This window comes from Nyctibius grandis, chromosome 30 (assembly GCF_013368605.1).
Source record: "Nyctibius grandis isolate bNycGra1 chromosome 30, bNycGra1.pri, whole genome shotgun sequence".
Lineage (NCBI taxonomy): Eukaryota > Metazoa > Chordata > Aves > Nyctibiiformes > Nyctibiidae > Nyctibius > Nyctibius grandis.
This window is the reverse complement of record NC_090687.1, coordinates 2,801,332-3,944,607: the sequence shown is the minus strand read 5'-3', so window position 1 is coordinate 3,944,607 and position 1,143,276 is coordinate 2,801,332. Positions and strand designations below refer to the sequence as shown.

At 45.7% G+C, this 1,143,276-nt stretch overlaps 36 protein-coding genes across 98 annotated transcripts in view; 18 read left to right on the top strand and 18 right to left on the bottom strand.

Annotated features, from left to right (window-relative positions):
* The window catches only part of RBFOX1 (RNA binding fox-1 homolog 1), an 853,949-nt gene extending 846,331 nt beyond the window's left edge, over positions 1 to 7,618 (bottom strand). For all 15 annotated transcript variants that reach the window (XM_068420323.1, XM_068420322.1, XM_068420328.1 and 12 more), the window contains exon 1: positions 7,493 to 7,618. In XM_068420323.1, the coding sequence (XP_068276424.1) occupies positions 7,493 to 7,495 (3 nt within the window). In that variant the 5' untranslated portion in view covers positions 7,496 to 7,618. The remainder of the gene's footprint in view (positions 1 to 7,492) is intronic.
* Positions 7,619 to 404,818: 397,200 nt separating this feature from the next.
* IL20RB (interleukin 20 receptor subunit beta) lies at positions 404,819 to 419,767 on the top strand. Its single transcript, XM_068420050.1, is given in 9 exon segments — positions 404,819 to 404,870; positions 408,756 to 408,778; positions 408,781 to 408,850; positions 411,151 to 411,277; positions 412,001 to 412,191; positions 415,036 to 415,160; positions 418,416 to 418,566; positions 418,889 to 419,031; positions 419,642 to 419,767. Coding segments are annotated over 9 exon segments (1,008 nt in total).
* A 12,705-nt stretch (positions 419,768 to 432,472) lies between these two features.
* GSG1L (GSG1 like) lies at positions 432,473 to 486,723 on the top strand. Its single transcript, XM_068420049.1, has 8 exons — positions 432,473 to 432,773; positions 448,596 to 448,643; positions 462,842 to 462,994; positions 467,135 to 467,246; positions 471,942 to 472,109; positions 478,597 to 478,664; positions 485,606 to 485,783; positions 486,297 to 486,723. Exons 1-8 carry the CDS (start codon positions 432,473 to 432,475, stop codon positions 486,721 to 486,723), a joined length of 1,455 nt encoding a protein of 484 aa, XP_068276150.1.
* An 8,962-nt stretch (positions 486,724 to 495,685) lies between these two features.
* Positions 495,686 to 555,949, bottom strand: KATNIP (katanin interacting protein). Of its 4 annotated transcripts, none has more exons than XM_068420127.1 (26): positions 555,869 to 555,949; positions 555,176 to 555,252; positions 552,540 to 552,709; positions 547,597 to 547,676; positions 544,206 to 544,340; positions 541,969 to 542,230; positions 540,396 to 540,545; positions 538,439 to 538,602; positions 536,234 to 536,346; positions 535,656 to 535,770; positions 535,027 to 535,233; positions 532,188 to 532,328; positions 527,246 to 528,134; positions 522,141 to 522,875; positions 521,363 to 521,571; positions 517,319 to 517,382; positions 513,627 to 513,804; positions 511,006 to 511,171; positions 507,392 to 507,549; positions 507,008 to 507,072; positions 505,961 to 506,071; positions 504,411 to 504,550; positions 501,721 to 501,822; positions 500,908 to 501,068; positions 498,682 to 498,770; positions 495,686 to 497,335 (listed from the first exon to the last, which is right to left on the bottom strand). In XM_068420127.1, the coding sequence occupies exons 2-26, from the start codon at positions 555,235 to 555,237 to the stop codon at positions 497,280 to 497,282; spliced, it is 4,722 nt and encodes a 1,573-aa protein (XP_068276228.1). In that variant the 5' UTR covers positions 555,238 to 555,252; positions 555,869 to 555,949; the 3' UTR covers positions 495,686 to 497,279. The 4 variants fall into 4 exon arrangements, with proteins under 4 accessions (XP_068276228.1, XP_068276227.1, XP_068276229.1 ...); XM_068420126.1 differs by lacking the exon at positions 555,869 to 555,949 and adding an exon at positions 555,694 to 555,798; XM_068420128.1 differs by lacking the exon at positions 555,869 to 555,949 and adding an exon at positions 555,694 to 555,798 and having other exon boundaries at positions 541,972 to 542,230.
* Positions 555,950 to 556,184: 235 nt separating this feature from the next.
* GTF3C1 (general transcription factor IIIC subunit 1) lies at positions 556,185 to 598,293 on the top strand. 3 transcript variants are annotated; one of them, XM_068420289.1, is made up of 37 exons: positions 556,185 to 556,405; positions 557,046 to 557,255; positions 557,428 to 557,604; positions 558,715 to 558,858; positions 559,901 to 559,997; positions 560,466 to 560,589; positions 564,522 to 564,680; positions 565,310 to 565,425; positions 566,990 to 567,311; positions 569,083 to 569,294; positions 570,034 to 570,170; positions 570,526 to 570,679; positions 571,661 to 571,764; positions 571,994 to 572,175; positions 572,551 to 572,826; positions 573,073 to 573,218; positions 573,613 to 573,710; positions 575,268 to 575,364; positions 576,118 to 576,295; positions 577,672 to 577,807; positions 579,661 to 579,796; positions 581,515 to 581,596; positions 582,282 to 582,467; positions 583,035 to 583,192; positions 583,334 to 583,476; positions 583,675 to 583,756; positions 584,926 to 585,038; positions 585,989 to 586,051; positions 586,588 to 586,681; positions 587,507 to 587,679; positions 588,303 to 588,587; positions 590,628 to 590,881; positions 592,328 to 592,614; positions 593,131 to 593,794; positions 595,361 to 595,400; positions 596,175 to 596,367; positions 597,911 to 598,293. In XM_068420289.1, exons 1-37 carry the CDS (start codon positions 556,185 to 556,187, stop codon positions 598,130 to 598,132), a joined length of 6,465 nt encoding a protein of 2,154 aa, XP_068276390.1. In that variant the 3' UTR covers positions 598,133 to 598,293. The 3 variants fall into 3 exon arrangements, with proteins under 3 accessions (XP_068276390.1, XP_068276389.1, XP_068276391.1); XM_068420288.1 differs by having other exon boundaries at positions 570,031 to 570,170; XM_068420290.1 differs by lacking the exon at positions 556,185 to 556,405 and adding an exon at positions 556,618 to 556,698 and having other exon boundaries at positions 570,031 to 570,170.
* Positions 598,294 to 598,768: 475 nt separating this feature from the next.
* On the bottom strand, positions 598,769 to 599,488 carry POLR3K (RNA polymerase III subunit K). The gene is made up of 3 exons (XM_068420316.1): positions 599,268 to 599,488; positions 599,107 to 599,194; positions 598,769 to 599,024 (listed from the first exon to the last, which is right to left on the bottom strand). Exons 1-3 carry the CDS (start codon positions 599,376 to 599,378, stop codon positions 598,897 to 598,899), a joined length of 327 nt encoding a protein of 108 aa, XP_068276417.1. The 5' UTR covers positions 599,379 to 599,488; the 3' UTR covers positions 598,769 to 598,896.
* On the top strand, positions 599,319 to 689,201 carry SNRNP25 (small nuclear ribonucleoprotein U11/U12 subunit 25). 3 transcript variants are annotated; one of them, XM_068420315.1, is made up of 6 exons: positions 599,319 to 599,529; positions 599,622 to 599,712; positions 599,818 to 599,923; positions 600,029 to 600,103; positions 601,366 to 601,428; positions 689,192 to 689,201. In XM_068420315.1, exons 1-5 carry the CDS (start codon positions 599,422 to 599,424, stop codon positions 601,418 to 601,420), a joined length of 435 nt encoding a protein of 144 aa, XP_068276416.1. In that variant the 5' UTR covers positions 599,319 to 599,421; the 3' UTR covers positions 601,421 to 601,428; positions 689,192 to 689,201. The 3 variants fall into 3 exon arrangements, with proteins under 3 accessions (XP_068276416.1, XP_068276415.1, XP_068276414.1); XM_068420314.1 differs by lacking the exon at positions 689,192 to 689,201 and adding an exon at positions 602,275 to 602,477 and having other exon boundaries at positions 599,320 to 599,529; XM_068420313.1 differs by lacking the exon at positions 689,192 to 689,201 and adding an exon at positions 602,272 to 602,477 and having other exon boundaries at positions 599,322 to 599,529.
* On the bottom strand, positions 602,621 to 639,742 carry RHBDF1 (rhomboid 5 homolog 1). 7 transcript variants are annotated; one of them, XM_068420291.1, is made up of 19 exons: positions 639,659 to 639,742; positions 623,296 to 623,437; positions 621,424 to 621,554; positions 618,524 to 618,628; positions 615,463 to 615,676; positions 613,500 to 613,706; positions 612,682 to 612,804; positions 612,359 to 612,519; positions 609,846 to 610,097; positions 609,116 to 609,227; positions 608,129 to 608,203; positions 607,716 to 607,877; positions 607,508 to 607,608; positions 606,713 to 606,776; positions 606,170 to 606,264; positions 605,219 to 605,294; positions 604,619 to 604,719; positions 604,194 to 604,347; positions 602,857 to 603,362 (listed from the first exon to the last, which is right to left on the bottom strand). In XM_068420291.1, the coding sequence occupies exons 2-19, from the start codon at positions 623,413 to 623,415 to the stop codon at positions 602,943 to 602,945; spliced, it is 2,673 nt and encodes an 890-aa protein (XP_068276392.1). In that variant the 5' UTR covers positions 623,416 to 623,437; positions 639,659 to 639,742; the 3' UTR covers positions 602,857 to 602,942. The 7 variants fall into 7 exon arrangements, with proteins under 7 accessions (XP_068276398.1, XP_068276392.1, XP_068276395.1 ...); XM_068420294.1 differs by having other exon boundaries at positions 607,716 to 607,874; XM_068420293.1 differs by having other exon boundaries at positions 618,524 to 618,625.
* Positions 663,644 to 681,739, top strand: MPG (N-methylpurine DNA glycosylase). 4 transcript variants are annotated; one of them, XM_068420311.1, is made up of 7 exons: positions 663,644 to 663,741; positions 665,407 to 665,570; positions 666,385 to 666,493; positions 670,152 to 670,292; positions 670,913 to 671,138; positions 674,557 to 674,761; positions 681,214 to 681,739. In XM_068420311.1, the coding sequence occupies exons 5-7, from the start codon at positions 670,917 to 670,919 to the stop codon at positions 681,606 to 681,608; spliced, it is 822 nt and encodes a 273-aa protein (XP_068276412.1). In that variant the 5' UTR covers positions 663,644 to 663,741; positions 665,407 to 665,570; positions 666,385 to 666,493; positions 670,152 to 670,292; positions 670,913 to 670,916; the 3' UTR covers positions 681,609 to 681,739. The 4 variants fall into 4 exon arrangements, with proteins under 4 accessions (XP_068276412.1, XP_068276411.1, XP_068276410.1 ...); XM_068420310.1 differs by having other exon boundaries at positions 666,385 to 666,498; XM_068420309.1 differs by having other exon boundaries at positions 666,385 to 666,533.
* Positions 683,667 to 725,650, bottom strand: NPRL3 (NPR3 like, GATOR1 complex subunit). 11 transcript variants are annotated; one of them, XM_068420299.1, is made up of 16 exons: positions 725,472 to 725,650; positions 723,637 to 723,706; positions 721,755 to 721,797; positions 721,614 to 721,669; positions 719,908 to 719,946; positions 716,156 to 716,285; positions 712,697 to 712,771; positions 709,654 to 709,807; positions 708,749 to 708,830; positions 701,470 to 701,607; positions 700,556 to 700,712; positions 698,588 to 698,694; positions 697,171 to 697,300; positions 691,561 to 691,750; positions 690,206 to 690,398; positions 683,667 to 684,437 (listed from the first exon to the last, which is right to left on the bottom strand). In XM_068420299.1, the coding sequence occupies exons 1-16, from the start codon at positions 725,587 to 725,589 to the stop codon at positions 684,272 to 684,274; spliced, it is 1,848 nt and encodes a 615-aa protein (XP_068276400.1). In that variant the 5' UTR covers positions 725,590 to 725,650; the 3' UTR covers positions 683,667 to 684,271. The 11 variants fall into 11 exon arrangements, with proteins under 11 accessions (XP_068276400.1, XP_068276407.1, XP_068276408.1 ...); XM_068420306.1 differs by having other exon boundaries at positions 725,554 to 725,630; XM_068420307.1 differs by lacking the exon at positions 725,472 to 725,650 and adding an exon at positions 724,667 to 724,692.
* On the top strand, positions 724,768 to 731,444 carry LOC137674711 (hemoglobin subunit pi). Its single transcript, XM_068420317.1, has 5 exons — positions 724,768 to 724,779; positions 729,036 to 729,168; positions 729,282 to 729,459; positions 730,541 to 730,745; positions 731,316 to 731,444. Exons 3-5 carry the CDS (start codon positions 729,365 to 729,367, stop codon positions 731,442 to 731,444), a joined length of 429 nt encoding a protein of 142 aa, XP_068276418.1. The 5' UTR covers positions 724,768 to 724,779; positions 729,036 to 729,168; positions 729,282 to 729,364.
* Positions 731,445 to 733,936: 2,492 nt separating this feature from the next.
* Positions 733,937 to 734,675, top strand: LOC137674716 (hemoglobin subunit alpha-D-like). The gene is made up of 3 exons (XM_068420320.1): positions 733,937 to 734,080; positions 734,185 to 734,389; positions 734,493 to 734,675. The coding sequence occupies exons 1-3, from the start codon at positions 733,989 to 733,991 to the stop codon at positions 734,619 to 734,621; spliced, it is 426 nt and encodes a 141-aa protein (XP_068276421.1). The 5' UTR covers positions 733,937 to 733,988; the 3' UTR covers positions 734,622 to 734,675.
* A 2,517-nt stretch (positions 734,676 to 737,192) lies between these two features.
* Positions 737,193 to 737,997, top strand: LOC137674697 (hemoglobin subunit alpha-A-like). The gene is made up of 3 exons (XM_068420282.1): positions 737,193 to 737,332; positions 737,464 to 737,668; positions 737,771 to 737,997. The coding sequence occupies exons 1-3, from the start codon at positions 737,238 to 737,240 to the stop codon at positions 737,897 to 737,899; spliced, it is 429 nt and encodes a 142-aa protein (XP_068276383.1). The 5' UTR covers positions 737,193 to 737,237; the 3' UTR covers positions 737,900 to 737,997.
* Positions 737,998 to 744,002: 6,005 nt separating this feature from the next.
* PGAP6 (post-GPI attachment to proteins 6) lies at positions 744,003 to 761,272 on the top strand. Its single transcript, XM_068420164.1, has 13 exons — positions 744,003 to 744,099; positions 748,326 to 748,503; positions 750,066 to 750,273; positions 750,360 to 750,493; positions 751,144 to 751,409; positions 752,636 to 752,964; positions 753,461 to 753,554; positions 754,119 to 754,242; positions 754,937 to 755,073; positions 757,141 to 757,319; positions 757,818 to 757,964; positions 758,357 to 758,473; positions 758,958 to 761,272. Exons 1-13 carry the CDS (start codon positions 744,003 to 744,005, stop codon positions 759,252 to 759,254), a joined length of 2,307 nt encoding a protein of 768 aa, XP_068276265.1. The 3' UTR covers positions 759,255 to 761,272.
* A 231-nt stretch (positions 761,273 to 761,503) lies between these two features.
* On the top strand, positions 761,504 to 764,800 carry MRPL28 (mitochondrial ribosomal protein L28). Its single transcript, XM_068420214.1, has 5 exons — positions 761,504 to 761,824; positions 762,044 to 762,196; positions 762,536 to 762,670; positions 763,332 to 763,418; positions 764,406 to 764,800. Exons 1-5 carry the CDS (start codon positions 761,537 to 761,539, stop codon positions 764,481 to 764,483), a joined length of 741 nt encoding a protein of 246 aa, XP_068276315.1. The 5' UTR covers positions 761,504 to 761,536; the 3' UTR covers positions 764,484 to 764,800.
* A 21,246-nt stretch (positions 764,801 to 786,046) lies between these two features.
* AXIN1 (axin 1) lies at positions 786,047 to 858,943 on the top strand. The gene is made up of 10 exons (XM_068420098.1): positions 786,047 to 786,137; positions 788,258 to 789,229; positions 827,632 to 827,772; positions 834,599 to 834,695; positions 842,174 to 842,311; positions 847,688 to 848,241; positions 850,566 to 850,742; positions 851,933 to 852,178; positions 857,098 to 857,265; positions 858,073 to 858,943. The coding sequence occupies exons 2-10, from the start codon at positions 788,352 to 788,354 to the stop codon at positions 858,197 to 858,199; spliced, it is 2,526 nt and encodes an 841-aa protein (XP_068276199.1). The 5' UTR covers positions 786,047 to 786,137; positions 788,258 to 788,351; the 3' UTR covers positions 858,200 to 858,943.
* A 1,810-nt stretch (positions 858,944 to 860,753) lies between these two features.
* On the bottom strand, positions 860,754 to 864,149 carry PDIA2 (protein disulfide isomerase family A member 2). The gene is made up of 11 exons (XM_068420261.1): positions 863,912 to 864,149; positions 863,263 to 863,469; positions 862,863 to 862,996; positions 862,632 to 862,769; positions 862,441 to 862,557; positions 862,236 to 862,361; positions 861,962 to 862,156; positions 861,493 to 861,613; positions 861,162 to 861,343; positions 860,984 to 861,070; positions 860,754 to 860,834 (listed from the first exon to the last, which is right to left on the bottom strand). The coding sequence occupies exons 1-11, from the start codon at positions 864,147 to 864,149 to the stop codon at positions 860,754 to 860,756; spliced, it is 1,626 nt and encodes a 541-aa protein (XP_068276362.1).
* Positions 864,150 to 864,352: 203 nt separating this feature from the next.
* On the bottom strand, positions 864,353 to 867,762 carry ARHGDIG (Rho GDP dissociation inhibitor gamma). The gene is made up of 6 exons (XM_068420198.1): positions 867,651 to 867,762; positions 866,360 to 866,542; positions 865,722 to 865,805; positions 865,569 to 865,645; positions 864,940 to 865,003; positions 864,353 to 864,858 (listed from the first exon to the last, which is right to left on the bottom strand). The coding sequence occupies exons 1-6, from the start codon at positions 867,721 to 867,723 to the stop codon at positions 864,659 to 864,661; spliced, it is 681 nt and encodes a 226-aa protein (XP_068276299.1). The 5' UTR covers positions 867,724 to 867,762; the 3' UTR covers positions 864,353 to 864,658.
* Positions 867,763 to 868,832: 1,070 nt separating this feature from the next.
* Positions 868,833 to 873,876, top strand: RGS11 (regulator of G protein signaling 11). Of its 2 annotated transcripts, none has more exons than XM_068420205.1 (17): positions 868,833 to 868,895; positions 869,605 to 869,701; positions 870,036 to 870,086; positions 870,173 to 870,279; positions 870,365 to 870,416; positions 870,500 to 870,558; positions 870,740 to 870,816; positions 870,912 to 870,993; positions 871,144 to 871,212; positions 871,847 to 871,876; positions 871,958 to 872,019; positions 872,265 to 872,378; positions 872,508 to 872,623; positions 872,950 to 873,037; positions 873,152 to 873,290; positions 873,355 to 873,437; positions 873,509 to 873,876. In XM_068420205.1, the coding sequence occupies exons 1-17, from the start codon at positions 868,878 to 868,880 to the stop codon at positions 873,633 to 873,635; spliced, it is 1,371 nt and encodes a 456-aa protein (XP_068276306.1). In that variant the 5' UTR covers positions 868,833 to 868,877; the 3' UTR covers positions 873,636 to 873,876. The 2 variants fall into 2 exon arrangements, with proteins under 2 accessions (XP_068276306.1, XP_068276307.1); XM_068420206.1 differs by lacking the exon at positions 868,833 to 868,895 and adding an exon at positions 868,955 to 869,012.
* A 1,227-nt stretch (positions 873,877 to 875,103) lies between these two features.
* On the bottom strand, positions 875,104 to 895,640 carry FAM234A (family with sequence similarity 234 member A). 2 transcript variants are annotated; one of them, XM_068420187.1, is made up of 12 exons: positions 895,613 to 895,640; positions 889,264 to 889,572; positions 888,069 to 888,185; positions 887,688 to 887,876; positions 883,633 to 883,763; positions 881,149 to 881,278; positions 880,567 to 880,705; positions 880,148 to 880,288; positions 879,680 to 879,758; positions 879,107 to 879,259; positions 878,133 to 878,235; positions 875,104 to 877,984 (listed from the first exon to the last, which is right to left on the bottom strand). In XM_068420187.1, exons 2-12 carry the CDS (start codon positions 889,526 to 889,528, stop codon positions 877,773 to 877,775), a joined length of 1,659 nt encoding a protein of 552 aa, XP_068276288.1. In that variant the 5' UTR covers positions 889,529 to 889,572; positions 895,613 to 895,640; the 3' UTR covers positions 875,104 to 877,772. The 2 variants fall into 2 exon arrangements, with proteins under 2 accessions (XP_068276288.1, XP_068276287.1); XM_068420186.1 differs by lacking the exon at positions 895,613 to 895,640 and adding an exon at positions 889,648 to 891,251.
* A 1,461-nt stretch (positions 895,641 to 897,101) lies between these two features.
* LUC7L (LUC7 like) lies at positions 897,102 to 915,437 on the bottom strand. Of its 7 annotated transcripts, none has more exons than XM_068420124.1 (11): positions 915,330 to 915,437; positions 914,494 to 914,564; positions 913,302 to 913,396; positions 908,284 to 908,382; positions 907,472 to 907,582; positions 906,641 to 906,784; positions 906,043 to 906,219; positions 905,111 to 905,199; positions 901,042 to 901,071; positions 899,946 to 900,110; positions 897,102 to 897,469 (listed from the first exon to the last, which is right to left on the bottom strand). In XM_068420124.1, exons 4-11 carry the CDS (start codon positions 908,377 to 908,379, stop codon positions 897,328 to 897,330), a joined length of 954 nt encoding a protein of 317 aa, XP_068276225.1. In that variant the 5' UTR covers positions 908,380 to 908,382; positions 913,302 to 913,396; positions 914,494 to 914,564; positions 915,330 to 915,437; the 3' UTR covers positions 897,102 to 897,327. The 7 variants fall into 7 exon arrangements, with proteins under 7 accessions (XP_068276225.1, XP_068276222.1, XP_068276219.1 ...); XM_068420121.1 differs by lacking the exon at positions 914,494 to 914,564 and adding an exon at positions 914,128 to 914,211 and having other exon boundaries at positions 915,330 to 915,345; XM_068420118.1 differs by lacking the exon at positions 915,330 to 915,437 and adding an exon at positions 914,128 to 914,211 and having other exon boundaries at positions 914,494 to 914,565.
* A 2,006-nt stretch (positions 915,438 to 917,443) lies between these two features.
* PERCC1 (proline and glutamate rich with coiled coil 1) lies at positions 917,444 to 919,410 on the top strand. The gene is made up of 2 exons (XM_068420381.1): positions 917,444 to 917,479; positions 918,696 to 919,410. Exons 1-2 carry the CDS (start codon positions 917,454 to 917,456, stop codon positions 919,408 to 919,410), a joined length of 741 nt encoding a protein of 246 aa, XP_068276482.1. The 5' UTR covers positions 917,444 to 917,453.
* An 821-nt stretch (positions 919,411 to 920,231) lies between these two features.
* On the bottom strand, positions 920,232 to 941,518 carry CLCN7 (chloride voltage-gated channel 7). Its single transcript, XM_068420096.1, has 25 exons — positions 941,295 to 941,518; positions 933,673 to 933,744; positions 932,389 to 932,460; positions 932,083 to 932,148; positions 931,339 to 931,471; positions 930,908 to 931,017; positions 930,061 to 930,141; positions 929,606 to 929,668; positions 928,960 to 929,043; positions 928,716 to 928,809; positions 928,216 to 928,280; positions 927,654 to 927,770; positions 927,253 to 927,307; positions 926,670 to 926,730; positions 925,738 to 925,876; positions 925,360 to 925,453; positions 923,835 to 924,004; positions 923,443 to 923,494; positions 923,029 to 923,156; positions 922,763 to 922,848; positions 922,379 to 922,511; positions 922,192 to 922,251; positions 921,681 to 921,857; positions 921,491 to 921,571; positions 920,232 to 921,370 (listed from the first exon to the last, which is right to left on the bottom strand). The coding sequence occupies exons 1-25, from the start codon at positions 941,424 to 941,426 to the stop codon at positions 921,284 to 921,286; spliced, it is 2,412 nt and encodes an 803-aa protein (XP_068276197.1). The 5' UTR covers positions 941,427 to 941,518; the 3' UTR covers positions 920,232 to 921,283.
* A 762-nt stretch (positions 941,519 to 942,280) lies between these two features.
* Positions 942,281 to 943,986, bottom strand: PTX4 (pentraxin 4). The gene is made up of 2 exons (XM_068420318.1): positions 943,843 to 943,986; positions 942,281 to 943,707 (listed from the first exon to the last, which is right to left on the bottom strand). Exons 1-2 carry the CDS (start codon positions 943,969 to 943,971, stop codon positions 942,469 to 942,471), a joined length of 1,368 nt encoding a protein of 455 aa, XP_068276419.1. The 5' UTR covers positions 943,972 to 943,986; the 3' UTR covers positions 942,281 to 942,468.
* A 1,185-nt stretch (positions 943,987 to 945,171) lies between these two features.
* Positions 945,172 to 951,914, top strand: ECI1 (enoyl-CoA delta isomerase 1). The gene is made up of 7 exons (XM_068420204.1): positions 945,172 to 945,250; positions 945,951 to 946,079; positions 946,821 to 946,948; positions 947,586 to 947,732; positions 948,504 to 948,625; positions 949,652 to 949,830; positions 951,398 to 951,914. The coding sequence occupies exons 1-7, from the start codon at positions 945,208 to 945,210 to the stop codon at positions 951,562 to 951,564; spliced, it is 915 nt and encodes a 304-aa protein (XP_068276305.1). The 5' UTR covers positions 945,172 to 945,207; the 3' UTR covers positions 951,565 to 951,914.
* A 251-nt stretch (positions 951,915 to 952,165) lies between these two features.
* LOC137674611 (deoxyribonuclease-1-like 2) lies at positions 952,166 to 955,390 on the bottom strand. Its single transcript, XM_068420093.1, has 8 exons — positions 955,244 to 955,390; positions 954,815 to 954,903; positions 953,731 to 953,814; positions 953,513 to 953,613; positions 953,326 to 953,438; positions 952,922 to 953,076; positions 952,722 to 952,818; positions 952,166 to 952,216 (listed from the first exon to the last, which is right to left on the bottom strand). The coding sequence occupies exons 1-8, from the start codon at positions 955,388 to 955,390 to the stop codon at positions 952,166 to 952,168; spliced, it is 837 nt and encodes a 278-aa protein (XP_068276194.1).
* A 1,694-nt stretch (positions 955,391 to 957,084) lies between these two features.
* LOC137674610 (deoxyribonuclease-1-like) lies at positions 957,085 to 960,334 on the bottom strand. The gene is made up of 8 exons (XM_068420092.1): positions 960,188 to 960,334; positions 959,434 to 959,522; positions 959,180 to 959,263; positions 958,926 to 959,041; positions 958,040 to 958,152; positions 957,585 to 957,742; positions 957,409 to 957,505; positions 957,085 to 957,138 (listed from the first exon to the last, which is right to left on the bottom strand). Exons 1-8 carry the CDS (start codon positions 960,332 to 960,334, stop codon positions 957,085 to 957,087), a joined length of 858 nt encoding a protein of 285 aa, XP_068276193.1.
* A 2,583-nt stretch (positions 960,335 to 962,917) lies between these two features.
* On the top strand, positions 962,918 to 970,283 carry INTS15 (integrator complex subunit 15). Its single transcript, XM_068420227.1, has 6 exons — positions 962,918 to 963,147; positions 964,134 to 964,355; positions 965,112 to 965,277; positions 967,042 to 967,569; positions 968,829 to 968,868; positions 969,505 to 970,283. Exons 1-6 carry the CDS (start codon positions 962,956 to 962,958, stop codon positions 969,710 to 969,712), a joined length of 1,356 nt encoding a protein of 451 aa, XP_068276328.1. The 5' UTR covers positions 962,918 to 962,955; the 3' UTR covers positions 969,713 to 970,283.
* Positions 970,284 to 971,388: 1,105 nt separating this feature from the next.
* NAA60 (N-alpha-acetyltransferase 60, NatF catalytic subunit) lies at positions 971,389 to 990,919 on the top strand. Its single transcript, XM_068420114.1, has 7 exons — positions 971,389 to 971,475; positions 982,887 to 983,002; positions 984,478 to 984,607; positions 985,948 to 986,044; positions 988,309 to 988,543; positions 989,382 to 989,567; positions 990,038 to 990,919. Exons 2-6 carry the CDS (start codon positions 982,893 to 982,895, stop codon positions 989,536 to 989,538), a joined length of 729 nt encoding a protein of 242 aa, XP_068276215.1. The 5' UTR covers positions 971,389 to 971,475; positions 982,887 to 982,892; the 3' UTR covers positions 989,539 to 989,567; positions 990,038 to 990,919.
* A 2,917-nt stretch (positions 990,920 to 993,836) lies between these two features.
* Positions 993,837 to 996,851, bottom strand: NUDT16L1 (nudix hydrolase 16 like 1). 2 transcript variants are annotated; one of them, XM_068420169.1, is made up of 3 exons: positions 996,588 to 996,851; positions 995,816 to 996,076; positions 993,837 to 994,859 (listed from the first exon to the last, which is right to left on the bottom strand). In XM_068420169.1, exons 1-3 carry the CDS (start codon positions 996,813 to 996,815, stop codon positions 994,395 to 994,397), a joined length of 954 nt encoding a protein of 317 aa, XP_068276270.1. In that variant the 5' UTR covers positions 996,816 to 996,851; the 3' UTR covers positions 993,837 to 994,394. The 2 variants fall into 2 exon arrangements, with proteins under 2 accessions (XP_068276270.1, XP_068276271.1); XM_068420170.1 differs by lacking the exon at positions 995,816 to 996,076.
* Positions 996,852 to 997,619: 768 nt separating this feature from the next.
* MGRN1 (mahogunin ring finger 1) lies at positions 997,620 to 1,052,216 on the bottom strand. 4 transcript variants are annotated; one of them, XM_068420088.1, is made up of 17 exons: positions 1,052,057 to 1,052,216; positions 1,044,014 to 1,044,132; positions 1,040,915 to 1,041,003; positions 1,034,707 to 1,034,853; positions 1,022,982 to 1,023,099; positions 1,018,966 to 1,019,032; positions 1,015,916 to 1,015,968; positions 1,013,372 to 1,013,419; positions 1,009,099 to 1,009,167; positions 1,006,550 to 1,006,709; positions 1,004,665 to 1,004,774; positions 1,003,701 to 1,003,766; positions 1,001,319 to 1,001,542; positions 1,000,258 to 1,000,381; positions 999,778 to 999,823; positions 999,046 to 999,153; positions 997,620 to 997,872 (listed from the first exon to the last, which is right to left on the bottom strand). In XM_068420088.1, exons 1-17 carry the CDS (start codon positions 1,052,142 to 1,052,144, stop codon positions 997,760 to 997,762), a joined length of 1,749 nt encoding a protein of 582 aa, XP_068276189.1. In that variant the 5' UTR covers positions 1,052,145 to 1,052,216; the 3' UTR covers positions 997,620 to 997,759. The 4 variants fall into 4 exon arrangements, with proteins under 4 accessions (XP_068276189.1, XP_068276186.1, XP_068276187.1 ...); XM_068420086.1 differs by lacking the exon at positions 1,003,701 to 1,003,766 and adding an exon at positions 998,437 to 998,481 and having other exon boundaries at positions 997,783 to 997,872; XM_068420085.1 differs by lacking the exon at positions 1,003,701 to 1,003,766.
* Positions 1,052,217 to 1,057,536: 5,320 nt separating this feature from the next.
* On the top strand, positions 1,057,537 to 1,065,511 carry UBALD1 (UBA like domain containing 1). Its single transcript, XM_068420135.1, has 3 exons — positions 1,057,537 to 1,057,769; positions 1,063,437 to 1,063,496; positions 1,064,392 to 1,065,511. The coding sequence occupies exons 1-3, from the start codon at positions 1,057,662 to 1,057,664 to the stop codon at positions 1,064,710 to 1,064,712; spliced, it is 489 nt and encodes a 162-aa protein (XP_068276236.1). The 5' UTR covers positions 1,057,537 to 1,057,661; the 3' UTR covers positions 1,064,713 to 1,065,511.
* A 3,183-nt stretch (positions 1,065,512 to 1,068,694) lies between these two features.
* On the top strand, positions 1,068,695 to 1,089,511 carry CDIP1 (cell death inducing p53 target 1). Of its 4 annotated transcripts, XM_068420202.1 has the most exons (7): positions 1,068,800 to 1,069,108; positions 1,080,524 to 1,080,582; positions 1,085,645 to 1,085,746; positions 1,086,262 to 1,086,360; positions 1,086,780 to 1,086,938; positions 1,087,223 to 1,087,487; positions 1,088,164 to 1,089,511. In XM_068420202.1, the coding sequence occupies exons 4-7, from the start codon at positions 1,086,276 to 1,086,278 to the stop codon at positions 1,088,273 to 1,088,275; spliced, it is 621 nt and encodes a 206-aa protein (XP_068276303.1). In that variant the 5' UTR covers positions 1,068,800 to 1,069,108; positions 1,080,524 to 1,080,582; positions 1,085,645 to 1,085,746; positions 1,086,262 to 1,086,275; the 3' UTR covers positions 1,088,276 to 1,089,511. The 4 variants fall into 4 exon arrangements, with proteins under 4 accessions (XP_068276302.1, XP_068276304.1, XP_068276303.1 ...); XM_068420201.1 differs by lacking the exons at positions 1,068,800 to 1,069,108; positions 1,080,524 to 1,080,582 and adding an exon at positions 1,068,695 to 1,068,760; XM_068420203.1 differs by lacking the exon at positions 1,080,524 to 1,080,582 and having other exon boundaries at positions 1,068,797 to 1,069,108; positions 1,087,226 to 1,087,487.
* Positions 1,089,512 to 1,090,294: 783 nt separating this feature from the next.
* HMOX2 (heme oxygenase 2) lies at positions 1,090,295 to 1,099,846 on the bottom strand. 6 transcript variants are annotated; one of them, XM_068420389.1, is made up of 7 exons: positions 1,099,820 to 1,099,843; positions 1,098,711 to 1,098,872; positions 1,095,076 to 1,095,186; positions 1,093,607 to 1,093,724; positions 1,091,823 to 1,092,314; positions 1,090,703 to 1,090,823; positions 1,090,295 to 1,090,622 (listed from the first exon to the last, which is right to left on the bottom strand). In XM_068420389.1, exons 3-7 carry the CDS (start codon positions 1,095,156 to 1,095,158, stop codon positions 1,090,495 to 1,090,497), a joined length of 942 nt encoding a protein of 313 aa, XP_068276490.1. In that variant the 5' UTR covers positions 1,095,159 to 1,095,186; positions 1,098,711 to 1,098,872; positions 1,099,820 to 1,099,843; the 3' UTR covers positions 1,090,295 to 1,090,494. The 6 variants fall into 6 exon arrangements, with proteins under 6 accessions (XP_068276490.1, XP_068276487.1, XP_068276493.1 ...); XM_068420386.1 differs by lacking the exon at positions 1,098,711 to 1,098,872 and having other exon boundaries at positions 1,099,820 to 1,099,846; XM_068420392.1 differs by lacking the exons at positions 1,098,711 to 1,098,872; positions 1,099,820 to 1,099,843 and adding an exon at positions 1,099,398 to 1,099,419.
* Positions 1,099,847 to 1,100,155: 309 nt separating this feature from the next.
* LOC137674727 (zinc finger protein 436-like) lies at positions 1,100,156 to 1,103,649 on the bottom strand. Its single transcript, XM_068420385.1, has 2 exons — positions 1,103,176 to 1,103,649; positions 1,100,156 to 1,102,121 (listed from the first exon to the last, which is right to left on the bottom strand). The coding sequence occupies exons 1-2, from the start codon at positions 1,103,264 to 1,103,266 to the stop codon at positions 1,100,935 to 1,100,937; spliced, it is 1,278 nt and encodes a 425-aa protein (XP_068276486.1). The 5' UTR covers positions 1,103,267 to 1,103,649; the 3' UTR covers positions 1,100,156 to 1,100,934.
* A 3,126-nt stretch (positions 1,103,650 to 1,106,775) lies between these two features.
* SLX4 (SLX4 structure-specific endonuclease subunit) lies at positions 1,106,776 to 1,139,574 on the bottom strand. Of its 3 annotated transcripts, none has more exons than XM_068420382.1 (16): positions 1,139,480 to 1,139,574; positions 1,138,594 to 1,138,697; positions 1,129,691 to 1,130,447; positions 1,128,229 to 1,128,492; positions 1,127,222 to 1,127,396; positions 1,125,263 to 1,125,478; positions 1,124,062 to 1,124,276; positions 1,122,671 to 1,122,984; positions 1,120,878 to 1,121,157; positions 1,119,389 to 1,119,477; positions 1,116,099 to 1,116,245; positions 1,114,203 to 1,114,372; positions 1,110,938 to 1,113,396; positions 1,109,609 to 1,109,711; positions 1,108,891 to 1,109,370; positions 1,106,776 to 1,108,252 (listed from the first exon to the last, which is right to left on the bottom strand). In XM_068420382.1, exons 3-16 carry the CDS (start codon positions 1,130,058 to 1,130,060, stop codon positions 1,107,916 to 1,107,918), a joined length of 5,619 nt encoding a protein of 1,872 aa, XP_068276483.1. In that variant the 5' UTR covers positions 1,130,061 to 1,130,447; positions 1,138,594 to 1,138,697; positions 1,139,480 to 1,139,574; the 3' UTR covers positions 1,106,776 to 1,107,915. The 3 variants fall into 3 exon arrangements, with proteins under 3 accessions (XP_068276483.1, XP_068276485.1, XP_068276484.1); XM_068420384.1 differs by having other exon boundaries at positions 1,119,389 to 1,119,471; XM_068420383.1 differs by lacking the exon at positions 1,139,480 to 1,139,574 and adding an exon at positions 1,139,113 to 1,139,184.
* Positions 1,139,575 to 1,143,276: the final 3,702 nt, after the last annotated feature.

Sequence of the window (1,143,276 nt, the reverse complement as noted above, 5' to 3'; positions counted from 1 at the left end):
TGGATATGACAGTTCCCAGAGTGAGGATGAAAGATATCAGTACCAAAACCGATCTATTTGAAGGCACTGTACAGTGGGAGGAGTAAAAGATGACTTCAGTATCAAAGAACATATAATTTTAAAATAAGGCTTGTACAAGGCAAAAGGAACTATTTGTATATTGTACCTCCAAGTGCTCTGTGCATTAGGCTACTAGATAAGCCCCTAATGCCCCATCTGACAACTGGGCTTTATCATTGAGCTTTCCCGCAGTGGCATAAGATCCTTAATCATCAGTTACAGCCAGAGATTCAGTATGAATCAAAATGAAAGCAACATTGTAAAATAGAAACAACAAAAAAAAAATGCAAATCAAAACCTCAGGGGTAGGTATCAGGGATGGGAAAACAATCATAATGAAACACTGTTTTTAAGTTGAGGATGTTCACAATGAAGCAAGTGTGCAAAACATGCAATATGGACAATTTTGGTATGTGGCAAAAGTTCAACACTTGTCATGACCAGGAGAAACCCAATCCGTCTCCCGCAGAGGCAGCTGCAGAGTAGCACATTATCACAATGGCAGCAGAGAAGAGGTCATCCTGAAGTGAAGGAGCCATTCGGAGAGTGTCCTAAATTAAGGAGTGGGAAAAGGGGGTCTAATACCACGGAAAGATCAGGAGGATATCTAGATCCATCAATCTTCCTGCTGGGTCACTCTGTGTGGCTCAATTCGAACTGCACTCTGGGACTTCCTTAGCATTTATATTGTTGCAGATTTCAAATGGGTATCACCATGTGGTAGATGACATTTTAGGTAGCTCGTCTCAGTGTTGGAGGAAAGGACATTTAATAACTACTCACATACACAGTGGACTGTCTGTAGTGGAGTGAGATGATTTTTTTTTATTAAATCCCAGAGCTTCACTGTAGAGTTTCATCATGACAGAAGGTAATATTTCATCAAATTACTTCCTGTGACACTGATCAAAGACAACCACCCAGTAGCATGACTTGAAAATGATGCTTCAATCTCTTTTCCCACCAAAGAAGCAAGACTGTAAGCTCTGTGGTCAAGGAACGCATAGACTATGCTGCCTCCCAAGCCACAGTGTTACAGCATTACATAAATGTGAAGATGGAAGATTATTCTGAAAGCAGTGTTTAATACTATATTCTGTGCTTTCATACAGGGACTGTTTACAGGATCTTCATTTCCTATCAAACTCATTTGCTCAACAAAATATCTGCATAATATTGCGTAATCCTTAATTTAGGAAAAATTGCTAAGAGTTTTACATTAAGTATTTATTTCAATACCTACAGTGATTATTATGCCATATTTTTAATTAGATGCTAATAAAGAAATCTGCATGTCTGGACCACTAGTATATGGAAAACCAATCCCTGTGAGATAAGTGGATCCTTTTGCCAGGCAAAGATCTCAATATTGGCTCTGACAGAGACTAGGAAGCCTTTTTCCTGGATCAGTACCATTCAACATTGTCTGGTTCTCTCTCCGCAAACTATAAAATGTCAATCCTCTACAACATACAGTGAAAAAAAAAAATCAGATATCTAAGACCTATTTAACAAAACAACAATTTAAAAGATAAAAGCAGAAACTCATGAGCTCGCTATCCAGAGGAAGAGCAAAGCCTTTTCATCAGCCAAACTACTCTTGTGAAAGACAACTGTCTTTATACAGTGGACAGACATATAAAAGATACAATTTTTGCAAGATAAGACAATTACACATTTTATTTTGAAAGCCAGGTCTCTGGATCTGTTTGAGGTTCTCAAAGGCTCACTGTGCTTTTGTAAGGCAATAGTGTTACATCTGTAACTTTTTTCCACGTGTTTTCTCGTATGTAAGCTACAGATATTTGAAAGATACAAAAGCCACAAAACACCCAAAAGACAGACTGTGGAGCAACCCAGGTTCACAGACACCAACTGCAACTGCACTGGGCTTTGCCCCAGGGCAGTACACATAAACTTACTACTGCTTTATCTCATGTGATTATGGTGTTGATTTCAACACAGCAAAACTTTTGTCCTCTTATTTTTAACTCAAATACAACTGTCCAATACGACTGGATCTTCTTCCACCTGTGTACAGGTGTTCTTCCATCTTCTCTATGATTGCTTTAACTATTACAATACTTTGATCTGAAATAGTAGCACTTCCTCATTTAAACCTTCTCCTAAATTACCTACCCACATTTTCACATACTCACACCTTCAAACCAGTATGCATTCAGAGCTGAAATTTTATAGATGAAGCTTGCATTTCTTGAATTTCTCAGGAAAAAAAATTGTATTGTCAGGCTGGCTTCTTATTGTTCTGATCATACAGTATTTGCTCACATCTAATACAGAGCCTGAATTCAGAGACAATAAAATCCCTAGAAAACCTTTGGAACCAGTAATCAGTCAAGCAAGATCCTATGAGTGTCCTCACCAAGAAAAATAAGTCAGCATGTATTCATACTTTATTAGATTCTAAAAAATCCAACGGAAAAGTGATTAATAAATGCCCAAAAGTAACGGAAAAGTTTGAATCACAACTAGCACCGTGACAGTCTTAAGATGAGCGAACTACAAAACATATCAGAAAGCTGAGATTCACTAAGTCAAGCTCTCGCTACCATTTGTTTAACGATGAGAAGCTTAAAGACTGTTTCCTTGTAATTCCTTTTTTTTGGAATCATAATCTCTTCTTTTTGTACCCTGAACTTTGTTGGTCAGGGGTTGTGCACTGGAGGGGTGAAACCAAGTGTGTTGCAAACTGAGAAAAATCTATATTTTTACAGTGTTTGTAACGCTGGTCACAAACAGCTGCCCCTGGCCCTACAGCCGTCGTCATGCCATTTGTCTTAAAAGTGATTTAGTTTTGCATGTTTGCCCTTTAACACAATCCAAGACTTTCAGCTCAGCCTGCTGTAACAATATTCCCTCACGCCTTTCCATCTGAAGCAGCGAGGCAATTATTTTAATGAGTATGAGTTCGCTCGGTGATTTTTACAAAATCTCCCTGCCTGCCTGCAGCCAGTCTCCTGCCGACAGACATTCCCAGTTTGTGGCACAGTGTTTCCCACTCCAGGCAGTTATCTTAACTTCAGCGCACTGAATTGCACAGGTAGGCACTAAGGCGTCTGTCAATCCAAAATTGTATATTTACCTTGTTCCTTTCAGGCTATTAGCTACAGTAACATCTTGCTGTTTGGAAACACCGGATTTTAGAACTGCATCCAAAGTTGCAAAACGTTCTGGGTTTTTTAACTGGCTTTGAGAAAACTCTTCACAGTGCTTTAGATTCGTGTACCTGTCTTACGTTACAAACACTTCAAACAACTTTTAAATTTCTGAAAGATACACACTTGAAAAATACCTAACAGTTTCTTTCTGCTTGAAAAGAGCCAAATAGTTAATACCTCATAATACACCTTAGAAACTATCTTGAATTTCTGAATATTCATTAAAAATTCCACTTATAAATACTCTCACTTTTGGACAGGTTCTCTGCAACGTACAAAATCTGGAGCAGAATAACAGAAACACTAAAGTACACCCACTTGGCAAAAATTAGTATTTCAAAGTATGACAAGCATTTTTTTTGGCATTTAATGTTGCTCAATACCTAATTGTAATCCATGCTGTGAATCACACACGACCGCTTCTTTGCTCTCTTCAGAATGTTACACGTGCTTCAGGACTGCTGTTATACAACACTGTAAATCCCAGCGTCCCAAAAGTGTTTTCCCATGTCAGGTAAGATTTCCTTTCAGTTTACATTCATTTTTCAGGGCATTAACTTAAAGGGCACAGATAAAATTATCTTATTTGCAGTTAGTTGTAATTTTTGGCATATTAGATTTTAGCAAAATAATACAGTTATTAATGGAAAGTGTAATAAATACTGATAGAGAACTTCAAAAATAGTTTCCTGTTTAATCATAAAAGCATAGATTCAGAAAAAGTGATAAAAAACAGTATCTACTAATGATATATTCAAGAATATACAACGTAAAGTTTCAGAGATGGCATTATACTTTTAAGAAGGGGGATTTGCACTGCAAAATAATTATGGGCACTGAAGAATTCAATTATTTAATTAAAAGAATTAAACTACTCATTAAAAGGTGCAACTAAGCAAAGAATTAAAAACAAAGAGCAACAATAGAAAACAAAGACTTCTCACTAATGACTTGGGAAAAGGTCCTCCCAGGTAGGAGCTTTCTGCTCTCAAGAAATATTACAGCTCGAATTCTGCACAATGAAGTCAACAGAAGTTCTGCCGCAGATTTAAATGATTTCACAATCAAGACCATAAGCAGTCAGGCCACCTAATATTCTATTTGCTACTGGTTTAAGCCCTGTCCGTTCACTTGTTTCCTAACTCTTCAGTTTTATTCACACGCTACTTTTACGAAGGTGCATGAGACAACTGCATCCCCAGTCTCCCACATGAAAGGGGATGGAGTCAAGACCCAAGAAATCAGTAGAGTGAGTTCTGACAGATACAGAAAATAAACACAGTTAAAAGGAAAACATTCTTCAGCTGCTCTGTTTCTCTCAAGCTGAAGTATTATATATCAACCTTAATTTTGGAAGATTCATCTTTTTCAGACCAATACACCTTTCACACAACTGTATGCTTAACAGAGCCATGCCTTTCACAACTGTAAATAATATTTCTTCTTGTGGCTAGCCCAAGAATTCTATCTTTACAGTATATAACACTTCTGATTAGATTTAAGAATCAGATAATGCCATTTCAAAGCTCCAGCATGATAAATTAGTGATGGTGAATCATTTAACTCAGCCATTGGCCTCTTCTGTCCTGTATTTCCAACTAGCTCAACTTCTCCCAGCGCAAGTGAATACTGAACAGCTCTTTTGGTCTTAAACAAAGCTTACCTGTCTGCGCAAAGTGAGACCAAGGATACTATTTCCATTAAATCCCTCTTAAAAACTAGGCAAAAACCTGGAAAAGCCAACATAGATATAGGGCTGGCAGAGAAGCAGCAGGTACCCCAGAAAGCAATAAAAAATACTGGAAGAGAGACTGACTGGGCATACCAGAGGGAGAGGCAGTTTGGAGGGAATGAGACAAGATTCTCTAGAAAATAATTAAGTAAGAGCATATACTACGAGGAAAAAAAAATGAGTTTAAGGAAAAAATAGTGAAAGCAGGAAGAAAAGAGAAGAAGGGGAATAGAAAAAGCACACAAACGAATATCCATCAGAGATGACACAGGTACGAGCTGATCCTGCCCTGGGCAGAAAGACTGACTACACGAGTGGCTCAGTCCCCTTTGGCCTTGCTATTCCACGTTTAACTTCAAAGGGCCTTGCGTAGGACTGCAGCTTGGGAAGTAAGGAGAGACTTCAAAACCCACCAGCACTGGCAGCCATGGCCTAAGGACATAACATTCTCCCTCCTTTGCAGCAAGTCAGCAGCGCATGTCAGTCTGGGATTACATATGCCTGGAGTACGCAGGCATCACTACAATAATTCACAATGCTGGGAACTGGACCTTGCAATCTACATGTGTACTCATATTCTATACTGGAAATGTATCACATCATGCATCCAAGAATTAACAATCCTGCCCTCTTCCTTGACACTTGACTCCTGACAGTATTTCTGTCATTTAAGGATACCCTTTCATGAAAGCCAGAAAAGCATCCTCATCACGGCAAGGACACCAAGTACTTCAATTACAAGAACCATAAAAATCATCAACATACTGTGAATTTTATTCATTAGGTTTGTCAGCTATGTTACTGACACTCAGTTAAGTACTAATAAAAGAAAGAAATACAGTCTTGACGCTGTAAAACACAGACTTCATTTAAGGAAATGCCAAGTCCTTTGTCTAATGTATTTACCAGAAGAATAAATTGTAAATGAAACTTGGGTAGCCAAGCCTTTAAAGCCTACAAAAGATAGACAGCAGATCTGGACTATAATCAGAAAAGCTACATAAAAATAGTTTCCCAAAAACTCAGTAACTCAAAATCATTCCAGTAAAAGAAAATAAATTTAAAATAACCTAGTTTGACCTATTCTAAATTGCTACTGTATTCCTGATAACTGGAGCATGTGATACCAAATACTTTCCTAAAAACTAAATGATCTATTAAGATACACATTGAAAATTCACACACACCCCCCCCCCCCCACTCCTCCCAATATATATTTCGTCAAGCAGCTGTAACTATTTGGTCTCTAAAATCATTTGATTATAAGGACTAACTTCATTTTAGATTGTAATGCATCCACGATCATCAATCCCTCTCTACCACAGAGTGACAAAACCCTGCTTCTACTTTTACAGCCCATACATACAGTTGTTTTCATGCTTCGAAACAACAAACAAAACATACAATATCTTTCCTCTCTTAAGTATCATCAAGTCCAGAGTGAGAAGTGAGCAAGGGACTTGACATTCCTGGGACACCATCTCCAGTGTCTGTTGTATTTTATGATCCAATTCACCTTCAATAAGCTGAATTTTATTTAAAGTGAAAAAACAGTCATCACTAAACTACTTAAGATCTAACATGCTATGCCACATTTGCAATTCAGAGAGCAGATAAACAAAAGCTGCTGATTTGGACAAGATCTTTCACACTTCGCTCATGTGAATCACTCCAGAGTCAAACTTCAGACCACATTCGCTTCACCATCTGCGTGAACCACGTTAAGTTGGCAGCACAATCTCCAACAGCCACATTACAAATTTTGGAAACGTAGACCGCGTGCCACTGTCCCACTGCAAAACCATCCACCTGCTGAAGAGCGGCAGTTCTTCAATGTATAGGCACCTGGAGCCTCCTATACATTTGAAATGTATATAGTGTTGCTTCACCTGTGCTGAACACATACATAGGCAAGACTGATACTCTTTTTTCCTGACAGAAAGTATAGGAGAAAATGGGATGATGAATCGCCTACAAAATAAGTAAATATTGATGACTTACAGGCAAGTAGTCTCACAGCAGCTAAATACCTGCACTCTTTTAATCTGTAACTCATCTGAAACCCGACTGGCCATTTTTCTTGTTCTTCCTTATTTTTTGTGAGCCACCTCCCGCGCCAGCCTTTGCCCTGTGGCACCTTCCACGACGTTTAACAGGAGGAACCTAAGCCGGTGCGGTGCCGCTCGGCTCCCCGCGGTGCGCGCTTGGGGCACCGCCGCACGCAGACGGGCTCCGGCCCCTTCACCGGCGCCGCGCCTCCTCACCCCGGCTCTCACCGCAGCCCCTGGTCCCCGAGAGCCCCCCCACCCGCGGACGCTCCGCGGACGCGCAACCCTCCGCCCAGGCCGCCCCGGAAACTTTCGGGCCGTGGCGACCGGTGACAGGGGCAGCGCCTCCTTGGCGGGGGGAGGCCGGGCAGGGCAGAGCGGGGCCGGCCGCGGCCCCCGCTACCGCGCACCTGCCGGGATGCCCCGCGCCGAGCGGCCCCGCTGCGCCCCAACACCCCCCGGCCGAAACTCACCATAAAGAGCCGAGCGGGGGCGAAGGGTCGCGGCGCTTCTCCCGTCCGGAGCGAGCAGCCCCGCCAGGCGAGCGGCAGCGGGACGCGGCTCCCCGCCGCCGCAGCCCCTTCCCCGCGGGCAGCGCCGCCGCCCTCACCGCCGCATGCCGCGCCCCCGCCGCCGCCCGGCTCCCCCCGGGCTCGCCGCGAACCGGCAGCGGGGTGCCCGGCCCGCCCGCGACCTCCGCGGGCAGCGGCGAGAGCCCGGGGGCCGTCCCCGCCGCGGCGGAGCGGGGGTGGAGGGGGCGAGCGGGCGGCTTCCCGCTCCGCACCGGCCGGACAGGGACCTTCCCGGGGCGGAGGCGCTGCCGCTCTCCAGCCGGCGCGGAAAGTGGCTCCGGCGCGGGCGGGCGGGCGGAGGTGACCTTCAAGCCCGGCGGGGCGGGCTGGGCTGGGGGGGAGAGCGGCGGGGGGCCGTTGCGCCGAGGGAGGCGGCGGCAGCACCCAGCCCGCCGGGAGCGGCGGCGGAGGCGGGCGGCGAAATGCAGCGGGGCGGCGGCGGCGCGGAGCCCCCGCTGGCGGCGGGCGGGGGCGCGGGTCCCCCCGGCGGGCGGGAAGCACGCGCACGCCCGGGATTGGCGGCCGCGCGGCGGCGCCCGGCCACCCCGCGGGCCCCCCCCCCGCCGCCGCGCACCGAGGGCGCCCGGGGGGCGGCGGGGGGGCCCGCGGTCGGGCGCTCCGCCGGGGCGGAACCGCCCCGATTCAGCGGCCGCGCGGTCACAACTTTTTGTCCTCGGCGGAGCGGTGCCCCCGGGGGCTGTCCCGAGAGCCGCGCGCTGCCCCGGCAGGACGGGGCCGGGGCTGTCCCTGGGGGGGCGGGAGGCACGCGAACACACGCACACAAAGCGGCACCTGGGAAACTGCTGATTAAAACGATGCCCTTGGCGATGCTCTGACATCTCTGCCTGCTTCCTCCCCTTCCTCCTGCCCAAAGGAAACCAACTCTTACAAGAATTCTAATGCTCAGCTAATGAGGAGCCATCGCAGCATCCCTACACGCATGAATTACTGTTAAATCAGGCTGACAGCAGCTCTTCACGAGAAAGTTTGGAAGAAAAAAAAATAAACATCAAGACCTGTCAGAACACTGCCTTGTCCTTTTCAATACATTAGGTATTAATTCTGTAATGATCAAACATTTTTGCGCTGCTCAACCTTCAGTTACAATAAATTAATGCCACTGAGATTTAATTCAACGTGTAAGCTTATATCAATCACTTGTGGGTAGTCTGAGGATAAGATAGATGCGCTACCCCCTATGGTTTAGGAGCAGGGAGTTGTTTTAAGTGTACAGAGAGAAAACGAAACCCAGTAACAATACGTGCCATAAGAAGGAAGCAAGCTTTAAATCATAAGTGTATGATTCCTTAAAAAAATTTTACATGAATAAATTTTCATCTGTGCAGAAAATAAATATAACCACAATATTCTTAAGTTCAACTGTAGATCGCACATATATCAGGTAGGGAAGCATCTCAAAAGCCCATATCTATATGCCCCAATGCCTCTACTGACAGCTTTGGGGCATGGCCTATTTCTTTTGCTGTTTCAAGGCCCAGGGGGTGATCCTGAATCCCCTAAACACAGAACTCGGTGGAGCTGCTCCTGGATGTGCCTTTACCAAATCACATCAGTTTATGGAGCTGGGTTGTTTCAAACAGTAAGTTCAGAAACTGTTATTCCTCATCAAACATGAAGCAGTGCTAAACTAATGGCTGGAAACCTTTCGCTCCAGCGTGTTTATGTCAGATCACTGAGATGTATAAAGTTAGTCACACATTCATTTTCAGAATCGAAATTTAAATTATTGAGTTATTACAACAGATTCTCTCAAAATGCGTGTCCTGCTCTGCGACCCTGGTAGGCCGATCCCAATTAGTTTCATTTAAAGACCCCCGGGATGGATCTGTAAGTCCACCCCGTGGGTTTCCTGTATTTGTTATTTCAGCCTTCCAATCCTAACATCAAAACAAAAAAAGGGTATGGGAGGCTTATGTGCCCAACAAATGTAAAATGGAGGTCAAAATATTATGCTGAAGTTCTTTAAAGTACTACAAAATTTTTTTACAGTGGGTAACTTTGGTTATTCTTTGCAGTATCTAAACCCCTATTTACTAATTTGTCTATGAGAAAGTGATACCAGCAGAAGTTTAGTGAGTATAAATTAAACACAGTGCTGGCAAAATTTCTTCAGCTCTTTCTTAATTTGTGTATTTATAAGAAAAGAATTTTCAACATTCTGATTAAATATTACTGACTACTTTGATAGGATTGTCATTTGGCCAAACACCTCCTACTTCGTCAGCACTGTCATTAACACTGAACTGATAAAAATCCTGCAAGACAAACTTCCATGTAAAAAAATTCTACCCTTGGATGATACATGCTCATGCAGTATGAGCTGAGCTTTCTTCCTGGAGAAATTTTGGAATTTTTGCTATTAAGTTCTTCAGGGTAAATCCCAGCTCATGTGGAGCTTACCATTGATTGAGTCGGAGTAATACTGGAGTCTGTTGCCCATACGCTCAAAGACCCTTGCACAGGGCCCCGCAGCCCCAGGTTTATGAAACAGAGTAAGAAAGAAAGGGCCATCTAGTGCCTTCCCAGACAAAGCAGCCTGTAATTCCTTTCTCTTCTCCACAGATGTGATTTTCAGGGGGGCACCAAGGATCAGACTTGCAAAGACTTTTAGGTATCTCAGTTTCTTTCAAAATGTGACCTGTAGTCTTTCAATATGCACTCACCTACCTGCGATAGATCACTGGAAATATTCCTCTAACTAGCCAGCAGCATTAGGAATGAAGAATTTTAAAATATTTTAAGGTGCTAAAATAATACACAGGTGAAGCTCACACAAATAAGTGAGCTACACTGAAATCCTTCATTAAAGACCAGAGAAATCTCACAGATTGCAATTAACAAAAAGTTACCTTTAAGCATTTGAGCATTCCTGTTGAGAAATGACTACTCACTGCAGTATTAAGGACTACTCACAGGATTACAGCTAAATCAGGTCCAGGTGTTCATTAGTTGCACCTGCCCTTGATTACAGAAACAGGTGTCTATTAAATGACTAGATCAAGCTTCTCTCCTGGAGTCTCAACACCTCCATATTCTCCTTTTATATAAATACTGTCAAAACGTTTCTCTTGGGTTATTTTTCATACCTGTTCTCCCTTTGTTCCGTTCACATGAAAGAACTTTGAACTGCAAGTCCTATCTTTCTTAAAAGAACTCCATACTCAGAAGTCTGTCATCGTTATTATATACAGGCTCCCAGCTGAGGTTAAAGTTTTGGTTTGGTAGATGGCTGTAGGAAGAAATAATTGTTGATTAGAAGATAGGACAGATAAATTAAGGGCAGAGAAATAGAAGCCAACAGAGACAGCATCCTATTCTTACATGGGTCAGTGGCAGAGCAGGGAACAGCACCCAAATATTCTGTTTTCTGTTCCAGAGCTCCACGCATTAAAATATTTTCTTTCCTAAACATGATATATCCAAAGGTACCTGCCTGTATATCTCTTAGACAGTAACTGCCTTCAGAGAGGTACCTCACTATTTATTGTCTTAGTAATATACAGTACATTTAAAGCATTTGATGAAAAATAATGTTGGCCATTCTACCCTAAAGTCATAATTGCATGAAGCCACAATTCACAGTAATTTCTGTAGGAAATGTTTACAAAGAAAATACACAAAAGTAAATATTATTGTCTACTCACACATTTAAAAAAGTTAGCTTTGGAAGGAGACATTTTCCAATTTAAAGAAAATTATCAATAACACAAGAACAAAATAAATGTTAGGTAGTGAAAGGCTCGGTTGAAATACGATGTTTTGAACAAATTCCCAGTCAGGGATTAATTCTTAAAAATCTTTTAACAAACTTATTTTCTGAATAAAAGCCTATTTCAGGTTTTCTTAAAATTTGAAACATTTTTCCAAGTAAAATGTTTTCGGTGTTTATTTCCAAATTCTTTTTTTTTTCCCCAGATAGTATTGGAAATAAAACTGGTGTGCAATTATTCTAATCAAGAGGCACCTAGTTTCTTATGAAAAACAACAGGTTTTGCACTTTTTGCAAGAAAACAGCTGGTCAGCAAAAGAAAACCTGTTCTTGTTTTCTTGGTTGCTGAATTCTGGAATAGATGGAATGTCTTGGAGAAGACGACTCAGGCTGCAAAACTCAGAGCTTGTGGAGTAGATACAGCCTGAAGATCAAAAGGAGCTGGCAGTAAGGAACACAGCACAAAGGCAAGCCTCAGTGTGGCTGAGTAAAACTTACTGAACCTAATAAACTACTTAAAGTTGCTGGACTAAAAAACGATACTTGAAGAAGGGGTTACTTAACAAAATTACTCAATGAGCAGAAGTTCCCCCAGCTTTACTGAAATATTTTTATCTTCCTGCCTCTTCTTTCATTTATGAAGATCATGTCTTGATCTTCGGAGGCTGCAGTGATGAAGGTTCCCCCAACCTCCATCTAGGCCATCTGTTTTGTCTGCTGTCAGCCTGCTTAGGGCTTCAAACTCATTGTAGACATGCACTCAAAACATTTATTGGCCCTTCTCCCACACGTTTTTGCAAAACAGACCATTAGCATCCTTACTTTCAACTACCCAGACTATATAGCCTTCTCCTTATGAACCCTCTTCAATGGTATCTGGGCCAATGAAGTAACGGCAAACGCTGCAGGACTCAATTCTGTACCTAGGAATATTTGGGAGGAGCACTGGCAGCAGAAAGTCTGTGACTTGCTTCTGATCATCTAATCAGCACCAGGAGGCAAGAAGATAAGTCTTTTCTCTGTATAACTTTTGAAACAGGGTTAAGCAGCTTAGAGCAGACTGCCTGCTGGCTCAGGGAAGTGCTGCTCACAACGGAGCTCGGGTTAACAATTGCCCGACACCACCTAAACCGTATTTCAGACTGAGAACATCAACCCATGTGTAACAGACGAAACCAAGCGGGCAGGTATGTCCAATGAAACATCGTTAGGTTCAGTGCCTGGTGTCTTGTCTTTAGAGCTAATTTGTTGTTCAATACTGCAATTATATAAGGTAAATAGATGTGTGATTACTGCAGTAGAAGAAAAAGAAGGTTTCATTGCTTCTAAAACAAAAAAAAAAGATAATAAAGAAAATAGATCTATGAAAAAGAGAAAATAAATCTAAAGAAAACGGATCTATGGTATGTGGGAGATGAACTGGAGGTAAAAGTTGATGATTTCTTGGACAAAATAATTGTTCCAAACAGCAGACTAAGTAAATGCTGCAGATGCTGTAACAGAAGAAAAAAAATCAATAGAAAAGTGGTAAAAAATTTATTTGAAGTCTTCAAAACATAAAGATTCCATGTATTTGTAAGAATGATATAAATAGTACATCCATATTTAATGCTTTAAAAATTCATAATGTATTTGCAGCAAAGAACTTCTATAACACATCCACAACCACTGCAAATGTATTCCCTCATTTTAAGGGCTGTTCATTTCATTACCAATGGTAAGGGAACACAGAAGCCATTTGCAGTGAAATATGTGAGCTTAAAGTAAAGTAAATCCATTTGTGGTGGTTTACAAGTTTCAGTGCCATAAACACTTCATGAATCATCTTCAAAATAATTATGCATTGGCACACACTTTGGTAACAGTCCATTGATAGTTAACCCTTCAGATATCATCAGGGAGTGTAGCCTTGAATGATTTGGAGAAAGATAGTATCTTGAGTCTTGAAATCCATGACAAAACAGAAATCCTGCCACAGGACCCAACCTTAAGGAAATGGACAAATCAACCTTCACACACAAGACATGAAAAAAACATGTACCTGTACTGTGTTGGTTTTTTTTACAGTTTAACCTCAGATTTCTTAAGTGCTTTTTAATTCTTGACAATTTATAGTGTCTTGAGCACTTCTTGTTTTTCTGGATGATGTGTTGAAGGGAGTTGAATAAGGACAATGATGATAGCTTTGTAGAGAAAGGATTATTTGCTGTGTATCAAACACTGGAGTCTGAATAGTTTAATCACAGAATCACAGAATGTTCGGGATTGGAAGGGACCTCGAAAGATCATCTAGTCCAATCCCCCTGCCGGAGCAGGATTACCTAGACCATATCACACAGGAACGCGTCCAGGCGGGTTTTGAATGTCTCCAGAGAAGGAGACTCCACAACCTCTCTGGGCAGCCTGTTCCAGTGTTTGGTCACCCTCACCGTAAAGAAGTTTTTCCTCATATTTATGTGGAACCTCCTGTGTTCCAGCTTGCACCCATTGTCCCTTGTTCTGTCAAGGGATGTCACTGAGAAGAGCCTGGCTCCATCCTCTTGACACTTGCCCTTTACATATTTATAAACATTAATGAGGTCACCCCTCAGTCTCCTCCAAGCTAAAGAGACCCAGCTCCCTCAGCCTCTCCTCATAAGGGAGATGTTCCACTCCCTTAATCATCTTTGTGGCTCTGCGCTGGACTCTTGCTTCTGACTTGATGTCAGAAGACAGCGTTAAGCTAGTGTTGCTCCATTACTGTTGTTACCTTTTTGTTCATATAGTTCTACTTCGAAAAATAATTCTGGGATATTTGTCTCACACTTTTAAGTCACTTGCATTTAGGTTTCAGATTTCAGTCCCAAAGAATAAAATTAACTATTGTCACATAGATTTACCATCTACTTAATTAGAAATTTGTAGTTATTTTAGTAGAATCTTTAAGTAGACAGATAATACTTCTATTTTTAATGCCCTCATACCAGTATCTTCATGTGCTTATATCTAAATATCTATAAATTAGAGAGTCTCCAACTTACTTGTCTCTGACAAAATGTTAATCTGTTTTATTTCTCCAGGGAGCTGTTATTCTGAAATACCATTTTTCTCTTCCCTGACTTTGACTTATAGCATATGTAAAATTTCTCTTGAAGAAACTTCTCGAAGAAACAACTGCATGCCCAGCTCATCAGCATCTCCTGATTTTTATCTCTGTGCTTTATCTCGAAGTTATTTGGAGAGCGCTTTGAGATTGAAGACTGTTCAGATAGGGCTGATAGCTTATTGCTTTATATGTGGAAAAAAGGTCAAGCTGGTTTAACTGACCTTTCTTGTAGGAAAATCACCGGTTTGCATGTTGTCTTTTTGTTATCCTGTGTGGATGGATTGGTTCACAGATTAAACATTATCAGGTTCTGCGCTTCCCTTTCCATTTTCATTTCCATTTATATTCAGGTAGGGCCATGGAAGTGTTGGAAAGAATTGTTAAAAGCAACGATGTAAGCATTTTTTTTTCAAGTCTGGGGCATTTGCAAGGGAGGAGGCACGCCCTGCTACCTAAAGAACCAGAGCAGGACTCCGGGAAATTTTAATCTCATTCCATCTCTACCTGACTCCTGAGGAAGCTACTTGCACAAACCACAAGCCACTTCCCCTTTCTCTGCAGCTCTCAAACGGCTTTATCCGCTGTAAAATGAGAACAAAGATCCTGACTTTCTTTGTAAAAGAGCTACTAGACTATTTAGCTGTAAACACACAGCCAGGCTACCGAGGAATTCCGTGCTGGCCCGTATGGACCATGCTGTTACTGATCCAAGGAGTACGCTCTTCCTTCTTAAGCAAAGTAAATACTGCAGATGCTACAGAAAGGCTGTGTGGTTCTTGTCGTAAATGTGGGTACCTTGACAGACCAGAGGGCACACTCATCTTCTCAGTACTTCGGTAATAATTCATGGGGAAAGTATCTGAACTGGAGAGTCTAGTTAAGCAATTTTAGAAGATACTCGGGGTATATTCAGTGCTGTAATATGTTGTCTTTAATTCTAGCATTGCCATAGCAGGATTCAGAGCGATTGAAGGACTGACAGTTTTTATGGTTTCTTCAAGTGTAACTTCTTTTGATTATGCCACAATTAATAAACTTTTTAATACAGAATCATTTGTACATGTTTGGAAGTACTTTTTCTACACTTGCAGATTGTGCAGTTTACCCTTTCTAGAGCTGTCTAAACAAATTGGCACCTTCAGAACGTGCTAACGCTTCCATCACAACATCTACCTGTTCACCCTACATTTGGGGAGCTAATTGATACCTGCATTTACATATATGCAAAACTTAAAATTCTTATTTGAAGTATTGATTGAAATACTCATGCTCGAAGACAGAATTTGAAAAAAATCTTTCATAAAAGCTACTTGATTCTCAATGCTCTAAAACATGAGTTTCTAGCTAGCCTTTGTAGTTCATTAATTTTAAAATTATCACCTGCCCCTCAGCCTAACAGTTTTGGCATTACTCCAGAACTGAAGATAGCAAATCCTGGAGCGTGGGCGAATGTCATTGACAACCACTTGCCTAACATCACACTTGATTCTATGTTTGACAGCACAGAATGGATTTAAAAGAGTTTTATTGACAACAAATACGAAGAAGCTATTGTTTAGCCAAGAGAAAGAAATTCCCTGGGAATAATGAAATATTTTCCAAAACATTTAGGGGTGGATCCATATTGCTTTAGATAGAGAATCAAGCTGAAAAGTAGCCCATTATAAACACGAAATAACAGAGGAAAAAACCTGCAGAGGTATATTCACTCACTTTAAAGCGTAGAGAGTCCCAGAAAATCAAGAGCTGCATAAGTCAGATCTGCCCCAATCTCTGACTACACGTCTTTGGGAATTAAACTACAGTTATAGAAATAGGTAATTTCTTTCTAGTATTTTTATCGCTAATGTATTCACATCTCTGCTCTCATATGCGGAATATATATTAGATTCATAAAAAGGAATTGAAATTTACTGTTTCCTGGATTATCTTATTCCAGTTAAATCCTTGATTCATAAGGCAATCGCTGAAGATAAATAGAAGTTCATGAATTGTTCATAAACTGCAAAAATTCAGAAGTTAGAGACGAAAAATGTAAGAGAGACAACCTTTCATCCGTAGGCCACAAATTCAAGTCCAGGGTTGAGATCAGCAGCGACCAAGATCCATTTTCATCTTATCACCTGAAGGCTTTCTGGTAGCATTTGTGAATTCAGTTTGTACCCTCAGTTCCATCTTTATAGGATAAGTGGCCACATAAATAATTCACTGGAACTCTGGAACTTGTCAGAAACGAGAAGTTGTGAAATGTAAAGTCTCCTTCATCCATCCAACTGTATAAACCGCACATATGAGCTAATTTTCTAACCTTTCACTAAGCTTTATGTGAAACTAGACACGTAGGAGTTCTTGCACATTTTTAATAAAATAAAGCTCCTCAAATATCAATTCTTTCTAATAATATACTCTTCTGGAAATACCACCTCTGAGGTCTTTCTGTTTTTTATTGCAAAATGATTAGGAAAACCTTCTCACCAGGGACCTTTGGCTACGCAACTGTTAAAAAAAAAAAAAAAAAAAAGCTTCTCCTTAACTGAATGATTTCTACCTTCTGTGGTGAGATGGGAGTTCTTCAGAGTCAGACTTACTTGAAAGAAAGCATAGAGGAGGGCAGGGGGACATACCACTATTTATTTTAGGTTTTTTGTTTTTCTTGTATTATGGGTTAGATTAATGGGATTTTTAATGGAACGTGATAATGTGTGGAACCTTAAACATTTTTTAATATGCATGAGAGAGAAGACAGTGACTGATCCCCACCTTTCTCCTGGCAGACAGTGAACAGCACTCTCTCAGTGATTTCTAGTGTAACAGTTGAGCCACTTGATCTGCAGCGTTTCGGCTCTAATGACTTTTAGCCTCTGATGTTGCGAAGGACACCTCCCCTCCAGCTTGTTTGAGATGAAGAGATGCTAAAGGCCACTAATGCTCAGATAGAGTCTGTAGTAAAAATTAAGAGTACATGGATATCCACTGTTTATTTCTATAACTACATCTATGGAACTAAGTTTTTAAAAAATCAGATTTTTATAAGATTTTATGCAAATTTAAATACTTTGCCCATGCTTAATCTGTCAGAATAATTTTCCTGAGAAAGTGATTGAAAGTAGGCATTTATTTTTTGCTTACAAGGTTGATTATATCATCACCTTGAGACCTTAATCAAAATAGATGCAGGATTCATACAGTATCTGTGCAGTTTGCACCTGCACAGAACACCACTGGATAACTGTGTCCAGTGCCCTCCATTTATCACCACTCACTCACTACATACATATTTTTAGAAATTAAAAATTACAACTGACTTACTCTTCTACTGCTCTTTTTAGAGCAAGTGAAAATTTAGCCTCCAGGTAGGCTACTGTAGCCTACAGGCTGTCCAGACGCAGACAAGTCAGGAAGTAATCTGAGCACTGTCCCTGTACCAAATGTTTTAATTAAAAAAAAAACCAAAAAAAACCAAAAAAACCCAAACAACCAACCAACCAGCACTCCTTAAGACTCTTTTGCTTACAAAAAACAGGCAACACAGAAACATACAATATCAGGCAATATTATATAGCTATGGCTATTCCAGCTATACCTGTCTTAATAAAGACAGTACTTTTTTGGTAAGAGTTGTGTTGAAATAACCAGCTAGAAGCGATGATATAGTCATACTGCAGCAACATCATGCACTTCAGTTCTTTAATACATGCCGAAGATTTTCTAACATGTATTTACAGCCAGCCAATGAATATAGAAAATATGACGTCAATACACAGATAAAAACGATGCTTAATATGGTTTTACAAATCACCTTTGCAAATTGCCTTTATGCAAATAAAAGCTACACGTTAATTGCAGAACTGCTTCAAGTATTGTAAGAGATTAAGCAATTATGGTTTTTATACAATAGAATCAATAAAAAAATAATAATCACTCTTCCAGTCTACTACATAAACTTAATTATGAGTTAAACTATTAATGAGCCTATAGTAATTTTACACAGAGAACAAGACAGATTATAATAGGCTAACCAGGACTCTGCATAACATTCATTTCAGTGAGAGTTCAACAAGGCACCTACTACTCCAGAAAACCCCTTTAGGTCACAATTTATCCCTTGAGGAAACAAGTTTTTAAAATCTGACATGGCAGTAAGAGGCTTCCAAGGGGTTTGATCCTTTTCAGAATGAGAGTTAGGACCCTAAACCACTTGAAATTCTACAGATTTTATAGAAAAAGTTTCTTGATTAATCTTTAGCAGACTCTGTAAGGTTTCTGACTAAGTGTGGGGGGCCACTGCTAATTTTTGTTATTAACCTTACTTGACAGAAAGATAATTTGCTTCTCCATTAACATTAATCCCTTTCTAGTGGTTAAGAACAATTAATCCATGACCTTTATTTGATTGCAGGGAGACTAACTGCAGAGTAAGACAATGCTTTTTATAAGTATGTGTGCAAAAACATAAAATGAACCTATCTTTAAAAAGAAAGCTTTCTTGAAACAGAAGCATTTCACAACTTCCATGTATTCCAGGCCTGAAAAGGGGTGGACTAAGATCCATATGTAAGGACTCCTAGGTAAAAGACTGCAGAAGCATATAAAACCAGCATTTATATTGCATTCTTACACCAAACACAGTTAAAAACTTTCAACACAATTAAAATAAAAAAAAAAACACGCAAACTTGATGGGTAGATATTTTCCTTGTAACTAGTAAGAAATAGGTATCTGTAACACGATTTCTCTTTCCTTTGTACAATACTGGGCTTGTGTTTCAGTAATGGGAAACCTCCATTTGGTGGGATTTAGTAAATATGGGAACATGATGGTGTAAACATTTAGTTCTGTTAATAAAACAGATGTAACACATCTGACCTGTGTGGCAACAAAAACAAAGACCTTTTGCAAGGTGCATTGGTTTCTGCAGCATTTAGGGAGTTTGTGTCAGCTTCATTTTAAGCTCAGCAACAGAACCATCGATTTAATTAGGTAGGAAACAATGAAAAAGGCACGGAAATTGATTTGGGAGGTAGAAAGCACACATTTTTGGTGAGATTTTTTCCCCTGAATTGCTCATTACCAGATCAGTTAATACTGCCATGTAAGTAGCTATGTTAAAATTCCCCTGTTAACACACAGAAAAACTGGAAGACTTCTTATATCTATGAACTGTTCTTACTGCTTCCTGCACATGCAGGAAATCAAGATCAGAAAATTTCATGGGCGTATTCTCAAGCCTCTTGTCACCGCTGGGACGACTGGTAGTGCCAGGCCTGATCTCTCATTGCTCTACGCCTTACGCAGTTATTTCCCTGTGCCCCAAAGTGGTTGCATAAAGCATAGGAAATCCAAGGCAGCATATCCATGTTTTATATAAGCTTTTTTTAAACCTTACATTGGCATAAATGGTTAAGTAAAGTGAAAGGGAAAGAGCAAATCAGACCCCAAAAGCTTTTCTAATGACCTCTCCTCACAGATGCCACCCCTGCAGCCCCTCAGCTACCAGAACCTTGCCAGGTAAACCCAACACAGCAGTGAAGCCTGTTAGGAAACGTTTTGTGGACTGATCACATGGGGATCGTTTTTGACGTAAATTGTGCACAGCAGCAAAACTGAAGACGGCAAAGTCACTCTTTATAGACAATTACAGCACTGTGTGCAGCACCCATCGTGTTTTTCGCCCACAGCTGAACTTTTGCTGTCACTCACTATGGATTAACAATACACCCTCGCACTTATCTGCCGTGTATCTCTGTCCCACAAGTATAACTGACACAAAACCACGGCATACAGTCCCTTTTTCACCTTTCCAGAGCTGACTAGAACCATGCACAGCCAAACCAACCACGGCTCACTCTGTAAAGCTAGCCGTGTTTTGAAGAATATTCTGTGCTGATTCTGTACTCAGTCAGGATACTAAATGTGGTTCAAAGATACGTTTGACTGCATACCAACAAAGCAAAATTAATTTCATCAGTCAGGATACTAAATGTGTTTGAAAGACACATCTGACTGCATCCCAACAAAGTAAAATGAATTTCATAACAATTAGCCTTTATCTGTTAGAATTAAAAATCTATGCAAATTCTTGAGTGAGACGTAATTCTTCCACAACACTGACAAAGTCACTCCCCCTTACCCTTTTCTTGACTTTTCATCTTTTAGTGCCTTAAATATAAAATTCTAGCACTCATTCTCCATTTCTTCCTGCTGTCTTTTATCTACATGTTTCCTCATCGCTCTGCTCCATAATACTAGCTTTGTTTCCTTGTATTCTTCTCTACATCTTCCTTTTCACTGGACAACCTCTTATGAATTAAGTGCCAAGAGTGAAAGCTCCACCATTTTAGCACTCCTGAGCAGCAGCACAGGGGACAGGAAGTTTTGAAGAGGTCTCATGATTTATGTATTTTCATTGAGCATTCTTCTCCTTCTGTAAAGTGTCAGAAAATAATGAGGTGATGAAAAATTTGTGAAACGCGATGCGAAAGGGCATGTGTCAAGACATCGTACTCTAGTAATCCACTCACAAATCCCCTTTGTATTCCATTTTCGAGCAAAGTATTCCAAGCTTTTTAACAAAAAGATCACAGTAGTAGAAGACTGGACTTTACTACAGTAAATAACTGAGAAACTTTGATGCGAATAACATGTTAACATATTTTTTGTTATCTTTTGTAGATATTGTTCATTTCTACAGTGTAAAATTATTTAAACCTCATGAACCTCACGATTACCATTACTACAAGGAGAGTTTTGTTTTCATAAACTTCTCCAAACAAGGCTCAGAAGTGCCATAAAACCATCTAAAGTGGGTGTGTAAGCCTATGTAACAGTCCTGGAGCTGAAGGAGCACACAATCTGCCTTACAAACCTTTGAGGCAGAAGATTCATTCAAGGAACACATGCAATTTGTTCTCTAATGGCTACCAGAGGACTCCACCAAGATAAGCTCGGTTCTTTCCAAGGCACCACCAGCTTGGCCAACAGGCTCGGCTCTGTCCTGTGGTGGGGCCCTTGGAGCAGACTGGAACCCATTTGCGTTTTTTTCTTAGCCTTTCTATAGCAGTAGCTTGAAAACCACCTTCAATGTGTCAAATTAACAAATAATAAAACCCCCTCAAAGAATTAGACAGTAATGCAAAAGAGGAATTTGCTGTTCTTAATCAGAAGTGCAATTATGTGTAAAACTGAATTTGTGTATTTATTTTTTTGAAAGCTTTTATTTAGAAAGCAATGGAACTCATTCGGAAACTGGTAACACTACAAACTTACGACAAGTATTAAAAACTACTACTAAACACTTTCAAATTTTGTTCTTGATCTAAAAATCAGACGAAAAATGCCCAATTATAACAGAATTGTTCATTCCTAAGGTATTGTTATTCACCACCTTTTTTGTTTCATGAAATTTTCCTCCACTCAGAGAAGATTCTGCATATTGTACCTACTTGCTTACAGCCATGGCTGTGCCCTCATAGCCAGTTTATATAACTTCATCATACTGTCACAGAATTCCTATCTTATTTATACAGCTGTAGAAGAATCAAGCCCGAAGAGTTCTGAAAACCCATCCAACTGTAAACCATTCCAAAATAATAAAAAAATCACATTATCACATTATAAAAATGCATATACATATGCCTGATCGTTAATAGTTTACAACTCCAGTAAGGTTTGCATTCATGAGATGCAACGAACAAAACCACTATAAATTTTAAAGGAATTTAAAATTATTTTACTACAGCGTGTTAATAATAGAAAGACTATTCTGTGAAAGTAATAGAGCAGAAAAATAAGGCTAGATCTTGTCTCAGGTCATATAAACCATCATTTAAAGACTATCAGCGTGTTTTGGTTGTTAGAGGCAGTGACACAAAACTAATTTATGGTGACCAGGCAGAAGGCATCCAGCTGGAGAAAACCTCCCCAATCATCAATGACAAAAGAGTCACCTCAGATGGGTTTTCACTGCAAACTAAGACAGCTCAGTACACACTCCTTACCCACTCACCCCTCTCTGCCAAAAAGAGAAAGGTTTGGAAAACTAGGTTTGGAATATTTGCCTATGATGCGAGTGCTTCTGATCCAAAGGTAGGCTCATAATTTACCCAGTGACTACGGGCATATACATTTTTTAGTGTTCTGGGTGAGAATATCACACATACATGTAACTGCTGTATTTTTATTTAAGGCAAAAATTATTTGAAGCTGTAGTAAGTGTTTGGAGAAAAATTAACCATGACAATGAGTAGTGTTTTACAGTTACAAGTCTGATAAGGCAAGATTCTGCATTATATGCAATTCCAGGGGATTCACTAGAATGTCTTCTGTCTTATGGCAGAGTAACATACGATTCTGAAGAAGCTACAGGAATAAATAGAGACTACTGCTTCCATCTAGAGCTCTGTGCTGCTTTTGATAATCAGTCAGGTGAGAATCATGTAAAGTAGATAAAACAACAATTGCTTCCAATTTTGAAATCACTAGCTACAGAAATACAACTGTTCCTTTTTATGACATTCTATAAGCCTTTTACACAAAACACTCAAAGTGGTGCATGCAGGCCCAGCAGACTGTAGAGACTGGGTACAGTCTACATTTAAATTTAGAATTATCTTCTCTTTTTGAGAGAAGAAAAAATATAACAATGCTTAAAACTATAGTTTCCCATTTATTGCATTCTCAGTTAGGTAATATTTACAATAAAACCAAAGCACCTGCACACTTTTAATAGCATACTATCCAAAAAATGTTTCATACAGAGAAGGATGAAGACATTGTGATCACACCCTATTTTGACGACACTACAGTAACTTTACCATTAGTAATAAAACAAAAAAAAATAGCATGCTCAAATTGGGAAAACTTAATGTACTTTATGGATCCAGCTCATAGTATAGTTGTACTGAAAGAAGGCAAGCAGGTCTTGTTTCATTAGTATTTGCTTTAAAAAGCAACTTACTGTGAATGTCAGCAGAAAATATAATGAAAGAGAATATACTTGTAGCTAGTGCCTTCTACGTTATGCTGAAATAACACAAAAATATCTTTTTGTTTCAGGTAACATCTGTCTTATTAGATAATTCCAGAGGTTTCAAAAATGAATATATCCAGTAAGTTTCTTATGACACAGAGAAATTGTATCACTCTATTCCTCCTCTAATAGTTCCATGGTAGTTTAGCTACACATCTTTATGTTTGTAGTACATGTGATATGGCACACTCTCAACATCAGTAAATAACACTTTCAGATTTCCTTAGGAAGAAAAATCTTCAGTAACATCTTCAAGTTATTTCATCATTTAAAATATGGTATGTGTCACAAATAGGTCTTGCTGTAGAAAAAAATAAGTATCATAGATTATAACATTTAGTCTAGAATGAAAATCAAATAATTAACGTAGTGGAATTCCGTGAGAAAATTCTGAACCACTATTTATATCATTAGTTGTCTGAAGTGATTATGAAGTAATCATTTTAGTACCTACACTTAGTTCTTCAATTGGAAGACAGTGTCTTTTATTTTATCATCGAAAAAATTACATGAAATCAGTACCGAAGGAGAACGTGCCATTATAAGCCACACAGAATTACCTGTTTTCTCACCTTTAACATTTTCCAACAAGGAGGTAATGCCTTTGATAGCCTCTGAAATTTGTAATTTTCATTCAACCTTTCAAATTAAGCTAGTTCATACTACTATAATGTACCCCTCAAAACAAAACAAAAATCAATTTTAAGAAGTTTCAGACAACCTATTAACTTTGAATATAAGCAAAACTAACCACAATTCTAAGATTTCCGAATAGTAAAGACAGTGATTTTTCTAGCGTACAGTAGAGATAGCAAGCATGATTAAACAGAATTATTCAGAGCAGATTTTTAAGTAATGAATACATTTGAGGAAAACAGAAGTTGTTCATCAAAAATGAAAGAAGAGCCATACTGGCAAATATCCTTCTGGTACTCAGTTCTCATTATCTTCTGCTGCGGCTTAGCTCAGTACAATGAGGCTTGCACCACTTACAATAACACTTGTCTTGCAAGACTGACACAGAAATTTTGCCATCTATTTCAGTGAATCACGACAGATTGTGTTACATGGAAAGAATCTTTACAACGTTGAAGCTATTCTTCTTGGCTTCCACTTTCATGCCATAATCCCACAATGATGTTTCTACTGTGGGAAAGTGTAACTGAAATGAACAACAGAATAGGACAACTCACAGGAAAATGAGGAGCAGAGGGATATCCTCGCTCATCTCGGGAGCATGGAGAAAGCCCAGTCGTTAAGGCCACGTAGATTCCACTTCTGTAAAGAAAACTGCACTTTGCTACATATGGAAAAGTTCTCGAAGGGGTGGGAAGCCTCTAGGGTAGGAGAAACGTAAAATTCTGTTTTCTCCAAGAGCCTGCACCCTCTTTGACAGTTCCAAGAAGTGACAGATAACAAAATTCATGTTACCTATAGATGCTTTGGTTTGTCTAGGTAGCCAACCCAGGCAAAGCAAGTGTCGGAGAGCAAGAGTCTGATTCTGAGAGAGCAGGTGAGAGAAGCAGCCATCTGCTTGAGCTGATGCTCAGAAATGGAACTTCTCAAAGGACGACTTGCTGCTTTTTTAAGAAACAATTTCTGAGTATTATCTAGTGGTTTCTATATATAGGGATTAAAGTAGAGTGAAGCCAGGGCACAACCATATCTAAATAACAACATATAATCGTAGTAGTACCCAAGTAGTTTTATCAGTAACAGGCCACACCTCGAATTATACCACACAGATCACAGCATTGCTTTCTCTAATACTTGCCCCTTAAACTTTCAACACTGACTTATGAGTCATACATTATAAGCTTGCCACTAATTCTCGGTTAATATGGAAACAGTAACAAGTTTTGGTTGGCATCATTCCATAAATGAATTATATATTTTCACTGGGGGGGGAATTTAAAAAAAGCCTGCAGTGAAGTGTGAGGAAGTCACCCCTACAGTAATCCTGTGGCTTCTGTCCCGTTTCCACTCATAAAATTCTGACAAATGTATAGGCAAGAAGTGCAGCAGAAAATTTCATGCTTATATTGATGAGATTAATGGACTATTATCTCATTTCCAAGATGACTTAGAATTGCTTTTATGGCCCTTTTCCTCTGATGGGTTTCAAGTTCTGATTAAAGAAAGGCCTTGGCTATAAAACCTTTACCTGAACTTTGCCAAATTTGGGCTGTGCTTTCATACAGGCTTTTTGTGGGAATCATAGTCACATTTTAAGAAAATATTTGCAAGAGCAAGCAAATATTTATAAATATCAGTAAGATTTTATCCTAAAGCTGGGAAGATAACTGATAACATAATCCTTTCATCATAATCATATGACTTTTCTGACAATATATTGGCACTATACAGAGGAGAGACTGAGGACCTGAGTCCCCAGCAAAGGTACCACAACATATTCAGCATGTTAACGTTTCAAAGTTAACACCACCTTTTTGCAGTACTTTTCCTTTTTATTTTTCTTTTCCAATATTATGCTCTGAGGAATGTAGCAGCAAGGAGCCTTGTGCTGATGATGTCTCACAGTAGTATATCATCAGAAATGTTGCTTTAACAGTATGTTTTAAGGATAAGGTACTTTAATGATACATTCCTCAAAGTCAGCACCAGCACAAATTCCATGAAAGACAACAGTAAATAGACTGCATGTTCTGTACTGACTTGCTAGTAACACTCCTGTATGGCAGTAGTAAAGCAGAGAACATAGTCTTAGAATCTTTAGATATAATTATACTATATAATAAATAAATAGAAAAAGATAGCATCTCTGTTACTCTAATTTACCTTCACAGAAATGAACTACTGAACATTCTCATTGCATATACACAATTTTAGTATTATTACTGGTTTTGGAAGATTACTTCCTCTTTGTATCTAGTTTTAAAATTATATATGACTTTACTGATTAAAACTGGAATAAATGTTTCGCTGACTATTTTAATCTAGAAATTGTATATCATTGCTAGCTAACAGAGAAGAAGAGTGACGTAAATATATCAGTAGAACTACATTCCCACTTCGATGCTAAAGAAAATCACTATAATATCCATCCGCTCCCATCAGATATTTGGTCATGGCCATTTTCATAGTACTAAACTATTTATTTTCTGTTACCAAAGCATACTATAAATGCTTGTGAACAGCTGATTATTCTAGTTTTCAGCATACAATCACAACTGATTTTCAAAGTAATACTGGAAAGAAGCCTAAAACAGTTAGAATCCTCTCTCATAATTATACACACTCAAGAGGATGTACCAAACAACCCTATATGCAGAAATCAAGTTTTTACAACTAGTTTGAAGGAAGCTGCTTCTAGACAAATACTAAAATTTAGGAAGAAAACTTGAAACAGAAATATGTGGCAAACATTTTGCGTTTTATGGTTGAGTTTTGTGCAGGGAATTTCACACTTTATCACACTAGTTTCAAATACAAGTTACACCTCAGGGTTCTGAACCCAGATCTAGTCTGTTAGATAAACAGGGCTGTTTAGATATTACTCCGTAGACTCAGCTGATATTAACACCCACACGCTACCCAACTATGCTGCGTGCTGTAATTAAATACCTAAGGTGAAACTTGCTTTGCCTCTACAAAGGAAGATATATTTGATGACTCGGGATGTTCCAGCACCTGAAGCTTGCAAGCTACAAATTCCCCAGTCATCTCACACCTTCAGCTGAGTTGCAGGCTGGAAGGTAAGTCCTTTTATAAACACCTCTAATCAGATTCTGTTCAATATGCCTGGCAAATTGAAGGTAGACAAGTATATTCAGGACAGGCATTTGAAATGAATTTCACATATGAAATCAATCTAACAACCAAAAAAATAATGCATTTGGTGACTCATCTGAATGTCAGAACATCAAGACCCGAGGAAGGGAGAGAGACTAGAATAACTAAGTCCCAAGAAGTGCGTGACACGTGAGTACAAACAGCTAAAGAAACGTTCCCATCCCTCTGCTCAGAGGACCAGTAGGAAGGAACAAACAAACAGAATAAAGCCTCAAGAGTGCAGAAGGATGCCTGGGAAGGGGGAAGAAATAAAAACAGCATATCAAAGTCTTTGGGGAAAAGTTTAAAATATTCCATCATCTCCTGTGCTTTCCCCAATCAAAGATAAAAAGATGACTTACAGCCAAATGAAAGCAAAAATACACAAGCAAAGTCTTCACTGTATTTCTAAGATAGCTATTCATTGAAATGTTCTATCATATCCTGATATTAAATAACATTATGGTTTAGATTCTCCTCCGAGGACTGTTCCTTGCTCTAACACACTTGCCGTCTGTTCCATATAGTGGTCACGTGTACTGTCCTGTCATTAAATGGCAAAAATTAACGTCAAAATCAAGCCTTCTAGAAAAAAAACCCTTTACATTGGCCAGACTAATCTGGTAACTGGAAAAAACGCCTCCTTCATAAATGCAGTAAGATAGACAAGATCTAGCCTTGCTCTAATTCCAGGGATGTCAAACAGTCCTTAGGGTTGAAAAATACAGTACCCTTGCTGAATTTTGAACATTCAGCCCTGAATTCTCCTCCTGTACTTAGAAAAGCTATGTCCTTTAAAAAGGTGAATACTAAATCACACGTCACTTTTTCAGCCTTTGTTTTGACAGAATTATGAGCCCATTAATGACAAAGAAAATAACTGAAGATAAAAAAGCCTGCAAACTTTTAGCTGAAAATTGTTCTGCTAACAAAGCTGAGCTCTGACTGTACCTTAAGATTACATTTTTACTTCTGATTTAAAAGAAGCAAAACTAAAATTTAGATAGCAAAGTCAGGAGCGAAAGAATAATGAAAACACACATAGACATGTATCCATGTAGTAGCACAAGAGGAAGACATCTTCAGTTCCTAGATGTGATGGCTTTACCTTGTCTGGCTCCCTGATGCCCACCCAGCTCTCTCCTCCCCCTCCTCGACAGCACACAGAGAGAAAATAAGATGGAAAAGCTCATGGGTCAAGATTAAGACAAAGAGATTGTTTACCAATTACTTTCATGGGCAAAACATACTTGACTTGGGGAAAATTAATTTAATTTATTGCCAATTAAAAACAGATTTGGATGGTGGAAAACAAAGGTAAAAGCTAAAACACCTACCCACCACCCCACCCTTTTTTTTTTTTTCCCCCAGCTCAACTTCAGTCCTTCATTCCTGACTCTGCTTCTTCCTCTTCCCCAGAGCAGCGCAGAGGGATGGGCAATGGTCAGCCCGTAACAGCTCCTCTCTGCTGCTCATTTTTAATCACACTCTTCCCCTGCTCCGCCATGGTCTCCCCAGGGGCTGCTGGGGGATCTCTGTCCCAGAGCCTGCAGCACCTCCTGCCCCTCCTCCTGCTCTCACCTGGGGGCTCCCAGGGCTGGTTCTCATACTGGTTTCCTCGCTCCTCACAGCTGGGCAGGGTTTTGGCCTTTCCCAGAGGCCCCCCCAGCCTGGCTGAGGGCTCAGCTGTGTCCTGCCATTTGTCCATAGCAGCCCCTGTGGTGCTGGGGTTTGGGTCTGTGACCAAAACAGAGCTGATAACAGAGGACGTGTTCGCTGTTGCTGGGCAGTGCTTACCCAGCCTCAAGGCCTCTTCTGTTTCTCAGGTGCCCCACCAGCGAGGGGGCTGGGGCTCCCAACAAGAAGCTGGGAGGCGACACAGCCAGGACAGCTGGCCCTGACTGACCAAAGGGATATTCCACACCATTTGATGTCATGCTCAGCAATAAAAGCTGGGGGAAAGAGAGAAGAAGGGGGGACATTCAGAGTTACAGTGTTTGCCGTCCCAGGTAAGCTTTATGAGTGGTGAAGCCCTGCTTTTCTGGAAATGGTGAACCACCTGCCTGCCGATGGGAGCAGTGAATGAATTCCTTATTTTGCTTTGCTTGCGTGTGCCACTTTAATACTAAACTGTCTTTATCTCAAGTCATGAGTTTTTCTCACTTTTGCCCTTCCAGTTCTCTCCCCCATCCCACTGGGAGCGGCCAGGAGGGCTTTAGCTGCCAGCTGGGGTCAAATCACCACACCATGTTTCTTAAGACCTCTTAAGAGAGAGACACCTAAGATTTTCTTCCCCAGTACCCTGATATCTCATCTTCTTCCATCTATAACATTTTTTTTTAATTCACAAACTTCCAAAAGCTAGGAAAGTCACCACTATTAGCTCAAATACAGGCTAACTTGCACACACCTGACCTTCAATTCACTCAATTTTGTGACCGCAGACTCTCTGTGAAAGCATTTATTCTGGCCATTCTTTCCCCCAGCACGCCCTGGCACAGAGCCAATATACTTCCCTCTATCTTTAGCCACCATGGAGCGCAGCTTTCTTACATGAAGGGACTCTTAGGTGGGCCTGGCAGAATTCGAGCATTGCCTGACCCTGTGCAATAACAGTATTCTCCAGAGGTCCTTACATTTACTTTATTTGTCCTTTGTACTTACTCAAGCAAACACAAAGGAACCACGGGGCAATGGTGAATTAGGACCTAAATTTTAATTCTTGTTCTAGATTCTTGATTGGTTTTATTCCACTAGAGGCAAGCTCTCAAGACATAAACAGAATTAAAAATGCATGGATTGAACTTAAAATGTAATATAATAAATGAAATGTGATACTCTTACTTAATAGCTTTAGCTATTAACAGTTCAAAGGCATACTGTATTTCAATTATAAAATGAAACATAATTTTGTTCAAAAGAAAAATATCTGCTGAAATGCAAAATCCCTTTTGGAGATTTTCTTTTACTATTTCACTATTTTTAACCCAAAACTCCAGGGGAGGTACTATCAAATATCAAATCAATTTGGTTCACCAAACCAGGTTATTAAGATGACCTAATTTAATCTCTAGCTGATGAGGATATTTCCTTGAAAGACTATACAGTCTCCAATGGTTTAGCTTGGTTTAGTCTATTAAGTAAAGAAAATTAGTAGAGCATATTTCTTTATATTTCTAAAATATCTTAATTAAAAATACTTTAAGAAAGCCTCTTTGAAACTGGTACAACTTAAATGATTTGCTACAGGATGGTTTGATCCAAGACTACTACACACAGTGAAAAAAAAACCCAAAACACTTAACACCCTGCTTATAGGTGCCTAAATAAGTAAAATAACAGCAGAATATAACAGAATTCCTTAGAAATGCTGTCCTCAGCAACAAAGTATTGTAACTCGTGGTAATCAATGATGGCCGAAACCACCAAGGTCAGTTTTTATAGACAAATGACCTTTCTTACTGTCAGGTTATTCTCTAAATATTTGAATTAGCTTATGATGCCTTCACCGTGTCTTTTTTGAAACATGTATTTTTTTTAAAATAGCAAACATGCTGTAATATAAGCAAATTACACCTCTATACATTATAGCTGACCAGCCTGAAAAAATACACCAAAGCAAACAATAGTTTTACAAAGGTAATCTGTTTTTCTGTGCTTTTAAGTAAAATAATTTAAACTGGATGAACACAGTACAAAGCAGGTAATGCTTCAGTATTTTTTTTGCTCCAAATGTGGTGATCCTTTGATAAGAGTGATTGATTGTGTCTGGGTAAGTTTCTTAATATTTGCTGTGGACACTGTCTTGACTGAGGCTCAATCAATCACTTTGAACAGGAAATCAGGGCTAATGCACTAAAACAATATCTGTTATGCACTCAGTTAATCCATCACAATTCTCTTGTGCAGTGTCGGGGAGTAGTTTCGTGACTGGATGCTGACTTAAAATGGATCTTTGAGCTGGTTTTTATTTAAAAAAAGATTTCTTGTTCAACTGTTTATAAAATTTTAAACGTACAGGAACTGCATTCTCCACCCCAAGTTGAGCTATGTTAGGAAGTTTAAATAAATCCAATGCAGGGTACCTTTTAAAGATTTTCACGTAAAAACATATATTAAAGTCTATGAAGTTGCCAAATTTAACAGCAAAACTCCAATGGAGTTCAAACCTTACCTTAGGTAGACTTTAATTCCCATCATTCACCTTAATATTTTTTCTAACCTTCCTAAACCCTATTCTTTGTTGTTGTTAAAAGTGACTGTTAAACTTTAGTATATTTTACATGTGAAGTAGTCCCATTTGTTTTAGTTCCTCATAGGTCACAGGTAAGCTCATATGTACAGGGAAGTACATAATGTTCCAAACAAGTAGAAATGCAAAGAGGATTTGGACATTCAGATTTAAGGTGCCTGCTCCCATACCCGACTCAGAAGAACAAAACATTTGTTTACTGGAAATTAAGCCTTAGAAAAGAAAAAATATGAAATTTCTCCATATGAAAGACAGGAAACATACCCAAAGCAGATTCTTTTACTAAATTTATCATTTCATTCCTCATATATGAGCATTTAAACTTAAAAAAAAAAAACAGCAGAAACTTTAAACCCTGAGGAAGAGCATTCACTGCAGGCAGGAAGCTACAGGAAAATCACCTGAATGACAGATATGCTTCTGTAAAGTTCCTCTGAGCAGCTTTTAGTTAACTAGCATAGTATTTTATCATCTAGTTTTGGGCAGAAAAAAATCAAATGGCTAGAATTAAAGATCTGGTTGTTTCTTTGTTACTAAGTATCTGTCTTTTAAATTAAAATTTTAATGTATAATAACATTAGTTCCTCTTCCTCCTCTACTGCAGAATTCCTGTTATAAAAAGGGAGCGCTTGAAAATTTGTACTAACTTTCAAATCACAGGTATATACCTCAGAATCCCTTCGGTAGTGGGTGATGAAGTAACACTAGCCTATATCGAAGCAGAACACAACTTCATGTTCTAGGAAAGGCAGAGTTACCTGCTCCTTTGACATTGCAAGCAACCTGGCTGGCTCAACAGAATTTATTTCTCAAGGACAAGTTGAGGCCTCAGTGAGCTCAGCTATTTAAAGGCTGGGGTTGTCTTGACTAACTCAAAATCACAACAATCATGCAGAATCATGAAGAAAACATACACCTGTTACTTCCACAAATAGTCTGATTGCATATTGATATGCTACTTATTGACATAATAACTTATGTTGTGTATTTAGAACTGAATATTTGGAACAGATTAATCAATATATAAAGTAGAAGCTTAGATCTGCCAGTTGGAATAATCCCCAGAGGAAAAGGCAAACCCAGTAGAAATCACTAGATTTTGTCACACAGAAAAGTTGAGCCCAATGACTTAATCTTCCCCTTCTCCAAGTCTTTAGAATTCCTTGTACATATTCTACTTCTTTTGAGACTCTGGGATGTGTATGATCATTAAAGACTTATCTGTCCATACTATTGTCTACTTTTAAATCACATGCCCCTTAATCATGACCATAATGTAATTAATATCTGTAGTTCTCATTCACTCGTATACATTCCCCTAAGAATACCTGTAGCTAGTCATCAGTGGGAAACTCATTATTTCCTTATTCTTTCATTAGATTTCTCTTTGAAGGACAAGATCTTGCAGAGTTCTCACACCTAATTTTCTTCAGTCACCCTAAAGTATATCTCAAAACACTGTCCAGCCAAAGTTAAGCCTGAGCATTATTGTGTGCTCTAGTGACAGCAGATGTCTAACAATTATTTTTATTTTGGTTTTCTGTTGTCTTCTGGATAACATTTTGCCAATAGCCTATCGACCTCAGGAAGCCAGACTTTCCAGGAAACAATTTGCCGTTGTGAATGGGTTTGTGTATTTTTGGGCATAAGCTGATTGGCTGAAGGATATCAATGCACTTTGGAGCTCATGAACAGTGACAGACCTGGAGAAGACAACTCTAACGGAGAGTTCAGAAATCTTAAGTATCTTGAGTTAATAGCCACGGTGTCAAAATGGAAACTATTTTTGGTTATGTACAAAATATTTTAAAATTTGATTACTGAACATTGATTGTATAGGGAATTTAGATTTTGTATTAGTCCACTGAACAGGCACACGATGAGGATTAGAAATTAAATTTTTCCCTTACTGCATCACTGATATTGTCTATTTTTTACCATTGCTCTGTTATTCAAACTTGAGGTGCCATAGGCTATGCCTTCAATCTTGTTTTAGAGGAGATTTCTTTATGCCAGTAATTGAATGGTAGCCTTTATGTCAGCTTACTCGTTTGTCGACACCGAGCACTGTCACTAGCTGTGCCTATAACAATGATTTCTTTTGTGACACGTACGTCACTCTCTCCTCCAGGAATTTGTCCAAGGCCAACAATTCACTTCAAATAGTTATTCTGAAAACCATCAGAATGAAAGTACTTTGAAATATTATTACCGTAGGACAAAAATGATGTACTGATTTATCTATGTGCAATTTCTTCCCTATCCTTGGTCTCTTGACACATGAACAGAATTTCGCCAATGTCATGGATTTAGAGCTATAGCCAAGAGAAAACTCAAAGGATGGCAATGGGAAAAGGAGCTTTCCATTCTGTGACATAATTAGCATCATTATTAGTATTTAATGTTATTGTATTTAGATTTGTTTCTTTTTTATTCTATAACTGATATCAATACAGTGCTACCTGGGTCTTCCTGAATGGTGAAATGAAGGCACCAAAAGTATATTTACTCCATGTCCTTCATCTTTCATCATAGCGTTGGTCAGGACATTAGGGCTAAGAGCTCTAATGTTGAAAAGGACCATTGGTTAATAAATCCCATTTTCACCTCTGACCTAAGTAAAAAACTGCCTCAGGTTGTCTGCTTTTGTTTTTAGCTTAATAGCTGGTCAGTGTTTTTCCCTATTACACATAATGTGGGCAGACAGGCAGCTTCAGAGCAAACTCATTCAAGATGGTGATGTAGTCTGAGGCATACAGATAGCTGGGGTTTTACATCTTATGCTCAAAAAACATTTACTGTCTTTCTGTCCTGTGTATTTAAAATAAATTATTGCAAAGCAGTTTTAAACATGTATATTTGCATTATACAAAATAATTATCTTATGTATAATAGCGCATATATAGCTGTTAGATTTTAACTACAGCATTGTAAGAATTACAAGTTAAAAGATTACTGCTCATGGAATGTCAAGCTAAGAATATCACATACCATTGAAATACTAGTGCTCCCATAATCAAGACAAATGTAATTCAAACAAAAGCTACAGGTTTTGTAGAGTGTTGTTGAGTGAAATATGAAATTCATATTGTCAGTAAAGATTCTCGAAAGAAGTTATTTTTGCCACTTGAAACAAAGGATGCAAGAGCTTTTTTACTTGTAACACCTACCTTGTCATACATGCGTGTAAAATGCATGGCTTTACTCATACCAGTGTAACAGTTCCTTTGAGCCCCTCTCCCCACTCCCACATAGACATACATTATTCAGCATGTTAGAGACCATCTGGAACTTGCTCCTGAAATAGCCCAGGACTTGATGACCTTCCAGATATGCTGCAAAAACCATTTGTTTGACAAGGGTTTGGGGGAAGGTTGGGGGTGTGTTGTTTCTGAAAGGATTAAGTAGGCTATTTTACAGTTTTGATTAATGCTTTATTTAATTTACTATTTGTACGTAACTGTTTCTGATACCGAGAGGTCAGCCACTTTTACTGTTAAGCTTAATTAATGCTTCCGGTGTTTACTGCTTAAATATATATATGCACATAAACAATCACTGGCACCAGGCTTGATTAATGCCCATTAAAGTCAATGAGAAGACTCTCATTGCTGCGATGGCAGGCTTTTTGTAATACAGTAATCATAAACATAGTTGCATATAAGTAATGATAGAAAACTCCAAAACGTTCATTCTACTCTTGCTTCCCTTTTCCTTACAACCCTCCATGTTTTAAAGGAGAGAATTTAGAAACTGTGTGTATCCCTCACAGCAAGGACAAAGTTTTTAATATGGTATGAAAGATGATGAATGATCAATGGTGTGATTAAAAGAGCAGTGTGTGGAGAAGAGGGTATGGTCACAGTACCGCAATGAGGTTAATGATCTTGCTTCGGTTATTCATACGAAATAAATAATTTCAGCATCACGTAGTTTTCATCTACTTTCTGAAAGGGTAATAGTCTGGTCCCTCATGTAGCCATAAACAAGGTCAATGGACATGCTACCCGAGGAAATACTGCTATAAGCAAGTATGGTTCAAAGCAACAAATACAGTTTTATATGCAAGTATGGTAGAAATTTAGAAAGATATCACATAACTGACTCCAGGAGATCTATCTATGCAAGCCTGTAAAACAACTACCTGTTTCTTTGGATTAAAAGTTAAGTATTTGCATTTAAAGGCACAGAAAAATGTCCTGCACATCACCGCTTGCATCAAAAAATTTCTGTAGAGTAAGGGGAAAGAAAAAGAATCTATGTGGAACTGGAATGATGGAACGCACTAAAAAATGAATTAATAATAAAGATTCTGTATTTGATAATGCACCTTAGAAAGAGCTGATTTTTACTGCATTTCTGCAGAGGACTTACCTTCTCAGCACACTGCAGGTGTTCCTTTCCACTTCCCGAGCTACATTTGTAATGAATTACTGTGTATATATTTAGAAGTCAAAGACACCTTATTCCTTCACTACCGTATTTGTCCTCAATCACACTATTTTTTTAAATTTTTATGTCTACTGGAAGCTTTTATGACATATTTCTAAAATATACTCATTTGCTAAAAGGAATGAGTAGACTGAGTGACTGTACATGTGTGAATATCATGGTGAAACCCAACTCGCCGTGTCCTCTTTCAGCCTTGTCATGAATAATCCCATGAAGTTTTCAATATTTGGAACACGAATCCTCCCCATACCAGTCACTACTAACGTAGCTGGTTTTGATTCTGAGTTTCCAGTTTAAGTCTCTCAATGTTTTAATTTCAAGAATTATTTTTATCTCGAGAGCTGTATCGCCATGCAATACCTTGGAACAGTATACATTTCCAGCTGTTTAAGTTGCTTATTTTCCCAAAAGGTCACTTATAAAGTGCAGGTCATGGGGATTAAGTCATGTAGCTTGTGAAGTACAGCAGGAATTTCATAGTCGAATCCCTACAAATTCTTCTGGGAAATGTATTAATTTCTAATGAGTCACTAATCACTTTGCTGACTTCACATGTACTGAAGTAGCCTCTAACATCAATAGTTAAGTACAGTATTTGTGATTTCTTAGGCAGAACTAGAAATCACCTTATTTACTTGATTGAAAGGGAGATGAACTGGTAGACTCCAAGATCTTGAAAACTGGCTAGTCCTACACATGCTTTGCTGTTTGCATTCAAACAACTGGCAGGATACTTAAAATATTGCGGTGCATCCACTGAAAAAAATCAAACTAAAATGTGTCAAGTCAAGCATTAAAAACGTCTAGCATCTTCAGTCACTACTTAATCTGGAAAACAACATCCACATGATTTGTCCATACAATTAATTCCAAAAATTTCTGTGGCTGGTAAAATGCATTTTAAACTGAACAATGCAACTCATGAACCATTTCTGAGCCATATCCTTTCAAACTGCGGTTGTATTTAGGAGAAGTATTTTGGGGTTCAGCTTCACAAAATACTTATCTAAACTCTATGGCTATTAGTTAGAACTAATGATGCATACTACAGTAGTTTTCCGTCTTTAGTTGAAGAGCAAAGTAGCAAGCACAAGTCATTTAGATATATTTATATGGGCAAGGTTGCTGCTTTTAAAAGACAGGTCACTGGTGAGAGTATTAACAACCGCATCATGTGAGTCCTGAGAGAAGAAATAGACAATTTGTAAATTGTTCAAGTTGTGCAGTTTCTTAATTCAAACTATTGCTATTATTATGGCAGGGTTTGGGGATTTTTTTAGAGTTAAGGACACTTATCTGAGAACAGGTAGTTATGCTTACACATATGAAAAAGCATACAGAGAGGGAAGGTGAAGGGAATAGAAGACAGAAGTACTACAATAATGTATTGATTAGTAAAATGTTGGGTTTTTTTTTTTTAGCAAGACTATTCTTTCGAACAGAAATACATTATTTCTACATCAGCCCAGGTTCACAGCATGTATTGAGAAATATATTAATATTAGTCCAGGTATTCTCATTTATAAAATGAGTAGTGAAAAACACATCATAAATATTCTACAGTTTGTGGAAAGTTCTTTGGGATCCAGTGAAAGCTGCTACACTGTTTTTAGCTTGGATGGAGTCAGTTTTCCTCAGAGCACCCATGTGGTGCTGTGTTTTGGATCTGTGACCAAAATAGCGTTGAAAACACAGGGATGTGTTCGCTATTGCTGGGCAGTGCTTACCCAGCCTCAAGACCTTTTCTGTTTCTCAGGTGCCCCACCAGCGAGGGGGCTGGGGGTGCGAAATAAGTTGGGAGAGGGCACAGCAGGGACAGCTGGCCCCGACTGACCAGGGGATATTGCAGACCCTTGGATGTCGTGCTCAGCAACAAAGCTGGGGGAAAGAGAGAGGAAGGGGGGATGATCAGAGTGGCTGCGTTTGCCTTCCCAGGTAAGCTTTATGCATGATGAAGCCCTGCTTTCCTGGAAATGGCAAAATATCTGCCTGCTGATGGGAAGCAGTGAATTCATTCCTTATTTCTCAGTGCTTGCATGTGCAGCTTTGCTTTATCTATTAAACCGTCTTTATCTCAAGCCACTGGGTGCAGTCAGCAAGGGGCTGGTGGAGGCTTAGCTGCCTACCAGGGTTAACACCCAACGACATTGCAGGCTGTGAATTTTACATATACCCATATATAAACACAAACTTCGTGGGTTCAAAATTTATGTTTTCTGAAGAACTGGTTTTGTTTCCTGCTTCCTAAGAGAAAATGGCCTAGATTTTAACAGTTACTAACATAGCAAATTCCAACACTTCCAAATTTTGTTGCAAGACACACATTTCAAATACCTTGTACATTTATATATTCTTTTTTGAAACCAGTTCAACTCATCGTACATTAAAAAGCTAAAATATTTCTATAGAGCTATCACAGTGATTCAAAACAACTTGAATAACCCAAAGGAAAGAGGTATTTCTTAAACATTTAAGTAAATATTAAAATAAAATTTTTATTATATTCAGCCTCTTATTCATATGAATTATATTTTATATAAAGCAATAATGTTTAATGACACTAGCAGCATTTTGTGCCTCTCTACCAGTTTCTTCTTGAAAATGAAGAATTGGTCAAGATTATCAACGAGTTATCAAACATAGGGGAAAATAACAACCAAGAAACCCCTCTAAATGTATTTTCAGTTTCATCAAGAAAAGGCAAGGTGTTTTTACATGCAGCAGGTTGTCTACTCTATTCTTCATGGTTTTGGATCAGCTGAAGAAAAATCATTTTATAGCACTTGCTACGTTTCAAAATGGCAAGCAAAACATAGTACATTTCCCAAAACTTTATCTGAGTCAAAAAACATTCCCTACACAGTTTGTTGCACTGAACTCTGACCAAAGAGTCAGTACAATTTAGAATGCTATCAACTTAGCAACAAAATAATGAGATTTTTTTTTTTCTTTTAGAGCTCAGTATGAAACCATAAAAGGGCAGAATCTGAGGGTAACGGTGACTTCAGGCATCCCTGGCAGGAGGCAGCTAGAGAGGTTGCTACGTTACCCGGCCTGGTGTGAAGCTGGAAGCAGTTCTTTGTTGGAATCCTTGGGGCTAAGAGATGATAAGAGGCTCCATAGTCCCGTGGAGTTAAAGCAGCTTGACGAGGTGAGCCAGGAGCAAGAAGGGAGCTGTTAAAATCCTCAAATTGATTCTCTGGAAATATGGGAAACAGCTCTACATGAGCTACACCAAGCTACACCTTTTTGCTGTAAGAAGCAAGTCCCAGCATATAGCGAGACTATGAGAAGGCAGCTTTCTTTCTAAAACAAGGGTTTCTAAAGTATTTGACATTATTACTGCCTCTCTGTGAGAAGCCCAACTATGCAAGGGTATTAAAATAATTGGGGAGGGAGTGAATATAGGCACAAGTGAGAGATCCTGAATTCACTATGAACAAGAAGATGCTCCATCCAAATTAGTTTATAGAAGTTGGATAATCTTCTAATGCTGTGGATGCAATGATGAATTTAGTGTATTATTATAGAAAAGGCAAAAAGCAGAAGTATACCAAGAATTTGAGTACAACCAACATTTGTGAAAAGGGGTTTGGCGGCATTTGTTTCAACATGTCAAAGCAATTCCTGGTATGTGGGAAAAGATGCAAAAATATAAAGGATTTACTGGCACATCACGTTGACGGCACTGACTTTGACAGATGCCATTCCTTCGACAGCAGAGGGGGGTTGGGTGTAAATAGAATTCTAAATACCAAGTGAGGAATTTTGAGAAGACAAGGGGATTTGAGCTCTTAATTTTGTTTTACACTTTGTCTTTTTAAGTCCTTCATATACTCAACTTTCTGAAGTTCTCCAGGATGAAATATTTGGAGTTTATTCCAGCCTACAGAAGATACCTAATTTGGCTTCTAATCAGGCAGGTGTAGATTTAACTCCAAAGAAGCAGGAAAGTTCTGTTCTGCTTGAGCTAGTATCCTGATTACAAAGAGTCCATAAATGCAAAGACAACCAGAGTGAGATTTTTGTAGCCTCCCCTTAAAAATTGCTTACTGCTGTTTAGTAGAAATAGATGTAGGCTATACCATCTTATTTTTCATGAGTGGTAGCAGGGTAGAGACTGTCAATTGGTTTATTTTCTAGTGAAGGTGTTTTTAATGATGAACGAGCAAGAGTATTCAAGTGAGCAGCAGCTTCATGTGAAGAATATATTTTACAGGAATTCAAATGTTTAAAAAGCAAAATATTGCAGCTGATTAACTTGACGCTATTCTTGTTACCATCCAGTTTTCTTTCATCTTATTCTTTACTGAGAGTTATACAAGTAGACAGCATCATCTCATGACACCAGACTCCATAACATAACTGCTTTCATGTACTATAAAAATACAAGAAAGCTCAAAACTACAGAGCAGAATTGGAGCAAGAAGCAAGCCAGTAGGACAGCTGAATTGAAATAATAATAATAAAGACTAAAATTTTGAGATTTCCTTTTTCTCTTAGAAAAAGAGGAAAAATTCTATTTTCCAACTCACTTTCCACGTGAGACTTTGCAATTTCCCAATCAACATTACCATAGAAATTTTCAGTCAAAGACTGAATGAGCTTCTTGAAAAGACTATTAACTGCAGCTATTCTGGAGCTACGGCTTGAGAATTAAGGGTCATGACAGTTATGAATGAGGTTATGGGCTTTTTTACACTACTACTTAGACTCATGTCTTCAACAGAAGTGGAAATTTAAACCAGAAATAGGATTGCAACATGACAAATGAATGAAACTCTAAACTACAGAAAGCAAGGCTAAGAGGAGGTCATTCGTAAGGCAGTGCAATGAATTTGTGATGTTGATGTTTTGACAAGGGAATAGATCATTTAAGTCCAACGCCTGGTGCTGGCAATGTGGTACTTTTTGCAATGGTTTATCTTAAGAAAACAACAAACTTTCCTTCAGAATTTAGTTAGATTGGCTGACTGAACAAGAATTTTAAACCAGTATTATAGACCTTGTTTTCCCCCACAAGTTAAATTCTCCTATCAATTTTCTGATCTTTCTTGATTCTTCCCTTTCTACCCCTACAAACTGGACACGTTTGTCTCTCTCTCTACCCTTCAGTGTTTATGTAGAAAGCTTGGCTATCTGCATTATTGTTTCAAAGTAATGCAGAATTAAGTAGGACTTTGTCGTCATATCAAGAAATCAATGATACACTGAAGCACTTTTTAATTAGACCACTGTGGTCCTGAACTAACCCTGAGTGACAAAGATTAAATAATTGCTTATGGCATTCTTAATGTGTGGTTCACCATAGTGAAAAGAAGATTATTGACTCAACTGCTACGTTATGAGAACTGATGAAGTCTTGCTGAGTGCAGAAATTCTTTTTAGCACAAAAAAAAATGCAGTTATATGACCCAACTCCTTTGAGCTATTGTAATTAAGGACTACTATGATAAGACAGAAGTTGAAAAGCTATTTAGTAGGAAGACAGGCTCCCATTTAAATGTTGACTTTTATGAAGTCAGCATTTTCAAGGATGTTACTGTACTTTGGTCTTTTACTTTCAAAGCCATTAACTTCTCCCAGCACATTTCTATCTACAGATCTAGGAGCAAAACTGTCATAACTCTTCACGACTTAGGAACCTGTGAAAGTCAATATCACTTAGACATCTGTTCTACTTGAGTAACTTTTTGATTTTTTTTCCTTCTCTGCCTAAATTTAGACATAAAAATTTTAATAAACAATGTCTTAAGCTTTACATTCAGATTTTCTGTAGGTGTAATCTGGTACAAATCCCCTGATCTCAGTGAAGCCACCTTGCCATACCACTTGAAAATCTGGCCTTAAGGGCTCATTATATTTTAAAGTGTAACTAATTTAACTAGACATTCTTTCAAAAAGGTCACGGTTACATTCATTTTAGTAATAAAAATGTATGGGGAACATGCTAAGGGAACATAGCATGTTTAAATGATAGTAGAGCAAGAACGGTAATAATATTCTTGAAACACTATAGAATTATGTAGCATGGGCATCAAAGTATATGCAGATGTAGGAATAATGAATGTTTTTGAACAAAGTATATTCGTGGTTTCTCATATTATTTCTTAACATTTAAAACAAAAAAGTATGTGAACTTGTATTTGATAATGCTGAAGTTCATCTGCCAAAATTACGCCATCTGTGCAAAACAAAAGGGAATATTTGTCCCTCAAAGCATTCCATGACAGAAAATCAACAGAGCACTCTGGGCTTGCTGTTTTAAAAAGGTATTCAGAGTACATAGTAGGAGTTTCAAAATCCCACTTGGTTTCTCACTAGATTCATACGTATCTAAATTCCTGCACAGAATAACACTTCTGCCAGTCCCTTGAGGGAAGCCCTTGCAAAAGCTGAGGTTGTCAGGACACATAAACTGTTCCATTGTTATTCTTGCTCTATCAATCATTTTCAGTTAAGAAAAGGGTGAGCTGCAGCATTGAGATACAGGCCATTCATCAAGGTTAGGGGAAAAACAGAAAAATAAAAACTTAGTTCTTATGAGCAAATGTACGGGAAGCAGCAGCTGAAATAGAGATGAAAAAGTGCAAGGAAGCGTACGGCTGAATGCTGGACAGGGGGCAAGCCGCAGCAACGAGCACAAGAGGTACACATACATACAGAGAGTCATGCTGTGCATATGCTTCGGTTTGAAAGTTTAAATTGTATGTGAGGCACAAGCTGGAGGGCATCTACACAGACACTGAGAAGAAACATGACATAAATCCAACCTCAGACTTGAAACCTCTGAAACAGTAGGTCGTTAACTGCAATGCAGTGCTGCTGGAGCTCATATATCATTTGGCATCTGACAATCTGCAGGCACTCACCAAGTTCTCCAAATTATAAACAAAAGATGTACAAACTTGTCCTGCTGCAAATAGCATCTTCGTATTTTCTCACAGTATGATTTCATTCCGTGGCATTACAGTATTGCTAACAGATACACACAGTTAGTGGATGATGTTAACAGGTTACTTGCTGCTCTGAGATGCTAGAAGTGTATAGATAAAGGGTATTTTGTTCCTGAATTAAGATTAATGAACTGAATTCACACACCGCTGTAAGGAAACTACCTCCAATGGTACCAGATTCAACAGTGGCCTTCTATAAGGATTAAGTTTATTTTCTGTGTATCAAGGGCAGCGGACCAGTGAGTTTCTCAGCAATAAGGACACTCTGTTTTCTGAGAGACATTAAAGACATATCTCCACCGAGACTTGGCTCATTCATGGTCTACTTGAGAGACAGACAGAAAACAGGACTTGATAAGAGCTAAGTATTCAAGACCTCTAAAACTAAATGTACAATTCTGCTTTAATTTTCTTTACTGAAGGAATATTAACTTGCCTGTATTAATTTTTATTTTAGAAGTTGCTATGAGCTCATTTTTATATCAAAGACTCCTTCAGCTACTTTCTATACTTCAGCTCTTATTTTAGGTTAACTTAAAATCTTTTTGAGATTTTCTTCATGAGACATATTCAGCCTTTCAATAACAGAATACAGATAACTACATCACTCCTTTCTATAACATTTGGAGATGGACTAAACAAAGTAACGTTGTCCAAATTATTGCGTTAAAATAGTGTCTGCCTTATTATTTTATACATGGGACAGGCTTGGTGCCACTAGATAAGATCCTGGTGATACTTTAGGCCTCGCTTCAGAATAATACTTACTCTCACGGAAGCGAATGTATCAGGACAGCAGGACTGTGACCATTCATAGGAGAAGCACCTCTGCAGGCCTTGGACACAAATGACATCCCCCCATGCTTTTACAGAAAAAGAACAATACAATATCAGCCGTAATGAGCTCACCTAGAGGCCACAGCTAGGTAGAAAGTTGATCCACACCTCTTTAAACCATACCTGTTGAATCACTTCCTAGCACCCTGTCCATACAGTTTGCTTTTAAACTCTGTAAGGTGACTTCTAAATTTGACATAAAGATAATTATTTTTCTGAAATAAAGAATTAATAATAAAAAATTGTATATATGCACAACTAGATACTTTTATTAACAGTGTGCACATAAAAAGGCATAGAAATATAACTTGCAGTTGTACTTTGTAAGGCAATATTTTATACATATATTATTTTATTAAAGAACCTCAAATCTAAACTACTTTATTGTGTGACTGAACATAGATTTTAGAACTTAAAATATATCACACTGGACTGACAGCAACTTTGCACGTATAAGTACTAGCATATATTCAGGAGTCTAGATTGGGAAAATTCTGTTGCATACAAATAACCTGAAACATTAAAATGCATGCTCCATCCTCAGTGATCCAAAGGGAATCAGATCGAAGATCTGACTATGTGTTTTCTAAATTAAAAATTCAAATCAGAACATGTAAAGTAGTTTAAAATAATAATTACATGAATTCCAATTAAGTATTACACAGTAATTACAAGGAGTGCTATTAGCAAATTCAAAATACAATTTCAGTTAAAGCTACTATCGTGAAACACAGCAACAGACAGGTGCACCCAAACCTCAACAAGTGGAAGAGAAATTACAGGTGCTTGTATATTAGGGAAAAGTGCAATTAACTCACTTCTCTGGGGTTTATGCTATCTCAGTCAACTAGAGTGTCGCTGTTTATACACTTTTGCGGTTTTTATAGGCTAAAGTGTCCTTAAAGGATGACCACAGTGCAGGACTGAGGAAACAATTTACAACACAAAAACAATTTGGAACCAGAGAGGTCTGTATGCACCCAACAGAAACAGAAAATTAGAGTTGCTGCTCTGTAAAGTTGAGTTTCTGTCTTCTAGTGTCTGCACCAGGTGCCTCATAGAACAACACAAACGATGTCCTGATTTTAATATATGAAATGTGGTTTAAGAACTGAAGTTTTACCTTAAAAAAAAAGCAAAAGAAATAGAGCACACTTTAGGCTCAGCTAGCTGTGCTTGAAAACTTAGCAGACTGCAGCCAAAAAGCATGATCATGTCAAGAGAACTGTCTTTGAAAAATTTAGCATCACTGGAAATATTTACCTTGAAATAGCTGCAATTTTGGGGGGGCTATCATTTTCTTTGTTCTGTACCACATGCTAAAAGCACAATATGTAAAACTGAAATACACAGGAATACATATATTCCATGCACGCTGTCCATTTTTATGCAGCCTTTAGGAGCACCTGTGCAACCCAGACTGTACAAGTTTCCAACTGTATTGTGAATAAAGGATTACACATCATATATCTGCCAGTAAATCCAGTTAAACCTCTGGCTCAATCCTCCTCCCCAGTATTTTTCCCCCAAACTTTTACACTGATGTACCCAAATTCTGCTTTCTGAAGCTTTACTATTTGACATTTCCTCTTCCCCTAAAGCATTCCACTGAAGTCATCTGAAACTTCCTTTAATTTTGGTCTGGATAGACTTACTCTACCCCTACACAGCAGATTTCATCCAGTGTCTCAAAATACATTGTCCTTACAAATTCAGTGGAAACCACATGGTCCTCATGATGTAAACACAAGTACTGTATCCTTTCTACAGAATAAAATAGGTAAGTTGAGGTTTCCTTGAAAGATTTCCCATCTGGTGACACTTCATTTTCTACAGGAAACATTCTATTCCATATTCTAAAGCTATATTCATAATGAACCTTTTCAATCCTAATATTTTTCAGAGGTCTGATTCCAAAGCGTTCTTTCACTAAGGGCCTTAGACTGCTCCAGTGCTACAAATGTGGGGTCCAAATGACAAATCTGCTGGGAGAACTAGAGCCAAATTCAAATATGAACAAAGCCTTGGAAGAAACTTTGTACATGTGATGGTATGTACATCCATTCAGCTTCGCATGTGTGCTCTCTATTTTAGAGAGCCAGAAAAATTCTTGTAACAATTTTTCCTTTCTTTTTCCTTCCAAATTGCAATGATTTTTCCCCTTAAAAATCTGGTGGGAACTTACCAATTTCTAAGTTTCAAAGGCTGTCTAATAAGAATAACAATAGAAGAGAAAAAAGTGAAAATTTTAGCCCCAACTTCTTAGAGGTTTGGCTTACAAATCTTTACTTCGTCTTCCGCCATTCTTCAGGCACATATCCAAAGAAACGAGTAAGCAGTTCCAGAATGATATTAGGATGTGCTGAACATTCAATTCCTATGCTAGTTAGCAGGACACATAGTCATTACGTGCTTTGAAAATCAGGCCACAATCATTGAAAGCCAGAGTTCGGACAGCTTGGAGGAATGGAGGTTCCAAACATGGCGTGACTGGCTTTGGGGATGTTTCAACTGAAAGATATTTTTCTGAACACCAGTTCTCCTAATGTTTCCTTCTTGCACACCCCTGTGAGAAAATCTCTTCGGTGGGTGAGAGTAAACCAAAGGCCTGCCCATATCTTACCACTTTCTGTCGGGATGGAATAGAAATACGGTACACAGTTATTGCACAAGGCACGGGTCAAAGAAGGCAAGTAGTCATCAGAAGTATGTAACAGAATTCCTTGACTACATGGTCCAAATCACTAACTATCAACATTAGGGTAATACCTTCACAGATTTGCTATAAAAGGTCAAAGCATACTGCGGAAAAATGTTTCAACAGGGGAAAAAAAAAAAGCCAAACGTACCTGCTTTCCATTTCAACAATTAACATCCCTTTTAAAAGTCAGAGCCTCCATGCCAATGCAGCCCTGAAAAGCTCAAGGACCCGTGGTTCAACTGAGTCATCTGATTTCAAAGGAGAGGACATCTATTTTAGTTCATCAGACTTTCTAAAATTAACCAAGGTTCACAGCTTTGTAAAAAATACGTACTAAAAAAGTGAATTTCTACACCCTTAACAGAAGCCCTCTAAATCTGGATTACATACTGATAATTAAAGTTCCATATTCTGAAGCCTTTTCTCGGGCTGTCTGCCTCTTTCCAGTAAAACAGAAAACTTGAACATTAAGAACAAGTTGAAAGGAACAAGCTGACTTCCACAGTCCTCAGACATACTAAAGAACTGAATAAAACAGACAGTGTCAGTCAGAAAAGATGCAGCAGTGTCTATTTTTGTCTTAACCTTAGCTGTATCCAAAGGAAAAGAAAAATAAGCGCTCTGTTAATGACAGATACGCATTTAGCCTTACAAAACAAGCACCATTTTACGCATGTCTATTATTCACAGAGAGCAGGGAGGGCTATCAAGAGATTGTTTTTATATTAAAGACTCCTCATGACTCCACACAAGACTTCGTGGTCTGGAGCCAGAGCTGGCTTCCTTTCTCTGTCCTTTCCAGTACGATATAGAATCCCCCTGCTTGCATCTAACGGGTGACTCACAAGGACTGATGGCTTTTTTATTTTTTTCTTTCTTTCTTCTTCCTTCTTTCCGGTGTGTGCATGTATGTGTGTGCGCGCATGTATGTGTGTGTATGTATGTGTGTGTATCTATATATGTGTGTGTATCTCTTAAGACTTCATAATTACGTTATAATGAAAACTGATTCCTCTTGATAACAGAGTCTCAGTCATCCTTAAACTCTTTAAATTGCTTATACCTTGCTACTTGTCCCTAAGGTATGCGTAATATTAGAGGCTCAACCAGGGCACAATTTCACCTCATTTTTCTTGCACTGCAGACTAAGGACAGAAGTTCAAGCACCCTCGATGCTGCGTCCTGTTGTGACTGAGACTAAGCAGTAGTGATTGTGGAAATGTACCACGTACCTGTTAACACTTCTTCCCCAGAGTCCTAACCTGAGCCAGACCTAGGCACCTAGCACAAAACAGTAAGTCTATAGAGGCTTTCTTTTTCTTTCCATCATAATCACAGACATAGCAATTCTTTTAATAGAAGAGAGCATCAGAGAGATTGTATCAGTGGTAGCTTACTTCCTCTTACCTAACATTTACTACTAAAGAAATCCTTCGTCCCTCGTCGTGATCGAACCGAAGATAGCTCACGTACTTTCAAGCACTTACAAGCCTGGTTCAGGTTGCTCAGCAGAACAGTGCTGCCAGGCTGGTGACTCGGGCTCAGTTTCACCGTTACAGTGCCCAGGAATTCCAGTTATTTGCACGATTCATGTCTAACTACTCTGGCATCTCATTTATCAGCCATCCAACATATCCGATGTCTTACTATTCAATGTAAGTCACAAATTTGTTTTCATCAAGATACATCACCATTTTCCACATATGGAAAAGGTTACTGTCCTACAGAGGAATAGCCTCAGCTGACTTATTTTAACTTTATCACTAAGTTATCTATTTTCACTACCCTCTTTAATTTTTCAGTGCAGTCATAAACAGCATAAATTTCAAAGATTTTCCCACAATAAACCACTGCAGCTAAATTCTATTTCTTGTCTCTAATTTCCTGAGGGTTAAGCTGGGCTATTACTTTTTCCACATTTTCAGTTCATTACACCAATGTGTTTTAAGATGGTCCAGTCAAGGTGTTTTTCACTTATTTCAAAATTATGATTACTAGAGGATCTGTTTGGATTTTACACTAAAGCCCTTTACAGGGGCATATAAACTTTATAATTATAGCTAATAAAGGTGAACAAATATGAAGTTATGTGAGCCTGGTGAACGGAAAAGGAGAATGCTAAAACAGGCAGAGAGAGGACAGAAAAACACCAATGAAAGTATTACTTTCCAAATTTCAAGAAGTTCACAAATTCATTCATTTGCTATGTGGTCTGTGAATGACCTGACCATTCTCTTGCAATTGCAAATTAGAAAAATACTGGCTCAAGAACCTTAGGTTACAGATTCTTATCAATGAAATCAATCCCATATATCTTTTATAGCTTCCTGAAAAATCCTGAAGTATTTACTTATGTTGAGGTCTAATTCGTTTTGGTCTTTGGTTTTATGTTGTATGGCATATTGTAACACAATAAAATTTATGGATTTTATCTATACAATTTATGTACATTGGGATAAGAAAAACAAATGTACATAATTCACGAATTTATTCAGTTAGGAGATTCAAAAACAAAGATGCAAACACACTAAAATATTTCTGCCAGTCTACGCTATTTAAAGTAATTTAAAAGTTTCTATGAGAAATAATTTTCATGGGGTGAGTGGAAGTAGCATTTACCTGCAATATTATAAACCACAGTCACTTTAAATGCTGTATTTCCACACTTATTAAACCACTGCTAAGAGGAGTCCTGCTGCTAAAATATTATGTGGTTCTTTTAGAGTAATATCATTACTTAACGATTTTGAAAGAACCTTCTGTTTCAAAGTGAGAGGGGAAAAAGAGATGTGTTGCCTTGACTTGCATAAGGTGGCTCAGAGAAGTCAGGCCCAACTTGTCCGTGCACACGAAGTGTGGGAAAGGGGAATGAACACACTCAGATGAAATCATTGATTATGACTGAAATACTAAATTACGCAGTTGCAATCCTGATGTGGAGTTTTCACGTGCTTACTGAAAAAACTGGAAACATTAACTTTTGAGCCCTATTTCAAGAGGTATTTATGTCTTAACAGTCTACAGAAACTGCAGCCATTCAGAAGCACAGACACCAACACCCATGATGGTCAGTCACAGGGAGTCGTCATGACACTCTTGACTCTAACCATTCTGGCCTGTTTGAAAAATAAGCAATTTAATTTCATTTTCCAATATTTTTCCAAATGTGACGAGAGTTCTGCTTTTCCTACTGCCATTAACTTCATTAGAGCTAGCTGATAATAGCTCGATGGCTACTATACCATTCCTGAAATGCATGTAAGGATAATCCCCAGAGCTGTTTCAGTTCAGTCAGCAGTTACGCTAAATCAAAAACATCAGAGAAAAATAATATTTCCTACCTTTGTGCAGAAGAAACTGTTGCTGCTGTAACTTCTATTTATACTACTTTATCACATAGTGCTGACAGTGTTGCGATAGCACAACACAGTACTGGTCTTGTATTTCATTTTAGAAAAATGATTCTGAGAGATTTGGTGCCTTATTATAGCTTCATTAGAGAGGAACAAAAAGACACATATAACTGTCTAAAACCCTAAGGGGCTTTCACAGCATGGAGATTTTGCTGCAACATAGAAATGCTTGAAAGAACTCCTAAAATGGCCATATGCAACTCCAAATTCCCTTTATGGAGAATAAACTCAAGATACTCTTTTCATTATTTCCATCTGATAGGAATAATGCAAACCAGGTGAAACAGAAACAGGAGTTTGGACTCTGCTCAATAAAGGCATAAATCAAAGTTTAAACTAAATACCAATTTTTATCTAACACTGTTAAATTCCAGTGCTTGTTGCAGTGCAGTTATCCTAACTGGCTTTTGTTGTTTGCGTGGAACCTCCATTTTACAACCAGAGTGCATGGAAATGTAGGATGATATACGTGCAGTTTCACCTACCTGACTTAAGTAGGGTAAGATGGGATTGTCTCTGTGGGTAGGTGCACGTGTACGTCTTTTCCTAGAGTGCTGGATGAATGCAGAGTTAGTACTCAGAATGGTGTGCACATTTATGGTATGATTTCCATACATATTGAAAGATGTTGGGCATTGCAAAATGTCTACCCTTACACAAGATAAGAATTATGTCTCTACAGCTATCATCCTACTAAACTACTGACTAGGCTAATAAACTACATACTATTCATAAATTATGTTTTAGGTATCAAAACGTGATCTGCAAAGGACATAACAATGAGATGCTTGTGCTTCTTACCAATCCATGTCCTACTTCTTCCCCACCACGCTGTCCCAACCAGGCTGTTTGTGGGACTAAACTTTCTCTCTCACTGTATCCTTTTTAGATGTAACTCCTTACATTCCTCCAGCGTACGGTTATTCTTTAGATGACAAATTGCATGATGAGATCAGCAATGTAGCTGCTTGAGCAGCAGCCTTTGTGAAGGCTATACAGCTGTGCGGTAATTTGGCTGGTCTCTCACGAATCTAGTTATGAATTCCACAGCCTATTTTTCCCCCAAAACTGATGAACCTCTTGTCTTTTTAGGCTCCAGAAAGTAGCACATGGCAGCTGAGTCAAACATGCTGAATTGCTGGAAACTTCCAATCCTTCTAAGTCATTCTTGCACGAAAAGTGTTAAACACGTACCCTTCCAAAGCATGTTAAATCACATAACCCAGTACATAAGTAGGAACAAAAGCAGATAGCTCAAATGTCCTAGTTACCTGCAACATCAGTACAGGAAGATCAAAAACATGAAATGTCAATTTTTAAAATATATCAAAGGAAGCTGGGCCATAACAGTCTAGAAAAGAAGTTCATTACATTTACATGTGTATTTACAATGTTTATGAGTTTCTAAGCCTGAATAAATAAGCCAACACTAAATAAAAGGAAGCAGTCAGAAAGCTGTCTTTATGACCTACTACAAACTTCAGCTTCCATAATGGAATAAATCAACATGCAGCATTGTACTGACAGAAAAAAAAAAGACGACTGAACGTGATATAAGCGTAAGAAAGGAATGATACAGACAAGGTCTGTTTCTGCTTACGCTTTTGTATGTACAGCCACCAAAGTAGTAACGATCATTGTGCAATAAGAAACAGAAAACTACTATTAACTCCAGCAACATCTAATAGAGGGTTAGGCACAATAGTGTTTGGACATAGCTGGGAGGGCTTAATTGTATCCAAGATTTAAGTCCTGATTCCTCATGTTTATATGAAAGATTTTCTACTGCTGGCTCTTTAAGTTAAACTATCAACCTTCTCTTTAATGAATATCTAGAGAATGTCCTTTTACTGAAAGTTTTGACTTCCCTTTTTTTCCATAGGTATTTTAAAGTATTATTGTTTAAGTTGCACATTAAATTGATCTACTGCTATTGTAGAAAGGGCATCTCTATGTAATTGCATCCAATTGGCTCATGACACATTTATTGATAAGACGGATGTAGATAATGTTTGTACGTTCGATAATCTTCTTTGGCTATTATTGCATCCATAGCATGGAATCCTGGTTAGAAGAACAACAGAGTCCTTGATTGTGGATGAAAACGACATGGAGAGGATGAAACAATGAAGAAATAATTTTACACTTCTGTATTGAACAGAAAATGTTTTAGTTGTAAATAGTACCCTGACATTTCTTAGTCCTCTTGAATTTTAATAATGTAATATAAGAATATTAATAATAATTATTACTTTATTATTATTATTATACATCCTTGCTTAGAATTTGCAAAGTAAGTGTCCTTACTTTAGCAGATTATCTTGAAAGTCATGGCTAGGTGAACTTTTTCATTGTTATTATTAGAAGGCAAACAGTTTGGGGGGGTTTATGTATTTTCTAAAAATTAAAAACTGTTTCAGTCTATTTCACAAGTATGATACAATTTGGCAAATATTTGCTTGTCAATCAAAATTTTTATTTAAGAAACAATCAAAAAACAGCAAGAGGGATGAGGCAGTAGTGCCAAGTGTACTGCATGGAGCACTGAAGAACTGGGAAAGCAGAATTAAAATCCCTCTGCTACATAAAGGCAAAGCATCTCCTATCCCAACCTTTGTCCAAAGCATTAGTCTGTGGAATTAAATGTCCCCTACTTCCTCCCTAGACCAATAATTATTTCATTAGAAAGCAATTGGCGCAAAGATCAAAAGAACAAAAGACCACAGTGATTCTAGAGTATCCTGTATTCTCACGGGGAAGATGCTCCAATTCGTGCCCTGTTTTGTACAAAATGGACCACCTTCCACACTGGACTCTGCTTTCTGGGCAGCACAGGACACTGCTTCCTACAATAACCTATGACTTAATTTTAGCCCGCTCTACTTTGATGTAGTATCCTGAAAATTGTAAAGAAAAGATATAGCTGTCACATGGCTCAGTGTTAGCTGGCCCACACGCTTTGCTTGAAAGCCCATCTGGCTTCTCCTCAGCTTTGAGGGCAGTGAACCTGCTTTGCAGTTGCAAGCCTTTAGGTGGAGCAGGAGCCTTCCTCTTGGTGCCAGAAGGCATCAGCTTCCATTCTTCACAGTCCCCAGAGGCTGGGCTTACTCTTCTACTAGGGACGGACTCTGTGTGTCCACGTTGGTTCCAGTTCTGAGGGCTCAGGGTCTATGTCTCCCCTCTCTCCTAGTCTCAGTTTTACTAACGGGGTTATGTAGACCCCAGTGTTAATCAGAGACTACACATAAGCCAAAGGACAGCTGTGTAAATAAGCCAGGGCAAGAGAAAGCATTTCTGCTTGCCCTGTCCAAGAATAAATTGCAAGTACATAGGTATATACTACTATGGATCAAACACAGTAACCTACTGGAAACCCAGTCATCAAGATAAACTATTACAGGAAAAAAAAATCCTCAGCTGAAGGCAAAAATCACACAGCAGACATGACAAAACAAGATGCCCTTCTTAATATGCATTTAAAAAATTGAGTTTCTGAAAGAGTACATTGTCAGCAGCCATTTACTTTATCTGTACATTTGGGAGCACACTGAGAAGCAGCTTTTCAATCTGAAGGATCAGATCTGACACAATTCATCAGACAATAACAGTGAAATCAAAAAGACAGTAACTGGAAAATGTAATCCTCCCCTGAAATTTTCTTCAGCTCACCATCTGCTTCCATTCTATTACATCCCACTGGGGACTCACTGCCTTGCAACATCTCCTCTGGGTAGAATTGCACAGATGTACCAGGCAGGACTGATAGCTTCGCTGCATGACTCAAGCAGCAGGCTTTGGGTGACACAAACCTTAGCCTGCACGTTACCCCCGACAAAGGAGAAAACCAAACCACGCATAAACCAGGTAACGACAGGCACTGAACCAAACGCCAATGCACTGCACCAGTGCAAAGCAGGTGCTTACAGAAACCAGACAGATCTTTCCTTAACTGAAAACAGCAGGATTGAGCCACCACAACGGAAAATTTACAAGCATTTAACTGCCGAGGTTATTTCCCCAGAATACCCTCAAACACAAGCATTCCCTCCAGTTATCGGAACTGTTTTGCTGACACAAAAATGCACTGTTGGTGCATGAGACTTGCATATAACTACTTTGACATGAATTTCTTTCTTCGAAGGAAGGCACTCTGAGCCATCTGGGAGGAATAACAGCCAAGCCTAGTGAAATGCTATGTTCTGTCTTCCACAACTTGAGTAAACTACAGTGGTGGAAAGTCTATTTTAAAAGACAGACAAACCCTACAGCACAGAGGGAATAAAGGGATTGCGAGGCGTTACCACCACTGAGAGTTTAGAACATTTCTACTAATTAAAATGCATTACCAAGGGTTATTCTTTATAGATTAACTTTTACCTCTTACCTATAGTTAAACTTGTGCAATGTATACTATATACCTCACAGATGTGATAGCTTAGAAAAAAAAGAATCTGTGTTTTTCTATTAATTTGTTCTTGATTCTCTAAAATTCAAAGTGCATGTTCTTCAAACGGTACGTGTAAGTGAACATTTCTGCTTCCAAAGAGAGTCTTTTCAGCAATAAAGGAGCAAGGGAGGAGCTGTTTAACTTATTCTTCTGAGTTTCAACTATGGCTGAGTTCAGTGTGCCAGAAACATGAATCCTAAATGCCTCACCCATTCACTTGAAATGCTTTAAGCTATGAACAGATAATCTGAGTCATGCCCAGGTGAAGAACAGCAGATTTTTATTAAAAAAAACTTATTATTTACTGTATTCAACATTTATTCAAATAACTATCAGATAAGGTGTTCTACCTAAAAACCACAGAAGTGTGTCGGTCCAGTGTAGGTGAATTCCTTTGCTCTAAAATACCCGTCTGCTAGACCTCATTCCTCTCTCAAACTCCAGTCCAGCAACGCATACAAGTATGTCCTTACCTTTACTCAGCTAAGCAGCTACATTGATGCCAAATGGTCAAGTCACACTGCTAAAGTCAAATTTGTGCATAACGCTTTCTCCTATTAAGCCATAATCCTTCGGGAATCAACAATTCCTGCCACTGTTGTGCTAATGTTTACTGGAGATTTATACAATAAGAGCAGTCTGCAATGGTTCTGCCATGCTTCATGTTTACTGTTAGCAACATCCATCAAGCAGTATCTATAATGACCCTGCCCATCGCATCAGCTCCAAATCCTAAAATTTTTTTAGTCAATGACATACTTTAGATTCTATTAGGAGAAACATTTCTTCATAGCTTACAAAGATCAAATAAAATCTAAATTTATTGACAGCAATCATTATACATTATATACTGCTGAGGCGTGTTCAAGGAATTAAGAAAAAGGAACTTACCTAAAATATCCCATTTTTTTCCTGGTCAAGTTTTCTTATTATTACTTAGGTCAACTCTTATGATCATGTCAAAATACATTAATAAATTTCAAGACCAGTAAGGGAAAGCATTTCATGTGACTATTCTGATTTTAAGATATATTATGTGTAAAAATTCATTTGGTCTTCTATTAAAATGCCAGAACATCCAAATGCTGAAATGCTTGCACATGATTTTTGTAAAAGGTCATGTTGATTTTTCATGATGAAAAGTTCATACCTTCCTACTTCGCAAAAATGGGAAATATTCAAAATGAAAACAAAGTATGCCTAACGAGTAACTTTTGATTTACTGAATTATTGCTGTCTCAGACTGGGTAAATGAAATCAGAAAACAAATAGTTCTTTACAACAGCTGGCAAGGGTCGTAATATGTAAGAACAACAGGAAACTCCTGAAATCTTTACAAATCCTTTTGAAAACCCCTTCATCAGATTCATTTCAGTTTCTTGAAGTCTGGAAGCCTCTGGGGACTTCTGACCCATTAAAAGCCTGTGACAATACATCAGTTTAGACAGATATGGAATTAATACAGATTCTTTTTTTATTATTATTTTATCTACTCTAAGGTCTGTCTTTAATTTCTTACTAAGTGATTAACATAGATCTATTGAGCCTTTCAATTTCTGATATGGTATTAACTTACATTGTGACACAAACTTTAAAACAATAGGAAAAAAAACACCCAGACTGTTCTAAACACAAGAATGTTTGTTTTTCCTGTTATTTTTCTGACCAAATTATTAATCTGCTTGTGTGATGCAAAGCATAATTATATTCAATTAATTGGAAAATTATGTTTCTCATTTTGCACATTTTCAGTATGTACTTTATTTTCTTCAAAAATTCTTGCAAACTGAGATGCTTTGCCATTTAAAAATTAGAATGCCTCATGAAAAACAGCTTTTCTCATCCACATTCAGAAGCATTTCTTTTAGGAAGACCTTTACCAGGATGACTTGTTTTGGTGTCAGAACGTCCATTTTAACCCAAGAACAAACTCATTACTTGGAATTTTAAAATATCTTGGCACGGCGTTATCTTTCGCCTTTCAGAATCCACTGTGCTGTGTTTTTTCCCCCATCTTTCCACTGTTGCTGTGCTGTAAATCAATAGGGCATTTGGCTCACAGCACCACTCGTTCAGGTAGGTTTCATAAAGACAATGGCTGAATTAAGCATTGTGCTTGCTGTTATTTTCAAGGGTTACCACACACACTATCCTTAAGATGTGTGCTGACTCCAGGGGCAGGAATGGGGAAACATCTGGAATGTGGAATATCTAGAACGCAAGTTATGCCGTGGCACAAGAAGTCAAATTTTAGGGTCAGTGGAAGCTAACCCTAAAAGGAATGCAGGTCTGCAGCAGTAGAGACCACACGACTCCTTGTAACCTATGCATAGAATCATAAAATCATGGAATCATTAGGTTGGAAAAGACCTTTAAGATCATCGAGTCCAACCGTAAACCTAACACTGCCAAGTCCACCACTAAACCATGTCCCTAAGTGCCACATCAACACGTGATGAACCTGCCTTTGAAAATCCACCACCTGAGGCCAGAAAGATTACTGGATCTACCATGGCAATGCATGCTTTTGGGGGCTTGAAATTTAATCATTTATAACATTACTTTGTAATCATTTTAGTAGCAGTTTTTGGGACCTCATCATCAGCTTATGTAAATTTCTATTTTAATGAGCCCTACCTTTCCTGAGAAGGACTTCTAGGTCCTTCTGACAGTAACTGACAGCTACTACACATTTTTATTTTTTAAGGAACTTGTATATTCCATGTTACATTAAAGTTTACAAGACTACTGAAGATATTAGATAGTTACTAAATACGATAGTATTCTCCAGTATTATTTTTCAGATGTATTACCAGACATCCCCTGCTACGGTTGCCGATAACTAGCTTTTAATTAGCTGCTTATGCAGGTCACCAGAAAGGTTGCTGTAGATCTCAGCGCTCAAGAATCCTTATCATGATCAGAAAATGGCAGGTGACCTACTCCAGATCAGTGCATGTATCAATATCCACAGTCCCAGTACTTGACTGTACAAGAGACCCTTTTACAACTTCTTTCACGCTTGCAATAATAAAAGATAAAGCCCCTCATCCTCACTCCTTTTTTTCCCTTACAATTCATCTTTGTTGCAATGCCCTCCCCAGTTAATAAAACCTAGATCACGGGTGTGTTATGACTACAGCCACATCTTATTGTCATCTCTTATCTTATATTTAGATCAGAAGCTGTACGAGGCAAAGTCTGTGTTTTTGGACTGATTTTCTACAGCGGCTAGCGCACAGGCTTAATTCAAAACTGTGGCTCCCAGGAATTGTCACTAATGATAAAGGTAACAGTATTAATGAGTATGCATTATCAATAATATCATTATTGTTATTCTCTGATAATTTTCATAGTTTCAAAATCAATGTCCAGCAATTATTTTAAAATATACAGTGGATGCATTATTTTCTAATATCCCTACAAATGTGTGTCTTGGTTAAACAAAGAGACAAATTCAGCTCCAACTAAGCATGAAATATTCTGTAATGTTTTCATTATGAGGTTACATACTGAGGTTGTTCATTAGATAAGACTAAATAAGTAGATAATAAATAAAAACAGAGAGAGAAATGTTCAGGGCATCAGTGTAAGCTCAGCAGAGCTTCCAGTTTTCCTTTTATAATCGCTCTTTGCAACCCTTCTGGATTCTCGCACACCAGCAGACCGCTGCTTCCCTTTGTCAGCAGTGCCACGACTGTGATGGGTCAGGAGAGACAGCTTCAGCTGTGCAAAGCAGTCCCCCAGTTAGCCATGAGACTACCGGCCTTTTCACCTCCCTGGGCTGTGCGAGCATCACGGGCTTCACTGCCAAGCCCAGCTTTGGTTTGTGGTTTTAGTTAAAACCACTTCATGTACTATAGAGTAAAATCTTATTGTTCTCTCTTTGATTATTGGTTTAAGTACAATTAATTGGAGACTAAAGATGGGGAAGCTAGTATAAAATACATTTTCTCCTTTACCATGTTTGCACTCTCCCCCATGTAAGCAAGCTAGGCTTGCCACCTATTTCTTACAGTTAAGTAATGATCATTACAAATAAGAATTAACAGTATTTCTAGGATATATAGAGAGATACATATGTAGCTGTAACATTAGGCAGCATCAGTATGCTTATTGGTTTTGCTATGAAAGAAAAACGTGAGGATAATATCGAGAGAGCATTTAAGAGTATGTGTTTCCTCTGAATGCACTCATTTTGATGATATTCATCATCATTAACCACACGACTTGCTTCCATTTCTTTTTATTTTAGTGAAGAAAGCTTTCTCACCAGCAGTATTTGCACTTCTACAGATTTTGATCCTCCCACTGGTGGAAGCTGTATGTACTAGCTGGATTCAATGAGTGAATTTAAATTACAGAAATATGTACATAAATATTCATTTCCTTAGCCTGTTTTCACCTCCTCCCCCCTCCAAAAAAGAGTAAGTACTATAGTCAGTGGATTAAGGCACAGTCAGAGCAAGAAGGATGGAAAGAAATCAGATATCAACTTCTCATTCACTAAGCCAGTGCAGTGACCTTGTGACTTTTCATGAAAAGGACTCAAGACGTGTTAACGCTTCAATCAGCTGCTTTGTAACATCCCGGGAACATCACGTCTAGTTGTATAAATGATGTGTAGCCTATGCACTGCTCTGGTGCTGATGGCGTTTTGCTTTCTCTGCTTTTATAAGAATTAAGAGCATAGAGAAGCATCCCTGTTAGAAATTCAGGTATCTAACAACTTGGCTTTCCGTGTGTTTTTGTTTGTTTGTTTTTTTTAATGTCAAATAAGTGAAACCAAATATCCCTTTTGTCTTAACTAACAGCTATTATTTCTAAATCTTTGCAAATATGAAAGATTACAGAGATTGGTCTCTCATTGCTCTACCAGAAATATGTGTCTGCAGACTAGTTAAAACAAGTAGGATATAAAATTATCTTTATGTTTCTGCATATAAAGAATTTGGCATTAAAGTTACATTTATCATCCATTGTGCAACATTGCACATGATAGTATCCCTGGGGGTCATTCTTACTAGCTACTGACAGCGCTCTGAATTTATAAGTTATTAGTCTAAGAATATGACAATTTTTACACAGTTCTTTAGTGAGTAACTATATAAAGTGAGCAGAGGAAGATAAAGTAGAAATGTAGGGCAGCACTAAGCATCACATTTCAGAAAGGACATACTCGCTGTCCTGGTTTTGCAGGAAGAGTGATAAGCTGCTCTTGCCCTTTCTTTGCAGCATTAAATTCATTTGTTACAACCACAGATTGTCCTTTCGGATATACACCTGCACCTATAAATTAAACCTCACTTCATGAAATACCCACTTCCATGAGAGAAGTCAGCAGTAATTTTTTTGATTGATGGATTGATTTAATGGACACTGAATGAAAGTATAGTGACTACTACAGTATTCTTGGGTGGAACTCTCAAAATTTCTTTTTGTTGCCATAAACTGTATCCACAACCTCAGGAAATCTCCTGAATGTTCACTTGAAAATGAAAATTCCCACTTAAAGAAAAAAAAAAGTCAGCTAGTTATTCTAGAAGTAACTGATGCACAGTGAAGTTAAATGACGTCACCAAGGAGAGACAACAGTTAGTTCCCTTTAGACCCTTAACATTACATGCAAGATACACATTGCATTTAATGTCATCAACTGCAACGGTTCACAAGGACATGTGACAAGATAACTTGAAGAATGTGTGGAAAAATTTCATGGAGTAAGAAACCTCAACATGATTTTACAATGAATAGGAGTTGGGTGCTTAACACATGCCTTGGTTTATATTTCCCCTATAAGCAGTTGAACAATTAGAGGACATGAAAATAATATTAATAGCCGTTCACTGGCAATGTAGGCTAGAAATCAAAATGCTTTTGAAAATAAAGACAGCTCAGGTAAGCTCTTTGTACTGTTCCTCTGCATTTTTGACAGGATACCTATTATTATCCAGCAACGTTGGAAAAGGCTTTTTTCCCGCTGGCTGTATCAGATTACACTTCTCTATCACTTTCTCTCTTCACCCCACTTAGTGATGACTGGTTTTTGGCAAACATCTGCAATAAAACAGCTTCTCTTTTACGAAGCAAAATAAACACCACATGGTGGATTTAATACAACCAATCATCTCCCTCTTCAAAAGACTTTCATTGCATTTTCTTCTGATGGTAAGCAGCAGCTGTGCTTAATGAGCTGGAAGAACGGGTCAATAAAAAAATACATATATGCATGTTGCTTAAGTATCTATTACATATATGTAGACATTAAGGCAGCTCATGGTGTTTACCCTACTGCAAGATCTTATCGTAAAGACAAACCACCGCAGGTTCCATCAAACAAGATTAGAGATTATTTCCTCACACAGTACTGCTATTAATTCCTGAGTATTTTAAACTTATTTTTCAAAACTGTAGTTTGTTCCAGTACACATGATCAGAGACCGTTCCAAGGACCTGTTTGCCGGGCTGTGTAGAGTTAATTCTTGAAATACATGCCCATTGTCTGTTCTGATACTGTCTTTCTGCCAGTACACAGGGGAGAGTTATCTCTCTGAATCAGCTGCTGGTGTACTCTGTACGTTTTACTAATGCAAATAAATGTTATGAAATTACAAAACAAGAGGAGGGAGAAGCTGCTACAATCAAATATTTTTTGAGAGTTATTCCTAGGGAATACTATAGAATTTGCCTACTGAAGTAAACCCAAGCATTTCTACATAGTAACTGTTGGTACTAGAACCCACCTCCAAAGATTTGTCTGACACTATCCAGCACTTCCAAAACAATGACATTTTTAATTGTATATTTATTCTCAGGCCTTTTCTTAGCCCCAGAAATTTTTTTAAACCAGTGTACTGAAAAAAAGTGCAAGAAAGGCACAAGGTTACTGTCTTTCTGTTTAAAGGGCATTTGAACATCATTAGCCCAGCCAAGGAGAGTCTCAAAATTGATAGAGAAAATGTGAAATGCTCTCAACCAAGAATACAGAAGCAGAGCACAGCTTAGACTAACAGCCCAGAGTTACTAATTGCACTCTTAGAATGCAGCCTGGCAATAAGGTGCTTAAATTACTACAGCAGGATAATGATCATCAAACTGGTTGGAGGCATCTGGGATTGTGACTTGAAAGAATCAAGCATCTTGGCTCTATTCTTTCATGTTCTTGTACACGTCTGAAAAAGCTGAGTCGATCCTTTCAAAAGTGAAGTTAATGAATAAAAGTATAACAGCCAAGAATTTATTAAACATTAAGACAAGGATCAGAGCAAATGATCCAAATGCTTTCTCTGTAAAAGGAATGTCTAATTAGCTGTTGCTTTGCACTGTAACACAGAATCAACCAGCACACCTTTGGATTGGCTTTCAGATAAAAAGTATTCCTGAAATGTTCATAAGAAAATAAAACTTGTCCAATGCTGAATCAAATCACTGAGTCCTCAAAGCCTGGAGGTCTGCTACCTAACAAAGACCACCATCTGAGATTTCAGAGTAAGAGAAGAGTCTTTGCGCTACATTAAGTAAAGCGTAATGCCCCAGGTGAAAAAGGTGCATTTTTTGAATCACTGTACAGGATAAGTATTAACAAAAGGGCTCAGAAGGTGCAGGCAACAAGTATATTAGCAGTCACCTACTCCATTTCCCAATACTATTACAGAAATTAAAATAACGGTAGTGATCTCATTATACATGGAGTCAATCCTACCAGAATTGAGGGGTCCACCTACAGTTCAGATACTGGGCAGCAAGAGGAAAAGATGGGCAAATGGCCTCCCCTACATGTTCCAGAGACCACAGTGGGCTGGAGAGGCATACTGCATTGAGTTACACACGACAAAGAGCAATTTTCTTCTCTTAGCTTCCAGCTCTGTCTAAGACTTGCAATAAGAAATTGAAAATTCTTATTAACTCATTTCTGGAAGACAGCAAAATCTCTCAGAGATGGTTTTAAATTTAATTGTTTGTGAAGAACATCAGGACCCAAACACAGCAGTTTAGAGGGAAGCGAACAGCTTTCAATTTACCTTGCAGTCTATTATGATCCCAGGCTGCTGATGCAGAAACTTCGGTACTCTAGCACCTACATGGAATCACTGTGGCAAGATATAGTCGTGCTTATTTATGCAGCACATTCATAGCTACCAGCAGGAGAGCAGAGGGGGGGCAGGCAAGAGGGTAAAGTCACCCCTGCCACCCCTGAACAGAACAGCTCATGAGCACTGAGCTTGTATCTCCAAACCTCCAAAGGTTCTTTTTACACCCTTAGTATTGATTAAGCATGGGATATTAAGAAGGTGGCAAACTTAGCCCAAAGAGCAAAAATATTTTAGTTTAATTCAACTTCTACTCCACAAACTACTAACCAGATTAAAGAAAACCCAAACAACCCCTCTTCAATACTTAACAGCTTCCACGAGGCTTCAACAGAAAGAGGGCAGATTTCCAGCTCTCTCAGAGAAATAGTAGGACCTGAGCAATTTGAGAAGCCAGTTTCTTACCTAGAAAGATGCTCCTTGCATTCTCTTAGGCAGACTACAGACAATTCTATTCACTAAGTATTTTCTTTTTTGTATGTATAACTTGAGTCTTGGACAACATACGGTTCAGAATTGCTTTGAAGCTGTCATTATAAAAACTCTTTAATCTTGTTTTAAGGGGTTTTCTTTTTTTAAATTCCAAGTCCCAGTGAAAGTCAGTTAGATCTGGGTTTCTACAGACAAAGGAAGTTTTCAGACTTTACTGTTTGTCCTTATAATGAGTCTAATAAGTTAGTCACACATTGGTGGCATTTTCTGCATTGTTTTACTTGCCCCAGCTGTAACAATTGCATGTCTCTCTTTCAATTTGATTATATAGTACTTGGGAAAGCTTAATGCTGAATAGCTATGATTTCAACTTATATCTCAGCAAACGTTAGACCAGTGCCTCTCTATTTTGTATACCATTTAGTATCCACGCAGAAATTTCAAGTGGATTTTGAGCCGCTTCTTCAGCAGTAATGAAATTTGGTCACATTTATGACTGTGGTTTCTGGTTTTAGCTCTGACCAAGGCACTTTCATGGTGTGTAAAGTTCTTCTACCAAGTAACTGAACTCTCTGCGGAGCCAGGGTGTCCTTCTTGTCGTTCTTCACCAGATATTTCATCAGTATAAACTCTATTCTATTTAAGACTCCATTGCAGAGTTTAGTGCGCCCTGTCGTACCAGCATAGTGTACAATATTGTCCAATATTGGGAAGATGACAGAACTGCCAGGCAATACATAATTTTAATTATCTCAATTAATACTTTTTGCCTATCAGTCAGTAATTCTTGGTAAATTGGAAAACTGAGATTTATCACGTTAAAGGACTGAAATGAATGTATTTTATACAGAATTTAAACTACCAAAATAAAGATAAACTAGTTTTCATTAAATAGTGGGGAGGATTATGATGCGAAAGAGCAGCTAGAGTCCTGTTCATGCCTTATTAAGGTAAGGAATTTTCTCAATAACTTTCTGAATTGCAAGCTTAAGCACTTACAGCTCAGTCAATATTCTTAACCTGAATTTCTTCCTCATTCACAAAGCTTTGAAAATCAAAGATGTGCTAAAAGCAACAGTTTTTCAGTAGATATAGAAATATAAATCTGTGGTTTCTATCTTATGCAGCCAGGTAATGTTTCCTGCTTCAGCCTCACGTCCAATATGGAAGAGAAGACAAAAGAATACAGCCCATTGTTGTGAAAGGAATGATGAAGTATGCTTTGTCCTTACATTTTAAAACAGGAAGAAGTGAGCACCATATTTTATCAGTAAACAGTTAAAAGTTAAAATCTCATTTATTGCAGTATCCTAGAAAAGATTTAAGGTAATCTACATAACAACAAAATGCTATCAAATCAAAGTACAATTTCCTAATGTATTCAGTTAATTTAATGACAGCATTGTTACTTTCTTAACAATATCATGTTGTAGACCCAATTTACCGATGCACTTCAGTTCTGCACATGTGTACTGTCAATGCTACCCAGCCAGAGCCGTATACTTAAACAGGTATTTAACTACTTTACTCAGTGAGTCTCAATGCACAGCTACCACAGGCAGAATAAAATGTGCCTGATTAAGAAAACTCTGGAGAGAATCACAAAATTAGTCTCTTAATGACTCTTATAATTTTAAAAATGAGATTAAAAAGTTAAAGAAATTATAAAAAATGAACCACCTTACAATGTGTGCTTTTATTGGGTCTTTGATTAAATGAAATCTGAGAAGAGATGACCCATGAATAATTGTCAGTTCATTTCAAAACTTCCACTCTTTCAATCTTGCTATTCAGTCTCACTGAACTTTTAATGTGCTTCATTAAAAAAATGATTGGACCAAATCTTCAAAATCACTCTGAATGCTGAAATAGAGCAAGTTATCAGGCACCTTATTCCACTATCAAAAGAGTAGAAAAAAAAACTCAAAAATTTTTTTTAAGCAAGGATTCTTCTCTATTGGGAATCAGCACTCCTGTGTATAAAGACCCCCAGCCATGGCTCTAAGCATTTTCATTGTGATATACCTGAAACACACAGGTGTATGGGAACATGTACACATCCACATTTATTTTCCTACTGTTTTCTTTCATCTTCCCTCAGGTATTCTTGGAGTGTCTGATCTCCTCCCATAGCGAATGTTTTGTCCCTGTCTGTGCTCTCAGTAACCAAGGAGGAATCCCAGGACAATTCTTGTCATTTTCCCATCACAACCCTGTTTCCCTACCAGACTCTGCCCAATTTCAACCAAAAACTTATGAATTCCTTCAGTGCCTTTCAGGACATATTTTTGTCTCCAGAAATTATCCTTATACTGTAATGTATATTACAATCTACGTTTTATGAGATGAGATTGAAGCATCACTTTGACATGACTTGATATAAACTACCAAAAAAGAGAATCTCCTGATTAATATGAAGACTTGTTCTATTTTCTGTTTAAAGGTTCTTCGACTAATGTTAATAAATTGCTAGAGCTGACTGAATAATTTGCAATTAATAACTTCTCTGATGAAGTTAGCCGCATTTCATACTTCTGATTTTTCAGTGAGCAAATTCTGATTTCCATGAATGCATTTGTAACATAAAAACATTTGATGATTTAGTTTTACACATTTCTCTACTCTGATGGAGTGAACAAAAACAGTTTCATTACTGCTGAGTATTTGAATGCTGTCACCTGTAGCTGTGATTAGTGAGAAACTCTCTCAGGCTACACTTAGTGTCCACCGACACCAAGAAAAATGTTTTCCTACATTAAGCTGCCATCAGATCAATCCAGGAGGGCACAGCTATAGTTACTGCTTTCCTTGCTCAGTGTCAGTTACCAGGCTTGAGACTTAAAAGTTCATTTCTCGTTAACGTTTCTCCATGAGAAGGTTCTGTTGCCAGGTCAACTCTGACAATCTGATGCCAACTCCCCTACCTCTATATATTTCCTGATAGTAATTTTTTAAACAAAAAAGATAAAACCAATCATAACACCTTTTTGTATGTCACCAGAAAAAAACATATTTAAATTACTGCTCTGACTTTAAAGTCCAAGCAAATAGAAAGTGATTATGCTCTTCTATTTTCAGATTTTGATATCCTGGCAGGCACACTCCGACACTGTAAACATACCCTGCTCTGTAATGACACCTTTAGTGATGAAATTTAAGGAAATTTTAAAACTACTTATATAAGAAGATTCATTGACAAGAAACTCAAAAACTTGTCTTTGTAGACTTTATTTCATCACTAAGTTTAATTAATGTTTCCTTCAACCTTGATCTAGATAATTCTGTCCCTTGGGAGAAGGATGACGGGAAATCATTCAGCAGGAAAAAGAAAACTCTACAGCTCTGAAAAATAAACTTTTAATTAAGGCCAAGAAAACCCAACCAATCTCAAAATCTAAACTCAAGACAGAGATAAAATGGAGTCATTTTCTAGTATAACTGCAAACTATCTACAATCAATGCACGTGTTGTCTGAATGTTAAAATTCTGCAAACTATGCAAAACGTGTTTGGCACTAAGCCTAACAGTGAATTTCAGCTAACACTTTAGCCACTTTAAACTTCTATTCTTGTGAGAACTGAAGTCCAAAACCTAAGCCAATCCACACACACATGAAAATTCTTGAAGATCTAGATGATCAGGGAGCTTTCAATTAGAACTACAGCAGGCTCAGAGAAATTTAAGACAAAGGCCAGATCAGGCCACACTACATGTCCACATAGCTCCATATCACACAGTAGCAGAAGATGCCACGGGAAGGGTGCAAGACCAGGGCTAACATTTACTCATAACTCCTTGTTATTTGTAGACTGAGGGCTTCCTCACATTTCAGTGTCTTGACAGATTTCTCTTGCATAAATTTGTCCAGTCTCATTTTGAACCTAATGTAAACTATCAACCATAAAATCTGACAGTAAGAAATTCCATGGCTTAATTATAGGTTCTGTTAACAACCAGCTCCTTTTGTTTTGAATCTGCTGCGTGCTAGTTTCATTTGGTGTGCCCTAATTCTTACAGTGGAAGAGACAATGAATTATCATTTCCTATTAATCCTCTCAATTTCACTCAGGTTTTATAGATCTTTGCCATAAGTTCCCTCAGTCACCATTTTTCCTAGGCTGGAGAGTCTTTTTTCTTTTTTTGTTGTTCCTCATGTAGAAGCTTGCTGATAACATTGCTCCACCCATGCCTAATCTTCATGTAACCTCCACATATATGTCCTAAGTTTAACTAAAGTCAATTGAAGGAGAAAAATAAAGCATGAGGTTGAAGAGCACTTGAGAGAACACAGCATGATTAAGAGTAGCCAGCACAGATTTAGGCAGGGGAGGTTATGCTGAACTAATCTCCTAGAGTTCTTTGAAGATATTACTGCTGTGACAGATAAGAGAAATACTGTGGTTGTAGTGCATTTAGTTTTTCAAAAGCATTTGAAAAAAAATCCACATCAGAGATTAATGGCTAGGAGTCACCGACTAGAAGGTAAAAATAGGGCACTGGATACAGAACTAGTAGCAGAGGAGGAGAAAGACGGTAGTGATACCACCTTATGTTTATACAGCACCTTTGCCGTTGAAGATAGCCCACGTCCCTCTCCAGACACATTACTGTAACCATCACTGAAATGCAGCCAGTTGTGGAACACAACACAACAGACATTACACACTTGCAGAATCAGCATATAATAGTTTTTTACAGGAAACTGCTGATTAATTTTATCTGATTGAAATTAGAGGAAGCACTATGGCAAGGTAAGCAAACTGTAATTACTCTGGCAAAGCAAGCAAAATGTGCTTACCTGAATGGAACTTAACAATACATTTCTACCTCTTATGTAAATCACCACATATGTGTCAAAAACACATTTCGAGTAAATAACCCATCCATTACCAGTACCCAGGCCTGTGAGTTCAGGCCGTGGCACTACTTTAGACACTGATCTGATAAACATTTCCCCCCAAGAACCTCAAAGCAGCCAGCAAAAATACTAAGAAATACACCAGCCTTTTGTATTTCTCACACATTCTAGCATCCTGATATGAAACTACCAAGGCAACATCACTTTTTCCTCCTTTTTTGCACAAATGAGGAAAATCTAGCAGTATGACTTAGTTTATGTAGCAGTTAGAGATTTTTTTTTTTTATGGCAAGACTGTGTCACATTACACAAATATATGGGTATTTAATGTACCATCCTCAAACCACTTGGATACGGACATGCAGCAATAGAGGGATAATTATGACTTATAAGAGAAGGAACAAAGAAATATTCCCCCTATTGAGCAATATAAATTCAACACTAATAAGTAGTGATTAGTATCAAACAAGTAGAGCTGTGTAAATTATGCAGGAAAAAGTATTTAAAGATCCATTTGAGTTTCCAAATGAATTACTTTCAGCCATGTTATACTCTGCTGGATGCTCACTTTCATAAAAAATTAAAGCTGTTGTGTTTTACTACAGTAACATAGTTCATGAAGAGGAAGTTTTTAAGTTTCATTAGACAGAGATTTTATTGAAAGCAAGTTTTAAATCTATGCCAAATATATTCACGTAGGTGCTTGTGTACCCAACTAATTAAGGTCTGGGAAGTCCGTACAGTCCTCTAAATCAATCATTGCAAGAATCAAGCTCAAATTTCCAATGTTTACAATAAATTTTAAGAAAAACATTTCTCAGAAACATCTGAATAATTAATACACAGTTGAGGGAATATCAAGTCATTGTGCAAGCTGAAAAAAATTATTTTCCGTGAATTATTCATGTAGCTCTGCATACAACTCTTCTCCTTAACCCAAGAGGATTTACTCTTTTTAGGTGATTATCTTTTACTGTGGCTCTGCTACACTGTAACTTTAGTGATACTATGCTTACAACTCTACATTGGCTTCCAGGAGTAGCTGTACTACAGCCATTAAGCACTTAAAAACACACACACAAAAAAAAAAAAACAAACCCAAAACCAAACCACCACCAGAGCAAAGAAGGGCAGATGTTTGGACTATTCTATTCCACCACAATCAAGCTGACTGCCATTAGCTGAGATCGGAAGATGAATTGCACCCTACATCCTCTTACTGAAAAGGTATTTTGACTGAGGGACTGTCTCCAAGGCATTCAAGATACAGCATGAGTTCATCTTGTAAGTATAGAAAGGACCTTGTTATCTTGCCTTTCAGAGCACTTCTGTATATGGATGAAATACATACTGCAAACCTGCTAGGAAGCTTAAATTCCTTCTTTTTTTTTTCTTTTTTGTTTTTTTTAACCTGCTGGGCAGCACAGAAAACTTACACTGCAATACTGGTTGCTTATTATTAAGACAGATTAGCATTCTCTGTTTTTAAAACAAAAATCAGATACATGATAAAATTTGTTTACTGATGCAGCAGTAACCAGTTACTGCACAGGAATATCAAGACTGAAAAGCAACAACTTGTGAATATTGCTCTGGCTTTTTTCTTACCATAACAACTGAAATGTATTGTTATGTTTTAATTGTGTCTCTCTTTTTCCACAGCACACCCTTCCCCCCTTCCCTTCTCTTGAAAAGAACTGCTGCTTTATCATCGAATGGAGATGCAACTCTTCTCCAGAAATCTACGTAACAAAGCAATACTGGAATTTGTGCTGAATGCGGAGAAATAACACAACAATGTTATAAAAGTATCCGTGAAGTGCATACATCAAAGTCAAAAGAAATCTTTGTATTCTGCTGGTAATGCTTACAAGGTAAAGTGGCATGCAGATTTCTTATTTAATAAATTCCCACAGAAAATTAGTTTTTCACAGTGGGAAGAATTTCAAGGCTTGCTGCGATGAACAGGCAGGATCTAATCACTGTTCAGGCTTTGTAGATACACCAGGGCTTGCAGATATTTGAATGATCCAATTATTCTGTGGAGGCACAATCACCTTACCTGCATACTAATCAAGTAATATGCCAACATGAAACAACTCTGGCTTTTCTGGAAACTCTAGACATATACAGCTCCCTGGTTGACCTTCTGCCAATTACATTCATTTCAATTCTATTAGCTCATCTTTTGCCCAAAGGTGACACATGCACAAATCTATAGGGAAATTGCCTAAAACAACTTTGCACTACATGTGATGCAGAATAGTAGCTCAGCGATGTGAATACAAGGCATTAATTCTAAAGCTGGATGCAATTGTACGCTAAATAGGAACGAATTTTTCAGACGAGAAATTGCTTCAGAAAATGCAGTGTTACTTTCCATAAAAATGAGAGGATTCTGTTTATCAGAGGAAACAAAATCAATTACTCTGGTTTATACCTTGTGAATGACAACAAAAACAAGGATGAACAGAGCCTAGACCATTTCTGCTGTATCAGTATTTAGAGTGAATACTGACTGTTGGGTTTCCTTGTTGATGGCCGAGTTTCGGGGGATTCCTTCACACATGGCAGCTTTATGATGTTCTATTCTGATACTTTGTCACTGTAGACTGAGACATTGGTAAACTTATAGAATATGCTACTGGCAGAATTTTGGATCATAGCCAGCAGAAATCTTTTTAGCATTAAATTTTCCAGCTATGTTTCATTACAAAAATGCTTATTGTCTCGATTTTGTAGTAACAGCTTTGTCCTCAAAATAACAAGTAATGGAAACCTTTTAAATATTTATCAGTATCTATTCCACATAGCCATCTCAATTTCTAAAAGTCACCAACATTTTGTCAAAGCATTTCTGACGCTCATAAACCTAGCAAATTCAGCAAAAGCTACAGCATTTTTCAGGCCTAACTAGCAGTAACACTACCTGCTTTTTATTTCTAGCTTAGAGATATACCATTCGATTACACTTTTTTGTTCCAGCTGTAATGGTATTTACATCAAGTGCCTGCTCTTTCAGGAAATATATCACCTTATGCAATGCTGCACATAAACAGTGAAAGGAGAATAACAGAGGACTTCAAGAGGATCAAAAGGCATCACCGTGTCAAGCCGTTAACCTTGGAGCTCATCATTAACCAAAGTGACAGTATTAGTACCTTGAGATGATGTGCTACAAACACCTAACCAAGGAACAGCCATAAGTATGAAATATTACTTGTGATTAACAGGACTTCTTATCAAGCGTTTGTGCCTTTACAGAAAACTCTGGTTTCTCTTTAGTATCTCTTTTAAATTGTCATTACTATTTTAACCTCTCCCAAAAGGCAAGGGCAGCTAGACAGGCCAGCAACACTGCTTGTAACTAAGTACGTGCGCAGCGTCACTATTGACTCTCAAACGCCTGCACCAGGAACTGACCTCGTGCCTCTACAATTCCTCACTTCTGGCAACATGAAGTTGGGGAACTTCATCTTTACTACTCCTGCAAAGCTTCACCCTGAGCACCAGACAAGGCAGTGACATTTTCTTGAGTCTCTAATTACTGTATCACTAGTCGTTTTAAATACTCCAAGGCACTCTTCAGGAGAATTTTGCTTCGTTAAATGAGAGAGCTAAAAGGCAGACCGTTTTATGTTTTCCTTCTATTCCATTTTTCATACAAGGAGCTTGTTCAAGGTAGTCAGGGAAAATAGCTCCTCAAGAACAATATTGAGGTGAATTTCAATTGCTTTTTGTCCTGTAAGCTTCTTACAAGGAAAAAAAAATATCAAATAGATTCTCTGGAAGAATTGACTTTGTAGAATAATAACATAGAAGGGACACAGGAGGAGGACAGATGGATAAGATGCACATACTCTCTTAACAACAAAAGGATATATTGTTTATTTATTTTTCAAGGCCACTTCTAATATGTGATTGTCCCCCTGATGAAGGGGGGAGAATGGAAAATGCTCACAATTGGGAAAAAAATGCTCAAGTACTGCATTTTTCACAAATGTTTCTTTTCTTGAAAGAAAAAAAGTCTGAAAAAAATCTATACAATTGTTTCTGCAGCTGCAGACTACCATTTAAATAAACAAACAAACAAAATCAGGTATAATTCTGCCACCTCCTTACATATTACATATGTAATACTTATTACAGCAGACAAGAAAATCCATTCATTACAGAACTCAATTTTATAACCGTTACTATGAAAGACAAAATGTGTTTGTCTCCTGTATAGGATTCACTGATTAATTCCAACAATTCTAGCTGTCATGGCAGTTGAACTAAAGACTAGCTGAACAAGTTATATTCTAGAAGTATCATCCCTGTGTCAGAATCATCTACGCAAATCTAGATGTCAAGTGACTAAAAAGAGGCCAGTCAATTTTATGCATTTTGTCAGTTTGTCTGAATAACCTCTTCTTTAAAATATCTACTTAACCCTACATCCTGTTATTGTGCAGAATAGATCTTTTTATTGAGGAAGAAAAACTATTCACTTGCTGCAGCCAAAAATATATTATTATGAACACTTACCCTTTGTTAAGTCTCTATTTCAAATTTCGAAGTAGAATAGAGAGAAAGTAATTTCCAGGTGATCTTGAAACAATTAAAAATTATGTGAATTTCCTAAAGATATTTCATTACTTTTAAAAGAGGATAATTCATGTATTTTCAGAGCGGACTCGTCCTTTGCTATGTAAAGGAATTCAAAACAATATACTTCTGCACAGATTCCTGACTGAACTGAGCAACTGAGATGAGGCACAGAGGAATGACCTTGTGTGAGCATCTGACAGAATCTGCACATCAAAGACAGCTCTGAGATTAGGTACGACTAGAACAAGTTATCCCATACATTCTTTCTGATGTGATGCTTTCTATAAAATAACTTGCAGAATAATTAAGCAATCAGAAGTTGAAAAAGTAGGTCTGTATAGCTCAAAGAGTTTATAGGTTAGATTTGGGAGATACGAACAATCCTACAACAGAACTGAACACAGCATGGCCCAGAGATCAGGGCTGTGTTCTCATAAGGATCACAGATTTGTGGATGCTTTGGAGAGTTGAATTAGTGCAATGAATTCAGAAGCAAAGAATTTTGTGAGGGAGAACAAGTATATAATTCATTGCTCTATAAGCAATGCGATAGAACACACTTCCCAATAGAAAGCAATGTCACCTGGCCATCTTCTCTATGTAGAGTGGCAATGGAAGTGGAGTCCGTAGCCTTGACATCGTTACTGAGTGTAGTGATGATGCACAGAGTTACATGGGCAGCACCCTCCTGCTCACAGGATGCTTCCCTGTTGGTTCTAGGTTTAGAAAAAAGAGAAGCTTTGAGGCAGTCTTTACACTAAAACAAAGGGGCACTCACATGTGAATACTCAGTAAACAGTAATATCAGTCTTGCCCACAGGACAGAAAAGAAAGAGAATGTTTCAAAGCATCAGTCAATGACCCTGCACCAAATGAATCCCGAATCAGGAAGATCTGTCTGCTTGCTAGTTCTCAGGTCGCTCAGAAAGCAGGCGGGGAAGAACCACTGCTGGGGTTCTGGTCCTAGGCAATATGCAGAGCAGAAGGTGGAATCTGAATTAGTCCTGTTTACTCATATTGTCTCGATCAAATTGTTTAGGTCAAATACAGTCAGGGACATTTATTGTATAAGAGCACTTTCCTATCCAGGGGCTGTAATCATCACTAAAGGACACCAGTTCACGTATACAGAAAAATACAATTGTCAGTCGTATTCTAGAACACAAACTAAATACAAATGGAAGTTAGATTTATCCTTCTTTATTAATTACTATTAAAATAATTGTTTTGCACAGCTAACCCGGTCTGTTTCTTTTGATGAGCAAAATATCTAACCTCTGAAATTTCCAGCCAAATTTTACAGTTTTTAGTAGTGAAGCTGGTTTAAAAAAATCAGGCTATTAGTCTACCACGTGCTGATAACATGACTTCTAACAATTTTTCTATTAAAAAATAATTTAAAAGACATGTTAAATAATTCACAACACAAACATGTGCCACACAAAATGGTATTGAGCACAACTGAAACCAGAGTCCCATTGCTTACGTCACCTAACCAAAACCAACTACAACTGGAGCTCATGCTCAACAACAGAGCAAGACCGTTCAGGAATTCAATTCCTGGCTAAAATAAATGCTCTGCAAAGACCTCTTTACTGTACAGGGAGCAGAGGCTCGCAGATAAAGCAGCTACCTTTGGTGTGGTGGGGCTGGACACTGGGGTGTGCAAAATCATAGTGATACTCCAAGTTTTAAAATAATTTGATTTATGCAACAGTTGTTCTTGTGTTACATTCAGTGATTGTGAAGCCAGGATTGCCTACTAAATGTATTCTGTGTATTGTATCACACAAGTTCGGCTTTCCTTTCTTATCAAATGCCCTGACTTCCCTCAAACTCCATTTACATTAGACCAAAAATAAGCCTGGCTTGGGAGTTTCAACACTATTACCCATGCAAGATGCTTGGTGGCAGTTCTTCGTTGTTTCTCTGCTGGCTTTACTCTGCCGTTTTTCAGCTTTGCCCATCCAATTAGGCATCATCACAGAGGAAAGAGAAAGCTGTTTGTTTCCATGACAGTAGCAGGACAATTAGCTGTTCTATGTTAAAATAGCATTTCTAATATTTCTATAGCAACAGAAGTCAATCAATGGTATGACTTAAAATAATATGCAGGCAAAACACAAGAACCTGCGTTTTAGATACTCTGGATGAATCCTGAGCTCTAAACCTATAGTTCAGAACTGACATTATATTCCTTTGCCTGTGACTTGTTAAACTAAAGTAACACCACTTCCTACGTACTATTCCAAAATTTTCCGGCAAGTATTAAGTATTCAAGAGTGATTTAAGTGACATTTTAAAAACTATTTTCAATAGTTATCTCTATCTATACATTAAACAGAAGCATGACAGAAGGAGAGCAGGGAAAAGGAAAGTGTGCATAGACAGATCTATGTAGCCAAAGTAGCAAGCAAATATTATTTCTACCTCACACAAGACAATGGAAATGTTCCTAAAAAGAACCCTGTTGTTATCAGAAGTATAACAGAGAATCAACTATGAATACAGCTTTGTGAAGTAAGTAAATTGTTGATGCAATACCTTGAAGTATCCATCAGGCTCCATTTTAATTATTCACAAAAGGTTTCACTGGATATTTCATATTAGTTAAAAATAACTTTAAAATTGACAACACTGAAGCAAAAATTCTGTTGTGAATGTTAAATTTAATTCAAAGTAGCTATAGATTGTTGAAACATTTACTGAATAAAACACTGATCCTTGAATATGTACAATTTAATTGTTGTTCACCTAACTTGTTCTATAGTAACAGACAATACGATTGGAAGAAAAATAAAATACTTGATTTGCACACATATTAGTCTCTTCCTTCCATGATTGCCAGCTTGGTGCTGGACAATTTCTTGCCATGTCATTGCTAGATTTATCAACATGTAGGACAAAACATATCAAACACAAATGTCTATGTACTGTCTGTTATCAGACTGAGTTCAGTGACACAGGGGAAAGAGACAACCAGTTCCTTCTCCATATAACGTTACAAAGCAGAAAAATGCTAATCAGTGATTTTCTACCAGGTTGTATTTACACAACAGATGTACTTCCTAATATCCAGATTAGCCTAGTTAACTTGTCTCTGATTTAGAAGAGTTTCTGAAGGAAGGGACAGAGTTTGGGGTTTTGTTTTGGTTTGGTTTTTATTTTTAAGAAGGGCTGTACAGGAGGTTACAGCCTCCAGAACAGAAATCGTTTTGTGGTCTGAGTACAGCAAATATGTCATCGTTTAACATAATCATAGAGATTCTTTTGGTTTTAAAGTCCCTGATAAGTACTTTAGTTCCACCGAACAAAGCACACACGACCCCTGTGGATATGTCCGTAACACCCTAGATCTTACAGAAGGTTAGCTGCCCAGGCTGGCTGGGGCATCAGACACTGGCGAATGCGGCCAGCTGAACACGGGCTATAATTGTATCTCCTCTGGTCCTGAACTGTTTCCACTGGGAAAGCAATTGCATTAACTGGTAACTTGTTCTGTCTGTAGAGTCTTTTCGCTTTCTATAAGCGATTTATAGACGCAGTCACTGCACAGTAACATGAATACCCATAATGAAAACACTGCTCCTTTCAAGGCTTGAACAAACACTTAGTGGCTTAAGTATCAAGGTCTGACGTACCTACACTCTGCAGCCCTAAACCTCAGCAGGGTGAATTTATTTAACTACCCTCCCCAACCCCCAGAAAGAGTTACACTATAAATACCATGCAGAAAAGCATGCTAGGTTCTTCAGTTTGGACCTGTTATGCTGGTATACTGTATGGTACCCATATTGTATGCAGTATAATTTAATTCTAGAACTTTCACGAAGACTGCAAATATTATTTTATCATCTGTTTGCTGAAAGAAACATTGGGGGTAATATTTTGTTCATTTCTTCATATAAGTCTACCCCCTCAGTCGCCCAGAAATTTTATTACCTGGTGAACGAAATACATATTAAGAAAAAAAAAAAACTTGCTTAGCTTTAATTTTGATTTTTTTGGTGAATGCAATAGCAATTGCTTTTTTTCCCAATAGCTGCCTGATGCCAACACTTGCAGTCTATACATGGTCTGAATACTGGCATTCATTTTACAGGCTGTCACCCATTCCACCAGGCACTGTTTTAGTGCCCTGATATGGTGACTAACACTTTAAAACCTGGAGAAAAACAGATAAGAAATGAGCAGCACAGTCCTAGCAGGGATTCTCAAGTGAACATTTCTTGATGAAAAGAAAGACAATAACTTTACAAATGTTTTCATAATAATAATCCAAATCCTTATGAGTCACAGTAGAGGAAACTTGCCACAGATTCCTATGAAATATTTACAACTCTTATCACTTTTCAACCAAATAAATGGAACCATGTTCTGAATCACCGACTCGCCCAACTGTTACCAGGGAAATTTGCAAAGATGGGAAAAAAACAACTGACAACTGTTTGGCTTATTTAACTTCTCAGAGCTATGATTCTCTCCCAACATTATTCATGCAGCCTTTCCACTAGAAGGTTGGATGATTTCTACTCTCTTTTCCAATCTTTTACAAGCTGCTTCCTTAGTCTAATTAAAGCAGAGAACCAAGCTGTCTTCCCCTCTACTTCAGAGAACTAAGGGAAGGACTCCAGGAAATTCATTCTTCAGGCACTCCACAGGGATACCAGGATCTAAGATTTGGGAATTTAATTCTCAAGCTCTAGATTTCTCAGAGTTAAAAAAAAGTAGCTAGTTTTGCAAGTTATGTTAGAGCCTGGTCCAAGTCCTGCATTTTGGGCTGATGAGCCTAATGGCACACTGATATATTCACAGCCAGATAAGGGTGTCATTTTAAAGGAGAGCAATTAACAACACTGCATTCCCCACCTGAGACCAGAGCCTGGCTGGACTTCACTCTCGGCCAAGGCAGACTGACAGATCAGCTGGGGAACAACAGCACAGTCTGAGACAGCAGCAGGCACCTGCCTGTTGGGAACAGGTGGAATAGGAGGAGTTCTTTTACACTTTCTTGGAAAGAGAAAGGAGACAGTTACAAACCCATTCACTGCTTAGAGACTACACCTGCCACCATCAATAACTCATGTTTGCCTGCTCTTACCTTACAACATGTAGCATGAGGAACATGAACACGATCATCAGTTTTTGCAGAACCAACCAAAAAGCGTTTCAAAATTTCTTTGCAATATAAACAAATACTATTTTACAGCTTTGGCACACTGACTTCATCAAACATTTTTTTTCCCAGGAAAGTTAGAATAAGTTGTCTCTGGAAAATACTACAGTCCTGTTGCCTGTATCTTTCTCCATAATTACCCATGTGAAATGCACACATCTGCACAACTGACATTATAAAAGACAAGCAATAAGGGAAGTGTGGACTGTTACGAGCACCTGCCAGCAACCCTGCATCACATCAATAAGGATGTATTATCTCCGCTACCTCTTGCCCTCTAAAGAAGGACAGAGCTCAAGAAAGGCAGAAAATAGGGCTGAATATGCAATGACCCATCGCAGTGCTCCAAGCGTCTCAGGCTGGGGTTGTAGAGCTGCTTTGCCATCACGGCAGGATGAGGGAAATTGAGGCAGGGAGTCCCAGCTGCTGCTGGGAGATGCAGTGAAGTTCTGTCTTGTCTAAAACTGGGATTTTGTTGCCCTTTGCAACTACCTGCTTTACTTGTACATAAAGCTGGCCCTTGTGAGAAGTTTCCCCAAGGGTGTTGTAGCTCATTAAAAAAATGCAATAAACAGTAGGCTGTAGATCTAGGAGAGGTGGCCTTACTGCATAACTAAAAAAAAAAAAAAGTGCAGTGAACTACTGGAAACTGCACATTCACTAATGAATCTCCTCCTGAAAGTCATAGGTTAAATACAATTATGGATGTACCAAGGCTTAAAGAATAGATGTTTAGTGCTTATATTGTCATATACAGGAACTGGGTCATTCTCAGATATGATCATGTCAGCTGATCCGTTCCTCACAAAATATTCTTTTAAATACATTTGGTGCAAAATAGACCAAAATTAATTTCATTGTTTCAATTTTGTCTGGAAATTAGCTAGCCTAGATAGTTAACCGCTTAAAAGCCGATTGTGTCCCATGTGAAGGGAGGATGCTGACAAGCTAGGTAGTAGCTTGGGATGATGTGACATATGCAAGGGAAAGTCTCTCCTCCTTTCCTTTAGAAGTTCCATTAAATGAGGAATCATAAATAGATGCTGCTTTTAACCATGTGCATAGCACAATATGTTTCCTAGTGTAGAAGAATTATCCCCCATTGTACCTCTCAGTTCCTAAAACTTGCAGAGTTGGAATATTTCAGAGAAAGCTGAACATCTGCCCTCAACACATTAGTTATCGACACCCCACTGCCTAGTCTGGATCAACAGGATCTGGATTAAAAGTCATTCCCTAATCCTTCTCTTTGACATGGAAATATCCATGCATTTAAAACACCACCTGCTTCATTCCTTCACTCATCAGAAAAGCTTACCTGCAGTCCTAGACAAGTGATAACAAAGTTATGTGTGAAAAGCAAATTGGGAAAAGAGGGATAAATTTGACAGTGGTCAATATATTCAAAAATTTTAACCAAAATCTGAATGGTGTAAAGATAAAACACATCCTAATAACACAGTAAGCCAAAACAGTTTTCACATTGCTTTGATCTGTTTACACTTTCACATTCGTAACTAAAAAGTGCCTAGTAATGTATTTACCTGAGAAGAGTTATGATCACCCAGGAAATAAGGCTGTTTATTCTGATTTATAAATTTGAAACAACTTGCTTTACTTTTTTTAAGGCAGAATATATATTTTACAATATTTTTATGAAAAATTATCATTTGATCAAGAAAACAAAACAGACCTCAAATAAAATGTACAATTAAAAGTCTCCCTCTGCCATGCATTTACAGAGTAGACTTCAAGTCACTGAACTGAAAACCCAAACTAATTTTGCCCATAGATACAAAGTTTCTAAAGACTAAATGAAAAAGAGGAAATCGATAGAACAGATTATTTCATTGTGGTCAGTTTCTGTTATGTCTTTGAAAGGCCTCAGCTTCAAGGTCTGCTTAGCTAAATATACATATAATTTTGAATCGTTAAACGTGGTTTTTCTTTTCACAAACTTACTCTTATCTGCCCATCTTAAGGGGAAAAAAAAAGAAGTAACCACTAAAAAAAGCCTTGTTTCTGTCTTTGATTGCTTCATTCAGAGTTTTTTCATTTTCTGTGAGAACTAAGTCAAGCATTGAGCTTGGGTATGAGAGGGTAGTGCAATTCCTTCCCATTGCCAGCTCGAGGAAATGTCTTTCAGAGTCATGGACCAGCTACTAAAAATACTGTATCCTTATTTACTGCGTCTAGAAAGTACACTAAAAAGAGCACACAGAAAGTCACAGTTAGTCGAGAGATCATCTTTTCCTTCGACAGCGTGAGTAAATCCCACAGTCAACTAGAAAAGCCTTACACTTGTGATTCAGCAACGGAGCTGAAGTAGGAGAGGATCGCTGGCATACCATGCTGGTACGTGGGCTCCACCACGGATAACCAGAGCTTTCTTCACTTCTAGTATAGAAAAAAAAATCGGGTAACCTACTAACACAGCCTGAAAAGCTGCCACAGGGATTTGTTTTACTATCCCTCCACTGGCAAAAAAAAACAATCTTGATTTTCTGACTACTTGAGGAGCTTTTCCAAGACAAAAGGCTTTTTTGCTTTTATCCCACTGTTCCTACTAGGTGCCTAGGAGATCATAAACAAGTCTAATAACGAGAGGGGAAATAACATCAATGAGAAGTGGCATTCTACAGTAAAAGGACTTCTGGAGTTCTTATTTCTTCCCCCAGCTACCATCTCATTCTTATTTGGGCCATGATCTCCAGGGAAAACTACGATTGCAGCAATGATTAATCATCAGGAAGAAGTCATTAAAACACCTATTTTTATTCTCCAAATGAAGTGCGAAATGTTAAAGGAATACCACAAACGAGAATAAGCAGACTAATTTTTAAAGTGATTATTTCCATATCATTCATTTAAAGTGCCATCATTAACCTGAGCATGTTGGCATTTGCTTTTGTGAACTGCATGACTTTTAACCTGACAGCATCTTTGTCCACATGCTGCTAAAACCTCTCTGCCTTCAGAAATGACAACCGAAGTGCCACTTAATTCCAGGCACTCTGACCAGGTACTTAACTATGTCCTACAGTATGCTAGCTGACAACTGTACAAGCAAAGGAATATTTTTTTCCCATGAAGAAAAACAACACCAAATTGAATTACTGTGCTAACATAAGCAAATAAAATTTATTTAGAAAAAGAACACTTAGTGGGACTATCTAATTAAAATTATCCAGACTTGCTTTGCAATATAAATATTTTTGAAGGAGGACACCAGGTAGTAGAGTATCTAGTCCATGCGAATTTATTAGCTTTGAGCTTTAACCCTACAAGTGTCAGCTCTGATTGGAAAAATTATGTTCAAGGTTTTGTAGCAAGAAGTGATTAAGTGCATTTACAAAGTGAGGACATCAGTTCCCAAGCTACCTAACATCAATTAAAGGAGGCCAAATTAAATCGATGTTCTAATTCCACAAAATTAATGGTAACTTTTTTTTTAATAGATGTAACAACATTTCCCCGAGGTCCTGTAATAAATTCTTATCACAGCAACTCATGTAGAAAGTAAATGGTTACCTATCCATGAAAATCCAATGTTTAAAATCAGTTCTGGGAATGACGACAAGGTTCCTAGTGGCATCTGTGTTCTTCTTCTGGGCATTTTAAATTTGATTTATTGTTTCAGAGTTCTTTACTTTTAAACACTAGGAAAACATGAAGGAAAAAAAGATTCTTGTTTATTATGGAAATATTCAGGAAATATTATTTTTTCGTATTAGTTCATTTTAAATAGAGCATTCATCTGTACCCATGGGATCAGGAGCTAATTAAGGTTACTTGTAATTACTTTTAATCAAAATGCAATCATATGTCTTCACTTTACATTTTATAAAACGAAAAAGGGATTTTTTTATTATTTTTAATTTTTAGAGAGTTTGGTGACATCAACCATTTTGGTGACATAAACTGCAATTTTCCACATCACCACTCCTGCTCAAGAGCATGCGACTGCAATGCAACTCTGACATGTGCATGTCAGTTAGGAGGGGGGAATTAGAACATTAAGCACACACAGCTGAAATACTGTTATTCAAATTTTGCCATTAACTGGATGTGGACACTTATATAGCTGAATTTGGGGTCTTCATGAAAAAAAGAAAACACAACGTAAAAAAAATAAAACAAAACAAAACCAAACCAAAACACAGACTGTGCTCTGCAGAAACAGAAACTCATCTGAAGACTCCCTGCTCAAGAAAATGAAAACAGAAAATCCAGGGAGTAAAATTCAGCTGACTGTTCAAAAGCCTTGTTTCTGTAGTTGGGGCCACAGAGTGGTTGATTAATAGCTTAAAATATTTTGTAATATTACAGTTTTCTAGTGTTATCTATGGCATGGCAACTTCCACCTTGAGAAACCTTCAAAAAAGTTCAAATACAGGTCTACATGAGAACAACCGCACCTACTCTGAAACTGAATCCACCCCTTAATCCAAATTACTACTCTATAAGTCTTATTTTTAAAAAAATCATAACTGTTAGAACTGGAAAAAATACAAAGTGATCATTTGCAAATACAAAAGGAAAATTGGACCATCTTATCCAGAAGCAAAAAAAGTCTGAGTGCCCTCTGATAACATACTTGATGGCATTTCAGTACCAGCGTAACAGGTATGAAGCCACTGACCACATGTTCTCTACTATTAAGACTGGGATACTGCTTTGTAACTTTTGCAACAAAACATCTTCCATTTTTCAGCCCCCAATCAAACAAAAACAAAAAAATAGAAAGTATCCCAGAACTAAAGAGAATTTTAGACTGGGTCACAGTATTCTTTTTCTGACAATTCTACAACTTTTTTTTTCTTTAATGGAAAATATACCAACATTTTACCAGTCTTCTCCACAAACAATTTTTGTTTTGACAGCTTAGTGTTTTCTAGTGAAGGATTATACGGTCAGAAAAAAAAAACACAAAACCACACAGAAAATTGCCAGTCTCTAGAAGGACAGTATAGAGACTAAGAGATCAGAGAGATTTTAGATGCAGTTTTGTAATCTAGAGGCCAATGTGAAGCCACCTACTATTTATAGCAGAGTATCTCAGTGAGACTAGTTACGGGTGAGAAGGAATTAAGTGCCAAATCACCTGTGGAAGAAGCAGCTCAATTAGTGGCTCATATGGTTGCTAAACTTTCACATTCTCTCTACCATAATGCACTCACAAGCATTAGAAGAGACACATTTGACTGCTCTATGTGACTCCTTTACTTTGGTATTTAAATTATTCAGTAAAGAGCCATAAACATAACTTTCTGCCAATTACAGCCACATTCAAAAATACTTGTTACTGCCGTTCTAACTCTTCTTGAGTTTTCTGTAACATCTCTCCTAAAATACTGTACTGAGCAGTAGAGAATCGTAATTGAATAAATCATCCATATAACAATTAATAAAGTATTTATTAAAAGTTTAATATTAGAGAAAGGATCAAATTAGTTTGCCTGTTTGGTTTGGGTTTCTGTTGATATTAGTCTAGGCCTTAATCTCCTACTGTGATTCTCTTCTGAAAAGCAGGCTTCAAAACTAACTTACAAACAGCATTAAGTTGGCTTCTTGGGTTAAGTCAATGCAAGACAAACTAAACTAATGAATATAATACAGTTCTCAGAACACTGACTTTATAAATTAAGTACATTCTTGGTGTTGATTTGGAAAGCTGTTTTGTAAGGCAGTTTTTGTAGTGATGTATCATAATTCATTAAACATCACAGGTATTTCCTCCCAGAACATTCTTCTGGTCTCTTGACAATCGGTGGCTTTACCACCATGTAATCATCTATGTTTATCTGCAGACGCCCTTCCGTTATTTGTCAGAATAAATCATCTAGAGCTCAAATACTACACTGTTTTCAATTTCATTTTTTCAAAAATCATGCTGTATGTGAAGAGCTGCTCAGCTGGGAGCTACTTTACCTCCCCAGAGAAGTTACAGCATAAACATTCAATGAATCCAGAGCAGGAAAGAAATTCTCTTGTTATGTTTGAAGTCTAAGAATGTAAAGTCTGCAGAAAAAAGTAGTTGAGTTTAAAAGATTGAACTCACTGAGCTTCTCTAGATGATTTGGATCTATTCTGAATTTCTTCAAATCCTATACACTACAACATTCACCGTGTCCTTTAGGGATAAAGGGCACTGAGGAAGAAGATAATGAGATACAGCGAGGAAGAGTAATTTCCAAACCAACTGCTGTGAGTTAGTCTGTTCTGTTATGGAAACCCTGTAAAGATGATTCTGAAGACTCTACCCTAGTCTCATAAACTCCCAATCGAACAGACAGCATCCTTTGGTTAGGCAAACACTTTGGTCATTCTGCAAACAATTCGTCACATGCGAATAATTCATCATAATGTGAATAAACCACTTTCAGACTACAGGTAATCGGAAACTCTTTATCAGACCAGAAATCAGACTCCTGTTTCAATGGCAAAGAAATGTGGAACCACTCGGAAAAAAATGTGCCACAACTGCTGGGCTGCCCTCTGTCACTTGCCCTTTTGTAAGGTGAAAGATGCAGATCTGTACCCCAAGGCACACAGTTGCTTCATCCACAAAAGAAGTATTTTAATTATGCCATCTGAGAAAACTCAAGATTGAAGGGGTAGAAGAGGAAATTTTTTGGCTATGCCTTGTTGACCCTTCTTCAAAGTTGTCATTACTGAGGAGAGAGGGGTATATTTCACCCATTATTTGCTCAGCTTCCCCGCTTCCCTCCACGATATGACAGTCTCTCTCCCAAGTCTATTCATGTATTTTCCTCACATTTGTAAGACTGGGCAGGAGCTTCTCTCTGCCATTCTCCCTGAAGCAGATACACCGCAGGGACCTGCACCACAGGTACACCAACACAGGTGCTACTGTTCATCTTCCCAGCATCTTACCTTATGAAAAGCAGGAGCCAGAGAACAACACTTTGTTTTTTCTTGTCTCTATTATAGCAATATAAGCATTTCTCCAGACAGCCACTCCAGTTCTAAATCGCTTCAAGCCCTATGTTTTCACAGGAGGATAGGAAACATGGGTAGTGGCTAGTCAACCATGAATGGGAAAGCAAACAATTGTAATACTTCAGTCAAAAGAAAAAAGAATAACCAAACACACACTTCCCCCAAACAGTAAGTCATAAGTCTGGCTCTTCACCTTTGCAGCAAGTACTGCTAGTAAGTAACGCTTTTTGTTTAAGATATATAATGTGAATGGTCAGCAGCACCTTCCCAAAGCCTCCTAGTGAAGAAAATAAGTTCCAAAACAAAATGCTGTTTGGCTCATAATTGTTTTACTTGTGAATTAACTTATGTAAAACCTATTTTTTTACAAACCGATTATTTCCCTAAACATAAAAACATAATACTTTATAACTTCTGCAATCAATGTTTTTGTACTGATGGAAAACTACATTACTTTGCATTTTAGTGGGGTTTTTTATTTGTTTTCTCCAAACCACTTGCATTTCATTCACAAACTTTTGTCAGAATATCTGTTTTGCCCATTTCGTGTGCAATGTTAAGTAGCAGTACAAGGCTTAGTAAGAAATACAGTCTTTTTTTGCATTTTTCCATAATACAGTGTTTAATAATGTCTTATGCAGTCACTTTAGTGCTACTAGTTAGTGCCTTTGTAAAATATGTCTTACTCCTCCACTGATGAGACTGGCTTATTTCTTTGCATATCACCAAGCACTGCCTTACTTCAAATATTAGTAGACCTGCATCTTTTACCCACACAAAGAAAAAGAATATACTGATAATATTTCTGTTTGCATATGTGCATGCAACTAGAAGGCATCACTATTTAGTTAACCTCAGCTCACAGACAGTAAATGAGAAAACTGTTCACATTTAATACTTTAACAGGTGTCAGCCCAAGTTAACCACTATACATTGATAGGTGCTTAGCTATGCTTCAAACTGAAAGCTCTTTCTTGGCACTTTTAAGGCAGAAAACTAGCTGACTGAGGAAAAGACCAAAACCAGAGAGGGCTACATTGCAGTGATTCATTCTATTACATTAATTAAAGCATTAATTTGTACTAAACTGCTGAAAAAATATCTTTTTTGACCAGACATTGCAGTCCTCAAGCCAATGGGACTTCTTCCTGTTTAACAGTGAGGTGTGGGGACTGATAATTAACAATTTAGACTCCCTATATTCCGAAGCTTCTGCCCCCTTCCACCTAAATTAAAATCACATTCACTGCTCTTAAAAACTGGCACAGCTCCATTAAGGCACAGCTCCATTAAAGTTTATGAAACTCTGCCAATTTACACAGCAGAGAACTTGGCCTGTGGTTTGTTTAAAGGTTATAAGCTTTGCCTGCAAAGATTACAATTCCATGTGGAATTCAGCTAGTCTTTAATTTATACAGCTGTCCATGCCAGCCAAAAGGTCTTTACTTTAGACTATCAATGAAATAGAACAATGAAATTTTTAACCTCATTTCTATATTCTTCCAGGTACCTAGGAAAGCAATTTTTTTATCACATTATTTTACATTGTACCTATGAAATTCCATCTTTTTCCCCTGCTGTTATGAATGATTTTTGTTCAATATCAAGAGAAAACTTTTTTTCCCAGTTATAGAAAAAAAAAAGAAAAAAACCTTAATATTCACTATACTTTCCAGTAACAGAATTTCCAGTGCAGGTTTTCAGTGTATAAACTGAGTAACCAACTGTTCCCTTGATAATCTGATTTAGAATAATTAGGCAAAGAAAGAGAACAGTCCCCAACCAAATTTCATTAGGTCTGAGGATGGAAAAAAACCTTTATAAGCATCAGAAAAAAAACTTATTTTTAAATAGGTGGCTTCTTATTTTAAATAACCAATGGTGAATACTAATGTATTTTCAACTAAAATGTCCTTTTGAGGTTTTTCTGTGATTACACCTTCTTTGTTAACTATGTGCTTCATAAACATGACAATTGTTGCCAATGATTTTTCACAGCATACAGCCAAGAGATGCATACAATTTTAATGCAAAGAGCATGCAAAAGCCTTCTTAATGTTAATCCTTGCAGAAGGAAGAGGTTTATCTTCAAACAAAGATCTACTTAAAGATGTTTGTGACAGCTGAGGAATTTATCTCCAATTCTTTTTGCCTGTGGTGTGCTGCATCGCTATTTTTCCCACAGCAACATGCAAGAAGCAAACTAAGATGTCATATACATAATACAGAGATAAAAAATGACCCTATTTCCATGTCCCTGTGATAAATGGAATGAAAGTTCAGTGAACACATATTTGCACATTAATTGAACTGCATGATTCTGTCCTGTTCAATCAAGTCACTACTGTATGTACCACAGGAAATTTTTCCCCAAGAATCATTAAACCAACTTTATCGCTCAAACACATACACATTTTCACCTATTTATCTTCCTGCCTTGCCAAGATAGAAAAAAAGTTACCTTTGCGTATTCACATGATTGAAAACACATACACATGAATTTATATATTACTACTTCACATTAATATGATGAGGATCTGAACTAAGTGTCACCATTCACTGTAATAATCAGAGAACAAAGGTGCTTGATCAACTTTTGCAGCCTATAAATATTTAGTAGACATTCAGGCTTTGAGAATATTAAGTTTTCCCTTAGAAATCAAGTTTTCTTTGGCTGATTTAATCAAGATCAATATGGCACACCTACAGTTCTGACAGTATGATACTTTTGAAATTCACAACAAAAGGACTGAGAAAAGTGTGATTAATACAGCATCTTTAAAATCTCCAACAAAACATGTTAAGATTCTCACATAGGCAGTGAAATCTTAAAACATTTAGCAAGAAGACATAGAAGTAAACTAAGAAACGGGAAAAATAAACAAGGTGCACTTTCAGGTCAATACTAACCCTTTAGTGAGACTTGCTTATATTCATATTTCTGTTGCCATCAAATTACTGATGCACATTGCTGAAATATAATCTGGAGCCACATATTCATAAAAATGTTTGTGTGTGTGTATATATATATCCACACATACACGCACAGAAAAGGCATACATGATTCACAGTTGTGATTATTTTATTAAATCTTATTATCTTCAGAAGCCTCTGTAGAAGTCCTGTCCAAAGAGATTGTGGGGGTTTTTTTTGGGGTGGGAGGGGGCATTGGGAAGGGGGGTGGTGCAATTTCTAGATCCTTGGAGGAAAATTTCAATTTCAGACTTACTGGGCTATATTAATCTAATGAGCCTTGTCAGAAGTTGTGCAGGTCTGGATAAGAGCACTTCCCCTTTAACAGCACACTTTTCAACGTACAACGAAATCCCAGTCCGAACAAAAAGTCAGACTCATGTCACACTATGTTCCATAAGCAGCTTTAGAGTCCTGACCAAAGGGAGAGAGCAGCACTCAAGTGGCAAAAGTACAAAAGAGATGCCCAGGAAAACTTAAAGCAAACCTCAAAGGATAGAGGCTCTAAAAAAAAAAAAAAAAAATTACATCTAAATAAATAATTAAAAGACTGTTTCCAGAAATCGAGACTTTATTAGAGAAGACTGCACATCTTTAAATGAAGCAATTTTAGGCAGCGGACTTTGGCCATGGACCATTTTTCATACAAAGATTGAAAAAAAATCCTAGTCTGAAACCTGTGTAGGCTATAGAGTCTCGGCTATCAGAGCCGCACATAAGAATCTGCATGGTACAGTAATGGTAAAGATTTTAGTCCATAAATATTATGATCTTGTTTTGCAATCACTCTCCTAGAAGCACCATGAAGCACTCAGGTACATCCTCAGACTGTACTGGGACAGCTGAAAAAAAAGTTCATTTTTAAGAGCTTACAAGACCCAAGCTTTTGTCACTGGAACTGAGTAAAGACAATTTATGTGACCAAGTCTTTGCCAAACTGGATGACAGCTAATGCCTAGTACTTATTTAAAGAAATACAAAACAAAGGCTGAAGTTCCAATTATATCTTTTATAAATGCACTTTTTAATAATACATAATCACTAAATTAGTCAACTGGTTACGTCTAAACTGAGGTATTGCATGATTCAATATATTTGGGTTTTTTATGAGTTTGTCATTTCCATTCATTATCTTTTGTTGAACTATTTGCTTTTCAATGGTAGCAGCTTCTGCTTCTATGAGTAAAGTAGTCCCCAAACCACAAATTATATCCTGCAGTTCTGACATCATTTATTTTCATAGCATTATACATGCCAACCTTTTGACTACTCAAGATCAAAAGAGTTGCTCTCCAGGCTCATATTTCACTATAGCTCTCATATTTTATGCAGCAAATTAGGCTTTACAGTAGCAGCTACAGCAAGACTGTCTCTCACACTGCACAGCTTAAAATCACTGTAGAGGATTTCATATTGAAGGAGCATGATCCCATAAATTCATACTCAAGTAAAAAATGGATGAAAACTGTCTATAATTCCTTCCCATCCATTTTGTAGAGTTTTTATGCATATATACGTAACTAATGTGGTTAAACCTTGAAACTATAAAAGGCAGTCAGGATTCTGCCTTTGGTAATAGAAGTTGGAGGGGAATCTAGCAAATACTAATGAAGGCAGGTATTTTAAGTGTTCGGGGGGGGATGCACTCCAATCACGTTCAAAGGTCACCTACCAGGCATGCACTGCTATGAATTTCTTTTCTGCCACATTTGGAATGTCCATATTAACTTGTCAAGATAATTGCTACAGCTGGGAGTTCCTGTCACTGACAATCAAGGCTTTATTCGGTATCTGAAGACACAGGTAGGTGCTCAGCAGGATTTATGTGTGACACTGAATTAACCGTAGACACCTTTCAGTGGGAGTTCAGACCTTTACTCAGCTTATATGCCTGTAAAATACTTTTCAGTGGAAATCACTTATGGGTAAACATCAAAATAACAACTTCTGCACAGTTCTAACTGTTCAGTTCTAAAAACTTGACAAGTAAAAATTACTTTAACACATAATTCCTGAATTTACACTTAAAACTATGAATATTCTTAGCAGTAATATAGTAATGAATTATCAACTGATTGCAATAATCTTTTTTTAAACTAGTGATAGGAATTTATATGCTGTTTCTGACAGCTTACGACGCAGTCAAATTTGAAGGGTTTTCAACCTATCAAGCAAAAAGGACCATCTAGCTGTAATAATTATCCTCTTGATAAATTCTGAAGCCCTGCTACAAACTACAGAGATGGTAAAACCCCTAAAATAATCATCATTCTGACTACATTGAAAGCATTAGGCTATGCTTGTATTTGCATAGCAAACGCAGTAATTGCTACTGCTCTTTAAAATGCAAATTTTTTTTGCTCTAAATACATTAAAGATATGAACATTTTAAAAATACTAATAGCAAATTCTTTATCAGTCATCATAATTCATCATGCAATGCCTCATTCCTCTTTTATGAAAGAGGGAATATAGAGCTGGATAGGATTAACAATGCACAGGTTCAATTAAATGCTTTGGCTGATGCAAAGTATTGACACATCAGAAAAGGCAGAGGCTATAATCCATTCATTCATTCTGAAAAAACAATCTGAAAACACAAATGGAAATGTCTTCTGTCCTGAGCACGTACTTACTCTGGAGTGATGGCAGACCAGGTCCTTGCACGTTAAGCATGCTTTGGAGAATAAAGCAGGACTCAGAGGCTAGGAAGACTGATTGACATGTTTTTATCTACCATGGATTTTTAACACAACACCTGCGATTTATCCTAAGAGCATTTAACCAAGGATTCTTGTTTCCCCAAATAAAGTTTCCGTTGATATCATAGCTTTCCCATAGAAATAAATCAGCGAACAGGATTTTAAAATTACTTATATACTAGCAAAAAGAATTATGTCTACTAGGAACAGAGCGCACTGCAAATTATCAAAACAATAATAGTAGAACAGTATTGGTAGATGCACATTTTCTTAGAAAGTTCTGCTATCTGTTTACACATACTCTTCTACTGACTCCTTTTCAAAAATGAATTAGTTCCCTTTGGCATTAAAACTAGGAAAAACAGATAGCATGGTCCTGTTGGCAATGAAACCCCACAGTTCTGCTACTGACCTGCTACGTGACTTTCTTCCTTTCGCTCTAGCCACTTTACGTATTATCTACATAACTGTGTAAGACCTTTGAAATACTGCCTGCGTAACACATGCCTGTACACAACCTGAAAGACTTAGGATTCCAGCTGGGGCCTCTAGGCACTAGTGTAATGCAAACAGACAATAATATCAGCAAGCACAAATGCTCTGAACGGCTTTCAGTCCATATCTGCTTAAGACACCTTGCGTATGCATCTCGCATCATTCACGCAAACATATTTCCACAGCACCACAAGCATACATGATTTTTCACAAACATTTTATGAACAAAAAATAAATGAAAAGTTGTCCGTCTGTCAGAGGGTTTTTCTCCACTCTCCACCCCACACACAGAGCAGCAAAAGGGCAACTGAAGTGTAATACATTTATTGGCCTTTTCAGAAACATGCTACTCGCCAGGCCTGACCTATTCCTTCAACGTAAGGAAAGTGGGGGACTTAAAAATGACATTTCCTGATAATCAGGGACCTTATGGATTGCAGTATAAATCAGCCACAGTTTTGTTATTGTTAAAGCCATATTCTGCTTACTACTCTGAGGTTTTTCTTAAACTCTGATTTAATAACCTCCCTGGCTTTGAGTTGATTTTGATATCCAGTTTTATTGAGACATATTGGCAGCCTTTCCTTTGTGAGAATAAAAAAAGGCTGCCTTGACATCACTCACATAAAAGCAGGCAGAGAGCTTACACACGGTTATACTAAACCTGTATTTCAATCAGGCATGACCTCTAACTTCTCACAACAAGGAGGCCTTGAACTTCACTGTATCATTTATTCAAATGTTGGGAAAGAAAACAGGAATGGTAAGCAGCCTTCTGTTCTCTATTTTGGTAACAAATATTGTTTCAGAAAGAGGAAAAGAAACTATGCTTTCCCCAACATAAACGTTAGTTATACTAACCACTAATTGGAAAGAGGGGCACTCTGGAAAAATCACATAGTTTACTGAATGAGCTATCTTTTGAAGGTGTGCTGCTTTTGGCTGGGATAGAGCTAATTTTCTTCATAGTAGCTGGTGAAGGGCTTTGCGCTTTGGATTTGTGCTGGCAATAGTGTTGACAGCACAGGGAGGATTTCATTATTGCTGAGCAGTGCTTACACAGAGCCACGGCCTTTGCTGCCTCTCACACCACCCCACCAGTGAGCAGGCTGGGGGTGCACAACAAGCTGGGAGGGGACACAGCTGGGACAGCTGAGTCCAACTGACCAAAAGGATATCCCACACCATACCATGTCATGCTCGGCATATAAAGCTGGGGGAAGAAGAAGAATGGGAGGGGACATTTGGAGTGATGGCGTTTTGTCTCCTCAAGTAACTGTCATGCATGATGGAGCCCTGCTTTCCTGGAGATGGCTGAACACCTGCCTGCCAATGGGAGGTGGTGAATGAATTCCTTGGTTTGCTTTGCTTGCGTGTGTGGCTTTTCTTTTACCTATTAAACTGTCTTTATCTCAACCCACAAGTTTTCTCACTTTTACTCTTCTCATTCCCTCCCCCATCCCACCAGGGGGAGTGAGCAAGGGGCTCTGTGGGGCTTAGCTGCCACCTGGGGTTAAACCACAACAGAAGGGGATAAATGTATATTCAAAAAAGCAGTAAAAGGACTAACTAATCCAGGTGTATAACAGTCTAACGTTAGCAGTCCTGAAAAAAGTCATTCCTCAGACTGTGTTGTTCCAGAGAATTACGTGAAAATGTTACTGTAAAATGTTGTGTATGCTATGGCAATTTACACAGTATACAGCTGTATTTGAGACTGTTCTGAGGCCCGTTCTGTAATGACATTAACACGATCCATTATGTGTTTTATTATGCAAGAGATCAGAGTCATTTGTGATAAAAATCTGACTACAACTGCACAAGTTATTCTTTTTTAAGATGCTTCTAACTTGCATATTTACAAGACTATGACACTAAAAGACACGGTGTAAGCAGATTTGGCAATTATTCATGGAAGGCTTTGCTGCCTACAGCTTTGACTCTGTCACTATTTGTTGCCCCTTTGTGTTAAAAGATGGAAGAAAGGTCTTTGGATGACTTGACAGCTTCCTCTAGATGTACTTGTTTCTCTACAGTGCATTTGTGGCAAGCAGCATTTGGAAAGAAGAACAAACTTGTTTGTATCTTCCTAAAACATTCAATAGCAATGCGAACATGCTAAGTTTTCATTCATATTTCAAGCAAAATTCAGTAAGGGAATACAGCTATGTCAACTAAGAAGAAAAAGAGGACTGATCAAATTTCAGGACTTCTTGGATCAACAGTTCAAGGACAACCAAATAGCAGTTCTAATACAAGATTTTAAAAAGCAAATATACATACTTTTTTTTTCAAAATCAGACTAGACATCTTGTGACGCAAACACTATACAATAGCGAAGAACTGAGGAGCTCAAATGAGTTAAGACCTGATGGAAAGGTAAGCCAGAACAAGGCTATTTTGGCTTGTACCTTTCTCAGAACTGTTCAGTAAGACCTGAGAGTAAAAAAAAAAAAAAAAATTAGAATTGGGCAAAACATGAGGCCACTATTCTCAAAACAGAGGAAGTGTCTTGAATGTCATCCACGCAAACAGCTATTTAAGGTGTGTTAACCTCAAAATACAACAAAACTGTACCATGTCATGCCTAATACACAGTGCACTATGTAGGTTCCAGGAAGAAATCTTGGGAAGTTTGCCATTATGTCAAAGGGGCCTTTTCCCTCAAGCTGAAAACTGTCTCTATTTAAAAAACTCAGCAACCAGTTCTGCATGCTGCTTATTTTTTTTAGTTATTATTCTTGTGAGTTATTCCACTGAATTCAGTACAACTATTTACAAACAACACTACTGCCCTGATCCAGGAAAACAATTATCCTTTACCTTCAATTAGGATTTTCCCTGTATTGGGGATCTTTGGTATTTCTTCTGAGTACTTTCACGAATGGGAGAAACAGCATCTAATGATAACCTCTTACACACAGACTTGTGCCTACTAAGTCAGCTGGTCCATGGGCTGATGCACAAAGGCCAGTTGATAAGCTTTTTTAAACACCAACCAAATGTGTTAACTCTCTCAAGGTTTTCAAATGGTGAAGGTACTAACAAACAAAGCAACACAACTGATCAACTCAGAAACTTGTAATATTTCTAGAATTTTACACACACAAAGGAAAAAAGTATATGGGAACATTTTACAAATAAATGAGAAAACAGACTTTATAAGGGAACAAAATTGAAAGTAGTAGTAGCTGTACAGTGACAAATCTAATGCCAAAAAAGTCCCATTACAAAACAAGAAACTGAAAGTGACTATTTATTAGTGGACTCTATTGATGTAAGAGCAACAGGCATTTAAAAGAGTGCAACAGTGAAAAATCAGGTACAAAGCCTACTCCAAAAACTCTCCGAGACAAGCCAAGTATGCAATTGAATCAGACCAGCAAAATTGAACACTAATATTACAGTCATAATCTAAATAAAAATGAATTATGTCAGTCTTTTACAGTATGCATGTGAACTTGTGTCCTTGTTCTTTAAAGTAACTACCACAGTTTATCTCTTTAATAATGCAATTTAATTTACCAAAGGTTCCCATTAAAAATTTATCTGACTACAGCAGTTAGAGTCACCTAGACATTTTGTCATAGTTAAACATTAGCTTTGGAGTCCATCACAAATTCCCTACTGTGAGTCCGAGACTTGTTTCATATAGAAACACTCTGAGCTTCCAACTGACATTACATTTAAATGAGTCAGTAACTGTGCACTGAATAACAACATCTGTCAGTTATTAAAAGTGCAGTGACTTATTCAACAGCAGTGCTCAAATGAGACAAATGCAGTATAACACACATTAGTGGTCACAAAGGACTGACATTTTTGCTTTAGCAATCACTTATTCAAAATACACCCCAATAATCATAGTATTTTCACCTCTAAGAATACTGTTAGACCCGTTAAGACCATGCACAAGTCCTCACAGATGAATAGAAAAGCTGACAAAATAAATGCAAATCCAAAATGATCAAACTGAACTATAGCAATGTCAAGCACCCAATGTAGGCACCACACAACGCAATTAATGCCATTCCAGAATTTAACAAGAATTCAGCTAGTCTCTCTCGTGTCCCAGTATGTTCAAACAGCTCATATCATATGGTACCAGATAAGTGAGGTAAGCTAGATGGGGACTTGGAAGGAATGCATGCCAATCACCAGAACCGGCTTTGGAGCAGATACAATACCTTCTTTGCTGTGAAGCAAAGTAGAAAAATTGAAGGGCATAGGGAAAAGGTCAGATAGCCACCTTCTGCTGATGGGAAGTTATAACACATGCTTAGCAAAGCTCTGAACTACGTGGTTTCAATGCCCTGGGATCTTCGGAAAGACCTACATAACGATAAAACTTTCCTAGGAGGACTTTATCAGCTTAAACATTGTTATAACAAGACAAGAATTCCAAAGATTGGCTCATTAAACACTGGAAGCAGCACAAGTGTCACAGTGGTCTCTTAAATTTTCACTCTAAAATTGTAAGAAAGCTAACCCCACTATCAAAACTGCAGACAGCTATTTAACATTCCACCAGTATAAGACAGCGTTTCCTACCTCAGCTTTGCCAGCAGTCAGCGTTGTCAAAACCTGAAAATTACAGGAAAAATTCATTAGTATTGATTCAACAAAACAGGAGTGGGATTAATCTGCTTTTGAGGTAACTGACATCAATCGGTTGTTACGGCTTGAGGGCACGGAACTGAAGAGAACTCTTTCACACTGTGAGAAGACTATTCACCTCTCATGCACATCAGAAGGCAAAAATAGGTGTAAATTAAGAGTACAGTAATATTGGGTAAAAATTCCAGAAACATACCAAAACAGAACTGGATTTTTTTTTTAATTATTATTTAATTTGTTTGTGAACACAAACGAAGAGTAATGCAACCACAAGCTATTCTAACACATCAAGGCAATTACCAGAACATGCTCTGAAAACAAGCCAGCTTAGTTTTATGGTGCTAGAAGCAACAGGGAGTTTGAAGAACACATTCCATGTCAAGTGTGACAAAGAAGGAATCACCAGCTGCTTCTCCCTAGTGACACACTGTACCGGGTGCAGATGTCCAGGCTGGGCAGCAAGGGAGCTGCATGGGCCCCTGTTCCAGCTCTGACTGACAGCAACCAAGGCTGCGCTTAGCTCAAATGTACTTGTCTCCTGAACAGACATGGAACTGCAGCAACTACTTCTCTCTGCCAATCAAGGAATTACATTGAACTTTGTATCTCTCTAGCTTTAGACACCAAACAGTAACTACCTCAACTACTGTCACAAACTTGCACAAAATTCAGTTCAGGTGATAGATATAATTGTCATTTATATTAAAGTAATTTTAACACAAACATTTTAGACGCAGATATACTTTAATATTATAGGTCAAATAACACACATGAAGCTAATAAGCTGTTATTAGACTGTGAAGGCTGTTGAACAGTGTTTGTAAAACAAAAATCTTTGTTAGAACTTTATGTCACAATATTGTCACAACTTCACTAGGCTGAAAAACCCTTAATAATCTCCTCACAAATTTAAGACTGCCACCTAGCTATAATTCTGTCTGCATGAGAACAGATCTTTCTTTATATTGGTATTAATAATCATTTCTAAAGGATACCACCAATTCTCCCCAGCTTTTAGGAGTAGGAGAGGGAGTAACCAACCATGACTCAGTTCGAGGGGAGGGGAAGGAGAGCACAGAGTTTATTGAATGGGGCTCAGCCTGTACAGCAAAAAAGACTATTTGTGTGCAGAGCTGCTGTTCAATGGAAGACAGCTATGGACTCATCAAAAAATGATTTCAAATGAATTTAGGAATGGAAATGAACTCCTGTCACATCACAACGAGGTACCTGCAATCACAAACAGTTATTTAATTTAACCTGATTCAAAAACAGATTCAGCTCCATTTGAAGTGTCTCTCTTTTGTCACTAATAGGATTTTTGAAGGCTGTTCAAGAATTTCTCTCTCACAAGCAGAACACACCTTATTTAGATTCCATTTATTTACAACCAACCTATCACCTTTTTTTGTTATTCCTCTTCATCAAGATTTTTTTAGCGTTAGCAATTATTTTTCCTTCCATAACGAACCTTATGTAAAGTCATCACATCCATTCTCTGCTATCATTCCATTAGGCTTAACGTGCCGCTCTTAGTGTCCCCTCACAGGAAGGTCTCTCTACTTACAGACTCAGTAGAGATACTCTCTACTTACTACAATTTAATTACATCTTTCTTGGAGGCAAAAGACTAAAAACACATATTGTAGAGGACATATCCAAAACCCAGCTTAACTTAAAACATCAGAACTTGGAGTGGAGTTTCCTGAAGCTCTCATAAATCCTGCTCTAAACCACCTTTCAGAGGTGCCTCTCTCTCTCTATCAACTATGTAAGTAATGTGAATATAACTGAACAATGTCACTACTCCAACCAAGGACTCACTAATGCCTTATAGTATCATTAAATACTCTTCTATTTTAATAATTCACCTTATATATCTAATGTATTTCTTTTTTATACAGCTGTATCTTCCTGTTGCTTTATAACCAATCAGTGGTCAACTGGACCGCTGGACATACTATGCCCATATCTTTCTTCTCAAAGTTATTGTCAGATAAATCCCTGCTCAGCAGTTGAATTCCAGTTAGTTCCTAAAAGCATGACCTTTTACTTGGTATTACTAACATGAATTTATTTCTTTTATTCCAGTCTGCTAGACCATCTATCTCTTCCTGGATAACTTACCAGGCTCATCTGTATCAGCAATTCCTCCCAGCTTTACATTTTTATCAAATTTCATTAGCACATTCTTATGCCAACCATACTAATGCAGAATTATCAAACGAAATGACAACTCAATGCAGTGACACTGCTAAGAAAAGCATTATTTTGAGCAAACACCTGTACAGCAGGGCAGGTTACCAGGCAGTCATACCAGAGCTGTGCTGGTGAAACACTCAGCCAGCCGCAGCTATACAGCTGAGGAAACTGTGGTGTATCCAGGCTGGACACAAGGTTATAAACATATCCTGAGATATTTCTGAAAGCTCTGTAAAGCCATCCTCATACCAGAGGGACAATGGTCTTTAACAGTATACTCATCACTATATAAATGGAGACAGAGATGGAGCGTTTCTATTTAAAATAATGACATTCCTCAAGCTAATGTTTAATTAATAAACAGTAAAACACATTAATTTAATATTATAGGTCAAAGAACACTCATGAAATTAATGAGCTGACTGTTGTTAGCCTGTGAAGACCTGACAATTATCTAATCTAAAAGTTTTAACAGATATCTTTTATTTACGTATCTTAATGCAGTGAATTACCACGCTATCTGTATGACAGAACTCTTACTTCCTCTCACCCCTACCCCCCTCCCCCAGTTCCTGAAACTTAGGATTTCCAGACCAGCAGCTGTATCTTCTCTCATGTTTGAGAAGTCAGTGAATGAAGACGCAAGAGCAGTATAAAGCGTATGACAAAGAATGGCAGTCTGGAAGTCGTTCTTTGCTGCAGGCTTTTGCAAAAAATGTCTGCATGTCACAGTGTGATTGCTCAATTAAATCCTCTGGGAAGGTATTGCCAGGTACACTAAGCAGAGCACCCACTGAGATCTGTAGCCAAGTCACCCAAAACACAAAACCAATTTATTCAGCCCCATCCAGGACAATCCTGGGTAAGGAATTACCTATAATTATGTCTTGACAATAAGCTAATTGTTACAGAACGGGGCGGGGGGGGAGTGGGGACAAGCCAAGGGGAGGAGTAGAGAGCGAGAACTGGAGTGTAGACAACGTGCCTGTTACAACTAGTTCATCTTGCTTTATAAGGCTGGTGGCCGCCTTTGCAGATCATCCTACCTACAATAACCTACTGTTCTTACCGATGATTTCTATGAAGTATGCCAGGTTTTTTACATTCTCTTGCTGTCCCCCTGACATGTTATGCACTCATTAAAGAATGCAGCGATTTCAAGAGAAATCACAGCTTGGGTGAGGGATTCCTTTCTTTCTCACAATAATCCCTCTGTGACATCAAAAAACCATGGGTTTATGTCACTTTCTCAGGGAAGCTACAATTTATTTTTCTTGTGCTAGAAGCTATACATGACTGACAGAAAACATCCTTAACAATGGCTTTTTTGCTAACCTGTTAAAGTTGCACTCAATTCAGAACTTCCCATTCTACATAAGGAATCCCAAGAATACTGACAAAAATGTAGATATGGTGGTAACACTGCAAATACAGTAAACAGTCTTTTAAACTATGTTTACTGGTTTTAGCATTTAGAAAGGTCTTATCTTTACATGCATATATAGTTCTTACTCTCCAGAATTAATTAAAAGGATAGTACTTGCCATTCTAAAACAGTATCCAAATAATTGCTATTTGTTATGTATCTCAAGCCAGCACCTTACCACAAAGAAATAAAGGAAAGCTTCTCGAATGAAGAAAGCCCCTGAAACATGAAACTGGAAAGCTCATTTAATGTAATTTTTGTATTAAATATATATGAAATTCCCTGTTTAAAAGTTCAAAGATAAAAAAGCAGGAAAAAATTGAAAGGGACACATTATGAGCTAGGATACTGATGTATCACTTGCTTGAAAATCAGTAACCATTTCACCGAAGAGACTGCCTCATCTCATCAACATGTGAAGCCCTTTTCTGTGTTACTCACCTTTCAAGAGATGAGATTTTCTTCTTAATTTTTGCAGCTTTTCACATCAACCTGAATCTCATACATTTTAAAAACCACAGTTTTCACCTTTAATATCATTCCACCTTCCTAGGTTCCCATGGAATGAGAGAAAGGTTATTTCAGTCCTAGTCCAGGAAAGAAAATGCACGAAGTCCTTACACTGCTCAGGCTTAGCTCATCCTGCTTCAAACTCACATAAGGCATGTGTATGTGCTATGTCACAAGAACACTCATTGAAAGAGCTGCAACCAAAGGACTTTCAGTTCAGTGAGCATCTTTTCTGCTAAACTGTGAACATCTTCAGCTATTTCCAAAGCAGGACTTAAAAAAAAAAAAAACCAAACCAAAATGCTGCAAATAAACATTTACAACAAGCTTAAGAAAACTATGTCCTGTACTTCGGGGTTTAGAAATTCTTTTGGAAATTAGGCAAAGAGGATTTTGAGAATGAAGAAAATATATAAACCTAGAAGAAAAAAGTTAACAAGAGTGGAATTGTCAATGACAAGAGAGAATTGGTTTTGTTTCTTTTTCTTCCACTGCTGATGTTAGTAAAGTGACCTAAGAGCCGTTTCCTTTCACAGACAGATATTCTAGAAAGTAATTTTATTAGAATACAGCTTTTGATGTATGTAAGCCACCTCTCATGTTGTTGCAGGGCTATTAGACGACAGTTGACCTCTCACCCGGGCAACCAGTGACAGAACTCAAGGGAATGGCAGGAAGATATGCCAGGGGAGATATAGGGTGGATATTAGGAAAAGGTTCCTCACCCAGAGGGTGGTGGAGCACTGGAACAGGCTCCCCAGGGGAGCTGTCATGGCACCAAGCCTGACAGCATTCAAGAAGCATTTGGACAATGCCCTCAGACACATGGTGTGAATTCTGGGGTTGTCCTAGCCTGGGACAGGAGTTGGACTCGATGATCCTTGTGGGTCCCTTCCAACTCAGGACATTCTATGATTCTATGATCATTCATGTCATACAGTACGACAGAACTTCTGTGTAGCAATGAGTGGAACATATGGCTGAATGTGCAGGTCATGTTTCATTCAAACTGTCGTGAGAGTTAGGAAAGTAAGAGACAGTGAGTCACGTTACATTTCTTTTCAGAGACACAGTTTCATCTCTTAGACATAAAATACCTGACTAACAAACAATTCTGGAAAAGACTGGCACTCTTTCTCACTGCTAACCAGTACCTCCACTGCTCAAGTAATCCTGAAACTACCGCAGTAAATACACCTACAAGATAACTAATTAATATTTGACAAGGAGATCAAGGGCAGAAATTTGACAAGGTTTGGTGAATGGCTTGGTATGTCTCTAAACAAATGTGAAATACTGCTTTTAAAGGTTTGCCTCACTGAGCTTAGGCAGTTTTAAAAATTACAATTTGATAATCACTGTGCTGCAACCTCTTATTAATTTGTGAATTCTCCTGTGGGTTGGGACAGATGTAAGATTGATTGCCCATTGGTTTCTCTCCTTTTTCATTTGCCTGGAGCAGTCCCCAGTCTGGCTCCTCAGGATTCAGAACATATTTCTGATTGGATTCACAGGCCAGGCCAGGCCACTGAACAGAATTTGAGCTGTTGGAGCTATTTTATAACAGGTGTGCGAAGAAACCAGCTTTACCCTGAGCATTCTTCACTACCTCTGCACTCCATTACGTGAACAATTACCTACAATATCACTGCTTCACTGTGATAAACAACAACAGTGGAACAGGAAAAAAAAAAGAAAACAAACCAACCAACAAGCCTACCCCTTTAGTAATATGGCAATGTAATGTCTGACACTTTTAGGGTTGACAAAATTTTAAAAAAATAAGCAAAACCATACTGTAATACTTTACTTCCTAAAGCACTATACCTATGAAACATGAAATTCTAATGTATCTAGCCAAATTTAGTGAAGTAATCATGATAAATAAAGCTATAAATCTAAACTGTTCTTTTAACACATTTAAATATTTCCATTATAAGCACACAAAAATATGCATGCTAGAGATATCACCTTCTTGCTAAGTCAGTTATGATTCATTAGTTTTCATCCACCTCCTTCTTGTTTTCTAAAAGCAGTGCTGGAAAGCAAAGCAAAATTCACTTTTACATCCATGTTCCTTAGACTACTAAGAAACCCTGCACCTCCAGTCATAAATCTAATCCTTAACAGTCCCAAAAGTGGAAAGTCACCAGGAAGGTGGATCTTGATCCAAAAGTGTTAACTCACAGAGGTTGTTTTTCATTTGTGTTCTTAGTACAGTACTGATTAATATTCAGACAAAGCTCTAAACTAGAATATTAATTTTTTAAATTTAAGTCTTGGATTTTTTTTTTTAACTGACTGTGAAGGCTTTAAGGGGTCTATTAGTAGCAACTCCTCCTTCACAATAGTAAGCAAGCTGGCCAAATTGAGACTCTCTAGAAAAGGGAAATTTTGGTGTAGTCTCAGATGGGCTATCGCCTGGGCAATGAAAATAAACAACTATATTTTTAAAAGCTGAAGTCTGATTTTTAAAGCCATCTGTAGATTAAGCCAGCTAATGAAATATATGTGCACAGACACATACACAGACAGAAGCACATAAACCTCGTAAACTCAACTGGGGCTGATGGGCCATGGGCAAGTGAGGCTGCTCACAGCAATTAAGACTCATTAATGCCCTCAGGTTTTGCCGCTGAAGGGAACTGCTCAGCACTGAAGCCAGCCAATTCATGGCTGTGTTGTCTTTCAGGCCACACTCCCACAGACTTTTTATGCCATTGCAAAGCAGCTCTCCTGCGGCAAGTAGCCATCCCATTCTCCTCCTGCTCTTGGCCATTTTTCCTATGACTCCATGCTCTCTCCTTATCACCAAATAATTATTCTGCTTGAATAAGCAGTTGTGTAGGTGTACACCAACCTTGGCAGGGAACTAATATGACTTAAAACTAGCAAAGTCATGGGTAAAATGCTCTTCAACACTTGCTCCTGAAAGCACATTTGAGAAGTTACTTGAATACAGTGCAGGGCCAGCTCTCTGGGTCTTCCAAAATGCTAAACATAATATTCTATCTATAGCTGTCACACACGACTGCCCATTAAAAAAATCCAATATATTAAAGACATACATGGGTGGAATATGCTGAATAGCAAACAGGTGGAATCAAGACTCATATTTCATAGATATGTATCTTTAATTAAATTTTGCTCAGTTTACTTGCTGTATGGATAACAGCATTAGATTACTCCAAATTTATGGAAACTCAGTAAGTATACAGGCAATGACTTTAGTAGATTGTGAAAAATATATCTGCCCTTAACTACTTCATAATAGTACTTGTGACGCTCAGTTGATACTGGCTGTTTAAGATCTTTCAACTAAATTTACTATATAAATCAGTATGCAAAATGTGGAGAAGTAATAATGGACAATTCACGTCATGTATGAAGCCTTTTTCAGGCACAACGTCTTTTTTTTTTTTTCTTTAATTTCTATAGAGTAATCTGAGTAAACTCTGCCAAATAAGTAAATAAATGTAAAACAAGCCCCCAAACATTTGTTCTAACTAATATATACAATGTTCTTCATGAAATATGCTGTATGTTTGCGTGTCTGTTACAAAGCTGTTTGAAAGTGACATGGGTTTCTGTTTGAAATATCAACTCACTTTTACAAAGAAACCTGCACTGGACAGAATATGCCAAATGGCTCCTCTTTAACACTGGGAATAAATCCCATTACTCTTATAATAAGAGAAAATGTCAGTGCATAATAAAGTGACCATAAAAAATACAAAGTTTCTGTTAGCAGTAAAAATGTATGGACTTTGTTAGCTGTCCTTTTAAAAGTAAACCTAAGCCTACTTTATCCATACCTTTAACAAAATATCCACACATACAGCTGCATTATAACCTACAATAATCTTTCCAATTTCCATAAGTTAACCAAAACTAGGACTTCATACTTCTTAGTAGAAGTTTTTGAAAAATCCAGAGCACAACAGCAATAAACTACATCTGAAATTCAAGGTAAACAAAGCATTTTCAAGTGAACTGTTGAGCCACTACAGCTTCTCCATGGATTCTGGTAGGAACATTAACACTCCCTGCTTACTTTCTTAACTTAGCAAGAAGGAAATTAACTAGAATATAAACACAAAGATGTCTGGTGATTTCTTTTCATATGTCAATACTTTTGTAAGGCTGTAGAGTGCTGAGGTAAGAGGACAGCAGGAAAAGCCAGCCATGAAACAACTCCCTTACCATTCCTGCCTCACAACAGCCCAGCAGCACTATAAGCACTATTCATTTCACCCGGGAGCAATAAACTCAAACTTTTTGGAATGTCCACATTATGCCAGAATAATATAAAAATAGATGATGAAGCAAAAAAAAGGACATAAATTTAGCTCCAGTGTCCTGCAGTACCTGCCATAATTGCACAGCTAGCTCATTATAGAAAGCCAGTCCCTCGAGCCTACCACGTCCCGGTTAAGCGACAGTAATAGAAAGCAGCTGTATGAGGACATTAGGTCAGCAGACTCATTAGCCCCTAAAATTGCATCACCATCACTCCTCCTTGGCAGCGAGGCTTTCACACATCAGCAGGCTCCTAAACAGGAGGTCAAACATTATGATGAACTTAACCCAGTACCTCCGTTAACAACAAACTGTGGCTCAGAGCTCCAAAGAAGTCCACGTCTCTGGAAACTTTCAGGAGTTTAATGAATTTCAGTCATGTCCCTGTGCCCTCACCTCCTCTGCCCCTGGGGCTGCTCTCGAATGAGGTAAAGCTGACTAGAAAATCGCCCGTGCTCAAGGGGACGCCCCGTTACCTTTTGTTTCCTCGAGGTGTGTCAGGTAACAAAGAAGAATCCCCTGCTGGGAAGGCCAAGCTGTGCAGAGACGCCGCAGCGGGGCAAACCCCGCAGGCCACCAGCCCGCACGGCGGGAACGCGGCGGCACAGGCAGCGCCGCCGGGAGCAGCGCGAGGCGCCTCAGAGGCTTCGCGCCCGCGCCCCCCCGCGCCGTGTGTGAGGGAGCGGCCGGCAGGCGGCAGCTCTCGCGAGAGCTGGGGAGGGGGGAGGAGAGCGGGCGGCGCCGCGGGCCGTTCAGCGCGCGCTGTGCCCCCCGCGGCCCCACCCGTGGGGGAGCCTGGTCTGGGTGGGAGTCAGCCCCGGAGGCCTCCTGCGAAGGGAATTGTTTTATGGGTACAACACCCTCACCGCCGCATCCCCGCGAGTTAGCAGTTCTAAGCGAATTGTTTGGAAGATGATTGTCAGGAGGGACAGTAACAGGAGGCAGCACGAAGCACTCGGGTCAGGCCCTCACCTCACAGAAATCACGGCTGCAGCCAGCTCAGCTGTGCTGATCTCCACTGGTTGAAGAACTGGTCCCACACGTACATAAATGCCCATATTCCAGGGAGATGTGTTGCCTCCTGCATAATTTATCCAATTGTGCTTCGAGGCTGTGAGGCACAGCAATGAAGACAAAGTTCTTTGTCAATGCTCACATGTATTCTCATTTAAAAGGAAGCCTGTGAAGTTAGCCAAGGTTGTCTGAAGTCTGGACGCTCATTTCCACCTTTTACAGGGGTGAGTCAAAGCATCCCCAGCGTGCCGAACATTTCTGCAGCACTGAGGCAAAGCAAGGGCCCTGCCTTTGTGGTCGTGATGAGTTTCAATCAGAAAAGCAACAACCCTTCTATCAATGTCAAAGACTAAATAAGTTTGACTATATGCTGATGTTCTTCAAATTGTTTCTACTAGCAATAGTTCTGGATGGTTTGTTTTAGGGAAATTAATGATGATACACCAAGGTCGTTGTACTTCTGCTGTAGTGAACAGATGTTAACATATTAGTGCCACCTTCCCGTGCTGCACAAAGCTAGAGCTACTCCTGGTTGTCATTGTATGAGGTGAGGCAAAACCAGCCAAACAAAAAAGCCCAGTCTAATAAATTCAGTCTAAAATGCAAACATTTAAAGAAAAGAGCTACTGCACTTTCAAAAGTCATTACTCTGTATCACCCTCATCAAAACACGCCACTCTGTTTTAAACCAACCCAAAGCTAGCGGAACAACAAGAAGCCAAATCTTTTTCTCCTCTCAGCAGTATAGACCATTTACAATGCCATTTGTAAGCTGCTTATTTATTCCTGACATTCACAGCTACAGTGTATCTCCAGTTCACATTGCTCTGTTACACCAAGGTAGAAATAATCAAGCATTTTTCCATGTTTTTGCTGGGAGGATTCAGACCTGCTTGCGGTTATCCATAGCTCTGTTAAAGTGGTATGAGATTGTTGTAATAAACCCTGCGTAGGAGTAAGACATAAATACTTCCACAGACTACAGTTAGTAGAGAAGGCAGTAGCTTGCCGGGAGGGAGGAGAACTGGTGTAGGTTGATTACAAAGGTAAAATATAAGACATTTTGACCCATAAATCCCTGTTGTTCGGGTCTTCCTTAAACCTAATTTCTTTCCTTCTCTCTACACCTCACATCATACTACGGCAGTCCCAGATTGTTGAGGTCCTTGATCCAAGCTTCCCATTTTTGTTTAAAAAGTGAGATGTTGTCAGTATATTCTTAGCAAGGCAACATTTCCTATCTCATCCACTGAAGCCTGGTCTTGGCGATCTTTGCGATACACTACAAAAGAAGACTTCTCTCCTCAAGCTGTTCTGGGGAAGAGGACAGGGGCTCATTTATGTAGAGAACATCTCACCTAGCATGCCTGATTCTGGCTCTCTCTAGAGGTCAACTGAATTTTACAACTGACATTATGGACTTCTGTGATAAAAATGCGCGCAGCCTAAAGCAAAGACACGAATGTTAAACTGAAATAAACACTTTCTTTTTAATAATCTTGTAACAACAACATGTTCAACAGTGCATTAAAAAAAGGGCTGGGGATAGATCAGTATGATGAAAGCACTGAGGTACTTCACCAGGATAAAGCAACACACAGGCCCTTTACTTCACAGGGAAGTTTAAGATTTGTCAGTTTAAATTTAAGTCAGTATTGGTTAACTACTTAAAGTACTTTCTTTCAACTAATTTTATTATATTTGAAGGATATTACTAGAAAATGAATTACGTAAAAGGCCTCAGTGCCCTAAGAGTTAGCTACAGAGAAGATAAGTGCCATGTACCAGAGAATTCAGAATATTTTTAAATATCTAACTTCTGACAGAAAGATAGTCACTGCAGCTGGGAAATGGATAGCAATTCTTCCATCATTCTGGCCCCAAACAGGGGGCTTAACACCAGCACAGCTTGAAAGTCCATTTAAACTGTGACAGGGCTGTAAAAAGCTCTTAGCATAAGCATTTCCTAAGAGAAATTCTCATCTCTTCTAAGCTCCAGCTGTTGTTTCAATACTGATAGGCACACAAAATAAAAAAGAGCTGTATCACTCAATGTCTCAAACCTATATGTAAAGCTATTTAAAATCCTTTACTCTTGATTTCTCGTCATTAGTAGGTTTATACCTGTCTCTTGGCTGTATGTTTTTCACTGGCAAGCTTTCTTTTCTGTGAACTGTGGCAGTCAACAGATTTGACATTTCACCCATAGACGCTCCCTCAGCGCGTTTATGGTATATGAACTAACTTCGCAGACTCCTGTCACTTCTGACCAGTAACCAGAGCTCACCGACACAAGAGAGTTATTAGAATTCTTAAAATTTATGAATATTAAAAGCCTTAATCCCTGGAGTGAAAGATCACAGCAAGAGATGCTTATAATTTCCTAGGGCAGTAAGAAAATAGTGCAATGAATTATGTAAAATACTTTAAATATGGTCACTACTGAAAGCGTTCATTAAGAAGCAGAAACTGTCAATAAGCAACACCTATTCTTCTCTTCATGAGATGATCCTCTGACTTTAAAGATATGGTTAAAAAGCAGGATATATAATATCCTGTACATTTCAGAATTTAAATCTAAACAATGTAATAAAATTCAGTAACAAGTGGTGTCCCTCCAGGGTCCTCCAGAAATGGCTTTGTCTTTTGGAATCTTCCCTGCATACAAAAAAAAAAATAAAAAAACAAATCAGCTTTTCTTTAAGCTTTCTACTCCAGGATTTATGTACACTGAATGATTAAAAAAATTTAAGAAGTCCACATGGAAGCTTTTCAATTACAATGTACCTCTTAAAGACCCTTGACCAGAACCTCCAATACTTTACAGTGGCTCTAATACTAAAGACATCTTTGTTGAAAAGCCCTTGCAGACTGGAAAAGCAGTGTTCAACTGCCTCCAGTTGTTTTATCCAGAGGAAACCAAGGATCACAGACTAGTGTCTTCTAATAACAATTTTTTCATTTTGGCAAAAGAAAAAAAAAAGGTGAGGATTCTGAAGGAGTACCAGTACCAAAGGTGACCTCCTTGCATCTCAGCTTCCATTTCTGTTTTTCACAAAGTACTTCTATTACCGTATAAACAAGATTCTAGCAGACAAATGAAGACTCTTCGCTTACTTAAGCCAACTCTGCTTGACCTGTACACTGCTCTCAATCCAGGTATGACTCTTTCAAAGCAGATGAAAGCTCTTCTGCCTGTGAACCTTGAATCAGGTCCTTACATCTGCTTAGACAAAAGGAACATTACAGGGCTTCATCAGTTCAAGATGATAACCCAGGAAAAAAGTAGAGAGAGGTCACATCAATATAAAACAAATGTAAATTCAGTTTCACTTAGAAGAGATTTTAGTGGTAAGTTACCATTTTAAAATAAAAAGAAAACAAAAGCATTGCTGAAGCGACAAAGAATGCACCAAACTACAGCCAAACTGGATCCAGGACCATGCAGGAGTCCACAAGTGAGCCCTGATGTGGAAAGCATGGTGTGCTTTGGCCCTTGGAAAGCTATGCTGTATGTAACTCATGTGTATACATACTGTTGGATCATTTTTTTCCTCTGATATTTATTTAATGATAAGGGAGGTTTAAACAATGGCCAAGTTATCAGGTGATGTTTCAGGAGGAAACAAAAAATTAAAACAAAACCTGTATCCAAGCAAGCAAGGCTGAGGTCACCAGACTAAAGGAAATAGTTTATAAAATGGTGGTAAGGTTTAGTACAAGTCTTGGCATCACAGGCAATTTTATTTTAGCTGTTACTAAGAAACAAACTATACCAGAGTTCTGTTTTTCACTTTTGTTCTTCTGAATAATCATCATCATTATTCCACAGTCTCATAAAATGAGGCTGTCACCTGTGATTTGATGTCACTGATTCTAGGCTGTCTGTTATCCCTACAGTGCTGTGGATGCCCGTTTCTGCTGATTTACTCAGGCACCCCTATAGCCCCCAAAGCCGGGCACAGGTAAACGGACCCCTCACTAAAAGGGTGGGGAACAGCAGCTGCTAGGGCTGCCTGGCTGGTCTTTCTCTACAAGGCAAACTGACATTACCTGGTAGAGGTAAATTATAGCTCAAATATTAATCTGGACCTCCTTTTCCATGGCTGAGAGAAGTTCAGACAACCTAGCAAATCTAGAAACCCAAGAAAATGGTAAGCCACTCTCAAGCCTTAGTTCTGTGGGTAGGTGTGAAGGGCAGGGGGTTGCATGGAATTAGTCCTCTGTGGAAATCCTACAGCATTAAATGTTACTCTGAGATTTTTGTGTGCGTGTATTTGTGTTACTGACAGCCTTCTTACACTGTGATTGTTTTAAAATTACTTGTCTCTATATACCAGTGTTCCCATCAGTCCATATTGTTAATTTTTTATTTCTCTATCAAGAATTCATGGAGGTTAGTGTGACATTGCTGCAAATATCCTCACAGCCTAGCAATGTAAATAATGGATACGACTCCCGAAATACCAACCAGCCTCTTATTGTTCTGGGCAACTTAAATCATGGCTGCCTGAACTCCCCTACTACTAGTAAACAAATGGGCTTCTCTCTGCACTGCAGTAAATCCCTCATCTTTCAAGAAAATTAAATATGTCATTGAAATGACTGTAGTTTTAGTAAGTGCACGCAGATATTTAACTGTGACAAAGCTTGCAAAGATGCACTGAATGCAACATTTTTTTTCTCTTTAAAAAGCAAATTTAAAAATGCTAACAGATTTTCAGAAGCTCTAGTGAATTTTAACACACGGTTAATGCATTTCATTTCACCTCTCAGTAAACTACATATCCTTCTTTTACATTTCTCTTAATTCCTGTCATTTATTTAAAAATCCTATAATGAACAGCTATTATTGAGGACCTATATTTGGTCCTCCCATTTTCCATTTAACCTCAATGATTCTAGCTTCTCTCATTTCCTTCGGTGCTGAAAAGTATTTTTAACAGTATTACCAACACAACATATTTGCTAGATTTCCACTAATTAATTTTCTATGAATCTTTCAGCATGAAAAAAGAACACATTTCTGCATGAAAAATGAATTATATTTTCTCCATTTCCTTAGAAATTTACATTCTGAGCTCATCTGTGCCACATACTCTTTATGGGTAATGAGCAAGGCATCTTCACTTAGCTGTCACTGCAGAAGTGAAATGTTTACAGTGTGCGCTTTGGAGATTCTGGCAGCTTAGATTCTAAGAATACTTTCTTATTCATGACAATAAGCATTGCCCTAAATTTCTCTTACACATGAACAGAAAAAAGTGGTTTGAAAAATCCTTGAACTTTGTCTACCCTTAGTAATGCCATTTTAAGAAATGTTAGTTTGGATACATCATGTTGATGATATGTTTCATGAGATGTGACAAAGACTGTTAACCACCTTAATGCCTTGCAGGATTTCTTGGGAAGCTGCAGATCTCTCTTAATTAATGGAGAGAGAAATGCCTTCATTATGAAGCTTATAAACAAAATACCCATCATATAACTTCTAAATGTATTCTTCCACCATATTTGTTCTGCAACATTTTGGGGATGCACTATTGACAGAAAAAAGAAACCTCAGGCATGAGTCTCCTGCGAGTTTTGAGCAGGAGACTTCACTAATTCATGAAAAATACTTCTCTTTAATTACGTCTCTGAAGTCATTCTTTAGCAAAGTACATAAGAATATACCTGTTGTAAAGATTATTTTAAGATTTCACTTATGTGCACATATCCAGTCACAGATTAACAATGACTTGCTTAAGCCTGCAGGCTTTATTGAACCAGGTCCTGAGAAAAAAAAAAAATCTTTTATCCTTCGTTCTTAGAAAAATCTCATCTAGTTTGAATAAATCTTTGAAATGTCACCAAAAGAATCTCACACAAGATCACCTTTCGTTGAAGTCATAACGTATGATTCATGTAGATAGAGTTCGAAGGTTATTGCTGTCAAGTTTTGAACTTGTGCTATAAAAGACAAAGTGACAGATTCTTCTCACCAGAAAGGAGAAAAGTGCCTGCATAAAGCTTCTGCAAATCTTCCCTTTGTAAGCTTAGCTCTTCAATTAACCTGAGCATACTCAAACCTACGGGGATTGTTTTCTGTAATCAATCAACTTTCCAAGTGTAATTATTAACATAGTCTTTAATTAAATGGATTAGATCATCTGGACACATTCTCAAGAGAAGTCAGTTATTGAATGTTGACAATTCAAATATTTCCAATGCCTTTTTGAGTTCTGATTTAGAAAAATCTGGATTGATTCTCAAAGGTCTTTGGATTCATAGCAATATCATTGTGCAAACATATCAGTCAGAACTCTTGTTTTCCTATCAACAAAAATTTGCAGATGTAGACATTCCTGTCTAAAATTCGTCAGAAATTTTCTTCCCTATGGTTACTATTTCTAAATGAATTTTTAGAATATATTTAAAACTACATTTTCACTATATTATTACTCTGAAATGACCATTGGGAGTAATTGCATTTTGTAGAATGCAGCGACTTTTGCCATTGTAGATATGCCTGTAGAGTGACTTCTTTAAAATTTCAACAGTTTCATTGCTTATATTATTTCCCCTAGAAACTATATCAGGAAAGATATTTTTGTTGCATAAAATGCTGGTACAGTGGGTGGAATAGCAAACCTGAGCCTTCTCAGATGTATATCAGAAACCCAATTGAAAGCAGATTTGTTATCAGGCAAGTAACAATATCAGTTAACCTGTGATTCATCTCTAGTATTTTCTCCACCTTAATAGTAAATGAAATAATTTAAACCTGTTCCTTGCCAATGATATAGCCCCACAGCCTTTTTAAATTTTCATATTAACTTCTTGTCGTAACTGAATCTCGCCTGTCTGAACTGGTAATTCTGCATACACAAACTCTGAACTCCAGTATTCTCTCCAATATCACTGGTTTTGTTCTTTGACACATTGCATAGTGAGTGGAAAAGTACTTTCAGAATACCACCGTCGGAGGGCCAGAGAAAGAAGAAAAAGTTCTCCATTCTGTAGCAACTTCTAAACTTCTGAAGGTTAAATACAATGCAACTAATCAGCAGCAAAGGAAAAAAAAGCAAGGTTTTTGTGTGAGCAATAGAAAATGGTACAAAGAATTTCTTTTTGTAAACCTAATGTCCCTCTGCCTGTTGTGGAACACAATTTAGAGTAATTATAGCAACAGTCAGAAGACAAATTATTATAATAGATTCTCATACAATAGTGTTAGATCTTCAAAGAACTGTTAACGACCCTGTCAGATACAACAAAAAGAAAGCAAGCAAGCAACTAGCAGGAGATCCAGTAAAGCCAAAAAGGTTATATAAGGCAATTAATTATTATCTTTAGCCTTAGTTTTTGAGGTCTGTCTTCACTATTTGCAAATATAGAGATGCAAATATCTTGAATCAAATGCGAAGAAACCAAGTAGTCCATTTTTTCCACTCAAGTCCAAAATCAAAAGAAAATAGTGTATGTCCCAGTTCTAAGTTCAATTTGGAGTGCCTGATTCAGTCTCAAACCTATGCAGCCGTTAGTAGCCTTCTGCATTGTGTTTTAATTAAGATCCATATATTTTACTCCTGAAATTTAGCTTCTCTCCTCTGAGTGCCTGAAACTCCAGGCCTTTCATACCGCCATACAGGAAAACTCAGTGCTGCTGATGTGCAAGAGATCACCATAATGAGTCACAAATAAGAGAGGTCCAACAGGACACCCAAGAGAAATTTAAACGAAAAATTGGGCTTTAATTTACATGAAAAACATGAGAAAAAAAGTAATGACCACCCCCACAACCCCAGCAACTTACTGTACAAGAAGTGAGGCATTCTCTGCTTTCTGGTGACAGAATTTTCCATGGAAAAATGTGAGATAAATAACTTCTACAAGAAATTGATTCATTTCTGAATTCTGTTTGCATTTAGAGCATGATACAAATTCCACCTTTTTATTTTTAAAAAAGTGACACCCCACCCTACCTGGGAGAAGATTTGAAAGACATTTCCTAGAAAGCGTTACACAATTAGATTATTTTTTTACTGCTGTGTATGCTACAGAAAACCTATTGTCAGAGAAACACTTCACATTTTTCTCCATAGTTCTTTCTCTGTGCAAAGAGAATTCAAAATAATTAAAACATTTTCCGTGATTTCCCCACTGTAAAGGATACTAGGACAGTCTGACTGGCAGAAAACATGTATTATTGATTTTTCTGGTATTCTTACTTGTGAAGAGGCATATTCAATGTCTTCTTTCAAGGAGGGGAGCATTGATAGCTGTTATCATGTTGTCAGAAAGGGAGGTAAGTTGTGTCTTCTCTGTATTATTCCCCAGTATTCACATTTAACATGTTACTTGCTGTTGTGGAAACCCTATCAGAAGGCTCATAATACAGGAATGAGAAAGCCCGAAAACTGTAATCATTACCAAAATAATGATGTCTATACAAATGATGCTAACAGACATAATTCCAAATGCTCATGGAAGTGAAGACATTAATTTGGAAGAATGAGGTGGCATAAAAAGAAACTATCTTGAGGCTGATTATCAGAAAACTTCCTTATTGTAATTGTGACTTAACTATTGTAGACATAGGCTTTGATTACCTGAACAAACCCATCAATTACATATCAATGTCTTAAAAAAACCTGCTTAAATCCAACCCCTAACTTTTTCAACATCATCTTAACCAAAACTATAGAATGTTCCAAGTCCCACCTTGCCTCACCCCCAAAAGGACTCAACTGTCTCCACTATATGTGGGTTATTTCTTTTCCCCTCTTAAATGCAACTTATTTCACATAACTAGTTTAGAGAATAATCATGTAGAAGATCATCCCAGTGTAACTGAAAAGCAAGCTGTTGGGTGAGCAGGAGGCAGAGATTCTTTAAACAACACGTGCCACCATTAGAATCAGTCCTGAAACCACAGTCACCCCATAGCATCATTACGTAATTCTTTACTGGATAACTATGCTTATATGATGAGGGAAATCAGCTACAGCAATTCAGCAAAGTATCTAAACTACGAAGTAAAGTTACACACTTCTTTGAATAACTTTGAGAACTGAAGAATTAAAGTGCTTTTTTCTGCCATCAGCCTTGTATTAGCTTTCCTCTTAATGCTGTCAAATTATCATCTTTTTGTCTGTGGAGTTTACACCTTTTTCAACAGTTGCACTTACATATCAATGAGTTGTCACACAGCTATTATAATTACTTTGCAGAGGTTGTTGTGCTATCTCCTACATGCTTTCCTGATCTCCTACATCTCTCCCAGCTTTGCAAGGAGAGGCTGCCCGGAACTCAATTTGAAAGTGCAAGTACATCAGCAGAAAACCTGAAAACAGAAAGAGGGGTTATACAAACCCGTTTCACACTGGTCTTTAAAAAAAAACAGAATCTATCCATTTGCCCCCCTTGTGTATTCTACAGTTTACTACTGTAGACATGTCCTCTGAAGCATGTCTGCAGCCCTTTGCTCTGGTCTCCTGGCAGACAGTCTCCTGGCCTTGTACTTTCCAGAGTATTTAAGTTAACCGGTGCATGGAGTCTGAAAACTGTAGTTCAGCAATGCCTTTTTCTTAAGTGGTAGTAGTATCTATTGGTCAGACAGACAGCTGAAGTCAGTAACAGCTTCAGCAGTCCAATTTCAGACTTCCATGCTTGTCAGAGATGTAATTTGGGAAATTCATTTCTTTTCATGCATTTGCTTTCCACAAACTGGCTAGAAAATAAGGAAATTATATGTTTTAAGAGTTGCTGGTGGCCTGTCACTTACGTTGTTCTGGTCAGAGTTGCCTTTGTTAGTATTGTTCTGATTTTTCAATTAGCTACCTATAACTTTGTAGTGACCCCAGAAAGAAATTTTGGGGCATCAATATGGAAAATGAGCTCCATCATCCTCATCACACAATCTGTGTCAGTCTTTACGAGTAATGGCAAACAGCACTCAGTATAGGACACGCGGATTCATAATTCAAGAAGAATAAGAAATAGTATAGCATCAAAATACATATGTTTGCAACAACTCCGTTATCTGAAACAGCTGAATACAAAGGTCGCTTCCAACTCGAAGTAAATACCATTCAGTTTTGGGGAATCACTGTAGGTGAAGGGGAAATAAATGAACTACTTGATTTTGGGGGAAATTGGTTAGACAGAAGGTGTTTCAAACCATAATCAAAAGTGAATTAGAAAAACAAACAAGCCAAAGGACAAACATCTGTGATAGGAGGATGTGAAGAGATAAGCAAATCCTATGTATGACAGTTAATTTCAGTTAAGACCAGAATCCTGCTGGGCTGCATTTGGAGTAGTCTGTAAACACCTGGGTTAAAAAGAAAACTTATATTGATTTCAGTGCGAATGGTGGCAGCATCAACAACTAAAAGACTGGAAAACCAAACCAAAGACACTGGAAAATACCAAATTTCAACAAAACCACACAAACTGGGGATAACAAATAATGATAAAGGGAAACTACAGTGATGAACACACCAAGAGTTGTTCAGCAGTCACAAGGCAAGACAACAGCGAAGCAAATACACACTAGTCCTGCACTTTGGTTTCAAAAGTACCTCAGACGAGGGAGCGAAAAACCCAGCTGACATACCTCTAGCAAGACAAATTACTCTTGTGAGCCAGATGCCACTGAGGTCTACACAGTTTTCTCACTTGCTAATTGAGAAGGATGGCAGTTTGTTAGCATTGCGATAACACTACATAGAGCTAAAAAAGGAACTGCAGTAATAGCTAAAGAGGAGTGACGTTAATTCCGCTCCCTTGCTGGGGGTTACGTGCTGATGTTCTACCCCATGGGATGTTCCCGTAGCTTCCCAGTGCCCAAAGGGAACACGTCTACCATACCTAAAGAGACTGCAGCATGAAATCCCCTCAACAGGCCAGAAAGTGCAGAGAAGCGAGATGGGGGCCTTCAAAGGACTGCAGCTGTGCACAGCACAAAGCACTCAAACCTAGGAAATTCTTCTTGTGACTTCCATTTCCTTTCTCTCCCATTCATGAGTGAAGTCTAGTAGAGCAGTTGGTAAATATAAAATGCTCTGTGGAGAAAAAGAGCAAGAAGGATTCATACAGTCCGAATTCTCCTAATATGCTTATCACCCTGTTTTGTTTACATTTTGCTTAGCCACAAGACAAGATGCTCACCTATATGGACTACAGCCTACGGATACACTGTGTGCAAATACACTATTGCAAATAGTAATCAAGGCAAAACAGTGTAATTTCAGCTGTTGCGTTAACGTGTTTAAGTTACGTCACGAAGGGGATTAAATAATTCTTAATGCATATTTTGTTCAATGGACATTGCAGAGAAAAGCAGCAGCAAGATGTAGGGCAACACTTCAATCTTCCTAATTGAGTTAGTTACTGAAACAAATCTCTCGACATGTTTTGTGATTAATTCTTCAGCTGAGTTGAAGTTTGCTTGCGAGCAGTCTCAGTTAAATGTACATATCAATTATATGACTCTGCCTCACCATAAAATAAGTGTTATCACTAGTCCTATATAGAGAACCAAAGCTAAAATTCTCTTTCTGCAAATATCCTGAAGTACTTGTTGAAAACTTGCTGCCAGTATGCTCACCAAGTACCAGTAAACTCATCTGCTGGAGTATTTGTGGAAAGCAAATGCAAAGCAGGTGCAAATGAGCCCTGATCAAATTTCTTCAAAACTTCCAGCAAATACAAAATGTTAGAAGATGGAGAGAAACATATTTTCTGCATCTGGCTAACTCTGATTGCAATTTCTCTCCAAACCAGGAGAATTAAGCAAAAGACAAAAAAAAATCTGGCAGCAGCCTGTACCAAAGTAACTATTGCTAAAGAAAGAACAAGACTCTAATGGTAATGTAAACGGAGTTAATAATATATGTTACTACGACACCAAAACTCCAAATAAAGAAATCTAGAGCAAGTTATTATGATAAAACCTTAGTAAGCACAACTAATTAGTTACTAACAAAATTATGTTAATAATAGGATTCAACCATAATTTAAGTACTAAACTTAGTAATTGAACACCAGCTCTCAGAACATTAATTTGTTCGAGCAGAAACAAAATGGGATTCTGGGTAAAGTAGATAATATTGCAGTCTGGATTTTCAGCACCGTGCAGCAGCTGATAGCAGTTAATCTGCTATAATCTGTTCCAAAATTTTCTAGGGGTTTCATAGTATGTGTAAAAATATACATAGCTTTGGGTTAAAGTTCGCTGTCATTTCAATTGCATTCCCGTTTGACAAATATGTGGTTATTTGCTAACATCATCCCTAAACCTAAAATGAATTAGGTTAAACGTAAAGGAATAAAAAACAGAGACTACAGCTGATCAAGAACGCTTGGTTCGGAGCTAGCAGAGAGAACATGAGGAGGAAAAGCCACTGTGTATTTAATAAAGTGGCTGCTTTACCTTGGAACACTTCCAGAATGATAAGCAACCCTATTTAAGGAACACAGCTCCTGATTGCCAGCTTATGCAAATGACAAAAGAAGCAGATGAATTAAGGGTAGAAGAGTGAAAATTATTTCCAGAAGAGACTTTACTAAGAATAAAACACTTTTCTCCATGAACTAAGTACCAGTATCTTCCTTATGGATCCTACGTATTTGATTTTATTTTATCAATAAATTATTTGACTTAAACTTTATAAAGGTTGTTTAAATATCCTCCAGTACTAAGATATCTATTACTGACCTGGGACCTGGTCTTTGACTGTCATATTTGACATGTTTCGACCAGACTTTCAGCTAGATTCTTAACAATCCAAGGAGCTCACAGATGTACAGAGAGGAACTGACTTGTCAGAGGCAACAGCATCGTCATTGCGTTCTCTGAACAGGTCGAGTCTTTGAGGGACACTGGTTAACCCGGGCACACTACCCCCACGTAACAGGCGCGATAGGCGCTTGGACAGAAAGTTGCCCGATAGACTGGACAAAAAAATTGCTAGGTAGTTAAAATCAGTGAAAAGCCTTCACAGTGAGTTAAGAGAATTAGTAGTGTCTTCACAGGGTTTTGTGATGGGCATTACAAGAGCTCCCAGTCAAGTTGGTATACAGCACTTTTTGTTACAGAACACATCACTATTTTTGGGGGGAAAGGAAGAGGCGGGGGGGGTCCTTGCTGAACATAGTGAATATCTTCTGTAGTAAATGTATACTGCTATCAGCTTAATAGGCTGAAAAAATATGGAAAAAAACTGATGGTGCTGCCAAATTTTCAGATTAAATAATTCTTTCTTTAGTAAATTGGTGGATTTTACTCAATGGTGACTTTCAGAAAACATCTACTGAACTTTTGCAATCCATTTTACTTTTCTTTTAGCCAGTAGTTAAAGCTTAAGGGATTTTGAAAGCAGAGTACTAAAATTTAGCTAGACCTTCCTTATTAAAAGAAGGAAAATCTCCAATAATTAGCTCTTTCCCTAAATGCTTTTTGGCTCTCATTACAAACAAAGCACTATGCTAATATACCGTGTGTTGCAAATGTCTCACAATCCCTACTAATCGAATTAAACTCAATTCTCAGCAAATAAACCCTCAATGCAGTTAATGGAAAACAAGGAACAGCACTGCTTTGTCTGAGAATGGGTCATTACCACAAGTTCCTAATTACAAGTACCTTAATGCATAATGTAAAGCACAGTCTTATATAGGCTCTTAAGAATTAAAGCTGTATCAAGATCAAAGACTTGATGTGCCCTTGAATTTTTTATATGTACATTTAAATACGTATAAAGAAAAGCAACAAAGAGAAACAGAGCAAACCTGCAAAATACAAAGATTTATTCACTTACACACCCTTTGAAATGTATAATAATAATTAATGCAGTTTATGAAACTGCAGAGAAAGACCGATTTTGACTCAGGACACATTCTGAAACCAATTTTAATTTGCCTCCTCCTCTGCCCTCTTGATAGAGCATGTTTCACACCCACCAGTTAATGAAGGATCATTACTTTCCTCTAGAGCAAGTTGCAAATGTGACCAAGGTTAAAGCAAAGGACAATAATTCTGAATTAGTTTATATGATGTCATCAAACATGAACACAGGTGATTGATGACATATTGCTATTACTGCATCAAGCATTTATCAATACTACACTCTGAATTATTTTCTGTATCAATTCTCTTATTGTCATGTGATGGCATATTTTATCGAATATACTTAACTGAAAAAATGCATAGAGGAAAGCACTGGAAACATCAGAAGACATAATAAATCACAGTAACCAAATTACAAAACACAGGCTTTGGCATTACTTGCCAGTCAGAGTTCTGCTGTTCTGAATGACTTCATAACAGCTGCATTTTTTTCTCCGAGATTTCAATCTGCAAGGATGGGTATTGCAGTTCATGCAGCCCCTGCTGCAGGGTTCCTCTGCAAGCCAAAGTACTGGACTACACCTTAACCAAGTCCTACAGCGCTGATTAGTTAAAATGCTATTATGGCTAAAAAAGACTGTTTCACAAAAATCAAAAATTTTTCATTTTTTCCGAAAATATTTTGCATATATTTATTTTCCAGGAGAATTATTACCCCAAACTTTGAACCTTTCAGCAAGATGATTATTTTATGCTCCGGCTAACTCTGGATATAAAGAACTTATATTATGTTATATCTGGTGCAATTGTAAAGCTTTACGATGTTACATTTGCAAAGCTGCTGAATGTTGTTGTTAGATTCATACCATCTCTTCTCATTCTCATTATTATTAATACAACATGTGTCTGCCTTCCCCTATCCCCCTGACACCACAGATTCTGTAAAACCTAAGGTCTTATTTCTCTAGCTTTGTAGTTGTCCTCTCCCTGAAGGGCATGCAAGCACAGAGTGGGAATTAAAGCCATTTGAAAGAAAATGAGTTTCTATTTGGATGTGTATGGCCTTGTGGAGAAGGCAGGCTCTGGAGAATCCCATCTCTCACACTGATCTTTTCCCGGGCCTCATGAAACAACAATTATTATTGTGAATTTACAAACAGCAGTCAATAAACAGCAGCTCCTTCTCCACCTGCCCCCCACACACACACACTTTTGCTCACCTTTACAACAAAAAGGTAGAAATAAACATTATAACTAGCAATGGAAGGGGTTTCTACTAGGGAGTAGTACATACAAATATTTAAAACTCAGTCAGGTTGAGAAGTATTTACCTGAAGTTACTGCACAAAGAAAACAGGTATTGACATGGACATCCCATCCTCTTACAATAAGGAGTAGAATGCTTTTCATTTGCACTGGCCATTTCTCTGTAGACAGCACTCACTGTTTCTCATTCCTCAATGCTGTTTTATTCATAACAAAAATACTAAGCACCTTATCTCACCAAACTGCATTTCAAAATATTATGCAAATAGTTTGCAGACTACTTGTAAAATGCCCTCAATCCATCATCAAAACAGGTATAACTTTCACCTTCTTTACTTACTTAAAGCTCTTTTGTGAATGTTTTTGGTAAAAGAGACTGAACTGAAATTCCAACTTGCAGATAAATAAAGACCATGTTTTTTTCTGAATCACCTTCAAAATCAAATACAAACCTTAATAGGCAAGTCAAGGCAATTCACATGATCAAAAACTTTCCAGAAAGCTTGTTTGCAATTGCTTCAGTAGCAACTGCAAATGTTTTTAGTTCTAGTTTTAAACAAGTGTGTGTTAGATACGTATGATCTGCTAGCTGTGTTTTAGATAAGTGGAAAACCATCCAAAGAAAGGGAATCAAAAACTTTTAAACAGGTTCTTAATATTAAATATCATTCAGATCCTGCAAATAAATACCAAAATCCTCCCTTCCTTTTCTCAACCTCCACCAGAACTTACAAAATAGGAAGTTACATGGGTAATAGTTGCATTTGTACCCAATTAATATTAGACTCAGGTTGGTAGCTAGTTTTCAAAAACATATTATAAAACTAACTGAAAAGCATTTCACAGGGAAACATTACAAAATCATGTTCTTTCTAGAGCAGGAACAATGACTTTTCATGCCTAAACCTTGTACTCTCAGTGAAAAAAAAAGACTACAGAAAAAATATAATGATTTACCACATCCCTCTAGGAGAATCGTTGTCATTACAAATATCCTCTTCTTTCTTCATGCGTTTTAATCTAGGACTCACAGGAATTAATTTTTTTTAAAAAAAAGCATCAAAGTATACAATGAAACCACTTCCTAATCATATAATTTATAAACCACTGCCATTTGCTGATTTATTAGTACTGATTGGTTTTGTTCACCCAAATCTTAATTTTAAAAGTTGAAGTACTTCATATTTCAGTCTCAAAGTATTTATTTTCTGTTCCTGCAAGTTACAACAAACTGAAACTCAAAGAGCGAACTGTCCACTGCTCCCACCTACCTCTGGCTTGTTGTACTTCTTTATCACGGGAAGATAAAGGGCAACTTTTCTACCAAGATTACACTGACTACAGTGCTTACTGTTCTGCTTAATCCCATATTTCTGCTTTCCAAATAATACAACCTTCTGTGCTACTTCCCATCAGAAATGCCAGAGTATTACAAAAAGCTGTTTTCCTGAAAAATTTTAGGTTCAGCTTTACAGCTTTGTTGGGTACTGGATATATCCACCTCCTAGAAGGGGAACCAAGAAATTAGACACAATAAGAACTTGACTGCAAATGTTTATTTGTGTTTCCTCCAACTACTGGGTAACAAAAGTTTACAGTAGATCAGCAGAACTGTAACATTAAATTATCATCTGCCTTTACAGGGAAGTAGATGTATATAATCACCGAGGCCTTTAGATCCCTTCAAAAACATATTTGTTTTCAGTTTACCTGCTGTCAGTCCATAGCCCTAATTTTCTTTTGGGTAACTTCAAATTGTTCCAGCTGCAATATTTCGTATTCCCACTAGCATTAATAAATAAGATCCGTATAATTTTAATTACTTCCCTTGAAACACACTGAAATCACTGTAAGAAAGATAATTTCAATGAATTAATTATATGCAAACAAAAAGGATTTCAACACATCACCTTTCCCTCTTTCCAGACTTCTGTATGAATGACTCCCCAACTGCTGCAGCACATTCATTCCTCAGGAGAGAATACCTGGCCTACAAATTGATTGACTTAAATACTGTAGTATTACCTGAAGACCGAGTGATTTCCATAAATGGCCCTGAACTCTGCAGTTCATTCCCAAACATGACATAATTGAGCTCAGACTTTGAACCCACAGGAGAAAGCTCATCTCAGACATCTGAGAAAGAAGTGAAGTGAGAATTACAGGTTGATTTCTGTAAGTTACTTCAGAGCGAGCACCAGCCAGTACTGGAATGCAGTTTGATTGCAATTCATTTTCTAACACAAATAGTGATATAATTCCCAGACACACATTATTAAGTCATTGCTAATTACATACAATCAATCAGTGATACAGTCTTACTAATATATTAATAGAAGGAGACACGTTGCAAATACTGGGCTGATGTGCAACTGACAGTGTGAAGGAGACATATTAATTTTGTGTGTACCGTATAATAACACAAGCTTGATTTTCAAAGTCACTCTTGTTTTTAATGACAATAGACAATTATAAACAGTAAAGTTTCCTTGCAGGTAATTCCGAAACAAAAAGGGGTCGAATTATTAAACTAACAGTAGCAACTGCAAATGGTGTTTTCAGAGAAGTAGCAGAAACATGCACACACAAAGGCCATATTTGTAGAAATTATCAGAAAATATTTTCCTCTTTTAATCTCATCAGTGTCACTATTCTCCATCACTATTTCTAAAATATGAAGGCACTTTAAATAAATAATCGCTAGATCTGTAAACTCATCAAAGAAAACCTCAGAAGAAAATAATCTCCCTTTTTCATATCTTAACACCTTAAACAAACCTTGAGTTGTCTGCTAGGAAATTCCATGTGGACTTTCATCTTTATTGTCACTGTTTTACCATTAAAGTGTCTTCTTGTAAAGCACTGGAGACTTCAGAGACTTAAGCCAATATAAAACTCTCTGCAGTATGAAGTAATTTTATGTCACTACTCTGGTTATTTCAGAATTGGCTGCAAATAAGAGCCTGAGGATGATTTAATGTGTCCTCAACCCATCACGGCCGTGGTTAAACAAAGTAAACACATCAGTCTTTAGCAGTTATTTATAACTGGAGGAAAAGCAGAAAACAGCCATGATAAACACAGGGCTGGAAAATACTCTGAAGGGAAACAACTAAAAGTATCTGAAAATGCCTTTCTTCACGTATTGCTGTATTCCATTTCTCAGTAAAATAAAATCCCAATGACCAACCACAGCAGGATTTATTAGAACTAAAATCACCGCTTCCAAAGAAGATCCCAAGATAGCACAGCTGAAGTGGAAATTTAGGAATCCACTTCTGATTACACACCAGCAACTGGTACTTCTGCTGCATTTTTTAAATCAAATAACCAGCCTTCAGAGCTCACAGAAAAGACTCAGTATTTTAAGATGGAAAAACACAAATACTGGTAACTCCTTTGTGATAATTTGTCCCCTGCAGTAGTAACTGTATCATAGACCCAAGCCCTACAGCACTGATGCCATTCTCTTTTAAATCTCTCAGAGATTATATTTACCTTGCTGTCTAAACCCAATTCCTTCAGCAGACACTGGTTCTTGACCTCTGTACTGCAGACTTTCTCTAGAGTCTAGACTGAGGACTTGCTGTCAATGAGATGTGTAACCCCGGGACACAGATATTCAAGAAGGTCGCCTTCTGTCTTGCATCAATCAGCTGTTTGTTTACAGTGAAGCCAAACTAAAAGACCTGTTTACATAACTGTAAGGAGAAATTGATTCAGGAGAAGCCATCTTTACACAGGACTGGGTGGCAGTTTGATAAACTGGATTGATGTCAAGGTCTTTCATATGCTTTTCACTGCTCTGTGTTTGCAGCGAGAGGAGGAAAAGACTGGGATAAATGAAAATGGTGTATGCATGCCTTCATCCACCACGCTAGGAACTGCTTGAAAAATGATATAATCTCACATCAAAGGACTGTGAGATGCCACTATAACCTACAGGACACAACTCCAATTAAGTTGTCTTGTTAGAATACAGAACTGGACATCTCTTGTGGTTGCTATACAGCATTGCAGTGGCCCTTACAGACTTCTGTAGAAGGCAAACGCAGTTTCTTGGTAAGGTAGCTTCCCTGGGGCCACAGCAGAAAGTGATCTTCTGAGGAAGAATCACCTTTTCATGAATTCTTAGTCTCAGGATTTGTTTAAGAAAGAGACTAGTGGTGGGCCCACATTTGGCCAAACTGACAACTTACGTTCTCACCTACTAGGTATTCATATAAGTGAAAAATGTACCCAGATAGTCATGCATCATAATGCCTGTCATCTAGTTAACCTAAAAAACCCCCACAAACCCAAACCAAAAACAACAACAAAACCCAAAAAAACTGATTAAAAAAATCCTTTATGGATTTCTTTTCTTTTGGGAAGTTTTTTGTGGGTTTTTTTGCCTTTTTACCATGAATCTCTATTGAGCTGGAAAGAGACAATTTGGTTCCATTTTTCTCTTGAATGGCACTGTTACCTTTAGTTTAGAGATCAGGACAACTTTATGATTACTCATGTCGTCCTTGCATACTAAGCTTTATTACTGGCTACAGTGGGAATTCTGGAAGCACTCTTCTTTGCAGAAGCAGTAGACAGAGTTGTCTTCTGAGTGGTACTACTGCCTGCTTAGAATTGCCAAGTCTTAAGACAAAAAAGTCATGATGAGCTGATTATTCCCAGGCATGAAAAATAAGCTACTGGAAACAATTTTCCTAAATTCTATCTGTAGTTCTGTTGTAATTTTCTGCCTGTGAGGGATGTTTGGAAACCAGTACTGCTTCTCCTGTGTTAGCTTTAGGATTGCTGTACTCAACCTGAGGACAGGAGGTCTTATTCTAGTATTAATAAAGCAGATTGTAATATTGGAAATCACGCCTATGACAGCACAACATATATTTAAAGTTTAACTTACATCTCTTTTGTTACCTGCACTGGGCAGCCTCAAATCATAAATATAAACTTTAACAATTTTCCACAATAAGTATGTTCCTTCCATGTTGCTAGCTTTGCCGTTTCCTCTCTGGTCCCCTTGCATAACTGTGTAATGCTTTTTGGGGCAGAAGTTGTCTGTTATTTTCATTAGTGAGACACAGAGATGTCAGCATAGAATTGAGCTTTTTCTATACTTAATCACAATCCCTCTATCACTTAAAAAAGCAACTGGAGATTTTTCCAACAAAGCTATCGACTGGGATTCAAACATAAACACTGGGTTTAGGCACATAAGCTTAATTGACTTTCATAAAGAGATGAGCATCTGTTCCATTTAGGCTCTTCTAATAGCACCACCTTTAAAAGCTCAGGTTTATGTAAACAATGTTTAACTTTGTAGGGGAGGAGCTAAAACTAGGAATATATAAAATCGCTACCTTATTCTGTCCTTTATAGGAAAGTTTAAAAAAAAAAAAAAAAGAGTTAACACATTCTTCCTGTAAAATTATTTTAAATTCAATAATTCTCATAAGAATTCTATATACTGTTATCTTTGTATTGATTTTCTGCAGTATCACATTGAACTGCAAAGGAGACTTGTGATCTAATTGCCTTTACATTTCACATGAACTTCTAACATGAGTTACGTACCAACCTTTATAAGTTTTTCTCTCCCTTTTTTTAGCTTATATTTTTATTTGATCTTTCTTCTCATAGCCCCATTTTATCTGTCCTCCCTTTCTCACAGTCCAAGGCTTACACGGTCATGACAGTGACTCCCATATTGACTGAGACGCTGAAAGCAGGTAACACGCAGTGCAATTGATCCCCGAGGAGCAGGGGGATATTTCCATCTAAATGAGCAGACTGAGCTTTGTGGTCCCCATTAAGGTTAATGGAGGTTATACAGCTCAGTCCTGGCGTATCAGAACAAATGCTTGCCCCCCTAAGCTAATCCATTCCCATCTTTTAGTTTTGATAGAGGAAAAAATATTTTCAGAGGAAAAAAAAAAAAGGATCGCAATTTACAAGCAAAATTCAGAGCTCTTCCGTGTTTCTTCGCTAACTTCCAAAAGTGTTAAAGCAGCACATTTCACCACTTTCCACTTCACCTGCAAAAGTGTTCAAGTTAGTGAGAGTTCTATGAGAGCCATTAAAAATCTGTCAGAGAAGTGCTGGTCATGGCAAAAACATTTTTCAGAAGCTGTCAATTCCCCCAAATATCCATCAGTGCTACCAGGCACAACAAGGGATTCCTCATTTAGAACGTGTCAATTCTTATTATTAATGTCATGATGAAAACACCAGCTAAGTGTGTGTGTCTGGCAAAGCGAGGCTCAGGCACAGAAATGAGAGGGTGAATGCCACTCAGATTAGTGAGCAAAGAAGAGCTGGAGACTTTTTTTTTAATGTTTGCCTAAAGAGAAACACCCTGTCTTTATCCTAAGCTGCGGCTTGTGAAGGTGGGTTACAGAGAATGCAGTAAGGTGTAACTGATGAAAGACAATGCGAATCTAACGGATTAGATTAACTGCTTGTAAAACTACGCGTTCGGAGAGATTCGGCTCTTGGTCACTTATTTTGTTTGCGAGCTCCAGGTATAATGTGTATGAGAAGTACTATACAGTTCATGTTATGCTACAGATGTCGGCTGTCAAAAGTGCGACTGCAGCTCTTAAGGACATACCAAACGAGTTTGTTTTGCTACTGCTAGCAGCAGCACAACACCGATGTGGAGTTCAGGTCAGCCAAGCTGCCAACACAATCCTCACAGGCACACACAAGTGTCTAGAAATGTCTTTCAACCTGTATGAACCTCAGGGTGTAACGCCTTGGCTGCTACTGCCAGACACAGCAATGCAAGCTGTGCTCTGCTTTTAATAGCATGTAGAGAACAAATTTGTCCCATGCCTCACTGCACTGTATATTCTTGTATATATAGATAAAATAACAAAATTAAAATGGCAGCTGCTGTCATTCTTTAAAAAAAAAAAATATATATATATAAACATTATACCCATGGCATTATGTGAGCTACCAAGATGATACCGTTTGTGAAAGGTCTCGCTGCATTTCAAAGGCAAGGTATGGCAGAGAATTTCAGACTTCTGTTTTGGATTAAGACAAATCATATTCCGTAAGAAAGGCTACCATTAAGGAAACTGTTCAATGGCTTCTCTCCTTATTCCTACATCCATACCACAAGTTAAGAAATATTTTGAGGCAGAAGAAAATACTGCAAACAACAGTTAACCCAGCTGGCCATATGCTGACCAACAGGAAAGTTGCTCACTACAAATCAAGATTCCTTTCAAAGCAATTGATATAACAACATCTCAGCTGGCACCAGGCAGCTCTGCGTTCTGATGCTGATACCACAAGGCACTTAAATACCTGCTTAACTTTAAGCCCATGGCTTTAAGCACATGGCATTAACTGAAATGAGTGTTCTTGTACTTTTAATCACATACTTGGATTCATTGCTAGAGTGCAGGCATGAAGAAATAATGGGCCACGTCTTCCATTTGTGTAAATTGGTGTGACTTAATTGAAATGAATAGAGTTGTGTCAATTTATACCAGCTGCTACCAGATCCCAGCGGTTCAAAATCCCACAAAGTGTAAGTCAGCCTCCTGTGCGGCCGTTACTGCAGAGCTGTTGCTCTCAAGCTATCAGACTCCTCTCTGCCTTTCCACTAAGCAGGAGTTAACGATCATATATCTCTTTTTTGAGACACTGAGCAGGATAACCCCAGTGTCTTAGCCAACACACTTGTCCTCTCAGTAAAAGATTCTATTATCAAGGCCGTGTGTGAGTTATTACCGAGAGCACTTTGGCTGTCATATTTCACTGCAGAGCCACTGCAGAGCTTGTAAAGCATAACTTACTGTTTTGCTGGGTGCCTTATAAGCTTTTGCACGTGACATTTCAAATAGAAAACAGCTTAATTTGCTTTTAAATAGACCTTATTTAGATTATTTAAATCTCATGTATCTTTCTTTCTTTCTTGTTGGCTAATTCAACAGTCTCTCCAATTGATCAATGTCTTCTTTTTGTTAGCCAGTGCAGAAGACAGTTTGGCACATATGACTCCTGTCCATCCTGCTTACCCACGGACCTGTATTTCTGGAAGAAAGTAGGATTTTAAAGTTTTACACTTAGATGTTACAAATACTCTTTTGCAAACATCCTCATGGGGTGAATAAAGAAAGCAAACTATGTTTTTTGGACCATGCCATAGGACAAAAGTTTACAAAAATGCCTACAAGGAACAAGAATGATTATATCTAACCAAAATCTTATTAAAGAAGGGCAGTTTTTAAATATTCTATTCTTTCTGTGCTTTTTCAGGCACCCACTCAAAGATTCAAAACATTGTTTCCCCCACGAAGAATTTCACAATTAAAAAGGTTTCTGTTCAGCAAGTAACCAAACGCTATGCCTAAATCCATCTCATACCAACACTACACGTCAACAGAAAACCACGGTACTTTGGTAAGATTTCATTTCATAACTAGAGGCACTGGGATGCATCACTGCATTTTGGCCATAGAGGTGGGATGCCCCCAGAGATGGGGCATCTCCTATCAAGGCTATGTTACTCATTCTGGAGTTCTACCTTGTATTTGTTCTTGATGGAAAAATTAGATCTGACCTTTATCAAATGTTGTAATTAAAATAACCATGCTCTGAAATATGCACAACTAAATGTTAAAGTAAATTTAAAAAAATTAATTACGAACCACGCAAACTTTATCCATAATTCATTGCTAGATCATTTCTACCAAATAATCGCATCTGACAGCAGTCTGGAGTATGTTTAATAGATTTTCCTTTTTTTTTCAGAGAAAAGCTTTCACATATCAATTGTACAACAATATGTATTTTTTATGGGAATATCCACATTCCCAAAGGTTTTGGTTTTTAGCTGTAATAAGTGTCACTACATAAACATTTTGCTAAATACAGATATTTGGTTTTGGGAGAGGAAAAGGCTTAAAGCAAAACATTTCAAATATTTCAGGTCCTTTCACACAATCCTAAACATTGAGCAAGAATTTGCAAAAACCTCCAGCAATCCTGCTTACATATATAATCCTGTGCCAAAAGGACGCCAACATGCTGTTCCTTTCTAAAGTTTCAAACAGAAAAGTGGGACCAGTTAATATTTTTGTAGGTAATAACTAGATTTATGATGCCTACAGGAACCATGGGGATGGCTTGCAAATTGTTTCTTCTGACTGTGGCGCGATACTGTTAATTAAGAACGTAATGCTGCTGAGAGGGATGACTGTTTCCAAGTTTTTAAGCTGTGAGAGGTACTTCCAGCCTAAATGTTCATCTGAACTAAGTAGGATTTGGGACCTGCTGGCACTTCCTTTCAAGAGAGTCCTTGCTGTTGTACATAGCAACATTTTCTTACTGCTGGTGAGTGGCTACTCACAGAAACCAAAGCAAGGATCTTCTGTTAAGGTCGAGCAGTGGCCATGCTCCAGAATAGGACCTGCTGCTTTCCCAAAAATAACATCCTCTAAGAGAGGCAATCCTGTGCTCCAATTCCCACGTGACCATTACCCTCAAGTGTAACTGGACACGTATTTCCTTTTAGAGGGTAATTTAAAGTTAGGTGCATTCCTTCCTCCCCGGACCAGTGCAGAGAACCTAGATTTATAACACGGGCACCAAGTAAAGGTCTAAAGTTAAATAGTGCAACTCTCCCATCGTAAGCTATTTACTTGACTTCAAAATAGCTATTAGTGAGTTAATGAGCTACATACATTGCTATATCAAGGAGAGAAGCTCAGAGTTTTAGTGACCCAAATTCCTCTTGGAAATCATCCATAGTCCTCTCATGGAAACAGAGAAGATGGCACTCTGCTACAAGGTAAATATTAGAATAACTGATCACTGGTTTATGTAGCACAGTGCTTGCTGCTTCCAGATGACAGTGACAAAACTTTCCGTGTGTTCAGCAATAAAATGTTCGGGGTGGGGGGGGATTCTTACAATTTCAAATTTTATAAACAAGTTAGTTCACATGCCTTCCTATTCCTTTAAATTCTCAGTCTCTTGCAGATCTAACAGATAATCTCTAAGAAAGCACCATTACAGTGCTTCCTGTAGTACCACCTTTTAGATGTTTAAAAAAATCACCACCAATAACGAGCAAAGCATTATTGTCACTTTTCTACTTTCTTGTCAGGTCTGTCAGACCCAAACTCAATGAACACACACACAAAAAGATAGCAGAAAAATAGTATGGTCTTAATGCAAGATACTTGGCATGAAATGAACACTGAATTTGTTCATTTACTCTAATTATTTGTATTTCAGTTTTTCTTCCTCTCCACTGCTTTTTCACATTACTTCTTGAGGGAAGGGATAGAATAGGACAAAAACCTGAGGCACTTTTCTTCCTATTTTTAGTGAAAAACTGGAGAATTTTCATTAAAACACATATGGATTATAATTTAGTCCTTTATTATGGAAAGGGTTTAAGGATAAACAGCATGAACTAAAATACCTGAGTAGCTCCACAAAGTTTCCTCCTTTAAGATTGGTTCTGTCTATGTTCAGCACTTAGTGTTACCCTCTATTTCTGCAGACCATGAAAATTAGGTCATAAGCTCTTCAGGACAGGATTGTGTTACATTCTCTGCACGGTGCCTACCGTCATGTTTAGGTGCTTGACAAAAATAATAATGAAATGTTGTTATTTTTCTACTTTCATGTCTAAAACTCTCAAATATTACGAAAGTATTACCAAAATGACATAGATGGCAGAGCTAACAGTCAGCCTGTTTTAATGACTGAACACACCAGATGTTTTCCCTGCATTATTCACACACTGCTTTTGCTGTTTCTTTATTGTTTACAAATCTGTGTGTTTTGACCAGTAAATCAGTATTTCTTTCCTAGTTAGCCTCTGAACCCAATTCCCATAAGAAAAAATTGAGAAGTACACACCCAGTATACCAGCCACCGCTGCAACCAATGCACATATGGGTTCTATTGTGTGAGTCACTACCCTAATGATAACTAAGCGTATTACTGCCTTGAAAATTAACTCACACACTGTGAATAATCACAGAAAAGGAATTTGTTTTGCTACAAGGTTGTTTTCCAGCTGTTTTAATGCAGACAATTTTTTCCTGAAACACAAATTGGAAAAACAAAAAAAAAAAAAAGGAAAGAAATAAAGAAAAAGACTTTGAAAATCTGCATAATTTGAAAGTGCTTAATGTAAATTAGATACATCAGCCTAATTTTACTTCAGTACTTTTTAATTGCATTTATAATTAGTAAAATACATTAATGTGCTACACAGAAGGTCAGGAGTTCTGGTGAAAGAATCTAATTAAAATGCTCTGCTGCATTTATGTCACACATGTGCTTAGTAACCTTGAGGCCTTCCTGCAGCAGCAAAGGAGATTTCTGTATTTCTGTTATTCATAACTTTTGTCTTCAACAGAAAAGGCATGACTGTACGAGCAGCACATGTAATGTAAGTATTCTAATCTCTCACCCTATCTGCACAACATGCTAATTATGATGGTTTAGTCCATTTCACGTTGTACTTTTTCATGACAGACTAATGCATAAAAACAGGTAGGTTCCCTTCATAATGAGGACTCTTAGATGCCCACCTGCTGCCCAGTCTTGCCCTCTTAGCAGCCCTGAATCAAATTGTGCAACACATAATTGACAGACAGAGAAAGATCTGAAGTTGGTGCCAGCCAGAAATTTGAGTACTTGTGGTTTCAGGTATTTATCCTGACACCTGAATACACTAGCAGTGTGTATTTAAAAAAAAAATTTTTTTGGAAGAAAAGCTTACAGCAATAATCAGCAAGCAATAATTAGTGATGCTAATTTTTCTACTTAGAAGTCATATTGTGATTTTATTACATTTAAATTATACATGCTCAGGTGTTCAAATGCTCTCCTTTCATCACCATCTTAGGTGGTAAAACATCATTAACATCCTTCTAGCACCAGACTGATTGCTCAGTAAGATCAGAGATCTCTGCCTCACCGAGTTGTACACGTACTGCTGCGATAGGCCTGAGCAAAGCCTGAGGGAAACCAAAAGGGAGGGCACACTTTAGTACTCTACATACACTGTTATCCCAGCTTTTGTCTCTTTATTAGTAACACAACTTTCAAGTTTTGGAATAATCACTGGAATTATAAATTCCTGAGATGTCAGCTCTGTCTGCAACAGAAGAAAAGTTACCTCAGCCTTCAATAGGAAGGAAAAACATGAGAAGAATGATTGCTCCTCCTCAGGATGAAACACTGAAGCTTTCAAAGATTTGTTGCTTCGTACCAGCCATAAAGGTTGGTCAGTGTCTGTGATCACTGTTTATCGGCCTGAACATCAGAGGAAAGAAAACAGTCTATGAGGTATACAGTGTAAGCAGGCTAAAACTTACATAAAAACAAGCAACATTCATTCCCTTCTTTTATAACCTCCCCCACCAGTTGTAAAGCAGCTATCAGCTCCCATGGAAGTTTTGAAGTTCTAATAGTTTTGAAGCAGAACAAAAATTATTTAGTTCGCTCACTATCTGCTTTTACCTACTGGGACTGAAGGGATTGAAGCCTTTTCTGAAATAAAAAGATGGCAAAAACCAGCAGGGCTGCAGGCTTGCTGAGCCCGATGGGACTGCACTGTTAGAAAAGCTGCCTGCCTATGGGACAGAGTTGGCTCAGATGACCAGCTAGTTGGGACACAAACGTTTAAGAACTGGCAGCCATGAATGCAGAACATGTGAACTGTCAACAGAGTGTGAAAAGGATATACTATAAGAGCTGTGTTTGCAGAGCAGCAAGAGAAGAAGATAAGAAACCTTGAAAGCTGTGGACCAGGGAGAGAAGTGACATTCACTCACCTAAGTTTTGCTTTGCCACTCTAACTCTAAATATTGTATTAGAGCTGGCAGATAAACACTGGCTTGCTTTGAAATGCCTGTCCTGAATCGCTGGCAGTACTGTCAACCGTATCGCTTCCTCTTGGCGTGCAGCATCTACCAGGGGACCAAACTCATTTGGATTCCACAAAGAAATGAAGGGATATTGAAGCCAGATGGCCCAAACCCAAAATAGTTCAGCTTCATGGCTTACACTTTCAGAGACATCGAGAGCTCAGCAGCAGTGCAGAGGAGGGAACATTCCCAGGAAATCCACAGGAAGGCTGGGAGCAAAGCCTGCTACTCCAAACCATGAAAGCCATCCACTCCATTAACTTCACCCCAGGACCAGTCTTCCCTTCCCATGAGAACCATGGCAGGAGTTACATACAGTTGCTACCATCACCGCATGATGCATGAAGAATCTCAGATCCATGCACCTTAATGAAATTCTCACCTAATCCTAATTCACCAGAGAACCAGACACCTACTGAAAACAACCAGCAGCACGAAGGACCCATGGCTAGTAGGCAGCAGAATGTTGGTGCTCAAAGTAACGGCTCATCTTCCCTAAACCAAATATTTTTGGTTGCTGCCTGCATCACAGGATAGTTAATATACGAATGGGGTTGAAGCTGGTGCCAATGACCAATATACTAATGTGCTGGAAATTAAACGTATTTAGACAATAGGAACAGAAAACTTCTCAGTGCTGTACAACTTATTTGTAATTAGTTAGATCATCTAAAACGGCAGAGGAATTTTTTTTTAAATGCATGTTCATTCGGCCATGCGTAACAAAGCACAGACTGTACTAAGAACACTATTAATCCTTATTCTTGTCCTTAGAGCACAGAACAACAAATCATCAATGCCATTCCTAAAATTGTTTATAAAGCACAGTACATAAATTCAGCGTTGCACACATTTATGAACAACACAAATGATCGGGTTTTCAAATACAGGTCATCTTGTTTTCCAGTATTCAGAATTATTGTATCTTGCAAGACAGTCCTATACAGAATTCACTGTTGATCATGCTTGCAATTCCAGGACAGAAAAAAGAGTTTAAAAATAATTGAACCTCAATTATATAATCCTCCTCAAAGTGCTGAACAGTACTCTTGGGTGAACTAATCCCAACTGTACACATTCATTCCTAGTACAGATTGCGAAGGTAGCTTCTCTGGAAGTGAAAACCTCAAGGCAGTATCATATCTAGCCATAAGCTCTATGCAGGTTTTAAAAAGTCACATAATTAAAAAGGGGGGGGTAATTTTCATTAGATTTAAAAATGTCATCATAAGGCGGACGCAGATTATCATGAAGCCTTAATTGTGCTAAAACCCGTGAACAATGTGCTGAAATTTTGCAAGGATCTGTTTTCATGGTAATCTAACTCAGAAAGACTGATACATTGAGGGAAAAATACAATTAATTTCTCAACGCTCACCAAGCTAATTGCATTCCGAAAATGCTATATAAATAAATGAATAAATAAAATTCACTCTCATAGCAAGAGCATATAGAGATTTACAGAACAGAGAATGAAGTAAAAATCCTGAATTAGGCAAACATAACCCTCCAGACCTTGACTTGCAGTCCAGAATATACACAGAGGGATTAATATGAAAAATAAAATCTGACACATGTATAATATTAGTCCTTTTTTCCTAATGATTCAAACTCATATTATTAGCACTATTGTCTCCGTTCAAATCTAGATGTCAATTTCTCATTACACACGCAGGCACCAGGTCAATGTAACAGCTAATGAATATCTGCTGGTGCAAACGCTTATTGTATCTTAGCCTAATTCTAGTAAAATTTAAATGGTCTATTAATTTTCTTAATAAATTTAGATATGGCTCCCGACTGCAATCTGTCTTTGATTAGCTAACAAAAGTGTATGAAGATCTTGCCAAGCTGATGGTTCAGAATATTTCAAGCAAATCATCATCTACATTTTTTTTTTCTAATCTATTCATTTCTCTTTAGTACAGGCTTTAAAAATGGGACAGATCCTCATGTCTGGTCTGCCCAGGCCTTCTCAGTCCTGCTTCACGTGGACTTGCTAAAAATAAATAATTTTACCACTGTTGGAAAGTCTCAAATGTGCATGTACTTTCTGGACTAGGACTACAGTTCATCAGTTCATTTCAGCATATGAATAACTTTAAAGATTTTTTTCATCTTTAGACCCAAAAAGGCTTAACCATTTGCTCAAAAAAAATGTGTTCCACAGGCGAGCTGACTGGCCTGTAGGTACCGTACCGTATGGAGCACAGAGTGGGGGTCACTCACAGCGAGGAGATTCACTTCTGCTGACTTAAGACTTCCCCAGCATTTAGCATCCCTCCGTACTCAAAAAAGAACAGGGACATTTAAAGAACAACTCACCTGACTTGTTTTAGACATGTACCTCAAGGAAAATTATATTTATGAAAAAGCTGCGTCTGAACTGACTACAGAAAAAGGCAGTCCCATCAGCTGTAGATGTATACAAGAGAAGTTATCCACACAGGTGAATTTTTCTGAAGATTTATATAGCATAAGACTGAAGTAACAACTGTGTCCATGTAAAAGGAATCAAATATACATTATTATTCATAGGTTTGTGCTATTTCTAAATGGCAGTACAGAAAAAAAAGGGAAATAATAATAATAATATCACCATTGTTTGGAATCATGAGGGGAAGGAGGTCTTCCTTGTGAGATCATGATGAATTTAGCTTGTTCAGCAAACAAAACCACAGGGAGACTAGGTCTACTGAGAAGATATACCTGAAAAATACCCAAGAAAAGTACAGGCCAGAGAAGGGGAAAAGCTACTTGAGCTAAATAACATTGTGTAAAAACAGATACACAGTCCAAGAATAAGTTCAGGATTCCTAATAAACAGTTTCTAACCACCGAATGAGCCAGCCTCTGACACAGCCTTCCAAAAGCAGCAAGTGATGGAGTTTTGTAAGTTTGTATATGACCTTCACCTGAGACTACAGGGCAAGACCCACCTTAAGTCTATCTTTTAATTTCCGATCAGTTTCTAAAGATGATAAAACAGAAATCCAAGGGAAGAGAAGCCAGGGAGGTAAATCTACCAGTTGTACAAGACAGTGGTGTTATCTTTGCTGCTCCCAAATGTGCACTTAGTGGGACAAAAGTCCAGTGGTACCTGTAAAGAGGCCACTGCAAAATTTTTATCTTCGCTTGCAAAGCACCTAGGTTCCTTTAAACATGACCAGAATTGGAGTAAAGCATCTGTGTGTTCTACTGCAACACCGAAAAAAATCCCAGAAGTATTAATACAAATGATTCAAATGTTATCTGTATTATTCATTGAGAAAAATCTGTACTAAGATGGAAATGATGATCTAACCCCAGATCCAAATAACTCAGGGAAGTAGATGTTTGAAGACAGATAATATTCAGCTTTCCCCAGCCTAGTAGTACAAAAGTTCACAGTAAAATAAATGTTTCTCAGCCTTAATTATCTCTGAACTCTTTTTTTGTTTCTTGTTTGGGTTTTTTTTTTTGTACGTTTTAATTATAGTTGGCAACTCTGAGTCTCCTGCTGGTAGCTGTAATCAAAACTGAAAACTGATTAAATGATGCAATCTATGCCACTGGACAGCATTACTAGATCCCAGTTCAAAAGACAATAAACCAACTCAATAGTTTAATATACAAAAAATATTGCAGCTCTCTTTACTGTAAATAGTTCAGAACATACAAACCAGGTCTCGCTACCTTCCCAATCATGTGTGAATAAAGCACCATGCCACATGTCAGTCATCTCTGGTATCAACCAGTTGTTCCCATTACATATGAACATCTCTATCCATTAGGAGTCATGAAAGCACTGGTGCGTGGTACGAGCTGCACACAGCGCTGCAAAGCATTAAGCTGCGTTGGTCATAGAAAGCCCCATATGTAACAACATTATAGATTCCTGAGTGCCATCTACTGGCACTTTAACTGTTAAATAAACCTCACAGAAAAGTTTAAGTTCCCTGTCGAAATTTCTGATACGTGGATATTCATTTTCATTCCACTTCATCCCATATGAAGTTCAGACAAATTTTAACGTACGTTTTTTTTTTTTTCCATTTTGGTGTATTCACTGGAAAAGGAATGTTATGACATTATCTATTCAGACATACATCTCAGTGTCAAAATCAACCGAAACATTTTACTTAGTCTTGGTTCAAGATTGAAATGTGTCTGGCTGAACTGGTTTGGTGCTGTATGGAGAGTGAATCCTATGCCCATTCTCTTACACAAACAACTGTTCTCCACTGGGCCTATGTACATCATGATGTGTCACGACATTTTCAGGGGACAGTTTGATCGTTTTGGAAAGCATAGTCCAGATAAGGAGCCTGGGGAGCCAAATGGAGATAGGAATAGTAGAAATTACAAGCCATGTGGACAAATATTTAGGCCAATAACATTTGCCTTGTTCAGGGAATCGGTAGAGTGGATCTCAGGCATTTCTGAAGGGCAAAGGAGCTCAAAGCAGCTGGCAGGTCTTTCAGGACAAACCCCTCCAAGCACAACAGTCCATCCTGGTATTCAGGAAAAGGAATAGATGTAGCAGGACACTGACTTGGCTAAGCAGCAAGTAATGACTGATCTCCAACAAAATAGGATGTACGCTGGAGCTGCAAGCAAAGACAGGCTACAAGGGAGGAAGATAGATGAGCTCATTGCTCAGGCACGCAGGGAGGGTGGCAGGAAAGCCAAAACCAGGAACAGTTGTCATGGATTTACAAAGATAAATCATACCTGACCATACTGACTGCCTTCTAAGCTGAAATGACTAGGAAGTTGAACTGGGAACTTCCCACAGTTCCTTCCAACCTGAAAAATTCTATGCTACTATGACATTCATAGGTAAAAAATATGACATTGAGGGTAAAAAAAAAAAACAACAGAAACAAAACAACCCAAAAAAACCCCAACCAACCCCCCAAAAAACCAAACAACCCACAAATATCTCCACTGTGGAAAAAAGGGATTTTTCAAAGCCCACAAAAAAGGACAAATCTGAATAATTATCTGACTAGCGATAACTGGAGAACACAAAGGAGAATCTCCTGCCAAGCATTTTTCAGGATTATGCCAAGTTATTATTCAGCCCACCAGGAGGATGAAAATGTCGTCTTTGGTGAAAGTCTTTCTTGTGGAAGCTGACCGAAGATCAGCAGTCTTTTCCACAATTTCTTCTATCAAAATGGCATATTAGCAGATGGATTAGGGAAAAAAAAGCAAAACCCTTCAAGAGAGAAATCAGTTGACTTAAAAGTTATTCAGTGGTTCCTTCTCCATTCGAGCATTCAACTGACCGGGCGCCTTTCTCAATAACACTGTATTTGTTACAAATAGAATTTAATAGATTTGTTGATCACTCCAAAGACTTCTTAATCATGAGAAATGTTTGGCATCTTTCTCCCCTCTTGTTCCATACAGAGTACATCTATTAACTAGGTAAAAAGCATCTGACACTTGAATTTCAGGAACTGTACTTTCACTCAAGCTTCTTGATTGCCAACAGTAATCAGGTGCTAGTTCATGAACAATGTTAGTTAACAACTGTGGCAAATAAATAGTCATTTCAGTGGATTGAAACAAAGCAACTTCAAAAGACAGACTATACTTCCTAAGAAGTGTTCTTGACTCAGGAATATGTGAATTCTCAGGAATTTTAGGCCAAGTTTGTCAGAAATTAATCATCTCCCCAGTCTCAGTCATGATACTAACATCTCACCATCTGCTGAGCAAAACGAGAAAAAACCCGCACGATAAAGAATTCACTCTACGCGGATTGTGAGGGCATCCAAAACACCAAGAACACACAAGCTTTCAATGTAATTGCATGGCCTCCTAATAATCAATAAAATCAAAGAATCAACAGACAGAAAGATAAATTGTAAAGAAAAGAAACATTTGGAAACCCAAGAAACATGTTGGAAACCAGAAAAGCCACAAAAGACATCTGCTGAACTGCTTGTGAGACCTGTCATACAAGTCTGATTTTGTTCAAAATATATGGGAATAGAAATCTAATGACACATGCTTCATATTTTGTAAGATACATTTTAATTAGAAGACTTAACGTTAGAAAGCCTCGGGAAAAAAAACACTTCAGTCTTGACAGGAAAAAAAAATAAAAAAAAAACAAACCCAAAAGACTATCAAACTGAGAACAAGATGAATACAAACCACTAGGGCTGCTGAAGAGTTTTTCCTTCGAAATACCTTTCTCAGATCTGGATTACTGATGGAGCAAACATTTTTAAAGGAAGTATTCAGTGAAACATTTAGTCTTTGGTTATTGATGTTCAAAACTGAAATGCTCCAAACCTGGAATATTTCAGTGTAACAATATTCTAAATCCCCTGAACTCCGCAACATGAAAATTCCTACTTTGATTCTGTTCCTTTTCCTCTAAAGTAACACAAGCAACCAAAACCTCTTCATCAGCAAATCTAAACAAACTTACATCACTGCACAAATTTGTCTCTAAATTTCCATTTCTTGAAGACCACAGAGACTATTTCGAAACTATGATTTTTATTTTTTTAATCGTATTTATCTTTGCAAGGCTGAGGATTATGGCATTGTATTGCGATAGCTGTTAGGAATTGATAGTAACACATAGCTTTTAAAAATGCTTTTTTAACACATTATTTTAAAAACAAGCAGTTTCTTTAACCAAATAGTCTTATAATAGAAGCATATTCTATATCAAAGCATCTCCAAAATAAAGTCTAGTAATCTGGAAATAATTTGGTCCCAGTTACTCATTACTAGCAGTACTGCCTACTTTCTCAGAGACCTTTTAGGGTTGCTTTTGATTATTTTTTCCCCTTTAGCTGGGTATCAGGATACTTATAAGCATAATTAATTCATACTTTGGACTCTCAGGATTATGAAGTATTACAGGATGGCAGCGCTAAGACAAAATGCTCTAATTCACCAGCTGTCATGTATTTAATTAGAGATCTTGATGAATCTTTTCTACTTAGATGAGCCTTCATACTTGGTGTTCTATTAAAAAAAAAAAAAGACAGAAAGAAAGAAAGAAAAAAAAAGGCTTATTTTGCACAAGGACTCTAGGACTCTCATAAACTTTTGTTAGCATGGCAGACTTGTCTGTCACATTAATGTTAGACCTGAACTCGAACAACTTGTCAGCTGCCAACACTGACATTTTCAGAGAAGCAGAAGTGAGGGTGCAGGCTCAAAAAATGAGGCTTCTCTTATGCAGAGAGACAGAAAGAGTACGAACAGGGTTTCAAAAAGCAGGCAAACTTCATGCATTTCCACCCTGCGTTTTGTGTCACACAGATGTTCACAAATGTTAAACCAAGAAACTTCTTTCCCCCAAAAAATCTAAACTGACTTTCCTTTAAGATCTCAAGATTATTTTATATTTTGTATATTCTATATGAAGAATATACAGCAAGACTTAAAGCTAGAAATGCATTTAAATGGATCCGAGAGCCACAGGCAATCTGTGTCCATCATACTAGCTGCAGCATATAGAACAAAAAGTGTAAAAGATGAGCTATAAAACTGATTCTTATTTATGCTATGGTGAGACATGCTTTAAATATTTTTGCATGAAAATTTCTCTTCTTATCATGGTAGTGTATAATGCATGGCTACTTTGTAGTATTTTCAATATCACTGTCTATGTTAATAAAGTACTTCTCTGATATTGGAATGCAGTTAGCATTGCATAAATATTTTAATTTTTAGATTTTTTAAACAGGTTATATAGTATCTAAAGCATATAATAAATAGTTGCAGTAGAAAAAATATCCTGCTATAATTTAATCTTTAATCTTCTTTCTCTCAGCATGTATATTAACAGACTGATTCAATGATTTGCCTTTCTAAAAATCTTCCATTTTAGTTATGTTTGGCAAGCCTGACTCCCTTACAAAAATATAAGCAAAGTTCTTGATATCCATTCCGTTAGGTGTGGATAGCCATTCCGTTAGGTGTGGATAGCCATTCAGTTCGGTGTGGATAGCCATTCCGTTAGGTGTGGATAGCCATTCCGTTAGGTGTGGATAGCCATTCAGTTAGGTGTGGATAGCCATTCCGTTAGGTGTGGATAGCCATTCAGTTAGGTGGCCTAATGACAAATCAGAAACACTGATGGAAGGAAAATCGTTAGAAAGGGCAGAAAGAAGAGAAACTTAAATATTGTGCTCATTTTAGTTTTCCTCTATTAAATAGCCCTACCAACGTAAGGTGGTTCTTGATGTACTGCATATTTTTATCTTAGGTTAGGCTAGAAATTATTTAGTATTAATTATTAATTATTAATTAATTGGCATTATCCATCTCTGCTCCCATTAAAGTCAATGTATGATTCAATATTTAAAAGGAGAAAAAAATTCAAACCTGGAGTATTTCCTTGTTAAGGGACTGTGAGGGAAAAACCAAACAACAAAAGGGTATAAGAATTGTTCTTTAGTGTGTCCCTCTGCAGTAAAAGTATAACGATTGTGGAGCTCCAAGTGCAAATAGGTACTATTTTTCTGGTTGCTGCCTAAAATAAGATGTCTTATAGGGGTGGTGTAGAAGGAGCTTAAAGGAGATCTTAAGTTTACAATCATTATAAAGCAAACTCCCTGGAAAAATTACTCACCCAATTACCAAGGCTTTATAAATAAGACTGGCAGCACACTGCACTCTGTGTAGGAATTAGATTTCTAGTTCCGCGAACAATTTGAGGTTTTAATTTGGGGCATTCTGTCACCCCAGACTGGAACACCATCCTAACTCCCCTCTCTTCCTCTTGCTCTCCCCTCTCACCATAGGGCTCAGTGGCATAGAAAGGCTTGAATACTCAGTTTGCAGAAGAACTGAAGGTAGCAGCCTTGCAGTTATATAGGTAACAGTCATGTGGACAAACCACCGGACTTGTCAGCACCTCGGTGCCCTAGGCTGCTTGTCATACAGGCATTGGGCCACTACCAGTCCCTAGACCCAGCCAATGAGGAATCCCACAAAGTATAAATGTTACAAGGCTGTGGCTCACCGAGATCTCCAAACTCACCAGCTATGGAGGAGAATAGGTGTTTGGCTTGGGAGACAGGCAGCCTGGAGCCGTTCATGTGGGATGCAGGGTTAGAAGACCTCAAGGATCCTAAAAATCATCTTTATTTCAACTGGCTAATGCAGGAGGGGGTGGAACTGGACAGAGCAAGGAAGACGATAAAGCAGCAAACTATTTGCCTGTCTGGTTTCTCTCAAATATTTTAGTGGAAACACCTTCTCAGCTCTTGTATCAAATAAATAGCACTACTAATCATCATTGTATCTTCTGGTTGATGGCCTCTAAGACAGAGCAGAACTCAGAGTGATATTAAAAACCAACACTTCCCTGTAAGCCACTCGAGGCTGTTCCGCCCAACAGCTGACTGTACAATAACGCACGTGCTGCAGCCGAAGCTGCTGCCTACCACACCCCGCAGCGTGAAAGGGCACTGTCCCTAAAACAGCAGCTCTCACAGACAAGGACTTGCTGCAGCAGCACCCTCAGCAAGGGGAGGCAAGTGGTTGGAATTAGTTTATTACACACTCAAGCAATTGCTGGAACAAGAATTTGGTTGGGGCCAAACTGCTTTGACACCAGGGACAGAGGTGATGGTCAAGGAGAGCAGTTGAGCCTTTGGCATAGAAGAGAGGTTAGGCTCTACTGAAGAAAAAGTCTTACCATTATTGTTGACTGCTGAGAAAGAAATATCTTTACTGGGCTTTAATTCAGGAAAACAACTTTACCAAGGCTAGATTCTAGTTGCACACAATGACTTAGAATCATTTATTGTATTTAGGTAAATGCGGAAGGATTTTCAAATCTGCTTTTGTTTTACAAATGAAAAGGTTTTCAGGTATCTGTTGGGACAGTATGATCATGGCAAACCCTTGTATACTGCATTTTGAATAATGCAACAAGTCTATTAATTAACTAGTACAATACTTATCTTTTTGTCACTGAAAGACTAATCCATGGGCCACATGGTCTATGCCCCACTCATGCCCCAAATACTTGTAGTAATGAAGAAATTATGCTTTCACTAAGGACAAGAGTTTATTTTTCTTATTGGGTTATTTTTTTTTATTTTCTGTATATTATATGGAGTCTCCAAAGCATGAAAGCTGTCTAAAATTAAGAACCATGTAACTTGCAGATAACTTATTAGGCCATCTCCTAGAATCCGTATGATTTAGTGCTTCAGTTTATGGCACCATGGCATCACTGGGCTTTCACTGTCGTGTATCAGAAAAAAAACTTTTTACCACAAACTTAGCATCCATTCTTGTTATTCAGGAGAACTCTCTTTTTCAACAACTTTTGACTTGTGTTTCCAATTCTGTTTGTTATGTTCTAGAATTAATATGGAAATCTAAAATACAACAGGATTATTTTCTGGCATGGGACCTCCTCAGAAAGCTGTATCCTCCTGTTCCAGAAAAACTTTCCATTTCTTAATCTATTCTTACTGTATCTGAAAATGTGATTTCTAAAGAAAAAGCGGATTTGTTCTGCCTATTGAATAAGCACAGATTTTCGCATCAGGCTCAAAACAATGAAACGGCTGGAAGCTGAAAATGGTTCTTCAACCCATGATAAATATCTATAAAGGAATGCTTACCCAGTGCGTAAGACATTTTCACTTGCAATTCAAAATGTTTTCTGCCAACCAAAAATAACAAAGAATTATATATACATATAAAGATATGTCCAGATTTTAGCTGAGAGACACAGAAAAATATAACTATGTCACTGAATATTACAAGTATTAACACATGAATTCATCTGCTTTATGAAAACTTAAGTTACCCTCTGTTCCCATGGATCCAACAGATGACTCAATCCATGGCAAAGTGTAGCCCAACTATCCCCAGGTCCTGAATTCCCAGTTCCAGTGAGAGAACCAACTGCAGGATTAGGCTTCAGAAAGATTTACTACAGACAGAAAAATGTTACCAAACAATACTCCGCAGAGTTTCCAAGACACATTGTTGTACCATTTAATAGTCATTATTACTGGTACAGTTTTTCCTGCAGTAATACCACATGCAATGTTCTTTCACAGATCACTGTATCACATCATATATTTAAATACTGTCCTAAAATACTTATTCTCAAAAAATTGTTCACTTCCATTTCTCTTCATCACCTGCCCCTTTCCCCGTCCATGGTAGGCAAGCCAGCAGTGCTGGAACAGGATAGTTTATTATACTTTAAAATTAAAAAAAGTGTAATTTGTTTCCATGATGCAGTTGGTAATTTGAATCACAAAAGTAGTACATTTCTCAAAAATTATTCTATAAATCTGATGTTAGAAATGCTCTTTGTCAGTGTATTTGAAGACTAATCTCAATGATAACCCCTTCAAAGGAAATTGTGGCCTCCTGTTAGTTCTCACACAGTAGACAGTGCTATCAGAAACTATGAATAAATGATTGTCTTTAATTTTAGTGACCCCTTCCATGGGATATTTGAAATGTATTTTGACAGATTTATGCCTATGAAAAATAGTATAACATTTTGCAATTTTATCATTGTTTATGTGAGCTGCAGGCAACTCTCAAAATACAGAAGTTCTGCAGTAGAGCTTACAGTATCTCCACAGGACAAACGAAACACAGTTAAGCATTTCCTCGAATTGAAGTCATGACCCTGTAAGAAGCTGAGGGACAGAACTGCTGCTGAAGTCTTTTGCTGATGGTACATTACAGCAAAAAGGACCTTACATGCTTGAATGTATCCCTTATTTCTTGATAAATAGATATGCAAAAAGATTTGAGAATAAGACATGATCCTTACTAAAGCTAGAAAGTTCATATTATATTTTTTTTTTTGTAAAGGGAATATATTCTACAACATAGCTGTGCTTGAACCAGGATGCTACTGGGGAATACCGCAGTTTGCTTGGAAGACATATGCTCTGCTGTTCTGGTGAATAAACATAGGCAAAAATTGCCTTTTATAATTCTTTCAGATTTTATTGAAGAACACTTTTGATTGATTAACATTTTTCTCTGAAGTGTAATAAACAAACCCTTATGGAGGAAAACTTTTTGCTTTGCTATCCCCAAAATAATAATATTCCATGAGAATGCTCATCTGCCTGTTGATGTGTTTATAAGACAACAGATAATCAGAGGCTTCAGGAAAAAAAAAAAGGAATATTTCTTTGAAGAAATAGATGAGAGGGGCTATATGTATGATCACAAAAAGATTTTTAAAATGCACATAATGAATTTTGCAGTTTGTAAAATCCTGACTGTGAATAATAATCAGTTTATGTATAAATCATATTCAGAAATATTTATGATGAAACTTCCATTCAAAATAAAACAGACAAATGTCTTTAACCTAATGAAATTGCACAGTAAATTATTTCCAAGAACATTCCAATGTCAAGGTAACTCACTTAATTATCCATTATCATAGAAATGTAGGCATAATGTTAATTAAAATGAAGGGGCAAAACCATTTCCATTTTTTATTAAGATCCATTGGCCTCCTGAACAGCTATTAGCTTTGCTGTCAGGGTTAGGTGGAGGACAAAATGTGCCCTGGTAGGTAGATCATTGCAAGCTGATTTCAACAGCTTAGGAGCTGCATGTCGTAATGAGAGGCAACTAACTGGAAACCTGTCTGCAAGGCGTTGTATTGACAGCACACGGGAAGCTTTTGTGCGCCGACCATTACTGCTGCCGCGCACTTTGCAGCTGCAATGCACAGTCACCTCAAACAATGAAAAGAATGACCCGTGCTTGCAGCCGAGAATACAAATATACCTGCACATTGTCAGCAATTCTAAGTGACATTCTGCAAACAAACTCTTCCAGCTATATACTTGTCTTAGTTAGAACTCGGTCAGATTAATTATACCACTTGCACACACGGATATTTATTTTAGAATGGATTATCATACGCTGTAGGAAATTTTACCTTCAGGGCTGAACAGTGTAGATGAAGCAGAGCGAAAGTCCTGTGGTATATTAGAATGCGCGTTATGTACAGTTCTGGTTAAAGTCAACCACTTGCACTAAAGTAGCTGTAGAAATAAAATGGCAATTTTGGCAAAGTTTTGTATTACCTTGTGTCTCTACATTCAATTACAGTTCTAGAGAAGATGTTTTCTACGCTTGTCTAATAGTGCTATTATAAATCAGCAACCATCTATTACAAATCAGGTGCAGACTCCCAGAACATGCAATGCTGCTCTCCTCACGATAACAGCCCTACACCAATGTCACAAGCACCAGCTAAAGCAACAAAACGACGCTACTACTTTGACTGTGCTGGAGTTTATTTTTCAAAATATATTTTTATCTAAACAAGTTGGTGAAATTATTTCACAAAACATGTGTGTTTGGGACACAAAAGCCTGTATGATTCTGTTTTACATTCCCTTCCTTTTTTTGTGCCAAAGACTTCTATAAAGCTGCAAATAACACGACTTATTTTTTTTTACAGTGAATCATTTGCTTAAGTGGTTTGAATGGCTGGGGGAACAGCACTCAGTCTTCTGCAGAACTGATGCATTGCAAAGAATGAAATTCAGTAATTTTTTTGTTCCACGTTTAGTTCCATACCATTTTATCTCCGAATCACCTTTATTAGTCCAGAATCAAATTCAGATTGCTATTGTTATTTTTCTGATTTCTGGTCTTTAAGGTATACGTTGTCTAGCGAAATAAAAGGAAACAGTGACACGGTTAACAGGGTCTAGTCTTGGTGAACCTCTTGTCAATGCGCACCCTTGTACACTGAAGTAGCTTATTGTAATTAAAAAGTCCTAAGGTATATAGGTTTCATTTTGATTTTTACTGTAACAATTAATATTTGAAATATGTCAATGAATACCATGCGTAAGTGCTATATACCGTATTATTTTACGGTAAATTCTATATTATATCTAAAATTGTTTAGAGATATACAGATTTAAAATTATGTTCATAAAGCCCCCTTCCACATTTTCACTTTATCACAATATTTTATTATCAGACTAGCTAAAAACCTGCTCACTCTATGCACATTAATACCACTCAACATCACTGGGGATTTTCATGAGTAAAGTGTTTCATGAAATTTAAAACATATATTACTTCCTTCAGTCCTTTGAATGGTGAATTATAATTGCTTTAATAATTCAGAATGACATAAAAATGAATCTAAGGTAATAACCGGCCTGCATATTACCTACCACATATTGCACTTTAAAAGTAATCAGGGACAGACTAATTAACCAAATCTTTTTTTCTGACAAAAAAGGCACAGTCACTGACAACAGAAAGTTTCACTGAAGTGTACTAATGTTTCCAAATTTTCTGAATAATCCTTTTCCATGCCCCTAATAAACCTGAGACATTCCAAGAAATTCAGTGTATGATTGTAATTTTTTAAGTGCCTAAACCTCTTAATTTTTAATTCAGAATTTCTCTTCACTATTATCTTACAAAAGGTTGTTGGGTTTTTTTTTAAATCAAGACAATTAGCTTTCCGCTTACCCCAGAATAAGCTTATGTTTGGTTTGGTTTGGTTAGGTCCCCCCTCCAGTTTTGTAGTTAACAAATCGCTTGGATTTAATTTAGCATTCTGCTAAAATAAGGGGGAGGATGCGGATAATTTTGTAGCACAGCACTAACCACAGTGTTTAAAAAAAAAAAAAACCTGCACATGAAATAAGAGTCTTCTAGGGATTTGGATGCCACTATGCTGCTAAATATAATTTTGGAATGGACAGCAATTACAGAAACATAGATAGTGCTAAAAAATTTCAAAATTTTAATATGGAAGCGCACACACACAGTTTTAGCTCATGAACCACCTTGGAAAGTGCAAGAAAACATATCAATGAACCTGGACAACTGAGCTAGAGTAACAAAAAAGGAGTTAATGCTAAGTAGATTCTTCTCAACTCTCCTCATACCTGTTCAGGACCCTCTTTAAGCTAACAACATGACTGGCTTTTGTAGGAAGGAGATGTCCTGACCCCTCTTCTTTCCAACAATCCCATGAGGCCTGAGGAGGTAAAGTAACAGTTATCCTCCTGAGCACTAGCAGTTGCTTTCCAACAGCACCTCAAGGACTTCCTCACCAGCCCCCCCACAGTCTAACTACACTTTGCATCGAGGTAGCTGCAAGGGAGCCTCTCTACGTGCATTCAGAAAACTCTGGGGTTTGGGAGTCATGGTGAAACAGTCATTTTCCCCTGCCCTGTATGAGATTTGTGCAGCATTTTATCTCTAATAATCAAGTTAATCACATCTGAAGGATTCTTACATTCCTGTTTCAGTCCCTAATTCGTAGCATTTCTGTTGCCATGGTTACCCACGCAGTCCACATTTCAAAACTGCCACAGTAAAACAATGATAAAAATGAGCCAACTTAGCGTAACACAACTCACTGCACATCTAACAATCTTTCCTCTCCCCTGCCCAGCCTACACTTTCTAAAGCTCTCAAATTTCTTGCTATACGCAGCTTCTCAAGGAAAGCAAACACCTCTTTTATTGAAAATCCCCAATTATTGGACAAATTTCTTGTCTCCCCTCCAAGTAACTTTACAACTCTTGTATACATCAAACAATAAGGTGCAACGGTTACTATAGCAACATTATTCTAGGCATAAATAACACAATATTGCTTCAGACTCCTTTCAACAAATAAAACAAAAAAAAATGAGCACACTCTGGATTAATGGCATTATTTATTTAGAAGCCTTCATAGATTGTTATTTATATTCAAAACCACTAGCTAGTTTTGGTGCAGCATTCTGTCTTCTCCGAATAATCAGAGCTACATCGAATAAACAAGATACTCGCACTAGTGCTATGATCTCATTTGCCAGAAGGACATGACTGACAGTGCTAAATTGATGGAAAAACACTATACATTCCTTGAGGGCATCAACAGGCTTTAGCAGCTCTGAGCAACCCCATGTGGGACTAACACCCAGAGGCCAAGAGTTCCCATTAAGCTCAGGCCCTTGCCTCTCCCTCTTGCCTCAGCTGGCTTGCAGATAGGTTGACAAGAAGTTGCCAAATGCCTTGTTACACTTCTGGTTTCAACAAAAATGATTCTTAGCTGGGACTGAACATGCTGAGGTGAAGCTCTGCTTTAAACTCAATTGCAGAATTTTGTTTCTGTTGCACAGACAATCATGGACTGTGTAAAACCAAACTAAAATAACAAATAACCTGGTTGTTGGGAGCTCTGCATAAGGCAATGACTACCTGGGGAAGCAAACCTTTTGAACAAGGTCACCAGTGTCTGTCCACATCATGAAAGGAGTCTCCACTGCAAACATGCTGCAATTGCATCTCCACGTGGACCAGGCAAGACCCCACAAAGCATTGTTCTGCTGAACATGCTGCTGCCTCCATGGTCCTACATGACCACTCCAGTAAACGCACGACACATTTCTGATCTTAGACTACTTACAAAACTTCCAGCTATCCTAATTATGTACAAAAGACTGTCCTACGTCACCATTCCTGCATCTACAGGATCTGTTTCTATTGACTGTTCAATGAGGATCTTACGTACGTACACTTTGGTCACTTCTGCAGCAGAAAGTGCCAAGGAGAGCCTCTGGGACTGCCAGCTCCTCCCCACGGGGAGTTAATCAACCCACTGAAGCACTGACTTGGTGCATGCTCTGCAGGAGCTGCCTGGGGGAGTCTGAGACCATCCGAAATTACCACCAGGAGAGGCCCCAGAGCAGTTAGTCATTTGCTTTACTGGGAAGGCCCCGAGGTGTTCAGTCAATCAGGCCAGTCAACCTCTCAAACCATTCCACGTTCTCGCCCACTGATGACTAAGCTGGGGAGCTCCCAGACCCCACAAGGAACTGAGGACTAAAGAGCACTGAGTGCGTGCACAGGCACAGCCCTGATCCCCAGCCACATCATGACTGTCACTATAGGACCAGCTTGGATTCTGCCTTTGTATTTGACTCGGTCAGTGTAAATGCCATGGCTCTTGCCACACTTCCTGCACTAATAAAGTAAAATTTAAATAGAACTGGCAGGCTGGAAAAAAATATACCATTACCGTAGTGTTTAGCTGAAATTTAGTTTAGATGAATGTTTACTGAAGAAGGGTCTCAAAGTAATAGAAACTGGAGGTTGTATCAGAAATCATGGTAAACTGTGGTAAGGAATTCACCATAGAAGAATCATCAGTTATTACACAACCAAAATTATTCTCAGCATACTGATGGCACAAACAGTACAAGATGGCCACTATTACAGTAATTCTGACTGTTACATATTGTTGCATTTTATCTGCATTTGTCTCTCCAGTTTTCATCATTCTTAATCCTGTGCAAAGAGGGGAGTTTCACCCTAAGGCAAACTCAAGACTCATGAAGAAAACATTACTGGTTTTCCACATGAGTAAGTACATTGACAGACAGACATCAGCTTTACTGCGGTCAAAGAGCTACTGCACTTTCCAAATATAATATTTCTCACACAAATATGCAACACGCCATTAGGCAGTTTCATACACACTTTCAGCAGACCAGGTAACTGTTGAAAGATCTGTTTGCATAGCTTTCTGCAACAAATCCCCCCTGCCCATATGTACAAGCAAGAGAGTGAAAAATCACATTAAGACAATGAATAAACGTTGCAGACAGCCACGTTAAAACCACTGTGGATTTTGCACTGAGTATCTTGTGATCACAGATTGAATGTGATCATTAGCTGAATGTGATCACAGACTGAATGTGACCCATTGGACTCAAATGTCCAGCACCAGATAGGAATGCAGGAGTGGCAGAGTCCTCTTGATTACTGAATCAAGTCTCCTGGTCTAATAAGCAATGCAAAGGACACCAAAACAGTTCAGGAAGGCCTACAAAACACTTTTTCAACATATTTGTGCTTAACTTTGGCCAAAATTTCTTCCCTGAAAGCCTACAACCCACTGCAAGGTGGCCAGCAAAATGGAAGTCACAATTGCAAGATGCTACAGGAAGAAAGCAAGTTGCAAACTTGAACAAGGGACAAAGTTAAAACTGAAACTGATGGGAAAACAGCTCACCCTGAAACACATCAAATCAGGTCACTGTGAAACTTCAAAATATTTTCTTTTGGGAAAAAAAAGTTATGTCAAAATTTTAGATTTTTAATATTATTCCAATTTCGAATGAAAACTGATCAAAACATTTGATGTTCCCTCAGATTTTCTGACGAGCTGCTAAACATAAGTTCAGTATATGCAGAAGATAGCTCTTGAAGGGATGATATATTGGTTGGTTTGAAATAAGAGTCTGACCAAAGGCACCACAAAGAAAAACACCAATTAATTTCAGTGTGCTGCACAGTTTCAGTCCTTTTTAATATCTCTGAAGTCTGGAATTTTGGGTTAATGTTCTTTTACAAGAGCAAAAATGCTGAGTTTTGGGGCACCGCAGCAACTCTACTCTTCTTTTTTAATCACAAAACCACTAATACCAGTGTCTTTGCCAGCCTTTACACTCTCAGTCGGGAACTAGATAAAGGTATGTCCTAATACTGAGAGGAACAAAAGTAGCCAATGAAAAAAAACAAGCTACAAAAAAACAGCATATGTGAATTGTTAAGCAAATTAAATTATCACATTAGCTTCCATATCCAATTCCAAAAGTCCTTGTATGCCTGCTCGCAAAGAAGGTATTATTTTCAGCATATTTTTTTTCACTTACAGTTACAGAAACTTCCACAAACTGTTGAGCCTAAATAATTTTTGCAGTTCAAAATTTTCCATTAATTGTGTGTTAAATGTACAGCAAAGCATAAAATCTCTATGCTATTTAATTGGGATGTTCTTCAAAGGCACATAGAGTTTTCCTCTAGACTACAAATAGTAGAAATCTTCTATTTATCAGGCAAAAATGTAATTCCTAGTGCAACTGCTGACAGCAATCATGTTTTGTTCATTATGTAGAATAGCTAAAAAAAATTATGATTTATTTCTTATTAGCTGTGGTAACAGACAGTTTGGTATTAATGAAATGTGAAAACAGAAATGTGTAATTGCAATTAGTATGTAGAAAGCAATTTCCATTTGTTTATATAAACATGATTCCCAGCTCTCCTTTTCAGCTAATCCTTAAATCCAACCTTAAATGATTTTTTTTTTAAGTTTTTCTAAACTCCTATGAGTGTGTGCTGTAAGAATCTTCATTTGAATTCTAGCTAAGCTCCAATAACTGCTCCCAAAACACCAGTGTGTTTTCCACGAAGACCTCTTCAGTTAAAACAATCCCACTGAGATGCAGCATTATGCTTCTAGAAGCCTTCAGTCAGCAGAAAGAACAGCAACCTACTTAAGTCTCTACCCAGCAGAAAGCAACCTTGGCAAACCCAATCCTGGCCATCTCTGGAGACTCATTTCATTGACAGCTGCGGGTTTTTTTTCCTTTCCCGAAGAGACACCCATCCCACAATACCCAGTAGCCATGGCAGGGCACTGCTCCAAGGACACTGGGAACTGCTGACCAATTAATCATATGGAAAGGTCATTGCAAAGGACAAGAACTGAGTGACCCCCAGCTCTGTGGGAAAGATGGAGGCAGAGAAAAGAGGACTGAGGGAAGGGAGGAAATAATCCACTGCTAGAATGACAGGCTGCTTATTGCAAAGGAACAGCAGAGGAGCCATCTCCCCATGACACCTCTCACTAACACATCGGGAAAGGGAATTTTTGTTTGATTAGATTTGCCATGTCTGTTCCTGCCAGAGACAAAGAAGGGTTTGTTCCCAGTTTGTGTAATATGTTCCTCTAAAAGGGAGAGACTGGATCTGGTAGAAACTGAAGGAGAGCGAATGCTGTGAATGGTCCTTCCTTCAGGAAACAATCAGACAATCAGGTCGCAGGATGATGTACAAAAAAGAAACCAAAAAACCTAATCCTGTGAGCCAAGAGACACTGCAGTTTGCTGATACCAAGTTAGCTTTGACTAGAGACAAGGAGAGCGTACCTACAGTAATTACTTCCTATTTCAGTTCTGCTTTACCTACTCTCTTGGATTCTTTGCTGTTTAAAAACTTGACTCTTCTAGCGTAACTTGGCTTTTCTGAGTTGGAAAGCCTTTTGCTCTTTAATTAGCTCACTAGAAGAAACAGATGTAAATAGATCTGTTTTAGTATTTCAGTGGGGGTTCCCATCTCAGTGTCTGATGCTGAACTCCAGCTGTAGGAATAACGCTCAAAAGCACCAGGGATCGTTATAGGCGATGCTTATTACAAGCGGAGTTACAGTTAAGGCAAATCAAATGCAACCCAAACCACACATTTCAAACAACTCTTGCTTCTCTCCCTTTCATTAAAGCCTAAGCTACAGTTTCTCCAACTTTGAAGTGTTTCCAAAGCCTTTTAAACCCGAAAGCATCAGGCTATTTTCTGCCAAATCAGCCTCATTTTCACAGAAATGGTCAAAGTCTTCATGCAATAATAATCGCTGAAAAATACCTTTGTGGTTCAAACTTTTCCCATTAAGAAGAGTAATAAATTGACAAATAAGAGGCATGATGAACATTCCTGAGACATGGATTTTTCTGTCATGAATGAAGTGAACAGTTTATAACTCAGGCAAGGTGATGGCACTAATAAATTATAAAGGCCTCTCCTCATGACTGGGATTAATCTTACATATCATAAATACTGATTAGATATTCTATATGCAATATGGAAATAAAATGATAGGTTTAGTCATTCTAAGGTTGTGAATTATGTTCAAACTGATTTAAAGTCACGTGATTTTTTAAAATCAATAGGCCATGATGAGAAAGCATTTCTAAACAAGACACATCACGGTTACAGAAGAAAGCAAGAGAGGCCATTGACAAATCTACAGTATCCCTCATCTAGCGCCAATGAAAAATTGATCACTTCATTCACCACTTGCATGCACACAGTCTGAGTTGAAAAGGACACGTCCATTGGCCCAACAACACATCAGGAGTTAAGATGCAAGAGCCAGGGAAATGCTATCATTAATATAAAAGAAGGTAATCAAAATACTGTTGTACAAGCTTTATCTTCTGTATAACAAATGCTGCCAGAAAACAATTAGAATTATCCTTTAAAAAGTGTCCAAATTTGGCTTTAAAAGATATCCAAATCTGATTTTAACATTCCTACCAATAAAGAATTTTCCATAAGCTTTCTCAGAAGGTTCTCCCAAATGACTAATTACATTTACAACTAGAAATTTTACACCTTTTTTTCCCTAAAATGAATTCCTCCTGTTTCAACTTCCTGTCAGCAGCTTTTGTGAAACTTTTTTCTGGCAGACTGGCAAACCTCCATTAGCAAAGTTTTGTTCCTGATGTAGTTACTTATCACCTGTGATCCTATAACCTCCTCCTGGTTAACCTCGTCAGATTTTTCTCCCAGAATCTCTCGTTACAATTGAAACTGAAGGGTAATTTAAGTTGGCTGAAAGCAATTACATGAGTTAGTCAGAACCATAGTGCTAACAAGCCACTTTGTACAGAAAGTCCTGTGGCCTCATTAATGACCACAAGCCCCCTAGGTCTCTTAATTTTGACTCTAAAGAGAGCTTTGAGTCGAGCAGCACCTCTGTGAACTATGCTGGGACACAGGTATATTACTCACTGATTTTGTGACAAAAAAAAAAAATCCTCTTTCCTGAAATCCAGCTTTACTTTTGACACTGCCAGGAGCACTTGACTGATCTTCCTTGCTCTTTAACTCATGAAGCTTCCTGGTGTGTAGCTGGGTGCACGTTAAAAGAACCCGACAGTCAAACTATATGATGACAAATACAATACCAGATTCCTGACACTGAAATATTAAAGTAGTTTATAGTACATTAGTCATTTTGTAGTACGCTTTATGACCGCACTGCGATCTCTCTTTTCAGAACAGCTCATCTCCTAAACTACTGTATGAAATAGAGATGATAAAATCTGCTTATGACTGTACTAGTGAATATTTTACTTTTTCAATCTTTCTTTTTCCTTCACTTTTGCGACTCTCTCACCTTCCCCTCATTACCTACCAAATTTGTCCACAGCTATATAGAAGTTCTAATAACAGACACATTGGCTAAAAAACTTTTGTGCACTGATAACAGAGTTATTTTGGTGCTACACTCCGAGAGCTTTCCTGGGTAAGGACTGCAAGGCAGGCTCTATTTTATAAAGCACTTACATAAGACAAAGTCCATCCCATAGGTGAAAGCTGCCATTTACAAATAACTAGCAACTCCATTTCAATCAACATGGAAAAAAATAAAGACTAAATGATCTTTAAATAATCTTAAACATTCAGGATTCAGAACTGTCATTTTTTTAACTTTTCTAGTTAAGTCTTATACTCCCGCCCTATGAAGTGTAACATTAAGACACTTGCCAACACATAAACCAAAAATCATCCGCTGTACCCATCTGCTGTAAGCGTCCTCCCGCCACAGGCAGTTTGGCAGACGGTGTATCGTGAATGCACAGCCCAGCTCTGACCCTGCGCAGCTGCCTGAACTTCACTGAGACTGCTGAGAAAGAGCTGTAAGAAAGTAGAGAGGTAAGGAAGGTAAAAATTAGAGAGAGATGGAACTGTTGAGATGGAATCAAGGATTCACAAGGGAAAATACCAACACAGAAAAGTGTAAGATCCCAATGAGGGAGAGGGAAAAAAAAAAAAAAAAAAGAAACAAAATAATGAAGGCCAGTCAGTCCAGTTCGGATTGTCAGGTTGAACTGTCAGTGCCATCAGCTTCGACTGACCTTGTGGAAGAGAGCAGCTTGGCAGCACTGACTGACTGTCCCAGAGAGCGGTGGAGAGCAACCTCTCCTCTCCTGACTGATGCCTGTTGGGACAGCAAAGATCCCTCAGGTGCCTTGGGAAGAATCAGGATATCAATTCTTACTCTAATAGCTCATTATATACAGTCTATATTTTGTGTGTTAGCCAGTAAATAATTGCTTTATAATTTTGTTTCTTATATTGTGCTTTACTTTGACCTTGTTTGAAGTGGCCTGAGCAAATGAAACCCAAAAGTGGGGTTTCAGTTTGTCTCACCCAAGTTATTGAATTTATCGAAAGCAGATAAAAGACGTTTATTTCCTTGCCTACATCTTAAATTTAACAAAAGTTTCTACTCCAAGGTTCACTTTCAGTATAAAATATGTCCTTGTGGAAGCTGTTACAAATGTCAACACTTTAAGGAGCATGAATTTATGGTGGCATTGAATTTTAATGGCACTATAAATGTCTATAGTAATGGTGATATATCTATTGCAATAAATTGCTATGGAGAAATATAAAAATAAATGTAAGATAAAAGATTGTGTATAAAATATGTTTTTACATACTCTTTAATGATTAAAAATCATAGAAACTAGAGGTTATAAATCACTGAAAACTGCTGTTATATTTTACATGCTGTTTTGCTCATACAACGTACAGATATGATTCCTTGGTCAGAAATTGCATGAACTTTAATAAGGACAATGCAGATGATTTTTTTGTTGACTTGAAAAAAAAAAACTAATTGACATTAAAGATCATGGAAATACTGATATTCATGACCCTCGTTACTGAAGCCATGCCTGCTATGAAAGGGAAATTTATGGATTCTAGCATCCATAGCTACATTACTGCTGTTGGTAATGCTTCCTGCCCACTCCCTTCCTTCACACAGCTCCCCATTATTCACCACAGCTCATCTCATTTTGGTTGAGAAGAACTCTTCATAGGACAAAGGTATTTTCACACTGTGGTGAAAGGAAAACTTAAAAACAAGGAATTCATAAACATGCAGAAGAACAGACAGCATTTTCTCTGCGTAGGTCAAAAGCAGCGTTTGATATAATGAATGACCAGTGTACACTTCCATTAATTCACTCTCAAAAACCTTTATGTCCTTATGTTCTTAAAATGGGGGCAGCTAGAAATTATGAGATTGTTCCTTGACAGTCACTGAAGATGACATCAATAAAATCTACCCGTCCAGAAATATCAACAGGGGGCGGGGGTGGGGGTTGGATATTAAAAAAAACCCAAATAAATGGAGCTTGGACAGGAATGAATACTGGTCAGGAATCCCAGTAGACACTCTAGTCTGGGGCAGCAGGGTGGGTAGTGGGAAGCCACTAAGGGGTTTTTGTTTGGTTTTATATATATTACAGTCTCTTTAAATGCAAGAATCAGGTTTTCTCTATCCTGCAGTAGTAACATATCCTAAGAATTCATTGAAGCCCCTGAGATGTGAAAGCTGACCTGGAAGATTGAGCAATGTTGCTATGAATGGAGATTTGTGATGACTGTAGGAGTCTGAGCCCATGTATTACATTTATTTTGCACTAGGAGATCTGAGCTACAGATATCAGAGTATCAGAATACTTCCAGCAGGACAAACTGTAAACCTGATCCCTGCCTTTCCCTTCATTATGTTTAAGACAAAATCAAGGACTAATGAGGTTAAACCGTCCATGACACGATTATCAGTGACACTTCTGTTCAACATGCATAACCAAGACCTAAGTGCATAATGAATGGAAGTAGTTTAGATGTTGCCAGCTAAATAAATAGCTGCAAATGAAAACTCTAGTTTCCAACATGGCACTGTTGGCTGTTGCCAGGTGAAGGGTTTAAAAGATCTTGTTAAAGAGTGTTCCTGCACTGCAGAAATCACAGCCAGGTGGTTGAAGTGGTAGGAGTTTTGGAGTTGGGACTGTGCTTACCTCAGTGCCATAAAAGCACCTTCTGTGCACGTGCATTCTGTAGATACCTATGGATGTGGATGGAGAAATAGTTGCCAGAAAACAGCACTGGGAAAGTATGTGTGAAAGTCTCCCATGAGAAGATAAGCTCTGGAGACCAGTAATCCTGTTGAATCTGCAAGAGCTGATAGATTGTCTGCCAAAGCTGCCCAAGGCCACCAGCACACACTAGCATCAACAAAGAGGTTGTACAACTTGGACCATGTCCAAGAGGACAGTAGCTGCTATATGCCCACACAGACTACAAGATTATACATACATCTGATGGAAGAAAAGAAACTCTGAGGGACTTTCTGAACATCTACTTGCAAGCCATTGGTGTGGCATCAGTACTGGGTGCCCATTGTTAAAAAAGCCTTCCACGTGATGGAGGTTATTTGAAAAATTTCTAAGCCTGAAGCATCATTTTTGTCCTCCAAGATGTTTCTTACAGGAATTACGCAGATAATTTTGAAGGATCCCTGGAACTGAATGGATGATAGTATCTTAACATCAGAGATCCTTAGGATGAGATATTCAGGACTGATTTAACTTTACTCTTAAGAAAATTAGGAAAGCAAAATTTAAGCAATGCAAAGTGCTTTTTAAAATTCTGTTTTGGTTGTTTCTACCCCTAAAAACAGTAATCATTGAGACACAGAGACTTGCAATCAACCTATCACAGGGACAGTCTCACAAAATGAAGGTCATTCCTGACCTAAGATAGGTAAGGTACCAGTTACAAATGCATGAAGATAATAAAACAGAGGTTCAAAGAAAAAGTGTAGGAAGGAATAAGCTTAAACTTTCTAATAAATAGTCTCTAGTAAAAGCAAGTTGTGGACTTACTGAAAAAAGCCTGCAGATATTGAGTTCAAATTACTGTTATTTACACTGTATATGCTTGATTCTCATATTGGCATCTGGTACCACATGCTTTCTGCAATCTGATTGCAACAGAAAGAGTACAGTACATGTAAAACACTACATACACATTTTCCACATCAATCATAATCTGTTTGGCTCTTACGCCTCTTCTTATTTCTTTTCCATCCCTTGCAGGAAAAGGAAGGCAATCATATCACTTCTTCAAGACTCTTATGCAACTGAGAAAGGTCTATTTGGTAATTTTTTTTCCTTGTCTTGCACATTATAATTGATACTCAGGGCATACTACAAATATTAACATTTCACACTTTCTCTGCGGAAATGGCTACGTGGAAAACCTGAAGAAAAGATCCACCATTTGTCTGGTTCTTTGCTTTGTGCTGCTCATCTCTCAGCAGTCTCCTGCGGCCTCCCTGCTTCCATCAGACACCTCTGAACTCAGCATGGGATCTATTCATTACATCAGAATGCAGTTTACAGAGTCATTCATTTGTAATATGGTGCAAAACACCTGGCCACCTTAGTTTTGTTGTGCTTTGTGGGGTGGTTTGGTTTGGTTCTTGTTTGTTTGTGTTTTGTTGGTTTTTTTTTTTTTTAATTTGGTTTGGGGTTTTTTTTGTTTTTTTTTCTTCTTCTTACTTAATTAAATTCTTATCTTTGGCTGTTATTTAAAATTTTATTTGGTTTCCACTGCTTGGGGCCTTTCGTCTTTTAAAAATGCTGACTTGGAATGGCAAACATTTTCCTGACACAGACCAAAGGTTTAATTGGTATACACCTATAAGAAGCAATTTTAACTTTTTGTTACATTTTAAAACCAAACATTTCCCTCCATTCTGCTTTTTAGTGTAATTAATTTTTACAGAAAAAGGACACAAGTTATTAATAACTTAAATTTCATTTTATCAGTATTAGATACAGACATATTCTTATTACAGGTAAAGAGAAACAGATATCTGGGCACAAGAAATGTTTTATTAACACACCACAGATAGCACATATCAACTTTCACTGCTAAAAAGGCATCAGTTCCATGCCGAGAGATGGACTTCTCTCAGGAAGTTATCACACACATATTTCAAACACAGTAGCTTCTCCTTAAAGCAGATTCTTCCTTCGTAAATTCCAAACCAAGACTACAAGGTCTTTGGAAAACCTCTCCCTGTGCCTGAAGAAAGCTCATGCACGTATAAAACGGTATCACACCACAGTCGTGCCCTTGCTATTCCTTCTACAAGATGTAGACAAAACAGGGGACAAAGTGATAATATGGGATTATTTTCTTATTTCACTAACCTAATTCAGTTCATTCTGTTCACGCTTTCACTGGATTTTGTTTCCTTGGACATACTAATATTCCCAGACACATGCACTTTACATAAAAGACAAGAAAGGTCTAATCAAGCAAGGTGAAACAGAGCCAGGGAGGGAGATGGAGATGGTCTTTGTCAGAGAAATGGATGAGGTACAAACCACTACCCTTAAATGCACAAAGCTATTTTAATACAACATGAGAACTAAATTTTTTTTTAAATGCATGCTATCAAGAAAACTTTCTACCAGGTACAGCCATAAGATCTTTCATTCCATGACAGTAGGAAAAAAAAGCCCACAAAAAAGAAGCCACAAAAATAGAGAAGTGAAAAAGAAAATCTATTCAACCTACTGTTAAGCTTTGCCATAAATAACACCAGATGGGAACCGTAGCTTTACCCACAGTAAATGAGATCACAGACAACAGAATATCAGTACCACTGTCAAATGAGTAAAGAGGGAATTTTTCCTGCAATTCTAAGCCAATATATTGCTGCCATCTATGTTTATGTGTGGCACAAAGAAGCAGTCAGTTTAGATAGGACAGTCATTACAGTGATATATTTGAACCACCTGCAGTCACGAACCAAGCTGATGCACCTTATCTTGATGTAAAGCAATGTGCTAAAGTTTCTGGCAGAGCTTTTAAATAAGCTGGTGTTGGAGGTCACCCCCAGCAGGCAGCTGAGCACCACCCAGCTTGTTCCCACGTTATGAATACATGATAAAGTGATAATCAAAGAATTTTTAAGTAGAAGATCATTATTTTTGCCTTCCCTGTGCAACAGTAAAGGATTTAAAAAAATAAAAATTCGTCTCTAGGATGTTACAAATAAGAGTTGCTACAATACTCTTGTAGTTGCTGCAACGAAGTGCTCACCAGCAGAATTACTATAAGGTCTAAATAAGGGACTGGTCACTTATTTGCATGAAGAGAAGACCAGAAATTGGCTTTGTGTCAGAGCCTTTACCAGATTCCCAGTTTCTCTCTTAGTTTGGAAAGAAGTATTCTGCACATGCCTGCATCTGGCACGTTTTACTTCCCCTGCCACACTGCCCTGTGCTTCCCAAAGGGAAAGAGTCAAGTCATCATGCTGCCATTTCCTTTAAAAAACGAACCTAGTAGATTTGCAAAAGCAATTCTTCTGTGCTGTTAATCATATTAAAATCTTGGCATGGGGAACCTGGGGAACAAAGAATTTTGTTCTATATGAATAGGCAGATGTCAATTTAGGTAGACCAATTTCTTGAAACAACTGCTTGTACAAACTAAGGAAAGGACATTAATAGAGCATTAAACTTAAAAGGAAAACTATCCACAGTTTTCAGCATTTCTTTTGTCAAAACAGTGAGAGCACAAAACAAAGGTTTGAGCTGTAAAGTCTAAATGGCTGGACACACCGTTATAGCCTTGTAGAGTGACAGATCAGTAAGTATCTATGAAGAGTTCACCTACAGAAAGTCCGCAAGGAGGATCTAGGCTTTCACTCTGGGAAATGTTTCCAGGTACAGCACTAAGATAAACCATGCTTTCCCTATTACTCTGATTAGTGAAGGGAATGTCTTTCTCATCAGTTATGCTACAGACTCAAAGTTGATTATACTTAAAGTGACCCATTTGATGGCAATTATAATTTCTCTGGTACTCACATAGCATGAGTTCTTCGGATGCTTGCCCTAAGATCTGCATTTATAGAACACCATCTGGTACTTCACACAGATCAAGCTTTGCTGTTACCAACATACTACAAGGCCTTGTTTCCCTAAATACAGAAGTGTTAAAATTATCTACAGTGTTATTCATCTATTACACTGAACTAAACAGTGCTCCCACTGATTTGTGATTTTTTGTTATTGTTTTCTTAAAATGTATTCACAGTATAAAATTTGCCATTTCAAGAGAGTGTGTGATGATAGCTATACATAGATACTCTTGGACTGCTGGCTTGAGCAGTGTCTGAAATAGAAATTCCTAAGCAACAGAAATAGAAATTCCTAAGTGGCAGCTTGAGAATCAAAATTTTTGGAGGGCACGTGACCAAAGCACACGATCACAACGCGTGCTATTTGCAGTTTTCTCACAAACCAGAATGTCTTCTTGGTCAGAAGTCACAGAGACACCGAAAGGTCAAAACAGAGAAAATTTACAGTACTGCTTTCCATGAGGCACACAAAGATACATGAAGCATCTTGGGTACAGAGCTCTCAGTTCTGCACTTTTCCTCAGAAAATAATTGAGAAAAGAAATGATACACAACACTATTTCCTAAATTTCTAATAATGCCACTCAGACACTTCATGCCACATACAGCAGCGGTCAGAAACTGGGACTGATATAGGCTGGAGAAGAAAACTAAACATACTACACTAGTATAGTCACGATACATCCATCAACCTGGTGATAGTGTATTCAGAGTATTTAGGTGTAACTAATCCAGATACAGAAGAAATGCATGAATAGAGAAGCTTAGAGAAACTTCTGACAAGTTGTAAGAGGTATGACTGAAGTAAAAATAGCATAGAAGAAAACAAAGAAGTGGTCCACTTTGAAACAGAATACCAATAGGACCATCCCTCCAAATCCTGACAGGTTCCAAAAGTATCTCAGCACCGACAAGCCACATGCTAATTCCAGAAGAAGGCTACAGGAATGGATGTACAAATTATCACTGAAACACAAATGCACAAGGGAAAAAACAAGAAACATTAATGTTGAGACAATTTACAAAATGGAAAGTCTTGAGAGAAGGCTGCAGCTATCAAAATGCAATCCAGAGACTCAGAGAAGAAATAGAGGGCAACGAAATAACACCTTAGCCTTAAGAAGCACTGTCACAGGGCTGAAAAACTGCTATGCCAGAGGGCATGACTTTCAGTTATAGGAAGGTCTCTTTCCAATTTATGACAGGATTAAAGGTCCTTGAGTAAAAGATTCAGACTCAGACAGCTTATGGTTTTGTTTTGGATACTACTGGGGATACGTGCCACAAATATGCTTGTGAGCCTACCTGTACTGACGTGAAATATGGGTTAGTTCATTCGAATGAGTCAGATAATCTTTTCTTATGTGCAAGATATACTAAATTATTTCCTTTAACAATGCAAAACTTTTCAAAAAGTACCTTGTGTTTGAAAGCAGCTGTGCTCGAATGGCTTCCAACAGACAGGTTTCCCAAGTTGCTTTTGTTCTTTTATCCTTTGAGGAATGATCAAAACTTCTGAGTTGGCTAACAATACACCAATGAGGAATGTCAATGCTTAATAATACAGCGCTATTATCACAGTGTACAAAACACCCAGGAATATCTGTGATGGTAAGTCAATGAATTTTAGTCTGATTAGTGATTTAATTACAGCTAAGAAATGTTTTTTTAAGTTACTCATAGACGAATACTATTATTCCCATTTTATTCTTTAGAAGTGTTCTTGGTGAATTCAGTCTGATGTAGTAAAAAATGTATCTCTGCCAAAGTACAATGAATTGCTTCTAGATTTTTTTTCAACATTGATTTAAAAAGGTCAATTTACGTATTCTCTTTAGGCTAGTAAAGGATTATTTTTTAGCTCTAGAACAAGCTATAGCTACACTGTAAATGCTATTCAAATTTTACCTGGCATTCTACAGATGGGACTAACGTACGAAGTATGTTAACATCAGGATAACAGAATTTCCTTCAATTAACCTTTACTGCAGAACAACCTGAGTATTCATTCAGGAAGAAACACATCAAGGATTCACACCGTCAGAGTATGTACGCAAGGCAAAGTTACAGTCTCATATCCTCTGACCTACTAGCTACAAGAACCACCATTAGCTACACACCCCTACACACTATGTACACGTGTGCTTATTGTATGAGACAAGACAACGGTGTCTTTTGAGCAAGAGAGAAAAGGGAAATGCAACACTGATGTTGAGACATTCACATGTGACCCCATATCAGAAGGTGTGCCTACACAGTATTTTGCGTGACCAAACTCATTTCACCTATATTTTGAGAAAGGTAGAAGCCACGCCTATTACAGTGAAAAGATGAGATTAATTACACTTCCATGACTTCTAATAAGCAATCAGTTTCAGCAGTATCACATCTGTCCCCCCACCCCCTCAATATTCCTCAGAAATAACTGTAAAGTTTTGTGCCTCATTTTTTTTTGCTTTCATCTTGAAAAAAAAAACAACATTAAAAGTAAATAATTTAGGAAAGTTCTCACTTCAGACTAGTAAAAATCATGATCATTTGGTATATAACTAAATGCACAACAATGATTTCAATTACAGTCGTCTTAATCCTGCTGTGTGGGGGCGTTTTTGTGTTAAGACATTTCAAAAAGTATACCTTCCATGCAGGAAATACAAAGTAAGTAAAAAATGCAACCCCAGTACTTGGATTCATGAAATAAAGATTAAAAGGGAGATCATTGGTTTATTTTAATAAACGTAGTATGATAGAACCGTACACTTCAGCTGAAATTGCCTGGTGCTGCATGTTTTATGAGAGATCCCTTTCATAAAAGAGCTCTCAATCTAAATAGACATGAATGATAATAGATTTCTTGATCCCTCCTAAACAAGTTATCTTCTTTCTGAACAATGGTATTTGTTTCTTAGTACAATGGCCTAAGAAGCGTTACTGCACTGAAGTGAAGAATGACACAAACCACAAAACCAGTAAGCAGTAGATTGGAATATACAATAAAAAATAAGCAGTTAAATGAGGGAATACAGTAATGGGGTTTAAAGGAGAAGAAAGTAGAAAAAATCAGTGATTTAAAAAAAAAAAAAACAGTAGAAGTAGTATGATTGAAACCACACACTGGGATTATTTAAAGCACTTACAGCTACCTAAATCGGTCAGAAAGTTAGAGACAGCCCCAGTGGGACATACTGAAATACCATTTATCATTTTTTGAAATGTGAAGATGCTTATGGCAGGTCTACAATACTGTGCACCTACTCACTGCACAATGCTACACAGTAAAACTGGTATCAAAGACAAAACAGAAACTAAAATGCAAATAAAACTAAGACATGCAGGTTTTAGTTATCATTTCATACCAGCTGACCAGCATACCACAATGTTTGTAATTATTGTATATGTAAGCCCTGTGTGGTAAGGAACTGAAGGAATAATGATGAATTCCTTTCTGTGAAAATAGAGATTTATAAATTACTGACTCATTTAAGTTATCTAAAACGTCCTTCTAGCATATGATTGAATTATATAATCTAAAACCTCAAAACTCAGCATAATAAAGTCAGCTTTGTTTAGAGTAGGATCCTTTCAAAACTGCTTCCCAGATGGGAAAAGACAGTTGCAAAACTGCTCTTTAAAGTGCATTTTCAGCTTTACAAGGGCACTGTCAATCCTTCTTTCCTAATTTTAACTCTTTACACTCAAAACCCCCAAAACAAAACAAAAAAAAAACCCCAAACCCTCCTAAAACACCCAACTAGAGGATTCTTCCAAAATCTAGCTGAGCATCCAGTCCTGGATATTATTTACAATGCTTGCACTTTTAAAAAAATATTCTTCCTGCTGAAGCATTTGTAGCAAAGACCATATGATTAGCAAAATATAGAAGTACATGTTTAAACACATCTTACCTAGGAAACACTTAGATTTGTAATACAATTTAGACTGATATTTACAGTAGTTTAATCACATGCCTAAGCGTTTATCTGAAAATGAGTGAGATGTTGCTTGTAGGTTTAACTGCCATAAAACCCATCAAGCCTGGAATATTTCATTTTAAAGTGTGGGCATTTAAAGTTTCTATTTTTATTCCATAAATAATAGCTTGGTATTCAATACTAAGCTATACATGACCCATAACAGCTTCAAAGGCAAGCTACAGATGGTGCCCCTTGACTTGCTTACACAAGAGACAGTCTGAGGTCGACTTGCATAAATTACCAGCACATTTAGGATCCCTACCTGGACTCCCATTTGTTTTGTACCAGTATATCTGAATGATTTAAATGACTAAAATTGTATACTTAAACACCGAGACACCAGTTTTCAGGTCCGTCTTTACAGCCAGTGGTGTACTCTTCTCAGTTTGCTGAGTGCTGCTGTAAAATAATCTACCTGAAGATAAGCACCAATCCTTCACTGAGGTTCCTAAAGCTGAAATCCACTCAGCCACGTTTTCTGTTCTTTAAACTTCCAAGTTTGTTTTTAAAATCTACTAGGTCAAAAAAGAAAAATAAAGTAACCTTTTTTTTTTTCCCAGTAAAATTTGAAAAGCCTAAAATTGACATTTTATGAATGTGCCTTTTTCTTTCCTGGTTACTCTTTAGATAACGATGACCATGAGAAGAATAAAACTGCAATCATTATCTAGTCTTCAGGAATCAAAACTGGGTTTGATTCATTGCACATTTAACTCTGACATTGATTTTCTTCCCTCTAATGGGCAAATATCTGACAAATCCTAAATTTACGCATGATAACAAACTAGAACAATGAAGATTTCCATTTAACAAAGCATTAGATTCTTCTGATGTTTCAGGAAGTAATAATCGTTTTTCAGAGAGAAAGTAAAATTCATATTCGCACAGCTGCTTCTCAACACTATCCCCATCTTTAAGCCTAAACTCTGCTACCAGTTGAGCCTTTGATAAAGCCCTCTCAAACACTGCCCAGACAAAACAGTGCTCACAGCCAAGTTCTCTGGGCAGCCTACACTTTGGTGGACCCTAAAGTAACTCAAGGGTTTGACTGTATCCAATAAGTGCCAACAGAACAAAATAATCCAGCACAAGTATTGATCAGTGCTATACTTACTCCAGCTACTGCACTTCCTTTCCCAGAGATGGATTTTCAGGGTATCATAAAATCAAAAATGCAAAAAGAACACTTCAACCTGACAAAATGGACAAGGTTAGTACGCAGAAACAAAAAAGTGAATAGTAAAGTGGAAAGGAAAAAAAGGAAGTAGGAAGGCAAGGCTCTGAATGCATGAATCCTTCTACAAATGTCCTCCCCTTGAGCAAGAATACGATCAATACTACGGCAAGATCATACACTCGCCTACTGTATTACCAACAAACAAAGCATTAAGGAGCACTCCATTTCCAGTACCACACTTCCCTTGATTCTTTAATGTCCTTTCCCTACTTTAAAAGATAATACCCGGGACAAGGCTAAGGGATAGATGTGGCCTAACAGCCATGAGAAAACTGGGGAGAATGGAAAGTGCATGTCTGCAGGCGAACAAAACGAGACGTTTGTTTTTTACAAGCAAGAGTAACCAGGAATATTAAAAATTTGTTTCCTTCCAAGTAACACAATTTAATCCAGGAATGAAGTACTTAATGCATTTCAAAGTGCCATTCAGATCACTGCCGTTCAGATTGATTTATAATAATTAAAATCACTGTTGTGTATCTGATTATTATATGTGTTCATGTGTATAAAACTACACTTTTTTTTTTTGTCAGGGCTTTTCACTGAAATAATTATACTATACTGCTACTTCACATAATTCCCCTCCAGGTATAAGATGGAGAAATTATGTTATTACTTTGGAATAATACTTAAGAAGAACTGTACACTCAGGAGGGAAGAGTCGCTTCACTGTGATGAAATAGATAAATTGGCACTACTCTGGGTACAATCAAGAGATATGATACTGTCTGCATCTATTACCATAGCATCAAAATCCTGTGAAATCATCATTGCAGCAGCCCTCGATGTAACTGTATTTCTAGATTGCAGATAGAAAAGCAAAATCAAAACACAAAAGGCAATAACTGCAATAGGATTTAAGAACCTGGAACAAGACTTAAATGGAATTTACATACTTAAATCTCAGGATGCAAACTTGAAAACCCTACCTAAGGTAAAAACAAAACTAAACATACATACAAGTAAAAAAACCCAATAACTAATCAATTAACCAAATAATGAAAAAACCCTGTCACTATCTAAATTTTTGCTGTAAGGTTCTCCAGGCCTGGAGAACCGTTGCACATCGGGTTTGGTTTTTTTCTTGGTGCCGAGTAGATCAGTGCTCAATCCCAAACCTAACTCCTGTTCTGATCCCCAATCTAGATTTCTTACGTATGTTGCTACTTTCTCTCACAAAAATGTTCACAGGCATTTTCTAGCTTGCCATGACCCAATCCTGGCAACTGTGATACCTGTTCCCAGGTTGAGCCCCTCAGCTAGACCCCACCACGTTAGTGTGCCAGCCCTTTAAACTACTTAGAACCTAAGGAAGACACAAGGTGCTATAAAACAAAGTGTTGTGCTGGGTTTGGCTGGGATAGAGTTTGTTTTCTTCAATAGTAGTTGGTGAAGGGCTTTGTGCTTTGGATTTGTGCTGGCAATAGTGTTGACAGCACAGGGAGGATTTCATTATTGCTGAGCAGTGCTTACACAGAGCCACGGCCTTTGCTGCCTCTCACACCACCCCACCAGTGAGCAGGCTGGGGGTGCACAACAAGCTGGGAGGGGACACAGCTGGGACAGCTGACCCCAACTGACCAAAGGGATATCCCAGACCCCATCATGTCATGCTCAGTATATAAAGCTGAGGGAAGAAGAAGAATGGGAGGGGACATTTGGAGTGATGGCGTTTTGTCTTCCCAAGTAACTGTTACCCATGATGGAGCCCTGCTTTCCTGGAGATGGCTGAACACCTGCCTGCCAATGGGAGGTGGTGAATTAATTCCTTGGTTTGCTTTGCTTGCGTGTGTGGCTTCTGCTTTACCTGTTAAACTGTCTTTATCTCAACCCACGAGTTTTCTCACTTTTCAATTCTCTCCCCCATCCCGCCAGGGGGGAGTGAGCGAGGGGCTGTGTGGGGCTTAGCTGCTGGCTGGGGTTAAACCACAAGAAGTGTCAAAACACATTTCAATCTTCATGATAACAGCTCTTCCTCCAAAGACTGTTTATGCATTCAACCCACCCACTGCTGGGTATGAAATCCGCACAGTCTTTGGAACAGGGACTGCAGCTCCAGCCTTCCTCTGCGAACTGCATGGGTGTCTCTCACTCTCCCCCTGCCTGTCCAAATTCAGCTGGGTCTCTTCTCTCTAAACCAGAGGTGTTCCTGGCACCTTCCCTATCACCCTCGTACAGCCATGCACACAGTTCTCAGTAAGAACAGAAATATTGAGCCTCCTCATGCACATCCTCAAAAATGTTACTAAACTACTGAATAAAGTTTGATCTCCCTGTGAGCATCCCATTTCAAATGAAAAGAGGGACTTCAGTTTTGATGCCCATCTCCAGGAGAGGATGTAATCACCACAGCTTTTGAAAAGAGGAACGGGCCTCCTGGTACCTAGGATATTAATACAAGTTGGACAAAAAAGGGCTGTGATTTGCAATAAACTGCCAAGGCCCCGTCTCTCAGATGAGAGTGCTAACTTCTCTAGATAGGAATCGAATGCCCTGTATTTTATAAGAAAGCGCACGTAGGGCTTGAGCCTCTCCTTCAGGCAGCAGGTGCATAAAAGACCTTCACTGCAGCAACTAATTTTTGTTGCTCCAGCTTAGCCTCTTTGAAGATTTAAGTCTACATGACCTTGCCCAGGTCACATAATACTTTCCCGCACAGCAAGAAGTAAAGGCTGACACCATAGTAACCCAAATCTCAGCCTGAAACCATGGCAACAGGATCATCTCGCTTCAGGCGTGCTACCTCAGGTATCGAACACAATTTCAAAATATTCAAATTGAAATAAACTGCTTTCAAGCAAATCAATTTTCTGACACTGATTCCTTCAAATTATTACAGCACAGATTTTCAGGATGACCCGTAGCTCCTATTAGAACCTTTAAGAGTAAACTCTTAAAATGGTTGACCATTTATCTTGATGCATCAAAGAACAGGTAGTTAGAAAATTCTGCCCTAAAATTCCCTTGAAACAGTGGTACAGAAAGACACAAGGGTTTCTGTCTGTTCACCTGTGGTTACTCTTAAAAGTCTTTTCTCTGAGTTTCTCCTTTAATGTAGAAAAATGCTACAGAAAGTACCACCAGTTGTGCAGTCTAACCAAAATGAAGAAAAAATAGGAAGAAAAAGTGTTTTTTTGCACTGACCAGCTCCTTTCATTTTCATCAATCTTAAGGTTATTTGAAGCACTAATAAGTGCAAGATTGCTGCTTTCAGTTTCATTAATCTTATTTTTAGAAATAACAAGTCCAAGATATTCTGACAGAAATGTGATTTTCATGTGATGTTTTTCCTTTAAGCAACCAGTAATGCAATTAAAAAAAAAAGTAGCCTTCCTCTTGAAGCTTTTCTGCAGGCTGTGTACAAATTTATGACTGATATGCCTACATTGTGTTTGGCATGAATAACATAAGGTAGGGATCACAGTATGTTGTGTCTCGTGGATAATGACAGAACCCTAACAGCACCATATAGAGGTTTCCTAATCGAAATGTACAGAGAGATGTGTATACACCAGTAAAGAAGCAAATGGGACAGAGGACACAATACTGGCCAGAACTGAGTTCGATACCTGATTTTTTATAATCTGGTGACCATTTATTCAAATGCAGAGATCATTTATAAGATTTTAAGCAGTTCATTAATTACAATGGAAGAAACTATTTAACACAACAATGTTTTCTATACAGAATACTATTAGAGTTCTCAGTAACTTAATGCCAGATTTGTTATAAGGTATTTAACTGCCTGACTCCCACTGAATTATTACAGAACAGGTTGCCAGTAGGGGATGTTTTTTCCTAATGATAGTCAGTATATGTTTTTAAGCAAGAGAGTGTCTTTTAGAAAGACATTTTTTTAAATCTGTAAATTTAACTGTCAATATTTTATTATCCACATAAATGTCAAATCCTTTTGCAAATATTACTATTTTATTGGCGTTAGTCTTCTGACAAGCAGTAACACATGTTAATTATGCATTGCATAGTATCTCTCAATTAATTACGGTCTTTCTTCTTGATGAATGTCCTTGCCTTCTTATATCGTTAGAAAAGGTAAACAGGAGCACACCACTTAACTTTATACCATTCATTTAAAAAGTACTTATTTCATTCTTTCTCTTCCTTATCTTTTTGTTATACTAAATAGCTCTAATTCACACAGCCTATATGCAGACTCTAAATTAAATGCACAGAATATTCATCTGCAAAAAACAATTTACATGGAGAAATACCCATTATATAGAAGCAGAAAAAGATAACTTCGAATTTAAGTCCATTTTTGAGTATAGAAGTATGATTTGCCTTTGCAGTTCATCAACAGCTAAAACACCTGAAAAGCAAGAACTATCTAAGCCTGCTCTCTGGGGATTTGGGGAACATACTTTCTGCTCAGAAATAAGTAAATGAATAAAAGCTCATCTTTTTTTTTTTCTTTAACCCCATTTCCTGTTTGTCTGAAACGCACACCAAGCAGCCAGCCAGCCATGCAATGATATTCAAAAAGATCACTGGACCGAAGCCAACAGTAATAGTAATATTATCATCTGATTAACAACAGCTACAAAAATATCATGAATTCATTAAGGTACTGGAAGAACTTATTCCCCTCATAGACTTCTTCAGTTCTATGTAAAAAAGTAAAATGAAAAAGAGCATCTTCAGCTGCATAGTACACACTGATGAGCTGGGATAAGCCTGAATTGTGCCCACTTGAAATATATATACACACACAAATAATTTTAAGTGTGTGTATATATACATGCACTAAAAACATAAACAAAATCGACTTTGCCTGTGACCTAGCTCCTCAGCAGTACATGTCCAGCTGCAGTTGAATCTGCAGAAAACCACTATATGCAAAGGAACTCATTGCTATGGATAGCATATAGGTGTTCTCCTCAGTTGAAAGATGATTTTCAAAAACATTTCTTCTTCTGAGCATTACACGTCTATCCCTATTCTAAGGCCTACTGCAATTTGACTGTTTTTAACAGTCCTGCCAGCACTACTCTACCCAACAGGAAATTACCAGGACTATCTCCAGCACACGCTGTATGCCTGCTCCACTGATGGTGTGTCCTGGGGAGCTTATCACATTAGCTAACATTGGTGATGCTTTCTGCTGGCATCAAGATGCCTAAATAGTGTATGAATACATTGTGACCTATATATACATATAGCTATTAGTGGCTAAAAACCTTCCTTCCCCTTCGGTTTTGGAATGACATTATACCTATTTGAGCTCTTTTTATACCAAATTTATTTGCCGGTAAACATAAAACAAACCTGATGGTTCTCTGGCAAACAAGGTGTTTCGAGCAACAATGAATAGAAATTGCAATCTGACAGGTTAGCTCTTTTGCTCAAGTTCTGAAGCTGCTATTATGGTTGGAAAAACATTTATGCAAACTGCTTAGAAATTCGCCTTGGTCTACTGCCCATCCAATATCTTATTTCTCTGATGGAGTCTCATTTCAATGTAATCATATTCCCAGTAAAAATTGAATAGTGCGGGAATGGGAGATTTGACACAAGTTATTCAGTTCCAAAATATATGAAACACTATTAAACCTGGCCATAGGGCTTTTCAGGAGCGGGAAGGGAATGTTTACTTGGCTACATTTAAAATACATTTCATGTGAAATTTTGATTTTATAGTAAATATCCCTGCTGATCCCTTTGCCACTTCCTTCCGTAGTAAACATGATGTGGTGGAAACATAAGGCTTATTTCAAATCCTAAAAGGTAATTAAAGCTGAGACAGTCCAGAAAAAAAAGATCACCAATGGTTGCTCTGTGCCTAAGGGAAGTTCTAATTAAAAGTCACAGGAGAATAATCTGCAAGAAACAGAAGTGAAACGGCTGCTGCTAATTTGCCTGGGTCTCAAGCAGATAAACAGTAAATATGCAACAACTAAAGTTGCTGTGATTTTGTTCATTTTAGCACTCACTGGGAAACCTGTTCCCTTGTCTTCTTTCTCCTGAGTGCCCCTTGGCAATGCAAAACCTTTGCTCTCCCAGCGAGGGAGCTGCAAACTCCACTACAGAAAGTTTTTCTCTTCTGTAGCATATGCTGAGCCTTGGGTCCAGTGTTACGCGGTTTCACCAGACTGTCAGTTCCTCCGGCATGAGGAAGGATCCCAGCTCACTGGCCACAAGCATCTGTAAAAAAGCCCTGAAGCAACCTGGGTAAGGAAATCCCTTTTTGCCAGGCTAACCTGCCCGCTGAGGCTCTGCTCCAGCTGTTGGACACAGTCGTGGGTTCTCAAATTGTCCCCCAGGAAAATGGCAGAGAACAGCCTTCCTTTGCTCTTTTTTCAAAGAGCAAAACAAAGCAGGAGAATTCCCCCTCTTTGCTCTTTCTAAGTTCTCTGTCTTCATCGGTCAACTGCAATTTGCAACTCTATGGCTCCTCCAGGTACCCCATAAGGGATGACAGATTTTTGTCTGTTGGAGAAAGTGGACAGCCTTGCCCTGTCCATGCTCCTCTTCTGAGCCCTATGATAACGCAGAATGCGGGTCTAACCGTGTATATCCATCTGCCCCCCGGAGGCAACAACCCCAAGAACTACAGAAATAACTGTTACCCCTTCTGTTCCTGGCCTGCAAGAGCCTCCTGAATGCTAGATCAAGAAACTTGGGATCTAGCCTTCATTTTAGGAGGAAGCAAGTATGGTCTACTGTGCGCATACAGAATTACCAAAGCTACATTAATTTGCTACCTAGATGAATAACTGCCATATATCTCGTTTCTCTCCTCCAAAGGGCAAATTTCATCACAGGTGAAAAGTGACCATTTATATTTGCTCAGAGATGTCACCCCAACTTCATTCTAACCGACTAAAAAAATCTAGTAAAACAACTGCTTTTTCTAAGTATTTTTTAGTACTTTCTTCTCTGCATTCACAACAAAGAAAATCACATCTATTTTGTGCTTTCTTCCTGTTATACAAGTAAAATCTCTACTCCCATTTATCTACATCCACGGTAATTTTGAATTTTAACAGGAGGGCAACTCCACTTATAATTCAGACGTTTCCAGATAAAATGAGCAGAAAATCACTTCTTCCTACAGTGCATGTTGAATTGTGCTATTATCCTACACACAGCAGGTGCCAATTTTTACAAAATCATGAAGTGTCACAATTATAAAGCAGAATTACTTGTTAAAATTTAAGAAGCAGATAAATAACAAACAGGAATGTTGATTATTCAACAAATGTAGAAAAAAGGAAAAATACCTGTGTCTGATGAGACTGGTGTATTACTTTTTGTTCTAATGGGCAAGATGTATTTCTTTAAAATGTAATGATTGCTTTAGAATATTTTTAAAGACTATTATTTTAAGTGTTTAAGTAACCCATATAAGCATTTGTCCTCTGAAACATTTACGGATACTATCATTAACTACTGTGGCATTGAAAAACAGAGATGCTACATCCACTTACCCTGCTTGGTAGCTATGTTTAACTGTCTAGTTAGCCGCTGTTCCTGCCTTCCTGCCCTAAGCCATTCCACGTGGAAAGCCCCGATTCCAAAACTACCGGTATTGTGCAAAACTGATACAGCCATTTGAACATATTGAGAATAAGGCAGGCGTGACTGAGCTAAAAGCCTTGCTCCTGCTTCTTGCCTGCTGTAACCATTGTCTGTCTCATGGAACTCCAAGTTCCCTGACACACAGGGGAATGAATGTGAAGACAGACAGAAGTGGAAACCTTTTTTCTTTCTTAGCAACACTAGTAAATCACGCCTCAAGTATTGTTACTCATTCAACGCCCACAAGAACTGTATCAACTCTAGTTAGATGTAGTATCAACAGAATCATCCCACCACGTACCTGCCCTATGACAGTTGCCATAAGCCTCATTCCTCTGCCCTGCCGCCTCTTGCATTGCTCTCACCTGATCTTTCAGCTCTAAAGGGAGGCCCCAGCCTGGCAATAAAATCTCTGCCCCTGTGCAAACACTACTGACTTCACTGAACTCTCAGATACCCATCTTAGGTATGTGATTATGTGCAAGAACATTAACATTGCCACTGATGTCTCCAAGAACGCTCTAACGCCTAAGTTATCCCAGTACCTTACTCCTTAATCTCGCTGCCTTTACCAGCAGTCACCTCCTATACCCAGGTCCAGTGGAGCTCCATTTCACCGTTTGTTTTGGTTGTCCCCACTATTCCTACCAGAAAGACAGAAAGCACTTCTCCGTATTTCCAGTCTCAGCTGACTTGTCCAGAACAGGCTGTTTTGGTGAAGTCAGGCCCCTCCCCTTTTCTCATTTTAATTGTATGAGATCTTAGTTTCTACCTGAAAATTTTGTTAGCCTCAATTTCTACTGCATTTCACGCCACTGAGTTTTATTTCTTTTTGTATTATTTATAGGTGGTGTTAATGCAGTCTATGTCCCTGTTTCCGAAAAAGTGCATTTCCCCAGCATTAACTAAAATATCAGGTGCTAGAAAACAACACTGTTGCAAAAATTATACTGAATATAACACTCTGAATCTCTTCCTGATCCACTACTCCGCTTTGTAAAGCCACTGTATATGCTAGAAACTGTTAATATAATACTTCGACAATTACCAGGGCTAAGGGATGTAAAGGTCATTTTGCCACAATTTGTCACCATCAGTTTAATGCAGGAGGTGGCACAGTGTCACAGACCAAAGTCTTATGTATGAAATTACATATGACTCAATAACATTTTTTCTTCTATAGAGGAAACGTATAGGCATCTGTATAAGGGCCCCAGAGGGGGAAACAGGCAAAAGAGGAGAGTACAAATCCTCTATAGGGTTTTAACCATCCTCTCTGAGAGTAAACATTAGGATATTTACAGGAATAGATTTCAAGCTAAATGAAAGCCCAATATAAGACTTACAGATACAGAAGAAAAATGTCATAGTGGAACAGATCAGCAGTTCACTCTCCTGCTTCTGCTACTGGCTGTCAGATGCTTTCAGGGAACTCTGCTTAAGAACTGCCTTTTGGATACACATCCCTTAAGTGCTTAATTACAGCCCATCATGCCCACTGAGGAAGTCTTCTCTCTAAGCTCTAAGTAGGAAACTGTTTTAATCCTCTAGTACATTGTAAAAGAACTCAAAAGGACAAACATCATCCTGAGCTGAAATACCACAGTTTGAAAAATAATAGTTTAGCTCATTTTTGTGCAGTCAAGTTTGAAAAAATTCTACAAGATTCAAGAACAACAGGAGACACTATGTAAATATAGTATTCATGTCAACATTTTAAATTGCTGACCATGCATTTAACAGGCAAAAACTCTAAAGCTACATTTCCCAGCATGGGTGCACCTGTAACCAAGCCTGTTAGCCAGTTCCCTTTTTAATCAAGAGATGGATACCTGATGTTGGATAAGGAACACATCACAAAACTGAACTGCTTAGCTGTATATGAACTTGATAACACAGATCATGACAGACAAATTTACTTGAATTCTTTGACTATGTTACCTACCTAGAGACAATAGCAACGTAACAGACAATTTCTCTGGAATTCAGAAAAGCATTTGATACTGTACCACAAAGCAGATTGATTTGAAAACATGGCTAGCATGTTTTTGAGAAGAACTGACAAAACAAGTTCAAATAGATTCAAAGACACATATTGGAAAGAAACAGGCCACTTGCTGACTGCTGAGAACTGGAGCTGCTGAGAACATCACAACTGACAAATTTAGATTATTTTCTAGAGTTGCGACCTTGGAAATGTTATGTTCAAAATTATGACAATTGCTGATAGCACACAATTTCTAAGGCAATAAAAACAAAGAAGAGAGCGCAAACAATTTCAGAATTATCTGGATAATTTAAGTTTCTAGTCTTATTCATGGCTCACATACTCCACTCTAAAACACAGTGAGAGCAAACACCTAAAGCAATCCCACAAAAACTTGAAAGCGACCACAGAGAACACATATCAGTGGGAAAAATAATAAAGTGTGGTGCCTAACACAAAAATCATCTGCTGACTAGCTACAGAGAAAAAGCAAACAAGTTGTGGGGTATTTACCATGGAAAGTATAGAGAAAAGAAGTGGAAATTATTCTAGAAAAGCACAATTCATTGCCATTTTGAGTAATGACCAAGAAAGTTACTGAGCATTTTCCTGTTCCAATACTGGCTCATAAGTCTCTAAAACTAAAAAACAACTTAGATTAAATGCTCAAGAATGCTGTGTTTTCTGGACATCAAAGATTTGTGAATTCTGTCCAGAAATGAGCCAACCTCTGGACTCACAATTGTAACACTAATACTTTAACTTCTATACTTTGGATAAAAATTATAATTAAATTACATGTTGTTCAATTAATTTTTTTTAAAAAGTCTCATATTGGGTTTGATTCTATACTGAGCTACAACTTTGGAGAGAGAATTTTATTTTTGTCCAAATTATACAGGAATGAGATGAGAGAGAAAACAATAGATTCAAATCTGTAACACCATAGCTTAGAGGAAATTAAAAAGAGTTACAGAGAAAATTATTTCTTAGGATTCCCAAAGAAAGCAAAAAGTTGATGTAAAAAAACTGTCCATGACTGGAACTAGTAAAAAAAAAATATGGCAGCTTTTCTATTGTAGTATAACACAGTATCCATCCTTTAAATAAATCAAGCATAAGAATAAATAAGGAACAGTGAATTTAACATGAAGCTGAGTTTGTGGCTGGAGGAGAAGGTTGGTTTTGGGGATGAAAAAAAATGAAGGTATATAAACTAATCTGTTTCTATGGGGGAAAAGGCACACTTTGATGAATCTATAGCTTTATCTCATCCTATAAAGATATTACTGTATGTTTCTATTTTCTGTGTCGCAAGACAATAGGATGTCCTGCCAAAGTACCACAGAAAACAGCCAGTTAGCTGATTTGAACGGCCTGAGGCACAGCCTCTGACTGGGAAATGAGAAGTTCATTAACCGCTAGTATAAAAGGCTTCAGTGAAAAACATTTTAGGGGAGGTTTTGGATTACTGGATTTGCAACTTTGCACATATAATTACATCTTTCACGTTCATGAAATCCTTATGCCATTCAACTTTGGTTCATTGAATAATTGCCAAGTATCAGAGTGGACAATCAGAAGAGAAGGCTTAACCTTCAGCAGATGTCATTAGCATCCAAGTGGCAAGTTAACTTTTGCTTTTATGGGACTATTCAGGTTGTGTAGGTATGTGAGTCTGCTGATTTTACTGCTTATTATGTCCTTACCTTCACTAGCAAAGCTTACAGTGATAATTTTGGCAGAGCTGTTGTCTAATGACTTTCAAATATAATTAAAAACATATTTTGATATAAACTGTATTGCCAAAGTCAAATATATACCAGCTAAGTGAAATTAACCTTCAAGTGATACTTGAATAACAGTAAACCACAAGGGTATGTAAGAGATTAGATATACTGTAGTTTAATTATGTTACAATAACTCACCTCATTAATCTCCTAGGAAACAATAACCACAACAGTTAAATACTGTAATTAACAAACCCTATTTCAAACTTAATTTTAATTTTATACAACTTTGCAATATTACCCAGTGCAATTATATAAAAGACAAACAAAAGATAAAGTAAATATTAAGTTCTCTGGAAAAGACATCAAAAATATCCTCACCTCTTTAACCTGTAACAGGAAAGAAACAAGGCCAGTACTACTTTGACTTATTTCTGTCCCAATCTTTGCCACAAGGGCTCCACTTCATCTGCAAATAATCTCAGGATCTATCAATTCACAGCTTCTGCTAGGTCACAAGTACTCTGTGGACATCTCTGGTTCTCTCTGCTATCAATATTCCTAATTCAAATACCACTTCCCTGTGGGGGCTACCAGTTTGGATAAATGTAGCTTAACAATGGAGATTTAATGTGCATTTGTTTTTTTTTCCCTTATGTTGGACTACACAACCCTTTTTATAATTACATGCAGAAATAAATCTGTCTGTCACAGCACTTGCCAAAGGCCTTAAATTCCCCAATGCCTGTTTAGCTACTCATAGTGTTGGAATTGCTATTGTAGGTACCAAGAGGAACACACAGTGATCTTCATGGATCACAAGATCCCACCATATACACAGAGAACATTTCTCTCTGCCTGCAATGCTGCTGCCTCGGGGCAGTATGGAGAAGCTGAGATCTTGTGCCAGGAATGCTGTGTCCCAGAAGACGAGCAAAACGCACAAGAAAATTCTGTCAGTAAAAACCTATCTACAACATGACCACCTAAGAATTACTGCCTTACCCAGGGCTCTTAGGACTTGGGCAGGAATCACAAATATAATGGTATATAGAAAAGGAAACTGATACAAATAGCAAGGTAAGCCTGGCACCCTCAGCATAGAACTCAGATGGTGTCAGTATCAGAGAAACAAGTTCAGCAGGGAGTTACAGGAAAGCAGCTCTCTGCTATATCAACAAACACTGAAACATCAGTTTCTTGGGGATCTTCTATCTGTTTACAAAATAAGTAGGGTTAGTCTTTTTATTTAATGAGCTCGCAGTCTAAGTTCGTAACAACTGCAGGTATTTTCCACGTGGATTAAGCCAGATATCACTTAGTTTACAGCTGTAAACCAAAACCTCATTTTTAAAAATTACTGTATAGATTATATTCCTCATTCAATTACAATGTCGAATAAGAGGTAAAGCGTTTGTCTTGATTACTTGATTTTAGTCTTTTAACAGGTGTCACGTTTATTCCACAAAACTTCTGTGTAACTACACTCTGATTATTTAGCTTCTGCTTTTTGACCTTTTTTTCCTTATAGCTCTCCAAGGAGAAAATGAGATATCTTTATAAAATCAGTGAGTAATAAACAAGAAGTTCATGTTCTCATAGAACAAAAAATAACTGCACCGAGAAAGCCACGTTCAAAAATATAAATGTTGCAGAGAGAATAAAACTCATTCATTTATAACATTTTTCTATTAAAACAACGTAATAACTACTGAAGTTCAAATGATATATGAGTGTATCCTTGAAGAAGATATTCTGTACATCTGATAAACCATAAATACTATAGAATGTACCTCAGGCAGAACAAGAACATCTTTGCGTGATCCTGGAAAATATACAGCGTATATGAAGATGAGTTATGAAGGTGAACAAATTTAATATATCTAGTTGCCTGGTGGACACCCACAATTTGCAATTTAATCATCCACAAGTTATGGTGTGTTCATAATTGTATTAGACTTTGAAATAAGGCAATACTGGTTATATTAAGCTTAAAAAATAGCCCACCTTTTCAGGTTTATGATAATTTATAAAGGAAATAGTAGTTACAGACAAGGTGAATTAAAGCAGTAGAGCTGCACTGAACAAAAAACGCAGTATATTGCAGACAGATTCTTGAAGGCACAACATATAGCAGCATTTTTATCAGTCATCTTTTATATACTCCAGATTTATACAAGGAGAAAAACTCTAGTACTGTCATTCGGCAAGACTGGCAATTTTTTTTTCCTGCAAGCTATTCTTAAGAATATCAAGACTTTCAGAGTGAAAAAGAATTGATCAGTCTTGAACCTCTACTTAACAACTAGAGGCACAGGCATTATGCCTACAGACCCAGATTCTGGGAAAATTAGATTGTATCAGAATCTCTCTTATAAAATAGTTTTTAAAAAATCACTGAGCTAGATACAGAAGGCCAACTTCATATTTGGGTGGCTTAGACACTCACCTGGAATAAAGCACAATGATTTTCTAACTCCTTTTTTAAGTAAACTTTTCATTACTTAGAAAAAAAAATGAAGCACTTCAAAAAAGATTGAGAGAGATCATACTAGAATAAACCAGGCCAGTGAACATTTTTGGAAGTAACAGACCTTAGCTCAAATCTCTAATTGGAATTAAGCAGACACTTAAACATGATCTTCCTATTTAACATAAAGTAAAACAGTACTAGGCAACAGAGACTGAAGGAGACCTTTCCTTCACGCATCTGATTATTTTGTGGGCAGGACACTTTGCTATGCATTGACAGACACGCACTCCCTCAGGTACATGAAAGTATTGAACCTCTTGTACATTCCCAGATTTCACAGGGGAGATTTTGGTTAAAAGGAACAGCAGCAACAGCCACTTTAACAATCTAGACCTTTATTTTCTTTGCTTTAATCACAGTTGCATTTGCTGTCTTCAGAGGAGTGAAAACAATGCTATCAAATAGTTTTCTTCATTTGAGCCAAAAACATGTCTTTCAGACTTATTGTGTTGTTAATAAAAACTGTGAAGAAAACATATTTCAGGTTGATTTGAACCAATTCTTTTTCTATTTTCAGCGTTAACAGAGTCAAAAGAAAAAAACAAACATTCATTCACGTAACAACGTTCATGGGGTACTGACTGTGTGTTCATATGGGTGGAAAAAGGGTAGATACTGAGGGCATCCTTCCATCTTTTCACTGGTTTATCATTTTACGCTGAGCATCAAGGGTTAAAGTGAAAGAGGAGGAAAAGGAGAGATCTGCAATATGGCAGAAAACTGGCCTCATTCACAAAAATTCAAGCAAGGAGATGCTCTCTGATTTTAGCAGTAGAGGAGGGCTCTCCAGCCTTCTTGGCTTGCACAATCCCCTTTCTGCTGGAGAATCAGGTCCTCACCAGCCCCCTTGTTCGCAGCCCTGAAACTTCTGTGTGACGAGGGTTGGGCAGTGCTGAATGAAAGGCTGGGTTACTCTCAGTACAAAGAGATCTCATCTGATTGAATTCTCTCAGCAGTGGAAGACTGCTTGACAATGGTTCTGAATTTCTGGTGTCTTTTGCAAGAGAGGTAAGGGGTTCATATATATATATTATTTTTTATTTAAGTTTGAGCAAACGAAACCTAGTAACTACCATTTTTTCCCTAAAGATGTTAATAAACATTTTCAAGCATGGGAGAAAGTACTGATCAAAGACAACAAGCGTGTAGCTGTGCAGCTCTGTCATTGTCTTAGCCAGAAGAAGTACAGTGCAGTCAGTAACACAGAGAGGTCTCAAGCATTGCCTGGGAAAGAAATTAATGGTATCACTTTACAAATGGTGTGGCTTGGAGTAAGCAACCTAATTTCATGTCATTACTATGTTTACAATTACTAATTACAGTATTTAGATTTGGTATGAGAATAGTCCAAAAGCAAAATGTTATCATTATCTGTACTTATCTATTGCATTCATTCTGCTGACAACTTGAGGACTGCATACATAGCCAGTTTAAAGCACAGGAAAAGCAGCACAGGATTTCACGTCGATGTGTATTGCAAAGCAGCACAATGGAGTACTCAGTTCTTGTCAGGGAACAAGTAGAATAATGATACGTCATTTGCTGTATTGATCCGGGGATGGTGCTTAGCCATTTTGCTTCTTTGAAGGCAAGTTATAAGAACCAATACACTTCACATTTGTGAGAACCACCGTGAAATTGCTGCCTATGAAAAGCAGAATTTCTTATAAAGCATCCTAGACATTAGATGTTCTTTGTTCTAGTGCATGGTTACATTGGTTAAAGGATCTGTCAGCAAGCGTGTTATGAAAATCAAAGCAATAATGTATTTAATAAAATTTACTTCTAGCTTTTGTCATCTTCCTATAGTAATTTTAGTGGCATCGTACTAAAGACTGATACTTTCTCTTTAACAATTAACATAGCAAGTAAATCAAGTATTCACAGCAAGTAAATCTCAGCCCACATAACTATGTGCCCAGATGGAATCCACCCCAGGGCATTAAGTGACTGACACTGTTATGAGGCCACTATCATCTTTGAAAAGTCACGGATGGCTGGAAGAGGGCAAATATCACACCCATCTACAAGAAGGGCCTAAAAGAGGACACAGGAAACTACAGGCCCATTAGTCGTACTTCAGTCCCTGGGAAAGTAACTGAACAAGTTCTCCTAGAAACTATTGCAAACCAAATGAAGCAGATGATTGGGAAAAGCCAGCACGGATTTACCAAAGGTACATCATGCCAGACTAACCTGATCACCTTTACAACAAAACAACATTTTCTGTCAACATAGGGAGAGCAGTGGATATTGTTTACCTGGACTTCAGCAAAGTGTTTGACACAATTTCCCACAGCCTTCTCCTGGACAAACTGGCAAGGTACAGACTGGATGGGTGGTCTGTGAGATGGGCAGGGAATTGGCTCACATGCCACATTCAGCAGGTGGTGATCAGTTTTTACTCATGCTTGCAGTCCGCCACTGGGCCCCCCCAGGGATTGATATTGGGCCCCATGCTGTTCAACATCTTTATAAATGCTCTCTCACCAAATTTGCTGATGACACTAAACTGGGTGGTGAGGTGGACACGTCAGAAGGGAGAGCCATTTTACAGACAGACCTGGACAGGCTGAAAGAGAGGGCTAGCAAGAACTGCATGTTTAACAAAGACAAAAACAAAGTCCTACACCTAGGATGATATAACCAAAGAGCACAGTACAGGCTTGCATCTGTGTGGCTGGAGAGCAACCTTGGTGAAAGGGACCTGCCAGTCCTGGTGGACAACAAGCTGAATATGAGTCAGCAGCGCACTGCTGCAGCAATGAAAGCAAATCAGATCCAGGGCTGTAGCCACAGGGGCACTGCTAGCAGAGGTAGAGATGTGGTCATCCCACTCTACTCAGCGCTTGTCAGGCTGCAACTAGAGTACCGTGTCCAGTTCTGGTCCCCACAATTCAAGAAAAACTCAGACAGACTGGAGAGGATCCAAAGGAGGGCCACGAAGGCGATCAAAGTTTTTGAGAACCTGCCCAATGAGGAAAGACTGAAGGAGTTAAGTCTTTTCTCCCTAGAGAAGAGAAAGCTTAGGGGGCACCTCATCACAGTATTCCAGTACTTAACAGGCAGCTACAGAGAGGATGGAGGCTCTGCCTTTACAAGGAGCCACATGGAGAAGACAAGGAGCAATAGGTACAAGTTACACTGGGAGAGGTTTCATCTTGATGTAAGAAATATTTTTTTTACAGTGAGAACAACTAATCCCTGGAACAACCTTCCCATGGATGTGGTAGAGCCCCCATCACCGGAGGTTTTCAAAACATGACTAGACAGGGCGCTAGATAATCTCATCTAGGCTCCCTTTCCCACAAAAGGTTGGACGAGACAATCTTTCAAGGTCCCTTCCAACCTGGGCTGTTCTATAGTTCTGTGATTTTTCCCTCAGAAGCTAGCCAATAATAGTATGGACTACATTCTTTCGGATGCTGGAAGAGAAAGAAAAGGTAGCTAACATAATATTCCTGTTAACTCTGAAGTCTTCTTACTCTATTATCAGTGAAAGCTTTAAAAAAGCCCACTATAACATAAAGCCCTCTCATTCCTGCCCCAGACAATCACATAACAAAATCTCTAGTAAAAAAAGGAAAAAGAGTAGTTGGAGAGCTGCCTTGAGAGACCAAATGTTCCAGACCTGACAGCTTTATAATGTAAGTAATTAGGGCAACATTATGAGTTATGTTATCAGAGCCAGCAGCATGATCAGCAATTGTTTGTATTTCAGGATCTATTCATGAGTACAGTACACAAAGTAGAGCACTAAAAGCAGATGAAACAGATGTTGATGGAATAGAGCTGACTTCTCAGCTGAATGCTGTTCTCACCCTGCCAATGCCTTCAATGAATTTATCTTCATTAAAAGAAATTTAATCTTCAATAAAAACAAGTAAACTGTTGCCTATCAATGCAGCCTGTAGAAGTTAACACAGAATAGACTTCTGCAGATGTCAAATCAACTCAACTTCTTTTGTAAAGTGAAAATTAAAGATGAACACTGCAGTTCAGGGGCGGGGAATAAAACCAATTTGCATTAACCTCTACTCATCTCTACAATTGAACCTGAGCTACCTTTCTGCTAGTTTTCTTGAGTAATCTTAGTTCCAGTGGGGGAATGCACGCGGCTCCCTCTCTTGGCACATGGCTGCACAATAATTGAAAAAAAAACAAGAGCCTAAACACCCAAAACTGAGAAAGCGTGTGCCCCTGAACTGGTAATGCTAAAACCAATGACCATTTGCCACATTAAACAGTAAGGAGGGAATTACTAAAAGGGAAAATACAAATCAGCTCGAAAAGAAATATCCAAGAAGTATAAAAATTTGTAACAAAGGGGAGAGAGAAAAGGGTGACACATTATCAGTCAGACACGAGCTTGACTTTTTGCCAGAAGTAACCCCAACAGCATCAAAACCTCCACCTAAGCCTGAGGGAGGTAGGGTGTTGTACCCCACAACGAGGACCGTGAGAGGTGTGCATGCAAAAGAGGGCAAGCGTGTAAGGGCTTATACAGTAAAACATGGGATGCTTATCAAAGCCAAAATTATAAAGATTACACATAATTTGCCTTCCATCACGTAAAATTGATGTCATGTATCCAAACCCATATCACATGAAAAGTTCTACGAGTGCATGCAGTACTTCCCTATAGCAAGAGTAAACACACCATCACAGCTAAGAAATAACATACAGCAAGAATTAACACGGGCTGGAAGGCACTTTCGCCAAAAAACATGCATCAGAGGACAGCGGTACTTCCACAGAGGCACTAAGAAATTACCATTCCTTCTCAAGCTGCATGGTGTGTACAGTGGGAAAGTTAAGAGGCTGAACTTTCCTTTCAATTTTGCCATAGTTTTCTAAAATCTCTTGTCAAATAGCTGCTTTTACCCTTGATGTGCCATTGGCTTGATGGATTTTTATCAATATATATTTTGATAAAATGTAAGAATCAACGACAAGGTTATTGTTTAAAAGAGAACATCCCCAAGCTTCTTGAAAACTATGCTTTATATTTGATTCTTTTATTTCTGTGCCATGCAACAGTGGTAATAAATTACATTTAGAAGCTCACTCTTCTTTCAGTAGTAACACAGTTGTCATATGGAGAAAAGAAGCATAAAACATTGTTACTACATGCGCACTCACTGGGAAAAAAACAGTTCCTAATATCACAGATTATATTGATCATGTAGTTTTCTACTTGGAATAATTTCAGTCTTGGCCTCACCATTTCTCATACCTCAACAATCAACTGAAAAAAAGAGTTATAACACCAGAGGGAGAACAAAAAAAAAAACCAAAAACCACCACACACTGCAAAATTAATCCCGTATTAGAAAAGCACAACTACCCAAAAAGTAGCTAATTTAAGATGATTAGGCAATTAATGCTCCAAAATGAAAACAATATTGAATTTACAACTTTATTTTACATTTGAGGAAAATTCTAGAGAAAATTAACTTCTGAATTTCATTTCACCATTCTAACTGATGAAACAATTTAAACTCTTTAAAAAGTTACTTACGGTAAGTCATCACAAGTTTTAACACTCTGACCTATGTCTAGTGTAGAGGTTGATCTTTGACTTCTATTAAAGCCACTGAAGAGGACATCCAAGTGGATAAATACACCAGGTATATATATTTTCTTATCAAAATTTTGTAAAGTGACTTTTGGTTCCAGAGAATCAGGTCCTAAACAGCTGCTTCAATCCTTGCATTACAGATGGAAAAAATATCACAGTAATACTCATCACAGCCCCAGTGTAGACTTGTTTTATGGTTGAACTAAAGGTTCAAAATAATTTCAACAAAGGAAAGTAAATAATGTAGCAATGATTCATCTCAAAGGAATACTACTGTAACCACTGAATAATTACCAGCACCGATATTTATTAGTATGCAAAGGAGCTAGATCTGTTTTGCTTCCAGAGCAGCTCAAAGGATAAAAAGCCAAGGCAGTGCTACACATCATAATAATACACACACAAAAATCCCCTGTTTGTTTCAGCGAATATCTTTACTCTGGAGGCACAGAGTGCAAAGTTTCTTCCCGAGAATAAAAAAAAGTCTGCTTAATTTATATTTCCACTGATGCATTGTGCCTTCAGAGCTCATTCAGTTGAAAAAGTACAAAGGTTTCAGTTTGCAGAAGTTTTGTCAAAAAGATTACAGAAGTTGTCACGGAACAATTTCCCAAACAAACTGTTATTTTCCTTTTATGGTCCCCTTGACATTTTTAGTTCTTTAGTGGTGGCATAAGTTTCTATTTTCACAAGAGTGGCAGTGTTTTCTCTGATAAATAGCAAAAGTTAAAAAAAAAAATCACAGGCACCTGTGAGTGTATTGAAAAGCCAATATGGTTAACTGCTTTGTATGTATAAATGTATATGTATAAAAGAAAAAAATGAAATAACAGAGGCAAGAAAACATTTTTAAGGTGTTTTTAAAGATACTGCTTCTCTTAAGATATTACTGACAAACTAATTTTTGCCTCTGTATATGCGTCTTTACAGACCCATTTTGAGTAAGTGACAGAACAAAAATTATACATGTATACTCTCAGAAGCCACATAAAAGAAAAGGTGAACTGTAAAATAAAATCTTAAGAAACCTAATGACTCATTCAAGCAGGACATGAAGGAACATGACATCTTCTAACAAAGCATGACACTACTTCATGAAAATAAAATAAGCAGTTTAAAAAATAAGGTCAACTATTTGCCACTAGGTCATTTTTAAAAACAGTGTTAAATCAAGACATTAGAGATGGGGGGGGGGAGCTAATAATTTTATATAAATAAGGTGTTCTCTCCATAAAAATAATAAATGAATGTTTAAAAAAATGTAATTGCTTGCAGTCATCTCAGAGAAACTTTGCGAATAGCTGATCAGATCCTCTAAGATGCTCAGTGTAGTTCCCTTACATATCCCTGTATCTATCAGAACTACTACCTGCACTACAAATCTGTAGCCTGTCAGACTAAAAGAAATCTCAGGGGATACACATCCTGCTGTGCTTGTGAGATGAGTTATTCACTGTCTCTGTAAGTTGAAAGAAAAAGAACTTAGAAACATCTTGGTACGTAAAATGTTAGCACCAGACCTGAGAGATGCCACTGTCAAATAGCCTTTTAAAACAGAAACTAAGGAGACTTGGTTTCCCAAAGCCGTCCACTGGACAAGTCACTCACACTATTTTCCCAGTCTGCCTCATTCATCTTCTGGCATCAGAAAGAGAGAGCAGAATGAAATAGCTGGTTTCCCAATTCCACACTATTCCACTTTCTTTCACATTTAGACTTGCTTTCACCTACAGTTCAGAGAATCACAGAATGATACAGCTTGGAAGGGACCGAGCTTGGAAGTCATCCAGTCCAACCTGCTTTGAGCTAGTCTAGTCAGAGCAGGCTGTTCAGGAATAATCCAGTCAAGTTTTGAATATTTCCAAGAACTGAGATTCCTTGCCCCGACCTGGACAATATGTTCCAACTTTTGACCACTTTCAGGATAAAAATGTTTTCCTTATATATCTATCGATCTATCTGGAATTTCCCATGTTCCAGCTTCTGTCCTTGCACTACCAATCTGCCATGCAAAATCCTGGTAGTAAAAATCACAGCAGCATTAGCAAGTTGCCCAAGTGTGCATGCAAGATTTCAACAAGTTTATACAGTACTCCACTGAAGTGTAGGTCACCGCATCTTTATTATTGTCGGTACTACCCTGGGTGCAAATACACGAGAAGCAGCTCTACACCATGCTACGTCAAAATCAGTCTCCAGGTAGATATATGATGATCTGTCTACAACAGAACAGTGGTAGCTAGAGTAAACTGACAGTACCAGTCATTTTCTGCTGATGAAATCCCAAATCCATCCCTGGCATATACTTCTGTTGTGTTGCCAAATAGTAAGTCCCGGTGGAAAGAACTGACCATCCCCTTGCCCCAACACTTCACTCCATACAGGACCAGCAAGGGCACCTTGACTTAACACATTTACACCAGGTTTTAAGATAGGAAATACAATGAAACCAAAGAACTCCCAAGAGAGAAACATGGGAGAGGCACAGCTAAATCCTGTCAGAATGAGGAACCAAATGAGAAAATTATATCCAGTAAATACTACTATTTCTTAAAGTATGCTGCTTTGAATTTTAGCAACTGTAAATATAAACTGCTTGTGTACAGGCACATAAATACCTATATTTCTAATATACTAGAAGTATACTAGTAGTATATAGAAGTTTATTAGTATCCTTCTAGGAGATAACTAATTGCTTGTATTTATTGTTTTCACTATATACAGGTAATGACCACTGAGAACAGCCGAAGGACTTCCAATACCTTTCACGAATTACAACAGAAGTAAATCAAAGCCTTAGTTAACAAACAGCTTCATATGGAAAGTCTGTAGCCTGAGCATAGGCAAAGGGTCTGGAGGACCCTTTTTTGAGGGGTACTTAGGAAATAAAAACGGGATCTGTCTTCCCTGAAATAGCATTTTGGCCTCTAACACCCCACAAAACAGCGCACAATCCTAAAGTTAACAGAGATCATTTTAAGCATGAGCTTAATGTACTTCTTGCAGGCTCGGACAGAGGAAACCTCCAGTAGGTCCTTAACTTCAATAGTCTCTGAAGATGCTCCCTACATAACTAGGTAGAGTGCTGAAATTAGCATCTAAGTGAAATTCCTGTCATGCTGTTCTTTCCAAGGGATGAAAGAAATCCACAAAGCAGCACACTGGAACTGTCTGGTTATACAAGCACAGCTAAACCCTACAGACTTTGCGCTCAACAGCTTCACTGCAGCCAAGGAACAGAGATGCTTGCCTTCCCCATGAGTGTCTCATCTCAAAGACAGCATACTCCTGAAACAGATGAGTTCAAGAAGGCATTTCCTTGTAATTACTGAGTGCAATTGGTTCTGAAGATGAGCCAGCTCATTACCAAACATTAACAGAAGCTGTTATCTTCTGTTACTCAAGTTCATACGTGGCCACAGACAAATAAGAGCTTTCCTAAGTATTCTTCCCATTCACCCCTCCCTAAATACAAAAAAAAATGACCATTACAACATTAACCAAGCAGTCGAATTCTCCTTTTTGCTACTTGTGTGCAGATTTATACTGGCTTCAGTGGGGATTCTATCAATACCTCAGAACACCCATCAGAGACTAAAATTAGCCAGAAGGTTTGCAGGAGAAAAGATGATCCAATACAAATATTTGCCAAATGACATGAATATAAAAGAGGGGTCTATACGTGGGCACTCAAAGTTTTACAAATATAAATAATGGAAACATCAGTAACTTAGTAACAAGACAAAATACTGATAATTGAATTATTTTAATAGTATGTCAAGATGAGGAATAACAGTCTTGGGAAATGAGACTGGTAAATTATTATCCCTCAGGCGTGTTCTACACATTGTTGATGAAGTGTGAAAAAGACAAGCAAACTCCTTAGCCATATATTTAGTTTTAATGCAGTATTAGTGCCCGCAACTTCAGAGCTACCATCTACAGGAACATTTTGCCATTCTCACCCTTCTGGATCAACTAGACTGGTGAGAAAGATTTAGAAACAAGAAAGTACCAGACTTGATAGGTATGTGGATTTTTTTTTTTTTAAGACCCTAAAACATGCAAGCAGGATAAGAAGGTTGCCTCTCTACAGAAATACTTCTTTCCTTGTCATTTCCCAATACACATTTGGGACATCATCTTCAATATTACTGTAGAATAGATAATGAATGATGTGAATACATAACAAATATGCAATGCATAGTGATTGAGAAACACATTGTTACAGATTTTCTGTCAGGTAATGTTGTCATTTGTAACCCCCATGGATCTACATGGTACCTACAATAGACAGGCCTCTATCTGATTTTATTTTACCAGCAAAACATATAATAGGACCTACCTTTGCAATAAAATATAACACATATACTAGTTCTGCAATTAGTTACAGCATTTAACTAATATCCCCAGTAGTATGCTCATCTAAGAGAACAATATAATCTACCATAAAGTTACTTTCTTTTAGATAAATAAAAATCTTTGGATTAAAGCTTCAGTTTCATAAATATTAGGACTACACCACAGTGTAATATAAACTCTCTGTAACAGTCAATTCCCATAGCCACAAACTTGATTGCTGATGCACTGTACATTTTTTATCTTAGATTTACAAAACATTTTCCTCACAAAATATTTCCAAGAAAAAATGCAGACAGTGGTCCAGAACTAGCAAACATTTAGTTTATTTGCAAGTTTAGGAGACAGACTAATAACAGACAGAATTAACAGTGGAAGTAACATGATGGCCAAAAGGACCAGTCTTTTCTCATATAAAAACTCATGCTGTCTTTAATATTCACACAGAAGAGCCTAGTTGGGTTTTTTCCTCCTTTTCTAAAAAAGTATCTTTTAGCAAGTATTAACTGCCTGCATTTCAACAGCATTTAGCTATCCAAAGAAAGATATCCTTATCTGCAGGTGGTTCGAGTGTTCCAATTTAAAGCACAACTTACACAAGCAATAATATTTTGGGGGTTTCGTTGTTGCTCCTGGAGTATTTTTAAAACATTCTCAAAATTCACGTGCTTTATCAAGAAGTCTAATAATCTCCTAGTGTGGAGGCAATAGAAAGATTTTTATTCATTATCTGTCCTTTTTGAAATCTGCCTTGTAACACTGTAAGAGTACTTGGGACAAAGTATGCCATCATTGTTAAGACACTAATCCAAGCCAATGTAGAGCTAAGCACAACTGCCAGTTCTGTAATGGATTTTCTGTGCTAGCCTGGATATCTCCTTTCAGTAAAATTTTCAAAAATACTTTAATAGTTTCTGAAATCCAACAGGAATTGAGTTTTGAACTCCCTAGGTTCCTAAAATCTTGACAATATCATTCAAAGCAGATAAGATTATTTTCTCTTTGCTTTTCTTTAAATTTCTGTCCCAATACATGACATTATGGAAGAGGATGCACCTCTTGTTATGCAGACAGATATTGATGTAGACATTCATAGTGTATATATATACACACACATTCATGTATATATACATAGATAGCACATCTAATACAGTAGGGCCTTGCTTTCAAATGGGACAACCTGGATTAGTCAATTAAGACCAATTTCTTTAACCCTGTAAATCTAGAAGTAGCTGCCACTTATGTGCCTTCCTTATAAATACTCAAGGCCAAGTTCCAAGGTCCTTCAGGAGCTCAGACATCTCCACGTGATTTACTGAGTTTTTTCAATTAAACTGACTGCAGTATAGGTGCCTGACAGACATGAAATCTATTTTAAATACAAATGAATGTAACAGACCTCAAATATGCAAATCACTCAAATCACACGTGTTGCAAGAAAATAAGTTCCGATTAATTATGAGGAAAAATTTTCTATATAATTAGGAATGTGTTGCCCAGAAAGTCTGTGGAATGTCTATTCATTGGAGATAATCCAAACTCAACAAGACACGATCCTGAGTGATATGATCTAACTCCAAAGTTTGAGTAGGATGCTGAAGTGGATGACCTCCCGAGGTCCCTTCTAAGCTAGGTAAGTCTAGTAAATAATCAAGTAAAACTTATTATTCTTTGGTTAGCAAAGACTCCTTGGATTAGCCCAACTCATTTTTAAACACATTTTTAAAACACGACCCACATTTTCACTTTATTTTTTAAATCTTCCAGGCTGAAGCTCCCACACTTTTCCACATTTAGCAGCTGCGTCTATATTTCACAGTGGGCAAGGGGTAAGCAAGGACTAATGATCACACTTCTGTGCAGGCTCCAGATATTGCAACCCATCTGTGAAGACCATATTCGTTGCAGAATTTTCCAGGGTAAGTGTAATGCCAGTTCTTCCCGTAATCACCAGCTGTAAGTACTAACATAGATGACAGCAGCATTCTAGTAGGCTTCCAGATCTATACAGGGGCTTTGGCAATTCATCATTTTTACTTAATGCAAAGTTACTACTGGCAATACTGGAAGTTATAAATTTGATTTCTCTCTGATCTCTTCAGAACACTTTCTATGTTTAGCCTTGTCTACCATTGTGCTAGCTCTTCTGACAGTAACATGCTTGTCTTTTCAAATGTGAGTCACCACAAGGGTTCTACCAATGTATGAAGCAGCTTGAGTGGGAGTCACTCACACAGAAACTCACTGTGCTGCAAAGTTACCAGCTGTTACTTCTCGGGAACAGTGAAATACATCAGTTAAGACACGGGCAAAAACAGCATCAAAAAATATTTTCAACTCAGAATGAAAATAAATTTTGAAATATAGACATTTCCCATACAATAGAAATTCTAAGTTTTGACAGGCCCTAAAAGCAGTGTTTTCCTTTGAGATAAGCACAGAGACAAAGCAAAAGAAGTCAAAACCTTCAGGAAGCATCACTAACAATAACCCTAAAATCTGGTCTGTCTTACCTTTTTTCTCTGAAATTATAGCAGTGTTAGACAACCAGATCGGCAATATTTGAGGCTTTTATCAACTTATCTTACGCTCTCCAAATTTCTACTCTAAATGTACTCTTTCTTTCTGTGCAATACTCATTTTTGCACTCTCCATGGGTTCACTGTGGATCACATCTCATCTGAAATGTCTATGTGGCTTGAAGTTTTCTACTTTGTATCTAGTGTCTCTCTGATCCCTTAGTTAAATATGAGGTAAGAAACTGGGAGATTCTTTGGAAAAAAACCAAAGCCAACATTTTCCCCCTAAGCAATTACCTGAAATTTGCATGATTTCTGAATTTTATTTCTAAGATTAAAAACAAACAAGAAGTTTTAAAATGGAAGTTTTAAAAAGAAACACAAAATGTTGGAAGAGAATTTTTGATTTTAAAAGAAATGTTTTCAGTGAAGACTGTCAACTGGATAAATCCACAAATGCGTGAAAAAAACCTACTCTTCATTTTCATAATGTGTTTCTATACCAGCATATCCTCATCCTAAGCAGACTCTCTCTCTGATCTTTATGTACTAACAGGAAGAAGATAGAGGGATTTGATAAATCCCTAGTCAATAATGGGAAAATTGCATTTGAAGAACTGGCCATTTGGCAATCTTTTTCCCCAAAGTGAGCATTAAAACTTAATGGACAGAAATATTTGTGTAGACAGAGAAGAAGAGGAAATCTCTCCAGTGGCACTGCATGTGGTCAGGACTATTCTAAAGTCTCTAAGAGTGGTGACATAAACAAGTCCAGGCTAATTGCTTATCTATGATTAATCCAAGAGCATGTGACCTACATAATCTGCACTGGGTGTGGGTGGTAAGGCTTTGGCAGAGGGGGGCTGCAGGGCCGGCCTCTGTCAGAAGAGACCAGAGGCTTTCCCCATGTTGGGGACAACCGCTGCCCATAGCAAGGCCCTGCTTCCCAGGAAGTGCCTGGACATTGCCTGCTCATGGGAAGTTGAGAATAAATATCCTTTGGTTTTGCTTTGCTTCCGTGCATGGCCTTTGCTTTTTTTCATTAAGCTGCCTTTATCTCAAGCCAAGAGTTTTTCATCTTATTTTCTCCCCCTGTCCTGCTGAGGAGGGGGAGTGAGAGAGCAGCGTGGTGGGCACCTGCCAACCAGCCAGGGTCAACCCACCACAAATGGTAACCCAGTGATTAATATATAATGAACTACTAATTATTTTTAAAGCTATTAAAGCTGCTGGGTGTTTCTTAAAGGATGGCTGGCCATGCATGACAATTTCAATTTCTCCAAATTTCTTTGGATATGCCCAGCCTTTAATTGGAAAACTGGTAAACAGGACATATCTCACTAAATGCATCATACTGTAAGAGAAAATTTCCCTATCCCCATATGAAATCTTTTCATAATGGTAGCAATACTTACAAACAGTGATTAGGCACCCGTTCTTTCAGTCAAAAGGTATCTATGAGCCTACTTTACAAAACTAAAGTTTAATTTCACTTTTTTTACAGTTGTAATCACCAGTTGTGGTATTTCTTAAAATCAATAATGGACCAAGCATTCTCCTTTGTGATAATTCAATGTATTAAGCACAAACCCATCAGGAAATGATCTCAATGAATAATATGTCAAAATAATGCAGTGCACTTTATCTCACATTCTGCTGATGGATTTAAAACCACTCTTTAGGAAATGATAATGTTGTTTTGAAGATGAATCTACTTATAACAGACGCGCTATGACAAATGACTTCTTTTCAGACCAGTGATTTATAAGAGCCAGGTAGAAGATGATATAAACTTAATGAAAGTTTGAAAACATAACAGGACTGAAGGCAGTGCATCAATTTCTGAATCTCCAATCAAGAAGGTAATGTCCTTAATGGTCTTTCAGAGCTCTGCCTCTCAGAGCTATAATGTTAAGTTATCCAGCTCATGCAGCTCCAATCTTTTCCAGTCTCACTTTTCTCCCCAGTGTGAGATTATGAAATCCATTTATCTTCACCCAGTAGAATACTGTAGCTATAGACACAAAACAAGCTGCTATCAAGGAAACAAAGTGCACTGGAAAACCTTCTGATATATTTATGAACTGTTTAGTGTTTCTTTATTAGAGGAATAATATAAACTCAGCTTTTACAAAATCCCCAAGGATTCACGTATAATTGACTGAAGCGTGTTATTGCAATGACCACTGTAAAAACAAAGTTTACTTTCACCATGAGGAAAACGTGCCCAAGTCTCAACTGTTTATCTAAGAAAGAGTGATACAAACCAAATCCTGATTCTCTGAGAATGTACTCCACATCCACCCTACTCAACTTTGTCACACACCTCCTGAGCAATAATCATGAGATGTTAATAACCTCAACATTAACCTAGTCCAACATCTCCCAGGGACACAAAGCTCTACCCACACAGATTACTTGAAGCAGTGAGGCAGAAATCTTAGGAGGGATTATTGCTGCTACTGCAATGCCAACTTCTTCAACTGATACTAAAATTTTCACCAATATTACCATCTTAGTTAAATTAGGTGTGCTGCTGCCTGCTCCTAACGCTTCATGCCGTCACAGAACAAAAAACAGGTAACGTCCAGTTGGTAGCAAGCAGATAGAATGAGCGGGGAACAAGGAACAGGCTTAAACATCATATTGTGAAATATAGGCCAACATTTCATCATGTAATCCAAGCAACCTGTCTCAAAATAATTAGCATGCAGAAAGAAATAGCTGAATTCAATGAACGCACACATGCCTCTACACAGTTCAGCCACCCTGCTGAGAACTGTTGCCATCTTCTAAGATTCGAACATTTAAAAACCCAGATGACCAGAATCGTTCAGACACATGGCTGTCAGTTACGCTTTGTGAAAAATGGAATCTTTCCCAGAATCTAGCATCAGTTTCAATTTTTGCTCTCAATTTTTATTCTTACTCTGTCAATCCAACAACTAACAGAAACAAAACCCCTGAACTTCACATTAGGGTTCAATTTAATTAATGATAGACTAAAAAGTCTTTAGACTGAAGTCTGAAGTAACCAAGTTACTTTGAGGACTTTTGAATATAGTCTAAATATTTATTTTCATAACCATAATGCACATTATCTCCAGTTTTAGCCTAAAATGCCTTTGTCCTACTATCATACAAATGCAAAAACCACAGTGGACCCTGGTCACTGTTTACTAACATTCTAAAGGAAAAGACAAAAGATATAAAGACCAGAGGAAAGAAACAAACAATTAGTAGCAACAGCATTTGCAGTTTCTCTATTGTCAACATTTCAATTCTCTCAGCAAAGCAGATGAATCCTGAAAAACGATCAGATGGCTTTGCAGGTGTGTACTGTCAAAATTTCAGTACTGACTTACTGAATGGGAGATGATAGGCAAGACACAGCCATGCCTGCCTATCACAGTCTTGAAAGTGAAGATATGCAGAGCGCTTGATCGCTGGACAAGAGTAATCAGTAGAGTGATGCAGAATAGGATAGATGGGAAGTTCAAGAAGAAGGGTTACTTTTTTCCTCCTCCACTTTCTCCCTCCCTCTTCCTTTTGAGAGGGTCCTTGGATGAGAAGTAAAAGACAGAGGTACAGCACTGAAGGAAAAGAATAAGCTAGAAGATGAGCAGAACTGCAAGGGCAAATCCCAACAAAAGATGGGACATGAGACAAGTGGTGGGAAACAGAACTGCTAAGAAACTTCTGCATCTGTGACAAAGCAAGCCATCTGAAGAGGGGGAACACATGAATAAATAACTCAATTCAAATACAGAAAATAAAAATCACTCTAATCTTCCTGTGTACTGTTTCTACTACCAGTAGAGCATTCAAGTTCCTCAGAAAGATATAATCCAGTCTCCATTATCTAGCCTGATCTGTTACACCGTGTAAATCACAGAATCCCAATCTGTAACAACAACCATATGCAGATCTTAGAGAACATTGTAGCTGAAAACCAGAGCTGCTCCTTTAGACTTAGGTTTGTAATGCTCATGGCAGTGTTGCTCCTATGAACAAAGGGTGCATTACTCCCTTTGTGCCCACACACTTCCAACTCTCCAAAACTCCCAGGTGACTAGTAGGCTCATCTTAATCGGAACCAATAATCTTTTGGCATTCCATCTTCCCAGGAGAACAGAGGAAGGATGGGGCCAATAGGAAACCGGCTAAATGAAAATGGAAATTTAGACATTCTAACAACTTAAACGAGTATAAAGAATTTAGTGATACAAGACCAAATAAATGGGAAAGTAACACATGACAAAAAGAAATGTAACTTTTAGAATACAAAAAATCTTGGTCATTGAATTAATTACAATGGAGAATAACTTCCCAAAAGAAGCAGCACTGTTATATGTTCCATTCAGGAACTTATTTTTGAAATATTGGGTTAACATGTAGTTTAACTGACGACTTTTACAAAACTGGGGAAATACAACAGTCCACAGAAATCTGCTGAACCACCCCTCTGCCCATCTTTAAGAGACAAGTAGATGTCTATTTACTGTAACAAGTATTACATAACAGCAAAATGTCTAACTCCTTGCATTTAACATTGTAAAACAAGTAGGGAAACACAATGGTAAGCTTTGAACATTCCTAAAATGCTGAAATGTAAAAGTAACTCTAAGAAAACCTTTTTCAGAACGTACAAGAAACGTACAAGAAAGACATTTTAAGAAATCATAAGATGTATACTTATAAACTTTTCACCTACAAAAAGGACTTAAAAACCTAGACTAGAAAGGTGCCCATGTGTTTGCTCTAACACTATCGGAAATGTGAAAAAAAATAGGTTAACTAATCTTCAGGGAAGTATGAAATACAGTTTTAACATTTTTGTTTTCGTTTTTGAGTTCTGTGAGACAGGAAATCAGCGAGACTATCATTATCAGCAACGAGACAATTATGACAATCCCTGGAGATGATAACCTTTTGTAAATATCTAGACACCTTCACGAATCCCTTTCTCACACACACAGGGCTTAGGTAATAATGACAGATGCTGCAGTCATGCAGAAATTCAGCATCTGTCTCAAAACTCCCGTGGAAGTGATCTTCCTAATCAACATCAGAATTAATACTTTTATGTAAATTTGTGTGGTTACATTTTCAGCTGAATTAAGGAGGCATATAGTATAGGAACTTAAGTGAAGTGCAGAAAAGCCACAAAGTTCCTGAAATATTTGGCCCAAGTTCCATTAATCCTTCTCCCTCAGTTGTGCAATCATGTCAGTGGATGACTATGTGGACACAATTGTCTGGAACAATCAAAACCCCGTATAGCAACTAAAGGATCTGGCCAATAATCCTCAGGGCCCTTACTCGTATTGTTACTCATTTGCCAATTGTTTCTGATACATATACCATTTTCAGTGAAATTAGAACTATTTCGCTCTACTTGAAGTCTGTTTCAGTATGCTTACTACATTTAATACTTGAGATTTCCTCAAAAATAACATTTCATAGCCGTTTTATTTCAAAGCACTATATAAGTATGTGTCAATCTTGAAACTTTTTTGGCTAAAATTAAAAACTAACTGTCATGTCAGCATCTTATCAATTAATGGTTTGTTTCTATTTTTTAAGTGACTCCATTTCGGAGTTCTCTACTTAAATCATTATAAAAGTGGAAATATTAATCATTTAAATTATTTATAATTGTGTTAAAATTATTTGAAACACACAAAATGCATTTGGACTTTTTATAGCTTTCTGTTTTCCAGAAATTTTTATCTTTGTTTCGGATCAAAATGCCAAATAAAAATAGAATAAAATGGTAAATAAATAAATAAGAACTCTACACATTTCTGCAACTCTCCACAGATATACACCAGCAGATCTATATTCCTATATTTTTCTGGGTTACCATGGTTATCTGCTTTCTTTACTTGTTTGAACCAGAAATTAAAAAAAAAAATTAATCAGAAAAATACATATTCTGCCACATCCTATAATTCCTTTCTTCATGGTAGCTTTAAAGTATCAACGTAAAAGGGCATTATGATTCACATGCCCTGGACAATGTTAGGGTTGTCACGTTATCAGGAGGGTCTATAATCAGAATGACCTACTCTGCTATATTTTAGAGCCATATGGACAGTGATCAGCACTTACCAGTTAAAATGGTTGAGCAATAATTTTTTAATTCTTGGATCCCTGACGGAGGCCAACAGTGCACAGGCAATGATAAGGCTTTTAATGCATGCAAATTTGCAAGGCATGATGCATTTAATAATCCCTCATCTGAGTAAATTGTAAAGAAGGCAGCAGGAGGAACAATTAATTTACATTAATAGCTCTCAGCATGGTTTGCTGTACCGCCTGAGTTAAAAAAAATAATCTGGAGAGCTAGAAGTAAGAGTTCATTCTGCAACAACTATTTGCATTCTGATTCTCTGAAAACCTGTAAGTGCATAATTAGATATCAAACACTTGGTTCATTCAACAGAAAGCAAGATGTGCCAACAGCAAACTATAGTAACACAGCAATTTGCCAAAGAGTGGCAAAAACTGCTTTTCAGAAGCATTGAGTTTACAATTAGGGAATCATTTCAGAGTGAGTCCTCATTATCCTACATGATGGCAACTGATGGATCATTCTCATAAAAAGTCTTTTGAAGTAAAAATAGTGATGGAATAATTGTATCACAATGTGATACACTGCCTTTAATTGAATAGAGTAATGCAAAGTGACGTTAGCCTTGTGAGCTTCGTGCCCCTTTTAATACCACCTTGAAAACTACAGTAAGCAAGAAGAATACTTACATGAAAACGTGGTTAGCAACTACAACAGCTATTATCTTTGAGTTTCAACTGTTCAGTCTCTAAATTTCATTTAGTTCACACTTAGCTCCACCCTAACACTTCGTAATCAGGACATGTGTTTTCTTCTGATAAATGAAAATTATGATAAAGCAGAATCTATCTGTAGATAGAAGTCCCACAGAAACAATGTCAAATAATTTTAACACATCACCTAATTTTGAGCCACAAGGGCTCTCAACATCATAATTATATTAACAGAATAACATGTGACTCAAGATATGACTCGATGTGACCATATACGAATAAAGTTGCAAAGTGGTCCATTTAGTTCAGAACACACAGTTTTAAGCAATATGAGAACTCATTTGCTGATTTTGATTCTCCATGCAGCAGGCTATGTTTTGCTTTCCTCTATAGAATAAGATATATAAAAGTCACTGTAATAGATACTATTTTCAGAACACAAACATTTTATATCATCTTGTGAACAACTGCAGTAGGCAGTGAGTTAAATGGAAACATTCAGTAGTTGCTTTCTAATGAAAACAATATGCTTACAATCTGTTCTACATTAATCACCGTTGCAGAGAGCTGAATTACTTTTTCCTACTTATGGTAAATATTATCTTAAGGGATATAGCATTAAAGGGGAATCAGTGGGATGAAAGTGAAAGATGAGACAAGACAGGGTCAGGCTTAGGTAGGTTGTTCTCTTGCAAAACATCCACACTAGAAGAAAAAGTAATGGTTAGTTAACGTCCCCTGACTTGTCTCTTATTTCTTTTGCCTTGTGTAGGGAAATATGAAGTGAGAAAACAGGTGTCAGGAATGCTAACAGTCTTTACAAACTGTGATGAATGTTGAGCATGCCTTTTTGTTTACGTGGCAAGAACCATCTCAACAGCTGCATTCAGATATATATACACACACGCACACCCAGGGAAACATACAGACTTTTTTTAACATAGAGATATATGCTTTTCCTACTCCTAGAGGTATGACTAGCAGCAAGGATGTTTAAGGGACAACGAACCAAGCTAATTAATGACCTCAGGGGAAGACAAAACCCCTCTTGGTAGAGAGGTTTCAGTTCAGTCATGTTTTCTAACCTGCTCTTAAACAGTGGGACTTTTTTTTTTTTACTCCTTATGCTTTTTCAGGTTTTGATTTCATTACCAGTCACCTCTCCATCTTTCAGACACTTCCCACCGCACACGACCTTTGGCAGAAAGGAAGAGCAGTAATTCTCATACATTACCGTGCTGTGTCTCAAGGTGCAGAAAGACCTCATTATCTGTTCCATACCAGTTTATAAATCCTGATTATTCATCCAGTTATACGAGTGGAGCTTCACAAATGTGAGAGATCGTGTCACAGACCTTATATTCATTAAGTTTCATTTTATTGTAGCATTTATTTAATTTGTTTTTTACTTTTACTTTTGCAAACTAGTGCTTAAACCACCTCATCTCATATGAGACTACTGTATCGCTTCAAGTAGAGTATCACATATATTCTAAGGTCTAGAATGTACAGATTTTTTCTAAAAAAAATTAGTTAAGAAATAGGAGAACAGTGATCACAGAACGGTTTGGGCTGGAAGGGACATTCAAAGATCACCTAGTCTGGGCAGGAACACCTTCCACTAGATCAGGCTGCTGAAGGCCCCATCCAAGCTGGCACTTCAGGGTCAGGGCGGGCCGGTCAGATGCGGCTTCCCACGGTTTGAACCGGCCGCGGGGACAGCCGGCACCGCCCCGCTCTCGCCCGCCGCCCGGTCCCTCCGCACACCCGGCCCTCCGGGTCCCCGGAACCCCTCACCCAGCCCCGGGTACCTCGCCCTCCTCGCGGCAGCCGCTCCGCCGCCTTCCCGCCTTTTGCAGCTCCCGCTCTCCCCCCTCAGCTCTTCCCGCCCGCGGGCCCGGCGCGCGGGGCCCCGCACACACCGCCGTTACCTCGGGCGCCTCCCGCTCCCCGGCGCTGGAGGCAGTTTTCCCGTCAGATTACAGCAACTCACCTCGAAAATGTTATCCGGCGGGGTAAGTATCACATTCATATTGTTAGTATATTTGTTTGTATTTTTAAGGGTTAGCATTGCATTCATATAAAACACAGGTGGATGAGCGGATATATATTTATTTTAAGCCCTTCTAACATGCTCAGTAGAACAGTGTGTCACACATCAGAGCTGCAGAGTTTGGTGTACACCACAGATTTTTTTTTATACAACATCTACAAGAACCTATTTCCTTCTAATTTTTTATTCCACAGTTGGGTAGCTAAGTCAGTCTTTTCTTACAGTATTTCTAGGAAACCTCTGAAGCACTATGCTTGGGTCAGCGTCAATGGGGCCACCTTTATCAAAGAGGAACTACAGAATGAGTGTAACAGCATGAAGTTTCTTCACAGATCTCTCTCAAACCTAGAGTAAAACATTCCTAGGAGAGAGGCACACAGGGACAGTTCAGTCCCTGTCCTCTCCAAGAGAGCTGACACCCCTCTACCTCTGTGAGCAGAGCTGCATTCCCCCAGCACCGGTGGCTTAGGGGCAGCAAGAGAAAAAAACATTTGGGGGCAGGGGGTGTGTGTCATTAGCCTTCATCTGCTGGTAGGTCCCTCTTTTTCTTTCATTGAGGAAAATGCACCAGTTCCAAAGGCATACACTGAATGCAGAACAGGAAACTTGCGGACCACACGCGATGCCAGTCTGCCTGTAATGAAGTGGGTGCTATCACCAATCCAGGGAGAAGAGAATGGATTAAGAAAAACTGTTTCTCTTCCATAGGGATAATACTGTCATGTTATTACCAAGACTTTTTGAGAAGCAGAAGCCTTCTTCACACAGCTGTACAATGCCTCACAATCACAGGCCCTTGTATGGGACCGTAACCACCTCCTGGAGGGGCAATAGGGCTGGACCAAGCAATCCAGGAGACTTCTGGTATGAGTCAAAAAGAACATCTAGCACAGGTGACAATGAGACAACTAGAAGATATGCTCTGTTGGACTTGCTACAAGCAAAAATAAAAACTAGTAACAGCTGTGAAGGTTGAGGGCAGCCTTAGCTGAAGTAGTGCTCAGATTATGGAGTTTAACATCATCAGAGAAGTAAGGAAGACAAAGAGTAGAATTTTGAGTGGCAGGGGCAACCTAGAGAGTATAAAATGTGACTACAGTGCTCTGTAGAAAGAGAAATCACAAGACAGGATGGAGAAAGCACTGAAGGACACCTTAGAGTGAGGTGATGATGCAAAAGTACACTTGTTTGTGAACATATACGTTTATATTCCTGGGAAACAGATGGAACCAAATAAACTATAAGCTTGCTATAAACTCCTGCTTTCAGAAAAGTCTAATTAAAAAAGCTAACACAAACAGGCTTATTGCATTACATTAATACTAATTTCAATTAGTGTTCTTAAAAGCTATTCTTAAAGGCTTTATGAATTTTTGTATCATACTAGAAAGGCTTCATGTCAAAGAAGTTCTTACTGATTCTGTCCCATTCACTCCATAAAGAATACTGGATATTACTGTAGGGGATGGTGGTTGAGTGTTGAGCTATTGTAAATAGCCAGAGAAGAAGGATCTATACCAGCCAAAAGCCAGACAGGAATACCCCACTAAATGTAGTGAGCAGTAGTGTACAGAAAGAATCACCAATCATGCCATGCCTATGAACTGATCAATGGGGGATATCAGTATAATGCATATTTACAGAAAAAATTCGCATAATTTAGTTTTTATTCCCTTGCAACATGAAAGTGAACACTTCTGAAGTGTTCTCAAATCCGTTCCTGTCATATTGATGATCCACTTAAACTTTTTCATCTCAATCTGATTACTTCACATTGCTTCAGAGATTAGCCTGAAAAAAGATGGTTTGGCCATACTGTTCAGCAAATGCCAAGGCTCATCTTCATAACATCCCTGCTATGTGTTTACTGCCTTACATTGCATTTCCACAAGTAGAGGATTATACAGCCTACTGTAAAATCCACTTATTTCACTATTACCAAAGGGAATTTTATTGTCATAAGAACCTACATGCATTTTTATCGTTTGAGTTTACTAAAAAAACAGTGGGAAAGAAAAAGCATTCATATTCCATTCTCACAGCAGATGTAATTAATCATAAATCTCAGGGCAGATGGAACTGTTGTACAGGCTTGGAAATCGCTGTGATACTTCCAAAACCATTGCATTTGCTGTTGTGATACTGCAAAACAAACAAATTGCTTGGTATTCAAGTTCAATTCTCATGTTTATGTTTATACATCTATTCTGCCCTCAATGTTTTCTGTTTTTCTTATTATTTGGCTTAAAGGATAGGTTTGACAAGGATTAAGACAGCTGTGTTTTGAGCATTGACAATTGTCTTTAAAGCACTTAGACTTGATCCACTATTGTATTGCTAGTCCACCATGAACACCAGGATAGCTGGCTGTCACCGTTCCTCTTGTTAGAATTTTATCTCTTTCTACCCATATTTCTCTTTCTATCTGCCTTCACATCCCTACACAGCATTTACTTCTAGGTTAAGTGCTGTGATGACCAGTCTTATTCCTGTTGCAAATTGAATGGCTGAGGTTTGTGCAGCGAGGTAAAGCTGGAATAAATAATGCCCTGAACAGAATACTATGTTACAGTGAGCTGTATCTTTTATAAACGTACTGCTGCATTGATATGATTCTGAAGAAGATTCTTGTGCAGTCAGATATGCTTCTGCAAACCGCATCTTCTTTTTTTTTGTCTTCACCCTGTATCATTCGCAAGTTCTTTTTAGTAATGGAACATCAGGTTCAGACCATGATACTGTGAAAGACACATAAAACTGTCACTACTACACAACTTGAGCTGACCAAAACTGAAAGATATTTTTCATTATTTTCAGGACTTGTCTGGCAATTTTGATTTTGCAAATTCTTAGACAATGGAAAGGGACTACGCAAACCCAGAGGAGTTGGAAGTCTAAAGAGGGTCTCAGAGTTTAAACTTGCCTAATATGTCCTCTGGCTTTTTTATTGCACCTGCCTGGAAACACTTTATACTGGTCCTCACTGGACACCGTATCAGTAACACCTTTCTCGCTATGTATCACAGCTAAGTTCAGTCCACTTGCTTGAACAAAGAGAGCAGAACGCTAATTTACTGAAGAGGAATCCTGCAGTTGTTGTTTTCTATGTTCTGTCAGAAGCTATTCCTTATTTCACAAGCACGATACTGTCTATGCAGTGTCTAATCATTCTTCTCCTTCCAATGATTTCACTTTGAAGAATATTCAGAGTATTCATAAAAATAAAAAAAAAAAAATTAAGCCATCAAATTGTAAAAACCACTAGGGCCTGAAAACCTGGCAGTTTCTCTTTAAATATTTCAGTAATGTATTCATTGATTAAAGTGTTTCATACTCAATTCTGTGCAATCAGCAGAATTACCATTACTCATAGCATCACTCATTCTGAATCACAAATTGCTAAGGCTATGAAAAGATTAAATTTGTATTGGCTTTTAAGCATTAATACTAAAATAAACAACTTCAGCAATAAACATTTCAGCTAAGTGGCACTGCAATCTTTTCCATAATCTGAGGAAAAGTAAATGCTCATGAACCTTTTTCAGGGATTTTGTCCATGTATGAGAAGAATCAGAATTGCGGAAATTTCTGTTCATCTGCTTTTACATTAAAAGTGTCATGGCAATTTTTCCCAAAGTTTAAGTGTCTCCATTCCATTCCAATGATAGATGTCAGCACTTTTAACTTACCCTTAAGTGAGTTTATAAAGCTCTAAAAAAAAAAAAAAAACCAAACCCTAGAAGTTATAATCACATTCCTATTTTTACTTTTTACTTGCCTGCCAGTAAGAAAATCTTCCCCAATTACTTGAGTGAGGCCTTGCAAATTTTCTGTTAAAACATTTGTTCAGTATTTTAAAGCAGAGAATTTTAATAATTTGAAATTTTACAAATATAAGCTAAAGGAATTTTAAAATAAAACTGTAGAAATAGACTCAAGATATCTAAGTTATTTACATCCCTTTTGATACTAAACTCTCTTATTTCTGAACCGCCTGGTACCAGTAAAATCTCAGAAACTCGAGAGCTATGCTGGAAATACAAACCTGTAACAAAAACTGTGGTTTGAGCAGTGCTTAATCTATACCAAAACCAGCAACTGCACTCTCGGTTATGGAAGCCAACATGAAATATGTGTAGGTGGACACATATTTCTGCAAAACCATCTACCACATGCCCTGTGCTGTAGGTGTCCCAGTCCATGTCACACAGCCATCGGGTTTCAGGCAAATGGAATTTTTGCTGTTCACATCAACAGTATTAGAATTAAATCCTTAAGGTGAGAAGTTACGTTAGGACTTCAGTGAAGCCCTAGAGAAGGATGTCAGTGAGGCTCTCTAAACACAACAAACTTTATTCTTTCCGTTTCCCTGACATGGAAGATGAAAGAGAGAACACTCTCTTATGATAGGATCATTCTCTAGGTTATTTTCCAAATGTTCCCAGAATTCAATTCTTGATTCTAATCTAACCTTATTATTTCAACTCCTGACAATTCTTAAATAAAATGTTTACGAGATGGAGTGCATACATTGTTTCTAATTATTTTACAATTACCTAGTTTTAAGTTAATTACATCCTCAGTCAGGACAACCCAGTTCGCTACCACTAATTTACCTCAATTATTCAGATGTATTTAATTGATTTTTAATGCATTACTCAAATGTAAATATAGATCAAGCCTGACGTTTTCCTTTTGCAAAAGAAACTCTTAGGCTGCTTATGATTTGCATAACTTTGTGAAGACTTTTCTTCATTACAAATAATTACAACAAATTTTAAAGGGACTTGCTGTTAATAAAATGTCCTTTTTTAACATTTCAGGCTCAAAGCCCAACCTTGCAAATAGTTGAGTGCTTTTGACAAAGCTTGCTACCAGTGTCACAAGTACCATCTTTCCTTCCTAGTGGTTTTCAACTTTTTCAGTTTGTGGAAGATAATCAATTTTCCAATGGAGAGGAAGTCCTTGTATAGCAAATATAAGCATCCTGAGCACAAGCATGGTTTGTGTAGATATTATTGTACATGCCTTACAGCAGCCTGCAGAGCAGATTGAAAACCATTCCTCAGGAATTCAGCAGCATGCAACTTTGATTTCTGATTCTCTGGGGAAAAAAGCAATACTCAGGTGGAACCCAACCCCAACGTCCAGCTCTGTTGATGACTCAGATAAACCCCATTAAATTAATTTTGCTTTATTATGCCAAAATTCTCATTTGCAAAGTGAGGGCAGTTTATGAAGCAGACAGAGATCCTGTGATGAACAGCACTGACAAAGAGGCAAGTGCTACTATTGAATTAGCTGTGGCAACAGATCCTTAAAAACAAAACCACAATTTAGAAAACCCAAAGGTTACTCTAGAACCATTATTCCATTCACCAGGATTTGCATTAGCACTGTGATAACAAGTCCATCAAACTCTGCATTTCTTTAGAGAGAACAGCTTGTCTCCACAGTCTATTATAATTACCACCAAACTGCACTGGAAACTTGGCAGTTTTGAATTTCATAACACCCATGACTGACATTCCTAATTAATACTATTGTTGCTCTCCTCTGGCTGAATTTCCTGAATGCCAACCTGCACAGCATACACTAAAAAGAGGCATTAAAGACAATATCATCAATGTTAATCTCTCGAAAAAATATTCTAAATGCTTCAGTAGAGTGTACAGAAAAGGAAAGCATTCCTATAAATAATGGATCATTGCAGTCTGATAATCTCTATCCTCCTACACTAATAAGATTATAATCTTTCTCCTCCTGCGTCCTTGCCTTTGAATTTCCGTGCTGCAGCAGCTGAAGTGCATTACCAGCTCTCCTTGTCATCTTGCTTTGAAATTTATAACTGAAAGAACCTTCCAAAAGAGGAAAGCAAAAATGGTTTAATGAAGCTACAATGCAAAATATTCTGCTGTGTTAGTCCCTGATTAATCCTGATACCAAATTTTTCTTTTCCTTTTTGTCATTTTAGTGGAGATCTAAGGCCAGGAAAATTCATGTTGGTTGACTCTGGGCACATCTCTAATGTGCAGTAGAGTTCACAGATCTCCAGGGTAGCCCAAACTAACTCCAGACGCAGAATCAGCATATTCAAAAGCAACATCAACACCAAGCTGATATCTCCCCACACTTCATTTATGAGAAGAGCTGATATTTATTTCTGCATAGCGCTGCACTGAAGAATATCTATAACAATATTAACTGTTACCAATTTCACGGCCAGAGATTGTGTGGCAAGATATGAAAATATTTAATTCATTAAAAAATTAATTTCATTTGAGAAATGCTATACTTGCATTTTTAGCTTCCATTTTGAAATAGTGTTTTTGATGCAATTGGGGAAAAAATGAGGGAAAGGAAGTAAGAAAGATAATGTAAAATGCTAAAGAATTATTAGAGGTGATCTGAAAGCTATTTTATTTATAAATACTATACTAATTTGGGCTCACAAACAGGCCAAAACACACTACCTTTAAGTTGAACCCAAGCATCCTACAAACCCATGATGTCTAAGTTTGCTTGTCCCCAATGCTGGATGAAACAGAGTCACTTTGCTGAGATTTGGATGTAGAAAACTGTCTTAACTTGATGTGGCCAAGATCAGCTGGAAATCAGCAAAAGTTAGGTTTAATTTCCCACACAGACTTCCAGCCAGCCAGATCCTAACACCTCTAAGTTTTAGGATCAAAATTTAGAATATTGGTTTTGAGAGATGTAAACTGAAATAAAACAAAAAACAATGTAGTAGTGACTCTAATGTACATGTTCTATATGTCAATCAAAAATATTTAAATACCTACAGATTACATTGACAGCTACTATCAACATACAGAAACATATAGATGATACACTTAACCATGTGTATTTCTTTTCTAAATTGGACAGTCCTTCAATGCTAGATCCATGGTCACAGACCTCCCAGTAAAAGAAATTTGATAAAACTTGTACGTCTCTCTTTGAACTCATGATCTAAAGAGTGAAATACATTTCTAGCTACAGTGAACTGGAGAGGACTGTAAAGCATTCAAAAAGAGACTTAGAGACTTTAGTTTAAGTGTTGCATGACAGAAGTGTGTATGGAAATCTCAGCGTCTTCTGTTTCTAACTCCGTAGACTGCTTTCAAATTTCTCACTTCCATGAGAACCAACAAAACCAAAAATAGAACAGCACGGCTTGGAAATGACATTCAGAAATGGATGCAACTGGTGGAGTCTGTTCTGCAGAGCTATTCGGTGAAACTAATGTATGTATGATTGATTGCAAAATCTGTTCTTTTGTAGATTGGGCAGAAAATATGTTGTTTTTTTTTTTGCTAGCCGATGTTAAGGATATCAAAATGTGTTTGCCTACTGAATCTCAGTAAAATGTCAAAATTTTCAATGCACTGAATTTGTCAGTTTCAGTTATTCTATATGCTTTGTTAAATAGTTTTGATATGCTTTTGACTTATATTTCACTTTTTCTTTTTTTTAAAAAGTGTTTCTAAATTGAATCGAAATTTCAGAATAATTAAATCAAATTGGGGGAAAAAGAAAAGGTGCCAGTTTGAAAATATATAGAATAGGGTGGATGCTTTCACAACTTTAAAACTTTTCTTTAAAATGTTCTGAGTTGGGAGCATTATTGTAGCAAGTTCTCTATTGTTTATGATTTCAAGTTCTGCAAATTGTTATTTTTGGTTAAAATGGCTTTACAAAAATTTTTAAACGTCTTTTTGCTTCACTTTTAAATCATATAAGGAAATACAAAAGTGCCCTATACACTTAATCCTAGTAACTGCTTTATCCATAACCTTGCAAATATCAAGCAGAGCATCATCTACAGATTGTTTTGAACAGTTTCCTTTCATCACAAGGTCACTCAGTCAGCACAACATTCAAAGACCTAAAGCCTGTGCATGTCATAAGTCTGTTTTTTTGGTCTGCAATGTCATCTTCATCAAAGTCTGCAAAGAGCTTGGAAGAGGCTATAGTCCCCTGATAGCCCTGTGCTTCATGGTGTGCGGTTTGAGAAATGCTTTTATCAGGAAAAGTGTCACAGAAACTTCTTTACGAACCCCATCAAGTTCTTCACTCTGGTATCAATACATTCCTAGGAACATTGGCACTGCTCGAATATTTCTCTTGTAAAACTTTGACAGGCTTGAGCATGTGGCAGTTCTAATGATCTTTGTCTTATCCCTTTCACCTCACAACACTTTTTACCCTTATGCTTCTCTCTTGATATTGCCACATCCACAGTGCCTTTTCTGCAAATTCCTCTGAAAACCTCGGTGCAGCTGACAGCAGCCTCTCTCTTTTCTTATTCTTTTGGATGTGCTATGGGAGATGTACTTCGACATGGCAGAGACAGACTGTCCCTGAAGACCTCTTTGGTGACTAGATCACAACAAGAATGACAGACGTGACACTAGGGACAAGAACACATATTTTCATTGGGTTCTGGAGAAAATATTTATAATTCAAAAGCATTCTTTTTTGATTTGGCTCTGAGACAGCGACCAGACTCTGTACCCCAGGATTTATTGGCTAAAAGATTTCCAGACAGTGAAATGCCAAATAAAAAAAGTGAATTTAAAGCATAATACCAGTAATGAAAAAAAACCATTAACAACAATAATAAACCATCACTGTTTCAGCATCTGTTCCTTTTGCCCTTTCTGCTTTTCCCTTATCTTCTCCTGTTTTCATTTCCTCCTTGCCTCTAATGGTTCTTTCTAACATTATTCCTTTCACTTATTCTGGCAGGAGTTTTAATGTATTTATCCAAAAGTATATGAAGTATAAGCTTTTTTTTTTACCTTTTGGTATTTGTCTTATTTTTACAAAATGGACTGTAACTATATATATGAAAAATACCTGTAGTTGAATGCACAATGTTTTCAGCAATGTGATTACAGTGTGTCCTGGATGCCTGGGGAAAAGCTGCAAAACTAAGGGAAAGGATATAACGTGGAAGGATGTGAAAGTGTTACCTAGACAAATGTTTCACAAGAGAAAAGAGATTCAGTAAAATAAGGAACTATTCTGGGAACACAAGAGTTCTTCAGGAGAGTGTTTCACTGCTAGATGAAAATAAGAGGAGTAAGAGAAGGTTACAGTTTTCAGAGAAAACTATTGCTTCTCAATATTACAGTACTAGTTGTATAGAAAAGAGATGTTGGAAATTCACAGGCCACTGAGATCCCTACCATGGTAAGAAGGCTGCTTGGATTAGACTGGGCTGCAGGTAAACCTGTTCTAACTGCAGGGAGAAGACATACAGTTACATGGAGAGGGCAGGAAGTTTTTCACTTAAATAACATAATAAGCATCTTCACCAGATAAATTGATATTGGAGAAGAAACACAGCAAAGAAACAATAAGATAAAAAGGAATACTTCTTTTTCAAGGATCCATCAGAAATAGAAGGAACAATCAAGGGAGAAGGAACATATGGATCTGCAGGAGATAACCAAGACACAGACCTAAATCATAAAAGACAGGATTGCCAGGTAACACAAAAGAATTCCAGTAAAGATCTGTGCATATCCGAGCTTATTCTTAAACTTTCTTGCTTCATGGAAGAAAGTATAAAATTATGCTTATTTCCAATTAGAAGTCAAGATTTAGAAGGCCAAATCTTTTTCTCAGTAAATGGATATAAATCTGTAGTTAATCTGACTGCTAGATAGATATTTTAACAGAAGAGTTCCCAAAACAGTAATCACAGCACAGTAACTAGCACCTTTTCTCAGGGACACTGCAAACAACCTTAGAAATCAAGAGCAGAAAGCAATGAAGTATAGAAATCTGACCCTCCAGATGAACATTGCCCTAACTCGAAGTCTCATTTGTAAGCCCAAAAACGTGCCATATAGTTTTTTTTTATATAGACTAACATTTTAAATGCTAATACAAATGGCATGCAGAGAAACGTGTACTTTTAATGCACAATGGCATTCTAGAAATGCAGGGAAGTCACTTATAGTTCTTTTGGTGAGTACATGTTGAACCCGATGTATGTGTTAAAAGCAGTATCTGCTGCACAAAGTCATGCTCAGGGTGCAGCTTTGCTCAGCTTTGATTAAATCCTCCAATTTCTCACCTACTGTATTTCAAGCATTTACAGATCATGTATGAAACTGCTTCTTCCACTTCAGAATGCGAGTTGCAATTCTGTTTTCATTTGCCTGTGCTTCAGGTGCAGCAATATGTATGATCAGCTTGGTATCTCTCCTACTGTACATTATTACTCTGTATCATCATCTTTCTAGATATAGCCTGTTCATCTTAGCCTCATTCACCCTTGCTGGCCTGTTTATATCTCAAGAGATAATTTGTGATAATTTACAGATGCTTGCTTTATCACAGTTTAGCTTCAAATAGTTATTTTGAGCATATTCTCTGCATTGTGTATGTAAGAAGTAATGAACCATAGTAAAAAACGTTAGTTCTGAATACAGCAATGACTTGAATACAAGTTCACTCCACAGTCTGACAGGAAAAAAGAGGAAAAAAAAAATAAAAATACTATGAAAATTATTTAATGACACAAAAAATACTTGTAAAAACCTAAACAATAACTACAAAACTGTGTAAGTATATGTTACTGTGCACTTCAGGACAAATATACCTCAGACATGGGAGTCATTATTTCATTTTTATTTTAGATCCAATGTTCTTATGTGAGTGTCAGTTATGATAATACAGGCTGATGGTCAGGTCTGAACTGTCATCACGTTCAACGGCGCTTCCTTCAGAAAGCTCCACTGTGTGATACGACAGTTAAACACTCTCTGCTCTCATAACAACTGCACTTTGGGGAAGAATTGGGCTTTTAAGAATTATCCATTTAATATATCCCTTTGAAAGTATCTATTTCTAAAAAACCTAGAGAGAAGCAATTGTGTTGATAGGGATCATTTCTTCTATGTTCAACGCTATTGAAATCGGTGCTGCCATGGGAATTATGGTTCTTCTTAGCTAATCACAAGGGCAGTAGCAGCATCGGTCTCTCTATTCATGACAAGAGACTGTTAATCCTGAAGTGTTCAGTGGCTTGACTACCTTGAGAGCCAGAAAGAAATGCATTCAAGGATTCAGTACTGCAAACTGGGAGACAAATTAGCTATAGCTCCTCATTTCCACTTGGAAAAAATAAAACTGTAGGAAACCCCTAATTAAGATTCTTTCACTAATTGAAAAAGTTCATCATCAAATGAAATAAGAAGGACCACAACCATTAGTAAGTACAGATCACAGCCTCTATCGTCTGGTTGCAAGTGACTCGCTTCAACACTTTCCACTCCACAAAGACTATAGAGAGGCTTCAGCCAACTGCCTGAGCCGACACACTGCTGTTATCCAGCACTTCAAAAGAACACCATATTTAATTCTCACCTGCAGACATTAAAACAAGCTTTTAAAATGGAATTTGAGGCATCACTACTGGAAAGTAGGCCAGGTATATCGGGGTTCTAAATGCAGGTCTGTTCCCTCTCAGGAGCCAGGTTTGAAAATTTAACCCTTTGCTTTTCTTCATGTCTTCCATAATACATCATAAAAATACACCATAAAATGGTAGAACTGCTTTAGAATTAAAGACCAAAATTTCTGCTCCTTGCTCATGCATTGCCCAATAAATAATCACAAATGGTTGTTATTCATTTTATTAACGGGATCATGCCCAGTTCAGGAAAACATTGCAAATAATTATAACCCACAATTCACCACCCCACCCGTCTTCACCTCTTCTGTTCCTTTTTTTTTTTCCCCCTTCTGACTGCCAGCTGCTGGTACAGACGTCAATTCCCACCAGATGTTTTCATAAAAACCTTACTTAGCATCTACCCACAGATGAGACAGCTCAAGAGGTGACTGTACAAATCCAGACTTCAGTAGTACAAGAGGCTAAATGAGATTCTGTAGGTCTACACATCAGTTTATCCATTGATTATTTCTTGCATGTGAAGACTTCATCTGCATTGTTCTTTCTAACTAAAAGAATAAGCCAAACAGCTGCTTTTAAAACAGACAATGTCTAATAACATGCTAAAGAGGGTTATGGAATTCAACCCTACAGCAAAGAGAGAGATCCTATAAGGAGAATGGGTGGTTGCAGTCAGTCCATAACAGCTCCTCTCTGCCACTCCTTGCTCCTCACGCTTTTCACTGCTCCAGTGTGGGTCCCTCCCCGAGGCTGCAGTCCTTCAGGATAAACCTCCTCTAGCATGGGCTTCTCTCCACAGGGAGCCATCCTGTCAAGGAGGACCTGCTCCATCACGGGCTCTCCAGGGCCTGCAGTTTTCTTCAGGTAATATCTACCTGCTCTGGCATGGGGTCCTCCATGGACTCCCATACAAATACCTGCTCCACCATGGCTTCCCCATGCATCAGGGGAATCTCTGCTCTGGTGCCTGCAGCACCTTTTCCCCTCCTGCTGCTCTCACCTGGGTGCTCACAGAGCTGGTTCTCTCACGTTTTTCCCCTCATTCCTCACTGCCTGGGCAGGGTTTTGCCCTTTCTTACATAAGGAACCAACTGGAACCATCTGTGTCTGGCATGGGCCAGCCCAGCCTCTCCTCACAAAGGCTTCCCCTCAGCTCCCCTGCTACCAAAACTTTACCATGGACACCCACTACAGAGCCCACTCATCCTGCAAGGCTGCTGCTTTAAATTGTGTGCCCAGTCACAATAATGTCATAAACCACCACGGGAATAAAGATTTCTACTTTGAGGTCTTTGGGAAAGTAGCATAACTGAAATTAAACAAGAGATGAGAGGTGGATACAAAATCTACAATACTCTGTTGTGCAATAAGATATTGTGCTTAGGTTGTGATCTTGCTCCATTTTAAACTCATCATTCCTTGAACTTCTACACTAGTGTAAGACACTATGAGACCAACAAACCTTGTATCATTATAGTAATAGCTTTAATAAAGGAAGGAGGTTTAAAGCATTACCTTTCTCAGCATTTGAAAATAGAGATAATTAAGCCTGATTTTCTTCAAAGCTTTCTTCTAATGAGGTCTAATGAATTCAGCACTGAAGATTTAACAACAGGTGCCTTTACATTAGGAGGCCACACTGTACAGGCATAAACAGCACCTGCAAGCCTTTTCCTCAAGAATGCTAAAAAAGGCCTCAAAACTGCTCCCTCCAGCAACAGCTCCCTTGCTAAATAAATAAATGGTATTGTCTAATATTCATAACTTACCCAGGCCCTGGCCTCAACCCCAGCGCTGGAGTGTCTACATCTATCACCACTATTGATTTCTTCTCATAACATGCGCACGGTTCCCAATTTTTAGGTTCAACTTAGACTGCTTGATGTGGGTTGGTAAGACTTTTTTTTATCCCTTTGGTTGAGAGTCTGCAAGAAAACCTTTATAGGAGAGACTCCCAGCTACTGTTCTGTTGAGGAATATACTGCTCTTCCCAGATCATCGCAGTGAGCACAGAGTCCGAGAGGTCACGTAACTTTCTCATTATCACACAGGAAGCCTGAGAAAGAATCAGAAACTGTACTGCATCTCAGGCCAGTCCTTAATCTGTGAGACCACCCTACTTTTTCAAAGTGAATGTGAGCTCTTTTTTCTACAACGCAAGGCTTAGTTTTCCACCCCAGTGTTTTCCCCTTTGAGCTGACAGATGTTCCACGAAATATGACTCGGAGTCAACTCACGAAATGGGATGAGTTAAGAGACTATAGTCTCAAAGTGTAAGATCCCCTCACTGCTGCGTAGGAGATAAAGACCAGAAATTGCCTAGGTCGGTTCACAGACCCACAGTGACAGCTCACTCAGCAATGAGGAAAGAAACTTTTAAGTGATCCTACAAATTCAGAACAGAGCCTCTTGTGAGTGGTTCAGTGGCAGTTGGTGCTCACCTCTATTTTGCCTCAATCCAAGGCATTTCCTTTTCTGCCTAGACGATCCTCAGTGTCCAAAGGCTCTTGTTCTCTTGTCTCTTACTGTTTTATCCTAGGGAAGGGAGTTTCTCAGTATTCATGTCTTCCTCGTAGCAAGGAAATGAACTAGTGAGAACTCACAGAGAAACAGCTGTTCAAAATTGGTGCTGACACACAAAGTATTTTGTTACCCATGACAGCAACACAAGTGAGTCTCTCCTTAATATCTCCTGAGGAACTTCTGGAAAAAACAGATATGGCTGGTCTCAATTCTTCTAATTTGGAAAAGAATTATGCTCCTGCATTTTGGTCCCATTCTCTGGGCATAAGATCCCTAAGGCTACAACCTTCTCAAATAACAACTAAAGACACTCAAACACAAAAGCCAAGCAACTTAAAAGGTCTTTTCCACTATTTAAATTATCCTATAATCTCTCCATTTCCAACCCAATTTGCCTTTCACGCTTTGTCTCCATGAGAGCTATACCTTCTCTTGCTTCAAACTCATAACACAAGGAAGAGAACTCCTCACAGAAATCTGTTCCCCAGGCTCCTGTCCCTGTGAGTCTTTTCATGCAGCCCTTTGTGAGATTTATGCTCATCCCTAGGTGGTCCAGCTATTTAGCTATGTATATACCCACGTAAGCATTTTATCTCAGAGAACATCTCCAGCTGTGCCTCAGTCTAAAAATTTCTAATCCTTCTCCTTAGGGCACCCAACACCTTTCCTGCCCATGTCTGACTTCTTGTCTTGATCTGCAGAGAGGTAAATGCATATTTATCTAAGGTGGTCAAGAGAAAAAGAGATGGAAATTAGTTAGAATCTCAGTTTGCTGATTGTTATCACTAACCATCACTGCTTATTTTCATATGCTTACAGAGGAAACATCTATGTGGTGAATTATATGATCTGAAGTCTGTTGATATATGATCTAATAAACCATATTATGTTTAATAAGCTACAATACAGATAACATGTTCTTTGATTTAATAAATATACTCTAAATCATAGATAACACTCATAGAAATCCTTTTATAAAAAATTTTAGTTGTTTTAATCATAAATGACACCCACATAAAAATAAGACATTAAATATACCCAACTTTCCTAAAGAGAAATATATCCATAATACCCAAAAGACAGTCACCCCACTCCCCACACCAGAAGTCTCTTACTCGGGCTGTACAAACACCACGAGCAGCATTAGCGTTACTGTCATTGTTCAATTGTTGTGGCACATTCCACTTGCAGCTTCAGTTCTGGAAGGTGCAATGGCTGAGTATGATTAATCAGAGTCTGTTTGTTGCAGAAGCTAATGGAAGGAACAGCGCTAAGCGTTTTTCAAAAATGAGTAATAACCCAGGTACCTGGCACCTGCATGGGAAGTGAAGCATTACAAACAAATGAGGAGTAATAGAGCTTACTGGGCATAAAACGTTATTGTTTTATTAAAAAAAAAAAAAGTGCAGAATAAGCAAACTAGAAGTAATCACCCTGAGCGCTTCCACCAACTAAATAACCTTTAAACTTTCTGAGGTCCTACAAAATAATGATTGATTAGCATCTGCATGAGTCTGTAAAAGGGAATGGCACATAAATACTTCGAAACAACACTAGAATTTTAGCCCAACCTTAGCTCTGTTACTGTTCAAATACTAAAACACTGAGCTAACTATTTTAATGGTCCAGATCTTGCTATTGTGTTTCCTGGGCTTTTAAAGTGCTTGGACAAATATTATTCAGGCTTTAGGTATTTGCCAAATTAATGTCTGGAGACTACCAGGCATTTTAAAAAGAAATGCCAATTAATTGTTTCCTTATATTGCACATATTTAATGTACTTTGCTAGAGATGCATCTTGCTAACAGTCCCCCTGCTTGGAACTTTAAATAAAAAAAAAAAAACCAAAACTTTTAAAGGAAATCAAGGCTGAATCATATACAGATGGCAGGTTTACAGCTGGACAATACACTGTTTAGAAAGGTTAGCAGTTACTGCCTTTGCATTTGCTGGGTAAAATATTGCCAAGTTGCTGATAGCTTATTTCCAGAGAGTTGGAAATCATATTTTGCGATACAACTATATTAATCCTATCCTAGAAATCAAAACTAAACTTGGATTCATCATTCCCAATTTATCAATTTTAGCAGACAACTACTGCTGGCTTCATATTTTCCAATTTGTTTGGGTTTTCTTTTTTTTTCCCCCCGCTATCTGCTTTAGCTTCTTGCTAAAGAAGATTACTTGTACCTATTTTGTCTCTCCATAAACATCCTTAGCTCAAAATCTTCATTCTGATGTGTCCTAATGCATGGAAAGACTTTAGGGTCTCTTCGGTGGAAATACTATCAATTTACACTAAGAACGAAGAAGAAATTTATTGGTCATTAATTCCAGCCACTACATAACAAGTTCCACTTAAAAAAGAGGATGAGTTCACAGTATACATAGACCAGCATCTGCAAAAAAGGATCACTGACAAAGTATTTAGATTCCCCACCTACAGCACCTTTAAGTTAAATCAAAGGACTTGGACTTTTTTGTATATTCCATACACGGACTTCGAAGAGACAGGCAAGTAGAGAGAACTTGAGATAATATTTGCTGATCTTCAGAATGCTGAAAGTTCAGAAAGTTCAAAAATGAGAATTTTGGGGAGACAGCTATTGTCAAATCCTTTTGCTTTTAGAAATCACACACTGCAGGAAAAGAAACAAAGTAAAGAAAATCTTATCTTATTTCTTTGCTGTGAGAAATTTAAGAGAACCAAAGTATTAACACACATAAGCACAATTAAATATGGAGAACGCAAGGCAAGCAGACTGAGAACATAACAGTTGTATGTTTATGTTGCAAAACTGACTAGTATGAAAATCTTAACTACCTTATTTCTCCTGAAATTAAAGAGTATTTTTAAAGGCTTTTTGGAAAACAATACGGTACCATTCTACTCTGAAAGCACTTCGATATTTAGTAGGCTGACTGACATTAGGAGTTGAATTTGCATTTGGCATACTTTTAATGTTCAAATTGAAAGGAGTGAAAGCCTTTGTTTTGAAACACAAAAATATCACGCTGTGCAAAAAGAGAGAGAAAGAGACAGTGAAAACAACTGAATGATGGATTGAGAGATAAACATTGTGCATTACTGTTTATTCAAGCAGCTAGCAGCACTAAACAAGGTTTTCCTAATATCGTTACTGTGGTGATTAACATCCTTTTTCACACTTAAAAATCACTCCTGAAACTCAAAAGTGAATTGGTTTCTCCCCACCATAATTAATTACTCCACATTTAGTTGCAGGAAGCTGCATATTTTTTGCACTTGCAAAATAGTGACTTAATTCTACTCCCTTTCAGCTCTGTTCTACACGGGACCAGGGAACGCTGGGGTGTCAGGATGATGAAGTATCTGCTCCTAGCCTTCTCTCTCTATAAAGCAAGCAACTCAGATCTACCATACTACACCTCTGCCTCAGGAGAAGGAAAGCAGCTAGTTTTGAGGTTTAAATAAGGAACCAGAGAAAAAAGACAGAATTGTAAAAAACATTCACTGTGGTTTAACAAGCACAGCTGAGTGTTCTGCTGGTAGTAATGAAAGCGGTGTCTGGAGAGTCTCTGTGTGGTTATAAGATAGCAGGGGTCAGCAGGGCTACAGTCCATCAAATCAGTATTTGAGAGAAAATTCCTATAAAAATCAAGTAGGAAAAATGGAGACTAAAGATTGGTGAGGAGATATCAAGAATACTGCATTTTGTTTCCAGATACTTTTTTTTTGTCAAGCTGCTTCTGGACAGGGAGAGAACAGAAATGGTGCTAAAGTTTCCTGCTTAGCAGCTACAAGCATTTCTTGGCATGAGTTTGCAAATAATGTAATCGACTGAATTCTGCCATTCAGGTTTTTTCTTTTATTGTTTCGACACACTGCACTTTAACATCAGCAGTAGTGGTATAACCTGTAGCACTACTTACATACTATGTATGTAAAAAAAAGTGATAAACTACACGTAGTGCAATGAAAAATACGTGTGAAGTAGCTCCTAGCTCCCACATTTGTAACTAAAGAAAGTTTCGGCATTGTTTATTCAGAATTGAACCAGCTTGGAATATCTCTCTATTTCCTATGTCAACTTGGCGCTTACCAAAATCACTAATATAAATTTGGATTTTGTTAAAAACAGAACACCTCTATATATTGCTAGTGGTATCAATGCATTTTTCTGAGCTAGTAAGTGTTCATTTAACACACCTTCCTCAAAAAGAGTGAAATGCAAAATGTCACCATTGCATCCCATCTGAGCAGCTTTTTCAGTCTCTGCCTAAGGATGACTCCCTTCAGTAGCTTTGCTCTTTTACTGCAAAAAATACACAATAGGGCCTAAAGCCCTTATTAACACGTTGCTGAAATATTCTCTATGCCACTAGAACAACATTTGAAAGAACACAAAATTGGCTTTCAGATCCTAACCCCCATCCAATTCCCCATGCACAAGATAATAATATGAAACTAGTTTACAAACATACACATACATGCACGTACACTTTCCAGAAATCACTACTTTTTTTGTGTTCATGAGATACTGAAAAAGCCCTTGGGACATTGAGCACTGAACTGGTTACTTTTTATTATTTACCTTCCCAGTATATCCTAACCTATAAATAAGGGCAACACTGAGGAAAGAAAAATTCAGGTTTTAACAGGTAGCTCTGCTTAAAATCCACAGCCTGGGGGAACTGAATTGTGGTGAAAGACATTTCTGAACACAAAGGTCACTTCATGTTTTGCCTCTAAAGTCAGCACAAGGAAGAGCACCCACTCACAACACCAAGAAGTACTTACACCATGGCTTGTCAGCATCTGATAGTCAGGCACAAACCTCAGATCTCACGTGAGATAATACGTCCAAAGCCAGGAAATGATCTCCAGTGCCGAGTCTCAAACATTCCCATAGGGGTTACAACTAGCTTGAAAGTAGATACGTAAGATTAAAGATTGCCTTTATTTGACATCTGTTTCCTGACATCTAGGGTCCACACATCAAGTGTTTCTCATCAACTGCTAGGACTAGAAACTGTCTCAATGAAGAAAGATAAAAAAGCAAAGTTTCGTATGACTCAAGGAGCTGTGGCTGTGCACAAACAGCCCACCTGCCTAGGACTTACAAACAAAACTAAACTTTAGAGTTTTTGTGATTGTTAGGAGGGCATCATAAGCTGTATTAGCAAGACTGTGGCCTGCAGGTTGAAAGAAGTGATCCTTCCCCTCTGTTCAGCACTTGTGAAACCATACCTGTGTCCAGTTTGGGGCTTCTCAGTACAAGACAGACACTGACATAGCAGAGCAAGACCAGCAGAGGCCATGAAGATGGGCAGGGACTGTAGCACGGAGGACTCAGGAGTGACTGAGAGAACTGGATTTGTTCAGCCTTGAGAAAAGAAAGCTAACAGGAGATATGGCTCCCTTCAGCTACCTAGCAGCAGTGTGCAGGAGAGAGAGAGACAGGCTCTTCTCACAGGAGTACAGTGACAAGACAATAGGCAACAGGCACAGCCTGGGATACAGGAGCTTCTGACTAGGCAGAAGGCAAACAAATTTAATCAGGAAGATGGTCAAATACTGGAAGAGAGGCCCAGAGAGGCTGTAGGATACCCATCCTTGGAGGTATTAAAAACTCAGCACCTACGGAACTCAGCAAGTGAAGAAAAGAATGAATAAATGAATAAGCCAGTACAAAACGATCCTTAAAATGAGTATCTCTATAGCCTGATAATATTCTGATTCTTTTAGTGTCTTATTTCAGTCAAGACTCAAAACCCTATTGTGCCAAATCCCAAAACCGAGATAACTTCAGCACCCTGAAGCGCTTACAAGGTGAAGCTACAATGGCAAACTGACTGATAAAACATACAGAGAAAAAGCATAGTTTAACAATGAACCACTCTGAACAGAGACATAAGCAGTAGTAACATCACATCATGAATAACATCACAACTTACACAAAGTAATTAATTCATCATATTACCAAAAAACTCAACCATCATTTCAATATGTTGAAGTATGTTCAAAGAATGAAGCCTTTGTGTAAGAAGCACACGTTTTCAGAGTCAGAGTTCAGTGATGACTGAAGACAAAAGCTAAAGGTGCACTGGTTAAAGAACCCTGTCACGGCCTCATATTGTACCAATACAGCTGTCAATGGATGTCAATTAAAGGCATAATTGTCCTCACTGAAAACTGTTTAATTTCTGCAGGCTGGGATTCTCTTTCCTCTGCATGTTCCCTCCTCATATTAAAAAACTCCTCTGTAATTATAAATGCTCTCATTCAAGCAAACTCTTTTTCCTCACTCTGTAGCTGCATATTTTAATATTGCAATGGATGAGAAACCATAGCTTTCTATAAAGCAAAAAAGTGTCCTAAGAACTACTTCCTCTTCTAAAATGCTAATTTACTTTAGATAAATAGCATTCTTGTCATATGTCAATTTATACTAAAGGAAAAAAGAAACCAAAGAAAACAAACTATGCAATACTTGGACTACGGTAATACAAAATTGCACCTTTTGAAAAGCTTTGATTGTTTCCTTACCAGGAACTTTTGCCTTTTTGAATTGCTAATTCAGTTAATGGGTTCATTTTGCTCCGAAATTTGCATCATGAAAATTACCAGCCTTACAAGGTTCTCTATGTACAAAACAGTTTGCATATTTTGTTACAAAGGTTGCATTTGACATTGGGAAATAGCGCCATGTCTTGAAAAGGTAAAAATGTAGGTCAGTGGTATAACAGTACTTATTAGCATTTTTAAAAGAAAACATTAAGATCTGCATTTATTTTTATTCAATGTGTTTATTAATTAAAAAAAAAAAGCAGACACCTAAAAGAAGTCTGTGATCATTGCTTTGTCTTTCAGATGAGCCACGGAGTAGCCAACTAGACTTGCAGAGCTGGAACTTTGGCTGCCATGGTACAACTTGAGAATTGTGCTGTTCCCAGTGACAGGCAGCATATGTGAGTACATAGAGTACAACTGAAAAGCCTCCTCTTAAATCTATGGAAGTTAACGTTTGTTTTCAGCCAAGTTTCCAGACACTGTTCTCTACGAAAGGCAGCGTTCAATATCTGCGTGACAGAGAATACGGAGGAAATTATGCTGTAAATCATGCACAGCAGAAACAACACCTTCAGTCTTGATTTGTTCACCACCTAACAAAAATGTGTCTTGACTCAGGTTTGAAGCCTCTGTCTCAGAGAAATGCTAATGAATAGAAGAACACCTACCTGCATATTTCAATGCTAAAGAAGGTAATTTCTAGAAATTAATGCGTTTCGGATTTAAATAATATGATAAAAATAAATATAAAATTACAACATCTTACTTCTGTTTCCAAATAAACCAATGGCACAAGTGTACCCAGAGTGAGGATTCAGATACAGGGATTTCATACACTATTAACATCTAAATCAAGTCTTGCTGAAGACAGGGAGTGAAAGTCAGAAATATTCACATAGCCTTGACATTCTCAAAGCTACATGTTGATTAAGACACCTTAGGTTTTCTTCTAACCTCTACTTCTGTATGGGCAAGACAGCCTTATATCATCACCAGAACTAAGCACACAACGATGCCTAAGCAAGAACCAGACAGTGCTGGCTTTATCGAACTATATAGAACTGAGGGAACTAGTAACAAATCCTTCTGGGATTAACATATCATAATACTGCACTTAACTTTCCAAAAAGATTATTGTAAAAATTTTTGTCTAGGAAAGACTGAGAATAATCCAAAAGGGCAGTACACATTCAAATACTTACTCAAAGTCCTTTGAAAGGTAGTGTTACAGAGGAAACAAAAAGGCAACGCCTAATTCAGAGAACTTGTGCATTTTGTATTATTTTAAGCCTAGGGGTAAATAATCTCAACCAGTAATGCAGCTTTACTGCATCAGAGGTTGAGCAAAAGATGAATAAACTTTTTTTTCCTCGTAATGGGCCACGATTCCTACATGAAAAGCCTTTCAAGCGTGTTGTGTGACAAGGCTGGGGAAACAGTGCCATACTGTCGCGTGGCTAGGGAGAGCCCCTTCGAGCAGCACGTCTGAACAGAGTAGCTGGTACGATCTGGAAAGCAGCCGAGACAGACATTTGAGACTTAATAGTTCACTAGTAGTTTATGGACTATAGTTTTAGAAGCCCTGAAGTGATTTAAGCACCAGCAGCTCTCAGGACAATGCCACATGTCCTGAGATAACTACAATAAATAAAAACTACAAATAAACTACAAATATTCTACAAAATGTACTTTATGAAGCAAATAAATCATAACTTCTTTCAACTCCTTAACAATCCCAATATCACAATACCTATTGAAGATGAAATCTAATCCTAATAACTAGTGGCTTACACACGTCAATGTGAAATATAATTTTTGAAGTACCTAAGTTCTGAAAGCAACTGTTTGTACTGTTAGTGGGGTTGTATGATAATACAAAAGCATGAAGAATTAAGTGGTGCTGGAAGAATAGAGTGTTCTGAGTTGTAACTGTCATATCCCAACTTCACAGATATGTTTGTAATAGAGCAAACCTTTAGAAAAGGTTACCTGTAGTTCTTGCTGTGAAAATGGTACTTATAAAAGCAAAATAAGACCAACCTGAGTAGCCTACAACTACCAGCTCCGAAGTCTAACTCATCTGCCTGTCCACTTTCAACCTCTGACAGATGCATGACCATAATGCTGCAGACCCATTCACACACACAGGACTCCAATCTCAGAAGCTGTTGATGGATGTTTGCATCAAGGTTTTCATTTCAATACCACATTCTAAATGCTTGCTATTCTACAGTATTGCTCTTATCCCCTTTTAAAATGCATCAACCTTAAACTTTTGATTTCAATGGTATAATTTTACATGCTTCAGATAGAAAACACCACAAAACAAAAATTCCCCGAAGTCCTTACATACCCTAGTTCTAAATTTTGAATCACTCTTTAGTATTCAGCTATAAGACTGGTTCAGCCATCATTAGTGTATTTCATTGTTTGTGCTTTGTACATCCACTGAATGCTCTCCTGGTATTATCAATGCAGGCTTATTACAGAGTAATTTCCATGAGCCAATACACACCAGCAGTTTGAAACAGCAGGGACTCGAAGTCTGAGGAGAGCAAACTTTTATCGCAGAATCTTTCTTGATTTATTGGAACACAAATGTGATAGATAAACAGGACCCACACTCCACAAAAAGTGGCAAGGTACTTTTCTAGGGTCTTTGGGTACATCCAAAACATGAGCTCCAGAAGCTTTTGATATAGAAGGTCTTTGAGAGGAAAGAGGGTCTGAGCTGAAGGTTAACTATATGCACAACATGTACCGGTAATGTTTCTGGCTCTTGGACTCAATCCTAGACCTTTAAAGTTCTGTATAAATACAGAATATTTAAGTGTCCTAAAAAGCTCTTTATAAAGATATGCATGATCCACACACAGCCTTTCTGTATTATGAAGGAGCACCATCACATTCAGAAAAGAAGCTCTTCCATCAGCAATGCTTTGTTTGGCCAAAAAGAAATATATTCCTTCTTCCTTGTAACTGTAAGACAGTATGACTGGCTGTAGTGATGGCACCTAGCATTAAGAGGTTACCCAACATACAGAAATAAATGCTTTATAAAATCATTGGGTGCAAGTTCTTACAAATCAAGAGACAAAAATCTTCAATCGTCCATTTCCATTAATCCTACCTTGAACTGGTATTCATAAACAAAACAAGGCAAGAGAAATACCACTGAAAATAAATCTTCTAAGTGCTTTTCTTCTTTAAGTGGCTTGGACAAGACTGAAAGGACTAAAGAATAAGTAAAAAAAGGACAAAAGAAAAGTAGATGAATGAAACGTGCATGAGCATACCTCCCTGTCCTTATTAGTTCTACAGCAATTTTTCAAAATGTTGTTGACACCATAATAGTCCCCAAGGAGAACATGTTAACTAAAGGAATAGCAGCTTCATTTATCAACAGTGGGACAGCAAATTTGCCTGTAGAAATTATGCCAACCTGCTAATACAGCTAATCAGGAATTGGAAAAATCAAATCATGCTATAAGAAGTCAAGGTCAAATTGCAGGATTTTACTATAATTACTGGGGGTTTCAGAGTTGTTCATTCTAGAGAGTATCTTCTACAAGACTACAATGCACAGCCCAACATGGGGTTGAATAGACCAAAAAAAATACTCTAATAGCATGGAATAAGAACTGCATGGTTCTTCCAGAAGCTCGAGGTCCCCTGTCCAATCCTGGGAAAATAAAGGAAGCTTAAAAGGTTTTGTCCACAAAGATTGTGTGAGAGCACAGAGATCCTGTTACAGCTGAAGTGGGAAACAATGTTAAAATACTATGTTTTCACAAATAGAACTTGAACTTCAGGTAACCCACTTCCTTTTAAAAGTACAGTTCCTCAGATAATTCAGGAATTAAAAAAATTAGGTCCTCAGATAACTATATATTAAAAAAAAACTTCACACAGGCAGAGGGAATCAGATGAAAGGGCATAATACATGAGAACTGGTCCCCTGTAATTATACTTCATTTATACCATTCACTTTCAGTTATATTATTCACAATGGGAAGAAGGTAGAATAGAAATGTCCTTGTTTTGACAGGGCATATAAAATCCAGGCCTTTGCAAACACAGCTAAACATTTTCTTACTTTTGTTTTGCTCAGATTGGGTTGTACACGCAGATAAGATTTGTGAAGCCGTATCAGCCAGACCAAGCGAGACTTTGATAATCCAGTATCTATGACAGAACCTTCCCTGTCTACTTCTCACCTTTGAAAAGGAAACACGGGGATTTAGCTGCATTCACAGGCATCTTACAAGCTGTGACATTTTTTCCCTTTTCAAAAACCTAAATCATGCCACATGCTTTGCTGATCAGTTTTCACCTGCTTTCCATTTCCTCTGTTCGTTTAGGCAGACGTGCCACGTAGACTTCCAGTTACCTCCAGACAGGGAGTTCCCAACAACGACTGGTTGGCATTCTTGTGCAGTGGGTTTAGTTTTGTTACACAATTGGTAATAGGATATTTCACCTCATTCTTTATATATTGCCCAGCTTCCTAAACAAAGGCAATCAATTAATTCCACTCTCTTCTCCCACTCTAGACAACTTTTCAGAGTGACCTGTGATAATTCTGGCAAATGCTATTTTTTGGACTTGTGTACCGCAGAGCAGCATACTATTTGCTCCGTAGTGTGATGGGTTAGTCAAAACATCATGTAGAAATCAGATTAACTGTGAAATTAGTTCTGCACTAGCTCAGAAACTGCTAATAATGCACAGAAAATATGAGGATTTGCAGAAAATACCAACACTGTATTCTGATTAGCAAGCAGAACTTCACTCTGCTGCCTGCAGGTCTAGAGTTCCTGCTAGAAGAGCAAGTACATACACATTAACACATTCCATGGGTAAACCCAGAACCCTGGGACCAGCATATCAAACGCAGCAGCATAAGGGCTCCACCTCACCAGATTTTGTTGTTCATTTGGGCTCAAGGGCTCTTATACCTTTTACTGTGAAAAATAAAATATGACTTCCAACTTACTTTTAAAGGGGAAAAAATACAAGCATGGAAAGCTGCTTTATATTGCTTAATGGACTAAGCTGTAACTTACTCATCTGTTTTATTTTGTTCAAAAAGCACTTCCTAACACAGTCCTTCAAGGAAAGGAGAAATGTTCAGAAAGGCAAAACCCTAGGTAGAAAAAAAAGATTCACAAGCACACTGTAACAATGACCATGAACCTAAAGCAAGATAGACATATCTTAGCCCCCTGCTAAGTCTTTACAGAGACAAAATATTGAAGGAACAGCCCTTTTCATTGATACAAAAATACTGTCATGTATATAAACATCAGTGAATAGAAATGAAATGTAGTTTGCCTGTGTATCAATGGCTTGAGTGGACAGAATACTGAGATGTAAACACATCTAAGACTAGACAGTCATTTAATGGTTTTGTCAGGAAGAATACTTCTCGTAACCCACTGTCACAACCTAACGGGCTACCTGGTCCACAGGTGTATAGAGATCACAACCATGGGTTTGTATGATTCCATAATACTCAAGGACACGGAGGCTTTATCCTCTAAATTTCTATAAATTACTACAAATACCACAAAAATCACCACTCACAGCTACTTCTTGCAATTACCAGCCACAACAGTTCCTTGAATAGTTTTAATCAAAACTCTGAAAAGGTCCATATCAAATTACTGCAATATTTTCATAAAACAACACAACACAACACTGGCTGCACTTGCACAAAGCCCAGCTGCAGAACTGCAACATATTACTTCTTTTGTTATTATATTTTTCCTATGGCATATTACAGCTGCCTTATTTGTATACAGCATTAAAAGGCCACTGGCTGCATCCTAGCGTAGAGGATATCCAAACATGCCTGACTTCCACTTAAGTTTTTAATCCCAGAATATGGGAGAGATGTATGTGACAATGGGTCTGTCCCAGTTCTTTCAAATGAATAAATGTACTCAACTGAGAAAGAGAGATATGTCAGCTCAGGGCCAAAGAAATTCACAGAGACACATTTAGGACTCAGGAAAAAAGGTAAAAAGGCTCCCAAGATTAACATTAATAGCAAGCACAGAGTGTAATCTTAAAATATTTTTAAGGTGTTGAGGACATAACACCTGAAGGCTACAAATGCATCTCTCATGAATACTTCATATAAATTAGCATCTGCTGTTGGGGTTATTCACTGAAATCCACACAGCGGTGGTTTCACACACACACATATACAGGCAGGTAAAAAAAAAATGTGGCTTCTACTCTGCATAATATATTTAAATATTTATTCCCAATGATTAAGGCACACTTAAGGCAGACATACAGTGGAATTTCACCCTCTCCAGTAAGATATTATCAATACTGCTGGACTGAGCTTCTGTCCTCGACCTTGGACTGTCACAAATACAAGTCCTGTAGCTCTGCAGAGAGCATATAAAGCAGCTCTCTTGAAAAGAAGCTAGAGAGGCATCACTGGAAATTTTCTGTGCCTACGGAAGTTCTGTGCTTTAAGTGCTACGTTATCGTATTGTGAACGTTTGTGTCATCTGTCACGGGGTGAGGAGTCACAGAGCAATCTCTCAGTTACACCGTCTTGCCAAGCTGCAGCCCCCCAGCCCCGCTGCACTTCTGCAGCTGCTTAACAGCATATGGTGAAAATACTTTCTAGGTGGATCAGGATCCTGTTTGTTGGCTGCTTTACATGAGGAAAAGCAAAAATAGACTGACTTAAACTCTGATATTAGGAGAAACAATCTCACCATATTGTCATCTGGTGAGTTCTTTTCTGTCCATAATTTTATTTTATACATAAAAATTCAAAAGAATAAAAAATATACTCCAAAAGATACAGATGGCAAATGAGTCATCTGACCTTCTGCCTTTAAATACAGCAGTCGAATCAGTGTATTTCTGTGTGGAGTTTGATTTGAAACAGCAGAACCTTTTAGGCCAGAAACCAGGAAATATTCCTAAAAGATTGAAAATATTTGGGTTTTTTGTAGTACCTTTCAAGACTACCTTTTGGTAAATAACTATTATAATTGTATTGGTAAATAAAAAGACTTTTTTTATTTAAAAATACCAATTCTACTTTCTGTATGGAAAAAAATATGAAAACAGTATAGTTTGACTGAAAGAGGAAAAATTTGTTTTGCAAGCTTAAAAAGATAATTTGACTTTAGCTAGCTTTAATTAACTTTTACACCTGCACTCAACCAATGAGCCGAGGGGTAAGATTAGCCACAGTGTATGATGCTAACAGGAGTTCAATTCAATATTTATTATTTATCCCAGTATTCTGTAGGAATTAATTCATTTCAGGAGCAAACAGGCATTATGAATATTAAAACAGATTTTCAACATCACATATATTTATGTCACTGGAGGAAATAGAGAAGATCTTTAATTGTGAAGCAATACGTTGTCATTTTTTCCCGAGTTTTTCTCTTCTACACTGATGCTTTTTATCTCAAAACTTCCATCTCACTGATTCAGACCTAAAACACTGCTCCCCTTGCAGGCTGGATTCAATGTAAGATGGGTTTATCAGGACACACTACCTCTCTAAGGGGGTAATTCTGCTTCTGGTTTTCAGTCTCATCTCACTCGTGTACACCACCTTTTTTTTAAAATCCTTTGTCATTCATTTTTGTTTCACTAGCTTTTTTTTAATATTCATTTTGGTTTTAGCTCTATTGCCTAATCGTAGGCAATGAATTTTCCACCCATACTATATTCATGATTCCATTTAGCAAAAAAAATGTTTCCAAGCTGGTATTATACGCTTTCTCAGAGATATCATAGAACAACTTCACCATCCACTGCTGCTGTTAGGGTGTTTATGGATCAGATTCCAGTCTTTAGCCCTAGTTCCCTGCGTTCATTCCAGTGACTCACATTTTGTTGCGGCACTCATGAAGTGTTTCATTAACGGAGATTGAATAACAAACGCCCACACTCTGGCACATCCATTTTTGGCCTCACGGTTTTACTTTTCTCTTTACTGGTACTTTCACACATTTGTTTACCATATTTCAGATGCTTGAGGCCTTGATAACATCATTATAGAAATATTTAATCAAATCCACAGTTTGCTCTGACAATATTTGGCATTAGTAACAACTATAACTCATTATAAACATTAAACTGGCAAGCTTACTCATGTGAGATTTTTCACAGTGGCTTTAAATAATTGAAAATCACGTGGCATAAAACAGATATTTAGATACATACTATAATTCTGAATTATTCTACCATGACTTTTTGTATACAAATGTATACAAAGAAGAAGAATCAGCAGACTTCTTCCAATGCTATATATAAATTTAAAATAAAACAGTAGCAACTTAGAAAACTTGTATATTCCCCAAGTAGGCAGAAGCCCCATTCAACTGAATGATCAAAAGACAGAATTACAGATACTGCAGGTGCCAAAGATGTGCAGGTTCAAAAACTGTTTAGAGCAAATCTTAGGAAAAATGTTTATTACAGGTTATTAAAGGCAAAACCGGAGACTTCCTTAACAAGCCATTACAGCTGTCGTAAGTTGGAGAAATTGAGGAACATATTAAAGATTATTGCACATCTGCTTGTTCTTGTATGTATATAATACCTGTTACTGGCCATATTAGAATAAAAGAGCACGCAGGATAGTCTCACCAAGCATAACCATTGTCGTGCTCCTAACAACACTTTCTATCTTACTTAGGAAATGACTGGTAGTTTTCTTAGGATGTAAATTGGAAAACACTGATGAGCATCACGCAGGATTTACAATTGCTTCAATTACTCTCATAAACCCTTCCTTTTTTAAAAATGTCAATACTACAAGATTGCTTTTGGCAGCTTATTTCTTTCTGCCTTCTTTTTAATACTATTGTGCATTAAATGGATATTTAGCTATTTCCTCAGAAGCAAATTTATCCCTCAACATATACACTTCCTTCGTAGCTTCCATGGAATTACATGAACAGTCAAGGGATGAGAGGATCAATATTTTTAAAATCAAAAAGCAAGTGTCTTCCCTTACAAATAATAAAATTAACACAGTCTCTTTTCTGTAATTTAGGTCTTTAACCTGAACACATTCAGACTGCCAGAATCTCCAAATATGGTAATTGCAAATTAAATTGTTTTAATTTTTGCACATAATTTGTATTTGTCATAAACTCATTTACATGCAAAAACATATTATATGTGTCTATTCAAACAGGTACCCCACAAATCCTTATTCTGGGTCTGACAGATTACTGCTAAAATGTTAGCCTATTATGAAATGCTTTGATCTTTCTCAAATGGACTGTTCACATGCTTCAGGTTAAGAGTACCTTCAAGTACTCTGTGATATGAGGACATTTCTGAAATCACTTCTCCAGTTAACTCACCTTTGTAAACAGCCACTCTTTTTGAGAAACATAGTTAGCATAAGAAGTTTCTGTTTTCTGTTCAGAAAATAAGAAGAGGGTGATTATGGACAGTTTCACAGAGAGGTAGCTGACATGTTCTGGACTTTGTTGACTTGAACTCTTAGATGTCAAAATTATATCCTGTAAAACTTGGTATCATTTGTTGTTGATAAAGACATGGGCATTTTCTTTGCACACTCATGCTAATATGGCCAAGAGGATAGTGTTCACTGCGCACTCTCAGGTAACCCACTATAAAGATTATTTCTGGAACAAAATGAAACTATATTAAGACATGATTTCCCCAGGATGCAGTATGACAGCATCCTCCAGACCAGATTTGGCTTTCTCCAGGGAAACCAGATGTCTATTACCAACAAAAGACACCTACCATTCAATATAGTGTTTTACTTAAATAGTAGGTACCTAATTTCAATCTGTCAAATTGGTGCTTTCCCAGTAAAAGAAAATAACTGTCCTGACAATAAACCCCAGACATTTTATGTACCCAATATTTCTAATCAACAACTGAATTAAAAAAAAACAAACAAACATAAATCATTCTCTCTTCCAATAAGGAACAGAAAAAAATATGCAAATACTCACAAGTTTAATTTCATCTGGTTTCGAAAAGAAAAAAATTAATATGTTCTATATTCAAAATAGCTTCTCTTCTACCATTATTACATATATTCTCTGCCAGGTAAGAGTAGAACTGCTGGACTACTACTCCACCACATTCACCAAGAAACACCTTTTACGCTTACCAGCAAGACCAGATGATTTGGGAGGCAGCGGTGGCAGTATTTGCCTTTGCAAAGCAAAACCAGAGGCAAGTACAGGAAGCAAAGGCAGTAAGTACATGTCCCACATTTGATACAGCAGAAGTTGAATATAGTGCAAAACATTTTTCCAGAAAAACAACTTCTGAGTAACATGATGATGGTTGAATTTCTGCTCTGCCGTACAGTCTTGGAATCCTCAAAAAGAGGAGGAAACATTTCTGTAAATACAGATTGTGAACTACAATTTCCTACAAATTGTCACTAGATGGCATCTTGTCATCACACTTTAGATTTCAGCGTTCATCACCACTGTCATCCGGCTGTGACAGAAAATACCAAACAGAAAGTGTCCTGATGAGATTTCATTTGCTGTAATCCTGGTTTCACCACTATGCAAGGCACACTGTCCTACTGGAAGTCTCCTCAAAAATGGCAGAAAAATAATATTCTTAAGTTGGCTCTTAATATACATCACAATACATGTATAGAAGTGACAGCAAAACTACTAAGGGGAGTTAAAAGGGGCCGGGAGGGCGTAGGCTGTTTGGGGGGGGGGTGGGGGGGGGGGGGCGAGGAGTGTCCTAATTTATATTTCTCATCCATCAGTATTGTGAAAAGTTTTTACTTCTGGATTTTAAAGGTTTTCCGACTTTGCTGGCTTTTTTTTTTTTAATTGAGTTCTGATACTTCTACAAACATTGTTAATATGAACAGAACGCAAAAGAAAACCAAATAAAACATTAACTGAACTATAAAGACTTTTAATATTAATGATGCATTGATTTATTTGCCTCTAAGAGAGCAATAAAAGCATCAAGATGAATGGTATGCGATTCTCATAACACAGCTAAACATAATTTGTTTGATGGGCAGCTATACAGTACTTAGAATCTTGCTTGTGCAAGTATTTATGGAAATCAATATATTTATTCATTTGTTTTCCAGTAGCACATTCTTGCAATTCCTGACTGAAAACCAAGCAAGAGGAAAAGACTCAAAGGAAAAGCTGGGTAAAATAATCACATTCCCTTTAGTTTCACTCGAATTACGTAAGTAGAGATTTACAAACTGCTGTATGAAATGCATATTTATACCTGATTTATTACAGTCCATCTATGGGAGCACACTCCACCCACAAACAATTTAGTACTACTAGCAGTGAAAAACATCAGCTTCTATATAGCATTTATACAACTTTCACGCAGACACAGCCTTTTCCTGCTGTTTCGTAATCTGTTTGCTTATTCTTAGATTGCGAGTACGCTCACAAACTCCTTCCTGAAAGCCTGTTAAATTCCAGTATTAACAACTACCAAAAACTGAATAGTAGTAACAGCAGCAAAGGCATTTGTTGTTCTCCTTTGCTCATTCTGCAATTCCTTTTAAAAGAGCCCTGTTTCAGTTCACTTTACCCACAGGGTGGCTTCCTCAACGTTCCAAGTAGAAGAGGTGTGCGACCAAACTTGATTGAGAGCCTTCAAACATCAGTTTGGCTTATGCTTCATGAATAACAACTCACTGTATTCAGAAATGTCCTCTTCACTGGATGTGTCCTCCCTCTGTGTACTGAGCTGCTGTCCAATCCCAGCTTTTCTTTCCACACCAGAACCGTGAATATTCAAGTAGATGCAAGGACCTTCTATCAAACTTTACCTGGCGTTTCAGCAGCTCTCTAGATTACCTGCCTGTTAGCATTTGAATTTCCAGCTACTAGAAATTGCCTAATTCTTATTTTATTTAGACTGACTTTTAACTGCACAGCAGCAGAACTTCTGATAACGAAAGGAAGGCAGGCTGCTAAAAGAACGAGGCATTGCTTAGTATCATCTCTACTGCCAGTCAAGACAACAAACTTTATTTTAATCAATGAAAAATCAAAATGTCAACCTCTCAACTTACCCTAGAGATCTGCCTTTCTAAGAATAATAAAACAGCTACAACTGGGTAGACATCCACACCATTACCACTCCGGGCAAGGCTAAACCCTGATAACAAAAATTCAGCGAAGTATGCACCTAATTTAGTAATAACACGCAAGTCATAACCTGATGGAAGAGGAAAAGGGTATCAATATATTACAGGAGTTTAAATGTAAATATAACTGGTTTCTCTTCATTTCATTTATCATTATATAACATTTATAATTTGAGGTTTTTCTCTATACAACCTATAATAGTAACACTATCTCATCATCTAAATGAGGTTGGAGTATTTTCAAGGAGACTATTTCCCGTCAACACGGACTGCACCTCTACCACGGGGCCAACTCATCTGATGCGATAAAAAAACCACAGCCGCATGGAACAATAATGAGCCATGACACTATAAACAAATGCAGACCTAAGGAATAAAAGTCGAGGTTCTTTAACTGCTTCTAATGCTTCCTCTCTGCTGTGGATTAACACAGCAACAGATTTAATGTGCCTGGCTACTCAAGAGCAGCCAGACCTTGTGATGTAAAACTTGACAGAGTCTTCCACGTTAGGCATCTCAGGCAAAATTTTTGACCTTATTCTGTATGCAACTCCCATGCAGTGAAACCCATAAAGTACTCAGATCCACATGATAGAGCTGTAAAGAATTTTCCTATGTTTTGCAGCAGTTCTATAGATCAGGTTGAGAATGAAAAAAAAAAAAAAATCAAAAAAAAAAAAATCAAGATTTTCCACAGATTTTTTGTTTTAAATTCTCACAAGTTATCTCAAATGATACTGTAGAACTGATCTATCTGCACAATGAACTTCCCCTTCTGCCCTGCGCAGAAGACTCTCCCCTCCCACCCAACATATTATCCAAACGCTCTGTGGTGATGCTTAGGAAGGAGTTATTTTTTCTTTCAATTCTATTCTTGTCCCTGATAGTGACAGATTTATTTAATAGTTTTTTTAAGAATGCTGGTGCTAAGATACATTCCATTCAATAGAAATCTAAATTTTAAAGAAATCCACTTTTTTTGCAAGCCATTATCTCCAGCTAATAGATATCTCTCCCGAAGCGGCAGTAGAGAGAATGTAACTTCAGATACCCAGCACATTTCTATTCAGATCACAGGCAGCAATTCTTGCAGCAATTTTATTTCTCAGCAAAAATCATTATTGTCCCTACTGAATTACCCTGAAGAGTCCTATTTTACTCCCAGTACCTTTTCTCAACATCTCTTGATTAAAAACACTACATGATCAAATATCAATATATAGACAAGAATTTGAGAAATGGAGACTGGGGGAAAAGCAAAGCCATTTTAGAAAATGTAAACCTTTAAATCAGCAGGAATGAGATTTTAAGGTAGCTTAGGGGAAGAGTATGAAACTGCAGATAGAAGAAAGGTACAGCACGTCAAGGAAGCCGTAAGAAAGGGGACAAAGAAGGCAGAGTCTTAGCCCAAGTACAGCCCTCTAGATTCTGGCAGCTGGTAATTTGACAACTTCCTAAAGCTTCCCAGTAGTCATTTCTGCAGTTAGATTTTCTTAGCTCCACAGGTATAACTGATTGCCTGATGAGATTTAAGAACAAAAGAAAGGTTTTAAAAGGCACAATCACTCAGCTTAATGAAAACATCTTGAATTATTTAACAAACAATCTATTAAGCAGCTATACCTATCAAGAAACATGAAGTTGGATGGATCTGATTCACCACCGAGTTACCACCGCAGTTTTGTGTCACTGAAACTCCAGCCATTTCAATTAAGTCTCAATTATGTAACACAGAAGCAAATTCAGTGTCTGAGTTTCAGCTGCATTAGACTTTCATATAGGATCTGTCACTAAGAGCAGGAAAAGCAGCCAACAATTAAAAAAAAAAAAAAACACAACCAACTGAAAATAAGCCTTTCAGGCTCTGGAACTGGGGCATTATTCAATAATTCACTCTCGGATCCATTTGAATTCTCATCTGTCAACTCTCCTTTTATTACCAGATTGTTCTATAAGCAATGATCTGGCAACACACTAGAAAAATCTATGTATTCCTTTCCATCCATCACAACAAGCAATTTTCCAAGCAATAACAGAGACAGTGTAATTTCAAGAGAAATAAGACCAACTCTTAACTCATTATTTTTTATGCCATGGTTGTGTGGCATCAGAAATATCATGGAAAACATGAAACCCCTTTCCCTTCCCATCACAACCCTCTTCAGTAGATCAAAATACACTGCTAAACTTGCCTTCGTAACTCTCCCCTTACCCAAAAATAAGCAAAAAAACCCCCCCAAACATTAAAGGTCTATAAGTTACTGAGGCTAAAGCAAGACAACTGAAATCCTGTTTTTAAGGCAGTACTTTGGAGTTTGAGGACACTTTCTTACAGGCAACAGCAACTAAAGTAAAACCAAAAAAAAAATTAGAACTTCCAGGTGAAGTTTGTCCAACAAATTCTGTAAAGCCCCCACCCCACCCCTTTCCCACCCCCTCTTTTTAAAGGAAAGACAGAGCTTTTCAATATAAAATTATAGCTCTTTATAAAACCTTGTTCTGCACTTATAGCAGACCATTTTCTATTTTAAAAATACATTCAGCCAGAAAAACACATAATTCTTCAAAACATTCATTTTTAACTGACACAAACCTAATTTCAATGCAAATATATGAAGCACAAAAACATTTCTAAAAAAAAGCCTTCACCTCTCACAACATTATTTTACAAGTTAACTTCTGACAAACGAACAGAAAGGCTGTAACTTTTCAGTAGATATTAAAGCTTTCAAAAGCTGTTCTGGTAGGAAGAAAGTATCAGTGTCAGTGCAGAAAGAATTATTAAAAGAAGTTATTCTTCCAAAACTTAGTATATGGGGTAAAAAAGGATTCCTTCAAATCATCATCATCAGATAAATCAAAAATCTTTTGTATATATTTCAGCCTTTCAATATATTTTTATTAACGTGACTAAGCAGTTTAGAAAGGCAGCTGATTTCCAACTGAAAGGCAGTGTTCATTTGGGAAAAGTCCAACCGCTTCCTTCTTTCAAGGAACTTTTAATGTTTAAGGTTCATGTTTAAAGTTGCATTAATCATGCCTGCAAACAGGAAAAAAGGGTTTGCCAGATACTGAAATTCTGTGTATTTCCTTATTCTGACATAAGTCCACGTCCCTACAACCTCAAGCCTGAGGGGATACAATTGAGATAATTGAAAGTAAAGAATAACCAAGAAAAAAAAAATACCAATGTGCATAGAGTGAAGTAATGACAATTACTGGCACCATCCAACCAGAGGCCCTTGAAAGGGCCCCATGGCACAATATTAGTGTTTTAGAGAGACCAAAAAAAGATTAAAAGGTAATCCTGTAATGAATGATGAACTCTTAGTGACATCAAAGGGAGCTGCACATCATCAGCACCTTCAAAAATCAGGCCTATAGCACCTTACCATAAACTTATTTTATGGCACACTTATTCCCTGCCAAGTGATAGTATTATATGGAAAATGAAGGAGGATAGGTGCAGTACAGAGACAGACTAGATTATCCTTTAAGCAAATATAAGGTAGTTCCTCTTGGTCCAGTCCTGCTCAGTTTTCAAGCAAACAGTGGCACTACTCTTGTGAACGCTTTGCTCTTGCACGCCACTGACCCTGGCCAAACTTTTGTTCTCTTTTTCTGTATCTACCCTCAGCTGGGTACAGCCATCATTACAATATGGAATTGCAGGGGGCTTGCAGTTGTACCCCACCCTACCGTTTACTCAGATGCTATCCTCCTCTGCATAGCAGTGAGACACAACCTGAAGCCAAGTCCGTACGCTGATACAATACATTTAGTAGCACACAAGACAGATTCACTACTGCAATGACTCTAATCAGTTTCATTCAGTTTGGTGAGGTGGATCTTTGCTATACTATATGTTCAAGTATTAAAGAGCATTTAAGCAAATTCAAGTACAGTCACTTCAAAAGCAGCAAGGTGTCACAAGTAAAAATTGGTTCCAATGATTGATAACCAAATTTAAAAGAAAATCTAAACTCAGTTACAGAATCTATTCAGCAAAATGCTTCTACTTACTGGACCTTGAGGACTGTTCTTGGCACTGGAAACCAGAGTCATAACATCAGATTTATAGTCCTGAAAAGAGAGGGGGGGTGGTGAAATTCAGATTAAACATAATAGTTTGCACTTTACATAACAGGCATAAAGAGCAACATTGAGCACCGCTATAATTAGGTGCAGAGGAGCCATTAGTAAAACATTTGATTACAGAGATTTTCATTGTCATTCATCTTATGCATTAGACCCTCTTTACTAAATTACACACTTTTCTGGTTTTACTATAATGATCCCCAGGAAGACCAGTATTCTTATCCCTATTATAGAAGAGCGTGGGTGGGAAGGACAGGATGATGGTACCACTACTGCCTTTCAGAAGCTCAGTCAAGAAGCCCCGTACACTTCTGGAACTAGGTCTGCACAGCCTCACCACGAAAGCTTAGATGACAGTTTCTGAGCTGCCCAAAATTCCCTTGGCATCTTTGAAAAATTACTCTATATTCCATTAGAAGGACCCTGGTTTATTTGCCTGCTTGGCAACAGCCATATAGTGTTGTTGCAAACCACGATAGCACAGGCAGGCAGGTTCATGGCCACGCCGGCACGCTCAGCAGGCAGGCTCACGGCAGTGCTGCCTCAGCGTCCCTGCAGACAGGTCTACATTTGCATCCACCCTAAAGCAATGTAAAATTCCCAGTTTTCTATCCCTCCTGAAGCTTCTCCTACATCCAAACTGGCATTCCACAAGTGCGGACACAAAGCAGTCTGCAGCTTGGGCACATCTTCTGAAGGCTTTGCAGTTACAGCTGGAGAGACCAGAATGCAGGGCAGGGGTGGGGGAAAGGAATATTATTGTAGCATAGATAGTGTGAGAACAAGCTGACTACGCTGCTGTTAATACAATACATAAACAAGGGCTTAGAGAGGTTTTTAAATAGGTGATAGAAGTGCCACAGTATCTGAGACTCAAGTCAGTAATTAAAACAGAACCATTTTTAAAAGGATATGTTAGAAAGTAGTTGGCGTGTTAAATTTTTGTCTCTTCCCTAATGAATACAGCCATCACATTCATATTTGTATTCTGACAAGGTCTCCCCGGGCTAGCCTCCTGTTGTCTCGCCTTTGCTGTCAATAACATCAGATTTGATGTCAAAGTAAAGCTATGTAGGTTCCTCCTCATGTTTGGGAATGGAAGTCTGATAAGCTGAAATTGAGGCATGTCTGGCAAAGGCAGCAGCAAGTAACTGCTGTGAACTTCTTTTAATTATTATTATTTTCAAGAATGCCTCCAGATATTAAGCTTCTGGATCTTTTATTTATAGGAGATGCGCTATGATCCAATAGATTGAACATATTTCAGGGAGTTGATAGGAATTCTGTGGTACTTCACTGCACTACCTTCCTGCATTTCACTCCTCTGCATCCCAGTTTACCCATTAATACATGAAGGACTATACCACTTTCTCACCTAAAAAGAAGTTTAATTTCTGTAAACTGTCTCAAAAGATAGCTGTTGCAGAAACACAGCAACTTGAAACATATTACACTTGCCACTGACACATGAAAAGAATTTATGGGCTACAAAAATTAACAGCTCTAGTGGTATCAAAAATATTCTCATAATTTTTAACTTTTCCTCCATGTATAAGTCATAAAGGGGCCTTCTTATGCATTGAGTGTGCACTTAGCATTCTAGTTCCTGAAAAGTATAAATAGGAATATCAGTTGCTCTCTGTTCAACTTAGCCATTGTATACATTGACTTCATAGGAAGTGCCAACAAACAGACTTTACAAGACATATAGAGATGCCAAACTACCACCACAATCAGCCAACAGACTAATTCCTACAGTCCAACTGCATGTTTCCCGCAGAGGAAAGCAGTCACTTTTGCCCGCTGTGAGAAGCTGCAAGCTCCCTGAGATTGACATCAAACAAAACCACGCACCAAATCATCTGTTCCGTCTTTTAGCCTCTGCATAATTTAATAGTGCTTCCCCATCCTTACTCACTGCTGTATCACTGATAAGCTCTGCGTTTTCTACCTTTTCCAGTTTTTGTCCTGTTTACTCTTTTCACTCTCCTGCTTTCATTTTTCCTCCACCTCAGCTACTGTCTTATTGCTACCACCCACAGTTCAGCCACCCCATACCCATTTTACTACTTCTGCCTTATTATGTGCATCACACAAACAGAATGTACATTGAGATACAGCAGAATGTATGTTCAACTATTTGTATTCAATGCCCATTACCTTCCACTGTCTTCTAATTAGCATACTTTTTCTTGTTAGAGAGCTATCACGCAGTAGGTTGCACGGCTGACCTCAGATCATAGTTTCACAGTGCTTGTAAAGGGCACTGTGAGAATTCAAACCCCACAAGCTAACCATTTTGCAGGAGTACTGCTCTTGGGAAACTCTCTAGGAGAGGGTGGCTGGCAGACATACAGAGACAGCAGATTTTATTCTACGCAACTCTGTCTTTTCCAGAAGGCAATGCTCTGGGTTCCAAATAAATATGCCATTTTAAACAGGTCTTTTGCAAATACACTTTTTTTCTCCCCCCACAGCTTATTTCCAAGCATTGCACAGCTCTGTGAACCAGTAACAAATTAATAAACAGCTCTGGACCAATGTTGCATATGGGACATACTTGGAAAGCTTGTGCTGTGCTCTGTATTAATAACACACTTGCCACCTATGATAATCCAGGGCACAGTGAGCCAGAAAATAAAAGCCAAATTAGCAAAACTCCTCAGGCAAAGGTTATTTTTAGGAGGACACAGAATTCCGACAAGAGTCCAAACTAATCTAAGCCTGTTAGCAAAAGCCTGAGTCCCTTCCCCAGTGGTGCCAGAAGCCTGGCCTGGACAGACTGGTATCTGCCAAACACCGAAATAATCGTTCATTCGCTACAGCGGCAATAATAGCATTCAGGTGCAGCCTTCTGATAGACAAAAGAGATTAATTCTCTACTCCCAGCCTGAGGATGAGCATAATGATTTTCATATATAAGACATTTTCCTATACGCTATTTCTGTGTTTAAAACAAACAAACACTTGTTTTGTGGAGTTGCATTCACAGTCCTTTTCAGGCAATATGTCATAATGTCTCATATAGGTTCAGGTTATGCAGAGTATTCTGCCACTGACAAGTCATTTAACCATGCACTTGTCTTGGAGCCTCCAGGAAATAGAAATGATGTCACTTCAGCGTTGCAGCATTCGTGGCAGCACAAAGGAAAACTTTCCCCCTCCTACAGAGCTATACTTCATGTTCCTATCAGTGCCTCCTCCAGGTGATTTCTTTTAGGTCTCTTGTTTCCACAACCACTTGTATTTTGAGATGATTTCTGCTTGGTACGCAAAGGTGGAATTGCAACAGCCATTTACAGGCTGTCATCAAGGACTACTCCATTACAGAGGGCAGCTGTGCTGTCTCCACATCAGGCTTTTCAGAAGTTTCTTATGATTTCCTCTTCTATCCACCTGCCCTTAAATAAATCATGGAATAGTATTAAAACGCTCCCTAAATTTCATATGGAGCACACCCTTCTCCCCACCCCTCCAACTGAAAGCTTGGAGTAAATGTCAGCTTACAGACATTGTTATCCATTCTTCTGCCTTTAATGGGAAGAATAAATTTTGGCAGTTTTTCCCCAGTGTTAAAAGTCTTAGCTACTCCCTGGGGATAGAAAGAATCAATGAAAGTAAGATCCATATTTTCTTTCTTGGAACACTACTACTTCCAGCAATTTATTTGACTGACTATGCCTTCTATTACCATGTAAATTGTTTCAGGCTGCAGGAAAAAAAAGTATTAATCTCCCTTCAGTAAGTCATAAAATAAAGAAATCAATTTCAAGGTCAATTTAGTCTAAATAACACCTGCTGCCCTTTTTGTAACATGCAGACTCCTCTGAAACGCTAAGTTGCTGTCTATAAAGGCATCAATATGTGATGTTTCACATAAATCAAGGTAATGTATAGTACAGTACCAGCCTATTTTCAGTGTAGCATCTCAGGCTTAAAGAGAGATTCAAAACAGGTCCCTTATCATCCCATCTCAGCATAAGCATGATGCTTTGTAACAGAAAACTCAAGCTAAGGAACTCGTGTGTATAAGGGTCTGATTCTGCAAGAAGCTTGTATCTCGTAAGGTTTGGGGGTTATCAAGGGATTCTCGGCTCCACGCAGAAAGCATTCAGATCCACAAAGGGTGGGCTCAAAGCAAGAACTTCGGAGGGGGGAAGTACGAGACACAAGAAATCTTTTCTTCTCCTGGTGGAAAGCAGAATAGAATGGAAAGGAAATAGGGCAAATAGTGTTTTTTCTCCTCAAGCTATGAACTCAGGAAAGGAAAAAGACTTGAAAATTTCTCTCCTGCTTACATGAAGGGCAAACTTTTAAGCGGAGATCCATTTTGTGGGGGTCAAAAATAGTCCTATTTTTTTTTCTAAGTAGACTTAATAGGTTTTCATGGTAGCAGAAGACTGCATTTGTTGACTCTACAGATCCCGTATATTCATGCACTGCTTCCTGAAAAGTTCACCTTGAACTCTGTTACCTGTCTGGAACATAACAGAGAAGCTACAAAACCATGGGGCTGGGTGGACTGGTGAATGTGTTTCTCCCCAGTGTGGTAGTTCTTTCCTGTAAGGTTAGGACAACTGTTTTCCCTTTCCCATGTACAATTCACAGCAGTGCTGGTGCCTTTCTAAATGCAAAGTCCCTGACAGAGTAATTCTGAGCTGCCAGGTAGTCAAGAATGACAGTTGTCTGGGACAAAACTGGAGTTCAGGGAGAGGATTCTTTCACTAACAGCCAAGACAACCCAAGTCTTTGCAGCACCCATTAGGTTGGAAGTTTAGGAACACACCAAGCCTGCCTCATCTAAAAACATGGAGGGTATTTTTTGTTGCAGCCTTTTTATTTCTTCCCCTGGCCCCCCCCAGCAGAAGACAATCTAGACAATCAATACCCAAGCAGTAAAAGTTCCTGAATGAAGCAAATATTCAGATATCCTGGAAAGGGGATTCCATATTCTTGTAAGACTTCTCTAATGAAAATAAAAAAATGTCTTGAAGGCTTTTGAAAAGGGCTGAAAACCTAAGGATGTGCAAGGCTGAGCAGGCAGCAAATTGAAATCAGTTTATAGAAGAAGATGGTTTAACAGCAAGAGCCATTTAAACCATGAACAGATTTTGGCTTCCCTAACAGAGAGACATATTATGGTTCTTCTCTAGAATACGGAACCTCCCAAAGGTTTTTGCCAGCATACAAGGAACGACGTTCCCCCACAGAGCGCTACAATAGCAGAACCCTCCCTCTGGCGACTGGTTGGCAAGTGGTAAGTGGTGCCCAAGGCCCTTCCACATTGTGTTGCGTGGGTGAATCTGGCAGTTACGGAAGGGGATTTCACTTCCTATTCTACACAGCAGAAATAAATTTCTATGTACAGAGAAAAAAAACCCAAGAACAACCATGTTATTTAGAGCAGGTACTAAGTTAAAGTCAGACAATACGATACGTATTACACAATCCATAATTAGCAATGGAATGTGAATCAATTTTATATATATAGTCCTCATATGTATTCAGCTTTATATTTAAGACATCTGGGAGAACAAATGTCACTTAAAATAACCAAAATATCATTTAATCAACTCTAATATTTGCATATATTTATAGAGTATAGGGATTCCGCTGTGATATTACACTAGTGAAAATGATATTTAACAAAAACAATAATAATGAGTGTTTCCCTTTTCCAACAGACATCACCCCATGAATCAAATCAAAGGTTATCTAGAAATAAATTTGAAAATATAAATTCACAGAACAATCTGTTATTTATTAGGTATTGGAAAAATTCTATTTATTGGATATAAGAACATTTTTCATTGTCAAAATCCATAGTCCTGAATCATATTTCATGTAAACCACTCTGTGAAATCTTACTATCACAAGCTACCAAAGATAATGGTTGTGAGTCAGGAGTCGCCAATATATTACAGATTCAATGAGTCAAGAAACAAATATGAAACTTACTATTAATGTATATCATGTAAAATTATACAAATATTCATTTTGCAGTTGAATAAGTCTAATAGCATGAGATTCCACAGTAGAAAAATAAATAGAAGTCTGGAATGGCTACTCAAGAGCCCAAAGATTAGAGACGTAAGGAGTGACTTCTTAAAAAACGGTTATTTGTTGAAGTTAAAGGAAACAGATGCAACACTATCATCAGAGCTGCACAGCGGGAAAGAGTAATGTAAGAAATAAGAGGAACTTTTTTTTCAGCAGCGAATTATCTTTTCAATATGCCAAGGAGATGCTTCAAAATACTGAACAATGAAGTCCTGGAAATAACACAGGGAAATGTTTCCTGAACATAAAGAATGTAAGCAACGCAAGAAGAAACCTAGAATATTCCTAACTACATCTGCTGAACTGAATTGTTCAATATTTCCTAACCCTCAAGCAGTGAAGTGGGTAGATTATTGCAGGATCTGCTGTGAAATCAAGTTGAAGGAAAAGACAAAACAACTCAAGAGTTAAATAAATACTTTCAAAATGTAATCACAAAGAAAAGCACTAAGATGAGGATGTCTGACATTGCCTATTTATCTCCCGAGTAGAATTGCTTTAGGTTTACTGAGGCAGAAGCTTTTGGTAACCTACAAGTCTCTCAGGGACGTTTATCTAGGAGTGTTAAAAGACAATCAGGAACAGAATCTGTAGAGTAATGATAATCATCACCGAGGTCTCACAGCTTGAAGAGTTCATCCTTGCACTGTAATAGCCAGTAAACATCCACATATCTTGGAAAATCAGTACTGCCCTTGGGCACGGGTAGCCCTCAAAGTACAAAATTTCAACTGAGCTCAGATAAGAAATAAAAAGTTTCTGTCTTTGTTGGAAGCTCAGAGAAACCCAGCTGGGCTGTAATTCTACTCAAAACAGCCTCATGGGATGTCTCCAATGCTTCCTAGTTTGCACCAACTGACGCAAAACATGTTGTGTTTGAAATCTCAGAAACATACTCCCATCGCACTCCACCATTGAAACATACAATCAGGAAATATTAAATTCATGAACTCTCCAACATTTTCTTTAACTGAATTTAAAGACAAACGTTCAGGCATAGGCACATATCCTGATTTATATTTTTTTTTCCAGGCACAGAAAGATTTCGTATACTACATCATTTTTGATCAATAATTGTTTTCAGATTTATTTCTCTAGAGTGGTCTACCTGCCTCATCACAGAAACAGAACACGCTATTTGTAGAAAATACTTTTAATGTGATTCTACAGCATCGGTTAGAATGGAGCTATCCTCAAATCTAAATTAATATCTAACTGGCATCAAGATCTGTTAATGGCACAGCATTAACATTATGCTAATAGCAATGTATTTTAACTACCTTTCATTCTCCTACCCCAAAATGCTTAGACAAGTTATATCCAAGTTTCTAGGACTGAGACTTCAGAAAATAATGATCTATAAGCATCATTATTGTGTTACTAGGAACAATGACACAAATCTTTGAAATTTACTCATTTAGAATTCAATTGGTGTCTCTTACACTTATTGTAAACTTAGCTGGTGTCTACATGTAGTCCTTTTCATAAAAGGACCACAACATACTTTTTCCAGTCTTTGTTATGTTACATACAGGCCTATATATATTTAGTATTTCTGCCTATATGCACCTATACCCATACAGAGGTAGAAATACTACAAAGTGTGTGCTGGGCCAACATTATAAAGTCTCCTTTGTACGGACAGCTGTTATTCTAATGTGACAGAGTCTTGACACTGAAAATAAATATTTCACTGTTGTGGAAAATTAGAAGTTTATGCAGGCTGAAAGACGGCTGCACACCCCTCTCTGGTTTAAAGGGCCTTAGGAAACAGATGAGTACTTCCCAGCCCCAGGTGAATACCATATACCATCATCTAGCTTTCAAAAGCATTTTCATTTTTCCTTCCTGCTAATAACAATATCATGTCATGGAGTCTATGCCCGTGACTTTTAAACAATAAGGACTGATAGAGATACATATGCTAAATATTAGTATGTTGCACCTTGGGCCATGATATTTCATATGCAGCCTTCCCTCATCTCCTGTTAGAGCTGTGCACTGCCCATCACTTGGGTAGTCCCTCCTAAGAGCATTTTAACCCTAAGCGTGCCTTATGCAGAACAAATTTTAATGTATGTACCACCTGTTATTTGTTAATGCATTATAACTATAATAACTGTTCTCTGAACGCAGTTTCAATGCACAGCTGCAATTACAAGCCACCTTCTGCTCTGAACACTTGCTGTTTTAGCACAGATTTCTTGCAGGCCTGACAGAAAACTACAGTTATGTATTTCAATTTTCGTTTTACTACTATTATTCATGTTATTTTTCAGAAAGGTTGATGAGGCCTGAAATAACAGGAGATTCCTTCTTTTTATTGAAGAAATACATATAAATGCAAACAAAAGTGAGGAAATAAATTCAAAATCCTAGGATAGCTCTCCAATAAATAAAAGTAAAATGAAAATTCAGTTGCATGCAGCTATTACAAGCTCATATAATTCTCTGGCAAGATAGCACTTATAGCTCTGTTTATTTCTGTCGGTATGACATGAGGAATGTTCTATCAGTTGGAACTGGATTACAAAAAATAAGATTCAATTTAAGAAAAAAAATGGCATGAGTCCTGAGGGCAATTTAAAATTTGTATATTTAAGAAAAACAAATCTATACAGCTTGGAAGAAATAACACTTTGCACAGTAAGTTTATGAAGGTATACAAGCTATGAAATTATGTAGATAGTGCTAACATGCTACAGTATACGTCAGTTTAAGAGAAACAGCAGTAAAAATATAGTAACAATAGAAAAGGAAGGCAATAAAAAGCAGATGCCCTGAGCAAGTACTGTAACTTGCAGAGAATTGGATGCACAAAGAATAGAATTTAAGGCAAAATCCTTGTATTACTTCCCCACAACTAACTCCCTCCTCTCTGCCATTGGGTTAAGCCTGTTTCCACAACAGATTATGGAAACTGGAATAACAACAGTCAAATGAGTTCTGCAAGAATTTACAGTGCCTCTGGAGTGCTTTAAGATATTACATCTTAGAGGAAAAACAAGTGACTGCATTCAAAACCGAATGAGAGCGTCCCTGCTACCACCCTGTGCTATACCTATGCCCTCTTCCTGAAGGTTTCTCCTCAAAGATGGCACTATGGAAGTGAAACCCAAGCCAGCCCAGAGAAATCAGTTGTATTGAAATCTAAGACCTATAGAAACAGTTTGAATTTTGTCACTATTTCAAGACCACAAATATATGCCAAGTTTGAATTTTCATATAAAGGCTTTCTCTTGCTAATGACTTGCTTAAAAGCGTCCACCTTTTCTAATCTATTTAACTGACCAAAGTATGTATTGTAATGGGTCAACATCCGCAAACGTTCAACTTTCAGGGAACAACAAATTCAGGTCAACAAAACCATGATGGGCCTAAATCAAAACTCCTGAAAAACAGAGAATCCTTCCATTGACTCAAGCTTAAGGGGGAAGTTGCAATAGGATGGCCTACACAGACACAAACCTGGTTCAGAAGCATTGTAATTCTGCTTCTGTATTATTCCAGATTTTTGTCAGTGAAACAGTTCAGAACCAAATCTATTGTCTCTTACCCAAAATGTACTCCTTTCACAGGCACCAGCCCTTGGCAAACAGCAATACCATGACATACACGCAGGTATTTCTGACTGACATTTTGTATTTGTTAGGAGTCTCCAGTATTTATTGCCACTGTTAAGAATGAATTTCTCAAACCACAGGTATAGGCAGAGCACATACCAGTATCAACATGAGAAATGAAAGGGCACGTGCATAGAGAATGGTGCCTTGACTTCCTTTTGGCCAGATAGAGAAACCTTCAAGTAATATCAGATCCAGCATCTTGTCTCTAGCATAGACCTTTACTTCATGTGTTCCTGAGAGTGTGCTTAGCACAAATCAGGGCACATAATAGATAACAGCAGCAGTCCTCAGAAAGAGAGGAAATTGTGGGCCAAAGAGACCACCACTTGCCTCTGTGGAGCCCAAGGCAGCCCATGACCAAGCCCTGAGCACGTAGCCCTATTAATGTTAACAAGGCTTCCAAACACAGACATCTTCACCCTTTTGAAGTCACAACGCTGAATCATGTCCTAAATAAGCCACTGAAATCAAACTTCTCCACAAGTTAAAACTTGTTGCTTAAAGTAACCAAAATACTTTCATTTATTCATGATGAAACTTTCATCTCTCTTGTTGCTCCCTGAGTAGAGCCAGACATCAAAAGGATTTGTGGCTGTTTTAGTTTCAAGGCATGAAGGTGTGCAGTCAAAGCAGATGGCTGTTAGCCAGCTCAGAATTATATGTGACAGGTGAGAATTCACTTCCGAACCAGACATCAAATTCCAAGGAAAGATCTTTATTACTTCCAAAACACAGACATAATTTCCCTAAAAATAAGCTTTTAGGAGGATTAAACAATTTCTGAAGAAAGCTTACAGGACAGAAGCAACATTTAAAATGAAGATTTAAAATAGTTCCTCCTGATTTATAAAAATGACACAGCAATTTTCTAAATCTTTATCGAAAACTGCGTGGTGAGAATTTTCACCAATTTCACCTTAGTGATGGACTTGGCACTGACACCCAGCTATAACCAGACATGGTTTCTGACTCAGGTTACAGTTTGATCACTTGAACTCCTTTCTCTCCTTTGCCAAATGTGAACTGTGTCAAGACTCAGTTCTCTCCTCCATGCCCTTGTGTTAGCTACCTATAACCCATATATTGCCCACGCAGTTTTATCACAATGTGATTAATGATTTGCCAGTGGCTGCTCTGTTCCCTGTGTGACTATCCCACAAGAGAAGGAGCTCATGCAAATGCGTAGAGGAGCTGGTACCTACCTGCCTCTAAAAGGCACGTGGCTCATAAACATCCTGTCCACTGGCTGCCTACGGCTCAGTGAAGTACTGTTTAATCAGGACTCAATGGTACAATGAGCAAGACCTTACACACATTAAAACTGGATCCTGAGAAGATGATGCAGAAAAGGTAGGAAAGGCATAGGAGAAGAAGAAAGCTCTTCTAGTAAAAGACATTTTTGCATCATAAACTTACTTCAACTAAAGGTCTTTCTACTGGGTGGCAGAGCAATGCCAGCCCTTTATAGCTTTCCATCTCCCATTTATGATACGGGAATCCTAACTGAGCACATTTGAACAGAGGGTTTGTTTGCGGGGTTGTTACAACCAGTTGCATCATGTTCCATACATCTATTATCAGCTGCCCTTATTGTCTTTCTTCAGTTGTTTTTGTTTTGGTTTGGGTTTTTTTTTAAATAGAAGGAAGAAAACTGAACCCAGTCTTCCAGATACAGCAAAGACTCCCACAGTAGCATAATATTAATCCTGCTTTTGTTCTCTAGTCTTTCTGTAAGAAAGACTTTCTTGTCCTTGTAAGACACTATGCAGCTTTCCAGTAGGAGATCTATCCCACTTTGCTACAAAGCACCCAGCAGCAGACACTACAATCCCATACTGCTCACTGGTCTATTTGGTTACAGGAGTTCCCATGTTCCTGTTGCTCAAAGGAAAAAAAAAAAAAATTCACCTACCAGCTGCATAACAGGTTCCATCTCGTGTATCATGACACAAGTTACACAGGCTCTTCCTGGGGCTCCCAACACTTAAATCCTCATAGCACAGACAACTCTTCAGTATTCCCGATGTTGTAGTGCATAGTGGACATCCTAGGGTCCAGATACAAACTAGTCCTGAGTATTGTTAACTTTTGTATGTTAGGAAGATCCACTGTTACAAGACAAAAACTTTTAGTTGGTGTCCATCATCATACGTTTCTCTGAGATTACAAGATTGTCTATTCATTTTTGTTTTGGAGAGAAAACATTGATTTTACCATAGGTGGATTTGCACATGAAATGATACTGAGACGTAAATTTCAACATTTGCTCAGCTTTAACAAACCAAACTGAATAGAATGCCAATGCATTACTGCCAACACACGGAACATGGAAACGTGGAAGGAAAGAGGAGGAAACATCGATCCACAATTTGCACCAGTCAATCTGCACAGAGAAGCATGAGCTGAACATTCACATCAGAGTGTTCATGCACACGTTACGACAGCACACAAGTCAAGCTGCAGAATCTGCTCTTGCATGTATTTTAGGATGAGTATATGCTCGAGCATGTTTATTTGTGTGCCACCTTCTGTGGCAGGGAACAGCACTTTGCTTAGGGTTGAAATTCACTGTTGGACAGGATAGCACTGCAACTTCCCGTTGTTGCAGGTATCTGCACTTCTGCAGACCCATGGAAATAGTTAAATTCAAGCACAGCGGCAGTTCCAGATGAACTACATTTCATACCTTGTCTTGCTTGTCCAAATGTCACCCCACCAACGGGAGGTACGTTTAAGCAGGCAATACTGACTCCTGGTCTTTTGATCTGTTTCAAATACAGAACTAGCTCCCTGGTTACTTACTAAGCTGAATTTACATGGGAAGTCACTCTACCTGGGACCTGGTCTGTCATCTGAGGCTTACCGATTCTTAAATTAGAGTCACTGGATTACAAATCAAATGACATCCAGTTAAATAAAATCCTAGCAATATTGGAGCTCACAGTTTGGCAGAAGTACTGGCTGTACCCGTGAGGAAAGTATACTGATTAAAACGTACATAGAGCCAAAAAACTACTGTCCCAAAGAAAACAATTTTCTTCATATGTAAAGAATTTTCCATTAATTTAGTAACAACAGTCAGCTTGTAAATAACATATCTCTGTAATAAAGGTTGGCTTTTTCCTGCTGTGTGTCCAGCTCTCTACAGAGAAATGTTGGATTTTGACACATTTCATATTTTAGCCTTTACTCTTTTGCTCCTCAGCCATTAGAGCATAGGAAGCAATGGAAAAAGAGCCTGTCTTAAAGGAAAAGAATCCTGCACGGAGATTGTGGGACTTGATACAGCCATAATAAGCACTGAAACTGTCCTGTATCCAGTGTTCACAGGACAACTGCCTGAAGGCGTAAACATGAATTTAATGCTAAGTCTACAATACATTTTTTACCAGCATAGCTACACAGTTTAATCAGCTAGGGCTGGGGAGAGACTACCTATAACCTTCCCAGCTATACTTTTACTGGAGGGAAGGTTGAGCTGTGAAATCAGACACAAATCCTCACCTTTTATTATGCACTGATCTACCTGCACAGTTTGGGGAGGGAGTGGGAATGAAGAACAGTTAAAACCTCCTTAACTGAGTCCCCAGCAGAACATGAAGGCTACCACGGAAATACCGGTACACCAGTGATGGCTGCTCCCTATTCTCCCACATTCAAACAGCATATAATACTGAGAGCAAAACACGGGTCACAACTGCTCCACCCCTACTACTTTTAAGTCCCTAGAGCCTTTTCCAGACCCTTAATCATGGAACTGAAAAATCACTATGAAAATTAGGAGGTGGTTCGGTTTTTTGATTTAGAACTAAATTTTTCAGAATGAAGAGTTATTGTTGTGTTTCAGTGGTATACCTCTGAAGTTGCTTGGCAATACAGCATACACATTTTATAAAAACTCACGAGAGCAGCAGTCCAAAGAAAGTGTTAATATAACATCTCTAAACGCTGAGGTTTTCCTCCTAAAATCTCAAATAAGGCCCAGTTCAGCAATTTCAAAGGGTCAAATGTTGGCTTCACTCTCATTTCATTTTTCCCCTGGATCTTTATCTTTTTTTTAAACAGCAGCTTTGTTTATGCTTGGAAATAGCGAGAAGTGACTCTTCTTCCCAGAGCATTTTGTGCTTACTTGCCAAGTCATACTGTGAATCTGCTTAACTAGAATTTACAAGTCAATTGACACACATCAGTCATCCTGTCCTGGTGATGGACGAGGCAAGCTGACTACGAAATACGTTGTCAGTTTTTAAGTCACTGCCTTAGCCAAACAGAAATGGGCTAACAGCAATGCCAAGTTGTCACTCTATATTTATCAACAAGAGGGAATAATTTTTAGGAAAATAGTAATAAGCCCTCCTCACAATACTAATGCTAAATGACCTGAAAAACTTTCCTAAGGGACTAAAGCCATAGAACAAAGTTTCGTTTTATCTTCATAGATCTGACAGCTCAATTTCCCAAGTTCCCAGGGACTTTTAGCAGGGCTGAACAGAGGCAGTAACAAATGTCAGTGTTTACTTTGAGATCTCTTTGTTAAAGCTCTCTGTACTCAGCATCTCTTTAATTTAGGCGCAAGCAAAGCACGTTCTGCATAAAGTAATAGGGAGTGACTCAGCGGAGTGTGCCTATTATGTTTAAACAAGATGGAATTGCTGTATTTAACTAACATGTTGAAGGTTTTCTAACGTGCATTCAAACTCCTCAGCTCAATGTGACCACAAATTATCATTTGAAATAAGTTATAAAACTGTTCAGATCCGGTCATTTCCCAAAAGCTCTCCCTCATTCCACACATTGACTCTAGAAGCAAAGGATTTTTTCCTTCTGTGCAGGAGTTTGCACTAAATAATCTTCAAAGCCACCCCTAATGTCCCCCAGGTTCTTTTTTTTTAAAAAAAATTCTCTTCTACAACATCAACCTTACAGAAATTGTCTGCAATGACAAATGGTACAAAGGGTCAAACTGTCACCTGTTGTAATCCCTCTGCCCCCACTGGGTGCATCCACTAGTTGGATCTTGTTACTTGTGTCATACACTTACGGGCACATGGAAATACGGAAAGGGCTTTCAATATTACCACAAGGGAAAAAAGATGAAAAGTACAGACATACAGAAAATAGTCACAAGCACGGCATCAAGGCAAGATTCTGTCCAATATGTTTATTTTCCTCACCCTTTTTCCTCCAAAACTATTTCACACCTTCCTAGTTGAAGGAAAATTTAGAGTGATAGATATTTTCCTTTCCTCTGGCAGAATACCAAGGCATTAATGTTTTCCTTTCAATAGACTGATGCACTGTTTCTTACTTTCAGCGTTGGTGGCACAGACCACAGCTGAGGTATGTAACATTGATTCTTCCCACACAGAGTCTCATAAGTAACGCGTGACAGCCCTAAGAGCACAGCAAATGCCTCAGTGAAACTGTAAGGTTGAGGTAGCTGTCATCTTTCTATGCTACGTAATTATTTCCATGGGAGAACTGAATAGGAAGAAATCACATGGGATATAACCCTTTGAGGGAAGACTGCACTTCTCAAGTCATTGCACCCACAGGCTTCGCACTGCATTTTCCTTCTACGTGCTCATTGGTAGTGCTCTGCTGTACTCAAGTCACCAAACCTATCGAAACAAATTTCCTTCCTTGATGATGTCAAATAACAAAAATATCGAGTTAATAAATAACAAATCTGGTCAATTCCTTAATAACTCAGCTCTTAGTCTTCCATAGAATATCAAAAAAAGGAAAGCAAAGGAAAAGAAATTTCAGTTTTGGGGTGGGTTTTTTGTTGTTTGGGCTTTTTCTTAATCATATGATATGGTGTAGGAAATTTTGACAGCCTCACTTGCCTCCTGAAATTTATGATTCTTATAACTCTTCTACCTACCTTTATCCATTTTGGAAGTTTATCTTGATATGTGGGAACTTGTTAAATCACTTCTACTGGCCAGAGGAGGTTTTTCTCATTGCAATACCAACAGAACAATAAAGGTTAGACACTGACTGGGCTGAACGCTTTCCGTTTAGTATGTATGGTTTTTCAGCAGTAAAATCAATAGATATTGTTAGTTCAGCTAGCAGTTTTGTTTATCAAGCAACCAAATATCAAGTACACAATGAACAGGGAGGTATTTCTATCTATTCTACATCCAGCTCATGTTTATGTACGTGCATTCATTCACTTTAGCCAATGAAATGAAAACAATTGCCAAGAGCAGTGAATTATTCTCAAGCATTAATTTTACCTGTGAGTGGTACTGGAACTAGATTCCTTGTTTGGCAACAAGAGATTAACAAAAGACAACAGGCAGGTGCAGGAAGATGAAGCATCAGGTTCAACACAACTCAATACTTGCCCGAAGCCTTCAAATTCCACAGTAAAATAAGAAACAGATTTCACTTTAGGTTTTAAGTCTATGAATATGCAATACATAGCAGTAAATATTAAAAAAAACCTACATAAGAGAATTTACTAGGAATTAAACTCTATAGCTAACTCCCGCTTTATAACTAAAAATCAAAATCCCACCACAATGTCTGTACGTACCCCTAGAACAGCTGCACTGTGATGTCTGTCTAGCTCTTAAGCAAAACCATGGACATAACAAATTACAACCACTTCTTTGTCTGAAGAGTTGAAATAGATGAGATATTGGTTGTGGGTTTGGTGGGGGTTGTTTGTTGTTTTCTTGGGGTTAGGTTTTTTTTTAACTGATAATTCATTTACATTGTGATGAATATCCTCAGCATTGTCCTTGTATGATTATAATTAAAGTCCTGAGGCCATCTTATTAAAGCTACTTAATAGGAAACAATAATGCCCAAGATTGAACTAGATCCAAATCCTTGAAGATCACAAATAATCATATTTCCTATTAAGATACTTCTGATATCAGTGCTGGTAAGCAATGCAGCTCTGCCTTCAAGGACTGTCTCTCCACTTTCAAGTACAGCAATCGCAGTGCTTTGCATTTCCTTTGTTTCCAACTGCAGTCTAAGACATTGCCTCACATTTTCTCATACCATGTGATGATATGGCTAGGGCATGTTCACTTGTAAATACCACATCGGAGTCAAATGCATGGTCTCGAGAGTCAAACTGTAAAGCCCAGGGCAGCTTACTGATTGAAAAGAGGTGCTCAAGGATAATTACAGCGGTGGCCTTGCGATTGTAGACAGCCAGACCTCAACAAAAGCAGTTGCTTTGGCTCAAAGTTCATCATAACTGTTTTCCTCATAATTAATTGATTGTCCAAGGTTTTCAAAAGCTAGTTGTAAATTACAGTTTCTAAGATGGTTAACAGCAATGCAACTGAGCAACCAGAATTTCTGCAACTAGTTTAGTCAATTAGAGTTTTTTTAATTAAAAAAAAAATAATCAGACATCTGAACAGCCAAGCTCAAGACTTGACATTTAATGAAAATAAGTAACCAAGGAAATACCTGAAGGCTTTACTGCCCATCTAAAACAATGTGTTTGATAAACTATTTTCCTTTGAGAATACATTTGGCCAAGAACTTTTTCTGACTACTAGTACATCCAAAATGGGATAGAAACAGGATCAAAGAAAAGAGAATATAGAAAAAAGGAAACAAGCAATGGAAACAGCACAATAAGACAGTGAATTAACTTCAAAAAGCAGAATATACAACTCTTGAGTCATTCCGTAGAGCCATCCAGCTAACCTTTTTTTAAAAGCCTTCACTTATGAAAATTCCACTTTCCCCAAGTCATTTATTCCTGTGTTTAATTTTAAGCTTTCATTTAAAGCTTTTCTTAATGCCAAATCTAGATCTCCTTTGCTACAGTCTAAACCCATTACCTTTTGCTCTTTCCCCCGTGGATCTGCATTATTATCATTACCTTTATCTCTGCAGCAACCTTTTATGCATCTGAAGACTGGTAGTACGTCTTCACACATTTTTCTCTTCCTTAGGCTCCCTCACTTTTTCAACCTTAACTCGTAGACAATAATACAACGTATAAGAGTTGCTATTTTATGTAAGTTTAGGCAGAAGGTGGCATAACAGGAATCAAAGTTGAGCCAGAACAACATGCTACTGTTTAAAAGTGAAAGATTTTGAATTTGTCAACATTTCTTTAAAGTGGCATAGCACCTGAACTATTAATATTTCTATACAGATTCACACACACACATACAGACATTTTTGCTTTTGTACTATTGTAACATTGGTGGATCAAACCTGAAAGGATTTCCATGCCTGTGTATTTTTAAACATGTGCACATCTGGCCAAGCCAGCCCTCTGAACTAGAGGTGTCTTCCTGAGTGCAATTTTGATTTCAAAATTCTCCAAGATTAGGTTTATTTAGCTTTCAGACACCGGTTAATTTATTCAAGCCTAGAAAGCACAACCACAGATGGTAGCTCTTGGCTCCAGTACCAAGCTCCCAATTGCAATTCCCTTCAACTGCAGAATTTTCATTTGGCCCATAATACCAGACAGCTGCGAAATTTAGAATCTGGTGAGTCTTTCAGATTATAAACTCACAAAGTATTCAGTTGCTCTCAACTCTGTACTTGGAGATTCTGGATGTGTCCATGTGTCCAGGATCTCTGAGCAACACTGACTCTCTGAAGGACACAGGAAAACACACCTTTTTGCATGTTTCTATGCCAAGTTCCTCATGCCCACTCCTCACTAGCAACTCAGTTCCACTGGTCACAAACAAGCACTGCTGCTGATATAGAAAGAAATATACTCACCTGGGTGCAGATAGTGCTTTTATTTGTAGAAATAGCTCTTTAAACATAATGAAAAACTAAAGACAGCAAAGAGCAAGCACATTATTTGTCCTTTTTTTGCTTTGGAGTTAGAAATAGCAATTCAGCAGGACAAATACTTGACTGAAGTGAGCTAATGAGAAGACTATTCTTGTATAATGAAATCCTGAGAAGTCTGTACTCGCATTAGCTTCATTGTTTAATCCATAGTGTCCTGCACAACTCTGTTATTTGAACTCCATATACACCTAATCTATACCTACTGATTTTAATTTATCACCACCACCATTCCTAAAGTTTTATTTCATGGAAGAGGAGTTAGATGTTAGACATTAGGCTGGCAGTTACATGACGAGTTCTTCATCCACTCCTTTTAAAACCTGGTCGACTTTGCAAAGTTGATGAGATAACTAAATCCACTAGAGAATTAGAACACTGAGAAACAAATCAGGGAACTCAAAATAAATATACTTCCAAATTCTGTATTGGCTTTCCTAATGAACTGTCCAGCCCAACAGAAGACATACTCTGTACTAGAACCAGTGGTGTCACACTTCCAGCTGTGAATATCAAACATATTTTGATTTTATATTCATTAGCAGTGAACAGTTTGAGAAAAATAACGTCCCTGAAGTTATCCGTGTGATAATAAAAAAATTTCTTTTGTGGCATAAACAATCAATTGACCTATTTAGTCATTAGGTACCTTTATTAATCAAGGAAATATTTCTTTGGTTAAAACCAAACACCAGAAACGTCTCCTGCTCAATATCTAGAGCAACAATTTTAATTACTACCACATTTAATTAGTTTTCTCTTCTGGGTTAAAGTGTCTTTTGAGCCACAAAATACTGCAGTGAAGCACGCTGCCTCAGCAAGCCTGAGTAGCAGCATTGCGTCCGATGGGAAGTCACTAAGGACTGACTGCAGAATTATCCTTTAGACAGCAGGGATGCACAGGGGTCCCAATTCAGAAATCAGGGCTCCACTGTGCCCGGCCTCGCTCCTTCTCTTAGATAATGTAAGCACAAAGGGAAACTGACAGTAGGTAGAAAAATGATGTTGGGAAAAAAATAAGGAGACTAAATTTGGTAAAAGCAGCATCTGCTAAAGGACTCCAGCTGTCCAGCCACACCATGGGTATTGCTGGTGTCACAGCAGACTTGAGTTTTCACATGGGACTTGCAGATCATTTGGAAAAAAAAAATAATAAAAACAAAACAAAAAACCCCACAAAAACCATAGAGCTCCTCCTGCCTTATCAAATAAAAAAATGTAAAGTAATAGACATTTGTCAAGAAATATAGAAATACAGTCTCAGTGAAAGTTTACATTTCATGATTCATGTTGTAAGAGAAAAATATATGTAGCTGAAGAAGAAAATTCCTAAGCATTGGAAAATGTTCTTAAAGGCAGAATTCACATTCCTGGGCACTGATCTAAATGGACCTGGCTTCATTAAATGGACCTGGCTTCATTAAATGGATCAAGGCCCTAAGGTTACAGTGATCCTTATATTTAATACAGATTATGTCTCACAGGAGTTGAGGCTGTGTGCTGGAAGAAAAAGGCAAGCTCCTGAAAATGTTATTGCAGATGAACTGGCCTGACTGAAACACATCAGGACAGGGCACTAGGAAAAGCTGCCTTCATTATAGTGCCAGCTGGGCAAGACGGAGCCCGCTAGGAGCCTGGAAAGATAATTAAGAAGTTGGTTTGGATGACACTGAACTTAAATTGACAGTTGGACATCTCCTCTGGGACGTAAGACAGGCAGGTGGAGGTTCAGTCCTTCGTAGTACAGTTCTCATTGTTCTGTAGAACAATGCTTATTCGTATCCACAGCTTGTTTGTCTTTCACCTCTTGTTTAGTGCAGATTGACAAAATGGTACATGACCCACACGCAGAACTTGAGGGAGCAATGGCTACAGACAAGAAGCCATACTACTAATGGCTAAACTAATCTACTACTACCCTAAACTAATCAGGAAAGATAAATTCTTAGTAATTCCTTAGAAGTTTTGTAACAATATAGAGCTCCCTGCCTTCTGGGATGAAAAATCCCAGAGTATTTCATTCTCAGGGTTTAACAGTAGCTGTGTGAACTATACCTGTCTCACCTTCCACAGCCATGCTTTCAGCACACCCACTTCTGCAGGACTTCAGCCTACCAGGGAAATACTTGTTGCTAACTGGGGCATAAGAGCTCTGTTTGGAGAGAATGTAAAGAAACTAACATCTAAATAACATGATGACAAGAGCTGTACTTCCGTTTTAGCTGAATTATTTTACTCCACAATTGCAGAACACCACGCTGACTGTAAGCATCATAAGCAGGTTATTCATTCCTGTATCATTTCATTCTGCAAATGGTGTTGGCTTCTTAAATAGCATCTGCAGCTTGCCAGACTGACTGTAAATGTAGCTCCTTAGGAACAATTAGGTTTTTTAGAAATATTTAGGACATTTTTAAAAGCTTTGTAATTTGGCTTCTAATAGTTCCATCAGGACCATTAAATCTATCAGGTAAATAGGCCTTCAGAATTATTATTTTTTAACCACACATTAGTGGTTCCTAATGACTACGAAGATGCTGTTACACTCCATTGAGTATGCTCTTAAAGCGTATTGATATGCACAGTAAAATGCATGTAAATCCGTGTGTATTTACCTCTTTTGAATGTTGTCTGCTTTCAGAGTTAAAAGACCATTTAATGTGTTTCCCAAAATAATCAAAATCATATAATTAGGGCAAGTTAAAGAGTAACCATTTTAAATGTGTACATTAAGTAAATTTGTTTCTACTGTCCCAAAATCCTTTGCTAAATATGAACAGTACTTTTATAAATAGACAAAAACTGTGAAAAGCTGTAATCCCTTTTCCTTTGTGTTAGTTTGCCAACAGCACACAAAATTCCTTCTGCGCAGTAAGCTGTGCACTGCGTTAAAAATCCAGGAATATACGTTATAAACAAAGTTATATCGTTTGGATAAAAATAACAGTAACATAATAAAATCATTACCAATGTAAATCTGATTTCATCCTTAGCTGGAAAACTGTCTTAAAATAATCACAGGATTTTTGTTTGTTTCTAGCAAAAAGCAGTCTAAAGAGGGACCCTCCAGCTACCCACATAACTGCAGTTCAATCCACCTGGCATCACATCGTGGGGAAAAAGGAACCGAGACCGTGCCTTTAATTTGGAAGCGGGAAGGAAGCAAAATGACTGAGTTCACTGCAGAGACACAAATAGGTGAATTCATGCATATCCTATCTTACAGCTAATTAGGATATCAGCTCTATCTTCACAGAAAAAAATTTGGGTAGTTCGATTTCATTAATCACTGGGTGAGCACAGACAATCCGAACAGACCTTGTAGACAGAAGCAATAGTTGCCTGTCCTGAGCATAAATAAATGAAGTCAGAAGAAATGACTTTGACAATTGACAAGTTCCCTTGGATTAAAAGCAAACCAGCTTTTACTCTATTCCCAAACTGCTGGAATAAAACATATTCTAAAGAAAAAAAAATTAAAACCAAAGCAACAACATATTTTTCACTGGCACATGATCCGTGTCAACTACATGCACAGAAAAGCTAGTGAAGAGCCCTCAGGAAGAAGACACAACCACTCTGAGAACTAATTAGGTATTTCACAGTCTGCCATCAAATGTTTGTTTAAATTCCAGTGTAGTCTGCATACAAGTATAGGGAGAGGTGTAAGAAAAGGTCAATAACACCAGGAAATAATGATCTAATGGACAATAATTTGTATATTAAGCAAATACCATTTTCAATCATTTCCTCATGTCAGTTACTAACTCTGCCCAAAGTCAGAATGCACATAGGTTAAGTCTACTTTTCTGCAACAGTAAATCACCAGATGGGATGGCCATTTATTTGCCTGCCATGACAACTGCTGTACAGACATGCCACAAAGTCAAAACAATGCAGATTTTCCCCAGTTCTGCCATTAACCATAAATCACTCTATAGTTTGACCTTCTGTTGAAATACCACTGTTCTATTTTATAAGGTGCTTAATATATATAAAAAATATTGGATGTATATAATGTTCTATACATATCTAGTATTTCATCTAATATATAAACTTATATGTTTAATCTACTATATAATATATAATTATATATTATAAATGTATATAAATATATTTTATATAATTATGTATTTCTATATAGTAATATAGGTATAGAATATAATTATATATACTACAGAACCAAACTCAAAATTCAACGTATGTCCAAATGAAACACTAAGTGGGAACGCAGTTTCCCTTCACTTTTTGCCCAGAATGAAGTCTCAATGAAAGTGACCGTTCAAACCGGATCTAATTGTAACTCACGACATTGCATCTGCATTGAAAGCGGCTTGAAGTTTCTGGAAGATCCTATAGGCAAGTTTTATACACTTTGTGGGGCACAATCATCCAAGTGTCATTTAAGTTCACAAATCATTCTTTTGCAAAGTATGGGAAGCCACAAAAAAACTACCATGTAACTGAAAACACAGACGTGAAGTTTAGTAACGGGAGGATTTAGCACCCAGTTGATTAATAAAGACATCAGTGGGACACGTGAAACTTCTAGCAGTCAGGCTCCTGCTTATTGATGGGTGAAGCTGTAGAAGCCCTGTAGCAGAATTATCCTTACTTACACGATCTCAATCTGTTTTCTATTGATTTTTCTTACACAGCAGTAAGTTTTGATTAACTTTAGTAATAGCAATGACTGCTTCAAAATGTCTTGAATTGATCAGACATAAGGATTTCCTGTTAACTAGAAATTAAAAATATATTTCTTCCGGTATCACAATTAAGAAATGCCTTCCTCTTTGCAAAGGTATAAATGAAAAGATTGTAATGTTCCACTATGTGTTTTCTCGACTTGGAAGGTCGTCAGGACAACATTTTTGGGAAATCGTGATCTAACCAGGGGGAGAAGTTTTTCTATGTGAACACATATGCACAGCACTGGGTATCCTTCAGTGACTGCACAGCTCAGCTTGGTACAGGTACGGGAAGGTACCACACTTGTAGGAACTGAGAAATAGAAAATCCTGACAACCACCCAATGTAACAAACAAAAACACACTTCCAAGCAAAGCTTTTGAAATAAAAGCTGCCATGGTAGGCAATGGAATGCTTCAACGTTGTGTTATTGCATCAAATAACCATCTTCAAAAAGCTTTTTTGTCACATTTGATACGTATCAAACTAGATGATTTGAAACATTTTATGTCTTCTGAACTGTAAATTTTTGCAGATGCTGCAAACCGTCTATTTTACAGGCCTTTCTAGAAAAATTAGAGAACTTTAACATCTTCAGGGAAGTACAAAAGGATTACATACTGTCTGGTAAGGATGAAGTTCAAAGAGAAAAAGACTGAATTGCTGATAAAAATGTTCATATGCAAACACACCAAACTAGACAAAGCTAAACTGCCTTAATAAAGGTAAGTCAAAATTATGAGTTTGCCCTTATAGCAAAAGAAGGTTATTTATTTTTATAACAGTTTGTATCTAATTAAGCAAATCCATGACAGAAAAGAGTGCTCTTTGACTGGCTATATGAGACAGAAATATCAGTGTTTGGTCTACATCCCTGCACTTCCAAGCTGCTTATTAGATCTGGCAACATTCTTTTTTTTTACTTTTTTTTTCCTTCAGTGAACAAAAAGTAAACCACTTCAATATACAGATAGGGTTGGGGTTTTTTTTAATCTAAAGCTATTATTGTTACTTTAATCAGAATTTGTGGTCAACAGCATGTATTCCTGGCTAAAGCCAGATGACCCCATGAGCTTTTGCACAATTCACCTCTAAAAGGAAATGTCTATTTCCTTCTAAAAATAAAACTAAACCATAGGTTTATTCTTTCATTTAGGCTCCATGGCTGCATTTGTTGCATTTCTGGCTCCTCAGAAAAAAAATCACTGACATATTCACAGTGCTTGTAAACCCAGGACAGAGACCAAAGGGCCTATATGGGAGCGATTAGTGTTGACATAAAAGAATCTCTGTTGGGTTAAGCATGCAAGAGATGGGGACACAACTTCTTTCTTCTTCCCTTACTGTCACCAAGAATCCTACTAATAACCTCTACTGCCCTTCTTGGAAAGCAGGTGTGGAAAATCACAATCCATACAGATAACTACTTCAGCTGCTAACATTGCCTTAGGTTCCAGTTAAATGCTGAAAATATAAGATCACTATTGCGCGAGTGGTGGTGGTTGTTTTCCATGTTAAGCCTGTACCGTTGAAGACGACGGCATTCACCCCGCCTCACAGCTTCTCAGAATAGTTGAAAGCAAAAACTCTACAAGAACCACTCCACTCTGGTTTGGTTTCTATAGATGGATGCTTCCTGCTTTAACTTACATTCTTGTTTATAAATTTTCTCCCTAATGGGAGCCAAATTGGAAGCATAATAATCTCCTAAAATGTCACACCTGCTACTGCAGCACATAGAGGGAAGAATGAAGAGCAGATTTGTTTTCCTCAAGTTGTTGCTGACACCCTTTGAAATCTGTAGTTCTGAGAATAATCCTTGAACAGTTATCTTCTGCTTATTTGATATAGATCTAAAGTGACAGTGCAACATCCTAAGATCATTGGATCACTGTGTTGCTCTAGTCAGTAACTGCTGCTAAGGTTTGTAGCAGTTGAGTTCATCACACAGGCTCTTCCAAATGCAAGCTTTTAGATTTGCATCTCTGTGCTCTGGTGTGCGAGCAATAAAAACAACTGGAGTGTCAGCTCCTTGCAGTTCAAGGATAACTTCCCAAACACCTTCACTTTTCACAATGGCTCTCTAAAATGACATTGTGCTCCTCCTGTTCTATGAGAATCATAACACACTTTTTTCAGACATATTTGTTCAACAAAAGTCTGATACTACATTCCAGATCACTGTAACTTACGATTTCCTCTATCTCTTCAACATTTCACATTTTAAAGTGTTAGAATATCTCTCCGTAATGTTATCTAAAAATATCATCATCAGCCTGGCATAAAAATCCAGCGTAGAAATCTCACACCATTTCAAAGCAGTCAACAGAAAATCTCCCACTGGTACGCACTCTGGGTAGTGAATGATGTGTATCTTGAGAGAAATACTGTGGAACTGATGCTAGAGATCAATCACTTAAAAGAAGTACGGTCATTTGGGACAGTATCTTTTGCAGGGCAGAAAGCAATTCTGCTAAAAAAAACCACTTTACGCACAATGTACATTCGTATGCATATGATTATGTAGAAGTTCATTTATAATATATCTCAGGAGATGCTGTATCTTGCATGCAGTTATTTAAATAGTTTGGGGACTTTGCAAGACAGATTTACTCCTGCTCCCCACATTTTATTATGGAAGGTTTATCAATATTAAAGTTTAATTCCCCCAAAGCAGTGCATTAATACATTCATAAACTTTAATACCTAGAGCTTTGTGCCCACCTTCATCATATATTGAACACAATTGTTAAACACAGAGGTTCCATAGTTTCCTGTAGTTCTTTTTCATAATAAAGGGATTTCAGAAATATTTCAAAAGCACAGTCATTTTGATGCACTACATCTTGTCTAATTTTAAATGTCTGCCATGCAGAAAATTGAGTTTTATGGTTTTCAGAGTAAAAACAAAGACTGCAGACCCCTAGCTCTCTCAGCTCATTCTTTTCAAGCAATTTTGCTAATCATGTATGGAACTTTTGGTACATTTATTATTTATTGCTTGCCCCTAAAGCCTGCTTTCAAGTTCACACATAATCATTTGGGTTTATGCCCTTTCATTATTTAAAAGTCATCTGTTGCTTTGTATAATAAACTTAACTTTGGGAGTCATTTCCCATTAAAGATCAGTCCACTATTCCAAATACTGCCAATACTTCTAACAGGCCAATGCCTGTCCTAAGAGTCCCCTGTGCTTCTCATACATACCAAGGCATCGAGAAGAGGAAATAAGCTGTCTTATTAAGCAGCTAATTAGCATGATGGCACATTATAGCATTTTTCCATACGTGTTCTGTGCACTGAGAAGAGGTGACATCCAAGGACACAGATTACAAACATCGACACACTAAAGGAGCAAGGAAGGACATTAAAAAGAAAAAAAAAAAAAAATCAGGAAAATAAAGTCAATTTAGTTGCAATGAAAGAAAGCAAACAGCAGCTTATTAAAGGGAAAAAAATAAAAGTACTCCCAAAGACACTATCATTTGTTAGAATTGCTGCTGCTGTTCCTTTGACGCTGTGGCATATACAGCAGAAAGAAGGGGGAATCAGAGATTATCAGGAGAGCTTTAAAACTGGCTTTTATTATCTGACACAGGATACACCAAGAATTAACAGACACAAAAAACCCCCAAACTGTCTATAAGTGAAACCTTAATTCAATATACAATTTATTTAATTTGGCTTCTGCTGCCTATAATTGTGTCAATCCTCAAGAACAGCTGGCAGGCACCAAAAGAAAAAACATACTTAGGATAGCAGCAGAGAGAGGTTTAATTAATTTTTAAAATCTTTGTATTTTATTTAGCTTCTGCTGCCATCTACAGTAATCATCACAAATCTGCACGAAGACCAGGTACAGCACTAAGAGCAACAAAATAAGCCTTCAGCACAGTAACAACCTGGGCTAGAAAGGCACCAGGGGACTTTCACTGTCACTGGAAGATATAATGAACCCTCTTTGTAGCTAAACTCCTTCTCTCAGCTGGGGCCCAAAAATTCATTTACAGCTACTTGTCAGCTCTGTAAATCAATTAACTCATCCTTGCAGCACACAGATAGAAGCACAGACTTCATAAGCGTATAGATCAACAAAGCAGTGGTGCTGGCTCTGAACTGACAAAAGTTATAATTTCTCTGTATAAGATTATCACATGGGTACTGACTAACTCAGTTTCTAATTTTTCCATATGGTCCCATCATAAAAAAGGTGAAGACCATAAGGAATTAATTTGTTAATCTGCTCCCGAAGAGCCTTGTGTAATCAAAATATTTTTCACTAGTTATCTCAATTAACAGAAATTTTCACATTCCAGATAACACCAAGTAATGCTGCACTTCTTCCATACCTGTACATCTAACAAAGCCTGTTTGTGGCACAAATATGCCCAGGGCAGACCAGTAATTTTTGCAGGATGAAACAGAAAACTCCAAACAAGAATGCAGCGTCTGTTTTAATGTTAAGTTAAATTAACTTACAAATAAGTAATTTGAAAAGACACTACACCTTAGACCCTAGCTTACGTTTTCAACAACTAATGCATGATTTCTAGTTCTTCTCCAGCGGCAGAGAGCAGCGGGAGTGGGTGTGCGTTAATGTGCTTTGAGACCTGCTACTGAAAAGTGTCCACAAGGTCGCGTTATATTATATTGCCACTACAGATACCCTGATAGATCCCTGTTTGTAACACTGCAGACAGTACCTGGCCACTGCAGCTGCCAAATATCAAGAAAACCTTCAAAAAGGAAAAAATAAAAGTCAGAGCCAAAAACAACATTAGGCCATAAAATGACTGTGCTATAAGATTTTAATATAGACCATAGCAGCAGCCCTCTCTGTTGTCATTGTGTAAATAGCTGCAGTCTCTTCGAGTGGATGTACGAGTACACCAGCTTGTACAGACTGACAATCTAACTCAGCCCAAGTAAAACTCAATCTGCATCTCCATGCAAAATTTGAACTCCTACCTATCTCTGTCCATACTACTTATTATTTTATTTCTTGGAAATATACCTGAAAATGTTCAAATAAAGAATGCGGTGAGAAAGAAGATTTTGTCATTGAAGCACTTCTCTGGTAGTTAGAAAGTCTAATTAGTTACTAATTCTGTCAGTAATTCCCAACACCGAGTTACTTAACTAAGTTCACCCATGTCAGTTTCCATTTGTAGAACAGGAATAATGCTTTACCCTACTTTTTCCTCGAGCATCCACTTTATGATGAACTTGCTTAAAGAACCTTTTTTTTAAAAAAATGCCTTTATAGAGCATGCACTGCAGTAGGTTTGCTGCCTTCATAAATTAAGACCATGACAAGGATGCCTACTGCGTGTGGGTTTGCTTCAGAAGCAGCTTGTGAAGCTATTTTTCTTCACAAGAAACTGACACAAAGCCTCATAGCTGGACATCTCAAAGAGCTCCACAAAGTGCTACAAATACCAGAATTTTAACAGGCTGAATATTTTCATGCAGCTACTCAGTGAAGAACAGTGATACTAAGAAAGAAAAAACCCTCAAAAGGATATATTACTTGCAAATCTGTTTGTGACTCCAGATCAAATTAAAGATCATATTAAAATTAAAAAACATTAAAATAAAACTGTGCTAAGAACAAATCACAAGAAATGAGCTATATTCTGCAGAAACGTGATAAATTTTGGAATGTGATTTCAGTCAGAGATGCCTACTGAGCTGCAGGAGAGCAAACAGCTCTGCCAGGCTATGGCAGCTTGGGGGCCTGGCAGGCAGGGCCACACACAGAAAAAGGGGGCTTGTGTATTTTTTCAGTAAATACATTTAAGATGCATCAACAAAAAAATCACCACAACAATATTGAGTGGGTTAAAAACCAACCAAACAAAAAGAAACACAAAACCTTTATAACAGACAATTGTCCCCTTATTAAATCAAACACACAGAAACTATCAGGACAACGTTCTATTTCAAATGGCTGATTCTGAGAATGGAACATTGCACCACTTGGGTGAACAAAGTGGGGGATATTTCAGTTGCAGAGTAGTCACCTATTGAGTAGTGACCATGGGGCTCGAAGTCAGGAGAGCGTTGCATGCTCTACACACCTCATGCATTTTCAGTAATCTGAAAGCACCGTAAAGGCAGAGGATACAGCTAATAGATGAATGTCCTCAAAGCAACACGACTGCAATGCAGTTTCTGCAGTGCAGACAGTCCCCAAGGTGTTGCCAACTTACTTCAAATGCCCTCAAGCGCAGCGAGCACCAGTGACAGGCAGCCGTCCCACCTCACACCTTCTCCTCAATTCCTCGTGTTCGATACTGTCTAAATATTGTCCAGAACTGAAGCTCCATATACAATACTACTGAATTGCAACCAGTTTGATATAAATGATTTCTTTTGCCAGACTGACAGTTTTATTGGAATTCCTTATCTGGTGAGATTTACTGCAACTTGTCATTCATGAGAAACCATTAATAATGAAAGAAAATAGTTTCATGACAATTTGACTGGTTAAAACTGACTGCCAAGTATTTTAAAACTAAACTTTTAAAGTTACCACTGTGATCTGGATCAACTGAGGATATCTGAGCTTTTGGTGTACAGAAGCCTCCATCTGCTTTATGGCCTTCACACATAACACTGAGGGATCTTGAGAGTTGTTTTATTTGAGGTATTTACCACCAAGAGCTAAAATGGTGCATACTACTCCTGTACCTATACAGAACTGGGCAAGATCTGGAGAAAATAGTTATTTTGGGCACTTGAGCTACTTTCAAGGTATCCCATTTTCAGAATCAAATGGCTCATTTTATAAAAACTAAGACAATTTATAGCAAACCAAGGAAAAAAAAAAAACAGGGCATCCAAAAATCATCAGAAGCCTTAAAAAGCTCCCATAAGTGCCTCTGATCAGAGTCAAAACAGACACTGGCAAAACCTAATCAGGAGTACTTCTTAACAGGGTTGGAGGCCAGGGAGGAAGATGAGGTGGGGGGAATGGATTTTTTGTTACAGAAATGTTCTCTGTAGCTTGTCATAATTAATGTCATTAATTGGAGCAACTGATAGCAAAATAAAATTGATGGCTTAGAAAGTTCAAAACCTTTTCTTTATTCTTTGTTTTTTTGATAAAGTGGCAATCCCTGCTGAAACAAAATATCAGTACTCACAAGAATTCACATTCTGCACAGACTCCATCAGCCACCGAGTACTGCTTCAGTTGCAACCTCCAGTAATAAATGTGCTGAACATTTTAGATTTAAAATCATATGAGAATAACAAATATCCTTAGCAGACAGGGCTTGGTTCTGAAATACATGGGGGTGGAAGCAGAAGTGAAGAGTGGCACATTTTATCTTAGTTGACAAATACTCCCAAACAGCTGCAGCTCTATGCCCAAGTGCAGCACACTACTTGCAAAAAACGAATAGAATACAGAAATTCTTCAGCCCAGTTGCCTACGAAAACATTCCCAGTATTCCCTAGGAAATTACTGTAGACATGATATGTTTCAGAGTGCCAGTTTCCACAGAGATAGCAGTGCATATGGTTTGGGGAATTTTAACCAATGAACAGCACCAGACATGGATAAACAGCAAGTAGCTGTACCAAATTTGTACATTTTGGGAAAACCATGTATTTCAGAGAAAGTACACTGAATTATCTATACAGCATGCCCAAAGGAATTATTATTAATCTAAAAAAAATAATGTTTCTGATTAAATATAAGTTAAAAAGGTATACAAGATTCAAAACAATACTGAAGCTGCACCTACAACTGGCTCTCCCTCGTGTTGCCATGTTCAAACACCACCCCCTTCTCTAGAGTGATTCAAGTCAATGAGCAGTTTTCACACGTTCAAGCAGGCTTTAGGCTGAGGCCTAGGTCAATTAGGTGAGCAACCTAGCATTTCCTAAGCACTGATTGGTACCTAGGAGCTCCCACTGAACTTCAGGCTTCAGCCTTAAAGGAAAAATAAATTAACCCCAAAGGTATAATGCCAGCTATCAGAATGCACTGAGGCAGCGTAGCTGGAGACAGCACAGAAAAGCTTTGGGGGAGAATGATTTATGGTTTGTATAATCAGGTAAATAAGTGATATAAAATCATGGAGGTAAATAGCTGACCATACCTGATGGTTGAGAGAAAGAAAATTCTTCTAGACACGTAAGACAAGGAGAGGTGACCAAAGACCCTACTAGTCTGAAGGTGATTCTTCAGTTGCTCCAGTGGCCACAGGACTGGACCCATAAGGAACCCCCAATCAAGTGCACGTAGGACCAAAATTAATAGAAAAGATTACGGAGGCATCGCTGTTTCTACAAACACTCAGCCAAAACTTTCTGTCGAATTCCTCAGAAGCAGCTTGCAGACCATGTTTGGGTGTATCCCTTGTATGTATGAGTCTGTGACCTGCCTCCTGTCTTTGCAGCTGCTAGCGCTGTCCTTCTGTGACAAATGCAGTCCTAATGGCCTTCCACAATAACAAACAGGACAGACAGTTATTAAACCACAGACAAATCAAAGACTCTTATTTTCTGACTCAAATTAGAACTTAAAAATAAATTCTGGGAGAGTAAAACTCCACACACATTTGTCAGTTATGAGAAAGGGACAAAATGGAAAGCCCAACTTCCAGCTTCCCCTGTTGAGCAGGTTGTGAAATGGCTACAATTGAAAGCGATTTGTCACCCGGTTGCATCGTGAGTTGGGACTGTCCCCGAACAGAGAGTTGTCCATCAAAGCTAACCAAGATACAAGGATGTTCCTCTACATCTGTAGAAGTAATTGTTCGATAGCTTTTATTATAAGATGACCACTAATGGTCTGAGTTAGACCCAAACAAGAAGGCGCTGATGGAAGCTATATTTTTCTATGATCAGGATTACAAACAATTAAATTATCATCTCTAATGTAACATATACAACTTCTACTTGTAACTTTGTTTGAAAAAGAAGATGCAGAATAGGCCTATGATTAACTTTTATATTTTAGATGTAATATCTTGAGTCAGAAAGCTTGCCTAATACAGGCGAGAGCAGAGGGCTAGAGACAGCAATTTCCCATTCTATATCATGCCCTGACAGCAAGCTGACACTCTGTTTTAAAAGTACTGAGCAATTTGAAAGGTTTCCAGATAGCAGGGCTTTAAATATACTTTCTGAGCTGAGATTTGCTCATATTTTCCACCCCATTAAAAAACAAACAGAAAATAATTACTCCCTTTATAATTACAAATGCACTCATTTGGGGGAAGGTTTATCGGTGGGGTATGTTTTCTAGGTATATTTTGCAAGTAGATCTAGCTACAAAGCATAACACAAGCATGAAGTGTCTTATTCATCTCCAGCTGCAGTGTGGGGAGCAGGGGGGAACTGCTCCAGTGATTCTTTACACCAAAGTTTATAACAGGCAAAAGCCAAAACAGTTAATAAAAGATTAGAAACATTTACAAGGACATTCCACAGGAAATAAAAACTCATAGTACAGCTATAGCTGCCTTATCACACTAGCACAAACCCGCTTCACAGACTGCTTTTCCGTGTACTTTTTACTCTCTGCAGGTATAAGTGAGACTTGGTGATTAATTTCATTTTTGTATTTTTGCTACTGCTACAACAAGAATGGGAGGAGGGGCGAACAGGGGACAAGGAGTAGGAAAAATTGCAAAGATGTTGTAACGACACTCCCCAGTACAGTTACATCTTACACTAGAAAGGATCTCAGATGGGAAGATAAAAGTTTTGAAACATTAAACTTTAACTACTAGATCAAATGTATTGCTGCATCAACTGGAAGCTAAGCCTCATAAGAAAGGCAAGTCATACCATCAACCTCACCAAACAGATGTTGTCGCTCACATTCTGCACTTATTACATTTACTTGTCATGTGAGTACATGAAAAATATCCCAGTAATATCAAACAATGCCAAGACAAAAACTGCGGTAAAAAAAAAATCTTCCAAAGTTCCTTTCATCTGAGAGAAGTTGATTTTTGCAATAACTTTTTATGGACTCTGCTTCCTTCCTCCACGAGGCTGCAGGTACTGCCACATAGCCAGCAGCTTAACGCTACTGCTGTAACAGTCTGTGTAAGAAAAGGGCACAACTCCCCTGCTCAGTGCTGCAGGTGAAAACTGGTGTTTAATCTGTAATGCTCAAATGAGAAGTCAGTAAGCTCCGTTCACCTGAGCCACACCATCGAGCCTAACAACTGTCGGAAGACAAACCCGCTACACCCTGCCCTCCTTTCCCCAACAGCCATAGTGCCACACAAAGCAGCACCACCCAGAAGGGTGGCCAGAGACACAGGCAGCCCGAGACAAACCATTTTATTGCTGTTAAAATTGGTTTTCTTTCTACAATTGATTGTGACTTAAGGAAAGCACTGCAGTCATTTCTGCTTAAAATTTAGAATAAACTCAGTTTGGTGTTGTGGCCAGCACCACACTGGGAAGAGCAGCCGTTACACCAGAGAGCAAATATATTCTTTGCATTTGGCCTTACCTAAAAGGCTTTGGAAAATTCAAGTGAAATTAGCAAGAACATATCAAAGATAGCAACACGCACCTCTAGTGTTAACATGGCCTTTGTAAAGCATGGTGTTCCTAGTATAATCTGATGGCCAAGTGTCCAAAATTATTGCTTTCAGGAAACTCTAATGTTCTGCAGCCTTTGAACCCTTCAGGTATCACAACTAGAATGGCAACTCTCCTTCAGCACAGTGCGATTGTCCCAACTGGATTAGGAGCAGAGCATGACGTTAGCAGTCAGCATCTCGTGTCACAGCTGCTCCCAAAGGTGCAGAAGGGTGGGAGGCACGCAGCACCGAAACAGCTACTTGCATTTTTAGGAAGAGAGAGGTATTTACTTAGTGCCCCAGTCTGAGCCACAAACCAGAGGTTAGGGGGTCTTTAAGCGCTGCCTTTTCAATAAACAAAATTAATGAGGAGTTGTAGCAATCCAGTGCCTGGCTACCAAATTGCACCCTCCAGTCTCACCCAGCCCCCCGGGGAACAGGCACTTGCCACCCCTTGGGGCTGCATCACACAGGCTGGGTCGTCACAGCTGGGCGATCCCCATCAGCAGCTGTTGGGTGAAGCCAGCTGAAAGATGCCCGTGATGCCAACATTATGATCGGCCCCACAACTCAGCTAGGCGAGTACTTTCTCTTCGAGTGAACATCACTTTATTTAGAAGGGAAAGTAAGTTGCAGAGCTTTTTATAAACCTCTTATGTTGTTAAAGAGTATTCTGACAATTCTCCTATTGTAACTAAACAGGTGCAATTCTTTCCTAGAATACCGTATTATGTACAAACTGTGGTATTTTAAAATCACATATTAATTGACCATTTAAGGAATGAAATGCTTCTTTTGCAGTGATCTTTCATTGTGACACAGGCAGTTATCTTCATGGACGGAAATCTACAGCTCCCAGAACTGCTGGACAATTAGCAAGAATTAATAAAAATCCATGCATGACTCGCTACTGCAGTCATAGATCAAATGGTAAACTGACACTGACCACCTCTCCTCAGAGGGTAAGATCTGCGAGCTTCTGTTTAAAATAAGTCTGCTAGTAAAATGGTTTTGGAACATGTATTTCATCATCACAAACGGCTCCTGTATATCACGCTGGAAATCATTTCACCAAGATCCCCTTAGTTAAATTGGTATGTAATTGTTTCTTTTTGGGGCTGCAAGCACGTATTTCTGCATGTGTATAGTACATACATTTTCTTCCCGAGATCTGCCTTCTGAACCTTTTAGGATTTCATCTTCAAATTCACATCTCCAGAAGCATCTGAGCAGCTCTAGAATTACTAACTCTATACTTAATTTATGCTCCCATATATCACTAATTACTCAGGTCAAACCTTTAATTTATCTAAATGTGCTCAGACATGATGGGATCTGCCCACACATTTCCAATTCAAATGGTGAACAAGAGTAAAATTGTCTAAAATAGCCAAGTGTCTTATTAAACCTACTGAAATTTAGCGATACTTTGGCCCCTAAGTGCATTTGGATCTTCTGAAAATTGTACTACAAAGAAAAAAGAAAATCTACTAATGTGGTCTTATAGTCTCCACACAGTAAAATTCCCATTATAGTTCAGTGAAAACTGTACACAAGATTGCAGAACAAAGTTTTTAGATAAAAGAACAGTCCCAGAATTATTCCATAGCACCAACAGCCAGGAGAGGAACAACAAAGGTCCAATACAGACTGAAACAGAACCTTGGACATGCCATGTAGCTCTTCTGTGTTCCAGCGTGGAAGCCTGCATTCATTTAATGCAGTTTATCTGTAAATACTCCCTTTCTCTGCTCTTGTTTCTTAGCCACCATTTCCCACTCTGCAAGTTCTGTTCCCCACAAGCACAGTATCTGTAAACTTTCAGACTGCTTCTTGCCATAATCAAGCAATCTTTAATGAGTGTGAAACCGAAATGCAGAGGTATGAAATAGGTTTGGGAATGCCACTTTGCAGACTCACCAATTTCATAATGTGTCACTGTGAATTCCATAGCCTGAACTGGAAATAAGTCAGTAAAGAGCCCAGCAGGACAGAGAAAGGATATTTCTGTTCTAGCTTTAATGAATTGCAGTGGCACAACTCTTGGTTAAAAACACTAATAGGACTGCACTTTACTGTGTATGCGTAAAGAACTAGTTAATGAATGTGCTAAGCACAGGATGATCAAGATTATTTAACTCTAGGTTTCTGGCACTCATAAAAGTTACTTTTTGAACACTCAAAATTGGTTTCTACTGACCATTTTTTACATCAGTTGTTAGCACTTAAATGCCACAAGAGCTTTCAGCATGAGTAAGCAACGCCATTTAGAAAATCCATTTACTTTGGCTGTACCAGCAATCGTCCTTCATTCTTTTTTATGAACATTTTAGGAAACAAATTTTACTTATATGGGAACAATGACGGAGAGCAAATAGTAAGTTAATATCTTCAGGCCTGCAGAGAAGTAGTGATATATCTTAGATAGGTGGGTAACACTCAACTGAATAGCCAGAGCTGTGGCACAGGTCCATCCATCCAGAGATGGATCTAACCGCAGCTTCCACCATATCAAGCACACGTATCTGATCTGTGCAAATATGAGCATATAAAATGCAATGCAATGATACCGCTCATATATTTGGATCAACTTCTTTTTCAGGAGTGTTGTTTTAGACCTCCTACCTAACCCGACACTTCCTCCCAAGTCAAGATTCACTCAAGCAGCTTTGAGGCTTTCTCTCAGAAAGACTCAAATGCTTTTTAGCTTCCAGTTTTGTGGACGTCCCTGAAGACTAAAGTCTCATTAAACTGGGTTTTATTCATTTTCTATAGTTTGATGGCAGAATATTACATAAATACTACTCTCAGTAAACTTATTCTAATCAATCTATAAACAAAAAAGTGATAATATTATTAAATATATCAATGATAAATACAGCCAAAAAAATCACTAATTGGTCTGTGTTATTTCTTATATAGAGCAAGAGGTGCTGTTTTCTTCAGTTCCAGTGACTACTCGAGATGTCATGTTCATAATCAACGTAACTTTAAAAAGTGATCTACCAGCCCCTCTCTTTTCTTTAATTTCTGTATTTTGTTTCTATTATTTCCTTGTTTCTAATTCCTATCAGAACTTGCAGTTGTCCCTTTTTTGTGTTTTCCTTCTCTACTATTCCATTGTTTTCCTTTGGATTCCACATTCCATGGATCAGGTAAGCAAAATCTTACCACAGAGCACTGCAGTACCAGAAAGACTAGGAAGCAAGCACCAAGAATTCAGAAGCCACTCTATGGACACTCACTACTCATGACAGTTCAGGCCAGTAAAACTCATTTAGTGAGAAGACGCAAAAAACCAACCTCAAAAGAGAGGCAAACACTCTAAAGCAGAACCAGCAAAGAGCAAATGAGGGAGGTGAGGGTGGAAGACAGAACCCTGCGGCATGGTGTGCCTGGCTGTCGTATCTGCTTTCCCTCTGCTTTAATTTACATCTCGGGGAGTCATTTATTTCCCGCATACGACACGAGACAGAGCTGACCTGGTTTGTCCCTCCTGGGCAGGCTCCGTCCCGGCGGCGCAGCCCTGCCCGGTGCCCTGCAGAGGGCACGTTTGCCTTGGGAACGGCGCTGCCTGCGCTGCCAACAGCCATTTCTCCGACGGAGAATCACAGCGAGTGTCACGCTGAAATTCAAAGACAGATCTATTGATTACCCCAGCTCCAGCCTCAAAAAGACAAATGCTATAACAATTTCTGCCAGTTCTATTTGTGCCAGCATTCATAGCCACATTTTCTAGAGGCAACCGCCTGCCATAAACCTATTTTGCTCAGTGCCACCTTGCAATTTTATGAGACAATCATTTAAAAACTGGCAGATTTGTTCTACACACTGTGAAATCCCAAGCTTTTCCCTTCATGTCACTGTTCATAAAGAGCCGACAGCTCACTAGAAATCCATTTAGAGACAATTCTGGGAACATATTATTACTACTTTCTTCTCCACACAGAGATTTCACTTTCCTTTTCTCAAGACTTTCACATGACAATTTTTTTTTTAAGGAGCACACAGGCTCCTGGTTTTTCACTTACGCATAAAGCTACCCTGTGATGACATAATTACATAATTTCTTCCACAGCCTTCACGGTATTACAGGTGGAACAGTGTGCTGCCAGCATGTCAGAGGGGAAATTTAACTCTTCATCGCAAAGGGCTTAACTCTAAGATCAATGCTTTCTGGTCTGAAACTTAGGGGAAACGTGTGCTTAACAGCACCAGCAACATCTTTAGAGGCTCAGTAGACCTGAAGATACCCTAAGTTCTAGCCTTAAGATGGTTCAAGAATACAGGACACTGCATGAGGAAGAAATAGAAGGGAGGAAGGGATATGTAGTAGAAAATGGGATTAAACTGAACAAGGTGTTTGGAAGGGAAATCCTTAGGAGAGATCACCAGACATAACACAAGTGAGAGTTAAGATTCAGGACGCACGTATTCCAAGAGGATTTTGTATTCCAGACACAATCTTCTAGACCTGCATATTTGAATTCTACGCTAGTCTAACATAAATAGCAAGGTTCTGCTGCATTCCAGGGCGAATTAAAGAGCAAAGATTGTCCTGGTATGTTAACAAACTCATGACATCATACGCTGCTGTCATCTGCTTAGCAGATATATACAGCCACGCAGAGCCGCTTGCTGTTAACTCCAACGAGGGAAGACCCCAGCTTGCGCGGCACAGAACCGCCTTGAGTGGCTCAGTTAAAACACGTTAAGTGAAATTCCTTCAGTCCACGCCTGTCTCTCTGCTCCCCTCTGCAGAGGACAGTGCTGAACACAGACACCTCTGCCTTGCCTTCATCCTGGGCTTTTTGGTAGATCCATCATACAGCTGATTTCAAGCACTTAAAAGAGCACCTTTGTATTCTAGGAAGCTATTTCTTGCGTTTCTCTGGATGCCAGCTACACTATGCTTAATCCATCACATTTGTAGCTGTCTACTGCCAAGAAGCAAATACTTCATTGAGTATTTTATAGCTATTGCATTTTGTAGAGACAAACTGTGACTACCTAGATCAGAATAAATAACAGCAATAAAAATAGACTTCAGTGATTTGATTTTCTTAAGCACATCCAAACCCTCTCACTTTGGAAATAAGACACAAATACAAGGCATGTGCCTGTCATTTACACAGCAAGAATCTACCTTTATGTAGCCTCCTTTCTTTTTTCAGTATCAACTAATACCAGTCCCTGAGGTTGCACTGTCCATCTCTGTCATTTAAGTTATTTTCTCTCATTGTAAGAAAGTCAGAAAAATAAACTGGTTGGATTATTAATAAAACTCCACTGTGAAAATAAATACTTGCTCCCTTCATTAAGAACTACACTGAGTCAAAAGGTCTGGAATAGAGTAGGGATGGCTGTATTAGAAACAAAGGGAAGAAAACTCAGATGGAAAATGGCATTTCACAGGCTACCTGCAATTCTTCGATTGGTTCCTTATGAGCAGTACATTTAGCGTACATGAGTAGAAGAGCAGACAGATTAGTGCCAAAATAAACAGCCTAAGTAGGGATTGATTAAAAAACGCAAATTAATCCAGGATCCTATGCCACTATGGTAACATAAAATCCAATAATTTCCATGTTACAGTGAAGCTTTTAGAAGGGGTAATAAAAGAAATTTGAACAAACTAAGGAAAATATCATATCAGAACACTGGCTTATTTCCTTTCTCCAGCTTCCACACAGTGACTTTTTATCTGAGGGAAAAAAAAAAATATTACAAGGGAACTTCAACACCTTCAGCCTTCAATGGTCACTGCTCACAGCCTTATCACGAACTGTTCAAACCAAGTTAGACCAAATAACCATCACTACAACCCAATGAAAGCAGCATCAGCAGCAACAAGGAATGACCCAGCTGAACCCAGAGAAGTTACTCTTCCTGACACTGGATAGCTCCAGTTTTCCATGTAGCAGCAGAGCATGGTTTGTACTTCTCGATGCCCTTCAGTGACACAGAATTCGAACAGATATATTTCTAGCCAATGCAAATCTATCTTAATGAGTTTTATAACAACTGTCTAAGTTGTATAGCTCTCGCTTTAGATCTATACATAGACTAATTTGAACAGTTACCTCCTTCTTCCCAGCCTAACAAGTACTCAGCATGTCAAGCTACCACTTTTTACAAGGTTAGAATTTGCTTAATTAACGAAGTACTATCATTTCTGCTGTCGAGCAGGGTAATTTTTTTACATTCCTGTAGCTATTACATAGATGAAAACCAGAGAGTCCAGTGTAACCAAGAAGAACACAGCTAAAATTAAGATTTGGAATTCCTAGGGATTTACAACTGCAGAACTGCACACACTGGCCAGAATTTTTAGACCCATGAAATAACAGAAGGACTACAGCAGGAAATATGGAGAAGCAAACTCCTAAAAGACAAACAAGCAGGTACTAGTGAAAGGCTGGTGCTGTAAGGAATGGAACAAGAGAAAAAATGAATAGTGACTGTGTTTAGTCAGAAACAAAACACATTTTTACAGCCCATGGTAACTCTCCCAGACAAAAAAAGGGGTTCAGATCTTACAACTCTGTTCTTCAACTATTTCAGTAACTTTGACAGTGGACCCAAAGCAATCCCCTACATAGAAAAAAAAAAAGCCAAACCACACCATAAAGACCAAAATAATACTCATTGCTTCTAGAGGTATACAGTAACATCAGCTCTTGGTCACATACCTGTTAACAAAAATTAAGTACAGCTATATCCATAAAACCCCCAAATATTTATGTCTACACCTGCATGCAGCTACCATAGGTAGCATCCAGGAATCGAAACTGGAATCCCTAGCACCAGAAGTTCTAGATCATTGCATCACATGAGACTTCAGAATTAGCACCTCTTATTACTGGGACACACCACAAGAACCACGGTCACAATTGATAAAATACTGGAAGCACTGGATGAAGTAGTTGGTCATTGTGTCCAAAAATTCCTTAGCAGTTTTACAAATTTCAGCAAGGATAAAAGGTGACAAGGAAAAATAGTGAAATCTTTACCCGAGTCCTGATTTGGATCCAGATTTCTATTCAGAAATGTTAAAGTATTTTCATTCCAGACATAGTGTCTGCATTACTAATTCTAACTGCTCATAAAAGGGACATTCATAATGAATTATTACAGAGTTACAGAGCTGCATTTTAGCAACAAACTGTGTAACAGGAAATATTTGCTTCATAACAGCAAGAATGTAATCTTTTATAGCCCTTATCCCACCAGTAACAAAGTGCTTTGATCTCCAAAACTGGAGAAAGGAAGAGCAAGGTTTTAGAACAGAATTATTGTTTACTAGAATTCTACTTCACTTAAATTGTTCAATTTAATTGAACAATTAAAGCCCCCATAATACAGACAATGTTGTTCTTCGCGCCCTTGAAGTATTTGGAGTCAGATAAGGGCATCTGATTACTTCATTTTCCCAGTCCCCAAGATGGAGAATGAATGATCTTAAAGTATAAGCCACAGATACTTGGTTTCTATTTCAGTATACTGTAGACATCTTACATGGCCCAGCGAAAGCAACTATTACCTCTGTGCCTCAATTTCTCCTTACAGAAAAAGATACATTTGCATTAGATAAAAATTACATTGTATTAGATAAAAGATATAGGTGTATTAACAGTTACCTAATGCTTGACTGTTGTTACAAGTATTGCAAAATTGTATGTTAGAATATATATCCTATGCACAGTTTATATTTTTTTATGTATATAAGCATAAAAAAAAATCAATCTAACTTGTGGATGGAACAGTTTTTACACTAGTTAATCACTGACTAACCAAATTTACTCTACCCACAGTAGCACAGCTGTGAAGAGCCTGAGCCCAGCAGACCATCCTTTATTTGTAAGCACCCGTAGCACACAACTACAAGTCAGAAGAATTAGGCAGCACGTGTATACAGAGTGCTGATGATAAGGGAAGAAAGGATCTAGAACTGCAGGTCTCCCATCCAATCGATTATACATGGATTAAATATTCTAAAGAGAATGCTTCTGAAGAAGAAAAAAAAAAAAAGAAAAAGAGCTCAGCATTTCCAGTTTTTCCAATAACTTTTTTTTTAAAAAAAAGGTGTTTCCTGCTCTTATAGCAACTCCCCTGCCTGTTTCCTCCTCAAAAAAAAAAAAAAAAAAGAAAAAACAGACAGACATGCTTCACAACTGTTTTGAGCAGGGCTTTTGCAAGTTTCTGTGCGACTCAGAAGAGATTTACCCATCTCCTTGTTCTGTACCCATCCCTGCTCCTGGTTCTCCTGATTTCAGTTCTAGCCTTTGCATATTTTATACAGGTTAATAAGTTTCTACAACAAGTAAAATAGACAAAAAGAGTCAACTTTGACTGTTAGGGCTTTAACATACTAACAAAACTCCACAAACAAACAAATCACATTCAAATCACTTCTGTGGGTTTTAAAGACTTCTGATGCCTCCAGCCAAACCTTGTATGGATTCCACTCAGCACTGGGCAGCACCTGGGGCTGCAGGGCAGCTGCCAGCTCTGCACACAATTGCAATCCAAGTGTCCCAATGCCAGACTTCTCCAGGTCAGTAAGATTCAAAACTGTCTCTCTGTTGAATAAAAGTAGTCTCTCTTAGGCTGAAACGAGTTATTATGTGCAAGTGGATGTTAAAAAAGTCCCAATTATTACAAGTAGAATCATTTAAAGATATTCTCAGTTATTTATTAAAGACTTGAATGTACACTGTACCCAAGCCAGGCAGTTATTACTCAGCCAGCTTTGCCTTTCCTTCCCTTGCATTATCTCCAGTTCTGTGCTTCAGTAAAATAATGACTATTTTAGCAGGACTTTTTTCCCAGTCATTTATTTCCCCAGAGAAATCATAAAGTGGGCTAAGAAAGAGAATTCAGAAAATATTAATTACGAGATGTCGAAAGGCCAAGGAGCAAATTCAGAATTTATACACTACTACAACACATTCAGGTTCTGCATTCTGTTGCGTTGCAAAGGCAGCAATCCAGTGACAAATGCAAGGAGGCAGTTTTCTGTGTGCAAGTCACAAAGGGCTGATGGTTGCATCCCCACATGTGACATTTACCAACAACTAGAATGACACATATAGAGATTTTTCAAAGTTAAAAAGCAAACTTAGTCTTTGGCTCCTGTTAATCTCAACACAAATTTGTGTGGTTAATTTAAGTTGTCAAAAATTTCTGAAATGACATTCTTCCATTGGAATTTCACACATCAATAGCAATTGAACTGTTTCCTGGGGACCCAAAGGCAGCTACACCACAGACATACTCCACAGCATTTTTCATGCCTTCCAGGCCTGCAGAGTTTATAATACAGGAACAAGAAGTGCTCAAAAAAAAATTTATTTTCTTGATAGATCTGTTCTCTGATTAACATTTGAAAATGTGGCAGAGAGGACGTGCGATAAACTGACCACAACACCCATTCCCTGTCCCCTGTGCTGCTGGATGGGGAGGAAGTAGAGAAATCAGGAGTGAAGTTGAGCTTGGGAAGAAGCCGGGGCAGGGGGAAGGGGTTTTAAGATTTGATTTTATTTCTCATTATCCTACTCTGATTTGATTGGTAACAAATTAAACTAATTTCCCTAAGTCAAGTCTGTTTTGCCTGTGACGGTAATTGCTGAGTGATCTCCCTGTCCTTATCTCCACCCATGAGCCTTTCACTGCATTTTCTCTCTCCTGTTCATTTGAGAAGGGGGAGTGACAGAGCAGCTTTGGTGGGTACCTGGTGCCCAGCCAGGGTCAGCCCACCACAATGAATCAGGCAGTGCTGTGGCTGACTGCCTTCCTTCGCAGAGGCTGAGTGAGCTCCAAGACTGGGGGCTCACACCTATAACATTAGGGATGAGGCATTTATTTGTGTTAGTGCTTTCTCACTCCTTGGAAGAAAGCAAAGATAATGTAAATAGAGACCGAAGCAGGAGAAGGCTACAGGCTCTCACGGCCTATATCTCTTGAGAACACTAGAAAATTTCAAATCCTTTGTGAATTCCAAGTATGATTGCTCAGGCATAGGGAAAAGGCAAAGCCTGACATTAGATATAATTTCCTAGACCAAAGCACAGCCTGTCACTAAAATAAAATCAACACCAAACTCGCAACAAAAAGGCAGCATGCATAGCACAGCAGGCTTGGGAACCAAATTCAATAAATGACCCAGGACTGCAATTCAGTGCAATGATCAACACTTCGTGTTTCCCTCTCCCTTGTCGATAACCTATGGTTAGCCTTGGAGCCTCTTTCACAGACATTTCGAAGTGGAGAGGGAACCCACTGAAAAAATAAAAATTGGCTTATACAGTGAGAAAAACTTGAGTACTCTACCTCTGCGAACAATGCCTGCACTTCCACGTTTTATTTTAGTTATGTCCCTTTCAAAGCTATATGTGAGAAACACTAATACCCCAAATACCCATCTTCTGTGAAGAAGGTTAAATGTAGTAAATTGCCTTTAGTAAATGCTGATATATCCAGCTTATTTAGGTGCTCTGCTACTGAAAAAGTATTTTCTCATTAGGGAAAATGGGCAAAAGCACGCCGACCACTGCATTACTCGTGGCTACACTCAGTCTGGTGAATGGGGACTACTTCTGGCTAGTACTGTGTAAATATCAACTTAATCACAGCAAAGATAAAAGTTGCTAGTGAAAACAGCATCATGTTACCTCTCCAAAAAAACAACAGAAAAGGAGATTGCAATCTCCTGAGGCATGCAAGCAACACAGCGGGGTAAATCATTAAATACACACAAAGGTACACACATATTTTAGCTGAGACTATTATTACACAAGTAAATACAGTAATAAGATACAGAAACTTTAGGCTACGACTACGCAACTACACCTGCCACACGTTACTTAAAAAAAGAAGAGAGGGAAAGAAGAACAGACTAGAAATTAAGATGGGAAGCTGGAACAATAACTGAAGAGCAAAAGAAGTGTCAGAAAGTTTTCAGACCCAGTGGGGAAAAACCATGCTGAATGCCAGACTTAAGAGGGAGAGCAGCAGTGCCCAAAAGTACTGCATGGAGGCAGTTATTAGAGATGCAAACAAGGGAACACCAAAAAAACCCAGAGGAATCTGGAGCTGTGACAGAGTCGCTCACACCAGCATCCTCAGTGGGTAGAGAGAAGAGAGTAAGATTGTACCGGTCACCCTGAAACCCTGCGTGGAAAGCGTGGCATCAGGTCCTCATAGCACCACTGCCAGTCAAAATCACAGCACCTCTAAGTTACTTTACCCTCTAGTAATTCAACAGCTCCTTTCCATCACTCTTCTCCTTTCCAAGCCGTCTACTAGGACTTAAGCTATCTAATTGCCATCCTAATTTACATCTACTTTGAAAACTGCTTTATTGTACTTTGTACCATATTTAATCATTTGTCATTGCAGCTTTAATTACCAGTCTTAATATGGAAAATTTCTCACAGATGCTGATAATTTAAGCAAGAAAAATAGTAACGGCATCTGTTAGCACAGTCATGCCACGTGGCGCATCAGCTGGAGGGCCTGGGAAGACTGGTACATCTCCAGTTAGCTCCAATGTGATGGACTGACAGAAGCACGGGCTGGGTGTACATCTTTTCTGCTGTTAGTCTCAGAGCCAAGTAAATTAACAAGATGATTTGTCAGGCTCTTAACTATTTGGGTTGTTGACAAGAAACTAGCATTCATCAGCAAATAACAATGCAATCTAGTCACTTTTTGAAGAAGAAAAGACATCAGAGAAACTGAACGGTAGCAGCATGATTGGCAGCTTTTTTAGATGCAAGATCTTTATTTTCAACTCTTTTTGTACTATTCTGAGCAGAGCCCAGAAACTTCCATTCTGGCCCTCGGGTGTTTTCTTCTAGCAACTACAATTATTTTGGATTTAAGAATCTCAGAAAGAAAAAAAAATACCAATCATGGCCAGCCACTTCAAATTTGTTGTGGGTTTTGTTGTTTGTTTTTTTTTTTTTCCCCATTAGCACTACCCTTTGTTTATTGAGGGCAAGAATTCATTTCGATTGCAGTTGGAGCCCTTTTCATAAAGGAGTAATTATCATTACATTGCAGTAATTTAAATTAGTATACAATAAAGCACTTCACACTATGAGTCATCACATTTTCTCGCAAGCAATCCGCAACGGGCATCTACCATTATGCATGAAAGGAGTGTGCCACTCCAAAATATAGTGCAGTCAGCAGGAAAATGAGCATGAGCTGTACTGAACACATTCAGTGTACAAATAAAAGGAAAAAAAATAGAAAATGAGAGCGTGGCAGCATACGCTGTAATTGATTCTTGCAAGTCCTGCAGTTTTGTTAGGTGCTCACTAAAACAATACTGCAGAGCAATGACTGCATTAAAAACAAATAAAAATGTTTTCAAGCTTAGCTCACCTCTGAACTTAGGAAACCTTTTAACTAAGCTCTAAAATTCAGGCTTGAGACTAGAGCAGTAATTTTTTCTCAGGATCATCATCTTTTTACTGAGGGAGAAGATATCTTGCAAGTATCATCATTACTCAGCAGTTTTTCTTTCAAGCAGGAGGCCAAAAAGAGCAATAGTCTTGGCAAAACTGCTGTTCGAGGCATGTCAGTTCTGCTTGGAGTTTTAAAACAGGGACAGTTTGATTGGAGATACAAATCCCCTCTGATATTTGCACATCTTGATTTTAATTGAGAAGATGCCCTCTCACAAATCGTATTAAAATAAAGAAATCACATCAGCAAACATAAAACATAAACAGAAAAGAGTAACAGAAAAAGTCCATTACGTTTCACCATTTTTGGAAAAAACAATAGCTACAAGATCAATCTAGCAAGAAAATGCATGATTCCCACGAACAAAATTTTTGTACAAGGTTTTCAGAGCCCGCCAGGGGACTTGGATACCCTCTTTCACAGCTGTATATAACTTACTCATTTCACCTTTGGGAAAAATATGATTCCAGCACAAAAGCAGAGGGGAACCCATGTTACTGATAGAAGAGACAGACATGGAAAAATAGAGCATTCTTTCAGTGCTTTTTTTAGACCATGGCTGGGACAACACCCATTCCCATTAGCCCAAGTAGTCACTCAGGGTAAGTGGCTTTAACCAGGGAAATTTATGTGGGTATTTATTCTCATCCCACATGCCTTTAAGAACTCGGCGGTTAGATGGATGAATGACTAGCTTGAAAGTACAGGACCACACAGCAATACTGTTCTTGCTAACAATCATTCCTCGTGCTGCCAGCCATAGGTAATTCCTGATCTGAGTTTTCTGTGCTGCTTCTGTAAAAGCTATTCTACTTTGCATGATAAGTAAGTGTTCCCAGACCAGAAGGGGACAAGAAAACTGCCCCATGGCCGAATGACTGAAGCACTGAGAGGAATGAGACCACTATAAAGGGTGGAGAGAACAGCCATTGCTACTGCATTTAATGAACCTTAGTGCTTTATATTAAATAATTAGTGGATCAGGGACTTACCTTTCATCTGGTTTAATAAATATTTCATTATCCTACAGTGTTCCATTTTTCACTCTTCTGAGTAGCCACCGCTGGAACTGGTCAAACTGAGGTCGTCTTGTTACTATTCCACGGCACACGATGTGACAGCAGTGGCCTAGCAGCCTCATCCATTCTTTCCTTCCCCCCCCCTAGCAGCACACCTCATAGCACCCAGCTGTGATACAAATATGATTGTGGAGATATCAAACTCTCCTCCAGGATACGAGCTCGTATCTGGTCTCCACCTAATCTATGGCAGAGCACTAAGCAGGGTCTGTGGAAGTGAGGCATTATCCACAGTAGATAGAGAGCACTAAAGTCAATTATTCGTACAAGCCTGTGGTATCAGATAGGATGAATCTGAGAGTACTGTGGGAGTAGGCCAAAATAACTCTGAGACTGCTGTCTACCATCTCTGAAAGTTCATGGCTACCAGTGGAGGACACCGATTACTGAAAAAAAGGCAGATGAGCCACCTGTCCTTAAAAAGGACAAGCAGAGAGACCTTCAGAGGTTATTCCTAACCAAAATTATTCTTTAACTTCAACTGCAGTTCTCACCTCTTAGGTTTGTTTTCTAACTATGAGATAAAAGGGGTCCACCTAAGCAGTGTCAAAGACTCCTTCCTGCCATTTATAATTCTGTAATGAATGGGTACCTGAAATGGATGTTTTGGTTTGGTAATTTTCAGTCAAGAAGACAGAATATTTGAGCTTAATTTTTAAAGTGAGCTGTTTCTCCCTGTGCAAATCTTCCTATTCCCAAATAATTCCTTTCTGCTGCTGGTCTGCTCAACTGCTGGTGTGTGCAGCCCTAGATTTAAGAGGTGATATTTATTTGTTCCATCCCAGAAAAACAGGCCTAACATTATCTTTTGGAGGCTACAAGTAAAAGAAGTGGCAGAAGAACAAGCCAGCTGTGCTGCTAGCTAGTAGAGGACTGGTTCCTAAGTAGGAACCATTCCCACATAAGAACTGAAAGAGGGCTATAGGGCTAAAGTAGAACTCACTGCCGTGGCCACCTCATCTAGACTAATGGGCCAATCCAAGCCTGTGTTTGAACTGAAAAGAGCATGCTGCAGGCGTAGGGCAGCGCAAACCTACAATACAGCCATCCATATCTGCCTTTTAAGTTCAAAACAGACTTACTCATCTCTACATTTGTCCAATTTCTCTGCTAAACAGGTTTTCTAGAGTTTGGCACTCAGGCTCTGTACTTAGTAGTAACTTGATGGAAAAGAACCTGTCAGGTCAAAGTATGAAGAAGAGATCCCATTCTTTCTGCTGCCTCTACAGATCTCACTGTTTAAGTGGTCTCCATTGAGTTCATGGATTGCCCAGGTACTCCAATAACTTGCTTTCAGTCTCATTATCCAAGTAATTTATATACATAATAAAATGCTTCAGTCTTGACACTAATTCTTGCAAAATTTTACATTGGTATTAATTTTATTTCCTAGATTTTAATTGAAGAGAGTATATTTTGTCACAAGGGAAATAAAGCATTAGTTCTTCTATCCAACAGCCATGCGGCTTCATTAGAAATTACATTAGTTCCTCATTAAGCAACAATAATAATGTAGCGTTGGGATCAATAAAAAAATACATTGCCCTAAGGTGTTAAATAGTTTGGTTCAATTACACTCTCACGGGCCAAATACTTCAAGATTCGGTAGTAAAAAACCCCAAAGTTTTGTGCAATGCTTAAGAAACATCTTTTTATTTTCAAGTAATATAGATTCTGATTGTAACGAATCTGTGCTCTTGCACAGATCTGCATCTTCAAAGCAAAAAACTTTAGGAATGAAGAACTTGCACCGTTTTAAGAACTTGTGCCATTAAAAGAACTGCCCAACAAACTACAGTACAAGTAACTTCAACATCATCTTAAGAACTGACAGAATTAACCGAGATTCACACCTACAGAATGAAGCACTGAATACAGTACACGGCACCTTTGCTGTACCATATGACAATAAACCAGCACTTACCCAAGGGTCAGCTGGTAAATACAATAAATCCATACCATTAGGTTTCAGGGAAGAAGCCAGAAAGAATGAGTCAAGTTCATCCCTGGGAAGAGTCAAAGTCTATGCACCATTACACCCCAGGACAGGAGAACAGCCCGCTGCTGCTTTTTGGAGGTATAAAATGTTTAAAGCATGAAAGTGACAGGCACAACAACAGAAAAATAAAATTCCAGAGATGAAGTTCAACTGAGGATCACGCTTTTACTCACACCCAACGTTACTTCTCAGACATATAACCAACTCAAATCAGAAGGATTCTGCAAGGAATGGGGTCAAATATCCAGACAACTCCCCTCTCTGTTTTCCAAGGACCATTTCTTTTCCATCTGTATTGCCAGATAGAATGTCACAGGGAAAATACTGATTTTGGTTCTGTCTCTGCTTTCTGTAACCCAGTAATCCATGCTTTCTTTAACCCTTTCCCCTTACACTTCATGGTTCTTCCCTGCATATGGTCTTTTCAGGCAGAGAAGCTGGATCTTGATATTTAGACTTGGAAGATCACTTGAAACAAGGAATGCCGTTGTTTAGTGAATAATGCTATTAATACAGCTAAGCCTATTATTAGGGCTAAAATTCCTAATGTGAGTGATAATAAACATTGCTCTCATGTTCTTATCAAAGGTACATTAACTTACTCCATGATAAGGGGCAACGGGTGCAAGCTGGAACACAGGAGGTTCCACTTAAATATGAGGAAAAACTTCTTTACGGTGAGGGTGACCGAACACTGGAACGGGCTGCCCAGAGAGGGTGTGGAGTCTCCTTCTCTGGAGACATTCAAAACCCGCCTGGACGCGTTCCTGTGTGATATGGTCTAGGCAATCCTGCTCCAGCAGGGGGATTGGACTAGATGATCTTTCGAGGTCCCTTCCAATCCCGAACATTCTGTGATTCTGTGATAACTCTATAACAACATAACACAATTTTCAGTATAAGGAGATTCATAAGACAAAGACTTCACTTCTGGCATGAGCTGACAACAGGTGTCAAGTGGTTCATCAAAATGCTGAGGGGAAAAAAACCTTGCACTGGTATGTATTTCAAAGACGTGCAAGTATCACTGGTTAGATACTCTGGATACAGTAAACGCCTCCTCCCACACCCCCAACTGACAGTGCTCAGCCATAGGTTTGGCTATTCTTTTTGGAAATACATGGTGTGATCAACTTTTCTAAGTATCTTAAGACTTCGGTTTGGGAGTTTGTAGTCCACGCAAATTTGAGAAATCACACACACTATCACGTTCAAAGTCATACATCTGTGGGCAAAATTATAAATCAGTCTAAGGATTAAGTTCTGACCTGGAACCAGCAATAGCAATGATAATGATTAGTGTCCTATGTAATTAAAAAACCCACAAACAGAAAATATAATTCTTTTACACATTCTTTACTGGAGTTTTAAATCTCCTCTTTTTGTGGTCAAAGCCTCCTCTTTATCTACTATTCTTGGGTTATCTACACTCTGAACTCTCATAGCAATGTAAGAGTCAGGATATCTTCCTGTTGCTGTCCACTTAGTCCTGGGAGCATCCAGCTTTGGACATGTACACCTCTTGTACACAAGTTTCCTGAGTCCCTGCTGATATATAACAGAGTTCAGTCCTTAATTACAAAGCAGACATTTACACAAATCAAAGCAGACCTTTCAATCACTTCTATCAAGTGAATGAAAAGCTTCAAAAATATGTAACTTGCCATCTTGTTACTTGAATATGTGCATTTAGATAAGCAATTGCCCAATAACGACACATCCAGGCATCTGACTCCTTCCTCTCCGGAAGTCATTGTTGGGATTTATTGTTCACTTCAATAACAACAGGCTTGTAACCACGTCTAAGCCCACCTCCAAGAAAGACAGGAATCATCCCTGAAGCCCTAGCCCTAGGATTCACAATGTCATACAAAATGACAGCTATTGAGACTGTGACTAGTTTCCTCTATATCTATGCTCATGTTTCTTTGCACAACCATAAAACACCTTCCCTCCCAGCATGCACATGCATCCCACTGCAGGATTCCTCATCAGCTGGGAATCTACCTTCCTCAGCGGCCTCATTGCAGGTGCTCAGGAAGTCCCATGAGGAATAAATGACACTATTCCATGTGTAGGAGAAATCTCTCTTCAACAGGGACAGCTTTCATCAACATAACACAAGGTTAAAAAGAAATGGAAACAGTAGCCACATGGGAGAAAGTTCAACCTTGCCTTTGAACTGGTGCCTCAAGGAGGTAGGCAGGAGTGTGCTAGCTGAAAGAATCAGACTCGCTTCCTTTCCAGGGCTGACAAAGGAGAAGAGAAAGAAAGTGTGTGCACATTTTTCTATTTACAGATTTGCAGCACTTTAAAGAGAGCAATCCTTCTGGAGGTATTTCCTAGTAGACTCTGGAATATTTAAACAACTCTGCTTCATTTTGACATATAAAAAAATCTCATTAGCAGTCTGCCACTTCACATACCACAAAGCAATATATGTCAAAAATTATGTGCAAATATATTTTCCCTCTCCTTGTTCCCCTTTTTATTGAGTATTTATTTTTCAGCAGCACCTACAGGCCACCATTCTGTATCATTTGCTTTAGGCACAACACACCTGCATTTAAAGATGCAGTATTTGACTAAAAGATGGCTGTATACCACAGATGAAAGTAAGTGTAGGTGAACTTTGGTGTAGAAAGAACACATAGCTCTTACTTCTCACAATGAAGATATACTAATTATATTCAATGCCTTGTCTATCAGGCTGTTGTTTACTTGGAGAGAAACAATCTATCAAAAGCTGAAACTGAGGGTATTAGGTCATGTTCATTTTAATATTAAAATGCTAAGTAATATTCAGGTTGTCAGACCTTCTGCATTGTGAGTCTGTGGGAGGGACCACTTTTAATGTAAGCTTTTTGCATACATATTTTCTTTGTTAACTGCAACACTGGGAAAGAACCAAAAGAAACTGATTTTTCCTTCTTCTACAACCTGCCTAGCTGTTTATATGAATAAAGCGTGAGTAAACTAATACTCTCTTTTAGTAACATCTTGCCTCCACTTTGCACTAGCAGGAATGACTACAATGAGTACGTGTTTGACATCTCCCTCATACAGTAGTGTGCTTCGATTAAAGAGTATGCGAAATTAAGGGTATATTATACTTATAAACTTACATATGTCTACTTTAAGGAATATAAGCAAAGATACTAGAGTTAGTGAAGACTAACAATGACATAAAGAAGAACAAAACTGAACCATGATCCCTAGCTGCTGCTATATATTTACAGCATATTCTGACATAATTTCATACCACTGATATAATCAATGGTTATGCCTTAGGAAATGAAACAACATAATCAAGTTCCAGACCAGAAATGCCAGGTAACTGGGGCCACAGTTCTGGATAGTAACTGAACTATCATTTTAAATGTAACAATTATTATGGTATATGTGGGTTCCAGATTAGTGAATACAAGGATAGAAGGAACAATGGAACTATAAGAACAAGCAACATCAACAATATAAACTCAGACTGTCAGGAGAGCTGGAGAAAAAGCTTAATTTCTCTGAAAAATAGATGAATGTTATATTTTTAAAGAGGTTTGGTTTTGTGTTGTTTTGTTCTTTCAAGCAACTTTCTATTAGACAAAGGCAGAAAACAGTAAAGGAAAATCCCAAAATGTACTGTTTCTACTTGACCTACATTGTTCCAATTGATCAAGCAGAGACAAATTATATTTCATCTACCTGTCCTAAAGCTGTCTCATATTCTCATGTATAACCCTCCAAATCTAACAGACATGCACAGAGATGCAGATACACAAATGACATTACTTCTGACATACAGGAGGCTGCTGTCTTTGTGATTGTATCTGATAGTAAATACAGCAAGTAGCTCTATTTTATTTTGCACAAGGCTCAAAAGATTACATTTCTTCATTGGATCAGAGAAAACAGGATGGAGGAAAAAAAACTATGCAAGAAAGAAGAAAAATCATCAACTAAATAGGACAGAAGGAAATAGAGAGCAACAAAGGGATCCCTTCCCATCAGATCCCACCACACCCAGTATCATTAAATGCAGTCCTACATGAATTGTCTTGCTTACATTAATAGAAAGAAGCCACATGATTCTCCTGCTTCAAACTCATAGGACTTAAAAAGAGCTTTAATTGTTAAAATATTACATTTATGATCTTTAATTGTGTTTTAATTCATTAGTTCCCCCCCACCCCCCAAAAGTAACTGGAAAACGTAAAAGAAAGAGAAAACTGTTTTTACAAATGATCATTCAGTCTCTGAACTCTAATTACCAGTCTCTGACTAAAAAGGACAAAACAAACCGTGTCCTGGGATTCTTCACAAACTGTGGTCTACTATTAATACAGTAGTCCCTACTGCTTGGATCTAAAAGTCCTAGACACGTTGCAGCCTTTTTCAAAAAGAAGTGGAATAAAGGTTTTCAAATACCTTAACAGCTAACTGAGCAGACCTACAGACCAAATATCTATTTCTCTCTCACTTAACTAACAATTCAGGTATTGAAAGATCAAATACTGCTACCAAAATGCCATTGATCTGGTTTCTTTCAGTCAAGCCAATCCTTAAGTATTTTTAGAGATTCAGGGTATATGAAGCATACCAAAATGTCACGCTTCCAACAAGCTACCTAGTTTTTTTCCCCACCTTCACTCAGTACCATTACGTTACAACGTGGCAGCTTCAGTACATCAGCTGAAAAAGTGTAAACATGCATTATGGAGAGTCTTGCTGTGCTCAGAAACCCTGACTGAGAACATGGTGTCATCACTGTTCTAGCTACTGTTCAAACACATGGCAAGAGACAGCCTATGGTCTGATGAGTTTATTGTCTAACCAGACATGACAAACCAAGTGCGAGGAAGTGACTTGCTCAAGGACACAGAGCAGATCATCAGCCGAAAAGCAAAGAGAATCCAGGTCTTCTGACTGTCAAGTCAGTGCCCTACTCAGTAAATCATATTGTCTCTGGAAATAAAAAATTATTATGAATTTGCAATTGTAATAATTCTTTCCCTTTTAATCAGTTTCTACTGAGAAATTGCTCTGTACAATCTTCCCAACACACACACAAGTTCATTTACTTAAAACAACAAGACTTATCCCAAAGGTAAATACTCTAGAGAGGTCTGATTCCCAAGAACAAACTGTTAAGCAGGTCTTAATACAAGAGTAAACAAACATGTGTTGAAAGTTGGAGTGTTGAGCAAAAAAAAAATGACACTTAACAGTAAAACTCAACTGAAAAGCAGGAAAACATTTCTTCCATATTGAAATAAGCACGCCCTTCCTCTCAAATCTGTGCTCTGTATGTACAAACTGAACCCTGTCAACGTGTATTGTTATCATTATACTTGGGACCAGGATCTGTTGTTTCCAATTTTGTTTTTAATGGATCTCAGGCATTTAAGTTTCCTTACAAAGCAAATGACCTATATTTATTATTAAAGCACTTAATCTGCTTTTAAAACTTGACTGCTCTGTGTTTGGCCAGGTGTCAAAATCTCCCTCTTGAAATGTGTGAGCATCAGAAATCCATCTGTGCCAGCAGAAAGCTCCTTCTGCCCTTTTATTTTTGTTGAGATAATTTTGAGATTTATTTTGACATAGGTTTGTAATTATTTTGCTCCTTCTGTCTCTTAAATGCTGTAGACTGACTCACAAGTGGGTTGCTCAACTATTTCCCTTGTTATGAGGTCAAAACTACCTAGGGCCTGGATATGGACCTGTTTCCATCCTAAACCACACAAGCCTTGGACACCTCAAATGATGCAGCACCATTGTTATATGTAATCACAGGCTGTGCTGTAGGACTGTCGGCTGACTTCAATTACAGCAGCTTGGAATCTGCCCTGCCTGTTCATGGGCACCAGGAGTCTGTGCTGGGGCCCTGCGACTTTACACTGGAAAGAGAAAAATCTCCACGAGTCTAAGCCAAGCGTCCTGCTCAGGCATTGCTTTTCAGCGCAGTCCATCGGGACAGGATTCATGGACTGAGGAGGTCAGAGCAGGAGACATGGTGTCTCTTTTCACCAAAATGCGAACGTCGTTCCTGCCAGACTTTCCTTACAGCAATCAGTTTACTGCAGTAAAGCTTGAGCTTTGCATTGACAAGGAGATCTGCAGACAGAGATTCACTTTGAATTGGAAAAACCCTAGGAATCCAGTTGGATTTCTTCAGCGTTTTTCTTAGCATTGCAGTAACAAAGATTAGTATTATGCAAAGGTGTAACAAAGATATAGACCTTGCCCCATGCGACCATCACTGACTTCAAGGGAGAAAAATGCAGTTCTCACTACTCGCTCCAGACTGCAATCTATGTTTAGAGACTGCCTTCGTCACTGAGGAACCGATAAAGATCACAGTTGTTTGCACAGTGCTGCTCATAATGGACCACTTCCAAGACGAAAATGCAGCCTGTCAATTTAGTCTTTTTCTTATTATCAGTAACAACAGCAAAGAGCAGTCATTCTGCTGGCTTTTCTGAGGAAGAAAACAGACAAAAGAGTCTTTAAAATACTATTTTCACATCATTACACAAAATTCAAGTACTGTGTTTTCTGCATGTTTGACACGAGTTCTTAAATTAGCTGAATTCAAAAGTCTAAGTACAAAAATCAGCAACTATAGTAACGTGTTTTTCTCCACTTCACTTTAAATTTATTGAGAGTACACACAGGAGCCTTGTTTTGTTCCCACTGCGCACACATGCAAAATGAATAAGCTCTTTGGATGCAGACAAATGACTACGGAACAGTATTTTGAAAATTACACATGATTAGGGCTCCAAGATGTCAAATAAATGGAATCTAGTACACCAAATTAATTCTAATATTTACCTAGAAAACGTAGACAATTGGGCTCTCAATCTGACAAAGTATTAAGCTTCACTGAAGTCAATGGAATTTAAAAACATGCCTAAAATTCAGGTTTAAGTGGTCTCTTGTATTGGATTTCTGAGTAAAGGACTTCATTAAATAAACACATCCATTAAACTTCTCCTCAATATCATCGAGTACTATGCCAAAAGGTTCCAATAACCAATCCATTTTTCTCTTGTATGATTTTACAGATATAGACATTGTCTTTTGTGTCAAGAATGCTGCTTTTATTTTCCATTAGTCTCTGCTAACAGTTCAGACCATCCATTAATACACCTTCTTAACAACCTTGCATTGGCCCCATTATGATTTAACTTTCACAAAACTTGCACTAATTTTACTGATAAGCATTATTATTAAAAATGCCTTCTCTTCATTAGAATAATAAAGAATCCTCGAATTAAATGTCCATTTTATTACTCACCCATCATCTTTTTGCAAAAGACTTAGTGAAAAAAAAATGTTCCTTGCGTGTTTAAAAGCAATTCAGCACACTGGCAAGAACATCCCACATTAAATATGAGGTTGGAAATATTAAGTGGAAATGTGCTGTAAATTGACCAAATTAAGCGAGGCCTACCTTTGCTGTTCTAACTCTACCTCTTAAACAGAATAAAATGAAACTGTTATACAAACACTGCTTACACGCGGTTTGAGATGCAAATAGAGAAAATTAACAATGAATATTCTACAACTATCATTAGCCTCTTCTTCTGCTGTTGCAAGTAATGCCCATGAAGTCAGTGAACTTACTAACTACAGTAAAGTAAATTGGGATTAATGTCATGGCTGGGAGGCACCAACTGCACAGCACACCAGCACTGGTAAAAAAAAAAAAATAAAAATCCTTCAAGAGATATATTTGGATGTGATTTCATTAAAAATCTGGATTACAGTTAAGAGGCTTAAATCATCAGGAGGGAGTCCATAGACAAGTTTACAATTTTGCTTAGAAACTAGTTAGAGACTTTGATTAAAAAGAACTGCAGCTAAGAAGCATCCAACTTCCAAAAACTATTACAAATTTTAGAACTTAGCAGTATCTGGCAGTCAAAATGTAAGTGGAGAGATGAGATGAGCTTAAACTACATTGCTCCATTCACATATCAGACAAAAATTAACACAGGGAATCTAAGGACTTCTGAATATAAAATCATTCGGGTCAGAGGGGATCTCTGAATCTCAAAGCAGGGTAAGACCAGGTAGATCTTTGAAACCACCAAGCATGGAGATTCCAAAGCCTCTCTGGGCAACTTGTTCCAATGCTTAATTATTCTTACAGTGATTTAAAAAATTTTTTTCTTCATACCCAATTGGAACCTCCTCTTGTGCAATTTTTGGCTAATCTCTCATTCTCCCACCATACATTTCAGAAAAAAAGCCCAGCTTCATCTTCTTGGTAACTCCTTACATACAGTTCAACCATTATTAAGTCTTTGCTCAGCCTTCTCCAGAAAAAAACAAACCCAGTTCTCTCTGTCTCTCCTCATAGTTCATGTGCTTCAAGCCCACCCACCTTGGTGGCCCTCTTCTGGACTCACTCAAGTTTACCTACACTTATCACATAGTGAGTCAACTGAAAATTGGACACGATATTCCAGGTAGGGTCTAACGAGTGGCAGGTAAAGGGGAATACCAGTTTCCCTAGATCCACTGGCTGTGCTTGAGTCGATGCAGCACAGGATGCTGCTCAGCCTTCATCACTGCCAGAACACACAGCCGACCCACCTTCAGCCCACCAGAATCCCCAGTCTTCTTCAGCAGAGCTGCTACCCAGCCGGTACCACTGCAGCATTTAGTGCATTTCAGCTGCAGGAATTTCTATTTGCCCTGTTGAACTTCATGAGACTACTATTCATCCAGCCTTTCTAGGTCCCCCTGAAAGACAGCCCTTGAACTCACTAGACTGCACCCCAATTTGGTGTCATGTGAACTTGATAAGGGTGCACTCCATCACCTCCTCTAGATCACTGACAAAGATATTAACCCTAACAGTTCCTAGACAGGAACTACAGGACATGTAGCCCTTCCTCTAAGGGCTACATTTGTAACTGGCTTCCAGGTAGATTATGAAGCATTAGTAATGGGAAGTCAACAGAGCAGTTTTATTTTTTCCTCTTCAATTTTGCTCAACAGATATCACTAACATACATTTTTATTTTGTTTATGTTCAATTAAACAAGCTTTATTTAATCATAAATTAATAAATAATACACTGTCTAGGGTCAGTCCAATATAAGTAGGCACAAAATTACTTTTAGCAGAGTCACAGGTGGAACAAACCTGGCTCTGTTTCACAGTACAAAATGCAAATGTAGAGACAGTGATATGAGCAAGTTCTACAATCATTTCAGGACAGATTACAGTACTGGGTCACATACTGTCCTCTGTAAATAATGGCTGCCACCATCACAACCCTTACTCAGATGTGTTAATTACATCCTGTTATCAAACGATGATGCAATTAACCAGGGTCACAATTTCTGCTATACTGCATGCTCTTTTGGTGACCTAAAAGAATAAATTTATATACATTCCTGCTTCTTAAACTTACAAAGTCATGAAATACAAAGGTTCCTCCATGCACTGCCATGACTTACTGCTTCTTCTTGCCTATCTGAGAAACTGTAGATCTCCCAGGCCTGTAAATTACAGTACTTAAGGTTAAGTAAATGTAGCAATTTATCAGAGACCTCGTACACATCTTGAAATCTTTTTCTCATTTTCAGAAGATGACATAATTTGGAGGATGTAATCTTCTGTCACAGATCAAGTCACACTGGTACATTTTCCTGGGGTGTCAATTGCTATAAATCATAGTAGCTTCCTTAATTTGAAAAGATTTTACATGACAATTTTGCTTTGCACATTAAGAATGGTTTATTTGTGAACTTGTCAAAGGTAACTGCTACTGCTGCTTCCCCATCCCTCCCAAGTCTGCCTGGCTTTCATGCTCATTAACACTGCAGTCTTCCAGACCTTTGTGATACTCAGGATAATTAATTCCCAAACAAGCTTCCTTTATCCATTAAGATGTAAACTGTGAGCTCATAAGACAAAGACACCTGTGGCCCTCAGATCCCGACCTCCTGAAATAAGTCGACAAAAAAATCTAACACATCAGCCCTCAGCCTTCCTTTCCATTAGCACTACTTAGGGCCATGATTTGTACGAAATTCCTCAACGTTTGACAGCAAGACCAAAACAGTGGCTTAACACACACAAATATTTGTGGTAGAAGCATATGGGACCAAACATCTAGAGGCATGTTGGCAGGTACCAAACGTATTTCAACATACTGCAAATGCATGGAGTGACAAAAGCACCCATATCATTACCGGGCATTTTCAGACTTCTGAATATGCTCCCACCTTACAAGTTTTAAATAAAGCTGAAAGAATGCAAATTCAGTCAGCATTGGGAACTCCAGCTGACTGAGCAGAACTGAACTTCAAAAGCCCTACAGAGTCTAGGATCTGATCCCTGGGCACCTGCACTGCATTATTTACAACTAGCAAAACTGAAGTGAAGCAACATGCCTAATGCTACAGAACATGGCAAGTTAATTCATACCCAATATGGGCAACCAGGGGAATGTATTAAAAAGCATAAGTCTATGTAAAATGTAAGCTCTTTCTTCTGCAGTTATATCAACATATAATAATATTAGGGTAAAAGCCTTAAAACCTAACTTGCCACCACTGCTTGAAAAGACAAGGCCTCCAACGAAGCAAGAAGTCACAGCCTGAGAAATCAATTGGTATCCGCATGATCTTGGACAAATCATATTGTGCCTCTGTCCTGCAGGTTGTTAGTCCATAATAGCAGGGACACTCACATTAACCTTGGGACAACATTTTCAGCTGTTTTAACAAGCTAGATGTTATTACAGTAACATTGGCAGACTCTAAATACACAGGTTCTCTGCATATTCAGTGCTAGGTGTTCAAAACAAAATAAACAGGTCCTGCCCTCAACAGCTTCTAACTTAAAGAGAAAGGACAGGTAGAAAATAAGAGAAATAAAATGCTACGATTACAAGTTTACAAATATAGAATTAAAGCAAAAAGATCATGCCTTTTGCCCAAAATCAGACAGGCATTTAGTGGTAGTAGCCTAATGTTACCCCCCATCCAGTCCAATCCCAGAATATAAAGCACCTTTGCTTTCTACTTTGTCTGGTTGTTTTTTTCTCCATGCAGAGCTAACATAGTCTGTATTTGTCTTTAAAAGAAACAAATTGAACAATCCTTATCACCTGAGTCCTACTACTGAGATACACACACAGGCTTCAACTACTGCAACCACCATGCAGCTGTTACACTTCTAAAGAAAACTAGTGATTCTAATAGCCACACAGTCTGGAGCACTTTATTTCTCAGTTATTAAATAGAGTTACCACATACCATTCCAGTTGCACAATGTTGTTCAAGGGGGGAAAATAAGATTACATTCATCCATTACATAATTTTGCTGAAGTAAAAAAAGCAACACGAAGTACAAACGTTCCCTAGCAAAACAACAGAAGTGCAACCCCATAGCTAAGCCACATCTTAGAGCAGTGAGATACTCCCAGGTATTTTTCCTCCAACTGTTGGACTCAGTTAAGTAAGTTCTAACCTCCAGATAGTAATTGCTTCCAGGAGGAAATTTAACTGGGGAAGAAAGAAGAGACCATGGGCTTGGTCAAGCTGTGAGGAGACACAGTATCTCAGAATTCACTGGACTTTGCAAAGAAAAAGAGCACACAAGGAATACTAACCCAATGATTTTTCCATATATAAATAAGATTTTCTGTATATAAATACCTTGCTTACTTGAGCCAGCAGCAAATAACTCAACAGTCCAGTGGATCCAAAGGGTTCACAAAAGCTGCCCAGCCAGGCTCCCTGCTCTGCAGCTCTCCAAGGAAGGCCAACACCAAGGCCCTGAGGCACGCCTGCAGCCACCTCTGTGCTGCCCTCCCCTTCACAGCCGGAAGGAACTGGGAGCTCATCTGTTCTGACTGAAAGCACCTGAGCATTTATTTCCCAAACTGGGCAGCTGTGAAGAGTTTATTCACTGGGGCAGGAGGGCAGCCCAGCTGTGAGGAAGGCAGTGAGGCTGGCAAGGCCCGTCAGCCTCGTGCTCAGGCCACCTGGGGCAGGAGAGGGGCTGGAGATTCACAACACCTGTGGGGGGTCAGAGCAGCCATCGGGGAGCAGCCACCACGAGGGCAGCAGTTCCTCATCTCCACATCTAGGGCCCCAGGACAAGGACAAGCCCTGTCAGGAGCACCAGGCTCCCTCAGCCAGCAGTGATGGGCGCCATCCAGCCGGACCGAGTACCTCAGCGCAGCAGGGCCAGCAGGCCAGCCCAGGGCCCGCCAGGCACACCTCTGTCTTGGGCACTGAGATGGTAGTTGATGAGGCACAGCCTGCCTGGGGCTGACCAAGGCTGAACAGTGCCTGATCAGCCCAGCTGATTCCTACAATAAAATGACAGGATTTGTGGATGAGGGGAGACTAGCGACTGTCATTTACCTCAACTGTAGGAAGGCTTTTAACACTGCCTCGCACCATGTCCTTGTACCCAAGTGAGGACATTACAGCTGGGGTAGGTAGGTGGATGACCAGCTAGATTTTTTTTTAAAAAAAAAAAAAAAGTATCTAGTTGGGTGATCAGGCCCAGGCAGCAGTGGTTACTGGGTTGTCCTGTACCTGGAAGCTGGTAGCAAGTGGACTACCAGCGGGTCTGTACTGGGACCTGTCCTCTTTAACATCCTTGTGCATGACCTGGAGAAGGGGATGAGTGCCCTCTCTCAGGACAGCAGTGTGGGGTGGGAGATAGAGTCAGTACACTCAAGGGCAAGGCCACCACTCAGAGGGACCTAAGCAGGCTGGCAGAATGAGACAAGAGCAAATTCCTGAAATTCAACAGGGGGAAAATGCAAATGTGTGCACCTGGAAAGGAAGAACTCCTTGCAGTGACACCACCTAGAGAGCAGCTCTGCTGCTCAGTCTGTAAGTCTCTGTGAACAGCAAACGGAACATGAGCCAGCAGTGTGTCTTGGCAGCAAAGACAACCAACATTATCCCAAACAATACCCTGCTGGCTGCTCCCAGGCCCATCTTCAGTAAGCGTATACCAGAAGCAAAGTGAACTCCAAACTTCCTTCAAGCAGTGCCCTGCCTCTCCCTTTCACTGTATCAAAATGTTACACTTTCACAGAGTTTAGCCGCAGTATCATGTTACTACATAGAGAGAAATAATTTCCTTTTCAATCAAGCTAAACTTCACATAGTAGAGAGTTTTAAGAAACACAGCACAGTACAAAGCAGTAAATTTACTGTAATACATTTTGTCTGAACAAAACAATGATGACAAACTGCTCCCTACAATTTACATCTTCCCAAGAAAGCACAGAAAATTTATAGAAACATAATTCAATCTTACTACCTTACTTGAATAAATAAGAGATTAGTTGATGTCTAAATTGATATATAAAGTGTTTTCATAATAATAAACCTATCTCCCACCAAAAAGGCTCTGAAATGCACTTCAATCAAGATTCTGTTCAGATTATAAGAACAGATCACATAAAAGCTTCATAGCACGAAATACATAAAGCAAGAAATTGGTCACATTGGTCGGAACCAACAACACAGAAGTGGGCTAAAGATGATAATGAAAAAAATTAAGGGGGTTGATTATAACCTGTCATTTTTAAGTTGTTCAGAGAGTAAGAAAAGCTGTTCAGTGAAATAAATATGCTAGCACAATTAGATGCTTTTGAGGAAAGATTACATATGATTATGGAAAAGTATCTTTAGTGTATAGTGGCTTGTTACTGAGGAATCTAGACAAGGAGTTTAAGGTTGGTCTTTCTAGTCCTACCATGTATGTAGTCCTGCAGGTAAATCATTTTCTTACTGCTTCTATATCTTGTGTCTATTACTACTACATTCAAAATACATATTTCAGGAGCTGAAGTTTATGTAGTGGGCAACACGTTCATTAAGACAATAATGCAATTAAACTGCTTCAAAAACAACCACCACTCCTCAAACCCCACCAAGCAGCAAATCACTGAGACATTGAATAGGGTGTTCATAGTTTGATCCTGGAGCAGATCCAGCAATATTAACAGACTTTTTCCCACAATGATAGTCATTACAGTATTTGTGATAGTTATTACAGTATTTTTTAATTAAACATAGCAGAAAAGGAACCAATGAGATGACAAGTTCATAGACGGCCAAGCGTCCAGGAGTGAAATAAGCAGAGAAGACAGCACATGAAAAAGGCAGTGGAGAGTAACAACAAAAGAAAACAAGATGTTTACCAAAATAAGTGAAATACAAAGTAAATTGGACCTCTTAGGGCCTTATTTTGCCACTGCAGCTAGACACACAGGCAGAAGCTAGACTTCTGAAAGACAGCTCTGGAATTTTATATGTATATACACACACCCCACACACAATTATTTAAAATTCAGAGCTTTCTGTACTCTCCTATAGAGTGATTACTCTTGAGATGGAAGAAATCAAATCTGAAAGCCCTTCACATAGATAAAAAGTTCTATATATTATTTCAAGCCTACTCTGAATAGCTCTTGCTCTTCTTGAACAAGGACAATTTAACTACTTTAACAGGGTGAAAGAGATTTGAGAGTACTTCAGCAGAATTAGAACAATTATGTGCATTAGGCCACTATAGGAGCTTAAAGCACTTTAATGGGATAAAAAAGAATTTAAGTGCTATGCACTATAGGACAGTTTTAAAAAATGGATCATTTGATAAAGATTTAAAATAAGTTAATGGATACAGTAGCAATTATCTACAGACTGAATTGCTAGAAACAGATTTCAACAATAATCTTCTTGCATGAATTCATGGGAAAAGGTTTTATTGCTACAGTGCACTGTCCACATTTAACAATTTAGTGAACTCTTTCTTTCTTCCAAAACCAGAATGAAATTAGCACAGATCCACCTAATACATCTAATGTAGCCTAGGTGGTTTCTAGTTTTCCTATCACCCCTACGACGGTAGCATTTTAAGTGACATCATTAGCAGGAATCTGCCAATGTTCTTCCTCAGCCAAAATTCACTGCGCAAATCACTTCAGCGTGAACAAAGAACAGATGAGAGGAGAAAATTAATTAGTTCAATGGTTTATTCTCTCTCCTGCATACACATATAGATATAACTTGCACACACAGTTATGAGAGTACACAGGAAGAGGATCTCTCGTCGGGTTTTCCTCTTTAAACTACACAAGTCCTTCTTGTAGCTTCTGAACAGAGCTACAACCTTTTCACGTCTGTTTTTCCTGCTATGGCTGTGTGCATAAGGAAGCATACTACAAAACTCATGAAAGAGTTACAAGTTGCTTAGAGCTGACCAAGATGCTGATCAAAAGAGAGCGAGTGAAGAGACAATTTGCCACTGAAGTTTCTCTAGCACCAGGTAACAGGCTTTCTGCAGAGTAACAGCTCTCTGTTAATCACTAGATCTGTGTAGAAGATAATCTGCTCCTGGATTTTCTCTCTTACTGCTCTCAAAGTCTGACAGGGAAAAGTGCTCTTTCTTACAGGCCAAGGCAGACAAAGGGCCTAATTCTTTACAGAGGGAAAATGACCTGGAAGTACACACATTGGTGGTGAAGGTGATGGTGAAAGAGCTTTGTAAAGCACAGAGTCTTGTGCATTTTTAGGTGCTCACCTCAAGGCTCAAGACATTTTAAAAGTCTTTGTTTTCAGAAGATACTGAACTCTCCCATCTGAAAATGGTGCCTCTACTGCATCTTAAATTGGGTATCCAAGCAGTTGGGTAACAAAAAAAAAAAAAAAAAAAAAGCAACACCCCAAAATAAACCCCAAAAAACCCCAATCAGTCTTTTAGGAAATTCTTAGATCTGGATAGTAGCAGTAGATAGTAGTAGTATATAAACCACATTGTTACTATTTCACAGACACTAAACAAAATGCTACTAAAGCCTCTAGTCATATAACCTTCAGAAAGAGCAGTATCAATGTATTCATCTTATAGGCATCTACTTTAAATATATTTGGGGGGAGAAATTTTTAAACAAGAAATAAATTGACTTCCATATGCTGAACCCATTTAGGGAAAGCCACATAAGTATATTTAAATCCAAACCTGTGTTATTTGCTTAACATTATTTAATTATTCACAGAGTTTCTAGCTGCATTTAGTTTTGTGGTGTAGAACTGAGGTCTGACTCCTGTAGCCTGAGTGTAATGAGGTAAGCACAAAACCAATTAGTGCTTCATGAAATGAAGAATTTGGGGGAAGACCTTTACATTTATTCTTACGTTAACAACCATAGGATGGTTCTAACATGTACCAGCTTTATACATACTTGCATAATATATTTTAAATTTTAGAGAGAAAGCAGCAGCTTCATTTGTCAATCGTCCCGTCTGAATCACACTCACTGTATTACCCAAAAGGGCAAGCTAGTGTCTCTCTAGTCTGTGTTTATTACCACACCAGGCTATGATCACTAAATTATGCTCAGATACATCGACTTCCTTCAACAGGGAATAGTGAAAGACCACAAGAAATTAACACTGATCTTCTAATTCAACAAGAATAAAATATGTGACTGATTAAATCTTAATTAACAGTTCACAAAAGGCTGCTTAATGTCATGTGGCATATGCATCTTAATTATCTGACTGCTCTATCACTGTTTGCATGAGGGAAAAGGTTTGTGCAAATTTTCAACTGCTTTTCATTTCTTCTTCCTTCCATTTCTTTCTTCCATTTTTAAAGTAACAGAAACTACTTTCAGTTTCCTAGTGATTAAGGCAGCTGCATTTCATTGCTTTAAAAATGTTGTTTTCTTCATGTTCATTTTGTTCTCAGCTCTTGCAGCTGCTCAAATCTAGACATATTGCACCCACCCACACATACAGACATATGCTTTCCAAACTGTTGCAAGACCAGGCATGCGAGCCCAAAAGAATTAGTCACTTTCAGGTCACCCGAATGCATGTTGCTAAAGTTGCAAAAATGCTAACAATCTGTGCAAACTTCCTTACTATTGCACGAAAGGTCACAGGTATGTTTACAGCATAGTCGTTTTCATAGTCTATCAACAACCATTATTTATTAGGATGCAGATCGCCTAATAAGCTAATTTTAAACCTGTAAGTCTACACGGTCATAATTCGCCATTAACACCAGCAGAAATTAACCAAATAACGTATTTACTTAGCTTTATTTGGCATGCCTAAATTTTTGAAAGTATGGAATTTATTCTCCCCTGATTTTACCTACAGCAGGAAGTTTAAGCAGATACTCTAATGTGAGTAATTGCTTTATCCTCAGACATGTTGCTATAACTGCATAATTCAGCAACTAGTGACGAGAAGAAATTCTTGATCGGGGTAAGTTCTTAGTTCAATTTCACTTTTGGTTAAGAACTTGACTACTGTTAACTTGAAATGTTTACAGAATATTCAGGACTTCTTTCATGCCTGATGCTTACGCAGAATAAGGAAAGCAATGCGGCCTGTGTGTCAGTAACCACATAAATCACCTGGCAGCATGATGAGCACAATTTGTGTACAAGGCTCCTGAGGAAAACTGGACAGTTAGATCAAAGTAAACATTTGCCTCTGATGAGCTCTTCAAGCTTTCGAAGACAGCAAACAAAGTAGGCACAACCTAGCTGAACATAAATGTATTTTCTTTGACAAATTAAGTACTTTACTTATGCATGGCTTGAGACTCCCAAACTCTAATACTGCCAGAAGAAGGGGGCTGTACATTTTAGAGCTTCTACTAGAATCAGCCGTAATTAAAAGCTCTTCAACACTTTTGAGAATTCAACCCAAATTATCTCAGTTTCAACTTTCAAGATACTATGATCTATCTGGAAGGTTTACCTCTCCCACCAGTAAAGCCACCCAGCGTTAGTTATAAATTACACACAGTTTTTGTGTTGCTCTTAGCTGTTTGTAAATGCAGATCTGAAATGAAACAAACACTGCCATCTTGGATGGCTCACTCTGAGCAAGATTTCTTGCCATTTTCAATACTTCAACTTTAAGTAAGATTTTTCCACAAAAAAAGCACAGGCTGGCCATTTCCTTCCCTGTAACTTCTATTGTGGATGCTCGCTTAGAAGAAATCATTTTAAGAGAAAAATATGGAGCCAAAATCTACATTCCGTTACACATGTGCAAACCCCACTAAATTTAACAAAAAGAATGCATGGGGTTAAAGGATAAAATTTGAGTCCCTTTGTCCCTTTCACCTCCATTTTCAAAATTCAGATCTAAAAACCCACCATACTTGTTTACCTCCATGTAATATGACCATAAGTTACAGATACTGGCAACGATGACCAGAAGGTTGTGTCCGTGTGTGCCCACAAGGTATGTTTTTCTTAGAATGGTTTGTTATTTTTGAAGAATAAGCTATTTGGTGACCCTGAAACAGGGCTGCATGTGTGATTAGGTTGTGCTAATAAAATATTTGTGTTATAAGAAAACCACAGCTTAAAAGCTGTTGCAAACCAACAACAGGGGTTTAACAGATGTTCTCAAAAATACAAGCCCAGATGACAGCAGAGACCTTGAAAGTGCTGACATGGCACTATAACGAAGGCCACGAGGCTATAAACACAAGTAGTCCATTACTGATCACTACAGAAACACAAGCCTGAGAGCTGGGTAAAACTGGCTTTAGGGGTAACAAAGACAGGAAAGGAAGAAGGAATCCAACATATGTAAAACATACTGAGTTTAACTTGGCTATAACAAAGTGTTAACCCTTTGAGAAAGAGCAAATGGATTGCACTAGCAAACATAAAGCCAACCCTGTGCAGACCCAGAAGGTAAAGAAAGAAGAACTCCCCATCATCAGTTCCACACTCCCAGTGAGTAACTGGGACAGTGCCTACTTCCCATAGTGCCTGTTCATGTAAGTGAAATTTCTAACTGACATTACATACGTACACATGGTTTCTCTCTAAAATGTGAAGGTATCTTTTGATGAAAACACAGTCAACAGCAAGCAAGTCATGGGGGCCCAGATATAACATAAAAATAAAATTATTTCTGTTTATTACCTGTATGAAAAATGCAATAAACTTACAATATGTCTATCTTTGAAATAATCACTTAGATAACCTCCAGGTTGCCTATTTCAGCTGTTATAAAAACTGGAACCATTATAAACACCAGAACGGGAAATAGGCAGCAAACCCCTTAAAACTGTTGTAACTGGCACAAGGTTTGTTTCTTTTTAAAATGAACACATAATTAAATTGCAATTTTCAGAAATTAAGCCAACTATAATCTGGATTGTTACCATTATTTTTATCTTCCCTTCTGTCCCTGGCATTAAAGGACAGCATATACACAACATATTTCAGCAGACATAACAGATCTAAGGAACACCTATAGTCATTGCAAAACATTTCTGAGGAAGCAAACAATTCTGCAATCCAACACAAGGGCTAGTGATTATGAACAACATTTCCATTTTATTTCAACTCCCAGAAACGTCTCCCTTTCTCACTGTTAAAAAAGCACCCAAAAAAACCCCACAAACCAAACCTGTTAAATCCTACTCAAGCAATGTGGCTTTTAGATGACAAAGCAATTAAAGAACGAATGCTCCCCCCCCCAAGGCAGTAATATAATTTCTTTAAAGTTGTATCACATTTTTCCCCCCAGTTTGGCATTTCCTTTAGATCTCACCAATACACAGTACTGTATCCAAAAATTTCACTTGTCTTTGAAGGATAATCACAGCTCAAAATTATTTCAATGAAATAGTAATTCAACCCCTTCTTCTCCTAAAAAGCCAACAGATGCTTAAGTAAAACTGAAGAACTGTATCAGCATTGTGTTGTGTCTCCAGTGTTAATGGCTGATGTAAATGAAGGCACATGAGAAAATAAACACAAAAGCTTTTTCTCTGTTCTTATCATCAGCAACTAAAAAATAAATTAAATACTGCTGTTGCCCATAAGAGTCAAAAGATAAAACGTAATATCTGCACCCAAAGAGTACAGAGACTGTCGTGCATTTATTTCACTCCAAATTAATAGTCTTTTCCAGTGACTATTTCAGTGTATAAGGAAAAGAACTGCATAGTAAATGTAATCTCTAGCACAATATTTCAATGGGCAAAATTCAGTGGGAAGGCTGGTAACGGGGTACTGCTCTTTTAATGTGTTTTCTTATGAATTGTCATTCCCTGACCTCTTTCCATTTTCTGCTCAAGGTAAATCTCATCATGACGATGCTTTCTGAAATGCTAAAAGCATTATGAGTAAACGAGCACATTCCATTTCTTAACTTAAATTGAATCCAAAGAAATAAAGAAGTGAGAGAAGCAGAAATTTGTGCCAAATTAGGTGCAATTCACTGCATCCAGATAAGAAAACCATAAGCATACAAATGTCATATCTCCAGAGTCTACATGTAGGACAGAAAAGGATTACATGCTCCTGATATATTTTTAAACAGTGATTCCTTTGCACGACACTAGTTAGGCCTTACTTATTTCCAGTTATGTTACTAGTGGCACTTTTCATACAGCTTATTTTGAATCCTGTCAATGCCAAAACCTCCTACCTGAGCCAAATCTGCTGATATTTTTAGTTATGTTCGTATTTAGCCTTTTTCACATTTTACTTAACATTTCTCTTCTTTGAAATCACTGCAGTTCACCCAGTGAAAAACTATGAGGAGAAAAGCAAGCCTATACAACGAAAGGAAATCATACACACAGCATACATGCACATTTACACAACACACACAGATACATACAATTGAAAGTCACCAGTTATTTTCCATTCAAAAAAAATAGGAAAGCTGTGATATTTCAAAACCTACCCCACAGTAACTTTTTAAGAAAATGAGAACTTTTGTGAATTACTCTCTCACATTCACTTGTGCAGAAATACAAGTAGGGCTAAGAAGACAAAAGCCTTATTCTACCACGTTTACTTAGTACTGAACAACGGTCCAAAGCATCTTGCCGCTGTCCCAATTTCTGCTGCTCCCAATCCACATACAAAATTCAGTCCATGTAGTTGCACTCCTACTTTATGAAGCCCAGTATCACCAAACCTCAGATCAAAGTGCTGCACTTTTCTCCAGATGACATATGGGGCCTTGCAGGCTGCAAAATAAACCTAATTCTATTGTGCAGTCCCCCCGTTGAACTACCTCTGCTTCCAGGAATGCAAGCAGAAGCAGCAGGTATGTGAGTATTCAGATCATGTCATCCTCCAAGACTTAAAGAGAAAATAATTATCCCCTAGTAATTGAAAATACAAAATGAGGTTTAACATCATGTTCCGATCTTTTTATTTCATGCTGTGAGAGGATTAATTTACTGAAAATGGAAAGTGCTCCGAGACTGCTGTACCTGGCCCAATACATATCCCTCACACCCAGTGCTGATAAGGTGTTTGGGGAACTAGATACAAGACTTCAAACCTGACCTACTTCAGTGTATACGGGGCTAGAAGTCAGACTTTCCCATTATGAGTGCTATACAGCTTTATTCAAGTCATTTGCTCTCACTGTGTCTGTTAATTATTCTGTGCACTAGGATAACGACCCTAGGCTGTTCTGAAGACACTTCCCGTTTTTCTGTTACTGCAGAGGTACTCTTCCACATCAACAAGATTTCTCTGTCCTATTATCCCACTGTCAGGGAACAAATCTTTTCCCTTCCCGACAGAAATCCAAGATTATCCCTTAGTTAAGATTCTTGTAAGCCCATCAACAGATTTTCTGAACTCAAACGTTATCTACAAAATGTTTTTCTGCCTCTTGAAAAGTATTTTCTAGATACCTTTTGAGGAATCAGAAAAACATTGTCACTCCAATGCTGTCAAGTGAAAATGGTAGGCTTCCTCTCACGTACAAAGTTGCCCAATTCAGAAAAGTAGCTGTAAAGCTGAAGAAACCTGCTGGAACCTTGACAAAGGTTCTTCAATACTAACAAATTTCTGAAAAAAACATGTCATTTCAACAAGCCAGCATTTACAAATCAAATCATGTTTCACCAAAAAATTCCCAGGAAGCCTAATAGCCTGATGTGACTCCTCTTCAGCCTCAGGAAGCCTGAGGCAAAGCAAACAGAATCTGTACCTTGCTGGCTGCGGTAAGTTCTCTAACTGCGCTGTCCTTTCTGCCCTGTGTTAAAAGGGAAGTGATTATGTGTGCGCTTTTTTTTTGGGGGGGGGGGCGGGGGGAGGAAACCACATCTTTTTTGTAATTATAGACTTGTTCAGCATGATTTATACATATGAAACATTAAATCTTACTGAGCTTCATATCTCTCCAAAAGAATTTCTACAAAAATATTTCTCCTTGTGAAAATAAAACTGGACTATCATTAGTTGGTGTTAGGGTCCTTTTGTTGCAGTTAGTACAAGCTTCCTGTCATCGTAATCAAGAAAGAAGTACAAAGCAAAGGAACGTCTATCCCCACCTCTGCTTTAGTGTGTTCTTATCTTTCTCTTCTCCCTTCATTAATCACTAAAATCTGATTTCAATTACAGTTTAAACTCCCACATCTTGCCACTATCTTTTTGGCCCCATATTGTTCTATTTTTCTGTAGCCTGATGAATGCAGAATACATCTTGAAAGCCTGCCCCTTTTGCTTTTTACATAGCTCAAGAAGATGTAGTGCCTATATCTGTCTTTTTTTTGTTCTTTAATCTTTGATCAAGAGAGCGCTATGTAGAGAAGAAACATCATATAAACCCCATGACACTGGCAGGAGGGGGGGGAAGTTCTCTACCCACAGAAGGGAACGGAAATGTTCAAACTTCATACACAGGTTTTCTAATGCTGCTAAATCTTATGCTGCCAAAAGAAAAAGCAATGAAAAGTGTTCCCAAATCAGAGTTTTCCCATATTTTGAATCTGTACGTAGCTCTTAAAAGCTACAATCTGCTTTTCATTTCTTTTATTATCCAGGTCATCTCCTGAAAGACTATCCTACAGTGAGCCACAAAGCACAGACTAGAACTGTGTTTATTTATGAAAAGAAAATAAAAGAGCAAAGAGTCCTGGCACAGGTGAAACTGTACAACTGGGCTTCTACTGAGAATATCCGAAAATATCTCCAGAAACACAGATCTTAAAAAATTGAACTTCCTGGCTTTAAAGCTGACAAAAGTCAAAGTAGTATATTCTCTTCAGCATCTTAATCTATTGACGTTCATTAAAACCCAGGTTTTCAAGAGCTGACATCACTTAGCACACAGATTTGAGGAGTAGCTGGTCACTTAAAGGAGTGTCTGCTTCTTAACTCCTTCAGCGTGCGAATTTGTGGAAGCCATCTTCAAAATACATGGCACCCAACAGGTTACCAGTGGTCTAAATTAGCATAGCAGTAATGATGGAAATCTACACTTCAATTAGCACAAGTTCTGTATACATCATTAAAGACAAGCTTTAATAACTTTTACTTAGGTTACAGGTGGCAGTGTTTCGGTTTTCCACTTCAAGAATTCTGCACAAATCCTTATTTCAAAGCCACTGGAAAGAGAAGCTGAGATTTAACACCATGTGCCACTCTCAGACTGGCCATCATCCACCCTCCCCCTCCCAGGCAATGGCCTTTTATTGCAGCAGCCCCCCTGCACACCCTGCTATGCCTAGTGCCCTACTGCAATCCTGGCCCCAAAGAGCTCACCTGACAGATGAAGTAAAGCAGACAACTACCAGAGAAGAATTATCTATGGGACGAGGCTGTAGTAGAGGCAGTTGTACCAGAATAAATTAAACAATGCTTTAGTCAAAAAACATGGACATATCAGTCCCCCTCAGATGAGATTTGTAGATATCCTGGTATATTGGTGACAGAGTAGAAAGTCCTTTTGCCAGTTGCTTAAGCAGCATCAAAATGAGTAAGAGTGCATGGAAAAGCTGTCAGAACAAGGACAGAACTCAACAGCACATGGAAGTTTAGGTTTACAGTCAGAATTAGATGTAAAGAATAAAAGTTGAGCTGAAGATAGCATGTAAATAAGTATCTAGTATTGCTGTTCCTGCAGAGGTACAGTTTCCAACAATAAATCAGGAAAGGATTTCACAGAGGAAGCCTGTAACAACTGTATCTTTAGTGTTTAAGAGCTCCACCTATAGCTGATGGCAATGAAAAACAAAGAAACGTTCATGTTACCTTCAAATAATAACAGAAATTCTCAGACCAAAAAAAAAGAGAACCTACAACAGAAGGCATTGTGCATGAACAACAGCCTGGAAGATTCTCTCTGGCTTTAAGACACAAAGAGAGATGAAACATTTCTGCTAATGGTTGTTGGATTTTTCAGTTCATCAGGGTTTAATGTCAGGAGCTCATAATGCTCAGGTGGATGCATAGTCTGCTTTGTCTCTTTGAGTTTACAGTTGGCTGGATTTGATAAGAATAAATAGCACTAAGTGCAAGGAAGGAAGGGAAGAGAAATGTCCCAGAGTTGACTCAGGCTGCAATACCTAAATCAAATAATTATATATAGGTCACTGCAATTTCTCTCAACCCGTTCATTGGACTGTGCCATAAATAAAGCAGACTGTCCTTAATGAAAGTTTGCTTCAAAATCTCAGGCTAGAAAGCCATACACAAGGAGACAAGACAGGATTATCAACAAAGTGGAAAAAGATTTTGGATCCATTCGTTATACTCTTTGCAGAAGCCTTTGCTGATACTCCAACATAAACTAAGGCATCTTTGTTGCCCAGAATGTAATCAAAAAGAAGCATTAAAGAGAGCAAAGAGAGGTATTTGCAGCTGTCCCTTACGCTAACCAGCTTATTCTCCAACATCAAAATCACGCTGTACCTGTCCAAGCTTTTGATTTTTCCACATTTTTTCTGTACAGACAGACACATTACTGCAAAATTAGCCATGTAAGAGATCAAAGTGATGTTAAAACACTTGAATCCTGCTATTAGATTGCTTAAAGGAATATATATCGTGAACCTGACCAGTTACAGAGATGAACTGGCACAAAAGACGACTCCACAGTCACTGAATTTACCTCCTTCTCTCCTACCATTTCTCCTCCCCAACCATGCTGCTCCCACATAACTGGGTGCCATTTTCTGACCCATTTCTGCTTTGGAGACTACGTACAGCTGCCCTCTCTTATGTGAAGGGCTTTATTGGCCTCTGCTTTCCTCTCCCTCCAAGAAGCTTCCCATTATTCTCCCTCCACAGCAGGACCGAGCCTATATCCATAATCTACAACTACTTGTTTGTGAGAGAAGCCACTTTGAGTGTCAACACAAACTCTTTTGGGAGGGGAGTCAGGCATGGATTAAAAGAGTGCATAGTTATGAAAGATTCATTGAGTTCCATTGATGATTCTCTGATGTACAAATAGCTGCCACAGGGATTAAAGCTGTTTTCTGCTTTGGTTTTCTGACTTCCCCAACGCCATAGCTCTTTCCTAACCGAGTTGTAGATGCAGGTGAAAGGTGTAAACTTGCTTCCTTTCTATCCACACACAGCTCACACGGAGACAACTTCAGGTAGCCCACCTAAACCAAGTGCCTTGGCCTGAAAAACCAAGCTGAAGTGAAATATTTTTCACAGAAGTCTCTCTATTTTTCTAATGCAACCAGACTAGAATAGCAATAATTTGATTTTTTTCAAGAGTTTTTCAACTTCTGCAACTCCCATTCAATTCAGGAGAAGCTGAAGATACTTCATACCATTTTAAAAACAGAACAAAAAAATCCCACCTGATTACAATAGGATGATCTTTTTCATAGAGCCTTTCAGAGAACTCAGAGGAGTGCATATAGTTGTTCAACAACAGTAGTACAAAATTCAGAGGCAAACATGGTCAAGGTGGATTGCAATTCATAAGAGGAGGATCAAATCTTCATGCTACTTGTATGAAGTAACCTTCATCTGTCTTACCTATTCGAACAGTGAAGAGTATACACAGTCAACATACATACCATATGCACCATATTCTCCATTGCCATGACATAACACTTTGCAACACACAAAACCAAACTATTTTACATTCTTTATGGCAACATGGAGGCCAAAATATTATTCAAATATGCAGCCTAAGTAAACAGGGAAATTTAATGGAAAAGTCATAAGTGACAGCCAGGTTTTGAATTCCTGTTGAAAAGAACACCAACTGTTCTACTATTAAATATCTCCAAAAACCTCTTCCAATACTTTAACCATATGCAGCCATTGACAAATTGGGATGCATTTTAATACATTGAGTGATTTTGATCAACCTAAATCATTTTTAGCTGCAAAAAAAGTGTTAGCATGTCAACACAAAGAAAGCCTACAGCTAGCTAAAGTAGGTTATGAGACTCTAAGTATGACACTCATTATATCATCATTATAACAGCTACATTAGGTTAAAGAAATCTGTGCTGCACGTGGAAACTTTAGTGTGCAAGACCTCAATTCCTAGTTTTGAAAAAGCCCTTTAGGAGGCCTGAAAAAGGCAGAGCAGGTCAGGAGAGGACACAGAGCAAAGATATCAGAGAAAGAAGAACACTTTGTTTATTCTGTATATCAAGCATTTGACCACTGAGGCAGCAGTGTACGACCAGCAGTGTAAAGCCTTCCTCAATCCATTTCAAGAATCATATGTGCAAGAAGAGATACACAATTCTTCTTCCCTTTCTCAGAAGAAGTAACAAGAATCAGTGAAACTGTTTCTGTAGTTTTAAAATGTGGGCAATAAACTGATGAAGAAGAAGAAATCATTAAACTATAGATTGGACTGAACAAAACTGAAAAGATGTATAGGATACATGAAGCAAAGCCCCGATCCATTTCCAGGAAGGAAATGTGTATTTTAGCCTCTAGCAGAGGCTGAACACAACTAGTGCCTCAGCAGCAGTCTGCAGAAGACTATTTAAGCAGTCTATACTCTGTATGAAAGAGTTTCAAACGCCAGGTTTTTCCATATGGGATGGAAACATAATGGCACTGTGACAAAAAGATTTGCTAAATAGTGCATATGGAAAGCTCCTGTCAGTCACATCTAGTTCCTCCCAAATGTAATATGCTCAGATTCCGTTGTAATAAAGATCACACATTATCAATATATGTGGTTTAAATGTTTTCACTGAAAATTCCCTGGTTAAAAAGCTCTATTTTTACAAAACAAAGACACAATTTGATTAATTTTTCTATGAACTTCAACAGACAAGGATCAGAAGTGTATGCTAATTCACGCACAGACAAACAGTAGAAGTCAGATTTAACCAATTTGGACCATCTTGAAAAAAAGAAAAGAAAAAACCCATGTCGTCTTACTTTCATTCTCTCTTTTTTTTTTTTTTAAGATATAAACAACCACTGCTGTGAAAGAACAAGGCAATGCATATTAAACTGTAGGCATCAGGTCAAAACTATTTGATAAAACAGGGTTTCTGTGGAAATTAAAATAATAATTACTCTTGCTTTTATTTGTCACCAGTTTAGCAGGATGGGTAGTAATCAAAAATTTGCAGAAAAAGAACCCCATTGCAATAGAAAGAGGATCTAGCGAACATTTTTTCTACCTTTCTGTCTGCACGGATCACCCTTTATTCTGTGCCCAAACCTCAGATGCATGATCCTCTCTCTGACAGCTCCAGAAATTGCTAAAAAAAAAAAAAACAAAAAGCAAAACCAAAACCACCACAACAACAAAAAACCCACAAAAAACCCACCCACACCACAGCAACAATCTACAGGGGTTACTGTCTTCTAATGCAAACGTTACAATGAAGAAAACAAGAGCTAATTTGGCTAGTCATTGCTCGCCAGTTCTCTCATGACTGCGTCATGTTCTGCAGCTTGACAAACCTTTGCTTCTAAGTTGTGGTTCTTACCCTGCCACGATTTTGAAAACTGTAACTGCAATACCAGTTGCCACAGCCTACCAATGTTAGCAACAAGAGTAAAAAACAATCCTGGAAAAAGAATAGGAGGTCTCAGCTGTACCACACAGACTTCCCAGAGTAGAGGTGCTGCAAGAACCAGTACAGCTAAATGATTATGCAGTCTCCTCGAGTATCACGCTTCGCCAGTGATTCCAGATAATCATATTAACAGCTTCAAACATTATGTAACGACATCATTCAAACACATTGCTCCCAAAGGTTTGATATTAGATCAGGGAATTATCATTCATCATACATTTATGACAAATCTAATAGTATGAAATGATTTGTTACACAATACAGCTTGTGTTAGTTTTTCCCCTAACAGCAAATGTCTTCTCTTAGCTCAAGCATCTAATCTTGCCTGGAGCTAAGAAGATGCACAGTAACCCTTAATTTGATATCTGAATTAAGAGGAGGACTTTACCCGCGGTCAATAACTGGCTACTTCAGTAGCCTTTCAGTGTTTGATGTATGGGCTGTACTTTTCAAACTGTTTAAGGTCCTCAGGAACAGAAGTCTTTTCAAAAGTTAATAGAATTTAGGCATTGATATTGCATATTTTAAAAACTAATAATGCCTGCTTTAAAAAAAAAACCAACACACACACATGCAGAAAAAAACAAAAAACAAAACTTGACATACAGCCCATGGATGCTTTAATATCCAGAGCAAGAAACACATGTGCATCATTAAGTAGGCTGTATAAGCACTGGAAAACCATGTCTTGCTATGCAGAATATGAATTGAAATTACAATCACAGAAGCATCCAGACTGCCAAAGAGAATATGACATGCCAACGATCCACTAAAATACAGTTCCTGCATCTGCACCTGCCCTAGAGAGAGGCTAACTTCTGTAGGTTTGGTGGAGTTCAAAATTGCTGTAAGCAAAAATTAAGTGCCAAATATTCCAGTACAGATACTCCTCAGGTGTGCACTGCAGACAAGTGTTCCATCCAAAGGTACAAAATAACAAAATCTCAGGAGTAATTAGAGCATGGATGATTCTCACACATCTCAAAGATAGGGATTGTAATTGTTCAAAAATATATTCCTATGTAAACATTAAGCATATAAATACTTGTCCTAAGAACTTTTTTTTGTCCTGGAAGGAAATATTTTACTATTCCCCTATTTCCATATACTATCCCCTTTCTGTCTTAGACAAAAGATCTGAAGAAAAAGTTGAAAATTGTGTTACTTCTCAGTTTCTAGTGTTACTTTTTGAATTATGTCACTATTGGTTCTTTTTTCTAATTCCATGCTTGTTGGAGAAACAAGTTGAGGGTTTTTTTTTTTTCTGTTGTTAATTTTTCCTTTGCTAACTTTCTTCTTCTTGGCCCTTATTCTCAGGAATCTCCTTCTTATCTATTTTACAATAGTTCTTATGACTAGTGATTACTTTTCACAAGTTCTATATTTTTCTTTCATGCATCACTCATGCCTATAAAATAAAGATGTGTGTGTTCAAGTGAAAGAGAGGCAAGGACATAGAGAGAACCTGTACAGCCATTGGACCATATGCTTCATTAATTGCCTCAGAAGTGACCTCCTCCCTCTGTTTTTATTTGCACTGTTGCCTCCTTCAGGACAGAGGCTTTTTCTTTCAGCTTTGTGGCATGCTCAGGGCTGTTCAGAAACATCACTTCACAAAAGGAAAAAAAAAAAAAAGAAAAAAAAGCCCACTGAACTTCAGATTATGACACTTTTTGAAAGCTGCAAGGAAATGATGATACTTTACCTCAAACTGTCAGATGCATCTTCCAAAATCCCTCATTGCTATGTAATGTATTACCATAGCAACTAGTCTCTCCACTGACATAGGACTCCCTATGGGCAGGCTGTACTTTGTCAACTGCTGCTTCTCTGATGATGCAAGGAACACTGAGCAGTTAAACAGCAAATCATTAAAGCAATGTCTCCCCAGTGACCACACTGAATCACAGAAGGAACAGATACCAAAATTATGGCAGGGGAAAGGGAGAACAGAGTGAGAGAAGCTTGCAGCACTTGGTGTAGGAGGAAAAGAACTGTGATGGAAAATAACAAAAAAGCAGGAAGACAACATCTAATGCTTGATTTCCTTAAGGAAAAGAGAGCACAGTATCACTATGTTGTAGAGCCTGATCTTCTAAATCTTACCACTGATACACTTCCTTCACCAGCCCCCAGTTTTGCTCTAAGTAATACAAATCTTGACTAATGTTTATCTGCTCAATGACAGCTGTCACCTAAATGGCCAGCCACTGTATCTGTGACTTCAAGCATCTGTCTACATATTTAGCTAGGCATGAAAAGAAGATCAAGATAAAAATCTCATTTTTCCTCTTTTGCCTTTTATATTTCTTAATCTTCCATCTTCTTACCTGTGCACATAAAACTTTACATCAGCTGATTTCAGCATCCTGCCCCAGCAAACACACATCAATTCTTCCTCAAGAGAAACCCTATTTCTCATACAGTACAAATACATAATCTTCATATGCTTTGCACGCATTTGCCTCAATATGCCCTATCCAACACGCAGAGAACCGAGGCTCAGAAGCATTACCACGCTTCTCCCACAATACACAAGGAATTAGTGGCAAAGGTGGGAAAAGCATCCTCTTTTCCTTATTCCCACTCTTTCTCTTGTAAAATAACAACTGAAGTAATACAGCCTGGCAGATTAAGAATGCCTGTTAAGGGGATTTTAGATATCTATTGTCTATATGATACACACATGTTTGAAATGTTTTTTCTTGTATTTCTACATAATTGCAGAATCCAAGGCTCATTCTCAGAAATGTTTTATTTTTAATAACTAGAAAATGTTACCCTATGCTTAGGGGTATGCACAGTATTAGTCATTTATACAGTTTTGAAAATATACACAATTCATCTGGAATGAGTAATTCTGTATGCATCAGAATAACAGAGACAGGATAAGCTTTTTCACCCTCCTAAGCTGCAGGTGCATCCTCCCACAGTCCCTGTGCACTTAACATGGAAATAAAGCAAGTCAAGAAGCTGTCTCCACTTTCACACGGTGAGACTGTTAAGCAAAGTTGTTGCAGCTATAGCACACTTGATCGAATGAACCTTGGCTATGCATGGTAGTGGTGGCATGTGGTGCTGCATGTATGTTGCATGAAAAAGTTAATACATGGTCTCAATTGTTCCTGACCTGCTAGGGAAAACAAATGTGATTAAAAACGTTGCAAGGAAAATCACTAACATCTGTAGTTTACATGTGTAAGCTGAGACTCTAAGATCAGACAGAACACTGTTTTATTAATACTATCACAGAATCAATCTCTCTTATAACCAAGTGTTCAGACTGTTCTTTGCCACTGTAAAAGGTTACTGCAGGTTTAATACAGTGAGTATTACTTGAACTATGGTGGTTCTGCTCTCCAAATCTGAATTTGCCTCACCCCCTTTTGCTTGCTTTCATTCCTACAAAGCAGCAGCTTGCTTTGCAGAAAACCACTCATTTCCTCTTTATTTACTTAGAAATAAAAATCTACCTAAGCCGAGTGCAGAACACCTCAATGAAGAAATTCATCATACAAACCAGAGGAACCGGAAGAAAGCAAATGTCAGTCCTGTCTTCAAAAAGGACAAGTAGGGGGTGCCAGGGAATTACAGGCTGGCCAGCCTCACCTTGGCACCTGGGAAGGTGACAGAGCAAATAATCCTGGAAAACTTTTCCATGCATGTGAAAGACAAGAAGGACACCAGGAGTAGTCGGCATGGATTTACCAAGGGGAAGTCATCCTTGACCAACCTGAGAACCTTCTATGATGAAAGACTAGCTTGGTAGACACGGAGAGAGCAGTGCATACTGCCTACCTTACGAAACACTTTTGACACCGTTTCTCCATCAGATCCTCATAGAGGAGATGCTGAAATATGGGCTAGATGAACAGACCATGAGGTGGACTTAAAACTGGCTGAACATCTGAGTCTAGGGAGTGGTGATCAGTGGCACTAAGTCTAGTTGGAGGCCAATAACTAGTGGTGTACCCCAGGGGTCAACACTGGGTCCAATCCTGTTTAACAACTTTATTAGTGATCTGGATGTTGGGGCAGAACATATCCTCAAGCATGTTTGCCAAGGACACAAAACTGGGAGGAGTGGCTGATACATCAGTGGGTCATGCTGCCATCCAGAGGGCCCTTGACAGGCTGGAGAAATGGGCCAACAGGAACCTCATGATGTTCCATACTTTTTCACTGTGAGGGTGACCAAGAATTGGAACAGGTTGCCTAGGGAGGCTGTAGAAACTCCATCCTTGGATATATTCAAAAGCCATCTGGACCTGATCCTAGGCAACTGGTTGTCAGTGGCCCTGCCTGAGCAGAGGGGTTGGACAAGATGACCTCAAGAGGTCTCTTTCTGAGATCAACGATTCTGCTATAAGCCAGGCTACATAGGCATTTCAGAATTCTATTTATTGCCTCTTAAGAAATGTCCCATCCCTCGCTCTGTCAAGGTCCGAGTGCTGAGGTACCGTGCTAATTTGGTTGCTAATGTAATAGCATGCTGTGTACTTCACTTTGAATCAGCCTGTGTGGGTCCTTCATCAAAACTAATCTGCCTCAATTTTATAAATGCCCTTTGTTAAAAATCCTGTCAGCTTTAGGTTCTCTTCCTTTCGCTCTTTCACCCTGCACTCAGCACAGATTGTCGTGATATTAAGTCAATTTTTCTAGAAAATATTTGCTAGGCAATTAATATTGAACTTCTTCAAATGCTGAGCCCTGTGTCAATGACATTTTGCTTGTTTTACCTATTCCCATGTTATGGAAAGACAGCTCATGTGTATAGTACAGGAGTCAAGGGACTTACAAATCCATTTGCTTTGATATCTGGAAAGACAAAGCAGTCTTAAAATATTATGAGCTTCAATTAAAATACAGCTGAGGGCAACAGGCTAAAGTATGACTGTGAGAGCAACAGAGCTGCATGCTGACAGAAACAGGGATCGAGTGTTGGAATTCAAAGCAACTGCTGCAACTAATAAACGCAGTCAAAGGCATATTCCCTTCAGAGCAGTTCATTAAGTTCAGCCAGTTATTGCTGCCTGTCATCTTACACATAAGTCAGGAATTCCTTGTTTACGGGCCGGTTTTACGTTAATGGATTTAACAATACCTGATAGAGAACATTCCCTCCTAGAAAGGTCAGTTTGTGAACAGCGTACATTAAATACAGTATAGGCACATATCCAATACAAATACACTTCAGAGACACCTTGGGCAGTAAGTTGGACTCCTGACTCAGAAGCTTTTTCAATTAAAGACTCTTTTCAGCTCTGTTGCAAGCTATTACATGACCTTCACCTAGTCAATCACGTTCTCTTCCCCTATTTTACGCAGCCATAAAAGTGAGTTCGGGGCTGACCTATTTCACAACTGATGTGTTTCTGTGTTCTTCTTTAGGCTGTGGGCAATAAGGTTTATGGATCAGAAGGAAAAAAGTAGAAAAGTCCAGCTGCAGGATATTTATACACTGATGTTTTAGAAGACTGAAATAATTTAGCAAAAAAAAAAAAAAAGCCCTAGAACCTCAGAGAAGTACTACATCACCCAAAGAATGACACAACTACCTCCCATCTTGAGTACAAAGCCACCTACACATGGCAGTGTGCACCAAGGGTGTCTAAATGAAAAGCAAAAGAAGTTTGTTCTGTTTCAACTGCACACTTTTACCTAATGATGCGTGAAAACATGTCATCCTTATGTACTACCATGGATAATAATTATCTTGACTGTAATCCACTGGGGACAGAACCGTCTCCTACATTCACAGAGGTCATCACCGGGATTCCAGACCTTACTTAGCAGAAATTACGCTACCATGTCAGGATGGGTAAATAGAAGTAAAACACCAATCTACAAAGGCAACTTTGAAAAAGTTGAAATCCCTCTGCTGAGTCCCAGCCCTAGTTCTAACTACAAGACCTTTCTTGTAATCATGTTCTGTATCATTACTATCATGTTCATTTTTTATTGATTTCTGTTCGAAGTCTCATGTCAATATTTTTCCCCATGGAAGATTATTACAAAGCAGCCAGGAGGCATCCTGTCCAGGAAAAACTCTTTGTGGCAAGCTGCACCTTGCTCCGTAAAGCAGATATCACTGCTTTCGGTGGGAAACACTTGGTGAGGAAAAGGGCAAATGGGAACATGGGACTATTTTTAGTCAAAGGAAAGTATTTCTTGAAAAATTAGAAAAATGCATTTGGCAAAAAAGCAGGCAAGAGAAATAGAGTCACAATAAACAATTGTGACTATTGTAACTACATTACCCTGAAGGAAAAAGAAAGGAGGGTAATAGACTTCATTGTTTCAGTGACTTATTTCCAAATTTCTAAAGATTTTTCTTCCCCTCTTTTTAACAACAGGGGGTCAGGAAGAAGGCACAGCAGCTTATCTTACAGCCCTGCTCCAATCACCAAACTACTCAAGATTCAGAGTCCTCAATCAGCAGTGGCAAAGTCTGTATATCTCCCTCATTCATAGTCATTTTTAAAAACAAAGTATAATGACTTTAAAGGGTAGAAAACATCCTATTGCCCATTAATCATGTACTCTCCTGGCTAAGGGAAAGGTGCAGTACCAGGTTCATATCCTACGATGAATCAGGTAGAGTTAGTAATTATAACCAGACCTTCTCTCACAGCTGCTCCTTATACAAATACCTCCTCCTCCTCTGTGTACTGGACTTCAGGATTAGAGGATGCGTCACCTTGTCAGACTGTGGATAACAGCAAATCCCTTTGCCTGCAAAGATGGAAGATCAGCATACCCCAAGCCTTTTTAAAAGGGGTCGCAACTGCCTGAAACTGGGGGCAGGGCAACCTTTTTTCAATTAAAACAATTCAGTAGTCAATCCCATATTACTCAAAACCAACTTTGTTTGTTGTCAGTCTAAACTATACTCCTCCTTCTCTCTCCAGTTTTTTGAATGGTCTTCACACATCGAACTAAATAATCAACCATCTGCCGTCTGCATGGCTCTAATTATGTTCCATTGCTGAAAGAAATACAAATAATTCATTTCCACTGAAAAATACCTACTTTCAGAAAGCAGGTAGGGATTGCAAGAATGTTGCTGCAAGGTGGCATTTAATACCCTCTTCACTGTGTTTACTCACACTGCACTAACTCATGCAATAAAGCCAAACAACGGGATACAATGACAGAACGTGCTCCTCCTGTTTAATACTAAGGGAAAAAGAGTATGCTTATTCTCAGTATAGGAGATCCAAATTCAAACCTGTAAATGGTTCCTGGTTTTAATGATTCTTTCTATTTTATCTTGCCTTGTCAGTGAAGCAGAGGAACAGTATTTGTGACAGTGATTCATTCTCCTTTTTCTGATCTGCTGTCTTGTGACTGAATTAAATTATGGGAATTATATATTTTCATTTTAAGAGCTGTGTAGACGTCACTGATGTCAGAGAATACCTAAATCTTCCATACATATAGATGATTAAGTGTTTTATGTCATTGCTTAATTTGAAAAGGTTAAATCCAGTCTTCTTTCAATAGCTCAGCATTCAAAACCAAGTCTTTGTACAGCATGATAAATAACAGATTAGAAATCATGAGAACAAATAGGAGGTCTTCTTTTCTACCTAAGATGACTGTATCTTTTTCTTCTAACTTCAAGGGACCCATATAAACCAGGGACTACACCTTCATAATAGACGTAAGTACCCTTTTCCTCTCCTATCCCCCAAAAGGCTTATTGAAGTGTAGCTGAATCTTCAAGCTTTTTCTATTTCCTCCTATCCCATGTAGTCCCTAGTACAGAACGTGTAATTAAGGCAAAAGAGATAACTGGAGTTACACTGTGGTATGGCATCTCCAGGACTCTGGAAAGGATCCAAAAGCAAGGGGTAGTTAAGTACAATATAGAGCAACACCAAAACTATTCTCAGCTTTTCAAGCACGGAAGCAGACTCTGGACAAGGCAGGAATGAACATAATAGTAGTTTAGTATTACGTCTCTTCTCCATATCTGGTCCTTGACTGGGTACAGCTCAGCTGAATGAGGCAGTTGGAACCAGAAACTTTAGAAAATAAAACAAATACTGGCTGTATTTCTGTCACCAAGGAGCATCAACTTGGGATCTGAGAATGAAGCCAGGTTCTCTGGCCCATGCCTCCATCATCACTGTTAACTGCCCAATGCAGACTTAACACGACTGTACAGGGGTTTGCACACTGAGCAGAAAGATCCTGCTCAGCCTCAGAGTAGTTCCACAATTTCATCAGAACTATAGGAACGAACAGGGTTAAAAGTTTTTTAGTTTCCAATGAAGAAAACAGTGATATAAGATATGCGCAGGGATCTGCTCTTTCAAATGTGCTTAGGATTAGAAAACTGACAACATAAAAATTAATGACAACACAGCATGTTGTAAGAGACAGCTGAGATTCCAGATCAGCCAGTGGAGATCTTATAAATTCCTCACTGCACAGCACTGTCATCTTTACTACAGATAACAAGGCACGTAAAACTTTGAGCTCTAAAAATTACCATGGACACAAACCCTAAGGATGTGCAGGAAGAAATCTACAATTCAAAATAATTCTTATTTAAAGGAAGATTTGACCATCCTATTACAGAGGGCCGGCTATAGTGTACTGTTTTCAGTAAAAATAAATAAATAAATGGGAAAAAAAAAGAATACTTTTTTTTTTTCTCCCCATGAGGGAAAAGAAGGGATAAAATTAGCTTTGAGCCATCTTGGACCTCATACTCTGGACTTTTATAAGAGCAGGTAAGGCTCTCAGCATAATGTAAAGCAGAAAAAAGCAAATAAACAAACAAACACCTGCTAAATCACAGTGCATTTCCCTGTCAGCACTGCTCAATGGTTGTTCTGCTACCTACAGCAGCTGCCAAGGCACACAACAATAAACGGTACAAAGGATTCATGCCTCCTTACTGTCTCTGCTGAGGGTACAGTCTGAGTCATTTAGGACAGCCTCTGGCTAGATACTGCCTGCACTCAAGGATGTCCTCCCCCTGCCTATTAAATGGCCTTTATAGCAGCTTTAAAGGCTACAACAGAGAAAAATCCCTCCCCAAGGAATACTGCACTGTAAAATCACTCTATGATTCTTACTCGTAAGATGACAGCCATAGTTCTCTGTGTAATTGATGCTTCTTTTAAAACCACCTTGAAGAAACACCAGAGTTCTGTGGCCAGAGTACACTGAAGTAAGGCTTGCTGAGCATCTGTCAGATTCAGGTCAGGAACTAGCAAGCAAAATTCTACAATCTGTGCTACGTAGAAAGCTGACAAGATGATCACATATAATGGTCCTTTCTGGCTTTAAGAGTTTATGAACAGCAATCCCTTACAATTCATCTTACATATCCGTCTATTACCTTTATTAATAACAGCAGAGTTTGAGCCAAAATATTCATATTCATTCTTATTGATTTATAAAATACTGAAGTAAGTTACAGTCCCTGTAGTCAGGAATTTGAAATGCCAGAGGTTTGAGTGAACATTATACATCTTTATGAGTTCAAGTTTGTTACATGCCTTGATTTATATGCAGTAGGTTATATTCTGCAGTACTGTAAACTTTATAAGTTCATAGAATAGCATTGCTGAGCCCCTTTCTCCTCCCAGCAATGCATTTATAGCTAGATTTAATAGCAAGAGTAAGGCTTCTTCTGTATATAGACAGCATATTTCAGAGATTTTACTCCTGTCTCGCTCTCCATTTGTCTCCATGTCTCACTACCAACACGTGACCCACACCCATGTGTATCACGGAAGAGATCGATGAGCAGTGATAGGACAACACCTTCCTGTTGCTACAGAGCAAGGTTCAAACCCTCAACCCCAAGCTCACCTCCATTTTACACCAGGCCAGTACTCTTGAGGCCGAATAAATAAGTGGGATAGTTCCAAAACCCAGAAGTGCCAGTGAGGTTTCTTCAGTTCAGCTCTCAGGTCTTTAGCAAATACTTTCTAAAAAGATTAGAAGGAAAGAAAGATCTATCTGATGTGATTTTTACCAAAGTAATAACACTTTCCTGTGGGCAGAGATATAGCAGTCCCACTTAAGCCAAGGTGCCAGGATTCAGCATCCATGCAGTGTCACAACCATCTAATCGAAACGTAGTATAAATGAAAGCTATCAAGTAAAATTCTGCCAGTATTCAAGGCATCACATCTACAGCTCTGTTCCTAGGAAGGGACCAGCCTTCCAAGGCAGCAAAAGCGCCTACTGAACAATTTCATTTTAGTCAATCTACAATATCTAATTGATATCTAACCTTCTTGCTGTTTGGGGTTGCATAGCAACATTTACATATTCATTGCACAATTATCCATACTAACTGCTTGGTTTTGTGAGAATAAGAGGTCTGTTATGACTATGTAGAAAACTGGCTTAATTTTAAACAGCTAAAATATTAACAACTAGTAGAATCTCAAAACTATACAAATATATATACCATTACATGAGTGTTTACTGAAGTTGAACCCATAATTGGCAGATCCAGCTATTGTGATAAGGTCAGATTCTCTTAGGTTAATCATTAGATGGGATGAGGTTTTTTTTAAAGGGGGCAGAGAAAAGGAAACATCTTTTGGAGAAAGGAAACATCTGCCTTGCAGAAAGTTTGATAAGGCAAAGAAAAATGCATGCACCATTAGTCATAGAAATTATTCTGAGGGGTGCTGTGGGTAGAAGCACAAAACAATTGCAAAGAAGATTTTCCTTGACATCTCCCTGCCTTATTCTAAAGCCATATGCATCTACAAATCTGGGTGTCCTGAAAACAAACACCACCACCGTCCTCAGCAGATTCTGTGGTTTGATATGTTTAAACTTTAAATCAGGCCAAATCTAATTAAATCGATATTTTAAATCTGATCTATACTGTCATAAATGAAAGCAGGTCATAGCCCTCTTTTAATCTTTTTTTCCTCCATGCCGAACTAAAAAAAAAAAAGTTGTCTTTATATTCTTGAAAGGTCTGTGCAGTTGCAATATGTGACTTGTTAGAACTCAGTGAAAAATGACAATTTGTTTCTATGAAAAACTTAGAAAAAAAAAAAGATGTTATCTCCATAGAGTTTATTTACTTTTAGTTGATTTGACTCAAATAAAATGGACTGAAAACGTATTTTTGTCCTCTTTTTCCCCTCACTTTTGCATGTAAATACTGAGAGATCTTCTATCCTATCACTTCTAGAGCTATTTTCCATATAACATTCTGTATTAGTCAAAATATTATTACTTACCAGCCCCTCCCAAAAAACTCAGATATAAAAAAGACTAACACTTAAGTATTCCTTTTTCTCATTAGAAAGTATTATTGATAATATTATAGATTTGCAATTATGATTATTCTAGCTAATTGGTTATATGTAACCATGCACAGTATCCCCATAGACTATTTCCAATATGGATTCCCAGCCTTTCGGGAGCAGCTGAGGAGGTACAGAAAGCAACAGACTAGAACAAAACAGCTCTTCAAAAGCTGCAGGGTGGGATCAGAAGAGGTTCAGTGTTGAAAACCCCAGCACATGAGAATCAGCTCCTGTGGAGGCAGACACCTCCAAGCCATCTCAACACGCTAGGCAAGGCATCCCCTAAAGGCCCCATATTGTAAGCATGGACCAAGGGCCAGTAGAAGGGTGCTCTGCACCTTAACAGACTGGGAGAGCTCAAGGATCTCAGAGTTCTTGTCATAACCATTATTGCTACTCCGTGACACATGCTGATGAGTTTTTCAGTGTCTACCATTGCCAATTAACATAATCATATGCAATGTAATTATGATATTACCATAGACAAGCATAACTGACAATTGTATTTGCTATTGCCATGCTTGAGTTTTCATACTTGTACGTTCCAGTCTGTGTAAGCTATTAAGGATCACTAGTTATATACTTCAGACAGCCCCACTTTCTTCCCTTGACTGATAATACTGCTGCAGTTTCTTTGCTTCCTGCTAACACCGAGCCCAGAAAGGGTTTGCATGTCTGATGACAAGTTATTTGCTGTAGATATACACTATAGCATTCAATTTAAATAAGAAAACAAAGCCTTCAACGTAATACCATTAAGTAACTTACACTTTGCTTTTTCTCATTAAGAGACATTTAAAAGGAAGCCATTACATTTATGCAGGGTTAAAACCAATGAGAAAATTCAAACTGCTCACTCATTAACTCGTTCACCCTTGTGCCTCCCAGGCCATTACTTCCCTTCTCATTACTGACTTGCAATAAACTTCTTGTTTTACTACCTGGCAACTTGCAAAAATAGACTGATGGCTACAATGTTATTTGATTTATAAATAGATGAAAGCAACGGCTGTGTGTATTACACTATTAAGATTTATGTTACAGTTTTCCTGATATACGAAATGATTCATCACTGAATGCACAAATAAAAGTGTTCAGGTACTTTTTTTCCTGAAGAATACTATTCCTTTTATTGTGTTTGTAAAGTTGGTTCATTTATCTGTGAGCCCAAGAATATGGAGCCTTTTATGTTCAGCTAATATTTAGAAGCAAGGCAAGTCTGAGTTGAAACTTGAGAATGTTCAAACAGCACTATTTGCAGTGAAAATAAATTTTACAAAATAATTGTTTGGCATAATATACACATAATGTAAGCTATTTTCAAAGAGGCGAGAATGCTTTAAAACAGGTTTATATATTAATAAACATAAAAAAGACTGATTTAGCTTTCTATTTCAGAGGAATATTAAAAATAGGGTTTTTTCCTTCCTTAGAATTCTGGGAGTAGCCTACTTTATCTGCACCGAATAATAATTTAATTTCTCTTAATATTTGATTCCTCTTAAACCACCTCTTAAACTTTATTCTTCAGGCAATTAATCAGGACTAAGCTGCAGTTCTCAGTTCTACAAAGTCAAGAACCCACAGAATCTGAACTAGAAAATATAGTAGCAACAGCAAGCTCAGCCTTTTACATGGAACAACAAATAAATGCAGCCCTGTAACCTATAAACAATAAGTATAGCTACATTTATTTCTTATTTGTATCATCATCTGTACTGTGGCGGTGTTCAGAAATTGCAAGGGAAGGTCAGGATGACCGCACTATGTGATACACAAAGCAAGTCATTATGGTAGTTGCTTTAGTGAGCGAGAGCATTTGCTTTATTGTGAGATGGTGGAAAACCAGAGTAGAGAGATGTATTTTCACTATACTTTTCTCTCCTACAAGACCGCTCTGTCTTTGCTTTTTAAAACTAATTTGATGTAGAATGAGAGAGGTAGAAAGGAAAAAATAAGAGGTATCACTTTGACAGTGAAATTCAATGAAGCTTTCTACTTATTCAGAGAGGGTTGGATGACACGTGAATCATAATGAAAGAAAACAAGTTATAGTAAACATCTTGTGGAGTTTAGTGAAAGTACAGAAAACCTGTTGTACTGAATTTTTTAAAAAGATAAAAAATTACTGCTAATTGAAGGGAAATGCCTCCCATCTACCATGGATTTGGGATAATTCTGATGTACGTGGGTTCATGTACTCTCCATTCCTACAGTGATTCACCATAAAAATTTGATTTTGAGTGGACTACAAGGTAACTCATTAGACAATTGAATAATGGAGAAGAGGCAATAGTGAATTGATTTCTTTAGCACAATGAAAGCTGACAACAAGAAATTAAACATTGCTAACTTTATAATAAAAAGTGCTAGATCAATAGCTCTGAACATCATGTTCCATTTTCCTAATTGTATCAGCAGACCATGAATATTCTGATTGGTGAGAAGGAACAGAGATTGAGGTATGGAGAAATAAAAAAAAATTGTCAAATGCTATGTCAGACTGAAAAAATGGGCTGAGTCTGTCTGACTTGGCTGAAGCAAGCCCAGGACTGCTACTCTATAGAAGACGCTGCCTGCAGCTCTGAGCTGACTCCCAGCAACAATCCTTCATTGCAGTGGCTGCTACAGAAGGGCAGCACTTCCTGTAACATTACCAGGTCGGTGGTGCCTGGTAAGTCACCACTTTTCCTATACACCGATTAGTATCTCACGTAGCATGAGGTAACTCTTGGCAAGGGTGAGAGCCATAACAAAATAAAATAATCTTAGACATTAAGCAAGAATCCTTTATAATTGTCAGTTAAACTTTACAGTCCACATTAGGTATTTGTATGGCCTCCAACACTCCAGCACTGCAGCATCTCAGTACAGTTTTTGATGCATCTAGCTCAGATTTCTCTAACGAAATACAGAAGAGTCCTTAGCCTCATTGCTTTGAAAGATGAGAACCACGGCACAGAGTAATTAAGTGATTTGCTCAAAGTCATCCACCAAAAGTCTGTGGAAGAGAGAAGAACTGTGATCCCACGTCTGCTACAAAACAAATTTTTCTAATCTGCTTAATTCTGTCGGTCATGAAATCCTGCCTCTGAGAAACAGGCACAGTCTACCAGACCAAGATGACATTTGGAAACAGGGGCACATCACCATGTTGCAACTTGCCCAGAAAAATCAGACACACTGAGTTCCTAAACCCCAATTATAGCAATAGGAGACAGAGCTAGTGCAAGACTGCTGTCCTGAAAAAATGAAAGACAGAGAGATGGGGGGACAGGGGACAGAGAAAGAGAGACAGAGGGGAAGAGAGAAGGAGGGAGAGGCAGAGAGACTGATGGACAGATACAGACAGAGGAGACAGGCACAGAGAGACAGACATGTAGAGCCCGAGCTCTGGCTCAGCTCAGTGCTATAGCCCAGCAGGAATGTCTCCTACACGGTGAAGTGCCACAAATACTTGAGACAGTGCAACCTGCCTCCCAGAGGAGGATGTTGGCTTCTAGCTATGTTGCCTCTAGAAGACTGACTAGATATTGAGCAGCACAGCTCTCCATATGCAACACCAGTCCCAAAGATAAAAATACATATTTAAGCAAAAGCAAATACTACTCTCATTGTTATCAGTAATTATTCAACATAAAAAGCTATGATACTGTTTGTAAGACTGAGTTTAAATAGACGGGTATTAAATACAAGATGTAAAAAATAAGTTTTCTTTGTTATTCTCTGGAATAGGAGACATTGTTAACTAAATTTTTAATTCACCTTATGTTGGGTTTTTCACTTCATCTTCCTTTGACGTCAAAAATCAAATAATTTTTTCTTTTCCTTCATAATTTTTGTCTACCTTGATCACAAACTTTTCAGAGCAGAACAGCTTAATGTTCTATTTTGGTCTCAAAAAGCAGAAGACAAAGTTGTCTACAATTCACACAGGCTTACAGGAGTCTTCCCTAACCAAGACAGGTTGCTCAACGTTCTTCTACCATGTAACTAAGTTATCCACAAACAAACAGCAGAAAGTACTCAAGAATTAAATCAGAAAAGATTTCCCTTGGTGGACCTAGTGGGGTAATAAAACATCACCAGGAACACAAGGAAAAGATACAAATGAAATCCTGAATGAAGACTTGAAAGATTCTTGGCTATTCACAATGGATTTGTCTTTCCTGAACACCTTTAAAAATACTTTTTTTACCCTCCCCCCAAAAAAATAAAAATTCAAGAGATGAATTGAAAATCTCTTCACATCAGACTGTTTTCAAACTAAGATTAATATTTTGCCTCTGTTCTGATCATTTCTCATGGGCATTTTCCTGTGATTTCGTTTTAAATTAAAATTTTCCTGGAACTGATCCTATTCTTGTCAGCTTCTTTTTGACTGTCTGCTTTCTAGGTAAAATGGCTTAAGGGAAAGATACTTGATCAAGTAGGTGAAAAAATAAACAATTGCACTTAAGTTTAAAAAAAGGAAAAGAAAATCCAAACCAAACGGATAAAGAAGGCATCTCAAACAAAAAGAGAAGAGAAAATCAATAGTGAAGTGGTAAGATCTGTAAAAGTGGGGGGGAAAAAGTATCCACACTGAGAATAAGAACTCACTAACGATACAGATCAAAGGCAAACAGGAACATGAACAAGAGGGATTGAAGGTGTTCTGAATGAGAAGTACAGTATCAATACATAACGTATGAATAAGTGTAAAACATCAAAGTATCGCTCAAAATTCACAGGTGTCAAATTTAAACTTGAGATACAAGAAGCGATGGGTAAACGGAGAACTGTTACAAGCAGTAAACTTCAGACTGAATACTGAGGGGAAGAAGGTAAAAAGCAGAGAAACTGTTAGAGAGAGTAGACAAAGGGGCCCTGGAGCACTTGAGAAGAGCTAGAATTGAGAACTTTTTACTGTAGGGAAAGGGCATTTCATTATGGGGTCAGGGATCAGAGGAGGTCATAAAACACGGGTTGCTTCCTAATTGCTGTTAAACAAGCTTTTAATTTCTCTGCCTGGACTCCATCTCAGCTTACAGAAGCAAGCAGCCCCCAAACCACCATATAAACCCACTTCAAACAGAAAAAAGGTAATAGTACCTGTCCCATCCATCCAGCACAACTGCCTTTGTCCTGTACCTTCATCACGGACTGTGAGGAGTTGGTAAGGCTTCTGTTCTGTAGGGAAGCTCCAGCAGGGACTGCAGCCAGTCTCCCCAACCCATTGGGCTATCTGAGCATGTAGGGAAAACTCTGCATGTCATGCCCACGTGTGCAACAGGGAAGGAGTGCACAGACCCAGACACACAGAGGTCCAAAACCACTCAAGGTAATTCGCCTGGGAAAGGGAGCTGAAAAGTTCCTTTCACCATTACAGCATATTTCCTGTGCTAATTTAAAGCATATACTAATCATAAATATCAAGTCTATCAAGAGTTATGCCTGGAGTCTGGCTAGTCACCAATCAAATCAATTTATACATTAGATTTGTTTTAGGTGCAGGGAAATAGAACTCATTTTGTTTTTTAAGCCTGCAGAAGCTCAACAGAAGAAATTATTGTAAGAATGCTGGAGATATAAATATTGTTTTATACAGTACCTTGTTGCTTCTAACACGAGTCATAGCTCTCCATTCATTCCTGAACTATTTGAAATCTTTCCCCTCCAACCTGAAATCTGAAAATTCAGGTTATTGTGACAGGTTTTATCACTGCACAAATGTTTTGTGAGTACTCTATATGGAGTGGAAAATTATCAAACTAGTTTTTACATGATCTGTCTGTTATCTGCTGAAAGGCACAGAAAAAGAAACATCAGAACTACTCTAACATTAGCTAGCTGAAAAACAAGATTATACTATTCAGATCTTTTAAAACCCTCTTACAAGAGAGAGGCCTGACCCAACTCTCTTTGAAGGAAATTAGAATCTTGCCATAAGCACCAACAGATTTCATTCAGACATGAGGTGAATGTTGAAGTACAGAACATTGTGGAAGACTAAGTAATCACTGCTATACCAAATCCAATTAGTAAACAAACACCCCTAATGCCAACAGCCTGTTCCTTGAATGGCTGATAAAATTGTTTTGGCTGAATGATTTTCTTGTACATATTCCCCCTGTTACTTGCCTTTTTAATATTCTGTTCATTTAATCAAGCTGAATAAGTAATTCAGTAAATATTTGGCTGCTCTTTGCTAACTCTGGTAAGACAGGTTTCATCCACTCACGTGTCTTCTATACAAAACACAGAAGCATTGAACTAGTCATAGTGAGCTAGAAATGGAATACAACTCAGATGAGCAACCTTAATTCTGAATTAGCATCTTTTCTGGGTAGTTAATTTCTGTTTTTAAAATAAAATCAGAAGCCTTATGGCTTAGTCTCCTACGTTCCTGGAAAAGTGAGACAACAAAGTTAGCTGATCTTAGCGAGACATTCAAGCTGGTAAAATCTCACTGCAAAGGATAGGCAAATGGACTTGATAATACAGAGTATGTGAATAAAAAAGCAATGAAATTCAGTGTTGATACATGTGAAGTGATGCACTCAAGACGAAAAGCAATCCTGGACTGATGAATTCTGGCAACCTATTAGCATTTGGGAGCTATAATAGTTCAATTAAAATGTCAGCTCAACACTCAATAGCAGTGAAAGAAAATAGCAAGAATTATTAGGAAAGAACAGAGAACAGAACAGGAAGCATCATTACAGCACTGAATAAATCCATAGTGAGTCCACAATTTCAATATTTCGTGCACCTCTGCTTCTGACCTACCTTAAAAGGAACTACTAAAATTAAAGTAGAGGGGAGAACAACAACAATGATTAAAGTTATCTCAGGAATATTTAAATCGAATGCACTTCATCCTGGAAAGGAACAAACCAAAAAGAAATATAAAGCTGGGAGCAGAAGAGACAAGGTGAAAAGCAAATGGTTGGTCACTTTGTCTATCAACAGAAAAACTAGAGAGGAAGTAGTAAAATTATCAGCATGTATGTTTAAAACAAATAAATATTGCTTCATGCTTCACTCAGGTGCACTGTGGATTCATTGCTTTAGGATGCTGTGGATGTTAAAGGTTACTTAGACCTAAAAGTCATTTGATGCATAGGAAAAATAAAAAAGTCCATCAACAGTTTCTATTTTCCCCACCAAGGCAAAGTCAAAAGAAAAATTCAAAGCAGGAAGTTACCCAGACTGAAATGCATACTTATATTCTTCTCTCTAAAACCTTAATGATGGACTCAGTATTTTTGCTAAACCAGAACTTCTGCAATTCTTAGGAGAAACCTCTAGAAAAGTGATTGGGAGATTTGTTCTCTTTAACATCTCCCACTAAACTGGTGAGCTGCAGGAAAGGAGACCTGTGATAGGAATCACTGTTGAACAACTAGGAAAAATGACTGTGATGCCAAAGATCTGATATAAAGTCCCAGCTTTGCCTCAGCCTCCTTGCATAACCTTAGGCTGATCGTTTCATTTTTGTGTTCTCCAGTTTCATTTGTAAAATGAGAATAGAAATCTTTCTTCCAATCCACTATTCCCGATTTACTGTGTAGCCTCTTTGGCTCAGGGCTCTCTTGCCTGGCACAAAGTGTCTTACTATCTAGGGCAAAAAAGCTGCCTCGTTCTAGCTTCTAGATACAGGTGTAATGCAACAGAGTATACTAATATTATATTTGACTCATATTTTATATTATATTTATATTTTTACACTATATTTTTACTTTATGTGAATCAAGAATAAACACTCCCATTCATTTATTTCCCCAGTCCAACTGTTGTTCATCTTTACAGCCACAGGTGTGAATCAACACGTTGCCAAATCAAGATAAATCAGACAAATGTCATATGCTGTTTGGGTAATACCTGCAGAGAGTACTTTGCTTTGCCTACTAACTCTAGTGCTATAGGTACCTTTCCATGAGACTAGAAATGAACACTAAAGCCATCCACAGCGCAGGCCAGACCATGCAATTTAATTTTCATTGTAAAATACAAAAAAGGTGGTTTGACTCCAGACAGATACAAGAGCCATTTCCTTTACACCAGGGCTTGGGGAAGCTATTTAAATAGAAGCATTTGACATGAATGATTTTAAATAGCACATATTTTCCACATTTTTTTCAGGTCAAAAAAAGCTTATTTTACATGCTCTGAAAGGCTCAGGTCAACTTATTAACATACAGATAAGTGTATTTTACTTTGCTATGCTTCAGGCAAATACATTCTAATGAAGCCAGTGCTTTAAAAGTCCATCTACTCTGAATTACACTGTAATTAATCTGTGCTCAGAAAGGCGTAGAGCAAAACATGTGTACAGAACCCACAACTCCAGAGAGACAAGGGCAGACTGCTTATGAGTTGAAGGGCCAGATGTTCTCCGTACAAATGGATTTGTACAATAAAAATCAAGAATAGTAGAAACAAACAAACAAAAACCACCACAAATGACCCCCAAAGCCCAGTCAGTCTCCACAGACACGTGGCCTTTAAACTGACTTTAAATCGCATATGGAAGTTCCAATAAATGGAAGGTATAGTGGACTGGATGCTCCATCTATCATCATGAACTCCCATGCTTAGGGGCTCCTAAGGGCACAAACCAGGCGTTTGGTTGCGATCTAACTTCCATACATACCGAAGGGTTATGCTTTTTTTTGTTCGTTTTTGGTTTTGCTTTTTTCTCCATAAATTCTACCAACCAAACTCCTCTCTGGTAATACCGACCAAAATTCAACATAGCTTTAACTTCATTGATAGGTAAGATACAGTACTTCCATTCCCTTCACTGGATTTTCAGTCATACAGCCAAGAATTTGGTCCTAGATTTGTAAAATGCTTCAAGCTGAGTATTTCTGACCCCCAGTAGCCTTTTGCAGAGCTCATAGAGCAGGTATGAAACCTAGGAACATTCCAACCATTGCTGAATTCTCTACCTTGTGTTCTTGCCCATAAAGTGGGATATGATTTGTTATTGCCTTCAGGCAGAGTGTCAATTAAATTCCTTGATACTCTATCAGTAATAGAGTTCATCGAGGAGGAGAGGCCCGGGAAGCTTTTAAAGGGGTTGAAGCTTCCTTGATTGGCTTGTGGCTGCAAGTCCTAGGTTCACAATGCATTTTATTCTAGCAAAGGTGATTCATAAGATATTGAAAAAATCTGTTTTCATATTATTGACACCACCTTCCCCTTCTATTCAACATTAGCTTCAACTCAGTTTTGTAAAAATCTTTAAGTCAAAACCATTTTGAATTCAAGCCACTGGTTGAAACTTGCCATAATTTGTATTGTTGCAGTGCCTGCGAGCAGGAGCAGCTGCCTAATACAATTCACACACAAAGAAAAAGCTGCTGCCTCCCCAGGAAGTAATGATGTAATTGCAGAAAAATGAAAACAAACAACTGGGAGAACATCAGGTAATAGTGACTTGACAATGAAAACAATATCAGCATAAGAAAAGAAATTTGCTTTTATTTAAGCTCGACTGGTCGAAGGGTGGGGAGGGTAGTGTGATCCTAAATAAAAGCAAATTTCTTCTCTGTGCAATTGTACTATTGACACTACGGACAATGTACACAGAAGAGTGGACATCAGTGAAAAAGATGTGTTTTAATTTTATTGGATGATCTTTAACATGATCTCCAGAGAGGGAGAGAAATCTTGTGGTATTACAGTGTAACCACCTGCTGATACCAGAAAAGCAGCTAGTGCGTAGTGCCATGGAGACAGAACATTTTTTGCCCCATCATGACATTTGACATTTGTGGGGATCGCACACGGACCAGTCTTTGTATGCTGAGATGTCAAGGCTCAAAGACATTTCACAGTGTCTACCAGAGGCATTAAAAAAAAGTAAATAACCCCTTAAGCATTGACAGTTGCCCTAAGGCCCAGACTGTCAATCAACAAACAGTTTTATCAAGAGTCCCTGCACTGTTTGAATACATATATAGAGCCTGCAGCATCTGCCACCAAAACCAGAAGTCTCGTGGCAAGACTCTCCCTCCTCACCAGTTCTCCTTGTATACGTGCATGCAAGTGCACACAGTAGTGTAAAAATCTCAACATTCTTGCTGACAACTTCTCTCAATCAAGTAACTTGAAAAGGCTTGGAAAGGGCTTAGAAGGCACGTCAGTCTGCGAGTCTGCTGCCCCTCTCTGTGGTTTATGATCTCCAAAACATCAATAGTGCGAAAGCATTCCAGTGATGTATTACTAATACATCATTAGAGTATTGTCACCTTAGTGATGAATTGCATGAGCACATTGTTAAAGTGCTGTCCCTCTGAAGACATATTATATAAAAAAAATTTCCTTTGGGTTTTTAATGTTTTTTAAGGACTCAAGGTGCACACTCACCAACAACTGATGTCTCAGTTGTTCTGATCCCTGTCTAGTACTTTATTCTGCACTACTGGATATATGAAACAATTAAATCACTATAAAGCATTATTGCACAACTCGTAGAAATGACTGAGCAGGTGAAAGGCTGTGAAACCACTCCACCTCCACCCCCCAAAAAACCCAATGAGCAACAAAAAGCAGAATTATAACATATTAAAGCAATTACTGGCAGGATACAAAATAAAGGTTGCTTGAATGCAAAATAAAGCTCGGACGGTATGAATTTAGCACGGATAAATTGTTCCAAACTGGCTCAACCAACAAAAACTTTAAACAGTACTGCAGATTCCCCTTTTTTACTGCCTATTTCACAGCGAGATGAAGAATGGTAGCTATGCACGAGCAACGCTGGTTTTGAACAATTTCTAAATTGCCAGACGCTCGTCCACTTTCTCTGTTGCGCACCTTATACCTCTGCATCGTTTTGTGAAGAAGTAGACATCATTATTCACACCCATATAAAGGAAAATCAAGGCACAGAAAGGCCAGCTGATTTACTGATATCTTCTCATAGCTGAGAGGTCTAAGGTCTCCTAAAGTCTCTTACCCACCGCTATCAACACCATTCCTCAGATCTTAAGTGCTATTTAATGCCATAGAAGATATTTATTTTGACACCTATACCATTTTCCATGTATCACAAGAAACTCTTCAAGACCTTGTGGCTACGATGTCACTTCTTCAAAGCACAGCCCTCTGCCATCACAGTTAGGGCAGACTCTTTGCCCTTCTGAACTAGCATAAACAATTACTCCCTAAGATTCAGTTGTAACTTGGTTTGATTTCTGTGGCTTTGTGTTGACTTTCTTGTTTGTTCATAATATACTTTCCAGTGTCCCTTACAAGGAGAACTTGCACTCTTCAGAGTAGTTAGGATAACTCTGCCTTCACACCAACACCTCTTTTTCCTTGTTTTATGTTTCCCACCTTTCCCTTGAATTCCCAAGTGCTATTTTTCCAAGTGATTATGTAAGTAGGATGTATAGAAAAGTGGGTGCTCTTCAAAAACCTTTCTGCTAGCCTCCTTTCTTGAGCAATACCGCACCCTGGCTTACACAGAGATGGAAAAAATAATGAAATTATTTTGCCATTAGAAAAATATAGCAATGGCTACTCTAATTCATCCCCTTGATTTGATATGGGTCCCTTTCAAGGCAATATCTCTCACCGTGCTGACCTTGAGATAAAGGAGATTACCGTTTCAAGATTTGTGCTTTCCTTTTCCTTAAAAGCTAATTGTCCAGCTGTCTTCCAAACAGACTAAGAAGCTACTTCAGCTACGAAAAGTCATGTGTCCAACCAAAGACACGAAGTTTTAAAGGAATAAAGAACAGGATATGAGAACAAGGCGAAGTCTAAAGCCAAAAGCAGGATGAGGAATTAATGGTCAAATTTGCCTCAACCTCTTAAAAATATCAGCTCTGACCCTGCATCCTTTGGCCTAAAGGAAGAGTAGGTAAGATAGGTTTTATATTCTTAATATCAAAGTTCTGTGAGATCTGTTAAAGTAACCCATTTGGGATGCTTAGACACAAGAAGGTGAAGCAAATACTGAACTAGTAGAATTGAGCATGAAAAACACCAGTCCCTAATACCCGAGACTGAAGGGGTCAAAAATCTGCATAAAAAAAGCTGGTTCATCACCTGAACATCCCAGAAAAGAAAATGACAATCAAATGTAAGTTGGTTCAAATCCACTCTGTTGTAGCTCACTACCATCATTTGGTCCCAATTCAGTAAAGCAACATTTAGTTAAGCAGTCAGGTAACTGACCTTCTATTTACAAGCTCACTTACATGCACTTCCATGGTATTTTGGCTCTTGGCTAATTCAAAGGGGTGCCTCATTTCAGGAAATAATAAAATCACTCTCAAACTAAGCAAAAGAAGCAACCCTGAGAGTCTAGTGTGAAACAGAGAGGGAAAAAACTCGAAAGGAGAATATCTTCAAACCTGCTAAAAGCAGCATTAAAAGAGAAGCAGCAAAGCACTTAGAAATGCTATATTTATCCTGGGCAGAATACAAAGTCTCTTCTTCCTGGCCAGTTCTCCTGCTTACATCAGACATGGAATTTTCCAAATATAACCTAGTAATTATTGACGGCTTTTTTTTTTTTAAATACCAGATAAAAGACTGTCAGGGACTGTTTGAGAGATCTTCAAAAAAAAAAAACCCCTAGAATTTCCCTTTTACCAGAACTCATATGTCCAGCACAGACCTCTTGGATACTCTGGTAAAAATGAATGGATGCCCACATGCAGCAGCACGTGCTAGAAAATGCTCCTAGCAATTGAACAAGCATATAAGGTACATGTGTTCTACAAATAGATAATAACCCCGATCTTACAATGAATCACCTATACAAACATATAATGCTGAGGTATATTTTATTAAGAAAAATCATACTAGAAAACAGTACGATAATCATGGCTTCTGAATGCTGGCATATATTAGTTGCAACAGTAGCTCTTTTATAGGTTATATTGATCATTTAAAACTTGATTACTCAGGCTAAGTAAATTAGAGTTTTAGTTATATCTATTATACTTGAATAAATTCCATGTTTAATAATTAGTGTTTATTTAGCACACAGTACAATAACTGTCTAATTAAATATAGATTTGCAAATCTCATTTTAAAGCAATGCTGACACTGAAAGGATTGCCAAACCCTTTTTTTGTCCAATGTTGATTTTGATATCCATTTCTCACAACTTCTGCAACACTCGGTAAAATTGCTTTTTTTGTACATCTTAATGTCATACTCAGGTCCTGGGGTTTTTCTGTCTGCACCCTCTTCCTTCCCACAGATAAATTAACATAAGGTATTTGATTAACTTGACTTCTAATCTTTCCAAGTCCTAGACTTCAAGGTTTTATACAGTTCCACGTAGACTTCATCATACCATGAGCATCAGTGAAAGCCAGGACAAGGCCAACAGGGCAAAAATTAAAAACAGGCATTAATTATCATAAGCACATACTGAGGCCATGATCCCACAATAACAAATGCCAGTTCTGTGCACTGCTGAATCCCTCACCAGTATAAATTTGATCTGAATCAGCCGTATTATCCAGACGGTATGGTAAGAATTTATGAAAAAGGATAAACAATAGTCTCTCAGCAAAAACTTGATGTTACATTGATGAGACCTGATCTGCCATAAAGCCTACCGATACAAACTTATGCCATTGTGGGGTTTTGTTTGTTTGTTTGTATTAAAACAAATTTGAACTATCAGAGTGATTCAACACCGCACCAGCATTCTCCCTCAGAAGACCACAGAATTTTTTCCCATTAATGTGAACTAAACCCAGATTTATTATAATGGCTGCGTGTACCTGTTAAGTTTCTTCCAGTTCAGCAAAGGTACTACCGTTTGCTGAGTCGAGCTCAGAAGTAAACTAAACTTTGCACTTCTGTAGCACCTTCTATCCAGAGCTATGGAAGCACATTACTAGCATTATTAATCCTCTAGAAAGGGACAAAACATTTGTCCTCATTTAGCAGCTGGATGAGCTTACACAGCAAGTCAGCAATACACACAGCGCAGTCCCTGCTCTGCAGTGCGTGTACCTGCTGCTGAACCGTTGACTTCAAGGTGCTTACTGTGAGTTTACATTGGCATGATTCTAGCCAGTCTTGACCGCTGCCTTCCAGCAGGTTTTTAAGCAATTAAAATTAATGACTTGCAGATCCCTACAAAGAATGTACCAAAAAAAAAAAAAAAAAGTTCTAGAAAAAGCAAAGTAAAACTCGTGTCCGATCCGTGTAAGCCCCTGACCTCTAACCTTACATCACAGGCATACCCTTCCTTCCCCCACCCCCCAAAAAACTGCCTCAGTTTTGTCTCCTAGTAAAACACTGTTCATACTGACATACCCTATACAGGTTTTTGCTTTCAACTGTGCTATAACAACCTGTATATGCTATGATTTCTTTTTCTGTTTGATTGCCATTGTTCCCTTCTCCTCTACTCTCTGGACAGTTAAAGCACATATAAACTGCCCAAAGCAAATTTTCATCCATCCTATTCCAATGTCAAAAGGCAGAGCCACACTGTGCTGGTTCGAACTGTAAGTGATTCCAAGTTGTGACACAGAGTCACACTGTGCTGCGACCAAGCTGAGACAAAGCTAGCTAGCTCACATCCCTTTCTGCATTAATGTTTTCAGGTCCCCCACAAATACCTCCCACGTGTCAGTGCATTGTAACGAAGGGATTTACGAGTTTAGACAAGCACTACAGCAAAGAACCCACTGACTCATTTCACTGGACAGACGTATCCTTAGAAACCCTTCTGACTAGAACTTAGTACTTTTTTTGCCAGTGTTTTCAGTGCTGCAGGTAACGTTGACTTACTGATGTGCAGGATGAAAGAAACTTTAATGAAAAGCCTTTGATCTATATTTCTATACATCTCTCACATCTGAACAACACTCATCTATATACCAGTTGGTGTAGTTTTGTCGATTAGTGTTGTGCAGGTGTCAGCTGAAATAATACAAGTCTGGGGTACATTTCCCTGTTTAATTTCCCCTTGTTCTGGATGTGGGGTTGAAGGGGTTGGTTTGGTTTTTTAAAACAAACAAAAAGCTCCTTTGTTCATGATCTGAAGGCTACAGCATTTAAAGCCCAATCCTAGGCCTTTAACAACAAGTAAGTGGCTTCAATAAGATCACTCATCTCAGCAAAGATTGCAGGACTGAGCCCCGATTAATTTTTTTTCCCCCCCCTCAAAACACTGCAAGTATCCATCTCACGCTACCTGTCTTACCCAGTGAGATTACAGAGAACTTGTCAAACAGGAAAGAGAAACCAGACTTATGTTAAATACATATAACTATGCTTGACATTTTCCAGCAAATGTTATTATTCAGAATAAAAGTACCTATATTCTAAAGTGGAATTAGATGATCTAAAATAAGCAGTATATTTGCTGAATAAGAGCCCTGACACAAGTTCTTCAAAGAGCTATCATAAATTAAGTCCCCACATATACAAGTTTCTACAGTGAAAAAATGCACAGATGCTGAAAATAAGATATTTTGATAAGAAACAAAACTGGGCTTTTATTTACACTTGTAATCATTGAGGAACACATGCAGAGTCGACTGATTAGAAGCCTGGTGCTGACATATTAGCCAAAACTACCTGAACTAATTACAGTCAGCTTAATCAGAACTGCTAGCAAAAGGAGACAGGACAACGATGAACCTAAAAGGCAATTCCTAAGAGAGCCTTATGCAACCTGCTTGTGAAAAATGACACCCTGCTACTGCAACACTGGTAGCAGTTCAGTAACCGAATTAAACCTTGCCATAGTTTTGGCATGCCGGAAACACTATCACGGATATTATTTCATTTATAAATGAGATGATAGCACAAACCCCTAATCATCAGGGACCGATCACCTCTGATGCTCCCCGCAACTCCTCTCTACATACCAGAAAGTGCTGTCTTCTCCAGAATAATTAAGCCACGTATTTCTGTAAGTTAACAGTTTGACCAGTGTAGTTACTCACTAGAGGAAATTCCCTGGATAACCACTCATTTATTCTGTCAATTTATTAAAAACATTTCCATCTCTAAAACAACATATAGAAAAGTGATTTTGGAAAAGCCAGGTTTAGACGTCTTCATACTCCGAGGGCTGCTATTCTCCTCTAATCTATGTGAACTACTCTTAATAGTGTTAACAGTTAAACACAAACTTTCAAACACTCTTTGAGAATACACCCCAGTAAGCATACAAATCTAAGTGCTAAAATGAAAGACATCTAAAGAGACTGACAATGAAAAGTCTTGTCTTATAGTGTAAAATTAGATGTTTAAATGATCTTTAGTCTCATCGTGTCAAAAGCAAGCGGTAGCTCTGCATATCAAATAAAGCATGTTGATAACAATGCAAAATTTTGTAGAGTACGTTAAGTCAGGCTGGTTTGTAACACGCTTGCTTTGTACTTGTCAGCCTTCGAGAGCACTTTTTCCCCCCCACACTTAACTCTGATACAGATAGATGCGTTGGCTCATTGGGGTATGTTTCTTGTGGATAATTTCACATAGTGGGGGTGGAATTAGTTTAACTTCTGGCCTGAAAACACCAGCTTCTAAAGGAATATTTTGTATGATTTCTTTGAACAACTATTTATCAGTGATTTACTTTCTCCTAAATGCAAAAAGGCGCAATTTACATGGAGGTTTGATCTGCAAGAGAGAGAAGAAATTTTCTTGAAAAACAATATTTGGAAAGAACTGCAGTTACTAACATGGTTTGGTGCCGTTTGCCAACACTGGTTCATTTGCTAAGGACAAAAATGGGGTTTAAAAACAAGTGGCACAGCAGACCTATATTAGAATGCATGCTTAGGAAAAAAACTCAGTGTCTTTCCTCTGTAGGACTGTAGAGAACATGAGAATACCTCAAGTCCACTAATCCAGTAGGTCTTCATTTGTGAAAGCTTAATCCCTACAGGTATCAATGGAGCTACAGTCTGCATTCAGCTCAGAAAAACTCAGCAACTTCTTCATGCCCATTGGGGCAGCTCAGCTCAACTCCAGACAAACAGGGAGATATGTGTTTGGAGGAAGAAATTGTGTCTGAAGTGGAGCACAAAAGCTAACAGATGTAGTGGAAGCACACAAGTAGCACGTATTCATTCAAGAAATGTGAAATCCAAAGGCCAAATCAAGATGCCCAGAGGCAGAACTATGGAGGAAGGGGGCAGTTGCAAGGCCAATCTCCCCCAGCTGTCTCCGCTAGCAAACCTCCAAAAGGATGCATAGCAGGTTAAACTTGTGAAAACCCATTGCTTCACCCACTGTTTCAGAGGCTTTTTGGTGCAATATGAGGCTGCAGAAGAAATCTATTTCTCACTACACACTGTGGTTAGTCCACAGAGCAGAAAATACTCTTCACACTGCAAATACTTTCCCCTATGTGAAGCACAGCAGATGTATCTGCCCTCTGTAATTTGCCCCAGCAAAGAAAGAGCTTTCTAACACCTCTCACTTATTTATCTACCAGCAGAAGACAATCCACAGTTTGTCAGATACAAACAGCAGTCACAGAAGAGTCAGGCAAAGAGCTTTGCTGCTTTTCTTACCCTCCCTTGCTACTGGCCAACATGCAATTTTGCATTATTACTTTGGAAAATATATCTTGAGTGTGTGGACATTTCTTCTAATACAAATATTTGAGTTGTAGTAGCTGAGAGTTTCAACTGAAATGAAAGATAGTAAACAGAAGCATAGCAGCTACTGGCAACAGTTTCAAATCTCAGGGCAGTTGGGGATGACAACCCAGAAGCTGTTAGTTTATCTAAAAGATGGAAAGATATTTTTAAAGTATAAATAAAGACATAAATAAAACGAGTGGGACAATCCAGTGAGATTTCTTTGACTTTCAGAGCCAAAGAACACGAAGAGCATGTTTCAAAAATTAATCTTATATTTTTCCTCTAAGGATTGCTACACAAGCATAGATGAAAAACTAATGGGAAACAGAAAATAAACTGGATTTGATAATCAGGATTAAGTTTCTAATAACTTACAGGCAATCGCATCCTAAATATAGTGAACTCTGAAATGCTTTAGGACTCAAGTTCAGATGTTAACCGCACAAAAGATTGGATTTAAGTGCTGCAGGCTCAGTAGAAATTTAACATGAATTGAAAAGTGTTAGGAATCAAGAAAGTTCTGGAAATCTAACATAGAAATTATATTTAAGGAACCAGAAGATACACACATAGTAGAATGTGAAGAAACAATAGTCCCAACAGTAACAGCATAGATCTATGGAGCTAATGAAGTTGCAGTAGTACCAGACCCGTGAAGGAAAGCAGCTGGAAGACACTGATTTGTTAGCATTTACTATAAATGTCCTTGCAAACCCCTCCTACCTGCTAACAGCAGAAGGTATATGACGAATTTTGCATTTGCCCTCTTTGAGCCCACAGTATTCGCAACATGTAGCTGACATAGGAACATCTAGAATAACTGAATTACATTTGGAAATCATCACATATAGATACCGGGTCTCCTCCATGGCCTCCTTTACACTCTCAGGAGCAGTATTTCCTAAATAACACAGGGATTGTAAAGAACAGGACAAACTGCCCTTTCCTTATTTTTCATTTTCCAGTGTCTTTGCATTTATTGAGTCAAGAGAAGCCAGAATCAGAAGGTAGAAAAAAAGACAGATACATTTTTTCCTGTGTTATTTCTAGCTGACTCAGAAGAAGAATTACAATTCAAGACACAAGAGCTTGTTGTTAGAGGACTTCCACTTCGCAGCCCCAGATTCAGACACCTGAGGTGAGACCACTAACTGAGCTAACCCAAACACTAACAGTAGGACAACTCATGACTTCTTGCTGCCTATTATCCTGTCGCCTACATACTTCAATTACTGTCTGTCTAAAAGCATGCAATTCTGTTGTGAAAATTATCTTAGGACTGTGACCCTGCTTTGTAGTAGAGTAGAAAAAGCGGGACAAGGCAGGGGTAGTCACATAAGCTTCTGCTGGCTGATGATTTAGCCCTACAAGCCTAAGATAGAAATTTAGGCTTTACGTTGTAAACGTACAAGAGAGCATTCCAGCAGGTCCATATTTGCTAAAAGTCTCTTAAATTTCTCCAGCAACTGTAATTCTAATAGAAGATAGTAATTACATAAACTTAAGGCAACTAAATAATTTAATAAGGAGGAAAAGCAGACATGGGGGAAAAAAAATGCAAACAAATATACCTTTACAGCACACGGTTTTGAACAGGTGAACCTGCTTTCTTAAAGAACACAAGTTACTGAGGGAGACTTCACTAACGGGAGACTAACAGTTGTACCAGTGCACATGTTCCAATGTCTCCCAGTGCCTTCTGGTGTGATTTAGGCTGGGGCTCAGAAAGTGACCTCTGGAGACAAAGACAGCAGCAGCTGTATGTGACCTAGTAACTGAATCATTAGATACGGTGCTCCAAATACACAAAGCCATGAAACATTACAGTCAGATTAAGGTATTAGAGTGCATTTCTTTACTTTGTTCCCAATTTCAACACACAATCCTTATTAGAAAACACTGCAGCACATCGATAACAGCAGGATTTAAGAGTGTTTTCTAAATACCTTAAGAGGCACAAGTTATTAAAGTTTGAATATTGCTAATAATTTATATGCTCTATTTATTCTTTCAGATGTAAGTATTTAAACTCTAACCACAGAGAGTAGGAACCTGTGTTGGGATTAGGATTTTGTTTTAAACAACAAAAGCTGGCATGCAGTGATCTTTCCAGCACTCTCAAACCAGATGTAGGCTTTGGTGAGCTATTTCCTTCTGCAAACAATCCAGTCGATGAACTTTGTTTGGACAAGTAACTGAACGTGCTCTAGAAAGTGCACTGCTCCACTACAGGGACCTGCATTCACCAATTTCTGTTAGTGTCGTACTGAAGTGGAAATGCCGAATAATCTTTAAAAGAGAATATTAAAAATTAGGAATTTCTTAGCCAGTAATTCTCAGCCTCCTTAAACAACTTGCTACATTTTTCTCTGGAAGAGCCCAATAGTTCCAGTGATGAATGGCTATACCATTATGATCAAATGGCATCATAATGATACAGCAGCACAGCCCACCTGTTCTTGATAGCAGGGTTGGAACCTCATTTACCAGCTTTAATGTCCTTGCACCACTGTACTGTCTGTCCAACATGCACTAATCAATGTAAAGAATAGTAAAATTATAGCTACAATAAATTCCTGGACATCCTTTGCCCGTGCATTGAACAGTGGAGTCGGAGAGCCCTCAGTAGGCTGGAAACATAGCCTTATTTTACCTAACAAGCCTTAGGGTGCTATACAATACAGCAAATATCAATTTGAATCTAAGTTTACAGAAACTGGTAACAGCTACAGACTGTAGTATGATTTTTTTTTTCAGCTGTCTACAGTGCACAAGAAACACAGCCTTGGGAAATCATCATACACTAAAGCAACTGAGGTGAGATAGAAGTGATTTTCCAACAAAACAGATATATTCACTCCTCTCAGATAAATTAACATTATTTCTTACTAGTCATAAGTTATGAAAATACTGTACCACTCCAAGACGGTGTCCTTCTCACATCAAACTTATCTTCATACAAAAGGTTTGCATCTGCAAATGCACTGAGATTGTCTTTGAAACTCAGACACAAAGCTGAACTCTGTGTGTGCACTGGAAAAGCAGCAACCTCATAGGGAGCTTTAAAGGTAGGACCTCAATCTTTAAATAGAAGACATCCATCTCTCAAAGTTACATACCAGTGAATTCAGAAGTTCCATAATGAAATGTGTATTACTTCCATAATGTACTAAACTATATTTTTTATTTGCTCTTTGCATCTCATGACCAAGATTGTAAGTAAAGTTCTCTAAAATCTGTTATTGTGGCTGTCTGGTTTCTCTGAGGCAGATTCCTGGAATCATCTTGGTTTCTGGCTCTTGCAGGTCACTACTGATAGCTATTTTTGTCACTTACACAACGCTAGAGAGCTACTAAAGGCTCAAAAGAGCATCAACCCACAGACTTGAATTCCAACACTACTTAATACTTCCAGATGAATGGAGCAGTTGTGCTAAAAGAACACAGATCATGAGTTTTAATGAAGAGTTCCCGCTGCAACATCAGATACTTCGCAAGACAGCCAAATCCTCAATCAGCAGTACTTTGCAAGTTCACTGGCACTTCTATTTTATTAACTTCTTTTAGTGAATCAGTTTGAGAACCATGTTCACTGTAGTATGGATCAACACCAGATAGCAAAACGTTTAGTAAATGGGTAGTTGCAATGGCATCTCATTATGATAATATTGGGAAAAAAAAACAAACCAAAAAAAACCCCAACAGTCTGGTTACCTTTGAGTTAAAGGCCCTACATACACAAACACTTTCCTTCCTTCCCCCAGAACAGAATCTCCCTATAGACAGGACAAAACGAGCAACCTTTTTATGGTAAACAAATTAGGAAAGGTGGGGCGGGGAAGGAATCACCCACTCCCCATCTGCTGTTCTCTTTACTCTGAAGGCTCACACAGCAGTACAATGTCATTTGTACTGGCATTTTCATTCACCCTCCCTTGTTAATATTTCAATTTTGGCCAATCACATAGGCAGTATGTTTTATGTTCTTTTTAAAAGCTAGAAAAACAGAGATAGTAGCCTGGGGGTAAGAGAGATACAAAATCCCCCATCCAAAAGCACAGATGCTGACAGACAGGAGAGTAGAAATAAAACTTCACAATCAACAGTGATAGGCTAAAATTTCACCTGCCTTCTCAGACACCAGAGTTGTCCTCGAGAAGTTTTCACTTGTCTTCTCAATAGCAAAGTATTGCTAGAGCAGCACTTATCATAGTACCTTCTTGGCATTTCTTATGTTGAAAATCAAAAAGAACTTACTAATAGTATCTAGATACAAAGAAAATTTGGAACATGTTAAAGATAATCTGCTGCATCTGTTGGCAAAGCCTTTTGTAATGCTGTATGTTTTTATCCCTGAAGAGATCAGCAAACAGATTCAGAAGAAATAAGAATAGCTTCCTTTTACTTCCCCAACTTTCAGGATCAAGAAACGGAATTATTATTTTTTCTTTATTTTTACAGATTCTTGTATCTCAAACATCTAACAAAAGACAAATATCAAGGTTGTGAATCAAATGCAACATATTTTTTTAGAAGTTTACCTATGTTAGCATTTTCCCCAAAGCTAAATAGCTAAGAGGACTCAACTTTAAAAACCAAGACAGAAAAAACCTGCAAGCAGCACTGACAGAAAACCTTTGACAGCTAACTGCTCACAGGCATCACCTCCCGTAAAATACCACTCACATCAATGATTATTCCAAATATATTCTTTGACTTCTCATTTTCCAGTATTTTTTTTTCTTTTAATCACAGAGCATGTTAATACAGGTGGGTCTTGCCTTTCTCCTTTATTCAATATTCCTCTTCAGCATTCTTAAGGGTAAGACTTTTTAGTAGCTATATATTTCTTTAAGACACAGCTATGTGCTAGATCAGGTCTACAAGCCTGTATAGCATTGGGCAAAATATTGAGCATTTCTTTTTCAGGTTCTCTCCAATTATATTCTATATGATTCTTTCCATAGTTGTTTTCAGAAAGATAGCTTGCACTCAGATCTGAGAAATAAATGCAATACTATAAACTTGACAAAACAGACTGGTACATATGAAAAGGAGCTAAAGATACGTCACTTCAAAGAAACATAGTGAATGACTGAAAAGATTTTACTGGTTTGATCAAAATAAGTGATCTAGTGCACAGAAGAAAAGAAAACCAAATAATTCTTTTTCTACTCCCCCCTTCAAGTTTCACAACATAGTATTAGCTATCGCCTCTGTAACTAAGAGAAGGAACATGCAACAGAGATTTATGGTTACTAAAGTCACAGAAACCTTCCTGTTTCTGTTTTAAGTCTCTGAATAAAAGCATTCCTATAACTGAGAGTCATTCTTGTCAGGCATATGGTAAACATGTTACAAATAACATTTTCAGAAATGACTGAATTGTGGAAGTGCAACCTCACTGTTGGTCCAGAGACTCAGGGTCTAACTCAGTTTTCATTAAATGCGGTGGCCTACTGACGACGACAAAGGCTTTATACTTTTTCTGACACAAGTATTCATCCTGAATTCATTTTAGAGGGTTTGCAATGTAAAACTTGGACATCATCTGCATGTTTTCTCTCGTTCCTATATTTTATTTTGTTTTCTTGTCTAAGTCCCATCCTTTAAAAAAACCCCAAATAACACTTAACTACTTACAACTTTTTTTTGTAGACATTCCATTACTGTGTAGACAAATTATAAATTAGTCTGATGAATTAGACAGAAAAAACCTCTACAGAGTTTTTCACCTGCATGTACCACAGAGAATATCTTTGAATCAAGGTTTATAAGCAAAGACCTCTTCCCAGGGATGCATGCCAGCTTCTTAAAGAAAAATCAATACATTCTAGGCGGGAGCATCTGGAGGATTAGCTTTTTGATTTAACAAAGCATCCCTCACTCAGGGACTTAGGTCTGTTTGAAGCTCGCAGATCTTAAATCACACTTCAAATTTAAGAGTGAGCTTAACTGGTTCCCTAAATACAAGTCCTAGCAAAGCATTTTTGCATTTGTAACCCAGGAAAACATTGTCACAAGAGTTAACATCCTTCAGAGTTTCTGCTTTGTTATATGCAGATCCAGCTGAATTATTTAGTCTTTCCATAAAACACAGAATTCTTTCACAGTAAAAAAAAGCTCATAGAATTAAAATATTTACCTGCACTAACAGAACTAAAGTACTTTGTTAAAGAAGGTCATTTGTTAATGTTGAAATAGCCAGTGCTTTCATTCCAGTGGTTTGACCACCTCCTTGTGCATTATCCCACTTTTCAAAGGCATGTGCAGAAGGACTGTCTGTCCCTTTTCTTTCCAGAAGGGCACCAACTTGATGTAGTGCTGAGGAAGTATAAAAAGGAACAAAATTATGTAACATCTATTGAAACCTTAGTGCTTAGATTCCCTTCCACTGGGGCTGTAGGAAAAAGAAATTTTTATTGAGCTATGGAATCCAATAAAACTCTAACACTGCAAAGGTTCTGGGACTGCCTTAAGTAATAGGCAAGTCAGTTTTTACACCATATTGGCTAACCTTTTTTTTTTCTTTTTAATCTAGCCTTTATCTTTTCTTCAGGTAAGAACATCATAGAAAGATTATTACCAATTTAAAAATCAAAATCTTGTCTTACTGTCAACAGCAATAAGGCATTCAAATACATTTGAAGATCCAGAGCAAATTGACTTGGGAGTACAAAATCAGCTACCTTCCACTGAGATTTAAAACCTTACATGTCAAGATCACTTTTGAAAAGATGGCTGAAGTTTATGAATAATTAAGATTTTATGTGTTTATTCTATGAGTGAAACACAAAATACATTATTGTTAACTGTTGGCTTAAAAACCAACTATTTTACCTCCTCTCACCAAATACAAAAATATACATACTGGTTGTGAATGATCCTTTTATAGAGGGTCTGATTTATGGAGATGACTGAATGGCTTATAACTACTTGTATCATACTTTTCTGAGGAAACACAGCAACTCTCCCGTGCGCTCTGTGGAAAGAAGGTTGTAATAATTGGGCTTTTTCCTGCTGACTCATAAAAGACTTTTGCTACAAATATTATGTAGTCAAATTTTATAGTAATGAGCCCTCCCCTAAAAAGAGGCTAAATTTCAGCCGCCATGAGTAGCAAACAGCACTGAAAACAGGTTGCGGTAGGAATTATTCACAAAAGCAAAAAAAGTTCATCCTATTTTCTCAGCATCAGCATTTTTTAAAAGAAAAAAAAAAAAGAACAAAATGTTATTGACAGCTTATTGAGCAATTCCCCATTAAAATTTTTTTGGTATCTTCTCCACTATGACACCATACTGACTAAGTACCTGGGAAGCAAGAAATAGGGAACTGTCTTCTATTGAACTGTTATTAAAGTTTAGAGAAGGTCATCTCAGGGGAAAAAACCTTCCCCTTAAGGAAGGTACAGCCTGTAATAGCATCCCTGCTCTCTTGCACTGTCCTTGACCACGATCTATTAATTGGGCTCTGGTGGCTACAAACAACTTCTGCAGTTGTCCTCTATAGACATTTTTGCTTCATCTCACTACAGTGCCTCTCCCTTGCAGTGTTTCAGACATTTTGTCCATAAGGTCATCCAAATTCTATGCTGTCTCCAAATTGCTTTTCCTTCCAAGATGTACAACAAAGAAAGCCCCAGGTTATAGAATAAAAGCAAAGAGGTCAAGGAGTGACCATCAAATGTTCATAGCCTTGACACATGGGCGTCCTTGCTCCAGATTTAGAAGTCAGGTACTTTAATTTCTCTTTAACAAAAAACTACATGAGTGCAGCTCACACTCTTGAAGAAGTGCCTGTAAAAAGTACCAAGACTCCTCTCTCAAAAGCTAGCATGGGTAAATGAGCCTTAGGGGCAGCAGCAAGTAGAGATCTATAGAAAGAAGGGAAGGAAAAAAAAAAAGAAAGAAAAATCAGTGCTGGCCTCCATGACAGCAAAGGGAAGACAAAGAGCAGAGAGAGTCTGTAGCCTCCTTGCAGCTGAACTAAAAGCAGAAAAACACATTTCCAAGCCTTTTCGTTTGAGCAGTATGTGCAGAGCACTACTCTGCTACTCATGCTGAGCAAAGAGTGTATTTGCCTCAGCTCGTATAAGTGGCAGTTTATGAAAATATTGTGCAGTACAGTACATCACAAACCCATGCAGATGCTGCTTTTGCTCACATCAGCCTCATCCATGGATGTCTGACAGGGGAGTCCTGCATTGACAACTCTGACCCTTCAGTAAAAGGGCACACCTTAAAATCTTCAGCAGTCATTCATGACATCTAGTCATCATTTCATTCTGCTTTCAGTCTTCCCCCACCCCGCCCTGGCACGAGTTTCTTTGACTTTTTCAGAGAAATGATCCACCAAGGACAACACAGGCTATCTGTGACAAGTCACAGCACAGAGCTTGCGTTTCACACCTAGCCCTTCATTCCATTCTACTTGAATTTTTCCAGTACCATACAGAACAAAAAGCAATTTCAGATACTGTAATTCAGGAGAAGCAGCATGCAGCACTAGGAAAATTAAAAGGGACATTAATTCTGATCTTAGGAAACCCAGTCTTTTGACAGAGTTTTGACTTCTGGATGAGTACACAGGTGTGCTGCTTTCTGAGCCTTTAGCTTGGTGATTACTGAATACATCTTAATAAAACAAGAGTGCCAGAGGCAAATACTACCTCTCTCTTCACTGAGCTAATTGGGAGGTGATAAACTCAAGCTATTATCACAATATTTGAGCTTGTGCTAATTACATTGCTTCGAACTAAGCAACTTAAAACAGGAGAGCCAAAGAAATGCTGCTTAAGAACAGTGTCTTGGGCTGAAAATGGAATTTCAAGTCTAAATAAGAGCCTCCAGTGCCTCTTCCTTGTCCAGGACAGGGGAGAGCCAGATTCAGACCTTTTTCCAGCCATCAGTTACTTACATGAAGCATGACAATTCCAGCACAAGAAAGAAGAATTGACTTGCAATAGCTAACTTGTGGCATTGCTTGGCGTAGAGGTACGTTCCAGTACCTGATAGGAACAAAATGAAGCACACACCAAATTTGGACTTCCCATACGCCAAACGCAAGTTCAAGTTACTGACTACTCTGACGCACGCCTATCTCTGGTTTTTATTTAGGAGGAATACTGGAAATAACATTCTACTATGTCACAACAAACAATGTAGGCTAAGTTTTCAGATTTGTTTTACCTACTGTATTCGAGCCAGTCCAAATTTCTAGGATCTCTACAGCCTTTAATCAGAAGACCTGGGGGAACTGGGGTGGAAGCAGACACTGATTACTTTCACATGCTGGAGTTTTTAATTGGAGTAACTAAGGATTCTTCAGTAAATTTTCAGTGAGAGCGTGCGACAGGTTATGGCACACAAGCAGCCTCATGGCTACAATACTCAGCAGCATCACCTCAGTTTAAGTTCAAGCAGACTTCAGGGAAAAAAAATAATTTGGGGTTTTTTTTTCCCAAAATAGAACCCTATTCCCCATCTAACTTTAGTGTCAAATTTGACATTCAGAAATCAGCAGACACTCTAGCATATTTAATTCAAAGTGACTTGGAAGCATATGCTAGCTCTTTTGTTCACCACTCCAAAATTGTTTTGAGCTCAAGATTTACATTGACAGATCTTGTCAATGTACTGCCCACTATTTTAAGAAAGAGAAGCAGCAGAATACAGTTAAAACAACCACAGCAGGAAAAGGTAACAACGTGGAAGAAAATATTATTCTTTAAATAGCAAAACAAACTTTAAAGCACAGTTTTCCAAAACAAGAAGAATTTGTTTTCTTTAAAAGACAATTTAGGCTAGATCCAAGTAAAACCTACACCCTTTTTAGCATACTTTATTCAAAAGCCACTCTCTCACATATATTTGTAAATACAAATATTATTTCCTCTGGAGATACTAATTCTGGCAGTGTAATCTGGATTACAGCTACAATACAGCTGAAGTTCCAGTATTTATAGGTTAGGAAAAAGTTCTGAAGGCAAGGCTTGATTTTTTCTTTCCATATATTTTTAAGAGTCATCATTAGAATCACCTAACTTCCCAAAGCAATACAACACAGTGATCATTATTTCAACTAATGCAACAGTAGCATAAGTATTTGCTCAGTGCCAGATATGTGGCCAAGAGGAGGATATCAATCAAGCAAATAAGCATCAACCAGACTACCTTGAAAATGGAGTTTATGCAATATCCATTCCAGACGTTAAGGTTGCTGAAGTTTCAGGCATGAACAGATTAGATTTGCAATTACATCTTTCATTTCCATGAGGCAACGAACCATTTGTGACTTCTTGTAATTAAATCCCTTTCAAGCTACCATATCTTTTGATTCCTTTGACAAGTTGCAGGGAGTCATCTCCCAAACATAACAGACATCCGTTAATGCACACTCCATGCTGAAAACAAGTGGTTACTGCTTAAAGCAATAATTCATGAAATATTTTTGAAACAGGGATCATAATTCAAGTCTATTCTCTACTCCCATTACCCACTAGTAGCCAAGAGAATAAAATCATATTACATCTTTTTTCCTTTCACCCTCTGTCCTTTCATTTCTCCTTTCTTTGCTGCAAAGCCATGCAGATTAAACCAGAGATGTTGCTCACTCGTACCCTCCTCAACCAACTCACAGCCTTGCCTATGGCCTGCTGATTCGGTGAGTAGCCATTTCCATGTGGCTAAGACTGCTTCAGCAAAACTCTTCAGAATGTTATTTTGTCTCATATCTTCATGTGGACACAAGATTTTCCTTCTCACCCCTTCTCAAGCTAAAAACTCTGAAAAGAGCCTACTGATTAGAAAGCTGCGAACTCTCTGACACAGACTGGCAAATGATCCTATCATTTTTTTCTTTTTTCATCTACAAGCCCATTACCAGGAGCATCATGACTATAGGCAGCTCCTGCTCCTGCCATACTTTGGAAGGAAAGACTATTTTCATCCGAGGAAACCACTGACTTTCGCATAAGTTGAATGCAACTCCAAAAGGTACCAAAGTGCTTCAGTGTTTCTAAAGGAAGACAGTGATATCAGTGGGTCGTTAGCACTAACAGTTTTGCTCATTAAAGATCCACTGTAATTGCACCTCGCTATTTGCTAATGAAGACATAGCCAAAGAAAGTAAGTTCTCTATTTCTAATCAGTTTAGGACTCTGCAGCAGAACAGGGGTTTCCTTCTACATATAGAGGCTCAAATGCAGCACAAGCAAGAGTGTCTGGTTTGAGGAACTAACAAACTTTGTCTGAGGCAGTCTTAACAAATGTAAACTACAAGAAATACACAGAGGATATCGAGCACTTCACTTACTTATAGAAGATTGTTTGGTTAGATCCAGCAGCATTCCCACAGAAAAACAAAATTCAAAGATGTTTCACATCACTGAAAGAACATATATGGAAACCTTGAATGCTCTTAGTTATAAAACATGATGAGAAAATCGTTTACCTCTATACTATGGTCGTACAATGCACATTCAATATAACTTAACATTGACTTAAATAATACACTCAATAGTGCCTATTGTTGCTTCATTATTAGTTTAATTTTGACTAATTAAGTAGCATTTAAAATGTACGTGTAGTGTAATAAGATGGTAGTTGCCATTCATTCTGTGCAGGTCAAATGCACAATTAACTTCAGCTTCTAGATCACGCTGCAGAGCATTACATGAGTAGCAATTACTTTTGGATCACACATCCTCTGGCATAGCACTTCAATTACATTTAATTACTTGGTAGTTGCATACCAATAAGTCAAAGCAAGATTTATGATGATGAAAATATATTTCCATATGTACTTTAACATTTTCGAGTTCTTATATACTGGAAACGTAGGATTCAGGCTTTTGCAGCACTTTCTGAAGCATTTACACTTATTTCTATTCAGATATCTGTAGTCCCATGCCCTAAAAATACCCTCAATTCAGTCTCCAAATTCAACAAATTCAGTGTTGGTTATAATTTATAACGATCTATAACTGAAAAAAATACAAGGTATTAAAGACATCCAATTTTGTACAGAAAAACAAAACAAGAACCAAGACCCCGAGTCTGAAGTGAAATAAACCCAAACAAAAGCCAGGCATACCGTACGCGTATTTTGGAATAGTCAGGGTGATTCACCATGAGAAAAGAATCCAAAAAAAGTGACGGATTCTCTTTATCCAGTCTGAGTTTCCTTACACAAAGATAAACACTGAGAGTCTTCAGCCTGGAAGAAACACACTTCTGTCAAAGTCATCTTACCAGACTCAGTAGAGTGGCGAGTACAAGTTAAAGGCCTATGATATTCAGAAACTAACATTAAGTGATCAGATGTTCCCAGTTTTATACCACACACAAAAATTATAGAATCTTTAACTCCATGAAGATGTGTCCGTACCAGGATCTCTTCACATCACTGCAAAGAAGCAGTAATAAGTATAGTACAAATAAATGCTTATACTGAGAAGCATAGAGCCTAATTCTGAGAAAAGAAAGAACACTACTTTTAAATTTTTACTCAAATGAGCAATAATGGATGTGTAAAAGCAACAGGAATCTCACTACTGACTTCTTTTGATTTTGCATTAGATCCAAAGTACCTGTTATCATATAAAAGCCAAATTTAATTTCTAAGGAGGGTATTTTCAGATACCACCCCTGATTTAACATTAAACAAGGACCTAAATTGACTTAGCTATTCAATAGCAGAAAAACCCAAAGAATATTAGATCCAGAGATTCTGTTTGCACTGAGTTTTAAAAGGAAGTATGGTTGTGTCACTCAAATTAAAAACAAATCGTGCTTCATACTGGAACATTTGCTTAATAACATGGTGAATGTCAGCTAGAGATTTCTGCTGCAATATTAAATCTGAGAAAATAAACAGTAAATCTTTAAGCATTATTAGTCTGTGATAAAACTATACTCATTGAAACCCAAAAATTCTATAAGCAAAGCTTCAGTTGCCACTATATGGCAACTCTAGTAATATTACATGGCAACTCTAGTAATGTTATACGCAGCCTAATTGTGTGGCCAGCCGCCTCCCACTTAGCAGTGGATGCTCTTAACGTACAAGGAAGACAGAATACCTGTGAGACTGAAGCCTGCTTTGAGAATCTGGAAAAGAGCACTTGAACCACACTAACCAAATCAGATTCGATCTTTGTTTTATTTTTACAGACTGCAAGGAAATTTCAGTACCATTAAACACATGCCATTTTTGAAAAAGCAGTATTTTGATAAATTACTTCTGCTAAGAATGTTGCAGTTGCTTTTCAGAAATCAGCTCTTCTGCATTTTGCCTCCCTAAGGAGTAAACTACAGCAAAGTGGAGGTTTTTGATGAAAATGCCTGTTGTTCTGCATGTAGGATTGGCCTTAATTTTCCAGATAAGGAAGGCTTCAATGTCAGATCTGATAAGCCTATAAATTTCAGTTTATAAAACTGGGCCATTTATGCTGTCTTGTAGGTCATAAAAGAATAGCTTTCTCAATGATCAAAGTTATTATTAGTCTGCAGTTATCTCTGAATAATAGGTCAAACTCACAAGCATGTTCACTTTTGCAGTGTTTGCTGAAACAAGGATCTCAGCAAAGCAGAGCAAACAGATGCAAGCAGTGTCAAGCATGAAGTAATTGATTTGCAATGTTGTTTTCCAACAGCAGTTTGCAAACTAGATTCTACAGGCTCTATAAAGTACAAAATTATAAATTTGGCATTTTAATATGACACAGAAACCATTATTACACATATCTGCATATTGTAGACACCTGAGTAATAAAATGGCTTCATAGATCAGCAAATATTGAAACCAGGTGGTATTGCTATGATCATCTAATATATCATCCAGTGATTCCTGTACTTCGGGGAGCACATTCCATGCAGCATTCACCTCATCTAGTCAAGCAGGTTTAACACAACCGAATGCTCCCCTGTTAACTGACTCAGTTACTACAGATTAATTTAACCTGCTAGGAGATGAACACTAAACCTGAAGCAATCATGGTCTTAGACATGAGATACTTCTTGATAGCACTGTGGAAGGCCAGTTTGTTTTGTCTCTGCTCTAAATGTAACAAAGAAATTGACCCATTGGGCAGAAACCTGCGGGGATGTCAAAGACCAAAACCTGCAGAAGGCAACTACCTAGAAAAAATGGTAAGTAGTTTTGTAGCATGGTTTATATGCTAGATGGATTTGCATCACTTTTTAAATAGTGGAGTCCTGGCAATTGCCTCATCTGCTTAAGTTTACCAACATACAGATTCAAAAACTTCTTGACACTATTTTTCCCATACGCTAATCAGACGGATAATGTGATCCGAGATATGATTCCTTAGAAACGCTCTGCTGCAGTTTAAGACTGTTGTATTAACTTTCTTCACTATGCCCATGACCCCAGGAGGAAAAATTTGATTCTGTTGCAGTGTGCATGAGATTCTTTCTACTCTTTGGGAAAGCAATGAAACAGGCACCTGCCTTTGAGGATGTGATTACATGCACCCCATTTTAAAGTATGCTTTCGGTACCACTGATTTAAGTGGAACTTACACAGCACTGAAACACACATGTAAGCGCTTTCCTAGGCCAAATCAAAGCCTCTGAAGAAGGGTATCCCCTTCTCATCATGACCTTACAAATATGCCCTCGTTAGTTATGGAGAGCAAAATTAGGCTGCATGACCACATGGAAGAACAAAAGCAAGAAAGAACAAAACAGAAATGTCTTTATGTTACTATAAATAGCACAGAAGCAGAAAATACACAGAAATTAGCGACAACAGGAGTGACTATATGAATTGTTACAGTTTAGAACAAAATTTTCAGAGCCACTGGTAATGATGGGGAGTGTGTTTTAAATATATTAGCATTTAGTATTTCATAAGCACATAAATTTTCAGTATGGGGTAGGGCATTTTCTGTAAACGAGGCACTGTTCTGAAAGAACAGCATATTAGGACTAGTGCCGCTGGAGAGAACAACTGCACCCCCTACGCCAGGCACGCTGCAGGAGAGGGACCAATGCACGCAGCTTTCACCTGCCACTGCAATAGACTGCAGAACCAACTTGGTTGAAGATGGGCAACCATGACCTAAGGTGCTGGTTTTCTTGGTTTTATTTGATTTATCCTTTTTTTTTTAATTAACTGCTTCCACACACATTTTATTCCAAGAATTGCTTTTTCAAATGATTTTGTTGTTATTTGTACAGCATATTCTTTTTTCCTTTGATAAATGGAGGCGTTGCACTTATGTAGCAGATTCCTCTGAAAAAAAAGTAGAAGCTAGCCATTTTGTTCCTCAAAGAAAGTGCTATTACTGTGAATTATTTTTAAAAATGCTGATTGCATCCACTTTACAGAAGTGTGGAGCCTTTTTTCTGAAGATGAGGCCTCCGCATAGTGAACCCATTAATGACAGCACACACATAAGAGTGCTGTCTACAAGATCAAGCACAAAACAGTAATTTGCTGGTGAATGAGTTACGTCAAGATTGTCTTCCTATAATAGTTTCAAGTATTTAATCAGGCTTTTCAAACTATCTAAATCTTTTGTAAAGAACAATGGAAGAAGACAATGAAGAACTTGGGCAAAACGGTCATTCAAACATTCAAAATCCTGACAATAATATTTTAGCACTTGTCCTCAACACCTTCTCAAAAAAAGGAACGAAGTCAAATTCCTAGAAAGTGCTCCAATTCATCCTGCCTCAAATGTTCCTCAAGTTCCTCAAATTATTATGGAAGACTACTGAAAGGAACTAAGTGACCCACACTTACTGCCAGCAGCTGAGCATCCTGCATTTTGCTGAAATAGGAGGTGAGACTACAGCGCTGTGAGCACATCTGCCTGGCAAGCCAGAAGTTAAAGGTTATTAAAGAAGAGGATACACAAAGTCATCTCTCACAGTAAAGCCTGATCTAGCAATCCATTTAAAACTTCCATTGATTTAAAAGAATTTTCTTTCTAGCAAGTACAAATGCTTCTAAATTTCCAGTTTTTAAATCAAGACTCTCATAACATTTTGGTTTATTCTTGAAATTCCATACTGCTGAAGTGATGGAATTATTTCAGAAACTCAGCTTTACTAAAAATTCAGCTTTTAATTTACATTCTTGCGTAGCAGCTTACATTCCTGTTTGCAGTCTTACAGATAATTCTGTCACTAAAATATCACCCAAACAGCTTAAAATGTAGAAGGTAACAGAAAAACCAAATCTAAAATTATTACTTTTAAAATATCATGATTGAAGGCAGATTCATGATTTGAGAAGAGAGCTTTACTTACAATTTTTAATACTTGGAGCTGGCAATCCAAGAGTAGCTTTATGATAAATCCTACATATTTGTTAGAAGATTTAGAGTTTTCCATATGTATATATACACACACCCACACTTTTCTCATATTAATTGTATAATTTCTTTCATTTCTTAATGTTAAGCTGTTGGCAATACTTATAATGCTTAAGGTGACATTTGGCAGGTCAGTCCCCACAGATACAACTGTCCTTATTGCTACGAAAATGCATTTTTTTATCTCGCAAAATGTGTAGCCCAAAGAACATGATAAATGATAAATAATCTGGAAGCTGTTATTCCTAATTTCTTTATTCTTCAAAGTATGTAGTGCTGGATACTTTCCTACTGCAGCTTTTCAGCATTTACACCGTAAAGTTAAAATGCCTATCTAGTATTTATGAAAATAAAGCAAAGTAGAAGAAAGCAAAAGGACACTGACAATATAATAAAAGTAAGCTCTAAATTCAGCCTCCTTAATCACTCAAGGAGATGAAAACATACGCGTCTTGCAGATGAACAGGCCATTGAGGTCAGTCAGTTCTCTAATCAGAAGCTTTTACTTCTAGCTACTGAAGTCTCAGAGGTGAAAGGCAAAACCCTGCAGAACCGTGCTGGCTACTGTAAACTATGTACTCCCTGCTAAAGAGGGAGACAATAGGGCAGGGGGAATGCTGAAAAGATGCAAGAAGGAAATAAGACCTAGTCATAGGGGATTCCTAAATACCCAGATTCTAAAAACAACTTCAGAAAGGACAGCCAGGCTGAAACATTGATTTGTTCCCTAATTGAAGGCAACATGATAATGGCCTCAGCACTTTGTATGGGTTTCAAAGTTCCTCATGTTATTTTGGGATATGACCTGTCTATGCACATGCACAGCAAGACATCTTTCACCAGCTCTCACAGATCCCTGTGTGTTGCTGTCAAGCTCTCAGGCCAGTACTCCCAAACAGCATACAGAATTTAATCTGAACAGAACAATGAGACTTGCTGAAGGACCTATATTAAAAAAAAATAATAAAAAAAAAACAAACAAAAAAACAATTCTAATTATCTTATCTCATTTACTAATTATAAGATATTGAGGCATATAGTTGCTTTTCTTTTCCCCCTAAGACAAAAAAGTTCATTTGCAGTGAAAGCCTGCCATGCCAGTGGAGCTTACACATACAGATATGTATCAAAGTCAGCAGTAACAATTCAATCATCTCCAGCACTCCAAGTTATTGTTAACTAGATAAATTTTCCAGGGAACACTTTGTTTACCCTACCTATCTTTTGCACTTGTTGGAAAAAGTTTACTTAGAAACATCTCATGATATCCTGCTTCTTACGCTGTATAGCTTCTGCCCATATTCTACAAGGCACCTGACATGCTCTAATGAAGGAAGGACATGGCTTTGCTTTATGTTGGCTCTTTCATCCCCATGAAAATTCTGAAGGAATCCCCCCCAGCCCTGCTCCCAATCTATATACTGAAAGAATCCACAGGAAACTCATTGGCTTCAAAATAAATTTGGGAATGAGGTGCAACAAAGTTAAACAAATACTTTTATCTAAATGTTACAGTCGCTCTTTAACACTACCTTCCACACCAACTTAAAATCCTGGGCCTGTATTTAGTACCAAACATAACATGCAAGACTGCCCATCGGTAACTTTCCCAAAGACATTCGTAGAACACCTGTATAACTCACACATGCTTGATCTTCTAACAGCTAGGAAGTACAAAAACTAAGCATGTTATTAAGAAAACTAGTTATGATGAAGGAGAGACACCTTTAGAGTACTGCAAAGCCAGTTTAGCTCTTTGCTCTGTCTCAGAAGAAGAATTCAGGTCCACACTTTATCAGAACCACCTGCTACATCTTTCCAGAAGGACAGAGCTAGAACCAAGGGGCCAGTTGCCCTCCCTGGCATGACCACTTACATTACAATACATCAGTTTCCCAGAAGATGCAGTTGCCTCAATGCAGATCTGGTTTGCTTTCTCTCTGAAATAATAGGTTTCTAGGATTTCAAACAATGTCAATGCAGATCTGTGTTGCTCCCTGTTTGAGAGGTGGGTTTGGTGCCTGGTTCAAGCCACCACTCCTAAGATGGAATGAACTCCTGATTCATACCTTGAAGTGATGACTTCCTCCCCCAGATAACAGAAATCCTGCTCCAACCACAGGTGCCCTAATCAAATAAAAAAAAGTCTGAGAACAGCTGTTGACATCTCCCTGTAGGTTCTATCATACTTTGTTCCTACTCCAGCACAGCTACAATTGGTTCCTAATTTGACACTGGCTTCAGAGACAGGTCAGGGATGGAAACATTTAAAATAGTGTTTTAAGGATCACTCCACTCAGTCTGTGTGGCTTCTCCATTCCATCTTTCCCCCAGTGTGTGTAATTTTGCAAAGACCTTTGCATAAAACTTGAGTGGTTTTAAGCATTCATCAGCTCCTGCTGCTCCCTCTCCACCCAGAACCATAATACCAACTCTGACACTGCAATCATTTACACAGTAACTAATTGCAAATCAGAGCAAAGATTGTGCCTCCAGGTGAGGAATGAGCAGCAGGAACAGATGAACTCTTCAAGATCCCATTTTCTTACAAATGCCCCATGCAATATAGAGAAAAAAAATTAAACACAAGATAACAAACATCACTGTTTGTTTAATGACATTTTTATGACAGTTCTGCAGGAAGTACCAAGGCTTTTTTAATACAACTGCACTTTTACTCTAGTCTTAGAGGGCTTAAAGTTTAATTTTGGAGCATACATAAAAAACAGATTCTGTGTCAGGTCTTGGGAGATTTAGGAGGATCCCAATGTCATCTATGGAGTTTTCGCCATCTCCTTCAGTTGAAGTGAAATCAGAGTATGTCCAGTGTTATACAGAAAACAACCATCTCCCTCAGGCCTAAACTAAAGGAAACTAGTTACTGTGTGTGCAAGACAAACTCTGCTGCAATGATATTGAAAAATTAATTTTGAAGGTGGGAGAGTCTGCCTGGCCTTTGGAGGGCTTCCTGGCACTGAATCCAGACAAAGATTATACTGAGTATGACCTCAAGTCACCTTCAAGCTGTAGCTTAACATATAAGCCCTTTGGAAGAAACCTGGCTTTTATTATCAGCAATAATAAACACACTTCCCAAATTTACATAAGGCCTTTCATCAGAGAAACTCACGATGCTTTTCAAACTTTAATTAAAGTTTTAGTTGAACCTAATGGAGGCATGCATGGTAAAGTGTTATTGTTGCAGTTTATAAAATGGATAATCCTAGAATATGAGAACTTTAACTACTTGCTTTATCTGATACAACTAATTCTTGGTAAATTGTGCTAAGAAAGCCACTTTGGGAGTCAGGGGACCTTTGACTGAACTAATAAGCGCAGCTAAAAGCAAGGAAATTTTAACTTTTCTAAGTTAAAGATGTAGGAGGAAAATTACAATGCAAAGGGAGAAAACAAAACATTAGTCAGATACACAGCTGCATTCTTTTTCTTGGTTTCCTAAGAAAAAATGGATCTTGAGACACTAGACACTAAAACATGGGCTTCTGCCACCCATCTACAGGATAGCATCCAGTGCAATCCAGGTAAAACCACAAAGCTCGAGACACACCAAATGCCACAGGTTAAACATTGTAATGAGTACCTAATAATTTTAACATTGTCAAAGACAAAGCAAAGGTGTTTAAATAGAACCTGATATGCAGCTCCAGCAAGACACACTCTTAACAGGTCTTATCCTCTGTTGCTGTAACTTTAGTGACTGATTTCTTTGGTTTATGAAGGGAGCACAAGCACTACCTTTAGATTTTGAGGAAGGAGTCTCAAGAACAAGTGAAGCACCCTGGGAGTTTCACAACAATTCCTTGCATTAGTTCCCTCCCTTCTTGATACCTTTGAGAAAAGCTGATTGTTTCCACTGTTTATTCCCTTACATTTCATCCGTATTTCCCCACCAACCAACTTCATCTCTTCAACTGAGAGGCTTTACTTCACTAAAATACAATTTCTTTGCTAGATGAAAGCAATGAAATTCCATCAACCTGCCTCCGATTCCCTTTAAAGTCTCTGTAAATAATAAAGTCTTCCTTATGAAGACTGTTCAGATGATTTTATATAATTTGTTATTACAGATGAAACTTGAAGTTTTTGACACTTGAAGATGCTGGACACTTTTTTGACACTTGAAGTACTTTTCACTACAAGCCTTTGGAATTACTTGGCTAAAAGGTACTATATATAGTAAGTGCATGTTTATGTGATGTTTTGATTGCTGGTTTTTGTGAGGAGAATGGTCTAGGTACTGACTTCTGCCAATTTCAATGTCATCTGAGACAGCTACTATCACCAGACAGCAAACCTCACTGACTTCAGAGTTACAGTAAGAGTTACCCAAATGTCCATTTCTTTGAAAATTTTCTTGGTCCTATTGCTGACTAGTCTAAATGGCCACTGTGCTAACAGTGTATCCTGCAACAGACTCACGATAAATGATCTCTCTACAATCTGCCAGTAGGAACCATGCTCTACATCCCCAGAAGTGTCCACTCTCCTGCTCCTAGTGGGAGAGCATAAAGACTCCATTTCCAAAGTTCAAACTAACGAGGAGCAGGAAGAAAAGATCAGTGAATTTTCAGAGTGCTGTAGACAATATGCACTTTCTTGAGATGACAGGAAACAGATCTTACACCTTGAAAGTCATCATTTTCTTCAGACAACAATTCCTTAGCCCAAGGAGTAGGGTCAGTAATTTAAAAACCTGAAAGCTTTTGTTTATAGGCCAAAGATGCACATTAAGTCAGCATGCCAAAAATTACACAGTAATGAAGTAGTATATTTTGGACTTCAGGCTCAGAAAAAGGTATTTCTGGCAATTATGAAAACTGCTGCAAGACTAAAGTAGCAAAAAGGATGTACACAAATTTGCACAATCACATAATACATAACTAACTCAATTCTGCAGCTTCTGTGAATTGGTATAGTGTTCAAATCTCAATACTAATTTAGTAACCTGTTAGAGCTACTTCTTTAGAACTTCCAGATTAAGGGCTGAGGATTAGCATGTGAAAACAACCCCTTCCTTTAGCAATTATACATCTGGTATTCAAAACAAAAATCTACTTCAGCAATTTAAGTAAATGCTCATTTTATGAAAACAAGCTTTAAGGAAGTAAACAGATAATAGGATGTTATCTTTTGCATACATGGATTTCCAATGAAAACTACCATCTACTGAGAAAACAGAGCAATCTCTATGAAATACCATTAATTGCTGTATATTTTTTTTTTCTTTACTAGGTGGCTGAGCAAAGATATTGCTCTGTGGGATTACGGTTTTTCCCCACTGGAAAAAAAAACAGAACAAAACAAAAAAACACAAACAAAACCATGCATCTGTCCTCTCAGCATTACCAGGCATCCCACTTCCCTAACCTTGTGCAATAGCTGTTCCACAAAATGAACTTCCCAGTGCATGTGAACCTTTAATGTTCTAGTATAGCTCAATCTGTTTCAGCAGAGGCAATACTGTATGTTGCACAAACACCACTAACATTATTATGGCACAAGAGAAAACTTACTTCTCCCAAGTAACAAGTGATAGGACAAAAGGAAACGGCCTCAAGTTGTGCCAGTGGAGGTTTAGATTGGATATTAGGAAAAATTTCTTCACTGAAAGGGTTGTCAAGCACTGGAACAGGCTGCCCAGGGAAGTAGTGGAGTCACCATCCCTAGAGGTATTTAAAAGACAAATAGATGTGGTGCTTAGGGACATGGTTTAGAGGTGGACTTGGCAGTCTACCTAGGTTAACGGTTAGACTCAATCATCTTAAAGGTCCTTTCCAACCAAAACGATTCTATGATTCTACATAGGGGGGGGGGGGGAAAAAGGAGCAGGGTCATTCCAATTAAGATACCTCTACAGTGATCTGTTCTTCCATTAATATTATTCAGTGATTTCTTTTTTTCAATGAATTGGGGAAAGTAGGTAGGTATAAATCAAGTCGCTGGTAATTTTCAGACAACTTAAACAGCAGTGATAAATTCTGGGCTTGTCTGACAGAAATGCACTTCTATACGGACAAGCACAGAATCATTTGTGACAACAGCAGGATGATGGTACAGTTCTGCTCAGCAACAACTCATCTGCAGTTGTTGGTAAACAAACCTGAAATCCAAGGCAGAGCAGTACCTAAAGCACTGAAATATTAACAGAGGACCATCCAGCTGAATCACCTTTCGTTAAAACATGCTGAACTTGCAAAGAGCCAGAGAGGGTGGAGATGAATTATTTCAGATGGAGAACACAGACCTTTAAGATGGAAAGCAAAGTACATGGATACAGTTACTTAGTTTATCCAAGAGAAGGCGATGACTTTATTCCCATGATGGGAGTCAACAAGATCTGTTGCAACAAGATGAGATGCAACAGGCTGGGATGTGCAGATGGGCAAATTCCAACTACAGGGAAGTATATATAATTTTTTTAATAGTGAGAATAATTAACTACTATTTACTAAATTTACTATTAGTAAATTTACCTGGGGATTTGATGAACTGTCCATGACCTGAAGCCTTTAAAGCAACAATGGTTGTTTCTTAAAAATTGTATGTTCTAGCCCAAATAGAAGTTATGGAGTTAGTACTGACTTTTAACAGAAACCAGGGCCTAACAGTCTGGCCTTGAAATCTAAGGGTCTAGATATTAGTGGCCAAGAGCATCATGCCTTTGTGTAACATGTACTTACATAGAGACATTAGAAGAAAATATTGTCACATAACCAAAAACTATTGTGCCCGCAACATTTAGAAACCAACCTGTAGAGAGAGGAAGAAATTTTGTTCTGCTGCTTTTCCAAGAATCAGTCTTTTTTTAAATCTAATGCAACAGCTTTCCACAATGTCATTATTTATTTTAAATTAAGTAAAAAGTGAATAATTGCTCAAGCAGCATTCTTTTCATTTTACATAGACTCTCTTAATTCAGAGACAGTTTCTAAACATGACAGTCAATGATTTTGCCCTCTGGAGACAGTGGAAAGATTAGGTTTTTTAGTTGAAATACATATTTTAGTTAAAGAAAAAAAAACCTTTCAGCATCTCAGAATAGAGGTTACTTCACCAATGTATTATTGATCAGAATGCTTACTTTCCATTTAGTTATGGCCCAACTCAAGGAACTAACAATCTCAGTGTGGTGACAGTTCAGAATTTTACACACTAAATCCATTTATATTTTCTGTGATTAGCCTTCAGTTTTTGGAAAAAACATTCACTGAAAATATTATGTGTTGAATACACAGTACATCTCAACTAGTAAAGCAAACATTCGTACTATGACAAATTTATATACATAATATGAATTCAATACAAAAAAAAATACCTTTTTGAAGCGGATGTGTAATTAAACAAAAAGGTTGCCAAAACCTGCATAGTGTAAGTGGAACTGAGATGTACACTTAAGTGGGACTGACAGATTTAAACACAAGATAAGTCTATGCAGCCTGTCTCACTGTCTCTTTCTTCCACCCTTCTTCCAGTGTACCTCAGTTGGGACTTATTTCTCCCCCATTGTTCTAATTCTGTGCTAGCGAAACCCCCTGCAGCTCTACAGGCTGGGGGAAGAGTGGTTAGAAAGTGGCCCAGCGGAAAGAGACCTGGGGATGCTGATTGACAGCCGGCTAAACATGAGGCAGCAGTGTGCCCAGGTGGCCAAGAAGGCCAATGGCATCCTGGCCTCTCAGGAATAGTGTAGCCAGCCAGTCTGGGGAAGTGATCATCCCTCTGTACTCGGCACTGGTGAGGCCGCATCTTGAGTACTGTGTTCAGTTCTGGGCCCCGCACTTCAAGAAAGATGTTGAGGTGTTGGAGCGAGTCCAGAGGAGGGCGACCAAGCTGGTGAAGGGTCTGGAGGGTCTGACCTATGAGGAACATCTGAGGGAGCTGGGGTTGTTTAGCCTGGAGAAGAGGAGGCTCAGAGGTGACCTTATTGCAGTCTACAACTACCTGAAGGGAGGTTGTAGTGAAGTGGGAGTTGGCCTCTTCTCCCAGGCAACTAGCTATAGGACAAGAGGACACAGCCTCAAGCTTCACCAGGGGAGGTTCAGGTTGGACATTAGGAAGCATTTCTTCTCAGAAAGGGTCATTAGACACTGGAAGGGGCTGCCCAGGGAGGTGGTGGAGTCACCATCTCTGGATGTGTTTAAGAAAAGACTGGACATGGCACTTAGTGCCATGGTCTAGTTGACATGGTGGTGTCAGGGCAATGGTTGGACTCTATGATCCCAGAGGGCTCTTCCAACCTGATTGATTCTGTGATTCTGTAATCAGGCAGTCCATATGAAGTCTTTAGTTTTGTACACTTACCCCCTGCCATCTAGTGATCTGTCCTAACAACTACAGTAAAAATGTTAAAATGAGGTCATCCATAAGGGTCCATTTCTGCTGCCTTTAGCTGTCTTATCCAATTCCTTACTGCAGTTACTCCTGCTCAAGTCACAGTGACACTGTTTGCCGACGTGGGCATCAACCAGCAGAAGGTTAACAAGAAGATGAATCAGTTTCAGATAGAATGTTTTCCATCGACTCGTTCTTGGACTTGGAATCAAGTCCAAACCAATTTTTTGAAGATCATTTATCCACACCTTTCGATAAAAGGCTCCCTTACTAGCATTTAGCAAATATTCCTGTGGAAGTAACTCCAGCAGCGTATATCAATACCACCACTCACTTCTAAAGAATTATTACCTCCTTTCTTTCCATTTCTAAAGATAAATAATCATGCCTCTGTCCTAGATCACAGAATTTGATTGTGTTGTGAATCAAAACAACAGAAACATTAATTCCAGCATATATCACAGTTTGCCTAAGTCAAGGATTTAGTCTATTGACTTGTTATCTTCTAAATTAGGTAACCAGACACAAAAGTAGGCAAGAGAGGAATGGCAGATGTAGACTGCTTTACACAATATGTCCCAAATGTCATGCTATTCAAAATGTTTCAAATCTATGGTGTCCTTCTAGAGGAGGTCCATTCCCTTCCATAACTTCTAAGGACAAAAGGATCTCAATAGATTTAAACAATATTATAAGAAGAAGGGGAAAAAAACTAAGCCACAGCCTTGACAGTAGAGTGCTTCAATCTGCTTAGGACCGTGAAAGTCAAAACTCAACACCTTAAGTTGGTGTTTTACCAAAACTTTTGTTGAAAAGGGGTGATTCACCAGCTCTTCCAAATGCTAATTCCCCACCATCCGTACCAAATGAGAAATTTTTAAGTTGAACCTTACTACAAAGATTCCATTCCATTTGGTTTGAACCAAATACTTCATTCTGATGCTGTGTCAAAACGAAACATTACAGAGGAAAAAAATTACATGGCCTTAGACTATGTGATTCACACCTGCAGTGCGCAGTTTCCTCACTATAAATGAAAGTAATAAAAAGAGAAAGCAAGAAGCAAATTATTTTAATAGATGTCTAAACTAACAAGTAACAGTTTTACCCCAAGTTAGTACTAGTAGCTAGTTAATGTAATAAGTGAAGGAATCATTCCAGATACCACTGCAAACTAGTTGTTGGCAAATGCAGCCCTTCATTCCCATGGCAAACAAAACAGCCCTGTCCAGTGAAGCTAGGGGCAGAAATGTCCTTCTGCAACCAACTTCTGCAAAGCAGCAGCTACTGTTATAAATACACAATGCCAAGTAAATGCCTAGAAGTATTATGCACCATTTCACAAGCATAAAATATAGATGGTGTTTGCATTCTCTCATAATACAAGATTTCATAATAAGTGGAGTAATGAGTTAGATGACCTAGGTAGGTTTCTTTTTCTAAACCTAAGAATGGATGTTGAATCAGGCAAATAGCAGTGGAATAAAGAAATAGCACACTTACTGTGCTGATTTTTTTATTACTAGTCCAAAAATGAGTCAAGCCTATAATTTTTTCTAATGTCCTTCTTTAAAATAGAAGACATAATGGACTATTAGGAAATGTTCTTCCAATGCATGCATTGATTACCCATACCACTATGCCTATTAAAATAAAGATTCTTCTAAGCACAGAAATGAAGTCATTTCAGTGTTTCCTAAGGGCACACAGTCCATCTTTTCCAGCAGCTCGCTCTCTACAAGGTAACTTACACTGATTGTTGAACAAGTTTTTATTGTTTTTAGAAAGCATTTTATGTTAACAGAATTTCAACATTTCTTTCTAATAATGTCCCCAACTCAGACATACTGCTTTAAATGGGAAGGGGAAAAAAATACTGGAACTTTATACAAAATGTTGTGCAACACCCCAAGCAAGATCTCATTGAAGTGAGTGGAAAGGATAGCTTCAGTGAGCTTTGATGAATTTTGAATCAAACTCAGTTTAATTTAAAGATTCTTATAAGAAGTATTATTTTATTATAAAAACTATTTAAGAATAGTTTTTGGGGAGAGACAAACAGTAAAATAATTGTGCATAATCGCATTTGTTTTGTTAATATTTTTAGCAACCCCCTGACGAAAAGCCAGAATATAGTGTTGGAGCAGGTATACACAGGTCCTTGAAAGGACAAAAAAAAGGACAGGTATCCATTACCACAGAACTTTCCTGTAGTGGTAGAACATTAATAAGGGAGTAAACGAAGCCTCACAAATTGGGCAGAGCCCAGTGATTTAGGTATGCACCATTCTAGTATATTATACATTCTAAAATTGATCCCTCAAAAGACAAAGTAAACTTTTTCAATTAAGGTTTATTTTTCAATAACTTCCTAATTAAATATTACAGTAAGATGTACTATCAAAAAGACTTTTACCCTAACCCATATTGGCATTCAGTTATGAATACTTGTCATGAAGTGGAATGGTATTAGAGCCTTTACTTTCAGAAAAGAAAAACAGATAAAAACAAGGGTTACATTTGACCAAATAACTTGCCCGTATATTGTATATGTTTGGGGAAAAAAAAAAATCCCTCTACCAGAAGTGGTATCAGAACAAGAGCGCTACCTTGATATCTTAGGGTTAAAAAGAACATGCCTTCATAAGCATTGAAACCCAAATTGTAGACTTATACCAAAGTGCAACTATATGCAGTTACATGGACTGATAAGAGAGTCTTTTTCTCGTATAAGCTGACACTGTAGACACTTGTTAAATACTTTTGTGAGTCACAAAGACTGTTGCATGTAGAGACGACACTCCACCAGAATGAATGGAGTAAACGATTTTAAAATGTAAATCCTACCAAAATGTGGAGCATCTACTTGACTCCTCATTTGAAAAGGAATGTCTTAATTTAGGAAATCAATCCCAGGAGAGTAAAAAAGAAAAATACATTTTAGAAAACTTTAGATAAAACCTCTGCACTAAAATTTCCAGCAGCTGTGAAGTGAATTCTAGAAGCTATACTCTCAGTGTATGACAGACTTAAAGAGGAAACATCTACACCCAAGACGTTGTTCCTCCCCCCCACTTCAGACTGAGGGAAGCAGCTAGTTGTGTCCAGGAAGAAAAGTACCTGGCCCAAATTGCACCATGAGAGGAAAAGCTTCAGCTGGCTGGGAATCTGTATGTTCGCCCCTCTCCCCCCTAGTTTTCTGCTATGCCTCAGAAACCTGCTGACAGGCACAGCGGCTAATATAAACAACCGGTCAGAAAACACTGACAAAGTTAATCTCATATAAAGATCTGATAATGGTGATATTTATATAGATTTATTTATATTCAGCAGCTCTTTTTTGCAAAATCTCAACAGATGATATTTGCTCTCTCATCAGATGAGATCTCTAACCACCAACTCTCCTCTTCCCTTGGAGGCTCTACCCTCACCCCAGCTGTAAAATAGTATTCCACAACATAAATGCAGTTGAAAGTCTCAATGGAAGACTGATAAACAGCCCAAAATGTCCAATTCAACATAGCAACTGTTACTCAATTTCTAAATAGATATAGGGAGCTGAAAAACAAGCTGTAGCAGTTAATATTCCTTCTCCCCTCACACCCCTAAAAAAAAAAAAAAGGCACTTCTCTGACATATACATTTTGCAAGCAGCTAACAGTGGCAGACAGATTAAAATACACACTCCTGCACTAAAAAACATGTAGCCAAGATATGAAACTAAAGAGTAACATTCGTATAATCTCAGTGAGACAGGACACTTCATTGCATTTGTCCTACACTACTTGATGCCCAATTACCAACTTCAGGATGACAGATAATTTCAAAGGTAACCTCACAGCCCTTCCCTATTTCCAGCTCAGAGCCACTAAACATCCTCACTTACACTTCTGCCTTCACCACCTCCGTCGGGCACAGGCTCTTCTCTGCCTAAACAAGGCATTATTTCTTCTGCTGCTGCTCCTCTGTCCTTCCCAATGTTTCCTCCTTCATTCCCCAGCTTCAACCTCTTCCCCTCAGGTTGAGAGTCATCCATGTCCTCCCTTCTCATCTTGCCGTCTCTGCCTTGCTGCTTCACCACATCTTCTGGGCTGCCACAGGAATTTGACATTTTTAAAGTGTTATGGACTTTTTTTAAAGACTGATGAAGCTGCCTTTTTGAAGGGGATTTGGCTTCCGAGAGCTCCGATGTGCTCTCGCTCCTCTTAAAAATTTAAGTGGTGTTTCGAAGCCTTTGCAGGCATCGCAATAGCACTTCTATTTCTCTGCCGCCCTCTCCTGATCACTGGTAGCACTGCGCCCCAGGACAGTGCCCAGTCCACGCTACTCACAGGCTTCTCTCTGTATTCCACCCCCTGCACCTAATAAAAAGTAATAACCTTTCCTATATTGATTGGATGCACAATTCTGCTGCTTACGTTGCCAAAACCTTTGTACTTCTGTTCTACCTGATCCAGAGTAATTGCCTTTCCTTGAAGTACAAAACATTTGCTGCACCTTCTTGAAATCCAAATTTACCTCCATCCCTGAGGGACGTAGGTTTTTTTCAGTTATATACTGTTACTGACGCCAAGAATGATTACCCATTAGAAGGTAAAGATTGCTTTAATTCCAAACAGCTTCTTTCAAAAAAAGGGTGTCCTTACTTCGTAAATTACCTCTGTATCTTCTAAGTCCATATTCCACATTGTCACATCAATTTTGCACAAAGTGTTCTGGTCCTACAGCTGTAGGAATGAGATTAAAATGTGATCAGGACAACCCAACATGACAGTTTGGAGATCCTTTTTGCTCTCGCAGCCAGTTTATGAAAAACACCAACGCATATAATCAAAGGATTGGTGTAATATCTGGACTTTTTTTAAAAAAAAGTAACAGTAACTTAGTGTTTTCACACGATGCTTCATCTTATTCTTCCAATGCAGAAGGCAATATGAAGTAGAGTTTAAAAAAAAAAAAAAAAAGGTAATCTGAGTTCTGTTTTCTCCTGCTTAAGTGCTTGTAGATTTAAGTGAGGTTCCTTATATCTTGCAGAGTGAAGTAAATCCCCAAGAAGCCCTCTGCAAATATGTTCCAGTCAGGGGCTTAGGGACTAAACTTCAGAAGTGGTGACCAAAGAGTCAGTTGTGGATGTATGCATCTAATCAAACTGTCCAGTATTTCCAGTGTTCAGCAAGGTGTGTCTTCCAAGAATCTGACAGAGTTCAAGAGAGTTAATCTGTGTCCCAACAGTGATTTCAGTGACATTATGGAGTAGGCTTTAGTTTGAGCAAGTAATATCAAGTTAATTATTCAAGAATGAACACAGAGGGGAGGAATCTTAACAGGCATCTGTCATTCCAGACACCCCAACCAGACCTGCAGAAGTGTAAAGGAACAGTTCTGATAGTCAGACCCAAGATGTGCAAGTCTGCACACCCAGAACTAGAGACATTTAAAATCTACTATAAAAAACTCCTTGTCGTAAAGGTGTGGGCATTTGCCTCAGTCTACCTTGCAGCTGTAAATACTTTCAGGTGTGGATGAACACAAGCCAAGCAGAGGAAAAGTAAAACTGCTAGGCTTTTTAAATGATGCTAGATAAACATATGCCTTGTAATCTGCAGCGGTCTAGTTCCATAGCTTGGCCTTCTCGTTTGAATCATATCCACTTGTGATTAACCATCTACAGAAGTAAGATGCTTGGTTGATAATTTTGATCCTCTTCAAAAAACAAGAGATTGCCAGCAAGAACACACCCAGGCAGCTACTGCAGGAAGAGTTTCACTCTAGATGAGCACAGGAGCACAGATTAATACAGCTCATGCCCCAATTCTCAGATCCATGAGTTCCTACACACACATAGCTCAGGAGAAAAGGAAAGCTGTAAGACACTACTCAGTATCCTCATCAACAACAGCAGAAGTAGCGAGCAACAACTGTAATTTTGTACAAAAGTTACATCCCCTATGCAGAACTACGGACTTACAGAAATCCATCACCCTTTCCCTGCTTATTAACAATGTGATCCAGCACTTCCCCTAGCCCTTCTCTCCAACCTTTGCCACCTTTAACTCTGGCTTGGAGCTCTTGAAAGAGTCTGCAACTGTTCAGATCATCTCTCCCATACTGGAAGGTGCAGCTCTAAATAGCAAGAGCAGTCAGACTGCAAAAGCCTGAAGCCTTCTTTCTAGTGCTCATTCACCACTCATACCTGTTTTTTCCATCATACTTGTCCCACCGTGTCCTTTAATCCTGTTTTCTATTTCTGCTTAGTTTATTCTTTCTGTACACTCCCCAGCCTTACCTAAATACTAAAAGACAGAAATAATCCTGAACCTAAAATGTTGGTTTAACTATCACACCGTTCAGGCAGATAGCTTATTTGTACCGTAAATTACATCAATTTCAGTTGGAACAGTTCTCCATCCAAAAGCTTTGATTTCATAGAATCCAAGTGCTTTGTAAGAACTTGCCAGTTCCACCAGTATGTTATTTGTGTTTGAAGTGGAACCAGGCAGCCACACAGGCTGCCTCAATGACCAGTCCAGCCACATTCCCGTCAGTGTGCTTGCCAGGCAGCTGCCTGGCTCCTTGCACACTTGTGTCTCCTGGCTGTCTTGATCTTAGGCAGAGTCTGCTTCTTCCAAATTAAAAAATAAAACATCCAGTTCCTCATTTTTGAAACATAGGTTCTGTTTTTGAAGATGTGAAAATTTATAGAGACAGATACTGTATTTTTGTTTCTAATTAAACCCAAACATTTTTGAAGTGTCAACATTTTCATGCAAAGAAAAGGAGAAATGGCAAGACAACAAATAAATTCTCTGTTGGTATTCGGGGAAAGTTGGTGAGGCCTCTGCTTCCTGGTACTTAGCCTGCAAGTACTCTATGGCAAGAATAGCTAGTCATTACATTTTATGTTTCTACTGCATGTTGCACTAAAACAATCCCTGATATCAGGCAGTTCTCCAATACATTAGCCTACACTGTAAATGTAAGTTGGAGCATCAGGCTTTATGCATGGAGCTCACTTCAGGAACAGGGTCCAAATCCTTCAGATCATTATAAATTTCAAAATAGGATAAAGGGATCAACCTGGGAGAAGAGTCAGTGCCTTCATTATTCTGCATCACTACATCCCTTGCTTAATGTCAGCCTGATTTACTGTTTCACCTTCTGACTGGACTAGATAGTTGGCTAAACGACGAGCATCTTGGCCATATTCACTCCCTTCCCTTCTTTTGACAGAAGTCACTTTATACCTAATGAGCATTTTTAGATTTCAAGTCCCATGTTTGTTCCTCATACAACCCTTCACACAACTGATCATGAGCCAAATAGAGCAATTAGCACAACTCACTAAAATCTAAGAGGCCATTAACCAGGAAGGTACGCCAAACCGAGTAACAAAGTGCTTTGAGCCCTCGGGAATTCTCACACAACCTGCTTTCAAGACATTTCTGCTCGGAATCATTGCTAAAAAATGCAATAATATCAACAACAAAACAGAACAGCCAGACTTCCACAGGTGTCATATGCAATACCCTTCTCAGCAGTCAGTCCAACTCTAGTCAGTATCTCTTCTTGGACCGTAAGGTACGCTAAATATAATACAACAGGCATGTTGAGCATCCTAGGGCACTGTATTGAGACATCAGTGCCCAACTGAGTGAGAGATACAAATACATCCTGGGATACAGGTTACTAAAAAAGCACCCCAAAATTCCCTCTGATCTTTGTCTCTCCCTTGTTTACCTTCTCACAGAGGTGTCCTCTCTAACAGCGAGGAAAACACAACATCAATCCTTACCTGGAACCAAACAGGGAGCAGTAGCTGGGAGGAACATGAGGGACAGCAGCTACAAGTCTGTTTATGTATGCTCTGGATACCTGTGCACATCTTTGTGTGGTCTACAATCTAGACAAAGAAATTTGCACTTCTCCATTTCCACCTGTTGTGCAGCAGCAAAACACACTGAGCCATAAGGCAGTTGGAGGCATGATGAGAACTGTGCTTTCCTGGCCTCCAGCAAGTGCTGCCTGAGAGCCATGGGATTTGGATGCAAGGAACCAGGGAGTAGATAGGGGTTTGGGCAGAGGCAGAAAGGGCAAAAAGCCCTGCTGACTGAGTCTCATAACACTCAGATGTAAAGAAGGTTTATTTTATTGTCTCCACTTTACAAATAAGCAACTGAAATATCAAGGACAGTTGTTTCAGTTCAGGGGGTGAACTTCATCTCCTGTAGAATGCCAGGATGGTGCCTATGCATTATTAGCATCCTACTTAATCTCTGAGTTTGAACTTGGCAATGATCCCTTGTTAGCCTCTTCTAGGAAAACAACACTCACAGTGAATTTCAAGTTTCAAGGACAGATAGGCCAAGAGATTATATTGTTACCCAACTGTACTCCCATTGAAAGCAGGCAGGTTCAGTGTAAGTGGTGTTAGACCATTCCCAAGTGATTTTGCAATTCAGCTCAACCAGTTCACAGCCACCACAACACAGAAGTTTGGTATATTCATAGATTTTAGTGTCTTAATGAGTAAAATGATGGGAATTACCTCAGACTGACATTTATATCAGAGCACTATGATGTTTAATTTAATGGAATACTTGTTGCTCACCCTTTGCTCACCTTAGTTTGCAAGCCAATGTAAGACTAACCTTCTGATTTAAAGCTCTCTAATGTATGCCTTCTTCGCAGTGAAAACAGAGACTCTGTAAGTCTATTCATGTTGCAAGAGAACATAAAATGCCAGTCCTGCCAATGTCAGGCAATATAATCAGCAGTAAAAGCTCAGATCTCTTTTCATGCATGCTCTGACAAAAAAAGAAAAGGAACAACAAACAGCTTACCCACTTGTAAAATTACCTTAATGGGAGGAGAACGGAATTGTAAGTTTACGTTAATCAGGTAATTTGGCACATCTTATTGCTACAAAGAGGACAAGTTATTTTTTAATAAGTCTGAAAATGAACCAGTAAGTATGAAAAATTATATTTTCATTTATTTTCTATTGCTTCCTAATTAAACTTTGCATCTCATCATTATAATTACTTCTAAAAGCTTATAAATATTTCATTATTCTTTATTATTGTTTTATGTTCACTGACAAAAACTGGAGGCACTGACTCCATTGTTTATAGCACTTTGTTTATAGCTTCAGGTTTCCCTATAAACTTACTCTGCTGTGTACTAGGAGCAGAGAGAAAAATAATCTTTTTACATAGTGGCTTCTGTATTACCTATATTTCAAAATAAAATTGCAAGCCACATGTCATCATATAAACCAAAGTGATATCTGTGTCTCAAACTGTTGAGACATTTGGGTTTCTAGAGGTATGATCCCAAACAAAGTTCTTCAAAAGGTGCTGGAACAGCTGTAAGGTATTTGCAAGGGTCTCTGTAACTTTCATGAGAACTTTGGACCTAGATTCATGCCATAATATGGCAGCTTCAAATAGTCCCTTGCAGATGACATGTAATAAGTAAGATCTGACAAGAGACAGAACTACAGAAGTCCTCCTTCCCAATAACAGCATTGTGATACATCTTCCCTGCATGCTATGTGCACCTAATGGGAGGCCTGCAGCTTAGGAAGAACACTTGGATGCAACAGTTACATCTGCTATGATGGCCATACGAAGAAAACAAAATAGGATATGTTGCTGATTATTAAAACCTTCAGAACCAACCAGACACCAAAATATCCCCATGAAACTCTATCACAAATGTGCCAGAACTTCAGTAAGTATTAAAGATTCATGGTTACTCACAGACAATGGAAAGGCTTGCTTCTCCAATATGGGATCAAATGGTATGGTTTGTTTCTACCATCTGCCCAGAAGGGTCAGAAACAGCCCAATGTTTATGCCCTCAAGTTTCTCTCCAAAGCTACAAGTTGCATTCTGTGCAGGATAATAGATCAATTTCCATTCCAGCTGCCACCATACCTGGTTGATGACAGGACAATGTCCCACCTTCAGGATCATTATACAAGACATGCACAACTATGGCTGATATATACATGTGCATTTTAATCCACTTTCCAGTAAATCAAAGGAGATTAGAAACAAAGACACTTTCAAATCTACAATTCAACAAATTTAAGTCAAAACAAAAAATTGTTTTTATTATTAAATACATTTATAAAGACAATTCTTCCCTTTGTTGACCCACTACTTTTCTTGCTACAAAACCATTGTATGAGTGGGAGTTCTTTCTCCGTTATCCTTACCATGCCATGAACTCCAAATGTAGACATCAGACATGAAATCCCTCACAAGAAAGTAGATTATTCCCACATAATTTTCCGTAACACTTTGAAATCCTTCTTAACTAAAAATCTTGCCTACCACCAGTTAGCACTATGGACTTCCGATTAAACAATGTTTAACATCCAAGTCCTAAGCATCCCATTAGTCATAATCTTGAGCCTTAATAACGCTGAATCAGAGCAGAGAAAGCAAGCATTTAACTGGATGAGCTGATTTGTTTTAATGTCACTAATATGCCTATAGGACAGAATATGGTAGGTAATTGAACAATGGGATTAATATTTAATCAAAGCAATTGCTGTTTTCTCTGTGGCATACATTAAGCATGAGAGATGTATTGTATGATCCATCTCCATCCTTCACATTAGCCTCAGCACACCCAAACCTATTCACCCTTTTGTGCTGGTTTTGGTTGGGATAGAGTTAATTTTCTTCACAGTAGCTAGTATGAGGCTATGTTTTGGATTTGTGCTGAAAACACCGTTGATAATACAGGGATCTTTTAGTGTTCTGGTTTGGACTAGGACAGAACCAACTTTCCTTTCAGTGATTTTTCCTTTCAGCTAAGTTTCACAAAGTGCAGTTGCTTAGAAGAAAGTAACTACAAGTTTTTCAGACAGTGTCTGCTTCTAGAATAGATAACATTTGAAGTTCATAGTTATTACTAAGGTAACAGTGGGAATGGTATGCAGACAGGCTCTTGCTTATACTTATTCCTATAGAAACTGAGTTCACTGATAAGTTTCTTATGGTCTACAGGTAAAAGTCCGTAAAAGAGTCACACTTGCAGGGAGGAGCAGACAGGACAGGTGACTCAAAATTGACAAGGAAGTATTCCACCCCATACACGTCATTCTCAGTTTACAGCTGAGGGATCACGAGGGTCACCCTTTCTTCTTCTATGGCCGGCATCCAAAGATGACTCTGTCCATTGTTCTCCTGCCCTCGATCCCAATCTGTGTGTTCCTGAATCCAGTTCCCATCTGCCCCTCAGACTAGTCCAAGACTTCCCAGAGCCTGCCCTGCAGCACCAGTGGTGACGTGATTGTCATTGGGGGAGCTCGATCCTTGTTTTGTATATATTTAATTATTTCTATTATTATTATTATTATCCTCTTTGTTATTGTTTATTAAAACTGTTTTAACTTTCCAACCCATAAGTCTGTCTCTCTTTTCTCTCTTTTCCTTCCTCTTCTGGGGGGGAAGAAAGGGTTAATAGAGAGCATCTGCAATCACTTTAATAGCCAGCCCAGCTTTAAACCTTGACATTTACATACTGCCGAGCAGTGCTTACACAGAGTCAAGGCCTTTTTGCCTCCCACCCCATCAGTGAGTGGGCTGGGGGTGCACAAGACATCGGAAGGGGACAGAGCCGGGGCTGCTGACCCCAACTGACCAAAGGGATATCCCACACCATATCATGTCATGCTCAGCATATAAAACTGGGGGGAAGAAGAAGAATGGGAGGAGACATTTGGAGTGATGGCATTTTGTCTTCCCAAGTAACTGTTATCATGATGGAGCCCTGCTTTCCTGGAGATGGCTGAACACCTGCCTGCCAATGGGAGGTGGTGAATGAATTCCTAAACCCAGTTCAGGGAAACCAGACCTGTTTTTCTAAATGTAACAGATAGCAAGTTCAGGTACTGACTGTCATACTACAAAGCTGCTTGGCAAAACATCTCTACAGCAGGTTTCCCACTGACCTCAGTGACAGCTGACAAACAGAGCACTCTTTGCAATGCAAGTCCTTGATAGCAGCAGCCTCAAAGATACACACCCCAGAATAACTTTTGGAATATAGAAACCAGGCAAAAGGTACCTCAACCAAAGAATGCTAAGTAATAGGAAATGTCAGTCATAAAGCTTGTGACTTTCATATACTCTTTCTTAAAAATGAAATATTATGCTAAATGTTCTCTAAACATTATAGGGAACTAGCAAGCTTTTGTGATTGGAAAATTTCTGGAATCTCTATATCATCTTAACAAATTATTGACACTTTCTCAGAATCCCCTGACCACCACCCAGCAGGTGGGAGGAGGCCAGCTGAGGCTGCTCTCTGCAATTTAGGTCCATCAGTGCTCTCAGAGCCCTGATGATTCCATGCTGGAGGCAAAACAGATTGCTACATAAGGATGGGAGAAAGAAGGACAAAGACGTATTTATATCTGTTTTATAGACTTGGGGGTTTTTTTATAATATAACCAGTACAGGAAGTGATGAGGTCTTTCCTTCAGCATCCTTGTTCACAAAATAAATAAACGCCTTCCACTCAAGCTCCTAGTAGATGGTGTAGTTAATATTACATATCTGCTTGTCTTACCACACTACTAAGCCTCAGGCAAGAGGACAACTAGGTTTTGCTTTCTTCACCCCTTTCTCCTCCCGTGCTGTGTTTTAATATAGGTGCCATTTCCAGTGAAGTAACACATGCTTTCTCCACCACAACAGCTTGCCTCACTTGTTTCAAATCGGCTTCCAACATTTTGTGCCACACCCCAATCAAGCAAGTACAAACCAGGAAAGAGGAAAGAAAATACTGAAAGGTAGTTTTATTTGCTTTTTCCTTCCACTTAAGCATCCTTGAAGAGTTTTGAATAAGCAGTATAAGTAGAAACACGTGGAAATATGCACCAGCAGAGACCTCCTTCGTGAAACTCTTCTTTCTTAATGTTAAAAATCTAGTTCAGTCTGATTCCTTTTTGTCAAATAAAAGCGCACAGGAAAATTACAGAAATCTCCTGCCTTCTCCAGGTTTAAAAATCAGGTTTTCCTACATATTACCACCAAGAAAACTATTTTCTACAGACTCTTTTTTTCCTTAAAGATTTCTGGTTTGTAGTGTTTTCTATCCCACCATCTGTGTCTGAGGCCTAATAATATACTGGCAGTTCCAAAACTTGATTTCATTCATCATTAGATTTCATGCTAGGAACAGACTTCAGAGTTTTGGCAGCAACAGCTGTCATGCATTGAAATAAAACTTATTTGTATTACCAAGGCATGTGTCTGAAGGAGCACAGACTTACAAAGCTGCCCTTTGCTTTCTTCTCCTCGGTCTCTGAACAAAAATTCACTTTGCAACTCTTACTATCTCTCAAATTCCCTGGCACATCTGTGAACAATGATAAAGCACAAGACTGCAAGGAAGTAACTGACAAATCAAAACAAGCAGCTTGAAAAATGCAGCAATTGGCTCTCACCAAACTCGCTGGAGTTTTTTCTTCCTTCTTCCAGTACTATTCCAGTTTACAATAAGATCTTGATCAGTGAAGTCAAGAGAAATGTTATCGGTGATTTCAGAGATAGTCAGCTCAAAAGCTAACATTATCATCATAATACTGGAAGTTACTAAAGGAGCAGGAGAAGACACAAAGGCACAAATTAGAGGGCTGGAAGAGACAAAGGAACTGCTGTAACATTCAGGCACCATTCAGGCTTGGTGAATGTCATCTGAATATTCTTCCAGTCCACCTAGCATCTTCATCTTAAAACCTCTGCTGACTTCAATGCCTCCTCCTTACCTCTCTCCCTTCAGCATAGCCTCATTCAAACCCTCCTTTAAAAAGCTTTGTTTCCCTCTCACACTTTGTAGCTCTTGCTTTGCTTGTATATCACATCCCTTTTCTTTGTCTGTCTTGTATCTTTCTGAAGGAGTGGTGTCATGCTTCATGCTTTAAAAAGCTTAATGCAACAGAACCTTGATCATAACTAGGGCAAATAGATACCACCATAATCCACATATATGATAAATGGACTATCAGTCAAAAGCAATATTCTTTGTCTATACTGCAGGAGTAAAGAAGAAGTCAGGTCAAAACCACACGTGTTAAACAATGTGAAGGTAACTAAATTAACCAAGTGAATAGTTGGTAGAGTCTGAAAGAAAGGTAATCAGTTTAGATCTACCTGGAAGCAACTGAAGTAGAAATAACTGAGCTACAGCATTCCTCCATAAAAGAAGATAATCTTTTCATCATAGACAAAGGAAGAAAATAAAGTATAACTCTGGCTGTCTGTTACTACCTGAGCCACAAAAAAGACCAAGATCCAAAGCAGGAGGTGAACCTTGCTGCCTTAAATGCAAGTAAGTAATCATCACACATACTCCAGTGGAAACAAAGCATATGATCCCAACCAGTTTTCAGCAAGTTCTCTTTACTCCAAGCATCAGCCCTGAAAGGAAAAGATCCCATTTCCTTCAGTCATGAAGTAGAAAGAAGCTGTCTCTGCCTTTTGTGAGATTGTATCATGATTGATGAGGGTTCAGCTTTACATGGGATTGAAAGGCATGTCCTGATCCATCAAAGCCTTTTATGACACAATTATAGAAACCCATTCAATGCCTAACGAACAGCTAGGTTATTTGCCTTCTCCTGTTCCTGTTATCAAATGGCAAAGGCAAGGCTGCTATCTAGCTTTGTTTATACACGCATTATGCCAGGTGCCTAAGTGCTACATAAGCAATTTCTATTAGAGCGAGCAAAAATTTCAAGGAAGTACTACAGGCAGTGTGTAATCCAAAGGATAAAATACAGGTTTTGGAGTCACAACTAATGTCTGACTATCCGCTATTATGTAAAGCAGGCTGTGGGTTAGTAGTTTTAAACCTGCCCCAGGGCAACAGAAGAGATTAATGCATATCTGCTCATATCAGCCTCAAAATGAGTCTAGTATTTCAGATAAAAGACTCCTAACCCCCTGAAGTGCCCATTGTTCATTCTTAGTGTCACTTATTTCATCGATGTGTTATGCTCAGAATGTAGCTATGGTGAAATAAATATTTTTAAAGACACACTGAAATGGAAGGTGGGAAGGTCAGGGGAAGAAACCAAACCAGGAATGCAAAGACATTTCACATCTTATGTTCCTTTCCTCTCTCTCATTTGGGTATTGATGCTGCTTAATCGCTAGCCTTCATTTAGTTAATGCCCTAAACTTTCAGTGTATTTTTCTAAGCAACATAATGATCATCTCTTGTGCTCACCTTTATGGAAATAAATCAGTCTAACATACTCTACAAAACAGGACCAAGAGAAGGAGTGCCTTATTTGTTCTCCTTAGAAAGTGAAGGTTAAAAAAAAAAAAACAAACAACCTGCTGTACCTCTGCAGCATTAGCAGCTACAGCAGAACAATTATATTTAATTTACAGTTAGACCCCAAATAGAGCAAGCCAGATGTGGGACTCATCAATGACAAGGAGTCAGATAAGCTACTGGGCAGTGTATGGTTCCTACAAGAAACTAAAGAAATCAGTCATGGGAGATAAGAGACCAAGAAATTATAAACATTAAAGGGTTAGATCATGTCAGTCTTTGCCCAGTTCAGGTGAAGTCACTGAGGCTATCCTGATTTTACCCCAGGGACACCTATGAACCTAACTGTGAGAACGCAGCCCTCTAGGGCAGAAGAGCAAGAATACACTACAATTCAAAAAAAGTGGTTGTACTAAAACAGGGGACTGCATACTGCCCTTGTGGCTGACAGAAACCCACTGGACATGTAATTTTTATCACTTACATTGGTTCTTCAGCCCGCGGGATGCCGACGCCCCAAGCAGCAGCTGCCGCGTGCCGTTGCCGTGAGGAGCCCGAGGCGTGTGAGGAGGCTCCCGCATGCGGAGGGACCGGCCGGCAGCAGCACTCCGCAGAGCCGGGCGCTGCCGGCAGCCGCTATAAGCGGCCCCGGGGAGCGGCAGCCAGTGGGAGCGCCGCGGCAGCGAGCGTGGGAAGGGCAGCGATGCGCCGGGAAGCGTTAGCGGGGCAGATCAAGCAGGACTTCAGAGCCCTGGGGCACAAGTGAAGGGGAAAGTGGCCCGAGTGGTCTTCTCTATCTTGCCAGTCAGAGACAGGGGTGCAGTCGAAGCATCATGCAGATCAAAGTGTGGCTTCATTGCTGGTGTCATTGCCAGGGCTTTGGATTCGATGATGACAGGACCTTCTCCCATAAGTACAGATAACTGGGGAGAGAGGGGATCCACCTATCTAGAAGTGAGAGGAATATCTTTACTGGCAGATGGGCTGACTTGGCAAATCATGCTTTAAACTAATGAACTTGGGTGGTGGGGCCTAAAGCTGTGATGCTTGTGTACTCACAAGCAACAGGGTAGATAAGCGCACCTACCAGAGTGGTGACAAATGCCCCCCAACCCTCCAAAACTCTCTCCCCCAAATCCTGCCTGGCCCCAGGGAACCTCACTGTGCTCTGAGCACTGACACCAGTGTCCAGGTTTCACAACATGGAAGGATGCTTTGCTGGCATGTGCCAGCACGCTCTACAGTAGGAGCAGTCTTATTTATTGCATTTTAATCAGACCTGGACGATCTGTTTAAAATTGAGATAAAGCCTCTGCATCTCACAGTTTTAAAGGTCTCCCCTTTATTTATCAACAGTGTTTAAACAGCTGTACCTTTGCGGTACAAACCACACAAGGAAGTAATTAAATGCCATAGAATCTGAAGTCCTGGAGAGAAGCCATTAAATTTAATAATAATGCTGGCTTCTGCAGCAGCTAGAATAACACATGCACAGCATTAGCTATAATGTTTTGATTGATCATTTCTGTACCATCTAGGCAAACCATTAAGTTTAGGTATCAAGTTGAAAGCTATTACTCAAAATCTTTTAATGAAGAACGAATGCTCCACATTTCAGCTTTGACAATTAAATAGGGTTTTTTTTCATTGAAGTATTTCGTACAACTATAATGTTGAAGTGCTTAAAGAGACAGATTGCACCATACTTGCTCTCACTATATAGCACCTCCTTGCATGATCTTCCTCAAAGATATCTGTTCTGAGACACTATAGATGTATATAGCCACTATAACTCCACTCTACCTTCAGTGCTGTTGAGGATATGGCCCAGCAGGTCTGCCAAGACTGGATGAAAAGGTTTCAACATCGTATGCTGGTGATTCAATTCATAGAAATCCATCTCTTAATATCACAGTTGTGTACAAATAGAGTCCACCAAATTATACTACAATGCATTCACCTCTGGATAATTTTGTGAATTTCTGCTTGTGTTTTGTCTATGGTTTTCTTACATAGTATTCTTGGCTTCTAACTTTTTCAATGCCTGTTTTCATGTATCAGTAGAAACACATGGACTCTTGAAACCCACCTGCAATTATTCTAGACATTTGTGCAGAGAGAAACTGAGGCATAAATTAAGGGACTGACTTGCTAGTCACTCCAGGCAAATACCAGAGCAAAGAACGGAATCTAAGTCTCAAAACCCAGTTTTCTACATAGGCAAAGTACTGTGTGAAGTTATATTAAATAAATACTAAATTTTATCTCCCTATCAAATGTTTTTATAGGTCTGGTACTTTTCCCCTATCTTTAAACATTATCTTATTATAGATATGAAAAACTATTACAGTCTTGAATGGTATCAGTTTAAGACATTTTGATTAAAAAAAACCACAGAAAATGTTGTTGAAAAGGAGCCTTTGTGGTCACCTAATCCCATCTCTCACTTGAAGAAGAGATATTTCAAGCAGTGTATCATATCACCTTGTCATGAAGAGAGATTTCTAAAGCCCAAAGTTTTGTGATATAATTGTGTGTTCCTTCTCTTGTTGCAAATCTGTCCCTAGCCATGAGACACCCTGACCAGTGAGAGGTTTAACCCATTTCAAATACTAGCTGTGTAACACAGCACAAACAATTGCCATAGTAGTTTGCACTGCTAATTCTCAGCCATTGCTCAAGTTGCTGCTTCGTTTCAGCCCCAGCAGTCTATTTCTATTTGGTTTTATACGTTACACAAATTCAATGATATTAGTGTGAGGAAAAAGCATTTTTTAAATGGGCTTTGAGGTCCTTCATTCTTGTTTCTCTCATAAAAGCCCATTCACAGCTGCATGCTCTGCCTAGACCAGCTCTGGAAACTGATGTATTTCTGATAGACTAAGAGGAAGAGATGACCCCTCAGCTTTCAAGAGATATTTGCTTAATTCTCATTCATGTAGAATGTTGCCCCATACATGTTCTACAGCCACTTGTGACAACAGTATGTTAAGCTACGGCTCTTTATTTAAAGGGTGAGCAACCAATGGATTCTGAAACTGCGACATTCCTGTTCTGCAGTATTAAGCTAGTAGAGTCTTTAAGAGTTGATACCAGACACATCAGAGGCTGCTAGTCTGAAGGCACTTTACCAGTACCACAGACCAAGTCAGGCTAGTTAGTCCTGATAGCTGCACTAGACAGTGTGAAACACATTTTGTGCTTCAAAATCTGAAGCAGAAAAGTTACTCCTTAACAATTAACCTCAATTGTGTATCATGGACTTGGTTATTACTTTGAGGAACAGCTAAGGGCCAGATTGTCAACTACACTCACTTGATACTCAGTTTTTTGGTGGAAAAAAGAAAGAGAACTATACTGGAAAATGACTATCCAAAAGTCCAGATCCTTCCACTATGAAAAGAGTTAGCATACTTTTCTTTTAGCTAGTAGCATTAAATCATCATCTTGCAGTCCTTTTCCAGGGGCTTATCTTTTCACAGTATAAGAATAACAAAAAAGCAGTCAGTGGTACCACTCACAGAGCACAATGCCAGCAGTTGAGATTTTTACCATGGAAAAACAAGTAAAAAATTGTGAAAGTCCATCAGGTAGTTGCTGAACCTAGCCAACGTTAGGGCTAAGAAAAAGCTTAGCATAAGCACTTGAAAGCTAGCCTGTTGATTTAAAGCTTGTTTACCCAGCAGTAACAGCATCCATTTGTACTGGAGATGCACTTTGGTCAATAAGCACAAATACTTAAGCCACAAATGGGGCTAAAGGGATTTCTTCAGAAGAAACAATTAAAGACTTAATGTGTAATACCTTGACTAAATAATCACAGAGGGGAACAATAACCTTGAAATACATGGAGGATGAGCACACCAAGGAGGGAGATGACTCTTCAGGGACTAAGCTAATAGGATTAAAATTTAGAATATCAGAAACTTTAATATTGTAACCTATTCGGCCATGGAAAAATTGGTATCACCAGAGCAAAGAGGCATTTTATTAATACTGTGTAGACAAAGTACTCACAGTGAGACTGTGGAGAAAAGCAATGAGGCCTTAAAAGTTTTTTTGTGGTATCATTTTTAAATAGACCTATGAAGTCTATTGGATTATTTTAAATATTTTAGAATAATTAATTTGAAATAATTGGTGAGATTTTCAAATGAAAGCAAAAGAAGACTTTTCTCCCAGTCTTTCTGTAGGAAACTACTTCGGCAGAATGTTTTCCTCACTCTGGTTCATAGTCTGTAGACAAAGAAACTGTACTTTCCCCCCACACAACAGCTAAACTTCAGGCTTCAGCTAACACTGGCAGTATCATCTTTCATTTCTCAGTGAAAAGTAGTGTCTGTATCATTTCCAGAACATATCCAGTTGCGTACAGCAATGGTAATGCTAAACTGACTTATTTAAGATCAAAATCTTTGTTGCCACAAAAAAAATTTGTAACTGAGAGACTCTATTAAAATGAAGTGGAGTTGCAGTTTGAATTCCAAGCTTCAGGGAAGATATTGATTGCTCCTAAGCAGGAAGTTCCACTCCTAATATATAGATGCCCTGCATCAGATTTATATGCCTCAAATTCAAACAAACTTAGTAAAATTATCTATTCTCATCAAACTTGGTTAAACTCAGTACACAAATTCTCTAAATCAATAGTTAGTTAAAAAGAAGTGGCAATTTCTACATACTAAATTAGCTCATATCAAGCATTCTACATTCCCTGTTCCAGGTATGTGTATACTGGAAGAAAGAAAACTAGTTCCACTGGAAACAAGTTATCTGTTACATTTTAGGAGGCTGCCTTTTGTTTCAGGGACAAAAAAAAAAACAAACACAAAAAACAAAACCCCACAACACCAACAGGAAAACCCCAAATCCCACAACACCAACAGGAAAACTCCACAGAAAACTTTTTATTAATGCTGAATTTTGAAAAACAGATCATTGTTGGGTATATCAAGACTGACCATAGGAGGGCATTGCAAGCTTGTACAAGGCTTGGTAGACACATAACTGTAAAAAAAACTCCAAAACTACAACAAAACCAAAACAAACAAGAAAAAAACCTTCACCAATGTGTAAACCTATATCCAACTCAATGCCATTCTATTCCTAGATTTCCTACAGAAATCTGCATGGGTGTGGCAGGGACTTTATGAACGAAAGTAACACTTTATACAGCCAGGACACACAACAGAGGTAAGAAAAGCTGCCCTGAAGCCTTTCTTCTTGTAGTAGGCTCTTAGCGGACTTGTGTAGTAGACTTGTAACTGGAGTCATTAATTTCTTATTTCCTTCCTATGCGCAGCTCAAAGCAAATATCATTTGGCATTCCTCACCTCTTCAGGAGTTTCGTTTCACAGATCATTGCTGAATGTGGTAACTCATTTTGTTCTTAGGGCCCAGCAACCTAAGGGCACGGACTAGTCTATTTCACATGAAACTAGTCAGCCCTAAGTTGCTCTACTATACTCTATGGGATTCCTTCACACAAAGCACACTGCAAAAATAAGCAGTTGTAAGAGTGACTCATGAGCTGCTCTTTAGGTCCTAAAGACACGAAAGTTTAAGACTTTTCTATTTTTCATTGCATTTGACATCCAAGTACAGTACAGCCAGTTATGAGAATTTGCCAGCAGCAGAATGCTTTCATCCTATTAGGATATTTTTGCAACTTTCTTGGTTTATATATCTTTAATCTTTTTAAGCTAAAGAAAATAATTATTATGTATACCAATCTGGAGCTAGCAGATGTGGGGATACAACTTGTTATTTGTATTATGCTATGTAAACCAGTTCAAAATGCACAATTAAATTGCAAGTTCGGTAGGCATGTTAGGCTTGCATATGCCACCTACCCCATTAGGTCTCTCAAGCCCAACTAAGCCTCAAGAATGTTTGTAATTCAAATACAAATGTTCTGTGCTCCCTGCAGGGAGCCTTCTCCAATTTGAAGAAAGGCAACACCTGAGTAAGAAAATAAAGAAATAAAAGTAAAGGCTAGGACTGTTCACATGTCACCTCCAACAGTATATTTCCTCATAAGAAAGTACCAAAACAGTGGAATCTATATATTCTGCAAAAATTCATCACAATTTTCTAGTGGAAGCCAGAAGAGCTGATGGCATAGCTAGCTAATACTTCCAGCCTGTCTCCTTGCCAGTCCAAGCCTGCTCAATTTACATGGAGTGAGCAGTTAGATTTCCAGGTTGCCCAGACCATTCTTCACTGTAAACAAATGTTTAGATTGTAACAAAAGTGTAAAGGTAAATCTGAAATATGTCCTTTTTATAGCCCAGAAATGACCCACCACTATTCTTCACAGAAAGGTTTTGTAGATCTCATAAAGACAGCCCATTTCAAACTTAAGCTCTGCTTGGCATTTTTTTTTTTGGGTGTGGTTGGCAGGTTTCTCTGTTTTTCTTTTGAACTGTGCACAGGATAATGAATTATATGTAGCATATAGCCCTTTCAATCTGTTAACTATTGACATTACCTCGAGCCAAGCCTGGCTTCATTCCTCTACAAACCAGCAGTACTGTGACTAATTCCCAACAGATGCTCTTTCCCCCAGCTTTACTACTCCTTCAAAGAAACATCCTTTTCAGAGGGCCTTTTCCAGTCCTCTTGTATGTACTTGCAAGACACATCCTCCCGTGTAATAGTTTCCCCACAGAATATAGATGTTTTGTTACCGTGGAAGCAGACTTGGCTACTTCTCTACCATGATCTCTTCCAACCTTGAGACAGGAAAGGGAAGCAAAATCAGGGGTTCGAACATGATTTCTATTCCTTTTGCTTATGCCAGTAGTGCTACCAGTCATTCCAGAAGAAAATCAGATGTTATAACATGGTGCTATTTGCCCCACTGTCACCTCACTAACATTTGTTCACCTTTGAATTATGTATCTCTCTAATACATCCAGGAAACATTTTTAAGGTAGCAGAGAACACAGTTCACATCAAAGAACAGGAAATAAACAAGAGAAATTCCTTTGTTTGTTTGTTTCTTTGAATTGATCTTACATGGTAAGGACAAGGAGAAAGGGGCAGACTGTTTTGTCTACCCAAATGGTTTAATAGATTGAGTTCCTTTATGGACACACTTCACAATGTATTCTATTCGTGTTTGTTTGGGTTTTTTTTTAATGTTGTGACACCTGTATTTGTAGACACATAGACAAAAGCATTTCGACTCCGAATTGAAAACATTTAAATGCTCTGAGGTAAATGCACTTCTAGAAATTAAAGCTGGATTACAGAATACAAAACAATAAAGAAGAGCAGCTATTATACTGTCACATTCTTAAGCTCTATTTTTTTCATCTCACTGAATGGACATGAAGAATTAATACTAAAAATAGTTCTTTTAATAGTTATTTCTCATTTCTTTTTACCGTCACTTGAAGGAAGACTTTAATAATTAAAGCCACCCCAAATAAATTCACACATAATTTGGACAAGAGAGAAAAGTTATCTCAAAAAAGCATCACTGTAGTTTTTCCAGTGTTGTCAAATTATGCCTTTGAGGACACACGTGGTCAGCTCTCACTAACGCAATGAAAGAATGCTAAATATATTCAATTAATGGATAAACAGATCCAGAAACACACAATGTTTCATGTTGTGTGAAGAATACCATGTATCACATCACTGTAGAATACATGGGTCTGAGAAGGCAGAATAAGAGAATTGCAAAGGCTAGAGACTTGAAAAAGAGAGATACACTAGAAAAATCAGCTTAAAGAGATTTCTTTTATTTTCTTCATAGCATGAGCTTAAAGAAAAGTATTTTCTACAGGACTATTCCAGAGGAACTGTGGTAAACAGGAAATGCTAAACTTCAGTTCCAGTCAGATCAATACATGTGATGTGGGTCAACTCTATAGACTGATTATGTTAATTTACCTACTTGTCACTCGATCACTGCATTAAGAAAATAGAATACATTGGATTCACTAAAAAAATAATTTGGAATTAGGATGAGATCCTGAAAAACACTGATCCTAAAACAAACAAAACCATGACTAACCTGAAATGTAGTTAAAAAGTGCATGATAGGATTTCATATTTTTCTCTCAGGAACATCTGTGGAGTAATCCAGATTTCACCCATACTGGTAATCCTGGCACAGGTGGGTTTATTGGTCTGTTTAAGAGAAATTACAGTTTTAAGAAGTGAAATTTGTAATTGTCCACAGATAGTGTAAGTTTAAAAAACAGTTTAGAACACAATAATAATAATATTGATATTAACCATTGCTAAAGCTGTTAGATGCATCTGCCTCATGTTTTGCTGGGAGCACACCAAAGGCCACCAGTTGCTAAAGGTTTATGAAAATAAACTGAATCTAGAAGCATGTGAGCTCTGTACTACGAATTAACTCTTTACTCCATCTTTACTCAGTACTAAGGTTTGAAACAGAATAAATGAGGTTTTGAAAATAATTTTCTCTTCTGCCTATTTTTCTCTTGCAAAGATGTATCCTTTACTTGAGTCTTTCTACTCTCATAGCTTTCAGGCTTTTCAAATTGAGTAATCCCATAAAATATTTCCCAGATAGGAAAAACCTTTCCTTTACTTCTGAAGCAGTCATGGACTTTTTCTGCGGTCAAAGGAGTTTGCCTGCCACTCTGGCATCTCTCCACACTGGATCCTGCACCTCTGTCCTTCTTCCCTCCTTGCCTGGCTGCCTGCGGGAAGCTCTACATTTTGGACAGGAAATGTCACCCCTGGGAGCACGCACAGGTCTCGGAGGCACACAGTGTCCTGCTCCTTTCAGAGCTTCTAACTTGATCTGGAGCACAGTCCTAGGACCCAGACACCAGAAAATCTTCTTCCCAATCACACTTTTTAACTGCACAGTAACAGCTTATACTGACTTTCTCATTTGTATGACAACTATCCCTCACACATTCTGTAGGGGTTGCAAGGAATTTGAAGGGATAGCCTACAATATCTTATTTTTCTCAGCCAAAATAATATAGCCAATGTTCCTTGTACCTAACTTCAGCAGTCTGTTAATTGATTTTTGTATAGAGCCATTTTTTGTGGCTATACAAGGTGTTTTTACATATCTTTGAGCTAGGAAACACTCTGACAAATAGCAGAATTGGCAAAATATTTAGATTTCAGGAGGATTGAAACTGTGACCAAGCTTGGTAAATAGCTCAACAAGAAGGGAGAAAGCTTCTGAGATACTGAAATGTTTCAAAACTTAAAAAGAACAAAGCTGTCACACTCATTTTTTGTTTAATACTTGACATAGAAAAATAACCACATTACACTCAAGTCCCTGTGATCATGGCTGATGACACAGCCATTCATGACAATGACTTCTCATGTATTTTCTTTCAAGACTCCTCACTCATTCAATACCTAGAATAAACAGTGCCGAGGTAATTTGCAGATATTTTGTATTCTGTTTCTCTCTTGCTGTTCGGCGTTTGGCTGTGCACATTCTTGTTTTTCAAAATCCTGCTCTGAAGACATGAGAGTTATTTGGGTCTGGTTTTCCATCATAGGCAACACCGCAGCATCCAAGCGCAGGGACAAACACAAGGCAGAACACAACTTTTCTTTTCACATATAAATTCTCTTTCACACAGAGTTCCGATAGTCAATTACAATTTAGATGTCAAAGTTCAAATGAAAAATTCAGACACGTTTGTTTTTGAAAACTTCAAGGACTTGATTGCTGTTCGCAGGGTGAATAAAACCTGCATTTCCATATGTTCAAAACAGTTTCTGTTCCGCACTGTACTGAGATTTCTCTAGGGTTTCCTTTCGCAGGCTTCTCTCCTAGGCACGAATAAAAGCCGAGTAGCTTTTCATCCCTCAGAAAGCTTGTAACTCCTCCTCGCCCCTCTCACCTCACGCCGCCAGCGCCAGCGGCACTACCCTGCGACACAGCCGCCTGCTGAGGGGAGCGCGAGGCGCCTCAGGGAACCGCGCTCTGAGAGCGGCGCCGCGCGCCCGGCGCCCGCGCGCTCTGCCCGTGAGGGTCCGGCCGGTGGCGGCAAGTCTCGCGAGAGCGGGGGGGGGGGGGGGGGGGGGGGGGGGCGAGAGGCGGGAGGTGCAAAAGGCGGGAAGGCGGGGGAGCGGCTGCCGCGAGGCGTGTGAGGTGCCCGGGTGCGGGAGCACTCGCTGTCACGGAGCTGGTTCACTTGTGGGTGGATGTTTGTGAGAAGTTTGCACTGAACAGAAAACTTCATACAGCAAAACGGGTAAATACCATTACGTTACCCAGTGGCAATTCATATGAGAGTTGTAAAACATTACATTTGTCAGAGCCTTTAAAAATATTTATCTCCTCCCCCGCCCCCAAATGGGAATAGAGGCACAGAGTGACAGAAGATGTTCACAGTAAGGATAGGAAGAGTCTGTCTCCTGAAGCTAACTTTAATATTTTATACTTAGAGAAATATAAGAATTCTTAGCCTGTTCCCAAAGTCAAGATTTAATATCTGGTTGAGTCACTTTCATTATTTTCATTGCTGCTTTCTTGCTTCCTCCTCCACCCTCCAGCACTGCCAGAGAACCTTCATCCTCTTTTGGGGTTTTCTTTGAAAGCACTCATTCTCTGAAGACTTGGTAGAGAATGGAAAGGTGGGGGGAGAAGAGAAAGATAATTCTTCTGTTCTTTATGTGCTGCTAAATTATAGTGCCTGAGGGACAGTTATGTGATGCAAATTAACACTGATAGGAATTATGGGACTGTAGTTTTCCACAAGTTTCAGAGTTTAATACTTAACATGTATTTTATCGTAAGTTCTGGTGCTTATTTTTTATTATTCCATGTTTTCCCTTGACATCAAAGCTCAGATAATGCAAATCTAGTAAAATTTGTAGATAATTATATTTCACCTCAGTTTTACAGGCTAACTACCATAAAGTGTATATACCCTGAAGTGGAAAAGGGAGTGTACAGACATTAGAGAAACTTAGAAATTCTCTCAAGGTAAGCCAAAGGGAAAAAGGAACACTTTTTTTCCCAGTAGCATCAAAATAAAGCAACCCAACAACAGTAGTCTTAAAAGTTTTTAACAATCAATTTGTAACCTCATCTAACTCCCTGGAAAGTAAAATCCTCTCCTCTCAAAATAGGCCCCTGTGTCAGATGCTTTCTGACAGCATGTAAACTCATCAGATGCAACACAAATCCTGCTATTCCCTCCATCATTTCCCAGGTAAATGCCCTTAGAGTTGGGACTATTAAAGACAGATGTCTCAAAGATGGTGTCAGGGAACATCAAGGGAAGCCTGGCCTAGGGAAGGAACACAAGGGGTCTGGTACAATAACACAGCAGAGGCAGTGGCTGCAATGACACACTTCAAGGAAATTAGATTTCCCAGTGCTTAAGACATAAGGTCTCAGTTTGAGCCTGGACCCGTGGTTATCTAACAGCTAGTGGCTGAATAATGCTAAGAGACTAATTATTTGTTCAAGACTGTGTCTCAGGAAAGCTGGAAAAATAGCTCTAGAGACCTGGTTTAAATGGCTGCAAATCCCCAAATTCCAATCCCAGAGTTTGGTAGCCATGAGATGTTCTGACTGAAACGTGGTGTGTCCAGGAGTATTAAGGTACAGACTGTTTGTTAGTATAAATTAAAGTTTGACTGAAGGAGACATTCATATAGTTCCTTTGCTCATCCTCATACAGTGTTTTGTCTAAAATGCTTTAGTTAAAGGAACTGAAACGATGTTTAAGAGAAAGATTAACATGGCATAGTGAACTATCCCTGCTATTAAAAAAGTGCTATAGGAGTACTGTGCTTGTACAGATACTATGAACAATGAAAGAAACAAAAAAATACTCTTTGACAAGATGTCATGTGAACTGAAGCATTAGTAGCTACAGAAGAGTAGCAAAACACAAATACAACTTGCAAACTATGTCCTGATTTTAGAGACTTACGCTAGCATTGGTACTCAAGGCTAAAGCTAGTCTAAGAAATGGGGCTTTACTATCTGCTACAAGTGAAATTGAACCTTGTTAGAATGAGCCTTTTCCATGGTGCATTACTAATTCTGACACATGACCTTTCACTGCCATTTGCTTTAGTTCAAACTGGGAATCAAGCTTGCAGATCAGAATGGCAAATGTAATTCCTCTGTTCTGATACAAATCATTAGATAAGGAAAAGGCATATGCCTTTTCCTGTCTTTTGGGATGATTTTACTTCAGAGAAGTAGAATTGTCATGTCCAGAGTGGATGTCATACATGACTATGTGTGTGCATCAAAGGAATTCTTCTCTTCCAGAAGACGTTGTATAACAGACTAATTAAATATTTCTGGGTGAATAAAAGGGAATTATACACCATGATTTATGGAGAAGCAGCAGGTTTGTTTAATCACTGTAGTTTTTTGAAGTCATTACATTTCTTGTGATCCACTGAGCAAACCTATTTGCATAACTATGTTTTAAATGCAAATCAGATAAAGAATTTTACTAAGTGGATGATTTGTACCATACAGCCTCTAGGTCTCTTGCAGAATTACTTTGATGAGGGAATGTTTCTTTAATTACGCTGAAGGCCGATTACCCCATTACAGCCACATTGTTTTGTGGATTGCACATAATTTTACTGTTTCCAAAGATTCCCTGCCATAATTCTGAAGAAAATGCAAACAGCAAGCAGACACTTGAGACACATTAGGCAAGAGATGAAGATGCTTTAGTGAATTCAATTTAAGCTGCAACATTAAAGTGATTTTGTTGAATAAAACATAATGCAATAATGAGCCTGTGTGTGTCAGCTCTGTGGAGAAGATAATAGCTGGAGAGCTAGCTTTCCTTTCCTCTTTTCTAGACTCTTCTTAGACTCATTAGTCAGAGACAATGCTGCAAACAGAAACCTTTCCTAGCATGCACTTTCAGTTTAAGTATATTCTGTGCAGTTGTATTTCACAGTTGAATGAAGTGTTAAAGGAATTAAGTTATGTCAGCTTCACAGCAGCACTAATGAGATTACACACTACATATTTTTTTACCCATTTATGCCTGATGTTAGGGATAACATAACATATAGATCACTTGGCAATGTTTGCTTTTTAGAGAAGGAATATTTACAAAGTTATGCAATTAAAGGAAAATAAAAATCTCAGTTATACTCTGTACTGTTTTTCCTCATTCTGCTTTTTGACATCCTTCTCTTTATGGATAACTACACTGAATGCAACAAGGCCATGAGCCTGTTATGTCCAGAGTAAGAATTACACATGACACTGGTGAGGGTTAAAGTTTGGAGCTCATGGCTTCTTCCCTCATCTTGGAGGTGCTCAAATCTGAATTACATACAAGTAGGTCTTCTGTGACTGCAAGAACATTCATCTTCACCAGAAACAAAAGAAAGATAAAAAGTTAATATTAAAGAAAACAAAACCTGTCAGGGTTATTTAGTCATTTTAGCTTCCACCAGATCTCTTCTAATTTCCATAGGGAGTTAACCTATAACTTCAGTTAAGTACAGCACAGCTATCAGGTTTTTCTTTTAAGACCTACCAAAACATCTATAATCTGATGTTTGTAAACAGAGAGGTGACTCCTAACACTTTTATCTGCACTGTTTTTCAGTTCTTTCTATCTTGGGCTTTTATAGACTTTATGGTTTTAGAAAGAACAACCATCTGCTTTGGTGACAAAAAACCCTTTGCTATAGAAAGCTCCCTGGACTCTACGATTGTAGTATACTGACAACATTTCAACTTTAAGGAAACTCCTTTCATTTATTCATGGAGTCATCATTTCATATGGAAAAGAAAGGTAATAAATCAAAATCTCAGCCATTCATCATTTAGAGGAGTGCCTCACCTTGTAAATTCAAGTTGTTTTAATGGTTTGGCACCATTTTATTTAATCTTCATTGAATGAAGAATAGCTAAGAAGAACAGCCAAGCTTATACATCATTACATATATAAATCAAAGGAAAAACCAAGAATGAAATGTTTCATAAAGACAAAGCAGCAACAGGAACTAAAACAAAACATTATTTATAGGAAAAAAAGAGGCAGACAACCTTTCTTGTCTGAATTTAGATGTTCAAAAAGACTGTGCCTTTAGAATATAATAAAAGCCCTAGGACCTGCAGGATACTGACAGTTCGGTTTGGAAGTTGGAGGGTACCCCAGGGGTCTCTGGCATACCTGTCCATGGCAAAGCTGAACATCCATTCACCTTTGGGAGAGGGTTGAATTTGGTTGCACTGGGGATACAGACAGCGGTTTTGCCATTGCTGCAGTATGGTAGCCAAACACATTCAAACCTATTCCCTGTTCTTGTAAAATGTGTGTAGGGACTCTAGAGGATCAGCAATTACAGAAGAGCTTTAGAGTTGATCAAAGCTGTCCTTGCAGTCTTGTTTGCTCTTACCTCCAGTTCTGTTCTCACAAGCCTCATTTCCTTGCTGTTTTAGTCTGCAGAGTTTAATTTTATTTAAAAAAAAAAAAATCAGAATAATTTAAATTCTGCGTTACTGAGAACAGCTTTATAACTTAGATGGGACAACAGAAAAGAGATTATGAATTCCAGGGGAATTCTTAAGTCGTGCTAATTAAAAGAATGAAGATAAAGCACAAGAAACAATTTGCACTGGTAAGTGAAGGTTGTAGGAACTACAAATGATAGCATATACGTTACTTCAGTAGAGGAATAAATGAACGAGCCTACATTTTCCTATCTCTATCCCTTACTGCTGAATCCTTAATGAGGAACAGATTGTGCTGGATTGTAGAGTCAGATGGAAAGCATCAATTCCCATCTGGAGTCAGAAAAGTACTACATTTTCAAAAGGTAAAGAAGGAAGGAACAATTTTCAAACAGATTTTTACCTCAGGAAGGTTAACTCTAAACTACTGTTTCTGTCATCAGAAAAGAAACTTCAGCAATGGCATAATAAAGGTAAGAGATCTGGGCATTAACCCCTTCTAAACAAAACATTGGAAGCGCTGCTCTGGATCCTGCCCTGTACCATTTTTCTGTCCCTGACCCTTCCTTTCTCATTGACCTGTTTTGAAAATCCTCCTCACGTTGTTGACATCCAGAACAGCGAATGTGTTTGTTACACACACAATGGCTACAGTTGTGTTCAGAAATTGTATTTGTACATGAAGATGGATCAGTAGCTGAAGGACAGGACATCTGCGCAATCCCTAATTAATTGTTTGTGTGTGACCCTTGTTAGTTGTGTCGTTCCTGAACTTGCTGTATTGTGGTAGCCCCAAGTGAAGGATCATTGCTTGCACTTTGGTGACTGATGCTGTAGATCTAGTGGGGAGTTGTGAAGTAACCAATTTTTTGCATCCTCTAGCTGTGCAGCTGACTAATCAAATTACTTGCCCCTACTTTATTTTACCACTTTTTAGACCATTTCTCCAATATTCAAACCAGTTCTGAGCTGCTCTCCAAAATCTTTGTGGCCTTACTGAACATTTATTTTGATACCTAGGTTCCAACATGTAGAACAGGAGTGAAAACACAGTATAGAGCCAAGGCTGTTTGAGCGTCCATCCTTCTGATGAAAGAAATACAGAATGGAACATGTACTAATAAAGTAATACCAACATACTGGAGTACTTTTTTCCAACATCCACATGTGCACCTTCCTCTATCTTTCTCTTAATTCATTCATCCTACCGAAAATGCAATAGTAGTGGCATCAGCATGCACATATGTCTTTCATTCAAGCTTTTGTGTTCTTTGCTGTTCCACCTCTGTTTCAAAGTCTTTTATTCATCAGTAACAAAGGAATTAAACTGTTCATAAGATTTAAAAATCTAATATTAAAATACCAAAAAACCCCAAAAAACCTCCTCCTGTGTTCAAAAGGAATCAATCACATCTATGAAAGTAGAAAATGGGCTGCAGTTTGTCAAATAATATTTAGCAACGTATTTTTTGTAGAAGGGGACCTTTAAACTAGAGGGATCCAGTGGCTGTTAGTATTCTACAGTGATGCGCAGGACTTGGCAGAATATAAAGAATTTTTAGAGACTGATTATGCATTCTTTTTTTATTGGTGCCATGTTTGTAATATTTGTTTGTCCCTGGCTGATGCCACAGTAGGTAATATAAAAAGATGTATGAATAATTTATAAAAGAACTCAGTAGTCATCAAAGAGCATTGCTCTGATGATGTAGTATGCATGAAGGCCTTGGATAATAGATTACAGTGGAAGACATTGGAAGGATGTATTTTGGTCTGTGTTTTTTACTGCATTTCTAGAAGTCTAGGCACTTTAGACATCTTAAGCTGCAAAAAGAAATTTTCCAAGTAAAAGCATTTTGAAGGTCTATAGTTTCTCCAAGTCCTTAAAACACCAAACTTTATCATAAAGGAAGATCACTGAATTTATATATTGTCTTAGCAGGTTCACTTAGATATCACCTGAGGCCTTTAATCAGAAAGATGTAAATTCTGTTTGTAAGTCAGTATTATCTGTAGATAGATTATTCATAATGAGCAGGATTACATTTTTTTCTCATCCATGTTACTAGCCTAATTTTAAAAGGGAAATAAAACACCACGGTGGTTTCAGCTCTGCATCTCCACACTGCAGTTTCACAGAACCAAGTGCTGCTGTCACTCAGAACAGTAAAAATGAGAAGGGATCTCATTTTTGGACCACTGAATGCAATGGAATTATTATTTGAGATGAGAATCTGGCTGCATACAAATTATCTTCTGTTGGGGCAAAAGCTGAGTCCACCTAAAGGGAGGTTCATTATAGTCCGCTTTCTGGTTCTTTCAATTTGGAACCATAGGAAAGAGGCGGCACAATCAAAGGCAGTAGTTCAGAACTTCTGAGATGTTAAGTGTAAGACGACCAGAGAAATCATAAAACATTAGAGTCTGTATCTAGTCTAAATTTATTGACAGGATGTCAAAACCTTTTTCTGTGCCAGCACTGTCCCTGTACATTCAGAGGAGAAAATGTGATCCTTTCATTAATGATTCAAAGTGGCTAAGGCTATTTTGAAACAGATCAATGATCTGTGAAAACTGACACTTTGGCCCTTAGAAATTCAGGCTTTATTCAAAGTTAAGTTAAGGTTGCCTTAACTTTTCTTTTGCTCAAATGTTAAAATTAGCAAGCTACTTGAACAGAAGCATGAGACAGAACCATATTTTAAATTTTATTAAGGTCAGTCCCACTAACTTGAAGATAATAATTCAACATATATTGCCTGTGCTCTATCACTTTCTCATGCTTACATGTAGTAAGAAGAAATCAAGAAGTTTATGCTAACCGTATATTAGCTATTTCCAAAGATGTGCTTGTAGCATAGGATTCTAACAGAGGGTAAGGCACCTTATCTACCTTATCCTTCCTCTTCCACTTCTCCACCCATTTAATGTGTGGTGTCTTGCCTTAAGTCAAGGCTGCAGAGAGATGTCAGCAGGTGGTGGCAAACCTGTGTAACTGGATCAGAAGCTCACCTACTGCAAACAGGCAAGAATAAGAGGTATCACTTAAGTGGGCTGAACTGCAGCTATTACCACACAGCAGATAGCTTTGTCCAAGCTATTAATGTCAGGCAGAGGTCAGAGAACCCTTTTGATCTTCTCAGACTTCATAGTGTATAGCAAAATGGCATTCCAGGGATTGTGGAGCACTGGTAGCTGAAGTCAATAAAGAATAGCAACAGCAGAGAATCCAAGCCAATATTTTTTAAGCAGTAAGTATTAACTAGAGACAATAGGGTACCATTTTAAATGCATTTGGCAGGATCCTCAGTAGCACCATGTTATGTAATAGAAACTTTTCTAAGGGAAAGACTTTGTAAGTTAGACACCCTCTGATCATCAGAAGAGAAGTATATGAACCTATGTAACAGACTAAAATAGAAAATGTAAATCAAAGTTGATTTGGTAGAATTAATGGGCTTGCTTTTAAGCACATCTTTTAAGAACTGTCTAGAATACAATTATGGAATGCCAGATGGATTATTCTTACTGGTCACAGCTATCTGACATATTTCCTTCTTTCTCTTCATTTTTATTCCTGAAGACATCGTAAGCACAAACAGGATTCTGTTCTTTAGAAATTCTTATATTCTCATCTTTAGTCCTGACGGCACACTAAATGAGAAGTGTTTTCCAAGTTTACTTCCATATTCATCTGCCAATATCTGACCATCAGGTCAAACACAGAATTTTGACAGCAATAATCAATGGTATCTCTCATAAACCTACAAACATTAAGAAGAGTCAGACATCCATCCATATGCACACTCCTGCATCTGCCCAGAGCATTCAGTATGGAAGATCTTATGAACTTCTACAGGCAGTTACTGGGACCATACAGAGATGGCTTTGGAGTCTTTCTTCTTAAATTACTCTATAAAACAGCAATCTTTTCTCACCCATGGTGTCCCAGCGTATATCATATATTGTATATAATCTCAAAATGTATACCATTTTTAGACTCTGAAAATCAGAGAAGTCAGCCTATCTTTATTGGCACATTTTGCAGTTACAGAAGACATTGAAGTGCCATAGTGCTGCATACAATAAGCAACTTGAGAATACAAGTCAGTATTAGTGATCTCACAATGATTTCTTCAGACACAGGCTGTAACCTCATATGTGGCAGAAGTTCTCCCCAGACTGGCTCTACTGCAAACCCACTGAATTTGGCTTAGTTTGTAAAGAGAATGTAAGGTCTTATTTAGAAAATGGCAGTAATTGGAGGAGATGAACTTCAGAAAAACAAATATGCAGTTCCCATGTTAGTGTCCTGAGAAATAACCAGATTCAAAAAAAAAAAAGAGATGAGTAAGAAAAGAAACATGATTTATAATAAGAATTGTCCCTTAGCTGAATGCTTACATATATTTTCTGAACTCCAGGAGGCTTTTAATACTTCAATTTGGCTCCTGCACAAATATTTCAAAGCATGCCTACTTCTTTCCTGTTAACTCAATTTTTCTTAAAATCCTTCTAGATTCCATTTCTTTTAACCTACGCTCTCTTCCCTTATTTCCTTACTTCTGGAAAACCTAAGATGGAATTCATGAAAAGCCATTACTATGTACATACCAAAACTCTCAAAAACTTCTCACCCTATAGAAAGAAGGTATCTTTGTTAATTGTATCTCTGTTGTGTCTTTTGCAAGACTCCTGTTCGCTGTGCTTGGGATACTCGGACCAGTTTGAAAGATTTAAACATTCATCCAACCCAGGGATACTTTTTTCAAACAGGAACATAATCATCCTCACTAGAATATACATGAGGCTTGTTCCCAAAATCGAGACTCACAGATTATCTTTTGGCACTGAATTGCCATGTATCTTAGAGATTTCCATAATACATTCTGTCAGTTTTTTCTTTTATAAAGGTGCCAAATTTTTCTTCTCTTAGTTCCACTGAATTTTGAAAAAAAAATTTTTAATACACTAGGTTTGCCCTATTTATGATTCCAGAAAACATGCCAGAAATCAAGGGGATTTAAGGGAGAGAAAAAAAAAAAAAGGCTTCCTTTTTGTTAAGTCTTGTGGACAGGGTTAACAAAGTGCCTGTTTTTCTAAAATTAATGTTCTTTCTTGGCTAGATTAGTCGGGGATACGCCTCAGATAGATAACAAATATATTCATAAGTGTGTATTACAGCTTCCATAGGATTTTGTCTTCAGAAGGCAAGTTATCTTTGACAAAATAAGGTGCCTACAGCCATTTCCTGGAGCAACAGTGACATTTAGTGGCCACTGAAACAATTCCTAAACCCTGTTGACCCCAGAAACATTTACCATACACTGTCACCCTCTCTGTGATTCACAGGTAGCTTCCCCTTCCTTCTATCCCCAACCTTTTGTATATAGTAATGTAATATTTGTAAAGGGGTAAAAAGCTATTTTCTGTAATAGATTACTACAGACATTTTAAAAACAAATTTTTGTTTTGAGGGTCTTCCTTGAAGTCAGCTCTTCTGCATATCATGATAAAATATTTCTTGATCAAATAAATTCCAACTTGTTTGAGAATCAGACCAAAGCAGTGCATTGTACAAATCAAATTGCAAGGATTACATAGAACCATTATTTTCCTTAATTTTTCATTCAATTATCTCAACATTCTGGTATTAAGGTCAGCTCATTCATCTGTGGTTTTGCTTTAAACCTTGAGCAAGAGGTACTTGCTCCTTCGAAGTCCCTGTTTCCTACTTCACTTCAGAGGAAGTTCCTTTTCCCAGATATCTGTACCCCTATTGATACAATTTTTAATTTCATCTGCAGAAGTCTGCAAATTAAAATGGAAGAGGAGCAGAGCTAAAGCTCTCCTAGCTGGCATACTGTAACACAACAAGCAGCTCCCTCCCTGGCCTTAGGAGCCACAGGCTCAGGAACATAAGGCATCACTTATTCTGCAGCACAATCCAAGCTATGGTCTGTCTATCAGCACAGAGCAAACAACCAGGTCTAATAGCCAGGACAATAGTTCAAAGTTACTCTGTTTTAAACTAGACTTAGGTTCATTCTGATGTAGGTTTTAGGAAAACTTCTGCAGGGCACTAAGAGAAGAAATGGTCAACACTGAGCGCATGGAGCCTAATGCTTCAATACCAGAACACCAAAGTACATTCTCGAACTTACATACTATTCCTCACATTTCCTATGGAAGTTACAGCCTGTCCAAATTCAGCCATTCACCTGAAGCTTCAGTTCCTCATACACACTTGTGTGTACGTTGCTACATATTGTTAGGTGCCAACTAGAGTTCCCTACATATATAGAAGCAGTTTCAGGGAAGGGTTAATAGACCATGGCATGTGAAATTAAGCCTATGAGTTCCTTTGGGATTACAAGTAACAAATAAATATCAGTGATTGTTCTGTTTTGTTTCACTCTGATTTCAGGGATTCCATATATTTTAACAAAGGAGATCAGGTATTTGATAATGATCATATGAACATAAAAATTATATTTAGAGGTTTTGGCCCTGTTTTTAAACAGAATTATTTAGCTTAGCTCAGTGGCAGGATCCACATATCTATTTGTCTCCATTTAGGCACATGCAGGAGCTAAACTATAGTCAGCTGTTCTGTCACCTAATGACCCCATGCAGCCAATAAGGGGAATTGGGAAGAGGAAAGGAGACCCATGGGTTGAAATGGAAACAGATTTAATAAAATAACAAAACTAATATTAATACTAATAATAAGTATACAGAGTTATACTCAGCCCAGTCAAGCACTGCGCGGTGGCCACAACAAACAGGAGAGCAGACCTCAGGAGCAGAATGAGGGGCAAAATCCTTCAAGCATGGCAACCATTAGGTAGGAGCCCTGCTCTTAGCAAACTTGCCAATTTATAGTGAGCATGACATTTATGGTATGGAATACACCTGTGGGCCAGCCTGGGTCAGCTGCCCTGGCTTTTGCTCCTCATAGCTCAAGCACCTGGCTAACTCAAAACTGCTAATGGCCTTGATCACCACAGAAACCTGCATACCACGGCTGGCCACGAACTAAAACACTTACCAACTTTGTTTCCACCATATTAGGAGCTGCAGTCTTCTCGCAGTCTTCTCAAAAATACAGCTTTTCTGAACAGAAAATTGATTCTATGTTTCTATCCCAGCAAAACCAGGACACTACTGATGTGTAAACTCCTGAGAGTCCATGCCGTGTCCCATACTGAGTCTTTAATACTCATAGAGAAAATGCTTGTTGAAAGACCAAAGGAGAAAAATCAGACTTTCAGCTAATGTCATTTTGAGTACCACAGCAGCAGCTCTTTTACTCTTCTGTATTATACACTGCCATTTCAATGGAAGGAGTAAATTAATACCTACATATTTGGAAGCATTGAAAGAGTAGAGATGGGAGCCTTGGGAGAGAGCTGGGTGGTTTTGCTATTTGACTAACTATGGGAAAGCAGGACATGACTATCTCTTCCTCAGTCCTCTCATTTCATTTAGCACTTAATTCCTTGTTTTCCCACTTAATGCAATATTTGTAATTAGTGTCCCAGTTTGGAGAAAGCTTCATATTACCTGTACGCTGAAGCCCACAAGCAGCTGTGAAAGCATGGCACTGCAGTTTTTCGAGCCGTGTACTAAAGTTATCCTTCAAGACTCCTGAATTTAAAGGGCTATTTCAGGGATGTATTGTCTGTCCTGACCAAACTTCTTCCCTATAAAGAGCTTTGAAAATGTTTTATAGATTTAACCACAGCCAGGACTTTCTTTCAGGTAGTGCTGTAGTTTCTCTTTGAAGAACTTAAAATTGTGCTTTAATATAATACTGCTCCCTCTAGTCATTTATTTTCCTCTGGCAGCCTTGTTCCTGACTCATAAACAGCAGCAGCAGTTGGTATGCCACTGAAGTGCAGTGTAGAGACACCTGATTCAGTCAGATCAACGTAGCTCATTTACCAGTAGCAGGAAGCTCAGCAGCTTATTTATGCTAATGCTCAGCTATGTTAGTCCACACTGAGCTTTGTGTTGCCCAACAAAATAGTTGCAGGATCAGAATTACTGCATTCACCAGCAGCTCAGCTTACTCTTAAGCTACCTTTCAACAGCATTGCAGACAGTCATATGTCTCCAATAAGAAACTGATTTTGAACTATGAGGAAGCTGGAATAAAAGCTAGAAATGTTTCCAATCCTGAGAATGATAGCCACACACTGCTTCCCAAAATATGATTTTCCTCTCCCTCCTATCTCATGTAATGGTTTTGCAATGTTTGTAAATTCTTAAACAAATATTCTGCAATAACAACAAAGTTCTGCAAAAGTCTACAGAAGACAGACTGTATACAAACATGTTGGTTGCAGTAAGTGATAAGAGCCATAAATTAATTTCAAATATTTTTCTATAATTCACATGAGAAGAGTGTAGCTATGTATTTTTTGCCTAAATCTATGTCCCAGAACTAAGGTGGCAGTTGTTCATGCATTTCATCTTGCATTTTCTCAGTTACCTGTCAAAACTCTTCTCTCTTTTCTACTGATAAATGGTGAGAAGGCTACTTAATAATCTGGTTTCCTACAATATCAATGATACACTTTGCCAGGGCAGTATGAGCTGTTCTCTAAAGGAGAACAGATTCCTACCCCGACTGCTCTGCTTCCTTACATTGCAGCAACTTGAGTTTTCAGTTCTGTGTCACAACAAACCCAGAATGCACCCTGAAAGCTCATTCATCCATTTTTCCCTTAAACTTATTTTGTTTAGCAAGTTTTAACAAGGACTTACAGTTCACATTTTGCAACTATGCCTTTTTACTGTTCTCATCTTATCTGAAAAAAGCCAAGCAAAGAGAACAGGTCTCCGTCGTCATTGCTTTCGCTACAGAAAAGATTTGCCTGAGACTCCAAGTTATATACAAGCTATCCTCTTTATCTTTTGCTGGAAGACTATTCTTGGCTACCACAGTGGCAATAGTCCCAAAAGTCTGTCCCCAGATGCAGGACCATTCATCACTGAAAACAGTCTGTGAACTTCTTGTTTCACCTGATGCGCATCTTTAAAAGGATTCTCCTCAGAAAGAAGTTAAACTGATAAAATTCTGAAAGCAAAACAGTAAACTTTTGGAATGGAAAACTTCTAGCTGTGTACCTCATCCCAATAAATTTATTGCAAACTGTATGCAAACTTTTTTCTGTGCATCTGTTTCAGTAATAAAGTGAGTGGTATGAGTCATAATTCATTACAGATCATGTGGGTTTTGAGATACTTACCAACTGATGTCTGAATATTTAATCAGTGTATACATCCACACATTTATGGCCCACAAGATATAAAGCAGTGAAGAATTAGATATGCTATCCAGGACTAACTGAATGACAGCTCTAAACTCAGGATTGCCATATTTATACCTTCTTGGTACATCAATTTTTTTCAACTGATTATTAAATTTTGCCTTTCTTCTGTAAATACTTGTTTTGCTTCCCAGCAGAAGCATGGTATCTTATTGCCAATAAGTTTAAACACATCCATGTTTTCCTCTTGGACATTGGATGCATTTCACAGTAATAATGAAGTCACTCACCACAATACCCGCCTTTTGGTATTGTAAGACATTTGGTAAAAATAGTAGAAGACTGGAGTAATAAAGAGCAAGAAGATAAAAGTTTACCTGAAAGCTGTGAAATACTTTCAGAGAACATCCTTCTACTATGGAAGGAAAACATTCATGGACATATCCAATGAATCCTGTTTCCTCCTTATAATGTCTTTATTTAATACATATAACTGCTAACTAAGTGAAACAGAGTTATGCCATCTAGTTGAGCAGTTGCACAGACCTGCAGTGAAATGCTGGCATCACATTACCTGGGCACTCCCTGTAACTACACCCTTACAAACAATGTATGTACGTCTTTGGCGTTGGTGCAGGCAGGCAGAGAAGCAGTGTTTGCAATATTCCCCTGGAGTCTCCACTTCGCTCGCATCATGGCTGGCTCAGATAGGGCTCCCTGTCTAGGAGACGAAATTTCTGAGCTGCACGACAGGGTATGAATGTGGGAAAAGGCGACAAGCACGAGCAAAATGTCACTAAAGCTCATCTCCTTCTTCCTCTGCGCTCTGATTGCACCAAATCTCACAGGTAAATGGCTAAAATATCTTTGCTTGACTTAAGTCAGGAGACGAAGGGGTTGTGAGAAACAAAAAGTCTTTTGTTAAACCTGCCTCTACAAACCTTAAGCCAAATAGTAAGAGGTCAGATGATCTTGAATTTTAATTCTTCATCTAAAATTAATACTAGAATAAGCAAATGAAAAGTCATTTTCCGTCAATCCTGATATCTAAAGGGGAGTTTCAGTTTGAAGGAAATTAACTTACTAATACTGTATTTGACTCTGCCCTTTTGCTGTTCTGTGGGAAGCTGAACTTTCAAGTCCTCTTTTAATGCTGATGTCTTTGAGCACAGGGGGATGCCCTGCCTGTGGATTGGATGCAGGGTCAGAGAGGAAGGTGATAAAATGTTAATTAATAGCTTATAAATGTTAATTGAGGGTCTCCTTTACCCCAGGAGGAGGTTGTGCAATTTGTAATCTGCTTCTCCAAGTGAACGCTAGGCTCCAAACACATCTCCTAGAGTTTGGCCTCAGATCTCCTGACTACCATCAGTACGATGGTCAGTCCTCTAGAAAGCAAACATGGCTTGCCAGTGTGCTCAGATTTTGCTCAGTTCTGTCTTTCTAAATGTGCCATCTTAGCTCCTGAATTCAGGTTGTGTCTTGCTCCATTTTTGTTCTCTGACTCAGAAAAAAAAAATAATTTAATAGCTTTCTTGCCAGCAAAACACTTTGGATCATTATTTATAGTTTTTAGTTGCTAGGTACAGAAACCACTGATGCAATGTCACGTTGCATAGTCTCTTAAAGTTTATTCTGTGAAATAGGGAAGATTATGACAAATATTTTTTAAAAGATGATAAAGCAGGGCAACTATTCTTTAAAGAAATCTGATTCCATTTCTACTGCATTTTTTTTAATACAGCCTGGCTAGTTGTGTGATGTTCCCACACAGGAGCCATGTTACTTGTGTATATAGAGACTGCCAGCCTTGCTCAGCTGCATACTCATCCGATTTTTGTCTTTCACACTGTGACAGACAGTAGAAAAGGTGGGATAACTTACCATTGTGTCCCCCATTCTCTTGGCCTTGACCTGAAATACAAAAATGTATGTGTCCTAGTCTCTTTGTTGACCAAAGGTTCTCCACATCATTAGTGATTTTATAAAGATACGAATACAGGGACTATTCTAAGGGCAGAAAGAAGAGCAATGTTGTTCCAATGCTTTAAAAGAATAATCATCATGAAAACGTTGCTCATGGACTTGTCAATCTGGTTTTGATCCTGGGCAGAACAACTGACATTAACTAGTTAACTTTGTAAACAGACCTTAAAAGATGACACCTTCTTTTAATGACAGTTAAAGACTAATGGAAGGTAGAGCTTGTTAAGTGAAATAGATGTAATTTAAAAAAAAAAAATTAGGAAACAATCTTTAGGTAACACGTATCTTGTGATAGAACAGTCACCTTGTTTCTGGGAGAGTATTGAAATGACCACTGCTACACTGGGTTAGTTGAAATGGCTCCATTCTTTCCTCCTTTCCAGTGGTTCCTTGGGAACCATTCCCTGCTAGGCAGAGAGAATGTAATTTTCTCGGGACTGGGAAGTCACAGAACAGAGATAAGTTCGTTCCCATAGTGCCCGTGGGGAATCCTGCTTTCTGTGCTCTGGTCCAAACACTGCTAAGGATTTTACATTAACGTGCCATAGGATAAAACCCATTAACTACACTGTAGGTAACATCCCATACTTATGCTTTGACAATCTCAGAGAAATGTAATAATTTCATTTATAGTCCACTGAATAATTTTATTCTATTAAGAGGTACTTTGATTACAGCCTACAAGAATTTACATTATTAGAATCCTGCAACATGAAAAGGGCTGTACCAGGACTGGGATCTTCTAGTGTCCACTCAAGCCTGGAAAGAAATAGTACATTTCTAACCATGACATCCATTGGAACAGTCTACAGACTGCAACAGAATATCTATAATTTGACTGCATTAAATGGAATTGGATGGCTTTAAAAAAGCTTGACTTTTTCTCACTGTTCTACTGATACAATGAAAAACTCTGAAATAACGACAAGGCACGCTTTGCCTTTCTGTAAGCAGTGCCAGCCTAACTGCTCCTGTCATTTGCTCTTTGGTTGTCATTTCTTTTTCTCTGTAAAATACTTTTAAAAACTGAAGTGACAGTAATGTAATGAACAGTGTGTATTCCTGATGCAAAACACAGTTTTGCACTATTCTTCTAACCTTTTTTTCTGGTACATTCATCTACCTTTTTTCTTTCTTTTTTTTCTTTTGCTGGGTATTTTAGGTGAAGACGCTTTGTTGCCAGCACCTCAGAATATCTCTATTCTTTCTACAAACATGAAACACTTCTTAACCTGGAGTCCTGTGATTGTCCAGGGAGAAACTGTGAGATACGCTGTTGAGTTTCAGGGGTAACTTGTGGGGTTTTTTTTCTTCTTTGCTCTTTGAACACAGTTTAATCAGACTTAAAAATCCTGCACTGTTTGAATGTCTTGAGCACTATTCAGTTCACAAGCATAAGAGAAGTTTGATACTCCAGCACTATTGATCACAATTGGGGAAAAAAAGTCCTTTTCCTCCAATTCTGAGACTGTTTACAGGTTAATAGATACCTGAGTAATCCAAGGTGCGCATTGAGCCCACATATGAAAACTGGCTCTGTCCAAAGAATTCAAAAGTTAGGAAGGTTAGCAACAGTTTATTTAGAAGAGGAAAAACAAAACATTTGAGATTTATTCAGTGTTAATCTTTTAACTTTTAACACACATTACAGGAGGTTTCAGATACACCTTGAGCTATGACTTGTGTCACAGTATGGCTTTGGAATTCTGGTTTATGAGGGATGATCAAGCCAAGTGAGTGGGCGGGATTTGATGCATCAACATTGTGTTGGCTATCCCAACCTCCTACAGCATCATGCTGTATTTGGCTCATGAACAAGCTGCGTTTGGGAGATTTTCACTAGATAAGATCTAAAACACACCCATACTGGCTTCATACACTCCTGGTATTCCAGTCCCGATGTATCCCAGTACTGGTTTTACCTGGACAGAACTAGCAAGCAGCCTTAGCCCATGTCACAGATATATCTCCTATCAGACCATTGCCTGTCTGCTTTCTTTTCCTCTCCTCAGGGAGTATGAACGAGAATACGCCAATGAGAGCTGGATTCCTATCTGTGAATGTTCACTCATCACAGCCACAGTGTGTAACATCACAGAGGACATCTCAGCCACTGTGGCCTATAACTTGCGTGTAAGGGCAGACGTTGGTACCAGACGATCAGAGTGGGGCACCTTGAAAGGTTTCTTCAATCGCATCACAAGTGAGACCTGCTATTTGGCTTAAGCTACACTGGTTGTGTTAATTTCTCAGAGTTTGGTGTTGAGGAGTTGCTCACACACATGTTTGTGTACTGTGCATGTCACACAAAGCCCATAAACGCACAGAGCACATCCTACTTCTCAGGTCCTCTCATGCTGGTTTGGGATGTTTCACTCTTAGACAGCCATGCTGTGTTCTTGGACATGAGTTCCTCCTCAGGCAGGGCCAAATTTACCAGGGCTTGAATTTCAAGAGCTTCAAAGATAGGTAAGAATACTTCAGCATTCCTTTTGGCAAGTTGACCTCTCTTGCCCCTGGCTTTGAAGAGTTTTGATCAATCGAGGTTGCTGTCAATGCTCCATCAAATCCATGTCATCTAGTCACTTCTGAGGGTCCAGAGCCTGAGCCTATGGAAGCACTTATTCTAGAAAACAGCCATGTCACCCTCTGTCTGCCTCATGCTGCCCTGGAAATCCCACCCTCTTCCAGACAGGATTCCCTCCTCCCGTGTTGTCAGATATATGAAGTAACCTCAGAAGAGGAAAAAAAAATTGAAACCGTAGCATTGCTGCAGTCTTAGCAACACAGGGTATTTTCCCCATATCCTTCCAACTCCTGCAAAGCTTCAGGCCCAGCTCAAGCCAAGGATCATGTTGCAGCCTAAAATTAGCACACTCTTTCCAGTGTTCCTCTGGGATCATTACCTCTGTCCTCTGCCATGTAGTCAACTGCTTTCAGCAATAAGAACTGTGGTGAAAAACCTCTGTTGAAGTCACTATTAGAGTGCAAATCTCAGCCTGGGATGGGCAGCAGTCATCAGTTTTAGCATGAAGAAATTGCCTGTCCGAGACCAGAGCTGACCCGATCTTAAACCTTCATCAGTCATTGGAAGTTATCAACTACTTCATGAGCGAGCAGTCCTCACTCATGCAGAGCACTTAGTCAAAGCAGCACCATCAGAAGTGCCTCATAAGTTGGTGAGTGTGTCTCCTGGTGTGGAAGTGTTTTCTAGATAGTGCTTTAGATGAAAAATCCTTCCCTTTTCCAGGAGCTATGGTGGCACAGAGTTAAGCCACAGACCACATTGTCAGGCAGAGACAGGGGAAGGATACTACTTAGCTTGACCCTCTCCATGATGAAAAGCAGCAACTTACTTATGGTACAGTGAAGTATTTGACAGCTTGGTCCTGTGTCTTAGAGACCTCAATACAATCCTCTGGCTAAGTTATGGAAGTTCAGAGGATACAGCTTGCAATGGGCTGCAAAGTGAATATGCATATATGGACAAATGTTTAAAGGCGAAAGAAAAGTCACTGTAAGTTCTTGTCCTTATGCATTTGTACTGCTCGCTTTCCCTTGTCTCTGCTTTTGCATTCCTTAGGAAACCTGGCATTGAGTCTGAGAGGAACTAAGGAATTCAAAGCACAGCCCACAGGTTCCATATGTGGTTCATAGACAGACAGGGTATCAACACAGCCCACAGTACTTCTAGACTAAAAAAGCTCGTGTCAAACCTTAGGTGTAGATACGCATAAAGTATGATAACACATGGAAAACACTTTTAAAAGATCTTCCTAAAACTAACAATTTAGTCTGTCTTACTTCTTCATTTATCAAAATTCAGATAATTCATTGGTATCCAGTGTGCAAGCACAGAGATAAATAGCAATGCTCCTGTTTGGCTGGTAGTTGCATCTTGCAATGTCCATTTGTTAATACATTAGCCCAATGTTTGTTTTTAACCTCCAAATGATGTTATCACTTTTTTTTTATTTTGAGACATCATGTTAAGCAGATTCTCAGCTTTTAATTTAGAAGTATATAGTAGTTTTCCAGGCCTCACGTTTGTGGCACACTCATTATGAACATACTTGGATTTTATGCTTTCATATTGCTCAGTATTAATGGCAATTCACTGGATTTAAGAGCAAATTCTATTAAGACCATCTCTTCTGTATGTTCCTATACATTGCTGTCCTTCCTTTCTTGAAAGCAAAGAGGTTGAAACCAGTTTCAGCTACAACAGAGTGGTAAAGAATGGCATAGATAATTAGTGCAGATATGATCTCTGTACTGCCTTGATTCCCAGTTCACAAATGTACAGTGTGTAGTTTCATCCATGCTTGATTGATTCTGATTGTTTCACTAATATTCCTCACAGCAGAATCCCAGACTGAACCAAGCTTTGAATATCGAAGTAAGCATGAAGCAAATCACCTACAGATTTATTTGCATACATTTACAAAGACTTAAGTCACACCAGGTCATCAGCCCAAGTCTATTTAAAATCATGTAGAATACTAAAAGAAAACCAGGATTCATATGAACTGCCAGAGTTATCCTGAGGCTTATATTGCTTTTTCCTTCACCTTTGAATAACTGCCAAAATTGCCATGAAGAAGCAGTGGTTTCGGAGTTCCTGTTCTGTGTGTTAGTGCTAAGCTACTGCCCAGGAGCAGAAGAACTGACCTGATCTGATGTCTCAACTTCTGGTTGCCCAGATGGTTCTGCTGCTGTTGATCACATGGGACCTTCAGGCCAGACACTTCCTCCACTGGAGAAAATTCAAAAACTTTCAAGTTCTTTGCAACTCAGCTGTTGACAAATTCCTGTTTGCAATGCCAGTCATGGCCCTCCTCCTGCTCAAAGTCTGCTGCAATATCTAGACATACAGGGCGGTAGGGCAGAGAGAAGTTTCTGCCCCACTAAATCAACCAGCTATTATTCCAGATTAATGTTGCTGTGCTCATGATGGCAGCTTCTCCTTCTTTCCTAGCTGGGAAAAGGAAGACAGTTTTTAAGGGTTGCCTCTGATGTGATAACGGTGCTCTCTCTGTGTTGGCAGCTTCCCTGACTCCACCTCTGATGAAGGTCGTAGCAGATGGGTATCATTTACTGGTGGAGCTGGAAGACATGGGCCCTGCCTTTCAATTCTGTGTTGTCTATTGGAAGAAGGGCCAGGAGAGTAGGGTGAGTTTTACCCTCGGGTTTCGGGCATAACAGAGAGCCCACAGTGCAGTATGCAGTGAAAGCATACAGACATTGCCCACGGCCTGTTTGCCAGTCCAAGCTCCTTCTGTGAGGCTGGAGGACCTGCCTGGAGTCAATGTGGTGTATTCCTCTGCACATACCAGTGGGTTGCTCTTACCCCCATGGAGAAGCTTGTCTGTTCTTTACACGTTTCCTTCTTCAGGAAGAGGAATCAGAGGAATCCCCTCAGGGACCTCAACTATTGAAAGAAACCAGAAGTCAGGAACTGAAGGTGTTTATGCTGACCTTCTTCTGTGAGCATCATTTGGTTTACTCAGACCGAGATTAAGGTGTCACACTGAGGTGCTGACAAAGTTCTCTCAGGAGTTTCTTGTAAAACAGCTTGCCTGTGACAGTGAGCTGTAACTTGCTTAGCTGAGGGCATTGCTTACACCTGGGTAATACTGAAGCAGTCACAATTTGTGTTCTGTTCAGGTCCTTCTGTTTTCACTAGACATCAGGGTTTTTTTTTCTTTTGGGAACTTGGCGCTTCCGTAGCACCTAAGAACATGAAAGCCTGAAAGCAGCCATATAAAGTCAGACCGTGGGACCACCATCTTCACTCTGCCAGTGGGCAATGGAGATGACTGAGGAAGATAATAAGGAGAGGGCCAGTGTGTAATTACACTTGCTTAGATTATTTTCTGGGATTTCAGAGACACAGCTGCAGGAAATTCCTGAGCCAGAACTGCTATCATTAATAGCCTTTGATGAATTTTTGTTCAAACCATGTAAACTTTAGCATGGACAACTTCCTCTAGTCAGGAGTTCTGCAGCTTAACTGTTGTGCAGTCTAAATCTTGGTTTAGGAGAGAGAGAACAGTTATTCCCTATTCACTTTCCCCACTGCTCTAATAGTTTTATATTGTGTGTCTCTTACCAGGCCAAGGACTCCCAGCCTACTTAGTTGTTCCCTGTGGAAGCCCTTACAGCTCTTTTTTTCTGTACCAACATAGGCAGGGAGTAAACCTGCACAATTCAAGGTGCAGGAGCACTATGGGTTAGCACTATTGAACAAAACAAGTCTTCACACTCTTTTCTTTTCCCAGCAATTGTTAACGTGTGTGACTACCACAGAGCTGACTAATCCATGAAACCTGAACCCCAAGTCCCTGCTTCTGATGGGGGATGCTCAACTTAAGGGCAAGTCACTGACCATGTACAAGTGAAGGGGAAAAATTCTCATGAGCATCATTTCACATTTATGTGTGTTGAAATTAATTTGTCATTTTATTACAAGGCCCTACTGCAGTTCTTCACAGTTGGCTGTCATCTTTATTTTCTGAAGTGGTTTTTTAGTGTCATTAGCATGTATCAGTTTTCATTTTTCTGCCAGATCATCTGTAGTGATACAGTGGTGGGCACAGATCTGCATAGATCTCCACCATGTCCTCCTTCCACTCTCAGAAAGGATTAGCAATTTAACCATACCAAAGTCTTTCTTCTATCAGGAAGCAGCAGGAGCAGGACTGCTCACTATGAGCAGGCAAGCCAGGAGCCAAGGGTGATCCCAGTGCAAGCAGTGCTCTCCTCAATGAGGCACAGACCCACAGGGTCTGACCACAACAGGCAGAAACAGGACACTGAAACGAGGTCCATCAGCAGCCCCAGATGAGGCAAGTGATGAACCAGGCCCAGGGCCCATACAGGAGCCCCAGCCAAGAGCAAAAAAGAGATAGGACCAGAGACAGGGCTGGAGGATAAGGCTGCAGTATACTTAACAAGGGTCCATCCAGGAGAAAAGCTATGGACAGCTTAGGTCTAAGGTCCGTTCTGTAGACAGGCACACCTCCAGCATAGCTCAGACTGGGATTGCAAGTCCTGGGCTGAGCTTAAATGGGGCTTCTGAGCCATGGACAGGACGGTGAAGATAGGGAGGCCAGGCAGGGCTGGTCAGAGCCAGTGCAGCCTGATTAGTGCACTCAGAGCTCCAATGCCTTTTTATCCCATGGCTGTTAGCTTAATAGGCTTTTGAAATAGATCTTCCTGACTACCTTTTGGAAATCCAAGTAAATGAGATCAACCTTGTCCATAAGCTTTCTGACAACTTAGAAAGAATCATATAGGTTTGTGTCTGATTTCCTTTTACAAATGAAATCCTAACTCTTCTTCAGTATATGATATTAATCACCTAAACATGAATTCCAAACTTCAGAATAGTTTCTACCAACTAGACAGTCACAAGCATCAGTTTTGCTGGTCAGTACACGTCCAACTCTCTGCTGGGACTCTTTTAACATTTTTTAAATAATTGTCACATTTGATGTGTCTGATTTGAGGTTTTTTTGCAAGAGGTTACACACCCCAGGTAGTCATCGACCTGATTTTGTCCTTGGAATCTTTTTAAACTAATGACCCTCAAGATCATGTTTCTGTGGAGAAGGATATTTTGATGGAGAGAAGGACTTGCCCTGCCGGGAGAGCCCTACTGGCTTATTGGAGGTGTCCGTATATGTGTGATGATGCAGGCTGATCAGGCCTGCTAGGAACACAGGCTTTGCATCTACAAAACAGCAAGAATTAGGAGCAACTGGTTAATTGTTACCTGTTCTCTCATGACTGGGGAGACTGTGAGTAGCAACTTCATTTTGCTAGCAGTAAGTGGAGTCCTACTTATTGCAAGAAAATAACGTACTGGTGTTCATATGCTGCTTAGAGGTTGCTGAAGTGTATTACAGTTGCACACACCAAATTCACTCACTCCTCACTAGCCTAGTCCATCCCCTCTCTGTGCTCCAGAGTCATGGACCAGGTCTCACACCACTATCACTGCATCGTTCTGGCACTCCTATCACATCATGCCTGCACAGGCATGGTTTTAGCATCCCAGCAAAAACTCAGATCAGTCAAGACCTTGCTCAGTCATCAAGCCCTTACAACCAGGGAAGTAGGTCATGGACTAGTGTTGTGGCCCAACATTATCACTATGCTGCTTTGGCTCACAGCTCTTTCTTCCCATCCCCTCCTACCTTTCCAGACATGTGTGGTCTCATTCTACACTCCACTGTGCTTCCTTGTCTGCTGCTTTTCTCCCTCTCTTCTCTTATTCACACAATCATCTCTGACACCTCCTGCTCCTATTATTTTCCTGCCTTTTCTGCCAGTAAAGTCTGGGCTAGCAGCACGTTAGGACTCCTGCTCTCAATTCGGTCCTTGCCCTGTGTTCTGATGCTGTCTCTCCTGGGCCCGTGGCAGATGCAGCAGAAGGTGGTGAAAGAGGTCAGTTCTGTGGTTCACCTGGACACCATGGAGGCAGGATCTGATTATTGTGTAAAAGCTCAGACATACGTCGAGGCGATCAACAGAAGCAGCAGCTTCAGCCAGACACAGTGCGTGAGAGCACAAGGTAACAGCCAGCCTTCCTTCCTACTCCCCTCAAGTAGTCATGCCCAAGAAGGACAGCCCATAGCTCTTCTTTTTGTTTCCACTCAATATCTTCTGTCTTGTTTGCAAATATGCTGCCCATTTGTTCCTTAGTGGAGGTAAAAAAAAGGAAGACTCAGGAGTGCAGCCGCCTACACTGGCACTCATATCCTTCCCTCGAGTGTGCCAACAAAGGATCTCACCAGGCTGGGTGGGAAGAGCAGCCACAGAAGGTGCAGGCTGACTGCATGGAGTTGTTTGTCCTCACAGTCTCTGAGAAGTTTTGCTGCTTCTGTTGTTTATAGGTGGCAGATCCATGTGGCTGGTTATTGCCCTCATCTCTGCTGGCTTTGCTGTGGTTGCTTTGACCCTGCCTTTCCTTACCTGGAAAACAAGTAAAATCTTTCAGTATTCCTGCTGTCCCATCGCTGTCCTGCCAGACACACTGGTAACTAACTTTTTTTACTGTGGTTTATTGGTTTTTAGAGTGCTGGGTGTTCACAGGATCATGGAGCAGGCAGAAAAAGCAGACACATGCATAGGAAGCCTTGCTCGTTCCAGTGTGATTGAGCTGAGCTGCAGGGGTCAGGCAGCCCATGTGAGCTGGCTGCATGGCTGTCACTGCCTTCAGCTTAGAGCCCTGAACAGGGACGATGCTCCTGGTGCTTGTGGGGAAGCAGCTTGGGAGGCAAGGACTGACCCTGCCTGACCAGCTGCTCCCTGAACAAAACAGCTGTGTCATTGGCAACACTGCTCCGTGTCCCCTGGTACCAGCACTGAGCTGCTCAACTTCTTGGTGAGGCAAAACCAATCATCAAAAAGCAGCCTTTTTTCTCGCTCACTCAGGAGCAAGTATGTTTAAGTCAGTAGCTTAAATGTGCTGTCAAGTTCAAGTGAGAATGCAGGCAGCAGCTTTTGTGGCTGCAGGTTCCTGAGCACTGGGTCTCTGGGCAGTTGTGGCAGGAAGGATCAGAGGAATGGTCTGTGGGGAAAAGTAGAAGACAGACAGACTAGTTCATCAGCCTGAGGGTGTTTGAGTGAGTGCATTTGTTTTACAGAAAGTATCAGAGCCCCCCACCCAGCTGATACTGTATGGCAGCGAAGAAGCTGAGCAATGTGATCTGGTGGTGCGTGTGATGCCCTCAGAAGAAGTTCTCCGACTGTGGATTCAAGAAACACTTTAGAGCACCCTGGAAAAAAAACAGCCTGTGGAAACAGATCTAAGCAGACCTGGCAGATTTGTGCCCCAGCCACTTTCCTTAGAGTGGCAATAAGTAACAGTGTTTTCTTTGTTTCTAGAAGCTGCTGCAAACCAAAGGTGGTGTTTATGATGAGCACATGGCCTGCTCTCATCCTCTTTGTAGCATCTTCATCTACACAAAAAGCAAGTAAAGGTCAGAGGTGACAACTGCCAGTTTCTATACTTTCCCTTCACATCCATACCCATGACCCAACAGTTAACTCATGTTCCCTTTACCTCTGTCAGCCACCATCGACGGTCCCAAGGCAGAGCCCACCCTTCAGCCACCAGGATTTTCACCAGAGCAATAAATGCAGAGCCCAGTCCCTTAGTTCAAAACCATTTCAGCCTCAGTATTTTTGCCTCAGTATTTTTAATAGAAATTGAGCAGCCAGTAAGAGCTTGGTACGTGGCTAGAACAGCTGGAATGAGCAGGGAAAAAATTGCTGTTAGGGCTGCAGGCCCTCACCTGAGGTTACACTCATTGAAAAGGATGTTGACAATGACTGGACACAACATAATAATCTGCTGCATGTGACAGATACAACGTACGGTGCCAACAAAACTTATAGACACTGCCATGAGGGATGGCTGGATTTCACCAGTGCTTAGAGGGGAGTGATGTGAGAAACAGACAGACTTCAAAGATGGTTGGAGAAAGCACTGAGAATGTTTTGGGGAGCAGAGCTTTGCAAGACCAGCAGCATTGCTAATACTATATAGGGCTAAGATCACCTAGGCAAGGGTGTCAAAATATGAAAACTAGATATGCATGAAGGAAAAATGGGGAAAGGGACAAAAAGATGTGCAGTTCATGTGGTCAGGGTTGTCCAGGGTGCCTGCTGGGCATCCCTGTAGTTCAACACCACACCTGAGGCAGGACATTGGCTACGTCACACAAGGCAAACCTGCTTCTGTGGTGAGGAGGGCCAGGGTGCGGGGCAACTGGAGTGCTTATCGTGGCTAGTGGGGGAATATCAGGATGGATGGATCAAGCATCCCAGCATTACCATGTTGGTGGCCATTCCACACCTAATGACATCATTATCTTCCATATATCTTGTCATCATCTTAAGAAAGGAAATTGCAAAAGAGAAAGAGAAATTCCAGTTAAATACAAATACAATATAGTTGTTCTTCCTATATTCCAGTTATGTCTATCACTTCAAAGAAAAGTAATTACCTGCAGAGCAGAGACTTGTGTTAGCAGGGCATGAAAAGACTTTGAGCTGAAAAGCTTTTTTTTAAAGCTCTCAGTGGATCTGATGAAATGTAAGACATCTCTTTCTCAAAAGAATGTGCCTTTTAAAATTTTATTCTTGCAATCTTGCATCAAGCCATCAGGTGGCAACAAAGCACCGTGAAAAAAGTAGAAGTGACTCAGGACTATTCGTGCCGCTGCGGTCACGCCCCAGACCCTGGCTAGCACCACACTTTCGTGTTGCAGCCCAGTTGCTTCTTTTGTTCCTGTAAGGGTAGCTTCTCTCTGGACATTCGTAGGATATAGTGCTTCGATGCTGAATGGTAAGATAGGTACTGCTGAATCTGTAGCAAATTATACGGTGAGCAAATCTGAGCATTGAAGACTCAGGGTTGATTTTTATGACTGTTGATAATTAATTAAGAAACGCCTGGTTGCAAACACCCATACGATGGTGGGCCCAGAGAAGGAGAAGATTTGGGAGCAAAGAGAAGAAGGGTATGTGCATGGGCTGATACACGTGCTGAGCAGCCCAGCAAGTCTCATGCACAACTGCCCATTACAGAGGCCTCGGGGGTAAAGCTGGGTTAGAGAGCTCCTACGCCTCCCATGTGCCCTCATTTTGTTCCCCATTGATTTGGATGAGTTCAGTATATTGGTTTCTAGTGTACCCCACAGGGGTGTCCCTGTACAGGACTTGTCCATTCCATGGCTATAGGTCTGAAAAGCCTTAGCAGTTCCGCCTGTCTCTTCCCCCTTGACATTGTTGCATTACGGCAGTACCAGCAATTGTTCAGGGACACAGAGGAAAGCAGGGGGGAAAAAAGGCTTGTTAATTTGAATGTGAAGGGCTTTAAAAATTATGATTTTCCAGCTGCATATTAAGCATATGTTTCTTTCCCACTTGCAATAACAGATTTTATGCCCTTCCTCATTGCCAATAAAGCAGTTAAACAGTTGTACAAAACTGCCCAGGCGATGTTAAACAAAAGAAACGCCTGAAAAAACTTATTACAAGAGGGAGATGGAAGGGAATTGTTAAAGTGCTGCTGCCATCTTAGTAAGACCATGTGCAATTTGCATCAGGATTTTCCAGTTTGTATCTGTGGAGACCTGAAGCCAAATTTGAGATGCTGATTGAAAGTCCCTGGAAAGCTGCTCACTTTGAAGTATGTGCTGCATTTCGTTAAGCCTCAAAATCATGATATAGAACGAAAGCAATTCCTTTGCTACCTACATAGTAGCATGGTGGCACTGCCGTAGGCCATGGCCATCAGTCACTCTCTTTAGTTCATTTCTGTGCATTGCAAGAGTTAATCGTGCCTTAGCAGTCATGGCAACGGCTGCCTTTGATAACTGATTTTGCTCCCACCACCGTGATACTACGTTTCAAAGAAGGACCAGACAAGTAACCGCAGCGAAGAGCAATGCGTGCTGATGAACTTTGCTCTGTTTCTTTCTGTTGATGTGGTAGCAAGTGGCAGCATTTCTTTCAAAACATACTTCTTTCCTCAAAAACTGTCACAAGAAAATAAAGCACAAACCTGCATCAGCTTTTTAGTGAATTTTGTTTCTATGCTGCATATAACCTGTGGGATGTGATTCCAAAAACCCAGCTTTTTCCTGAAGACTTTGTAAGAACAGAAGAAATGCTAGTAAGACTGGTTTTCAAAGAAAAAATGATTCAGTCTATTAAATGCAGACCAGCATAAAGACTGTTGATTACATGAACATTTAAAAGGAGTTACATGATGCTACTGGGTTGACAAGAAAGCAAGGAATTCAATTCTCTGTTCCATGACACTAACTGGCTAGAATATAGCCTAATTTTTCCTGTGAAGTATATTTCCTTAGAAGTATATTACTGTTAGAAATTTTTAAGGGCTGATATTAATATACAGTCATTTCACTGTCCAGAGATCTTTAATTTGATAAATTACCATTTTAAACTATTTTCTGCATTATTACAGTGTTTTGTCTCTTTAAATGTTACCTTTTTTCCTTACAAAATCAAAAAGTAACCAAAATCACTACTTTGACTACAAATCAATTCAATTTCTTGTGAAGGTGGTACTGTGTCCTACAAATGAAGTGCTACAAAGATAATAAACATCTAAACCACTGCAGATAAAGATGTTTATTGTTTAAAAGAGTTTATGTACAGATGATTCTGTTGCTATTAAAGCACAAAACTGCAGAAACAGAAAATTACTCAGTTCAGGGGTCTTGTGGTCTTCTCAATAAATGGAACTATAAAAAAAATCAGAAATTATTAAATCAAGGTATAAAAGGAATTAAAATATGGCAAGGTTAAGTGAAATTGCCAAAATAAATACTTCATATCAAGCCCTAATTTGGTTTAATTCTGTGTATGGGCTATAATTTAGCTATTACTACAGAAATTACTACTTCTGAGGAGTTTCATGTTCATGATTCACTCCGGATCAAACACAGACCTTCGTTAACAGCCAAGTACATGCTGTCATGGTGCAGGCCAGCAGGCAGTGATCCTACCCTGAAGACATCCTGTTCACCCCTACAGCCTTCAGTCCCAGAGCGAGGTTTGACAGGAGCTTGCACTTGCTTTACAGATCTTCAGCACTGGAATAAAACAGAGAAAAGAGGAAACTGCCAGCCTGAATCTTCCTGGTGCAGCTATGTTTAACGATGCTAACGGCTAACTCTGCCCACCTCAGAGTCTGCCATTCCTCACTATGGACCCAGGAGGAGAGTGATGGCTCTGCAAGGTAAGATGAGCTGGCTGCAGGCAGCAAAGTGGGAAGGGTTACCATCTCCCAACAAGGTGCAGCTTCCACAGTCCCCACACAAGAAGGTCCAGGGGCAATGACCAGTGTTAGGCCCAATCACTGGGCAAGTCTGCAGTGATGAGGCTGGTGGGTGGGTCAAGACTGGGGCATCAAGGTACATGGGCAGGCACAGACAGAGCTACAGCATGGCTCTGGCAATGACCAAGTGTCAGGGCTTGAGCTCCAAGGCAGTTCCCAACAAAGAGGGGAGGTCCTGGTAAGAATTTTCACAGTCCTCTCCACAGCAGTCTGATCCCAGGTGACATGGGTGTGCCATATCAGAGCTGGCCTCAGACACAGACCCTCCCAGCCACTGACCCCAGAGGGTTTAGCAACCCCTTCTACAAGAAAGCTGAAGGGATGATCACATATCAAAGGAGCTCTGAGAGAAGTTAGAGCAATGGCAGAAAACCAAACTAAATTCGTAATGACTTTTCTTACTGTGAAGGAGTTTATGAAGGTTCCCATGCTGAATCTTTATGCCTGAAAACATAGGATTACCTTTCACAAGTGGATGTGCTTGGAATGGTTGTTCATCAGGAACAAAATGGATAAATTACTCCAATATTCAGCCTGGAGTTCCCACGTGTGGGTGGGAGATTTGAACACTAGCTGTGGTGCATAGATCGTCATAAGATCCCAGGATAATCCAGGCTGGAAGAGACCTCAAGAGGTCTCTAGTCCAACCTCCTACTCTGAGCAGGGTCAACTCTTATGTCAGACGAGGCTGCCCAGGGCTTTATCCAATCTGGGCTTGGAAATCTCCAAAACTGGAAACTGCACAACCTCTCTCAGCAACCTGTTCACTTTCTTGGCTGCTGTCACAGTGAAAAATGTCTTCTTAAGTCTAGACAGAAGCACTCTTGAATTATACTGGCCATAATACTGAGCTTGTCAAGGCCACCAGTAGTTTTGATCTAGGTTTGAAGTTAGCTTGTAGTGGGGGTTTGGATCAAAAGACCTCCAGACAGTCCTTCCAACCACAAATATTCTGCAATTCACATTTGGCAGAAATATTTCAACTGAGTGCTCCATATCTGTATCAAATTATGCAGTCTGTTATGGGTGTTATATTAACATATACAGAATAACAGACTTCTGTGAAACCTGAAAGGTTTGGAGACTGGCGGAGCACATGGTGGAGAAGATGGGGATCTCTTCAAAGATGCACACAACCTTAGAGGCCAAGTGGAGAGGTGAACTGACCTGACACCTTGCAGGAAACTGAGAATAGAAAGGACTTTTCCTCATCCAAAACTCAGTCAAGGAAGGGGTTGGAAAGAGTAAACATTCATGATCAGCTGTGAGCCTGGAAATACAACCCGAGGCTCCCAAGCTGAGCAGGCAGTCCTTATGCTACTGTTCCCAGAATATTTGTTGCATTTTTCCTTTGAACAATTGCTGTTTCATTTTGCCCCACTGCTGAGGCCAGAAGAGTTCACATAGTCCTGTGAAAGTGGTCTTCGATACAAACCAGCTGCAGCTCTAAATTTTTTAACATATTGCGGTCTTCAAACTTACCACCCACTTTTTAGATATAATCCCTATATATATATATATTTATATATGTAAAAAAAAGTCCTCTCTGTTCACCACTGTGCTTTCCTTCTGTTAAATAGCGTCCTGCTCGTCCTCCAGGTTGCTCATATATCTCATCCCTCCTGCTGCTATCCAGACAGGCTGATGGCTAACATTTTCCCTCTCTTTGCCAAGTCCTGGCCTTGACTCTCTCTTCTGCCATCTGGTACAACTTCATTGTTAATTTTGACATTCCTCCCATCGCTCTGCTGAGTTCGGTGCTACCTCAAATGTCCTGCAGTTTAGAGGATGTCTCTCACCATGACACTGTGTCATTATGGGACACTCTTACCCAGGCCTTCTCAGCTTCTCATATTGTCCATACAGTTTGGCATTTTCTTAGTCACTTCTGTCTAATCATTCATTTTTCTTCCAATGGACTGTGAAATATTGTCCCCTGCCAGGCACAAGCTTTCTGTGCACCAGCCTGTCATCCGCCCGTTGACCTTTTCTCTTTCACTTGGAACAGTTATGCAATTACCTAGCTTTGCCATGAATAGACATCTTTTTCTCTCTGTTTTGCTTTTACTATCAATCTCTTGATTTTTACTTCTGTTGCTTTGTCTTCTACTGTCTTCCCAGAGGGAAAGACTTCTGCTCAAATTTAGATTTGGCACCAAAATGTTTAAAATCTGCTTGCTGTGTGTATAAATTTGCTATGTTCTATAGCTTCTATCTCAATGTAGACTGAATGCAGCATTTTTGTAAAATTCAGCTTCAGCTTCTAGAGCCAGCCTGACTGTCCTGCCTTCCTGGGGTTGCCAAACTTTGCACTCACCTTCAGGATCACTACCCTGCTTGCATTTGTCTCCGAGCCAGCAACACTACTTGGGATCATGAGCACAGCCTCGGGGCTCTTGATCCATTGGCTTGGAATGCACTTTCAGTGACAGAATGCATGCTCATTCTCTGCAAGTCATACTGGCACCATCAAAAAGCCATCCCTGTACAGAAGTAGCCGCTCCTGCTCTGCTCTGGTAAGGTCTATTTTCCCAAGTGCATTATGTACAAGGTACGGTTTCTGCAGAGAATATACAGAAACATGAACCGGAGGATACAGACCTTGCTCAGATAAATCTGCCTGGCCACCCCTTTTTGAACTAAAATCTCTTTGCCAAATCATACCACTTACAATGCCTGGGCATATGGATGAATCCTAATTATGGGAATAAAATACATGGACATACAAATTAGCAACATTATTCTTCACATAAATAACACCAAATGTACACAGTTTACTCCTTTGCCAGGCAGAAACTGAAAACTACAGCCATTAAAACATTCAGCTTCTGTCCCTAAGAATATATTGGTAATAGAAGGGAAAAAATGTCTTAAAAAAAAAAAAAAAAAAAAAAAAAGGAAGGGCAAAGTGATGCCTGAGAGGAGTTAAAATGCTATTTCAGAGCTTGAGTCTATTCTGAGGAAGAAGTCAAATTCTCATTTAATCAGTCTCAAATTTGGTTGCTCTGCCACAAGGGCTAGGATGCAATGTTTCTGAGTTCTATATTACTTCAAAAGATTTTGATCAACTACTGTAGCATCAGTGTAACTCTAGCAATGCTTCAAGAAATAGAAGTGATATGAACGAATTCATCTGTAGTTAGTGGATTAGGCACCTCCAAAGGCACAGTGGGATATAAACATATGTAACTTTATATGAATGTGGAAATCAGATGTCTGGGTTATAAAAGAACATGTTTATGTAATGGGCCCTTTGACTTCTTTCAGCATTGCTATGTTTATTGTGGCTACCTTTGTTTTGAAGCTACTATTTTGCCAGGCCAAGGAGTCTACGAATATCGAAAGGCTTACAAGCTGCCAGTAAGGCTTTGATATTCAAGAATGCTTCTTTAATTGTAGCAATAAAGAACGTGAATTCTGCTTCTAGAGTTCTTAAGTGAGCCTGTAACTTCTTGTAATAACTTAAATGCATCTGAGCAAAGTTAGCCTTAACAAAAGTACTAAATATTAATTAAACTTTCATCTTAATCCAATCCAACAGCATGCATCTTGATTGTAAGGAAATAATTATTGTAACTCCAAGGCAGAAAAATTTCTAATTCAGGGTCAAAAGTAGATACTGTTATGTTTTATTCACTCACAGAATAGGTGGATACCTGTAAATGGCCTATTGGGAATGGTCCCAGGAATTTCTCAGTTGCTCAGCTGTAACCTTTTGGACTGCCTTTTCAGGCAACTTAGCCAGTCAACTCTCCTAGACATGATTTACAACATGATTCAGGCCTATCACTTCTTGTCATCTCCCTTCCTCTCCATCAGCTGCTGGAAGAACTAAATGCAGGTACCAGATAGGTACAAATTTACTAGCATCCCAGTCCTATTACAAATATATGGACCACCCAATTTTTGCACAGAGAGTGGTGCTAGATGATTAATCTGACTCTGTTTGGGACAGACTGCAAATCAGAGAGCTGCAGAGACCTCATCTGTTATCAGGAGAAAGAGTGCCTATAGATCTAGTCCTGACATCCAAGAAAGGATGAGCAACACTGACAACTGATTAAAATATCCAAGCCAGCTACTCTGAAGAGGGCAGTTAGGAATGTCTTGTCTACTGACCAGTGACACTTGGCCAAGGAAATTGTAGCTTTAGTTATGAAGAAAACTTACAGGAGAATCAACAGTGTGTTTTACTGCTTTCCTTTCTGTCAAGACTTCTAAAGGTCTTTGCTACAGTACTGTCAGAAACCATTTTTTGCCTGGTCAGTTTAGGAACAGGAAGAATTTCCTGAGCAATCTTCTTGTGCTTGACTCAATGCCCACAAGCAAAGGGTATGAAAGACACACTTCAGGTCAAAAGTTAAACTGAAGACCAACATTTCATATAGTATCAGTATTCATCGCACCTTCAAATATACCCTAGTGGGACTATCCATTTGCTGAAAGCTTAATTTCTGAAAAAAAAGAATCAGTAATGTCTCACAGCAGCATCTCTTAGATCAACAGGATTGTACAGCTCAGCCTGTGGGCTTGGAGTGCTAAGCATCGCTGCTGAACACAGATTACTTTGGGTCAGAGTTCTGAGAAAAAAATTAAAAATGAGGTGAAAACAGCAAATGGTAGCCTAGATAGAGAATGGAAAGAAGACAAACTACACATAGTTGACTTAACATACATGGTAGTGATCTGGGGGAAGTACATAGAGCATTTCCATCCCAACCCTCTTCTCCAAATATAAAAGTCAATCCTCTTGAGTGACTGAGGTAAGGAGAGATTTGCCATTTTGCTGGATAGAGTGGAGACAGGGGAAGTATATTGGGGGCACACCTATGATTCATATTTCCCATGGTAAGAGAACAAGAAAAAGATGAGCTATACAGATCGCTGTGTCAAAGGAGGAAAATTCTGACTAGAAAAGGAGATTTTTGAACCATTTGCAAGACGAATGAATTGAAGAAGTAGATTCTGTGGCTCTGTGGTGCAGAGGAAAAGCAAAGATGAGCTACCAGGAGGTGTCCAACCCAAGGTAGAAGGAGGACCCAGGAAGCCCAGTCCAGTGACAACTGAAAAAAGACAATACAAACACATGAGGAAGCCCTGAAGGACAGACCTGTAAGAAATTAGAAGAAAAGCTATAAGGTTTTTTAAATGTTGATTTAAAAACAGAATATAATCCCATGCAGTTGACACTGCTGGTATCAAATAAACAACCAGACTAAGCCCAACATGCCCCTCATCATCACAGAGGGCCCAAAAGTAGGGCTGCTTCACATTTCAGTGAATGTTGCTTCTGTTTCCCACTACTGGAAAATCACAGCCTGATTGAAAGGGTTCCTTTGCAAATGTTATCACTATTTTAAATCCCCTGGGTCAAATTCTTTTCATACTCAAGTAAATACTGAGTAATAACAACTTACACTGATCCTATAAGAAATAGTAAAGGAAAAGGGGTTTAGCTATAACTCATGAAGGTAGTTTTTCTCACAACATCAGTGAAAAGCTATTACTGCAAAAAGGATTTTAAAGGTTCTTGTAGCCACAATATGAAACCTACTTCTCTATAGCATTGAAACCCTTCTGCTTTACTATTAAAGATAATACCACATAAATACAACTTGATCCAGGCATCTGAACTGCCTTCTGCAACACATGTGTGATCTTTCCATTTTTATACACAACAAATCTGATAAACAGAGATTATATAAAGAGAAATTGTTGGAGCATTACAACATGAGTATAGCACTGACTAGTTTCCTTCTTTTCAAGTAATCCCAACATACACAGCCAGAGGAGTCTAATAATTAGAAAAAAAAAATTACTTCTGTTAGGAAAAGAAAACAATTCATGTTAAAAAAAAAATCCCTGACTTTGAGCATACTTTACTTTGTGCTGAATATTTTTAAATGCTTAAGATTCTAAAAGCTCTGTATCACAAAAGAAACCAAAATTCTGCTTCATTTTACTTTTTTTTTTTTTTTTTTCTCCATACTGCCATCATCTCTGTTCTCAACAGCCCTGCCAGCCTAAAAGACAAGAATAAAGAAGATAAGGAGGAACAGAAATAGAAATAACTGTTAGGATTAGAAGTAAAAACAAAATCTCAGAAGTATTTAGGACAGAATTATCACAGAAAACCAAACTGTTGGAAGCCCATCCTTCAGGAAGATGGGCATGGGGAGCAACAGAGCATGCAGTAGTTGGTGCTGGGACCAGAAAACACAAGCTGCAGAGCAGTAGATAGAAAAGATTTGTGAGAAAAGACCTGTAGAGACCTGTATTCACACTTGGAAAAGTGTGATGATTCAGATACTGACAGCCACTTGAAAGATAATCCTGAAGAAGAGTGCTAGCTTTCTTGTGAAGGCATTCTGTCTAAGTTTAAGTTGCACTGTTTATGGCTCTAAGCAGGTAGATAAGCCTGAGAAACACAGGAACGTACAAATGCATTTCGAAGTGGAATGTCCTACAACATAAAAATAATTGAAGTAATAATCCTGTGGTCCTCTAAATAGTTATCATCTCTATTTCTTGCATGCAATTAAAACCAACCAAATAATGCTGATTATTTGGCTGCAAGATGAAATGCTGAAAGGACTGGAGCATGGAGAGGTGTGGTGCAGTTCCAACAGGATGAAGAAGACTGCACAGAGGCACTCTGCTAGCACGGGCCACTGGAAAAATATGGCACTAAGGAGGTAGCAGTCACCATGTACAGGCAGGAGTGGGCAAAATGAAGGCCACAAGCAGGGAAGTATCTGCAGTACAAAGCTATATCACTAACCTTGCAAAGTTGCCATCACAATTGTTCTCACAGAGCAGCATTTTCTAGTAACTGTCTAGTTGACTTATAAAACAAAATGGCTAAAGCCAAGTGAGTCTGTATAAACAGTGAAAAATCTCTTAAACAGCTGGAACCAGACATGCAGGACAGGCACCGAAAAGAGGCGTAATACAGAGTCCTATGGCTACCTGTGAGAGCGGCATCACAGAGGCAGGAACGGGTCCCCAGTGTCTTGTGTGGTGGCTTGCTAAGGAGAAGCTTCACCTGGTCTTTCCTGGCTTTCTTCAAGGAGATGGAGAAACTACCAGCATGCTTCATGTCTGCAGGCAATAAGGCATAGGATGAACTTTGCGTGTTGAGTCAATGTGCTAACTTAACAGAGTACACGGTGTGAGATAACAGCATTGTCCCAACTATTACTATGAGCCTGTGTGGCTTCATGGTTATTTCCATGGCTTACTGGAAACCCACTGCTGGACTGTTCTGAGGCCACAAGCATCCCCATGGCCCTTGCAGGAACTCCAAACAAGGCTGGAAGGAAATATCACTCAGTCCAAAGCCCAGGAGATACGTACAACTTCTTCAACACAGAAAATTGCATTCATCTACTAAGGACACAGAACTGTTGTGTGACAAATGTGGCCAACCTCAGTGCTTGGACACAAGGTCTTACAGATTGTACCACCACCACCATCGGGTGCCCTGGTCTTCTCACAGCCCTCAGTATTCACCAGATAGCTCTGAGCAATGTGGAAAGAGGTCATAAACTCTACTAGTCAGCCAACAAACAAGACAGGACAATACTCTTCTCTTTGGAAATGGGATATTACGCAGTGCTCCCCGCTCTCACAGCATTGCCAGCTGGCAAGTAAAGACCAGGGTTTGTGCTAATTAGTTCTCTCCATCTGCACAAACCAGGACCTACAAAATGTCCTACAGACCCACTTCAAACAGGACATCTGCATGGGCTGTGTCTGGAAGGGAAAGCCTGAGAAAGGGGCTCCACTTGGTATTGGAAAGATATGGGTTTTACTCATTACACACTTTCAAGTCTAAATTCCTCGGGGGCTTTGCTGACTGCCAGAGCAAACCCGTGAAGACAGAGAATTACAGCAGAATCAAACCCCTGATACACTACTCACTAGCTCAGAGCAGAAAAGCAGAAGTACCACTCCATCCTTCCTCCTCCTGGACAAATCTCTACCCTCTGTTACACGAAAAATGTATTTCACAGCTCCAAATAACAATTCTTTTTGGGACTAAGATGTGACGCCTCCCCTCAGTCCAACTCGGCCGTCAGCACGCTGCAGTGGTTTCCGAGGTCTGCCGAGGACGGTGGCAGCAGACAGCAGCTGTCCCTGCCGCCTGCCTCCCACTTTCTCCTGCTCCATCCTCCGGGAGCAGAGGACAGCAAGTCCCGCAGCCTGCAGGTGTCTCCCGGCGGAGGAGGCTGCAGAGCCCCTTGGGATCATGTGCAGTACCCCAGCAAATGTTCGCTTGCTCTTGGTGCTCTTTGTAAGACAGACCCTCTCTGATCCTGCCAGCGCGCTGAAGCACACCGACTACAAGAGGACGGCCGCACTCCCGCGCCTGCAGCTGCTCCTTTAACGTACAAAGGCAGGATTTCAAGTGAAGAGAAGAATGGGAGTCTGGCTGCAGCATTTCCTTCACTGCTACAACAACAGACTGGAAGAAGCTGAGAGTTTTGATGCCTGGAAAACTGGATTCTGAATCGTGAGAGGCATTGAACCCCCATCCCCCCAAATAAAACAAAACCCTTTGACTTCTCTCAGCAGGAGGGGGAGGGAGGGCGGATTTACCATGAAGACAAATCGAAGATGCAGAGCCCTGCTAGCAGTGAGTCTGAATCTGATGGCTCTCCTCTTCTCTACAACAGCTTTTATCACGACTCACTGGTGTGAGGGCACACAGAGGGTCCCTAAGCCGAGCTGTGGGAAAGAGAAGAAGACAAACTGCCTCAACTACCGCGGGAATGAGACCGCAAATGAGACAAACCAGAATGTGGTTCATTACAGCTGGGAGACGGGAGATGACCGCTTCCTTTTCAGGTATTTCCACACTGGGATCTGGTACTCCTGTGAGGAAAATATTAATGCTGCTGGTAAGTATAAAACAACTTCCTTCCAGCTTATGTTGCATTGTGTTTGGCTCAGTGTGTAAACACACAGGCAAGCTGTTCTGTGCTGTATCTTAAAGCAGATTCGCCCTGCAGGGAGAGGCAGAATTTTAACAGTTCTTTGTTGAAAAGCAACCTGTTTCCAGTGGGAGCAAGGATTTGCTTGTTTACCTGCTGGCCAGTGCAGGGTCTGTGCTCTACAGCCAGCTGAACCTCTGAGAAGCGGTCTGTGCTACCCTCATGGGCACTGCAGCCAGAAACTGGGCAGTGCTTCCCTTCTGGGAGCTGCTCCATAGAGTGCACAAAAGACAGCAGCTGGTAGTTGCTAAGGAGGTTCTGACATCTAGTTGTAATTGCCTCCAAAATAACCCCTAGAGCAGTGGTCCGAGTGACAGAGAAAGCACAACGGTTTTTCTCAGGCTGTAGCCTAGACTTCCTCTTTCCTGCCATCCCTTAGGTAAATGACCCCCCACAAACCCTTCCTGGTGGCTGGATTGTATGTTTATTGGAGTAGAGTAGAGAAATGGCAGTTAAAGGGCACAACTGGGCACAAGAAAGCTCATTTCTGTTCCCTGCTCAGCCATTTACTTGCTGAGAACCACTTGAGAAGACATCTCTCCAGCTTATCAGTGCGTTCATTTCCTCTGCTATACCCTGGCACTTACCAAGAAATAAAACACTGGAGGGTGGATGGAAGGCAGCAGCCATGGGACTGATTTAAGTCTCAACAGATGCAAACTGACGGTCCCTACTCCCAGAGCTGTCTGGTAGAGCTAACATCCAAACTCTGCTTTTGAAAGAGCTTTCTTCTAGGTTACGTGACTGGAAAATAAAGTTTATAAATGTGACACAGCATGAGATGACGATGGCTCGTGGATACTGGTTCCTCCTTGCTGGGCTGTTTCCATTCTATCCTGCCATTGCCCAAGGAGTAGGGCTGGGGAGTTGGTCCTTCACCACTGTTGGGAGAGAGGAACAGTTAATCATCCTACGTGTTGTGTCTCTGAGGACACAACCTCCCTGATAATGGGAAGTTTATGAGATCCTGGTAAAACTGCTGTGTAAGGATGTACTGTAAAGTGGGGCAGACTTGGGGAGCAGCTCATAGTCCATTCCATCGCAAGATGCTGTGTATATCAATGGTATTTTTGAGATAGTGCTTCAAGAATTAGTCTTTAAAACTCAATTTAATGTACGAAAAGGAAAGTTCATGTCAATAAACAGCTCCATACAGAAATGAGTGCAGCAAAGTAACCCTTCTGACATTAGAAAAAAGTATAGAAAAAAGACAATATGCATTACTGATTTGGAAATAAACTTAGGCCACAGCAGCCTGAGTGAGTAGCTTAAGACTCTCCAACTTTCTGAGCATCTTAGCTGGGACTGGGACGGTCAAGCATGTTCAAATTTCTGGCAGATATTGAAAGCTTTCCAAGCCAAGATTTATGTGTGAGAGAACTTCTAACTGTGTGACTCTAGCCCACACAGAAATCTGAGTTATCTGTGGGAGAAAAGAAATACAGTGATCTATTCTGTACTGGGTAAACAAAGCTGTGCTGTATTGGGTGATTTCAGGAGATAGCTGGAAGCCCGCTTTAGCAAGTTATGGTGAAAGCAGGAGAGTGTTGTTTCTCCCTCCCCACACCACCACAGCAGCCACATGTGTGTTTTCTCTTATTTGAAACACTAACTTGATGAAAAGTACTCTTCAGTTAGCAGACCAGGAATGACTAACCTTTAGAAAGAATCTGGCCAGGTACAGGGATATATTGGCTTAGACAAACAGCTGCCTCATTCAGGCTTTACCATAGTTTTCTGGTAAGGACAGGAACTGTAATGGACACAGATCTAAATTTGTCCCTAAGAGTGCCAACATGAAACATAAAATAACCATGAAAGGCCTTCATTCAGACTTAGGTTTGTAACACCAGACTGTCAGTATGTTGTCATAGCCTTTTGCAGCCTGACTGGTGATCATTTTATCTGAGCTCCAGGACAGTGAAGACCAGCCAGCCCCAACCCAACAGCACTGTGATCATGCTTATGCATACACCCACAACACTCAACACATCTGTGAGTAATCCATCCCATAGGCTCATCGCACTGTCCACAGCACACTTACTGACTACAGTATTGTAGGTATCACAAGTCATACAGTCACCGTGTTGTTAATAAACACCCTAGGATGCCAGGAGAACATCCAGAAAATACCACTAAGCACACAGACAGGAGTGTATTAAATTGGTCAAAATCCTTAGCTTAAATGCACTCCATACTTTCAATAACACCTTTCGCAAAGCTTTACCAATAGCATACTGAAAATGACTGCAACAACAGGTAAAGTCCTTTCAGTAGCCACTCCGTAGCCTCACACCTCTGTCAGCAGAGCATATAGCCACAGCCTATGGTCAGCATCATTCCTACAGCTCCTGACCTGTCCCTGATTCCCTGCTGCCAATCTCTGAAGCTAAGCAAGATGAATCTCACCAGGAACATGTGAATGCCAGTAACAGTCTCTGTGGTTTTGATGCTATCAAAACGCTTCAGAGACTCCTAACATTCCCAGCTGGAAGCCACATTCTTCATCTAGCCACCAGGCTTTTGATTTATCTCTCCCTACAGTCATAGCACTATCAAAACTTTCTGCTCTCTGCACTGGTACACCTGAAACACAGCAGATCTTGAAGTGCAGACACAACAGGATGAGTGCCCAGAAGACTGATACTGCAAGGAAGGGCAGGATTGCAGGTCTTCCAGTTGGCTGGAGAGGCTGGGACTCAGTCACACCTTAAAATGACACTTAGGCCGCAATCAAAAACAAGTTTTGAGTGTCTTCTCACCACTTATCCGAAATGTCCATTTAGATTCCAGAAGTGCACAAAGCGTGCCACGCACTCTCTGTGCAGAGACCAGTGAAGCAGGCCTTCATCTTGTTGCAGGTTTCTAGTTTTCACTGACATCTCTAACAGAGATTGAATGCTGTGATTATTTCTGAAATAATTTGTGAATCTAGAGTTTATTTTTATCCAGCATGTCTAGGACAGCTAAAGAATCTGAAAAGCATTTAGCACCTGTAGAATTATAATTGTGAATCCCCGCTGGGAATACAAGGACATGAGTTTATATATTTAATTGGTGGGTGAGTCCTGTAATTATTTAGTACAATTTCTGACTCAAAAGTATGCTGAATCCCAGTCTACTAAAAAGAGGATGAAGGCTCTCCCTTTCAGAGTGGGTTCAATGCTTTGGATCCCACATGGGTGGAGGTACCTTCTGTAAGAGTAATGCACCTAATCTCCTGAAGAGGATGAAGCCAAAGCATACCCTATGATCTCTGCAGATCATGCTGGTCACGAGTCCTGTTCTGCACTCACACGCTGCACAGGGCACTTGGTGCCTCCTCCTGGGCCATGAATTCCTTGGCTATGGCCAGGCAACTCAAAGCTGAGCTCTTGATCATTTCATTTCTTTTTGAGTATGACTTTGAGTGCATATCTTATTTCACACCTGCAGTCTAGGTCTCTGCTTGTGTCAGTACCGGACACCTCACAAGCCGCCAGACAAGTGATATGCCAGTTGCAGCAGTGATAAAACTGCTGCTATTGGCACACAGGTAGATTCCTTGACTCCAGAACATATATACCATGAAAAAATGAACATATGAAGTAGGTAAGGTGGCATATCTTATCCTAACAGGTAAAGGAGTTTGAGAGCTGGGAAGCAATAACAAGTCAGCTGATTTTGCTCATAGTGTGTTTGCTTTCATTTTAATAGAAAAAAACATGAACTCAGATCTTGTTTTAGTTGCTAATGAACAGACAATCGCAGTAGTAACATCCACATTCAGAGGGAAAAGCAGCTGTGTAGGTGCCTTTTAAGAGTCCTGTCCCATTAAATAAACAACGAACCTTTCCATGTTGCTCACCACGCTCCATAGAAGTCAGGAAGCTCAAGAATGGGAATGCATAGGCTTGGTTGGTATTCTTGGAATTATATTTTGAGTGCAACGGGTCTGTAGCTTTTTGTATGCTCTGTACCACATATTCCTTAGCACTCTTTAAGGAGTATACAGTAGAGTGGAACTTATATGGTATGTAAAGATGCATCAATATGGGCCACAAATATGGACATTAAATGCACATTTGAGAAGGAGTCAGAGAATGAGAGAGGTATATCCTGCAGAAGCGAATAAATCTGTAACATATAGAGACATGAACTTGCCATACACTTTCACAGATCCAGAGCAGTACTGCATCACCCTTCTCCCCGCCACTGTGAGATAACAAGCATATGTGATTCACTGTAGGCGGCTGTCCAGAGAGAGGGACCAGGGAGAAGCACCTTGTGAGTACATAATTAAAAGCAAGAAGAACTGGGAATTCTTGCTGGATTATGAGAAATATAATATAATTGGCATGACTGAAACCTAGTGGGTTTATTCACATGACTAGAATATAAAAAATGCTAGTTATAAGTTGTTCAGGAAGGAAAGAGTGGCAAAAGGAATTGAGGAGGTAGAGCTCTATATTAAAGATAAAATTTCCAGCAATAGAGGAACTGAACCCAGGGGCCCTGGGTAATCTCCATCTGAGGATGCTGAAATAATTGGCACATGAAAATGCAGGTTTAGTAGCTAGAATCTGCACATTGCTGTATTCAAAGATGACTGGAAAAAAATGATACAGGCTGCTTGACCCAGCAAACTTAGGACAGTTTTCAGGGAAAGCACTCAGAGCATGGCAACAAATGGCTTTTATCAAAGGTAGGGTTTTGTTAAAGGTAAATCTTCTAACAAGATGAATCTCTTCTTAGACAAGGGTAATGCATTAGACTCAGTCTCTATGGGTTTACAAAAAAGCATTTGATAGAATGTCCCACTGAAAATTCTTCACAGAAAAACTACAGAGAGCAGAGAGAATGATAACAATGTAGTGATAGATGTAGACATGCTTCCACGCTGGGGAATGCTAAAGAGCCTGAGCCTCTTCAGACTCGGAATGAAGGCACACTGTACAGAGAACTATGATATTGGTGGGGACCAACAGGGAATGACAGAGATCAGACCAGAAATATCATTGTCTGCTTCCATGATTTAAGAACAATAAGCCATAACAGTCAAAAAGAAATACTCCTTCCTACAGAGCCTCCCTGCCAGGGAATGTTGTGAGGGCCGAAACTGGGGATTGCATGGATCCAGGGAGGAAACATCCATTTGTGTTACTGACATGATGATTTGAGAGCAACCTCTGACCAGGAAGTCCCTGAACTACTGATATCACAAGGGGAGTACATGAGCAGAATCATCCTACATCCATCCCTTTGTTCTTCCCTAAATATCTGTTATTGGATGATGATACAAAGATAGTGAAGTAGGTAGACCTTTTGCTTAAGTCCGTGGTGCAGATTTTACTTTACATTATTTATTATGATGGGGATAAATAGATTGTAAACTGATTAAAGAACAGTCTTACAAGGAGGTTGTGGCAAGTAATATTAAAAGGGAAATGATCACAATTGAGATCAGGTGTTCCTAGTTGTTCTCAAATTTGCTTTTGGGACTGATTCTGTTATTGCTGAGATTGGCAATCTAGGAAAAAGAACTAGGGATACAATTCATGTCACCTAATTCACAAAAAAAAAAAAAAAAGAGGTAAGGTGAATCCCACAGCAAACCTGTGGACATCAGCAAATGCAGATATCTGTGCCTAAACTGATCGACATCATCATTACAGTCGGTACAGAGTAGCGAGTACTTCTTAAAGTCCTCCTCACATGGGATGAACTGAACCCTGGGATTACATGTTTTCCTCCTTGGCCAAAAAGGAATCTAAGAAGTTGCCATTTCTAACACAGAAGTCTTAATTTGAAAAGAATAATCTTACTTCAAATGAACTCCTTACATATGGTGTGACACAAAGTCTGGGAATATTGGCATTACAGAGGAGAGATTTTTCTGCATAACTAAAAACATGAGCTGGTCCAATGGCGTTGTAAGAATAGTATTAAAATAATTAAAATTAAAAAAAATTAAAAGCACCAAACACTAACGCATAAGATTCTGTGAGGTCACAGGTAGTTATCAATAGTGAGCAGAAGATAAGAAAGAAGTTGTGGGCCAGTATATGACTGTGGGGTGACTGTGAGCTGCCAAAGTGCTAGGATATAAAGGAGAAGTGTTATTCTAAGGAAGAATCAGCACCACTGTGCAAGGCACGGGTCACACCAGTGCGTTTTGCTAATGCCATCGTGCATGGTTATGGCAAGAAAAAGGAGGAGGTGAAATAGATGCAGAGTGGGATTTCCAAGGTAGTTAAGGAAAAGAGAATCTCCTTTAAGAAAAGAAAAGAAAAACTGGTCCTCTTTAGTATAACAAGTTGAAGATATAGAGGGAATGTGATGGTACTTTTTTTATATGTTTTTTTATATATATATATGTGTGTATATATATGGATAAATATCAAGAAAATAATATGACTTAAGTAACTCGTCATTGAGAAAAAAAGGGAAAATCCAAGGAGGGGTTCCCAGAAAGTGCATCTCTGGGCTTCAACTCCACAGAGGGCAGTGTGAGCAAAGGAAATCCTGGGGCTGAAATGGGTAATTCTTAAAGTCACAGAAAGAACTGCATGAGGGAAGAGGAATGTTTCTGGCATGAGGAAGCTTGCAGTGAGTCCAGCATAGCTGATTTGTTGGTGTCTTAAGGAGGTCTGAAAGGAGCCATCTTGGTTTGACTGCCTTGCTCGCACCATGTTTTTATTCTGTTACATGACATCACTCCTTCAGGGTTGCCACTGGTCACCAGTGGGAGCCAAGAAAAAAATGGTTGCTGACTAGATGCATATCACGTTTTCTGCAGGGTTTTATGCCTTTCTAAAGCATCAGAAATTGGCTACAGGTGGAGACAGTACGTGAGGAGGTTGCTTTGCTGCCATTGACATTATTACAGCTTCTCAGTATCTAATTGGTATGTCTGCTCATGCACTGAACATTAGGCTGATGATCTAATTTGGGATCAGAAGAGAAATCTCCCTCAGGCTAGATAACAGGGATAGTAACAAATTTTTGCCTTCCTTTACAACATGGAAGGGCCCATTTCAGAAAAGCACTTGTGAACTCCTCCTAACAAATCCCTGTTTTTTTGCTTACAGGATAAGATAGGCCTGGCCGTAGGAATTCAAACTATATGATAAGAGTCTTCAGATCTGTTCGTGTTCCTCATGATGAGTCTTGCTCTCTTCCTGTGGTACATGATAGCTGCTGTTTCTGTGGTGGTGATTGCTTTATTATAGACATTCAGGTTTTTTATAGGATGTTAGGGATATTTTGTGTCTGCAGTGCACTGGGAATTTTGGATTTTAGTCCTCCTGATCCTGCTAGACAGACTAGCTGTATGAACATCTGTCATACATAAAATGTGGATACAAAGTCCCTGCAGGCTGAGACTCATAACAGAGTAAAGTAAGGGACTAGGCAGTGAACCACTCCTTATTTGATAAGCTGCTCTCTACACCTCATGAGCTTTCTCTTTGGATATGTCTGTCCTCAACCATTTAACCCAGTAGCCTTAAAGAAGGCATCTGAGGGGTTCTGGTAGTTCCTTGTAAACAGAATAAACTTCAAAGTGCTGGAAGACTAACACATAGGTCCCATATTTCAAAGAGAACTGAGATGCTTACCCCAGTGCCAATTAGTGCAAAATACGACCAGATGCATTCAGAGCTACAGAAATAAATACGGGATGGAATATCAGTCATCATGGTATCCCCATGGTTTTTAAATTACACCAGACTCAATCCTGATTTTAAAATTTTCCTTACATGGAATTAACAGAACTGGCTTACTGACAGATCTCAAAATGGGGACTTACGAGGGAATAAGGCTGCTTCTAGCAGGATCCTCTGTTAATCATGAATTGGTGTAATGTTACTTAGTATTCTTGTTGGTAAACAAAATGGTAATATAAATCTTTGCTGATCTAGCTTACAAATTACTACAGAAGACAGTAAAAAAAATAAGCAGCAGATGTTATTACTATGGAATGACATGGCTTGTAGAATAGTCACAGGCAAACAAAATTCACTTTAAAGTGTTCCACCTTGCATTTGGCTGCATTTGGTGGGGAAAAGGACCCAAATCATGCTTACGTTGTGGGAAACTGTCTGGGAAGCAGAGCCATTCCACCATGCCTGGGCTCACTAGATTTGGAGAGACCAAAAAACACTTCATACTGTCATTCGACCTGATTTCACTGTGCATCACCTGGCCAGACAAAAACCACTAAATGAAAACTTGTTGCCAAGTTATTAGGTACAAGCTTGGAAATCAGGTTCACAAGAGGAAATGCAAGAACAACTTTTTTCACTTGATTTCAAAAACTGGATATTCATTTGCAGTGTACTGCAGCGTACTTCCTTTAAAAGTCTGTGGCTGAAAGGTTACAGTTATCTCAGTTTCCACATTCCAAGTCAAGTGTGCCTGCCTGGAAAAACAGGACGCCTCAACCCAAAAAGCGACGGAGCATCTTTGGGTAGAGGAGGTGGGAGAAGTTTCTGGAGTTCACTTTGAAACAGGCAGCCTAAATTGCAATGGCTAAGAGGAAGAGAGAGCAGATAGACAGGCAAACCAGGGAAGAAATATTGTTATGGTATTAACTGCGGAGAAGAAATACAGGTTGATGTAGCACATGTAGCACAGCTCTGACATTCAAGGTTCCTCCCCCTCCAGCAATCCCTTTGTGTCTTACCTCCAACCACTTGCAAGTGTTTCAAGCTGCAGCCTCAGAACTCCTGTTCACATGGACATGCCATGCCATCAGAGTAATGCTCTGTCCCGAATCTCTCTTTCCCTCCATTTTGGCACATGTCAGCTTTTGATGTTTTCATTTTCTGGAGTAATCCCATCCATGAAAAAAAGTTTCCTCCTTTGCTGCCAGTGACTTTCATCTCAGCCTGCCCAGCTTATGTATCTCCAGAGCTAGGGCACAGATCCAATGCAAATACTCTGGTGGGTCATTATCTGGAGAGAAGCATGGCATGGTTAAAAGAGAATTCACATTGATCCACAGCTAATAATTGGAAAGAGTGGGAGCTATTAAACCACATCTCTTCTACAACGAGGGCTTTAGGGTCTTTTTGGTTACCCACTGCTTTGATCTTTGTTAATCACCAGTCTGAATGGAACTGCTAACGCAGTCACACAGAAGATTGTAGAAGGCCTGTCAGACTTCATACAATGAGGTCTATATATCAGCTACATGTTGTGTGAAGAACATAATTTCTAGTCTTTCACAGTTTTCTGGGGAGACCTTATAGTTCCACAGATAGTGAATCCCCGATAACTAGTTTATTTTGGCATATTTACATTAGCACAGAGTAAGCACAGTGTGGCAGATGGTCACCTGTGGGCTGAACAGGTAAAAACCTTCCTCTTCCCATTCCGTGGTTTGAAATGCTTAAAGCAACTCAGAACTCTTTGTCTGATTTAACATTTTCCAGATTATAAAGTCAGGTCTAATTTGACACCAGAATCGTTGAAAGCCTCTCTCAGCACCATTGATTCCTTGACTCTCCCAACCATTTAGAAATCTGAACTATTTTCTAGCTCTCCAAATGACAGATGTGTGTACACATCTGTCAGGTCTTACCAAGATAATCAGATGAGTCTTGGGACTTGGATGTGTTTCAATTAGACATGATTTGAGAGCAGCCTGTGGAGATGCTTGCTTTCTGATACTGTGCAAGATTTTTTTCACATCAGGGAGAGTTTCAGTGCAGAAAATGCAGTTGCCATGGCACATAGTCCCAGTTAGCACAAATCTGCCCAGCTATCTACTGCTCCAACAAACCGAGGGGAAACTCCAAAGCGTGGATGATACCCCTCTAATGAAATTATTACCATTCCTTTGGGAATATGTGAATTGAGGAAAAATGCATACTGGAAATGGAAAAGTGGAAAGCTTTAAGCTTTTCCACTTTAAAAGACAGAAAGTTTTAAGAGTTTGAGTTTGCTGAAAGAGAACAGTAGCATAGCATTCAGATTTAAAAACAACTCCAAAAGGGAAAAAGATTGTTAGTTATCTCAGAAGAGGCTGAGAAATTGAACAAATTCTCATGTTACTTGGAAGCAAAAGAAATGTTGAAGGGCAGCAGCTATGAATGACAGCTGTCAGAGTAAGCAATTGTTTTCATAGTTCAAGACATATTTTAGTGTAATACTGTATGAACTTGTTTATTTTCCAGAAGAAAATATTGCTCCAGCAAAATCAACATGGTCAACTGGAAAAATGTTGATTTTGCAGATTAATACTTGATTTTCATTAGAAAAAAATCAATTAAATGGTCTGTCTGGGATCAGTTTAATCAAAAATGGACTATTTCACTCGTTAATTAATCTGATACAGGTCAGTTTGAGTGAGCTCATTAACCTGTATTTTCTGTATTTCACTGAAGTTGTGTTGCAGTCCTCAGCCTCGTCTAGGCTGGGATCCCGTGAGGGTTATACCTTATTTTAGACAAATACAATGATTTTATTCTCAGTAGATGATGTGGGATCTCATCAGAATCACATGACTCCAGATATAATTGGAGAGATAAAGATTTGTTAGGGCCTATTGGGAAAAAAGGGGACCTTGTCTTTCGTAGGCTGGAAGCCAGAGCGTTACTAAAAGGGAATCCTGTTTAAATGAAATTTAATCCTTTAAATTTCCATCAGAACTGTACTTTTGAACTCGCAAAATTTTATGCAGAGTAAGGGAATACAGACAGCTTTCTCTTTTTTTTTTTTTGCAAAATGAAAAGCAGAGTTAGAGATCCTTCTTTCAGTCAGAACTACCAGATTTCTTTTAAGTCAAATTAACTAGAATATTTTGAAACTGTGTAGTTGGAAGACATACAAATTGGGATTCTTCAGAGTTGTTTTTATTTTGCTGCCCTGGTTATTAACGAGGCATTTATCACTGGCTCAGAGAGAACTCCAGAATGTAAGACCGATAAGTATGATCCAGGACATCAGCTCCTGGTCCTTGCTATTGCAACAGCCATCTTATAAACTTACAATATTGCCTTAAAGCCTAGGCTTTTTTTGGTGTGTTTTCTGCCCTCTTCCCAATTTCCAGTCTAAACCACCAGTTTACTGAGGTATGCTCTGGACAAATTCAACCACTGCTGTGCAGTGTGGGGTCCTGAAGACAGCAGCAAACCAACCACACATTTCAGACAATGGGTGGAAGAAACAGTAGAAAACATGTGGGTCTCCCAAAGCCTTGAAGTCAGATTCCAGTGTGCACACTGAGCTTGGGAGTACATCGGTGTGCTATAGTCCAGACCCAATCTATGTGCACCTAGATTTGCCTTTCCAGCTGCCCTAATAGCTCTCTAATTGCTCCCTATATAGCTCTCTAATTGCTCCCTAGTGTCTTCCACAGACACATAGAACAACATCAGCCTGCATCCACTTTGGAAGCTGCAGCTGGGCACCTCCAATCCGCTGCAATGCAGTTTCCCTGTGCCCACAACAAGGTGTGCAGACCATAACGGGCAAAGCAGCCCACAGCCCTGGAGCCACTATACCATGCAGACCTAATGGCTCTATGGGACCTGTTTGTCTTAATTTTCTGGCAGAACTGAATTTGGGGGATTTGGAAAAGCCACTCCTCTTTCTCAGCTTTTGCTTTCAAATTATTGTCCAGGTTAGGGAGGTACAGATGTCTCTGAACTCTGCCTGAGGAAGGTAAGAGGAACAAGCCCCACCACCTCCATGTGTTAGGACAAGGGAGGTGTCTGGGGCACTGGTCTGCCTATATGGAGTGACAGGACATGGGGGTGACGCCCTCCACCATATGCCACTACTTGTCAGCAGTGCCCTACAGTGCCTCCTTCCCATCCCTGCAGCAGTCTTACTCCTTACCAGTTCATTTACTTTCTCCAGAATGCAGCTCTACCAGCATATTGCCCCACCTTTCACACAGTCTTCTGCTTCTTCCTGAAATGATTTGATTTTGCAGACATGAGACAATTTTCATGACAAGTATGTGCCACAGACTTGGAAGGGCTGGAAGCTCAGGACTTCCCACCACCCTGTAAGCAGCAGGAGAAGAAAGAGCACAGGCCTCATGCTGGAAGCAAGACAGAGAGATCATCTCCTTATGCTGCCACAACTTTCCCTCTGTGTCCCTGGGACTGATGCAGTGCTAAAATCCACATCTTCCTGTACGCTGTTTCCTAAGAATACACAGAAGCCCAAAGCCAAGCTTTCTTCAGTAGAAACTACTAAGAAGCTGGAAAACATTTGACCTGCAGTGCTGTGGGAGCTTCCACAGCTGCAGAGCCATGAGATGTGAAAAGTCTCAATGAGCCTGTCTGAGGAAATGCTGTGCCTGCTCCTGGGAAGCTGAGCCCAGGGGACTTTAAGACCCAGGGAATTTCTCCTCCCTTGCCTGCTGAGCTCCAGAGAGCTTCACATGCACCTTACATGGCCATTGGTCCTGCATGGAAGTGGAGATCATTCAAGCTAGGACACATTTCTTCTTTCTATGCGAGTTACGTGCAGGAGAGAGCCCTCCTTGGGTTTCTCCTCTGTCAGAATCGCTGCCACAACTGGGCAAAGGCAGGACTATCAGGGGGATGAATCCTAGATGCTATTCTTGTTGCATCTCTAAACAGCCTTTTCTGTACTCTCTAAAGACTCTCCAGGAGCCTGGTTATGAGAAGAAGATGCATCTGGAAAAGGGCAGCACAGCAGGATAAACTCTGCCAAGTCTAAAATTAAACTTAAGAGGGCTTAAGAGATCAGTTATACAAGATACCCCAAAATAACTTAGAATAAATCCTAAGAGGAACAGTGAAAGCACTGCTGACATCTTCCGCTCTCAGCGAGATGTATGTCTGCATGTTGAAGTATGAATATGGTCTATAAATACCACCAGTGGTTACCATTGAAAATGGAGGAGGGTTTTCTAGTGCTCCAGCACCAGGAACAACGAAGGGAAGTGTTCTTCATCAGGAACTGATTGTGCAGTTCCTACCACAACTTTAGCAGTAAGCTAGGCACAATCCAGATATCAGCCACTGAAAGTGAAGTGGCCTCCTTCCAGACTTTTCTCTGTCTCCATTCTACAGTCATTCTTTGTGCTATGGCTCCAAAAGGACTTTTTTTGTACACTCCAGCATTTTCTGTCCATATTATTTAAACTGGAGGCCTCAGCCACAGCCAGCTCTCCTGGGAGAGATGGTGTTCTGGGCAAGCTGATTTAAGGGAGGACAAGGATGCACATTCCTCCAAATAGCCTGTGATCACACTCTCTACACCTGTCCTGCAGACAAGGCACCTGCAGCCAAACATTTATGGTACCATCAGCTTCCTCAGTATCCACGTGTATCAGAAAGGCTGTGTACCTTGCCATGTATCGAGAGGCACCGTGTATCTCCAGCTCTCAGAACAGCCTGCGCAGTTTCTGTAGCAGCCAACGCCATTCCCCTTTGGCTGTCTTGGGATAATATGCTAGGGAGTCAGTATTTGTTAAAGGTTTCCAGTAATACGGTTTCAGATTCACTGCAACCACAGGTGAGAGATGTCTCAGTGCTAGCCAGTTAGCTTGAAGTCAGGTCAAAATAAAACTGTGATAAAAGTAATAGCTTACATCTGAAAAATAACCCCACAAAACCAAACCCAAACCACAGATGCATATGGCTAGAATGAAAAATCCTGTTTAATTGGCTTATATCAAGTCCAATCTAAAGGTCACTCTCCCTTTATTCCCTTGATTTTATGTCACTGCATTCCTGACACACCTCATGCCCTAAAACTCAGAGGCTCTGGATGAGAATGATTGCTATTTACAACACCGTATCTTCTATAGTCCACCTAGTTCTCTGGATTTCTTGGTCAGGGACCTAAAGTAGTTGAGGGAGCTGGGCTTGTTCATATCCCTACAAATAGAGGAAGGATGACTACAAAGATGACAGAGCAGCTAGAGAAGTTCAGGCTGGGCATAAGAAAACATTTCTCCAGGAGGGTGATGCAGCCTTGGAACCAGAGCAGGGGGGAAATTCCATCCTTGCAATCACTAAAGAATGGGTATCATCATCCTTGAAGTATTTCACAATTTGGCTGGTCAAAGTCACACCTGACCTGAGCAGGTGTTAGCGATAGTCCTGCTCTGAACAGGAGGCTGGACAAGAGACCTGCAGGGTCCCATCAACACAACATTTCTGGGATGCTGTAATTTCTGTGATCCAACAAGTATCTTTCAGTCTGTCTGTCCCAAAACTTAATAACGTACTCACCTAATATTTCTTCTGCTCAGATATAGACTGTCCTACCTACCTCTTTTGAAATAGAGATGGTGCTCGATAAGTCAAGTGTCGCTTCCTTTACTTAAATGTCCTCTTGACAGTGCCTGGATTCACAGAGTAGAAGTCCTTCCCTATGCCATGGAGATATTGAAACGTTCATTTCAATGTCAAGTGAAGCTTTTCTAGCAACATATATAGAGACAAACAGACTACAGACTACGTACACAACGCTTTTTAGCATAGGTTTAAAACTGCAAAAGATAAATAAATGTGGTAATAATACTATTATAATATTAGATTGTTATTTCTGCACACATCATTTGAATGGTTACGTTTATCTCAATCCCACCAAAGACGCCAGAAAGATTAACATCTTATATTGGTTTGTACATATAATTAATTACAACTCAGAAAAAATTACACACTGACTTCAACATCACTACAGCATTTCACTGTTTATTCTTTTTTAATGGCTCACATTTCCTCACTCACTCTTTTCACTATGCAATTAAAATGGAGCAAAACTAATAAAAAACCTCTTCCTGAAGCTGTCTCTGCATCAATTAAAGTCTTAAAGGGCAAAATGGATTCTTCTCCATTACCTCTGGCAGACATGCTGGGCTCTGATTCCTCAGGGCAGGCAGGCTATTGGTCACCTTGGAACACATCATACTGAAGGAAGTGTACACCTGGTGTATGGATGCACGTAGAGCAGAGGAATTATTTTATCATCTCTTTGATTACCTGAAAAAGTAAAAGGAAATGTCAATACATCCACCCTTAAGATATATTTCCTTCTCAGGAGCAATAGGCTTCTCAAGAATGCCTGCAAAAATGGAGGTGGAGTTCTAAACAGAGAAAATTTAATTTACAATGATAAATGGATGCAGCAGCCGCAAAGCAGAGGGAGTGGCACAGGGCTCTGTGATGGTCATGGCAAGGCATTTGCTTTCTTTTTTAACAATTTTTTAAAATTCTATGCAATTGCTAAGCTTACTTTGTGCTTCAGGTTTTGTCTGTCCTAGTCACATGTGTCATATCTATCTATTGAGACGTCTGTGCCCATAGCAATGCTTCCTGGCACTGGGAGGTTCAGTCAGACCCTGGTGAGGCACAGGCATTGTCCTGAGGATAAGAGGGAGGGCAAAAGTGTTAGTGAGATAGTCCTGAGCCCTCCCAATGCTACTCCGTCTGGAGTGCAACACTACTCCTGGCCTTGGGGAAGAGCAGCACTGACCCAACAGGGACCCCTCATCAGAGAGAACAGTTTTCATCACTGGCCGGATTTCATACACCTGATCAAGGGACTGTAATCCTAAAGGAGAATCCAGCCTTGTGAGCATAGCATTTTTGGTCCAGGCTGGAGACGCAGGTAAATGTCTGCTCTCTCTGTGAGACAAACTAGGGGTCCTGTAGGGTCTCAGGTGCGAGCAATGGCAGCAACACAGGTCAGAAAGAGAAGGTAGAGCAAAATCAATCAACTTCTGTCTCCTAAAATAATCCTTTTCTTTTAAAGGTGAAAAATGTCGAAGTTTTATTGACCTTGCCCCGGCTTCTGAAAAAGGTAAGACAATACAGTCAAGGTTTCTTCCCATTTTACAAATTGCATCAGTATTGTTTCTTGTTGTACTTTAGTGTCAAGGGAAACATTACTACCTAAGCACACAAGGTCCTACATGTCATCCAGGTTACAAACAGCCAGGTGGAACAAATGCCAAGGGTTCAAGACAGCCGTTTACTCAGTTTATACAGATCTGTCATTTCTCTGAAGCATTTTCTCTTCATTCAGATGATTTTTTTTCAAGAAAATAAAGATTGTAATACAGACATTTCCCTTCTTCCTCTAGTGAGGAAGGATGTGCTACAATGTTTCCTTAGGCCAGGAAGACATTTATGGTCAGAAAAGTGCAGTCACAGTACCAAACGTCTCTTTGTAAGAGGGAATCATATAAATGCTTTTTTGTTTGATTTACCCTCAAAAAAATATATTCAAGTGCACAGAAAGAGGCAGGCTGAAAAGCTTTTCTCTACCTTGGTATTGGAGTTGTAAATTCTGAATAGCAATTTAACCCATATTTCAAAAGAGCATTTATAAGGAAAACATGGGTAGGGTTCAGTGAACAAATTGGGCAGCTGAGCCCATCGTGCTCCCTGCTCAAGGCAGAGTGCTCTGCCCACAGCTAAAGAGGTGCACGAGCCTCGCAGCATCCTTCATGCTAACAATGGGCTTGGGTGATGAAAATTCATGTTTGTACGAAGAAGCAGTATATTTTGTTAGATCACTTGAGACAATCACAAAACCTTTTGGGCATACAATACTTTCATCAGGTCTGACAGAGAGATAGTAAGTGGTGTAAGGCACAATTGTTCTTAGTTTGTCTGATTTGCTGATCGGTTGGATAAATTGAAAGAGAAGGGCAATTACCATTAATAAAGCAGTGGGGTATTTCAGTGAGAGAAGCAGTAACAGACACAGTCTCTGTGAAATTCATTGTAAGTAAACCTAAATAAATTATGCACGCAAGGGAAGCACAGTCCTGGGATTACTGCCACTAATGGGCTCTGAGTTAAATCTTACACACACAAATGGGACCTTGGGGCATAACCGTTGTTATGAAAACACTAGCTCAATACTCAGCAGCAGTCAAAAAACAAACTATCTGTTAGAAAGCATTAGGAAAGGACTTGAGAACAGAGCAGAGTATCCTGTTGCATGAGGACTGTATACGTCTGAAAGCTTTGCCTTCATATAAAATATAGTGTGGTATTTTGTCCTTTTTAGTCCAGCTCACAGAACAGCAGCAAGGATAATCAGAGTTCTGGAAGGTTCTGTACAAGGATGAGACTAAAACTTTTCAGCCCAAAGGAGAGATATGTGAGAGGAGATATGATGGACATTGATAAAGATGTAAGAGGAACTGAAAAGGCAGTTTGGGGAATGGTAGTTCGCTGCCTTTCCCAGTCCAAGGACTAGTGGGCATTGCGTGACACCTTCAGGAGACAGGCACGAAAGAAGCACAATGTGTCTGTTGGAAAGGCAATGGGATGTTTCTGTGCTTTATTCGTTTTCACTGCAAGTTCATTAGGGTGCATAATGCTTGGTTGCATCACCCACACACTTTCCAAAACAGCATTTAGTGATTTACTTTAAGTATTTCTTTCGGTTGTGTGAAACGCTGTCAGCAATTCTTTTTTAATTGAATTCCAGAGTTGCTGCACGATGTCAGTGTGTATTTCTAGACTATTCCATTTTTCCTTTTTGAGGAAGGAAGGCTTTTTTGGTGTAGTGGTATAAAGAAACTTATAACTGTTTCTGAAGTCTTGCCATGGAGTTGTAAGGCATATTGACTGAAAGAGAGGGGAATGCTCAGTCAGAGATGGAAAGTGCTGACCATCTGACTCAAACAACTGTAGATCAAGTTGGACACTGCAACATAGTTAATCCGAATTTTTCACCATCAGCCTTGTACTGTCCAGAGATACTTTCATCACATGTGAAGGGAAAATTGTGTGTCAACGATGCGCAACTTACTTTTGCTGCAGAATTCAACTTCTTGACTTTTCTTCTCTTTCCCAGTTAGAAAGAACTTCCTACTCCTCTAATTTCTTCATGTTCTCACTCAGCATTGACTTTAATGGTCATAGGCTTGTCAACTGCTCAGTTACATCCAGTGCAAGAAGAAGAATCACGAATCTGTCCCAAGTAAATGAAATATGATAAAATGCATAGAATATAAAAAGTGGAGCTCAGTTATACAAATACCTTGTGGTTTTCACAGTCCATAGTGTAACTGGGAATTTTTGGACTAAACTTATCTGCGCAGTGAGACGTCAGCTTATTCAGTTTCCATACACATGCTTAGCATCCCTTACCACTAAAATGGGGTTGTTCAAGATTTCGATTATCTAAAACGTCTCCACGCGTACATGCTTTACTTTTACTTTTACTTTACTTTTACTGCTTTTTACACGCGTACATATTTACTTTACATACATTACTGCAATGGTGCACTCAGGCTTTCTAAAGTTCTCTTTTCCATTGATTTTCCCTGATCCTAAGAAGACCTCTGTCTAACTAACTTCAAAGCTAAATACAGGCGGTTGAAGCCTGTGCCTGCTTCTGAGCACATCATCTTTCATATTTAAGGCACGCTAAAAAGAAGCCCAAGAACAAACTTAGTCTAGTTGTGTAGCCAGTCTCTTCTAGAGTCCCTCACCAATTAACAGCAAGTTAGTATAAAACCTCTGTATAATATTTAAAGCCTTCTAAAAGCTAATCACTGAAACATTCACAGTAAAATAAAAACATCTATGGCAAGGCCTAGCTACATCCTTACCACAAATCTCGCATTCACAAATGAAAATGTTCCTTACTCTTACTGTGAAAATGTAATAACTTATGCTTGAGCTTCCTATCTTTAATCCATTTGTGCTGATCTCTAGTGTAGCTGGATGCTACATTTCTGATCAGTTATTATACCCTTTAGATATATCGCACCAATGACATCTACTAAAAGGAGGCAGCAAAATTTGGGGCAAACAGACCCACAGCACAGTATAAATAAGCATTTCCAACCCACACTAGGAGAGCTCTTCCCTGCATTTAAGGCAGCTGCCAACAATCTGTCAGAACCTTGTAAGCCTCACATTGAATTTATTAGCTATTGCTGCTTGTTAGTGCCAAATCTACTTAACAAAATCAGCTTGCTGATGGTAGATAATAACTAGAAAAAAAATATTTTCTATGTCCACAAATATTTCTTATGAGAGTTTCCATTCGCTATCGATAAAGAATGATAGGGTAATAGCTGGTTACCTCGGCCAGGACTTTTAATGGGCTCTCACAAAGCAGATGTAGTTGGGTCCCACGAAGTGTGCTATTTTCTGATTTTCATTTCAGATGTGAATAGTAAGACAGCAAGTACTTCCAAAAGGAGTTAGAAGGAAACTGCCACAGTAGGCTGGACCCGATCTTTCAGTTCTGAATTGCTCCTGGGATCTTCTCCACAAAACTTAATCCAAGTTTTGCTCCTGCTGAGCATTTTGATGTCCGAAGAAGAAAAGGGTAACCTGTTTAGTGAGGGATGCTTATGTATTACACTGAAAAGTACACTTAGTTTTCAGCTACTTGGTCCATTTTTGAATGCAGCTTGCAGCCTTTCCTCCCTCTTTGGGCTGTTGAAAACCTTGCTAAATCAGCTTTCTGTCAAGCTCCCTGGTGCAGCGCCCAACCAGAATGCTCTGGCTGGGACACATTCCACCACCCTCCTCCTCTCATCACACCTTTTGGGCGCACCTTCTAGCTCCCTTTTCCCATTGCTTCAAATCCGTGCCCAAGAGGACTTCCAAGAGGCCATGGAGGATACATTCAAAAGGAAGAAACCAAAGCCAGATATTATGTCTGGAAACCGTGGCACCTCAATGAAAAGCAAAAGGTAGCAATATGTCCCATCAAATGATCTGATAAATTACTTCACTGACTGGCCTAACACCACAGCTATACACATATACAGGTCTGTTCCTCCCCCTGCCTAGAACTGTGTGGGGATTTGAACTCCTGTATCCTTCTATAAATGCATAAATGTCAGCTGTCAACCACAGTGACACAGAGAGTCGGAGGATGAGGACTCATAACCAGTCAAACTCCTTGTGTAAGTGAAGGCTGGGTTATATACAGTGGAAACCAGCTGGAAGCAGCATTTTCACTGGAAGAACTTTGCTGGGGAAGAGGGAGGGCTTGTGGCAAGTGTGGTGCCCCCAGAGTTTTTGTGATGGTGCTCGCTGGGGCTGTAACTCAGGCGCTTTCCAAAGACCTGCAGAACATACTGAAATGAAGTGCTCTGGCGCGAGGACTCCTGTTGGGAAGTTGCTTCAGGAACAGGCTCAAAATTTAGAGATGGCCACACCAACATGGGACAGGATTCACAGGACAAACTCCTTATGGGTATGGTACAACCTGATCTAAGTTACTCTAATGCTCTGTAGGACCTCACTTGCTTCAGCTGCGATACCTATGGAATAATACCCACAATGAATGGCAAAGCAGCAGGTGATCAGCAACTGCTTTTATTGCATTGCTTTCTACTTGTTCATAGGGAAAGTCACATGCATAAAATAAGACTTTTTAGAGACCACTGAGGTTGAGGCAAGGCAAAACCTTGCAGAAGGAAAATGCTTATTTCTAGTGAGCATTTAACAGTCCAAAATGTTGCAGACAACTTTTTAAATTAGAGACTGTACTGGCAGAGGTAGGAGATGCCTTCTGCATGTCCTCTACACAGCTCATGATGATGCATCCTGTAGAGATGAAGCAATAAAAATTCTGTATTATCTGAAAAGTAGCTGGTAAAACTAAGATAGGACATGGCAAACAGCAAATAAACAAATAAAACCTCACCTAAACACAGCATGCAAAAAGAGAAAGCTGAGCCAAATCTATACATGCTTTTAAAGCCAGCTCTACAACAGCAATTAATGAGAAGAGAAACTAGATGCCTGATTTTAATTGATACTGACATAATAGGTGTACCAGAAATTTAATGGGAGAAAGATAATTAGTGGGACAATAACGTCTTGGTACTGATTACACTGAAAGACTGTCATGTACTAAAGCTGAATCATAATAACAAGGTAATGTCATTAATGAGCAACACAATCTCTATGGATGGAGATAAAAATACTGGATTGTATTAGTGATCACCCATTGGGATGGCTTATAGTAGGCAGGGTCAAACTCTGTATCAGAGAAGATATAAGGACAGAAAACAAAACAGTAGGAGTAGACTTCAAAACCCCATGCATAGACTGAGAAAGTGTCACGCTCAGTATGAGGTAGAGATTAAAATTTGGACAAACCTTATGAGCACGGAGAAACTAGTTGGGAAACTTGTAACTCTTGACTTATTCCTGAGCGGTGTGGGGAACTTGGTTCAAAATGTTAGTAAGAGATGCCTTGTATCTGTGACTAACAAATTCCACATCCTTGCAGAAGCAATAAAAGTCAAAAAAAGTTGTGAAGAAGGGAACATAAGAAAAACAAGAGCTGATTAAAAGAAATTAAAAGGTTCAGCTGAAAGGACAAAGGGAGTGTGAAAACTTTAAAGATACTAGATATACTACAGGCATCTAAACTATTCACAAATCTTTCTTTCTCAGTCACCAAGTGACCAAAAATGACAGATAATATTCATTGTTGATAAATGCAAAGTGGTGAACATGAAGAATAATCCTACCTTTATGTATATAGTGATGGGTTCTGAATTAGCTTTTACCCCTCAGGATAGAGTTCTTGGAGCGATGACAGACACTTCTATGAAAACATTAATTCACTGCTGTGCAAAGATTAAGGAAAGATGAAAAGAAATATTAGGATCATTGTAGGAAATAAAGAACAAAACAAAAAAGGCATGATGCCACCACATGTATTCATGATGTACCCACCCACAGCACTCAGTGTGCACCTCTCATCCCTCCCCTGCCAGCCCCAGCTCAAAAAAGTTATGATAAAATTTAAAGAGAAGAGTGTTTGACAGTTGTGGTCAAGATAGGGAACACTTTTTTTATATGAGAAGGACAACACAGAACAAATTTCAGGCTGGAAAAGAGACAAATTAAACTCGTAACAGCAAAGTTAAAAAAAAAAACCTTTTTTTGTGTACTGGGTTCCTGAGAAGAAAAAAAGAGGATAGATTTTCTAAAAAGACCACTTAGAGGCCTGCATCCAGTGGGAAGAAATGTTAACTGGGTCTCCCATGAAGAGAGAGATTGTACGATTTCCAAAACAGTCCCCATTGTCTTCTTGAACATTTTGTATTCTGCTTACAATATTCTTAATATATCTGCAATAAGGTATATACATACCCACACAAACAAGAACCTGTGCACTTGCATTAGGAGAGTCAGGATTAAGTATGCAGGAAAAAAAAAGTGTTACTAACATTTTATCTGTGTTTTCTTACACATCTATTATGAATGATTGAAGTTATTTTAAAAGCTAATTAGATACACAAAGATGAAGCCATGCTTAATAGCAGAATTCAAGCTAAATTCATGTTTCCTAAAAGGAAGCAACAGCCTTGCTTTTCACGCTGGTAATGCCAAAAGCATGGAGAACACTGATTCTCTGCTGTGGGGAATGCTAGCCACAAGGTCTGAACATAATTCATTTCTCAGCCCAGTGCTGAGGGTGGAACTACACCACAGACCCTGCACAGTAGCTCTGTTTACCCCAAACACATTTATTAAGACATACTGGATAGTCCTGCTTTAAAGTATTTTTCATGGTCTTTTCCACTATATTACTCTACTGTTTTCACACAAGGAAGAAAAGAATATAGGCACAAAGATATTCCACAGCCTGCTCAGTGCCATACACAGCATTAAATTCAGAACAAAGCTCAATGTCAGAACCATAAAAAGTCATAGAAAGCACATTATCATGTAGGAGAGAATAATTTTATTTAGCTCACAGCTCCACCTCACCTTTCAAAATAAAAAAAAAAAAAATGAAGAACTAAAGCTAAACAAAGTTAAAACAGCTGGCATTTCTTCTCTCACCTAAGCAGTCTCTAGTGATTATGTTTATCATATGGTCTCTCATGTTTGGCAAACTGCAGTCTCTTGTCTGGGTGCTGGCCCTTTATCTATCTTGACTGTCTTAATTGTTTTACAATAACAGATAGTTTTAGGTAACTCTGATGGCCTTTAGGATCATGGTGCTTTGTTTTGGAGGAACATCTCTCATAGCTTTGTGGTCTACTTCTCCCAGTTTTTTTACACTGCAGCACAAGAGGAGCAGGCAGATGGTCTGATATTATGAGACTGCATTAACCAACAGATGGGCTGACTGCTCAGAGCTGAGTCCCTACGCCAGCCACAACAGCATGCTCAATGTTTATTCCTTTCACCATTTTTTATTGATCACTCCAATATTTCTGCTTGTAATTCCCAGTATTGGAGCAGCAGAGATGAGCAAATGACTAAAAGCATCAGAATGCAACTGGAAGAGAAAGTGCAAGATTTACATGGCCCTTTCAAGCTTACTTTAACGCTTTTCCCAAACAAGATGCACAATATTTCTCAATGTGTACCCATTTATATATTTTTTTTCCTCTCTTCTCTCTTGCACTAAACGTGAAGAGGAGAGATTAAACTGAGATCCAGGTGTCAGTTTCAACATAGTGGGTAAGTCTGGAAAAGCAGAGCAATGATAGCCAGAGTCAAGAAACATAGGGACAGCAAATATAGACCAGGAGGAACAAAGCAGGGCCAAAAACACAGAGAAAATGCCATTCTGCATAGGTAAACAGAACATCTTAAAAACCAGTAGTGCAAGAAGATCAAACACCCATTAGGTCTACGAAGTCCTCACCATAAAAACCTATTACATGTTTTGGAGCTGCCAGTGTGCTCAGAGTATGACACAACTAGCTCTGGAATTGAGTATTAAAGAAAGAACTAGATATTCCTTGATGTGGCAGACCATCACAGGTACCACAGGCTATGGATGGTCAGAATCTTTCTGAGAACTAGATTTTTGTTATATCATGAAGTGTGATGTAGGAAAAAAAAAAAAAGAACAAAGCCTCCACCTGCTTGTATCAGAATTTCTAAGATAGATCAAGGTTGAACTGACAGAGGAGGGACTTGAGATGATATCTCGTCATAGCTCAGACTGACTTCTCTCACTCTCATAGCAGATGTGCAACACTGAGTTATGAAGAATATGACATGTATAAAACCTTTTCAAGATCTCCTTGGCTGTCTGCACCATTGTCCAGTCTGATTACTTGCTCAAGGGCAGCATGGCACAGTGTGACAGTTCAAATGAGGCTGCTTTGGTCAGATCCTTGAACTCATTGGCCAGGAGAGTAGTGCTGCTATTAGAAGGGCTGGTAAGCAGTAACCACAGATCATCTTCAGGAGGGAGCAGAGACTGAGGCAGTAGGTGTTTCTAAGGAAGACAAAATCCCACTGATGCATTCTCAATATGAGTTTATCCCAATTAGGAAGCTAATTTTCCATCTGAAAGGGCCCTCCAAAATCAATACAGACTCTGGACTTTTGCATCTTGGGCATTTCTCAGGGAATGCTGGGGCTTTCAGCAGGCAGCATCACATAGCTTAGCAGGTAATACATTAATTTATGGGTTTTTTTATGCTGGCGTAATTTCCAAGCCACTAGCCAAAATGCGTGATTGACATTTTCATGCACACAATTCCTACCTATGCTGCATATAACATAGCTAACATGACTCAGCAGTCTCCTTTAGGAATAGCAATGTGATTTTCCCAGAAGAGATCCTTTACGAGCAAACAGCTCATGTTTATGGATTAAAAATCCTTTGAACTCTAACAGCAATTTCTCTGTTGGCCACCTCTTCAGTGTTGCCTTGAGAGCATGTACTAATATTAGATCTTTGGCAGTAGTTTTCATGATCTGACCAGCCTGGCGATGCAGCCAGGAGGGGATTTCAATATCATTATTTCATCTGGAGATAGGTCCTCACAATCTGGCCTCAGAAACTGTTGGCATACTGAGCTGGCACCAAAAATCAACTTTTCCGATTTGCTGACAAGTTTATAATCATACATATTTAGCATAAAACTCCATGGCTGCATGTGAATGTAGGTGGTAGGAGGTATAGATGTGTATTTCAACTTTCTAGAACTGGTTTGTTGGCTGTATTAATCTCAGAAGCACCACAGTAATTGAAATTATGGAACTTTGTGGTTCCAGAAACAGCAGCAAATGCTTCTTTATCATCCTGCACAGTCTCATTTAGATGGTATCCAAGTCCTCTGTATTTCAGTCTGAATTGCTAATGAATCTGAGAATAGCTTTAATAAGCAGCAGAAGACAACTAAGAATCATCTTTTCATGTTGTGGAAAAAGAGCACAGAAGTGCGTGTCAGTAATTTCTTGACATTCTTGAGGTCATTTTAACCAGAGCGCTCTCACAGAAAAGTTGGAGTCAGCAACTGTTGCTTTTTTTGTGATAGGAAATTGCAGTGAATTTGAACAAAGAATACTAGATGTTTTGATATGTATTTTCACTCAGGGTATTGTGAATGGTCCTTAGTTTTTCTTACTCCAAAGGAAAAAGGCCAGATGCGTACCAAGAGAATGACCTATGTCAACAACAGCAGTTACTCCAAGTTTCATACTTATACTTCTTAACTTAGACACCAAACAGTCAAAAATCAGCTCAAAATTCCTGGAAGTCATTAATCACACTGTTCTTTGGATTCCTTAATCAAGAATGCCCTTAAATGTGGTACAATGCCTCAAGTTCTTCTAAGAAGAATTTCTATGACTTTTTTCAGAATTCCTATTTCAAATTAAAGTCAGCATTGGAGATTCCTGACTCAGAGTGCTCCTTGGTGAGAGGTAATAGTGTGTTCATTTACAGTACCCTCCCTGGTGATCAGGGCTGACTTGAAATAAATTCAAGTTTTGTGAAGAACTTCTGAGCACTGAGACTCATTGCAGGCTGAGGTGAAGTTTCTTTACTTCACTATTGAAAAAATATTCATTTTGTTTCATTCAGTCAGAACTGTCTGCAACATCCTTTTGTTAACACGTTGTCTCTGGCAGATGCACTTAACATGATCACCAGCTTTGCAGAATTGCACTCAGAATCTATGAATGTCCTTTCAAAATGTTGATGCTGCCCTCCACTGTCTGGCAGAAATGCAAGGAACTGATCTTGTCAGATGGTTCATGATGTACTTGAGTTCCTAAAATTTCAGCAATCATGTGGGTAACAGTTATCTTTTCAGTCACGATGAAGAGTGTGTTCACTTCACTTGGGGTTCCTGGAAAATGAATTTCCTTGGCACGTAACAATACTGATTCAGTGGCTAAGTCCATGAGGAGGTGGCACTGATGCTTTTCACCGTGAACTCCACAGAGAAGACAATTTCTCAGCACATTATTGAAGAAATAACAATAGCTCAGAGACATGAAGAAGTTCAGTTATGTCCCAGCTAGTTTACTGATCTTCTTTTGAAATCAGAATCTCCAGACAACAACAGAAGCACAGATGAAAAATGTGCTTTCAGTAGGGCTGTGTTTTCACATTTTCGGCAAAGCTGGTGATCATGTAGAGTGCAACCTGTCTTGAGATCAGATGATACGAAGGTGATATGATTCCTTCTGAGGTAAGAGTCCTATGATGTAAGTTGACTTATGTGAAATTTTGCCATGAGTCCCAGCTTTGCCATTTAAAGTTCCAGGTGAGCAGCTCAGCCCAGGTCCTGTACTTCCAGTGCTTTCACTTTGCAAGGAGGTTGTCCTCAAGATGGTGACTCCTTTGCCTCCAGGAACAGCTTCACAGTCTGTGGTGTTCAGCTTCAGAACAATCCCACCTGTGACATACAACATAATATCTGTGGGGCAGGAGCAAAGATCCAAAGTGGCCCACAGTACACAAAAGTAACTCTATCATTGTCAGCAACACTATGGAGGATGTGATAGACTGGTTGGTGTAGAAGCACCAGAGTAAAAAATGGCAGGATAAAGCATATTAGAATACCAGGTGTTGATGGTACAGGGATTAGCAGGTCATCAAGATCCTAGTGCCCATCTACCTGCAGCTTCTCAGACACCAGGTTGGGAGATACAGGACAATAAGTAAATTATGATGTGTAACAGAGACATGACAGAACAGCAAGACAGGTCACTGTCAGCTTCTAGCCAGGACAAAAAGGAACATGCAAACCTAGCACGTTTTTGCTAACCTACAAAAAGCCCAGAAGACATGAGGAGGACTCGACAGCTAGCATCCTCTGTGTTATTTCAGGGAATCCTGGAAAGATTGACATGTGTCTTGGTGCTTGCATACTGGAGGGACTCCTTGCACATACTCATGCTTCTGAGAATGTGTGTTCGGGAGCGTAAGTGAAATCAGTTTTGATTTAGTTTTGTTTTAAAGTAAAAGACTCTCCTCTCCTAGGAGGTCTCACATTGCTGCCACAATGATGTCGCAGCATTATTTCCTACAAGTTGAGGAGGGATGACACACTGTCTGACAAATGCTGCATGTAGTGAGGAGGAGGCAGGTCAGAACCTGAAATCTTTCTGCATTAACAAGGAACATCCTTGGCATAACAGGCGCATCCCAGCTGAGCTCTGCTCACAAACCCACAGCACCTTCTCTGCACACACAACAGTCAGTGATGAACAGGCAAGGAAAACACATAAACAGGATGAAGACAAAAAATGAGAGAAAGCAGGTGATTTATAAGAATCCAGACCCTCAGATACAGACCATCCAGGTAGGAGTCTCCAAATGAATCAAGTGCGGACTCTTCTGAAGGAGAGATTTTTTCACAAAAGCTGAGTTAGGCCATACAAACCCCTGGAGCAGAGGACACAGGCTGGTGGGAAATAAGACGGACAAAAAAAGGTGACAGCAGAGAAGACAGGGAAAGAGAAAAATCCTCTGGAAAGATTCTTCCCTGTCACCTGGAATGACTGAGGTCTCCTCAAGAGAAGGAGCTGTCTGCTTTGCAGGAAGGAGGCTGTAAGAGATTGTAAGCAGAAGTAAGTGATGCCAAGTGACTGCCTCATGAATCTCATGTTGAGAGAAGAGCAGTGGGAGACCACTTCACCATCAGCACAGAACAGAAAGATGCTGTCTCCTGAATTAATAACCTGAATCAACTGTTCTGCTTCTGGCAGCCACAGGAGGATGCAAAATCCAGATATAGCTTGCATTTTCTGGATGTTATTATTTCAGATGAAATTCAAAATCAAAGCAGGCAGGACAGGACATACTCAGAACTATGCAAACACTGCATGTGTGACTTATCTTCCCCCACACTAAATGCATTTTTACAAGGCGCAGAGCAGATATTCTGTGTACACCATGAAATGAGACATGAGAGTTAGACACAGAGTTCCTTTCCAGATAGGAACAGGACTCAAAAAAGAAGAAAGAATTGCCTATGCCTTCCACAGGAAACTCACCCAGTCTTTGTGTCTCATTGGAACAAGGTTTCAACACGACAGCAAAACTCATGTCTCACTGAGCTGTTCATCAGAGCTATAGTTCAACTCTGTTTCTACTCCAGTTAGCCCTACCCCAGCTAACTTCTTCCTCTCTCCAGCTGCTCCCCGCAGCACATTAGACCTAACAACTGTGCAATTAAAAAAATCATAGGATGATTCTTAATCCTGCTGTATCGCAGAACAACACTCTTGCTGTCTCTCAATCGTATTTCTTTTTGGAAGAGTGTGCCAGTTGCCCTGGTACCAAACTGACTAATAGGAGTGAGATAAACAGCTGTTTGCTATTCATAGATGCAATATTATACATAAAGTCACTGTGAGAAATTAAAAGGTTTATTTATGACTATCTCTGCAGTATTGTTTAAAAACTCAAAAGGTCAGATACGGTACCAACAACTAATAGCACATATTAATTAGTTGCAATTACAAAAAGACAAGTTCCCAGACAAAATGTGAGCTGGGATCATCCCAGTCACTAAGAGGACACTGAAATACTTGACAAAAGTAAGACTCTATATCTGGTTTGATAAGCTCAGCTATAGGCATTATCACACACATGTTCTTACAGTGAGGAGAGAATGTATTAATATAAGTGAAGGCTGTAGCAGTCTCTATGGTTACAACTAACATTTTGTAATATAAGCCATTGTCTTCAGATGCTTAACTTTCCATGTTTCAACTGCTTAGGCTGAAATTTTCCATCACTGCTCATTGTTTCCAGGTGAATTCTCTAGCAATCAGGTTAGGAAATGTACTGAAGAATTCTAGCAGAGTCTCATGCTGAAACAGTGATTGGAAATCTGGCAGGGGCTCAATATTATCATCTGCTACCATCCTCTCAAGTTTACCCCATGGCTTGGTGACTTTAAAAGACTCAGCAGATCCTGCTAGAGGGTTTGTGCTGAAATTTCCAAATACAACAGCTACAGCGGATGAATCGGTCTCAGCCGACCACTACCAAAGGCTGCCAGAACCCCTTACCTGTGCATGACCCCAAAGTCCTGCAGAACGTGCAGGTCAAATCAGGCACATCAACACTGCCCTTCACCTGAGGGATCGTACCTAGGGGTTGAGAAAACAGAAGGCAGCCCAAATTTTGTATCTGCAGCTCTTCAACCGAGTATGTTATAAATAACTGGCTCCACCCCACAGTATTCTCACAATTTTCGTACATATTCCCAGTGGCAGAGATCTGTGCAGTGGATCCAAACACTCCAAGCCAGAACAGTCATTCAGGACACCAGTTTCTGTGAGAAAGAGTTTCTAATAACTGGCCCCAATGCTATGCTGTGATAAGCATTTTAAATCCTGGACTGAAAATGTTTTCTTTGAACAGTCTCATGGAAAAGAGGTATCCAAGCCTGTTCATCTCCCACCAGCCCATACACTGTAAGGTAATATGTGCCATCACCACATGTATCCCAGATTCTGCTCATCTGGACCATGACATAGGGATGGAAAATTGATTCCGTGTCCTATGTTTTAGGTCATAAGAGCCAAAGAGGTCCTTTAGCCAAGCTGGGATCTTAGGCAACAGCTTTGTGCAGTATCTTTACCACCCTGTCATTCTTCACATCTTCATTCACCACTTCTATTTTTCAGAGTCTGGGTGGTGGTTTGCTAAAATTAAACTTTCTGAATACCTAATTACTCCTAGATATTCCTGTTTTTCTAATGAATTTTTACCAACTTTACCTCTTGAAAGTATTTACCAAATAAGTGACCAGTCACTGCTCTTGTGCATTGCAGGTGTCCTGTGGTTGTCAGTAGTATCCGAGGTGTTATACATCATGCTGTTAGTCGTCGGATTCAGCCTTATGTGCCTCGAGCTCTTTCATTCAAGCAGTGTGATAGATGGGCTCAAGTTAAATGCCTTTGCTGCAGTCTTCACTGTGCTTTCAGGTATGAACCTTCCCCTTCCCTTTTGCCCACGGAGCCAAGATAAAACAAAATTCTAAAACTTTAAAAGAATAAAAACTGGGGGCTACAAGACTCTCTTATCCCCATTTAACTACTGCATTTTTCACTACAATTTTTTGTTCCTTTGGAACAAGGACTGTATGATAAATTCGCCTCTTGCCAGAGAGAAGTGAAAACACATATTCCTGATTTCACAGTGGCAATGCATCATTAGCCTCCCCCAGCCCACACAGCCATTACTGTACCCATAGCCTGAGCCTCCATTTTCAGCATCATCACACTCATATCCAATAGAAAATGAAAAAGATAGTGTTGAAAACTCTTTTTTCTGTGTTAATCCTAAAAGTAGGGAAAGGCTTGATGCTTCAAACCAAAGAAGCCCATCTTGTTCATTAGCAAAGTTGAGAATGAAAAGGGTTCTGATAATCTCACTTAGGAGCAACCCCAAGAGTAATGTGGGGACATGTACATCTCTGAGAACAACTGTTTCGGGCTATGTTCATGCTCTGTCTGTACTCAGAGCCCTTCAGTGAACGAACTTGAGGAATTCACTTCTCTAAAAGAAGTTATCAAATCTAACCATGTAATGAAGTACCCCTTCACTTCTGTGCTGGCTAAAAACTCCACTTCCCAGGATTTACATAAGCAACCAGCCACCGCTGGCTTTTGTGATCATGGACCTCACTGGCAGAAAATTTCTGCAATAAAAATGCATTTTATTCTGCTGTATTTCAAGCTGAAAGAGATTACAACATGCAATGTACATTTCTGTAAGGAGTTTCTATCTGCAGGGATAGCTTCAAATTGTGAAATATGGTTAGTGGTACAAAACTTAGATCAGAGGTGGAGCTGAAAGGACGAAAAAAAATCTGGTAAAACTTGCCAGAGTATATTTTCCAGCTTTGGATGTAACTTGGGTTTAAAAAAGGTCAGTTCAATTTTCAAAATCAAACTATGTGGAATTCTTCAGCATTCAAACAATTATTTCCACGCTGTTTCTCTTTCTGTTCACCATTAACTGCAGTTTTAAGCTTTGTAAGAATTATGAAGTTTTCTTTCCTACACACCTTTCTGTTTTTATTTTTCCTTCCCTCTTTATAATTACATTGCCATGATGTTCCAAATATAAACTTTAAAATTTTACAAAGAAAAAGGATAGAAAAATAGGAAGAAAAAAACCCCATCAAAACAGTGCTAGCTGGTTTTTTTCAGCAACAGAGATCTCAGAGGAAAGAAGTATATTTATTTAATCTTAGCATATTTTAATCTCACAGTTTTATAGAAATCAGGTAACAAAGAGGGCTTTGCCTTGGAGCAACACACCTCTCATTAAATTCATGCTAGTGTTCCCTCCAAAAAGTGCAACGGGATCTTCATATTCTCATAGTTCAACATCTATAGGTTCAGAAAAATTATCCTAACAGTGTGGCCACTTATCATTGTTACTTAACCTCTTATGAGTCATTAAAAAAACCCCACGACACTGACATTGTGGTATTCTTCTTAACCTTACACAAATTAAACAACTTAAATACATCTCATGTAATATTTATAATAAAGCATTTTAATTAATGTGATACATTCCATAAATAGTATTTTTAGTAACAGTATCTGAAAATGCTTTAAAATATATCATCTTTTCCAAATTTAATTCCTTAAGCTCTCCTAGAAACAGCTCTGGTCCTGCAAGACTAATGATCTCAAGACAGCTATAAATGGCCAGTACTTCTGCACTCCCACCCACCCCAGTCCCCCACATTATCAGGATTTTCCACCTGCGAGCACCTGTTGCCCAGACCCAGGTGGGTGGGCACACAAGCATTTTGTCCTCTTTGCCCAGCCTTAAGCAGCCAGTTGGAGGAAAAGACGACATTGTAAATACGCCATTTGTTGATTTATGTTACAGGCAGGTCATTTTATCCAACACGTGACCATTAAATGTACACCATAAAATATCACAGGATATCCCCATGGAGCACTTGGCAAAGTATATCTAAAATAGACCAAACTGATGGGTGGCATCAGGAACAAACCAGACCAAAAGTGCATGAAGCAGCACAACAAAAGACAGACTCGTATTATTTTGCTATAGCTTATACACGGCATAATGCCATTGACAGCACAGCCACATACATGGCCGCCCCCGACCCTCCCTGCCATTAGGCAGAAAAAGCAATAAATGCCCCATTTTCACTATGATCCCTGTGTTACAGCAGGACTTGCTGATGACCTCCTACTCACCTGTATCGGTGGACTGTTAGCCCGGCCTCCCACACAGCGAAAGGTCTGAACATTGCTGAAACCCCATTAAGGTTCTGCATGACAGAACAGAGCAGAACAGCCTTGCTGAAGCTAGTCCTGGCCACGTCAAGCCTCCTGATGGCTCTGAGTGACTATGACATGTCTCAGGGCAGTCTGTAATATTTTATGCAGGTTGAAAAATTACTGACAGTAGGTATAGGAACAGCAAACCCCAAACTTTAAGATCAATGGCATAACTGTCAGCTGGAGAAAAATCCACTGATTTACAGCAAGCTCCCAGTGAATTCTGGAAATTAAATATAGCCAGATACAAGCAAGGTGTGTACCAGTTTGCAGTTTGCTGTGCTCCCATTAGGCCGCCCACCCTGCCAAAATATAATTTCTTCTGATGTGAATTGCTTTTTCCACCTCCTAACTTCCCAGTGTGTCACACCAACATGAAGCAACTGAGAAAATCACCACAGCTTTCTATGATAAAATGTCTTCTTTCAGCCTCTACAGTCGTTTGTATCAAATACGACATTTGTCTTCCTGAAGGTCCCGCTTAACATACCCACAACACAAACATGACATTCCTCGACTTCCCTCTCCCAGAATTGCCCTGAATCATTCACGTGTCTGGCGAGACTACTGAAGCACTTTAGACTCTGAACGTAAGCGGGAAAGAGCAGCCAAAATTTGGATCTGGGTAGGGAAAGTCAGCATCTTCCATATGGAGGAAAGGCAACTGTGGAAAAAAGTAGATGGTCAGAGAAAACAGTAAATGACAACTTTGGTTAAGGAGGAGAGTGTAACATATGGGCCAACGTACTGTGGCAGAACATCAGCATTGCAAAGTGCCTTGAACTGTCATTGCAGCACAAGTGGCTTTTGACATCTGTAGGTCCAAGGTCTGTTTGGGAAATGATGATCCAACCCCCCAGTTTATCTGACTGCCTGAACCCATGCTTTTCGTGAGCTCAGCTAGGAGCATCACTCTGCACTGCATAGGTACTAAAGCAAACACATTCCAAACTATTGTAGCTAGAAAGTTCTCCAAGCATCAGAGCTGCTGCTGGCCACCACTTCTTGACAAGCAGGTTTTGATTTTCCTCAAAGGGATGGCTAGATGTAAACATTCAGGCAGGTTTTTCTGCTTAAGCTGAAGAACCATGCTGAACAGCTGAGTGGCAGAGCAAACTCAGTGACCTAACTGCAGCCCTATTCTTTAGCATCATGGAGAGTAGAGGGTCTAATACACTGTCTAATCTTCACCCAGTTGTAGTTATCTCAGCAAAATACAATGATGTCACAAAAGCAAGCCTCATCAACATTGTACCATCAGAAGTATTCCTATGGTATCCTCTCACCACATATCATCAGGAATACCGAGTTAACTTCCTTGTGTATCTGCGAAGTGTTTTATATGTGTGCAAATTTATAAATCTTAGCAACTCTTCGGATAAAATGTCGTTGCTTGGCATTAACACATTCAATCTTGCATTGCCTACAGAAGCCTCTCTCCTTATTCTCTTACCTGAGGCCTGTCTGTGATGTGCTAAGTGAGATAACTGGTGGGTGGCATACCCCTGTTTTGCAGCAGCAAGGTTGGTGGTGATGCTAATTGTGAACATTTTCTTCAACGATTTTCTTTCTTTAACTCTTCTCTTAATTGAGAATTCAGTATGATGTAAAATAATGAGCTCTCAGTCACACCTTTCCTCTGCCCATGCAGTTCCCTCCTCCACAGTAGAATAGGAGGCATAAAAGTACAACAAAGACTTTTTTGGAGCTTTCAAGGCAGTTCCAGCAGTAGCTATCTCAAGAATTATAAAAAAAAACATTAGCACAAAAGTTCCTGTTATACTCCCTGCTTCTCAGGTCTCTTGGGAATGGTGGCACACATGATGTATACTCAAGTTTTCCAAGTGACAGTCAGCCTTGGGCCAGAGGACTGGCGACCACACTCATGGGACTATGGATGGTCCTTCTGGTAAGTGTCACCACCAGTTAATATCTTTTCATTTTTGAGTTGTTCCATCAGTTTGTTGGGAGATTGTATATGTCACGCATGTGAATTTCCAGCTGCCAAAATGCAGGGAACAAAAAATCACCATGGCTGTGCAGTTGTGGTGTTAGAGGGCAGTTATCAGTGACTGCAGCAGCAGCAGCTGTGCACATCAGCAGGTACACAGCATTTGCAAATAAACAGCAGCCACAATTACCAACACAGATTGAGCACTCTCATTAAAGTTCAATTTAGGTACATAATTGCCATGGCATTTCAGAGACTTTTAGCTTTTTTTTTTTTTTGGTTTTTAATTAATGTCTCCGTTGAACCTTACAGTGCAACTTTTAGCACAACCGCAGAGGAAGGCATAGTGCTCCTGGCGCCATGATACTTCCCCTGTGGATCGTGGGGAGAAGGTTTGGGAAAACAGACATGACATTTTGGAGACTGATTTTTTTTTTTTATTATTTTTTTATTTTTTTTTACCTTTCCCATTTATCTTCTAAAAATCACATAAAAAATAATTTGGCCAAGATACGTCAACTGTGTTATATTGCTTGCAAGTTTATAAGAAGCTTAACAAGCACAGGAGACTGTGGAGAACAGAAATACCTGCAAACAACATTCACATCCCTCTAGAGGCACCAGCCTCTTTGGAGGGCTAGGGAAAATACTTTCTTTTTTTCATTTCTAAATATAGCATATTATTTTCATTCCATCTCAAGGCAGAGACAACACCACTAAATAAACACAAATACATCTTATGCACAGCACTGCAGGGAATTATTAGTCTTTCCTTCTCCCCTCGTTATACTGTGTTTCATAGGAGTTACTAACATTTTAGTAACATGTTGCAAAATATAAATAGCATTCTATTTAAAATGCAGCTTTTTTTTTGTATCAATAATGAATATTTATTGCATATGATGACGAACTTATAAATATACCGCATTCATATATTCATAACTTTAATATAAATATTTATAACAATTCCATCATAATAATTGTATAATTATTAATATATTTAAATAGTAAGGCACATTCTCTATTAATTTGCCTTAAGTAATCTTTTTATAATTTACCGCAACACTCTAAATTCAGAATGTTGTTAAATGTCTAGCATAATAAAGCACTCATTAGATTATTCTCCTCCATCTTGTGCAAGACAAGAAACCCGATATCTCAGAACGGGCATCAGAGGCTGGCAGGTCCTGTAGGGCATTACGAGCCCTCCCTGCACCCACTCCTCCTGCCCGTGCTCCGAGCGAGCCGTTCGGAGCCCAGCGTCCCATCCTGCGGTGGCAGCTCACCGCGCTGTCTGCTCTCCTAACCACAGCTTTGTCCCAGAGCAGATATTGCATCCCCTGCCTGCGGCCCTCCAGGCAGACAGAGCTGGGGCACAGCGGGCTTTGGGAGATACCCACAAGCAGGCAAAGAGGTGGGAGCAACCTCAGCCCTTCCCATATTCCTGCAGCGAGACCTCAGCTTCACTCCATACAGTGACTGTTGGCTCACCCTAGTTAAAGCTGAGCTCTGCTCAAGCTATTGCTCTCACAAAGCAGCTTCTCAGATTTGGTAGTCTCTCTCCCTCCCCTAATACCTCCCAAGGCACCATACTTGCCTATGCAGGATGCTGGGCAAGGTGCAAACATCGGCTCAGTCACAGCTCCCCAGGGACAGACCTGAACAGCAGCAGCATTTTCAGCCTGCAGAAGGCCCTGGGGTTCCTCATGCCATGCCAGTGACGGTTAGCAGACCTGGCAAAGGAAAGTCTGAAAGTCAAATAGAGTAAACCCAAGGCTTTTTCCTTCCAGCTAACACTGAACCACCACTGCTGTACAGACTAGAGAGCTACAACCTCCCCTAGCATCACCCAGACTTGAACACCTTTCTTTAAGAAGGGTTAAAAACAAATGCCCACCCAGCCTGGTGGAGTTCGTAAACTCTGCACGTGTAGGAATTTCTTTCTGCTCCATCTGCGTTCAGGTGATGGCCTGAAACACAAGCTTTAAATACCCCTGACGCAGTAGTGCAAACATCAGCATTATTCACAGCCTTCTATTAAAAGCATCACTGCAGCATCCTGTAGACAACCTGTCAGAGCACAGGGAATTGTAACACCACCAAAAGTGGGGCCAGAGAACAGCCTCCCAATGGCCAAGAGCCAAAGGGCATGAGTGGAGATCTAGTCTGCCATTCGTTTCTCAAGTGCCAATAGGAAAAGTATTTTTTCTGTGACTATTTCCCCTCTATTGAAAGGGAACGATAAAAATACCTCTCCTCAAAATGAGGAAGGGCTGCTTGTGACCTGCTCAGATGTCCCAGGGTTGAAAATGCACCGCTTGGTCCCTGTTCTCTTACCCCTTCCCAAGCCATTGACAAAGTCCAGGGGTTGGTCTGTGCTCTGGCACAAGCCAGGAGTGGGCCAGTGCATTCTCCAGGCAAGGGGTTTCAGTGGCTCCGAGGATCAGTGGATGTTCAAGCTTGGCCCCTTTAAAAAGAAAACAAATACAAAAACCTGAGTTGTTTGAGCCACAGAGAAACTTGAGAGCACAACCGTGAGCTCAGCTACCAGAGGCACTAGAGGCACAGTCCCACCACATCTAGGGCACAGCTGGCATGGAGGGGTATTGCTGTTAATGGTAGGCTGTAACTCTTACAGGTAGGAAACCCACTGTTTATACTTAAAAATAAATAACATTTAACCAGGGTCCAGAAAAACTAAAACATATCAATTATAATTGTCTCATTATTATGATTTACCAAATGCCAGACCTGAGGTCACATTGAGAGTCTTCATTCTGTATTTCCTTCTCTGAACCTTTCAGCATTTCTGAGTTAATGATTAGAAATTATCAGAAACTTTAAAGAGAAATTTTTCTCTGCATGTCATTCCCCAGGCACCAACCAGGCACAGTGAAGCATGTGGTTTCAGCTGGCTTCTTCCTTGGTATTGTTTAGGAGCCCAGCTGGAAACGTTTGGAGCTGTTGGAGCTTTTCCACACGCTCCGTGTAGGAGGAAGACACTTGCCAGGCTTCCCTGTGCCTGGACACTCACACATAGCATGAGTTTCCTTTCCACTTCTGCACCCAACCGTGGGAAACCTAAGGGAACTTCATCACCCCAGGGTTTGCTATACTTCCTTCTCACTTGATTGCATCTGGCAAACAGGTTCAAAAATGACGAGGAAAGGGCTGCCTCCGCACACTTCATTGCCATGGGAGTCCCTAAAGGGCTTGTTATGCACTGAATTTTGAAATCATTGAAATGAGCCATTTCTGTTTACTTGAACCATTTTTTTTCCAGATTTTTCAGTTCATGAATATGTGTTCTTTTTCGAGTTTTATCTAATTTGAAATGAGAAACTGTTTCCTTGTCTGCAGATCCTTTGCAGAGTGGAAAAATAGCTCATGCTGAGGGCTCTGTTGATAATGTGTATTTATAAGATAATGCTACTGTGGCTGCATTCTTTCTGTTCTGCATTATTTATATCAATGTTCAATTTGGTTATAGAAAAGGTGAAAACAAGGAGCAGGTAAAGTGTGTAGCTGACACAGATGATTAAGTTAATCCAGGTTAGTTAGGAAGCCACTGTGAACTATATGTAGCTGGAGCTGATTGGCTGAATATGTGAAGTCAAGGAGAGCCTGAGTGCAGATAAGCTGTGCAGCAAAAGGAGGCATTCCGTGCCTTTTTTTGTAGCCCAATTTCATGCTCAAAAAGCATCTAAACGCTCCTTGGGGCCATGAGTTCCCCCCAGCCACATCTGAACTTGAGATCAGTGAGGTAAAGACTAGAGGAGAGATATGCAGGGAGGGCAGAAGGTAACCAGGGGGGAAACCCAGTCCATGAGCAGGGAGCAGAGCAGCTCCCAGCTGAACTCTCCTTGCCAGGAGACCCAGGACAACACTTGCTGCTGCTCCAGCCTGGCTTTGGGACAGTGCCTTTTTTTTTTCTTCCACTTTTCTCCTCCCTATGTCTCCCTGTGCTCCTGGTTGGTACTTGCAGGTGTCCTGCCACTGGCTGACCAAGACTGGCTAACACTGCCTGCACACTTGGGGCACTGCCCTCAGATGGGATCTCTCCACAGAATGAAAGTGCTGTGTTCGGTTCTGCTCAGGTTTTCAGAGACCAGATATAAGCCAGGAACGCTAGAAATGTCCATGAACCAGGAAAGAAGGAAATAGAGTAGTCTGATGAAGGCATTAAAAACAGAACAGAAACCATCCCTGCAGTAGCGTTGTGCAGAGTCAGTCTCCCATGGGTGCTGCAGAACTTCCACTGCTCCAAAATACGTACTTTCTGGGGCATTACTCCTTCCAGGAGTTCATGACTGCTCTATAGATTTTAGCACTTGTCTGCAAGGCTCTGAAACATTTCAAAGGGAAATCAAGAGGCATTCGACTCTCCTGTCAGGGTGCACCGAGTGCCCACGCTAGCACTCTGCCACACGGTTCTCCATGGGGTGACAGTTGTGCCCAGCCCCTAGCCCAGCATCCCACCTGCATGCCTGAGCGTGTGCCACCGGTCATTTGAGGTCAGATGAGGAGAACTGGTTTGTCACCGCTGACTTACCTGCCTACCCGTGTCCTGTGTATGTGTGTCTCTTGGAATCAGAAGTATAACATGAGCTGCTGTCTTAACCCAGCTCTGTCTGCTGGTTTCTCTCTCCACAGTCTGGCGTGGGGCTCTTTCACCTGCTGCATGGCGGCCTCCGTTACTACCTTGAACTCTTACACTAAGACTGTCATTGAGTTCAGACACAAGCGCAAAATCTTTGAGCAGGGCTTTCGAGAAGAGCAGAACTTCCTAGACCAGGAAACCATCAAGTACTTCAGAGAAAGGTCAGTGCAGTCATTTGCTTGATCAGTGGAATTTTTCATGGACTCTGCTAGTCTCAGAAAATCCAGGCTCTCACCCATTTCAGCACATGTGGGTGAAGTCTCCGAGATACTCAGAGATGTGTGTTAAAGACAAACACAAAAGATCCTCCTTGATTTGTTTTTTCTTAAATTTCATGATGTCCTGGTGCCTGCCTTTTCTTATATACTCACAAAAACACAAGACTGACAAGTCCTTACAGTATGCATCTGATTCATAGGTATTCATAAGAAGCTATGCTGCCAATGCAAGATGATTTTCTCTCTCTGGAAAGGTAAAATTGTGGGGATATACCAAATGTTACGGCCATGCTTTCTCAGCACGTGTAACAGGCACCTTCCAATACTCCTAACAGCTGCTGACACATTTTCCAGCCACCACTAGGCCACTTCGGAGTTCCCATCTTCCGTAGTCACATGCCTACAATCCATCCTAGGCTCCTCCACACAACCCAGCCTCCTGGGCTCCTCCACACAAATATAGCATATACATCACATTGCACTGCAGAAACACCCACACAGTGCCACCCACACTGCTACCAGGGTCTTAGATGGACTCTAAGTCCTGTCTGAGCCCTGAAGGCCCAGAGATGCTCCTTCACTCTGCCCGTCACTGCACACTGCCCACCCCACGCGCTCTTAGTTAGCCCATGTGGCTGCACTGGGATACTTGCTGCCCTCATTCTTTCACAAGAAAGTTAAGGCTTTGCTTAAAGTTGCAGAATGTGAAGAACACACAAATATTGACCTCACACAGCAGGGAAGGTGTGAAAGACCCCAGAGGGGTACCTTTTCGGAATGAGAAGCTGACAGGTACAGAGAATCCTCACCAAAAGCCTATTGTTGGAAGTAACGTAAAGATATTTTGGGGACAGAAACCATAAGGAAGATTCATTCTTGTTCTTCTAACCAATGTGGCAGTTTCTCAGTGGTGGAAGAGAGTGGTTGGGAAGCTCTGAGACAGAAGATTTGAAATGATCAGACATTTCAGGAGCGAAGCGAGGAGCTCTCCTGAGCAGGAAGAACTAGAGAACTTCCATGCTTACCACTTTGCTTTGGTTACCCAACCTTAACTAATAGTCTCCATTGTTACATTTATTCCCCTGCCAACTTCCACATTTTCACTCTACCTTTCAGCCAGTCTGGAAAGATGAGAGAAATGGTTCAAACAACCACAGTTTTCTTAAGTTTGCATTTAGAGGTGACAGTGAATTTTAAAAAATTCTGTGTGAGAAAAAAAAACCCAAACACAGCAAAGAGGAAGTGGTCAGCATGTGCCTCAGGAGAAATCACCACTCACTGAGGGAAAGCAGTCAGCCAAGGGAAAACAGCTGAATTATTGAAGTGAGAATTGCAAACGAGAGACCGGCAGAATTGTAAGCAACAGGGTATGTTGAGTTACATTGGGAAATGCTAAGGAATCTTGATAAAGTACCACACTGCCCGTTCTGGAAGAGTAAACAGCAAAAAAAAATTAGTAGCATAGAGGACAGTAACCCCCTTTATCTCACACGGGTATTGTGTGGTTTGATTTTGATTCCCCTCGCACTCACCATATTACACGCCCCCCCTTTTTTTACGTACATGTAAATCAATACCCCATAACACTTTACAATCAAATCCACGTTAGACTAGTTGTAATCTAAGAGACCTTCACCCCAACACGCTAGATAAATAGGTGAAGGGCCCCAAAGGATGACAACAAGCTGAATGCAGCATCAAGACTTTTTCAGGTCTCTTGGAAGGATGGTTTGAACTTACCTACACAACTGGCAGGGTGTTTAACACACATATGCCCAAGGCAAGTGACAAGTCCCACCTTGGCCAGTACAATCAAAGGTGGTTTTTAACTCTTACATTATACGTATCATTCAAAACAAGATCCATACTATGCAACACGCATTGTTGTTGAACAGCCTGTTCCTTCGGACTGCTCTGTGTACTGGTCAGAGCCACCCCCGCCCAGTATACAGGGACAATGCTTTTTCTCTACCACTTGCTTTATGGTTGGACTGTCTATTTTGTTCTGTCCTTCCAGCTTTCTTGCTCATTTTGAATTTGTGTAAACAATTCACTTGTTGGTCACAGCCTCCAAGCCCTTCCACACACACTTGTCAAACACAGCTCAAGCATGTGGTGTTCCCAAACCTCACGATTATTACTTTCTCTTTTTATATCATGTTATTTTAATTGTTGTATCTGAATACATAATAAGAAGCGCAGAGACAGTGTTACCATGGGACCATTCCAGAGATTTAAAGCTGTGCAGCATTACATCCATATTTTTTTAAGTTAGCATATTCACAATCCGCTTTCACTGCTGTGACCTGGGAATACTCTGAGACTGCAGCAGGTCCAGGGACCATCAATTAGCAACACGGTGTTGCTGCATGCTCTGGGTGCCAGCAGTCCCAGCAAGCACACAACGTCCCCTAGCTCCAGTCTTCCTTTGCACAAATAGAAAATAATTTAAATTCTCTTTCCTTCCTGTACATATACCCAGGGATACTTCATATTCCCTCCTACTCCTACACCTCCATGTTCTTTTTCATACCTCATAAATAAAACCCTCCAGCCTTTCTTCCTTTCAGTTACTTTGTACTTATCACTGCCCTCGCTGCACGTTCCTTTGCCTCAGTAGACATCCAGCACCCGCTGCACACACGCATCTAGCCCGTGTCAAATAGACTTTGTGCACTAGGCAGTTTTCTAAGAGCAATACATCTCTAGTGAAAGTTAAAGCTCTATCATTATTCTCAACTGCTGCAGTTTATCTTCTGGGAGACAGGGAAGAAAAGCGTTAGCCTCATTTTGCCTGATAAGAGTTTTTTGTTGGAATATTCTTCTACATGCCCCTCCTCCCAGAGAAGAAATTTGCTTTATGAAAAATACTGACAGCAAAATACTGTTAATCTTGCAAGTACTTTGTCAAACATAATATCATTGTACTTCACTTAATTTTAATTGCATGTAACTGCACATAACAACAGAAGATTTACTAGAGATGTATTAGATAAAAGAGCTGAAATGCTCCCTTGAGAGTTCCCGAGTCAACAAGTGTACACCATGTTCACCACCCAGTCCAAGAGATGCAGGGGACGAGCCACGTCAAAGCATGGCTTGCTGTCCTGACCCCCTTCTCCACCAGCTCACCCATCCCCTCCCCTAGCACGTCAGCCTCGCAGTCTGCATTACTGCTGCTTGTTAACTTCGGTCTCTGCATCCTAAGAACTGCCTCAGCTATGAAGAGCATAGGAAAGACCTTTAAAATCACACATATATATGTGTACACCCCAAATGCTGCTCCGCAGCCTGGTTTGACTCCACCTTAAACAGCACATGTAGATCCAGACCTAAGTCCACACCTAAGTACAATGAAGTTGCAGAGACAACTTACATAGAGACAGCCAAATTCTCTGACTATCTGCAACCACAAAGACACAGACTTTGTCTCTCAACAGCTAAGCATCTTACTGTTTCTATCACTGGGAAAACATTTAAACAGCTGCTGAAAAGTCAAAATTTACAGTGTAATATTCAACAATTATTTCCTTCCCAGGCCTGGGATACTTTGAAAAGTCCAGACAAAATAGCCTCTTGTAGTTCACACCATAAAATCAAAAGATATTATAACTCTTCAGATAGAAAAGATATGATAGCCCTCAGAGTAACTCCAAGTAGAGCAAGTAAATGACACAGGCTTGGAGGTATTATTCATGTATTACGTGTTCTATAAAATTATCAGTAGAATTACTTGCAACATGTCAGCTTTCAGTCTTTGTCCTGTTATTGGTTGTCCTCCCTTTTTCTCTGGTTTTCCTTTTAACTGAATATTTGTCTATCACTTTTGCTCATCTTTTTCATTTTTTTCATTTATTGGGTGTCAGTTCATAACAGGTATCTCTCTCCCTTCCCTCTCAACTTCTCTTTCTGCTCTGTTTCATAATACTCTTGCTCCATATGGTCTTAAGCACAGTCCATTGTCTACAGTTCACCCCAGCTAGCAGAGGAGGAACCCTCCACATACCTTTCTGCTTCCCTTGCTCTGAGGATCCTTCCAGATAAGTCAAAGGGATAGGGATTCTTTGTTCTCTCCTATATAGTCTGATAAGCTACATGTGACAGTCAGCTGGAGGAATGTCAATGTGCCAGGACCTTCTCCTCTTCCACTGCCCAGCTATTTGGCCTCTATAAAGCCCTGCAGCACACAGATCGTGGTTCCAGGACCGCTGTCCCTTTGCCACTGCCTGCTGCAGCAGAGATGTAGCTGCTCCATAGCGGGGTCATGCCATGACACCCCACACTTTTCTCCCTGACCTGCACAAGTGTACCTGTAAGGCCATGAGAAAATAAGGCCCCCAAGCAGTGGACTGGGATAACCCTTCTAGTGCAGCACTAATTTCAGTGCACCTAGACTACCAAATCTTCAGCTTTCTTAAAGTAACATCTAATAAACGTGGAACCATCTAGTTTGGGGGTTCTAAAAAGGCAGCAAAAGGAGTGCAAGATGGAAATCAGCAGTAGATGTAGTAGTTTTAGCAGCTTTGCCCATAAGGTTGTGTAATAATTAGGACACACTTTCACAAGAATTGCACTCATTTAGACCACATTATTCACATTGAATGTCTTTCCCAAGTTTGTCCCCAGTTTCTTGCCTTCCTTTTTTTATGTATTAAAAAATCCCCTTTCAGCCACTCCCCAACCACCCTTCCCTGCTCCCAGAACTCTGCTGGACTTTGCTTTCAGGTAAATAATGAAAACTTTCCTCTCTGCTGCTTTGGTAAGCTGGGGGAAAGGCAGAAAGTGTTTGTGGGGCAGATGGAGACCCTGGGGCAACAGTCACAGCTGCTGGAACAAGGATAGTTGTAGCTACAGGGATGAAGATCTGGGGCAAGGGAATGTAGAGGCTTGGAGTGAGAGTACATGAGGACTGAAGCCTGGAGTCAGGCATAGGGGGCCTGAAAGGATGGAGATCAAATCTAGGTGAGCTCCTCATGAAGAGCTAGTCACTGCCCTGAGCAAGGAATAAAAAGTTAGTGAAGTGATACAAGAAAACTTGAATTACCCATTGCCCTCTTTTACTGTTGACAAGAGGAGAAAGAGCAGCAGCTTTTGGAAATGCATCCATGCCTGGTCAGGCTGCGTGAGGCCAGGGCTGTTGAGTCCCGATGGAACTGACGCTGCTGCAGACAGGGGTAAGGAGGTTAGCGACCCTGGCACTGGTGGGAGAGGGGACCCTAGAGGTCAGCATAGCCCTGTCTCCAGTCTGATATCCAGCCTTCTGCTCCCTGTGAAGCAAATCTCACTTATTAGGTGCTGTTAAAGCAACATACAAATTTAGCAAGTAAATGTGGAAGATTCAGCCTTCCACAGTTCACTCACCCATAGTACAGCATTTGCCAACTTGCAGCTGTCCATCAACACCCATTGTAGCATTGCAGCTGATTTCACAACATTTTTCTGCTGAGTCCTTACTGTGATCTGCAAAACCAACCCAGCATCAGGCAGATGCTACTGGTGAAATTCTAGAGTGAACTGAGTTCAAACTGCCATTGATACCAGTGCAGACAAAATGTCTCTGCAGGGATGGAAAATGTAGTTTTGAAGGGCAAGGAGCAGTTTGAAACAGACGGCAGGACCAAAGCTATTGCAGAAATAATAAATCAGGACTATTCCCAACACTAGGAGAATCAGAACTTGTCAAATCATCACTCGCACATGCTTTTTTTCCTTTTTTTTGTACATTTCTCTAATGTATCTTACTCACAGCTTGCTTTCTCTAACCCCATTGTACTCATATAAGATGTTGTGCAGATCATACCGATGCTTTCCAAAGACATGCCAACCTTTTGCTCTGATTTCCTCCTTGGTCACCTGGCTATCTGAACAGGTACCTACCGTACCGCCCATTTACAGAGTCGGTATCTTCTCATATGGGCATCAATAAGAATTTCCAACCTGACTCTTCACCTTTCATTAGCACACAGGGATGAGTGTAATGTTCTGCCCTGGATTTATTCTGTACTTTATTCTGCAACACAGGGAGGTTTATCCGCAGAGCTGTTCCTTCTGGAAAATTATACGGAGTGGCACTTAAATGGTGTAGCACTAGCAACATACCCACTTCCAACACACACGTACTGTACAATGCAGTTAGTCCCTGACGCTTAGATTCATCCTGAAGAGTGAAACAGTAGGAGAGACGCAGCCCTGAGCCCCTCATTTCTATTCCCCATGGCCTCTTTACATGCGCTTTCCCCTAAAGAGGGGCAAAGCCAATGGAACCGAGTCCTTCCCAGACCATTACGACCTCCATAACGGGCCTGGCTGGCTATAGATGGAGGAGCCCAGGTATGTTGTACTCTTATTGGTTTTGACCCTTCCATTTCTGTACATTTGGGAGCAGCCTTTGTTTCTGTTAAAGGTGCTACTTCTATATTCTCTTTTCCAGGACTGAGGAGGAGAGGGCTGAGGCTGGGGACCTGAGGTTACAGTGCCTCCATAGCTGCTCCCCAAATAGTAAGTGACCATGGCTCGAATATGTCCAATACACAATGGCTTGTACCATCCCCACACTGGCTCCTTGGGGTTAAGAACAACGTTTGGAGTAGGAAGCTATGGAAATAGAAGTTTGTAACTTTCCCAGAGAGCACTGCCCAAACAATGAACAACTAGCATATGAACAGTACAAAATTCTCCAGGATTCAGTTTAGGACATGCACATATCCTGTAATTTTATGTTATCTCAAGAAGTTGTGACTTCATAGTTTAAAAATATGCTCTAATTTACACCTGTATAACTTTCATTATCACTACCTTTTTTCATCTGTATTTATCACCAATTCATGATGATGCATGCTATTGAATATAAAAATGATAGAAAGCAGCTTTGGTAGACAATAACATTAGTATAATTAATGCCATTTCTTGCATTACTCAGAAAATTGCTATGCTTTTATTCAGCATTTACAAAAATTCTTACATTAAGCTATGGGAACCAGTGGTTCAATGTACAGAGCAACATTGGAGCACAGCTCCTGCCCTGCTCTGAATACTATACTTTTCCTTTACTCTCCAGGAAAGATGTGTGCAGTTTCATGCATCTATTTCTTTGCAAAGAAAGCAAGTGATTCTTCATTCAGCGGGAGACAGACTTGGGAAAGTGACTTGCTGACTCTGCGCTATTAAAATTTGGAAACCTCATAGCATTTTGCTGCCTCTGTCTTGCTGAGTTGCACATCTCAGCCACATACTCATGGAAGCTTGGTGTCCATAACCCTAACAACTGAGGGTCCTGATCCCTCATCAGACCTGCTGGAACAGCTCTCCCATCCCATGTCACTGCAGGTGGTCTCCCCACAGGCATGATAGTGCTAGCACTGCTCTCCAGCTTGGTTTATCATCAGCTCACTTGGTAACTCCTGCTCCCTGAAAATGTCATGTCAGTTATGCACCTTTCCACAGGCAGATCCACATCCTTCATTTTCACAGGCCTAAAAATGTCTATTAGTACAAAATTGATCTCGGTCATGTTTTCCAAGAAAATTCCCTACCTGCCAAGCTACTCACTAGTGCTCAAATGTGCTTATTTCATTATGAAGACTGTCCAAAGGTCTTTGTTTCAAAGAACAAATAACACATCAGGTGTTCCAAGGAATAGAAACAAGGCTCTATTGATCCTACATCCAGCCCTGCCCCGGTACTTCAACTTAAAGGACACGTAGCTTACCTCCATAGGTGTGCTGACAGCGCTGTAAAAGCGAACTGCGCACGAGATGTCTGGTATCAGGTTAAAGAACAGTGGCCATTCTTCAATATTACATCAGTTTCAGCTTCACATCACTTACCTACTGTAATGAAACCAGATCAATATTAATGAAGTGACATGAGTGAAGTTCTGCTTTCAGTACACAGCCTACTTATGAATCCAGCTTAAGCTTCAGAATCTTCATTATTCATGCTTATTAGGAAGGAAAACACACTAGTTACTGCTGCTCAGGATGGCACAAAGCCTCACAACCTTCAGATGAAAGTCTCCTTCCTGGAACAAGGCCCATCAAGGGCCCAGGCCAGGGCAGGATCTCAGGTTCCTCTGTTGGTGAGACTAAGCTATCTGTTTTGAGAAGCAGCCTTAAATTACAAATTTCATCAGAAGCTTGATCCCAGAGGAGTCTTGATTGGAGCAATGCAATATTCAGTCTTGATAATTCTACATTAAACTATTTAATGCCCATCACTAAACTATAATTTACCTTTAACAGGGTTTAAACTTGCCTGAGCTGGGCTAAGAGCAGCATCAGGGAGCTCTAGCTATAAATTGGCATCCGCTGCTCTCACCAAGCTGCCTTCCTGTGCAAACATATGGCGCTGACCCCTATACATCTAATAGCCCCGGTCATGTTTTGTTCATACCAAACATAGCATTTCCATTGCAAAGCCCTAAACGCTCTGAATAGTCTGTTTCCTCTCATTTTTGACCTTGGAGGTCTCAACTTTTTCTTTCAGAGGTGCAGGGCTGGGAGACCTCAATGCACCGGTTGTGCACAGTCACTACACAAAAACGATAGAAGGAGAAGTTTCACATCAGGATTTTTTTTGTTGCTGCACAGTTATTTATTACCAAGAAATGCTCACTGTTATTAGGCTCCAGACAGCAATTGCACCTGATTTTAGACATCTTTATGTCCATGCTACTTCCACCATCTTCTCCTGTCTTCTCCTGCCACTAGGCATGAATATGATGAGCCTGCTCCTTAGATCAATGTGCCTGGGACCCACAGGGCAGATGGAAAAGGTACAGATGATAGATGTAGAACAAGGGGTAAGAGAGAGGCAGGAAAAACGTCACAAAGGACAAGGAGGGACAGGTATGACGGCAAAGCCAAAGAGGAGATGGGTAGCTCAAAAGAGCCAAGAGCTGAGCAGGACACGGCATATTCTTACTGTTTGTGGCTAAAAGCCTTGGTTGTTATTTGAGGCAGATAAACCCGGGTCCAGGATGCCAGCTTTTCTTGTAGAAAACTGAAAGACTATTTAAAGTGAATTCAGCATTAAAAAAATATAGACACTGTTTTGGCAGTGTGGGCATTTTAGGAGGGTCACCTGACAAAGAGGAGGCCTTGAAAAAAAATTTATTCTCAAATAATCACCCTGCAGGCATTTCCCCTGGGTCCATCCCACAGCTCTTCTACCATCCTCCCACCCTTGACTGTCTACAGTAAGATTTATGCAACCAGCCCCTCAGTGCTTCACTGTAAAGCATATTATCATTTTTTTTTCTATTCAAAGAAGATCATCAGAAGAACTGTACATTTTAAACATGGTCGAAATGATCCATAAAAAAAAAGAATACCCACTGTTTTTTCTTGGTCGCAAGTGCCACAGAGGGAAAGTGGTGCTGGATTTGCAGGCAACTTTCAAATGTCTCTAAATTCAGTGCTACAAAAAGGTCTATTGCACAAGCTCAGCTGGAGAGGGCAAGGCACAGACGGCAGACAAGGTCACTCTGACAACGGGGAACATGCTTTATATGCTGAGCAGCACGGGGCTGGAAGAAGGCAGACAACAAGGGCTTGACGCATTTGAAGTGTCACTCAAAGTTGAGTCAAGGTTTCTCCTTGTAGATGTACCTGACAGCTGCAGTCACCTTCCTATTTCATGTCAGCATTAATTTCAACTCCAGGTCTTGCAATTCTTACTGTAATTTATTCAGATCATAGTGATTCACTACACAAAAACAGGTGAAAAAAAATCCCCACTGATAAAGCACCATGGTTACAGGTCTGAGATCCAGCCTCGCTATATTGAAAGCAATGGGAATTTCATTCCTCTCTTCAGGCAAACCCTTGCCCACTAGGAAACTCCAAAGTTACAGGTCTCAGGTCTGTCCTCATTTACCTCTGCTAAAATCCAGACTGATGTTTGGCTTTAACAAGCTTCAGATTACCTCTTAAGTAACCAGCTCCTCTGCTTTCAAGATAAGCACAATGATAACCGTAAATTCAGTCCCGTGTTTAGCACTACAGCCAGTGAAAATTAGAGAGTGGAAAAGGAAAGCAAAATAAAGTGATAGTTTATAATACTTTTTGTTTCCTCCAGTGCACAGGTGAATTGGAAACATTTCTTATATAAATTACAGTGAGATTAGTTATGAAAAATCTTCTCTGTTACTCTTAAATTGCATCTTTCAATAAATGTTCCATTTCCTACAGCTAATCCTGGATTTATGAAAAAAAAACAAACAAACAAAAAAACAAAACAAAACAAAACCCAAAACCTATGACAAAAAAAGCCAACCCTGTCCAACACTGCCAGAGATGCAAAATGAAGTATTTCAGACTGTATATGCACCCAAATAGCCTTTCAGTTACTGTGCATATTATCTTTTCCCCCCAAAACATAGGCAGGGATTGCTGCTCACTTGTTGTTCGGACAGTTTTATACTGTAAGGTATTTGAGGACAAATACATTTATTTTTAACAAAAAAAGTTACAATGTGCATTTTTATTTTAGTTGCCTTAAAATGGGGTTTGCTCTTGTCAGAATAACTTTCCTACACTTTGCTTCAGCAGAAAGTATTTCCTGAATGTGGAGTTTTGTAGTGAAGATTAAGGAATGCCTGAGATTCGGCTCTGATTTAAACAACCATTGATTTTGTGTTCTTTGTGCCAGAAGATCACCTTTTTCAATCCTTCTTTCCGTCCCAGAGCAGCCCATGAACCATACCGCTCTCTCCCCATCCGCCTGCTCCCTGGGGCGTGGGGATGCAATCCTTCTGCCAGAAGCTCTGACTCCAGATCCTCACAAGTTTACCAGGTTTCCAAGTCTCTCTGGCAAGAAATGAACAACAGCTTCACCTGTGCCAAATTCCAACTTCCCAAACACCTCCACAGCAGGACCAAACATGCTACGAGCCATCATTCCTCGCTTTCAGGAGAGACAGAAAAACAGCAACTCAATTTACAAAGGCAACACAACAAAGACGCTCAGCTCCAGGCTCCCCTCACTCCCACGCCCACTCCTCCAGAGGCCTCAGCTACTGACCCTAACTTACACAAACAAGTGGCAGCAATCCATCTGAGCCAGAGGGCTCCAAGTAACACTGGTTTTCCTTTAAAAAACCTTTTTATTTATAAGGGACTCTCCTGCAACAGGCACTATAAGGTCAGTATGGAAGGGGGCAGCCCAGAAGCTCCAATAGAAGAGAAGGATGGTGAGATGGGACTCAAGAAGGGGGAAAAGTGAAAGGAGAAAATGGAAACTGTGTGGGAAAACTTATTTTCATAGTTAGGCAGAATCGCTGAATCACAGACCACCACAGTGGGGACAGGGGCTCTGGAGGTCTCTAGTCCAGTCCCTTGTTCACAGCATGTCCATTAGACCAGGCTGGATCAGGCTGCTTAGTTCCTTGTCCAGTTGAGTTCTGAATACCTCCAAGGATGGAGGTCCCAGTACCGCTCTTGGCCCCTGTCCCAGTGTTTGAACACCCCTCAGGGTGAAAAAGCTTTTCCTTATAGCTAGGTTGGCGATCTTGACTTCCACCCCTGGTCAGCCAGTTTATGAAAGCAAGGCACCTCTGAGGAAGGGTGCTCCCTCTGACATGTGTGGTCTTGTTTACTCTCCTGCATTTTATATAACTCATTTTATGCTTCTTTTTTGGCTCTGTTCTTATGCAATAGCTCTGTTACTGTCAGGTTTTCCAATTATAACAACTCTAAATTTGATTTAAACCTGATAATTACACTGTGATGTAGAAAAGGCCTTAATTAACCCTACTGAAGCCAATAGGTGTGAGGCATGCTCTTTAGGACCTTAAAAATTTGTCATTTAATTGCATTCAACACTGAGAAAGGTGCAAGGAGATGGAGAAGCAAATATGTAGCTAATTCAAGCCACCAGTACTAGCAGGAAAGGACTTCTTGATAACTCCAATCTCATATAACCCATCCAGACCAGGATTTTCTGCTGCTTTCCACCACAAGAGGAGTATGAATATACCAGATGCACAAGAAGACTCAGTTGGTCACTGGTATTGCTACAAAAGTTTGTCATGTCCTTTGGCTGTTAGAAATCCTTAATCATGATCTGCACAGGGGGTATGTTTGTGTTCCCCTTTCACTGTCAAGGCATTTCCAGCTGCATTCGCTACCCATCAGGACAATTCCAGTCTACAGGGGTACATCTTCCTCTCTTGCCATCAGTCTTGCCAAACTAAAATTTAGCCATAGAAAAAAAAAAAGCATTGAGATCTCTCCTGCCTGGCAGCAGCCAGGAGAAAAATATGGGAAACTATTCAGGAGGGGTAGTCTGGCATCCCATGCAGCTGGCATTTCCAGCCACCTAAAATAGCTGGTCAGCCCCGTAACACAGTCTATAGCTTAGGGAGGGAAAGAAAAGTCCTTAACACACCAAGCTGTATAAAAAATATCCTATAATGTCACCACAGGATCAATGATGTCATTCTGTGCTGCTCTTCTGATTCTGTCTTGCCTGTTTATTCATCCCCTAATTCATTGGGTAACCGTGCAGAGCTACCAGGAGACTAAAGCGTGTGGGTCCAAGGTGGAGGCAGGTCTTCAGACTTCACAGGGATGATCAAGGGCAGGTGCTGCGGCAACCTGCAAGCCAGCCTTTATCCTTATGCATTCTTACTGGACCTTGTCACAGTCAATAGGCCAGTAGCTTTCTTCCCTTCCTGTCCTTCCCCAGCACCAAACCCTTGGTTCTCGCAGAGCTGTAGGACTTTGGGCAAGAACACTGATCTGCCAGTGACTATCACACCGACGATAGCTAACGAATGCTTAGTTGGCACCAGGCAGGAACTGGTCCTGAATCTATGTGCCTTATTCTCAAACACTTTGTTCTTGGTCATGAGAAGCAGAAGGTTTTATACAGACATGAGAAGCAAATCAGCCTATGGGGAAATGCAGTTATGGGAAACAGGCTTAAAACTGTCCCAAAATAGGCCTAAAATTGTCTTATAAGCCTTTAAGCCCAGTCCAGAGGAAAAAGTGTGTGTTTGTCTTTCTTTAGGGCTTCACAACACCCAGCTCTAAATGTCACTAGCACGCAGAGGAACAGGAGTGACCATAATGCTCAGAAAATACCCCCATTCGCTACATCAAGCTCTTCCAGCAACACATCAAGCAGCTCTTCACTTTCATCAGAACCGACCAGCCAGATCTCCATGATTCAGGATCAAACCCTGCTGGACATTGCCTCCATCACTAGATTGGCCCCAGGAGAATCACCAAACCCTCAACCATTTGAGCACACAGATAAATATTTAGCAATATTTTGTTCCAGCCCACTTGGAGAAAGGACTATTCCAGCATCTTGCCCAGCCAGCCCCAGGCTCAGTCTAACACCCAGCTCAGCCAAGCCACAGCAATACTCTGACTCCTCTTCAGTCAGTCCAGGGATCAGTGCAGCTTCCTTCTGTACCTTTTGTCCTCACACAGCACAAAATGTACGAGCTTCAGCATCAGATCACACACTGACCCCAACCAGGAAAAGCACAAGGTCTCTAGCAGCAATGACTCCTGAAGATAGTTCCCAGTCTCCCAGCTACTCCAAAACTGGATTAAAGAATACAGGAAAGGGTTTTGAATCAGCTCTAGGAGATCCTGATCATGACAGGTACGTATGCAGTCCATACACGTTTAAGTCCTCAAATGACTCAATTTGGTATAAGGTTATTAAAAGCCCCTCATAAAAAAAAAATTACATATCTTCTATGATTTAGATGATCCCAGTGTTTGTTTTCCAGTAACTACCCTGTGCTCCCACTAAACCCTGTTATCTAAGAAGCAAAATACCATATTTTCCATACATTCATTTAGCTCTCCAGACCTGATTACAGATCGCCCCAGACCAGGTTGTCAACCCCAGCTCCTCCAACAGGGCATGGTTTCAAGATGCCTCATTTCCTTCCGAATGAGAAAGCACATCTCTCCCTATACTAGCAGAGAGAAACTCTGCTGTTACTACGAAGCCTGACAGATAAGAGCTGGGGATGGTATTCAGTGACATGGCTGGTATCTCCCTTCCCAAACCTCAGGCTCTGTGGTCTGACCTCAGGCAAGCTGGGTTGATTTCACTCCTCTGAGCCTCTGAACTCCACATTGTGTCTGCCACTTCTTTCCTTGGCAGGAGATTTGTAACTGCGAAGGAATTCCAAGCCATGGAGAAAGAACTAGAGGATGTAAAAGAAGAACTGAAATGCTTGAAGTGGAAAGTGAGACACATTGGTGAGACTGTGCAGCCCCAGGCCGAAGACAGCAAGCGTTACAACGGCTATACCCTGACGGAGCTCAAGGCAATGGTGCAGTTTGAAGACGACCCTTACAAGGCTGCACACAAGATCCTAACCGCGCTCTTCAGCGACGTCTACTTACTACAGCACTCGGTCACTGAACAGGCCTGCAACTCCCGATCTCTGCCCAAGCCCAAAATAGACCCAGAGCTGTACACGGTGTACTGCGACATTCTGAAAAGTATATTCCCTGGAATCAGCAGCCATACCTTGAGGGAAGAGGCAGAACATGTGAAGAAGAGCACCCAGAAAGAAGTGCAATAACACCAGAGCCCACAAGATGTTCTGCAAAGCGAGAAGCCTCTGATGATTTTAGAGGACTGAACTGTGGTAGGTACCACTGGTTGAGTCTATCCCTTTTAGGTATGAATCATCTGTAAAGATATTGGTGAGCTCTGAGCCCTTCGTGCCACTTGGCCCATGAGACAGGGTAAGAAGGCATACTGCATACTTCCCACATCTTAGAAAAAAATTGCCCCCTTAGTGTCTCTTTCAATATATGGACGTTTTCTTGTTTCCAGCAACTACAAATGCTGCCAAAAGAATCCAGAGAAGGCATTGTATGTCCAAGCAAGGGCCTTCCCCCAGCCCCAAACAGACCAACCAACCAGCATCTGGGTAGTTTCTATTTTCTAGAGTATATCATTCATTAAATGACATTACTTGTTAGAAAATTGTGCCTGCTCTTTTTTTTTTTTTTTTTTTTTTTTTCCTAAAAATGCTTTTCACATCAAATCAATCAACAACCATAACTTAAAGCACACACTGGGATGAGACCTGGGCATGCAGCAAACCACCCTCCTCTGCCCATCTGCATCCTGGGTTACAGGGGAAGAAAACCAGGGCACAGAGGTCGGCAGCTGCGGTGCACCCAGGCAGGTCTCCATTCTAGGTAACTGGGGGCCAGGGCATAACAGTGTGCAACATGCCCCAAAGTCACCAACCTAGCAGTGAAACAGGTGAAGGTCTGTGACCTCCATCTCTCCCAACCTCCGATGACTCAGCTGACAGAGAGTTCACATGTGCTTCGCCTTCCCATGGCAATGATGCTGAAAGGCTGGCCCCACACAAAGGCCCCACAAACTGACCGCTGCTATGGAGCCTGCCCCAAGGGAAGGAGGCTGCTGGTGATGGAGGGGACAGAGGAAAAGGGCCCTGGAGGTCCCTTCTTCCTGTCTGAGACCCAGCAAAGCGCAATGGATGAACAACAGTTTGTCCATCAGGTTCTGCTGGCCATATAGCCCGTTTAGTAAAGATCTGCTGAGGGTGGAGGGATGTCCTTGTGCCATTTTGCTCAGTACCAATGGAAGATACTGGCTCCCTACTCTACTGGTTCACCCACTCCCTTCCAGGTCATTGACACTTCTTGGCAATAGCCACATCCCCAGTCTCAATGAGACAAATACATCAAAACCCAAAAAACGTCTGCCCTGTGCACTGCTGCTCCCTGCCAGGCCACTGCGGATGGCAAGGTGAGCAAAAGCTAACCTGTGAGTTCAGCCTACCTTTCCCTCCGCTGGGATATAATCCACTGCTTAAGCTTATTCTAAAAACAGAGAGGAGGAAAAAAAACACACTTACAAAAAAAAAGGAAAGCAGATCATTCCTCACGTCACCACAGCTCCAGACATCTTCGGAGGATGGGAGGGGGCAGTACACTCCAAGGACACACTCGGTGCCTTCTGGGCTCTTCTCCATAAGGATGTTCTGATGTTTGTATGAGAGATCCTACCTGTCTTTCAGCATGATGTGTCTATACTGTTCTCTGCTGGGCTTACAAATACATTTTTTTAAGCTCCTTGTTATTAGCAATTTATTTTACTTACAGGCTGACGTGCAGACACAGGCACAGCACTTCACCACATAGCCTCTCTGTACCACACGACAGCCAAGATCTGCAGCCACATCTGGCAAATAACCAGGTATCTCCGGCAATACACAGGGCTGGGCGCAGTGCATGGCCTCGGGCAGTGACAGCACCAGAGCAAGGGACTGGGAAAAGGATGCGACCCCACGCAGCCAGGTCAGTGTAGGATGGATGGAGCCGCTGCGGCGTCCCCTCAGAGCAAACCACACCCCCCGGTGAGCACCGCGGCAGATTATGACAAATCGTCTGTGAGGCTCTGTGCACCGTGGAGGGGATGTTTGTGTCGCACACGAGCATCCCCTCCTGCAAGCATTTCTGGTCTGATTTCACAGCTCTTTTTTGTAGGAAAATGTGTCCTTTGGTTCCGATGGGTGGGAACAGGCTGGCCCTCCTCTCACAGAACTCATGTAAGGCATTGTTCCAGACTTGCTATTCCATGACATACCAGACTCCCAACTCTCAGAGGTTTCTCTTCAGAGCTTTCCATAATCTCCAGTGGACACAGAACTGAGGAAAATGCAACGTAGGTATTAGCAACATCAAACTCCATATGTTGTATTGCCTGCCCTCTCTGCCTGTGAAATCTTGATACAGTTGTTCCCATAAGAACAGGCTCTGTGGCTTCTCACCTTCATGAGGCCAGACAATACGCTCAGATTATCTCTTTTAGCCTTGTTCTCCTCATACCTACTAGTAACAAGGTCCAGCACAGGCCTAGGAATTATTTCTATTAGCCTTGCATCATCAAGGCCGGTTCTGTCAGATGTCATCAGTTCCAGGTCCCTTCCAGGTTTCAGTGCCCTCTTCTGGATCAGTTGTGGCATGAAACCCTTCTGCCCATTTTAGAGATGCGCAATAGGTCTTTTACCTTGATAGTCAGGGCATAGCCACTACATTTGTCCTTTACAGACTCCTTGCTTCCTTTTCTGTGCTGCATTTGTACCTTGAAGGCAGCTCTGCCTCTGTGAAGATGGTTTGCTCTTCAGTTACTACATTATCTGCACCTTTATGACCATCTCCAGTGCTTGAGCCACCTTCCCCGATTTCTCTACAAAGAGAAAAATCCACTAATTTTCTACTCATCTCCCTGAGCGCTCTCTGTTGTTTATATTCCTGCACATTACCAAGTCCTTGCATCCTTTTACAAGCCTTGGCCTTCATTGCTAGCTTTGCTCACCTACGTTTGCTGGGGAGAGAAACACAGCTGTCTCCCCACAATTCTGAAGAGCTTTTCTGTGTCTGGTCTATTTTTTCGATAGTCACCCACTCCTAACACAACGGGGGGGTGCGGGCTGAACACCTACACTTGCAGAAAGAGCCCTTCTCCTTGGAGGGTAACAAAACTGAGTCAGCATAGCAGACTAAGACAGCACTACCTTAAACACACGGGCCTGAACGCAATTTTTTTGCTTTCATTTTTAGCATCCTGCGCTCGCCACAAATGCGTCCTGTTACAAGCATGCTCTGCCTTAAGACTTCAGGTCTTGCTGCATGGTATTCAGACAGAAAGGCAATTACACAGTCCCATTATTCTGACAGTTAAAAAGATTCAGCCATTGTTCTTCTTGGACAATTCACACTGATTTGCACCATGCCTGCATTGCTCCTTAGCCTAAATAAGCCTTCTCTCCAAAATGTTATCACCTTCACTTGTACAGAGACAGAGAAGGCAATCAGACACATAGTGAAAAATTAGTCTACAAATCCACGTTGCATTCCATGTATTCTCCACTAAACTATATAACTCTATTTTTTTCCTTGAACACGTACTTGCAAGTCTGAAGACCCAATACCAGACCAAACGATTTCTTCCTTCCTTTAACTCTAGGCATTACGTTTGCGATTCTCCAGTCACACCCAGCTCCAGAGGTTCATCAGTATTACACTTACCCAAGTAACAAGCACTCTGGTATGCATTCATCCCTGCACGTAACCTGAAGAGCTAAGAGCCACGGCACAGGTTCTCTTCCCCTGTGTCATCTCTGGGAGCAGATGTCAAGTCAGAAGTGTGAGGACATGAATACTTTTTCCAGCCTCAGGCGATCTGTAGTTTGTACTGATTGATTGTGTTAAATAAACAACCTATTAATATTCACCGTGCTGTGGCTCGGTAGGCTTCAGTTGGCAGAACAGATCCTACAGCAGGTAAGTTATGTTAAACAGAGGGTCCTGATCCATCCTGGTCATAGAATCACAGAATAATTCAGGATGGAAAGAGCCTCTGGAGGTCAACTGGTCCAACCCCTCTGATCAGGCAGCATTCTAGTGAAAGAAATAGAATAATAAAATCTGTGCTGCAAAACCTAAACCATTACAATACAACAAATGTCTGACAACAACAACAACAAAAAGAAAAGCCATTCAAACAACTTGCAGATCAGATCCACCGTCGGAAAACTTGAGTTTCCTCTCCCAGAAGCACTGAGCTGGGAGATCATCCAGACAGGAGCTCTCCACAGGCTAATCAGCCTGTAGAAACTTAATTTACATCTGCATCAGTGGATAAAGAAGATAAATGGCAAAGTTTCTGTGGCAGTGTTTTGGAGGGCCCTTTACTATGGTTAGATCTACATGCATTGCCAATTCATTTTTCAGACTTATTAATATCTCTAATGCATAATTGCAGTCACAATCAGTCACCGAATCATACATTTTATGACCTCACGTTTACCCCTTCGTACTGCTAATAATAATATCCCTGCGTAACGCAAATGCTTTCCGCAAAACAAGTCCACCAGCCCTTCTGGTGGACTTATGGCTTAAAATATAGCAGAACTAGTTTTAGGCAACTGTCAACACCTTTGTATTAATTGTTAGCATCATCTGTACTGAAATTGAGTCACAAGGGTTTGGGCAATGCCATTAATTACCATTAATGCCTTCTCCATCCTTCCTACATGAACGCCTGCTTCTCCTGAGGTGTTCTCTGTACATTTATATACCTAGTTCCTCTTGACTTTAGTAATTTTCACATTAAATCTACAATCTTTGTTTCCCAAGGTGAAACTGCCTCCAGAGACCCTTTTCCATTTCTTATGTCCATATGCTTCTATAGGTGGTTACTTTTTCACTATGAGCTGGAGCCCTCCCCTATAGACCTCTCTTTCCCTTGGAGTTTGACAGGCAAATGAGTGCCCAACAAGTTGTCCCCTGAACCCTTAGCCTCAAACCACAAGCAGATGACCAAGGTGCAGATCTCCCTAGGGCCTTAATGCTACTCCCCCAGGAAGAAAAGTGACACTGGGGGCTCCCAAAGGACTTCAGACAGAATACGCAAGGACAGAACATGCACTGATCTACCCATGTTCTGTACTGAGAAATGCAGATCTTAGCTTCTTGCAAATTTATTGTGAAGAGGATCTTTTCTCAGTGCCCCAAAGAGAGTGATTAAAATACACATCAATGTCTTTCTGGGTCAGTGGGTTTTGATCAGATCTCCTGTTTTTTGTTAATATTCAGATACGTTACCATCCCAGAGAAATGAATAGGAGTTATTTCATTTCTCTAACAATATTAAACATAATGAAAAGCCTTACTGTCATCCCACATCCTTCTCCATGAATTCTGGCCACAGACAGATCTCGTGTTGGTAATGGAAATGTCAGTTTGATTCATCTGTTCACCAACTATTCCTGACCAAACAATTTCCAGTATGCAGCAAGCCCTCCGAAAACGTTCCTCTGGAAACAAGCCAGAACCAATATTCATTGTAGATTAGTTTTTACCACTGTTTAGGCTTATACCATTTCAGGTAGCTTTGCTACTTACTCTATTTTTAGCAGTGCCTCCAGCAGACCAGGGAAGAGGCAGATCATAAGACTTCTGCTAATCTGCAAATCTGAAATTATAGTTGAGAGACTGCATTTATTATTATACAGCTAGATGACGACAGCAGAGATGACCTTTCTGCAATGCCAGAAGTCTAATCCACGCTAATCTAGGCCTTTAATCAGTGGGGGAAAGTACACGTTATTATGTGTCAAAGGAAAACTTCTTCCCTATTAGGACAGTCAAGTGTTCAGACAGATTGCCCAGAGAGGCTGTGCAGCCTCCATCCCTAGAGGTTCTCCAGGCCAAACTGGATGAAGCCCCGTGTAACCTGGACTGACTTTTGTAAGGTAAAAACAGTGTGTAATGGCAGAGAGCAGACAGGAATATCTGTGATGAATGGGAGCGCAGAGCCACGACTAACAGGCAAGAACAGCCCCAGCAGTGTTTTACACTTGCTAAGCCCCACTTGTAAGCAAGCGGGGCTGACAGTCGTCGGTGTCTCAGCTCAGCTCCCTGTGCCGGCTGACTCATCTCCCTGCCAGCCCCTCTGAACACTCAGTAAAGCTGCTGTGCTGCTGCCGCCCCAGTCCTCGCCCTTTTGATGAAGGATGAAAGCTCTCTCTTGCTCAAGATGAAAGTTCTTTCCCCAGCTTGTTACAGACAGAAACAGCTATGCTGGCAGCCACCTTATGCTGCCATCAGGCAGAAGAGAAATCTTAGTGAAAGTGATAAAAGGGCTCAAGTGCTCCCAGTTCATTATCTTTACCACAGGGACCATCTCTTCTCCTGAGCACAATGCTCCCCTTGGGCGAAGAGTCATTTCCCTGAGAAACCTTCACAGCCATAGCAGCTGCTTCTCTATTCCCCTGCCCTTACGCCTACCACACTTGCTTTCCATCTGAGCCTGCGACCAACATCTGTTCCAGCTCCAGCTGTACAGACTGGGATACAGATTGGAGATCAGTTCAGTCCATAATACTCAGCGGGGCTGACACTCTAAGGAGGCAGCAGCTGAGAACCAGGCTCCTCCTGGCCCTTACAATGGCTCTGAGATGCAGCATCCAGACCTAAAGCTTCTCTCTAGCACTGCACCCACCCCCTGCCTCCTCCAGGGCCAGAAGATTTTCAGGTAGCAGCTGGCTGCTTTGCTGACAAGATGGAGACTTGGCTATTTCTAAGTTCCTTTGGCGTTCTCTGACATTCACCTCCACGTGCTTAGCCCAGCATGATGAGCGTGAATGGGCTTCATGGTGGCCCATGAAGCTCCTTCACCAGTTAGATCCAGATAAGCTGAGGAACACAAGCAACTGAGCTCTGGAACAACAGATCACACATGAGTACCAGTAAAGAGTTGAGCACAAGTTAATTGTATCTGTCTGATACATCTCCTTAGGTTTATGGTTCCCCAGAAGGCCCATCCTCTTGGGAAAACTGCACAAAATCTGTGCATGCTGACATTTTTGGAAGACCCACAAGCAACAGAGCAGAGACACACACTAAGAATTTGTGAGTCAAGTTGATTTCAGACACACCAGAGAGACCTTGAGCGAGTTGAAAGCTAAAGGCAGGATTTCACTGCGGTCTCACTGCATAATTGGGACCTTCCAGAAATAAACAGCATACCTGGGGAAGGCTGCTAGCACATCGCGAGGGGGCAGTTTTCCTCTCCTAATTAAAGCCAAAGCAATGAGCTATGGGTGAAGGACTGTGCAGTGTTGGAAGCAATAGTCCAGGCTGGGAAACTCCTACCCTGCTGATCTCACTGGGATGGCCAATCCTCTCCTTCAACCAGGAGCTAAGAATGGGAACACTACAGAGCCCTCAGACAGAAGGTCCATAGCCTTGTTTTCTCCTTTTCCAGTAATTTCTAGGTCAGTAAGAAATAAGTCACAAATTGCAAATGTTTCCTTTTATGCCTAGATCTCAACACTGCAGCACTTCGCAGGGTCCTGAGCCAGGGGGACTGGAGCTGATGCTATTGGACAAGGGTGGAAAATTGATCTCTTCCCAGCAAGATTTAGAGGCCAGTCGGACAGGAAATTACTCCAGCTGGGCACTCTGTCCCCATCTCTCAGCTCCTCCTGCAGCTAGGAGATTCACTCTATAATTGCTTTCTTAGTCCACATTTTATCCTCAGCTGACAGAATTCCATTAGGGTGATACAAGCTGCGTGACAAAGGGGTGTTTGTGTCTCACAGGGGCTGTAAGTCATTTCTCGGCAAACAAGCAAATAGTCACAGAAATGGGCAAAGAGACCACCGAGCCAGGAACCCCCCTTCTTGTGCTCTGAACACCAGGACCTCAGCACTCTAATGGAAGCAAACCTTCTTCCAGCATGTTACGCTCCTCTCTGCTCTTCAGAGGAGACAAGTCAGTGCACATTTCCAAAATGAACATTTATCTCTGCAGCGTTTCTGAATGGACAATAATCAAGCAGGCAGACATGCACCACTGGCACCCCTAGAAACAAGGGCCCCATGCAAACAGGAGCCACAGATCACAGACAGCAAGTCACCTACATATGGGAAACTAGATGAAATCAAACTAATGTTGTAATACATCTGAGCACATACAACAGGCTGGTCACACCTGCAAAAGAGTCTCCACATTTTTTGAAGAATATTGGAAGAGATTTTGCTACTTCAGTGACTCTTACCAGAAAAGTGGCTCCTGTTAGAGCTCAGCCTCCTGTATCAGCAGCCCCAGAGCATGGAGGCCAGCCTGAGGCACCCCTAATACAATGCATCTGCTCACACCAGTGCTGGTTGGGACTCTAATCCCTTGCTATATTCCCCAGGCCAGTACAGATGTGCACCCAACAGTGAGGATTGCCTAAGCAGACAGCAGGAGGAAATGGGAAATGCATTCTGTTATCTTGATCCAGCCCCTTTAAAGCAAGTCACTACAGGTAAAGGTGAGCAGCTATGACATAAAGGTTTCTGAGTAGCCCAGAAATTGGAAGTGGGCTAAAGTTTAATAATTTAACATCAAAGGCTTCAGCAAGAATCCATATTAATCATTCATTTGTCTTTGTCATGCTTTTGACAATGTCAAATGCTGTGTTACTCCACACATTCTTGCTGGATTACTCTTGCTGAAACCGTGCCTGACATCGACTGAAGTCACAGACGATAGAGAGAACTATGACCCATTTGAGCTTGACCAAGTATTTTGCAATCATTTACAAAACCTGGAGTTACCGCAAAGGATTAGGGCTGAAAAATCATTAGTCCATCGCATAGGACTTGAGATGCTCCAGACAGATACAGAGAAGACAGATGAGCATAGAAAATCCTCTCCGCCCTCATACTTTTTCTGATCAATAAGAAGGATGCTGTTCTGTGCCAGGAAACATGACAGATTTCATTTCTCTTCACATTCAATGCAATTTTCTCAGAAGAACAGACAATGCGACAGGCCTCATCTCATCTACAGATTGCCTACATGACAAATCTGTGATCATGTCTTAAAACCTTGCTACAGCCTCTCCTCTTCCAAACACATACATTTATATCAGTTCTTAGCCCTACCAATAACCCTCCTTTCAGCTCCTCCTCTTTTTCGGTTTGGAGCTGCATGTGATGGTCATCTGATTTGGAGCAAAAATTAAAACTTGGTTCTTGGTAGAGCTACACTGGTAAACACACGAGGGGAAGCAGTTCTCAGAAGAGCAGAGAGTTCTTTTGTCAGTGCAGTTTGGGAAGAGCCTTTAAACAGAGTACAATATACTCAACATACGCTATTTTACATTTAGTAGTAAAGTGTTTTGTATTTAGTACAAAATACATTTTGTTGCTCCATCAATACACAGAAACCTGGGAAATGCATTGCTATCTTGTGTCTTTTCAGCTTAGCCAACAACAGGTAAGAAGTATGCTTTTTATAAGCAAATATACAAGATATTGCACTCCTCACCCAGTACAGAAAGGGAAGCAGCATGTTTTGGTTCTATATCAGGAGCTGCAATAGTATCTGTTTCATGTCTAAAAGCATATACTGACTTCAGTGCATTCAGTTCTCTGGAAACAGTGAGCAAGTTTTAAACAAGAAAGGAAGAATCTTCTATGGAAGAGATTTATAGGTTGTCACAACTGACAAATTGTCAGTGAAAAGTACATTTGCATAGCTACAAATCCTGCAGCATAATTGGTTGGTTGGAGTTTTTGTTTAAACAACTAATGCAGGGTGTGTTGTGTTTAAAAATGCAGTTCACTCCTTACCTTCTGCTAGTTGAAAAGCATTTACCATTTCTCAAAAGTGATGATCGTTGCTGGCAACAGATCTGGTTGGTGCAGCACAGAGGTATGGCCTCCTTGTTCATATAACCAAATTCAGGCAAAATAGGAGAAAAGTGCACTGCTCTGTAGCAGGAGGACTCTGAAGAACGTGTAGAGTGCCTGTCAATGGCACTTCAGGCAAAACATCTATTTTGCTTTTTTCATGGTAGTGAAATAATGAAAGAAATAATTATTCCACTGCAAGAGATGAAAGAAGTGACAGCTGAAACTTACTTATTAAACCTTGATAAACCCACTTCCTAATCTCCATTTTCTAAAAGCATTCATCACACTTCTGCACGGCCAGTGGAACCTCTCCAGATGTCAGACACAGTGTCAGTCCCTAGAGAGAGCCATGGCATCAAAACATACAGTGGCAGCCCAGAAACAGAAAGGTAAAGAACATTTCCTCTAATAAGGGCATTTCCCAAAGAACTATTTACAGGCATCAGAAACAAAGCAGACACTTCCCTCTAATGAGGAGCTTCATGATCATCCAGGTAGGATTTAGGAATTAAAACTTAAATACTCTGAAAGCCTCGTGTTATGACCATCCTGCTTCACCCAAGTGCTTGGTACTTGGCAGGAACAGTTGTCAGTTAGCAATAAGGTTCTCACTCACTCCTTTATGTTCCTTCCTCCCTGGATTTTCAGTTGAGAGGAGAAAAGAAAAAAAATCAAACAGATAATGACAATTACAAAACCCAGAAAACTGAATCCATGTTTTACATTTCGTTAAGAACAAGATTTCCCGTAATGAACAAAACTTCCTCTCATAAGACAGGAGGTGGTTCAGCAGCAGCAGACACAGAAAATCTTCTGTTTAGATGATACATATCTCGAAGAGCTAGACCGCAGGTATTTTGGGTTGGATGCATCCAGGACTTTCCAATCACAATCCCTCGTTATCTTTTCCTCCTCTGCAGTCGTCTTTCACATATGCAGGTTTTTGGACGCAAAGCTGTTAAGGAAAATTGAGTGCTGTTTTAAGGCTGTATCTGTATTAACAGTGAAGCCACAGATTAAGATGAGGAAGAAACATGCCCGTTTCTCCTTCCACCCCAGAAAGAAAGCTAAGCTCCTCTTCTCAGTAATGTTTCTTACACTGACAGTGAGCGATGCCAATTTTTTCACAGTCCCATGAAATCGCTCTCCTATGGAATCTGGTCTGAATTCAGTGTTGACACTGTTCTGAGTAGGAGGGGACCCCCCGAAGTCTCCTCCAACCCAAGTCATTCTACGAATCTATGTTACCAGTTACTGCGGCTGGTACCAGTAAGTACTACAGAGGAGACATGGGGCAGCTGGCAACAGGCAATCCTCAACTGATGACTTCAGAGGCATTCTGTGTCCTTAATGCTTGGCCACGGCAATGACAGCTATTCTTCACTGGACATAGGGTACGTCTGCACTGGAACCCAGGATGTCATTACAACTGGCAGAGATGTTCAAAATACTTTTGATGCAGCTAATTCTAATATACTAACATCTTTGAAGCTGTACTCGTACAGGCAATGGCATTTCAAATCCTTCTCCTATAGAACTGTTATTAAAAGCCATCAAATAATTTCTGTAACACTTTCCAGAGAAACTAATTGGAGGAAGTGTCATGCTCAGGAGAAAAAACCGATCATGAATATACCAGCTTGGCTGAGAATTTGTAATGTATTTAGGGAGCTATTCTGAGTAATTTACAATGAATGACTGAGACTCTTCAGACGATAAATACAATCTACTCTTTCTCCTTGGGAAAAAAAAGAGGTTATCTTTTTAATTATCACTTTGTAAGAGAAAAGACCTACCAGAAAGACAGTGGGAAGAACAAAGTCAATGTTTTCCCCCATGTTACACTTATTGTGATTTCGGATTTGCTCAAGGAGCAACAAGCAGCTAGTTCTGAGACACATACGCATCATGTCTAAAGCTGCTTAAAAGGCCAGTGGGGATGCAATGAGCCTATTATTCCAAAAGCTATCTATGAACCTGTACAATTAACACCAATTTTCAGTTTCTCTTAAGTCAGTTTCTTTCCTAAGGACTTCTGTGTTTGTGTTGGTATAAGCTATGACTACATGCCACATATGTCTTTGATTTACATCATCCACTTTGAGATGTCAATACAGAATGAAAATCCACCAGAGTATGACAATTCCTGGTTTGCCTTCCTATGGCAGAAAAAGTAGAGCTAAATATATGAGAGGTGTAAGTCTCCCCACTTTTCCCAGTTTAGGTCTATAACAATGTTCAGTATCCACAAGTCTCTCTGTAGAAAGTGAGCAGAAGAAAACTGTAGAAGACAGAACTAACCTGGATCAGGCACAACCTGCTTCTTTTTGCTGTTTGTGACAATCTCATTTTCATTCATCATTCGGACATCCTGATCTCCCATGTGATTGCTGAAAAGATTAAAATCAGTACAATAGCCAAAATAATCAACATTGTGAAAAGTTATGCGAGTCATGGAACGGGTTACCAAGTTATTTAGGTCCTGGAGGCTAAACAAAGCTATGAAGCACAGCCACATTATATGAGACTGTCTAGAAAGGAAAGGCATTCCGTCTGCATCCACCTGAAGGATTTCTTGCCAGCTGTAATTAGTGGCATTCATTCAGGCACATATTCAAATATAAATATCACATTCACTCTACAATTTTCTTGCCTGCCTAACACAGCTTGAACCACATTAACCAACATGAGATTTTAAATCAGTGCTGCACAAAGAGGGTATAAAAATCCCTATATGGAACTTAACACTGTTTTGTAATGTGGATATAGCATTATTTGAAAATTTTCTGAACTAAACAAAATTCATTTACTGTGACAAGTTTCATTTGCAGGCTGCTGCAAAATTTTAACAATTTATTTTGGGAAAGAAGTAATAACATCAAAGTTAAATTAAATTAAACAAACTACAGAAAAAAAAAGTGACCTGAATTGAAAGTTAAAGAAAAGATCCCTAATAACATCTCCCTTTCACATAGACAAGAACAAAACATCCATGCCTTTGGGAAAAAAAGAAGTGTACTTTTCTTTTCCCTACAAATACTGCACAAAATAGGTTTCTATTTTTGGAGAAAAATGTAATGTCTCTCAAACTGTCAGAGTGAAACAGGGAAACCAATAGTGAAGTAAATCTGAACTTACACTATTGATGATAATATCAGACTCAAGTTCAGGGTTCATAAAGTCTTGAACAGTGACAAATGAAATAGAATAGGCCAAAATCAGAAGTAACAATATATAAAAGCTCAAGAGCATTTTTAAAATGGAGGAATATCAATCCAGCACGTAGTAAGGGATTTGTCTTCTATTGCTGAAGTACCCTAATATTTTAGTAGGGTAGTAGGTGAAAAAAAAGAAAGGACAACTGAAAAACAGGCTGAGAAGAAAGACCAAGAAAGCTCCTGCACAGAAGTCTAGAAGAGAAGAGACTCAGCGTGTTCTTGACTGGAAAACAGATCATGAAGTTTGCGTGATCCCAAAAGTACACCCCTCTTCAAACTAAATCAAATGATACGTGTCTTATAAATACGCTCAAAGTAAGTTACATGAAAAAGATCTATGATTACAGCTGGTGCTTCTCTGCTTCCAATAAAATAACTTTACTCATAAAAAGATGTTAAGCTGAAGAAAGTAAAGCTTCATTTCTCCTCTCTCTTATATCCCACTGAAAAATTCCTCAAAAGTATTTCCTCAAGACAGTTTCATTTCAGTAACTTTTTCACTTGAAAAATTGTTTACCTCCAAATTTTACCATGACAACACAGCCACTTGTACAAAAACCTGAGTCTAACACAATACATCCAAACAATAATAATTTATTTCAACATCTGACAGTACCAGTGGCCAACAGCCAATACTTTAGAGAAACACAGGAAAACAAACCCTGCAGGCAAATATGAAATTCTGTTCTTAATCAGGACAGTTTACGTTCCCTTCCACTTATTTCTAAATATTTGAATATTCTTTTGAACAAATCATGTGCCATTTCTGAATGCAAAACTGTCATCTTTTTTTCCGAGTGATGTATGTGCAAGACATTCTATTTGTTGGCTGTGCAGCATATAGGAAAGTGGTTATTTCTATAAGCTTTCGATTTTTCACTTTTCAATCTTACTTAAAATAAATTATTCATTCAATCTTTATTTTCCTTGCTAGGGACTATTTTTTAGACCCTACAAATCCTGACCTTCTAAACAATAGTGCATTTTTCACTGCATTTCACCGTATTTTCTGTGAGATTGCCAACTTAGAAGCCTAACTTCTTTCTTTTGTGTTTATTACTATAGGCTTCCATGAAAGCACACGTAAATATGAATCATGAATCCCAGTAAGTGCTAAAAAGTGTTTGCAAATAAAGCTGATAATTTGGTCCTAGCATCTAAAAAACCATTGGTTATTTGTCATTAAGTGAGGCTGAGTATGCTTTGGATGAGAATTTTCTATAGCAATATACATATTGCCGACACTAGTCACATAAAAACATTTTTTGAAAAGGAGATTCTTTCTTCCAATCAAGATCCACTCACATACCTAATAACAGTTCTCTTCTCCTGATGGCAAATCTTCTCATCATCTGTAAAGAGAATGGTATGATACGGGACCACTGGATCACAGGTTGGTAGGATGCCTGATATGACATGGTTCACCATATCCAGAATCCCATTGTAGACAAGCAAGTCATCCACCAGAAGCTAAAGATATTTAAGAAACAAACAAGACAGCTAGAAATCAGGCATTGCTTTCAGCAGTTGTCTCGATCAATTAACTAGAAATCATTTTGCCCTATTTCTTTCACAAGTCTGGTCATTATTTTAGCTTTTGTTCCTTAAAACTTCCATTTCTCTCTATTCGTTGCTGGGTTTTGATTTTTTTTTCCCCAAGATTTTGTCTTATCACTGATGTTTCTAACGCAGCTTTCAAGTAGGTAATTAAAAATGTATTTCATGTTTTACATAATTGCCATTCTATTAACTGGAGTGAATCACTCTTAAATCTAGGAATTAATGAATCTCACCTCACTTCAGCTGTCTAAAACTTGGGTTTCTAGTTTAAACTAGTCCTCCAGGCCTGCTCTATAGTCAGTGGAAAAAGGAAAGCTTTATCCTATCTTAAAATAATTATCTAAGAAAAAAATCAGATAAAGTGTTCTTTCCCTGGACAAGAAAGGGAGGACAGATGACTGGCATAGATTAGTCATTTTAATACTAAATGCAGAGTTAAATAAGATGAATCCCATCCTTTGAGATTATATGGAATCACACTTCAGTAAACTGTGAAAATAAGTACAGAAATCAAGCAAGCTGACTCACCAGAACATACAAAATGCATACAAAAACTACTTACACCGAATTCTTTCACACCTCTCTGGGGTGTTTTGGCATAATTCCATAACTTGATCATTGACACAGTAGTAGGTACGTCAAAAATGACATATACCCTATTTACCTGTAAAAGAGAACTAATTTATATTTAACAGCACAAATTCCCCAAAGAAATTAAATTCTCATGCATGTTCCATCAAAAGAGGTCCGTATTTCAAGAGCTGTAGCTAGAGGACAGATAACATGCTAAGGATTTAAGTTCAGCTGTCATCTCTGTTGATAATTCACAGCTGTTGTCTCTACCCCAGAGCTGCCCTCTGAAATGTACCTGTAACTCATCAAAAGATCACATTTACACCTGAGCTTGTCACCCTGGACTGCTAGCCAGTCTTAAATGGTCTTAAAGGTCCTTTCCAACCAAAATGATTCTATGATTCAATTGGAGGAAGGGTAGAGAGACACTTTAATAAGTATGTCATCAACCAAATATGACATATTTGAAGACACAGGCTTCAGGATAAGACAAGCCGGTGTCTATTCTAGTCTATTCCATTCCACTTCATTTCTTTCTACCAAATATGAATGGAATCCACCTTTCTATTTGCAAGATTAAAATTTCTCCTATAACCCCTGACCTCAAAAGCTCTTACAGAAGTTTTGCAGTTTTTGTGTGAGGTACACTAATAGGAGCGTAGAGACAATTCCCCCAATGCTTGCTAAACAATTATTGCATGAGGTACTGTTCATTTCCCTTTCAGTGACATCAACGTCAAGATGTTAAGACCAAAGATTAGGCTGTAGGAAACCAGTCTTGCCTGTTACAGTTAATTCTATGCTATTCCCTTTATGATGTACTATATCAACTGTGGGCCAACGTATCTTAAGCTTCATCTCTAGCATCCTCTGAAGTTTTAATCCTTTGATGCACTGGAGAAGATACTGTTAGTTGTATTAAATCATTATGCATTTTTTTCCTGAAGAAAGGTAGATGTGATCAATAGAAATGTTTATATCTGTGATTTTTCCAGAAGACAATTTGGGCATAGTCTCCAATAGTCATTGTTAGTCTCACAGCCAGTGATAAATTTGATGGAAAATACATTCAAACAAATAAATCAAATGACAATCAGTAACAGGGGAACAAAGAATTCAAATTGTACTTACACTAATAATTAATTTGCAAAAGACAAAAACACTTTTAGAATTAGAAAGGAAAAGAAAGGCTATAATATAATATTTCCTTAAGGCTTTCAAACCTTCCAATACAGCAAAGAGTTAATTCAGCTTTCAAGGCACCTGGCATGTTTCAGAGCAATGAGGATGCAAGCACACACAAGCTTTGGTTCAGCATCCCAGCTACAGAGGATGACCATGAACGGGCCGATTGCTTAATCCATTTGCTCTTCCTGGCTGTACAACCACACCATGGAAGGTGGAAGACAGAAAAGTACTATGTGGATCTTGAAAAGGTATCATTTGCTACAGTTTAAGGACAGAAACTGCCACTAAATTGCTTACTCTTCCCTCCTGCATTCCACACTTTATCAATTTACCCTTTTAATACTAATATCTTATGTTCTTCTACAGAACTTTGGTGTCAGACATAACACCACAAAGCAGCGTATGCATCTGTGCTACAGCTCCAGGTACTGGTATTTTCCCTTTTGCCAAAATGAAATAGCCTCTGCGATGTGTCTTTTATAAGGACATGAGCAAACTCAGATGGTTGTCAAATCAATCATTCATGATGTTATAATGGATATCTGAGTGTCCCACCAAATTAATTACCAGGATTAAAGACGTGGGATCTACACAGTAGGAGCCTCAAGCATTGCACAGACCTTCCATTATCCTAAGAAATGCAAGTGATCAGTATTCCCAAGTATACTTAAAAGCTTTATCTTAATTATACCCACTGCATTACAACATATAACAATAGATGAAGTATTTTCAAAAATTGACTTAATTCTTTGCTTTTAATATTCTAATTAATAATCGTAACATATGGAGTAAGGATTTTTCCAACACAGTAAGATACAACATATCACACGTCAGGTTTACATTTTGTTACTTTTGAAATCCATCCTCTTCTATAAACAAATACATCTTAATCATGTCCATAACAGGCCCATAAAAAAATGTCCTCTCCCAAAACAAAGTCAGAACTCATCTAAGTTTATCTACCTTTCCTGTTTAGATATTTGATAACTCATATTTTAAACACAGGGCTTCTAAAAGGACTGAATCACTTGGTGCCTTTAGGACATGAAATACTGTCATCTCTAATGTATGAATTTGAATTCAACACAGATAATGAGATTAAAAAAATTCTCACTGCTGGAACAACATTCATTGCTTTTTGTAGAAATGAATTTAAGATTCGAGTCCGCTTCCGTTTGAAAGGTGTTTATTGCACAAAACACGCATATTAAACTCCTTTGTCAGTATCTTTATCATTGTAACTGAAAAAACATCTACGCCAGCCTTGGAAATTCTTCTGCTGTTGCACCATGGAGACAGAAGTAGATTACAAACCTGGGAAATCTATACTGCTGCTATCTGTGCAGTGAAGAGAAACTGGAATAAAAATAACTTCTTCTAAACGGCAGTGATTTAGCATCAATTACTAATATCAAATTTACCTAAAAATTACATATGCTTCTAGCTACGCCTATGCACATCACTGAAATGGAATGAAAAGGGAAAACGTACCAAACCAGGAAGAACTGGTGCAAGCCACATATGTCTGCCATCGGTTGTGTTGTTTACTCTGTCGATTAGTTTGTCTGGAGTTCGGATGTCTCCAGATACATCTTCTAAAATGTTGACACTATCTGGAAAAGCAGCAATATCTGAAAAAACCTTTAAGTGTAAATAACGGAAAAGTATATTTCAGAAACAGCATATTTAAAAGTTGATGCTCGCTCTCCCAGATTCCGTGAGCAAGTATTCACCACTACAGCAGTAAAACTTAAAAATACTCCAAGAACTTCACATAGGTAGCTGAGAACTTGGGGGCACATTTTTAAAAGCAGGAAAACTCTTACAGATTCTGGCATTGAAAATTATTTTTAAAATAGGAATAAATTAACTAGTTGCATTTAATTTATTTTCAAATACGTATTTACGGCTTCATCAATAAAGTTCCCTTATCAGGAATAGGTACTTCCAAGCTTTTTTTGTGACAAAGACCCATTCTTTTAGCATGACCTTGTGAAAACTCCTCATATGAAACATATCTTGAGAAAGTATCCTTGTAGGAGGGTAGTCATCAGTCAGACTAAGTTTTGCTTGAGTTCCTCAAGGTGTACGATAAAAATCAGTAAATATCTAACAAGGCCTCCTTTCAGTTCTTTGAGAGGGATAGATTAAACCTTCTACTGAACAGGCTTTCTATGTAACCAGATTTTCTCCATAAGAGAACATTTATGTTAAAAACATACATATGTTAAAGACACGCAAAGAAATGTGGATGGATGGCACTGTCTTCAGAACTATACATCCCTAGCAATCCAGTTTGAGGGACATTCATTTCCCCTTGTCCTGCTTTCTAAAAGGCCCGAGTCTAAGTATTTATGCTTTTTATGCTTTCTAGTTGGCTAAGAAACTGTTTCTTCCATGTGACTGAACGATGTGAATTATATGTTGGGGTATGAAGCTTTCAGCTCTGAAGAGACTTTAGCTGATACAGAGCACCGAAGTGTAACCTTGATGACTATGAATCTTTCAGACATGTCCTTCATCCCCTCTGTTGGCTACCCAGGGAACACTGAATCAAATTCAAAGTCTCAGCCCTTTTTTTCACAACTGGATTGGGTGTCTATAATACCCTAAAGCTCCAGAACAAGAGTTATGAAAAATTTCTTTCTTGTGAGACAAGGAAAGATTTCATAACAAAGAACTGAGCTCCACCTTTTCTTATGAATTTATAGCTCATCAAACTTTCTGGTCTTTCCATACCATTGAAGAAATAAACATTAATAGCAAAAAATACCATATCTTTCTCAAGCCTTCCCTTCTCTAACCTTGTCCTGCTTTGTTGGTGCATCCCATTCAGAGAAGATATGTTCTAAAAGTATATAGAATACATTAAAACATAGGGAAACAAGTATCATCACACAAAGACAGAGAAATATAAGCAGAGTAATCACATGGGATAAACCAGCAATTTGTAGAAGTAGCAAGTGATGCCATATGATAATTTGCCAGGGAGCAAACCGTGTATCTGAAAAGACAGAGGCGCTTGGTCTGTAGAAGGATACTGTTTTCAGTTAGTAAGATTGGGTCTCCGTGTTCATTGAACAACTCAAGTCCATTCAAACCGATGTAGTATGGATCACCCCAACTTGTCAGAAGCTGAAACTGAAAAATAACTAAAAAGTAAAAAGCTATTAAGGAAAATTTTGATACTGATGTTTTGTCCTAACAGACTATTTAATCTGCAGTTTCAAAAATTATTGTGTAGCCCACTCCTCGATGTCAGACACCTGAACTTTTTTCGTGTGTGTCTTACCTTCTTGTACACTGCAACTTATTAATACCACAGCTCCTATCTGGAGCCTTTACTGCCTTCCTATGTTTCCTGAATATGCCTTTGCCTGGTTTTGAATTATGCAGGTGATATGCAGCAAATATACCCCTAAACTAAATGGCAGAAAAATGTAATGATGGAGTCTGTGCTGTCCATTTGTCTAATGGAGCATTCATTTGTATCTCTTTCCTCTACCCAGACACTGATTTTCATGAAACCAGCAGGAACTTAATATTGCTGAGACCTCATTGTCTCCAAACTTGGTTAGAATAGCCTAGTAGATTTAAATAGATGCACAGATAGCACAACAGTAAGTATTATCCCAAAAGACTCTGCTTATCTAGGAAATCTTAAGCTTAAAAAGCCACAAACATTAAGAAAAATGGCAAAAATATTACACAGTTCTGGTCAACCTTAATAAAGATATAAAATCAGACAGACATTCAAAGATATGCAGAAAAAATGAAGACTACTTCTAGCTTTGATAGGCTGGCTGGATACTGTGCTAATGGACCTCTAGCTCCAGCTTGGATGGATTATAAAAGGCAGGAGAAAAAGCTACCAGAGCATCTGATAACAGGTCACACATTCATATATTATTTTCCCTTTATTTATTCTTAATTCACACTTAATGGAAGCCTTTCTCATATTCTTGATATCTTGTTAATTTCTTACAACACCAGAAGTTGTTGGATTCAAAAAGGTCTGGACTCATAACCACAGTATATAACTCTAAAATATTCTACATGACAAGTAAGAAAATGACAAAGGAGGATACAACCACATGGCATTAACGGTGCTTCGTAGTCCATACTAGCTTGTTCCATTCTCTTTGAACCAGTCCTGCCAAAAAAACACCAAGACAAAATAGTTTCTTTATGTACCCTTGGCTCATTCAGAAGAGAACAAAACCAAAGAACTAAGCCTCCACAAACACCACCCCCTGACAGCCCCCACCTGCTATTATGGACTAGATTGTCCTCTGATCTCAGTAAAATCTGGTTAACAGTATATAGTTAAAACCCAGTGAAACGCTTTGCTCTAAGTGCTCCACATTTTCATCCAGGTGCCTCATACAATTGGCTTCAACAGAGAATATGAAAGAATACTAAACTGTTAAGAGAAATTGTGTGGTTCAGATAGCAAAAACATCGTACTTTACCTCCTTTGTACTTTATTAACCAGCTGGGGCTGCAGATAGTCAAGAAAGAGAATTTCTTGGGCAAAGTCAAAATGGCAGTTGCCTGGTCCCTTGCGGATAAGAAAGCCCTCTGATGGGGAGATCCTGTGACCATCCAGTGACACGTGGACTACCTTAGCCTTGTTTAAAATGACATAACATAAGATTACGTGACATGACATTACATTACATAAAATAAAACAGATCCAAAACAATTGTATTCTCTTCAGAGGCTGAAATAATTTCAATAAGTTTGTTATATTTATTTCATTCCTCTATAGTATGACATCCTTTGGTAAAAGGAAGCCTAAACCAGCAGATACTAGTTGCAATCCATAGTGTGCAGTTTAGAGCATCTTAGGTGACATTGATGGGGATGGGAGAGGTGCAGATTTGGGGAAAAAACAAGAAAAAAATGTTGAAGAGATCCTGCAATTATTGCATCTCACTAGATCTCAGCAAACTGAACCTTCCTTTCTTCCCCAAAAGGGTTGTCGAGCACTGGAACAGGCTGCCCAGGGAAGTGGTGGAATCACCATCCCTGGAGGTACTTTAAAGACGTGTAGACATGGCACTTAGGGACACGGTTTAGTGGTGGACTTGGCAGGGTTAGGCTTACGCTTGGACTCGATCTTAAAGGTCCTTTCCAACCAAAACAATTCTATGATTCCTGAGCCTGCAACAATACATACACACATCGACAGAATGGAGAGACTCGGCTTTCAATTTGGCGAATGTCACAAAGGTGATCTGAGGAGACAGAGTCACCGCGCACCTGAATGCACTGCTAGATCAGGCCTGATTGCTCAGCACTGGCTGAGGTAGCCTTTAAGAAATCACATAACCGGCGGTCTCTCGAGAGCAGACTCTTTTGCATTTATAGAAAGCCTGTATTTCACCACTTCTATTTATCTTTGTGGCAGGCAGCACTTGGACTTCTCCAGGATCATGCAAACTCATCTACCAAGCAGTGCTGTGTGTAACCTAAGGGCATATGAATTACAAAGAGGTACCCGTAACCAGGTACCTTGTCCACATCATAGCTGCATGCACATCTTATACAATCTCTGAAAATTAAACTAAATAATTCAGGTGTCCTTGTTCAGATGATGCAGGAGTCCCAGCCCCTTCACTCTCCCCCATTAGCACCATCTGGTGTTGTCTGCATGATCCCAGTCACAGAACAATTCAATCATGCAGCAACAATTATCACTGCATCTTGCCCTGAAATATGTTAAATATAACTTAATTACAATCAGCACTTATTGCACCGAGTGTTTCCCTAACTACTGGCTAAGGAAGGAATAGTATCTGTAAAATATAACAAGATGGCCTTATAACTGGTGCTATGATTAGAGCTTGCTGATTAATGGACTGAACCAAAATAGATTCATTTAATTAACAAAAGTCTTATTTTAGCCTAAAGGTAATGTGAGTCAGCTTTCCCATCTTTGGATTTTATACTGACCGATGTATATATGATAATTTGAGGTTAACTTAGTTTTGTATGCAAATATTTAATTTTCATTATTAGGATTTCTATTAAAATATATATGCAATATTTATAGTTAAAATTCCCATTTCAAGTGTCTATCCAAGAAGAACTTAAAAACATTCAGAGTTTTCTCCAAAGCCTGTATATTATCAGTGACCTGATATTCATAAGTTTTCGCATTTTTTCCATTTCTAAACCATTTTTTTATTCAATTACAAATTCAGTAAGTTAAACATGCAATATCCCAAAAGAAATTAATTTTCAGGAAGTTTGTTTGTTTGGTTTTTTTTTTTACACAAACATTTCTTGATTTGAAAACCTCAGGTATTGTACTAGACTAGAGGAGGTGCTCAGTGCATTTCCAAAGTATGAAGATTAATTAAGAGGGAACGTCCGTATGAGTACCAAGTATGGACAAATAACTATTTCTGGTTTCATCTTTAATAAGCTTGGGAGCAAAGAAAGGAAATACCCTTTTCATACCAGAAACCATTCTGCATGCTACTTTCCAGCTGAATCAGTCTGCCAGGCTAAGGAGAGCAAGTGAAAAATCCACTGAAACACACTTTAGTTTAGCAAACATGTATTGAATGGGAAGTCTAGAGACTTAGAGATGAAATCTTACCTATTACACCACAGCTGCTTATATTTATGTGCCCTTTACAGCCCTCATTTCTAAGTAATTTTCATCATCTGAGAAGGCACTCAACCATCACACATAGCATTTTAGAAATCACATAACAAAGCTTTCACAAGGTAATTTTTCACAGAGCTGGAAATAGCACACAAGCCTTCATTTTGACAGTTCACTGCCATTACCCTCTCATACTGAAGCTATGAATAGAATCCACCAGTCTACAGCTGCCTAGCAAATCATTATATCTCATACCGGGGACTGTTTCTTAGAAGGAACACTAATACTTCAAGAGACAGATGTCACGGTGCCCTACATTTACAGCCTAAAGCCTCTTACTGTGGCCCAGCAGATACCTTGCCACTTCCATTTTCCAAATATTTTATTTCACCCTTTTAGAGGGCTGCAGGTATGAACTCCTCATTTAAATTGTACCCACTAACTGTTATGGGACTTCCAGGTCTGCCACCTGCATGCATACTTTATCAGACTCACTTCTTTTTTCTAGCTAGCAAAGTAAACTGTGAAAATACACCTTCCTTTCTTTCTTTCTTGGTTTGGCCTCCAAAGATCAAATTCCACGTTGGATTTTCAGGATTTGTCTATTTCTTTCCCTCTTTTAATAACTGAGACACACATACAGGAAGTTCATTTGGTATGAAAATTCACATTCAAACTTTTCTTCTCCACTCTGCCCTGGAGAAGCCTGGGCTTACAACAGTAGTGTTGTAAGCCAACATTCCACATCACCACTTAAAGACAGTTCTTCATATTGCATTTTGTACACAGAATCACAGAAGCGAGGGACAGCCACACTCAGAGTCCCAGCTAGATGTACCATGATCTCCAACAGGCATCAATTACCAGTCAATTCCAAGAATTCAATATAAAAAAAAATACAAAGCAAGCAATATGGAAAAAAGAAGAGAGGAGGTATGTTATACAATTTTTGCTAAACTACTTTAGCCAAACTGTCTGAAAATGTCAGCTTTCCCTAACAAACACTAAGAGTCCTAGAGACTCTTCTTGCTTCTTGGAAAAGGTAGTATTGATTGACTGGCCTTCTGTGACCTACCTAAACAGAATTTCTGTTGGAGAAGTGTCCCTTATTCTACCATACTCTGGTGTTCCAGGAAATAAAGAATCATATGGTAGGCCTAAACACTAGATATTGAGAGCATACCACTTCAGAATCATATATCTTGAAAATAATATGTGCTATTTTATGTGTCTCTTAGAAAAATCAGCTGTGAAGATTTCTTTAAGCTATCTCTGGCTTTTTTTTTTTTCAACATTTGCTGTTTGTGGAGACAGAAATGCATTATACCTGCCACAAAATTCAGACTCAGACAATCTAGAAAGATTTATGGTGTTCTATTAAGGCTGCTATATTCATTTATCACAGTACCAATTTTCCAATGCACTGCTGTATATTTTTGCTGGCAGTGCTCCTTTTCTTTTACTTACCCCTCTAAAGGTATCCTCTAGAGATTTATTATAGTTCCAAAAGCGAAGCCCTGCAATACTTTCAATTTTATCAAAATGGACTGTGAGCAGATGATCTTCTCCAAAAGAGAAGGGAATGAGCCACATATGGTCATCCTCTGTTGTGATATTAGTCCCATCTATTAACCTACAAAGAGAAAAATCCATTAGCTGCAAAAACGGAAAAGCTTGCTTTTCTTATGAAAATCAGGTGCTTTACTAGGTGTTACATTTTTTTCTAGATACCACTTCCAGCTTCCAGGGCTTATTGTGCCTACATGCATGCAACTAAAAAGCACACCAAACAAAAAATAATATGCAATTGTTGAATTAAAGACAGTGAGGGGAGAAAAAACTGTATTTCCTTTAGTTGGGTCCATTTGAGGGAAAAGAGAAAAATCCTTAGGTTTTCCCTGTGTGAACCGGGGCAGGCAGAGGACAGGTCAACTACCTTTGTGCCAAAATGGCCAAACGCAAAACTCTAAAGCCCAGACACAATATAACTTATTAATTAGTTCCACACCTGAACTAGAGTATCTGGCACTCCGCAGTGTGTTACTATGCCAGTGCAACCACACTGAATCCAACAAGGAGCTGGATAACCCGGAGAAGCAGCAGAGTTCCTGCACATCCTTCTTCATGAGCACAGTTAGGCACGTTCCTACTGTTTTGAAAAGCTTTCTACCAGCATGACAATGTCTTCTCATAAGAGCACAGACTTCAGGTTGACTATATAAAGATAATTCCATTATTCCCTCTCCTTTTGGAATTCTGACTTTCTATTCTTCTACCACAAAATATGGCATACAAAGATGGAGTAAAGGAGACTATGAATTAATTGCCCACTGTAATTACTTTTGTACACTGCCCTATGTACTTACTATTTATTTAAAAGTTTAATGGAAGAATGAGTGCCAGACTTGGCAAGAAAAAGATTGGAATAATGACTTTCACAGAGGAACAGATCAGGGAGCCCATGAGAGAAGACATAATCCTTGACTTGGTCCTGAATAATACACAGGACCTATTCCAACTGCTACAGTTGAAGAGCACTGTAGTGTACTCAAATTCAACACACTTGCAGAAATACCAAAAGCAAAAAAAAAGCCCCTGTTTCTTGTGCCCAAAAAGGTTCTTAAGCAAAAATGATGACATATGTGAAAAAGAAAAAAGGCGGGGGAGCAACAAAACAAAATAAAATCATTACACACAGCAGAGAGAATATTAAGGGCTATCATACTGGAACAAACATACCCCACTTACTAAGACAGACGTTAGAAAGAGGGATGACTTAAACATCAAAGCCAGCCTGGCTCAGTGTCAGGATAAAGAAAGTTATTACAAGCCATCTTTCAACAAAAGTCATGATAAAACCCCCTAAATTGATAGGATCATAAATTCTGGAAGGCTAAATGCGTATGCACAGGCCAAAAAAGAGTATGAAGGCTAGGAAGCAAGAGGTACCATAAATAAAATTCCTCAAATACCTCAGGAGCAAAAAGCCTGCCAGACATTCTGTAGGATCAACAGATGACTAGGTGTAAAAGGAGCATTCAGAGAAGATAAGACACCAATAAAAAAAAGCTGACTGACTTCTTTGCATCTGGGTCCATCATGGTGGAGTCTGGAGAGACTCCACCACCAGAACCTCTTCATCCCAGGGGACCTCAAGGGAAGATTTCTTAGATCTTGATGCCTACAGAAGAGATTTTCATACAAATAGGCAGAAGAACTGAAGAATCATATAGAAGTAAGCTTGACATCTATATTAGTCAGACTAGCAGAAATTACAAAGAACAGAGTTAGTGCACATGTAGATAAAAACAAGATTCTAAGGAAGACTCAACAAAGACTTTGAAAAGAGAAGTCCTAATTCATAACTCATTCACAAGACCATAAACATGCCAGAGGACAGGATTACAACTGAAAATACCCTTTAAATCAAGATATGGCTTGGAAACAACAGGATGCAGCTTCAGTAACAACAAATGCCAAGTCCTCTCCAGACCTATAGCCTATGATTTCTCCACTGCTACCATTTAGGAAGTACACGTTAATTTGAGGAAGTATACTTGTCAATGACTAAAACTTCATTGCAATTAAAAAAAAAAAGCTGCAGAATTGCAAAAGAACAGCACCTATTTGTGCAATACCCTAATACATCCTCACCCTTTGCTAACTTGAAAATTTTCCTCGAAATTATCCAGAAATTCTGCACAAATATCACTGCATATGCATAGACAGATGCTACGTAACACCCACATTTCTGCCTGGAAAGTCCCTAACAGAGATACCAGCCAGGCACGTTGTCTCTTAACTCAAACACCATCTTTTGGAAACATCTCATTCATGTTTCCACAACAAGCTGTTCCTGGGTAACTTGTGAAATCCAAGAAGGAGCTGTGATGGTAGGAAAATTATGGTTGCATTAACACGTGTTAACATAATAAAAGTTTATATAATTCTGTCACTTCATAACATTGATGTAAAATGCATCTAAAATTGATAAACTCCAAAACTGTTGGTGGAAACAACAGGTGTGAAAAAAAAAAAAAATAGCCCTGCAGAAAATACTTGCACAATCCAGCTCTTCAGCTACTCACTTTTCTAATGTTCTGGAATCTCCGGTATATTCTGGAAGATCATTTAAGTCTTGGGGTGAAGCAGAAATCTGTTCTGTACTTATTTTTAATGCTTGACCATTCTTTCCTATCACTTCAAGTCCTGTCAATCCAAGATAATGAAAGTCTCCCCAGGTCATGGTAAAATTCAGTTGCAGGCCTATATAAAAGAATATACATACAAGATATCCATACACATACATACTAGTTTGAAGTAAGCAGCCAACATAAAAAGCACGCATGGAAGCCCCAACGATTAGCAGTATGTGTGTTTTGTTTAGATTAAATAACTTTATACGCTGTATTTGGATACTTCGTGGTCTGCATGCCTACCTCCATGGAATAGCACAGTATCTCCTGTAAATCTGATCAAGCATGTTATCGAGTGTCTCATTACATGGACTGCAGACTGACAGTAACTCCAGGATACATTTAAGCAGTTACATGACAGATGCCGTGATTATGCAGACAGAGAGAAGACCTATTAGTCTGAAGTCTGTCTATCATTTGCCAGCTAAATCACTACACGGATTCATATAAATCCAGTCTCTCATAAATCCATAAATTGTTAGAGAATACTAACTCATAGTTAAACCAAAGAACAAATTTGGTTTACTGATGTGTTTAAGTTACTATCTTCATGTCAGAACTGGACACACGGAAATACTTTAATGGGACAGCATTAGTGAAAAGCAGAAATGTTGATTATCCTGCATCTCCAGAAAATAAACAGGAAAGAAAAAATGGGCAGACAAAAGATTGCACATGTATCTTCAGATCCACCTGTTCCATGCCTTACTGAAAAAATATAAATGGCACATACAGATATAACAAGTAATATTCCAATCTGATTAGGTTCTATAAAAATCCATCACTGTGAATTAAAAATATCTTTCATTTCACACATTACAGAAGCCCAGAAATAACCAGGTTGGATAATGTCTAAAGAAGCACCCGTAGTCACGATGCCTGTAAAACAAACAAGCATTAAAGCTATTAAGTCATCCAGCCCAATTACCTATAAATAGCCCTAACAATTTACACGAGACTGTGTCTTGATATAAACATAAATTCACTTGGGTGTAAGATCCCTTTAGCATTTACAAGGACACTAAGAAATAAATAGTTCTATTAGCTGACAAGCTTGGAGCTACAGCTACACTGATATCAGATGCTATTCCCAGGCCATTGCTGAGCCTAAGCTTGCTCAGTGTACAAGCATGCAAGAGTTCTGAGGCAAAACCAAATTGTATTTTCAAACAAAAGGGAAAAGTAGGGTGAAGCAGCTATCCACACAGGGTTTAGAATTCACATCACCATGCCAATGCCTTCACAGAATCTCAGAATGCTGCAGGGTGGAAGGGACCTCTGGAGGTCTTTAGTCCAACTCCAAGCTCAGAGCATGTCCATTAGATCAGGTGTCTCAGAAGCTTATCCAGTGGAAGTTTGAAGATCTCCATGGCTGGCAGATTTCAAAACCTCTCTCAGCCTCTGTTCCAGTGTTTGACTACCCTCAGGGTGAAAAAGATTTCCTAATATCCAGCTGGAAATTCTTTCTGTTGCCCTCAACCCAACCTTATGTGCACCCCTGAGAATGGCCTGGATCTGTCCTCTGTATGCCCTCCCGATAGCTGTAGACAGCAAGATCTCTTCTTCACCTTCTTTTCTCCAAGATGAACAAACCAACCCAGCACTCTCATGCTTTTCTCACGTGTCAGGTACTCCAGCTGCCTGTCCATCTTGGTCACCCTCCTCCACTGGACTCGTACCTCGATGTCAATTATCATCTTGTCCTAGGGAGCTCCATACTAACACAGTATTCCAAATGCAGTCTCACAAGTGTCACATACAGGGAAATAATCCCTTTCCTTGATGTTCTGGCTGCACGCTCATTTTTACATCCCAGGAGGCAGCTGGCCACCTTTACTGCAAGGCTGCACTGCTGACTCTTGTTCAACTTGTGGTCTTAAAAGGACTTCAGGCCCTTCAGTGCAAAGCCGCTTTCTTGGCCAGCTGGCCCCAGCCTGTCCTGTGGCATGGGTTATTCCAACCCTCACACAGGTCTTTGCATTTGCCCAGAACTTCATGAGGTTACATTAGGTAACATCATGAGGTTACTATTTCTTCACCCTGTTGAGGTGTCTCTGAAAAACAGCCTTGCCCTCCAGCGTACCAACCACTCCCCTGTTTGGTATCATCCACAACTTTGCTGAGACTGCACTTTATCACATCATCCAAGTTCTTTTAAAAAAAATACATTAATCAGTGCAGACTATAATACTGATCCCAGAGGGACACCTCTAGTAACTGGCTACTAGCTGGACTTTTTACCAGTGATAATCACACTTTGAGGCACTATTTCTCCTTGACATCATGACTGGCAGGATGAAAGAGATGAAAACCACCTACAACAGGTCAAGGATACAAATCCTTAGTGACTCCATGCACAATTTATTACCAGGAGTCCCAGATGAGAAAGGCAGTACTGGTCGTAAGTTTTGCACAATTCTCAGTAATTTCCCAAAACAAGAGGAATAAAGAGGACTCTCAATCCAGGTCTAAGGGACCACCCCACAGCATAAGGAGAACAAGGAACAGTGTACACAGGCAGGACAGGGTACGTAGAAGTCAATGGCAAAAGGCAGGTTGTAGCTTGTAGTTCTTTTCTTGCTTTTGTGCAAGGTCGTTTACAAAGACAGTCCCTTGTAGCAACTAATGGCAATTTTTTCCTGTGTAAGACACTAAATTGGAGTTTGTTTTGCATTTCATGAGGCATGGAAAGCCTCCCTTGCATGTAACTAGCTTTCTCCAGCTCTTCCCTGCAAGAACTAATGCAAATCAGGACCTCTTGGTCCGGTAGAGACAAGTTAGTCCAATCTGCTGGTTCACAATATCTTGTCAGTATGAGAGACTGCATCTGCCGAGCTCTGAACCACAGCCTCACTGTATTTTTCACCCACTTTGAGAAATGGGAGGAGGGAAAGACATCTCAATTTCACAGATACAAATTGATCATAGACATGTTCATAGATGACCCAGATCATAGGTATAGTCCACAGATCTTTGGCTGAATAAGCCACAGCATTGTGTGTATTTCCAGAGAGCACACCACAGGTGGCTGAAGACTTTATGCCAGGCCCAAAAACCCCGTTTCTCTTGTACTGGTCAAAGGACCAGGAACTGATACCGAAACATCTGAGCCATCCAGCAGCTCTCTGGAAAATAATTTAAAGGCCCACAGAGCATTCTTTTTGTACAGGATAAAGAAATCAGGTACTTTAAGTATGGATGTAACATTCTGATCTAGCTTTACTGTAGGGTTTCTATTGTCAATCTGATCTGATAAATTCAGTCAGTCTACATAAATACATGGTATTGAGAGAGAGAGAGAGTACAGAGAATTACTGAGTAATGGACACAGCTATTACAAATCCCATTCAGGGACTAGGCAAATGGCTACTGTTATTTTTCTGAGATTAAAAGCCAACTGTTAAGATATAACGTTCAAAATGCCATAGTAAACAAAGCTTCTGCCTCAAATATTCAATTTCTCTTCTTTATTCTAGACCTGACATCTGTCACAAAGTTCTGTACAGCTCTGACAAATGAGATCTTTCTTGATAACATGTTAGTGGGGGAGGGTGGTTAAGCAAGAAGTAAATGCAAGGACTTACATTTTCCAGTAAATATTCCTGATTCCTTGGGTATACATTCAGAGAGAGGTGCTGGCTCTTGAACCTAAAAGGTAAACCAATAGGTGCAATGAACATATGTATCATATAAACATTACAGACACACTGTTTGTAAAGTGAGGTTTTTTGGTGGGGTTTTTTGTCTATTTCCTTCTTTTTTGGGGGGGGGGGGGGGGGTTTGGTTTGGGTTTTTTTGTGGTTTTTTGGTGGGGTTTTTTTTGGGTTTTTTTGGTGTGTTTTTTTGTTTGGTTGGTTGGGGTTTTTTTGTTTTTTGTTTCTTTGCTTGTTTGTTTTTTCCCCATCCAGCCTTTTGTATATCAATCTCCCCTTTGCCTCACCCAGCCAGGCTGCCCTGGAAAATAATGGAAAACATGCCCCAAAACACAGAAGATCATACGGGTCCTTAGAAAGTTAAGACTATCAGGTTTGGTTTTTTTTTTTGTTAGTGTGTATAGGAGTGTTAAATGGGAGACTCCCTAGCGTGGATTACGTATTCTCAAAGAGGCTGAAATTCTTAAGTCACGCTTATTTACCTGCAGACTGCCATTAGTTAATGATAATATGCTGTATTTGCAACATGTTGCCAATATGTTGCAGAGAGAAGAAGTCTGGAAGGCAGTTAAGATCTCAGAGAATGCCACCACAATTTCTTCTCAAGAATCGAGGGCCAGAACAAACAAGCAAACTTGTCCCAAAGCTTGCATTTATTCTTTGATGATACTAATTAATAATAGCCTATGCTATTTGACATAGCAAACCAGAAAGTGAATAAACAGATGATAAAATTTGCTGATCATACTGGGGCAATTAGAGTAGTAAAGACAAAGGACAACTGCAAAGGGTTGAAGACAGACTTCATTTCATTGAGCATGAGTGGTAAAATGGCTAATTACGTTCACTGTAGGTGAATATAAAAATGCTCCACATGAAGAAAACAATCCTAACTTTACAGACACAGTATTGGGCTCCAAACAAAATAATAGCAGATTAGAATGAAATTGTGGATTGTAAGTGGTTCCACAAAGACATCAGCTCAATCCTCATTAGTAGTCAAAAAGCCAAATAGAAAATTAGAAGTCCAGCCTCATTCTCTATAGTTTCATTCATCACTAGAAGTGGACTCCCTGTCACCCAGAGTACATCAAATGGACATCAATTCAGTCAGTCTACATAAATACTAAAAAAAAATTGTGCCTAAAAAAAAATAAAAGGTTTGTCAACACTTTTCTCCTGCTGTTATATTATATCTCTGCAGTATAACTGCTGACATCCTGGATCTTATATGCGTATGTTCCCAGACTGCAATATACTTCATGTAGTAGCAAATGTCCTTGTGGTAATAAAGCAGGTGAAACTGAACAAGAACCGTGCACTGAAATAAACACAGATAACTGACAGCAGATGGAAAAACCCCTCTGACTGGGGGTGCCTTTCTTGCAAAGCAGTGACGCTATCTTTGATGTCTGATGCCTCTTTCTCAGAACAACTTTAAAAGACCAGCCTGGGAATTAGAATTTACAACTCTACTGAATATCAAAACCCATGGACGCAATAAAGTTACCGATTTTACAGAATGCTGAATAATGCCCTCCCTTGCAGGCCATAAACTATCTGTGCCAAGACAACTTACCACCTCTTTTCTCCCTCTTCCTCCTTGGCTACTCAGATCTTTTCATTCCACTGGTGCCCACTATCTTTTCTTTCAGATACGGTCTAATTTTTTACTATTTCAACTACTTCTGCTTGTGAACATTGTCCTACCTGTGTTCTTAGATCCTTATGACTAGAACAAAATACCACCATAGTACAGGAGTTATTGGAAAAGCAATAAAAAGTAGAAAGTATTACCATGCTCCTACGCCTGACCATACTGTACAGCACCTTCCATGTCAGGAAGAACTAAGGTAGGACTAAACATTCTGGAAAAGAGAGATTTAGAAGAGATTGTAACAGAGCGGCATAAATCTCTTGAGTGGCTTGAAGAAGGGAATAGGGAATAATTGTTTTGTTTCTTCCAACACAAAAACTAGGGGACATTAAATGAACCTAGAGACAAACAGAAATAGGTTCTTTGTGCTATGCAAGCTAAGCTGGGAAACTTACCACTGAGCATTGAAAGTTGTAAAAGTGCACGAGTTCAAATAGCTAGTGGATTAATTAATGCAACAAAAATCCATGGCAGGATACTAAACACAAAGGTTAAGTCAAAGTCCTTGTGAGAAAAATTTCTAAGGGCTGGATGAGTGCTTCAGAGAATGTTTGCTCTATTCGTACATTCTCCTTAGTCATCCACTATTGGCCACAACCAGAGTTGGGTCAAGCGCACTAGTTGCAGGTCTGACCTGCTATAAATGTTGACATGTTGAGGATTACTGAATTCATGGGAAAGACAGATGACCATGGATAAATATTGACAAGAAAGTATGAGCTTTTGAAAAGCTCTGTAGTCAGTGCAGTAAAACAGTTCCATCCACTGAACATGCTACGGGAAAAAAGGGTGAATGATCAACAGCTAGAGACTCTTCAAACCTAATACGAGTCTGAATGACAACGTTATGCTGGGGAAGACAAATCACCTAGTAGATCTGTATCATTCTGATGGCATAAGCATCCATCTACAAAATCTTGATGGTACCAGCAAATACAGAATGACAGGGAGATCAATGACTCAGTCACAATAGCTTTTGTTATTCTATTGCTGATACAGCATGTTTCAGAGTTAGAAAAGGAGTATGAAAAGCATCACAGATGAACAGCAAAATAAAAGGCAGAGGCTCTGAGTAAGGACCAGACAGTCCAGGTCTAGGCTTCTGCAATGGAAGAGGTCCTGGTGAGCGCTCACAATAAACAAGTGATCAAGAAAAGAAAGGTGAACTTCAATTTGTGTTCATGAAATCCTGCACTGCATGAGGTGTCTGAACAGTTTAAGATACCACAAGCAAAGATGGGACCAAAACTACTGTTGCCAGTGTTAACTAGCACTGGAGAAGTCAAAGAGCTGGAGTCACTACTCATGGTCTTAACAGTGAGATCAAATTCTAATGTCATGACATTTTCCTTTGTCTTATAAGCCACCAGGAGAAGAGGACAAGACAGAACAGGAAGGCTTGACAACAGCACAAGGCTCATTAGGAACCATATATCACTGGGAGCACTTTAGCTGAATTTGGATTGATTCAGCTTTGGATCTCCTCACAGACTTACAAGTAAGAGTGTATCCCCTAGAAAAAGATCCTCATTGAAGCAGCAGTAGGTGCTCATGAAGATTCTAAGAAGGTAGAGGAGTTGATGGAAATCAGATCAAAGACTGCCCCACACCACCTTGAGTAGAAAATCTTGCATGATTTTTGCTCAGACATTGGACTGTTGGGCTGGAGTGGTATGAGGCAAGACTCCAGTGCTTGAAAATACATCCTTCCTCAGGTAGGTAAAATACCTACTGTATGGAATAGTAAAGGGGCATTTTTATGCTGCAAAATGCACACAGACCTGTGGAGGTGATAGTCAAAAAAGCAAAGAGGGAAAAAATAAGGGAAGGGTTGAGAAGGGGAGATCCTTCTCACATAACATACTTGATTTGTGGAGGAAGAAACAAGCAAGAGCATACTCTGTGTGGAAAATATGGAAAAATCTTTGATTTGGAGTGACAGGGAGCACAGCTACTCATTACATGAATAACTGTACAGTAAAAATCACCAACAGTGGCACAAACCTTCAGGAGTATCTAAATCAAAAAGAACTCCCTCTAATCTCTGTCCAAGTAAGTAAAGAAAAATATATATACACAATCCAGTATAGCCTTCCTTGTAGTCTTATTAATTAATCAGGGAAACCAAAATTTGGAGGACCTTTTGGACTTAAAATAAGTGCATGAATTATTGAGCTGAAGAAAAAAACCAAATCTTCAAAATAGAGAGACAGCTGTATTAGTTCTCCTGCAGAGCTTTACTCCATCATGGAAATCAGTGTCCCCTGCTTCCATGTCATGTTTCAGAAAGAGAGAGATCTGAACATAGAGGTCCCTACCTGTTGACAGTCTGTTCGTAACCCTGCTTGTGTAAAAGGTCTTTCATCTCCCTCCCTGTCAGCAGTTGTTGGCCTCTTTAGCTCTTCCTCGTATCTCAAGGAGCTGGCATTTTCCATTTCTCCATCATATGTCTCATCATAGCAGTATATAGCTTCAAGAATATCGTCATCGGTAGTGAACAATATAGTATCCCCAAAGTGCTCTGGAGCTGAAGGCAACATACAGAATTAAATAGAGAAAACATACAAAATAATATATAGAGTGACAAAAACAAACTTCTGTCCTTCTTTACATTTAATTTGCAGTAGTGTTTAAAGATAATATATGGTAAATTGATACTGAATACTGATATAATTAGTATGTTCATTCTCAAACTTACACTGCACAGCAGAAAAACCTAGAGAACTCAGTAAAATTTCAAATACATATAGAAGAAAACGGGAAAAAAGTTTCTCCGTCACCTCTTCCAAAAGACCACATCTGTGAAAATAAGTAAAAATCTGCAGCTTTTAAACATCTAGTGACGTTCTGATGTTATTGAAATATGGTCTTGTTGCTAAGACATCGTTAAGAATAGAGATCAGCTCTATGTGCTACTAAAACACAATATCATTGAAGAATGCATTAGTGGGTTTTGTACTACGGTTTGAAATTAAAAGGACTAAATACTATACGAAGTGCCAGCTTGCTTTGTAGTGGAAAGTGATAACAACAAGCTAAATGTATTTTTTTTGTATTGTACTGCTGTTTCCACAAAAAAAATAAATGATACCATACCTCCAGACAAGGTTCCTGAAGCTTTCACAATTTCTCCTTTAAAGATGCATTGTTCATCTAACACTATTTTAATGTCTTTCACACCTCTGAAAGAATGTATGCGAGATTTATTATAATTCCAAATCCTAATCATAGCTACTTGACAGGAATTCACAAAGTCAATAAAGATAAAGTGAGGTTTTCCAGGGGTAAATGGTGCCAGCCAGAGATGCATATCGTCCTGCGTCCGATTTACTCCATCAATTAAGTTGGTTACTATTCTGGGATCATTGCCATAAGCTGGTAAAATATTTATATCAGGTGGTTCAGCTGTTATTTTTGAAATCTGAACAGGCTCTCCTTTAGAACTGAAAACTTCAATTCCATTAAGACCAACGTAATGTCTGTCTCCCCATGTTGTTTGAATGTCTATCACTAAGTGCTGTCCATAAGGTAAAACAGGAATTTTAAAATCATTTCCATCCTGTGTCTCCACAGAATTTTCTTCTTCTTGCCTTTTTGGTACTGCTTGCAGTCCCTCTTTTCTCATTTGCTGATGTTCTCCAGGCCGGTTGATTTTCTGTTGATGGAGAAACTCATCAAAGATATCCCCTTGAAAATCCATGTTAGAGATTCGGCCACGATGGGAATAATTAAACTTCACCAAGGAGTTCCAGGACTCCTGCAGCGTGTGTTCTTGTTCATTGTGCCACTTCGCTCTAGAGGTTGCTGTGTCCTTGATAGAAAAGTCTTCATCTGGAAACAACGTTACATAGGCATTTAATGCATAAACAGGACTGGAAGCAAACCACTACAACACAGACTTTCCAGAATTATGCTGGTCATATTCATGTTCCCTTACTGTGAAATCCTGTTATACCAGCACTTTTATATCACCTCCCTATTATGAAGGCTCCATGTCCCAAATTCCCTTCCCTATTTAGACATAACAAAACCAGTCACTATTAAAGATTGAAGAGCAGAGCACACGCCAAGACACAAAAACGCAACTAAGTTTGAGACTGGAAGTTCTTGACTGGAAGTTCTTGACTCAATACTTACAGAAATTGGGATTTTGCCCATTGATACTTATTGTGTGGCCATCACAATAGTTTATATCATCTGTCTGCATTTCTGCAGATCTTTCATACAATTGGAAATAGCCGAACTGGTTACATTTCTAATGCATTACAGAGAGAAGCTCGTGCTTCCTGTCCAAATCAGTCATGTATATAAAGAAAAGTGGTGAGAAAAGAAGTAGGTTCAGCACACAAGGAGGATGAAGTGAGCGTTGCATTCTAGGCAGCTAATGTCCAAATATTTTTCCACTTTTCAGCAAGTGTGAGATGTAGAAGGGTGATAACGGTAAAGTATCTAACGGGAACGCAGTGGGGGCAACAAATTAGAGGGGCACAGTGGGAGCAAAGCGTGCTCTCCTTGTGACTGCACTGGGGAGCTGCTTTATTTCCATCTCAAAACAATTAAGAGCAGATAATAACAAAGATTTTCAATAAAGCTGTCACTTACGTATTTTCTTCAAATAAATGAAGCAAAGCAAGTGGAGTACTAAACAATCACAGGCCCACGGGCTAGATTTTACTTCTGTAAACATTCTTGAGTGGATACTAAAACAAATGGTTATCAAGAATAAATGCCAATTGCGGTAAAATGCAAAATAATGTTTTCCCAAAAGACCGCTCAAGACTAACTTTTAACTTTGTTTTTGGAAACACTGGGAAAGAGGCAATGTTCCTAATCTATCTGTGGCCAACAATCATTTACACTGGGGCCAAGTGAGATAAAAATAAGAATTTTGAAGCAGATGGGAAACTACCTGAAAGAGGATTGTCTTCCAGAAGAAAAGGCTGGAGACCAACCTGGCCACTCCTCCCCACCCCGCAAGGGAAATACACATAGGAAGCAAAGGTACATGTTTCAGACAACATCAGTCACTTGTAAGTCCCTTTCTTCTTCAAACCACTGTCCATATGCATACTCATGGGCTGGGTGATCCCAAACAGTACTTCCCAGAGCCTCACAACTTACCCGAAGAAGATACTGTATAGATATTTTATATCTTTAACTTTAAAATGTCAAAGCTTGAAAATTTCAGGATGAGCACGTACAGAAGAGTATTTGACATCCATTGGCTTTCCTTGTTTTGGAGGTTCCCCCCCCCCCCGCCTTTTTAACTTTTTTTTTTTTTAATGTTAAATACTTCAAGCAGTACAGAGATTACAACTCTGAAGCACTCCTACAGCAGTTCAATAGGAATGATTTTCAATGAGAGGTTAACAGGTTTGTTAGCTACATTAAGGAATGACAACAGGAGAAGCAGAGCTCTGAAAGGAAAGCCAAGAACAGCCCCAACGCAGAGGTCAATGGCTGAAGGCTTACAGGGTTTGGCATTTTTTCTTAGAATCTAAATTTATTATTTTTATTGGAGCCATGTGAACAACAAACTCTGCATGTAGATAAAGAGTATCCCACTTGCAGGTGTTACAGACGCATTCCCAGCCTTCTGCATGCCTGAGAGGATTGTATGATGGATGCTGTCCCAGAGTCCAGAAACAACGACACCTCAAACATGCATCTCCCCTGGGGGTTCAGGAGGGTGTCTTGAATAACCAAGTCCCTTGTCCTGCTTCTGCTGGCAACACACACAACTGCTCTCAAAACTTTAGTAAACTACATCTTGGGGCAACACTACCTTGAAAAACACCTTTCTTCTCCCTCTGTTGTGTTAAGCTCATTTTTATTCCCTGCGGTTATAAATAGCAATCATATTTCCACGCTGCAATCACACGCTTCATTTCCCAAATCATTCTAAAAAGCTCTCTTCTGTATCTGTTCCACTTTGTAATCAGCTTTCCTGAAAACAGATGATCAGAACTGCAGTTTTCCAACTGACGTCTCACGAGTGCCTGTGCTAAGATATTAACATTTCCCTAACTAACAGAAATGCCTCGGCTGATACGTCCTCGGAGTGCATTGCTATAATCATGCCTGCATCACACTAGCATTTCATAGTCAATCTGTGATCAAATACTCAACCAAGATCCTTCTCTTCCTCAGTCATTTGCAGTTGATGATTACTCAGCTTACAACTTAATTTGTTATTAGTCCCCAAATGACCTTGCAAGCAGTACTACTGAACTGCATTCCATTGCTGTTACTCCCGTCCGCAAGTTCATCTTTCTGTGCAGTCCTTCAATCTTCTTAACTCATAATACCCCATATTATGTTATTTTTGCAAATTTTATCAGCATACTTCCATCATTTCCTTTGCACGTTAAGCCAGTTATCAAAGAAAAAGTGTGTTTTTATAGCAACATTAACTCGAGCGAACTGTGCATGTACGTGTTATTTTTACTTTCTGTTGTTCTCATTATTCTTCATTTCATGACCAAAGACATGCTGTGACATTGTATATGAGCTTGTGCAGCCTCTCCTTTGTCACATACTGCTGTTGGAAAACTGCAGTTCCCCTAGCCCCGTACCAATTAAAATTCACCACTCTTAGGGAAACACTTAAAACTGCTTCCCTGTTGTTAATGGTCACTCAGCTCCGCTTTGAAGATGGCTTTACCCTGCACGGTACAGTATGGAGAGAACAAAAGCTGCTAGATGGCATGCAGTTTTCCCCTGGAAAAACACATATTGGGAGTTTTAAGCACCAGATGACAAAACCTGCTCTGAGCAAAATTAGAGGACATTATAATTAGAATCATAATAACCCTCATCTCATAGTTTACATTAAAACTGCTAAATTGTTACCATTTTTAAACCAAACAGAAATTACTAAGGTGGGATTTATTTACAGTTTCCATAATGTTGACAAGTTTTTAATCTAACAGAGTACCGTACAATGTGTAGACCAGTAAACAGGCTGTGGGGTGAGTGGGCGAAGGGAAGATGGCAGTTATCCCAAATACTTCCGTTCTTTTATCTTCTTTGAGGTGTGATTTCAGATATACTTGCAAAATTGCCATTTTCTCCACAGAGGGGCAGAGAAGGAAAAATTCAGACATTCTAAGTTTAGAAAGAACCATTTTCTTCACCTTTGTTCGAAAGCTTCATGCAATACCTGCTGTAGAATTTGAACTGGCGTTCCTGCATTTAGGCTTGCTTCCTGTCCCTTACGGCCATAACTTTACTGCAAACACCCAAAACCAATATACAGCAAGCCACACTTTCACGTAAATTGTTCTGATGGTTAATTTTACTAAATCACATCTGAAATTTCGATTTGTATTTCTGTAACCTCTTCTTCCCATTCTCTGGGCCTTGTTGTCCTTGTTCTGCCAGACTCTCTTCATTTGAGACAAGTTATTGAATGCTGAAGAGTTACAAAATGCCAAAGAACAACTTCAGAACTTGCCCAATTCTCACACCCCTCCCTGGGGACCCACTGTTGGCTACTGCCAGAAGCAGAACACAACTACACAAACCTGGATCCCCCACCTCCAGCAGGATCCAGGCGAACTAAAAAAGGTTTGGAGAAGGATGACAAGGATAATCAAAAGCATGGACCAGGTAACAGGTAAATTTACTAGAAAACATCATAAATGAGCAGAGATGTCTGAGGGAGAGGTTTGAAAGAGGTATGTAATGTTATCAGCGGAGAAGGGAAAATAAGGGCAGTTTTCCATCCACTCTGAATAAATACATTCAGTGTATATTCTCACCAAGACAGACACAAACCTACTACACAAAAACTCTGTAAATTTACTCACTATGTTGAGGTCACACTGTTCTTTATCTTTTTTCAGATTTTCATTGATATTAGCAAACATTTGCTCTCTGCAGGACTGTGAATTTTTAGAATACAATTTACTGAAATTTAGTCTTCCATCTTCTCCAAATAAATTTAAAAACACTAACTCAGAATGTAAATTTTTCAGAAAAAGAGCATTTTGTGTCAGGTGTAGGACAAGGAGAGAGACTCTGACTATTGTCATAGTATCAATGAGAAAAACTGAATACTGCAAATACCACAAATAAAATCCTACTGTCTATACCTCCAGGAATCTCGAGAAGTCCCTTACAACCTAAATGATTCTGTGCTTCTGCAAAACAGAGAACACGTCAGCACTTGCACTAAGGTTGCTATTGTGGGCTCTTACCTTTGAGTACGGAATCATCTTCTCCAAGATTTAATCTCTCCTTTTTTGCATATCTGACACTCCTCCTTCCACTTGTAGGGTACTGTGGGCTGCAGCAATTTTTGTCAGAAAGTTGCTCTGATATGTCCAAGCCCACACCACCATCCTTTCTGGTTAGCATTTGTGATCTCTCATTTCCATTTGCATTTCTACTACTGGATCTTCCCAGTTCATTTCTCTGACATTTGACATCCTCATTAGTCAGATCTGAAAAGTTTTTCATTATTCCATCTGACTGCGTTTCAAGTCTCAAGCCTGAACAATGTTCTGTAGCAAGCCAGGGAGGCTTCTGCTTACTGGAAGTAACTTGATTATTCTCTGTTACTTGGGAAGATGACTGTAACCAAGAAGGAACTGCACCTGTAGAATCAGACAATTTTCTTCCTGTTAGCTTTTCCATTTGCTCACTCAAAGTAAATTCATCATCAGGGTGAACATGCTCTGTAACTGCTTTTACTGTTGCATTCTCTTTGGCATCTTTTATACAAACTTGAGATGGTAACGCTTTTAGATCATCCTCTAACCCAGACAAATTTTTCTGTGTAAAGCTGACTGAGTTCGTCTTATGCTCAAGAAGATTTTCTTCTGGCAGAGACTTCCAGTTTAGTGAAGTACTGTTTGACTGTAAGCATTTAAAATGCAGGTCTACTTTCTCCTCTGTGCCTGCAGGTGGAATTACTTCTTTCCTTTCATTTGAAGAATATGCAGAGATAGCTTGCTTGTGTTCTGTAAGGTCAATTGTAGTGCTGTGGTCAGTGAGGAGATCTCCAGAGGCTCTCTCCAATTCACCATCAAATACAAGGTTCTCATCAACATATAACTTCACCTTCTTCACTCCAGCACCAAGGTCCTACAAAAATAAAAGTATGAAGATTTCAATTAAGCTGTTCAAGCATTAGATATGACTGTTCTGGCACTCTGACAATTGAATGCTTAATCAATACACAGACAAAAATTATTAAAAACCCGTATCAGTAACATGCTTTTGACTACTTTTTAACCAAAAGCTCAAACAACTGAAAAATATTGTGGAATATTTAAGATTTTATTTAAAAGGACTAAAAACCCTGCTAGACACTACTATGAACCATTTTGGCTGACAAGACTTAAATATTTCTCAAAGCTTGAGTGAAGAAGGCTAGATTAAGTATAATTGTATTTGATCAGGTTATAAATTCCAGAGGCACGTTTTGCTTCAGCATCTTTAAGATGCACCACTTTCACAACATGTTCCACAGCGGAGAACCACCTAGACCAAAGCCACTAGAGTTAAAGAAGAGTTACAAAGAGTTATAGAAATACAGGTCTGGAAAGGACAAAGAAAAACACATCCAGTCCATCTCTTTCCACTGAAGAAAGTAAAATAACCTATACCATTGTGAAGAAATCTGTTTTAACAATTTTCAAATAATCTGCCTTGATAGCCTATTCGAACACTTAACTAGCCTTTTAAACAGAAGGCCTTTACCTCAGACACAACTCTGCCACTCACAACTTGATCTCTATGTTCTTCTTTTCTGTGGCACCCTAATTTTTTCATTCCATTGCAGTTGTAACTAATGTTCTGTCTATTCTCTTTATCATTTCCTTCCAACCTGTTCTCTCCCTTGACAAAAATACTGATATCTTCAAAGAAAACATAGAAGATGAGACAAAATCCATCTCCTTTCTGCCCTCTAAATTTCAGTAGCATGTCCATCACATGGAGTCTTTAAAGACTCTCTGTTCTTTCCCTATTTTCATGGAAACTGAGAAGCTTTTCATGAAAGTAAGAAGTTTCAGTTTCATCCCTATTGCTCATCTCCTGGATGTCAGTTCTCTTTGAATACTGATTTAAATTTCACCTTCAATTACAAATGCACGCAGTCCTTCACTCCTGCATGCACTCTTTACAACTTACAAGTCTTTACAGCTTCCATTCTACTGCTTTCCAAATAATAACACGTATGAAGCAAAAAATGTATATGGACCTACACAGGGGGAAAACCAGAAGACGCAGGCTTAACAAGAAAGCTACAGTTGAGTTAGGGGAGCAGGTGTAGGAATGCGAGACACATTCCTGATAGAAAAAGACAACCTTCACTAATTCTGAGAGAACAGCTGTAAAACCCAGTTTAACTGGGTGCCTGCATTACTCCTAGGGTATCATAAATTGCTATATGTCTATACTGATGCATTTGGCCATAAAACATGATTTTTTTCCCCCTTGAACAAGAACACTGCTAGTTTAATCAAATTGGGGATCAAAACATTTTAATAATTCACATATATTAAAAACTAACTATATGGCTTTGCCTGAAATTATGATGGGGACGAGCAAGAATATCAGGATGCCCCAGTAATGTTATTTTATGAATCTTTGTATGTCTGGGCTGTTCATGTCTCCCTTAAATACTAGAGATATTTGACATTCACAGTTGAATTTAGGATAACTGCAACATTTCTACATAATATCCTAGCCTTTATTGCTCTTTATGAATACTCAAACCTTAGTGCTGTGTTTTTACCTGGGAACAGATATAAACTGCATGAAACCAGAAATACACATATGTGTATTTTGAGAAGTATTTATCAATGTCATCTTTTTAAATTAAAATCAGCAACCTCTTAAGAACAAAATGTTTTTAAATGAATCCCACTCCACCCACCAGTACTGGAGGGGGACAAGTAGACAGAGAAAACATTACAAAGTGAGATGGTGGAGCTTATTTTCCCTGAAAGAGGGACAGTCAAGCACAGAAAAGGGCCAGTCACTTCCAAATTATTATTCCAGTCAGTGGAAAATGACTTCCCTTTCTCTGAAGTTTTGGAGTGTCTGGAGTATGTATCATAGGAAGCTTCCCCAGAAGTGGTGTCTGGACTGTAACAAGATGAATCAAGTAAAGCTACAGATATTTCTAAGACAGTAGAGATAGACTCAACTGGGACAGGCATTGACAACAGCTGATCACTCAGAAGAACCATTCATATTCATGAAGTACCAGTAAAAGAGCTAATGAAAGTCTCTTGCACCAAAATTCTAAGCAGACTGATGCTCAGACAGGAAAAATATGAACAGATCTCAGGGACTCCAAGAACAAATATAAGCAGACACCAGACTAAGAACTGCTCTTTCTTATTCCTTTCCACCCCCCTTCTGAGCTTCCAGTTGCTTGGTGATCAGATGTGGTGGGAAAGGTTGACAGAATGGTCAGCTTCCCTAGTGCCACTGCTTAATTCTCAAGCACAAGGAGGTTGGAGAAATCCCTTCCTCATCAGTAATTCCATCAGGAAGCCACCCTGTAAACAAACACTAAATATTTCATCCAAGGCAGGTTTTTTTTCCTCCCGGAAGAGTAATTAGAATGGCACAGTCTCTCGGAACAAGCAAGTAGGTATGATCAATGTCAGGGTGAAAAAAATGAAAGATTTTGTGAACACAGTTCTATGGTTTCTCTAGAAGCATTCTCTGAGACCTTCCTTCTAATACACTGAATCAAGGAATCTGACAATGATGTAATCTGACTCTTACAGCTTCCTTCAGACATATTTTTTCTACTTCCAGACTCAAGTTCTAAAACTCAAACATTTTCAACAGTCCAGAAGTACTGGCCTGATATTTTTGTCTGCTTTTTTTTTTTTTAAGAAGCACTTGGGCACCTTTCACATGGTTTTTGAGGGAAAGGAGAAGGTTAGATTGATTACCAAAAAAAGACACAGAAATCTGGGTCTAGATTTACATTACCAGGAAGAAAATTGTTAGCTAATTATATTTTTGGGTTTTATACTTCTCAGACAAAACTTCCTCATGACAAATTACAGAATTAGGGAGAACTGCTTTGTATTATTCTTTCATCTTAAGGATAAGACATTTCTTTAGTCCGTGTAGACTGCTACACTACCACCAAAAATCACAGGATTATACTCCTAATGGATTTTACAGCTTGCCTCATAGTGTTTTATTAAAAAAACCAGTGCCTTGAAAGACAGAAATACATTTGTGTGTATTTCCTGCATTATATTCAATACGTTTGGTAAGAAATCATACTATTACCTCCAAAAACAGCAGTCCCTTCCGCACTCTCTAATGATGATGGAAGATTCTATAGCCCACATTTTAATAGAAAAAGCTATTAAAATTCCAGAAAAGAAATATAAATCATGTTATAGTAAATTTGTTTAAGCTGTCCCTTCCATAGCCATTTCCATATGTATAAATTATCATGTGTGCTTATATAAGAATATGGATGAGAGCAAAAACAGAGGGATAAAGCCTCTTATTTATAATCCAGGACAGCAAATCCTCTTTGATCCAGTACCTGGGATTTTTTTCTTAACATTGCAGTGTACAAACAAGAATAATTTCCATGGTGACATTCAAACACACAAACAAGAGACCATCTGCCATGAGATGTCTCTCTCCTGTAACACTAGATGACTTGTTTTATTATGAACACGCAGTTAGTATACATTTTAATTAAAGTGACAAAACCAAAATCAAGCCACAGTCAGCCTATTTATACCTACATACATGAGAAAACACATATTTAAACACATTTATTTATATTGTGATAAAACAAGTGGAAGTCCTGACTATTAAGACGAACTTACCTTTTTATCTTTATTTCTTACCACTGTAAAGGATTAACTGATAGAATATGCAAGCCTTTTGCTAGGTCGAGATCTTTAATAGCTTTGAAAGAAAATGCTAATTGTGCCTACGAAAACATTAACACTTGCATTGCTCCCACTTACAATTAAGACAAAAGCAAATTTCACAGCAGCCATGGACCCCTCCCAGCTCCCTATTTTATTAGGGAAAATGGTATCTACTTTTATTTCATACTTCTGGAAAGCAGATCAAACTGAGGTTCCCTAGCAAGGTAGGGTACACATACAGAGGAGCTGAGAAAAGACTACTTACACCGCGAGTTGTTGTGTTGTAATTCCAAATCTTGATCTTGGATATACCAAAGTCATGTGACCGGGTGGGATTGCGGATAACAAAGTAAAGTTGGACGGGCGGATGGAAAGGGCACATCCAAAGGCAGCTTTCCTTCGTGGTCTAAGAACACATACAAGCAGACTGTCACTAATACTCTTTTTCCTAAAGCAGGATATTTTACTTAACTCACCACCCCACAGAAAAGTATACATTGATTAGAAAAGTAACCATTTAATAAAATCTACTACGTTAAGAGCAAAACCTTAACGTCATTTCCAAACAATAAATCCAACTTTCCTGCCTGTAAGACAGCTCACAACAACCTGACAATTAGATAAAGGTCAGCTGCTCGCTGTCCCAGTAAGACATCTGCACACACAGATGACAGGCAGTCTGCCGTGCTTTGTAACTGCAGGGTCAAAGCAGGTCCAGTTTATTTTAATCAAATTAATCAGCTTTGCACACACTAGAGGGGATCACTGAGCACAATGGACACTGCATAATCGTTTTGTGATTTCTTAAAGTGCTTACACTTCTGTTTTGCCCCCTAAAGAGAGGAATCTTACAGAATTTTATTTCACTGCCTCTATTTTAATCAGGCTTTGCAGACAACTAATTTCACTTACAGATCTATTCCTTAGAGCTATATATAGGACTCTACACTTGAAATTTTCTAAGATATCACAGAAACTCCCAACATGAATTTCACAAACAACTGAAAATCAAGACATTTTAAAGTACCAAAGAATGCCTAATTCTGGACATTGTTCAGAACTGCTACCTCTACTTGTTCAGAAATGGAGGAAAAGGATGTGTGGCAGCTCAGAAAGAAGCAAGGAGTAAAGAGTTTCAAAATCCAAATGTTGAACATTAATATACTTGATGTCAAATGTTCCCCCAAAACAGAGATAAACAAGGGCACAAAGTAAATATACATGCAGACAACATTTCAGTGATGCGAGATTAGGAGATAAATTAGCTCCCTTTCTATTTTCAAGGATACGCAGTACATACAGTCACACAGTAGGTACACAAAGTCAGTATTTTTCCATATCCTTTCACTTTGAAGTGAGTCTGTCATTTTTTTCCTGAAGGCAGTAACTACAAAGCTTTCCTATGGAGTACTTCAGATGTGTGCCTAATGATGGTAAGGACAGAGCCCTGCCAGTCTGTTCAAAGATATCACTAATAGATCCACTCTCAGAGTGGCCATCTTGCTATTCCGAGCTCTGATGGTTCACGATGTCTCTGCCCCAGAGGCCTCTCAAAAAGCTTTGGGAGACTGTTGTTGCTTTGAATGTCAGTTTGGGGCATAAACAGCCATAAGAGTGCCAGACAGGTTTAATCCTTTCTATGTCAAAAAAGAAAGAAGCCTCTTAACATCAAAGAAATGAAGGATAGCCCTCAAACCAGTGTGAACCCATTCCAGGATCAACTGGATCTAAGGCCATATTCCCTGTCCAGATTCCATCTTCTCTGGTGCAATACCTTTCCAGCTTCAAGAGAAGAGATTACAGTGTCACAAATAAATATTAATCAATGAAATATAAAACCTCATTACTTAAGAATAATGGGATATATAAATATATGAGAAATGCTGAGAATAACAGGTTTATAATGGATTAACGAATATATTACTACATAATTTATAATTATCTAGAAAGTCTGAGAGTCACTACTACTACTACAGAGTGTCACCTGCTAGAGAGCATGGCCTATAAAGGAGAATGGGTATTTATGACACCCAAAGGACAATTTTCAGGAGACACTAAGAAAGATGTTTCAAGTAAAAATATTTGTCTGGAAATAATACTCCATATTGAGTTTCAACTAAATTTCAAAATACTGCATATTTGCCCTCTTTCTACTCTCATTCACCCTGCAAGCAGAAAAGTACCACTAGCATGATACGAGTTAGAATTTATATTTTTTTAATAGACTAACTCGTTTAGTATTCTCATCCACTTAAATCATACTATTTTTACTAGAATCCTAGCTCTGAAGGCCCATGGAGACAAAGGACACCCAGTGAATGTGCAGCACAAATGAAATCGCGGCTGTATGAAGGGCTATGGACATTTGCTCATCTCTTCAGTAGCATCAGGATTTCATCCTAGTTACTGTTTTTTATCCATTGTCTTTAGTATGTAAGCACCTCGTGCCTCCTCATCTTACTATCTCACAGCAGAGCCACGAAATACTTTTACTATGCCACACATTTTTCTGATTATCTTGTTCAAAACTACCTACCTATGCATTCTTATTCTTCCATAACAAGGGGACAGGAAAAAATAATCATGTTTCCTTCCTAAGTTTACTTAAATTCATATTAAACATCTGGAAGAAGTTAGCAGTGAAGCTCTTATACCTTCAGATCACAAGAAGTACTTAAGTTTATCAGCAGACATACTGTAAAAACGTGAAATTCCCTGTCCTTAAAGTTTTGTGATCTTGTTCTATAGATACTGATTATATTATAGTACTTTAAAAACTGAATGTGTTCTTTCATCCAAGATAATACCACAGAGTTAATATGAAAGACAACAGAGTTAAAGCTGCCTCCTTCCAGTTGGCTCAGTTAATTGTCAGACAAATTAATCAAATTCGGTCCTAAAACAAAATTATAACCAAACACCAACATCTTGGACAGGAAAGTTGGATTTGCTAATAATACTACTTGTATTTTTTGAATTATCAGATAGTTGTTATACAAGTCAGGTTCAAAACGCAATCATGTTTCTAAGCAAAAACCTAGTGATGGAATATTAAAGAAATATTATAATGAGAAATTTTCACATCCAGGACTAAGCTGTCTTACATTTAAGTTCTTATTGACCAAGCAGCACAAATCCCCTGGGTTGTCAGCATTTCGAATGTCCACATCATGAGGAGACACAAATATCTTTTCGTTGCATAAATCAAAGAATTCCACCTTGCTCAGGCCCACGTTTACTGGATTTCCCCAGTTAGAAAGAAGTTCCATAGTCACATAAATGGCATCACATACTTCCGTACTGGTTGTCATCTGGACCAAAATGAAATATGGTATAAACATAAGCGACAAAACAATAAAATGTGGAACAACAAAAACACCGTTAAGACTACAATACTGATGAGTTAGATGCAAAAAGCTTGCAAACTCAGGGCTATCTGGACCGATTCTGCCCCACATCAACTGATAAATCTATGGCAGGGTAAGAGAAGAGAATTTATCATTCTCTTAGATTCCAGTCCACTCCAAAGCCTAAGGAGAAAACAGCCCCCTGTTCTTTGTCCGATTCCTTTGTCGTTCTGATGAATAAAGGAACAGTGATAAATTCCCTTCTCTTACCCTGCCAAAGGTTTCTCAGTTGACACAGGGCAGAATCAGCGGCATACAGATCATTCAATGTACTTCTATTTCAGTAACACTGGGAAGCATCAGTTACAGTACATATACACACAAACCTTCTCTCTCAACATGGAATCCCCTTCAGAGTTGTCATCAGATAGGAATGTGTCGTTATCACGGGCAGAATGGCTCTCAGGCTCCTGAAGGACTTTCAGAAGTTTCTTCTGTTGACTGAAACATACATACCCATTTATGTGTTACTTCCTCATAATTCTTGTACTTTTAGGAAACAGTTTTGCTGGTGTGAAGGTGAAGAGATGATAGGATGAACCCACATACCCCACAGAAGAATCCCATGTACCCCCACACTGAATGACAACTGTTGCAGCATCCCACCTTCGATACACAGAGTTTGGTTAAAAGCCTGGGCTCCAGCTCCCTGCTGGTTCTGAGACAGTCCGAGAAAGTAATACATAGGTAATATAAAGACAAACAGAGGGAATTGTTGGCAGTTCTCCGATTCACAAAGACTGGCCTAAGGCATGAACCTTCTCCCCGATTCACTACAACTTGCATGATGTCTCCGGTATCTAAAGATGATCAGGTAGATGTAGTGGTACTACACTACACCTAGTAGCACACTGAAAAATATTCCTTCAAAAAAGGAAGCTAGCCTTAAAGGAAATATATATACCTGCTTCCAAAAGGACAAATTGTCCCAGCAGCTTTTGTGACTGCAGTCCTTGCCTGGCTTTTTTCTGAAGGTTCAGCCATTGCAGAAACAACAGATGAAACAGAAGATTCCTTCTATGTAAGAAAAAGATGAACATGTTTCATTCACATTGTTCTCTACATACCAATAAGTACCACTCTGCATCTCTGGAATAAATATGAGTTTGGGCCCAGCTTTGGCCTCAGCTAACCTTAGCTAATCTGTAACTCTATACTGAGTTAAAGCACATTTAACAGAATTAGTCTCAATTTGCAATGAAAGAGCTGAACTTGGAGCTTGATCCTCTATGTGGAAGAAAAGTAATGTAAAAGCATTCTCTGATGACTATTAAAAATATATATATATAGGTGTATGTCTGAAATCTTATTATATACATTTGGTAGGACTCAGAGTTGTCCAAGGCTTTGGCACAGGTCTGCCTAGACTTTCTCCTTCTCCAAAAAAGGATCATAAAGACTTTTAAACCCAAAAAAGCTCAGTTATAAAACCTGGATTTATTTTTTTAAATATAGAACTATCACTAGTGACTAAGAGAAAAAAGAGGAAAAGTCCTGCAGTTTTTACAATGCTATGGGCTCTTTCTCTGCCTGTACTCCACTTTGTAAGTATAACCTGCTCCCTTTGTTATTTTTGCTAAAAATTTGCTGAAAGCTTCTGTCAGAAACAGAATATTCAGCACAGTGAACAACTAATCAAATGAGGGATGGCAGTCCTTCTGTTCTTAGGTCACTTCCATTTCTATAATTTTTGAAGAGTAAGAGAAATTTAAAATGCCTAGAAGTTAATTACTTTTTTAGTATTAAAAATTCTGCATTGTTAGACATTTAAATATCAAAGGCCAAGTTCCACAATCCCTTAATTGTGTAAGCAAAATTAAATTACTTCTGGAAGATCATTTAGGTCAGCTTTAAGACTGAGAACTCACAATGGGTTTTTGAAACTCCATTTCAAGTGTCAAGGTAAAATTACATCTATTTAAAGTATTATTTCATTATTTTTCATTTAAGCACAACAATGTTAGAATTAGTCCTAATGCTAGCAGGCAGATACATTAGGTTACAATATTCAATGGAATTTGTTCTTGCAATCACAAAGCTATAAATACCTCAAAAACAAGAGGAGTAAGATTGAAAAGTTGACTTAGATGGTGAAATCATATGTAAAGTACTTACCTATAATAAAAGAACATTTTAACCTTTGCTCCTAACCAAAACTCCCCAGAAACCTAACGCTGGCTCAGCGATGACCGTGGATACATATTTATCACAGCATCAACTCACAACTTTAGGGAGCATCAGCTTAGGTTTGAGTAGTCAGCAGTCTTGGAAACTCTCAGAATTCACATGAGTAACTCCAAGAATGTCTAGGTGTCTCCCTTTTCCTTCCTATAAAAATGAATTTCCTAAACACCAAACTGGAAGCAGACTTTGAATCCATGAACACTGTCCATAGTGTTTCATATAGATACATAGTTTTATAAAGTTCAGTTTATGCACTTTCTTCCTGTTAGGAGAACAGAATTATTGCTTATGCTCAAAGTTTAGCAAGGATTGTCAACACAAACCTCCTTATTCTTTAACTCAATGAGGAATAATGGTCTGACCTGAATCAGAAGGGAAGGGATTTTTGTCAATTTCCTTGTTTATGAATTTTTAATTGCTTTTAAACATGGTTGTTAGAGATAAGAGGTGTACACACATTAGTGCAAAAAACCCACACTAGCTCCTCCTCACTAAGAGCCAGCAGTGTACACGACAGCTCTGCTCCGAAAGCAGAGCATGTCTTAACAAGGACCAGCACCCACACTGATGCCTTCAGGAGGACAGTAGAATTTATTGGTACGGAAATCACACACTATCTTGTTTAAGAAGCTTCCAGCATGAAAACGGCTCAAATGGGCCTGCAGTTGTGCATTTGACTGTATAAACATATCATGTTTATATGATATATCCCAGTTGCTCAGTGATCCCTGAAATCAGGAGTGCTGGGGGATGCTAACCTGAGGAAACAGATTAAAGAAAACCACCCTATGGAAGAAGAATACTAATTAAATTACACTTAAGAGGCATCACCATTCATTCACCCACAATCTTAATGTATAGAAGATGGTAATTCATGGGGGTTTTGCTACTTGATCAAACAGCCCTTTTCTGTATTTTGCCGTACCTTTTGAGGGCTTGTGGGAAGTGCCTGCCTTTGCAGATGTCTCTGCAAGTCTTCATTTTCAATTTGCATTGCTTTAACCACAGCTGAAACTGAGAGATCAGGATCCTTCTCACTCTCATTCTTTCGAGTTGCTGAAAGTGGTCTTTCTGGTCGACTTAATGGTCCTGCCACCAAAACAAGGAAGGAATATTCATTTGTCCAGACATAAAAGTATGGAACATTACAACAGCGTACATCTGAAACATCCAATTCAGTCACTGACAGAGTGTTTTGCTAGCAGCCTGTAACCATCCCAAGTGAGGCTGAACTGCTCAGTTTGGTTTTATATTAAGATTCCACGTCACATCTACTTTAAACAGCTGAAACAGTATCAAGAGATGAGGAAAACTGACAAATGAGAAACCTAGTTTTTATGCTTTAAGATTTTTTTGTACTTGCTTTGTTCAACTATTTAATAGAAATAAAGGAAATAAAAGAAAGGAAATAAAATTAACAATAGAGAATCTGAGATTGGACTAAAAGAGAAGCACACTGGTTATATTCAAAAGAGAAGGACTTCAAAAGTCAAGGGAAGAAAGGAGACCAAAGTTGTACAAACATTAAGATCAAGTGAAAATATTGAAGAACAGGCTGATATCCAAGCACACGCATTACACTGCAGCGAGGTTTACCAAGCAGGAGAGTAAAATGGCAGCGGATGGTAGTAACGTGAAGTCTGCCTTGAAAGACACAAAGTTTGAACTGGGATTTGTGTGCATTCACACTCTAAGCCCTATGCCATCTTCACTCAAAAACTTTCAACAAGCATTAGTCATCTCTGCAAGTACAGGGGCAGAATAAAGTCCTTTTTACTTTTTCTATACTATACCATCCCTGTGAAATGAAATCAATTTAAGGATTTAAAGTGACAGTTGGACAGAAACAGCTCTAACAAGAACTATCATAACCTCAGAAAATGCTACACACATCTCTGGAAAACAGTCAAAGCAAGCATCTGCTCAGACAGATGGTGGGTGAGCGTCTCAGAGGCTACAAAGAGTATTTATTCTGAAGCCAAAAAGAATTAGTTTTTGTTCAATTTGGTTTTCTGTCAATTAAGAAACTAATATTTTTGACTTTTCAAAACCATTCGCTTTATTGCTTTCTTGAAAAGTGTCTTAACCACAGAGTATAGTAAGTCTGAAAACTTAATCTCAGACCTTTCAAACCTCAAATTCATCAGACTTGTTCAGTTAAGGACTGTGCTGAAATAACAACTGCAGCCATGATTTCAGCCCCTAGATTTGGGGTTTGGGTTTTTTTTTTTTTAGCCCAGGTAAAAATCACACCTTATCAAGCAGATTCCTAGAATAAGCAGCAGTGCATTCAAAGTGGTGTTCTCCAGTCCAGGAAAAACATTTTCCACTATCGTACTAGATACTGGCACATCTATCCAGCACTGGAGCCTGATCTGCAGTGTCCAAGTTGTAACTCAAGTACAGTCCCAAGCAGCAACAGAGCCAGTTTTGCTGTGCTGGGGAAAACTATGCCTTTGTTGGTATAAATGCATTATGTTAGAATCTTCCACCAAAGCATCAATTGCTGATTTTGAGAAGACACACTTCTGTTAATACCATACGGAACAGATCTCCACAAGGAAAGTGGGAAACACAGAGCAAGCACACGGACTGAAAGGGAGAGGGGAAAGTCTTATGCTGTGGAAACAAAAAGAGAAGCAAGGTAGCAAAGATGTAGCAGACGACTAACGTGTACAGGCTCTGGACTTTCTCACAATTTTACTTAAAACAAAACTCTCAAGATGGTAAAAGCAATTAAAAAAAAACAACAACAACAAAAAAAGACAACAGCTAAGAAAAAAATCACATAATGACAGATGTGTGCTGAAATTACGTCTGAGCCAGAGGGGAAAAAAGCATGAAAACTTTCCTTATTGACATTATATATTCTTATTTCTTACTAGAACAAATTCTTTCATGTCTTTCCTGCTGCAAGAACTCCGCAGAGAGTGGCCGAGTGGTTTCATTTTTTACCACGATTGGTCTGACAGGAATGTACGTTTCAGCATTATCTTTTCTTTTTGCTGAGAGAACTCGTAGTGGCTTCATTTCTGCAAGATAATAAGGGAACAGAAATAATCAACTTCAGAAATATTTAGGAGCAGCCAGACAGGGAAAACTTACTGAATCTTAACTGCTAAAATTTTGCCACTTTAATTATGCTGGCATAGTTAAAGTGATAACCTCCACCCTCCCTCCCTTTCATTGACACTGTTCTATTGATGTAGAAGTACATATGCACGGCTTGCACTGACTTAGTGAAACAAAATAAAATATATCATTATAAGATACCAATATATCTCATCTGTACCAGATATTTACCTGCATTACTGTCAAGAAAAGCAAAAATAAACAAGAAGTCCTGAGTCACTTATTAACATAGTTATAACAAAATAAATTCTTAAAATACAGACTAAAATGTTGTCTTATTTAGAAGTTTCAAAGGGGGAGAGGGTGGCCTAGTGTAGTTCATAAGAGTATTTCTTCACTTTTTAATATGAGAATTATTAATGCCTCCACTGTTTGCATCACAGCTTTGAAACTTCTCTCTGGAAAAAAAAAAAAAACCCACAACGTAATTTACTCTCCCAAAGCACTTGTTCTCACTGCTGCTCCAACCCTTGTTCCTATCTCTTCTTCTGCCACCTCTCCCCATTCTCGCTCCACTCACCTCTATGATAATGAGAGGAACACTCCACTCAACTTGTTCAAAGATTGTTCCTCCTAAGTTAAGGAATTAACTATGGATAAGGGAAAAAAAAAAAGAAAAACAATACAAAAAAAACCCAAAAAAACCCCAAAAAACCAAACCCAATGAATCTACCTGAACTGAGTGGGGAGGAAATTCTGAGAAATTCTGAATGTAGGTCAAGGTCTGGTTTCTGCCTGAACTCTCTACCTTTAACAAGCTAAACATCTTTGAGACCTAAGTGACTGGTTTTGGGTTTGGACATTGAGGTCTCTGAAGACAACAACCTGACAAAAAGAAGTGGCTCATAGCCAGATAGATTTGTTTTCTTGAATTAATACATCTTTCATCAGGCATGAATTGCACATGCTATGATGACAGGTATCCAGCACCCAGGCTGTGAAATAGAGGAAGTTGAGACTGGGGAGGATTTGGCTGCCCAGATTAATGCAAAACCAGTTCAAAAACATATTAAAAAAAATAATAATGTATTGAGATATCAATCTCACAGTCTGAGACAATCTTAGTTCAAGTGTCTAGGCCTGGCGAGGCAAGCACGTTAACCAGGGCTATATCTTTGTCTTTGCAAAAAATTTCTTAACATAGTAGTAAGAGGATGCAAGTCTCCCAAATCAGGTGATTAAAACAACAGGGTTGCTAAAGAGCATGAAAATTCATGAGAGTATGGAGCAACCATTAATGATTAACCAGCAGCAATTCCCTTAAAACTAATGCTCTCAAAGAATTGTTACAGGACTGTAGTAGTGCATAATACACAGACTTACTACTTTGATCCTGGTTGAACTCCAACACAGTAATGGCACCAGAATCAGGGCGAGAGCATCTTCCAACATCCTGATGTTCAGAAGCTTCTTTCTGCAGTGATCTACTGCTATGCAATCGAAGTCCTCCAAAGTTTGTAATTGTTTCCTCCATAGGAGATGGTTCTGAAAACACATCCTCTTCAACAGAGTCACAATCATCACTAAGAGAGTCTTCTTCCATCCTTTTCTCTTCTATACTGAGCTGCAAGCTGCTGCTTAATTTCTGGTACAATTCAAACAGATTTGTCAGAAAAGTTCAAACATGTATTTTAAAATAAACCAATGTGGCTGCCTCCTCCTCCCCTAGGAGGAAGAGAAATCTCATGAACTCAGAGCCATGATGCAGCTAAAAATATTCATATTCCTACGTCATGTCTTCCCTCCTCCGATGAGGACTTGTAAAGAAAAATCACCCTACAGCTCCTTTGTTCCTTCTCATCAGAATCCTTGCAGGAAAATTCTGTAGGCCAAAGAATTTTTATGTGCTAAACCAATTTTTAGAACTAAGTTACAAAGAGGAGGTAAGTAATGGAAAGGGCAAGGGCATATATTTTTCCAGTTTCACACAGTTAGATTACAATATCTTTTGGCTTCCCATTTGAAGACTAGTTGCAATCCAGATTTTCCAAACACCTTTGCGAGATTGCAAAGCCAATGTAATAGCAACTTCTTTATAAGTAATTGGATAGATGATAATAGTCCTGTCTTGTACACATCTATACTTCAAAAACCAGTAGAAAAGAGTTGTGGTCTCATGGACTAAGCTTCCAATGTGCACAGAAGTTTTTTTAATTGGACACTTTGTAACAGCATTTTATGCAAAAATTAATTTATTTTGAAATTTACTGTTGAAAAAACTGCCCTGCCTCTCTCAGCATATGCCACAAACAGCATAGATGATGTTGGAAAGCCATATGTTTTTATGAATACAAAAGGAAAAGACCTTGCACATCTTCAATGCATTTTTTTTCCTACTTTGTTGGTGTTAGAGTTTTGAGATAAGTGTAGGTCAGAAGACTCTATGAGTAAATTGAAAACTTGAAGCTATCTTAGGTACAAATGAACTGTGACAGTGTATGTGCAGTTTGCCATGACAGCTTCAAGCTGCTCTTCTGCTACAATTACACTTGTTAGGAAATCCATGTTGACAGAAACATATTACAAAAAGCAGGCAAACTTAGGTTCAAAAGAGCATCTATAAGCAACCTGAGGCTTGATATTGAGCATGTCTTTATGACAGTCAAGACTAATATTTCTAGCTATTTGACTCACAATTGTACAGACTCTCTTTTAGTTTGAAACCTCATTACATCTACATTGTAACAAGACATTCAAGAAGACACATTATAACTTCAGGAAAACCAAAACTATTTCCATCTGGGATACAAAGAAAAGTGGGGTTTTGGTTTAAAACTATTAGCTTACTACTTACACATAAAGGATTATTGTAAACAAGTTACTGGTTTGTAGAGCAAAAAGAATCATAAGCTCAAAAGCAATGTAAGAAAGAGGTGAGCTAGGAAAATATCCTTGGGAAGTTTGTCTTATGTAGACAGTTTCTTATACAGATGCTACTCCACATTCATAAATTTTTGTTTATTTATTCATTTTTTTAAGGACAGGACATTTGTGAAGTGTGCTAGAACAAACTGCAATTAGTAACCAAATGGAAGGCTAAACTGTCAAACAATGGAGTCAATACAATAACAACCCTTGATGGAAATCAACCGTATCGATTATAATATTTTTAAAACTTTACTTCTGTTGAGTAAAACCATGATATGCAACAATTTTAGCACAATTATTAAAAAACTACCCTAAAACCAGAAAAAGTTGTTCTTTAAGCTTTCTCTAACCTGACAGCCAAGAGTGATGCTCATGTGGACATCCATTAAGTGAACTGAAGGAGTTTTCTTGCGTGAAATACCTTGGTTCTATCCAACAGAGACAATATTCTACCTCTATAAATTAGGACTTGACACGTTATAGAGTTGCTGACTGAAATTAGATTTTCAAAGTAGTTTTACTTTTTCTTTTCATTTTCTCCTTCTTTATGTCACATCTCATCAATGTAAAATCATCTAGTGAAAGAAGCGCTCCATACTGGGTTTGCATGCTCTAGTCAAGACTGATACCCAGGCCTGTTCACATTTCAGTTGACACTACCATGAACAATAGAACGCAACTGCCAATTGTACCTGGGAGAAACGGAGAGGATCATCACCATTTGCTTCCACGCTCAAGCTTTCATAAGGTTCAAAATCCTCAGAGTACTGAAGAGGAGGTTTAATGCAGAGTTTATCCCCCTCTTCTGTTTTAATCTCCACAGTTTTCTGTTAAAAGAAGCATTCAAAGAAATTCGACATATTTTGTGCTATCAGCAGTACAAAAAGAATAATCATCACGTTTTACATAACAATATCTACATCAAGAAACCTTTTTCCCCTCTGTTCCATGGAAGGTTTCTGTGCTCTCTGAGCTCACCTTTGGGCCCCTGCATTATGGTTTAACTGCCCCAGTCAAACACCATCCCCAGAGTGGGTCAGGCCCAGCACACATCACATGTTCGGCCCTAAAGCGAGTGCCCGTTGGGGTTCACCCACTCACCTCACCAGGTAAGCAAAAAAACAACAGGAGTAGGGACATAGCAATCAAAGAGCAGGCATGTAAAGAAGTGCTGGTGGAACAACCTTATGGCAAAAGCTCTCAAGCCTCTTCTGGGGAATCAGGATGCTTACGTGCCTCTCTGAAATGCGTCTACACTAATGGAGAACAAACACATGGAGAACAAACAGGAGTTGGAAGTGTGTATCCTGTTACAGGGCTATAACCTCATTGGGATCACAGACATATGGTGGGATAGCTCACAAGGCTGGAATGCTTCAATGGATGGATACAGGCTCCTTAAGAAAGACAGGTTGATAAGGTGAGGAGGAGTTATCATCCTTTATGTGAGAGAGAGTTGAAATGCATGGAGCTCTGCCAAGGAACAGGTCAAGAGCCAGTGGAGAGCTCCTGCGTGAAGCCTAGCAGGCAGACCAGCATGAGCACTGTTGTAGTGGGTATCTGCTATAGACCTGCTCATCAGGAAGAAGTAGGTGAGGCTTTTCTCAAAAACCTGGAAGAATACACAAGTTCAAAGACCCTGGTCATTATGGGGTACTTTAACAAACCTGATATCTGCTGGAAAGATGACACAGCAGGGCTCAAGAAATCTAGGTGATTTCTAGAGTGCACATGTGGCTGAGGAGCCAACAAGCAAAGATGCTCTGCTGGAGATGCTGAGAGCGCTGGGACTCTTCAGCCTGGAGAAGAGAAGGCTCAGGAGGATCTCATCAATGTATATAAATACCCAACAGGTATCTGCTCACTGACAGGACAACAGGCAATGAACCCAAATTAAGAAAAAAAAAAAACAAAAAAAACACCACACCACAAAATTCCATCTGAACAGAAGAAAAAAAATTACTGTGAGGGTGATCAAACACTGGAACAGGTTTCCTTTAGAGGTTGTGGAGTCTCCATCTGTAGAGATATTCAAAATCTGACTGGACACCATCCTGGGTAATCTGCTCTAGCTGACCCTGCTTGAGCACAGGGATTGGACTAGATGATCTCAAGAGTTCTCTTTCAACCACAATAATTCTGTGATTTTTGTCTGTGTATGAAATTGGCCACTTGAAGTAATTGCAATTTTTTGAAGATGTATTACTCTTGTGTATAATATAACAAGGGGGAAATGTTATGCCAGAAGCATTCAAGCATAAAGATTTCTTTGCCTTTGTAAATGCCAGACATGGCTGTGAAAGTGGTTCAAATTAATTTGTTTTACTTCATAATTAGGATGCAATCAAAGTATGCACACTGTCAGTTACTCAAGCACGGCTAAAGAGGGGTAGAAGATTTGAGAAACTCATCTTTCCATACCACAGAATTTCAGTACTCCAAAAGATGACAAAAGAGAGAGCAGGAAGTGCATATGCCTCTCTCAAGGAACAAAGTTATCCGTAAGTAACATTTTTTTCCCCACCTTTGAACTCTTGTACAGACATATTCCCTAGTGGGAAGTCTCATGAGCGAACAATGGGAAGAGGACTGTTTCATTAGAAGTAACGTGACCCAGAAGTCTGTGCAATGATATCACACTCAGTTATCTGGTGTTCATACACTCCTCCATTTTCTAAGTGCCAGGAGCAGAGATGTCCCAGAGAGATAATCCTAAAGCAATCTGGCTTTTGGCAGAATGTATTCTTTCAACAAGTCTCTCTTCACGCCTCATAGCATACCTTAGCACAGCCTAAGTTTGACAGTTTTGAACAGGAACTGCTAGGTCCTCTAGCTATCCAAAACAACCACAGGGAAAATTACTGGGAAAGTAAACTGCTGTCTGGCACAACCTGAATCTTACTCAGTGGTTGCACATTTCCTTAGCTAAATAATTCCAGTTGTTCATTAAGATACTATAACTCTGCTATCCTCCCATCCAACTGGATAAAAGACTTAAGGTATCATTCTAAGCTAGTCTCAAGTAGTAGCTAGTTTTAAGTAGTACAGCTACCTATATTTGGCTAACTTTCCAACCCAGTCAGAGGAGATACCTCCTTCTTCATTTGGCTCTTGTGATGAGAATGATGTAGGTTATGACTAGCCACACACTTAGCAAACAAGTTCTGACAGGCCAGGATGTAAGCAGTGATCTACTGAGAAAATGAATTCAACTAAGGAGTAAGGGTGGTAAATAAAGCAACACTGCCTTAAAACTTGAATGTAAAATATTTGCTGAAAGAAAAGAAAATCTGCATGACATGAACACTTGATCCACAGTGACACAGACCCCTGAACCCCAGTCACTCAAGCATGGACTGCACATCCAGCCAGGGCAATTGCTAATCAAGTAGGGTAATTATTTGGGTGACATGTCTCAGTTCTTCAGAATTCACATTTATGTTAATTAAGTCATACTCCTTGACAGGTTAAGTCAGGTCCTTCTTTAGGCCAAAAGAAAAAAAGACCATTGAGGTTTCTCCACTGAACCAATAACTATGTAGCTAACAGCTCCAAATTTCTTATAGGCAGGGTATATTTATTATCTATGTGCATTTTACTCTCTTCTGATCTACAAGAATGTCACAGATTACAACTCAAGCTATGCAAATTATACCTCTGTGACCCTTAATACCATTGCATGGCAGAGAACAGCAGTGACAGGCAGGGATGTTTCTCCAAAATGAGATTCTCCATCCTTTGCACTAGATAAGCTCTCTAGGCTTGCCATCAGAGATGTCAAACAACAGCTGTTCTGCTGGAGGACAGATTAAGCCAATCATGTCAAGGCTACAAAAGTTTCTGTGATGGATGTCACTGAAACCAGACCCTTTCAATGAGATTTGCCTCTTTAGGCTTCAAAGTAGACACAGAAATGTTCAGGATGACATTTCACATTGTCACTCAGTATCCAGACCAAACCAAGACTCAGATTCAACAAGAGTCCCAACTGTCCACTATCTACTAGTTGCAACAAATCTCCCCTAAAATTATTTACTATCTAAGAATTAGTTCAAAGACGCATTCTTTCAAACTGTTTCTTACCTGAAGCCAACCTCTGCGTTGTATTTTGCTTGGTGCAGTCTGTGCGCTGCATTCTCCCAACTCACTCTCTTCTAGCTGGGCTGCTTTTTCAGAACATAGAGACAAGAATTAGAAGACAGAAAACAGAAATACGATATTTGACAACATTCACTTTAGTTCATGCTCCTTTTTTTTTTTTCCACCCAGCTGAGGACAGAAGAGCAAGCCTCTGACGCATGAATGGTGTTAACAACTGAAGAGGCATTCCACTTCAGATACTGGCTAGTTGTGTACTAGTAGCAGGAGTTTTGAATGTCTTCAGGCACAGTCATCATCATGTATTTAAGAGAATAAACTGTTTAAAGATACATTAGCTTAACAGCAAGTGAAGCCCCACATTCATTGATATGAAAGTATAGAAATATGTTCTAGAATAGGGGCCCACATCATTCTAACTCCTAGCTGGGTAGACAGTAAGCTGTTTTAAGAAGCCAGCTGAGCCCAGAACCCATATTACTGATGGCAAACTCTGACAGACAGGGTCCCAGTGAACAACAGGGGATATGCTGGGTTTACAAAGGAGTTGTGTATATTTACTCTCAAACTAAGGAAACATAAGGTATTGGCAGATGAAACAGAGTGTATTGGGTATTTAACATACTGTACAGGGAAGGATTCTTCATGTACAAGTCATAAATGAAGGACAAACAATCATTTTCCTTCATTTCTAAGGCAAGGAAGAGTTGGTTCCAGAACTTCTGCAAAAATTCTGTGTATGGTGAAGCAGAACTAAAGATTGCTGTGCTGGAAATAGTCCCAACCTACAATGGAACAATCCATTTTTGAGAAGATGCTTTGACTCAAAGAGACAAACATCTTGCAGGTCACATCAGCACCCTCAAAGGAGCAAGGACATCACCAACACTCTCAACAGCACCCTAAATAAAAGCATCTCATTTCCTATGTCCAAGACAGATTTACAGCTTCCATTTCTTCTCAGTGAAGAAAAATAGCTGATGCAAAACCTTTTTTCTTTAAGCCGTAATTTAATGGTCACCCTAAGCCAGCAGAAACTGGAACTACCAATAAAAGAAGCAGTCGTCCTACAAAGGTCATAGAATCACAGAAAGATTTAGTCTGGGAGGAACCTCTGGAGGTCACCTAGTCCAACTTCCCATTCAAAGCAGGGCTTACTTCCAAAATTAGATCAGGTTGCTCATTACAACTCCCAATATCACATTTTATTTTTTAGGTTGGACAACACTACGTGCACCTGCGCAGTGAACTGTTCAGAGAATTGACATGGGCAAGTTTTAACTGAGGAAAAACAAAAAAGAAAGATTACTTTTAATTGTAGTCACTTGTACAATCTGCTTCACCATGAGATTGCACAAATGCTGGTACAAGCAGGTAGGACAGAACAGGCACATGGTAGGACCGTTCTTGGGGGAACAGTGAATGCTTATGTCAATTTAGAGTAATCATAAAATTACAGAGCAAGAACAAGAAGATGTTGTTCTATTGCTTCCGCACAAAGTATCTGTCTCTTAGGCCTGAAACAGGACTAAGAACAAAGGGGAAAAGGAATGGACTGCTCCAAGGAAGAAACAAGAGATTATATATCTTGTTTGGCAAAACAGCTCTTCCAGCTAGAGCTCTTGCTACTCCATTAGGCTATTCCTAAGTAACTCCAGAAATACTTTGCGGTCATTAGCATTGGTGCTGATTACTGTGGGGGTCTCCTGGCCAGAATTGGAAGCATCTTTCACTTCCTAAGCAATCCAAGGTCACTTCTAAGCAACCGCCCAGAACGTGTGCTATAAATGTAAGCAGGAAAAGGGGACAGGGTAGGACTCATGCTACCACTGCTGAGTATTTGGTTCTCAGAATTGAGTATTTTGTGATGGATTCATGTGATCAGGTCTCTCTAAACCAGAAAAAACAGTAGTTCAAATCCCAAGCTTAATTTGATGCAGCTGAGCTACTCACTTGTGCTACAAACATTACTTTAGAACAAACACATCCTTCTCATAGGATGGATGGGATGCGAATACCAACCACTACCTGTTTCAGCACACAAAATAGGTCCACTGACGTAATTCGCTTGGAGATTTGAGCTGACCATGACTACTCTAGTAGCCAAGAACTGAGTAGTACATCATCAAAATACTAGTTATAATCAAAGGAGACCCCATGCTACCCTTAAGCCACATCTTTGTGACCACACCGACATTCACTGGAGGTATTTACGTGGTTGTGAAACTATGTCTGGGTTATACACCCAAAGAAATGACAGTATACCTAGAGACCAGCTTCGCTACCTTATAAGACCATCATTTACTTTAATTCATTTACCAAACCTAAGTGTAAAAAGTTTATCAATCACTTATCATGCATTACTCCTAGGGAACACAGACAAAGAAAACAGTCCAGGCAACCAGATTTATGATGACGCTTTCAGGAAGCACAAAGAGGGATTCATGCCCATTCTGTATTATTAGTATCACACATTCCTAATTTTTCAGTGAAGACTAATCCTATAGACGGATGCTTAAGGAGTAATAAATGATGCAATAATTTTCCTGGGAGACCGATAGGAAAGAAAATTCAGTGCTGTATCTCAGCTAGAAATCATTTCTGTAAGTAAAACCATATTCAATCATTGAGAAGAAATGCCTAGAAATTAAACAGGCCACAAAATCGCTAAGGTCCTACCCCCAGGCAAGAAGATTATACAGATCCCCAGTGACACCCACTCTGGACTCTAGTGGTAAAATCGAATGGAAGAAGAAAAATGACAGGATGATGATGATTTAGTTGAGATCTTTCACTGCAGCTACACGTGTTTAAAATAACAACATTGGATAGGTAAGAAACAGCAAAACACAGAGTTCTCTTCTGCAAGGATAATGCTACTGTCTCTTAAGTTGATGGAGTTGAGAAAAGGAACAGAGACTGCCACTGAAGTCTTTAAAGGTCCCAAAGACAATGTCTCCATTTAGCCCACACCCAGGGCTAAACAATAACCAGTTGCTCTATCACCCAATGACCCCTCCCCAGCCAGGAAAGGTGATTATGGAAAGGATGGAGACTCATTCATTGAAATTGAAACAGATTTAATAAAATAAAAAAATCAATATCGATATTAATGCTAATACAAAAAAATATAAAGTTATACTTAGACCATATGGTGATGGTAAGAACCTCCAGGAATGGCAACCACTGAGAAGAGAGCGAAGAGCCCCAGCCCTCCCCAGCAGCTTTCCAATTTATAGTGAGCATGACATTTATGGTATGGAATACACCTGTGGGCCAGCCTGGGGCAGCTGCCCTGGCTTTTGCTCCTCACAGCTCAAGCACCTGGCTAACTCAAAACTGCTAACGGCCTTGATCACCACAGAAACCTGCATGCCACGGCTGGGCACGAACTGAAACAAAATGTAACAGCAAATTGATTCTATGATTTTATCCCAGCAAAACCAGGACAGACAAGCTGAAGCATTCTACCTGAACTGAATCAAATGGCAATAAACAACCATTAAAAAAAACCCCAACGTTGGTTAAGCTTAGAGGCAGCAGCTGCACAGCAGAACTTTAAGAGGACATTTCTCTTTACAGAGTTCTATTACAGCTGCTGCCACAACATCCCTGCACAATTTTTGGACCAAAAAGTCAAATACGTCGTTTCACACCCTCTTTAGCTACCCAAAGGTGTATCATCCCAGTATGACAGAGCACACAATTTCCTTCTTTTTCCAATATCCAAGAACATGAACTTTTTGCATCATTACACACAAGTTTTTATTTTCACATAGAACAGGAAAACTAGGTGATCAGCCAGTTCTCCACCACCATCCTGTATAACCTGCAAGAAATTATATAGCAGACAGCAAAGCCTGAACACACTTAAACTTGAAAAGAAATGGTATGTACCCAATGTAGCAGGAAAACAAAGAACAAGAGATCAAGGTTAGAGTCATGGTTAGAACAGTTACTGAAAGAAAAGTTAGTTTTCCATATTGTTGAGATTAATAAACTTTCAATCATAATACATTATCATATTAAGTAACTTTTTAAGTTCTTTGTCTTCATTTTTAAGTGAAAATAAAGCTTAAGCAGACACTATCTACACAGCAACAGATTAAAAAGATACTCTCTAAGAGACAGGTTGTAGCAAGCATGAGGATAACAGAGTAAGGCTGGTAAAATGCTTTACACAGGAATTTAGGGAAACCAGCTTTGTTTTCATTATGCTAAATAGATTAGAAGGCCAGTAAGCTCACCCTTTATACCGTCATATATACAAAATTATTCCTGTCACTACATTGCTCTCTATGACTGACAGACTTAAATTAGAAATAAAATACACTTTTTTAAATAAAGCCAGCTAATCACTGGCAGAAAATGGTAGATTTTCTTTGCTTCAAATATTTAAATAAAGATTAGCTGTCTTTTTAAGATGACTATTATAGCTTAAACATAATTTATGAGCTTAATGCAGCTATTACCGGATATAATTTCATTATAATCTATATCATCAAATGTCATTTGTCCACCGGACACCAGACCTAGAGAACACTGAAGTCCATCAGATTTTAAAGCCTATTAATGGTGTTACATATCAGACAAAGGTACACCATTATTTTACACTGACAATTTATATACATTTTAATCTTTTAGTTACAACTGTTTAACAAATGGAGAAGCAAGGCAATTAAGCTTTGGAATTAATTAGGGATCAACTAAGAAATTGATAGGGTGTTTCAGAGACCATTCCTTACATACAACCAGCTTAAGTACTCCAATGAAAGAGTCTCATCGAATTCCACCCCACCAAGCTCAAATGCTTCTGTCTCCTTATCACGGCCTGACCAGCAACCTCACCGACTGAATTACAGCTCTAATTAGTAAATGTTTAAAATAGTTCTAGGCTGCAATCTCTGTAAAACTCTCATGTAACTCACCATTTGTCCTGGTGGTCTTTGTCTCATTTTTAAGGGAACCATGCGAGTTGATTTTTCTGCGGTAATTTCTCAGCTCTGAATTAGCTCCATTCAGATACAGAGTAAATCCTTGTTCTAACTGCTCCAGTTTGATCTGTATAGGATCCTTTCTTTTTAAACGTCTCAGTTGCCTGAAGTAGAAAGGATAACAATTCATCCTTACACAGTGCATATACAGATGGTCAGATTAGCAATAAATACAAAAACACACAATGTCACAAAGCTAAAAACATACGTTCATAGCTCAAACAACAATTTCAGAATATATCTTCCAGGTTGTGTTCCTGTTCTGCAATGCTTGTACGAGCACCCATACGCTGTGACATGTGAAGTTTTACCAAGCCTCTCCCTTCTGAGATTTTTTCTGTTCTGTTTCTCATTTCACATTACTTTTTCCATTTGGTATTTAGTATATTTAACCCTTCTTCTTGAGAATATTTAAGAGTTTTACTTCTAATTTCAAAAAAGCTTAAAAATGGTTGAGCTCTTTTCAAGAAAAAAAATGAGAAAGAAAAAGATTATTTCTGTTTTGAAACTTGAGGTGGAAAACCCCCAATCAATCACGCAGTTAGAGATAACAGAAACTTAAAGTCCGGTTAAAATAATATTTAAAAAATGACCTTCCCCAGGCTCAGTTTCAGTGACACACCTACCCTCCCTCTTCCAAGTCTCATCTTCCCTCCTTTCACCATGTGTCCATCCTAATTCCTTCAGTGAGGTGACATGCAGGCCAGGAGGTCGGGGCCATGTGGGTGACAATTTCCGCCTGCCCCTGCACGCCGCTTCCTGGTTTCCCTCCGACTCCAGGGTGGTTCAATCCAGAGGCCAAAGTCCCCCGGGGTGTATCTGTTCTGACACGAGCCACCTTCTTCCAAGAGCGTGTCCCCAGCGCTCCTGTAGGTGGCATGCCTCTGCAGGAGCACCCCACAGCCACCACTCTCATAAATCCACCCCAGGCTGCTCTGACTGGCTCATGTTTTGGTACCTGAGGGGCTGTTTCTGCTAGGTTTTGATCCAGTAGGAACCAGCTGCGATTGGCCCAAGGCAGTACCTGACCTGCTCCCACATACCCTGCAGCCCTCGCTATCCAAAACTGCCAGCTACATCCAGTACATGCATAGAATCACAGAATTGTTTTGGTTGGAAAGGACATTTCAGATCATCAAGTCCAACTGTTAACCTAGCACTACATGCCTCTTCTGCAAGGTACAGTTGCCACCTGCTTATCATGTTGTAATTAAGTGGCATTTGTTTCCACCCAAATTCAGAATTAAAGCTCTGATAACAAGGATGCAGGTTGTTTCAATCATTAAATGATTTGGTTTTATCCTTTCCCAAAACTGCTGTAGGAGACTATACACAAAAGAAACCCACATTCACAAAAATGGGCTGTTCTTCTAACACAACTGTGGCTTTTATAGGTTTTTTCTGTCTTTTCCCCAAACCACTCAGTTTGTTACAGGATTTGAGTAAAAATCTTATGGCTTGTGGTAAAGGGGGGAATCCAGCAAGAAAGTTCCACAGACCCTTCTGAATTAACCTATGAAATTCATCTATCTAGGGCACAATGACTCAAACAAGGAGGTTCATACAAACAAAGATAAAAACAAATGTTTTAAACTTGTCTGAAAGATACTGAAGTTTCCAAAAGCAACCTAGATATCCTTATCTCCCACCTTAGCAGAACTTGACTTTGCATTTAACTTTAGCAACTTTTGCTGCAATTTTCTGTATTTCTGACAACATAAAAACCTTGTCTCATAACATCCTCACACAGTATGAGCCACCAGTTACTTCTGACTCTAGAACCTCTTGCTCAATAAACAAAAATCTCCCCTGTAAGACACAGAAACAATAACTATCTTATTAATTATCTCCATTTAGCCCGCACCCAGGGCTAAACAATAGCCAGTTGTTCTATCACCAAAACTCCCCATCCCAACCAAGAAAGGGAATTGGAAAAAGGAGGGAGACTCATAGGCTGAAGTTTAAACAGATTTAATAAAATAAGAGAACCAATATCAATACTAATACAAAAGACACAAAATTATACTTAGCTCATAGAGCGGTGGCAAGTCCCTCCAGAGATAGTAACCATTGAGAAGAGAAGACAGGAGAATGAGAAAGAGGGAGAGAAGAGCAAAGCAAAAATCCCCCACCCCCAGCAGCTTTCCCATTTATAGTGAAGGTGACGTTAATGTTACAGAACACACCAGTGGGCAGCCTGGGGCAGCTGCCCTGGCCTTCTGCTAATGGCCCTGATCACCATCCCACAGCTGGCCACACACTGAAACAACATGGAACAGAAAACTCATTCTATAAATTTTATCCCTGCAAAACCAGGACATTAATACATTGATATTTTAAGGTATGCTGAAGAAACATTGTGATCTCCTCTATTAATAGGAACTTTGATATACTAAGTGAACAAAGGGAAGAAAAGAGAATCACCTGAATGCTTTAAGACACAGCAAGTCAGACTTGCATCACAACCAAGTTTTTAAACTAATATTCACAACTACTGATATTAGATACTGTACTAGATAGTACACAACAGATACTATATACTCGATGGCAGTATCAATTCTGTATCTTACCGGTTTCTCTGTTGAAGGGATATTAAATATTCATCATGTTTTTCATCAAAGTTAGTCACCATGTCCTCAATATAAAGCTAAAATGAGAATATAATTGTCACACTGGTGCATAGACATGATTTACTATAGCGTATTACTGGGTTTGCACTCTCAGTAGATAAAAATGCTATAAACTGAAAAAAGTCCCTCCTTCAACAAAGCATAAAACTGCCAGTGTAGTAAATAAAGTTCCTTAAGAGCAGCGGAAACGTTACTTGTTTTACTTATTTTTCAGAACCCTTCACAATCTACTGAAGAATCTAAAAATACTAAAAACGGAGGGCATACGCTACAATGAGTTTACAATCCAAGTACTAAGCAAGCAAGTCAATGCTGGGGCACAAGCTGAAAGGGCCAAGCCCAAAGCCCACCTGTAGGATGATTTTCCTGAATTGCTGCTGCTCATGTGGCCAGTTAATCCTAGAACTTACTCACTGCAGGGGCTGTACGCATTTAAAGTGTTTAATTAAAGGCGTTACCTTGTTTGCCTTTCAGGAAAGATGAACTTTTCCAGCAATTCCCACCACGTCTCCCAGAGCTGCTGCCGCAAGTTGCAGCGGGGTGCCCTCTTATACACTCAGAGGTTTAAGTTTGTCACTAAAACACTTCATTTAGTGTTGTACCGACAAAGAAACTCTATATTTTGTCTCTTACCGATTGCACAGTATCTCTGCTAAAGCACTGCCCCTTCCCGCGCCCTCGCTGAGGTAAGACAGCTCTCCCGAACGAGCGAGCAGGCCCTCGGGACCGCCCCGCGCGTTGGCCTCTGCAGGTTCCGGGCTCAGGAGAAACGCGCGGGGAGAGCCCCGGCTGGCCGGATACCCCGCAACAGCCCAACGGGCACCGCGGAGAGAAACGGCCGGACCAGGCCGGGCCAGGCCGCTCCGCCCTGTTTGGGAGTCTCCGTGGTTACCGTCGCGGCGGTGACCTCACTTCCGGCGCGCGGGCCCTGCCGGAAGCGGCGGCGGGGATGGAGGCGCTGTGGGCGCTGCTGGACGAGGTGGCCCTGGAGGGGCTGGACGGGATTACGGTGGGCGCGCTCTGGGCCCGCCTGGGCGCCCGCACGCCGCCCTTCCCGCTGCCGCTGGAGCCCGCCACGCAGCAGCTCCTCTGGGCCGCGCTCAGCGCCCAGCCCGGCGTCAGCTTCTACCTGCTGCCGCGGGCGCGCCCGCCGCTCTGCCTGCACGACCGGTGAGGGCTGCTCCGGCGGGGACGGCGCCCCCCGCCGCGCTGAGCCGAGCCGAGCCGCGCCCCCCCCGCTCGCGGGCCGCCGCGCCTGCCCCGTCCCGCCGGGCGCGTATCCCGCAGGGGGCCCGGGGAGGGCCTGGGTCTACCGCTGCCCCCGCTCGTTCGCTGGAGCCGTTCAGGTGTTGCCGGACGCTTCAGCAGCTGGCTGACGGCAGGCAAGGCAGGGCGAGGTTGTTGAAGCGTGCCTTTTAGGACTCCTGGCCAAATTTCCCTTCTAATGACCGTTTACCACTTAGGTACAAGCAGAATTTCATCAGGGCGGAGGTTCCTGTTGTTTTCCTTTTTTTGTGAACTAGTCTGTATATGTTTCTTTTGTTCCCACCACTTCAATATCCTTGAATTTTTGAAGATCAGGTAACGTATTTCCCTCCTCCTGCCTCACATACTCAGCGTGCTGGTAAGGTTTGGTCATACTCGAGGAGCGCAGCTCTGCTCTTTGTGTTTTTCCAGTTCTGAGGTTTCAAAAGAGTTTCATTTTTCCCAGGTATTTTGTAGAGGTATCAGGATTGTTTGTGGCAATCTCATATTTCAGTTCCAAATTCCCCTTGCTTGGTTAAATGTTGGTTCTCTGCTTTTATTTCAGATATGAAGAAATAGACCTTGAAACAGGAATACTGGAAACCAAAAGAGATCCTGTTCCTTCAGACGATATTTACCCTGTCCACATGATTTTGGATAATAAAGATGGCATACAAGGATCCTGCCAGTATTTTAAAGAGAGAGTAGATATCACTGATCAAATAAGGAGGAAGGATTTGCAGCCTTGTTATACTTATACAGAAGCTGTTGAAAAGTGAGTGAAAACCTTGTAGCTGGCATTAAAATATTTTTAACTTAAGTTTTAAAATTTAGTCCTTTCACTTTGTACAGATTATATCAAGAATGGTGTTTGGGGGGGGAAGTGATTAATGTCTCTGTTTTTGTGGAACCAATAATATTTTATTACTTTCCTTTCTGTTTCTTAGATGGGGAGAGAAACTAGTCATTGTTGCTTCCCAAGACCACCGTTACAGAGCTTTAATAGGCTGGGAGGGGGACCCTGACCTAAAGCTCCCTGACTTCTCCTACTGTATATTGGAGCGTTTAGGTCGTGCTAGGTGGCAAGGAGAGCTTCAGAGGGACCTTCACAGTGGGGCTTTCAAGTAAGTTTATATCTTGCTGTATGAATTAAACTGAAACTAGGAAGTTTCCTCTGGCTACTTACAAAGTTCTGTCCACTCAAGTGTTCCTGTATATTGATTTAAACTCAAGTCTATTGGTAATTCCTTCTCTTTACTACCAGGAGCACTTGGTTCTTGGAGCCTGTATTGCTGGAATTATATTGGTCTCTTCCTTGCATTCCTTGTACTTCCTGATATTTTCTTATGGAACCAGAGATTTTCTATGGGGTCAATACACAGGTTTCTAATTTGTGGAAGTTCTTGCTTTCTCTAAATCACTTTTTCTTCACATTTGGGATGGAAGGGTGATTTTTCTAAACTGCTGAGTAAGCATGTTATCCTGCCCAAGTTCTGAAGAGATTCTTGGATGCCTGCCTTTTGTCTCCAGCATTTGCCCTGTGTGACATCTTTCTCTACATGACCTGAATGGGAGCCTGTGTTACCAGCTCCCAAACCAGACCATGTATTTTGATGGAGGAGCATCACACAGCCTCTGTGGGAACACTAGTTTTGTATTGCAGTGCTGGAGGATATTAGCATTGCTGTTAAGGATTCACTGTTTCTGGAAGATGAAGCATATGTGGCTTGCAAATCACACTGGCATTGTTTTTTTTGCCACCCAGGAAGATCTTTTAGGCAACTAAGATGATGGGGGTGGGATGGAAATCTTTTGTAGACACTTTTCTGCCAGTTCGGTGGCCTGAGTCAGCTCACCAAGGAGTAAGATAAATACCAGAGCTATCACAAGGAGGGCAGTGATTGTAGCGTAGCCAGGAATTAGAGGGTGTGGAGATACAATATTGGTTCAGCTGTCTCATCAAACTGTGTCATGACACTGATTGTGCATAGAGACTGTAGGTTAACATCAGAGGTATTTCTCTCTGTTTAATTGGTTTAATGATGAAAATCAGTTTCACAGGTTATCTTAATTTTGGTGCTTCCTAATTTTGAGATTGTCACTTTGAAAATTAATATAACATATGTCACTAAGAACACAAGTAATTTATATACAGGGTGTTGGGATGCTGGATAATGAGAATTTATTTACAGAAGTCCCTATGCCTACAGATATCTTGCCATCTTTTTTTTTAGAGTGGATGCTGGAAAACTTCATTATCACCGAAAAGTATTGGACAGAAATGGTCTCATAACAATGCAGTCCAATGTCATACGACTACCAAGTGGAGCACAGCAACACTCAATTCTTCTACTTCTGACTCGCTTTCATGTTGATAGGTATGTGCAACTCAGATGTTTTAAAGATCTCCTGGGTAGACTGTGACCTTTTGCTATGATGAAAGTTTGCTCTGTTGTCACAGAACCATCAAAGTTTCCTGGTATTGACTCTTCTCAATTTCTTTACTAACTCCTTGCCCTGGTTTTGTGGGGATAAAATTTATAGAATCAATTTTCTGTTACATTTTGTTTCAGTCTGTGGCCAGCTGTGGGATGATGATCAGGGCCATTAGCAGAAAGCCAGGGCAGCTGCCCCAGGCTGCCCACAGGTGTATTCTATATCATTAAGGTCATGTTCACTGTAAATGGGAAAGCTGCTGGGGATGGGTGGGGCTTTTTGGTTTGCTCTACTCTTCCTCCTCTATGGTTGTGATCCCTGGAGGGTCTTGCTATCAGTATATGGGCTAAGTATAATTTTGTGTCTTTTGTATTAGTATTGATATTGGTTTTCTTATTTTATTAAATCTGTTTAAACTTCAACCCGCAAGGCTCCCTCCTTTTTCCAATTCCCTTTTTCAGCTGGGGAGGGGTCTTGGGTGATAGAACAACTGGTTATTGTTTCGCCCTGGGTGCGGGCTAAATGGAGACACTCCTTTTCTAAATGCTGGACAGTTTAAAACTTACTTGTCTTTGGACCTGTAAAAAATAAGGTATTCTAGTGCCTGTCACCTGCCTACATAAGCCTAACTCTTCTTATTGTAGCACTAATCATTCTGTTAATTTTGAGTGTTCTCACTTCAAACACGTTTCTAACAGATTTTTTGTTTTCCTATCTTGTTCACGATTAGAACTTGTGCTTCTGTGGATTGCCAATGAAGTAACAGCCTGGGCTTAGTCACTGTTCCCTCTGTTGGGGTCTCTTCTTAGTGATAAATTCTCTCATGCGCTATTTACAGAAAGAGAAGAAAATGATAATTCTTAAAACAATCTGAGAACACTTCAGCATACTTTCTCTAGTGACTGACATTTTGTGAAGGTACAACTCATGTTTATAAAGCTATATGCATGCTTACATGTAAAATAATTTTCTTTTCTTGGTTAGGAGGAGCAAATATGATATTCTGATGGAGAAGCTCTCAAGTATGCTAAGTGCTCGTTCAAACCAGATGGAAACATTAGCAAACTTGAAGGAAGAATTGGTGAGATTCGTTACTCTCTCAAATTCTCACTCAAGTAGAATCTAGATGATTAGTATCAAAGGCAGTCATTCATACTGCCTGTTTTTTAAAGTTGCACAAAATTTTGGGGTAGGATATCAAAAGAAGGATCTTAAAAACCTACTTGACCAAGTTGCTGTTTGTCATAAGGAAGGAGTTCCATTCGATCCACAGTTTCAGAAAACTTTTGTCAATGGATATCATCGTGCAGTTCTTGCACGATGCTGCTGCTGCTTGTTCGGACGGTAGAGTTGGAGGGATAGAACACACTCCAGAAGCGTCTCACGCTCTGCCTGGGGTCTGCACTAGCAGACTTTTAAGATCTGTCTTTGATATCCTACCCCAAAATACTGTGTTTTAAGAACAGGCAGTTTGAATGTCTTCAATACTGATCACCTACAGGTGAGACTCTTGGGCTATAATGACTTTTGCCATTTCTCTTTGCATTAGGGTCTTTGTGAGAGAACATTCAAACGTCTCTATCAATATACGATGAATGCTGGCCTAGCCAAGATAATATCCATCCCGTTACAAGATATACACCCCAATGGAGGACCCTGTAAGACAAAGAAAGGTAACTAGAACCATATTTTTGCTTACTTTCTGTGTAATTACATTGATGCCTTTCTATCTCTAAGCTTCAAATCTTAAATTAAAAGATGTGTAAATGAAAATCTGCCTATGCAATTATGTGGAGAAATGTGTTAATAAAGCTAGAACACTGCAGCACGCTTGAATTAAGCATTTGATCCAGGTTTTTGAGAAATGGATGCAGGCAAGTTTGTAAGCTGTTTCTGTGGATTGTGACTCCTAACTGTGTGATTCTGTGATTCTAAGACGACTGCTCAAGCTAGTACAGAGCGTAGGGACAAAGAGCAGTCTGCTGACCTTTCAGGCTGAATTTGAATGACAAGTTGATAAGTTTGACAAAAATACATAAAAAATTATATAAACAAAAAAAAGACCATTACGAAATAAGGTAAAGAAACAGACTCTCTTAGTTATGACTTTTGCTGAAATTACAACTTCTGCTGAAAGTCATGAGAGTGCAAAGTTTCTCTGGAAAAGTTCATATCAAATTATGAAAGTAAGCGTCTACAGCACTGCCTTGGAATTCTTTAAGTAAGCAAGAGAGCCAACAACCACTATTCAAAAAAGGCACAGTCTACTGAGAGATAGTTTAATGCATAACCAGCTTTGAATTCAATGTTAATAGGTTTGCAAGAACTGCTGATAACTTCCAAACATGTAGTGGAAAGACAAAGAGCAGAACTCCGTGAATAAAGGGAACAAAAAAAAGCAACTGCTCTCAGGAAAAGAGGCAGATAAAACTTGCATGGGGAAAAAAGCTACAAAAAGTAATAATGGAAAGTATGAGGAAGGATAGCATCACCAATGGAATTAATGCAATTGCTTAAGGAAATCTAAACCAAATCTTTAATCACAGAAAATCCAAAGAGGCAGATTTGCAAGGGTTAAAATGAAAATAGTTCTAAAAGATGAAGAGTATGTTCTTCAGGGATGTAGCAAACTGTTTGTGAAAAAAAATAAAAAATTTAAATCTGATATGAACTAAAACATTGCAGATTATATAGTCTTTGTGAATAGGAGTGATCATAAAGGAAGAAGCGAAAGAGCCAATAAAAATGTGAGAACTTTGAGAAGACAAAAGTGAATGCCAGTTACACGGAGTTGGATTAGGGCTCTTGATAAGACAACAAATTCCTTCAAATCTTTTAAGTCTGGGGGAAGGAAATATCTCTGTAAGAAAACTGTATTATGAACAAAGAGAAGCAACGGCCAAAAGTAGGTACGGCATCTAGCAAGGTTCAGAGAGAAATCTCCCATGTGGTACTGAATAAATAAGGGAGTGACTGAACTAGTTCATTTGTCATGAAATAACACAGGTCCACCTCCTTCCCATAAGAATATCAGAGGGAGTTTTACACAGGAGAATTCATGTAAGTTCACAGTTTCAAGAAGTCAGTGGAGATACTAAAAAATATTCTAGAATAGATCAGTATACAGTAAAATATATGGGAAATTTTATCAAAGTTTTACAAAACATGTATTGTACATAGTTAACGTATTTCTGGTTTGAGCAAGTGTCTCAATATACAGTGGCTTGTGTGACAGGGATACCTTTAGTCACACCATTCAGCATTGTCATTGACAAAAACCTAGATTCTCTTTTACGCTGTCTTTGAGTAGGTTTGCACCAGGTTATATTTGTTTATACTTCCTCATACTGGCTTAAGTTTCAGAGGTGTTCTAATGAGCTGAAGACATTTGCAAATAAAACCCAAAAGACTAGATAGTATTCCTAAAAGATAAGAGTTTATAATCAGTAGTAAAAACATCTAACTTCCAATTAAAGTATTTACTTAGAAGACAAGAAAATATGAGTCCATTTATAAACTTGGTGGCAACCCACAAGGCAGTAGATTGGCATGATGGCAGCTGCATTTACTACTTGTTTGTCATGAAAAATGTCACCTGATGAATCTTTCTCTTGAATGACAATTCTATCACAGACATAAAAGCTGAAAATCTACAAACATGCCTTAAAAAAACACTAGGTATTAAACTAGGATGAATTAATAATAGCCGATGTTCATCAGAGATCAAGAGAGTTTAATCTCTGGAGTTATACAGGAAAGCAGATAAAAATATGTGGGACACACTGAGGATGAAGCCAGAGCATCTGCTATGGGAAGCACATAAAAGGAATTGGTTTGTTTTGTTTTTTTTTTTCAAATACTGCTTCAGGTGAAAATTAATGAGCTGTAAAAATACAGAGGATGTGATAACAGTGCCTGCAGCCCTACCAAAACGTCAGCACTTAATTACTATCCTTAGCAGTATCTTAGGGTACTGGCAGGGAAAGGATTCAGATTGAGGAAGAATAATGGAATCATCTGGCCTGGAGCTCAGTCACATGATTTAAGTTACTGTGGATTAACTTCGTGTTAGCTAGGCTTCAGTAACTGATCATATATATACGTAATTAAAATTAATTAGCTGAAACCTTAATGATTTCAACTAAAGCTTTCACCTGGCATTTTTCACAGCAGGGCTGTACTGGAGGAGTAGAGATGGCTGTAAATGTTCCCACCCACTGCTGCAGGATGAATTGGCTACTTCTGCAGTAGCTGCTGAATCAGTGCAACTTGATAAGCTGGCAATGTACAGTAACCTGGTTCTAGCTTACCACTGGTCTCTTAAATTGTTCAGCAGGAGCTAGAGGACACTGATGATAGTAGGTCATCCTCATAACAGGGAGCAGGATCGCTGCAGCTCTCCTGAAATCATCTGTCCCCACTCTTCTATGAGATCCCAGAAGGGTGAAGTAGGTGGAGAGTTACTACGGCACAGCCAATGCACAGTAACATGTTAAGATGTGGAATTCAATCATGTATGAGATTCTTGTGGCTGGTGGGCAGCAGGGTGTTCTGTCCTTGTATATAACAACCTTAGATTTTGTGTTTCCGTTTTCGTTGCATATAGTTATAGTACACTATACGTATTAACAAACCTAGCTATTCCCTAGTGCAGAGAATAGGTGAGGACTTTGGACAAGAAACCGAGCAGCTCAGCTGCTCATACATGGTTGCACATAAAGCTTCCATAATATAATTAATATTGTCTGTTGTGGCATCAGCAGACAAAGGCTGAGAAGATGGCATCCCCATCTTCTCAAAGGGATGTTGGACCTGTGCAACATAACTGTACATTTTAGTTCTGCTGTAAGAGCTTACTGGATGGGGTGGAACTCTTCTATTTGATCCTTTTCTTCAGGATGCCAGTTGGTTGGTGTATGCTTCCTCCAACATGCATGCATACAAATGTAGAAGAAGGTGCTAGGACATAGGAGAAACTGACAGTTCTTTTAGGTCCTGGGAGTTTTAAATATTGGGAACTTGAGGCAGCACTTAACAGGGCCCACCAACAAGCTTTGATCTCTTGCTGAGGAAAGGCAATCCTGTGTTAAGGAACAGTTTTGCAACCAGGTTGCTTATTGTCCGAGTTCTATATCTTCAAATGTACGGTTTTCTTTCATTATGTGACTTGTATTTATAGAAAGTGAAAAATGCTTTGAATCTGTAGAAAACAAAAGAGTGGTTTTATACCCAGTGAGTGATCTCACAGTCAGATATGTGTTCTGAAGACTTAATACTGTGGATCAGCACTTAAACCTTTCATTGACTTATTTGTGCTGTTGAAATTTCTCCTGTTGCAGTGTTTTGCATTCTGCTCATAAATCACTGTATTGGGCAGTCCTATTGTTGACATAGATGTGAAGGTTTGGAGCACCTCAAAAATTCAGCTAGTCAGTATTTTGACAGACTTGTATATAGGGAAAAGCTGTTGCAAACCTTTCCTAGAAATAAACAGGTGTCTGGTGGTTGTGCTGCTACTTCTCCATGCTGCTGAAAGAAAATGGTTTAAACGTATGCACGGACCCTGCATTTTGTTAAGAGTTATCACTGACATTCATGTTCACAGGGACTGATGTCATGGTCCGTTGCCTTAAATTACTAAAGGAATTTCGGAAGAAAATGGAAGATTATAATGATGATGATGAAGAAGAGATCATCACAAAAGCTGTTCAGCCTGTGGATATTGTTTGTGAAAGGGATATGCTCACCCAGGCTTATGCACTAAGTAGGTGATGTAATAAGACACGCTAAAGACTTTTCCCACTGCCTTCTTGTATGTATAAAAGACAGGTATACATTGTGGGGTTTTTAAAGTTCTGTTTGCTTTTTATGTATCAGAAAGTGTCATTTTTTTGTGGAAAAGATGAGCTTTATGTTCAGATTAGACTGGAGCTATAGGTGCTGCCACCTGTTAGCCTTCCCTGGAAGCTTATCAACTATTCAACACCACCCAAATAAAACAGCATGGTAGAAACGGGATGTTGAGAAAAGGTGATGAAGAAAACAGTGTTCCTTCTTCTATCTCTCTTCCTTACATAATGGAGAAATTAATATCTAACTGCAGAAAGCTGTCAGGGGAAAAATTCACCCCTGCTTTTAATCTGAAGCTGTCACCTTCAAACCTTATTCTGCTAGGGCACTGCTTCACATAAAATTGTGGTTTCTGAGAGTGTTTGACTGTATATTGTACATGTCTGTGACAATGTCTTCAGTTGTTAGTGAGGAATTTTAAATTTTACATTCTGGCATATACAGTTATTCAGAGCAGAAATGAATGTATATACAAATATATGTATATATAATTCAGTCAGATTATTTCCCTGAGGTATTTTCTGGCTTTCCTTTCTGAAACAGTTGAAAGTAGGGGAACCAAAGGGATTTCTCAGGCAGAAGTTCGCTTGGCTATGAATGTGGGGAAGCTAGAAGCAAGGATGCTCTGTCGTCTTCTGGAGAGGTACAAAGCTGTCAAGGTAAGGTTAAAATAAAATCATTTAGATACTTATTGAAACTGGAGATACAATTGTGGTTACTGTGGTAATATGTTACAACGTTGTTAACCTCAAACAATAGGAACAGCAGTGATTTGAGAATTGACAGTGAAAGAGTCCTGGTAAGATTGAAAAGAGTATGACTTCCACTGAGGAAAAGGTATATAAGGACAAGTGTTCCAAAAGTATTGAGATTTTAACCCACTGTAATCTGAGGACTAGGCCTACTTTTTAGAATGTAACATATCTGCTCTTCTAGCATACCTGGTCTTTATTGTCTCCTGGTTAGCTGCCTTGGCAGGTCACTGACCCCAGTGCACAAGTATTTTACAGTGGTTTGTGGCTGGGTGCTAAAGTAATAAAGGTCATGGGGAAAAATGCACATGGCCCCATATTTTCTGTTTGTATTGAGTGCACGTTCTGGTGATCCGCACTAGCTGGTGGGATTCTGCTGGACACCACAGCATTCCAGGGAAGTATTGTTCCCAGCACGGTGACACAGGTCTGCCCTCCAAAAAGAGACAGGGCAGAGAAATGGGCCTCAACCCTGCTTCACCTGGCCTCAACGACTTGCTTGAGTCATTCAGTGTAATCAGTGGTAACCCAAGTGGCCTGGGGGCTGGTACTTGATGGAGATAAATGTCAATGTCTCTCAACTCAAAACAGCCACTTTGCTTAATTTTTGAGTATAACACAACTTCTGTTTTGCAAGATCCTCTGCTGAAGGATCTTGTCGCAGACCCTCTACATTTAAAATCGTTAATCTACTTGCCTTCTGAAAATACCAGTAAATTCTGGAAAAAAAAACCAGCTACTTTTGTAGATGTTATGGTGATTAAACTCCTTATTTTCAGGTATTCCAACAAGATGAACAAATTCAGCCATCATTTCTTGCATGCACTCATCTGCCCCTTGTTACAAAGGCAGGATAATTGCCATCTTCCCTCAACAGAGAATTTTTTTCACTAAGATCTTGTCATTTGGTGAAAAGTTCTGTTGAATTAAAAACAACCAAACTATATAAACCATTGGTATAGCTAAACATACTTTTTCCTAAGTCAACTGTGAAGATGAAATCTTCCCTTATTGATAGGCCAAGTGTTTGAGTTTCCAGATCCTTGAAAGCACCTGTTGTAGTAGTCAGGGCAACAGCAGTTCCACTTAAGGCTGATTCACTCTGGTAACTTCTGCATTGCAGTTATCTCACAGAAAATTTTTCTGGAAAAAATTGATTTCCAGTCTGAATAAGTATAGTTTGTTCCTCCTTCGATTTTTCTACATCCCACATACTGTAGACATTTCATTCCAGTTATGCAGGTAATGCAGATTTATTTATTTTTCATGGTATTTTTTTATGGTATTTCTTTTGATTTCTATATGGTAAGGTTAGTCAACATTTTTGTTATTTAGAAAAAAAAGGAGAATAACATGGTATCCTCTGATATGAGGGGACAACAGTTAGAAAATTTTCCCACTGTTGATGCTGGAGAACACTGCAAGAATGGAGAAATAAGGTGGTAAAATAACATTCCAATTATTTCCATAGGGTTTTATGGAGGATGAAGGTCGGCAGAGGACAACAAAGTATATTTCATACATTTTTGCAGAGGAGAGTGATTTAAACCGTCAGTTTGAGAGAGAGAAGGCTAGAAGTGAGCAGTTAGCTACAGTTACTTTGGCTCTAGTGCCAGAAGATTCCCCACCTGTGCAAGAGGTGTCTCCTGGAGAAGATGGTACTTTGGTCTCAGAGTCTGACAATGAAGACAAAGGGAAAGATGGCAAGAGAGGAAAAGGACAGAAGGCCAGCTCTGGTTCTCTGTTGAAATTAAGTTTACAAGATGATACCCATCAGTCAACACGAGCTAAAGGTAGATCATCATTTTGAAATTTGGAGGGAACCCTGCATTTTTCTCATGGATCCTTTTATTAAAGAAAAATAATTTGTTATTAGCCTCCATTAAAGTTTTTGGTCATATATTTATTTTTACACTTATTTGATTATTTCCATGCTGCTTTGATGTTCTTTTTCCCCAAAATTGTTATGTTTTGGAGTACTGTAAGTGTGGTAGTCTCTGGAGATTCTCAGGGCTGAAGTGTGCTCTGGTGTCTGTGTGCCAAATAGTGTTTCTGATTATCACTCATCACTGAGAAGATAATCTGCTTCTCCTTACCCCTGTGTCATTTCTCCCCTTTTCGCCATGCAAATGAAATGGGCTCACGCAATGTGCTCCTTGGATACTCAGGTATTTTTCTGGTGGCTTGAAGGGCTGAAATGATTCTGCAGAGGGTCAGACAAATTCCCGAACTATTGCTAGGACGGAGGCAGGACTGTGTGGCTAAAAATGAGTACAGTGGGGAGACCATGATCGCTAGCAGTCAAGTTGGCTTAAGCTGCTGAGAGAATCAGCATCCTTGGGTAAATTCTGTATCTGCCTTGGATGTTCTGTGATGAACTGATGAGGTACCTGTCATGGACTCTGTTTTTCAGAATATCTTACAGCTCAGGCTGTGCCCATCACAGATCACCATCTTGGTAGAGCTTTAGCTTTTAAAGTCCTTGAAGGCTTCAGAAGGGATCTGAACACACTCTGTCGTTCTTGAAATATTTTATTTCTTCCTCACTAAGGAAAAAGGTGGGCTGTGCCTCTCATTAAAACACATCATTTCATTCCATTGGATGTGTAAATGTCATCTTAGGTGTGGGAAATAGTACAGGAGCTGACAGACAGCCAGTGAACTTTTTTTTTTTTAATTGTAACATAAAAATCCTTCCCCTTTTAGCAGTGGTTGTTTTCAGTTGGAAATGTCTGGTACTGAGCCTTAGAGTCTGTGCAAATGTATTTGTTCATGCACTGATGCGAACCTTAAGTGGGATGAGTATGCGTACCGTAAAACTGAGTTCTTGTCTGAGACCAGATAAGGTGGTAACTAACTACTTTCCAGCAGCAATAGGCTTGGCATGACTTGACCCACAGCCTTACTCACCTAAGCATATTTTAACAAAAATATCTCCTCCCCTGAAGCTAATTGCTTCATCTTTTTCTTTAGTTATTTGGAACATCTTAATGTGAAAGCTACCAGCCTTTTGGAGACATATTAAAAAGAGGATATGGTGGATTATTTTTTTATTTTATTTATTTGAACTATTTGAATGTTCCCACAACTTCTCTGATAAACTCCAAGGGAAGAGAGGAGAACAGATTTCTTAGGTAGATTGTCTTTGAAGTAACACTAAATCCTTGTTCTCATTCTGCTTTGAGTCAGGAGAGTCATGTTTCTGGCAGAACTTGAGAATCTTTATGACAGAAACTCTCCTTTCTTCAGTCAGCAGTTTCTGGATAAGCTAATCTGGCCCTTCATGGACTTCTAAGTGCCTCTGAAGAGGCTTCTGCATGGAGAGAATTATTTGATGACAGGGAGTTCACTTTTTTTTTAAACTTTTGGAGGCTGAATGCAGCCATTCACAATCAAACTACTGCTTCCAGCAGGGTTAGAAGAATATGTGAAAAATGTAGCAGAATGCTTTTAAGTACAGTTACCTGGGTGGATGGGGGAAAGCCTTTTACAGAGAGAGAAGCTGAACATTTACAGGAAACTCTGAGAGCAGAAAAATTACAAGGCTGTTTGCTCTTAAACCAGGCTCAAAGCCAAGAGCTGTGAAGTCTCGGGGGAAGAAGCCGCCTTCCCCTCAAATTCCTGAAGAGCCCGATGAGCTCCCAGACAACGTTTCAGGGGAGAGTTGCACTTTGGAAACTCTAAAGCAGGAGTCCAGTCTTTCCACCTCTGCGCATTCCACTGATGAAGAAGGGGATGTGGCTGTGGTGGAGGAGGTCAGACTTGAAGACCCTAAGGTAAGATCACATGTCTTAATATTTTCTTGTTGGTACAGCTGTCTGAGCTAAGTTATGTACTTTTACAGCAAGACTTCAGGCTATAGTTTTTGTATTCATTTATGGATTGTTTTGGTTTTTAAAATTTGGTTTCAAAGTACATTCATATTTTGGCTGCATTGTAGTTATAAGTGAAAATTATTCCAGCAGATTGGAAGGTAGATGTCCAAAGTACAGTTCTGGGTTAGTTCCCTGGTGCTCTCCAGGTTCCTTGTGTTGACTTAATGCATATCACGACTTGATGTCTGTCTGTGTACACAAGTGCTGTGTATCATCTACTCTAAACCAGGAAGAACAAATGGGTTTCGACATGAAAGTTGTGTAGCCTCACTGCTGCAGGACTGAGCCTGGGACAAGAAGCCTTTCTGAGAGACAGGATATGTTGGCTTGGGCTCAGCATGACATTAAGGCAGTTACCAGCTTTCTAGGCCAAAACTCAAGTCCAAATGGCTCAGAATGCAGGATGGGCAGAGAAAGTGCATAAATCTGCAACTAACTGCATGGAAATCTTAGTTTCTGCTTTGGTTCTCTGCCTGTGAAGAGCATATAAAAGATAATCCCCATCTGACTAGTCTGTTACAAATAAATACATCAAAACTCTGAATTCCGTAGCTGCTGCTGTGTGAGGAACCAGCATTAGGCTGAAGACATTGAATAGTTTGTGTAAAATTTTTATTTTGTCCGTACTGTGCACTAGAAGACTTGTGGCCAAAAGAAGGAAAAGCGTTCCAAAGCGACGGCAGTGGAGAGATCTCACGAAACATACAGGCTGCTGAAGCGCCAGAATCTCATTGTGGAAGCTGTGCGAAACCTCCGGCTAATCGAAAGCTTGTTCACGTGAGTCTGTCTGAAAACAGCGTACTGGGGCCTGCTGCATTTTGTACCTACTTTAGCAATGCTGTGTGCTTATTCCATTGGTGGCTTTTCTTGTCCCTGATGGCCCTATATGCTATAATGCTGGTACGTGGAAGGGGTTGCAGTTATCTTAAAAACTAAACAGCTGTTCTGTACGGATAATTACACAAGTGAATTTAAAGCTAAGTTACCAGTTATCTACAGAAGAAGGGAAAAGTGAGTAATAATTGCTAGAAGCAGGGGAAATATCCATTCATTCCACATCCTCTACCAAACTGCTTAGGCAGGTTGGGGCATTGCTGAGCTTAAAATGAAAGGTACCCTTTGCATCTTTTAGGCTTCAGAAAATGGTCATGGATCAAGAGAAGCAAGAAGGTGTCTCCACCAAATGCTGCAAAAAGTCTATCATACGACTGGTACAGAAGCTTGCACGAGAAGGACTCCTCAGAGTCTATCGTACTACAGTCATTCAAGATGGCATTAGCAAAAAGGTGACTGCACAAACCCTGGCAGCAGAAACAGCTTTTCTCACAACCTTCTGATTTGTCAAAATGTTGTGGGCTTTTTTACCGAAATACATGGATGACTTTACTTCTTGTAACAGAACCCACAGTCGAGCTGTCCAGAAGCTACATGTCCCAAACTAAGCTACTGTGAAAACCAGATTAGTGCTTTCAGTTACTGGGGTGCAGATAATTGTGAGACCAAGGGATAGTCCAGAGATCAAAGTCTCTGAATCTCCCTTCTGAGAGGTTCTGCTGCTTATCAGTTATGCAGTTCATGGTTCTCTCCCTGCACTGTCAGGCTGCAACGCAATCCTATTTAATCCCCTTTTGAAAGCCAAGAGTATACGAGAAATCCTAAGTTAGCTTCTGAGTTGAAATTTATAGAATGTGATCTATTGTTTTAAAAATAAAAATTACTGTTATTGCAGTTTATGGAAGTAAAATGTCTGTAGTTGTAAAGCTGAGACTTGTCATTGTAATTCTAGTGTGAAACGTTCATGAGCAGGGAGAGAATCTATTGAAAATTGCCTGCTGCACAATTACTGTGGAGCACATATGAAATCTTACTAACCTGAATTGTGTGTGTGCTTTCAGCAACAATATGTATTAGTTTGGTCTTACGAGGTATGGCTTTTCATTTATGTCTTTCAGCCTAATATTTGCAAGTTGAAGTGTTTGTTCCCCAAATATTTCAGATTTTAAAACCCAAAAAACCTGAGGCTTGTAGAATTGACATTACCTGTTTATTGGTACAGAGAGCATACGGTCTGGCCTCTTGCTTAATACAAACTAGCAACAGGAGTTCTGATCCAAAAGTGTTCATATTCTGTGAATTATTAAACCTTCATAGGACTCATCTGTTGTGGCTACTGTTAATTAACTGACTGTTAATCTCTGATAATTTATGCAGCTGATTAAGAGCCAATATCTCCATAAATAACTTTTGTTTTCTGCTGCTCTGAACAGGTAGAGTTTGTTGTGCATCCTTCAGTGAGCCCTAACGATCCCCTTGTAAAAAGTGCCATTGAGCAGGTGCGTTTCCGAATCTCCAGTTCAAGCACAGCAAACAGGCAAGTTGCAATGATGGTTTGGATGGCTTGGGGGGAACTTGGCTTATCTAGTACATGCAAAAATATGCAGAGGAAATAAACACAAAGTAAGCAAAAGAAAAATCTCTTCATTAGCAATAAAGAAATGGAAGCACAAAGATGAAGCAAGATGCTGAGTATCTCCTGAAGTCAGGAAAAGAGGAGGAATTTAACTGAATTTTTACCAAAGCGCTGTGTGGTTTTAATACAGGATTAAAGTTTCCCAGACACCAACATCCCAGCACAATGCTGAGGAAGAAAACCTGGGGCAAGAGGCAGTTCCTCATTCAGGAGAAACACAAGAAAGCTCATGTAAAGCTGCTGATGGTCGGGCAAGAAAAACTGATGATAAAATGGGCGTAACACAGCTAAAAAACTATCACCCTGTTATAGGTACAGCTAACTTTATTTTTCTGTCATCTTTCACTTTCCCATTTATTATTAATAATCACTTTCAGATGTTGGGCTCTCCTAAGATACAAATGGGGTTTTTTTTCTTCTTTTATAGAAGAAAAATTGGGATTATGTTAAAGCAGTCTCACTGCCCAATGTTTTCTTAGCTGCTTATTTTTTTTACAATTGCAAACTGGAGTATTTGTATTCACTACTACTTCTTTACTACTTGTAACTTAATATTTGTGACTTATATTTACTTTCAACTGCACCTCTTTCCTTCCAGTTTTCTTCACATCAGTTTTGAAGAGGTAGTTATTTCTTCTGTTCCAATCCTCTTTTTATTTGTGTTTGTTACTTAATCTTCCCTCCCAGTTCCAGGACTTGGGCGTTCTCTTGGCTTTCTTCCCAAAATGCCCCGTTTAAGAATGGTCCACATGTTCATCTGGTACTTAATTTATGGACACCCTTTAAATGGAACACAGCAAAAAGAAGGTAGTGATGGTGAGAAAAAAGGAAGCAAACAAGGGCTGGATGTGAATGCAGCTGTACTTGAAGCACAACCAGATGGGACCTTAGAAATTATGACAACAGTGGTGAATCCTGAAATCTCTGCGCAGGAGACTGAAGTAGATTTGTCTAATCAAACAGGTAGGAAGTGGCACATCCTGACTTTACTACAGGCTTTCCTGTGGTTCAACACTCGAAAAAAAAAGGTAAAAGTCTACTTCAGAAAAGACTGAAAATCAATGGTTTAGGTAATTTTCAGGTCATTTTAGATTTTTCACATTTCCAGACTATGAACTGCCAAAGGTGTTCTGCTTTGAACACTCACAGTAAAACTATTAGTATTTAGGTTTGTCCTGTCTGAATCTGAGCCAGTCTTCTTGTTCCTAGTGTATGTGGATGATGTGTCATGGATGCGCTATGTCCCTCCTCTGCCACTTCACAGAGAGTTTGGATTTGGATGGGCTCTTGTCAGTGACATTCTTCTCTGCTTGCCTCTCTCACTCTATGTTCAGATAATACAAGTCAGCTACAAGGTATAGTGCTTTTTTGGTTTACATTTGTTTTACTTTAACGTCTGATGATATCAACTGTACCTATAAGCAGTAAAAAATACTCTTAGTCATCAGAGAGTAGATACTTTAGTTCTTGATAGTCTTTTACAGAAAAGTTAGTTGATTTTACAGCCACACTAAAAAAATGTATAGCCCTGTAATACTGCAAGTTCTTAAGCTAATATTTTGCAAAGAGCTTTTTATTATCTCACTGAATCTTCTGCCTTTTTGATTAGCAAGAATAATGCTTAAGCATTTTACAAAAGCGGTAACATTTGCTTAGAAAATATTTAAGTAGCCAGTTCTGGTAGCACAGCTTGGTACTTTAAAGGATAATGATATTTTGCATTTTGATTAACTTCTAAAATAATTCTAGGTGGATGGTCTGGAAGATTTTTTAAATGATCCCCTAAAAAAGCACACTCTGATCAGATGTCTTCCAACGTCAATCCGACAGCAGCTTCTCTCCAAAAGGTAAGCAGATGAGTCAGAGTAAATGGCTCTAGGGAGGAAACAACAGTGGTTGTTTTTTCAGTTATTTCCTGTTTGTGTCAAAGAGAACTTTGTTACTTAAGACAAGGATCATCAATCTTCTAAGGACAGTGTGCCAAATTGTATTTTTCTCTCTCAAATAGAAGGTAATAAGAAACTAATAAACAATCTTCATGCATGCTGTCAGGCAGTGTTTGAGAGCTGTGAGGTTCTGTCCTTCATAACTCATCAGCAGGATGTTACTTCTGTATAAAACACACTCCTGACTGCTGCTAAATCCGGAATTTAATACAGTCTAAATGTTGCTGTCCCTCATAAATCTTTCAGAAGGTGCCACGTTTCCCAGTTCCTGCCTCTCATACATACCATTCAGTTTCTACTCATGCTCTCAGTGGCGTGTTTGCCATTCCTTACCGAGGAGATTTAAAAATTGAGATGGGACTGAAGGTAGGAACAGAAAGTAATGTTAAAAAAGTGATTTGAATATGTGCAATCAACAGCACCATGTTAGTTTCCCCTGAAAGTCATTGCTAACAGCGTGGATTTGGATGGTTGGGGGCATATACAACATTTTGCAAACCTGCAAACGTGTCATGGGTGAATGAGTTGTGCTAGACAGTATCGGCTGTCAAGACTTGTGGTCAGCTCAGGTTTGCAATTCCTAACCTATTACTTGCAAAATCTTAGTAACAAGGAAACTGGATTAATTTTAATTGATAGGTTTATGCAAAACAGTTTGACATATAACCGAGTTGTCTCTTTGCCCCCCCGTTCACTAAAACTTCTAACTCAGCCAAATCTGCTTCAGTATTTCTAGGCTGTCAAAGGATCTTTCTGAGCCCCAGAGAAAACTCCTTCCAAAATACAATTCCCATTTAACTGCACAGAAAAACTTAGATCTTAGTAAAGTTAAATGTGGACAAAGCTTATTTTTGACAAACTCTCTTAAAAACTAGGTCTTGCAGAAGTTTCCTGTAACTTCCAGAATTTTGCCAGATGAGTACATATACAAGATGTTGCACTTTTTGCCCTGCCAAAGCTACAAGCAACTGAAAGCAGTTTCTTGGCACAGTACCTCTAAATAACCTTAACTACAAGGTTAAGGTTGCCCGATTCTTCATATGTACACGTGTGAATGCTTATCAGCCCATATTTAGCAGTCATGTTTTCTTACTCGTGTTCTTTTCATAACATGGAATTGTCTGCAGATCTGCCTGTGTTCTGACCTTGTTTAATTCATTTTTACATACGGTATTTCTGGCTAATTTTGTTCTTTGCTAGCAAAATTTCAGTTAGTATTTGGCTAAAATATTGCTTGTGATTTGAGGAAAGGAAATTTGAAGCTTTGGGATATTATATGTTTTCCATAGGCTGACAATTCAAACAGAAATACCACTTCAGACATTCTAAAATTCAGTATGTCAAAAAAGTAGTGGTTTCCTGAAACTTCAAGTTGCTGCACAAAAATGGCACGTTTTTCTGGTATCATTTGTACTGTTTTCATGAGTGCTAATTGTAATACTCCTCATATTGCTGCAGGAGGTACATCTTTTCAGTGATAGAAAACCTTCAAAGGTTATGTTATATGGGACTGATACAGTTTGGCCCAACAGAGAAGTTTCAAGACAAAGACCAGGTAATGTTTTAAAAAATTTAGCCATTATTCATGTTTTATGTCCAGTGAAATAAATGCAAGATTTGGGGTTTGTAATTACCTTAAATAGTTAAGTAAAATACTGATGTCTCAGATGTATATGCAAACCTCCAGATCCAAGTGACATATTGCAAGTTGTGCAGATAATTTTTTACCTCTTTCTCTGGAAGGACACTACTCAAATAGTATAATGCTGAATGTTGCCCAAAATAATAATCTTGTGAGGTTTGAGACTGGCAGCACTTTAGGAAAAATGAGCGTGCCACATTCTTTTCCATCAAGGTGTTAGGCATTGGATGTCTGACACAGAATAAAGTCACTGATCAGAGTAAAATAATGACATTTGCACGCATCTTTTTATAAATAGAGAGCACGTGCAAAGGAGGAAGCAGTCCCAACATATACTTTATGAGGGTAAGAAAGAGAATTAGACCCCAAAACCCATCTATACAAATCCTGAATGAGAGCTTGTAGGAAATAGTCACTCTCTGGGGAAACTTGGAATGTCCTGTGCAGAAGGGGGAAAAGAAACTGTTCTAAATCTAGAAACAAAATTTCTGTATCGCTGGCAAGGGAAGTTTGGGAGTACAGTGCAATAGGGTGGGGATGGGTGTGTATTCTATCACAGAGTACTGGCTCAAGACAGCAAAGGCTGAGAAAACTCTAAGCAGTCCTGAACTAGATTGAATTTCGATGATTTTTACCTACCAGCCTGAAATATACTGTATTTGACAGGTCTTTGTGTATATGAAGAGAAATGCTGTGATTGTTGATACCACTATCTGTGACCCCCACTATAACCTGGCTAAAAGTAGCCGCCCATTTGAGAGGCGCTTGTATGTTCTGAATACCATGCAGGATGTGGAGAACTTCTGGTTTGATTTGCAGTGTGTCTGCCTTAACACACCATTGGGTATGGTATAATTGTACATTCTTATACTGCAATCCCTCCTCCTTTCCTGAAGCCTGAGGCAGGCTCTGTTTTGTCACTTCCAATGTTTTGTTCTCTTGTCTGGTCACCTCATGCATCAAAAAAAGCTGGGATTTCTGTCTATGAAGTTGAGATCCACTTGAAATTTTCAGAGCAGTGTTAAAGGAAAAACATTGCTGTCTTGTTAAAGTATCAAATTTGACAACAGTCCTGTAAGATTTTAATCCAGCTATGAAAATCCTTTTTGAAAACAGTTACTAGATTATATTTGCCATAACTCTCTACTAGTTTAAAAAGAGATCCCTTTTCCTTAGAACAATGTTGCTAAACCTTCTGATAGATAGCTTGGGTTAGATGAGAAGTGGAAGTTAAGGGAATTTATGCACCCCAGGTTTTTTGAGGGCGTTTTTTTGTGTGTTTGGTCCTTTTACATGTTTAAATAGGATATACAGCTACAACAAGTATACATTATTAGGGAGAGAAAAAAAAAAAAAAGAAAGAAATTGGGGGTAAGAGATTTCTCCTGAAACCTTAGGCAACGCTATTGTGTATTTCTGTCATTTAGCCAGCCAGGTAAAAGGATCTTTTTCTACTTTTGTCTTATTTTTTCATTGAAGCAGTTATGTGCAAAAGGCTCCTTACACATTTGTCAAATGGTAGCGTGTTTGTGATTACAGAATCACAGAATCACAGAATCTACATTGTTGTAGCTTTTGCAGGCTAGTCAGACCATGATTACTCTTAGCCCCCAAAATGTGGGAATGATATTGTTTCATCAGTTTGCATATTTATGGAAGCTTTGTTGTATCCCAGTTAAGTATTTTCCATGTTGAGCCTTGAGGGGAAAATTGCTCTGTGCTGGATTTAAATTTATATTGAGCCTCTAGATCTGATACCTGCCTGAGATCTTGTCCTGCCCTATTATCTTTGTAGCATGGGCTGCCAAAAAGCAGTAGTAAGCCAGAAACTGGGTTTTTTTCCACCTTTGAGTTTTGTTACTATAAAACCATCATGACCCCTCTGCTACGTCCTAAATGCATCTGACGTGAAGGTGTCAGTCATGCAAAACATTCACACTGTGTTTCAGCAGTCACAACCTGCTGCATTGTTTCTTGAGGACTGCTGCCACATTTGAGTATCTGAAAGGCTGTGATCCATGCCTAGAATATTGGTGAACTGCTGAATTTTTTTCCTTGTAAAGTGTACCAGCCTCCCCTTACTTCTGCCCTGAATACAATTTCGGACAAGTTAGTGCCTTCTAACTGTTTGGGGACTGTAGTTTGCCATAGGAGGGTGGATTGAAAATGGGTTGAAGTCTTACTTCTCATGCTGATAGTGAAAACCATTTGTTTGTCCAGGAGTTGTCCGTAGTCCTCGTTCAAAGAGGAGTAATCTTCAAGAGGAGGAGACCGTACTAGATGTAGAAATGGAACAAGAGTCAGCAGTGGATAAACACAATCTTGAACGAAAGTGTGCAATGTTGGAATATACCACGTATGTCCTCTTCGTCCTTGCTTTGTTGTTTGAATAGAGTGGGCAAAAAACTGTTCCAGTTTTGAGGACGTTGCTCAATAGCAAAAGCAGTTAAGACTCTAGCAGTTGGGTGTTGTGGAGGGTTTTTTTGTAATTCAGAGGCTATCTGATTAAAAAGACGTAGTTATGTATCATGTTCACAAGTAACTTGTCTACCAAGCAGGTTTTTATGCTAGAGGAATGGGAAAAACGGATTCAGATTTCCTTCCAAAGTAGTACAGGTGTGTGTTGCAAGAATCCTGGGGAAAGCAAAGTTGAGAGGGAAGGAGTGCTTCCAAAGTACAGCTAATGCAAGGGAAAAATTTGAAGATTCTTTGTTCCTGTGCTTTATATCATGGTGTCCCTGCAGCTTCAGTAGCTCCCCAGTGTCACATTCTGAATTCTGCCCTTCTGTGTTGCACTTTGCACACTGTTTACAGATTAATTTCTAATATGGTGGTGGTGTACACTGGTGAAATCTGGAGGGGATCTCTGGAGCACTTCACCTTCTGCCTAATCACAACCAGAATAGCTGAGAGGACTGTATACTTACAACCTGTGACAGCCCTGCAGAATGTCAGTTGTACTTTTTATATTGTGTTGTGCACTGTGGTTTAGTTTTGTCAATATTCTATTCTGTTTTAATAAACAGTCTGTTTAAAAGTATTTTCAGTTAGTTCAGTGTTACAGGTAGATGTATCAAGTTACCTTAAAAAAATTTAATGGAGTTGAGAGAACCTAATCCCACTGATCCTTGCTGATAGAAAAAAAACCCTGTTCAGTCCACTTGTCAGCTTTTGCATATGATCTCCGTTCTGTGGTAAGAAATCTTTTAAATTAGATATCTGGTGCTTACTTGCAGTTAGGCTGAAGATGACTGCAACATCTTTTAAGGTCAAGAAACAGGGTTTTTTTATTTAATTGATGATGTAATGTTATAATGAAAGAGTTGTCTATTGAATGCTTGACAGCTTGACTGAAATAATTTTTTCACGGTAGCTTTCAAAAAAATCTTTCATAAGGTGAAACAGGATTTCAAAAATACTCTTTGGTGTTATTATTGGATTGTCAGAGCTGTCATACCTACTGCATATGCAAAGCTCGTTCGTAGTTTGGGTTTTTCTGAGGAAGTAAGTTTGTCTCTGTGATTTCTTGCAAAGTGTTGTATTTATAAAGAAGAAAAAAAAAATCTTTTTTTTTTTATTCTGCACTGTAACACCACACTAATAATTAAATAGCTCATTCGTGACAGGTACCAGTTCATCCATTACATGCTGTTCATTGTTAGTTTCATTCTCTTGCCAGGGAGAGAATTGCAGTGCATTGTTGTTCTGGCTTGTATGTGTATTTAAACAAGCTTTAATGTATTTGTTAGAAAACTGGAGAGACCAGTGCTTGACAGTCAGTGTGAAAAAGGGTTATGATTGCCTTTAGTTCCTGTGGAAGATTTTCCCCACACTTGTCCTGAGAAAGTTTTTCATCTGAGCAGGTATTTTCTCTAGTTCTGTGGCAGGAATAGTGCTGAGAACAGAGTTTATCATGGCCATTGGAACTTAAGTAACAATAATGAAGTTGTTCTGGGTGTAATCTTTAAACTGAAAGCTCAGACATTAAATATCAGGGATTAAAACAATGGAAAAACATTGTTGTTATGCCGCTTCTGGAGCGGGGTTAAGGGAAGGAGCCATCTCTCTTTCTCCTCTTCTTTCCCAGCCCTACCTAACTTGGGAGGGCAAGAGGAGAGCTCTGCCCACTGCTCACGTATCACTTAAAAGCAGCTGAGAAGGCACTCCCTACAAAATAATTACTGTATATTTTGTTACGCTTTCTGTTAGAGGCAGCCGAGAGGTGGTTGATGATGGAACTATCCCCGGAGACGGGTTAGGAGCTGCAGGTCTGGATTCCAGCTTTTATGGGCATCTGAAACGCAATTGGATCTGGACAAGCTACATCATCGATAAGACTAGGAAGGTGGGTATTTTAAAATTTATATACTGTAATGACTTTTCCAAATTTTAATATTCTTAAAGTTGAGATACTGATAGCAAAATGTTGCTGCTTGCATGCTTTCTCCGTCATGTGTCTCAATAAGGCTTTGCATCTCTGGAAAGAAATGAATGCCAAATGTGGTAGATCTTGGTGCTGAAGTGAATGAAAGAATTGGACATAAATTTTATCTGAACAGAATTTGATAAAGTATTTCTTCTTTGGTTGAATGTATTATTAAGCAAGCAATTTAGATTACCTAGTGGTGCCTGTTGCCTTTCTGAAATGTAGAAGCTGTCAGATGAAAACTGAAACATCTGGAACAAGGAAATACAGAAAAAAAAAAAAAAATACTAGGAAGCCCAACACAGGCAAATAAGAATGGCCATCCCAGTTCTGCCTAATGTCCTGTCTCTGGTGGCTGCCAATAAAAGATTTGTAGGGAAGGTTGTAAGAGCAAGGTAGATGTATAGTGATATTTCCTCAGAATAGTCTCCCAGCTGTCTGCAAGTTTGGCTCAAGGCCATTCTAAACCTGGGGGTGATGTTTCAAAGCTGTTAACAGCTTTTTCTTTTAGCATTAATTTATCTAATTGTTTTTTGGACACGTGTCAATCCTTTAGTATCCATGACTTCATGTAGCAAAGTGTTTCAAAGTCCTATTATGTGTCACCACTTCCTTCTGATGGTTTAAGCTCCCTAATAATTGTCATACTAAGGGAAGCTGTGTAAAATACCATTCTCCATTACCCTTTCTGTTTCACTTCATTTTGTAAATCTCTCTCGTGTGTCCCATTATCATCTCTTTTTAAAGACTGGCATCTACTAGATTACTTAACTGTTCCCTGCGTGGAACATGTTCTGCCTTTAATCATTCTTATTGCCTTTCTTTTAGCCTGTTCTAGTTCTACTCTATCCTTTTTTAAGGTTAAAATAGAATCATGTAGTGCATTCAGGCTGTGGCCAACATTGCTGCATAGTGTTGCCCTACCCTGAGTAGTGGTTAAATGAGAGCCTCTGTCAGTGTATATGTAAAACTAGAGTTGCTTGTTTTTGACCTCAGGCAGGATCATTTCAGTCCAAATTTCATCTGCTTTTCTGTCACCTAGTTGTTCAGCATTAACAGGACCTCCTGCAGTTCTTCAGTCTTGGCTTTCCTCTCCACATCTGTGACCAGCTTCTATCACCAATGAATTCCACACAAGAGAAATGGGTTTTGCTGAGAATGGCAAAACTCCTAACACATTGCAATCTGTTTGGGCTCAGATTTAAGAGGGATAGAATATGGTGTAGGGGGCATTTACTCCATGTTTGTCTTTGCATTTTGGTTTTATGCTTTTTAGAAGTTCCTTTGGCATGTAAAATGCTTTGAAAAAACACCGTTTTACAGAAAATTCTGCTCAGCCTCTGTAGCAGTGAAAGAATCTAGTATTTCTTTTCCAGTCATGACTTCTTTTAAACTTGAGGAGATTGGCTGAAGTTCTAACCTTCATAATCTAGTGGTCATTACAGTACGATTTAAGAAAAGCTCTAGAGCCATTCAAATATGTGGTAGTAGTAAGACAAATGAATTCTTCAATGTAGCCAAAGATCTTTTCCTTTATACTGAAGATTTATTTCTGACAGTAGGATATGATGTATAGTGATGTTAAAACCAGTGCACTGCTTTTGCATATCACCTTTTTGAAAGCTGTGTTGTCTTAGGAAAGTCCAGCTTCTGAAAACGGACTGACAGTGAGACTCCAGACCTTCCTAACAAAACACCCCCTTCCACTCAGTACTGGAGGTAAGGTGGTGATGCTGGTGGCGGGGTCTGTAACTGTATTGTAGCTGTTACTTTGTCAAACCCAGTATGGATGATGTGGGTTATTCCTGTCTCCTTACAGTAATCTGGGATGCTTCTGGGGCAGTAAAATAGATAAATAATTTCCTTCCCTATTTCTGGATATATGGAACAATGATTTTTTTATCCAGTATTGATGACATGGGTTGTTCCTGTCTCCTTACAATGATCTAGGATGCTTCTGGGGTAATAAAATAGATATGTAAATAATTTCCTTTCCTATGGAAGAATAATTTTTATCCTGTGTAATTTCTGATGTGCAGTTTGCAGAAAGTCTAGAGGGACTGATGTTTTGTATGACTAGGCACTGTTACAATCGCATAGCCTAATGTTTAAGATAAGGAGGAGGAGATGCTTCAGGTTGAATATAAAACCTCAGCTTGGTTCCCTTGTGCTTGTGCACTGTATGCTAGACTCAGTAATTACTTGATGATTCCTCACTTATGTGGGATTTTATTCTGTGTGAGCTGCTGAGAAGTGGCATGAAATGACGTGACTAACAAAGGGCAAGTCTGGGAAGGCATCTGTCTTTTAATATACCGAAACTTTGGTATTTGCTCTTTATTCTATAATATTGTAGAATGTAATTGCTATAAAGCTCCACTACTCTAAATATGTGTCATTTTAGGTAACAAAATTAATATTTTGGGAGAAGGAAAGGTAGGATCCAAGTCACTTGTCCCGAAAGAGGAATTTATTGAAGTAAGTAAAGAACCAACCCAGGATCGAAACAAACGAGTGAGAGGTGGAAAAGGCCAAAAGAGGAAGAGGCTTAGGAAAGACATTGGAAAGAAGGCGAAGAAGAAAAAGAAAGGTAAGTAACTAATACATCAGGAAAAAGAAGTGTTCTTTTTAATGTGTGTGCCTGCTGTAAGTTGCTTTAGAAAAGCTGATGTGACTGTCATATAGTGTGGGAAATGAAAACTTACTGGCCATCTCTTTGGGTTGCCTGTCTCAGTGAAGAGGTTCAGATGTCCTGGGGCTGTATACTAGCTCTGGGGAACAGCAGCAGCGTGCTGTAACTGTTACCTGTGTGTGAATCATGATCGCACTGCTGTACTGTACAGACTAAAGAAATTCTAGTTGTGTCTGTGCCAGATTAACTCCTTGCAATTCACCATCAACTTTTGATAGCTGGCTTAAAGATTCTTCATGGTATGATGCTCTAGGTAGTGAGTTTGCTAACTAAAGTGCTTGTTTTCTCATTCCTGGGAGAGGTGTTAAAGCATTTTACTTTCTCAACTGCTACTTCCTTCTCTGCTTTTGTCTTTTATTCTTACAAACTCCAATTGGTGCTGAGACTGCCTGTGATAGGAGTTTGAATTAATCAGAATATGTAGTGCTGAGATAACTAAGTGGTTGTTTTTTCTGGATCTGTTAGAAGAGGATTCTGTTAAAAAAAGCAAAAGACTCCGCTACCACGATGAAGCTGACCAGAGTGCCCTGCAGAGAATGACACGCCTGCGTGTCACCTGGACAGTGCAAGAGGACAGTCTGCTCATGCTGTGCCGAATTGCTAGTCACGTGCTAAACGCAAAGGTATTTAGCAGGCCCTCTATTTAAGGGGTCTAGGTACTGAACACACATCTCATCAGTCCTAGGAATTCGTCCTGGTTCTAAGCATCATTTGTGTACGTAAAAGGTGAAGTTTAACTCCGAACACTTTTGTTGTTCACGCAGGTAAAAGGGCCCTTTGTTCCATGGCAAGTAGTTCGGGATATCATGCACGCCAGCTTTGAGGAGTCCCTCGATAAAACCTCTCACTCCGTTGGACGAAGAGCTCGTTACATTGTCAGAAATCCACAGACCTATCTTAATTTTAAGTAAGAAGGTTTCTGTCTATATTGTAGATATAGGCTAAACTCTCCTGAAATTAAGTGAAGGGATATGCTCCTCCTCTGTTTTTGTCTTACTTCACGTGAACATAAATTTCAACTTTTTTGCACCCTAGTGCTATCAAATCTGTATTGAATTGGGAAAACTTCAACTATGTACAACACCTTCAATTGTATCTGTTGCAGAGTTTGCCTTGCTGAGGTTCACCAAGATAAAGCCCTCATTGAAGATTTCATGAATAGAAAAAATAATTACGAAGATCCACAGGTAGGAGGGAAGTATTCTAAAGGTCATGGAATACTTTACACTGTGTGGATTACTGAGTACTTGCACTGTTTGGATTACTGTGATTTCATATGTTATCTCTCCCTTGTACCCTTAGCTATGTTAAAAATAGCATCATTGTAAAAATGCAGCACCATTGCTATTTTGAGAGTAAAGTGGACACGGGCAGCCTTCCAAAGGCATGTAAACAGCACTGCTGTGCAACAAAAACTTCGTTTTTTCAATGTGCTTATTTATAAACATCCATATGCACTGAATTTTTTTTTATCCTTTCAGCCTCCTTGTTATCTGAGCAAGAAAACATTTTTGCTCTGTAATTTCTTTTTATTCTTGTTGCATGTCAAAATATTGCCTTAGCTTCTGTGGATGAGTGCAGGAATGTAAGCAAATTTCATGAGAGAAGCCTTGATTTGATCAGTCAAAAGATTTTATTTAGTTTTTGAGCGTTTTATGGCTTAAATCAACCACAATTTCAAATTGAAAATTTGTTTACACTTTCAGTGCAAACAATTCAGTTTTGAATTTCAGAACTTTTTCAAAACTGGGACAAGATTTTCTTTGTTTTTATCCAGAAATGACAATTCATATTATTGTCAGAAAATCCCAACCAGTTCTGTTGTTAGATTTGTTTTTGTTTAAATGAAGAATAGTTGTTTACTGGTAAGACATTGCTAAAATAAATGCATGTGTCCCCATCCCTAACATCTGTCTTTAGAAGCAAATAAAATCTTGTTTCCAGAGAGGTACAGGACTGTTCCTCTTGTGTAACAGGTGTCCTCCAAGCCATGATTGTACAAACAGACTTAATGGAGAATATGATAAAGCCTGAAGGGTATGAAGAGAAAAAAAGACTTAAGCAGAAGCTTAAACAAAGCTCTAGCAAGAGATCTTATGCTGTTAATGTTCATAGTGGGTTGCTTGTAGCTGTGAGCTTGATTACAGACAGAACCTGCAACTGCTAAGTAAATCAGCACACACAACCTCCACAGAGCTTTTCTGATGCATTCTCTTGCCTGTTGTACTGTTTCTGACTTGACAATTCAAAACTAGCTATTTCTACTAGAATTTTTCTTGAACACTTTAAAAGTAGAGGGTCTGTTCCCACTCCAAGAAATTGAGGTTCATAACATTTCTATCTCTTGTTTTCAAAGGTTTGTGCAAAGGAGTTTAAAGAGTTTGTGGAAAGACTGAAAGAGAAATTCAGTTCAACCCTGGGGAATCCCAAACTTGAGATTCCTGACACTTTGCAGGAACTCTTTGCCAGGTATTTGAGTTACGGTGCTTTTGACTCCATACGTGGGCTCAGTGACAGAGGAGGGTGATTCAGAGCAGACCTCTTCTCTGCTATGCATGCTTTACACCCTCTGTTACGTGTATTCTTAGTATCAAAAGAAGTTTCAGTAAATACAAGCAGCGACGTTTCTTTCAAATCTATACTTCCTAAACACATATAACTAATTTTCAGTTATTTGCACAAGCTTGCTTATTTTAAACCCCTCAGTTTGCTAAATAAGACTTTTTTGTAAGCTAGAAATTCACAATGTCAGATTTTCGTAAATTGTCAAGTCCTCAACTTTGCTGTTAGAGATGTTAGTGCTCAGATCTAACATTTTAATGCAATAGAAGACTTCCTTTTACCATTTTCCAGATTAACTGGCCCTATTTTATATCACAATTTGTAGCTGGTTGCTCAGCTAAATCATCTCAGTCCTGCTAAAACTGCTGATGCAGAAAAGCACTCGGCCTTCCATAGCATTCTCCAGCCCCAGATCGTCAAGCTTTTTTGTGGTGAATAACACTTGGAGAAGGGTGTGAAAATTTGGGTCTCAAACCTTTTTATGATAACAAATATAGCACCTTGTAAATATTCTTACTTTGGGAAGAGCTGTATGTTACAGCAAAAATGCTGCTGATGGTAACTGGCAGCTCAAGCCCTCAATGGAATAGCACATCCATACAGTTCTGTGCTGTCTCCTGTCGATGCGTTTCATCTCCTTGTCAGCAGATAGCTTAGCGGAGCGAGGGAGGTTGATCTGGACAGTTTTTAATTTTTGACACTTGCACTGAGGGCTGCTGGAGCAGACAGTTCCCTGCGCTGTTCCAGCACTTGCCTTATTAGCAGGTGCACTGGTCAGCCTCTGCGTTTCACAGTTGATATAAAATCACAGAACATCACTTGTGTTTCAGTGTTTTCCTTTCCCTTCCCTTAACTAGATTTCGAGTTTTGGCAATCGGAGAAGACACAAATCAGAACACAAAAGAGGACAGTCTAAGCAGGTGAGTAGCAGTAGCACCTTTTTTTCCCATTAGGACTCCAAGGTCGTGTCAGCCCTCACATCTATGGAAGTCCTATAGACTTCTAATTCAGTCTGTTTTTCATGTTTGTTGCACTGTATATATTTATTAATAGAAAAATACTTTGACAAGGCTGTAGGGACCTCTGACATAGATTATAGATTTGAGTAATAAAATGACCGCAGCAACGCTCTTCTCAAAATGGTGGTCTGTTATCATTAGGACAACAGTGTATATTTTCTATGTGGTTGCTGTACCTTAAGAGGAGATGTTAACAAAGAGAACTCTGTTTTGTGTCGGATTATCTGGATTGATCCAAAAATTCAGGGTAGAAGGTCAGGGAAAATTAAAAGGTTCCTTCACATGAATGATCTTTGGCTGTAGTGATCTCATGCCTTTATACATCTATTTCAGAAGCAGGTGATTGAGTTTGTGTACTTTTGTGCTAGTTTAATAGTAAGGTACCTCATGCTCAAAAATCATCCTGAATAAACTTTTTTTTCTTTTTTTTCTTTCAGTGTCTATGATATTCATTTTCTAGTGCTACAGAATTTGATTCAGAGCACTTTGGCACTCTCAGATAACCAGATGAAATCTTGCCAGTCATTTCAGGTACAAACTTTACTGGTCATACAACTCTAGAGTTTCTCCTTCCTACTTTGATATTTGCCTTTTTCAAATGGGAGAAAAGAAACCCAGAAATTTAGATTTTTGTCCATTCTGTGGGGATTATTCTCATTTGCTTTTGGGAAATTATATATTCTAGACAGATTTTCAGTACGTTGCTTTTTTCTCTGAGGATGAGATTGCAAGACGTAAGGTTGAAGCAATCCCCAAAAACCATATGAAATAAACTCCACATCTCTTCCACTGGGTCAAACTGTGTCATGATTTAGTGCCTGCTTGAGCAGTTGGAGGAGGAATGACAAAGACAGTTCTAGTATCCAGCTGACACTGGTGTTGAGAAGCCTCTCCTTCAGCGCTGGGGACCACAAAAATATATTGTCTATCAGACAGACACTTAAAAAAATAAAGGTAGAAGTTCAAAGGGAGTTTAATATCTACTCAGCAGGAAAGAGTGGAGCCTAGAAAGCCAAGCTCATGGAAACAAATGTTCCTGGTAAAATGATGGAAAGAATCTACCAAATTGTGTCGCAGATGAGCATTTTTTACATATATAAATCTAGTGGGAGCCTGATCCCATTTTGAATGTCAAGTGCTCTGTAGTGTTTAGTTAATTTAATTGGCATTTACTGTGGAAAGCCTGGAATTTCATAAAAGAAATAGAATAGTGTAGTTAAGTGAATTTATAGGTATCATTTACATGCTGGCTTGTAGCTCCATATTCATTTAGTTAATGTAAACCTCAAGTAGGTGAGTGTAACAGTGGATTCAGAGCTAACACTGCCTCTTACATTGAACGGGGGTTTTTTGCAGACGTTCCGTTTGTACCGGGAGTACCGAGATGACATTCTTATGAAGGCTTTCCATGAGTGTCAGAAGAGAAGCTTGGTCAATCGGCGTCGAGTAAACCACACGCTGGGACCAAAGAAAAGCCGGGCTTTGCCTTTTGTACCCATGTCATATCAGCTGTCTCAGAGTTACTACAGGTGAGTGTCAGAAAGGTCACTGTTAGAGCAAATAGAAGAACCTCCCCATGCACGCTTGGCATGGAGGAGAGCCCAGAACCTGACCATCACAGCTGCAGCTGAAGAGATGAAGGTAACCCGTATGTATGTTAGCCCTTTATTTGGTGAGCAATTAGGGCCGCACAGAGAACAGAGCTACGTTTGCTGGGCAAGCCTTTATAAAGACATATGCACAGGAGAGGGGAGGTAGCACCAAAGTTCCAGATGCAGTGGAAAGATTTCTTTAGTACTCTTGTCAGTCTGCTGGTTGCTTGCTTTTCCTGTCCAGTTCCTTTGTGCTGCACTGTACCTGGATGTCAGGGGTGGAGGAGGAGAGTTTAACTGTAAATGCCTTCAGTGCTCAAGCAGAAGATGAGATCTTTGCTTTGTATTTGCTATATAGTACTTGACCTGTGCAAGGTGCATAAATAGCTCATGTTCTGGAACTAGTAAAAGGGCTGTGAAAGCAGATGTAGAGGGTACTTGGTCACCAGCTCTAGCATGGAACTGTTTGGCTGCTCTGTGCTACCTGTGTCTAAAATTCATATACAGTAAGAACAGATTATGAAAGTTTTGTGCTTCTTCGAATTTGTCTTTTTGTTCAGAGTTTTTACATGGCGGTTTCCCAGTACAATTTGTACAGAGTCCTTTCAGTTCCTCGAGAAGCTCAAGGATGCTGGAAAATCAGACCAGCCAGATATCTTCTTATTTAAAGATCAAGAAAACACAGCATCAGAAGGAATGATTGCATTTCCTATGGATGGACCTGGTGGCCACTGTGTGGCGATGCTTTCCCTGTTCTCCCTGGGACTTGTATCTGTGACTGTGAGAATCCCAGAGCAGATGGTTGTGGTGGACAGCACTATGGTGGAAAATGAAGTGATAAAAAGGTAAACGCTGTGGCTTCTATTAGTAAATACATTTTGGAGGTAACTTGAATGAAATTGGGCAGGCATTAGGGTTTTCTGCACTATATTGTGGCATGTTTTACTGTGATATTGTCTAGATTTTTATTTCTGAGGGAGCATTCTGAAGACTTAATGGCACTTTAGTGAGTGCCTGTCATTATAGCCTTGGACTGCATTTATCTTCACGTACATGACGTTTAAATAGCCAGGCACTTCATTGCCATCAGAGCTAATGTGGAGAGGAGAGCAGTGTGTGCTATAGATGAGTATTCTCATCAACATTGTCCCTTCCAACTTCAAGGACTAAGAAGGATTAGTAACAAGGTTTCAGCTTTATCAGTGAAACCTGTCTCCACAATATTGGTTCTATGGATTGTCTCCTCTTTGATATTTTTTTTTCCTTTTAAAGCCTTCAGTAATTATATATCACTGAAATTGAAACTCTCTCCCTGGACAGTCTGATCCTGTGAACAGTTATCCTTACAATCATTATGTGTTTTCTTAGAGTGCAACTAAAATCTCTTGCTGCAGTTTAACCTGTTGCTTCCTGATGTATATATACATGGAAAATACTCTGTTCTCTTTCAAGCAGCTTATTACCTATTTGAAGATTGTTATCATAGTCCTCCTCCCATAATATGCTAGTCTTTAAGATGATCAGCCTCAGTTCCTTTACTTGTGTTTTTGGTATGTTATTCATGTTATCCAGATCTCTGTCTTTCTCATTATTTTCCTCTGCACTGGACTGTGATGTCAAAAAACAAACGCCATGCTCTTGCTGGCAGGTCTGTGCCAATTACATCATGTTATGTAGGTAATACGCCTGCTAATACATCCCCAGGTGATGAACGGCCATGGTCTTGCCAAAAAGGAAAGGCAGCCAGAAACCCCCAGTGTGGTGTGATTCATGTGCAGCTTGATACTTGTGATTCACTATCACAAGTTTCTTTTCCTTTATCTAGTTAATTGTTTCCTCTTAGCATGGAGGGACAGGTGTAGAGTACCTTAATATAAGTAACATGCATTTGTCCCTACGAAATTGCTTCCTGCTCTTTTCCAGACTTTCTCCAGTTTGCTGGAAATGTTCTGACACAAATCCTGTCTTCCCATAAATTTGCAGCCTCTCCAGTTTGGTGATCCCTTGCAATCATAATAAGCTATTTTATCACCCAAGTCATCAGCAAAAATACACTGAACCCTGGACTAGTCCCATATCTGAGTCCAGTTTTCCAACTGGTTATGTACTCGCACTATTTTTTCTAAATGATGTTTTCCCCTTTTGGTTTTAAATATATTTTAAGAGAGGGTATTTAAAGTCTAACTCATCTTAGAAAAGGGTGGAAGGAAACTTTGGTTGTTGCTGGCATAACCTGCTTAAAATAGAGGCAACTTCAGAGTTAGATCAGGTTGTTCAGAGCCTTCAACTTTATCCATAATGGCTCTTATCATGTCCTGGAAAGAAATAGTGTTGGTTTGACTAAGTTTGTTTCTGGGAAGTCTATTCTGGCTGCTACTACTATTCTTTCTTTACTTGGAGGCTCTCTGCACTTTGGTTTATGTTGGGTTTTTTTGGTTTTTTTTTTCTTTTTTTTAAAGTAACTGAAGTGTTTGGTCTGTAATTCTTTCTCCTCCTTTTCTCCCTTAAAAATAAACAGTCTGCCCTGTACTGCCATATCCCTGTACAGTCTCAGCCTTTGTGCTCTGACAGATGTTCCCTCATGATGGTGTCTGCTGAACCAAGAAGGTTCAGCACTGTAAGCTGTGATATTTCAGGTTCATTTCAACATGTTTGCAAAAAAGAGAGAGTTTCCTTTTCCAGGGACCTTTAGTGTATTTCCTTTTCTGTTGTTGCTCGTTCTCAACACTTTAAATCAGCCTGCTATGGACATGCCCACAGCTGTTCATGACTAAATACTAGAATGCAGAATAGCTGTGTTCTTGCTCTGCTCCATGTAATGAGTCACTTTCTTATTTTGGAAAAAAAAAAACAACAAACAAACAAAACACCTCTGTTTTCTGCAGTTTGGGAAAAGAAGGACTTGAGGATGATGATGACGATGATGACGACTTAGATGACAGCTCTGGAGGCAAACGGAGAATAGAAGTAAAAGCTCGTCAAGCATCTCATACCAATTACTTACTGATGAGAGGCTACTATGCCCCTGGCATTGTCAGCGTGCGCAATCTGAGCCCCAGTGACAATATTGTGGTCAATTCCTGCCAGGTGAAGGTTAAGCTGCGACATACACCAGTTCCAGGAAGACTCAGCTCTCCAGGTTAGTTTCTGTTTGGCCTAACTTGCACACAAGTGGGTTGGAGCAGGAAAGATAGCAAACTCAAGAGCTGAGGAACTGAGCTGAACAAAGCCTTTTAATAGGAACGTTCTTTTTTCCTTACACGTGCAGTTTGCCTTGTAATGCTTTCTCTCCTCACTTAAAACAAACAGGTGGTTAACTTATAGAGGCACCTTTTGTTGGTAACAAGTCCTTGCCTGTATTTCAACTATGAATCCGAAGAGAAAGTCTGTCCTCTGCTCTGTTATCCCTACTCCGGGAGGTTCTCCAGTCCCTTCTGCAACTTAAAATACCATATTATGTCATACCCAGGGTTTCTCTTCTGTAAAGAGAAAAAAATCTTTCACAGCTCCTTGAAATTCACATTTACTTGTCCATGCAAGTGCCTGAAATAGTGGTGTCCAATCTCTGGCATTTTACCTACAGTAATTTAAACATTTTGATAATGTTTAGAGCTTGAATATTTGCAATTTATCAGCACTCCCTCTCTTGAAGAGCATCTTCCTTTCAGCTGTAATGCAGATGTATCCAGGAAAGCCTTTAGTTGTTTAGCCCTTTAGTTGGAAAGTCTAGTGCTGTCCCTGCCCATTCCTATTGCTGCTGTGGTAGAGGTATAATAGGAATTCTTTCTCAGTATCTCTGCTGCCACACATGCCCTCCAGGTCTTCTGAGCTGACAGCTCATTACAGTTATTCCCATTTTTCCTTGGCTGTCACAGAAGTGCAGCTGTCACATGAGTGTCCCGCAAGGTACGATGTAAAGGCGGCCTGCAGATAAACGGGTGGGGAGCAGGTAAGAACAGTGCCAAAGCTACCCGCTAATCATCTGGGACTGGAAAAAGGTGTTACGCTGCTTCAACGTCCAAATACCCTGTACAGTGGGTGTCGTTCTGTGCAGTGATGGACCTGCCTCCCAACACAGAGATGCTTTGTTACACTAATTGTACTAAGACATTGTCAACTTGTAGTTTATACTGTATTTGGCCAATAGCTTTCTGCCATGGATCAGCTGCTTCCAATTTTTTCATTAATAGGGTCCTCCATAGCATTTCCTTGCCCTAGACTTTTCACTTTACCTTCTTCAAGAAAAAAGGAGATGATTCCCTCATTAACGTAGAGTTAAGCTGACCCAGGGTTAGAGAGAACACCTGTAAGTCTACACTGTCTTTCAGCCATACTTCACTTTGATATGAGGGTAAGCCCTTGTAAACCAACATGCTCTTCTTCTACAGGTCTTTCTAGAGACCAATGTGTAAGGCAGAAAGAAAAAAGGAAACTGCAGCAATGAAGGTGGAAAACTGAGCTCTGTTTTTAATTGGAATAGTCTGGAACACCTCTAATCTGTCTGTCTCAGAATATTTATCTTTCTGTACTGTATTGTACAGTAATAACTGCTTCCCAGCTTATACTCTTATTATTTGCTTTGCAGTTTCTTCTCTTCTTGATAACATGGTTGTGGGAGTCTCCTGCCTCCCTGAAACTTTTACCAGGCTGATAAAAGTCCAAGAAGAAAATTACAAGGTGGATCAGTTTCTTCATGAGTGTACAGAACACTATGGCTATAATCCCAGAGATGTAGCTGCTGTTTTGGAGATCCGTAATGCAATAGAGGCAACTTCCCACTTCGGAATTTGCAAAGTTGAGCTGAGCAAATGCTTCTGCAGCTATGAAGAGGTGGAACCTGAGCGCACCAGGAGCCTGGAGCAGTACATTCAGGTGGTTTTACAGCCAGCTGCTTTCCATACAGTAATGTTTGCATGCTTAGTATTCCCCTTGAATAGGACAATATTCCAGGCTGTAGGAAGCAAATATACGTTGAACAAAGCTACTTATATTAGGCAAGAGATCACATACCAATACCTGATAGCACTCTCGCCTTGCAGGCAGGAAGGCCAAAAATTAAAGCAGCACTTACTCAAAGATAGGAATGAACTGTTTCAGAAACCTAGAGGTACCAACATTCACCTTTGGAAGCAAAATACTCTTTCCCACTTATGTTTTAACTTAATTTAAGCTGAACAAAAATGTCTCGTGCTGTAATTTCAGAAAAGTTTTTGAAAAAACATCTTTTCAACTTCAGTGCAGTACGACAGAAAATGAATATTCTACTAAGCTCTTCCTCTTTCTTTGCTGCCAGTTAAAGATGGCAATTCCATGATATTTGGTTAAACTGACATTTTCCAGTGAAAGCTCCTGAGACAATTTTTGTGTTGTGTTTGTTTTTTTTAATAGGACCTCATTGAAATGCAGCAGGTTTTAGAAGTAGGAGGCCATACTGTAAGACTGGTTGCAATAGTATTTGCCAAGCCATGGCTATTACACTCTGTATGTCTGAAGAATAAACCAGATGATTGTGATCAGCAAGGTACAGAAACCACCCTCCCGGATGTACAACAGGATTGCCTGCCATCAGAACCAGAGAAGGGAGAGGAGGAATGTTCGAGAGAGGAGGAGCAGCTGAGAAAAGACACGCAATCTGTCAGTGATGAAGAACCCCCAAGGAAGAGATTTAAGACCCAAAATGATGTCCTTCAAGATGGCAATCAACCCTGCCAGGGTTCAGAGAGTGGTTTGAAAAGTCCAAATGAAAATAACTTTGATGCAGGTGCTAGTGATCCTCTTACAATGAAGGAAGCTTTAATCATGGGTGAAGAAACAGGCTCCCTGGGAGGGCAGACAGAACACGGAGTCGGACAGCCAGTGTGTGCTCCAGGTGCTGTGACTGTGGACACTTGCAAGGAACAAGATAAATCTTGTGCTGAGGACAAAGAGCTTGAAGAAGAGAATGATGAGCTCAGCACTGAGCACAACAAGCAGATCCCTATCTTTGAACAATCAGCCAGTGAGCAGTATGATGATCTCTCCTACTTACAGGAGAACCCAGGAGTCTCCGAAGGTATGTAGGAGCATTCTAAACCCAAGAAATAGAGACTAGCTCATCATCAGTTGATCCCAAAGGGGTAGCCCCATTTTGTAAGTAAATACTGGATTATTTATGGAGCTGTACCAGTGATAGAGGTTTTAATTTCTCACAGATGAAGTGGCATTACACTACTTGATCTGGAAGATCTTGGAGGTTTCAAATACATCAAAGATTCCTCCCTATGCCTATTGCTGGAATGTTCATGACTAGTCCAGAAGTGTGTTTTTCTTAGAAACTCATCTTATTCTTCTCCAAAAACATATTTGGATCTCAAGTTTCTCATCTCTGGCTTCAGTCCAAAGGCTAGACATCTCTCAACCTAGAAAACACAGCGCTACCATGTACATTTAACTAGAATGCCCATGACTGAAAGTTGTAAAGTCATTAAACCATTCACCAGAAAGTAGCACATGCCAGCAAGAAGATTAATAGCCTCGTTTGTAACCCAATTTGACTTCATTTTAATGTCCTTTCTACTGCCAGTTTTCTTTTTTAATAGCTAGTCGTTCTTGCCAAGCTTTACATTAAGTAGGTTGTTGGGGGTATTATTTTGTTGTTGTTGTTATCAGCTCTGATTTCAGGCTGAATCACGAGCTAACTGCTTGTGTGGTATTTTGCCAAGATCTGCTGTTACCCACGTTTACAGCTGCAGGCCACCATGTGAATCAGCGCAGACTGATCCGTAGCAGCTTAGAGCTTGGTATCGTTTAATTGGAGCCTTCCTGCAGGAAAGAGACCCAGGGCTGTCCAAACAGCAAAGACTTCAGCAGTTCTTAACATGAACCTACTAAAGTACTGTTTGGGATTGAACTTCCTCTACTTGTTTGTAACACAGGAGGGAAAAAATAGTGGTTATGTTATCAAGTGTAGAGTTCTTCTGGTCTTACTGCTGAAGGCCAGCTGAAGGGTTTACGTGTGCTTCAGCCAAAGCTGTTAGCCTCTGGGTGTGGTAGGAGTACCTACCGTAAGTAATTGTGTAATTAAAACCCATGACATAATGCATAACGGAAGTTTCAGACACAACCTTCACTTTGAAACCAAACTCTCCTGAAATCATGAGTTTGCATTCTCGAGTCTACAGCTACTCAGGCTTCTGCTCAACTTCCACATGATTACCAGGAGCATGAAGCTAAACCCGCAGGAGTGCCAGCATGCTGAGACCCTGCATGGCTCTCTGTGAAACTCTGGTCGTTCAGTCCATAAAATTACTTGGTGTTCAGCCATGTCATCAGGCTTCTAGGAATAAAACTTCTTGCTGTGATTTGGGAATGGAACCACAAAAGGTGTGGTCGGAGGAGACAGATGTGGCTGTGAGAAGAGGTGTGGGAAAGGAAGAGCATGCTGCAGACAGGTAATGACAGAGTGGAAGCTTAGAGCTCCCCGTGCAACCGAGAACAACACGCAGCGTAGTTTGCTTGTGTTATTTTCTAGCATAAACTGTTGCATTTTACAGCTTAGCCACCTTTTTTACTTTCCTTCCACTAGATAAAAATAGTTTGGGCTAGTTAACTTAAAAACTGTGTGTTCTTTTCTTTCCAGGAAGTTCTATGACAGACGTATCCCAGGCAGACAGGGACCGGTGAGTAACAGAGATGGTGCAGAATAACCACTCAGCACGACCAAAATCATATCTGGAAGCAAATGATTTGGAAACCTTAGTTTTATGCTCTGATGGGCAGTGAGCATTGATGATGGAGAAACAAGAAACCTCCATTGTTCTTGTTCATGTTACTCAAGCTCTTACACATGCTGAAAAAATTTCTGATACATGTTTTTTCCCAAAAACCAACTAGCTCCAAATATCAGAGGAACAGAACTAATTGTACTTCACAAACAAGTCCAATGCCAGAAAGTCTCAGCTTCCACATGCCCAGGAAAGGCCTGGAGAAACTGTAGTAAGGGAAATGTGAATTTACATGCAGGGTCCATCTTTTGCCTCCAAAATGCTAAAAATGAGGAATTTGGTTTCCTATCTGAGCACTGCTGCTGCCTGTTGCAGATTGAAGCAGGTCTTGGATAACTTGTGGAGGATATTAGAGCTAGTAACAAACAAACAAGCGAAACAAAGCTTTCCTGGTCATCAAGACTCAAGGTAATTGTTGGGTGGTATAATGGTGCTAAAAGAACTTCTCGGTGGTGAACACCTAGTGTGAAATACTCCAAGTCTGTGGAACTGTCTAGTAGGTTAGCAGAGTCTCTGCCTATTCTCAGAGCAGCGGCAGAATTTACACCTAGGCTGTGAGCACTGGCAGTGGATGTGCTAAGAGTCTCTATTCTGCAGAAATTACAATGGTGGGCAATCTAGCTAGAAGAGTAATTCCTGACAGAGCTGAACTTAAATTGTCTTTTGCAGGGCCTGCGAGAAGGTCTGCTTCATTGGGAGACCGTGGAGGATCGTGGATGGGAATCTGAATAAACCTGTGTGTAAGGGGATGATGGAAGCTGTGCTCTACCACATCATGACAAAACCAGGCGTCACGGCGGGCATGCTCCTGCAGCATTACAGGGGGGTACTGCAGCCTGTCGCCGTCCTGGAGATACTGCAGGTACGTGAATCACCACCTGGGTGAGCTTTCATCTGGTTCTGCTTCTGCACTTAAGTCAGCAGCTGCTTTGCTGCAAGTCCCAGGAAAATGGGACTGTGAATGAACTGTGAAAAACAATCTTCCCCCTTCAGTGCCCATTAACCAAAGCCAGAGCAAGTTACTGCACACACCGAGGATGGAGGGCAGCCTGCTTTACCCCATCCTTGGAATTACTGTTTCACTGATTTCAAAATTGAGCTTGCTTCTGAAATGGACGTACATGCAGTTGAAATTCTAGTTGGTTACTGAAGAGTGGTGGCTTGTCACAGTGAAATATTAAGTTGGGCTGTTTACTGCAGTGTTAATCACCATAGAATTTATCTTATTCTTTTTCCTTACACACCTTTCAGAGAGGTAGTCCTTGACATAAGATCAGACTGAAATGTGTCTGTGCTAGACAGTACTGTAAATAAGACCTTCTGTCCTGACAGACCTGTTTAAAAGCACACATCCTTAACTGTAAAACAACACATGGTGAGAAAATTGGAGTTTCTCATATTTTTTTCCCACATCTTGAAGTTTGATTGCCATCACTGCTACTTTGCAATGAAACCTTGATTATTTTTTTTTCCCTATAAGGATTCAAAATCTTAAGTACAGCAGTAATATTGCAGTCCTTCACATGAGCACGACTTCCCCTACTAATACTGGAAATCACTATTCCAGTGCGTGTGTGCCACACGTCTGTCCACAGGCTCAGCATTTTGGTAACAATGCAAGTTGTGTACGCTGCCGATCGCTGAGCAACCATCCTGTTTCCTAGGTGTTCATCGCAGCTTGCCCTGTGTCCTGTGCCACAGTGACACCGCCAAGAGGGTAGCTGGGATCAGGGGATGGGTTTAAGACTGCGGTACAGAGTGTAGAGTGGTGAGGCGTGCACGTGTGTGAGAGCAGTACAGATTCTGAGGCAACTTTTATTCAAATCCATAAAGGCAAGAAATTACCTGTACATTTCACAGATCAGAGAACTTGAATCTAACTTCTCTAGCAACAAGTTTGATAAGAACTGCTTTTGAAACCACAGACAGAGATTATATCTGTAATATACCAAATAGGAGTAAATCCAGACGCATCCCTCTGTGAGATTACCGAATGCACAGCAGATGTTTTCTGCACAGACTGCCTTGCTGGGTGTTGCTGTGGGAATGAACACTAACCCATTAGCAAGAGCTGACCCAGGTGGTTTACACCTACACCACTGTTAAATGATTTGTAACTGGCCCTAACTGTGGAGATGTGTTGTTGGAAGTTGTGTGTCAGGGTCCAGATGTCAACCACTGTGCTGGAAGTGACACATGGGCACGTATCCAGCTGTGGGAACTCACTTTGTTGTGCTGTCATCTTTGCCATCCCCATGGTCTCCTGGGTGGTGGAGTGAAGCCACTTTTACTATAAATTGTCTAACGTTTCTGAGAACGCTGTAGGTCAAATAGCATTAAGTGCCTTTTTTTTTTTTTTTTTTTGCTGCAACTGCTCCAGCTTAAATATGTGAATTTTTCTGCAGGGTCTGGAAACCCTTGGTTGCATCAGACGATTCTACATGGAAAAGCCATCCCTGGTGTCACTCTTTTCTCAGCCAGTTGTGGAAGAACAACTAAACAATCCCAAACTGAGCGAAACCCCAACAATCTACTACGAGCCTACAATAGACTGTACTCTCAGGCTGGGAAGAGTGTTCCCCTGTGAAGTGAACTGGAATAAATGGGTGCAGATTATCCCTGTATAAAAAAGGTAAATCTGAGTCATATTAAATTGGTTTAGCCTATAGGAGTGAGCATAAATGCAGCTTAAATGTTACAATTTCTGTTCCATTATGTTTTTATTAATTTATTTATCCTTTTTACTTTTTAATGTATTTAAACAGAGAATAAAGCTTAATGTTAAGACACAGGTAATCTTTGATCCCACTTTAAGTGTATTTTTTTTTACCAATCATTGCTTGTAGAGCATATAGTTTGTAGTTTCTGCTTTATCTTGTGTGGTTTTCACAAGGCACAGCAAAGGCCCCTTTTCTTTTTTCCTCCCTCTCAGGCTACAGCAGTAATGTTTTACCTTTGCTTTGCCTTCTGCTCTGTTGCACAGCCACTGGCTCTGTGCTAAGGTTTGGTAACTACCCTTAAGATAACTAAGCTAAAGCTCTCTCTAGATTTAAACACTGGTTTCTTGGTGTGCACGGCATTAGTTTATCATGTGTGCTTTTAGCAGAACTCCTGCACTGTGTGAAATACAGGCCCCGTAGTCTTCCCCAGTGCCACCACGCAGGGGAGAACACCCTTTCCGAGGCTCCGACCATCCTTCGCTGTTGTGTACGGCAGCCTTAGCCCGGGTCAGGTTTAAAAGCAACCACGCAGCAGACGGTTACTTCCACCCAGGGCCGTGTTTATTGCAGGAGAAGACACCCACACCCCTTCCCTCACCGTGGTGGAGGGAGAGCAGGCCGGGCCCAGGCCGCGGCCCCTCAGGCCCCGGCGGCCGGGCCCCGCGGCCCCCTCAGTCCCGCCAGCGGTGCCCGCACTGCGCGTTGCAGCACTTGTAGAAGGTGGTCATGGGCTCGTCGGCCGAGCGCGTCTGGATCTGCATGAAGTAGGCGCGGGGGTGCTCGCACTTGGGGCACGGTTCTGCGGGGCGAGGCGCGGCGCCGTGAGGGGAGGTGAGGCCTGGCCCGATCCCGCCCCGGCCCCCGCCCCGGCCCGGCCCTACCTGCGGTGGAGTCCACGTTCTCCCAGGCCGCGGCGCCGCCCAGCACATCGTCCACCTCCTTCAGCCGCGGGTACTTCCTGCTCGTCACCTGCGGGACACCGCCGGTCAGGCCACCCCGGGCCGCCGCCCCCCCCCCCCCCGGCCCCCGCCCGCCCCGGCACCTTCCGCGTGACGTTGCGCACGTAGGGGCAGGTGGTGCAGGCGAAGCGGTGGCAGCGCGGCCCCTCCTCGGCCACCAGCACGTTGCCGCAGGCCGGGCAGAAGAGCAGCATCGCCGGTTCCGCGGCACCGCCCGCCCCTTCCGGCGCGGCGGCGATGGCGGAGGCCGAGGAGGAGCTGGCGCACGCCGAGGTGCTGGAGCTCTTCCAGGCGGCGCTGGCGCGGCTGGTGCAGGACCCGCTGCTCTGCGACCTCCCGCCGCAGGTGGGGCCGGGGCCGGCGGGGGCCGGGCCGGGGCTGGGGGCGGCGGGGCTCAGGCCCGCCTCGCTCGCCTGTCGCGGCCGTGCCGCCCGCAGGTGACGGCGGAGGAGATCGGCTCGCAGGTGGCGCTGGAGTACGGGCAGGCCATGACGGTGCGCGTCTGCAAGGCGGACGGCGAGATCATGCGTGCGTGCGGGGCCGGGGCCGGGCGGAGGAACGGGCCGGGGGGCCCGGGGCGGGGGGGCGGCAGGGCGGGTGCCGGGGCGCTGACGGGGCTCTCCCCCCCCCCAGCCGTGGTGGTGGTGCAGAACGCCTCGGTGCTGGACCTGAAGAAGGCGCTGCGGCGGCACGTCCAGCTGCGGCAGGCGCGGCAGGGCGGCGTCCAGCACCTCAGCTGGTGAGCGGGGCCGGGGCCGGGGCTCTGCCTGCTCACCCCCACCTCCTGCGCTTTCCCGGGGCCGGCGGCCCCTCCTGCTGCTCTCCCTACGTGTTTTTCCCCTAGGAAGTACATATGGAGGACGTACCACCTAACCTACGCCGGAGAGAAACTGGCAGATGACAGAAAGAAGCTGAGAGAGTGAGTAATTAAGGCCCTTATGGCATCTGGGGGGCAGGAGAGGCCTCGCTGGAGTCCCCGCAGCATCTGCCCAGGCAGGGCTAACTTGGGACTTGGTGCCCTGGCTCAGATAAGTCCTGTGCTTGAAATTGACTGGAAGATAGGACCAGCGCTGCACAGGGAGGTGGGACGGGCCCTGCCCGAGGGACCATCTGCAGGACAGGAAAGCCTCAGGGAGCTCCTCAGCCACAAGCATCCTGTGCTGAGTGCGTCCACCCAGTTCAGACCACTGCAGGGCACTCGGCCACATTGCCCCTTGGCTGTCCATGCCAAACTCCTGCAGAACAGGTTATGCTTACTAAGCTTGTACCTGAGCTTGTACCCTGCAGAGATTAGTGACAAAAAGCACGAGTGTGAGGGGAGTAGAGCAAAGAGAAGGCCAGGAATGGCATCATGCATATGAAGCACATTAGTTCATTTCCAGGGAAACTGGGAGCACTTGGGGAGCAGCTGCTCAGCAGAGGATGGAGTCAGGACACAGTATGTGGTGGAGGGGATCCAGGGTGGAAGGGACCTCTAGAAGTCATCTGGTCTGACCCTCTGCACAAGCAGGGTCAGATAGAGCTGGTTGCTCAGGGCTGCATCCAGTTGGGTTTTGAGTGTCTCCAAGCATACAACCTCTCTGGCCAACCTGTTCCAGTGCTCGGTCACCCTCACAGAGGGCTTGGCAGAGCTGCTGAGTTAGAAAGGTAGGAGGCAGGATGGAAGAATGCCAAGCAAAGAGCAAACCAAGGATAAGTGTGTTGGGCTCTGGACCTGCTCGGCCAACTATCAGAGACAACTGAGTGACAACACTGACAAACGACCCTCGTCTTTCCATGCCCATTCTCGGGGCAAGGAGGCAGGAGGTGCTTCTGAGCACTCTAGCTGTTGCATACAGCAGTGCTGGGTATGCCCGCCTGCGTGCAGACTGGCAAGAAAACCTTGTCTGAAGTATTAAAAATTTAGCAAGACAGCCCTAATCAAAGCTGTCCTCGAAAGACTGAGCCATGGGTGATAGATGTTGCATTCAAGGGGGTGTTGCCATTAAAAAGGCAGATGATCAGATCCTTCAGTGCTGGCCGCATGTTCTGCATACACAAGTGAGAATTTTAACTTGTCCTGCATTAGAGCACAGCACATGAGCGTAGGAGTCTGTCTCCCCTGGGAAAGAGGAGGCTGTAAGATTTCAGAGGTTGTGGTTCCTGGGAAAACGGCATATAACAGCATAACTCTCTGTTCAGGTATGGCATCAGAAACCGGGATGAGGTCAGCTTCATCAAGAAGCTTCGTAAGTAACCTGTCAGGTAAGTGCTGAATATCCATTAACAGCTCCTAATTCTTCATCTTGGTTTTACCCAGGCTGTAGTGTTGAGGCTCAGAGCAGCTGGTGTTGCTGCTCAGCACGGCCTAGCAGAGCATTTCTGAGTGCCCGTGTCTGCACTAGGGCTTGTGCCCTGGCTCTGGTCTGGTTCCATAGCCACACCTCAGCTTACACATCCTGTAGTTTTTGACTCCCAGTTTCTCTGTTTTCTGGATTATAGAAACGAGTTCAACAGATGCATTGTTCTCAGAAGACAGGACACACAACGAGACAACTTTTGGTCATGATATTTCTGTGCAACTGATGCATTTAAGAACACTTCCAGCACAGGAAGCACTAGTAGCATGTATATTTACCTGTTTGTAACCCATGTAGACAGAATTCTGATATTATACTGCTATTTTTAGAAAGTTGTGCACACAAACACAAGATGTGGCCAAGACTCTCAAGCTTTGTAAGTTTAAAAATTTGTAACTGCTTCCCCTTCACATCTAAAAACACACTCACAGTGTCTGAAGAGCAGTGGTAACCGCAGCTTTTCCCAACCCTTGTTTTTTTTGTTTCATGGCTCCAGCTAGCTGGGTTAGAAACTGTTGCTTTGTGACCACAGTAACTTTTTTTCTTCTTTCAACGCTGCCACATTTGTAACACCTCGTGTAATAAAATGTGTGCTGTACAGAAGCCACCTGCCCCATGGTGCCTAGGACCACCAGTCACCTGTGGCACTGGCTGATCTGGCCCTGGACTGTCCAGGTGTGGTAGTGTGGGGATAAGAGAGCCCAGCATGCAGTTACTATTGTCACTGCCAAATATTTTCTTTCTTTAGCAGAGAGAGCAGAGAATCCAGCCTTGCCAAGACCAGACTGTGGATGCAGCACTTTCCTGGAGGAAAAGGTTGTAACATTTCAAAGAGAAACAGACTCCAGCTGAATGAACATTATCACATGGTTTTTGCAGTTGCTATTTGAAATATCTGCCTCTAAGCTGTATGTGGAATGCACTTTCAGCAATTAAAGAGACCCTTTAATTTTCTGAGGCTTTAAAGGCCCTTATTTCCAGCTGCAAATCTGTGTCTGACTTGTTTTGGGTGCTAGAAAAGGATTGGTTCTACTGGTACATGAAACAGCACAGGTAACAAACATAGCCACAGACTCTGCAGAACAATTCACAGTAGCTAAAACGCTACCTTACCATTTAATCACCACCTTAGCAGTAGTAAACAACTCTGGTTAAAAATGTAGTATTGAAACTAGTGTAATAAAAATAATGGCAGCAGAAAAGGTTCAATACAATTGAACAAGGCACAAACGTTCTGTTTTCAGAGTCTTCTGAGATAAGGCAAAACATGCCTGCCAAGTGCTAAGGAGACAGTTTAAATTAACCACGGGCAGGGTTAGAAGTGTCATGGGATTAGAGGCTTTGTCCACGTGGAACTGGCACAGCAAATGCAAAGACAGTCCATCTCCAGTGCCTGCTCGAGAAGCCAGTCTTTGCCTTTCAGTGGAGCTGTGCATCCAGGTCGTATTTCTCGCAGAATTTGTCTGTGAATGGTATACAAGTAAGGAACTCGCACCACTCGCACTTGATGGGGTAGAAATAGAACAGAATCACAAGTCCTGAGAAGAGTGCAATGAAGATGAGCTGGAAAACTATAATTTGGCATCGCTTCCTATATAAATCAAACTTCCCAAAGCTAATGTAGGGCAGGAAGGCAAAGGAGAGGAAGAAACCACTGATAAATCCTGAAATGTGAGCAAAATTATCAATCCAAGGCAGGAGGCCAAAGGCAAAAAGAAAGAGCACCACAGCCAGCAGCTTGAAGAAAGCCCTCCATGGGCGTGCCAGGATTTGCCAACTCTGGAAGAGCTCCACAAAGAGACAGGCCAGAATCCCAAACTGGGATCCTGCAGGGCCAACCTGCAGAAGAAGAGCATTACAGGTAACATCAGGCACATGCCATCTGCCTGGCTTCTGCAGCCAGCTCCAGGCATTACAGTTATTTATCATTCAACTCCTTGTTCAGTGTTTCTTGGGAAAGAGATGCTGCAGCCTGCAACTTCATCCTTGTAATGGGGTTCAAGGAGTAAAGGGGCCTGGTCTGATCATAGGATCAAGGTAGGTGTGAGGCCAGCAATGGCCAGAACAGACTTTGTATCTAAGAAGGGCAGATCTGGTCTGAGTTGTGAGAGTGGAGAAGTCCTTGAAGACAATCTCCTTGCTTCCATCATGCACTTTTCTTTATTGAAGGACCTCAAAGATAGTCCTCTAGGTCCTGCCATGCAATCTTCTAAAGTGAAGCTGGATGGTCACATCAGGCTTCTCCAGCTGTGACATGTGGACAGGGACAGTCCTGGACAGTCTGGGAAAGGTAAGCTCTGCTCTTTGCCTGTCTCCTGCCTGCCACTCACACGTGGAGGGTCTCTGGCACCAGGTACAGATCTCAATTCTCAGCCTGCCAGGGGCCTCTTTTATCCTGTGATTGGACAAACTCCCCATTCATTATGAGAGGTAGCTGCCTTACTGCAGCCAGACTGGGTCAGTCACTTGGGAAAGCCCAGGGTACTCGGGGGGGATGTTATTGCTCAGCAGCTAGATGATGGTGTGGTGCCATCTTCTAGCTACAAATCTGCACAAGGGACGTGCTGCAGAGATAAGCCCAGCTCTGGTATCTGCCAGAGAGGCACAGGCCTGTAGAGAAGGTGTGTGTTCAGGGCAAGTTACCAGCACCCTAGTCTACAGGAGACCCACCTCTGCTCTGTAGGGTAGAAATATTGCACTGGCAAGGTTCCCAGTGATGCCACTGAGCAGGTAGATGATAGAGATGCGATGCCATCCTGCCAGCTTCTCTAGGTCCCGCAGGATCGTCATTTGGAAACAGACTGAAACCAGACAGTGCAGGATCCTGCCAAGTTCAGAGTACAGGAGCTGAAGCAGCAGCCACTGAAGTCACCCCTGTGCTTGTGTTCTTTGCCGAGCCTTGCTGAGAGCTCCTGCTCTGGCCTTGCCCACACCTCTAATACCCCTCCCAGCAAACACAGCATGGTAAACCTCAGCAGCGACAACAGCTCAGCACCTCTGTTTCCCCCGGGGAAGGGACTGCCAGAACAAGCCTCACAGCACTCCCAGGGTGCAGGGTTCCCCACCCAGACTGGAAGTTTTATGCCTATGCTTACCCAGCATGGAGGAAAAGCGAGAGCCAGAGGCGGTAGAACTGGTCAGGGACTTCTGGATTCAGGAAAGGAAGGAGTCCACAGACGTCATCCATGCAGTGCACCTAGGGCAGAAGGGGGGTGTGAGGAGTGCCAGCCAGCATGGCCCTTATCAAGGCCAGGGCAGCGCCTGCAGTTAGCTCTGACAGAGGGGCTCTCCTCCCTCTTCTCCGCTTTTATCAAGTCCCAACCCTTGTCTCCAACACCAAGTTATACCTGACCCCACCCATTCCCTGTGGCAGCTTTATACCCTCATTCTTCACCTCACCTGAGACATCCACCTTTGCTTGCCAATAGAGCAGGAAGGTTGCATTCTCCTGCTGCTTCCACAGCAGTCCTGTGTTGGGCTTTCACAGCTGCCAGCCCAAGTCCTAAGCTGGTTCCCAAAGAGGGACAGATGCAGCAGCTCTGCCACCACAGTCTGGATCAGCACCTTACCCTGGGCTCAGGGTGGGACAGGACCCCCACCTACACTGCAGCACAGTCACCCCCAGATCTTGCCAAGCTGCTAAGGGCAACAGAAGGGAGAAGGGCAGCCATACAAGCCCCCAGCTCTGCACTTACCTGAGAGCACAGAGTTGCCTCCTCATGGAAATAGCCCCGCATAAATTCACAATACTCTCGGGAGGTTATTTCACACCTGGAGGGGGCATAAATAATCAAAATGGGAACAAGTCACATGTGGAAGGCACAATGGACCATCCTGTGCCCTCCCATGTGCCCCACTCCCCCTTGTCTCATCCCAAGTCTGCCTATGAGAACTGAGGCCTTCAGCTGCCCCTGACATGCTGTGGTGTCTCTGCAGCAGATGCACTAATACACGCCCATTTGAGCCCAGTGCTAAAGCTGAGCTATTTACAGCTGAGAAAGAACCACCAGAGCTTAGGGAAGCTGTGGCTCCAGGGCTGGGGGACTCTTGTGCCTCTGTAGCCGACAGAGTGGAGAGGCGGGGGCTAGGCCAAGAGCATCCTGGTCATGACTTTCAGGGACAGAGAAACATCATGCGGCAGCACTGATTTTTCTCTCGTTCAGGGAAAGCCAGGCCCAAGCACTGGGTAACTACTCAAGGTGAGGAGCAACATAAGGAAGAACAGCATCTTCTTCCTTGGCAAACCCAGAGCAGGTTGTTTCCTGACACCTCCTTGAGTGCTCAGGGACTCCGGGCTGGGGCCAATGTAGCCTGTCAGGACCAAGCTGGCCACTCCTAAGGAAAAGTGCAGAACACCCGAGCAGGAGTATTTAATCCCTGGGATCTGAGTCCCTCCAAACTGCAGGACCAGATGAGTGAGATACCCTGCCGCACCGAAGACTCAGGCTGGCTTTTATCTCTTGCTCATCCCAGAGTCCTGCTCCCTCTGAGAGACCTGTCACAGCTCCTTGTCCAACTCCCCAGCCCAGCTCAGGCTGCGTGTGGGAAGGACAAGACGGACAAAGAGCTGGGTCTACAACCTGAAAAGGGCCTCCTGTGTCTCACCCCAACACCAAGCCCCTCTCCATACAGGTAAAATTCATTACCTTCCTTTGGTCCCAATGCAGCAGGGCCGGCCTGTAATCACGCAGTCCATGTGAAGGTGGTTGGTGTAATTCCCAGCACTGTTTTTTGTGCAGATCTGGAAAACAACAACAGGCTCTAGCCAGACAGCTGTGGCTCTGCTTGCTGCCTGGGTAAAGCCAAAACAGCCCCTTGGGAAGAAGCCAGTCCCACAGGCACGGGCCTCCCAAGGCCTCCCTCTGACAGGAGGATGCTGCCTGAGCCTCAATCAACACCTCCTCTCAGCTGAGGGATGAAAACAGCCCCAAGGCTGAGTCGGTCTCCACCACCCTATCACCTTGGCAGGGCCCAGGGCTTTAGTTGGCACACGGCAACTTTTGTTGTTGGACGGCTTTGAGCCTTGGCTAGACAAAGCCATGGCTGCCCTGATCTGGTGTTTGTGACAACAAGCAGGAGGCTGCACCAGAGACCCCCATTTCTACCACACAGCTGTGGCTCTGCACAGTGGGATGCAAATGCCATATTCCAGCTGCCCGTACAGGCTCTGTGCCACCGGCAATGCTCACCGGCCATTTGGTGATGTCATCCGGCCACTCATGCGGCTCCATCGAGGCTGGCTGCTCACATACCCTGCAGCAACAGAAAGCAGAGATCAGCCTGAGAAATAACCTTCCCCAGCAGCAGGCAGGATGCCCCAGGGCGCCACCACACTGTTCCTGCCCCCAGGCTGCGGTCCCACAGCTCCCCTCTGTCCCTGGCAAGGGGCTGGTGACATGCTGGTGACACAAGGCTGTGCTGATCAAAGCCACAGCCTCCTTGCAGCAAGCAGAGATCATGGCTTCAGCACAAAGGCAGCTGTCCAAGAGCATGCAGCTGCCCAGCAACTCACTGGCTCCTCCCCAGGTGCACGCAGCACCAAAGGTGGGCATTCAGCTGGTCCCAGCCCATGGTGACCAAGGGCAAAGGTGTACTGTGGCATCCAGCCCCTGGCAGGGCTCTGGGGTGGAGGTCTGCTGGGAATGTGACTGCTGTACCCCAAGAAGGGAGGCTGTGTGGGGAACAGCTGAGGAGGGGGAGAGGGATGAGGAAGGCACCCACAGCTCACAACAGGTCACTGTGCAGGTGGGCAGCCAGGAACAATGGAGACTAGGGGTGAGCAGAAACATGATCATGCTCTGCATCAGCCTCCCCTGCAGCTGTCGGGGCAGGTAGGGACATCACTGCCTCTGTGTCCCTTGGTCTCCAGAGCAGCTGCTGTCCCATCCAGCAATCAACCCCCCTGGGACCACAAGCCTCTCTGACTCTACTGGCACAGCAGCCCTGTCCCCCCTAGGATGGCAGCTGGGCTAGGCAGGACCTACCTGGGGTCCTGATGACAAACAGACCCAAATTGCCTCTTGCTTCCTGCCAGCATTGGTGTGCTGGGGTGATGGGGCCACTTCACCCACACGGCCAGCGTGGACTGCAGGAGAGAGGAGAGGCATCACCATGAAGGCCAGGGTGGGAGAAGCACCAACAGAAGTAGCCCTGAGCCTGCAGGGACAGCACGAAAGGGGCCACCACACTCACCGAGCACTCCTCCTCCGAGGTCTGCACGCAGCCTGACTTGTCGTTCCGCACGCAGCAGGCCGAGTGCTTCTCCTTCTCCCGCTTGGCGCTGATGAAGCTGTGCACTTGCTGGTCCTGCCTCATGCACGGCGAGAACTTGGCCCCTAGATGGATCAGGGCCTCCTGCCAGAGATGGAAACACTCAGCTCAGCCGAGGGGCAGGCAATGACCGCCTGGGGCAGAGCAGGCTGGGGGAACTGCGAGGGGTACCCCCATCAGGACTCAAAGGACCAGGGCCAAGTCCTGCATGATGAAGCCCAACACATATCAGGCATACTCTCAATAGCTGAAGAAGGCAAGCCCAGAACAAGTGCCATGGCTGCAGCACACAGCTCCCCATCAGCCCACCAACAGTCCCAGCCAATGGCACTCACTGAGCTGGGGCCGATCCAGAAGTTTTCCTGCTGAACGTATTTGACATTCTCATAAACCCCTCTGTTTCGTAGGACCTGCACGGAGAGAAAGCAAGAGCCCCATGAGCTCCTGCCCACAGGGTCAGCAGGGCAAGCAGCAGGGGCTGGCGAAAACAGCACCCAGGATGCACAGAAATCCCCACAGCCAATGACTGGGCACGGGGTTCTCTCAAACTGCTCTTTTGCAGGATCACAGGTAAACCCCCATCAAGGCGTGGGCACCTCCATCTTAAGATTTCATTTAAAATGTCTATCTCTGGCTACTTCAACTTTCAAGAAATCCCAGGGCCTGGAGACCTGGGAGTGGCTTGAGAGCCTGCAAAAATTTCCACACAGCTCAGAAGCATAAGCAGTGCCTGCCAGCAGCATAGGCCCAGGTGCTGGTGACAGTGCTCTGAAAGTTGCCAGACATAGATGAGAAGCTCCCCAGGGCATCCCCTGCATGGAGTGGGGATATGGCTGTAGAGATACATACCCCAGAGACCTTTAACAACATGTGGGAAGGCTACAAACAGCTTCAAGATCAGCTCTCAAAGTCAGACAGTTCAGTTTTGCTCCTGGCAGAAGCAAAATCCTGCAACTGTTGCAAAAATTTAACTCAGGTTTGAAATATTTCCCTGCCATGAAGATCCTTCTGGTCTCCACCAGGAGGAGAACTAGTTGTTTGAAAGGGCTCCCAGCAGAGACACAACCAGAGCCTGCAAAGAGCCCACCATGCTTTGTGCCAGATATAATTTGATGTCAAGAGCAATGTGGCTGCAGGAGGGAGAGAAGGTGGTGTGGAGACTCACAGAGATGCTGCAGGCAGCCCCCAAGGCTGGACACCCAGCATCCAGCCATCAAGGCCCTCAGGCAAGTAGCCAATATACTGAAGACTATGACACAAAAGCCAGCAGCTGAAGGCTGAGAACACAATCACACTCCAGGCAAGTTGGGGGATTTACTTACTGAATCAACAGTTTCATGTTGTGAGAACCCCACAGGGGCAATGCCGTAGATGCACACAGCGAGGATGGTGATGAGTGAGTGCACAAAGGTGACCCAGTAAGTGAAGAAAGGCCTGGATGGAGGGAAAGGGAAAAGATCAGAGGCAGAAACCCAGGCATATTACATCTACTCACAGAATACAGGAGAAAAGCTGCTATTTTTCCCCAGGCACCTTGGCAGAATCTGGGGTACAGGGCCAGGATGCACAAGACCGGAGGCAATAACCTAAGGTCTTGCTGCAGACAGACCCTGTTTACTGCAACTCCCACATTACACTGGGCAAGCCACCCTCTCCCAAGAAAACATCCATGAGAACACATAAGCCTGATGCCAAAGTGTGCTGTGGGTCTGAAACAATGACTTTAGGGGAACGATCAGAGGCAGGGATACCTGAGCCTTCCTGTTCATCACAGGACAGTGGTCATGGGGCAGAGATCTGCAGTCCCTCCAGGTAGTAGAGATACAGACACCCAAAGCAACGTGAGGAGCAGGGTGAGCTCCCAGTGCACAGTGATGCCAACATGCTGCTGTCTGCTGCAGTTTGCACTGTACGTCAGGGATACAGACCAGGGGGTTTTAGCAGCAGGTTTCACCCAACCACCCCGAGGCAGTGACCTGAGTCAGTAAGGGGCAACAGCAATCACTCACTCTCTAGTTTTGTTGGGACCTCTTCTGTGACTGCAGCTCTCACCTGTGATCATCCATGTCCTCAATCTGCCGCTTGACATAGCTGTCGATGCGCTTGCGGTACGTGCGGTTTGTCAGCTTCCCCACCATGCCCAGGCCGTACGGCCTCTTCTCCTTGGCGAAGAGCTTCCTGACGGGGACGGCGATGCGCTGGCCACGCTTCTGTGGGCTCACGCTCACCACCTCCTGCCGCAAGCGGACCTTGGGCTGGGCCAGGGCCCCATCCTTTTGCTTCCTCCAGCCTCGCTCCAGTGGACTGAAATAAAAAAGCGGGACAGCAATGGTTTCCTTCTGCACGGCACAGCAACGCGGACCAGCCCTTCCCTGGTCTTTGGTGGCAGCAGACCCTCTGCCTGTCCCACCACAGCTGGGCTGAGCAGCAGCTGAGGGCAGACGAGGTGCCCTGAAGTGGAAGCTGTACTTCAAAGGGTTACGCAGTGCCAGTTGATGAAAGCACAGGACTACATGCAGAAGGTGGCACAAGGCAGCTGTGCCAAACTAAGCCCCACCAACAAGGAGCTCTCAAGGCTTTAAAGAAGTGTTTCAACAACAAGCTAAAATGGGGAGGCTGCAGCTGGGCACATCTGCAGCCTCATGCACATCTATTTCCTCCTCTACTTCATTCCTCTTACTCTGCTCTCTGCTACGAAATGGAAGTGTAGTTTAGCCCAGCAGTGGAAGTCCCCACCCTTGAAGCACTTTGCCCTGACCTGACAGGCAAGTCAAACCCCCATTCCCACCAAATCGGACAGAGGAGAAGAGCAGGAATCCAAGCAGCTTCCCACACCAAGCAAGTGACACTGTCACGTGCTGCAAGCTGTGCCAGTTACCTCTCACAATCTGTCTCGCGTTCCTCCCTTTATTTGCACCGAGGTGTGCATTTTTTGGGAGAACAACAAAACCAGGCATCAACAAGACAATAAAAATCCCAAGCACCCCTGTCTAAAGGAAGGCTTTTTTACCAAACTAGAGTATGTGATGAACATTGCACAAGCCACTGGTGAATAGTACCTGCTTTGTAAGTCATCATATTCAGATGTTGTTGTATTTCCTTGCTCTCACACAGCAGCCTGGAGGTCAGGGCTGCAGCACTCAGACCCTGACCAAAAAGAAACCTACCTCCCATTTCACCCTCACTTGCTGCCTTGCACTGTAGTAAGCATGTCCCTGGCATGTGCCCTAGTCATGTACCTCCTCTGGCTTCCTACGTGACCCCACGTGCACAAGGACAAAGGTTGTCAGAAGTGGTCAGAGAAACCAGCTGAAAAATTAGTGAAAGATCACTAGAGCATCTTGGAGACATCATGACAGCTCTGAAGTACGGACAGGCAACAGGACGAGGGAGAATCTGAACCTCTTTAGCCAAAAACACCACTGTGAAACTTCAGCTATTTTCAATATTGCACCTTGCAGAAGGTGCATTTTTATAAAGCTGGAAGTCCCACCTCCCCCTGGGGAAGTCCTTCTCCAACAGAAAGTGCAGATTCCACTGCAGCCCGCTCTCGCCCCCACAGTTCAAGTGGTTTCTGTGTTATGGATGCGCTGTTTCCCAACATTTCCAGTGCTGGGCTATCAGCCTATGCCAAAATAAACACCTGGCCACCTAAAAGGACACCCAACTATGATTCTGATAACAGTTCTCCAAAGTGTAAAAGAAATGTATTTTCCTCAATAATAAAACTATTTGAGAAGATTCAAATGGAGCCAAGAAGACCGAGACCATCTCAGAGGAGTGACAACAAACTCCCACCATTTGCTGCTTCCACTTATGTTAAGACTGAGTCAAGTTCTTGGAAACACTTGAAGGGAAAGCGCCAACACAGCAAGATGGGCCATGAGCAGCAGAACCACAACAAGGACCTCCCTGTCTGCTCCATCTTCACACCCAGTGGAGCTCTCTGCTGGGGTGAGCTACCAGATAAGCTAGAGCTGACTCGGAAACGACACAGAGCAATTACTCAGTACCAGTTACTCAGGTGGAAAAAATCTAGGCATACAGTACAGTACCACCCACATATTTGTAGGGCTCTCAGCATCAGTGCCACACCTTTCTCTTGTTTCAAGTGAGGAATGTAGCCCAGCTCGACACTCAGCAATGCTTCACACGGCTCCTTGGAGCAGGACAACAGTTCCTGGTGACTGTGGCAATGGCAACAGCCTTCTCATCTTTGCTATGTTCCCATAGCTGAAGGCTGGCCCCCCAGCATCCTCACAGCTGATTTAAAGTGTCTTTTGTTTCCTCAAGGCATGATACAGTCTCCAAAACACATCATGTGAGGTTGGAAGTTGCTGAAGAGATTGCAGAGGTGGCCTCAGAGTCACCTTTCACATTCACAGGTAGCAGGGGCAGGAGGTCTTAAGCTGGGTTTAAAGAAAACCCATCACTGGACTGCTCTTTGAGCTCTGCACCAAGCACCCACAGCACTCAGATCCTGGCTTCCTCCATGCAGGAGGTCCCACTCTGAATGGGTTGGCCACCCCATTTTAGGCTTTGGCAGCTTCCAGGAAGATACTCACAGTAGCAAGTGGCTTCTTTCAAGCTCATTTTTGTCCAAGGCACCTCCTGTGAGATCTGTCTGATCCGGAGGTTTCATCTCAGCATCTTTGATTGCAGCTTCTGATGGCGACTCGAACACTTCATCTGGATAAGTAGAGAGCTCCTCATGAAGGACTCCTTCCTGGGCAGAGAAACAGAAGTCCCATCAGAAGAAGCCAGCATCACATTTGAGACACCAGCCCTGGCAGAAAGCAGTGCTGCTCTCTGCAACACACAATCCTGCCAGACCCAGAGTCTTGCACTGCCTCTGAGGCCAGTACCATGCCAGAGCCCTGCCCCTCACCCGAGCGAAGAAAGAAGTGTCGAGCTCATCTGGAAAATCCACCGTGTCCTCCTCCAGGAAACTTGCTGGGGTGAAGCTGCGGCGCTGAGCTCTCCTCAGGGTGCTGTCCTTCACAGAGCGCCCCTGTAGCCAGAGGAAGTGGCATCAAGTCACTGCCAGAAACCAGAATCCCAGGCACATGCAGGGCCACCCCAGCCGGAGCACAGCGAGCCCAAGTGCTGAGCTGGTTCACACTTGTGTGTAGAGCACAGCAGACCTGCTGATGTGTGACACCTTCCTGGTGAGACTCACGGGTGTTATCCCACATCTCAATCCACAGTGCCCATCTCCCATGTGGGTAAGGCTTGCAACACGCTCTGCTACCACGTGTTGTACAATGACTCTGACCAAACCGCAGTGATGGGTGGTACTGAACACAGCAAAAAGTTCACTGGGCCCAGGAAAGCAGACACGTGGCAGGATGAAGAGACTTGCATAGTAAGAGCCTCAGGTACTTCTGCTCTTCCATGACTGCTGACCAGACGCAGACGGACTGCTCAGAGGTCCAGACAGGCTGAACTGGACCTGCTGGAATGCTCTGAGGCTGCTGGCTGTGGTAATCAAAGCCCCCAGGCCAATAAACAGAAAGCAAGACCTGTACCCCTAGCCATCACCCCTGCTTCTTGCAAATCCTGCCTCCTAGACACATGGCTGAAACGGAACAGGAGATGGCTTAGTTTCTTCTCCTCAACCACTGCTCTTCCCATCCTCTCTGCTCACTCTCAGGGCAGAGCTCCATCCTGCAACCAGACTGGTCCCTGCCCTCCCACAGACAGTACCTTCACCAAAGCTGCAGCTGCTCGGAAACTCATTTTGGCAACAGACTCCCGTTTCCGCCGTCGTGGGAGGCGATTGAACCCTGAGCGCGAGCTGGTGAAGGAGCAGAGCGACGTGGCGCCTGGCGTGATCGGGGTGTGTGGGATGCTGCAGCCATCATTGTCGTCAGCTATACGGAAAGCTCGGCCGCGGGCCAAGGGGTCTATGATCTGTTGAGAGAAGCAGCCCGTCAGTCCATTCACCCCCAAACCCTTCCCCACCAAGCCCTCCGCCCTCCAAGCAATCATCTTGAGACCATGACAGTGGCCTGGCTCCTGGGACTGACCAAGAACCAGGCTGGATGGACCAACAAGCAATTCTGCAATAGGGAGATCCGGAATAACCTGTTGCAAGCTAAGCCCTAGTTGTAAGCCTCAAACCTAAGTCCTCAAACCTCCTCCACTGCCCCCCCCTTTTTTTTTTCTTTTTCTTTTATTGGTATTGACTGTTTTCACTCAGAATGGTCCTGATGTTCACAGGTAACGCCAAACCTCCTTCAGCCCTTTCTAAGCTCTTGCTTTCATTCATCTCCTGTGGCAGTGAGCTCTACAGTCAGAGAACGTGCTGTCTGAACAGGAGTTTGAGAAATCCCTGAAAATGGCTATGCTCTTTTTCCAGCTAGTTTCCTTTCTGATACTGGACAGCCCAGGACTTAAACAGTATCCTGTTGAAGCTTAACGGTGTATTTACATCTGCTTCCATTAATTTATAACAGCTGGAAAAAGCAGGCAAGCTTCCGGGAGCTGCAAGCCCTTCTTTGGGACTCTTCAGGCCAAAGCTCTCACTTCTTCCAAACATAGGAATCAACCTAATGAAAATGTTGCCTTCAGCTACAAACCTTGCCTCTGTCCTTACATCATCACAGCTGTGGTTTCCAGAAGACTTCTATGCTTTATCCTAATGTTTTACAAGCTTTTTTTTTAACCCACAGTTGCACACTCAATAGGAAGCTTACACCTACTGATACCATGTTCTGACTTAATGTAGCTCACATAGAGCCCAACAATATTTCTGAGTCTCCTGTGACCAAAGACTAACTGCAAGACACTTCAGCTAGTAAGAAAACAGGAGAGAGCACAACAAGGTGAAACTAGATTGAATGATGCACAATATTTTCCTCTGCTTCAGTGATGTAGCCAGGCTTCAGGTCACAGACTAACCTGCTTTGGAAGGAATTTGCTTCCCCACTCACCCAAGTCGCAGTGGTGCTCACTAATACACAGTAATCAGCCACATCGATTAATCACTGAATGGAGCAAAGGGAAGAGCTGGGATATTGTGGGTTAGTTCTGAAGTGCTGGTAACTGGATATGCTTGACTGGGTCTTGTCCCTTGGGGTCACACTCGAAGACAGCGAGTAGGGGGCTACCAAATGCCCTTTGCAGGCACCCAAAACCACTTCTGAGGACCCGCGAGCAGAGCTGTAGTACCACTGATGCAAGAGACGCTTTTCAAAGTCCTAAAACATAACTAGGTTTCTATGAGGACAGTAGCTGTGCTACTGCCTGCGTTCTGCTCGGGACAAGGATCCACTAGGCAAGTGTCCTGAGAGATACCAGGCTTGTCACTGTGTATTTGGGTCCAGGATACCTCTCTGTGTACAACAGAATTCTGTCCTTGCAAAATGGCAGCAAAAAGCCCAAGCTGAGAGCTCTTGGACATCTCATCACCACCACAGTCAACATGACAAACACGGCTCTGAGCCTATCACCGCAACAGCTGAGGGATCTCAGCCAACGAGACTGGAGAGAGGCTGCTGAAGGAGGGAGTCTGCCAAACTGCATCTGAGACTTGAGCAGTGTCTGAGCATGGAGCCCAGACATGTTCAGGCAGAACTAAGCCCGCAGAGAGGTCACAGCTGCCAAAGTGGTAAAGACACTGTGCAGGAAACTCGCGATGGCCTTGACTCTGCCCCAGGTTACTCACCTTTTGCATGCCCAGCTGGCAGGGTCCGACATAGAGCGGAGGAGGAGTCTCTGTGCTTGTTAGAGAAATATTGTCCTGACTGGGCAAGTCCATTTCCCGGATGACCTGAGGTTTCAGCTTCCCATACCGCAGGCTGCAGTGGCGGAGGCTCTTTCTCTGCCATTTCTGAGTAGCGTCGCTGTCTTTGCTCACCCCAAACCAATCCGCTGTGCCTCTGAAAGATGCCAGCATACAAGTGCAAAGAAACATTATGTTTGACTGGACCATGCACATGAAAAGACAAAAATCCCGGTGGTCACTTCCAGCCCACCCCAATTCAAAGGCAGAACTCTTCCCCACTAGCATATCACAGCCTGTCCTCAGCTGGTTTTAGCAACCTGACAGATGCTGGCCAGAAATGTGCAACCATCAACAGCATTCTGGCTCTTAAGACAGAAGAAAAATGATAGGAGAGATTCACTGTGTGTAAAGGACAGTTTGTTCTGAGTTTTTCTAAAAAGAAAGAAAAAGAGGTGGAACAGAAATTCAGAAAAGAACTTGGTGAAAGGGGTTTTTTTTTCTTTAAAAACTACTGACAACACTTACCGTCTTCAGGCCAGCTCTAGGTCCCCATTGTGGGATTGTACTGTTCGATGCTTCTCCCAAGAGCCACCAGAATTCATGGTTCTCTCCCAGCCTCCCCCCACACTCCCAGGATATCCCTAACTTCTCCATCTCATGCTGCAGGATTTCTATCCTCCTCAAAGGTAACATAACGGCAAACGTTTGCTGTGGTCCTGTTCTCTGCTCGGGTAGACACACACTGTTTCAAGCTGCTGGTTGCAGAAGTAGGAGCACAAGGTTGCAGCCATGAGGTAGGTTTGCTGCTAAGTGGCTGCTGTCACAGAAGAGCAGTGGATCAGAAGCAAAACCCCAAGGAAGGCAGAGAGGGATCAGGATAAGTCAGACTCACAACCTACTTCAGATACTGCAGGACAGCTGGTACCCTAAACCTACAAAGACCATTGCAGCCCTGCCAAGCCTTTCCTATTGTGGTTAATCCTTCCTCAGGACATGGCAAGCTGTGTCAGCCTGCAGTTGTCTGGCCCAGGTGTCGAAACCTGAAAGTTCTTCCAAGCCAAACCCAAAACCTGGGCCTCAGGCCCCCTGCTCAGGGGCAGGATTTCCAGCTGCTGAGAAGCAAGACCTCACAGATCCCAAGGGAAGTATTAAAACACACACTGGAGCAAAGGCTGAGTTAAATCTAGAATTAGGTCACACAGGGGAACTGAGTCAGTGCACTGGAGACAGGAAACTAGTCCTGCCTACTGAGCAAAAATACCATCAACCAACAGGTGAAGGTGTCCTGCCACCACGTAAAAAGATGTGAATTTGAAAGCCACAGCCTTTCCAGGGAAAACCTCCAGATGCGAACCACCATGCATTGCCCTCAGCCTTCCCCACTCTCCCAACGATCCAGAACAGACCCTTCAGCAGGCGTGAGGTCGTGTGGGCCATTGCTAGATCTCACCTGACCTCACTGACCCAAATGTCTCCAAACGCCTCCAGCAAGTCAACAGGGGCCAGACCTCAGAGACGGGGCTTTGTGCCTGTTTGGAGCACTGCTCTGATCTCGTCCCAGCAATCTTTCTCACCGTTCAGAGCAGAAGGGCCTGGGGTCAGCACCTGGCCTGACAGACCCAAACCAAGCCTACAGCACAGAGGGAATGCTCTGGCCGTGCAGATGCACAGGCACAACACACGCCTCAAAACAGTCCTACAACTCCGAGGGCTTCTCGTAGACTGCTGTAACCAGTATTTGAACACCAAGGTGATCCTGGGCGATGAGTCCATACATGGGGCCGCTCCTCAAAGGGAGAGGACTGAGGGTTGTTTGTACCCATACGAGCCTGCTGATGAATGGCCCATTGCGCCTCAGAGCCCTCTGACACTCTGCTCCCACTAACCCGGAAGGACAAGCACCACCACAGCTGTTTTGCACTGAGGACCACACCTGAACTGCCAGAGACCACTACTGGTCCAGGGCCAGGGTAAAGAGCTGTCCTACTCTCTGATCATAGTCAAGATAGTCCAGGAGAGCTGACTACAGTTTAGGGTATCTGGAGCACCCTGGTAAGATGCTGAATGCCCCTGTCCTGATGGGGAGCCCCATCACGTCCTACAGACTCCCTCAAACACTGTAACAAGCAACAAACCAACATCAACAGTCAGCTCTCACTCTTCTATCACGTCGAGCTAACCAGCCCTGAAAGCCCAAGACCAAACACAAGCAGTCACCAAAGGCGGACACATTGCCAGACTGGCGTCTGGCCCAGGGCAGCAGTGAGGCAGGTAGGACAGGAATGGACTCCTGGGCATTAGGTGCAGTCCCTGCCATGCACAAAGTCATGTTGTCTGCCTGATTTAAAAGTTTACTGAGCTCCAGTCTCGGGGCGTTGGTTGATGGGCCATTGTGCCCTGGACTCTTGGAGTGGCTCGTCTCCTTGGTGCTAAGCAAACGAAGACCTCCACCTCAAAAAGAAGACAGTCACATTTGGATTAGAAAAAGCCATGATGTCAACAGGGAAAGAGTGGATGCTGTACTCCATTCACCAGCTTCTGAGCCCTGCCTGGATCAACACGACTAGCATCTGTTCAGTGCTGCTTCCTCTCCTCCCCTTCTGCCCCAAGGAGGTTTTGGGGCTAACATATGCATATGCCACATGTTGAGTTGATGCTAGCAAAGGCAGGCTGTGCTATGGCTGCCCTGGGGAGATATTCCAGCTACAGTGAACACCAGGAGATTGACAGCTTGTTAGGAAAGGCAGGAGGGAGTGAGGCTGGCAGGTGGACAGCTTGTTAGTCCATGCTACTTATTGACAGCTGCCTACGTATTTAGTAGGAGTGACAATTGGTTTTTGTTAGAAGCACACATGAACTTTCTCACTCCCGCCTGTTTGCAGACCTCCTGGCCAGCCCTGGGAAGGCAACGTGGTCCCAGCAACAGCCAGAATCTGTGCAGTTCACAACAGCCCTTGCACACACATGCAGGGGTGGGTTTCACACTCAGTGCTACCAATACCTGAAAAACGATCGGGGCAGGGACTGCCGCTTTCTCAGGGAACTCCTGCCCACCCGGTGCCCATGAACGGGCAGGGTCTGACTCCTTTGAAACCGTACCTGTCTGCTGCAAAGAAAAGAGAGCTGAAGGGAAGGAGCCCGCAGGGCTGTGGAGGGGAGCAGCGACCCGCATCCAGCATCTCCCCGTCTCCTTCCATAGTCCCAATGGCAGCAGTTGTGCCACACTGCACATGACAGCGGCCTCCAGCTGAGAGCACGACCTAAGAGAAACAACCAGACTCAAGCCACGCCACACCATCTTTGAACCCAGGAGGCTGCTGAATCCTTTTGGTGCATCTGCACCTCTGACGTACATCTCCCATTGCTCTTGAAGATACCAGGGATGCTGCAATCCCCCTCAACCCTCAGACCTCTGTGACCTGACACCTTCTGCCCAGATGTCCAGCTACAGATCCCACTGGCTGGCTTTGGACAGTGGAGTGTGAAACTATGGAGGTGTCAGCAGGATGAGATATGATCTGCTTAGATACAGGTGTCTGATGCCACTGGAAGTGCCCTTGGCCCATTCTGGTTGACTCTGGCAGGATCTTGCCTGGTGCACAAGTCTGTCTGTGCCACGTCTGCTGCCTTGCATGGACATCTCAGACACATCAGGAGACTGGAAGTGGTGTTAGATGTCTATACCCAGGCACTTGAATCACTCCCATGCCATGTTCTGGACTACACAGGCTTGACCTTAGGCTCACACTTGATCTGTATCCTCCAAGCTCCAGGGAACAGGATGGTGTGGAGTCCTGCTGTCAGAACAGTTTCACATTCTGTGCATCCTCGGGGCTGTGTTAAGCAGGAAACCTGGCAGTCAACCTCCCTGGACTCACAAAACAAATCCCCAAGACACCTTTATGGATGCATGGTCTGCAATTCTCCATTGCATCCCTAGCTCTGCTAAACAAGGCACAGGATTTTAGGCCTTTCCTTGGTACTTTCCAGTTCCCTGTCCTTGTTTCTGATCCACTTATTTCATCCTTTTATTGCTAGTGTCATGTCATGTGAGCATCTCCTGCAGTTCTGCTCCTTGGAAGGTCCTTCCCACTGCGGCACCTGATCTCCTACCCACATCCCACAGCGCTCTGTGGAAGTCACCCACAAGCTGGTAGTCCTCCAGGAGGAAGAGACTTGGCCACCCCCCGTGCTGCACAACAGCCTGCGTGAGACAACTCAGCACTGCAAAACAGCATTGAACCCCCCACATACATACTCTGAGCAGGAGACTCTGAGGCCTTCCAAAACCATTTGGGCCACTCCCTGTGGGACTGCACGTACTCCCAGGGTACAAAATGCCTACACGGACCATTAAGCACAGGCAGGGACGCAGCCACCAACCTGAGCCCCAGCACTGCCATTACAGCCTGGGCAGGCAAGAGGAAGACATGTCACAGGGTCTGCTGGTGCAACAGCCACACGTGTCTGCCCACCACCCCAGTGCTAGGCAGGACATGAGCATCTCCCTCAGTGTGTGGGAGCTTCACCACCACTGTCCAGCACTCCTCCCTTGCTCACTGCACCTCCATATGCTTTGTCTGGTTTATAATGCAGTAGCACTGGGGGCAAATTTGTTCCCCCAGCACCAAAGTGTTCGCAGTTCCCCAGCCTCTCCACGCTACACACAAGCTGCAAGTTGTGAGGATCTCTGGGGAAGAAGGTTACCCTGGCTCTCCTGCACAATGCTTCTTGTCAGGACCTCCGCAGCACCCTCCCAGGATATCCCCTCATCCTTGACATGCTCTTGCCTAATTGTCCTGGCAAGGAGTGGGACAAGAGCAGGGAGGTGAGGGAAGAGGCAGTCTAGGTGTGCAACGACAGCCTCAGGCAGGCCCAGAAGCTGCCCACAGCCCTGAAAAGAGCAGACACTGCTCCACGGCTCAGCCCTCCCAACCTCACAAGAAGCAGGATCACATAAAGCTGCTGTGGGGGAGCTTCACCACCAAGGCAGCTGGGGAACTTCTGAGGCAAAGGAAAACAGTGTGTGGGAGGTCAGTCTCTCCCATAGCTGGAAAGTTGCTCCTTTGAGTGGGCGAAGCCTGGATGGCTGAAAGTGCCCCTGACCTGTGGAGCTCCAGAGATGCTCCTGGGATCCAGGCAGGCCTGACGCCCTGCCAGGGATACAAGCCAGGCATCTCAGGAGAGCAGCTGGGAGAGCCACTCCCTTTGGACAAACTGGGATAAGCCTTTGCCACAGGGAGCAAAGGAGCATCCAGCTGTGTGGCCGTGTCTCAGAGACCCCTGGGTTGTGGGGACAAAGGATAACCCTCTGCGCAGGTGTGGGGGACAGGACCGGAGCAGCCTCTCCCTACTCTCCGTCACTCCCCACAGCCACCTCAAGGACCTGCCAGTGAGCTAGTGCTAGGAGGCAAGCTGCTGAGAGCCCTGGACTGCTCAGGATGGGTTTCTGCCTCCCCCAGCAATCATATGCTCTCAGATACTGCACCCAAGCAAGCCCAGCACACCACATCATACAGTCTCAGCTAAACATCAGGGCCTGATGCTTGTTACTCAGAAACAGACAGCTCCCTGGGACATGGGGCAGTCAAAATTTGTCTCTGAGCAGTAAGAACCATTCGTTGTCCTCATCACCACAATATTCCTCCCAGGACTTGTCTCTTCACTTATTAAAAACAGGCTATATAGCACCACTGGGCTTATAGATTGGGGACCTATCTGCACCCACCCTCTTCCGCAACCTCATAATAGATAACAAGGGAGACAACCTAATCCTGCTGCGACAGCGTGCCACGTAAGTGCCAGGCAATGGGACAAGCAGAGGACCATAAATCCACAAATAAAGGATAGCAATGGATGGCAGAATCCACCAAAGCAGGTTCCATGAACTCAGTGTCTCACCTCTTGATGGTCTGGGTGATTGAGGTCTGTCGTTGTAGCACCGGTCTCCGCACTTCGTTAGGCAGGGAGGGCACACGGGTGTTCTCGGCGGGCATGCTCACACTTCGCAGAAAGCCCTGACGTCTCGTTGGCTGCAAAGAAAAGCAGGAGGGAAGTCAGTGTTCTCAGCGTGATGCTCTACAAAGCCAGTCAGGTTGTGAAACATTTAGTTAGCAATTCAGCAGCCACCCAACACCCCGACCACAAGCTGGGTGCATGCAGTTGGCAAGCAAAATCAAGCTAACGAGACACAACTCACCAGACTGTTCTCAGCTCATACCAACTGCCTCCCCAGGGCTGCTCTGAATTAATTTTTCATCAGCTTGGCAGAGACACCATCTCCCATTTGTAAAATGCAGGCTGAGCAGACTGTCCCTCTGGTAAGTGAAGGTCTGATCTCTGGTCAGACACTGTCTCTGCTACTTGCTACTCCAGCCCCCTTAGCCCAGAAAGCTAATCACTTCCACTAATCTTAACATTTCTGTTATGTTTTATGTGAAAACAACGCATAGCTACTCAGGTTGTAAGCCAAAGGAACCTGTTATGTACTCTTATCCTGACAGCCTGTGCTGTGCACGCTGGACCTCCAGATAACATCACCTCCGCCAGCTTCCATCGTAAGTACAAAGTGTCTCTCCACAAGGTGCCCAGCTGTATTTAGACATTTCGGGTCTAAATGTTCGAGAGAACGTCCATCAAAGCCCTAAATAAGTGATTTGGAAGGTTTCAACCTGTGCTGTTAAAACCCCGCATTCCACCTCTAATCCCTGCAGAATGAACCCTGATCACTTTCCTTCCAAGGGAAGACCAAGACCAAGATTTATCTGCCAGAAGCTGTCACATAACTGAAGTGCATTTTAGTCCCTGGACCAAGGAATGGCGAAGAGGCCAGACCTTGCTATTCCAAGCGCAACATAAGTTCCCCTCTTAAGACAAGCTTCTCCTCAACTCCCCTCCAGGGAAGCTGTACAGCTCTCCATTTCCCTGATGGCTAAACCATTCTTTCACGTAAGCAACTGAACCCAGGCATTGCACCCCACCCATGGAGCTGGGCAGCAAGAACCCCTCCGGCTCTGCCTTTGGTGCAGGCAGTCTGTGCTCCTGCAGTAAGGTGACAGGAGCAGTCAGCAATCACCCTACCCTGGTCTCACCCGTACATGAGAGTTTTTGCCACTCAGTAGCAGAAATTCCTGTTATTCTTCCTATGCCCAGCACAAATACAGATGTTTTACTCTCATACTTTGCACAGTTCCTATTAACCTATCACCCCATCTCTACCTCACCACTCTTCTGTGTCACTTATTTCTCATCCCACATGATTTTCTTATGTTCCTCATGCTGGTAACACCTTTGTGCTGCCAGGAACTATTCTTTCTCTGCTGTTACTGATAAGAGCCTGTCATTATCTTGGCTGTTCATAAGTCAGATTCATTCCCTGCTCATTTCAGCATGAGCTCCAGCACTTCCAGGCCCTCATGTTTGTCTCCTCCAGTCCCCTTAAGAAACGCTTGTTAGAATACCTCACTCCCATATCCCCCAGCCAGGACACTTTCACAATCCCCCCATCCAGTCACGTCCACTGATCTGAGCACATCAACAAACCACCCTCATCCCTCCCACATCCCCTTTAAAAGGGAGTTAATTACTGATCATAAATTTACCCAATGGCTCTGCCCCTTCTCACATGACCTCGTGACCTGCCATCACACGCTGCCCTTCTCTCAGCCAGGACTTCCAGAGACCACGGGCACAGGCATGCTCTCAGCGCAGTCGGGCTCTGCACACCCCCTCCACGGCTCCGCTGACCCTCCCTCCTGCCCCCAGCCTCTGTACCTGCACAGGCTGGGGCTCTTCTGGCACCGACACAGGCACCGGCACCGGGATGTCCAGTTTTAACCATGGTGGCTTCTTCCGCTGTAAACTGCTCGTGCTGTCGTGTCGCGCCTCCGACATCGTCCCACGTTTGTCCTCAGGCCTAGGAGAGGAGAGAAATCAGTCGGGAGGGGGCCAGGCTCACCCCTGACACGGCGTGTGCCAGCAGGGCCAAGCAGAGTGCCCTCCTCCAGGCTGTGGCTGATGGGACCCATGTCCCACCTTGGACGAGTTCCCAAGCTCCTCGTGAGGGTTCAGGTGTCACAGCTTGTGCCCGCGCTGGTCAGCCAGGACCAGGCACTCGGAGGACATGGTGCATTCCTAAGGCCTGCAGGACCCCGAGCCAGGTGCCAGAGACCACAGTTGCAAGTTTGAGAGTCACCTCCCATTAAGATTTGCTGAGACTACCGTGAGATTCAGATTCCTTAAAAACAAACCATGAATTAAATCTTAATGAGATCTGGATCCAGTCCAACCAGCTAAGTAACTGCAGTACCAAAAGCCACCAACCTCCCTCTAAAAACAGCTTGTGACTCACTCAGGCACCCTTGCCCACCCAAAGCCAAGCACCACTCTTTCCTACCTAACTACTACTTAGCAATTAGCAAGTGGCCATTTCTCATTGCTGGTCCTAATCTCCTTTAAATGCAGTCATATTCTAGAAACACGACATAGAGCACAGAGTAATACAAGCACAGCATGAACATTAGAGAACTGGCATTAATCCTGAACTGAGTGGTTTTCATACATAAATAATAATGATATTGTACTAAATAAAAACTGCTGTGTTACCGAAACACCAAAGTAACCGGAGTGACTTGCTGTCATCTTGCCCACTCTATTATACTGCAGCTTTCTCCTCCTGTTTAGGCTGCATGCAGGGGGACAGGGACCACGCGACTCTTTCAGGCTGGCAGAGCACCTACTTTACTGTGCATGCTCAGAGAAACAATTAAGAAAATAGATTTCATTGGAGGAAGATCAGCTCAGAGACCTCCACAGGTACCTTCCAACCTAAGTTACCCTACAAGCCCGTATTTCTTCCTCTCCCAGCACACATGCAACCTCAAGCTAGCAGTGGGAAGCACGTGTGCTGAATGGGACAACAGAACCAATTCCCTCCCAGCTCCCTCCTTGCGTTGTCCGAGGCCACAGATACTATAGGGGACAAAAAAAATCAAGAGTCCAGCCTCTTCCCCCACCATGGTGAACAGACGGAATAAGCACCCAGTTAACTTAGCAGGCACACATGATTTGAAAGGGAGTAGGAGAAAAGCTCTCTGGATTAAACCTCAGTGCTCTTACAATGTTAACACAGCCAATTTCTTTTAAAGGCACAATGAGTTTAATATGCAAGGATTCCTCCTGGAGAGTGGCCAAGTCCTAGGACAGAACCAGAGGCAGCGGGACCTCCATCCTTGGAGACATTCAGCACTCAACTGAATGAGGCCCTGGGCAGCCTGAACTAGCCCTGCCTTGCACAGCGGCTGAGCCAGACACCCTGTGAAGGTCCCTCCCAACCTAAATCAGGCACTGGTTCTCTGACACACACACTGCCTTTCATGGCATTTCCACCATATTCCCACAGCAGCCCATACTCTCACTGCAGCTGCTCTGGAAAGGGAGCCGCACAAACAGTGAAGCTTGCCATTGCAAAAGATACACGGCGAGGGGGGGGAAATGGGTCAACAAAAGGGAGTGGGGGATGACCTGGATGGGTTAGGAGAAGAGAATCTCATCTAAAAGGAGCTGAAGACCAGCTGCCAGCTCAGTCACACAGGCTGGGCTGGCTGCCAGGAGCGCCGCACTCAGCTGAGCCGGAACGAGAGAAAGGGAGGACTCAGCTGTAGGTGGATGAAGGTTGGGTTTCAGCAAATACCACAGGCCCCCAAAAGTCTGGGAATTCACGATCTAGCCTGTACAGACACACCCTTCGTACATGCACCACGGTCCTGTGCGCACAGACGTGGTGCCATACGTTAGAGGGACACAATTCTTTGCTTCCCTCCACCCCTAGCCGCAGGGGTGACTAAATGCATCTGATGAGAATAGCGAGAGTATTGGGGAGCTCCTGCCTGCTCTGGGTAAGGGTAAATCCGCTATGAGACAGCTTTCAGTCTTACATACAAAACCTGTCTTCATGGTGAGGTCAGAAAGCAAAGCAGATTTCTCACCTGAAAAACTCCCTTGGTGCAATGCAGAGCTCCAGCATTTACCCCATGAAGGTCACAGACACGAGGTCTTTCTGAGATGCTCTAACCAGAGACCAGCCAAGAGGGACAGAGCCACCACTCTGGCGTGACCAAACAACCTATTTCACACACGCCTCTCGTAACACAACTCAAGAGCCTCTGAACTAACAACTCTTTGTTTTCCAGTATCTCTTCAATGCACAGACATCACCCAACTTCCTTCCTGCCCACCTACAGAGCTGCCTTTGGGAGCAGGTGCTTTGGGTGTAAAGCACACAAACACGTGTAAGATTTGCAGCTTTATCGAGCGGTGAGGCCAAGCCAGGAAGGCAGTGAATGAATCACCCCTGCACTGCCCAACAACGCTGCGCTCCATGAAAGACTTTCTGGTTAAATCTGTTTTCAGTTCCCCTTCCTAAACTGCCACGGACAGGGATGCCCACATATCCAGCACGCTAGCTTGTCACCCACACCTACCAGAGCATGGGGACCTCCAGCCACGTGCAAAGAACAGGACAGAGCATGCACGCACATGGGGTCAAGCCCAGGGACTTATGAGTACCCCAAAGTCAACTCAACTTTGTACTTCAGGCAAGAAAAAGATGTCAAGACGAGAGTCACGTAGCTGACAGGCAATGGATGCTTCCTCCCAAACTTCAGCAGTTAAAGAGTTCTTTAAAGCCTTCTTGAGAGGGCTTGGGACCCTATTTCAACATTTTCCTTTGCCTGAAGGGTTTGAACCTGCATGTCCCACCCTCTTTTGTGGGCACAGCAATCAGAAATCAAGATCTTCAAAAGCAGACAATGCACAAACGCTCTACTAAAAAATAAGGCCCAGTATTACAGAAAGCAGTATCTTGCCTCAGAATGATACTACACAATAAGTAAGATGGGCATTTGCCATCTAAATATACGTTGTCTCCCTTGTTCTTGGAAAAATAGCAAAGCATCAAGATGCACATAGAATAACTGCGTTAGAGCACGCAGTATTTAAAACCCAGGCGAACTTCCAGTGCGACTGCAAACAGCGTGCTTAACTCAGGAGCAAATTCTTCTAGCAGTTTGACCCTTTTTACTTACTAAAAACATCCATTTCCCAAGAAAAAAGTGCAGTGAAGACCGAGCTGCTCAGCGTTCCCAGCTACACGTCTGCGTTTGGAATGGCCAAGAACAAACCTTACAAACACATGAGATGAAACCTGCAGCGCTTGCCCTGACTGCCTGCACAGTGTGAACACAGGGCCCCAGCCCAGGCCAGCCTGCTGCCTCTGCCCCAGGGCACCAGAGGCAGGTCTCCAGGAGGTTAATGGTGAGACTGAATGTTGATCCAGCTGTACACACAGACATATGTACACAGATTATAGCTGTGCACACAGATGTACGGCTGGAGGGTTAAACATCATCCTTGCAAGGCAGGTAACACCCTTTATTATACCTGGCCCTCAAAGTTCTGCAGTCACTAGTTTCTGTCTCGGCACTGCACTAAAGTACACCCCGAGTTTCACGCTGACCCCTTGATCATTTTCAGGGGTTAGCATTTCAGGATATGATGTCCATGTATTTGTTTGGGTCAACAGGCTTTGCTTCAAAATTGACTGCACTGACACATATCTCATTTGAAGGGTCACATATCCTCAAGTAATCCCAATTTCTCAGTACTGTCCTGACACGCGTGTTCCAGAGCTCGCTGACAGCAGCAAGACAGGAACATACGCAGCGCAGCCATGCGAGGCCGGGCCAAGCGTCCCTCTGAAGCCAGTATCTCATTTCCAACCGAGGATGCTGGCAATGGGTACAGAGTACAGGATCACTCGACAGTCTTATCTCCCAGGACTGTCATGGCATGTGCTATGAATAACTCAGGGGCTTCTTGTGCCAGAGATGTCTTTGCATTTGATGGTTCTCTGTACCCATCTCCATATCCCTCCAATGATTTTTCTTCCAGAATTTATCCAACCCATTTTTGAATCCAAGCAAACTTTTAGTATTCATAACTTGCACATGACAAAGAGCTCCAGAGCTGGGTGACAAGCCATCTTCTTCAGTTTGCCTTTAAACCTGCCATTTCCTGGGTTCACATGATGCCCCTTAGTTCTTGGGCTAGAAGGCTCCACCTTCTCCATGCCAATCCTGGCTCTACAGATCTCCCTCACGCCCTTCCTACCATCCTCTCTTCCCACACACACAGTGGGATCCACATCCAGCTGCTCAGTCCCTGGACAGGAGCTGTTCCAGACCTCTCACCTGTGCCTGTGGTTTGCAGCATCTCCCAAAGTCCAGCAAATGCTCCACCAACCTAGACATCAGCTAAATATCTTCATCCTGGGTAGGTGGAAATGTTTATGCTTTCAAGCTTTTGTGAACTGTCATTGGGGCTTGAAACTCAACTTCTGTAAACTGTCAGGATATCAATTCCAACAAGTGGCGTCAAGAGAGAAGTCTCCACTATCACCAAAACCGTGTAAGAGCCATTGGAGACATGGGTAAGGGGACTGTCTGAAGAGACTGGGAAGAGGTGGAAGGGCCCAATACCTGCCTGGACTTCTCCTCCCAGTGCTGGCACAGTCCCAGTCCGGGTGCCACCACCTGCACTGCTCAGTCAGCTCAGAAGCTGTTCCCTCAGCATCACAAAATCGAGGAATCCAGAAATACAAACTCTTCTCCAGCACAGAGGCTGAACACATGGCATTTGCAATTCTAGCTTCTTCTAACTGATCAGCTGCATGTACAACTGTGGTAGCAGCACCAAAATGATTAACAAAGTCCATTTCAATCAAAACAAACAAACAAAAGAAAAAACTTGTATATTGCAGATACTCTGGGAAAGTCATCTTCAAAAGCTCCATGGCAAAGCAAGGTCACAGTACCAGAACAAAAGCCAAATCCACTGTGCTGCAGGGTCAGGCTAAGAAAAAGGGAAAGCGCATTAAATTCCAGAGTTGGCACATGATCAAGAAAAGCTGCTTAGTGAAATCCACCGACCCAAACGGGGAAGGAAAAGCCTTGTACAGAAGCCTGAGCAGGCTCCTGAAACTGACAGGCACCTCGGATACATTCAGAGATCTGCCCAGTCATTTCAAAGACAGACCATCCTTCCCTTTAAATAGACAGCTGAAGCTATTCCCATGGTGATGTTTTTTCTTCCAAAATTTCCATTTTTACCAGCATTCCCATTTAAAATAAAGCTGTTTCTATTCCCCAAAACATTCCAAGTGAAAAACAAAACAAAACACAACACCATTCAACACAAACACACATCATCTGCTTTTTCCAACAAGGCTGCTCCTCTCCAGCACAGCATGTGCATGTTCTTACAGACAGCCCCAGGAGGTAACAGACACCGGGGCTATCCCGCTGCAATCCGATCACCACGGCCCATATTCAGCCTCCAGCTGTTTTCCTCCATTTTTCAAACCCCCATCACTGCAACAGCTGTATTCGCAGCATCCCAGGCGAGTCCTGTGTACCTGAAGGGGTTCTGCCCCTGCAGCTCTTCTGGTTGAGGCACCCAGCTGGAGAGACAGCAAAGAAGCCGGGATCCCAAATGACAGAGCGAGCCAGGGGAGACAGCCGGCTGCTGGCTGTGCCTCTCTCCAGGAGGATTTCTGCTGGCACAGCAGGTAAAAGGCAGGAAGTCCAAGGAGAAGAGGAGCAGTAGGGTTTCAGCCTCACGGCTGCCAATACAACCATCTAGCATGGATCAGACCCAACGAGTTACAAATAATATCTCAAATACCAGGCGCGAGCCAGACCTTTAAAACAAACCAGATGCAGGGGCTGAGGGCAGGCAGGGACGGGGAAGGTGGAACAGGCCTGTGACCCTGCACTCTTGGGGAAAGCTGTTGAGGACACAGCCACACTCAGCCTTCAGCTGAAACCACCACCATGTCCTACCGTAAGAAACTACTTCGGAAATGAAACAAGGCCATCAGCACTGCCCTGGCAGCGGCCCTGTGCAGGGCGCTCTCCTGCTTTCCCGACCCTTGCTGCCGAGCTCAGAGGAGATGCCATAAGGCTTTGCAGACCCACAGGCTGCCGAGCAGAAGCTGGGGTCTGAGCAACCCAGGCACCTCCAGCACAAGCCTGGCAGTGAGCTAGACAGACACACTGCCCTCTCGGCCTGCTCAGCGGGGAGCTGGCAGGATTACCATTCTCACACACCACTCACTGCCCTCCACCACACACAAACGCCACACACAAGTTCTGCCTGAGTGCTGATAGAGACCGATGCTGCCTACAACAGCCTGCACCAAATCATGCAGGTCACAGTTCCCCAAGGCCCTGCCTGCAGCTTGCAAGCAAACCCATCTGACAGCCAGCTGCTGCCTGAAGAGCAGTCTTGCCTTACTCCAGTGTGCCACTTCAAGGTGTTTTACCAGCACAAAACTAACCCTAGTAAATTATTTCCTGTTGACCTGGCATCCTGAAGAGGTTCAGACAATTTCAGATAAGCTCTGTGCAACCTGAGAGAGGAAAGGTAGGACCAGCTGATTCAGTGACAGCTCAGCACGATAGCGGCTTAGCACGGAACTACAGCCCAAGCCCTTGTCCCCTGCTGTGTGACAGAGCCCTCCTCCATCCCCAGCCTGGCAGATCCACGCTTGGGGAAGTGCCCGTGCCCCTGCCAGCAGGCACGCCGCAGGCTGAGCCCTGCATGCTCCTCTGGAGAGGGACCCGGCAAGAGCACTGGGGAACAGCCAACCTCTTAGTACAAGACACAGCTTTCCTGCAGGACAGTGTGGCACACTGGAAAGGTCTGTCCCTACCCAAACTGTCTTTTAAACCTTATGTCAAAGTAGAACATGGAAGAAATGGATCCGGGGTAGCAAAAGCCTTTGCGTGGGCTCCAATGGAACAGAGGCCTTTGCCTTGTAGAGAGTGAATTAAAAGCACACAATCTTCCTCCTGAGAGTTTTCTTTTCAACCAGTGCTCTAGAAAGAGCTAGAGCAGGAGCTACACACTTGAGCAGGTGGCCATAAAACCAGCATCCAAGTAGCTCACAGAAAAGCAGCATGCCAGCACCGAGCTGTGCCAGCAGGAACCCACTGCAGCGGGGTGAACGCTATGGGGAAGGTCTTTAACTTCTGTGGCTACCCAGGCAATCTGGGCAGCACCGAGGGATCTCACCGTGAACCACTTAATTTAATTAGCTGAGAAATACCAGTGGAAACTTCCTGGCTTGGAAGAGGCCAGGCAGACCCCTAGACAGGAAAAGGGAAGCTACATTAGAAAAAACCCAAGGGTCTGGATTTCATGCAAAGCCCTGTAGAATGATACTGCCGTGCAAGAGGCACACTGAGAGTGCAAAGCTTCAACTGGGACCCACTGAGCCTGGAGAAGGCTCAGCTATATACAGAGCCAGAGGGTTTTAAATATAGGTAATAAAAACATCTGCCAGTGAAGTCTGAATGTACGTGAGCCAATACCATGATCAGGAAAGCAGATCCGGGTCCCTTTCAGCAATTGATTTTCTTGATTTTCAGAAAAAGATGTAGATCATGATAGAAATCAACTACAAACAAGCTCCTGTTGGAACGCCAGCATTGCAAGCTTTCAAAGCAGGTTCACATGGGACCTGAAGGGTGTCCAGGTCTGGTGCCCTCATATAGAAGAGAGAGGAAAAACAGGAAGCTCAAAAAACTCTTCAGATTCCTGTTAGTCCACAAATCTGTAGCTGAACGTCTCCAAATACAGGTTAAAACATAACCCCCAACTGCAACCTGCAAATACTCACACAGGCAACAGACTCCGATCTTCAAGGTCCTTTTGTTGCAGCAGACAAAAGACAGAACAGTAACAAGAACACAAGCCAATGCTCAAAATTCAAGCTATAAAGATGTCGCGGCCACTTGAAAGAGATGCAGGTCACCAGAAGCAGCAGTGCCCCCAGCCCTCTGTGCTGCCCCCCTCCTCGTCCTGGCACAAGCATCCCCGCAGCTGTCGGGTGATCCGCACTGGGAACCGACCCGCATTAGCTCAGCAAAGAAAACGGTTTGTTCCAGCCCAAGCTCTTCCCTGGTCCAAGTCACCACATGGCTCCACAAACGCTTGTGCCAGCAGAAGGAAAGGGGAAGAAGCAGGAACAACAAGAGCAGCTGGAGCCAGACGACTGGACTGCTTCTCAAGGCAGCATAGTTTAAAGCAATCATGAAAACACGGCCAAAAACTCACACTTGTAGCACTGTGGGAATCTAGCAATTATCACAGGGGAGGTGGTGCATTCTGCATCTCTTGAGGCCTAAATAGTCTTCTGAGAAGTGCACTCAATGCAGGTGTTGAGTACGGGAGGAATAAAATACTACTGTATCACCAGAGGCAGAGTGAATTTTTGCCAGGGTCGTTGGATGGGCAAACACCCAAACCATGCGCAGACTTCTCTAGAGCTGATGGCCAAGCCTCAGGCACAGGCAGCTTCCATAGAAAGGCTCCCAAGGGGTGAGTTGCCTCTGCTCACCTACGGCCTGTGGCACCCACAAAGCAATGAGGTGGAAGGGAGCCAAGCAGAGCAGACTGGGCAGAGGGCTGCCTTTTCCACCTCTCAAGCACGTGTGACCCAGATGACAGAAGCAGGTTCACAGCACTAGCCAGCATCCATGCACCTCAGAGCCCATGCAGGGCCCAGGCGATGAGCAATCAGCATCCAGCTCCACCTGCTAGAGCAAATCCAATACAGAGCCGTCTCCAGCCTACCTAGATACCAGCAAGGGGAACAGTCTGAGCATAAAACATAACCAACAAAGAGGGGGCAGCAGTGGGAAACCTTCTGGAGTACTTTGGCATCTTCATCCCATTTGTGTTTCTCCATGAAGACAGCCTGCAGCTTTGCACCAAGAACACCAGCCCGGCACCCCAGGCAAGAGCCACATTTCCAGCGGCCACATCCTAATACTCTGGTCATAGCACGCCACTTACACGCTACATCTGGGCATGGGCTGATGATGAAAGCTGCTAATAGCTCCAGTGACAGTACGTCAAGCACCAGGGGCGAGAAGCCAGCACCGAGCAGCACTCCCATTCCTTAGGGAAGCCGGTAGAGTCAGCACTGCCTGGTCCTCAAAAGGAGCTGGTTTCCACCCAGATCCATTACCAGCTACCAGATGGGTGATGCATCTCAGCATGCCTATGCAGGAAGCCAGGATGCTACTGCTGGTCCAGTGCCACAGTGAATGTAGCCAGAATGGATAACAAGTATAATCACATTAACAACTCAAACATTAACAATTTCAATTACAAACAACGGTCTGCCAGCACTGGAAGCGTACCCAGAGGAAGGATCATCTACGCAAGCCTTGTTCTTGCACCCTATTCAAAGATGACCACAGCTGCCCGTTGGGTCAGCAGTGCCTGCGCTGAGCTGGCAGAGCCCTTCACTCTGGGTCCCCAGCAGCCTCAAAGCACAGTCGTCTCAGTACTCTGCCCGGGTTTACACACTCTTCAGCGTCACTAGAGCTCCCCGTGAACAAAGAAGCAGGAAAGAGTGATCACAGAAACTATTTTAGTACACAGTTAACTCATTGCAACAATTCAATGGGGCTCCAGAAGACCCTGTTCCAGATTTATTTTCATTACTAGTAAAATAGATGCACTGTAAGTACTGGCTGATCCACAAGTACCATGGACATAGTCATTGCCTCAATTATACAGCAAGGTAAGATTCGCAAAAATGCTTTTGTCAGCACAGCCATGACCCCACATCAGAAAACAAAAGACAAAACCAACAAAATCCTACCACTGTCTTTTAGCAAAGGTATCATTTTTCATTGAATTTTTGCATTTGTAAGTTTTTTCTACCAGCTCTCAGATTCATCACAAGTACCGTAAGGGTTCAGGACACAAGCAAAGCTGGGAACGCAGCACTGGTATGACGCTCAAGACAGCAATAAACACTGGCTCTGGTTGCTTTTGGAATAGCTGCTGCCTGTGTACCCACCTCAAGAGCAATTTTCTCGGTAATGCCTCTCAGTGATTGCAACTTTGTTCATTTAGAAAATACAACATCAATAAACAATTGATGGAAAAGCAACTGCCAAAACCAGCAACCTCCCCTAAAATGATCACAATACCCCAAACCAAGAATTATGTTAGACCAAAAGCCAACCAACCTCTACGGCGAAGACTCTCAGTACTAAAAGCAGCTAAGAATCACTGTTTGTTGTGCTAAATAAAAACGCCTCACTGGCAAATGAGATCAAAACTGCCGCAAATGACAACATTTCCTATGGAAAGTTACATAAAACCACCCTGAATAGCAATCTAAAAAAAAAAAATCTTAGAGGAAATAACAATAACAAACACTGGAGCCACCAGAAGACAGACTTTACATTCAGGAAGGATGGAAGCCGCAGCATCTGAGCCATTCAGGCCAGCTTTCTTTGCGTGTTCTTTTGAAATTCAGAGCATTCTCACCATCACATACCTGTTTTCTCCAACACAGCCACAGTTCTGTTCATCTCGATACAAGCGAGAGAACAAGCCTGCATCCACCAGCAATGCCCAGGGCAATGAGGCCCAGTGGAGATCCTTCAAAAGAACAGTTACAAAGCCAAGGACTCGGAGCAGAGCTGGTTCGGCTGGAGCTGCTCTTCCTAAGCAGTAGGGACACAGGAGAGCTAGCCTGCCAGCCTGATGCTCTAATTTCTACTCTTGCTAGTGCTCGGCAGCCGGCCACACACCATCTCCTGCTTTGTCTACCTGGAAAGCAGCTGCAGGAAGAGCTTGTCTTGCTCTGCAGGTGTGTGTACACGTGTACGTTCGTGTGTGCCCAATGCACCGACTCATGCATAAAGCAAAGAGAAATAATCACAATTCTAACTTTGTTTTAGCAAAAAACCCTAAAAATCTAAGTGAACCATACTCCTTCAATCTGAGTGAACGGCACGTTCTCTCCCACTGTTCTCCCTGACATTACAGTCCCAGAGCAGCCAGAGAAGTGGAAGGTACACTCACACTTTCTGGTGAAACAACTCACAGCCTGCTGTCTTCTACGGTTCACTTCAAAGCACCAAGCTTCGAATTCAAGTGACAGAAAAACGTACCTCCCATGTGCTGATTGCTGTAGGGCAATAACTCCTGAAATACGGAAGCTGTATTCACCAACCCAGCCGCCTGAGCCCTCAAGATTTTAAAATTCAAGCTGTTCTAACTTTCACTGAGCCAAAGCCAAGTAAGTGCCGGACCTGTAGACCAGTAAAAGCAGCATCCTGTGCAGCTTCAGGGTGACCTCATCCAGACTGTTCCTTTTTAAAGAAAAAAACCCTTCAAAACAGGGATTGCTGCTGACCAGCAGAGCAAGGGGCTGTCTCTCAGCCAAGTGGAAACAGGAAGGGGAGGAGGAGGCAAAGGTAGGCTTTCCAGAAAAGGCAAGACCAGGCATGTCTTGATATCTCTTCTCCCCCTGGGAAGGCTCTACTGTGCCAGGGAAGTATTTTGCAACGATACTTCTTAGCTCACCAAGAAGAAATTACATTTCCTTTAACAATCACTGTGTTTTAGAGATGCTGTGATTACTAAGGGAAGGTCTGTTTGTTGCTAAAGGCCCCAGAATTTGAGAACATACCTGCTGCTCAGGTCTGTATCGCGATAATTCTAACATTTCTATGGTATGCAAAAAGTAGCTTTAATTATATTTGAAACAAATGATGTATCTACATAGTCAAAGAGTGCACCCAAAAGAAACTTCAGCAAGAACAAGTCTTATGTCAATCTGATGTTTGCTGTCTGCAGGAAACAGGGCACACAACCAATGAAACTTGCACTCTACAGCTTTAGGAGATTTTAACAGTTAAGGTTAAAGTGAGGAATAAGCTCTCTGCCTTCATCAAGTAGCAAAGAGCCACTGTTTGTTATTCAAAAGGATTTGACCATAGTTTGGATGATATCTTCAAAAACTCAGCTACTAATTTACTCGTTGTGGCGTTGTCCCAACACACATTAAAAAAAAAAAAACACTTCCTCATTCCTGCAGCAGCATGGACTGAAACAAGTATGACAGATGTGATCTTAAGTGGGCTTCAACCAGTCCTGTACAGCAGCTAAATGAGCAGGACCAAAAAAGAGGAGCAAGCAATCAGCAACCTCTGAAGTTCAGCTAACAAGGACACGACAACAGGCAATCTCGGCGCCGACACAATTTCCACCACTCCCTGTGGAAACCCCACTCTCTCAGGGCTGCCCCTAGACCTTCCCAATGGCACAGTCAAGCCTGTGGGTGAAAACAGTCTGTTTGGCAGACAAGCCTTGCCCTCCCCACACTATGCTGGAGTGAGGGTCTCTACGACTCCGTGTAAGCAGGCCTGGATGGCAAGAGCACACACCACACACCAAATCAGTCTGGGGTTCTTCAAGGACACAGAAACGGGGCTGCCAGCACAACCATGGGAAATGCTGTCTAATAGATCCATTTCCTTCCAAGGTTAAATCTTGCCTGTTGCCTCCCTAGTCTCTTGGGACTAATAGCTGCAGGGCTGGGATTGTCCCTTCCTAAATATTTTTCTGTTGCTTGCATGCTGGGTGCTGACCTCAGAAGGGAGTCACTGGACACTAGCGGAATAAGCAACAGCTCCTGATGTCCATTCAGTTCAACTGGTTCGACTGCTCGTTCTGAACAAGGCAAAAAATAAACAAACAAAAAGACCAAAAAAAAAAAACCAACCACAAAGCTAAAAAACCCCCCGTCACTGGGGAGACAACTACCTGCATGACACTGGACACTGGGGCTTCTCCTCCTGTGAGGAAACAGACCATCTTCACTCTACTTTCCAGCAGCACTGGGACATTTTACCCACAAACCAGACGCAAGTCCCTGTTAAATTCAGGTTGCAGCTCCCACAGCGCAAGTTGAGATGCTGTCACACTCTCAGCAGAGAGGATACAACGCAGGGCTCTGAGCAGGCAGGCAACACATCTGTCCTGCCGGTTACTTGTAACTACAACAGATACATACCCAGCAGCAGGGAGAGAACCTCACAGTAACAGTGCCCAGATCTGCCCATTTCTTGTGTGTTTCCTTCCAATCAGATGATGACAAAGTTAGACTTGGGGCCCAGCACCTCTTCAAGTGGAAAGAAAGGAAACTAATCCACATCTGAGCTCAGGGAAAATGTGAAGGAAGGAACCTATCTTTGAGTTTTAAGTATTTCTATTGAAATGGGTCATACACTGGCGACAGGCAGGTGGCTGCAGGAACAGCAATTAGATAGAAGTGTCATGCTGGGTCACAATTAATGCTGGAACCTCTGAGAAGGGCACATGGTCTCCACAGAATGCCAAAGCCTCCAGAGATAACTCAGGAAGAAAGGCAGCAACCACAAGGGAAGGATCTTATCAGAGACTGTGCTGCCAGATAAAAGCTCTAGAGGTACAGACAGAGCAATGTCAGGATCTTCAGCTCACAGCCAATCCCACGCAGCAGGCAGCATCCCCAGCAGCACACAGGGTGCTCTGCCAACCTTTTCGCTGGATGCACTGAATGGAAGAGGAAAACAACCCAAGGCTCCTGGTCACGTTGCCCATCTCAGGCCTTCAGCGCTATCCAGGCTGTCTTTGCACTGCAGAGAGATCTGACACACTGAATGGAATCAAATCTTTACTAATTATATCTGAGCATGTGGGCTCTGTGCCCAGAATAAACTGTCCTATCATGCCACACTCAGCAGACCCTGCCTCTTTCATGGGAACATGCTGGGACTTGCTGGCTACTCTCCGGGGCTGGATTCCAGAGGAACAGGACTGATGACCCCAAAAGGAACTCCTATTCCTGCCTCGCGACCTCGCTCCGCTGCAGCCTCGTCGCAGTCCCTGCCACGAAAGCGAAACGAGCTATCTGCCAAGTCCAGTGACGAGGCGCTGGCCCTCTCCGAGGGACATAACTCCTGACTGAGGCAACACGTCAGGGCCACGCGCTCTCAGCACCAAGCCACAGGAAGGACGAGCTTGCTGGAGGAGAGGTGCCTGCTCTTGCTCTGCAGGTGAGCAGCGCTCTCTGCATCCAAAGCTCGTCACCCTGGCTGAAGCCTCCCCAGCACAGAGCAAGACATTCCTGAGACAGAGGCCAGCCCATGGCTTTCCCCAGAACCTGAAAAGCCAGTTTGTAGGCAGATCTCTTGCAAGTGTATTGCTTAAAAAAAAAAAAAAAGGCCTGTCATGGGAAGTCCCAGAGCAGAACTAGTTTTGTGGGAGTTGCTTGTACGCTGCGCAGCGTTAACCTCCTTTCATGGGAACGCACAGGAGCAGGCACACCGCTGACACGACCACACGTGAGAGCCGCTGCCATCCAGGGGGGCTCAGGACCGATGAGCACAGAGACTGGAACGAAGCTCGTTCCCCTGTTCCAAATCCTCTTGGGAGGCTGGCAGGGCCCCAGCTCAGGAATGGGACGGGCTCCCCTCAAGCCCGCACATGGACAGCGGAGACCTGGGCTGCCCAGCGGTAGCCACGAGGATCTAAGGACAAGAGGGATGCAGCAGGAGGGAGGGATGATAGCTGTTATTAGAGCAACAGAAGGTTAAAAAAACAAGGCAGACAAGCTTTCAGGCACACAAGGCCTTTCGTAAAGTCCTTTTAACAATCAAAACTTGAAGAAGTATCTGCAAGTTCACCTGTTTCTTCCAACTGTATCAACTGATCTAACACTAGTTACCACCTCCTCTTGCAAACCCTGCACCACTGAGATAGAAGAGCTGGACAGAACATATATCCACGCACTGGAGTGGAGACCCAACCCCAGCTTGTCCCAAGTGGGCCCTTTTTACCCCTGTGGTCACGGCACAAGGGCCTTTTTCACCTGTCTTTGCTGCTCTATCAGCGTTACTGCAGTTAACACCTCGTGCTCCTTCCTCATGCCATGCTTCATTCAGAAGCGCCTTCGGCTTTGCTGCCTCGTCCCTTCCCGTTACGTGTGACTATTTTTTCCTTTACTGCAGAACGCACAGCTTTCTTCCCAGAGGAAATCAGCAGCCGTGGGGACAAAAACAGGAAGAAAGGAAACAACTTCCTGCTCGCTCCAAGACCCGGCCTGGAGACATCCCTGACCAACACTGCGCACCCCGCCGCGAAGCCAACCTGCAGGAGAACCCGCAGCCAGAACCAAGTCTTGCACAAGGACAAGCACCGGGCAAAACTCATTTGTGCTGCCGCTCACCTCTCCTGAGCTACATGAGAGAAAAGCACAAGTCAAAATAGGCACAAGGGGCACTTTGGCAGAGCAGGGCGAGCTTCGTGCGTGTGCTATGATGGAGGGACGGACAGGCTGCTTTCTGAGGGGCCTCAAAGGACTCAGCACTGAGGGTGCAATCCTGCAAAAGCTCTACCCAGGCTCATGTTGGGCTGCTGGGATCCCCCACTTCATGACAGCAGCGCACAGTGTGAAAAGGCATCAGGGACTCAATCCAGAGGAAAACTAACCTTTACATGTAAAAAGCGATACGTTTTCCACCAGATCAGCTCACAAGGTGGCTGCCAACAGACCGGTGCCAGCATCAGGGGAGGGGTGCGTGCGAACGCGTGGCAAGCGATGGGGGCGGAGGGGCCTTTCAGCTCCAGCGCGGACTTGGATCAGCTGAAACGAGCCACGAACTCACACCTTCACCTATGGCCGAAAGCACCGGGGTCACCAAGCTCTGAATGGCCAAAGAACCACGAACAAGCTGCACCCCGGCTCTCCCATGCTGCTGCCTCTGCCTGTCACTGACAGAGCCGGGCTCCTACCTGAGGCACCGAGGCCGCACCTCGCCTCACGGGGCGGGCGACAGTGCCCGGTGCGGGGCCATTTTCTGAGGGCTTCTCCCCTCTGGCAGGGGTCGGGCCCGGCACCTGCTTCCACCTCCGGGCGCCGGCCTCGTCCCGCGGGCGCTGAGGGCCGCTCTCCGCCCGGTGAGGGAGGGCCTGCCCGGCGCGGGCCCGCGCCGCCTCAGCCGGGCACGGAACGGCCCTGGGCGGCCCGCGGGGCTGCCCCTCACGGCCGGGCCGCCAGCAGGGGGCTGCCGAGCCGCGGCGGAGGCGGCCGGGCCGCGGGGACGGGACGGGACGGAGCCCGCAACTCACGTGTGCGCCGTGCCCCGGGGCAGCCCCCGAACCCCCCCAACACTGTTTGTGTCCCACCCCCCCTACCCCCAGCCCCGCGGTTCGCACTCACCGTGAAGGCGGGTGAAGCGCAGCGGCGAAGCGCCGCTCGGGTCTGGCCGCCCCCCAGTGCGGCTTAAGGGACCGGAGCCGCCGAGCTCGGCCGGCGTAGGGCGCGGAGACTCCTCCCCCGTGCCAGGGGCCGGCCGGCCGGGCACGCCATTCACAGCCGCGGCATGCAAATAGGAGACGGGAACGGAGCCGGGCTCGGCGGCGTGAGTGCCGCCGGGGAGCTGCCAGCGCCCGGGGCCGCGGGACGACGCATCCCGGCGCCCTGACTCACGGTGCAGGAATGCGCCGCGCCGGGCGGAAGCCACCGACCGACCCGCCCGCGGCCCCCGCAGCGCGGCCCCCGTGGCCCCGGCCTGGAGCTTCCGCCTCCCCGCCGCGGTTTCGGGGTCCGCCTCGGGGGTGGGCATTGCCCTTCAGCCGTGCGGCCGCCGACCCCAGTGGCTGTGTAGCTCCAGGTCCCGTTAGCCCCGGGGAGCCCCCGCGGCTGCTGGAAGCTCTGCTTCCCCGCAGCGCCCGGCTCCCGCAGCAGCTGTGGCCGGGGGGAGCTGGGGCGATCCCCGTGTGGGGACCCCCGGGGCCGGGAGCTCCCCTCGGCGCTGCTGGCAGGCACGCTCAGCGGAGGGGGCAGCAGGGCTGAGCTGCCAAGCCTGCCCCGGCCCCGCTGCCACCCGTGGGGAGCCCCCACCGCAGAGTCTCACGGGCCGCATGCACTGCCCTTGCACAGAACAGCCTGGCTGCTCCCAGTCACCTCACTCATGCTGTTTCACTGTCCTTTTCCTGCTCCCTGCCTCATTCCCCCCACCTTAGTCCTGTGTTTCCCATCAAGTTCTTCACACCTCCTCCTCCAGCCATGTGGTTAGCGTATCATCCCTTCCCTAAACTGTTTCTTTCCTCCCAGCTTAAACATTTTCCCTTTCCGGCTGGCATCCTCCCACCTCGATTGCTCAGTAGTCCTCGCCTTTGTCCTGGGATTGTTGCCGAAGATTTCTCCACCCGTCCTCACTGGAGCATCGGTCAGCACGCATTGCTCACGCAGAGGTTTGCTAGAGCTCCAGCAAGGCCTGCGGCATGCACATCCCTCTTCAGTGGGTCCCCAACCCACAGCTGCAGATGCTTTTAATTTTAGTAATACCTGGGGGGGCACATATTCCTTGCCATCTCACTGCATCTTCCCTGCCAACCTGCGCGTGAGAGCAATTGAGATGAGCAGGAGAGCTGCTGTTGCAGGGGCCTGCGAAGGGTGAGCTCATCGGTACCGCACCCACCCCTGCGCGTGCCCACGCACGGCAACGGCATCCACGCTTCGAAGGCAGCCCCCCAGAGAGCCCTGCTAACTACATTGCATCCCATTAGCTAATGAGCAAACACAGATCAGCCTCAGCTAGTCCTGGCCGAGGTGGAAACCAAAGTGCAGGCAGAACCCTGACCATCCACAAAGCTTAACAGGCACAAATTATTTTCAGATGTTTCTACCACATAAACAAGAAAAAGAAGCATCCAGTAACGTAACAGAGCAGAGATGAACTCGCAGGGCCCTTCAGCATCTCCCAGGAGGAATGCTCTGGAGCCGGAGTGTGACTCTGACCCACCCCTGCTCTTTCTTAGCCTCCTGCCAACAGTACGTGCATCTTGCAAGAAAAACAAAGCTCTGTCACTGAAACATGATTTCTCGCTCCAGTGTAACACTCTTGCAGACAGCACTGCTATCCCCATCCCACAAGCTCCCGTTCCCCCATCACTTCCCTGCCCAGTCCTCCCCTCCCGGGTCTGTGGGGTGAGATTCTTTTACCCAGCTGCAGGCATCTGCACTTAGTCAGATAAAATCTACCCTCTTGGTCAACAACACATCCTCCTTGCTCCCATCACCACCCAGGGTGTTTCTCCTTCAGTTCACTGAGTCCTGTCAGCCTAAAATACATGGAATAGGGTGACTTACGGCCAGCTTCTGACTGCTGCTCTCTCGACCAACGAGCTGGTGCACGGCAGCACTTTGGTGTTGAGCACCCACCAGTCCTGGTCCGGAGCAGGGCATCCAGCCCAACAGCTTTGTTTGTTTTCTCCCTCATGAATGCTTGCAGGGAGTACTTCTGTTTGAAAAGTGGCCTCTGAGGACCAGCTGAAGGAGAGCTCTCTTCTGGTGCTTGTTATGTTTAACGTGAACATGTGATTACATGAATTTGCTTCATTCTTCTCTGCTGGGAACTGGAATTTCCTCCCTTCTGCTTGAAACCCATGAGAAACTGTGATCTTGCCACAAGACATGGTTAAGGCCCAATGAAATAGATATCCATCAGCATGTGAAGTGCAGCGCTTTTACTGCTGCAGCTCGCTTAAACTGCTCCTTCAAAGCCGGGTGAGCCACACGCCTGCCCACTTACAGCCAGTCACTGGTGGGTTTGCACCGGCCAGGGGTGGTGCAGAATGGCCCATGGGTACTTCACGCATTTGTTCAATACCTCGTCTTCCTCAGCACCCCACGGTTCTCCCTCCTGCATGCACGTTTGTATGCAATGCTCCTTGAAGCACTGATCCCGTGTCATCAAGCATTAAGTCAGGCTGCATTGTGTATTGATTATACATCCGAGGAGGCAAATGGTGGTACTGGCATGTGCTTATGGGCACCGCTGGACACGTGGCACCGGGGAGCCATGCAGCGCTCCGAGCCAGCGCAGCCCTGTTTCCTTTACCTTCTTACAGCCTGTATACGTTGCCTAACAGTTATGTGAGGACAGCTGGGACACACCAGAGCACAGAGGTCTATTTTTATCTGGATTGCTGGTTACCTAGACAGATGATTTGATTTTGACCTGCTTTGTTTAGAGTTTAGGCCAAGAAAGCTTCCCAGTATCCGGCAAGCACAGCAGACAGCATCAGATTGCAGTCTTCGCCGCGAAAGCAGAGCTCCCCTTGCCTTCTGGAAACACACGGGCTTTGCAGTGCCTCCTGTGCTGACGTGAAGCAGCGGCACAGCCCTGGCAGCTGTCCTAGCAAACAGGGAAGAGGTCCAGAAAGGCCTGGGATTTCTTCTGGGGAGAATTAATAACACAGAAACCCAAGCGAAGTCCCAGGGAGTTTCAAATGCAGGTGGCCTGGCCAGGAGCCAGAGAGGGAACTGCCAGGAGCAAGAGGACAGGGATTCCCCTTGGGGAATGCATTTCCAGGGCGGATTGGAGATCACCTTCGTCCCCTCGTTGGGGAACAAACCAGGTTCCCAGGTACCAGCAGTCGATCAGGTTTTCTTCCCCAGCCCCGTGTGCAGGGGGGATCCTGTGGACAGGAGAAGTGAGGTTGGTACTGTGGGATCTGTTCACCAGAGCTGCTACAGAAATTGTCTCCTCTTCTTCCTTGCTACCCTGCAGCTCCTGCGTGTGCAGCTGGCATTGCTGCTTTCTGCCCCAGCCTCATGCCAGGAAGAGCAGCGCTGGCTGCTCTGAGCACCCAGCCCCAGCAGTGCCCTTCCTTCTGCGTCATGGGTGCTAAAGGCCCATCGATCTCGAGTGTTGGTGCAAAATGCTTGGAGTACAGATGCCTCCTCTCCAGATCGGATGCCAAGCTGAGAATGGTGCTGCTGACCTGCAAAAAAAAATATTGACACTTTTTGGAGTGCAAATGAAATACCTTTTGTTTTCAAAAAAAAAAGACTCTACTAACAAGCAGCTATGTTGCAACTTGAATTTCTTATAATACACTCAATTTACATTAAGTTCAAAAACCTAACACTGGGCAAAACGTCTTTTGAAGCCTCTGTCACCCTCAGGCACAAGCAGACGTTGCAGGTATTACTATGTGGGATCACACAGTGGCAAGGAGGGACACAGAGGTGACCTGAGCCTGGCAATTTCGTGCCCCTGGCGAGGTGCTGCATGTGCTGCAGGCTGAGCTGGCCGCAGGCCTGCAGGGCTGCACGCAGAGCAGGGACGGGGTGTTAAGGAAGGACCGTGTTTAAAGCCCAGGAAGAGGCTCAAAAATAAAACCAAGCCCCACCGTCCTAGTCTGTAGCTTATTCAGCCCAAACCAGGAGGGATAATTCACTTCACAGGCGTGTTCAGCGAGTCCATGCGGGGCTGGGGACCGAAACCAGGAGACGAGGTGTGAGAGGAGCCAAAATGCTGAGGATCTGGGAAGGTGGTGGTACCCCCGACTGCTCACAGCCACAGGAGCTGCTGCCCAGCAGAGCACGAGGAAATCACATCAAACTCAACCCCTTCATTTTCTGCCCAGATTAATTGCAATTGATCATTCCGAGCTCTAGCCGCAGGGAATGTGTGTGTTAGTGGTGCCAGGAGGAGGTGGAGGAGTGGAAATAACATAAAACTAGGATTTCATGGCCAGCCCTTACAGAAATATTTCTTTTCAACTGTACTTCACCCAGAAAATCCATTCGGATCAAAATGGCAATTTTCATTTTGGTCAACCCATTGGGGGAATTGACAAAAAAAAAGGCGGGGGGAAAGCATGTGTGAAGAAGGCTGTTATTTCCAAAATACTTAGGAAATGTCACTTAGCAAAATAGCTTCCTTCTCCCCAGTTTACTCCAGAAAAAAAGGAGCTTTTAATATATACATAAAAAACATACACATATATGTATGTTTCATATGGAAGGAATAAAAATGTCATGGAAGAAGTAAGATGAAACTCCCAAAATATCTGTTATGTAGCCTGAAAGACTCTTATCATTTTCCAATCCACTACTGGCAAGAGATGAAATAATATTGCTTCAGAATTTCAAAACTAGACAGATTTATTTCCAAGAGGCACACAAGGACTCTTATAAAGCCGTCAAATACAGAGCGTAGTCGCCAAGCGTGTGATCAAACCTTGCTATCAGAGTGCAGGCATGGAGAGGCTGATGTCAAATTGCGCAAATTACCCTTTAGTTGGTGATTTGTGATTCTGGGGGGCCTGAGTTTTGAACAGTGACTTTCATTTAAATGTCCAATTTCTGTTAATGGGGAAGGGACGTCAGGAGGGAAAGGTGAGCCACAAGGAGTGTGAGCTCTGTGCCCAGCAGCTGAATGTCATGGTGGTGTTTGGGGTCCTTGCTTGCCCCCCCACCAGGTCTGGTTAGCAGCCGCTGGTGTCACATTTGATTCCAGTACTAAGAATTACTCATGTTGATGAAGAAGAGGTGCGCAAGAGGCAGGAACACAGCACATCAGCCTGACAGATGCCAAAGAAGCCCATCTCTAAAGCACTTTGAGAAATGATGTCAGGTGGACAAGCAAGGTTTGGTACCCTGCAGCCAGTAAGTGCATCCCTCCAGGCTGGGGAGGGATGCTAGAGAGTTAGTTAGGCTTCTAACCTGCTGCTGGGGCCAAGCCTTGAAGGAGAACATTCAAAATGGGCAATAATGAGTGATCTAGTTCAGTTCAGAAAGGAGAGCGTCACGGAAAGGAACTCAAACCCAGCATTAGCCACAATGAAGTTCTCATATTAACTAAAAGGGGATTGAATTTAAACAAAAAGAAAAAGTTTTCCAGTTCAGTTACTCGTAAATGAACTGAAGGAGTTCATAAAAGAGCCGACAAATTTTGGTTGGTCTGATGGATATAAACTACATTTTTGAAGAAAGAGCAGAGATATGCTATCTTGATGTAAAAATATGAACTCAGTAATTGGAGAAAAAAATAATTCAGTTACTGACAACAATCTTGTAAAGAACTTGCTCAGCTAAAATAACAGGGCTTTGTGTAAATCCAGTAAATCTTTAAACAAATCTTTAAGAACAGTTTTGGCATAGGCAAGTAAAAGGCAAAGTGGCTGAAATTTCAAAGTAAAATCCACTCCGCCTGTTTCAGTAACATAGATCCACTCTCCAGCAACAAATAATTTAACCATGTCATACTGTAGTTAGCTAGACTTTAGGAACAATAATATTTTATGTAAAAGCTATTTCAAACAATCTAATTTCATGGTTCTGGTCTAAACTTTATCAATCCCCCTGTGCTGCCTGGTAAATGGGAAAAGGTATGGCTGGAAAGGTGGCTCCTCTTCCTGGTCTGTCACCGCTTTGCTGGTTTGGTCCTTCTGTGCTATTCCTGATTTTTCAGGTTGAACCAGGAACCAGGGAAGAGGAGGGGGTTACCAGCTTCCAAAGGTTTTATGAGCTCTGCCTCTGGCATGTCTAGAGTGTGGTCTTGCCATTGAGTTTTGAAGACCACCGAGGATGGAGGTCCCATCACCTCTCTGGGTCCTGTCCCAGGGCTGCGCCGCTCTCACAGGGAAGAGCCCCGTCTTTGTGTGCAGCCTGTTTCCCTTGTCACTGCTGTGGCGTCCTGCCCTTGCAGGGTCCCTGTAGCCCCCATGGGCCATGCAAAGTGGGTTTCAATCCCCTCATCTCGTCCTCCAGGGTGAGCAAATCTGCTCTCTCAGCCTCTCCTCCCCAGCCCCGGCCATCCCAGTGGCCCTTCACTGGGCTCTCCAGTTTCTCCGTCTCTCCCCTCTACTGAGGATCCAAAGTGGGATGCTGCCGTGCATGTACGCTGAAATACTGGTGCTCTGCGTACAGGAGCAGAAGGATTATTTGTTGTTAAACCCCACGCACAGTGAGCCTACAAACAGCTGTCAAAACGCACCAAGCTATAAAGACTCTCCGTTTTCCAGCAGAATTTTTGGTGTAGGGACTAAAGAAGCTGCTGCCAGCCTTAAATGAGGAAGAGCTGGTGGAGCTGTCTCTGTCTCTCCAGACTTCTGCAGGACATGGTAGAAAGAGAAAGCTGCCAGCAAAGTTTTTAACCAATATTCTGTTTATGCTTATCATAGGATGCCAAACCAGGGGAAGGCAAGAAAGGAATGAAACCCAAGATGAAAGCAACCGTTAATCTTGACTCCCACCCAAGACCCCTGCATGTATTATATTTCATTACAAGCATTTCTTACAAAAAGTCTACACTTGGAGCAAATTATCCCAGTGGAGTGATACAGTTTAGCACTAGCCAACCTACAAATATCTGCCTTGCTTGTTTTCCCTTTTTCCTGGCACGTGAAGCATTTTGAAATCATCTGGAACTTCCTACTGCTTCAGGACTTGTGAGGTCCCAAAGCCAGTCATGCAGAAAACTCCTAAGTCACTCTTTGGAAAACTTTCGGGTACACGCATGACTAAACTGTCCTCTCAGAGCCTTGGCTAAGGCACACCATCTGCCCCAGAGACCTCTTCCCTCTTTCACTGGACATGACAATTGCACCAGTGAATGTAGTCAAAGCTTCAACTAGACAGAAAGCAGAAGGCCAGCCTCCCAAAGGATTTGATAAAACAGAGCATGTCTTCATTCCAGATTGCTACAAAGCCCCTGGATTTCAAGTTGTCCACAAAGGAAAGATCTGTACAAAATATCTAAGCGTTTCCAAAAAAAAACCCGCAAATGTTTGGACACAGTCCATTTTTAATGTAATGTACAGAAACATCTCAAAAACGGGGTGGGGAATTGTTTCAGAAAAGGGCAAAACCTTCCAAATTGCTTGCTTCCAAAAGCCCTCCAAGCCCTGTGGAGGAGATGGACAGATGCTTTGCTGGAGTCCCAGCAAAATCGCTGCAGGGCACATGCAATCATCCGGGAAAGGGCAGATCTGGAGCTTTGTTGCCCCAGTCCGATTCCTCCTGGAGCAGATGGGCTGCAGTGAGAGGGACCAGCCGGACGGGCTCATCGCTGGGCTGTGCAGCTTCCCTGGAGTGGGGTCTCTCCTGCGCTCCGACATCCACGGTTTGGATCACAGCCCTCAGTGACAGCAAGAGAAAGAAGCTGCTCACTGTCTTGTTCCTATTCTCCCCTGAATAAAACCTTGCAGGAAAGGGAAGGGATCATTTAATTTCTTAAAGGGCAGCTGGCTCCCCTCTAAATGGCCACATTCTTGTCCCTCTTGCAGAGTGTGGCTGGTGCCAAACTTGGTCACAAAGGCGTATTCACGGCTTTTTCCTTCCTACACATTCAGGAGTTGAAAGCCAGTTTGGTACAAACTCCCCAAAATGACTTATTCAGCAGCTGCTTGCCAGCTTCCTGTTTGCAGAGCAGTAGGGCTGGAGCCAGGGCACGAGCCCCCGCACCGTGCACGCTGCCATGGGGAGACCCTGCTCCTCCCGTGGTCCCCGAGCCTGGCAGCGTATGAGCCACTACTGATGGGGCTCGGCTTGGGCAAAGACCCCATCGCCAGGCTGGCCTTTTCACCTCTGCTTTTGATTTCATCACCAAATTTGCTTTTTCTCGAGGTCGCTGGTCCCTGGGACATGTTCCAGCTCTAATGAGGATCTTTTCCCCAGTAAATAATTCCTGCTCTCTCCAAGGGAGTGGAGCAAATGCTCAGCCTCAAGCTACTGAGCATTGAGGGCAGCCAGCTCCTATCCTTGCCAACAGCCATGGAAGTGATTATCCTCCCTGGGATCAAGAGACTCAATGTCTTGTCTAAAAACCTACAGGAAGACATTGGGGGAACAGGGACAAAGCTGCCCTTCAGCTCTTAGGTTCATTTATAGCAGGGAAATCAGGCAAAATGGACAAATTTTGCTCAATGCCATCTTCATACTGGCACCCGCAGATCCTTCCTGGTATGCTCTCAGCTCCATCACGCTTTGGGGAAGTGTAGGAAAGACCAGGGCATAGGACTGGCTGAGCTCCCAGGAGCAGTTTGGGGTGGCAGGGTGTCCCTGCTGGGGACATCATAGGTTTACCAAGGAGAAGAAACCCCTGAGTCTGTGCAAGTTCACGGGAGAACTAGTGTCTGCTGTGAGTGGGTCAGTGGTGGCTCCTGGTTGCAGGGGGAGGTGACCAGGATGTTTTCTCAAGGCCAGCCTTTGGTTATGTGGTTTCTTCACCATCTGTGGCTTCAGTGTGACTGCCAGCAGTCTGGTTTCTCCTCTCAGCCTCCGACATGGCCTTTTGCCGGAAAACGCCCATGTAGTGTCTGCAATCCCTGCAGCCACGTTTGCTGCTCAGCTCACAGGGAGGAACCAAGAATCTTCACGTCCATGATGACTCCAGAAAAATGACTTGCCTCTACAAGAGACAGCCTTCCCAAGAGCATGCCACAACCTATGGGGAGGATCCCTGTGCATATTTCTTCCAGAGCACCACCATCATTTCAACTCACGTGTTATAACTAAGCAAGCTGGGTCCTCATGGCCTTTCCCACCAGGCTGGCAGTACGAGACAGCAGGACTTTACTCCAGTGGTCCCCTGCTCTTTCACAGTTGCACACACCACACTGGTAGGCTCAGAATGTCCTCAACTGGAATTATTTAATCAGCAACATGCTGATATGCTGACCACCAAAGCTGCCTGATGACTGCACAGATGATCATTTGTGGCAGGTCAGTGGTAAATGAGCTCAGATGTGGTTTCCTGGCAGCAAGGGGACCCTTTCTGCTCACTGAGCGTTTGCTCTTTCAGCTGTGGCTATTTGTACATGAACAAAGGTGTTCACACCTGACCCTGACTGCAAGCCATACACATCGCCTTATTGCAGCAGCGATGGTGGCGGAGGAGCCTGGGGCTGCAGCCACCTACGCTGGGCTCCCCGCAATGACCACGGGAGCAGGACAGCCGCCTGACCACACAGCTGCATCGTGCTCTGCCACTGTGCGCTCCTGAGAGGAGGGTCAGAAATGCCTCTGGCAGGAGCAGCCAGGGTGGATTAGGGCAGGAATGTGCAAAGATTGGACGGCTCAGACACCAGAGACGAAGGACATGGGTGCTGCAGGCAGGGAGCTGAGGCATGTTGGTGCTCACATCTCCTGGACTAGGCCTGCTGCCCTGGGAGAGGGGAGCCATCTCGGCCTTGTTAGGTTGGAAAGCATGGATCCCTTCTTTCTGGAAATGGGTCTATCCCCTCCATCATCCTTTTATTCCATGTGGCTGCCATGGAGAACACAAATGTTTTCATGCTGTCACTGAGCTGAAGTTTGGATCTAGCTGCAACTGGAGCTGACTCACAAAGGTGACTCAATATCTTGCTTGGCAGATCCACAGGGTAACGCTGCGAGTCCCAGGTCTGCACGGATCCTTTGGGCTCATTGCATCAGCCCCACTGGCATCCAAACGACGGCATAGCTGGGACGTGTGGGAGGGATCCCAGGGTGCTGGAGCAGAGCTCCTTGACCAGACACATCTCCAGCATAAGTCAGCTCTTCAGCCTGGGTGCTGAGCTGAGATGCACCTTCAGCATCTTACGCACTGATCATATATAACCCACTGGCTCATACGCAGGTTGTGCTGTGTGCAGGGACTGCTGGTACCCATTCTAACTGGATATTTCCAAGGAAAACTGCCTTTGGCAATGTAAATTCTCATCAATTCCCAGAAGGATCAAAACCAAACATTTAAATCTCTCCAGAAGAAGCGTTTGAAGGACAGGAGGGTGCCAGCACAGTGCTGGGCATACCAGGGACCAGGGAAGACAGACAGACTGCGGCATCCAGTGCTGCTGACTCAGACTCAGCGATCACAAATCTAATATAATTTTGTTGCACATCATCACACCAAAGGAGCCAGCACAGTAGGTGAGTGGCACTGCAAGTGAGGCCAGTTTTCCACGGTATGTGCTGTATTCTTACAGCCACTGATTCAGCTAAAAGGATGTTCCGCCCTGGGGCTGGGCAATTACAAATTTAGCAGCTAGAGTTATATGTCCATAAATATCTTTGTGGTAACCTTTCTCATTGCATCTGGGAAGAGCCCAAACAGGAAATCTCAGGTAGAAATGGGAAACAAAACCTCATAATTTGAGTCATGAATCACATGGTAAAGTTAGGAGAGGAGTAAGCCTGAGTACAAAGGAGCTCATCTCTGGCAGGACTTCTAGAAATAGAAGCAGCAATTTCTTCTGGTTTCCTGGAAATCTTGTATTTGAGCTTGCTCTTAATTTTTCTGCTGGAAAAAGAATAAAATCTGACCTACTTTTGAGCAAGAGTCATTGGGATCAGACTCCCAAAATAGGCCTGGGCATAGACGCTTCCTTGGTGCTCGCTGGAGCTGGTTGGCTGATGCAATGAGATAATGCTTCTCTGCAAGGATGCCAAACAGAGTTTCTGTAACCAGAGCTTCAAATAAAATTATCTGCCTTGTTGTTTAGGGCTAAAGAGTCCATCTTAATATTGAAAGGCGGTTGTGTTTTCTGTCTAGAGCTTGAGTTTTGTCATAAATTTTATAAAAGCATGACCCTGGTAACCAAACCGATGAGGAGCCACTGCTCAAAGTGAAGTCAGCCTCTGAAATCAGCCCTCACAAACAGTTGTTTTTCTGGCCTTTTGAAAATAACTCTTTTCAGATGTGCGATTGGGAATTTGCCAGGCTGCTCCAGATATTTCCCCAGAGGTCCAGATGGTACCAGAAGACATGGAAAATAAGATATGTCATTCTTAAATAAGATTATTGACACTCTGCCTTGCTGTAAAGTACTCTCATTGTGTTCGCGTAGTTTGGGTGCGTGACCCAAAGGTCTACAGTCCTTTGCACACAGAGGGTGTTATGCTAAGTGGGAGGACTCGTGTGGGGTTGCATGTGTCCCCAAGCAGTCCAGTCTCACTGGAGGAGATGAGAAGCATCTTCTAAACCAGCACCGTGATTTTCTTTAGCTGTAACAGCTAAAGCACTGTTAGAATGAAAATCCAATCAGCCACAGAGCAAACGGCGAGCCCCTGCCTCAGCCCCTGCCTCAGCCCCTGCCTCAGCCCCTGCCTCAGCCTCTAATCCTGAGAGCTGCCCTGTGAACAGAAATGCTTGAAATCTGCCGTCCGCTTTGGGTGAGGAATTCCAGAGAAGGGGGTTTGGAAAAAGTTGGCATTCGGTTTCACAACGAGGACCAGATTTTCAAGAATTCCTACTGAAAGGAAATTCCAACACATTTGGAAACTAATTTTGGAAAACAGAAATATTTCCATCCGTTTGGGGGAGGGAGGCAATACGTGTCCCACACAGAGCGCTGTCCCCAGCACGGCTCTGAGCACAGAGGTTCACGATGTGCCTGGAGGACAGGGGGACCTGGCCAGCCAAGGACACCTCCCAGTGCCCTGGGGACCACATGGAGCAGATGTCCCATCAGCCCCAGGACAACTTCCTGGTGACTTGGTGGCATGCACCTCACAGTTTTGGTTGTATATCTCATTTCAGTCTTGAACAAAAAAAACGAAATAAGACCAAGCCCTGGGGAGCACTTGCTCAGTGTGTCTGGGCAAAGCCATGGTAAGCCTGGCTTGGCAGGCTTTGAGAGGAAAAGCTAAGCCACTCCCCAGCCTCTCCATCTTCTCCAACAAAATGTTCCCGAAGCCCCTCCTGACAGAGACAAAGAGTTTAGCAGGACTTCAGGAGCCACACATGGAGCAGAGGGCTGCCCAGCAGCGCCAGCAGCCCATCCAGACCTCTTAGACTTCATCACCTGTGCTGGATCTCCCTGGAGCACAGCCCCCGGCTGCCGTTTGGGCGGCTTGGGAAGGCCTGAACCACTCTCCAGCTGCCGGAGCGGCAGAGCCGAGGGCCTGACTCATCTCCCTCTGCGGGATGGAGCAGGGATGGTGGGTAGCCTAAAGGCCACTGCCAGCCCTCACCCCTCGTGCCCTGCTGCAGACCCCAGGAATGCTCCATGGGATAATGATAGCCCCGTGGAATCCGACTGCCCGCCGCACTGCTGCGCGCTGCTGCTTGCAAAATACTATTTCTGGCACCATCGCCAGCCTAAACCCCAAACCGTAACGCTGCAGCTGGAGTCTGCCTGATTCCCAGAAATTCCAGCAATGGATGAGGCAGGGGATTTTTCTCACACACCCACAGAAGAACTAAGAAAAGGAAAAGCTAAATACAAACGCAGAAGCTATTGGTGGTGGTCACCTAAGCCCTACCTAAGCGTCCAGCCTGGAGAAGCTGCTGTCTTCTGAGATGTGAAATGCTCTCAGGGCCTTTCTCAGGAGCTTTCTCCAGGCCTCTCTGATCGCAGCCTCTCCCCAGCTGATGGAGATCTAGGCTGACCCATGTTGGTGGAGAAGGATCTGTCACTGAGCTGAAATGTGCCTGCCATGTTGCGAGGAGAACTCATTGTGAAATTGAGGAATCTGAGTTTCTCTAGGGATTATTCTAATTAGACACTGGCTATTTTTACCCCCTATCATATGTTGGAAATACAACTTTAAAACCACGCTGGAGCAGCCAAGTTAAATACTGTAATAACCCTGAAAATAGGGTTAGTGAAATTAATGGCTAACAACAACATTTCCAGCAATAACACTAAACCAGAGAGACTGACTGCCATGCTTCTTGGCACAAGCTGAACACCAGGAGAGTCAGGGATAAATCTGCAACCCTTGACAGAAGCTCATGGCTATCTGAGTCCATCAGCAGAAGCACTGTCGTAGCCACTGTGAACGATGGGTGGCTCAGATAAACTGTCAAATCCTAGAAACAAATAACATTTACAACAGCTTCTATATTAATGAATCTCACTACAGCAGGTCTCATAAATTTTCCAGCAAACCAGTGATTATGGCTAACGGGAAGGAGGCCAGTGGCTTAGTGCCCAGAGTAGCTTGGGAATCCTGGGCTCCCTCGCAGCTAGCACCAGGACCAGGAAGGAGCAGCGCCAAGTCCTGCCTGACCACGGTCCTGCAGCGCCATGATGCTGAGCAGCTCGGCGAGCCCGGGAGAGCCGTGAGTCTGCAAGGATCCAACATCGGCGGGCTTCATCCAGGTTTATTTTCCCTGGGCCATGCAGCGGGACCCTGTACCAGGACCCTGCTGCCTGAGCTACGTTCTCACACTCAGCCAAAAGCTCTGGGGAAAAAAAATCCCTTCATGTTCCCAAAATATCACACATCTACAGCGGGCTAGTCTTACAGACCTCCAATTACGTGAGCACAGGTTTGGAAGGATCGGGGTTAAACTTAGCTCCAACTGTACACAGAGTTTAGAGTTTATTTTACAGCCATAGAATTCCTGCTCAGTTTAAAACCTGTGTGCTGTCTCCCAAGGTCCTTACAATGCCCTCCACCCTGCCCCTTTTCACGTGGGGACCTGGTCCTCCCCAGGGGCACAGAGATGCTCTCTCCCTGCAGTCAGCTGAGCAATGACACCACGCCAGCTGAAGACCTACATCCAGTTTGTGATATTAGACAATTTTCTGGACAGAGCAGCAGGTACATGCCCATTCTGCTCCCCCAGGACAGCTCCCTGGCACTGGGGAGCCTCTGCACCCGGGTTTCCAGAGCTGCTTGGGCAGAGAGGCTCTTTGAGAAAGCCACTGGGGATGCCCAGCTGCGAAAGCCCACAGCAGTCAGCTTCCAGGGTCCCATGCATTTCACCGGGGTGAAACTTGTTTCACCTTGAGCACAGCTCTGCAGAAAACTGGGAATTTAAAGAATACTTTGTCCAGACAAGTTACCCTCACCTGTGCAGGGTAACACTCTCCTTCAAGGCAAGTGACAGGTTTTGATCTCAGGGCTGTATGAGAAGTGGTTGCGCAGCCATTTGACCCGTGGTGTACATTTTCCATACGCCTCTTAGAAAACATCTGCTAGCTAACGCAAGAGCACACCTGGAGAGTCCCCAGCCCTGGCCTGCTGCGTGCACAGCTTGTAGGGGGTCTCTGACACAAAGGGATTTTCCCGCACACGTCGCAGTGAGCACCAAGCAATTTTGACAGCACTGGGATGGTTAAAGACAAAGTTTGGAGCTTTGCTTAGTTCCCTGTCGTCTGCAAATGCAGTGCCACTTTGGTATCTGTCCTGAACTTTGGAAACACCAGTCCCCCAGACACCTGCTGGGTAAAACGCTGCTCAGCAGACAGTTTCTTTAATCCCTCAGGTTTTTGGCTACCGTAGCCCACTATGCCAGTGCCAGTGGCTCATTTCTTTCTCACTGTGGAACATCTCCATATCCCAGGTCTGCGGCTGCAATCCCATGTCGCTGGTCCCACACTCCTCACTGCCGGTGTCCTCCCCTTTCCTCATAGCCCTGAAATCTTCCTCCCAGAAGTCCCAAAAATAGTTTAACTTCTTTCCATTTTTAGAGGCTAGCCAGGCTCGAAACCCATTGCAGGGACAGTTTCTCCTGGCAGCAGAGACCCAGGTGCCAAAGTCAGAGGCTGAAGCTAGACCCTGGGAGCACCTCACCATGCCATGGGAGATGATTCTTCTTGAGCAGGACCATGGGAGTGTGCTGGCATGGGAGCTCAGCTTCTCTTGTTCCTGATCACACTGAATCTGGGTATATACATTATCCCAAAATAGTGGGATCAGCCACGTGCATGGTCTTCTCCTGGGAAAGGGCAGACAAACAGCACACTGCAGGATGACAGGGCAGGACAGAAGAGTTACTCACAGAAGCATTTCCTTTCTCATGATCACTCAGTTTATCTTTGATTAGAACAGGGTTGGTTTTTTTTAACTTTAATCAGTCAGCCTGGGAACACAGTATGGCAGTTCTAACTGTCCAGCTAACTGCTTGTTGAAAGCATTCGCGAGGGCTCATCTTACCCACAGAAATTGCTCCAGACAGCCAGCACTGACTCCAAAAATGTATTATACAACATTTAATTTCTAACCCTCTTAGTTGGAAAAAATAAACTCAGTTCCAATAGGAACTGGCTTGTAATGAATTTATTGGTGCCTGTGTGAGGTGTGTAAATAGCATGTGTAAATAACACCCTAGCTATTTGGCTGTAGGTCACTGTAGCAAACACATCAAGCTATCGTGCTTTCCCTACAAACCTGTCATCACACACACCACCCCAGCTGGCAAATCCTCTGCTTTTTTTTTCCTCCCCAGATGTTTCAATCTCCAGTTTGAAGCTGACATCTGGAGAAGTGATGTTGCAGAAATGCTACACATCAGCAGGCCAAACATGGGATATGCTGTGGAAATTAAAATGTAGGGACAGAACAAAACTAATGGACTTTCAGGTGCAAGTCAATAAGTGATATAGTGCCTGTCAATGGTTTCCTAACGCAAAAACAGGCGAGAAACCTTGTTATACCAAGGGACCCCCCGCAAAAGACATGACATTTGGCCAGACAGTTTCTGAAAAAAGGCACTCTCTGATACCTGACTCCCCCCAGTTAGTCAACATCTCTCCAGTGGCCCTCTCTGCTCTCCACTCCCAGCAAAAGGCCTGTAAATCTGTGTGCTTTGAATTGGGTAAAGTGGTGATTGTGTCTGACAGCAGCAACCGACTGCTTGGTCCTGAAGTCATAGAAAAAAAAATACTGAAGGATTTTGGTGGAACAGGACCTCTGGAGGTCTCCAGTCCAGCCTCCTCCTCTGAGCAAGGCTGGCTGCAAAGCTAGGGAAAGTTGATCAGCACCTTGCCCAGTTGAGTTTTGAAAATCTGCAAGGATGGAGGTCCCACCACCTTTCTGGGTACTGTCCCAAGGCTGCATCACTGTCATGGTGGTGTCAGAGCTTCCCTTGCCACTACCTGTGGCTTCCTACCCTTACAGGGTCCTTGTAAACCCCATGAACAGCACAAGGTGCGATTTGATCCCCCTCCATCACCTCCTCCAGGGTGACCAAAGCCACTCTCTCAGCCATCACAGCTGCCCTTCACTGGGCTCTCCATTTTGTCCTTGTCTCTCTCGTACTGGTTGGCGTACTGTCCAGAAAGGTGGACAGAAAAGCAAACCAAATATGTTGGCTGTATTAAGGCAGTTTTCAACACTTTTTTTTTCTCTGTAGACGTGCAGAGGAATCCTTCAGCAGCTGAGACCAAAAAAGAAAACCCCAAACCCCAACTCTGGTCACTTTATTTACACAAGGAGGAATGCAGGGATTCTGATTTACTCCAAAGTAACTTTGGTTGCCCTGTATCACTACAAATATGTTATGAGTAGAACTGGCTAAGCCACGATCCCACTGAAGACACAACTGGAAGTTTTAATTGAAGTAACTACGCAGCCTACAAAATGTAGAAAGACACAGCTCAGAAATAATGTCAGCAGAGAGAAAACAGAGATAAGTAGGAAAAAGCCATCGGCTAAGCAAACGTGATAAATTTTCAGGAAGTAGGAAGAAATAAATTGGGAGCTTAGCTATTTTGAAAGTAATTCCTATTTTTTCAGTGACTATTTATACTGGCTCTGCATTCCTATCTTTCCAGTCAAAAGTCTGTTTCTCACCACGTGACAATGTATTTTAACATGGGCCAAAAGGGATCCATATTCCAACTAAAGCAACATTGATGTGCACATTGTACACACATAACTTGCCTTCAGTTAGGCTGCCTGGAGAAGGGCAAGAAAGTTTCAGATCATTGCGACCAGATGTGGTGTCTATCTCAGCCAGCTCCTAGACCTGAAAGTGAAACAAGCCTCTGACAAGCAGCCACCTGCAGTAGGGAAAAAGGGGTTCTTCCTTGGAAAGAGAGCATGGTTTACAGTCCACTATGGGAACATATATATCCTACTGTGGGAATACAGCCTGCTCCTGATTTCAGTTCTTGCATGTCCTCTTTGGCCACCCATGACAGCAGAAGGGTGAGCGGATGGGGCAGAACCAGATTCAGCAGCGCTAGTTAAATCGTCTGCTTCGTGACTGTCAAGACCTTTGGTTAGGATCTGCTGATTTCTTTATAATCACCTATAATCACCCCCAAACTGTACAGGAATGACAGGAGGGGTTGCCTTGGCAATAGAATTGCTTGGAAGAGAAGGTGTCTTGGATTTAATCTTGGTTATCTAGCCAAGGTCATTTGAAAGTTGGTTTCAGAGAGGCTTGGAGGTCCTGCAAGAGCTGGAGCCCCATCGCCATCTTTGCCCAATTTCAGGAGCCATTGCTCAGCAGAGATGGTTCCTTAAGCACTTGATTTACCTTCAAAGCCTGTTAAAAAAACACTTATGTAGAGATCCAGCTTACACTGCCAAAAAGTGTTCCTAGTTAGTTTGGAGGAATTACAACCTTAAACAGAGTAAGATCCCTTAGAAAAGAGACTCATTTTTCATTATTAATTAAATCTATACTGGGGTTGTCCCAACATAATTTTATTGGTCAGGGTATGATTCTTTTTTTGTTTCTTTCGTTTTCTTTCTTACATTCCTAAAGTAAAAGCCACAGCAAAGCTGCAACACAGACCTGTCTTGACTGAAGCAGTGGGTAAGGACAGAGATCTTAAAAATGAGTGAGCACTGCAGAAAGCATCAGTGATTTACATGCAAAAGCAAACTTTACCTATACTGTATTTATGCCCCCCGACCATTTTTTCCCCTGGGAATATCTGAGTTCCCATCTCTTCAAAAGAAGGAGTTTGTTTTCAGTGGCAGTTCTTGGAACTGGAACACTAAGTCCGATGCCAACTGAAAAATTGATATGCAGAGGGTGCACCCCGTTGCTTTCCAGTTACTTGAATTCTCACCCTGGAGCTCAGGCTGCCTGCATTTTTCTGGGAAATTCTGCAGCAGCAAATAATCCCATCAAACCTAAGGGATTTGTTTGAAGCCAGATTTGAGGGTTCAAGAACCCTGTTTTTTAAAATGGGACCTCAGACAGAAACTGGAGATCCATCACGTTTAAGTTGCTCTTTGAGCAGTGGAACAAAGCAGTTTCCTAGGCTCCTGTGTCCCTTTTCCCTTCCTTTCCACAATAACCTCTGTCTCCTCTTGTCCTCCTGAGGTCCTCGTAATGCTGCCAGCTCCCCTATTCCCCCCACCACCATAGCCCATCTACCTCCTGTGTCCCATAAGCAGCATGCGCTGGCAGGCCAGTACATCTGTGCAGACAGAACACTTCAAACACTGTAGGGAACTGCCGAGCACATTCTTGTTTCTTTTTGTAAGGAGGGACATGATTCCAGATCTTTCCCCTCTACCTAGAAACCGGGTTTTATAAAACCTACAGGAACTCAGCCTGCAGATTCAAAAGGGAAGGAGGCAGATATATAGACAATGTGAGCGCATAAATTTTCTTACCCTGGGAAAGAAGGTTAAAAGGGAAACCTAACAGCAATTTTAGTTACAATGACTAAACTTGAAACGCAAACCCTAAGAGAGGGGGTCTCTGTCTCTTGTTCTGGCTTGGGAGCCCTAAGATGAGCCTTCCTCTTACAGCATTTATAGTCATTCTTTTAATCTCTGAGGACAAGCAAGATGGAGTTACAAATCACTAGGAATATAATTAACTAGCAGCGAATGCAAAGCTAATCGTTTTGTTGCCTGCACTGCTACACAGGCAGTAAAGCCTTTCTCAGATTGGGTCCTACATGCCAACAGTTCTGGTCAATGATTATCCCTTGCAAAAAGCTTGTGACATACTCCCTCCAGTCACCTGTTTACATCCCAAATGTTCTCAAGTTCTGCTATTTCAAGCTTAACTCTTGTGACCTTAGTCAATGATATTCAATCCAAGCCTCCTTACCATATCCTGCAAGGCAAACAACTTCAGGTCAGTTTTAGTAACCAGTGCTATGTCATGCCTGTGGTCAATGACTCTAAATATGCCCACGCCCATATGTTTCCTAAATTTGGATGTCTGTGATAGCAAACAACAGGGTCTGGGTGGGCAGTCCTGTTTCACCGAAGAAGATTTGGGGCATATTTGCTCTTTGAACATTTTCTTTCACCTTCTGAGCATTGCCTGGATTAATTTAGATTTATTAGAAGAGATCAGTTAAGCAGGACAGGCAAAACAATTGTGAGTCCTGCAGAATGTCTCTAAGAGCTGGATGAGTCAGATAACAGACCCACCGAGCAGAAGATGTCTACCTCCAACAGCGGCCAATTGCAAAAGCTTACAGACAGTATAAAAATAGGTCAAGTATACAGTCATATTTCTCCTAAATACTCCACCAGACCCAGTGGTTTGTGGCCCAGGGACTTCCTGAGTTAGGGATGGTGTGTTTGTGTTTAATAGCCTGGACAGACTTTTCTTCCTGATATTTCTTCAAAAGGTTCTTGAACCCCTACAATATTTTAGCACCCACAGTGCCCTATGGAAATAGGTTCCTCAGTCTGTGTGTGAATTGTCTCTTTCTTTTTGATCCTGCCACTTTCTCGGTCACTTTCTTTCCTTTTCAGTCTTTGTTCACCCTCTCCATGCCAAGTTTTGTAACAAGCCTCTAGGGCAGAGAGTGACTGGGTCCCATTCAGTACATAACTTCTGGTCTCCTTTGGAAAATGCTCTGTTGTTTTCCCAGGGGAGCTAGTAAGTAGGTGACCAGTCTTTATCCCCATACACTCATGCAATACAAGCATCACCTTTGAAAGTTCCCTCCCAGCAGCTCTTCTGTACTTACAAAGGGTACAGGATTACTCCATTTGTAAAAAAAAAAAATACCATCATCAGCTCAGCTACATCCTTATTTGAAGATTTTTCAGCTGCTATGAGACATTGGTGAAGCTTATCTGAACTACTGCTAGCAGCTGGCATGCTGACATTGCACAGGATGCAGAAAAATGGTTATTCCTCAGTGTGTCACCCTGACCTCAGCTTTGCTCATGCACCTCATTCGTGCCTGTTTCTCCTCTCACTGCTCTAGGCTACACATGTCAAAGGTGACCTGTTGTTCCATCCAGAGGGTATGGACATGGTAGCAGCAGCACATGGAAGAGATGTTAACCTCAACCAGTTCAGAGAGCTGGTTCAAGCATGGCTCTGCAAGTTATTGTACTGGTACAGTGGAGGGGAAACTGCTCTGAAGGAGAGAGCCAAGAAGTGGCTGCGGGCAAAGAGGCGGTGGAATTTCTTAAATTGTTTTTTTCCCTGCATCCAGCACATTCTGAGCACTCTCAGCAGAGGTGCAGCGCTGGAGGTGGCTAATAATTCTTAGACTTGCAATGCTCCGACTCCACGTACATGCACACATGAATACATATATATACACAAATCCCCCCACACTCTCATGTATACTCTTTTTCAGTTTTGATTGATTTATAAGGCATGTTTGCAGTATGACTCCTTGATTTAGGAAATACTGAATAAACTGTCTTTAACACCTTCAGAAAAGAAACTACTGTGTTTGCAAAAGCTTGGCTGATTGCTTGGGCAGCTCCATCTCATGCCTCCCAACCTCCTACTAGTTCAGCCAAGCCTTTGGTCTCAGTCTCCAGCTTCCCACCGTTCCTGCCCCATGCGGCTGAGAGAGTCCCCAGGCATGGCTGTCCTTATGGCACCATCAAAACCAGTTTCAGTGGGGATACCACATAAGCTATCAGTCCTGCAGACACAGTGAGCAGAGCCCATCAGCCCAGGAGACTGCCCTGCTAAAGCCAAGCATTTCTGTCTTGTCAGAGAACAAAAATGTCTCGCATATAAAACAAGAGACTGAGTAGAATCCATTAATATGTTACTAAATAGGACTTGCCTGCCCTCTCTGGTCCAGAGCTGAGGCTCCCAGGAGGTCTGTTAATTTACTGTTTTCCCATTACATGCAGTGCACTTGCTAGGATTCTTTGCACCCTGAGTGCAAAGCGGGTGGAATGGTATCCACCATGGATGTCACCAAATTTAGAATAAAACATACACATCTACTTACATAACGAGTTGAATGGGCTTGGTTCATAGAACTGGACATTTGATCTGTGGCTCAGCTTGGGCGTGGGAGATACCAAAGTAGCTACAAGCATCTCTCCCTTCTAGTAGCTGGTTAGTTCTGGTACTAATTTGAGGGGTGTGTGTATCTCGAACAGACGCTGATTGGAAATAGCTCTGAATAAGACACACTGCAGTTGAGGATAAGTAGGAAGCAGTAGCCAAGACTGGATGTCAGGAGAGGCCAGGAGTGGATGTCACAAAAACCTTGTGCTGTTTGGAGTGTTCTCACCAATGGGAATTCTTCAATAGCTGGCTCATGAAATGTTGCAGCTGTCTTGGAAATGTTGGCAAGTGTAGCATGGCCATGTGAACTGGCCAGTCAATGGCCGTTGGTGGGGAACTGACTCCGTGTCTCTTTCTATCTGGACAGAGGCTTTCAGCAGATACTGCTGAAGCTTGATTTGGTATCTTACATGGAGAAAACTTGCAAATCTGTCCCTTCTGCTTTGTTCTGCTTCCATGCTGATCTGCTGTCCTCACTGTAAAGGGGTAGTAAGTCAGCAGTCTGCGTATCCTGAAAGCTGTAGGGAATCACTCTGCAAACACAGTTTTTGCTCCAAGAAAAGCCCAGTGCACTGTATGCATGCAGTGTGCCACAGACCCCAGGGTCTCCAAAAGCCGGATTTTCTAACCATGGATTCCAAGTCATTCCTCTCATATTAAAAAAAAAAAATGTTTCTGCCCAGTAGGGAGGGAAACTTTAATCTTCCCAAACAGATCAGCTTTTACAGGAGGCTATTTTAGGTGTTGATTCTGTAACAGTGAAGTTATTGGACAAATGAAGAACATGGCATATGCTGTAGCTTGGAGCAATTCGCATTCCTCAGGTGCTAAAAGCTTTAAATACTTCCTTTGGGCACGAAATAGATCTGCTGTCAAAGAAGCCAGCATTCCTGACAGTGCCTGTCCCACAGACTCCCACAGGAGAAAGTCCGCAGGGCTGAACTAGTCTGACCCCAGGAAATCCTTCCCACATCTCTCATTCTTGCTTAGTTTCTCCCTTACTTTTCAGAATTTGCTGAAAGGCCAGTTTGATGTTTGGTTATCTTCCTTTTCATGCATTTTCTTGGTCTTCCTTTCTTATATTAATACCACCTTAAAGCTGGGATGTGAACCATGCAAGTTAGGAAGTCCCAGATGCTCTTTTGGAGACACTCAGTCAACATTGTTAATGATTTTTAAAAACTTCTCTTGTTGCCTTTGCTAATAACACAAATGACTGATTTCAGACTGGAGCTAAACGCATTCATGCAGCCAGCAGGTAATCTCTCTCCAGGGAATCATAACTCTTGTGAGCTTATCTTTGTCCATTTTGACTAAAATATCTCCAATTAAAGTATCAATAACTTTAAGATGTATACACGTTTCCTTTCCTTCCTTCTTTATACCACTACAGTAGCAGTGCTATCATGCTTCACAACAATGATTTAAGGGCTTTTCAGTGCATTCTTGGTGTTGCTTTGGGTTCCAAAGTACATTAGCTCTTTCTTCATGGTCAAAAAGAATGAATATTGTGTAACAGGCTCTGAATTTGCTCCATTCATGGTTGGTTTGGGGATTTTTTTACATCTTCTCATTAAACAGAATAGTAAAATTTGGGAATTCTGGGTTCAGTTCAGGGTTTACAGGAATGTCAAAGCTTTTTATCTGGCTTCCTCACATTTGAGCTCACCACCGGACTGTTAGTCCCCATTTCTGCCTCCATAAGGCCACCCGTAGCCACTTGTACACCTGGCTGCACCTCCAAAGCTGCTGATGTCTTCTAAAATTTTAGTCAGTAAAATAATTTATCCTTCTTCCTTGCAAATTTATGAATGGGGGTGCTCCTTCTCTGCGTGGCTGGCTCCTAGCTGGTGCTGTCCTGGCTAGTGCTAGCCTGGAATCAGTATTTTATTTTACAAATAGGAATAAATCCATTTTGATCCATCAGACTTTCCCTCATAGCCTTCGTGCAAACACTCGTTTATGCATCAACTGCATGTCTCCAGAAAGTTGTGAGCAAAATCGTATTTTGACCCTATTTTGACCATATGCTCCATCTGGTTAAAACCTGAAGCCAAGAATTTTTTCTGCAGGCCAGATACTCGTTACTCGGTGAACTGAGGGAATAATTACCACAGCTCTCTGTAAGCTTGTGACCATTCGTATTCATCTGAATGTATATTGACACCCTTATTTTTCAGAGTATTCTTAATATGAAACAGCAAAGAGCATGAGCGTGGATGCTGAAAACCAGGAAGAGTTCAAAGACGGCCTACAGAGGATCTAGGGTCCAGCAAACAAGAGCTACGATGAGAGATCACGCGAGCTCAGAGAAAAGGCTGTAAATCAATTTGATTGCGGACCATCGCCATCTACAGAGTGAGGTGTCAGGTAAAAGTCGGATCTTCAGTCACAAAAGCCGCAGCACAGCTCTCCCGGCACTTCCTCGGCCTCAGGCCCGCCTCCCCTCACGCCGCGCCGGGCACGCCCCACACGAGAGCTCCCGGCTTCCGCCGGGCCTCTGGGCAGGGCCTGCCCGCGCCTCCCCGCGGCGGTTACAGGCCGCGGCCCGGCCGGCGGCGTTGGCGGCGCGGTGAGGCCCCGGCAGGTGCGTGTGCGGCGGGGCCGGGGAGGGCCGGGCTGGGCGGGGTGAGGGAGCTCTGGCTGCTAATGGCGGGCTCCGAGGCCTGGGCCCGGCGGCGGCCCCGGTAGCGCCCGCCGCGTCGGGAAGGCCGGTCGGGCCCGGTCCCTGCTGCAGCCCAGGCCCGGCGCTTGCTGCTCCGAGGCCTGACTCCCTTTAAAACCACGAGCATGTTAGTTACTTGTACTGTGTAAAAAATTATCTACATATAGACCCTGCTTAGTGCCACATTAACCGTTTTTGCATTAAAAAAAAAAGGTTTCACCAGCAAAAGTCCTAAATGCTTCCCGTGTATCTAGTAGAAAAAGCTATAAAGGGTGTTGTGTGGCATGGCTGTCAGTGCTGTTTATTGCCTGTGTGTGGAAATGACCCTTCCTAATACTGTAAAAACTATTTTATCTACGTTGTGGATCAAAGATACTGCAAAGACCATGTAATAAACATTGAGGAAAAGGTAACATGCCCTTTTTCTAAATGCATTTCAGACCAGGCAGAAAGAGGTGTGTGATCAGCTGCTTAAATAAGGTGTATAAATGCACTTTGAATAAGGTTGCACTGTGATTTGCTAGCTCCCATGTCACTTTTGTTCTGGAGAGAGCATCCTCTGGCATTTTTGTACATAACTGAGTAAACAGATTATAGAATCAGTAATAGATGGTGTAGAGATTCTGGGAGAAACTAGAAGAGCAGCTGCTGTCCAGGTATGTCACAGAAGTGGTTCAGTTTGGACCCTATAAGGAGGAGAAATACCAAGTCAATGAAAATGTGCTGCAAGCCTGTTTTGGAAAATGGAGGCTTTTCTAAATAAGATTGCCGTGTTAGAAACTAGGCTACTGTGGCATGAGCGCAAGTGCCTTTGCGCTCTACTGCTTCAAATCTATGTCTGACTCAGATTTTCACAGCCTCTACGGTCAGTGGTGATTTGCTGGTTTCCTGGAAGCATCTTTTTATAGAAGAGACTTTTGCTTTTGTTCCTCTGTTACATCATCAGAAGTGTTTTGTCTCACTTGCCATTAGCAAGCTATTGTCACATACAGCATATTATCTGAAGCTGTGCGGGAAATTGTCCTCTCTCCTTAGATCCCTCTTTGTTTATATAGGGTCTGAAGGCTTTGTTCTAGTGTTTTGAAAATGCCCACCACTATTGTGGTGGACATTACATCAGCTATTTATCTTCACCTGCATTTACGCTCATATCTCTGCAGACTATAATCTGTTAAGGCTTTGATCCAGTGTTCTGTTTTCTTACTGTAACTGTTTGACAGTGTCTGGTAATGCGATACAAAGTACACACAAATGGTGTCTCTGTCACAAGGATATACTGTACAGATTAATCCTCAATCGCTAGCTGTAGGACAAGCCTTTCCTCTGGTTGAAAACAGAAGAAAGGGACCTTCTCGCTAAAGAGAGCGCCTCATAGCATGTGCATTTAATCAGTCCCAATTTAATCACCTTGAGCAGCACCGTAGGTGTTACTGAGCCTGTCTCATGCTGATTACAAAGTGTGGCTGTGATTCCCTCCACATGGTTTTGTTGGAGAGCTCAGGTTCTTTGTGCAAAGTGTGAATACTGAGGCCTCTGAGTAGCCTGGCCTGAAATCTGGAGGAAATGATCTCTTTCTCTCTCTTTCAGGCAAAGTCTTACCACAGGACTTCACACCATCCTCCTTTGTAAAACTTGATGTGGAGTGGGTCCTTTCCTCTGAGCCTGAGCCTAGGGCTGACTTCTGTGGTGGAGGCGTGAGAACCCTCTGCTTCCACGCTCATGCAGGGAGCAACTCCAGGATCCTTTTGCAGGTAAATCTTTGTGTCTTTGCTGCTTATGCTTTTCTTCCTCTTCTTTAAGTTACTGGTACTTCAACAGGAACTCTAAAGTGAAACTCTCTTTGTGGATATTGCTCAGGTGTTTAAGCATTTGAGTCATAAGTTTTGCTTTTTGTCAGTGCATTAATGAAGGCTTTGGTGAAACATCTTTAGTCATCGAGTCAAACCCCCATGTCTGAATGAAATTGTTTCTCATGCAATGTTAAGATTGAGGAAAGAATGTATTTTCTAGGGTCATTTTATAAGATGGGTAGCGAAGGCTTAACTGTAACTAGTTCTGTATCCCCTTATGTAGCTCTTTCAATGTGCTTTACAAATCAGAAGTGTTCTCACTGCCATCATATAGGTGGAAAACAAGACTTACAGCTCTTGGATGATTAGCCCAATATACCCAACGTACATTTGCTACAAATAATGTAGATATAAAGAAAAAACCTGAACTGCAAATGATTTTGAATCCTTATGTCCATTTCCTGATCAGTGTTTGTGACCTCTCTAAATGCTGCTTTGCTTAACTAAACGCTGGCTTGGTTAACTCAAATCTCAGAAGGCTGAGCTAGCTAACATCCATTGTCAGTATCATATTTAACTTGGTTACTTTCATTTAACATTCAAGTTTGGCACTCAGTGAAAAATAGCAGCTAGAATGTTGGGTGAGGGGGGAACAAAACAGAACAAAATGATTTAAGAGAGTCAACCAAAACGGAGCATGATTTTGCTGTGAAGGCTTTTTGGGTTTTTAATGACTTTTCATCACTCTCATTTTTATCTTCCTTGTTCTTTACAGAAGGATGAGTAAGTTTTCATTCCGAAAAGCTCAAGATATCCAGTAGGCAGTAGGAGCAAGGACTGGAATTGCAAGGACGTCGTGCAGGAAATGACATCCCCAGCATTCAGTACAGTGAATAAACCCATTCATTTTGCCATACTTTTGAGGTATTAGTAGGATTGCACATAGTGTCAAAGTCTGTCTGTGGAGGGATTGACTTCATGTTTATAGTTCCAGTATATTAGCTCCTGTCTGCACTCTTCTTTCAAGAAGGTTTTATTTTGCCTGCTTCTCACACTGTTGTCCAGGAAGCTATACATTATTAACTGACTTCTGGTTACTGACAGTTTACACTAGACAGGAAAGGTGCATGGAAATCCTTCTTGCTGAGAACTCGTTGAAGGATCTGGCTTAAAATTAAGCGTCTGTGTAAGAGGTTATGGAACAAATAGACAACAGGCAGGAACAAGGTGCTGAACCAGATGAAGCCCCCAGGGACAGTGCTGCTAACGATGGTCTCTTGCTTCTCACTGAAAGCTAGTCCCTGTGGACTGGAGAGCAGCAAATGTGTCACTACTTTTTCAAGAGGGGAAGTCTCTGGACTGCAGACTAGGAATTTTGACCACTATTGACTGAATTAGTAGAAAATATAGCAAGGTAGAATTATTGGACACCTACATAAATATTATATGGTGGGGAAGAGCCAATGTGCCTTTTGTAATGGAAAGTCATGCCTTAAAAAAATGTTGGAATTCTCTGGAGGTCTAAATAAGCATGTTGAGAGGTCTAGCTTAGAGTGTGTACTCAGATTTCGGGAAGCTTTTAAACAGGAGCCCTCACCTGAGCAGCCCCTGACATAATAAGGGAATTCCCTGTCATAAATAAACAGTTGGTGCAATGATAGGAAAGAGGATGTGAGTAACTGGAAAGCCCTTGTGGTGGCTGGAGGTCACTGTTGGAGTGCTGCAGGCATGTTTTGTAAATGACCTGGAAAAACAATGTTTCCAGCTGGCTCTACATTTGCAATTCATCACCATCAGCTCTCTTCTTTACCACCTCAATAATGTAAACTGATTCATGTGGGTGGGGAGCAGTCCTAATTTCACACACAAAATGAGTGAGTTTTTGGAGCTGTAATGACTAATTCTGTGAAGCTTTCTTCATCAGTAAAGTCTTGGTTTGGATAGTTTTACACAGGGAAAACTGCATAAGCTCACGATTACTAAGGACACAGAAACTGTGCCTGGTTGAGAAGGTTCCTGTCTAGTGACATAAAAGATGCATGGAGAAGCACTGTGTGCTTACTCTGTTTTTCCCTAGGCACCTGCTTTTGACCTGTGCTGGAGGGCAGGACACGAGGAGACATGTCCTTTGGTCTGACCCAGCATGGACCATTCATATATTCCCACATAAAATCTGTACAGCTGGGAATTGGTATGAGGAATTGTCTCTCCAGAAGTGACAATGTGTTCTTATCATGCTTCTCATCATGCTATCAGAAAGATACGTGTGTGTGAGGAAAACTTTGCAGTTGCAGGTATCTGGACCTGTGAGCCAAAAGTACATGCAAATTACTGGCAGGATGGGATTTTTTAATCTCCTTTTAGTGAAAGCTCCTTAAATACACAAGGAAATACCTACAAATGCAATCTTATTAGAAGGATTAAAGAAGCCTGCGTAGAGTCAGTTGTGCCTTGACTACAGGGTGTATCTGCCATTGAGCTGTATTTTACACAGATCTTCAGTGTCGTTCTGATTCTGGCTTGCAGGGTCCCTGAACACTTGCCTGAGACTAACCCAGCAGCCCTGAACGCTTTAGGCACTTGTACAGACTTAGTTAGCTCCTGATGTTCCTTTTCTGACTTCCATACTTTTTTTGTGCATGTGTACACACATGTGCTGAACAACTTGTAGCTAGTTTGGTTACAACAGGATTAGTAAAAAGCAATTAAACCCATAGCTGATTCTTATTTGAGGCACAGAAGTAAATTTGTTTACTCTACAAACAAGAAAATCTAGATAGAAATTAAAAGTTGCAGAATTTGTGTGTAGACTTACATGTGAAGAGATGGTGTCTCTTACTTCCCAAATACATAGGGCTTGGGTACTTGATATGGACTGTCTCCTACAGTGTGCTTTTTCATAGGCAAGGAGGGATTTGTATATACAAGCAACATCCTTCATAGAAAGTGCAGATAGGCTTCGAGGCATAGTTTTATGTTTAGATCTTGGTATAAAACAAGCAGGGATACAAAAGGTAGATTGGGGTCTTTCTGGATTTCTGAGATGGTATTGCAGTCCCCTCATTCTGCATTTTTGCTTCTAAAGCAATCTCGTTTTTGTATGTGACCCATTTCTCATGACTGTAAGGCAGTACCCTACTGCTGCTTCTAGTGAGAGCTGAAAGTGCTGAGATCAGTCTAGGATCAGCCCATAGCAATGAAATTACAAGTGCCCTAAGGCTGCTGGTGTAACATTTACATGAGAGCACTTGCAGCTTTTAAGAATTACTTAATTGGAAAGGCAAGAGGTGCCAGGCAACTCAGATCCTGTTTCTGATGTCGCATTCCATAAGGGCACAAATTACCAAACGAGTTAATGCTCCACTCAGATTGGCCGTGTTTTCAGCATGTCTTTATGTATGGCTGATGAGCTGGAAGTTCCAGTAAATACTGTCAGAGAAGTCTGGACTGTCTTCAGTGTGAAGCGTTCCCTTGACTGAGTCTTTTAGAGGGTCAGTCTGATATGGAGAAGCATTCCTCCTCCGTCCCTTCCTTCCTGCAACCCTTTTTCCTAGACAGGACTCTCATTTGCAAAGGCCACCAGGCAGTTTTGTCTGGGCAGGCTGGTGACTTTGACAAAATTTTTAAGAATTCCCACCAGGTGAAAGCCACAGTTCAGAGCAGAATACCTGGCATGGAGCTGGCCATTCTACGGCAAGTCTCTGACATCGCTGAATTATTGCAATAAAGAATTAGATGCTTAAAAAAAAAAAATCCCGCCTCCCTGCCAGTCATGCCAAGGTGATTTTTTTTTTTTTTTTCCTGCCTATTTTTATATGTTTGTGTCTGGATTCTTCTGAAGTGAAATATAACACGGTTGGGGAATTGGCACTGGTGATCCAGAGTGTAGCAATGCTGAATTTGTTTCAGTGTAGTTCAAGGAAACTATTGCTGGTGCATCTTTCTTTGTGAGAAACATAGGAGCAAGATAAAGATTGGTTTTGATGGTGAAGGTTTTTGTAGTCATTTTTGAAAGCTGATGATCTGGTGAAAAATGAGTGGCAACAGCTACTTAATTATGTATATACTTCCCTTATAGGTTCAGCTGTATGTAAGATTCTTTCTCCATTTCTAATTATTTATGATGTTGAATCTTTGCTTTTTTCCCTTCTATCTACATGAGGTTGAATTTCAGAACTGATGAGGCATCTTCTAAAAGCTGGTGTCTTTGCATTCTCCTGTAAGAGTCCTTTTTTGAGGCTGGGCCGTTTAGTGCCAGTGGGGGAATTTAAAAAGTTTGGTTTCAGCTTTTTGTGTATTCATATAGGAAAAGGGCATTCCCCACTGTTTTCGTAGCCTTTTGTATTAAAAAGGCTAAAGAGCATCTCCAGCAATGCCCCAGCTGGGAGATCATCTTCTGCTAGACCAACAGAAAACTGCAAATTGTTCTTGAGTTTGAGCTACTGATTCACCGTTGGTATCATGCTCTCCAGCTCTGAAATCTCTTCGCCTATTTCAAAGTGCTTTATACAGTGAATAAATAAGTTTGTTCCTGTTCAACAGGTATAAGAACTGCAGCACAGAAAAAGAAACATTAACTTTTTGAAGCTTGCGTAGTGGTGACAACTAGAAGAACAATCTCGGGTTACATAGTTGCCTCAAATACAAAGGGTTGACTGGAACAGACTGCTCTTCATCTTTCTGGTAGGTGAATTTAAAGCTTATTTTGAGGAGGTTGTAACACAAACATTTCTACAGCATGATAAACAAGTTTGTCACTGTGCCTGTAAGTAGGGCATCTTCCAACTCAGATGTGCTGTGTCCTGTGGAGTTTTAGATTCTGGTCCAATTATGTTACTGTTTGAAATGATTTATACATCACTTCTGTGGACTTTCTGAGTCAGCATAATTTTTGAGGTGCTTGTTTCCAATTTTACTGTCTGCTTAACAGATTACGTTAGTTCTCAGTAAAAAGTATATAGTGCTGGTTCACCTCTGTTTTCAATTTCTGAATTTCCTAACCTAACAGCCAACTTATTTTTACTGCTAAGTGGAGCAGAGTTGCTTTTTATCTGCACTCCTTAAAACATGAATACTCAAACTGCAGTTTTCTGTTTGCTTCTCAGTAGAGCCCAATGCTTGCCTAGCCTGATGTAGACACAGCTAAATCTGTCACCTGCTTCTGTAGTTTGCCTAGGCTGTCCAATTAGTTATAGCTTTCAGATTCATTGTTGTGGAGAGATGTGTAAAAATAAGAGTTTGTGGACATGAGTTACTTTTAAATAAGCTTTCTGTTCCTAATTATGTTTATATCCATTTTCTAGAACTATGCCAAGAAAAAGAAAGCTGTTGGCTCAATTAAGTGCTCTCCAAAGCAACTCCAGCTTCCCTCCTTTGGACCCCTTGGAGAACCTCAACGCTACGCTTGATGGGGATTCTTCTCCAAAAAGCAGCAAATATTTTGCAATAGAGAAAAAAAATGCTTCCAAGCTAGAAGCAGATTTTTTTAACCAGCCCTGTATTAGTCTGGCCAAGTCCTTTCTGGGACAGGTAAGACATGAACACTGAGATGACTGTACTGGAGCATGTGCTAGCTAATAACTTAGTGTAAAAGGATGAAATTCTTTTTTTGCTGTTTGACTCCAGGGCTTTGCTATTTTAGGAATACAGCTCTCATTCGTTCTTTTCTTAAGTTCAGTGGAATTTAAAGACTAGTAGCCAAATCTATTTTGTATGAAGTCAGAAGAGTAATTTTTCAGTTTTAGTTTACTGTCACATTTCAGAATTAGTTTTTGTGGAGTTTTTCTCCCTTTTTTCTGGTTTACTGAAGTGTACTTTGCTGTTTGTGTTTTGAAGGCTGTTTCAGGCTCATTATTTTCCTTTCAGGTATTCCTTTATTTGTTTTTGGCTCTTGCTTAGCCCAGTGGAAAGTAATGCTCTGCAGTCAGCCACATCGCCTCCTCTGCCTCCATTTTACTGTCTTGTGATGCTAATAGCATGGCAGGCCCTTGTTTTTTCTCAACAAGTACCCACTGTCATAGTGTACTCAAATATTTCATTCTTATCTGCAAGTTCAGCAGACTGCTTGGTACTTTCTTTTATGCTGCCCTGTGTGCTTTCAAAGTTGTATCTCATACTCTGTGCTTTTATTTTTGCTGTTCTGAATAACTCAATATTGTCAGTGCACATGGTGAGCTCTCTAATGGTCGCTTTTCTGAGCTTAGGAACACAAATATGCAAGGCAGCACAGGCCCTAGTGTGGAGACATTTAGGACTCCATAGTCCCACAGTTAAACTTTCTTCACTCTGAAAGCTGCTATTCCTGTCTCTTGTTTCTGAGTTTTCAAGCCATTACTTCTTCATGAAAGGACCTTCTCCTTTATCCCATTGCAGAAACTTTGAGGAATCTTTAGACCTTGTTGAAAGCCTTTGGAAATCAGAGTAGGGGAGATTAAATGGGTCTCTTCTGCTTAGTGAATTCTTCAAAAACACTCTCCCACTATTTCCATGGGAGGGAGTTCCTCCAGTATTTTCCCTGTAAAAAGTTCCAGTCTGGCACCTCCTAAACACAATTGCAAAATGTGTTTTTAGTTTCACTGCTATGATCTTATCTTCTCTGAGTCTTTTTTATACCTTTATTGTCTGTAGGGTGAACAGACTCTCTGGGTTCTCATTGGTTTAGATAACTTCAGGAATTTGTTCCACAAACTGTTAGCTTTGGCCTGTCTTGCTGTGTCTAGCTTTTTTTTTATTTTCTAAGGATATTGTTTTGCTTGTAATTGACGCCTTTGCTCTGCTTTTTAACCCTGTTGGGTTTTTTTTGTCTGTCTTAACCTCTCTCTGTTACGTCATGTGTGTTTGCTATCTTTATAGACATCCTGCTAGAGGCTTGCCTTTCCAGCTTTAACCTTTGGCTGCCTCTTTTAAGTTCTTCCTAACCAGCTTCCTCACTTCATGTAGTTTCCCCTTTTTGCCGGTAAGCAGAACTCTGATCAATTATTTTTGGACCGTAATGCTTGTGGAAGGACACTGAACTTTATACTTCATGGTCACGATACAAAGTTGTTTTTCAGGGATAAGTCTTTGGGAAAGACTTTGCCTTTTGCTCTGGATCAGTTTGAGAGTTTAGTCTTTTCTTGTGAGATCCCCAGTTATCACTCTGCAAAGTATTTGATGGTGTCTAGAAAAATATAGTGTATGTCCTGTCCTACTGTGGTATTTACCTGGACTGTATGAGGATACCTGAAGTCTCCCAGTACTGATGCATTTTTTGTTGTCTTAATGACTCTGACATCCTTATGCATTCAGTTACCCTGGGCAGATGATATTTTAGTCCTAATTCGATACTTTTCCTATTTAGGCATGGAATTACAAGCCAGGTGATTTCTATGTTAATTTTAGATTTTCTTTAAATCCTCAGTCTCCCATGACCCAGTCTATTCTCTCCTTTTCTTAGAATTATAACTATAATGACAATTTAGTGTTTCATTCATTATCTTCATTCTACCAAATTTTGGAGGTGCCTGGTATATTAATATTGCTTACCTTAAACGTGATACTTGAGTTCTTGGAAACAAAGAAGTACCCCAAAACATACAGGCAATAAATGGCCTCTCAAAATGAACTGTCATAACACCAAGATACATCCTCAATGAGAAATAAAAACCTCTATAAAATAGTTTACTGTGAGGTATTGCGAATGATCAACATCTTTTAACTGTTTTAACTGTGAATATTTGGAGTGTCTGAAGAGTCAGGGAAATGCCTGCATGCTTTTAAAATCATAACCTGACCATTGCATTTCATCATACTGAAAGAGAAATGTGGCCACACGGGTGTGCTTTTGGGGTGTTTACAGGCAGTTGCTAAACACCAGTGCTTTTCTGAAGTCACTGCATTTTTCATAAAAATAATAAACTGATTGTTTTCAACAATTTGAGAAGTGCTGTAGGGAAATGGTGATCCACCAGAGTTGCAACATGAGAAACTGACTTCTGGAGCATCCGTACTGGATCAGGTCAATAACTGCATCAGCAATCCAGCACAACATCTGTTAGGAATTAAGCTTTGTTTCTTGAAGGTCACTTTTGAATGGCTGGTTTTCAAATAATGGAAGCACTGAATATAGTATAACTAAACTGATAGCTATTTGTTGCCTAAACGAGACTGTACTGTAGTATTTCTTAAACACACATGAACTAAAATAAGAAGTCTACAAATCAGGTCAAACCACAAAAAACTTTGTATGAAATTTAGTGATTGTTTTATTTTGAAAGATAATCTTTTCACCATCATGTTTTTTCCCCTGCATCTGCTTTGGTTTATTTAAGAAGGTACCAGCAGCAGGAAACACACTGTAATAACAAAGCTCTGTTGTCTGCCTGAAGCCAATTCCCAGCTCTCCTGCACTGCCCCTCTGGTGCAGAAAATACAGAAATAGCATTGATCCTCACTCTGGTCATGATTATCTCTATGGTTAGGGACAGGGCTTGTTTGAAACAACTCTATGGAGAGAGACTATCTCATCATAGTAGTTAGTTAATTGTGCCACTGTCATATTTCCTCTGATCTAAAGAATATATATTCATGATGCTTGCAGGTCGGTATTGGTGGTGCTTTTTGACTTAAACCTGGATTGGGGTGGAGAATACAGAAAATAATCACAACAGCAACTCTGCAGGCTTTATCGTATATAGGGTCATAAATCGGTTCTGTATGATACTGCCACATCTAGACACTCCAGGCATTTTGTGGGGTGAATGACAGGTAGGAACTTCTTGTACTGGGCTGTGGCCTGGACAGTAGAAGCTGAGAAAGTTCACGTTAGCTTACAGACTGGACTGCTGCATGGGGAGGGGAGTATGTAGTACCATCGGGTCCTTTTTTCTGACTTTATTTCCACAGCTCTTGCGCTCTGGGTATTCTGTACAGAGGATTGCTAACTGATGCACTCTGACCTCTCTTTCAGGTTTTAGTTCGCAAACTTCCTGATGGCAGAGAACTCTGGGGGAGGATTGTTGAAACAGAAGCTTATCTGGGTGGGGAGGATGAAGCTTCCCACTCGAAAGGTGGGAAGCAAACTCAACGCAACGCAGCAATGTTCATGAAACCAGGAACTCTGTACGTGTATCAGATCTACGGGATCTATTTCTGCGTGAATGTTTCCAGCCAAGGTGAGTTGAGGCTGAAAGAGTTTTAATGACTATAGGTTGGGGCTGATATTTCAAGCTACACTTGCCGTGTTGCAGTCACTTGTGAGCTCCCTGTGAGCTTTGTGAAGTCAATGACTTGCTGTCACGATCTTTACTTGGGGCTTGGATTTTGCCATTGTGAACAGTGTGTAACTGTGGACAGTGTATTAACTGTCAACATTACAAACAGGGCCCATCTCCAGCTGCACCGTGACCAGCCTGGTGGGGTTTTGGTCCCAGCTGTGAGTTGAATGAGCTGTTCAGGCACTAAGGACTGGAGGAGAATCTTGATAGGATGGAGCTTTCAGTTTTGATGACCTGGGCTGCTGCCTTATCCATGTGATTCAGTGACCTTTGTTCTTCAAAAGTGGTGACGTAGAAGTAAATTTGCTGTCTAATGACAGCCTAAATCTTGGTGCCTGTTGTCATGACAAGAAACCCTTCTGTCTCTTACCTTTATCTTCAGAAGCTGGAAATGTTGGGGGAAAACAAAAAGGTCTGAGATGTCCTAAGCTTAAGCAAGGAGTCACTGCAGGAGCATTTTAGCTGCTCTGTTGTATCTTAAAACCAAAAAACCCCTCCAAATTAAAATACCCAGACTGTTACAGAATCTTCAATCTTCTTTTATTATTCTCAAGATAATATAATCAACTCCTAATCAAATGAATCTGGAGTTTACTGAGACTCTCCTTCCACAGCTCCTCTTAACATGCAAGTGTTACTTCTAAAACTTACTGTTTTGTTTCCTGTAAGAATGACAGTGTTTGCCTTGCAATAAAGCTATTGGTTAATTAGACACCTTGAAATGGCAGCAGGTATTTCTTGGATAAATACTCATTTTGTTAGGAAAAAAATCTCAAAAATATTTTTTTTCTTTTTCACCATTTCTAAGATATAGCTTAAAAAAACCCCACTGCTTGTATATTCCTAAGTGGAAAGCAAATGTTGTAGCAGTGACTATTAATCCTCAGGTTTTGGCCTTCGGACAGGAGCCAAGCAGAGAAACAGTGCCAGGTTATGCTGTGGGGGAAGAGCCCGTCTTTCTAGATGGAGGTCTGGAGTCTGGTGGATGAACACATGTGAATTTCATTATGTTGTCTCTGCCAAAGCTGTTCAGATAATGAAAGCAGAATGGTTCTTTATTCAGGATGGGATTCTTAGTGTTTGAAATATTACAAATAATAATTTTTATTAAAAAAAAAAGATGCTTAGCCTTTGAATTCGAGAAAGATTTATTTGAAATTTATACTTTGGGAAATTTTCCCTCATATACCTGTGTTTAGTTTTGTAGCAAATCAGTTAAAGAGCTCACTGTTGTGATGGATTTAGCTGGATTTTTTGTTACAAACTTACTCTCCATTAGCCTGTCATCCATGCAGCTCTGCTGACACCAAACAGAGCTGTCACTACCAGCTTTGTCAGGAATGCACCGAAGTAAATAGCATGGCTGTGCATGTTGTGTGTCACAGATGCATGTACATGAGCAGGGTTTACTCCTTCAGTATTTGCCCATGTGCAGACGTGCTGAGAGAAATATTTTGAGGAGGAATCATACCGGAGATGCTTTTCCCATCTTAACATAGATGGAGAAGGAGCCTGTCCTGTCGTTTAGTCTGAGGGAAAGAGCGAGGAAGTCATCTTTTGTGGTGGCACTTATGCACCTGGTCAGAAGGCAAAAGCATTTCATTTCCTGGGTATGGGACAGATCTTGGAAACTTTGTTTTGAATCTGACTGTGGCTGTGCAGAAAACACTGGCAAAAGCAATGTCTGTTGTGTCTTAGTAGCACAGACCACGCTCTGCTTATGGCAGGAACTTCTGATGTAATGGGTTTCATTATCTTTGTGCAGGGAATTTGATGCAAAGTATCTAAGTACTTTAGGGTCTCCCTGGGAATGCTGAGAAAACCTGAGTGACTGACCAGAAGGCTATAAAAGGAGTATGAACATATTGTTTCTGAGGGTGTCTCTTGGAAAGACTGAACACAAGTTACTGAGAGAACACTAAATGCTTTTCCTTTTCAAAGGGTGCATCTCCAGTGATGTCCCAGAGCTGCATTGCTCTCTTCTTGGATTTTGGCAGTGCAAAGCTGCAGAGCACCAGGAGTTAAACAGTGGAGAACGTGGGGTGATTGCATATATTCCTGTATATCATCTTCTGTCTCCTGGGATTTTTCATATCACTTCCTCAGCTGTCTTCCAAGCTGAAGGTTTCTAGTCTGCTTAGTTTATTCCTTGCTTAGGCTCTTGCTCCAAAGCTAGACCATAACTTTGATCATGCTGGTTGCCTGTCCCTGAATCTCTTCCAGTTTTGTTATATCTTTCTGTAGATGGAGGGGGGGAGCAGAACAAGTCTAGGCATCACACAGATTTTCAGGACAGCAGAGCAACTTGCATGATATGAGTAGCTGGGGTTTACATCTGGGAATACTGTATGGCATTGCTGCAGCAAATTGGAGCAGTGGAAAAGGGGAAAGGTCTTTGGGGGTTCCCTCTTGTCTTCAAACGCACACAAATTGACCCTGTCTTAAGCCATTTCAATTTTGACCTGGATACATGTTAGCAAAGTTCATACTGAATGACATGAGAATTAGGGGAAAACCTGAAGTTGATTTCAGGAGAAATCAGTTCTAGAGATGTTCCAAATGACTCTTGAAAGAGGTTTCTGTTTGGCCATCGGGTGGTTTGCATGCAATCATACACTGATTTCTACAAAGCATTTAATTCTGGAGACTGTTGGAACAAGCATGTAGATTTAACTGAGATCTAGTGTGGTTTTAGGTGGTTTATTAAAGTCAGCACAAACTAATAATCACAAACGCGTTCTTGGCTGGCTTAGATTAAACTATCTCGTTTTGTAGTGTAGGCACATCCTTGTGCTGCTTAAATTACAGGATCCTTGTGGGAGGAAGGCAAGTGGTTCAGAGAACCAGTATATTCTCTGAAGTGCTGGCAGTGACTGCTGTCCTGCTGCTTCTCAGACTCTTGAACTGACTGACCGTAGAGCTGATCTGGAGCCACTAGCTTGATGAAAGCAGCCATCCTTTTACTGGAGAGAGATCAGAGCGCTGTACTGTCCCTGTGTTGCCTGTGTTTTGCTACCCTCTTGGCACAGATACTGCACAGGGCTGTCCCAGACACACACGCTGTTGGGACCAGGCAAGCAGCGTGAATCGGACTGTTGGCAGCAGACTTTTGTTTTAAAAAGTAGTTTAACACTGATTTGAATCCAGCTGAGGCCTTCTTGGTCCTTAATCAGCTCAGAATCTGAGACCTATACAAGATGTGCAAAGCTTTATATGCTGCTCGTACTTGCTCCCCTCTGCTTAGCTTGTCACGCATGGGGTATTTGGCTCATGAGACTCTGGCTCTTCAGAGCTCTCTTGTTTTGATATGTAACCTTGCAGTGTCATCTGTTTTAATAGCAGGTGGAATAAACCTTCTCTTTGTTTTCTATATTTGGCTTATGCTAGACTTCAGGCTCAGCAGTATCACTCGGGGATAGGAAAAGGTGTGTCACCAGCAGAGCTGTGCTGGGAGAGGTGGTTGGTAGAGAAGCTACAAAAGCATAGACTTTCCCTGGAGAGCCTTGTGGGATTTTAATGTGAGGTGAGAGGACTTCCCATCACTGGGTCAAATACTGCTGCTGCCTGAAGCCACAGCGGGCATCACTATGTGGGGGCTTTTTTGAGAAATCGTAGATGATGGAGGAAGAAGAGTTTATAGAAAAATAGAACCAATGCCTGTGTGTATGAATCCTACAGTATATCCTGGCAGCAGCACAATAATCTTAGTACAAAGAGCCTTCCCTAGGGTTAAGACGTTGGGCTTCCCTCACTTCAGGCAGAGGGTAAATGCCAGTCAAGCTTCTCTTTGACTTTGCTGTGATTTGTTTCTCTGGAATTTGCCAAGGTGTGTGTTTTGCTGCCAGATCTGAAAGAATAGCTTGTAAAATCAGGACCCCAGTGATGCTCTATCCAGGCCCAGGGTCACAGCATGGACTTCCCCCTAACTTTTGGATCCTAGACTAGGACTTTGAAGGAAGCGTTTTGGGAGCAGTGAGTCGGGCGGGTGGAGAGAGAAAACTTTCTTCTCTCCAGCGGCCAAGAGCTGTTTCCAAGAATAAGAGCTGGAGCCGTTCCAGGGAAGGAGCAGCAAGCTGCGCAGTGGGGGTGTGGGACTTCCCTATCGTTTTATGATTTCTAGCTGTTCAGGGAGAGACTTGGCCTCTGTGTCATTGTTAGATCCCAGCTTTTAGCTCTGAATGCTACTCGTTATATGGAGTGACTGTGTTAGACACAGGAGGTAGATACCCAGCATCTCTGGACTGACACTGCTGCTGATGGTGTGTCAGTGGCCATACCCGTGTCAGGCAGATGCTGAAGCCAGATAACCCCTGAGAGTGAAGTGCTGCAGGCTGCAGAGAGGGAGGAAGGCAGGCTGAAGCACTCTGGCAGGCAGGAGGTGAGCCGGAAGGATTCAGCTACTCTTTGGTAGCTAAAATAAAACTTCTGATGTGCCAGTATGCTCAGGAGGACCCAAACATCATCCCAGGGGTGTGGGGACAGGTGGGGGCAGAGAGGGCAGTAACTCATCATGGCATCCCTGCACTTTTATCCTGCCTGCTGTCTCCACCTCTTCCCAAAGCTCTTGTGGTGTTGCTCTCACTTTCAGGGGCTGCTGGCTTGGAGCGGAATCCCACAGTTGTTCCTGGCGAGTGAGGCAGCGTCCCGATGCGAAGGATGTTTCTTTGTGCGTGGATGAAAAGCAGAATTAGGACATGGAGCATGTTCTTAAAAATCTAAAATGACCTTTGAGCTCTAAATCACTGTAGTACAGGGAAGCAACTTTTGGCTGCCAGATCAGCATCAGTCTCCTTCCTTAGAGAAGGGAGCGCCTGGGAACAGATTGCTGCCAGCTGTTGGAAGTAAATCTGTTGACTTCACCGAGCTGTACTGAGGGCAGCGGGGGCTCTGAGCAGGTCCAGGGCAAGAGGCCCACCTCACAAAAGCCAGAAATCAGGTCCTCTGTTGATAGGCTCAGTTGGGAGCCCAGAAGGGTAATTTAGTGTGGGATTTGTACAAAATATGAGAGGGATTCTATTTTTGGAAATGGCAGGTCCTTGGGGATCCATCAGTGCCTACAAAAAAAGCCTTTGCCAGGCAGGAACGTGGCTCCAGATGTTTGAGGCTGGAGAGGGAGAGGGGATTCTTGCGGAGCAGCATCACCGAGCACGCAGATGCTGGCGGGGAGGAATGCCGTGGGTGGCCCCAGCACAAGGACTGCTGTGTGGGGCAGCACACAGACCGCTTCACCAGGCTCTCTCCTCGCCCACTCAAGGTCATGAGAAGACCTTCCTTGCTGTCCAGTGGAAAAGAGCACGGAACTGTTTATGTCCCACTTAGGCTGGAGATCGTCGTCACAGGGGAATGTCTGTGCTCAGAGCTGCTTGCTTCGCTGTCACCAGAATCAGGGAGGGCAGCTGATCACAACAGCTGGGGGGGGCTGGAGCTTCCTAAGGCTCCTGACAGGGTGGCAGCTCACCTTTGAGAAGAGAATCTGTCAGTTTTCTTCACGTCTTGTCACAGAAAGGTCTCTGCTGGAGTGATGCTCTTAGGGCTGTGCATCCCGCAGCTGGAGACAGTGCGGCCTTGTCCTGCCCTGGGTCCCTGTCTTGTGAGAGCTTCCCAGGCACAAGGGTTGGGATCGCTCTCCGTTGTAGCTGTGCAGTTACCCAAAGCCATGGTCATCCCACCTGCTGTTACACCTCCACGTAGGTGTGTGACTTGGTAACTCCTGCAGCCAGGGCTCCCTCCGCCAGCAGCACAGGCCGCGGCCGTCCCAGTCCCTGCAGCTCCTTCCCAGGTTTCCCTTTATCCAACCTAACTCTGCAAGTGCCTCTTTCTGCTGGCAGCATCCAGACTCGTTCCTCCTCTCCTTTGTTAGCTGGAGTTCTTGTAATCAGAGTTTAGTATAAATCCACTGGGTTTGGGAGCAGCTTTGGATAGCTATGCCAAAACTGAACCATATGTGTATTTATTCCTGAATGTTGTGCTGACATAAGAAAAACCTCTTGCCCTCTGGCAAGCCTTGGAGCAGCAGCTACACTTAGTAACATCGAGAAGTGGGGTTGGGAAAGAGCAAGTCAGCACTGATGAATAAAGGACACAGAGCTATGGGTCACAGGACATTGAGAAGAGGGAAGGGAGTGCACTGACCAGGGGTTAGCGGCTGACTTCAGAGCCTGGCACTTGAAGCGAAGCGGCCCGAGAGAAGGACAGACCCTGTGGCTGGGCGCTGCAGGCAATTCCCTGCTCCATCGGGCTAAGCTGAGCCACAGGCTCAGAGCCGACGTGCGTCTGCTGGCGGTGGGGCTGAAAGGTGAGACGTTCCTGATGAACAACCTGTACTAACACGTGGTTCTCGTTCTGCACAGGGGAAGGTGCTGCAGTCTTACTTCGCTCTTTGGAGCCTCTTCGGGGTTTAGAAGCCATGAGAGAGCTGCGCAGCGCTTCAAGGAAAGGACCCACGAAGGCGCTGAAGGACTGGCAGCTGTGCAACGGGCCCTCCAAGCTCTGCCAAGCGTTTGGGATTGATAAGGCTTTTGACCAAAGGGACCTGACGCAAGATGCAGCCATCTGGATGGTACCTGGACAGGAGCTGCCAGGGGAGCAGGACGTGGTAGCCACAACAAGGATTGGTGTTGGCAACAGGGGCGAGTGGGCACAGAAACCTCTCAGGTTTTATTTACGAGGAAACAAATTTGTGAGCGTTGTAGACAAGAAAACGGAGAGAGAGATGGCAGCAATGGAGCATTTCTCTTGCAGCTGACGAGTCTTGCAGGTGTGCTGCCAGCCAGCACTTGAGCTGTGCTCTATACGACAGCCCCAAGCTCTGTCATGGCAGCAGTGAGGGCAGACAGGGGCTTGGAGGTTTTTAACAATAAATGTACTTTATCACAATGCATGGGGCAAGGCGGAATTTTATTTGTGGGGCAGCCTGGCGTGGGTCTCCCAGCCAGACCTGAGGTTGGTTTTGGATGTCAAAGGCCACTTTCTCCCTTGGGAATGGATCCAGGCTCAGTTGAGGTGGATGAATGAGTGATGCAGGTTCAGAGCTGTGACCTGCTGTGCTGCTCCCATCGCTGCTGGCCCCAGCAGAGACCACCACTTGGTTTCTACAGAGCAGTCAAAAAAACAGATGGCATCAGGGCTGACTGAAAGGATGAGAGCAGGGTTTGATCAGTATGGAGAAGAGGAGGTAAAGGAGGGATCTTACTGTTGTCTACACCTACCTCGTGGGAGGCTGTAGAGAAGACAGAGCCAGACTCCTGTCGGACAGGATGAGAGGCAATGGGCACAAGCCGGAAAACAGGAAATTCTCATTAGCTGTATGGAAAGTATTTTCACCATGAGGGTGGTCAAACTGGAACAGGGGCCCAGAGAAACTGTGGGATCTCTGTCCTTGGAGACACTCAAACCTCCACTGGACAAGCTCCTGAGTGACCTGATCTAACACATCTTCTTTGAGCAGAGGTTTGGACAAAACACCTCCAGAAACCCCTCCCAACCTATACCAGTCTATAACGTCCAGCTTGGAGAACAAGAATGTTTTTTCTTTCTTTTCCCAGCTCTTTTTGAGACCAGTTCAAAACTTACCAGTGTGTGAACCCCAACACAGAGGAAGCATCGATGCTGAGATTTCTGTGATGCTGCAGCCTGACGTGAGGTACAGGGGGGAAAAAAACCTCTAGATTTGGGACAGAACCTGCAGAACTGCAGCCACACTGGCAGTTTGAAGGGTGACAGGGACACACTCCCCCACCCCCTCCCCCCCCACCTTAGGATTCACACGCAAGAAAAAAGCTCAAGTTTTTCAAACCCCTTGTCCCCATCACATGAAAAAAATATTATTTGCCCCTTATGCTGATCTCAGTAGCTCAGCTGGAGATGTAGTTGCTGGGGGCTGGTTGGGACTGGGGCCCTGCTGCAATGTTGATCTGATTTTTAGGTTGGGCATTGCTTTTGCTCTTCTATAACATCCCTGCTTGCAGCTGCAGGGGAAGACTCACAGCAGGGACTATGAGTAAGTAGCTGTCATCGGGTATCTGTGCTGTACCCCGGCATGACTGTGCCTTGCTGGTGGTAGATAATCTATATAAAGCTCACAGTTTCACCCAATCTGTGTGGGCAAGTGAAGCTGCTCTGTGAGAGCCTGCAACTCTGGGAAAAACTCCAGCTGTGTGCGTGTGGTATAAGGGAAAGTCTTAAGGAGGAGCCTGACAAGTCTTTTAAAACCACCCAGCCCTGGAAGCTGCCACCATGGAGGTAAAGGTCTTCCCCCTCTTCCCGGGGTATACAGAGCTGAGCAGCAAACAGCTCTGGGGGACTGTGGCCTCACCCAGGCCAGGGGTAAGCTGGCATAAGCTCCTGCTGTCCCTGGAAATAGGGCTGTCCCCTCTTGTTCTAGCCCCAGCACAGCTGGAGGAGCAGTCCTGAACCAGATCAGGAACCACAGATGTGTACAGACCTGTACCTCATTTTTCAGCTGGATAGCATTAACCCAGGCCAGGTCCCCAGTCTGGCTCCCTGCAGCCATGCTTGCAGGGAGGGGAATGGAGGAACAACACAAGCCCTGGGGGACAAGTGTGAGTGCCCTTAACACCAGCCTCTGGCTGTGTGTAACAAATATGTCCAAGCACTTGCAGTTTGGCCAGCTAATTTCAGTCCTGCTCAACCACCAAGCTCCCCCTCCCACCCCCAGGCAAAAACTGGAAACCCTGCAAACCCACAAACACAGAGGCTGCTTGGTGACAGCCGTGCTCCAATAGACACTTAGTAATAAGGATACTGGGGAGAGGAAATAATAAGCTGTAACACAGTAAGCAAGTCATTCTCATTCATGAAACTGTTTACTTGTGATACTTTGCCTTCCTGCCTATGTCCTCACTGCTGCCAGGTAACAGTGAGCAAACAGAATTCCTCGGTGCCCAGGGACACTTCCCTAAAAGCCAGGCCAGCTCCCTCTGCTCTGGAGCAGAGGCCATGCTGTGGGGATAGGCTGCTCAGAAATGGTGCTCGTGGCTGAACAACCCAGCAGTCATGTTGCTGGACAGCAGAGAAAGCACTTCTGATGCACCAGCATCCTCCCAAAGGTGAAGTACTGTCAGTAACACTGCAGTGGAAGTCTTCTGGGCCCACTCTTGCAAGCCCACAAGTCAGGGAAGGGCTGTGAAGCGGCAGCTCCTGTGCTGTGAACGTGGCGCGGCAGGAATCCAGGCTGAGCAAGCGCACGCTGTCCTGCAGGAGGCCCCAGAGCCCTCGCACAGACAGGCCTCGGCTGTCACCACAGGGAGCAGATGGAAATCGAGGCACAGAGTGGGACAACCTGCTCTATGTCACATGGCAGGAAGGAACCACCTCCTTTAGTTTTTAGGCGTCTTTTAGACTGTCAGTATGGAGAGTGTAGCAGGTTCCCTTCCTTTGCCAGCAGAGTCATTTTAAGAGGGACTGAAAAACTGAAATGACGGGGTCCTCGTGGCTGGTCACCACCAGCACGCTGCGGAATTTGTCAAACAGCATCAGCAGCTGGGAGCGACGCATGTTCTCGTTGTACATGATCTCCTCCAAATGGTGTCGGCCTCGGAAATAGTGCAGCAGCCTGCGGGGAAGGAGAGCAAGGGAGGCATGTGGGCCAAAAGCAAATGCACACAGCTAGGACCGATTCTGCCACCCTCAAGGTTTCCTCTCCCATGGCATGCAAACCAGAAGGCGTTTGGGTTGTGTCCCTCATTTACATGAAAAGTGAAGTGAATTAAATTGGTTCTTACCTTAGGCTTCCCTAGCACAGAAATCCCCTGGAAAAGCAGGGGACTCCCCCTCCTCAGGGCTTTTCGGAGGTCCTCCTTGTATCAAAAGGTTTTGGAGCCTGGGGCATTTCCCAAGATTGTCAATTTTGCACATAGTTTTAACTCCAGAAAGCGAGGAACACAAGTGCCAACAAGCCTTGAGAAGTCAGGATGTGGCAGATTTACTTCTGCCCTCTCTTACCTGGGTCTACGCTGCCCTTCGTCACAGCTCTGCATCAGAGGCCCAGGTACCTACACTTGCTTTTAGAATTAAGAGTATATTTTGCCTCACAGCAGCCCAAGGGGCCTGGTAACTACAGGTCATGCACTCTTGAGGTGTGGTCAGCTTGGGTTAGGGCGAGCAGTCACAACAGGGAGATGGAAATTCTGGTGACGGGCACCACAGAGAAGCTCTGGGACTTATAAAGCCCCCAAAGAGCCTCAAAACCCTGAAGCCTAAGCTCAAAGTGCACTGGCTTCTTAAATCCCCATTTCTCTTTAAATAGAGACAGCACAGATACCCCTTTGCTGGCCACCAACATGCTACAGACATCAGATAACCTTGGCCCTGCACAGTCAGCCACGGCAGGGTCTAAGGCGAACTGCTGCAGCCTCTTCACTGCAGCAGGTCCCTGATGGCTGGGGACCCGCTCCCAGAGACCCTTCAGAGCGGGAACACCAAGCCAGCCCTCCAGACAAAGTGCGAGTTTGCCACTCAGCCTCTTAATTGCCTTAACAACCTCCCAAACGCAGGAACCATACTGCACATGTCGCTCCAATCCTCCTGCCCGTCAAGCCCCAGAGGTATGTGCCAGAATCACTTCCCCAGCTACGCAGACAGATGTGCGTCCGCATGTGTTACACATCACGCTCAGCGCTGCGCTTCAGCAGCCTTTGGTTGTGTTTCCATACCCATCTGCAGTTTAGGAATACGCTGGCCTGCAGCTTCATGCCAACTGACAGTAAAAATGAGCGGAGACGACAAGATCTATTTTCCAATTCATTCCTACAGTCCTGCAGGAACAGCCCTCAAAACACCAGATACCCCTTAGAACATTCCTGCCTGTTTTCCCGTGACAGCAGGATGGGGGCTCTCATGCTTCCCCTGCTGGACCCACGTTTGCCTGGCTGTGCTGCTGCTCAGGCTAGGCCCTCCTGTCACCCACTGCCCTTCATGGGTGACTGGAAAGGAGTCACTGCGCAACAAGTCTCCCTCCATCACACCCTCCCTCTACACCGCACAGAGTAGGTTTCACCTCTAGTCCACTGCCTTTTGTGTTTCTCTGCTCCCCAATTTGCCATATCCCTCTTCTCACCCCCTTCTTGTTCCCCAAACAGCTGTATGGAAGCTCAGAGCCAGGAACCTCCCTGCCTCATCCCTGCAGGCAGCCCCGGGCTGTGCAGCCCCCAGCACGCTGCAAGCTCCCTTCTGCTTTGATGTTCATCTGCCAGCTCTCAAGTTGGCACCGTTGTGTAGAATATGATCACTACGTCTCTGTACCTGCAGTACAAACAAGCAACAGACAGACAAGCTCCAGCCGTATTTACCTTTCCACTATCTGGGCTGTGCATTTGCCTTTTGCAGTATCTCCCACTGGGTATTTAAATTAGGCTAATTGGCTTCCTCCCCTGGGCCGATGGCAACCAGTGTGCACAGAGAAGTGGCCATTAGCAGGGACAGCATCAGTTTGTGGGTGTATGTGTCAAAACCAGACCATTTCCTGAAGTATTAACAGAAATTTTTGTATATTGTATCTCGTATCACTGTTCAAAAAGTGATTTTGAAAAAGATTTAAAAGCTACGTATTCTCTCCCTTCTACAAAGCCGCTCGCTGTGATGGCCCGTGCGCTCGGCTCCTGGCACAGCGGTCTTCTGTGCAAATGATTACAACCTGGCTTTCAACAGCAACACAGACTAAGCAGGAGTTTTCCAATAAATAAATCCATCCTATATTCAAAAAGAGTCTGGATTTGTAACCGGTCAAGATTAAATACTTTCCACTCCAATAAAAACTGGAGAGGATATTAAAGAGTATCACAAAAATGCTGGCTGGAAGACGCCTCCAAAGTCTAGTCCAGCATCCTGCTCCAGCAGGACTACTGCCAATCCTGTAGCTTTTTCTAGCCAAGCTCTGAAACCCTCCAAGGATGGAGATCCCCCCACATGCCTGGGTAGTCTGTCCTGGGCTGCACCACCCTCCCAGGGAAGAAGTTGTCCCAAAAGTCCAACTAGAATCTACAAAGCAGTAACGTGGGGCTCACAGCTCCAGTGAAGATGGGCTCTACCTTTGCCTTTTGGGCAGTGAACGTTTATGGGACCCAACCAGGACATCAGGTGGCACTCCCTGGGGCAGTAACACTGCATTTAAGTCCCTCTGAAGCTGCAGCTATGGCTGTTGACAGATGTGCACGCATCCAGATGCAGTGATGGAAGATTATTACTTTCCATTGCTCATCACTGTTCTCCCCTCTTCAAGTTAAAAGAGCTGCCCCTCTAACAGCACTGTAGTGTTCTTAAACACTAGAAAAAAAAGGATTATCTCAGACTAGTCATTCAAATTAAATTAGTTTATTTCTGGCAAGGACATATCCCTTCCACCAGCACTGCCTGAAAATGGAACAGAACTGTCCACAGCTTAGTGCCACCAATGAGCATTCCTCAGTGGAGTACAGGATCTCCATCTCCGAATCTAACAGCAACAAAGAAAAAATCCTGGAAGTGAGTCCACACCCATGGCTTGGGAGAGAACCATGAGCGAACCCTCAGACTGTCCTTAAAAGCACTGCTTAATGTGCAGTGAGGAACGCTTTGTGTACATTACTGAAGATCTAGCTCAAAAAGAACTTGTCTTCTTAAGTTTACTTCTGGGAGGACATGCCAACCCTCCTCCAGCAGCAGCTAAGGAAAGACCTTAGATTTCAGGTTCCGTTGAATGTAACAAGGGTTAATGCAGCCAAGGCTGGAGCCAAGCTGCAGTATTCCTTACTTCCCCTTAAGGTTTCTGTCTTGCAAATACGGGCTGTGCATAGCAATGGACAGGCAGAGGCTCTTTCTGCCATCTGGTTAATGAGTAACAGGCGTTCAGAGGCACAGACACAAGAAAATGTATCGAGCTAAGTTTATTGCTTTGCTGAAAATAGCCCGTCCCTTTGTGTGCGCACACAACTGCACTTGGAAGGGCAGTCGCAGCATGTTTAGTGCACTAACTATGCACTTAGAGCAGGAGTTTGTTCTGGGAGGCAGCTGAGCCAGCAGAGCTATTAGCCAGAGCGCAGCCCTCATTAGGCTGCTATTCCTCGGAATGCAGCAAAGAGGAAGAGCTGGCGCAGTAACCTGTGTTAGGGCAATGAGGGGGATCAGCTCGTTCACTGCAGTGGCTTCTCCACAATGCCTTACACTGTCACTAAGAGCCCAGGTTTACCCAGACACTCATGTCTGACGGTTTACGGCACAAAAGGAGAGAAAATACACCCACAACCTCCAAGTTGTGGTGTCTCATAAAGCCAGCAGTAACCAAAAGTGTCTTGCATAAACACTGTTATTTGTACACCTGTCCTGGTTTTGTGGGGATAAAATTTATAGAATCACTTTTCTGTTCCATGTTGTTTCAGTGTGTGGCCAGCTGTGGGATGGTGATCAGGGCCATCAGCAGAAAGCCAGGGCAGCTGCCCCAGGCTGCCCACAGGTGTGTTCTGTAACATTAACGTCACCTTCACTATAAATGGGAAAGCTGCTGGGGGTGGGGGCTCTTTGCTCTCCTCTCCCTCCTTGTTCTCTCTTCTCAACGGTTACTATCTCTGGAGGGACTTCCCACCACTCTATGTAAGTATAATTTTGTGTCTTTTGTATTAGTACTGATATTGGTTCTCTTATTAAATCTGTTTAAATTTCAACCCATGAGTCTCCCTCCTTTTCCCAGTTCCCTTTCTTGATTAGGGAGGGGAGACTGGGTGATAGAACAACTTGTTATTGTTTAGCCCTGGGTGGGGGCTAAACAGAGACAACACTCCAGCATCCTACCCATAGGACCCATTTGTTTATCGTATCTTCTCTCTTCCTCACTGTTGACTTAAGAGTAAGCTATGCAGATGTCAATTCAATCTATAGTAGAATGGAAATTCAGACTTAGTGAATTCAGACTTAGTGAAAAGAACCTGGTGCATGAGCAAGCTGCAAAACAAACAGCATTTGACAGCTGCCTGGTTATGGCAGTGGATTTTATGAAGAAATCAAAGTATTTTTTTGTATCTTCAATTCCAAAGCTTTCAAATGGCTGTTTTACCCAGGTGAGGGAAGTGATAGGGGAGCAATCATGAAATCCTTTCCCCTCCCTAGGATAACAGAATCTGCATTGCCACTGAACTGGTCCAAAGTGTCCCCCACAAATTCTGTCTTACGATATCACCAATTACTATTTTGTTTTTCATTTCTCGCTGGTTTTGTAATGACTTATCTGGTAATGAGGAAAAAAGATTTCAAAGTTCTCAAATAGCCAAAGTGTTACCTCTCCAGCAGAGAATATCCTCTGAACAGTTTACAGAAGATGGAGAAGGAGATGAAAAATTCAGAGAGCAGTAACTACCCCCAAGCCTGGGAGAGCTCTATTAAAATACCTGAGCACAGCATAGCTGCAAACTTTGCCGTAGACAAGAAAAGTCTTTTCTTGCTATTACAGTTTCTCTGGGCTACCTATGTCCATCCTAGGGCGAGACGCAAGTTTTCAGGGTATTACCAACTGAATCTGGGCAGCATAGGAAAAGCTGCAGTACTTGCCTCAGGTGGTTTTCTGCTCCACAAGTATGAAAACCAGTGAAAGCTGCATTCCAGTGATGCCACTGTGTTTTGAAATGCTTAGGAAGAAAAAGGATTTCCCCCCCACCTTTTTCCCAGATGGCTGGTTAGGAAGTCGCTCTGCTTTGTACCATGTGTGGAACCACATCTTGTGTATTTTTGTTGTGTTGAAATTTGTAACAACAAAACTGTGTGCTACTAATCCCATATCCTACTGACTTTAACCTAACCAACCTAACGTAACAAGCTGCTCATCTCTGCAAAACAGACCTTGAAATGTTTGTAGGCTGGTCTGTAAAAGTATTCAGGCTGGCTTTGTGTCTGATGCTCTTTGTTGCTGTCTCACACTTGAATGGGAGTTTACAAACCTTAAACTAAAGGATAGCTGGCTTGGAAATATGAACAGACACAAAAAGCATCAGCATGACCAGGTCTTTCCTTTGCATGCTTAGAAGGTTTTTTCAGGCTATGAGATTTTACATCTACCATGTGTGGGAACAGGAAAACTAGCAGGCAAACAGTGAAGTCCCTGTTGTCCAACCATACACCCCAATGCTCCTTCACACATCCAGGACTCTGTTAACAAGTGTTCTTGTGACACATGTATGAGTTTTCATCCAAAACTGATGTGCACAGATGAAATGGGTATAAGGGGAACAAACCCAAAAGAATTTATCCTCCAAAATCCCAAGCTAACGGGACTTGCTCAGAGTCCACACCAATCCTTCAATAAAACAGCAAGGATAAGAGAAAAAAAAAATATTCCACTCTGCACTCCTTATTTCCTACCTTGCAAACATACGAAGATCTTCTGGATTTTGGGCAGCAGGGACGTTAAGGATAGCTTCCCGCTCATGTTCCAACAAGCTTGCTAGGAGATTCTCTGTCATCCTTTTATTTAGGGGTGAGTCCCCACCAGGTATCAACTCAGCACTGGAATTATCCATGCTAGGGCTTGTCAGAGTCATGTCATCACTACTAGCTATCAGGGGAAGAGAGAAAGAGACACAGCATTTTTATATTCCTCAGCATAATGATGCAAAGATTATCAATTCAGGCTGTTTCTATGCAGTCTTTCCAAATAATACCTTCAGATTTGGAGTCAAAGAAAGTGGCGCTCAAAATGCTACATGTATCTGCAATTAGTCATATGACAACACAGCAATTTTCTCAATGGGCAAGTCAAATGTTTCAACTAAGTCATCCATTTATGCAGAAAATTGTACTTCTGAAGACCATAAACAGTCCATAAAAAACATCTGAAAAGAAAATTGCCAGCCAGCTCTGCTGGAATACCGTGAAGTGGTAACATGAAAAGCCTAACAGCACAGAAGGTGGGAGCAAGCAGAAAGAAAGGCCAAGAAGCAATATCCTCTTGTGAGCGAGCCAGAATAAGCAGATCACAGACTTATCTGACTCACGTTCCAAGATTTCTGCCCTAATTCATGACTTCTGTAAAGCTGAAAGTTGTACAGAGAATCTCTCCCGATATCCAGCCTCAGTGGCGTTCTGAGAATGCTGCTCGTAACAGCACAGGCAGGAAAGTCTGGGGGTTTCAGCATTGTGTCTGATTTATCATCTTGAAAAAAAAAAAATGCTTTCCTGGAATCACCCTAAGAGTGGCACTAAGGAGATTAAAGAAATCAGGAGACATAAACAGAAATCAACCATTTGTGAGAACAACAGCTGCTCTGCATCTCTTTAGGTGGCTTTACAGCCCACAGAAACCAATGCCATTTGAAACAAATTGTCACAATTTTCTTCCTCTCCTGCAAACCAAAGTTCATGGAGTAACAGTGGTGCAGCCAGAGGAATGTGGTGGTTACTCTTGAGTACAGCAAGGAAGTAGGAAGTTACTTCAAAAAAATAGAAGTACTTCTGATAAAAATATTTTACATGACCAAATGAGAACTTGGCAAATTTCAAAGCACTATTTCTTTTTAAAAACAACAATTTAAGGTCTAATAGCTGTTAAGACTTTCACCAATACCCAGCTCTACATTTAAGAAGGGCTGGACCTAATTAGCAAGCACTCCAGCAAAGACAAGTTGTCCTGTCACCAAGGCCCGATTACCCTAGGCATCGCTCAGGGAAGCTCTAGAAGTGGGCTGTAGTCACAACAGCAGAGAAAAGTGTGCTCATACTTGGAGAACCAAAGCTGAGAGCATTGGGGGTGCTTAAACTTCGCCCTCCAACTCTGGCAGTGAAGGGCATGTCTTCATCTTGGGCTCGGAAATCCTCCTCGTTTGGTGGCACCATCAGACAGACGTATGTGTGAAGCTGAATAAGAAGCCGGTGTTGGAGCATCCATATCACCATTTGAATGAGCTGAGTCTGCAGAGTGAGAAATGAGATATTAAACACCCATGAAATATAATACAGGAAGAAAACAATGCACAAAGGTTAGGCTTTGTGACTAAGAAGTCACAAGGAGAAATGCTTTCCACCCCACACAACAGTTTTATCTCTTCTCCAATCATAAAAAAGTGACCAGACACACGTTAATCACACCCAAAGCCTTTGTGGATGCTTAGACTGTAATCAAGCCTTTAATGATCAGCACGGCTTTATGCAACACCGACCAGCACAGCCAGTGTCCTCAGAGGAACCAGCCCTGCCCCCTTGCCATAGCCCCAGCACCTGCTGTGTTCCAGCAGAGCAGCTGAATGCCCTCACCACGTAATGCATGTAGCCATACAAGCCCACTGGAGCTGTACCATCCTCTTTTGACAAAACAAGTTCAGTAGGTGCTGAAAAAATGGGGTAGTCTTTGTTTTGGGAGACCAGACAGGGAAAATGAGTCAACCAGATGCAGGCCCTGATGCCCACAGCCCAACAGTGTGAGCCCTGAGACAAGTTTGTTGGTTTCTAAACAAGACCCACTAAAATCACTAATCACTGAAGGGTTAATCCCAGAGCGTCAGATTAAAGTGCAGGTTCCCCTAGAAAGCCAGGGAGAGGGCAGGGTGATGGGGCAGAGCTGACACAGCCAAGGCAGGTACCCAGAAGCAGGAGCTGTTTGGCATCAGATGGGGAATTGCTGCATAACCATGGGAGAGACTGGGGAGATCAGAGCCCTGCCAGGACTCAGCGATACAGAAATAGTGCAAACAGCAACAGAAACCTTGGCAAGAGACAGCAGCCTGCTGCTGCCAGGGAGTCCCCTCTCAACGCAAAGGGTTAACATCCCCCATTTGCTCCCCAGCCCTGTGCAATAATAGGCCGAGCTCACACAGGCACCTGGGTTTTTAGGGTGCAGGCGGGCAAGAGCTTCAAAAGCGCCGAGAGATGATGTTCATATTAACCATGCACAACCCCTTTGTGTTACAGCAGCTGAAGAGCTGCACCGTGTCCCCAGAGCGACGCTGAAAGCAGTGGGCAGAGCAAGGGACGAGCGTTTGTAGGTTCTTGGCATGGCCTATTTTCAGGAGTTTTGGAGGAGCATTCAAAACGCATCACCGTGTCTGAATTTCTGCACAAAAAGCCTTTTCATATCATTGCAGGCAACCCTTCCCATAGCTAACGGCTCTGAAAACACTGATTCACTGACAAAAGCTGTTTGGGGATTTCATAGCAACCAACACTGTTTTGAAACACATGCAGAATGAGCTCAGACTCGGAGAAGGAAGCTGGCTCCGCTGTATTAATCATCAGGGTAACGGGCCAAATCTCAATAAAAGCCCCAAACCGAAGTTCATCAGCCCACATAATTTTCCTTTTTCCATAAATCTTATAATTCTCAATTCCTCCTCTGCTATCAAATCACAAAAGAAACATCTTCTGTTTGCAGACAGACCCACACCCTGTCTTTTCAGGGATTACCACTTTTGGGGACTGAATGGATTTTAATCTTAAAACATATTATCTGGGATCGCCTTCAAACGTATCTTTTTCGGAAAAGCCATAATTCATTTTACATGTTTAATAGAAAATCTACAGAAGAGGAAGGCTGGCAAAAGATACCAAATGCACAGCGTTTTGCTAACATCTGAAATCAGCCTGGAAGAGAGAGGAGGCTTTCTCCAGTGATTATGTTGCTAAAAACCTTCCTTCCAGATGCAGGCCTGCATGGAAAGATGTCTCATGTATTTCACTTAAATTTCCAACCTGTTGGCACGCAGCCATCTCTGATTAGCTAGTTGCACATCAAATGAAAGAGGTCTGCACATTTCACAGCACAAAATAACCCTGGAAAAATCCAAGGCGATTCAAGGAGACAGTAAGACAGGATCTACCAGACCTGCAGAACTGCTGGGTAGGGCCTGACCTAGACCAGCCTCCACTGGTCACTTTGGTGGTTGCATGAATTACAAAAACAGCCAGTTGCTTTCGTTACAGCTCCATGTGCATGGAAAGTCTTATCCAGCACTCTCCAATTCTGCATCCACACCTTCACCTCTCCGCTCTTGTGCAAATATCTAGAAAGCCAGCCCTGTGCCAGGAGCTACGGCTCAGTGGAACAAGGAGCCAGGCAAAAGTGGTGCTGCAGCTTTACAGCCATAAAACGTTGTACAGCCAACGACTGCCGTAAGTGGGAGAGCTGGAGATTGGCTGTGACTAACTTGAGAACTAAAGAAAACTGTTCTTCCATATTGAAGTGAGCCTGAACAATCATCCCTAGATAAGAGTGAGTGATGATCACTGCCAGTTATCTGTCATAAGCTAGAGTTCAGTGGGAATTTGGTACCTCTTAAAACCTTGTCCTAGAAAAAAGCCCAAGTGATGCAGCACCCTGCAACTGCCACCATGCCCAAAATGGTGTGCTTTGTGCCATCACTGCAAACATGCCTTGCACAGTTTCCACTTTTCCAGGTTTAAACCTATTTCTTACCAAAAGCAGCAAGCATTTTCACAGATAAGGTCTAGCAGAGGCTTTGCCAATACGTTCTACTGCTTGTCCTTCTGGACATGAACATTGAATTTACATCCATTCTCCATCTGCTCCTCTTGAGCTCTGATGGAGCTTACAGACAGGTCTGCAGGAGAAGAGGCTTCCCTGCACCATCTGTGCTGTGCTGGCTGTCGGAAATGCTCTTCCTCCCTCAGAGACTCAGTGTTACTCTCATGCTTGGTCTCAGTCTACTTGATTAGCTGGGCTCCTTGCTGAAGCCAAAAGGGCTGGGAGCAGCTTCCCAGGCAAGGGTCTACTTCAGTCCCAGGACTGCCTTCACTCACTCCGTCACCGTCTGGCACGGTAGGAATCCAGAGCCAGCCTTTTTTGGCTGAAACACCAAGACCATGATGGAAATATAAACCGAAACATTTTCTGTTGCTTAATTTAACTAACAATCAACTCTAAATTTCATCCATATTCCTTTCATCCTTCCCGTCTCCCCACACTGCCTCTTTCCAGTCTGCTGTGAGAGGGTCCTGTCTGCCGCAGCATCTGGACCGCTCCCGCTGGCACAGATCAGCCTGCAGCCATCCCCTTCTTCTCCCCCCCTCACGGCACAGCAGGCCCCAGGCAAAGTTAGAGCGTGTTGTCATGCCAGGCGGCACGGAAGGCGTTGGTAACAGTACATTGCTTTGTGCTTATTGACAAAAGCAGAGAAGATGTATTAGCTTCTGGAAACACGGGCACTATACGTCAGCCCATCTGGGCAGCCTGGGACAGTCAGAGGAAAGCTCAGCCCCAAGTCTTGGAGGGACAAGATCCAGCATCCATTATTCTCTTCCCTCTGGGAACCAAAGCATTTGTAAAACTCTTGAGTAACATGCTAAAGAAAATGCATTTCCTGCAAGGATTCTTTAAGGCTGTTCTCTTTCCCAGGCCTAAAAAGCTAAGGAAAACACCAAGATAAGCAGGACCAACATCAGGTTCAGGAAAGGGAAGGGAAAACAGCAACCCAGAAGCACTCAGTCCTAGCTTGTTTCTCAGTACATGAGGGTACACTCTTAGTTAAAACACAGCTTGCTTTGCCTACTGAAGTATAGTAGTCCAGTCTGGATTATCTAGTTATTTGACACACGCACCCTTCGAAGTCTGACTGGAGAACTAAGGGCTGCCTTGGCTCAGCAGGATAGCACCTTGAAAGTCGCTGGGGTAAATGGACATTTGCTGAAATATATTACTTTTCTTTATCATTCAAACCACGCTGTTTTATGAAAAACAGATCAGTTATGAAAACTTCCCCCTATTTTACAGAAAACAGACTCTGAAGACCCCTATTACTGTAGGACAAAATGTTTATTGTCTAATATTGCCATTTAAATCATTAGGTAACAGCTTTGAAGTCTCAGCTTAACCATTCCCTCCATTTAGGCCTAGAAAGACGTATTTTTTTAACTTGCCACACTAAAAAACCCTGATTTTATACCTAGTCCAACTGAATATAAATGCACCTTAACACTACCTCCATACCTCTGCCAACAAAAGCTCCCGTGAGTCCTAATGCCTTCCAGACACCCAGCAGAACAGTCCCGTTTGCAGCGTGTCTCTCGGAAGGCACAACTGCCTATTCAGTCTTTGCATGCAGCTCTCCTCCCACTCCCATCCCCTGACATACTCACTCATTTTCCACCGAGCTGTTACACAAAGCACAGCACGTTTTCCGGATGCGTAAGGCAGAGCCTCATCTACCGCTGCCTTACTACCAACACGGTGGCCAGACTTATGAAAACAAAAATGAAAAATTAAACACACTTTGTTCAGCAGCAGCTGTCATACTTTCCCATCTGTTTTTTTCCGCAGTTATCCTAGCCCCATCAAGGGGGAATTAGGTAACTACAATAATAATAAGGTGCATTATGATAAAGAGCTAGTGTAGTGAAGGGGATGCAGGGAAGAAATGGGATGTCCAATTCACCTGTTGACGCTAGTGTGACCTATTCACACTACATCATTACTTTATCTCTGATCATAATCTCTGCCAACCTGTAATTACAACAAATTCTTCTCTGACAATTGTGCCTGTGCGCGCAATTGATGTTAATCTTCCGGATATTTGAACAGTGGCTGAATTCATATAGCCAGCAAGTCATCAAAGCATGAAGGCTAGCAAACAACGCTACAAGAAATCAGCTAACGCAATCTGTCTATGCTTCCTTTGCCACAATGAGCTGTGTTCAGAGGGCCAGGCTGCTTCATCTGGGAATATAACAGTGTCAGCCAGGAGACCTCACATTATGGAGCTCTTTCTTGCATTTCACCAGTTCCCAGAAATGCCGCAAGCCATGATCTATGCGTAAGCAAAAAAACAGCTCACAAATCCAAAATCCGTATATTATTCTCCCAAATCTGAACATCTAAATGCTAATGCTGTCATACATGGACTTCTGTTGACTACATGCTGAGTCTACTTCCTCTAACAGCCTTTAAACAATTCCAGTTTCATAGCAAAAGCTAAGTGAATAGACAGTTTCCTTTTAAAACCAGATTGTGAACTTAAAGCAGATGGACTATAATAAAATTAAATGTGATAGTAAGGAATCCACAAACTTGCACTCAGCCCTACTAATTTATGACAGTTTCCAACAGACCAAATGGAGTTTCAGTTTTCCCTACTATATCACTCAAGGAAAAGAAACACTGGTTTTTCTTTTAGGATTGTGCTTTGGTAGCACAGAGCATCCACACAGCTTCACCTTGAACATCTCCACAGCTCTTTGGCATGTAGATATGAAAAAACAAATCATATGGTTGGTAACTTTGAAACCTTCAATAGCAGGTTCCTGACCAGGTACTCCAGAAGCAACACCATTCTTTGTTCTCATTAGCAGGAGAACGAGGAGCTCCTGTACACTCCCCATCTCACCTCCTGGACGGGCGGCGCGAGTGGATTCTTGAACTCTGAGAGTGACACTGGAAGGGAGAACTTGGAAAGCATTGACGGCAGGTTGTGGCCCCGGAACTGACAAGAAAACGCATCTGCTAATGGAGAATAACTACAGAAAAGAGGTACAGGCAGAAATCAGTTTTATATTGCAGCTCAGTGTAACATTTATCCATTTAAGCATTACAGAAGTGCCAATTCCCAAATGAAATATTCTCTGTGATCTAGAAAAACAGTAAGGATAGCTTATGGCATGTTGCATCCTGCAAAAGTAAGCAAGAAGAACATGCACTTTCATCTTGGCGTTACGTTCAGCTCCAGTACATTATTCTAGGTGTGGAGGGAATCCAGAGGAGAAAAATAAAAATGATAAGAAGTCTAGACCTGTGCAGCCTCTGATCAAAGGAACAGGGACTGGGCAGTCAGGAGAAGACAGGGATGGGCAGGATATACGCACAGTCTTTGAATGTGCAAAATGCAGCTGCAGACGTGACTGTTCTCCCTGCCTTTGATGACAGGACAAGCAATATGACTGATCAGAAGTAAAGGCGAGTCAAGTTAAATATTAGGAAAACTGTCTGTCTTAGGATTTCCATCTACAGAGGTCTTCAAGAACAGCACTGCCATATATGACACAGGCACAGTTGTTCCTGAACGACCTCAAGTCCCTTCCAGCCCTATTTTTATACTTCCATCACAGAAGTTTTGATTTAAAACTATTTTCCTATAACTGAAGTCCAACACAGACTCTAAAAACATCTCAAAATCCAACAGAGAAGGGGTTGCCAATCTTCAGCAGAGCAAAAATACCCACCACTGCCTCCACATCTTCCTTGCACTGCCACTGCCTGCTCTCAAAATGGCTACGTTGCCTTCTGTCTGCGAGGAGGCGTATCAGTATAAAATGCCATCACATGAAACAATACCATAGTGAGAGCAACACTACCCTGATTTGCTACTTCTGATTAATTTCAGGTGATGCTGTGTGCCAGATACACAGATAGTCCTATGAAATACTCATTTCTTTAACTTAATCATAAAGTATTTTGTTTTGTAAATGTTTCCATATTGCTTCAGGTTCATGCAGCCTTTCTGATATGGCCTCAGTGAGCAAGCGCACTAAAAATACTAAAAGCAGCTTCACAGGGTCAATATTGCTTCCAAAGCCCCCATCACTGCAGAAGCATATTGATCTGCCATGATGCTCCTCCCTACCACATGCAAACTCCTGTACGGCTTTGCAAGTTCAGGCACATGTAATGGTTTGTGTTTTGTACAGTCTCAGCAAATTCATACGTGAAGAAAGATCCCACCCTGTATCCAGTAAGGCAGGGAAGGAAAGCATATCTGCACTTCCCACCACTTGGTTGCTACAGTCACTCATTTTCCTTCTACTTACAGACAGACACTGGCATTGGGAGAAAGCATGTAGACATTGTTTTCACACAGTGGATAAATAATAATTGCTTTTCCCCAGTAAACGAGATGTGCAGCAAGCTGGAAAACCTGCATTGAGAAAACAGGGAAAAATGAGGGGAGCAAAAGCAAAATTCAGACTCTCAGCAAGAGTTCCACACAATGACAGAAAAATCTTGTTTGAGCTGAAATGAAAGAAAAATGTTCCATCCTTTCATCCAGCCTTCAGAATAAATTCACAGTTTAATATAACATGTGGCACATCAAAAAGCATTTGACAAGGTTATGAATTTCCAGAGGTTCACTTCACATTTCTAAGCAACTTAGTATTTCCTGCCTTAAAGATATTTCTTCAAACCGTATCGATAGAAGTTTAGTTACTTTTCATGCCCCAAAAACCTACTTTTGTTTACTCACAAAATGCATTGTTATACCTGAAAAATAAAACAAAAGAATCAGCCTCTCCTATGACACAAACATAAAGGAAACCAACACTGCTTTTTTAATGCACTGAGATATTTCAGTAATGAGTTGCACAAAGTATTCTAATATGTTAAACAAGTCAGTGGTTCTTAATGGCTCTGGAAGAGCTGCATAAATAGCATCTACGAGACATAAAATCCAGCCTGTATCATTAGATGCATTTAACTTTGCTTTTTTGTGGAGAACAAAACTACAGAAGCAGCAGGGAATTTCCAGAGTTCATCCCACAGCTATTAATGCCAAGTCACACCACAGACCACTGTAAGCAGACCTGGAAATTTTATTACAAAACAGGACCTCGCCCTTTGGATAAGAGAAGGCACAGACCTACGATCAGGAGCATCTGAGATGACAAGCCATGTTCTCCCCTGTCACACAGAGCATAGATCATGTCCCCAGGTCTGAAATGACCCCTAGGAAGCATGGAGTGGCTCTCCCCTCTCCTGTATGTTCTAATATAGTCATGAGGCCCAACAAGCAAAGGGACACAATGACCGCAGTCATCCATAGTCATCTCCCAGTGGCCTCATGTCTCACATGATTGCCAGAGTCTCATTCCCTCCACTGGCACAAACTTCCCCTTTCAAGGGCTCGTCACTTCACCTTGAGCAATTCACGTTTGAAATCTGGTTGTCAGTACTGGAAAGGCATTCCGAAAGAGCTGCTGCCTCGGGGAGACTGGCGCAAAATTGTTGCCCAAGTCTAAAGTAGAGTTTCTTCCTGGTACTCTGCAAAGTCCATGCACTAATGTACTAAGGGAAATCAACAGGTAGATTTGAACAGGCTTTCAGAGCTCTTTAGTAGGAAGGATCTTGGCAGATCCAGGGGAAGCAACATATTTAGCCATAGCAGCTGTAAGCTTTCACTTGCATTTTGGGTGCCTCCACAGCCGTGACAGAACCAAGACAGACCACTGTGGCATAAGTCAAGAGTACTATTTGTTCTGGTTTTAACTACCTAATGGGAAGGCACAGAGAAGACAGAGCCACTCTTCTCAGAGGGGCACAGGGACGGGAGGCAGCACGCACAAGGTGGAAGATGGGAAATTGCCATTAGATGAGGAGAGTTTTTCACTCTGATGCTGGTCAAATGCTGGAGCAGGGCCCAGAGAGGCTGTGGGAGGTATCCCTGGAGGTGTTCAGAATTTGCACAGACAAGTTCCTGAGGAGCCTGCTTTAATGGACTTGCTCGGAGCAGTGGTGTGGATTAGAGACCTCCAGGCACCCCTGCTACCCCACAGCACTCTGCGATTCGGATGTGGCTGCAGGACTGCCGAGCACTGTCGCTGCACCGCTGCCCTTCATTTCTCCCACCTTTCCCCACGCTCTAAGGCTCGCGCTTTCTCCGTGCACTCTGCTCACACCGAGAGAACTGATGTGCTCGTGTATCACAGAAACCCGCTGGCACACAGAAAGAAAACGCCTCGTGATTTAAAAGAATCTCAACTGCCGCTGACAGTTCCCCGTACCTGCAGCAATGCCAAGTCAGCATCTTGAGCCAGTTGCTGCAAATTCTTCACAGCAGAGGTAGTTTTAATTACTCTCACCAGGGCAGGAGAGCAGTCCAACGGGAGCTCATTAAGCAATGCCTTCTCATCATTTAAAAGTAGTAAGGCATGGTAAGGCCTGCAGAAAAATAGAATACATTTGCACAGTAAACTGCAGCTTTTCCTGAAGGCTTAGTTATTCCCAGACCAAGATACCTGGGGTCAACCGACTGGTAAAAAAAGAACTTCTAATATCATTCTTTTGCTGTAAGTGGGTTCAGAATAAGCCTATTTTTATGTCACAAGGTGAGATGTTCCCTGTAAAAAGGGATAGAGGGTTATATGGTAACTGGATGCCCCAGTGACTAGACAAAAGAGACTGCACTGTGCTGGCACACAATTAAGCCTGGAAAACTAGTCTGAAAACTGCTCATCTGCATTACTGAAATACAGAATGCAGTAGAAGAAAGGAAGAAAGCAAGAATTAGTTACTTTGGCAGGTAAAAAGCTGTAAACGTGGAATGCAGGAAATAAGATGTGATGGGGTCTGGGCTCTTTTTCTTCTAAAAGCAAAATTACTTCTGGGTCAGCAGATTAAAATGAACTCACAATTCCTCTGACTGGAAACAGCACAGACCTCTCCTGCAGCATCACCTCAGTACAACCACCTAACGCTAATGCAAAGGCTGTGGCTTCACACCACCACGTATACAGCAGCATCATGGTACCACGGCATCAGCTTCAGGGAGTCCTGTCTCAGCCCATGCCCGCACCACTGCTACAGCTCAGCGTCACATCATCCCCCCAGCTGTGCCAGCACAGACATTGCGGCACCACACCTGGCACTGGAGGAAGGATGGACGGGCCACACTCTGAAGGACAGAGCCTGCTCTTACCTGATAGATTTCAGGCTTCTCTCAATTGCTTCAGGGGGTATAAAGTTTGTGGCAACATAATGGATTTTATGAGGCAGGCAGAAACTCACTTCCAGCCAGTTGTTGATATGTAAACGGACCACTCCTGTGGTGCAGAGACTAAAATAGGAAGAAAATAAATACATACAGCATTTACCATGTATAACAAATGTAAATAGTGGTCCAGGGTCACCCCTGCCCAGGAATCACATCAGGACAATGTACCCTGTCCATCCCCAGTCTGGCTGAGGACCAGCTGATTCCTAGCTGCAAGGGCTTCCTTAACTTGTACTTACAGAGCATTATCCCCTATAAGGCTTTGAGGGGATTTGAAAGACTTCACCCCACTGACCTTCTGCTCCCTCTGCTCTTAACATTGCAGCAGTATCTCAAGTTAAAAGAGTTTCTTGAAGATCTACTGCAAGGCACTGGAAAATTCCCTAGAACAGAGCTGTGAAGGGCAAAGACGAATTGGGCACAATGTTTTCACCTCCAACTTCCATCTTCCTCTCTAAGGGAAAAGAAAAGGAGATGTCTGTACTGGGCAAGGCAGTTACGGACAGCACATTTCCACAATAACAGACTCCTCCGGTTCTGCTTGGGTTGTTTGTTTCCTACTAACCTGCTCCTGCTTGTCACATGAAATCACAAACGTGCTTGTTAAATAGTTTCTTCATTCTAGGAAACCACAGGGACTAAGCTAAGCCTTTAAGCTGACTTCAGACAACAGGACTGGAGTGGAAATGATGGACATCTCATGAATGAAAGTCTGACCCTCGTGTTCAGCCTGAAAGCAACTATAAGGCTCTTTTACTGAAAAAAAAAAACAGAAAGCTGGGAAAGCAATGAATGGCATTCAGGTAGTTTTACAGAAGTCTGTGAATCTAGACAACAGATGAAATATACCTAGGTAGGTAACTATATTTACTTAAAAATGGGTAAAGATACCATAAGGGTAACATACCAGAAGGAGCTACGCCAGCACCACCTTGCAGGCCCTCCCAACGCTGCCCAGCCCCAGGCAGGAAGCCCTGGCTGGGGACAGCTTTGCCAGAGGCGGTGGGACCGAGCAGGGAGGGAGAGGCAAGGCCCACCACGTCTTTTCATGCATATTGAGTTAGGAACACATATAAACTTGCAAATCAATCTTAAGCAACAGCTAATCTTGTCTACACAGGAGAGCTGGATTTCTCAGTATGTCCTTGGATTTTAAACTTTGTTCCAAAAGAAATTTTTTTTGGCCTAAAAGCAAATTTCAAAGTTTGCACTCTGAAAATTCCAGTGTGAATTTTAAATTCAAGGGTGTTGAGACTCGCAATATGACTTCTGTGTCGATAACACCCATGAATTTCCCCTCTACACAAAACAGATTTAAAAACATGCCAGGAACAGGCCGGGAGCAAATACAGGTCTTGGAAACTCTTTATGTGGTGATTTAAACATTTATACCTAGCATTCAACTGTAGGCCACAAACTAACATGCTCTTTTTCAAGTTCATCTGGTTGTATACAGGGTTTAGACCTGAAAATTGAGCTTTAAAACAAAAACATTGCCGCTGTAACTATTCACCAAACCACAACAGAGTGGTGAGAAAGCAAACACGATCCCATCCTGCCTCGTGCATGATCAGACTCATTAGGGAAAATCTCAGTGCAGACAATGCTTTTCAAAAGCAGAGGCCATGGTTTTGTTGTCAAATCTTGCACTGATCTCCGACAAACATTGATTTTTCAAGTTGCAAATGGAGTAGATACTATATATGTTTTCCTTTTTTTAAAATGAACTGAAAGGATGAATCCGCTCTCTCTCTGGCACTAGCACCTCACATCTGATCAGAGGCTCCAAACCCTGAAGGAACATGCAAAGCACAGCAAACACCTCGTTTTTCTCGCATTAAATGCTGCAGCTCCAGTAACACTGCTTATCCCACCAGGCACACACCAACTGACAGATAAAGCTGGATTCTCTCAAAACACATCAAGGTAAAGGGTGCGTTGAAGCAGTAGTTATCCACGCTATCTACCAGGCCAAATACTCACAAGAGAAAACATGACAATAAATGAACGGGACAAGCAAGTTAAGAGACTACTTGAAAGCTATTGGGGTTGTTAAAACAGGTTACCAAAAAGAAGCAGAGAGAGATGAAAACATGGAACACAGGGATATTTTCCCTGCATAGTTCAACATTCAGGAAACAGAAAAAAATACAGTTGGTTCCTCTTATTCTTTGGTCCAAGTGCACCAAGGTAGAAGCTCTAATTACATAATTACACTCTCCACAGCATAATTTTGTCTACAGTGCACTATACAACAATAGCCTAGAATTAAAGACAACAAGAAAACCAGATCTTCAGTTCTGATCTGGATCTTAATTTCATTCTTCTACATTTGCATTCAACTGTACAATTTCAAGCCTTCATTATAGCTTTATGTACATGATTTCTCCTTCACCTGCCCCTCCTTGGTTGGAAAATAATTTAAGTCTCTAATAATTTGACAAGGAATAAGCTACATCCTCCAGCAGCGATGTATGCAGCTGCCCTTAGCCAGCCAGCGAGTGAAATAATTTCACCAACATATACACAAAGACTCATGCAACATGAAATACAGCCAAGTCACCGAAAGTGAAGTTCAGATCCACATTTGCCTTCATTTTTACAGATTCCCCAGGAAGTCATCTATTTAGTGAGCTTTTTGCTGTGAGCCTCACACATCTCCATGAGCTGGTCCCAAGCTCTTTGGCTGGGGACCAGCAGACCCAGAAGCCACCTTCTTATAGGGGCAGCAGCAGAACAGCAAAAACCAGCAACAGAAGAGAACCCCACGAAAACAAGTTTTCAGAGTCCCATCAGGGAATCACCTAGCTCCAACTCTGCTTTATTCTTCTTAACCAACTAAAATTGGGGAGCAGAGAGTCCAGGAAGACACAGGACTGTGGGAAGGTGAGAACACTGCATCGGCTGCATTGCATGCCATGATGAACCTCAGGGACACAGTTTAAGTAGCCCCTGAGAGGAAACCTAGATTGCACAAAGATTCAAAGGTGCAGGAGGGACACCAGGAGCTTACAGAAGGCTCTCTTCTGTTCTTTGCGCCTTTCCTAACTACTCTTCACATTTTAGGGGGACGTTTTACAATGTTACTGCACCCTGAGCTTTTTCACTGAGTTGACATTTTCACTGAACCATCTGCTGTAATTCCAAAAGCTCTTTTCAGAGCAGTTATGTACTATATAAGGGTTGTTTAGCCTTACGTGCATTACTTTGCATCTATCTATACTGAATTTCATCTGCTGTTCTACCAGTAAACTGGTATCCAGAAACCTTGCTGCAACTTTTCCTTTTTCTCACAGACTTCAAGAGTAACTGGGCAGAACCAGCTTCATTCTCCATACTCTGACTGGCTATTAAACCCTCAAAGACATTCCGTTTTATCCCATTAAAACTTAGTTTCAACACTTTTTTAAAAAAAGCTCTGGTTAGATAATACATGATGAGCCATACTGAGCAATACACAGTGAAAGGTTAGGATACTGAGAGGGGATATCATAGTCTAAAACTGAGACAGAGATAAGTAAATACGAAAAAGCTGTTTAACATCTCTCCATCATAAAACCTGTGAGACATCTCATGATACTAGAAGGAGCAAAGTTCAAAAGAAATAGAAAGAAACACAGAAACTAGTTAAGCCATGGACCTCCTTATCAGAGGATGCTGTGGTGGTTCAATATTTACTCTGGCTCGCAGGATTGTGGACTAATTCCGGGAAGTGAGACCAGCTGGGGGCTGTTGAATGTACAGAAGCCACCTCCAGAGCTGCAGGAAGCTGGGCAATGTTTTGGGGAATATCAGTGCTCTTTTGCTCTATCCTGCTCTGCCCTGAACAGCGACTGTGAGCCACTGCCCTAAATGGGAACCCGAAAGTTGGCCAGTATCCCACAGAACTGCAGCCTTCTTTTTCATAACTACTGGCGAAACAAAGACAATCCCACCTCATAATTTATAAAAGAGTTACGAATTTTTACACATACACACATCATTTTATGTCTATCCTATTTATATCAGAAATTAATAATATGTTTTCTAGTTTGGTGGTGAGCTTGTAGCTCTGGAGTTTGTTTATTTTTGCTAGAGGTTGTGACTACTTAAGAGCTTTGAAATGATTTCACATTTCCTTGTAAAGGACACATTGACTGTTCTTTGATCAAATAACTGTAGGCGGTTTATATTTTACAGTACAGCCACACAAATCACATCTAATAATTCATTAAATCTCATAAAATTATTCCACTTCTCCCTGAGCTGCTGAAATAGGCTAGATCTACGAGTCAGTTCTAATCCCACTAGGCTAAAAATGTATAGAGGCTCTTTGTGTATTAAAAAGAAGAAACAAACAATCCAATCCTCCCCGAAAACCTCCCCATACTTTCACTTTTGTTCCAATATAAAGCTAAGAGAAGTTTGCTAAAAACAGACAGGCAGTTAGCTAGTATCAAGCTAACATATTATCTGCAGTTGCATATAAAACTTGCTGAAAGCTGTCTTAATTCCCTAAACTGAACACTGGCTTAAAAGAGACACCCATTGTAACACTGGTAAATTTGGCAGCACAGGAGGCACTGGCAACTGGACTTTCTTGGTCCTAAAGCCATTACTTTTTGTTCCACACCAATGCCAGACTTTGGGGACAAGATGAACAAAGACTCTCAAATCTATTTCCTGCACTAATCAAAAAGAAACATTCTAGTTTTCTCCATTAGAGTCAAAAAAGATCCCAGAAACTAGATGTTCATTACCTCTAAACCATCAGTTTAATAATACTCCATTACTATGGCAGCAATAGTGTTACAGTCAAGATGACCTGGCTGTTGATTCCTGCCGTATGAAATACAGGCATTTAATTTTGAACTATAAAAAGATTCATACAGTTGTGGTTTTGTACAAACCAACTTGCAAAGGGACACGTTGGGTCTTGCCTGAAATACCTCAGCACCATCTACAGGAAAGCAAGGGCTAGACAGCACCTCTGGAACAACCCTGGTAATTCAAGAGGCCTTCGACTGGAATTGCAGAAATCAGCAGGCACCAGGAAATGCTGGCTTGAGCGAATCTCAAACGGAGAGCTGGGTTTCCATCTGCAATTCAAAGTGCTCTCTCCACCTTGTTACGCTGTTCCGCTGTGCCAAAGGCTATGCCAGAAATCCCTGGTACGTTTATTACAGCACATTGTCACCACATGCATTTGAAGATCTACAGTTCCCAGCAGTCTTTTCTCCTCTAAAAGAAACAGACCAAATCCTTCCATCTTTCCTCTTAGGTCATTCTCACTCCTCCACACTTTCTAGGTGGCCCAAATCCTTCTTGAAATGTGGTGCCCAAAACTGGAAACAGCACTCAGTACAGCAGGGGATTTACAGGAGCAGGACTGGTTCCCAGCTTACAGACAAGACTTTTATTTTATGCCTTCTTATCTATTTGCTGTTTCTGCAACCCCGTGTCCCTTGTGGCTAACCCTCATTTCATAAAAGACCACACAGACTTCACTCCAGAGCTGTTGCCACTCAGGAATTCCTCGTCTTGGGAGTTGCAGAATAAAAACCCTCTTTCTGGACCATTTCTTCTACCTGACCAAAAATAAAATTAATTCTATGCCTGCCTGGCAAGGTGCTGCAGCCTCTCTCACCTGATCTGACTGCAGGTGTAATAAGCATACTTCCTTTCTCTCGTATGAAGCACTAATGGAAAAATATTGCAGAACATCACCTTATTGCCCAGCCAGCCGACCACACTGTTAACTACTCCTCAAATAGCGCTTTCCAATCAAATGCACAGACATTTCGTATTTTTACCAACACCTTATTTCTTCCATTTTTAATGACAATGTCATGCAAAGGTGTCAAAATATAACTTGCACCACTTCTCCCCCACTCACAATGCCTAAATGAGGGAGACCCTGCCTTATTGTACATGTGGGGGGCAGCACCAAGGTGTTTCTCCGCGGCCAGCCTGTATTCCTCCGCACGTCACGGAAGGGCTGTACTAGCACACTGCTGAGCCTGGGCCGTGCGTTCCTCCAGTCACAGCTAAATGCCACAAGATGTCACTGTGTCACTACAATGTTTGGAAACAAGATGAGGGTTTGCCCAGTCACAAATACATAGCCCTAGAGGAACAGAAAAAAGTAAGTAGTAGGTGAAGTTTAATACTAGAACTACATGCTACATAAAAAGTGCCTTATTTTAAACTCTAGCACAGGTTTTGTGCAAGTTGAATCAAGCAATATACAACATTCCTTCCAAACAAGCTGAAATTCACAGCTCTTGAACATAACAAAGAACAGCTTATTAGAAGTTTTCTAATGTGTTTTGCAATCATTAACTTATTTAGGCTCTCAGTGGCTTACCCTATAAGGCTTTGCAATTATTCCCTTTGTACAAGGGGAACCACAATCTAGGGAGGCTACAGGATTTGTCTAATGTCATACAACGTGCTCTACAGTCAATCAAGGAACTCCAGAGTAATTCTCCCAAGCCCTGACAAACGCCCTTATCAAGGGGCACATCATCTTCCTCCCCACCAAAACCTTCTGTGCTCCTTTGTCATCAAGGTCTTTCACCAACCACATATCCTGAACGTAGGTGTCTGCTCTGTACGAGGAGCCAGCACTGACAAGCTGTCAGAGCAGAATACGCTGGAGGAGGCTGGTGCCAGCTCCTGCTGAAATTGAACACTAACTCCACACTCCTTTGAAATCCTTGCCAGGACTTTTAATCCAGTCAAGAAACAGCATGTTACACTTTCCATTCGGCTGAAAGTCTCACCACCTAATCCAAATTCTCTGTCCAGACATGCACAGTGTAACCAAATGAAGCCAGGGCAGTATCTGACTTGCCATCAGTGCTAGATGCAGCATTTTTCACTTAGCTGCAGGTTTAGAGCACTTCTACAGCGACAGAAGTATGACACTATTCAGTTCTCCAATTCAATTGTCATTAGGTGCCTCTCTGCTAAAGAAGAAAATAATAATTCTTAAAACTGTGACAGACGTCACCAACTTTAAAGAACTATAACATATCCAAAGGGAGACCAAGGTAATGATTAGGATAGCAATTCTGCTAGCCTTCACATTGCTCCATCTGGTCTAAAACCCAAATCCCAATGAGTCAACAGCATGAAGAGGTCGATAATATCCCAAGGAACAAGGCCAAGAGGTTTCAGTGAGAAGCAGCATACTATGAGCTAGGAAGAAAATCCCACTTACCTGTCATATGTCTCTTTGAGATCTCTGGCCAGTTTACACTTGGGTAGGATGTGATGAAAAGGTGACTGTGGCCCTTCTGTGGCTATGGAAAATTTCAAAACAAGAAAGCAAACAACTGATTTCAAAGCAAAGAGAGTTTCCTCTTCCCCCACTAGGTATCACCCAGTATCTTAGGGGCAGAATCCATATCTTTTTAATCTACACTTATCTTTCAAAGCTTTTACAATAACTCAAGTTATGTGTTAAAATAATAATAGTGAATTACTGCCAACTTCTCCTAAACCTCAACTCACTTAAGCACATGTAACTGTGAATTTGACAAGTGATGATTTTAAGTGGTTTTGGTTTTATACATGCTAGTTTTAATTTTTAATGCTTGCAGCAAGACAATGCGTCACTGTCAGAGTTCACCCTAAATAGTGCATATTATTATAGTAAATTGCTCTGAAGTACAGCCTATAAAAATGCTTTGTAACTATTTGCTAGCCATGGCAACAACATGTAAGAGTAAAGTTGCCACACAAGAAGTCTGGTGACTCAGCACAAAGCACTAAAGCATGGGAAACTTGCTCTAGGTTGGGTGAAGCAGGCTGCATATGAGTTCATCCATCTCAGCCTGACAGGCAGATCCAAACGTGATGGTTCAGTGCACGTTCTCCAGTGATCGCGCTGAACTGAGCTAGCAAGGAAAGTAAACAAGCTACTTCACTTCTACAGCTGACATCTGTGCATAGGGGTAGTGATCTTGGATGAGGCAAAATGCAGTCAAAAGCTGTCCGAATGCTAAAGAGCACCAGAACTTGTTCATACTGATCTCAGCCACAAAAGAAGGCAAAACCAGCACTTTTCTGAAAAAGTGCTCCTGGACAAACATACCCCTGCACAAAGCTAAGCTCAGCACTCACTTTCTGACATGGCAGACACTTCATCCTGAATAGCTAAGATCAGCTTGGCCTCCCTGGTCAGGTATTGGCAGCGTCGCTCCTCATGCTGCAAGACTATGGCAATTCTTCGGGAGAGGTTGTGTAAGCAGTTTATCACGGATGGATCTGCATTGGCCTACAGGCAACACGGAAAAGAAACAGGTCAGTCATTCAGCCACAGTCACATATATGGAACTACAGTGATGGACAAGTAGTCAATTATCTTCAGCAGATATCAAAAGTCAGCCTCTTTGGCAACTGGCAAAAGAAAGGCATTTTCTCTAGCGGCATCAAAGCAGCAGCTCAGAGATGTCCAAAGGTAAAGAGAAGACTCACGGATTTCTAAGCTTGTCTATGTGCATCAAATGAACACAGCACCTGGTGTAGGATACTCCTGTCTGGTTTATTTTTTTCCAGTTGTTAATGGGCCTTCTGCTAGCAGAGAGACCAAAGGACTCCATTTCACACAGTGAGAAAAGAAAGTGTCAAGCTATTTGAGCAGGCAGATGTTCGGGTTAAATTCACTGGGAGTATAAGGACTGCAGTGCCTTTAATACAGCCCATTCGCCCCACGTTGCTATACTGGTGTTTGTCTTATATACTGACAAGACAGTAACTAGGTAAGAATTACCAGCACATGATCAACAATTTGATCCCAAAACAGAATTAATTTGGATTTAAGTTTCCAAATATTTCACAAATATGGCTTATTACTAACACTGCATTTGTGCAAGTGCCAGAATGCAAGTGCTATCTTTCGTGTAAGTACAGCTGACGGGGGGGGACTCGGTGGCTCCAGTCTGAGTAAGCAGCTGCTTCATGTTTGTTAAGACATTTAAAAGAATTTACAGTTCTAGCAAGTGATAACTTGGCATGTAAACTAGCAAACCGTGAGTCATCATTTTTGGATTCCACCGTTCTTGCTGAGTCACGACACGTTGGTAACCCTGAAGCTTAAACACAGCAGGAGCAGTGCTGATTAGGGCGTTTAGGACTTTGCCTGCTCTGTCTGCCCACTGCAGATGGACTCTCATCGTTATCTCAGAATGCCTCCACCCACCCTCTACAGTGCACTACACCACGCAAGGAAAAAATTTCCACTTGCTTCTTGCACAGCACTTTCCAGAAACTTGACAGCTCTCTGTGAACTAAGAGTGTCTCATTTGGCAAATATGATTTAGTGCTGCATTACACACACAATTACATCAGTATCATCACAGTCACAAATGCAAAGAAGGCAAGCTCTCCTAGGAGAACCACTAGAAATTAGATTCTATACAAATGTGGGCTAGATACAGTCTTCATTGCACTTCACTAAGCTCTTGCAATACGGTGAATGAAGGAGCACTGGTTTCAACCCTTCTGCTTCCACCTCACTCAATGTGCATGAACGTTTGTGTCTGTATGTGCATCTACACACACCCACCTACAATCAAAGCACGGTGCTTTACCAATACACCAGAACATCAAAACTCTTGAAGCTAATGTCTCTTAATATGTGAAATCTAAAATCAACTCCAGTATTGCACATTTGGCACTTCCTGACCTAAGAATGTCCCAAAGTGCAACACTGGGTGCCCAGCAGAACTCCGTGAAGGATTGCTTGCTTGCTTCAGACTGACTGCTGGGATAATTGTCTTTTGTGAAACCTTGCTCTTCAACTGAGGACAAGCCATCCAGACTGTGGCCATGTCCATGTTAGTCACCACTGGAAAGCCAGCAGTAAGAAAAGTACTAGTGCTAAAAGGGAAAAAACCCCGTCATTTCACAAGCAGGGAGCTGTAGGCTTTTGAATCATGATGTTACATCCAGTCGAGCAAAAAATCAACCATCCCGTGAAGACAGCTAATCCAACTCCCTCTTTCATTTTTAAAATGTTTCTTCATACATGTACATGCCACAAAAATAATATGATGGCTCCACAGATGCAATCTGTGGGCTGGGAACAGAAAGCCAGAGCTCAGAAATCAAATACTGCTCAAACATAATTAAATTTCTAGGGCTTTATACCACCAAATTAGCCAAGTCAGGATCCTTTAACACAAATACCAACATCTAGTCAATAGCATAGGCCTGAAAAAAATTCCAAGCAAAAACTAGGTATTTGTTCCAGGTTCTTGCTGAGCATCAAAGCCTACTTATTCTTCACTTGTACCTTCTTCTCATTTAGAATGCTACAGCCGCTGCTCCCTGGCACTCTCCCTTTACAGTGATCTCATTGCTAAGAGGAGGCAGCTTTCAAACACTGTCCATTTAATTATAAAAAGCCTAGAGGCACTGAGCAAAGGCACATGTCTCTTATCATACAGCATGAGTAAGGGCTCTAAACAGTGCTGTTCTGAGCCAGAGTAGGTTTCTGAATGACTCTGCACTGAGCAAGCTTGGGTTGACCAAGGCCATAGTGGGTACTGGACTCTTGAGGCTGGCCAAGCATAAGCCTCTGTCCACGCTGCCTCTGCTTCGGGAGCAGAACTGACCACCAAGGTCTGAGCTGCATGGAGTCACAAGGGCTCAGCAACGTGCTAGTGCAGCTGTATGGATTTGGTCCTGTCCTGGGCAGGAGTAGAGCAGTTATGTACAGAGAGTGGCATCTGACACACAGGACAGTCAGACCCAGGCTGCCTTCTTGCACAGCTTAGTTGGACAAGCCTCAATTGCAGGGTCTAGAAAAATCACAGCAGATTACCAGCTCACTAATAACAGAAGACAGGACACATACAGGACTTGAAACGGGGTTCATATCTATTTTGCAAAGTGGTTTCTTGCATGCCTTTACACTCTGAGGATTTAAAACCAAAAACTCTAGAAAATGTCCCGAAAAGAACAACTGTACTTGTTTTCCACAGGGCTGGAAAACTTTCCCACCTGTCAGTGTCATATTCTACATTGTTTAGGTTTGTTGTTTCAAATTAAAGTATCCCAGTGAAATCAGGCACTGAACATTTTACAAGAGATTACTGGAATGTGAGTCTACTGAGTTCTCTTATACATCCCACTGTCAGATGGAATGAAGACAGTCCCTTACCCTTAGTGCAAACACCACGTTGAAGAGAATCATAGTGGGCATCTCTCTCTTTGGTGAGGGATCAGTTTTGGATACCTGAAAAATATTTTTTTTAAAAAAATCCCATAGGTTAGTGTCAGTTGGATCCACCAATGAAGGGAAAAGGCGGGGTGGGAAGGAAAGAAGAAAAGCCTAACCCAGTCAAGTAACAGTTTGCTGACAGAAGAGAGCAGACAAATTAAATTATACCATCAAAATTTTACTTGTAAAAAAATAGAACTATGATTACTTTCTTACTAAAGTGTCACAGTTATTCTACAACACTGCCTTTTCTGAGAAGCTGTGAAGACTTAAACCAAAGCATTTTGGTCACGACCACGGAAATGAGTATCAGTTAGGACAGCAGTCTTACTAGGTGTCTTTACTATTGCATTTTAGCGTCATTAGGGGTCCTAGATTTAAATTTTCCTTAGCACAATTGCTATAGATATTGTTAACTACACAGAAGTCAGTGGATTTCTCATCCCAGGCCACACCTACTCTTCCCTTTCCTAAAGTCCCCATTTGGATTCCGTCATGTTACAAACTATTGCTTTTATCAGAAAAAATATGCTCTAGAACTGCCCATATTCAAGCTCACACATTTACACAGTACTAAAATAAAAGGTTTGATTTTCCCTTCTTGCAGCATTTCAAACTCATTCTTCAGCCCCCCTGTTCTGCTTCGCCCCTGACGCAGGTACAGACTTTCTGGTGTGGAGGAACAGTGGAAGCCAAGACGAGCAAGTTGAATGTGCACATCCGAGACTAAAAGCACTCTGAATCGAGCAAGCGTCACCACAAGATGGAGCACAAAATCCAGAGGACATTCCTGCCACCCCAAAGCTCCTCGCCGAACACCCATCCAATTCCTAGTGAGAACAGCTATAACCTGCCAGGCCAAACACCCGGCTGACCTCATATTGGATCTCTACCCAACGTATGTGCATACATAGCTAATGCATTCTGCATTCCCCGTCTGAGACGGGGCAAATGCAGCGAAGCTGGCAAAAGCAGAGCTGCATCCACCCCTCCTGACAGGTCCCAAGCATCAGCAACGAACCGCTCACCAGTGAACTCTGAAATCTTGAGTGCTTTCACTCAGAAGTCTTAAAAATTAGAGAAACTAAAAGCAGCAATATATATTGTTTTTTCTAAAGTGTAAGTTGTATCAAAAAGGCAGTGACGGCAGGGTGGTAAAGCCAATTTACTAAGTTTATTTGTTGTGGAGTTACAGGTTCCAGGATGTTTTGTGAACTTGAATACTTGGAAATGTAAGTGTAGGGACTGATCCTGTTCCTTCCTTAAAATCAAAGAAACTACCACCATTAACATCAATTGGGATGCAGGCTACATTTCATATCACCTCCTGTCCAGAAAAAAAGAAGAAAAGACTAAGCTGGAAGAAAAAATGCTGAAGGAATTTGAAGAATTCAGAATATTGCTACATAAAAGGCAGTCTGGCACACAGGATTAAATCTTCGTGCTCTTGTAACTCCTGAATCTCATCTGAGTAAGAATTTGCTGAGCTGTCCTGTGGATTAACTTACTGCAGTATGAACTCCGAGGAAACCCAGACCAGAGACTGTCAGGTTACTCCAGTCACTGCCTTTGCTCCATGGGAAAGGAGCTCCATCTAGCTTCCTCCTAACTGCAAAAGGGTCCCAGATTTAGACTCAAATGAAGTAGCAGAGATGGCTGCCACGTCTAGAAGATTCTGGACACCACAAGGTTCTGGGGTGCCTACTGCGGTGATAAGACACACCCAAAAAGGAGATCCTACATGAAGTAACAAAAAAGTGTTTACAGCACTTTATAACTTCAGTTATTTACCCAGATGTAATTTTATTTAGACAAATAGAAAATGAAGAGGTATTTCATGCAATTAGGATAAGACTGACTGGGAAGTGGAGAGGATGTATAATAATATGTGGTGAAAAAATGCAAATACAAATTTTCATCCTCATTTACACCACATTTAGGAAGTTGTGCCTTTCAGACGAGATGAGCAAAATAAAGGCATCTGATACTGTGAGAGAACAGACCAGCGCTGTCAGGGCCCTGAGGGCACCCAAAGGTCTTAATGGCCCTGACCAGCCCCAGGGGGGTCCACACACACACCCTAGCCCATGACCCAGGAGCTCCATTTAAGCTCGGCCCTGGAGCCCCATTTAAGCTCAGCCCAGGGCCTGCAGATGTGCCTGTCTCCAACCCTGTCTCCTGGATGGACCTTCGACCTATGTCATCGTAGGTAGCTTGTCTCCTGGAGGGACCCTTGTTAAGTACACTGCAGCCTTGTCCTCCAGCCCTGTCTCTGGTCCTGTCTCCTTTTGCTCCTGGTTGGGGTCCTTGTAGGGACCCTGGGCCTGGTTCATCACTTGCCTTCTCTGGGGCTGCTGATGTACTTGCACAGCTTGGGGACACTTGAATTCTATCTTCCAAAACAGCTTAAACATTCGAGGACTGAGTCTTGGTGATCTTCCATCACATTTCTTGTAGACTCACGACTGAGTTTTGAAAGTGGAACACTAGCATCTTTTGATGCTTGAGGCCAGCTCCTCCCTTGGATTAAAGCAGTCTGGTCCTCTAAATATCAAGCAGCAGTTGCCAACAATCTGTTTGCACCTCTAATTATAGATAGAAATGATAACAGAATTGGAAAGCAGATTTTTTTTCCTGGAAAAATGAACGATTTAGTAAATTTGATGAAAAATGAGACAAAGCAGTTCAGTGACAGAGATCAGCATTTCACTCAGAAATTACCACAGCCTAGCTCATTCTTACAGTCTATCAGGAAGAAGGAATGGGACAGGGAATATTTTGCACATAGAAGCATGTAAATTCTTTAAGCAGGACCTTTTCCATAGCCTAGGTGGCAACTGCTTTCATTCCAAGCAGCTAAAACACAGACCACAGAGCAAGGTCTCAATGCAAACAGCAGCCTGACTTTGTCCACAAGAAAATCCTAGGCTTGTTTAAATATCCTACCTATTCCAGCCGAGCTCTGTGAATCATCTTCAGCACCAGTAAGAGTTAAAAGCCAAACAAGGCTGACGTGGATTCTAGCATTTGTAAAGGTTTGGGGTGGGTTGTTTTTTTTTTTCAACTGCCATACTAATTAGAGGTGCTAAAAAGCTAACTTGCAATAACTAACATAGCGAGAAACAGCTTTTTGAGCTGGACTGCTTAGTGTAACTTCTCTTTACCCACACTGCTCGTCTACAGTAACCAGAAGGGGGTTTCTGTGAATCACTGACTCAGCTCCCTCAGTTTGCCACTCACTGCATTTATCTGGAAGTAAGTAAAAGACAGCTTTGAGCATCAGGAAGTAAAAACAGGATCAAAAGCCAACATGCACGTTCTGAATTCGAAGTTTCCTAACTCAGCCAGGCAGTTTGAAAAGGCAGCAGGTCCCCAGAGCGGAGCTCCCTCGTCCCGTACCTGCCCAAGGGCATGCTGAAGCAGGGTGGGATGGCCAACAAAGCGAACATTATCAATCTTCAGTTCAAACTTTTTGCCACACATATCTGACTTGGTAGCCAAAATTGTTGCCAGGATGACATCCGAAAACCTTGAAGAGCAGAAACAGAAGTTATTACAATTTTCAAAAAGCATACCCCCAGAATATTCCTCCAAATACAGATATATTTAACTTGTAAGTTTTTAAAGCATTGTAAGTTGCGTCTAAATTGCTGTACCCAGAGTACCACCAATTATGGAAAATTAAGAACCCCTTAATTACATCTCTCAGATCGTCACAATTATAAAACAGGAAGCATTCACGACAAAGACTGCAGGGTCATGCTTATTTAATTACATGCTCAGCAAAATACATTGGAAAGATTAGATGCAGTTCGCTTAAATATAAAAACAGCTCGAGTTAGCCATTGCCTGGATTTAGCTGCAGGTTAATGAACTTACTAAGCAACTACATATTGACACAGCCTGTCACTCAAGCACAACAGAGATCTTTAAGCCACCCAGTATGGCAGAGGGGAAGGCAAGAAAGAGCTGATTCAATTAGAAGAAACATACATCCAACGCTCATCCCTCCTCTCCCAAATCTGATCAGTAAGACTCAAAGTTACTCACTTAACAAACAGATCTCAACCCGTGGTCAACAGACCACCGGCACCCTCCTGAGAGCTGCCTGGCCTCACCTGGGCTTTCTCATTTGACAAATTTGTGACAGGGCAGACCCTTCCCAACGCCAACCACGGTGTCACTGGATTGCTCTGGGTTGGTGGTGGGAAGAAGGCAGCTGCGAGACAGGAGGGCAAGTACCTACAAGGAGTCTGCCCTGTAAAATACAGCTACCACTGCAAAAAAGAGGTAAGAATCCAGTGTGACAAGGGAGGAATTCTGCAACTGCCCTTTCTGATGGCCTTGCAGCATTGGTCTGGTCTCTACACACACTCATTTTCCTCAGGGTGTCCCCTGAGACAGTGGAGCTCAAATCCACAGGGAGCAGGACCTCAGTTAGCTGCTGGAGGGAACTTGTTCTTCTAGAATGGGAGCAGTGCAAGGTCTGATATTAGCAAGTTCTTTCCTTATCTGATTTCTCAGAGGCTCCCATTTAACCAAATTACTTTCAAACCAGTTTCTGATGAGACCAGGTTTTTAAGAACGGAAGTGTTTATTTCATTTTCTTTATTTACCTTCAGGGATGTGTGTCCCTGTCAGACCATCCCCCTCCACCAGGCAGGTGTCCCAGATAACCCCATATCGCTCAGAGGAAAGGGCAGGCATGGGTGTGTGCTGCACTCACCTTATCTCTCGGCCACAAGTGAGCCCTTGATGCCCACAGAAGGAATTAACCTACCATACTCCTGACTCACTCTGAGTTATGGACTACTACAGAAATTAAGACAAATGCACGCAGCCAGGTCTTTTGTGCGTATCCATCTGCATATGACCCGGGGGCAATTCTTTTATTAGACCTACATATAGTGAAGATGAAGGACAGCACAGGGGCTCTACAAACTGCCAAAGCCCCTGGTGTTTGAACAAACAGGTCATCTTGACCACAGCACGCTCCTTATGTTTGGCTTACGGATGGAGCAGCTGCGTACAAACTTCCAAATCCCTGGCTGCTCTGCTCCAAACACAGCTAAGGGCAAGCAGAGAGACAGGGAGACCAGCCAGAGACTCCTGGGGCCACTAAGCCCACGCTCCTTGGCCACCACACTGCACTGGGCTGGACAACACCCAGAGTCTGTGAAGAACTCAAACAGGACCTGGATTGACAGTCCCTGGAGATCACATTGAAAATAGGAAAAAGCGTCACCATGACAGCAGTGAGCTTTTCCCCCTCGTGTTGCCCTGTTCAGCTGTGTTCGTTAATAGGCTCATCACGGAGCCAGGACGACTGTAATAGCGATGGATCCGAAACGAGCGTATGTTTTGGGGAGCAGATGGAGAAGGAGAGTAAACTAGAAAATGCCTGCTGGCTGGTAAGAAGTGAGTTACTCTTCCCTCCCCCAGCCTTGGCAAAGGATAACCTTGGGAGCTGGAAAAATGATCATTAGGATGACTTTCACCACTGTTAAGATTTGACTTTTACAAGGAATTACACCAGCAGATCTTTTAACAGAGAAACGTGGTGCTGAATGGAACAGTTCAGCCGTTCCCCAGGAGAGCTCATGACACTGGCAGCCCTGTCTGCCCCACCTTGTATGGGGCTCTGCAGGGAGGAGGAGATTAAAAGGTTGAGTTTGTAAAGTCCTCAGTATCTTCTCACTGGCAGAGACTTTCTGGGAGAGTACTGCAACTGCAGCCAGATGACACGCTCAGGAAAGATAACCCTGTGATGGGTTACATGGGTGCTACCTCATGGGTGCAGACACCTGGTATCACCCAGACTCCAGCCCCATTCTCCTCATCTAGCAGCCTAGATTTATTGGTTTTGCTGGTTTGGGTTTTTTTTCCCCTCAACACCTACATCATTTATCCATTTCTTAGGCCTCAGGATGGTAGATTGAGGGACAGCAGGTACATTATTCGCTTCATTTCAATTCATCATCTCATCTTAGAAAATAACACTTTTACTTTAGATATTTTAGTACTGATTTTCTAATCTCTGGGGTGTATTAAGATAACCTAAAAATACTGACTTCTCAGAGCCCAAGAGTTTGTTAGAAGCAGATGAGGTTTCACAGTTGGGCAGTAACAGTCCCTTCTTTTATGAGCTCAGACTGAGCATTGTGATTTCCAGAGGGAAGCAAACCCCTCCTGTACTATGGAATTCAGCAGGCAGAAACTAAATACAAAAAACAAAAGCTTTGATTTGCCCAAAATATCCTGCTACTCCTGTCACGAGTTCAATGTAGCAGCAACAGCAGACGATCCAGCAGTAGGATACAAACCCCACTAGTGCAGGTCGGCTGCTGTCACCAGCATCTCCTCTGGAAACCCAGCGGAAACAACAGTTGCTTCAGCTTTTAGCACAGGGAAAAGGAGGGGGAAAAGAATCTCAAAAACAAATTCAGTTTTTCCCCTAAGAACAGATAATAACTTTCTATATGCCACAGGAATTCAAAGCAAGGATTTTATAAAGAGTTCTTCTTTGAGGTAGTTTAGAATGGGAGCTGAGTATCTAGGTGAGCACCTTTATGTTAAGCAGGGACTAGAGATGCAGTTTAATGCTTCTGGGGCCCTGGGCAGAGAGAAGCACTTTTCCCTCCACACATTCAAAAAGGGGGTACAATGCAGTCATCCAGTTCAGCTTAGTGGGGCACCAAGAGCAAGCAACCAGAGCAGCTGCTCAAAACCAGATCTCTGAAGAAGTCTCCATAATTACTGCAGGATTAAATAGTTCACTCACTGATCTGCACTTTTAAGTCATTGCTCATCAGAAAGCAATTTGTTTTAGGGCTCCTTGTTGGAATAACTACACTGCCAAGGCTATACTTGTTGCATTCTCGGAGCATCACAACTTTTCTCACTTCACAGAAGGGACAGTACCACACCCATTCTGGATACCCTACAGGAAGCACAGAAATGTTAGTAGGACCTTTCTAATTAACCTAGCATAAACCTTTAGCCATACATTTCCTACAGACGCTGTGATTTAGCATATAATTATCTCATAATTCGGTGTAAAACAGAAACCAGAAACAAAGCACAATTAAAAGGATGGTGAGAAAAGAAAGCCATTCTAGACAAAGGTGATTGTTTAGAACGTTTGGTCTTACCCCGAAACCAATTGCTCATCAGTTAGAGGACATTGGTCTCTGAAATGGGAACATGGCCATAAACACAAAACAAAACACAACAAAAGAAAATAAACGAGGCAAGTACACAAAATACAAAAAAAAAAAAAAAAAGATAATATTAAAAACTAGGATGAAATTAAGGGTTAAACTCCTGTAAAGGAAATATAACTATTGAGAAGAGTCAAAAGTTAATGGTAGGTGAATTCCAGGGATATATTACAGGCTTAGATTGACAACACAGAGAAAACAGGCTAAGGCATTTTAGTCCTCTCGCTAACACTGGCTGCTCTAACGTGTTCCCACCATACGTTGCGTTTAGGGAGATGTATTTACACCGTACTTTTTAATTCATGCTTACCTTAAAAGAAAATAGAAGAGGTTGCAGTCTGATTTAGAGCAGATTCTAAACTTCAGTTTCTTTTCTAGAATATTACTAGCGTTTTCACCAAAGGAATATCCCGCGCAGCCCCAGATGACCCACAGCTCTTCATAATTGGTTCTGGAGCTTCCATACCCACCAGACTTAGAAAAAGAGGATGCCAGACATTTATTGTTGCATGCACAGCCAGGATTCTGTAAAGGGCCTTGCACATGGAGCCGCTGCTGCTCCCCCAAGGGATCTAAACAATAGGTACAAGGCTGGCCAGACTCACAGCACAAGCATGAAGTCATTCTCTGTCTCTGCCCGCCCCAGGCAATAAGCACAAACTTAGCAAGAGTAGGCTGAAAAAGTTTTCAAGGCAAAGAACCTGAAAACCTTCTTTACCACACAGCTGTACTCACTTCTATATCAGAAACAAACACCTATTTTAACAGTCAACTGCTTTTTTTCCCAAATAACAAGGAAAAAAAGGACTTGTTTCCTGAAACAAATTTCCTAAATATACTGAAAAATTAATCTGATAGAAGCTTTATACTGTCCCATGTTAGAAAGGGGAGACAAAATGAAAACCTCCAACAATAATTAATCCAAAAGACAGCAGATTTCTACTGGTCATGTTGAAAAGGGAACCTAGAGCAACCCCAAACAACAAACTACAGAAAGGGGGTGATATTAAAGGAAGTGTTTAAAGGGATGGATGGATGAATGGAAAAGCACAGGCTTACAGAAAGGAAGCCTTTCACAACAAATACAAGGAAGAACACTGGAGTCCAGTGAAAGAGGGACAGAGGATACAGAAATGTTATCACAGGAGAGCTACTGTTTGTTAGAAAGGGACATTCAAGCCCTTGTTTGTCAGTAACTTGACTTTTTTTTATAACAGAAGCGTTTGGCCAATTAATTACATCAATGCTGTCAAACTTGCTAAACGTCCTTCAGTTAGTCAGTTATGCTACTAAAAATGCAAAGTCTGGTGTAACATATGTTACTATACGTGCATCTTCATGAGATCTTTTGCTTGCTGACTATACCACCTTCAGAAAAACTACAAAAAACACTTCAAACCAATTTAACAAAGCATTATCTATGGCTTCAAAACAGTAACTGCTTCACATTTTTTCAGGGGAGGGGAAAAAAAAAAAAAGACTGGCAGGTATCTCCATAAGGGGCATGTATTACTGGTGAAAGCACTCAAAAACTGAAGGATGGTTTTGAAGAGAGCAAATGGTGAAAGGCTGAGAAGAAGCCAACAGAGACACTTAACAGGCAATTTGTTTTGACAGTGACAAATTCTTCTGAATACCTTTTTGTTGCATGGCCACCGTCAACACACCTCAACCACTTTTGCTGCTTGACTTGCTTTTAAAAGGAAGAAAAATCTATGTTCTGAAGAGTCAAACACACAGCTCCATCGAGTAGAAATTAATAACAAGCAAATACACACCAGTAACCCAGAGGTAGGATTGTCATGAGTAGGCTGCAATTGTCTATGAGAAACAAAAGCATAACAATGACCAGAAAATTTGAGTCTGAAGGCTAAAAGAAATCCAGTTATGCATACAAATATGCTTTATGGAAATGGAGAGTTAAAGCACCTAAACTGATCTAATCTTCTCCTTTCTGAGGCCATAAAGAAATACACCTCAACTGCTCCAGGAAAGGTCAGCTCAAAAGTAATCGGATCTGGGTTCCAATAGCTTAGGGAAAAAGCAATAGTGAACCTTATTTAGGATACAATCGGTGCTAGATTGCTAGTAAATTCAAGACAGCCATCCAGTATAAAAAGGGATTAATCCAACCCTCATAAAAACTATTGCTGCAACAAGATAAATCTGAAATAACCTTTGCTACTGAACATGAAAACATGGGAAAGATCCAACACTTCAACATTATCAAACTTGCCATATACCATCAATTCAATCTAGCAGTCTGCCCGCTCCAAAGACTCCGTTTGTGCCACCAAAAACATCCACAGATGCTACTGATATGCGGCAATTTAAAGGAATCTTTTTGCCAACTCTTCCTTGAAGAAGCCTCCCAGAAATAATATGAAACGACTTAATAAATTACTTTCATCGAGGACAACTCTGATCAGAAAATCACCACCACCAGAAAACAGACTGGACTTTACGCTGATGAAATCTCTCCATGGACCACTGAGCTGGGTGTTTCAGGAAGAGAACCGCTGCACCACTGCACTGTGGAAGAGCGAACACACACGGACAGAGCTGCCACTTGGGGAACAGGCATGGCTCTCACAAAACCAGTCGCTCCATTCCTGGTCTCTCCAGCCTGATCTTCAATGGGAACATACAAAACACGCTCCAAACAGGAGCCCGGCAGCAAAAACTCGTAACAGTGGTGAGGAAAAACACCCCATGGGCTGAATGACAATACTGAGTATGAATTGATGACATTTACTGTCACAGGTGATTTTAATTTCAGCTAAACCATTCTCAGTCATAAAGTTACAAACAAGCTTACACTTTGCAAGGTTGTGATCTAAATTTCTTTTTTGAGGGCAAGTGATGAGTACTTTTTTACTCGTGTACGAGAGAAGAGCAGCAACTACCTAGTTTTATTGATATTGGAGATTAAAACACATATCACAAAAAAGATCTGCAACTGAACAATGGGCCAAGAGACCAAAAAAAACCCTTTTTCTTTCCCAGATTTGCCTCATATCTGATAGTGATAAATTTAGAACCATGCAGCAGATTTCAAATTTTCTACAAAACCTAATTAGAGGGTCTATTCGTACGTACATGCATGCTGAACAACACACTGCCTATTTTCAGTGCATTTGCTGCCCACTGATTTCCTGTAATTGAAAAACTATCTTAACGTCTCAGTATGCCTTTGAGCTACTGTTTCACTCCACAGACACAAGGGCAGCTATATCTGGAGAAACAAAATTAGTTATTCATTAGTGCACAGCAATTCCATACAACAATTACATGAGCTAGGGGAGAATTTGAGGCAACTGAATAATACACCCAGTTAGAGGTAGGCAGGTAAAGAAAAGGGGAATTTTGCCAAAGTATTAATACTCCTGGTTTTGAAAGAGTAATACTGCCTTTCTAATGAGCACAACATACCTGACCTATACCTTGCTCAGAAAACAACAGATTCAGTAGCATTCCCTCATGAGAAACTCCTCATTACTAAGCACTAATTTGCTCATAACTTGGCGTTAAAGCATCTCTTTGCAAGTTGTCTTCTATACAGTCCAAGAGGATCTGCCTACTGAACTAGCAGGCAAGTGAGCAAGAGGCCATCTCACCTCTGTTTCAAACTCTTAGGCAAACAGAAATGTTTTCCCCTACCTGGAGTCCCCATCTTGATCTTCTGTGGTGTCACCAGAGCTATTGACAGCATACCGACTTCTTGGTTTATCTGAAACAAAGAATAAAGGCAGCTTTTTCAAGGAACAATCTCCTTAAAGCGTTCATTAAAATAAGTGCATTAAGAGAATAATTGTCTGTGCCCTTTTAAAACTATCTATAACAGAGATCTAAAAAAAGTAATGTTAAATGCAGAAAGCCCCTTCCTTTTTAGACAGAACTACTAGATCTTGTTTTTTCCATTCTCACTCAAAACACACATCAAAAAATAGACGAAAGGTTTTCATCTTCAGGGGGTAAAGAGGAGAAAGCAAAACATTCACAGAAATTACTTTTCTCTCAAGTACCAGGTAACAGTTTGCAGTTTGAGAGAGTGGAAAATAAAATTCTGACCAATGCATTTCCCTCAGTATTGCTCAGGTTTCAGGACAATGATAATGCTCCAGAAGCCCCTCCTGCAGTCCCAGGCATCGAAATCCTTTACCGACAAAAAGCAGGAGGGAAGCAGCCAGACAAAAAACCCCACGTTTTCAGATTTAACCTATAAAAACAAAAAGGGGGTTAAAGATGATTCTCTCTTGGTAAAAGAAGTGACTCACAACCTAAACAGGGGTGTCAAGCCTCTCATGACATACAGCAGTTAGCAAGCGACCCCAGTCAAACAGCCTCATCGCTCCGCAGCACCTCCAGGCCACACACCAAGACGCGAGGCCAGGTGGGACCCTGACCCTGACCCTGACCGCATCCTGCCTCCGGCCCGCGGGCTCCCTGGCTGCAGGCAGGTCCAGGTGCTGTCCGGGATGGGGATGCTGGAGGAAGAGGTACAACCAACACTGGCTCCACAGCAGCCAGCTGGCACCTGAACGGTCCCGCGTTCATATTTTTCAGAAGAAATGAAACCTCGTTATTCAACATAAGGGACTACAGTCTCTTAGTTTCTACCCTTCATCAGTTAAAGCTCAGTTAGTGTCTTCTGAGTCCCCTCTCCCAGATTGGAGCCTTCCCATCTCACCCTGCCTGTTCTTTCCTCCACAGCTCTTAAAACCCGCACCGCTTCCGCTGGCCAGGAACAGCGACAGGCACCGGGTCGGTAACAACACCTGGCAATAACGTGCTTCAGTTAAGGTGGGGTGTGAGGGGTGTGTGTGAGGAGTGCCAGGGCACCTGGGGGGTGTGAGGGGGGTGTGAGGAGTGCCAGGGCACCTGGGGGGTGTGAGGGGTGTGTGTGGGGTGCCGGGGCACCTGGGGGGTGTGAGGGGGGTGTGTGTGAGGAGTGCCAGGGCACCTGGGGGGTGTGAGGGGTGTGTGGGGGGTGCCAGGGCACCTGGGGGGTGAGAGGGGTGTGTGTGGGGTGCCGGGGCACCTGGGGGGTGTGAGGGGGGTGGGGAGGGTGCAGGGGCACCGGGGGGGTGTGAGGAGTGTGTGTGTGAGAAGTGCCAGGGCACCTGGGGGGTGTGAGGGGTGTGTGTGTGAGGAGTGCCAGGGCACCTGGGGGGTGAGAGGGGTGTGTGGGGGGGGTGCCGGGGCACCTGGGGGGTGTGAGGGGGGTGTGTGTGAGGAGTGCCAGGGCACCTGGGGGGTGAGAGGGGTGTGTGTGGGGGGTGCCGGGGCACCTGGGGGGTGTGAGGGGTGCCAGGCTCCCCCCCAGAAGGTATGAGGCGTGGGGGGGTGTGAGGGGTGCGTGGGGGATACCAGGCCCCCACAGGGGCTGTGGGGGGTGCCGGGCCCCCACGGGCGGCAGCAGCCCCCGGCGGAGGCTCCCGCGGGGGCAGCCCCACTCCCGGGCCGGGCCGGGCCCCGCGGCGTCGCGCACTTACTGGCCTGTGCGGCGGGGTGCTCGGCGCCGCGCTGGAAGGGGAAGCGGAAGAGCAGCTTGTTGCCGCGGCTGCCCGAGCTCACCAGGATAACGCTGATGGGGCTGGTGCTCTCGCCCATGCCGGCACGGCACGGCCCGGCCCGCAGGAAGGCCGCCCGCCCGCCGCTGCTGCCTTCCGCTTCCGCCGCTGCCTGGGCCCGGCCCGCGGCTCCCGGCGGCCGGCGGGGCGGAGCTGGCGCGGCCGGGGCCGGGGCCGGGGCCGGGCAGGCGGGTCGGGGTCTCCCGGCTGCGGGCAGAGCGCAGCCGGCCCCCAGCGCCTCACAAGCCTGTTCAGCCCAGCAGCTCGCACCCCACAGCCCGGCCCCCAGCACAGCCCAGTGCCCCCAGTTCAGCCCAGCACCTCACACACACGCACCCCCAGCACTCCCCTAACTCAGACTAACGCTTCACGTTCCACGCACTCCCAGTTTATTCCAGTGCTTCACATACCCACAGCACCCTCCAGCTCAGCCCAGTGCCCCCAGCACAGCCCAGGACCCCCAGTTCAGCCCGGCACACAGCCAGTGCATGGTGGCCTCCCGGCCAAGGTGCCAGCCCTGGAGCCCTTGTGCAGGGGCTGCCGGAGGCCTGGGCCACCCGTTGCCGTTTCTTTTCATCGCCTTTGGGCCATTTGTAGCCTTTCAGCCCGTTCAGTCATTAACGCCTCCAGAACTTTCCTAAAAGCTGGTGGCAAACAGCAGTAAGGGCTCGTCGCCCCCTTGCGCGTTAGCCACTGCCAGGTGCCCGTGGGAGGCAGGCTGTGGGGTCAGGCCTGGCTCCCCGCGCTCACGGGGAGGCTCGCTTCATGTTCCTCACACTCATTGCATGATCTCAGGGCACTTTACAGCACTGATACAGCTTGACTCGTGGTTCCTGTAAATTTACTCCTGCCTCTAAGTTAGTAAGGGTAACGTCCTGGCAGCTGTCCTGGTGCCTTCGTCTTATTTTGTGTTTAACCGAGGTCAGAAATTATCAGCAATAATATCAGAGCATGTCTTGGGTTTTGCATGCAAATTGCTCTGTATTTGATCGCATTGTTTAGATATTTGAACACTCTGAGATATCCCCTCTCTGGATTTTGCTCTGCAGTTCCCCCCCGGGGCATCGGGCAGCGATGGGTGGTTGAAGAGGGAGATGAGCACCCGCGGCGTGGGGGGTAATCGGCAGGGCCATTCTCCGCTAGGCTGGCGATAACAATTGGAGCGAGAGAAGGTGTCGCTGAGGGGATGGAGTTGTCTGAGGGTGATTAAAGAGCAGTCGTATTATCACGGCAGAGCATTCCTCCTCCGCCAGCGCTGGGCAGCTACGTTAAAATTTCCCAGTGTGGCTGCCCCAAAGCATAATTGTACTTTCTTAAATAGCGAATTACAGACACGTTTGTCATTTCCAGCTCTTGGAGGCTGTAGTTTAGTTAAAGCAAAGTGTTGCAAGCTGGTAGGAAATCGAAGAATAAAGCCAGGACTTAGATGCTACTTTTCAAATTTCCAAAACTTAATACACCCAAAAATTTTCAGTGTTAGAGCGGACGTATGGGCCACCTTATCCACAGGAATTCCCTTTGAGGGGGAGGCAGTCCCCATGGATAATACAGGCCGCTGGGGAAGTTATCCCTGATCTCATGGAGGTCCCATTCAATCGGTCTCTGCATTTACAGTCAGGGCTGACAGAAATTATAATCCTGCTTTTATAATGAGCAAACAGGCCTGTTTCTTGCTTCTGCCTTTTAAAATGAGAAAATCTGGCAGCCTGCTTTGGGGACAGGATTAAAAAAGACCTATGTTAATACTAAAAATCACCTTTGGTGTCACCTTTGGTGACATTTCACAGGTTCATGACAAAGATTCATCATCTGCCCGAGGGCGGACATCCTGCTATAGGTGTATGAATTATAACTATGAGAAGCAGCAGCAAGAGAGGAAGGCAGGTCTGGTGGGGTTTCACAGAGGACATAGCTTCAGTATCGGTCCTGTGAGCAGGGGAACACCAGCGATCGTGTTGTCCAACTCCTTGCGTTGCTCAGGCCAGGACCTCCACGTCTCACAACCCCATGGGCAGGTGGAGCACTGGGATGGAGGAACCTGGCTGAGAGGTCCATGTGAGAACAGAGACAGTCACTCCCCATGTCACGCTGTGGCAGGTGGCCGAGGATCACGCTTCTCCCACCAGGACCTACCTATCCCCATGTGAAGGCACAGAAGAAACCCGCACCATAAGCACAGCACACGTGGGAGCCTAGCTCCCACCCAAACCCAGCGCCTGCCGCAGCCAGGTTCCCCTGCCCAGCAGCACGGCACAGCCACACCGTGGCTCCCAAGAGAGGCTCCAAGTTTGGTGCAGCTCCTGGGTGACACCTGTACTTTGGCACAGATAGCTGTAGGCTGGACGTGCTCCAATGCACGCGTGACCCAACTATCATTAGATCCCTAGAAGGGCTTTCGTCTTAGCAGTACGGCCGTGTCTGGGGAGCACCCTCCGCAGCAGCCGGTAGCATCGCTGTGAACCACAGACACGGCTTGGCGAGGAATCTGGCTGACACGTATCGACCTCCTCCGCACAAGCGTGCAGGGCTGCCTGGGCAGAGAGCACTATCTACCCGACCCCTCTGACTGCACCAGCCAGCTTCCCGTGCACGGCTGCCAGCGCTCAGGGGTGATGTGTGCGGCTGCTGGACTTTATCAGGGCAGCAGAGAGATTTACCTCTGCTTCATGTGCTGGCAGGATATTCTTTCCCAGAGGTTCAGCAGCCACCATCTCCAGCAGGGTATTTCTTTGACACTTTGCCCACTGCTCTGTGATTACAGACCTGTGCTGCTCTTCCCTTTGCTTGTGCGGGCCTTCACCCATCAAGTGCACCCGTGCCCTGAAGCTACCAGCCATCCATCATGGGACCAGGCTTTCCTGTGTGTGTCCAGCATGTAGCACAGCGCACGCCAGCGCTGGCTGTGGTGCTGAGGGCTATTTTACAGTATGACGGATAATTAACAGTAAGATCACACAGCTAGAAATCAAAAACATGCAGTGTGAGACATTTAGTGATTAAAAAAAGGTCTGACTGGGCTTTCTCACACACACACACATTTTTCTAGGACCATACTCAATTTCATAAGCTCTCCCTCCCTGTACCCGTAGGAATCATTACTACCGGTGCTGTTACAAGCAGTATCAATTGCAGAGTGCGTCCCTAATCCTTTGCAAGAGGCTGGCAAAGTGAAGTCCTGGCAGTGCTGAAGCAAATGGCAAAATCTCCACTTATTCCCACAAAATCAAGGTCTCGCTTCCCCTCTGAACTATGCTGCACATCTCCTAGCCTGTCCCTAGCACTACTTATGAATCATTTTGTATGAAATTCTGTGCCACGTGGCAGCCACATATACTGGACATGTATGATACAGCACAGAAAGGCCTGGTCTTGTGTTCGCATCTGTGGAGCAAGGCAGAAAATGCAGATTTTTCTTAGTACCCTTGAAGTCCATATGCTCCTCAGCTTAAAGATGTGTCCTAACGCTCCGTCGCTGGAATTTTCCAGCATTATCTCTCTGTTCATGTATCAATATGTGTCCAGACAATTTCTTCAGGCCACACAGCCATTACGTCAAGAAGCAAGAAGCTGATAACGCCAGCGAGCGAGGAGGCCAGCGCACTGACCCTTGCCGAAATAGGTATTGTTTCATGGGGAGATAAGAGTCTCCCACCTCCCTGGGTGGGCCTCTGGAGTGACCAATGAGCGTGGACAGGCGCCAAGGTCCTCTCTCCCCTTTGGCTTTATAACCAGGGCTGCCAGGGCCACGAGTCCAACCCTGCTCTGTGAGCGTTCATTGCACGGAGCCGGAGCCTGATCCTGCACCCTCCTGCACGATGACGCTGACTCAAGCCGAGAAGGCTGCCGTGGTCACCATCTGGGCCAAGGTGTCTACCCAAGCCGATGCCATCGGGGCAGAATCACTGGAGAGGTAAGTCCCCCCAGAACCCCTCTGAAGAGGGTGCTTTCTCTGGCTTTGCTGTTAGGATGCATCTCGTGTAAAACTTGCGTGAGTGAGAGCACACTGGGTCTAGTGAGAGTTGGTGGATGACCTCTGTGTTGTTTGGTATGTAATTTTCCGGCGTTATATCTGCGCTACTAAATGCTAATAGATGGCTTCACAATCTTACATCAAAACGTAATTTTCTGAGCAATTCTAATGGTTTATTTCCCATTATAGCAATTCAGAAGAATTCATAGCCAGGACCCTGGTGAGGAATTCAAAGTCATCCACACTCAGTGTCGTGAAATAGGGTTATCACTGTTAGGAAATGAACTTGAAGTGGTTTATTGTACAAGTGATGCACTTTCTGTATAAGTAATGCAATTTCTCTTGCAATTTCTAGGCACTAAGAGAAGAGCTGTCCACTAAATTCACTGCAGACTCATGTCTTACTGTTCCAGTTGATAAGTAACAAACTGTTAGGAAACAAGACAACTGGACCCCCTGCATGAAGTAATCCAAAATTCATACAAATTAATCAAGCTGGCACAAAAGGCATAATAGTCTGGAAGTTGTTCAGAAATTATAATGTTATTCAAAGTTATTTAAATGTTATTTACAGCTCAATATAAAGTATTGTGATACTTCTTCCAGGACTCTGGGTGCCACTCCTGTCAATTCTGGTTCGTTCAGCTCGTGTTAGTTTGAAGGTCCTGCAAACTGGCTTACAATCTAATATAGAAAATGTAGTGACAATTTAGGGCTATTATTTATTTTAAAATACCCAAAAAAAAAACCCCCAAAATATTAAGTTTAAAATTATTTTTAACATTTCATTCTTCTCTAGGACGTACAGATTAGCCCACTGTCTAATCTGCACATACTGCGGAAGAGGTTTAAGAGCAGAAAGACCTTCTTGATGCAAGCTTCAGGATCCCAAAGCTCTGTTACAACCACTGAAGGAGGGCACTTCTGTTGCTGGCGGGTTTACACTGCACTTGCTCTCAGGTTTTGCCCTCTCATGCATGTCACTTCCACTGCTGAATCTCCTTCTCATGTTCTCCTCCAGGCTTTTCCTCAGCTACCCCCAGACGAAAACCTACTTCCCTCACTTTGATCTCAGCCAAGGCTCAGCTCAGCTTCGTGGTCATGGCTCCAAGGTCATGAATGCCATCGGGGAAGCTGTGAAGCACGTTGATGACATTAGAGGCGCTTTGGCCAAACTCAGTGAGCTGCACGCTTACATCCTCAGGGTGGACCCAGTGAACTTCAAGGTAAGTGAGCACAGAGACTTTCAGGGGTGAAAACTGTGGACACAGAACTAGAGACCACAGACCATTTTGGCTAATGGCAGCTTGATCCCTGACTGCACTGCGCAGCCTTGTCAACTCACATCGCTGCTTCTTCCCCACCTGATTTTTAACCTGAGTTTGGATCTTTTAATGAAAGTTCTGGTCTAACTGCTCAGGGGGCTCCTATGGTTTGTGTTAGACAGACTCGCGTCTCTGCTCCCTCGGTTGTAATTTATGAATCTCCCTCACACGACAGGTTATATCACCTGTCTTGAACAAAATCTTAGTAAATTCTAAACATTTCCACTTTGTTGCATTACCCTTTGGTGAGGAAGGAAGGGACATTTGGAAGAGGGAGTGGGATCAAGCAGTGCCTTTTGCCCTACACCAAAGACAACTCTGCTTCTTCACACACAGCATCAGGCAGCAGCGCTACCTGGTTGGGACACGTGGTTGTCATCCCAGCGCACGCTGGGACCAAGCTCCATTGCAGACCCCTAGACTGACATCTGTTACTGATTATGATGGATTTCATCCCGTTTTCCCTTACAGCTGCTTTCCCACTGTATCCTGTGCTCCGTGGCTGCCCGCTATCCCAGTGACTTCACCCCAGAAGTTCATGCTGCGTGGGACAAGTTCCTGTCCAGTGTTTCCTCTGTTCTGACTGAGAAGTACAGATAAATGGCCTCCACAGAGGGTGAGGGACACGCATCCATGGTGCACCCCCAGCTGCCAGGCTCTGGGGTATTCACCCCTTCCTATGCAGTCCTCTCAAATCCCCTATGCAGGGGCTCAGTCATCTGCAAAACCCAATAAATAATTCAAATGGGAGCTATGGTCTCCGTGCTTTCATCTCCATCTGTTCCACCTACACCTTATTGTTCAGGCAGGGGTGTTCTGAAATGTCTACACAGTATGGAGGGGAAAATACTAAGGTGTGTAAATTCATGTACTAATTCATGTACTAATGAATTCATGTACTAATTCATGTGCTAAGCTGTAGAAATTCAATGGGAATAACATAATATTCAGTAGGAATAACATAACATTGAGCAGAAGCCCAGAACAGGCTAGAGCCCTGTGACTGCCACTGCTCACCAAAGGTGTATCCACCAAAGACTGTTTCCAGGCTGACCAGGAAACAGTCTTTTACCCTGATAGGACATGGAATGGACCCAGGCTTTTTGTTTGGCCTATCCAAAACCCACCACAGCCTGTTGTGAACAAAACCTCCATTGCCATATGCCATTGTCTTCTCATGCTCCTCTCCGTGGGTTATGGACAAGGTATCTGATGTGCTTCATGAACACCTTGGGTTATCACACCTGCTAGACAGGTTTGGTAAAGGGACCATCCCCTCAGCTTGACATCTCTTATTTTAATGCGGGGAACTTTACATGTATGTGAAATTTGGGAATACTAGCGGCCAGTGGAGATCAGTGTTGATGGCATCTGGGGGACCACAAGTTCCCAGGGTTTCTCTGCAAAGCAGCGACAGGAAAGAGTACAGAACTGATGGTCACGCTGAGTGGAGCACAGGGATCCTCCATAGGTACCTGCTGTGGGTTAATCCTGTGGGCAGCTAAGCACTACAGTCGCTCACTCACTCCCCCCCCTCAATCAGAGGAGGGGAAGAGGAAAGGAAGAATAAAAGCAAGAAAACTTGGGGGTCAGGATCAAACAAACAAACAAACAAAGAGAAATAATTGTTTAATAAATGAAGGATCAGCGAAAGAAGAGGGAAGAAAACAAACCAAACCAGGTGATGCAAAGGCAATCCCTCCCCACCTCCCGTGGGCAGACCAATGCCAAGACAGTTCCTGAGCAAAAAAAAGATGGCTAACGCCCCTAAAACTCCCTAAACCCCCCCTCTTTTCCCTTTTATTGCTGAGCATGGTGTTATATGGTATGAAATACCTCTTTGGTTAGTTGGGGTCATCTGCCTGGTTGTGTCCCATCCCAGCGTAACCTGCACCCCAAAATCTATTCCCGGGGAGGGCAGAGTGAGAAGCTGCACAACCGCTGCTCAGCACAAGCCAGAGCACCAGGGTGTTGTCAGGGCTGGCTTGGTCAAAACCCTAAAACACGGCACCACGTGAGCTGCTGTGAAGAAAATTATTTATCAGATTATATTCACTGCCCATGTGTGACCCAGAGGACTTCTGACGTGAGAAGGTGGGTGCAAAGTCTCAAGCACACTCTGACTGGCAACCTGAACTGGCACTGCAAGCTGTGGTCCTCATCTCACTTAACAAAATTCCTGTGTTTGGACAAGGGAGAGAGAGGTGGTGTGGAAGCTCTGAAGCCACCAAATTGCTCTAAACATGTCACACAGTGTACCACAGCAGCTCTTAAAACATTCTACAGTTGTGGGCCTCAGGTAATCTGAACATTTAAATCCACAATGTAGACGGTAGGTCAGCATCTGGTGTGTCCCTAAGCCCAAATTTGTACCAAAGACTTTGTACAGAGGCTGAGCGAAGGATGTGACAGTCACCAACCACCATATGCCCTGCGGAATGTCCCAGCGCTTACAGAGAGGCAGGAGCGCACGCTGGGGTGGGAAGAAGGGAAGAAGCCTAGGCCTGACAAGCGTCACAGGATGGACTTTGGGAAGACCATGCACCCAAAAAGGAGGTTCTTCCCCGCCCAGGTTTCTCTGGGCTGCTGGACAGATGTTTCCCATGGTAGATCCCCCGTGCGACCCGGGAGGGCTTGTCCATGGCTCCTGCTCAGAGGCCTACGGGCTCTTTGGGCAGAGAGGGGCTGGATGCGACATGCGGGGCCAGGGACACGTGTGGGACCCACCCTGACACCCGCAGAGCCAGGGAGGACCCTGGCCCCGCCGGGAGGGCTGGTGGATCCCAACAGGAGGCCGAGGATGTGGCACCAACGGGACATGCCCATGGCTGCTGTTGACCATGGGGCAGCCCGGCCAGGTGCTGCCCCCGGCCCCCAGCCTGGCGTGGGGCTGGTGCAGTGGGGCAGGGCAGGGCAGGGCAGGGCAGGGCAGCCGGGCCCCCTCGGGCCTCCTCGGGGCTGGGCCCCCCAGGGCAGCTGGGGCCCCCCGAGGCAGCGCCGCAGCCACTCCCTGGGGCCGGCGCTGTGCGGCTGCGGCCCCTCAGCGCTGATAAAGCGCGGCCGGGGTGGAGGTGCCGGCTGCTATAAGAGGGTGTCCCCGTGGGCTCCGCTGCCCCCAGGACCTGCCCGCCGCCAGCCGCCGCCATGCTGACCGCCGAGGAGAAGCAGCTGATCCCGCAAGTCTGGGACACGGTGTGCAACAAACACGATGGCCTGGGAGCCGAGGCCCTGGAGAGGTGCGGGCTGGGCCCAGGGACCCCACGGGCAAGGGGGGTGAGCGGGAGGGAGCCCCACGGGGGTCCGGCTGCGGGTCAGCAGCACTGACTGTCCCCCCCCGCAGGATGTTCTTTGTCTACCCGCCCACCAAGACCTACTTCCCCCACTTCGACCTGCACCAAGGCTCCGACCAGGTCCACGGCCACGGCAAGAAGGTGATGGCCGCCTTGAGCAATGCCGTCAAGAACCTGGACAACCTCAGCCAGGCCCTGTCCGAGCTCAGCAACCTGCACGCCTACAACCTGCGCGTCGACCCCGTCAACTTCAAGGCAGGCGGGGGACGGGGCAGAGGGGACAGGGGACAGGGGACAGGGACTGGGCTGGGGGGCTGGGGGCCATGGTGGCCATGCTGAGCCTCGTTTTGCCTTGCAGCTGCTGTCACAGTGCATCCAGGTGGTTCTGGCCGTGAACATGGGCAAAGACTACACCCCCGAGGTGCACGCTGCCTTCGACAAGTTCCTGTCGGCCATGTCCGCTGTGCTGGCCGAGAAGTACAGATGAGCTGCTGCCCATGCCCGGGTGCCATCAATAAAGACACATTTGCCGCAGCACCGTGTCCGTCTGTGCTGCGGCCGGGGCCGGGGTGGGCTGGGCGCTGCTGTGCTCCCATCAGAGGGAGGGAGGGAGCTGCTGGTGAGGCCAGCTGTGGTACAGGGGGGCAGCAGCGGCCGTGGGCTCCCTGAGTGCCCTGCCAGGGCCCTGCCTGCTTTCACCCTGCCCCAGCTCCATAGGTGGCTGACACTGGTAGCAGGACCCGGGGAATGGCGCTCAGCCTGTCACCTCGCCGCGCCTGCATCCCTCTGGGCAGCAGGGAGCAACGATGCGCCAAGCCAAATGTGGTTCTTGTATCCCCTTAAAGGACTCTCCAGAGGCGTAGGATTAATCCCTCCTGGCTCCATCTATCACGATGGCCGTTTAGGACTTCATTGGGGATGCTGTGGGAGCTAAGTGCCTGCATGAGCTCCGCAGGCAATCAGACAAGTTCACAGAGTGAAAAAAAATCCCCCACAGACCATTAAGCACAAACACTGTCCTTGAGCTCAAGCCCCTGAGCCACAAATCCCTGCCGACTGCCAGGGAAGTGCCCCCACACCAGTCTCGGGTGTCTGCTCTTCCCCTGGCACCTGGGCAGGCTGGGAGCAGGGCAGGCAGAGCTGCAGTCCAGCACAGGGCCACTGATTTTGGGGTTTTGCAGCCTGAATTAAAAAAAAAAATCATTGTCTTTAGATCACAGGTGATGGGTTATAAGATACTAAACTAGACCTGGGTTTTCTCTGCACTGTGACACCAGAGGGAGGAGATGAGCGCTGGGGAGGGATGGGAGCTGGTGCAGCAGGAGAGCGGTGCCCACAGTGGCAGGGCGCAGGCAGGCGCCCGGCGCTGGGCGTGCGGGGACCCTGCCCCGGTGGTGTCCCTGGGCCCTGCCAGCCCCTGCTTCTGCAAGGGCACTCGTGAACCCGCAGCGCTTTTCCTCCATCCGCAGACACATCCCACTCTACACCCCAGTGTCTTCATGTGCATTTACACCCATTTATCCTTGTGCCACCAGTCTGAAGGGCTCTCCTGCCTTCGCAGTTTGCCCCCGTGACGCACGCACAGGCAGCAGACACACCGCCCCGCCGCTGTCTCCCTGGGCTCTGCTTCCCAGCAGATCAGTCCCCCCGTCTTCCCCTCCTGCCCTGCTCTGAAATGGTGCCAGCTCCAGCTAATCTCCCCCAAACACAAACGATAAGAACCGTCGGCCACGGAGGAAACACGGGTGTGAACTGTCCCCTGCCTGCCTGTGCCAGCTCTCGAACCTACTGGAAGCACTGCAGGCCCCCTTACCCTCCTCACCCTCCTCGTCTTCCTCACCATCCTCATCTTCCATGCCCTTCTTGCCTTCCTTGCCTTCATTATTTGGGGCACACGAGGCTCGCCATGGGCTGCTGTGGCCCTGCGTGCCTTCCTTCCCCGGCTGTGAGCTCCTGCTGCTGCAGGCCGGCGCTTGCATCAGTGCCTGGCGCTGATCCCCATGGCTCTGCCCAGCGTCCCCCCTCCCCAGGAGTCGGGGTCACCTGGTCCCCCTGCAGCACTGGGGCCAGCACAGCACGTGTGCGGGAGAGAGGGCTGGGGCAGGGGAGCTCCGGGGCCTGCACGCAAAGGGATGGGACTGCTGTTTGGGGAGCAGAGGGTGAAGAGGGCACCCACTTTGGGGTTCACCGGTTTGGGGTGCTCTGAGGGAAGGAGAGCAGTAGGTGCAGTGGGGCAGCGTGGATGAGTGGCTGTGTGTATAGGGGCCGTGTTGGATGGCAGGGGCTGTATAGGGGCAGCGTGTGTGTGCAGGGACAGTGTGCACGGGGCCGTGTTGGATGGCAGAGGGTGTATAGGGGCAGTGTTGGGTGGCAGGGGGTGTATAGGGGCAGCGTGTGTGTGTGTGTGTGTGTGCAAGGACGGTGTATGTGTAGGGGCTGTGTTAGATGGCAGTGCATGTAGGGGTAGCCATGCACCGGGGCAGTTCATGTGTGTGCGTGGGGGCTGCGTTGGATGGGTCAATCTGTACGCGTGTGGGTGTCGGGGGCGCTGGGCAGTTCAGTCTGTGGGGCACAGCCTCCCACCATGCTACTGAAGTTACAGCCCCACACCGCTGTCCCCACCACACTGAGAGCACAGCCAGGCTGTGCCAGAGCTGCCTGTGCCACGGGGACCTCAGCCGGTACCTCGCTGCGAGCCCTGAGCCCAGCCTGTGCCGGGAGGGGGGACACACAGACTCCTCCGCCTGTGCCAGTGCAGACCCATGCCAGCACAGACCCTAAACCTAAGCCTAAACCTAACCCTAAGCCTAACCCTGCAGTCAGCCCGTGCCAGGGGGTACGGACCCCCCAGCCTGCGCTGAGGCGAGCCCCGACCCCAGCCCTGACCCCGAGCCCTGCCGGTGCTGGGCGCGGTGCCGGTGCGGCGGTGGGGGGGGGCGGGCGGCGGCCGGCCCTGGCCGGGGTCCAGCGGCGGGGCCGGGGCCGGGGCCGGGCCGGGAGCGGGGCGGGCCGGGGGGCGGGCGCTGCCCCGGCACCGCATATAAGGGCGGCGGCGGGCGGCAGGGGCACCCGTGCTGGGGGCTGCCAAGGCACAGGTGACACCATGGTGCTGTCCAGCAACGACAAGACCAACGTGAAGACCGTCTTCTCCAAAATCGGCGGCCAAGCCGATGAGCTGGCGGCTGACTGCCTGTTCAGGTACGTGTCCATCCCCGGCACCATCCCCTCTCCTCTCTGTCCCTGACTCCCTCCCATCCTCTCCTCATCCACAACTGTCCCTGTCCTATGTGACCCCGTCTCACTCGTCCCTAACCCTCTCTGTCCCCCAGGATGTTCACCGCCTTCCCCCCGACCAAGACCTACTTCTCCCACTTCGACATCCAACCAGGCTCCGCTCAGATCAAGGCGCACGGCAAGAAAGTGGCAGCTGCACTGGTCGAGGCTGCCAACCACATCGATGACATTGCAACTGCCCTTTCCAAGCTCAGCGACCTCCACGCCCAAAAGCTCCGCGTGGACCCCGTCAACTTCAAAGTCAGTGTCTGGGAAGGGGTGACCAGCCTGGCTCCCCTCCTGCACCCCCCCGGCCACCCCCTCACCTCACCCCCTTGCTCACCGTCTCCTTTTGCCTTTCAGCTGCTGGGCCACTGCTTCCTGGTGTCGCTGGCCATCCACCACCCCTCTCTCCTGACCCCGGAGGTCCACGCTTCCCTGGACAAGTTCCTGTGCGCCGTGGGCAACGTGCTGACTGCCAAGTACCGTTAAGACGGCACCACGGCTAGAGCTGGACCCGATCCACCGCCAGCCCTCCGACAGTGAGCAGCCAAATGATCTGAAATAAAATCTATTTCATTTGTGCTCCAGCCCTGGCGTCCTGCTCTGGTCGCTGCCTGCGGGGAGGGAGCGGGAGGGATCTGCTCCGGGGGTCTGAACTGGGGGTCCCCCCTGCCAGGTGGGCACGCAGAGGAAACGGGCTCTGGTTTTGCTCCGAGAGGAAGCAGCATTTGGGTGGTGGTGCCCGACAGGCAGAAGCTGCTCTGCCAGCCGTGGGGCTCCGGGAACAAGCAGAGCATTTCCAGACACCGGTGGAGGCGAAAGACTTGCAGAGAGTGGCCAGAGTCTGACTCTCAGGATCTCCCTGCAGCCCCAGCCTGTTCCTTCCCACCCGAGCACCACGCTGGGATCGCCTCTTGCCCCGCTAGCCCTGTGCACCCCTTGCTCCTGTTCAGGTCAAATTGTCAGAGAGCATCTCCTCCTGGAAGTGTTTGGGGAGATGGTGGGGCACGGGGGCTCCGGGCACCTGTGACCCTCTGCGAGGTGGCACAGCAAGGACACCCTGAGGACCTCCAAGAGCAAGGGCATCTTCCTGTGCACTCCCAGCACGTGGAGCTGAGCAGCATCACAGGACTTCTTCTGCTTCCACCTAATGCTGCATTGCTGGGGTGTCACTTTGGAGGTGTCCTGGGGGGCTGGTAGGCTGGGGGAGACAGGGGGCTTGGGGGACTGCATGGGGAGCAGGCAGGGCTCAGTTCCAGATCCTGCACTTTGGGCCCTGAACCACAGCAGCGTAGCGGGTGTCAGGGCAGGAAAATGAGCACAGGCGGCGAAGCGGCTCTGGGTGCCGTGGTGCTGGTGTCTGCCATCCCCTGGCCCTTATCGCAGCCCGCAGCAGGGTGGCCGGGGAGGGGGGGGCTGCAGGAGGCTGATAAAGGAGAGTGTGGGCTCTCTTCCAGCTGTGGGTGTGGTGGGAGATAGATAGTCCTGGGGGGCTACAACCTGCCAGGTGCTGAGTAAGGCTGCCCCGTCCCTGCGAGGGCTGGGGCGAAGGCTCAAGAAAGCCTGGGGGCAGCTGGCACAGCCATCACATGGAGCCAAGCCGAGGTTGCCACTGGCCCTTTTGCTCCCTGGCATTTGCAAAGATGGACACTTGCCCCAGCCCCATGGCCTCCAGTCACCATCAGCGAATGCACCAGAGGCAGGGGAGACCCCAGGTGACTCTGGACAGGGAGAGGGAGGCCCTCCAGCCCCCGGGGGTTCTCCTGCAAAGCACCATGGCCCCACATACCCACATACTCTTTCATGGGAAGAGAAAGCAGCTCAGGGCACCACGGACCAACCTGCTCTACCTTTGCATGGAGCAGGGTGCTGGAGAAGGTTGCACCCTTCCAGCTGCCATCACCGAGACGTAGCTGTGGGCGCAGCTCTGCTCCACAGAGACCCTCGTCCTCGCTCCGCAGCACTTTCCCAGGGCTCTGCCTGGCCAAAGAGCCGCTGAGCTCCACAGAGCCGGGATGAGTTTTGTCCCAGCCATTTGTCCCTGCTGCCACAAGATGGGGACCTCAAGCCATGGTGCTTTATCGGGGCCAGGCAGAGGGTGCAGAGGGCCAAGCCTTGGTCCTGCCTGCAGGGCTGAGCTGGAGCCTCTGGGCAGGGGGAGGCGGGCTCCCAGGATGGGCTTCCAGCTAGCCCCAGATCCCGAGCATACTGGGGACACTGGTGCCAGCTCAGTATAAAGTCCTTTTGATCCATTTTAAACCAATCTACTAGACTCATCGATGGCCTCTTTGTGCAGAATCTGGTGAGCACCAGGTCCACGTTCACTTCGTGATTTTATAAAGTTGGCCCTTTCTGCTCGCCCTTCTCCAGGGAAAAATCCCAGCCTTCCCAGGACCTCCTCAGACCGCAGCTGCCCCAGCCCCTTGATCACCTCAGTTGCCCTGCTTAGGACTCAGTGTCCTTAGATCCAGAGGCCAGAGCTGCACAGATGTGGGCGCACCCAGCTGTTACACAGCAGCCAAAGATGCCCTCTCTCTTGTTTTGGAAGCCCTTCCTGATGGCATCACCACATTTTGTTGGCTTTTTGCTGCACATCAAGGCTACAATTTTGGTGAACCATCAATGAGGACTCCAGCGTCTTTTTCCTGAGCTATAATAGCCAGTTTAAGTTCAGCCTCCCCTGGTTTAGATCATATTTCCCTGTCTGTGTCACCTGACATTTATCTACATTGAAATGACTGACCACCTACATTTCCATTTGTGAATAACACTGAAAGCTGCAAATAGCAAAGCTCCACGGGCTACATCAGATGGCCTTTCGCCAGTCTCCTGCAGTGATGGAGCATCATCTGATGGTTCTGTCCAACGTTAAAGCATGTGACTCTCAGAGCAGATTTTTTGGTCCATATTCCGGCGACACAGTTCTTCATTATACTCTTCCTTTCCAGATCCCCTGTCACAGTGACTTCGGTTGGCAATGAGCTGCTGGGCAGACACAACTCAACGAGAATCTAGCTGGTGATGGTTAAAGCATAGAGGTTTTTTTACTCCTTGTACTAGAAACAAACAGTGAGAGTGGAGCAGGCTGTGCCAGCTCTGTGCTCTCCAGAGACCTCTGCACATGGCCAAGAGGATCCCAGCTATGGATTTATGGAAAGCAATACAGCAAAATGTGCATTGCAGCTGCTCGACCAGAAAGCTTTTATACCTCCTTCAATGGTTGAGCAGCTGAGTGCCATTATTAATAGCAGAAGTATATTTATCAAAATTCATGGCTCAGCATTGTTAAAGCTCCATAGATTCAATTTGGACAGGTCACCATTATTTATTTTTCCAGATCGTAGCTTCAGAGATATTTTCAGTATAAAGTCCAGATTTCTCCCCAAGCCTGTTTGAAACACTGTAGGAAATACACTCTCCAGAGCAGGGGCTTCCACTTGCGTCCGACTTCCTGAGGAGGGGTTGAGCTTGAGGAGTCATGGACCAAAGAGCAAGAAGCAGATGTGGTGAGCCCTAGCCATTACACTATATTCAGAGTCAAGTGTGTCGCTAAGCTGGACAAGAAGACCCGGCCTCCGCGTAGCCATGCTCCCTTACATTTCAGCATAGACAGAAGCTCACCAGCGGTTTTCTAAACCTTACAATTTTTGTTGCCATCACAGGAGGAGGCAGATACTGCCACAACTGGATCTTCTGCCTGGCTGCAGGTCACCGTGATCCATGTGTCCACCTTTGGCACTGCCTGTGGAAGTGGAGGAAGCTTCAGCTTCAGCTCCAGCTCTGCAGCAAAGTGAGAGAGAGCATTTCACCCTCCCTGCTTCAAACTCACCCCTTCTTCAGAGATCGCAAGGCCGCGTGGCCAAAGGGGAAAGGAGCAACCCACAGAGTCACTAAGCCAGCGACAACATTGTAGTGTCCTCATGTGTCTGGAGCAGCTGCCAGTCTGGAGGTGACACATCCTACAGCATCCACCACCCCGAACACTTCCAGTGAACACTGGAATGCTTTTCTTGGGGAACAGGAGCAAGTGGTTCTGCAACACATTAGCTGAGCTTGAATTGTGCTCAGATCTCTCGGGTCTTTGACTTTGGATCTCATTTTTTGTCCTTTAAGAGGAAAATAACTATAAGTAGAGAGAGCATTGCATGACCGTCATTCATAAGGATTGATTGATGATGAGCTGATACCTTTAAAGTGGAGTTGAAGGCTAAATGAATGGAGAATGAGAACAGAAGGGTTGGTTTGTTCTTCTTTCAGAAGAACAATTTTTGAGCAACACCAAAATCAACTGAGAGAACTCAAAGCTAATGTGGAAGAGACTTGCCATTCCTTAGAGAAAACATCGTAAAATTACATTGTATTCCAAAGAAGCAGGAAAAACAAGAGGGAAAGAATGTAATACCTAACTGGAGTGTGATTTCCTAATATCAAAAGGGTATTAGGAATAACAAAGAGATTATGAATAATGGTGAGGAGGATTAGCCATTAAAGAAGGCTTTGATTGATGTTCACAATATGCACGAGTGAAGTGAGAACAGATAAATTCATCAAGTTGTGGGTCAAGATCTCAAAGCTCAGTCATGAGCTTTGTTGTAAGTCATGAGCAGCAGCACCACGTGGTGCTGGGACCATGGGATTTAGCCTGGAGAAAATATGGATTAGTGAAAGAATTGTAAGATAGAGCTCAAAAAACAGGGAGATGATAACAGGAGTGTTGAAAAGGAATTATTGGGCTGGAGGGAAATTACTGGTAGAATCTGACCTTGGAATTTTTATTAATGGCCAAAACATTTTAAAAAAAAGTGTGGGTACTGTCACTATAGAGGAGGGTCAGGATATGACAGGATACCTGCATGGCCTCAAGGATCAACACAGCAGAAAGGGGATGCTATCCTCATGCCCAGCAAGAAGATGAGGAGGAAGCTGATGCTGTCATTAGGCAGGACACGTTCCAGAAGGAGAGCTCTGAACATCCAAGGGTAGGATTACACAGGGACAAAGGGAAACGAACAGGCAGTGAACAAATCTAGGCTGGGAATTAGAAGAATAGTCCCTTCCCATCTCATGCTTTATCTTCTCAAGCTCCTGGGCTGACTTCAAGGAAGTCTTCTGATAAATTAGATGAGGACATTGCTAGCTACTGATCGCGTGAGCTGCTCTGACTGGGCTTTCGGTGATGTCAGAGCCCCTAGAAAATGACTGGCTCTTCCCTAAGGGATTGCCTTCCCGTACCTAATCAACTTATCACAAATATATCAGGCCCGTGAGAGCAAGAAGCAAAGATTTAGAGCTCCTGAAGTAATAAGTCCATCTTCAGGGAGTTTGTAGTTGACTGAAAGCAGGTCTGAAGTCCTCAACCAAGCTGACCCATAAGCAAGTGGTAGGATTTTTGCCTGAGCAAGGACTCGGAGGCTGTGTCCAGACTGCATTATTCTCTTGGAGAACACAATCGTATCAGAAGGAATCCCAAAGAAAAGGCATGTAAGAAGAAAGATCTGCTTGGAAAAAACAACTCCTTGACTCTTTTGAAGATAAACAGAAAACCAGAGGATGAGTTGGCCTTTCCTCTGAAAGCCACATCTCCCGTGAGTCCTGTGAACATGGCAGGTACGGGAGAGCTGAGAAGGCAACCAGACTTTCTAGGGATGAGTATAAAACCTCCCTTCAGACTGAAGGGCTGAGCCTCCCCTGACTCACTCTCTACGGATGTGTAGCTTCTCCCAGAGGTCCTCTGCTAGTTGTCTTTCCCTGAACGGATCTGCCATTAGATATAATTAACACCCGCTGATGTTTGGAAAGAGACATAAAGCCACCCAGACCATTTCAGTTCTGAGCTAGGGCACGGTGGGCAGCTCCGGCTGTTCGGTTACGACTGAGGCATGTTAGTGTTTGTGATTTCAGGTTGAACTGATCTCAAATTCTTGTCTCACTTTCTGTTCGTGTCACTGGGAAGCAAACCCGCAAGGCTGCTGTCTCCCACGGCAGCAGCCTGGTTCCACCACCACCACCACCACCCCCTTTTCCCCAGGGCACTCTCCCATGGGTCCAGGGTGCTCCGGGGGTTTTAAGCCCCCACCCAAGTCACTTTCCTGGGGCTCTCGGGGACCTCCTGGGGTACCAGGGTGCTGGAGGACCCCAGGACCATCTGGTGTCTCTGTGGTCACAGGGCTCCCCGGGGTTATCCGGGGTCTTGGGGCGCTGATAGGGCTCCAGGACCTCCCCAGGACCACGGGGGTCCCCAGGATGGGGGGTGGGTCCCCAGGTCGGTGCTGGGGCTCCCCCAGGAGCTGGGCACCCCACAGGCCCCACGCCCGAGCCCCCCAAGGCTCCCCCGCCCTGCGGGCAGCCCCAGGGCCCAGGTTCACCAAGGGGGGGCCTAGGGCTGCCCCGGGCCCGGGTGCCCCCACACCCGCCCCGGTCTCCCCGGGGGCTCCCCCGGGCCCGTCCCGGCGGCTCCCCGGCGGGGGCGGTGGTTCCGCCAGGGGCGGGCCGGGGCGGGGCGGGCCGGCGGAAGCGGGAGGGGGCGGCGGCGGCGGCGATGGCGCTGCGGGGCGGGCGGCGGGCGGCGGCGCCGGGGTAGCGCCGGGCGGCCATGGCGGGGGGAGCCGGCCCGCCGCTGCGGCTGCTGCTCCTGCTGCTCCTGCAGCTCCTGGCGCTGCCCGCCGGCCGCGGCCACCGCGACGGGCCCGGTGAGAGCCCGCCGGGGATGCTCGGGGGCACTGCGGGGTGCTCCGCGGGGATGCTCGGAGACTGTGCGGGGATGCTCGGGGGGATGCTCGGGGGCGCGGGGCCGTGCGGGGATGCTCTGGGGGATGCTCGGGAGGATGTGCGGGGGCACTGCGGGGATGCTCCGCGGGGGATGTGGCGGGGGCACTGCGGGGATGCTCCGCGGAGATACTCGGGGGGGGCTTGGGGGCAGTTTGGGGATGCTCGGCGGGGGCCAGGGCTGGGACAGAGGGGCACGTCTGGCAGAGGAGCCGGGCTGGGGGGCTTCGGGGGCCGGCGGGGTTCCCGGAGGGCAAAGGCAGCGGTGGGAGACCAAGTGGGTTAGGTGAGAGTGAGCGGGGACTTGTCTGCCGTGCAGCCCTGAGTCCCGCAGCTCCTGCCAGGGGTGGCTTTGAGGTGGCTTTGAGGTGGCTTCGTGATTTCCCGAGCGGTTTGAGTGCGGGGGGGGCTCCATGAACCGTCCCCAGTGAAGCAGCTCTTGTGTTGGGAGCTGCAGAGCAGGGAGAGGTCAGGCCCGGACCCAGAGGGGTGACTGCTGTATTTGTGGCAGCGGTGGCTGTTTTGCTGGTTTTGCTTTGCTTTGAGGTTACTTTACTTTACTTCTAGGGCACCAAGGCAGCTGGGTGGGAGTGGGGGTTTCGGCAGAGCAGTGGGATGCTCTTCACGGTGGTGCCGGGGATCTGTGGTCCCTGGGGACCGTGCCTCCCCCTCCAGAGGGGCAGCCAGCGGGTGGAAAGCTTTGGGGCAGTGAGGTTGTTTGCCTGCTTCACCCCGTCGCGGAGGCAGGCTTGTGCCGGCAGTGGCTATCTGCTGTTGATGGTGGTTATCACTTCCTCATAGTCTGCAAAGCGTGGAGGTTGCTCCAGGGAGCCCATGGGTGAGATGACCTTTTGCCCCAGGCCCACCCTCCTTTGGCATCCTGCTAGCTGGGTTCCCAGACCTGGAGAGCTACCCCACGCTTGAGGTGTGGTGGTTGGTTTGCCTCGGCGCCGTGCTGCCGGCTGGGGGAATGCCTCCGCAGGGTTAGGTCTGGGAACCAGAGAGATCAGCATCTCTCCAGGGAAGCGAGGGGTCCTCTTCCTGGAATAAAGATGGGGTTTTGACCCAGGCTAAAGGAACAGGGTTTCCGTTACATTATAAACGGCCAAGCGTCCTGCCACGTAGCCATGTCTTTTCTTGAGTTGGACTGATCACCATCTCTGTAGCTTTAGACAGCGTCTGCTTTGAAATGCGGGTTTCATCCTTTTGATGGGAAGCCCTGCCCTGCAACCAGCAGTCAAGGTATCATTTCCTAAAACTACCATGAGATCATCTTTGGACAAACACATCCAAGCTATTGCAGGTGGCTCTTCATTCTGAAATTCAAACAACGCGTCTCCTCTCTGCATCCGTGATTCTTCCGTGTTTTGTTTATTGTCTTAAAAACACTTTTGTTTTTTTTGCATAACATGTTTGAAATCTGCTTATGTGAAATCTCTATGGGAGAGGACGGAAACGACATCCGTTTGACAACTCCCTTGCTCGGTTTAAAGGGTTGTTTGACATCATGGGACATCATGGGACAGGCGAGTGGGACTTTCCAGGTGTTGCCATGCTGGTTCAGAGCATAATGAATAGGGACAGACACGTACAGAGCCCAGCAAATACTAGAGTACGCTTCTCTCAATGCAAATGGGCTGCAGGAGCACACGCCTCGCCGCCCGTGACCTGTCTTTCTGGCTTTTCTCTGCTGATATTTGGTTTATCTGCCCGTGGTATTTCCGTGTCAGCGCAGGCTGAGGGTGCCCTGGGAGTCAGCTTACCCTGGGCGCAGCTCTCGGGTGCCCGGCACGGCGAAGCCTGCGAGGGGGGCTTGGCACATCGTCGCCGCAAGAAGCCGTTTGCGAGCGGACTTTGGCCGTGCCGGCGTTTTGTCGGTAGAGCCGCAGCTGGTGCTCCCCTGGTGACAGGCAGCACATGGGCAGGGCAGGTCTGCCCCTCTATAATTGACCGGTCCTTAATAAATGCCACCACTGATTGCTTCAGGTTTTAATTTTGCAGCCTGCCTGTCTGCCCTCTCCTCCCCAAAACCAACATAAATAATGATTCAGCTTTGTGAGGACGTGCTGGACGAGTGGTGACCGTGGCTGTTGGCCGTGCAGGGCCTGACAGCCGGTGAGGCTGGAGCAGCTTACGTCAAGGCAGGAGGGCTTATCCCCATGCAGGTTGTCTGATGGGACCTGTTGCGTTGAGCAGGACCAGGGCTCTCATCACGCTTTGTGTCTGTCTACCCTTGTCCTGTGTCCAAACATCTCCATGGGCTTCCAGAAACGAACATGCCGTGTGCATGTGGAGTGCAGCCAGGGGTACAGACGCCGCTGGTGAGAGACTGCTCCCTTCTGTAGCTCCTGTGTGTGAAGAGTAACTGGGCTCGTAGGGGATCGCAGCCAGCTCTTGTCCGTAGGAGCCCACGCACTGTGCTGCCGTCGCAGCTGGAGAGCCTTTGCTTGAAAAGCCCCTTTTGTGGTCCCTGCTCCTTGGTGGCCTGGAGAGCAGCGTAACCCCGGCGTGGGGACCGCAGCGGGATGGCTCTGCCCACGGGCTGTGGGCTGCTCCAGGCTCACCCTTCCCATGACCTCGCCTGGCCCCGTGCATTAAGGTCCTGCAAGTGCTGCTCCCTTGGCCGGACCCCGTGGGCGCCCGGCCGGGGCAGCCCCTGCGGCGAGGCGAGGCGGCCGCTCTCTTCCTCCACGAGCGAGCCCTCCGCTCGGCCTGCGTGGCTGGTATTTCTTGCTTTCCTGTTTCCTCCTTTCCCTGTTGGGTTTGCAGGGTGCCCGGAGGCTTCGGCTTGGTAATTTGCCAGGGAGTTAAACCCGTGATTACCGTTCCTGGCTCTTTGCAGTGCCGTGGGTGCAGGCTGGTGTGCGTCCTGCTTTGGGGCATGAATCGTAGTTCCTGCTAGGATTAGGTTCCTCTTGGCACGAAGTACATCCCAAGGCTCTGGTCCTGCCTGAGGACTGTTTTCCTCCTTCTTTGGCATCTTTCTTAGGCTCAGCTGGGTCCTCTGTGTTTCCGACACGACCCTGTGCAGCATTGGAGGAAGGCAAGTTAAACCACGCTTGCCCCTGATAGAAATGAGGACTCTGCATCTGAAAGCTGCCACGGTTTCTCCCCGCTCCAGGGAGTTTCAGATTAGAAAAGGAGCGTCTGGGAGGACTCAGCAGAGATGTGAAGCCATCTTCTTCTACCCCCCTTGCTGAGTTTTATGAACCTTATTTTTGGGTGGCCTTGGCTCCGCTGTCTCTGTGCAGTTTTGCCCCCTTCCCAACCCTGGTGTGATGTTTCTTTTCCATCCTTGAGTTGCAGTCTGGCTGGTTTCTCACTGACAATAACAGTAACACATAATGCTGCAGGTGAAATTATCAGCGGGCTGGGGGTGATGTGTCAGCATAGCTGGGCAGAGGGGTGGATGGAGGGCCTAGCTAGTCCTGATGACACTTGACTGAATAGCTGTTGTCCTCTTGCGTGGCCTTTCAGCCTACCCTAGGGCTGTTCTCACTGTCCCAGCAGCCTTTCTTCCAGATAAGAAAACCTTTAGACTTTGGAAGGTACGTCTGAAAGCAGAGTTAGGTTTGCAGCACGTGGGTTTTCATCACTTGGCGTGTCACAGGAAGACAGCGTGTTGCGCAGTACTGTATCCTGAGCTGTGTGAGACCGACAGCATCAGCCTGTGCGCTCGGCAGAGACGGACAAGGGCACAGCTCTTGGCATTTGGCACCACAAACTGCTGCCGGAGCCCAGGGCACCCCTGCGCTACCTGCACCCATCTGCTCTGCACCATTTGCTCCAGGGTTTGCTGCTGCCTACTCCATCACCTGTTCTTGTGCCATCTTTTTCTCCTGACCTTTTCCTCCTTCCCAGTGTCTCTGGTGATCTGTCATCTTCAGAGGACACCTCGCAGAGCGTAGTTAGGGCATCTTTTAGTGCTCTCTGGCTCCGGGTGATGGTTTTGTAGCAGGGGTGTGGGTGGTTCTGGCTGGAGGAACAACATGGATCACCACGTACCTGGTGGGACTGGGATGAGAAAGGAGGGACACAAAGGGCTCCTCTCCAGCAACCTGAAAACTCCCGTGTTCTTCTGCGGGTGGGTGTAGCCCTGCAGCCTGCCCCCAGCAGCCACCCAGCAACCGCTGTGCTCTCTCTCTTTCAGACTCCCTGTACGTCTCCGAGTACTTCTCTCAGAGCGCACAGAAGCTGTCCTTCTACAGCTGGTATGGGAACGCCAAGCTCTTCCACTTCCGTGTGCCAGAAGACACTGTGCTGCTTCGCTGGCTCCTGCAAGCGTCCCGGGGGAAAGGGCCTCAGTGCACCGACATGGAGATCACAGTGTATGTATGTCCCTGTGCCCGTGCTGACCCACATGGGCTTCCTGTCCTCCTCTTGTCCTGGTTGCTCATGGCTGCGGTTGGTTGATTGCAGGAGGCTGGGCGTCTGTTCCCTGGTTGCAGCAGCCATAGTTTCTTAATGTACTGTCACTACATCTGTGTTTAAACCTGTAGGAGTGTTTCATGTTCACGTCACCAGCGGATCTGGGGCTGTCTGTCAGACGTGGTGTCCGAGAGACACCTGAGAAACACTGGAGAGAGCTTCATGGTGAGGCTGGTGTTGCTGCTCATGAGCAAAGGTGTTCTTGGACCTTTCTGTGCCTGGCAGGATCCTGCACATGGTACCAAAGGATGTGTCAGGAATACCAAGGGGCTTGAGAGGACCCAAACCAATTGGAGATGGACAAATTCCCCAGTACAGAGGAACTGAAGAGACTGGGAACACTTGGGGAGGGATGTGGCTGTGTGTGGAGCAGAGATAGGAGAAGAATGCAGAGTCCTGCAGCCACAAGAGCATGAGGAGATTGCAAACTTGATGCCAGTGAAAGAAATGCTGCTTAAAGCAGTACTTGAGTTGTTGGAGGGTTTGAGGTCAAAAACTTGCAAGACTTTGAGCTGTGTCTTGGGAGGGTACCAAGTGACCTGGGCAAGTTGTGCCCATGGAGACACGTGGATCTCTGGCACCCGCTCCACAGAGGTCTCGGCAGTGGCTGAAGCTGCTTGGCTTGCGCTTCCCTGGTCTGTCCTGAGCACAGACCAGCACTCTCAGTGGCTCCAGAGCAGCCTGGCACAGATGATCTTCCTACTTTCTGCTTCCCAGAAAGGTTTCCCAATAGCTTGGGGCTGTGAGGGACAAGGCAACAGCTAAATGATACCCTAAGAAAGGAAGAGCAGCCCAGCTAAGCTCAAAGGGGTTAATAACATATCGCCTGTTACGTTCTTTTGCAGCGCAGCCCAAAAGCGAGCAAATTAAATGCCAGATTGGCTGCCCAAATAAATATCTCGCGTGTTACTTCGCTGCCTGCTTTTCTGCTACTTCAGACACTGGGCTGCTTATCTGGGAAGCAGGAGTGCTGGTGTACTGAGGTGGGTCACATGGACCTTCCTTGGTAAGCATCTTTTTAGTCTGTCTGCTCGCCCTCCTAGAAGAGGAAATAGAGAAGATGCAGATCTTAGCCAGAAAATCAAAGCTCTTCGCTGACGATTTAGCCTATGTGGGGAATTTGCTGATGGTTGTAAAACAGGAGTAGTCTTGTGGCTGGGGCTTAACCTTAGGAAGTGAGGAAATTTGCTTTCAGGCTGGATGGAACCATGTAAATCCTTATCTTAATAAGCAGCTGAGTTAAACCAATCTCTAAATGAATCCCGGATAAGGTAACAGCAGCCAGTCCTCAGCAGATGGAAGTGGCGGCTCTGTGGTCTGCTTGGAAACGGGGGTTTTTTCCAGCCCACTCCCCCTCCGCTCTCAGGCCCAGCTGGGTGTCCACTGATGAGTTTGTACCCCAGTTTATCCTGCCAGTGTCTTTACATCCCTCAATTTATTCACATTCTGGTTTCTCTCTCAGGCACTTTCGCTACGGAGCCCCTCCTGTAATTAACCCACTGGGCACTCGCTTTCCTGCCAACGCGACCGTCCGTCCTTCCTACAACATCAGCATCGCCCTGAGCAGCGCCGTGCAGAACACCACCTTTGTGAACGTCACCAGCCCCGCCGCCGGAGACTGGTTCATCGCTGCCCACCTCCCCGAGGCTGCTGGCAGGATTGAGGTGAAGGTGAGGGTCCTGGCGAGGTTCTCAGCCGTCGCTCTCTGCCCAGCGTGTCTCGCCACAGCTGACCCCTCTGCTCTCCCCTGCCGCAGGGTTTCTCCACGCCGTGCCCCTACATGTTCCAGGCAGACATGTTTGTGCTCAGGCTCACCGAGATGCCCGTTCTGGAGCCTGGGGTTGCAATGCCCCAAACCATCGCCTCGCCTGCTAAGCCGCTGCATGTCAAGTGAGTGAGAGCAGCGGGTGGGCAGGCTTGGGGCCGTGGGGGTGGGATGTCCCAGGGGTCCTGCTCAGGGGAAGCCGCTGTTGTTCCCATGCAGGGCAGGAGCTGGGGGGTCTCTGAGCCCGTTTGCCGAGCTCCCTGCAGCAGTGGTAGGGTTTGCACGGGGAGCACACAAGAGCCCTTCTCCAACTCTTTCCAGGTGGTCTTAGAGGTTCAGCTGCGGGAATTTTAGTTCTTTGAGATGTTTGCCTGGGGAAGGATTTTCACACCACCAACCAGGGCAATATCGTTGTGCTGGTTTGGGCTGGGATAGTGTTCATTTCCTTCACAGGAGCTGGTGTGGGGCTGTGTTTTGGATTTGTACTGAAAACAGTATTGATAATACCGAGATATTTTCGTTATTGCTGGGCAGTGCTTACGCAGAGCCAAGGCCTTTTCTGCTCCTCACCCACCCCACCAGCGAGTGGGCTGGGGGTGCACAAGACATTGGGAGGGGGCACAGCCGGGCCAGCCGACCCCAGCTGCCCAAAGGGGTATTCTGCGGTTAAACCGTGACACTGGTTCTGCCACAAAGCCCCGGGGGCTGTGGTGGGTCGTGGCTGGCTTGTGCTGAGAGCACAAGCTCTGCAAGCTGCTGGTCCCTCCTCCTGCAGGGTCTTCGTTCCCAAGCACGCCGCGGGGATGCGGTTTGAGCTGCGAAGCTGCGTGACAAGCCAGCAGAAAGCGTGCGCTGTGCGAGTGGTGCTGGGCTCCATCACGCTGCCCCAGTCCTTCCAGAGGATCGTCACCTGCACGGGGAACGTAAGCTGCAGCCTGGCCCTGGCTTCGCCCCCCTGGGAGAAGTGGCTGCAGATCATGGTGGAGAGTCTCGGCGCTGCCAATGCCAGTGTGTCGGTGGAGATGCTGGCTTCGTTCACAGGTGGGCTTCCACTTTCTCTAGCCCTATGGGAAGGCCCAAAGAGAACTTTGTGTCTGTTGTGTCTCTCTTGGGCCTTTGGGTGGCTGGCTGTAGTGGCCTGTGTTCCCCAGCGTGCTGGTTGCCTGGGCATGACCTTGAGGGCTGAGACCTAGTTGTTGCTTTGGGGTCAAATGCGAAGGCTCTAGCGTTCACCCGAGGGATGATGCTGCCCGTTTTGGAAACGCCTGGAAAGTTCAGGGCCTCTGAAGCAATGATGTTTTCCAAAGGCTGTTTGGGAAGCAATAGCTGGCTTAAAATCTGGTGGGGAGAATAGTTTTGGGTAGATGCGCCAGACTGTAATGATATGTTGACTATCAACTGGCCATCAGCAGGCTACGGTCAGGAAACCATCTCACAGATGTTTACTTGGGGCAACATCTTGTGTTGTAGTGAGGGGATGTCACCATTTCAGGTGACACCTTGTGACTCCAGAGGTCACAAGGTCCTTGTGGCTGTGATAGGCACCTTTGCATGCTCTTATTGCGTGACCATGATCCCTGTTTAACTCTTGAAGTCTTGGAAGCTCAGCAACGAGGTACATTTTTAAAAGTTTTTTCTTCTGCTAGGGGTTCTGCCATCCCTTCTTCAAAGCAGAGCCTCATCCCATGTGCTGGAGGGCCTGGCACTGGCAGCCGAGGTGTTAGAGGAGAGCACTAAAGTTTCTGGGAGCGATGGATGGGCTCCAGCAGTGGGACTCCAAGTGCCATGTTCAGCTCCAGCTCCCATGACGTGCCCGTAGCTGTGTTGGGTTAGCTTCTCTCTTCGGCTCAGCCTTGTCTGCTCAGGTCTGGGGAACTGGTAGAGACTTCTAGGCAGCCTGTGGTTGTGGGACAGCCAAGTGCTGTGCTCTGTCGCTGGCTAGCAAATACTCCCTGGGTATGTCAGTGTGTTACGATGGTGTGTGTTATCCCTTCCTCTGTTCCCCCTCCCCTCCCTCGCAGCCCCGAGGTGCTTCCACCCACTGTCTGGCTTTCATCAGTGTCCCAGCTTGTGGATGCTGATGCTCGAGTCCCCCCTGCAAAGCTGGTGCCTTTCGGGGCTGTGGCCAATACTGCAGTGCCTGAACCAGCTGAAATACCCCCAGTTTGTGCTGTCACTTGAAGGTCTGGAGCTGCTGGGGTCCTGCCTAGATGAGGTGCTAGTCCTGGCTGTGCTGATTCCTCTCCTTTTTTTTTTTTACCTTACAGCTTGCAGACCGGGCAGTACCAGTTCAGTCCTTAACTTCAGCAGCCTAAACCAGAGCCTCACTGGTCCCAGACCAGGTAGCACAGGAGCAGCAGGGAGCCCTGCTCTGCCTACAGGAGAGGCTTCACGCAACGCGTCCGACCAGAGGAGCTTCTGTCTGCAGAACCAGCCCGTCGTCCGTGAGGACCTGGACGTGGTGTCTGTGCGCTACAGGCTCCTCAACGGTCCCAGCGTGCCCGTGCGCTCCGTCTCCCCGACCCTGCTCCTCCTCAGCCTGAACACTGGCATGGACAGCGGGGGTTCCCTCGTCATCAGCCTCCTGCTTAACAAGGTGCGGAGGCTCATTGATGGCATTGTCTGCCCTTTGAGGGGCTTTGTCCCTGCTCCTGGGCTGGTCTGTGGGCAAACTCCAGGGGTTGTAGGTAGTGGTGGGACTGTTTCCCTTTCTATTTTGTTGTCACAAAACACTGAGCCTGTTCTAGCCACTCTCAGCGTGTCCCACCTGCCAACTCTAATTCAGATGCCAGAGCAGGGAATCCCAGGGAGTTTCCTGCCCGAGTTGCAGATTCCCAGACAGTGACACCCCAAAACCAGCCCCCTGAAATGCTGACGATGAAGCTGGGCTTCATCACAAGGGCTGGTTCTTGCCTTCCCGAGGCAAGATGTCCTGCCACCCTGTGCTCGCGCTGAAGCTGGTGAATTGATGGGTGACCTGGATCTGCAGGATTCAGTGTCACCTGCTGATCGTGGGCAGCGTGGGAGGTGACGCTGCATCAGGGGGGTGGCATCGGGGCACTCTGACGTGGGACACTCTTCTGTTTGCACAGACATCCGTGAGCCTGGCCAATGCCACCGTGGTAGCGTGTGTGAGTGCTGCTTCGCCGGTGCTGTCCCTCAACGCCACGCAGAACTGCAGCACAGGTACGAGAGACGCCAGAACCCGCCGCCAGCTCAGCTAGTGCCATCGCAGGGCTTTGCTTCTAGACCTCGCCAGCTGTTAACTGACTCGGGGCTTTGTAGGGTGTCCCAGAGAAGCTGATTTTGGCACAAACCCTCCTGAGGTCTTCGTGCTGGCACGTGCCCAGGGTGCTGGGGTGCAGGTGCTAGTCTGGCACCAGGAGTTAGCATCCACCAAAGGGAGGTCTGGTTACCAGCTGGGGCTCTTCCAGCCTTGTTGGCAGGAGGTTTGGGGATGGTCAAGGCATTGGTGGTGCGCAGAGACGCTAACCTCTGCGCTGGAGGGCTAGCCAAGCAAGCAGGGTGTTCCAGGTGCCCTGTGCTGTCTAGGCAGGTACCCAGAGCTGACATGAAAGAAAAAACAAGGGTCTCAGGAGCAAGGGTCCTCTCCATCCCCCTGGGTCTCCTGAGGATGGGAGCAAGGAGCCACAGGAGCATCTGATTCCTGTGCAGTCGGTCTCAGCCTGGGGTTGCTGTGGGCCCTTCTCCCTGAGCCTTGGCACATCACAGCACCCTCTTTTCTTTAAGCGTTTTTCCAGGGCTACCCTCTGAGCGTGAGGACGTCCTCTGCAGAAGCGACGCTGATCGTCCTGTACCCGCAGACGGATGACTGGTTCCTCTCCCTGCAGCTTGTCTGCCCGCAGGGCCAGGGGTGAGTCTGGCGTGTCGTCCTGCCTTGGGGCTGCTTCAGAGCACTTGGCCTCCACGTCCTGCTACCCTCGGCTCGCGTGAGCCAAACCGAGCCCCTGTCCTCACCACCATGGGCTCATCTCACGTGGTAGGGGCAAGCCGTGGCTGCAGAGGGGGAAGGAGGTGGGTGGCAGTGCCGACTTGCTCTCCTGTGAGCACCCGAGCATCTTGGCTGGTGCCGAGCTGGCACGTCTTGTGCAGTCTGCGGGTGGCAGAGCCCTCCTGGATGAGCTCCGCCTTCCCAAGGTGGATTTTGAGGTGATAAATTGGTAAAGGAAAATGCTGCTGTTACTCCTCTGAGGGGTCTCTGAGGTGCAGGCAGCTGTGCCCACACTCCTGTGGTTTGCCTTCCTGCTGGTTCCTTGTGTAAGGGGCTGAGCACACGCTGTAAAATGGTGCTCGTGATGCTGGTCCTGGGTGCTGGGGTCTGCTGGGGGGTTCTGGGGAGAGCTGACTCCTGCCTGCACAGGGGTTTGGCAATCCGAGTGGAGACGGAGCCGAGCCTGCTCCTGGCTCTTGGGAGGGATGGAGCAGATCCCGAAATAGCTGGGAGCTTGCCCGCACACGTGTGGCCTGATCCTCCGGCACAGAGTGCTCCCTGGGCACGAGGCTGCCCCGAGGGACCGGGGTACCAAGGCCACCTGCTCTCCTTGCAGTGAATGTAACGCCGCAGAAGCCAAAGTGACCGTCTACGCGTACCTCACGCCCTGCTTCAATGACTGTGGGCCGTACGGACAGTGCAGCCTCCTGAGAAGACACGGCTACCTCTACGCTGGCTGCAGCTGCAAGGCTGGTGAGTGCATTTTCCTGGGAAGCTTTGCTGTCCTTCCCAAGGGGAGGCCATGTTTCTCAGTGGTGGTGTTTGAGTAGGGGAGCCTGGGGTCTGCCGCGGCTGCCAGGAGCAGCCTGGGGTCACGGCGCCTGCCCAAAGAGCCCTCAGCACCCGGGGTGCCTTTGGGAGCATCCTGACTTCCCTGAGGGGTCCCTGGTTCTGGGAAGCACAGAGTGCCTCAGGGGAAATGGGGAATCGGGCTGAGGACAGCTTGGAGTTCTGCTTCCAGCTTGGGGTCCCCCGGGCTTGGAGAGGTGCTTCTGAGCATCCCCAGAGGGATCAGGGTGCCGGCAGGCACCAGAGCACCAGAGCGTCCGCCTCTCAGGGCGGTTTGTTCCGTAGGGTCCTGGTGCAGGCTGCGACGAGGCCGGGCTGCGGTCCCTGCCCGTGCCGTGCCGGGGTGCTCTGTCTCCTGCCAGGAGCCAGCACACAGGCCAGCCCTTAGGCTCAGAGGCGCCTCTGGAGAAGGAACATCTGTGTCAGCTGCTAATTATCTTAATGGGATGAGAAGCCTGGGCGGTAGTCAGTGGTGTAGGGAAGATGATGGCTCTGCTGTGCTTGGGTGCGTACGTGTACCCGTCCTCGGCAGAAGGACAAGGCAGAACGTGGTTCATTGCTGCTTTGGTCCCGAGCCAGGGTGTCCGTGCTCTCTGCTGCAGCGCGGGTGCACGGTGAGGAGCGAGGTGGAGAACAGCGTCCGGACCTGTCCGAGGAGGGGCAGGCTCTGGGAAGCTCAGAGCACCCCAGGGGAACTAGGGAATCAGGCTGAGGACAGCTTTCTGCTGAACCACTCGGAGCAAAATGCCCCATCTGCGTAGTTGTGACCCAGAAATAAGCAGGAGGAAGCAGCCGGCCTGGGCCCGGCCTGGCAGGGAGCCCGCAGGAGGGGCAGAGCTGCTGCCGTGGTTTCTAGGGGTGCTGTAATGGGATGGATCCTGCTTTGGACTCTGCTTGTTGGCCACGGGGTGCCAGGATGTCCCCAGGCTGCCTCCTTCTGACCTTCTTTCCCCAAAAGAAGGGCATGGGCATCCTAATCTTCAATTAACATAATTAAAATTAAAAAAAAAAGAAAAGGCAGGTTTGTGATTGTAGCAGACTGTCTCAGCCCAGCCCTTGATATCCCATCAGCAGGCTGGGAGTTGACCCCCGTGTCAGGCCTAGAACATGCGCTGTCCTTTAGGAAGCTTTGGCTCCCACCTGCCCCGCGCAGACCTGGATGTCACCCTGGGCAGAGGTGGTGGGTTTGGTCACCCTGGAGGAGTTGGAGGGGGATTGAATCACACCTTGCGCTGCCCATGGGGGTTACAGGGCCCCTGGAGCCGGGCTCTTGTGGGGGAGCGCAGGGAAAGGGCAAGAGGCCGCAGACAAGGGCTGCAGCAAGGAAACTGCCAACTAAATCCAGGACGACAAATTTCGTCCCATCAGCGTTGTTCAGCTTTGCACAGTATCCAGGTCTCCATTCTTGGGGATCCTCAAAACTCAGCTGGGCAAGGCCCAGAGCAGCCTGAGCTGGGTTTGCAGGCTGACCTGCTGTGACAGGAGGTAGGACAGGAGCCCGATGGCTTCCTCGATGTTGTGGATCATTCTCCACCCTGGTTCCTGGGATCTGTAGGGATCTTGCACCCATCTTACACCATCATCCGAAGCATCTGAGCCTCACACGCTTAGTGTATCACCCACAAGTAACCTGTGTGTTGAGTTACTGTAGGGATGAAAAGCACCAGCCTGGACAGACCCGTACTGTAAGTAGAGTGGCCCCTGCTACGTGGGGACAACCTGGGGGATGTCCACAGAGCAGCCACAGAGCTCTGCTGGGGCTCCCCAAGACTTTCCACAGCAGAGCATGTGATGAGTAACGAGACTGTCCTGAGAAGAGGGGTGTGAGTGGCTGAGGGAGCAGGGAGGAGGAAGCCAGGAGTTAGTCCTGGGGTGTGATTGCTTCTTCTGAGGAGTCCCAGGCTCCCGCTGGGTGCTGCGGGAGGACAAGGCAGGGCATGCGAGACCCACACAAGGCTCTCTGCTCCGCAGGCTGGGGCGGGTGGAGCTGCACGGACGACACCAAGGCCCAATCCATCGGTGTGCAGAACCTGGCCACCCTCCTGCTCACCCTGAGCAACCTCATGTTCCTGCCGGCAATAGCAGTTGCTGTTTATCGCTACTACCTGGTGGAGGCCTCCGTCTACACCTACACCATGTTCTTCTCCACGGTAGGGATTGCCTTTGGTCGGGTCCCCTGCCAGCTCCCCCTGAGCATCAGGGATGCTGCATCGGACTGAAGTCCTTGGTGGAGTTGTCCATCCTAGACCTCAACAAGGAGCTTCTAGGATCGTTGGACAAGCACCTCTATGGACACGTCCTGCCCCTTTAGAGCTTGGCAGGAGTGTTATTTTCACTGGGCTCTTCCACCCACACTGCGGGTGCTCGTGTTTGGGGGTGGGACCCCAGGGAGCTGAGATGGGGTTGGAGCATTGCACACTTGAAGGGTGCTGTTCCAGGAGCTCTCGGCTGCTGCCGGGAGGGTGCAGGTCGATAGCTGCTCTCATCTGCTTTCCGTAATGCCATGGTGGGTTGGTGGAGCTTCCTGGAGGCGCTGCCAGGAGGGATGGTGGCTGCCGTGGGCTGAGCCTTCTCCTGCCCCTCCTTCCCAGAAAGCCGTGTGCTGCTGCTGGGTTCACGCCAGCCTTTGCTTTTGTCCCTGCCTCTAGTTCTACCACGCGTGTGACCAGCCAGGCGTCGCGGTGATGTGCATCATGGACTACGACACACTACAGTACTGTGACTTTTTGGGCTCCGTGGTGTCCATCTGGGTGACGATCCTGTGCATGTCCCGGGTGAAGAAGATCCTGAAATACGTGAGTGTCAGGTAACCCTGCGTGGCAGGGCCGGACCTGAGCCAGCCACACCGCGGGCGGCCGCGCTGAGCCCTCTCATGGCTGTGTTTTGATGACACAGCCCAGCCGGGTGACAAAGCCTGTTTGTCACCCAGTGCCACCCTGGTATTTAAACCAATAGAGCTTTGGATCGTGCACCTGTGTGCTTGTAGGGCCTGGGCCTGAAGGGACTGAGATTTGTGGGAAAGGTTTGTGGGTCCTCTGGTGTCTCCTTTGGAAGGTGCTGCTCCTGAGGGCCACACGCACGCAGGGCTGGGTGGCCGGGAGGTGAGGTTCTCCCTGCCTCGGGCACGGCTGGCTGGGCTCTGGCCGCAGATGAGCCGCTGGTGATAGCGGTGGTGTCTCATTCCCAGGTCCTTTTTGTCTTGGGGACCCTGTTAATTGCCATGTCCCTGCAGCTGGACCGCAGAGGGGTGTGGAACATGATGGGTCCCTGCCTCTTCGCCCTCGTCATCATGACTGCAGCGTGGGTGAGTACAGGCAGGCAGGCAGGACCTGCTGCCCTGAGCTCCCCTCTGGAGACTGATGGTGGCAGAGCAGACCCCAGGCTCCAGCCCACCCACAGGGAGAGCTTGATCTCCTTGAGACGCCCGGGTGGAGGGAGGGCAGGGCAAGGGATTCGCCTTCCATCCCACTGAGAAGTCCCCTGGTTACGTGTCCAGCTGCCACAGCTCCAGCTGAGCACGTGCCTGCGGCTGGAGGGCTGTCCCAGAACAGCTGGCTGCTGCCGTGCCCTGCGCAGGAGCTGTGGCGTCTGCGCTGGGCTTTGGTGCCACAGCTGGATGGGAACTCTGGCACACAGGAGATGGGCCCAAGAAGGGAGGGGGATGAATTCCTCAGGGGCCGCAGACACTCTGAGGCTGGCACATGCTGCTGGGTCAGGCAGCGCTGCTGTTTTCCCCTGCCTAAGCTTCTGGTGGGCTGCTTAACCCTTCTGTGCTCTCCCACCTCCAGGTTTACCACGGAGTGAAGCGCAGACACTGCTACCCCTCCTCGTGGAAGCGCTGGGTTTTCTACCTCCTCCCAGGAATCACCTTGGCTTTCATCGCCATCTCAGTGTATGCATTCATGGAAACCAATGAGAACTATTACTACACCCACAGCATCTGGCATGTGCTGGTGGCTTGCAGCGTTGCTTTCCTGCTTCCTCCTCGGGACAAGCATAAGAAGCCCTGGGCTTGGTCACAGAAGCTCACTTGTCGCTATCAGATCTGCCAGAATGACCGTGAGGAGCTCTATGCAGTGACCTGACACTGCTCAGCTCCTGCTCACAGAGGTGAGGGGCTGGTGAGGTTGCTCTTCGCCTGGGCTGCCCCTTTCTCACACATCAGCAATCTTCTACGTGCTGGGAGGGCACAGTATGGACCAGGTTTAAAGGTTAAGATGGTGGGCTTGTCTTGTGAAGGCAAGTCTGAGGCCACCTCTGCTTTTCTGCTGGGATGGGGCAGGCTCTTCATGGTTCTAGGTCAAGGAATAGCCTGTCCCCCACCTCCCCATGGCCCTGGGGGAAACCACCAACCCTTCCTCCCCTCCTGCTGCATCCATGAGGCTTTGGCTCAGCCCATGCTGAGCTGGAGCTGGGGCTTTGGCTGCTAGGCTCTTCCCTGCACACCTTGTCCTAGCAGAGGGCGGTGGGACAGGGATTTCCCCTGCCATCCTGCAATCAGCATTTGAACCCAAGAGAAGAACGGGTTTCTTTGGATCTGGGGGGCAAATGCTGCCACATGCCCTTGGTGCTGATGGGGAGGGAGGGAGCTGATCTCGGCGTGCGCTGGGCCCTTGGCCGGCGTCTCTGCAGGGATCTGGGGCCTCTCTCCCCATGAAACAGCGGTGCTGCTCTTACCTAGTCCTGATTCTGGGGGGGTAAGAACGAGGCCGGGACATGGGCCCTGGCTTCAGGATCAGACTTTGCAGGAATGTGAAAAAAAAAAACCATCTGGGGACATGCAAGAGGCATCAGCAGCGTCTTGCCCCGAGCTGTGAAACCCAGGGCAGCGCAGGGCTTAGTCTAAGTTTAACTTTAGCCCTCTTAGCTCAGCTGGAAGGAGCCAGGCTGCTGCGCTGTCCCCTTCCTCTCTCAATGTTCAGGTATTCACCGTCTTCCTCCCGTTTGGGGGTTCGGCACGTGCGCAGCTCTGCCTGGGCAGTGTAGGTGGTCCGGGATGGCATCCGAGCTGCACACCCCGTGCTCCTCCAGCCTGCTGTGCCTCGGAGGCTGGGGGTGCTGTGGGGTCACGGCTGATCTGAGACCACCGGCAGTGTCCCACCCGAGCCAGGAGCATCGCCGTGGGCTCCCGGGACGGCTGCGGGCTCCCGTGCAGTGTCTGTCTCACCTTAGCCTTGCCATAGGGCACGCAGGCATCAGAAAGCAAGGGCAGAAACTTGGCAACCAGGCAAGTTGTCTTTGCCCGTCCTTATTCTATAGATAAGGGCTCAAATACGTTGTTCTGTGCTGGTTTATTCCAGCTGTGGTGGGTCTGGTGTGTGCTGCTGGGAGCCCGTCCTCGGCACCCCCCGTCAGGTGGCTTTGGGGAGGAAAGAGCTGCTCATGAAGGATTTGTCTCCTAGTTTATAGGAAACGGAGTTACTCCTTTGCTTCGCAAAGCGCCCAGCCTTCTGCTCAGCTCCGCACTTTATCCCTCTCCCTCCCCTGCCCCTGCAAACTCCCCCTCTGTAAGCAGACGCAGGACGGGCAAAGGGTGCTCACCCACACCCTCGTCCCACGTCCCCCACGTCCCCTGCCTTTTGCTGCTGCCATCCATGGCACCGGCAGCATGGCGGGAGCGGAGGGATGTGGGGCTCCTCCAACTTTTATCGATTTTAGGCACTTTTTTCCCCCCTGTCTGAGTTTGCACAGCAGCATTGCAGCCCGGGTGCTGTGGCAGGTGCCCCCAGCCATGCCAGGCTGTGGCCTGGGGGCTGTGGCAGGTGCCCCGCGCCATGCCAGGCTGCCGGTGTGGCCCGGGCACCGCTGGGTACCGGAGAAAGCAATAATTCCTGGCCGGGCCCTTCAGGGGCTCTCACCCCGCGGGGCGGGAGAAGCTTCAGGGTAAGAAACCCCGCGGGTGTGATGGTTTATGTTGTGTTTGATCACTGAGATTCTGCTTTTGCCCCCCCATCTTGCCCCGCAGTTGTCGGCCCTGGCACAAGGCGCCTGCGGGAGGGGGGCGTTAATGATTTTGGGTAAAATCTGCGCGAATTCTGGTGTCTGGGGGAAAAAAAAATGGTGATTTTTTTTTTCTTTGCTGTTAATAGCTGTGATTATTTTATACGGTAAATTTTAAAGCTTAAGGTTTTATAATTTAATAAAGGTAACGGTATTTGCGGGCAGACCCGCCGTGGCTGGGGTCGGCACCGGGGGGCTCGGGGCGGGCGCGGCCGCCGCCAGGGGGCGCAAGGGGTGGGCGAACCGCGGGCGCAGCGCGGCCCCTGCCGGCCGCCGTCCTCGCCGCTGCGGCGCCAGCCAATGAGCGGCGGCTGCGGCCCCGCTTCCGGCCGCGGTGGCCGCTGGGAGCGGAAGCGGCGGCGGGGCGATGCCGCTGCACCGGTACGCGCCGCGGCTGTGGCCCGCGCTGCGGCTGAAGGAGGGCATCTGCGCGCGGCTGCCGCAGCACTACCTGGCGGCGCTGCAGGACGACACGCCGCCCACGCCCGTGCACTGGCGGCCGCTGGGCGTGCGCTACCGGCGGAACCCCCGCACCGGGGCGCGGGAGCGCGTGCAGGACGTGCCGGTGCCGGTGTACCTGCCCCCCGCCGCCCACGAGGGGCTCTGGGGCGGCGAGGGCTGGATCTGCGGCTTCCGGTATGCGCGCAACGACAAGGTGAGCGCTTCGGCCTTCCCTTACCCCGGGGCCGGCGTTACCGGGCCGGCGGTGCCCCGCGGGGGGTGGTGGGGGGCCACGGGCGACCAGGGCCTGCTGGCAGCGGCCTGCTGCGGCACGGGGCCGTGTCTGGGGCGGCCCGCCCGGCCCCGGGTGTAGGCTCGGCCCGTTTCGGCGGGCGGCGGCGGCCCCGGGTGCTGAGGTCCGGTCTCGGCCCAGCTCTCCACCCGGCTGCCCAAGACGTGGAAGCCGCAGCTCTTCGAGCGGCAGTTCTACAGCGAGATCCTGGACGCCACGCTGACCATCACCGTCACCATGCGCACGCTGGACCTCATCGACGAGGCCTACGGCTTCGACTTCTACATCCTCAAGGTGAGCCCCGCGCCCGGCGGGACTCGCTGCGCGGCAGCCTCAGCCAGGCGGGGGACCGAGTGCCTGCAGGCACCTGCTGCTGTTAACGTGTTGGTGCAGGCCTAGAGCTTCCAGCCTTTCATACCCCCTTGATTGGAGCCCTTGGTGTTAACGATCAGAACCATGATGAAATTAACTCCAGAACAAATCCAAGGGATCCTTCCCCTTTTGTAACGTGTGTCCTGAGAGGCTCTGCAGCGTGCGGATAACCTGCTGGTGGTGTCTACGTGCTGACAGACCTGCGTGCTCTCTAGCAGCTGCTCTCTTGGTGCAGTTTAACATCAGGCGTTATCTCTCCAGACTCCAAAGGCCGATATGTGCTCGAAGCTGGGGATGGATTTGAAGCGAACGATGCTGCTGCGACTTGCGCGGCGGGATCCTAAACTGCATCCCGATGATCCAGCCAGAAGAGAAGCGATCTATAAGAAGTACCAGGTGGGTGTCTGATCTGCAGTTCCTGCCCCAGTGTCTGCAGTCACGTTTGCTGGTTGTCCAGCCTGGTAATGCCCTAATCGCCCTGTCACAGTGCAAACCAGTGTTAATGCTCCTGTGTTGAAGGTTAAGGGTTTGGGCAGAGAAGATCTACACATCGTTTGTTGGGTTTTTCTTATCTCTCTGTGGGCTGCTAATTTCTGTACTGCTCACTAAGACAAAAGCCTGTATTTTTGCTGTGATCGAGGTCAGTGATGGTCAGAGCTGGTAGGAGCTGGCACTGCTGACAAGCAGTGAGAATTTGTACTGGCGCTGCAGCGAGGAGCCTGGGCTGCCTGTGTGCCATCTGGTTTTGTGCAGCTGGTGGTGGTGGCCAGCATAGAAACACCCCCAGCATCCACAGTCCATGGAGTTGTGCTGAAAAACAGCCCCAGAACCACACAAAGGAGTGGTACAGCAGTGGACACGACGGATCAGAGGAAGCAGGACCCTCACGAAGAGAAAAGGAGAGAGGGGAAGTGGATTTTGGTTGCTAGAAATGAGGGAACAGTGTTTAAAGATTTGTCTGTCGTTACGTTCCTACTGGATTGCATCTTTGTGTGAGTGGGATGTGCATCTTAGTCACCTGGAAAGACTCTACTGCCTACTTCTTCTTTTATCACAGGAATTTGTGATCCCAGAAGAGGAAGCCGAATGGGTGGGCTTGAGTTTAGAAGAAGCAATAGAAAAACAGAGGCTCCTAGAAAAAAAGGTGAGTTCCCGGGGCAGTGCCTACCACCGAGGTGTCTTAGCCCCATCAGGCTGCGCAGCCAGCTGACGTGAGCACTCCTGAGCCAGGGCACCAGGGCTCCGAAACTCCTGAGCAGCCCTGTGAGCCTGGTTAAATTTGGGTGCCCAAAACATGAGGCTGGGTTAAAAGTGCATTGTAACCCAGATCCCCTGATCAGGGGAGAGATATTTAGGGGGATGGCTCATAACTCGTGCCCCCTTGCATGAACACCTTTGCCTTTGGTTGCCATCTGCTGTACTACTTGTGCTTTGGGACACGTGGATACAAGCTGAGGGCTCACTCAGTTCGTGACCCGCTGTCGCTGCAGCTCACTGGTTAGAAGCAATGTGCAGAGGAGGGTGCACTAGGGAGCTGCTGGGGCACAATGGCTTCCTGGGGCGGTGGGGTCTCTTGGTAACGTTTCCCGTAGATGTCCCGACTCCTTTTGTAGCTGCAGCAGGGATGGAACAGTCAGGAGCACCAATTGCATGAGGCAGTGCTGGGCCCTGAACCCTGTGGGGCGCCAGCTTCTTCAAGGGGTATGTTCTGAGGGCGACGTGAGGAGGGAGGCAAGCTTTTTGAGAAGGAAAGGGATCCCTGGGAGCCACTGGTGTTCTCATCTGCAGGCAGAACTGGGAAGGCTGGTGAATGTCCCATACAGGTGCCTGTCATCTGAGAGAAGGTTACAGAGCTGAGCAGCAGCTGTGTCTGGAGGAGCAGCATAGCAGGTTGCCTTGTTCAGCCATTGAAAAAACCTGGTTGCGTCTTCCTCTGGTTTTAAATGCTCTGGGTGACCCTGCTTTGGCAGGGGGTTGGACTAGATGATTTCCAGAGGTCCCTTCCAACCCCAGCCAGTCTGTGGTTCTATGTTAGCGTTTCCGCAGCACTGGCTCCCTGGGCTCTCCGTTAGACCTAACCAGCTGCTCAGGTTCCCTCCTGTCCAGTGGTTTACCCTCTGCTTTGTTTCAGGACCCTGTCCCGCTCTTTAAGGTGTACGCTGAAGAGCTTGTCAACCAACTGAAGGAAGAGGCACTGCAGAAGCAGTAGAAGGAAAGGAACCTTCGGAGCAAAACCCTGCTGCAGATCAAGCTGTGGGGTTCAGTGAGTCCTCTCTGAACCACGCTTGTGGGGAAGGGGCCACATGAAGACCGTGCCCAGGAGAACATTGGAGTTACTGAAGTCTAATGACAGCCTAAATTCAGTGAGGAACTGTTCCTGTGGGCTCAGGGAAGAATTTCTGTTCTTGTAAGACTGACGTAATGTGGTTCTTCTGCCTGTACCAGTAGTTGGCTGCTGTTGAGAGCTTGATCATGGTATAAAATGAAACATGCATTTTGGGAATACGAGTAAACTTTTCTGTGATACTTGTTGCTTATTAGTGTATTATAGCAGGGACTGGGGGACACGGTGGTGGTGTGACTTAGATCAGTCCCCAGCCTTCTGCAGCAGAGACAATGGTGCCCCAAAAGCGTGACCCCAAACCCCTGCCTCAAGTGGTGCCTGCCAGCAGCTCCCTGGCCGCAGTCACTGGCCGTACAGCTTGCTCCAACCCCCTGGGTTCCAGCACTGTTTCTGTTTGGTGACTTTTAAATTTGTAAAAATGTCGTTGAAGTGGGTGTTCAAGCCTTTGCTCCTGTCTGGCAACAAGGGGCTGAAAAGCACGTAGCAGAATTACACGCTAGTGAAGAGTGCTGTGTATCGCTGGCGTTGTCTGTAAGCTTCACGGTCCTGCCATGGGTTTCTGGCTGGAGAAAAACCAGCCTCTCCCCCCTTTCCCTACAGCTGTGAGGTGAGGGACAAGCGTAGATCTTGCAGCATGGACCTGGTGTGAGCCGTATCTCTGGACTGTCACTTGCCCCCAGAAGAGACTTCACCTTAACCATGTCTTGGGATGAGAGATGCTCCCCCTCTCTAGCACATAAGGGCAAGGGTACTGGCTTGGTTTCTGAGCCACAGGACCCACGGTGAGAGAGAAACTGGGCTTGTAGAGCAGCGTGTGGCTGGTCCCCTCTGCACTGGCGTGGAGTAGGACATCAGGGGAGCAGAAATTCCCTGTGCCTTAACGTCTGCCTTAAAGATTTGGGAGAGAGGTGCTGCGGAGGTGCTTGCTGGGTAGGCACAGAGCCTCTGCGGGGCTGCGCTAGGTGGCTGGGGAGGAGGGAGGTGATGGGGGTGAGTGTGACCTAAATGGTGGCGTTTCACGAAGATCAGACTTCTCTGTTGCTTTTTGGGCAGGGAATGGGTTGGAGCCCTCGCAAGGGTTTTTTGAGCCCCGAGATGAGTGTGGCACAGCTGGGCAGCCCCAGGCTGGTTGGGCAGGGGCTGGTGGACGGGCTGTGCTGTCTCTGCACGGGTGCAGGAGGCTCAGCACTGCAGGGGATGGGTTGGGTGGCAAAGGCTGGGGCATTTCCAGCCTGCCTGTACGTCTTGGCTCCGGCGAGTGCAGGTTCTCAACAGCAAACTGGCACAGAAGGTCACATTTGCCTAATTAATGATTTTGTAGCTAGGGCAGCATAATGACATGTGCTTATCTTCTCCCTCTTCTGCAACTGAGCTGAGTGGGAAGCTGCTGCCCAGCTCCTCGGGGACCCTGACACTCTGCACTCGTTAGAGATAATTAGCTGGGACAAGCTCCTTGTTTGACAGCTCTGCTCATCATTAGGGCTAGCACAGCTCATGCATTTTAATGCAGCTCTGAGCAAAGCTCCAGACTGCCTCTGTCCTCACCCCCCTCCGTAGCGTTGCCGGCACAGGCCGGTGCGGGGCTGGCCTCTCGGGCCCGTACAGCTACCGCAGAGCGTGGCTGGCGCCTGCCCAGCTCCGGCTCAGCCCTGGGAGGTCCCCGAGCGCCTCACAGCCCCTCAGCAGTGAGGGGGCTCTTTGGGATGGGCAGTTATGAGCTGTCTCTGTACTGGGGACTGGCAGGTCTGAGTTATGTAAAATTCTCTTCCTGCTGCGTGGTGCCGCATCTCTCGGGGAGAGCTTTGGCTGTGCCTCCTCCCCAGCTGCCCCGCTGGTGTTGCCTGTCCTTGAAGCTGACTGTTCTTCGGTGCTGCTCCCTGTGCGTGCCTGGGCTGCAGGATCTGCTGCCTTGGGAAGGTTTGTTGGGTGAAGAGGGGTAGTGGGAGCTTTCGGCCAGACCTGGGGCAGAGCTCCTGTCCTGCTGGGGGCAGGGGGTGCCAATGAGGGCACTGCAAGAGTGCAATAGGAGCTTCTCCATGGGGAAGCTACTGGGGACGTGGTTAATCCCGAGTTGAAGCTCTCCATTCTCTCATCCTGCCTTCACTGAGAAACCTTCCCCTTGCTCCTTTCCCTGCACCTATGTTGGATGTGGCCAGAGCTTCCCCCAAGGACATGCTCTTGTGGAGATACCCTGCTGGTGTGGGGAGAGCTGGAAACTCTGCTTGCGGACCAGGGGTGCTGCAGCGTCAGAGAAAGCAGAGTTGCAAGCACGCAGGGCTGGCTTGCCCTTCTGCTGGGCAGAGTGGCAGATGTCTCGAGGTGGGGAGGGAGCCCCCGTGCAGCATTCGGGGCAGTTTGGGCTACGATACCCCCAAGCCAGGTTACCTTGAGGGGTGGAGGAACAGCTCAGGGCCCGGTGTTAGACCTCTCCTGGTTTTACACCTCTTTATTTGCAGCTCTGACCACAAACAGCTTGATTCTGCTTGTATGGAGGTGCTGGCTTTTACCTGTCTAGGTCCCCTCGGTCTGGCAGATACCAGGTTCCTTCTCTGCCCTAGCAAGGGGGATCAGAGGAGCTGGTAGTTTGCCATGACAACATGTTCCCAGGAAGCCACGGACGCCACAAACCCACGGGTGCAAATTAAGTGCTGTCAGCTTGAGGCTGCAAACCCACCCCGGGACAGGGGAAGGGCCTGGCCACCCAGCACAGCTCAGAGCCGAGCACCGCCTCGGGCTTCAGCAAAGGTCACCAGCCTCTGGCCCGAGGCCACGCGCCGTGCACGTCTAAGGCCAACCACCGCGAGGATCCTGAGCGCCGCTGCACGGCAAACACCAACACCAGGCTGGGAGCGCAGACCCAGCAGCTTGCAAGGACGTGACAGCCACCAGAGAGCCCTGCCCGAGGTCCCCTTGCATTTGGCAGCTCAAGGTAAGGCTGGGGTAGCAGTGGAGACTGCTCACGAGGGAGAACAGTGAAAAATGATCTTGGCAAGACAGCAATGGAAGGAAAAATCCCAAGGCAAACTGACAGGCCAAGGTTTGTGCCGATCTGTTGATGCACCTCCTGGGCAAGACGGCTGCTGGCTGGCTCCTCGACCGCAGAATCACTTGGTTGTTTTATTTTCCTGCGCAGGGACTGCAGCCAGTGCTGGGAGGACTCCTGATGGGGCAGGAGAAGGGGGCTAGCCACCCAGACCCAGCCGTAGCACTGCGAAGCCAAGGTGGCCACCTCGAAGGCTGCCTGCTGCAAGGATGTCTCGTGGTGACAGCCCTGCCCAGTGTCCCCAGGGCCAGGTGGTCCAGGGGGAGGTGCGAAGTGGTCCCTCACCCACCTGAAGCAGTGCAGCTTGGCGAGGGGTGACCCCTGTGCCTGGGTGGTTTTATGTGTTCGTGGTTCAAATGGAAGGGTTGGGCGGCTGTGGCAGGTGAAACAAGGAGTGGACACAGCCACAAACAGGCAGGTTCGGGTCAGAGATGAGGAAAACCTTCCCCCAGGGACTGCTGCAGCCCAGGACCGGTCAGCGGAGAGGGGGGACCTCCAGCCTTGGTGGTTTTCCAGGTGTTGGTGGACAAAGCCATGGAATGCGAACGGCAGGCTGGGAGATGGCGTGAGCTATCGGCCACCAGCGCTGGGAAGTTAGAAGGTCGATCCAGGACTGAGAGATTCCTGTTTAATTCATTCCTCAGGTAAGACAAATAGCTGTTCCCTTTAGTAGTCCCAGCAAGTCTGCCACAAATGTGAAAGTGTCCCTTGAAACGTGGAATTTGGGCTGATGTGCTGATCGTGGAGGGGGCTTGGTATCTGTTCATCCCCAAACCCAAGCAGAGCAAAAGGTTACTTGGAGAAAGCACCCAAACTGTGAAAGCCTCGGCTGGGATGGCTGGAGTAACTCTGCCAGGTAGTAGTAGCAGGATACGTGTACTGACTTGGCGGTTCCGAGTTCCCCAGTCAGGATTAGCTGATACCCTGAAGCAATGTTTGAATTTTGCCTCATTTGTGGCTCCCAGCAAGCCAAAAACCAGCTTGAGATTAAGGCAATGTTTCTCAACAAACTTATTTTCTTATCTATCTAAATTCATGAATTAAACAGTGTTTCACTTGTAAATTCCCAACAGACCCTTCTGTACTCAAACAGCAGTAATACTCTGGGAGCATCAGCAAAAGCAGCGTGTCGCTGCCTTTCATGCCAGTCTCAAGGGCGAGCCTGCGTTTTCCCTCATGGCTTTGAGGCGCTGGGTTTGGAGTAGCCGTCGCAAAGGGACATGATTTTTAGGAGCGCTGTGAATCATGACGAACCCACTGTCAGCACAGGTCAGAATGTGGCTGGAAAGCAGAGCCTACAATGCATTAGTTGCCCAAAGCACCTCCTGCTGACATGGTGCTGCTGCGGTCTCTCCCACAGCCATGGGCTAAGCTGGACCGGTAACGCTGGACCAGGGGTGTTGGGCACACGGAGCACGGGTGGGTGTGTGGAGTTACCTCCATCCACAGCTCCTGCTGCATGTCACGGGCTCACACTGGGCTCCTCGGCTGTGGGAGGAAGGGCTGGGGGGCTGCAAGGGGCAGCTGGGGACTGGCCACAGGCACCTCTGCCTGGCTGGACTCGGCCATCCCTGTGCATCTCCGCTGCACGCACTCACCAGGCACCATCGCCATGGTAACGCTGGGAATGTGCTGTTGGAGGCCATTGGAGCACTGAGAAACGCAGGAAATGGCATTTCTGAGATGGAGCAGGGCTCTGCTCGCAGGGCCTCCTGGTACCTGGGGACACGGCTGCTCGAAGGGCCTTGCAGGACCCGGTGTCCCCTGGGATGCACGTCCCAGCTGGGGTGAAGGCAGTGGAGGGAGCACGTGGGAGGGGAAACGCGAGGGAAAGGGGAGCAGCCGCAAAGTGGGCTCCTGCGGCAGCGCTCTGGCACAGACAGGGCCAGGACGTGCCCAGGCACCCTCCCTGTCAGCCGGCTGACCTCGGGGTCCAAGGCCGCCCAGGGCCGGTACGAGGGATGGGGCCAGCGTTCGTGCTGGGTTCTGTAGCTGTCGCTGGGTTTTCCATCCCGGCGAGCAGCGGCTGTTCCCTTCTGTGGGGGCAGCTCGCTGGTGTATGGCCAGGCTGGGCTTTTCCCTCTGTGCCTTTGTAAAGGCTGAACTCTACCTGCTCTTTAATCCTCCAGGCAGTCCTGTAAGATGCTTTTGCAGCTCCTCCCAGCCGGCCCTCATCTTCTCACCCTGATCAACCAGGTATCATCAGCAAACCTGATCACCTCCCTTTTCCCAGCTGCTGGGGGAGTGCCGGGCTGTGGGCAGAGCCCTTGGGGGCTGCCCTGCCCTTCACACCGCCACAGAATGCCCACTTTGTGTTTTAACCAGGTATTTATTCACCTGGGGACTTGCCCACTCGTTCCAAGGCATCTTAATTTCCTTGAGAGCCCTTGGTACGGACCCCTCCTCAATGTGTCTAGAGACCCACATGGACCTTCCCAGGTGGGTCTCACCTGCCCAGCAGGATGTGGGGGGACTCTGCCCCAGTAGCCCATTGCTGTGCGTCTGCTCATTTTATTCCTTAGGACATTCTTACTGACTTCTGAGGCTGGTCGAGGACCTGAGCTTGGTTAAATCCTTCCTCCTGAAAGCCATGCATGGATCTGAGGGGTTTCAAGTGGTGGAAAGTCTTTACTCCTGACTTTAAGGTGCCTTGCTCCACCTCTGGGAATTGAGCCTTCTCACGCTCTGGCTCCCAGAGCCAAGCTTCCCCGTACCTGGTATTTTCTCCTCTTTCTCACGTTGTAACCTCTCAGTCCATTTGACATCGAGCTTCAAGTCTTCCTGCAAGACTTTTTCTCTAGAAATCATTTGCTGCGGCCTTTTCTTTTTGCAACAGTTCTCTACTACTGGTTTTAAAGCGTGGGACCAGAGCTGGGCGCCAGCACCAAAAAGGTGGCGAAATCACCTTGGATGCAGGCAGCGGGCTAGCAGGCTTCTGCCCGGTCAGGCAGCCCTGGGGTGCGCAGAGCTGGGACCTACCGGAGTGTGGAGGTGGGAAATCACCCGTATGCAGACCCGCCTGTCCTGCTCAGCTCCCCTCTCCTCCCTGAAGGCTGTGCTCCTCTCACCACGTGTCAGTTTGTCCTTGTTTTCTGCGTGATACGCTGCAGAAAAAGGAGAATTAGGGCCTATGTGGGGCTCTGGGGAAGGTACTTTGTAGGGGGTCTTGTGGATCAGCTCTCTGCAGCAGGATGCAAGGTGGTGGTCCCTTGTAGAGGGGCCAGGAGGTCCCAGGTGGCAGGAGGGGACAGCAGTGGTGGGAGGAGAGTAGAGGTGGTGAGACCCTGTCCTGGGAGCTGGGGCGGTGGGTGCGGAGTGGGGCTGGTGGGTGTGTGTGGCTGAAGCTGTGATGGCGTGTGGCTGAAACCGTGCGGACTCGGGAGGCTGCGAGCCAGGAGTTACCATGGGAACCGCCGGAGGATGCTCGGGAGGGCAGCGCAGCTCTGCCGGCACGGCTCCGCGGCCATGACGCCTGCGCCCGGTCCCCAGCCGCAGGCAGAAGGCTCCCATCACTGGGGAGGTACGTGGAGAGGTACCAGCTTGTCTTCAGCAGAAAGGAGCCATCCCCTTTCAGCCGGGCCCTGAAGCACTTCGCGGAGAAGCTGCCTTTAAAATAGAGAAAGTGCAAGTGGGAGAGCGACCGCGGGCAGGACCAGAGCGCGGCGGGACCCGCAGCCAGACAGCAGCGCCCGGGCTGCACCGAGGCTCCTGGCCCTGGGCTCCCAAACCACCCTGTGCCTGCAGGGCCCCGAGGAGGGCAGTCCTGGCCCTGGGCTCCCAAACCACCCTGTGCCTTGCAGAGCCCCGAGGAGGGCAGCCCTGGCCCCGAGCATAGGCAGCCACCACGCAGCAGATGGGTTTAAAGCCGGGGCTGTACGTCCGTCCGTGGGGCGGCTGCATGGTGCGGTCCCGCTCGCTGCCTCACCGCCCTGCAGCTGGGTGGGTGCTGAAGTGCTCGGCCGAACTGGGGCCGTGTCCTGGCACCGTGTTTGTTTAAGCCGGGCATTCCCAGCCACCCCGAGCCGGCTGCTGACCCGAGCACGGGTGGCAAGACCCCAGCCCTCGGTCCCTCCCTTTGCTCGCCCAGCTGGGCTCTTTTCCCTGCTGCCCCGGCACTGGGACCAGCCAGCCCCTTTCCCCAGGCTGCTTTGCTTCCCTGGAAGCCTTTGGTGACAACACTGTCACCAGCCCTTTGCACACCCAAGAGGGCTGTACGGCACACATCACCCCTGTGCGTTGCTGCTGGCACCTCCCACGCTGGCTGCTCTCCGGGGGCAGCCCTTCACTTTGCCCCTCAGCTCCGTTTCCCACATGAAAAGGAAAATTGTTATCGCACCTGCCAGGCTCCAAACTGCCCTTTCTGAGACTGGGTAGGTGGGGCTGTTTGAGGGTCAGTCGCTTCATCCCCCAGCCCCTTCAGAAGCCCTGGAGATGCCTCCTAGCCCTGCGGCTCCTTGCTGCTCCCTCCTCAGCTGGTCCCACGTTGCCATCTGTGCTCACCTCTGTGCTCCCCAGCGAGCAGGGGGGAATCCCCCGGTTCTCCCACTGAAGCGAGGAGCTCGGGCAGCATCTCCCAGCGCTCCTCCTGCAGCCGCCCTGACGGCCTCCTCCCTCTGCATGGCTGTGAGGAGGGAAGGGGAATGTGACCTTGGCTTCCTTTCCCTCAAGCCCACCCTGCTGCCCGTGAGCTCTCTGTTTTCCGAGGATCTCTCCAGCCCTTAGATTCTCCCTAAGACCCTTTTTTTCATGTTTTCCTGTTTGCTGTTCTCTGGCTGCAGCATCCACCCCTGGACCGTGAGGACGGGGACAAGGCCACGCTCCCACCTGCCTCTTGCCTGCGGGACCCACCTGGCCACGAGCACGAATCCTGCTCCACGCTCACAGGTTTGCCAGCAAGACCTGTGCGTATTGCTCTGTCCAGCGCCGTTAAACACCCTCCAGGAGCAACGAGAGGCTCCATGCCTTGCAGCCCTGGCAAGGAGCAGCTCTGCATGAAGGCGGTGGGGTAGGGAAGGCGCCCCAGCATCCCGGCCTCAAGGGATAAGCATGGCTGGGACCAGAGGGACGAGCTGCCCCATCCTGGCCAGCACCACCGGCGGGTCCTGCAGGTCTAGGGCAGAGTTGATAGCGATTAATGCCCGGCAGCGCTGGAGCCCAGGCAGAAACCCCACGCGCTGTGGACACGAATCGCTGACGGCAGCAGCGGGGAAGGAGGGTGGAGGCGATGGAGGACCCTTCGGCCCCATCCTCGCCCTCCAGATGAACTGGCGTGAAGTCCCCATGAAAGGCAGAAGCGGTGGCTGTCAGCGTGGTGGCAAGAGCCTGCCCCGGTCAGAGCCTTGCACCTGTGGGGTGTCGCGCATCCCCATCCCCTTGGAGGAGGAGGAGGATGATGGTGAGGGCTGTGTGACGGTGTGGGAAAGCCCGAGCATGGAGGCATTGTGCGGCGGGGAAGGGCTGGCTGGGGGGAGGCAACGCTTTCCACAACAGCCTTCAAAGAGTTTTCCTGAAGTGTTGCTGCTCTTTAGGGCTTCCTCCTCCAAAATAAAAAACCAAGTAGGGAAAAATAGGCGACGAGGAAGAGCAATCTCTGGGTGTGGGATGAAAGCGGCCTGTCTTGACTATTTACCCAGCAATTATAAGTAAATCGGTGGTGCCTAACGGGGCCGGTTGCCATAGTGACGATGGGATGGAAGGACCAGCATTTGGTCCTGGCCGCAGCCAATCAGGCTGGGAAGCCCAAGCTGCAATATAAAGTAAAGATTCCCATCTCCCAGCCACGCACTTGCCAAGAAAAGGAAATAGGTTCAAGAGTCTGGAGGGGGGGGGAAAGTGCTCCGGACGGCGGCAAGCAGGGCGGCTGCTCCCGTCATGGCGGACTGCGGACGGCCGGGCAGGTGAGAAATCCCAACGCTCCCCATCTCCCCGGTATTGTTCTCCCGCGCCGCGGTCCCCTCCACCGCCCCACCCCACCCACGCCGCCGCCCCGACCCCCTCGCCCCGGCACCCACAATGAAACCCCCCTTCGGGCGAGAGACAAAGAGGAGGCGGGTGGAGAAAGGCTCCACCATTCTCCCCAAACTGCCATCGTAGGCCTTTCACATCAAATTTCGCAAAGCAGCTTCATCAAAGGCCCCCAGCTGGGAGGCGCGAGCCCCATATTCCTGCCACCCCCCCTCCCCGGCAGGTCTGGGGTGGTGCCGTGATCCCACACAAAGTCGGTGCCGCTCCAGAAGTGTCTTTGCAAAAAAAAAAAAGAAAAAGAGGGGGAAAAAAAATGGGGGGAGATGGAGATAAAAAAAAAACCCGCAAGCGAGAGAGAGCGGCGCCTAAATTGCTCGTCGTCTCCCCGTCTTGTTACTCGCGCCTTCTGAGGACGGGCGTTTCCAAAGGCTGCGATGAAAGCCTCGACCGGAGCCCCCCCGGATGAGATCAAAGCGCAGGGCCGGGACCCCGGGGTGTGCCGGAGGAGGGGGATGGCGGGGGGAGCCTTCCTCCCCTGCCGCCGCTGCCCTCCATGTTCCCGCTGCCGCCGCTGCCCGACCCATCTTGCGAAGGAGACTGGGGACAGCGGCCAGAGCCCAATGGCTGGATCCCAGACGAGCCAACTCCTCCGGCTCGCAGTTCGGCAACTCTCCCAAAATTCGTGGTTAATGAAGGAGCTTGTTCCGGCCGGGACCTCTCCAGACACCTCGAATCGCAGCTGCGCGGGCGGCTTCCCCACCGCTCGAGCCCTCTCCTTGGCTCTCTTCCCTCCCCATGTCGCGAGCCCGGAGGACGACCCACGGCAGGGCTGAGGACAAAGGCAGGAGGACAGAAGTTGTGCCACTTTCCCCGCAGACACGGGCTGTTTGCTTCTGCTCGGTGACAGGCTCGGCCCCGGGCAGCGTTCCCACCGCCGGCAGCCGGGCGCCCCGGCAGCGGCACCGAGAGCAAACTCACAGATGGTAAAATAAGAGAGTCGTGTAGGGTTCAAAGAGACCTTCTATGTCAATTGTTATATTATTAGGTAAACTCTAAGAAGAAAATCTTTTAATCCACTGTGGCTAATCCAGTCCACTTTTGTTGGCCAGGACATATTCAGCATCAACAAAAGGCTCTGGCCGACGGACACCGGCATACATAATGTATTTATAACGGCAGGAGCCGGCGCGGCGGCAGAAAGAGCCGTGGCTGGGGCCGGGGCCGAGGATTTGCCCGACTTTTATCAGTTTTTCTTTTCATTTCAAAGAACCCGGCTGATATTTGCTCTGCGCCGCTTACCAGGGGGAGCACAAAGAGGGCAGGGATGTTCCCAGCACCGGCCAGCCCCGGGACCCCGCCAGGACCCTCACCTACCCCGTGCCTTGTTTTGGGGTGACAGTTCCTGTGGGGATTTGGCAGCTGGGCACAGCAGGGGTGGCTCCCCCTGAAACGGCTGTCCTGGGCCAGTCGGGTCCCCTGGGATTTACCCTGGGAAGGCGCCGTTGCACTGGGATGGAGGGAGTCACCTTCCCACAAGGACATGGGATACAACCGATGCAAGGGAAGAGCTGCCAAGGGCCGGCACCGCGAGGTGGAGAGCGGCGTGTGAGTAGACCTTGTCCTCCAAACCCGGGGAAAGCAGAGACCAGAGCTGAGGAACCTGAAAAGCAGATAAAAACGAACAGTGGCAAAGGGCAGGTGGGACGTGAGCACGGACCACGTGGCCACAGCCCGGCCGATGCGGGGTCTTCTGGCAGGAGGAGGTGGGAGCTGGTGGGACCGAGCTGAGATGGGTCGAGGCGACAGCTGCGAGCTGGCATTTGCGGATGCTGGAGGTGAGCAGGGGACAGCGGCCACCCTGCTCCTTAAGGCCATGGGTACGGCCCATCCTGAGCGATGGGGCAGGTGCTGGAGCCCCCAGGGCACTCATCCCACCTCATGGTCCTGGGGGGGTCAGAGAAGTGTGGGAAGAATCAAAGTCCATGTCAGCCTTCCCTGTGAGACGTTCTCCACAGCATGTCCTTGGGACACTGGGGAAGCTGCTGCCGCAGGAAGATGCTAAAAGTCCAAGGTCTGGCAAGATTTGGTGGTGTACATCCACCGCCACACGATTCCTCGTGCTTTGCCCAGTTGTAACTCTACAGGATCAGGAAGAAAGACAATTTGAGGCCTGATTTGCTCGTGTTTGCCAGCCATGGGTTCTCCTGGGGCTGGTCACCGTGCCAGCCAGTACTTGTCTGTTGAAGGACTTCTGGCAGAGGAGATGCATTAATAAGGCCCAGCAGGATGGTCAGAGCGGAGAATACATCCTCTGAGAGAAGACCAGGAGAGCCCGGCACACCGAGGTCACAAAAGCCGAGGCTGCAGGGATCAGGCTGCTGTCTGCTCCCACCACGCCGGGGAAGAGCTGCGTAGGCTGAAGGACACGGCTGGAACGAGCACAAGTGGTGTGAAATGGCTGCAGATGGGCAGGCTGGACACCAGAAGGTGGCTCCAGCCCTGCAGAGCAGGGGATGGCAGTGGCCTCCGTGTCTTGATGGGGACAGGGGCCAAAGGGCTGGGAAGCAGAACCGCTTTATGGAAGATGGTCCAAGGCTTGGTGTCCAGAAGAGGTGGGACACAGCAAAGCTTGAGGCACCCGCCCAGCCTGATGCTTACATCTCAGCCGAGCAGTTCTTGCCGTCTCCTCCCCAGGGAAGGAGAGGGCCATGGGATGCTCATGATTGCTAGCCCACGTCTTCCCCAGCTCCCAGGCGTCCTGTCCAGGAGACGACTTGGCTCTGCTGTGGTTCACCTGCCCACCGTGGCCTGGGAAGGGGAGGGGATTTTAGGAGAGAGGCAGCCTGGGGTTTCACACCCAGGGAAGCGAGCTACCAAGTAGGGAGCACGAGTGGGAAGGGGCCCTTCACGGTCCCAGAAGTGCTGGCAGAAGGGGAAGGGCAATCTCATGGCCGATATCCAGCACCAGGGCAGGTTTGCCTTGGCTGTGGAGCATGTCTTGGACACCTCCAAATATAGAGACCCCCCCACTTCTCTGAGTTTCCTCCCACAGTGAATGATTTTGTGAGCAATTTCTCCGGTTCTGTGTCAGGACGACTCCGATGCTCTCCACGTCTCAGTGAGGAAAGCCTTGACGTGAGTCAACACCAAGATGATCTCCTGGGCAGGGCTTGTGCTGGGGTAGCTGAAGCAGCAGCAGAGTTTGAAGAACTCTTCCATAAAAGCATGAATAAATGGCACTCACTGAGCACCCCCAGCTCATCAGCTGCGGCTCAGCGCAGCATCAGTTCACTAATGAGGAGCAGCAGAGCCTGCACCAGCCTGCCCACCCACACAGCCTCCTCCCACCCTGGCACACTTGGGTGTCCCCAGCTGGTCTGCAGATCTCCAGCCATGCAGAGATGGTGCAGCAGGAGGGCCTCCTCCTCATCACATCGCTGTGCACTTCTGCTCTCCTCTGCAGAAGGAAGCAGGTAAACCCCAGGATCACTGCTGGGCTGGGTGGTCAGGACCTCAGCTGGCATCCATCAGTGCACAGCCTCTCCTGGTGCTGTTCCTAGGACCTCACTCCCACCATGGAAGAGGAACCCAGGAGCAGAGAAACCTCCTTTCCCAGAGGTGGTGCAGCCCTCAGGCAGGTCACCAGGGTGGAAGGGCTCCAGGTCTTGCCTGTGCCGAGCCCCAACTGCCCTAGTTGGGTGCTGGGGACACAGCAGCGCAGGGGTCCCGTCCACCAGCTCGGCCAAGAGGGTCGGCCATCGCTGGGGAGATGGGTGCAGGATGGCTGCTCTGAGGAAGGGCCACTTCCCAGGGGGGGTGGCAAAGGAGGGCAACCCTCACCTGAGGCTGGAGGGTTTGGAGGTGTTGCTGGGATGCAGGAGGTTGGGAAAGGGGTGGTGGAGGCTGGAGTCCCAGCAGGGGTAGGGAGGGACCCCAGGAGGGTCTGTGGCTGCGTTACCAGAGAGCTGGGAGAGCAGGGGGCTCCCAGAAGTGCCCTGCCAGGACTAGGGGTCCCCCAGCCAGGGCTGGCTTGTCCCCCTGGCCTGGGGCAGACCTAGTCCCCCGGTGCAGCACGTCGTACCGCAGAAGAGCCCAGCGAGGGCTCTGGCTGGCAGGCTGTGGCTTCCCGTGAACACAGGCAGCAACCAGGAGCTCGTTACCAGCAATTAGCTGCAAACACCCTCCCAGCCTGGCTGCTGGCCTGCCCGAGAGCTCAGAGTCGGTGCTTCTCTGGGGCACAGCACCTCTCAGAGGAGCATCTGGGGCATTTAATGCCCTGAGAGGCATGAAGCAGCGAGGAAAACCACTCTGCAGGAGAAATAAGGGGTGGAAATGTCATGGGGCTTCCCTCAGCAGCAGCCGATGTGATCACAAGGACCCTTTGCCCCAGCCAAGGTCTGCCCGGGTTTTGGGCTGGCACACACCAGCCACAACCTCGGCTGCCATTGTCACTTCACGGGATGGGAGCTCTCCTGGAGAAGGACAACGGCAAGTTGAGGCCTGAACTGTACCTATCAGGTACGTGTGCAGGTAAAATGATTTCCAGAGCTTGTCCTGGGTGTACAAGTGTTTCTGAGATGTCCTCACATGCCCACCATACCTGGCAAAGCTGGCCATAACCCATGGACCACCAGGTGGACTCGCAATAAACTAAAATCGCAGGATAGAGAGGTCCTTGACCGTCTTCCACATCTCTGGGAAGAACCTCGTCACAGCAGATGCACCGTCAGCGAGCCTCATCCCAGGCAAGAACTGAAAAACCAGCAGCGTGCATCCAACTGGCCACCACCTGGTCACCAGGTGTTGGCCAAAACATGGTCAATGGACTTTACTTATCTTAAAATTTTTCCAGCTCCCTGGGAGAGCTGACCCTCCAGGAGGGGTGAGCCAGGAGCGTGGGGACAAGCGCTTGCTCCCCAAGCCGGACTGCTGATAGGGATCATATCAAAACAGGCTGGCTGGAAGTCCGCGAGGCTGTAGGACAGACATCAAGGCGTCGCCGAGCGCCGAGCTTGCTCTCGCCAGTCAGGCTGGCGACCACATCTAAGACAGGAGATCTCGCCCAGTGTTGCAAAACAGATCTGCAAGAGCAGAGCAACCGATATTTCCAGCAGGACTCTTGGCATCAGCCTGCCCTCACCCCCCGGTAGCCCAGCTGGTCGGGATCACTGGTGGCTGGATAAAGGAGATCCGCCTCTCCCACCAGGATCAAACAGGTTGAATTAGCACGGGCTGCTCCAGGACAACCCTGCTGGCAGGGACCAGCTGTCCCAACACAGCTGTTGACAATGTGAGCCACCAGCCAGACCCTGCGTTCCTCCCCAGGGATGATGCCCACCGCGTGCCCCCTCGTCCCATCCCACCACGGGGACATCGGAGCAGCAGGCACAGAGGGCGAATGAGCGATGCCCTGAGGCAGGTGGGTGAGCCCTGGGTCTGCACTGGGGCTTGGGGACCAGGGACAGGGATGTCCCCATGATGACACTGCTCCCTCCCGCCACAGCTCTGTAAAGTGGGACCATTTCTGTAGTGGGGAGACCTTATCGCTCTCTACAACTGCCTGAAAGGAGGGTGTAGCGAGGGGGGGGTTGGTCTCTTCTCCCAGGTAACAAGCGATAGGACAAGAAGAAAAGGCCTCAAGTTGTGCCAGGGGAGGTTTAGATTGGAGATCAGGAAAAATTTCTTCACTGAAAGGGTTGTCAAGCACTGGCACAGGCTGCCCAGGGCAGTGGTGGAGTCCCCATCCCTGGAGGGATTTAAAAGCCGTGTAGATGTGGTGCTGAGGGACATGGGTTATAGGTGGGCTTGGCAGTGCTGGGTTAACGGTTGGACTTGATGATCTTAAAGGTCCTTTCCAACCAAAATGATTCTGTGATTCTATGGTATCCACACCAGAGCCCCCACGCCCAGGGACAGGGCAGTCCCAGCCCCCATGCTCAGGCCAGGGGCAGGGCAGAACCAGTTCCAGACATCTCCATCTCATGGAGGGCCAAGATACGAAGTGTGTCCATCAGGACCACGGGAGCAGGACCCCCTCCTGCAAGCGGGGAGCAGAGGGTGTCCCCACCTGGCCCGGCTCCCCTGCAAGCATTCCTGGGCAGGGTGGTCCCAGTGGGGACGAGCTGACATCTCTTCTCTCTGCAGAGTGGCGCTGCTGGGACACGCGTGGATGGTGTCCCACCCCCGGCCCCCTGAGAGGAGCAGCGAGCCTGGTGGTCTGGAGCATGGAAAGGCAGGCGTGCGGGGCACAGGCCTGGGGCGGACCCCAAAGGTGGGTGCGGGAAGGCGCATGGGGTGGGACATCGCCTGGGGGTGGCCGCCTTCACCAGCCAGTGATGAAGAGCTTTGGGCACTGGTGATGCTGGCCAAGCGCGTGTGTGATGGCTTTTGGGAGAGAGGGTCGATCAAAAGCAGGGGTCTGGCAGGCTCTCTTCGCTCTGTCAGATGTGGGCAACTCTTCCCCCAAAGTGGCACAGGGGCCGGGTGGAGGGCGGGGTGACACCAAGGTCCTGGCGTCGGCTCACGCACTCCCCTCCTGCGCTGTGCCCAAGGGGCAGCACCGGCTCCTTGCCTGGGCAGGGCTGGGGCATGTGCTCCATCCTCGGCAGGGACGGGATCAGCGGCCACCCACCACCAACTCCCACCCTGAGCGAGGTCCCAGAAGCAGCCAGGTCCCTGCCGAGGTGATTTCAAGGTTTAATGACTTGAATTTCAACCTTAAACCTCGCTTGTAGCCACAGTCCCATAGCTTTTACCACAGGTTTTATGCAACCCCTAGAGCATCATTGGACGGTTCATCAATCACAGATGATTTTCTAGAAGGAGATTGTACCTGCCCCAAGGTATCGTCACTGTGCCAGAGAAATAGCTGACCGGCTATCGATGGCGGCCGTCAACCTCTTGTCAGTGGCAGGAACGACAGGTAGCCCACACCATGCGCTGCTGGTCGTGGACTGGGTTCCAGACCTGAGCAAAGACTGGGAGAGGGAAATTTGTAGGCAGAAAGCTGGGACAGGAGCACAGGGGTTACCTGGGGCAGCGGGTACGGAAGGGGTGAGAAGAGAAGCCCAGGCGAACACACTGGGCTCTGAGGCAGCCAGGGGCAGAGGAACGTCAGCCGTTACTGGCGCTGCGGAAGGTGCCAGGCAAGCAGAGGAGGGCGGCCACGAGCTGCTGTGGCTCTGCCTGGCCGGAGCAGGAGGATGGGGAAAGCTTTGACCAAAACCCCAGTCCTGAGCCCCAAACGTGTCTTGGCATCGCTAGAGGTGGCTGATAGCCAGGAGAGGAGCTGGGGATGGCCTGAGGCCTGGCGGCAGGAGAGCCACGGGACGTTGGGTGATCAGCTCACCCGGAGCAGCTGGATGAGCTTGTCCATAACCTTTTTTGGGGGAAATGCCAGGTTTGGGGGCTCTGTAAGCTGGCAGGGGAAGGCAAAGTAGAGCTGAGGGAAGGGGGCTGGTGCCAGGGCAAGCACAAGGGGAAACGCCAAGCAGGGATGCTGCTGGGGCTGGAAGCAGACCGAGACCCCCAGGAGAACAGGCCAGAGTGCCGAGACGCTGCAGGGGCTCTGGGTAACGCGCGGGGGCTTCCCTCTGCCGAACGGGCATCTGCACCGCCGCGGGCAAACGCTGGCAGCTGCAAAAACTGCTGCCGGAGCTGGCCCAGGCCCTCCTGCCCCTACGATCCTGGACAGAGGCCACCCTGCCTGGAGGGCTGGAGATTTTCTTCTTTTTGATGTGAGCAGTAAAGCCTTTTCCCCATCCACCCGCTCCAGCCCTGTACCTGGGAGGGGGGAGGCCCGGGGACCCCCAGCGTACACTGGGGATTTGCAAGCGAGCACCCACGTGGGAACAGGAGTGAACTGGGAAACTGGGACGATTTTGCTGGAGGGAAAGGACCTGAGGGCCCAGAGCAGCTGACCCCGCAGCCTTCCCACCTGCCTGGAGCAGCAGGCTCAGGCGTGGGCTTTATAACAGAGCAGCAGCTGAGCAAAAAGGCGTAAGCCTGGTGTCCAAACAGTGCTACATGCTTTTTGCCCAGCGCTGGAAGCAAATCCAAGGCAAGCTGACAAATTTGGGTGCGTTTGCCTCTTTTGAGGTGGGGAATCCAAAGCTGGAGGTACGTCAGGCTGCCCACGGGACCTGCACCACGAGGACTCGGAAAGTGGCTTCTGCTGCTCCATGAATGCTTTGGGGGGCTGACAGGGCCAGGGAGGGGAGATATCTTTCGACCAGTGCCTCCTGTAAGAATGGATGCTGTGAGGGTTCCAACCAGCATTGCCCGCTTCAGCTCTCGCCCGTGGCACGGCTGCCCACAGGCATCCTCGCTGCCCGCGCAGGGAAGTGCTCCGTCCCTCCCTGCTTGGCGGAACAGGAGCTCCCAACTCCCAGCCTGGCTGCACCCGTGGCTCCTTCCCTGCTTTGTTCTCCTGCCAGCCGTGTCCTGTGGCTCCACTTGTTTGTCACCTCTGTGGCGGTGCCGCTGGGCTGTGGGTGCCTCGTCCCGGCTGGGCTCTTCAGGGTGCCCTTGGCTCCTGGTGCCACAACGCCAGTGCTTTTAAGATAAAAAATCAAGTCAAGATGACTGCTAATACGTTTTCTTCCTCCCGCTCTGCAAGCGTCATCTTGCCAGTGGTCCAAGAGAGAGCTATCAGCTCCCTCTTCCACCCCAGGACAATTTTTTCTTGGCAGCCCCTTCTGCCATCGCTGCTCATGGAGCCAAACTCCAACTCCTGCCTCAGAAATGAGGGTGCTCCAGGCATGAAGGGGACGCAGAAGGTCCCCCTGAGGTCGAGCTGCCCTTTGCCTCTGCCAGTGACTGATGTAGGACCTCATGCTTCAGGGTATTTCTCTTTTTCCTCCAGTTTCAGAAAGGTTTTTTAATAAATCCAAAATTCTGCACCACTTATGACCTTGCAGGGGCCTTTTAGATGGCAGACAAAGGTTGAACGGCATCAGGTAGTGCATTTTGTCCCGACCCTGCCAGCACCGGAGGGACACTGGGTCTCCCTACACACACCTCTGCCCTTGGAAGGGTACATGGGATGCTGGCAGCCCACCAGCCATCAAACGTCAGCGCCGGGTCAGCGTTGCTTTGGGGAAGCCAGTGAGTCACTAGAAAGAGGAGAATGAACTGGAGATCAATATTGTCAGTGCTGAGGCTGAACCGAGCGCTCCCAGCCTCTGCAGCAGCGACGTGGAAGGCTGGCAGCTCCCAGGCCAGCCTGGCAGGGAAGCGATGGGGCTGGCATCGTCCCTTTGCTGCTCTGAGAGATGGGAGCAACGGGCTTGCAGGGGGCTCTGTGAATCGCACCGTGCAGCCCTCGCGTGCACAGTGCCGGGCTGCTTGGGTACGGCCCCAGGCCCTTCAGACCAAAGGCTGAGGGCAGTTCCTGTGTCACCGGCATTCGCTGGCTCTTTCCAGCAGCCATGAATGTGTGTGCTGGGAGCCGGGAAGCGTACGGCACCCCAGGCTTGCCCAGGGACCAGCCCTGGCTGCAGGCTGGTGCCAGGTCTGCACCAAAACACTGCTGGCATCTTGGCTGGGGCCATTTTGGGGAGGCATAAGGCAGGGCCATGCTACCAACTGAGGAATAAGGGAGGAATGATCCGGTTTGGTTCATCGACCTCTACCCTTTGTTGAACAACCTCGGAGGCTGATTCCTCCCCTGCGTAGCCAGGGGATGCTGGGTTTGGTTTTTCGCCTGTTTGACGTCCCCAGGTAACTCTGGAAGTAGCTGATGTTGGCCCCTGGCAAAGCGCAGGGACCAGGCTCCGAGGTGTGGGTGAAGCGAGGTGTGAAGGCAGAGAGGGGGCTCCGGAGGGAGCCCATGGCTCTCCCAGCCCCGCTCAGCCCTGCCAGAGGACCCGAAAATGGCGAGGCACCGGGAGGGCTTGGTGTCAGCCGGCGGGGAACTCGCCTCTTCCAGCCCCCAGAGGGGCAGCTGCCTTTGCGGGACGGGGCAGCGCTGGCTCCGCTTTCCCGGGGCACGAGGCCAGAGCGTGTACACAGCGATGCTGCACTGCTGGAAGGGACCCACGGGCCGGGCTGGGGCCCTCCGTGCCTCCCCGGCATGGCAGGAGCCTGGTGCACCCACGCTCCTCACCCCCACCCCCTCGGTCCCCCCCTCGCCATGGAGAAATCTAGCTCTGGATTCTCACGCAAACTCAGGGCGGGCCATGAAACCTTGCTGGGCCTTTCTCTGGGAGATGAAAAGCTCTCTAATACCTGATGGTCTCTCACCCATGAAGTTGCTTAAGCACTGTAATCGAGGCATCTCCGGGGCTCCTTTGAACTAGCTCGGGAGGCTGCTGTTCTCAGGCATCCCCCTGCAAAGCAGGGGTCCGTTTAACTCTTCCTCACCTTCTCTCCAGTTTCTCAGCATCCTTTCTGAAACATGGGTGCCGGAACCCCTTCGGCTGTAGCACCCAGCCCCGTCCCAGCCATCCCGCCCTGTCCCTCCTGCCTCCTCAGCTCCATCCCTGCCAGAGCAGAAGGGCCCTGTGCTGGGCCCAGGGACCCTTTCCCAGCTGCTCGCATTCAAACACATTTTATTTGCCCAGGACTCAGCCTTATGAAGTTTTCTACAGCTGTCTTGACCTCGTCCGTGTCTCCTGCCCCTCTCATTTCCCTGGCCCCGGTGTTTTTCTCAGCAGGGCTTTTTAATCTATTTCTAGGCCATTGATGGAAATGCTGAATAGCATCGGGCTTCCCATCCCAGCCCCGGACACCCACTGAGAGCACTCCTTTTCTGCAGGGATTCCCCATTGACGGCTCTCGGTTTGCCAGCTCCCAGTCCCTTTCAGGTGTCTCTCTTGATGTTGTATTGTGCTAATTTTTAATCAGAATACTATATGGATTAAGTCACATGCCTGAACAGAGTCCAGGTCTATTATTTCTATGCCATAACCTTTATCAGCCAAACTTGTAATCTCTTCAAAGGATGACATCAGAGTTTGACAAGAGCTATTTTCCAGAAAGTAGGCTGATTGCATTAATTATATTCCCATCCTTTAATTCTTTACCAGCTGAATCCCACATCAGCTTTTCTATTATTATGCCCGAGATCAGTGTTGCGCTGCTACATATAAATCAGCTCTAAGCATCGTTCGCATGAAAGAGCTCGAGGAGCCGCACAGTCCTGCTGGGCTCTGCGCCGGGGCGGGAAGGGCAGCGCTGCTGCCTGGGGTGGACTTCTGTGGGTTTCCGAAAGCTGGAAAAAAATGTTGTATGTTTCTGAAAGTGTTCCCTAAATGCATGGAAACAGGCACATGCAGTAGAATAGTTGCATCAAAAACCAGAAACCATTCCTATCAGAAATCTGAGTCATTTTTGATTTTTAGAGGACTGTCTCATGGCTTGTTTGCATGTTTGGCTTTTGGGATGGTACATAGGGGTCTGCTGGCTCGGTCCCAGGGCTCTGAGTGTATCAGCACTTCCCAGGGAAGAAGCAGGCTTTGCGTTTCCCAGTCGTGCTGCTCTCATTTGGTCTCTGCATCTGGTCATCTCCCTCTTCTCCCTGCCATGTAGCCCATCGCTCTGGGACAGCGTGGCAGCCTCAGTGCCGGGGTGCCCGGCCTGGCCAGCAGCTCCGTCTGGGGGTACGACCCGCTCCCCAGCGCCTGTCGCGGGGCCCCACGTTGTTTGACCCATTTCAGTCCATGTAGTGCCACCTCTTGGCGAGTCCCCTGATCTCTCCCCGCCGCAGAACTGCCCAGCTCGCAGAAGCAGGACACACGCTGCGGTTTCTAAACCAGCTCTAGTTGTTCGTGGAGGCAAGAGCTGCTGGTGGAGCAGCCACCGGCGCTCCTCCGTCCCCGGGCCCGCCGGCGTGCGGGCCCTCCCGGGCACAGCTGGGCGAAGGACGCTGCTGTTTGATGCCGGCCGGAGGCTGGCGGTGGCTTTGAGGGTCGCTGCTCTTTCCGTGCCGAGCCCAGCCAGCTCCTCCGCCAGGCCCTGGAGGTCTCCACAGCGTGACCCTCACCCTGCCCGGGGCGCTCGGGGCAGCTCTGCTGGGCTCCCCTTGGCCACAGCGACACGGAGCCCTGGAGCCGCTCAGCCCGGGGCGAGGCTCCAGCCCGGCCGCGGCCCCCGCGCCGTACCCGGACCCCCGGCCATGCGCTGGGGCTCCCCGGGGACCGAGGCCTCCGAGGGCCCCGTGTGCCCCAGCACCGCCTCCCGCGGGCCGGGCCGGGCCCGCTCCGCCCCCGCGGCCGGCTCTCGGCGCGGCCCGCCGGCCCCGCAGTACCGTCCGGGGGCGCGGGGGGCGCGGCTGAGCCGCTCTGCCCGGCGCTGAGGAGGCAGCGGCGCAGGCGGAGCGGAGCGGTGCGGGGCTCGCTGCTGCTGCCGCTGCTCGCTCCCTGTCTCCGCCACAAGCCAGCGGCCGCGGCCATGGGCGTCCCGGGCCGCCCGCTTTGTGCCGCCGTCGCCCCGCCGCCGCCCGCCGCCCCGGGCCGCCGCTGCTGAGCCGCATGGGCCGGGCCCCGCGCCGCCGCCGCTGCTGCTCCGTGCGGGTGAGTGAGTGAGCGGGGAGGCGGCCCCGAGCCCAGGCCCTGCGCCGAGGCCGCGCCGGAGGCCGCCGGCGGGCGGGAGGCGCGGGGCCGCGCCGGGCGCCGCCGAGCCGGCGCTAGGCCGCCCTGGGCGCGGGGGGGGGGCGGGCCGGGCCGCGCCGCGGAGGGGCCGGCGGGGCCGGGGGCGGCGGCGGCGGGGAAGGGCCCGCGTGGGTCGCCTTCCCCGAAGTTGCCCGGGGGCGGCGGGGGGCCCCGCTCGGCGCCCTGTCAGCGCCGGGGCTGCCCGCGGAGCCTGCCCCGGCCCGCCGCCTCCCGCGGGGCAGCTTGGGGCGGCGGGGGGCCGGGGCCGAGGCTGCCTGTGCCCGGGGGCCGTGAGGTGGGGGGTCCGGCTCGGCGCAGGGAGGCGGCCGGGCACCTCGCTCGTCCCCTCCGGCTCCGGCCGGCGCTCGGCGGCACCCCGCGGGGCTCCCCCCGGCCGGGGTGAGGAGCCAGCGCCGCCTCGCCGCAACAACGACCGACACGGCGGTGGGGCCGCTGCCCCGGGGGGTCGCCAGCACCCAGGCGGGGGCAGCTGGGGACCCTCACCGGGGCGAGGGCTGCGAGTCCGCTGCTCGCATCCAGAACCGAGGTGAAAATGACCTAAAAACACAGCATGGTGCGAAAAGCCAGCCCCGTTCCCCGGTGCCGGGGCAGCGGCTGGGTGCTCCGGGCAGCTGGGACCGGGCGTGCGGGCAGCGCTGGCTCCTGCGGCTGCACGGCGCAGGTTGGGCGCCCGGGGCCTGGCCGTGCTCGCCGGCCGCTCCTGGTCGCGCTGGGGTTGTTCGCGATGCGATGCACAGGTGGGCTGTAAGGACAGGCACGGCGGAGGCGGCGGTTCTTGGGTCAGCCGGGGAGAGGGAATGGGGGAAAAATGGCAAAGCATCCCAAAGATGTGTTCGTTGGGGTGGGGTGAGCTTTGAGAGGGAGGCTGAGCTAAAATGTGTCTTTCTTGGTATGTTTTCATGTGCAATTGAGTTAATCCAGTGCAAGGAATAACTCATTGGGCAGCTGGTGCTCTGCGGTGCTGGGGTCTTCGAGGCTGATGCCGTTCTGTAAATTAAGACTTTTGTTACCGTCTTTAAATGGTTCAGTCACCTTGTCGAGCAGCAGAAGTAGCGACCCAGGGACTGCCCTTCTCTGCCTTCCCTCCTTCCCCACACCTCCCATCCTCCATATTGCTCTTCTTTAAGAACGTTGCATTTGATCAGATTTCCTTCTCGGTGTGGTTTTCTCATCTTCCTTTGATGACCTGAGATTTTCCCAGGCTCGTAGCACGCGATGTTGTTAGCGTAAATGAACCTTTTCTCAATGGCCTGTCTATGAAAACCGGTGCCAGAACTGAGCTCCTGTGCTAACATGCCCATTTGAAGCAAGAATGCAGTCCAGATGCCCAAAATATTGGGGTCAACGATGCATCTGGATTCCCCTAGAGCTAGGCGAGGCGATGCAGCGTATTTCTGAAACGCAGAAATTTGCGAGGAATGTGGTGCTGGTATGTCACTGGAGCATACGAAAGCCACCTGGGTTTGATTAAGGTGCAGTCTCGCTTTCAGGACTGACTGGATATTATTTCAGAGTATTTTTCACAAGCCTTAAATTCCTGTTTGGGGATGAGAATTTCCTAGATCAGTAGCCAGATAAAAACATGCTGCCTCAGTATGACCTGGTGCTTGTGCTGTCCAGGTGGGCTGTGCAGAGGAGTTAACGGCAGCGCAGAAGATGGCATGTGTCCTGTGGCACTGCGTGGTACCTGAGCGTAGATCTCTTGGATGTGGGCACTGCCAGATCCCAGGGTCCCGTAAAACCACCAGCGGTGTGAAATTGGCTGCTGTTTAGCGTAGCCCCAGCTGCATGAGCGGTGCTGAATGCTGGATGTAAAATTTTGGGATATCCTGTGACTGTCATTTTTAGCGTGTACCTGGTTTGAGCCTGGTTCTGCGCTCTCTGAAGTCGCTGAGAGCTTTGCCTTTGCTTCTGATGAAAAAAGAGACATTAATACAGTAACGGTGCAGGGAAAAATTAGTGGTTTGTAAGCTTAGAGTGTTTATGTACAGCGATACTCATTTTTTTCTCATCTGTTTCAGCTGAACAAACTTGTTCACCTTGGAGCTACAAATATTGGTGATTTGAGATTTCAGCTCGTCCCCCACTGTTCCTGTGCAAGCAATCACCAGAAAAATGAATGTCCAGGGGAAAGGCTTCCCCTTGGACCTCGGAGGAAGCTTCACTGAAGATGCTCCGAGGCCACCGGTTCCTGGTGAGGAGGGGGAACTCGTGTCCACAGATCCAAGGCCAGTTAGCCACGGCTTCTACTCTGGTAAAAGCGATGTGGTTAGAAATGAGACGTCCACAGCAACACCGAGGCGCTCCGATTTGGATTTGGGGTACGAGCCCGAGGGGAGTGCTTCGCCAACTCCACCCTACCTGAAGTGGGCCGAGTCGCTGCACTCCTTGCTGGATGATCAAGACGGTATCAACCTCTTCAGGACTTTCCTGAAACAGGAGGACTGCGCGGATCTGCTGGACTTCTGGTTTGCCTGCAGCGGCTTCAGGAAGCTGGAGCCGTGTGCGTCTAACGAGGAGAAAAGACTCAAGCTGGCAAAAGCCATTTACAAAAAATACATCCTCGACAACAACGGCATTGTGTCCCGGCAGATCAAACCAGCCACAAAAAGCTTCATCAAAGACTGCGTCACGAAACTGCAGATTGACCCCGACATGTTTGACCAGGCCCAAACGGAGATCCAGTGCATGATAGAAGACAATACCTACCCTTTGTTCCTTAAGTCGGATATTTATTTGGAATACACGAGGACAGGTGGGGAAAGTCCAAAAATTTATAGCGATCCGAGCTCAGGGTCTGGGACAGGTAAAGGGCTACCTGGTTATCTGCCGACTCTGAACGAGGACGAGGAGTGGAAATGTGACCAAGAGGCCGAGCCCGAGGCCAGCAGGGACTCGGCGCCTTCCAGCAGGCTCACGCAGAAGCTGCTTCTGGAGACGGCCACCCAGCGCGCCACCTCAGCTCGTCGCTACAGCGAGGGCAGGGAGTTCAGGTGGGTGAGCGCCGGGGCAGCACCCCTTCTGCGGGGTGCCTCGGGGGAACGGAGTGGGGAGCCGCTGCCGGCGCGGGGGTGATGGAAGGCCTTGGAGGACCTCGGGTGCCCTGCAGTGTGTTCCTTGCCCAGGGAAACTGCTGCTGGACGTGGTCTGGAGGCAGGTAGGACTTGGTGGGCAGCGCAGAGCCGTGAGCAGGCCTTGTGCAGGGAGTCGAGCGAGCTGCAGTTCCAGGTTGGCCATAGCCTGCACCGGCAGTGGGTCAGTGTTCCGTTCAGGCGAGTACAGCTCGTGGTAAAACTTCTTGTAAACACACCAGGAAATTGTTGTGATGAGCCAGAACTACAGGCTGCGGGAAGCTTGCAGGAGATACCCTCACCTCTGTAATGTTTATGTGGGTCAAACGGGGATCACAGAGCTCCCTGAAAGCAGTGCTGCTTTGCACACGAGATGCCCAGCACTGAATTCTAGCGGTGTCAAAGTCAGAATCCCTGAATCCAGTTAAAACCGTTCCCTGTTGCAGCTTTTCCCTTCATCAAAGCAATTGCTGTTTTTTTTAACTGGAGGAGTTGCACAGTTTTGCAGCCTGTTTTTTTTTTTTTTCTGGGTCCCCCACCCACTTCCAGCCAACATGGATTTTGAAACTTGCTGAGAGCTCAGTTAAAATTCCAGACAATTAACTTAGCAGGGAGCTCTCTGGGATCAATAAGCGTGTGTGTGTCTAACCCTTGCTGAATCAACACAACCCGGCCAGCACACATTCCTACTTTTTTTTTTTTTTTTTTTAAATAAAATCTCCTTGTTTTAAGACCTGCTTAGGCTAAAATCTGACGCTTTGTGAAGATTACGAAATGAAGTAGCTGAACTGTCCTCTTCAAAGCCGCCTGCCTTATGAAAAGCATTTCTGTGTTTAATCTCCCTCGGCTGTCCCTTTAGGCTGGCAGCTGGAAACGCATCCCGCCCCGCACAAGGTCTCGGTGCCTTTCAGCTTGATTCTTGTTTTCTCATAGATTTTGAGGAGGGGATGTTGCATGTGAAACTCTTAGAGAAAAAAAAAAAAAAAAAAAAAAAGGGAATTCATATGGACTCCCGCTGTTTTAATCAGGAGTAGGAAAAACAAAATCCCAGGGTCCTGGGACTTTCCCGTGGAGTTAATAAAAACCTTTGAATGTTTCTTGAAGTGTGTTTTCCCTGAGCGCTCAGGTACTCACCATAAGTGAAGGATTAGAAAAGTCCACAATTTAAGTAACTTTTTATTTAAGCGATAATGGCTTTAAGATTGAAAATAACTTATCTGAGGTTCAGCTGTGTTTAGTTTCTGTACTAGAGCAGGTAGCAAAAACCTGCATGCAGCACTGTGCTTCCCAGCTCTGGCTTCAGAAGAAAATGCACTTTACCCATTACCTGAATATATCTGTGCCAGGTTTTAAAACTGTTTAAGAGATGTGCTGTGAAATAGAAGTGTTTTGGAGTAGAGTTCCTCAGTGTTGAGCGTTTTCATGCCAGAATGGAACAACATGAAATAAATCTTTACCTGGGGGATGGAGGTCAGAAAAAATGCATGACTGTTAATTTGTAGTGTCCAACAGCCTGTCATTGTGGCTACTGCCGCTCCGTCGACCTGTCGGGTAGGGAGGCACGGAAACGTTTACTGTCCTCACCAGTGCAGGAGTCATTTCTCAGCCTGGAAAAACTGAAGATAAGTGATTTATGTGATTTTAAATGTTGCTATGTCAGCTCTAGTAGCATCCAGAGCACTGCGACGGAAGATGCTGCTGAACTGTGTAATCTCTGCATTTTTTATTCTAAAAAAAACCTGCTGAGATACTAATTTATGAGGTGATTGTTCCTCTTTGTGCAAGACCTTGTGGTTGAATTAACTGACTTCCCGGATGTCGTATAGCAAGAGCTGTCTTGAATAAGCTGGTTTTTAAACCGTAGCATCTTTATCCTGCAGAGCTTTTTGTTCCTTTCCTTTCTCACCTGAGTTAGCGCGTGGGAAGCTGGCAGAGCTGCTTGCAGCAAGAAGCAGTGGCTGTGTGCGGCATTCGAAAAGCTGGGTCCAAATTTAGTTTGAAAATTTCCACAAACCTTTTTTTTCTCTTTGTGTATGTGTGGAAGAATTTCTTGTTTCTGTTCTTAAGAGAATGTTGAAATAAGCTGTTTTGCATTATATCTGAGGGCCTGTTTAATCTTCCCAAGATTGAACTTCTATTCCCTGGCTTCCATGGAAACCCTAAATAAAGAGGAATCTGAGCGAATGCAATAGAAGTATTTCTCTGTTAGCAAATGAGCATCTTGAATCAGCTCCAAATTTTTTGCAGCAGAAAGTTCATAAATCTTGATGAGGTACCTCTGCTCTCAGGAGAGCAAACATAAAAACATCCCCAAACGGCAGAAGACAACCCGTTATCAGTGTTGGGTATTTTGAAGGTGTGCAAATGTGTGTGCGTGTGTGAGAATATCCCGAAGCCAAAAGCATCGCCGTTACCCACTGTGTTTTTGTACGCATAGGAAAAGGCCAATAGTCATTATAGTTAGGCTCCTGCAAATTAATTGGGCATTGGTTATGGATCAGTGAACTTCAAAGAGGGTAACCCCCGAAGATCTCCGGCATTAACTCGCAGCTTCCGAAAGTGACACTAACGTGGTTGTGAGGGCGGCTAAATCGTTCATTAACCTTCTTCTGACACGCCAGGACGGCGTTCCCCGGATCTGAAGAGCAGAAATTAAACTTGTGCCCCAGAACTGCCCTGCAGCGTGGTTTTCAAGAGCTCCAGGAAAAGCGCACGCGTCTTAAAAAGCTGGAAATTTGGTGTTCGGTGGCGAAAGGTCGCAGTTGTGTCTTTTGTCAGGGTGGGTTTCTTCTGCTGTCTCTTTGGCTTTTCATCAGAAGGGGTTCCCTTCCCACTCCCAAAGTGTTGGGGAGCAGTGGTCACAGCCGTTGCCTTTTGCTTTCTTCCCGTGGTGGAAAGTGAGAAGAGCGTACGCTGTTACGTGTGAGCAGCTCTGCTTTCGTCTCTTCTGAGAGACCAGCAAGCTGGGAGATGTAGGTTGGTTCTGCCAGTTGTTTTGGGTTTTGACCCGTTACATGAAGTGCACAACGTGTTGAAAAGGAGACCTGGAGGATGGTGATGAGAGGACACGTGGTTGTAGGTGAGGTCTCTAGTTGTTGGACATTGGGGAATATTGTGGTGGAGCTGGTAGGCAGGGATGGAGAAATTTCCCAACGGGGGTTTGATATACATGTGGTTTGTTTTTTTTTTAAAGAAAGCTGGCTATGTGATCTAAGGTTTAATTTCCAGAGTGCTGAGCTGATGAAGCTCACAGCGTTTCACAAGTGTTGGTGGTTCAAATGAAGAGGATGGGTGACACAGTTCACCACCAGGGCTGCTAGAAACGGCCAGGAGGGTCCTTATGCTTGTGCCCATGTACTGGCAGCCCCCCCTGGACGTGTGTGAGAGCAGCTCTCCCCAGAACATACGGCCAGCACTCCTTCGGAACAGGGTGTGCAGAGAAAGCGAGTGGAGAAACAACTGGAGGAGCTTTGAGAGGGATGGGACAACCTCTGGTCTGAGATGGTGCAATGACGAGCTATAACACAGAGAGGAACAGCGCAGGCTGGTTCAGGGGAGATGTGGGATCTCTCCATTGATTCGACAGCATAAACGGTCCAGCGCTCAGAAGCTGGGCCTGCATCACAAGCTAGAATTTAGCTGGCAGACCTAATGTTGAGGTTTGCTGCTTCATCCACAATTAAATATTAAATTGCACACTTCTGACTCAAGACCGTGTGGTGAAGGAGTTGGTGTTAATTGTACCGAACGGGTGGCAACTGGGGATGCAAAATCACAAACACTGTTGCAGGAGCGGGCTGTGCTTAGAAGGTTCAGGTCGTGCGTTACTGCCTTACTGGTGCTTCTTTTCACTGGAGAAGCAGCGTGTGCATCTTGGAGCCAGGCTACGGGAGCTTCGCCAGAGGTTGGTTGCTGGAAAAAAGCAGCTACTGAATGTTATACTCGTATGTAAAGGTGGAAGGAAAAGTTTTGGATGCTTAGCTTGACTTAGCTGGAATTAAAATTGGCTGGGCCCGTAACACCCCTTGTAGTCGATACAACCCTCTTTGGAGTCTGCGGCTGTTTCCTAATTGCAAGAAAATAAGTTATAGAGGAATAGTTCTGGTTCTGCGTTGTTCTTGAGAGAAGTTAGTGAGTCTAACGGGGAGGTGGGGTCTGATGCTGATGGCGCTAAGCGGTAATTGAGCTCTGTAAGCTACACAAGACACCGGTGGTGGTTTTGCACAGAAGTTACGCCAGCTTTTTTAAATACGTTGTTAAGCTGATGAAACTTCTGCGTGGAAAGGCTTATATTAACAGTGTACAGATTTATGCTGGCGGTTGCCAAGTTTTAAAATGGATTTTATTTGGAGAAGAATACCTTTTGTGCCCAGAGCTTTGCCTCCACACAAATCAAGATGAAAAGTGGTGTATTTGTTGCTTGCTCATGGATCAGTGCTTTGGCTTCTTTTTAAGACAGGTAGTTAGGCTTTTAGCACTCTCTTTTGATAAATGAATAGTGTTTTCTCCCCGCCTCCAGCAAACAGCTACCTTATTTTGTTGTGGTTGAGTTTTACTTGGGTTACGGCAGCTTTTCTCTTAAACGAACAAAGGGGAGTTATACCCCCCTGCTCTGTTTGGTGATGAGGACGTTCAGATTGGAAATTGGGGAAAAAAAGTCTTCATGAGGAGCACGATGCAGCCCAGGAACAGGTCACCAGGGAGGAGGGGATCTCCCTCCTTGAAGGGCTTCATGGCTGGGTTAGGGCCATGGCCTGTCTGGTCCAGTGTCGGCAATGGTCCTGTTTTGATGTGCACTCATGATGGTGGCACAAATCACGAGATACTGTGTTTTCAGAACCGGGCTAGAAGTCAGGCTGGTTTGGGTTCTGCCTGGTTTCAGAAAGAAATGGGTGCTAAAAAGCTGAATGGGAGCTGAACTGATCCCAAGACACTGAGAAGTGCACCTAGGAGGTGAGCCACGGGGGGGGTACACCTTGCTTTTGATCTGCTGTTCAACTTCAGCTTGGCTTTATGTTTTAAGAGTTTCTTTGTTGTCGCTATAATGGACTAATCCCTTGAATAATTAGTTACCATCGGACGTTTTAAAAATGACTGCCTCTTGGATGTTTTCCTTTAATAGTCTGTTAGATCCTGGATTTATTAACTATTGAGACAGACTGTGAAATCCTGTTACGCCAGGCTTTCTTGGTGGAAAAGGGACGGAAAAGGGTGTGGGGGTGCTGGAGGAACACATGCTGGCCTCGTGTTAGGGTAGAGCTGTTGACTTTGCCACCTTCCCAAGCCATGCAAGAAGTCCTCCCTGCCCACTGGGCTGGGTCGCTGGCTGCTGGAGCACGCCGTGGTGGTGGGTCATCCCTAGGTTTGGGCCTTCAGAAGGTGCTCCAAGAAGTTAGAGCACTGTGGCTGCACGGTGCAAGGCCCGTCACGCAGTCACCATGCATTTGAAATAAATCATGGACCTGATTTTATTAGAATCGATGGAAAAATCTAGTTTCAGAAGTGGCTGTGTGTGTAGTGCAGAAAATTGCTGTTTAAAAAAATCTCAGAACAGAGGTGCTGATATCCTAAATCAATTCCTGGAAATATCATTGGATTATTAGGCTCATCCTTAAATCCATTAAGCAAATTACAGTTAAGTTAATCAGTCAAATAAAAGAAGAAAGATCTTTTGCAAGGCCCTGTCTTTTGAGCCGCATGCGGAAGCTGTAGTAATATTTTAATTTTCCGTCTGTCAGTGAATGTATTCAATCACTTCACTTCCTTATGTGGAGGATTTGAAATGAGAAACTGAGGTTAATTATCTGCATTAAATGAAATATGTGAAGCCCATAAAAGCAAAAACCTTCACGATTTGGTATGGTCTGTTAAGCTAGGCAGGCTGTGTCAGAAGGAGAGGGGTTATTTTTTCCCCGGTTTTGTTCTGATTGAAGGGTTTTAGTCACAGTAATTGAAATGATTAAAAAGTCAAATTGCTGGTGAATATAATTCTGAGCATCTTTCTGGAAAGATTTGACACTTCGGTTGAGAGCATGGGTTTGCCCTGCCTGGCGGCGTGGAGCAGCCGGTGCTGTGCCGGCATGGGTGAGGCGGGTTGTCCTTGGTGCCTTGTTATCAACCTTTTCCATGGCAATGGGACGTCATAGCTCTGCTGCTAGGTTAGTGGAGGTGATTGCAAGTGGAACAATACCGGAGGAGAGCTATGCTTTTCAGCTTATCATCGGGTATAAAATGGGTCCAACACCATCCATCCTAACGCCAGTAATTAGCTAATTACTGCCTGCTTTGTTTGGGGACTCTACAAAGAAGAAAATCCTCTTGGAAATACACCATCCTCAGCGGTCAGCTGGTCTTAGGGTGATTTGTTTGTTGAGGCTCATTTTCTTTTCCTGCCACTATGGTACACACGTGGCTCAGGTTTGAGCTGCTCTGGGGGGCTGCAGCACCCATCTCTGCTCATCGGGGGGCAAAGATGCCCGTTTGGTGCGGACCTGAATCCCCTGCTCATCATCTGGGCACTTCAGCAAAGGTCTCTTCTGGAGACACGCATCTTCTCCTTCCCCTCTGCCACATGCCAGAGCAAGCTGCTTTGCTTGAAGTCACGCTCAGAAATTAAATTGCAGCAGGTCACGCTTGCATGTGAAAGCAAAACCATCGTTACTTGTAGCCCTGGTCTGGGTTCTTCACTGTTGTTACGGCAATGATGAATTTAAGTAGAACCGTTGCAGTTTTAAGTCAGATTATCCAAATTCTATAAAACCCACGTGGAAATTGGATTTTACCTTTGAAGACTCCAGAGTACACTTTTGTGGTAAGCCCTGGAATTTTTTCGTCCTGTGGCCCCCAAGATACAACCTGTCCTTAAAGTACCCATTTTTAGAAGGTCTTTAGCTGATCTAAGTAGCTAATAGATGAATAGCTTTCAGCTATCCGATGAAAAACAGCAGAGGGAGAGAAAACTATAGCTAGAGGAAAAAATCTCTGAAATACTCCAGTGATACCTACTGGTTAGCACCAGGACCTTGTGTTAGTCCTGGACCTACCTCCAGAGCTAATGACCAGAAGCTACTGGGTTTTATTCTTCCTTCAACCCTCCAACTCCCACGTATGCCCTGTCCTGTTGTAGACTGGAGAGTCTCAGTCCTCTCCCTCTCTCCATTTTCATTTTCCTTTTTTCTGGAGGTTTAGTTTTTTTGTCATGTATCTCCAGGGTGTGTTCAGAGCAATGCTGGTGCTGGCAGGAGGAGAGCAGTAGGCATGGGGAGGTGGGATTGCCTTTTTTTCAGCAGTCCACGTGTAGGGTGGGTTAGCTCTGCTGGAAAACCGTGCCTTTAGTGTTCAACAGATTTACCCTTTTCCATCATAAATTTTGGTCTTTTTCTTGGCTGGCAATCAGCTTTCCAGACTGGGTGAGATTTATCTGGAAGAGGGGCTTCCTTCTTCTGCCATTGCTGCCAGCCTGGTCTCGGCGGTTGCTTTGGGACCTCCATGCAGAACGTGTATTCACATGGGATCTACCATTTGGTAGCTGAGGACCTCTCCAATTTTTCACAAGCAAAGTCCAAATTGGAGCCGAGTTGCGGGAGAGCTCCTGGGAATTACAGGTAGGATCCAGGGAGAGAGGTGTGGAGACTCTATCCAGCTGGAGCTATTGGGTTTGATTAACTTTCTCCTGGCTCTGCCCCACGGAAGGAAGAGCTGTAAAACCATTTGGCACCAGACATGCAAATGAGAGCTGGGCTGAAGCGACTGTTACCCTCGAGGATCCCAAAAGAAGAATCAACAAATAGAAATTATTCTATTAGCAGGGGCAAAGTTCACAGGTTAACCATCGTGTCAAATCAATGAAATACAGCCTTGATCTCCTGCACAAGGGCTTTATTGTGTATAAATAAGTGCCCGAGCAAAGACAGCAAGTTCTTGCACTGTAACATTTGCAGCGTGTTGAAGAAAGGGAAGCTCTGTACAGATTGCAGCACGAAATGCCTCCTTCGGACATCAGCCTCATTCCTGCTTCAAAAGATTGTAAAACATGACCTTGGAACCTTTTTGCTCTCTTTATGGCCCTACCCAGATTGGATTTCCACAAGGCATGTATTTTTTATTTTTTTAATAAAAAGTTAGGGTCTTTGGCTAAGAAGGTTTGTCTTTGTACTTTTAATTCAGTCCATGTGACTGTCATAACATTTCTTTCTTAGGAAATGAAAAATGCTCCTTCTTGAGGAAAGCCACAAAAGAAAGCTGTTGGGTACGCTGGCAACCTCAGGTGTGTGCAGCATGTGTCTTCTGCTGATCTGCTAGCCCTGGATGAAGACCGTCACCCCTTTGTTGCTTGGTCCAAGGCTCTGCCAGGAGAAGAAAGAGCAGAAGCTGCCTTCTTTGTTGTGGAGGTGTTTATATTTAATGTGTCTTTGAACATCTGCCCCTTCAGGGAAGCTTTGTTTTCCTCTCTTGGGAAAATCTACTTTGAAAAGGCTCGTTTGACCCTCTTTTCTTCAAGATGGGCCAATGCTGGCAAAAATAGATGAGCTAGAAACAAGATGGAAATGGGCAGCAAAGGATGCGTGGATGTGTCACTGCCTGTAGGATTTGTCATGTTGTAAAACAGCGTTGAGGTTTTCCCCTCCAGGTATACGCAGTGAAGTTTGTGACCTGGGGGTGATTTGAGTGCTGCTGGCTGGGGAAATTAGCCGGACTGGAGGCATTGGAGAAGGCCGAGTGTCCCGCTGTCCACGGGCGGTGGTTTTGGGTCTGGAGGAGCCTGCTAAAATTGATCCATCAACCTTCCTCCTTCTGGAGAGAGGAAGCTTTCCCAATGGGCATCGGAAAAACTTTCCTTTGGTAATCCTGGAGATAACAGGTCATACAGCTTCAGCCAGTGATTCTTGCTCAATAACTTGTGGTCAGGCTGAAGTGTCTATTTTAGAAAGGCATCCCAGTGATGGGAGGTCATGCAGCATTTTTCTTATCTCTTCCCCTGGTTAGTTACTCTCACTGCTCTCAGTGTGTTCCTTATTGCTCGCTTCAGTTTTTTCCGGCTTTGGTTTCTAGCTGCTGGGTTTTGGTGTGTCTTTGCTCACTGTAGTGGCTCCAAATACCTTGGCATGTTTGAAAAAACCCTACTGAATGGGTGTGAATGTTCTCCTTAAGTGGCAGCAGCTTTGTTATGGAAGGCCCTTTGGTTTTATTAGACTTTTCAACCCTCCGGTCGACTGTTAAACAAGCCGTAGCTTGTCATGGTTGACAAACCTTCGCTCTGGTCTCAGACCTAACCTACCAGTTTAAAAGGCTGTATTCTTTTGTGTGCAGGTTTCTGGGTGGGGACCATCGGGCTTCTAAGGGAAGTTAGCTTGCGGCCTCTCTTTCCCACTCCCACCTCAAATAAATTAAGTTTTGTGTTAACTGTTCTGTCACTTCCAAAGGCCAAATGGAAATGTCAGCTGATGCTTTAGGTTTTCTGCTACCCAAATTCCTCTGCTGCACACTAAGAGTGCAAGTAGGTGGGAATATGTAATTATATTAAAAACAAAACAGCTGCATGATCAGTGTCAGCCACTGAAGATAAAATGTAGAAAGTTTTTTTTTTTTCTAGTGATTCATCCGTAATTATTTAAAAACATGTTGAATTTATTCTTAAGCTTTGGAGAAGGATTCTTGCAAAGCTGGCGTTTGCCGTCTGTGATGTTTATACACCTGAGTAAATGCCTGTCTCAGCAGTTCGTCAGCGTTGAGCGCTCTGGATCTAAATCCCTTCAAAGGTAACCCCAGCACACCTTTGTGCTGGCCTGTCCGTCTCCAGAGTCTTGGCTGATGAGGTGGAACCAGCCGTAGCAGTGGCTGGCACTAGGATTGGCAGGGTGCTGAGGCTCACGCCGTCTTAATAACTGTTTCGTGCAGATTTGCTCTCTGTGGGTTTAGGTGGCAAAGGCTGCAGCAGCGGGATGACACAAATACGCTGACGGGACTGGGGGAGAGGTGCTTGGGGAGCAGGTTTGTGTGCCCGCAGCCACGGCAGCCAAGCTATGGGCTACGTCTGCTCTCCTCTCCTCCTCCAGCAGTATCTGTTGGATGGATTGTAGTGGTCCAGGGGAGAAGGGAGGGAAGCTGTTCTGGGTGATCTCTCTGGGATGTACCAGACTGGCCACAGCTGATTTTAGGGATGTTGGAAGGTGTGGTGCTTTTCCTCGTGGCGTGTCGTTGCAGGCGCTGCTGTTTCCTGCCCAACTGGGCAAAACTCAGTATTTTCATTTTCAGCCCTGCAGTATGCAGGAGAAGGCAGCCTGCGCCGAGAGAGGGGCATTTTTCACATGCTTCTCTCTCTGCAGTTGCCAAGAAGTAGGAAACGTGCTACACTGACCTGGCTGAAAATTGTCTGGGGTTGTTGTTGCTTTTATGCTAACAGCCCTGTGCCCGACTCACCGATAAGCATCCACGCAGGGCAGGGCTCTTGCCCACGTGGCCGGGCGGGCAGCCTGCGCTGCAGCGGGCGTCCCTGCCCAGCGCCAACGCCTCGCGGTTTCGTCAGGGCCAGGGTGCGTTTCTCCTCCAGCGAGAGGCACGGCACCGCACGGACGGCTGCTGCAGCCTGCACTGCCTCTCGCTTTGCTCCAGTCCAACGCAGCAGGGAGAGGAGGGGAAGGATCGCCGAGACCGACGAGTTGCGTCTCTGATCCAGATGTTCGGAAGGTGCCCTCACTCCCTGGGACAGTTCACCAGTCAAGCTCCCCTGCTCCATCACGCTGCTGGGATGGAAGAGAGGAGCAAATCTGAGGAAGGCAGAAACCCCAGCGCTTGTTCTATTCCCTCTCCTGCTGAGCCCTGCTGCCTGCAGCTGCAGCTTGTGTCAAGAGCTCATGTTGATCTGTTTTCCTTTCTTGATGCAGTGCTAGAGCTCCTCTCCTTGAGAGCCCACTGTCCCTTGCAGATGTCACTGACTTGGGCAGTCTCAGCCTGGGAGAGGTGGCTTGTTGGAGCTGTAGTGAGTGAGCGGATATCCCGCCGATTTTATAGTGAAGATGCTGGCCTTGCAGTCCTCCAGTGCCTGCACACAGCTCTTCCACATGCTCAGAAGGGTAGATGCTTCCTACAGCTCACTGGATTTGCCTCCCCAGTGGTAGGATACGCTTGAGAGGCAGCAGTTGCTTGGGCTCAGCAAGGTCGTTGGGGTTTTGGTCCCTGCTGGTGACGCCCTGGGTCGGCTCTGCGTGGATTGCTCCCTTTCTCACCTCATGTAGGTTCTGCTGTCTGGAGCCATCAACCACATTGCCAGCAGTCAAGTTATGAGCAACCCTTTTTCTTTGTTAATTGCCGCCTGTGGCTTGGCAATGTCAGAAACCCTCCCAGGTAGCCCATCTTGGGCTGTGGACTTGGGTGTAGTGTGTTGCCTCGGGTGGCACGGAGTAGCATAATCTTCTCGCTTCCCAGCTTTGGAAATCATCCTGGAAGCCTGAGCTGAAGAAAGAGGGTGGGACTGGAGCCAAACCTCTTGTTCCAGATGGGACAGCAGTGGCAGGAACACCTATTGTCCACAAAGGTGTTGCCAAGCCACAGAAGGCAATTAGCAGGGAAAAAAAAATGTGCGTCCTTTAAAATTTGAATTTTAAAAACAGTTTTTCTTTTGAAATTGAACATAGGTACATTGATAAGCCAAGTAGGCAAAATCAGGATTGTGAGAGCAAGCATCTGAAATTACCTAAGTCGTGTAGTTAGCAAGTTAGTAAAACAGGCAGGTTGGTCAAACAGGATTATACTCAGTCCTGAGCGATACCTGAGCGTGAACAGGATTTGTAACATCAGGTTACTCTGCGTTTGGCGTAGAGCACAAGGAGAACAGTCCCGCAGTATGGTAGAGCGGTCTCTTTGCAACCATATTGTTGCCAATGCGGTTATGGTAGAGATAGGAGTTTGAAAATAACTTTTTCCTCCTTGTTAGGGTCAGCTGTTCGTGTTGCAGATCTAAACTGTGTATTAGACAGCCTCTTCGGGCCTTCGAAAGGTTTACCCAAACTCTGCCTTTCATACAGGGGACCCTTCTGCACCAGGTCCCCCTCCCCAGCTGACGTTGCAGCTGTGGTTTATATTTGTGCTGGGCTGCGCTGCTGGATTTCAGCTTTCGCTATCCTAGCGCTCGGTGCATCAGTTCCCTCTGTGTTATTGTACTTTGAGCATCCATTTGGAACAGCAGGATTTCAGTGGTGGGGACCTGAGGGGTGGGAAATCCTCGGGAGCTGGAGGAAGCGTGAAGATGGGGAGCAGCAGTGTGGTAGCAGGGAAGGAGGGGAGGGCGGTGGGGAAGTGTCACCTGCAGTCTGTGACCTGCAGCAATCCGGGCTCGAGGAGGCAGAATAGAGAAGAGAGTAGATGGTGTGGCCCTGCGTTGGTTGGGGACCTGCTGGCCGTGCGAGCTGCTTGAGGCCAGAGTGCCCTCCGAGTCCCGGAGCAGCGCCTTATTAGCGCTTGGCTGTCCTTCCTTTCGCCGGCTTCCCGTGCAGACAAAACAGACGTGTGTCATTTCTTGGAGAGAAGCGTGTAAAAGCTTGGCTCGGGCTCTTTCAGACACATTGTTGGCTTTCCTTGGGTTAATCCTTCCTCCTTGCTCTTCCTGTGGTCCCTGTGATGCAAGATCAGAAAAGGCTGTTCCAGTATCTCACCATGGCTGATGGTAATTCTACTTCTCTCGCCAGGTTTCTTAAAATACCCATGTTCTTAGTAAATCAGCCATGGCCACCTTACCTGGTGTTGGCAGTAGTCCTGCTTCAAGCTGGAGGTTGGACTTCTCTGCCTCTCCAGAGGTCCCTTCCAAACAATACTGCTGTGGTTTTAGTTTTTAGTTACCTGCCAAGCAGATCCTCCTCTGGTACAGGCACGTCTGAAGGAGTTCATCAGCTTTTATGCAACGAGCCCCGCAGAAATTCATGTGCTCGTGCAGCTAAAGTAATGGCACTAACAGCTGTACTGGTGGCCAGGAGACAGGGAGCTATCACTGGAAGGAATCGTGAAATACAATATAAGAGCCCTGCTCTGAGATAAAAGTGCAGTTCCAGCAACCCAAGCCCCATGAGCAAGGAAAAGCATTTTTTTTCCTCAAAAATATGCATTGAAAGTGAGGGATGAAGCTGCCATAGTATAACAGCCGTCTACACTGGCTGGTGTCCTTGTCCATCTCTCCTCCTCTGCACCTCTAGGCGTGTTTTTAAATCTCCCCTCTTAAAGGTTAAGCTTTAAAAATGAGAAGAGTATGTTTCCTTTCCTCTCAGTCATTTAATGATTTTTAATTTGCCGTTTGATCCTGGTTCTCGTGCATTGACTGCGTGGGAGCAGTGGGTTACAAATAAAGCAGGTGACTGTTCCTTTTGAAACTATAAGGCTTAAATCAAATTACACAGGATTGCAATCGAGCATATTTTTTGAATAACAGAAGGTATGGATTTTTTGTTGGTATGCACACTAGGATCCTCCCGTGTTTTTAAATATCTCATCTAAAATCTGTTCTCCTGCTGGTGAGTTTCTCTTTGCAGCGTGGTGACCAGAGGTCCTGCATCTCACCTCCGAGGCCAGTGAAGGTGAGAACGGGCAAGGCACTATTTTTAGAAATCAGCAGCGATACATTCCAGGAACTCCTGCAGTATTTTTCAGGACTGAGTTTGAAGGTTTTAAGCACAGATAGGGAAATATGTCATCCATGTAAATTACTCTAAATTACCTGCAATTTGTTGGGAGTTGCCATTTCTAAGCGCTTATTGCAACTCTAGATATTTGAGGAAGCTTCTGATTATCCTGAGCTTGTAAAATGTAATTGGCTATTTCTTAATTGTTGTCCTCTGTGAAGTATAATTACCTGTAATGTAGAGCTTTTTATTTGTCAATGCCGCAAACAGGAAATCAAGAGTGTCTGATTGAGATAAGTTTGGGGACTCCACCATGACTTGTAATTGCATCAGGGTGACTTGTTTGTACTGGGACTGGTCTCTCCTGTAAAGTCCTGGAGGCCTTCAAAGAACCTAGAAACCTTAAATAGCCTCTTTGTCTTGTGTGGAAGTCTGGCTTGTATTTTACTAAAACACTCTCAAACAGCTGCCATCGTCTTAGCAAGGTAGTGGCAACTCTTCTTTCTGATGTATTGCATGAAGTTTCAGGAGGAACAGGCTGAATTGGAATTAATGTCTTAAATGCAGTTAATCAGAAGATGTGGTAGAGCTTCCCGATGTTCATGAATGCTGTAGAGAAATCAGTTCGCTAAAGCTTAGCAGCCTGAAGGAGGTTGATAGACATGGAGAATCCCAGTTCTTATTGGTGTGTGATGGTACCTGGATATAAAGCAGAGAATAGGTCTTGTAAGGCAATACCGAACTCGGATCTGCTGCAGACTAGAAGTATGTCTTATGCCAGTCCGACATGTCTGCACAGGGAGTTGGTCCTCACGGCCCATTTGCTGCTGCCCTTGACTCAACCATGCTGGCATTCCTCTAGGACCAGGGCAGGGGCTGGAAATGTGGCTCTGCGATGCTAGGGTGACTTGGTTGAGGGGTACGTAGTATGGCCAAGGTCTACCTATAAACTTGCCTCTCCCCACGTTCCTGTCATGCTCGCTCATGCTGAAGATTTCGTTGTCGTCTTCCCAAGCTGCATCTGTCCTTGGTGGAGCATTAAACATTATTACTTAATTGAACTTAGATGTTATTGGGGAATTCTTTGTTGTAGTTCTGGGTGGCTTTTGTGATTTACAGCAGCGGTAGAAGTGTCAGACAGGGTACGTTCACCCCTCCTTCATCCTCACCTGGGCTTGGCTGTGCTGAGCCCAAGCCCAGCTCTGGGGAGTGGTGAAGGAAGATGTAACGCAGATTGATGTGGCCAGTCTGGGGTTCTACATTCAGTATAAGGAGGTGGAGAGATGTCAAGGAAAAATGAAAAGCCCTCTCATTCCCCGCTGCAGCCCTGAGAGATGCTGTGCCAAGACAGGCTGGTTTATGAACTGCTCTGCTCCCATACCTGGGGGTTTCCAGAACTTTTGTGTACGTGTGTTTTCCTTACGTGCAGTCTGTAGGTTTAAATATCCTCCTCACTGTACCTTTAGAGAATGACTTAGAAGCAAGAGCCGCTTGAGAGTGTCCTCCAGGAGCGCCTGGCCGATTCTGCCACCCAAAAGCGGCAGCGCAAGCTTCCTTTGGAGGAACCTCCTAAAAACAAAACCTTAGAATAAAAACCCTATTCTTGCTAAACTAACTCTCCGCAAACATAGAATTATTTAGTTTTATTTTTGCTCTTTTGATGGAGAACCGGTGCCGAACAGTTCTCAGGGAGGGCGGTGAGTCAGCTCGCCCAACAGTGACTCTATTGATAGATGGAAGGAGTGGCGCTGAAGTCTGTCTAGTCATTGTTGGTGCTTGGCTGGAGTGCCGGGGGCTCCGAGGGCAGGCTCAAACACCTCTCGCCAGCCTTGGGAGATCAAACGCTATGAGTCAGGCTGCAGAAAATCATGATAGCGCCCAAATTAATTAATTTTTTTTTTTAAAACCTTGTTTTGAGAGCAGAAAGGGAATGACACGCACGCACCGGGATGTATGAAACCCGCCAGCTCGTGTCCGATTGCAAGTTGACTTTTGTTGTGTCTCCTGAGCTGCTCCAGTGGAAACTCGGCCCTTGCTCTGCTCCAGAGCGATGGACCTGCCAACTTTCTCCTCTCTTGATAGCCTCTCATTTCTCATCTTTCCGTGTAAGGGTGTGAGGCAGAGCTGGAAAATAAACACTTAACACTGACACACCACTCTTACGTATCCCATCTTCTGGTTATTTTTCAATTAAAAATGCATACAAGCCAGAAAACATTTCAAGAGGGGCTTTAATTCAGTCTAATCTTTGTGTAATTTTGATCAAGATGGGAGAGACAGGAGATGGAAGTGCAGCTGGGCTGCAGACCTACCAGTATCTTTCCCCCAGGTTTTCCCATCTCCGTTTCCCAAGGCATGGCTTGCTGTTGAAATGGGGGAACCACATCCGTGAAGCCCAGGGCTTCGGACAGAGCCTTGCCTTTAAACCAAACCTTAAATGTTGTGGGCGTGAAGGACCGTATCCTGTTAATGCACGAGCTGTTCACGCCAGCACCGATATCCCATGCCTTGGGTTGGTACCGTCCCCTGGGCAAGAGAGGGTTACAACGGGCACCGAAGGCCTCAAACTTCACTTTGGTCTACTAAATGCAAGCGCCACACACTTTGATACCTCAGGCCATGCCGCCCTGAGCTTTCTTCAGGTGCTCTGAACACGCGGTGTTCACCTCCCATCTCACCAAGAGCCAGCCAATTTTCAGCATAACGCACAATCTCAACTATTTTATTGCTTAATTTAGGCCATAAAGTCCCTTTGATGTGTTGTGTAATGCAACGTTCATTCTGAAAAAGTGGGTGGAGTAGCTTTATGGTATTATAAAAATAAATAAAATGCCTGGCAGGATTTTGAAACCACATGGTCATTCCTCCTCTCTCCGCAGATAAGTTGATTGTTGAGAGAGAAATCTTGCTTAATATCTAACTTTGGGTGATTTATTTCGCCAGAGCCCTTTCATCTCCAGCATGTATTGGGTTATCTGTGACTTCTAATCTGATTGTTTTAAGCGTGATCAAAGAAACCCGGAGAATGCACTTTATTTTCCCACTGTATGAACAGAATGCTGTTTGTACAGTGCATTACATCACCTGTTCCTGCTGCTCCCCAGTCCTGCACCAAATGGCTGCGGTATAAATAGAAAACAGAATGGACTTGTAGGGGGTGATGAAATTTGTTCCACTTGCCGAGTAAAACAGAGCGAACTCAACGAACGCTTTCTTCACGCCCAACTCTACCTCAGCACGCAACAACACGGGCTGAAAATGCTTGAAATAACTCGCTCGTGCGGGGTATCGGGCCGGCATTCGGCACCGTCGAGGAGGGAGATGGCAGGCAGGGAGATTGCCGTCGTTGAAATTGCTGGGATTCTTTCCAGCCTATGCAAAGAAAGAGTTTGGCCTTGCGTCCGAGTTGGCGTGTTCTGACCACGATGGTCCGCGGCAGGGTCTGCAGGGAGAGGTGGTGGCCATCCTTGCCCAGGCTTGGTGCCGCAGGATCCCTGCGCACGTGGAGGGCTTCGCCATCCCAAAGGAATCGTTCGGTCAAAAGCAGCTTGCTTTTGGAAGGTCTGGAGGACTTAGACCACAGGGACCCACCTGGCTGTTGCTCCAGGATGCAAACCGTGCATTTCTGGGGGATGAGCACTGAGGAGCAGCTCCGATCCGTGGTGGAGGCTTAGACGGTGTCTCTGAAGATGGGCTGCGTTTCTCTGCTTGATCCTATAAATCCCGAATTCAAGAAAGGATGTTTATTTTCCAACATGTCTTAATGCTTCACCACCACATAACCTCAGCGCTTCGGGGAGGACGGCTGTCCTCTGCAGCTTTGCCACATCTGCCCCCGTTAACCTCTCCTGGCCTCTGCAGGGGCACTGAGCAGCATTTTCACTCCAATTATCTACTTGATTAACGTATTTAACTTGGAACATTTGTTCTCAGCCTGTGTTTGACTTTCAGTTTCTTGCTTCTCTTGCAGAGCAGGAGGGTAATCTGAGGGCCTGAAAGCTTGCTTGCTAGCTTTTCCAAGCTGTAGGCCTTAAAAAAATTAAAATAAAAAAAAGCCACCTCTCTCCTTACTGACCTTGCCTTAACACACCTACAGGCCCTCATGAAAATCCCACCCTGGGTAAATAGCTCACGTTTTTATTCAGAGGAAAACTGCCATGCAGCAAAGGGTCAGGGAAAATCATTTGGGGGATAAGTTGTGGTTTTATCTTAAGCAATTAGTCCTTAGTGTTGGGGTTGTTTTTTTAATTTTCTAATTGGCTTGGAGGCTGTTGTTGTGCAGCATGTGGTCGCTGTAGGAATACTAAACTTGCAAAAATGGCTAAAACTTGTCTCCCCCGCCCTGTCCTGCCCCTGGGAGGAAGAAAGCCACCAGCATTTCTGACGTGCCATTCCAGCAGGATGAGCTTAGGGCCGCTATCTCCCCCATCAGCCTCCGGGTAGCGATCCTCTGATACCTGAAAAGGTTTTGCCCATCTGCCATTAAGCTGCTGGTGGTTTTCTCTCTCTCTAGTCCCCAGGTTGAAGGAGCAGGAAGGAAGCAGGGAGAGGGCTGAAGCACGGAGATTTCCCTTTGGATGTTGTTCTTGCGTGGGGTAGGGTCAGGATCTGCGTGGCTTCAGCAGTGCCAACTGCTCAGGCATGGCCGGGTCTCCTCCTCGCTGCAGCCATCACCCTGTGCGATGGGCAGTTGTCTTTCTCCGAGCAAACAGAGTTGCTCTGCAGTTTCTTTCCAGTGAATTACAGGAAAATAAGTTTGTCCGTCTCCCTTGAAAGCTGTGTAGCATCAGCTTGGGGTTGACTACATCTGTCAAAGTTTCCCTGTGGGGTGCTGAGCAGTGGGAACGACTGCACAGTTATCTGGCCTTGTCCTACCCACAGGTCCACTGCTGCTGGCCAAAGCGGCGATGCCGAGCTCGCTCTCCAGAGGCCCCCCGGCAGCGATGTGTTGCTCGACTCAAGGTCATGTTGCAAAGGCTGCCGTGGCCAAAACCCTTCTCATTCATTGTTTGCACAGTGGTGGTGTTTGGAGGTCCCCGCTCGCTTGGCTGTGGGGGGACGGTGACTTTGCGATTTGCATTAGGATGGGGGATTTTCCAGCCCTCGAGGAACAGCATCTTCCTTAGTGAAGTTTCAGCTTCCTTTTGGGGTGGCTGGACAGTGGACAGGGGCAGCTGTCTGCAGTGGCTGGGAGGCTCCTCTGTCTCTGAGCCCTTGTGGGGGAAAGGGACTGAGTCCTGGGGTGTGGACTGATGAAATGATGAGCTGAGCTCACGGTCTGGCCGGTTTATTGCTGCTGTGGCAGATCCTAGGGGCGTCCAGTTGGACTCTGCGAGTTAATAGACACACAGACCAGCACTGAAACCAAGTGCATCTGCTTGAGGTCACCCATTGGGATATTAGGGTTTAATCTGTGGAGTGTTCCTTCCACAACAGAAATCTGTATTTCAATGTGATACACTACTAGTTTTTTTTTCCCCAACCGTCTTATGCAAAAACACTTAACAGTCGCTTCAAAAGCATCGAGAGGTGTGAATTGCAGCTGATGTAATTAATATGTGTTTGTGGGCCTGGCCCCCTGCAGTCGAGGTGGCGGGTTGGGCTGGCAGTTAAGAAGAACAAAAGTCTAATCTTGGAGAAGATTAGGAATACTTTGACGCAGGTTAAGCCAGGGCGCTGCTGCCTTATCATTTGTGCTGGTGTCCTGTGGCAAATCTGTAAGTTAAGCCATGAACAGTAGACAGGCTGTTCCTCACGCCAGCTTTAAAGCAGCAGCAGCATCTCTGTTCCCCTACCTGCTTGTTTTGCAAAGCAAAACCTTAAAAAGACCGGGGCAACTCTAGATCCTAAAGTCACTCCAGGGGTGCCCATTGCAAGGACATTCAGAGCCGGAGCCCGTTGTGTGACTTTTGAAGCTTCTTCTTCCCCAGGCCATCTCCGTGTGTCCCCTGTCTCTTCTGCTCATCTGTTCTCATCCCTCCCACCCTGGGGTGAGCGAGCAGCACAAACACCGTGCATCGACCGGGCGCTGCAAGGAGAGCTGGAGATGAAACGAGGAGGGAGGCAGACGGAGCAGCAGGCAGCTCCGAACGGGGGAAGCCAGCCTTGCCTTGCCTGCGGGCTGCCTTGGCGTGCTGAGCCCCAGCCCGGCTGCAGCAGGATTGAGTCCCCGCACACTTCCAGCCAGCATGTCGTGGCAAGCTTCCCCAGGCAGCAGTTTCCACTTTTCCTCTTTGGTGTCTATTGTTTTGTTATTCGGGGAACTGGAATCCATGATCAAATTTGAAATGTGGTTAGCATTAGCCTCTGACGCAACAGGGTTGTTTTTTTTTTTCCTTTCAGATTGGTCTGAGCCCGAGCACATCTTCCCCTGGACAGTTTGAGGGGTCCGCAGCTCTCCTGTGACCCATGCGCTCGGGCAGTGAGGCAGCGTTGTGTTTGGTGCCGAAAGACTGTCCCATTCAGTCTCAGCAGAGCTGCAAAGTGCTGGCTTGGGCTAAACTGGGCAAATAGTGAGTTTCCAAAAGGAGGAGGCTGGCTGAGTGCTGATGGTTTAGATTTAGTCATTTAATGAACAGCATCAGGAGTCGGTTACATTCTCAATTATTTTGATTTCAATCTAATGTGTTAATAACGTGAGGCTCTTCAGATGAAAATGTATTTCCAAGTTGCTTTAAGTATTTGCTAGCGTAGGAAGTTGAAGACATATGTGAAAGAAAGGGCCATCTGATGAGCTGCTATTGTTCTCTTAATTCAACCCACCCTATTTGGGCCACTCTGCATGAATGGCTTTGTGTTTGCTAATAAAATCATGCTATGTTCCCTGCAACACATGTCCTGCATGTCCCAGCTAGTCAGCAGCAGTAAAACCTTATTTTATAGGTTTGTAATGTTACCTTCTCAACTGTGGCTTCTTTTAGAGACACCAGTACTTCCAGGGTTGGCCTTGGCATGCTTGAGCAACAGGGGTGGCTTTGAGAGCTGCCATAACCCCGTGTTTCTGGCGCATCTTCCTCCTTTCCCTTGGTACCTTGGGCTCTTGCTCCCTGCATGGCTTCTCAGCGAGTGTGTGTACCTCCTCACCTAAAGGGTGCTGTGTTAGCACGTCGAACGTTGGAAGGAATACAGAAACGTGCTCCTTGGACTGCATCCTCTGCCTTCTCCCCAAAACGTTTGGACAAGCCTGTGTTGCTTCTCGGGCTGGCTCAGGGAGGGTCTGAGAGTGGCTGTGGGCTCCACAGCCCTTTTATCTGCTGGGCTTTGGAGACCCAAAGAGGTTGCAGGAAGAGCTCTGCTGTTGCATGAGCCCAGAAGAGCTGCAACGAGCCTGACGGTTTCTTTAGGCAGTCCCCAAGAGGGATGAAAAGCAACCTTCAGCCTTAGCACAGCATCTCAGAGGGGGCTGCTCTTAGCGGCTGGCTGGCAGTGGTCCTCCAGGAGCCCTGTCCAAGCTGGAGGGGAATCAGTATGCATAGCAGTTGCTCCCTTTCCTTGGCACATTGTTTTTTAAGGGCTATAGGGTGGAGGGGATTAGACCAAGTTCTTAGGGGAGGAGAATAGCCAGCAGGGAATGGCTGGTCAGTTTTGTTCCTTTTGTGGCACAAACAATCTCTCCCTTACTACTTGTAGGGGCTCATGAGCCTTTGTGATGTTTATTAAGCTGAAAGGTTTGGAGACCTCTGGTCTAGATAGCTCTCCAACTGAGAAGGGGAATTTAGGCACTTGTGATAGCGTGGCCAAAGAAATTACAATAAATATTTGGGAGATTTTAGTGTTTGGCGTTTGTCAAGAATGGTTTAACAGGATGAAATCTTTAGTGGAAAGGATGGAAGTCCAGCTGAAATGACAAAGATGTGCCTGGGTTGGCGTTGGCACATATTCCACACTTCAGGGATTAGAAGGAATTGTGTAATAGCAGAGTAACGATCTGCAGAATTGGCTCATTTAAACTTCAGCTGCTTTTGTTTAGGAGATGGACTTAAAATCTGAAACTGGGTCAAAATCTTTTCTTACCCTAGAACGAAAAGTTCCACACGTTTCAGACTTCTGTTTGAAGAAACCTCTTTCTTATCACCATTCAGCCAGCCCTCCTGGGCTGAATTTCAGCCAGGCAGGTGACCTTGGCCTGCTTGTCCTCGTCACTTGGGAAACTGGCATTGCTCAGAATCAGGAAAGATTTTGTAGGGTCTGATGGTCACCAGCACATCCTCACCTGCTGATCAAATCATGGTCCTTGGTCCTCTTTAGGACTGATGGAAACATCTCCTTTTAAACAGTAGCAGCTGAGCAGGCACCGTTCTGGGAGTGTATTCACACTTCTGGCTTCTTATCACATTTTCAGTGAATGTCAACATCAGAGTTTTATCACTTCATGAACTTGCCCTAAACTACCAGGGAGGCAGAAGTCTACCTCAGCAATGGCGTTCTTCCTGAAAATGAAGCCCAAGTCTTCATGAGCAGTGTCCTGAGGGCTGTTGTGGCCCCATATCAGTTTGAAGCAGCGAATAAAATCCCCAAAAGATTTTTTGGGTGCAACTGCATCTCCAAGAGTAAATGAATGTTCTCCTTCCTGATCCCAGGGGCAGCCACTCACAGACATGCATGGCCTCCTGATCTCCTGGGGTTTGCCCCAGTCAAGGAAATGTGCAGATATTTCTTTGTCCCAACCTGTTCCCTAACTTTTCCCAGAGAATAAACCCTGGGGGGAGATTTGCAAGGCTAGTGTTGGGAAGTAGCTACTTGGGAAAGCCCTCTTCTTTTCTACTGGAGAAGGCAGCCTGATTAATTATTCTCATTGCTCATCTGGACTGAGGTGGACTTCCAGTGGTGAGAGTGAGAGCAGTTGTGAAGTGGGAGATTTGGAGGTCAGGAATTAGGCCCCTTTGGCAGGCAATCCCACCAGGCAGTCACCCTGCTGCCTGCAGGCAAGTGACAAAGTGATCCTGCACGTGAAGGATCTCCGTAAGTTGTCAGCAGTGGAATTCATAAATTCATTCATTATTTGCTCAAAGCTGCACGACAAACGCATGTCTGCAGCGTACACAGACATCTGTTATCCTCTTGAGCAGAGAGGATGATGCCATTGGGCAGTTGCTGTGTTAGCAACGTGCACAGGCAAAACAGACGAGTCTCTTTGCTCACTTACTCACAGTGTGAATTTTACATCATACCGTGGATACACGCATAGTCCGGAAAGATCAGTCCTAAAATAAGAATCGCTGGCAAATATTATTCTCTCTTCCCTGGATGTGACAAGGTACTGGCAGCAAAAGTTAGCAGCCAAGTCTCTGTGCCGTCGCGTTGTGTCACGCAGGAGTCTCACAAGCGCGGATGCAAATGTGCAGGCTCAGACGTCGGTGTCACAAGCTCCTGCATGTTTTGATTAATTCATCTATGGTTTTCACACACAGGTTCGGGGACGGATGCTTTCATCAACTTTGCGATCAAAATGCGTGCCAAGGATATTCTGACTCATGTTACAGACTCGCTTGTAGTTGTGCAGGGGGGTTAGCAGCGATGTTAGAATATCACTCATTTACTATACAGGCGGAGCTGGCGGCAGTGGCTGTAGTCATGGTTGCCTAACATTTCCCATTATATAAAACTTTGTTGTAGTTGCTCATATCTTTATCAGACTGTGTTGTTTGGTATTCTTCCACGCTGAGATTCTGCCTAAGGCTGAATTATTTTGGCAAATTTTAGCAAAAACAGAGGGGGAGGAAATTACATTGTTTTGCTCATGTCAGAGTCTTACAATTTACTTTTCATTGATAATCTTCCAGCTTTCCTGCTTTGAAGCAGGGGTGTATCGTTTGGCAAGTGGGTTGCTGGAGGTGGGAGGGGTGCTGGCAGCTTGAACGTACCCTTTGCTGTCCATGTGAGAATCCGTCCAATTTGATTACATTATATGCTTGTGAAAATTGCACAAACTCTATAGTAGATGGTTTAGAATTTTGGCAGCCAGAGTATCTGAAAAGTGTGTTTGCTCTGACGATGCTCATGGCTAAGACTTCAGAGACTGGAAACTGCAATTCCTGTTGCTGCTGATGATGATTCTGGAGTCTGACACTCATCGTTAGGGGAGCCGGCTCCCCTCTCACATCCTTCAGAAAAGGCACTCGGCAAAAGAAAATGCTTTTTGGGTAGTGATGGGGAAGAGGTGAGGAGGGTGAGATCCTCCAGCGGTGAGCAGGTGGTGTTGGGAGGTAGCAAGAGACGAGGCTCTGCAGGGTATTGAAACTGGAAAGGGGTTTTCCGATGGCTCCCAGAGTTTTCAGGTGCTGAAGCTGCCTGCTCAGTCTTAGTTCAAGGCTGTTACGCAGGAGGAAGGTACTGCTTACCCACTCGTCTCAGCCAGGTTTGATAACGGGGTAAAATTCCCTTTTGGGCAAATGAATGGCAGGTTAGAGGAGAGAAACCCTGCTGGCCTCTGAGGGAGAGGGCTGTGAGCTGACCCTAACTGTGTGATTGAACCCGTAAAGCTGAATGGGAGAGAGGGGCCGGGGCTGTTTGCCCCATGTGGACACGGGGTGGTGTAAGGGTGATGTACAGTGCTGTTACATGGCATTTCATAATTTTCTCTACTCTTGTAGCTACTTGTTGGTGTGTGATCATAGACTGTTTTTCTTTAGGACTCTTACTTGTTCAGTGCATGGGATGGCTAGTGCCAGGGAAACTTAACAGGGCAGGTAGGAAGGTGCACAGGGCACCTGCATTACCTCTTGCATCATTAAAAGGCCCTGCAGTGGAAGAGGCAGAAGATGCAAGCAGAAAAACACAGGTGCTTCCGTGCTGGTTTTTGCCAGAGACATCCTGTAAGACAGCTCTTCTCCCTGGGAGAGAGTCGTCATGCACGCCTTAGCGTTCTGTGTGCACCTTAAGACCAGGATCAGGCTTACTGATGTGCTGAGTGTGCATCAAGGCAGAAGTCTTACAAAAAATGCTGAGTATTAGGCCCACAGCATTTCAAATTGAGCATCCACATTTCAAGAAAAATTTGACTATTTCGTCATTGCGGTTGGCTTTTTGTATGTAAAGGGATAATGGCTTTTCCTTCCTCCAGAATAGCATCACAAATAAATACAAGATTCACTTGTCAAAATTGCCATAGAAGAATCTCCACCCAAGTGAATAATGCTGCATTCAGCATGAGATTTGGGTGATGTAAAAATACAAAGAAGGGGAAAATAAGGATATCAATCTGTGTACGCCGTGCCCTGAGCAGATGAAGTTCTGCAAAGGTAGTGCAGGATCAGGAATAGTGTGATACATGGGCACAAGAGAGGTGAGTAGGAGGTAATTTTTTTTTTTCCAAAACTGTAGATTGCTTTTCACTGCTGTCTTAAGGAGAAAACATCTAAAGCAATGAGACATTTTTGTATTACCCACTTGGTCAATGAAATCTGGTATGTATAGTATGGCACGTATGAGTTCTGTAACACATGGTGTGTGTTTGTGTCATGCAGATGGGCTCCAGCGTTTCACAGCTCTTGTGCTCCAGGCCCTACACAAAAAAACAGCCTTTTCCTTCATCCACAGGATTTCATTTCAAATTATGGCAGCTGGGATGATTGCAGGACGTGGCAGTGGGTCAGACTGGCCGTGGTGCTCTGCTCTGGGCTCCGCTTGCTATAGAAGAAGAAAACAGTAGCAGCAGCACATCATGTCAGCTGGAGGTGGTTTGAGGCTCATCCGCGGCCATCCAAAATGCAGAATTAATCCAGGTCTCAGCACTGGGGCTCCCAAAATGTGGCTTTTGCAATGGGCCTGTGCAGACTTCGGTGTCTGGGAAGGTGTCAGCTGAAGCTGAAACTTCTCTTTGTGTTTGAGGCAATTTTAAGATCTCTTCTCCGTGGAGGTTTTCTGCTGAGATCTGGCCACAGCCTTGTCCTTAGTCAGAGCACTTAAGAGTCTTTACACACCTTCCCATTTTCACTAATTATTGCAATGTCTTTGGGGCCTCCTTCCCCTGTTGAATTTGGTTCAGTGTCAGCAAATACCTTGTACTCAGAATTTCTGGAGGGGGGTAAAAAGAGATCACCAGGAACACAAAGAGTTTGATGACCTAGCGTTCTGTCTTTAAGAAATTGAGGTAAAAAAAATACAGGTGTCTTTTATCTGAACAGTGGCTAATTTATTTAGAGCAAAAAGCACATTGCTTGCATTGTCACTTTTTTTTTCCTAAATGGAACAGTCAACTGGTTTTAATTGTATAAAGATATGTAGGAATGGAATGAGAGTTCAAACAGCTCTTTTACAGCACTTTAAATGGGCATGGTACTTCATATATATCCCCTCAATAATGCATACCAGATGAAAAGATACTGTGGAATTCGTGTAATAAAGGTAAAAGCCCATATATCTGCCTGTTCTAATGTATGAGAACCAAAACAGAAAAATTGCATAAGGCAAAAATAACAACAAAGCCCAGCACAGGTCTCGAAGTCGAGTTTCACTTGCTGTGAAGCGCACCAAGAAAAGACATGCACAGGACTTCCCTGAGCAGCGGTGAGCACAGTAACGGGATGGACTGCATACATCAGCCTCCCAACGGCTGCCCTCATGCTCTCGTGCTACAGTTAAAGGTATTTCATCTCCCTTCTGGTCTCTGGTTTACCTGGACCTTCTGGTATTACAGTGTCCCGGGAGCTAACTTGTGACCTCCTGTGCAGTTTGTCTGTGAGCAGCTCTTTTTTTTTCCTTCCCTGCCTCCTTTAGCTGTTTTTCACTACACTTTAATATCCATTTAAATGAGGGGAACTGGTTCTTGCACCTTGAACTATTTAGTGAATGCCTCTGGAGATGTCGTCACCTTCAAGAGCAGAGCATGCCCAACGGGGTCCTTCTAGTTCCAGTCAGGGTATACGCAGTAAATGGGCATTGCTAACCGACCTGCGCCGGCTGGCTTCGCGTGCTCAGCTCCGTCTTTCTCACTGCTGGATTCTTTGCTCTTGGTTTGCCAGTCAGCACTGAATTTAGAGCCATTTGTAAAAGTACAACCACAAGAAATGAGAAACTGAATCCACTGATTTCATTCATCATTTTTAAACATGACTTGGTGTGACCTCGATGCAGCAATTGATGGTTTGGCTTCCAGGTCTGACTGGGGATGCAAGGTTCAGTGACTGTCCCAAAACTAGGGCTGTGAAAGAAGGCTTCATTCTGCACCGTCTAAGGAGAAGTTACTTTAGCCCTTATTTAAAAGGAAGGCTGTCTGTAGCATCTTCACAAGGATAACTTCCTTTTGTGTGTCAGTTTTCTGGGGACAGCAGCAAGTTATTTGCTGTTAGCCTGCTAAACTCTTCCTCTTTTACGAGGAAAAAAAAAAGTATCTCTAGAAAAGGAAAGGTCCTTTTTAACAGCATCTGTCTCCCTGAGACACAGTTTCTGTGTGGTTCATTCCTTCTGGTTGTTGTTATTACAATTCTTCTGGGACTTGTCATTGCTGTCAACCTCTAATGTACCTTGTCAGAAGGACAGCGTGACTCAGTCCACCCTCGTCTTGCCCCAACCACTGCATTATATCAGCCAGGTCAGTTTTTGCTGAGAAAGGAACGTCAGATTACGGGCTCCCAGTAGAGACCGGGAGACCGAGTTATGATTTACACGTTTACTGTGATGCTGACATCTCCTCAGAGCTGAGCAGTAAATGCTAGAACAGGTTTAAAAGCTTTTTGCAACTTGCCAGTATTTTGTTGTTGATACAGCCTGCCACTTGTTAACATGATCCAGCAAGTACCCTTTAATAACCCCATTTGGGGAGCTTGTGAGACTCCAGAGGACTGCTGGAGAAGCTCTGTTTTGTGGTGCTGTACTTCTGAGACCTACTTATCTGTCACGGTTGCAGTCAGCTGAAGCTTACGAACTCCTGCTCATTATAAAGTACTGATTGGAGGCAGAAGTCTTCTGGGGGGGATCTTCTTTTCTGTCCCAATCTAACAGTCTCTTGACTTTAAACTTAAATGTGTTCCCTAGATAGAAGTAAAGTTAAATAAGGCTTTGCAGAAATTTTTAATGTGAAGGTATGAAACGTCTTTTTGAAAGTCTTTTGCTTGACTGAGTTGTTTTTTCATGTGCTGCCAATGTCTGTTCCCACTTCTTGACCTTTAATAGACACTGAGAGAGAAGATTAGGATGTTTCTAATCAGCTGCATCTCCCCTCTGGGAGCACTATTAAATCCTGGCTCTCAGCTTTGTCTCTGCCGAGTCTTGCCAGCCCTCCGTGTTTTTGGTTTTGTTACCAGCTGAGGTTGGAGTTCGGTCACCTCAAAGGTTCTTGTTCAATTGGGGGAGTTTCTTGGATCCTTTCTGTAGGAGTTAAGACACTGGTGAGCGACTCTGCTTGAAGGCAGACCTCTTCGGTTCATGTGCGTTGATGAGGCAGACCTTATTCAGTGAAATAAAGTCTTTTTTTTTTGTGTAGTATTATTGCTAGGGACCCCTCAGTAATCCCACCCACCTCATCATTAGTAGGGCTTCGTCAAAGGTCTTCAGTAACAAACCTGAGTGGATTTGAGTCGCTGAGTCAGGTGCCTCATAGATGTTCAAAATATTACATCAACCGGTTTCTTTTGCCACCCAAATTTGTAATTTCATTAAAATAGCAAGTTTGTTGGCAGTAAATTGGTAACGAGTACTGAGTCTCAGGCCGTTGTTTCGAGAGGGTCTAAGTGAGGCTAGCAAGTCCGCGGTCACGTGGCTCAGCCTACGTTAGAAGGCCCAGTGATACAAGTGAGCAGTTTAATGTCAAAGCTGCGACTAGGCTTTGTCAGCTGGAGCCCCCCTTGAGTTGCCTATCTTCCCCGTTCATCTCAGCCATCAACAACATCATTGTTGTGATTTAAGTCTTGGGAAATTTATCCCTGAAAGCAATACAGACAACGGATTGCATTGCTGGGGTTTGTGCCCTCCTGAAAAGCTTCGGTGATGTAGGAAGGACTGAGCCCAGACGGTCTTATTTGCCCTTTGATTCCAACGGCTCCTGTTCCGCAACGTGGTCCACGTACCTGTAGATATCCCTGCCCCATCCCATATTCTTGAACACTCCAGAGGCTCCGTAGGTACATGGGAAGGGGGAGAATGATCTGGAGTCACTGGCCAAAGCTGGATGCTTTGTTCCCATCCAAAAACTGACTCATCCTACAGTCCCTGGTCTTAAGTTACTGAGCTTGCAGAGAAATCTGCTCGTAATTTCTTTCTTGTAAGCCCTTTCTTGTTGAGCAGAAATTTTGGCAAAGAAAAGTCGAGGCACTGGAGAATCCCCAGTTCTGCCTGGTTTTACCAGGCCTCCTCAGATCTTTCCTTGGAACGAGCAGGCAAGAGGAAATACTTTCCATTTCAGAGAAGCGTGGACAAACAACGTTGCTTCAGATGGAGAAGAAAAGCGGCAGACGGAGTTACAGCGCTGAATCCTGCTAGCCAAAAGCATGCTCTTGCCTTTATTCAATCATTCCTGGAACACAGTGTTCTTATTGTGTTCCTCCTCGCCCTGCTCAGTGCCTCTCCTTGGGCTCAGGACTCGGGGATATTCTGACCACGATGCTGGTGGGTTTGGGGAAGTTAAAAAAAGAAAAGCATCAAACACATCTCAGAAATGGACCCTCTCCCTCGCCTGACGTTAGGTAACCGTGTTTTCTGAAAACCTGGATCCCGTTAGAAAGGTTCCCGCTGTCTGGAAAACAAAGTACACGCTCGCCTGGTTTAGTCATTAAGTAAATTTGTGGTTTGGTTGAGACGAAAAATAATGAAGAAAAGCTGTTGAAATCCCGGGATTAATTTGATAGTTTGCAGGCAGTGGTGTTTTTAAGTGGAGCTGCTGCCTTCTTTAGGTTACGAGCAGACCCAGGTATAAACCTGGCCTTCCCTTCCTCCCCGCGCCCCAGAGGCAGCATTTGGAAGTAATTTGTTCCACGCAGGCCCTTGCCATGCGGGCGAGGGGGATGCTCTGGGCTGGAAGCTGTGTTGCGTGGGTGTCTGCACGGCCAGCCCGCGGCTGGAAAGCTGGGAGATGCTTTTGGCTGCTTATTTCATCTGCGAGGGAGCGGCATCCCGGGCTGCAGGCAGGGCGGGAGGACGGGACGGATGGCCGCTCGCTTGGCGTGATGTGGGAGGCTCTGGACGGTTGTGGGGGGGTCACTGGTATTTTTACATCTGCAATGTGATACTGTATTGCCCCTTCTGGGAAGAACCCTTTCCTCTGTGACTCCTTTACGTCTCCCAGCTGCCCTGCCTGCCTACGCAGGGAAGGGAGACCATGGGGAAGAGGCAGAGGAGCCCATGCAGAGACCCCCATAGCTCTCTGCAGAGGGTTCCTCCTTTCCACCGACCCCGATTTATCTGGGAGAATCGCTTGGGAAAGCAGAGATGTGGGAGCTGGCACTGCTGCGTGCTGTCTGAAATTGCTACGGTGTGTGTTCATCCACGTAACCACATATATATATATATAAAAAAATCACTTGCCATATTAAACATAGATGTCATTTCATTCTGAGAAGCCAATTAGCAGAGGAGAAAGGTCTTGCCTATCAGCTTGTTGCCAAATTTTCCCCAGCTCTCAGCTTCATCGCAGGGAAAGGAGACTGCATTAGTGCCTGTGTCTGCGCCATAGAGCCCTGTGGCCCAGGGAGAGCACGAGGGGAGGGTCAAAGAGTGGGGGTGAGGACTGGGGTCCCACTCGTTTTGGGGGGGTTTCCTGTGAGCTGCTTCTCACCCAAACCCTTGGGCATCTGGAGCACACTGGGAGCGTGCCGGAGCACGGCGTCCCCTGCCCGGGGATGGGAACTGCAGCTCCTGGGCGTGCTTGCAAGGTTCGTGTAGACAGGCCCTGTGATCTGCAAAGATTTGTATTTATTTTAATGCAAAATGTGACCTTAAAGCACATTGGTGCTTCTGTTCTGCCGTTCCTCCTTATGCATGTCGTCCTGTCTGTGTTCTGGAGCGGCGTCCGGAGGATTTGGTCCTCAAGGTCAAGGTCCTCTCACTGCATTTGTGATGCATTTTCATGTCAGTCACAAATTTAGTTATTAAGACAACTTTTTCTGGCCACGTGTGGATGTTCCGCACATCCTGTGCGAGCTTGATTCTGTCCCTTCCAATAAAATATTTAAAATAATTCTCCTATTGCATATTGTCTGACAGAGGCCGTGACATGGAGGTGTGTGGCTTGTGGGTGGGAGAGATGTACCCTAGATATCCAAAATGCACCCAGGAGATGCTGGGTTTGCCCTGGTTTTGGAGCTGCTTTTGAATGACTGATGGAGCCAGGCTGCTCCAAAGCAGTAAGGCTCTTGTTCAGTCACAGTTAATGCAGCCAAATATCCTGTATATTTTATAGAAAACGTCCCTATTTAATGTCAACCTTTCATAATGGATAAGGATTCATATTAATCATGTCATCATTTAGAAAAAAATATATTATGGTATAAATTCAGACTAATATGTTGAAATGAACCTGAGCAGATACCTGTTGCTGTTAGATGTGGAACAAAATGTTCTGCAACATTCACTTTAGTTCAGGGAGATGATCCAAGCGTCCTGTTAATTGATGCGCAGACGTTGTGTTGCCTGTATTTTCTCTTTTATTTTAATTCATTTCTTGTGCATTTAAGCTATTAAATAAATGTGGGTTTTGGTCTTATTCTGGGGAAGACATGCATTGTTTTTGGGAAGGACTTGACGTTATTGTGTGTCAGAATTGGATTTTTACAGTTCTGATTTTAAATCTGTAACTGGCGGACGAAATACAGTGTGACATTGGGGCGATGAGTGAGCCGAGCCCTGCGTTGGTTGGGAAGGAGGAGCTGGGAGGGCTTATTTGGAGATGCACGGGCAGATGAACTCTTGAGGGACTTGTTCTGCAGTTGCCTTGGAACACGGTGGTTGCATCCTGCTGCCTGAGAGCCCTTACTGGGAAGGTTTGGGTGGAGATGGGGCAATACAGCCACATTATTTAGCCTATCTAGTCTTTATTTGCCTCCTAAAGCAAACAATTTCTTTCCTGTATTTCAGCTTCCTTCCTAGATTCCGACAAATTCTACATCACTTTTCTCACCTGCTTTGCTCTATCCTATGATCTAAATTATTGGTTTCAATGAATGTGTCTTCTGTGCCTTAGTCCTGCCTGAGAAGTAGTATGTCCTCGGTAAATGCAGAGAGAGAAATTGGGAACTCAGGCTGGTAGATCTTGGGTTTAGCTTTTGTAGCTGTACTGTAATGCTTTGCAATAATTACCGAAGCTCCCCATAAAATAATCTCTGCGTACTCCTAAAATGGAATCGAATGCCTTAGAATAAAGGAGAAGAGGAGCCCTTATCTGTACTTTTAGTTAAGTTTTTATTTATTTCCCTTCTTCCTCCAGCGTGGGAGGATGAATAAGCACAGCAGAAGATACAGATTTGCAAAGGCAAGGAGCGCTAAAGAGTGTCGTTTTTTTCATCAGCTTTTAAAAGCCAGACTGTAATCATAAATTCCCTGATAGCGGGAGCATGCAGAAGTCGTCTTTAAGCGTACAAGTGACAGGCTGCTGTTGCTTTTCAAACTTCAGATTTCATTTTTTTGTAAGACGGAGCTTTGATCTGGTTCCTTTGTAATGCTCTGCAGAGCGCTGGGGCCGCCGCGCTCGCCGGCTGCAGAGCTGGAAGTGAACTTTCTTGGCCAGAGCCATCTGGAGACCTCAAAGAACAGATTAACTTGTCCAGAATTGATGTGATCTTTGAAGAAGCTGCCCTTGCCTAGAACACATGTGATTAGCTTGACATTGGCAGTGATAAAGCTGAGATGCACAGCAGTGTCTGAGTACCCACAGTAATTGGGAATGGTTTTAAGTGGAGCAGCCCTGAGGATCTGCAATCAAATTATCAGCTAAATCCCCAATTTTACCCTCTTGAGCAGCCTTTGCATCTTCAGTGCAGATTAAATCCAGTCAGGAGTAAAGGTTTTTAGCTTTGCATCTTCATAGATGTTTTGTTCTTAGCTCCAAAACACGCCCGTGGTGGTGTATTGGGGAACGCTGTGAATGCTTTGGGACACTTGTAATAGTTTTATACCCGGTATGGTGCAACTTCTCTGATGGTTGTTGGTGCCATGGATTGGAAATGGAGACTTTTCTGTTCAGGTGGTAGATTAAAGTAATCTTGTAAGTCAGAATTCTTGGTGGATGCAGCTCTAATCCCTTGTTTAAAGGTGACCCCGCTGCTCGGACACTCTTGTCAGCACGTGCTATTTAAATAGGCTGAAGGGATTTGCTTTGGCTCGTACATCATAAACTAACATGTGCACCTTTTAATTTGATTGACTGGTTGTGATAATGAAATGTGGTATTGCGTGAAGGATGTGACAGTCACTCGCTTGTTGGTAGATGTGAGTATGGGAGCTCTGCTTGATCGTGTCTGGCCAGCCAGAGACTCGGTGAGCTGTCATTTTGGAAGCTTTTTTTTTTCTTGGATGGAAGTAAATAACTTTTTTAACAGAAAAAATATTTTTTTCACACTGAATAAATGGGAGATGTCAAAATAATGAGCTGGAAGGACATCTCAGCATTAGACTGAGTCCTCCCAATCATGAAGGCAAAATGACCAGAGACACCAAATAAGAGTAGTGCTTAGTGCTGGTTTCCTCCTGCAAATGTACTTCTGGAAATAGTCATCTTCAAAAGCACAGGACTGTAAAAGTTTGAACTAAGTCATCAGAAGTTGGTGTGAAAAAGCAGGGTGGGAGCACAGAGCCTCAGTAACTGAGTCTCATTGAGTTGCAGCCCTGGTCTGTGGTCTCTGGGCACCATCCAAAAGAGGTGCCCACCAAAAGAGGAAAGGAGGAGTTGTGTCCTGCTGCAAGGCTCCTCGCTGCTGTGCAGGAGGGAGGGTATTGCAGCTGCTCGACCTGCCGTCGGCTGTGGTGAGAGATCTTGAGTTTCTGAAGAGCCCATTTGGGGTGTCCTTCCCTGGGACTTGCCAACAGCCCCACATCTCCTGCAGCTCAGAGCTTTCCAAGGCAACTCATGAAGTTTGGGTGATTATCAGCTGCCTCATGGCTCAAGCTGTCTAGAAAATGGGATTTCTCACATGTTAAAAAAGAGCTACTCACCCAAACCGTGGTGACCAGAGGTTCGGAGTATGTCATGGGAGGAAATCTTCTGAAAGCACTGTTTTGGGGGAACATAAGCAGAATGCATTGGGGTTTTGTGGTTGTCAGCTTCATGAGTCTTTCTCTCTTGGATTTACTAGTCTAGAGTCTCAGCTGCTTCCTTGATAGTGCAGGGGTTTGGAGGTGCCTCACCATGCCAACCAGGGAGTTTGGACGTGCACTTATCTCAGGGTCAGGCAGGTGGGGGACCCTTGCAAGAGGAGGACTGACAGCCTGCCTGGATTCTATCACAACTTCAGTTCTTTTGAGTAAAAATCTTCTTCCAGAAAAATGCCACTGTCATAAAAATTCAGTGCTAGAGCTGGAGAAGATGGTAGCAATGAAAACTGATGGATCTGATCAGCTTCCCTGTTAGACTGGAAGGTGCTGCAGCCACGCTGGAACTGCTAGCAGACGTGGGAAGACGTCTCTCAGACCTGCCAATAGAGCGTTGTGCAACTTATTCCCTCCACTGAAAATTTAAATTCTGCAGAAGTTAACTGCCTAGAGGTCTTTCATCTCCAAGGAAGTTTCCTTCTTTCTTTAAGTTTTTTTTTCCATGCTTGATTAAAAACATCAATGAAAGAGGTACGTAACTGTTGGGAACCGAAGGGAGTGCCATGTGGATTGGGCTTTGCAGGCAGGATCTGTGAAATCTTCCTCCTGCTGTGGATGCTGAAGGTGATGCAGTTCTTCCCCAGAGCATGCCAGCCCTACGTTTGGCAAAAGTTAGGGACTTTGCATCTTTGATTTAAAATTGAAATAGCCATCATGTGGAGTTGTGTGAAGGAGACTGGGGATCCCGGGCTGGAAGGGGAAGGATGCCCTTAAGGACTCGCGATGCAGTGGGAACGCCAGCTAGGGCAGGAGGACCAAAGAGGACCTCACCTCTCTTCTCACTTATGTTGAAGCTCCAAGATCTGATGGTGCTAATGTTCAGAGTGCTGTGGTGCTGGTCTTGGTTGGAGGAGTTGAAGGTTTGGGGTATTTGGGGATGGGAAGCAGCCAAGACAACATGCAAAATAAACTGAACAGGTAGAAGGAAGCCCTAAGGAGATGCTTGCTGGTTTGCTACAACAGTTTTGGCCCTTGTCAGCATTACCAGAACTGACAGGGTTCAGCAGAGGGCTTTATGCAAAGAAAAGGCAGCTGGTCAGGTTGACTTACTTGGGTCGCTGTGATCTCTATTATAATTGTTCCCCGTGTGATTATTTTGAGGGTTGAGCAACTGAGAGCTGCAGAAGAGACGTGCAGCTTGCTTTCTGTGATGTGTGAAATGTTCTGTGCTCATTTCACAAGCCTTCATTGCTCTTTCTGTCTAAAAAAAATAAAATAAAATTCCAGAAGTCTGCAGGAATTTTTGTGAAGTCTGACTTTAAATGCTCACCTTCCCTTTTATTGCCCTTATCAGCGCGTAGAGCTCGGTATGTGAGGTTTTTAGCTGACTTTTCAAATCGCTCTGAGTGTGCCTGTGTATCCCTTTTAAAGCAGCCTCCCCTCCCAGATCAGAAGTGACCAGGTTTTTTTGTCAGACTTCACGTTCCTTTAATGTTTTCCTCCTAATAGATGTTGAAAGCGTTCTTCAGAGGCACGGCACAAAACGTTCGAACAGTGATATGAGCCAGCTGAAGAGAGTTGTCAGGGAGAGGGAACATTAGGAGAAGGATTGAATACAGATGGATTCCTCAAAAGTAATGTAACCTGTTATGATTGCTTTGAAATCCTATACCCTTTCCATCTACTTACGCTTACTGAAAGTTTACATTTGTGTTGATGTATTAGAGGCAGAGCTAAAATGGAAGTAATCCCTGTTGTATACATGCTTAAGTGTGTAATTTTAGCTAATACAACAGTTGTGACCAAACTCTTGCCTGCATCCTCAGTGGGAAGCCCACAGCCATGGAGTGCTGCAGGAACCCGTCCATCCCAACTCCTCCGGAGGGGCCAGGGACCACCCAGCACCCATCTGCTTCCCCTTGGTTCCTTCAGCCATCTCAGATCCCTACCCAACGAACTCTTCAGATGCTCTCTGCTGCTCTGTCTTTGTACCAGCATCTGCAAAGGAGAAACTGATTATCTGTGCATTTTATTCTGTCTGTCATAGTGCTGTCTTAATATACTGCTAGAATAATCCATGCCTCATCCAGAAGATCCTGGCAGAAGGCCCACAAGAAGTTGGTGCTGTATTTTAATTGGGTTATCCAAAAAGCATCCTTCTCTGCCCGCAGGGAAGGCCTGAGCTATCCGTCATTCCTGCCTCAATTTAAGAGGTCCTATCAGCCTCCATCACGGAGCTCTCACATCAGGGGTGACAGGAGGCTGGCACTGCACAGCGCGCCTTTAGTGTTCAGAACTGACCGTTGTGCCACGGGAGGACTGGTGAAGGGGGGCTGGGAAGGTTTTCACTTATTATACCTTGTTTTTTAGGGTGAACTTGTTCAAATTATTTCCAGCCTTAAATATTTGCCCTAGAAAGCTGTTCTGAAATCTGATGGAATATAGAAATAAGGTTGCTCCAGTGCACATTTCCAGTGACAGAAAGTTTGTGTGCTGGATGACGTCCATGGTGACTTGCCATCCCCAGGCACCCGTAAGCGTTCATACCCAACGGACTCTGTGCTGCACCCAAGCATGGAGAAACCTCACAAGGCTCCTTTTGCCTCAAAGAGTCGTGAAAAACCTCAGCTGACTCAGTTTGGGATGCTCTTTGCACCGCTCTGCAACTACCCTGAGCTTCATCCTCCGAGGAGAAATAGCTTGGGGTTTTTGTTGGTTTGTGGCAAGCAGAATATTAGTTTTCTCTTTGTGAGAATAGGAGGGTAATTTGTTTCTAACTGACCCCATAATGGACCTAAACCAATATGATTTTTCTCAGTGACCAGTGAACATCCATGAGCCCTTGTATTACAAGGAAGATTGTCTGGTTCTGTTTCTAGGAGCAGAAGGGCACAGTGAGTAGGAGCTACGTGAGCGATGTGCTCGCTGAAGGCTACAGCTCTGTCAAATTCTGGCTTTAAAATGCTTTGGTAATGCTTCCATCCTTGTGCACTGAGTACCACATTACACATAAATCATTCTGAAGACCTCTGCCTTAAACGGATTGTCTGTTAGCCCCAGGCCATGCCGTGGCTATCCTGTGTTCATCCTCTGTGCAAATATGCAGAAACTGCCAACGTTTGCCTTTGCTGGTGTCTTCCTCGCCTCTGGTCCTTCCATCTGTATGTTTCTCATGGGTTTCTTTGTCTTATCTAAGTGTAAACTCATCAGGGCCGGGACTGTTCTCTGTTGTCTCTAGGACTTTGACCACTGCAGTACACCCAGAAAAGCTTTTCCCAGCAGAACGGGGAAGCACAAATTGCGTGATGTGTCCTCCCTGGAGGTGTTTGCTCAAGGTCCATTGCAAACCACATCAACTAGGTGCCAGTTACTGAGTCACTAAATAAAAGATCATGCTGGTGAGCTTCGTGATCTGAATTAGAACAGGACTGTGGTTTTCAGAGCTGGTAACAGAGCTTGGCAAACCCAGGAATTCATCTGACAAATGCTGCTCTTCATGCAGAGGGGTAGTGGGGGGTTAAATGATGCTGCGTCGCTGTGCCGGTGTGGATGTTTCAGCGTGTTCCTCCTTCTGGCAAATTACAAAAGGACTTGCAGTGACACCAAGGCGCCTGCGTGGCCTGGCTGTCCTGCGGGGTAGCAGAGCTGGAGGCGCGTTGGCAGCAGTAGCTGTTCTATGCCGGCGGCAGAGTCGGCGTGAAGGAGCTCTTGCCTGCTTGTTTCCCTGCCTGCCCCACCGTTCATGCAGGTCTCCTCCTGCGCAAGGAACTCGCTTCCCGAGCTAGCTCATGCACGCAGTCCTGTCTACTGGGACTGTTTTGTTTAAGAGAAGGAGGTCGGCCTGCTCACACGTGTGCTTGAGTAACCTCTCTGCAGGATGAGGCGGGTGGTTGTGTACAAACCAGCCTCCACGGACCCATGAACAGATTGTCCATTGGGAAAGCCAGTGTGATTAGATGGTCCTTCCTGGTGGGATTTGCAAGTGTGTGATGTGCCCGAGTGTGACGTTTGAGGTCGGCTTTAGGAGCTGCGTTGTAAGCAACGGCCATTTCTTGCTTTACCTCCCTCCCTTGGCAAACACGTTGGAGTAAAGCGGGATGTAACAGCAAGCATAGAATGGGTGAGCCGTGCTACACATCGCTTGCTGTTGGAAGAGAAGAAGCCTCTTTTGGCTAAGAAAAATGCTGTCTTCTTATCTGGGTATTGCTTTTAGATGTCCTGCCTTGCTCATAGAATGACAATGCTAAGCAGTTAACCAACGGACACCATAAATCCTGATGGGAACAGGACTTCTTCCATGTAGTCTTGTTCCCTCTCTTCTTCATATTTAACAGTATCATCTCCGTTACTCCATGAATTCCCTTTTGCTTCCACTTATGAGTCAAATTGTTCATGGTTCTATCAGTGCAACTTCATATGAACACAGCTTATTCTGTAGCCTGTCACCAATGCTGGGGCTCCAGGCAGAGTCCTCCTGCCCAGTGATGCAGAGTATGGTCAAGGTTGTGTCCTTCTAATTTGACTCTCTGATTTTTCTTGCAGGCATGGCTCGTGGAGAGAGCCTGTTAACCCTTACTACGTCAACACGGGCTACGCTTTGGCACCAGTGACCAGTGCCAATGACAGCGAGCAGCAGAGCATGTCCAGTGATGCCGATACGATGTCGCTGACGGACAGCAGCGTGTAAGTAACTCCAGTCTGGTGAGACAGTAAGTGGGACAATAGCATGTTTGTTTCTTTAGCGGTGTTGCTGATGTTGTGTTAGTCTTGGGAAGACTTTCCGACAGGTGATATTGGGGGAAGAGCTGAATAGACCAAGGTCATGATCATTTTCACTTCCTTTTCAAGCAGGGTTCTTTTGTCACTGCGCAGGCTACTCGGCCTTGCTGGTCTTGGAAACATTTGCAACATCAAATGGTTTGAGTGAACTAAAATAAACCATAGTCGGAGTTCCTGCAATGTTTCTTGCCAGCTGCAAGAAACATTGGAAGTGTTGGATGGCTTTATATTAAGTGATTTGAGATGTGGTATCTTCTGAATGTCAGATAGAGCCTTCTACTTACCTGCTTCTCCTCTTGAGGATTTTTGCTGCCAAACTGTGCAATTGCTCTTCAGTAGGACTGATGACTGACCAGTTCTAGTTTATTCTGGTGACCACTGCACTTTAACACAACTTGTACCAATTAGCCCCCCCAAGCTTTTTTTCTTTTTTCTAGTTCCTACCTTCATGACAGTGCCCTGGTATCTCACCTATGAGATGTCTTCCTTAAAGATGGTTTATAAAGGGAGAAAAAAGGGGTTACGAGATTTTGTTGTGACTGCATCTCTGTGATAAAAAAAGGATTGGGGCAAAAATATTCAATGTTTCATCTGTTTTTTAGTAGTGCAAATGCAAAATGTCTTTCTGTAGAGCAGAAACCCTTTGATTCTTCAAGCGAAAGATGACTGGTTTACAGAATCAGGAGTGAGTTTTATTAACAGCAGTGCTGTAAACACAGAGTCCTCCAAGAGGCTCGTTTAGTGTCCCTGTGAATGTCAGGAGCTGTCAGACCTTGTTGGAGAAGCTTTCCAGCCTGTGTCATGGATGTTGTTAATGGGTGCTACAACATTCCCCCCCTGCCCTCGGTGAACACAGCCAGCTGGTAAATGTGCGACATGGTAAGGGGGCTTCTGCATTTGCTGTGGTGGCTCTATGGGAGCCGGTAGCGTCCTTGTCTCTGGCTCTGTGGAGGCTTGGAGCCGTTTAGGAGCAGCCATTGAGTCCACTCTGCTCACTGCCACCAGCTCCTCACACCTTATCCATGTCAAGTTGCAAAATGGAGGAGGCAGACCTTGGCCAAAGGGGCATGGGAGGCAGAGGATGCCCCCGGGACAGAAAGCTGTAGAGGACTGCTAATTAAAGGCTCATCTCGATACAAATCCAGCTGCTTTGCCACATCCTTCTGCGATTCTTCATATTCATCAATTTATATGGAGGGGTACTCTGAAGCTAGCAGGGGTCATGTGGCTTCTTGTTATCAGGAGAGACAGATGTAAGAACTCTTCAAAATTAATTAGCTTTTAGCACTTCCTTTTCCACTGGTCCAGCGGGCTCATGGGGTTGCATTGATGGTTATACCTGCCATAAGTTGTGATCATTTATGCCAGAGTTCTTCACACTCCTAATTTTTATTTCAGTAGCCATAATTTCTTTCTTTCACAGGCAGAACAATTTCTGTTTGACTATTCCATGCACTCTTTATTCTTTGCTCCTTTTTCCTTCAGGCTTTTTATCCCTTCTATGCCCACCATAGGCTGCTTCCAGGGCTTTAATTACCGCTGATACGTGCGCTGCCTTCTGCTAATAACTAACCCAATCTCAGTGGTTCCTTTTAAGTAAGTCTCAAAAATCATAAGGGTAAATCTGTGATCCTTCTTTCTGTCCATCTCAAACTGGCTGCATGCAGATTGATCCCCAAATAGGGACTCCAGACATACAGCCTCGACCTTTGGCTTACAAAGACTCTGTCTGCTTTCAACACTTGCTCTTTATTACGTCCTTCTAAAACTCCAGTCCCAGGTTTTGTTCGGTTTTTACACGGCATTGCTGAACCTATCTGCCTCCCGAGTTTCAAAGGAATTTTTGCAGGATTGCTCAAGGCAGCAAAAATGAAGAACAACCAGACGCGAGTTAAAGAAGGGACTCCTGCTGCTTGACAAGACTTGCATGTCTCGGTGCTTTGAATTTAGGCCTCCTCTGAGGAAAATGGCAATAAAAGCCTCGTTTGCTGATGAGTGAGGTTCTTCCCTATGCGTGCTGTTTACATGCAGCAGTTCAAGCTCAATAGTGAAGAAATCCAGCTTCTGCTCCAAGGCAGCACGTGAACTGGGTGCGATCCCGAGGTGTAAACCTCCGTGACCCTCTGTCAGAGGCGAATGTGTCCGGACAATCAGGATGCAAATGTCAGCTAATGGAGGGGTGCTAATAGCAAACCAGGAAGGCGTGCGGGCGCACAGAGAGCGTGGCTTGGTGCGAGGCGTGCTCTTCCAGCGTTGGCCAGCTCAAGGCGGTGGAGAAGGTGGACATGCTGAGCGGTTGCTTGTACTCTGATGTATTGCCATTGTCACCAGCTCCCGTCCAAGCTGTGATATTGCACTGATCGTGGCAAAGCGGGGTTTGGACGCGGCTGCACGCACAGCCCGGCTATGCAAAGCCGCTAGCAAAGACCTGGGCGATGCCCTGGCCCTCTGGCCTCCTGAGCTGGGGCGAAGGGAGGCAGGCACGGGCTTCTTGGGAGCGCCCAGCTCACTGAAGTGTTTTTAAAAGGCATTTCTGTGGTACCAGCTACAAGCACACTTGCCTAAAAGACAAACTTTCAACAGGATGTCTTTCCAAGCACGGGTAAATATTATTGTAATGGGTTGAATTTATATAACGAATACGTTATCAGTCCCTGTTGTTCGAGGAGTTTGCTTTTTGAGTGGCTTAAAAAACATTGCTCTTAAATGCCTGCACTCCGCTGATTATTTTTCACTCTTCCTGTGTCATACGAATTCCTCTGCCCTTGTAGGCAAAACAGCTCCGGTCCTCTCTGCTGAAACCTGTTTTTATACTCAGCACGGCAGCTGTGTTGTTTTAGCTGGTTTATGTGGAGGCAAGGTCTGGAGAGGACACGGTGGAAAGCTCCAGTGAGCGTTAGCCCGGCAAGCGTGCCGTGGCCGCAGGTGGGGCTGGGTCGCTCACCGCTGGTGCTCGGTGGTGGGTCGGGGCTTTGGGGCTCTGCCTCACCCCGAGCTGCTCGGGGGCTGCCCCAGGCTTGCAGCGGCGTTTAAGGTGTGTCCTGAACTGCTCTTGCTGTCTTGGATAACCCCGCATACAAACAGCATCTTCCCCAAGTGGAGGAGACAGCCTTTGGGGCAGGGGGTTGTCACAACAGAGACACTCAGGGGAAATTAAGGCAAATCTAGGGAGGAAGGCAACAGGCAGAAGCTGAAATGCATTAAATCGCCGTGCGATGTTCCAGCTCAGATGCAGAAATGCCTTAGGTCCGTATCTTTCTTCTCTTTATTTCTGCAAGAGCTTAGATGGATAAACAAGAGGTGATATCGCCTCTTTAGCCCAGCACTGTGGTCCAGCTAAACAGCAATACTCCTTCCGCTGGGTCTTATCATGTGTCCTGGCTTATCTTGGCTGGGAGATGAGCTTTGCCTTCCCCCGGGTGCTTGGGGAGCCCTGGGTGCCAGTGGGCTCAGCCAGAGGGATGCCTGCTCTTCCCCAATTCCAGTTTAACCTGCCTCAGAGTAAGGATGGCCGTTCCCCAGAGCGAAGGGGTTCAGGACAGCGCTTGCTCCTTCAGAAAACCTTGCAGATTAAATATTATTCCTCGGATGACTGGCCTTCGGCCAAAACGCCTGGCGACTTTCCCATCGCGCTTCTTTATGTGCGAAACGTCTCTCGATGACGGTGGTGCTTTGATAAGAGTAATTGGTAGGAAATATCAGCTTCGCTGTGGATTTATTTCCTGTCTTTCCTACGGCCGATGGTCCAGAATGACCTTGAGTTCTGCTATATTTAAACAAGTTTAACAGCTTTTTAATTTGAAGGATCCTCAGTGATGGTTTTCAACTTGTTAGGCTTAATGGTTGGGTTTGGAGGCCGTCTACGGAGGAGCAAAGACAGCCCTTGTTAGAAGAGTCCAGCTGCAGAGCCACAGCAAAACCTCCCTGCTCCCCACAGGCTCTTGCAGGGCGGTTTAGAGGGCGCAGGAAGCCCCCGCGTTTCCCCAGTAGCAAACCAATTGCAGTATCATTAAATAAACGATAGCAATACTCTCGCTCCCCCCGTGGCATTTCAGCGCAGAGCTTTCTGGTGCCAGAAAGCATCACGTGATGAAACAAGGGAAAACAGTTTGGGAAAGTTTTCTTTTAAAAGTAGATGTGCTCTTAAGAAAGTTTTGATTTTTTTTTTTTAATATATATATTATTTCTCTATCTATTGAAAATATCTCAAAGCAAGCTACCTGACAAAAGGAAAACAAAAGTACTGGTATTGGTTTTCCTTGCTTTCCCCCCATCTATTGAATGAGGTTTTGTTGGGATAAAATTAAAGTGCTTATCTTTGAATTTGCTTCCTCTGGTTGAGTTGGCACAGTACATTGAACGAAGGAATGTTCCAAGTTCAGAGGTGGCATTGGGGAATCTAGTTAAAATGACATCAAAGGCAGCACAGCAGGGCTGAACATGTGTTTGAAGCCGGATAGATTAGAGGCCATTATCAGCCTTTCGCTACTGTGCTGGGAACAAAAGTCGCTCTTTCCGCTGGGACTGCTGCTGGGGAGAATTAAAAAAAAAAGAGAGAAAGAAAGAAAAATTGCACCTTCTAATATAATGCTGCTTTTCCCGCAAATGGCTGTGTAGCTTTAGTGTGCAAGTTGTGTTCAGGCACCCGGTTTTGTGCGGCGGTCAGGCTGAAATGTTGTCTATTGATGCTGGCCAGCGATGGCTAAAATAATCCCCCAGAGTATTATTTTTTTTTTCCCCCCTGTAAAAATTGCCGGTTGTTTTATTGCCATCCCGTCTGGAAAAGCCGCGTCGTGATGCGATGAAACTCTCTTTACCCGTTGTGACTCTGAAGTTATTTTTCAAATGGAGGTTTGTCATTAAAGCAAATGAAGCCGCCTAATGAGATTGCTCCGCTCCCGTAACGTGTCACTGCCGGGCGCAGCGGAGGTGATGCTCCTGGACGCGCTCTTCCTCGTCCCACGTTACCTGCAGCCACTGGCCAGAGCTGTAATTAGCCTGGCTAATTTTCTGTTCTCTCATTTGTCTTGCTACTAAAACACACTTGTCATTAATCACGGGGTTTATTTTATTTTAATGGTGTTTGAATGCCTGGCTTACTGCATGAAATTGCATTCGTCTGATGTCATTTGGTGGTGATTCTGCCTGCGCCCACATTTCCAGGCACGATGGAGAGGGGGAAGAGAGCTGACGGTGACCGTCCTTGCACAGGCTGGTGCTTGTAATTCGGGAGGTTTGCAGGCAAAACACGGCAGTAAATTGTGTTTCCCTTGCCAAATGGCATCTCAGCGTTAAAAACCTGCCAGTTAAACTGTTTGGCTTATGTTCTCGAGAAGCAGCTGTGCTTGGCCATTGGGGAGGGGGTAGGTGCTAAGTACATTTGGCCTGTGCAAACATCTTGTGCGTTGGGACTGGCTCGTTTGCGCTGCTCAGAGCCGTGCGGGGTGGCACTTGTGCAGGGAGGTTGTTTGGTACTTGCAGCAAACCAAACCCCCGGTTCATTTCCACGTGTCTCTGTGGCACTGCACGGCCTTCCCAAGCCATTTCTTTTGCTGAATCAGGGAAATGTGTAAAATAAAAAAGGAAGACTCTGGATTGCCAAGCTCCAGGCTGGCATTTGGTTTTGCATTCGTTGATTTTTCTCAAAATAACCCAGTGTCACCAGGACGTGGGTCCGTGTCCTTATCTCGTAACTGAGCTCCCCCTCACTCGCATTCTCCTCGTCCCAGGGTGTCAGCAAGGTGGTCACAATGGTGAGGACAGAAATGCAGTTCCTTTCTTCGCCTGAAGCTACACTCAGCCAGTGATGGTTTGCAGGGCTTAGCGTAGCCTGGGGTCTCTGACCCCCCATTGCTGGGAGCCCCCTGCACCCGGACCCCGCCTTCGCAGAAGGGCTGCGTGCGGCTCGGCGGAGCAGGTCTGCACCATCCCCCAGCTCACAGCAGAGCCACGGACCCAGCTCCTGGTCTGTCAGGACCAAGGATCGTTGCCACCACTGTCTCCTTGCTCTGCAGAGACCTCAGTCACCAGCTTTTTCAGCAAGGGCACAAACCCGAGCAGAGCTGGGTCGCTTGGTGTCAGTGCCCATGGCAGCCCTCCCTGACCTCGTCCAGCCTCCTCTGGGGTGAGGGCTAGGTCCTTCCGCACAGTAACTCCAGTATCAAGCCCATCATTTCAGACTGAGCTAGAGATTGTCTTAAGAGCAGCAGAGCCTACCCCTTCACTTTGATAAGCCATTTGAGAAGTTGTCACGCTCTCTTAAAAATATATACCTTGTTCCCTGACCAAGTTCCCCTTGGTGTAGATGCTCACTGAGCTCCCACTCCTCCTCCTCCCCCACTCCTAGCCTGCCCTGTGGTTTACTGTGTACATTACAGGCTCTTTTATAGAAAGCAACCAACTATAAAAGGTACCAGGATGCGGTCCAAGTCCTTCTCCCTGCCCTCTGCCTAGGGCAGCGGTCGCAGGAGCCCGGCCTCGCTCCACTCCCAGCAGATGCTGTGTAAGTCCCCCTGGCACCCGATGCCAGAGTGTTGCTGGTGCGGGGACGTGGGCGAGCATCGTTCCCCGCACGGATTCCTCTCGCTCTGCTGCGCTCACCCTGGGCATGCAAAGCCTTTCTCAAACGTAAAGAGGTTTCCTGCCTGCCACTCTGCAGCGGTGAGGCTTGAGTGGACGTAATGTATCTGAGCAAGGCACTAAAGCAGGGCATGTTGTTTTATTCCGGCAGAGATGGGATCCCACCCTACAGACTCCGCAAGCAGCATCGCAGAGAGATGCAAGAAAGTGCCAAAGCCAATGGACGTGTGCCACTACCTCACATTCCTGTAAGTAGCACTGTCTCCTTCCCCTGAGGTAAATATGCAAAATACGTGAGATCTCTAGTGTACAGTTGCTCTGCTTGCTCGAGTTTAACCCCCCTTAGCGCTGTATTCATTTGGGGATGTTTTGAGATGGAAATACACCATGCAAAGGAAGGGCTTGGTAGCCTTCTGCCGAACTCATCATCCAGGGCTGCCCAAAACACACAGTTTTTCTTAACCTTTCAGTCAGTAGCCGGCTGTTTCTCCCAGACGAGAATGGAAGCGCTGACTGGCATCTACCTGCAAGCAGGTGACGTGCCCTCGGGTGAGCTGGAGGTGTTCGTGGAAGGTGTAGGAGGCCATTGGACATGGAGGCTGATGGAGCTTTCAGCCAAGGTCAGCTGGGGAGAAATGCAACTGTCCCGAGCGGTATTTCTGCACTGGGCAGCCAAAGGGAGCTGTAACCTGTTCTCAAGGACTTGGCAAAGCCCGCCTGGGGGTACGAGGCAGGAGAGCAAAGAAGGTGCAGGCGTAAGTATTTCATTTGCCTGATACCGTCTCCCTGGTTGCTCCAGGTCAGCAGACAGCTCTGGAAGATGAACATGCCTGCGAGGGCTCTGCAGCACCATCTGCAGCTCTGCTCATTATTATTTTCTTTCTGTGAGAAGTTACAGGTGACATTTAGTATCTAGCAGGGAATAAAGGTGCTTCTTTCCCCTTTGGACAGCTGGACTCCAGCACAAATCAAATAGGGAGAAAAAAAGCCTCCATCTGCTTTCTCCAGAAGTGCCTTCAAACTTGACGCAGCTGTTCTCATCCTGCCTGCTCGGAGCAGCACAATCCCAGCAGAAATACACCCTTGTTTTAATCTCATTTAAAAAAAAAAAAAAAAGCCACACCAAAACCACCACTCTTTGTTTTGCCTTTTAAATTAGATTATTTTCCTTAGATTTAAGAGGGTCTCCTGTGCTTTGATCACTGGGTTGACAATGAAAGCCCTGGCTGCGGACGCTCGCTAGCCGTCCTTGCTCAGTCACCTCTCCTTTCACACAGTTGCTTTCCCAGTGTGCTCGCTGGTGAAAAGGCTGGCTGGGTGCCTTTTTATTTCACTTGATGCCGTTTTTACTGTAAGCGTGGCTTTGTTAGAGTTGAAGTTTGAAAGCTTGGCCTTTATTTTTTGGTTGTTGTTGTTGCTGTTGCTGTTCCCCAACAGTGGGAACTACCGAGTGAATATTCTCTGACTTCAAAGCTTGTCAGTGGCTTTACCTTTTGGATAAAAATAATAGTGGCTTTCTGTTGATCGTGCGCACTGGCAATGCCTCAATGAACTGCAGGTTATAAACTCGGAGTGTGGAGCATTAAATATGTATAGTGAGCTCTGCTTTAACGAACTTCCATCTGCCAAACATTTCTTTTGTTGAACTGAATAAGTGTCATTCCAGCAGCAGTTCCTTGCCGGCTAATTGGTTTTACTTAGCATTAAATTTTATCGACCTTTTTGGAAACCAGTTAAAAAAGGGGAGGGGAAAAAAAACAAGGTTTAAATTGGCCACCTGCTGCTTATAAATTTTTATATTATCCTACTTATCTACACGGTCTTTCAGAATTACATATTCCTCCTAAACTACACACAGACACTTCACAAGGATTTTTCTGTGAAACATCCACTGTTCCCATTAGATTCTGTGCTGTAATTTTAGGTCCCAGGGAAAAAGGCATCTTGACGCATATTTATGTGGGAGCGGAGGACTGAGAAGTCGAGTTAGTTCTAGTCTTTCTCCAGGGAATAAAAGTTTAGTTCAGACACTCTGGCACCTCCTGCCAGCCAATTACTGACACAGAATTGGCATCGACTTCAGAGAGGCACTGCTCTGCCCTTGCTTATCAATCAGCCAAGAAAGGAGAAGGTAATTAGACAATATGTTTTGACAACACCAGTGTGAAATGTTATAAAGTTAGTCTTTTAAAATCACCTCTAACTGCACCCTTATTGAATTAAACCACCCCAATTAGCAAGGAGCCATGCAAATATTTCTTGAAGTGTTGCTTTCCAAAGGTGGTGGTTAGGCTACCTCGCAGCCCGTAGCTGAAGCAGCCTCCATCGGCCGCCTGGACCTGGTGGTTAGCACGCGTTTGAACGCGTAGCGCTGACTAAATTGCAGCCTTTGAGTGAAGTTCTTTATGGACTCATATCTAACCAGCGTAGCCAGAGTCCGTACTGATAGTGCTTGCAGAACGCACGGCATGTTTTCCTAGTGATAGCGGAGAACCTCCTACTTCCCAAAAGTCCTTTCAGAAGTCCTTTAAAGACCGTACTGTTCCCTGGCAAACGAGTTATGGGGCTGTTACGCAAAATTCTGAAAGAACTTGTATTGCTTTTGATAGCAGCACTTTTAGTTAGGTCCAGAAGCTATGAACTGTAGTGTTTATATGTCCATAGGAGACTGCCCAGTAGTTTCAACAGCTGTGCTGCCTCCAAGTGACGAAGGCACGTGCTGGTTATGTAGGATGCCCTACTGTGCAGCAGGAGGTCTTGCTGTGTGGATGGTGGTGTTCCGCATGTTTCCACACTTACAAACTCACCAGTGCTCTAAGTTGGGGAAAGTTGTGTTGTGAAATGGCGCTCTGCCCAGGAATGCAGTGGGTGAAGGTGTCTCGCAAGCAACGAGACCTTTGTTTTGTGCCTCTCACGGGAACCCATTACACGGCGGGTAAGTGTTGCTTTTCATGTGGTTTTCCATCTCTCTTGGATTCGAGCTGAGTCTTGGAGCACCAAGGAAGGAAAGAGCAAGCAAGTTCCCAAAGGAAGGGTGAAAGCCCAGAGAACGCAGGGCTGTACTTGTGCTGTGTACGTACCCCGGCTCTGGCATTCATCCGTTCCCAGGAGAGGATGGGAGATGCTCCTTTTTCCCAGCACATTCAGAAGAATCAACCTCGAGCATTAAGACTTGGGATTCGTTTTTTTGTTTGTTTGTTTAACTGCATAAAGAAGCCATTTTGTGATCTGCTTGCTGTAGCTTGATCTCCGGCTGGGAGCTCTCCTGTCCTGCCCCACAATCCAGAAAGCTGCAGCTCTTTACACTGTTCCCACATGAGAAGACAGAAAGCAGAAGCAGCAGCAGAGTGGATCAGGCTGATGCCGAACTTTCCCAGAAGGATGTCCTCTGTGCAGAGGTGGCTTCCATAGTGTTCCTGAGTGGAACAGAAGATTTTGAGTGACTGCTCTGCTATGCTGTAAAATTGAGGACTGTACAGGAGGAGCATTGGTCTCATGCTGGGTAACTACAGCTGTATGGGCTTTCTGCTCCTGCAGGTTGGGAACCTGCTCAGAATTCCCATCAGCCATTTTCTGCCTTTTTCCTCAAATGCCTTGCAGCGGCGGGACTCCTTGCTAATCCCTGAATGCTGCTAAAGTGGATGCTGGAATCCAGCTATCCATGAGCTCTGCCACAAGTGTTTCTGGTATGGAAACACCATTTATCCTTTAAAAACTTATGTCACAGTGCACAGTGGAATGCATTATTAATCTGGGAAACGTGGAAGTTCGGAAGTTCTTTTCTCTTGGCCATCTTCATTTCATCTCCAAGACTGACTTGTGATCTAACATCGGCCACCCAAGCGTCATGGAGGCACCAGACCTCCTGCAGAAGAGGGAGATTTACCAACACAGAATCCTTTGGCCCAGCTGGATCTGTCAGAAACGTCTCAGCCCAACATGTGGATCCCTGGGGCTAATCAGAGACCTCTACCTAATGGAAAATGTTGGAAAACTTGCTATTTCATCTCAGAGCAATTGAGTTTATTCTTCCAGAGGGGAACCCGCAAGCCACAGTGAGATTCTTCACTTTGTGCCTATTCATGTATAAATCATAGTAAAACCACACATTTAGGATGCTGGTGTGTTCTGACGTGCAACTTGGTCCTCAAACCTCAGTTTCTCAGGGAAGGTGAAATGCATCAAAACCCAAGATTTGCCTCTGCCTCATGAAGCAGAACCGATGCAGCTCCCGCTCCATCGGCTCCAAGAAAAGAAGGAGAAAATGTGATAGCAGGTGCTAAGTGGAACTACTGGAGAGCTTGTGTATCTCGCATGTTCTTAGCAGGCTGCTTCTTCCCAAAGGTACCAGAGCTTCAGACACTTCGCGTGTCAAGGGCAGAGGACAGTGTTCTGGTGATAGGTACCCCAAGAAATCCTTCCTCACAGCTGTCACGAGGAAAGGTTGCTCCATCCAGACCAGTTCAAGCAATTTCTTTCTTGCCAACCCATCTGGCATTCAGCTTCCCATCCATTGTTCTCTGCATCCTCCCCAAGTCAGCATGATTTGGTTCTGGACAGACCTGTCTGAACTAGTGGCATAAAATAAAAGTAGATAGATAATTAAATAAAACATCAGATAAAACAGCTGTAGCTAAAACAGTTCTTTAAAATGAAGCACTTCCTTTCTGAATTATTGACCCACAATGGCCAGAGATCTTGTTCTGGTCCAGACTGGAGGGCTGGATCCTCCAAAACCAGACAGCTCTTGGATAGTGCTGCAGCCTTTACTTGGAACATTCGGAGCCATTCTGATTTCAGAACAATAAACAGCTTATTTATGACCCCCTTGGTGGGGCTCTGCATGCCCATGGGAAGCTGGGGACAGGTTCAAAATCCTGAAACCCTGAAGGATCCTCCTTTGGGCACAGGCTCGGCCTGGCTGGTTTTTGACGGAGCGCGTCTCCCCGTCATTTGATAAAAGTTTCAAACACTTCGTTGTCTTAAGCCTTTTGAACCAGGTCAATGCAGTCCATATTTGCTGTTCAGGGAGACAGAGCGAGCCCTCAGCAGTTATCGGTATTGTTTCAGCACAGGGAATTTGCATTCATTATTCTGCAGCACTTTTAGTTTTGGGGAAGTCTGTGTAGCTCATCCTTTGAGCTAGGAATAAAGTCAGACCCATGGTGATACTCAGAGCATCATCCTGCTTGCCAGCTTTCTGTGAGTCACCCACAGGACTCCCACCAGGACAAAGCAGGGCGCGTACAACCGCTGTCTGTGGGGTGAGGTGAGGTTTATTTCAGTTGCGTTGAACTTGGATAGTCGGGTAGAGCCTTGCAGAGATGGCTTCACAAAGGGAACTGCATCTTGCACCCTTGAATGGGCTGCTGAGGACCTCTGTTCCACTCTTGTTCTGAGTGGAAAGCCCCAAGGATGGGGCAGTGGGTTTTGCAGATGCAGCTCTTTATCAAGGAGAGAGGAAAACAAGTTCGTCCTAAAGATTCTTGGGTTTGGTTATTTTAATTTCTGCAGTTGAACTTCAGTCATCTCCAGACTTTGAGAGACTGTGGATAAACATGCTGAAATATTAGTTGTAAAAGACCAAACTCATCTAAAGTTCCCTGGATACATCAGTGACCCTGAATGTCTTCAGAAACTCGTTAGAGATGGAACTGTGGTCCTTAGGCATTGCTGGGCCAGGAGGGAACCACCTTGTTGTGACAGAACTCGAACACGCAGGTTAGCAAACTTCAGCCTTTGCACCCGCTGCTGCTGCGGGCTCGGGAGAGACTGGTTTGGGATGCTGCATTGCATCAAAGCTCATGGAAATAGAGGGAAATTCTTACCCACTTCTGCTTTTCTATGGAAGCTGCTGCGGTAGCTGCAACAGGGAGACCCAAGACTGTAACTGCGGAGTGCCAAGCTGCCTCTCATTAGGCTCATTAAGGTTCTAACGGAGCAGGGCCTGGTGCTGCCATCGTATAAACAACCGCAGGGAGAGTTGGCATGTCTGAGGTGGCAGGAGGGAGTGAACACATCACCCGGCGGGTTGTGACTTGTCGGGCAAGAGAGAGATTTCCCTCCTTGGGAATCACTGGTGCTGCCTCGTGAGATGGATGGTGGTGGTCATGGGTTTGGGGTTTCTGATGAAAGCAGACTCTCTTAGCCAGAAGTGCTCCCCTGGGCTCTGTGGGGAATGAGGAAACATCACTTGGATCCTAGAAGCTCCCCAGGGAGTAACAGAGCAGAGACCAGCTCTGCCATGTGTTCCCCTGTGATGGAGCACATCTGGGGCCCATTTCTGGACAACACAAGGTCCAGGTGCTGGGACGAAGCATGCCACTTTGGCCCTTGTGCCAGTATTTCAAGACTAAACGTCATTTTTGTCAATGAAAACCTTTTTCTGCGGTGTTTCTTTTTAATACAGGCCATTGATTTTCAGAGCTGGGGGTCCTGGTGGCAGCAAAGACTGTCATCCCAAGGTGGGAGCCACCTGGTAGCTCACACATGTTATGCCCTCTCCAGCGGCTGCATCCCTGGCCGGAGGGGATGGTTGGGACTGTTCCCAGCTCAGATGGGTCAGTCCTGCCCGGGACTCAGCTTCTGGGAGTCATCAGTAGGATGATGCGTCTATTTTTTAAAGATTTCAAACTTGATGTCTGCTGCTGGTGCTGCATTTGTTCTTTCGCTATGAATTATCTCATGTCTTGACGTTTAATTTTATCTCTGGTCCTATAGAGTGTATATTTCTCTCATGTTGCTATTGAAATATTTGAATGCAGGTTTTCATACTGTTGAATTTTCCATATATTTTTTTCCTCCAAATTAATTTTTTATCTCTGCTGTATCATTTTATTTCTTCTACTATTTTAACAAAATCATGCAGAATGGATAAAAATGAGGGGGAAAACAGCAGCTTCATACTTCTCTGCACAGACTTCTTATCCCAGAGCTCAGGAATTTAGGGATAAGGTAACACAGCGTAAGGAACCGAGAATGCCCTTGAACTCTTGTAAGTGTTCATTTGTTCACCCAGAGCAAGCAGAAAAGTGGTTATCGCTGTGCCTGGAAGCTTGCCGTAGTGATAAAGCAAGAGGGGATCGTTGCAGTGCTCTGAAGAGCCGAGATGCAATCCTGCAGGATCCTCTAGTCAGAGAGGGTGCTTTGTGGGAACCGTGGCCTTCTGTGGCCGGGCTGGGTTGTAGCAGAAGATGCAGGGCAGTGAGATGTCTCAGGGGTGACAGGATTTCCTCGCCTTTCTGTGGCTATGGGCTGGATGTGCTGAGAGAGACTGGCATACGCTGCTCCACCTGGGGTAAGCTGAATAGGAGTCCTCCTTTCTATCCAAGTGAAAACATCGCTGCTATAAGCACAGTTTTTGAGAGGTTTGTCTGTACGTCCTTTTCCACCCTCTCAGAGCAGGATAGTCCTGTTGACTGTGTGTGCGTCGGGAGGAAAGATCCATCCCAAAGAGGAGTTTGGTGCCAAAAGAGCTTGCTGAAATAAGGCTTCAGAAAACCTTCACCTTACGTGGGGTGGTGTGCGGAGCTGGTGCCAGCTGGGAGCTCACGGTGGTGGCTCAGCTTCCAGCCCCCCCGTCCTAGGCTGCACCTCTGCATCTGCCAGCCTGTCCTCCCTCAGCTCCCCACCGGAACGACTGGCATTTCCAGTTATCGAAACCTCCAGAATAAACATGTGATTTTTCATGCATCTTTTGTTAACCTCTGGTGTGTTTTCCCTCCAGCGTACATACCGAATGCCAAAGGATATCCACGTGGAACCAGAGAAGTTTGCTGCAGAGCTGATCAACCGTTTGGAGGAAGTACAAAAGGAACGTGAAGCAGAGGAGAAATTAGAGGAGCGCCTCAAACGCGTTCGAGCGGTTAGTAACCTCCTTGCCTCCTCTACCAGCCTGGGAGTCTGTCTGCGTGCTGTACACCACAGGGAGCTTTCAGCTGCTGTGGAAGCAACCTGGGTGACCACTTTCCTGCTCCAGCAGCCACCATCATCACTTGCATGGGGGCTCCTGGAGGCTCACGTTGGCCCAGGAGCTTCCATGGTGCTGTTCCCTGGTCTGTGCAGGACTCTGTGAGCTCCAGCACTCCCTCCCTGCTGTAAGACACCAGCTACGGCACAGCAGTGCCCACTTCTGTCACCAGATAGGGGCTGTGGGTGCTCTCCATCATCTACTTTGGCACCCTCACTCTCCTGTCCGTCACAGACTTCATGAGCAGTCCCCACCCTCGCATGTAACAGGGCTTCACCCTCCCCTATGGGTTTTTTTGTGGTCCCTATTTCCCCCACAAATGGTAACCAGATGGCAGGTGGTATTATGCTTGGAGGTGTTTGTGTGTACTATCAGGCCATTCCTACCAAACCCAAAAGGGTTCTGCCCATCAGTGCCTATCCCATATCCAGAAAATTTGAAACTGATCAGGTGTAGCATCCAAACATCCTCTCCTGGGCAGAGAAACACACTGACTCTGCATGGGTGGCTGGGGAAACCCAGGCCGTGGCACTGCGTGCTGTCAGCCCTGGTACTGCTGGGGCCCGTCAGAGCTCGAGGGCTTGGTAGATGAGCCAAGGGAAGCGTGCAAGGCCTTTGCTCCCCAACAAGCTCCAAAAGGGAGACAATAAGGTATTGATCGTCTTGTGTTACCTGTGTGAGACGGCCTGTTCAGCAGGATTCACACCATCTTTTCTGCTGAGATACTGCATCTCACGAGTGTCTGTACATCTTGTGCTGGGGCTACAGGAGAGCTTTCAGGGGCTGTCACAGTGTTACTGAACATCACAAATGTCTGTGTAACTACAGCCCTGTGTGAAGAAATTGTGGGTCTCTGCAGTTAATAGCTGCCGTGGCCCTGAGGCAAAGGCTCTGTGGTTGTTAGAAACCTGCAGCTCTGCCTTAAAGCAGAGGTGTTGGTGCCTGTCTCTGTGCTTTCAGAGAAGCTGAGCCTCTGGGGCTCCAGGGCAGACCCTTCAGCCCAATCAGAGTGTTTTTAAATATTCATCGATGTTTTTAAATGTTCATTTTTAAGCAGAAAAAGAGGTTGTAGTATTCGCTTTAAATCACATCCGTATTTCAAACACGGAGAAATGAGGGAGGCAGAGGCATCTGTAAGCTTCCCTCTAGCTCCAGGTGTTGTCCAGCAAATTCCCTGCACGTCTGCATCCAGCCTCCAGCCAGAAAAGGCCAGCAAGGTGCTATTTTTTGATTAGTTCCTGTTCTTCTAGAGTTGGTCCATTTTTCTCTCCAGTACCTATTGCTTTCTAGACAAAGCCAATGCAACCAGCAGCATTTTCTGCTGACACAGTCCTAGAGCACTCTTCCTCCTCCTCCTCCCACCACTCCATTGCAGCCCCCACATGTACCAGACTACATTATCCCAGCCCTCTGCCTCCTTGAAGAAGCTGCCAGTAGCAATACCATAAAATCAGCAAATACCTATGTGCTAGAGAATAAATTTAAATCTGTTTAAACACATTTTTGTGTGACTTAATCTATTTTTAAGCCCAGGACTCGCACTAATGCTATATATTAAACCTCTTTGCTATCTCCAGAATGTATTTCATTGACTGGCTGGCATGTGGTATTAGCCATTCAGGGAAAACCTCAGAGTAAGCAATTGTAGCTTTTTTAGGTCAGCGCTTAAGGTGCAGGAGCTGCTGGTATCAGCAAGAGGAGAGCTGGAATCCTGATAGATCACAGGGCTTTCTTCTATGACCTGAACACCAGGACTACAGGGTAACCTCTTACCAGGTCTGCATGGCTCACTGAACAGCAGCACAGGGAGAACCACGAGTGTAAATCGCACTAGGCAGTTATCAGCTTAGCAGAGAAGCTGGAAATATTTTGCAAAAGCCAGGAAAAAGGAAATTTTCTACCCCATACTGAGCTGTCTGCAGGTGCACTTTCAAAGCCGCATCATGCAGTAACGTTGAGAAAAGGCATCTGATTTAGAGCCAGACACCTTTGACTGATTTTCTGTTTTCAAAACAGAAAAAAACCAAACTCTGAATTCATTAATTATTCTGAGCAACGTGGGAGAGGGTTAGAGGATACACCTGTTCCCTTATTAATTTTGAGCTACTTCAGCCTCATGTCTGTGCGTGGAAGCTGCAGTATCGTATCGTACAGGTCAGTATCGTATCATACAGATCAGTATTGTATCATACAGATCGCTCTGTCTTTGTCTGAGAGGAGCGAATTGAAAACAAGCCAGGAGAAGCCAAGCCAGCGCTGAGATTCTCGCTATTTGGATATAAAACATTGCCTGACTAGGGAGGGAAATGATCTGCATGATGATCGAAGACTCATTCGTGGCTAGGTGAGCTGTTTTGCCCTACTGACCAGTAGCAGCCTGATGGGTGGGACTGGGAGAAGGCAGAGGAGGAGGTTTGCAGCAGGGTATCGTCCATAGCTCGTCAGTGCAGATTTCAGCCTCCTAATTGAGAGGGAAGGGCTCCCCCGACCTTGCTGCAGAGCAAAAATAGCTCAGCAGACAGTCAGCGAAGTTGAAGCCTGCATCCCTCCGACTGCGCTGCCTTCGGGAGCAGATGGAGGAGGTTCCTGGCCATATTATGTCAACAAAGCACCATCTAGTGGTTATGGCACCTGGGGCTTCCCCGCCCGGCAAGGGGCTGCACACCCCAACGCTGGCCCAGCTCACCCGGCTCTGGAGCCCACGCCACCCCAGTGTCCTGGGAGGCTCGTGGGGGAGGCTGCTCCCCAGCCCCGCGGGTTTCTTCGGTGTAAAACACAGTAGTTGTTGCCTCTTGCCTGTGCCTCCTTGGTCATTTTGTTGTCTTGTCTTCCCTGCCTCGTGCCAGGCGAGGGGGCTCGGCGGGCAGAGGGTTAGCAGGCTTGTGCGGCTGGGTGCGGGCAGGGCTGGGTGGGAGGGAGGGCAGCATGGGCTGCGGTGGGGTAACTCGGGTGAGGAGCACCCTGCAGTGCCCTAGTGCGTGCAGAGGAGCCCGGGCTCAGCTCTGCCGCACCCAGAGTCCTGCGTTACAATCCCAGCCTGGACTGCCCCAACCTCATGCTGTACGTTGGCTTTTTCACTGCGGACTAAGCATGGTGAGATGTAGCAGAACTGGTGTCCGCAGCCTTGACTCAAACCTTTGGCCTCTGCCCTGCTCGAGGGGAGGGGACAGCTTGGGACAGACACCCCAATTCCATTGTTAGCTGCCGTTTTCTCACTGCTGGGGCTTTCCTACCCGCTGCAAGGCTGAGGCCAGTGCTGGGGGGTGGGCAGCTGCCTGCCCCAGGGCCTGCCTGCACACCACCAACCCCAGCAGCTCTTGCTCCTGCCTGAGGACCTGCTTGGGGTCCAGATAGTGACACAAATGAGCTGAGCCAAGGCAAGCTGAGAGCGAGCCAATGCCTCCCTCTCCTTCCCTTAGCCCACCCTGATCTCAGTCGTGGAGCAAAGCAAAGTACCAGGTCCCAGTTATTGGCAAAATGGAGTTCCAGGCAGGCAGAGGATTTCCCAGTCCTCAGGCACCCATTTGGCTGAACCACCCCGGGCTGTCACTCTCATGCCACCCTGCTACGGTGTGACAGCACTGCCGGAGCTCTGGGCTCTGAGCAGAAGGGACACGCTGCCATCCGTCAGGGATCTGTGCCAGGGTCACATCTTGCCCTGCACATTATGTGATGTTGAAACCTAAGAGGGTTCCAGAAAGCAGGTACCAGCCCTGAAAGCCTCCCAAGTGCTGAGCGCATCCTTGGGTTATCATAAACTGCTAGTAAATGCTCACCCCAGTGGTAGGGATTTAGTCAGCACATGCTTCGTGTTTTCTTGTCCCTGAGCTGGGTCCCCGGGGACGGCGGTTGGCAGGCTGCAGCGTTGTGGCTGTAGATGAAAGGTGCCTCTGAAGTTCTTCAAAGCAATTTGTCAGAAGGTGGCGCATCCCCTCCAGACGTGGGCATCGTGTCACACCCCCGGGCTCACAGCGCCCACGCCTTTGACACTTTCAAAGCCTGGCACTGTCCCTGGGTCAGGTTTGAACCCCCAGGTGTGACACTGGGAGGAAGTTTGTTATTTGCTTTCTTGCTGTGTGGTTGGCAGCTGAGAGTCTGAAGCTGGTTAGCAAGTGATGGATGATGACATCTGACAGGCAGAGCGGGTGGGAGTCAGTGTTTTCTAGCAGAGGCATTTATCTGGCAGGGCAGAGATACCCTGTGCTGCAACTGATTCCTTTGCTGTGCCAAAGGAGGAAAAGAGCGCGGGATTAAAGGCCTCGCTGGAATCCTGCTTATGTAATTAAAAAAAATAGGAATCCTGACTTCCAATAAAGAAACTTCATAAATATCCAAGTTTATGTTGGAGCGTAAAGTAGTTTGTCAGCATCAAAACTGTGGCTGTCAGCATGGAGGAGTTTTAGTCTTCCTGGCAAGGACTTAAGAGTCGCTAACAGCATGTCCTAGACCCTTGTGAGCTACAAGAACAAGCAGTTAGTTCCAATCTGTTTCTTTATCTGCGTGCAGTGTTTCGCTCCAGCCTTAGCAAGCCTGGGAGAAATCAGTGTTTGATTTTCAAAACCATTCATGCTGCTGGCGACCTTCAGTTGCTCCCTCCTGCTACAAGCCCGCTGGTGGCTTTGCCTTGTGAAATAGTCATTGGGGTGAGAAACCCCTCCCTGGTCTCGCCTGGCTCGAGAACTGTTTTGCTGCATATCCTGTAACTCTGGGCTTTATCTGCTGGGCTCTGAAGCAGTGCTCTTACCGAAGGCTCGGTGGAAGTCACAGGTACGGTGCGATAAGTTGTGTTTCCGCTGCTGGTTGTTACAGAACCACCTTCAAGGAACTTAGGGAGCTTTTTAGTAAGGTTCTGCCTGCTCATGCATCCGATTGAGTTGTTACGCTCGTCAGAAGTCTCTAAACCCTGGCTGTGATGTGCAGGCTGCTTGTCAGGGGTTGCCTCCCTCTCTTTGAGTAATGCGTGGAGACCCTTGCTAATGGTGGCTCAAAAAGCAGGTACAGAGACCTGAGCAGCTCTGCTCGGTGGCAGCAAGACTGCACAGGTGTGGGCTGAGCGTTAGGAAATTTTCTGCAGGAGGGTGGCACCGTCTGGGACAGGTCTCCAGAGGGGTGGTGGATCTCCATCTTGAAGGTTTGCAAGATCTGGCTGGACAAAGCCAGGCCTGACCCCTTCAAGGGTTGGCAGCAGTCCTGCTGCGAGCGGGAGGTGGGACTGGAGACCCCTTCCGCCACCCTGCTGTCATTCGCTGACTGTCCTCGTGTTTCTTGCAGGAAGAAGAAGGTGAGGATGCAGATATCTCTTCTGGTCCGTCAGTCATTAGCCACAAGATGCCTTCCGCCCAAGCCTTTCATCACTTTGCTCCTCGTTACTCTGAGATGGGCTGCGCTGGGATGCAGATGAGAGATGCCCATGAGGAAAACCCAGAAAGCATCCTCGATGAACATGTCCAGCGTGTGATGAAAACACCAGGCTGCCAGTCTCCAGGACCTGGCCGCCACTCTCCTAAGCCACGGTCCCCGGAAAGTGGCCACTTAGGAAAGCTGTCAGGGACACTAGGAACAATTCCTCCAGGCCACGGCAAGCACGCAACAAAATCAGGAATGAAACTGGATGCAGCTAACTTATACCACCATAAACACATCTACCACCACATCCATCACCACAGCGTGATGAAACCAAAAGAGCAGATCGAGGCCGAGGCCACGCAGCGAGTGCAGAACAGCTTTGCTTGGAATGTAGATTCACATAACTATGCAACAAAGTCACGAAACTACACTGAAAACTTGGGCCTGGCCCCTGTCCCCATGGACTCTTTAGGCTACAGGTGAGTCAAGGCAACACCCAACGGGAGTCCCAGAGCCATGGCTTCTCTAGGAAGCTCTTTCATAAGTGGGCTGTAGCGTGCAGGTGAAACAGGGTGGTTGAACCATGTTTTCTCCTGAAAGCCTGTGCTGGGATGCGGCTTAAGGGCCCCCCACTGCTCTTCCTCTTCAGAAATGGGTATGTCCCCTGATAACCCTTATAGACCCCTTCTCACCTCTGTGATCTGGTGCTGAAAAACACTCTCTAACCAGGATTTTTAATGGCCTTAGTTATAAAGTAGTTTTTCTGCTCCTTAAAGCAGTGGAGGTGCTTACAAATTGCAGATACTGGTCTGCTCCCCCATGTGTCAGGAGTTGCTAAGTATAGGGCTGTGTCTCAGGGTCTGGGTAACAGGTCTCCTAAGGTGTTTATGAGAGGAGAAAAAAGCCCTCCTCCTTGCAAGGTCGAACCTGTTCACCAGAAGGGCTCCTTTCTCTTCCTAACAAAGCGATGGATGCTGCAGTGCCACCATGGCATCCTGTGCCAGGGGGACGTTCTCTGGGGCAGGGGACCCTCTGCCCCAGAAAGGCGTATTGCTGCCTTACGGGCTTTGGTCCGTCTTCCCTTGGCCGTTTGAATTCCTCCATGCCCTCCGTGCTGAGGGGAGAGGGTGAAGCTCCATCTCTGCCATGGGTTTTGCTAGTCCTGGATGACTGCAAAGGTGAGAGTGCTGCTCAGGGCTGCCTGGGATGAGAAATGCTGATGGAGCAGCCGCAGGGAGAGCCATGCTCGCCCGGAGCTCGGCTGGTTCCCCAAGGCCGTGGTGTTGGGGTGAGGCTTTGCAGCGTACCAGGGGTGGGATGTTTAGTGAAGGCAGGTGGCTGGGTCTGCAGCGGGCAAGACCAGCTTTCTGGGGTGGCAGGAGGGAGGCAGAGGCAGAGGCAGCCAGAGCAAACTGCTCTTCAGACAGTTTTCCAGGGAGAAGCACTTAAATTTGCCCTGTTTCTTCAGAGTTGTTTCGACAGAGCAAGAGCATGGCCATGCCGGGTCAGCCCAAAGCCGCATCTAGACACAGACCCCCTCTAGCACTGACTACAGCACATATTTAAGGGGAATTTAAGAGGGCACATTCAGAGCTGTCCTTCCTCTGGCACAGATTCCCAGTTCCTGACAGTCCCCGGGTCAGGAGCTTCACAAGACGAGAGTTTGCATCCAAATGGCCTTGTTTGGCAGCCAGCAGCCTCTTGCAGTGGCTTGTCTGGCTCCTTGTTCCACCCAGCTGGACTGCTGTCCCCCTACCCCTGGCGCGTGTCTGCAGGCCGATTACAACCTGCCAAAAAAAGGCTTTTTTTTTGTTTGCTCTGAACCTGCTGCTGGAGAACTTCATTTGGTACCTGCTAGTCCTCCTGCGGGGAGAAGCAGAGAAGTTGTTGTCAGCTTGCCCTGCCTTTGTAGATGTTCAGCAACCGCTCTCCACGTTTTTTCCCCCCCAAATCAGCAAAGCTGTCGAGGGCCTGTGGTGTTAAGGTGTTTTGTCCTATGTGTGTTAGTGAGCACGCAGAAGCAGAAGTAGGGAGGTCCCGTGGAGTAAAGCAGGTGGGTGATGAGGATAGTGGGAGTCCCACAAAGTTACAGGCTGTGGCAATGACAGGCCAGCGTGGGTGAGTTCTGCATGGCCTCATGAGCACGGGGCTGCCCGACGGGCCACGTGGGCATGGATGTGGGCAAGGAGCGGTGGGTTCCTCTAGGAGCCTTTGCTGCAGCCATAAGCGTAGCCAGATGTGATCGTCCACCATGAGGTGGATCACAGAATCAATCAGATTGGAAGAGACCTCTGGGATCATCGAGTCCAACCATTGCTTCGGTTGAAATCGGGGTGAGAAGCGAGTGCTCAGCATGGCAAATGGGCAGCCTGGGGTGTCAGTGGATCTAGGGGTAGTGGGAAGGGCTCAGGTTTTGAGCAGTGGTCTGGCGTGGAGAGGCAGATGGATTGCAGCACCAGGATGAACCTCCTGCTCTGAGCAAAGAGCCAACCCTTCGTGTGGCAGGAGATCTGGGTTTTTTGCCACTTGGCCAGAGGAGAAGCTCCCTTGCCCCACGGGTGGCTGGCCAGAGGAGCCTGCTGTGCCTAGGTCTGGCCAGTCTTGCTCTTAGCCTCAGCTGAAGCACGGTTGGTTTGAGCTGTGGGAGAGCCAGGGGGCTGTGAAAGGGCCACGTCTGCGCTGCAGGCAGCACCAGACCCCGGCAGGGCTGAAGATGTCTGGAGATAGACATGTCTGTCTTCTGCCGTGGTCCGTGGTGGCTTGGCTTAGGCAAAGTGCTAATGTCTCGAGCTTTGTCTTGCAGTGGGAAGGCGAGTCTGCTCTCAAAAAGAAATGTTAAGAAGACCGATTCAGGGAAAAGTGATGGTGCCAGCTATGAGATGCCGGGATCTCCTGAAGACGTGGAGAGAAACCAGAAGATCCTTCAGTGGATCATAGAAGGAGAGAAGGAGATCAGCAGGCATAAGAAAACAAACCATGGGTAAGGGCTGGCAGAGCGAGGGGTCTTCACGCTGTTGTACTGCATCCCCTGCACGAGGCGTGTGTCCAGGCTGTCCGGCAGCCTGCCGTTTTCCTGGAGGTCTTGGGAAGACGAGAATCCACCAGGCACAAGGGTTTAGACCCTTTGGAGACTGAGGATTGCTTGGGGGCTGTCAGGGCAGGATCCTTCTGAAGGACGGCTTGTGGCTGTGGCGGGGAGGTTGCAGCCCCAGGGGGAGCTCACAGATCACGCTGCGGTCCCGAGGTGGGTGCACACAGCAGGTGGTGTTTTCCCTTTGAGCATTTGCTGTGTAAATGCCTGTGGCTCCTGCCAAGGTGCTGATAGAAACGCTGGACCTGCTGCACTGGCCCCAGTGGTCCTGAGCAAGCAGTTTGGCACGGCTCAGGGTTCGGTTTGCGGGGAGCATCCTCTGGGATGGCCTCGCCTGCCTAGAGTGGAGCCGAGGATGTCTCAGGAATCTCCCTGGAGTCAAGCAGTTCTCCTGCAGGCACAGATCCTTAATTGCAGTCTGGTCTCTGGCAAAACAGTGCTTGGTGGGTGTTGACGAGAGGGATCTGGGGTCTCGTCCCCTCTGACGCAGCTGCGCTGGTGGCTGAGTGGTGAAACTGCTGGTGGTTTCTTCTCTTGCTTGGTGGTTGAGGCCAGGGTGGGTGGCACTGGAGGCAGCTGGGGCCAAGTGGCAGAGCCATGGGCAGTGCCAGGCCACCGTGAAGTCAGGTGGCAGGTTCTGCCGCTGGAGCTGGGGAAGGACAAGCACATCCCTGCAACGTCCCTTTCCCTGGAGATGCCGACCGGCGGCTCACGGAGAGGCCCCCAGCCTGGGAACATCAACAGCACATCAGAGGGCATCTTCTGGAGGCACGTCACAAACGGTGGAGCTGCCTTCTGCTGGTTTTATTGTTACGTGTTGTGGACTTGATGAGAGCCCTTCAGCAGATCTGTGGGCTTTGTGTCAGGGTTGGGTTGCTCACCCTGATGTCTCAGGACTTGCTGTCCTGAACTCTTCTCTAGAGGCGGGTGGTGCTCCCCTCTCCCTCGGAAGCCGTGCTGTAAGAAGCTTCCCGGTGGTGCCCGTGTCCAGCTGCAGGAGCAGTGGGTCCATCTAGGAGTGACTGTGCCTGTGCAGAGCGGCTCGGCAGCCTGTGTAAAACCTTTGTGTTTGTGTGTAGCTCTTCAGGTGCTAAGAAGCAGCTGTCCCATGATATGGTCCGACCTCTCTCCATTGAGCGACCTGTTGCGGTGCATCCGTGGGTCAGCGCCCAGCTCCGAAATGTCGTCCAGCCTTCTCACCCCTTCATCCAAGATCCTACCATGCCGCCCAATCCAGCCCCCAACCCTCTCACCCAGCTGGAAGAAGCTCGCAGGAGGTTGGAGGAGGAGGAAAAAAGGGCTGGAAAAGTCCCCCTTAAACAAAGGTATGGTGATAGGATCTGATTGATTGTGTGTGGGAGGGAAGGGGGGGGACTGCTCTGAAGGTGGGCAGCTGAGGGAGATGTCCACTGCCCTCTGCTCTGGTCTCCAGCTCCCAGCACCAACTGGATGGAGGCACATGCAGAGAGGTCAGAGAAATCTGCCCCAGCCCCTCTAATGTGGTGGTACAAATGCCAAAACTCACCTTGAGGGCCTGGGCTTGTGGTTTGTGGATGGAGAGGCTGGAAGTGCTCTTGGGAGGGTGGGGAAGGGGCTGCTGAGAGCTTGAGGAGGAGCTGGCACGGGGGAGCGCGTCTAGAAGGGGCATGGTGTGAGAGAGCTCTCTCCCCCGGTACTCGCTGACTTGGCTCATTCACACTCACACAAGAATTTCAAACGTCGGTGCAGGAGCAGAATTCAGCAGGGTGCAGCAAAATGAAGTGCAGAAGAAAGGCATGTGTTTGCTCTCTGTCTACATCTCCCGCAGGCTTCCAGCAAAGGCTGCTCGTGGCGCCGGGGTGGGAGCACTGTCCTGTGGCCCCGCTGCGGCAGCACTGACTCCCTGCACGGCCCTGTCCAAGTTGCTGCATCTTTTTTGTGACTCAGCTTCATGCCTGTTGCCGAGCTGATTCTCCCGGCCCTGTGTTATCTTTCAGGGAAGGTTCTTTGCAAGGCACATGGAGCTCTCAGATGAAGAGTCTTTTGGAAGCACTAGATAATTACTGTTAACAGCTCAAAGCACTTTGTCCATTAAAAACCTTTCACCGCTTTAGAGCCGTATTCTGAAAACTTGAAACTTTGGCATCTGGCTCTTAGAAACACAAGTGTAATTTTAAAAAGAAGCTCTTTTAATTGCTGAGCTCCAGTTATTTTTACTTGCAGTGACCATGTAACAGACTTCTGCATGTTTATGTCGGAGCATTGATTGAAAGCCAGGTAATTAGAGGGCTCTCACAAGTCAGGTTAAGCTAGGTTTGTTTGATCTACCTTTGAGCTGGTGTAATTGTGTAGTGTTTATTAGTAGAGTCATTTAGAGTCGTACTAACCTCCTGTGCCTTCCCCAGAAATGTCTAGATGCAGATACACACTTTGGAAACACCAACCTGGGCTCTATTCATATGCAATTAATACCCTAATAATAATTTGGCATGTATTGTAAGCACAGTTTTTGTAGGAGCCCCGTGGCGTCGCGGTAAACGCCGTGCAGACCAGTGGAGGACAGGCTGAGCAGTCCCAGTGCTGGGCTGCTCTGCTTGCACTGCCTCCCCACGAGGTCTGGCTCCTCTCCCGATCATGCAGGGACCCTCCCGACCTCCCCCATGCGTAGGAAACCAAGGAGCCGTGTTCACCGGGGGGGGAACTGCTTGTGGAAAGCAAATGTGTGTGTCCAGTAGCCAGCAAGAATGGATGCTGTGGTCCCTGGGAGCCGGGGGGTTCTGGATGCTGAACTCTCTCTGCTGGGTTGTGGCAGGATTGGGTGCTCCAGCTGAAGCACACCTGAGCTTTTCAGAGAGCTCCTGCTATGGTTAGCACAAGAGCCTGCCTGAAAAGAGACCCCAGGTCTCTTCTGAGAAGGGCTGCCCAAAGCTGGCTGGGGAGCCACGGAGAAACAGAGGGGGGAGTTAGTGTGAAAACACCGTTTGTTTCAGCCGGGAGCTCCGGAGAGCTCTGGGAAATCGGAGCCAGTGCCCAGGTTTGTCGGCAACCTTGAGGAAGCCGCAGGGCCGGGGAGGTGGAGGTGAGCCCGGAGGTGTCCTTGGGGCACTGGCTTGAGCTGGCCGCGGGAGCAGAAAGCGCCGTGGCAGCTGTGTACAGCCCGGCTGACCCTGCCGGCACGGCTGCCTGCCTCCCAGCCGCTCTCCTGCGCACAGCCCTCGCCAGCAGTGCCCTTCCCCGGCCACCCGCCTGCTGCCGTGCCTGGGGTGCCCGCGGCCCCGCTCCCACCCCAGCAGTGCCCCCCATCTGCAGCGCCCGTACTGGAACCATCAACGTTCTTCCAGAAATCACACTTGTGTTGCAGACGAAGCCTTTCTCTCCCTACTCCACAGCATTGGGAGGGCCCTTGATCTCCGAGATAGCTGCATGGCTGCTGCTAAGAAACAGTGCGGGATTAAGGGTGCAGTATGGAGTGACCTGCGGGTCCAGCATGCCCAGCATTTGTCTCCCAGTTGCCGTCACGTTTCTTGCATGTACAGCCAGGTTTTGAGCCGTTTTCTGTAGCTCCGTGGCACAGTTCACTGATGTTTGTGGCTGGATGAAGTAATTACTACCAGCTCTTCAGAGAAAAGATTTTTACAAGCAGAGAGAACGTTAGCACGAGCTTGGTTTGGAATTAACTGGGTCGGGCCAAGCCTGGAAGAGGAGCAGAGCTGGCCCCTGGGACACCTCCCGAGGTACCATCTGCTGGGTTTCAGGCTCCCCAAAGCCCTCCAGCCCCAGGGCTGTGCTGGAGCGAGCTGGGCACCTCACCTCTGCGTCGGAGCGAGGTTGGGTTCGTGCCCTAACCCAGACTTAGCTTCCCTGTCACGGCACCGCTGGGTTATATGGTTGAAAAATCAGGAGGGGTGGTGAAGCGCAGGTGAAAGTCAGGCGAGTGCTGCCGTTCCCTTACTGGGTAACACCTTGTGTGTGCAGTGAATGCAGCGAGGGGAGCTGATCCCAGAAGGGGCGGGGGGGCACCTGGCTGTGCTGCCCGGGAGATGGGTGCAGGTGGGAGCTTTAATGAGGCAGAGCTCAGCCACGGTCTGGTGGCCTGGTTGGGTAAGCCGTGGTCTCCGGAGACCTCTTGGCGATGCCAGAAGCGGAGGCAGTTGTGTTGTCTTGCTCTCCTGAGAGGAACTCTTGGAAAATGACATTTGCAGCGATTCCTGATTCATCGTCCCTCCTTCAGCCTGCTGGAGACCCACAGCTGTGGGTCGGGGTGCGGGTGCCTCCTGCTCCTGTTCAGCCCCAGGAGCTCAGGGCACCGCAGCCATCCACCCCTCTGATTTATGGCAAAAGCAGGGGACCCAAAACCCGGGGGGCTGTTTTGAGCTCCAGCTCTGTGAAGCAGGGCAGAGTCTCTGCTTCCAGGCATCGTTTTGGGGCACATCTCTGCTCTGGAGCGCTGGAGCCAGGCTGAGCACCTTCAGAAACCCCCTTCAGGGGTGGCAGGAGGAGGAAGGCTCCCAGCCATGAGCATGGTCCCCCTCTTCTACTGTGGTAGAGCTGGGGGGGGGGTCCTCTCCATCTCCCCAGGCGAAGGAGCATGGCAGCCCCGGGGGAACCAGCTTTGCTGCCTGCGCAGGGCACGTAGCTGTGTCCCCAGGTCCCCGAATGCCACGTCCCCGGGCACGCAGCAGCTCTCTCTTAGTCACAACTTGTTTCTAGCAGGATTTAGAGAAGCTTAGGGACTTTTGAGGTTTTCCAAACCCCTTCAATTAACTTCTGGCTCGCAGGGTTCACAGAATTCGCCTGAATTTATGACCTATTTTTCCTTTAAATGCCTCTTTTTTTTTTCTTTCCAAGGATGATTCAATTCCTTAATGTTTTTCTAGCTAAAGGGCATCCTGTGCTTTGATATGGCAAGGGGAGAGGCTCCGAGAGCTCTGCTGGCACCAGGAGCAGACCCTTGCCTCGCTGGATGTCTTCTCCAAAGCTCTCCCAGGCAGAGCAGGCACCGGGAGGGTTGTTCAGCTGAACTTCAGGCCTCTCCTGTCTTTAGAAAGAGGTTAAAAGGTGGTGTCTGCTCTCGGCTCGCAATGCCCGTGTTTGTGTGGGCTCTGCCCACGAGCCAGCGTTTAAAGGTTAGGGCCAGAGTCACTTCCAAAGCTGCGATTACCTCATGTGCTTGGCAAACCCTCGTTCTTATAGCAACTTTCCAGTCCTGTCAATACAAAATCACCTTTTTTTACCCAGCGTGCTTGTTAAATAATTTTTTAAAGCTGCCAAATTTGTTTTATGTGACTCTGAAAGAGAAGAGTGCCTCTGGGTTAGACCACACATGCCAAGGTACGGGTTTGTGTAGGCTGCTGCAGTGTTTGTGCAGCGTTTACGGCACCTCGGATGAAAGGCTCTACAGAAGGGCAAAGCACCCTGGGTTTGATTATTGCTGCTTTTGTCTGCCCCTCAAAATGGGGTTAGGACTGGGCGGACGCTTTCGGGCTGGCGATGGCATCACGTAGCAGAACCCCGGTGTGTGGGCTGGAAGCAGAGACCAGACCAACATCCTGAGAGTCGGGAAAACACAGGAGACTTAAAGTCACTGAGGTTTTGGGGGTGGCAGCTGCCTTGCCACCCTGTGCAGGCGGGACGGGCAGCGGAGCCTCCGGGGCCTCTCCCGCTGGGACCTCCATCCCCTCCGACCTCTGTCTGCACGGGGAGCGGTGCCGGGGGAGCTGTGGGGAGCAGGAGCCATCCTGTCCACGCAGCCCTGCAGGTGTAGGTCAGCAGAAAGCCGTGCTGAGCTGCTTGGGCCACGGCGACAATAATCCAGAGCGGTCTGAGCAGCGTTTGGGTCGTCGTCCCCATGGGCACACCCAGCCCCGCGTGCTCGGCGCGCACCAGCAGCGTGCTGATGGGACCCGGGTCTGCTCCCGTGCCTTGGGGTGCTCTGCCTGGAGCTCACCGATGACTCCTCGAGCCGGCCGTGCTGCGGGAAGGGCCATCCCCTCTCAAAGCCCAGCGTTGGGTTTCTTCAGCAGGAAGGGGCTGATGTAGAGCCTGCGCCCTCCTCGTGGCTGCTGTCTGGCCCCATCCAGCCTTTCCAAGAGCCGTCCTCTCCTTCACCGGCCTCAGCATGCGGCTGCGTGCCAAGAGAGCTGGGGGTTGGAGCAAAGGGTGCTCCTGGGGACCCTGGGTGTTAATTCAGCATCTCCATCCAGGCTCTGCAGGTACGGGCTGTGGGGCTGATGCTCAGCAGGTTGCTTGTGTTTCTGCACGGCAGGTTGAAGCCCCAGAAGAGACCGGGCAGCGGCGCGTCCCAGCCGTGTGAGAACATCGTGGTCGCTTACTACTTCTGCGGAGAGCCGATCCCTTACCGCACCCTCGTCAAAGGGCGCGTGGTGACGCTGGGACAGTTCAAGGAGCTGCTGACCAAGAAAGGGAACTACAGGTGAGGCTGCTCCCCGTGTGCGGCACGGTGCCAGCAGGCTGTCCATGACCCCTGGCAGATGCCACTGCCAGGATGCAGCAGCGTTGCCCCCTCCAAGGTGAAGGCGCGTGGTGGAGGTAGGTCAGGGGGGCTCCCGCAGGGCATGCTGTGGTGGGGAGGTGGCAGCACGGCCAAGGCGCCTTGGCTGTTGAAGAGGCAGGTTATGGGGACGAGAAATAGGGCTTTGTAGCTGAGATGTTCTGCATCATGGTTTGCGCCTTCAGCAGAAGCTGCTGAGCTGCCCTGCAGGTTCTTGGGCTGGTGAGGAGCAGCATCAGCCAGTGCTCGGTGATGCTGTGGGGAACTCTCTGACTTCCAGAGTTGCTTTGGCTCCTCCCGAAGTTTCCTCTGGTGAGGACAGGGAGGTTGGGTCCTGCCGGAGTCCCAAAGCAGCCAGGCCTGGGGCATGTAGCTCTCCAAGTTCCCCCTTCCAAGGAGGAGCTGCCATGGGAAAGCCTGCCTAGGAGCACACCTCCAACACAGGCACCTCAGGCACGACTTTTGGGAGAGCTGTGAGTGGGCTGGGATTCAGGGCTGGAGCTCCTCAACGTGCCAGCGTGGATCCTGACCGCCCTTTTTTTGCTCACTGGGTGAGGGCAGGGCAGAAGTGTGGCCCCAGTTGCCTCCACGTCTAGGGGAGCTGCTCCCCACGCACCCCGAGCTCAGGGCCATGGAAGGGCTGTACCCACGTTTGGGGACCGTGGTGCCCCCGTGACCGTTCACCTGCCTTTTTTTCCCCTCTCTGCCCCCCTGTTTCTGGTTCCTCAGGTATTACTTTAAGAAAGTGAGTGACGAGTTCGACTGTGGTGTGGTGTTCGAGGAGGTGCGGGAGGATGACACCATCCTGCCCATCTTCGAAGAGAAGATCATCGGGAAGGTGGAAAAGATTGACTAGGCTCCAGGGCTGCTGAGGCGTGAGGACAGGACTGTGAAGGACTCTGGGACCGGAGGAGAAGGCCTGGGGCGGTGCTGCTGCCACGGGCGAGCCCAGGGCGGAGGGCGGCAGCCTGCTCGGCACAGCCCTGGGCGAGCTCCGGGTTGCCGGTGGACGCCGTTTCACCCCACAAACCTGCCGGTGGGAGCCTGGGCTCCCTCTCCATACCGAATATAAGTGTAATGTAGCATTGTACAGTGCATTAGAAAGTGTAATATGACCTTGTTTACTAAAGCTGCATATTTTTGATATATTGTAATAAAAGGAAAATATTTCCGATGTCACAGTGCTCTTACGTAAATGTAAAACACGCAGGTGCTGCAGAGCTCGCCCGAAGGGCACAGCCCCCCGTCAGACGCCGCCTGCTCCGTGCTTGCACGGCTCCGTGCCCCGGCGTGGATGGTCCCGGAGCGCTGCCGGGGCAGAGCCGCTCTCCCCGCACCCGCACGGGAGGGTTGGCCCCGCTGCGGAGGGGCTGCGGTCCCGGCCCCCTCCGAAGGGCATCGAGCCGTTGGGAAGGAGCCGCTCTCTCGGCTCCCTGGCAGCCTCAGCTGTGGGACATGGTAGGATGGTTTTTTCCCCCCTCCTGAGCTTTCTTGTGCCCGAGTAAATCCCCGAGGGACAGAAGGGTCGGTGCAGGGGCTGGGGGCTTCCCACAGAGCGAGGCCCGGCTGGGTGCTGGCACCCCACGGCCCTTGCGCTCGTGGGCCCCCCGAGAAGGGTTCCCTTCGCAGGAGGGTGCTGCGGTTCCACCGAGGGCTGGCACCCTGTGCCCGGCGTGCCCAGTCCACTGGTACTGAGCTCTGGCTTTGGCCAGGGGACTCTTTTTAGGAGAAACATAATGGGGCAGGGAACTGATCAGACACTAAAGCTGAGGACAAAGGAAATGTGTTTTTCGGAGTCCTGCACCCTCTGACAGCTTCTGTGTGTCGGGGGAGGCGTGAGGGCACTGCAGCCGCTGCCGAGAGCAGGGGGGTCCTTGGTGCCAGTCTGGGGCTCGTGTAGGGCCGGGTCACCCAGCACTGGCCCCCCCGGGAAGCCTCCGGGGCTTACTCGGATGCAAGAAAGCTGGGGACTGCACCGGTGCTGCCACCACCCTGCCCTCGGCCCTGCCTGTCCCCCAGCCCGGGCCCTGCCCTGCTCCGGCGTGGCTGCAGCTCTGCACCAGCTCCTTCAGCCACCAGCCCGCGCCTGCCCACAGGAACCAGGGCAACCCCGATGCTGGGGGGCTTCCCTGTGGGTTCTCGGGGGCTTCCAGTGGGCTCTCGGGGGGCTTCCACGTGGGCTTTCGGGGGCTTCCCCATGGGCTCTCGGCCGCGGCGGCGCGTTGGAGCTGCCGGGACGCGGTGGCACCGCGCCGGGATGTGACGCAGCCTGTTGTACATGTCACCGAGTGCCTTTAAAACACGGTTCTGGGCCTCGCCTGGACCCCGCGTGAAGGCCAGCCAAACCTGCCAGCGTTCCCAGCCCAGGAACAGCGTTACGAGTTTTTCCTCCCTTTTTTTTTTAAAGTTCTGGTGGTGGTGTGTCGGGTGAGGTTGTTAACACGCCCGGGATTTCTGTCTCCCCCTTTTTTTCTCGGGGTGGGGGGGGTGTCCCCTGTAAATATGTACAGCGGCCGTGCAGCCCCGGCGACGTCTCCTCTGCGTTCTCATGTGCTGACTTGTACAATGATCTTTTCAAAGGTACTTGGATAAAATGAAATAAAACCCCACGTCCCATCGCCTGCTGGTTTCTTCCTTCCCCGCGAGGCAGACGCCCGGACCCCGGCACCCGGCTGGGGTGGCCAGAGGATGGCACAGGTCAGGGGAAGGGCCCTGTGCTGGGGCACGTGGTGGGGCTGGGGCAGCCGTGGGCTCCCTCGAGGGGTGCCCGGACACGTCCTGGCCCCAGGGGACCAAGGTATTGCCCCCAGGGGAATTGCCCGGGGTCTGGGAGCAGAGGGGACCATGCCAGGGCTTGGAGGGGACACTCTGGGGGTCCCAAAGGCTGCGAGCCAGGCTTAAGAGGAGCATGTGGAGACCCGTGTTGGGCTCTTCTTGCCTTCCCCGGCTGTGACAGGAGCTCCTGCGGCTGGTATGTGCCTGTGGAGCCCAGGCCTGGGGCGGGAGGGCTGCCTGGGGGCCACGGAGGAGAGACCCTGGCTGGTCCCCCCATCGCCTGCGCCCTGGCAGCACAGCACAAGGGCCAGTGTGGAGAGCGCTGGGCTACCCCCCCACCCGGGTCCGTGTCCCCCGCAGCCTTGGCCACCCTGTGTCACCACAGGGTGCCAGGACGAGCGCTGAGGCACACGCTGGGGCCGTGCAGGCTCAGCACCCCGGGGAGGCAGGGGGTGGGGGCTCAGCACCCGGGTTCAGCTGGCAGCGGGGGCTCTGCCCATCGCGGCACCCCTGGGCCGTGCTGCGTCCCCAAGACAGGCGGGTGCTCCCCGGGACGTGCCGGGGAGCCGCAGACACAGAGCAGAGCCCGCGTGGGTTCCAGGTGGTTTATAGCACGTGCCCGAGCGGTTCGGGGCTCACAGCTCGTCCCGGCTGCCGGCCGTCCCGCGTGCGCTTGGCTCCTCGCTGCCCGTGCTGTTCTCGGGGGTCTCGGGCGCCTGGAGTAGGTGGCAGTGAGGCACAGACGGACACACGCCCCCTGCCTGTCCCCATCCCCGTCCTGCAGGGTCCATCCCCCTGCCTGGTGAGGGCTGGGAGCTGCCCTGGGGTGGGGGGGGTCTCTGGGTGGGGGGGGGGCCGCACTCACCACAGGCGGCTCCTCGGGCAGCGTCCCCCCATTTTCTAGGAACTTGGAGAAGGTCTCCAGGTCTCGGGCGCTCTTGTACTCAACCATCTGGAGCCGTGGGACGGAAGGGAGACGAGGGGTGACCCCGTCCCCTGGGTGCTGGCAGAGCCGGGGTGGCCCCACGCGTGCCCACACCTACCTTCCTGCCTGGCCCCGCGGGGAAGTAGTGCAGGGTGGGGAAGCCGAGGATGGTGATGTTCTCCAGCTCGTTGGCCGTGGCGTCCAGCTCGGCGATGATGATGTCCTCGTGGTCCTTGTAGCGCTCGCCCAGCTCCTCCCAGTCGGCTGCCATGGCCTGGCAGTGGGAGCACCACGGCGCATCTGCGGGACAGGCGCAGTGCCAGGGACCGGGGCTCTGCCGGGGTCAGCGTCCCCCAGGCGAGGGGTTGGGGTGGGTCTGGGGGCTGCCGCAGCAGGGGCTGAGCCCCACGCAGAGCTCGGGGAGGGTCACGGGAAGCCCCGGCACTTACAGAACTTGACAAAGACGTTCTTGGTCTCATCGAACGCCACCTGCTCGAAGGTCTTCCCCACCAGGACTTTAACGGGCCGCGTGTCCCAGCCCTCGGGGGGCTCCGCGCTCAGCAGGTGGGGCTGGGGGGGGGGGGGAACAGCTGGGATGGGCACGGCGTGGGGTGAGCGGTGCCAGGGCCCCGTGGGGCACAGGGGGGACGGAGGCCCCCAGCCTGCAGCCAGGGCTGCTCCCGTGCTGCCTTTCGGACCCCCCTCTCCCCTCTGCCACCATCCCAGCTCTGTGTGTCTCCACACCTACAGTCTCCTCCCGTAACACCCCCCCCGCCAAATCCTCAGGCCTGGCAGCACAAGCATCAGCGAGCAGGTGGCTGGTGGTCACCGCGCAACTGCCATCATTAGGCTTCAGTGTTAACAGCTCACCAAGGGACGCATCCTTGGTGCCCACTGGCATGGTGCCACATCCCTCACCTTCACCGTGCCGTCCAGCACCGCCCGGATGAAGGTGCGTATGGCCGTGTCTGAGAAGGCCTCCTGCTCCATCCGGTACTTGCGGTTGTTCGCCATCTTGACCAGGCGCAGGGTGGGGGCATCGGCAGGCGTCAGGCCGAAGAAGGGCAGGACTTGGGCACCGTACCCGGTCACGTCCACCACCACGAAGAGCACCTGGGTGGGAGACAGGCAGCACTGATGCCAGGGGTGCCCCGTGGCCACCCACCATGTCCCCGCCGTGGCACCTCCTCACCTCACCCCGGAAGGCGCCGGCGGCCGCCCTGAAGCCATCCCGCAGCGCCAGCTGCCCTGACGATGACTCGTTGAGGAAGAGCAGGATGTGGTGGGGGACCTTGGCACCGAAGATCTGGTTGGAGGTCTGGGGAGCAGGAGGAGGGTGAGGGCCGGGGGGCTGTGGCCCGTGTGGGGATGGCAACGGGGCTGCGGCCGGGCTGTACCTCGTTGGTGAACTCCATCACCAGCTCCAGGCTGTGGACGCGGAGCAGCCGCGTGAGCTCGGCCACATCCAGCCCCCGCTCTGGGTCCACAGGGAAATCTGTCCGTCCCTCGTCGAACTGCAGAGGCAGGGGCTGGTGAGGGCTGCGGGGTGACCAGAATGGCCCCGTCAACCCCCCCACCACCCCCTCACCTTCTTGAAGAGGCAGACGGTGTCGGCCGACAGCCCGTACGCCTGGAAGAGCTCGGGTGCCTTGGCTATGCCAAACGGCATGTCCACCACCTCACGGGCCACCTCATAAAACACCTGGGCCGCCTCGCTCTTCAGGTCCTGCGGGGCCACCCCGTGAGCGGCCATGGCCACAGCAGGTCCTGCGGGGCCACCCCATTGAGTGGCCATGGCCACAGCCCGGCCCCAGCCCACCTTGAAGAAGCCAACAACCACCAAGTCCCGGGAGCCGATGAAGGCGGTGGCGGTGCCGGGGTCCTGCAGTAGGGCGGCGCTGGGGCCGACCCGACGCCGCATCCAGCGCGCGATGCCTTCGGCGTCCATGGGGCCTGGCACGCGGAGCGGGGCCCCGCCGTCACCCCAGCCACCCCTCACCAGGCTGCCACCCCCGTGCCATCAGCCCCAGCTCCCCTCCTGCCATCGCCATGGTGTCACCTGCCCACCACCACCACCCTGCAGTCCCCCATCAGGACATTGAGCACCCCCCCCCCCATCACCCCCTGCCACCCATCCCTGCACTCCAGCCCGCCCCAGCACCCGTCACAGTGTCCCCCACGACGGGTGCCGTGGCCATCGTGCGGTGCCGTGGCCCTACCGGTGTAGGCGAGGGGGTGGGTGCGGTTCCCATCACGGAAGAGCTTGAGCGTTGGGTAGGAGGTGACGCCGAACTCGTTGGCCAGGGCCACCTGTGCCGTGGCGTCCACCTTGCCCAGCCGCGCCGGGCTGGACTCCTTCCTCAGCGCGGCGGCCGCCTGGGCGAAGGCAGGGGCCAGCCGCTGGCAGTGCCCGCACCACGGTGCATCTGCGGACGGGGGACAGCAGCAGTGGTGGGGACAGCTTTGGGGTATCCCTGCTCCCTAGAGTGGGCTTGGTGGGTGCCCAGGGCACCCAATGGCTGCGTGAGCCTGGTGGGCTCCAGGGCGCGCCCCTGCCTGTGCCCCTGTGCCTTGGCCCCTGTCCCACACCCCCGTGTCCCTGCCCCACGTCCCCTGCTGTGTCCCATGTCCCTGCTACATGTGTCCCCCCACCCCATGCCCCTGCCCGTGGCCCTGCCCCATGTCCCTGCCCCGTCACGTGCCATGCCCTGTGCCCTGCCCCTCCGAGACACCCCCTGCCTGTGCCCCTGCCCCATTCCTACCCCACCCTGTGCCCCCGTGTCCCTGCCCACACCCCTGACCCCTGACCCCTGCCCCTGCCTGTGCCCATCCCCACATACGCCCCTGCCCGCGTCGGGGGCCACTTACAGAACTCCACCAGCAGCAGCCGGTGCTCGCTCAGGGCACGGGCAAAGTTGTGCTCGTGGAGCACCAGGACGCCGTCCTCCTCCCCGAGCTCATCGGAGAGATCCTCTTCCTCCTCCTCCTCCTCCTCCTTCTCCTCCACCACCACCTCCCCATCCTTCTCCTCACCCCCCGTCGCTGGGCCCAGCCAGGCCAGCCACAGCACCAGCACCCAAACCAGCCGGCACCCACAGCCCCGCATGGTGCCGTCGCCAAAGCCGGCGCCCGGGGGGGGACGGGACCCAGATAAGGGCCGCGGGGCGGGTGGTGCCAGGCCCCTGGGGCTCGTGGCCCTCCACTACTGGCTGCCCAGCACCGCCGATAAGGCAGCGGGACCAGGTGGCTGTTTTCCAGAACAGGGACAAGGCAGGACGGGCAGGAGCGAAGGGGACACGGACACACCAGTAAGAGACCAGTCTGTAGGGTTTAATGGCGATGGAAGAGCACAGCCTGCGCCCGGGCGGGCAGCCAGGCACGGTGCCGCCACGGCAGGGTCACAGCCCCGGCCCCGGTGACGGGGACGCCGCAGGGACAAGGCGGGTGTTGGTACTTAAAAAAAAAAAAAAACAACCCAGCAATTAAAAATAACTTTGGTTGCAAAGACCACGGCCGTGGGCACCCGCTCGCTAAGGGACCCCCCCACCCTTCCCACGACCGGGGCGAGCGCAGCGGTGCCGGCGAGGTGTCCCCTGGGGTGGCGGGGCGGGGGGGTCAGTCCTCCCAGGCCTTCTTTATGCAGAGGCCCCACTCCCAGGAGAGATGCTCCGTCTTGTCATCGTCGGTGACGAGGGAGCGGACGCGGTAGGACCCCCGCGCCAGCCAGCCCCGCGGCGCCTCCTCCGCCGGCGTCACCACCTCGTACTCCTCGGCCCGCGGCGCGTAGCTGCCCGCCATGAAGACGTCGCGGTCCACTGGGCGAGGAGAGGGGGACGGGTGAGTGGGGATGGGGTGGCACAGCCCTGCCACCCCCCCGGCCCCCCGACCCCACTCACCGGGCCGGCCCCGGCGGTAGGTGAGGTGCAGGCACCGCAGCCCGCACACGATCTCCCTGTTCACCTGCGGGCACAGGGCAGGGGAGCCATGGGTGCTGCCCCATGCCTCGGTGCCCCACACCCTGGGGACCCCTGGCCTTGGGGAGGGGGGCACCCATCCTGCAAACCCTCCCCTCCAGGATCCAGAGTCCTGGGCAGGATTGGGCACCGAGCAGGATCGAGGGTGGCCAGGACCCCCCAGAGGGGCAGGGACCTCCAGGGACCCCAGGAAAAGGCAGGGACCCAATGTGGCTGGAACCTCCAAGAGCAGCAGGGACCCCGGGGTGGCATGGACCTCCAGAAGGAGTAAGGACCCCAGGGTGGCAGGGACCCTGGGATACCAGTGATGGTCGGGGCAGCAAGGATTCCCAGGGTGGCAGGGACCCCAGGGTGGGCACGGACCCCAGAGGAGCAGGGACCCTGAAGGTGACGGGTGGTGGACAGAGGCGTCAGGGCAGCAGGGACCCCATGGGTGGCAGGAGGGACCCCATGGGGCAGGGACACATGGAAAAAGCAGGGCCCCCATGGGCTGGAACCCCAGGGCGTGCGGGTAGCAGGGCTGTGCCCAGCCCACCACACACACGCCTCACCTTGAAGGACACCTTCACCCTGTAGTCCACCCCCTCCTTCAGCACGAAGGCCTGGCCCCGCAGCACCTCCAGGTCTCCTGGGCGACGAGATGGCCCATGAGCCTGGCACCTCTTCCTCCTCCTCCTCCTCCCATCGGTGCCCCCACCACTCACCTGTCAAGTCCATGGTGATGGGCCCCGGTGCCTGCTCGCACATCAGGGTGAGCCTCGTCACCTGCACGTTGGGCACGCTGGCATCTAGGGACATGCAGCGGGGCGCAGACCTTACCCACCCGCACCCAGCCCACCCACCTGCACCTCACCAGCCCAACCCACACCCCAGCAGCAGCTCGCACCACCCCCCCCCAGCCCACGTGCACCCCAGGGCAGCACCAGGCTGGGGTGGCCGCTGTGGGTGTCACGGGAGCGGGGGGCACCGACAGCCGGGCCACTGTGGGCTCCGCGGCTGCTCGCTCGGCTCCGTCATCCCGATGAATTCCCCGGTCCCTTGTAACTGTTCCTATGGAAACTGCGGCGGTGATCCCGTAACCAAGGCAACCGGGGTCCCTGGGCAGCCGGGACCGTGTGGGCAGGGGGATGCCGGGGTCTCCGTGCGCGGGTGGGGGGCACAGGCAGCACCCATGGGCGATGCCAGCTGGGACGCACCCTCCCTGCTGGGGATGCCCCACGGGTGCTGGGGATGCCTGAGCTGCCTGCACCCACTGAGGCTGCATCACCCGGCCTGGATGCCGGGGTGCCGGGGTGCTGGGATGCCGGGGTGCCCAGCCGCAGCGCGCAGCCCCCAGCCTCACCCACGGCGGCAGGGATGGCCCCCAGCAGCGCCTGCTTATACTTCCTCAGGCTCTCGTCCCCCGGGTCCAGCTCCTGGATCTCCTGCAGGCTCTTCTTTTCCGGCGTCTTGTACGCCAGGGCCACGTCGGCATCCTCCTCCTCCTCCAGCGACAGCGTCACCCCCTCCTTGTCAGCCATGATGTCTGCGGGGGACAGGCAGTGGCAGTCCCGCTGCCCTGGGGACACCCCGGGGGACACCCCCGCCCCGTGACACGCAGGCGCTGGTGGGCAGGGGGTGGCTGAGCTGGCACACGCCACGGACGCACGTGGGCAATCCCCCTTGGGGCAGCCGAGTCATCCCCCTGCTCGGGGCCGTGGGGACACTGCCAGGCTCCGTGTCCCCAGGGCCTGGTGGCACAGCTGAGACCCGAGGCGTTGCCACCAGCTGCATTTCCACATGGTCATGGAGCAAGACGAGCTGGTGCCTACCTGGTGTGCACAGTCCGGGGGTGTTTGCAGCCCACCACGGCCCACAGGCACCCTTTGTGCCCTGTCACCCGTAGAGGTCCTTGTCACCGCCCCACGGCCCTCTCCAACCCGACTGGGCAGCCACCAGCCTCATCTCCCACCCCAAACCCCAACTGCCAGCGGCTGCAGGGAAATAAAATCAGCTCTGGGGCAAACAGCAGTTCTGGTGGGTGCCAGGCTGTGGGGGGCACAAGGGCGGGCGATGTCCCCACGGCCCCTGACTCTGCCCTGCCCACTGCATCAGCCCCCCGCGCCCGTCACCCTTCTGACTGCAGGCACTGTGCTCCCCAAGCCCCTGAAACCCCGTCCCTGGGGACATGCAGGGGCACAGCCTGGGGCAGGGGCCACCACACTGAGTCCCCAGGCTGAGCCGGTCCCCAGGGTGGCAGCGGTGACCGGGGCGCAGAGCGATGGCCCTGCTGCACCTCTGGGCGCCCAGCGCAGGCAGAGGCCCTGCGCCCCGGCTGTCACAGCAGCATGTGGCACCCGGCCACGCTGGCTCCCAGCCCAGGGCCGCAGCCGCCCCGGGGCTCGCCCAGTCCCGCAGGGGTGCCAGGACAGGGCGGTGTGCCCTGGGTGCCACGGGCCAGGCGGGGGGCGGCGGGGGGTTCCCCCAACCCCTGCGGGATGCTCCGGTCCCCTGGGGCTGGGGTGATGCTCACCCCTGAACGCACCCGGTGCCCGGTGCGATGCTCACCCGTCGGGGAGCCGGGTGATGCTCCCCCGGGGCGATGCCCCCCCCCGCCGCCCCCGGGCGATGCCCCCCGGCCCGCGGCCGCTCACCTCGGTAGCACAGAGCCAGCCAGAGCAGCTCCAGCAGCTGCCCGCCGGCCTCGCACACATCCAGCCCCAGCATGGCCGGGCCCGGCGCCCCCGGGGCCGGGCGGGGCGGCCGCTGCCGGGGCCCGGGGCGCGGCTCTGCCGGGGTCGGCGGCTCCGCCGGGGCCAGCGGCCGCGCTGCTCCCGCCTCTGCCGCCGCGCTCGCCGGTGCCGGCTGCTCCGCTGCGCTCCCCGGTGCTCCCCGGTGCTCCCCGCTGCGCTGCCCGGCGCGGCCCGGCGGGGCGGCGGCGGCGGCGGCTCCCGCAGACGCGGCGGCTCCGCTGCCCGCCCGCCCCCGCCCCTCGGCGCCGGGCGGCTCCAGCCCCTCCGCTCATGGGCGGCGAGACTGCAGTGAGCTCATCCGCCCTGCGCGCCCGCGCAGCGCCCGCCCGCACCCTGCCCGCACCCTGCCCGCACCCTGCCCGCGCTGCCCGCGCTGCCCGCTCTGCCTGCGCCCTGCCCGCCTCCTGCCCGTGTCCTGCCCGCGTCCTGTTCGCACCCTGCCCGCACCCGGCAAGAGCACAGTCCGCACTGCCCGCACCTCGCCCACTCCTTGCCCACAGCCCCGCACCCTGCCAACACCTTGCCCGCACTGCTCGCACCCTGCCCGCCCCCCGCAAGCATCCTGCCCGCACCCTGCCCGCACTGCCCGCACTCCGCAAGCATCCTGCCCGCACCCTGCCCGCACTGCCCGCACCCCGCAAGCATCCTGCCCGCACCCTGCCCGCACTGCCCGCACTCCGCAAGCATCCTGCCTGCACCCTGCCCGCACTGCCCCCACTTCCCCGCGCACTGCTCACCCCCTGCCCGCACAGCCATCCCAACAGCCACAGTGTCCCCTCCCCGCACCCCGCAGCCCACCGGCTCAGCCAGGGCCCCCCCCCAGCCCCGGGAGCCCGGGGCCAGCCCTGCGCTCCCGGCAGAGCCGCGGCCCCGGGCGGTGCGGGGGGCCGGTCCCGGCGGGCCGGTCCGCGGGGTCTGTGGACAGGGCGGGGGGTACCGGGGCCGGGGCTCGGGGGTGCCGCGTACCGGGGTGCCCGTCGGGGCGCCCGGGGCGGGCGGAGGCAGCCCCGGGGGGGGGCACGGGGCGGGGCCGGGGCGGGGCAGGGGGGCGTGGGCGGGCGGGGCGGTGCGGGGCGCGCACCCGCGGTGACCATCGGCGGCCCCCGCGGCCGGTACCCCGGGCTCCAGATGCCGTGTCTGCGCAAGGTGAGCCGCCACCGGCACCGGCACCGGCCCCACGGGCAGCCGGCACCGCGCCGGGCACCGCAGGCGGCACGGGCGGCGGGCACCGTGGGGACCGAGCACCGGCACCGCGGGGACCGGGTACCGAGGGGATTGGGCGCTGGGACCGTGGGAACCGGGCACCGGCGCGGGCATGGGGGACCCGCGGGACAGCGATCACCGCCGGCGACACGGGTGTCAGGATGACCGGGGACAGGGGACCGGGTACCAGCACCACGTACCGCGGGACAGCGGGCACCATCCCGGCCCTGGCAGCCCCCCGGGGCACCGGGCACCGCCCCACGCGGGGACACCCACGGGCAGCACCCCGGGGCTACGTGCTCAGCCCCTGCCCCCGGCCCGGGGTGCTGCCACAGCCCCGGCAGAGCTCGCTCCCCAAAACCAGGGGTGCCCGGGGACTGGGTGCCCGCACCCCCAGCATCGCACGGTCACCCGGCTGCTGGGTGCCCCAGGTCTGGCTGTGGGTGCCGGGCTGTCCCCAGAATGGGCATAGGGTGCCCCACATCCAGCTGCGGGGTGCCAGGCTGTCCCCAGACCAGGAACAGGGTGCCCCAGGTCCGCCTTTGGGGTGCCAGGCACAGGGTGCCCTGTGTCGGGGTGGGGGGAGCCAGGCTGTGCCCAGGCCCGGTGCCCCCGGCCGGGGGGCTGAGCGTGGCGGGCGCTTGCCCAGCAGATGGAGCGGATGATCGTCAGCATGCAGGACCCCGACATGGGCATCAAGATGAGGAACCAGCGCTTGCTCATCACTGTCATCCCGCACGCCATGACAGGTGGGTCCCCATGGCGGGGCGGGGGAGGCGTGTGGGTGCTCCCCGGGTGGCCCCGGCGCTGCACCCAGCACCCAGCCCCGCGGTGCCCCGCGCCGCTCGCCTGCCCGCACCCGCGGGTGCTCAGCGCTGCAGCTGGGATCAATTATGCATCGGCTGAGCAGGGCGGGCGCTCGCCGGGGCGGGCAGCCCAGCAAGTCCTTGGCAGGGCCCCCGTCACCCTGCATGACCCCCTTGGCACCCACCGTGCTGTGCCGGGCTGCCCCAGCCTGGGAACCTCCCCATGCTCGGGCTGGGGGACCCCATCACACCCCACTGACGCTGCTGCGGTCCCCAGGGAATGACATCGTGGAGTGGCTCATCCAGAAGTACGGCATCTCCGAGGAGGGTGAGTGCCCCGGCGTGGGCAGCCACCACCGTGGGGGTGACCAGGGCTGCCGAGCCCCCCTGCAGCCCCCACTCCCACCCCTCCAGAGTCGCTGCACCTCGGCAACCTCATCGTGAAGCACGGCTACATCTACCCCCTCAAAGACCCCCACAGCCTGGTGCTGCGGGCGGACGAGTCGCCCTACCGCTTCCAGGTACGGCTGCCGCGGCCTCGGGGCCCCAGCTTGGCACCACGGCACCCCACGGCGTGTGCCTCAGCCACCCTCCCCGCCTCCACAGACCCCCTATTTCTGGACCAGCACCAAGTGGCCGGCCACAGAGCTGGACTATGGTAGGTGCCACCACGCCACCGGCACCGCTGTGGGCCGCAGCCCCTTCCCGGCTCCCCCTGAGGTGCCACCGCTCCTCTCGCAGCCATTTACCTGGCCAAGAAGAACATCCGCAAGCAGGGCGACCTGATCGAGCACGAGAAGGTGAGCGGTGCCCTCCTCACAGCTGGGATGAGCTGGGGGGGTCTCAGCTCACCCAGGAGTGGGGGGGTCACCTGTGGGGCAGCATCAGCTCTGCCTGTGCTGGAGCGGCGATGGGAGCCGGAGCCGGGCGAGGGGACGTGTGCCGTGCCCACGGGGTGACACCGCTGCGCCCCCTCCCCAGGACAACTACAACCTCCTGCACAAGCGGATCAACCACACGTGGGACTTCGTGGTGATGCAGGCGCGGGAGCAGCTCCGGTGAGTGCGGGCACCGCTGCACCCCAAGAGCACCCTTGGGTGCTGGCACGGGCGGGCAGGGTGCCAGTGCCTCCCCGCTGCCCTCACACGGGCAGGGCGGCCAAGCAGCGGCGGAAGGGCGACCGCATCGTCATCGACTGCCAGGAGCAGGCGTACTGGCTCGTCAACCGGCCCCCGGTGAGGACGGGCTGGGTGGGGGGCGAGGGGTGCTGGGCTGGAGGGTGCAGCCCTGGGCAGTGCCCCGGCACCGGGCATGGCCTCGGCCCGGGGAGCGGGGCTGGGGGGCACGGGGGGTCCCACCAGCCCCCCGCGACGCTCTCGTTGCAGCCGGGAGCCCCCAACGTGCTGGAGCAGGGCCCCGAGCGCAGGAACCGCCACACCACCCGCATCCAGCTGGTGAGTGGGGGACCGGGCCCCCCCGGGCCTGCCGGCGGGCACAGGGCGCAGCCACCCGGGTGCCGAGCTGCCCTCGTGGGTGCCCAGCCGTCCCCCACAGGCTGTGCCTGCATTTCAGAGGAGGGTCCCAGCTCTGCTAACATCTGTGTGTCCACCCTGTCCCCCTGCTCCAGTTGACCGGGGTGGGGGGGGGGTCCACGTTTGCCCCTCTGCCACCACCCCTCTGCCAGCACCCCACTCCCCGCGGGGTGGCCGCGCTGCTGGCAGTGCTGGCACCCTGGGGTGCCCGCAGCCGCCGCCGGCCCTTCCCCACGCTGTGACCCCGCTAACGCTGCCCCCCCGCCCCCTCCTCACTAACCACCCGCTTTCTCTCCTCTGCGCCGTGTGCTGTGTCCTCTGCCCACGTAAGTGTCACTAACCCAGGGCCGGTGCCACGCTGGGCGGGGGGAGGATGCCGGGGTTCATCCCACGCTGGGTGAGCCGGGAGGGGTGTGGGGATGAGGCTGGAGGACACGGGGATGGGCTGTGGGGTGCTGGGGAGGGGGGGGTCGCTGGATGCCTGGGTCCATGCCCAGGGTGGCGATGGCAGGGCACGATGTCCTGGCCCTCACCCAGCCCTGGGTGTCTCTTGCAGACCAAGAACATGGATTACTACAAGCGGGAGGTGAGCAGGGCGAGGGGCGGGAGCGGTTCCGGGGGGCACGGGCTGGGGGGCACCCCTGACACCTCCCCCGTGGCCCCCCAGATCGAGTACTGCAGGAAGGCCATGGCCAGGACCAGGGTGAAGTCCTCCATCTGCCTCGAGGGGTGAGCGGCCAGCGGCTGCCCCGGCCGCGGGCAGGGTCCCCGTTGGTGATGGGCACCCGTGTCCCCGCAGCCGGCTGCCAGCCCCGCAGCACCCGCACTGCCGCCACCCTCGGCGGGGAGCAGGGCCGAGGCTCCGTGGTCATCGCAGAGCCCAAGCACGTCCCTGCCATGTCCCTGTGGTGGCTGGGGACAGTGGCAGTGGTGGGACGATGGCCCTGGCCACCTCCAGCCACCGGTCCCGGCAGGTACATCAAGTTCAACGAGCAGTACGTGCCCCATGACCCCATCATGTCCGGCTGCCTGCCCAGCAACCCCTGGATCACGGACGACACCACGTACTGGGCCATGAACGCCCCCATGTAAGGGCCCCCGCGGGGGCTGCCCGCCCCGGTCCCCTCCCCAATACCCCAACCCGCAGGACGGGTGCGGGATCATGCAGGCAGCCATGGGCCGCCCGCTGCCAGCCCCGACACCGGCATCACCCACAGGGTGACAACCCCCACGAAGCTGCGCGTGGAGCGCTGGGGCTTCAACTTCAGCGAGCTCCTCACTGACCCCCTGGGCCGGTCACAGCTCCTCGACTTCCTCAAGAAGGAGTTCAGCGGTGAGCAGCCCCAGCTCCACAGCCCCTGACCCACCGCCCCATCCCAGCACCCCCAGACCCACCACCATGTCCCAGTACCACCTCATCCACTGCCCCATCCTGGCATCCCCAAACCCACCACCACATCCCAGCACTTCTTGACCAACCCATCCTGGCACCCCCTGACCCCCCGCCATGTCCCATCATCCCTGGACCCACTACCCCACGTTGCATCAGCTGGCTCCATCCCAGAGGGGTTTGGCCCCACAGTTGGCTGGGCCGTGGACCCAACCCTGATAGCCTGGGGGGCCATGTCCCCATCCCCAACATCGTGTCCCCATCCCCAGCTGAGAACCTGAGCTTCTGGGAGGCGTGTGAGGAGCTGCGCTACGGGGAGCAGTCCCGCATCCCCGAGATTGTAGACTCCATCTACCAGTGAGTGCCAGGGGGGCGAGGGTTTGGGGGGGGTCAGGGTTTGCGGGTCCAGGCCATCATGGTGCTATATCCCACTGATGAGCCGGGCACCCACCACCGGCTGCGGCTCCCCAGGCAGTTCCTGGCTCCCGGGGCCACGCGTTGGGTGAACATCGACAGCAAGACCATGGAGCGGACGCTGGAGGGCATCAAGACGCCCCACCGCTACGTGATGGACGACGCCCAGATGCACATCTACATGCTGATGAAGAAGGTGGGCGAGGGCAGGGCTGGGCAGGGCAGGGCTGGGCAGCAGCCTGACGCCTCTGCTCGCCCAGGACTCCTACCCGCGGTTCCTCAAGTCGGAGCTCTACAGGAACCTCCTGGCCGAAGCCGTCATCCCCCCGGAGACCAAGAAGCGGTGAGGGCAGGGGTGGGTGCCCCGGGGCGCTGGGGTGGTCCCCGCCGGCGCTGACCCTGCTCTGCCCACAGCGTCTTCCCCTTCATGCGCAAGCAGCGGCACTCCAGCCCCAGCCCGGCCCTGCTCCTGCCCGCGGGCGACGCCGAGGAGAGGAGCCGGGGCCCCGCGGCTGCCCCCGTCCCCGAGGAGGAGAGCTGAGGGCCCCGGCCCCCCGCCATGGCAGCCCCCTGGCCCAGCACCCTCCGGCCCGGCCACCCAGCACGCCCTGGCCGGCAGTAGCACTGAAGGAGAGAAGCCATACACCCCCCCCGCAGCCCCCCCGGCCAGGCTGGCCCCGCTGCAGCCCCCACTCATGTCCCCGCACCCAGCCGGTCTGGTGTGGGGTCACCCCCCCCCTGCACCCCTCCAGGCACACGACAATAAAGCCCCCGTGGGGAAACGCTGCAGCTGGCGCGGTTTGTGGGGAGGGGTGACCAGGGAGGTGGCCGCAGGGCTGGGGGTGCCCATGGTGGGGGCCACCCCTCCGGGCTGGATTGTGTCCTGTCCCCCCACCCCTCCCCTGCCTGCAGCACCCAGCGAGGGTGCAGACCCCAGGCTGGGGAGGGACCAGCCACCACCCACGGCTCTGCTCGCTCCGAGGGGCAAAAATAGACCCCGCTGGCAGCCCCAGCTGCCCTCCTGGCACAGCTGAGCTGGCACTTGGGGCACTCGGCCACGCTGCTGCCCCCGCTGCTCCCACGTACAGCCCCCAGGGAGGACAAAAAGGCCTTTTGAGGGGGGCCAGAGGTGCCACGGGTCAGCACACGCCGGCTGCAAGGGCCGCGCGGGCTGGCAGTGAGCAGGGAGCGGGGCTGGCAGCTGAGCCGCTCTCCCGGGCCATTAATCTGAGCAGAGGCCAGGATCTGTGGCAGGATTATTCCCTTCCCCAGAGCCGAGCCCCAGCTGCAGGGGATTAGCGCTCGTGGTTACATAAAGGAGAGGGGGGCTGGTGCCCGCCAGCGCTCAGCCTCGGACCCCAGCCCACCCACACGCACCCAGGGACCCCCACAGCAGAGCAGGCTGGGGATATCCCCAGCCCTTGGGCAACCACATGGTGCCAGCCCACACCCCGGCCAACAAACGGCGTGGGGACCGCGGCCTCCTGCCCTGCCGCAGAGCTCGGGACCCCGGCCCGGAGCAGGGGCTGCTTCTGAGCAGACAGGGATGCCGTGGGGCAGGGGAAGCTGGACGGAGCTTGGGACCTCGGCGCTGGCAGCCACCGGGCAGCAACAGATGGTCCCACGCTCTGGGAGACAGCGCCTGCCACACGGCTCCCTCCGGCTTGAGCCAAATCCAAACCCCAGCATGAGGTTTTCATGCTGATGGACTGCAGCAGGAATCCGGGGTGTAAAACCAGGTCACGGAGCCCCAGGCCGGGCGCAGGGACAGGCTGGCCCAGCTTGGTTATCTAACTCCAGCCCCGCTCCGCGTGCTCCCTTCTCCCACCTGCAGCAGGACAGGGCAGCAGGCAGCACCTCGGGGCAGCACAGCCATCAGAGCAGCACCAGGACACCTGGATCCTTCCCAGAAAGGGGGGTTTCTGCCTTCAGGAAGGCACACAAAGGGCTGCCAAAAAATCCCCAAGTCCTGCAGAAGCTCAAGCCACAACAACGACAGCAGGGCGCCGTTTACAAACAATGCAAAAGAGGGTTTATTGAAACCATCGGTGAGATCCAAGTCCTACAGGGCACGATTTGCAATAAGTTAAAAGAACCAAACCAAACAGTCTTAGTGTTAAAAAACGCACTAATACATAACACAGTGATATATGCCATCATCACCCATCTGAGTTACTGAATCAAGGCACAAAGTCATTCATTAAATACTGCAAAAAACCAATTACACAGGGAAATAAGCCGGGGAAAGGACTTGTTTTGTTACGAAGGTGCTGATTTGGCACTGACGCGTTTAATTGAGCTGCCACAGGGAAATCTGCGTTTCCAAAGTATCTGGAAACATTAATGGACACCTTAAAGCCAGAAAAGCCCCCAAAGCCAAAAATCCAGCTCTCCTGAAGGAGCATTCAGGGTGCCTGCGGGAAAGGTCAGGTCCGGGTGGGATCGGAGGAGGGAGAGAGCTGATGCTGTGACTGCAGTGAGAACACGGCCCAGGCACCTCGCTCCCTGCTGGGGGATTTCAGCAGGACACAACCCGCATCCACCACACTGACCGGGCTCCCGCTGCCCGGCTCCAGCCACGCTCCCAGCACACACGGGCTGCCAGGCTTTATCGCGCTGAACAGAGGCGATTCAAGCTAGGGGACAGGGCAGGGGAGCCTCCCTGCACCCCCAGACTCAGCAAACAGTTTGGAAAGAGAGGAATAGAGGGGGAAAACCCCACCCTTTAGAGTCCAGGGTGCTTTGGGGGTTGTGGAGTGCTCTCCTGGGAGCACCCCGGCTTCCAGCGCAGCCCAGACACCCCAGGACTGGGCTCCACCAGCAGCACTCATCCTGCACAGCTCCCTTGACTGCCTGAGCTACAGGTCATGGAGCAGAGGGAGCCAGGGCACCCTTTAGGCAGCTGTGGGGCCAGCTGGAAGCAGGGGGTAAGCGTCCAGGCAGACCACGGATGCTGCAGCTCATTTTGCTGCCAGCCTGGGCGAGCCGAGGCTGTGGGCACGGGCCTGGCTGGCACCAGCTGCCGGAGCCAGGAGCTGCCCTGGAGCAGGCGAAAGCTCAGCGGTTGCCCCAAGAGAAGAACATCGGTTCTACACAACCCGGCTTAAGTTCCACATCCTACAGTATTTCTGCACACACCCTGATCTGAGACTAGGCAAGGGAGGGAGGCGATGGCCAAACCCTCTCGGGCACCGCAAAACTTGACAGAGGTTACTTTTAGGGGGTGTGTTTTCTGTCCACCTTCCTCTCACCAGCCCGAGGACACCCAGCAGCGTACGGACAGGGCTTGTGTCAGTGCGGCTGCTGCGGGGACTGCAGCTTTCAGGGCTCAGCAGCCGATTCAAACTGTTCTCCAGGCTTTGCACCTCGTTCCTACAGCCCACACCAGGGCCCACCAAGGAACAGGGCAGAGCACACACACACCACGCTACAGCAGTCTCCAGGGGAGACATCATCTTCACACAGCGACCTGTCCCACTCCCTCGGGCTGCCAGGGTGGACAGAGAGAGCAGCGCCTGAAGATCCTCACCCGGCATCGCTCCAGTTCTGAGGGCAGGGAGGGACACAGAGCTCGCTCTGGAGCTGGGCTGCAGAGGCAGCTCGTGTTGTTTCCCCGAGCGGCTCATGCCCGTCCTACAGCCTGCCCACCTCCTGGCAGAGGGGACAGCGCTCGGAGAAGGCTCCTCAGCAGCTGCAAGACTGAAAGAGTATTTGCAGGAGAGCTGGCATGGCCACTCGGGTACAGGGCTCCCCAGAGTGGCAAGCCCAGCTCCCGGGCAAGGTTAAAGTGCAATTCCACTCTGAAAAAACGTCCTAGATCCCCTGGCACCTCAAAACCAGTAGGAGAGGTGGTGTCCGTACCAGCAGGGACCAGCCAGCCGGGACCCAGGGTGGTTTTCATTTCACCTATAATCAGTTTGGGGACAGGGAGGAACGCTGATGCATAAATCGGGGGAGACCAGCTCCCTTTCTGTGTCACCAACACAGCCTGGCTGGAAAGGAAGCAGCAGAAGAGACAGACACAGGTAGGCTTGGGACTGCAGAGTGGGGCACACGGGGCTGTTCTTAGGAGAAAAGGCCCTTTTCTGAGCAGAATGACTTTAACCTGCGCTCTGCTGGCCCGGTGACACCCAGCCACACCACCAGCCGCGGCTGGGGTCTGTCACCACACACACCCGCCGACTACCGAAGCAGGGCCCAAATCCAGGAGAGGGCGATTGCAAATCAACCTGCAGCCAAGCGCCTCTCCCACAGCCAGGAGAGCTGACTCAGAAGGGAAATCTAACACCACACATTGAAGCTGCACTTCTCACGCAAGCACCCAAGAAATAATCAAGCCCGGCATCCCCAGCCAGCAAGTGTTTTCCTCCAGACACAGGCTGAGTCAGCACAGTTCTGCGGGCACAGAAGGATCGAGGGGAAAGCCCTCTTCCCCGAGCTGACAACACTTCAGTGGTGGCCAAGCACTGAAGTCCCGTCAGCTCCGAGGATAGATGCACTGGCAGCTGCCCCCCACAGCCTGGGTGCCCCAGACCCTGGGGGTGCGTCCCCGCCAGCCACGCTTTGGTTTGCAGCTTCCCGTTTGAATTCGTGATCTGGGTTTGCTAAGAGCACGGCTACAGGAGAGAAGCCTGGAGACGCCTGGGCCAGGGCAGCCTCTCCCCCTCCCTCGCCAAGCTCACACTCGGCTGTGGAATCGCATCCTGTAGAGGCGGTCCCGGACGTACTGCTCGGTGTCCACAGCCACCTGGCTCAGCCAGATCACCCTGCTCTCGGAGACGTCCTCCTTCAGCTTACGCTTCATCAGAGACACCGACCCCGGCTCCTCGCTGGGCTGAGGCCCCCTCAGCAGCACGTAGCAGGCGTGGCGGCTCCGCTCGAACAGCGCGGCTGTAACGCAGAGCAGAGGGAAAAGCCCGGCCTAAGGTCTCTGTGCTCAGACTGGCCACCAGACCCAACACCACACACCCACAGACTCCAGGAGGTACCAGTGACCTCCTGCTCCTCCTCGCTGGAGGGCTGGAAGGAGAGGACTTACCTCTGAACGCAATTATTTGTTCCGTGCTGTTGCGGAGCTCCAAGAGGACATTAGTGTAGGAAGGGTGGAAAAGATACAGCTTCTGGAGAGGAGCTCTGGATCTCTGCAACCGACAGGACACTGTCAGGACACGGACCCACGTGTTATCCCAGAGACAACGTCAGCACCAGGCTCAGCGATTGCTCACGCTCGACAGAATACACCCAGTCAGGTACTTGTCCAGGTCTGCCCAACTCATCCTGTCTGATGCTGCCAGTACCAGTGCTGGGATTTTGCCTACTGCTCGGTGCCCTCCTCCCCTCCCCACAACTCCTGCACACAGCAGGCCTGTCTGCTATGGGCAGGAGACAGATTTTTGCCTTAGGGCTCACAGAGCTAGTGAGGAAAGCACAGGAAGCTCAGCTGGTGCTCGGGCATCCTCCAAGACACAACCTGTCACTGCCGCTGCCAGCCGCTGCCCCAGAGGGCCGTTACACAGCTGAGCTGTGCATCGAGGCCGCCAGAGACTGCCCTGGCGCAGAGAGAGGGTACTCACGTGGCCATGGGAGACCACTGCGTGCAGTACTGCCGCGGGAGGCTCCAGGCCAGACAGCAGCAACTTCAGAGGTACCAAGCCAGCAGCCTCTCGCCTCACCTGCACTGCCACACCAAGGTAGGGCTCTGGGCAACCCAGTGACTTTGTTCCCAGAGCCACTAAGTCCCTTTTCTCTACGTAGCCAGGCTGAAGACGACAAAAGCTGTTGGTGGCACCACCAGCTGCTAGCAGGGACATCGTGAGGACCTGGTACAGACCAGATCACATGCAGAGGCCTGCCTGCTTCTAGCAGACCAGACTGGTCAGCGACCCCACACCCAGTGCAGGAGGCTGCAGCGTTAGTGGCACAGACAGATGCAAACGCTGGGAAAAGGGGGTAGCTCCACCCCATTCTGACCCAAAGTCTAGAGAACAGCAACCCTTCAGCAGCACTACTCACCGTTCTGTTTCCTGCCGCCTGGTATTCACCCCAGATGAGGAAGGTGGACCGGTGATCAGCAGTAGAAAGCGTGGCTGGCCCAGGGCTCTCCGCTCTGGAGTTCAGCTTCAGGTCCCACTGCACTGCTCCAGATCCACTCTCAACAACCATAACCTAGCAGGGAAGAAAGAAAAGGAACTCACACCAAAACAGCTCTAACAGGCTATAAGAAAGAAGTCAAGTCAGCTGTCTCTACTCCACACTGTCTACAGCAACAAGTATCTGACACATGGGAAGATGAAGAAATGCTTGAAGCTGAGCATCACAGAGCTGTGAGACCTGGGGCAGGCCACATCAAAGTCACAAGTTTTGCAGCTATTTCAAGGAGTTCAGCGCTCTGTCATTGAAGCCTCTTGCTGAGAAGAGAATTAAAGTGCCTGTGCTGGCTTCAACAACCTGTTGAAAGAGATCCTTTCCCAGCCTAAAGCTCCGTAACATCAGCCAGAGGGAACACATCCCACCAGCTGCCCTCGACTCAATGCCTGTTTGAGCTAAGACAGAGAAAAGGGAAGTTAAAAGGAAGAGCATTCAAACCTTCTTTCTGTTGGGTCCAATTTCACTCTCGAGGACAATGCCAAGAACATCAGGTTTGTAGTAACCCAGCAGAGGCTCACTAAGGGACAGAAAGAGAACGGACAGATCACAACCCACCCTGATGGCTTGGGCATACCCTGTTCTTTCAGAGCAGCCTCTGTCCTCCCAGCAACCCTCCTGGTAAGAGACTCGACTGCTGTGTTAGGTTAGCCTGGTACCACTGCCAGCTCTGAGCCCAGTCCTAAGATAGCCACAGTGGGCACAAAATGAAGAATCAAAGCTTTGGTCTCCTTCATTTTGAAGCAGCACCTGACATTTGCTAGCAGAGGACACAGAAGCAGCACGATCCCGACACGACCACAGAGCAGGCTTTTACATTTCAAATGAATTTAAAAAATAGCGTCTGCCAGGACATCGCTGCTCTGGAAGCCTGGAAACGCCTCATCCAACCCACATCGGTCACACTACCTCACAACACGGGACACGTTGAGGGTCCACAGAGTCTGAAGATTTTGTGCATTGATGAGCGTAGCCATGTCCGAGCTTACAACCAAGATGTTCTCCCGTGATTGCCCAGGAATTTTTGCCAGGTAACGAATGTCTCCAGAGCTGAACAATGACACAGAAATTATTACGCTTTCTAGTCTGGGGATGGTTTTATTGCGGGGTTTTGTTTTTTTTCCCTGCAAATAGGAAACCCCAGCCTGCTCTCCCTCCTTTCCTGTGAAACCCTGAGCAGGCCATCAACACCAGCCCTCTCCCCAAGCTTTGGATGTGCTCCTAGTCCAAAAGCCATGCAGCCAGGAAAGAACAAAGCCACAACAGGCCATCCTGTCAGGAACACCAGTACCCTCCAGTCCACCAGCAACCAAGACACAATCTCACACCTGAGAAGGGATAAGCGGTGCGTGCTGTGGTCAATGTTCTTCTCCCACTGAGGATCTTGCTCAAAGCCGGGAAGCTTAATTTCCATCCCAGTTGCTGCACTGTAGAGATCTTTCAGGGAATATGCATAGATAGAGTTTTCTGTGCAAAAAAGGCAAGAATGAGGGAGAGAAGTGATCCTGCCCTTGCTCTGAACTCTACCATTTTTCAGATCTGGCAGATCAACTATATTTTTAGGGCTTGCATCATAAAGTTGGAGTGGTATTTTGAGACTCAAGCCTGCTTTTGAATGCTTTTAACATCTTATCTGTTCATAATCCAAGTGTTTCACAGTAATCATTTGCTATAAATGACTACTTAAACCTTACATTCTCAACATTTTACAAATAAAATTACTACAGTAAGTAACAAACCTTAGTTTAAGCAGAAGCCCGCCCCTCCTCTTGGCCTTGAATAGCTCTTTCACTAGGTGAAAGCACGACACAGCTTTTAAGAATGCAAAACACTCTCAGGCAGCTGTTCAGTAATCCTGCTTTCACAGTTATCATCACTCTTTCAGACTGAATTCACAAACAGAACTGTACCTGTATAGAAAAGGAAGTAGGAGGAGGAGCCCAGGTTCAGCCTGATATAGCGAGCGTTCCCATCCACGCTCAGGCTTCCAGTGGAGCCAATCTGTTTGCCATTTTTTCCTGAATGGATGAAGGTCTTAATCTACTCAGGGAAGAGATTAAAAAAAAAAAAAAAAGGTTAAAGCTGCATCACACTATTACTGCTCCAATTCGAGTGTTTTCCAAAGCTGCTGAGCAGCTGGTACTGAGCAGCAGCTGCATGGGAACAGCACAGGCTCAGATGAAAAGCCTCTCCCTGGTTTTGGAGGGGTGGGCACGAGTTAGATGACCCCTCTGCTGTGAATATTTTTTTAAGTTTGAAAACCACTACCAGCACAGCCACTTGCCCCGAGATTTTACTACCTCTGCCAACCAGCTCCCCGGCAGACTGGGACCGCTAAGCACAGCGGAGATCGATTCAAGCCTCCTGAGCAGTGACAATGATGGAGAGGATCTAAGGGCAGAAACAAAGCAGCATATGGACACAGGGGAAACTTGGCTTCACATGGTAGCTCTGCTAAATATTTTAAGTGCCCTAATCTACTCCTCCGAAGGCTGACATGAGTCCAAGCAGATAAAAAAGCTGACAAGTTTCTTTATATTCTTTGTGCAGAGTACCAGAATTCACTAAAAATATTTTACCCAGGAGAACAAAGGCTAAAACCAGGATCAGATTCAAATGTCTGGGCAACAGTCATGGTCTGGGGAGAGCAGTGCAGGCTAGGGAAAAGACAAACATCACACGGAGAGAAACAGCATCCCTCAGAGATGCTGAGTCAGGCAGGAACCCTTCCCTCTTCCCTGAGAGGGAGAGACTGGGCAAGAGAAGGAAATCTGCTGCTCTCAAAGTGAATCTGGAGTCTGGCAGGTGAATAACGGATCGAGTTTGCTGGGGAGAATGAAGAACATAGCTGGAGAGGGCGAGCAACACATCCACCAGCTGTTCCCAGCCTCCCGCACTGGGAGGAGACACATACCGGCTCCTGTAGATCAGCTTTACCTTTACTCACAAGCACAGGTTCAGCAGCTGCCCTGGGACAGTAACAGCCAAAGGCATTCACACAGCGAGTGAGAACACACACCACCTTACTCCCTGCATTGCTCAGTACCTCTGTGTGCTGCTACAGGCAAAGTGTCCTGAAAAATGCCGTGTTCTCCCAGCTGCACTCGTGCCGAAGCTCGCAGCGGGTAGGGGTCAATAAGACTCTCAGAAAAAGCTGCCACCTAAACCCCCTGCACACAGACCCTTCCCCACAGACGGCTCAAAGCTCTGCCATTTCAGGAAACAGCAGTACAATGAACGTTCAGCTTCCACCCTCGTTAGCAACAAAGCTAATTTGCTCAAGCTCTGAATCCCCCTTCCGACAGCAGCGCCTTTGTCCGAGCCGCAGAGCTCCACGCGAGCTCCCGACATTTTGGGTGATTTCTCAAAAAAGCACGTACTTTCACTTCAGTTGACAGAGTGCTTGCCAAGCCTGGAGGGAGGAAGGGATTTCATACCAAGATAGCTAGAGAAGTTAAATGGAAAACAAATCAAAAGGCAGTCTTGCAGAACAGAGACTGCATTCAAACATTTCTTGGCTGCCTAAGACTAGGGGGGGGGGACAAAAAGTCTTGAGATAACTGGGATAGCAAAAGCAAGGAGGAAAGAAAACAAAAGAGACGCAGGAGTCGGAGAGGATAGAATTTCTGATGACTCTGGCAACAATGTCTTGGACAGTAAAACCTTATTTATTCATGGAGTGCTCTGGTATGATGAGGACACGGGGCTCCCACTCCTCCCGTCAGACTTGCAGGGAACCATAACGCTTGTGTGCTTTCAACAGGACAGATTGCGCGTGCAGATGATGCCGTATCACTCAATCACAGATGCAGATGTTTTAGTATTAAAACACTTCTAGCTACATGACTTTCCTGCTCTGAGAAACGGGAAAAACAGTATTGGAATGGAGATACAACAACTAGCAGCTATTTCACTACATCAGCCCAAGTCAGAACTAACCAGGGCAGCGACACAAGGAAGAGCGCCGTGCAGAGCAGACCACAGAGACACGAAAGCCAGCAGAAAAGGGCAGCGGTGGTACAGAAGCGCTGGCTGTCAGCTGTGCTTTCATCCAAGAGCCAAACCTGTCAGGGTTTGTTCACTTCCACTGCTCTGAGCAGAGTCCCAGAAAACTGCACGCTCATCTTGCCTAGGCTCACTGCACACAGAGCCCAGGACCGCAGGAGTGCAGACTGACAAGGGGCAGGGACTCCTGGCCAGCTTTTTTCTTATTTTTTTTAAACCATAAAACACTTGTATTGATTTGGGAGTACATCTCTGCAGGGTGGGCAAGAACCTACCCCAAACCCACAGATATCAGACGCCTCTGGACACTTCCTCTACGAAATAAATAACATTCCTGCCATGCCCTGTGGTTGGGCCACTGGGTTTATCGTAGCTTCAGAGTGACATACCTTATCTCCTGTAGCAATAAAGTTTATCAGGTCCTGAACTCCGTCACTATCCACATCTGGAATCACTGACACGGGAGTCAGCACAGTATAATTAGCTCCAAAGTCACTGGACTGTCTCCACTGAACCTCCCCTAGAAGAGAGTTATTGGGAAACATTTACTACAACGCACTTCAGGTCGAAAGGCTTTTAAGGCCCCTGCTCCTCCAAGTACTCTGCAGTAGCCAGCCATTCACAGCTTATCAGCACCACAAGCCAGTCACATTTATGCTCATCACGGGGTACTTCGTTGCATTTCTGCATTTTAAATGAGTCCCAGCATCCATAATTTCAACTTACATTGGAAAGTAACTCTACCTGCCTGCACAAATGCACCCTAACATCCTAGGCACAAAGAACAGCTTGCTTTTCTCCTGCTTTACGTTAACAAGCTTCCCAAGTTCGTGGCATGGAGAATCCTTTTTTGTGATCTAAAACCTTGCTGCTGTGTACTTAAACCTGCACAGTCACTTTAAGACCAAAGAGCAGCTGAATTCTGACCACAGCATTGCAGCTACTCCCAACAAAAGTTTTTTTGCTGCAGCTTGCCTCCTGCAGATGTTCCCGCAGATGTTCCATGCTGATGTGACCAGCTGCAACTCAGTTCACATCCCACCTCTCCCTTGTTTGAAGAACACGCACGGCGCATTCAAACTTGTTTGTAAATAGAGGTGGCAAAGCTGTGGTTTTTAAAACATGGTGTCTGTGGTGGGGTGAGTTTCTCTTCAAGAGCTCCAGGCCACCTGAGTGCCTCTACTCCACACACTTTGCCCAGGGCTGCTGGCCACCTTCCAGTCACTGCCCAGTGGAATCTGCACTGGAATTTGGCAAGGGGGGGAGACTGCTGTGGGGGTTTCTTTTTGAGGAAGACTTAAGTGACTAACTAGATGCCCAGAGGGGCACCCTCCCCTTTAAACAGTATCACACACAGTAATTATCCTTTCAGGAACAGAAAGTAATTATCTGTTCTTCATCAGGAAGGATGAGGAATTGCTACCTGACGCTCTCTGCAATAATCTAAGGCAGGTTGTATTTCCAGTAGGATTCCTCCAAAGCTTTTACTGAAACACTGAAAAAAATACTTGGATTTGTTCCTATGATGACAGCTGTGAAGTAGAAGAGTGCCCCTAGGAAATCACTGCAAGGCAAAGAATTCTACCCCCGAAGAAAACAAGCAGGCAAAGGAAGGAGAGAACTTAAGTTCTAAATAACTATATCCTGGTTTCAGCACAGTCCAAAGCTAGAACAGCAAGACCAGGCTGACAAAATTTGTGTTTCAATGCATAAGGCTCTAGTCTTTGCTGGTTAGACAGTGGATATAGTTTTGGAGGAACATCTTACTCTCTTAAAAGAGCAATCTAGAAACAGGTAACAGTGAGATGGATTCAACACAAAGGACCTGAGAAGCTTTCATGCTCTAACACAACCCCCAAAGAGCACAAACTGTGAATCCAGTCCCATCCTGCTCCATCAACGGGAGATGGGACTATTCTGTCCAACACCTGGCACGCTACCGTGCTTCCTCAGAGCCCAAGGTCACAGCAGAAGCACGGCAACAGAAGTCAAGATGGAAATTACACAAGTGCCCAGACAGCAAATCTAACCTGGGTGAAAGGGGTTGGTTTTTGGTCCAGAAGGAATAATAAAATTCACACTTAGATGACGGAGTTCATCTCTCACTTCCAGCAGCTGCAGAGGACACAAAGCAGGATTGCCTGCTTCGGGCTGGATGAGGTCCAGGCGCACATCCAAAGGCTGCTCTCCCAGTCTGCAGCTCACAAGCCATCTGAGCTAAAGGCAGGTCTTTTCTGCAGAGCAGTGTTAGACTCCTCTCCCATGCCCTTGACCACTTCTTCACTGAACACTTGTAAGCTCCTGGCATCCACTGTACGGTGGACATGAAGAAGTATCTCCTTTTGGTTTTTCTGAACCTATCACTTGATAAAAGAACCACGAAGCACTTAAGAATTGCGACAGGAAATAATAATTCCCTGTTCTTCTACTTATCATACGTAATTTTACAGACTTTTCTCCCTGTTGCATGGTCCCCAGGCTGGAGTTCTGGTTTATTCAGTGATTTCTTGCGCAGAAGTAATTTCATACACCTGGTCATTGTGGTCCCCTTTCTGCCATACCCCTTAGGAGACCAGCGAGGACCAGAACTGCTCACAGGGCTCACAAAGCAGGCTGCTGGAGGATAAGGTGAAGAGAGAAGGTGTGACATACACTTACTCCTGTCCTCTTCCTTAAGACTCTGCTTCTGGCCCTGGCAGAGACGGAATACGCAGCTACACAGACTTCTGCTTGGACCTGGAACAGCTAATCTTAAGATCTGGTGTCCCAGTTTGCTTTAAGATAAACATGCAGGAATGTCAGATGCCCCACACAAACAGAAGCATGCAATCCTACGCTTGCCTTCTTGTTTGCTCAGGTCGCTTATTCTGGCAGTGATGAAAGCAAGGCTTAACACAACTCGAACTGATAGAGAAGCACTGACTTTATCAGCACTGAAAGATCAAAACCACACCAGACACTTTCAGATGATAATCTGCCTACCTCTCCTTCAGTCTTCCTACAGGCAGAGGCTAGGCAGCCTGAGAGCCCTGGAATCTCACCAATCCTCCACAACGATGAATCATTAACAGAGAAAGATTGTTCTGCCTACTGTTTTCAGCACAATGTGATGTAAGTCAGACTTTGCCACCTCAAATACAGCTAGCCTGTTTAAATACATTTTATTCTGATCTGCCCTTCTAACCCCCAGCAGAAGTCAACTACGCTAAGAAACCCCTTTTAACCTACTTCATCGCAAAAAGGTATCAAATACACCAGCTTCGGGGTTATTCACTTTTCTATCTGAAGTAATTTTTCATCTCTTGCTTTTAATTTATCCACGGAATGTTTTCTTACCATATTGTTGCTGTGACCTGTGGCTTAGCCTGGTTCCTTCTCTACATGCTTGTGCTGTTTATGGCTGTCTTTACATATGTATCTTTGGCTCAGCAGTCACCTTCCTACACTTTGACCTAAAAGCAACTACTTCATTAATAGTCCATAAATAACCTGTACTAAAGCCTATTGATGAGAGAAATGGTGCTAAGATCTCAGTTGGTACAGAGTCTTCCAGCTCTGTGTGTGTCTACACTTCCATCTACACTGGAAATTAAAGCTACACAAGATTTTCCTCAGATTCTTTAGAGCTATACCTCTTGCTATGTCTCTCTCCCAATTTTTGGAAAATAGGGTGTGAGGGGTTCAATACCAGATACAGAGCATGGGATCCTAGGCGTGTTTCCAAGGGAGAACAAGCATTGCTTAGAACCTTTGAAACAGTCACCTCCAAACTGGAAACATATTTCAGGCTTCACCAGCGACGAAGGTTTAAGGTGCAACAGATGGTCACTGCCCTGCTCCTAGAGAAGTACAGGCACTCTTTACCCTCACCCCGCATTAGGCAAGATGATGATGAATTTATCCATCTATAGGTTCAGAAACGAAGAAGGCTTTCCAGAGGAACCAGGCAAAATCTTGGACTACTGAAACTGGTGAGTACTTATCCTAAGTGCTCTCCTTGATGACCTTAAAATCCCAAATCCCTAAAACTCCCACTCCTCTTGCCACTGCAGGCACTCCTAGCACTCACATGCAAACAACTGAGAAACATCACAGGTTTGTGTTCAACCCCTGAGAGTATACAATAACATTCACAGCTAGTGATTGCTTCTCCTCTTTCAAAAGCTGTTGAAAAGTTGTTCTTCTAATACAGTGGCTGGCACAAACCACCACAGCAGAGTCCAGCCTTTGGAACAGAGAGGCTGAGAAAACAGGTGCTTCTCAACAGCCCAGCGAATGGCTCTGGCAAGGTTTTCAAGAAAATAAATACCCTGCGCCCATTGTTCATGTACCAGCAAGTCATGTCACGCTGACATCCCCAGCCTCCGAGGCCTGAAGGTCACCTGGTGAGGAAAGCGAGCAGCACCGTCCCCTGTGTGGCAGCGGTACTCTGCTCGTCACTCACCTGTCCGCAGGTCAACTGCTGTAAGAGACAGCGGCTTCCCCACGAGCAGGCAGCCCGGGGCCCCAGTCCCGCCGAGCTGCTTGAAGCCACACTCCATCCACTCGATCTCCTCGGCAGCAGGCCTCTCCCAGAGCGCTCTGCCGTTCGTGCCGGACAGAGCAGCAATGAAGGCACACGGAGAAGGCAGACCTGCAGAGAAGAGATGTCAGAGGGAGCACTACCTACACCTACCTGTGCTGCTCCGCACCACCTTAGAGCTGGGACTCACCCAGTTCCTCTCCCCACCCAGCTATCCTGGTTTTCTCTCCCAGACCTCACTAATTAGAACTAAAAGAGAAATAACAGCCCTTTTACAAGGTTTTCCATTTCTGAATCAGCTACCTTCATCCGAACAGGATCTGTTGAAGCTGCTGCTGCCGTTGCTAGCTTTGACAGCAAAGATGACATCTTGCACTTTGTCTTCGTTCACATCTTCTACAGTGAGAAACTGGTAGGCCACTGTAAAAGAGATCACAAGCCAGACACTGGTCAGGATTGCCTCAACCAACAGCAGAGCGAGCTGGAGCAAAACACAGATTCCTAGAGACCTACTCACTGCCTCCATCTCTGAGAGTGTAACATTAGGACAAACTGGCTTTTGTATTAAAAAAAGCCATCTACACGAGCACCAGGGAATGGAAGTTAGTGCCAAAGGATTTCTTAAATTTGCTATCCCCCAGAGGATTTGTCTTTTTTTAAAGCCAAGCAGTCAGAATTTGAACTATGTTGAACAAAGAACAAATCTGGTCTTGGTGTGGGGTTGCTATTCCCAAAATCTAAAAAAAAAAAAAAACCAAACCAAACAAACGCCACAAAACCCAGCCCCAGATACTCCATCTTTCTCACTCTCAGCTAAGAGCAACCTTTTCAGCTCAGAGTAGCAGAACTTGGGATCTCTGCATTAACACACACAGCTCAGTCCCCGTTGGTGAGCTCTATCTCTGCGTTTGTACCATAACCAGCACACACCCACTGCACATAAGAATAAAGAAAAGCTTTCACAGAAGCGAATGCTGAGCCCCCGGGGAGCAGTACCCAGGCTAAAGAGCCGACTAAAGCAACTATAAATTTGTGCAATTTATGAAAAAAACAAGATGCAATTCCTCTTCTCCCTTTCCTGTTAGCCAGGGAGAAAAATTAGAAAGTCATACTGACAGAGGGAGAACGCCTAATTGTCCCCAAGCCTCAGCTCAAACTTCAAGGGAACATTTTACAGCCCAAACTTCAACGAAGATTTATTCCCTGATACCCTTCCCCATTTTTTTTTTCCAAATGAGGCCAGCCTGCTACCTTGTTAGCGCTTCAGAGCAGCATCTAATTTCTCCATTAGATCCTGTAAACACCTCCTGGAAGGCCACTGCAATTACGACGGGCCACTGCTTATCCAGGTCAGGTATTCACAGCTCTCGCTCCCAAGGGCAGCATCCCTGCGGGCCTGGCTCCAGATCGTGCTTAGGTAGAGCTCCACAATTCAAATTCGTGGCAGATAAAGGAGAAGGACTGTTGGTAAGTATTCATTCTGCTACAGCAAGCTCACCTGCATTGTCGTAGTTTCGGAACCATGTTCTTTCTGAAACTGGTCTCTCTGGGCAAGGAATGATAAACGAGAAAGCAAACACAATTATCAGACACAGAAATAATGAGATGAAGAAGGCAGCGGTGCGCCACCGGGACAGCTGAGACAGTCCCGATGACTGCTTGCTGATAATTCTTCTCCCCACAGAGTTTTCATGGTTCTCTTGAGGTTTTACATCCTCAGTCTTCAGAGGGTGGATCTCAGCTTCCGAGTCTTTGTTATCCATCGCAGTGCACTCATCAGTATTCAAGCACCCTTCTACCCCTTCACCTGCAACAATGGAAAGAGCAGTTAAAATAGAGTTTGGGATATATCAAAAAAACAACAAGAATATTCTGTTACTACCTGATATTCACGCTGGAAACATTGAACGGGAGGTGAGCAAATCAGTGTATGGTCACAGAGCCGGATACAAAGCGCCCCTGGTACCAGAGGTCTCCCACGCAGAGCAATAGGGAGAGACCGTGGGACGCAGGAATAGCACTATTTCTTCAGAGGAGCAGGTCAGCTCTGCTAGACCCGGGCAAAGAAGGCCTCTACGCAGAAAGGACCGACTGGTCTGTAAGTCTCCCTCGCAAAAAACACACCAAAAGCTTCTTTTTCCTGCAAAGACTCGTTGCCACCTCCTGTGTATGTCAGTGTGACTCCCGGCTGGAGAGGTGAAAGGAAACACTCGTGACCTTTATATCCCCACGTAGGCTGTTCCCTACTGTAATGAGCACTTGAGCTTCCTCAGGAGAGCAGGGAAGAAAAACACCAGCATGTTCTGTACAGGAACAAACCAAAGCTCTTCGACACCTTCTCAGATGAGAAACCACTTGGTAAGTTTAGCAACCCAGCCCTGCAGAAGGGCAGAGAGTGATTACTTCCCTCCCCAGAGGAAAAAGAAGGCATGAGTTGAACCTAAAATCAGGCAAATTTGATTTCATCAGAACGAAAGAAGAGCTAACAATGGCTATTTTAGTTTCTCCTGCTATAAATCATAATCTTGAGCTACAGCTACAATAACACAGGGGTTCTGTGCTAATTTGTTACTAAAAGGGAAAAAAAAGAAAAAGCCCTGGTTGGTTACAGAAGTCTGTAACTCATTACCCCCGACAACGATATAAATCAACTTTATATACAGCTTCTCTGATAGTGTTTCTTTAAAAAAAACAGCAGAGGGGAAGAAATAAAGAACACCACATTCCAGTAGCCTTGGAAAAAGCTGCATGACAGTGTCATCAGAAGTTCTATCAGAGCAAATAAACATGACAACTGAGCCAATTTTCCATGACCGTGCCCCAGCAGTCACGTGCCTGGATTGTCCGCTGGAGCAATTTACTTCCCCAGCAGAAAATAGCTTAAACGCAGTACCGACACAGCACACCGAGAGCGCGGGCTTTACTGCAACAACAGCAGGGCTTGTTGTGTCTCATGTTTCATGCCCAGGTTCATCTACAGGTTCAAAGAAACACAAGATGACAGTCACCCATGGGAGGCCAGGCTCCTTCAGGCCACTGCAGCTCGACTAGAGGGGTCTCACCTCCCCGGCTTGTCCCCATCCCACCACAGGGAAGAGCTACAGAGTCCTCTTCTCTTCTGGGCACAAATCACAGGGGAAACAGACCTACAGCAAGGCAGGGGCTGAGCACACGGGGCGAGCGGGACAGCCTGGCACGCTGCTCTCAATCCCCCAGCTAACCCCAGCGCCTGCTGCACTCACAAGGCTGGAGTTACAAAGCACTTACCCCAACACGAGCACTCAGGCATTTATTCTACAACAGCACATCGAGTACGAGATCTCGCTCCAGACAATTTAATTCGAGCTGCACAATACCATGCAAATGCAATTAAATCAATCAAGTAGAAGCTGTATCTTCTGCCAAAGATCTTAGTCCAAAGACCTCGTCTGCCTTTCACGTCAGTCTGCCAGCCACACCAGAGACACCTCCACGAGGCCGGCTCTTTCCAGACCAACCGCAGGCACCTGACAAGGGCAGAACGATGGAAAGGGGAAGAAAAGGAAGAGCTGTGCATTCAGCCTTCCCCCCGGCCGGGCCACTGCGCTGGCGAGCCCAGCACCACTGGAGCCAGCCAAGCACTGGACCTCCAGCAGGTTCAAGGTACAAGGCTCCAGGCACAGGCTGAGCAAATGATTTACCAGAGCGGAGCAAACGCCGCTGCAGCGATGGGGGATGGCAGGACTGGGTTACGCAGCCTCCCTTGTGCCGAGGCAGATGGCCTGTGTATCTCTGGCGTGCCTGCCTGTAGCTGCAGGGACAGGTGGATCTTCCCGAACGCTGCGGTAACCAGCGTCCACAGCACAGGCTGCAACAGGGCTCCAGCACAACCCCACCGGCATCTCCAGCGGAGCCCTCCACAGCCCCCAGTATGGAGCTGGGAAACCTCCAGGCCACAGCAGAGCGCTTCCAGCACCTACGAGACTTCCCGAGAAGAACCAAAACCAGGCTTCTCCCCGCTCAGTCCAGAAGGGCCACCATCTTAATGGAAGGGGTGTTTTTATGACTCACTATAAATCACACCACTGTCATCTAGACTAGGACGAGAACAATCAAAAAGTGGTAATTATCCTGACAGCCCCAGCAATTCCCCTTCTTTTGCAGCAATGACCCTAAGAACCACCGATCACAAAGAGCCCTCAATGCCTTTAAAGCAATTCTTTCTCTTTTCTTTCAGGGTTTGAATAACGCCCTTTGCACCCCTGCCAGAGCAGAGGCAGTGCCAGAACAACGACCGCAAAGGTCAATGGCAAAGACTCAAACAATGCAGGAAATCCCATCGCCTGCAGTTGCCAAAGTACATGCTGGCAGCATGTGAAACGGTCCGAGTGCTGAAAAACAACGAAATCTGGTAATCAGTTTAATTGAAGACAAGCAGAAAATGATAGTGTGCATTTCAGATGATCTTACTATCCTCTAGCAGCCGGCATTTTGTCTCCTGCTGGTAGAGGACACAAAATAATTCACTGGGAAGTTTAATGCGCCCAGTCACCTTGCAAGGAAACACGGAGCGACAGAATCCTGTGCTGCTGCATTAACACACGCTGCATGCACCAGATCTCGTAGCCAGCACTGGCTCTCTGCTTGGGGACGGGAGGCCTCACCGTGAGAAAACATGGGAGAAAGAATTCATAGAACAGGAAATAATTAGAAAGCACATGTGACAGACCCAAACTGAGCCCACGCAGCCCCAGGAGCGCTGCAGTACAGCCAGGACCTGAATCTCACACGACTTCATTTGCTGGTGTGCGCTTCCATCGCTCCCCAAGCTTTAAAGGCTACTCACCCCCAGCAACGGGACGAGGTAGGAGCAGTCCTCGATCAAAGCCACAGAGGAGCGAATACCCTTTCCCGTCCCACAGTGACAATGCTGCGCTCAGGACAACCGCGGCTTTACTCACCTTCATGGGGCACTGACTTTCCTCTTCTCCCGAAGCTACAGCGCAGATTTACAGATCTGATCTGAATCAAACCAGTGAAACTCGTGCAGCAAGCGGTCAGAGCCAAGCCCCAGCCAAATCCAAGAGACAAACTGTCATTATCAGTCAGCTAGAACGGCCTGACAAGCACAGAGAACCACACACGGTCACAGGTAGGAAAACTGGTGACAGAAACCATTTAAGTATCAGTGTAATGGAAGGTTTCGCTCATTTTCCACCCATAAAATACCAAACCACAGCACTTGTAATCTCACCAGGCACCAGTTCTTCCTGGAAAATTTCTAGCAATATATCATAACTTAGATCTGATGTTCAACATGTTTCTACCTTCCACAGAACAACGTGATCAGATCCTGAGTGGCCCTTTTATGAACCCAAACACAGCATTTGGGTGGTTTGGTTCTGTACATCTTTGTTTTAAGCACCTTACAAGTTTCCTTCCTGTCAGCCAGAAATCGCTGAAGCCCCAAGCTGCAATCAATAACGACCAAACGGCTTCCAAAGTTTGGTCTGAACAAGGCACAACGTTCCCTTCACGGCTGTCTTCCACGAGCAGACTGTTCAGTTTTGATCCGACGTGCGGCGCGGCACCGCAGCGAACCCGCCGGGCAGTCACCTGCTGCAACACCAGGACATTACTGGGTCATTTCTTCCCTTTTCCGCACCCCCACTTACATCAGGGTCCAGCCACGAGGAAATAACACACAAGATTTCCCCCAAACGAGATTTTCCTTTCCAAACACACTCAGACTGCCCTGCATACACGAGTTTTGCTGGGTCACCTGCAGCTTGTAACTCCTTCTTGACATGAAGTCGCAGCCACGGGCTGGTGGGGAGAACCGGCCCGAGGAGACCATCCCCTTCTGACACCGGGGTACCTCTGCTCCTGCTCGCATCCTGACGGCCTTTGTAAGGGCACGGTTTGTAACCCAGATCACAGCAGAGACAATGCAGGCACCTGGCTCAGAGAAACACCCACGTTCTGCTGCTACAGCTGTCCTCTCCCCTCCCCTCCCGCTTGCTATTTTGCCTCTGCTAACACAGGTCTCTTTCGAAACACCAGATTCTTCTTAAATGACACTTAACCCTCCGGTGCAGACACGACACGTGCCACAGAGCATTCACAGCAAGTGAATTAGAAATTCCTCCACAGCCCAACCACACGTCATCTCAGGAGGTGATATATCCTTCATTTGTAGGAGAGAAGTCCACTTTTCCAGGGCAGTTTTCACTACACTCAGGGTTCAAGCAGAGGAACTCGGTCTGTTCAGTGAAGAGCAAAACATGATCCAGTACTTCTTCCAAGGGAGCAATGGGAAGAGCAAAACTCTCTCAGATGAAGAACAGCATTAAAGCTGCAAAGTTGTGTGGAACTGGTTACAGGTTAGGCCAGCACTAACAACCAAGCAGCAGAAACACGTGCCATTTATCACCCCAGAACTTACAAGCTTCGCTGGATCCAAGCCTCTTGTCCTCACCGACTGCTGCAGATCCCTTGTGTCAGCCCCACGAGTAGTAGTTAGTGAGTTGTTTAAATCTCTCACACTAGAGACATCCCCACCCCATCCATGGGGCTCACGCCAGGAGCACGGCGGCTTCTTCGCACCACCGGATGTTTAACACAATTGGGGCTTGGGGGAGATCTTGGTGCATGAAAACCCTCTAGAAGAGGCTGTCGTCATTTCATGTAGGTTTATTTAAAAGACAAAAAGGAAGCACATTTTTTAACTGGAGCACTTGTTTCCCAGGTCACGCGCTCCACGCTGACTCCTTCCTGCACCGCCTAGCGAGGTTTATGGCACCATGAAACAACAGCCTTCCCCCAGCCGCTGTTGTCCTTGTCAGCTGTTTCCTAGAAAAACCTCTTCTCTCTCCCCAAGACGTTGAATTTTTATTTTCCTCTCTTACACTTACACGGAGGAAAGCTCACTCACAGGCCATTCCACCCAGCTCTGCAGGGCCTCTCGGCTCCCTGCTTACACAGGCAGCCCCTTGAGCGGGGTCCGATTCTGCCCCAGCATGCAGGAGGGCTGACTCCAGTCACGCTAAGCCGCCCCTATCTGCAGGGCCGCCTGCCCCTCGAGCTCCCAGCAGTTAGGTGAGAGGCTTTCGCTTTCCAAAATAAGGCAAAAAGGGTGGAAATGAGATCATAATTTAACACATTACAGCGTTTTTTTTCTTTCTGCAAGAAACGCTCTAATTCACGCCTGCAGACTAGGCTTGTGGCCTGCTGAGGAAAAGAGAAACACACGTTTGGACCCTCTCCAGGAACGGCACTGCAGGCCGTGCGCTGAGCCCCGCAGAGGTGAGGACCTTCTTGTATTTGTTTCATTGAAATACAGACCCGCACCTCCAAGTGCTGCGTAAGCGCCTCCCCAGGACTCCTACGCAGCCTGCCAACCGCACGGGATAAACCGGCTCGCATCAAACGCAGGATGAGAGCAAGGAGCGCCTTCGGCAGAGTCCCAGCCTTTGCAAAAGGGGCTAAATCCTTTCCCAGCCTTCTCGATACGGCTCTGGGCAATGCTGGAGCCGCTGGAGGCGGACAGCGAGCCCCTCCGATCAGGGACAAGCAGGGGGGGTGGGCCCGACCCTCCCGCTCCCCCCCGCCCGGCAGCAGCGGGCCGGCCCACCCGCCTCACTAACCCCTTCTCCCAGCTCTGGGCTCCGCTCCAGTACCGCGGGGTTCCCGCCGGCGGCGCGGCCCGCAGACCAGCCCGGCCTCTGGGGGCGGCCAGGAGCTCGCTGCGCCCCCCGCCCTGCCCGCCGGTTTCCCAGGGCCGCGGCCCACCCAGCCCAGCCGCCCCCCGCGGGGCCCGGGAGGCCTCGTCACGGCACCGGCACGACCGACCCCCGCTCCGCACTCACCGCCACCGCCGTCACTTCCGCCTCCATCCCCTCCCGCCGGAAGTGACGCCAAGACGCAGCTTTCCCGCTTCCGCCCCGCCCGGAGCCGCGCCTGCGCAGTGCGGCGGGTGGGCGCCGTGTGCCGGGCGGGGGCGGCCCGGTGGCGGCGGCGCGGGCGGGGAACCCGCAAGAACAAGGCCGGGCAGCACTGGGGAGCCACAAACACAGATCTTTAATGCGATCAGACCGCGAGAGAACAGCACAGTCACGTACAGGCATCCCGAGAGCGCGCCCGCCGCCCCCCCCGGGCCCCCCCCCCCCGCTCTCCCCTCACCCGACACGGAGGTTACAAAAACAATAACGTGAAACCGCGGAATTAAGTTGTAAAAACGGACAGGGAAGGGGGTCGCATGCACTAAGGACTAACACCGAGGGAGCGCCGGGGCGGCCGCAGGGAAACCGAAACCATTACCATTAAGCAGCTTTTCCGAGCCTCGAAGGGGACAAAAGACCCACCGGAACCCCCGGCACCGGTCAGGCGGCCGCAACACAGCATTTACAGACGCCTCCCACCGCGTGGGAACGTTAGGAGGGAGCTGTCGTTAATTAAGGATACCCGCCTTACCGAGCTAACGAGCAGCGGGCAGGCTCGGGCCCCGCCAGCGCCCAGCTCAGCAGGGAGAAGTGCTTTCCTCACACAAAATACCCATCCCGGGGTCTCGCCTGCAGCGGGCACAGCGCCGCAGCCTTCCTCCCCGAGCATCAAACAAACCTAGTCACAAATAAGCTAGTTACAATATGCAAATTCCTCCCCCACGCCTCAGGACACAGCTGGTGCCTGCGTGGAGGAGAAGCACACACGGAGGGGTGACTCCTTTCCTCGCCCTGCCCCTGGATTTTGTTCCATCCCGAGCCACCTCTGCCGCTTGGCCACGTTCTGCCCCACTGGCCTTTTTAAAAACGTAACACCAAGTCAGGAAACTCCACAGAGGAAGCTCCGACTCTGGCACGCACAGTAACGAGGCAGACTAGCTGTACACCTCTACAGAAATCAGTCCAGATCTTCCCATTTTGTTCACACCCAGTATCTGAGCAGCAAAGGTACTAAAACCAGACTCGAGTCCATCTTAAAAACACGCTCCAGCTGACGCAGTCATCCTCACAAAGATGAGCAGCTTTCAAAATCAGCAGATAGGGGCCAAAATTTTGCCTGTCTTGACTGAGCTGGAATAGTGAGGCAACTCGCAAGTGCTGGAGACATAAAAATGAGGTGGCTAAGAGCTAACAGGAAAAAAAGAACTTCTGAATTTCTTTTAACATATATAAACAGAAGGAAAAAAAATTAAGTGAGAACCAGTGGTACTGGTGTGCTCACAAAGGGTCAGGTAGATCTTTTGCAAAGGGCTGAAGCGTTACAAATGTCAGGGCAGCTCAGGTGTGCAACCACAGCGCTGCCCCTGACGGCCGCGTTCGCTGGGTCAGGACAAACACGGCGTGTCAACCACTGGCCTGAAGTGAAAACGATCCGTCCAGATTTATTTATTCCTACTAAAACGAAACCCCTGTTAAACAGTACGTAACTCTGTGTCTCTACAAACTCACAGCTATCTGCCAAACAATAAAAATTCCAAACTACAAAAGATGAGTTGTATTCAGTAAATATAAATGGGAAATTTAGGCTTTGTGTAGAATGTTTCTCATCAGACTATTTACAGTGCAACACAGATCGTTTGAGTTCAGATCTCGCCAGCTTCTCTCTCTTCTGATCTCTTGGAACGAGATTTGCCATTTGTGCTCTCGTGCCGCCTCTCAGAAGAGCTCTTCTCTTTTCTCTCTCTGTCTCGTGACTTCTCTCTTGAAGATCGATCTCTAGAAGATCTGAAGTACAAAGTAAACCGTCGCTATAAGCTTCACAACTAAAATAATTTTCAAATATGCACAAAATGACATCGTCTTTCCCTAACAGGGCTGTGGCGTAACACAAGTTCCTGACAGAAATGTGCCTAGGTGCTGATGTCACGAGCCGTGTCCCCCAGGACAGCAGCTCTGGGCCCTCGCTGGGCTTTACTTGAGAGAACGCCAGTTCTGCACCGCGGAGTGCACAGCGCAGCCTTTGGTACTCTCACAGTGATCCTTTCAAACTGTTGCCACAGGGGCTCTCTGAGGCCTTCCCTGGGCCCCTTACTAGTCTACTGGGCCACACCAAAGTGCCTGCAATTTCTTCCTTGTCTGTCACTCAGCTCTGTCTGTGTCTTCTAGAGTGGCTTTTCATTACACTCGAAGCTAGTGGCTTTCTGCTCAACTGCTTTCAATACCAACTGTATTCTTGGACCCAAACGCTTGCTCAGCCCTGGGCTTTTCCTGCTTTGCATCCTGACAAGCGTCGTCCTCGGCAGCGTTCTGGGTTCAGACTCGGGATGATACAGATTTATATTCACAGCCCACAGCACGGGTGAATCTTTTCACAGCCTGCCCAAATGACAGGTACAGATTTTCAGCAGTGCTTTGCTGTTACCAGCCCACACAGAATTAAGCAGAGGGCTTCATGTTGGGTCCAATCTGAAAAGGCTGTTTTCCAGTGTGACTCCTGCCGGCCTATCGACTAGCAGCCTCCAAAAGGTGCTGATCCTGAACGAGCTCTAGCAGCGTGTACCCCCTCTGAACTAGGCAGGGGCTTTCACAGAGCCAGCACATTTTACTCCAGGACTCAGCACACAGGTTTTTCTTTACGGTCACAGGGACCTGGCAGGTGCCTTAGAGGTTCCAGCTTTCATCCACGCTGATTGTAAGGTTTGGAAATACTGCACAACTGATACATTAAAACCTTCCAGCCCTCCGTATCACATGAGCCAGTTCATTTTTCTTAAACTGACTCATTTAACCAGAAGACATTAGTCTGTCTGATGAGATTAGCTCTTCTCCTGTCCCCACAACAATGCCTGCTGCCCGTAGTCCTCCTACCCTGAGATCTCCGATCCTGTGACAGGCTCTCCGTCTCTTTCTAGAAGTGAGACCTCAGACCAGCAGAACCTGAATGCAGGCTTCATTAATTGTCGAGGTGAAAACAGAAGCTACACTCTTTCAGGGAACAGAGTTGTTTGTTCTCTTCTTTTTATTTTCTTAAACTGATCCTGGTCTCTCCCCAGTTCTCTGTAATTTTGTGTAAGTACGTCAGCTAGCCAATCCCCCTACAACCTCCATGGGCTGGTTTGAATGTGTTCAAGGTTTTCGAAGCAATCCCTTACCTGCTCTTTAGTAATAGTTATTACAGGGTCTTCCTCACTTCCTAATTGTCCAAACTTCTTTTCTTTATTTTTCATGTTCAAGACAGATTTAAAAAAGGACTTTAGTATCTCAGCCATTGGAGAATCAACAGTATTTACACCCCCCCTCAATTATTAACAGACTTATTTTTCCAGACCATTATTTCCCTCCCCATCATCAGGTATCTTTAAAACCTGTTCCTACCCCTTAATGTGACACAAGACACACAACAGTAGGTTTGTTTCTAGAACTGTACTTGAGTGGTGATGCCTGATCAGAAGAGACAGTGCTAAAGCACTCCCCTATTAATTAAGAGCATTTTAAAAAAGCCAGATCTAACTTCAGCAAGCACCTGGTGATAGACTCGCTCCTGGGCTTAGAAGGGCTGTAAGGAAACACAATGATCCCTTATAATTTTTCAAATACTCCTACATACGCTTGCCTCATCCTTCCTCCAACATAGTGGGTGTTCTGCTGAGTTTCAGAAGAGACTTAAAGTCCTTCTTTGGACTATAGCGCTTCTCCTCAGCGACAGGAGAGTCATGTGCTCCTCCTCCCAGCTGCTTTTTCCCCTCCCTCTAGTGCAGATTCCTAAAGAACTGTCTCTCTCTCAACCAGCCACCTTCTTACCCTAACAGAAGGCTTCCCCCAGGTCCCAAATCATGCATCTCCTTCCCTGTGCCAGCACTGAGAGAGAGAAACTGGGAAGCAGAAGGTAACCATAGAAATGTAACATCAAAACTGCCTCTCAGTTACTTGGCTCTTACAGGCCCAGGGAGGCTTGGCTAGCTCAAGCAGGCCTTTGTGCTGCTGCTTATACAAGAAAACCAGCAACTTCTCAAGGCTCAGCACTGCAGATCGGGGAATCAGTTCTATCTCCTAGACTCCCCCCTCAAGCTGGGATCTCGCTGTACAGTTATCGCCCTGCTGCCCTCATGTGAGACCATCTACAAAACCCCGCGTTGGCCCAGGAGCTGGCACAGGACACTGCAGCTGCTGACTTGAGAAACCTGTCACACTCCTGCTCGCTCTTTTCACTGTGATGCCAAGGACTGCCCTTCCCAGAAGCGCTCGTGTCAGGAATACATACTTGTGTTTTGAACTCCTGTCTCTGGACCCCCGTCGATGACCTCTGCTGTGGCTGCGGGAGCGGCTCCGGTGGCGCCTGTGTCGGTCTCGGGACCTGGAGCGAGACTTCCGCCGCTCACGGGAAGCTGATCTCGAGCGCCTTCGCCTCCTGTCCCGAGACCGTGATCTGAAGAGGACACAGACTGCCTCAGACTCAGGAGACGGGCCAGTACATCGGATCTGTACACCTGAGCCCATCTCTCGGACATTCCTGAGTAACAAATAGCATCAGCACTCACCGCCCCAGCCACATCCCTGCCAACCCAGAGGGCAGATCACCCACACAGTGGGCATCTCCCTCCTGGGCCTCATGCTACCAACAAAGTGCCAGTGGGTAACTTGGATTTGCTGGGAAGCTCAGATAAAAAGCTCCCACCATTGATGTAAGCACTTTCCGATGCCTAGAGCAGAGCTTACCAACCGTGCCTCACTCAAAGTGAGGCCTGTGGAAGTAGAAGAGAGGCCAAAGTGGCATGTGAAATTACCATAACCTGTGCGGCAGTCTGCCAAGAGAGCCTCCCTTGTGAAAGTACTGCACTTCAGAAGCAGATTTGTTTCAATCTGCTTTAAAAACAAAACAAAAGGATGCCAATGTATATGGAAAGCAGCAGAGAGGAAGATCTCCAGGTATGTGATCACTGAGGGAAGGCTGTCACACCATGAAGGCGAGCTCTTCATAGAGATGGGGGGGGCTCTGACCTCAAATTGCTGTATTTTTACATCTGAGGTATTATATATGTAACAGATACATTTCAGACATTAAAACTATGAAGTATATTAGATATTATAGAAAAAGACATCAAGTACATCCTTAGACTTGTACTCAGGAGTGCACAGCACCCTCTGTCCTGACCAGCCTGGCCAGCATTTGCTTTCTAGCCCAGCGGGTGACACTACGTAGCACAGCACCGCTGAAGGGTCCAAGAGGTAATTCCCACTTCTTTCAGGGAGCAAAACAAAGAGGCTGGGGGTGCACTGAGTGAACACCATCCGTGAGACCCAGGAAAAACCTCAGTAGCTAAAGAGAAACTGGCAGAATTGTAGAACTGTACACTCACCTTCGGCGATCTCTATTTCTTGATCCAGACCTAGAAAGAAGAAGAGAGTTAAGCAAGAGAAGGTATGACACAGTCAGAGGGCTTTCAAGACAACAACCCATTCACCCTGGCAGCTCTTCACAGGAACACAACACCACCCCAAGCAATATGTCAGTTAAAAAAAAGAGATTGCCATTAAAACATTTAATTAGCTTCAATTTGTGGGGCAGGGAGAATATGTCAACAACTGAAGAACTTTGTAGAAACACTAATTTCTTCATGCAGAGCTTCCTGTCAGAACAGAAAAGGCTCAGCCTCTGACTTTAAATTTGCTGTCTATATTTGATACATACTCTTTACCCGTTGCAGTCTAACATCACCTAGATCAATTCTAACATTTTCAAGAAAAAATGCCGCTCTCCTCCAGTCAGAAAGCCACTTGACAGTTTTCTGATTTTGGTTCCTTTGAGGTAGTTACACATTAAAAAGGTTGTAATAAAGGGAAAATATAGCATTTTCTCACTTGTCATTTATTTAAACACACATTAGATGGACATTTGCTTCAACGGATTTTTTCCTGTTTGGGAAAGATGAGCTAGAAACAAAGAGGGGACACAGAAACAAAGGAAGAGCTATTACTGAAAAGTAACTGAGATACTGGAAATCCTTCATCCCAGACCTAGAAGGCCACTTGAGAAGAAATCACCCCAGCCTCACTATTCTTTCTCCCATTTCCGTGGCTTCAGAGCTCATGTACAGCACTCTCAGCTTAACACTGTTAGCTTTTGACAGGCCGTAAATAACAATGTCAGAATTCTTTCAACTCAGCACCACTTAAAATACCACTCCACGTGACAGATCCGCCCTCCCTTTTTCTCTACAGCCACATTTCAAAGCCAACCTGCACCAAAACTTCACACATTGCCTGAGTCTCTTTGTGCTTTAATTGAGAATCAGCCAGTCTCCTTGTTTAGTGACTTAGAGACTCACACTCATAACTGCTCCCGTCTCCCCACTGCGTGTAGACTCGCAGGGGGTGTGCCAGTTACACAGCCCCAGGGCTGTTCTGGCGTTGTAATAGGAGACGTGGCTGAAAGTTACACACAGACAAAATTTTAAAAAGCAATAGAAAAGCATCTATTTTAATAATATACTTTAAAACCATACCTGGATAAGACAAGATTAAGAGAATCACTGTGCACTGACATCCTTTCACAATGAAATAGGATTGTTCAGTCATGGTAGAAATAAAGGAAAAACCCCAAATTTAGAAAGGAACTCAGGTAGAAGGGCTGTAAACAAGGTGGAGCTCAGGCAAGGTTGGAGTCAGGCAAACGAACCATGCGCTGGGGCAACACACAAGATGACCAGAGGAAGGAAAAGCTGATGAACCAGGAGAGCCAGGCAACAACCACACACCTCCTTTTCCAAGTAACAGAAGCTGACAGAGCAGCAGGACCTCTTGGAGATGCCTGGCAGGCAGCTGATTTTTTTTGGTGGTTGTAATTACTCCAAGTTCTTAATGTTCTTCTCCCCCCTGATCACTTTATTCTGAATCACTGGTGCACACTTCCAGACAAAGCCATTCCACATCCCCTGAAAAGCCTGGCTGCCCTTCCACACCTATGATCTGAGCAGAAGTTTGCACAATAAACTCCTGATAATCACTCCCTAGCACTAGACTTGGAATTCAAGAAGCGTCCAACAAAACACCACTTTCCTCACAAGCCTGAATCAGTATACAGCAGAGGACAGTAGAAGACTGCTGTCCAGGAGTGAGAGGCTGAGCGTTTGTTTTTGATTTTTCCCTTCTTTTTTCATCCCTGCCTCACAGAGGCTATGTGCTGAGTTTCATAACCTGTGTTTTGTCCAACTCATTACAACGGAAACCCATTTGGCAACTCCACCTAGACTTGTTTGCTGATGTACTCTGGAAGCAAATACCGAGGTATTTGCACTTCCAAGCATGCCACCTCTCCACAGAATTTCAGTCTTAAGACATTACTGGGTAGCTCAGTCACCAGCAACACCAAACAAAGGACTTGTGTTTATTTACCACTAAGGGTGACAACCCAGTTCACTCATTCCCATGTGGAAATCACAGTTTAGTTGACAATAATAAAGTCTGTGAGTGGTAGAGTTTCACAAGTGAATCTACAGGTTTCCATAGGATGTCACAGTGCCTGTAAGTCACCAAAGACTTCTCAAAGGCAAGCAGCATTCTTCCTGAATAACACCATGACGATGCTGCATATGAAGATATGAGAAGAATGAAGGAAACATGTTTTATGTGGTTCCTTAAAGTACCAAGCTGTGGTTAAGAGAGGCAGTCTGAAAGGCGGTAGAAGTCACTAATTAGTTTTTGATGGAAAAATGCCCCTGTAAGCACAGGGCTGCACAGCTCCCAGTGGATGAGGTGCTGAGAAATCCAGAAATCTGGGCTCTAACCTCAGTTCTGACACTGAGTGTCCACTGGGAAAACTATTTTCCTTCTTTGGGTCAAGTTGTCATTTTGGAGAGGCAAATAATTTGACCTCCTCTGTATGGCACTCCTCGCTCCTTCGTAACAAGCTTCTCTTTGGTATCCACACAGAGGAGCACACAGACGCCTCCACACAGAGCGAGAGCAAAGGCTGCCCACAGTCTTATAGTGCCACTACTTATAGTGCCACAGATGGAACCAGCAAGAACTCAGACTGCAGGCCAACTCAATGCAGTTCTCAAACCCTTCATATCTAAAGCACTAAATTAACATTCAAAAGTTGTCTTCAAACCCCCTCATCAGATGAATCCATACAGGGACTACCTGTGAACATAAGAGGCTCCTTAACTCTCAAGAACTGAGTGTTTGTGGGTTGGTTTGTTTTTTTCTAAAAAAACAGCGCACGAACTGGTGCTTCATATGACACCGGGTGATCCACAGGGAGAGAGAACCCACACAAAACACCCGAATTTGAGAACGCGTAACAATTTGGGGCTTACATCTTCACAATACAACAAGATCACCAAGCCGCAGACCACAGCAAACCAACCTGCCTCGATTCTGGTATTTATCTGCTAGCACTTCCAGCAATGCACAGCCAGAAGCCAGCACCATCTCAGAGCATACTGCAGTTATGTATCTCTCATGCCTCAGACATGGATGGCTGAAACACACTCTGCAGTTTACACCGAGGGTCAAAACGAGCCTTCCACAGGCAGCAAGGTTGGGTTTTTTGACACAAGGAGTACAAGAGGAGAAACACATGAGGTAACTGGGGAAATGCCGTGACAATGAGAACAGCATTGCTACTCGGCCAGTTCCTCTGCCTGACCATTGGAAATAACCACCCCCTCCACACCAGGCTGTTTAACTCAGCTGTTTACACACAAGATGCCTGTTCAGTTCAAGTACAGAAGAAATTGTTTTTCCAGTTCAGCTGGCAAGAGGCAGAAGAGCTTGTCCCAAGAATACCAATGTTGCAGCCACTCCCACTGTTCAGGAATTACACACGTATGAGCAGAAGGTGACACATACAGCCACAACCACCAGAAGCAGCCACTCCTTGGGATCCCTTGGATCCCCTAGAAGTGCCAAAGCTGTGCCTCGCTGTTGTTGCAGAAAAGTTTCCGAGCAAGACAGGCAGCCCACCAGCTGGCTCATGGATACCAGCTCCGTTCTGCTGTCACCTCCTGGCCTAGAAGTGAGGAGGGATGTCCAGGGAATTTTTGCATGAGTGGCATTGTATGAGCAAACCTAGCATTCACTCATCCTAAACTTTCCTGCTCAGATGCACTGGATGGGGGCATTTTACCTAGATTCAGGTTCCCAAAGATAGCGACTAGACCAATATAAGCCTGAAGACGACAGGGAGCTCACATCTTTCAGATACACAATGGAGGTTAAAACAATACACATACAATCACTATAAGATGGGGGGTTTGTGCATTCATTTACATCTTCAACTGAATGCCAAGGTGCTCACGCAGCATCCAGAGCATGTCAAACAGCTGCTCCCATAGCAGACACTGCTTTCCTGCAATGCTCAGATACAAGAAATCAGACTATTTCAAAACCAGCTTCACAAACCAGTTATCAGCTTTCACTTACCGTCTGCCCATCCTCTCCTCTCGTTCCCTCTCCTCTCTCCGCCTCAAACGATCCTGGTTTCTCTTCTCTTGCTTTTCCGCCACTGTTTTCTAGAAAAAAAATCACACTGCATTTCAGCCATACAGTACCAGGTCAGAGAGATGTGCAGGGAGACTATTCAGGTAGTAGGACAAAGAACCGTTTCACTGCATTTCATGTGCTAGTCAAGGTCTCTGTCGAGGTTCTCATTTTCCTCACAACTTCACTAACATACATCTGTGTATGAAATACCACACTCTGCTTTGAGCGCTCGTGCTCTAAGAGACCAGCCCGTAAGCTTTGAGGCAAGGGACTGTCTCACCACAAGCATACACAGCACAACAGAACAGTGCTCTGGCCTCGCAATGATGATCAGTCGAGGCATCGACCTCAATATACTGCCTAGTGAACAAGGCAGAGGAATCACAACTGTTACTCGAGCAGGTTAAAGGTGTCTGTCTGTGAGCAAGGCCAGCACCACAATTCCATTGCAAACCATTCCAGAAAACTTCTGATTGCTTCAGCTACTGAAGATCATCTTCAGTGACAGCACTACGTGAAACTTCAGTTCAAGCACTTCGTTAAGAGGTCTGAAAATGCTCTTCAATAATCAAAAAACCCACAGTGACAAATTTCAGCCAAGCCAATGAGAAAGCGCAATGGTAGTCGCATGTATTTAAGGAAGAAATGACAGCAGTGGTCTGGTTTGACTAATTCTGAGGGTACTTATTTAGTTACCCAGAAATTACAGAACACGTGAGGCTACACAAACCTCTGTTTGAAGTTTCAAGGATTCTGCAATCAGAAATTTCTGGGCTTTTACAAGCGCTCTGCAAAGAATTCTGTATGTATTTAATAAAAGTGATGAATGTCTTCAGAACTACAAGGAGAAGGTTTAAAACAGACAGGATTACCCTCAGCTGATCCAGTTTCTCACGAATCTGAATGAAACCCAAGTGTAATTTGCCTCCAAAGTGGTCAGCAAGACGCCGGTCGTTGTCATGGAGACCCAGATATGCTGAACAGACTTCACACACACGCAGCTTCTGCTGCTGGAAACTGGATGCAGGCATTGAATTTCGGTATTCTTCCTAAAGGGAGGCAGAAAAACAGGCAAATGTCAGGGAACGCTTACAGAGTCACAGCCCTCCAGGGAAGCCCTTGCAAAGGACTGCCATGGGTCCTTCAAGGATCATAAAAGCACCCTCAATATAAAGGAGGTGCCACACAAAACGCTTTGCGAGCACAGCTAACCTGACAGTCTACCCCTCCAAGTGACTAGTGACCAAATATTTCAGAGAAGGAATCCCCCCCTCTAGATAGATAAAAATTGCTAAAAAGCTTTTCTTCATCTGTGACACTACACTACCAACTGCTTGCTGGCACATGGCTGAAACTGAAAAAGGAGGTGCTGGCAACATGGGAAAAGAGGGAGGAACCTCCCAGCTGTTTGTAACGCACTCAGCCCAACCCAGTCTGCTCTTACAATTCATAGGAGAATCAAGGCCATACCTCTGCCTCTTTCTTTTTCGCTCGAACTTTCTCCACTTCCATCAGGATCTTTTGAGACTCATCAACATTTCCTTCAGCTCCCAGCTGTTCAGCTTTAGCTAGGAGTTTTCCAATGTCTTCATTCAGCTCATGTACTTTCTCTGCCTAAAGAGAACAGTTAGTTTTTAATAAGACAAAAAACTTGCTAACGCTTGCAGGACATTTCCTTTTTCTCTAAAAAATAATGTTTAATAGAAGCAGTTGTTGGAAGACGACCATAAATCTCCAAAAGTCAAAGGCGTCCCAACAAAAAGGGATTGGTGGGCTGAGTACAGGCAGGGCAGTCACAGACATGTAGCAAAGAGAGAAATCAGGCATGAAAGGGACATAAACAGTTCTGCCACAATCAGTGGCCCATTTCTGGCTTACAGGACAGGAAGGAGTCTGCAAAACCAGCTTCAGAAATTATTTGTATTGTCCTGATGAAGGAAGCTCCCAAAGAGGAAATTTCATGAGCATTTCTTAAGTGCAATGGATTTAACAATCATGGAATTAACAATCATGGAAGGGATTTACTAAGCTATTATATGAACATTGAATAGTGGAGGGGAAACGAACACTTTACTGCCATGCTAAAGCAACGTATTCTAGAGTTCATGTTTTAGGCTACTATGGCCCTCTGAACCTGTAAGTTTGTCACAAGAAGGGCCAGAGCAGCGTTTGAGGAGGATGGCTGGCACCCACAAAGCCTTTGTGGAGCCCAGCTTCCCAGTATCAACGGCATCAGAGATAGCAGAACACCACTGCTCTTGCACAGACTTTCAGAACAAACGTTTAATGAGAGGACAATACCTTTGCAGACACTTCAGCACTGATCTCTTCCTGTGTCTCAGCCAGGCGTTTCTTGGCCAGTTCTGTTCTCCTATCACACTCTGCGATGAAGGATTCCAGGTGATCCATCGCCTGCATGTTCAGACAAAGAACTGTGAATAAAGATGTTCTCTGTGCCAGACCTAGCTCTGACAGCCCACAGCTAGCCGGTACAATCCCTGTACAATGCACAAACAATCTCAAGAACAGGTGCCTTGAGAAAAAAAAATATTTTTTCTGCAAAGTGTCATATAATTTGATCCCTGCCCTTAAGTCTGGAACCTGACACTGCTCCTTTACTCTGACACATAACAGAACACTCACATGAAGACTGGAACTTTAAACGCACGAGCAATAAGTGCAAAGACAAAAGCACTGGAAGAACATGAAAAGGGAAGATAGAATTGTCCTTCCACTTGATCTGCTCCATCACAGAAAGCTAAATCTGGTAAAAGCAAAACCAGATCAGGCAGCTTTTAATGTCAAATCTCCTTCTGGGACAGGCCACCAGGTTACAATGACCTGGCACAGAGCAGCAGGTGTGGGATGCAAGGAATGCCAGAGGAGCCTTCCAGCTAGCTGGACTAATGGGGTTGCAAGGGCCCCATTAATTAAAGTAATTACTTTTACAATTTCAAGTCAGCAATCAAGCCAAGGGGAAGGGGCTGCACATTCTTGTCAGATAACACATCAAATAACACAGCTAGCTGAAATGCCTGCTGAGTTCTATTGTTCAGCCAAATAGCTTCCAGAGGCAGTTTCCACAAAAGTAACAAAAATTTCTCCATACTCACATCCAGCTCAAAAAACAGGTCTCTCTCTTTACTTGCAATCTCGTAATCTGCTCGCAGGGCCAAGTCATGGATCTTTGTACATTCTCCCAGGTCCATTCGCTGTTGAAAAGAAAAAGGAATATCAGTGTGAGAACCCTCCATTATGGCAACAAGCAGCAGACACTTAACTCTTGCCAGCTGTATCACATCAAAATGCAGCCTCTTCAGGCAGAAGAGCTTCCTCTTAACCTGTCAGTAACACAACTAGCCAGAAGAACCACATGCTTGCCAGAATCCCTTTTCTAGGTGTTCCTGGAACAACACTAAAACACCCCAAATGTTTTAAGTTCAGTCCTACTCCTGCTCTAGGTCACAGCCCAGCCTTAGAAATTGCTGGGAGGGAGCTGGGAAGGTGCAGCACACTCCGGCAGCAACTCCTTCAACGGGCACCGACCCCAAACGCCTCCCGTTATGGAGCTACAGCAGAGCAAAACATACAGCTTTGTACCCTGTTCAGAGCTCCCCTGGAAAAGCACATCTGTGTCAGGATGAGCCCTAGTAACGTATCGAAAGATACCAAACCACAGAATGCAGACAGAATGCTTCCTGTCAAGAACAAACAGGCTTAAGGGAATAAGTGATACGGCCAGTAGAAAAGCACAGACCCACACTCAGCAACAGCAGGCTCGTCATTCTACAGCTAGCCCCTTCCCCCATTCAGCTGGGGCCTGGGATTTTAAGACCTGCCCAGCAACGCTCATTCCTCTGCGTAAGCTCATCTAACAAGAGACTTCTTGAGAGTGTCTCCACGCCCAGAAAGCCCTGGCTCGCATGCTGCCCTTCACTCCCATGGCAGTCGGTGCTATTTATATTTGCTATTTTTCCCCAACCTAGTAGTTAACAGCCACACGAACCAACGTTAAATATGCTCTCAAATTATGGAAATTGCATTTCAACATTATCAATATGTAACAGAGGACATTTCTCTTATTTTTAAAGTAGAAAAAGAATATGACATTTTGAAAGCCAAAATAATAAAAGGCCTAAGTGTGAGCCACAGTACAAATGGCCAGGTACACGTCATCGCATGCAGGAACACCCCAGCCAGCCATCCTCTTCTCTGCTAGTCACCCCCCGTCCCAAGGAGCCCAAACCTGAACACAGCACAACAGGGTCAACTCACTGAAAAAGGTAAATACAGCTAAATTGGGATCAGCACAGAATCCCTGTGGAACATCACAACCCAGAGCTGGGGCTGCCAGGGACACCTGTGTGAAGCAACACACTCGGACAGCAGCAATGGAAGTGCTTAGAATGAAGTAAGGCAGCTAAAGCAAGCTCCACCACGTAATGCTCTGGGTTTCAGCAGTTACCCATCTTATTAGCTTTTCTTTTTCAAAGAAAGAAAAGATTTCCAGATGATTTGCCACTATTTAGTCTTCCTCATTTTGCTCAGATTTACCAGAAACAGGAGGCCACAGCCAGCAGGCTACAAGAACAGACACTGTATCCAGGAATAGTCCTGCTGAGCTCTCTAATGTAGAAATTTAATGCCTATAAAAAAAAGCATTCGGTGCTTTCAGAGCTTAATCATGTTCATCTTCAAGCAAGCCTCTTCAAAGAATGCTAGTGAGCTACTGTTATTTTGCCACAAAAATAACTTTCCATGATGTGACTCAAATCTTCTATTCTTATGGTTATTCTACTGAGATCCCTTTCCAATATAGGGAGAAAACAGCGCTATTAGATGTCCTTGTCACAGATCATCAGTATTCTTATCTGAACTCTTCTTGCAAGCTGAGCCACTAGCTCCACTTCAGAGAAGGGGCTCCAACCGACAAGTTCACAAGAGCCAACAGTGTGCTCTGTATTCCTCGCCCTGTTTGTTAAAAGGCAACGAATCCCTCAACCTCTTCCTCTGGGGGAGGTCGTTAAGGTCTCACTAGCATACAAACCTCAAGTCTTCCTCCACGTCCTTGGAGATGATCTAGGTGCACAGAGATTTTCGCAGGCATTGCTCACTCGAGGTAAGACCACTAGCCTTTCTGTCTCAAAGAATCCTCTCGTCTCAGGGAGGCCTGTCATCAAATACTCACCCTTTCCAGCAGTGATCGTGACTTGCTGGTTTACAATATAAGTATTTGAGTCAGGTACCCAGCAGAGCCTGAGTAAAGATTTAATCCCCCACACACGCAAAGATTTAATACATTTAGACGCCACTGACAATTAGTCCTGCTCACATTTGCTGAGCAATCCACACTCTGAGGTATCACTTATGATCTCCACTAAACTGCTAACTCACCAGCAAGTCTATTTCCATGAGGAAGGCTCTTCACTAGTAATCAGAGCTGCAGAGTTTCACCCAAGTGAAAAAGGAAAGCACAGACCCCCAGGAAACAACTCTGCAACCTACAGATTTCAGCTCACTCATATCTCCCAGTGGGGGACACAATTAATTCCCTGAGTGTAATTTCCAAGCTATGTTCTACCGAGGCAGCTTTCAGACTCATCTGTCCACTTATTAGTGGAGCTGAAATTCAGGAGGGTTACCAGCTGATGCCATCTCTGCATGTGCTGCTCCACTAACAGAAATATGCTTACCATTAGCTGCAGAGCTAACTCAGTGCAGGCCACGAGCGATCTGGTAACAAGGGCCCTGATAACAGCACATGGGCATATTAAATTAACATGTATTCTCCCAGAACTTTCCTCCTTCCCCATGGAGACCAAAAAGAGAACCACTGGAGCTTACTTAGTGACAAGTTTAGACAAGTTTCTGGGGCCAAAGGCTTTTATGACCAGGAACTTGGCCCACCTAAACAAAGCACACACCAGCATGCCTTCTGCAGCTCTCAGGAATATTCCAGAGCTTTCCTTACAGTCTGGACTCCTCCTCTTACGCTGCACCTGAAGGTCAGTGAATGGGACTCCATCACATTTCACTGAGCACAGCTACCCAAGGGATCCAGCTTCCCACTCGTCTCCAATCAGCCCCCCACTAAGGATTACCTGCACACGTGAAGGATGCAGCAGTAACAATGCCTGCGGGGGAAGATGCAACACAACCAGCACCGGAAGGCTTAGAGCATCTGTTGGAAGTTTCCAAAAAGATTCAAGGTCCTGATTTATGCAATAATACACATCCAGAGATAGAAGCTACGCCACACAGCTCTTCCCTGAATGGAGCACCGTAAGATGCCAGTGAACCTGACCGAGATCACGAGGAGAGCCTGCGCATTCCAGTGAAGTTTCACTCTGTGCTGGTAGCGCTGACAGCTGAAATGCTGTTCCCGTTCCAGACATCACATGTTCATTCAACACAGATCTGTGGCACCAAAACTTTTCCTTGCCCCCAAGAACGTGCTGACAGCAGTGTAGAAAGCTCCACAGACACTTAAAGGCCACCACAAGAACATCTGTGTGATCCACAAGATCACCTACACAGAAGCAGTCTTCCTTCCTGCTCCCACATGAGATTTCTGAACATAAATTCCACAGCAAGAGGGAAGAGACAACTCACTGCAGACAAGTAACAACAGAAGCAAGAGAAACAGATTTCTGAATGGGCTTCTCCCATTTCTGAATGAGACTTGCAGCCCATCTGCACCTCAGACTTCCTCCATGCTTTGGCACTAGCACCAACAGTCATGTGCATCACTTAATCCAACCCCTTTGACTCACCGTTTACCTTCTTCCTGGAAGCGTGCCAGAAGAGGTAGAAGGCAGCCTGCATCAAACAACTGTTGTAGGATCTCGTGGCAAAAAATATACCCTAACCACAGTGACCTCCATGAAGGGTGGAGGTGGGCAGGTGATTTAAGCAGCTTTAAAATTCTGAAATGGAAGTGAGGTGATACGGAGACTGATGGAGCAATCGCTGAGAAACTCATCTGAGCTTCAAATTAATAAAAAATAAATACAGAGATAGAGGTTGGTGTTGAACTTCCAATCTTATTCTGCAATAGCAGCCATTGAGAAGCTCAAGTCTGAGCGCTCAGAGCCGAGGCAGCTTTTGCTAAAGCTCTTTCTAGTAGTGCAGACACAAAGAGAGGAAGGAGTGCCAGCCCTCCCCTTCGCTGGCAACCCCCCGTGTCAAACCCGGCTCTCGAAATAACGGCAGGAAGGGCTATAAATAACAACAGTATCTTTAAACAATCTGGTTAAGCGGATGGACAATGTGAAGAGCCACAGTATTTAGTGTCAAACAGTGAGGGGAAAGATGGATTTCAAACATCCACACCCATCTCCATCCTACAATTCTGTAACACAGCAACAATCACAAAAGACATGCGCTGTTTTCTGTTGAACATCGGACTGCATCCTTCATCCGGGCGCCTGCACTGGATACTTACTTTGCAAGATCTCACTGTTAAAAGCCCACATCACCTTTTGCTCTCGGAGAGAGCACGTGAGCCAAACCTTTGAAAATCAGCCAGCTCTGTCCCCTGACGGCAGCAGCGAAGGAGCCGACTCAACTGTTCCAAACCAGTCAGGCAGAGTGACACACTGCTCACACCAACCACCTCTACAGACAAAGTCGGCCTGAGCTGTAACCTGCTATTAGCACGCCAAGCACTAATGATGAAAGAGCTGCCTTTCCACTAGGGGAACATCACGTGGTTGGAGAGAGGAGACTGAAAACCTCCAAGGATTAAGGATTATTGCAGCTGGTAAGGAAAAACTTGCTAGCCTGAAGATGCAACAGTGAACTAGAGCACCCAGGACAGCAGGCTAGCTACGGTCTTCCGACCTCCACAGGATGTGTCAGGCCCTAACCATCTCAAACTGCTAAAAGAGAAATAACCTTGCAACTTCACATGGGATTGTGAGAGAAAAAACCCTTTTAAGTGAATTCTGAGAGCTCCTGACTTCAGCGGTTCCCTAGACAGGTCATGGAAACTGAATTAGAATTGTGGCTGCTCCTTGGGCACAGAAAGCCTGATCTCTCCTAGAAGTTACCCACAACGCACAGATGAGCCCTGAAGAGTTGCACCAGTGCCTGCCTCACCAGAATGCCTTATCACAGAGAATATACTTACTGTTCCGGCCAGGATATCATGAGGACAGCAATCCAGAAGGTGGCTCTTGCAAACACGATCGTCTGTAAACTTCACCCTTTGCCTGGTTTCATCTCCTGAAATTCATTTGTGGTTTTAAATAAGGAGACATTAGAATTCCGATAAGAGAACAAAGATGTCGGCATGATCATTCCGCCTCAATATGCAGATTAAAATACTTGGTGTTCCTGCTCCCCAGAATTACTTGAAAAAAAGCTCAGAGGGTAACAGGATATTCTGGAACACTTATCATTGGCAACAAACACTATTTTAGCATTTATTCATCCAGTACACCATGTTAAACACAGTGTTGGCAAGCCAAGCAACGTCCAAGGCCTGTCACCCATATAAAGAGACAGCACAGCCAGAAGAGAAAAAAGGAGGCAGACAGTCTGGCTCGCAGACAAAACCTTCTATGTTTTTTTTTTTTCCCCCCCTTTTTTTAACTGTGAGGAAGGGGCAGGAGATACCGAAACCCACACTATCGGAGGGCCATGACTCACAAAACAGGGCTGTGCTGGACAGTTTTGACAGGCGATTGCTATTTGCTCATCTGATAATTACAGTATCGGTCCGTTTGGTTTGAAAACCAAATATGCAGTATGCTTTCCAAGGCCGTGCAAAGACGAAGCTTGTAGGTCTTGGCCTGGAACACGAAGCGTGCTTCCCACCCACGTCCCACCCTCAGAAGACATTTTACACTCAGGAGCCACTTAAACAAGACAGTATCAGAAAAGCAAAAAAATAAAAAGTAAAAAAAGAAACAAAGTTAGTCAATACACACTGCGAGCTCCAACATATACTATACCCATCTGCATTCTTCAAGACCTCAGCTGCAGAATTTTATGCCCACTGTTGAAAAGTTTTAAAGGAAAAGTTTTCTTGCCCACACCTGCAGTAAGGAAGTCAGGGGAATGATACATAAAAGTAAAGGCAAAGTGGCAATGGTATGTGACAATTTTAAAGCTCATCTGTGTATATGACACAGGTATGTGTAATACTAAAGTATGAATATAGTTTAGGATTCGCAAGCATCCAGGAATAATGTTGTGTTTACTGAAAATGGTTTTTTATTCTTTTTTCTTTCTAAGCTACACTTTTAAAGTTACTCGTGAAAAAAGCAAACACTTTTTTTTTTTTGTTATAACAGCTTTAAAAATTGGTTGTGACTCACGGCTCGATGAACATGAGGCTTTTCTGCAACTCCCTTGCAGATTGATGTAGGCAGGCAAAGATACACTGAACCTTTATAAATAAAATAGAGGGGCCACAATTGTTCAGTTTGTATGAAATAAAAATATGGGAAGCAATTCAATAGCAACTCAATACACAAAGAACGAAAAGCACTTATTCACTTACGAAACAAAGTGCAAAGTACCTGAACAGCCCTGCTAATGTGCCAGAGGGAATTTAAGTACTCAGCAAGTCGCAGAAGGGAGATACAAACCGCAGCGGGAACATAATTTTTGTACAGGCTGTCACATTTCTTTTCTTGGACAACAACTACCACGGCCGGCTCCTGCGGGCACACCTACCTCCGTGCCCCCGTAGTACGGCGTGGCCCGGGCACGGAGCTTTCCCTAACGCCTCTCTGCGGCAGCCGGGGCCCGGAGCGGCGGGCTCCCCCCGGGGCTGGGCCACGCCGGGCGCCTTCTAGGGGCCAGGGGCGAGGCGGGCTCCTTCGCCGGGCAGGCCTAACCCTACCAGGCTCCCCGTGCCGAGCTCGCTAGGCCGCCCCGAGGCGCGGCGAGGCCCGGGCCCACTCCGCCGGCCCGCCCCGCACCGCTCACTCGGCGGCGGGGCCGAGGCCAGGCCGCGGCGGGGCGGGCTGGGGCTCGGGCTGGGGCTCCGGCTCGGGCCCCGGCGCGTCCCCCCGACGCGGGCGGAGGCCGATCGCGCCGCAGGTCCGGAGCGGAGGCGGCGGCCGGGCCGGACCGGGCCAGGCCCCGCGCGGCTGAGGCGGCCGCCAGGCCGCGGCGTTTCCTGCAGGCCCCGCCCGCCCCTACTCACCGTCCCGGGCCGTGCCCATGAGCTGGTCCAGCAGGGCCCGCATCTGGGCCTGGGCCGACATGGCGGGCGCGGGGCCGGGCCGCGGGGCGCGGCGGGCGGGCGGGCAGCTCCGGCCTGGGCCTGGGCGGCGGCTCCGGCCTCAGCGGCGGCTCCGGCCTCAACGGCGGCGCGCGACGGGCGCTGGGCGGAAGCGGCCCCTCCTGCCGCCGCGCGGCATGCCGGGACGGGTAGTCCGCCGGCGGGGGCGGCGCGAGGGGCGGGGCCCGGCAGCCTGCCCGCCATGGCGCCGGGACCCGTTACCGGCGGCACCCGCGGCCTGGCCCCGCGCTGGGCCGCTGCGGTGGGCCCCGGCACCCATCGGCGGTGCTGCCCCCTGGGGCCCCGGCACCCGCCCGCGGGGCTGACCGGGCGTGGGCCCGGCAGCTGGGCTGTGACAGCTGCCGAGCCATGCTGGGCCGTGCTGGGTCGTGCCAAGCCATGGTGATCCATGCCAAGCCATGCCGATCCATGCCAGGCCATGCCGATCCATGCCAGGCCGCGCTAAGACGTGCAGAGCCGTGCCAAGCCGTGCTGGGCCATGCCGGGCTGTGCCCAGCCATGCCAAGCTGTGCTGTGCCGAGCTGTGCCAGGCCGTGCCGGGCGGGTGACGGTGGCTGACGTCAGGGAACAGACCGACGGGTGCCCGGGGCTTATCAGCTCCCACCCGCCGTGTTTGCCCAGTGGTGCCCGGGCGGGACGGCTGCTGCTCCCACCCTGGCAGTGCCATGGGGGTGTTCGGCGAGGGGAAAGGGAGCGCTGTGGGGCCGGTGCCGGTGCCCACCGCAGGGTGCTCAGGGCAGGGTGCTCAGCCCGGGGTGCAGGGAGGGCTCCGAGGGAGCACACCGGGAGCTGCAGTCACCTCCAGAGCCGGGGTCAGGACAGCTCTGGAGCAGGGCTCTGGATGTCCCCAACCCCGATGGCCGGTGTCCCACCCCTGAGCGTCCCCAGCACACATGGTGATGGGGTCTGGATGCTGTGTCAGGCTGCCACCACCCTGTGCCCTCCAGCTGTCACAGGCACCCTGTGTCCCTGGCCATCCTGTGTCCCCAGCCACTCCCAGGCCCGCAGCCATCTGTGTCCCCTGGCCGTGCTCTCGCTGCCGCAGAGGGCCCCGCTGGCATGTCCCGCTGCCAGAACAGGAACAACACCTCTGGGCCACAGCCGCCTCGGGACGCGAGCTGCCCGCCATCGTCACCGTCCTCAGTCACTCACACACTGTGTGGGCCAGCACAGCCACGGGCCATAGAGAAGACACGGAGCACCCCAGCTCCCTGTCCACGGTGACAATGCTGCCGTCCCGGGTGCTGTCCCCACTGTGGGGCTGGCCCAGCTGCTCCCCACACAGCATGTCCCCATCTCTGCATCCCCAAGCACTGCCTGACAAGAGCCACCAGTCTCAGCACCCCCTGCAGACCACAGCACCCCAAAGCACCTCTCCCACTGGCTGCGCCATCAGGGCTAAGTCCTGCCACCTTGAAAGGTTCCAAACCCCATCCTGGGGCTGGTCAGGGAGCCCCACACATGCCTTGGGGTGGCACGAGGCTGGAGATGGGGCGTCTGGACCCACACGGGGGGCTGCGCAGCATCCGGGGGGACCCCACAGAGAGGCTTCACCCGCTGCAGCTGCGGCAGCAGTGCCTGTTTGCAGAGGCATCACTCGATACACAGTATGTTCTTCACAAGATCCCTACTCCAGGAGTCAAAATAGCATGAAATTTAATTTTACGCCTATTTGACAAAGCTTGATTTCGCCTCCAATCAGCAGGGAGATAAGAGCCCTCGGCACGAGTGCACGGGCCGTTTGGCAGCTGGGGCTGCCGATTTAATAGGTGAATTTACAGGAACAACACTTGAAAATCCCCTGGCTAGTGAACCATTAAGGTGAGCCCTGCCTTCCGTCCCCGCGTCCCTCCCTGCGCCGCTCTCCCGTTGCTGGGTGCTAAAGCAAACCCCGGCTCTGTTTACCCAGTCTACTATTACAATACGGCTACCAAATATTTGCCAGCCGCCAGCTCGCTGCTCCGCTATAAATACTTCAGGGCCCAGGTGGAGAGACGGGCGAAGGGGGAGCGGCGCGGGGAGCCTATGCATGGCCGGGCAGCAGCGCCAAGGTGAGTGCCGCGCCGCGGCCCCGGGTGATGCCCTCCAGCACCGGGGGGTTTCTCCGGCCCAGGGTAGCAGCAGGACAGGCTGGCTCCATTGCCGGGGCGGCCCCGGGACGCTGAGCCCGGGGGGAGCATGGAGGCAGGAGCGGGGGGTCCCGTGGTGGGGACGGCACAAAGAGGAGTGTGCGGTGGCCCCGGAGATGGCAACGGTGCTGTCTCAGGCTGGGTGCAGGGCCCAGCACTGTGCTTGGCGTGGCAGGAGCAGGATTTGTCCCCCAGGATTTGTCCCCTGCCCCAAGATTCTCTCAGGGCCGGGGCTGCGGTGATGGCAGTCCCAGGCACGTGGCTGGGGACACCCTGCAGCGAGGCAGGGCTGGGGACCCCGGGGCACAGGTAGCACTAACTACTGTGCTACTGTGAGGGGCCTCATCCAGCTCAGCACGCCCCAGCCATGACCAGAGCCCCCCAGGGCGGTGCAGGGAGGTGGCTGGGTTTGCCCCGTCACAGGGAAACCTGCGGGGCCATTGCGTGGGCAGGGCACGGGGCTCAGCGTCCCGGGCGCTCAGCCCCATTCACCTCCATGCACAGCCCTGGGGTGACAAGGAACATCCCGCTGCCCCACAGTTCTGGGGTTGTCCCAGCTGTGCCATGGGTCAGGGGGACATCCCCACTGCCCTACCTCCCATGGTTTGGTGGGCGATTCCCTGCTGCCCCATGTCCCACAGGTCAGTGGGGACATCTCAGCTGCCCTAAATGCCATGACTTGGTGGGGACATTCGTATTGTCCCACATCCCATGGCTTGGTGGGGGCATTCCTGCTGCCCCATGTCCCTTGGCTTGATGTTCCTGTTGCCTGATGTCCCAGGGTTCAGTGAGGATGTCCCCACTACCTCATATCCCATGGTTTGCGGGGTGAGGGGAGTGACATTCCCACTGGCCAATGTCGCATGACTCAGTGGGGATGTCCCTGCTGCCCCATGTCCCATGACTTGGTGGGGATGTCCCTGCTGCCTCATATCGCACGGCTTTGTGGGGACATGCCCACTGCCCCATGTTCCATGGCTCGTGGAGGACATCCCCGCTGCCCTGCAGCCCCACCATAGCCATGGTGTGGCACGACACGGTCCCGCTGCCGCCTCATGGCCAAAAGCTGCCGCAGGGCAGTGGGTTGGGGCGGGTGCTGGGGTGCGTGCCACCCTCACCCCGCTGTCCCTGCCCGCAGGGTGAGGCCGGGCCCCGGGGTGCCCCTGCGCGCTGACATGGCTGCGGGCGTCATCCGGCCCCTGGCCGAGCTGCGGCTGCCCTCGCCCTTCCCGCACGGGCTGCTGCTGCCCGTGCGCCCCGAGCCCGACTTCCCCGACCTCTCCGAGGAGGAGGAGGAAGAAGAGGAGGAAGATGAAGAGGAGACAACAGAGGAGAGCGCGGGGCTGGAGCTGGCCGTCCCCAGTGCCGCCGAGACCACCCTGCAGCTCCTCAAGTTTTCGGAGCTCATCAGCTCCGACATCCAGCGGTACTTCGGGCGGCGGGGCCGGGAGGAGGCCGTGCCCGAGGACTGCGGCTCGCCCCGGCGGCGCGCCGAAGCCCAGCCCGAGGCCGTGGCCCCGCGGGGCGCGCACCGGCTGGGGCCGCTGGCCGAGCTCTTCGAGTACGGCGTGCACCGGTGCCTGCCGCCGCGGGAGGCCGGCAGCAGGACGCAGCGGCTAGAGAGGAAATACGGCCACATCACCCCCATGCACCGCAGGAAGCTGCCGCCGTCCTTCTGGAAGGAGCCGGGCCCCGGCCCCGCCGGCCTCCTCCACGCCAGCACCCCCGACTTCAGCGACCTCCTGGCCCACTGGACAGTGGAGCCGGGGCCGGAGCTGGTGGGCACGGGGCAGGAGCTGCCGCCAGAGCCGGGCCGCCCGGGGCTGGAGGCCGAGCCCTTCGCCGGGCTGTGACCCCACCGCAGCCCCGGAGGCCCCCGGCCCCGCCACGTGCCGCCCCGTTAATGATAAACCTGGCGGTGCCGGTGCCAGCGCCAGGGCAGCTGGAGCTGCGGGGTCGGAGCTGGCGATGGGACGATCGAATAAATGACTCCCACCAGGCGCCGGCACATGCGGTGTCCTTTGCCACCCGCCACCGGTGACAAACCCTCGGGGGGCTGCCACGGCAGCAGGGAGAGGTGGGAGCGGGTGTGCAGGCAGGAGCCGGCAGCCCGTGTTTGCTCTGCAGCCCACGTCGGTGCATCCTGGCCCCTTATCTCGGCCGTGCCGGGGCAAAGGGCGACCTGGGGCCTCACAAAGCGCCCGGCTGCCAGCACCCCGCGGGGACCCGCCCCTGCCATGGGAACCCCAGAGCTCCCCTGCCCCGTGGCCGTGCCGGGGGACCGGACACCGTGGGGACCCGCTGCACCCCACAGCTCCCCTGCCCCATGGCCGTGCTGGGGCACTGGACCCACAGGGGAGAGCAGGGCTGACCCATGGCCCGGGGGCCCAGCCAGCCCTTCCCCACGGCCCCACTGCTGTTACCAGGGCCCGGCGGAGGCATTCCCTGCTCTGTGGCAGCTCTTTGTTGGCCTTGAAAGGGAAAAGCACCAGGGAAGGGGCAGCTGCCCTCGGCCTCAAGTACTCCGTCCCTGCCAGGGGGGCTGAAGAAGGTTGGGGGGCCCTGGCTTCCCCCCCAAGGCTTATGCCCTCATAGCCCCAGGGGGACACCGAGAGACACGGCCCTGAGCCTGGGCGGCAGCACTGGGAGATGCGAGAGATGGGCAGCACGGCAATAAAAGTACAAAGAGGCTTTATTTGAGCACAGCATCCCGCAGTCGAAAGCCTCCCCCAGGCACCAGGATGCCCCAAGGAGTGGGGGCAATGCCAAGGTGAGGGGCGAGTTGAGGTGCCAGGGCTGGAGGCCTCCTCAGTGCCATGGCGGTGCAGGCTCTGCTCCTTCCCCCTGGCCAGGTCCAGGGCTGGGGTGGGTTTTGGGGCACCTGGCAGGGCCCAGGCTGCTGGAAAGGGCCAGGCCAAGGTGCAGAAACACACGCGGGGGTGAGTGTGGTCCCCAGCCTGGGCAGAGGCAGCAGCAATGGTGGGAGGAAGGTGCTAGGGCCAGAGGCTGCAGGACCAACCCTGCCCCAGAGCAGGCGGCTCTCCCCTCCCCACCCCTGCCCCAAAGACCAGGGGTGTCTCCCCAAATGCAAACTGGGGTCAGAGTGGCTGAGGGAGCCAAGAAAGAACAAGAGGCAGCAGCTGCTGAACCACAGGAGCCCTTTTATTGCACAGCAGAGCAGGGCATGGCCCCCTCCTCCGGCCTGAGGAGCAGAAACGCAAGCACCTGCCCCAGGGCTCAGCCCGACCCAGGCACCCAGAACACGGGGCAGGGGGGACAGGGCCCGGGGAGCCAGAGGGAGCCCCCCATGTCCTGCAGCAGGGGCCAGGGCAGGGCTAGGTCCCAGACAGCCCAGGCTGGGTGGATGAGGGGATGGGGGCCATGTGCCATGGCAGAGGGAATGTGCCCAGCTCAGCAGGGCACTGCTGCTCCCCCTGGCACACTCCAGCCTTCACCCAGCCCTCAGGGAGAGCCTATGGCAGGAGCTAACGGAGCCAAGGGTGAGTTCTGATCCCTCGGGGAAGCAGAGGAAGGGGTGAGAAGAAGAGGCAGTAGACATGGGAAGGCAACAATGGGCAGGAGAGCTGGGACAGCACGGCCGTGCCGGTGCTCCGGGCACCGCGATGCCTGCACAGGCTGGCCCAGTCCTCTCCCCGCCTCCCACAACAGGGGGTCCCTGGCTCCGAGGGGCCAGGGCACATCTCTGCTGGGCAGTGCCGCCCCACGTCACGTCTGCGCCAGCGAGAGCTCCTCCAGGCCTTCCTTCCCCAGCCGGTACCTGGCGAGGTCCTTGCGGGTGACCATGCCCACCACCTGCCAGGAGAGGGACAGGGTACAGCCCCACGCTGGCACACAGAGCCTGGGGACGGGGTAGCGTGTCCCCCTCACTGCCGAGGAGCCCAGGCTGCCTGCACACGGCAAGCAGGGACTCACCTCGTTGCGATTGTCCACGACCACCAAGTGCCGCAGCCCCAGGGCTCGGAAGAGCTTGAACACCCGTGGCAGAGACGCCTCCTGCAAGGCAGAGCGGGGCTGCGTGGGCTGCGGCATCCCCAGCCAGCACCCACCGCCCTCCCGTGACCCCCAGGATGCCGGGGTGTGGGGAGGGGTCCCTGGCTGTTACCTGAGGCACAGTGTAGGGCGAGGGGTTCATGAACTCGCTGAGGTCGATCATGCACTCGCGCTCGTCCTGGGAGACATGGATGGACTGGATGGGGGGGAAGCGAGGGTAGGCGTCCCGAAAATCCTTCAGCTTCAGCCGCCGCTGCACCAGGCTCATGTTGGCCCTTTCCACAAAAACCTTAGGAGGAAAGAGACCGTCGGGGACCGCCCCACAGCACCAACAGGCACCAGGGTCAGGGCAATGCACAGGAGCGTGGGGCAGACGGACCATCTGTAGAACAGCAGCCTGTTTCCCATTCACTCGGGGTTTGTGAGCCCAGTGGGGTGCAGGATGATGCTGGGGTAACCCCAGCATGGCACAGCAGCCCTCACTGTCTCCAGGAGAGCTCAGGGAGATGACAAGGACCCTCTGCCAGCTCCTCCCAAGCAAGGCAGGCAGCAAGGGGCCTGAGGCAACAGGGGGACGGGGGCACCGGGGCTCAGACACAGCCCGAACACGCAGCATCACCCACCTTGTGCTTCAGCAGGACGATGAGCTGGGAACGCAGGATCAAACCCCGCAGCCCCGCCACCTGCGACAGAGCACCGTGTGTGAGACGGGGCTGGGAAGGGGGGGCGAGGGCGAGGGTCCCATGCCACAGCCAGCCCTCCCATGGCCGACCTCCAGCCGCATGCCCTGGCCAGCGGCGCCCAGCCCACCTGCGTGGCATCAGGGTTGCTCTCCACCACAGGGAAGCCATTGTGGTTGGAGGAGGTGTCGCTGAGGATGTCCACGACCGTGCCCACTCGCTCGATCCTCCGCAGGCAGGTGACGGGAGCACTCATGACCTCCCTGTGAGGGAGGCTCGGTGTGAAACACAGCACCAGGCCCCAAATTCCCCCCGCGCACACCTCCTCCATCCCCATAACCTGCTGGGGACAGAGAGAGGGAACACACCGCTGGCCCTGCTCCCCGCTGGGGACGGGGCTGGGCTGGCGGCACCAGGGACAAAACATGTCACCGCCTCCAGGTCCAGCTCAGGCCAACAGCGTGGTCCCAAAGCTGCCGCTCTGGGGGTGACGAGCGTCCCCCAGCCCACCTACCTGGCCGTGAGGGAGTGGGACGTCACCGGGGCCTCCCAGTGCAGGAAGGGCACGCTCTGCAGCTGGATGTGCATGTCGTAGAGTCCCTGCAACGAGAGCCGAGCCCTCAGGAGAAGCCTGGTGAGATGCCGAGGGGTACAGCCAGGCAGTAGCTCAGCTCACCTCAGCAGGACCACACGCTTGTCCTGGCTCCCCCGCAGCCCCCCAACCCCAACCCACAGCCTCTCGTCACGCCCCAGGCTCCCGGTGAGCACACCAGCCCTCACCTCCACAAAGTAGTCACCCACAATCTTCGCCGTCATCAGCACCAGCATGATGGGGAAACCGTAGGTGACGTTGCCCGTCGCCTCCATCATGATGACCGTGAGACTCAGCGTCATCCGCACTATCCCACCTGCGAGAGACACCCAAGGGGTTGGGGGGGGCAGGGAAACATGGGGTGAGGGGACAGAACACCTGAGGCCCCCCGAGTCCCTGCACGGCGATCCCGGACTGCCCGCACCCGCAGGGGTGCCCTGGATGAGCCCGGCCCCGCTAGTGCCCAGCGCTGCCCGTGCTTGGCAGGGTCGTTCAGAAGCTGACAGCCAGGCTGGGCTCCAGCTGCAGAAGCAGCAGCACCAGGGACGCACGGACCGCTTTGCCCAGCCGCCTTCACCCCGACACGAGCAGGAGGAACTCACCCAGCTGTGCGGCAGCTCCCATCAGGGCGTACTTCCCAGGGTCAGCCCAGATCTGAGCACAGGAGAGAGAGAAGGGGTCGAGTCAGGTGCCGGCTCCAGGGCAGCCAGAGATAATAAACAGTACCCTGGCGCCAAAACCCCCCCTGCAAAGTGGGGAGGAGCCCCTGAGGCAGCCTGCACAGCCCAGCTGCTGGCAGGGCTCCGTCAGGACGTGGGAAAGCCCAAACCCAGCTCAGGAAGACATCAAATGAGGAGCCCTCCACACCTTTCCAGACGGCTGTGCTGCGCTCTTAGCCAGCTCCGTGCCTGCTGCCTGCCCGGCCAGCCTGCCCAGGGGCAAGGGAGGAGGGCTGGGTGCCCCAGCTCCCCCTGTCCAGCACCCCGAGACTCACCGAGCCCTTGGTCAGGTAGGACAGGGAGATGCCGAAGAGCCTCCCCCAGGCAGCACCGATCAGCAGGGAGGGGATGAAGACCCCCGCAGACACCGTGAGGCCGTAGGTCCAGCAGGCCAGGAAGAAATACATCATTGTGAACATGCCCAGTGTCATGGGGTTGTAGGAACCTGAGGTGGAAAGAGAATGCAGAGTCAGTGCTGGTCCCGCAGCCCAGAGGGCACCATGATGGGCTGCAGCCGTGGGAGAACGGACAGCAGCAGCCCCATGATGCTCTCCCAGCAGTGAAAGCCCCTCTCACCAGCTGCACCTTCCTCCCAACACCCTCCCTGGCAGCACAAGCCTTTCAAACCAGCTCTTTAGGTTGTCTCTGTCCCCCCAAGCGCCCTGCCAGAAGCCAGTACCATCCCAAACGCCCTCCCACCCCACTGAGCCCAGCACGTGCTTTTTCTCCCTCTCATGGCCCACGATGACCCGTCCACTCCCAGCCCTGTGGTTCCCAGCCTCCTGTGATGAACTTTGCAAAGCCCCAAGAGACCACCAGCACTGGAGGACGAGGTCGGGAGGACAGAGGTGCTGGCAGGGGTCCTACCGCCAGCTTCGGGATCAACTCAGCAGAGCATGTCCTGCAAACCCCCTCCTGTCCTGCAGCTCCCACGGCTGCTCCGGCCGGTCCCACGCTGCCCCACGGCACGAGCTGTGCCATCACGAGACCCTGCCGTCCCCAGGACTCAGCCTACTGCTATTTTAGGACTGCTGAGCAGCTCAGTCTAGTTTAAACGAGTACTTTGCAATCTCTCCTTCACAGAGAGGTCAATGTGCCGAGGTCCTGAGCCGGGGAGGACCCAGCACTGCAGGGAGCAGCCCTGAGACACAGGACGGTCATCACTTGGCTTCAGGTGGCCAAGCTGCACCCTCTGGGCTGAGGTCTAGAAATTCGGAGCTGTCTGCCCACTGCCCACGTGTGGCTGGGCACGAAGCTCAGGCCAGCAGGCAAAGGGCACGCCGTTGTTACACCAGGTCCAGGGGGAACGGGAGCTGGAACCTGGAAGCCAAACTGCATTTCTCAAGCAAATCCAAAGCCCAAGATCCACCTCCGCAACCTGCCCAGAAGGTAAAGTCATTCTGGGGCAAGAGGCCCTGCTAATTAAGAAAACAGCCAGGGATGTTCCCAGGACAGGTTTCAGCCAGCCAGCGAGGGTCAGACACGCTCCCACGCAATGCCAAAGCGACAGCTTGCAAACATGCACGGACAAAACCAGGTCCTCGTCCACAGGCTCCTGAGCCCACAGCCCTTTAGCCGAGCGTGTGGGTGCCACCAGGCGCAGCACCCACCCCTCCTCCTTCCACCACTGCAGGAAAGGAGCAGGCGCAGGGCTTTGCTGGATCCCATGGTGCCCTCACGGGGCTGTGCTGATCATCCCCTGCCCCGTCCCACGAGCGGCCAGGGAATGGGTCGGCCACCTTGTGCGAGCCCAGCCCTGCTCTGTTCATGTTCAAGGACGCGCTCGCCGGGTGCACGGACCTGGGGGGTCATGGAAGAGGTTGACGACGCTCTTCTCAGGTGTGTTGAAGAAGGCAGTGGCCATGGAGTTGTACTCGCCGTCAGCACAGAAAAGCTGAGAGGGAAGAAAAGAGAGTTGGACGTGGCAGATCTGGGGTGCCCCGCAGCAGGGAGGGCTGTGGGCTCGGGGGACACGTGCCAGCGAGGAGGCAGCTCGGCAGCAAGCACATCAACGCCGCGCTTGGCTCTCCAGCTCTGCCCGGGGTGGAGGGCATTGACTGCAGGGGAGCCAGCGAGGTCCAGTGCCACAAAACCCAGCAGGGTCTTGTCTCCCCGCTCAGCCTCCACCCAGGCTCAGGGTGCACCCGACCCTTGGGGGCATTCTCCAGCATTTCCTACCTGCAGGGGATATGCCACCGAGCTCCCCTGGATGGGCTGGCAGTCTCTCGAGCAGTAAATCATGACGAACCCCACGGTCGCTGTCACTGCTGCCACCAGCATGGCCTCGACCACCTGGAGGCACGGCCGGTGGATGTACCTGTGAGGGAGCGGAGGAGTGGGGGTGGCACCCAGGGGTGCTGGCAGGACCAGCCACAGCCTGGTTTGGCACGTCACGCCGGGCACACGGGCAGGCTGGCTGCCTCCACTCCCTCCCCAGAGCCCTGCCAGGCTGCCCTGCGCTCTGTCCTCTGGTGAAGCTGTCATGGGGAGCTGGGGGCAGGAGGCCGGCAGCAAGAGCAGCTTCACCCACCCAGCTCCAGCGGATTTGCCCAGGTCCCCCACACGGAGCCGGGCACAGCGCCCACGGGAAGGCTGGTGCGGTCTGTCTGGGGGGACAGCGCAGGGCCAAGCCCAGAACGCTGCGGCTCGTGAAGGTCTGAGGAGCGATGCCCTGGAAGCTCCTGCAGGCCCCTCACCACTCTGCTGCCACAGGTCATCCCTCCCTGAGACCATGAGGCTGGTCCTGGGGTTTGAGAAGCTGGTGACAAGTATTGGCTGTGCCAGACTGGGCTGTGATGGCTTTAGCAGCTCGCTCTGTTCTCTCGTTACTTCTCAGAAGCACATAACAGTCAGGTCTGCACTTCTTTGGGCCCTCAAGTCACTGAAGGGAAATCCTTAGCAGGGTGAGAGCAACGGTGGGACACTGTGGGTCACAGCCTCACAGCGAGAGGTACGCGGCATCTTTGCCTCCCAGCTTCCAGGGGCTGCTGCTGCCCACGTTATGTGTGAGATCACAACAGCCTTGCTCTGGCTGGGAACACTGCTTTGAGGCAGTGCAGAAGGCACCAGCCAACCCATGTCAGTCACCTTAACCACCTACAAGCTCTTACCTGATCCGGAACATCGTTAACCAGTAATTGAGGGCATTGAACAGGGCCCCGAGGATCCCGCCTGCGAATGCAAGAGAGGAACAGCTCAGCAGGCAGGTCCCAGGCTCTCCTACAGCCGCCCAGGACACAAGGAACCTGTGAAGCTCAGGGAGACACCAACAACCCACCCAGTGTGACCAGCAGCCCCGGGACACATGGACACTGTCCCTGCAGAGACAGCCAGGACCTGACACCAAGAGGAGCCCAGCACCAGGGTGGCACTAGCCAGGCGAGGGACAGGCCAACCCTGCGGGGACAAGGGCAGCTTGTTTCAAAGCAAGGGGCTGCCCACGACTGCACCGCACTGACCCCACTCAAGGACTTTGCAGTACTTGGATTAAAGGGGCTCACCTTTGCTACAAGGGTAAGGGGTGGGCCGGGATCCAGCTCTCGCCCCCGTGTAAGCCCCACAAGCAGCCTCTGCTCCCGAGTTTAATGGATTTCCCATTCTCCCCAGGAAACTGGATCCCAAAGCTTTAGACCCAGACACAGAACAGAGGAAATTACTCTGACTAATCCAATGGCAAGAGCAGCACTCTCTTACCAACCACTCCCATGAAGATGAAGATGGGAATTTCCTGGATCGTGTATCCCATTTTCTGCAAGCAAGCAAGAAAGGGGTTTCAGGTCTCCTGGCCCATCTGCAGCCCTGCAGCCAGTCACTGTCTGCTGGGACAGCACAAGCCTGCACTGGCAAGTGGCTCCCAGAGCTGCCCCAAAGTCTCGCCCAGACACCCCACAGCCCCCAGACCAAGCAGTGGCTGCAGAAAAGCCTTCTGCTGGGGCTGGTAAAGCTGGGATCTGGCCAGGCCCCACAGGCTGCTCGGGCAGAGCCTGCCTCAGCCCCTGGCTGATGTTTTAAGACAGACTGGTGGCCCCAAGCTGCTGTGGGCTGCTTCTAACCCCCCCTAACAGAGCCCTACCAGGGGAATATCTGTGCCATACCTCATTATCAAACCTGCCGAAGTTGATGAGCCCAGGGCTGGAGAGATCCCAAGCGTTGCCGTGGTAAACGCTCAGGACAGAGTTCAAAGTGAACGTAGAGATCATGGAGGCAAAGAACTGGAAGGAGACGCAGCCCAGAGTCACTGCCAGATGCCTCCAGCCCTGCTCCCTCACCACATGCCCCTTGCACTACCCCAAATCACCCCCCGAGACCCTTGGGTAGGGCTTGGTACCCAGGGCGGAGCAGGACAAGAGGCCACAATCCCTGTGATAGCACTGGGCAGCTTACACCGAGCAGGGGCTTGCCTCTCCGTTGCCCTGGGGCACAGCCCAAGGCAGCCCCCTTGGCAATGGGTTGGCAGCAAGATGGAGCTCAGTGAGGTCCAAATGCAGCCCCTGAGGAGCAGGGCGCAGAAGGGGAGCTGGGATGCTGTTCCCTGGGATGCATTACGCTGGGGCAGGGATGGCAGGAGCCCCGGGGCTGCAGGGCACTGGGAAAGGGCACTGCCTCACACTGGAGCCCACAGCCCTCCATTTACTGCTCCTGCTCTCCAGCACTTACAATTCTCCATGTCAGGAACTGGTTCCAGAAGGAAGCCCCTTCCTCCAAGCTGAAGAGGACCCCCCCTGCAAATGCAAGACACAAACACCTTCACAGGGGCACGTGCCACAGACCCTCGGTTCACAGTGTCAGCCGAGGCACCCAAATTCATCCCAGCCCACGTGCCCCGTGCTGGCCCAGCCCTCACAGGCTCTAGCAAAGGGACCGGCAGGCCCACCAAGCCATCAGTGATGTACTGATTGCAGCGAAGTCCCTCCACTGCCCTCCTCCATCCCAGGGAGGCAACATTTGGGATCCGAGACATATAATCCCCCTCCCCTCTTCCCAAGACCTGCGTGGTGGGGCAGGACAGCCCGGAGTGGGGCCGGGCACTCTGTGGGAGGGCTCCTGCAGAGCTGCAGGCAGATCTCGGCAGCTGCCTCCATGCAAGTGGGAGCAACCTCCTGCTGAGATCCGTGTGGAGGCACCGCTCAGCGTCCTCAGAGAGGCAAGACACGCACCCACGGGGGCACCGAAGGCAGCCGAGACACCAGCAGCAGCTCCGGCCGAGACAAAGTCCCTCTTTTCCGTGTCTCTGCGGAAGTACTCGAAGATCTGAAACACCGAAGCAAAGGCAGGTTTAGGGCTGGCCACAGGCGTGAGTTTAGGGGAGACACAGGGTATGCCATGTGTGACCCCAAGGAACAGCCCGGTTTGGGCACAGAAGGGGACCTGCAGCACAGCCCCTCAGCCCTCACCACCAACCTTGAAGTCTCGCTTTAAAGACGTGGATCTTCCCTGGGAGATCCCAGCAGCAATCACCGCTCCGGAGTGAATCATGGGTCCTTCCTACACACAGGAGAGCAGAGTCAGAGCGGAGAAGGAAGAACCCCTGGGACAGTCAGGGATGGTTGAATGCTGCTCGCAGCCCTAAGGCAGCTGGCCAGGAGGATTTCCCTCCGGGAAACACAGACCTTGCCATTTTCCCCCACTTAAATCCTCATTCTAGCAAGCAGCTCCCGTAGCCACCTCCTGTTCCCACCAGCCCAGGGGACAGGAGCTTCCCTTGCCTGTCTTCAATCCCAGCGAGCTAGAAAGGACCCAACGGGGCACCCAGGTGTCCCCCACCCAACGCTTGCAGGGACGACCACCGATGGACGTAGGCTGCTGCTCTCCTGCCCTCACCCAAGGCCCACGCAGGCCGGATCGGTGGCACGGCGCACCCCAGGGGCTCCCCAAGCCTGGCCACGCCGTGGTCACCTTGGCCAGACCAGGGAATAAACTTGGGCAGCGACTGCAGGGCCCCCAGCGCCCGTCCCCAGCGCAGGACCGGTGACAGGCTGTGGCACGTGTGCCTGCAGCGGGTAACCCCACGCCAGCAGCGTGCCGGAGCACGCGTCGTGCACATCACCTTCCCAACGGCCAGGCCGCCCACCACCGAGAGGATGACCCCGCAGACTTTGATCACCAGGGTCTGCAAAACAGAGACGACAGGCACAGCACATCGCACAGGTGGCATGGGGGACACGGCTGCGGCAGCCATGGGGGACACGGACCCAGCCAGCCGCAGGGGCGGGAGCCAGCGACCCCGGGGAGCTTGTGACTCTCAGCACCCCCATCGTGGTGATGGGGTTGGCCAACTTTCTTCTTGGCCAGAGCAAAGAGCGACCCAAAGCTGCTCTTCCCAGCGCCAGCTGCCGATCCCAGGGCGGGAGGTTTAACCACCCGACGCCGGGGGAACAGCTACGGAGCGGGGCAGCATGGGCAGGGACCACCCCACGAGGACACAAGGCACCCAGGCTAGCCCGGCAGAGGTGGCCCCATCAGGGGCAGAAGGCACGCATCCCACCACCTCCCGCTTCCTACCTTGAGGCGGACAACGTGTGGGATCTTCACGCCATTGAGATAGCATTTGATCTGGGGAATGCCGCTGCCGGCTGCGACGGGCTGCGGGGAGCAGGGAGAGCGTGAGTGGCTGCCACGTACAGCATGGGGACACACTGGCCACCTTACTCCTGTCTCTCAGCACAGGACACACCAAGGGGAGGCTCAGAGATGAGGCCAAAGCCTACCCCCAGGCTCTGGAGGTGGGCTTGAGGGAAGCACCCACAGCCCCTAAGGGCAAATGTGCCAGGGAGAAGGACCTGGCTGGGTTCTTGGGGGACACCAGGGTGTTCCCACCACCGTGCCATGGCGAGAGGCCCAGTGCTGCAGGAGGCTCACACTTGGTGGCCAGGGAGAGCAAGGGCAAAGCCACAAGGAAGACACTGCTGACTCAGAGTGGCCCGCAGGGAGCCATCACCCCCTCCCAGCCATAACCGGCCCCAGTCTCTGGCTTGTCCTCCCGAGCACATCCCCAAGGCACCCAACCAGCCTGCTCTCTGCGGGTGCTCCTGTACGCCCAACGCGAGAGGCTGAGCCGGGGTCAAGGCTGGCGAGAGCTGCGCCTGCGCCCAAGGCTGGAGCACACCCTCTGCCCAGGGCTGTCAGTGAAGGGCAGCGTGTCCTGCCAGTCTGACACCCCGGGAGAAACCCCACAGCACAGCTGGAGCCAACGCCGAGGAACTGGGGCTACCAAGAGCCAATCTGGTAGAAACATTTGCCATTACACAAATTTGCATGTTTTCTGCAGACACGATCCTGCTTCTCCCATGTAAAGAGCCGCGGCAGGAGGCATAGGGGTACCCTACACAGGCCACTTCCAAACTCTTACCTCTATGAACGCCACGATCACGGAGCCCACCATCACCACGCTGGCATTCAGGGTGGCCCAGAGTAACAGGGAGAAAGACAGGCCCCCTTTCTCTGTGAACTTGTCGATGTCTGGGGAGGCAGCTCAAGGAAAGGCCAGTATCAATTGGGTCCCACCCCTCCCACCCTGATAACACGCCGCTGAAATGCTCCTTGGGCTGCGGCAGCACAGCGGATCATGTGCACTGAGCGCAGCCAGGGCTGCTGCAAGGATTCTCCTCCGTTATGGCAGTGCCCAGCCACAGCTCAGCCCCGCAGAGCAGTCGGGCACTTGGCAGCACCTTGGGTGGCACAAAACACTACCCTCTCCCCCAGCACCCCCCTTGTAGCTACCAGGACCGGAGATCCCAGAGCTCCCAGCTGGCCAGCGGCCACGGCTCCGTGGGAGGATACTGCCCTTCACCACCCGGTACTTCAGCCCAGCCAGGTTCTCCACCACGATGTCGATGAAGCAGGCGACGAGGCCGGTGAGGATGCCGATCATGGCACAGATGACCCAGCGCTTGATCTCCACCGTCCGGAAAGCCTGAGGGACACACAGCCATCAGACCCCGCTGCCGCCCAGCCTGGTCCCCAGCAGCATCGGGGGGTCTCCAACCCACCTGGATGCCTTCCCCAACACAGCCCTGAGCCCCGGCAGCCCCAAGGATTGCTGCCCAGGGAACACCAATGCTGGCTGACCCAGGACTGCAAAGCCTGGCCACAACTTACTCATTTTAAGCCAGTGCCCTTGCCCCTCTGAGGGATCCCTGACAGCAGGCATGCTTTTCCAGCTCGCCTGCCTCCATCAGGCCCCTCCTGTTAGGCTTCTTGCTGCAGCACCGGCTCCCAAAGCCCCCAGGGCAGATGCTCCACATGGCTCCAGAAGTCCCTCTGCTCAGGGACCTGCCCCATGCTGCCCGGCAATGCCACCATGCACACCCAGGCTAGCTCCCTTCTGAACCATCCTATGCTGGGTCCTTGCTCTTGAGGTTTTATGGCTCATCACAAGCTGGTCAGTGCACATAAACCCACCCTGGCTCAAGCACAACCTCCCCTGGGGTGGAGAACCCCCCAGCAGCTGGGCAGGGGGGAAGGGCTTCCCTGGGCCATCCCAGCTGCAGGGACGGTGGGCAGCTGGGTTGTGGCGAGACTCACCGCGTGGTTTATCCTCCTCTCCTCCTCCAGGAACAGCTGGTTTTCGCTGTTGTCATAGTCCAGGCTCTAGTTCAGGAGAGGGAGATGCTGTTACTGTCTAGCGCAGGGAAAGAGACGCCCATGCCGGGGAGGGCTGGCCTCAGACCCTCGCCCCTGCCCCTCCACACCCCTGTATCTTTCTCCTCCCTTGATCCTACTCCTTCCCCACTGAAACCCCTCTAGCTGAGCAGCTGCAAGCCCTAGCCCCATGTACCTCACCCACTGCATCCCAGAGGGCAGAGCCGAGGGAGGGAGCCCGGCGCTTACCTCGTACTTGAGCGACAGGAGCTTCTCGTTGTGAGGGATCTCGTTGGGATGCTGCCGGGGGAGCTCCGTCTCCTGCGGGACGTGATGCACAGGTCAGGAGGGCCAGCTCCGAGCCCAGCCCTCCTCTCTGCCACATAGCTGCTGGTTTTCACACTCAGGAGAGGCGAGGAGGGCTGCAGAGACCCAAGCCCTAGTGCAAGCTGCCCTACAGGCCAGGATCCGGGATGATTTTCCACCAGTTGGTGCATGTATGGGATTTAAGGCAGCTGGAACGGGCTGTCAGGCGGGCACCCTCGCCCACCGCCTCGCCCTGCCTGGGTAGGACATTTCCCCACGGGCAGATGGGGGGTTTGCCCAGCCGGGTACCACGCTGCCGTGTTGGTCCGGTGCGAGCGGCTCCGTGCCCCAACGAAGGGCAACCTTCCACCTCGGCAGTAAATTCCTTCCGCCAAAGCAAGGAGCTATTTCAAGCAGGCCCACGTTTTTGGGCAGAAACCAAATGCTGTTTCCCAAGTGTCTTTGATCACACAAGCTGTTCCCAGCTCCCAATTAGGGCATTCACCGAGGAGGCCAGGGGGGCCCCCAGGACATCAGCACCCTGCACCCTTCCCCAGCCCCACGTTATAGCTGCAGCCAAAGCCGGCCCAGCCTGTCCTCCAAGGAAGTATTAAGAACTACTCCTTCCCATTTAAGGATTCCAGAAGAAATATTGAGCAAAAGTCATCTTCTCATTTGCTCTTCCTACAGCTCCATGGCTGAGGCAGGAGCATCTGGGGAAGAAAAGCTTTTCGGGTTCACGTAGTGAGGAATAACTTGAAACCTGAGAGTTTCTGCAAGATGCAAGAGTTTCTGTCTGTCCCCAGGGCTGAGATGTCCCCTCCCCTGCCTTCACGCAGAGCTGGGGAGGTGGCAAGAGAAGCAGCTTTAAGGAGCTCTCATGGCAACAAGGAAGAAATCCCTTCCCACCCCACCTGCTCCTGCATTTGCTCCCGTGGCAGCAAGGTCCCCGCGCCAGCGGGCTGGTGGCTGGTGCTGCTGCTCAGAGAGGCGCAGGGGACCGTGACGTCCTCAGGCCATCGCTGCGGCTAAGGGGAAGCAGCGAGGGTTAAGGCAGAGCAGTGGGCAGCTGCCTGCGCCACAAAGGTCACCCATCCCAGGAGCCCTCGTGGGACGAGCGGTATGAGAAGGGGGAGACAGAAGGAGAGAAGGGGGAGACAGAAGGAGCTGTCAGTGGCAGAAGGGAAGTGGCCTCAGTAACGGCAGGCCCCTGTCTGTGCCACTCACCAGCTCACGCACGTCCTCGTTGAGGTCCACATTGCTCAGCTGCCCGATGCGCAAGAAGGAGGAAGGAGTGAGCTGAGGAAAGAAGGGAAAACGGGGTCAATTCCTGAAGGCGCTGCAAGCCGTGGCCGGAGGAAGGAGCACGCCCGCGGGTGCTGCTGCTCTGCCCCCGCTGCTGGAGCCCCCCGCAGCGCAGCACCCGCGGAGGACACACGGCCGAGGTGGGACCCCCCGCCCCAGAGGGAGCTCGAGGCGGCAGCAGTCTGCTGCTCCAACCTGCGAGCTGGCAGAGCCGGCGCGCCCCGGGGAAGGTGTCAGCCAGCAGCAGCTCCTCGAGGCTGGCAGCCGGCACCCTGAGAGCTGGCGAGAGCCACCAACAGCCTTGGGCCGAGGAGCGCGGCACGCCGGTGTGGCAACCGCGCGGCCAGCAAACCCGTGCCGAGCAGCACGTCCCACGCTCCGCTGGAGCTGGGGAGGGACAGACCCCTCAAAGTGCCACCTCCGCGGTCACAGCACACCGAGACCCGCCGGGGCCGTCCCCCAGCTCGCACACCCGGTCAGCGAGGGATGGCCCAGGGCACGTCTGGCTCTGCCATCTGCTCCACAGGAGCAGTTCCCAGCCGGGAAAACGAGCACCTCGGTACGTCCATCTCCCTCCGAGCAGCCGGGACCGGAGCGACGGCCGGGCTGGCTGCCAGCCAGCGCACACGGGAGGGAGCAGGCACGTCGCTCCCGCAGCCCCGGTGACACCGGTGCCTCTCCGAGCCGGCCCCGCGCCGTGCTGGGAAGGAGCGTTTGCGTCTGCCTCTGGGGAGCAGGTTCTCCTTTCAGTGGTGACCGCTCGGGCTTGTTACTGGCAGCGTAATTGCGTAACACAGGAGTTTTTGGACTACTTGGGTCACCTCTCTTCTCCCAGCCGATGTAGGCGAGGGCTCGGGCTGCAGCCGAGCCAGCCTCCAGCCGGGCAGTGCCCCGAGGGGACCCGGCAGCAGCAGACGAGCTGCCGTCACCCCTCCGCCGTTGTGAAACACGGGGATGCACAAGGGCGCCAGCAGCACTGTCACTAAGCCCAAACACCATTTCTCAACGTTAAGATGTTCCCCTCCAGAGCCTCACCCCTCCCCAGCTGCCAGGCTAAAGGACGGGCGAACAAAAGCAGCATGGCAGGCAGCAGCGGGGCCCCGGCACGTCAGTCCCTCTGTGCCGGCAGATCCCAGAGCGAGCCCCTGCTGCTCTAATCCCCACCGATCCCGTCTGGAGCACGCAGGCCAGGGCGGCTGGCGCGTCACCGCAGACGAAGAATATCCCTTTGTGTTTGCAGCCTGACCTATTTTCCCATTTCTCTGTCTCCTCCACGTTCTCACTCGCTCCCTGACCTGCAGGTGGGGTCTGCCCCAGCTTCTCAAACCCTCTTCGGTGCCCTTCTGTCCCCAGCAGCCTGAGCCACAGGAGGGGCTGAGCACAAAGTGCCCCACGCAGCTGCTTTCAGACACAGGTTTGGTGAGACCAGCCTGGGTTTTGGTTCTGGTCCATGATAGCTCCACAATCCCCATGGACAGGATCCACGTGGACCCTTTCCCAGCAGTCGGAGCAGACCGCTGTGGGCTCCTACAAGCCAGGCACACCCAAAGCTGCCACCTCCCTGGGGGGACGGGGACAGGAACATACACAGAGTCACGAGCTGGAGGCAGGAACTGCCCCTTTCCGTGCCCACTGGTGCAGCTGCTCCGGTGGTCCCAGCCGGGCCCCCGACGTCCTGGGAGGGGGGAAGGACACAGTCCTCATCCTGAAACCCTGTGAGGGACAAAGCTGAGGCCTTGCAAGGAACCCACCTCCACCTGGCTTCAGGAAGCACAAAGATTTAAGGCTCCTATTAGACGACACACGTCCAGGGCAAGATCAAGGCAACGGGATGGAAACGATCACTCACACCATGTCCCCTGCTCACGCCTGGGCTCAGACCCCGGGCACCAAGACCTCAGACAGGACCAGCCCTTCAGGGATATTCTCCTTCTGCTAGCCATGGGGGGCTGCGGAACGACCAAATGGGGCTGAACCAGTGACACCCCCCCACACACACCCCTTCCCTACGGACCAAGGGGCCAGGGCACGGCAGCTCTACTCTCAATGGATTAGGCAGCAGCAGGACCCAAGCACAGAACCCGAAGCTGAACTTCATTAGACAAGCAGCGTGTTTTTAATATGCCCCCCACCAAGTCCTGGCATCCCTCCGGCACCCAGACAGACCGAGTCGCTCCAGTCTCACCCGGGATGGAGATCACATGCTCCGAGGACAGGAAAAAGCTGCTTCCATCAGCACCCACCTTGTATAAGAGGGACAGGGGGGATTCAGGCAGCCAGGACAGAAGGTTATTTGTGCACGGCTCTACGATTCACCGAGCACATGGACGGCGCTACCCTTCAAACTCAGGCCAAGACACTGCTGATCCGGGTACACATGATGTCGGTGTGACCGCGGTACCATTATCTCCACATAACAACCCGCACTGTTGCCAAACCCCAGAGGATGCAGATGGGTTAACAGCTCTCCTGTCCCAGGAGAGGCTCCCGGGCCAGCTGAGCCTGTCTCCAACAGCGGCACACAAAGAGCGACGGCACCAAGCCCTCGGCACTCGCCCCGTTTGGGTGGTAAAGCTAATTCCTCACCCTTCTTGAGCTCTGCAAAGAGATGTCTGGAGCCGTGATCTGGACCAAAACTGCTCAACACCTTTGTCAGTGGGGCAGGGGGCATGGTGGCAGGCAGGGCTGCTCCTCAGAGGGGCCTCGCCAGGCTGCAGGGAAGCCTCCGAAGTTCAACAGAGGCAAATACAAAGCCCTGCGCCTGGGACAGACATGTTCCAGGGGTTAGACAGCAGCTTTGCTGAAAAAGTCCTGCAGCAAGCTGGTGGATGAGTTGAAGAGGAGTTGGTGGCACAAACCTGCAGTGGAGATGGGTCAACCACCTCCTGGGTGGTGCAAGACCACAGCCAGGAGGTCCAGGGAAGGGATCCCACACCTCCACCTGGCACCTGTGATAGCACACCTGGGACTTGGCATCTGGGCTCCCCAGGACAAGGAAGGCACGGAGACACGGGAGCGAGTCCAGTGAGACAGTCAGGGGCTGGAGCATGCAGTAAGATGTACGAGGAGAAGCTGGTGCTTCTCAGGGAGATCTTCTTGCCACCTCCAGACACCTAACAAGAGGTTACAGAGAAGACAGAGCCAGACTTTCCTCAAAGCTTCACATTGATGGGACAAGAAGCAGTGGACAAGCTGCAGCAAGGGAACTCCTGAGATATCGGAGATAAATGTTCTCCCCAAGGGTGGCGACACACTGAACCTGGGGCCAGAGAGGGTGCAGAGCCTCTGTCCTTGGAGATACCCAAATCTCCACTGGACACGGCCCTGAGCAACCTGGTCCAAGGGATCCGCTCTTAGCAGGGGCTGGGCTAGAGACCTCCCGAGGCCCCTTCCCCCTTCATTACATTGCTGCCCGCTCCAGCACTGCTCCAAGATGGGCGAGAGCGAACTCAGGATCAATTTCAATAAGAAAAAGATTTGGCAGAAGATCCCAACCACCGTCTTCTTCTCATGCCCCAAAGGGATCACCTCCAAGGTTGGGCAGCAGCAGCTGAATGCAGATACCAGCACCAGCCTGGTGGGAGACAGCAGCGCTGCTGCCAGCGTCCCCGTTTGGCAAAGGTGACAAGAAGCCACCCTGCTACACGTGATGCCACAGCAGCGTTTTACCTCTGAGCAGAGCAGTCAAGGAGCAATCCCTGTTTGGGAGCAGCAGAATGACTTCAGTCGAGGCTAAAACGCCGCCGAACCACCCGGGGCCGCGTGCGCAGTGACCCAGCAGTGCCTCCCAAACGTCGCTCTGGAGAACCGTAAGTAGGGAGCATCACCCAGCCCCAGCGACCACCGCCTGCCGTGACGACCCCCGCCGTACGCTGCCCCTGCTCACTAACGAACTGGAAGCGCGCGGCTTTCTGTTATCAGTGAGATAAAGCGCGGTGCAGACCGCATCGGGAGCCCACAGCAGTATTGCAGAAGCAGCGGGAGGGAAGGAAGAGGATTTCCAGCCCCCAGGGCCCTCTTGGCCCCAGCACGCTCTGCCAAGGAGCCCCCGGTACCTCCTTGGGTGGGAAGGACAGCTCCAGGCTGTGTCACCGGCGGGGGAAGCCCTGTCATCGGCTATGGCAGCGAACGGGGGAGATGAGCTGCAGGGCTTCTGAAATCCCCCTCCTCTGACACACAACCACAGCTGCGATGGGCTTCAAACCAACGCAGCCGTCGTCCCCAAAACACACCACACCAGGAGAGAACCAGGCTCCTCACCTCCAGGCCCATAACACGGGAGAAAGCGGCCGGGCTCTCCCCACGGTGTCACCACTCAGCTACGATTTTGCCTCCAGCCTCCCGCTGTCTCTCCAGGGCACAGCTGCTCCCTGCCTCTCACCTGCACGAAGCCAGGAGATGCCGTTGTTGTCCTGGCCCACCTGCCTTTCTCCAGGCACCTTGTCCCACATGCTCCCCCCCACAGAGGAGCAGCGCAAGGTTAAAGTGCCACTGCAGTCCCCAGCAGTGCGAGCACTCAGCAGAAGGGACTGGACTTGCTAAAACCTCTCTGCTTGGGGAAGCTCCTGCCACCACCCGAGGGCAGTGGCTTTCCGGGGAGGCCGGCTCCAGGCAGTGTGCAGGCAGGGACAGGCAGCCGCTCTGCTGGCACCCAGGGGACGCACAACCTGCAGCCCATCCACCAGGAATCAGGGCTCACCCAGCAAACTTCTCTTTTCTCCCTCCCCCCCGCCAAGATTTTCCGATGGCAGCAAGCGCGGCAGCCCTCCGGCATCGCCACCGGGCCACCAAGGCTGCGTTTGGCACCCTGGTACTTGAAGTTAAAGAAAACAAGACCAACAACATCTAGAGATGCAGAACTAACACACAGGGGTTAAGAAGGACGAGCTGCCTGGTCCACGTTTTGGTAACCCACTGTCCACACACCCTGTTCCAGGTACCTTCTGGAGCGGGAGCATTACACCAATCCCAAAGTCAAGGCATTTTGGCAAAAACACAGAGCGTATCTTCAAAGGGCAGCAAAGGAGAAGTGTTCTTTTTCGAAAAACGCCTAATGATCGAAATTGGCTGCTCTTACTCAAACTGCCCACCCACTTTTCAGCCTAAGAACCGACACGCACAGCTCAAGGACACGGGGAAGGGGCAGCCCGCGGCAGGCGTGATGCTCAGACGTACAGGCAGCCTCTCGCTTCTTGATGTATTCGAGGCACTACAAAGTCCTGGTGAGAGGAGGAAGGCTCAGCTCCGGAGCAGTGCTCAGGTGACCCCAAAACCAGAGGAGACCTCAGGCACAGCCCCATAGCATCCCCTATACGCTCCTGGGTGTGTTTATCCAGCCCCCCCTCACCTCCCGCCCACAAGAACTCGATCTCAGTCTCTCACAGCAGACAGACGGAGAACTATAGACCCGTGTTTCCTTTTGTCGCTTTAAGATCACTTTCATTTCCATCAAATAAGCATGTCAGAAAGGGAAGAAGCTCCGCTGGGGACATTTTTATTGCATGACCACAACCCAAGTTTCAGTCTCCCGTGAGCCAAGCAGCTCCAGTCTCTGTTTCTCTGCCAAAGCCGTCCTGCCTTCACTTTTCAATCTATACGGCATCTAGGCCAACGGACCGTCCGCGGGAGAGAAGCAGCTGCCCTACACCAAAGGGTAACCCCAGCGCTACGGTGACAACCCAGCTGCCACCGCCAGGCCAGTGCCGCTGCCAGGGGCACGCGTGGTCCGGGCAGCCACGGGTTTGGAGCTCCGGCAAGGTACTCACTCTCCTCCTTCGCTAAGGAAAATGCCACGCAGCGCCTCGGCACCAGCTGGGACGGAACATGGTGACAATAAACCAGAGCGGCAGGGCCGGGTCTCCACCACCAGCTGCCCCGCTGTAGGGGGGCTCAGGCATTTCTTTTGAGCCAGCAGGAAAACCCTTCCCTAACTGACTCGCAGCCACGAGATCGGGTTAATCCCTATTTTAACACCCTTCAGACCTGCAGAATTCACCACGTGGTCTTTAAAGACAACCCATGCTGTAAACACACAGTGTCCTGTTGTACTGGCTGGGAAGATTACTTTTATTTTCACGCCAGAACAGCTGCAACGGTGCAGGCAACTCCTTCCAGCTGCCATGCCCCGCTCCCGCAGCGCCACGCTAGGCACTTCCCACTTCCAGCCTAATGAACCCTGCATTTCCCTCCAATTAGCCAGCTGTTCTGACTTGCCCAGGAGCAGGGCAGCACGGAATCATGCTCAGCAAGACATCCCTGCTGCCAAGGGCTGGCACCACTCCTTGCAGCTCAGGTCTCCCAGCAAACTCTTCACAGGCAATTTAAGGATCTCACCCGGAGGCAGCTCCTCTTCCATAGGCCTGGCCTGACACCCTGCCCAGACCACGGCCCTTGCCTGGCACAGCCCGCCCAGCAACAGGCACCGAGTGCCTCGGCCAGAGCCACGGCGTATGAGGAAAAACTTCTTTACTGTGAGGGTGCCAGAGCACTGGCTCAGGCTGCCCAGGGAGGGTGGGGAGTCTCCTTCTCTGGAGATATTCAAAACCCACCTGGACACGACCTTGTGCAACGTGCTCTGGGTGACCCTGCTTGGGCAGGGGTTAGAGATGATCCTCCAGAGGCTCCTTCCAACCCCAACCAGTCTGTGATTCTGTGCTTCATCCAGAGGAGAGCCTGCTAGGCAGGCTGCCCGAGCAACAGCCTCCGGCTACACTGGAGAGGAGCTTCTCTTCAGTTAATTACCCAAAATTAATTTGCAAGAAGCAATTGGCCTCCCTGCGTTCGTGATACGTCCCACCCTGGACTTGCTTTTTGCCAGCGCGGTTCCGTACGTGCTGCACGGCATCCACCACCCCGCCAGCGCCAGGCGTGCCCGTGTCTGAGCCCGGCACGTTGGTCTGGGCACTGGCAGTGTGCGGGGCGACCGGCTCCGTCACGGCGCGGTGGTAGGAGCAGAGGTGACGCGGGCAGCCCCGGCAGCCCCTGCCCAGCGCCACGTCCTGCTCGCAGGGACCGTCTCGGCGGCGGGGCTGCGGCCGGGCCCCGGCACCTCGTGACGGCTGCAGCCGCGGCGGGACCTGAGTCAGGCCCCACGCTCAGATTTTCCCCCACGAGTGACCCGAGGGCCCCGTGCCCCGGCCATGGCTCCCTCCCGGCCTCTCCCTGCGCCGGGCCCAGCCAGGTTCCGCTTTCCCCGGCGTGCGGGAGCCCGCACACCCCCCGGAGCCGCTCACGGAGCAGAGCCCCGGCACCCCGCAGCTCCCCGCCGGCAGCCCCGGGGCAACGAACACGGTTAAACGCTACAGGGGAGGGAGACGCGTACACGACCCCAACCCCCGGCTCCAGCCCCTCTCCGACGGCGTCCCGGCGCAGGGAGGCCCAGGACGGGGCAGACACCACCCCGGTGCGCCTGTACCCCCCTCCCGGTGCGCCGGTACCCTCCCTGCCGGTACCGGTACCCTCCTCCCGGTGCGCCGGTACCCTCCCTGCCGGTGCCGGTAGACCCTGCCCGTGCCGGTACCCCCCTCCCCGGTGCTGGTACCCACCTGCCGGCCGCCAGCCGCCGCCCCGGGGCCGGTGCCGTTGAGCAGCGGGGTGGTCTCACCCGCCCGCTCGTCCTCGTCGTCCTCGTCGCGGTCGCGGCCGGACCATGACACCTTCTTGGCGACGTTGGCCATGCGGGGCGGCGGCAGCGCACACCTCCGCCGGCCCCCGCCTGCACCGGCCGGTCATGTGACCGCGGGGGCCGCCGCCCGCACGTGAGCGCTACGGCGGCCGGCGGGGGCCGCCCCGCCCCGGGGCACCATGGGAGCCGCGGTCCCGCCGGTAGCCCCGCCGCGGGGCACCATGGGAGCTGTAGTCCCGCCGTAGCCCCCTGCCCGGTAGCCCTTACCCTGCGCCGCTTCCCCGGAGAAGGAGCCGGAGCCCATCCCCGGTCCGTCCTGCCGCCGGGGGCTGAGGCGGGTGTGACAGCGGTGGCGGCAGCCCGGGAGGCCGCAGGGGCGAGGCCTTGCCCCCCGCCAGCTCCCGCACACCCTCCGTGGCCCGGCAGCGAGGCCCTGCGGGTCTCGGGGCGCAGCCGGAGCCGGCGCTGCTCCTGCTCTGCAGGCAGAGAATTTCACAGAGCAGAGTTCGGGAGCGTTGTGTGCGCTTCGCCCGAGCCCCCCGGGGCGGCACCGCTCGGCCCAGAGCTCGGCACCGACCCAGGGCCCCTCCGGCCCGGGGAGGTGACAGGCACGTGGGGCCGACGGCACCTGCCCCGGCCCCTCTGGCTCACTCCTGGTCACGGGCCTTTCCGTGCTGCAGCTTCCCCCCGCCGCTGACTCAGTGGCAGACGCCGGCGGTGGCAGGGGACGGGCAGCAAGTGCCCGCGCGTGACCCGGCCCGGGGCTCCGGCTGCCGGTGCGGAGCAGCTCCGCTGGCTGTAAGTGGCACCCAGCGCTACGGTGAAGAGCAAGACCAGAAATAAATGAGGTTTCTTCTCCGCCCAGAGCGTTTTAATAGGAACGACAGGGCTGTACATCCGCGGGGGGCAGGAGCTGACAACCACCTGGCTTCGGGACAGGCCCCAGGGCTGGGTCCCACCTCTGCCCCACCCTGGCTGTCAAAACCCCTTTTGCTTTTCCCCACCTCTGGTGGTCCCGGTGCCGGGACGCCCTCTCTGCACCACGAGCCAGCTGTGACCACCAGGAGCCAGCACCATTCCCGCTGCCAGGCTCATCATGGGCATGGCACCCTCCTCACCCCACCCTGCAGCGAGGCATCGGCCAGTGTGAGGAAGGGGCCACGGGGCAGCCCCTGGCCAGTTGCCATGCTGGCCACCTCCCCAGGCAGGAGAGCCCGTCTCCAGAGAGCAAAGCCAGCCAGGTGACCCACAAAAGCTTCTGTGGTGCCGAAGTCCCTGCCAGGGCGGTCCTGCTCCCTGCCCAGCACCAGCGAGCCACCAGCGGGAATTTTATAGCCCCGCCGGAAGCCAGAGCCAGCGGCCAGCAGCCGTCTGTCCACGTAGAAGCGGTACTTGCCCTGGCCGGAGGACCAGGTGAGGCAGAGGTGGTGCCACTTGCCATCCAGGAGCGGCATCACCGGGAGCTCCCGAAACTGCCCATCCCCGATGACGAAGTGTGCGGAGCCGGGGAGGTCCCCACCGCAGCCACGCACCCCCAGCTCGCTGCCACCGTCCTCGGTGGTGTAGGAGAGGAGGGCACCGAGGTGGGGGGCTGGGGTGGCCAGCCAGGCGCAGAGCGACAGCTCCCGCAGCCCCCGGCGCAGCCCCGGCCCCAGGATGGCCACGCGCTCGGCGGAGGTGTTGGGGAAGAGCAGGAAGGCACCGGCATGGCAGGCTGGGGAGGTGGGTGCCGGGGCAGGGGGCCCGTACCTACCCTCTCCTGGCTGCTGGGTGGCCAGTGGCTGCTCCTGGGGGACTGCGGTCATGGTGGGGAGCGCCGGTGCTACGGCTTGGGCTCCCGGTGCCGTGTTGTGAGGAGGCTCCACATGCTCCCTGGGCATTCCATTGGGCCTCGCATCGGCTGGCAGCCGGTGCCCTTCCACCCGCCAGCGTTGCTGCCACCACCTTGCCTTCGGGCGCCGAGGGCTGGGGGTGCTGGGGGCCACCCGGCCCTGCGGCTCCTGCTCCAGCCGGCTGCCCCAGCTCCGGGCAGCGTCCAGCAGGCCGTGTGGCTCAGTGCCAGCCTCCACTGGTGCACCTGGTGGTTGGGTGAGTGGGTGGTGTGGCAGGCTCAGGACACTCACTGTCCCCTCCAGCCACTTCAGCCTGTGGTGCAGCCGCCGGCTGGCAGTGGCCAAGCGGGCCAGTTTGGCACCCAGGGCAGCCCGGACAGCAGCAGCCGCCTCCGCCTGCTCCGCCAGCACCCGGAAGCGTCTGTCGATGTTGTAGGAGATGTTGTAGTTGCTGGCGATGCTCTGGAGATGGCTCAGGGTCACCTCCTGGAGCCGGTGAAACTGCAAGGGAGCAAGGCGAGCTGGGGTGAACCCACATCCCCACGCCAGGCCCCTGTGGCATTGCCAACCCCCAGCCCAGCCCAAAACGCCGAGTGCCCCCCTGGGCTGCGCCCCCTCCCCACCCTGGGCACCCACCTGCTCCTCCAGCCGCCACAGCCTCAGGAGTGGGGGGCCGGGGCGGGCTACGGGCCCTGGTGCCTGGGTCAGGCCGCCCCGCAGGGCAGCAGCGAGGAGCAGGCAGAGGGGCAGCACCGTGCCTGCCATGCTGCTGCCGGACGCTCTCTGCCTGCGCGGCAGGGCCAGCCCTGGCCCCCGCGGTGCCCCTCGGGGGCGGCCTCCACCATGATGAGATCCACAGCCACGCTGGCGAGGCCCAGCAGCCGCAGGCACAGGGGCTCCCAGCCCTACGGCCCTGGGCCAGGCACTCTGTGGGGGTGGCTGGCCCTGGCCCAGGGGCTCCCCGGGGCCCACGGGGCAGGGGCCAGGCAGGAGGAGCTGAGCCACAGGCAGAGGGAGGAGTGGAGGGGGCTGCAGGTGTGTGGCCCTGGTGGGCCCAGGCGTGTGGGGCAGCGCCTGGAGGGCAGCACGGGGCTAAGGCACTGGGTGCAGGGCAGGCAGGGCAGGACGGGGCAGGATGGTGCAGGCAGGGCAGGACGGGGCAGGCAGGGCCGCACGGGCAGCCCGGGGCGCGCAGGCCACCACGAGGCGACAGCACATGTGTCACCGAAATCGGGAATAAAACTCCTTAACACCAATGTAGCATGAAGAAGCAGGCACACCTTTATTGCAGCGCTGGGCGGCACGGGGGTAACCCTCCAAAGCCGTGCGCACCCCCCTCCATAATTCATCTTGTATTTATGTAGTAAAATGTTACATATTCATCATGATTCCAAGGGCGCCTGTACATATTCATAATTTCCCCGAAAAGGCAGTGTTTATTATAATGAGTTCTGAGAAATCATTTCCATGGCCTCCGCCTTTAACTCCTCCCGGTTGCGCACGCGCAGTTTCTTCTGGCGGTCGTGGGCCGGGGTCTCAGGGATGAAGGCCGTATGTCTTCCTCGCTGTGCACTTTTCACCTCTCCTCCTTGGCAGGTGTAGTAGTTCCTTGGCTCTTGGTCAAACCTCCGTACCAGTTCTCGCTGGGTTTTGCACAAACGTGATGTTCTGTACCATGCTAAGGATATGCTCAGGGAGTTAATGTAGCTTAGGCTGATCAGATAAAGAATTTAAAGAATTTCTCAGTCCCCACAGCAGTTTACAGGCAAATCAAATAGCAAGTAAAAGAGAAGGAAAAAAAAATAGAATACAGCATCCCTTCCGCATTATACCTAACCTACTAAACCCGAACTGAATTCCATTTAATTTCGAATATTTGTAACGCGGGCGGGGCCTCAGCGCGGGGCGGGGATACAGCGGGGCGGTGCCCCCGGGGCGAGTCCTGCGGGCGGTGCGGCGCGACGCGGGCCCCGCCCCGTACCCTTGACCCGGCGGCGGAAGATGGCGGCGGTGTGGGCGCTCGCTCGGCGGATCGCCCGGTCAGGTGCGCCCGGCCCCGCCGGTGGGGCGGCCCCGCGGCCCCCCGTGTCCCTCCGCGGGCGGCCAGCGTGTCCCCGTGCCCCCCGCCGCGAGTGGGGGCAGCCCCACGGCCCATCCCGTGTGCCCCCGCCGTGGGTCAGGGTGCCCCATGTCCTCCCTCAATGGGTCAGGGTGTCCCAATGTCCCCCTGCCATGGGTCAGGGTGCCCCATGTCCTCTCTGAGTGGGTCAGGGTGTCCCAATGTCCCCCTGCCATGGGTCAGGGTGCCCCATGTCCTCTCTGAGTGGGTCAGGGTGTCCCAATGTCCCCCTGCCATGGGTCAGGGTGCCCCATGTCCTCTCTGAGTGGGTCAGGGTGTCCCAATGTCCCCCTGCCATGGGTCGGGGTGCCCCATGTCCTCTCTGAGTGGGTCAGGGTGCCCCCGTGTCCCTCTGCCATGGGTCAGGGTGTCCCAATGTCCTCCCTCAGTGGGTCAGGGTGCCCTGTGTCCCCCCACCGTGGGTCAGGGTGCCCCATGCCCTCCCTCAGTGGGTCAGGGTGTCCCCGTGTCCCCCTGCCATGGGTCGAGGTGTCCCATGTCCTCCCTCAGTGGGTCAGGGTGCCCCATGCCCTCACCCTGTCCGTACAGAGCAGTTTCGGGATGCACACCCCACACCCGTGGGGACTGTGCCCTGCATGGCCCTACCTGCCTCTGTCCCCCCCAGGTGTGTTGCCCCTCTGCCGCCGGCCGCCAGCGTGGGGCAGAGCCACCCGGCAGCCCCCCGGCCTCCCGCTCGCCCCGTGTCGTGCCTTCAGCAACAACAAGGTGCTGGTGGAGCTGGACGAGAGCTCAGGTATGGCAGGTGGCACCTCTGCAGTGTCACCTGCGCCCATGGGGTGTTGTGGGATGCAGGCAGGGGGGTCTCTCCCGTGCCTGCCTGATGACACATGTGGCTCTGGGCGTGGAAAGCCACCGAAGCTCCAGATGTTCCAGCTTCAGCTGCTTAGGACCCTTGGAGAGAGGCGTTTGGGGACAGGAGTCTCACCAGTCGTGGGCACTTCAGGTGGCTGGGTGCCACTTGGGTGCCGCAGGCAAACCCTAGCTGTCACTGTAGGCACACCTTGTGCCCCGTCCCCTCTGCAGGGTCCCTGCTTTGGGGACCTGGTAGAGCGTCAGACGCTCCTTCAGGGAGCAGCTGTTGGGGGTGTCTGTGTCCTGGCTGCCGGGAATAGCTGTCACAGGCCATGTCCCCGCAGCGAACAAAGGAGTGCTGCTTCGTGAGGTTTCCCAGGGCCTGCCTTGGGCTGCTGGGCCCCTGGGCGCATCCTCGCGCTGTCCCCAGCCTGGGCACAGCTGCATCACACAGACCAAGCGCTTGTTGAGGACCTTTTGGGGTAGGGTAGTGCCGTTTGGGAGGGGACAAGGGCTCAGAGCCCTTCCCGCGGTGCTGGCCTGGGTGGCAGCGCTGCCAGGCTCAGAAAGGTGTGTGATCCCTGGGCACGGGATGTTTGCTCTGACAGAAGCTGGAGGCCTGACCTTACCCAGTGAGCCGCTGTGGTGGGGGGTTCTGATGTCTCTGTTTACCACGGCACAGGCGTCGCCACGATGAAGTTCAAGAGCCCCCCGGTCAACAGCCTCAGCCTGGATTTCCTCACCGAGTTCTGCATAAGCCTGGAGAAGCTGGAGAACAACCGGGCCTGCCGGGGCGTGATCTTCACATCCGTACGTGCTGTGCGGAGCTGCGGGGCCGTTTGGCGGGCGCGGGTGCCGCTGCCTTGCTCGTGTTTGGTCTCTGGCTCCCTGGTCACTGGCACAGGGGGGCCGGGAAGCAGCTTTGGTTGGCTCTGGAAGGAGGGGAGCAGGTCCTTGGAAGGGCTATGCTCTTCTTCCCTACCCTTTTCTAGCAGAAGAATAACAACTGAGTGTTGTTGTTTGTCATTAAAATCAAAGCTGCATGTCTGCACACCTGACCCATCCCCTGAGACCTCTTGAACTGCCCAGAGGGAGCTGCTAGGGGAGGCCAGTGTTTATTTTCAGACATGATGTGAGTACAAGGTGGTGCCCGGGAATGGCACAGGACAGGTTTTGTGCTGCGTGGCTGATGTACTCACACAGGGACCCCAATAATGAGAAATTGTGCTGCAAGCAAAGAGTCCCAGCCCTGCAGGCCATGGTGATGGGATGATCCAGGCTGTGGGAGCACTGGGGAGATGGTTTCAGAACCCCAAAAGACCCTGGTTTATGTCATATTTAATAATCGCTTTCCCTTTCCTCAGGCTGCCAGGCCGAGTGCGTTAGAGGGCTCAAGGGTCATCCCTGAGCATTGCTCCCAGTGATGTTTGTATTTTCCCCACTCCAGGCCGTCCCCAAAATCTTCTCATCTGGCCTGGACATCACCGAGATGTGTGGGAAGAGCCCGGAGCACTACGCCGAGTTCTGGAGAGCTGTGCAGGAGATGTGGCTCCGTGTGTACAGCTCCAACATGGTGACAGTCGCTGCAGTCAATGTAAGTCCTTTAGATCCACCTCCCCAGTCGCCCCGCGCCGTCTGTCACTTGCTGTGACTTGTTTGCACTGCGTGGGCAGGGACAGCCAAAAAATCAGGCTTGTCAGTGCTGAAACAAGTACAGGGGTGTATTTGTTGGGGTGTCTGGGCAAAATAAGTGCCTGTCGTTTGGCGTTTTGGGGCGTGAGACGGTGTGGAAGTGTGGGGTGCTGCGGGCTCTGTGTAAGCGGCGGGCACTGCGGGGGGATTGCAGCATTGCAGAGCACTCCCGTCCTGCCGGCGGGGGCTGAGGTGCCCTTGGCAGTGTTCTGTGTAGCAAGAGCCCTACCCTGCCCCAAGAACTCGGCTGGGAGTCTGTCCTGGAGGGCCCGGAGGAGGGCTGTAGGCTGGTGGTAAAGCCCTGAGGGGCATCGATGGCAGATGAGAACCGTTTCTGTGGCATTCAGGGTTACCAGCTCAAGCAGGGTTAAAAATTTATGTAGGGTTACATGAAAATGCCGTAGCAAATCTCTGCTGCAGGGTTGGCAACCCAAGTAACATGGATTTCCAGGCTGGAACATGCAAGAAGCAAAGGGCATTGCAAAATTAAAGGGTAAACCCTGGTAAACCTGTCAGAAATGCTTAGGGCTGTTTCAAGTCGGGTAATCAGAGGCTTGGGGGCCATCTGCTCTGTCACCCTGTGTCTTCCCTGCTCTGGAGAAAACAGCAAGGCTGGGGGCACAGGGACCTTTGTAACCGTGACCGAGACTCACTCCTTCCTTCTCTTCGCCAGGGGTCCAGCCCGGCGGGAGGCTGCCTCGTTGCCTTGTCGTGTGACTACAGGATCATGGTGGAGAGCCCCAAATTCAGCATCGGCCTGAACGAAGCCCAGCTGGGCATTGTGGCTCCCTTCTGGTAGGCCAGTGCCTCCCACTTCTAGTGTTATATGTAGGTCTCTCGAAAGAATTCATCTTCAAGGAGTTTATTAATCAGTTTGGCTGCTGAGATATAGCTTTATGTGTCAGCGATCAGGTAGTTGCAGCTGCAGGAGGCAGCACCTCGTTGCTCTGTCCTATCCTGCAGGTATCTGAAGAGCTTTCAGGCTGCAGAATGTCTTCACATCCTTCACCAGTAAGGACCTCAGTTCTGACTTGGCAGTAAACTCCCAAACTAGTGCTGGGAGATCTCCCTGGTCAGGCTCAGTCTGGGAGTGTGCTTTTCTCATGATACAAGCTGTGTACCTGCAAAAATACCTCAGGGGCAGGCGTCAGGAGGATGGGGCCAGACTCTTCTCAGTGGTACCCAGTGACAGGATGAGGGGCAACGGGCACAGACTGAAACATGGGAAGTTCCATCTCAATATGAGGAAAAACTTCTTTACTGTGAGGGTGCCAGAGCCCTGGGACAGGCTGTCCAGGGAGGGTGGGGAGTCTCCTTTTCTGGAGACATTCAAAACTCACCTGGACAGGACCCTGTGCAACATGCTCTAGGGGAACCTGCTTTGGCAGGGGGTTGGGCTGGATGATTTCCAGAGGCCCCTTCCCACCCCAACCAGGCTGGGCTTCTGTGAAAATCCCGTAGCTGTGGAGATCTCTGAAAGCGTAGGGACACTGATGTACTAAGCCACAGGCCCTTAGTTGCCCTAAGAACGTGTAAATGTGCTGTTGGGAAGGAGCTTTCACATCACGGTGGGTGGGCACGGCTGGGAGCTGTGCACGGAGGGTAAACAGCCGCTCTCGGGGAGAGAAGGGGGAACTCTGTTGGGGTGGTACTGAAAATGGCTCTGCTCACCTGACCCTGCACGGTGTGGCTGAGCCCGTAGCTGCTGCTTAGGCACCCATGCCTGGGAAGTGGGACCGAGTGTGCTCTTAGCTTCGATGTCTGGGTGCAGCTCCCGCTGGGTGTTTCCCTGACCATGGCTTTTCCTCCCATCTCTTCTAGGTTTAAGGACACGTTTGTGAACGTTGTGGGACACCGAGTTGCTGAACGCTCCCTCCAGCTGGGCTCCCTCTACCCTGCACCCGAGGCCCACAAGCTTGGCCTCGTGGACGAGCTGGTGCCAGAGGAGAAGCTCCAGGAGAAGGCTGCGGCTGTCATGGCACAGTGGCTGGCCCTTCCCGGTAAGGGTGGCACTACGGCAGAGGAAGAGGGGATCTGATCTGGGTGGGAAGGACAAGCACCGGGGGTGGTACCTGGGAGCTACGTACCAGTTTCCATTTAAAGGGAAGGTGTGGATGGCTGGGAGGTAGGAAAGCTCAGCATAGCAGTCCAGGGTGTCTTGGGCTAGCAGAGATGGGCTTACCAGTGCCCCCCATGTGGGAGGACACCATGCTGGGTGTGCAGAGCACGTGGCTCCAACTCAGCTCACCCTGCCAGCCCTGCCGAGTCAATCTGGGGGTGCCTGAGCTCCAGATACAAACCGAATGTCTGTGTCTGTCACTGGAGGTGTTACCCCAGGAAAGCTGCCATGGAATTGAGGGAACAGGCTGGGCGAGAGTGCCTGGGTGGCTGCCAGTCCGCCTTTGTGGTCTGGATCAACGCTCGGCACTCTGCTGAGCTGGGGGTGGCGATGGGGGTGTGAGGACAGACATCCCGTGCGTGTTCGGGCTGCTCCGTGACTGGCAGCGCCTGGTTCCTGGGCTGGGAGAGGGCTCTGTGCCAGCCAGGGCTAGATCGGAGCTATCCCACCCCATGCCGCCCCCTGAGCGCTTGGGGGAGGTGCAACTACCTGAAGGTATCGCCCTTCAGCTGCTCTTTCTGTAGAAATCTGAATGAAACTGCGCAAAAAAAACGTCCCTTTGTGTCCCAGCCTTGGAAGAGGGTCCCTAAACAGCTCTGTCCCCTGCTGTCCTGGTGTTAGAGTGTCACCTCAGCCCCCAAGAGCGGGGAGCACATCTCAGCTCTGCTCTCCTGCCTCCCAGGAGGCACCATGCAGGTGCCCTAAATCAGAGCCAGGAGGAGTCTGTCCGGGTGAAGGTATGTGTAGCACACGGGTGCTGGAGCGATTCGGGGTTCCCAGGCCATGGGGGGGTTTGTCATCATTTCACCGTCACGGCTGAAGCACACCGAGAGCGCGTATGTAACATCTGTGCGCCAGATGTGCTGCCGCATCGCTGCACGTGGCTCTCTGTGTGTGAGCAGACGTGTGCTCAGGGCCTCGCTCGGCTCCCGCAGCCAGCGCTGCTCCGGCAGCATCCACGTGTCTGCGGAGTGGCACGGGCCGAGCCTGCCATCGGGAGGAGCTCGAGGGGACAGCGCTGCTGCCTTTTGTGTTTGGTGTGAGCAGACTGTCCTGCCAGAGGTCAAAGGGGTTGGGGGAGCTCAGAGCCAGCGCAGTTTCAAACAGCGGAGGATTTTGTTTGGTTAGCGCTGTCTTGAGCCCAGTGGTGTGTATTGGGGTGGGGGCTGAGCTCTGGAGGGCACAAAGAGAAGGAGGTGCACAGCTTCTTGGCATCTGTCCCAGTAGATCAGTCATTTCAGGTACAGATCATAATTTATTGGATGAGAATTTATCCAGTTCAGCTTCCAGCTGGAGGGTTTTTGTGACACCTTTCCCTGCTGGTTTAAAGAGCCCTTTGGTGTGCGGTACCTCCCCGTTCGGAGGCACCTGCACACGGTGGCAGTGGCTGAGAGCTGGCCAGGGGTGAGGACCGTGCACGTTCCCCATCCTCGCTCTCCTCTCCGCAGACCATGCCCGTCAGCTCACCAAGTCCATGATGAGGAAGGCGGTGCTGGACCGCCTGGTAGCTCACCGGGAGGAAGACATTCAGAACTTCATCAGCTTCATCTCAAAAGAGTCCATCCAGAAGTCGCTTCGCATGTACATGGAGATGCTGAAGAAGAAGAAGAGCTGAGAAACCAGCCGCCCAGGGCCCGGTCCCAGGAGCTCGAGTGACCCTCCGAGACGCTGCAGTAGCTGTGGACTTCCACAGTGAAGCCATCTGCAGTGTCAGCAATTGGTGACGTGCTGCCTGTTCCCATGGCCACCCCAACTGCCCCTTCCCCTTAGTCCCCGTAGAGTGCCTGACACCACCGCTGCCTTTTCTAGAGCAGGGAGAGCTGCCTGCTCAGCTCCCCCGAGGAACGGACAGGGAGAGGGTCTTGACACCGCTGTGGCCCGAGCCTGCCGGTCCTTGGATATCCTCCCTCCTGTCCGACAGCTGGTTGTGAAATGAGATTTGTCAATAAAGTCTTTGACGAGGTAGGAGATGGATGCTTCATTCCCCAGCCTGGCTGCGGTCACCGCTTCCAGTGACAGGGCGGCTGGCTGGTGGCCTGTCCCTGGGCTCTGGTTCGTGGTGGGCTGGGGGGTCTGGGCACGGCTGTGACCCTTCTCCAGACCGGGACCCGGAGCAGCCCACGCGCAGGGCTCATGGATGGGGCTGTGGGAGCGCCTTCACGGGGCTCGGTGGTGGGAGCTGGAGCTGGGTGGTGGTCTGCGGCCGCAGGAGGAGCTCAAGCTGTCAGCTTCACCTCCACCGGGTAGTGGTCGCTGACTGCCAGGGCCTGGAGGGGGGCGAGAGGTGGGGAGGCGTGACACAGGGGTTCGGCGAGCCCTGAGCCCCTCGCCGTGCTGGTGGGGCCGGCAGCGCGGCTGTGATTGCCCTGCCAGAACCTTCTGCCTGCTGGAGGGGACGCGATGTCCCCAACCTTGACACTCAACACAAAAGACCCCAGTTTTGGCACCTCTCCCGGAGAGATGCCCAGGCGTGGGCTGGGGTGGGTGCTGGAAGGGAGGCACCCGTCCTCCAGGACCCCCGCGTCTCGCTCGGGAGCCCTGTGCCAGCTGTGGGTGGGATTGCCCCATCCCCAGGAATGGCCACGGAAAACCCCATGTGTCTCGTTGCTTCCCCACGGGGCCAGGCAGCGACCCCAAATCCCTCTGATCATTAAATGCAGCACCTACGTGGCGGCACCAGGCTGCCTCATCCCGAACAGACATCAGCGGCGCTGCCCGGGGCAGCTCAGCGCCGGTGCCTGTGGGAGCCCCGGGTTTGCCGGCCCAGCTCACCTCCTCCTGCTCCAGCTGGAAAGCGCGCTGGAAGTTGTAGACGGCGGCTGAATTTGGCACGATGCTTCTCTTCAGCCGGGCGCCGCACACCACGATCCTGCCGGGTAGAGGGGGGCGGTGGGTCCCGCTCCTGCCCCCGCGCTCGGCAGGGGACGGGCAGGGCCCCGGGGTGGCGGGGAGGGGATGGCAGCAGCACTGACCTGTCGTAGGCGCAGTCCGACGTCCCCACGGTGGTGTCGGTGCCGTCGGGGAGCAGCCACTTGAAGACGTCGCTGGTGCGCAGGCGGATGGACGACCAGTCGCTGGGCTGGACGTAGGCGCAGTCGGCGTTGAAGTCTCCCAGGAACATGATGTTCTGTGGCGGGGACATGGGGGGGCTCGTGGTGGCTGGGGGACAGGGCTGCTCCCAGCACCAGCCCTCCCGACACCAGACCCCACTTCAGGTCAGCCCTGGGTGGCAGGGGACAGGGCAGGACCGAGGTCCCCATCCCACCACCCTTGCACCAGCCACGCTGGCCTCGGAGCAGGGAGCCAGCGTGGGTCAAACGGTCCCTGGGGCTCAGTGCCCACCCTCGGTGCCACCCCCGGTGCTGGTGGCACTCACGTCAGTCCCCCACTTGCTGATGATGGCCAGGTAGACGTCGTAGAGCGCGTCGATCTCGGCGACGGCATCGCGCGGGGCCGAATGCAGTGGCACCAACACAAACTCCTCTGCCTCTGCCAGGGGAGAGGGACATCAGCCCTGTGGCCACCCTGTGCCACCACCCGGGGCCACCCGTCCCACCGCTTACTGATGCCGGGTGCTGAGACCCTCAGGATGAACGGCTCCCGGCTGAAGACGTCCTGGGGGTCCTCGTATTGGTAGGTGTCCACCACGGACACAACGTCTGTCCTGTGGCACCAAAGGGGACAGTGACCCTGGGGCTCAGCATGGCCCCTGTGCCCCCTCTGTGGCATCGGTGGCCCCGCGGTGCCGTGGGACAGGCGGCAGCAGACCCAGCCCTGTTACCTGTAGATGAAGAGGTACATCTCCTTGTAGTTGTCCCGTCCCAGGGGGCCACTGATCTCGTAGCCGTACGGGGACGTGGACACGCTGCGGAGATGCAAAGGCAGGACGGTGACATGGCTGGCACTGTCCTGGGGTGTCCCTGGCACGGCCAGGGGCTGGGCAGCCGTGGGGTTGGCACCGGCCAGTCCTGCCCTGCTGTCCCCATGGGCCACCGTGCCCCAGCCATAGGGTGACATGAGTGTAGTGGCTCCAAGCCACCCTGCTGTCCCCACCACCCCGGGGTGGCTCCTCGGGCACGGCCGGCTGCGGGCAGGACGCGGGGCGGCTCCTGCCACCCCTTTCTCTGCAGCGACGCTCCCCACCTTCATTTGCAGCAAAGCTAAATTAGGTTAATGAGCACCCTGGGGCCCTGCGGAGCCTGGCGTCACCCTCCCTGCCCCGACTGCTCTGTGGCCGTGCTGGAGGGGACACCGAAGGGGCGAGGACACAGGCTGGGTGTACCCGCTCAGGAGCACTCGCCGCCTTTCAACAAGGCAGCGGCGGCGTCCGCCTGACCCCAGCCCGGCCCTGGCACGTGCCCTCACCTGAAACGGGGCCAGCACCCCACGGGGTGCTTTTAGCCCACCCCAGCAGCCCCTTTTCCTCCTGGGGCGGCTGAGCCACTCGCTTCAGAGCATCATCTGTCCATGCTGGGGTCCCCGTGCCGTGCCCAGGGTCTCGGGGTGCAGGGGGCTGCCTGTCCCTGCCCCTTCGCCCCCCCCCTACCACTGCCCTGCCCTGTTGGAGTTTGGAGACGGAGCCCACCAGAGCCGTAGTTCCTTTCCATCCCGCGTGCTCTGGTGGGCTTGCAGCTCTCGGAGGGGTTTTGTGCCGATTGCATCCCCTGCCCCTCCCCGGGTCACTCCTGGTGGCTCTTTGGGCAGCTGCTCAAAGCTTCAGCCCCGGCACATTTATCCCTAAAACAAACACTCTGCTGATGGACTTCTTTGGGTTTTTTCGCCTTTTATTGCTCAGGCAGCTCAGCTTCCCCTGCCCCATGCTGGCAGCTGAGCCCGGGCGCGCTCGGCCCCGGCCCCGCTCGTACCTGTTGAGCTGCTCCATGAGCCGGGTGACGGCGCTGAGGTCGGCGTCACGCACCTCCTGCACCAGCACCACGGCGTAGCGGCGCAGGATCTGCGGGGCCGAGAGCGACGGCGATGGCGAGACGGAGCCTGGTGCTGGCTCGGGGCCACCCTCTCCTCTCCCATCCATCTCCCAGAGAGCACCCAGGCACGGCACTGGGTGTGGCACCACGGGGACCCGTGTGTCCCTTGGCGCTGGGGCAGACGTCCCCACAGAGGGACTGCAGGCTGTGCCTGACACCCCGCCTTGGTCCCCACCAAGCCTTCAACCATCCAGGACATCGCCGAAGCAGGATGCCATCCCGTCCACCGCCGCATCCCCACGTGTCCCTGGCACAGGAGCCACGTTTGGGGTCCACCCCAGCACACAGCCCGTCCCCAGCTGCACTCACACTGACGATGATGCTCGCCACTCCCTCGTTGGACATCTTGGTGTCACCAAACGCCTGGATGTTGAAGGCACCGACACGCAGCGTGGCGGTGGCTGGGCACAGGAGAGTGGTGCTCAGCAGGGACAGTGCCAGCGCCACGGTCCCCATCCTGCCGGGAGGGATGCTGAGCCGCAGGGATGCAGCAATGGGAGTCGAGCTTTGAAAACTGCTTTGGATTTGGGGACAGAGCAACAACAACCCATGTGTGTCCTTCCCCAGCCCTGGCGCGCAGCAGCATGCCAAGGTGGGCGCTGCCCGGAGCAGCCCGCAGAGCCGGCACAGGCTGGCTGCCACCTCGCCAGTCCCAGGGGAGGCTGAACCCTGTCCCGCCGCGGTGAGTCTGCCCAGCAGCGCCTCTGCCAGCCCCCGGCATCGCCCAGCTCCGCTCCCCACTGGGATGTCTCCATCGCCCGCCAGCCCCAGCCGCCGCTGCCAGCACCCTGAGTTGCTCCATGACTCCTGATCCCGGCTTACCCCAGCTCACCCCAGCTCATCCCAGTCCCTCCCGGTTTGTGGCTGAAGGTGCCGAGCCCGGATCCGTCCTTACCGTGCTGAGTGTGCAGCACCTGCTCCCTCCCGGCAGCAGGACGGGTGGCTTTATTCCCAGCGGAGGTGCCGGCAAAGCAGGATGAGTCGGACACCCCGGGGGGGTTTTGGCACGGCTTTGGGCTCCTTCTTACATTGGGAAACCAAAATCCCACGGGGCGGCAGGGTGGGGCCGGGACAGCCGCCCCTGTGCCGACGCGGCGAAGGGCGGCCGGGAAGGCGCGGCAGGACCGGGGCATCGGGCAGGGCTGGGTGGGCGCGCGGGGCTCGGGGTGCTGCGGCCGGGGTGGCCCCCCGGGTCGCAGAGCGGGTCACAGCGGCCAGGCGGGCGGCAAAGGGCGATGGCCTCAATGTGGGTGATTCAGTCGGTGTAATTAGAGGGGAGAGAAGGCAATGGCGGCGCGTCGGGGTCAGGCAGGCTGAGCTCCGGTGGCCTCAGCAAGAGGGGGAGGCTGCAAACCCCCGCAGCAGCCCCGGCGGTCACCCAGAACAGCCCCAGTTGTCACCCAAAGCAGCCCCACAGAGCCGCATCCTCCGGCGGCCTTGCCGGGGTGCCGGCGGCAGGGCGAGCAGGGAGGCGATGGCTGCTCATGCCGGGGCTTGCCACATTCCCACGTGCGCCACCGGGTTTTGCATCCTCACACCCAGTCACGGGATGAGTCCAGTGTCCCCCGGCACCGTGCCAGCACTGAAACCCCCCCGGGAGGCACCGAACCCCCCGGGAGCTGACTCACGTCCTCTGTCTCCCCCCACCCTCACTGTCAGTGCCCCGTCAGCCGCCTCGCAGCCAGGGTGGGCTCCAGCAGGACGCGGCCCCAGGGGCTGGCAGAAGAGCATCCTGCACCCCAGCGAGGGGGCTGCGTCCTGCCCGGATCCTCCCAGGCCATTCCTGGTGTCCCCGCTTTTGCTGCCGGCAGCTCGGAGGGGAGCAGCGCTTGGTGCCTTGTGGGTCTGGGTCTCTCGATGGTGGGAGGGGACCCCTGGCCCCAGGGACCTCCCTGGCTGCCCCTGGCAGAGGGATGGGGGTGCAGGGGGCTGCTGGGGGGGCTGAGGGGACCCTCCCTCTGGAGCTGCAAGGGCTGGAAGAGGCTCATTTTTTAATGGAAGCAAAGAGCATCCCCCTGCCGCGAGACCCCGAAGAGCGGCTCCTTGCAGAGACGGCGGGCAGCTGGGCTGGCGCTGGTGGCGCGTGGGCTCTCACGAGAGACACGGGTGCGCGCTGGGGTGTTCCGGTAGCCCCCGGCATGGGGACAGGCTCAGCGGGCTTTCAGGGTCACCTCCACCGGGAAATGGTCGCTGACAGCCAGCGCCTGGTGCGGGGGGAACACAGAGAGGCGGCTGAGCTCCTCTGGACCCACCACCAGTCTCGTGGTTGGCTGGGACCCAAATGCTCCACTCCGACCCCCAAATTTAGGCTGGACCCCAAAATGCTCAGGCTGGGGGGTTGCAGCGGTGCAGGGGTTGGGGCCGGGCCACCCTTGGGTGCGTCCTGGGGAGCAGGGAGCCCACCCGCCCTCCTGGGAGCTGCGGTGGGTGGATGCCGGTGCCGGCGGGCTCGTGTGCCCCGGCCCCTCACTCACGTCCTTGCTCCGGAGGCTGTAAGTCGCCTGGAAGTTGTTGACAGCGGCGGAGCCGGGCTTGATGTCTCGGCGCAGCGCGGTGCCGCAGGCAACGATGCTGCCGGGGCATGGCGGGGGGGTCAGCGCTCACCGGCCGCCCCCCGCGCCAGCCCCCATGCCACCGCCACGGCACCCACCGGTCGTAGGCGCAGTCGGTGGTGGCGGTGACGGTGGTGTCGGCGCTGTCGGGGATGAGCCACTCGCAGGCGTCGAGGAAGCGCAGGCGGATGGACGGCCACTGGGCGCTGGTCACGTAGGAGCAGTCGGCGTTGAAGTCGCCCAGCAGGAGGATGTTCTGCGGGGCAGCGCACCGTGTTCCTGCCCACGGGCCTTACGCGGCACCAAAGGCTCCCTAAAATCTTGAAAGCCCCTTGGGGCTCCCCAGCACGGGAGGACAAGCCCCCAGTAACGGCAGCAGAGCCCCCCAGCAGCTCCCTGCCCAGACATTGCTGGGGTGGCACCTGCCCCGATGGGTACCAGAGGTCTCCCGTGGGACACGTCCATGCCAGGATGGCTGCCGGGACGTGTGGTGGCCATACCCCAGCCCGTGCCACTGCCCCAGGGAGGAGCCGAGCTCCTCGCCGCCGCTTACGTTAGTCGCCCACTTGCTGATGACGTCGGTGTAGACATCGTAGAGCGCGTCGATCTCGTCCGCCGCGCTGCTGGGCTCGGCGTGCAGGGGCACCATCACAAACTCCTCCACCTCTGCCAGAGAGGCGGCCGTCAGCGCCCGGGAAGGGAGCGGGAGCCCCGGGGGACCACCTTGGGCCGAGCCCCTGCTACTGGCCGGGAAAAGCTGCCACAGGGAAAGGGTCTGTTGGCTTTTTGTGGTCTGCCTGTCCTCCCAGCTGGACTTCCCAGTGGGGAGCTGCATCCCTCCATGCGTGGTTTGGGGTTTGCTGCTTCTTTCCCATCAGTTTTTCCAAGCTGTTGTGGTTTTGGTAAGGAGACAGGGGTGGGAGAGGGGTGGGAGAGCGTGTGTGCCCTGGGGAGCTTCTCGGGAGGTGGAGGTGGTGGCACGAGGTAGGGGATGGCACAAGGTGGGAGATGAGAGGTGATGGGAGATGGCACGTGATAGGAGCTGGCACGCAGCTGGAGGAAGCAGATGGTGGGATATGGCACGAGATGGGAGGTAGCAGGGGATGGGATATGGGACACATGGGAAACAGCTGGAGACATGATATGGCATCATGCAACTGGAGAGAGCCCACGGTGGGAGGTGACAGGCAAGGAGAGGAGATGGGAGATGGTGGGAGATGGTACATGGTGGGAACCAGCAGGCAGTGCCGGCCATGCTGGGCAGGTGCCCAGGACCCCTGGGCACCCGTGGGTGGGAGAAGGCCCCGCAGCAGTGAAGGACCCCAGTGCTGGGGTCCAGGGTGCAACCCCCCTGCCTGGCAGGCACAGCTCCGGCTCAGCCCCATGCAGAGGGGACCCCGTGCCAGGTCTGGACAGCCCCCAGCGCTGGCTCTGCTCACGCGTGGTGGGCGAGGAGAACTTCACGATGAAGGGCTCCCTGCTGAAGGTGTCGGTCCCGCAGGGCTCACAGCCGTCGTCGTAGTAGTAGCTTCCCAGCACGGAGACCATGTCCGACCTGGGGGAGGAGAGCGGGGCAGCCCCCAGCACCGCTCCCGCCCCAGCCAGGGCCCCAAAGGTACCCACCGCCCTTCGGGGGCTGCTGGGGGGACAGCAGGTGACACAGAGGACACCGGGCCCTGGCGGCATCCCTTACCTGTAGATGAAGAGGTACTGCTCCTTGTAGCTGTTCCGACCCAGGGGGACGCTGACCAAATATTTGTATGGGTGTGGGGACGTGCTGGGAGCGAGATGCAGAGGGAGGGGTGAGAGGAGGCTCCCGGTGCCCCCCAACACCCATCGGGGTCTCTCCAATCGAGCCAGAGGTGCCCTGGCACAGCGAGACGCCAGCTGGGATCTGTCCTGGTGTCCCATTTGCAGGCACCCCCTGCCCTGTGCCATCGGGGTCACCTGTTGAGCTGGTCCATGAGCTTCTTCACGGCGCTCAGGTCAGCGTCCCGCACCTCCTGCACCACGGTGATGTCGTACCCCGACAGGATCTGGGGGGACAAGCTCAGAGCTGCTCGCCCCTGGCTGGGAGCTGCTCAGGGGGGCACCCTTGGTGCCTGGGCTGGGCTGTGAAGGCTCCCAGGCTGGCAACGGGGGTGACAGCAGGGACCTGAGAGCCCAGGGAGGGAGCTCCTCTGCTGAGGCCAGTGTCCTCTGTCTTGAGAGGACCCTAGGGTGACACTGCTCTAACACCCATCTGTCTACCACCCACCACCCCAGCAGCTCCTTGCTCGCAGGCTGCTCTGAGTGAGGAACCCGGGCAGCACCAAGCATCAGCCATCCTTGGCGGGGGATTGGCAAGAGTGGAGATGGCCCGAGGTTGGAGATGGTGATGGGGGAAGAGCAGATGGGTGGATGGATGGAGGCATGGACGGATGGATGGAAGCGGGGATGGAGGGAGTCATGGGTGGATGGATGGATGGATGGGTGGATGGATGGATGGACGGACAGGTGGATGGATGGGGGCACAGGTGGATGGATGGGGGCACAGGTGGAGGGATGGGGGGTGTAGACAAGTGGATTGATGGGTGGGTGGATGCACGGGTGGACACATGGATGGACGAACACCTGAAGAAAGCTGGCGTCCGACTGCCCTAAGCTGGCTGCATCCCAGAGAGCAGAGTGGCCAGGACTGCTCCTCTTCCCCAGCACTCACAGAGACGATGATATCTGCAACAGTCTGGTTGGACATCTTCTTGTCCCCAAACACCCTGATGTTGAAGGCGCTGATCTTCAGTGTGGTGGCCACATGCAGCAGGAGAGCTGCAACCAGCAGCGACAGCACCAGCTTCGAGGCCACCATCCTGCATGCAGAGGGGCAGGGATGAGCTCAGCCCCCCTGGCTGGGAGGGGGATTTGGCACAGAGGAGGGTGACCAGGCCATTCCCACTGGCCATACTGGTTTCACTGGGAGGTGTCCGTTTTCCACCAGGACCCAGGGATGGTGCACCCCATCCAGCCATCCAGCTCTGGCCTTGGGCTGGTGAGTCCTTGTTCCTGCCTCACGCAGGGCCTCATCCTGCCTCCTGGAGCGAGGCCAGACTGCCCGCGAGGCCAGAGCGCAAAACTCGCTGGCCACGGAGCAAATGCCGTTTTATGGTGACGCAGATCAGTCGCTTCCTCATTCACCACACTCAGCCCGGACACCTCTCCTGGTGTGGGATGGGTGGCAGCGGCCGGGGACACCAGGGTCCCTTGGCTTGTGCCTCTCCCATCCCTCCCCGGGTCTGCGCTGGAGACCCAAAAGACCCTACAGCAGCCATGCTGGGACAGAACAAGGGATGGATCCCCCCCAACACCTCTCCCCACCTCCTTCCCTGCTGGAGCATCCTCACCCGGGGTGTCCTGCCCCTCCTGCCCCCCAGCACTGCCCCTGCCCTGTCCTCACCCAGGCTGGAGTCCCTCAGGACCCCCACCGAGGCAGCATGGTGGCTCCCACCCATGGGGGGATGCATTTCCCGCGGCGCTCAGCTCCCTGGGGTGATATTTCAGCAGGGGATGGGATGTGAGCCCTGCCCAAGCCCCGGCGCCCCGAGTGCCCGATCTCCCCGGGAGCCCCTATAAGATGTGCTGAGAGGTCCAGCAAACACCCCAGCTTTTGGCACAGCCAAAGCCCGACCCGACAAAGGGCTCGCTGCCCCCGGGCTCGCTTTTTCTTCTGGGGCAGCTGCTCTAGTTAAATCCTCACTTTTCCCCACTTGCGTCCTCGCTACGGCTGCGAACGCCACTGTCTGTAATGCCGGGGTCCCTCCGGTTGCTAACGCGGTGATTCAGTAACGCCACGATTTTGGTAACGCTACGATTTGGTCACGCCACAAACGGCCCAAAGCCCCGCGAGTCCTCCCCAATCCTGGGGGACGCAGCAGCCTCCGCAGCCCCCAGGCAGAGGGATCCACCCCGTATCCATCCGGGGCGATGCTGGTGAGCTGCGCCCAGGCTCAGCCCTGGCCGAGAGTCTTGGTAAAATTAAGCTGAGCTGGAGAAGGCGACACTGGAGAGGGGAGCTCCTGGGGTGCGGGAGGAGAGGGGAGCGGGACGTACCTGTGGTGTCACCCGAGGTGTCTGGAAGGGGAATGAGCCGCAGGTGCATTTATGGGGACAGAGGCACTCACCTTGCCAAGCGGTAGCCCAGCCAAGGAGCGAGGCCGCACGCTCCATATGGCATTTTTCACGGAAATAAAGGTCTGCTCAGTGAAAAAAAAAACAACAGCCCTTTCAACCAGTGCCAATACCTCCCGTCACAGGTAAGGCCAAGAATGCGCCTGGATCAATAAAAATGCCGACAAGAGATCTGCGAGGTGTGAGTGAATCCCAGAGACCACTCACGGGGGGCGGCAGCTCCTCAGTACGGGGCATGGGCTGCTCTCACTCACCACCAGCTACAATTTCTCTTAAAAAGTGTTTATTTCACCAACACGGACCGTTCCCACCCGGCACCCCACATTTCCAACGAGCTGGTTTCAGCCGGGCCGGCGGGATCGCAGTGCTGGGGGTTGAGCGCAGCCGGTGCGTCCCGGTGTGTCCCCGCCAGCTTTGGCCTTCAGCTGTGGAGCCAAGCTGGGAGTCCTGAAGAATAACAGGTCCCCGCCGCAGCGCCTGTCCCCACACCCTCCCCGGGAGGTCACCCAGGGCAAGCCCTGTCCCTGGGGGAGCCCATGCCACCCCCCGTGCTCCCACAGCTCGCCCCAGCCCTGCCCCAGTGGCCTTGGCTCATGGCCAGGCGCTCCTCGGCCTCCAAAGGCAGCTGCCGCCTTTCCCAAGAGGGCCGTGCCGGGCCCCTGCCGTGCGCGGTGCCCCTTAGGGGCTGGGGGGCTGGCAGGGCCCCCCCAGAGCAGGGCCAGCGCCTGCCCCCCCTCCCCACAGTGGGATCAGGGCTGGGCCTAGACCCCCCCAGCAGGGCTGTGGCTCCCCAGGGCGGCCCCGGGTCCAGGGCCCCCAGGCCAAGATACCCCCAGGGTCAGTCCCCCTTTGGGCCGAGACCCCCCAAGGGCCAGCCCCAGGGCCAAGCCCCCCCCACGGCCAAGACGCCCCCAAGGGCCAGCCCCAGGTCCAGCAGGCCAAGACCCCCCAAGGGCCAGGCCCAGAGCCGGGCTTTCCCCAGCCCAAGACCCCCCCCCAGGCCACCCCAAGACCCCCCCGGGGACAAGTTCCCCCCCAAGGGCCCGTTCTCTCCCTGGCCAAGACCCCCCTCCCAGGGCTCAGCGCACCCCCCCGCCGCCGTTCCGGGCGGGGCCGCCAGGGGTCGCTGCCGGCGGCGGGCGCTCGCGGCCCGTTCCTGTCCCTCGCGGGCCGCCGTCGCGCCCGGCCGAGCTGCGCCCCCGCCGCTGTGGGAGGCCGCGGCGCGCCGAGCGGGGCCGGGCCGGGCCGGGCCGGGGGAACGCGGGGGGGGGGAAAGGGGGCTCCGCTCCCGGTGGGGCCGGAGCCATGAGCGACATCCGGCACTCGCTGCTGCGGCGGGACGCGCTGAGCGCCGCCAAGGAGGTGCTGTACCACCTGGACATCTACTTCAGCAGCCAGCTGCAGAGCGCCCCGCTGCCCCTCGTCGACAAGGGCCCCGCCGAGCTCCTGGAGGAGTTCATCTTCCAGGTCCCCAAGGAGCGCGGCGCTCCGCCCAAGGTGGGCCCCCACCGCGGGGCGGGTTTGGGGGGCGAGGCCTGGCGGGGCCCTGAGAGACCGGACAGGGCCCCAGGGGTGGGGGGCTGCTGGAGGCCGCGGCCTCGGGGAAGCAGGGTAGGGCCTGGGGGCTGACGCCGTGGGGCCAGGCAGCACCCTGGGAGGCTGGATGTAGCCCCAGGGAGGGGCCATGGTGGCCGAGGCCCCAGGAGGTCAGGACAGGATCCCTCGGGGGGCTGCTGCTGGAGACCGAGGCCTTGGAAGGACAGGATGAGGTCCCTGGGGGGCTGCTGCTGGAGACCGAGGCCCCAAGAGGACAGGATGAGGACCCTGGGGGGCTGGTGACAGGCTTTTTGGTGGGGAGGGGGTCTGGCTGGCAAGGCCCCCGTGGACTGGGCAGGAGTCTGGGAGAGCAGAGGGCCCCGAGGAGGTGTGGTGGGGCCTCGGGCCTCCCCCCTGGGGACTGCCCACAGCCTCGCAGTGCTGTGGCTCCGCCACACCGAGGTTTTTCCATGGTGGACATGGGCTGGAGCTGAGGTGGGGACGTCCCAGAGAGCAGTGACCAGAAGCCACAGCTGCTTGTGAATGTCAGGGTGTGTGGTCCTGGGGCCCAGTGGGCTGCTGGCCCAGCTGTGAACCCCCAGCTGCCTGGCAGTGTCCTCAATGCTGTTATTTGTAGAGGGAGGAAATATTTTTCACCTTAGTGTTACCAGAGGTCTTATCTTTCAGTTCGTGGGCAGCACTTGCAGGTGCAGCAAGCACCAGTCTTGGGTATTCAGGTATTCAAATACAGCCTAGAGCTTTTCAGTGTAATAAGTAAATGCTGTGGTGATTCAGGAAGCTTGAATATGTGCACTGTGCACGAAGATTGAGCTTCTCACACCTGAGGGAAGCTCTTGGCCTTTCATGTTCCCATCTTTCACCAAAGCAGCTCTCGATTCTTCAAGAGCCCCAGTATATTTTGCAGCTTTCCTTTTGTTTTCTTTCAGAGATTGAATTCACTTCAGGAACTTCAGCTCCTTGACATCATGTGCAATTATTTCCAAGAGCAAACCAAGGATTCGGTCCGGCAGATCATTTTCTCGTCTCTCTTCAGCCCTCAAGGAAACAAAGCAGACGACAGCAGGATGGCTTTACTAGGAAAGCTGGTTTCCATGGCAGTGGCTGTGTGCAGGGTTCCTGTTCTGGAGTGTGCTGCCTTCTGGCTGCAGGTACAGCTTCTGTGCAGGCAGGGCGGTCTTGGGGTAGGAGCGAGGGAGTGTGCTGCGATGGTACGGGTGAGCTGAGGCAGTGTCACCTAACGGTCAGTGACAGCTGGTTGCAGTCAGCCGCTCCTCCGTGGCAGCTGAAGCTGTTATAACAGCTGGCAGCTGCAGTTGCATTCACCCCACGTCTGTGCTCGTGTCCATTCCTTTGCTCCAGCGTAAGGGAGAGCTTTTGACAATCCATTTGTGTGCTGCACTGGCAGAAGAAATTTTGGGTTTTTTTACTGTCGATGAAAATTTTATTGATTTTTTTGCCTCCCTGCAGCATGTTGAAAGGGATCAGTGGAGGGTTTGATCAACACAGGGAACAAAACCATGTCAGTTCATGGTCATATTGCCCAAAGAAGCCGACTCTGGAGTTTGGGAAGTAAACTGTGCCTGATGTGCAAGTTTGCACACGGCAGAAGAGGAAAACCTCTCTCTTGAGATTTGGGCACGAAATACCCAAGCATGAAATATCACCATCTATTTTAATAGAGAAATAGTAATTTTATTTCTGAGTTGATATGCAGAGAGAGAGAGAAAGTGCACTTTAATTTTGGGAAAGTGGAGACACAAATGTCGAAACAGCGAAGCGGCTGGGTGAGGCGAGGTGGGCAGGCAGCGTGTTTGGGCAATGTGAACTTTAAAGTCAGCTCTGCAGAACTTTCTGTGCTTGGGTTTAATCCCCTTTTCCTTGTGTGCCGTCCCGCACCCCCGCAGCGAACCCCCGCTGTGTACTGCGTGAGGCTGGCCCGAGCCTTGGTCGACGACTACTGCAACTTGGTGCCGGGCTCCATCCAGACGCTGAAGCAGATATTCAGCGCCAGTCCTCGCTTCTGCTGCCAGTTCATTACGTCTGTCACAGCACTCTACGACCTCTCTTCAGGTAAGTGTTTTCAAGCTGTGTCTTTCCAAGTAAGAGGTGCAGTATAATGCAACAGGAATTAATTGTTGCAAGCAAATTAACTGCTGAAATTTTCAAGATGCTTGTTACCACGTAATTCTTGCCAGAAGCAGCTCAGAGGTGTGGCTGTTGCCTCATCTGTCAGCTGGGCTGAGAATAAAATAATCACTCAGTGGCTGAAGGGAGAGTCTTTGCTGGAGAAGCAGCCGGGTAGTGCCTGACACAAAGGGCGACGTCCTTCACAGAGGGCAAAGGACACGGGGACCTTATTGATTGAGCAGCTCTAGGAGCGAAAGCTGATCTGCCTGGGCTGGGCAGTTTGGCCTCCCTGTCAGTCCAATTCCTCCCAAAAAGGGGGGAAACACAAATTCTGAACGTTTCCAAACTGGAGCAGGATTTGATGAGAAACACAATCAACAGTGTTCCTCTGGTGTGCTCGTTAACTGTATGCGTGACTGGCTAGTGACACGACCTGTCTCAGGTGGTTGTCGCTCAGACATTAGAAACATGTAGGTGTCTAAAATAAGACTGATTTACCTTTACTTAGCGAGAGAGACAGAGAGCTTGTGGTAGACTAGGGAACAACCATACACTAAATACCAACATCATACATCATCCAAAAAAGCAAATACTATTTGTTATCGATAAAGGAAATGTTTTGCACAGTCTTTTCCAGATAAGCAGCTTGGCATTAGTGAGAGAGAGGTGCAGGCTTAGACTATTTTTCTTTTTTAATGTATTTGGTAGAGCTCGTAGCATGTTCTTCCTCAGTATTTTGTATCTGTTCTGTGCAACCACCTAGAAGTTCATCCAACTACTTAAAAGACATGTCAGAAAGGAAATAACATGAGTTACAGGAAGTAATTTTTTTTAATTCCTTAGTTTGTTTGAGATGTTATTGGTGACACAAGAAAAGGAAGCTTGCTCTTCAAAGAGCGATCCGTAACTGGGCAGTCTCCACCGTGTCCTGAGGACGGGAGTCAATCACACAAATACCAATTCTGTATCCAGTGCACATTAGTAATTCTGTAGTTCAGATGATTTATCCTACAAGTCATTTCAGGTACAAAAGACCTGACTAGATAGTCCTGTGCTGAGCCCTTTGTTGACACTGTACACAACTCACAACGAAAGTACATCGCTCAATCCAGTAGCCAGCCCCTGTGACAGGATGATTGTGCAGTCAATGTTTCTCTTGTCTGTAGTCAAGCTGCAGTTCATGACCACCTTTCACTTCTTACTTGAAGCTTTACATAATTTTATAATCCTTTACCTGTCATGTGATTGTGTTGTTGTGTTACATTTTTCCACAAAGACATACTTGTTTAGGTAAGTCTTAAAGGAAATGAGTCGAATGATTGGGGTGAGGAGAAAGAAGTGCCAACAAGTTTCTCCGGTTCCCTTGCCTGTTGTACTTCCTGCGGGAAGGGTTAAACGGAGACTGAGTTTAGAGAAAAAGTGGGTGGGAGAGAAGAAAATGACAAAAAGAAGCTTTGCTGGGAAAGGGGATAAATGTTGGCATTCGGTGGTGGAGAAGGTGAAGTTGACAGGAACGTGGTTGTGTCTTCCCTGGGACAAACGAGCACCTACCTTTGATGTCGTGAAAAAACCAGCCGAGTTGGGGAGGTTTTGCAATTGTAATTGGGACAGTGCGGGAAGGGTGTGTGTGAGGGATTAATTAAAGACTGCTGTCCTGTGCTCCAGTGCAAGGCTCAGCTCACTCAATAATATCTTTCCTATCTTCAGATGACCTCATCCCTCCTTCGGACCTGCTCGAGTTGATTGTTTCCTGGATCTTTGAAGACCCTCGCTTGATCCTCATCACCTTTCTCAACACTCCTATTGCAGCCAACCTGCCAATAGGGTTTTTAGAGCTCACCCCGCTGACCGGACTGATCCGTTGGTGCGTGAAGGCCCCCTTGGCTTATAAAAGGAAGAAGAAAGCCTCTCTCTCCAACGGACACCCTCCCAGCAAAATTGCCAAGGACTCGACCTCAGGAGAAGACAGAGATTGCCATCAGCTGTATTCAAAACTGCATCTAAGTGTCCTGCAGGTTCTTATGATGCTTCAGGGGCATTTAACAGAGAAGAACCTTTACGGGCGCCTGGGTCTAGTACCCTTTGACCACGTGGTTCCGCTCGTTGAGGAAATTAACAGACTATCTGACGAACTCAATCCTCTCAATGCATCCAAAGAGATTGAACTGGCTCTAGACAGACTGGCTCAGGCTTTGCAAGTGGCCATGGCATCAGGGGCACTCCTGTGCACTAGAGGTAAGTTGTCAGTGGGGCTTTTGTCCATCTGTCCTGTCTCCAAAACCAATTCTTCCTGACAGACCTGTGGAGATGAAAAAGGGAAGTGCCTCAACGCAGTGCAGAGTCAGCCAGGCAGACTGGTTTCTTGATACAGTCTCTTGAAAACAGGTGATTTTTAATGTGACCAGAAGGCTTAAAGCTCCCCCACAGCCAGGACAGTTAGTGCAGAGCCCGGCTGCGGAGAGCGGCCTCTGCCTAAGCAGGTGCCTGAGGCTTTTGCCCTGGCTGAACCAGTGCTGCTGGTCAAATGTCAGTGTTATTCTTTCTAATCTTTTCATAAAGCAGCTCTGGGTGTAATAAGAACAGGCAGAAACAGGAGGTTTTTTAGTTGATGGCTTATTTTGGCTGTGGTTTTTCCTTGCTGTTCACCTGGTGTGTTCTGAGTGCTTGCATTTACTGTGGAAGTGGAAAGTAGTTCTGTGTAAGCAGCTGCTGAAATACCAGTTATTTCAGTGTTTTGGGGGTGTGTTTATCTACAAAGGCAGGAGTTTGTTCTCAAGCTATTCCTGAAAGGGCTCTAGCAGCAGGGTATGTTGTTCAGTACTTTGGTTCTAGCTATTCTGCTTTGGAGAGGCAAATACCAACTGTCCATCAGTATCTGAAAATCGGTTGAAAGAAGTATTCCTTGCATGGGACTGAGATGGGAGCAGCTCACGAAGGAGTCAGGCATACAGGTATTACCAAGAAATGACATTAAGATGGTTAAAAAAGGTGCAGCTTTTAGTTCATAGACCCCAGCAAAAGAAAAAAAACAAACCTCAACCCTTTCTTTACACTAGCACTGTTTAAAAAAAAAACCAAACCAATGCAAAACAGGTATTGGGTAAGCTTTGCCTTGCTTTGACCTGATGCCTTTCTCATCTTAAATAACCTATTCAGTGGGCAGAGTCATACCTTGTACTTCTTATGTCTTAGTTACTACTTAATAGTAGATTGGTATTGCAAATTCTATACTAAGGCTTGGTCTGCCTTGAACTGAGGCTGCAGTTAGGTTAGATGTCGAACATACAATAAAGTCTCTGGTGTGGAAATCTGCAGTAATGACTGGTGAGATGGAGAAAGATTTTCTCTCCTATGAAAGTTTTTGGCCTGAGAGTGGGAACCTGGTTCTGTTGATGACTGGAGCTTTTTCAGTAATCGCATCTTCCTAGAAAGGAGAGGAAAATGGCTCTAATTTCTGCTTCACCCTTACTGTTATGTCTTCTGTCCTCTTTCAGATGACTTGAGAACCGTGTGCTCCAGGCTACCGCATAACAAGTAAGAGACCTTTGTGAGCTGTGCTGGTTTTGATGCATACCCCAAGACACATACTTGAGAGCTGTTGAGACAAAATCTCCTCTGAAAATTTGTGTTTACTTTCTGGCAGTTGGCCTTTATTCAGACACGGTTTAGCGCAAGGATAAAGGTGATAGACAGTGCTGGCTACTTCTTCCCTTGCAAGCTGGACTCTGGACTGAAGGAGACTTCAGTGAGTCCCACCATACAGATGATCTTGCCCAGCCTGTGTTAAAACAAATGCACAGAAGGGGAGAATGAAATTACAGTGTGGAACCTGCCCCAGAGTTGTTCCATCCCCAACTCCCTGCTTGTTTTACCTGACCCTCAGCTGAACTGCACTTTGCTTCTCGCCTCTTTGCAAACAGCAACCAAGTTTAATTAAAAAAAAGAAAAAAAAAGGGAAAGAGGGGGAAAAAAAGAGTCTTCTGACAGTTGTAAAGAGGATAATTCTGGAAGTTGTAAAGAGCATAACTGAATCACTGTCCTCTTGCCTCTCAGCAGTGCCGTGTGTTGGTTATGAATTGTCCTTAGAGCCAGGCCCCTGTGGGCTGGGGAGAGCCACAGCAAAAGCCTTCTCTAAATAATCCTCACGCCTGTCTGCATTTCTCTCCACAGCCTGCTCCAGCTGGTGATTTCAGGTCCCGTACAGCAACCAACCCACGGCGCTCTGCCACCAGGATTTTATCCTCATATCCATACTCCTCCTCTGGGCTACCCCGCGCACCCCGCGCTACCGGCTCACCCGGCTCACCCCGCGCTCCCGGCTCACCCCGTACAAACATTTATACCTGGAATGACGTTCCCATACCGACCCATTCGCTAAGATGCTGAGACTGTAGAGTGTACCCAGTTTCCCTTAGTTTGAGGAAGCCTTGCAGATGAAACCAAAAGTCTCGGGAACCACATTTTCCTCTTTGGTGTAAAGCTGAGCGATGCCCACGCGAGGGATCACCCTTCGGCGGTAGGCAGGACACAGACGGGCAGGCTGCAGTCGATTTGGGCGCGGGGTGCAGATACTGAGGCAGATCGTAGGGACAAAAGGAGGGGGTGGGAAAAGGCAACAGAAATTCCAGACCTCTGCAGTGTGTGGAAATTTTTTTGATCCACATTGTTTCATATAATCACCAAGGGTGTGATATTGCTCAGTCATGTGTTTTTCAGTAGCCCTGCTCTGTTTACGGCAGGGTGAGCCCAGCTAGTCTTGCTCTAGTGGGGCCAGAAGCAAAGGCGTGAGATTTTTCAAGCTAGTCCACTCCAGCCTGCTCATTTCTTTGTAAATGTTTGTATCTATAGCTACAGAGTATGTGTACACTGTATATTTTTGGAACACAAATGTTTCAGAAGCACAAGGTAGAGTAAAGCAGCACTTCCTATTAAAGGAAACGATTGAAGAAGCGTAAAATAATTCTGCGGCTTTATCTTTCCAACAGCAATTAGAGGGTCCAACTCGTTAGGCCTGCGCTAGGGAGGGAACACAACCCCTTCGTGGCTGCAGCGCCCTGTCATCCTCCAGGCTTGGGAAATGTCCTCTTTGCACATCTCAATCTGTGATTCATGAAGCTTTGGGGTGAGATCTGGTGCATTTTAATTAATGATGGCTGGGAAACTGGCCAGAGGCTGGCTGTGGCGTGCTGGCCAGCTCTGGGCGAGGCGCGGGCGGGTGCGGAAGCGTCCTGGGAAGGGGGGCAGAGCTTTTAGCACTACAGCGAAACACCTCCTAGCCCCTTTGGTTGAGCTCTTTGTCGTCGTGCCGTGATGCTCTGAGCCGCCTCTGCTGAGTGAAAAAGCAAGAAAGAAGGGTCCTTTCTATCCATTAGTGACCTTATTACAAAGACCTCCACTGCTGTTGTCCTCATCGGAGAGGGTGTAGTGGCTGTGGTTACCTGGTTGGACACTGGCTGCAAAAATTGGACAGATTAGATCGAAGCTGTGAAAATCTGATTGGAATGAAACAGCTGAGAAGGAAACTGTGTTTGCCCTTCCCTGGAAAGGGACGGTAAATAATAATAATAATATAATAACAAAACTTCCTGTCAGGCAGTTGGGACTAGATGATCGTGGTAGGTCCCTTCCACCTGCAATATCCTGTCCTACCTCATCTCAATTTATAGAGCTTCGAATACAAGGAAAAACCCTTAAAAACTCTGAATTTCAGCAGTAGAGTCATTATTGGCATCAAGCCCCGGCAGTGTGACGGGTCGCCCCGGCGCCCCTGGCACAGCGTAGGACCGGGGGAAGCTGCGGGAGAGGCCCGTGACCAACCTGCGTTCAGTTTCGTGCTCAAGGATGCGGCGCTAATTTTAAATTGCCCCTTTAATTAGCACCCTGATGTCGCGCTGCCGCCCCTGCTCGGCGCTGCCCGCGTACCCCCGGGGGGGCGGGATTCCCTCCTGCGCCTGCGCGCCGGTCACGTGCCGGAGGCAGCCAATGGGGGCGCTCCTCGCCGCGCGGTGCCCGCGGAACGGAAGTGCCCGCCGGCCTCCGCCGCGCCCGCCGGCCCCTCGCTCGCCTCCGCCGCCCCGGGTATGCGTTGACCCGCCCCGCCCGCCCGCGGAGCGCCCGCCCGGCGCCCGCCGCCCCTCCGAGGTGAGAGGGGAAGCGCGCTCGGGGCCTCCGCCGTGGAGCGGGAGACGGGGGTTGCCATGGCGACCCCGGCAGCGCAGGGGATCCGTAGCATTAACCACCGCGTCTCCGTTTCCGCTTCCTCCGTAGCAGAATTTCCCTCGGGAGGGTCGGGAGTGTGTCCCGTATCGCTAGATCCAGCCCTTTCCGCTGCACGGGAGCTGCTCTGGCTCTCCCGGTTGCCCCGGGTCCCGGCTCACACGCCGCCCGGCTGGGTCAGGCCTAAGGCGCCCCGCGGAGCTGAGCCTTGTGTCTGAACCAGCCCGGAGAGCTTTAGCGGAGGGAAAGCGATTGCTCGGCTTCTTCTCTGGGCAGGACGAGGGCTGAGTGTTTTTACAGGTGGTATCTTGAGGGTTTTAATTGCAGCTGAACTTTAAACGTTGTCCCAAAGACTTCGCAGCCCAGCGCTTCCAGCTGGGCACGGCGGCCCTTGGCTTTGCCGGAGCGCCCCGGCTGCTGTGCCCGGTCCCTCGGGCTGCACGCCGGTGGTTACACCTGCACTATCCGTATGGTGAAAATAACATCTCCGTTTTGGAAACTGCTGAAAGTGCTGCTGCTTCCCGTGCCCGTCACAGTGACCAGGGCCGGTGCCCTCGCCACCCGCATTGCTGTGTCCAGCCATGAACTAAGCTTGTGTCTTAGACATTCACGCTTGATTATAGGCATCAAATTATTATCGTCTCCCGTGGTAAGCTGTTTAAATGTTTATGTTTGCTATGCTGAGTTGGAACTCTGTTAGCCTGCTCTGTATCTGTTGTAGTTTATCCTGTCTTTGTTATTCTACAGCACCTCCCAGTATCAGCTAGCCTGTGCTGGGTGACACTGGTGAGCTCCTCTGAACCTTGGCCGGTCGTTGGAGCTGTTCTCTGCTCTTGAGAACCGCGTGAACGTGGCTGAGTGGCCTTTTATTGACACATATATAGCAGCATTAAATATCTCTAACTATCTCATTCCAAAGGCTTTCTAGATGCGTGTTTTTCCTTCTCTGTCTGTTCTGATAATTCCCAGTATCTTATTTTGACTGCTGCTGAGCAGCAAACTAATATTCTCGGGGAACTTGCTGTGAGAACGTGGATTTTTTTTTTTCCCCTTGCAGTGCTTAACACAAACTGGAAATGTTTGCCTTTCTCCAACCTGCATTCCTTTTTCATCTATCAACTTACAGACTTTATCTGCCATTTTATTAGTCTTTTGGCATCGTGAGAGCTTCCTACAACTGTGAACAGCTTTAGATTTTACTGTCCTGGAAATCTGTGCCCTCTCCCAAAGGATCATCAATTTTTGTTGCCTATCTATTCACCTCTGCTACTGTCTAGTTTTTATGAATCTGCTGAATGGGTCATAGCTGCAATCTCTTTTCTCCATGGATTGATCCTAGATTTGTTTCATTTCTTTTAATCTGCCATAGACTCTCCTTAGTCCAGCTCAGTTTCCTCAAAAGCCTTTACGAGGGTCACTTCTGGTAGGTTTTTGGGAGTGCTGGTGCATGGTATTTTTTTTTTAAGTAAATCAATTGACTGCATGAATAAACTCTAGTAGATTTCTCAGAAGTGAGGTTCTCTTAAAAAAATCTGCTGGCTCTCTCCCAACATGTTACAATTAGTGTGAACTCTTCACTGACAAGATAACGTTGGAGCAGCCTCACCCCCATCTGAGGCAGTGATACTGGGTACTGCCTGGTGCCAGGCTTTTAAAGAAGATGGTTTTAATCTGGCAGGTTAAAAAAGTAGTTCTGTTATGTCTTGTAAACTGGTGCTTTAATTAGTCTTTATATGCCTGGTAGCAAATAAAGCAACATACAGTAGTGTGTAAGCGTTGTTCTAATACGTCGCTTTGTTCTTTGAAGTAGCTGCTGCTGTTGTTTCTCTCAGCTGGTTGCTTGATGTATTTAAAGCAAGTTGACTTAACATGTCTGAGGAGTTGGTAAGTGGCTGTGCTGTGGATGCCCTCTTAAAACCTGGGGCATTCTTTATTTTCATTTATTTTCCTAAGCCAGAGTGGTATCATCATGTCTTTTGGGATGTGGGCTGGCCTCAGATGTCATGAAAGTCTGGTGCTTCTCTCATGTCTGTTGTTTGTTCTTTCCCACTAAGGATGATCTTTATTTGCATGTGGAGGTGTTTTTTGGGGGGGATGTTATGAATATTGGTATTGGGCCAGTATAGTCTGATAAGCCGGTCTGTGAGTCGGTGCTGGTATCTCAGTCCATCGTCTGATGTGAACTGGTCCTGCCACCCCAGGAGCCATCCTCTCTCTTCCTGGCTGTTTTCCACCTCTCTGCCCACCACCCCAGCCACTCCCAGCATAATTCATGGAGTGGGCAGGAGCAGGTGAAACTGTGGTTGCAAAGGCTGGCTCTGGATGACAGTGCTGTTGTGAATACCTGAGGAATTACTGGGGACTTGCCCGTGAGTGGTTCGCAGGGCTGATTCAGAAGCCTTCAGGGCTCTGCCTTCCTGCTCAGCACAGGCCTTTGGTCATGGGCAGGAATTCCCTGCGGTGACTTGGTGCCAGCTGCTGCTGTTCATGCTTTGTTCCTCTGATGTTAAGACACCTTTAAAGAAACAATTGGGCTAAGCTGTTCAGTGTAGCAGCAGAGAACGTTCTTAGTTGAGCACCTCTTTTACAAACTTGAAAGTTAAACGCTTTCTGAAATCATTATTAGAGTGGTGTCGCTCCTGTCTTCCTGTTTGTTTCGACCAGCCACAGCGTGTCTGATGGCTTCAGCGCAGGGTGTTGCAAAAAGACTTAGAGCTTCGTGTCTCACACTACATCCCCCCACCTACACTTTCCCCCTTGCAAAAAGGTAGGAACGGAGCTGCTCAGTTTTCCAACATTAGCTTTTAATTAAGTTTTTAATTTCTCCTTTTCAAGGTAGTGCTGTGGATGTAAGAGCAGACGTCTGTGCCAGAATCCATGTTACTAGCTTGAAGCAGTAGCCGTGGGTTTTTTTGAGTCGCACCTGGGTGTCTCATGCAGGAAAACACCATTGAGAAGGAAAAGGAGCCATGTTGGCTCAAATTTTAAATTCGGGATCTTGGAGAGAAGGGAGTTTGGCACGCCTGGCTGCCAAGTAGGGAAGGAATGTTCTTTTCAAGTTTGTTTGTTTTTCTTTAAAGCACCTGGTTTGCAATAGCCTCTAAAAAGTTACTTGTTAGTGTCTCCTGTAGTGATGTAGGCGGAGGGACTGGGTTTTGCCGACAGCCGCGTGTTGCTGCTCAGTAATGAGGACAGTGCCTAGGAAATGGAGGCTCAAATTCCCCTCTCCCAGTGTTTGCACTGCACTAGGCTGAATTTCTGGCTGTTTTTTTTTTAGCCACTACATACGTTTTCTGTGCAGCTGTTTATTCTAATTTGGAAACGGCAGCGGGCCTGCATGTGTGATGAATTGTTTGGAGGGTTTTTTGTCCTCTGGAGGAAGAGCTGCCTACTGGAAACTCGCCGTGTTTGGCGTTTGCGAGGTATTCGATCTCTCCTCTAGCGAGCTGCTTCTAAATGTGCCTCTGTTGTGACCCTTCGGTTTTAACTCCCGGCAGTGCTGCTGTCACAAAGCAGATTTTCTCTTCTGCGTCTTAACAAGAAAAGATTTAACAGCAAAACCCTCTTAGAGAGTCTCGTTCGCTGTTCCCTGGAGGAATTGCTGTATCTGGGGCAGCAGGAAGCTGTGCCTTTTGCAGTGTGCTTTAGAGACACTATTTGGGTACCAGCTCCTGTGAAATGTACAGCTCCAGTAATGTATCTAGAGCTGTAGGGTAAAAGAACAGCCCAGAAAAGCAACTCACATGCAAAACATTAACGTTTCTGCTGCTGGAAGGCTGACAAGTCAAACTTCAAGTGTGCAGAGGATCAGGGATACAGCTATAAAAGGATTTCACTAACAGTAAGTGTTTTCATTTCAAATAACTGCTGCTTGCTGTGGAGGTAGAACTACATTTTGCTCTCTCATTTCTTAATATCCTTTTGGGGTCTGTTTCCAATCCTGAGCCTTCATGGCAGGAGGCCAAAGTGTTAATTACTGTGGCTCTGTGTTTTTGGCTTTGAGGCTTTTAGTCCTGTGGCGTGCACAGCTCAATCTGGGCGTGACAGCAGACGAAGGGCAGAGCTGGGAACAAGGTGCAAGTGCATTTCTTGGAATGATGTTTTCAGAATTTCAGAGCTGAGGAAAAATTGGCTGAGCAGCGTGGGGCGAGCCTTTGGGAGGAGGGCTGAATGCCAGGACGGGTTTTCCCAGGTTGTGTGCGACAGTGCTGCCTTCGTGACTGTCTGAGTCCAATACGCTCTGGCCAGGCTCTTGTAGATATTCCCCATGAGGAAGGCTTAATATCAAATGTACTTGTGTGGTATATTTGGTGTTACACGGGATGTAACACAAATGTTACATTTTGATTTAGCAGGGTGATACAGCAACATACTGAAATCGCAGCACAAGCATCATACAGCAGTGGCGATGTACAGTTGAATCCAAATACAAACGTGATGCCTGTTACCGGTCTCTGTATGTTCACCATCACCGTGCTCCGTGCCCGCAGTCACCAGGAAGGAATATGCAGATGGAAGCCGGCTCAGGCCCTTTGCTTTCTTCAGAGTTTACTTTATTAATTGCCCAGTCCTTATACTTCGGGCTCAGCCACATCTATGCTCCCCCATGCCGCTCTGGCTAGCTCAGGAAGACGTTATTCTTTGTTGATTGTCTCAGGGCACCTGACGATTCACTGGTGCAACTGTCTTATCTAAACCCAAGGATACCCTCCAGGCTCCCTGGTGTTGAGATAAACTCAGCTTTCTTTACAATACATTCTTCCCCAAGCTCACTGTTTTTTGCCTTCCTCCACTGCAGGGATGTGCTGGTCAGGTCCAGGCACTGACAAACTCCTTTCTCCAGAGTGATGTCCCAGAGAGAACTTCATTAGTGCTTGAGGTGTGCTCGGAGGCAAAATGGATCCGCATAGCAGGGCTGGGCTAACGGCGTCTCTTCCAGATGTGGCAGCCTAGGAAATTGTGCAGGGGGAGCTGGGTGAGGAGGGCAGTTTTGTGCACAGAAGGAAGCTGCTACTGAAGGAGTTTAAATAATGAGGAGCTCAAAGTCTTCAGCTTGTGCATGTCGCTGAGTGAGCAGGGTCCATGAGGGGCTCCTAGGCTCAGTGCTTGTGGCTCTGGTAGAAACTACAGAAAAACATCATGCCTGGATCAAAAGGTGTTATGGGCTATTGTGAAATAACATCATCTAGCATCAGAGCCTGTTACCAGCCATACAACTACATTATTTTCAGACTAAGGCACAAAATGAGTCATTTTGTCCTAGATTTCCCATTAAGTGTCTCGCTCACTCCAAACACCTGCTTCTGCTAATGTAGGGAATTAAGTGACGGCAGTTTTGGGCAGCCCTCCTGTGGGATGTGATGAGTGGTACAGGAATGGAGGTGAAACAATCACCATTTTGCTCATGACTGTGAACTCCGTGCTCCGTGACATACCAGAAACGAGGAGAACCACATCTCCTGGGGTTTATTCATTACTTGTCCTAAATGAACCTGCATGGGATTCTTAGAAGGAGCATTAAATGGAATAAATAGAGTGTAACAAGTAGCACATAGAGGTGTGCTTGTGTTGCACACGTAGCAGAGGGGGTTGTGTTGGTGTAGAGAGCACGTTTAACCCCCCAGCTTTCCAGCTGTGCCTTTGGGTGCAAAAGAACTAGTCTGAGCCCAGGCAGGGTGAGGAGGTTTGCTCCTCACTGATGTCACGTAGGACTGTGGGCCTGAGCAACCCGGTCTAAGTTGGGTTGAATCAGATGACCTCCGAAGGGTCCTTCCAACCTGATGGTTTTATTCTATGACCAGACTTGAAGTAGTACCTAGGAGGTATCAAGCTGAGTATTTAAATATCTTCAAAAACCATGTCTCCTATTGCTTTGATAATGTTGCCCTAAGACCTAGAAGCGCCTCTTTGAGATTCTTAGTAATGAATTCATGATGTTTTCAAATCCAGTCACAATTTTATTGTATTAAATAAAAGGAGCTTGGTAACAGGGGTGTCTGTGTGGAACATTCCCTCTGAGACCAGTAACCTAAAAACGCAGTAAGCTTAAAATGAAATGCAGAAGGGAAATCTTTACTGCTTTGTTGGAAATTAGACCTTTGGCTGATTCAGATTGAATGGTTTAATGTAAATCAAATCCCCGGTGCCAGATGGCGCAAGGTAGAGAGACTCATAGCTGTGACAGCTCCCGCTGGCGCTCTGAGTGGTGCTCCCCAGACAATGGCAGGTTCGTGTCTGTTTTGAGTGCTGGTTGCTCAGTCACAGCTGACGTGAGCCTGTCCTGCATTTTGAGGAGCTCTTAAAATTCTGTCTGGGCTTTGTTTGATCCTGTTTATTTACAAGAGAGAGACAACGCCAAGTGTCATTATTTTTTTCCTGGAAATCTTGTCTTGCTGGGATTTAAGGACTGTCCGCACAGAAGTCACAAGCAAGGATTTGGTGGCGACACGAGAGCAGCACCTCTGGTGAGGGTACCAGCTGTAAGGAGATCCCGCTCTGGCCCGCTGTGCGCGCATGCAAACCTTCCGGGGAGGATCTGCTGGTCTGTGTTTGTGCCGAGCAGATGGTCTGCTTGTGTAAAGTAAATACAGCTACTGGGCATATGCCCATCGCTGAGATGCTGGGTAGGAACATGCAGCCGCAGGCAGAGGGACGTGACCCGGCAGCTGGAGGAAGGGCCAACTCGCGTGTCGCCTGCACGGAGCAGACTCGTTCAGCACCGCCGCGGCTCCTCAGCCCTGGCCCGTGCGCGGTGTGTGCTTGGGAGTTGTCTGGCGGAACTTAATCTTTTCCTTCTGTGGAACGACAGCAGATAATCCTTCTTAATAATCTCGCAGCAGGGCGCTTGAAGAAAGCGTTTTGAGTTCCAGAAGGTGAAAATCTTCAGCCCAAGTACGTAAGGGTCTGCGCCGCACGGAGGTGCCTGCAGTACCGCGGTGGTCGGCCCCGTGTCTTTCGGGCAGCTCATCCTGAGTCGTAGGGTCGCTTTATAAAAATCCTCTACCCTGCCAGAGCTTGTTTTGCTTTATTCTTTCCTGCAGGTTTGTTTCTTTCTGTTCAGGATGAATTGATTTCAATTAGCTTTTAAATTGGAAAGTGAAAGATTTTGATGGACTTTAGTCCAGCTCTGTTTCTGCAAGTAAAGAAGATTCCTTTATGTTGGTTGTGTGAACACTAAATTTGAAGCCAATACCCCCCTTATTGGAAGTTATATATGTATACAATTCAGTTAGTATTCATTTAGCTTTAGTCCTAGGTTACCTTGCTTTTATTCTGCCAGGAAATTCAGTGATATTTGTTGCTAGATGGTAAAATTTTTTTATTTGGAATTTTCATGAGCTTATCTGGATGGAAGTTGAAGTCCAAATAAAAATTCATAAAAATGGCATCTTGTGATTGTTCATTGCTTAAATCCAACTCATTTTCACAGGATGCACGAGGCAGAAACATTGTTAATACATGTCTAATAGTGCTAAATGAGGGAAATCTTAACTTGTTGAACCGCTTGGCCAGGCTTTTGTAGGTGTGGAAGTGCTCGAGGGATTTTCAAAAGCATTTAAGCAGCGTCCTGCCAGATTCTAGGAAGCATTAGGCTTTATCTTGCATTTGAACAATTTGGATGAAGAGTGCTGATTCCATGTGGCTACCTTAATTTCTCTGAGAATTTGGTATTTTGTAGATTTTTCTCACTTTTTTTTTTCATACAAGGGATCTAAGAGGGAAAGAAAAGTTCCAGCTCTCGAGAAAAGCCGGAGTTGATGTTTCTTAGCTGTGAAGCATCTCATTCAAGTAAAGAAAGTGGCCCTGCACCTGATAGCTAACCTAGACTCAGAACAAGACCTACTCTTGGGCGGTAGGACCTGGAAGTGCTGGTGGTAGCAATGTCAGTACCCCTACTCGGCTCTTTGTGCGGCGTGAGTGTTGATAATTCACGGAGTCCCAGCCATCGCTGGGGCTGATGCTGGAAGCTAAAGGCTCCTCTGCCTTTTAGACTTGTGAAATACTGTTCTTTAGCTTATTAAAGCCAAAGATTTATGACATTATTTTTAAATAGTAAGTTTAGGCCTTACAACGTGCTTTAATTTTAAATTACATGTTAAATCGGCTTATTTAGTAATGTACTTACTATTTCTTTCATCCTACTTCCCTTACTGCTAAGGATTTGTAATGATATTTGACAGGTTCCTCTGCAGCCACCCAACACACGTAAGGCCAAAATGTTTTGCTAGATGTGTTTCAATAGAGCAAGGCAGAAGGCTAGTAGAACTACTCAAATCCCTTATACTTTCACCTACATTTTTTGAAATGAATTTGTTGTATGTTAATCTGCAGTTTTTAGGCAGGAAAGTGAATTAAATGCTCAGTTTCTAGTTCTACTCACTGCTAACTTCAGTATTTTGGAAAGGGCTGTCCTCAGAGCTTTTTCTAATGTTCAACTGCACGATCCCTTCCTAAGCACAAAATATTGGCTCATTTTATAATCCTCATGAGCGAGTGTTTCCCGTTTTGACAAAAGAGTGAGGTCGCTGTGCCCTGCTGGGTGGAGAGGCAGCGGGTGATGTTAGCCGTGCCACTTCCCAGACCGTGGCTATCGCATGAACAAAGACTGACACCTGAGAAAAAGATATTAAATAAGGTAACTTCACTTTGGGCTTTCAGAAATGGCTGTGGACCCCCTACAGTTAACTGCGCGTGGCTGGAGCATACGTTTTCCTTCACAGCACCCACCACTCGGCCTCAGAGGTCAGAGCTTGGTGTCGGTGTTGCAGCGGTGAGTGGAGCTGTGCTGCCTCTGAACCCCTGGGCTCCACACCGCCGTGCATCAGCTGCCTCAGCCAGCAGCGTGTGGAGCAGATCAGGCACAGCAAGTGAACGTGCCCTTCCTTCAAGGCCCCGTGGGGTAAAGCTGAGGCATCTTCAAAGGTCACCAGGGGCTGGTGGTGGAGAGCATGCTCACTGCTGTGACAGAGTACAGGTCCAAAGTCTAGCCTTGGAGGGCTTGAGCAAATTCTAGGAGTGTAAAATTAGTTTTAAAAGCAGCAAGGAGTACTGGTTTTGTGGGTGTTCTGGGTGCTCAAGTTGTTTTGAAACTAGCATCTGGGCTGATTGTGAAGGCTGTAGGCTGCTTGGTAAGTATGCAGCCACAGTCCTAGAACAGGCAGTGAAATAGCTGTGATTCTTTTTAAGGACTTCTTTGGAGAAGAACAAACAATCCATATCAATATGTGGATCACCCAGGATGACCTTCTCGGGGAAATACATAGGACCAGTCACTGGGAGGAAGGCTGTGTCTGGGGAGGATCCCTTCCTTGGAGAAACCCACCTCATTTCATCCTTCTCAAGAGCTGTAGGAGAACTTCCTTGGACCTCTGCTCTATTAAAGCATTTGGCCGTTCTTTCTGCCTGCATGGGAGAAGGGCTGGCAAAGATTTCTCTGGATAATAGTGGACCTTAATTGTATCCTTTCTCCTGTTGATATATTGGAACACATTGACATGTTCCAGGTTGCACAGAACGCAGTGGCAGAGTTCCTCCTTCCTCCCTGGGAGATCCGGGCTGATGCAGCGTGGGGGCTTTGAGCTGCTGTCCCAGAGGACGGAGGGGTGGGAGCTCACGCTGCGCTGGCCAGTGCAGAGGAGTCGTACAATGTGTGTGGCAGGGAGAGCGCCAAAGTCGAGGGTGAGCATAGTTCTCGTTAGCAGTGCTAATTACCTCTCTTTCAGCACGGATGTTGGGTTTCAGTGACCCTGGCATCTGGGCACTCTCTGTGCTCTGAATGTCATCATGTTGTGCCAACTGGGAGTTGCTCTCTACCAGTTAATCCAGGGAAACTGCAGAAAAAAGCTGGCTTATGTGCTGTAAAAGAGAAATTTGGGGGTGGAGTGGGGATTTTACGGCTTAGCCTGTTTTTTTCGTAGGGGTGCAGTGGCAGAGGGTGTTTCAAATTTTTAGGCGAGCAATCGCTCACAGTTGTGTGCTGTCAAACACGTCAAACTGGGACCGTTGCTGTGCCTACTCCTTTTGTGTGTCTTTGCCAGTTACAGAGTGTATTACAGAGGTGATGTGATTTTTGTGTTGAAGCTGCTCAAATGGCATATCTAGTCGAATGGGGAGTGTGTTTAAATCTGTTCCTTCTGGAGTCTCTGAGCTTCAAAGTGAGAGCACTGGAGAGCTGAGCATCCCCGTCACCAGGAGGGCATACCCAAGCGCTGCTGCGTGCAGCTTTTTCCTTATAACTTGCATTTTGAAACCAAGATTTGAGACTCTTAAAACTGGTAAAATAAAGTAAAAACACAAACAGACAACATTTTAAATGAAGGGTGTTTTTTTTTCCTTTGCATCCTGGTCTGGTTCTTTGACCTGGGGCTAGGAGGGCTCAAAGAGACCAAGCTGTGGATGGAGAACTGCAGGTGGCCCGTGAAAGGGCTGCGGCTCCTGCAGCTGCCCTGTCTCTGCCTGCCTTGTCTGCTCTGTGCACGCAGTGTCTCGCATGGGCCTTTGTCCTCCCTAAAGCCTGTTCTCAGGAGCTGTTCTTCATTCATGCGTCTGCACTCCAAAAGCTTTTACAACCGCTTTAGTTACTGCTTGCCTGTTTCCCTCTGGTACCTTGTTTAAAAAGGCTGAAGACATTGAAGTAAGTGTCCTGTACGTGGTTAGCAGGATTGTGGTACTGCTATGGTGAAAGAAAGTCTTGGGGTTTCTGTATTTGAACGCTCTCTGTGGGGCTGGAAAGCCAGCCCTCGTGGAGTTGTAGCACGTAGGAATGAGGGGAAATGAAACTAGATCTCATTTCACCAGCATAAGTTAAACAAAATTAACATTTTAAAGAATTTGAATCCTTTGCATCCATACTAACCGGAGATGACGGGATCGTGTAAGAGGACTTTATAAACGTTCTTCGAGCAGTGCTTCCTTTTTAAGCTGTTTGTTCAGTTTTGTTTTAACAAAGTGTTGGTCCTGCATAGACATTTGAAGAGCTCCACATTGTAAGGTACACTTGGCACATTGTTGGCTTATTTAATGAAGCATCCTGAGCTCTTTTTGGGAGTGGTTGGTGCCACGTGGTCCTTCACGCAGCATCGCTGGACTGCGCTCGCAGGGAGCGGGGTGCGTCAGGCTGGGAGGTGAGCTGTGCTTGTCCTGTGGGCAACAGGGCTTCAAGTTGCTTCTCAGGTTAATGTTACCATGTTTTGCTTCATCTCTCTTGAAAACTTGTTCTGCTAGGAAAAACTTTGTCAATGCTGAGAACCTCCCGCTGCCTTTGCGCAGATGCTTGACTGAAGCTGAGAGTCAGCATCCGTCCTTCATCGTTCCTAACGTGCCTTCTTCTCTTGCAGGCGTGAATGACAGAGGAGGTGCCCCCGACTGCACTTACGGACGTAAACCTGCGTCTTCTCTGCCACGATGACATAGACACAGTGAAGCAGCTCTGTGGCGACTGGTTCCCAATAGAGTACGTTACCGGTTTGGGGCGTGAGGTGGCGGGGATCTAGAAACAAATGCGGTGAAGCTGCACTGGGCCAGTTCAGAGCTGACACCAAATGCTCTGCAGCCATCTGGACTGTTGCTGAGATAGCAGCAGGTTCTGAATCTTTTATGCACTGTGGTGGTGTTCCTGTTAATGACCCTTTGCCACCTGTCCTGCAGCGTCCTAAAGTCATCAGAAAGTTCCTGTATGCAGATTTTGGCAGAAAAATGGGCTTTGTAATTAAGAGGGTGGATCAGCTTCCTGGGAAAGACTGGGTATGAGATGGGGAAAGGAGCACACCTCCAGCAAAAAGGCCAGCGTCCCTTTGCTTGTGGAAGCAAGCTGTGTTGTGGAGTGGGTGCCGAGGAAGCACTCTCAGAGCTGAACCAAACTGACACGGAGCAACTCTTCCTAAGGGAAGGTCTTTCTGAATGGCCCAGGAGGAGACTGAGCAGCACTTGTCGGTGTAGTCGGGATCACTGTTGCTCCCAAAGCTCTGGCAAAGATCTGGCTTAAAGCTGATCTCAGTCTGTCCCAGGTTGGTTCCCCAGGCCCCTGTTTGGTAAATGCTTGTGTCTGCACAGCAGGGGAGTAAGGAGCTTTTCTGGGGGGCAGTGATAGCTTTCTGGCTTAAAGCATCCAGGGAAACTACAGCTGCAGACTTCAAGGATTATTTTTCTTTAGCTTTGTTGAGAAAGTTTAGGGAGGATCTTAGGGGATTATGATTAAGATTGCATAAAATGTAACAAACCAGCAAAAGCATTCATAATATTTTGAATTTGTAGATTTCTTTTAAACACAAAGTATGCTGAACTCTCACTTGGAAATAAATTTGTCTATGCTAGCTTCCCCTTAGTGCTGCAGAAGGGGGAGGAGAGCTGGAGGCTGGTGGTGGGATTTTTTTTGTACCAATATGCAGTATTTTTTCACATGTGTATCAAATTAATTAGATCCTTACGCTCTTAGATGAGGCCAGATGGATCTTGCATTTAAAAATAACTTACTAAAGATGGAAGTGAAAGCTCTGGGCAATGAATATAAAATTAAAACGTGGTTGTCTTAGCAAGGCAGGAGGCCATTACATGAGCAGCCTGCATTGCTGCTTGGATGCAATTGAAAAACGTGCTACCAAATGGGGCACAGCAGCTGTTTGATGTTCATTGGTACCATACAACAGTGAAGACCGGAAAGGTGAATAACTTCCTAACCCAGATTCCATGAAATAACCTAAATTAGTAGCATAGAAAGAGCTTTACATTGACACATGGCTGAGCTACTTGGCTGTGTGTCCTTGCAGAAGACAGCCCTGTCAGTAGTGCAGCTTCCCTCCCTTAGCCCTGTGTGAAATACACTGGCCTGCACTCCCAGTCACTGGCATTTAAAGATGTTGCTGCCCATTTCCAGTTGAGCAGCATCTTAGCTCTGTGCCCCAAACGTGCCTGTTTTTCCCTCCTTCCCAGGTACCCTGACTCATGGTACCGAGATATCACTTCCAACAAGAAGTTCTTTTCCCTCGCGGCCACGTATAGAGGCTCCATCGTGGGAATGATAGTGGCAGAGATCAAGAGCAGAACAAAGGTGCATAAAGAGGTATGCTACTAAACTGAGCTGCAGTAGGAGATAGTCCACCTCTTGCCATGGTTAACTGGGATGGGATGTGGGGTATTTTTTCCTCCCTCTATCCAGACACTTGTAAGAGCAATCCTGAGTTAACGTGAGAAACCAAGAACATGCCCGTTTCCAGCTAACGGAGTGTGGGTGGTGGGGTGTATCTGAGCAGCCTGGTACCACAGAGTCTCTTCCTGCCGGGACTAGGCAGCTGTGGCCTGGTGGGAAGCTTGCTGCCTGATGTGCTGGGCGGAGAGATCAGATCATGCAGGTGTAATCCCAACGTGACTGTGTAGCAGGCCACCTCACTGCTGCCTGGCTGTTTGCAGTGTGCCGGGTCACCGCTGGTGGCTGAGGTACGTGCAGCTGTGGGAGAAGGAACCTCTTCCTCTTTTACATAAGAGTTGAACTTCTTCTGTGACTTCCTGCTGAAGCTCCTTCACTTACCCAGTCACTGTCTCAAACACAAAGCAGAGGTAACCGACCTGCAGAGAGCTCAGGCTTCAGGGATAACAGAGCTTGGAGGCCAGGAGAGACAAGACTACAGCAGAGAGGTGAAGAACAGGTGGTCACTGAAGACAGTATGGGAAAAGACCACTGGGTTAGTGTAGAGAAAACAGTGTGGGCAAGTGGATTAAAAAAAAAAGCAGGGACAATGCAGAGAGTGCGTAACTTCTGAAAGGCCACTAGTGTTGTGATGAAACAATAATCTTAACATTGGTAGGAACCGGGAGCATTGAGTGGCATGGGTCTCCTCACTCTAGCTATCTGGCTTCACCTCAAAGCTAGTTAAAGTCAGAAACTGCATCTTCAGCAACTCGTAACAAAAGGCTCTTGTTCCAGCCAAGCTGAAAGCCAGGGGCTTATTCCAACACTGCTCCAGGCGACAGAGCCTGTAGAACATGCTCCTTGTCCTCTACAGCAGTACAGAGATCTCCAGCTGACACGAAGCTCGGGCTGAGCGTGCAGGCAATAAGGACTGTTGCTGGACTGATCTAGACACTGATGTGTAACTCCAGAATTGGCACTTGACTCCTTCCTGGTAAAGAATGCAAATATATTCTGTCCCTAAGCTCACACATGACATCTATAGTAAGGAAACATCATGATTTGTGTTCTCCATCTGGGAAGACAATATGAAAATAGGAATACCCCCTAAGGGACCATGCTTGTTTTTTTTAACTCCCCACCTCCTTTCCAGAAGCTTCAGCTAAGACTGCTCCTGCTATAGCCTTGTTTTCAGATGTTTTAGTATGGGATTCTGGCCTTCTCCTGTGCTTCCGCAGGTATCTCACTAAATAACTTGTCACATCTCTACTCAGGATGGAGACATCCTAGCTTCCAATTTTCCTGTGGACACTCAAGTCGCTTACATCCTAAGTCTTGGAGTGGTCAAGGAGTTCAGAAAACATGGAATAGGTAAGATGCTGCTAAGTGACAACTCTGTTGCTGTCATTTGCCACGTGTGGCTGGTGGGCATGACTGAAGGAGCCTGACCATTTCACCGCAATACCCTTTTGAGACAAGTTTGTTGGTGATTTATACCAGCAATTGGGAAGGTGGTGTGCTCACATCCCCTTCTTGGTGTTCATGCAGGTGCACTGAGATGTTTTCACTGGTGTAGGCACAACACAATGTGCAGATGTTTCCAAAGAGCACAGGGTTTTGTCAGTCTTGTTCCCAGGGGACAGCTGAGCACACCAAAAACTTGCACTCCTGCTGCTGAGACTGACTGGAGCGCTAGGACTTCATCCTGGAGCAGGGTTTGAAGCGATTTTCTTTCATGGGTATCAGAAGCCTGGTCCCCGAGGCAGAAAATATGTCTGTTTTTAACCTTTCAACTTCAACAGATAGAACAAACATTTAGGAAAAGACAAAGGGAACTGGATAGAGAGTGTAACTTGGACCGGATTAAATCTGTCAAATGCACGTAAAAGCCAGCTCTGAATGCCTGCTGCAACACGCAGCGTTTCTGCAGCCGTTTGAAAACCCTGCAGCCAGGAAGGCTTATCTCTGCTTAGAGCAGGATGTGTTTTGTCATCAAATAAGTGCTCTTGTGGTGCAATTTCAAGCGCGATCTGTATCTTTGATCTGCAAAAGGAAACAGACCAGGTTTGGCAGCATGACCTGGTGTTGCACATCTGGAGTCTCCTCAGTGGATACAGGTATAACTGCTCTTCCTTGAGCCCTCCCTTCTCCCCCAGTCATGTTTAGAAGGGTACAAACTGACAGGACACATAAAGAAATGAGCAGAAGAGCCCTCAGTGGGAGCCCTGTTTTTAAAACTTGCATTGAAATGCTACTGCAGATAAATTTTCTGTACAAAGAAGAAAATACTTGCACGGAATAATGTTCAGAGAAGGTGGCAAACGGGCCTTCTGTTCTGTAAAGTTGTGGCTGTTTTGAGTCCCCTTTCAGTTTCCAAATCCTATGGGTTTTTTGGCTTTATCTTGCTGACTTGTCTTCTTTCAGTATCAGTATTTCCTGTATCCATCCCATTTAGATCGCACGTTGCTGTGCTCTCTCAAAACCTTAGGACTTGTACCTATTGCAAAACCACCTAAAAAAGCTGCTGCCTGCTGCTGCTTTGTCTGAGACCTTTCTCTTGAGAGTTTTTCCACTTATATTTGAAGCCGAAGTCTTTCATGCAGGAGACTTTTCACCTGAGGCATACTTCTAAGCACTAAAGCTCTGATTTTTCTCTGGCAGGCATTAAAAGGCTTTGGTTTCTAGTTCTCTGCTATTCTTAAACCAGAGGGCAGTTGGATTTCTGAGAGACAGGAGAGTGGAATATCTCCTAACAAAATTAAACTGCTCTCCTCTTGATGTCTGTCAGTGTCTTTTTGTGCTTGCCTGATATAAATTCCTACTAAGTATCAAGTGACCATGAAGTGGTCTGGGGATTGTGAAACAGCAGCACAAGTCTCGTCTGTGTGTGTGTGTATTAGCTAAGCTGTTTCTTTAGCCTGTTGTTACCACACCTGATGGAAGAAGTTCCCTTGCAGGTTCTGCTGGGTCCTTCATGCTGTGTTGAGGTGGTTTGGATGAACCTCCAGATCTCCTCTCTTGGGGCTGGAGTATTCTCTGTGCCCTACTTCGGTTTCTCCTGCTGACAAGCGGCTGCAGAAAATCCAGGTTGAGTGAGACTATGCCTCACCTCTCCTCCTAAGAAGGGATCTTAAAATACTACCAGTTCTTAGATTTTAATTCGAGTGCAGCAGATGCAATCCAATAACCTGCTTGTGAAGTCTTGTTTTGGCTCTGTGCTGTTTTAAATGGCTTTCAAATAAATAAATGTGATGGAATTGATACCACTGAAAATGACTCACTGACCTTCCCCAAAGCTGAGAGCTGCTTGGTTGGGGATGGGCAGTACTGGCAGATTCCCATGTCTGGCTCATCTTTGTGGTTATTGAATCAGAAGTTTATGTCTTTATAAAATGTGTTTCGTGAAGCCATGCTCATAGGTGAGATGAGATTCATTTTAAAACCATGTACCATGGTCCTGCTAAATTCATCAAGAGGGTCTGTGAGAACTGGGTGGGATCTGGGGTCTTCAAGCGTTACAGCAATCGCTGCTTAGACGCTGGGTGCAGGAGATCTCAGCTGGGACCCACGAACCCTTGTGCCGTCCCTGAGAAGGCAGCTGCACTCTGTGATTCTGCTGCTCTTCCCTTCAACAGGTTCGCTCTTGCTTGAGAGTTTAAAAGACCATATATCAACGACTGCCCAAGACCACTGCAAAGCCATCTACCTGCACGTCCTCACCACTAACAACACAGCAATAAACTTCTATGAAAACAGAGACTTTAAACAGCACCACTACCTTCCCTATTATTATTCCATCCGAGGGGTCCTCAAAGATGGCTTCACCTATGTTCTGTACATCAACGGCGGACACCCACCCTGGACAATCTTATATCCTTTACCTTCGGTCCGATGAGCAGTGGAGCACACTAAGCAGACACCAAACCGTGTTTTGGGTTAAAAACAGCAAGCAGCAAAGTGTGACCTGGCTAGGTCTGGGGACTGATGCCTGCTGAGATGCCAGTTTAACCTGAAGCTGGAAGGAGGGGGATGTTAGAGGGATTTGAAGGGACCTGTTTGTGCCCAAGCTCCCTCTCCTCCTCTGGGAACAGTTCAGGGAGGCAGTGTAGGATGGTACATTGAATTCTACGTTGGAGTGAGTTTGATGCCAGTGATAGTGAATGCTGGTGCTAAGCCAGAGTGCTAGGCGTGCTCTGGCCTGTGTGGTGCTGGATTCATCCAGCAGCACGGCAGAGAAGCCCTTGGTCTTGTTTCCTGTGGCCTAGGATCCCCTGTGACCCTGGCCTGGCCTGGATTTCAGCAGGCTGCTCTCAAACTGACTTTGGGAGTTTATTTCAGGTCGTTGGATCACGAAGAAGAAATCTGATCTTTCCTGGGTGTAGCTGGTCAGTCCAAACCTCTCCAGGCAGGCGGGTAGGTTGCCATCCCCACAGGAACTCACTGTGGAGCGAAAAGGGAACGAGCAGCCGCTTAGAGGAGGTGTTTCCCACACAAGCTGGAGCCAGTGTTCCCAAACTGCTGCCTTTTATGGTGCAAAGCAGACCTGCTTTTGACAGAAAGGAGCAGGCAATTAATACAAGATCTGTCTAACTGAGCAGAGCAGCTTTCGCTGTGTCACGGGGCTCGTTAGGGAGTGCTAGTCCACAGAGTATTTTAAGTTATTTCTTAAATTACAGTGTACATGTTGCTGTCCTTAACTTATAGCCACTGACTACCTACAGCACATTGGATCAACGCTAGCCAGCCTGAGCCCGTGCTCGATTCCCCAGAGGATATATCGGCAGGCCCAGAGCCTTCTCTGCAGCCTTCTGCCCTGGTCTGGCATTTCTGCCAAGAGCGGCATTGAGTACAGCCGGACGATGTGACTGCATCGGGAGGTGGACAGAAAGCAGAGGTGGGTGCCTGGGGGGAGCTCCCTCCTCTGCCCGTGGTGATGCCACGGCCGCTGTCTCAGGGCAGCGTGCTGGGGCGAGGGCTGCCCAAGCTGCAGCTCTGCTGCTGTGTGTCTGGGGCATCGCTGTGCTCTGCGCTCCAGCTGGTGGCCAAACTCCTGTTGGTTTTATTTGAAGGGAGTTTGAATTCTGATCTTGTTGACCTGAGCCCAGAGCCTGACAGCAGACTGAACCTGTCCCTCTGTCTCCTTTTCCCAGCTCTGTTAGACCAGCTTATAAGACCCAGAGAGACCGAGTCCTTGCTCTTTCCCCAGCTCAGTGTCCCAGCACAGTAACTGGTAGCCTGTTTGCTGCCAGTTGCATTGCAGGTCTCTGACAACAAGGTCTTCAGGGCAGTGGCTCCCCAGCACACTTGAAGAATCCCATAACACCTGGTTTCCCTAAGACAGCTGCCCTCTTTGTCTTTCCACAGGATTGTTCTTCCTTATGTCTCCTGGACCACCCGGCTCTGCGCTGATTCCAGCAGTGACGGCTCTTGGCCAGTGACCCAGCCCCTGGACAGGACTCCCTGCTCACAGAATCAATCAGGTTGGAAGAGCCCTCTGGGCTCATCGAGTCCAACCATGGCCCTGACACCACCATGTCAACTAGACCATGGCACTAAGTGCCACGTCCAGTCTTTTCTTAAGCACCTCCAGCTATGGTGACTCCACCACCTCCCTGGGCAGCTTCACAGGTTGACCAAAATTTGGCAGACTTCCCACTTGACGGGCTCAGCCCTGACGTACCCCCCGTGGCCTGGAGCCTGCGAGCACTGCCCGGGCAGGCCTGGCTGGCGTGCGAGGCGCCTGGCTGTGCCGCAGCCCAGGGCCCCCCGCGTCACCGGTCTGTGTGCATGTTGCACTGTCGCCGCCACTTCCCTTGCCCCTGGTTTGCTCCTATTCGCATATGTGATGTGCGGGGGGTTCAGCTGCTGCTTCCACACCATGGCCACTGAAAGCAGCGTGAATGAGGTTAATGACTCTGCACTGACCAACCATGTAAGTGAGCTGTAAGCACCGTGGCAGGCCGCTGCTGGCAGAACACACAGTCGTGCCCTTGTTGCAAGGGAAGGTGGGAGCTGGGCGAGGGGGAGCAGGGAGTGAAGACTGTGTCTGGGTCCTGCCGTCAGCTGCTGCCGCTGGTGCTTCCTGCAGGTGACTTCCAGGGAGGGGAGCTGCCTCGCATGAGAAACAGCCCAGCCCCACCAGCCCTCTGGGGTGACCTAGAAAGCAGCATCTAATTCGGGATGCATCAAGTAGAGGGCAGGGAATGAAATTGCTATTTCATAGTGAAATATATATATTATACTGTATAGATCGTTCTGCCTTTGTCCAAGTTGGAATGTAGCAGGGGAGGGGAGCTGGGGGTGTAGAGCTGCTGCAGGGTCTGGTCCAGAGCCCTGCTCCGCTGTATGCACCCTCCCTTGGTAGCAGGGCTGGCCTCTTGCACGATGTTCAGGGATGAGATCTGGGCACAGATCACAGCAGCTTTTCCTTGCTGAAGAAAAGCCCCCCCAGACACTCTCTGGTGTGCTTCAGGCCGTACTCTGGGCATCACCACAGGGCTGTGCTGGCGGACAGGAGGCTCCTGCCCTGGCTGCGGGACCCCTGGGGCTGGGGCTCGGCTCAGTTAATGTCCAGCCTGCGCGGAGGGTCCCGATGTGCCCGTGTGCTGCAGCCAGGCCAGGCCCCCTTCCTGCGCCCTGGAGGGAGGGCGGGCGAGCGCTTTGCTTTTAAGGTGGGTGTTGGTGCAGCTCACCCAGCCTGGGCATGTATGGGCGGTGCAGGTACCCCTGCGCCCTGCCCGGGTCCCCTGGTGCATCCCCCTTCCCTGGCCGAGGCTCTTCCCCTGCTCAGCACCATGCTCCTCGTTCCCTTCTCATCGTGAAACTGGGACCTGAGCAAAGGAGGGTGAAGCAGCTGGTGCAGGGCCTGCGTGTGCAGCTGGGGCAGCGCTGGCAGCGGGCAGGGCCTGGGGAGGAGACAGCACAGGTCACTTGGGCTTAGAAGAGAAAAAAAAAAAACACCCCCCCACGTTAAGGTCCTGCAGCCGATGCCCATACAAAGCCGTGTCTGTAAGCCCCTGAGGGGGATTAGTTAACAAAAGGGTGCAGGAGGGGAGCTTGCCCCAGGGGCAGGCGCATACTGGGTCTGGGAGCAGCAGAAGGCTGTTCTGGGAGGTGCTGGTCCCTCTGCTGGGACTCAGAGAGGTCTGGCTCAGTGACAGATAGATACACAAGGTTAAAAAAACCTGTTTCCATGGGGCCAGTCAAGCACGGAGCTGCGGGAGCGTCTCCATCCCTGGAGACCTGCAAGCCCCGGGAAGCCCGGGCTGGCCTCGGCTGTTGGACCAGAGCACTCCTGAGGCTCCTTCCAGCCCCTGCGTCTGGGGTTCCCCGTCAGCTCAGAAGCATGAGTGGCACTGGGCAGAGGCTGCTGTGCTGGGTGACAAGCCGTGCCCGCTGCCCCGTGCGTGACAGGCTGCACCAGGCTCAGGTGACAGGTTTGTGGCAGACGACGTGCTGGGGTAAGAGGCAGCGGGAGGAGCTGGGGCTGGTGCTCGCAGCTTCAGCCAAGGTGCCTCTCCTGGGCTTTTAGGTGGGCTGGGAGAGGAGCTCCGCCACCCCCAGCTGGGGTGCTGAGATGGCAGGGTGGGCTCACAGCCTGCTGCCACCAAAGGTCCGTCCCCTCTGCAGGGCTGTGTGCTCCTGCCTGCGAGTGCTGTGGTGGAACTGCCTGTGAAAGAGCAGGGTGGGTTTGTGCAGCCAAGGGCTCAGCTGAGCCACTCATGGCTCCCGGTGCGTCCCCCTCCTGTGCCGTGGAGCCGGCTGGCTCCTTCAGCCAGGCTCTGGCTGCCACCACCTCACCCAGGTGGCCTGGCTGCCTCCAGCCCAGCAGAGCTGGCGCATGGGTGCCCTGGCCACACTGCCCTGCCCGGACTCGCAGGAGAGGCTGTGCCCACCACCAGCCCACGGCTCTGCAGGTGTTGCCTTGGGGAGGCTTTGGCTGTCCCCATTGTCCCCACTGCTCCTCTCGCAGCCCCCTGGCACCCACGGGCAGGGGAGGTAGCAGCAGGAATTGCTGCAAGCCCTCCTAGCCACAGCGTTTGCCCACGGGAGACCTGAAGCTCCCTTACAGCCTCATCTGTGTTACCACTGCTTGGTTTGGGGGGGGTTTTTCTTTTTGCTTATCCACTTTTTACTTAAACACCTCTCCTGGTTTTTTATCAGTTTCTTCAGCACCTCATGCCCCTGGTTTTCTTCAGCCCTTGCTCTCTCAGGCCCAGAATGACTCTCTCTTTCTCTCCTGGTTGCCTGGGATGGATGTTCCACCCGCCCCCCCCCCCCCATCCTGCCCGTTACACAACTCGACTCCACTGCTGCAGCACCTGAGCACAGCCTGAGGGGACCTGGACTGGTCTGTGTCCTCCTGCCACCCTGTCCTCCGAGGTGTCAGCCACATCCCTGTCTCACAGCCCGTTATTTATTGAGGAGTGTTGTGCTGTCACCATCACCCTCTAAATGTCATCAATTAAACCAGATCTCTTTTCGGAGTCCTTTGTCAGTCTGCGCAGGAGCCTGCGGCTGCTCGGGCACCTTCACCTCACCTTGTGCTCTGCCGTGATGCGGGGCCACCGCGGGCCCCTGCACCGGGCTGGGGAGGGCTCGGCCTGGAGCTGCTGCTCCCAGCCAGGGACGGGGGACACGGGGCAGGGCCAGAGGCTGGAGCAGGGGGAGCAGCTCCTGCCCCATCGCAGGGGGGCTGTTGGCTGGGCAGAGGATCGTACCAAGGCTCAGCTGAACGCCTCACCCCGCAGAGCCCAGGGCCCCTCCCTGGCTGCCCCAGCAGCAGGACAAACACCCCCAGCCCACAGCCAGTGCACAGGAGGTGCTGTGGCACCCGCAGCGGCACAGCCAGCTTCTCCCCAGGCCCCTGCCCAAAGCCCTCGGGTGCAGGAGCCATTTTGGAGTAGCCCCAGCAGCAAAAGCTTATCACCCGTCTGCAGCAGTGCAGCCAGCCCGCACCCTGCCAGCCTCCCCTGCCCCAGCTGCCCCCGGCTGGGGGGCTGCCAGCACCAGGCCCTGCCCTTCCCCTGCACCTCCTGCACAGGCCAGCAAGGAGCAGGGGGCAGAGGGAACGCTGTGCTACCCCGGCCCCTGCACCCCCACAGCTCTTGGTGGGGCCGCAGGCGCTGTGCTGGCAGCCAAGAACGGGCCTGACTGCGAAGCATTCAGCAAAGCCATTTATTCCATGTTCCTGCTCCCAGATCTCCAGGTAGAGACCCCCACGAGCGCTCCCCCACGCCCCAGAGGGAATTCACGGCACCCCGAGTGGGAGCCCGGCCGCACCCTGCCCTTCCACCAGCGCTGGCAGAGGTGCTTGGCCAGCAGCCCCGTCCCTCAGCTGTGTCCGCTGCCAACACAGCCGCGTCCAAGTCAACACGGAGCATTTAAAAAATAAGACATTTTTTTGTTCCTTAAAAATGAAAAGGGGGGGACCTGCCAGCGGCAGCGCGTCCCTGAAATCAAAAGCGTAACTCTAAGGCTTCGGTGCCCTCACGTAAGCACCTGAACTCTCTGCAGGGGGCTGTGCGCGTTGATCTGGGAAGCTCGCTAGAGTTTAATGGCCATAAAAATACATCGCGTTCCCCTGCTTCAGACAAACCCCAGCCCGCCCGGCCGGGCAGCGGCACCGCGTGGGCAGCAGCCGCGGCCAGCGGCGGGTCGGAAAGTTAGAAGAAAAGTCTCTACTCTCACCCACTTTAAATCAAGCGCAAACACGGCGGCGTCACTCCATCGCCTCGGCCACCGGCTGCTCCGCCACAGCGTCTGCCCCCAGCCCCGCCGGCTGCTCCACTGCCTCGGCCGCCGCCACGGCCACCAGCTGCTCCGCCACGGCCTGGCCCTCCAGCCCGGTCAGCGGCTGCTCCGCCGCCTCGGCCGCTGCCTGCGCAGCTGCCTGGTTCTCCGCCAATTCGTTGCCTGTTTTAGCGTGCGCCGCCAGCTCGTTCGCCGGCTTATAGGCAGCCATGTTTCCTGTCGCCCCGGCTGCCTGGTCGAGGGCCGACTTCTTCGGCTTCTGCGTGGCAGCCACCGCCTCGGCCAGCTTCTCCTCTGGCACCATGTTCAAGATCTTCAGGGCAAAGAGCAGCTGGAATTTGGCGGTTCCAACGAAGGAGTTGCCCAGGAAGTTGGGCAGCCCGCCCATGCGGTCCTTCTGGGTGTAGAGGGGGACACGGACCATGCCCATCACCTGCAACGGCACGGAGCGCAGCTCAGCAGAGGCCACGGCCACACCAGCCCCCCCACACCCCCTCTGCCCCCGCACCCTCGCCCCAGCACCCTGCCAGCCCACGGCCCAGGCCCAGGCCCGCCCTGCCCGATCCTGCCCACACCGACCCCTGCCCACACCTGCCTGCCCTCAGCCCGGCTGTAGCCCCTGTGCTGCCCCTCCCCGAGCCCCGCCAGGCCCCTGCTCTCCCTGCCCAGCCCAGCCCTGGCTCCGTTCCCCCTCCTGCCCCTTTGGGGGGGATCCCGCTGCCCCAGGCCGCTACGGGGAGTCCCGCTTCCCCCTCCAGGCCCTGCCCTGCCTGGGGACACCACGGCTTCCCCACGCATCCCCCTCAACCACGCCACAACCCAGGGCCAACGGCCTCCGTTCACGCAGCTGCCGAAACCTGCCGAGCGCCTCGGGGGCGCGCGGGGAGACCCTGCCTCTCGCCCTCTACCCCGGGGCGTCAGCCCGACCCAGCTCCCCGGGAGGAAGGCTGCCCGCCGCCCTGCCTCCGTGCAAGCCAGGGAGAACTGGGGTTAGAGCAACACATCACCGCGCCGAGGGTCGCGAGTCCGGTCCAGGTTACTCAGCCCAGGGCAGGGGCAGATGCCCACCGGATGCGAGACGGACCTCACCCGCGTCCTGAGGCTGAGTGGGTAAATGGGGCTCTGCTCTACACGGGCGGTCGCCGGGAAAGGCCGGAGCTCGAGCTTGCTACGCTCCGGAGCCCGAGACACAACCCCAGCCAACAGCCAGACCTCCTAACGCCAGCGCTACGCGGCGGTGCGCGGCACTCGCCGTCGGTAGCTCTACATGCGGTGCATTCCCCCGCCGGGCTGCCGCAGAGGGCAGCCCAGCAGACCCTAGGAGGGAAGCTTTGTCTTCCCTCGCCCTAACGCTCAGAGCTCTACACGCCCCCTCCCTGGATGTCCCACCTCCAGCCCGTGGTCTCGGGAATGCACCGCGCTGATCTCGATGGTATGCAGCTCCTCCAGGGTCAGCTGCCTGGCGTAGAAGTGTGCCACCACGCGATGTGGCCCCTCTGTCAGGTGCGAGCACAGATAGTCAGCTTCCGTCAGGCGCACACAGCCCAAACCCAAGCCCAGCACCCGATTCAGACCGTCCTCCAGGGACCAGTAACGGCGATCCACGAACCCCCCGGGAAAGCCCAGTAGTCCGTCAAATCGCATCTGCATCTGCAATAGAGGCGCATGGTGTTAATGGGGCACGGCGGGGCCCCCGGCGGGGGGCGAGGGGGGGCGCGGGCGCCCCGGCCCGGCGCCACGGAGGCCTCCGCGGAGGCGTAGGAGCGCGGCGAAGCCTCCCGGCCGCTCCGGCGCGGCCCTACCAGCTCCAGCGCATCCAGGACCGTTCATCGCCACCGTCGCCGACAGCTCGCCGCGGCCCTGGGCCGGGGAGCCGAGGCGGGTCCGCCCCGGCCGCACAGCCGGGGGTCCCGGGGGCTCCCCCCCGGGCTCGGGCCCGCCGCCGCCTCGGCCAAGCCTGATGCTACCGCCCTGCACAGGAACTACCGGCCAGCCAGCGCCGGCCGGGCCCGCCCGCTGCCCTCAGCCCGCCTCCCCCGGAGCCCGCGGCCCGACCCAGCCCGGCCCGGCCCGCCCCAGCCCGAGGGCCCGCCCGCGCCCCGTGGTCCCGATCCTGGCCCCGGCCCCGGTCCCGGTCCCGGCCCCCCGCCCGCCCCCTCACCAGCACGGCGTAGCGCAGCGGGATGCGGCCGAAGAGCATGCCCGGGTTGGGTGCGTACAGCATGGCGTGGCACGAGTGGCTCCAGCCCGGGCCCAGCCGCATCGCCTCGTACCGCGTCAGCGGCTTCAGCTCGGGCACGCCCGGCACCCCCAGCGTCGGCAGCGGCGGCAGCGCCCCCACACCCGCCGGCAGCGCCCCCATGGCCGCCATCGTCCCCATGGCCGCCATCGTCTCGCCGCCCGCCCCGGGAGCCCGCTCCGCGCACGCGCGGCCGCGACGGCAACGAAGGGGCGGGACCGACCGCCGCCGGAACCAATGGCGGCACGCCGCGCGCCGCGGGGCCAATGGGCGCTCGGCGGCGCCCACCAACCCCCACGCGCGCGCCCTCGGCGGGGCGGCCGATGACGGCGGGCGGCCAATGGGAGCGCGCGCTCCTGCGCGCGTCGCTCGCCATATAAGGTAACGGCTGCACGGGGGGTCGGCGCTGCCCGCGACCGACGAGATCAAGCTGGGAGGGCGGGCGCGCCGCAGAGCACGCCGGGAAGGAGGCGGACTCACGCAGCATCCCGCCATGCACCGCTCCAGCCCCGCCCCCCCGCCGCGCACCGCCCCCGGGCTCCCGCCCCCCCCGAGGCACGGACTCGCGTGGCTGCTCCACGGGTTTATTACTACAAACATCGAGAGGAAGGACGGGGTTGGGGGTCGCCCCGGGACCCATCGCAGAAGCAGAACAAGGCACACGGCGTGGGCAGCGCCGGGCTCCACGGTGGGGGCGGGCCGTGGGCCGGGGGGCTGACCCCCACCCCCCCCACCACCACCGTGGAGCCCTGCAAAGCTCCCCCCAGCACCCCGAGGGGCTGCCGGGGCAGGGGGCCACAGCTATATACAGGGGCAGTGACAGCAAAGGGCTGTGCTGGGGGTGTGTGTACAAAATATACAACCGTAGTGTCCTTCATTTGCTGATTTTAACCCCAAACCCCCCCCCCTTCACCCCGTCCCTCCCACCCCCCCACGACGTAAAAACACGCCGCCAGCCCCCACCCAAACATGCACGTCTTTAAAAAAGCCGGGCTGTGCCGAAAACCGGTGCATCCCCCTGGGGGGGTGAGCCCCGCTGCGGAGCAGGGGGAGAGGCTGCGCGTGGGGCCTGGGGCAGGGAGGTCCGGCCCCGCTCACGAGAGGTTCTGCTCGTCCTCCAGGTGAAGACGCGTCTGCTCGAAGAGAAGGGGCTGCGTGGGGCTGCCGGTACCGCGGCCGGGGAGCGTCTTGGTGAAATCGGATGAGCCTGAGGGAGGAGAAAGGGGGGGTTCAGCCCCAAGGATGCCAGCCCTGGGGGGGGGCAGTGGGGAGAGGGCAGCATGGGCCGAGGAGAGCAGCACCCCCGCCACCCCCTCCTACCCTGCACCAACCACAGGGGACACGGCTGGAGCCCACGAGCTCCATCACCTCTGCCCCTGCTAAGATGCAGGTTCAGCAAGCGCCAGGGGTGGGACACGGGGGACGAAGGGGACACGCTATCTGCCACCAGCCTGGGAGAAGCCAGTGACTGCTCGTGGTGCCCATGAGACAGCAGTGCCCTCACCCAGGAGAAGCCAGTGGGCAGCGCCAGGGTTTCTGCTGCCCTGCCGGGGGTCCTGGCACTCAGGGACAGCAGGGACCCTGCGGGGTGCAGGGATGCTGGTGCCAGGACAGGGCCAGCAGTGCAGACTGGTGGGTTTGCTGCCCCCTCCTTCCCTGCCCCAACGGCCTAGATCGGTCCCGTCCCCGCTCTCGCCTGGCCACCAGCCTTCCCAGGAGGGTCCTGCTGCCCCCCACACCAGCGATGCGTAAGAAGAACGAGCAGACGTACCAGCTTACTCCTCTATACCAATAGAGCAGGAATCGGGACCCAGTGCTGCCCAAGACAGGAGGGAGGAAGGCAGACAGGGAGGGAAGGAGACATTAGAGAGGTAACTCAGAACAGACTGCGACTCTACAGAAGAAAACAGGCTGCAACGACAACGGTCAGGGTGAGGACAGCAAAGCACGGCACCCCCCGGCCCTCCCCCCGGCAGAGGGGTGCCCGCTGCCCCCCGTGCCGGCTCAGGCTCCCAGCAGCTGGCTCAGATGGTCCCCCTCCCTCGGCCGAAAGCAGGAGCGTGGTTTGGGGGCAGGCACAGGGGGCCACTGTCACATACACTGTGCCACCGAGGGGCCACAGCTCAGAGGAGAAAGGAGGGGAAGGACAGAGACAAAAGGGTGAGGGAGGAGAGAGAAGGGGGGGCAAGTTACCTCTGTGCTAGGCCCCCTCGCCCACAGCTCGCCCTGCCCTCTGGGAGGCAGCGGCAGCCCGTGCTCCGGGCGGGTGGGTCCCTGTCCCGTCCCCAGGGGAGGCTGCCCGCGGTCGGGCACGCAGCCCACAACCCCCCGGGCCCCTCGGCGCAGCAGCGTGCCCCCGGCCCGACGGCGCGGCCATTACCTGGCAGGTAGACGTCCACCGGAGGGTCGCTCTCCGCCTGCGTCAGGCTCCTGTGCTCGCCACAGCCGCCGTCCTGCAGGACGTCTTCGACGGAGGGCGGGCGGCTCCCTGGAACCAGCCGAGAGCGCGGCCCCTCAGTGCCCGGCTCCACAGGGGCATGCGGCCAGCACAGGCTGAGATCTTCCACGTGAGGAAGCTCCCCAGCCCCACAGCCCTGCAGGCTCAGGGAGCTGGTCAGACTGGCCCAGGTCACTGTGCTGAAGGCCCACCTCTGTTCACATGCAGGCTCATGCCCCCAAACCCTGTCCCTCATGCCCTCCAGATGCTGACTGAGCACCAGAGACCCATCCCAAAGCCATGGGGCACATCCTGCGTGCCCAGTACTGCAGCCACGGTCTCACCAGGACCACATTGGTGCATGCAGCCCTCTCTCCCCTCAGCTGTGCAAGGAGACAGCCCATGGCGTGGTGCACAGCTCTGCCTGGGTAGAGCTTACAGCAAGGAGAGACACTTGGCAAATAAACCAGGGAGGTCTGTTGAGTTTGTTCCTCCCCTTCCCAGGGGAGACCAGGGAAGCAGCAGGGACCTGGTGAAGCCACAGCAGCTGAGATGGGATTTCAGGGGCTGAATGTTTCTGAACTAGTATGTCCATTCCCCAGCTGCCCCCCTCCCACCACAGCAGAGCTGGACACCACGGCCCGTGGTTGCCCCCACAGCTGAGTGCACACTCACCCTGCTGCAGGGACGAGGCCTCCTCCATCTCTTCCCCGGCCACGCTCTGTAAGGAGGAACAGCACAGGTTACTTCTGCAGGCTGGAGGCCTTTGCTGTGCTCGCCTCCTGCTCCGGCTTTCTCCAGAGAGCTGTGCTTGGGGCCAGGGGCTCATTTCCCAGAGGGACCAAGGGGCCACCCATCAGCGCCGTGGCACCTTGGGCTGGGATGGAGGGGTTTTACAGGCAGTGGCTGCAGCCAAGCAGCTTTCCAACCCCCCTGTTAGGGGCACAAGGAGCAGCTACACCCTTCCCCTGGAGCCCTGCGGGTAAACAACGGCAGCCAAGACTGTTGGCTCCAGGCTACTTGTGCTCAGAAGCTCATCTTGACCCTGTCACTGAGGAAGCGACGGCCCTTCACGAGGCACCTGCCGCATCCCCAGAGAAGCCCCCCCAGAAGAGCCCTGGCCCAGAGCAGCTCCCCAGCAGAGCACAGACTTACTTCTGGAGAGCTGGTCTCTCTCAGGACCAGCTCACCCCCGCCCAGTGCTGGCTGCGAGTCGGAGTCCTCGGAGAGCTTCTCCTCATCCTCCTCGTGGATCGGGGACGAGGGAGACCGTAGTGTGCTGCGGCAAGAGAAACCCCGTTTGCAAGGACCGCAGTGCTGCCAGCACCGCAGGTCCCGGCGGATTTGGTGGCAGCAGCTCAAGCTGTCACCACCCCTGCCCTGTCCCTCCACCAGCAGACTAAGCCAACACGCATGAGCAGGAGCTCAAACTATGGAGCTGAATTCACCGTGGCCTCCAGTACCAGCTACAGAGGGAACAGCAGCAGCAGCGTGTCTGGGGCAGAGCCACGCGGGGCAGAGCTCTGGCACAGTAACACAACTCGGACAAGTCCTGCCTTCGCGTGGAAAGCAAGAGGCCCAGGTCCCATGCTGTCCCTCACACCTTCAGGGGCCCCCATCCCAGGGGGGAACTTGGAATGGAGCACAGGGAGGGGTGCCAGGAACAAACCCAGTCTGACCCCACGTGTACAGCCCTGCAAGGGACACCTGCAGGGCACCTGCAGGGGGCTGCCCACTCCACGGCACCCACACCTACATCCTCCATCACCGGGCCAGGAGAGGAGGGTTCAGACAACAACTAAAGGCTCTCACTCAGCATTTTGTACTCTGAAATTCAGGTCACTCTCTCCCCATTCTTTTGTTCCTGGGTAACTCCATGGAAAGCTGAAATCCAACAAGGTTTGGATGTCAAATGCAAACTGAGGCACTAACTGCACATTTTCCATCCAAAGTCTGGACAAAATCTTCTTGTTAAAAATCCTCCTCCTTTTGGTGACAAAGCCAGCTCTTGGGAGACATAAGCTGGTCACCTTGGGCTGAACACAGGGGCAGTGTCCCAATTCTCTCACCAGCATGAGTACCTGCTGGCCTCCGAAAATTGGGAGCTAGCAGTGCTACCAGTGATGGGACCAGCCAGAGCTCCTGGCTCCCAGTGTGTGTGGCCACAAGCCCTCAGGGCTTGCAAGAGGAGCGGACCCCTCCGTCCCCATGCTGACCTATCTGGAGACTTGCTCCGCTTGCCCTTTTGGTGGCTGCTCTCCACAGCTCTGTCCATCCCAACAAGCGGTCGGCTGGCAGGCGGCATCCCATCCACCACGCCAGAGTAGCTGATTTCCTCATAGAGGGGAGCTGACGGGATGGAGGGGGAAACAGAGCGAAGGCCGTTCAGCGCTTCCAGCAAGGAAATGGGCTCGTAGCCTGGAGGGATGTTGTCAGAGCTCTGTGGGCGAGAAAGAGAGGAGCATGTTAAGAAACCCTCACCAGGCTGGAAGCCCCCCTAGAAAGGGGAAGCCCCACTGCAACCCAGTCCTGTCCCTCCCACGCTGCGCTCCCAGGCAGCCCATCCGCACAGCCACCTCTCCAGAGAGCCTCGGCCCCCCTCCCCTTCAACCACTTCCACTTCTCCCACGGACTCGGTCCCCTCAGCTGCTAATGCTGTCTCTCTGCACAGCCACCTCTGCTAGAAGGTAGGAAAGGGATCACACAACCCTGCAGGGAGGAGGGCAAAACTGCACCAACTCCCATTCCCTCCGTAACTCACTCAGCTGCCAGCCAAAGGGACCCTTGCAAAGTCATTAAACCAACACTGGTTTAACTCCAAACATCCTCCTGATCATCAAGGCCCTGTGGACTCAGAGATACACACGGTTTATGTTGCAAGTCAGCAGGTCACAGGCAGCTCAACCCAGCCTGCTGCAAACAGAGGCAGCACTGCAGCAGTCCAGGCTTACATTAAATTAAGCTGTTTGAGCCCTGCACCCTCAGGGAGGTGGCTCTGCCTTGTACCTAAGATGGTGTGCTGCTGCTGAGCTTGGCCGTCAACTCCTGTAGCTTCTCTGTGCCTCATCTGCCCATCGCACAGCTGCAGAGGAGCCTGCCCAGCAACCTCTTCCAACCCCGCCATTAATGTGGGGTGAGCTGATTGCTGAACTGACTCACTTGTGGTCACAGAAGGAGCTAGATCTGACCGGGAGGAAAGAATGAATGGCACCTGGGGTCAAGCATCAACCCCCATCCCCTAAGGATTGGTCTGTGATGGTTATGAGCTCGTGCTCAAGACCACAGCTGGTAACTGCAAGATACCCAAGGCAGCTGAACAAGGAACCAGCTCCCAGTTGCTGCCACCTGCAGGCAGTGGGGCCAAAAGCCATCTCCACAAGAACATTTTGTCTCCAGACAGCAGCTCAGAGGTGCTGTTTTGTGGACAGAAAAGTCAGGGAGACAAACCCCCCTGGCTTGTGTTTGGGACATTTCCTCCTGGCTGTGTAGACCAAGGCCTGAGGGTTCAACGGGTGCTCATGTTGGTTCCCTGAGGGGAAAGCTCAGGGTCTGCGGCACAGCTCAGAGGCTGCAGGAGGATTTCTCAGCCGATGGCTACAAGACCCTCGCTGCAAGCTACTGAGCTTTCAAACCACCCTAAGAGACACGACACTACACCGCTCCGGCCCGAGTACTGCCAGTCGCTGCAGGAGGCCTGCAGTGAGCCAGGGTCATACCGAGCGTGCGACAGCCTCGTTACCTGAGCCCAGCCTCAGGTTTTCTCCAGACCTGACAAGCAGAACAAGCCACACTCCTCTTAAGGCTGAGCATCCAGGCTGGCCTGAGCAAGAGAAAACCACAGCCTCCTGACACCGCTGACAGCTGTAGCTGCATTTGACGGGAGTACACAAAGACGACACAAACAGAGCCTTCCTGGCCTGGGGGCCTCCCTCGCCTTTCCACTTCCTGGCCCCTGGTCCCCCACAATTGCCATTCACGCTGTCCCCAGCATGGCATCCCAGTTACACACTTTCACACCAACTCAGAGAGTCCCCAACAAAACAAGCTCCCTCCTTTCTGTTTCTGTAAAAGCAAACCAGCCCATCGCAGCCAGCGTTCCTCAGCGCAAGACCTGGTCCAGCTGTGCCTATTTGTCCACCTCTACATCCCAGCACCAGGGTGGAAACCACAACAAGAACGTGCCCACACCAAACTGCCAAGGGGATGAGACAAGTGCAAGGAAGCTTTTGGGTGAGCCAAGGGGACAGCAGCTTGCCCACAGTCCTACAAAGCAACAAAAACATCTTGGCCAGGAGCTATAAAGCAGCCAGGCTTGGGACCTGGGGACAGTCCCCGAGAGTCAGCGTCAGGCCCCTGTGGCAAGCTGCTTCCATCTTGCTTATTCCTCCGCACGCAAACCGGGGAGGTTAGTGACCGTCCGTGCAGGCCGTGAGCGTCTCACCGCTAACGTGGAGGCAGCACGTGGAGTGTCGCAGCCCGTGCAGGGGCACGAGGCAAACCCGGCGTGTTAGCAAGCCCTCGTGTGTAACGCTTCCACGTGCTAGTGACACCACGGGCAAAGAACTGCCGTAGGAGCAAGTACAACCAAGTCCACTTACTGTTTCCCTCCTAGGTTTCCTGCCGGGCAGGGAGACAGTGCTCACTTTAAGGGGTTTAAAGGGACACTGTCAAGAGAAAACCATGTTTCAAAGAAGTTCTTTCTCGAGGTTAGTGACATGAAGAGACACACGGCATCTCCTCACCTTGCTCCAGGTGACAGCACCTGCTTCCTCTACCCACCACGCTCAGCTTCACAACAGCCCTCGGGGTTTCTCCCCTGCCCTATTTCTTAGCCCCAGTTGGAGGCACCAGGGCTACAGTGGTGCAGAGGACAGATAGATAAAACCAAGCTTCTTCTGTGACAATCTCTTTCTGTTCCCACGAAAGCCTGTAAGATCATCTAGATGCAGATCTCCCCCTGCTCGCTCTGATCTCACGTGTCTCACCAGAGCCAGCTGTGCAATAGCACTGCTCAGGCAATGAGCTGTTGCCCTCACCGCACCGGTGACGTGCAACCCGGCCCTGAGGCCACCAGCACCACACTTCCCACCCCACGCTCCCTCAGCCGCCTGCCGAGACCCCCATCACTCCGGGGGGCTGGCGGAAAGAGGCCTTTCTGCTGCCACGCTGGGAATGCCGACACCAAGGGCATCTCATCAGCCGAACCGTAACCCCCTCCCGTTTTCGCAGCTCCCACCTCTGCCATGCCCAGAGTCTGCCACTTTTCTGCTGGGACAGGCCCTGAGAAAATTTCTCAGGCTGAGGTTTCTGTGGATTTGTTTTCTCCAAAAGACAGGAGGGCACTCGGCTAAAACCAGTTGTATTACTAATCCACAAGAAGAGAGGTCCTGGCTCTCTAGCAGGGTTGAGAAGAGAGGCTGCACCTTGCTCCAAGGCCTGAGTGCACCTCCTGAGGTCCCAGGGACGCTGGTCATCAGGCCAAGCACCTCGTGCGTGCACAAGCTGCCCACTCAGGCTGAGACCAGCGCCCAGGCTTTGTACACGGGGCTGCGAGGTACTTACAGAGTGCTCGTCGTGGTCAACGCTCTGTGCCAAGACAGGGCTGAACGACACCGGCGACAGAGCCCCCGGCTTCTTCCTCACAGCCCGGATCTGCAGCAGGGCACGGAAGGCTAGGAGAGAACAGCAGGCAGGTGACCGCATGGCCAAGCTGTGCCAAAGACAGGCCAGAGCTCCTCAGCTTGCCACAGACACACCATCGGCACGGGAGAGCTCCCCATGTGCATGGGGAGCAGGACCATGGAGCACACTAAAGCCAAGTGCTGCAGTCTGGCTTCTAGTTGATCGGTCTATACTGGGGAGAGATCTGCTGGCCAAAAAAGTGGGTACATATAGCCCTTGCGGAGAACAGGCCCTGCCTGCCCCGGTACAGTCCTGTACAGAGGTGCTTCAGGCCTGATACTGTATGGCAGAGTAAGAAAAACAAGAGCTTGGCCTCAGGCAGCGCACTGCAAGCTATAGGATGGGATGGGCCTCATGTAAAACCACTTTGGGTTCGTTCAGAGCCCACCAGTCTCAGCTGGAAGCATCGCTCCTGCCGCTGGCTGCTCACTCACTGGCCAGCACTGTGGTGTGAGAGGCTCTGCAAGAGCTGCGAACCCAGCCAGAGGGTTAGTGGCTGAACTCCTGTCTCCAGCACAGCGATCCCTTGGTCCTCTCACTAACAGCTTTGATCTCCACTCCCTGCCCACAGCCCCATTTTCTATCTGCAGATCTTTAACATTGTTAGTTCCCCTGTGCCAAGGGTGCACATGAAGGAGCCAGACATCTGTTCTGACGCAGCTGTAAGAACTTGCTCGTACATAAGGAAAAGCCCAGGCATTTCTTGTTGCACCCAACTGCTTGCAAGATCAGCTTAGAGACAGAGGTACAAACCTGTCCTCACTGCCTCTGCGCTCCCAGAAGCAGACTCCCAGGAAGTCTGACACGGGGGCACTTTCCAAACAAACACAACCTACTCCCCCGCAGCACGCAGATGAGAGAATGCTGTTCCTGTGTTTTAAGTTGTGCTACTTATAGTCAAAGCTGTCTGGCACTTCCTCTGATAAGATCTTGCTTTCGGTTACTCCATCTTTGCCAAGTTTGAACTGTTTAGACTTAATTTCTCAGGCCAAACATCTGTCTTAGGCTCTTTTTTGTTTTCCTGAGAAGTACCAATTAGAAACAACCAAATACCTCAGAGATCAAGCACAGGGTAAAACACACAATCTCTCTATTCCAGCAAAAACACAGGCATTTTCTCAAGAGACTCCTACGCCTCTGGGCTTTTGAGAAAAGACACGGAATTCAGGGAGTGCTGCCTGAGTGTCAGAACAGGTATTTAATTTTTTCCACCTTTGGGGAGCTGAGCAATGCAGGGGTTAAGCAGATCCCCCTAACTCTCCTGGCAAAGCAAAGGACTCCAAATTGACTGTTATCTCACCTCTGCCTCACTGGTGAAGTCAAAGTAAGATTGTCAGAGGGGAAAAAAAAGAATCACGCAAAGTACTTGGACAGCCCTCCGGTGGGCTCGGCCAGATACTCTCAGGATAAAGCTTCTACGTCCCCTCCTTTGGGGGATTTTCCATCTTCTTCACCAAAACACAAGAACTGTCTACACGGCACAGCTCAGAGCACCTGCACCTTCTGAGCCATCCCAGGGAGAGGGGAAGTGGCCAGGGAGGCACTGGACAAAGAGCCATTCTCCCATGTGCTCTCCTCCTTCCCTGTTCGAGGACAGTTATTTAAGGTGCCAGGGATCTCCAGATGCCAGTGAGAGCAGCAGCACGTTTGATGCTGAGCCTTGGGGTGGGGTATATAAAATACACGCTCCCTCTCACAGCCTGTACTGACTTAACAGGAGCCTGGAAGGGATGACGATGCCCTTGTTGGCTGGGCACATACTCACGCAGCCTGCAGATGGGGCAGTTGTTGGCCTGGTAGCGCAGGGTGTCGGCGCAGGAATTGCACAGGCAGAGGTGTCTGCAGGGCAGGATGAGGGTGTCGCGGAGGTCAGACAGGCAAACCACACACTCGTTGCTGTTGTCGCTGTTCTCGTCATCTGAAGGCTGCACCGAGAGGCAAGATGTTGGCATGTGAATGGAAAGGGCCACGCCAAACTGCCAAGGGACTCTGGAGCCTGGGGAAATTTCCCACCCAAAAGTCTGTTGTGAGAGAGCTGGCATCTGCTTTCCGCAGCTCTCAGCGGGGGTTTCTCAAGGAGAGCAAGCTCCAGCCCACACAGCCCCACTATGGACACTCCTTCCTCTCGGGGCTCTGCTCTGAGCTTACTAAAGGCCAGAGACAGGGCACTGCACTGTGAATTCACACATGGCTGTCCCCCCCCGAGCTAGGCTGTGTGCACAGCGGAGCCCCTTTGGGGTAGGGATCCCCTTGCCTGAGGGGCACCAAGAACAAGCTCCTGCCTGCCAGCCCGGTGGCTCCCTGGGTCAGCAGGGAAGCGGCTCTCTGGCAGGCCAGCCTTTCTGCCCCACGGCCACAGAGAGAGAGCAGCCCCAAAAGGAGCTGCTTGCTCACTGTGGCTTGCAGCAGGTCAGGCTGCCCCGGGGCTGGACAGAAGGAGGCACTCCAGCCACATCTAGCCCAGTTTCCACAGGTCCTCTGGACAAGCGATGGAGTGAGTGGTTCTCCTGCCACAGCATCTTCACCAGTCTCCTGTGCTGGCACAAGCCTCGATGCAGCTGCAGGAGAACCAGCCTGGGATGTTCACCTGCTCACAGTTACCCTGGTAAAAAGGTCAGTGTGAACCCACGCAACACAAATGTGCATCACACTAGTCTTTCAGTCACTCGGAGCCCCACAAATTGGATGACAGCCACCGAGCAAGCTGTTGCTGGGCGAAGAAACCCACTCTCCGATCACAAGAGCTCTCTTCACTGACACCCGAGAACCCCACAGTCACCCCACCGATGCCACAGAAGTCATGCCAGAGCGCACCAAAGTCATGACCCAGCATGGGCCACCCTCCACCTTCGCCTGGTCCCACTTCAGGAGGCCCCTTTGGTCACCAGGGCCAGCACATGCTAGACCATGGGCAACCTTGCTGTGTTTACACCAATATACGATATACAGCATCTGCTGCTGCCACATCCACACCCAGCCGGCCGACCATGCCAGCCAAAGTCTGCAGGCCTGTCTGCCCCATCACGTGCACCCCTCATCTATTTTGGGAGGCAGGGAGGGCAGGCTTTTTGCTTTCCCATTCATATGGTTTGCTAAGTATACCGGGAAGAACAAAAATGGCCCCAGGCCACTTGTCTGATGGGTCACAAACGTGTGATTGCTGGATCAAAAGAATCATCACAAGACCCTGGAGGACTCAAACAGAAGCCTTCAATCCTCTTAAAAGAGATCCCATGCAAGACAAATCTTTGAAGAGACTTCTCCCTCCTGCCTCTTCAGGCACTACCTGTTGGCACAGGCACAGAGATCACAGGATGCTTGGGGCAGGACACTGCATTGCTTGGAGAGGAAATCCTGCTTGTCTTGCTCTTTGGCTACTCCTCTGTGTGCAAATCACGCACTACACACACCAGATCCTGAGGCCAGCGCTTGGTACGCTCTGCAGCCCAGGTGGCAGCAAAGGGCAGCTCAACACAAGGCTAAAGCAAGCACAAAGCAGTCACATAACGCCCATGGGGCTGTGCAGCAAGCTGGGATTCAGCAGAAGCTCCTGCCTAAAGACGAGCAATGTTTCTGGTTAAGGCATTTGCATATACACCCCCTAGTGATGCTGTGCTCCCTCTGGCTGGGGGATGCAGGCTGCTCTCTGGGTACTGGCAGGCCCTGGAGAGCTCAGTTCCCTGCAATGCTACGGGAACGTGCAGTCCCCCCATTAAAAAACAAAATAAAACAAAAAAACCCCAACAAACAGGAGACAATGAAGGAGCCACAGGAGCAAAGCACAGACACACCAGGCACGACTGCCTTGCCTGCAGACAGGCAGTGAGGTGCTGTGGGCATCAGAGGGAAGACTTCAGAGGAGCCTGGGAGGCAATGCTCATTTACGATCAATGAGGAAAAAAAAAAGATACTCTTGGCTATGCAAACTGGGAAGCACCTAGACTGGCCAGCAGCCTCAGGGCACCAAGAACAGCAGCTGACACTGGCCCACTGTCTCCACAAGCCCTAAGATCCGTGCGCTGCCCCACGGGGTACCGATATCCTTCTCTCCCAGCAATTCCAGCCCCAAGGAATATCCTCAAGAGCCTCATGCTATCTAAAATTATCTCAGCACAACTCCACTGATTGTTTGGGCCTTACAGCAGTGAGGACCTGACATCCCTGGGCTTCTTCAGTGCCTGCACACAGACTCGACAGTCATTCTGGGAAGCATCTCCATATTGCCCTGCCAAGCACCATAGTTAAGCTCAAAAGCAGAAGGTGCAGGCTGGAAACCCACAGATCAGGGAGCAGGAGCCTCCTGAGCACCCTTACCTTGGTCTCTTGGTTGTTTTTATTCTCGATGCCGTAGATCTCCTGAAGCAGATAGCTCACCCGGTCAACCTAGGGAAGAAGACAACAGTTGGAGTGCCAGCTGCTCGGTCATTGTGATCACTTCCCCTCCCTCCCTGTGTCAAAATGTCCATGTTACACCCATGGCAGCCGACTCTCCTAGAGCCACACAAAAAAACTAACACAAACGAATATTGCAAAGGATAGCTGGGAGAATGAGCCTGTCCTTGCTCAAAAAGCGGTGCCCATCCTGTCTGGTCTGAGCAGGGAGCCCAACTGACCAATTTTGTCACTATCAAAATCATCTAAAAAGCAAGTACTCTGCTTGTCTCAGAGATCAAGAGGGAACATGCACCCACAGCTCAAATAAGCCCGAGGCAATCAGCCTTCCACAGTCCTTTCCTTCTGTGACGTACTGCTTAACTTTAACCAAGATGAACTTCCACCCATCTCTGTAACCTCAAGAGAGGTGCTGTGCCAACAGCTCGTTCCTGGCACATCAGTGGCTGCACATCACGTCCCTGTTCAACACCTGGGAGCATAAGGTCAAGCCACAGAAGACAGACAAGCCATCTCCCTTAACATGAGAACCACTCAAGGGACAACATTGAGTGTCATTTATTACCACCTCCAGGCCCTTGGTGGCACCTCTAAATTGGGGGGTGTGGTGGCAGAAAGTGCTCTAGGCACAGTGGGAGTTGCTCACAGCCCCAAACCTGGGACGGACCCCCCGGAGCCATGCCTTTATGCAAACACTGGCAGCTGCCTGCCAACTCCCCTGAGCAGCTGAACTAAAGCACTGAGGCAAGAAAGGCTGATGGTTTAAGTCCCAGCAAGACAAGCCCCTCTGCACTGTGGGGTGTTCTCCCCTGTTCCCTAGCTCAGCCAGCAAGTACAGCACGAGACTCTTAGAGCAGTGTGGAGCAGCCTCTACAAGGATGCACAAAGGTACCGCTCCCCCGAGATGTGGTGCTATGCAGCAGCTCCTCTAGAGCAGGCGCGTTCCTCTGCACAACACCCCGCAACAGGTAAAACGGTGGAGGGGTTGCAAGGCATCAAACTGACTCATCTCACAAACAGGGGAAGGAAACGCTTTCCTGCCATCTCCAGTAACTGTCCGGTTGACACCATGCAGCAAAGCCAAGCCACAGGGAATCCAGTGCTTCAACAGCTCGTCACTCCCAGGGCTTTTGGCATTTCCATGTGTAATTGGCCTCTCTCCTCTCTTTTGTCAAGCCAGGTGCTCAGAAGAGCAATGGCTTTGCCATGGGACTTCAGTGCTGTAGAAGACGTCACATGCCAAGATGGGGGCAGGAGCTAGTTATATCCAGCCTGTTTGCCAGTTTAGAAATGCTCTGCGCTAGGATGCAGCAGCTTTAACAAACTAATTCCAGAGTCTCCCCGTTTAACTCAGCGTGCAGCTCACAGACAATCTGTTCTAGGCTTGCATTTCACGGCAATGAGGTCAGCTGTTGGACTGCTGAGCAAAATCCTCTGCAGCGGCTCACAACTCACCCAGGAAGCTTGGGAACAATTATGTGGGAGATGTCCTTTTGTAACTTGACATTTCAAAGAGAGTCTTGTTACAGCATCCTGACTCCTCAGAGGATCATGACGAGCAACAGTGAGTGCAGAAGTGGTCAGCTCAAAGCAAACAAGAAGTCACGAATGAAGACACCAAAGCCTCTGCAGAAGTCTGTGTTCGCTTTAACTGCTTGCCTCTGAAAATCCCGAGAAGCTCATGTCCCAGTAGGAAAATGGTGAGCAGTGCAACATGGCTCTCACTAGAAAGATCTCTAGGTTTTAAAAGAGTAGGAGTAAATAAGGAGTACGTGATTGTACACAATGCACTCCTTCATGCTTCTCCAACCCATCCTGCACCACATCATCCTTCCAAAGGCTTCTGTTGCTATATACAGCCTCAGCTGATGCACACAGGAGCCACCAGCCAAGTCCAGGTCATGTTTTTCTGCTGATCCATCTGTTTGCATTCATCCACGTTCAATTTCTTTGAACAGGTTGGTACATACATTATAACTGATCTCAGCTGTGAGAACAAAGCAGCTCAGCTCATTATCGGCTGCTTCCTGCTCCCAAAGAGCTTTAGAGATCGATGCACACAAAAGGTACCTGGGAATCCTGGCAATGGCAAGGAGGGGAAGGCAAAAGAAAAGCAGTGATGGGGAAGAACGTACAATGTTGTACTGCAGACATATACTCTATACCTCTGCTCTATGCTCTTACGGGTGCAGATGCTATCTCAGTTTCAGTGGTACTGTGTGTTCTTCTAGCAAGAGCTCCCTTCTATTTTAAAAGCCATGAGAGAGAACATATAAGCATTACATTTTACAAACTGCCAATAAAAAAAAGTACCCACAACCAAACGCTGAGTGGGAAGGTTACACGCTCTGCCAGTAAAGACAGACAAGCACACACTGTTTCACTGCAGGAGTCAGCTAACCATGCTGTGGCAGGGTGGGAACTTCCCTAGAGAGCACTTCCACCAAGACAGCCCTCCATCGGGGCAGTCCGGAGTGCTGGATGGAGAACATTACACACTGTTAGTGTGCACAGTCACCCAACAGCCACTCAGAGAGCTCACAGCCATGTAACCACTGTTCTTAAGAAAAAAATCCCCCCAAAAACCCACAAGCAAGATAAATGGCTTTTCATCAGCTCATGAATGCTCTTCTCTGATCAGAAGAACATGTGAGAAAGAGGCACTGCTGGTATCACACTGCTCTGCTCCCTCAGCGCTCGGGCAGCCCCTGCCAGCACGGCACACAAGCTCTCCCTTCAGAGTCATGGCTCTTCTGGATGTTCCCACTACAAACCTGCCTTCGCACGCTCTGTAGACTCCCTTCTAGAACAGTCTCTGGCTGTCTTTATTAAAAATACCTGTGAGATCCAGATCGATCAACCAGCCAGGAGATCATGCTGCCACACAGCTGAGTTAAGCACCAAGGAAGGGAGAGGAGCATAGGGCAGTCTGGGACACACAGGGCTCACAACAGAGGTCAGGCTGGAACGGCAAGTAACTCACCACTAGCACTGGGCTAAAGCTCTGGCAGCTGCCACTGGGCATAAGCAAGCGTGGAGGATGGGCTGTGAGTTTCTGCACAGCACTGATGAGGCAGACAGTGAATTACTGAACGTAATTTTGATCTGTGATTAACTGGTACTTATTAGTGGCTCTTTTCTGACTTGGGGACTGGAAGGAACATCTTAGAGCAAAAAGTGTCTAACCAAGGCACTTAATGACCTTCTTGGTAGTAAAAGACTTTTTAATTCAGATCAGAAAACCCTGGCCATCAAGCACAAGCAGCTGAAGTCACACATGTTCAAAGCAGAAACACAGCACACATCTAAAGGTGAAGAGACAGACCACCAAAATCTCATCTCTCTCTCCAAGATATTTCAAGCCGATCCTTGCAGCAGGATTACCACCAGATTTCCTTTCAGAAGCTGGAATTCTTGGCAATCTTAGCAGTCTGCAGTTGCTTATGTATTTCTCTCTATGCAAGACTGGATGCAATTTCAATCCTGATAAGGCAGTGCACAGCTTCTGTGCATCACACCACACTGGACTGGGCTAAAAGAGGGCTACAGATCCCTAATGTTTCCCTGTTTGCCAGTCTCCCTTCTACCCTTCCCCTCGTAACACGTGCAGTCTGGTACATGAACAACAACTCCAAAGCAAGACCGTTTCTGTGACTGCTCAAGTCCCAGGGTACTCGTAAGGGAGAGGCAAGATGAGCTGAAAGGTCTCAGTCCCTCAGGCTGCTCCGAAGTTACCATGGGCACAACAAGGAAGCTCGTGCAGGGAGAAGCTGTTTGCTCACTTATGCAAACCTAATTTACTTGCACCTACACAGACATGGAAGCATCAACACTGTTGTCCATCTGGGGGCTCTGCCAGTTTTGTATTCAAGCACCAAATGCCAGCAAGGCAGGAACGTGTAGGGAAGACTGGATCTATACATAGAGCCTGCCTCCCAGAGGAGCACAAAGAGACCTGCACCACCATTCTGCCAGTCCCACGCTGCCACATTTGTTCCCCCAACACATGTCTGGCTGTGCAACAACCCACCCAACGTTAAGGGCTGCCAGCTTGCTTGTGATATCTGAGCTCACAAGGTGAGATCTCAGGCTCCCAGGGAACTAACATTGAAGGCTCTCACAGGGGACAGTTGGGCACCTGTGGGACACCAGCAAATGTCTTTAACCAAGCAGCAGACAGGACAGAGGTACTTACGATCTGCTTCTGTTTTAACGGCTTCACGGAAAAACTGCCATCGACGTGCTAGGAGGAAAAAAAAGGAAATGTATTACATAGCTAAGTGTACAAATTAGGAGTAAAACAGACTCGTGATCAGAGTTGGTGTCTTCTACCTAAGGGGAGGGCTGCATATGTATAACCAGGACAGCCTGAACGGCAATCATTCCCAGCAGAGTTAGTGGAGCAGGGTATCACAGTGCTCCTTCTCTGCTCCAGTGCAGAGCTAGATGGACTTGGCTTAAGTTAAACCTGGCTGAAGTGGGACAGAGCATACACAAAAATCCACTGGCACACTGGATGCTCTCAGGTTGCAAGCAGTCTAACTGGCTGCAAACACTGTAGCAAGCCCAGCAAGACCTGGCAGGGGATATTTGTTAACACCCTAAATAACATCCAGTTACAGAGCCATCCTTGAGGCCAGAGCCCCAGGAGAGCAGGGGGCTGGCACCAGAACAAGGCTTGTCCACTGGATGGAGTCAGAAACAAGTCATGTGTGCTGATCTGATCTTCAAGATACATATAAATAGCAAGTTACCACGGCCTGCTGGTCTGTCTGTCCCCTAAGCATGCTCTGGTGATCAGCAGCAGTGTTTATTAGCAAGGATCTCCTCTGGATTTATGGACCTACACTTCAAACATTGCAATTATTCTAAGGATGGGGAATATATTTCAATCAAAGAGGGAGGAGAAAGAACTCAACAAGCACTTTGCCCTGGGACTTTTTATTAAAAGAAAGATTTTGATCTTGTTTTAAGCATTCAGTGGAAGATGAGAAGTAGGAAGTGGAAGTAGAAGTAGGAAGCTCCCTCTCACAGCACGCACAGACTAGAAAAAGAAGGGAAGCACTTTCAATCCTTGAGCTCAGACCTGGACATGGGACATAACCCAGCATTGATGGAATGGCCTGACCAGCTTTAGTTGGTTCCCAGTTTTGCTGCATACCTTGTTCAGCTCCCTGAGCAATAAGGGGCTTTTGCCATCACCTTTGTGCATCCAGAGAGCTCAGAGGTTCTGCACAGTATGTGGAATTTACTCACATCATCAGATCCAAAGCCTGACCTGAACCTAGCTACAACCAACAAGCTATGAAGGCAATAGCCAGGGGAGCACAGGTGAGTCTCGCAGATGAGGAAGGCAAACATGCGTGGGATACTTCAAAATCAGGCTGTAACAAGTGGGAAGCTGGTGATCTCATCTATTTTTCTCTCCTCAGAAATGGCTGATCATTCATTTTTCAAGGCTAGGGGGTCTCCATCTACAGCACTTTCCCACCAAGATGACAGATGGACTCCAAATACTACAGCCTTCCCCAAGGACCCACTGCCCACACTGTCCTCTCCCAGGTGCTGCTGAAAAATGACTGGGGATTCCAGTGTGTTTTGTTTTTTCAGATCAGCTGGAGGAGGAAACCAGAAGAATAACATCCCTGCCCTAGTCCCAGGGGTGCTGCAGCTGCCCATCTGATTTCTGACAGATGTCTAGTTGCCAGGAGTAGAACCACCCACAGAGCCAGTGCTCAGAGCAGCCTTTCTAATACAGGAAACCACATTTTCTTCACATACTAAGTCCAACAAAAAAGTGACCTAGAACACTTAGATCATCTTCCAGCCACAGGACTTCCTTAGGACTGACTGTGCTTCCCGTGCCCTCTGACTCAGCTTGTCACCATCCACATTATCCTCCTGGGAGGAACAGAATAAGACCTGTCAGCTTGCTCAGGGATACGGCAGGAGCCAAGCAGATTGAGAAACAGAAGTCATTCCACATGTCAGCCTGGAAGTGGGGAATTTCTAACAGCACAGCATTGATGCTGTCCCCCTCTACATGCCCAGCTCTCCTTCAGCATCTCTTGCCTCATCTGAGCATGTCGCTACAAGTACCACTTGCCCAGGATATGTGTCTGCAGTATTACCACAACCAGACACAACATGGTGCAGTTATGGATCTTGAAACTGTTTTCAGGGTCCAGTTATCATGGGAAGGGATTGTGTTATCAAGGCTTGTGCAGACAGCTTGGCTTAGCCTTACCATGCAGGCAGTGGTCAGCTACATCAAACACGCCACCGAAAAGTAGTGGAGCTCAAAGTCTTTACGCAGGATGTATCCTAATTCTTTAAAAGGGCTTGGTGCTATGTGTAAACTAAGGCCAAAGAATGGTGTGACAGGGTCTGGACACAGCAGATCTGGTTCTGCAAAGAGATCATGAGGCCCTGGAAAACTGCATGGTAGCAGCCATGGTCAACACCTTCCACTCTCGAACATCACAGCCACGGAGGCACACCCACACACAGGAAACACCAGCTACAATTAGCTGAGTGACCAGCTCAGGTACAAATGATAATTACAGGCTGCACAGGAGCTGCTGCAAGCAATTATTTGTACTACAATAGCACTCGGGAACCCCAGTCACGGGCCAGGACTGCACTGTGCTAAGTGCTATATAAATACAAACTAATGACCCATGGAAGTGTTTACATATACAAGAACAGGAACTGAGCAGGGAAAAAAGAACTCATTTACCTTTTCAAAGGCAGCCAGAAGAACATGGGCATGACCCGTCACCTCAACCACCACTGCAAAAAGAGAAAGAGCAGTCCTGGTTAAACCTTGAAGACAGCACAAGCATAAAACTACCACGAGCTGAATTTTAGTCCATTTACAATTTCTACACCACCACCTGTTCTATCTTCATCTCCTCTTGCAATTTAAAACTTTTCTCATCTTGTCATCAGGTTGGTTCATCTCACACTCCTGCAGAGCAAGAACAAAGCCCTGCTGGGCTCTGTGGTGGGCCCTACACAGACCTGCCTTCATTGTCTGGGGTGCTCCAAACCATCCCACTTTATTTTCAGAGGCTGGAATGGGAAAGTAAAACAAAGAGCTCAGTGGGATTCTGCTCTCCCCTCAAATTCCTGTTCTTAATTACCTGAATTTATCATAGAGATTAATAAATCCATCTGGTTTAACAGCAGTTGGCAGCACTTCCAGCCCTGGTAATTATCACTTTATTTCGCTCTAATCCAACATGCTTATAAAACATTTATTTCTCATACCAGTTTTGGAGACTGAAACACCTCTGTACAGTTCTTTGATTTTTTCCCCAAACATCACATCTTCCCTCTTCCAAACTCGAGGCTTCCCTCTTAATCCAACAGCACTGAGAAGAGGCTGTCAGAGGTTTCTGTACTGCATTCATGGCTCCCTCAGCAAATAAAAATACAGAACAGAGGTACAATCCCAGTCTCTCTGGCTCAAGACTCTAAGGTTCTGTTCAGCTCCAACTGGTTGGATCCTTTGGCTTAATTATGTTCAGACTCATCATATGGAAATTGGAGACGGAGGTCGTGGAGGAGTCACCAAGGGATGGGAAAGCTTGTAACCACCTCGCCCTGCCTGGACCGACAAGTACCCGGCTGGGCTCAGCACGTGCAGAAGAGCTGGCAGACACTACTACCAGCTCTGTGCCAGAAGGTGAACAGCTGAAGGAAGCAACTCCTGCGTTGTCTAAAAGGGAGAGGAGCTCGACAGCTTCCTTTGGGCTCCCAGAACAAGAGACAAGAGGAACCATTCACTGGACTATGGCACACAGATCGTGTTTGGAAGCAGCAGTATGTGGGAGAAGAGAGTCCATGCCTGTGGATTTGCTGGGCAACTGAGATCAGTCATGGCAATTTGGGCGCAATCAGGAACATAATGGCATGCAGAAAAGAGGGCTAAAACTAGGAATTCATCTGCTTGCTCCTCCCACTGCCAGCCAAGAGGAAGGCTGTTCTAGCTCCCTCAGTAAATGACATTCAGGTCCCTCTCCAGAGTTCGAGTAGCCAAGTAAGAGAGAACAGGCATCGCTTCCCTTCACATCCTCCGTGGCATTCAAGCAGCGTGTGTGTGGCTGGAGCTGTGACCCGTTTTGCACAGCACCTTCCCTCCCCAAAGGGCTCCTGTACCTTTCCCTGAGACCAGTCGCGCTGGCAGGAATGGGAGAGGGCTAACATTGCAAGTCCACATTCTTCAAAGCACGCAAACATCTCCTGGCAGAATTCAGTCCAAACCAACATCTCACTGACTGCTATTTTAATTTGCCATTCAATTTTATTTAATACAAGCAGTTACAGGCCAGCTGTAAGTTTCCAGGTCCTCCAAACACACAAGGCCGGCTCATTCCAGTCCCATCAGTTAAAAAAGAATCAAAATACACAACGATTTCCTCAAACCTCGCTCAAGTGTCACATATTTTTGTGCTGATATTCTTTCCAGGAGGGGATTTAAAAGCAATTGCCTTTCCAGGTCATTAAGATAGATGTGTGCTATTGCCTAAGACTGGACATGGTATGTGCATAAATGTATGCTTCCCATGCTGCCTCCTGTTCTATTTTTTGTTCTTCTAGGCATGCCCAACATTAGAAAGTACAAACACGTTGCCAAAAGCTCCATAAACAGAGGAAAGTGTTTTATATTTATGGTCAAGAAATATACATCTCTGTCAATTTTACTAACAGTGCCTGAAATAACTCAAAATAGGTGCACTTTAGAAGTAATTTCCTTCATGGTGCACTGTGCTTTGTTAGTCACACCTTAAATTGGTTCATCCAGTTCTATTTCACTCTGCTTGAAGGACTGTAAAATAACGCAATGAATTTCTGGACACTTTCACATCTACAACACAAAAAACTGAGCACAGTGACTGCACTAAACAATGCAATCAACAATGGATTTTTTCCTTTCTAATTATTCTTAAATTTTGTACAAAATGTTACAAAATACAGAAGTGAAATGCTGGTCCTGCTGACCACAACAGCCCCCAATTTTAAAGAAAATGTGACTTCCTTGTGCCCTTTTTACTGCTGACGCTCAGAATGAGTGCAAACACACAGAGCCCAAAAGCACACCCCCCCTAAGGAACACACCGTGCAAGGTGAGTGACAATCTAAACACTTACCAGACTTCCCTCCCCAAAATGGCAAGGTGCTTTAAAACCCATCAACAATATCATTTCTCAAAGGTTATGCTGTTTAATTGTAACCATTCAGCACCCTTCAGAAAAAGCAGGCGAATTGTCAACTGCCAAACGGAGCTGTATTGGGTTGAACAGCAGCCTGAGCATTTTAAAGCCTTTTCTTTATCTCTGACCATTCCTAGGGGAAGACCCACCCTAGTTAGCTAGAGCTTTTATGAAGACAACTTACCCCTCAAAGCGGGGAAAAGACCAACTCCCTCCTTGCCTTACAAAGAGAGAGGAAGTCATTTGCTCCAGTTTGTGCCTGGCATTGGTGGCAGAGCCAGGAGCTCTCCCAACGCCACACCAACACTAAATACCTGGCCATTTTCTCCTGTAAAAAATGGAGGCTGTTTTTAAAAGCATGTTTTTATGTAAGAACACGTGCTTAGCTGGGCCCTTTTAATACAGGGAAGTTAAGGTGAACTCTTGAAATATTTTTATTCTGGAAAGGCTCCCCAAACCTTTGCTACAAGTAAAATGTTTTCGTCATTGCAGTAGGAGGCCTGCCCTGAAGGAGGCACATAACCTCAAAGAGAGCTAGAAGAAGACCAAGGCAGCGCACCACCCTGCTTACCATCCCCTTCATCCACCACGGCTCGGATGACCACAGGGAACACACCACGATCCAAGTCAAAGTTCAGCTGAGGGAAAGAAACGAGATGAGGTTAGTCAATTCACACCACGCTTGCCTGAAGACAACGCTTGAGATAGCGTTAACATCAGAGGAATGAAGGCTCCTTCTGATGGGCCCCAGACCCTGATCTCAAAAGGACATGACAGAGCAGAAGGATTTAAAATTCAGACACCAACTTTCAAAGGGAGTCAGTCAGAATAACTACAACATATATACATTGACATGGTGCTAAACGCCAACTGTGGCTAGCAAAGGAAAGGATCCCTGTTTGGATTTGATGTTATTTAATTCTCACTAATTCAGATAGCCTGAAAAACTCCTAAGTGATTTGCAGTAGGACAAGTTTCTCAAAATATAACTAGTGCCACAGTTTTGCTTATGTATGGTAGGATATACCGGTTATAGCACAGCAGTACACGTTATGCCCCCTATACCACAAAAGAAACCCAACTCCTGTATGAAGATCTTGAAGATGTGAGAAAAATCTGTGAAACTTCAAGCTCACACAACACTTTAAGGAAACACCAGACTGATTTCCATCTCTTGGCACGTCAGGAAATTCAGGTCCTTGGCCTTCTAATGGGCAAGAACAAAAATTTAAGATCTCACTTGAGTAAAAGGAAAACAGACTCAATTACTTCCTTTGCCCTGCACTTCATTAAAGCACTTCAAAAGCTCCATGTCATCTTATAAACACAAGAAAAATGCAACCTTACAAACACGGTCCTATGCCAGGAACGGAAGTGGTTCAGAGACTGGATTTCTGGTGTTTTTGTGTCTCATCTCTTGCCAAGAGAGAAAAAAATGTCATTTCATGATGGTGCTCCAGGTAGTCTGTTCTCAGTTCTCCAGTGGAAACTGAGACCCAATTCGAAGCACTGCAGCACCGTTCAGTTAGTGCTTCGGGGCTAACAACCCCAACATCATTTGCAGCATGATTTTCTCCAGCCAGTCCCTCAAAAGATAAACTATCAAGACAGCCATTGGCATTGGCACAAATGGCAACCCAAAACACCCAGACTGGAGAGAACATGACCCTCAGCCTTAACATAGTTGAAAATGGGTCCTCCTCAAATGAATTACAACCTAAATGTTCATCCTGAAATGAATGATAACTGGGCACTGGGAGACAACACACCCTGGCAGCCACCAGCCAAGTGTGCCGTAGCCCATTAGCCACATGGCTGCGCCTCTGCCAAGAGCTGCAGGCACATGCTTCAGACTGCAACAGCTCACTAACCTTCCACAGGAGGCGTGGGGGGAACAGGGAATCGCAAGACTGCTGCTCTTCTGTCCACAGCTGCACACTCCTCGTGCAGGTTACACACCTTTGGGGCCACTCAGCTTCTGCAGCGCTTTCTAGAAGCGACTCTTAGCTGCGTAACAAAGCTTTGCACACACACCCCGCCCCGTTCAAACGTGCAAACCTGATTCCAAACAGAAAGCGTGTGCTGGAAGACCTTATGATCTGACCGAGCTACTCTTCAAACCTGAGGGATGCTGATTTTCATCCTCTGTATGATGGTTTTACGTTTTAATCCTCTTTTAAACTACCAGAATCTCTTTCCAAAACAACAGAGTAACAGAGCGAACACAAAAATATCATTTAACCTCTCAGTATTTGTTACAGAAGAGACTCACTGAGCCGCTGTTTTCCAGCTTGCATTTTTGGACCATTATGGCATGCCACAGAGGGAAAATTCATCGAGGACAATTGATTAAAATTGCTGAAAGAAGCTTATGGTTTTGCTTTGCTTCCTGCTCTGATTTATTACTGTACGACAACAGTTCCTGTTTGTCCACTTGAAGGGAAAGTCACATCACAGCATTGTGGTTGCTTTACGATATAAACTTTTGCATTCTCAAACAAAAGGCCTCTTTAAGGGTCCATTTCACATTCATTTTTAGGGACCTGAAAACAACTGTCTCAACACAAGCCATACGCTATAACTTGCAAGCAAACCAGTATATTACGAAGACAAAGCAAACTTTTATAAAGCTTTCCACATAACAACCCAACAGAACATTATTTTCCCTTCTGTTGGCCAGCCAAGAACTACATCATGTGCGAGTATTACACTGAGCAAAAATATGAAGTAAATCTGGGTTTTTTGGACAACGCCAATAACAAAGCTGGAAAGCAATCTGAAGCATGCAATTGCACACAGCTGAGTGATACCACTCTGCCAGCAACCCCAGATAAAAGTGCTGCGTTTCAGTGGCCAGTTAAGATTTAGCCATATGCATTTTACTGGACTTGAGAGGACAAGGACTGGTATGTACACAGAGCCAAAATGGGGGAAGAAACTCTTCCGAATCACAGTGCTTGTTCCACATTTTTCCCACAACCAGAGCTCCCAGTAACACCAATGAAAAAAGAGGAGCCAGAGGATGCAGCAGAATCAAGCAAAGGGACCTAGAAGCTTACTTTCCCGCAGCATCTCTCCCTTTAAGGTGTCAAAGGGACATGACCTTAGGACTCGAGTTAAAACCTTGCTGGCAGGAATAAAAGTGAAAATAAAGCTTCTCAATTCTTTAAGAAGAAAGGGATCCGAGCTCCTGCTTTCCAGCGCTCTCAGACGACAGAAGGGATTGAAAAGCAGCTCTTCCAGGCTTTTGTAGGCTGAACTTGTGAAATCATCTATTGGCAGAGAAGCCAAGACATCAGGAGACCAGACTCTGCAGGCTCTTGGTAACCGCCACAGCATTTGTTAAGGCACGGGACTGATTATAGTTATAACTGTAACTTCAAGACAATAGCTATTCAATCTTTTCAAAATACATGAAAGATTACTTTCTTCCTTTTTTGTTTCTTTTTTCTTTTCTTTCTTTTTTTTTTTTTTTCAATAGGTGGTTATCTACCAGAGTTCACATACACAATACTCTTGTACAGGCTTGGGTCAGGAAATGAACCCTGTATCAGTGATGGCCTGGGAGAGAGGTCCACAGGAACAAATATATCAGCAGTAGCTACAGACCAACTCTTCTGCATCAGAAATATCTTATGGCAATTCTGCACAGAGCAGGGGAAAGACCAAGGCCTCCCTGCCCTGCGTCATACGCAGGGGAAGCTCTTCGGTCAAAGCTCAGAGGCTCAAGAAGCAGAGAGTTACTGCCTGGGTTGGAATTTTGCAAAGATACCAAAATTAACAGGACTGCACAGATCTTGCTATGTAGTAAAAGCCATGGAGCTTAATTAAAACCAAGCCCTCGTCTGTTTGCAATTACGGGTTAAACTAAAAGGAGGAAGGCATTCCCTTATTCAGCATTAATGCACCAGCGTGAATCTGCCCCAGAAGGGAGAGTATGCCCCCCAACACTGTACTGCTACAGCTAATGATGAGGATGTGGCCCTGAAACAGAACAGGACTCTTCCAGAGCAATGGTCTCCAAACTATTTTGACTATTCATCCCATCAGTAAAAAACTTTGAGCACGTACTCCCAATATATGTATATTTATTATTTATAAGATATATACATGTAGTACCGAAGTTCTTCCTGCACCCCAATGAACTGTCTTGCATGCAGCCCACTTTGGAGGCCACTGTTCTGGAGGACCAGCCAAAACAGAGAGAACAAGACAGACACTTGTTCCCGCAAGCTCTTTGGCTGGCAGGGAGAGGAAGGCTGAGGAGTGGCGGGTTCCTGCAGGAAGAGCTCCGTGCCAATCTCTGCAGTCTCCCTCCTACACCTGATGCTGGGATGCCAGCTGATCAGCGATATCAAAAAGTAATTTCTCTGGGTTTCTTCTCTGTTTGCCTGATCTACCAGCCAAGTTCCCATACAGTGTTCATACCTGCTCCTCCCAGGACTCCAATCGTCTCATGCCCACAAAACATGCCATGGCAGCTGGGAAAGTGTGTCTTCCAGCCATAACTTCATGGCACTAAATGGAGTCCAGTGCTTCCGGGACAAGAGGGTTATGGAAAGAAGGGGACACTGAGAAGAGACTTACCTCATCATCCTTCCAGTTTGAGAAATCAATCTTGAAGGAAGGCAGGGAGAATTGCTGGCTTACCCCTCTCTTGTAATGAACCGTCTCCGACTGCAGAGAGGGATTCTTTGTGCTGTATCTGAAGAAAGGGGGGAAAAAAAAACTTGCTGTAACAAAAGATTGCTCTCTGCTAGGCTCTCATTCATCCACGCCTGTCCGCCTTTCAGGAATCACAAGTGGCAGCTCTAAGAGGCAGAGCTGGCAGCGGCTGGCAGCCATTCAGTGGGGATACAAAAAGGGAAGGGAAAGGTCAAAGCAAGAAGGTGAGCACAGGGAAGGGAAAGCAGCGCAGACAGGCAAGGTCTGACTGGATCCATACTGACCTGCCTGGAAACACTGAGTTTTGAGGAGTACAGTGGGGTGCGGCAGTCTGGCAAAGGCTAGCTCCCTAAATCCAGGGCCTAGGCAACGCTGGCTTTCAGCCCAGCACAGTCTTATTTTCTACAGGAAACATAGGAAGAAGGAGCAATGATCTAACAGTGGCAACACACAGCCCAACACGGCACTGAAAGGTCTCCCATGCCTCCATGGGACAGCTCTGCAGTGAGGAATGATGCTTGGCTCGCCATCATCCCTGTAAGCAAGGGCCATTCCAATTCACTCCTCTATTCCTCATGTGCTCCCCCAGAGGTGTTGCAGGGCTCCCAAAACCACCAGAGAAACACCAGACAGTCCTCTGCGACGGCCACCTAGGGAAGAGTCACAACTCTTCCACTGTCTCAAGGCCTGGCACTGAAACGCCAGCACTGCCAGGCTGGGATGAACATCTCTGGAATTGGACTACAGCTACCATCCACCATCTCCTGCACCCAGAGCCCACCCAGCGCTGCCTGCCCCAAGAGAGACATCTCACTGCCCACCGACCGTCACTACAAACGGTGCGATTCACACTGGGCTTCAGTGGCAAAACACGACTGAGAAGTTTTCACTCCTTTCTGGAGGGTGATTTCTGAGCTGGATGTGCGCAGCCCCTCGCCATGCCAATTCTGGCACAGGAGAGGAGGCAGTGAAGTGCAAAGCAGAGTGGGAACATCCGAAGCTGGTTTCACCACCAAAGCCTTTGTTGTTGAGCCACCAACCGTGTGTTCAGAGCATGTTGACAAACCGGAGAGAAAGTGAGAGATGCCTTGCCCAAGAGGCTTCCACTGCAGAAACAACAATCTCCCCCGGCACAGTGACGAGGCAGGTCTAGCTCCGGCTCTACCAGAAAGACTTTAACAGCCAGTCACAGTAATGGGATGTTATCTCTTCTGCACACCAACCATCACTTCCTAAGCAGAGCTTCACACAGTAATCCTGCGAGAGCGCTGGCCTCCAGCCACTGCACACTGAGCAGCTACAAGCTCGAAGCCTTGTTGACTGTTCAAACTTGATTGCCACTGTTCTTGGCTGACCAGACAGCCCAGGGACAGGCTCCAGGGACAGGTGTCACATTAGCACCAGGAACTCTAGGCTGAGTTTTTCCTTAATTCAATTTGGGATATCACACAGGATCCCCTGACAACCAGCTCCTCAGATTTTGCTGATTCCATTTCTCAAAGAATAACACAGGCAGTGCTACTGCCAGCCCTGTGAAGGAGACACCACCAGAGGATATCATGGCACTTGACGTGGCCGATTCAGTACAGAGTCCTGTCAAGAAGAGCAGATAACAGAGTGTGCACAAAGGCAAAGAGAATCCTTGTTTGAAAAACAGGGTTCTGTACTTTTGAGGACATTCAGCTATTCTGAAACACAGACACAGCTTACAAATCACCAGGTAGGTAAGCAAAGGTTGGAAAGCTCCAAGCTCCTTCAGCCTAACTACACTTTGTGGAGGAGCGCAGCACACCAGAAGGGGATGGCAATACAAAGCTTTTCTACAGCCGAGGTAATGCCTTCTGGTTTCTGCAAGCCAGGAGCAAGAGGGCTGGGCAGCTCACAGCTCAATCCCAGAGGGGGTGAAGCAAAAAACCGTGGGAAAAGCCCGAGGTGCAGAGTCAATCAAGAACTGCAGAACTGAGCATCACACCAGAGATGTGAAGATTGGGCTGGAGGATGGCAGAGGTGATTAGAGAGGACATGCCTGAACCTTAAAACTCAGCTTTAAGCGATGCTGTGGAAACTTTACACTCAAGAGCTATAGCTCTGGCAGCTACCTCCTGCCAGAGTGCAAGAGCCCACAGAGACAGGGGGCTGCCCTCCAGGGCTCAGGCCAGCCAGCACTGTAACACAGAGCCTTGAAGCACAAAGATTAGGATGCATTTTGCAGCTGAAGGTGTAAGAACCTGGATACCAGAAGATGACAAATACTTACTAATTCCTCTCAAACCCAAGGAGGAAAAACCAGGCTCCCCACTGGCACGAACTGCTGCCTTTTTGTGGAAAGCTAGTGTAATTCCTGCACCCTCTGAGGATCCAGAAGGCTTATCAAGGGTCACAAGATTCATGTTAAATTCTGGAAGGCCGTGACAAAGGCCAGGTTCACCACATGCACTCTGCTCTTCCTGCCAAGGCAGGTGCATGATGTTATTTATGACAACACCTTACCCTCAAAGACCATTCTGTACCGCGCTGAAATTGTGCTGCTTTACTAGAAGGTCTCACTCCATCCTTTGCATTTAAAGCATGGTGTGGGAGAGATCAGAATGACAGGTCTTTTATGTGTGAATTACAGAGCGAGCAATTGAGTGAAGTTTTATTTACTGAGTTGTCAAGCACAATGAATAGAGCAAGCCTGTATCTAGCTCCTTTTGTGGCACTCTCAAAGCTTCCCAGCTCTGCAGACAGCCACAGTTCTCTCTCTACAGCTGGGAAAGCAGGGGATGGAAGAGTGACTTATTTAAGGTGACAGCAAGTCAGGAACCTACTAGAAATAAAGTGCAGAGGAGAGAAAGGAGGTCAGAGGCTGCCTGGATGACATGCACCACAGCAGCACCGGGAAAGGGATGTAAACACGCTGATGGTGAGTGCCAGGAAGGCTGGAGGGCCTGCACTTACAGCACCAGAAAGCCAAACCAGTCTAGACCAGGAAAACGAGTAACACTGTTCCAAGGAGGATGGGATAGACTTGCTGCTCTCACCATTCCTGAGAAAAGAAATAAACCAGGTACACAGATTTTCTGAGCTGAAGAGTATGACAAAGATACCAAGGAGGCTTCCCCAAGTGAACCAAGTATGCTCTGTGCCTTGGACTGTGTGACTGCCTAGCCTCCACTGCCAAAACGCAGGTCAGACTTGGATCTGAACACCCAGACTGAATGCTGGAGACCCCCAGTCAGCAGCCAGTGCCGAGGCTGCCGAGCACCAGCGGGCCAAGAGCCTGGTGAATTCCCTGGAAGCACTGGTGATCCCACATGATCCCAGAGATCGATCACGTTTCTAAGGTGATGCACAGGATCCACTGCACAAGTACGCGCTCCTCGTGCTGCATGGAAGGACAACCTGGCAAGCTGCTACAGAGCAAGTATCCTGCATATTAGTGTCTAAATGGTCTCTACTCATCCCCAGCTCTTTTTGTTGCCATCTGCTGTATTCACAAGTCTTCTATCCCCTGCCTATGCTGCTGTGTGCTTACAGCAAACACAAGTGGAGAAGCTCTGTAGCGCAACGGAGATGCACTGCAGAAAAAGAGAGCAGGTATTAAGAATAAAGGATAGCAGAGAAGCAACGCACTGCCTCTCCCTGGATAAAGCCTGAAAGCTGAACGTTTGGGCTGTGATTTTCAGTCTGCACCAGGCCAGCTCTCCATCCATACGGCAGGGCTAACAAAACCACCTCGCAATCACTGGCAGCTCAGGACAATGGAGAAGCGGGGTCTGTCCTGTTAGGTCAGGGCCAAAGAGAAATCCCCTGTCACATTTTTTTAAACCCATTTGTTGGGTCAGGTACCCCTGACAGCGTGAGAATCACCAGCAACGCGAGGTGCCACACCGCTGACTGCAGCAGCAGCCCCCAGCTCTGTCCTCGGCATTCATGCAGCCCATCTCCTCCCGCAAGCTCTCCAACACACCTTTACTCTCACAAAGCAAAACTTACACCCCGCACTGACTCCTTCCTCCCCCACGCCAAATCCTTCCACCCCCCAAAACCAGCTGTGTATTGGAGAACAGGCCCTGTGACTACATCATAGTGACTTTTGAGAGAACAGGAAACAAACTAGAATTATTCCCCAGTCTCACTTCTTCACCAGCTGAGATGCACTTGCTGCCTGCACAGAGCAACTCAGCCTGTGGCTCACGCAGGCCTCTCCCTGTACGCAGTCCAGACTTGCTGCTGGGTACATGTAGACCTTAAGTAGCTCCCAAGCCATCAGTGGGAGCCTTTCAGGAACCTCTGGCTAAGCAGAGCTAAACTTCTGTTGCTACACGCTCACTGGAGATGCAACAAGAACGTGTGGGTGTGATTCCCCCTCTTGCTCATCCCTGATCAGCGCCTGGGGAAGTTCTCAGCAGGGCACCAGTCCCAACTCGTGCAGATTTCTTCACTACTGCGCTCCTCACGCTCAGCTCTGCCTGGCACTGGGGGCTGCCTCAGACAGTCAAAAGACGGTTCCTGTCACCACAAGCACGCTGGGACCCCTGACCGAGAAGCACCAAGCGAGGATCCTAGTGAGCTTGCCTCAGAGTTGCACAGAGCACTGGCCAGACCCCATTCCTCGGAGAAAAGCAGGATGCACGTCGCAATGTTGCCCTGAGGTACTGGTTTTGACTAGTAATGGCTGAGAGACAGCCTGCGCTTTGAAGAGCCTGAGAACAAAATAAGAGTCCTCTTTCTTTAGTAACAGCTACGCACGTTGCATGGCAATCTGCAGTGAACCACGGACAAGGCACAGTTACTGAAGGCAGAATTATACGAGAGCTTTAGAGAGTGCTCAGGAACTAATTCTTCCACTGCTACAGGCTGTGACTGCCTGTCAGGCTCCATGTCCTCTTACAGGTGACGAGGAGGGAGGCAGTCACATTCTGCTGGTGTTCAAAGGGGCCAGGAGTTGATGTGGAGCAACCACGCTGGCCCCCCTCTCTCTCCCACCCGCACATTCCCCTTTCATTTTGGGCCAGAATCTCACAGGTCAGCTTTTGGGAAGAGGGAAGTTGAATAAGTGTCTCATCTCAAAGTGATTTTTATTGATAAAAGAAACAATACCAAAAGATAAAAAGGCCGTAGCCCTGGGTCTCGGTGAGAGTTAGGCAACATCCAGTCCAGCGAGGCTCCCACACAGAGTTTGGAGGTTAACTGGGTGCTGAGTTGGTGCATTGCAGTCCCTGCCAGCCTTCTCCTCCCCTCCTGCTTCCTCCCAGGACTGAGTGTCCACTCGAGGCCAGGAGGAAACACACACCTCACCACGCAGCTGAGCCCCTGCCACCCACATCCCGCTCCAGCACCTGCAGAGCTCTGCCTTTGGCTGCTGAACTCACTGCTGAGAGCACCGCGCTCGCGGCTCCAGCCAGGCTTCAGAGCCGGCAGCTTACACAACAGCTACACAGAGAGGCACAAAGGCCAGAACTCTTATTAAAGACAGAGGGTTTGTCTGCTCCCTGAAATCTATAGAATTTAGCTCTCCAGCCTGTGAACTTTGCACACTACAGCGTTCCCTTGGGGACTGGTGTCTGCCTGGATCAAAGCAGGTTTCGGCTGTAAAGGCTTGAGCCTAGCAAAAACCGGCACTCGCCTCTGATTTCCTCACACAGGAGAAATCTCTCTGCACAAAGAATTCATATTAATCACCACAGTCCACAGCCAAAAGCAGCAAGAGCACCTTTCAAAGGCCCTGAATAGACTGAGGATATTAAATAACCAAAGGAATATCTGAGTGCTGCTGTCTCTCCTACGCAAGCTTTAGTGAAAACAGCCACGCACTGAGCTACCCATTTCAGTTGGATTTCATTTTGTGAACCAACCACCCAAACTTCCACATGCAGACAGAATATATAATAATTGCTGTGTCACGTTCACCGTCAGCTTGAAAGGCTGCGGTAGGATGTTTGTGATGAGCGTAGCAGGCATTGCAAAACAAACAAGGAAATGAGATTTAAAAAAAAAAAAATATCCAGTACACCCATTTGGGCATCAGCAACACAAACAGCACAGCCCTGAAAAAGGGCAAGGATTGCAGAGCTGGACTGACCTATTTTCATAGTGTTTTCTCTTTATAATGAGAAAACAGACTTGGCAACATCACTAGGGTACAGCAGAGAACCTTTTCTGTCCAAAGAGGAGGATCTTTTTTATAAGAATGGGCTGCAAAACTCAAACCTCTCATGTCGTATTTATCATTAGCTCCTGATCTGCCTGGATTGCTCATGTCTTTAGAGCTGGCTGTTTAAGTGCTTCCAGCTACGGGGCTGGTTTGACTTCTTCCCCTGGGGAAACAACCGCTGCTGTCATGTTTTAACTACACAAGCCTTCCTGCTAGTCGGCAGGATACCTGCAGCTGGAAAAGTCCCGGGGCCCTCCCAGGAACAGGCTAACAGTGTGCACATCAAGGCTTTTACCAGAAAAGGAAGGGATGCACTCGTAGAGCGCACACAAAAAGAGAACAGGAACATCTCTGCAGCCTGCTCCAAAAAACATACCTGTCTCCTAAACCAAAGACATCTAAGTGTACGAACACATGAACCAGTTACTGCAGGAGAAGGCAGGCTGTGAACTGGGAGTCCTTCAACTATTCTCTAGGAGCTGCTGAGGAGTACTGCCAGCCCTGCAATGGAAATGCAATGCAGAGTACCCTCCTGTTTACCTGGGGGGAAATTACACGCTTATGGGCAATCACTAGCGAGTAGTCGACGTACTGCTCACACACCTGCGTGTTTGTGCCTCCTATACGCTACGGCAGAGATTCTCAGGCCATTAGATAGGGCCCATCCTGGTCACCCTTTGCCTTTCGGCCGAGATGGCGGAACCCTTCCTTGCTGCACGTGCCGATCACCTCTACCGCAGGCACGGAGCTGCCTCGCCAGCTGGCTGGCCTTAAAACCCAGTTAGCACCACAGATTCTGACAGCAAATTGCTCTTTGTTTGTAGGACATTTTTGAAGCTGACAGGTACTGCTGTGCCTCAGTGATGCTGAGCAATACAAGGCTCATCCTCACAGGTGAGCAGTCAAGCTGTTATGATGGTTTCCCCAACCAGGGCATTCCCTGCTTTCTACCCAGCTGCTGGGAAACTGAAGCCAAAGGAAAGGACAAACTGAGAAATACCACTCTCTCCACACCAGCCAGGTCACAGACCAACTCCCCAAGAGCACAGCCACCACTAATCAAAGATGAGAGCGGATCCTCAGGGAAGACGCTGTGCTGAAGCTCACTGGGGACACTGCCACAGGGAAGAGAAGCACAGCGGAACAGTTTGCCCATTTCCAAAACCAAAGAAATGGACACAACCAGAAAAATAAATAAAACTGAGGATTATCAGGGGTCTTGAGCTGTTCAGAGGCAGGTCACTGCTAATTCCATGCCATTAAAGAGACTCTGGACATAAGCAGATCTGGTGTCTGTTACCCTTGGGGTAATGCATGAGCTGGTTCTCTGAGAACTCATGTGTTTTACTCTAGAGAGTCTTTAGGCTCACCACAAAGTAACTGGGCAAAAGACACTCAGAAGGTGAGAGCAGCAGTTCCCTCTAGATTTAAACTAATTCCCATTTCATCCAAGAGGCTTCCCCAGATATCTGCACTAGCACCAGAAAGTGGTGGGTACCTTCCCCTAGGCATGGGGCTGCCGAGGTGAAGACACCTCTACCATCACTAACAGCCACACATTTGCCTTCTCCAGACTTTACCGGCCAACTGCGGTGACGATACAGCTCCCTGTGAAACTCAAGAGTTCAACAGTTCAGGACAAGAGGCAGGCAGCAGTTGGGAGCAACGTGTTCCCAAGATCTTGGCTGGGGAACGGTACAGCTGAGCATATCTCCCAGCACAATTACCTGGGAAAGTCTGCTGAACGCGCCTTTGAGACAGGTTAGCACAGGTAGCACATACTGATAAAGCCACCAGCTTTTAAAGGGAGCCCAAATAACCCCAGGAGGAAACTTCCCGGAGTGCAGAGAGAAAGGCTTCCATTTGGTCGTGGAGACCAGCTAATCCTGAAGGCAGGCCCATGGCACACGGAGTGCTGTGGCTCTCAGATGAGCAGAGGCTCTACAGCAAGCAATGCCTCTGCTCAGGGAGAGTCACCTTCCCTCCCCTCCCTCCTCTCACCCCAAATTGTGTGAACATAACAATGTTCCTAGCAGGAGTTTCACATGAGCAGGAGTGCTGATACTATCAGGATCAGTGGTTGTTTCAGCAGAGAAGCAAGAATAACTTGTTTAGCGCTTCTAAGGAGCCATGCTGCAGGCTGGCGACTAGGAGAAAATTTCTGCTTTTGACAAGGGTCCAGAAAGTTTCTCCCATTTTAGGATTTAGCATCAATTTAGGAGAGTGGAAAAAAAAAAAGTGCTTTGTTTTAAAGAGCATCTTCTTCCCAATCAAGTGCTGGACACAGCAGTAGAAAAAGTTTTGAATTTATACAGAGTGCAGCTTTTGCACATGCTTGTTCCTTGAATTAAGCTGTTAGCACCAAGAGAAATTGAGAAAAAGGAAAAACTACCAGCCCAGGCAGGGGGAAGCTGCATTCCTATTAGTGCACTAAAAATGCACTCGCTCCACTTAGAGCTCTAAGAATGCAGCCCAGGTTTTTTTTTTTTCCACTAGAATTTGAAAAGAATAAATCAAAGTAATTATAGCAGTGCCCTTTCAGAATTGCTTTGCAAAGCTGAAATCAGAGCTTCAAAAGGTTTTTACTAGCAGCCAGCAAATCCAGAGAAGCAGAGATGCCTACTTTCGGCAGCTGCACTAGCCCCAAGACGTGCTTCATAAGCCACTTCCACATGGAAAAATAGCCTGGGTTGAATTAAAGCAGCTTATAAAGTCTGTATCTATGTCACTTCCCCCAGCCCTTATTACCTACACATCTGCATGAAATCAGGATCCTGCCTTCCAAAAGGTTCCCTGCCTTCTGGTGCAGCCCCCCACACTTATACATTTATTGTCCAAGAACTCCAGAGCAGAGACAGACAGTTCATCACTCCTATACTATGGGGAAATTAAAGCAAGATTTATTAAATAAAAGGTCAGTGGAAGCAAGAGCTGAATCCGAGCGCGTTGACTTTTGACATAAAGGTTCAGTGCACTGGGCAGCACAGTATCGTCAGCTACATTCGTTAGCGAGGTAATGACTGCTGGCTACTGATCCTGGTTTCGTGCAGAGGCAGGTAGGGCTCATGAACAAAGGCTTCTCCTCCGCCACCTGAACAGAGATCCATCTCTCAGTGAACCATGGACAGGGTGGATTAAGAGAGTTGTGTGAACTTTCAGAAACTCTACCTAGGAATTGTTCCAATTAAACTTAAAAGGCAATTAGGTAGGTCATGTTTGCTGCATGAGCTTTAAAGAACAGACCACAGCAGTTGTGACAGTCACTGGCTTAGTGCATGGCACTAAATTTCAGTAAAACATGTTCTCAAGTGAACCAGAAACTGTGCTTTCCTCCTCCAATCAACCGACAGAGTTCTGAGAGTTGAGCTACTAGTTACAGAAGACTGAAAACACACTCTGCCCAGAAACAGTTAGTTATATTTGGTAACTATAATACTTCCATTAAGCAATTATTATTCAAGGCACAACTTGACAAGACAGTCTCTTAAGAGGCCGACACAGAGCAGTTGAACCAACAAGAATGCTACACTGCTGGTCTCGGGTGACTCAGTTGCGCTTCCATCCCAACACAGCTTGGTTCAAGACACAAGTTTAAAAGAAATTATCTTTCCTTTTTAGAATAACTTTCTTTTTTGCCATTTTGACATAATAAACTGCAAAACTAGGAGTCTGAAAAAATATATTTTAAACTATATGCATATTCTTAACAGACTTAAGCTGTTTGTAAAATGTAGCACAAAGTTTGATACGAAGCTTACACTGAGTTGTAAATGCAGATATTTCACTGTTACTGACCAGTGACAAACAAATTCTCCTTCGAGGTAAACCAATATGCAAAACAAGATTAAAATCAATGATTTAAAATAAGACTTGCTGATTTAAGCCATGGCTGAAGTCTGGCAATGTAAATACATCCACCCTGGCCATAGAGGCCCTCAGTTCTCCCCATTAGCCCGTACACGGTTTCCTTCTGAGGTCAAAAACCAAGGAGCACTGCAGGGCAGCACAAGGGACACTGACCACCTCTCCACGTTGTACCTGTATTAGGAAAAGAGGACTTCAATCTCCAAGGCTGCCATTCCAACACCTTCACTAGCACTAAATTCACAGGAAACCTAAGGACTTAAGAGACAGAACACGGAAACTTTATGAGGGTTTCTAAGGCATCCTGCTGCATTCAGCTCTGCTCAGGAAAAACTGCATCTAAACAGACAGCGTTTTCAGAGAGATATTTTTCAAGCACTTAAAAGGACCTAATTTATTACCTCCCCAAAACAAAGAGGCAGCCATAGGCTTCAACAGAAGAAGAAAAAGGGCCTAAACAAAAATTCTGGATCAGGATATCCTCCAGTTTGAAGGAGTGCACATCTGGATGGGAGCATTCAGCTTGTCTCATTTCTAAAAATACACGATTCATTGATCATTAGTGGGATGTTTATATTTTGCATAAAACACAGAAGCCATTTTATGGTTTGTCATATATATTTCTCCCTGTTGAAACCTCTGCAGATCCCTTCAATAAAAAGTAAGTTTACCCCCAAATCCAGAGCACCACTGCAGAAGCTGGCAGCACTACGTGCGCAGAGCCGCTGATCAGCCAGAAGCCTCTACTAGAGGAAGCCAAGAGCTTCTGCAGCCTGAATCTTCCTTTACCCATAGAACAAAAAGGATTCTTTGTCCCATGGCCACTGGAAGCCTGCCATAACATACCAGCAGCTCACGTGTACCCAATTCACACCAGGGAGAGCACATTTCAGCCACCTTAGCTCTTAATAGAGAGGAAATTTTTCATTGTCTTATGGGATGCAGTGTTGATTGGAATGGTTTAAATGTGCTGATTTACATAAAAAGGTTTTGAAATCTGTAGGGATGCACCACCAGGATATGAGAAAGACTCCATGGATGATGTTTTGACCATTCTTTCTACAGCTAGCCAAAGACTAATACATGTAACACATAGACAGGGTTTCAGGCATAAACCCTCCTGATAACCATCTCCCAACAGCCTCTGTTGAGGTGGTCATTTATCAAAGGGGGCTTTGGGTGGGCCTCAATTCCACAGACTCACTATGTAAATGTCAGACTGAACTTTACTTTGGTGGCCCAGATCCTTCCGTCACAGGGAACCCAGAAATCCAGTGAGTTAGGTGATCTGGAAAAAAGCAGGTAGTATTTGAAGGGAAGGGTGGTTGTTTTTTTTTTTAATTTCATAGAACATCTTGCTGACAAAGCATACAGCCGTGAGTTCCTCTCCTTTGTTGCTCACAGAATGGTTTCCCCACACCCAAAAACAAACCAAAAAGGGAACAAGAGAAGATATTGGCTATGTGGGGGCGGGAAGTGAAAGTAATATTCAAAGCTATGAGAATATATAAAACAGAAAGAGAAGATTTCCCTCTCTACCATCTGTGGCAGCACTGCCCTCAGGGGTGATTAATGAGATGTTTGACAGGCTCATCACCCGAGAGCTCCTGTGCCCCTCCACGCACCCACAAGCCCAGGACTTACACTGCCATGCCACCAACAAACTCTTCCGTAGCCTGGCAGTAGATTGTGATGGCAACTCGCGCATCCGCATCAAACGTGAACTCCAGGCTGTACAGGACTTTCTGCTTCCCATTGTCCTCTGTAGGACTGTCAACGTCATCTTTATACCTGAAAGACAATGCCAGAGGATTAGAACATATATTTATGAGATATCATCAAGATCACTCGGGAAATCACGACAAGAGTACTCCAACCTAGGTGTTCTGGGCAAGCAAGGCACCATGGGCTTCCACCTGGGGCTTCCCAGAAGATTTCCCTTCTTTCCTCTGAGGAAGGTTCTTCCAAGATTTGTCTTAAGTTATTGAAGTGAATTATGTAACGACAGTGTTGAGGGATTTCACCCAGCCTTACAGTGCCAAGACACAGAATGAGACAAGAAAGTGAACTCTTGAATGTCAAACCCTTAGGAGAAGAAACATTCTCCCTCCTTTTAAATCTTTACATTAGGCCCAGTATTTGGGCTAAAGAAATCCTGCATGGGCCTGAGAAGGCTAGAGCCTAATTCTTTTAAGTCTGCAAATGAAAACCTTGATGATCTCAAAGGTCTTTTCCAACCAAAATGGTTCTATGACTCTACGAAACAGTGCATGACAGGCAAAAAAACAAGGTTTCTGTAACACAAAGAACTCCTGAAGCTCAACAAAAGGTACCTCTAGCATCACACAGATGATGATATTCAGATCAGAAAGCATCCAAATACAGGAACTTCAAATACCTTTAAATGTACAAATCATCAACTAAACCTTTGATGCTGCTAACGACTGAAGCTTGCACACATTTATTGTATGAACAAAAATTAACACATTCAACTGCATAACAGATGTATGATAACCAATACAAGAATGAGTCTAGAAGTTATTTCAATTAACATAAAGGTGAGTCATAACTTGGCTATGGGCTACTGTACAGCTGGATCCCACTGTGTGATCACCACTGCCCAGTGTTACTCCTTCTCCCTACTGCTGGAAAAGGCAGGTAACAAATCTGGTGAAGAAGGTGGAATGAAGCAAGCTCTTAGGGCAGCGAGCTATGGCCATGGACAAGCAGTGAGTTATGGTGTGGCAGGAGTGGCCAGGGAGACCAGCAGATCCTGGAACAAGCAGCCAACACAACACACCCTGAGAACATCTCCCCTGCCTTGAAGAGCAAAGTGACAGACAGACGGACGCGATACGCTGGCAGGGCAGAAGCAGATTCTCATACGTAAATTCCAGTCCCACTGTAATCCCACAACTGTAGGTACCACCGTTAGTTCACGCACTGGTATGAACAGTGAATGCAGCAGGTTGCCTTTGAGAGGTGTACAACACTACTCGATCTGCCACCCAGCTCCAGCCTCACTTGTCTACCTCTGCTCGATCTGCCACCCAGCTCCAGCCTCACTTGTCTGTCAGTGTTACCTTAATTGCCACAATGCCTGGGTCAAAGCCAAGCAGCTGAAGTATTCAGGAAAAGCTTGGCACCATCTCTGGCTGCACAGTATCAGTCAGCCTCTCCCTTCATTAAACAGCCTCCATGAATACGCTGCACTGTTGAAGATACTCCGAAATGGGCTAGGCAAAGCTCCATAATTCAATCTAAAAACTGTCAAGGGAATTCTTATTTACTGAGTTCACTGAGATGTAATAACTGCTGCCTAATTAAGAGGGTTCCAGCATGAATTTTACTTAACACCACACTGAACAAGAATGAAATGTTCAGCTTCAGCAATTTAATACAGAAGGTGCAAAATAAAATTTAAGAGCAGTATAATCAAATACCTACCACACATACTTGTACTAATGTAACCCTAGTGAATCACTACAGCATACACTTGCATTCCTGTCTGAAAGACATGGAGAGCTCCAAACAAGGCTTTTGCCAGAGGTCCACCTAGGTCAGAAGAGCAAATCAAGCTAGAATACACCCAACAGGCTACTATAAAAAAGACAAATCCCAAGAACAGAGAGTCTGAACATCTGCAGGAGCCTGGATACAATATAGAGTATAGAGCAAGATGGGATTTTCACACAAGCTAAGTTGCATTCAAAGAATAAAATCATGGCACTTGAAGGCTGTAAACAAGAAACACTAGCCAGCAGGGCAGGTTTGCCTGGAAAACACAGGGGCAGCCTCAACATTTTGTGCTGGACTGACCCAAGAAGACAGAAGGTGACAATCTGCTCACAAGTGTTGGGTGTCCAGAGAAATCAGCAGTACAAGCTTCTGCAAATTATCTCTTGCTGCGCTGCCCTCCACAGATCCGAGGTCAGCAGCAAAGGACAAAGGGAGCATGATCTCCAGGCTACCACTTGCCACTTCTTCCAGAAGAAGTAGAGTCGGGGAGAGCCAGCACCCCTTCCAGGCACACAGGCTCTTAGATCACCCCCCTGCTCTCAACTTCACCTCTGCACCTCCCTGCCAGCACTCAGAACACGCTTCCATCCTTTCGAGGAGAAAAGGGGTTAAGCATAGACTAGATCTGTTGCCTAGGGAAACCACTGAAGGGCCACTACCAACTGCAGTGCCTGAAGAGAAGGTTTCTGGAGGCTGCACCTGCTGGGAAGAAGTAGAGCCAGAGCCCTGCCTGCATGCAGCAGCATCACTCGAGCAGGGGGCAAACTACACGTGCCTGAATGGTGACAGCAACACCAAGGCTGTGTACACATCTTCCTGTTGCAACATGCCTCATGCTGGAGGTTAAGAAAATCGTCTGCCACATAGCAAGGAGTTCAGGTGAGGGAAGACTGTATAAGCAGCTATGCCAGCTGGTAGCTGGACCAAGGAACAAGCAAGGACCACTTTGGTGCGTACTTTGAGAGGCAGAGACATCTCATGTTCCACCTTAAGGTGGAGGAACAGTGGGATGTAACTTCAGAGGAGAAACAAGACAAAATCACACATTCTGCATTTCTTCCATCTTTGCAACAGACTTGGCAAACAAGGAGGTGGTTCAGGAGTGGGTCAGGTGGTTCAAGAGTTCTGTCTCCACCTGCACTTGAAGTTTACAGTGTACATTTAGTCTAGCCCTACAGACAGTGTTGATGTGAGGTGGCCACAGATGCATGCACAAATTTCGAAACCAGTGACTTCTCTAGGTGTGCCTTTCGGTCATGCACACAGGTTAATCACCACAGCCTTTGCAATCGTGTGTATAGAGCAGAAGAGACTGACCACGTCTGAGAACAAACAGCTGATCCAATGTTATGATGAAAAAGGGAAAGCAGGATGACCAAGGGAGGGGAGGCCACTTGGTCTGACATCACTTCTGGATAAAACAATGGAAATGCTGGAACTTTTTGTTTGTCTGTTAAAGAATTAAAAGATAAAAATATAATTAACAGCAGCCATGACAATTTTATAGAAATAGGTCGGGTCAAACCTGATTTCATCCTCTGAGGAGATTAAAAAGTTTGATCAACAACTTAGTAGACATGCAGGATAAATGCTAAGTATTGCTTGACTTAGTATTGTGAGATATGTGTTACTACAGCGTTAGAGCAGGCACTAAATGAAGTAAGAACTAGCTGACATCTCTATCAGCATTGACTTTAACAGGGGGAGATCATCATTAAATGGAGCCTTTCCTGTTTGGGGGTTCTGCAGAGATCTGTACACAGTTTAACGCTATCCAGGGCCGCAGAGCAGGCAGGCCCAGCACCCTCACCATCACCACCTCCACCACAGGATGAACTGCTCCAAGGATGAAGGTCAGCCCCACTGTGCTCGAGATGGAAGAGAAGGGATTTCCCTTCTCACTCACAGCAACTCACCTGTCTCCCCTCGGTTCCTATCACCCACCTCCCTCTCAGGCCTTTATCCGAAATGCTCTGTGGTCTCACTACTCTCCATGATATTGCTGCTGCTTCAGACACATTCCCAAACCACTGCAGTTGCCGATTCCTTCAGCACTTTTGTTCCATGACGCTATCCAAAGCCCAAAGCCCACGCTGAAGCAGAGAGGCTGTCCCAGGGTGCAACTCTTCCATGAAACACATTGCTTCATGAGCTGGTCTTCCTCCTTCAACTGGAAGTGCTTTCAAGGTGGCCAGTACCAGCCCATCAGGTACTTCAGCTCTGAAATAAAGCTTCCAATCCAGGGCCAAAAGAGGGACGCAAGACAGACACAAGGCAGTCTTTTTCTGTTAGTGGTTAACAGCAAAACTCATGCTGCCCTCCTCTGAGGTTCACAGAGTCTCATCCTGCTAGAAATCAAGCACTTACACAAGTCAAAGACTCAGAATTTCAACGCCATTATCCACAGGTTTACTGCTTGTCTACAAAGCTGCTGTAAATATTCAGGATTGGGCAAAGCTCAGAATTTTGCCTGGTCAGAGCTAGGCAGGAAGCCTAGAGTGGACATTTCCTCTTATTCCTCCATAAAGCCCTACACTCCAAATTATTAATCAACACCTTCTTCACAGGTGAACAATGAATTTTCAATTAAACACAAGGAAAAACAAAAAGCTTGCAAGGACTTTACCATCAGAACCTACTTTACACCTAGACACTCGACTCAGTACCATTTTATTTGGTGGAGGAGGTGGTAAATTAAACTTAACTAGTTCTGGAAAGAATGTGCAAGCCTCAACCACCAGTTGTGAATAAGCCACGCTGGAGAGGGCACAAAGTGTCTTTACGTGCACAGAGGGAGAAAGGAAAAGCCTCTAGTCCAGCACGGTAGAAAAGCATGAGACAGAATGTCCTCTTGGGGACTGGCAATTAAAATCTCATTTTGGGTCTACATCAGTACAAAATTAAATAGATTAATGTTGGCAGTGCTGTCGTCAGCACTAACACAGCAGCAGCAGCACAAGAGGCCGTGAGAGCTCACAAGGCAGAGAAAGAACCGGTCGTACCAGGAATTAAACGGATGCAAACCTAGACACTGCCAAGGTGCATGGACACTGCATTTCAAATCACCCAGAGCTGCAGCTCTGCTTGGGGGGACAGGACGGGCAACCACAGAAAGCAGAATGACAGAACTGTACGTTCGAAACCCCACCGACTGCTCCATTCACAGTAAGGCCTCTCCCAGTGAAAAAGCCACTTCCCATTTGGCTTCTGAGAGGTGTTACACTGTTTACTTGGATGCCTACAAGGAGAACAAAATACTCTTTCCACAGCAAGTGTGGGAGGAAAGCAAGACTTTCTCCTAGAGAAGTACTTCACCCTTTAGCAGAAAAAGCCAGAGAGCATTCAGAGCAGTTTACCAATGGTTACTTTTTCAGAAGTTCTTCCCTCTTTTCCTGTCCAATCAGTTTTGAAACCACAGGTATTGCTCATTTAAAAACAAAACAAAACAAAATAACCTTCTGTTTTCACATAAAAACAAACTCAGGGTTTTGTGTGGTTATGACTCAAATTACTCACGTTACGCCATGCTCTCAGAACCACCTTGGCCGAGAGTTGAAGCTGGCCCCCTGCCAGTACTCCAGCCCTGCGCCCGAAACGCAGAATTCAGAGCGACTCGAGGATCTTTGGGAAATGCTCTGCCTGGACCTCTGCCCAGTCGCTCAGACCAAAACAAAGCACTGTACGCTGGGCCCCTGTACTTCAGCCATCTCTTTGAAAGAGGGCAGCCAGGTCGAAGTGTTAGCCATTGCGTTTAATCCAGCTAGTGCTGTTCTAGATCTCAGTGTAGAGCAGCGAGAGGTCACAGATCTCCATGATTATCCAGCCCTCCTTCCCCTATGCGTGGAATGCCAGCCATCTAAACGAGTGCATAACACAGACCACACTTTACCTTGGCAGCAGGAAAACTCTGAGGAAGTTTCACTCAAGACCAATCAGTCTTCCTGCCCCGTGACTTGCACCAGAATCAGCTACTTTCTGGCTTCGGCTTGCACAAGAATGCAGAGAGGAATCTGTCTGTAGGGTTTATTGACCTGACTAATATCTTCTGTTCATGCTAATGATTTCATGGCTTTGTTTACCACCCCAGTCTGTCCTGCAGAGACAGATACATTGCTGGTCCTGTTTGGAAACACAGACTGCTCAAGTCTAGGGATAAGGAGCATATAAATCACCTGAAAGCTCTGATCACAAGGGAACACAGAAACCTCTAGACATACATAGCAACAAGGATCTGGAATTCAGCTATTTCTCCAAAACCTTATCCAATACAGTTTGGCTCTGCATGACAGATCGCTGGGTTGAATAAAATGAAAGGTTCAGGCAATAACTGTACCTCACAAGCCGGAGAGAGTCTTTGCGGATATTCACCAAACTTCTCAGCGTCTTCACTGGCTCATGTGGAGCTGGAGTTACATAGGGAAACTGGAACAAAAAGGCAAATAATTCTCCTATTATTATACTATAAAAGGCAGCAGCATGTTACCTGGCATACAATTTACCCAAACCAAGAAACATCTACCTTTAAGGGTACTCAGTCCAACAGTCACAAGGAACAGTAATAGAGAATTCTATTTACAGATAAATCAAGCATGTTTCAGGGTGAAAACCCTGCTCTGGCCCAGCTCATCTTGGGAGTACGTACTTTAAAAAAGGGCATTTGATAAAGGGCATTTTCACAAGGTCTTTTTCTGCACCCTGAATTCTCAGTCTGGAAAGCCTTGCTCTCACAAGCTTTTATTTCCACTACAGAAACCACCTCCAGCTCAAGCAGAAGAAACTCAGCTCTTTCATGTGTGTTACAGCGAGCAAACAGTGACTTGACTGCTAATCAGCATGCCGAAGCCCTGGATTACTGGGGGAAACTCTTTTTATTCTGAAACAATGGGGCAAATGTTCTGGAAAAGAAAAGACAGGGATAGGGGGCCTCATTCTATTCCACAGTCAAGAAACCTTCTCTCGCAGATTGTCCTTTAAATAAAGGACAATAATGCTTCAGACTGTAACTCTCCTTACTGGTCACAGAATCTCCAGTGAGAAATGCAAAGGAAACTGCTTACTGTGGTGACCACAACCTGTACAGCTGCAGAGCTGCCTGCTGGATCTCCCAGCTGCTCGGGAAAGTCTGAAGCTGAAACATCCACTCGCACAACTGCCAGGTTTGATAGGTGCTCAGGCTGGAGACACAGCCGTGCTCCACGTCAGAGCAACGGCACAACACAAAGGTACAGAGCTACGGGACAGGCTTTCAGGCAGGTTACTCTGAATGTATCCAGCAACAGTGCCATCACACAGCCTCATTAGAGTCGGGGTCCTTCAAAACACATCTACTAGGTGCCCTGCAGCGGTGTAGAGAGAGTGACTGACATGGAGCAGAAGCACCAGGGACCACCAATACACGTTTCCTTAGAAATGAGGAGTCTGCTAACCAGGCAGCCAAACACTGCTGCAGCTGAACTTCAGGGCAGCTCCAGGACACAACCCTTCAGCGTTGTCCCCTCAGGCCACAGAAATTAATTGGTGGGGCAATAGCCAGAGCCTGCGGGAAAACTGTGCTGTTTCCTGACCGACACAAGAACGCCACAGAAGACGTCGTGCCACAGCCACAGGCAGCAGAGAATTCACAGGGCAGCAGCAACTACTTTCCTTGCACCCTGACTGCTCCGTACTGTGGTTGGTAGCACTGCTCTACACAGAGCAGTCAAGACCTCAGTTACTCCAAAGCGAGAACCTGGCCCATGTCCAGACAGCAGTTTTGCTGCTCTGTGTTCAAGTGTTTTTTTCCTTGAAGATTAATCAGAGCTGCCAAAGGGCATTAACTTTACATAGGCAAACTATATACCACGACAGCCTCCCTCTTTTAAACCTATTTGGCAAACGTCCCATTGTGTTAATAGCATTCTCACCCACTCCCCTCTGAAGAAATGATGAAATTCAGTGCTGGAATGTCTACAAGGAAATCCAGGCTGAGACATGCAGACAATTTAACTCTGCAAGGCTAGTCCCTACAGCCACAGGCACATGGGAAACTGAGCTACCAGCTGCATCTTCTGCTTTTGTTGGAGCGCTGTGCAGCTGCTAGTCACAGAGCAAAGGAGAAGAAAGAGGTCAGCTTTTAACCACTGTCCTGCACGGGCCCTGCATGCAGACATCGCACAGGGTATGTGGTGAGCATCCCCACGCCTGCAGAGCACCATTACAACTATTTCCATGTATAGTCCCTCCTTCCTAATTCCGTTGCTCATCTGCACTTTCTGCTTGAAGAGAGACTCTCCAGATTATCTCTTGTCCTCCCCTGCAGAGTCCTGTTAACTAACTGTGGTGCTGAGACCAATAGCACAGCCCGAGGATAACTCAGAAAGTAGAAAGTGCTTGTCATTGATCCAAATTCAAACATCAAGTCATCCTCCTCAGTTTCCTCCATCTGTAAAACCAGGGTGATACTGAACTGCCTCCGAGCACCACAAGCATGAATTAACTAATAGTCACAGCTTTTCTGAAGATGAGAACCATACCAGTTTTGCTTTTTCTTGTTTTGAAGCTGCAGGAACAACTAGGAAAATAGCTGGCAAAGCAAGCAGCTCTTTTCCCTTTCCCCTCCAGCACTCTGAAAACATCTCCAAATGGCTCCTACTCTGTCACCTTTTGGTTCTTTTTAAGTAGTTCTGAGATGCAAGAGAAATCCAAAACACCACACTTACATAAAATTCCCATCTGTCCCTCGCAACAGTGCTATTCCCTGTTCCCAACAAAAGAACTAGCCAATTGCTGGAGCAGGCAGCTTTTCACAGTCTCATAAGGCATCTGTGAGCCCAGAAATACCTCCATGTTCCAACCAGGAAAAGTAGAGGAGAGACTTTCTGAGCAGCCCACCTAGGTTACAAAGCAAACAAAATCACCAAATATCAAAATCTGTCTTAACGCTGCCCTACGCCCAGTCAGGCCACTCATTTACATAGAGAACAGCACGCATTGAACACTGGCTGGAATCCATCCAACGTGCCCAGGAGCCCTGCGAAGTTCAGGCTCTGAGAGTGGATCTGCTTCCCAGCCTTCTCTTCTCTGCAGTATGTTTTACACCTGCTCAGGCAGGCAAGTCTCATGCAAGAAGGCCATCCGAATTAGTTCCCAAAATACATGCTCCCAAGTCCCTGCCCTTCTTCCCCCACTCCTTCTTTCTTCTGCCCCAAGTGAAAATAAGCCTAGAAGGTGAATATTGCTTCTCAGAAAAACTCTGCTTGCACCTGAACAGCTATGGCAGCCGGCAAGCTGGGACATGGGGTGGGAGAACACTCTTGCACCTCAGGCTGGGATGACACTCCCCAGTAGCCAGAGTCTCCTCGGTCTGTGCTCTCCTCCTCTCCAAGCCCTACTCAAGATTTTCCAAAACAGGCAGAAAACAAAAGGGTAAAATAGACAGTATATAGGAACTTGCCTGAACAGGTCTATTCCCAAGGAAGTTTAGATCCATGTTCTCGCCAAAAAGGTAGCCCTCGGGGTGAGGGGTGTCAAACTTCTCGCCTCCCATAAAGAAGTGACTTGCAAAGTAGTTTCCTAGGAAAAAAAAAACCACAAGGGAATAAAAAAACCTCTAAATGAGTGCTTCCCAGAGAACAGCTGGTCTGTGCAGTTTTTAATTCACAAGTATAAAAGAGCACAAGACAGGGAAATACTTGCTAGCTTACTCCTTCCCTGTACTACTGATGGCCACTGCCAACAGTAGAAGCAGAAAAAAAAACCCACCCTAGAAAAAATCATTACAGTGGAGATAATTCCATTTTAATTTGTTTTCCAGAGAAGGGACAAGGAGCAGTAAGAGTCAGCTCTTTCCATTTTTGTTCAATTCTGATGAATTCTTCCCTTTTCTCCACCTTCCAAGTGTGGAGTCCAGTCCCACAAACACCATCAACCTGCTCAGAGAAGGATGAGGCTTCCTCTCATCGCAAAGCCCTGCACAGCCAGAGGGGCTCCTGTTGGGCAAAGTCTGCCTTCCCTCCCACTCCTTCACTCCCATATCCCAGGGCGAGAACCACACAAAACTTCTACTGTGAGTGCTAGAGACTACATGCCTTGATGCTGAATTTAATTAACAACACTGACAGTTCTAAATGCAGAAACATGGATGTCTGGAAGAGATAAACCCTGGGATTGACTAAACTGAACTTCAGCTCTGGAAGCTTCACCACAGATTTGTTTCATTCATCTTTAAGGTGATGCACTACAGCGTAAATTTCAGGAGACGAAGCGTGTGCAAGGTCCTTGGGACTCTGGAGCACGGGATTAACTGCAAAGTCTGTATGAGAGCACCACCGATGTAGCTTCCTCCTAGAAAGACTTCAGGAAAAGACTCTCAAATATGAACTTCACGGAGTTACAGTTTCAGAGAAATAAATATCAGGGAAGAACTAAAATCAAAGGCTCCACCCAAGCCATTTCCCTTGAAGTTTCAGCGTGGGGGTTTTTCATGCACGTGATGAAAGGACTGAGCCAAACGTACATTCACTTCCCTAGGTGCAATGCACAGACAGCATAAAATTTGTTTTAAAATGAGTCATTACAGAAGCAGTAACTTATCATCTGAACGGTTATGGAGGCATTATGGAAGGATCTGCAGTCCCTCTAGCTAGGAGCAAGCATGATTTACTCTGAAATGGAAGGGCTTTCATGAATGGCACTGTTTTTTCCATTAAGGCTTTTTTCCTTTATGCTTCAAGAAAGGCTCTTCTTACTCCGCACAGATGGTAGTGCTTTAATGACGATGGGAGTGCTCAGCTATTGCTGAGCTCAGCATACAAGCATCCAGATGTTTATATTATAGAAACACATCCTTCTTTCCAAATACAACAATCCACTTCAGCCCAGGTCCAGAATCTGCCTAGAATCTGTCCTACAGAATCAGCATAACAAAATGTAGGTGCTCCAAATGACAGGCAACCTTTTCCCACCCCTCCCAGAAGCAACAAATCAAAAAGCTCAGCCGCATATAATCTCCAAGCTCAGCTAGCTTGGTACAGCCTCTCCACCCGAGATACACCGCGGTGGTTTACGCTCATACTAAGGTTCAGAAAAGTGTGACGAACACTGGGGTTTAGGGATAGATTTCGCATTTTACGTGGGTCAAGTAGGATTGTGTTCTGGAGGATTTTATCTGATTAACTGTGAAGACAACACTTATGCAGGACATCTCGGTACCGCAGCAGCTGATTATCTGGGATCAGAGTTCAGACAGCTCCCTCATATCCCGTGAACGAGACATCCTGAGGCTCAACTCACCTCAGCAAACCTGTATTCCACAAATTCAGAGCAGAGCTTTTTTGCAGAAGTTCTGCATCCCACACGCAGAGGATGCAGAGGTTCAGCGGGCAAGGACTGCTCACCACCACTGGAACCTCGCGCCTGCGGGGAGCCGGCTGTCCAGGAGAGCATCACCAGACAGCCTCTCCAGCACCCTGGGATGAAAAGATCCCTCTCGTACAACTGGAACGACACCCAGACACACAACTAGCATATTCAAGGCACCTGCCACACTGTCTTTGCTCCACTAAGAACTACTTTTGGGAGCTCTAACAAATTGTTAGGATTTCTCACAAACACACGCTACCCCCCCACAACACAGCAGCACCTAACTGGAAACCACAGCTTCAATTCCATGCTCAGGCTCAAGGCTCCCTTCGTCCTCCTGCTAAGTTACCCCCTGCAACGTGAAGTTTTTTTTCCCAGAGGTGCTTCCTTCACGAGCAAACAAGAAACATAGTCAGTGTCAGTCATCAAGAGCACGAGGAAAATCACTTTGAGGAGCTCAGAGGGGAATACACTGGCGAGCAGGACACCCCAGGGCCCTGCCAGTGCTGCTACGGATACAAAAGCCACTGCATACACAAGGTCTCAACAGCAAAACTAACAAACAAGGATGTCAGCAAACTGTCTTCACAAATTTATAGCATGGTTTTTAGCAGCTAAAAAAAGACATTCTATTGCAAGCTTTCAGAAACCAGCTGCTACAAAAACACATTACATTCAGAGCTCTCAAGGTAAGACCAAAGTTATGCATTATTCCTCTCAATTCTGTCACAAGCACCTGACAGTTTGACCAAGTTGGAGACAAAATGCTCTCAGAAAGCACTTCTGTAAATATCACACCAAGGACTAAAAGGACAGAGAAACTTCAAGAAGGAAAAATTGAGGTGTCCTCTTTTCTGGTCACCATGATGTCCACACATCTAGTACAAGACTGATATGATTTGTCATGTCTCTGAAAGGCTTGTATATATTTTCTATGTATTAAAATCCTGCTGCAGCTCCACCTTTAGGTTCTATTTCCAACTCCAGACAGCTTTAGGCTTTCAGCCAGACTACCCTGCCTCTTGAACCCTGTTCCCACACATCTCCCTAGTCTATAAACCAACCCTGATCTACCTTACGCAGGTGTTGCAAGGCCAGCTTGACACAGAGCTCTGTAGCTATGGACACAAGGGGGATGCTAAGCACCATCCTCTTTGGCAGAAAAAAAAAAAAAGAGAAGCAAAAAATGTTTGGATTAACCCTCCACAGAACTGCTACAAAGAGAAATCCTGCAGGAAAATGCAGCAACACACTTACAAGAATCACACATGAATAACCAAGGAGGGGACAGGAGAAAAACGCCAGAGCAAAGAAAAACTGTGGCTTGGACTTTACTGCCCCAGAGTAAATCAGCACAGCACATGGGAAAGCAATAGGTAACGCTCAGGTAGGTGAAGTACAAGCAGTGGTTGTAAGAGAAATTGTTATGGTGGAAAACTTTACAGTGGCTGGAAAAACACCACTGGGACACCCAGAATGGCCAAATCTAACTAATTAGTTTGTCCCATGTGAAACCAAACCAGAACCCAAGGCGTCTCCAAGGCATCAAATGACACCAAACTGCTTAACATTTAGTCCAACATGATGGCGGGCTTTTATTATCATAAATGCACCAGCATTAAGCACCAGACTGCCACAGTCATAATTACTTCTCCCTCACCCAGCATCCTAATCCTGTGACCATGCAACCCTAACGCGTGGATGTGATGCACGAGGGACACGCTGGCAGGGAACACACCACCTACAATGGCCAGGAGCACAACCGCAGCCCCATCAAAACAAGTGCTGTATTGTACAATGTTTATTAACAGAAAGCAATTAGATGTCCATTTAGGCTTCTCACCACTATTAGAATTAACAGTGAAGTGATAGAAATTGAGTCCTTTTTAATTACTCAGCCAGACACTCACTACCACGGCATGCTGAGGGATGGACTGACAGCATGGTCCTAGACACAGCCTGAGCCTGAACCAGCATTGCGGCTGGATGAGGCCCTCTCGCACTCCTCATCGCCCATCCCTGCTGGGCCACCAAAAGTGATCATATAGCAAAGGGGAACATGGCTCTGAGCTGGGTTAAAAACAACCCAGCAACAAACAAGTAACAAAAGCAACTGCTTTTGACCCATGAGTCCTCCAGTCTGGTGCTCGTGAGTAGCTGGGGAGAAGGCAGGAAAGGAATGGACCAGTCAACGGCAGGCGGTGGTGGCCATCACCAGCGGGGTTGGGCTGAAACCCCTACAGAACCACAGCAGGAGTAACGGAGACAACCGCTGCGCTGTGCTTTGTGGAGCGGGTGAGGAACGAGAGCTACGTGTGAAATACAGGAACGTATTCCTGTCTCAACATTGCCACGGCACACGTGGCTCATGAGCCAAGAACAAGGTGGCAGACTGGTTAGAACTCGGGGTACTCTTCTCCCATTTAAAATTGCTCTTTCTTTGATTAAAGCACCATTCCCGAGCAACAAAGCAGTTCAGCTTCAGAGAGGAGTAATCTACCTCTCTTCTTTCCTCCCAAATACAGCCAGGGTCTGCAATTCTCTTTCAAGAGCCTACTCCAGAGGAGGAAAGCCATTTCAAGGGCACGTGCTCCCTGCCCTGCTCCACACTGCAGATGAGCTCACTGGAACAAGAGACAAGCTGACAGAGGAGCTGCGGAAAACACTGGTGCATTGCTCACTGGTTGCTAAAGCAATAGGGGCATCATGAGTCTGCATGCAAGAACAGGGATCCTTTTACTGCTTAAAGCACAGAAGCACAGCAAAGATCACAACTGTTACCTGTGATTACCCATTTTTAGCCCGTTTCATGGGGGCAATAGTTCTTCTGTATAAACAGAGCCCTTCTCCAACCCCCTTCCAACAGGGCAGGCATCTGCAATGCCAGCACAGTCTCCATAAAGCAAGCAAGAAAGGTTAAAAGGTACCAGTGAAGAGGTATTAAAGAACAGAATCAGGTGTCATCTTACAGCATTTCAGCAGCCTCAGCCCCCCAAATGCAGGAGAGGAAATGCAGATGGTCCATATCCAGAGCCTTGGAGGAATATGCAGGGCATTTTCAGGGGATTTTTGACTAAAAAAACACAGACCGGTCACAACAAAGCTGTTACACGATCTGCAAATGCCTCGTTAGGGACTCTGGCTCATAAAGACAAAGGTGGATTCCACAACAACCTGCTCAATCCTCCACGGAGCACGTGACTGACCCAGCAATAACCACATCAAAAGTCAACACAAGAGAACTGAACATTCACCACTGCGTTTGCAACCCGCTGTGACTCAACAAGGTGCTGCCACTTGGTATGACCTGGCAAAGTAACCGTGTTCCTTTCCCCAGGCAGGCTGACTTCCTGCTTAGATCACAGCCAGGATACCTGTACTTTGTGTTTATCTCCTTACACAACGTGGCCTTCTTGTGAGGTGGTGTATTGGCTCCAGAACACAAACCTGCATCCTTCAAACCGATGCCAACCACGGACGACAGCTGACCAGAGCCACAGCAGCCTGCCCAGACACCCACAGCAAGTCGAGATCTGCTTAAACCAGAGACTCGGAGGGAAAGAACGCAAAAGGTGACGGACAGCCCTTGGTGCCACACAAGACTTCAGCGGATGGGAAACCTCAGGTAACACTCCCTCGCTGCACCTTCCAGCCTTCCAGGAGCAATCTCTGAGCAGCCAGGGGACTGTCCGTGCGTCAGGCTAACACTCCAGTGCACACATGCAAACACCTAACACAGCAGATGGAAAACTGGCTTCTTCCAGTCAGGCAGTCAGGAGCAGTACAGGGCTCACAGTGACAGTGTCAAGTTAGAAATAACTAGCAACCATTTAGCTTAAGAACTTTCTGTACTTCCAGCTTGCCTCTGGAAATCAAACACAACCATACAGACTCACTTCCAGTTGCCTTCCCTCCCTGCTGCCAGGTTTTGTACCAGTCACAGCCAATCTTTCCAGCCCCAGGTCAAACACACTTAGGACTGTAGGACCAGAAGGGACAGTGTCCTTCTGAACACGCTCCATCTGAAGGCAGGAGGAGGGGTTGCCATCCTAACAGCCCTTCCTGTTCTGGTGTTTAGAAACCTTCCTTGAATCTCCACCTTAGAAGTGTTCACAACCTCTTCTGCCTAGAATGATCTTGAGCTTGAACAGCTCTTCTCTCTTCCTGAAGTCAAGAGGATCCTTGTTAGATAAACCTGAAGAAGGCAAAGAGAAAGGTCTAGCCTAAAGCCAGGATGCTTTCAGAGAGGGCACAAGCAAGTGCAACAGAAAATTAACTAAAATGCATCTAATTGTATTTAAAGCCTTTAAAGGAAATATAAATATTTTTCTTTAATCAGCTGCTTGAAAGCATTAGCTGTTCAGTTTCACAAGGGAGGTACCATGTGTGGAATGCTCTTTGGCAGCATCTAGGTCAACAGACCCCTTCCAGGGTGCACGTGAACATACAGACCCAACCTCACGTGTGTGATGGGGTTACCTCGGCAAGCGCGTTGGCTGAAACCCAACACACCGTTAAATTCTAGTCCGGGTAATTACAACAGCACAGAAACAACAGGATGATGACTTGAAAGAAGCACTTTAATGTTCATTGAACGTGGTGGCTATAATTAATCCAGTCCGTATCTAAAAATCCTGTCTAAGTGTCAACAGAAATCAGGTGCCACCTCTAGGCTGTACGAAAATTGCCAGCAGGGCCCATGGTACCACAGCTACAGCTTAGCAGGCAGCTCACCCAGCGTCCACCCAGTCTCCCACACTGGGAAAGCCCCCCAAGGGACACGCAGAGGCTGCTCTAACCTAGCAGTGACATTTGCCTCTCCCAGCAGCCCAAGAAACTGGTTCCCACCCCCCTAAAAAAGCAGGTTACATTTCCTAAGAGCGCCAGCACAGCTGAAGAATCTTTCTGGGCAGGTTTCCCCCTTCTATTTCCTCCGCACTACCATTCTTGCTGAAGGCCAACCTGCAACAAGACAAAGTGTAATGATGGCAGGGCTCTATTTGAGAAGACCTTGCACCCCCTCCAAACAAAACAGGGGGACCTATCTCCCTCCATCACACAGCCCTGAGGATGTCACAGCCAGCAAGCCATCGGACACACGCAGAACTCGAGTCTCTGAACAAAAAGGCTATGCTGCATCTGTACCAAGAGCGAGGGAACCCAAACTGCTGCTCTGCAAACTCCTTACCCTGCTCGGAAGAGCCCTAGCAGAACAGAAACCTAGAAAAATTTGGAAGTGAATGGATACTGTAGGAGAAAAGAGCATCTGAATTTCCCTGATGACTTGTTTTGTGAGAAAAATAAATAGAACTCTTTAGACAAGTTAAACCAGGCCAACCTCAAAAGGCAGTCCAAGATAAGGGGAGCCACGGGCTCATCCTAACTCCACAAAAGTGGCACTGCTGACAAATCTAAGTTTTCAGAACATTTCCCTTTGCAAAACAAACATACACGTAGGCCATGTCAGTCCAACAGCTCCTAGGTGAGAACCACGGCCATTTTAAGGAGTTACAGAAGGTTGTCATGTCAGAATTTTTCCATCCTGTATCGCACCAGATCCGATTTTCCTTCCAAATCCCCACTGAACTCCATCACCACTTCTTCTTTACCAGCAGGAGATGCCCCACTTGCCGCAGACTGACGACTCGCTGCAGCCACGTCGGAGAGGGGCGAAGCAAAGCCTTACTCGCCTGCCATGACCCACCGGGACCGAAGGGCAGCCACGGAGCCGGGTGGCCGCGGACACTGACACAGGGACGGGCAGACGACTTCAGCGTTAGATGCAGGGCACACGGCCCTCCTCCACCCCCGCACTTCAGCCAAACAGGGCGCCGAGACAGCCTTATACCATCGGTCCGGCCCCAGAAGCCCCATCCATCGGCTCTGCCCACCAAGGAGGCCCCGCCGCCGGGCGGGCAGGCCCCACAGCGGAGCCAGAGCCAGCCCCGGGCCCCGCTCGGCCCCGGCCGGTGACGGGCACTCCCGCAGCCCCTTCCCCTGGGCACACCGCGACCAGCGCACCCCCACCCCGCTACACCTATCCCCCTCGGGGCAGCCTGGGGGGCACCGGGCCCGGCGAAGCCGCGTCCCCCTCCCCCGTGCCCGGCGCTGAGGGGAGCGGCCCCGCGGCCCTCACCGGACTTGGGCGGGTAGCGGTAGGCCGAGTTAGCCTGGATGTCGATGTCCTCCACGCCCGCGATGCGCCGGCTGAGCAGGGAGCCCATGGCGGCGGCGGCGGGCCGGGGGGGAACGCAGAGCAGCGCGGCGGCGGCGAGCGGCCCGCACCGGCACCCGCACCCACGGCGGCGGCGGCGGCGCGGGGCACGCCGGGAAAGCGAGTCCGCCCGCCCGGCACTACAGCTCCCGTCAGGCACCGCGGCGGCGCCCACCGACAGCGGCGGGTGCGCTCCGCCGGCAGAGGGCGCTGCCATGAGGGACGCGGGCGGGAGCGGAGGCAGCGGCGGGCAGGGGAGGCCCGGGGCGCCCGGGGGTGCCCGGACGGGCCGTATTGCTCTGCCCAGGGAATGATTAACCTGCTGGTAGCTGTTTTGCAGAGCAGCTTCGTGCAGCAACACCACAATCCTTCACCAGCTGGTGGGGAGCAGGACACGGCGCCGGCGGTGCATCCCCCCGGGCACGGCCGGCCCGTGCTGGGACAGGGGTGTGCAGGGAGGCCGTGGGCCAGCTGGGGTGGCCACACACCTCCTGGGGAGTGGCACGGGGAGTCGGTGTCTGGGCCAGTTCACAGAGGTGGTACCGCTCCTGGCTGAGGCCCAGTGCCAGCGGGAGAGGGAGCCGACCGGCCACCCCAGCTGCAGGCCCGTGTGGCGTGCAGACGGGGAAACCTCTCCCGGGTTCCTCCTCTCGCAGATAATCCGCTCACAAAAGCGAACGGAGGGGCCTGAGGTTCAGATGTGAGAGCGGGGAACCACTGCAGGCTGGCTTGCATGCGTGACGCAACAGCCAGGAGGATGGTGAAAGCCAGGAGGCACGAAAGAGCCTCCCCCAACATCCCTGTCTGCTCTGGCACCCAGGTCTTGCAAAGGTGCGGGGAAGAGCCCCCCAGGCTCGGCTTGTAAAGGGAGGCACCTTCCTGCGCACACGCTACAGCCAGGCCCACGCTGCAAAGGAACTGGGGACCCAAATTCTCAGCAGTGGAGTTGGGGATCCCCAGGAGACACGAAGGAGCGGAGGTGGCACACGCAATATCTCTTAAATTGGCCTCTGGAGCAGGAGACGAGCACGGGAAGAGGGCTGGGGTGCAGGGAGGCAGGACACGGCAGAGAGCCAAGCCTGCCGGCCCAGGAGGATTTTCCAATAGTGAGGGGGCGGTGGGTGGAATTTGCTGGCCGTAAACACAAACTAAAACACACCCAGCGGGAATAAGCAAACAAACCCGCGGGGAAATGTGCTTCCGGCTAGTTATTACCCTTGCAGTTGTGGCCACCCCGAGCACAGCCGCTCTGCGCCGGCAGGGCCGTACAAGGCACTGGCTGCCAGGGGAATGGGTGCTGGGGGTGAGGACAGAGCAGGGCCAGACCTTGCTCTGCTGCGTCCTGTGATGTGACAGGGCTGGGAAGGACAGGGAAAAGCCAGGGAACTAGCAACAGCCACGTCCTACCGGCAAACCACGAGAGCCGGGTACCCTGCACCTGGCACAGGGGAGACCTGGGCTCTGCCCGCTGCGTCCCCCAGGATCCTGCTGGCACCCGAAGCGATGGTGCCTCTTGCTCAACCAGCCTCTCCGCGCAAGAGTTTCTCGTGACAGAAATTGCAAAGAGAGGGAGGAATGGAGTCTGCTGACCTGCAAAGCAATGCCCAGCCCGTGTGTGCTGCCCCGGAGCGTGTCCCAGATGCTCCCTGCCTGCACAGGCAGCTCGGAGATGCTCCTCGGTGCTGGGAACAAGGGCCCCAGCAGTGCCCTGGCAGCAGTGGGCTGATGCGAACAGCTCGTGTGCTACCAGCAGCCCCAAACCCAGCAGGTGAACCCATAACCCGCCATGGCCTCACCCTGCACACCAGCAGCCGATTTGGATCTCAGCGGGAGCAGACCCGGCACAGCAAGGCTCAGCGGCTCCATCTCCCCATGCTGTACTGGCTACCAGCCGGTGGCCAGCTGGCCACGAGCACGGGAGCAAAGCAGAGCCGTGTTCACACCATGCAGCGGGGCGAGGAGGAGAATTTGCACAGGGACAGAAGACGAGGGTCCCCCTCCCTTCCCTCCCATGTCCTCAGCACCAAGAGCAGCACCTCAGCACCCCAGCCCAAGGAGGCGCCTGGACTCTGTCCTGTCTTGGCAGGCAACTGCCCCAAAGCTCTGCCCTGAGCTTTTTTGGGGACAGAAGCAGCCTCCTTCCCTCTGCAGCTGCTGGTGCAGCTCACTGGGAGCCCAGTGCCATACGGGTTAAATGGGGAAGCCAAGGGGAGAGTCCCGGCAAGCAGCAGGGTGCTGGCACTGTGAGCACCGGGGCCACAGGGCGGGAAGCGGCCACGGTGGGAGGCTTTTGTTCATGCAAAACCTCCACCAGCGGGAAGGTCCCTCCCGGGCCGCACAGCTCTCCAGAGCTCGGAGGAAGCGGTCAGGCCCCCGAGGGGGTTATTGTCATCTGGGAGGGCAGGGGCCTTTGCTGGAGAATATCTCCCTCAGGGCCCTGCTCGGTGAGACTATGTGACAGACAAGTACAATAGCAGCCCAGGCGTGCCAGGGACAGGGCTCAGCCCTTCCGCTCCAAACCCCAGGGCCCAGAGCGAGCGGAGCTGACGGGCAGCACCTCCAGCGGACATGGCGGCTCCTTTTCCCTCGCCCGGCCCCGGGGGACGCGGGCGCTGGCACACACAAAGGCAGGATATTGCACCACTCGCCTCCTCCGTCCCTCGCAGGAGCCACCGCCAGCAGCACGGGGGAAAGGAGAGCAGGCGACTCGGGGATGGAGCTGCTGCCAGCAGCGGGGCAGGGAGCCGGGCTGCCCTGCCAGCCCGCACATGGGGACCCAGCAGCACCACAGCCACGTCCAGTGGGCTGGAGGAGCAGCAGCCCCCCAGCCTGCGGCACCGTGGTGGCTGCAAGAAGCAGCAATGGCCCCAGAAACCCTGGTGGTGCCACCAGGCGCGGGTTTCACACCTTCACCCTTCACCTCCGGGCTCCTGAGCCCATGTTTCCTCCCCAGTGTGGTGCTGCCAGCTCTGGGCCCTGCACCATGCCAAGGATGGAAAGGGAGGAAAGCCACGAAGGAAGCCCTCCCTGACATCCGCCAAAGGGATGAAAACACTCCCACGAGGTACAAGGGAGCCTGGAACCCCAGGTGCCGTCATTGTGCAGAGTGAGAGCAGCAAAGCTAGGGAGGGCCAGGTGGAAACAGGCCAGGGCTCCTGCCCCAGGACCCTGAAGAGCCCCAGGGGTGGTGAGGAGGCCTCGGCTCCTGTGCTGCCTTCCAGCTCGGCCGTCTTTCCTGCTGGGCAAAATCCTTCCAGGAAAAGGTGAGCCTGGAGCCATTCTCCAGCACGACCTGGAGAGAAGCAGCAGGATAGAGGGATGCTTGGGCTGTGAGCCCACCTCCTGTGCCAGCTCTCAGGACTCCCTACGGCTCATTTGCACGCTCACCATCACCACAAGTCGTGTCACTACATCCCAGACCCAGCTGTCACCCACTACATCACTCCCTCCTGCAAAACATGGATGAAAAAGGAGTTCTGAAGCTGGACATGTTTCACAGACGTTTCTCCAGCTACCGCAACCTGCCCTTCAGGAGTCCGCTTGGACGTCTCTGCCAGGGAGGCAGCTACGAGCACGCCCGTGTAAACAAGGAAGTATGTTTGCCTGCAAACCTTCCACTCACCAGAGCAGCTCATCCAAAGTCCAGCTGCTCGGGGGAGTTTATTACCCAGTGAAGCAAGTTGCTTTGTCTCAGTCGTCCCCTCCCCGGTGCTGTCACTTGCTTTGTCAGGTACTTGTAAAACAACAAGGTTCAGGAGCTCTGGAGACGACACGCAGAGTTGTTCCTCACCAGAAGGAGTGGCGAGCCCATGAACTTTGCCTCCCTAAACACTGCCCTGCTCCAAAGGGCTTGCAACCCTCCCCGAAAGCCCTGCTGGGCCGGGGCCAACCCTTCCCCCTTCAAAAAATCAGACTGCAAGGCTTCTAAAAATGTCCGGTTCTGTCTGATTAAAATAATCCCTCAGGAGATTTGTTTTCCCAGCTATATTTACACCTTGCTGGCTACAGATCTCCTTTTGCCACTTCCCTCTTGGGGTTGTCTCGACTTTGTAAGAAAGACTGGTCACCCCTTGACACGTCCCAGTGCCACCATCATACAGCTGCGCTCTCACTCTGATTTGGGCAGTGACATAGGTACAAGGAGGAGGAATCCCCTTGGCCCCAGCATCCTCCAAGGCCTGGAGTACTTTGCATGGTTGCTAAAGGAGACATGGAAGATGGTTACCAGGTGGTCAGCTTTGGACAATATCAGGGCAATTTGTGTCCAAGCAGCAGAGGTTGCAAACCCCTCAGGTCAAACGCGTGACCCGACTGAGCTTCAGCCATTAACCCTCACGGCTCAGAAGTAGCTGTATGTGAAACGCCAGCCAGGGTCAGAGGTGTTAGTGAACAAACTGCTTGCGGTGAGGTGAAGTTCAAACACAAATTGCAGGAAAGAGCCCAGAATCGCTCAGGAAAGGTGGAGGAGGCCGGGGCCCTTCGCACGCCCTGCGGAGCCAGTGGTTCCCTTCGTCTCGCCTCGCTCTTCCCATGCTTTATTACCTCCCAGCCACTCCACCGCATGTCCGTGCCTGCTTATCGCTTCCTGGTACTTAGCAACACCATCGTCCCCCCCGGGGCGGCGCGGCACGGCCCCGCAGCGCCTGCCTGGCTGCGTGCTTTCACCTGCTATGGCATTGCCCCGCTCTCAAAGGATCCTTTCATGCCACCCAGAGCCCCCCGGCACCTTCCAGAACCTTCCCCTGCTGCCAGCTCTCCTTTTACACCTCGACAGCCATGTCGGCGGGGTGCGGGGACATGCTCCAGCCCAGGGAGTGACACGAGCAGGCCTGTGGGGGGGCACCCCGCCATCTTTTATTAGTGCTGCCGGGGAGGCCTGGGCCAGGCCGGGGGCCAAGGGGCTCACTTCAGGCAGTGAGAGCAGGGCCCCCACCAGACCGGGGCGGTGGGGGCACCTCGGGGCCTGCAGGGCCCCCCCCGCCCCGGTTAAACATTACCCGCGGGCCGAAGGGCAGCGCCGGCCCCGCCGTCGCCGTTACCCCCCCGCTCCCCGGCCGCTCCCCGCACGTCAACAGGAAACCGCACGCGGCCGACTGTAAACACCGCCCGCCCACGTGACCTGCCCCGCCCCAGCCCCGTCCCGCCCCCGCCGCCCTCTGATTGGAAACAGCGGCGTTGTTGACCATATACGGTCAGGTACTACCAAGCCTCTTGCGGCGGTTGGTCAGCCCGGCGCGTCACTCAACGCCCGGCGGCCGCTCCGCAAACAAAGCGGGGGCTGCTGGGAGGTGTAGTCCGGGCGGGGAGGAAGCGGCGCGGCCGTGGGGCGGGCGGGAACTACATGTCCCGGCAGCCCCCGCGCGGTTCCCGCCCCGCCCCGGGCGGCCGCCGGCGGGGCTCGCCGGGCGCCGTGAGTCAGTGCCCAGTAAACATTGGCGTGAGCCGCGCCGGCTCCGCCATGGTGGCGGCGCCGTGAGGGCGGGGGGTGGCGCGGCGGGCTGGGCGGCGGCGGCGGGGGGCCGGGGCCATGGACGAGCTCAAGCACCAGGTGATGATCAACCAGTTCGTGCTGGCGGCCGGTTGCGCCGCCGACCAGGCCAAGCAGCTGCTGCAGGCGGCGCATTGGCAGTTCGAGGTGAGGCCGCCGCCGCTCCGGTACCGACCCCCGGTACCGCCGAACGCTCCGGGGCGGGCCCCTGCGTGGGGCGTGGAGGGGGGGGGGCAGCCGGGTGGGTTTAGGCAGCGCGGTGGGCGTGGGCCGCGCTCTGCCCCGTGGCGTGGGCCGCGCTCACCCGGGGGGTTGCGGGACCCGGGCCCGCGGCCCGCCCCGGCCCCGCTCCGCACCGTGGGGGCACCGAGCCCTCTCACCGTGCCCCCCCCACCGCCACGCGTGGCCGTGGGCTGGAAACCCCCCGCCCCGCCTTCTCCACGTCCCGGCCTCGGAGAGTTTGAGTCCTCAGGCAGCCGTGGGAGGGGGGACCGTGTAGCTCAGAGCGTTTCTTACTCGAGATGCCTTTTCCTGAGGATGCTCCGTGATATCGACGGGTTAACGGCACGCGTGGGGCCGGTTTGTGGGTGGGGAACCCCCCCTGCAGCCTTTCTGGGTGCTCTGCTCCTCCAGAGACGCCCGGAGCAAAGCGGGGAGTGCGGCAGCTGTAGCAAGCAAAGCTCTTTCTAAAGAGCATTTTTCTTTTTTCTGCTGCAGCCCCAGCGGCTCTGGAGCTGGTGGGTTTGATGCTAATGGCACCTTGGTAATCGAAGTGTGTGTTTCGTGATGCAGGAGGAGGTCTGAGTCAGTCTGCAGAGCGGGAGGTTCCGTTTGTGTTCGTCCCCGTGGCTGGGGCACCCCTCGGTCGGCACCCGGTGCAGCCCGCGTGGGTGCGAGCGCTGCTGGCAGGGCCTCCGAGACGTTACCGGGGCGTGTTCGGTAACGTGACGGCCGTCGGATGGATCGGGCACGGAGGCAGTTGGTCGCCGTGCAGGCAGAGCATTGCCAGGAGCTAAATCGGAGGCCAGGAGGCATTCGGAGCCAAGCCGTGCGTGGCCAAGGAGCGAGGGGGTGGGTGTGCGGGGGTGTGTGGAAAGCTGAGCCAGTTGTTCCTCTCCACCGTGCCCGTTTAATGCCACGGTCTGCTGACCGGAGCACCGTTGGTGGATGTGTTGCGTGCGTAACGTGCTCGGGGTTTTGTTTACTAATACAGTTTGACAGTGGCCCTCTGGGACGGGCAGGATCCGCTTCCACCACCTCCGCGCGCGTCGCGGAAGAGCTGCGAATGGATGACAAAACTTTCAACTTTTCTTTCAAAAGGCGTTTTGCAGAACTTTGCCACCGTTTGGCGAGTTGCACAAGTACAAACAGCCGTCTCCTGCCGGCTTGGCTCTCACATGACTCAGAGGAAGCTCGGCTGTAAACAAACGCGCCGCGATGAGCAGTTACCATGTTCCCACTCACTTTTGGTGCAACGGTCAGATAATTCCCTTTGCAAAATGGCTGCTGGGCATGCCTTCTTCGGGGAGCTGCGCCGGGGAGGTGGCATCTCCTGGCTCCGGTGTGCTCTCACCTCTTCCCTGTGATATTCTGAGGCTTTTGTTATTCTAGTGCAGTACCCCTTTGCTGACTGGCCCGCCTCTGCAGCGAGTGTAAATCGGTGGAGTTCAGGCAAGTTCAGTTGTAATTTGCGCTGCCTTCACTCATAGTCTCCACGGATTTGAAGTGCTGCTCCAGGGGCGCGGTGTGAGTCGGAGCAGCCCGCTTGCACCCCGAGGACGTTGCTTCTGTCTCTTAAGACCACTGTGGGGAGAGGTGTTCCACACAGCAGAGCCGAGGTGAGGTAGATAGCCTGGTGACAAGACAGCAGGAGCTGTATTCTCCCAGTGTCGTGCCTCTGTCCTGGCCAGGGCGCTCCTGGCATCTGTCTGCCCTGCCCAGGACCTTTCCTACGTGGGCATGTGCCCCGCTCGCTGCGTGTAACAGCCAGACAGGGAGCAGGAGCCTGGGGTGGTGGATCACTGGCAGGAGGGGGAGAGGGAGAGGGAGGCTGCTGTGAAACGCGGACAGCTTTGGGCTGGTGGGGTGCTGATGTTTTGGGACCCCTTTCGTAGGCTGGGGCTGCTCTGGGGCTGTTGTGGCTGGTGGGGGCTGTAGAGAGGGTTTGCTGTGCTCAGTGTCCTGCTAACTCTGGCAGACCCGGAGTTTGGGGGGAAGGAGCGCGATCCAGGACAGCGAGCAGGGCAGGAAGTCAGGAAACCACTGGGGATACAGCTGCCTTCGATGCAGCATGAGCCCATCAGAGCCTGTACCGTGCTCAGGGGCTTGCGAAGGAGCTGTTTATGTTGCGTCCCCTCCATCCCCAGGGAGCGGGGCAGCTCGTGGGTAGCATGTGGATCGCCTCTCCCCCTCGCCGTGACTCCACTCCTGTTTCACAGGGACCCAGGGCAGGCTCTCTCACAGCACGCCCGGCGTCGTTTGCAGCTCTTGCAGTGCCATGAGCTCTGCTGTGCTTCCAGGGACAGCCGCGGTGGGTGCCAGCAGGAACGGCCGTGCCAGCCCAGCCCTCCAGCAGCTGGAGCAGTGCCATGGCCGATCGGAGGGGGAGGCTTACAGGCTGAAGAAAGCTACTTGGAGTGTCTCTGGGTGAGGGCTGGCACTCGGCCTCCAGGGCCGCAGGTGCTGGCTTTTTGGGAGAAGCTGAGGAAGGCAGCAGGTACCTCCACCATGGCTGGAACCTGCCGGGCTACCAGGGAGACATTTCAGAGTTTGCAGAGTCTCATGTCAGGCTGGGCTGAGCGGTGGATCAGGCTCCTTCCCAGGTAGAAGAGTATTAATTGGCTTTGTTATGCGCTGATTGCCCCTGGGGCTCCTTGGGAAGGATAGGAAGACATCAGCTTTTAAAAAACCACCCGTTCCTTCCTTTTGCCTGGTGCTGAGTGTCGTGGCTGTTCAGCGTAGTGAGGTTGTGTGTGGGGAACAAGAGGAGGAGCAGGTGTCTGGCTCTGCCCGCTGTGTCCGTGGTTGGATTTCCACTTCCTCTTGTGATCTGTTTCTGTTTTATCGAGCCCCTTTCCCTTTCCCTTGTGGCTCAAGGGCTGGGTGCCCCCAGGGCAGCTCTGGCACCGTGGGCTCCCTGCTGCCAGATCCCCTGAGCTGGCAGCGGCTCACACATGCAGCTGGGAGCGGGTGCAAGTGCAGCTTGGGCAGCAATGGGCAGGGGATCAAACAGCACCCGAGGTCCCGTCTGAGCGGCTGCAGAGGGCTGGGTGTCCCACTCCTCCAGGCTGAGCTTGTTCTGCTCAGCACCCAGGTCTCCACAGGCGCTTCTCAGCAGCCTGGTAGGATCGCTGCATGATCCGCCTCCTGCAAAACTCCTGTTTTTGCACCCTGGTCGGGGACACGGTGGCCTGACCACCAGCCAAGCATGGCCAGGCAGTGGGTGCGGGGCTGCCCTGCTCCCACACACACCCAGGGTGACACGGGCCATGGGGCCTTTGGCCCAGGGTCAGGGCTGAGCTGCGGCTGAGGCTCCTTCTCAAGCAGAGGAGCCTTAATTGGCTTTGCTCTTGCACCGGTTGCCCCTGGCACTTGTGACGCTGGCTGGAGACCAGGCAGCATCAGCAGCTCTGGTTACATGTGCGGCCCTGGCACCCCGTGCCACCGAGGAGGTGGGTGCACGGGCCTCTCGCCTGCCTGGGTTGGGGCTGCTGCAGGTCCTTGGGAGGCGGCAGCCATTCCCCGCGGCTGGAGGGACACAGTCAGCCGGCGCTGTGGGCAGAGGGGTTGCTTCTGCCGCGCTTGGAAATGGGCAGATGGAGGGGAGGAGGTGCAGCGGGGCCTGCGATGGTGGAGTGCTGCCTCCACCCAGGTCACGGCTCTTACCCCAGCGCCAGCAGGGATCGGCGGGCAGCTCAGGGGGACAGCGGGGACCTTCTGTGCCCTGTCTGCTGATGGCACAGTCCCAGACACGAGGCCACTTGGAGAACAGGAGCACAGAGCAGATTTAATCAGTTTATGGTATCTGGCTGTGCCCACACCTCTGCCTGTGCTCGTTCGCTGTTTCCCCCTTTCTTATCACAGCCCTTTCTGTCTGATAGCGCCTGTGGGTGTTGGCATCAGACCTTGCCCAGGACGAAGGGTAGCGCAGTGATGGGGGTGTCACTGCCTCAGAAGCGTCCGTGTCTCCATCGGCCGCTTCCTTGATTGGTAGATGTGTGCTGGCCCGTTCAGAGCTGATCTCTGGGGCCGCAGCCCCTATTCCTGCTTTATGGCCGTCACTGAAATCCGGCGGGTCCTGCCTGCGGGTGCCGTGGGCTCTCGGCTCACAGCCTGCCTGGGTGCAGGGTTCGGGTACTGTGTTATTAAACACAGACAGAGAAATGCAGCCATCACAGGGAAGAGCCTCACCAGCCCAGGGAGCTGCCAGACTTGACAGCAGCAATTGCTTCCCCCACCCAGGTCTGGATTATTGTTTGCAGATATCGCTCCTGGCTGCCACCTGGTCCCCGATGGGTTACCCCCCTTTAGCCAGGAAACCATAACCCCCCCTGCAAGCGGCTGGCACTACCTCTCCAGCTCCCCAGCAGCACGAGTGGAGCCCCTTTGCCTTCCCGGGGCCTGCCAGCATGGGGGTTTTGGGGCAGAATAGTTTGCATCACACCAGTAAACTGAGCTGAGTTGTTCCTCCCACCCTGGGGGTGACAGGAGCGTGTGCGGTGGTAGGACTGTGGCTGCTGCAGTCACGCAGGGTTTGGGACAACCTGCCTCTGCTTTTCCCAGGTTTTACTGCTTGTTTTCTTTTTTAGCAGCTTGGGTAGCCCCAATCGCTGGCTTGCAGGAAGGGAGCAAAGTCTCCGGTGGTGTAGCAGCACTCGTGCCTCGCACCCCAGCTTGGAGACCTGCAGGCCAGGCTGCCCCTGGGGAGGGGATGCAGTGGGGGTTGATGGCAGTGGGGAGGTTTCCTCCAACCACAACTGAATCCAAACCAATTCTCTAACATTTCTATCGAGTCTGATCTGCAGCTGAATCAAAACATTGTTTTCTAGCTCTAACTCAGCTAAAGCCTGGCACAGAACAGGAGGCAGCTTCACCTTCACCTGCATCAGCCCCGTCCCGTGCACCCCCAAAGCTCCCGCTGTCCCCGCTCCTCCCAGACCTGGGCTGGGTATCTGCCCTCCCAGGCTGTGCCCCCGGCGTTCCCTCCCTGTAACCCCCCCACGCCTGTAGCGTGTGACGTATTTACCAGATTATTACTGGTCTGAACTGGAAGCTAACCAAAATTATGTCAGTCATAACCGTACCCCGCCTGCGACGGAACTGGAAATGCTCTGGTGTGTGGGGTGGGCTACCTGTTGCAGCCCCAGCCCTGGGGGTCTCCAGGCGTGACTGGTGACTGTGATCTTGTCCTGTTAAGGACACACATCTGACCAGTTCCTGCTGGGTTTGGGTTTGGTTTCCCTCCTCTCCCTGCACGCAGCGGTTGTGGAGCATCGCCGTGAGTTGTGAAATGCCTGCCGGGGTCCGCTCCAGCAGTCAGCGAGGAGCACAGTGATCCCAAACACGAGTGATCCCTTCCTGCCTCGGTGCAGGCAGACGGCAGCCGTGGGTCCCTGCCTGGGGACGTGGGAGCAGCTGCGCACTGCGCTTTCCTGTGCTGTGGGAAAAAGGGAGCTGTGGGCACGGTCCAGCCCCCCGGGGCCTGTTTTGGATCATGTTTGGGGCCTTGCAAAGCCCTGCCATTGTCTGCAGGGATGAGGTGGGTGCCCAGTTTGCGTGCTACTGGTAACACCATCTTCCTTTTTTTTTCTGCAGACTGCTCTTAGTGCTTTTTTCCAAGAAACAAACATCCCCTACAGCCACCACCATCAGATGGTAAGTGCTTTCCCACCTCTCCAGTGCTCACCCGGGGCACAGCACCAGCTGGTGGGCGCTTTGGGCTGTTGCTGATGCCCAGCTCTCCGCTTCGCAGCTCCAGGAGTGCAGGCAGGGAGGTCTGGCCGGGCACTGCCAGAGCATCCTGCCAAGGAAGAGCGGCCAGGGGTGCATAGGCTGTCCTTCACAGTGGGACAGCGGGTCCGGGAGTGCCCTCGGAGCCCTGCAGAGGGGTTGGGGCTGCTCCTCAGAGAGGGCTGGTCTAACAGAGGATGACTTGGGCACGGCCAATGGTCCAGACCAGCCCCAACACAGCAGAGAGAGTCCTCGTGTGCTTGCTGGGGGGACTGGGCGTGCAAACCTTTGCCCTGCTGGTGCAGCGTGCTGGTCTGGGTGTGTGTGAGCACACAAGGGCGTGCACGCACGTGGGTGCTGCCTGACTCCGCTCTCTCCCAGCTGTCCCTTTAACTCTCATGCCCCACCAGCCCATAATCGGCCTGGGCAGATGTGTCTTAGGGATTTGCTGGCTGCCGTGGCCTCATTTCGCTCTGTGGGACAATTGGGGGTTGGGAGCATGCAGTAAGCGTGCAGGGCACGAGCACACCCGGTCTCCCATGGGGTGGGAGCTGAGCCTTGCGCCCACCGAGGCAGGAAGCTGCAGGACTGGGGTGGCATCAGTGGGTTGTGGAGCACAAGGAGTCCCCACCTTGGCTGGGCACAGGAGTGGGCGCAGTCTTCAGAGCCTTAAATAACTGCTGCCTGTGGGCAGTGCGAGTCTGGGGGCTCCCTGTGCTGCAGGAGTGGGGGCAGAGGGGTCTTGTGCTGGGCTGTGGTGGGAGGTGAAGGTGGAGGTTCCCCCCCCCACCATGCCTGACCCCGTGTCTCCTTCCTGCAGATGTGCACTCCTGCCAACACGCCGGCCACGCCGCCCAACTTCCCCGACGCCCTCACCATGTTCTCCCGCCTCAAGGCCTCCGAGAGCTTCAACAGCAGCAGCCCCGTGGCCTCCATGGCGACTTCCCCGCCACCCCCGGCCCCGCCGCTGCCCCAGCACGGGGCTTTCAACCCCGCCTGGCCCACGGCTTCGCCCCCCGGCCAGCAGCAGAGCATGTGGACTCCGGCCGCCGCGGCGCAGCCTGCCGGCTGGCCAGCCGCCGTCTCCCAGCAAGCCACGGCAGAACAGAAGGCCAACGTGACCATGGAGGCAGAGAGATGAGGCCGCGGCGGAGAGCGAACGCAGCGGGGACCCCTGCGTATAAATATATATTTCCCCCCCCCACCCTCCCCGAAGAGGAGAGGAACTCTGCTGCCAGGGTGTCTGGCAGCTGCTGAGACACACGAGCAAATAGCTGCCTTGCATGGGTTTGGTTTGAAGTAGTTTTTACTTGTCCTCGAGCTGAACGGAGCTCCCCAGAGACAGCGGGAGGCTGCGTGGGACACGGGACCGGTGCTGGCCTCTGCCTGGGACCCCGCCAGGCTCTCGGGGCGGGAGCACCCCCCCCTCTCTTGGGACACCAGCGTTTGCATGCGAGTGACGTTTACGGAGGAGGTCCCTTCTTCGCGGTCCCCTGGGCCACCCCACCAGGCAGAGTGGGTTGTACCCGAGTGTTTCCCCCCATCCCTCAGCCCCACTCAACCGGGTTGGGGGCAGACACCCCACGCAGCTTGTTTTTTTTGTAAGGGGGGGGGAGAGCAAGGGCTGCTCCTGCTCGGCCGCAGCCTCCACCCCGCATGCGCCGTGCTCGCTGGTGAGCAGGGCTGGGGGACGCCGGCTCCTGGGGAGGCACCTGGCCCCTCGCCCACCCTGGCGAGGGGGAGCAGGGGGTGGCCCGGCTGGGCCAGCACACCCTCTCCTCACCCTCCTGGGATGGGGTTTGCCCCGGTGCTGTTTGCATGACACAGTGTAACCCTAGAGACTGGGATTGTTTTTAACCCCTCTGTTCTTTTCTCCCAGCGGCTGGAAGTCTCTCCGGACACGCCGCAGCTGCTTGCAATACACGCTCTTCTGCTTTGAACCCCGTGTCTTTGCTTCGTTTGCAGCAGCGGCGGGACGTGGGGAAGGCGGGCCTGGGCCCGGGGTGTTTCAGGATCCCCTCTCCGAGTGGCTCTGTGCGTGCCGTGCCTCCGAGCTGGGGCTGGCCGCGTCTCCACTGCATGTGTGCTGCTCCAAACACCCCGTCCCAGCTGTGCGGTGACTGCCAGCTGCCTTTGGCCAGGTGCATGCCAGGGCTCAGCCCCAGCAGAAGCCACTCTGGCTCTGCCCGCTGCCCCACGACATCAGCTGCGGGTGTGAGACCCCACCAGGAGCAGGGGCAGGCTGATGGCAGGGCTACAGTGAGCCCTCGGGCTCCCCGTGTGATACCCACAGGCCCTGAGTGTCTGGCTGTGACCTGGCTTCATCCCCACTTCACCGGATTACAGGGGCCATGTCCCTTGGAGGTCGCCATCCCTGCAGAGCACTCTCCCCGTGAGGCCATGCCCCGGCATCCCTGTGCTCACCAGTCAATAATTAATTTCAATCTCTTATTTGTGTTGGTAAAATAAACATTGTAGGAGCGATGGTTTCACCCAGGCAGCCTCGGGCTGGAGCTGGTGCCAGCCCTTGTGAGCTTCCCCACGCAGGGTTGTGCTGGAGCTGTGTGGCTCAGTCCTGCCTCACCCAGGTGGGGCTGGGCCAAGCTGGTGGCCTCTAAAGCGAGCTGCAACCGTGGGCCTCATGGACCAACCTTGGTGGCCTGAGCACATTGAGGCCAGCGTGGAGTCCTGCTGGGAGTGGGGATGGTCCGTGAGGCAGGGGCTGTGTGGCACAGAGCCCACCCAGGGGAGACACGGAGAAGGGATCTGTCCCCAGCCCGTGAAATGCAGGTGAAGCCACATGGAGACCTGGGTTGTGGGGAGGGGAGCCTGCTTGTGACTGTCCCAAGGCCACCAGGAGCCGTGGGACTGGAAAATCCAGGGCCTCGGCACAGGCCTGAACGTCTGGCTGGTCAGAGAGAGCTCACGGGCACATGGCACAGCCCAAAAGTGCCAGGCTCTGGTCAGTGAGTCCCCAAGGACGCCCCACGTGCCCCCGTGAGCCCAGAGACCACACAGGAGAGGCAATGGCAGAGGGAGCATCTTTATGGCCTGCAGTGTTCACGTGCTGCAGTGAGGGGCTGCCAGGGCAGCCTTGGTGTCACCCCACAGCCGCTCTGCAGCTTCCTGCAGCCTCATGCACTGCTCCTGCAGCTGCCTCAGCTGGCCCAGCACCTCCCTGCCGAAATCCAGCCCCTGGGGAGGACAAATGTGGCCCTGGGTGAGAAACAGGGTGGCTGCAGGACCTGGGTGAGGCAGGGAGGCATGCTTATGGGTGGCCCCAGTGAGTGGCTAGCGAGGACATCCTGAGAGATGCCCTAGTGTGTCCCTGGCAAGTGGGGTGCAGGGCTGCAGCCCCCAGACCCTTGGGCAACCCCCCCCCAGGTCCAGGCAGCTGGGCACCTTCTCTCCTCCGTCCTGCTGGTGCTTCATCTCGAACAGCACCTTCTCCTGTTGGGCAGCCATGTCCTCCATGGTCCCCGAGTTGGCTGAAAGTAGACACCAAAGCTTTGCTCCAGGCAGTGCTGGCTCCTGCAGGCCCCCAGCACAGTGCCATCCCAAACCCAGGTGGATTTATGGCTGAGGAGGCCCCCCTGGCCCTGCTGCCAGCCCCCAGGTGTGGCCAGGGGTGCCACAGAGGGCAGTGACCACATCCCTGCCAGCCATGCCAGCGTGGCTGGGGGCGAGGCAGAGGGACGAGGGGGCTGCAGCAGCTTGGGGACTCATATGGGATGGCTGAGTGTGGCCCCACCATCCACTGGTCCTGGCAGGATGCCACCCAGAGCAGTACATTGTGTAGGGCAGTGCGTGGCATAAGCCAGGACTCTGGGATCCAGCTCTGGGGCCCCCAACACAAGAAGGACACGGAGCTGTTGGAGCGAGTCCAGAGGAGGCCACGAAGATGCTCAGAGGGCTGGAGCACCTCTGCTATGGAGACAGGCTGAGAGAGTTGGGGCTCTTCAGCCTGGAGAAGAGAAGGCTCTGGGGAGATCTTCTAGCACCTTCCAGTACCTGAAGGGCTACAGGAAAGCTGGAGAGGGACTTTTTACAAGGGCGTGTAGTGACAGGACAAGGGGGAACGGTTTTAAACTGAAAGAGGGGAGATTGAGATATGAGGAAGAAATTCTTTGCTGTGAGGGTGGTGAGACGCTGGCCCAGGTTGCCCAGAGAAGCTGTGGCTGCCCCCTCCCTGGCAGTGTTCAAGGCCAGGTTGGATGGGGCTTGGAGCAACCTGGTCTGGTGGAAGGTGTCCCTGCCTGTGGCAGCGGGGTTGGAACGAGATGAGCTTTAAGGTCCCTTCCAACCCAAACCATTTTCTGATTCTATGACACCGTGTAGGGCAGGGTGCTTGTGTAGGGCAGGACACTGCATAGGACACTGTGTGGGGCAGCATGTGGCATAGGGCAGGACCCCGGGCAAGATGTGGCACAGGGCACAGCCCACTGTGACACTGTAGGGCAGGACCAGCAAGCCAGTGGCCCAGCACCGGGACTGGCACCCTGCCGAGGACGGGCACCATCCAGACAATGGTTTCTCACCTTCGCCATTCTCTCCTCAGTCACCTCCATCCTCTTCTTCAGCTGCACCGTTGCCCCGGCGGCCGGCCTGCCCGGGGCCGGCAGCTCTGCGGTGCCCAGGAACGCGCCGGGGCGGCTCTGGCTGCCCCTCCGCCCTCCCCAGCCTCTGCTGATGGGGGGAGCCGGGCTTCCCCCCGGCCACAGGCTCCCGGGGACCCCTCTCGTCCCCCGCGGCCTGCACCGCGGCCTGCTGCGGCTGGAGGTGCTCCAGGCGGCCACGCGGGACGGCGCGGAGGGCTCCGACCTGGGGGCCGCCGCCATCGGCCGTGGTGGCCACGTCCGCCACCCCCACCAGCCTCACGGTGACACTCATGCTGCCTTCGGCCCCCCGAGGGGGACCTTCGGGTGGGGACCCGGGGCTGAGGTCACAGCGGACGTTACCCGGAGACGGCCCCGGCCCCTTCCCTGGAGCGGCCCGGCGGGGGGCGCAGGCCCCGGCCTGGGGTGGGCAGCAGGCCCCGGCCTGGCTCGGGGGGGGGGAGCAGGCCGCGGCCCGGCGGGAGGAGCAGGCCCCAGCCCGGGCCCGCCCCGCTGCGGCCCCGCCCCGCCCCGCCCCGCCCCGGAGCCCCGGAGCCGTCAGGTGCCGGAGCCGCCGCCGGTAGCCGGTAGCCGGTAGGTTCCTCTGCAGGAGGCCGAGGCCGGAGATCGGGCGCAGGGGGAGCGGGGAGAGCCGGGCGCGGGAGGCGGCGGCGGGGAGGGAGGCCTGGAGGCCCGGTGGGGCCGATTCCCAGCCCCGGGCGGGCCGCGGCGGCCTCCTGGCAGCGGGGCCAGCCGGAGGCGTGGGGACACGGCGGGAAACGCAGATGTCCAGCACTATCCGCAGCTGATAATAAAAAGAGGATGAAAATAAATCCCCGGTGAGCGCTGTGCGGCGGGAGCTCGCGTCTCCAGGCCGAGAAGGGCTCCCTGCTCCGCCGTGGCCGGAGCGTTGGCTGTGGAGCTGCGTCCCAGGGAGAAGAGGTAGGGATGGATGGTAAGATGGGCCCGGGAGCGGGGGACTGGTCTTTAACGTTGTCTGTAGGGACCACAAAATGCCTCAGGGTGCTCCTAAAATCTTACAAAGGTTCAGCTGTGTGCCCTCAGCAGCACACGGATGGGTTGGGACGGGAGGATCGGGACGTGCTGGAGGGCTGGAGCAGCGGGCACAGGGTGAAATTTAATCGGATGGAAAGCGAGGTCGTGTACTTGGGGAGAGAAGAGACTTTCCGCTGTAAGGCGAGTGCTCCAGCCCGACCGAGGTGGTGCCAGCTTGGGGAGAGGACGGCGGGGAGCTGCCAGGAGGGCACAGCTGTGAGAAGAGCAAATATGATCCCTTACCCGGACAGATCCCCAGGCGTACGTACAAGTGTGTGTGTTTCCAGTCATCCCTGCTCGGGAGATGAGCTTTGGCTGGAACTGCGGCCTCAAGTTGTGCCAGGGGAGGTTTAGATTGGATATCAGGAAAAATTTCTTCACTGAAAGGGTTGTCAAGCATTGGAACAGGCTGCCCAGGGCAGTGGTGGAGTCACCGTCCCTGGAGGGATTTAAAAGATGAGTAGATGTGGTGCTGAGGGACAGGGGTTAGTGGTGGGCTTGGCAGTGCTGGGTTAACGGTTGGACTTGATGATCTTAAAGGCCCTTTCCAACCCAAACGGTTCTGTGATTCTATGATATTGTCCATCAGCAGTGTGAGCCCTGTGAAACGAGGAGGGCTCATTCAGCTGATGGGTAGCGCAGCACAACAACGAATACCAACAAATAAATGTTAGCGGGAGGCTGGGAGGTCTTTAACCATTAGAGCGGTGAGATCTTGGTTCTGCCTCCCAAGGGGACTGGAGAGGCAAAAGGGTAGGAGCTGTTAAGGCAGCGTTCAGTTGCTTTATGAAAAGCACAGGGGGTTGTGATTGCTGCTAAATGGAGCGATGGGGCTTGGGACACCAGGCAGAGCTCCAGGGCTGTGCAGGGGAGCGGGAACAGGCGGGCTGGGATGGACATTGCCATGCCGACATCCTCTGTATCGTCCCCACGAGTCGTGCTCAAGGTTAAACTTCTCCAAGTCGCTGTGTATATGTGTGCCCCTTGGCCCAAGGCGTCACTGGAAAAGTTGTTCAGAGATGGTCTCCTTGCAGCAGTGAGATGTGGTGAGGGGACTGGTGGTTGCCACGTTCCAGGCTGAGCCTAAAATATTAAGTGATAGACTAGGTCAGACACAACGATTTTAAGTAGAAATGTTTTAAGTTATAATTAGAGTGGTTTGGGGCTGTATGTAAAACTTGCTGAGAAACACTGTGAATCTGCAAGCTGTCCTGCTTGTTCCCTTTCAACCGACGTGCTTGAAATGGGGCTTTCCTTTCAGCGGGGGCCCTTCTGCCCTCCAGAGTGTGTGACTGGAGTAGGCAGCAGGGGAAACTACAGTGAGTATTATGTAGCGTAATGTATAACCATAGTATGTCATTCATTCATTTTTAGGATGAAGTGTTTAGGTCAGTGTGGAAAGCATGGGCTGAAAATGTCCCTTTCCCAAAAGGTTTCTCTGTCTAAATGTTGTAGCAATGTCCGTGCGCCCCAGGAAGCCCCCCGAAGCATGCCAGCACCTGCTCTGTTCTCCTTAGGTGTTCTGTGAGGAAGGAATTCCTGCCTGGAGATAGGGAGGCAACGACTTCAGGAACTGATACGAGGCTGTCTAGTGGCATGGCTTGAGTGCAGCTGTGGGATGAGGCTGTAACAAGGGCAGGGTGATGGAGCAATGTCCCCAGGTGTCCCCTGAGTGAGGAAACATGCTCAGTCCTCCCCAGCTGCTGTTGTACGGGTGGTGGGGCTGCGGTGGCTGTGTCTGCTCGGGGCTGCACTTGGGGAGGTGCTGGGAGAGGGGATGTGCATGTTCATATGCTGAGAACCAAAAGATCTTGCCGCATGTGTGACTGGGACAGATAACAGAGGTGGAGCTTCCTTTCAGGACCTGAGCCCTTCCTAAGAGGATGCAAGACCACGCCGAGTTCCTTGTTGTGTTCCCTCAACAGGTCCTGCACCTGAAATTCAGTTCTGAAATTCCGTTCCTCGTGTTTCTGTTCTGACTGGAGCTCTGGCTCAGCTGCTGTTATGAAAGGAGGGAGGGTGTCTCCGTCAGCGCCTTGTTTTGGTTTATGAGCGTGTTTTTGAAGCTCACTTCCTAATCAGCCGTGCTTTCTGTGCGTGGGAAATCACGCAGGGATGCAAAGTGCCGCGACTGCTTTCCTGCTGGATGAGGCACAACTGGCAGATGCGCCCTGGGAGCGCAGCTAATGCACTCCTGTAGCTGAAGGGCATTCAGCCAGGGGCTGGACTAGCCTGTCCCCAACACCCACCCTGTACGTGTTTCAGGGGGTTTTGGGTCCTTGGCACAGTGTTGTCATGTGCAGAAGCGTTCCCATTGCTGGTGTTACTCACTAACATAGAGAAGGAATGAAAGTAAATTTATTATGTGAAAGATTATCATCTTTTCCCTTTCAGATGTGACTTTAGCAGATAAATGCTTGCATTTAAAGGAGGTGGTTGATGCAGAGATCTTCCAGTAGGAGGATGAGTGGTTTGGGAAGGAGATACACAGAATTCTAGTATCTGCTCTGACCCAAGACCAGTTTTTTGCTTATGGGTAGAGAGAAGTATGAAATTAAGTGTGCTACGTCCGTTTGTGGTACCATTCTAAAGCCCTACATTTGATTTCTTGTAATTGCTTTAATCAGGAGAGAATATCCTAGATTGAAAGCAGCTAAGTTTTTTAAACTCTTTTTAATAACTTTTTTTGTAGGGTCTGCAGCGGGGCCATGTGTCACTTCTGCTGGTGTCACCGTGGCTCTGTCCATGTGCTGAACACACCGTCAGTGCTGTGATGGTTTTTCTGTGTGCAGGTTCACACTTACTCAGCGTTGCACCAAGCCGAGGAAAAGATTTGATGGCTGCCAGGTGAGACATCACGTCTTGCCGTGGTACATGCACATCCCGTGCTCTAGCTATATTTCATCTTTATTTACTCGTTGCATTGTGTGGTCACGGAGAGAAAGAATTTTACTTAAAATTTGAGCTCTGAGAGCCTGTTTGCTTTGGGACACTTTGCTTGAGCTCTTGTCCTGGGAGTTAGTGTGAAGGCTGGGTCTACGTGCGAAGGCCTTGTGTTGTAGTTATCCCAGCAAGTCCCAGTGCCGGGAAGAGGTTGGGTCTGTGGGAGCTGCCTTCTCGGCAGGGTGCATTCCCCTGTCCGGCCTGGGATGGTGATCAGGGCCATCAGCAGTGACAGCCAGGGCAGCTGCCCCAGGCTGGCCCACAGGTGTGTTCTGTAACATTAACGTCACCTTCACTATAAATGGGAAAGCTGCTGGGGGGGTGAGGGTGAGTTTTTTTGCTCTGGTCTTCTCCCCAGCCATAGGTGCCGCCCCTGGAGAGTTTATATTTTTCGTATTACCATTAGCATCAATATTGTTTTTCTTATTTTATTAAGTCTGTTTTGATTTCAACCCATGAGTCTCCCTCCTTTTCCCAGTTCCCTTTCTTGGCTGGGGAGGGGTCTTGGGTGACAGAACAACTGGTTATTGTTTAGCCCTGGGTGTGGGCTAAACGGAGACACCAAGACAAGACGTGGTGGCTGAGGTGTGGTTACACGTGAGTGTGTGTAACCTGCCAGAGTCTGGGGACGGCAGGCGTGGTCAGCCCGCTCCCTGCAGGGACAGACTCGGAGGGTCTTCCCCCTTCTTACCTTTGTGTCTTTAATCTGACAGAACCTCACAGTGCAAGATAAAATAAATGGGAGAGTTTTTTTTCCCAAACATGTTTTGAATAGCAGTTGTTTGATTGCAAAGATGCAGCTCCCTCCCTAGTTTGTGAGGGGTAGCTGAGGAACTGTACTAAAATAAGCCCTCCTTGCTCAGAAATCCCTTGTGCTTCCTCCCAGAGCCCCACAGCTGGAGAGCAGGTATAATCTGTTAGATTATGGGTGAGTGAATAAGATTATTGTCCTGGGGAGAATTATTGTAAAATCGATTTCATTTAGGTCATGGAACAAAGATTGTTTTGTGGGAAGACGTGAGCAAAACTTAACCATGGTCTGGCCTTCTGGGGGGGCTGGATGGGCAGCGCTAAGGCTGGCTGCGAGGTGGGAGCGCTTGTCTTCTGCTCGGCCGCTCGCAGAGAGCTGTAGAAAACCCATCAAAGTCACGCTTTACTTCGTGCCCTTCCAGTGTGGGTGAGGGAAAGGGCTCCCCACCCTCTGCTAATGGCATCCCTGAAATGGACTGCACCTTCCCTTCTGGAAAGCGTTTGTCCAGCCTGTAAGTCTGTGATATTGGGATGCTCGTGCTGGAGAGGAACAAGTAAACGCAAAAACAGGGCGTAAACGCGGAGCAGTTTATGTCCTGGCAGCCGTGCGTGGCCGAGTGGGTGTTAGGTCGAGAGGCTGGTGCCGGGAAGCTCCACCGACTTTGCCTGATTCAACCAGAGCTGTATTTGCCTCCCGGGAGCAGAGAGAGGGTCAGCTGCTTTTCATGGCAGTACCGTGTGTTTGCAGAGCTTTTAAACATAAAGATTGGCTAATATGTTCTGGATGGACTCGTTCATCTCTCCAAGACCCAGAACAGCTGCTGTCCATGTTTTCGCTCCTTCCCTTTTGTGTTGTTTTGTTGTGGGTTTTTTTTTTCAAATGGCCATGACTCAGCCCTTCCCGCTGCTCTCTGAGTTTCCTGGTTTCTGAATAGGCTATTCTTGGGACGCGGTTCCTGACAGATAGGAACAAGGGCAGTGTTGTCTTGTTGTGGTTTTTTTTTCGCCTCTGGCCTTAATGCTCTGCTTCCCTCTGATTTTTTTCCTTGTTCCCGAATTACTGAATCGTCCTAAATTGTTGGACGCCATTTGGGAAGTGTTCTTGCCCTTGTACCAAAGGAGCCCTCTCAGGCACGATCTAGGCTGTGACCCTTGCACAGCACCAGCTTTTCTTCTGCAGCGGGATGACGGTGACACTCGTAAGAGCATGGAGGATTATCCTGGTACAGTGATGTCTATTGTAATGCTTTAAAACCCCCTTGGGTTAGTCCCTGTAATTCCAAGGGACAGTGCCTGGCTCTCCAGTGATCTTCAAGGGGTAGATCCAGGTGAGGACCCCTTCTTCATGCCGTGTCCACACGACTTGGGTGATAAGGTGACTCTCATCGCAGAGCTAAGGGACAGTGCGCTCCAGTTCAAATGGCTCAGTGTGACTCTGTGCATATGTTCACCAGTAAGGGGAAAACATGAACTAGGATTTAAAACCAATGAAAAAAAGCTTTCTGATTGCTTCATTAGTTAGCGTCCCCTTCCATGGATAGCAGAGGCTGGAGATCTGAAGGATGCTCTCTCTGAAATGCTTCGTGATGCAGTTACACAGCTTCCTGACACAAGAGGGCTTTTGAATTTCTTCTGAAATTTATTCCATTGTAGCATGGGCTGGGGAAAGTCACCTTCCAGTGGCAGGTAGTACGGCCTGGGCCAGGCGTGCTGGCCACCACTCCTGCTGCGCAGATGGCCGGTTGGAAGTGAACATGGTGTCTAATATTAAATAATCTTTACTGGGTTTTAGCTTTATTAAGAGTACAGCTCTTTCTGTCAAGGCAGTTGTATGCGAGGGGGAAGCTGTTGTGTATTTTGCCTTGAAAACACAGTTGGCTTTTCAACAAAACCCGAGGCACTCTGTTTTCTCAAAGTCTGTGGTTACCAAGAGAAATTTCTCGGACAAAAGTACTAGAAGACTCAAAACACAAGGGTAGTGTTCTTCTTTAGCATCCCTCCACGTTTTTGGGTACGCTGTATTGTTGTTAAGCCAACCAGGATAAAAGGTTTTCTGTGCGAGGAGGCTTTGAGAACATTCCCTGCCAGATCAAATTAGCCTTTCTGAGAATAAATTAGTCCTTGTGATGTAGGCAGCCCTGCTCACTGAAGCTGTAAAATCCACTCATGCTAGTACCCACGGCAGATAGCTTAAATGATAGATGTGATAGATAGATGATCTGTGTTTGGGGTAGTGCTGTTAACTTGAGATTAGATTCCTGGCTGGTGATGAATGAAAAATCAGTCTGAATTTTATTGGTTGTTTCTCCCAATAAGTAGCAGCCCACCCTTGTAAGAGAGGCAAAGGAACCCCTGGGCTTCAGCGCAGCATCATTTTGGGAGGAAACCATGTGCCAAAGCCAACGCTGTACCTCTGCTGCGGTCACTCTCCAACCTGGGATGCTTTTGTGGTCCTCAGGGGTCCCAGTCACCAGACGCGTGGCAGAAGGGGAGCGTTGGAGGGAGGACGAAGGCTGGAACACAGCGGGGAGGAGAGCAGTCGCGGTGGGATTTCTGTGCTGCTGCCGACTCCTTTGGGCTTGTGTTTTTAGCTGACCACAGGGTAAACAGCTGCTGCTGGTGTATGTGTGCTGCCCTCTTCTTAAAGGCGTATTCAGTTTGTCTTCTGATTAACGTAGTGCCTTTATTCTGCTTTATGGTATGTAAGGAAGTGCTTGCAGGAGGTGTGGGTGTGTGCTGCAGGCTCAGCTTGCTCTTCCCACCTGCTCTGCTGGGACCATTCAGCTCCTCCAAAACTTCAACGAAATCTTTGAGCAAGAGAGTGAAGTTGGGACTGGAGACCGTTTCCATTGCTCTTAAAAAATCAGCTCTTCCCCCGGCTGCTTGTAGCTCTTCCCCAGAGATGTCATCTAGGGTATATTTTCATATTGGGAATGGAGGTTCCCCCAAAGTTCATGGCTTCAAGCTACAGGTGATGTTATTTTAGCCACAGTGAGGCTATCAAACTCCCTCTTGGGTGCCACGGTTCGGGATACATTAGCGCGGTGGGAGCTCAGTTGTGAGCTGGCTGCTGGGCTGTTCTGATGAGCGAGAAAACAGTTCCCAGCCTGTTTAGTGTTGTAGCTGTGGGAGCTGCTCTGTCTTCTTCAGGCTCAGGAGAGGATTTCAGTCCTGAATCCTCCAGAGCAGCTGAGCTATTTACCTGCCCTGAGGGCATCTCGGTATTACGCGCTTGGATTTTCACCAGTCTCATCCCCTGCTGTGAGAGCAGTGACCCAGCCTTAGGACTGGTTGTAACCCTCTGACCAGTGACGCTTTTAATTTTAACAGTAAAGCAGTGAGGTGTTGCCTTGACAGAGAGGCAGAGAAAGGGTTTAGAAAAGCTTAGAACAGGGACTCGAGGAGGTACATTGCTGCGTGTCAGGGATGCTCTGAGTCCAGCTGCTGTGTGTAGATTTTCAGCGAGAGGTCTGCTTGCTTTGTCCACAGTTCTGGAGTCGGTGGGGCTCGTATCCAGGTGATGTCCCACGCATGCCAAAACTAGGACGGTGCCCAGAGCTGTGGCCTGGAGAGGTATGAGGACATCATCTCTCTTGTTTCCAAAGGGAATGCAGCTCTGTGTGCCTGGTTGCAGATCCTGCTGAACTTGGCTAGCTGATTTGTATCTCGGTCAATGTTCCTGTCAGACCTGCTTACATTTAAGTGAGCCGGGCTAACGCTGTGGCTTTGCGGGTCTTCGTTGCCTCCCCTGGCAGGACTGCTGTGCGTTGCCTCCGAGCAAGCAGTAGTGGCAAATTAGGCTTGTGGGGAAGCAGCTTTTGGTGTGATCTGAGGGACAGATACGGAGCAGCTCGTTAGGTGGCTTTGTTCAGCAGATAGCTACAGGGTTTTGGGGAAGGGGTTATGAAGGAGTTGGCAGGAACTTGGTGCTGCAAACTGCAACCAAAGTCACAAAATGCTGTGGAGTAAAAATGACTTTCCTGGACTGGCATTTCTCCCTGGAGGGAGAAATGGGACTGTCAGGAGCTGTGTGTGACTCAGGTGCGTCCCAGTGCTCCCCCTGAGCCACCGCGGTGCTGCTGGAGATGACCCAGCACTGGGCACACTCAGGGGCTGCTGATTAACCCAGGGGTTTTCCCCCTCTTCGAGCTGAGACATTGTCATCTGTCTTTGAGCAGCCTGGATGAGCTGGGCTTGGCAGCAGGGAGGTGTGGGGTACCCTCCTCCTGCCAAACTGCCATGAGGCGAGCAAGCCCCACGCTAGCAGGGCCCTGGGCCACCCCGAGAGAGGTCCTGTCTGGAAACGGGAAGGTCTGGCCATGCTGTGGGAGCAAGAAGGTGAGTGTGATAACATGAGTGGCCTCAGCACGGAGGAGTTCCTCTAGTGCACGTGTCTATGGACGTGCATGGGTCCTCCTTGTTGGCAGCAGGACTGGGGAGAGATCTCAGACCGTACACGCACACTCCTGCATAACCCTGAACTTCTTTGCAAAGAGCGAGCCGTGGCCTTTAAAACTGAGTGACACAGAGCACTTCTCACTAGTCCTCAGGAAAAAAAAAAGCAAGGTGACACTGTACCTGTGAAATGTGAACGTCAGCAGCTTCTCTGGCGCCAAGGCAGGGGTATCTGTGAGGACAGAAACTGCTAATGTCGTTGGAGACTGGAGTCAGTCCTATAGCAAGCTGGATAAGAAAACATCAGTACTGTGACACACACTTTGTACGTCACTTGCAAGGAAAATGGATCTGGAATCACCACCAATGGATTTGAAATTATTTCATTGTGTTGCAAAATCTGCAAGGGAATTCTGAATAGGCTCCTGGGCTCTGGTTAATTCTGAACCTGAAGTGCAGCTACATCGTCACGGAAGTGCTGATCCTCTATGGCTCTTAATTTCCTCCTCGCTTGGAGCTTGCTGTGTTATTTAATGGAAGTCCCACATCTAATCAGTTTGATTCAGTGACGATGTAGCTGTATTATTTGACTTTATCTCAAAACATTCTGTAGAATGAGGATGTAATAAAAAAATGGGGTGGATAAAGGAATAAAATATTTTTAATATAGTTTTGGGAAGGAAATCTATAAAATCCTGAGTTGTACTGTGAGACGTAGGGGGTAATCATCCCGTATTCATCCTCTCTGGGATGTGCCGTTGAAATGGGCAGGCAGCAGACAGGGACAGCAGGAGATGCCTTTTCGTGTAGGTAACTGAGGAGCAGAACTTGCCACTGCCGTCTGCAGCAGAGCTCAGCGAGCTGGTGGGCTGTGAAGGAGCTGGGGTGGTCCATGGAGAACCTCCAGGCTGCCTGATCTCCAAAACCCTGAGTGCTGGGAGAGGGAGGGACTGACAGGGGGGTCAGCCTGCCTTCGCTTGCTCCCTGAGTCGTCCTTAAGCGTCTGTTCTGGGCTGCCATCAGAGGTGAGCTACGGAGCTGTGACTGTCTTTAATGCAAGGAACTGCGGAGCTTCTGCCCGATCTCCTCTGGGACTTCTGCTTGCTGTTAAGCTGCTTGAGCTGGAGGCTTTTTGGTTGGTTGTTTAAAGGAACAACTAGTCTTGTGGCACAGTTAATTTTGGTGTTAAAGCACCCGTATTGAAGTAGATCTTGGTTTTAATTGCTCTAGATTATCGCAGGTTATGTTATTAACATTATTAACTAGATATCAAACGGACGATGTAATGCGGTCTTCGTCATCTCAGGGGGAAAATTAAGTAGATGCCCAGGACTGCAGGCAACAGCTGCTGCTGCCGCTGGTGCTTTCCCATGGATGTTACCGAGTGTTAGCTGGGCCTGTTTGTGAACTTCTCTGAAAGTCTCATGGAAAAGCTCTCTGGTTTCCCAGAGATTTGGCTTGCAGCACCCTCCTTCTCTCATCCAAGTGTCTCTGGAGCAGGTGCTAAGGTGCAGAGGAACTCAGGTTTGTCTTTAATGTTTCTTTTAAATCACATCTTTACATCCATGAGGACGCCTGGCGTATTGTGGTCTGTCTTCTCTCACCAGCTCACCAGCTGGTAACGCCTGAGCAGAAAGCACCTCCTGAGTGGGAGGGAGCGTGTTTTCCAGGGCCAGTAGCAGCCTGCAGAGCAGCCTGGCTGCAGCGTGCCCTGTGCTTGCTCCGTGTTCAGAAAACTGGCTTTTGGGGGCTGAGTTCAGCTGCCCCGGTGGTCCCGCATGCTCTGTGCGTGCCTGAGCCTTCCCCGGTGCCCCGACACGTGTAAGGGCTGGGGTTCAGTTCTGAAGTGTGGGGCAATGGCCCCTCCTCGCTGGTAGCTCTCAGGCTCCCTTGCAGCCTCTCTTGGCTCTTGTCAGGTGTCACCACCGGCACGGCGAGCTCTGCAGGCGCGTGATGCTTCCCGCAGTTGTGTGCTACAGCTTGGGAGCCCACAGCAGAGAGCAAAGAGCTACTCCAGTTCGTTCTTTTCATTTGGGCTGGTTTTTCTTTAAATGTTCAGGTTAACCGGGTCCTGGCAGTGCTGTTTGTGCAGCCCCGGTGGGGAGAGCCAACAAGCACTTGGTCAGCCCATCTGGAGGCGAATAGCACTGGAGAGAATCCCAGAGGCGGCAGCGGGTCCTGACAAGCGCTCCTCCCGCACGTAACCCTTTGTGGGTGCTGCGGATAAACCATCTTTGCCTTAATTGGGGGAATTTGTGTCCGGTTTTCCTGATCTCCACGCAGAGGAGCTGCATGAAGCAGTGATTTGAATCTCTGGCTGAGGACAGCTGAGCCTGGGCAGCAGCGTGGAGATTATCTGATTGTGCTTTGGATTTAATGCCCTGAGAAATCTTCCTTTGGACACAGCACCTGGCTCCCAGCGAGGATCCTGCTCTTGGTCGATCTGCCTGCTGGGTGACAGTGGCACACAGAAGGTCGGATGACATGTCTGAAGTCCCAGGGTAAACGACTGCAACTGGGGATGCTCCTCCAGAGATTCGCATGCTGTAGAGCAGAGGGGGAGCTTTGGCCGTCTGATGGAGCTGGATTGAATGGTGAATAACCTTCTCCTCCGGCAGCCCTTTGTTTTAAAGAGCCGCTTCTGTCCTGCTTTGCCAGCAGAGCTCTCCATCCCCGCACTGAAGGCAGAGCCCGATCCTCCTGGAAGTTTTCTGCAGCTAAAATCTGACTGCAGAAGTGTGGGAGAAACCTGCTGTTCTGCGAGCAGCCCGGCTGTTCCTGCGCGGTGGGTTGGTGCTCCCTGGCAGCGGCGCTGGAGGCGCAGGGTTTGCGCTTGGGGGAACACAGCTGAAGTCAGAAAAAGAACAGACCTTTCTCTTAGTCCTTAACTTGGGTTTCCATCGGCGTCTCCTAGGCATGCGCCCTCTCGCTGGCTCGGCCAGGACCAGGATGATGAGCTGAGGAGGCGCTGCTGGGGTTAACAGAGGGGTAAAGGAGGGGGTACCTGCGCCTGGTCAAGGGTTGCCTGGGCATCCTCTTTCTAAAGGAGGCTGCAGCACTGTCTGCTGTTTATTCCTCCCCTCCTGGCTCTGGGGAGATGGCGTGCAGGCTGGAGGCAGCAAATGCGTGTGGGAAGAGGCAGGGCTGAGGGGGAAGTTTGGCTCGCTCACAGGGAAAACATTTTTTTTTTTCTTTTCCTTTGTAAAAACCCAGCAGAAGCAACCACTGATACTGCGTTTCCAGCAGGGATTTTTGCTGTCTTTCCTTTCAAGGTAAGAGCTGTCTGCTGTGGATTGCGTGTGGTGCTTTCAGGAGCAGTGGGAGTTCAGCCGCATCCCTGCAAGCTGCGTGCGAGCGGGCATGTGCGGGGCGAGGGCAGCACCCCTGGCTTGCCCTGTGGCACGGGGTGATGCAGAGAACACGCTGCAGAGCACGTCCAGGCTGGGCTTTGGGGGATGCTGCTCAGAAATGCTGCCGTGGAGGAGGGCAGTCGTGATTGCCACGGTCAGGGTATGGCTCTGCCCACCTCTCATCTGACCCTGCTCTGTTCAGTCTCTTCTTGCTACTCCTAAAGCCCTTCTAAAGGGTAACAGGCTTTCGGTCAAACGACATTTTGCCAGCTTCTGATCTGCCTTTTGTGCTCATACCTAGGGTATTTCTCTGCCTTCCTAGTCTCAGTATTTCCCTGTTTCTGGAGCAGGTAGAAGCCCAGGGCACACAGGTAGCTTTCCTGGGGCCAGGAAGGCTGGGGTGATGCTGGCCACAACGCTGTTCCTTTTTTAAAAGGAATGAGGCTGGCCTCGGTGAGGGAGCCCAGCTTCTTCGGAGCTCTTGGCTTTGCTTTTGAAGATGTATTTACAAAAGCCTGGAAGCCAAAATTTGCATCTGTTTGATGTGCAGTGAAGCTGGAAGCAGTCATACCCTTTCCTCTTATTTATTCATTGAATTTTAGCATATTTTTTTCCTTTTCTAAATATTGGAAGTTATTTCTTGTGGAGGAAGAGCTCCAAAAATGCGCAGCAGCAGCTGTGGAAGTGCCAACATCACCGAACATGGTTGAGTATGAACAAACGCTGCTCCCTGTCTCAGTGGCTGGAGCCACTGCTCGCGTAGGCAAAACAAAGCCTGTGGGTCTCCAGTTACCGAACGCAGGAGGAGCAAGGACAGCGCAGGCCGTGTTTCTGCTGGTGGGGGTGGATCTCAGCTGCGCTGTGAGGCTGACTCAGAGCTGCACGGGGCCAGCGCTGCACCACCGGGGTTTGCACGTGAGTTCGGCTCGCCAGCGATCTGATCCGTCCTTCTCGGGTTTGTCTCACCCTTGGTGATTTCATCCAGGAGGAAGCAGCCTGAAGCGCACGCGGCTGCTGCCTGGGAAGAATGGCGTTAACACAGCAAACCTTTGGGTCTGCAAGCAGTGCAGGAGCTGTCTGTGACTGTCCTCGTTGTGGTGTTATCTGGTTTATGGTGTGTTAGCTATTTACGGTGTGTGTTCAGCTAGGACCTGTTCTGGTGGCACGCTGTTCTCTGGTCCCACTGCACGCCCCGGTTCCGTTGTTTTTGACAAGTGGTGCCCACCATCCCTGTTTGGAGAGCAGGTTGGATGGGCAGACCTTTCCTCTTGCCATGTTTGAGTCCCAAACTGTCTCTGCAGTGAGCTTGGTGATGTAGCAGGGGGAGATACAGCCAGCGGGGAACACGGGACCCTGATGCATCAGCTCCTCTCATTGCCGCTGGGAGAGCTTCGTGGTCACCAGTTCTGGATGTGTCAGTGATGGGAACCGTGGGCTCTGGGGTCTCGATCCCAAATTGCCTAGAGCCGGGGTTGCTGAGCGTGGGAAGGAGGCGGATTAGGAAGCCCTGTGTTTCTGTGTGCAGGACTTGTGCTGCCCCACCGGCCCTTTGGCTGTGCTCACAGCTGTAGAGAAGCCCCAGGCAGACCTCTTGGGCTGCGAGTTACGCCCTGGTCTGGGGGATCCAGAGACCTGCTGTTCGTTCTCCTCGCCCAAAAGCTGCCTGAAGTGAGACCCTGGGTTGACCAGGGAGCACAGAGCCAGCCGTGGGGGAGGGTGCACGGACTGAAGCCATAGCTGGGGTGGGCCAAGCCCTCTCTGTCTTTGGGGCTGTGGTGGATTCATGCTCTCCTGGTTGTGTCTGTCATGCTGCTGTGCCCTGGCAGGGCTAAGGGGAGCGGTGGGAATCTGGATCTTTTTTGTTTCCTTTAGCAAATCTCCAGCCTAGCCTGCGCGTAGGCTCCGCTGCACCTGTGCTTTAGACCCTCATGTCTGATCCCGTGGGTCCCCTCTGTCCTCTGATCCTTGTTCTGCTCGGGTTGCCACGCTGCCAGCCCCTGGGGGCCCTTTGCTTGGCTCCTGCGTTTAACAGGAGCGGTGTTTGTGATGACTGAGTGGTGGGCTCACGTTCTGGCGGTAGTTTAAAGCAGAGGAGCCAGGAAAAGCCGTACTCTGTTCTTCCAGTTGAGAAGAAATAGCATCTCCTCTGTCCATCCTTTTACTGATAACCAACTCCTTTGGAGTCTTAGGATCTTGCAATGGGTCCTTGCTCCTAAAGCACCTGCACTAGACACTGGTGACTCCCTCAGATCTTGAACTTAAGCCTGGTAAACTTGGCCAGAATTATTTGTAAAGCTCTTATTTTCCCCCTGGGTGTTCAGCTGGTCTATAAGTGTGGTTACTCCAGTAAGCCCTAGTGTGGACGCCATTTCTGCAGTCTTTGGGAACATTTCTTCCCACGTGAGAACAGCTAGTGGGGTCTAAACTGCTTTCATGACACAGAAATGCACTGGTGGTTCAGCGTTAATAAACCAGCGTGGTTAACGTGGGATGGCTTTGCAGTGGGGTGGCTCGTCGCGCTGGTGCGGGTGGCTGGCGACCCTGGGGCACAGCGCAGCCTGCCAGGGGTGTCCTCCTGGGGGAGGGAGCACCGGGCTCTGCGTGCCCTGAAGTCTCTGCTGTGAGCTGCCACTGGACTCCGAGCCCGTCGTCTCTCCGTGGCGGTGCCGTGGGCAGGGGACGTCTTGGTTCTCCTTTGCAAGACAGGGAGTGGAGCAAGTCAGCTCCACCGCAAGCTAGTGGGCAAAACCAGGAATGAGCAGCAGCAAGAGTCCTCTCTACGTGATTCTGGGGATCATTCAGTACTGCTGTGGTTTCTGGGGCAGCTCCCAACCCCGCGCGGAGGGAAAGCCCTGTGCTCCCAGAGCTCCCCGGAGGAAATAGGCTGGGGCAGGTTTTGTGCTTCTCACATTAAGATAAAAGAAAGCACAGGAGACACAGCTTCTAAGAGGCTTAAAAGCAACAGGCTTTCTTTTTCCTCCCTGAAGGGCACACAGCCAACATCTTGCTCTTTACGGATCTCTCTTAATAAGTAGAATATTGCATTAGGAGTCTGAGTCTGCCAAGTACGAGCAGAACAGCTCTGCGGCCCCTGCAGCTCTCTTCCTCCCAGGGCACACGTGGCTCTGACATCCCCTGGCCGTCACCCTCCTGGCTGCCTTTTCCTTCTGGTCGAGGTGGCAGGATTAACTGCTGGCTGAGTCTGGGGCTGTTGCTTCATCTGACGGGTGTTTCTGGAGCAGCTGGTGGAGCGCTTGGGTGGGATCGCCTCTTGGTCTCCTCCTTTCCTGAGTTTTCTCACCAGCTGCTTTGATGATGGGGGCAGTAAGGCCGGGGAGTGTTGAAAGATGTTACGTTGTGTGTCCCCAGGTAGGGACTGGGGGATGCTCTGCTTGGGCTCGGCTCATCCAGGAGCCCTGCAGGCATGGGGACAGGAAGGTCTGAGGCTCCTGGGTGCGCAGGGTGGGTTCGTTGGCTACTTTCAGAAGAATAAGTCCTCCTTTCCTTTACATCCCCAGCGAAGCTAAAAAGAGCACAGCCCAGTTTGTAGCTTTGTAGGGCACTGAAGGAGAAGGAGGGCTCTGCAGTGTGCTGGGCCTCAGCTGCTTTCCTCCGTCTGTGAGCGCTCTGTGCCATGGCAGCTCTGCTGTGCCCGCTGCACGGGCTGGCTCTCCTTCCACTGGCTCTTACGGAAGAAATTGGAGAGAAAAGCAGGAGGAAGATGACCCCCAGGCACCCCCGTATTACACGTTGAAGCTGTGTCTGCAACATACCGCTTCAGACCTCCGGGGAGAAATGTTAGTCAGTCGATGTGGCCATCCTGGGGCGACCCTCTGCCAGTCCAGGCTTTGCTCAGCTCCTGGGGGGATCAGCGTGCTGCTCCGTGACCGGGAATGGTGCTCCTTGGCAGACTTGTGACCTGATTAGATGTCCTGCCGCCTGGCAGGAGGCTGCTGGGAGGCAGGGATTGGGAGCTAGAAAAACAGGAGTGGAAAGCCAGGCAGGTCGGGGAGGGATGGGTCTTCCTGCCCCCTGCCCCGAGGCCTCGGCTTCCCTTGGCCCAGCAGCCGCAGGTGGAGGCGTCTGTGCCCTGGGCAGGTTGCCCAGTGCTGTGGCGTTGATGCTGGGGCCGGAGGGAGCCTCGCTGCCTCTCCTCCCTCAGCAGTGACCCCAGCGGGGTGCTGCCCGCCTCGGCCCCGCTCCAGCACGCCTCAGCCCTGAGCTCCCTGGGGCCGAGCAGGCGGTTCGTGCCTCGCCAGGGCTGCGGGGCAGCCTCGCCGGGCACGCCTGGGGTGGGTAACGTGGCAGCAGCGCCTGCTCCGGCCAGTTCTGGGGGTCCAGGGCCGCCCTGGTTGTGCCTGGGGGGTTGTTGCAGGCTGGTCGTAGCCTGGGTGCATTTTTCCTGCTCAGTCGGGGGCGGCTGGAGCGGGATGTGTGGGACCGGCTGGGAAAGCACCGTCCTCACAGCAGGGTGACCTGCCTCGAGGTGAGCGGGACACCAAGGGAAGCGGGGGCACGTTTGCCCCTGGCCCTTCGGATGCAAAGGTTTGGGGGGTTTGGGTGGCTGCTCAGACCCTGAGGGGAGCTCCTAGCACTGCTCCCCGGGCACTGACAGCAATGTCACCGTGTCCCATGCCTGGTGGCAGCCTTCCCAAGCACCCAGTGAACAGCCTCTCATTTGTATTTCCCAATTTAGTCACGTCCTACCAGATATAACTGAGCCAGAGTAAACAGGGAAGTCGGGTTTCTTGATGTCGTTGCACTTCCTTGGGGTTCAGAGCGTGTTGGTGGGGCTTTTCCACAGGCCACGGACATGGATCCTGGTGCTTGCCATGGAGGGGGCACATGTGGGGAGGTTCCTGCCCAGACCCGCTCTCCCCACGCCTGCAGCAGGGAGGGGAGGGGGTTTGGCACAGTGGCCAAGGCAGTGCTGCAGCAGTGGCTCCTCTCCCATCTCTAACTCTTGCTCTCTCCTTTCACACAGAGCTGGTGGGATAAGGTAGTGTCCAAACTACACTGCTCGGAAGAATTGTTTTTCTCAGCTCTGTCGAGGCCTCTGAGCTCCTTGCTGCAAGGAAGAGGACAGGTAAGTTTTACCCCATGTAAAATAATGTCTCCAGCTGTTAAAGATGGGCTCACCTTAACTCTCTCAATGAGAGTATTTAGAGATGCCCTCGGTGGGTTTGTACCCTCTGCTTCAGGCTCAGGGGTTCCTGCCATCCCCTCGGGGCGCAGCATTGCATATCGCTCTGCTGGGTGGAGCTGGGGGGGCTGTGGGCAGCTCTGCCCCATCTTGGGTCCCGTAACGCTGCAGCCGAGGCGCTCGGCAGAGCAGCTTCCAGCCCAGCAGTGGGCAAGGCAGCCGAGAGCCGCTGCACCACACGTGGGTGTTATGGGGCAGCCCTGCGGAGCCAGCAGGAAGATGCTGCACCTCGGGTTTGCCTGTCCAGCTGCGGGGCTGCCCGTGGCGGGGCTGAGGCCAGTGCAGCAGCTGAGCCCCTCCGTGAGCGGCCACCTCTTCCCCCAGCACCGCGCGGCTCCGGTGGGCGCCTGCGTGCAGCCAGAGGCCGGCGTCCCTTCTGAAGGCTTCTGTCCTTGCAGGGCCGCCCTGAGCCATGTCCAACGACCCGCCGCCACCCTACCCGGGAGGCCCCTCGGCACCGCTGATAGAAGAGAAGCACGGCCCGCCTGCCGCCGCAGGTAGGGGGGGATCCCAGCGGCTCTGGGCTGGTGGGGTGACCCGGCCGAGCGGGCAGGAGTCAAGCGAGCAGGGCTTTCTGGGAGGGCCCTGGCCTCTCCTCCCAGCTCTGCCCTGCAGGGCGCTGGGGAGGGTGGGGCGATGCCCGGCTCTGTCACCGTTACCACCCTCTGGGAGGCAGGAGGTCCCAGGGGAGGTGACAGGAGCAGCCTGGCTCTGCCCGCTGCTGTGGGTAACGTGGGGTGAATCTGGGCTGCTTGTGGCCCAGAGTACGAGGCTTGGGGGGGGGTGGCCCCCACCCCATGTTGTGTCTCCCTTCCCTGCTGGGCCCACCCCCTGCCCCGACCCCCCCCAGCCAAGCCACCCTCTCCCCACCTCTGCCACCTCCGGCCCTTGCTGCTCACTCTGTGTTTCCTTTCAGATGGTGTCACCCCTGTCATGGGACAGCCCCAGGGGGCTCCTGTCCCTCCTCCTGAATTTGGGCCCCCCCCGTACGAGCCACCCTCGCAGCCAGGGTTCGTGCCTCCCCACGTGCCCCCCCACATGCCCACAGATGGCTCCGGGCCCTATGTGCCGCCTGGTGAGTGCCACGAGGGGCTGCATGAAGCAGGGGGTGGTGGTGGGCAAGGACAGCAGCATGTCTGCCAGTGCCCTGGGAAGTGGGGTGGGGGGACACAAGGGGGGTTGGGGGTGCCATTTGGGGCTGCCAGCAAGGCTCTGTGGGGGCACAGTGCCTGCAGCAGGGCTGGCCCCGTGTCCCTACCCAAGGTGGTGGGGTGGTGGCAGCGTGGGGGTCCCCAGTGAGGATGTGGCCTCTCCTGCCGCGTGCAGTGATGTTCACCTGTGCGTGTTTCTCATTCCCAGCAGGTTATTACCCACCCCCAGGCCCTCACCCCCACATGGGCTACTACCCTGGCCCGGGCCACTACCCCTCGCCCAGCGGCCACACGGCGACAGTCTTCGTCCCATCCGGGGCTGCCACCACAGTGACGGTGTTGCAGGGAGAGATCTTCCAGGGAGCCCCCGTACAGACGGTGTGTCCCCACTGCCAGCAAGCCATCACCACCAAGATCACCTACGAGATCGGGCTCATGAGCTTCCTTCTGGGCTTCCTCTGCTGCTTCGTGGGGTAGGTGCTGCAGGCAGAGCTGGGGGCCTCGCTGTGGCCAGCTGCCCCGGGGGCGATGGTGGTCGCTCTGCCCTGGTCCTGGTGGCCTCGGCAGAGCTGTTGGGCAGGGCAGGGGCCTCGGCACTGAGGTGTTGCTGGAGCAGCAGTTGTGTTCCTGGGGTGACAGTGCCTGGAGACCTGGGCTCCTGCCAGGGGAGTGGAAGGTGCTGCCACCAAAGGCCCATTGGGGAGCATCAGAGGGCCTTTGTGCAGGAGCCGTCCATCCCCGGGCCCAGAACTCGCAGGGCTGTGGAGAGCCCCGGCCTCGCCGCGCGGCCAAGGGCTGGCAGCGACAGGGGCTGCGGGAGGGGATGGGGCGCTTGTCCCAGCGGTGGTAGGCGAGGCCTTGTCCCCTGCCTGCCTCTCCCCAGGCTGCCCCTTCCCTCCCAAGGTGCACGGCCGCTCACTAACGAAGCACTTACCCTTGTAGCAGCGCACCCTGAGGGGCGGGGGGCTTCGTGCTGCCCTTTGCAGCAGAAGCAGGGGGTCATGGCTGGCTCCTGGGGCAAGTCCTCGCCTCTCTTGCCCATGCTCCAGAGTGAACCCTACATATGACCCCCCCGCCCTCCTCCACGCTGTGCCTGGGGGCTGCCTCGGGTCCCCAGCTCACAGCTCTGCCGTTCCCTGTGTGCTCCAGGTGTGATCTCTGCTGCTGCCTCATCCCCTGCCTCTTCGATGACTTCAAGGATGTGACACACACGTGTCCCAACTGCAAGGCCTATATCTACACCTACAAGCGCATGTGCTAACAGGGCCCTGGGAGCCCGAGCCGCTGCACCGGCCCCTCTCCCGCGGCCGTCCCGTCTATCCGTGTGCAACACTCCTTCGCTTCACCCTCAGCGCTGTGTGTGTGTATCCCTGGCTCCTCTCGCTCCGAGCGCCTTCCCCCAGCTCCGGGCCTCGCTGTGAACGGTTGGATTGGCAACGCTGGTGTGAGTGCAGAGGGGACCTGGGCCCAGGCCCCAGCTGCTGCGGGGGGGCTGCCCTTCCTCCGCACCCCCTGATGCTCCAGGGCACGAGTGAGGCCCCTCTTGCCCAGAGCAACCCAGGGAAGAGCAGCAGCTGCTGGAGGCCCCCACCCCTCACTGCCCCACAGGGAGCTGCTGCGGCCAGGGGGGCACCTGCTGCCCAGGAGGGGAAGGGGGGCCCTGAGCAGCCCTCAGCGCACCCAGGGGAGGCAGCAAAGCCCCTGTGGCACCTTTGGGGGGGGCCTGGTGGTGGCTCAGTGGCCACCAAGAGAGGGTAGTGCCACACCTGCCAGGTTTGTGTGGTTCATGGCCCCCTCTGTCCAGGTCCCTGTGCAGCCCCATGGCAAAGCCCCTTCCCCCAGGAGAGGCAGAGCCGCCTTGGAGGTGGGTGTGTGTGTGTGGGGGCAAAAACAGCAGCAGCGCTGCACCCTTGATCAGCACCTCCATCCTGCGGAGCGGCCACGGCTGCTCCAGCTGCATGCGCCTCCTCCCCGCCCCTGCCTGGCCCCGCTGGGGAGGGAAAGCCCCTGGCACACCCTTAGTGAACACCGCACCCGGCATGTCCCGCCTGCCCCAGCCGTAGAGTAGAGGCGGTGGGTACGCTGCAGAGCCACCTCCCGAGCCCAGCAGGGGCCGTGGGCACACACCCTGCAGCACCCCTCCTGCTGCACCCTGGGGGGTTCCTCCATGCATGTGGGTGTGGGGGTTTCTTTTTAGCTCACGTGATACGGGGCAAGCAGGCAGTGACAGGAGCTGCCAGCAGCGCTGTGACAGATGAGGGCAAGAGGACCTGGGGGCCATTTCCAGGCTCTCTGTGGCTGCTCCTCCCTCCCCTGGCCCCCAGCCCCTGCAGCCAGGGCAGCTGGAGAGCAGCCCCCCCGAGCGGGGTGGGCAGCGGGTCTCTCAGTACACAGGGCTGCAAACACAGCCAGGCCTGCGCAGGCAGCTGCTGTTTGCTCAGAGGTGGAACTGTGGCACTAGTCTGTGTTTTTATGTAAATAAATAACAGACCCTGAACTCTGTGTACATCTTTTCTTCTGCCCTGCTCCAAGCCCACAGCAGATCTACCCCCAGGGGAGCTGAGGAGGAGGAGGGAGGGCATGGGGGGGCATGGCCCATAGCAGATCAGCAGCTTCCCTACCCCAGCCCAGGGCAGGAGAGGCCCTGGGAGTAACATGAGCTTTCCCTGCCCCTCCCTCAGGGACAAGTGCAAGGGGGGGACTTTACCTACTCTGATTCTCCCCCTCACCCCCCCCTCCCCAGCCTTCTGCCTCCCCCCCACCTCATGGCCCAGTTCACTCCTGCTCCCAGTGCTGTGCTCTTGTCTTTCCCAAGCTACAGCATCACAACTTTTTATTCCAGTCAAGGCTTCAGAAAATGAAACAACCCACAACCCCCCTATGTTACACAATACACATCTCTCACCTTCATTCCCCCACCCACACCTGTGGTCCTGTCCCCACCTCTCCCCCACCCGTCAGCCTTGGTCCCTGGGACACCGCGCCACACAGGACACTCCATTGAGCCCACGGCCCCATGGCACAGCCACTGCAGCACGACTGAAACATCAGGTTCTCAGGGTAGGAAACCGAGTGCTCCTCACCGCAAAGGCTGATGACACCTTCTTGGGTTGCGGCCCAGGGCAGGAACCTCCCTCCAGCGCCTGCTCCTGGGAAGGAGATGACAAGCCAAGCACGTGGAGCCTTTGCCAGTACAGGACGAGACATTTCTAACCTTAAAAGCCGGCCCAGCCCGGGCAGGGCAGTGCTGAAGCAGGCTCCTCACACCGCAGCAGGCCTGTACTCTAGTCAGCTAAAGACATTCTATTACAGTGCTTACATCAGTGGTGTGCAAAGAGCCTTTGACAGTCCCGCAGAAGTCCTGGTTATGTTCTCACTTCCACCCTGCAGCCCACTCACCGCCAACAGCAGGGGCACAGTCTGAAGGACGGGGCGCGCCTCTCCCCGGCCGCCGCCGAGAGCCACGCGCCGCTCGCCCCATCACATGAGGTACCACGCGGCGGCTCCTGCTGCCACGGCGACGCAGGCTGCCAGGATCAGCTGCACCAGGGGCTGCTTTGCCAGGGCCACGGCAGCGTGGTAGGGGCAGCTGGGTCCTGCCCCACCTCCTAGGACACAGAAAACGCCGTCAGTGCTGCCAGTCTCGTGCCACAGGCGCGTGGCAGCGCTGTCGTTGCCCATGACCTACCTAGTTTGTCTGCATAGTAAGGGCATTTGCGTAGGTCTCCTTGTCCATCGTGGACTGGACCGCCTCCATCCTGGCCTTCGTCTGTCAGCGCCCTGCCAGTCTTGTCCAGTTCATCAAACACCTGCAAGTGGGTACAGCAAGGAGGTGAAGCAGGCAGAGCCAGGCCGCTTTCACCCAGACCCCTGGCACGACGTGGAGAACAGGCAAGAGCCCCTCCTGCCTCCCTCCCTGCAAAGACAGCGCGTGCCACTCCTTCAGCGTGCCTTGCAGGCAGCCCTGCGGCGATGTCTGGCACACGCTACGGCCCTGGGAAGGCACAGCCCCTTCCAGGAGCATCAACTCAGACCCAGGAGCGAGACGGACGCAGCATCAACCTGCTGGTCACCTCCCAGCCTGCTGCAGGGGGGAGTATGAGACAACATGCTCCCCCCTCCCTGCTGCAGCCCCTCTCTGGCGCCACTGCTCCTGTTCCTGCAGCGCTCAGGTTTCTGTAAGGCTCCTGGCAAAGGAGCTAACCACAGCCCACCACGTTTCTGACCAGCTCAAACCACACTGACCTGCTATAGGCACAGCTACTGTGGGGAAGCTTTAATCTAAGACTGTGTTCATCCCCCTGGGGCAGAAGGGCAGCTCAGGCAGGTTTTATGAAAGGCAAATACTATGGGAAGGAACAAGAGGCTACAGACGTTTTTGGCCACTGGGCAACACGTCAGCCGTGAGACAGGAGATGGAGTTGTAACCAGTGTGGTGCAATACGCTCAAAGTGTTTGAAGCTGTCTGGGAGCGAAAGCTCTGCTCCCCTCGCTGCTTCAGAGCCACACAGCCCACGGGGCAGCTTGTAGTGAACTCATCTTAATTTTGCCTTCATCAAAGGCTCGGCTGCGGTGGTGGAGCGTGGGAGGAACTCCTGCCCCACGCCAGCCCCGTCTCCAGAAGCTAGCGCAGGAGCTAGTCACACTAGAATCCCACCGCCCCCCGAAGGAGGGACTCTGGTGGTCTCAGACCCAACCCACTGCGTGGATGAGCAGTCTGACTGAACTAACCTAGGCCTAGGAGCTGGCCCAGACCCCAAAGCGGCAGCACCTACACATACAGGTATACAGCTCAAGGGATTTGGTACCTGCATGTTAAATCTGAAGGCTCGGTTGGCCTCTTCCACGATCCTTTCCTTGGTGTTCTTGTCCAAGTCCAGAGCATTCATCCTCGCTCTGTAGAGCTGCTTGAACTGCTGCGCATTGGAAACGTTGTCAAACGTGTAGAATTGGATTCCTTCCTCAGTACTGGGCAACTTCAGGGCCCTCTGGGCTACCTTCTTCAGCACTTGGCCACCCGAGAGGTCCCCCATGTAGCGTGTGTAAGCATGAGCCACTAGAAGCTCTGGCTCGTGCTGTCCCACGTGATGGATTCTGTCCACATAGTGCTGAGTTGCCTCTGAACACTGGATCTTCTCTTTCCAGTCTTCCCCATAGAAATATTTCAGGTCTTTGACCAATGCTTCTCTCCGGTGAAGCTCCAGGGGGAAATACAGGGGAGCAAAGACTGGGTTGTCCTTGTTGTGATCCATTTCCTCTTCCAGAGCAGAGTACGTGAAGTAAAGTGCCACGGTGGCCAGCTACGGACAAAGCACAGCTAACGTGAGAAGCCCTTTACTAGATCGGCACCTCACACCTTGTGACTACTCCCCCCCTGCACGGAGCTGGGGTAAACAAGGAGGAAACCCCCAGGCTTGACACAAAACCAGCCTGGAGAGCCCGGGCCAGGCATGTACCGCTTGAAGGATCAGAGGCTCTTCTCTATCTACGTTCATACCAACACTACCTATGGAGCACGAGCTAAGAGTCAGTCTGATGTTGCCAGCTGTGTGATCTGGGCCTCCTGTCACCTTGAGAGCAAGGCACAGGGACAAACTTCATCCAAAAGGTACAACTAGCACCAACAGCCTTGTGCTATAGGAGACTATGATCGATGCCAAGTCCTTCTGGATCAGGCAGGGCTGCTCAGACCCAGAACACCATCTCTTCTGTAGAGAAGAGAGAGCAATCCAACCTGTAGTCTGTGGAAAACAGCCTAGTCTTCAGAGGATGGAATAGGTGCTGTAATCTCACCAGGATTTCACTCCTCAACAGCTTATGCCACCAGTATCTGTGCTGCAGCCACATCTGCCTTGAGCAGCCAGCAGATGCATGGCCAGAAGCTCAGCACTTCCACCTATCAAACCTGTGCTGGGCCAGCACCCTCCCACCCTGCCGGGTCCCAGCTGTAGGGTCCACCAGGCAGAAGTCCTGGACAAGGGCCCACCTGTAGTTTTGACTATATGTCTCTCTTTAGCCCACACCCAGGGCTAAACAATAACCAGTTGTTCTGTCACCCAAGACCCCTCCCCAGCCGAAAAAGGGAATTGGGAAAAGGAGGGAGACTTGTGGGCTGAAATTTAAACAGATTTAATAAAATAAAAGAACCAATATCAATACTAATACAAAAGACACAAAATTATACTTAGCTCATAGAGCGGTGGCAAGTCCCTCCAGAGATAGTAACCATTGAGAAGAGAGGAGAAAGAGAGAGAGCAGAGCAGAGCAAAGAGCCCCCACCCCCAGCAGCTTTCCCATTTATAGTGAAGGTGATGTTAGTGTTACAGAACACACCAGTGGGCAGCCTGGGGCAGCTGCCCTGGCTTACTGCTAATGGCCCTGATCATCATCCCACAGCTGGCCACACACTGAAACAACATGGAACAGAAAAGTGATTCTATAAATTTTATCCCTGCAAAACCAGGAACTCACCTAGAAACTGGATTCCTCCCCATCCCCTACACACAGGGCTGTGGGGCTCTGCCTCAGAGCCTGCATCAGTCACTGCGTAGGTCAAAGGGTTTCTCTGCCACGGGCGCAGAGCAGCGCTCACCTTGAAGAGCTCCTTCTTGATCCGTCCTTTCAGGAAGTCTTTGACAAACTGAGTGTTCTCCGCACGGTCGTGGGATTCCTTAGTGCCCTCCTTCAGGAGCTCCGAAAGGTCTGTGGGACTGCAGGCAAACAGGGAGAGCTCCTTTCACCCTCTCCCACACGCAGCAAGGAGTTCATCCCTGCTGCGTTTGGAGGGATCCCTCCCCACTCCCCACCATCTCAAGCCGTTTGGAGAAGGTACAAGGTGGGATCCCTCAGGCCAGCACCACCAGGAAGCAGCAGCAGGGTGGCAGCAGATGCAGGTCCCCACATGCCAACCAGACTTGCTGTCCTGGGAGGGTTAGGGCTTCCCAGGGGCTCAGACCCGGGACGCTGAAGCAATTGCCAAGGATCCTCTGATCCCTGCACCATTAACTTTCGCTTCTCACCCATGTGAGCCCCAACAATACTGCAAAAGGAGACCTTGAGCATATGAAGAATAACTACTGGGGCAGGCTAAAGGGCACAGAAGCCTTTTTTTAGAGCCAAATAGCAAAACAGGGCAAGAACACCCACAGGAAGTTCATTTATCCTGAATCACACTGTTTTTTCAGTTCTCTTTCTAAAAAAAATTAAAAAAACCAAACCCCACTGTGATTTTAGGCTACAGGCCCTGCACCTGCCTGGAGTTTGGTACAGCGTTATCAACACCTACGCGCACTCCAAGTTATGCCAAAGTGCACCTTGCAGTTCTTGTGACTGGCTGCCTACAGGTGATAGCACGTTCGTGTTAGCTGTGAGAGAGACAAGACCTCGAACACTCCAGACCCACTGAGGGGCTGAACGCTGCAGCCAACAGGCTAGAGAAGGCCCAGGGGTGCCAGGAGAGCCAGGCAGCATTGACCTGTTACGAAACTGAGCCTGTTGAGCCAAAGAGAAGCCAAGCAGCCTGCCTCGGTACAGCCTGTTCACCCTCCCCATTTTCCAACCCCAAAGCCTTGGCTTTTAGAGCATGTGTGTGAATTTGTGTTTTAAACTAACCTCCAGGAAAAGGTCCTTGCCTAGACCAGCGGGTGTTCTGCAAAGGCAAGAGAGGCAGCTCACTGGAGCAGAGTTCATCTCTAGAGTCATCTTTCAAAACAAGAAGCTGCTATCACATGAGACCGCCCAGCAAGCCATGGAAAACTGGCTCACCTTGGCCAGGAAGGCACAAACACAACTGCCAAATGGCCAAAGCATTTCTGAAATGCGAGTTTGATAGTAGAGACTAAAAAAACCCAACTGCTTGTTGTCAGCCTCAGCCAGATCACTCCTCCCCAACCCTTCCACCCTTTCAGGACAGTTTGATTAAACAGATTTTACTGCACATATATTTGATTAATCACCTATTGGAGTCCCTCACTCCCTTTCAGATGAGGAAAAGAGATCCCTGCTTTACCTGGAAGGTCTCCTGCGAGACTGTGTCTGTGCCTGTTGTGAGACAGGACTCACCTGACGTTGTCATCTTCTGTTTCCTCATAGCGCAAGATTTCCCCTTCATCTCCTCCCTTGGAGCCCTCCATAGCTGATGGCATTGCTGGTCAGTGCTGGAGACTGGACAATCTGAAAGGCAAAATCAGAGAGGGGCTTCAGAGGGAAGCTGCCTTAGCAAAGGGATGGGTATGAAATGCTGAGCAGCCCAGCATGGAGCCTCGGCGCTGCACCACCGCGCAGAGCAGCGAGGAGCAGCCAGTGGCCATTCCCACCGCACACCAGGCGCTTCCACGCGAGCCGTGCTCGGTCACTTTAGTTACCCTGGGTGAGCTTCAACGCTAACACCCAGTTCACCAAACATTAACCTCAGAGGAGACTCACAAGGCAGCAAGCAGCCTGCATGAGGTTGCCCACTTCAGAATGGCTGCTGGGTTAAGATAACCAGAGACCTCAACTTGAGCAATCTGCACTGATATGGTGAGCAAGCTGCTTTCCACTGGTGCTACTGAATATCTCACCCAATCTCACACTCTGAGCAGAGGAACTGGAAAGGGAAGCACCTCTCCTTCAGTCAGGAGGAAGAACAAGCCACTTCATTTCCACAGCAGCACAAACCCTGGAAGAAAGCTGCAGTGAATTAGGGCAGCTGAGCTCTGAAGTCAGGCAGCTCACAGGGGAAACAAAAAGCCTTCCCTGCAATGGAGCGTATGGAGAGGAACTTCCAGAGCAGGGGCAGATGTCCCTGTTCTGCCCTTCCTGGGCTGCACTCCGTGAAAGCAGCCACTCTCTGACCAAAGTGAGCTGCAGATAGCTCCTGCCGCCACTCACACTCCTCTGCTGCCTAACAGGGTTTACTTCAAACGCCAGATGTAACTGGGTCCTTCCTCCTCTTTTGCAAAGGGGAAAAAAAAAATCTCTGTGAATGTAGCAGGATGCACAAGACTCACCCAGAAGCGGGAACAAGACACCTGGCTTATGCCAGCCAAACACCCCTGTAAGCCAGAAATCCGGCCACCTCCTCTAGAAAATGGACCTGTCAGCAGCCCCACCACCTCCCAGCCTGCCTGGCCAGAACGCTGCTTGCTGGCTCTTCGGAGAGCACCCACTAGAAGAGAGCCGTCCCTCCTGCCCTCCCACGCTGGCTCCGTCTCCAGCAGGCTCCCTGCTCAGCCCACGGCCGGGGCTGTGGGAGCAGCAGGCAGGCAGCTGCGAGCACACCGAGCTTGTTCGCACGGGGCCAGCATCAGCACCTCCGTTGCTGGCTCCCAGCTCACACGGAGCACACTGGTTATAAATTAACTGCCCTCCAGTTCCTCACCCCCGAGTTTCTGAGCCCTGTGTCACAGTCGCTCTCGCTGCCCTGCACACTCCAGCACAGGGCTCGGCCAGGAGCGCTGGGAGCTGGGTCTGAGCACCCGGCCCCGGGTGCAGCACGGCACAAAGGCCCACCAGCACAAGGGCTCAGAGGTGTTTGAGGAGACCAGGCGCAGGTGCTGCACTGCCTGTTTGATCACTCACTAGACAGCAAGTGTGTTCACACCAGGTCAGCAAAGAGGCAAATAACCTGCCCGGCCCCAGCCAGGAGCCTGTCACGGGCACAGGGGGGAACAGCCTGCTCACCCCACCGCACAGCCAGCGGCCTCCGGCCAATACAGACGCACAAGTTCTCAGGACACCCGGGCTTCCTGCTCAGCTCACTTCAGGCCAGGCACTGCTCAAGAAACACAGATTCCAAAATTACACTAGATGAACTGGTTCTGATTTAATCTTATACCTGCAGAGAGGTGGAGTCCTGGAGGAAGGGTGTGCTGCCTCCACACACTGCCAGGCCTGCAGCAGCCACCACTACAAAGTGGCAGGTGAGAGCGGAGCTACGAAGAGCACTTCAGCATCGCTCATCCCTTGGAAGAGGCCCGAAGGCTGACGTTAAATCCAACCCAAAGGAACACACCAGATCAAGCCTCAGGAGCTAGTGGTTAAGAGCAGCAATGGTACAAGGCTCCCAATGGCCAGACAAACACGGCATGGCTCCCCAGATCGTCGTCGTACAAGACATGTCTGCTACTTGTTAGAGCCTCCACACTCACACCTCGCAGCACGCTTGTGTTTAGAGGTGCTCACCAACACAGGAGCTTTGCTCTTCATGCTACTCATGGGGCATCTGAGGGGGTCTAAGAAGCCTTCACCCAAGCTTGTCACTAGTGTTGTAGAAGGACAACTGATCAGAACAGTGAACGATGGTCCCAGTAGCACTGTCTGCTGTTGGAAGAAAGGGTTAGGACACAAAAAGTCATTTAAGGACTTTGGTGCACTCTCAGACTTGTATCTCCCATGGCTTTTTTTGTAGAGGCTCAGTCCAGCATGTTCATCTCCACAGCAATACACAGGGCAGTGACGACACCAGCCCCTTTAGCCCGAGGTGAGGACAGGACACGCACAGGAAAACATGGAAGCTTAGATTTCACCCGATACCGTCTCTAGGAGAGACGCCTCCCTGATGAGCCGTGAATTCAAGAGACAAGTCAGCACAAATCAAAGCCCTGTCCTGTTCAGTATTAGGATATCGCACGAGAACTGGGAGGAAGGGAAGTCAAAATCCTAGTGTCTCTCTTACCACCACACATCATTGTTTTTGTTCAAAAACGGGCACCTGGAAGCCCACAGCATGGTCACAGGTCAAAACCCCGCTTTCTCGGGGTGTTCTGCTCCTCTCAAAGAGGCAGCGTCCTACACACCGAGAGGGAGGTTCCAGCAGCTGCCCACCTCCACTGCAGAGGCTGCAACGTCCTTTCATTTGCTCTGAGGAGCTCTGCCCACCACGAGCCTGGCTGGTGTTCAGGGTAAACACATACCTTCCCGGTGCCCTGCCAGCAGCCACACGAGTCGGGATAGCAGGGCTGGAGAGTGCAGAGAAGGTTTGGTACAGAACACCTCAGCACTCCAAACATTTCTTTCCCAATAATGGTGTTCAAACCCTCCGAGAATCTGTGATTCTGTGTGTGAGAAAACATCCCCACCTCATCTAGCCAGGAATTAGTTCACCCCTGCACACTTTTCCACAGCATGCTTCACACTTAAGACATGCAGCCGTTCTTCTCAGGGTAGGAAGACACTTCACCCCAATAATCCCCTGCCTTTTGAAGGAAGCAGACGCTGCTGCTGCAGGGAAGCAGGACTGGAAGCCCTGGCTTTGCTTGGGCACTCTCAGAAGTTCAATAATTCACAAACACCCCAGCAGTACAGAGTTCATGTTCGCTGTTCAACTAGCACACAACTTCAAGCTGCTTCCCCACGCGCAGAGCTTACCTCCCTGCTTTAACAAGCAGCAGAGCGTGCCCGGACCTCCTCAAGCACCACTGCAGTGCAGACAAACCCCAGAACTCCAGGCCTAGTGGCGTGGAGTCATCACAGTGGCAACCCAGCAAGAACATCAGGAGAGCTTCACTCCTCCTTCTCCCTCTGGGGAGATATTTGGCACCAGCTGCTGCTGGAAATGGAGACTCACAGAATAAATTACTACATTACCTGCTCCCAGGTAGGTTTAAGACTCCACCTGGACACAGCCTAAATTTAGGCAATAATTCAAGGCTAAGACACTTCCAGCAGCGCCCACACAAACGCTACTTCTGTCCCCCAGAACTGCAAGCCAGCACCTCAACAAATTGACCAAAGGAAACTCCTGGTAAGTTCATAGATCTTGCCCAGTTCTGCACTTTGGTAACCGGCCCTTGCGTCAGGGAGTGCATCAGGAATCTATCTTCTCACATGGGCCCGGAGAGCAGCGCAAGGGGCAGGTCAGTCAGTCAGGGTTAGATCTGAGGGGAGGAAGAGCGCAGTGTGACACACACATTAATATATCAAGCAGCCTTTGCTCTGGGGAGAGCCAGCGCTCGCCCTGCCCATCCCAGCGCACACCCGGGACACCCCAAGCAGGGCCGGTGACAGGCACTTACAGCTGATGGATGTAACGCAGCGCTGTGGACAAGTGCCAGCACTGCGGGGCATGAATAAGACATTTGTTTCCCCCAGCAATGAAAAGTAGGGACAGCAAGAGGCCTCAGAGGCCTTCGACCTCCAAGCTCTCCCCTGAGCTCAGCTGAGTCAAGAAGGGCCGAGTGCCCCCAGGCCACTGGGAGAGCCCGGCGCAGGACTCGCGTCCGGAGGACTCGGGCGTCCCTCACGAGAGGCCGCACGCAGGCACCGCCGCAGGGATGCGAGGCCGCCGGTCCCGCTCACTTCCTCAGCTGCTGGGCAGACGCTCGCCCGTGGGAGCGGCAGGAAGAGGGAGGCCCGACAATCGCTGGCCCGGCCCTGGGGCTCGGCTCGCCGTGAACACGCACCTCGCGGACGGGCGCTGCGGGCCCCGAACTGCTCTCGGCGCCTTGCGGACCGTCCTTCCGCGGCCCCGGCCAAGGCGGACAGGGCGGCCGCGACAGCCCGGCCTGCGGCTGGCAGGGCGAGGGGCAGAGCCGAGGCCCGGCCGCCCCAGGGCCCGGAGAGCGGAGGCACACGGACACGGCCCGGCCTAGCGCCTCCCCGCCGCAGGGTACCGGGCCCACCTGCCCCCGGGAGCGGGGAGGCCGGGGCCGCTGCCTCCCGCGGCGGCTCCAGGGCAGCGGGGCCTCCTTCCCGGGGCGGGGAAGCGGAGCAGGGCCCCGGGCTGGGGGGGGTGGTGCGTCCCGCGGGCCTCAGCCCGGTACCGGCCCGGGCCGCCAGTCACCCCCCGCCCGCGTTGCCATGGAGACGCGCCGCGCGCACTCACCCGCCGCCGCCCGCCCTCTGCCCCGCGGCGCGAGACAAAGGCCCGGCCCGGCCGCGCCGCATTTATTGACGAGGGGGGGACTGCGCGGCCAATCAGGAGCCGCCTACGGCGCGCGCCGGCACCGCCCACTGGCGGAGGCGGCCGAGACGCCACACAGCGGCTCCAGCCCCCGCCCCACCTCGCCGTCCGCCAATCGCGACCTCCGGCGTCGCGCGCGGCCCCGCCCCCGGGGGGCTGTGGGCGCGTGGGGCCGCGCAGGCGCAGGCGGGGCCGGGCCCGGGGCGGGGGAAGGCGGGAAAGGCCGCGGCGGTGACGGAGAAATGGCGGGAACGGGGGTTTTAACGATGGTTTTATTTGGCGGTTTCGGAAATAACCAAACCCCGCTGACACGCGCTGGGCTCCCGGGGGGGCTCTGGCCCCGCTGACACGCGCTGGGCTCCCGGGGGGGCTCTGGCCCCTGCCCAGGCCGCACCGAGCACCACACGCCCCGGCAGCGATGGCCACCGGCATGGAGGGCCACCCCACCGGGCCGCCCCGCTCGGACCCACCGCGGGACACAGCCAGGGTGGGGGCACAGCACAGGGGGGCTGAGGCACACCAGGCTTTTGGCCTCTCTGTGCTACAGGCCCAGCCCATGGCCCAAGGAAGGTAACAGCCTCTGAGCACAGCAGCGGCAGGGAGGGAACGCGAGAGCTTTTGTTTATCGAGTCAGGGTGTCACAGGCTCTAAATGGTCCGTTTGGTTCACTAAATTGTCCGAAATGTGTGTGCACAGAGAAAAGGCAAAGTCTTTACCTTCCTCTAAAATACACCACCAAGTACATTCCAGCCTTTTCAAATGACTTCCTCTCTCTCTCTCTCCCAAGAGCGATCCCTCCGCCCACCACCTCCTTTCCCCTGCTCTGCCACACACTCTTCCCCAAACCTCCAGCTCAGCTCCTTGCACTGACTCTCCCCTTCTTCCATCTCTCTCTGTCAGGACATGTTGTCCTAAAAAGAAATTGCTTCCACCTTCCGCAAGCACAGCGGTCAATAGAGCGAAGGGAGGCACTGGGCTTTGCTCCCCAGGGATGCTCACAGGGCATCAGACCTAACTGCTCCCCACACTCCCCCCTCCTAGGGCTCCCCACCCCTGTGGATCTGCCGGTGCCGGAGGAGCGCAGAGCTCACGGTGAAGCCCTTCCCGCAGTCGGCACAGGCGTAGGGACGCTCCCCGGTGTGGATGCGCCGGTGCTGGATGAGGTGGGCGCTCTGCCGAAAGCTGTCCCCGCAGTCAGCGCAGGCGTAGGGCCTCTCCCCTGTGTGGACCCGGTGGTGCCGGAGCAGGGCCGATCTCCACAGAAAGCTCTTCCCACACTCAGTGCACTCAAAGGGGCGCTCCCCAGTGTGGAATCGGCGGTGCTGGATGAGGTGGGAGCTCACGGTGAAGCTCTTCCCACACTCGGTGCACCCGTAAGGCCGCTCACCCATGTGGAACCGCCGGTGTTGGATGAGGGCTGAACTCACGGTGAAGCTCTTCCCGCACTCGGAGCACTCGTACGGCTTCTCCCCAGTGTGGACCCGCTGGTGCTTCATGAGTTCAGAGCTCTGGCTGAAGCTCTTCCCACACTCCGTGCACTCGTAGGGTTTCTCCCCGGTGTGGACCCGCTGGTGTCGCGTCAGGGCCGAGCTCACGCTGAAGCTCTTCCCGCAGTCGCTGCACTCGTAGGGTTTCTCCCCAGTGTGCACTCGCTGGTGCTGGACGAGCTGCGAGTTCCCGGAGAAGCTCTTCCCGCACTCGGCACACTTGTAAGGCTTCTCCCCAGTGTGGGTTACCTGGTGCCGGATCAGCTTCGAGCTCATGCTGAAGCTCTTCCCGCACTCGGAGCACTCGTAGGGCCTCTCCCCTGTGTGGATTCTCTGGTGCTGGATGAGATGCGAACGCTGCCGGAAACTCTCCCCGCACTCGGCGCAGGCAAAGGGTTTCTCTCCGGTGTGGATTCGCCGATGCTGGACGAGGTTGGAGCTCACCCGGAAGCTCTTCCCGCAGTCCCCACATATCGTCAGTCTCCCCGCAGAAGGATTTCTCTGCTGGGTAATATCTGGCAGCCTCCTGAAACTTTTTCCACGCAGCATCGCTCGGCTTTGCCTCTTCCCCAGAGGTCTCTGAACTTTTTCTGACCTGCGTGGGGGGACTGGGCCCTGTGCAGGGCTCTGGGAACTGTTCTCCTTGGAGAGCCCCGAGAGTAAACCCGCGGGCTCCACTGGCCTGGGGGTGCCTTGGTGGGTATTTTCCTCTTTCTTGCTCACAATCCCATCTTCAGCTGCAATAAAATGAGAATCCAGAGAGAAGTCACAGGCAGGACAGGAAACTTTGGACAGGGGAAATCAAAAGGGACCAAATTATAAAAATTCAGCAGATTGACTTTAAGTATAAAAAGTTTTGATATTTCTCTCCAAACTACACAGTGGATTTTTCAGCATGTTCAGAGGAAGAAACCCTGGAAACAGCCCTGCATGCTTTGCCAGAACCCAAATCTACTGACATGAATAAGGTGAACAGCACCTTAGAGTTCGAGCGGACGGATGAAAACTACAGCTCCTAGGCAGACAAAACAGCTAATCTGATGTTAGTGATTGTTGGGAAAAAATAAGAGGATAAAAAAGAATGTAATTCTGCCTCACCGCCCAAACCTCACATCCTGACAGTGTGCAAGGGGGGGGACAGATCCCCCATTTCAGAGAAACTCTAATAGAGCCGAGGGAAATACAGAGGCGAGACGTGAATGATCAAAGGCACAAACAGTTTCTGTATTGGAGGTTACTCCAACTGCCCGTTCTGCTGGGAAAAGGGACGGCTGATAGGGGATATCACAGAGGACTATAAAAACACAAGTGGCCTGTGGGGTGGGTAGGGATCCATCCTGCACCCTCTGTTCTAAATAAAGAACTACTGACATCAAGTGAACTACTAGAAGGCAGCTTCAAAGCAAACCAAAGGAGGGAGCGACTCACAAAACAGCTAAACAAGCTGTGGAACTCCTTGCTGCAAGCTGTCATGGATGCTAAAACATACAGAGCTTCAGAAGGCAAGAAAATACACAGAGAGCTGCAAGATATCGTGACTTCACACATCTAGTTCAGGAGTTTCTGAAGACACAGATTGCTTGGGCCTGGGAAAGCCTACGGGGACACGCCACCGCTTGTCTGCTCTTCTCTGCGCCTCCAACACTGGCTGTTGCCAGAGACAGCAGGCAAAGCTGGAAGGACCCTGGTCTGACCCAGCACGGCCACTCTTGCGCGTGCTGGTGGGATTTGGGGATCCTGGAGCTGTTTTTCTCACCGCCAGGTTCACAGGTGATCACACCGGCCCCTTACCTGGACAGATGCCACTCAGAACGGTCTCCCCTTCGTAGGCGTGGAGGTGGGAGAACCACAGTTCCTCCTTCTGGTCCATGTGGGAGATCATCTCCGGCTCCGCTCCTGGGGGTCCTGCTCCGGGAAAAGAAACGGCGCGGGTCAGAGGAGCTGGGCTTTAACTGACGGCACCGAGCCGAGGGGCTTCTGCACTGGGGACACCGGCAGCTCCCGGCTGAGGAGGGATCCGCGGAGCCTCCGCGGGGGGCTGCCCGGCACCCCTGCGGCCTGTGAGCACCCCAGCGCCCCGGGGAAATGAAGGCAGCCGCAGGGCTGGGGGCGGGGGGGGCTGACCGGGGCGGGGGTGCCCCCGGGAGGCGGCGGGGAGCCCCCGGGGAGGCGGCGGGAGGAGCCCCGGGGGAGGCGGCGGGGAGCCCCCGGGAGGCGGCGGGGGGTGTCCCCGGGGGAGGCGGCGGGGGGAGCTTCCGGGGGAGGCGGCGGGGCGTCCCCGCGTCCCCCGGTACCTGCGCCCGGCCCGCCCGGCGCCGTCAGCGGCTCCCGGGGCGCTGTCACGTGACGGCGGCGGCCAATGGCGCGCGGCGCCTCCGCCGCTGAGGGCGACCGAAAATGGCGGCACCGGGGGCGGCGGCGGGGCTGGTGCCACCCCGCACGGCTGGGCCCCGCCGCCGGCCAGGCCGGGCCCTGCTCGGACCCCTCTCCCCCGCGGGGGGGTCACCTGGTGCCGCGCCCGCTTCGAGCTCACGCTGAAGCTCCCCCCACGCTCGCAGGGCCGCTCCCGGGTGGGTTCTGGAGGAGCCGCCGTCGCCGCCCGATGCTCTCCCCGCAGGCGAGGGGCTTCTCCCGGGGTTCCTGCGGAGGACAAGGCTTCAGCTCTGCCTGTCTGCGACGGCTCATCCCTGTCAGGCAAACAGCAAACCCCCACCTCAGGGGGCAACACGGACCCTTCATCGAAGAAGCTCAACGAACAAGACACGATGGCAGCCGGCGCTGTCTAAGGAGAAGAAAGCATCCAGAGGACACCAAAGCGGCGCTCTGGAGATCGGTGCTTGGCTCGGTGCCCTTCCAAGAGACGAGGACCTACCCGGGGCACTGTCCGGCTGCTGGAGCCTCCTACATCCCGAGAGCGGAGATATGGCCTCTGGTGCTGGGGAAGTGAGGAGTGGGCTCACGCTGAGCTTAGGCTCGAGCTTAAATCCTTAGCAATCTGAGTCCTTAGTAATCTGAGTTGATAAGATGACTGCCTGGGCAGTAGAGCGGCTGGAGAGGTGAGGAACATGGGTGAGAAATACTGCAGGTACCTCTGAAACCCTGGTCTGGGGGACAGCAACAGAAGCACGGTGATGTCTTTGCTGAAGGCTGCGTCACCTCTCGCAGGCACTTTGTGTTCCATTAAACAAGCAATGCCTCTGAAAGGGGCTCTGTGCTGGAATGGTCTGAAAGGCAAACAAGCACGTTTGAAATGCACTTCCAGAGCAGCTCCACTCCTCCTGAGGAACTGCAGGAAGGATTGCTCTCGTATTGATCCCTTCGGTATCTAAACGCTGGCACTGTAGGCATAATACCTGCGCCCTGTTGGCCCAGCACAAGGGGAAGGCACCGCAGTCACCGCTCTGCCCTTGCAGCACTCTCGTGTTTTGTAGTTAAACTGTGGGTCTTGGCCGTGGCAGAGACCACGGTGATGGATCACACCCACTCAAGAAACGCCTTTAAGACAGGGCGACTTCTGGAGTAAGTGGACACACAGAACTGTGCCCATGTCAGAAAACAGCTCTCTTCTCACATGCAAGATTATTACATAAACATCTGCAGCTCAGCTTTCCAGAATAAACCGAATGAGACTATTTTTTCAGGCAGGAAATGTGACAGCACACAAACCAACGTGGTGGTAGCTGCAAAGGAGCATCCATAGCCAATCCCACAGATCATTTGATTGTCACAGCGCGTTTAGAAGCGGTGTCTTCCAGAGCTCCTTCAGAGCTCACATCGTGTATCTCGGTAAGACAGCAGCTTTGTGCAATGCCAGTAACGTATCTGCTCCTTTGTTTAACTTAAAAAAACAACAAAGACCTTAGTTGAAAAGGTATTTTTTCTCTGCAGCCAGAAAAAACAGAAGTATCAAAATTTTTGGTAGCTGTTACTACACAGTTGGAAATAAAAAAATGATGACAATGTATTTTCCAAGAGCAATGAGCCTGCATTAGGAAGGGTAAGGAAACACAGAAACAGGTAACAAAACGAACGGTTTGGCAACCTGTTATCACTGGCAGATGGCGACACCAGAGCTAGCCTGGGGAGGCACGCTTTGCTTATGGATTAATGAAGCAGGCGAATGAAAAACTGCTCTCAGATAATTTGCAGTGTGTCAGATATGTCCTTGTGGTCTTGAAGGCTGTGAAAGATTTTAAATCCTTTTCTCGTCATCTGAGAAAAGTTTTAGAATTACAGGAGACATTTCACTTTGTCGACTTCAGCAACAAGGAAGCATCGAGGCAAGCCTCTGCAAAGTGGTCACCTCCAAACCCTGACAGCACAGATGTGGTATTTAAAATCTCCTTTCTGCATTAGGCAAAGACTGCCCAGTTGCAAGGCTTAAGGATGACAAACACAGGAGGATGGAGACATTTCAGTGACTACAATTCAGATTTTTTTCAGAACATGCTAACCAGTTTTTTAGGACACAATGCTATTTGAATGATTGTGATTTATAGCTACTGAACTGTGACACTGCATTCATTGAAGGTTATGATGTAATAAAGAACTGATTACAAAATCTTTGATCATAAAATCAGTCTTACCTAAAAACAGAGCCAAAAAGCTGGGAAGGGATCTTATTTGTTTTCCCACATTAAGACTGGTAAGTAGGACTGAAGCCTTTTCTCTGTACGGACTGTGTACTTGAGAAATACATGGCATGCTGAGGGAAACGTTTCCTAGAATGCCACTTCAGGTAAGCCTTGTCCTTTCCACATCACAAAGTCATCTCCTGGCAGCTCTGGCACAAGAAAGTGAGGGAGGAAAAGTGATGTGACTGCCAGGGAAGGAAACCACCCCAAATTGCTGAAAACGCACCAGACAGGGCAGGTGGCTTTGCTAGGAGGTGCCCCCACCATTACACATGACACAGCGACACTTGACAGAGGAGGTTCCTAAGCCGTCAACCATTTCCCCTTCGCCAGCAGCCCTCCCCTCCAAGGCCAGACCAGACCCCTCCCCACAGCCCACCCTCCCCCAGACCCCAACACCTTCCCCCCAAGTCTCCCTTACCTTAGGGCTGCACAGCCCAGACAAACCGGGCAGCTCGTTTCTCTCCCGGCAGCCAGTCTGCCATTCATCAGCCACTGCCGAGTGCTCTCTCCCATTCCACCTCTCCTTGCTGCACCTGTGACAACTCCTCCTCCTCTTCTCTGCTCGGGGTTTCAGTTACTACAGGCACAGACTGTGGATTCCACTGCTCTCAGCTAGACCCAACATTGCTGCTTAGAAATACCCCCCCAGGTCTGTCATAAGACATTACTTACAGTTTATCATTAGTACCTTACAAGTTGTTTATTGTATATAATATAAATCAAATAAAAATGAGGATACACTGTATCAAAAAAATAGAAAAAATATTTATATGTTCCAAATATATAAATACATTTAGAAATCCGTCTTCTTTTTTTTGAAGTGTTGTGTCCATTTTGTTGAGTGAGACTCTTTGCAGACTCAGAACTGCCAGAACAGACCAAAGTCAGAAGGTGATGTGAAAGAAAATACATAAAAGGTGACAATTTAGGGTCCAAGACTCCCCCAAGAGTCCCAGACAGTTTACAACCTAAGATCAGTCCAGTTCAAAAATGAGACTGATCAGAGAAGTGGGTTTAGATCAGGTTATAGGAAGTGCTGAAGAGATCCAGTGGTCGCTGTAATACTGCCTTACAAACAGCTCTGGGGACACACTCAAGCTCCACTGACAAGGTAAAACGGCGCTCAGAGAAGGGAGCAGATGGGATCTTAACGCCGACCCAGCACGCGAGGGAACACACACATTGAATGTCTGAATCTAAAGGGCTTTCACGTGACATCTGGTGTCAGAGGGCACTGTTGGGAGCCATCACAGAGACCAGAAAACCACCTCCACTGTTTTGCAGCCATTTAAGAAACACAGATTTAGGAGTTTTACCAGCGATTGCAAATTGAACCAAGGACAGAAGAAAGGCATTGCATTTCCACAGTGCTCCCTGCCTTAACAATCAGCAGGGCACATCGTACGCTGAAGAAATGAAGATGGAAGTCACTGGGGTCTGAACATTCACTGCTCTACACAGGGGAAAGGGGTCTGGTTTCTTGCAGGTGGGTTATTCTACTGAATACTGGAACCTGAAGGGTGAAGCCAGGGAAAAGGTCCTGGCAAATGTCACTGGGGGAGGCACCAGCCTCTAGAAGCACCAATAGGAAGAAAAGTTGGGGACCTAAAACCTATTAGAGAAATGGAAAGAAAAGAAAAGGCACAGGAAGAAAATCGGGGGAAAAAAAGAGTCTCCAGATGCCCTGGGTGCTGATGGCAGGACAGCGACTGGAGGAGTTTGTGCAACTCGTCAGAGCTCTTCTCCAGCTTGTCATCTGGACAGCAGGCCACGAGGAGGAGCAGTGCACCCACGGATCACAGCACCGCTGCGAGCACCAGCCTGGAACGGGGTTTCCAGCTTATCAGGAAGGCCTCCATGTACAAAATTTTCAGGATGGAGGAGTGGGCTCCATTCAGTATCGTCTCCTCTGTTTTTTCTTACCATTTCTTTTCTGTTCCTTCTCTTTCCGGGCTCCAGCCGTGGTAAATGTGATACAGTGAGCATCTAAAAAGTCCAGCAGCTTTGCCTTGGAAATTTTAATGCCATTCTGTTTGAGCTCTGTGTGCAGCGCAGCCAGCTCAATTGGCTCGTAAAAGAGAATCCTGTTGTACAGGGCTGTGTTTGAGCGGATGTAGCACCGTACTGCCTCCAGCTTTTCTTCTTCCCGAGCTGCTGCCTGAGATGCTGGAAGCTCCTCTTCCTCCTCTTCGGATGCAAAAGCACAGGCTTCAAATCCATTCATGAAAGAACTAAAAGCAAGACCCAGTAGACCAGAGGTCAAGGAAAGAAGAGGCCATCAAGGACAGGACCAGAGCTCCCCAAATCCCTGGTGGCCAACCCCTCTGACTACCCTCTACAGGATCACAGACTCTCCAATACCGGCACCCACAAAATGAGTGAAGCAGAACATGGCACGTGTTCTGCAAACTTCCCCATCCCAGCCGTGACAGCGCTGGTCCTGCTCACCCTGCCCCAGAGCTGTCTGGCATTCCTTGCTCCTCACCCAGAGCACCTACTGCTGCCACACTGTGGCAGCCTCTGCTGAGTAGTGCTGTGCCGTCCTCTCCCTACTCTAGCTGCAGGTTCTCAGACAATGCCACGAGTGCTCGTTGTCACTGTAACTTCCAGAGACCAGGCAGGCCAGATTTGGGCCATGCACATGCAGCCACAAGCACTTGTGTGCTCTCAGAATAGCTCACGGGGAATTAAGACTAAAGAAACCCAAAGCCTATTTCTTTTGTAGGAGCATGTCGACCTTCAAATGACAAGCCCAAGGAGGTGGCAGGGCCACTGCAGGCCACATGGGCACTCACCTCTGTATGCCACACTCCTAGCTAGTCTCTGTCCTGCACCATTGACTGTTTTGTTTAGTATTTTGTTCCCTTACCTCTGTGAACCAAAAGAGACGTCGCTTCCATCCCCTAAAGAAACTGCAGACTCCTGAGATGCTGAGAGCATTGGTTCCTCACCATCAGCTGCCAGAGACCATCTCTCTGGAGATACAGATGATCTTTTCTGCTCTTTGGCTCCTTCTGGGTGATGTGTTGTTTTAGTTCCCTCCTTGGGTGCTGCGCTGTCTGTTTCAAGGGGTCTAACAAGGTCATCATCAGCCCTCTCCACAGGGAGCACTGAAGAAGCCGTAGCAACCTGCTTCCTTTTGCCCACAGCTCTCGAGGCACTGGCACGCTTTCCACCCGCAGTCCGGTCTGCCTTTGACTGCCTAGAGCGTTTGGCCGGGGGCTTCTGCAGAGGCTGGGAAGATGGGATTTCATCCTCAAAGTCAGAGTCCACGTCCTGGTGAGTATACTGGAATATCTCCTTCAGCTTCAACACCATCTGGCGTTTTGGGAGAGCACGAACTCCAAATCTGAAAAGAGAAAGGTGGGAGCTCAGGTTAAGATAATGCTGCACCTTCCACCGTCACAGCTCAGGAAGGGACTCGGGCCAGGAAGTCCAGTGGTCAGCTGGAAGAGTGTGACATGACCTCAAAAAACACCGACTGGAGCTTCACCAAGGTTTCCCTTTCAGCCCAGGAGGTTGCTTTCACACTACCTGCCACCAAGTGGCTGCTCATAAAGAGATGTACTCGTGGAGGTAATGCTAACCTGCTCAACTCCTTCTTCAGCTCCGGGGTCTCCATGATGGAGTAAGCTGGCATTGGTGTCATGGGAGTGCTGGGAGTCTTGTTGTTCTCCTGACAGGAAGGTTCTGCAGCAAAATGAAATTACCATAATTAGAATTAGTACAGAAAGGACTTAAAAGGGCTGATATCTTCCCCTTTTAGTGGCAGATACTCTAATATTACATAAATAATTGTTTAAGTAGCACTACTTTTCTGCAAGCTCTTTTACTTATTTCTCAGCTTCATGTTGGACAGAACAGTCAACATTTTTTTTTCCCTAAACTGGGATACTTGGGTTTTATTGACTTTAAATCAGAAAACAGCTTAAATTAAGACATGTCACGTCTGAATACGAAGCCCATTCAGGGCTTTGTTAGAACAGGCAATATTTGCAAGGCAGTTAAAAAAACATGTTTACTCAATTCTGTAAAGTGGTTCTTCTCCCAGGAAGGAAATTTTGCAATAGGGACTTGATGCAGAAGAAACTGAGCAAGTCAAGCTTCTGGGGTCCTGAGTTAGATACCGATTTAATGATACCAATTTACTGATCCTGTGAAGCACAGTCAGTCTCACATGTCATGTTCTAAACACTCATTAAACTTTTAGTATGGCATAATTCATAATATATTTAATTAGATGCTATGACATCAATTACTGGTCTTGTATGGAAGGAACCATGGAAGGATACGTGCCAGGCATGCAGAAGTCTGTTGCAAGGGCCCAGAGCCAGCAAAGAGAAGGCAGCACAAGACAACCGTGCATCAGCAGAGCTTTGCAGGAAGGCATGCACGAAGCTTACCCCCCGGCAGGGACCAGCACCCACCCCCAGCTAGCCTCAACGCAGGGAAACCCTCTGGGCCTGCACCACTGTGTTGCTTACCTGATGTTCTCATATGTGTTAGCACACGCATCACTTCACGAATGTGTGAAAAGCAAGACTGTGCAGGGCACCCACTACTACTGGGAACAAATACCCACTAGCATGCAAGCTGAAGGCTGGGTTTTGTTCTGTTTTGGTTAGTTTTTTTTTCCTCCAAGTACCCGTAGCTTCTGCAAGGAGTGCCATCACTGTCAAAGAACCAGCGTGAATGAAACACAAGCAGCTGTGCTCCAGGAGTCCCACACTTAGATACGCTCTCTCCCACATCAGAAGATGACTGTACCTTCCTTGTGCCTGGCCCTGACAGCTACTTCAGATCAGAAGGGCAGAAGCCCCTTTCAGTGTATCAAGTGAACAACAGGTGAGTTGACCACTTAAAATGAAAACAATTTAACCTCGTTCAGTGAATCTGGTATCAATACGAGTGCTCACCAGGAGTCTTTACAGGATCTGTCTGACAGGCACCTGCTGCAGCCAGCAACCTCTGAGACAGAGGAAGCATCTCTGGAAATTCATCTTCCTCCTCTTCTCCATTCCAATCATCCCAGATTTTGGAGTTCAGGTAACTTGGTCTACTGCCCACTGATGAACATGCCTCAATAGGACTCTTTTCAAGAGAGAGCAAAGTTGTTCTCCTGCCACCAGGAGTTCCTCGAAGAGGGGTACTGCCCTGAATTTCCTCCACGTGGACTGGGCTCTCCCAGCGGTCACGCCAAGAGTCCGGTTTGGGGCTGCTGGCAGCGCTGGTCTTTGCACGGCTGACCTGGCTGGAGTTCTGGCTGTTACCTCTGACTGGTGACAGATATTCAACAGCCCAGCAGTCATCACTGGGGACTGGGGGGTCGTCACAAAGCAGGACGCTACTACTCAAAGAAGGCAGACTTATTTCCTTTTCACTGTCCTCTACCTCAACCACACTGATATCTGTTTTATCTTCCAATGACTGCTCGTGGCACGGAGGCGGAGGTTGGGATAAAAACGAGATCTTGGCACATTTGCTTTTTATGTTGATTTGGCCAGGGGAGAGGAGAACTGGATCCACTGGAGAAACTGGTGGGGAGTTCTTGGAAAATGATTCTGCTGCCACGCTGCTGGAAGGGCTCCTTTCACTGACTGAGGTCTCCATAGGCAAATGTTTGTCTGACAATGTTGTTTCACAAACTTTTATTAAATTTCCAGCCATTTCATGGTTACTATTACCTGCTGCTAAGTTCTTTGTGCTTTTAGATCCTGAACTCTTTAAAGAACTAATACTTGTGACCTGAGTCTGTGTTGAGGAACTTCTGCTTTTGCTCAGAACTGGTGTGCCTGGCACCAGCCAGGAGCTGTCTGTACCTGAAGACACTTCGTGACCGAGCCTTTTTTCAGGGCTCAGGTTTGGACTCTGTTTGCTCTCCGTACGAGCATCTGTTTGTCTGCTGAGAGGCAATTCAGTGGACATCTTTACATCATCACTTATATGCACTGTATCTGTAGTGCCAAATGAGACCTGGGTAGATCTCTGCTCTGTTTCAGTGACTGATGAGTTAGGTTCAGGTTTTGCTCTCTCAGGACCTCGTTCTGTGTTTGTACATTTCAGTTGCCCAGGGATTTCCATTTCTTCCAGAGCAGAGCCTGACCCTGGCAACTTCGTGTCTTGTTGTAACTCCATTTCATCATCAGAAGATAAAACAATAACATCACCCTCCTTGTTCCCCTGAGCTGCAGCATCCTGAGTTCTGATCACTGGTGATGACAACACTGGGACATACATATGCTTGTTTAAATCAACGTCGGGAAGCTCTGCTGGATAAATTGTGTTGTCGTTTCTTGTTGCAGTATCCAGCTCATTGTCTTTCTGAAAGGATATTTCATCAGATGGCAACAGTTTTTCCTTTTTGTTTTGCTTTGTTGTTGACACATGTTCTCTGGCAAACTTTCTCTCTGATTTTGGAGATGCAGGTGAAGAGCCAACAGCAGGAAAAAGGGGCACATAAGGTTTGGGAGGAGGACTCCCGTAAAAACCGTTCCTACATGGAGAGAGGTCTTTTTGTGACTTACTGTACAGAAGTGAATCATTAACATCAACTCGTTTTTCACTAGGAGCCTTTCCTGATTCTCTGATAACTTCTTCCATCGGGTAAGGCTCACAGTAATCACCCTGAGTTGCACAAAACAAGCGTTCATAACTTTCATTTATATTAGTATCGCTGTGGAAGCTCGGCAACTGTTTTTTACAGTCATCTGTCCCATCATGCGAGACCTGAGATGACTTGGAATCCTTCACACCCTCACATCTCCTAACGGTCTCTCCTTCATTAGCAGTGGCACCACAGGGTGCTACATCCCATTTTTGAGGTTCACTGTGGTGAGGCACAAAAGCAGTCTGTGGAGCATTCATGCTCTCGCACCTATTTATATTCTGCATTTTCTCTTGTGCAGATGACTCACATTTAGATCCTTCCGTATCATTGTCATCCCTCAAATCTTTGAAGTTGTTGCTTATTGAAGCAGATTCAGATCTCTTTACCTCTTCCTCCTCAGTTTGCTGGTTCGTACCTTGGACTGCCTCAGTATCACTGCAGATGCTGCAGTCTGTTCCCTCGCTCACCTCTGTTTCACCTTGAATCATCCTTCTCTGAGTTGCAGCAAACTCATAGATTTCCTCCAGCTCCTGTTCACCCACCCCGTTGTCATCTTCCTTCTGGCATTCAGGGTTCAGCATAGCTACTTCTTCCTCATCTTCGCCCACCCACACTGACTTCAAGAGGTCTTGGAAGTTCTCAGCTCTGTCCTCACAATCGTTGTCATCCCTCACAGAGATAAGATCATCTTCTGAATCCACTCCAGAAGACACCTGACTCTCTCCAGTGTTGTTTTCACACACTGCCATCAGTTCCTTGACACCAAACCTGCAAGGATATAATAGTAATGTTAGTATTTTCCTCCTGCAGTATTTGTTCACCATTTGGCTGCCTGATCACTCCTGTGAGCCTTGCAGTTTGCCTGAGGAGAATTTGCTGGTTTCCCAAGATGTACAAGATCCAGTATACTCCTAAAATTCGAATTCCCTTTTCCAGGTGTCACTCACATGAAAGCATCAGCCTCACTCTTCCTTTTTTATGTTTCAGACTAAACAGCTACACAACTACACTAAAACCCCTTTGCCATTTGCACTGGATAACGTCTGTCATGTGCGAGCTTCGTGGCTTTTTGGAGTGACAGGGCACCTCTGTATATACAATTTGGCAAGACCCAACCATTCCCCCCCGTATCTCAGCAACTGCTCCCATTTCAAGCTCTTTACTTAGGATCACGACCAGGAGCGTGTCTGACACAACATGTTAGCGTTCTATGCATCTAATAATCTGAACAGCACTTGCAGAATATAAGTGCATCGCTAGTGCAATGCTTTGAGAATCACAAATAGAAGCTACGTTCATCATCAATAACAGCTGTCAATAAAGATCCTGACACAAAACTGTTGGCAAAAGTCTGCTACCTGTATACTGAACACATAAAATCTCACACAGATACAACTTGAAGAGAGACTCATGGAAAAGATGAGGGTAGGATGTTCTTATGTTCAAGTTTCATTCAAGATGTAAGCAGAGGACTATGGAACTTGTAAGCCACTAAAACTGCAAGGGAAAAGATCAGGTTGGGGTCTGTGTGGCTGAAAGCACGAGGGGATCCAAAATACTCTCACAATACAAACCTGGCAGCCAGAGGCCCCACCTGGGGCAGCACCCCAGCAGGGATGTCAGCATCAGCAGCATAAAGGTATCGCAGGAATGCACTAACGGCCTCTCCTGCCACGTCACTCAGCAGCACCCGGCGTGTCTGAGCGTTCCCATCCTCCTCCACTAAGAACCCTTGGCTGTGAACCTGGGGTAGGAGGAAAGCAAACAAGTCCATATGCTGGTAGTGGAACGGCAACACCAATGTTCTTGTTTGTATCAGCTTATTCCTTTCATTCGCCAAAGTCTTATCCTGGGACCAGGCCCTGATGCCTCAGAGGGAATCTAAAACAACCAGTTATGCAGAGCTTCACATGGAACAGGCCATTTCCTTCCTGACCCTACAGCTGTTACCTTGGATAAAGTTTGACTACTCATTGTTTTAGCCACACATATAAAAGATGGTCTTAAGAGTTTTGGAATCAAATGACTTCCCAGAGCACAATTTCCAGAGTTATCTACACCTCTCAACGAGCGAGCTTCCTCTGATCTGTTTTGAATTTACCTACCCTTGATTCACTACCAAAACTCTAGTTCTCCTGGTGTCTCACAGGAAAAGAGACACCACACAAAATGCTGCTCCACTGAATTGGACCATTATCTGTGTGGGTCCAACTTGGCCTCAGGTTTTGGCGAAAATGCACCTCCAGTTCAGTAAGGTCTCACTTCCTTTGCAACCAAATCACGTGTTGTGCTACCTGAAACTCTCTCCAAAGTTAGGGGATGCCACGCAACGAAGTAATCTCTGATTAATTCCTGTCTCCTTGTTACCCAAAATCGTCAACAAAGAAGAGCCCTCCCTCACCTATACAGACAATAAACATGGAATGCTGCTCTGCAGCTGGGGACTTACAGGAAAACAGCCCTCGGCAGGAATCAAAAACACAGCATGGGGCCAAGCCCACAACTCTACCCACACAAATGATTCCTGCCCATGAAAACAGTGGATGGGAACACTCAAGCCAGACAGAGTTGCAGGGAAGTAATAAGAGAATGTGGCTAACCCAGCTGAGTTTAAAGTAATTTGATTGGTGGGCACATGCACATTTGCTAATGGTTGTGAAGATCCCTTAAAAAATTTCACATTAAGACTGCTGTATAGCATGTATGAACTTGCTTCTCCTCCCCAGGCTTTCATGGACCCCTTAGAAATGGCCTGAGTCACCTCGGGTGGAAACTACTGCCAACATGCATGAAGACAAAACTAATTCCACTGTTTCCAAAAGGGCAGCTTCAAAGAAAGCTGCCTTTGTTAGGGAGCTGGCTGCACGGGCTGGTAGCAGCTCTGTGAAAGAGCAGAGTTCAAATCTTGGGCTCACTGCCTCTCACTGTCCCGACAGGAGACTGCATGGGAACAGGCTGGGAACTATTCAACCCAAAATGCTTCTGGGAACATAAGAACTACTTCACCAACCTTGCAAAAAGCACAGTTCAGTGCAGCTACCTCCAAAGAAACTCTGAGAGTGACAAAACCTCCATGTAGGTTATTTTCAAGGACTTCCCAGAATCTCTCTATCCTTGTGCTTCCCAGCCTGGGTGACAGGCAGGACACACCAAGATGGACAAGGCAGTCTGCGCTTGGGTATAAAACCTCAAGGGCAAAAAGCACTTAGGAACCTTCCTCCCTTGCTCATGGGCAGAATGCAAGGAAGGATCCTTGCCTCCCCATAGTCCCCCCCAAGATGAAGTACCACATTTTCCACCACTTTGTCAGGATTCTGGTTTCCTAAGCTGAAAACCCACTGCAAATCTAGAGGCACTTGCCCTCAGGCCCAGCAGTGCTCTGTGCCCATCCTGCAGCACTAACTGATCGTAGGTGTGGGCAGGCTGGGCTTTCCTGAAGCAGAGCAGGGAAGTATGTCAGCAGTACTTACAACTTGAACGGCCTGCGGACACCGTGCGTACAACACAAACATGTGGGCGTAAAGGACTTCCCCGGAGTCCACCTGGAACTGGACATCACTTAAGTGGGGGTTGTTGACCATTGCACTGAAATCTTCAGCCAGCAACCTGAGAGAGGACTAGAACACAGAAGGAACACAAAGACAGAAGTTCAGTTACAGCTGTCAGAGATTTCCCTGAAAAATGAGGAGGGAATAACCCCGTTTGTCAGCATCGCTGTACGGTGGGCACCACTCTGGATGCACGGCCTTTGCCTTCTGAAGATAATCATCAGCACCATCAACTTAAGGTCTTCCATAGGACAAAAAGCAGACAAGTCTAGCAGACATTTCTGGCTTTGTTTTCCTCCACTTTTTCACAGTCTGGCAATCATGAAGAAAGGGCAGTTGTGTTGTATTCTACTGTACTTGTTCTGCCTTGTATTCCAGCACATTATCACCCTCAGATCTTCACCACACCATTTCCTGATGTGGTCTAGCCACTGCCTACAGCTGGCCTCTTGATCTGCTGCCTTCCACCACATTTTTAGGAAACTGTAATTTCCACTTTGACGGACTTGAACTCAATTCACTATAATTAGAGGAAACAGGATGACTCAGGGATGGGGTAGTGAGGCTTTCTTCTCTCGTTCACTGTCTGGCAAGGACAGCTGAGAAGAGCAGCTCTGCAACAAGGGGCCCACATAGAATCAAACTAACGTAGGTGTCTATTTCAAAGGAATTTATGTGCATGTTACTGAAACCTCTTTTGAAAACTCCACTCAATTATAAAAATAAACATAATTTCTATTATCATTCTAGAACCCCTTGCTGGAATTTTGGGGAGGGCTGATTGACTAAGCTACCTGTGACTGGTTACTGGTGATGGTAAGGTCAGGCCTGGGGTACGCTGCCAAGAACAGCAGTGATGAACACTGCTCTGGAGCTGCTCCCACTACAAACCCACCCCAGGCAAACTTCTGAAGGCTCAGATTCCTCTAGGCAAGTGTTGTGCCTCTGGAGGTGGCCAGTGCTTCAGAGAAGTGTGAAATACCCTCAGCTCACAGTTGAGAGCCTGACTGTAAGTGGAAACCAGTTCATAGTTAACATACTAATCACTGACCTTGTGCTTTTCAAACCTACTGCAGAGTTGAGAAACTGCAAGTTTTATTCCAGTGAACATCTGCATGAGATGCAGTTCCACCTGGAACAACACAGCTCTTTATTTTATTAGCAGGTTTCTACATTAGCTTGGTGGACTGTGTAAACCCCACCTTCCTGCCTGCTCCAGCATGCGTTTGCGGGCAGCCAACTCTAATTAGCACCGAAACAGCAGTGCACACTGGAACACTTCCTCCAGGCCTTCATAGGTGGGCTAGAGAAGACTCTGCTTGTCATGGCAATGGTGTGGACTGATCTCCAAGGAGAAGACAGGAAGCTTAGTCTGGAAACTAATCTGGTGTTTCTTGCTTTCTTATTCTTGGCAGGTGGGATACCTGCAAGACAGCATCTCAGGAAGCCAGCAAACACAGACTCCTGATGCTACGTTCCAGGCAGCAAGCCCAGAACAGCTTTCCTGCTGATGCTAAAATTATGACTCAAGAATGGGGAAATTAAGTAAGGCTAGAAACCTCCTGGCTGCACCATTCTCTGTGCAAAGCAAACGCACTGGTCTGAAGACAGCTCCAAGTGGGCATGCGCTCCTGTTGGAGAACACACCAGAACACTCTCTCCTACTGAGGAGGCCAGCTAGACTGGACTTCACAGATGTGACAAGGGTCTTAAGCATGGGTGGGGGCATGTGTCACCAACGCAACGGATGTATTTGCTCTACATGGTTACACTCTGTCTGTGCTCATATAAAGCACAAATCCCTCCCACTGGCAATCCAACTCTTCAGCAACACTTCTTTGCTCAGGAAAACTATCATGGAACCAAACTAAATCTGAAAAAATGATCATACTGGTTTTGCTGGTAGCAACTGAGTTGCAACAACAGTATTGGAACAGCTTCTGTATTGCTAAAAGCCTCTGGTTTAATAGACTCAGAAGCTTTCAAAACAAGATGTTCTTTCTTGCTAAGGATTTTTTTGTAATGTCCCCAAATAATATCTACAGTTTCTGTAACAAGTAGCTGGGATGCTCAAGTTTAGTAGATTCCCACCTCCCAGAACTGTCTCCTTTTAGAAATCTCTTAATTCTATCAGCACAATGTGAAAGCGTTTTCTCAAGGCATCAAAATTTACCTGGCATCAAAAGCTACTAGCTTTCATGGCATGGTTATTTATTATCAAACCAAAGATAATAAGCTTCACCAGATAAAGGAGATGACCATGGTGAGAAGATGAATTAGGGTTTTTTTTTATATGCACTTCAATTGAAAAAAACTCATTACACACCCATGGGGGATTACACATCCATGAGGGACTACACACCGACTGGTGCATCTGGGGCAAGATGTGATCTACAGAACACTACTGGCTTCATAAAAAAATCATCTGTGACTTACTAGCCTGCATTCTTCACCTAGTCACCACAGAGAGCACACTGATTTTCAAGCTAGATCCTAAATTCCCACAATTGAGGATTTTCCATACTAAAACTTTTAAAAGCTCACATAAGCAGCAAAAAAACGCTCATCTTCTATGGACCTCACAGCATTCCACATCATCTACCAGCTTTTATGCCAGTGCGAGTCAGCCAGTCCTTGAAAGAATTCTCTTTTCCACTGTGAGGCACAGCGTGGAGAGGAAGGTGACAGAGGAGGAACAGCTCCACTCAGAACCACCCAAAGTAGGTGGGTGTGTGAGCCTGGAGGAAGCAGCAGGCAGCTCTGTCTCACTTGGCCTGCAGCCAGTTTTCTCTTGGATAGCCTGGGCATCGAAGCAGAGTACTGCCCAACGTGGTACGGCTGCATCCCTAGTTCCTACCCGCAAATACTCTTAGTGCTATAACATAACTGTTTAACCTGGTTCTCTTTATATAAACTATGCACAGATTGGCCTTATGTCACCTGTCATTTGAAATCATCTCTCTCATCAGGTAGGACAAGCACTGAAAAATCCACAGGTCTGCTTGTGGGCATCAATGAAATACCACCACGTGTGCTGATCTCACCTGTGCCCATGATGATTCCTGAGTGGCTGTGAACCTTAAGCACCTCTTTGTTTCTATGGGAAGGAATGGGAAATACTCCATGCTTCTATGAACTGCACAAAGGCAAGAGCTTCTTTTTTACAGTGCTACATAAATACAAAAAAAGTGGAAAGAAAGGGTTGTCCTTACTCTTTTACAGCTGCTCGTCAGGAGGCTCTTCTCTTCGGATGGGGGGACAAAGCCACGGTGTGCAGTATCGCTGGAAGTCAGTTCTTTTCCTCAAAGAAGAAAATGCACATCACAAATCATGCACAACTTCTTTGTGAGACAGAGCCACATAAGAATGCCTAACAGGATCCTTGCCATGACAGCTCCCCGAGACAGCTGCTACAACCAGGCTGATTGAGTTAAGGCTCAGCCTCTCCCTCATGCCTTTATTGGAGGGTTTGGCTCTGGGCTGTGACAGGCTGTGGGTACCCAAGCACCATTCAGCCACAAGCAGCACCAATCTACTGCAGATCTGCGTGTGCCATCATCCTCCAGATGGAGGAACTGCGGAGTGCAGCATGCTTCTCCGCTTTCACGTCTCAGTTTTCCTTCAGTGGGGAAAAAAACTAGGACACAGAGCGGGATGGGACATGCCATGGTCTCATCCTAGCAGAACAGATCCTGGATCCGTGTTTCAGCGTAGGCAAAATGCTTGTGGGCCCTAGTGCTCTGAGGCAGCCAGTGAAATCAGTGTTTCACACAGCCTGAGCCCCGTGGTACTCTACAGAGCGACAGAACAGGATGTGGAGCAGCAGAAAGAATTAATGTCTTCAGAAATGGGTTCGGCTCCATTAGGGTCTGCACGGTGTTTTTTCTCCACCTGGTCTCCTTTCCACATACAATACACATTTTTGTGCATATTTCCCTCACCCAGGAAGCTGTATCTCCACTGAAATCCCAGGAGTGGCTTTATAAGACCAGCAATCGTTTGCTGCAGTTTAGTAGGGGAAGTGAGGAATATTATACCCCAGTGAAAATGCAGACTAGTGAACTTAGCAGCCACTTTGTCTTCCACAGGTGAACAGGAGACACACAACACACACTGCTGAACAGCCAGGCCATTTTAAGGGATATCATTGACCTTGAAAGGTGCAGTTGTGCACCACACGCAACTATGACTGGGGACATTAGAGTTGCCCATAGAGGAATTCCAGGTGTTGTATTTTTTCAACCCTGTATAGCTACGGATAAACTTCAGGTTTGTGTAATCCATGTACCAACATAAAATCATCCCTCTTGCACTCTCTTTCACCTGATTGTCTCAAGACCTCAAAAAACAGTGCACGTAACAGAAAGACTGTCCAAATAGCTGGGATGAGCATTTTGGCCCAGCTGTTGAACATGCCTGGCAGAAAATACTTTGATATCTTTAAGGGAATTTTAAAATAAAATTTAGTGTCTGCTGACCAGGAGTTCTCTTAAATGCTGGGATTTACTAATTGTTCACAAACATCAGCTTGATTGTATCTAAAGCTTACTGCAGAAAAATCTCCCCCCACAATATCACCTCTCGGATCAACTCAACATCCTGTGGGTGCTGTCATGGCTCTCCTAACTTAGTACAGTGTCAGTCTGTCTCTGTGTAGCTGAAAGGACTAGGGACAGGGCTCATGGGGCTGCCAGAACCTACCTGGCTGCTTTGCTGCCTGAACGTCGTCAACATCAAGGTTCCACTGAGTGAGGGTAAATCCTTCCCCGGCCAACTCAACTAGGTCCTGGAGGGTCTGAACATCCTTCTGGCTGCGAGATAAAACCTGACCATCTTCATGGCCTGACTTGGATTCATCAGAAGATTGGCCTCCAACCTCTATGCAAGTGGGCTCCTGAGAACTGAGGCCAGGCTGGATTTGCTGGGACACTTCTGGCTCATCAGATCCCACTGACAGCAGAAGGTTCTCTGGCTTATGATTCTGATCAAAAGAGAAGGGAAAAACGACACCAATAAATTAGGTCTCAATTATTTGCAGAGCTCAGAGTACAGTCTCTACTTCATACTTTTGAAACATCTAGTAAAGGATTATAGAGCATTCCCTAGGTACAAGGCTTCTGAGGCAAAAGCTCTCTGCAATTTTATGAAGGACTCTCCAGAGATAAGACAGCTCCAAACAGAAGAATGGAAACTACAACAGAAAATGCAGAGAAGGTGGTTTCTCCAGGAGCATGTCTGTGCAGGCAACTGCCAAGCAGGGAGAAAGGATGGCGGAAATGCTCCCACTCCAACATCTAAATATTTCACTATAGCTGGAGCGCCTGGCAACAGTCGCAGCTGAAGCTCTCCAGGTGCTTCTGTTCGGAGTCCTGAAATGCTTTTGCAGTTACATGTAACTAAATCAAACTTTCACCTTAGAGCTGATATTTTCCAGGTTTGGCCTCTGTTTCCCAATAAAAACAGTTTTGTTTGTTTATTTCTAAGTAAAAATGGTTTAGCCATTTCTGTGAATGGAAAGAATCAGACGGGAAAACACCCTCTTGCCATGATTTTAAATGCTTTTCTACTTTTTATTTTTAAACTACTCTGGCAGTTTTTGGCTTGAACGAAAGGTCAAAAATCTTACTAGAATGGAGCCCCTCCAGTACAGCCCTAGACTGTGATAAGCAAGTGAAAAACTCTGGGCTTTGACTAGGGAAGAAGTACTAAATAAAGCACCTATATATGCACAGTAGTTTTTGAAAAGCAGCACCAAACAATTCTTCAAGAAAAGAATGAGGGAAGGAAGAGAAGTGATATCCTTCTTCTCAGTGTGCAAGTGTGTGATGAGACTAAAAGAGCTTTGCCTACTTCTGTAGGCACTTTTTATAAAAATACAGAGCATTGAAAGAGGCAGGAGATCTAGACGAAAACCAGAATGAAACAGTGGAACTGAAAACTGCATCAAAGCTCAATATGCACCAAGAGGCAGTGGGATGCACAGGGAAAGCCTGAAGTGCAAATGATTCACTTTACAACTCCAGGCGCTCCCACCTTCTCCTCTGTGCAAGACAAATATCAGTCTTCAGTTTAAACTTTTCACCCAGATCCTTGCTGAGTGCAACACACAGGCAAAGCTCATGCTAGAGCCAATCAGAGAAAAGTGCCAAGAAGGAAAACAAGAGTCAGGCTGCTGTAAACATGGACAAACTGGTGGCAAAATGAGCAGGATGGCGTCCCTTTACTCAGGACTCTCTGTTCCCATCAGTTTTGTTTTCTGAAAGCTCAAGGAATAACATGGTAATGTGAGCCTTGGTCTCCTCTTGAAAAGGGAGAAATGAAAGTTCAAGATCATAAAACCTAACTGTGTAAGACCAGGGGACAACAGGGCACGAGCAGTGAGTATGCAGCGGCAGGGGATCACTTGTTTAAATACCAAATCAGGAAACAGAAAGGCTACAGGACAAGTGAACTAGGGCACAAAACATCAGAGCAAGGACAAAAGAGCATCCCACCTGCACAGGCTTCCAAGGTACAATTGGAGGGGTTAATCCAGCCGTGTAGAATGATTCAGGGTCGTAAGTTCCTGTCAGAGCACTGAAATTCCATAAAAAGCACTCCCTGGTTTTGGGCAATGGCAAGAGCCACGTTGCTTTCCCAGATTCATCCTCCAAGATCCTACTAGTGGGAAGCTGAGGGGTGGGAGGGAATTCCACCTCTTCTGCAAGCAGCATAGCTACTCGCTCTTGGATCCTTTTGCGGACCTTCTCGGGGTCCTGAAGCAGTAATGGTGGAGGTGCAGTTGGGCCTCTTTTACGCCGTTTTTTCTCTTTAAAAAGAAAAGGAAGAGGAACCTGAATAAATAAACAGCTGAACACACAGGGCAGAGGAGCTCAGCATGCCAGCTCCTTCACGTGCTGTGGTCAGTGATGACCAAGAGGCAGCTACAAGCTGAAGATTTCTGCAGGTAGCCCGGAGCCTCACATCGCCCTTATGGGAGAAATGGACTCCAGAAGAGACTGACTCCTGCTTGCACTGCTCTGCTGCCTGCTGGGAGCTGCCACATCTCTACAAAAGCTGATCATTACGGGAGCAACTGATATCCACACAGTCTGTCTCCCAGACCCATGGAACAGTGCCTGTATGGCAGCATTTCACAAAAAAAGGGAGAGAAAAACACCAACAAATCCATGAAGGACTCCTTTTCTTGTGTACTGGTCACTGCTGCTATCAAACCACAGCTCACATGAACACAGTGCAGCTTTTATTTGGAAATCCTGCATCTTACTCTCTTTGTCTTACCAACGAACAACCCCAAATCCAACTGGCATTACTTATGGGCAGGAGGAGACCTGAGCAGTGTCATGAAGAGTGAATTCTCCCCTCTATGCAGACTCAATGCTCTCCCGTGGCAGTTGTCTTCCTTTCTAAACCTTTCTGCACACTGAAATAACAAACAGCATGTAGTATACACATATGTCCACGGCAGAAAAAAAGCAGAGAGATAAGGCTGAAAAAGCTGCATTAATCCAGGTCACAGCAGGATGAATAAGGAAAAAAATCTACTGCAGGAGAAATAACAATAATCTTTTCATGCTATTTCTTTTCACTTCCACAGTTTACAACAACCAACACCTTAAGAATATTTTACATATTCTAAACAATCAATTGGTGGAAAAAAGCATGAGATTCCTACAGGGTTTCACTAAAACCCACGGACATCCTGCAGCCTTTCCTGACTGAGTGTGGATACTGCATATTGTTGAAGCTCCGACAGCTTAAATAAAACAGAAACAGGGCTGTCATCCCTCCTATACCCAACAGGAAAGGTTTAGTGAAGAGCAGGCTGTGCTACATTACTCCTCCAATGACACAGCCTTTGACACTAACTCACTTTAACACATACCTGATCCTGGCTTCCATTTGATTGGCAAAGCAGCCACCGGTTTCACATTTGTAACTGATTTTGCTTGTTCCTGCTTTTCTTGCTCCAACAGAGAGCGTGACATTGCCATAGCAACCAGCAAATCTTCATCCTTAGTCTCCATTTTGGCCCTCTTCTGCGTTTTCTTTGAGTCCTCTTTGGAGGAACCTTTTCGCTTTGACCCGCTTGGTTGATTGCTGAAATACAAGAATGCAGCAGGAAGCCCAAGTTAATGCGACTGGATCAGAGACAAGAAACACTGAGCGCTCCAGACGAGCCGCTCTGCTTGCTCAGAGAGATTTCCATATCCCGGATAATGCAAAACTATTCAGTATCTTTTTCCCTAGCAGAGCGCAAAGGATTTCTTATCACCCATGGAATTTAGAGCAATTTAGAGAAAGTCTTGTTTTGAAAAGGTAAGCACAAGACCACAGCACTGATGGAAGCATCTGCTAGCTCTACCTTAAATGCTTTTTTGTACCAAAGGGGAAAAAACAAGTTGAAGCAGGGCAAAAACAAGACCACCAGAAAATGCTTTCCCACTCTTCTGCTTCCATGGGGAACAGCCAACAGCCCTTCCTCAGCACAAAGGGACTTACAAGCCCTTCTGCAAAGTCAGTCAGGCACCACTTGCTGTGCTCTGAAGATTCTGCTCAAATCCAAGACAGCAGATGCAGCTCTGCACTGAGCACATTTCAAAACATCACGTCTGTTTCCTCTTTGGCTCGGGGTGTAAAGCACATATATCCAGTGCAGCCACAAGCCGACCAGCTGAGGCACTAGTACGGCAGATGCTCAGCAGAGGCTGCAGACTCGTACTCTGTGGTTTGCTTAATCATCTCAAACGCACCGTTCAGCTTTCCTGCACAATTGCCTCATAGAGCACAAATAATTCTGTCAAACCAGTGTAAGATTATTTACTCCCCATTTTGCTCCTGCCTGCTGACTTTTAAAGTCATCCACCACCTGACCACTTATAAAGGAAAGCAAGATGATTTCTCCAACTACCTACCACATTCTCTTCATGTGGTACTGGGTCGTGGCTCTACTTGACCTTCTTTGGACTTGGAGCCCACCCAGCATGCGAGTCTGTCTTGCTTCTACCATTCATCCCCAGGAGCACCGGGCCAGTGTCTATCAGGCCAAAGGAAGTAACCAGCATCTTTTATTTTCCCCAGCTTACCTGGGACACTGAAGAGGTGCATCACCAAGCGTGGATGCCTGCAACTGCACCGCCTGAAGAAGCAGCTTAGGAGGAACATCCATCTCAACAGCACAGCGTTTCAAGTGACTGACTCGGCTCTGTGGGGTTTGGAACTGCTTCCCACAGATGGGGCATTCAGGGACCAGTGGTTTGCTGGAGGATGACATCTGTGCTTCTTCCATCTCATCCAGACACCTGTGAGATGATGGCAAAGCTTACCTCTGAAGATTTTAAAACTGTCCACGCTAAGATTTAAACCATACTGAAGAAAAGGAAGCACAATCATCTCTAATATCTCTAACAGCCAGAGAAACAAGCCCCAAAGAAACAAGAATTATGTGCCCCCACTGTGATGAAAACGACATGTAACAGTTACATGGAGATTACAGCCTCAGAGGTATATTAAAAACATGCTGCTCAGAAGCAAGTGCAGGTAACTTCACTGCACGTCCACCACCTAATCCCTCTTTGCATTCATTCTAACATTCCAGACAAGTTATAAACTACCATTAAAAAAAGAACCACCCTACCAGAGAAATGGTAAGTCCTCCTCACTTGAAACAGAACTGCCTCTTGTCCTTCTTACTGCTTTTGTAGGCGTGAGCACATGCAGTGTCAAGAAGTGTTTTCAAGTCAGATATCTCACTTGACAAGGACAGTGTTTTACATCACAGAAAAGGGACCAGTCAAAATTAACACTGCATTCAAGACTGCAGAATAATGAACTTCTAATAATTTCTGGTAGGCCAAAACTATGTAAAAAATTGTAATGCTTCTTTTTCTGTCCTCTCCAAAGAGATTCAGGGTGTGAAGTCCTGGATCTGCAGTACCTGTTATAAAAACCACTCCCTGATTAGGTAATGACACACACAACCTACACACACAGGGCTGTGTAAGAGACTCTTCATCTGATGGACCAGGACTCGTGATTACTAGTTTGCCAGTGCATCTATCCATCTACAGCTTTACCTCTTGTGATGAAGACTGCTATCACAAAACCCATGGCTAATACAGCCTTGCAATCTCATCTTACAATGACACACTGAATAGTTCAGAAAGCAGACTTAATTTCCAAAAAACATTTCTGACACACTGTCACTGTCTCACAGTCTCTGTCCTCTCAAGCAGCAGTAAATATCTGAAGACAGGAACAGCAATAACACCTCTACAGCTGCAGCTGCAGACAACCCTCATGAATGCGAGCCAGTCAATAACGTGATGTAGGACCGGACAAATCAAATCACTCTTGCCTTCTGAAAGTGCTGGAATTAAGAAATTACAACCATTCAAATGTGCTGTTTCTGATACTTTCTCAACAGAGAAGCACAGACTTTTAATTTACAAAGACCTATCTGTACATAATATATTAACAGTACTCGATATTTACCACTAAGGAAACTGTTAAATTAAGGGCAATAATTTCAACTTAATTGCACACGTTCTGACACAAGAGAAGGCAGGGACACCTTCCCTTAGCCTCTCTACTCTCCTTGTCAAAGCTCTATAGTGCAAGTCAGTCATCCTTCTGAATAGCATCACCTTTCCCTCAGCAAACAGCTCAGACACGCAGTGATGTCCTTAGACAAACAATTTTTAGCAAAACAGAGCAAACATTACTTTGTTGGCTGAAATGGGTAGATGTCAAAATCCGCAGTAGTGAGTCCTTGTTAATTTTGATAGTGACTACAACTGCAGCTCCTCTGCCACACTGCTGATGAAAGCAGCATTGGCCTTACCGCACACATGCAGAAGCCCTGCAGGGCAAGACAATCCGCCTCAGCTTTGAGAGCAAAACGACTTGTTAATTCAGGCCATAAAGGCCAATGCCACTATGCAGATTCCCCTGCTACCACGTTCCGTAACAGCCAAGCTGAGTGAGCAGTCTATGAGGTTAAGGGGGAGAGGATGCGGAAAGGACACACCATGCTGGTGTTTCACCTGTTAACATGCTGTTCTCGTCGTGTTGTGTTCATGGCTGAGAGATCCTTCTGGCAGATCTGACAGAAAAACAAGCCTGCATCCTCCAGGCTTGCCAGGGCTTCCTCCTTGGTTTCCTGCTGAAGAGCCAAAGCCAGAGCACCGTCATGCTCCATGGATGGAAGATGGTGGGTGTCTGGCAAAGAAGGGAGAGATGATCTAAGATAGAAAACTAAGAATACTCTATGAAAGGCGTGGAGCCGTTACACTTGTCATTACTAGTTTATGAAACTAGACGTGTAAAAATTAACTGCAAACTTTCTCTTGCATTTTCACATTCAATCTCTCACAAGGAAACGTACAAACTGCACTCTCTAAATGCTACAGGACTGCACTACCCTGGGAGCAGGAGGTTGCAATTTGTTCACAGTACATCCCATCAGAGCCAAACGAAGGGTAAGTTTTGGCTAAAGTGTCTGGGGAGAACATGGGATCTTATATATTACTTATACATTACATATCAAAACACAGCAGATTTTCAGGTCCGTACAGAACCAACAGGCCCTTCACGTACGAAGAACCAAACCGCAATAAGATTGCTGTGAATTCAATTAATCTGCACAGAACATATTACTTTCGTAGAGTGCTTGGAGATCTACCAAAGATGAGGGCTACCTAAGAGTCATATTTACCTAACAGCTACCTAACACTGTCCCAAGGGAAGGATGACAAAGTTCACTGATCCTGTTGGAATTTCAACCTGCTTCCAATAAGACAATTCTCCCTCCAGAATCGAGCATAAGGTTAATTCAGCCTGAGAGAAGGGCTGGGAGAAAAGTACAGATAGTCCTTGAATAGAGAAAGCAAGTTTTCTCAGCAATCTGGAGTGATTTATTCAGTGCTGCACACTGAGCCACTAGGCCAGCTGGGAACAAAGCCCAGGAATCCGGACTGCTTCTCATGCAACCATTCTCACCAGCCCACAGCACTCTTTCTGCACGTACAAGAGCTAACAAGAGACACGTTACCATCCTCTGGTGGGTTCTGCTCCTGGTTTTCATCAGGGAAGTCCCCGCTGGCTACAGACTTTGGCAAACTATCATCTGTGCTGTGTTTTAGCTGCTCAGGTGCCACTCTCTTGAACTGCTGCATTCTCTCCACTACCAGCTCTGCTACCCGCACCTTCGACCCTGCGAGCGGTGGTATCTTTGACGTGGGTGAAGAGCAGGTCCCTGGCTGTGTAGCAGGATGGAATGACAATGTAGTCTGGGAACAGCCACTCAGAGTATTTACTAGAGGGGAAGAAAACACCAAAGCTTTACCAGTCAGTTTTAAACACACAGCTGAGCTGCCCAGAGAGCTGCTGCAAAGCCTTCCCCAACAGCAGCCTAAGCCAGGCTCAGTTTTGCAACAGCCATTCTCAGAGGAAGCAGTGAACAATTTGTTTAGCTATTACATGACTTGATATTTGATAACCACAGTAACAGTATCAGGCTTCTGGGCTACAGTGGAGTTTAGGTATCTCTATATCCCTTTTAGAGGAAGGAATATTAAGGAAGGCCTTGCCTGAAGGTCACTAGCAAGAACAAACAAGCAAGGCAGCCCTACATCCCCGCTCTCCCCAGCATTCCCACCACAGAATGTCCTCTGGTTCCTGCTGTTCTTTGCTCTGATCTCCAAACTTCATCTGTGGCTCAAACTTTCACACTCTGAGCTGAAGGAACCTGGAGTTCCCAAAGAGAGGTGGTAACAAGCAGGAGGTTGAGGCAATGCCGGACTAACACCTCAGCACACCACTGCTCTCCTTGAGGTATCCTGTGGATACTGGCAGTACACAAGACAGGAACAAAGATCTCACCAGCCCAGTTATCTTGTCTCTCAGTGCAGTCAGCAACACATACTTAAGAAAGTGTGATCTGGACAGAACAGGTATAAAATAACCCTTTTCCTGGCTGACCTTATTTATCAGTTTAAGGACTTCCTGCACTGGTGACTGCATTCTGGCCACAATGTTTAATAACCACTGAAGGACTAATCCTTTATGAATTAATCCAACACCTTTCTTAACTTGTTCATATTTTTGGGCTTGCCAACATCCAGTGGCAATGTATTTCACCATACAATGATGCACTGGGTGAAAAAGCACCTCAATATATTCTAAGCTTGCTTCTAGATGATTTGAGGGTGCTTCTCTCAGTTCTGATATTGAAAAAAAACAGTGAATAATGACTCCCCAACACACCACTTTGTACCACAGCTTCACCTTACTGAAGGACATCTTTTGCCCGCCTGTAGCACAGAACACACTCCTAGGTTAAACCCCTGGATAAGCCTAAGTAGCTAAGTGTAGATGGAAACACAAAATGCAAGCCTGCTTCTATCAGTGCTGCGATACATTGCCTCCAGGTGGACTGCTGAAGACCTCCACTGAACTACAGAGTCTTTTCAGTCCTAGCCTGTTTTCTGTTGGAAAGATTTCGGTTCACTCACCTGTCAGAGTCCTCTGGCTACACTCACTGGCCACTGTACTCAGCTGGCTGTCAGGGAAAGGGCTTCTCTTTCCATCCTCTTGTGCAGTCTCACCACTACTACAGGCCACAGCATCACCATCTTCTTTGCACACCAATGTTTGTTCCTTTGGACCCAAACCTTGAGGCAAGTTTGTTTCCTTCGCTGCTGCTAAGTGATGAGGGTTTTGGCTCTTAGCAGCAGCTTTGCCTCTTGTTAATTTGCTTCTTGCTGCAGTGCTCTTTGACCTGTTCTGAGCCCTCTTTGCTGCCTCAGCATCCCCAGCTTTTTTCTTCCCTCTACCCAAAAGATTTGCCCACAACTGTTTAAAATCATTGTCCTGTTCATCCATTGGCCTGCAGGTTCCAGTAACACTGTGGCCTGACGACACTGTGAGGACTGGAGAGCAGGGGGAGACACCAGAATCAGTTCAGGTTTGCATCCTCCGTGACCTGCAATTTTCACCAAGTCCCTTCCACCACCTCAGAGATGTCCATTCTCCAGACTTCAATGAGGTCAACAGAGTGGGCACGTCTGCGCTGTTGTGACAGTTCATTCTTCCACACTTAATTCACAGCCATTTAGTAGAGCACATTCTCTCCCCAAGGACCCCGCTTGCTTTCACAAGTTGGTTCTTCAGAGGTCTCTAGACCATAAGTTAAGCACCTCAGTTTATGTAGAGCATTCGTAGGATCTTCAGGAGATGCTACAGGGCTTCAGAAAGGCACCTACTGAAGCCCTTAAATAAAGAAATAAAAAAAGGTGGTTATATAGGATGGCATATGCAGATGCAGTGTGGGACAGGGCTGGAGTAGAACTTTGAAGGAGGAGAGAATTTGTATAAAATAGTAAGATTAGAAAAAGCACATATTGACCCAAAACACTCTCTCTATAACTGTACTGCAGACATGCACAAGCCACTTTAGGAAAGAGGAAAGCTTTCAAAACAGATATCCGATACTGGGGAGGCTTTTGTCCTGGAGCTCAGGATTTGAGCCTGTCCTTTTTTTATACGCATTCATACTCACATTTATGTAACACAAAACCAGCGAATGCAGCACGGAGAAAAAAAGTCCTTCAGATCAAGCAGCTATTCTAGAGTGTAAAATTCTGCTCTGCGACACCGCAGCTTTACAGAGGAGAGCCCGACCTCTTTTTGAGAAGTAAATAAAGGCAGTTTCTGGCATTTCAGAAGGGTTTCTGGGACCAGTCTGAGAACAATTCTAACGTGTTCATCCTTTCTCTCCTCTTACCTCCATGGCTGCTCACATTCAGGATCAGCTCCCTGCTAACTAATACTGAACTCTTCCTCTGAGTGCTCAACAAACCATGGCACTGACCACATTCCACAAACTGCTGTCAAATACTCAAGGTGAACAGACTAAACAAACGGCATTTTAAAATGAGTTTCTTAATCTTTTCAGCTACAATAAGAACAGCAGTACTAGCTAGGGATTACTTGGAACAACGCTGGGTACAATGTCCAGATGGAAATGCCATCAACTCCCAGGCAACATTAAAACTAGATCTCTATTCTTAGACATTTGGATTGTCCTCTTCTTCCTAGTCCTAAGTTCACTCTGGCTATTTTAACAGAGGTTTTATATTGCTCCCAAAACCTATTTTTTTCAAGTCTGAACCAGAGTGTTTCACTTGGAATGGCAGCAGCTGCGGTTCAGTTTCTCCAGTAAAACTCTGGGCACAGAAAGATTCAAAAAGCAGGAAAAACACATGCGAGACTGTTTTCTCAAATGGTCTGGCTGCAGACAAGCGAGGCTAAGGAATGCTGGTCACACACTTTCATGGGTCAGCCTTTCCTATAAGCAATTACAGATGTTAATGGATTTATTTATTTTAAACTCAGGCTCCCAAACCAGCAGAGGATTTTGCTGTGAATCTTGGAGTCATTTCCTGTTAGAGAGAAACTGAAGTTTTATGTAGCCAGTTCATAAATTTCATTTTCCTGGACAGAATCTTGGTATAGTTATCACTGTAAATTGACCATTTTCTTCTAAGTAGGAGAGAGCATGTGGAGAAAAACAGAATCTCACATCCTCCATGGCTTTAAATACCTCTCACATTCACGTCTGTACTGTCGTATTATTTATGGTCAGTTCCTGATATTAAACTTTGAAACAGATCAGCACTTTTGCGTTTGCAACCAATGTTCAGTGCCCCAGGTAGACCAAGTCAGGCACACAAATAATGCAAAACTTACTAAGGATTTATATTACTCCTCCCTTTCCAGACTTGTACTTACAGGCTCCTTCTCTGTTTAACATCTCAGTATTTCTGATGCTGCTGCTACTGTACCTAACAGCCAGCTTTGGCAGCAGTTTGTAGAGCTCGAAAAGTAATGGCTTTGAAAAGACTTTCTTTCAGTATAGTAGTCAATTCATTTTGGAAGATTTTAGGACTCAACAAATCACAAAGCTGGTCAAATAAAATAAACAGCAGCACTTACCTATCCACTTAGATGCCAAATCTAAGGCCCAGCTGCGCCCTTCCAAGTAAATGTGGATCAGCAAAATGGTACAAAGCAGAACCAGTAAGAATGAAAGATGGAACCCGGAAAACGGAAGGAAAAGGTTAGAGGTAGTGTATTTTGTACTGACTGCTCTTTTTCCTCGAGTTCCAAGTTGCAGGGGGAAGGAGACAGCAATAGCACATGCTCTAATGGTGCTAAATTCTGCCACTTCCATGGACCTGTGCACCTGACATATGTAGGTGAGTTAGATGCGTTGCTCAGGGGCTGCTCAGCTCAGCAGTGTGTCCCCAGCAGTGAGCAGCACCACGTGCTGCTGCGGAAAAAGCCCAGAACCCTCCCGAAGGCAGAACAGCTCAGTCAGGTTAAAGCCCTGAGGAACCTGGTCTGACCCCACAGCTGACCCTGCTTTGAGCGGGATGTTGGATGAGAGACCTCCTGAAGTCACTTCCAGCCTGAGCTATCCTATGATCCTACAAATAGTCCGTCCTTGCCTTTTCCATTTGGGACTAATTTTGTTTCCTGGCAACTTTCTTTAAACCAGACCCACAACAGTTAATTCTTACAGAAATCCAGCAATGTCACCATCATAACCCTCCAGCCATGTAACACACTCACCTTTTTGGTCCTGCCGTTTCTAGGCTCACAGGCACCTACTGAATTGAGTTCCCTGGTTTAACTGAAAAACCCCAGGAGAAGGTACCCTTTTTCATCAATTCTGTTTGCTGCCTTTGTACGTCACTGACTGTCTTCTGTTGAGACAAGGAGGACAGAAGCTCCAAATCCACTCTCTTTAGACCACTCAGTATTTCATTAAATTATATGTATCACATCCTCCAGTGTCTGTGCTCTAGAATAAGAGTCCCCATCTTTTCTCTTTTCCTGGGAGATTCTTTCTTGGCCCCTAACCATCTCCATCAGTATTCCCTGAACCTCCTTCGCTCTCCATTTCTTTTTCTGACACTCACTGACCAGCAGACAATGTTGTGCTGCAGACAGTACACTGCTGATGAAGAAGTTTTATATTGTTCACATTCCTTCCCCGCCCAGGCCTCGCAGATCCTAACATCATCTTTCCTCTGTTTTGAAAGCACTTGCTTGTTGAGCAAAGGTTCTACCTGAACAGAGATGCCCAGGGCTCTTTCGGTATCTGGTATCATTAAGGTATTCCATGTGATTTATGTCTTTGTACACGTCCATGCTCCACTTTACTCTCCTCCACACTGAAGTTCATGATCTACAGTGCTGCCTGCAGCTTGGAGCCTGCTGGAGCCACCTCTGATCTCCACTGAGCTGCAAAAGCTGCGTCACTGCCCAGTGGGAGCACCAGGCACAGGCCCAGGTGGATTCTGAATGAACCCTTGGATGCTCTTTGCTACCTTTCAGCCAGTTTCCCCTCTCAGATCATTTACCAATCATGATAATTCTCTATCTCTTTCCCCTTTTCAAAGGATTTCTGAGCAAGCCACATTAATCCATTCTTTTTTTTCTGATTTGTTGACAAATTCAAACCACTCCATTAGACTACTGAGAGACAGTCCACTGGAGAAACTAGGCTACCACGGTGATAAGATGCTATCAGGCTAAAAATATATAATGACAGACATCTACAAATAACCTGATGATCATTTCAACCAGTTTAACAGGTACATATAAAAGGCTTACTGCCTTGTAATTACTTAGTTCAATCATAGAACCCTTCTTTAAAAAAAAAACCCCAACAACAGGTAAAACATCTCCTACCTTCCCACCTTTCAGAGCAGCTTCTCTTTTAACAACTGAAAGCCTATTTCTACCAGCAGTCCAACCACTTGACACCATCTCTTCCGAGCTCTCAAACACACAACATCTGGGCCTGCTCACCTGCCGCTTTGAACTGTCTGTTTGTTCCAGGAACAATTCTCCTGCCATTTCAGTCTCCAAGAGTATGTCATCATTACGGCTAGAAAGTGTACTTCTGCAGACAGATCCTCTCCCCCCACCTCCACCAGTGAAACAGCCTAACCAGTAGCTGCATTCCTAACTGGGTCTAGGAAGACACGGTGCTGAGTCTGCAGCACCCATCTCCACTAGACAGGAAAGACGGAGTGAGGCCGTGTTTGCGCACCAGGCAGAGTGGGTTGTGCAGGAAGGGTGGCACCTTCCTTGGCAGAAGCACCTTCTCCCACTTCCTCCACCAGCAAGATCAACACAGGAGTGGTCCTGACAGTCCTGTAAGGCTGGCCAGAACTTAAGGGAAAGTCAAAGAATGGGATCAAAGTGACTGATATCACCTCAGTCTTCATAAATGAGTTAATTGCCACGGCCTGTATGAACCTAGGCTGCTGATTACAGAGTGTTGACAGCGCAGAGCATGATGGGATGCACACTGTTGCGTTAGCACTGGTTTATTGCCCCCTCCCCTTCTCCCTTTTTGAAAGCTGCGGCCTGAAGATCTGAAGGTTGGTAGCAAAACTTTCAGTCAAGTCAGTCCAAATACTGCAAAGGGAAAGAATGTCTGTAGTGTTTGTTCTGGAAACCACACCAGAAGGCGGTCCCACGGGATTCCTCCAGACTAAATCCTGCAACAAAAAAAATCTTCCTACAGGTTCCTGATGGAGAAGAACCTACATGTCAACAGTATAACTTCTGAAAAAGCATATTATCCTCCATACTTTTAGAGACTCTCTTCACCAGAGCCTATTCTCTCCAGGCTCCTGCACTGACCAACACCTTTACCACAGTCACTACTCTACACAGACCCCACACTAGATCCGCACAGTGCAGGGTCTCTGTGTTTGTGGAAGTACAAATATATTAACACTGACGACAGCAACGCTTGGTCTATGAGGAGAGAACAAATGCAAGTGCAGCACAGGAATTCAAAGTCAGGTACCAACCCTCTTGTCCTGGTCTCTACCAGCTTTCCCATGCCAGAAAAGGATAACAAAACCAGACGTGGAAAATAAGAAATGACAAATTAACTCAAGTCTATATAAGCAAGAAAATGATAGCTAGGAAAATCATAATCAGATTCCAGCGAGCAATCTTAGCACTGACCAGTATCAATGTCTACCTGACACTACCCACTTCTATTACCCAGAGTACCAGGCTCACATTTCTTTTAAAGACTACACCTCCCCCTGCTAGTACCGTGTACATATGGCAGAGCATTTCATAGCCAGTAGAAAACCCAGCACATTCCAGACATGAATTTTAGCTCACTACTTACATGACAAAATGCCCTTCTGCCTTTCAAATGCTGTAGAAACTCACCTTACTTTCTAAAGCACTTCACTGAAATAGGAAATTTTCACTTTATACCTCCTCTGGAAGGATAAAGGGGAAGTGAACGTAAAAATAAAAACTAACGGTTGCTCAGGTGCAAATGCTCATGGCTTGTATGCAAACACAGTAGCACACAAATCAGAAATATATGCAGGTGGTGTTTCAAAAATGCTTATTTGATTTGACTGAAAATAACAAAAAATTATTAATTTAAACAGAAAAATGCACTTGAGAATTAAGGACTGAATAAAAACATTTCACTAGAGGCCCCAAAAATGAATAAAGAAAATGATACTTATTAAAACCTAATTTGGTTTTCAGAGAGAAAAGTACTCAGAGTAATAATAAAAACAAATATGTAAAATAACGGCATGGTAAGGGAATTGGATAGCACTGAATATAAAATATGAATTGTATTAAAACAAGAAGGAGATAAAATTACAGAAGATTAGTTTTCTGGTCAGGGAAGTTAAGGACTTTCACAAAGATCTTTTTGGTGTACATCAAAAGCAAAAAGAAAAACCCACCAAGGCCACTAGATCATTATAAAACAAACTGTAGAACAGTTAATACTGAGAATACTAAATATCCTTATAATACCCATCCCATTACGTTGATGAAAGTAGCCTATTTTAACAGTAATCCAAACCAGAATAATCCAAAGAACAGCAGCTAGTGAAGGTATTTCTGTCAACAGAATCAGATCATTTGCAAGCAGAAGACACTGTGATTTTTCAAAAAGGACAATTAGGGAAGTAAACACCCATATTTCAGACTGAGATCAACGCCAGGTGGTTAAAGAAATGGCTTATATGGGAATTGGTGAATAAAGATGGATAATAAAATTAATACAATTAACATAGTTTTATGAAAACCAAGCTCTCCTGTGTTAAGGTAATACCTTTTTGATGAGACCTCTGTGTGTTACCAGATGCATAATTCTTTTGTAAACCATTAAAGAAGCACCGAGGGACAAAATGATTAATTAAAATCATACAAAATCAACACAACACATTGAAAATTATTAAAATGTAGCTAGATAGGTTTCAAAATGCAACTGCAAACAGCAGTCATTGAGCACACATGTTTCTAGTACCATCCTACAGGGATTAAGTCTCTGCCTATCTTGTTTTCTGTTATTCAGACCTAGGAAATGAGGTAGGAGAGACATAGACCATGGCTGATCAAGCTGTCTGATGATGCAGAGTAAGGAACCGTTAAGACAGTGTTGCTGACAGACAGAGGCAGAAGGATGCAGATCGCTGGGCAAACTAGCACAAAGTCCTTGGTTCGGGACAAGGGCATACTTACAGGACAGGTAAAGCCACCCTGGGAAGCACTGACTGCAAAGGAGTTGGGAGTGTGGTCAGATAATCAGAACAACGGCAGGTCCCTACAGGAGTCTGTGGCCATATGAATATGTATATTGTACCAGTAAAAAGGTTGTATTTCCTTTGTAGTGGCGGAATTGTTACAGCAAACCTACAGCAGGATTCATTCAAAAGAGGATGCACTGCCCACAGCCCATCCTCCACCAGTGGCACACAGCTTAGGAATGGTGCTGTTCCAACCTGCCTTTTCAGTTCCCAGTCCAAAGCCTTCCCCAGCCCATCCTCCTTCCAACGTGACCTTACCCCAGGTGTCTGACTCCACTCCAATACCAATAATTTTGGCCATGTCAGACAACTCTGTCATTTTGTCGATCAGGAATGGAGTACTCAATATTATGGATGTTTGTGGCAAGGAAATCAACTGAATAATTAATGAAAAAGTGAATATAAAGAGAAATAGGAACACTTTAATGTTAAATACTCAAGCCATTTCTCTCCAGGAAGACACTGTTATTCTAAAGGGCATGTTCACTTAAAACAACCTAAGTTCTACCGATACTACTCCTTCCCAAAAAGTATATATTCTGATTTGTGATTACGTTGAAGCTTATCATCATAAAAGCCAACTATAAAGTGAAATTTCATACAGTATCTTGAGTTCCCTACATTCTCTAAAATAGAAAGATGTTTGCTTTGAAAAGGTGACCAAACGCATCATGGATTTCTACAGGTGATCTAATAACATATCTTTTACACTGTTAATTTCTAACAACAAATAACTTACCCTCTTCTCAGCTAAAATCACACATAAGACCTACAGTAACACACAAAACATGCTACTTTGTGATATGTTGCTTTATGATGTTCTCCATACTCCAGTGACAACCATAAACAGGCTTGGTTTACTGTTCTGAATATACATGTTTAAATATCTTCCTATTAAAATATCTTCTCCTTTTATTAACTTAGTTCCTTCGCCTTCTCAATATGCAAATATCAATATCCTTGCTGTGAGTGCTCTGGGAAACTCTGGTGTCATACCAATGATCTCAGGGATGCATAAATCATAGAATAGCTTTGGTTGGAAAAGACCTTTAAGATCATGAAGTCCAACCGTTTTTGTATCTTCCACCGTGGACTACAATAACAGCAAAAGCTCATCTCTCAGACAATGCTGTCCATTTCTTTCAGGAAAATTCTTTCAAGAAACTCTGGACAAGGGCCTTGAATTCAACTGAGGACCCTGAAGCATAGCCTGAGTTTCACTAGCATACAATAATGTGTCAAACATCCTGTTTAAATTGCTATGTTCTACCATTTGACAGTTTCTTTGGAAAAAAACCTGTAATGAAAATTGACCCAGTGGGAAAAGCAAATGCTCAAAGGAACTTGAGGTCCATTTGCTTCCAAATGTAACGCTTATGATAAAAATTCTGTTTCTGTTTCCAGTCTGCCTCTGACACATCTGTGGAGTATAAAGTAATAAAATGCTTTACACTCAGAAAACTGCTTTAATCCAAACAGCAAAATCAAAGGAGAGAGAGGAGGGACCAGGAGGGAGGTGAAGAATAGGATCTCAAGTAGCTATTAAAGCCAACCACACAAGGGTCTTTTTTTGGAGTTAAAAGTGGCTGCACCCAGCCTGTAATTTTTGAGAGTTTATACAGAAGCCAATAGACTGAGCATCCGTCAGTGTCACTGCCTTTGGGCTTTACAAACTATTTAGTACAAAAATATACATTTTTGCCCAGCAAATGTGTAATTTCAGCTTTATTTAAAAACAGCACGGTCAAAAGAAGCACCTGTGTATCTGCAGGATCAGGGACAAAGTGCTGTCAGTAAAACAGCCGACACCCACTGTTTCGCCTCAGGGCCGGCCCAAACACTCTTCCTCGTGCTCCCGAGCCTGGAAGAGAAAGGTAAAATTCCATATTGCTTCATGAAGCAGCTGACAGACCCCACGGAATTGCTTTCCCTGGTAACATTGTTTGCAAGAAGTTTGCTTTGAGACCAGACGCATTAAACAAAGTTCTTAATGAATCTTCTTAGCAGTCAATGCATGCTTAAACCCTGACACCCTCGTAATCAGGCCTTCTATGGAACAACTTTGCCTTTATCACTGACTTTTTACTTTTGGTGCCACGTTAACGTCGAGGACGGAGCTTCACCCTACCGAACAGCTACAGCGCAGCAACGAGCTGCCCACCCGAACCCAACCTGAGGTCCCCTGAGGCGTCAGCGCTTCCAGGCCGCGCTCGGAGGGGTCCAAGGTCTCTGCTCCCAGCTGTGACAGGCCCCTGAGGGCCAAGGCCTGGGCTCACCTCAGGCTCCACGCCCTCCTCCCTGGGAGGCCCGTGGTGACCAGGCCCCGCGGCTCGCGCCTGAGCCGCACCCTGTCCCACCGGAGGGACCCTCCTCCCGCTCCTCAGGGGGACGATGACGTCCCACCGCTAACGTCACACCCCGGGGCTGGCGTCACCTTCGACGGCGCCGTGACGCCAGCCCCAGGATTCGGCGCCACCACCTCCCCGCCAGCAGGTGGCGCTGCGCCACGCTGATGGCGCCGGCGTCATGACGTCACGCCGCCCGCCCGCTACCCGCCGCCGCCACAGCAGCGCGGCTCGCACGGCCGCCGCTGTGGCGGGGCTGCCCCGCCCGCTCGGCCCGCCGCCCCGGCCCGCCGCTGACCTCTCCGCCGCGGCACGGGCTCCCGCCGCTCCTCACGCCCCGCCGGGCAGCCCTGGTGCCCAGCCGAGCGCATGCGCGGGGCGCCAAAGGTCTCTTTCGCCCCGCACGGAGCACGGCGCGCATGCGCAGGGCGCCTGTCACCGTCCCACCAGCAGGGCCCGCGCATGCGCGCAGCGCCACAGCCGCACCCTTCCCGCGCAGGCGCACGGGCTTCCCGCCACTGGTTGCTATGGCGACGCGCTCCCCGGTCGCCATTCGCGTTGCCCCCCCGGCGGGGCCCGGCGGCCGCGGCTCGCCCTGTCAGCGGGGACTGACGGCGCCCCGCGGCGCTCCTCGCTCCTCGGGAACGGCCGGGAGCCTCTCCCCGGGCAGGCAGCGGCGCTGGGCGGAGCCTCCTGAGGCGAGCCCGGCCTGAGGCGGGCTGTCCGGCGGCCACCGGGGGCGGCCGTGCTCCAGGGGACGCGGCGGCGGGCCCGGCCGCCTCCCGCCGCCCCGCACCGCGCCCGGCCCCAGCCCGGGGAACGTAAAACGCTGGAGCGTTTGATTCGGTGCTCGGCTGTGATTGCAGCTTACGTGAATAACTAGTCCGGAAAAAACACCCCCGTCAGAGGATAGCGCACAGCACTGCATCGCTCACTCATTCTATTAAAGAATTTGAATCTATATAAATACTCATACGCAGAAAAATATAAATTGTAAATAAGGAGATGAATACACAGCACCTGTTCATGAGCACAGAACTATCATTAAAAGTCATTTGTCTTCACATTTAAAACCTAAGGCACACGTTTGCAGGCTGCAGAGCTGCAGCCAAAGCCCATGGTAATTATAATGCTGTGGGGTTACAATGAATGCTGTGCTGCTCACATGGAAATCCACAGAATCATAGAAACGTTGTGGTTCAAAAGGACTTTTACGATCATTGAGTCCAACTGTTAACACTATGAAGTCCACCACTAAACTAAATTCATGGAATTATTGAAATTTCAAGGCGAGCACTTACATTGCTCAAGCTTTTACAGAGCTCGTCTGTCAAAAGAGCGTTGTCTTTTAATTTCGTACTTCTTACTACCTGGGGTTGAATGGGATAACAGATGGCATTTTTTCACTAAGGCTCAGAGACCTCATACTGAATATTAACTTGGAGTCTGAATCAACAATCATTTCCTCCAAATGAATAGTTAATTGTGGCCAAAGGTCAGCAGGTATAAAATCACCAGAGATTTGGTGGGTGTGTGTGTGGGGTCATTCACTGGATTTGCATTTTGATTGCATGTTGTGTGTCAAAATTGGGATTTTTGGCAAGAATCCAAATCACTCCTGGGTAACACTTCTTAACGCTAAACCAGGGCAGAGGTGTAGTGGCACACAGAACACGCTGTGGCTGCCATTCCCATTAGCTTGCTTCAAAAACATCAAGATAAGCACTTTACTAACAAATTCAAAGCACCACTTCTAATTGTGAGCAAGATGATGGCTCCTTTACACATAAAATTTCTTTTTCCATAATTATATCTCGAGCCGTAATTTGACATCACCCAATGAAACTGACACTGTCATAACATCGCCTGTCTGGATGATGTAGAAAAACACCTAACTACAACTATTAAAATGGAACAAGCTCCTGAGGCACCATGCCTTTTCACTTCCAGCAAAGCAATTTCATTTTTAACCCATGCTAAATTCAAACAATTTTAGCTGGACACCCTTGAATTGGTGCCCTGAGTTATTTTGGCAGGACTGACGGGTGTATTTTCTGCAGCCAGTCTCCCCAGGAGATGCAATGTGCCCACATCAGTATGAGAGAACCCAAAACTGATATGAAGAAATCCTTTGGTTTGTCTTTCAACACTTCTGCTAGTTTATTCAAGTTCTTTCTCAAGTTGCTGCACTTATGGGAATTAGAAGCACTTTGAGGAAAATCCTGCAAGAACTTGCAAGCGCATGTTGCACAAACATACTGAAAAATACGCTGATTATGATGTACTGAGACACCGCGTTGGTTCCACACGAAGGACTAAGCCAAGGCACAGTAGCACGCCGTTGCACAATACACTAAATTCAAAAGCACAAAATATTTAAAAGGATAACCAGGAGGACTCAGAGAGGCATCTCCACAAGGCTCCGGACAGCCTGCAAACCCCATCACGCACCTGCAGTCAGGGAAACAACCCATCGTTGTTGGAAGTGACGCTGAACACAGCAAACACACGTATCTTTAGCCAGACCAGCCTCCACATCGTGGTTGACAGGCAATGCTGCAGCCTCCAGCTCTTCTCCTCCATTTCATGTAGCCAAACACAATTTTCTATTTCAAAAGTGCTGAGGCACCCAAGAAAAGATCCAAAAGCACCGACACATAACAGTACATTCTGGCTACCAAACGGGTACCTATTTCACAGGACATTTTGAGGCCTCTAACCATTCCTAAAGGCAACAAGGACGTGGTTGCTGCAACAGGTTCTATTTGCTATTTGTACCCAACATCAGCTAGAAGACGCAGCTACAGGTGTAGAGAGGAGAAGCAGCTCTCCCAAAATCAAGTAGCTCACCAGAGGCAGACTATCTGATTCCCCATGCAGACCTACTGGAGTTCTACTAGCAATTTTTTAATCATTCATTTTTTTCTCCCCACCAGGGAACTGGTCTGGATCAGAGTTGGACTAGGGCCCCAGCGCTTTAGAATCTAGTATGAAATTTTTGGCTTAATTTAGTGCGTGCTAGCAGCACTCTCCCATGAATTACAACTGTATAGATGCAGGCAGGTCCCTGAAATAGCAACGTCGGAGCCACGTTGCGAAAGACAGGATATTTACTATCACACTTTGGGTTTGAGCTGTCTCTGCAGAAAACAACGATTATGGAACTTGTGGACACTATTGCCAATACTAAAATGTTTTTAAAATAACGGTGCTCGTCATGCAGTTTCTAGTAAATATGTAAATCTATGTATATAGCTATAAATACACACATTACATATTCTATACACAGATATGCATTTATCCCCAGTATGCTACAGTCAGCGTTTCTCAAAGTCTGTGTTTCACTTTCTCTCTGCTCAGTCGGGCAGATCCACTGATCTGCATTAGATCTTGTAGCGCCGGTGGCTCTTTGTCAGCTCCAGATGAACTTTTTAAAGCTTTCGATACAAATTGGTTCAATCCAGGCAGCAGCGATCAGAGAAGCAGCCACAGGGGCCAATTCCAATGAGTAAAGTTTAGGTTTTGCATTAATTTATTGTGTTAATCTGCCCTTCTCGTGGGCTTTGGCCATGCTGGATGACAGAGCTCGGCACAATACTCAGTGCACTGAGTCTCTTGAAAGGGCAAAACAAGCAACAACGCAGCGTTTTCCTCAAGAGCAGGTTTGGTTTGTTTGTTTTTTTCTCTAAAGTGTGAGTTTTGGGATGGTGCATGCCACCATATCCATCTCCTCTTGTAAGCCTGCCAGAAAAAGATGCACGTTTCCATTCTGTAAGTCACATAGCACCAGTTAGAGTGTCCATGTCAAATTAACTTGTTATAAACCAAAATTTGTCGTGTTCTCCTGGGAGCTAAAATCAAGTATAATTTCAGGAAGAATCACCGTCATTCAGTAAGGGCATTGGGCATTAAACGCATGCTCAGAATTTCTAAACACATTAAAAATACAGTACCCAGCTTAAAAAAAAAATCCATATCCTTTGATTTCTTGCAGCATATTACAAGATAATTTAGAACACTTGCTTTTTTAAAATATCTGCTAAACCACTTGAGACAGAACAAGTCCAGTGATTGAGCTACATCAGCGAAACAAAA

What these genes read in the sequence shown, in the direction of transcription:
- CDIP1 (XM_068420201.1), top strand. Translation starts at nt 1,086,276, where the DNA reads ATGTCCAACGACCCGCCGCCACCCTACCCGGGAGGCCCCTCGGCACCG. An exon ending in CGGCCCGCCTGCCGCCGCAG is followed by an intron (nt 1,086,361 to 1,086,779) that starts GTAGGGGGGGAT and finishes GTTTCCTTTCAG; the next exon opens with ATGGTGTCACCCCTGTCATG. An exon ending in CGGGCCCTATGTGCCGCCTG is followed by an intron (nt 1,086,939 to 1,087,222) that starts GTGAGTGCCACG and finishes TCTCATTCCCAG; the next exon opens with CAGGTTATTACCCACCCCCA.
- CLCN7 (XM_068420096.1), bottom strand. Translation starts at nt 941,426, where the DNA reads ATGGCCAACGTCGCCAAGAAGGTGTCATGGTCCGGCCGCGACCGCGAC. An exon ending in TCGGCAGGTTTGATAATGAG is followed by an intron (nt 927,308 to 927,653) that starts GTATGGCACAGA and finishes GCTTGCTTGCAG; the next exon opens with AAAATGGGATACACGATCCA. An exon ending in TGGGTGACTACTTTGTGGAG is followed by an intron (nt 922,849 to 923,028) that starts GTGAGGGCTGGT and finishes CTCTCGTTGCAG; the next exon opens with GGACTCTACGACATGCACAT.
- AXIN1 (XM_068420098.1), top strand. Translation starts at nt 788,352, where the DNA reads ATGAATGTCCAGGGGAAAGGCTTCCCCTTGGACCTCGGAGGAAGCTTC. An exon ending in ATGGACTCTTTAGGCTACAG is followed by an intron (nt 848,242 to 850,565) that starts GTGAGTCAAGGC and finishes TTTGTCTTGCAG; the next exon opens with TGGGAAGGCGAGTCTGCTCT. An exon ending in CATAAGAAAACAAACCATGG is followed by an intron (nt 850,743 to 851,932) that starts GTAAGGGCTGGC and finishes GTTTGTGTGTAG; the next exon opens with CTCTTCAGGTGCTAAGAAGC.
- LOC137674716 (XM_068420320.1), top strand. Translation starts at nt 733,989, where the DNA reads ATGCTGACCGCCGAGGAGAAGCAGCTGATCCCGCAAGTCTGGGACACG. An exon ending in GGAGCCGAGGCCCTGGAGAG is followed by an intron (nt 734,081 to 734,184) that starts GTGCGGGCTGGG and finishes CCCCCCCCGCAG; the next exon opens with GATGTTCTTTGTCTACCCGC. An exon ending in TCGACCCCGTCAACTTCAAG is followed by an intron (nt 734,390 to 734,492) that starts GCAGGCGGGGGA and finishes TTTGCCTTGCAG; the next exon opens with CTGCTGTCACAGTGCATCCA.
- POLR3K (XM_068420316.1), bottom strand. Translation starts at nt 599,378, where the DNA reads ATGCTGCTCTTCTGCCCGGCCTGCGGCAACGTGCTGGTGGCCGAGGAG. An exon ending in TGCGCAACGTCACGCGGAAG is followed by an intron (nt 599,195 to 599,267) that starts GTGCCGGGGCGG and finishes GGTGTCCCGCAG; the next exon opens with GTGACGAGCAGGAAGTACCC. An exon ending in GAACGTGGACTCCACCGCAG is followed by an intron (nt 599,025 to 599,106) that starts GTAGGGCCGGGC and finishes CTCGCCCCGCAG; the next exon opens with AACCGTGCCCCAAGTGCGAG.
- GTF3C1 (XM_068420288.1), top strand. Translation starts at nt 556,185, where the DNA reads ATGGAGGCGCTGTGGGCGCTGCTGGACGAGGTGGCCCTGGAGGGGCTG. An exon ending in CTAATCGAAAGCTTGTTCAC is followed by an intron (nt 570,171 to 570,525) that starts GTGAGTCTGTCT and finishes TGCATCTTTTAG; the next exon opens with GCTTCAGAAAATGGTCATGG. An exon ending in TCCCAGGCAGACAGGGACCG is followed by an intron (nt 595,401 to 596,174) that starts GTGAGTAACAGA and finishes TGTCTTTTGCAG; the next exon opens with GGCCTGCGAGAAGGTCTGCT.
- SNRNP25 (XM_068420315.1), top strand. Translation starts at nt 599,422, where the DNA reads ATGGCGGAGGCCGAGGAGGAGCTGGCGCACGCCGAGGTGCTGGAGCTC. An exon ending in TCTGCGACCTCCCGCCGCAG is followed by an intron (nt 599,530 to 599,621) that starts GTGGGGCCGGGG and finishes TGCCGCCCGCAG; the next exon opens with GTGACGGCGGAGGAGATCGG. An exon ending in GGCGGACGGCGAGATCATGC is followed by an intron (nt 599,713 to 599,817) that starts GTGCGTGCGGGG and finishes CCCCCCCCCCAG; the next exon opens with CCGTGGTGGTGGTGCAGAAC.
- RHBDF1 (XM_068420291.1), bottom strand. Translation starts at nt 623,415, where the DNA reads ATGTCGGAGGCGCGACACGACAGCACGAGCAGTTTACAGCGGAAGAAG. An exon ending in GAGGACATGGATGATCACAG is followed by an intron (nt 609,228 to 609,845) that starts GTGAGAGCTGCA and finishes CCCTCCATCCAG; the next exon opens with GCCTTTCTTCACTTACTGGG. An exon ending in AGGCAACTCTGTGCTCTCAG is followed by an intron (nt 604,720 to 605,218) that starts GTAAGTGCAGAG and finishes CTTCTGCCCTAG; the next exon opens with GTGCACTGCATGGATGACGT.
- INTS15 (XM_068420227.1), top strand. Translation starts at nt 962,956, where the DNA reads ATGAGCGACATCCGGCACTCGCTGCTGCGGCGGGACGCGCTGAGCGCC. An exon ending in AGCGCGGCGCTCCGCCCAAG is followed by an intron (nt 963,148 to 964,133) that starts GTGGGCCCCCAC and finishes GTTTTCTTTCAG; the next exon opens with AGATTGAATTCACTTCAGGA. An exon ending in TCCAGGCTACCGCATAACAA is followed by an intron (nt 968,869 to 969,504) that starts GTAAGAGACCTT and finishes TTCTCTCCACAG; the next exon opens with CCTGCTCCAGCTGGTGATTT.
- KATNIP (XM_068420127.1), bottom strand. Translation starts at nt 555,237, where the DNA reads ATGGTGACTAACTTTGATGAAAAACATGATGAATATTTAATATCCCTT. An exon ending in ATTCCATGTTGAGAGAGAAG is followed by an intron (nt 535,234 to 535,655) that starts GTTTGTGTGTAT and finishes ATTTTGGTCCAG; the next exon opens with ATGACAACCAGTACGGAAGT. An exon ending in TGGTCAATAAGAACTTAAAT is followed by an intron (nt 532,329 to 535,026) that starts GTAAGACAGCTT and finishes ATGTGTTCTTAG; the next exon opens with ACCACGAAGGAAAGCTGCCT.
- PGAP6 (XM_068420164.1), top strand. Translation starts at nt 744,003, where the DNA reads ATGGCGGGGGGAGCCGGCCCGCCGCTGCGGCTGCTGCTCCTGCTGCTC. An exon ending in CACGCAGAACTGCAGCACAG is followed by an intron (nt 753,555 to 754,118) that starts GTACGAGAGACG and finishes CTTTTCTTTAAG; the next exon opens with CGTTTTTCCAGGGCTACCCT. An exon ending in TGAAGAAGATCCTGAAATAC is followed by an intron (nt 757,965 to 758,356) that starts GTGAGTGTCAGG and finishes TCTCATTCCCAG; the next exon opens with GTCCTTTTTGTCTTGGGGAC.
- ARHGDIG (XM_068420198.1), bottom strand. Translation starts at nt 867,723, where the DNA reads ATGCTGGGGCTGGATGTGTGCGAGGCCGGCGGGCAGCTGCTGGAGCTG. An exon ending in GGGTGAAGGTGTCCTTCAAG is followed by an intron (nt 865,004 to 865,568) that starts GTGAGGCGTGTG and finishes CTGTGCCCGCAG; the next exon opens with GTGAACAGGGAGATCGTGTG. An exon ending in CTACCGCCGGGGCCGGCCCG is followed by an intron (nt 864,859 to 864,939) that starts GTGAGTGGGGTC and finishes CTCCTCGCCCAG; the next exon opens with TGGACCGCGACGTCTTCATG.
- SLX4 (XM_068420382.1), bottom strand. Translation starts at nt 1,130,060, where the DNA reads ATGGATGAACAGGACAATGATTTTAAACAGTTGTGGGCAAATCTTTTG. An exon ending in GCAGAACCCACCAGAGGATG is followed by an intron (nt 1,127,397 to 1,128,228) that starts GTAACGTGTCTC and finishes CTTCTTTGCCAG; the next exon opens with ACACCCACCATCTTCCATCC. An exon ending in TACCTTGGAAGCCTGTGCAG is followed by an intron (nt 1,121,158 to 1,122,670) that starts GTGGGATGCTCT and finishes TCTTTTGATCAG; the next exon opens with AATCATAAGCCAGAGAACCT.
- LOC137674697 (XM_068420282.1), top strand. Translation starts at nt 737,238, where the DNA reads ATGGTGCTGTCCAGCAACGACAAGACCAACGTGAAGACCGTCTTCTCC. An exon ending in GCGGCTGACTGCCTGTTCAG is followed by an intron (nt 737,333 to 737,463) that starts GTACGTGTCCAT and finishes TCTGTCCCCCAG; the next exon opens with GATGTTCACCGCCTTCCCCC. An exon ending in TGGACCCCGTCAACTTCAAA is followed by an intron (nt 737,669 to 737,770) that starts GTCAGTGTCTGG and finishes TTTGCCTTTCAG; the next exon opens with CTGCTGGGCCACTGCTTCCT.
- RGS11 (XM_068420205.1), top strand. An exon ending in GTACGGCATCTCCGAGGAGG is followed by an intron (nt 870,087 to 870,172) that starts GTGAGTGCCCCG and finishes CCACCCCTCCAG; the next exon opens with AGTCGCTGCACCTCGGCAAC. An exon ending in AGTCGCCCTACCGCTTCCAG is followed by an intron (nt 870,280 to 870,364) that starts GTACGGCTGCCG and finishes CCGCCTCCACAG; the next exon opens with ACCCCCTATTTCTGGACCAG.
- LOC137674727 (XM_068420385.1), bottom strand. Translation starts at nt 1,103,266, where the DNA reads ATGATCTCCCACATGGACCAGAAGGAGGAACTGTGGTTCTCCCACCTC. An exon ending in TCTGAGTGGCATCTGTCCAG is followed by an intron (nt 1,102,122 to 1,103,175) that starts GTAAGGGGCCGG and finishes ATTTTATTGCAG; the next exon opens with CTGAAGATGGGATTGTGAGC.
- LOC137674711 (XM_068420317.1), top strand. Translation starts at nt 729,365, where the DNA reads ATGACGCTGACTCAAGCCGAGAAGGCTGCCGTGGTCACCATCTGGGCC. An exon ending in GGGGCAGAATCACTGGAGAG is followed by an intron (nt 729,460 to 730,540) that starts GTAAGTCCCCCC and finishes GTTCTCCTCCAG; the next exon opens with GCTTTTCCTCAGCTACCCCC. An exon ending in TGGACCCAGTGAACTTCAAG is followed by an intron (nt 730,746 to 731,315) that starts GTAAGTGAGCAC and finishes TTTCCCTTACAG; the next exon opens with CTGCTTTCCCACTGTATCCT.
- MPG (XM_068420311.1), top strand. Translation starts at nt 670,917, where the DNA reads ATGCCAAGAAAAAGAAAGCTGTTGGCTCAATTAAGTGCTCTCCAAAGC. An exon ending in CCAAGTCCTTTCTGGGACAG is followed by an intron (nt 671,139 to 674,556) that starts GTAAGACATGAA and finishes CCTCTCTTTCAG; the next exon opens with GTTTTAGTTCGCAAACTTCC. An exon ending in CGTGAATGTTTCCAGCCAAG is followed by an intron (nt 674,762 to 681,213) that starts GTGAGTTGAGGC and finishes CGTTCTGCACAG; the next exon opens with GGGAAGGTGCTGCAGTCTTA.
- LOC137674610 (XM_068420092.1), bottom strand. Translation starts at nt 960,334, where the DNA reads ATGGTGGCCTCGAAGCTGGTGCTGTCGCTGCTGGTTGCAGCTCTCCTG. An exon ending in CTCATGGACCAGCTCAACAG is followed by an intron (nt 959,264 to 959,433) that starts GTGACCCCGATG and finishes TCTCGCTCCCAG; the next exon opens with CACGTCCCCACACCCATACA. An exon ending in GTTCTCCTCGCCCACCACGC is followed by an intron (nt 958,153 to 958,925) that starts GTGAGCAGAGCC and finishes CCTCTCTGGCAG; the next exon opens with AGGTGGAGGAGTTTGTGATG.
- PTX4 (XM_068420318.1), bottom strand. Translation starts at nt 943,971, where the DNA reads ATGGCAGGCACGGTGCTGCCCCTCTGCCTGCTCCTCGCTGCTGCCCTG. An exon ending in TGTGGCGGCTGGAGGAGCAG is followed by an intron (nt 943,708 to 943,842) that starts GTGGGTGCCCAG and finishes GCTCCCTTGCAG; the next exon opens with TTTCACCGGCTCCAGGAGGT.
- PDIA2 (XM_068420261.1), bottom strand. Translation starts at nt 864,149, where the DNA reads ATGCGGGGCTGTGGGTGCCGGCTGGTTTGGGTGCTGGTGCTGTGGCTG. An exon ending in TGCTGGACGGCACGGTGAAG is followed by an intron (nt 861,614 to 861,961) that starts GTGAGGGATGTG and finishes CCCCCCCCCCAG; the next exon opens with CCCCACCTGCTGAGCGCGGA. An exon ending in CCGCGGGGCCAGGCAGGAAG is followed by an intron (nt 861,071 to 861,161) that starts GTAGGTGTGGGC and finishes CCACGGCTCCAG; the next exon opens with ATGGTTGAGTACAAGAGCGC.
- LOC137674611 (XM_068420093.1), bottom strand. Translation starts at nt 955,390, where the DNA reads ATGGGGACCGTGGCGCTGGCACTGTCCCTGCTGAGCACCACTCTCCTG. An exon ending in TCGGACTGCGCCTACGACAG is followed by an intron (nt 952,819 to 952,921) that starts GTCAGTGCTGCT and finishes TCTACCCGGCAG; the next exon opens with GATCGTGGTGTGCGGCGCCC. An exon ending in TCCAGCTGGAGCAGGAGGAG is followed by an intron (nt 952,217 to 952,721) that starts GTGAGCTGGGCC and finishes GCCCCCCTCCAG; the next exon opens with GCCCTGGCAGTCAGCGACCA.
- GSG1L (XM_068420049.1), top strand. Translation starts at nt 432,473, where the DNA reads ATGAAGACAAATCGAAGATGCAGAGCCCTGCTAGCAGTGAGTCTGAAT. An exon ending in GACTATGGATGGTCCTTCTG is followed by an intron (nt 467,247 to 471,941) that starts GTAAGTGTCACC and finishes CTCTCTCCACAG; the next exon opens with TCTGGCGTGGGGCTCTTTCA. An exon ending in CCATAGCTGCTCCCCAAATA is followed by an intron (nt 478,665 to 485,605) that starts GTAAGTGACCAT and finishes GTCCTCACACAG; the next exon opens with CACAAAATGTACGAGCTTCA.
- MGRN1 (XM_068420088.1), bottom strand. Translation starts at nt 1,052,144, where the DNA reads ATGGGCTCCCTGCTCAGCCGGCGCATCGCGGGCGTGGAGGACATCGAC. An exon ending in TTCTGGCTGCCTTTGAAAAG is followed by an intron (nt 1,013,420 to 1,015,915) that starts GTAAATGAGTTC and finishes TTTTCCTCCTAG; the next exon opens with CACGTCGATGGCAGTTTTTC. An exon ending in CTGCCCCATCTGCAGGCTGC is followed by an intron (nt 1,004,775 to 1,006,549) that starts GTGAGTATGTGC and finishes GTTCTCTCCTAG; the next exon opens with CCTTCCGTGCCCTGCTGCAG.
- NPRL3 (XM_068420298.1), bottom strand. Translation starts at nt 720,600, where the DNA reads ATGACTTCATGCTTGTGCTGTGAGTCTGGCCAGCCTTGTACCTATTGT. An exon ending in TCGCGCCGCCCGTCCAGGAG is followed by an intron (nt 691,751 to 697,170) that starts GTGAGATGGGGA and finishes CTCACTCTGCAG; the next exon opens with ACTCAGCTCATTCAAATGGT. An exon ending in GATCTTCGTATGTTTGCAAG is followed by an intron (nt 684,438 to 690,205) that starts GTAGGAAATAAG and finishes CCTTCCCCGCAG; the next exon opens with GCTGCTGCACTATTTCCGAG.
- NUDT16L1 (XM_068420169.1), bottom strand. Translation starts at nt 996,815, where the DNA reads ATGGCGGCCATGGGGACGATGGCGGCCATGGGGGCGCTGCCGGCGGGT. An exon ending in CGCTGCGCTACGCCGTGCTG is followed by an intron (nt 996,077 to 996,587) that starts GTGAGGGGGCGG and finishes CCTCTATTGCAG; the next exon opens with ATGCAGATGCGATTTGACGG. An exon ending in CCCGAGACCACGGGCTGGAG is followed by an intron (nt 994,860 to 995,815) that starts GTGGGACATCCA and finishes GTGCCGTTGCAG; the next exon opens with GTGATGGGCATGGTCCGTGT.
- PERCC1 (XM_068420381.1), top strand. Translation starts at nt 917,454, where the DNA reads ATGCATGGCCGGGCAGCAGCGCCAAG. An exon ending in GGCCGGGCAGCAGCGCCAAG is followed by an intron (nt 917,480 to 918,695) that starts GTGAGTGCCGCG and finishes CCCTGCCCGCAG; the next exon opens with GGTGAGGCCGGGCCCCGGGG.
- HMOX2 (XM_068420386.1), bottom strand. Translation starts at nt 1,095,158, where the DNA reads ATGCCATCAGCTATGGAGGGCTCCAAGGGAGGAGATGAAGGGGAAATC. An exon ending in CCTTCAGATTTAACATGCAG is followed by an intron (nt 1,090,824 to 1,091,822) that starts GTACCAAATCCC and finishes ACCCACTTGCAG; the next exon opens with GTGTTTGATGAACTGGACAA. An exon ending in TTACTATGCAGACAAACTAG is followed by an intron (nt 1,090,623 to 1,090,702) that starts GTAGGTCATGGG and finishes TCTGTGTCCTAG; the next exon opens with GAGGTGGGGCAGGACCCAGC.
- UBALD1 (XM_068420135.1), top strand. Translation starts at nt 1,057,662, where the DNA reads ATGGACGAGCTCAAGCACCAGGTGATGATCAACCAGTTCGTGCTGGCG. An exon ending in CGGCGCATTGGCAGTTCGAG is followed by an intron (nt 1,057,770 to 1,063,436) that starts GTGAGGCCGCCG and finishes TTTTTTCTGCAG; the next exon opens with ACTGCTCTTAGTGCTTTTTT. An exon ending in ACAGCCACCACCATCAGATG is followed by an intron (nt 1,063,497 to 1,064,391) that starts GTAAGTGCTTTC and finishes TCCTTCCTGCAG; the next exon opens with ATGTGCACTCCTGCCAACAC.
- FAM234A (XM_068420187.1), bottom strand. Translation starts at nt 889,528, where the DNA reads ATGGATAACAAAGACTCGGAAGCTGAGATCCACCCTCTGAAGACTGAG. An exon ending in CCGAAACTACGACAATGCAG is followed by an intron (nt 888,186 to 889,263) that starts GTGAGCTTGCTG and finishes TCTCTTTTACAG; the next exon opens with TGGCCTACCAGTTTCTCACT. An exon ending in CTACTTCCTTTTCTATACAG is followed by an intron (nt 880,706 to 881,148) that starts GTACAGTTCTGT and finishes TTTTTTGCACAG; the next exon opens with AAAACTCTATCTATGCATAT.
- ECI1 (XM_068420204.1), top strand. Translation starts at nt 945,208, where the DNA reads ATGGCGGCGGTGTGGGCGCTCGCTCGGCGGATCGCCCGGTCAG. An exon ending in GGGGCGTGATCTTCACATCC is followed by an intron (nt 946,949 to 947,585) that starts GTACGTGCTGTG and finishes TCCCCACTCCAG; the next exon opens with GCCGTCCCCAAAATCTTCTC. An exon ending in TGACAGTCGCTGCAGTCAAT is followed by an intron (nt 947,733 to 948,503) that starts GTAAGTCCTTTA and finishes TCTCTTCGCCAG; the next exon opens with GGGTCCAGCCCGGCGGGAGG.
- NAA60 (XM_068420114.1), top strand. Translation starts at nt 982,893, where the DNA reads ATGACAGAGGAGGTGCCCCCGACTGCACTTACGGACGTAAACCTGCGT. An exon ending in GGCGACTGGTTCCCAATAGA is followed by an intron (nt 983,003 to 984,477) that starts GTACGTTACCGG and finishes CCTCCTTCCCAG; the next exon opens with GTACCCTGACTCATGGTACC. An exon ending in CACCCACCCTGGACAATCTT is followed by an intron (nt 988,544 to 989,381) that starts ATATCCTTTACC and finishes ACTTATAGCCAC; the next exon opens with TGACTACCTACAGCACATTG.
- LUC7L (XM_068420117.1), bottom strand. Translation starts at nt 915,390, where the DNA reads ATGTCGGCCCAGGCCCAGATGCGGGCCCTGCTGGACCAGCTCATGGGC. An exon ending in AGAAACTGGATCAGCTGAGG is followed by an intron (nt 905,200 to 906,042) that starts GTAATCCTGTCT and finishes TTTTTTTTCTAG; the next exon opens with AAAACAGTGGCGGAAAAGCA. An exon ending in GAGGAGAGGATGGGCAGACG is followed by an intron (nt 901,072 to 905,110) that starts GTAAGTGAAAGC and finishes TCTTCTTTCTAG; the next exon opens with GTCTGGATCAAGAAATAGAG.
- MRPL28 (XM_068420214.1), top strand. Translation starts at nt 761,537, where the DNA reads ATGCCGCTGCACCGGTACGCGCCGCGGCTGTGGCCCGCGCTGCGGCTG. An exon ending in GGTATGCGCGCAACGACAAG is followed by an intron (nt 761,825 to 762,043) that starts GTGAGCGCTTCG and finishes GTCTCGGCCCAG; the next exon opens with CTCTCCACCCGGCTGCCCAA. An exon ending in CGATCTATAAGAAGTACCAG is followed by an intron (nt 762,671 to 763,331) that starts GTGGGTGTCTGA and finishes CTTTTATCACAG; the next exon opens with GAATTTGTGATCCCAGAAGA.